At 38.6% G+C, this 988,816-nt stretch overlaps 5 protein-coding genes and 2 pseudogenes across 13 annotated transcripts; 3 read left to right on the forward strand and 4 right to left on the reverse strand.

Annotated features, from left to right (window-relative positions):
- Positions 1-10,814: 10,814 nt before the first annotated feature.
- NKX2-8 (NK2 homeobox 8) lies at positions 10,815-85,834 on the reverse strand. Of its 4 annotated transcripts, none has more exons than XM_043922006.1 (3): positions 85,782-85,834; positions 12,688-13,517; positions 11,339-12,025 (listed from the first exon to the last, which is right to left on the reverse strand). In XM_043922006.1, the coding sequence occupies exons 2-3, from the start codon at positions 12,842-12,844 to the stop codon at positions 11,469-11,471; spliced, it is 714 nt and encodes a 237-aa protein (XP_043777941.1). In that variant the 5' UTR covers positions 12,845-13,517; positions 85,782-85,834; the 3' UTR covers positions 11,339-11,468. The 4 variants fall into 4 exon arrangements, with proteins under 4 accessions (XP_043777938.1, XP_043777941.1, XP_043777939.1 ...); XM_043922004.1 differs by lacking the exon at positions 85,782-85,834 and adding an exon at positions 14,060-14,656; XM_043922003.1 differs by lacking the exons at positions 12,688-13,517; positions 85,782-85,834 and adding an exon at positions 12,174-12,468 and having other exon boundaries at positions 10,815-12,025.
- On the forward strand, positions 59,406-60,037 carry LOC122706648 (annotated as a pseudogene).
- A 9,129-nt stretch (positions 85,835-94,963) lies between the features above and the next one.
- PAX9 (paired box 9) lies at positions 94,964-116,318 on the forward strand. Its single transcript, XM_043922336.1, has 5 exons — positions 94,964-95,237; positions 99,385-99,778; positions 100,534-101,160; positions 104,104-104,246; positions 113,130-116,318. The coding sequence occupies exons 2-5, from the start codon at positions 99,775-99,777 to the stop codon at positions 113,382-113,384; spliced, it is 1,029 nt and encodes a 342-aa protein (XP_043778271.1). The 5' UTR covers positions 94,964-95,237; positions 99,385-99,774; the 3' UTR covers positions 113,385-116,318.
- A 2-nt stretch (positions 116,319-116,320) lies between these two features.
- Positions 116,321-620,967, reverse strand: SLC25A21 (solute carrier family 25 member 21). 4 transcript variants are annotated; one of them, XM_043922333.1, is made up of 10 exons: positions 620,289-620,967; positions 326,313-326,361; positions 263,184-263,267; positions 178,047-178,113; positions 170,135-170,194; positions 166,039-166,146; positions 145,796-145,960; positions 121,806-121,987; positions 120,849-120,901; positions 116,321-117,592 (listed from the first exon to the last, which is right to left on the reverse strand). In XM_043922333.1, exons 1-10 carry the CDS (start codon positions 620,356-620,358, stop codon positions 117,531-117,533), a joined length of 900 nt encoding a protein of 299 aa, XP_043778268.1. In that variant the 5' UTR covers positions 620,359-620,967; the 3' UTR covers positions 116,321-117,530. The 4 variants fall into 4 exon arrangements, with proteins under 4 accessions (XP_043778268.1, XP_043778269.1, XP_043778270.1 ...); XM_043922334.1 differs by having other exon boundaries at positions 620,019-620,967; XM_043922335.1 differs by lacking the exon at positions 620,289-620,967 and adding an exon at positions 601,202-601,245.
- LOC122706421 lies at positions 620,742-631,599 on the reverse strand (annotated as a pseudogene).
- Positions 631,600-638,337: 6,738 nt separating this feature from the next.
- On the forward strand, positions 638,338-922,784 carry MIPOL1 (mirror-image polydactyly 1). Of its 3 annotated transcripts, XM_043921652.1 has the most exons (13): positions 638,407-638,468; positions 693,815-693,893; positions 701,711-701,781; positions 711,766-711,997; positions 713,696-713,831; positions 714,964-715,069; positions 728,983-729,112; positions 741,036-741,069; positions 741,329-741,499; positions 773,652-773,759; positions 826,729-826,823; positions 875,198-875,428; positions 922,013-922,784. In XM_043921652.1, exons 4-13 carry the CDS (start codon positions 711,858-711,860, stop codon positions 922,077-922,079), a joined length of 1,218 nt encoding a protein of 405 aa, XP_043777587.1. In that variant the 5' UTR covers positions 638,407-638,468; positions 693,815-693,893; positions 701,711-701,781; positions 711,766-711,857; the 3' UTR covers positions 922,080-922,784. The 3 variants fall into 3 exon arrangements, with proteins under 3 accessions (XP_043777585.1, XP_043777587.1, XP_043777586.1); XM_043921650.1 differs by lacking the exon at positions 701,711-701,781 and having other exon boundaries at positions 638,338-638,468; XM_043921651.1 differs by lacking the exons at positions 638,407-638,468; positions 701,711-701,781 and adding an exon at positions 693,109-693,246.
- A 41,046-nt stretch (positions 922,785-963,830) lies between these two features.
- On the reverse strand, positions 963,831-969,503 carry FOXA1 (forkhead box A1). The gene is made up of 2 exons (XM_043922596.1): positions 968,951-969,503; positions 963,831-966,593 (listed from the first exon to the last, which is right to left on the reverse strand). Exons 1-2 carry the CDS (start codon positions 969,020-969,022, stop codon positions 965,256-965,258), a joined length of 1,410 nt encoding a protein of 469 aa, XP_043778531.1. The 5' UTR covers positions 969,023-969,503; the 3' UTR covers positions 963,831-965,255.
- Between the last annotated feature and the right edge of the window lie 19,313 nt (positions 969,504-988,816).

Genomic DNA, 988,816 nt, shown 5'->3' on the forward strand with positions numbered 1-988,816 from the left:
GTATCTACCTTGTTCTATATTTTTCAAATCTCTTATAAATGTATTATCATACTTTCATAATTCAAAAAAATACAAATAAAAAATACAAATCAATTGGTATTTCACAAAGGTATCAAGGTAATTCAAAAGAAAAGGATAGTCTTTAATGATGATGCTGGCACTATTTACTGTGGTAAGAGCTGGGAAAACAGAGTATAAGGAAACACTTATATAAACAAAACAACTGGACATCAAGATGGAAATAAAAAGAAACTTGACCCTTTACCTCTCAACAAAAGTTAAATTTAAGTGAATCAAAGACTTAAGAGCTAAAATACAAAGCTTCTAGAAGAAAATCTTCTAGGAAAAACTATCTTCATGACCTTGGGTTAATAAAGATTACTTACAGCAGATAAGCTTGAATCAAAAAAGAAAAAAATCAATAGATTGGACTTCATCAAATCTGAAACTTTCACTCTTCAAAAAATATCATTAAAAAACAAATGTGCAAGTCACTGAGAGAAAATATTTATAAAACTCATGTCTGATTGAAGAGACTTCTGTCCAGAATACGTAAAGAACTCTCATAACACAGTAACAAGAAGACAAACAACCCAGTTTATTTTTTTCAAACGAGCAAAAGATTTGAAGAGGCACTTGGCCAAAGAAAATATTTATGATGTCAAATAAGCACATGAAAAGATGTTCAACACCACAAGTAGGTGGTGGTGGTGGTTTAGTTGCTAAGTCATGTTCATCTCTTGTGACCCCGTGGACTGTAGCCCACCAGGCTCCTCTGTCCATGGGATTCTCCAGGCAAAAATACTAGAGTGGGTTGCCATTTCCTTCTCTAGGGGATCTTCCTGACCCAGGGATCGAACCCCTAGTCTCCTGCATTGCAGGGAGATTCTTTTTTTTTTTTTTTAATATTTATTTGGCTGCACCGAGTCTTAGTTGCAGCGTGAGGACTCTTAGTCATGGCATGCGGGATCTAGTTTCCCAGCCAGGGAATGAACCTGGGCCCCCTGCATTGGGAGTATAGAGTCTTAGCCACTGGACCATCAGGGAAGTCCCTTCAGGGAGATTCTTTACCAACTGAGCTATGAGGGAAGCCCCCACAAGTCATTAAGTGAATGCAAATGAAAGCATCATGAGATACCTCTACAACTCACTAAGATGACTAAACTGTAAAAAGTCTGAGTAACCCAGTGTTGTTGAATATGTGGAGGATTTAGAATCCCCAGTCTACTTGTTACTGAGAATGCAAAGTGCTACACCCCATTTGGAAAATATCAATAGATTGGCAGTTTCTTTTACAGTTCAATGTATACTTTTACATGACTCAACAATTGCATTTCTAAGTATTTACTCAAAGAAAATGAAGACATATGTAAACTCAAAGACTTTTTAATGAAACAATAAGGCCCTACTGTGTAGCACAGGGAACTATATTCAATATTCTGTGATAAAGCATAATGGAAAAGAATATGAAAGATAACATAAATGTACAACTGAACCACTATGTAGTACAGCAGAAATTAACACAACATTGTAAATCAACTGTATTCCAATATATATATATTCTAAAGCATTTAAAGAAATAGAGCCTTAAAAAGGACTTGTTCATGAAAGTTCATAGCAGTTTTACTCATAACAGTAAAAAAATTGGTAGCAAATCATATGCCCATCAACTGGTAAATTGGTAAACAAATACTGTAGTGTAATAATACTCAGCAATTAAAAGAAACAAAAGACTACATAGGTAAGTCACAAAGTATTATGCTAAGTGAATGAAGTCTTACAAAAAGGCTACATACTTTAGATTACATTTATATATAATAAAATTACAGAAAAGCAAAACAATAATAGAGAATGCTGATCACTGGTTCCCAGAGTCTTAGGGTGAGGCAGGGAATTGACTACACAGAGGCAGTGGGAATACTTTTGGAGTGATGGAAATGTTCTCTATCTTAATTGTAGTGGTTGTTACATGACTGTTTACATTTGTCAAAACAGTGTCAAATTGATGAATGCTGTTGTATGCAAATTCTAACTCAATGATGATTGTAATGAGAGAGGGGAAGAAGAGAAATTGAAGACTGTGAGTTTAGACAAGTATTTTAAGAGGTTTGCTTAAAGGGATGATAGTTGTCAAAGGAAGGAGGGTCAAGAGAAAATACTTTCATTTTTAAGATGGGGGAGATAGTGGCATATTTGTACGCTCAAAGGAATGGTGCAGGAGAAAGAAAAAAAAAATTGATAATGTAGAAGCAAGAGAGCAAAAATCACTGGAGTGATATCCTAGAGAAAATCAAAGCGGGGGCCACTCATTTATGGTAAGAGCAGGGAAGACAAAGCAGAAGGAAACACTAGCTTTTAAGGCAGTGATGTCACAGGAGACATCTACGGACGATCTCTCTTCTGTTACTTCAGTTTTCACAGTGACGTAGGAACCTGAGTGTAAGAATGAGGAAGTGGGAAGTTGAGGAGAAACAAAATGGTATGAAATAGTCAAGGAGGATAATGGGGAAATGAAGGGTCTAGAGACATCTAACATGATGGCCTGGCAACATTAAGGGCTTATTTGAAGTTAACGGTCATAATTTAAAGTCAGATCAGTCAATGCGGTTGTACCTTTCCCCAGCCATACTTTGCAGCCTGGATGCCAGTGTACAGTAGAAGGAGAGCTGGATTTAACAAGAGTTATACAGTCATGCTTCGTGTGAGGAGGCTGAGGGCATGTTCAAAGGAATGATTATAATGACTGGTCATGGAATTTAAGCTGGGTAAGTAGGGAAGTGAGGGTACCAGGGGATAGTGAAGGGTGGGAGAACTAATGGGTTGAAATAAAAAGCCTTTAAGATGTACATACCACTTCGGTCAATGATGCATTTTTAGGAATTTATCCTTGAGAAACATTGAGGCAGATGCACAATGCCTGTAGGAACATTCATTTCCATCTTTTATATAACAGTAAAAATTATACTGTATATCATACAATTATATAAATATTAATTGAAAATTGGTTAAGTAAATTATGGTTCTATGTTTAAAACCAGTTTTGTGTGATTGTGTGTTTATCTGTCAGGTAATATGTGAGGCTCTACTATGGCTTTATCTGGAGGTTGGACTAAGAAACATATTCTGACATTTCAAATAACTTGTTTGTTCTTCCATTATTCTGATATCTATTTAAGTGAACTTCCTGGAATGATAAGTAACAACTGCAATTAATCCTTGCAGTGGTTTTTTATCGCCTATAATGAGTCATGGCAGAAGAGGCTCCGTAGGAATAACCTCACACCAAGCAGTTAAAACTGTATCTTGATGATGGTTGCTCACAGTATCTTCAGATGGGCTCTTACCTGCCTGCTCATCTGAGTGTTGACCATTCTCCTAAATGTCACCAAGAGCATGCGGCACAGGTGCTATTCAAATAATGGAAAGAGACAGATTTCCTATTTTTCTTATACTATCTGTAGTATAAAATGTACTTTACAGTGTGAAATAGCACACTGTGACATTTCTTCTTCTGAAAATTTAAAGGAATAATTAACACCGTAAGCATGCATAGTATGTGGTCATAAATTAAAAATTTAAGAACACAAATGTAGCAGATTGTATTATTATTCAAAATAACCACTTTCCCTCCTGCCCAGCTGGTATTAAGCTTGCTCAATTTGCTTTAACCAACTAAGTGCAAAAAATGATATAGATCATTTTCAATTGGAAGTTTTAACAGCCAAGGGCATGTTCTCTTTCTCTTCTGAAACATCCTATATAAGGGATTGTTCCTTCTGCTGAAGTCTCAGGATGAAAATGAAACGATGCAGGCTGTAGGGACATGTCATACAAATAAGAAATGACCCTTTGCAGCTAAGGCACTGAGATGTTGGGGTTGGTATTTTATAAAACTTAGTCCTAGCTGATTGTTATGATAAGCTAAACAAATTGAACATTATATTGGATGTATGTCTGCAATATGGAGTAGGGACTATGTTGATGCACAGCTGACTAGTAGATGTTATTCATTCATTCAATACTCTTATTAATCAAATATGGTAGGTGGTATTATCTCTAGATGATAGTCTAAGGCACTGAGGTGAAAAGTATTCTCATGTGATGAATGTGACAATTCAGTTCTCTCTTCCCAAATTAAGGCTCACTCAATTCTCAACTCAGGGAAAGCTTTAGAGACAAGGAAGGAGTTCTGCAACAGTAACCATGTGCAAAAAGAAAAAGAGCTAGGGCATTGTAGACTAGGGCATTTCTGAGCAAAATAATATTCTCAAAAAAGTTCTAAGGCATGAGGATGATGGCTGAGTGATGAAGCACAGTGGACTTAGGAGATGATAAAAGGTCTCCAAGCCTTAGTGTGTAAAGGAATGAGGGAAGTGAGGAGGTCCTGGTGAAGACCTCCTAGAAACAGGATGAAGGAAAGTCTTCAAAAAGAGTCATGAGGTTATGGGAAAGAAGGACCTTGTTACAGCAGCCATAAATAGCTATGCTCACAGGGGTAAGAGTCAATTTAAAGAGAATTAATTTGGATTTTTTGGTACATATTTTGGCTTTCATTTGCCTTATATGCAATGATGTGCTGTTATCACATCTGTGCAGAAGTGGGCCCCTGTGTCCCCACGGAGTCCTTAGTTGGTAAGAAGCTGGAGTTCTCACCATCCTGGGAATCTCCACACCGAGATACCTCCAGTTGGACAAGTTTCTCAGCCTCCCTCTGTTGTCTGAAAATTAGCTGACTGACACATCATATAATGGCAAAGATGGAAGAAAGTTAAACAAACTGCAAAAATGCCTTTTCAGAGGGACTGGAGGTAACTAAAAATTCTAAAATCAATTCTGAACTCCTCCACCTTCTAAGGCTTCACAGACACGGGCTTTGGGCAATGGAGTTTTCAGAAGTCCGTAATTTGCCAGAAGCTGGTGAACTGCAGCTCCCTTGGAAACCATATTGCCCTGTTTGAACTCATACCAAGTAACAGCCAGTTCCTCTGTCCATGTCCTTTTGAACCTCTTCACAGTCTGTTTTTACCTTGCTAAAGGCAGAAATGATTGTGGTTCCCACTGCATGACTCTAGGCAGAGGGAACAATTTGAGGCTGAAGAAAAAAGGAAACTAAAGGATAGAGGAGAATTGTTCTTTCCAAACCAATATGATCTCAATCATTTCTCTTTGTGATTGTAATTTACAGTGATACAAATGAAATGTACCCTTGCACTTTCAACAGCTCACCTGAATCTCCTATTCATCACACCACTATCATAGTAATGAAACCAAATGTCATATGAAAGTAACTATCCTTAAGACCATAGATTATTTATACATTTCAGTATTTTCCATATTATTTTACAAAGAAAATATTTTTAGAACGAGAATAACAAACTATCCATCCTCTCTATGGGTCTGACAAGTGAGACTATAAATTAGAGGTTTTCTTTCTCATTAAAAGAACTGAACACTCCCAAAATCTGCTTCCTACCTACTTATACGTGTATTATATGTATATTTAAGAATTTAAAAGAACTGTTGTGGAATCAGGTTGCTTAGCTGTTAGGCGTACCTGAAGAATTTCAGCATGTGTTCACTTTTCTCTCCGTTAGTGACAAGTTAGGTGAAGAAAGAGAAGATTCTTGTTTTCTGGATGACAACATTCTAGAAGCTTCATTTCATTCTGTTAGTTGCCTACACTCCCACACACCTCCATACTGATAAAATGATTAACCTTAAGATATTTTATCCAAAAATATGGAAAATAAGAAAATTCTACTCTATTTTTTAACTTAAGTAGGAAATGTTCCCCACAATGAATTAGGAACTCTGCTGAACACTTGGCTGGACAGATGATTGAGTCCATCCATGTGATTAGGCAGGAAAAACAGTTTCTCAGAAAAGTGGTTACTCTCTACTCATGAGGTTTCTTTTGCCTTCTCCTGGTTGTCTGCGTGTCTCTTGCTCTGAATTTCAATTTTGTTGTTTAAAAAATTAAGCTTTCTTGTTATTTCACTTTTTGCTGAAGCTTGTTTGTGTCAGACCCTGATATGTTATGACAACTCAGGGTTGCCTCCGGTTGAAAATTTGCCTCCCAGGAGGTAATTTAAACCTAAACCGGTAAGTTCTTTAAGAGGAAGCACAGCTTAAAACACTATCCTTCAGCAAAACTGGAGAAGGAAGTTATAAGAGACATCTCAGGTGAGAGAGTCAAGGGCCCTTTTAATGGGTTATTGGGTACTTTTGTCTCTGATTTAATTTGCAAACAGTCTCCACTCCTCTTCCTAGGGAATTCTGCCAAGTATCCTATCCAGCCCATAGGAAAGGAGAAGGGGTGGGTAGAAGGGGAGATGGTATTACAAGGAGAGAAAAGGGACAGTCCAATTCAGAGCCTTTAGCTGGGGGAATGCATTTGAAAAACCGTTGACTCATAAAGGACCACCCAGTCAGAACGCAGGAGGAGATTAAGCATGACCAAGGTTCCCTCAGATGGTCTTTCCATAACACCCTCCTCATAGCAACTATACTGAAACTAGGGCAGCTTTTGCAACTACAGGACCTCGATAAAGAGCTAGAGATTTTTATTGGTCCACAGGGCAGGGTATTAAAGAGAGTATGATCTTATGCTTCTAAAATCTGATGTTACTTTTCTGGATACACAACAAGAACTCTCCGCAGGGCATAGTTGAGAAAAAGGAGAACTCCCCGTGCTTAAAAATTTGGGAAGGACGTAAGACTGTTTTAACAGCCTAACTGATTCTTCCTGGTTTAAAAAAAAAAATACTGCTCTATGGATCAGCACTGACGGGAATACTGTTCACATTTCTGGTGAGCTTACAAACTGAGTGACATGAATGGTGGGAACACAGGAGAAAAGGGAACGTCACATACCTGTGGCTATTAGTCTGGGCAAGGGTATTGGAGGGGTGTTAACAGGTGCAGAATTGGACTTCTGAAAGTAATTAAGGTACCATTTAGCAAATCCACTCCCACATCATGGCTTGGAGAGATGATGAGTGACCTGGAGGGATACAATTTCTCATGCAAATTTTGAATATCAAGTAACGCAATCATATCTATAGAAATGATCATGCCCTGGAGTAGAGACGGTACTTTCTTAGCATTCCAAAAGCTTTCTCGACTGTTATTCATTTTACAGATAAACTGCCTAGACTGGTTAACTGAGATACCTAGAACAGATAAACATGGTTAACAAATAATTAATCATGCAGTGTCCATAGTTATCCTGCCTGGGCATTTCATCCCTAAGTCTAAATGTTTTAAAGGTAGTGAAGTGTGTGGGTTGAAGAGGCAACAATTGTGTGAATGCAAGAGAATAATAAACAACTAAACATCACTGTTAGAAAGGAAAGTATACATTAACCTGAGCTCAAATAACTTCCTACTAAGCCATCAGTAACATGTTATCTAAGATTCTAAAGTGTTAAATTGGTCAGATAACAGACATGTTAAGATGTGAGATCCTCTGAACAATGGGAGAGAAAACTGAAGTGAAAATTGCAATCTCCACCCAATAGGGACTTAAGTGAGATAAAGTGAAAATGTTTACCATGGCAGGAGAGTAAATGTGAAGAGGGTGACATTTAATAATAAAGATAACACTGGAGAGGTAGGAAGGAAAAAGATGACAGGGGAAAGGGCTAGGGAAGCCAAAGTCATAAAGTTCCCCAGGGATCTGGGCCTGGGGGTTGGGGAAGCTTAGAGGAGCTTATCAAAGTCAGCAGCAACCAAACGCTGAGTGGACAATTGGTGTCAAGGCAGCGGCAGCAGATGTTTTTCTGGAAGAAGAATGGTGGGACGATAGTCACAGGAAAATATTGTGACCTGCAGACAAGAGCTGTGTTTCATTGACAGCTGGGCAAGAACGCACACAAACAGACACAGGGCAAACACAGAGGCTGTGTCCAAAAGCTCGAGCTTTGGTAGATGGAGGGAGGGGTGTGTGTGGTGGGGGAAGAGATCGAGAGACACAGAGATGCTAAAAACATGTCTCTTACAGAAGTGTCTATAAGGTAACCAAGACTGTTGACTGGGAGGAATAAAGCATAAACAAAGAATGGGAAATAACTGCCACCATGTAAAGGTTTGAGATCTAACGTTAGACTGCCTGGGTTCAGATCTTCTCTGTCACTTACTAGCTGTGTGATCTGGACAAGTTACTGATAACCTCTCTGGCCTTCAGTTTCCTTACCACCTGTAAGGTAGGAAGAGCAGTAGCATCTTACGGGGTTGTTACGAACATTACATGAGTTAATCCGACTTAAAAACTTAGAATATTGCCTCATACACAGGAACATCAATAAATGTTAGCTACTTTGATAGGCCATGGTCAATTTCTCTAAGTGGCCTTAAGCCATGTATGGTACTTTTGGCATGCTCTTCCATCCTTCCAGATCATCCATAAGACAATTTTATGGTGGCTGGGTAGTATATATGTTGTCATCACATAAAGATTTCAACTGTCCACTTTAAGGGCAGTTTACAGGGTGGCTTAAGTAAGGGCTAAGCTAAGGACAATGGCAATATTCTGTGAGGTTTATGACTGCTTACTCCTACACACTGAGCCTCAGTTTCTTATCTGCAAAATCGGTGTATTATATATGCAGTGGTTTCTGTGAGATCAGCTGTGAAAGTGCCTGGAACAATGCCTAGAACAGAGCAAGTTTCAATCAAGTTTGCTTAGTGTGACTCTGCCTTGCAATATTGGTGATGGTGACAGGTATGAAACATTCTCATCTGGGGAGAGAGATCCCAACAGTTGTCACAGCTGCTGGGAGAGGCCTTGGGTTTAGTTTCTCTTGTCAGGGCCTAGGGGAATTGATCTTTTAGGTCAGAAAGGAAATTGACATTCATCAGTTGCAGCTGATTGCAGGTGTGAACAGAAGAAAAATGACAGCCTGAGTTTCTAAAATGGGTGGGTGGTGATGGGAATATATTAATAACTCTCCCCTATGGCTTTTCCTCTACAAAGGAAGGGACCTAAAGGAAAGGGAGCAAAAAGAAGTGGGTAACTGATGCTGGCAAGGATTGGGGGCAGGAGGGGAAGGGGACGACAGAGGATGAGATGGTTGGATGGTATCACCCACTCGATGGACAAGGGTTTGAGTAAACTCCGGGAACAAGGGTTTGAGTAAACTCCGGGAGTTGGTGATGGACAGGGAGGCCTGGCGTGCTGCGATTCATGGGGTCGCAAAGAGTCGGATACAACTGAGCAACTGAACTGAACTGTAGACGAGAGAGACCCTGATGCTAGAGCCGGAAAAAATGTCTGCTCTTCTCTTCCACAGGACATGGGCTGGCCTCCTATGGCTGTGACCACCTCTCTGGGTCCTCCACCTGGGTGAATTCCCCTCCAGGTGAATCTGGTTGAAGATGCTCTCCCAAAGATCTTCCTGGGAAGTGAGTCTTTCCAGTCAGATCCTTTAGTCCTATGGGCCTCATAGCTAATAGACTCTCTGCTTTGCATACCCCAAGTCCTACTTTTTCTGGAGCTCCAGGAAAGAAAAGGCAGGAAACTAAACAGGTGGTGATTTTGCACTTTCACGAACGTTCAGGTCTTCGTCACCAACAAGAACAGAAAACTAGCTACGAGTCTTTACTTCCATTACTGGAGAAACAACCTTTCAGAAGAGCATGGAAGAGCCAGGCTCCCAACCAGCTGACTGCAGGGACAAGTTCTGAGCGGGGCCTTCTTCAGAAATCCTTCCCTCCTCTTCCTTCCCATCCGCTCTGCCAGGGCTGACTGGGAAGCCCCGAGGGCAGTTTCCAATATATGTCTTACAACATCCAGCTCCCACCCCAGCAATCATTTATTAGAAAGAGGTTTTATGATACAAATTTGATAATCTCCCATACACACTGACACTGTTCTAATTGAAGTTGTAAGCCCATGAAATTCAAGCCCTTTGTCTTCCCGAAGGCCACAAGGTTTAAAAAGATACTATTGTCCTCCCTAACACCCAGTACATTGTCACCAGGGACTGATTAAACAGAGTCCTGAATCAAAACAGTGCGGATTTTGTCTAGGTCCTTTTCAGGCCTGACAATGCTCTTTTCAGTTCCCAAGACAAAAGGAGGTTTAAGGATAGAGATTCTTCTAAGATAACTGCATCCATATGGAAGGCAAGGTGGCCAGCAGCTGAGACCCAAACACCCCTCTCCCTTCCCCCTCTGCCCTCCTGTCTCTCCCCACCCCCAAAATCCCAGGTGACAACAGGACCTCAGCTATCCACCCTCCCGCTACCTCCTCCTCCTTTTCCTCCTGGGACAAGAAAGCTAAAACCCAAAAAAGGGCCAATGCCTACTTCTCACAGGCCTCATCGAGCCCTTGCTCCCGCCCCTGGATCTGATGCCCCCAAATTGCTCTTTAAACTCGAATCTCCCTTCACTGGGCGCCAGAGAGAAAGGTCCTCACATTTTCTCCGAGAGAGCGAACACTGCACCGCATGGGAGGCCCTGCGACTACGGATACCGAGGGATGCCCAACGAAGCACAGCTACAAACCCGGCGGGGTAGAACCCTAGATCCCGGCCCGAGCGGTACACTGGGGCCGTGGGTGACACGGGCTGAACCAACGGGTCCCACCCGTGTGTCATTCCCCACCACACCACCCGCTCCCGGTCCCACCCTGGCCAGGTGTCACGCCAAGAGGCGGAAAATCACAGCTGCCCAGTGAGGCGCTCGCAAGGCATAACGGGGTTCCCCGCGTGGCCCTCGGGTCTCCGAAACGAACCGCCAGCAGCGCGCTCAGCCCGGGTCCCGCTGGCATTCCCCGAGCCCTCACGGAGAAGCTCATTATGCCCTCTCTTTATGCCCTTCGTGGCCGACTCGGTTGACTTTCGGAGTTAGAAGCTCCAGCGGCTCAGGGGCCTCCGTCTCACTTTGGGAGCAGAGCCACCACCCCACACTTAAAGGACCCCCACACTTAAAGGGTGCCTCTGCTCTCTCCTCTTCTCTCTGTTCCCCTTGTTTCTTCCTAAAGGCGTGTGTGGGGACTGTGTCCTGCCCTTCTACCCAGCTCGGGGTGGGCCTTAACTTCGCGGGTAAGGAGTGGCCCGGAGCCCCAAACTCCGGATCGGGAAAGCACTGCTCCCACCTCCGTTTCCTGGCAGACACGCAAGAAGGGGACCCAACCCTACACATTTTATTCTCGCACCACAAAGAGGAAAAATATTCTATTTCTCAAAATAAGTTGCTTCCCATACAAATAGCTATTTTTAAATGTACAAATAAGGTTCAAGCAATAAAATCTAGCTCTGGGTTTGGCGGTCCAGGGAAGAGGAGACGGGGTGTCTTGGCGAAAGCTTCCCTCGGAGTGCCGGCCGGTGGGGGCGCCGGAGAGGACCCCGCGCCGAAGGAGGTGGGGCGGCGGGACTCGCTCCAGGTCTCCGGCTCTAGCCCGGCTGGGGCTGCAGAGCTCACTCCAGGTCCGGCGTAGCCCCCAGGGCCCGCGCCCCTCGGCTGCCTCACCAGTTCCAGGAGACCAGGGCGGGGGGCGCTAAGTGCTGGTAGGCGGGGAAGAGGCCGAAAGCCGAGCCAGGCCCGAAGGCGGCGTAGCCTGGCACAGGGCAGGCGGCGGCTGGCGGCGCCGTGCTCTTGTCCCGGGCGGCGGCCGTGCCCCCCTGGGCGCTGCCGCCGCACGGCTGCCCGTCGCGCACCAGCACGGGCACCACCACGCGGCGCAGCAGGCCGGGCGCGGCGCGCACCTCGGCAGCCGCGGCCAAGTCGGGCGCCTCGGCCACTCCCGGCGCGCGCGCGCGCTTCAGCTTGTAGCGGTGGTTCTGGAACCAGATTTTGACCTGTGTGGGCGTGAGGCGCAGCAGGCGCGCCAGCTGCTCGCGCTCGGGCGCCGACAGGTAGCGCTGCTGCCGGAAGCGCCGCTCCAACTCCAGCGTCTGCGCCTTGGAGAACAGCACCCGCCGCTTCTTCCTCTTCTCGGAGTCCGAGCCCGGAGACGCAGGCCGAGCGGACGGCCGCTGCGACGAGTCCCTCGGGCTGGCCTCTGGGCTGCTCTCGTCCGAGGCTAGGGACGCAAAGGAGACACGGCCCTGTGAGACGCCGGCCGCCGCTGGAGCGCGGGCGCCGACCCACGAGCGGGAGGGCGCCCCCACTCGCCCGCGGCTTTCGGGATGAGGCCGTTTCCTTCCCTGGACCCATATCTGGACACCCACCTCTCTGAATTCGACGACCTTTTAGACCACAGCCTGGGACTGCACCTCCAAAGAAACCCACCCCGGGAGTCTATTAAAACCAACCCGTCCTGGTCGCTGCGCTGGCAGACGAGTTCACTGCAAGCTGCCTCACCAAGACGGGCCACTTTGAGGTCGACTGCACTACGGTTTGCCGACGTTTGCAAAACCCTGAATCCAGGCTCGCCAGTACTGCTCATCCCAAACCGAGGCCAGAAGAACGTGGCCACTTTTTCAGGCATTTAAGGACGGCGTCTTAAATATTTAAATATTCTGACCCCTAGAAACGGAAACCCAAATCCCGGGCGTTAGTGCCAGGCGCAGGGATCTGCTCTCAAGATATGCCAACTGGCTTAGGGGTTTCAGGAGGACAGAGTCTGTGGGTCCAACACTGAGGAAATCCAGACCTTGGGCTGGGGTTTCCGCTTCCCCTCCCCGCACTAAGCCCGCTCACTCCCCCCGCCTCCACCCCCGCCGCTGTCCTCTGCTCACTCACAGGGATAGTGGCCGCGCTCGGATTCCAGCCAGGTGGCGCAGGGGCCGGGCGCAGGGGCGCGTAGCTCCGGCTCCCTCCTCCGCAGGTGCTGCGCATCCTGCTCTGGTAAATCCAGGAGCCTGCGCACGGTGAAGCTGAGGTGTCCAGAGGTGGCCATGGCCGAGCAGAGGAAGGAGGCGGGGGCAGGGCAGATCTGGAACCGAGGGGCGGCCCGCGACGCCGCTCCTATGGGTGGGCGTGAGAGGCGCACGCCATGCGCTGGCTACCGAGATATTAGCGCGTTTACCGTGGAATCCCAGTTTATATAAACAGCTCTTCCCACCCGGGACGCTTTGAAAGCCGAGGTCCGGGTCTCCCGGGTGTTAAGTACCTGAATGAGTGCTGCACCAAAGCCCCAGCGAGCCCGGAAGGTGCCACCTCCGCCCCCCGCCCCGCCCCGTCCCCCGCCCCTCGGGCGCCCCGTTACCTCCCAGAGGCGGCAGGAAGCTGCCCTCCGCATTAGTGATTCTGTCTGATTAGTCCCAAGTGGGGACAGATAATGGGGATTGTTGCCAAAGAATAACATCTTGGGTGGCGAGCAGTGGCCACCGCCCTCCGGTCCCGGCTTCCTCCTCCTCCTCCAGGGCTGACTTCGAGCCTGGCCCCGCGGGAGCGCCGGGAAGGGTGGGGGCGACTTGGGTGGGTTTATGAGCACCCAGGAATTTATTCCTTGTTAGCTTTATTCCTCGAGCTTGTTTGCTGGAGTGTTCGTTTCCCGCAATTATCCGGAAAGTGATTTACAAGGCGGCGTAGAACACTGGCGCGCTCTCTTTCTCTTTTTGGCTGGGCTCCTGTAAGGATTCAGAGGCGAGAAGTTGCAGGCGGGCGCAGAGGAGAGGCCTGGCCTCGCCAGCGTCTGTGCAGAGGGTTTCGAAGACCTCTAGGAATCTCCCACACCCCAAGCGCCCGCAAATTCAGCGGTGCTCGGGAAGGGCTGGGAGCATCCGGGGAGCCCCAGGCCAGCAAAATGGAGGCGGAATCAGGCCAAACTATTTTCCTACGAGGTATTAGGCTCGTTTTCCCACTCTGCCCGGTGGCTGGCCCAGGCCCACTCTAGGCCTCAAGGGCGGTGGCGTTTCCAAGGGCGCTCTAGGAGGGCGTTGCTGCCTCCTTGGCGTCTGGGCACCTCCTGGCCTCCGTAGCCTCAACGTCAGGCCGGGGACTGGAGGTGCGTCCTCTGCCCCAAAGCAGGCCTTGGGTGGCTCCGGCTCTCCGCTCCACCAAAGCTGCTGGGCCTGGTCTAGTGAGGGACCGATTGCGGGAGTTAGGAGTGCGCCCGCCGGGCTGAAAAGATGGCCTGCTCGGGGTTTCCCGACATCTTCTCGTTCCCTACCCGAGGAAATGGTCGTGTAGAAGGTGCAAGGAGCCGGACACATTTTCTTGGCTCATGGTTCCACGGTAGCTGCGCTTCAGCCAAGGGCCGAGCGAGCGCGCTCTCAGAAGCCTCTCCTTCCGCAGCCAGTGGATAGGGTAGTGGGTTGTTAAATTTCCGTGCGAGCCGGCGGCACTCAGGTGGCCGCACCTGAAATCCTGCAGTCACCTGATCTGAACTCGGACCCGGCTCCCGTGCAGTTGCGGCCGCCCCACCCGGCCTGGCGCACCCTCCCCAGCAGCTTCCCTGTCAAGCGTGCCCGAGGCGCCGGGACTGTGCGGCGCCCTGGGTGGTCGGGCGGAGGCAACCCCAATACAGGCCAACTGCTAGGCCGCGGACAAAGGGGAAATGGAGCTCGACGCCCCGGACCTGTTGGAAGCATTTGTTCCAGTCAAGATTTTGCATTTGTTCAGTCCGAAATAATGCGTGATTGACGCCTGCTCACAATGCGCTTTAGCGCGCCGGGATAAATCGGAGCTTGTCCTGTGTTGTCATGGTTTTCAATGGGGTTCAATGGGATTGGGAGCACGATCCACTCTGCTGGCCGTCTCTCCGAAGTCTCGGCAATAGATTTATTAGTTATGTCTTTTTAAAGAAGATTAAATTGAAATGGCTTGGCTGTCCCGGCCGAGCTAGGGCGGAGGAGGGAGCCGGGGTGGAGAGCGGCAGAAGCCGGAAACCCTGCGCGCACAGTGCCCAGCACCTAAGCTCCGCACCCTAGAGGTTGGGCAGGTCAGAGACTGACCCAGGGCCGCGTGGCCTTCTCTCTGGCTGGCGCCCGATGCGTAGCAACCTCTGTCAGCCCCTCTCCTGGGAGAGGTGGAAGGAAGGTACCGAAAAAGACTGTCCTAGGCCAGTATTAGGACAGACTCCCAAATTTGAGTCTGAACTTGGAGGCTTGTGTCAAGTAGAAGCAGCTCTGACCTGGAAGCCAATTGGCATTCCTAGCGAGCTTTAATCACCTCACCACTCTGAGGCTTTTTTTTTCATCCAAAACAGAAGAGAATAGATTTAGTAATTTCTAAGGACTCTACCAGTTTTATAATTACATATCTGTTGAATTTTTCTAAAACCGTCTTCATCGCATTAACCAGCAGACTTTGGTCTTCTTACCCTTCTAGACCTCTCATACCTAGGATCCTGGCCCCACATTTTCCAGGATGTTCTAGAAGAGGATGTGACATCTTTTGAGTTTCCCAAGGAGCCTCCACAAGAGTGGGGAGGGGTAGGTAGATAACAGTTTTGCCAAGAGAACCAAGTCAAGAGAAGCAAAAGAAGCGTCTTTCCTGGAGTGACTGACCTCTCTTAGCCTTTTAATCTATTTAACATCCTAAGCCCACACTGACGTGTAGAAATAAGCAAATGGCACTCTTCAGTTCTTAAGAGCTCTTCAGCATCAAATATTTGCTTTTACTCTTAGTATTTGGCTCCCAAAGAGGAGATACATCCCCCATCTAGCAATTGTGCTCTAGGAAGGACCTAGCTCTGGGATTAGCTCCAAATATTACTTCTAGCCTCACCTCCCTTGATCTGGGAACGGTGTTCCTGGGCCCCAGTCTGTGTTTTGAATTCCCCAAGTACAATACCCCAGGAGGTACAATTGTGTACCTCCTGGTTCTGGAAAGCACTGTAACTTCCCTACCTCATCGTGGATTCTGCATTAGTCCAGTCCTCCTTTCAGCTGTTCTCTGGGACTTTACCTAAATTATCTCCAAGAGCCAGAGCCCAAGGACTCCAGGAGATAGTTCCACTTAAACTGTGTCTTCTGAAGAAATGCAGAGAAAAAGAGGGAAAGCCAAAATTACTAGACGCAGGTGCTTTTTTAAATTGCCTCTTCGCATCAGATGAGCTCAAAGACATGGGAGGAGAAAATCATTTTTTGATATTGGGTCATTAGAAAAAAGGTTGTGATATTGTTTTATACATATTAGAAATATCCTAGAAATCACTGGTGAACAAATGACTGGCTATTCTTTTCCAGTTTTAAAACATTCTTCGGTGCTCTGGACACTTGAACTTATTTTGAAACTCAACATAGCTTGTGAAAATTATTATTTAATTAGATAAGTATTTGTTTCCCTGTAATTGGATGTAGTACATCTCAATCCCAGTAAGAGTTTTTAATCTTAAAGCATCTGTGCTATAGTGAGTATACTTAAGCAGTCTGCACTAATCACCCTTTCAAAAGTATTAGCCAAGATGGTCATCACTGTTGCGTGCTTGAGAATTTAAGACTAGAAAATTCTGAAATAAAACTAAAGTATCTTGATTTTTTTTTAAAATGATTGCATCTATATCTTGCATTCTGCTTTTAAATCCTTCCATTTTGGTTAAGTGTTTCACAAAATCCTGCAAATCTATACAGTCTTGAAAAGAGGCAACATTGCAAATTCCCCTTGATAGATGGAGGGCCCTCAACTGCCAGGACATTTTTCTTTGCCTCATAGCAACTGCTCTCCCCTTTTTATCAGTATTCTGGTTAAAATAGCAAAAGGAAAATAAAAACGGGCTTTTGACATTTCCAAGAAGAAGTGAATGATTTTCATCAGCCTTAGGATGGAAAGAAAAGGCAGCATTTAAAATCAGACCTCTTTGCCTTTCCTTCTAAAAACTACTTGCCATGAATAAGTAAACATTTCCCTTTTAATGGCTAATAATCAATTGCTTGGCGGTGGTCCAGGCCTGGCTGCAGTTCTTTCTTAGTTGTGCTGATGATATATACACATGGGACAAGGAACAGCAATTACTTTCAGATTGGGAATTTAGTACATCTTTGAAATGGGTTTTAGATTTTATTGTTTAATGTCAAATGACAAGATTTGAAAGATCCCACCTTAAATTCCTTAAAATATTGACTTTACATGGACTTTTTTGTTGTTGTGCTTGATCACAGAAGAAAAGTTTTTCTCTCCAAATATGTTTATCTAGTTGTTTAGTTATATACATGCAAAAAATGTAGGGGGTAAAATGGTTCAATGAATTAAAAAGTAAATGTATTTTATTATAGTCTCCATTTCCTAAAGAACCAGCAAATAACTTTTTATTTTTAAACTAGTTTATTAAATATGTCTGGTCTTTCTCATGCCTTTCCATGGTATAAGAGTAGCTGTGATAGCATGGAGTGTAAATTGTCAGAATAAAAATAATACTACATTTTGCGGAGGGTGCTAAATCTTATTTGTCCAGAGCTAAACTCAATTTTATCTAATCTTTTCTTTTTAAAAAGGTAACAACTTATAATCCTTTGTTTGACTGATATAGATGTAACTTATATCATACCAAACTCTTATTGTGTTTAAAGATCTAGGTCCTAAGTCACACTTAATGTCACACCGACATCGACAGAGTAGACTGACCCCAGGAACACATTTTATATTAAACATGTTTTATAATACTTGCCCTGGTACATCACAGACAGGCCTGCCTACAGGGCATGCATATGACCACCAGCACTTCAATTCAAGTCAGTTGTTATTATTTTTCCATAAGTTACCCAAGCAATTATGAGGTCTTTTTAAATATACCTTTACTTTGTCTGATACTAGGGATTTTTAAAGGGCTGCATTATTAAGATGAGATACTATTTGTCTTATTTGACAGCAATTCAAACTCTAAACCAGTTATTATTCTGGGAGAGTCTTTGTTAATACTTGCTGAAAACAAGGACCACAGTCTCTCAGAATCAAATATTCCATTTTCTTATCAGTGATGAGGATAGCATTAGTAATATAATGTCACTTCATGTTTTATACATTTGAGAATGTTTGCAATGTGCCCTCACCCTTGTTATCACAGGACAGATTACCTAGAAGAAGCAAAGCTTAAGGAGAGACTTGAAGGCAGATAGACTGTGATATCCCTAGAATTGAAGAAATTAGGGAGGAGAATGAAGAGGACCTAAAGAGGAAAAAGAGCGTCTGTTGTAATAGAAGGTATTAGAAAAGAATGATTCGAAGGTGAAAGAGAAAGAGAGCCTGTGCTAGCTTAGAGGTATAGGTTCAATTTGATCTCATCAGCTCCAAGAGAAAAAAAATGCCCGAGCCAGAAAGGTCCAGTCAATAGTGGCTTCTATTATATATTCTCCCCCAAAGTCTTTATATTTATAAAAATTAATGACAATAGCTTTCAGTTGTGAGACAAATAAATCCTGAGGATGTAATGTGTAACATGAAGACTATAGTTAATGGTACTGTTTTGTATATTTGAGAGTTGCTAAGAGAATAGCTCTTGAAAGTTCTTATCTCAAGAAAACCAAATCTGTAACTAAGTGTAGTGATGGTTGTTAACTTATTCTGGCAGTCATTTTGCAATACATCAAATCATTACATTATACACCTAACACTAATACAATGTTATGTGTCAATTATATATTTTTTAAAATGACAGTAGATAAATGTCAGCTAAATTTTAAAGCATTTCAAGTTTTTCCAGATTTGATTTAGCTTACTCTGAAATGTTCCTTTGGAAAAATCTTTTTCCCTCTTCTAATAGGAGGCAAAAGTGCACAACAGGAGCATGAAATGACAACCTCACAGGAATTTCCTCACAAAAAAAGGAAAAGAGCTATATATGTTTACTGCAGTCTCTGGAACGCCCTTAGCCAGCAAAGGTGGCAGTCTTTGTATTCTTGATTAAATGGGTATTTGCACTGAAGTCAGATACCACACAAAGGAAACAAAACAAAATAAAAATGTCCTTCGTGTTCTGTTTTTCAATCATTTGTGTGAAGGAGGTTCTTGGCCTTTATCACTGTCAGTGAAAAGTTCTTCATTGGAAGGAGACATTCCACTCACCCTGCTTCTTGTGCACAGGGAGCTTACCATGGAAACTACCTCTGGAGCCATCAGACAAATATATAAATGACAAAGCTCAACACTGGGCATTTTAGGTTTGGCTTTATTTCAACAGCAGGATATGAGGAAGGGTGCTTGGAATTTCTTGAGAAATTTATTGTTCTAATTTATCTTGCTCTGAATCTTAAAACTCATGAATTGGACTTAATTCAAGTTAGGAAATAACTAAGAAGTGACTTTATCTAAGGGATTCTAATCCTAATATATGTATGCTGTGTATTTAATATAACTATGTATAGTAAAGCTACACTTTTTTAGGTGATTTTTTAAATGACAGCTTGCGTATCCCCAAGATAGGAAATTTAATATATGCTTGTATTTTTAGTTGCTTATGACCTTTAATTAACTGAAAGAAAAAAAATGTATTCTGCTGAATGAGTTTTTTGTTGGTTTGTTTAACAAGATCCATACTAAACTGTGGTTGACTTATCCTTAAAATATAGCATTTTGCTTTACAACAGTAACCTGAAGAAATTTAAAAGAGTGCTTCACAAAACTTATATTGTATTTTTTTTCCATTCCATCTGCTTGTCAAGTTCTCATTTAATTTAAAATTTCCATAAAATTTGTGTCCAGCTTTCCTCAGCCTATGGTCACATGAACCAACTGTAAAGACCACCTGAGGCTGACAGTGAGTTTCTGTTGCTTGTTTTCCTTACCAGCTCCTCACATCAAGGCAGTTCACAAAAACTAGACTGATATATATTCTTGGATGGCTATGGCATCAGGACCTGCACACATATATTTGGAGACATAATTGGAATTCAGTTCCTTCCTTAGGCAATGGTGCACGGGTGTGTTTAGGTGGTTTGTGGTATAAGAAAGAAATGGATGGCTACACACTGGATTTTAGTTGCTCTTTGGCTTTGTCTACTTCAAAAGAAAAAAGAAAAGAACCTTTTCTTCCTTAAGGAAAAGGATTGGTCTGTAAAGCAAATTTAGAGGGGGGAAATCAAGGAAATAATAATATGTATGCCTACAAGCTATACATTTTATTTCTTACATATTACTAAAAGGACTATTAAAAGTGATGAACTTTGTGAAAGCGAAGGTGCCAGAAGGCAGGGGGTTATACAGTACAATTGATAGGTTATCTCTGGTGAGTTTAGTCCTCTGGTTCTTTCTATTATAAAAGATAAAGCCACTCAGGTTTCAGGAATTATCATCTTAATCATTTCTTTTATAGAACCATTAGGTAAAGTACATGAATATCTCTTTTTATCACGTACACTCATTTCTCCACTACTGAGATTTTCTATTATGCAAATCCTAGAGAAGCCAAATCCTACAGATTTTCTATTATTCAAGTCCTAGTAGGTTCCTGATTCCCCCAACAACTGATTGGTTGCGAGAACATTCCCAAAGGGCAGGCAGCAGAGAGGGGAAACTGCTAGTGTCTCAAAAGGGAATGGAGATGTTTGCTTCGAACGGAGGTGGACGCAACTGGGTGACGGGAAGGGAAAGTGAGTGAGGAAAGAGAAAGGAAAGAGAACAAGAGAGTGCCTGTGTCAGCTCGGTGATCACCCATTTCCATCCAGCCCTGGTTTTTACCAGCCTGAGGTGGGAAAAGGGCCAGCCAGTGGCAGGGAGTGGGTTTTACCACCTCTGGAGCAGCACATAGAGGAGAAAGGGTGGTTTTGTTCAGATGCCAATTAAGGGACCAGGAGGCCTGCAGCATTTCAAAAGTCCTTGTAGGGAACAGAGACTAATTTCCAGGAATCCTTTGTGATTTGTTTTTAGCAGCATCTCTCAGTGACTAGAAGAGTGTTATTTCATCTTGTCTAAGTTGTATTTGTTTCCAAACTGCTTAACAATGCTAACTGGGGGTACAGACACTCTTTGCAAGTTGCATTTTTTGAAAAAGATAACTCACCCTAGCAATGAACATAGATTGAAAACCAGTTAAAAGCCTGTGAGAACAAATGGGTCTTAAATCGAGGATGGAACAAAGGGAAGGTGGGGGCACATCCCCTAATGTCAACAGGCAGAAAGCCGCACGTGCATAATGGCCATGGAAGCGACCACCCACGGGGACCCGAGTCACTTCCGGAGACAGACAGAGACCTGGAGCCAGGGGCCAGGCCAGCTACCCTGAGTCCTGCTCAGGAGGCAGCCGGGGTGGCCGGGATTGTCTTAGTCCTGTTTCATGCCCTGCGTGTATCCACAGCCCGTTTTCTTCCTCCAAATATATCCCAGAGGCAGCAGGGGGACGCTCTGGCAGCTGTGGGCAGCAGCCACGCTGGTGGTGATCCAGAGGGTATTAATGAGAGTGACTGAGCACCAGTTAGAGTCAGTTGAATTACACAAATTGATAATCCTCTGTACTGCCCACCGAAAGGCTGTCCAGCCAGCCTTATTATCAAGCAAGGCCCTCATGAGGAAGAGAAGTTGTAATCCACAAATACACTGTTTCATTCCAATCCCAAAGAAGGGCTGTGCCAAAGAATGTTCAGTCTACCTGACAACTGTGCTCATTTCTCATGCTAATAGTTACGCTCAAAATCCTTCAAGCCAGGCTTCAGCAGTACGTGAACTGAGAACTTCCAGAAGTACAAGCTGGGTTCAGAAAAGGCAGGGGAACCAGAGATCAAATTGCCAACATTTGTTGGATCACAGAGAAAGCAAAGGAATTCCAGAAAAAAAAACATCTACTGCTTCATTTACTATGCTAAAGCCTTTGACTGCGTGGATCACAACAAGCTGTGGAAAATTCTTAGAGAGATAAGAGTACCAGATTATCTTATCTGTCCTCTGAGAAATCTGTATGCACATCAAAAGCAATAGTTAGAACTGACACGGGACAACAGATTGGTTCAAAATTGGGAAAGGAAAACCACAGGGTGAAAGTTAAAGTGAAGTTGCTCAGCCGTATCCGACTCTTTGTGACCCCGTGGACTGTAGCCCACCAGGCTTCTCCGTCCATGGGATTCTCCGTCCATGGGATTCTCCGTCCATGGGATTCTCCGTCCATGGGATTCTCCAGGCAAGAATACTGGAGTGGGTTGCCAGTTCCTTCTCCAGGGGATCTTCCCGACCCAGGGATCGAACCCAGGTCTCCTGCATTGCAGGCAGACGCTTTAACCTCTGAGCCACCAGGGAAGCCCCATACCACAAGCTACTCCTTATATATTGTCACCTTGCTTATTTAACTTATATGCAGAGTACATCATGTGAAATGGACTGGATGAATCACAAACTGGAATCAAGATGGCCAGGAGAAATGTCAACAACCTCAGACGTGCAGATGATACCATTCTAATGGCAGAAGGTAAAGAGGAATTAGAGCCTCTTGCTGAAGGAGAAAGAGGAGAGTGAAAAAGCTGGCTTAAATGTCAACACTCAAAAAACTAAGATCACAGCATCCAGTCCCATCATTTCATGGCAAATAGAAGGAGAAAAAGTAGAAGCAGTGACAGATTTTCTTTTCTTGGGCTTTCTTTCTTTTCATGACCACAGCCATGAAATTAAAAGACGCTTGCTCCTTGGAAGGAAAGCTATGACAAACTTAGACAAGCATTTAATATGGCAAGCATATTAAAAACCAAAGTCATCACTTTGCCGACAAAGGTCCATATAGTCAAAGCTATGGTTTGTCCAGTAGTCATGGACATGTGTGGGTTGGACCATAAAGAGGGCTGAGTGCCCAAGAATTGATGCTTTCAAATTGTGGTGCTGGAGAAGACTCTTGAGAGTCCCTTGGACTGTATGGAGATCAAACCAGTCAATCCTAAGGGAAATCAATCCTGAATATTCACTGGAGGGACTGATACTAAAGTTGAAGCTCCAACACTTTGGCCACCGGATGTGAAGAGCTGACTCATAGGAAAAGATGCTGATGCTGGGAAAGATTGAAGGCAAAAGAAGAAGAGAGTGGCAGAGGATGAGATGGTTACATAGCATCACCAACTCAATGAACATGAATCTGAGCAAACTTCAGGTGATAGTGAAGGACAGAGGAGCCTGGCACAATGCAGTCCATGGGGTCACAAAGAGTCAAACCTGACTGGGTGACTGAACAACAACAATAATTATGTCATAAGCACCAGGCACTGAGCTAGTACTGAGGCTGATATGGTCAAGCATAAGGCCTAGTGCAGAAGACACAACCTGATTTTTCTTTCCAACATGCACCAGATTTGGGGATCAGAGAGCCAGACCAAACCTGGGTTTTAAGTCTGGCTCTCCCAGTAATATCTGAGTGACCCAGGTCAAGCTTTATAATTTCTTGGAGCTTCACTTTCCTCACCTATAAAAGGGAAGTGACCATTTCTATAGGTGCTGAGATGACCGAGATATTTTGTGTGAAGTGCCTGGCACAGTACTTACCACAGTTAGGAGGTGCTCAGTTAATGGTGGGTTGTTGCTGTGATAATGAATTGCAGGGAGGAGGGATTCCTGTGGAGAGGCTGCATTTTAGCCTCATATAGCCAATGGGGAGCTTGGCTATATGTTTAGGATCATCAGTCACAGAGCTGACGTGAACTGTATCTAGTTCACAGAAGAAGAAACTAAGGCACAGATAGGGTGACTTGCCCAGTGTCTCCCAGAGTCTGGCTTGGAGCCCGGATTTTCCTCATCTAGGGTTCTTTCTACTTCAGCACATCCTGCATTACTAGTCCCTGAAGTAGCTTTTCTTCTCCTAACAGAGTTAGGAAAAAGCCGCATATAGAAGAGATTTCCTTAAATTCAGCAGCATTACCCAAACCCTCCAGTTTCAGATTTTCAGGCTCAGGTCTGCTTGCTGCTATGGCTCTCAGATCTTCGCTCGAGATGCAAAGGCTCTCATTGTACTTAATGGAAGGATAGAGGCTTGGCTTCTATCCTTAGAGTCCTAATGTTTTCATTTCTCGGTGCTTCTGTAGCTGCTTCAGGTGTATTTCCCCCAGTCTCTAGGCTTCATTCTTCCTGGTGTGTGAATCCCTGAAGTAGCATTTGAGTCCTCTCAATTCAGCCCAAGCATCTTGCAGTAAAAATTCTCTCTCTTCAGCACATATGAAACACCATGTAAGAACAGAATCAGATGGATCAGAAACAAATGCATTTGCCAGGAGAGGAACCAGAAACAGGGCAAATGTTGACTGCTTTAAGAAAGCAAGGGGAAATGCATTAAGATTTTTTTTAAAAGGAGGCAGTGTATAGAATTCTTCTACTCGGAAAAATGGAGGAGAAAAGAGTGCTTTGCAGCAAGGCTGCCTCTCTCACATCAGGACCTCTGATTTCCCTGTGGGGCTGCGAGTGAGTGTGCTGGAAGAAAGGTGTGCGTTGGACTGCGTAGGTCCTGCCTTCCACATCTCCGGATGCCTTCCAGAGGCTGGACAGTCCTCATCCATTCTGCAGGGAGGAGGGGGCTAGCTCCAGAGTCCTCAAAACCCAGGCCACCCCACCCCAGGCTGTATGTCCTCTTGCATTCTTTTCTTTTCTAGACTCCTTTAGCTCTTCCAGTCTACACCATCTGCTTATCCTCTTAATTGCTTCCTGAACATTTCAAAGTGCTCATTTCATCTCCCTAATCTGACTGTCAGCCTCTTCAGGACAGGCACCGTGCTCTCTAGTTCTGTATTTTTAGAAGAAATACCTGAGTTTGTAAATGGACACCAGAATACATTGCTATTAGGCAACTGGACTTTTAAGGTTTAGAAACATTTCATTAGAAGGAACAGCTTTCTTCTTTGCCATAGGTGTATCTAATGGGACAAGAATCTGAGTTGGGATTAATTTCCCACCCAACCAAAGTGATGTAAAATAATTTCCTGCTTGAGGTATCGTGGAATGCCACAGGCTAGGGGTATGTGGAGAGAGGTCACGCTTAATTTAAGAGGACTGGTTCCGATCTCAGACCAACTAAAGGGGATTTCACTGTTTGTATGAAAAGTTCTCTTCCCTTGGTCTGTATAAGACACAATAGAGGATAACAGCTGATTCAGAACAGTTATACTCTAGTGTATAAATATGTAAACATGGGTAAGTATGTATTTAGACAATTTAAAAGTGTGTCTCATTTACCCAATTATAAACAGCTGTCTGAGAGCAATTACGATTTATCATGTAAATGCTTATTTGCATAATTCAAAATATGAATATTATTTGCTTCATAAAGACTGTAAATAAAAGGCAACCTGAACTTTCTCATGCTTAGAGTTTTAGGCTAAGTTTTTACATTATAGGAGAAAAAAGCATTTTGTTCAAAATGGTACTTAAGTTTGTTAGTTCTAGCAGGTCCAGATAATAATTAGTTTAGTAAGAAAAGAGCAAGAGTTTTAAAGTGAAGGTGAGTGGCTCAGAAATAATGAAGAAGTCACACTACTCTGCTATTTTCACTCCTGGAAATTTACTATGTAGGGATGACGACTTGCCTTACAACTGTTTTCACTGAACATGGATGTTTAACGGTGAATTCTTTCAAGGTATTTAGTATATTATTTTATGTACTAAAATTTGATATACATATAATGTTTCAATAATATATCATTATTTTTTAAAATGTAGAGTTATTTAATGAATATGCTCCCAAGTGGACTAAAATTCATATCTCCTTAAGAGTATGCTTCCAAGTGGACTAAAATTCATATATCCTTAAAACATAACTTCTATATTGATGAGAACAAGTAATAAAATGTGGACATCAAAACTTCCACTCAGGTATTGCCTAATGTATTAGCTATCTAGGTTTGCCATAACCAGTTACCACAAATTCAGTGGTTTATAACAACAGAAATTTATTCTTTGCTCACTACACTCAAAGAAAGCTAATATGCAAAGTAATGTACCAGCATCCTTAGTAAAAATTAAAGCATCTTGAAATATTATCTGAGTTATCCTTCTTTTAAGAGTGATTTTTATGTTGCATGGTTTTGATATTATAGACAGAATATTATATTATTTGAAAAACTGAGAATTCATATGTGATATATACCATATTATATATTCAGTGAACCAAACATTGCATTCTTCCACTATTTTTGACAAGGAAAAGCTCATGGTCTTTCCTTGATATTAAGACTCTCTCCAAGGACATTATTGCTACTATTGTACCACTAAGTGTGGACAAGTCTCCCCAGATAAATTAAATCTCTCTCTGCAGCCTTTCTTTGAGTTGAGGGGTCAATCACTGCCTTCTGTATGCAATTCTTTTCATGCTTCCAGAAAAGAAGTATGTCAAGCATAGTACTAAACATTTTACAAAATGTAGCTCATTCAGACCTCATAATCCTGGGAATTATATTTCATGACATTCCTGTATTATAGATATAAATACTGATACCATGACGGGGTCCAAAACCAAGCAGCCATTCAGTGACAGAACTAGGACACGGATCCGGATGATTGTGTCTCGAATGCTGTACCTTTGCCATGTGTCTTTAGAGGCATCACCGTGTGCCCGGCTGCCTGCTGTCACTTTCTTGGCCAACTCATGCTCCCGGACCTGTCCAGGGATGTGTTCTGTGCTGCTTCAGCTTGGCTGGTTTTGCCACATTGCTGTGACCTTAGTGACTTCTGATTCTTAGAAGGGTGCATTGCCCAAATGACTGAGTTAAGAACTTGGAAACGTGCCTGGATCAGGAGAGAGAAAAACAGATCATCTCTTAAAAGGCCTTTATTGATTGGCCCCCTGAGAAAATCAGAGCAAGAGAAATCAGGGCATGACAGTGGTTCAGAAGGGAGAAAACAAGCCCTGAAGTCCAAGTACACGCACAGGAGTAGGCTACAGACTTCCGTGAGCAAGACCAAAAATTTCAGTTAGATAATCAGAACTAGTTAGATGATTTCCAATCAGAAAAAAAGATCAGTTCACATTAGTGGTGAAAAAGTCAGGTCATAAAAGTGCACCCAGGCAGAGGAATTTCCACACTGGCATAAGCAGTGAATTTCCCTTGGGTCCTAATGCTCCTAAGTTAAACAAGAATCAAGAAATCCACTGTGAATCACCAGCCTGGCTCAGTACTGTGTAAAGGTTATCACCTTTACCAGAAAGCCAGGTATGGTAGGTCCCGCCCCTCTCTAGTTACTGGTGAGTCCCGACGTTACGCAGAGGGCCAGTTTGTAGGGACCCGACTCCTTCGGTCACCTTCAGTCATGTTTTGGTCTCATTTACCACCGTCCCTAATATTTTTTAATTATTTATTTCCTTTCTAGTCAACAGAGGATGAGATGGCTGGATGGCATCACCGACTCAATGGACATAAGTTTGAGCAAACTCCAAGAGATAGTGAAAGACAGGGAAGCCTGACGTGATGCAGTCCATGGGATCACAAAGAACTGGACACGACTTAGCAACTGAACAATGAGTCCTCACAGTAAGCCTACGGGACACGTTTATTTTGCTATTATATCTATAGATCAGCTTCAGGGTAGGGTTGTAAATCAGTTTTGATTGCTAAGTATAGCATTACAATTTAAGTAGAATTGATCCTCTCCCCACTGAGGGCTGCTAATTTATTACAAGTTTATTCATTCTATTCATTCAACTAACAAGCACTTATGGAATGCTTACTATGTGACAAAAGCTGTGTTAAGTTCTAGAAAATGACATTGCATAATGTTTTAAAATTTCTAAAACATAAAATCACTGTTTCCTTTTATCTGTTTGCAGTTCTAGAAAGTAAGTAATATGTTCATTGTACAGATCATTTAAAAACTGAGGTTCGATCCCAGGGCTTTTAAGAGGGCAGGACAGTCATCAGCAGAAGAGTACAGAAGACTATCAGCTGCCTCTCCTTGGCTGAGAGATTTAATAATAACAAATGACCCAGTCCCTAACCTTGAGGGACTGAATGTCTGATATATATGTGACCATAGAATTTGCACATAATTTATCATCCAAACATGACACTTCTGAGAGAAAGAAAAGAGGCACTATGATAATTATGCTGGGACAACTGTACCAACTGGGAGGCATGGTTATTCCTTTTCTCCCAGCTCCCAGCCTATCTGTTCAAGGAGAAAAAAACAGTATACTATCTCTGGAGACACATTTGCCCTCATAGAAGCTGGCATAGTTGAGGAGCGTGAACTGGGGGGACAGACGGGAATGAAATGGGCAGGGAACAGTACCTGGGCTGACTTCATGGACCAACCAGGTAATCGGAGATGAACCCAACTGGGGAGGCAGGGCTGCCGATGGGGCAGGCAAACAGACCATGGCTGTCACCCTGCTGCTTAAATTTAAGCTGCAAGAGAAAAGAGGGAAAGTGAGCCGAGAGGCTCTATTCTCCGGACAAAATTAGTCCATCTTGTTTCACATTTCCCTCCAGTAAAACCAAGCCACAAAGTGGGTGAAGGTCCCTAAGATCTTTTTCAGGGGGGAAAAAATGGTTGGATCTTTTTTACACACTCTCCACTCCCAGGAATTTATTCTCGAACTAAATAGTTCGATATTATTAAAAATAATTCTTCCCACTGGGTAGATGTTAATCATTAAAAGCCCCAGAAGGCAGGAAAGAAACCTTCCCTTGGTTATTGACGAGCCAAGTGGAGGGGGTTGTGTTATTTATGTGCCCAGGACTGAGACTGAATTGTTCGGTCTTAGGTGGGAATCACATCTCAGAGTTGGAAGGAACCCGAGGAGATTATCCATTCAGCCTCCGGCTTCCAGATAGTCAACTCCAAACAGCTACGAGGGAATTACAGCTGCCAGGGTAAAAACTGTCCTATTCAAAACATTAGAAAGGCCTTTGTGCACTGACCCTTCTTCTGCCAACCCCACATCTCCCACCACGTCCTCCTCATCGTGATTCAGTGCTTCCCCCAGAATGATGACCATGGTGATGGTATGACATCTCCAGAGGCTCTAACGATGCACCAAGAAGTTTTCTACCTATGTTATCTCAGTTGTCCTTCACAGCCCCATGAAGTAGTTTATATTAGTGGTGTTTTTACAGATGAGGAATCTGAGGTATAAAGAAGTTAAGTAGCTGTCCCAAGGTCACCAGTCTCTGAAGGTGACTCTACTATGAGGAGTTTGCTTCAAGATGTTCCCACTGGGCAGACTGTTGACACCCCGGGTCTCCCATCTGGCACCTCTTTGCCCTTGAAGTTACAGTCTAAGTGCTGTATCTTAAATGCTGCCTGTGCCTGCAAAGGCTGAGTTCTGTGCGTTTGGGCCGGGCTGTACACAGCGGGTGCAGGCATCCTTCATAGCAGCAGCATCTAAAATTCTGTTCTCCCCGCTGGCTTCCATGACCGTCTCCCCCTCCACACCTAGAACTACCTGAGGCCACAAAGCCTGTCTTTCACCTCTGCTCTTGAGCACATGCACATGGCCTACCACCTGTCAATCAGTAGGCTTTCCGATACATTTAACGCAGTAATGTGTACATAGTCAGAAAGCGGCCAGCTTCTCTTTGCAGTGCAGGGTAGGGATGCTGTTGACCCAACAGTCTAAAGAAACACAGTCTAAAGAAGCCCCCCACAGAGGGGGCTGGGAGTCTGGTTGGCAATTTTAATTTACAGCTGATGTTTGGCAGCAACTACTTTAGACTGTGGACCTGTCAACACTGAATTGATAATAAAATGAGATACGCTTTTGGAAAAATACCCTAAAAAGTACCATGAAGCCAGTTGGTAGGTGTGTCAGTTATCACCTACCTGAAAAGCAATTGGATAAAATGTATCACAGGCCTTAAAAATGTAAATACGTTTTGACCCACTTTTAGAAATTTTTTCCAAGGAACAATCAGAAATATATATAGAAACATGTATGCATACCAATATATTGCAACATTGCCTTAAATATAGAAAGTTGGGATGCCGCCTAGATGTTCCATGTTTAAGAGCACTGTATTACCATCAAAAATAGACTACATGAGCTTTTTATATCATCTACACAAAGAATTTGTAATGATAGGTTAAAGTTTTATGATCTGTCAAACAAGTAAACAAACAAAACATCTTAGAATATGAAACAGCATGATTTCAACAGTGTAAGAAGTATCTGAAACTAGAAAGAAATGTACTAAAACATGAGTAATGATTTATCTCCAATTGGTAAAATTAGGTAATTTTTTTTCTTTATTTGTTCCATAGGTATCCTTTGTTTATTTCCCAAGTTTTCCACATTGAGCATGTATTACTTTAATGTTTGGGGGGTAAAATTATGATTTTTAAAATACTGTATGAGATATAACATGTTTTTACTATCTGAGAGATGATACTTAATGTCTTAATTAAATTAAAAATAGGCCATTATCAGTAACTACATAACCTAGGAGAGTCATTTAACCTCTTTCTAAGTTTCTTTATCTGTAAAAATAAGTTGGTTAAATCAGATGACTTCCATATCCCCTTAGCTCTAAAAAGCCTATGTCCTTTTTCCACTGATTGATCCACTGTTTATCTCATGTGCACAAAAATCCACATATTGGGTTGATGTGACTGCACTAGATGAAGTGCTGAGTGCGAACCCATGGAAACCTCCCCTGGTCAGCAAAAAGCTGGTGACTAATTCCTGAGATTAGAGTCAGTGTGACTGTAAGGACCAGGGAGTAAGAAAGGAGGAAAACACGAAAGAGGAAGAATGGTGGGAAAGTCACGGAGGTGCTGGGAGAGGCCAGATGGGTTGAGGAGGAAGATTCCCATTTTGACAGAGTCAGTGAGGGCTGCAGTAGGCAGTCTGCCGTCGGGGTTGATTGATCAATGGTTGAGAGGCTGCCTGACAACTCGCCAAAGGAAGAACAGGGGCTGCAGAAGGGGATGACCTTTCACCCTCAGGTTCCCAGCACAAATTCCCCGGGAGACCCAGTGTCTTATCACCCCGTGCAGTTAGAAGTGATTGACTGAAAACAAAGTTCCACCCAGGAGATGGCCAAAGGGTAGGTTTTTTGACTTGTGGTTAAAAACTAGTGAAAGAGATGCTTTTAACCAGAAAGAAAGCAAGCATTTGGCCCAAAATGTAAAAGAGGGGTAAAGAGAAAGGGGCACTACTGTGGAATTCAAAAGGCCTGTGTCCTAATCCTGGCTTTGCTGTGTCTTGCTGGGTGGCCAGAGAGCCATTTACCCTTCCTGCCTCACTTTCTCTCAGTAAAAAGGAGCTGACAAGTCCTGTTTCCAGCACCATGGAGGGTGTTAGAGAATCACAGAAGCCAAAAGTGATGGTGCTATATAAATCCTGAGCGTCTGAAGTCCTGGTTTTCTTTTTCCTTGGACCAGGTGAGTCCGTCAAGGGCTAGAGGGGAAGAGACAGAGAAACATAAAAGAGAGGACCAGTCTCCTGTCGGCCTAAGGAACCAAGGCTTTATCACACTCTGAAAGACCGCAGATGTTAAATAATGGAAATCCTACAACCTAAATTGTGCCCCAAATTATCTAAGCTCTTCTGAGTCAAAGAACATTGAAATTCTAGGAGAAACACTGAACACTTGGAATATTCACATGACCTGCACATTTGGCAAGCAGAATGCTGTTCATTTCCTTCTAATGGTATTTTAGTCTGCGATGCCACTAGTCGCTGCTGCATTTTGTTGAGCCTGTGGAGCCTTCTAGTTTAGTGCTTTTAATGTTGTTGTAGCACAGTAATATTCCACTAACATGTCCTCAAGGGTAGAGGCTGTCTTCTGCTCCTCCTGCATTTTTCAAAGGGCAAAACAGATATCCAAGTTCAAGTTTCACTTAAAACCCAGTGCATCTTCTTCTCATGATCATTACTCTCAGTATCTGCGTGGAGGTCTGCCCCTTCCGGGGCAGCAAGCCTGTCTATAACTCCTGCCTGACACTGGAGTGGGCCAGGTGAAGATGTTGGGATATTATTCAGGGGCTAATGATGGTGGTTCATTTCTATTTATGGATTTAATTGATTCTAATCCAGAAGCTCTAAAATCACATGGATCCTGTGCCAAGTACCTCCCATGAAGGATGATGGTTTGAAGACCTCTGTCAATCACCCAGCAGAGGAGATGAAGGGGCCAAGTATTTCTGATTTTAAGGAGCCCCTTTAATCCAATCAATTTCAGAGAGTCTTACTTCCTCTGAGCCATGCATGGATTAATTCTATAAGAGAGCCTTTTCCATTAAAGAAACTGATTGCAAGCTTCCCTTCTAATTGTGAAAATGCTCACCTGCTCAAAGTAAACAGTTCTGGAAAGATACCTTCATTTTGCTTCAGTTATTTGGCTGAGGAGAGTGGAGCTTCAACAGAAATTTAAGAAGTTAAAATTCAACATCCAGCTTCACTCATAGAGCAATTTGTTCCTAAGGCGAGTGCAGAAACTACAAAATGACCTTGATCCCATCAGCCCCTTTTTAATTATTCAATTATTCAGCTATGACAAAAAAACAATCCCTAAGTAAAGGAGCAGTGGGAACAATAAGTGTAAGGAGCCACTAAGATGATCTTTAAAAAGGAACAATTGATCAAAAATTGAAAATGGGATTTCCCTGGGAGTCCAGCAGTTAAGACTGCACTTTCAATGCAGGGGGGATGGGTTCTATCTCTGCTTGGAGAGCTAGATCCCACATGCGACACAGTGCAGCCCCCAAAATAGAAAAGAAACTGAACACAACCTAAATATCCAATAATTGGAGAATTATTAATTTTAGTATGTTTATGCTAGAATGCTATGAAATGATTAAAATCATATTTTCTGAAGAACGTATAATGAGACAGAAAAATATTTACCACATATGTGAAATGGAGAAAGTAGTATGCAAAATTATGTGTACAATTTTTTAAGACTCTCTAGTCCTAGAGAAAAAGACTGTGCCCTGCAGCAGTTCAAAAGGACTAAATGGATCTCAATGCGCTAATATGGAAAGACTCCGAAAACCTGACATCATGTCATGAAAGCATGTTTTGAAATGACTCAGAGCACAATGCCACTCAGCTAGGCTTTTGGATTGGGAAGGTTAAAGGGGACTTTAATCTCATCTGTATCATTTGAGTATCTGTAATAATAATATATTTATCATGAAATTTAAAATCATATTTTTTAAAATTTAAAGCGAGGGAAGAAAATGAGAAAAAATACTGGAAGAAAATATTCCTTAAACCTTAACAGTTGGCTATCTCCAAGTGGTTGTGACTGCGTTAACTGATGAAACGGAAGCCCTTGCAGGGGAAATCATCTGACAATTGAGCCAAGATTCAGTCCTGGTTGTCTGTGGCTCCAAAGTTCATGTTCTTTCCATCCCACATCACCTTTCTGGTTATGTGTCCTTAGGTGTTTTGGAGTCAGGTTACGATTAGGGGAAAAGAAGGGATGAGCAGGTACTGGGAAATGGGGGTCTATCTTTATTCCTGAACTTTAAGGCTTCTTCAGCAGTGAAAATCTGGTACCAGGCCAATAGACCAGAGGCAGCAAAAGAGATGGAAACGGCGCCTCCAGCTGTTCAGAAACCTCCCCCACCCCCCCCACCCCCCACCGCCAAACTGCAGCTCCCTTGCCTGTGGTCCACTGTACAGAATATTTAGGAGCTAACAGAAGGTTCCAAGAGCCATCCCCAGAGACTGTGACACAGCAGTCCGGAGTATGACCCAGCAATTCTGCATTTCCCCAACCATCCCATGTTGTTCTGAGACCATTTCTCAAGGAAACTTACTCTAGGGATGTTATAGATCCAGAAAACAAATACATGAAGTGCCACTCTCTTCAGTCCTGAGTTGACCATTCTCTGAAACTTTGTTCTTTCAAGACGGTCCCTTATGCCCGTTTAAAGCTGATTCTACTGAGTTAAACTGTTGGGTAGGGCACCAGGGTGAGAGCAGGGGGTAGCTATGACTGGGCCGAGGAAAATGGGGAAGGGGCAGGGGCTGTTTGGTGAAGAGGGGCAGCAGTCGTCTGAACGTTATGAAGTTTAAAAATCAATAAAAATGCTCTAATCTGTAGATATGACCCTGCCAAGCAGATGACATAATGGAATCTGACCTGTTAAATAAGTCACTGTCAGAGGATCATAGTGAAAATAATTTTAGCATCTAAGAAGTGAGCATCCGAGCCCTGATCATCAGCTTGGCCAAGAGAAAATGCCATTAGTCTACCGGGGTCAAGAAGAGTCACAATAATCAGGTTTCTTCCTCTAAGAATTTATCTAGATTGCTGCTGCTCCTGGAAAGCAAACCAAAGGTCCTATGTTGCCACCTAGAGTTCAAAGCCTGGAAGTATGGGCAGGGGAAATTTGAATTGATCTGGCTCTGGAGAAATCTAAGTTGAATTAATTACAGCACTTAAAAAGCACCAGCTTCAGACTTAGGAATGTCCATCAGTCCTTTTTCAATAGGACATGAATGTGTGTTTGAACTCAAGCCTCCAGATGATTTCAGAATGGAAAAATACTTTCTAGAACCTTGATTAAATGTAAGAGAGAACACGTCTGTGAGTTTGTGTGGGGGTGGTGGGGGGTGGGTGGGAGCAGTCCTAACTTCTGCTATCACTAGATGATCTGGGGAAAATCACTCAACCCCTTGGAGGGCCAAGGTCCTCTTATATAAAATAAGAGGGCTGAACTAACCTGACAATACTGCAAGCCTTCTAAGGCCTAAATTTACCTATTTCTATAATAATCTAGACTCTATTTGAACCCAGACATCAGTCAAAAGGGGCTTCCCAGGTGGCATAGTGATAAAGAACCTGCCTGCCAATGCAGGAGACACAAGAGATGTGGATTCCATCCCTGGGCTGGGAAGATCCCCTGGAGTATGAAATGGCAACGCACTCCAGTATTCTTGCCTGGAAAATTCCATGGACAGAGGAGCCTGGTGGGCTACAGTTCATGGGGTTGCAAAGAGTTGGACGTGACTGAGCACACACACACATCAGTCAGAAACAAAAATTGGCACCATATGCAAAAAATGTTAGTACCTTGCATTTTTGAAAGTGACCTTCTTCATCAAGGAAACCATATCTCTGCTGCCCTCTAGAGCTCTACCTGAAATCTGCATGAATTTAATGCAAAAGTCCCACCAAATGAAGGACCAGCCTGCTTGAGATTTAGAGCCTGCCAGATCCCTGCTGTTTTTTGTGTCTTTTGGGACAATGTATTTATTCATTCTTTGCATTCTTGTTTCATACGTCTTCTGAAATGATTCAGTTCAATTCAACCATTTATTCCAGAATTCTTTCCTAGCTCTTCCTGTTTATAGATTTTGGCTGTTGGAAGTTAAGCCCACATCATTTTTTTAGAAGAAGGGGCCAATCTTTCTAAAGGATTCTCCATTCCATAGATGTGTCTCCTCTGAGTAAGTTGTACAGTGGCACCAGGGAGGATTATTGGTTCTAATTTCTGAAGCCAATGCTTATAAAAAGAATCCCAGGCTCTTTTCTTGTGTTATTTCCAAGAAACCTGTGCAGCAAGACTGCTACTGAGCTGACAACATGAGAATTCTGCTATGAAAGTGCCAAGGAAACATGGGACCACTAAGTGGATGTTCTCCAGCCGGGTCAGCAAAGGAGCCCCATTCTCAGTCTTGTTTTGGAATTATGATTCAGTTCTGACTCTTTTCAGAACTACAGCCAATCTTTGATCCATGCAATCTGCTAGTTGGTGGACTGCAGCTTAGAGAAAAGTGGAAAGAATGCCTCTTAGTTGTATCTTAACGCTGGCAAAATCTCCATTAAAGGCAAGAACATTCCAGTTCAGTTGATATTTTTCACCCTGAGTTGGACTGCCACTCTTGATAAAACAGGAGTGACGTATTTCGAAATTTATGCCAGAAATCCAAGTGTTGATAGTGACTTATTATAAACTCAAAGACCCATGAAGCCAGTTCTAGGATTCCTAGAGGTTACGCAATGGCCCTTTTAGGGTTACTGCAGCAGAGGAGACCCAGGATCCCTCCTCATTTGATTTACAGCCTTGTTCAAAGTCTAATCCACTCCAGGGTCCAGACCTCTGCAGGGTGTGAAGTCAGGCACAGTAGGGGCTCCACAAAACTTTTTGGGCACTACTCTGTCAGGAAGTGGACCGCACACTGGGGAGAGATTTGCAGAGCTGCACAATGTTCTTCACTGTTCACAGTCATAAAGGATATTCCAGTGGTTAATCTTAAGAGATTATTAGTATTTATTAAAACTCTTAAAGGACTGCCCATAAATCTGACTTTTCTAGTTACCCATAAAGCAGTTACTGGGACAACCTAGCAACATAGTGATTTCCATTGTTCAGCCAAGGCATAGCATTCTTACATCCTCAGAGAACAGAGAATAGTAAATAACCTAGTCTGTTAGAAAGAACCTGTTCTCTGATACTGGCCATGTGTTCTGTTTTTAAGCTCCCGGAGTACCTCCCTGCGCCCACCCAAGACCTGCCCCCTTTGCCCTGGCATGGTCCTTGGGGCATCTTTCATTCTACCCACATAGACCATGATACTGGGGGGGACCAAGTGAGGAATAATCAAACCACAGCAGCTCCAAAAGAGTTTCCATCCACTCAGAATTACAGAGTCAAATGAGAACCCTCTGTTTACTATATCTTATTGTACATGACCTAAAACTTGTTCCAAGTGTCATGAAACATAGGGTTGTAGCAGAACTGAGGAAGGAGGTAGAGACAACTTATGATGGGCCTTGCTGCTGCTCACTGATATTTCTAAACTCCTCTCCTTCCACGTGCTCAGGAGGACTGTCCCTTCCCACTCCCTCAAAACAAGGGACCCTGTGACTTGCGACCGCCAAGGCAATGTGAGAGGAAGTGAAGACTGTCACCATTTCCATGCGGAGACATTTCAGAGAACCCCTGTGCCCCTCATCTCCTGTGTGGAAGCACAGGTCAAAGTCACAGGGCCACAGGACCAGAGTCATCTGGCATGTCAAGTCAACACATGGAGGACAGCTGCCTAGAAAACTGACTGAACCTGTAGAGGACTTTCCCTAAGTGAGAATTCAGCCTTTGTGGTCTTTTTGGCATTGTTTGTTATTGCAGTGTATCCAGGCTCTCCTGCTGATACATGCCTCTGTGTTACTGAAAATTCAGTCTTTTCAGTCTGAACATCATTTTCCTTGATGAGGGAGATGGAAACCATCAGGAGTTCATATTTTTCTCTGATCTTCATAAATATGACAACAACAAGCTATATATTTAGTTGGTCAAAAGGTTCACTCAGATTTTTTTTGATAACATCTTACAGCAAATCCTGAATGAACATTTTGGTCAACCCTATATTTGGCCTATCACTCCTTACCCTTTCTTCCTCTAAGACTAATTTCCTTACTCTCAACATTAATTTCCCTTTTAGCTATCTTTAGTACTTTTTGTAAGACTTGCTTTATTTGGGACTTCAACTTTTCTAGCCCTGCCATTGCATATTTTAGAAGAAAATGAAATGGTAAATCTTCATGACCTTAGATTTAGCAATGTTTGTTAGATATGACACCAAGTGAAAGTCAAAGTCAAAGTCGTTCAGTCATGTCTGACTCTTTGTGACCCCATGGACTATACAGTCCATGGAATTCTCCAGGCCAGAACACTGGAGTCGGTGGTAGCCTTTCCATTCTCCAGGGCATCTTCCCAACCCAGGGACTGAACCTAGGTCTCCCACATTGCTGGTAACTAGTTGAACCACAAAGGGAGATGACACCAAAAGTACAAGTGAAAAAAAAAAAGATAAGTTGGACCTTGAAAATATTTTGCTCATTAAAGGACACTATCAAGAGAGTGAAAAGACAACCTACAGAATCAGAGAAAATATTTGCAAACCATATATCCAGAGCATATAAAGAATTCCTACTGCTTCACAGCAAAAAGGCAAAGAATCCAATTTAAAAATGGGCAGATGACTTGATTAGAAAGTTTCTCCAAATATACAGGTAGCCCATAACCATATGAAAAGATGCTCAATATAATTAGTCATTAAGAAAATTCAAATCAAAACCCAGTTAAATATCACTTCATACTCACAGGTTGGCCATAGTGAAAAACAGAAAATAACAAGTCTTGGCAAAAGTATGGAGGACTGGGAACTCTCACTCGTTGGTGATAGGAATTTAAAATGGTGCAGCCATGGTAGAAAACAGTTTAGCAGTTCCCCAACAAGTTAAAATAGAGTTACCAAGTAGTCCAACAATTCTATTAATGTATTAGTCACAAAAACCATAAACAATGCCAATGTCCATCAACTGATGAATGGATAAACAAATATGGAAAATCCGTAGAGTAGAATGGTATTCAGACATAGAAAGGAATGAAGTACTGATACATGATACAATGTATACAAATCTTGAAAACATTAAGTTATGTGAAAGAAGCCAGACCAAGATAATGTGACCAACAGATCATATATTGTATGACTCCATTTATAGGAAATATTCAGAATAGCTATATCTACAAAGACAGAAAGCAGCCCAGTGGTTGCCAGGGACTGAGGAAGAAGAACTAGGGAGGGACTGCTTAATGGATACAGGACTTGCTTTGAAGTAATAAAAGTTTCCTGTAACTTGATAGTTTCACAGTATCATGAATGTATTAAATGCCACAGAACTGCACACTCTGAAATGGCTTATGGCTAATTTTATGCTATGTGATTTTTATCTCTATTATACATACATGTATAAAAAAGCATGGTCATCTTCTCCCAAGATTTCTGTAACTTCTGTTCTACCAGCAATCCCCAGTTGCTGGTAGAATCAATTAGGGTCATTGTATCAGGGATATCAGTTATCTTTCTACCTTGTAAGATAGGTTCTTAACCTTCAGTTCACCTTCAGGGAGTCAAAGGCCCCTTCAAAACTCGATATAAGGGAGCAGAGCAGCCAGGCACCCTGGAGGAGGTGGTGCAAGTGTCTTAGAAAGTGAGCTGTGCATACTCCCAACCCCAGAAACCAGGGGTGCAGGGCTCACTCAGGGACCCCCAAGGAACGCTTTGCTTTCAGGAGCATATCTGGCTCCTGGGGTCCATCACAACAGCCTCCTGCTGGCTCTTGGGGTCTGTCTGTAGGACAGTGAAATCCTTTGGCCTCTCCTGAAAGGGTCCTCAGCATGGCCCTGAAGCCCTGACCAGTGAACTAAAGGGTTTCTTATCCCAGTTTCCCTGGGCTGTTAAGCTTGGGGTAGAAGGCAGGGGGCAGGCAGCAAGTGGGTCCCCAGGCATGGTACAGAGGCCAAAGCTGAGCCAGGAACATCCCACCTGTCTGCCCCCGGCCTTCCTTCCATGAAGCCTCGTGTTTGCCTTTAGCCTGTGCTGCTGTGAGTTGTGGTGCATTTCTCTGTGAGTTGTTTTTATTTAATTGTGTAACTTTGTTTTTCCTGTTACTGTGAATCTAAAGCTGTTGTGTTTTTAATTATTTTAAACAAATGTTACCATTTTTAAGAGAATAAATTCCAAACAATAAAAAAAAAAAGAAAGAAAGAAAGAAAAACTCTACATGAAATTTTGTGTCCTTATGTAAGTTCAGTTCAGTTCAGTTCAGTCGCTCAGTTGTGTATGACTCTTTGGGACCCCATGAATCGTAGCACGCCAGGTCTCCCTGTCCATCACCAACTCCTGGAGATTACTCAAACTCATGTCCATCGAGTCGGTGATGCCATCCAGCCATCTCATCCTCTGTCATCCCCTTCTCTTGCCCCCAATCCCTCCCAGCATCAAGGTCTTTTCCAATGAGTCAACTCTTTTCATGAGGTGGCCAAAGTATTGGAGTTTCAGCTTCAGCATCAGTTCTTCCAAAGAACACCTAGGACTGATCTCCTTCAGGATGGACTGGTTGGATCTCCTTGCAGTTCAAGGGACTCTCAAGAGTCTTCTCTAACACCACAGTTCAAAAGCATGAATTCTTCAGTGCTCAGCTTTGTTCATAGTCCAACTCTCACATCCATACATGACCACTGCAAAAACCATAGCCTTGACCAGACAGATCTTTGTTGGCAAAGTAATGTTTCTGCTTTTAAATATGCTATCTAGGTTGGTCATAACTTTCCTTCCAAGGAGTAAGTGTCTTTTAATTTCATTGCTGCAGTCACCATCTGCAGTGATTTTGGAGCCCCCAAAAATAAAGTCAGCCACTGTTTCCACTGTTTCCCCATCTATTTGCCATGAAGGGATGGGACCAGATGCCATGATCTTAGTTTTCTGAATGTTGAGCTTTAAGCCAACTTTTTCACTCTCCTCTTTCACTTTTATCACTTTCTGCCATAAGGGTGGTGTCATCTGCATATCTGAGGTTATTGATATTTCTCCCAGCAATCTTGATTCCAGCTTGTGCTTCATCCAGCCCAGTGTTTCTCATGATGTACTCTGCATAGAAGTTAAATAAGCAGGGTGACAATATACAGCCTTGACATACTCCTTTTCCTATTTGAACCAGTTGTTTTTCCATGTCCAGTTCTAACTGTTGCTTCCTGACCTGCATATAGGTTTCTCAAGAGGTGGGTCAGGTGGTCTGGTATTCCCACCTCTTTCAGAATTTTCCAGACTTTGTTGTGATCCACATAGCCAAAGGCTTTCGCACAGTCAATAAAGCAGAAATAGATGTTTTTTCTGGAACTCTCTTGCTTTATCGATGATTCAGTGGATGTTGGCAATTTGATTTCTGGTTCCTCTGCCTTTTCTAAAACCAGCTTGAACATCTGGAAGTTCACGGTACATTGTATTGCTGAAGCCTGGCTTGGAGAATTTTGAGCATTACTTTACTAGCGTGTGAGATGAGTGCAATTGTGTGGTAGTTTGAGCCTTCTTTGGGATTGCCTTTCTTTGGGATTGGAATGAAAACTGACCTTTTCCAGTCCTGTGGCCACTGCTGAGTTTTCCAAATTTGCTGGCAAATTGAGTGCAGCACTTCCACAGCATCATCTTTGGGGATTTCAAATAGCTCAACTGGAATTCCATCACATCCACTAGCTTTGTTCGTAGTGATGCTTTCTAAGGCCCACTTGACTTCACATTCCCGATGTCTGGCTCTAGGTGAGTGATCACACCATCATGATTATCTGGGTCATGAAGATCTTTTTTGTCCAGTTCTTCTGTGTATTCTTGCCACCTGTTCTTAATATCTTCTGCTTCTGTTAGGTCCATACCATTTCTGTCCTTTATCGAACCTATCTTTGCATGAAATGTTCCCTTGGTATCTCTAATTTTCTTGAAGAGATCTCTAGTCTTTCCCATTTTGTTTTTTCCTCTATTTCGCTGCATTGATCACTGAGGAAGGCTTTCTTATCTCTCCTTGCTATTCTTTGGAACTCTGCATTCAAATGGGAATATCTTTCCTTTTCTCCTTTGCTTTTCGCTTCTCTTCTTTTCACAGTTATTTGTAAGGCCTCCTCAGACAGCCATTTTGCTTTTTAGCATTTCTTTTCCATGGGGATGGTCTTGATCCCTGTCTCCTGTACAATGTCACGAACCCCTGTCCATAGTTCATCAGGCACTCTGTCTATCAGATCTAGTCCCTTAAATCTATTTGTCACTTCCACTGTATAATCATAAGGGATTTGATTTAGCTCATACCTGAATGGTCTAGTGATTTTCCCTACTTTCTTCAATTTAAGTCTGAATTTGGCAATAAGGAGTTCATGATCTGAGCCATAGTCAGCTCCCGATCTTGTTTTTGCTGACTGTATAGAGCTTCTCCATCTTTGGCTGCAAAGAATATAATCAATCTGATTTCTGTGTTGACCATCTGGTGATGTCCATGTGTGGAGCCTTCTCTTGTGTTGTTGGAAGAGGGTGTTTGCTATGACCAGTGTGTTCTCTTGGCAAAACTCTATTAGCCTTTGCCCTGCTTCATTCCATACTCCAAGGCCAAATTTGCCTTTTACTCCAGGTGTTTCTTGACTTCCTACTTTTGCATTCCAGTCCCCTATAGTGAAAAGGACATCCTTTCTGGGTGTTAGTTCTAAAAGGTCTTGTAGATCTTCACAGAACCGTTCAGCTTCAGCTTCTTCAGCATTACTGGTCGGGGCATAGGCTTGGACTACTGTGATGCTGAATGAGGGAGAAGGTAAACCGAAATGTGGTTGCAGAGGTCTGAGCCAGTCCCACAGTGGGTTGTGAAGCTGGGATGGTCTTCAGGTATACCAGAGGGTCCAGCATTGCTTATAAAGGAAGAGATCTCAGGCTGTTCAAGGAGAGGACAAAACCTGCCAAGAGCAATTTCGGGAGAAGGACAACGGTGAGCTGGTGAATGAGCATCTTGGTCCTTAAAGAGGGATCCAAGAGCACACAACAGCACCCACACAACTGATAGAGTTGCAAAGGACATTAGTACCGCCTGGGTGTGGCGTTTCCAAAGGCCATTTGCGTCTCTTGCCTGCTGCTTCTTGATTCTAGATCATCACTGGAAATCTTCGCTTGGGTGATACCTCCTCCAGGTGAAGTCGCCCAACAACTTTCCTTCCGGCTCCCAGTTTCACTGTGCATCTCTGTTGGGGTCTCCTCACCACTCCAGGTAGCCTTTTTGGGCTGAGCCCCTCTCTATTGACCCAGTCCAGCTCCCTTCCAGAGACTTTTCTAGCATGTACTAGAAGTAGTCTCAAAAAAAATTTTTTTAACCCTGCTATCTAAATGTTACCAGAAAGAAAGATCAACTTCTCCAAACCAAATTCATTATCCTTGGCAGATGGGCTCTGTGTTTCGAGTGGCTTATATCCAACAATTCTCTACCACTGGTCAAATCATTTTACTATCTAAGAATCTGATTTGCAACTAATTCATCTTGAAGTGTTTGACCAGAACCTACACTGCTTAAAATTAGAAATGCTATGTGTATTTTACTGAGATTTTTTTTCAGTGCCCATGATGCATGATTGCTAACATCTGCTTTGAAATTTTTCCAGACTAAAATCATTATAGCCTCACACTATAGCTTAGAACTTTGGATCTCAATTGCCTGTTCCCCCGTGTGTCAAAGCAGGCCCTGGGACTGCTTCTTGGGAGTATTTTCCACCCTGCCCGTAGTTTGTCCCTTACCCCACTGCGCTGCAGAGATGGATTTCAGTTAGACTCTTTAATTTTCAAAGGATCTTAACTCTTCTCTTAGCCTGTGACTGTCTTTTCTTTTAATTAGCAAAATATTCACCTTTGAAATTCTTGCCAGAAATTACAGTTTTGAACTCTCTGCTCTCCAACACTTACCAAAAGTTTCAAGAACTATTTAGAAGGGCGGGCTTGAAAAGCCACACAAACATTCCTTTAGATATTTAAAATTTTTACCTTAGGATTACTTCAAACCATGTGAGTCTCATGCTTTTTACTGAGGTGTAGATCTGTGATTCGGCCAACACTGTGGGATTTTATAAGAAACTCACTTCTGAGGTTATGGGGGTTGTGGTTGGGAAACCATCCACTTTACGACTGTGCTTCCTCTGTTTGAGGTCTCTGGGGTGTAAGGAAAATATGTATTTCTCCTCATGACCTAGCTTGTTGGTAGTTAGTGGAAAGTCTGAACCTTGACACTAGGCATATCTTCCTTTTTACATTGAATTATCAAAAATTTCAAAGCCAAATTAGTGACTCATCTCTAGCAACATACCAAGATCGTAGGATACGCATTTTCCTCACCACCTAGCTTGTATATAGCTGGTGGAAAGAATGAATCTTGAAACTCAGTGTATCTTCCTCTTTATACTGAATTATCAAAGCCAAACAATGTGACTCATCCATAGCAACTATCAAGATCTTCAGAATATGCATTTCTTGGTATTAATATTATAATTTTCTGCCCATTTCCTTGTCATAGGCTCCTTTGATTATTTTTATCCTTTTGTTTATATATAATTTTCCTAAAGGACCATAGAATAATGCTTAGTTATAAATAAAATGAAATAGCCATATCAACTTCAGGCTGACCTCTTCCTTGCCTAACCACACATTCTGATTTTTTAGAGCACTTCTAATCAAGTCTAATTAAATAATTAGGCTACACATGGACATCATCAGATGGTCAATACTGAAATCAGACTGATTATATTCTTTGTAGCCGAAGATGGAGAAGTTCTATACAGTCAGCAAAGACAAGACCAGGAGCTGACTGTGGCTCAGATCATGAACTCTTTATTGTACAATTCAAACTTAAATTGAAGAAAGTAAGGAAAACCACTAGGCCATTCAGGTATGACCTAAATCAAATCCCTTATGATTATACAGTGGAAGTGACAAATAGATTCAAGGGATTAGATCTGATAGACAAAGTGCCTAAAGAACTATGGACAGAGGTTCATGACATTGTACAGGAGGCAGGGATCAAGACCATCCCCAAGAAAAAGAAATGCAAAAAGGCAAAATGGTTGTCTGAGAAGGCCGTACAAATAGTCAAGAAAAGAAGGGAAGCTAAAGGCAAAAGAGAAAAGGAAAGATATTCCCATTTGAATGCAGAGTTCCAAAGAATAGCAAGGAGAGATAAGAAAGCCTTCCTCAGTGATCAATGCAAAGAAAGAGAGGAAAACAATAGGATGGGAAAGACTAGAGATCTCTTCAAGAAAATTAGAGATACCAAGGGAACATTTCATGCAATGGTAGGTATAATAAAGGACAAAAGTGGTATGGACCTAAAAGAGCAGAAGATATTAAGAAGAGGTGGCAAGAATACACAGAAGAACTGTACAAAAAGATCTTCATTACTCAGATAACCATGATGGTGTGATCACTCACTTAGAGCCAGACATCCTGGAGTGTGAAGTCAAATGGGCCATAGGAAGCATCACTACAAACAATGCTAGTAGAGGTGATGGAATTCCAGCTGAGTTATTTCAAATCTTAAAAAATGATTTTGTGAAAGTGCTACACTCAATATGCCAGCAAATTTGGAAAATAGCAGTGGCCACAAGAATGGAAAAGGTCAGTTTTCATTCCAATCCCAAAGAGGGGCAATGCCAAAGAATGTTCAAACTACCACACAATTGTGCTCATTTCACATGCTTGCATGCTCAAAATTCTCCAACCTAGGCTTCACCAGTACGTGAACTGAGAACATCCAGACATACAAGCTGGACTTAGAAAAGGCAGAGGAACCAAAGATCAAATAGCCAACATCCATTGGATCACAGAAAAAGCAAGAGAATTCCAGCAAAACATCTACTTCTGAGTCCTTGACTACACTAAAGCCTTTGACTGTGTGGATCACAACAAACTGTGGCCAGTTCTTCAAGAGATTGGAATACCAGATCACCTTACCTACCTCCTGAGAAACCTGTATAAAGATCAAGAAGCAACAGTTAGAACTGAACATGGAACAACAGACTGGTTCAAAACTAGGAAAGGAGTGTGTCAAGGCTGTATACTGTCACCATATTTAATTTACACGCAGAGTACATCATGCTAAATGACAGGCTGGATGAATGACAAGCTGGAATTCAAAACTGCTGGGAGAAATATCAATAACCTCAGATATGTAGATGACACCACTCTTATGGCAGAAAGCAAAGAGGAACTAAAGAGCTTCTTGATGAAAGTGAAAGAAGAGACTGAAAAAGCTGGCTTAAAACTCAACATTCAAAAAACTAAGATTGTGGCATCTGGTCCCTTCACTTCATGACTTATAGATGCAGAAACAATGGAAACAGTGAAAGATTTTATTTTCTTGCGCTCCAAAATCACTGTGGATGATGACTGTAGCCATGAAATTAGAAGATGTTTGCTCCTTGGAAGAAAAGTTATGACAAATCTAGACAGCATATTAAAAAACAGACACATTTACTTTGCCAACAAAGGTCTGTCTAGTCAAAGCTATGGTTTTTCCAGTAGTCATGTATGGATGTGAGAGTTGGACCATAAAGACGGCTGAGCACTGAAGAATTGATGTTTTTGAACTCTGTTGCTGGAGAAGACTCTGGAGACTCTGGAGAGTCCCTTGGACAGCAAGGAGATCAAACCAGTCAAACCTAAAGGAAATCAACCCAGAATATTCACTGGAAGGATTGATGCTAAAGCTGAAGCTTCAATACTTTGGCCACCTGATGCGAAGAACTGACTCATTAGAAAAGACCCTGATGCTGGGAAAGATAGGCAGGAGGAGAAGGGGAAGACAGAGGACAAGATAGTTGGATGGCATCACCAACTCAGTGGATATGAGTTTGAGCAAGCTCTGGGAGATGGTGAAGGACAGGAAAGCCTGGTGTGTTGCAGTCCATGGGGTAACAAAGACACAACTGAGTGACTGAACAACAACAATAATTAATAATGATGATGATAACAACAACTGTTGGTTGAGAAATTCTACATGCTGGATTCTTGACATATTAATATAGGCCCCATTTAATATTTACAGACACCTCTCAAGGCAGGTATTATGTCCCTATGTTACAGAAAGGAAACCAAGACTCAGGAAGTTTAAAGTATTTGCTCAAAGCTAAGATTAGTGAGTGACAGATCCAGGACTGGGAATACCCTAAGGCCCCTACTCTCTTCTCTGCGTCAGCCTGTCCACTCTGTGGGACGATGCTTTTCAAAATTAGAGATACCAAGGGAACATTTCATGCAATGATAGGTATAATAAAGGACAGAAGTGGTATGGACCTAAATGAGCAGAAGATATTAAGAAGAGGTGGCAAGAATACACAGAAGAACTGTACAAAAAGATCTTCATTACTCAGATAACCATGATGGTGTGATCACCTTTATACATGCTGCAAGGTAAGGGTTGAAATTTGTGGTTTTTGCATGTGGATGTCCAATTTTTTCAACTGTCCAGCACCATTTTCTAAAAAGTCTTTTTTTTCACCCAGTTACCTTAGTATCTTTGTCAAAATTCAGTTGACTATACTATGGGCTTCCCAGGTGGTGCCAGTGGTAAAGAACCCTCCTGCCAATGCAGGATATGTAAGAGACGCGGGTTCGATCCTGGGTCGAGAAGATCCCCTGGAAGAGGGCATGGCAACTCACTCCAGTATTCTTGCCTGGAGAATCTCATGGACAGAGGAGCCTGGCAGGCTACAGTCCATGGGGTCACAGAGAATCGGACACGACTGAGTGACTTAGCATGCATACATGTGTGGCTCTACCAGTTGGCCAAAAAATTCATTCTGCCTTTCCCATAATATCTTACAGAAAATCCTGAATGAACTTTTGGCCAACCAAATATTTCTAACTTTCTATTGATATACATGTCCCTCTTTATACCAATACCATACTGCCTTTATTACCATAACTTGATATTAAGTCTTAAAATCAGATATTATGAACACCACATCTTTGTTCCTCTTTTTTCAAAATTATTTTGGCTATTCTAGGTTTTTTTGCATTTCCATATAAATTTTAGAATCTGTTTTTCAATTTCTAAAAAAGACCAGCTTCCTGGAATTTTCACTGGGACTTGTTCAATCTGTTGATCAATTTGAGGAAGCACTGACATCTTAAACAATATTGAGAATTTCAATCCAAAAGCACAGTGTATAAATCTATTTCTACAGATCTTCTCTGATTTTTCTCAGCAATGAACAGGTATTATAAATAGTTTGTTAAATTTATCTTTGAGCATTTCATTTTCATGCTATCAGAAATTGTATTTTTTGCTTCAGTTTCCAATTGCTCATTGATAATACGGAGAAATATAATTCACCTTTTATATTGACTTTGTGTTGTCTCAACTCACTAAATTCATACAGCAGTTCAGTAATTGTTATGATTTCTTGGGACTTTTTATGTAGATAATTATGTTATTTGCTAATAAAGATAGTTTTCCTTTTTCCTTTCCAAGATATATGACTCTCTTATTTATTTTTCTTCCCTTACTGCTGGCTAGAACCACCAGGACAACCTTGACTAGAAGTGATGAGAGCAGACATCTCCACTTTGTTCCCAGCCTTTGAGGTAAAACATTCAGAATTTCACCACAACGTATTGCATTAACCACAGCCCTTTGTTGATTCCCTATTTCAGGTTTGGATGTGCTCAGTCGCTCAGCCGTGTCCAACCCTTTGCAACCCCATGGACTGTAACCCGCCAGGCTCCTCTTGTCCATGGGATTATCCCAGCAAGAACACTGGAGTGGGTTGCCATTTCCTTCTCCAGGGGAATCTTCTTGACCCAGGGATTGAAGCCATGTCTCCTGCATGGGCAGGTGAATTCTTTACCACTGTGCCACCTGTATATTTCCTTCCATTGCAAGCCTATATAAAGTTTCCATTATGAATAGATTTTGGACTTCATAAAATGTTTTTCCCCTCTGCGTTGTTTCAGATAATAATATGATTTTTCTTTTTGAGCTTACTGATATGGTGAACTACACTGACATATTTTCAGATGTTGAAGTAATCTTGTACTTCTTTGATAAATCTCCCTTCATTGACAGTCCTGATTTATTATTTTTATATATTACTGAATTTGATTTACCAGTATTTTGTTAAGGATTTTACACATATGTTTATGAGGGTTTTGGTTCAGTAGTTTTCTTGTAATGTTCTTATCTAGTTCAGGGATCAGGGTAATACTGACTTAATAAAATGGGTTGGAAAATGTTTATTCCTCTTCTATTTTCTGGAAGAGTTTGTGAAACCAGTAATTTTAAACGCATCTGTTTTTATTTATTTTACCCCTGACCTTCTAGCCTCACCTCAGGGCCTTTGTACATGATTCTTTGAAGTATTGGGTTGGCTGAAAAATTCATTCCTACAACATCTTACTTTAAAGTTGTCTTTATTGAACTAAGAAGGCAAGGATTTACTTCACACAGAAAGGTTCAAAGGCCCTTAAAAAGAATCTGCCTACAGTGCAGGAGACCTGGATTCAACACCTAGGTTGGGAAGATTCCCTGGAGGAGGGAAGGCATGGCAACCCACTCCAGTATTCTTGCCTGGAGAATCCCCACGGACAGAGGAGCCTGGTGGGCTACAGTCCATGGGGTCGCAAAGAGTTGGACATGACTAAGTGACTAAGCACAGCACAGCACATGAGAGAAAAACAGGAAAGAGAGTTTTACATCTCGGAAGATGTGTGACATGTGTGACATAAGGCCCCTGTGTGACAGCCCCACATGACAATGGCTACTTAGCAGAGGGAAAGGACACAAAAATCTACTCCTGCAGGAAAGCAAGGGTGTGCAATGCCAAAGTAAAAACCTTCTCCTTGCTAAGTGTGGTTCCATCTACTCATGTTACCCTCCAGAGCCTTCTGCCTTGAAATCCAAAACCTTCCAGTGAGCCCGAACCCTTCAGGCCTGGAATAAACCTACATTTGAACATGGTTTAAACACACAGGCCAGTTCTTTGAGAATCCATATGTTTTTGCTATCGTCTCCTAATTTGCCAGAAGCTAGACAAGTGACAGAGAGCCATCCAAGAGGATGGAAGAAGAAAAGGCCTTGTGCAGGCCTGTGATGTTGCCCTCCTTTCCCTTCAGCCTTTTTCTCGGGAGGCCCAAGTCCTCCAGAGGCTCCCTCTGCATCACGAGAGAAAGGCTGAAAGGGAAGGAGAGCAACATCACAGGCCTGCACAAGGCCTTGTCTGCACACGGCAGCTTAGGCCCCAGTCCTGGCTGACTCTCTCACTGCTCCCCAGGAAGGGCAATTCTGGAAGATCTGGTTATCGGTCCACTTTCTTGCAGCAAACAGAGGATGCACTCAAAGAAGGTTGATGGCAGGTTGAATAAGCAAGCTCTTGGCCAAAGTGTGGGCAGCAATGGGCTAGCCACGGTGGGGCTCCGTTACTGCCCCTGCTCTGAAGGGAAGAGGTGAACCTGGCTTCTGAAACATGAACAGAGCAACTTGTGTGAAGAGGCTCTCCTGACGAGACCTGTAGCCCCATGGCCCGGGTCCAGGGAAGGACACGCCCACCCCCATCTCCTGCTGGTGTCCCACACCCACCAAACCCCAGGGAAGGCAGAAAGCCAGGGGGCAGGGGAGCTGTGGCGGGTCCACACAGGTGAGCCTTGTCGGGCCCTGAGTTGGAAGAGGGGGGTAAGGAGCGAACCCAGATGGACAATGGCAAGACAGCCAGGGATATCTGTATACCTCAGAGCCTTGCCTGTCTTCTCAGCCCCTCGTCACTGGGCTGATGGGCTTCTCTACGCCCTTCTTGGCATCTAAGCCGGGGAGGGAAAATCTCACCATCTCTGGATGGGAACCAGGGGGCCTACCACTCGGTGCTGGCTCTTGCCTCAGCAGCTGGGCCACCAGCTGGGGGCAGCCGAAGAGGAGCCAGAGCCATGCTCATTCCCTCCCCCAAAGAGAAGAATCCCTGGAAAAGGCTCACTGGCGGTGAGCAAAGTTCAGCCCTACTCAAGCCTGTTAACATCCTCTAGCAGCCAAGGGCACTGGAAGGGGGCAGAAGTCAGGAAAATTCCAAGAAGTTTTTACTAAAAATAAATAGCCGCCTCTTACAAGATGCCCAGCCATTAATTAGCCGCAGTACTTCTATAAGAGGAGAGGCCCTTTGGCTACAGAATACGAATTTTTAAAACTAAGCTTCATCCAAAGTGGCAATTAAGGGCTTCACCCAATCATAATAAACCTTGGTCTTCCTTTCCTAAGCGAGCTCCGCATCTTGCTGCCAGAACAAACCCATCAGCTCATTCCTGGTTTCCTTCTTAAAACAGAGCAGAGCCACACGCTCCGCAGAGTGAAGGCCCACGGGCTGCCCTCGCCAGGTTCCCCGTGTCACCGGAGCAGAGCTGACACGGGTGCAGCAGACCCCATGCGTCCTTCAGCCCAGGTCCACAGGACTCCTTCCACAGAGGCCATGCCGCTTCAGGGCTTAAGGACACAGGCTTTGCAATCATCGTCTTGGTGTTGGCAGGCACTGAGCAAGAATCTATGCTCTTTTCCTTCATGGCATTTATCAGAGTTTGCAATTTTACATGTAACAGGGACAAGCTTTCTTATCCTGTGTATATTCTCTGCCTCTTTCCCTTCCCGCACTCTGCCCCCTAAAGAAAATCCTGGCTTATCCACTGGGCACAGTCCTTTCTCTTCCATCTCAGAGTCAGCGTGGGGAGCTGGGTGTGAAGCTGCAGCAGGAGGCACAGAGCGAAATGTTGGCAGAGCCGGGCCGAGGTGCAGTGGGCAAGGCCAGTGGAGAAGCAGCAGAGAGTCGGGGCCTGAGAAGCAGAAGCAGGTGAGATGCAGGACTCCACTCTGCCAGGCCAGAAGGGAGCCCCCTTGTGGTCATATATAACCCTGTCTCAAATTAAGCCAAATTTGGATTGTGGTAGAAGCCAAACAGAAAAAGTCACAGGCAGTGTGGCCCTACCCGCCTGCCAGCATGTGACTTGTGGACAAGAAGATGTCCATCAGAAAGAAACAAGAATGAAGGGGAGGGGCGCGGTAAAAAGCTAGTTTTAAAAAGTCCTAAGGACCTCCCTTGGTGGTCCAGTGGTGACCCCACTGCCAATGCAGGGGACAAGGGTTCAATCCCTGGTCCTGGAAGATCTCACATGCCATGAGGCAGCTGAGATCCTGTGCCACAACTACTAAGTCTGCACTCTGGAGCCTGGGAGCTGCAGCTACTGAGCCCACGCACTCTAGAGCCTGTGCTCTGCAACAAGAGAAGCCAAAACAATGAGAAGCCTGCACACCACAACTAGAGAGGAGCTCCCACGGGCCGCAACTGGAGAAAGCTGGGAAGCAGCAGTGAAGACCCAGGGCAGCCAAAAGTAAATAAATAAATAAATTTTTAAAAAATAAAAAAAATATTCTGGTGGGTTTTTTTTGTTTGTTTGTTTTTATGTTTTTTTTTTAATGTAAAAAAAAAAAAGTCCTAAATTGGGAGTTGAGAGGGAATGAGGAGGAGCAGCTGCCAGTAGTGAGGAGGAACTTGAGAATGGCTGAAACTGAGAGAGGTGATTCTGAAGATGTTTTGCTGTGCATTAAGTATGGACTCCTGCAGCCACTATGGGAAACAGTATGCAGGTTCCTCAAAAAACTAAAACTTGAGTTGACATATGATCTAGCAGTCCAACTCCTGCACTCCTCCTGTATATATATATATATATACATATATATATATATATATATACACACACAAAACTATAATTTGAAAAGATACATGCGGTCCTATGTTCATAGCAGGACTATTTACGATAGTCAAAACATGAAGCAACCTTAATGCCCGTCAACAGATGCCATTTGCAGCAACATGGACCTAGAGATTATTATACTAAGTGAAGTAAGTCCGACAGAGAAAGACAAATACCATGTGATATCACATATGTGGAATTTAAAATATGGTACAAATGAACTTAGCTACAAAACAGAAACAGACTCACAGACACAGAGAACATACCTGTAGTTGCCAACAGAGAGAGATGGATTGGGAATTTGGGATGAGGCAGATGCAAACTATTTTTTTAAATTATCTTTTTATTGAAAGATAATTGCTTTACAGAATTTTGTTGTTTTCTGTCAAACGTCAACATGAATCAGCCACAGGTATACATATGTCCCCTGCCTTTTGAACCTCCCTCCCATCTCCCTCCCCATCCCACCCCTCTAGGCTGATACACAGCCCCTGTTTGAGTTTCCTGAGCCATACAGCAAATTCTCATTGGCTATCTATTTTACATATGGCAATGTACGTTTCCATGTTACTGTTTCCATACAGCTCACCCTCTCCTCCCCTTTCCCCATGTCCATAAGTCTACTCTCTATGTCTGTTTCTCTATTGCTGCCCTGTAAATAAATTCGTCAGTACCATTTTTCTAGATTCCATAGAATACAATATTTATCTTTCTCTCTCTGACTTACTTCACTGTGTATAATAGGTTCTAGGTTCATTTATCTCATTAGGATTGACTCAAATGTGTTCCTTTTTATTGTGTACATGTACCACAACTTCTTGATCCATTCATTTGTCGATGGATATCTAGGTTGCTTCCATGTTTTAGATATTGTAAATAGTGCTGCAATGAACAATGGGATACATGTGTCTTTTTCCATTTTGGTTTTCTCAAAGTATATGCCTAGGAGTGGGATTGCTGGGTCAAAAGGTGGTTTAATTTCTAGTTTTTTAAGGGATCTCCATACCATCTTCCATAGTGGCTGTATCAATTTACATTCCCACCAACAGTGCAAGAGTGTTCCCTCTTCTCCACACCCTCTCCAGCATTTATTGTCTGTAGACTTTTTGATGATGGCCATTCTGACTGGTGTGAGGTGATATCTCATTGTAGTTTTAATTTGCATTTCTCTAATAATGAGTGAGGTTGAGCATCGTTTCATGTGTTTGTTAGCCATCTGTATGTCTTCTTTGGAGAAATGTCTGTTTAGGTCTTTTCCCCACTTTTTGATTGGGTTGTTTGTTTTTCCGGTATTGAGTTGCATGAGCTGCTTGTATATTTTGGAAATTAATCCTTTGTCAGTTGTTTCATTTGCTATTATTTTCTCCTTTCTGAGGGTTGTCTTTTCACCTTGCTTATAGTTTCCTTTGCTGTGCAAAAGCTTTTAAGTTTAATCAAGTCCCACTTGTTTACTTTTGTTTTTATTTCTGTTACTCTAGGAGGTGGGTCATAGAGGATCTTGCTTTGATTTATGTCATTGAGTGTTCTGCCTGTTTTCCTCTAAGAGTTTTATAGTTTCTAGTCTTACATTTCAGTCTTTAATTCATTTTGAGTTTATCTTTGTGTATGGTGTTAGGAAGTGTTCTAATTTCATTCTGGACATGTAGCTGTCCAGTTTTCCCAGTACCATTTATTGAAAAGGCTGTCTTTGTCCCATGTAAATCCTTGCCTCCTTTGTAAAAAATAAGGTACCCATAGATGCATGGGTTAATTTCTGGGCTTTCTATCTTGTTCCATTGGTCTACGTTTCTGTTTTTGTGCCAGTACCATACTGTCTTGATGACTGTAGCTTTGTAGTATAATATGAAGTCAGGAAGGGGATTTCTCCAGCTCCATTCTTCTTTCTCAAGACAGCTTTGGCTATTTGGGATCTTTTGTGTTTCCCTATGAATTGTGAAGTTTTTTGTTCTAGTTCTGTGAAATATGCCATTGGTGATTTGATAGGAGTAGCATTGAATTTTAGATTGCATTTAGTAGTATAGTCATTTTCACAATATTGATTCTTCCTACCCAGGAACATAGAATATCTCTCCATCTGTTTATGTTGTCTTTGATTTCTTTCATCAGTGTCTTACAATTTTCTGTGTACAGTTCTTTTGTCTCCTTAGGTCAGTTTATTCCTAGATATTTAATTCTTTTTGTTGCATTAAATCTGTTAAATTCATTTGTTGCTTTTAATTATTTTCGTTGCAATTCTTTTTGGTGAATGGGATTGATTTCTTAACTTCTCATTCTGAATTTTCATTGTTAGTATATAGAAATGCAAGTGATTTCTGTGTATCGATTTTTTATCCTGCAATTTTGATAAATTCGCTGAATAGCTCTAGTAATTTTCTGATACTATCTATAGGGTTTTCTATGTACAGTATCATGTCATCTGCAAAGGGTGAGAGATTTATTTCTTCTTTTCTGATCTGGATTTCTTTTATTTCTTTTTCTTCTCTGATTGCTGTAGCTAGGACTTCCAGAACTATGTTGAATAACAGTGGTGCAAGTGGACACCTTTGTCTTGTTCCTGATCTTATGGGGAATGCTTTCAGTTTTTCACCATTGAGAATAATGTTTGCTGTAGGCTTATCATATATGGCCTTTACTATGTTGAGGTAGGTCCATTCTGTACCCATTTTTTGAAGAGTTTTAATCATAAATGGGTGCTGAAACTTGTTGAAGGCTTTTTGTGCATCTATTGAGATGATCATATGGTTTTTATCTTTCAATTTGCTAATATGGTGTATTACATTGATTGATTTCCGTATATTGAAGTATCCTTGCATCCCTGGAATAAACCCAATTTGATCACAGTGTATGAGCTTTTTGATGTGTTGCTGAATCCTCTTTGCTAACATATTGTTGAGGATTTTTGCATCTATGTTCATCAGTGATATTGGCCTGTAGTTTTCTTTTTTTGTGTTGTCTTTGTCTGGTTTTGGTATCAGGGTGATGGTGGCCTCGTAGAATGAGTTTGGAAGTGTTCCTTCCTCTGCAATTTTTTGAAAGAGTTTCAGAAGGATAGGCATTAGCTCTTCTCTAAATGTTTGATAGAATTCTCCTGTGAAGCCAACTGGTCCTGGGCTTTTGGTTTTTGGGGAGATTTTTGATCACAGCTTCAATTTCAGTGCTTGTAATTGGGTAGTTCATAATTTCTATTTCTTCCTGGTTCAGTCTTGGAAGATTTAACTTTTATAAGAATCCGTCCATTTCTTCCAAGTTATCCATTTTATTGCCATATAGTTGTTCATAATAGTCTCTTATAATCCTTTGTATTTCTGCATTGTCTGTTGTAACCTCTCCTTTTTCATTTCTAATTTTATTGATTTGATTCTTCTCTTTTTTTCTTGATGAGTCTGGCTAAAGTTTTGTCAATTTTGTTTATCTTCTCAAATAACCAGCTTTTAGTTTTAATAATCTTTACTATTGTTTCTTTCATATCTTTTTCATTTATTTCTGCTTGGATATTTATGATCTCTTTCCTTCCACTAACTTCAAGGTTTTTTTTTTTGTTGTTGTTCTTTTTCCAGTTGTTTTAGGTGGAAAGTTAGGTTGCCTATTCTATGTTTTTCTTGTTTCTTGAGATAAGATTGTATTGCTATAAACTTCCCTCTTAGAATGGCTTTTGCTGCATCCCATAGGTATTGAGCTGTTGTGCTTTCATTGTCATTTGTTTCTAGAAATTCTTTGATTTCCCTTTTTGATTTCTTCAGTAACTTGTTGGTTATTTAGAAACATGTTGTTTAATCTCCATGTGTTTGTGTTTCTTACAGTTTTTTTTTTCTTGTAATTGATATCTAGTCTTATAGTGTTGTGGTTGGAGAAGATGCTTGGTACAATTTCAATTTTCTTAAATTTACTGAAGCTTGATTTGTGACCCAAGATGTGGTCTATCCTGGAGAATGTTCCATGTGGAGACACTTGAGGAGAAGGTGTATTCTTCTGCATTTGGATGGAATGTCCTGAAGATATCAGTGAGATCCACCTCACCTAATGTATCATTTAAGACTTGTGTTTCCTTATTATCATACGCAAGGTGAAAAGACAGCCCTCAGAATGGGAGAAAATAATAGCAAATGAAGTAACAGACAAAGGATTAATCTCAAAAATATACAAGCAACTCCTGCAGCTCAATTCCAGAAAAATAAATGACCCAATCAAAAAATGGACCAAAGATCTAAACACACATTTCTCCAAAGAAGACATACAGATGGCTAACAAACACATGGAAAGATGCTCAACCTCACTCATTATCAGAGAAATGCAAATCAAAACCTCAATGAGGTACCATTACACGTCAGTCAGGATGGCTGCTATCCAAAAGTCTACAAGCAATAAATGCTGGAGAGGGTGTGGAGAAAAGAGAACGCTCTTACACTGTTGGTGGGAATGCAAACTAGTACAGCCACTATGGAGAACAGTGTGGAGATTCCTTGAAAAACTGGAAATAGAACTTCCATATGACCCAGCAATCCCACTCCTGGGCATACACACTGAGGAAACTAGATCTGAAAGAGACACGTGCACCCCAATGTTCATCGCAGCACTGTTTATAATAGCCAGGAAAGGGACGCAATCTAGATGTCCATCAGCAGACGAATGGATAAGGAAGCTGTGGTACATATACACCATGGACTATTACTCAGCCATTAAAAGGAATTCATTTGAATCAGTTCTAATGAGATGGATGAAACTGGAGCCCATTATACAGAGTGAAGTAAGCCAGAAAGATAAAGACCAATACAATAAACTAATGCATATATATGGAATTTAAAAAGATGGTAACGATAACCCTATATGCAAAACAGAAAAAGAGACACAGATGTACAGAACAGACTTTGGGACTCTGTGGGAGAAGGCGAGGGTGGGATGTTCTGAGAGAATAGCATTGAAACAAGTATACTATCAAGGGTGAAACAGATCACCATCCCAGGTTGGATGCATGAGACAAGTGCTCAGGGCTGGTGCACTGGGAAGACCCAGAGGGATGGGATGGGGAGGGAAGTGGGAGGGGGGGTTCAGGATGGGGAACACATGTAAATCCATGGCTGATTCATGTCAATGTATGGCAAAAACCACTACAATATTGTAATGTAATTAGCCTCCAACTAATAAAAATAAATGAACAACAAAAAAAAGGACTTGTGTTTCCTTATTAGTTTTCTGTTTTGATGATCTGTCCATTGGTGTGAGTGGGGTGTTCAAGTCTCCTACTATTATTGTGTTACTGTCAATTTCTTCTTTTATGTCTGTTAGTGTTTGTCTGATGTACTGAGGTGCTACTATGTTGGGTGCATAGATATTTACAATTGTTATATCTTCCTTTTGGATTGATCCCTTGATCATTATATAGTGTCCTTCCTTATCTCTTGTAGTCTTCTTTATTTTAAGATCTATTTTGTCTGATATGAGGGTTGCTACTCCAACTTTCTTTTGCTTCCATTTGCATGGAATATATTTTTCCATCCTCTCACTTTCAGTCTATATGTGTCTTTAGGTCTGAAGCGAGTTTCTTGTAGACTACATATATATGGGTCTTGTTTTTGTATCCATTCAGCCAGTCTGTTTCTTTTCCTTGGAGCATTTAGTCCATTTACATTTAAAGTAATTATTGATTTATATGTTCCTATTGCCATTTTTAAAAATTATTTGGGGTTGATTTTGTAGATCTTTTTTCTTCTCTTGTACTTCTTGACTATATAAGTCCCTTTAACATTTGTAAAGTGGTTTGGTGGTACTCAATTCTCTTAACTTTTGCTTGTCTGAGAAGCTTTTTATTTCTCCATCAATTTTGAATGAGATCCTTGTTGGGTACAGTAATCTTGGATGTAGATTTTTCCCTTTCAGTACTTTAAATATATCCTGCCATTCCCTTCTGGCCTGCAGATTTCTGCTGAAAGATCAGCTGTTAAGCATATGTGGTTTCCCTTTTATGTTACTTGTTGCTTCTCCCTTGCTGCTTTTAATATTCTTTCTTTGTGTTCAGTCTTTGTTAGTTTGATTAGTATGTATATTGGTGTGTTTCTCCTTGGGTTTATCCTATATGGGACTCTTTGTGCCTCTTGGAATTGATTGACCATTTCCTTTTCCATGTTGGGGAAATTTTCAACTATAATCTCTTCAAAAATTTTCTCATACCCTTTCTTTTTCCCTTCATCTTCTGGGACCCCTATAATTCAAATGTTGGTGCATTTGATATTGTCCCAGAGGTCTCTGAGACTATTCTCAGTTCTTTTCATCTTTTTACTTTATTCTGTTCTTCAGAAGTTATTTCCACCATTTTATCTTCCAGTTCACGGATTCGTTCTTGTGCTTCAGATATTCTGCTATTGATTCCTTCTAGAGTATTTTTAATTTCAGTAATTGCGTTGTTTGCCTCTGCATGTTTATTCTTTAATTCTTCTAGGTCTCTGTTAATTGATTCTTGCATTTTCTCCATTTTGTTTTCAAGGTTTTTGATCATCTTTACTATCATTATTCTGAATTCTTTTTCAGGTAGTTTGCCTATTTCCTCTTCATTTATTTTGACTTCCATGTTTCTGGTTTGTTCCTTCATTTGTGTAGTATTTCTCTGTATTTTCTTTTTTTTTTTTTAAACCTATTGTATTTGAGGTCTTCTTTTCCCAGGCTTCAAGGTTGAATTCTTTCTTCCTTTTGGTTTCTGCCCTCCTAAGGTTGGTCCAGTGGTTTGTTTAAGCTTCGGATAGGGTGAGATTTGTGCTGAGTTTTTGTTGTTGTTGTTTGTTTATTTGTTTGGTTTTCCTCTGATGGGCAAGGCTGAGTGAGGTGTAATCCTGTCTGCTGCTTATTGGGTTTGTATTTTTGTTTTGTTTGTTGTTTAGATGAGGCGTCCTGCACAGAGTGCTGCTGGTGGTTGGGTGATGCCAGGCCTTGTATTCAAGTGGTTTCCTTTGTGTGAGTTCTCACTATTTGATACTCTCTAGAGTTAGTTCTCTGGGAGTCTAGGGTCTTGGAGTCAGTGCTCCCACTCCAAAGGCTCAGGGCTTGACCTCTGCTCAGGAACAAAGATTCCACAAGTGGTTTGTTATGGCATTAAGTGAGATTAAAACAAATACCCGCCCCCCCAAAAAAACACAAATACCCCAAAACAATAAACCAAAGATGAACCTCAGACAAATGACAGTTACAAAATCAAGCAAATAATAATTAAAATAATGGAATACACACATATACATATACACCCATGAGCAAAGTCAAAACAGTTCAACAAAAATAAAGTACAACAGATTGATCTGGCGAACAAAAGAAATAAAAAATTATATTAACCAGTTAAGAACAAAACTAACTAAAGCATAAACTGGAAAACAAAACTAAAGCAAGGTGCCAACTGGGGAATAAAGCAATGAAAACAAAACTAACACATATGTTGAGAGGAATGGAAAGAAAGAAAGAATAGATATGCCAAGTTAAACAGAGGTAGATGAAGAAGATTTATATACATTAAAGATTAACTGCAAGGGGAAAAGAACAGTAGGAAAGGCAAACAAAGAAATACATGTAGAAAAAAAATATAATAGGTTTAAAAAATTAAATTAGGCCAGAGCAAAATGCAAGTGGGGGGAGCGGCAGTGGCTCAGCAGGGCCAAGGGGACGCGTGGGCAGTGGCTTCGCCATGTCGCATGGCCACAGTCACGGCGGGCCGGGTGCCACTGCGCCGCCAAATGGGAGCAGCCGCCAGAGCAGCGCGGCCCAGCCTACGGCCTGTACCTGCGCGTCGACCCGGAGCGGCTGCGGTGCCTCAGTGAGAGCTGCGCGGGCAGTGGCCTCCTCATCTCCAAGCTGCGAGAGGAGCGGACAGACGGCTCCAAGTTTGCGGAAAATGATGCAGATGAACAGCTTCTGTTTAATATTCCATTTACAGGCAATGTCAAGCTCAAAGGCATCATTATAATGGGAGAAGATGATGACTCACAGCCCTCTGAGATGAGACTGTGCAAGAACATTCCACAGATGTCCTTTGATGATACAGACAGGGAGCTAGATCAGACCTTTAGTCTGAACCCAGATCTTACAGGGGAAGAGTATACTACAAAAATGTCTTGTTTTCCAAATGTCTATCCTTTCTCAATTCATAGTTCAGAAAACTCTGGAGCCGATACCACAAAGGTCTTTTATACTGGCCTGAGAGGAGAATGGACTGAGCTTCGCAGACATGAGGTGACCATCTGCGATTATGAAGCATCAGCCAATCCAGCTGACCACAGAGTCCATCAGGTTACCCCACAGACACACTTTATTTCCTAAGGGCTAGCCAAGACTCCAACAGAGGCATTGTCAGTGAAGACGTATGACATCCTGCTGGGAAGCACAAAGAGAGATGTAGCTCCAAAGAGAGCTGGCTGCCACAGCTCTTCTTTCAAGCTTTGTCTCTGGGGCATGCTGCAGAAACCTGACCTATGGAAGTCACCACATCCCCAGGAAGGGTTGTATGGGTGCCAAGGGACAATTGTGGTTCTCTGGGGCCTTACAGAAATTGGATCTTGGACTGGTCAGTATCTGGCAGCCATGGATAATGCCTGCCTTCCCAGTTTATGTGGCCATGGGATCCCCATTGTCTTGTTGTTTTGTGGCAGGATTATTGTGTGACTTGTTTTTTAAAATGGAAACTATTCCTGGGCTGCAGTAAACTTTCTGAAGCCTCAGCATTGTGTTTGCCTTAACCATCAGGAGGGTCTCCAACTAGAAATACTTGTCCCTGATTGCTCCTTCTCCCTGTCATCTTTCAACATTCTTGTCAAATTGCCCAGGTTGGAGTTGTCTGTCATGCACCAGTGTCCCACGGTATAGCCTGAAGAGCAGGAATCTCCTGATGTTGGTTTATAGCTTGAGAGGGCCTTTTCCCCCTCTTGCCCAGGTAAGCAGTCTAAGGAGAGCATGGGCATTGTTTCTGTGTTTGGGGGTATCCTGGCCAGGGTAAGATTGGGACTTTGATATGCTTCTCTTTGGGACATCCTTAATGTTTATCAGCTTCTAACTGGTGTTGTAAGCCCAAGGGCAGAATTTGGAGATCTCAGTTCTTCTGTTCATGGCTTTTTATTCACTGTGACTAATAAGCTTCCTAATAAATCCTTGCCAGACTTAAAAAAAATTAAAATTATATAAAAGAGAAAAGAAAAAAAAAGGAAGAAGAAAGAAAAAAGGAAAACTCCACAGAACTGCAAAAGCCCAATGTATAGGCAAGGTTTATAGCAACAATAAAAAGTGTGACTTAATATACACACATACATATACACTCATACACAAAATAAAAACAGTCCAACAAAAATAAAGTACAACAGATTGACCTGGCGAAAAAAGGAAACCAAAAATTATATCTACCAGTTAAGAACAAAACTAATTAAAGCACAAACTGGAAACAAAACTAAAGCAAGGTGCCAATTGGGGTATAAAGCTATGAAAATAAAACTAACAAATATGTTGAGGAAAGAAAGAAAAGAAAGAATAGATACGCAAAGTTAAACAGAGGTAAATAAAGAAGATTTATATACATTAAAGACTAACTGGAAGGCGAAAAGAACAGTAGGAAAAGCAAACAAAGGAATAAATGTATAAAAAATAACAATAAGTTTAAAAAATTAAAAATTAAAACAAGAGAAAATTTAAAAAAAAAAAAAAAAGGAAAACTCCGAAGAACTGCAAAAGTCCAACTGAGAGGCAGAGATTTATAACAACAATAAAAAATGTGACTGAGGAGAAAAAAAAAAGCTCAAAAGCTTAATTAGATTTCACAGTGCCAATAAAATCAACAACTACAACAGAGAGGGGGGAAAAGGACAAAAAAAAAATCCAAAAGAATCTACAGAACAAATCAAACCATAAGAATAATAAATGTTTTCCTTGAATCACTGCTGTCAGACTCCTTTCCTTACCTTGCAGTCCACCTCACCTCCCTAGGAGCCCTCCAACACTGTGCTGGTCTCTGGACCTGCTGTGGGGGCAGCTCAGGTTCTAATCTGGTCCTGCTCCTCTGTGTTCTTGCCTCCAATGTCCACAGCTACCAGAACTAGTGTGTTTCCTTTGGTGGGAGCTCTCAGTGACCTTTTATATATTCCATAGACACAGAGTCTGCCTAGTTGATCATGCGGATTTAACCTGCAGTTTGTACAGCTGGTGGGAAGGTTTGGGGTCTTCTTCCTTAGCCCCACTGCCCCTGGGTTTCAGTTGTGGTTTTACTTCCACCTCTGCACGTGGGTTGTCCACTGGGGTTTGCTCCTGAGGCTGCCCTGGAGGACTTGGGCTTGCCCCTGTGAGGGCCAGGTGTGGAGGTGGTGCAGCTGCCTGGGTCACAGCGGTTCTGGCAGCACCAGGTACTCAGGGGGGTTGGCGTCTAGGGCAGCAGGAAATAGAGTGCTCTAGAAGGGCATGGCAACCAGTATTGGCCAATACGCTCCAGTATTCTTGCCTGGAGAACCTCCCTTCCTGACAGAGAAGCCGGGCAGGCCACAGTCTACGGGGTCGCAAAGAGTCAGACACGACCAAAATGATCCTGTGCACATAGATGCCAAACTATTTTTGCCTGTGGCAGCTCTGCCCCAGTGAGAGTTGAGCGTGAAGGTGGCTCAGCTGCTTGGCTTGCGGGGACCCTGGCGGCGCCAAGTGTGCAGGGACACAGATTGCCTCCCCTGCAGGAGTTGTGGCCCTGTCAGAGTCTTTTTTCGAGCCACTTGTAGCTGGTGATTGAAGGCCTCTTCGGCCAGTCTTTCTCTGTAGCTCCGCCCATTCAGGCACTTAGAGGCTCCCTTGCCTGGGTCCTTCTCTGTTGTTCTGCACGTCAGGCACATAGAGGGGCACCCTGGCTGGGGTCCTACTCTATAGTTAGGTGCATCAGTCACTTAAAAGAGCACTCTGGGTGGGGTTCTACTCTGTGGTTCAGTGCATCAAGCGTTTGATGGGCCAGTGTCTCTATTGTTTAGCTGCCAGTGCTGGCATGTGGGGAGGGAAAGGCTGTGGTGATGGCTCCACCCTCTACATGTGACTCAGCAGTATCACCTTGCTTCCATGGCTGCTTGGCTTTCCTCCACCGGCATTTCCCACCACAATGTCTTCCCTCACATCCCTTCAATCCGTCTCTCGGCAGTCAACAGCAGCCCTCACCCTGGGATTGCTCCACAATCCCTAAACTCCAGCTCCTAGCTGCTGCTCCTTCCAGGAGACCCATGTTCCTGTCTGGGGTATGTATGGCTGCGACTCTGATTCTCATCCCATTTAGGCTGCCACAGATCAGTTGTTTCACTCTCAGCCTTAAATGTTCCTCCCCTGACTCAGACAATTGCCCTGATGTGGGGATCGGACCCCTGCTTCAGTTCCCCCACCCACCGAAGGCAGGTCCAGTTCTACTAACACTCCTGTTTTTCCCCCTAGTTCCTTCATCCTATCAACTTTTCCGTGGTTCTATATATTCTTTTCCACTGGTCAGGAACTCCTGTCCGCTCTCGGCGGGTGTTTTGCATGCAGTTCTGTGTCTGAAGGTGTATTCCTGATGTATCCGTGGAGAGAGATGTACTCCACGTCCACCTACTCCTCCGCCATCTTGTTCCTCCAAACTATTATATATATATATGTGTGGCTGTCATGGCTAACGCCATGGCAGACAGCCTAGATTAGGAGTAGGCCTGGTTTCCCAGGGTAACATAATTATAAGGCCTCCTGGAGCCAGCCAATCAACATATGCCTAGCCAGAAGAAAGGGAACCTATCAAGGGAAAGCTGAAAGCCCCACGTTGGGCCAACAAAAATTACCTTGCAACTGTGTAACCAATCAGCTTGCACCAACTACCCACTGTGTAACCAGTCCGATTGCGCCAACTACCTGCTGCTTATTTTGACCTAATAAATACCCGAGAGAACTGGGGCTCGGGGCCTTTCGTCCTCACACACCTGGTGAGGGCGGGAGGCCCTGGCTCGAGTCAGTAATAAATTCCCCTATTGCAAGTTGCATTGTTTCGAGGAGTCTTCTTTCCCGACCGGGGACTCGGACTACGGGCAGAACATGTATATATATAAAATGTGTATTAGTTTCTGAATCGCCAGAAACTAATACACATTGTAAATCAATTCTACGTCAATAAAGTAAATTAAAAAAAGAAAACCTGTGAAATCTTGGGCTAGTCATCTAGATAAGTGTAGGTTGCCTATAAAATGGGACTCAATAATATTTTTTTAAAATGTGTTGGGAGTTGTGAATTTCAAATACGATAAAATTATTTGAATCCTTTAAAAGACCCACCTCCCAGAATATTGGAAATAAAAGCAAAAATAAACAAATGGGACCTAATTAAAATTAAAAGCTTTTGCACAACAAAGGAAACTATAAGCAAGGTGAAAAGACAGCCCTCAGAATGGGAGAAAATAATAGCAAATGAAGTAACAGACAAAGGATTAATCTCAAAAATATACAAGCAACTCCTGCAGCTCAATTCCAGAAAAATAAATGACCCAATCAAAAAATGGGCCAAAGATCTAAACACACATTTCTCCAAAGAAGACATACAGATGGCTAACAAACACATGGAAAGATGCTCAACCTCACTCATTATCAGAGAAATGCAAATCAAAACCTCAATGAGGTACCATTACACGTCAGTCAGGATGGCTGCTATCCAAAAGTCTACAAGCAATAAATGCTGGAGAGGGTGTGGAGAAAAGGGAATGCTCTTACACTGTTGGTGGGAATGCAAACTAGTACAGCCACTATGGAGAACAGTGTGGAGATTCCTTAAAAAACTGGAAATAGAACTGCCATATGACCCAGCAATCCCACTCCTGGGCATACACACCAAGGAAACCAGATCTGAAAGAGACACGTGCACCCCAATGTTCATCGCAGCACTGTTTATAATAGCCAGGACATGGAAGCAACCTAGATGTCCATCAGCAGACGAATGGATAAGGAAGCTGTGGTACATATACACCATGGACTATTACTCAGCCATTAAAAAGAATTCATTTGAATCAGTTCTAATGAGATGGATGAAACTGGAGCCCATTATACAGAGTGAAGTAAGCCAGAAAGATAAAGACCAATACAATAAACTAATGCATATATATGGAATTTAAAAAGATGGTAACGATAACCCTATATGCAAAACAGAAAAAGAGACACAGATGTACAGAACAGACTTTGGGACTCTGTGGGAGAAGGCGAGGGTGGGATGTTCTGAGAGAATAGCATTGAAACAAGTATACTATCAAGGGTGAAACAGATCACCATCCCAGGTTGGATGCATGAGACAAGTGCTCAGGGCTGGTGCACTGGGAAGACCCAGAGAGATGGGATGGGGAGGGAGGTGGGAGGGGGGGTTCAGGGTGGGGAACACATGTAAATCCATGGCTGATTCATGTCAATGTATGGCAAAAACCACTACAATATTGTAAAGTAATTAGCCTCCAACTAATAAAAATAAATGGAAAAAAAAGAAAAGAATGAACTCCCCACTTGGATGCTACCTCAAGAGACTGAATAAGAAATCTAATTCTTTGGGTTGTTCTTTGGTTGGCAGACTGTTGTTTTGCGCTGTCTCCACATCATGAAGGGTCACGTGGCTGCAGGCCTTCTCCAAGGATGACTCACACCTGTGTGGAAGGGGCCGTGAGCTACCTGAGGGCAGGATGAGGGCCTATTAAGCTTCAATTTGAGTTTGTTCCTCTGCCTTAGACCTGGTTCTTTTTTCAAGAGCTACAAATTTAGTTCAGTTTCACTCTCCCCTGGGCTAATCAGCACAATCAGTCCTGATACAATAAGCAGGCTGGAAGAAAGCTGAGCCATCCACCCATTAACAAAGAGACTAGAATGCTCCTGAAGCCACATCCTGGCTCCAGCTGGGCTGGTGTTCCAGTGACAAGAAATGGCCTGAAGAAAACATTCTGTGCCACGTTCCTTGGACCAAGGTTCTTGATTAGTTCTCCCAAAGGCTACTCACAAGAGGCAGGCTTACTCTCCTCCCTTCACCTGTAGTAAGCATATATGGTTATCCGTGTAGAAAGCTACTCCAAAACTTGGTGATCTAAAGCAGCAAACAGTTACTATCTGAGTTTCTAATTGCTGGGAATCTGTGAGCAGCTTAGCTGGGGCTTCCGATTTCAGGTCTCACAAGGTCAAGATGTCAAGCTGAGGCCGGAGCCTTCTCAAAGCTTAACTGGGAGAGGATCTACTTCCAAGCTGAATTTCCTGGCTGTTGGCCAGAAACATCACTCGCTAGCCAAGTGGGTCTCTCCTTAGGGCCTCTCACAGCATGGCAGTGGGCTTCCTTCAGAGCCGACTAGCTAGAGAGCCAGTCTTTGTGACCCAAACTCAGTAGTGGTGGCCCATCAATTGTGCTGTATCCTATGTATTAGAAACAGATCCATCTCACATACAAGGGGAAGGAAGTCCACAGGGCTTCAATGACAGAAAGCAAGGATCCTTGGAAGTTTTAATCCAGCCTTGTTATTTCGGGGCCCACAGTGGTACAGGCAGTGATGTAATGGTCATATGCCTCTGGACATAACTCTGGTGTATCTCTTTTAATAAGTAGGAAAGTACACATAATTGTATTAACCATCTTCCTACAAAAGCAAGCACTGATGTAGTTACACACCTGCACCATGGACATAAACCAAATACATATCCTGGGGAGAGTTGAGTTATACTAGTTTGTTGAGGACAGTGAGCCTGAAACATACACGCAGTGTATTTTCTCCACATTCTCCTGTGACCCCCCCTGGGGCTGAGTTCTGGTTCTACCTTATACCAGCTGTGTGACTCTGGACAAGAAACTCCCCTGAAGCTCCATTTCCTCATCTAGGGATGGAGGGGTAATAACAGAATTCATGCCACTGGGTTTGGGGTGGGATTAAATGGAAATAATTATACATATAAAGGGGCTTCCCAGGTGGCTCCGCTTGCCAATGCAGAAGATGCAGGTTCGATTCCTGGGTCGGAGATCTCCTGGAGGAGGAAATGGCAACTCATCCCAATATTCTTGCCTGGAAAATCTCATGGACAGAGGAGCTTGGCAGGCTACAGTCCATCGGTCTCAAAGAGTCAGACACAACTGAACACAGCATACACACACACACACATAAAGACCAAGCACCGTGCCTGGCACACGATGTGTACTAAAGAAATCCTGGGGCTTATCACCATTAGTATTCCATTGCTATTCTTTAATCTAATGGATTTTGTTTCAGACTTTCTGCTCTTAAAGCCTGGCTTGGCTCCCTTTAAAATTTAACAAAAGCTAGTCAATGCTAAAAACCCATGGACAGGTTTTTATGATACCAATAGGTACAAGCTAAAACCACAGTCTTTGGATATCTGAGGCTGGTAGTTGGCAACAAAACACAGCATTTCAAAAAAAAAAAAAATATATATATATATATATATAGCATCTCAAAAATAGGTTACTGCAGAAATTTTAGGAAACAAAACATTATAGATTGGGAGAAGGGGAGTTGAATTTTCACATTTCACCTCTTTAATCTTTGCCTGCATTTTGAATGGGTGATTTCTGAGTGAATCCACACAGAGAAAGAAAATACGGTCTGATATCTTGTGGCTTGGGTTCAAGGCCCTGAGTGTCTCAGACGGAAGATGGACCACAGACACTCTGCTTACTGAAGTTATAATCTGTGCTTGAGCAGAGTAAGTGTCTTTTACTGCTTGCCCCAGGCAGTGTTCGTTGCATTCCAAAAGTTTAGAAATACATGGGTGGACACATGATCTATGAAATAACTGTTGACTTTTCCATGTGCTTTGGGAAGGGGCTAAGGAGGACAAAGGCACTTTTTTCCCCTTTCTCTCTCAACTTTTTTTTTCTCTGAGAAGCCGCAGAATTTTGACCCACTTCACATCTGCCTCCTGCCTCTGGTTTTGAAATCTGCAGCCTGATGGCTTGTTTGCTTGTTAGCATGAAAGGCTTGCTCTGGGTCTGTGCTTGCTTGTTAGTAAAGAACCAACAAGCGTTGCCGTCCAAAGGTAATCACAGACTGAAATCACTTCCAGATGCCAAACCCCACTGCTGATGGTGAAAGCAGACTTTACGATTGCAGCGGACCAGGTACTTGATGGCTCTCACCCAATCCTGTTAGGGTTCTGAACATGCACGTGTGTTCCCCTCCTTTCCTTTCTCTCCCCTTGCCCCCTCTTTTCCCCCTCTCTGCCATTCCTTGCTTTCCTCAGCCGTGAATCAATTTTAATCTGAAGAGCAAAATCAAAACTGGATACAGCCCAGACTCAATTCTGCCGCAAGCATCTGAACTGCTGTTACCCTGGGACCTGTTAGGTGATGAGAGCTCCCAGTTACAGCGGCAGCCACGAGGGAGAGGGGTGGCTCTTTGCTCCAGCCCCATCCTCACAGGCTTCTAGACAGCTTATCCCAGGCAAAGTGCAAACATGGAGAATACTGTTCCTCAGGCAATTCGTGAAGCTGGGACCAGAGGGATTATCCTGTCTCCAGAAAAAGGATCACTGCTCACATTCAACTCAGAGATAAGGCTGGTTGGCAGAGCTGGAACTCACACTGGTGGGCTATGTGGGACTCAGCAGGGACCTGGGAGACTCTGGTTTCAGTCCCTAAAAGCTGAGGCATATGAGAGCTTTCCACAGAGTTTGAGAAAAGAAAAAGGTAGAGGAGGAGAGGGAGGAAGCAAAGCTAAAAGGAAGAAAAGGACTCAGTACTAACAATATTCTCAGTTACGTAGTTAAAGTACTGAAGTCTGAGAAAGAACAGAATCAAGAAGACTTTCAAAAGAGGAACTGATCATAGACGTATTGATTTTCTCCCCTCAAAGGGTGAGTACCATGAAATTCAGGTTCCATCCCAGTCTACCCACTGAAAGGGCATAAGTGACAGAATCTTTCCTTCATTCACTAATTAGTCTCCTTCTCCAAAGCTCCAGGGAGACCTGGCCATTTGTGAAGACAAGAATCTGTATGATTTGATTATATGCACATAGATAATACCCAAAGAAACATTTGTATATTAGCCAGTAGAAAAGCTTTTTTTAAAAAATATCCCTCATTTTGGCTTATGTGTAGTTAGTATACTTAAGTTATTACTTCCCTTGTGAATAATTCATTAAAATTTAAATGTAACGCAAATGTATTTCTTCCCAGGCACAATAGCATACAGCTTGCACTCAACCACTTATTCCCAGATGTTTATACCAACAGGGTCCAAGAACTCCATAAAACTAGGATAATAGCACATTGAAAATATCTGGCCACAACCCATAAAGGGACGTGCATAATAAAACTGCTCCCACCCACCCCCATCCTCCCACCGATGCAAAATTTCCAAATGTTTCAAAGTAATTTTCTAAAGGTGTAGTGGGAGTAGATGCCCCAAATCCTATATTCTCATATTACTGAGACCTGAGTTCAAGATCAAATTGAAGTACATGTTTCCAAACCCTTTAAACAGAATCTCTTAAAAATGAGCCCTGAAAAAAATAACCTTGAATGGCTGGTGAGCAGTTTGTTTCACTGTAAGGAAAAACAAAAGGGAGGGGGGTGTGTGTGTGTTTGTGTGTGTGTGTGTGTGTGTAAATAGATGCCCAAAGTGATGAGTGTATTCTCCAAACGGCCAGGTTTTTACCACCTTACTAACATCTATATGGTCAAAGGTTAATTATATAACAAAGAAAACTATTTGTTAATGCTACTTTCCCCTTTATTTTGTTTTGGGAATATTAATTATTTTATGTCAGTTCCTCAAGCAGCTACTCACCTTAGATGCACAATAATTTACACCAAAAAAACAGCAAAACACTCTAGTTCATTCAGTTCTGGATTCCCGTTAGAAATAAGGGGCATCTGAAAACTGACCAGTTCAGTGTCTGGTCAGTCAGCTGTTGGGCCTCATCTATTTAAGAGGATAGAATTAGGTACATAAATGAGAAAACTCTGCTTCTGTATCAAGGGAGGTAATAGGGCAATAATAGGAAACTGGTTAGAATGATAACTAGGAGAAAGACGTGATAAATGAACAAGTCCATAGCATATCTTGGCCACCCAGAAAGGTATGAATAGTAATGTACTCAGGGAGCGACAAAAGATGACAGACTTGTGTCTGACAGTGAAATAAGGCAGTGGACAGACAGGGGAGGGGTGTAATCTGCCGTGAAGTAGAAACAAACTGTATTTAATGTCAGAAAATCTGGGATCCAGTTAGGCTTTTCCCGTTAGTAGTCATGTGGCTTAGGCTTAGTTACCTCATCTACAATCTTATGATAATTGCTCCTATTTTGGATGCTTGATGAAGAGACCAAGGAGGCTAAGAGGCTTTGCAAGTTGTAAAGTATTCTGTGTATTTGCCCTATCAGAGTGGGTGACATTGTATAAACAGGCAGCTGACAAAAGTTTTTATTTTGTCAAAATCTGGAACCCAGTTTCACTTTTATTTATACCTAACATATACCTAAAAAGATGCTGTCCCTCTCTCTATCTAATGGGGGTTGCAATATTTGTCTTATGTGGTTGTTGCATAAATAAATGAGAGCCACTAGAGATTTGTAGAGGACAAGGCGCTACTCAAACTCAAAGCTTCATTACACTTTGGTGAAACACAACACATGCTCATTCATTCATTCACTTATTTAACAGACATCATTCTTGAGCATTAAATGACACCAGGTTCTGCCCCACTCAACAAATATTATGGTGAATAAGACCTGACCTTATCCTCATAAGACTTTAGACAAGTTTCTTAAGCAAATGACTTGCAAAGTAGAAGACCACATTTTTAAATCACAAATATTTACAATATCTCACCATACATATACTTTAACACAGAGTCAAGAATATTTAGTAGAAAAATAACTAGATAAGAAATCAGGAAAATAGATAAGAAATTAGGAGATGGGGATTTGGTTTCAGATCTTTAAAGGTACATCAGTCAAAGTCTTCGTACCCCTGTTTTTCCATCAATAGGAAATCAGGGTCTATGTGATTCAAAGACATTCTCTTAAGTGGGTAGGTGCCTTTATTCCAAATTTAACAGATTAGACTACTGGACAATGGATCTGATTTCTTTAACAAGTCAATGGCTTGAAGAAAAAAGGAGAAAGAAGGAGGTATTAAAAGATACCTGAGATATATAACAACCAAATAACATGTAGACTTTAAATAACCACCTGTAACAGAGTTTCTGAAATAACTGTGGAAATTTGAACACTGTCTGAGTTTTGGATGATACCACAGAAACATTGATTATTTTTTGTTAGGTATGATAGTAGCAGTATGAGTTTATAAGAAATGGCCCATGATTTTTAGCACCTGTAAGAATGAAATGGCTTAACACCTGGACTTATAGAAAATAAAATACTAAATAATCAAAAGGTTTATTATATAACAGAGAAAAGAAACTAAAGTCTTCCACAAACATGTGCGTATACAGACCGATCTTACAGCCAGCATTACTCTCATTTTTTTTCTCTCACCTGATACACAAAATATATTACCAAACTCAGTGAGGTGAAAATACTTTCCTAATTACTTGAGTTAAATTTGATGTGGGGAAAGAACATAGGGAAGAAAGTTTCCAAACTCACTTCTTTGTGATAAGATTTCATTAAAGTCATGGGTGCTAGACTTGCACTGGGTAATTGAGGAAACATGGATGCTTCTAGCACTATATCTGGCTTTGGTATGGTTGCAAAGTTGTGGGAGGGAGGATAAAAGTAGTCAAATTCTGCCACAAATGCCTTCTGACTCACTAGATCAAAATTAGTAATGCATTTTTGAGTTTGCATATTTAAACTAGACATATGTATGTCTTTGCTTATCTAGGACTGACTGGCTGCTGAAATAGGGTAATTCACAATGTCTTACATGGTCACTACTCCAGTGTAGTCCTTTCACCAGCAGTATTGGCATCCCCTGGGAACTTGTTACAACTGCAGTAGGTATGACTCCACCCCAGACTTAATGATTTAGAATCTACATTTTATCTAAAAGAAAACAATTAAAAAATGGGCAGAAGACCTGAATAAACACTTCTCCAAAGAAAACATACAGATGGCCAACAAGCACATGAAAAGATGATCAACAATGCTAATCATCAGAGAAATACAAATCAAAAGGAGAAATCACTTCATACCTGTCAGAATGGCTACAAACAGTGTACAAACAACAAATATTGACAAGGGTGTAGAGAAAAGGGAACCCTCACACACTGCTGGTGGGAATGTAAATTGGTTAACTATGGAAAACCATATGGAGGTGACTCAAGAAACTAAACACAGTACTACCATATGACTCAACAATTCCTCAGCTGGGTATATATCTCAAGAAAGTGAAAACATTAATTCAAAAAGATACAAGTATCCCAATGTTCACAGCAGCATTATTGACAGTAGCCAAGAGAAGGAAGCAACCTAAATGTCTACCAGCAAATGAATGGATAAAGAAGAGGTGGTATATATACAATGGAATACTACTCAGACATTAAAAAAAGAATGAAATTTGCCATTTGCAACAACATGGATGGATCGAGAGGGTATTATGCTTAGTGGAATCAGAGGAAGACAAATAGTGTATGCTATCACTTATATGTGGAATCTAAGAAAATAAAACAAATGAATGAAAACAACAAAACAAACTCCCAAGTAACAAACTAGTGGTTACCGGTGGGGAGAGGGGAAGGAGGAGAGGCAAGATAGGGTAGAAGATTAAAAGGTACAAACAAATATGTATAAAATAAATAAGTTACAAGGAGATATTATACAGCATAGGGAATATAGCCAATATTTTATAATAACTTTAAATGGAGTATAATCTTTAAAATTTGTGAATCACTACATTGTACACCTGAAACCAATATCAGTAAATCAATTATACCTCAATTTTCAAAAAGCAATGTACATTTTAACAAGATCTCTAGTTGTCTTATGGTCATTAAAGTTTGAGACGCTTTGCCTTAGAATCTAAGACTTGGATAATTATCAAAAAAGAATACAAAGAATACATGTTATTATTGTTATTTGTGTGAAGCAGCTTCCAGGAGAATCATATCAAAATAGCATTCAGGTTTTGAAATAGTGACACAGTGGAAGAGTTTGCCTTACATGTATCGTCTCCAAAAATTATCCACCTATATTTATGGACGTAGCTGCTATCTGTAGTCTCCCTGCCTGATAAAAACCAAACCACCTCAGCGTTCATTACCTCCACCCCAAGTGTCTCTCTTTTTAATGTCTGAAATCACTGACTACTCTTAGAATTTAAGGCAGAAGCACCAATAGTCTTGGGAGGCCACAAGACTTATCTTGAAGGCTTATCTCTTTGTAAACTTAGAAGTTCCCCAGAAGTGTTCTTAAAATATCCTGATGTTGATTTACTCAACCTTTTCAGTGATCAAAATTGTGTTCCTTATGGATTTTTCCCTGCACTGTCGCAGGCTAGAGCAGAGATAGTGGGCAGCGCTCCCCCCACCGCGACAATGTCACCACTTTCTCCTTCACCCACCACCTCTGGGCATTTTGTACACGGCTCCCCGCAGCAGCACAGCCTCTCCCTGACCTTTTGTCAGAGAGTGTGGCTGTGAGGATCCCCCAGACTTGATGCACAGAAGGGAGGGCCCTCTCTGCTCCACACCAGGTTATCATCCAATTTCACTTATCCTGCTAAGGTCCACTGTGAAAGTTCTACATGTTATTCTTTGTCTGGTGACATTTAGGAAATGAATCATATAGTTACCAGCTTGCTACTCCACTTAAGGCTGCTCAAAGGCCCTTTCTACTTCCGTCTCTCTGTATTAAATGTGGGTGAAGCATCCTGAAAGTAGAATTAATGCTGAGTTCAAAACTGAAAGACAACAGTGTAAACCCAGTCATCTGTGTTACAGGGAAAAGCACATCCCACGTTAAAACATCTCGAGTCTGTCCTTTTCTGTGGTCCTGGAGGTTCAAATGGTGAGTATAATAGGAACATCCTAGGCGCCATAACAGCCCCATAAATATCTCTTGAGCAGAGCACTGCATCGCTCCCTGGACTCCAAGAGCCTTCTTTGAAGTCGCAGGGCAGAAGTTGTGCATGTGGAAGAGGTATGCAACTTATTATCATTACTTGCCACTGCTTTAGAAGCTTTTAAGTAATACTAGATTTATCACATTTTTCTTACAGCAAATTTTAGCTTCATCTAGTGTTTCTTCTGAAGCCTGAACCAATAAACTGGTTTGTCTTTGTAGTTGATCTGCCATAGTAGTTCCCATATTTTTCTGCCAAGAAGCCCTTTTGGAATCCTATTAAATGGGTAGCATGACATTTATAGTCTCAGAAATTAGAACACCTGGAAAGAGGCCCAGAACTTACCCGGTCTCTTGGGGGACCCTCTACAAAGCAGGCTGGACCTTGCTGCTTTGCTGCCCTTTCCTCCTGAGGTCCACTCTCATCTGCAGCAGCCCCTTTAGGCTGCATTGCCGAGCATTGGGCAGGGTAAATATTCATATTCTTGTTTGATTCTGCTGAGGGACTGATGTAAAGTTAACACGCCTGTAATCAGCTAGAGAGGGCTTCTCTGATGGCTCAGCGGTAAAATATTTGCCTGCAAAGCAGGAGACCCACCAGACGCACAGCACGCACGAGACGCAGGAGACGCAGGTTGCATCCGTGGGTTGGGGAGATCGGCAGGAGGTGGAAATAGCAATCCATTCCAGTATTCTTGCCTGGAAAATTCAATGGACAGAGGAGCCTGGCCAACTACAGTCCATGGGGTCACAAAAGAGTCAGAAACGACTTAGCGACTAAACCACCATCACCACCACAAATCTCTCTAGAGATGCAAATGTAATCCTCAATTTTGAACATTTTTGTCCCGCAAACAAGAACCTTATACACACCCATGTCTAAGGGCTCACCTTTAATTTTCTTTTTAATCTCTGTAAACCTCCTTGGGTCATATCAGGTAGCTGCAGCTTCTTATATCTCATGTTTTTTTCTTTCTTGGCTTATTTTTAGCTTTTGCTTGTCTCCCAGGCAAGAATACTGGAGTGGATTGCCATTTCCTTCTCTGGAGAATCTTTCTGACTCAAGGATTGAACCTTCATCTCCTGCATTGGCAGGTGGATATTTTACTGCTCAGCCACCAGGGATGCCCAGAGAGATTTGTACTCAGGTATTAATTTTATAAATGTTTCACATTGGTTTTAATAGTATAATCAACCTTCTGAAAAAGAACATAAGACTAAGTTGTGGTTTAAGAGCTTCATTTCGCTGACAAAGGTCCATATAGTCAAAACTATGGTTTTTCCAGTAGTCGTGTATGGATGTGAGAGTTGGACCATAAAGTAGGCTGAATGCCAAAAAATTAATGCTTTCGAATTGCAGTGCTGGAGAAGACTCTTGAGAGTCATTTGGACTGCAAGGAGATCAAACCAATCAATCCTAAAGGAAATCAACCCTGAATATTTATTGAAAGGATTGATGCTGAAGCTGAAGCTCCAATATTTTGGCCACCTAATGCAAACAGCCGACTCATTGGAAAAGATCCTGATGTTGGGAAAGATTGAAGGCAGGAGGAGAAGTGGGTGGCAGAGGATGAGATAGATAGTATCACCTACTCAATGGTCATGAATTTGAGTAAACTCCAGGAGACAGTGAAAGACAGGGAATTCTGGTGTGCTGCGGTCCATTGGGTTAGAAAGAGTTGGGCACAACTTAGCGACTGAACAACAACAACAACAAATTGCATAAATACTAATGCAATTTAAAAACAGGAGTTAAATAGAAGGAGAGCTGAGAAGACATACAAGTTATAAATTCCTCACATTTCTTACCTTGGAGCCAGTGTATATGCCTGAATTTGATAAAAATAAGAAATAGAAGAATAATTATATACTTTTAAAGTGAAAACTGTTAGAAATAGAAACAGAAATTGTTTGTAGAATAGGAAGACACTGGGGATTAAGGAAAGGGAGATTTTACTTTTTATTTTAAATATGCCTATGTGGTGTGATAAAAAACAAAACAAAACATGAGCATGCACCACCTTTACGATTATATATCTTGAACATCTTTCCAGGTGTAACCCAAATGTTACCAGCCTGCTGATATAATTGAGATCACATTTATATTTACGTTTGAAATGTGTGTGTGTGTGCTCAGTCACTCAGCCGTGTCCAATTCTTTGCAGCCCCATGGACTGTAGCCCACCAGGCTCCTTCTTCTGTCCATGAAATTTTTCAGGTAAGAATACTGGAGCGAGTTGCCATTTCCTCCTTCAGGGGATCTTCCAGACCTAGGAATCGAAGCCAGGTTTCCTGTGTCTCCTGCGTAGGCAGGCGGGTTCTTTACCACTGAACTACCTGGGAAGCCCAGGAAGGCAGAGATTGTTGGCTAAAAAGGCAAGTACAGTGTGATCTCATTTAGCAAACACATGCACATAGATATACAGAAAAAGATCTGGAAGAATATATATTGAACATTGATATCAACCACTGAAAACTGACAGTGGTTGTCTCTGGTAGGAGTGTTTTAATTTTTGTTAACTGAAGTATAGTATTTTTGTTAATCAAAGTATAATAACATATTATATATATAATACATTAAAACATATATAATACATTATTAAAACATATATAATACATCATTAAAACATTATATATAATAAATACATCATTAAAACATTTTATATATGTTATAAAACATATAATATATATAGCATATATGTATAATAATATGTTCCAGGTTATTTTCATTATAGGTTATCACAAGATATTGAATATAGTTCCCAGTGTGATACAGTAAATTCTTGTTGCTTATCTACTTTATGTATAGTGTTTTAATTTTTTAATCTATGTTTATTTTCATTTTCTAATTTGCCACCATATGTACTGCTTTTGTAATAATGAGACTTGATTTTAGAATTCCAGTTTCTGTTTCCTTAGCCTGGAGCTTGGATTCCCTTTCTCCTCTATCAATATCTAACTCATAAATAACATAATGGCTCCTCCCCTCCATATTTTCCCTCCTCTCTATCAACAATTTTACTCTTGGAAATACAAAGGCTATACAGATAAGTAACATGGGTAATTAAGGCTGGTGAGTCACACCACTGGGATTCTTCCAAATTCACACCGGTCTAGGTAGACTCAGACGTCATGTGCACCCCTTGTGTTTTTAATTTCTCACCTTCACCATGGGAAATGAATGAATGTCTGCAGGTCAAGACACAGCACATTCATTCCTCAGATTATAACAATGCACCTGAGTTAAGATGGACTATAACATCTCTGTGCTATTGCTGACAAATAGCTGATGGAAACCTTAAGGCTTCCTCTGTCAGAGAAAACAGCACTAGTTCTGAATGGCACGGGAGACTTGGTGAGAGGCCTCTCTCATCTCAGTGTGAGCTGCACATGTGCACCCACACTTGACTCTGACCCCGAAGCATTTCCAACACCAGAGATGTTAAGGGTGTGCTTTTTTTGAAACAGCTCTGTCCCAGGTATTCACAAAAGACAGAAAGAACAATGGTGTGTTTATAACTCTCTGAAACCAATAAGAGTTCCACATGGGGAGAAAGAGGGGGACTATCACAAGATTAATCGGCAACCATTTATATTATTCACACAAATGTTTGGTTTTCTGGGAAAGTGTGTAAGTAAAGCCCCATAGCTGAAAGCAGCAACACATCATAAGTCCTGGGAGATGTGTGCTGGATGGCGGGAGGCTGGAAGGGACAGAAAGGATAAGAATGAATTTAAAGTTTTAAGAAAATTGAAGTTGAAGTGAAAATAGTCATCCTATATGAGAAAAGCAATAATAAGAGAAAATAACTTAATAGGTTTTTCAAATCCTTGCATTTAGAGAAGAACTCATATTGTAGCCTTCCTGTACAAATGTAATGTACAGTTCCAAAGAATTAGGACCTACTTGAAATACAGCTAACCATTGGATTCTTTTATAGCATCCCTGTCTTATCATGATTCAGGTGCATCCTGATTCAGGCTATTACAACTAGATCCAAAAAAAGATTTTTGATGGAACACCTAAGCAATAGCCTGGATAGTAACCCTGATCTCCAACATCTCCATATTTTCCTCCATTCTCAACATTAGTAGTCAAATCTAGGGACCTTACAGGATAAAAATGTCTTTCAAAACGTCTCCTTTCCCCCCATTTTTCTCCCAAGATCATCTCAAGGCATTGGAGCTTAGAGGGTCCTTATGGGTCATTTATTTAAGCCTCAGATTTTACAGATGATCCAGAGAGAGAATATGGTTTCCCAAAGTAATTGGTGACAAAATCCAGACCTGTATCCGACTCTCTTAAATCCCAAGCCCAAACCTACTTATGATGAACCCCACACAGTTCATGATCACTTACAGATCGGGTATCTTACATTGTGCTTAATTTAGTTCTCTTCTCAGTAAAGCAATACCAAGCAAAACAAAAATGAATGAAAATCCCAAGAAGTGCACGCCCCTTCACACACACCCTTCCCTTAAGGACAGTCATAAGAGTCTGCCACAATGACATGTAACCAACAAATACTTAAACGTGAGAATATCCTTAATGTATAGACTCCTTTGATTTTAGCCTGTCAGAACTAATCATGTCTTTCTATAGCTTCTCATAGAAATGTTTAGCATATTGTTTGTCTCTTCAAGGTAAGCATGGCATTCTTTATTATCCTAAAGGTTTGCACTCATCATTCCATTATTTGTAATTAGCTATTTGCGTGGCTATTCTTTCCATGTGCTGTAAGACCTTGACTAACAGGCATTTGTCAAGTCCATCTCTTTGTCCTCTTACACCTGCACAGAGGAGAAAAATGAACGAATTAGATCAATAAGTAAGCCAACACAGTCCACATGTTTGGATGGCTCTTTCTTCTTTTTCAAGACGACAATCTATTGTAGTCATCAAGAAATTATGTTATACACAACTCTAATTTAAAACCTGATGTTTTTGCCACTTAAATACTTCTAAAATAGGTAAGATTTAGTAGAGATTTTGCAACTACTGGCATTTAAAAGCTAGAGGGTGTAGTTAATTGTCAACTGCAAGTCTCTTCTATCTTGTGAACTGTAAAATGTTTTTTAAACTACCTTAATTTAACTTTTACCCTGCCTAGCTTCTAGCACAGAGTAGGGGTTGAAAATGCCGAGGTGATAAATTAGCTTTTTTTTTTTCTTTCTACAGCCAATAAGTGATCAAGCCATGATTCAAATCAGGTAGTCAATCACCTGAAACCACACTTCTAAAATATTCTTTGACTTCATCTCTCTATCGGTTTCTCAGGTTCTATGCTTATAGCACTGGGTCTGGAAGTCTACTTAATAATATAGACCTGGCTCTCTGGGGGATGAAAAGCCCTGTTTGAACCAATTGCTGGTTTCTGTAGTGTAAATACCCCCACCATAGCAAATTTAAAGCTACTGACATGATGTCACTGAACAGAGAGTTGGAAAGAGGTAAATGGTAGCACACTATTATATTAACATAAATTATTATATGGTATTCTTACCATATGTGCATAGAAGACACAAATAACCACCCAGTGATAACAGTAAAATACAAAAATATAATTAGTAATAAATATTAAACATTTATTACCTGTTTTTAAACAATTTTAAATTTATATAATTTGGTTGTAAATAATGGCTGAGTTTAGCAATTGCCTCATTTAATTTCTAAAAATGTAATAACTCTCTCTCCTGAGCCCACCACACTCAATTGAGTCTATCCCTAAAGTGCCAATATGTATCTTATGTGAACTTAAGCTATTTGATCTTTATCACCTCTGTTTCTCACCTGTAAAATAAGACTAAATAATGATAATACCTACTGTGTAGGGGTTTTTTGAAGATTAAATACATAAAGTGCTCAGAATTGTGCCTGGCATAAGGTAAGTACTACATAAGTATTATCTATTATTGCTATTATTCCCATTAGTAATAAACCAAAGGCACAGTTTTTAGGATTCAGAAGAATAAGCAGTTTGGCTATCTGAAGACCACTGACACTCTGTGATGATCGCCGAGACAGAAAACAGATACAAAATGTGATCAGCCTGGATATTATTTCATCACATCCAACACTCTCTGGACAAAATTACATATTATAGAATGTGTCCTCTATTCTGAGTAATTGAAACCAGCTGAAAAAAATGTGAACTCTACTATGCAAAAAGATCTTTTAACAATAATAAATTTTTAAATAAAAATAAAATGATGGCTAAAAAACAAGTTGTACTTCTTTGGTTTCCATCTCTCCATTATGCCAGCATCAGTCAAGAATAACAAACAAGGTAACTTCACCTTGTGATAAAGACACTTTGAATTATTAGTCCACTGTGTAACACCTATGTCACCTCAAATGAGTTACTTAGCTTTCCTGCATCTGAGTCGCCTCATCTATAGCAAGAAGTTCATCAGAGTCTGTCCCTCATGGCTTTGTTGTGAGGCTTAAATAAGAAATGTTATGTGCTTAGCACAATGCCTGGCACAGAGGACATCCTAATTATATTAGCTTTTATTACTGTGTGTCTTCTCATTGCTGAGATAGTTACACAGCGTCTAAGCTATTATTTTGATAACTAATTCTGTGCATTGGGGAAGATGGGAGGTAGAGGACAATAACATACTTTATCCTCAACAAAATGGGGCTACTGATGTCTTTTCTTTCTCTCCTTCAACTGTAATGTTAATCCACAAGCATTTTAAGATGCTCAATAAAAAGAAAATGTTACTGCTTTAGGAAATAGACAGCAGGGGAGCTGATGTCTGACACACTTCGTGACTTTGGTACGATGAAGAAATCAAGTAAGTCTGTGATTAAGCATTCTTTGGCAACTGAGGAACATTCCTCATCACCCCTCCTCTGACTTCATGAGCATAAGAACTAGCAAGCCCCCAAGATCTACTGGCCAACTACAACATATTTGGTTAAGGGACATACTATCTGCTAAAACTCTGAATAAAGACCAGTATAGAGAAAGTAGCAACACAGGAGTATAAAATAGACAGGCTGGGGTTTAATGAGAGCTAGAAGTTCAGTTCACCCAGCCTGAATTTCATACTGTGGGCTGGTCAGGGCACAAGGCCATAATATCTGCGGTAAAATAGGCCTGTGGTTTACAGACTGAATTCTCTAGAAACCTAGGGCCACTTAGTTCTTCTATGGTTCCACAACCAGCATTTATTGCTATCTTTTTTATACAATATGCAAGCTGTCCCTTTGAAAATGGTTTAACACACTGAATTAACAGATAACAAAGCCAAACCTAAACAACTCTTTTCCTAAAGGATCTATATATGCTTGGGACCACTACTTACAGGTTGAAATCACAGCTAAAATCAAACGAAAGCTAACCGAGGCCTTCCCTATGATCCTCCCATTCTCAGGAAGAACCTACATAATGGTGTGTCCTCCAGTATCAAGGAGCTAGAATGCCTAATAAGGGCCAGTAAGGCCATTTACCTATTCTTTAGTTAACATCCTTTGTGAAGAAAAAATTTAATGACAATAAATTTCCTTTCCAAACAGGTGAGTGCTAGTTGAAATTAAAAATCTGAATCATGCACCTTTACTTACATTGTTGATCCTAACTAATAGTCAAATTAATTGACTTCATCTGTCACCCTATTGCACTCAATTCACATGCTAGCAAGGTAACGCTCAAAATCCTTCAAGCTAGGTTTCAGCAGTATGCGAACTGAGATTTTCCAGACATACAAGCTGGATTTAGAAAAGACAGAGGAACCAGAGATCAAATTGCCAGCATTCACTGGATCATAGAGAAAGCAAGAGAATTAAAAAAAAGAAAAAACATCTGCCTCACTGACTACACTAAAACCTTTGATGGTGTGGATCACAATAAACTGTGGAAAATTCTTAAAGAGATGGGAATACCAGACCACCTTACCTGTCTCCTGAGAAATCTGTATGCAGGACAAGAAACAACAGTTAGAACTGGACATGGAACAATGGACTGGTTCAAAATTGGGAAAGGAGTATGTCAAGGCTGTATATTGTCATCCTGCTTATTTAACTTATATGAAGAGTACATCATACGAAATGCTGAGCTGGGTGACTCACAAGTTGGAATAAAGATTGCTGGGAGAAATATCAACAACCTCAGATATGCAGATGATACCATTTTAATGGCAGAAAGCAAAGAGGAACTAAAGAGCCTCTTGAAGAGGGTGAAAGAGGAGAGTGAAAAAGCTGGCTTAAAACTCAACATTCAAAAAACTAAGATCAAGGGCCATGGCATCACTTCATGGCAAGTTGATGTAAAAAAGTGGAAACAGAGACAGATTTTATTTTCTTGGGCTCCAAAAATCACTGTGGATGGTGACTGTAGCCATGAAATTAAAAGACACTTGATCCTTGGAAGAAAAACTATGTCAAACCTAGATTGCATATTAAAAAGCAGAGACATCACTTTGCCAACAAAGGTCTGTGTAGTCAAAGCTATGGTTTTTCCAGTTGTCATGTATGCATGTGAGAGTTGGACCATAAAGAAGGCAGACTGTCAAAGAATGGACGCTTTCAAACTGTGGTGCTGAAGAACACTCTTAAGAGTTCTTTGGATAGCAAGGAGATCAAACTAGTTAAACCTAAAAAAATCAACCCTGAATATTCATTGGAAGGACTGATGCTGAAGCTCTGATACTCTGGCCATCTGATGCGAAGAGCCAACACATTGGAAAAGACCCTTACACTGTGAAAGACTGAGGGCAGGAGGAGAAGGGGGTGACAGAAGATAAGATGGTTGGATGGCACCATTGACTCAATGGACATGAGTTTGAGCAAACTCAGGGAGATAGTGAAGGACAAGGAAGTCTGGCGTGCTGCAGTTCATGGGGTCGCAGAGAGTCAGACATGACTTGGCAACTGAACAGCAACAACAATTGACTTCATTTGTCACACTACTTAACACTTTTGTCCTTGAATCTCAGCTCTGTCCTTCTGAGTCACATGGAATAATTCATTCATTTGTTCCTACAACAAAATTTCCTTGGCTGCGCTCGAAAGGAAGGGACTGGAGTTACTAGGAGAGTAAGAAAGTCGTGGTCCCTATTCATGGAGTATCTACCAAAAAAGAACTGTCATAGAGGATGGCTTGCTCCATCAACCTCTGGATTACCAACTGAGAAAATCTTGACTGCATTCCTTTGATATAGTTCAAAGGAATAAGTTCAACATCTTTTCTGTATGACAGCCTTTCAGGTATTTGAGGACAACTATGCTGTCCTTATCCAACCAGTCCATCCTGAAGGGGGTAAGTCCTGGGTGTTCATTGGAAGGACTGATGCTGAAGCTGAAACTCCAATACTTCGGCCACCTCATGTGAAGAGTTGACTCATTGGAAAAGACCCTGATGCTGGGAAAAATTGAAGGCGGGAGGAGAAGGTGACGACAGAGAATGAGATGGTTGGATGGCATCACCGACTCAATGGACATGAGTTTGAGCACACTTCGGGAGTTGGTAATGGACAGGGAGGCCTGGCGTGCTACAGTCCATGGGGTCACAAAGAGTCGGACACGACTGAGTGAAATGAACGGAACTGAAAGAGGAATTACCTCTGCTCTGGTGTGGTCCTGTTCTAGTGACCAGGACTAACTAACAGAGAAGCCCACGTTTTAAAAATAAGTCAAGGATGAAGCCAGAAAAAGGAACTCGAGTAGTGTGCCCCTGCAAGGCGTCTGTGTGTGTGTGTGTAACTGATGTCAGAAACCTAACTCTGAAAACTCTTCTTTCTCTGTTTCTCAATATTTTGTTCCCATCTTTTGACTTAATCTTTTTAAAAAATATTACTTTCAAAAATTTCTATCCAAGTTGGTAAAAGTGGAAAGGAAACGCTTTCTCTTTTCCGCGGTGGTGCAGAGAGGTTGGGTACTCTCGGGGAGGGTGCGGAAGTGACCGCAGACCGGCTGGCTTTACTTGAGTCCCGTGAGCAGAGCTGGATCCCTTCCAGACGGCTGGACCCCACTGCAACCCGGTGTGTGGGGCACAAACACCCAACCTTGAGTCATCTCTTCCTACGACTTCTGGCTGGAGTCTTGAGGACACGGCTCTGGTGTTAGTCACTCAGTTATGTCCGACTCTTTGTGACCCCATGGACTCTAGTCCACCAGGCTCTTCTGCCCATGGGGTTCTCCAGGCAAGAATACTGGCGTGGGTTGCCATTTCCGTCTCCCTGGTGGACGTGAGGAGGGTCCTATATCCCCTGGAGGCTGCGCCCCCGGGAGGCTGCAGCCTTCTATGCCTGCCCCAGGCAGGGGCCACAGGAACCGGGCGCCTGCGTGAGCGTGTGTAGAGCATCCCGGGGAGCTAGGACCTGCCCTCCGCCACTCGCGGAGGTCACAGACCAAGGGCTTAGTAATTGTTACCGCAGGCGTTTCTGGAGGCATTTCGGCGCGTTTTTAGGGGAAATCGCTCCAACTGGGGACGGAGGACACTCGCTCTCCCTCCAGAAGCCACACTTCCTGGGAGGCTTCCTCGGGAGGTGGCGCCACAGCCCGCCGCTGCGCCGCAGCTGCCGCCTTTCCCCAGCGGAACCCGGGCAGCGCAAACACCAGGTGGAGCGCGTCGGTGGCCGCGGCCGGACCCCAGCAGCGCGGCTTCTCTGGCGCTCTGAGCTTTGGCGCGTTGCGATCGGAACCCCCCCTGAGGCTCACCAGCGCACAGAGGCAGTGCAGGGGCCCAGGACCCGCCCTGATGACCCAGGAGCTCTTCGTTAGGCCACGGCTGCTCTTTATGCCTTAGTGGGAGCGCCCACGGAGGACCTCGGTTGGTGACTGAGAACCAGTCCCCCACAACATCCATCTGCCGTGGGGTGCCCCAAATCCGCTCGCGAACACCATTTAAAAAAAAAAAAATCTTTAGCGATTCAGAGCAGGCAGTTCTTAAGTCCTAAAAATCTACGGAGTTTCCCGCTTGCGGCGCAATTAGACATCGGCCCGGCAGCAGCGGCCGTGAGCGAAATGCCGAGCAGCTTTGGGGCACATTTCCCCAAGAGAAAAGTCGTGTGTGGCCATCATGTCTCCGCGGCCAAGCTATGAGTTCCAGCAGGGGCTCGGGCCCTCTGTGCTCCGCAGATTCGGTTCAGGACCCGGTTCCGGGATCCGAGGTTCTGGCATTCTCGGCTCTCGGGAAAAGGACTCGCGGCCCGCGCGGTCGCTTTGGGCTGGAGGTCCCCCCGCCGCGGCGCCTGCGGGACGCCGAGCCTGAGAAGGAGCCGATTTAGAGCGCTGGAGAGTTTCCAGAGATCCGGGAGAGGGCGATATTCGCCAATCCCTTCCCCCTAGAGCAACCTTGCAGACCTGGGGTGGCTGGGGTGGAGGACCTGCACGTGTCGGTAACGAAACTATGGAGCCGAGGGCCTTCCCACCCGGGGGCCTGCTAGACACGGGACCCGGAATGGGACCAGAGCGTGCGGCCAATTTTCCAGGTTTCCTCTTGCCTCTCCTCCGGTCACCGTTCTGATCAAACTCCAGCCACTCTCTCCCCCGGTCACAACCCTCACCCTTGTGTGAAGGAGAATGAGTCCGAAGAGCGCACTACAGCAGACGCTTCGTTTTCAACTTTTCGTTACAACTGTCTTCATCCAAATCCCAGGCCATTTTTCTCGGCTTCGTTTCCACGGAATAGTTGATAGCAGACAAGGAAGCGCTAGTAGTGGCGGACTTGAACCTGAGAGCTGACGCTGTGAATTTGATATCTTTAAGTCTTGGTTCGACCTTCGGGAGCGTTTCTGGGAATGTGTTTGGGGACAGTCCCGCAAGCAAGAGTCCTGCTTCAACCCTCTTTCCCTCCTTTGGGACAGTTCAGAATAGGACGACATGTGAGGTCTCCTAAGCCATTAAGATCCTCTGGTCTGCCAGAGGAGTCTCAAGTAACCAGTTACTTTGTCTTTGAGAACCACTATCCATTTGTAAGCACCTACTTAATGTCTGTTCTCTGGGGTATGCAGATATCCATGGCGTAGCATTCAAAGACAGCCCTCCACCGACCTAAAACACACACACACATACATCCCACTGCCATTTATCTTACCTTCATTTAAAATCTAATTTTAGACGTTCTTTATTCTGTATATAATTTTCATCATGAATAAATAATTTCCATGTAGTCCTTGAACTGCCAGCTGATGGGGGAGAACAGATTTGAGGACTCTTCAACCTTCAATAAAAAGAGAAGGACTTTACGACTGGGGTGAAAAGGGGCTGCTGAGCTAAGCCAATGGGGCAGCCGGCCTTTACTGTGTGCAAAAGCATTCAGACACATGGCGACCCTTTCGCAATAAAACTTTATTGATGATCGTTTGAAAGTTATGGCAACTCCAAGGTTATAAAACCTGCCATAAAATACCAAACAGTCATTAGTTTACCTGACCTCATTTCAATATAAACTTCCACAAAACATTTTATTTTGTTCCTTCCTATAAGTGGGGAAAAGAAATTGAGGAGGCAAGACACAGTGGCCCGTTATTGAGGACCCAAGATCTGCAGCTGGACACTCTGACCTTCATCCCCACAAACAAAGCAGTGAAATTCACACTTTGTTATTTTTTATGACTATTACTGTAGAAAAGATGATAATAATAGCAATGTTTTTGTTCAATCACCTGTTTTTAACACATATCCAGGTTCTAGTTAGGATGAGAGTTGTTCCTCTTTGAAAGAGCTTGCGAGATACCTTTAACAGTTGTTAAAGTGCATTTGCTCCCTAACCTAGGTGTGAGAAGCCTAAGGGCAGCCACTGTGGAAAACAACATGGAGGTTCCTCAAACAAATAAAAAATAGAACTATCATACCACCCAGCTATTCTGTGTCAAGCTATTTCTCCGTCAAAAACACTAACCCAAAACACTATTAAAAAAGATATATGTGCCACTATGTTCATTGCAGCATTATTCACAATACCCAAGATATATAAGCAACCTAAATGTCCACAGATAGATATATCTCATATCTTGTTTATATAAAAATTCCATTATATATAGTAGAATATTAATCATCCACAAAAAGAAGGAAATCTTGCCATTTGCAAAGATGGACAGACCTAGAAACAGACTCTTTGCTGGAGAGAACAAATTGCTGGCTGCCAGAGGGTAGATGAGTAGGGGAATGGGCAAAACTGGTGAAGGAAGGAAATTATGACAAAATTTCAGTCATAAAATAAATAAGTCGCAGGGATATAATGTACAGCATGGGGAACAGAGTCAGTAACATGGTAATAACTTTTTATGGTGACAGAAGGTAACTATACTTATCATTGTGATGAACTGGTAATGTATAAAATATTGAATCACTGTGTTGTATACCTGAAACTAATACAACATTGTAAGTTAACTAAATTTCAATACAAAAAAAAATTTTGCTTTCCCCCCAATAGTGCCAAATCCACATTGAGGGCACAGATTAAGCTGTTTTTGCTGTTTTACAAATAACATTCTAGCGACACAAGGAGGAGTAGCTGAAAAAGAAGAAGGGAGAGGAGGAGGGGGTGGGCTCTGGGTGGGAGGAGAAGAAGCAAATAGCCACACATTATTTGGCAGGTGACCTGAAGAATGAATTGTGTAAAATAATCAATTTGTGTTTAGAGTTACTGAAAGGTCAGATGAATAATGAATTCCCCACCACAAAATCATGAACTTCAAAGAATGCATCTACTTTAACTGAGATCAGCAATTCGAATTATACTGCAGAAAAGAACTCAAAGTAGTGCTCTAGGAAAGCTCCAGGAGGTAAGGAGCTCAAGTTCGGTCATCATTGTTTCCAATACAAATATGTATGTGTACCAGAAAATATACTAACGGTACAAGTGTACCAGACTTACACTGCTGATCAGAGGAAGAATCAACCACAAAACTGTGACAACTTTGAATAGTTTCTCATTTGTCCAGATTCCAACTTGGATGGACTGAGGCTGATAGTCTCCTAACGCTGTGTAACTAAGGTCAGCCTACCTGCCCTAAAAAGGGCAAAGAGATTTGTGAGCATGCCCAGACGGCAAAGGTTGACCTTGTGTGAGCTGTGTGCTAATTCTCCCCAAACAAGGAACAGTCTTGGTGTACTTTTCACGGGTTGTTTAAAATACAAGCACCAAGATAGACCCAGGCATATATGCATTTATGATGGTTTAGGAATCTAATATGAAAAACGCTAACTGCTTTATGACCTCACTGGAACTCATCTTGGTAATGTTATGCTTAGTTTCCTGGTGTGCTTTAAAATATTTCAGGGATTTCATGGAATTTTAACTAGAAAAGAACATTTTAAAAATAAAAATCTTATGTAAAATGCTGCTTTCTTCTACAGAGTGTATAGGGGTGTGTGTGTGTGTGTGTGTGTGTGTGTTTAAGAGAGAAAAGTCATATATCAGAGAAAGGGAAAGAGGTGGAGCTGGAGAGAGAAGTATAGGATACAGTACTAATTAAAGGGCACATTTTCCTGGTATCCACAGCTTTCCCTGTTGGTGGGTACAAGTTCCAGTAATTTGGGTTACCATTTCATACTCTCAGGCAGAGTGATGCCAGGCATCAAAAGAAAGATTCTATTTTCCCAGTTTAGCAATGACTTCCAGGAAGGATAGAAGAAAATGACCTTGTAGACCTACAAAGCAGTCCATAGGCTGAACATGATGTTTTTATTGGACTTGAGAAGCAAATAAGAGATCTAAATTCAGATCTTTGAGCTTAGGACATTTTCAAAAGACTCCTGCAGTTATAAGAGATAACTTACTCAGAGATAAGTTGACAAACTGTTCTTATAATTGAGTTCATTAAATTTATTTGTTGAGATAGACACACATGCAGTACTGTATTATCAATATGTGTTGTAACAGCAATAGTAATGAATTTAGTTTGTAATGTTTGTATTAATATCTCTCTGCTATTAATCCTATTACTCATTTGCTTTTCCTAGATGTCTTAAATGAGTGATATTAATATAAAGGAGAAAAGTATCTATTTTAATCTTTTATAAAAAATATTTCTCTTATTCTATTTTCCTTCTCAAAACAACTATTCTTCACCCAAAAAGGTCATTTTGACTCTCTTGAGTATTGTCACCTATCTTCACATTCATATGAATGATCTCCATTCAGCTCTGTTTAAGCATATTTACCAAAGAAGCACCCATTTGGACTCACTTTTCTGAACTCTCCCTTATACCATATTCTGGAAAAGGCATGGAAATTACCCAAGGATTTTTAAAATAGTTTTCATGTCAAAAAATTGTAAAAGGACAACACGTCATGCACACAGTTCTTTTTCTTATATCCTCCTCTGTTTAGCGACACAGAGGTCAATAGAAAACGTTCCCAAGATGCTATGTGCTCCTTCAAATTCCACCCACCCTTGTTTTCCTGGGTGATCTGGTTCATTAAGGCTTAACTACATAATGAGAAGTATGTCTTCAACAGCGTGGCAAGGTGGGGGCTTATAAATATGTTTGTTTCAAGTTTTGAGGACAGCTGGGTGGTAGGATTGTGAAATCCTCAATTATGCCTTGAGTCCTGTACAGATGACATGTACAGGCTGCATAGCTCTGCCCTCATCATTTCTATTGACACAAGAAATTTTCCCTTATGAGGAAAAAGCACAGCTTTTATGTAGCATCATCCAAATAGCATTCATTCCTCTTATATAATTTAATATATCTTACCCCAAGGGCATATTTTCTACAATGAGACTAATTTGCTCTAATAGGAATAATAATGCCTCCATGTACCTAATACCTTTATCCCCCCCTCAAAACCCTCATGTGACTTAGCAGTTCCATGATGAAACACACAGATCATGTGCACGTGTGGCCAGAAGCTGTGGTTCATCTTACATACAACTCTACGGAGTTAACTCTCTAGTTTCTGTTCACTTTTCTCCCTCCTTCTCTCTCTCTCTCTCTTTTTTTTTGGTCCTTTTTGACATAAGGAACCCTTGAGAAACAGAAAATCTTTTTTTTGTTTCACAGTTAAAATATAAAAGGTCTAATTCCAAAGTATATTTTTTGTTTACCTTCATTGAAAGAGGACAATTTAGAGCAGACTCTGGAAGTCATAATTCATATATAACTTAGCAATGTCTGACATTCCAGCACAGAATTTAAATGACACATCTTTCTACTGTATATTCTCTTGGGGAGAAGAGTGGATGGATACACACTTTCAGTTCAAAAATAAAAATTGAAGAAATGATGCATACTCACACATGTTACCATTTGAGGACTTCATTTTATATCAGAGTTGAAGAAAATGTATAGAGCTGGTTTTGAATGATAAAACTCTGTGGATTGAGTATCTGGGAGATCTGAGAGGTATGTAGGTACTTGAAGCTATTCTCTCTGTTGTTTTGAGTTGGCTTTTTGTTCCCTACAAGTTGATTTGCTTTCTTTAATCTTTAAATCCATTTATTAATACATGCAGTGCAGCACTTACAACTACCAAGTAAGCACTGAAACTTACTGGCATGAAACATTCAGATTGCAAATGGAAAATCTACCCAGTTAAGTACCACACTCTCCTTTAAACACAGCAGTGGCAGTGCTTGGTTGACCTTTCAGGGAAGCCTTGTAAAAGTACCCTGTATTATAAAGCCAGCACAGCAAGGGTGATTTAATCCAGCTAAAAGAATTTTAACTTTTTTATTTCCTGACTTTTAGGGGTTTAAATTTTTAGCCTTAAACTGTCGTTTTTGAAGGCTTTTTAACATTGAGTAATGGAATCACTATTTCTCCCCCCACTGAAAGGGGTATCTCCATGCAGTTAGGCAGAATGTACTCCCAAAAGGAACTATGCAGGAATTGCTCAACCAATAAAAACTCCCAAGGGAATTTTTGCTGTCAGCTCATCAGAACATCCAATTCACACCTCTAGTCCTGCAGGAAGAGGTTGGGGGCTTTTTAAAGGTCCCTTATTGACATGACCTTAGTTTTCTATCCTTTTAAGAAGTGGCTTCCAGCCCAGCCACTGTCATGGGCTCACTTCTTGATCCTACAGAAAAGGGAACCCGCCTGTTCTCCCAACCTTCTACACTCTAGAGTCCATCAAGGACGGCAGCTGCACTCCTGTAGCCCTCACCTCACAGCACTTCTGCTGCTAATCCCTGGTTGGTGCGGTCCTCTCCCCTGCCCCCCAGACTCCTAGAGGCTGGATGTGATTCAGCAACAGAACCAAAATTGGAATGCCTTTATAGGTCAGACAGAAATAACACAAAATCGTAGGGATTGGGATAAAATACAGTGGGTTGGCATTATCTAAAAACTTTTTTATTTGCCTAAATTCTCTCCTCATTTCTTTCTCCTTTGTTTCTCCTATGCCCATCCTTACTGATTATAATAATTTTTGTTAAAGTCTCTACCAAAAAAGTGATTTTTATTAAGTGCACTACCAAAGTAGATCTGCATAATAGGTGCTTAAACATCTTTGCACACATTTAAAAATGTGTGAGTAGCTTTGAAATGTGCAAGTTCCTTAATAGCGTTAAAAAAAAAAACTTCATTGTTTTTCACATTTGCACATAGGATACATGTGTACAACACCACTTACTTGGGTTTTCTTGAAAAAACTTTGGACTAATTTATATGAATTTTAAAACCTATCATTTGAATGAAAAAGTCAGTCATATAAAGGCAGTAGTTCCCTACCCCCTTCTCTTTTCAGAAAAAAAAATTTCTTTTGAAGTTTGTTTACAAAGATGCACGATGTTTTATCTCTTGGCTTAGAAAAGAGGAGCTTTTGAGAGGTTACCTTTATTTCTTTTTTAGCTTTCTCTTCCTTAGCCTCTAGGTACTCACCAAAAACCACGTTGTTAGATCGGTCCTCAATTTCCCAAGAACTACTCTGCAGTCCTGTCTGCAGAGAGGTGGTTATCCTCTCTGTTCCCACAGCCTGGGCTCAAAACTGGTCTCAAATGCTACTGCCATTGGGGAGGAGGTGAGAGGCCTGGTCTTTTCGCTGATCTTGGTGAGGGTAGAGTTTTTAGACTGACCAGATCCTGAACTGGCAAAGGGAGGAAGCGAGAGAGCGCCCTGGACGCTGCAAGTGGGCCTCTTGGGACCGACAGCCTACCCAAGTCGAGGAGCCTACCCAAGCCTATCCAGTGGGAAGGACCCAGCACAGCCAGGAAGATTTGCGGTGTAGGACCTTCGTCCCCCACGCCGAAGATTTTCTGAAATACCGGGTCTTGCCGCAGGAATAGGCTCCTGGCCTGTAGAGCTCCGGTGATCCTAGCAAAGACAGATCCTAGTGTGGATTGCAGTTTCTTTCCAAAACCTGAAAGCACCAGCTTGGGATTTCGCAGACCAGGTCTGTGGCTGGGAGGCGTCCTCCTTGTCCTCCACCCCCCCTCGGCCCCGCGTGTCGAATCCCCACTCAAGGGACAAAGGCCGAGGCAATTATGTGAGGGCCACAGCTAGAAAGCGTTTCCCCAAGCTAGTAAAAAATGACCCCTGCCCATAACAACGTGGGGGCTTTCTCCTCTGGTTACCACCTTTCCTAATGTGCGCTGAAATCCTTTAATCATTATTATTTCTATGAAATCATTTATTTCTCCACTGTATCTAAGATGACGGAAAGAGTTGAGCTCGACTCCAAGATGCACTCCACAACAAGGGAAACCTAATTATAACCCGAACTCCAGCGAGCGAGGGAGGCGAGCTGCCACGTCTATTTCCCACGCACTTGGGCCCAACTAGTTAATTATGAGTTCTAATTTTATTGCCTCTCAGCTCCTCCCGGTTTTCCCCACTATAGTGGTCTTAAAAAGAAACACCCACAGGGACACAACAGAATGAATTCCCAAGAAAGACGAGCGTGGATTTCTCTGCCTGTAGATAGATTTGAGAGCGCACGGGGAACCAGATGGGAGCATCCTGGCAGCCGGGGAAGAATCCCAGGGAAGAGCAGTTCTTCCCATTCTTCTGGACTTCGCCGTGCCCGTCTCCCTGCGGTTCCGCCCGGGCGGTCCCGGGGACGCCGCGGATTCCCGCTGTCGCTGCAGTTTCTGCCTCCAAACCCTGCGGTAGCCTGGGCCGGGGGCAGGGCTGGGGAACAGAGTACGCATCCGGCCTGATCCCGCTCTCCCGCTCTAGCCCGGCCAGTCCCGACCTCCTCGGCTGGCGCCGGGTCCGTGCCCACGGGGAGGAGTCATCGACGCGGGGGCTCTTTCCCGCAGGCTCTCTGCGCGTGCGGCCTGGGGCGGGTTTGTCTTCGTGAGGTCGTGGAGGGGCAGACACCTACAGTAAACGGGCTTCTCTTGGGGCTTCGACGTGAACTGTCCCCGCAGAAGAGGGAAATTGGGAGAGCGACGACATTGAGACACAGTGGGGTTTATACACCGGGGGATCTCATTTAAGAGTCTTGTGTGCTCTTATATAACCCTAGTCTCTGATTTCCCTGAAAAAAAAAAAAAAAGGAAAAGAAAAGAAAAAAAGACAGACGGTAATACTGCTTTTGTGTTTATCGTGAATGCTTGGACGTTGGGAGCCCTGAGCAAATGGTAAGACGGGTTGGGCAAGAGTGGTCCCAACACTCCCCTTCGAGGCGCGGACTCGTTTGCAGTTTCAGCCTCTCCCGCCCCAGTGCGCGGACAGCTCACAGCCCAGGGCCCCGAGTACCTCCTGGGGACCGCAAGAGGATCCAGTCTGAACCGTGCAAGATGGGCTCTCCGGTAAATCATGACAAGAGTGATGTTCAGGATTGCCTTGGACCATGATGGGTAAAGGTACGGAGGTTTGGAATTTAGTGGAGAGTTGAGGGTGGAGGAGGCATTGGAAGGGAGAACTAGAATTTTCGGGCTATGACAGTTTTGTGGATATTCAACCTTGCCCCATCGTGGTAAAAATTGCGCGAGCGCAATCAAATGCACCTGTAGGTGGCGCTATGATAAGCGACTGCCCGCAGAAAGGTAGCCAGGGACTCAAAGAAAGCAGGACATTTTTCGTGAATCCGACCCTGACTTTCTGCTCTTAAACCCGGATTCCTGTTTTCGGAGAGAGAATGCGAGGACAGGGTAGCATGAGTCTCCGTTCTCGAGGTCAGCGCGGGGCTGATCAGTGGTGGAATTAGGCTGGAGAAGGCGACAGGTTGGAAATCCCGCATCTCGACCGCACGGCGCCAGGCGGTCCCATCACCCTGTCCGTTGCCTGGGTGTGAGGACTCACGGAGCTGCGCGGGACCCGAGGCGATTCGTGCGGACACTGTGCCAACTGCAACCTCCCCCCCACCCCCAGAGGACCGAGAAGTGAGCGGGTCCGGGTTCTCTGCATCCCTGAAAACGAGAGGAACGCAGATGCTTAGCACCAAGGCTGGCCCTCACATTGATTGCAGTCCTCTGAAGCCAACAGGCAACCCCAACACGCTGCATTCAACAAAACCTGGACCCTGGTGGGGGACCCGAAGGGTTTGTATGTGCTTGAGATCTGAAACCTAGGCTTACAGGCACGGCCTGGTTCTCGTTTATCTTTTCCAGGAACCTTTAGGCCAGTCGGGTCTTCAGTAGGAGGCAGTCCCCCTGCCTTCTTAAAGACCGCCAGAGCCTGTTCTTCCCACAGGCAGCGGCGATTCTCTCTGGCCAGCGCTGCTCAGGCTGTAGGCACCGCGGACAGTGTCCTCGTCACAGCTCTGTGGCTTCTACAGATGCTTCGAATCAGGCAGGTCGAAGCGTCCCTTGGGCAGAACGCTCAGCCCGGCGTCTCTGCTGGACTCCGCCCTGCTCGTGCCCCCAGCCGGACCCGATCCTTGATCGCACTTGCCACTCTGCAGCCAAGAGTTTTGCCCCTTGCCCCCAAAATGTGTTCTCTTTCATTTGTGGATTTAATAAACAAATATAACCATATCACACGGGGGCAACGCGCCGTCCTTCTGAAAACAATTCCGCTGTTGAAAACTGAAAAATGGGTGTAATTTGCGTTCAGAAAGTGATGTTAGGGTCACAGCAATTTCCCGGGCCGTTATTTATTTTTACTTTAAAGTCTTTAGGGAAGGTTTGCTTATATACTCGGGAACCTTCCAATGCGAGGGCACCAGCAATACCGCTTGCCTTCAAAGCGGGGGGAAGGGGGGTGGGGAACAATTACTGAGTGACGCTAATGTGGGGAAACTGAAAAGAAATGTCGATTGTTTTTATTGTAACAGAAGGAGTGTGCAAACAGAAAAACCAACCCCGGGTGATCGGAAACAGGCAGGCGGAGAATTAAAAGCGGGTTTCAGGCGGCAACAAGCCCCTCCCCTGCCCTCGGAAGGAGAAAGCGGGTGAGAGCGCTCGCAGCCCCAGGGCGGATCCCACGGCCAGCGGCGGGATTTCCGCGCTCCCGCAGGAACCCGCGGGCTGCTGCCCTCTGGGGAAAGGGTCTCAACCGTGAGCACCAGCAGCCGGAAGGCAGCGAGAACGCGGGGAGGCCTTAGAGACTTTCGGAGAATTTTCCAGGTTCCTCTTGGGGGCCCCAGCGGCCTCTACTTGGGCTGGTGCGTCCGGATGCGTCCGCAGCCCGGCGAAGTACAGGCTGGCAGGTCAGTGCCTGGACACCCCCTCCCCTCTTCAGCACCACCACCACCACCACCCTGGCCTGGCTGAGGCTGAGCGCCCGGGCGGGCGGTCTCTCCCACACCCCCTGGCTCTTCCCTCTGGCCGTCGCCTCCGACCCCGGCCGCGGCCCCAGGCGCAGATGGGGTCCAGCCCGCGGCCCAGGGTGGACCCTCCCTCTCCTTAGGCACCGGGTGCGCTTCCGGCTGCCACGTGCGGCAGCAGACGCTGGGAGGTCCAGTGGGCGGAGGGGCGGCCGCTGACCCTACCAGGCCGGAACGTTGCATCGGGCCGATCCGGGTTGGAACCCGCGGCCCGGGCGTTGGCAGCGCAGTTTGGCGAGGACCGGAGAAGTTCGGCCTCTTTTTCTCTCTACGAAGTTTGCAACCCTTCACCTACTCTGGAAGAGGCGCTCCCGTGGGGGGACCGGATCGGAGGTCTTGCCTCTACCGTATTCTCCCTCAGACGACTGGAAGAAGTAACTGTGTTTTGAAAACCCATCCCCGAGCTCACACTCTGGCTGCTGTTGATCCCCGAAACTCCCCCTGGCAGGGCGAGAGGCGGCCGTCGTCGCCTGAGCCTTTCTTTTCGTCCTGTCTTTTCCCGACAGAGGGGCAAGTTGGAGGAATCTGCTCCTTAACATTTTCCTCGGCAACTCTAGTATCCCTAAAAGCGCCTGGGAATAGCAGGACCCCTCTCCCGCGCATACACACGCCCCTCTCAACCCACCCTCGCGCTACGGTCCCATCTGTGGTCGTCGCTAACCTGCAGGACCGGGAAGAGGCGCGAGGCGGAGCCGCCAGGGACGTCGGTCCGGGTTGGAGAGCCGGGAGGTCCCCACTCCCCGCACAGCGTATGGCGCCTGGGTCCGGGCGCGGTCTGCCAGGGCCACGCGGGGGCGGCCTCGGAAGGAGCCAGAGTCCAGTTCCTTCCCCGCACCTCTTCCCAGACCCCGCTGGTGCCAGGAGGGGCACGCCGCAGGTGATCGCCCGAAGCACTGGGACCGCTGACAGATTTATGAAGATTTTACGGCATCTGGCCGGGGCCCCAAGGGCAGGGAAGGAGTCCAGCCAAAGGGGCGCGCTAAGTTCCTCAGCCGCGCGCCGGGACCCGGCCGTCTCTGAAATCTCCGGGCTCCGACTCCCCTCGGGCCTGTGCCCAGGTCTGTCCCCGCCAGTGTCGAGCGTACGGAGACTCTCCACCCCTTGAAGCCCCCTCCTTCACACGCTCCCGTCCATCCAGCTTCCAGTCTCCCACTGAGTAAATATTTACCCGGAGGACGGGTCGCTCCTCCGAGGAGATCTAGACAGTGCCCTGGGAAGGGCTTTTGGCTTCTTCCCGGCCTGTGTCAGCTGCAGACCTTACTTGTGTTTTGGTCTTAAATTTCTTTAGCCGAAATCCTTCCGATCTCTGTGTGATCTCCCGGGTTCAGAGGGGGCAGTAACCAGGGGGCGCTGACCTCAACTGACCCTTGCTTTTTCTCTGCATCCCTACGCCCACCATCAGTCGAGGCTTACTGGCCCTTACAGTTGCTCTCTCCCTTTCTCCCCCCGCCCCACACCACCAAGCCCCCTTTCCCGCTTTAGGTCACTGTCTCTCGCCGAGTCTCAGGCTACCTGGCCACAGCGCTCAGTGTGCGGCCTGGCAGGGGGTTGGTGGCGGGGAGAGGGGGAGTCTGCATCAGCCCCTTCATCTAGGGTTGGGCGCCTCTGTCTCCTGAAGCTTCGACTCCTCTTGCCCCCGAGCCCCGGCCTCAGGTTGCCGCTGATAATTAGTGCTCCCGAACAAGATCCTTCTCTCGCTCTCGGGAATGCACTGAGCTGAGAGGGCTGAAGATCCGCACTCGCCAGCGTTAAAAGGCATGTTGGGTCGAAAGAGACGCGAGCAGGGGGCCGACACCGCGCGCGACCACAGGTGGCAATGGAGAGGCAGCAGCAAACCTGTTGGTGTGGAGTCAGTCGCTCAGTCCTGTCCAACTCTTTGCGACTCCATGGACTGTAGCCCGCCAGGCTGCTCTGTCCGGAGACTTCTCCAGCAAGAATACTGGAGTGGGTTGCCACCTTCTTCTCCAGGGGATCTTCCTGACCCAGGGATCGAACCCAGGTCTCTCGCATTGTGGGCAGATTCTTCATCGTCTGAGCCACCAGGGAAGCCCAAACCGGTTGGAGAGTCCCGGGAAATATGAGGAAGCTGAGGGATTTGGGGGCGAAGGAGAGGGTGTAGTGTGTGAGGTCCTCCTAGCCAGAGCGCCAAACAATACGAGTCTCTGATCACTCCAGGCTGGTGCCGCAGAACTGCTAAAGCCCTCACAGAGCATAAAGAAGCACACTGCAGCACTAGATCTTGGCCAATTAGAAGGCAATCGGCCTTTTATCAACATCACAGCCCAGCAAAGTCCGAGAAGCCCTCACTGGACAGAGCATAGAGTCCGCGCAGGGGTCGCTTACTCAGTATGTGTTGTTAGTGAGAGGGAAAGAGGGGTCAGAGGAACTCTTGATCAAAATGCCCAGCACATTCATTCCTTTGCACAAGCCTAAGGCAAAATCGTATGCTCCTCTCAGATGTCGCAGACTCAAACAGCCCCAACAGCGATCTGCTGCTTTTCAAAGTTGGGATACACAAAGGCCCTCCAAGTTGTAGAACACCTGCATTACATGTAGATGCCACGTAACAGGTATTGGGGGATCAGACCCTGGTGAAATCGCTATCAAGTCAAACTTGGAGATTTTAAACAACTGAAACAGAAACAACAACCGCAAAGGCAGACACGTTCAAGTATGTCTAGTTGTGGGACTTTCCACAAGAAGCCAGTTGTAAAGAATTAAGGATGTTTGACTTCACTGTTCCTTTATCTTTCAAATCCTTCATACCTGTACATTTCAACTTAGAGTGCACCCCTGCCATGGAAGTGTGAAGATCTGGAGATTACTGCTCATTTCAAAAAGCACAGCTGATCATGAGTTTTTCCTGGGCTCTTGTCACTTACCGGCCTAGACTGGGGCCCAGTCAGCTTCCCTATGTGTAAACCGGAGCTCATCCCTCAGGACTGAAACTTCTGCGCACCAGGAGGTAACCTTATGACTGTCAAGAGGCAGTGTCAATAGCCTCGACCCTGAAGCAGTGCAAACTCCCAGGTTCATTAAAAATGTTTCCCGCCTTGCTTTTAAGTTTGATTCGCATTCTCCATAACCCATACTCAAAATGTGAATAACTTTGACCGCTAAAAAGACACTTTACATTAGAGTTTGCGTGACTGAAAAGGAAAATTAGGAAGGTAGGCTTAACTGCAGGGCCTCTGGCAGCTAGTGAGATGTGGGACTCACATACATGTGAGGGTGTTCACATTCTTAGGAACGAGTCTTTCATGTTTAAACATAAGCCCTTTGCAGTGGTTCACTGGTGGGGGAAACCCGGCGAACGTCGTTGGCACCAAGGGCCAGCGAACCAGCAACATGACTGAGCTCTCCAGCGCACTGGGTTCCGCAGAGAGTGCCCCATGCCTGTCAATGGTTGAAGTTGGCTATGCGCTCGCTGTAGTCGCGTGTAATTACGTTCGTGCTTGGAGCCTAGGCTAATGTTTGACCCCGCGTTCCTGGATGAACTCTCTAGAGACTGTTGTGGGGAGTTAGTCACGAGGCGAGGAGAGCGGTGTCCACCTAGAGGTAACAGTGGCCTCCATCTCTGGCTCCTGCTCGTGTTTAGTCGCCCAGTTTCTTATCCGACTCTTTGCGACCCTTTGGCTAGGTCTCCCCTATTCTCCTCGTCTCTCCGATGGGCCTACCTTCTCACACCTGCGCTCTGGTCTCTCGGCGTAGGATGTAGTGCAGTAAGATCCGCTGGTAACAGCCATCCTCTCTTGACAACCTCTTGAAGCTTGCATGACAGGCTATTCTAAGAACCCTCGCCATGACCACCATCAAAGACAGCGGCGCTCACCTCCCACCTAGAGTTTTAACTTAAATTCTGAGATGTCTGCCTTCCCCCCAAAGAAGTCTTCTCGGCCCCTTCTCCCTTCGGGTCTCTCGAATTCAGACCAAAAGCTTTAGTTTGCTTATTCAGCATTTTTAAGAGCCTGATTTTGCTGTTTGCGCTGCCCCTGGGAAGGTGTCAAACACCTCTTTTCATTGTATTTAGTCACCCAGGTGCAGAGCGAGATTGAAAGAGACAGCGGAAGAACTTTCCCGGACTGTACTGTCGCTCAACGGGCCAAACCAATCATCACGCAGCTTGCCTCCGGGCCCTCCTCTTTGGGGGCGTGCCCCTAGTGAGTGATAGACGGAGCCGCCCGGCCCCGCTCAGGCCAGCCCACGTTGCTGCTTAGATTGAAATGCAGAACTCAAGCCTCTTTCAGCGGGGCACAGACTTCCTTTTACTCCTTCCTTTTGCACTCTCGCCGCCTCCTCCCGGGGAGAAGCGGAGGCACAGGCGGCCCGGGGCAGCAGCACGACGGGCCACTAAGGCCACGCGAAGAGTTTCTTTCTGGGAGTGCGGAACTGGGGCCCGGTTGGTGTACTGCTCGGAGCAATGGGTGAGTGGCGGCGGGGTACGCTGTCAGAGCCGGGAAGGGAGGGAGGGAGCGAGCGGGCGAGGGAGGGAGGGCGCGCTAGGGCGCGCACCACTGAGCGCTCACACTCTCCTTATTGACTTTGCTCGTGTTCCTACAAGTTGTAGGAACACGCTAAGGGTCAGCGGCTCGCAGCAATTCGGTCTGAACGCTGGCTACTGGATTGCTGATGTTGATGCCATTTTCTGATTTCAGGACTAGGGAGCGGTGGCATCAGGAAGCCCCGCGCCCTGGTGGCGAACCAAATTTTGTTTCTCGTACACCGGGTATAAAAGCCAACCAGAAAAAAAAAAAAAAAAAAGGACTAGACTTTGTCTAATTGCGCAGGTCCCTAGGCGGGGCGCTGGGGATCAAGGGGGAGCGGCCCAAGGACATTAGCGCCTAGTGGGCGAGAAGGAACCGCTTTGCAGGCGTCAAGACCGACTTCCCCGCCTGCTTCGGAGGCTTCTGAACACTCGGAGAGGCCCTGCGTCTCACCACTTTATTTGCTTGTATCGGCCGCAGGCACTGCCGGAATGAGGGAGGAGGGTCTGACTCAACCGCGGTGATTTGAGGCCGTTCCTCAAGGCTCGGGGACCGTATGGTTTGGTGAAAGCCCGGGTCCTTAGTCCCAGGCGGGGGCCTCCGCCTTGCCCCCTGACGCGCGCGGAGGCCGAGTGGCAAGCGGTTGTCCCAATCTGTGGGTGCGCGTCCCCGCGCGCCGTGTGTTCGTTTTGCAGAGCCAGCCTTTGGGGAGGTAAACCAGTTGGGAGGAGTATTCGTGAACGGGAGGCCGCTGCCCAACGCCATCCGGCTTCGCATAGTGGAGCTGGCCCAACTGGGCATCCGACCGTGTGACATCAGCCGCCAGCTAAGGGTCTCGCACGGCTGCGTCAGCAAGATCCTGGCGCGCTACAATGAGACAGGCTCGATCTTGCCAGGAGCCATTGGGGGCAGCAAGCCTCGGGTCACCACCCCCACCGTAGTGAAGCACATCCGGACCTACAAGCAGAGAGACCCCGGTATCTTCGCCTGGGAGATCCGGGACCGCCTGCTGGCGGACGGCGTGTGTGACAAGTACAACGTGCCCTCGGTGAGCTCCATCAGCCGCATCCTGCGCAACAAGATCGGCAACTTGGCCCAACAGGGCCATTACGACTCCTACAAGCAGCACCAACCGGCGCCGCAGCCGGCGCTGCCCTATAACCACATCTACTCCTATCCCAGCCCCATCACGGCGGCCGCCGCTAAGGTGCCCACGCCTCCTGGGGTGCCCGCCATCCCCGGCTCAGTGGCCATGCCGCGCACCTGGCCCTCCTCGCACTCCGTCACCGACATCCTGGGCATTCGCTCCATCACCGACCAAGGTAAGGGCACGGGGGCCGGATATGGGATTGTGCAGAGCTTCCCTCCGCACCCTCTCTGGGGTTACCGCATCTGCGCCTCCAGGGGCCTGCGTCTGTCCCACCACCTGAGACTTTTTCCTTTGGAAACGTCAGGAGTCCTCCCAGGGGGTGTCCTGATCTCATTAACGTGAAATTCATGCCCTTCGTTTCCTTGCCACACACAGTCTACTGCCTCATCTCAAACTACCAGACCCATAACATCCCCCATCCCCAACACATGGTTCGCATTTTCCACCCTCCCCCGCCTCTCGCGCCGCGGCAGCCTCGGACCAGCCCGCTCACTTGGAGAGCGCGGCCGGGGCCGGACTTGGGGCGCAGCCCGAGAGGCCCGAGCGGGCCCGTGGAGCTGCCGGCTGCAGAGACGACTTCGGGCGGCTTGTTTGGGGAGTCGGGGACTCTGTAGAAATTGCAGTATTCTTCTTGCATTCTGGCAATCAGACCAAATTTGCTCAGGCAGGAAGTTCAAATGTCACCTAATTGGTTTCATTCTTATGCTTCACTTCATTTTCCTCGGAAACGGAGGTCCCGAAGTTACTACTAGTAACTTGCATGTTAGAGCACTGCTCATTCTGGGACTAATTTTCTGCTTTATTTCTTTCTCCCGCTCTCCTCCTCCCCGCCACTGAACACTTTTTACCTTAACAGATTTCAGCACATACATATCCTAGGAAGTGGCGCCAACCACCGCTATAATGAAGGGAAAATGCACGGCGATTCCACGCTGTCCTCTCTCCTGTTCTTTCCCGTTTTCCCCGCGCCTGCCGCTTCCTTTAGGGTCCCCCAGTCCCAGGGAATCCTAGTGGACATCCCGTCCCTGCACGTTTTCAGTGGTGCCACCCCACCGTTCCTTTCCTTTCTCACCCTTGACGTTTCATGTTGTGAGTGTCTTATTCTGCTGCTAAGGACGGTTCCCCGAGCCCTTATGCTCAGTCCGGCTTCCGCAGGAGACCCGAGTTTGTTTTCTTTTACTGCGTTGTTAAAACAGAATATAACAAAACGTAAAACCGCGTTAACTTCTTTCTCAGTAGGGAGAAAACAAAGTCAAAAATGCCCTAGACGCAGAATTTAAATAATACAAAGAGCCTACCTTCTTAATTTCTCAGCCAAAACTTTAAAAAGAGCTGGGGGGGGGGGGATTAAATAGGAAAAGGGGAAATAGTTCATTTAATTATTTCCTGCCTTTCTCGGTTGCCACCACATTGGCACAATTATCTTTTTAAATAATTAAAGCATAGCCCTGATTTCTCATCTTCTTGTTTTCTGACCATGACTTTATAGGATCCTTCTAAGGGCCCAGTTTTGTCTTATTTGGAGCTGGCTGGAGCTTTAGTTGGAGAGAGTTTGCCCTTGATTTATAGGATAAACTGACCTCACTGACATTTAAAGGAAGCCCCTGTTCATGGGAAAGTGTGAGATCAGCAGAAATGGGGGCGCGCAGGGGGATCTCAATTTCTTAAGATAACTTCAGGCTTGTGCCCACCGATTGCCTTTTGTCTGGGAAGGCAAGGAAAGACTGGCAGTTCTGGGCCAAAACACTATTTCCTGGTGCAAATTGGAACACAATCTTAATTCTTTGGAGAGGGGGAGGTATAGTGAAAAAAGACTGACAGAGTTGAAAAGAAAACCTTTCTTCCCTAGGGAACCTACAATCAGACCAAATGTCAGTCGGAAAAGTATTCGATTATGGAGAGAAGCAACTCTTCATTCTACATATTGTTGATTCTGGGTGCCAGCTTTAAACAACCTGTTTTCTGATAAATCTGTGAATATAAAATGATTATTTCTACAAACGATCTTTCCTCAAAATGATTGCCCTGCTTTTGAAGCACAGTATCAGATGGAAGTGTTTAAGATCGTTGTAGTAGCTTTGTCAAACCAGTCCTCCACCCATGGGTCCCAACACAAACTTCTCCTCGTTTTCAAATATCTTCTCTTTAAAATTGTACTTGCTCACTTAAAGATGCCCATGATTCAACATGCACACCTCTTGGTATTGTGGTAATCGGTTTACATCATATAATTTTCTTTGCGTCTCTATAAAGAGCATAAAGGATAGTTGACAGCTTTACCTCTTGTCCAAAACACTTAATTCCACTTTAATTTTCCTAACCTTTTGTTTCACTGAAAAAGTAAACCTATGACCTTACCTCTGACACTGGTGGCACTTACAGTGGTAATTGTACTATTTGTTTTTTGAGTCATATGCATATCATCTCAGTATTTAATGTATAGAGATAGAGCACGAAGGGCAGTCACACACAAGGGAGGCACACACCTATGCACTTATGCTTTGCATGTATATTGTGGGCATCCTTTAGTCATTTGTTTGCAAAAGACTTTACGGGTCTTTTGTTCCATCTGTTGACTTAAGTACTAGATCCCCACAGCACAGTGAGCACTTGCTGGATGTTTCTGAGCGCCAGAACAGACATGGTTAGGCCAGCGCGACCCTATCTCCCGTTTCAGCCCGCACCAGTCTCAGATTTTTGTCAACCCCCAGTCGACTCTGGGTTAGGACTGGGGAGAACGGCGCATCCAGTTTCACGCGTTCTTTCCCCGATTTGAGAAAATTCGAGGGAAAACTTTGATTCCTTCCACTCGTTTCCCCGGGGGAGCGAGGACGGGAGGAGGTAATCAAAGGACGGTTGAAAAAAGAAAAAAAAAAAAAAAATGTCTTCCCGCGGGCGTGGGGCAGAAAGCCGGGAGAGGCCTACTCCGAGGCGTCACCTGGGCCGGGCCCCGGGCTGCCGGCCGGAGAGGCGGGCCCGCGCCCCTGGGAGGCGGAGGGCAGGGGGCCGCCCGAGGTCGCGGCCCTGGCGCTCGCGGGTCGCAGGTTCCGGGCGGGTCTCAGGAGGGGGCGCGCGGTCGGCCGTCCAGCCTGACGCCCTCTCTTCCTCCCCCCAGGAGTGAGCGACAGCTCCCCCTACCACAGCCCCAAGGTGGAGGAGTGGAGCAGCCTGGGCCGCAGCAACTTCCCCGCCGCCGCCCCGCACGCGGTCAACGGGCTGGAGAAGGGGGCCTTGGAGCAAGAAGCCAAGTACGCGCAGGTGAGGAGGCGGGGGTCCCGCCTGGTGGGCCGCGGGGCTCTGGGCGATGGAGGTCCGGGCCCTTCTCGGAGCCTCGACCGAGGAGAAGCCCCAGCCGCCTCCCCGTGGCGGCCACGAGCCCCAGGCCAGGGCGGCGGGGGTGGGACGACGCCCGGACGCGCGAGGGCGGGGTGAGGCCTCGACCCCTCAGCCGGGGGCCGGGGTGGCGGCCCTGGAAGCGCCTCGGGGCCTGTTGGCCAAAAGAGTTGGCGCCCGAAGCCCTCTCCGCGGCCCGAGTCGGGGCTGCACTCACCGGGGAAGGCGTCTTCGAGGGGCCAGGCGGGCGGCCATGGGTTCCCAGCTGCGCGCGCGGCGAGCGGCCTGCACGCCCGAGGGCGCGGCGCCGCGGCTCCTCCCGCACGGACGGCCCGCGGCTCCCCGGGCACAGGCGCGCGTGGCGGGCCCCGCGACGGCGAGTAGAGGGCAACCAGAGCAACTTCAGACAGTTCCCGCGCCCCGATTAAAGGTCACGTCGTCATCTCCCCAGGGAGGTTAGTGAGAAAACCTCAAATTATACGGACTGGCTGTCGACCGTTTAATTTTTCTTTCCCTCTGTCCCTCCCTCGACTCTCCAAAAGAAAACTTAAAACACCCCGTGTTGTTGTTGTTTTTTTTCTTTTCCTTGAGAAAAGCTAAACAACCATAACAACAAAAGCCCCAGAGTTTTGAATCTAAATTCATCACCACGGTGGAGTCAGGAGTTCAAAGCTCTCAAAAAACCAAACAACAACAAAGCCGGACCTTCTTTGAACAGACCTGTGTAGGTTTGCAAATTTATTCATGCCAAACTCCTATTCCAGAGCCTCAAAATACCCAGTTTTCTTTTATTATTTTGAAATCTTAAAACTTTCAATGTTTTCATATCTGTAAAAATCAGTTTTTTCCGCTCAATGGAACTTGGAACTTTTATTCACTTGGGGAAAAAAAAAAAATCCTAGTCTTTATTTTCTCTAACAAACACCATTTCCACTTTGTCTTCCCTCCTTTATTTTGTTAAAACAGAATCCCGTATATGTTAGTACCTCTCCCATGACAAATATCACAGAAAATAGCAGCAAGGAAGGAGGGTCCCTTTCCTGAATCTCTTATTTGTTAAGCATGCAAACGAGAAATTATAAGAAAGTTTGTCACTACCTTCTTCTGCAAAAGAGCAGGTAGGACAGAAGAGGCATTATGATCAATAGCACCATTGCCACTTAAGCAAGTTATTTAACCTTTTAGGGTCTCTCTTTTTTCATCTATAAAACAGGGAAACAATAGGCCCAACCTCAAGAAGTGTGAAATTTCAGTATGATAATACAACATGGGGCACATAGTAAGTATTCATTATATATTGCCGATGGATAGAAATGGCGCTTAGAGATTGACTTAAAAACAAGCAGTTTTTTATTTTGTCAGAATATATTTTGATCAGGGAGTTCATAGTCAGAAAGTGTCAAGGTATTTTGTTACAAACAATAGAGTGTCTATAAAGCACCTAGCCTGTAGAGTAGTAAGCATTTAATAGGTGCTCAGTAATGTTTATTAGGTCATCATTTCCTGAAATAACATTGTGAAGTATAGAGCTGCAAAAAAAAGTCTCCCACATAAAGTTGATGAACCTAGTTTATAAATAAAGCAGTGTCATAATACAATAATCTTTAGAATTACTTTTATTTTTACTCCCTTGAATTATAGACCTAGTGTTTAATCTTGTTTAGAAGTGGTTGGTTAATACACACACTTCAAAATGAAACCAATCAATTTAAAATAAAAATAGAACAGTGTGAAGTAATCTACTTTGTATTTTCTGAACATTAAAAATCCATTACATTTTATGCAGTGACTATCAAATCATTAAATTATCAATTTATAAGAATGAATAATTTAAACAAGTGGCCAATAAGTATTGTTCTAAATGCTTGAGAAAAAATTAAAAATTTTTGAAGAAAAAGACATTTGTATCAAACTTTCATTTGGAAAGTTCTTAATGGCAATCTGCTAACCTTCTGCATTGCCATGTTGTAAGATAATAAAAATGATGTAAAATTTCAAAACTTGAAAAATTTCCATGCATAATTAAGTCAGCAGCTACTCTATTATAGCTGTCAAAATAGTGCTTAATGCTGAAGGTGTGCTAAGTAGACACATATACTTAGAATGTGTCATTTTGTGAGCACTTTTGGAGTTTAGACATTAATTTCCTTGAGGGTAAAGTTATACATTAAAATTTGCTCATCAGCAGACTTGCAAATATAAGGTGTGTTGTGTGTGTGTGTATTCCATATATGTATATGCATTTCTCCTACAAATATTTGAAGAGTAATTTTATTTTTTAAGGTTATTTTTCAAAATGTTATCAGCATATGTATGTTTCTACAATCCTAGTGTAAACTTGGGTAACACTTTTCTCTGTGTTATGAACAAAAGTTGAAAGTCTTTGACAAAAAAAAAACTTCTCAAGATTTTTGCCCATAATACTTTTATGGTATTTATGGTTGTTATTAAATAGCACACTAGTATATGATCTCAGTTTCATTTTAGTTAATAAAGGAGGAAATTGAGAGTTCAGGATCATAGGACTTAGCATAATCCTTTGTCAGAATATACCTGTAAAATTACCAACAATTGATCATAGGTTCTATTGATTACTGTAATCTAGAGTTTCTGTTTTCAGCTTAAACTGCAAAGAAAGTTGCCCGATTGCTAGTAATTAGAACCTTATGCACACATCTATCTTGTTTTTAAAACATTAGAATATTCAAACTTGCACACATTACTGTTACACTGCAATTGATATTTTATAGTGCCATTCAGAAATCCTTATTGTCTATCTTTGAGAATAGAGGAAGAAGGATATTTATTTTTACTTTTTTCACCTATATTTAATGTTGGGCTCGAACTCTTTAATCTCATCTAACTCTCAATGACAATAATGTTTCTCTGGGTCCTAATGGCTGGCTCTTTTCTGTTGAAAATATAAAACACTCTGAATGCAACTGCATGGCAAAAAAAACCAACAAACAAAACATACACAGAAACAGGCGATTGGAATATATCTACCCTTTTATATGGTACTTAGTGAATTACTACCTCATTCTTTTTTTTAAAGAGTTCATAAACAGTTGTATAGGTGTTGAAATTTTCTTTGTATTATTAGGCATACTTTCTCAAGGAAAAAAAAAAAAAGAATATCTGGTACTCTGATTCAAGTAATCTGAATGGTAGATTTATAAGCTTTGAGTATCTTTATTTTGGGGTAGTGACAACTTAGACAGCAAGTTTAATATAAAATTAGCTATAAATTGAGATATCAGGAATGGAGAATAATCTATAAATACTTGAACTTAAGAAAAAGTTCAGAGTTAAATGAGATGTGAAAAGAGTTTAATTTGGAGACATAAATTAATCTGAAATTCTTATGAAACATTCATTTGTACATTATATTTAAAATATAGTATTTCCTGAGTATAATTTTCTAGTGCATTATTTAACAGACTGACTGTCCTTGCAGACATACTGTTCTTGTGAAAATATAAATGAAGTTGCCCTAGATTTTTCTTCATGTTAAATAAAGTTATTTTGTGCTAAATAATTCATAATTTTATAGAGAATCAATTTTAGGCAAATGTTAATAGTCTTTGAAATTCATACTACCTATTATGAAAAATATTCTTTGACCTGGCTAGCTTTTAACTATGTTTTAAAATTAGTAATTATGTATTGGTAAAACATATCATATGAAATACCAAAAAAAGCTATTTAAATTTTTTTCAAGGATACATCAATTTTATTAACATTTTGGAAACATAAAATTTAGAAAAACATTTAAAATAGCAGCTTTCCATTACCTAGAGACAATTAGATATGCAATGTGATAACTAAATATAATTAAGATCCTTTTGGATGAATGTTGAAATCATATTTACAACTGTCATTTCGTTTTGTCAGATTTATTTTACTAGGTTATTGCATAATGAATTAAGAAGGGTAGAACAGCAGCCAGAAAAATGACTTCACAAAAAAAAAAGAGAGAGAATCTTGTTTATTTTCAGATCTGAAGCTTTTTCTTGCTTATGATACCTAGGTGGAAATTCTAGGTGAAGCACAGCTGTTTGTGGCTGAACATACTTTATTATAAAGCCAGGGTAAACTCATTTTATCATAAGGGAAGGACCAGGTTGGGTTGATGAGTGGATGAAAGATTGTGGATTGAAGACTTGGCACTACTATTTGCATTTTTGCAAAGTTGAGTAGACAACTCCCAGAATTTGAGGAATTGTCTATAACCTCTAGATGCCAGACAGTTGTCATACCAGTTTTTTTTCCATGGTCATGACTGTTTGGAAACTAATGCATTTCCTTTTTCTCTGGGGGCAGTGGTGGGGGGAGGAGAATAAATGCAATGACCATAAATTAAATAATGAAATAGCTAGGTTACAACTTTTATTTACCTTTTCAACAGCTTTACTCATTTTGCTTACTTAAAATGTAATGCTTATTCTGCGATAAAGGGTGCCCAGTTTTTTTGTTTGTTTTGTTTTTTCTTGTTTTTAAAAAGCAAGAGCATCACACATTTTGCTTTCAAAAGGCTGCACTAACTTAAGTATACAAGTAATTATGAAACACCTATAATGTGTCCCATTTTGTGAGGACATGAGATGATTAAAGGCAAGACCCTGTCCTCAGACTGTTTATAGTCTAACTCTCTGCCAATACAGCTTCTCAACGTAGTCATTTGAAAATATTTTTAAAAACTGGCAAATCTGTGTAACATTTTAGAACAAATGCAATGAAAAGTCATACTTTCATTCATTCTTGTGATAACCGTAACTAGACTAAATTGCATCTTAACGTATTTTTTCCCTGAACTCTTTTGTTTAATGTCAGTGGGATAAAAGGTATCTTTTCCTGGAAACATTCAACAAAACAAGAAACTTACTTTTTCCAGGGTATACAGTTTGGTCTATTTTACTTTGTATTAGTAAATCTCATTCTCAAAATTAGGTTGAAGATAGTTTGTCTTAGGGAGGACCCTTGTACAGTTCTTTAGAGGAAAGGATTCTCGTGGCTTCCATGGAAGATCCACATGATCCACGTGAAAAAGGGGTTGATTGATTGAGGTCTTATTTATGGAATCTTTAGGTAAAGTCATTTTCAGAAATGAGATTTCCATTACATGCCCATTGCTGGGGTTTCATTTGGAAAATTTGTTTACTCTTCCCTGGGGATTCCATATGTTGGTCGATTTATAAATCATATTTACAATCCAATTAAATAGAGTAATTTAGCATGTTTGCTCCCACGATATTTATGGTGTACATTTGGTAGTCTCTACTCAGCCTAACTAGCTTTTCAGATTAATTACATGCCCTTCACTGAAAACATTAAACAGATTTGGGAAGTTTAAGTCATGTGCTCTTTTACTGGAAAGAATAAACAAACATCAATGCTACCTGTAGTTGTTTTCCTTTATGGTGGAAAATTTTACTCTTTCAATGATTGCTTCATAAGTAACAATTACTTTACCTGGTAGAGATTTATATCTTTTACTAATGTCATGTTTCAAAATTAATAGTGAGAAAATTGATGTGTTTATTGGGTCACTAGAATGAATGGTGATGGTGGCAGGTACATTTTATTTAAAGCATATTTGTTCTCTCATCTTGATTATGCCGTTTAAAAGAAATTTTTAAATGTGAACTTTAAAAGTAAAAAGGGAAATTAAGACAAAATTTTTCCACCCCAAATCTAGGTCATAATTTAACATGAGTGAAAGCTAAGAGCTATTTCTATGCTGTTTAAAGATCTCTTTTTTTTTTTTTTTTAAAGCAAATTCTTGAGCCTTCCCTTGCCTCCTAACGATGAAGAGGTCAAACCTCTCGAAGGTCCCCTTCCCAACCTTCCTTTCTGCAGTATAGTGGGGCCTGCATCACTGAAATGACTCTAAAAATATTGCAGATTTTAGAGGACTTTGAAATATTTAACATAAAAAATAAATTTGGTGCCTTGATAGAAAATGGACAAATCTGGAAAGAATTATTAGTGTGTGTTTTTTTTTTTTTACAGTTGATGAACAAATGTAGTTATGGAATAAATAAGGCATCTGATGGTAACCTGGGCTTAAGTTCAATGTTTTGACTTCCCACAAATCCTAGGAGCATTATCTAAAATGAGAATCCACTCCATCCTGACTTCTCAGGAGGACATCTCTGGGCAAAAAGAAGTGGACCCACATCAAGGATTGTAGACATTACATTTGAGGAGCTGAAGAGCCCCCAATAAAGGGGTGACATCAGAGCAATGGTTCTAGCAGCAAGGGTGTAAGGGAAGGAAAGGGAAAAAGGGAATATGATAAAGTATTTCACAGAGAACTGTAAAGTTGAATGATAGAAAAAATATATATAAAGAAAAAAGAATGAGTAGGAAAAATTTAGCTGTGATGAAAAACAGAATTCACCAATACATTTTTTTTTCTGCTGTGTTGCTAAATAATATGTTGTTTCTGTATAATACTACATAGTCTAACCCATGTATTGGTCAAATGTTGAGCAAAAGTCTTCATTAGTTTTAAAGTAATTTTAGCCTTAACACTTTAGTCTTAACATTCTTATTTTATGATACTTGGTGTATAAAATATTAATTAATACTAGAATAGAAGAGACCAGATACAGGTGCAGACACCTTTCCATAATTGAACTGGAGCAATTCCTTTCCAAACTAATTTCTTTTAGGTTATTGGGAAGATTCTAGATAATAATGATCAGAAATATAATCTCTGTGCAATGCTAAAGTTCTTCTGCAGGTTGCCAGTTCTTGATCTTCATACTCATTTGCTGAGAGAGCCTTAAAGTGTTTCTCCTTTGAACCATTTTCTAATGAGCTATTCTCAGAAAACAGGAAAAAGAGGGGTTTTTTTTTAGACGTTAAGAAACAGAATTAGGGCCTAAGACTGAGTGTCAGGTTCTAGAAGAGGAAAGAAACTTTTACCAGAAAAGATGCTCTAGTTTGGAATGAAATCGTATCTTTTAATTGTCCAGGAGAAACAGTATGATTTGCTGCAGAGAATCCTGTATCAGAAGGGGTGATAACTTCTTTTAACACATGGTCATGGACTTGCTGATTGATTGGCCTAGGATAAATGGCTGAACTCCTTAATCTATATTCTCTTGTGTAAAAAGAGGATAAGATTTCATTTATATTCAACAGTGATGTACAATGGCTTCTTTCTTAAAAATCAGAACATCATCCTTTGTAACACATTTTAATTGCAATTAAACATAGAGTTTTACTCATTATAAATTATCTTGTAATTATTATAAACTCAGTAGGTTAAAATGAGATACAGTTTCTCAGTTTAATTATTTGATAAAATATGTTGGGTATTTCTTAGTGCCTGAGACATAGGACAGATTCAGGAAACCTCAGTTTTCTTTCTTCTTCCCCATTTTTCAAAGAACAAGCACTCTGACAAAAAAAAAGAATAGGAGGTGTGTGTTCTTATAGAACTAGCTACATAAAGTTAACCCCTGTACTTTTATTCTTATTTTGACAGAAATTCACAAGCAGTGTTAAATTACATCCATGTGTATATTTTACTCCATGCCCTACTCTACATTGAGAAAATGATTTTTGAGATCCCACTGTTGCATTCTCATAGACATGGAAGTGAAAATAATAACCAAATAAATTACATTGGAAAACAATTTCTATGTTGCTATTGAATTGGAAATAGTATCCAACATATGTCTGCTTTTCTTACCTCTAAGGATTAATTGGTGTTATGAATTATATTTCTATTATTTACATTATATTTTCATTAGGAAATATGGTGATATGTTTATTTATTCAGATCACCACCAGGAAATGGCATTTTCCTTATTTCTAAACAATGTAGAAATTGAAGGGGGAAAATTAAGTTACTTGAAGAAGGGTGCTGAGTATTCATGCCAGAATCAGGATTAGAAATCAGGGTGTTTTTGGTGTTGTTAATAGTAACGATACCAACAATAATTTATTGCATGCCAAGGTTTCTAGGCAGACTTGCCTGCCAGAGTTGCTGCGTTTTGTTTGCAAACTAAGATTTTACATTTAAATTCATTTCAAGAGATTTATCCACATGGCTTCTAAAACTTCAGATCACAGAGCCGTAAAACTTTTGCAAGCAAATTTTCCAATTTCAAAACCATGCATATGTAATCCTTTCATATTCTGACAGTTTCCTTTTTAATAAAGTAACTCTGGAAGAAATACCCCCCTCATCTTCATTAAAAAACCCTTATAGACAAACTGCCTGATCTTTGCATGTCCTTTGTCCAACAGGCATTTTCAACATGATGTTTTAAAATATGGCAGTGTTTTATTTAACAAAGGTCATGCTCATTTTGAGTTTCTAAAATGACAGCACACACTCTGCCCTTCTTTACTGGAAATGAAAGTACCCCGACCAGGCCCTTCACAAAGATCTCAGCAAAAGCGCCAAACAGAACTGGAGTGTGGGGGGAGCTGACAGAGGCGGACAGAGAGCTGCACGGATTCTAAGAGTACTTCATCACAATTCATTCTTTCCTCACCTTGTGTTTCCTTCCTATAATTCCAAGTAGCAAAAGCAAATACTGTGGATTTTCTGGTTTTAGCCTCCTCAAAATCTTTGTGGAAAAAAATACGTTTAAGTAGCAAGACTAAATGCATTTAGAATATAAACAGAGTCAAATCTAAGAAAAAAAAAAAGAAATTAGAAGGTAGAGTCAGAATATTGTCATTTACTGCTCAGAACTTACATTCTGCGTTTTTCTAAGAACTGGTGAAATATCAACCACTCTAATGTGATTATTTTCACCTCTTCTCTTTTCCGACTCCTTTTAGGCACCAAACGGTCTCCCAGCTGTAAGCAGTTTTGTGTCAGCATCCAGCATGGCTCCTTACCCGACCCCGGGCCAAGTGTCGCCCTACATGACCTACAGCGCTGCTCCTTCTGGTTATGTTGCTGGACACGGGTGGCAGCATGCCAGTGGCACCCCACTTTCCCCCCACAACTGTGACATTCCCGCGTCGCTGGCGTTCAAGGGAATGCAGGCAGCCCGAGAAGGTAGCCACTCTGTCACAGCTTCCGCGCTCTGATGGGAGATTCTGTCTGCAGCAGCTTCACCCGAGGAGTCTCCCTCTCGGCACACCCTCCCCCTCTTCCCTGGTCTCGGATCCCACCCCTCTGCCCGCCAACCCTTTTGCCGGAAAGCTGGCTTTATGGACTCACCTCCTTTGTGCTGATGACACTTAAATATTTCTCGCCATAACTTCTCTCTGACAGAAAACCTGACATGACTTTAGGATTTAAAAAACAAAAGCGATGTTAAGGATTGAATGAGACGTTTGTGTTGCCCACACACTGTTTTTAACGTAGTGAAGAAACCTGCACCCCTCAAAGGGCTTAAGGAACTTTTAAAACTAGTCTTTGGTAAAACCACATGTGTATATTTATTCTAAATCAACCTGAACTTCTGAGATGTGCAATTGTTGAGATTCTGCAAAATCAATAAAAGAAAATACATATAGAAAAAGTTATGCTACACTCTCTAATCAAATAAGGTAATAAAATAAGCCTTAATTCATCATTAGGAAACCAATCAATAATTGACTTGAGTGATCCTTTATTTTTAACAGATGACCTATTTTGTTGGAAAATATATGTATAACTTAAGCAATATCTGAATTTAGCTCCTCCTGGTGTTTTGACTTGGTTCCAAATACAATAATGCTTATATTTTCTAGTAGTTTGTAAATACGGACTCTGGATGGTGCATTTGTGTTTTCATTCCATGGGATAACCCCCTCCCCACTCCCCCCCCACCTCGCTTTTTTTTTCTCTTTCTTTTTGCAAAGGTGACTTTCCGGCAATGTCTTTGTCTCTGTTTGGTGGTGGGCTGCTCAGGCTCCTGGGCCTGGACTTGCCCCAGATTTTGTGTGTGCAGTGAAGGCTTCGACATCTCATGAAGGACATTTTCTTTCTACAACAGAGGACTCAAAAACAGATAAAACAAGCCAGTCTCCCATTTTGTATCCCAATCAACACACATGCCAAGCATATAAAGACAAGAGGGTGGAAATATCTGAACGAGGCTCTAAAGGAAGTCACTTAGAAACTTAAGTTTAATGTGAAATGCTTTGCAAAGACACTTAAAATGAACTTTATGTTAAAAAAAACCACTGTGAAACTAAATTGTACTGTTATTGTTGGCTTACCTGTGTGTTCAGCAATCTCAGCCCAAAATTACATTGTAATTTAAAGAAAATGGAAAATTCCGCTCTAATGAATGTAAAAATGGCTTGCTGTGAAGTTTACATTGTTGTACAGAAGCATGTGTGTCTCGTGTAGGTAAACTGGTGATGGTATTAGAAATACAAATGCTATTTAATTTTTAAAAATTCCTTTTATTCATTTCTGGAGCTACAGGACATGGTTTAACTAATGGGTCTTTTGAAACCAATTTTCTTTTCACTTTAATGTTAATAATAGAACTGAGGGGGTATATGTGTGTGTGTGTGAGAGAGAGAGAGCATGTGATTATGTTTCATATTTTAAAACAACTGATTTTCTTGGGAAAAAATCTACAGTTTTAATCTCTTCTGTTTAGAAAGTTCTTCCTGCTTGGCAATATAGGCTTGAAAATACGTTTTTAAAACGTTGGTACAATTCATCTATTGGAAAATTAATATATTGTGGGGCTTTTATTTTGGTGTTGATTCTGTGCAATAACTAACAGGGCCCATCACTAGATATGGATGTTAGGTGGTTTTGATTCCTTCCTGTCTGGGCTGTGCACAGCCCACGGGGCAATCCACTTCTGTCACATCGGTTTCATGGCCTCATTTAAAACTCGGATGGCTAGATTAGCCAGGTTTTCAAATCACTATGATATAAACAGTAAGCAGATTTCTGACACACAAGTTATGTTCGAGGAATTGCTTTTTTCAAGCAGCAGATATCTCGTAGAGAGCTTTGAACTGCATTTATTTCTAAAGCAACTGAAATTCAGTGCTACAAACAGAGGATTATAACTTCAGGAGAAGAATAAGCAGAAGGAGCAGATGAACTCTCAGGGCCATAGTCTTCCTTTGATCTTGTAAAACTCCTATTGACATCTGGAGTTCCCAGTCTGGTGAGAAAATAGAACTATAAACCAAATGGAACAAAATACCAGTCCGATATTTGGTGGAAACTTTAAAACCATACGGTACAAGGACTCTCCTGCCATGCAGAAAAACTGACACAAGGTACAGAATAATTTCTGATCAGATGTTTTTAGGAGGCTATTAGGAGTCTTTAAAAAATATCAATAATTTGTATGGAAATACAACTAAATGTTATTTTCCTTATCTAAATTAAGAAGTCTCTTGTTAATATGCTATTTATAATTTTTTCCTGATTCTTGTATCTTTAAAAATCTAATATTAATACTATAAATGTTTTCCTTTTCTTTTCTCCCCCGGAGGCTTTTTCTTAGCAATGGTGAATTCACATGGAGTAAATTTTAAAAGATAAGAGAAAGCCCAAATACAATTTGCTATTCAAAGCACACTGTGATTTAAAACTACTTTTAAAAATGAGAGAAGGGAAGTGGGAGGGGAGATGAGGTTGTTTGATTTTTTAAAACATTATTATTATTGGTTAACATTGACTTTTTTCCTCTGTTTCTTAGGGGGTAAAAGTGTTGTTTTTAACCTGGCAAATGCACTCTTCAGAGATCCTTTTCCATCTCATCCACATGGAGAGGTTAAAGGTTCAATTTCATGGCCTCTGGAGGCAGTGCTCTCTCTCAAAGGGTGCAGAGTGTTACCTGCAAGGATAGAATGCAGTTGGACAACAGACACATTCTTACTTCTCTTGTTTTGTCCTACTTTTAATGACCCTCTTACTAAGTATTGGGCTGAAATATAAATTAAAGAACACGCTGGAAAGGATGTACAAGTGAAGGCCGTGTATGTATATACAGTATGTCAAAAGCCTTTATTTTTATACTTCAAATGCTCTAAATTAATAAAAAGTAATAACTACCATGTTATCTTTCATTTTTTATTTTCAAAATGTTTTAGTGATACAGCTTCATGGTAGACAGATCTTCTGGTTATAGTTAAGAACAGGTGTCATCCTAGAACAGATATCTTTGTTGGCTCGAGCTACTGAAGGAGCATCACTTCAGGATGCAGATATAAAATTAAGCCTCGTTACATCAACGTCAAGGAAATTTTTTTTTTTGAGTGCATGTTAGTACAGGCATCTTTGGAAATGCTAAGAATGTACTTCTCTTTTGAAACATTTTCTCCTTCGTAATACATATTTTAACATTGAAGTTGGTAGACTTCACATCTGAAACCATCACTTAAAACTAGTAAGCTAGAAATGTAGTTTTATTCTAAACATCCTTTTAAAAAAATGGCATAGATAAGAATTCTGAGAAAAGGTATGTGATGCAAACACAGACAGCACACACAGGCCTAAGGAGCAGTTCAAATTTTGATTTAACATAAAAATATTTCAGCATTAAAACTTGTTTTCAAAGGGAACTATGTAAAGAAAAGTAGTTTTAATATAATTTCATGTTTTATCTTTGTCACAAAACACTTCAAATATCATAATTTAAAAATATGACCTGCTTTAACCAACAGTGCAAAATATAAAGTAGGTTTAGGAAAATACAAATGAGATGTATATTATTACCAAAGGAAACCAACAATTCACATTTTAACATGAAATTTTAAAAAGGCCATTTTAGTACTCTTCAGAAACATTTTCCTTGTATATGATTAAATAATATTTAATTTAATCCCTTAAATTTTGGCATATTTTTTTCACTTATAAGCACTTCTTTACCTTTCAGGAAAAAATAATCATCAATACAATGAATTTTTATTGTAAAGCCAGATAAGAGGAACATAGGTCATAAAATTTGTATTGTTTTTTATGGAATATATCTAATTTCCATGCTACTTTTCTATATTCAGTTTATATATTTCATTGCTTCACAGTATTAATTTTCTCCTCTTAGTTTTAAGGATATTAAAACGACAGTTTCAAATTGTCTAGAGATAATTTTTGAAGTATCAAAATAGGTTTTGTTCTTGAACACTGTTTTACCTTTTACAACTGTATCTAAGTGTATAATTATAATTTATCATTGTATAGGCTTAACTGATAGATAGTCTTGCCTCCTGATGGTGCTGTCTAATGAAAATCCATTTTCACAAGGGGGAAAAATACACCGTAGGCAATCACCAGTTCTCCTGAAGCCATGAATAGGTGTATTCATAAACCAGCAGCATCACTGCACCACCTAGAAAAGAAAAGAGCAATTTTTAATCCTGTGAGATTGTGTTGTCTTTCCCACTGGGTTTCTGAATCCCCTGGAGTCTTATGCAGCCTATCAGGCAGAAGCCATTCAGAATCATCTGTTCTCAAGCTCCAATGCATAGACAGAAAACTGTGGAAAATTCTCAGAGCAAAATCAAGACCATTTTGAGCCTCCAAATACATTTTTTCCTCATGAGTTTCTGTAACCTTCATCATTTTTCATCAGATTCTTTTTCAGGCACTTTTAATTTTTAAAAGTAAATAAATACACATTTAGTCATGTAAGGGCATGTGACTTTCCTGTGAACAGATACCTTCGTATTTGTCACATGCAGGCAAAGGATTTATCTTTTCCATTTTATAATGAGCATTGTTGTAGCTGCATTCAACAGGGACATAGAATTCTAAGATGGTGCTTGATAGATGGGCCTGGTTTTCTCTTACAGCTTTCAACTGGATTGTAATGTGAAAAATAGCTTCTGAGTCCTTCTAAAATCTGTATTTCAAAACTTAACCAGCTTTCAACCTCCTTTTGTTGCCTTCATTCCTTTCATCTGCCTCAAATAGATATGGATTGCACTTGCAAATCTGGTAGTTGTATTAGGTGTCGTAAGGCCATCATTTATCTGGGAAGAGAAGAGTTATATAACTGGCTGCAAAAAGGCTTGCTATATAATATGTCAACAGGAATACGATATAGGAAGACAAACACTGAGGCTGCTGAATTCCTAGACATCAGAAGCACGTGTATGTGAATGATTTTGTGTTCTCTCTGATGCGGTAAACAGCACACATCCTGTGCCCTTTAAAATGTTCTCTGTCCTTCCGTGTCTATGTGAACAGTATTACAAAATCAAAATGTGGACAAATATCCAGAGCACATCTTAGAGAAGACTTGGCTATGTGAACAGAAGACTGACTTTTGACAGAAAGAAATAGAACTTGATTTTCATCTTATTTTGTACACACTGCCATATGCTTCTTTTTTTTTTTTAATCTACAGGCTGCACATGTTTGTGTAACCTTATGCCAAAGATAATTATCTGCCTGTAATTTTCATTTTTAACCCATGAAGATACTCTATTAGCCCCATCTTGGCTGCTGTAGCCCTCCTGGAGTTCTGGCAAACAAAAAGGGATGCACTACAGAGGGCTGTCATACGTATGTAATTGCTGTATTTCCTCTTAGTAACCGTTTGCAGTGTAAGACAAGAACACACAGAATTGAGTAGTGATATTTGGAGTCTGAACCACAGACTTTAAAATTCTTCTTTCCTGGGAGATCCTGATTATTAGCCACAGAGAGCTGCTAAGACTTACAAAACTAAGGTGTTTCACCCTTCACAATCGTATATAAGTTGGGATGTTTCTCCAGAATGAAGGGTGAGAATTCCAGGTTCATCCAGCTTTTCATTTTTACCCTCTCTCTCAAAAACAAAACAAAACAAAACTCTTATCTTTAAGTCTTACCTTCCTCTCTACAACTTTCTTTCCTTTGAGGTTGGTAGGACTTGCATGTTTGGGATGACAGTGCAGGGATGACAGGCTAAACAATTTTGTTTAGCCTGGACAGTATGTTCACAACAACCCTTTTCATTGGATTTAACACCACAGCAACTCAGGACACCTCATGCAAAAACATTTAAAAAGCCAACCAAACATTTGTAAGCCTCTAACAAAACTTGGGGTCAGATTATTTAAGAGTTTTGGATTGAGGTTCCAGTCAATTACCATTTTAGCTAAACTCTCCCTGATCACTCTCCCTTTTCAGGCCCATGGCCTCCTGAGAATGCTGGAGGAGGGTCAGTCCTATGATTTTCTCTAATACTAGGTCTACTAGCAGGATTTTACTGTGTGGTGAAGGAAAAACACCACATTCTTGCAGAGAGAGTTCCACAAAATCACCAATATTCTTTATGACTGAGTTCATTTTTATACATGGACCAGTAAGAGGTCTGAATCTCAAATGTGAAGCAAAAATCCATGCTTAAATGCCTAGGAAGTCTGGGATAGATGGACTGGGAATTGTAAAAGTGTTTTCTAAATATATGAAAGTATGAACTGTTCAACAGCTTCAATTTACAGACTGCTGTTCTATATCTCAGGTTGGCAGAAAGGCTGAGATTTAAACGTAAATATGCACGTGTGTGAGTGTGGCAGGGAAGGGACACATGGGGTGTTCAAAGGGAGGACGGAAGGGGAAAGGGAGAGGGGGGAGGAGCAGGGGAAGGTTTGGGGGAAGATTACCAGGATGTCTAAGTAGGTGAGTGTGGCCTGGTAAAAAAAATCTGTGTGGCCTAGTGCATACTTCTGTACTTATTCACAAGGTTGCTTATAATCCAAGACTATTTGCCCAGGTGGTAGAGTCTGCAGCAGTTGCTTTCTTATCTATTTACATAGAGGCAGCTGACTCTCCCTGTGGGAATGGCAGCCGGCTTTTTGTGGGCTGGCATCCTGAGGTAAGGCCCCGAGCCAATCCCCTCCGCCATCACGCTGACAGGAGCCAGGAAGGCGAGAGCCAGGCTGCAGCTTCCCCGCCCCCCTCCCCAGAGGCGACTGTGCAGAGATGTGGCCGGCTGTTCATGGAGTAGTCCTCCTGCTTTTCTCTCAGTCAAGCGAAGTTGAGGCAGGAGCAAGAACGAACTAGAACCAGAGAGAGGTTTTTTGGGCTGGTCCCTTACTCAATGAAAATCCTCCCCTTTAGCCAGAAGCCACTCAAACTCCAAGTGACTGTGGATCCTTTCCTATTGACTTAAGCTGGGCTTTGGCTTCTATCAGCCTCTAGCAAGGCCGTAAATAATACTTTATAAACAAAAGTACAACGCATCTAATGGACTCCCTTAGTGTCTTACTGCTACACAACTTTTTATTCTTAAGGTTTCCATGTTTCACAGTGTGACCAACTTTTATTGTATTACTGCTGCTACTGCTAAGTCACTTCAGTCGTGTCCGACTCTGTGCGACCCCATCCCTGGGATTCTCCAGGCAAGAACACTGGAGTAGGTTGCCATTTCCTTCTCGAATGCATAAAAATGAAAAGTGAAAGTGAAGTCCCTCAGTCATGTCTGACTCTTCACGACCCCATGGACTGCAGCCTACCAGGCTCCTCTGTCCATGGGATTCTCCAGGCAAGAGTACTGGAGTGGGGTGCCATTGCCTTCTCCGATGGACACAAATAAGAATGAGAAAGATACTAGAACAATAAGGAAGGAAGGATATAAGTAATGAAAACATAATTACCTGGTCCAAGCCTCATAATCTTGGGAAGCAGGCCTTTATACAAAGCTAAAATGCTAGAACCGGGAGAGAAAGAGCACAAACATTCTTATTCTGAACATGCAATGGATTTGCATCTCAGCTTTATAGAGATGTTGACCCAGTATTTACCCAAACAAGTCATTTGAAAAAAATTTTCAAATCCCCAAACAGATAGTATCTGGCCAAGTATTCCCTGCAGCAAATTGGATGAGAGGAAAGAGTTAATTCTTTATTACTCAAGCTATGCTGATCTTGTCCCATCAGAAATAGGACTTTCATCAGCGAGATAGTTTTTGTGTTCAAGACAGGCCTTACTTTTAAGACAGCTGTGTATATGGACAAAATGACTCTTGTAATTGAGTTTAAAAGACTTAGTCTTCACAAAAAGAAATATGATGCAGTTTAGATCAAAATCATAAAACATTACTTGCCTACTTGAGAATGAGACCTGGTTAGGAGGGGCAGAAAGACAAAAACAAGACTTAAAAAAGTAAAAAAGACCAGCAGAAAAAGGCACATACTTTAAAAGGAAACTACTTTCATAGAACTATCATGTTTAACTTTCCCAGGATAATATAATTAGGTGACATTTTGATTAGGTTTATAGTCAGAGGACACTCGCTTTCCTGCCCATGTGGGAACAAGGCATATTATATGCAATAGCGTATTATGCAAACTGTCAAGCGGAAAGTTCACCTTGGCATCCTCGGACAAACATACTGCATACTGAATGATCGTGGCTCATGTTTCTTGGTGTAAGAAGGTTTTTGGCAACATCTCATTCCTGTGTTATCTCACAAAGTTCCTGATCTATTCCCTAAAGCTTCTCAGACACAGACCCAATGGAGGAGGGCTTAATGGCCCTCATCAAAATAGAAGTATAATACGGCTTTAGCAATGCTTTAGTCTTGCTCATTTATTAAAATAAGAGTGTGTTACCCTTCTTCCTGATAGACCGTGGCCATTGTTTTAAAACAGGTTCTGTACTTGATCTCTCCAGGAACTGGCTGAGGCCCTTGAATCCGACTTTTGGCAACATCAAAAGGGATGTTAATGACTGAGGCTATTGTGCCTGAGAGAAGACCAATCCCAAATTTTCTCAAAAACTCCAAGGTTGGATCCTAAAAGAAAAGAAGAATAAAATAACAGAAAGGGAAGCGGAAGCCCCTAAATCGGTTAAACACGATAAAGCAATATGTATTTAAGCAGAGCATTGCGCTGCCTGGCACCCTCCTGTTATTCCAGCGGAACACATTAGGATTTCCTAGGCTGGAACTTGTTTTCTTGACAATCCCATTGGCTATGTTTTTACACATGGTCTAAATTGCTGAAGTACACATTTCCTCACACAGGATTTATAAACACAGTTCATAAAGAAAGACTGGTATGGCATATGGGGATGATTTGTATAATTGGGCTTCACAATGTACTTAGTATTACTGTATCAAAACAGGAGAAATCCAAGCACACTATTAGCTAATTGGCCAGAATATTTTACAAATGACAGCAACTTCCACCATGAAGCCTACTAAAATGCTCATTTGTGTGTGGACCCCCAAATGTTAAATTAAATCAAGGCTACTCTCGGTCTGCTGCTATTCCCCTCCAGGTTTTTTGCATTTATTTTCACGTGTAGCTGATCCACTGTACTGAGAAGTGCTAGCTTCCTGTTATTAACAAACCAACTTGGGGAGGCTGCAAAATAGCCTGTGACATTCTGTGCACTAGAAACAGTAGTAAGTCACTGGACTAATTGGCTGAAGAATTTATAGCCCATTGTTCCTCAATCGTATTCTTCCTTCATGGCAAAGGAAGAAAAGAAGAGAGAGAGAGAGGGGGAGAAATATTTCTTCTTTCCATTTGAATTTAGGTCCTTCACTTTGGTCTGATTTGATTTTCCACCCCTGCCTGCTCTGCTTTCTGACATCAAAGTATTTAATTAGGTCTGATGTTGAAGTTGCTTTCCTTCAGCCTATTTTTGTGCCCAGCGAGCTCACATTATACTGTGTTATAATGAATTTGCCGGGAAGTTCTCATTTTGCTCTCAACCTCAGTCCTTACCCAAAAGAAAGTTCATCTCACACACCGTAAGTTGCTGACAGAGACCTCCCCCATCCTCCCCCTGCCCTCTCTTTTGGTTAGTACTTCAGAAAGGTCTTCAGAGAGGAACAACACCGGGTCGTGCCGTGATGCTATTTTATCTAGCAGGAGAACTTAAGGGGGGAACCATTCTCTGCTTAATTAAAAAAAAAAATCAGGTCTTAGAATTGCATGCTTCTAACTTTGATGGAAGAAGAAAAATTCTGGAAACTCTGAAATTTTCAATGAAACCAAGAGCCAGATACCATCACAGAAACTCCTATGTGTTTAAATATAAAAAGCGAGGGGTTCGATAATAATTCTTGGATCTGGGCCATACAGGTGCCGAGTAGGTTTAAAGGGATTTAAAAACCAACAGGGTGTTTCAACAGGAAAAACAATGCTGTGATTGCAGTATGAGTGAGGTGTGTTTAAATAATTCCCCCTCCCCCATTTTCTTCTCTTTTACAAGGAGAGAAAAATGCCTTTATGTTACCCTCCTCCATGCTGGCACAGGAGCAAAACTGGAGCTCAGGAGGGTGGTGGATTCAGGGCCAGTTCTGGGTGTCTGACCATGCGCTGGCCACTGCATCCCATGGAGCCCAGCAGACAGAAGGGATATGTTTAACACCTACCCTACTCTTGTGCTGTATGGTTTCTCTGAAAAATAAAAACAACACTAATAAAAGTGCTATGAATATTGTATGAGCCTGGCAGAAAATGGATAGTATTTTTATGTAGCCTGTTTTCTAAAGTCTCAAAACACCTGTAATGAGACCCTCATGGTGCTCCTGTGACATGGCCAAGGACAAGGGTGAAAGTGATGACTTGTATGCACACAGACCTTTGGGGACATTCAGGGGACCCTGTCAAGCACACAGCTCTCCCCCACTCCTGATGTGTTTGCTGAGGATTGGAGTTGAGGAGGGAGGGGTGGCTAAGACACTCAACGAGGGTCATTATGTTTGAGACAGTGTTGGGGACCAAATACTAAGGTCTTCAAGCCATCATAGTGTTCACTAGCACAAGCTTACATTGAACCCATGGTTTCTACACATTTCTCAGCTCAGCAGTAAGGTCCCACACTAGTTCCCAAATTCATCTGTGCATCAGAGTCACCTGGGAGCTTTACAAAATATGGATGCACAGCCCTACCTCATACCCACCTTAGATTCCCAGATCAGAATCACCTGGGAAAGTGCCTGAACGTTGACTTAAAAGAACTTTAGGACTTCTCACCTGGCCAGACAGAGGGCCCATATCTGAGAACCATTGATTTTGATTGATATTCCACACGGGCAAAGCAGATGGCCAATTGCTACCCCTCTGGACATTCTAGGGAGGAGAAAAGTCTTTGGGGATAGCCAAGAGGTGCCCCTCACAAAAGCCCTCTGGGCCCCTCTCAGCCTCTTCCTCTGAGCCTATGGTCTGCAAGAGGCAGCAACCCGGCTGGGAATTAGGTGCGCCAAGGAGAGCCTGGCCAGCTCCCCTCTGCTTTATTTGCTGCATGTCGCAGCCATCCTTGGATGAATGCAGCCCCTCAAATGTCCCTCCCCTTCATCCCCTCTGGCTACTCTCACTTCTCTGGCTTTGGCTCACACCTGTGACTTTCTAGGTCTTGCTTTCTTCTTGCCTCTGTCACCTGTTCTTCACAGTGGCACCAGGGTTCTCTTTTTATAAAAACAGATCTGCCTCCCTACTCAAAGGCCCTCAACCCTTCCCCACTCCATGGAGAGTAAGGTCAAAACTCCTTGTTGGCCTTTGCTTTCTTTCCCACGATATGCTTCCAACTTAAACTTTCGAGCCTCAAATTCTACACCTCTATGCCCAACGCATACTATAGTCAGGCTGGTTAAATCTTAATTATAATCATGCAGATTTTCTACCAAATACTTTTCTAACTCCACATCTTCTTTCAAACAACTCACACAGCCTAGAATACCATTCACTATCATCTTCATGGACAGCAGCGCCACTCTTTACAGTCCAGCTTAAATCCCAGCTTGCCCAAGAGACGTCTATGGATCACCATTGAAACTGACTTCTCCCTCTCCTGTGCTCCTGAAGCACTGTCGCGATCATTGTTCTTGCTACACTTCTCTTTGTGTCTGGTTTGTTTTTGCTCGTATCCATCTTCCCTGTTGGACTGTGAGCTGACACAGCATGTATGCTGAGGAGCATATATTACTCCTCTTTGTGTCATCTACTGCACTGTAAGTACTAAACAAATGTCTGCTGATTAGCTTATCACTGCACTTCTTCTTATTATTATTTTGTAGAAACAGTGAGGGTCAGGATTTACTCTTAATCACTATTTCTCAAAGCTCGGTATCTTCTACCCTGGAAATGAGCTCCTACTAGGACTTCATGTTTCTGTCTTTCTGCCAGGAAGCATTAACATGGGGACATGACAAGGCATTGGACATTTGCAAAGTGGAGTATTTCCAGGCAAATGAATTGAGACTCTCAGGTCACAGAGCCAGGCCTGGGCTTGCCAGACCCCATGACTCAGTGACTCACGGAGAGAACCATGATATGGCAACCTGTGACCAGATTTTAGCAAAAGAATGCAATGAGCATAGAGTAAAGTCTTGAAATATTACTCTTTGGGCTCTTCTTTCTTATACTTCCTGATCTTTCCCCTAGTGGGGAGAGGCATCCACTTGCCTCAAGAATGAGGATTGTTGTAGCAGGACTAGAAAGAGAGGGCAAAAGGTAATATTTAGTGGTTTTGGTTTTCAAATTAGGTTCTTCAGTGTGCTATATCAATTAATCACTCTTTGAGGTAAGGACTATTATTTTTACTTTTATTTTACAAATGTGTGAACTGAAAGGTATAGAAGAAGTATAAGAAGAACTTGAGTGCAAATCCAAGTATAAGAAGAAACTTTTTGTTACATCCAAGTGAACCCAAGACTTTGCCTTAAGGGGACAGTTTTTCTCCTGATACTCTTATGGGTTGGTAGGTGGGCTGTGTGGGGGAGGTACCTGAGAACTGCCTGAAATTACAAGCAATGCTCTGTGTATGTGTATTTGGGTTTTTCTGGAGAAAGTTTCAATAGATTTTATCAGGCTCATGAAAGTTAAAAGCAACTTCATCAAATCATTTTTCCTACTAATAAATTTATAAAGTAAGAAGAGGACAATGCAGTGTTAAAAACACTGGGGTTGAAAACAGGAAGCCCTCATTTTCATGGGAGTTATCAGGCAATTCACTGTAGTGAAAATATTTCTGCAAATATTCCTACTCTGGAGTCGGGTTACTCATACCTCAACTGTATCGGTGAACTCAATGGTTCTCACAGTGTAGTCCTTGAACCATCACCATCAGTATCATGTGGGAACTTACTAGAAATGAAAATTTGGGCTTTACCAGGACTATAGTACCTAAAACTCTAGGGATGAAGCACAACAATCTATTTAAACAAATTTTCCAAATTATTCTTATGGATGCGTAAGTCTGAGAACCACTGATTAACTGAAGCTTATGGTTCTTTTTTTTGGATCCTTGGCTAGATAAAGTTAAAGAAAACGAAAGTCGCTCAGTTGTGTATGACTCTGTGACCCCACGGACTATACAGTCCATGGTATTCTCCAGGCCAGAATATTGGAGTGGGTAGCCATTTCCTTCTCCAGGGGATCTTCCCAACTCAGGGATGGAACCCCGGTCTCCCTCATTACAGGTGAACTCTTTACCAGCTGAGCCACCAGGGAAGCCCAAGAATACTGGAGTGTGTAGCCTATCCCTTCTCCAGGGTATCTTCCTGACCCAGGAATCGAACTGGGGTCTCCTGCATTGCGGGCAGATTCTTTACCAGCTGAGCTACCAGGGAAGCCTGGCTAGGTAAGTGATGCTCTAAAGGGACCTAGACGTACTGCGGAGCATTTTAAAGCCTTCTTTGGTGGAAACAGGTCTTTGTTTCTTTAAGGCTGCATAACTGAATGCAACACTGTTAACTCTGTTCACCTTTTCCTACCCCAGCTCCATCCAAAGCGAGAATGCATATCTGTGAGGTTGTTCAGTCTGAGTGAAACCTATGACATAGTTTGAATGGGTCATTCTGTACTGGCAATCAGTAAATCATTCTTGTCAATAACCACAACAGGAAATAACAATAAAATAGTAAAAATAAACAGAAGTAATAAAATAATATACCTTATGATATTTGTGCTATTTTTCATAACTTTCACTAACAGAATTAATGGTACTGTTAATAATAGTTACTTATTTCTAGACAAGTTTATATGCAGAAAACATGTATAAAGCATATATAAGAACCCTATGAATTAGGTACATAACCCCTTTTTATAAATAAAGACATGAAACTTAAAGAATTAAACAAGTTGATCAAGACCGCATTGCTTATAAGAGGTTGAGCTTGGATTTGCACTCAGGTTCTTCAGACTTCCAACCATTACATTTTATTACAATTCATTCACTATGTTATATTGCCTCACATTCACCATTCATTTGTTGTATACTCATCCAACCTACACTTATTGTACGTTACAAGTTGCTGTGCATTAGCTGAATGCCTAGCCTTCTGGCTTGATTATCATATTACTTGGGATGTCATTTTGCCCTTTTAGTTTATTTTATTAAAAATTGAAAAAGCTGATGATGATAATGATAACACACAATCTGCTAGGCACTGTGTTAAGCACTTTCTGTATATTTAAGCCTCACAACATTGCTGAGTAGATGAGGCATCTGAAGCTTACAGAAACTATCTTACTAATGAATATAATTTTGAATTAACCAAAAAAGAGCCATGATTCTATTATTTGGAAGTGAAGAAGTCAAAATACTGAGAAGCTCTGAGATTGCCAGATATCAACCAGCAGAATTAGAGACATACACTTGCCTCTCAGGACTGTACTCCACTTCAATAGTCAAGGAGATCACCTCTCAGTCAAAGAAAGATTTAAGTGGTGGAAAATAAAATCACAAGACTGGAAGTGAATTCAGAATGTCCCCTAACCTAAAGAGTGACATCAGCAAGGTGGCAGAGCAGGAAGACTTGAATTTTCCTTTCTCACACAAACCCAACAATTCATGGACAGATTCTCTGCGTGAGAAATCTAGAAATTAGTTGAAAATTCCTGTACCCTGGGTCCACATGAGCAGACTTATAGAATTCAGTAGGGAGATTCAGCACACCCTCCCACCAGAGTCCCTGCCCCTAGTGTATTGCCATATAATCAGGAAGACTCCCTAACTTCCTGCTTCTCCTAGGGGAGGGAAGGGATTAATTTGCATGTCCACCTTCTCTGGGGCTGAACGAGAAGAACTGGTATAGAGAAGAAGAACTGGTATAAAGAACTGGTATATTCCTTGCTTATCTGGGAGTTCTGATGGCTCCAGTAGAGTCTAGCCACCTTGGGGAGAGCTGAGATGAAGGGTTGGACTGCTAGAGGCCATCTCTCTCCTTTTGCTCAGTACAGAGTAAGAAGACAAAAATGACAGCTGCCTGCTTCTTCCTGAGGAAGGAAAGAGTTAGTATAGGTCCCCAGAATCTCTAGCCAGTCTGAATTGGAGGGGGTCTTCTCCTGCATAGAGAAGGAAATGGAGAAGGAAATGGCAACTCACTGCAGTATTCTTGCCTGGAGAATCCCATGGATGGAAGAGCCTGGTGGGCTATAGTCCATGGGGTCGCAAAGAGTAGGACACGACTGAGCAACTTAACTAACTTTCTAACTTTCTCCTGCATGAGGGCTTCCCTTGTAGCTCAGCTGGTAAAGAATCTGTCCACAATGCCGGAGACCTGGGTTCGATCCCTGGATTGGGAAGATCCCCTGGAGAAGGGAAAAGCTACCCACTCCAGTATTCTGGCCTGGAGAGTTCCATGGACTATATAGTCCATGGGGTCGCAAAGAGTCGGACACAGCTGAGTGACTTTCACTTCTCCTGTTTGAAGCTAGTCTATGAAGACTGCCTTGTCTAATGCACAGATACCAACAAAAGAGAGTTAAGGAAAATGAACAATCAGGCAAAGATGTTCCAAATTAAGAAACATGATACAGCTCCAGAAACTGACTATAAGGAAAGAGAATTACATGATTTACCTGACACAGAATTCAAAAAAACTGTCATAAAGATGCTCACTGAGGTCAAAGGAACACGTGTGAATAAAATGAGAATTTCAATGAAGAGATAGGAAATATAAAAAATTACCAGACAGAAATCATGGAGTTGAAAAACACAATAATTAAATCAAAAATTCACTAGAAGAACTTGGTAGTAGACTAGATCAAACAGAAGAAGGAATCAGCAAACACAAAGACAGACTATTGGAAATAATTCAGTCAGAGGAGCAAAATGAAAAAGGAAGGAAAAAGAGTAAAGCTAGTCTAAGAGATTGTGGGAGACTATTATACAAAGCCCAAAATAGAAAATTTAGAAAATACCTCAAGCCAAATGAAAAAGAAAACACAACATACCCAAACTTATGAGATTCAGCAAAGGACTACTAAGAGGGAGGTTCACAGTGATAAACACCTATATTTTTTTTAAAAGGAAGATCTCAAACAATCTAATTTTATAGCTCAAGGAACTAAAGGGAACACTAAGTCCAAAGTTAGTAGGAGGAAGGAAATATTAAGATTAGAGCAGAAATAAACATTCGAAAAACAATAGAAAAAATAAATGAAATTGAGTTGGGTTTTTTAAAGATAAAGCTGACAAACCCTTAGCAAAACTAATTAAGAAAAAAAGGGAGAAGACTCAAAATCCAAAATGAAAGAAGAAAAATTACAACTGACATTATAACGAATGCCACAGAACTAGAAAGGATCATAAGAGGCTATTGTGAACAATTATATATGAACACACTGGATAATCTAGAAGAAATGGATGAAATAAACTACCTATCAAGACTAAATCACAACGAAGTAAAAAGTCTGAATAGACCGTAACTAGTATGGAAATTACATTAACAATCAAAAATCTCCCAACAAAGGAAAGCCCAGGACTAGATAGTTTCACTGGTGAATTCTACCAAACATTAATTCTTCTATTACTGCCAATGCTTCTTAAATTCTTACAAAAAATTGAAGAGGAAGGAACACATCCACCTCATTTTATGAGGCCAGCATTATCCTGATATCAAAGCCAAAGACACCACAAGACAAGAAAACTATAGGACAAGATCCCCAATGAATATGATGTAAAATTTCTCAGAAAACACTAGGAAATCAAATCCAACAGTGTGTTAAAAGGATCATACATTATGACAAAGCGGGATTTATCCCTGGAATAAAAGGATGGTTCAACATATGACAATTGATTAATATGATAAAGCACATTAAGAGAATAAAGGATTAAAAAAACCACACGATTCTCTCAATACATGTAGAAAATGCACTTGATAAAATTAAGCAAGTTTTCATGATAAACTCTCAAGAAAATAGAAACAGAAAGAAAGTACCTCAATGTAATAAAGTCCCAACATAAGTAAAACCCACAGCTAACATCATACTCACTGGTAAAAAACTGAAAGCCTTTTCTCTAAGATCTAAGTAACAAGACAAAGATGCCTGCTCTTATCATAGTAACATAGTAATGGAAGTCCTAGTCAGAGCAATTATGCAAGAAAACAAAAATAAGAGGCATCAAAGTCTAAAGAAATAAAATTGTCTCTGTTATATATGACATGGTCTTATATGTAGAAAGGCTTCCCTCGTGGTTCAGACAGTATAGAATCTGCCTACTATGTGGGAGACCCAGGTTCTATCCCTGGGTTGGGAAGATCCCCTTGAGAAAGGAATGGCTACCTACTCCAATATTCTTGCCCGGAGAATTTCATGTTCAGAGGAGCCTGGCAGGCTACAGTCCATGGGGTGTCAAAGAATTGAACACGACTGTAGGAAAACCTAGAGACTCCATAACAAACATTTAGAACTAATAAATTAGTAAAGCTGCAGTATACAAATAATCATATAAAAATCATTCATGTTTCTACACACTAACAGTGAACTATCTGAAAAGGAAATTAGAAAAGTAATCCCATTTACAATAGCACCAATAATAATAAAATACTTAGCAACAAACTTACCTAAGAAGATGAAAGACCTGTATACTGAAAACTACAAAACATTGGTGAAGAATTTTAAAAGACAAACACAAAGACAGTTCATGTTCATGTATTGGAAGACTTAGCGTTGTTAAAATTTCCATACTACCCTAAATGATTTTCAGATTCAATGCAATTCCTGTTCAGTTCAGTTCAGTTCAGTTGCTCAGTCATGTCCGACTCTTTGGGACCCCATGGATTGCAGCATGCCAGGTCTCCCTGTCCATCACCAACTCCCGGAGTTTGCTCAAACTCACGTCCATTGAGTTGGTGATGCCATCCAACCATCTCATCCTCTGTCGTCCCCTTTTCCTCCCACCTTCAATCTTTCCCAGAATGAGGGTCTTTTCAAATGAGTCAGTTCTTCACATCAGGTGGCCAAAATATTGGAGTGTCAGCTTCAGCATCAGTCCTTCCAATGAATATTCAGGACTGATTTCCTTTAGAATGGATTGGTTGGATCTCCTTGCTGTCCAAGGGACTCTCAAGAGTCTTCTCCAACACCACCGTTCAAAAACATCAATTCTTCAGCACTCAGCTTTCTTTATAGTCCAACTCTTACATCCATACATGACTACTGGAAAAACCAAAGCTTTGACTAGACGGACCTTTGTTGGAGAAGTAATGTCTCTGCTTTTTAATATGCTGTCTAGGTTGGTCATAACTTTTCTTCCAAGGAGCAAACGTCTTTTAATATCATGGCTGAAGTCACCATCTGCAGTGATTTTGGGGTGCCAAAAAATGAAGTCTGTCACTGTTTCCACTGTTTCCCTATCTATTTGCCATGAAGTGATGGGACTGGATGCCATGATCTTAGTTTTCTGAATGTTGAGTATTAAACCAACTTTTTCACTCTCTTCTTCCATTTTCATCAAGAGGCTCTTTAGTTCTTCACTTTCTGCCATAAGTGTGGTGTCATCTGCATATCTGAGGTCATTGATATTTCTCCTTGTAAATATTTCGATAGCATTTTTCATAGAAATAAAAAAAATACAACTCATATGGAATCACAAAAGACCAAAAGTAGCCAAATCAACCTTGAGAAAGATGAATAAAAGATGAACACATTTCCTTATTTCAAAATATATTGCAAAGCTACAGTTAATTAAGACAGCATGGTACTGACACAAAGACAGACATAGAGACCAATGAAACAGAATAGTCAGTCCAGAAACAAATCTAAGCATGTAGTAAGTGTAAGTGCAAATGTTAATCGCTCAGTCGTGTCAACTCTCTGTGACCCTGCCAGGCTCCTGTGTCCATGGAATTCTCTAGGCAAGAATACTGGAGTGGGTAGCCATTCCTTTCTCCAAGGGATCTTACCAACCCAGGGATTGAACCTGGGTCTCCTGGACCACAGGCTGATTCTTTACTGTCTGAGCCACCAGGGAAGCCTGAGCATGTATGCTATATGCTTATAAATGGTCAACTAATCTTCAAGAAAGGGGCCATTGGTCTTGGCAATGATTCATCAATATGACACCAAAAGCACATAGACATGTGGGACTATGTCAAAAAACTTCTGAACAGCTAAGGAAACAAAAGAGTAAAATAAAAACTTATGGAGTGGGAGAAAATATTTGCAAACCATACATATGATGAGATGTTACTATTAAAATATATAAGGATCTCCTATAATTCAATACCAAGAAAACTAATAAGCTGATTTAAAGATGGGCAAAGGACTTGAATAGACATTTTCCAAAGAAGACTTATAAATGGCCAGCAGGCATAGGAAGAAATGCTCAATGTCATTAATAATCTGGGAAATGTAGACAATCTGGGAAACGTAAATCAAAAGCACAGTGAAATCTCATTTCACTTGTGTGAGGATGGCTACTATAAAAAAATACGAAAGACATGTGTTGGTGAGGACAACAACCTCACCAACCTCTCCAATGTGGAAACATTGGAACACTTGTACACTGTTGATAGGAATGCAAAATGATATAAGCTTTATAGAAATCAGTATAGAAGTTTCTCAAAAATTAGAAATAGAAGTATTATATAATCCAGCAACCCCACTTCTTGGTATTTCTCCAAACAAAATGAAATCAAAATCTCAGAGTAATATTAGCACTCCTATATTCATCATTGGAGCTTCCTGGGTGGCTCAGTGGTAAAGAATTCACCTGCAATACAGGAGATGTGGGCTTGATCCTGAATCAGGAAGATCCCCTGGAGAAGGAAATGGCAACCCACTCCAATATTTTTGCCTGGGAAATCCCATGGACAGAGAAGCCTGGCAGGCTACAGTCCATGGGGTCGCAAAAGAATCAGACATGTCTTGTGACAAAACAACAACAACAAATTCATCATAGCAGTATTCACAACAGCCAAGATATGTATGCAACCAAAATGTACATTGGCAGATGAATGGATTAAAAATGTGGTATATATATATATATATATACAATGGAATACTATTCATCTTTACAAAGAAGGAAATTCTGCAATATATAACAACATGGATGAACCTTGAGGGCACCATGTAAAGTGAAATAAGCCAGTCACAGACAAATACTGCATGATTCCACTTATATGAGATACCTAAAATTGTCAAATTCATAGAATCGAAGAGTGGAACAATGGTTGCCAGGGGTTGTGGGAGGGGGAAATGAGTTACAAATCAACAGGCATAAAATTTCAGCTAAGCAAGATGAATAAGCTCTAGAGATCTGCTGTATAACACTACCTACAGACAGCTATAATAAATTAAGCATTTAAAATTTGTCGTGTGTAGATCTCAGGTGTTTTTACCATAATAAATTTTTAAAAATTTATGGTAAAACAGGTCACCTAGCCTAAGTAAAATATTTTTGATGGATCATATCTTAATTGTGTAAATGGATACTAATGTTGATAAAAAAATCTATTCTGTTATTCAATGTTTTCAACTAACTTCCATAATTTGTTCCAACTGTCATCAATCAGTAAACTTCCTTTGTTCCTAACCCACATTCCTCATGCATATGCCTAAGTTATTTTACTCCAGTTTTTTGCTCCCTTGCAAGGGCAATCGGCTGTCACCATTCTCAATGTAATTCATCATGACTTAAAAACCATTACTGCAATAACCTTTTATTCCACATGGTTAAAAATTATACTTCCTCTCAAGTATTTGAGTAGTAGTATTATTTCCCTATCTACAGATGAGTTTTATTCTTTTCCTCTAAATATTTTCTAATTTTCTCATAAAATATGGGACTTTAAATTGGAGCTGAGTAGCCTGACATGTTAGTGGTTATTATATGCATTGACCTCATTTTGTGACAGCAATGCAAAGTCCAACATTCATAATTTTCAAACATTATTTAACTCCCCTGCAAACCTTTTAAGCATGATGTTAACATTTCATTTCACAAATAAGAAAACTGAGACACAGAGACAGGTATAATTTGTTAGAGAGACATGGCTAACTAGTAAGTATCAGAATTGGGAATTATACTCAGGTCTCTTATTAGAACTCTCTGGCTGTTTTCATCACATTGCAATCTTGGAGTAAGTGCAGAGTTAAAGAAATGTGTTTACCAGCCTCTGTTTGGGAAGATCAATGAATTTTCCTGACAGGACATACTGTTTATAGACTCCACAACTTGACAAGAGACACTACTTTAGTTGTTTAGTTGTTGCTCATATCCGATTCTTTACAACCCCTGGAATGCAGCACACCAGGCTCCTCTGTCCTCCACTGTCTCCCAGAGTTTGCTCAAATTCATGTCCATTGAGTCAGTGATGCTATCTAACCTTCTCATCCTCTGCCATCCCCTTCTCTTTTTGCCTTCAGTCTTTCCCAGCATCAGGGTCTTTGCCAATGAGTTGGCTCTTTGCATGAGGTGGCCAAAGTATTGGAGCTTCAACTTCAGCATCAGTCCTTCCAATGAACACCCAGGACTGATCTGCTTTAGGATGGACTGGTTGGATCTCCTTGCAGTCCAAGGGACTCTTTAAGAGTCTTCTTCAACACCACAGTTCAAAAGCATTAATTCTTTGGCACTCAGCCTTCTTTATGGTCCAACTCTCACATCCATATATGACTACTGGAAAAAACCATAGCTTTGACCATACAGACCATTGTTGGCAAAGTGATGTCTCTGCTTTTTAATACACTGTCTAGATTTGTGATAACTTTCCTTTCAAGGAGCAGTGTCTTTTAGTTTCATGGGTGCAGTCACCGTCTGCAGTGATCTTGGAGCCCAAGAAAATAAAATTTGTCACTGCTTCCATTTTTTCCCCTTCTATTTGCCATGAAGTGATGGGACCAGATGCCATGATCTTAGTTTTTTGAATGCTGAGTTTGAAGCCAGCTTTTCCACTCTCCTCTTTCACTCTCATCAAAAGGCACTAATAAGTGATCCCTAAACATTGGTGGCAGTAATGTTCCACAAACAAGTGGGAACATAAGACTCAAAATAGTTAACAATCAACACACTACCTATTTGTAACTAATTTAACCATCTAATCCAAACATACACTAGTAAAGACTGCACCAATAATTTAAAGCAACGGCACTTAAGGAGTTAATATGCAGAGAGGCAAAAAATATCTTGATCAACAGAAGCATGTGCCTCCTTTTTTACCTTCCCTGGCAGGGACTCTGATGCCTTGGTTAGTGACTGGCCAACTGGCTGCTCGCTTGATAAACAGAACCTTCGCCCATCTCACAGGCCTTTGTGATTAGGGTCTGGCATCTTCAAGAAGACATTCCACACAGAGGTATGCCAGATGGAGGGGGTTAAGGAAGATGGGAAAAGCAGGATTTGTTAGCTAGTGAGAACTAGGGATGGTGAGGGAGACTGGCCAGGAAGCCTGCTGCTTCCTACAAGGCAAGGCTGAGCAAATTGCAGTGATGGGCTTCTCATTTAAGGGAGCTCAGCATGAATATATACATTCAAGTCTACTCTTAGAATCCTCCTACCTCACGTCAACCCAAATCAACCCAAATCAACCCAAATTTGCTGCAATTCACTCACCCTTTAATTCCTCCTGGTACCACACCAAACCTGAGGTCCTCCCTGATTTTAGCTTTGAGTCATTTTTACAGAGTTCCCAACGACCCAGCTTAAAGTCACTATACCCTGCTTCTTCAGACAGACAACCTTAGAATGAGCACACCGACCAGACCGTTCTCTGCTCAGGCTTGGCCTCGGATGATCCTAGAGTGGATTTCATGTTACTTGTCAAAAATTGCTAAGCTGGGTTTGCCGTTTGAAGAACTAAAATTACTGTTTAGAAGTGACTAAAAGAGACTGCTATAAAATGCTTTGGATAGGAAAATTAAAGACAATATGCTAGTCCTACGAGGAGTCACATGATTTTCAGGGTATCGCAAAGTATTTCTTTGAAGAACTCTTTTACTCACCTCCCTCCTCCCCCAGTGGGTAAGGAAACTTTTGATGATGTGAATGTTATGATCATAACAAGAGCAATTCAAAAAGAATCGAACATTTTTATAAATCAATTCATTAGTAATTAGATTACATATAAACATGTGGTCAAAACCAATTTTAATAGAATCCATCTATTTCTATAATTTTACAGATGGTCAGTCTGGACTGTCAGTACACATTAATTTTCTGCTTAGTTCCATCCCTCTCATAGCACATCATCATCAATAGTTGAAGGGCGATCGTGATGAAGTCCTTCATTTGTCAAGGCCACAAGTAAGAGGTAATACAAACATAAGCTCATGATGTATCCTTATATAAAGAAACAGCAGAAAACCCAGTCTGGTAATAAATTTCACTCCAAAGCCCAGAGCCTCTTAAAGGAAGGGGCTGTGCCATGTCACATTCACCTTTATAGGTACACTGGACCTGACACATCATAGGTGTTTAATAAATGCTCTATCTCTCCTCTGTAAAGACATAATACACAAAGAACCAAGGTCTCAGAGGCAAATTGCAGAGGAGGTACCTACACACGCTGGTTAAGCACCTGCACAACCACAAGGCAAATAATAGCAGCTTAGCAGTGCCTTTCCCACAGCCGGCTGCAGTTGTCATGAAAATGATGTGGTGTGTTGAAATCACAGTTGCCTCCTGGTAACTGAGCAAGAAGGCAGATTGAGTGAGAGTGAACTGCCTTTCTTTTTTTTTTTTTAAGAAGAAATTTGCATGTTAGACATTGTTAGTTTCAGTGGATCCAAGTCAACTAGTTAAAGTCAGCTCTTAATTTGCACCTTTCATTTTCTCTAATCTTGGCTCTCTTTTGTTGTTTTGTTCATAAACTTTTGTTGTTTTGTTCATAAACTTTGACAAAAACATGTTTTCCCTCGATGTTATGGTATCATGCTGTCTTGTCCCCCAGTGAAAATAACTCTATTGGAGCTTAATTAAAAGTTACAGTTGTTTCCATTCACAGCTATCAGAAGAATCTATTAGTGTTTGTTTTTTCTTCATGTGAGATAATTTGGGGAAATGCTAGCTCCTCACTCCACAGAAGGTCACTAAAATGAGATGGTTTAATAGATAAGCATTCTTTAAGGAATGTGGAATATTCCCAAGATCCTATCCTTGTAGGGCTCTGGGCTTTGGAATGAAATCAAAGTCTTGTTAACTCAGCATCTGAATGTAGCCATTCAGAAAATAGCCATGAAAATTCCTTTCCCCTCCTAACATAACTGTTTTTTAAAGGGTTGTGATATGTAAAATAATTGTAAAGGTCTTACACACGTAGCCAAAATTATAAAATACATACAATGTCAAAATGGGTTTGGGTTTAAGAATAACAGTTATCACTTCATTATTTCATATATATATGTGTGTGTATATATATATGTATATGTATATGTATATATATACACACATATATACATATCTCTAATATCTATTATTTATAAGTATCTCTCTATAAATAAATAAATATAGAGAGATAATACCTTCTGAGAGTCAGTTATATCACTGAGTATTATCATACAAAATGCAGGAAAGTATTAATGTTTCCTTGGGAACCCAGTAGGATTTTTCTGTTTTTGTGTATTCTATTCTTTGCCTTAATAAAAGCACTGACCCAAAGGAAAACCAAGGAAAACTAATAAACCAGGATCCCAAAACAAAATTCCAAATGCTGAGAAGTCAGGACAAGGACACACTTGAGATGCTTTGAGGTGGAGTTAGGCACATGATCAAGAAGATGTCTTTGAACCAAGTTTATTTCATGAGATTCTACTTCGGGACTTCTATACATGAGACTTTCCCATGCCCATTTAGATGCACTAACGTGACGTGCCCCCTCAGTTAAATCACTGAAGGGGACTCAGCTGCCTTACCACTGTGACTCAAACATTCTGACCAGCTATCCTCTGTAGCTTCCACTGCCTCCCTTCCCCCGGTTCAACACACACCAGCCACCCTCCTCCTCTCCATGCCTCTTTCTGCTTCTGCGCACGCACACATTCTGTTCTCTCTGGTGTCTGCTCATCCTCCTCATCTCGGCCTGACTAGGCCTCATCCTTGAGCTCCAGCCTGAACATCTCTTTGGAAGGAAAGCCTTTCCTATATTCTCACCCTACCCTGCCATGGGTTTAGTTAGGATCTTTGGTTACAAATTCCCACAGCTTCACAGTTGTCTGTCATGGCACTTATCACAATTGCCACAATTCAGTTCCCTGTGTAGGGACTTGTTTATTGTCTGTCTCCTCGACTAGAATGTAAACCCCATTAAGGCAGGAGCGGAGCTGACAGTGAGATGGTGCCCGGCTTCCAATGATAGATGTGCCAGGAACACTTCCGTAATGAATGAATAGAAGCACCCACTGAGAATCTAAAGCCACTTGCACCTCATTTCCATCCACTTGGGTGGTACCTGACGGGAAACTTTTTGGCCTGAGGTTTATTTAAGAAAGTGCCTGAACCCCTGCCCTGCTCCCCTCCCCCAGGCCCTCCTCCCCCTACAACACATACACCACCCACCCCCAGGGAGACTGTGAAAACTGCCAATGAAAGATACCACTTTTTACCACAGAATCTTGTCACATGTCCTGGAATTTTCTAGATAATATATATGTGTAGTTTTACCCCAGTGGTTACCAGAAAGGAGAGTTGTTCTTAATGAAAGTTTAATGCTCTTGGCCTTCCCATTACCGGATGATTGGTAAGACTGATGATCAAGTAAGAGAGGATCAGAAAAATAAATGGTCATAAATTAAATCCTACTATGATCTAATCCTACTGAGATTCTTCTTTTCAAAATATAAACAGCTCTGTCTAAGTTCTCCACTGGAACCCAAAGGTGCATTTGTCATTCTGCTTCGTGCACACCTTAGGGAAGAACAGAGCTCTAAATCATGAAACCAACACATTCCCACATTTCTTCTGATAAACTGAAGTGTGTCTAGCACCACCCTCAGACTTTCTACAGAATTTACAAAACAAAGAAAGTGTTAAAAATCAAAAGAGAAACATTTGTGTTGCTTAAAAGGCAATCTTTTACAAATATTACCTTATGAGAAAATAAAATGTTTGACTCATTGCTGTCCATAGTAAAATGACCACAGGGACAGGTCTAAATGGTTTATTAAGTAAGAAAGATTGAACTTATGAAGAATTGTTCTCTCCTAGAATATTTCTAACCCACACATGTAATTTATATCATGGCAGAATTCAACACAAAAGGTCTATTGTTTTTGGCAAGACAACCTGCAAACACGCTTAATTAGGATGCAAACTAAAAGCACAGTTAATACTGTTGACAGCCATGAGCTTTAGACAGCAGTTTCTACTGTTAATCATTATTTTACTTATGGAAACACAGGAAAAGCAGTAAACATGGAACTAGAAGATAAAAGTTATCAAAGCAATGTAAAATTTAAATCTTAGGATTCCCATTTGTGTGCCACCATCACAAATAAAATGCTCTGAACACCCTATCTAGGAATGAAAATGAAATAAATTGGTTTTGCAATGAAAGCTTACCTTCATCAATATTTTAAAAAGATGTCAGTGTTTAAGGTAATCAATATCTATTTCTAGAAGGCTTTACTTTGAGAGGTGATGGCCTCTTTCAGAGAAGGGATAATTCTTTATACTGACATTGCATTCCATTTGAATGTCGCCATTAAATGAATTCCATGGTCACTTACTATTCAAAACAAACTTTTTTATTGTAGCCATCTATTCACTATCCTATAGGAACATCTAGGTTCTAAAAATAAGTCTGCAAGAATATAACATGGCACTGTTTTCAAACTGGTAATGCCTAGCTCTTCCAGGGTCATGTCTTGTAATTCTTTGTTTCTGTGGATCAGAGACTAAGGAGGTGAAAAAGGAGGACCAGTTTCCAGGTCCGAATGGGGCAAATGTGGAATCTGGTTACACTGACTGGATAGTCTACCAAGTTCACTTATTTAAATTTTAGTAACCATTTTAAAGTGACAGTTTATGTGCAACACAAGTCAAGGTAAGAGGCAGACGTAGCACTACAAGGCGTAGCAGAATGAGTTCTCCCTCTGGTTCTTTCCTTCCCCCTGCTGTATGCTGCTGCTGCTGCTAAGTCGCTTCAGTCGTGTCCGACTCTGTGCGACCCCATAGACGGGAGCCCACCAGGTTCCTCTGTCCCTGGGATTCTCCAGGCAAGAACACTGGAGTGGGTTGCCATTGCCTTCTCCGCCCCCTGCTGTATACCTTCAAATAAATTATGTCAGTAGCTTTCACCTCTGGGCCTTTACTTCCTGTTTCTATTTCCTCACCTGAAAATGGCAGTTATTGTGACAAGGATCAGGCAAAATCATGGAGTTTACAAAAATGATTTTAGTAGTACAGAATGGTATAGGAGGTCGGGATATCTCAGTGAAACAAGAAAAAGGAATCTACCACAGATCATCAATCTGAAAAACCAAAGTTAAAAACTTCAGGGTGGATATCTGACCTGAGTTATCTGAACTCACTGTTTGAAGTTCTTATTTTAACTCTGTAGACACAAGGTTGAATAAAATGTGAGAAAGTTAACTAAGTACTCTATAAGATTCTATTAAAATTTTCACTGATTTATTTCCTATTATAAAATTTATACAGGCTTCTTGTAGAAGCTTCCAACAGCTCAGAATGCTGTAAAGAAAAAGTACTTTTCCTACACTGCTCCCTGCTTTTTCTTGCTCTTCCCTCCCCCCAGCTTAACACACACACACACACACACACACACACACACACACACACACACACGGCTCTTGACTTCCACTCCTCAGATATGATCATATGGACAGTTTCCTATAAAATCAAATACTTTGAAAATGGAAAATATTGGTAGACAGTTTATAAAGTTTAAAAAATATTAAAGAAAAATCTAGAATTATCTCATGCCAGTCAGAGTTGGTGAAATCTCAAATTCCTTTGGGACAACATAATGAACAATTTCTGGGTGAGGGAACTGAAACAACAATCCTGTAAACAAACTGTCTGGAGTGTATGGCTGGAGCTGGCCTAGAGTGAAGATGGAAAAAAACCTTCAAGGAACACCACCTCCTCCTCGTGGTTAACAACTTGATGACGTTCTTCAACATGTTTTAATGATTATCATACCTTCCCCTGCACAAAGCATTGATTTATTATGGTTTAAATTTAAAGAATACTGGTTTCCCAGTTCTGAATCAGGCTTAGATTACAGGACACATAAAATCAATGACTTTGTTCTAGGCAAAAAAACCCTAGAAAACAAAACCCACAACAAACCCCACAATGTTCATTTAAGTGCAAAAGGAACAGTTCTGGGGAAAAGCTCTTCACACATTCTACATGCTGACTGTTTCCACTACCCTCCTCACCACCTCTACTCCTCCCCCATCCCTGTCATCAGCAACCCCCACACCTAACACTTCTACGGCAACTTAAAGTTCACAAACTTCACTTGCCATTTATTTTGATCCTCAAATAAATTTGTCAGGTAGAAAGAACATTCTTAGCTTTTCAATTTACAGATTTAAAATACTCAGATGCTCAAAGCGTTAAAGTGATTGGCCCATGATCGTTCCCCAGAAAATGAATGTTTAAGTGTCTGTGTCTCTATTTCTGCTTTGCAAATAAGATCATCTATACCACTCTTCTAGATTCCACATATATGCAGTAATATATGATATATATGGATACCAAGGGGAAGGAGGGTGGGAGGAATTGGGAGATTGGGACTGATACATACACATCATTGATATAAAATAACTAACTAATGAGAACCTGTAGGGCACCGGGAACTCTCCTCAGTGCTCTGTGGTGACCTAAATGGGAAAGAAATCCAAAAAAGAGGAGATACATGTATCCATATAGCTGATTCACTTTGCTTTACAGTAGAAACTATCACAACACTGTAAAGCAAATACACTCCAATAAAAATTAATTTTTAAAAAAAAGTGTGCTCGCCTTGGGTATACCGATGACGTCTGGATGTCTATCTCCATCTCAGGGCTCTCCTCTCAAGATTCCACATACAATCATTGCCTCAATGTCTGTACTTTGAGTTCAAATGTGGTTAAATCAGTTTTCCAGGCTCAGGAAATAATATTTTCCCCCAAATCTGTTCTTTTTCAATGGTTTTCTTTCCTAATCAATGGCACCATTATCCTTCCAGTTGTTCAAACCCCAAACCTAGGAATCATCCCTACCCATCACTCTTTTATCAACATGCACACAGACTCCATCACCACATCCTACAGATTCGGCCTTCTAAACATTCCTCAAATCGATTCACTTCTTCTTGCCTTCACCATGAACACTAGTTCATGACCCCTGCATTGCACCTAACAATCATTTCGATGTTATACTCTGTCTTTTGCTCACTACCACACTATACCCATTTTCCACCCTGCAGCCAGAATTATCATGTAATTCCTCTGCTTAAAATCTTTTGTTGGCTTCCCAGTGCTCTTCAGATAAACAGAAGAATCCTTAGTGTGGCCTATAAGGGCCAATATAATCAGAACCCTGTAAACTGGCATGATAAACGAGCTCTTTCCATAATTTCAGAATACTATGATGTCTTTTAACTAATAAATAAATATTTAAGCTTCTGCTTTTTTCACAAAGTGTAAAATTTAGTAACTTAAGTGTATTGATTATTGTTAAATGAAGTTTGTATTTGTGGACTTTTTTTTTAAAGCATTAGTAACATACAATCAGGCTTCCCAGATGGCTCGGTGGTAAAGAATGTGCCCATCAATACAGGAGACTTGGGTTTGATCCTTGGGTCAGGAAGATATCCTAGAGAAGGAAATGGCAACCCACTCCAGTATTCTTGCCCGGGAAATCCCATGGACAGAGGAGCCCAGCAGGCTACAGTCCATGGGGTCTCAAAGAGTCATACACGACTAAATGACTAAACAACACAACACATAATCATATATAAATCTTATTGATTTTTCTGAAATTCTTCCTTAGATATAACCAAATTCATATTATTGTGATAATATATTCATTAAAATAATGTACAAATAAATGTAATGAAATATATATTATTTATATATTTGTAAATTATATCATTCATTTCATTGTGTGTAATTTCTATTTGCTTCAAGTCTTTGGATAGCTAGAGAAAGAGGTATGGACATTTCTCCCACATTGTATGAATCACCCAGCTCAGAGTTTAAAAAAAACATCAGCTTCATGGGTGTGTGACTTGTGCAGTTGCCCAGAGCCTGCACTTAGAGGAGCCCCATGCTTGGTTTATTGTTCCATAATTTTTTGTGTGCATGCTCAGTCGTGTTTGACTCTGAAATCCCATGGACTGTAGCCCACCAGGCTCCTCTGTCCATGAAATTTTTCAAGTAAGAATACTGGAGTGGGCTGCTACCTTCCTCTTCCAGGGGATCTTCCCAACCCAGGGATCAAACCAAAGTCTCTTGCATCTCCTGCACTGGCAGGCAGATTCTTTATCACTAGCGCCACCTGGGACACTACGGTCTTGAAATTGGTTTTTTTTTTTTTCCTATTTTTTTTGTCCTTATCGTGCCAGTATGCAGGATCTTAGTTCCCTGAACAGGGATAGAACCCATGCCCCTTGCAGTGAAAGCATAGTGTTTTAACCACTGGACTGCCAGGGAAGTCCCTTGAAATTCTTAATTTTTTAAAATTAATTAATTTATTTTAATTGGAGGCTAATTACTTTACAATATTGTAGTGGTTTTGCCATACATTGACATGAATCAGCCATGGGTGTACATGTGTTCCCCATCCTGAACCCCCCTCCCACCTCCCTCCCTATCCCATCCCTCAGGGTCATCCCAGTGCACCGGCCCTGAGTACCCTGTCTCATGCATCGAACCTGGACTGGCGATTTGTTTCATATATGATAATATACATGTTTCAATGCTGTTCTCTCAAATCATCCCACTCTTGCGTCTCCAACAGAGTCCAAAAGGAAATTCTTAATTTTTGAACATTTTCATTTTGCCCTGGGTTCCACAGATTATTTAGCCTGTTCCTGCTAAAAGCATTTTTTTTAATGTATTGAGAGTTGAACTCTTTCATGCCATCCAGGACCAAAGTATTTATTGCACTCTATTTCTGTATTTCATGAGCTCAACAGGAGAAGAACACCGAGGACCACCAGTGTCAGAACTGTCACTCAATGGGGAAATCTATATATTCTGTGGTTATTCATTGATTTCAGACCAATACAACATGAGCTTATGCTAAATAAGTGAGATTTCTAAATACAGTAAAACCCGGTTAACAATTTTGGCTAATGAGTGAGACAACGTCAATGGAAGGTTAATGGGGAACATGCCTTGAATTTAGCTGTTACTTGGAAGATCCCCTGGAGAAGGGAAAGGCTACCCACTCCAGTATTCTGGCTTGGAGAATTCCATGGACTGTATAGTCCATGGGGTCACAACGAGTCGGACATGACTGAGCGACTTTCACTTTCACTTTTTGAGATAAGTACTGACCTAGATTAAAAGGGATAACTGGAAAAAAAAAACAAGTACAACCAACATTACTTTACCAAATCAGGTGACAGCCATATTAGGAATATTTTTATGCTTTATAAAAAGTTCTTCAATACTTTTGTACTAGGCAAAATGAAGAACTGAACCCCTGTGGGAAAATGCCTGCATGTGAAAAATGTCTCCCTAGTTGGTGCTTCCAGAATTACACTTTTGATTGCAGGCAAGCAATATGATGGTGGGAGAAAAGTTTGTGATGCTCCAGTAAAAGATGCTCATTTTAAGTCACATGATGTGCTACTTTTATCTTATCAAAGTGGAAAGGCTGCTGACATATGTGAGTTACTGTTAAAAATTATTATTGTTATTTCATGTCAAAAGTGAATGATCCTAGAAGAGTTAATTTAGTACTTACCCTAATTAACTTAGGTAAATTTAAAAATTACTATCTATGTAAGATTTAAATTTTAGGCTGATAACTTTCTTTCACAAACTCAAAATGTATTTAGACTATGAAAATTTCAACTTTGAGAAAGTTATACTTCTGAGATAAAAATTAAGTAATAACAGTTTCTAGAAATTCCTATTAGTGATAAATGTTAAACATTCAAGTATAATGGCGTATTCTTCAAGAAGAAGAATTTTGGTGTCAGACTTGGGTTCAGGGGTCTGCTTTGCTCTTTATTATATGACTCTGGGCAATTTACTTGATCTTTTTAATTACATTTTAGTTTCTGAATTCAAAATAAAGATAACAATACTCAATGAACAAGGCTGATGTGAGGATCAAACTAGGTAACAGATGAAAGAGTTCAGCACAGTGACTTGGAAGGATAAACACTCTATCTATGTAGCTACCATCATTGATAGGATTTTTCCTCCAGGATTTTAACCTATGAAATGGTTACCTGATTGACAGGAATAATGTTTTTGACATTGAAGTAGAAGCCAAAATAAACCATATTGAAAACTCCATGACGTCCCAAAGTTGCTGTAAATCCTTTGTTGAGGCCTCGGAGTCCCAAACCTTCCTTCTTAATGATGTGTCTTGCATAACTCACGGTGGATGGTTGCTGCAGGAGAGAGGAGCAAAGCCACAAAGGTCATCTTTGAGACCGTGAAACAGGGCAAATTACCATTTCAGCTTCCCTTCAAGCCCAGAATTTTTAGGGACCTCCTCCTCCAAACATGAATTATCATGCCTAGATCCATGCTTTTTAAAATTAGGAAACCCCAAATGTAAATAAAATTGCATGCATGACAACAGAACTTAAAAGGAAGATTGTTGGCAAAGAAAAAATACCTTTGGTGGAATTAGTGAAACTAATGTCAGATAATGACTAGCATCATTTTCAACATGTCAATAGTTGCATCCAATTCTGGATCATCCACACTAATGGAGGGGATTAACCATGTAGATAAACTGGAAATCCATAACCGTGCATAATCCAAAAGGAATGTATATTTGGCTCCTGAATCCAGTATATTTACCTTCCTAATTATGTTTTTCTAAAGCAAATGTTACAATTAGTCTTGATTCCATTGCCTCAATAGTTTAAACTGGCGTTAGGTTAGAAATCAGTCATGGATAAATAGTAGTTGATTGTAGACTTCCTCAAGAAAGTGGGCAATCAGTGTGTGTAACACTTGCTGTGATAAATGATAAATCAATGGTGTTGAGAGGACTGGGTTACTTTTAATTTACTTCTTTCTAGCCTTTGATTGATTACCCAAGGTTGAAATACCTTGACTGCTAGAATCCAGTCTATGCTTCTTTTGGAAATTGCTAAAGAAATCACTGCAGTTTGCCCTGAGGTTTATAATTCATTACAATACAATTAAAACACTTCACATAAGCTTTAAAATAAGTTTGAGTGACTGTTTCCTTTTTTGGAGGTACAGCACAAAGGATATCTCTCCCTCTTAAATTTTGAATACTGAATAGCAAATAAGCGGAAATGTTCAGCGTCTAATTTTTTTTTTTTTTTCCTTACAAGGCAAGCATTGACATGACATTTGTTTGAAATTTCACTGGAGCAGGTTGCTGGAGTGGTCATGGCAGTCTGATGCACTTACTAAAAGTGTTTTCTTACATGTGCAATTAAGGCTGTGTCAGCCAAACAGAACAGGACAAATTCAATCAAGGCTTTTCATCCAACTTGTATTTGTAGCTTAGGTAATTAACCTGATACATTTAAATGAGTTTGTTTATAGAGTAAAATCCTATAGCTTTTACTGGTAGATGTTTCAAAAACTCTAGCTACAATTCTACACTCAACTTCTTTTCATTTAAGAGGATTAATGACAATATATTAATCCTAAGAAAGCCCTTTTTTTGTGACATGAAGGAGAAAAAAAAAAAAAAACCATAGGAACATATCTTAAAACAATAAAAGACATTTCATAGAGGAAAACCAAAAATCTCAGAAGGTAAAAATTCATTCTCTCTGCTACAAAATGAGATTTGGTGGTTGTTGTTGTTTGTGTTCTGGCACAGTAACTATCAACTTAAATTATTCATTTTGGTTTTCAAAGGAGACTTGAAGACAAGTTGAGCCACAGTTCATTTCTGTTGGAAAGACTCTGAAGGTGCTGAGCAGGCTTCTGGGCACTGTGTTTGTGCTCTGAGAAATGCAGCCTAGAGGGCTGAGGAAAGGAAAGAGGCAGTTCTCCTGGGGATGGGAGAAACAGGGCAGAAGTGAGGCTGCCTGGGTCCAGACTGTCCAACACCAGTTCTTCCTGCTTCTGGCCTAAGCTTTCTCTCCATCCTCACCCACTCTCAGTATCTAAGAGCAGGAGAGATGGAGAGCGTGGAGATCATCTAGATTCTTCAGCAACAGAGGAACCAATGGCTTTAATTGAAGGCACAGATTAACATGTTTTTTAAGATCATGGCATCCAGGCCCATCACTTCATGGCAAATAGATGGGGAAAAAGTGTAAGCAGTGACAGATTTTATTTTCTTGGGCTCCAGAATCACTGCAGATGGTTACAAAGCCATGAAATTAAAAGATGCTTGCTTGGAAGGAAAGTAATGACAAACCTAGATAGCATATTAAAAAGCAGAGACATCACTTTGCCAACAAAGGTCCATATAGTCAATGCTATGATTTTTCCAGTAGTCATGTATGGATATGAGAATTGGACCATAAAGAAGGCTGAGGGCCAAAGAATTGATGCCTTCAAACTGTGGTGCTGGAGAAGACTCTTGAGAGTCCCTTGGACTGCAAGGAGATCAAACCAGTAAATCCTAAAGGAAATCAACCTTGAATATTCATTGGAAGGACTGATGCTGAAGCTGAAGCTCTAATAACTTTGGCTACCTGATGCAAAGAGCCGACTCATTGGAAAAGACCCTGATGATGGGAAAGATTGAAGGCAAAAGGAGAAGAGGGTGGCAGAGGATGAGATGGTTAGATAGCATTACCACCTCAACGGACACCAATCTGGGCAAACTTTGGGAGACAGTGAAGGAAAGGAAGCCTGGTGTGCTGCAGTCCATGGAGTCAAAAAGAGTCAGACGCAACTTAGTGACTGAAAAACAACAAAGATGTTTTTAATCATTTTAAACTCTAGTGTGCTAAACCATAAAAATTAAAAGAGAGGACTTTTATTAGGTCTTTTTTTAATGAACTTTTATTGGAGTAGAGTTGATTTACAATATTGTGCTAGTTTCTGTTACACAGCAAAGTGAATCAACAATAAATATATCCACTCCTTTTTAGATTCTTTTCCCATTAGTTCATTACAGAGTACTGAGTGGAGTTCCCAGTGCTATACAGTAGGTTCTTATTATCTATTTTATAAATAGTAATGTCTATTATGTCAATCCAAATAACATTTATTGACTGCTAACTGCCTGATTCCCACCAATTTGGGTGTTAGGTGGACATGGGAAAATGTAACACATGGATTTTGAGTGAAGTGCTTTGCTGAATTTGAACTCAGTTATGAATAATTAAGCAAATCAGCAGGTGGTACTGTAGTTAGAAAGAGGGGTCAGGGCCAGACAGTCCCAGCTTTGAGCCCCAGCAATACCATTTGCCAGGTTAAGTAGGTGTTTTATTCTCTGGTTCATTCTCATTTTACTCATCTGTAAAATAAGGATAATAATAGAATCATCCTCATAGGATTGTTGGGATGATAAATAAGTCAGTGAACTTTGCCCTGTATAAGCATTTACTATACATTAGCTGTTAATAATAATGGCAATTATGATGATAATAATAAAACTAGTTATCATAGTAAAATAGCAGGTAATTCCTTTTGGTGGCTGAAGACAGTGACAATCAAAAGGTGGAGGCTGATGTGAGGGAGGGGAAGCTAGCTTCTTCCTGCTCATTCCTTCTGGCTGTTGTTTCCTTTGGCAGAGCCCTGAACCTTTGTGAGAAAGTCCTACAGAAATGTATCCAGAGTGCAAGATCATAGGACTGCTTCCTCTGAGACCCAACCATACCTACTCCTGGGCTAGAGATCTCTTTCGAGGGATAGTTCCTCAACCCAGGAAGCAGAAGATCCTGTAAACTGGTCTCTTCCCTACCACTTGGTAAACATCCTCAGTAAGAACTGTCCCCTGGACAGGTCTATGGACAGTAGAAGCAAGGCCATCACACGGGCGCAGACTCTGAGAATGGAGAAGCGCACTGACTGGTCCTCCACCTCCCATAATGTACTTACACCCTAGCGGGCACATACATGCAGGTTACCACGTACCCGCAACACAAGAATTGCTCATTAGTGGCAGCCATTATCATAGATGCTTGATACTTTACATATATCGTCTTACTCAATCCTTTCAACAAGTGTATGGGGTGGGTATTATCATTACCTCCACTTAACAGATGAGGAATTTAAGCTACTTGCTCAAGATCACAGAATGAGTGGAGGTTCCAGAGCTCAAACTGAAGCCCTGCAGACTCAAAGTTCGTGTTTTAATACTCTGCATGGTTTTGTCATCTGAACATATCCGGTTGCCCCTCTTAACAACCTGTAAGATGGGCAGCAGGTATATTCTCTATATTTTACAGGTGAGAAACCAAGGATTGAGTAATATTTTAAGGGGAAAGGACTGAAAAATGGCTTAAGCAGAATTCTACATCTCAACCAATGGTGCTGTCATCCTCGTTGACTCATTCTTGTTATACATATGCTGTAAGGTTTTCAGAGTTTGCTAATCCAACTGATGCAGGTAAGAGATAAAATACAAATATATATTTCTGGCAACTTGGGACCTTGAGATAAAGAAAAATTTAAACTCTAATTCTCATAAGAATTAGAAGTGCCCTTTTGGCTTCATTCAGAGACATTGTATCACACATGTAAGCAAATATTTAATTAGAAAGGCAAAACCTGACTTCCACTAGGATGCTTAAATAGGAAAATACAGAATCATTTTGACTAGATCTCTGTAAACACAAGGAATTTTACTAAACTTATTTGATTACTGGGCTTCCATTTCAAAACAAAATGGTGACTGATTAGCATCATCAGCCAAATGATTCCAATACTATCCAACCCAGCAGGTCACCCACCAATTCAGTTTCCTCCCAATATTTAGATTCACTACAATTTTCATATTTAGTTACCAGCTGTGGGCCAAATTGCATTCTAAGTTTCCTAGATATACTTTTCATTGACTGCACCAGACTGCAAGTGTGGAAGAATAAGTGAGTCAGAATGTAGCTAACATTACCATATCACACTGCTCTCTACATTGGTTTAGAAAAATCTTCAGTTCATTGGTTACCTGCCAGAAGTATTTCCATTTGAAGGAACTCAGAGACTAACTCTGATGTCAGCTATTGCCAGTTGCTAATTCTGGGAACTCCCTGTTCTTCCATGCATTCATTTATTTAACAAGCACCTATAGAGCCCTACAAGGTACCGTGCACTGTGTTAACTATCTAGTATGGACTTTGCTCATATTCTAGAAACAAAAATACTTTTATATTGCTTTTTATTTGGAGAGATATACTGAAAAACATTATATCTATCCATGAGAATATTCTATAATGATTATGAACTATGAAATAGAATTTCTGTAATTGGTGCAATACTATGGAAAACAGTATGGAGTTTCCTCAAAACACTAGAAATAGAACTACCACACAACCCAGCAATTCTACTCCTGGGAATTTATCTGAAAAAATGAAAATAAAAAGTTGAAAGATACATGCACTCCAATATTTATAGCAGCGCTATTTATAACAGTCAAGATATGGAAGCAACCTGTATCCATCAACAGACTAATAGTGGATAAACAAGACATGGTATACACTGAGAAATCACCTCATACCTGTCAGAATGGCTAACATCAAATAGAACACAAACAGCAAACGCTGGAGAGGATGTGGAGAAAAAGGAACCCTCATAAACTGTTGGAGGGAATGTAAATTGGTGCTGTCAGTATGGAAAACAGTATGGATGTTTCTCAGAAAAGCTAAAAATTGAACTATCACATGACTCAGAAATTCTACTCCTGGGTATATATCTGAGAAAAACAAAACTCTAATTCGAATAGATACATGCACCCCTTGTACACAGCAGCATTACTTACAATAATAGCTAAGGTACAGAAGCAACCTAAGTGTCTATCAACAAATGAATGCATAAACAAGATATGGCATACACACACACAAACAAAATGCAATGGAATACTACTCAGCCATGAGAAAGATTGAAAATTGCTATCACTTATATATGGAATCTAAAAAGTAAAAAAGTGAACTTAGAAAAAAAGAAACAGACTCAGGTACAGAGAATAATCTAGTGGTTACCACTGGGGGAAGGGGAGGGGGGAGGGCAAGATAGAGGTAGGAGATTAAGAGGTATAAACTATTGTGTAAAAAGTAAATAAACTACAAGGATATATTGTATAATACAAGGAATACAGTCAATATTTTATAATAACTATAAATGGAGTACAACCTTTAAAAATTATGAATCACTATGTTGTATACTTGCAATTTATCTTGTATATCAACTATCAGTTCAGTTCAGTTGAGTCGCTCAGTTGTGTCCGACTCTTTGCGACCCCATGAATCACAGCACGCCAGGCCTCCCTGTCTGTCACCAACTCCCGGAGATTACTCAAACCCATGTCCATCGAGTCATTGATGCCATCCAGCCGTCTCATCCTCTGTCATCCCCTTCTCCTCCTGCCCCCAACCCCTCCCAGCATCAGTCTTTTCCAATGAGTCAACTCTTTGCATGAGGTGGTCAAAGTACTGGAGTTTCAGCTTCAGCATCAGTCCTTCCAATGAACACCTAGGACTGATCTCCTTTAGGATGGACTGGTTGGGTCTCCTTGCAGTCCAAGGGACTCTCAAGAGTCTTCTCCAACACCATAGTTCAAAAGCATCAATTATTTGGTGCTCAGCTTTCTTCACAGTCCAACTCTCACATCCATACATGACCACTGGAAAAACCATAGCCTTGAACAGACGGACCTCTGTTGGCAGAGTCAAGTCTCTGCCTTTTAATATGCTATCTAGGTTGGTCATAACTTTCCTTCCAAGGAGTAAGCATCTTTTAATTTCATGGCTGCAATCACCATCTGCAGTGATTTTGGAGCCCCCAAAAATAAAGTCTGACACTGTTTCCACTGTCTCCCCATCTATTTCCCATGAAGTGATGGGCCCAGATGCCATGATCTTAGTTTTCTGAATGATAACCTTTAAGCCAACTTTTTCACTCTCCTCTTTCACTTTCATCAAGAGGCTTTTTAGTTCATCTTCACTTTCTGCCATAAGGGTGGATGTCATCTGCATATCTGAGGTTATTGATATTTCTCCCGGCAATCTTGATTCCAGCTTGTGCTTCTTCCAGCCAAGCATTTCTCATGATATACCTCAGTTTAAAAAAAGATGTGCTATACATACACAATGGAATATCACTCAGTCATAAAGCAGATTGAAATTCTGCCATTTGCAGCAATGTGGATGGATATAGAAATTATCGTGCTTAGTGAAATAAGTTAGACAGAGAAAGACAAAGTATGATATTACTTAAAAGTAGAATTTAAAAAATAATACAAATGAATGTATGTAACAAAACAGAAACACACAGATACAGGAAACAAACCAATGGGTATCTATGGGGAGAGGGAAGGGGAAGGGGTAACATTAGGGGTATGGGATTAAGAGATACAAATTACTATGCATAAAATACATAAGCAACAAGGATGTATTGTACAGCACAGGGAATTACAGTCATTATCTTGTAATAACGTTTCATGAAATATAAATTGTAAAAATACTAAATCACTATGCTGCCCACCTGAAGCACAAATAATATTTGAAATCAATATGCTTCAATAAAAAATTCTTTTAAAAAATAAAAGTCCTTGAAAGCGTTAGTTGTTCAGTCACATCCAACTCTTCGCAACGCCATGGATGGAGGCCCACCAGGCTCCTTTGTCCTTGGGGATTCTCCAGGCAAGAAAAGTGTGGAGTGGGTAGCCATTCCCTTCTCCAAGGGGTCTTCCCAACCCAGGGATTGAACCTGGGTCTCCTGCATTGCAGGCAGATTCTTTACCATCTGAGCCACGAGGAAAGCCCAAAAGTTCTTAAAAGGTTAAAGTAAAAGAGAAGATCTGGTGCTTAAACAGTGCTCCCTGGCACCACTCTAGGGACTGATTCCTTCCTGAGAGCCCAGAATCACCAACATATCACTGAGATGACTTATGGCAGCCCAAGCTATTTTTCTTGGAGTTTTTCCATCAAGTACTGACCATAGCTGGCTCTGATTACCTTGTGAGATCACGGATAGAGGTTTCAGGCATTGTTCCTTGGGTAAATAGCTATCAGAGCATGGCCAGTAGGCACAGGCATGGGGTGTGGGTCAGAGAGAGATTTCCTCTCTCTCTAAAGTGAGAGAAGAGCGCTAGGCACACCGTGTCCAAAGACAGCATGCTCCACGTGCATCTCTTTACCTGCTTCCCACGGCAAGGGGAACTCGGGTGCATTTTAGAGCCAATGGGATAAGGATATTGCACTGGATTTCATCACATGACTAGAAAGCAAACCGGAAGATATCTTTATACAAAGAAGTGAGTGTCCATATCTGGCCTTAGGAAAAATACTGCTTTGTTAAAAAGAGGAGATCCAGTTGCTACACTTAGGTAGGAAAAATACCTTCGTTCCATTAGGAGATAGAAGATCACTGAAGCCTTTTGTTCCTCGAAGTCTTGAAGCATTTTCATAAATTAAAGAAAAAAAAAAAGCCCCTTCCTTTTATTTGAAAACAAAATGTAAAAGAAGAGGAATTGGGCTCAAAAATCTCCCAGTTACACATCTCTTTTTGCTTAGGTATTACACTAATTCGTCACTGCAGTTTATTTTACTAGGGCATGATTATGGACAAAAAGACATCCAAAATATAATTATATTCTTTCTAGAATTTACATTTGATGAGCAGGCCTATTTTTCAACAATCTGTGAGTGGAAAATAATTTGCTTTAAGCAAACTCTTCCAGATGCTGAGCTACGTCAACACCAAGTCACTGCCCAATAGCTGTCTGGAGGAACACGGGGCCTCCAGGTGACGAGATGTTGGCCCTGTGCTTTGCCCCAGCATTGCTGGGAGGGCGGGAGGGAAGGAGACTGGGCTGTGGACACAGGCGTGACTGGCAACATGGAAGGACCCGTTTGCTTTTCATGGTTCCCCAAACATTTGTGATTTCCCCTTAAGCTTCTTCATTACCCTCATTTCTTTATCCCAATGAAAACAGTGTGGTTTCTTGAAGGAGACCTCTGTGTTAATGCTCAGTTCATGGGAGCTAATAACTGATTAGGTTTTATTTCCATTCCCTTTAGAGATAAAGTCACCAGCCTTACAGGGTAATGGGAGGATTTGATATCAGGTGTGTATGAGCACTGGAAAAGGTGGAAGGACCCACAGAAGTTACCAGAGTGATTGGATTGGAGGGTGGTAGTGACAGAAATCATCAATTATTTTTTCTCGACATAGCTCTGTATTACATAATTTGTGAGAAAAAGTTACTTTGGTAATTTATAAAAAATGTATAAATTTTAAAACTTAAATAAAGGAAAAAACATGTGAGGCATCTTGCACAGTATCTGGCATCTAATGCATGTTCTGTAAATGGTAGCTATTATCATTACTTCAAAGTCTCAGTTCTGAAAGCAAAAACCTAGGGTTTCTGGCACAGCCAAATGTAAGACTGAGATCTATTTTCTGTAAATGATAGTAGAGAGGCAACTTGGCTGCTGCCTTAGGTATTGTTGAAAGATAACTATATGAAAGGATTCATATACATAATTCACTTTTCTGCCCACAAGAATCATAGACTGGAAAGAAATAATTTAGGTACTGAACAGCTTCCAGGCAGGATTTCACAGAGTAATGCAGGAAAAATTTGAACTTAACTCAATACATCATCATGAATGTTGACATGCCCTTGAAGCTGGCTTCTCACACTATCTGAAAACAGAGCCACACGTTCGCTCTCTATTTAACTCAACTCCTCTCTTTCCTGAAAGTGAGGATCACAAAGTATCATCCTATTCACTTTGCGTTGTGTCTACATAATACAACTAAGCTTAAGCATGTGTTCATTGCCTACGGAGAAAATAATCACTAACCTTTGTTACACTGTACCTGACCTAACTGGTCTCTAATAGATAACTAGGCTTCCCTGGTGGCTCAGTGGTAAAGAATCTGCCTGCCAATGCAAGAAACATGGGTTCAGTCCCTGGGCTGGGAAGATGCCCTGGAGAAGGAAATGGCAGCTTACTCTAGTACTGTTGCCTGGGAAATTCCAAGGACAGAGGAGCCTGGTTGGCTATACAGTCCATGGGGTTTCAACAAGTCAGATATGACTAAACCACAACAACAGATTATTAAGTTCACAGGATACAGTGTATAGAGCTATATTTAATGGTGTTATCCCAAACCAGAATCAAACCCTGAACTAATTTTTTTTTTAAATCCCTATCTTTAGAATCTATCATTGATGACACATTTGCTATCAGTTCATTGATCCTTAACTTTATCATAGAGCTTAGGTGGAAGACTATTCTCTTCTTGAGCTGAACATCTTCAAAGACTAAACAGAGGTGAAGCAGGCTTTTGCAATTTCCTAAAGGTTGAATTTCATACTTGGGGTGAAAATGATTATGTTCATATGTAACATAGATAAAAATGACAGAGTAGAAGGAAAACCTGTGCCCCATCCACACATCAGAGGCAAATACTGTAGACCTCAAGGGAAGGAAAACATAATCTGTTAGCCAAATAACAACTTTGAAGTAGATTTCAAAGTGAAGAGAAAAACTGGGAAACAATTCATACAAGATTTTGCTCCTGGGGAGAAATTCACATTTTCCAGGCTAGCAGAGAGCATGCCAGTCAAATACCACTTGGCTTAACAGAAGTGATAGGGGACTTCTTTTTATATGTGTACAGAAAACAAAACAAAACAAAAATGATACACTAGTTAGGAGGGAGCAGGGTCTTACAAGGACAATAAGCTATAAAGTCACACTTTTGGCAAGACTGGGTATACAAACCCTCTCCAATAGAGAAATACTCTGGCAAGTATAATCCTCAGCCAAAAAGACTACAAACCAGAACAACACTTTGCTTGGGTTTAGTTTGAAGGACGGGGGGAAATTTGGGTCTATTCTGATTTTATCTGAACATGTTTTTACACCCACTGAACCAAACCAGAGCATGACAAAGCTGTGATTACTTTGCTCCCCACAGAAGGTCAAGCATATTTAAATTAGAGACCGGTTTTCTTTATTCACTGTGAATTTTAAGATGCTGGCCAAGATTCTGGTACTGGAATTGAAAGAAGTGTGGCAGGGATTATAGTCTTTGACTGATATGGTGGTAATTTTAAAAGTGGAGGCAAGACAAGCACACCTATTGAAATACTTTATACAGAAGCTGGAAGGATATGAGGGAAATATCAGGAACCAAATTAACCACAATTTCCTTGAAATTTCTAGAATAGTTTAGGGCTAACCGGGAGGGAAGGCATATTTTATGGATAACATACCTCCGACTGGCCAGAAAATCACAAAAAAAGCCTTAGACCACAGAGAGGAGAGCACAGGGAGCTGAAGCCAGCGGGGTGCCTACAATTGCTCTGAGAACCCAGCACATGCAGTCTCTGCTCTCAGCCAATACTGTCCTTGGACCCCAGCGAGAGGGGCCCTTTTCCTGCACCCCATGCTTTAGGGGGCCCATTCTAGCCCTTTGCCAGCCATGTCCTCTCCACAAGGCCAAGTAGACATCTACCCACATGCCACAAGCTCCTTTTAGACCATGCTCTGTGCACCCGGGACCACGGCAGTCCTTTTGCTCCATCTTTATCACTCTACCATTGCCCGCAAGACTCTCACTGTAATAATTAAGAGTAATATTGACTACTGTTACCCTAGGCTGTCTTCCACTGCAGACAACTTCTGGGAAAATTTTTATGTTTAAAGGACCGTGTGGACTCGCGTTTCCTAGGCTGACAAATTAGGAAAATTCAGGATTCCTGTGTTGGAATCCATGGTGGTTAAGATATAAGGCAGGGAGGTAGAAGGGCTGAGCCGCAGACCTGAGGCCTGAGAAACTTATATTATTGGTGAAACAGCAGTTACCTTCCTGTGAAATAAGCCTCCCGGGAAACTGCTCTGCTTTTTGTAAAGGTGTTGTCAAGCCCTCTGGCAGTTCCACGTGCAGCTCATCCATTTAGTGTTTCCCCACAGCTGGTCAGTCAGTCAGTTCAGTCACTCAGTTGTGTCCGACTCTTTGCGACCCCATGGACTGCAGCACACCAGGCTTCCCTGTCCATCACTGACTCCTGGAGCTTGCTCAAATTCACATCCATCGGGTCAGTGATGCCATCCAACCATCTCATCCTCTGTCGTCCCCTTCTCCTCCTGCCTTCAGTCTTTCCCAGTGTCAGAGTCTTTCCAATGAGTCAGCTCTTCGTAGCAGGTGGCCAAAGTATTGGAGTTTCAGCTTCAGCATCAGTCCTTCCAATGAATATTTAGGACTGATCTCCTTTAGAATGGACTGGTTGGATCTCCTTGCAGTCCAAGGGTCTCTCAAGAGTCTTCTCCAACACCACAGTTCAAGAGCATCAGTTTTTCAGTGCTCAGCTTTCTTTATAGTTCAACTCTCATATCCATACATGACTATTGGAAAAACCATAGTTTTGACTAGACAGACCTTTGTTGGCAAAGTAATGTCTCTGCTTTTTAAGACACTGTCTAGGTTGGTCATAGCTTTTCTTCCAAGAAGCAAGTGTCTTTTAATTTCATGGCTGCAATCACCATCTGCAGTGATTTTCAAGCCCCCCAAATTAGTCTCTCACTGTTTCCATTGCTTTCCCATCTATTTGCAGGAAGTGATGGGACTGGATGCCATGATCTTAGTTTTTTGAATGTTGAGTTTCAAGCCAACTTTTTCACTCTTCTCTTTCACTTTTATCAAGAGGCTCTTTAGTTCTTCTAAGCTTTCTGTCATAAGGGTGGTGTCATCTGCATATCTGAGGTTATTGATATTTCTCCTGGCAATCTTGATTCTAGCTTGTGAGTCATCCAGCCCCACATTTCTCATGATGTACTCTGCATATAAGTTAAATAAGCAGGTTGAAAATATACAGCCTTGATGTACTGTTTTATGTCCAGTTCTAACTGTTGCTTCTTGACCTGCATACAGATTTCTCAGGAGGCAGGTAAGGTGGTCTGGTTTTTCCATCTCTTTAAGAATTTTCCACAGTTTGTTGTGATCCACACAGTCAAAGGCTTTGGGGTAGTCAATAAAGCAGAAGTAGATGTTTTTCTGGAACCCTCTTGCTTTCTCTATGATCCAATGGATGTTGGTAATTCAATCTTTGGTTCCTCTCTCTTTTCTAAATCCAGTTTGAACATCTGGAAGTTCTCAGTTCATGTACTGCTGAAGCCTGGCTTGGAGAATTTTGAGCATTACTTTGTCAGCATGTGAGATGAGTGCAATTGTATGGTAGTTTGAGCATTCTTTGGGATTGCCTTTCTTTGGGATTGGAATGAAAACTGACCTTTTCCAGTCCTGTGACTACTGCTGAGTTTTCCAAATTTGCTGGCATATTGAGTGCAGCACTATCATAGCATCATCTTTTAGGATTTGAAATAGCTCAACTGGAATTCCATCACCTCCACTAGCTTTGTTCATAGTGATGCTGCCTAAGGCCCACTTGACTTCACATTCTAGGATATTTGGCTCTTAGGTGAGTGATCACACCATCATGGTTATCTTGGTCATGACGATCTTTTTTATATAGTTCTTTAGTATATTCTTGCCACCTCTTCTTAATATCTTTTGCCTCTGTTAGGCCCAAATCATTTCTGTCCTTTTTTGTGCCTCTCTTTTCATGAAATAATCCCTTGGTATCTCTAATTTTCTTGAAGAGATCTCTAGTCTTTCCCATCCTATTTTTTTCCTCTATTTCTTTGCACTGATCACTGAGGAAGGGTTTCTTCTCTCTCCTTGCTATTCTTTGGAAATCTGCATTCAAATGCGTATATCTTTTCTTTTCTCCTTTGCCTTTAGCTTCTCTTCTTTCCTCAGCTATTTGTAAGGCCTCCTCAGACAACCGTTTTGCCTTTTTGCATTTCTTTTTCTTGGGGATGGTCTTGATCCCTGTCTCCTGTACAATGTCACGAACCTCCATCCATAGTTCATAAGGCACTCTGTCTTTCAGATCTAATCCCTTGAATCTATTTGTCACTTCCACTGTATAATCATAAGGGGTTTGATTTAGGTCATAGTTGAATGGTCTAGTGGTTTTCCCTACTTTCTTCAGTTTAAGTCTGAATTTTGCAATAAGGAGTTCATGATCTGAGCCACAGTCAGCTCCAGGTCTGGTTTTCGCTGACTGTATAGAGCGTCTCCATTTTCAGCTGCAAATAATATAATCAATCTGATTTTGGTATTGACCATCTGGTGATGTCCATATGTAGAGTTATCTCTTGTGTTTTTGGAAGAGTGTGTTTGCTATGACCAGTGCATTCTCTTGACCAAACTCTGTTAGCCTTTGCCCTACTTCATTTTGTACACCAAGGCCAAACTTGCCTGTTACTACAGGTATCTCTTGACTTCCTACTTTTGCATTCCAGTCCCCTATGATGAAAAGGATATCTTTTTTGGGTGTTAGTTCTAGAAGGTCTTTAGGTCTTTATAGAACTGTTCAGCTTCAGCTTCTTTGGATTAGTGGTTGGGGCATAGACTTGAATTACTGTGATATTGAATGGTTTGCCTTGGAAACGAACAGAGATCATTATGTCATTTTTGAGATTGCACCCAGGTACCGCATTTTGGACTCTTTTGTTTACTATGAGGGCTACTCCATTTCTTCTAAGGGATTCTTGCCCACAGTAGAAGATACAATGGTCATCTGAATTAAGTTCGTACATTCCAGTCCATTTTAGTTCACTGATTCCTAAAATGTTAATGTTCACCCTTGCCATCTCCTGTTTGACCACTCCCAATCTACCTTGATTCATGGACCTAACATTCCAGGTTCCTATGCAATATTGTTCTTTACAGCATCAGACTTCCATCACCAGTCACATCCACAACTGGGCGTTGTTTTTGCTTTGGCTCTGTCTCTTCATTCTTTCTGGAGTTATTTCTTCACTCTTCTCCAGTGGCATATTGGGCACCTACCAACCTGGTAGTTCATCTTTCAGTGTCATATCTTTTTGTCTTTTCATACTGTTCATGGGGTTCTCAAGGCAAGAATAAGTGAAGTGGTTTGCCATTCCCTTCTCCGGTGAACCTGGTGGCTCAGATGCTAAAGTGTTTGCCTACAATGTGGGAGGCCCAGGTTCGACCCCTGGTTTGGGAAGATCCTCTAGAGAAGTAAATGGCAACCCACTCTAGTAGTCTTACCTGGAAAATCCCATGGATGGAGGAGCGTGGTAGGCTACAGTCCATGGGGTCACAAAGAGTCGGATACGATTGAGTGATTTCACTTTCTTTCTTTCTTTTTCCAGTGAATAATGTTTTGTCAGAACTCTCCACCATGACCCATCTATCTTGGGTGGCCCTACATGGCATGGCTCATAGTTTCACTGAGTTAGACAAGGCTGTGGTTCAAGTGATCAGTTTGATTAGTTTTCTGTGACTGTGGTTTTCATTCTGTCTGCCCTCTGATGGATAAGGATAAGAAGCTTATGGAAGCTTCCTGATGGGAGAGACTGACTGTGGGGGAAACTGGGTTTTGTTCTGATGGGCAGGGCCATGCTCAGTAAATCTTTGATCCAATTTTCTATTGATGGGTGGAGCTGTGTTCCCTCCCTGTTGTTTGACCTGAGACCAAACTGTGGTAGGGGTAATGCAGACTGTGGGGACCTCCTTCAAAAGGTCTAATGCACACACTGTTGTATTCAGTGCCCCTGACCTGACCCTGCAGCAGGCCACTGTCGACCCTGTCTCTGCTGGAGACTCCTGGACACTCACAGGCAAGTCTGGGTCAGTCTCTTGTGGGGTCATTGATTCTTTCTCCTGGGTCCTGGTATGCAAAAGGTTTTGTTTCTCCCCTCCAAGAGTCTGTTTCCCCAGTCCTGTGGAAGTACTGTAATCAAATCCCACTGGCCTCCAATGTCAAATTCCCTGGGGATTCTCAGTCCCTTTGCCAGATGCCCAGGTTGGGAAATCTGTTGTGGGTCCTAGAACTTTCTTAACAGTGCCAGAATTTATTTGGTACAATTGTTCTGCAGTTTGTGGGTTGTCTGCTTGGCGGCTCTATGGTGGGGTTAATGGCGACCTCCTCCAAGAGGCTACATGCTGTGTCAGCCAGATCTGCTGCGCCCAGAGCCCCTGCCCATGTGGCAAGTCACTGCTGACCCGTGCCTCCATGGGAGATGCTCAAACACTCTAAGGCAGGTCTAGCTCAGTCTCTGTGGGGTCTGGGTCCTAGCATGCACCAGGTTTTGTTTGAGCCCTCTGAGCTTCTCTGGTGGGTATGGGGTTTGATTCTAAATGTGATTTCGCACCCCCCCCCCCCAATGTCTTGCTTGGGCTTCTCCTTTGCCCTTGGCATGGGTATCTTTTTTTTTTTTTAAACCACAGCTAATAATTGACTGAAAAGGCTGAAAATGAGCTTCGTTCACAACCTCCAGGTGAGGTGACCATGAAGCTTGATGAAGAATACATGCTTACTTTATATGACTCTTGTGAAGGAAGAACATATTGATGGAGGTAGAATTCTTCCCAAAATGGCTTCAAATGTTTTCAGTGTCCTCTCAAACTTTTGTTGCTACATGCAAGTTATTTACAGTAAACAGATAGCCAACTACTACTGTTTACAATAACAGACCTCATTTGAGTTTAAAGACCTCAGTAGATACTGAAGCTGGGCTGCCTGCCCTTAAGAATTCAGGCTAAATGGATTGTATTGGCAGTTGGGAATGACCTAAGGGAACCATTGCCCAGTAAGCTGTTTTCACACCCACAGCTGGATTGGGCTGTGACTATTAACTGGAACATATCTCAAGATAGATCTATTTCTTAAACCTTAAGCATTTATAGGATCAATTTACATCTAGAAATTGTTATTGGTTGAATGCCTATAATGTACCAGACTCTGTTAAGACCTTTGTGTATATTATCACATTTGCTATTGTTCAGTCACTAAGTTGTGTCTGACTCTTTGTGACCCCATGGACTGCAGCATAGCAGGCAACCCTGTCCTTCACTATCTCCTGGAGTTTGCTCAAACTCATGTCCATTGAGTCAGTGATACCATCCAACCATCTCATTCTCTGTTGTTCCCTTCTCCTCTTGCTCTCAGTCTGCACTTGCCCAAAATGGTAGTTGGTTTTAAATGACTAGATCTGAAATTTGCTGTTCTTAAGTAATGCTCAAAATTCTCCAAGCCAGGCTTCAGCAACACGTGAACCATGAACTTCCAGATGTTCAAGCTTGTTTTAGAAAAGGCAGAGGAACCAGAGATCAAATTGCCAACATCTCCTGGATCATCAAAAAAGCAAGAGTTCCAGAAAAACATCTATGTCTGCTTTATTGACTATGCCAACGCCTTTGACTGTGTGGATCACAATAAACTGTGGAAAATTCTGAAGGAGATGGGAATACCAGACCACCTGACCTGCCTCTTGAGAAACCTGTATGCAGGTCAGGAAGCAACAGTTAGAACTGGACATGGAACAACAGACTGGTTCCAAATAGGAAAAGGAGTACGTCAAGGCTGTATATTGTCACCCTGCTTATTTAACTTCTATGCAGAGTACATCATGAGAAACACTGGGCTGGAGGAAGCGCAAGCCGGAATCAGGATTGCCAGGAGAAATATCAATAACTTCAGATATGCAGATGACACCACCCTTATGGCAGAAAGTGAAGAACTAAAGAGCCTCTAGATGAAAATGAAAGAGGAGAGTGTTGGCTTAAAGCTCAACATTCAGAAAACTAAGATCATGGCATCTGGTCCCATCACTTCATGGCAAATAGACGGGGAAACAGTGGAAACAGTGGCTGACTTTATTTTTGGGGCTCCAAAATCACTGCAGATGGTGATTGCAGCCATGGAATTAAAAGACGCTTACTCCTTAGAAGGAAAGTTATGACCAACCTAGATAGCATATTTAAAAGCAGAGACATTACTTGGTCAACAAAGGTCTGTCTAGTCAAGGCTATGGTTTTTCCAGTGTTCATGTATGGATGTGAGAGTTGGACTATAAAGAAAGCTGAGTGTCGAAGAATTGATGCTTTTGAACTGTGGTGTTGGAGAAGACTCTTGAGAGTCCCTTGGACTGCAAGGAGATCCAACCAGTCCATCCTAAAGTAGATCAGTCCTGGGTGTTCATTGCAAGGATTGATGCTGAAGCTGAAACTCTAGTACTTTGGCCATCTGATGCGAAGAGCTGACTCATTTGAAAAGACTCTGATGCTGGGAAAGATTGAAGGCAGGAGGAGAAGGGGACGACACAGGATGAGATGGTTGGATGGCATCACCAACTCCATGGACATGGGTTTGGGTAGACTCCGGGAGTTGATTATGGACAGGGATGCCTGGCGTGCTGCGGTTTATAGGGTCACAAAGAGTCAGACACGACTGAGCAACTGAACTGAACTGAACTGATCATGTCACTTCTTTCTCTCAGAATTTTTTGGTAATAGGCATAACCCCATTACTTTATGTTGGGTGACTATGCACTACTTTTCAATTTGATCACTATTGCCTATAAAGTGCCTCCTCTGATCAGCTACTCAATCCTGATAACTGCTGGAAATAAATGCTGACATCTGTGACCTACGTGATCCCTCTGTTACTAAGTTCTGACTAGTTGATGTCATATGACAAACAGTTTGTAAGGAACCTAATAGATTGTATTTTGTCTAAGTAAATGAATTCTGAATGCAGTTTAGTGAATTCTGCAAAAGAAATAACACCAAACAAGTTCTCCTCTCTCCCCAACTTAAACAAACAGTTGCATATACACCAACAGTTTACACAGACCACACTCGGTCAACGAACTAGGAGCACGTGCACATGCAGCATTTTTTGTGTTGGGCTGCAAGGGCATTTAATGTGTTCTAGCAAGGCCTTGGCACATGCAAAACATAACCAGTGCTTACATGGCCTCAGTGCAGAACCTCCTTGAAGGCAGAGGAGAGAAAAAGAACAATAGGCTTGAGTAGGGGTGCTATGATAATTTGTTATTTTCACTCCTGTGAATGCTTCTTGGTGCTCTGTCCCATTTTGTGTTTCTCTACTTACACGCTGTCTTGATGAAGGACTGCAGTTGGAAGGCCTGTGTATTCTTTTGCTCACTCCTTCCTGCCCCAAGACATGCTTCCCAATGGGTAAAATGGGACACTGATGGGGAGCTCCAAATTTCCTATCTGGTAATTCTCCCAGTCTAACAAATCAAATTTTCCTTGAGCACATTCCATGGGGGCTGTCTTAAGTGCTCCATATTGATAGGACATTGAAAACGTGTTTCTTTTTATTTCCTTCTGGTGCCTGCCATCTTTTCCCATCATTTCAAGGAAGAACAGAGAAAAAGCAAAACAGAATCACAGTAGGGCAACACAGGAATTTTCAGCCTTTTCTAAAGTGCTGTGTATCTCTGCAATTAGGACAACCTTCTGAAACTTAAAAAAAAATCTCCCTTAATTAGGACTGACCTCATCTGAGGAGCTGAAGCAGCCCAGCCCTGTCCTCCGCAGGCCTTGGCAGCGAAGGTGAGTAGGGCTCTCTCTCTTTCCCATAGCCCTGCTCAGGAAGCTGCCAGAGAGCTCTCAGGCAGTATCAGCAGACAGGAAGTGGGGTGGGAGTGAGGGGGTCTCCACCCACTAGCAGCTGCTTAAGTGATAGGCAGGGGAGCTTTTCTACCGAGAAATTCAGGTCAGCAGATACTCCAGACCAATTTATACCACATGCTACCCAGTTGTGGAAGTGAATTCAAATGCTAAGAAAGGACCTGAACTGCCAATCTCCTTATTTTTTTCCTACCTTTGGCTTGGCACCCAAAAGAATAAAAGAAGAACAATTGGACTTGGTGGTTTAAAGGGAATTATTAGGCAACTGGAAGGAAGTGAAGGCAGCGCAGACCAAGGGAAGCTGTCTTCATGGAACATCATGTACCAGTGATTAAATGTCAAGACCCATCATTGTCCAAGTGGTGATGTCTACACAGGTTTGGTAACCAGCTCATTCAGATTTAACCAAAAGACAAGCTTGACAGATTATCAGAATCTTTGGGGGAGGGCAGTGGGTGGAGTGGGGAATGGAGGGAAGTAATTTTGAAAAAATGATTTCATAATTTTTTTTAAAAAAGCTCAACAATATTGTCACCTCAGTGTTTTTTTTTGCTACAGTCTATTCTAGTAAAATGTGAAAAAGAGGTTTTGCCAAAAGTAGAGAAAATATTTCCAAATAAGTCATCATATATTACATTACAACTCTAAAATAAAAATGTCTAAACATGTTTGTCCATCAGACTTTAGTGCTTTTTTGTTAGCACTTTCCTGTGGAAGAAATTGGACTTTTTCTTATGCTACTTCCTTAACAATAAGTTACTATGGCTTTAGCAAGTGGCTAGGAGCAGGGTTCATAATTTTATACTGTATACTGAAAAATAATTTTTTAAATTCCCTCAACAATAGGAAAACAAATGATTACCTCTGTAAATCTGTTCCGATTGGCTTGCAAGCCAACTTTTACTACCTCAAAAGGGTTGACCACGATGGCTTCTGTTAGTCCAGATCCCAATCCAGCAATGGCAAATGTCTAGAAAAATTAAGTCAATCAATACTTTAAAACAAGTTATCATGTATATGAGGTTAAACATCTTACTCATTACACTATGCAGCTGAATGGTATAATGAGAATGGAGAAACTTACATAAATGCACCATATACCATTACTAAACAGCTTTAGATCTTGATTCGATGCTGACAATTATTGAAGCAGAAATTACAGAAGCCACAAACCACATCCTAACAATTCAAAATAAAACGTCAAAGCCCCATCAACAATGACTTTGTCCTTTAATGAAAAGCAAGGTTGTTTTATGTATTTAAGGTGGATACTAAAACATCTGCACATGTAACAACTAAGAGTTTGACTTAGTAAAAGGAGAGCTTCATTTTTAAACAGCTGCTTAAATATATTTAGTGAACATATAAAAAATTCAAGGAGCAGAACCAGAAATAAAACGTTCATAAAAAGCTAAATTTCAGGTAACCAGAGTATAGTTGAAAATATTTAAATATATAGCCACATTCTTAGAGTCATTATTCTAGGAAGTTAAGAAACAAAAATAATTTTAAAATTCATCTGTTTTTTTTTAAATTGAGCCCTATTCTTCTAGACCTAGAAGCTGAGGGATAAAGGCTGAGGTCAGAAATTGCTAGGTTGTCTTGAAGGGCTCAAATAAAATCTAGAACATTCAGCAAGAGGCAGCTGTGTCTCAGGTTATTTTCTACCTGTTAAGAATTTCTGCACTAGGAAAGAACAACTTTCTAGAATTTTCTTCTGAATAGAATGCTGAAGGGTTTTTTCAGAAACTTAAATAACTACAACTATTAAAACACACACACTTGGCAGGAAAACAAAACAAAACAGTCTCAAACCTTCAAAACAGATGCTGGAAAAAATAATTCTTTAGTGCTGAAGCTCTAGCTCCAGGAGAAGAGTTATACTATATACAACTAGGAGAAGAAAAAAGCCAATGAAGAGTAAAGAACAGAAGCTCTTATTAGGAGTCTGTAATAGGAGACTAAAAGAGAAAAAACAATGTTCTATATCCTTAGAAGGGGAGGCAAGATGGAACCAGGGCAGAATCCAGAGCCAGGAGGTCTGGGTTTAGGTTCTGATTCTGCCATCTTATTGGCTGTGTGACCAGAGCTGCCATGTAGAGTAGTTTATGCACAAAGGTGCATGTAGAGGCTGAAATCAGCCTGCACCCTGTTTGCCAAGTGGGAGTTCTGGAAAAGCACCAGTCAGGAGAAAGGAGCACCTTATCATAATCCACATAAAACACCATGTGTGTCAGCTGCAACTCTGTATATAAATAACTGAATCTTTTAAAGGCAATGTGGTACATATATACAATGGAATATGACTCAGCCATTAAAAAGAATGAAATAATGCCATTTGCAGGAACATGGATGGACCTCGAAATTACTACTAAGTGAAATGTGTCAAACAAAGACAAATCTCATAGGATATCACTTATATTTGAAATCTAAAAAAAAATGATACAAATGAACTTATTTACAAAACAGAAACAGATTCATATACTTAGAGAACAAACATTATTACCAGAGGGGAAGGGAGGAGGGGAGGGATAACTCGGGGGTTTGGGATTGACGTGTACACATTACTAATTGACGTGTATACATTACTATATTTAAAATAAAATGCCTTTCCATGAAAAAAAAACAATGAATTTTTTATATCACAGTTTTCTCATCTGTAAAATGGAGACTATAATATCTAATCTTTGTACTTAATAAGATTATTATGAGGGTCAAAATCATGTGTGAAAGGCTCCTGTAAATTGCTGTTATTGCTACTAAAGACCACTGTTACTGTTGTACAAAGAGGAAGAACAAGATTTCACACAGATTTCAGGATAGAATAACTAACAATGCTTTCCTGTATTGCCCCTTCATCACAATTTTAAACATATCTGTATAGGGTAACAGACCAAATATTTTATTCATTTATCTCAGACTCCCATCATGGAAGCCAAAAGCAGAAGAAAAAGAAAAATACTAGTCCCAAACTCTTCTGACTGAAAAAAGCTAAAATCCAGATGTTCAGGTTTTTATTACTATATGCACCCTTCCAAGTAATTCACTTTTTTGTTCTTCTATAAAACTCAGCTACATTTGCTGTCAGAACTAGTGTTCAGCAGTCCCTTGTCAAAAGAATTGATCAGCTATCAGCATATCATGTTACTCAGGTTGTTCCAGAAATCAACGGTGACCGTCAGGTTCCCAGCCTCCCAGGCTCTTCAAGTGAGAGCACCAAGGGACATTTAACGGCTGTTTAAGTGTCTAGCTGCATCAAAGAGAAACTGAAATAAATGAGTTCAAGAAAAGAGAAAAACTATATACAGTTTGCCTGAATTCAGTGAGAGGATCTGGAGTGGCCAAATGCTTTTCTTTTTGAATTAGCAAGAAAGAAGCATGGTCTCTCACATGGTACAGATGCTCCACCCAGGAGCACCCAGCTGACCCGCTGGAAACCATCCTCTTTTTAACAAGATGTTTCCAAAGCGAAGGGAGACATTCAGGGAAGACACTGAGGAATTAATAAGAAATCTCAGCTAATTTTAGGACTCATGCTACCACTTCTCCTTCTAGGAGAAGCCTCCTCACAGCCCCCTTGTTTAAGTAGGACCAGAGGTTTCCTTGTCGTAACACAAAGCAACACTATTGGGTTTCTTAACTGGAGCCTTCCTAGAAAGGGAGCATGCAAGATTTTTTTTTAATAGCAGCTAATTCTTAATCAGTCTTTGGTGTTGTTTAGTTGCTCAGTCGTGTCTGACTCTTTTGCGACCCCACAGACTGTAGCCTGCCAGGCTCCTCTGTCCATGGGATTTCCCAGGCAAGAATACTGGAGTGGGTTGCCATTTCCTTCTCCAGGGGATCTTCCAGACCCAGGGGTAGAACCTGCGTCTCCTGCATTGCAAGTGGATTCTTTACCACTGGGCCACCAGGGAAGCCCAGTGAATTACCGATTCCCCGGTGGCTCAGCGGTCAAGAATCCCCCCTGCAATGCAGAAGCTGTGGGAGGCACAGTTTTGAATTCCTGGATCCAGAAGATCCCCCGGAGGAGAACATGGCGACCCACTCCAGTATTCTTGCCTGGAGAATCCCATGGACAGAGAAGCCTGGTGGGCTAGGATCCATAGGGTCGCCAACAGTTGGACAGTGAAGTGACTGAGCATGCAAAGTAAATAAAGAGCGGAAGCTCAGAACGCCGCCCCTTTGGCTGAGTTCTGAGGTGCATTCCATCAGGTAAACTGGAGGTTGGAAGGCACATTGTCACTTGGAGGGCTAAGGTAGATTTAGTTTAGTTTAGTCGTGTTTTGCAGATTTTGAGGAGAAATTATTGCACTGGCTCTTTCTGGGGCTCTTGCTGCACTCATACTAATAGAACATACTTGACCAATATAATTTAACTTGTTTTGTGAAAAGCAACAAAATCACTAAGAAAGAAAGGAGTGGTATCTACAAATGTTCAAATCACCAAATGACTTTTATCGTAATAGTTGATCTGACATGGTAAGATCACTATTCTCCCCAACTATAAAAGGCCTCTCAGTGGGCATCTGACCACAGAGTGACCTGAAGTCCTATACTTACTACAGCTTGAGCAAGAGCTGGAAAAGTGACCCGTTAGGAAATAATTTTAGGTACATGGACTTTCACATAAATAGATATGTGTAGTAAGCATGTAAACACATGCATTTTGGGGGTTTAAAGGAGTCTTTGACAAATGCACCCTTTATTTTATATTCTTGACCATATCTCATATGGGCCTTTCCACACATATCATTATTATCATAAATTCATCACTGGGAGCTATAAAATAGCCAAATTGTGAGTTATTAGGAAGATGGCTTTCAACAAGTAGCTGAACATTGAATAACTCAAATTCATATTTTAGTAGCTGAGCTTGGGGAATCAAAAGGGTTTTTGTTTCCAGATTTTGCTTTATGAAATAACACACACACTTAAGTATAATAAATACTCTCACTTACCAATGCTGGTGACAGTGACACATATCCAAGCAATTTCTTGTACTGCTCAAAGGTGAAAAACTGTGAAACAAAACCAAACTCAGAGATTTATAACAATTTCCTGCAACAAACCTTTAAATTGACTCAAATTTCTTTAGTAAATCATTATATTCACTAATAACTTAAAAAATGATAAACCATCGAGCACAGTTTTTAATCCAGCCTTGGGTAGTTGCTATTGAATCATACTTGAACATTCACATTTTTAAATGCCGCTATAATAACCTACAGAAGAGAAGATGGAATCCTTTATAGCAGTAAATGAACCATACAGCTGCCATTTACCATGACCATTTTCAGTTTCCCTAGACATCAATAGACTTCTTTTTTATGGCAGTGATTCAAAATTACAGGCATAGAGACCTGAAGTCTTCGGTCTCCTATGTTTTCTCTATGACCTGCTTTCCCAGTGAATGCCCAATTTTCTAACCCCCTTGTAAAAGACACCCACTTCTCGGCTGTAACTCGCATTTATATTGCTGTGTATCTCTATTGTCCCATGGGATTACTAAACACTCAATAATGATGAAGATGCCATGATAAACTAGGAAAGGACCCAGCAAGGACACATCTAATCTGTCCCCTGCCTGAAAGTAAAACTGTCCTGAATCTGAATGAATAAACAGCTGTTTAATCTTCCCTTTAAAATATGATGATGATGATGATGATGATGATGATGAAGATTTTGTTGGTTCTTTCAATAGTTGATGTTTAATATAATTTTCTCTGTGAAGGGATTTCTATGGAGGCAAATCTAATCAGTCACTTTGTATAATATGACCCAAATAAATTTTTCTCCTCTCTTTCTATCCTATGCATTTTGGACAACAATCTGGTTGAACATGATGTTTTGCCCCTGGATTCTCTGTTAGGTACCCTGCCAAAATCACTGATAAAACACACTCTTAGGTCCTGCTAGGGTCTGATTCTCAAGACTACAGAAATGGCATGGGCACTTTATGGTCTTAAATGTCTTCTACTCTACTACTTTATAACCCAGTACAATGGAACAATAAAAAAATGTAGATTTGAAAGCCAGATAATATTCTGTTGTTAGAAAGAGGTAGTTACATGTAGATGTGGCTCTCCTGAATCTTTGGGCAGTTCAAAGGTCTTTACGTCACCAGATAGATTGATTCTTTTAAAGACTCAGGAATGATTTTTGTGCTATGGTCCTTTAGATCACCTATGGATGTAGACTTCCATAGAACAGGAATTCATTCTTTCACTGATTTGACAAATATTTCTTGGTTCACACACTGGGGATGCAGCATAAACAAAGAGAAACCCTTGCTTTCTTGGTTTAACATTCTAGTGGATGGTAATAACCCTGAAACTATCCTGATGTTCAACTAGTAACACCAGGAGCCATCACAGTTTTGATGAGAGATGTACTAGAAATGATTAAAAGGAAAAGGGTTATGGTCTTTGGGTTTAAAAAATAAATTATGTTTTTCTTTCTTCTCATGGTCATCATCATAACAATTCTTTGATAATCACTTTGTGTGGATTTTGACATAAGCAGTCCTAGGTTTGAATCCTGACTTAGCTCTGGAAGCATAGCTTGACCTTTCTGACCTTGAGGACGTAAGACTTCACTTCTAGAGTAGTCCTTAAATAAGAAAACTTGAGGAAGATTTCTTGACAGTCCCGGCACGCAGGAGACTTTCAGAAAATCTTAGTTTCCATTTCCTTTCTTCACTTTGGGACTAAAGGAACCATAGATCCCTTATTGACATGGATCATTCACAAGAGCCTGCTGTGGTCCGGGAAACATGCTAAGGCCTTTGCACATGCTACTGCATTAAATCCATGAGACAGGTTATAGCACAATCATGATTCCCATTTGTAGATATCTGTCCTGCAGCTAGGGAGTCGAAGGATGGAGGTTTCTCGCTACGTCCAACTCCAAAGCCTGGGTTTGCTCTCAGCCACTATACCGCACTGCTCACTGGTGAGCCACGCTTTTCAGTGGTTTGGGAAGAGATTCTCTGTGCTACAGTTTTCTTCCTGCTGAAATCTCCTTGCCTTCCCTGACCCCAGAAGCTGAGTTCCTTAAGGCAGAAGATTTCAAACTTTTCTGACCACAATCTAGGTAAAAATTACCCAACTCAGATACATACATGCATGCAGCACACACTCACATTTATCACTGAAACAAAACACTGCCGTAAAACAATGTTTACCACTTCACTAAGTGAAGAGGGGTAATGCATTCTGTTTCTACTCTATTTCATCAGAAATTTTTTTCTGGTGACCCACTACATTGATTTCAGAGCTCACAGGTCATGGCCCATATTTTGGAAACATGCTCTAAGGGGTCTATGTGAGTTCAGGAAAATTCTGGGAGAGGATGGATCTTGCAGAATGCCTCACTACCTTGTTCCCTTCCAGTGTGAGTATGCATTTTTTCTTTCTGACTTTCTGTCATGAAAAGAAATTATAGACCAAACAGATCTTGAAGAAGTGTGGGAACATGGACTTGACCTGTGATGTGCTGTGATTTGCTGGGCTGTGCTTAGTCGCTCAGTCATGTCCTACTCTTTGTGACCCCACGGACTGTAGCCCATCAGGCTCCTCTGTCCTTGGGGATTCTCCAGGTAAGAATGCTGGAGTGGGCTGCCATGCCCTCCTCCAGGGAATCTTCCCAACCCAGGGATAAAACCCAGATCTCCTATGCTGCAGGCTGATTCTTTATTGACTGAGCCACCAGGGAAGCCCAAGAACTGGAGTGGGTAGCTTATCCCTTCTCCAGGGGATCTTCCCAACTCAGGAATCAAACCAGGGTCTCCTGCATTGCAGGTGGAATCTTTACCAGCTGAGCTACCAGGGAATCCCGGACTTGACCTGTAACTCTAAGCAGTTCTCACAGGGAATTCCAAGTCTACACTTTGGCGCAATTCTAGGCTTTTCATTTTCCTATCTCTAAAACTGTTTAAAACAAAAAAGAAAAGCTACCACTAGCTAGTTGGTACTCATCAGCAGTCTAGCTGGAAGATTCTGGTTATGGCTGGGATGAAGTGATTCAGGTTCCTGGCAATAAAGAAGCCTCATAGATCAGTGATAAGTTGCTAATAGATTAAATCCAAAAGTAATGAACAATATATATTACATATTCTAATAAACAAATAGTGCTTTGAACTAAAAAAAAAGACTTGTTTTAATTTCTACCTTTGCAACCAAAGTCTAAATTACTGAATATAAAATAAAATAATATCTCGAGAAAGGAAAAGTCAAAATCTTTTAAAATGGATTTCCAACAAAATTAAAATAATATAATGTCATTACAATGTGAAACCCATTATTAGCTAAAAATATTTGTTCATTCAACAGATATTTATTGGATGTCTCCCATGTGTAAAGTTTAGAAGATATTATACTAGACTACATCCTTAAGAACTAGTAGGTTAATTGTTATTTTAATTCCTTTCTATGCAGCACTAATACTTTACTGCCTTCATGATATTTAGTGCAGAGAAGTGATAAAGTTACCCTATCACATAAAATATGAGATTACACTCTAAGGATGAAATTAGGAGAGTCAACATGTTGAAACTCCAGTACTTCGGCCACCTAATGTCAAGAGCTACCCATTGGAAAAGACCCTGATGCTTGGAGAGATTGAGGGCAGGAGGAGAAGGGGGTGACAGAGGATGAGATGGTTGGATGGCATCACTGGAAATAGTGAAGGACAGAGGAGTCTGGAGTGCTGCAGTCCGGCATTGCAAAGAGTTGGACATGATTTAGCAACTGAACAATAACAACAACATGTAGTAATGTTACCTATTCAAAGTCATGCAAATGTGTACTAAAGAGTTTTGAAAACATTTATAGTCAGTCAAGGTTTTGGGAATCTTGAATATAAAATCTGGAATCCAAATTACTATGGTATACATAATCTATCTATTGGAACCTTGAAATTGGTAGTCTGGTTGGGAGAGGGGTTGGACCTGGAGGACAGGCTGTGTGGTCCCTGGAGAAGTGTCAAGCTGTGGTTGGACAGGGGAGGTGGGCATGGTTTGCCTGGGTGACCCAGCCCTCTGGAGGGTGTTTTCATTGCTCACTAAACAATCTGATGACTAAGCTGACCTCCCAGATCATCTGTTCTGAGAGGCAGTTACATTACAGGGAAACAGTCTGATCCATTTGGGTCATACTTTTAACAAGTAGGCCCTGAGAAGTGCCCAGACTAGGACTGACTATTCCCCATCACAGAAGCAAGCCCTTCTGGGTACCGCTCTCAATGTCCTATACGTTTTGAAGCCTCCCAGTTTGGTTGGTGGTAACAGGCACTATTCCCAGTCCTGTGTGAGTGCTGGGCAGTTCGCGGGAACCCCTTCTGACCACTCTTTCCAGGCCTCGCTAGTTTCCTCACGTGTGTGCTGGTCAGCTGGATACCGGAGGTGTCCCTCTGCAGATCTTAGGTGTCTCTCTCTGTGCAGATCTCTCTCTGGTGCTCTGTCCTGCGAACTCTAGATGCCTTTCCCTCCCAGCCTCTCAGCTCCTTCTCAACCCAGGGAGTCCACTGGTTGAGGGAGTCAACTGGATTTCTCCTGTGTATTCCTGAGCTAAGAACTCAAGGCAGTGAGTTGGGGCAATCTTTAGGGCACATCTCATCTGTTTTGCATCTCAGGTATGACTCTCCCTCTTTGTTTAATGTCCAGTGTGTTAAAAATATTCTGGTTTCATATATTTTGTTCATTTTCTGTTTTAGCTGTTTCAGGCAGCAGAGTAAATCTGGTCCCTGTGACTTCATCTTGGCTGGAAATGGAAGTCTCAGCCTTTCGGAAACTCTGAATAGTAGATGTGGGAATTTGGGGGAACAGGACAGGAATTCTCCTGTTATAAAGTAATAAATTTTCTTTCTGTTTCTTGTTACATGAAAGTGAAAGTGTTATTCGCTCAGTTGTGTCTGACTCTTTGCAACCATGTGGACTGTAGCCCTCCAGGCTCCTCTGTCCATGGGACTCTACAGGCAAGAATACTGGAGTGGGTAGCCATTTCCTTCTCCAGGGGATCTTCCCAACCCAGGATTGAACCCAGGTCTTCTGCATTGCAGTCAGATTCTTTACCACTGAGCCTCCAGGGAAGCTCCTGTTACATATGTTTCATTTATTCATCTAATATCCATTGAACATCTACTTGTAAGCACTGTGATAAGTGTAAAGGATACAGAGGTGAATAAATAGACTTCACAATATATAATATTTTGTGAGTTTGGTTGGCATTAAGCAATCCTTGAGAATCTGACCAAGAACTGATGGTGTTTCTGGACCTGTGATGCTCAAAACTAGATCCTGGAATCCAGCATGCTGCGCCTGCCATCTCTGAGCAACCAACTGGTCTCTTTCAGAGGTCTTCATTTCCTTTTGCTAATTCCAATACTCATTCTGTCTGTATTTGTGAAGGGGAGTTTTATTTATTTAGCATCAATGAATATTATTATTTTAATACTGAAATGAATTTCAAAGAATAAAGTACAGACAAAAATGATCTGTTTCTAGACATTGTCTCTGTTTCTCTCTATATACATACACATACATATATATACATAATTTCAGAGACCATATATACATATGCATACGTGTGTGTATATATCTATGGCCTGAATATTTTTTCAAAGTAAACTGTGATGGCATACAATAAAGCAGTTTATGATGTATGAAATCGTTGCAATCAGATGATCATTTTCCTCACAAATCCTAAGATAAATATCTATAAAAGGAATGTTTTCATAAATTGTGTTGAAAAACTGGTGCTATCCATCTGGCAAAGATACACTTAACTCGAAGTCATACTTAAAAAGCCAACATACTTACCATATGTCTCAATAATTTTAAGGTAAAATCTACTTGAAACAAGATGTCTGGGACACATACACCATATCCAGTTGCCCAAAAGTTCATCTGTTAACCATTGTTCTGGCAGGGAGCATTGTTTTTTTAAAGTAGAGACTAGCTCAGTTTTGTAAAGCTCAACTTTTTTCTCTTCCATAAAAGACTGTTCAACATTGATAAACGTTAATCCTCTAAAAGCTTAAATTGTCTCCAACGTATAGTATTAAGGAAAAATATTCCAGGAAAAACTGTAATTACAGTTTACTTTATTTATACATGTAAAACTCTGAACAAATGAATATATTATTCCATGGAGACAAAGTGACTTTCCTTGAACAGGAACTATGCTCTGTTTGTTTACTTGGGCAATCTTTTATCAAGCGAAGCCATTTCATAATTCAATTCAGCCCTCTTGTGTACTTTGGTGAACTTTTTCCAGATTCTCTATTGCGATTCAGATCCTCATAAAGAAATTTGTATTGAAGTAATAATGTAAAATCACAAAAACTATGGCAACGAAGAGGTGAATTTATAGAGGAAGTATGTTTTAAAGCTTTGCTTTCTGCACTCTAGACTGGAATTAAATCCTATTATATCTCTATTTTCACATGAGTAAAACTTTGGTGTCTGTGTTATATGTTGTTTTTTTTTTTTAACCATAATTTTTAACTCAGTCATCTTCTTGACTAACTGAGTATAAGCATATAAGCTGCATTGTATTACCTTTCGGGAATGTTGGGAATACAAATTGAGTAATGTGTGTGAAAAAAGCTTTATGTTATCAGTTGGAAAGGAAGTCTTTAAGTTTATGTTATTTTTATTATGGAAAGACAAAGCTGTATTTGGTGATGGCAGTGGTGTTGGGGAGGGGATAGGGCCACCAGAGTCACTGTGATCAGGACTTCTGTCTGAAAGAACCTAGAAAACAGCATGATCAGATTTATTTCTTTTTCCCTTGGAGGTCCTGCTAGATCAGGAGGCTTCCCCAGTGGCTCAGCTCATAAAGAATCTGCCTGCATTATGGGAGACCTGGGTTCGATCCCTGGGTTGGGAAGATCCCCTGGAGAAGGGAACAGCTACCCACTCCAGTATTCTGACCTGGAGAATTAGTCCTATATAGTCCATGGGGTCACAAAGAGTCAGACACGACTGAGTGACTTTCACTTTCACTTTCCCCTGGAGGTCCTGCTAGATCTCCATGTTCATATCCAGACACTGAACCAGCAGGGAGTGCATAAACCTCCATAGGTGGGACTTCCCTGGCGGTCCAGTGGTTGATACTTCACGTTTCAATGCAAGGGTTGCGAGTTTGATTCCTGGTCAGGGAGTTAAGATCCCACATGCCTTGTGGCCAAAACACCAAAACAGGAAACAGAAGCAATATTGTAACAAATCCAGTACTTTTAAAATGGTCCACATAAAAAAAAAATCTTTAAAAAACTCCATAGTTCTGTGGTTAAAGAATGGAAATCAATGTAGTGGAAGCATTGATAGTACTTTTGTGAAAACGAGTATAGAATATTTTAACAGAGGAGACTAGGATGGAGAAATGAAGTTAGCACACCAAATAAATGTGTTATATAAGAACCACACACAAAGAAATATAATGTATTAGTTCACTCTGTTAATAAAATGAGAATGATTTAGGGAAGGTTTTTCTACCTCTCCTCTCCTCTCTCTCTTTTTTTTACTAATTACTGCTCCAAAGGCAAGTTTACAAATTGCCTTGAGAAAAAGTCCAAGCTCTTTTGTGGCTGCTGTGGTTTGATTACATGAATTTCATTCACCATGGTGATTTTTGTGTAATTTTGCCATTAGAAGGGAAGGCTTTTTACCTGGAGAAAGAAATCCACAAACCAATATAGCAATATTTGACAGAATGATCAAGTCTAATAATGATAAAAAATATAATTTCTATATAAAATTTTAGTATTTCACATTAAATTCCCATTAATGTCCCATAGTTTATTGTGGGATGTGCTAATGCTGAAGCACTAAGTCCATTTTCACTTGATGGGAAGGCATATGTTGTTTACCTTTACTGCTCTTTTTGGTGTTTCAGCCAAGATGGGTGGTATAATCCCCTTGTAAAAACCGAACAACCTATTGGAGAAATGAAAAGATTTATGTAAGTAAGGAGGGCTTCCCAGCTGGCACGGTCTCCTGCCAATGCAGGAGATGCAAGAGACGCAGGTTCAATCCCTGGCTCAGGAGGATCCCCTGGAAGAGGAAATGGCAACTCCCTCCAGTGTTCTTGCCTGGAAAATTCCATGGACAGAGGAGCCTGGCAGGCTACAGTCCATGGGGTTGCAAACAGCTGGACATGACTGAATGACTAAACAAGCACGCACATATAAGTAAGGGAATTAGGATGGATAAAGCAAGTTATCTTAAAATATTCCCAACTATTCAATACAGCTCATTAGTCATGAAATCTTCCTTTGTTTTAATGCTAACGTGGAGAGACTATGAATTCTACATTTATACGTTCTATGACATTCAGAAGAGGAATAAATGATGCTGAGACTGGAACCCCTTAGGTAAGCTGCTAAAGATAATCATGAGTTATACCTTAAAGATAAACTCAACCCTCCTTAATCTAAGGAATCTTCAATTTATTTTCTAAGTTGTGTGGTTGGTAGCCTTGAGCTCTTTACCATCTTGTATCTCTTTCCTGTGGACACCAAATGAAGTGAAGGCTACACCTGAGCCCACTAGACTAAGACTTCAGAGGCTAACCAGGTGACGAAACCCTCAATTTTAGCTTCACTAACATAGGAGAAACTAACAAACTATATGGCTGTGGAACTAGGGCTCCTAACCCTATCCCAAATCAGTCATATTTTTTTTTAACTTCCTTGATGGAGATGAAAGAAGGTCAGGGAGGGCTAATGACAGAGACATGTTCCTGACAGTAGAAGTATCAAGCTTTCCTGGAGGTGGTGCATGCTCACTCAGTTGTGTCTGACTCTGTGACGCTATGGACTGGAGCTCACCAAACTCTCCTGCTGATGGGCAATCTCACAGGGCATGGGACAGCTGTTGTTTTCAATATTGACATGTGGTCACATATTCAGACATTTTTAGGAAAAAAAAGAGTGAGTGTCATATATGCCTATAAGTTTTATAAAAAGTCACCATTTATTTCTCATTAAAATTTAAGATTCAAAATCTTAAATCTGTCTGCCCTGGAATTTACACACTCATATACACATATATATGCTATGACGGTATAAAAGTGAAAGTTGCTCAATCGTGTCTAACTCTGTGACCCCATGGACTATATAGTCCACAGAATTCTCCAGGCCAGAACACTGGAGTGGGTAGCCTTTCCTCGAGGGGATCTTCCAAACCCAGGGATCGAACCCAGGTCTCCCACACTGCACGTGGATTCTTTACCAGCTGAGCCACAAGGGAAGCCCAAGAATACTGGAATGAGTAGCCTATCCCTTCTCCAGCGGATCTTCCCAACCCAGGAATTGAACCGGGGTCTCCTGCATTGCAGGCGGATTCTTCATAAGCTGAATTATTAGGGAAGCCCCATGAGGGTATAGTGTAAATATATATATAGTATGAAAATATTTCAATAGGAAAGAATATTCTGCATTATTCTCTGAGATAATCAATTCCCCTGGTCAACCAGTAAGTGGCTACAGATAAAGGTAGGACTCAACCAGTCCCTATTTTAGGATAACCACTTAACATCCTAGAGAAGGCTGGAACTTCTCTGATTAACCCATCAAACTTTACTCCAGCACCCTTAAGTTGGCTTCTGCTTCTAGCTATGCTCTGGAACAAAAAAGTTAAGAGTTTATTCAGACTAACCCACTGTGGCACTCAATCCAACATGGCAACCTCTTGCTCTTCCTCAACACACTGGCTGACACAGTACCTTTCCATGAAGGGAGCAAAAGCCTCGTTTTACAGCTTCTAATTGTTAGTCCCTTGAGGGCTGGTGTTCCCTACAGTGCTTACCCCAGAGTCTTGTGCGTGTGTGTGCATCTGCACGTGTGTTTGTAAACAGGACACAAATATTTGCTAAGCTTACAGATTTTATGAAGAGAAAGAAAGGAATCAAATGGTCCCTTAATGTGGGCTTACTATGCCTGCTGTTTTTGACTTAATGAATAACACTAGCATTTGTGTTGATATACAGGAAGTAAAGCAGACGTGCTTTGAAGAACTATGAGAATTCATGAATTCCCCCACTTCCTTCCCATTTCAACTACTGAGGCCTGAAATTTACTTGTAAAATTTAAATACTCTTTCTAATTTGAATTTCATTATAAATTATTATATAATTTTCAGCATGAGAATGATTCTGCCTAGGTTTGATCTTCCTAAAAGATAAATGTGATTTTCTTGAATAGAAGTTCTATATTTATAATAAAAAACATTATTAGTTCTGTTCTTTTTGTTCTGTTTTTTTCACCCCTGGATGATTATGCCTGGTTATGGGGGGGGGAGCAGGGATGAAGAAGAACATTTAAGGACGGAAAGCTTCTGGAACAGAGTGTCCCTGTTAATAGATCTACTTGAAATCCCATGCAACAGAGAACAGATATAGGACGAACAGTAGCTCAGCTGGAGAAGAAAGATCTTAGTGACAAACATCTGATGAATTCTTCTGAAAAGTGAGCATGTAGGAAACAGATTAGACTTTTCTGTTTGTTTCCAGGTGGTAGAACTAGGGCCAACAGGTGGAAGCAACAGAGAAAGACACATTTTTGGCTCAGTAGGAGCTTGATACAAGGAAGTACTTCTAACAGTCAGACCTATCTAAACATAGAATGGACTCTCCTGAAAAGTGGTGTGTTCCCTTTGGAATGTGGTCAAGCAGTGTGGATGACCACTCATCATGGATGCCAGAGATGGATGTACACAACAATGGAAGGATTTGATGGCCCTCAAGGTTGGTTTACTCCAATCCTCAGATTTTGTTATTCTAAGAGAAAGAACAAAAAGACATGGAACAGCACATTTCTGAAGACAGACACTCCGAATTACTTTAAACTTTTGCCTAAAGTGGAGCACTACTTCGATAAAGGAGGACAGAAGTCTTACAGCAACGCAGAAGGTCTTCATTTTAAAAAATGATGAAAGAAAATGTTAAAAAGAGGTGTAAGGCAGGAGGGAAGAGAGGCAGTAGGGACAACCATAAGGATCTAATCTGAAAAGAGCTGGGAGGTCCAGAGCCCTCGGCTTCACGTTGGTGATGCTTCCGTGATGTGCGCGCGCTCTGTTCTGCTCTTTCATGTGCAGTCATCCCCTGCTCCCTCACCAGCTCCAGCCAGCTCGTCATCCTGAACTCTCTAATTGTGAATGAACAGCTTTAACGGGAAATTCTCAGGGACCATAGGCAGCATTTGCTGACAAACGAGAAGTGAGAATCATCTACTTCCTTGCATTATTTTTACAGTATATCCATGCAACAGTGGGTATCTATGGAATAGCCAGGCTGGCAACTCTTCTGTTGAGAACTGTCCCACCCAATTTTTTTAAACTACTAGAACCCATATATTAGTACAATATGATACTACTTGTAGGCAGTGGTTGATTGGGCAACTTGCTGAATGGATCCAAATGGGACTCCATTTCTTTGTTCCTGTTAATCTGATCCAAGTAGAGTTTTTCTCCAGGATTTTGGAATTGGAACTGAAAAGGTCAGCCTTGCTCTGTGTGGTTGAAGCTCTAAGATAATAAGGCTAGAATATTAACAGTAGTCATGTTTTCTGTCATTCAGGGAAAGTCAATGTGCAGTGATAAGAAAGAAGGAAGCCATCATTCAGGAAAACAAAGAAGCAAGATGCAGAAGTTCTGGTACTATAAGTGTGATTCTGCGGCCAGGATTTCTTTAAGCCTCGTTACATCTTGACCCTTCTTGAATACTGACATTTCCCTTTGCTTTTGATTCTTTGAGATACCCAGTAATATCTATAATAAATTCCTTAATTTACTTACAAACCAAAGTCCTGGATCCAGAAATTGGCCTCTACAGTCAAAGTGACTGTTGCTGTTCCTCCATGCTGTGGCCTCTCCAATGAAGAGCCTTTGGTCAGGTAAGCGTGACACTTGGGCCAATTCAAATAATAACACCCAAAATGTGAGCAATAATGCAAATCAAAACCACAATGAGCTACCATCTCACACCAGTCAGAATGGCCATCATTAACAAGTCTACAAATAACAAATGTTGGAGAGGATGTGGAGAAAAGGGAATCCTCCTACACTCTTGGTGGGGATGTAAATTCGTGCAGCCATTATGGAAAACAGTATGAAGGTTCCTCAAAAAAATAAAGATAGAGTTGCCATATGATCCAGCAGTATATCCAGACATACCTATAATTTGAAAAGATACATGCACCCCCATGTTCATAGCAGTACTATTTATAATAGCCAAGGCATGGGAACAACCTAAAAGTCCATCAACAGATGAACGGATAAAGAAGATGTGGTATACATATACAATGGAATATTATTTAGTCATAAAAGAGGATGAAATAATGCCATTTGCAGCTATATGGATGGACCTAGAGATTATCATACTAAGTGAAGTAAATCAGAAAGAGAAAGACAAATACCATATGATACTGTTTACATGTGGAATTGAAAATACGACACAAATGAACACATCTACAAAATGGAAACAGACTCATAGACAAAGAAAGCAGACTTGTGGCTGCCAAAGAGGAAAGGGGGTAAGCGACAGAAGTGCTGGGAGCTTGGGATTAGCAGGTGCAAACTGGTATGTGAAGGATGGATAAACAACATCTCACCGTATAGCACAGGGATCTGTATTCAATACCCTGTGATAAGCCAGAATGGAAAAGAATAAGAAAACAAATATATGTAACTGAGTCACTATGCTGTACAGTAGAAATGTAAAACAACTATACTTCAACAATTTTTTTTTTTAAAGTCTGAGCAAGAGAATGTGGGCAAGGCCTTAAGCTGATGACTTATTTTTTTGACTTGATTGATAATTACTGGGAGTTTTCCGAGTGTAAAAGTATGACATACAGATCCTAAAAAACAAAAAGGACTGGTAATATCTTGTGAAGAAGATACTCTTTCTGGCTAAAAAAACTGATGTTTATATTCACATGCACTGTTCATTCTGCCAATTTTTTTTTCTGTGCTCATGTAGTGTTGGCTTGAAATACAGGGCATGTAGCTTATCAGGACAATAAGCAAGGAAGTTAAGAGATTTGCAACACTCATATCAACATGCTTCAACCTGCTTACTTCTCAAGAACCAGATTGACACATTTCATCTACTCCCTGAATGAATGGAAAGTGAGATTCTAATGTCTGCTGAGAAGACAGTAAAGCCACTACTGTGGTTTTAAGTTTTGACCCACATCAAGCCAACTGGGGAACTCTGTGGAAGAGACACAAGAACCAGTTCAAGACCTCCTATAAAACTGCACTATGAACTGTTTGGAAGACCTCATATTTTGTTTCTCAAAGTTGTTACTTCTAAAAATTATGAGTTCGATGTTAACTACCCTGTGTAGGAATATGCTAACTTGGATGTGTATCAACTTTTATTAATACTATTATAAGTAAAAATAGTCAAATTTGGTGAATGCCTAATGTGGACTTGCTACTCTGTTAAGAATAAGTATATGAAGGCATATGGACATATTTTAATCTCATTCAACTCTCACAACAATCCTTCCTTTGAAGCAGGAATGATTATTTTCTTCATATTGTAGATGAAGCCTGTCCTCACAGTCTCTTGTCCTTGTCCACAGTCTTCAGTGCTTGTCCACTGAGGTGTAGAGGTATCGCAGTTTTTCTTAAAATAAAACTATTTTTACAAGCACATTTGAAAAGTCAAGTTATTTCTATTGCAAAAATGTCTTGTCATGTCTTATTTTAGGAGAAGCAGTTAAAAATCAGATTTCTATTCCGCTTCCATTCTCTTTTAAAGTAATATGCAACATTTCCTGCACAACTGATAGATCTGGGCTGAGATGAACAAGATCATTTTCTGGAAAAACTTTTGGGATGTTTATAAAATATTTCCTAGGTGAATCAGATGAGAAAAAAACTTAGGCTCTAGGATAAACTTTTTCCCCATAAGATACAGTTTTGCTCTTAAGACAAATATCAGGATAATTCTGTGTGGGAAAAGACAACGCATAGTTTAGTAATATGATAAAACAATGAAATATTCATACTAGATATTAAAATAAAAATAGTTGTTGTCCAAAAAGTCAGTGGGGAGCACTTTTAGCTGTTGATTTAACAGATACCCTCCTCAACAGTCTTTGTTCCTAGAGGTGCAGGTATTCACCATTCCCTCCACTTTGGGAAGAGAGCCCTTTGCCAGTCCAGGGGGTAAAGCAGAGTTCTTCAAGCCAATCATGGTGGTCCCATTCCCTTCCTAGCAAGGAGGTTAAACATGGACATACAACTCAAACCTAGCCCCTTGGACCAGCAAAGAGGGAGGGATGCATGCTGGAAGTCTTGAATTTCTAGCCTAAGGAAAAGAGTACATGGGGAAAAACGACCCTCTTTTTCACTAAATGTTGTCCGTGCTGCATGATATCCCTGTGTACTGTGGTCAAGTGAAATATCACTGCCTGCAAGCTGAGGATGTCCAGCAAAAAGAAAAGACCTTGACCTTGATGACATCATCAGACTGCTCAATGAACCAATCCTGGCATCCTACCTCCAGATGTCTGGTTACATGAAATTAAAAATAAACCTTTACTATTTGAGCGCTTTCAGTTGTATCTTCTGTTAACCCACAGCTAAAAGCATTCTGATACAAATAGCTTTAACATTTGTATTTTTGAAAAAGTCCCAAATTCTTAAATCATAATATAATGAAGATAGTTGTTAAATGTTAAGCAAAGCACTTAGAAGGAGACTGTGAAAACCATTTTTAAAATGTTTTTAGTTTATTTCTTTCAGGAACCATATCATATACTAAAACTCTACCCCATTATAATGATTACATATGAGAAACCACCACACCAAAGACAGAACGTGGAAAAGTTCACAGGCAAAAATGAGGATGGGGTTCCAGTTTTTCGAAACCATTAGATCATGATGGTTCACATCCTGATTGAGAGTTGTTATTCAGGAATATAAGTACACAAAGAGTATTACAACATTGGATCACATTTGTTTTTAATTGTATGATCAAAACAGGCCTTGTGTTACTTATGTACATCTATAAAGTGAAGATCAAAACTGCACTGCACGTGTTCTTCTCAAAGACATAGCTCACACATAGCTTATTTGAAATACAGATTTATGCCAAGCCCCACAAAATAATTTTATCCCTCATTTCCCCCACCACTTTTTTAAACTGTGAAGTTATTTAACATATTGGGTGGCTCCAAGGTCGTAGACAAGCCAATAAAAAGATGTTGATTGTACAAATAAAGGAAATGCAGAATTTTCTTTGAGTTCCAGTTGGTGGTTCATTTACAAACCCTGGAGGAAGCCTTCCTGCTGTCTCTCATTAGTAGGGACCAATCTTAGGTTACCTTCTTTGGGGCCCAAACTTTAGAATCCCTGCCCCCCAAGGAGACCAGATAGATCCTTAATGAAACATCTTGTACCTGACAACATCTTTAGTCCATTTGGATGGATGAAAAAAGTTACCTGCTTTAAGTCAGCTACTGAAATCTGAAGACTTTGTGGTTAATAGTGGGTAGACAGGACAGGGCTTAACATTCTCAAAATTCAACCCAGGTAAAGAAGCCAGAAAGGAATGGAAAAATGACATGTCCCTTCTGCCCCTCCTTTTTTTCCCTCTGAGTCACCTCCTTGTTGGTTTTGCTGTTATTTTTCTAATTTAGTATGTAGAAATGTTTGTTTGGAAGTAATTTGTACTGTAGAGCTGGACTACTCCTATAGGCAGGCTGGGAAATTTTTGAAGTTGCTAGCCTGGTAAACAGGATTTTGGCCTTAGAAGCCACAACATGGAATCTTTTCTTCTTTGCAGCTCCCAAGGAGAAAGGGAAACAGCACAACTGCTTCACCAGTGACCTTTAGAGGGAGTCATACCACGTTGTCCATCAGAAAAGTGATCAACTCAACTGGTAGATTACTCAACCAGTTGATTATAAAACTCAACTGGTAGATTACTGAGAAATGAGTATAAGGAAATGGTGAATAAATTATCTTCCCTCCTAAGAGAGGAAAAGATCACTGTACAAATCTGCTGCCTGGGGACACCAGGCTTTCCCTGGTTGTTGGAGAGGAAGGGTTTTGGGGGGTCCAAACTGCTGAGATTCATAATTTGGCCCAGCAGCCAGGATAGCAGTGCACCTCATCCAAGCCTGAAAAGGCCAATTAAAGAAATGACTTCAAAGTTGAAAAGCCATTTTCAAAGCCACCTGCAGCATACTCACATGCAGCAAGAGACGGATGTTTTCACCTGGATTCCACTTCTTTGCCAAAAACCTGGCATTCAGTAAAAGTCCAGAGCAGCAATAATACTCATCGGTGAAGCATGAAATAGGAGAGACAGGGAAAGTGACACCAGATCCCCAGTTGGGGAAATTGGAAAGCATTAACGTGTCTGTGTACCTAACAGAGCACAATTACTACATTTTACTTCGTTTCAACAGTCAGGACCTAACTGAACATCACCATTCAGTTCTGTTCTGGGCAACGATCCAAGCTCATCTTTGGTACAGTTGATTTTGAAGCCTTACAGTCAATCATATCTTCACAATTTGTTCTTCTTTCAGGCTTCAGGCATCCTCCTGATTTCCATTTCTTGTTTGGAAGTCTTGAGTCATCTGTTCTGGCAACATGACCAACCCAAATCAGTCATTTTCTCCAAATTATATTGAAATAGGGATCTTGCTAGTTTGTTTTCTTCCTCCCCCCTTCTTTCACATAATTTCCCCTTTAAGGATCTTCTAATACAAAGCTGATTGAAGGCATACAATATCCTCTTTCTTTTGCTGTTGTCAAATCCAAGTTTCTTACCCACATGCTATAGCTCTGTAATTAAAACAATGAGGGTGGCACTCAGCCCTGGGTTATGAGGGCATGGCTTCCATCACTCGATGGGTCCCGTCTCCCAGGGCAGAATTTTGGCCTCGGCACTACACCTTTAGGGCAGAATTCTGACATCATTTACGCTCTGCAAGTCTCAGCGGTTCACAGAATCCAAATGAAAGACTGCAGTTCCATGGCTCTGTTATTTGAATTATGTAGAATCTGCAATCTGAAGTTCTCGAAATTGCATGCATCTTAGGGCCATTTTCAATTAGGCAAAGGAGAGAGGGAAAACTAGATAGCCTTCAAAGGAGAAGGAAAACAGCTTACAAAGAGTAAGTGACACAGATTCTTCTTTCAGAAGCAGCAACCGAACTTTGAAGAAGGGCAGGAAGCATAAAGAAAGTTTCAGCTAAGATTCTAACATAAAACTCAAGAAACTTTCCCTTGCTTCAACTCATATCAGGTCTCTGGGCACAAACAATATAGTTATTATTTTTCATTACAGAGAATTAAGTGAACTGAGTTTCTGCATATGGTCCTTGGATCTATTTGTTACCCCAAACCATACCACTTTCATTACACGCTATACGGAGGAATTCTTTAAAAGTTTTCCTCAACACACGTTTTTAACTGAACTTTCAGTATGATTTTACCACCACAATTAAACTTTGCTGATGGGTCTGAAATAAACTACAACCTTGATTTTCTAAGATACGAAAAATTAGTTTAGCTGTCAGTATCATTTAGGAGGTAGGTCCATGGCTCCATTCCCTGGAAAGTTGGCAGGATGCTCAATGCACCAAGCATATTGCACAGGGAAGGCATTAGTGTGATATAAGAACCAGAACCCTGATAGAAAACGCTAAGGAAAGAAAGAGCAAAAAAGATATTTGAGAAGCAACTAATATGTAAATAATATGGGTAGAATGTGGTATTAGTTGCTGCATTAATCTATAAGTAAAGAGACTTATTTAGAACTGAATATGCAAAAAGTACAGTAATTTTCAGTGACAGCAGATTACCTTGCTTATAAAGATGAATGCATTTCCACTAGAAAATAAGAATCATGTAAGAGCAGTCTTTCACTCATGTGGATGGTAACTCTGAGAGAAAAAACTCAAAAAAAAAAAAAGAAAAGAAAACCAAAACAACTCTATTTCTTGGACAGGGACTGAAAACCAGGAAAAAGGACCTGACTGTGGAGTCAAAAGTTCCTTTGCCAGCCAGTTCCCTGTTCTCTGCTGAAGAAATTCCTTCTCCATTCTAGTCACCCCAACCTCTCACCAATCCCCCTTTTCTTATTTCCTCTGTTCTAATTTCTGTTGTTCCCACTCAAGAAGTCATCATTCATTTATTCACTCACTTATTCTTTCTGTATATTTTGTTCCAAGCACTAAGCTAAGCACCTTTTTCTGGGGTCAAATGTTAATAACAGAGTAGTTCCACTGTCCCCAAATCAAGTAAGACCTTAACTTTATCCAGGAAGCCTTCTCTGAGATGGTAGACAAAAATCTTGATATTGTACCTGCTGGCAATATTTGACCAAGATGTTGTCTTCATACATGCTTGGCACATAGCAACATGCAGATAACATTATATTGAATACACTGACATTCAAATAAGAAATGTATATACTTATGCATATATGTCTATACATATCGTGCATGTGTGCTCAATTGCTAAGTTGTGTCCAACTCTTCAGCAACCCCATGGACTGTAGCCTACCAGGCGCCTCTGTCCATGGGATTTCCCAGGCAAGAATACTAGAGAGGGTTGCCATTTCCTTCTCCAGGGGATCTTCCTGACCCAGAGATAGAAACTGCATCTCCTGCATTGGCAGGCAGATTCTTTACCACTGAGCCACCTGGTAAAACCATGTATATACATTTACATAGAGTATATATATATATAGTCCATATTCACAGACATGACTCGGTATCCATATAAATAGTCTGAATGACTCGCATATTTTTAACAAGAGTATGTATTATTCACATGATTACCATATTTAATCCAGGTAATAAATTGTTTGACAATGGTCACTCCTGTTCTTTATCACCAACCTCTAGCATTTAGCATTCATTTGAGTCTACCTGTTTTTTTGAGTCTACCTGTCAGGAAAGGCAATGTGATGTACTGGGCAGGAATGAGGGCCTGCCCTCATTCCCAAATGGAGACACACTCCTTGGGTTGGAATTCTAGGTCAATCATGTGTTAGCTGTTTATGTAGCATGAAAAACTGTTGGCACAAAAGGTGAGTAAATTAATTCCAAAAGATAACTGCCAGAATAGAGATTTTTTAAATGCCAGCTCCCTCTACAATTGCTTATGGAACTAAGTTAGTACATTGTTGTAAGTTGCCTGATATTATAGCTTGGTCTAGCTGAAAGGTTGCATATGACCACAGCTGGGGCAAAAAGCCTCAGAATTCAGAGATGTCCTTTCCAAATGGAACCTTACTTAAGTGTGTGACCTAGGGCCTCAGGAATTCACACCCTATTGTGGAATTCTGCCACAACCAATGCATACATGTTTGAGACCAGAGATGCTGGGCACTAAGTAGGCTGCTCCTAAAGTAAAAGTCATATTTGGAAATGCATTAACTGTTTTTGAAAGCCGCTCAGTTGTATCCAACTCTTTGTGATCCCATGGACTATACAGTCCATGGAATTCTCCAGGCCAGAATACTGGAGTGGGTAGCCTTTCTCTTCTCCAGGGGATCTTCCCAACCCAGGGATAGAACCCAGGACTCTAGCATTGCAGGCTGATTCTTTACTAGCTGAGCCACAACGGAAGCATTAACTGTTTTTAGTCACCAGTTATTACAGTAGGCTCCAGATTAATTTTTTGAGGTGCCCCCTAGTGGTACCAGAGTTAAATGCAACTCAACAGCTGTCCAACCCTCGATGTTGCTGTTCAGTCCCTACATGGTGTCCCACTCTTTAGTGGCCCGATGGACTACAGCACACCAGGCTCCTCTGCCCTCCACCATCTCCCAGACTTTGCTCAGATTCATGTCCACTGAGTCGGTGGTGCTCTCTAAGCATCTAATCCTCTGCCGCCCTCTTCCTCCTGCCTTCAATCTTTCCCAGCATCAGGGTCTTTTCCAATGAGTTGGCTCTTCCCATCAGGTGGTCAAAGTATTGGAGCTTCAGCTTCAGCATCAGTCCTCCCAGTGAATATTAAGGACTGATTTCCTTGAGGATTGACTGGCTTGATCTCCTTGTAATCCAAGGGAGTCTTCTCCAGCACCGCAATTTGAAAGCATCAGTTCTTCGGTGCTCAGCCTTCTTTATGGTCCAACTCTCACATCTGTAAATGACTACTGGAAAAAAACATAGCTTTGACTCTATGGACCTTTTTCAGCAAATTGATGTTTCTGTTATTTATTTATTTATTTTTTAGTTTTAAAAGACTTTATGTTTTATTGGGTATAGCTGATTTTTTTTTCATTTATTTTTATTAGTTGGAGAATAATTACTTTACAATATTGTAGTGGTTTTTGCCATACATTGACATGAATCAATGACATGAATCAGCCATGGATTTACATGTGTTCCTCATCCCAATCCCTGTTTCTGTTTTTTAATACACTGTCTACATTTGTCATAGTTTTCCTTCCAAGGAGCAAGCGTCTTTTAATTTCATGGCTGCAGTCACCGTCTGCAGTGATTTTGAAGCCCAAGAAAATAAAATCTGTCACTGCTTCCAATTTTCACCCTTCTATCTGTCATGAAGTGATGGGACCAAATGCCCATTTGGTTTTTGATCTTAGTTTTTTTTTAATATTGAGTTTTAAGCCGACTTTTTCACTCCCCTCCTTCACTCTCATCAAGAGGTCTTTAGTTCCTCTTCACTTTCTGCCATTAGAGTGGTATCATCTGCATATCTCAGGTTGTTGATTTTTCTCCTGGCAATCTTAATTCCAGCTTGTGATTCATCCAGCCTGACATTTCTCATAGAAGTTAAATAAGCAGGGTGACAATATACAGCCTTGTTGTACTCCTTTCTCAATTTGGAAACAGTCAGTTGTTCTATGTCCCAACCCTACCAAAGAACAAAGCCTTGGACCAGAGCATTTTGTAGGTTATAAATCATAGTCTGATCTAGCAGACTTTCAGTTCATCAGATGAGGCTCCAAAGGAACAGTATTTTAACAGCTTGGACTGCTCATGGAATTGAGATTACTGACAGAAACTTTAGACACAAAATCAGCAATGACTGTGCTTGATGCTTTACAAAATCATCCCATTCAACTCTACACGAAAGAGATTCTGCTCTTTTCCATTTTATAGAGAAGGACACAGAGACTTAATGAAGTTAAGCAACTTTCCTACTAGTCAAACAGCTTGTAGTACTCTTGCCTGGAAAATCCCACGGACAGAGGAGCCTTATGGGCTATAGTCCACGGGGTCACAGAGTCGGACACAAAACCACCAAGTGGGAGAGTTGTTATAAGAATGAAAGTCTACTGGAATCTAAACAGTCCGCCTTTGGATGTTGTGCTCGCTTCCCTGTGTCCTCAGGCAGCGAGGACTCCCAGTGTCCGCAGAGTCAGAGTCAGGTCAGGGAGAAACGTCATTCCATCCCCTGGCCCTCACGCTCCTCTGCGCCTGTGTCTCCAGTGCTTGGGCCCCAGGTGCTGCCTGGTTTCTGAGAAGGGCTAAAGTGAGGGGTTTTGAACAAAGGAACAGATGAGCCAGAGTTTACAGCCCCTTTTGTCGTCCACAGTCCTCTGCACCAGTTTTTTTCAAAAGGGCCTGAGTTCTCACTTGCTTGATTTAAACACAAGATGAATGGGCAGTAACCGAACTTTCTGGATTTACTTTATGGATGTCCACAGTCTTCCAGGTCACTTTGAAAAGTTGTTTCCTTCCTATCACATTATTATCAGTGAATAGTGAAGGGTTAACTATTTTCCTAACTAACTCTTTCAGTCAATGTTCTAGAAAACTACAAGTTGGATAAAGTACATAGAATTTAAGACATTTGAGAAACAGTGCAGAAGCCAACCCTGGGGCTTAGTTTCTGGACCTCATCTATCTCTCCCTGGTGATTTCATCCAGCCATATGACTTTAATTACCATCCTTACGCTGTTAACTGCCATCCATCTCCAGTTCATCCAGTCACCTAGTCAACACCTCCACTTGAATATCTAGGAGGCATCTCATAATTAGCATGTTCAAAAGAAACTCCTGATTCTGCCTCCACAGACTTGCTCCACCCACAATATTTTCCAAATCACTTCACGGTAAGTCCATCTTTTCAGTCACGCGGGCCAGAAACTCCGAAAGCACATTTGAGTTCTGTCTTTCTCTTACTCATCTCTATTACACTGGCCCAAGCCAGAATCATATTGCGTTTGAACCTTTGTGCTAGTCTCCTAACTAGTTTCTCTACACTCTATATCCTCAAAGCAATGACAGAATAGTCCCATTAGGATAAAAGGCAGGTCATGTCACTCCTTCGCTCCCATCCTGCAAGTGTCCGCCCATCTCCCTCAGAGCAAAATGAAAATCCCTTCAAAGGCCCCAGACAGTCTGCTCCTACACACTGAGTCACACGTTTCACCTCATCTGCTATGCCTTCCTTGGCTCACGCCCCTCCAGCCCCACTGACCTTAATCCTCAGAGCAGGCATGATCCTACTCCAGGGTTTTTACATTTGCAGCATCTCATCTGAGATCCTCTCCCCCACTTATCCCCATGTCTCACTCCTCACTTCCTTAAACTACACAGATGTTACAGTCTCAGTGAGGCTTGACCTCACCTCTCTTCTCTTTATTGATAAAATTGCAACACCCTCACTGGAACACTACCTATTCTTTTGGCCTGCTTTATTTTTCTTTATTGAATTTACCCCTTTCAAACATGTTTATAGCTTATCTGCTTGTTTTATTTACTGCCTGTCGCTCCTACCAAGACACCAGCTTCATGAGGATAGGGCAGGTATTTTGTCTATTTGCTGATGTATCCCCCAGTTTAATACGGGAACTGACATATAACAGGTGCTCAGTAAATAATTGTTGAATGAAAGAATAAATGCATTATATTCCTCCTGACCAGTGTGGTGATGTTGTGAATAGAAAACTGGACCTGGCATTTTGAACTATTTCAAGATCAATCTTCTTTTTTCATTAATTTTTATTGGAGTATAGGTACTTTACAATGTTGTCAGTTTCTTCTGTACAGAAAAATGAAGCATTCATACATATACATATATTCCCTCACTTTTGGATTTCCTTCCCAGTCAGGTTACCACAGTGCATTCAGTAGAGTTTCCCGAGCTATACAGTATATTATCTTTATACACAATATCAGTAGTGTATATGTGTTAATCCCAATCTCCCACTTCCTCCAACTCTCTTCTCCCTTGGTATCCATACATTTTTAATCTACACCCATGTCTCTATTTCTGCTTTGCAAACAAGGTCACCTATACCATTTTTCCAGATTCCACATATATGTGTTAATATGTGATATTTGTTTTTCTCTTTCTGACTTACTTCACTCTTACTTCATTCTCTAGGTCCATCCATATTTCTACAAGTGACCCAATTTCATTCCTTTTTATGGCCGAGTAATATTTCATTGTATATATGTATCCTAGTTTCTTTATCCATACCTCTGTTGATGGACATTTAGGTTGCTTCCATGTCCTGGCTATTGTAAATAGTGCTGCAATGAACATTGGGGTGCACGTATCTTTTCCAAGATCAATCTCTTTCACTCTCCGACCAAATGCCAATTCTTCCCTGTTTCTTTGGAGTCACTTAGACTTCACCAAAGAGCTTCCCTGGTGGCTCAGATGGTAAAGAATCTGCCTGCAGTGTGGGAGACCTGGGTTCGGTCTCTGGGTTGGGAAGATCCCCTGGAGGAGGGAATTATGCACTCCAGTATTCTTGCCTGGAGAGTCCCCATAGACAGAGGAGCCTGGTGGGCTGCAGTCCATGGGATCACAAAGAGTTGGACATGACTGAGCGACTAAGCACAGCATAGACTTCACCAAAATGGGTATCAAAGAGGAATGTTTTGGGCATTTGAACTAGTGAACATGAATAGAAGTCACGAAATAGTAACTGAGGAAGCCTAGATTTCATGTGAGTTATTATCCCTCATCAGCTTGTAAGCCATGATAGCAAATGGTAATTTTACCCACCAAACCCACCAAACCTGTCATCACTCTCCGTGCTGGCAGGACCTAATTCTAGGGTTCACACCTCTGAGGCCATGTGCCCATGGAAAAGGAACTCTCTCCAACCTTGCTATGATGGAGTAAATCATCTGGTCTTATTCTCCTGGCTTGTAATAGTATGAGACATGAGCATGCAACTTAATTTTAGCCAATAAAACTTTAGGGGGCTTTTGAGAGAGGATTTTTTTCCCCTTCCTGAAAAAAAAAAAAAGGATTCTTGTGTCTCACCTCTTAAAATTTGGATTTGGTAGGTCTGAGTGGAGGTTCAGGTATTTGAATTTTTAATACCACCCCCAATTCTGATGCAGAAGGTCCAGAAACTACATATTGAAAAATAGAAAGAAAAAAAAAAAAACAACTTTCCTATAAGATTAATGACCTGGGGCTGTTCTTACCCAGTTATCTGTTAGGAAGCCAGCCAAATACTCATTTCCATTATCAGGTAATTCCCCCAGGAAGGTCATGAAATCATCCTCACTTTCCTCTACTTTCGGGTCTAGAATGTACTCATTTTGTGAGCCAAAGACTGTTAATTGCAGGTGTGCTCCATCTCTGGCCTCCAACACCAGGAAGCTACAGATATTTTTACCATCAGTGACAGCTAAATAGGGGACCAACTTGCGTTCTCTCCAAGATATGCTTAGTTTAGAGGAACTTTGTTCTTACCTCGGTTTCCTCTTTGGTTTATTTAGGAACAACACTGAGACATTCAAAAAGCAGATTATTATCTTACCCACATCTTTTCAGAAGAGATTAATATTTCATTCCACCTCCCACAAGACCTGCAGAAATCTTGGTTGGCAAAAGCATGTTTCACTGATTAAATATGAGAACAAAATTCAAATGAGGGTACTTTACTTTCATTCCCAAATAGTAATGCACTCTGTAGAACAGGTACAACAGGAAGTAGCCCCTGGTGTAAAGCAAGCAGGACCACACCTATGGCTGTTTCAGCTGAAGAATGTAGGAAAATGCTTTCCTTATGCTTTAGGGAATGAACCAACAAAGAATGCAGGCTTCTCTGGGTTTTGCAGGGAACTGATTTTGAGAGAAGCGACATTGCATGGAGAGTGGGGCTACAGATTTAGCTTCTAAGTTGATTACTTACTTGAAGAAAAAACTTGTGAATTACTCAGCTGGTAAAGAACCCGCCTGCAAAGCAGGAGACCTTAGTTCGATTCCTGGGTCAGGAAGATCCACTGGCGAAGGAATAGGCTACCCACTTCAGTATTCTTGGGCTTCCCTTGAGGCTCAGCTGGTAAAGAATCCACCTGCAATGTGGGACACCTGGGTTCCATCCCTGGGTTGGGAAGATACCCTGGAGAAGGGAAAGGCTATGCACTCCAGTATTGTGGCCTGGAGAATTCCGTGGACTGTATAGTCCATGGGGTCGAAAAGAGTCACACATGACTGAGTGACTTTCACTTCACTTGATGTTTATATTTTCCATCAAAGCCTTGATGTTTATAATTCACACTAAAGCCACTAAGTGTCTGGAGCTCTTTCGTCCCAAAGAGTTACATATCTTTTCAGTTCAGTTCAGTTCAGTTGCTCAGTCGTGTCCATGACCCTGCGACCCCACGGACTGCAGCATGCCAGGCCTCCCTGTCCATCACCAACTCACAGAGTTTACTCAAACTCATGTCCATTGAGTCGATGATGCCATCCAACCATCTCATCCTCTGTTGTCCCCTCCTCCTTCTGCCTTCAATCTTTCCCAGCATCAAGGTCTTTTCTAATGAGTCAGTTCTTCACATCAGGTGGCCAAAGTATTGGAGTTTGAGCTTCAGCATCAGTCCTTCCAATGAATATCAGGACTGATTTCCTTTAGGATGGACTGATTGGATCTCCTTGCTGTCCAAGGGACTCTGAAGAGTCTTCTCCAACACCACAGTTAAAAAGCATCAATTCTTCAGCGCTCAGCTTTCTTTATAGTCCAACTCTCATATCCATACATGACTACTGGAAAAACCATAGCTTTGACTAGACGGACTTTTGTTGGCAAAGTCATGTCTCTGCTTTTTAACATGCTGTCTAGGTTGATTATAACTTTTCTTCCAAGGAGCAAGCAAGTTAAAAGGAGCAGCAAATTAAAACCAAGTCTTCTAATTTCATGACTGCAATCACCATCTGCAGTGATTTTGGAGCCCAAGAAAAGAAAGTCTTTCACTGTTTCCATTGTTTACCCATTTATTTGAAATGAGGTGGTGGGACCAGATGCCATGATCTTAGTTTTTGAATGTTGAGTTTTAAGCCAAACTTTTCACTCTCTCTTTCACTTTCAACAAGAGGCTCTTTAGTTCTTCGGTTTCTGCCATAAGGGTGGAGTCATCTGCATATTTGAGGCTATTGATATTTCTCCTGGCCATCTTGATTCCAGCTTGTGCTTCTTCCAGCCCAGCATTTCTCATGATGTACTCTGCATATAAGTTAAATAAACAGGATGACAATATACAGCCTTGATGTACTCCTTTTCCTATTTGGAACTAGTCTGTTGTTCCATGTCCAGTTCTAACTGTTGCTTCCTGATCTGCATACAGATGTCTCAAGAGGCAGGTCAGGTGGTCTGGTATGCCCATTTCTTGAAGAATTTTCCAGAGTTTGTCGTGGTCCAAACAGTCAAAGGCTTTGGCATAGTCAAAAAAACAGAAATAGATGTTTTTCTGGAACTCTCTTGCTTTTTCGATGATCCAACGGATGTTGGCAATTTGACATCTGGTTCCTCTGTCTTTTCTAAAACCAGCTTGAACATCTGGAAGTTCACGGTTCAAGTACTGTTGAAGGCTGGCTTGGAGAATTTTGAGCATTACTTTCCTAGCATGTGAGATGAGTGCAATTGTATGGTAGTTTGAGCATTCTTTGGCATTGTCTTTCTTTGGGATTGGAATGAAAACTGACCTTTTCCAGTCCTGTGGCCACTGCTGAGTTTTCCAAATTTGCTGGCATATTGAGTACAGCACTTCCACGGCATCATCTTTTCAGATTTGAAATAGCTCAACTGGAATTCCATCACCTCCACTAGCTATGTTTGTAGTGATGCTTCCTAAGGCCCACTTGACTTCGCATTCCAGGATGTCTGGTTCTAGCTGGTTCTAGGTTGGTGATCACACCATCGTGATTATCTGGGTCATGAAGATCTTTTTTACATAGTTCTTTAGTATATTCTTGTCACCTCTTCTTAATATCTTCTGCTTCTGTTAGGTCCATACCATTTCTGTCCTTTATTGTGCCCATCTTTGCATGAAATATTCCCTTGGTATCTCTAATTTTCTTGAAGGGATCTCTAGACTTTCCCATTCTATTTTTTTCCTCTATTTCTTTCCATTGATCACTGAGGAATTTTATTTACCAGTTATCATTTTTTTACTATCATTTTATTTACTATTTATCATTTTCAAGACCATTCACTTATTTATCAGCAAGTATTTCTTGAATACCTACTATATGCCTAGTACTATTACCAACAGTACATGGAATTTGGTCATTGAAATAGGAAACATGCTATAATTTTATCAAATATCAAACACATGAGACAGAGAGATCCATTTTCCAAGGAACACTGAATAATGGAAAGGTGACATTGACTATTATCTCAGGCAAAAAATTGAGTTCTTGAATATTAATCTGAGTTCTGTATATGGGGGTTGTATTTTTATCTCGTGTAAATCCATCTTTTCATTCATTCAACAAATAATTGAGTGTCTGTTATGTTCCAGTCACGGCTCTCTGGGTTAGAGATAAGGCAGTGAACAGGTCAGATACAATTCTCAGACTCACAGAGCCTATGCCCTATTGAGGGTGCAAGACAATGAATAGGCAACAGACAAATGAACAAAATGACATCAAATCAACATCACTAATCATTAGAGAAATGCAAATCAAAACTACAGTGAGATACCACTTCACACCCACTAGGATGGCTGTTACAAAAAAAGCCTGAAAATAGCAAGTCTTAGGGAGGATGCAGAGTAACTGGAACTTTGTACATTATTAATGGGAGTAAAATGGTGCAGCCACGGCAGGGAACAGCATTAGCTTTTTCTTCATAAAAGTTAAATACAGATTTGTCATATGATCAAGCAATTCCACCTCTGGATTTAAACCCAAGGAATTGCTAGCAGAGACTCAAACAACCATTTGTATACCAATGTCCACAGCAGCTTTTTTATTTACAAGGGCCCAAATATTTATCAATAGATGAATGGACAAACAAAATGTAGTATATACATACAATGGAATATAATTCAACGCTATAAAGGGAGCAAATTCTGATACATGAGACAACATGGATGAATTGAGGATATTATTATGCTAACTGTAGCCAGACACAAAAAGCATTAAGTACTGTTATGATTCCACTTATATGAGATACCTAGAGTGGTCAGATTCATAGAGACAAAAAACAGACAGGTAGTTCCCAGGGACCAGGGAATGCGGGGAATGGGGAGTTAGTATTTAACGGGCAGAGTGTTACATCTGCAATATAAGAAGGGTTATAGAGATAGATGGTGGTAATGGCTGTGCAGTAATATGACTATACCTAATGTTGCTGAAATATACACTTAAGTGTGATTAAAATAGCAGACTTTATATTATGGATATTTTACCACAGTAAAAACATGATGCCAGAGAGTAGAAAGTTACAAAGAAAGTAAAACGGGAGGGTAACTGGTTACTCTATGGAATGGAAGGAGGCTACTGATTCTGGATTATTTACCACTGAACCACCAGGGAAGCCCAAGGTTTTGCTTTACTCTTCACGTAATCATGGAAGAAGCCCTGATTTCCAACGTAGTCTCTTGGGATGTTCTAAAAACTAATTTTAAAAATAGTTCCTGCTCTTTAGAGTCATTTATATCCCTACAGGGAACTTCATGCATAGGAATTATACACTGTGATGGCACTGAAGATTTAAAACCAAATAACTAGGGAAGACCCTCCAGAAGCAAAGCTAATGTTGAGTATGGAATTACCGAACCACAGCATCTGGACTAGAAAGGACCCTTCAGAGTCATTAGTATTCTCTTCTGAAGTTGGAGTTCTCGCTATAATGTCCCTGCTAAGTCATCATCCAACTTTGGATTAGGCACCTCTAAATGACATTACTTTGCCAACAAAGGTCCGTCTAGTCAAAACTATGGTTTTTCCAGTAGTCATGTATGGATATGAGAGTTGGACTATAAAGAAAGCTGAGGGTCAAAGAATTGATGCTTTTGAACTGTGGTGGTGGAAAGGACTCTTGAGAGTCCCTCAGCCAGCAAGGAGATTCAACCAGTCCATCCTAAAGGAGATCAGTCCTAAATATTCATTGAAAGGACTGATGCTGAGGCTGAAACTCTAATACTTTGGCCACCTGATGCAAAGAACTGACTCATTAGAAAAGACCGTGATCCTAGGAAAGATTGAAGGCAGAAGGAGGAGGGGACGACAGAGGATGAGGACTCACTTAATGGATATGAGTTTGAGTAAACTCTGTGAGTTGGTGATGGACAGGGAGGCCTGGCGCGCTGCGGTCCATGGGATTACAAAGAGTCAGACATGTTTGAGCAACTGAACTGAACTGAAATGCCAGGATCCTATATCCTTTCAGAGTGTCCATCTGATCCTGGGATGATTTTGCTGTTGGAAAGCCCCATTCCATTTTTTAGGTGACCTTCATCTGATTCTATTCAGCAGGTGAGATGGTTAATTTTATGTATAACTTGATTGGGCCAGGAAGAGATTGAGTAAAGCAGATTGCCATCCATAATGTGGGTAGGCATCATTCAACCAGTTGAAGGCATGAAGAGAACAAAAGACTGAGCCTCGCCCACAAAAAAGAAAATCTTCTGCTTGATGGCCTCTGAACTGAGACATCAGCTCTTCCTGTTTCCAGCCTTTGGACTCAAAGTGGGATGTTGGCTCTGCAATTTTGATACTTGCATATCATAATCTTGTGAGCCCATTCCTTACAATCTATCTATCTGTCCATCTATCCATTCATCCTATTGATTTTTGTTTCTCTGGAGAATCCTAACACACCAGGTCATATAAAATAAGTTTAGTGCCAGTCCTCTTGAGGAACTGCCAAATATCTGAACATGGTACTGAGCACCCTGATGCCTTTCTTCAATAACTAAAATATCTCCTGACTCCTTATCAGTCCACCTTGGGTTCCTTGAACCAAAATCCACATTTACTGTGGGCTGATCTGGGCACAAGAGAGCAACATCATCATCTCCTTGTTCTACGTGTTATATTCCTATGGCAAAAGTCCAACTGAAGTTTGTTTCATCCATGTCATTCTGTTGCTTTTATGTGTAACACAAATGCACATACATGTACATACCATCTACTGCTGTAAACTTATCACTCTTCTGCTTCCTTGAGGTCATGATAGAAGGAAAGGGGGATGAATAAAGATATAAATAAGTTCCAAGCACATTAAAGTGGAGTGAAATAAGATTTAACAAGAGTTGTATGACATAGAAAATCTTTTTTTTGTTTTTTAGTATCTTAAGATTTTTATTCAGGTAAAAACTAAATCAACAAATAGAAAAAAAATACCACGCTTGATATTTGGTACAGCAGGAAGTAACCCGTTTCATTAATTTTTAGCATGAGACCTCTGTTCTTTGTTTGTTCTCCTCTAAACCCGTTTCTCCCTCAGCTTCACAGTCTCAGCAGCTCCAAGATTTTCATTTTTCTGGTTTCTCAGACCAAAATTTCTGAAGTCTGTCCTGATTAGTTTCTCAGCCCTTAGCAAATTCTTTGAACTCTGCCATCAAAATACAATAATCAAAATCCAGTTGCATCTTATCAGGTCCTCATTCTGGTCCAGGCCACCATCACTCTTCTGTAAAGGTCTCTTACCTGGGCTCCAGGCTGCTCCTCTGGCCACCACCCGTGCCTCCTCCCATCTTCATCGAGCACAGCAGCAAACTAGGACTCGTTTCCGTGCTCTAAATTATCCATAACATCTCCTGCATTTAGATACAAGCTGAAGCCCTTCCAAGGACCTGTACAGGGTGGACCCCACCCAGGTTTCCCTGTCTTTCATCTCACCCTTTGCTCCTGCCCTCTGGCTTCAGTGGCCTCTGTGTTGTGTTTCCTCTAATGCGCCAGGCTTGCCCTTGCTTCCCCCTGTATCCACCTACCTTCTCCCCTCTACCCCCTCACTCAGAGAACTGTGCTTCTGGGTCACCTTTTCAGAAGTCCCAGTCTGACACTCTTTTTTTTTTTTTTTTTTAAATTTTTTTATTAGTTGGAGGCTAATTACTTCACAACATTTCAGTGGGTTTTGTCATACATTGAAATTTATTTATTTTACTTTACAACATTGTATTGGTTTTGCCATACACTGACTTGAATCTGCCATGGGTGTACATGTGTTCCCCATCCTGAACCCCCCCTCCCACCTCCCTCCCCATTCCATCCCTCTGGGTCATCCCAGTGCACCAGCCCCGAGCACCCTGTATCATGCATCAAACCTGGGCAGGCGATTCGTTTCACATATAACAATTTACATGTTTCAATGCCATTCTCCCATATCATCCTGCCCTCGCCTTCTCCCACAGAATCCAAAAGACTGTTCAATACATCTGTGCCTCTTTTGCTGTCTCGCATACAGGGTTATTGTTACCATCTTTCTAAATTCCATATATATGTATTAGTATACTGTATTGGTGTTTTTCTTTCTGGCTTACTTCACTCTGTATAATAGGCTCCAGTTTCATCCACCTCATTAGAACTGATTCAAATATATTCTTTTTAATGGCTGAGTAATATTCCATGGTGTATATGTACCACAGCTTTCTTATCCATTCATCTGCTGATGGGCATCTAGGTTGCTTCCATGTCCTGGCTATTATAAACAGGGCTGCGATGAACATTGGGGTGCACATGTCTCTTTCAGATTTGGTTTCCTCGGTGTGTATGCCCAGGAGTGGGATTGCTGGGTCATATGGCAGTTCTATTTCCAGTTTTTTAAGGAATCTCCACACTGTTCTCCATAGCGGCTGTACTAGTTTGCATTCCCACCAACAGTGTAAGAGGGTTCCCTTTTCTCCACACCCTCTCCAGCATTTATTGCTTGTAGACTTTCAGATAGCAGCCATTCTGATTGGCATGAAATGGTACCTTGTTGTGGTTTTGATTTGCATTTCTCTGATAATGAGTGAAGTTGAGCGTCTTTTCATGTATTTGTTAGCCATCTGTATGTCCTCTTTGGAGAAATGTCTGTTTAGTTCTTTGGCCCACTTTTTGATTGGGTCGTTTATTTTTCTGGAATTGAGCTGCAGGAGTTGCTTGTATATTTTTGAGATTAATTCTTTGTCTGTTGCTTCGTTTGCTATTTTCTCCCATTCTGAAGGCTGTCTTTTCACCTTGCTTATAGTTTCCTTTGTTGTACAGAAGCTTTTAATTTTAATTAGGTCCCATTTGTTTATTTTTGCTTTTATTTCCAATATTCTGGGAGGTGGGTCATAGAGGATCCTGCTGTGGTTTATGTCAGAGAGTGTTTTGCCTATGTTTTCCTCTAGGAGTTTAATAGTTTCTGTTCTTACATTTAGATCTTTAATCCATTTTGTGTTTATTTTTGTGTATAGTGTTAGAAAGTGTTCTAGTTTCATTCTTTTACAAGTGGTTGACCAGTTTTCCCAGCACCACTTGTTAAAGAGATTGTCTTTTCTCCATTGTATATTCTTGCCTCCTTTGTCAAAGATAAGGTGTCCATAGGTGTGTGGATTTATCTCTGGGCTTTCTATTTTGTTCCATTGATCTATATTTCTGTCTTTGTGCCAGTACTATACTGTCTTGATGACTGTGGCTTTGTAGTAGAGACTGAAGTCAGGCAGGTTGATTCCTCCAGTTCCATTCTTCTTTCTCAAGATTGCTTTGGCTATTCGAGGTTTTTTGTATTTCCATACAAATCTTATTTTATCTTTATTTACAGATGTAAGCAGAACAATAGACACTTGGAGCCTAAGTAACTTATCCACATCTTCATAGTTAAGAAGTAATTAAAATGGGGTTGAAGCCCAGGAAGCTCTGATCCTGAAACCAATGGGCTGTCCACTGCCTCACACCATATAGCAGGCACATTGTGGGCACTTAAAATAATTTCCAGAGTAATATAAGGTGATGGCATGAAGCTATGAGAGAAAGTACCCCAAAGAGGAAAAAAGGAAGAAAACTATAATGCAAGGAAAAATTAAGTAGCAAAGGTATTATTAATTTATCTATTAGTTCTTATATACTTTCCTATCCCATTCAAGAATTTTCCTAGAAAAATTCTCACCATCAATAGCAGAATGTGTGGCAAAGGAGGCATAACTATAGGTTTACTAGGTGAGCTAAGGGGTGAGGGAAATTGAATTAAAAAAAATACACACTCAATATGGTGATTATTAACTTTAAAATTGGTATTTATAATGAAAACTATCAGTGCTGGGGAAACAACAGTGCTGGGAAAACAAGTTTTAAATATAAAACTATGAACTCCTATATACAATTCTGAAAAAAAGGAAATAAAAGAGAAAGTCATTCAGTCTTGACCCTTGAAAATCAGTCCAAAATATACCCATGTACAGTAAATAATAATGAATGGAGACAAATCTGCTATCTGAATACATTTTAGAAAAATCTGACACTGAACAGTTTTCATCCAGCCATAGGCATCAAAGTTTCTTGTTCACTGAAGGAAGCAACGGCGTGCTATCTGAGTAGAATTGTTACCATCCATCATGAAAAACCAATACTGTATTCAGAAAGTGGGCATTCTGCACACAGAACAATACCAGGAATCACAGTGCGCACACACATAGGCACACTCACACGTGCCGGGCTCTTTCTCTCCATTTCTGTCAGTGCCGTATGGTGATGATCACTGATCTCCATGCATCCCACTCCCATGTAGCTTGCTTGGCAACACACCTATTCTATAGAGCTACCAGCTGATGTTCTTGGTGACGGCCTCAGAGCTGTCCCTCTCCTTTTGGAGACCAAGTGGATTCTGCATAGAGGCCTGGCATCTTTATCATGACAGCAAATGAGAGCATGGAACTCGGGGCTGAAAGTGGATTTCCTGCACAGCTGAGCCAAGGGCTTCCAACTGTCCAGCCAGATGTTTCTCTATATGGTCCTGGCAGCCATGTCTTGGGATAAGGCCAGAATCTGGCCTGATTTCTACACTGAAAAGCTTGATGGAATGCTGGGGTGGTGCCATCCCATAATAAAAGAAGTGGTCTTTCAGATTGGCATACCATTTCCATTTGCCTTGGGAGCCCCTCCAAAAGGAAGAGGGGTTTGAAGAAAAGTGGGTGTGTCCACCCAATTCATGCCAGGGCCTGGGCAGAGGAGGGGAGGGTGGGGATGGGGGTGGGGGAAAGTGGATGAAGAAAAGCTCTGAGTGACTGGAGGTCGGTGCCAGATGGAGCTGCAAGACAGCGCTTTGCCGCCTCCCTCCGCACATGTGTGGTCACCAGGGGATTGCCTGGCTATGAACACTGCTTCACATCTGTCAGCTAAATCAAAGATGCATAATTGAAGATGCAAAGCGAGAAACATTACGTGGTTCACAAGGCTCCCCAGAGGATTTCGGATCTATAATCCAGTGAGGAGATTTTAATGAGACATGAGCCTAGTGCTCTCATCTGTGAGAGAGGATCTCACTCCAGCTGTGTTCATGGATGTGGAAAACTTCTTTTGCAAAATACAGGCAGTCTTTCTTGATTGGTCACCTGCCTGCCCATTTCTCCTAGAAGCCTTTGGCCTTTCTGCCAAAGAAATGCTTTTGAAGCCTGGGCAATTTCTGAACATGAGGAAGGCTCATGAGTTGCTATGATTGAAGCTTTAGGACAAACATGTTAGGGAAAGGTGTGCTAGATAAGAACATGGACCTGGTATAATTTCTTAGACCCAAATTTAAGCATTTCCAAATGTTTAATCATAAAAGTAATTCAAGGTTTGACTTTTTACTCAAACAATACATAAATATGGCAAGTGTGAAGTAAACGTGTAAATAGGATTTCTTGCTCACATTCCTAGAACAGTGCTTCCCAGATGTTCTGAGGTAAAGGAATAAATTTTCCTTATCTCCAATCCTCATGGACCAGTACTTTTGAAAACACAATAAAAATGAATTACTAGAACAACTACCAAAAACCACCCAAAGGCATATAAAGTACAAACCCATCCAAAAAAAAAAAAAAAGAACATTTAAGTTCAACAGATCACATGCTTGTATGTAGTGAAAATATCAATTTGCTGTAACATTTTTAAGGCCTCTCAATTTCTATACTCATTGTGGACCACACTTTGACAACTCATTTTCCACTGGAGATTTTTTAAAATTTCTACATATATCAAATATATGTACATTCAGGTATATGTTTTTAAACATAAGAGGAATCACAGTATACATATTGATATATAACTTGCCTTTTGTACTTAATATATTCTTACATCTTTCATATTAGTTCTTAAAAAAATCTACCTCATTCTTTTTTGTGGCTGCCAGGCATTCAAAATTATGAATACACTACAATTATTTTTAGCTAGTCTCAATATTTATGGACATGAAGATGGTGTCTAGATTTTGCTTATAGTCAAAATTTGATGGCATGACCTCCACAAATGGCGTGGTATTAATTCCATATGCCTTTTGATGCCAGTGTCACCACTAGCACTTGTTAGAATTTAGACTTTGTGAGCAAAAGCAAAATTTCTTGCAGTCCAAAGGTTCTTTTCCCTCAAACCAGCTCGTTGGGCTCCTTGAATCACATTGGTGGTGAAATGACTCAAATAGGCACTTGTCACCACAGGGTATTAAAATTCAGAGAAATTACTTGGTCTAAAAAGGTCTATATTTTCTATATGGTTTTTCCAGTAGTCATGTACAGATGTGAGAGCTGAACAATAAGAAAGGCTGAGCACCAAAGAACCGATGCCTTTGAACTGTGGTGCTGGAGCAGACTCTTGAGAGCTCCTTGGACAGCCAGGAGATCAAACCAGTCAATCCTAAAGAAAATCAACCCTGATTATTCATTGGAAGGACTGATGCTGAAGCTGAAAGCTCCAATACTTTGGCCATCTGATGCAGAGCCAACTCATTGGAAAAGACTCTGATGCTGGAAAAGACTTAAGGCAGGAGGAGAAGGGGACAACAGAGGATGAGATGGTTGGATGGCATCACTGACTCAGTGGACATGAGTTTGAGTAAACTCTGGGAGATGGTATAAGACAGGGAAACCTGGCATGCTGCAGTCCATGGGGTCGCAAAGAGTCAAACACGACTGAGCGACTGAATGACAACAATGGCATAAGGCACCTTCTTCAGAGGTTGCAAAACTAAAGGCGGTGCGAATGAATACTTTAATGGAAAGGCTTTGCCTTTCCCGTTAAGTGGCAGAAAAGTGACTATCCAACGAGAATGCAGGCTGCCTCGGGGGTCCTGCACACCACTGCCCCTCAGCCGATGCTCAGTTCTTAACTTGGTGATTCAGAGTTCAGCAGAGAGCCTGCATGAAGGGGAGGTCTGCCTGGTGACTGACCTCAGCTGAGGGCCCAGTTCCTCTCTGGCAGTCTTTCCCCTGAATTTGGAGCTCCACATGATTACCTGCCTGAGTTTCTGCACTGCTGCTCAGGCTTCAGGTGGCCCATTGTGGGAGCAGTCAGCTTTGAGTGTGTAAACCACACTCCCAGGCAGGCAGGTCTAGTCAAGATGAACCCGAGCATTTGGCTCCAGTATTCTCGCTCCAGGCGCAGGGCACGACCCAGTGAGGGGTGGGGTGTTTTTGATGTTTATATTTCAGATATCTCCAACACAGCCAATTATGTCAGGTCCCCGGGCACGTATGGAGCTACTGGAAAGGGTTTTGTGTTGAAGGCAAAACTGCTCAAGTAGAAAGACAAGTTTTCCTTTCTTCTAGGTTATCTAGGTCAAAAGGAAAAGGAGGTTCTAGACTTGAACCATGAAGTTCATCCACTTGGGTCTGGTTAATCCAGATGGGGGAAGTCCAGCAACAACTTCCCTCTGTGTTTTCCGTCAAGAAAAGAAATAATTTTGGATACCCCGAAGGCTCCCAAGACCTGACATTCTCTTGCATGAGAATTAAATGAATACTGCAAGGCAGTGAGGGGGCCTAATTCTTTGGTCTTGCTAAAACTGCCAGTGGTCCTGAGGAGAGCAGCCCTGAGTAGAAGCATACAGACTAACAACCAAGTGAATGGATGAGCTTCACCAAAGGCTGATCCACTTCCCTTCTGGAGCAAGCATTCTACATGTCAAAGGAGGCAGAAGAGAGCTTTGGGTAACAACTGAGAGACAAGGGGATGTTCTCATTATGAACCCCTGTTCAGTCTGGGCTCTGAGATGACACCCTGAGTCCCAGGCATCATCTGCACCGGGAGAGGACTCAGGGCTTGGCATTTCCTCTGTGACCTGCCAGCCCCTAACGTGCAGCTCCCGTAGGATTTTTCTTTGAAAACCCTGCAAAGATCCCTTTGAGCGGAAACCTGCCCCAGCAGGCCTGCCTTACACATCCCTTCAGAAATGTTTTCTTTTTCCTCTGAACATGCACTTTGGCGAGGACAGCCTTCCCACTCTCAGCCTCTTTTGTATGAAAGTAAGGTTGCCATCTAAATCCACAGAAAGTATTTTAAAATGTGTATCTAGTTTCCTTCTCAGAAAGGTTGGAGACCCTTTCCGTGTAAACATCATCTCCATTTCAAAGTTCTTAGAGGGACATTTTGTTGTGCTGACATGGAAATGCTTACTCCTGTCTTCAATCTCCCCGGTTCCCTAAAACTCTCCACTGATAGGCTCTAAATGTTTCACGTTGCTGACATAACCCCTTGGCTCCAAGTGAGCCCTCATAGCCCTCATGATCTCTCTCTGCTGTTTGGTTTAAGATGACCTCATGTATGTCTTACGGGGAGAAAATCACATCCCAGAGTGGGAAAGGCCAGGATCAAAGAGCAACTCGGTTAATACAGGTAGAAAAAGATCACTCATTTCCCCTCACAGCATATAACTCTCATCTCCAGATGACAGTGACTGGCGGCTCAGCAGTAAAGAATCTGCCTGCAATGCAGGAGACCCAGGCTCGATTCCTGAACAGGGAAGATCCCCTGGAGGAGGGCATGGCAACCCACTCCAGTATTCCTGCCTAGAGAATCCCACAGACAGAGGAGCCTAGCGGGCTGCAGTCCAGAGGGGTTGCACAGAGTTGGACACGACGGAAGTGACTAAGCAGCAGCAGCAAAGCAGTCACAAAAGTTAATTGCTGAGCGCCTGGGAAATTTCTTCCTTACATCATTTCAGTAAATAATTCAGTGGCCATCTTTCCAGGCATGTGTTCAACCTGGATGAGTAAGGAGAGAACCTGGCTGTTCACTGGCCGCTTACTGAGGACTCTGCACCAGTGATGTACCCAGGAGATGTGGATGCTACATCCAGGGCAGCAAAGGCTGCCTCCCCTGTGACAGACCCTTCTCAATGCTTATTCAACATAATCACAAGCCATGGCAAAGTCAGCCCAATTCACATTTTACTAGGTACGACTAACTACTTTGTTGTTGTTGTTTAGTTGTTAAGTCACGTCTAACTCTTTGGCGACCCCGGGGACTGTAGCCCGCCAGGCTCCTCTGGCCATGGGATTTCCCAGGCAAGAATACTGGAGTGGGTTGCCATTCCCTTCTCTAGGAGATCTTCGTGACACAGGAACTGAACCTGGGTCTCCCTCATTGGCAGGTGGATTCTTTACTGCTGAGCCAGCGGGGAAGTCTGACTAAATAATTACTGTGACATTGTTACCATGTTGGTTTATGAAGCTAGGGTCAAAGAAAAGGCCATGTAGATGGTAATATCTGAAGGAGAAACTACATTTTTTTTTCTTGCACTGTCTTATGAAGGTGAGGAGAAGCTTGGCCCCAATGAAATCATCTCAAATTTTCTGGGAGTGAAAAATTAAAATTAAACACAAAACTAAGCCCATTCCCTGCCTGTCACTGGGGAGGAGCTATCAACTCCACACCAGCACACCAGGGTTCATCTAAGCACCTACAGCTTTTCTGTCCTACAGGGAACAGCTTAGCTAGAGATGTCTCAGAGCAAACAGCTACCCTAATTTTTTTAACCATCTGGGAAATTTATTGAATTCATAGACTAATTTTGGTAGATTTGACATCTTCCCAGCATTGAACATTTAGCTAAGTCATCTTTAATTTCTCTTAATATCTTGCAGTTTTCATTGCAGAAACCTCGCACATCTTTTAGTTAGATTTCTTCCTAGATATTTAATATTTTTTTGAAGTCACTATAAATGCCATATTTTTAGAGCTTAATTTTCTGATTATTGCTGCTATATAGGGATGCAACTGAATTTTTTACATATTGATTCTCTATCCAGCACTGTTTTATTTCATGTTAAATTAACCTTCCACTAGGTTCATGATGTTTTATCTCATTTATAAGCCACTGGTTCTGCTGGTAAATATTTCATTTAAACTTTTTGTGTCTAATTATACCAGTTATTCAGAAAAGTGTTTTAAATTGCTTCTAAATCCCTGGTGGTCCAGTGGTTAGGAATCCACCTTCCAATGCATGGGACACGAGTTCAATCCCTAGGGGGGAGGGGGCAACTAAGATCCCTCATTCCTCAGGGCAACTAAGCCCATGTACCACGACTAGAGAAGCCCGTGGGCCACAACCAGAGCATACTGGAACAAAGACCCAGCACAGCCGAAGGAAAAAAAATGTTAAAATATCTATGATCGTGGATTTATCTATTTCTCCTTTAGGTCTGTCAATTTATGCTTTATGTATTTTGAAGTTACATCATCAACTCATTTAAATCTCATTAATTTTTCAAAATGTTTTCACCTCCTGTCTAACTCCCTCTCTTATTTCCATATCTACTAATGACATGGAATACCAGGGTGTGTGTTTAGAAGAAAACACTTCTGGAGAATACTCAGCTCCTTCCCAAAGAGAGAGGGAAAGAGGAATGGAGGAAGGATGATCATAGAGATAAGAAAGGAACGGGGAGAAAAAAAAGAAGGAAAGAAGAGATAGAAAAGAAAGGAAAAGAAAAAAAAAAGGGTATCAAATGGTTTCTGCCTCATTATTTTTCATTGCTGCCAAAGTTGCTGGCACATTCTTAGAGATTGCAGAGTCTGTTCCTTGAAAACCAACTGGATGTCTAGACCAGGCTTAAAGGCATCTCTTTAATTACAGCCACAGAGATGTTCCTCTTCCCTTTCATCTCGGGCTTTTCTGGGGCTCGGCTCTGGCCCTCACCATCATCTTCTGAAAGGTTAGATGTGCCATGGCACCATTCATTTTGTGCATCCAAACAGAAGCCTTGAAGCATTTTTCTCTTGCTTAGGTTGGCACGGCCAGCCAACAGGGTGTGACTTTGCTACTCTCTCTCATCCTTTTTTTGTTCTCCTCTTGAGCACATGTCACATTAGTGTCCTGCCTTGTGCCAGACGTGTCTTCAGGACAGCATTCACTTTAGACAGCTTCCTTGAAGGTGCAGCAACTCTGTGCCTCTCTCTCAAGAGAGGCAAACCAGGAAAATATTTGCTGCTCTCTTTATAGAGTTGGCTCATTTTAAAGCCAACCCAATCAAGTCACACAGCCTGCTAATGAGCATTTTAAAATGATTTGCAACAACTACTGAAAATCAGTTAACCTGCACAAATGTTCACGGAGATTGTAAGCTGTATTTTGTAAATAAAGGAACAAACCAATAATCTTAACTGACTTCTCAGAGGTCACACAGCCGGTTGGAAAGGAGCCAGTTTAAGAGCTTAGTTTGTGAATCACTTTTCTGATCTACCAACTTTAGGGTATGTTTGCATAGAAGCAACTTAATAATTAAAATTGGATTGATCTACAGAAATAGAAATGATACATGAAATATGAACTATGACAGCATTTAGGTTGATCAGATTACCAAGTCAGCTAATAAAGATATACAGATTGATGCATAACAGATCAGGATTCAAGGATATAGTGAATTCTGGTTATTAGGTGCTAACTATTCATCTTGTATGGATAATTTTTAGGATTTTTGTTTCTGTTTTCTTTTTGTCCTTCCTATTGCCAGATGTCTGTTCATACTATCACTTAAAAATGGCATATGGGGACTTCTCTGGTGGTCCAGTGGTTAAGAATCTGCATTGCAATGCAAGGGACACAGGTTCAGTCCCTGGTCAGGGAACTAGGATCCCACATGCTGTGGGGCAACTAAGCTCAAGTGCTACAACTACTGAGCCCACACGCCACAAGGGATTCTAGACAGAAGCCCTCATGATGAAACAAAGAGGCTGTATGTCGTCATGATCGATCCCACATGCAGCAACTAAGACCCAAAACAGCCCAAAACAAAATAAATAAATAATAAATAAATATTTTTTAAAAGATGAAAAAAATGACATATAGATAAGAGAGGAGAAAATGTATAGCTTAAATCTGCTCATTTTTATTGTCGAAATGTAGGTATCATAAGGGATTATAGGTAGATTTCAATAACCTGAAAGCTATATTTGCATGTGCAAGAAGGTATCATGAGTGATAAACTTAGCAAAGGCAACAGCTAATTAGACTTCTTACAGAATCAACGACCTCTCTCTGCCAGTGGCAGTACAGAATAGATTCAGAAAACTTTTATCTCAATAGTAAAAATGACACTACTAATACAAATTCATATTGAAGTGCTTATTACATATCAGGCACTGAGTTAGTAATTTTATACATAACATGTCATCTATTTTTCACGGTAAGAGACCGTGATTGATTTTCTTAATTCCATTTTTACCAGCTGAGGAAATGGAGCCCAGTTAGCAGTACCAGTGGAGGAGAGAGAGGGGTCCTGGGTCAGAGTGCTGCCTCTCACTGAAGATTGCTCGCCTGGCCCAGGCCTCAATGGAAACTGGGTCTTTGTCCTGGGAAGGGCGGCTCTGAGGCTTGTTCTAAGTCACACACACAGCAAGAATGTGAAACTACATGTGTAACACCACAATCAAGGGGGTATTTAGGAAGCTCAGACTTCCCTGAATATTGCAAACTCATCTCAGCTTGAAAAGTCTAAACTCTAATCAATTCTAGTCTAACATGTGGTTATCAAGCATTTAAAGTCTATAACTGGGTCCTAGTTCAAATCCTAGCTCTGATACTTGGCAGCTGTGTAACCTTGACATGGATCTTTCTAAGCTTTAGCTTCTTCATCTGTAAAATGAGATGTTATGCTGGCCTCGCTGAGCTGGTATGGAGATTTGAGATAATGTTTATAAAGAGCTTACACCTTTGCCTGGTTCATGGTAAGCCCTTAATAAATGTTAGTATTACTGCATCTCTGTAGCATAAAGTAGAGTTTAAGAATATGTCACTGAATTAATCCAACATACTTAGACAATGTAGCCAAAATAAACCCATTACCTAAATTACATAGACCCTCATAGTTACGTGAATGCAAACACACGAGTTTATAACTTACTATAAGGTGAACATCATGTGATAATTATCTCTGTCTAAGTTTTAAAAGCCTGCATTAAACCATGCAAAGCAAGGAGATTAGATCTTGGAATTTTAAAAAGTAACACTGTAATTTTATAAAACAAGGGAGACATGCTAATTAAATTATATTCAATGTAGGCTTCCAAACATCGAGTAAAAAATGGGCATACTGATTCTAGGATGAGATTGAATTAGGACTGCAGAGGCCCAGACCTGGGTTTTTCTCTGCAAGTATTTAGGACAGAGAGAACATTCATTTGCTTTTTTGTTCATTTACTCAGTCATTCTTTTGTTCATGTGACAAATATTTATTGAGTGTTGCTAAGCTATGCTCGGGTGGTGCTGGAGATACTGAGGTGAATCACAGGAGCTTTTCCCCTGCCCTTGTAGGGTTTATAGTCCATTGGGAGGAGAGGATATTCTGTTATTAACAAATAACTGATTTATTAGAAAGGTGATGAATGCTTTCAATGAGAACTATACGTCTCTTAGTCATTCCCCACTGGAGGTGAGACCAGGAAGAACTTTGAGCTGTTTGTGCTGGATAAGAAATGCTTGCTAGACCGCCTCAGGTACTTGGGTAGGAGTGGCAAGCTTGAAATAGTCTATGTTCACTGTTGGGGTGTGGTCAAAGTGATTCAAAGTGGTGCTCACGTAGGAGCCAGACACAGTGGGGCATATTGAGATCAGTAAAAGAAGCCCCATCACATTCACTACCATAGACACGGTGGAGCCTCTAAGGACTAAAGGCACACCAAGGGAGCAGCCACTTAGGAACCTTCGCTTGGCCCAGTAACAATGCCCCAGCCTGGGTCAGTGCTGTCTCTCATTGAGATTGCTTCCTAGGCCCAGCCCCTGGTAGGAACTGGGGGTGAGTCCTGGGGACTCCTATTGAAAACAGAAATGATGGGAAAAAAAGTTAGTCCAAGAAGAGTGGTTTTCATATACAATGTCCATGAGCTGCACTGCTTGGAGAACAAGGTAACAGGATTAATAACAAAAGTGATTCCAGATGCACACTCCAACACACACACACACACACGCTCCTCTGGCACAGGACCCAGCATGGCTATGATATATCTGGAGCCCTAATAGTTGAGGTAGTGGCCCAAAACAAAGCACTCCACCAGCAGGAGAGACCGAGACCAGCGCTTTCTCAGTAATGGGCAACAACGCTGCTGAAGTGTTTTGATGGCAGGCCCCCTTGCAGGGTCCGTGACAAGCCATCGCACATGGTTTTGCATGTTGCAGGGAACCTGAAGATGAAAGGAAGAATGTGGTGGGCCACAAAGTAACTGGCCGTCTTGCTCTTACGCACATCTGAGACCCTTTGTATAGACTCTGGGAACTAGTTGAATAGGAGGGTCTGTGTCCTTTTTCTTTCAGTCTGGGTGGGCTCTGTGACTACTCTGACCAATATAACATGGTAGAAGTGATGCTGGATCAGTTTGGGAGCACTGGCTTTATTCAACTAGAAGCTTCCCCTTCCTGTATTTTGAAACGGTTGCTTTTGGTACCTTGTGCTGTCATGTCAGAAGTCTGATGACCTTGAGGCCACCATGCTCTGAGGAGAGGCCCTGGACGATGAGACCCCATGTGGAGAGAGCTAAATGCTGAGGTACCAGACCTGCCAGTGAATACACCATCTTGGAAAGAATCATCTAGCTCCCACCCTCATCTGACCAGGTGGACCCTTCCCAAACTCATGGCTTGCAAAAAGTCGAAGAAAATATCACGGTTGTTTTAAGCCCCAATGTTTGGGAATAATTTGTTCCACAGCAGAAGATAACTAGAACCCGAGGGTTGAAGGAAAAGTACAAGTACCGGAGATTTCGCTGTTAGATGTAAGAGAGTAGAAGCCAACTTTGTTCATCATCCTTTACTGTTTGGGTCCAGTCTGCTGTGGCCTGTCAAAGCTCAGACTGTACTAGAAAAGAGAAAAAAACTAAAACAGGAAGAAGTTACTGACTGCAATGTCTGAGTTTTCTTCCTGCCTTTAGACTTTTCTGGCTCCTCTTTTGTATCCTTTTCCTCTGCTACTCCCCAAACATATGTGCTCAAAAGGGTCTGTCCTTGGACTTCTCCCTTCTCTCACTTGGATATTATTTACTCTCTCTCTTTTTTTAACATTTATTTTTATTTCTGTATTTTTGGCTGTGCTGGGTCTTCATTGCTTTGCGGAGTTTTCTCTAGTTGCCGCTAGCAGGGCCTGCTCTCTCGTGATGGTGCATGGGCTTCTCACTGCAGTGGCCTCTCCAGTTGTAAAGCACAGGCCCTCGGGTCCACATCAGCTCAGCAGTTGCAGGTCTCGGGCTCTAGAGCCTAAGCACAGTAGTTGTGCTACACGGGTTTAGTTGCCCCTTGGTGTGTGGGATCTTCCCGGATCAGGGATTGCACCCACGTCTCCTGCACTGGCAGAATGATTCTTTACCACTGAGCCACCAGGGAAGCCCTATTTACTCTCTTCAACTTTAACTGCTCCTCTGTACAGATGGCAATACACAATACTCAATACACAACATTCAATACAGAATACTCATTATACAATGTTCAATACAGAAGACTCAAAATACCACACTTGATACATAAAACTCAACATACAACATTCAATACAGGATACTCTAGCCCCAAAGTCTCTCCTGGCCTACAGGTTAGGGCAATTACTCAATTGTCTGCTTGATACCTCCTGGAACCCAAAACTCAGCACATCCAAAATCAAACTCTCATCCCACACAAAGCCAGTTTCTCCATCCATCTTTTCAACTTCTGTTGATGATCAGCAGCCTCAGAGGCTGTTGAATTGCCAAGTCATTCCCTTCTGAAATATCTTTTTTTAGGTGCCCCTCCCATTTCCCTGGGTCTAGCCTCCACTCCTGCCAGAATTTGTCATCGGTTTCCCCACCTTGTTCCATCTCTCCCAGCTATGATCTAAACCCTTGTTTTTCTTACTGTGAGTTGTAACCCATCGCTGAGTTATGAAAATCAATTACAACTAGTACTATTTTTTAAAAAAATAAACAAAGAATATAATACAACAGAATAGAAAGCATCAGTGTTTTGCATATTGGTAAAGATATTTGTCTTACACAATTTTGCTTCAATTTAAAACATGTTTTAAATGTATATGCACTAGGTTGCAATACCAGATGTATTTCTTATTATGGGCTGTGATCAAAGAAAAGTGAAAGATATTGGTCTGAACTATACATTCCTTTCAGACGAATGTTCCTAAAGTATAGATCTGGTCCTGTTGCTCTCCTCCTCAAAAGCCTTTGATGGCTAAATATTGCTGACCACAGGAAGGGCCCACTCTCACTCTGGGTTCCACAACCTTCCTGATTTGGTCTAAGCCCTTTTCTAGTTTATCTCCTATTCCTTGTCTTCACAAGCTCTGACCCAGAATGGGCTGTCACGTGTTCCTTGAATCTACTCCAGGCTTTCCATCCTCTGAATCCTTGCTCCCTCTGCCTGCCCCAGACTCTCTGAGATACCCACATGTTTACTTGACTTCAGTGAGTCCACATTTCAGTGTCTGTGGTAAGGGATCAGGCCTTGGAGTCACACCAACCAGAGATTGACTCCAGGTTCTGTCACTTACTCTGTGGGCAAGTTATAGAATCTTCAAACTGAATCTCCTCATCTCTAACTGGGACCTTGGGGGAAGCCCTAGTGCAGTGGCTCAGTGGTAAGGATTCCACCTGTAGGAGATGTGGGTTAGATCCCTGGGTCAGGAATATCTCTGGAGAAGGAAATGGCAACCCACTCCAATATTCTTGCCTAGACAATCCCACGGACAGGGGAGCCTAGTGGGCTACAGTCCATAGGGTCACGAAAGAGTCAGACACGACTCAGTGACTAAACAACAACAAAAGGGACCTTGTAGGACTGGCATGAGGATGATATGAAATAAAGCACATAATGCATTCAGCGTAGTGTGCAGCAGCCAGTAGGTATCTATGAATGGGAGTCTATGCCTTCAACATGCCGATACTGGGTGATGATATTTATATTTCTAACGGTATGTATGTGTGTGTGTTTGTGTGTGTGCGTGCGTGATGTGCTCAGGTGTGTCTGACTCTTTACGACCCCATGGACTGTAGCCTGCTCCTCTGTCCATGGGATTTCCCAGGCTGGAATATTGGGGTTGGGTTACCATTTCCTACTCCAGGGGATCTTCCTGACCCAGGGATCAAACCTGCATCTCTTGTGTCTCCTGCACAGGCAGGCAGATTCTTTATCACTATGCCACTTGGGAAGCCCTTCTAATGATATAGCTACCATTTATATTGTTATAAGTATAAACAAATATAACAAAACATCAGGCATATTGGAGAATCTCAAATATTGGAGACCCTTAAAAATTCTTTTTTTTTTGGTCTCCAAGCTTTCTTTCTAATTTTATTGTTTTAAATTCTGTGATTCTTGTGCTTGTTAATCTTTCAGTGGACTTAATATTCCTAGACTAGGCATTTAAAAAAAATCTATCACCTGTATCTTATAATGCTTTGGTAAAATGGCTTTTATACAGGTAGTATTAAAAAAAATGGAATGGATTTGGAAGCAGAAATATTACCATGCTATATTCTGGCCAGAAAAAAGTTCTACATCTGCATGTCTGCATGTGGGACCTGCATAAACCAACTGAGAGTGATTATTCTGATTTTCTTCCAAACTCACAGGATGGTTGCATGTATATAAAATTTAAAGTCTATGTCCAGGAGTACCTCTTCTTAGAGTAAGCAATAGATTGTGGTATTACAATTTGCCTTCGAAACTATTACGATCAAATCTATAAATTCTGTGTGGAACTTTGGGAAAATCAGTATAAAAGTAAAAAGTGTGAGAATCTGAAACTAGTTTTGTTTTGTTTTTAGGAGAAAAAGGAGCCATCAAATCTTGAAAAGCTGGAGTGAGTCAAACACACCCAAGATCAAATGTGTGAATCCCAGGGCTGCACTTACTCACTTCTTGCAGGGAATGCTCTTTTCCTCCTAATCCATTATGCTAATACATATGCCACATTTTATGAGGCCAAGGTGAAAACTAATCAGGCTCTATTGTAACTAAGCCTGTTTAGCTGACACATGACACCCACAAGGATTTCTAGCCCAGCAAATCAAGCCCGCTGGTATCTGCTGGGAGGTGATGAATAATGAGGTAATCACAAAGGATTGTCTCGCCAGGGCACTTTGTGAGGAGGTGGCAAAACAGGCTTTGGATCTGAAGTTTTAACCCTTTTTTACTGGACATCTGGTGCTGCAGATACTGCTGAAATGAAGTGGCTGTAATCCTGACACACATCTGGACCCACTACCGTGGCACTGTTTCCCTGAGATCTGCAGTGTGGAAAAACATGTAGCTGCCTGCAGAGCTGCACTCTAAGAATTTTCAGGATTCCAATGGACTGTTCACGTTTCTGTGGCCCTGGAATCACCCACCAGCAACAGCCTTTGTTGAATGGCTTCAGTGCATTTGGGATGGGCTTCGTAGTTTAAGCATCAGAGAAGGAAGGGCCCAATGAGCTGTTGACCTAAAGAAGGTGGTGAAAAGGAGCCAGGCTCAGGGTGAGAATGAGCAAGAGAGATGCACCTAACATCAGTGTTAGGGTCCAAACGAACCAGGAGAGAAGCAATTATGTCTTTTCCGGTTAGTGCCGGCGGCTTTAAAACACCGAGAAAACCCGAATCAGTAAACTGACAATGACGAGGGCTTAACTACCAATTAAGTAATTTTAAGGAATTAATGATTAAAATGATCTTAATGTCTACCCCCTCTTTCTTAGAGTAGCACTGCTTGACTCTTATTCTGACTTCACAGTCACTGCTTCGGGCTTTCCCAAGCATTCTAATTGTGGCTGCGGCATCTCTGTTAGTTGCTCAGTCGTGTCTGACTCTTTGCGACCCCATGGACTGCAGACCACCAGGCTCCTCTGTCTATGGGATTCTCTAGGCAAGAATACTGGAGTGGGTAGCCAGTCCCTTCTCCAGGGAATCTTCCTGACTCAGAGATCGAACCCAGGTCTCCCTCACTGCAGGTAGATTCTTTACCCTCTAAGCCACCAGGGAAGCCCAGCACCTAATCCCTCTGCCTGCGGCAAGGAGACACAAATTGATCTCAGTTGACTGAAAGCTGCTTTCAGACAGACCTGGGTTCAAATCTTTCCAGACTCTATGATAATGGGAAGGTCACTTAACTGCTCTAAATCTTAGCTTCCATGTCTGCAAAATGAGATAAACAGAAACCATATTTTACGGTTGTTTAGAAGACAATACAGATCATGAAAGCACAGCCTAGCGCCAAGGCTGGGGACGTACCCAACAAACAGTAGCTAGTATTATAACTGGGCTTCCCAGATAGCTCAGTGGTAAAGAATCTGCCTGCTGATGGAGGAGATGCAAGTTCGATATGTGGGTCAGGAAGATCTCCTGGAGAGGGAAATGGCAACCCACTCCTATATTCTTGCCTGGAGAATTCAATGGACAGAGGAGTCTGGTGGGCTACAGTCCACGAGGTTGCAAAGAGTTGGACAGGACTTAGTTGGACAGGACCTTAAAACAACAAGGTATTATGATCGCTCCAGGTGATAAAAACCTACATGCTAGATTTTCTTTATATTTCTTCACAAAGCAATGCGGTATCACTTGATGTGATGTCCCCTGGCATTGCTGCAGCTGAGGATAAGGGGAACATGATGATAGGGTGTTACTAAATGTCCAGATAAAACACTGTTACTTGGAAGTGTAACCGTGGGGCTGTTTAGATAATGTGACTCAAGATTCCCTTGTCTTCATTTTCTTTCATGGTTCTAGTTAACATTTCTATCACACTTGCAACAATTACAAATTTTCCCTCTCCCTGGCGATTGTTAGGCAGGCATATTTCTCCCTCTTTCTTCAGTATCCTCACAAAGGGAAGAGATTGTTTTTGAAGGAGTTTTCTCTTTCCTTTTCTAAAAACCATTTTATTGAGATATGATCAACATACAGAAAGCTGTACATGTTTGATGAGTCTGGAGACAAGTATACAGCCATGGAACCATCTCTACAATCTATGCCATAAACATACCCATTACCACCAAAAAGTTTTCTTCTTGCCTTCTTTATTTATTTGTTATTATTAATCTTTAAAGGAGTTTTTCATTGCCCTTCAAGTATTACTGTTGTTGAAACTGCATACGTTTTGAAGGTCATTCATAATTTGGAAATTTTTCATCTATCAACATTGGAAAAGTATTTTAAAATAAAATACCAGTGATAACAAAACAGACCTAAATTTCTAAAAATCCCAAGGAGAACTGCTCTCATCCCATTATTTCCATATTATCCAAATGTTTATTAACAAGGATGGCAATTTATCTTTGGATGACCCATGTTTACATATTTCTTCTCCCAAGGGTGTATGAAAGATTTTTAAATTTTTCTTAGTCACTTAAGATTCTTTTCAAAATATGTAGACCCATTTTTTCCCCCACAAAAGTAGAATTCATGACAAAGAAACTGAACACATCTCTCAGTAGAAAACCTCAAGTGGCACAGAAATACATCAACTGCTGTGTCGTTGTCATGTTTACATTTCTTTAATGGCGACTTCTCTCTCTTAGACTTTTTCTGGGGCCACCTTTGTCTTCTATCTTATTTACTGTCACATCCTCAAAGGGCCTGGCATGGTGCCTTGTTTAAAGAATGAAAAATCTACATTTTCTGTCAGGTCAGAGACTATCTCTGAACATAGCAGCTACATGTGTTCAGAGAGTTGTCTAGAATTCATCCTCCTCCAAGTCAAGGGCCTCTGGTCTAGACAGAGCTTGTCTCTATGCCTGGGACCTGAAGGATTGCCCTGCTTGGTTTATATCTATTTCAGAAAGCATTACACCATGTATACACAGCATTTGCTGTTGATTATTTATGATTTGTGGTGATTTCTAGAAAACTTCAGGCATCAGGCTCTTGGTGAGGCATATAATCCCCTATTATAACAGTTTCTATGAGGAAATCAGATTTGACTTATGTCTTTCCTACTTACCTTGCATTTACTGGGAGGATAGGTAGATTTGGAAGCTGCATGTGTTTCATTTTGCCATATGTAATTATATTATATATATATAATCAGTCTTAAGAATTGGTTGGCTATATTCTATTTCTCCTGAAACTATCTTGACTTTCTGCATATCTGTTTTATTTAGATGTTGTTTATCTTGTGTTCTGCTGTCCACCTTATGCTCAAATTTAAACTTAAAGGCCCTTCTTGGGGATCATGTCTAAGGTGCCGAATTCTGACTTCACAGAGCAGTAACTGATATGTCAACATTCCACTGTGATAAACAACAGGTGAAGATGTAGGTCTTCAAGAATAATCTCTTGTTAGCTCAAGTTTTGCTCTCTGACAGCCCATCTGGTTTTCAGTCTGCTGCTATATTTAAATCTTTAATAAACTTAAAAAAATTTACTACCTAAAATTTTGCTTAATTTGTAAATCTCACCATTTCTTGAGTACTGTTATGAGTTCTACAAAAACAGAAACACTACAACCAAAACAACTAAAAAAGAAAAGATACAAAAATAAATCACTGATTCAATCTTATTTTTTGCAATTGTCATTTTTGGATGATAGCCAAGAATGAATTTTTTTTTTTTTTTGATGCAGCTTATGAATTCAAAGTACAACTCCTTCCATTGTTATCAGAACAAAGATCACTCACTCTGAATGGCTCAAGATATGTAAACACAGCTGGTCTAATAGCTTGAGTAGCAATGAAACCCCACACAGAAGAGCTGGATTCAGGTGTGACCTAAAGACTCAGACGCTCTTGTGCAGAAAGCCCAGAGGCGGTACATTCTACGCCTGATCTATACAATCTATTCCTGATTGAGAAGAAAAACTTACGCTCTCTAGAGAAGTTTCCTTCTTGATAAACCTTAGAACTATGTTTAGCCTTTTGGATTTCCCAGATAAGTAAGATTTCAAAAAAAAATGTTGGGGGACTCAGATAAAACTGCCAACTTTCAATCATGCTTAGTAAGAAACCTAAAAAAATCGACCATCTCTATCATTTTATGATAAAAGAACATTATAACATAAAAATACTAATAAAGCATACCCTTTTAAAATTGAATGCATTTAAGCTGTACCAAAATCTCTGTCTTCTTATTTTGCAGGGTACTAGAGAACAGGTGATTACACACAGTGTGGTGTTTGGGCCCAGAGGCCTCATCATCCTCTGCTAAGGGCTGTTGACTGATGCGCTGATGTCTGAAGCCACAAGCAGCATCAGGTGGGGACCGCTTTCCTCAGGGCCAGGCGAAGAGTGAGCTTGTAAAACCCTAACATTTCACAGAACGTGCCACTTCAAGGCCACACTTTGGCCACAAAGCAAGGCTCACATGCTGCCTGGTCTCCTTCAGGAGCAAGTCATGCCACTGAGGGCCTTTGTGAGCTGTGAAAAGAGAGAGAACTCTTGTAGCCTGGCACTCGGCACTCATATTTTAACTGTACCAGAAGCAAAGCAAGGGAATTGTTTTTAGTATTTTAAAATCTCATCCAGACCTTCCAAATTTCATGTTTTGAAATCCTTGATATTTGCAAGGGATAAATCCTAAAAGACTCCAAACAAAACAAAACAAAACAAAAAACCCTCCAAATCTGTGACTATGAGGATTTTTGCACAGGTTCCTCATGTTTTAAAGAATTAATTTGGTTTTTTATTTGTTTGTTTTTTGAGACATATTTATTCCCAAAGTATATCATCTTCTGAAACCATGCAACTTTTGAAAGATTTACTCACTTTATCTTTCATATGATGACTATTTCTCCTTTTCACTAAAACCAAGTTTTTAATCATCTCAAGAGTTACTGCCTAGGTCAGGAGTAGAGAAGAAAAAAGTCTGATTGGAGAGGGTTGCAGAGTGGCCAACTAGGCTAGCTTACTAGCTCCTCAATCACCCCCAACACTGGCTTCAAAGTACATGTGATTTGAATTTGAACCTCAGAAAAACTGCCAATTAACACATCACAAACCTTCATGGTCGATTGCAAATATTCAAAACCCAGAGTGTTAAATCTGTGAATTCCAAGGGTCTCCTGCATAGTTCTCTGGCAGTTCAGTGTTACATAATTTGGGGTGAGAAACCCAGGCTCCTGCTGGAATGGTAACGATCACTAACGACATCTTCTTTTGTTGCAATTCAAAGCACAATAGAACACAAGTGAAATATATATATATATATATGAAATATATTTTTAAAAATGAACATGCCAATTGCCAACATGATCTTTGCTTGTTTTCACTTTGCACTGGCATGATGGTAAATGGGTATTATGAATTAAGAAGCTGGGAGATGGCTGAACACTGTTCAGGAGAAAAAGCTGGTTAAAGGTCTCTTTAGTGCTGAGGTACTGGGTTAAAGAAAAAATATCTCACGTTTACCAGCATTCTTGAGGATTTCATGTTCTTTCAAAATAAACTTAAAATACTTTGCCTGGTTGCATGCATGATGACAGATTTTGAGAAGAAAAATAGTCACCTACCAGCCACTGGGTGGCTAAACAACAGTGTGGAATGTTTACGTCTTTCCAGCTGTGAGTGATGAGTTAGTCCTCCCAGACACTGCTACGCTACAAGGCTCACCCTTGAAGGCACCCATGTCACAAAGGCCATATCACTTCACGTTCCTCTGGAAAGACCCCTGATGGGCATATAAGTGCTAGGTCAGAAATAGAATATGTGATGGAAAAAGACGCCCTGCATGGCTCATCCTCAGATTGCATGGGTCTCAGAGGGAATACATTCCAAAGTTTAAAAGTCCAAGCGATGTACATCTATTAAGTATTTATTTGAAATCTATAGTTGTTTGGAATAAGTTATGAGAGATGAAAAATAAACAGTCCCTGTCCTAAAGGAGCTCAAAATCTCATTGTGTTGATAAGAAGCAACATACTAACGGCAAATATAATAGTGCCATTTATTGAATGCTTACCAGATGGCTGCTGCTGTGCAATTTCATTTAATCATCACGATAATCCTATGTGGAGGATTCTAAGGCTGTCAACAGTTCTAAGGTTGTCTTGTCTAAGGTTATGGTCAAGAAAACTGAGGCTTAGAGAAGTTAAGTAATTTGCCCAGTCAGGTGTCTCTGACTCGAAAGCTCATGTTTTTAACATTTCATGATACATACATACATACATATGTACATACATACACAGATGACACTGGGAAAAATAGAATTGTGACAAGGGGAAGAGTCACTGTTACTTGTTGATGCTTTATGTAATGAATGAACATGAACTTTACTAAATGTCCGTCTGATGGGTACTGGTAGATGTCTTGGTTTAATATGCCTACCTCTACTGAACAGGTGAGGGGAACATCCAGATATCAGCTCAAATTTCTTCTTTCCTTTATGACAGATCTTCTGAGTCTTCCTTTGTTCCCTTCTAATAATGCATGTCACCTTTTTGCAATTTATGTTTCTGTACTAGACTATAAGCTCTTGAGCAAAAAGGATGTAGTTGCTCTCTTAATACTTCTCAAGTGTTTTATATATAGTAGCAGCTTGACATCTGTAAATTCTAACAGTTTCATCCATTACTCAGCAAGTATAGGAAGTAGTCGCCTCGTGGATGCTCTTGATTTCTTTGCTGATATTGTTAGTTTCTAGAAATTCCTTTGGTTTACATGTTACCAGATATTATTCCATGTGACATTGGAAAAAGATTCAGAAAGCAACAGAAAAGTTTTTTTCAATATCTTTCTTGGGATGACTTCAGGTAAACCAGTAAAAGGAAAAGAACTGACAGCTTGCTAGATAGATTTTGATAATGATATATTCTGGACTCCAAATTCTAAGATGAACAGAAGACTCTATATACATCTTATTAACAAGGGTTGGTTTTTTAAAAGACTGTTTTTTAAAGTCTTTACTGAACTTACCACAATATTGCCTTTTTTTTTTCCAATTTTTTTTTTTTTTATGGTCACGAGGCATATGGGATCTTAGTTCCTCAACCAGGGATCACACCTGCACCCCCTGCACAGGAAGGTGAAGTATTAACCACTGGACTGCCAGGGAAGTCCCAAAAGACTAGGTTTAAAGGAAAAATTTTTTAAAGGGACAGTAAGAACTCACATTATCTATTTGTCTTTGAGGACACTAACTCTGGAAACCTTTCTTTCCTTAATAACATAAAATTTCTCAATTATCCTCTTATTTAATTAAAACAAACTGTTGCAAATTAAAGGGAAAAGCTGAAGTTTCAATTTCAGAAATCACCACTTTTAAATTATTTTCATGAAAATTTAAAATAATTTAAAATTGATCCCAATGGTTCTCATGTGCAATAATTTTAATCACCTTTGCTAGATTTTATAAACATAACAACAGAAGTTCACATACTTTATTCCTATCACTCATAAGATTTTACTCCCCTCAGCCAAGAGTTGTCTACGAAAAAGTCTACAATTGTTCATTTCCAAATAACTGTTTGAATAGAAATTCATTCCCATATGACTTGTAAGAAGAAGTATGTCAGCTTTAGTGAAAGATGAACAATTGCCACTCAGGAAATCAACAGCAGAAAAGGAGAAGAGTAGACCCATGTATAAGTTTGGTTCCTAGAATACTTCGATAGATTAACCCCCAGAAACTCAACATAGAATGGTTGAAAAGAACCAGGGATATGAAGTTTGTATAGAGCTCTGCAAAAGATCTATTCCCAGCTAACTTGTATAATTTTATAAATTGTCAAATATTTAAGGACTTTGAAAGTCACAAACAGTCAACTCTGGATGTGGAAAAAGAAACATTGCTTTCCAGAGCTGGGTTTCTAGGAGGGCAATATATTTAGCTAAGCCAGGGGTTCTGCACTGCAAAGTCGCCAGCATAGACATTGTAGGCAAGGTTTGGAAGACTGGATGTGTATAAAACCCACTGAAAGAGAAAGAGCCTTCTCTACTCCATAATAAAACAACCAATAAATATCTGTTTCATGGCTGTCCCCAAGCAGAGAAGTACTCATCCTGCTTTCTCCCACTGTTTAGGGCTGGGAGTAACCTTTGCACCAGTGGCCCACATTTAGTGAGGACTGAAATTCTTTCACATCGCACTCATTAATACTAGCAATCACACTAAATAGTTCTCTCCCCGCCCCCCCCACCCACCCCCAAATGCCCTGGTCTAATATTTCTTTGACTTCCTCATTTCTAATTTTTTTTTTTTACCACCACCTCATTTTAGCAAGCTATTCCCAAGGTCCGGGCTTTACATCACCTGGAATTGAGACATCTGGAGACACTAAGAGCCACCAGCCCGTTTTTCCATCCTTGCCCCACCCCTCTCTCCATCTTGGTTCAGTAATACCTGCCTTTCAACCTCATCTGGACCTGCTTCTTTCATCTCTCCCACTCATCCCAGTCTAATGAAACTTCTAGCAGGTACTCCTATTTCCTTATTCTTGGTATGTTCTTTTACTTTTTGCAATCACACTCAACCCATCATTTCTAAGGACTTCCACCAACTGCTTTCTTTGCTGCTATCCTCAGGTTCCAGCATCACTGGAGAATATCACATGGTCTGAAAATTGGTGCCACCTCAAATGTATGCCCCATGTCAACTGGGAACTTAATGACTCTTAACACTGCTATGAGTTCCTGGTCTTTTTTCTGTTCTCACAGGTGCTATTTCTAACCTTCACACCACTTTTCTCAAGTTCCCTCTTCACTATCAGCAGATAATCTTGCCTTCCATTTCACAGAGTCAATAATGGTTATCAGGGAGGATGTCTGTCAACATCCAGCTCCCCACCTTTAACTCTATTTACCTTCACACATCCTGTCTCAGAAAACTGGAGACAGCTCATCCTGTTAGATTGTATTCTGCTACCAGCATCATCAACTCCTGCCTCCCTAGAGGGTTAGATCTCTTTCTCACATAAAACCTAGAATAAATCCCTCTCATCTTAAAAAAAAAAAAAAAGAAAAAAAAAGACCTCTCTTGTGGGTTGAATAGTGGCCCAAAGATGTAGGTCCAAGTCTTAACTCCCAGCACCTATGACTGTGACCTGATTTGGAAATAGGGTCTTTGAAGATATAATTAACTTAAGTATCTCACAATGACATCCTCCTGGATTTGAGTGGGTCCTAAATCCAGTGATGGATGTTCTTAGAAAAGACAGAAAAGGAGAAGACACACAGAGGAGAAAGTCCTATGAAGACGGAGGCAGAGCATGGCGTTCTCCTGCCCCAAGCCAAGGAATGCCATGGACTGCTGGCAGCCACCAAGAGCCAGGAGCCAGGAGCTAGGTACAGAGTGGACTCTCTCTCAGAGGCTCCAGAAGGAACCGACTCTGAAGACACCTTGATCGTGGCCTTCTAGCTCCCAGACTGAGAGAGAACATGTTCCTGTTGTTTAAAGAAATGCAGTCTGTGGTCATTGTTACAGCAGCCCTAGGGAACAAATACATCCTCCCTTCCACAAGTCCTGCTACTTATCAACGATTTCATGATTTTCCTTTCCTACTAAGACTCTGCGTTTATACTCTATATCTTACCCTGCCTGTAAAACTGGAAGTGTGCTCCCCAAAGACATTATTTCCCACCACCCACATCCAGTGGGAACTCCCAGTCCTCCCCTCACTGGGCTGTCTGCTGCATCCCTTGCTGTTTGTGGTCCCCTCCTTCACTCTTCACAGCTCTCTTCTCCCCAGGTTTCCGAGATACCTTCTGCCCCCGCAGCACTTTCTACTTTTTGGTTGCTCCTTCCGGGTCCCTTCAGTGGACTCACTTCCCTCCTTTTTGTCTGAAATTTAAGCATACTTGGGCTTCTTCCTTGGCCCTCTTCTCACTCTCCAAGGCATTCTGGCTCCATCTCCTACACACACGTCACGTCTAGACTTTCTAATGCAGTCAGAAAAGGATGGTGTGTAGAAAGACTAATTTGTACAAACATCTCTGAGCTTCAGTTTTTTCCTTTATATTATGATGAGGCCACCAACTTATAGCGTTGCCTCCAAGGCATGAAAAGTATGTAGTACCAGTGATGACTCAACATAGATTAGCTTCTTCCCCTGTCCATCTCCTTAGCTCAAGTTCATTTCCTCATTCATTCACTCTAGAAATACTTATTGAGTACTACCATGAACAGGTCTGCTCTAGCAACACTAGACAGACAAGGCAACTTACACTCTAGTGGAAGCAAAAGAAAATGAACAAATAGATACAAGGGGACATTTCAGATAGTAATGACTTCTATAAAAGATAAAAATAGACTGATATATATTAGTGAATGATCAGGAACAGGGGGTATTTCAACCAGTGTGCTCAGGGAGTCTCTCTCTGAAAAGGCTATAAATGAGCTGAATGCTGAGTGACGAGAAGACAGCCTTGCAAAGAGCTGGCAGAAGGGACATTCTGGGTAGAAGGAACTTTGAGTACAAAGGATAAAGGTAGGAGTGAGCTTGGTAGGGTGAGAACAGGAAGGAGGCCACAGGTCTGCAGTGCAGTGAGCAGAGAAAGGTCACAATCTCTCATCTGGACGACTGCAATTGCTTCCGAAAGGACCTGTCCCTGTGGGTCTCTTCCCACTTTGAATCCTCCTTACTGTTGCCATTGTGATCTTATTAAAATAGTAATAATAGAAAACAATGTGGAGCATATCAAATGTATCAGACATTGAGTGCTTTGCACACACTGAACAATTTAATCACATCCCAGCAACTCTCTGAGGTAAGTATCATCATCTATTTTCTCCATTTAACAGGTGAGAAAATGAGACACAGAGAGATTAAGTAACTTTCATGAGTCCCAGAGAATGTCAGTGACGGAGCTGGGATCTGAATCCAAGAGAAGTGGGGTTTGAACATATATCTGGATGTGTCACACTCCTGACCTAAATCCCTCAGAGGCTGCCCAGGACTTTCAGGATTAGAGTGTGAGCTATTTCGTCATCTGCCCCTGCCTCCCTCCCCAGCTTGGGTTTCCCCTGAATACACCCAGATCACTTACTGGCCTGGAACATGCCATGTGTTCTCATATATCACCCCTTTGCATGTGGTCTGCCCTCTGCCTAGAACACTCTTTCTCCTCTCTCACCTGGCCGTTTCGAGGATTTGGTCAAGATTGAGCTCAGCTGTCATCTCCTCACTAACAGTTCACCCATCTTTCCTGTGACACAGTCATCATAACACACATCATTAAGTAATGTATTGTATCTACCTCCAGATTACACTGGGAATGGCTTAGAGGTGAACACTATCAGATTCACATTTTTAGCTCAGCACTTAACATAGTATCACACACATAGATGACTCTCATTAAAACACTGTTGAATAGATGAACAGGGACAGTGAGGGATGTACCACTATTTTGAGTGCTTACTTTGTGCCAGGAACTGAGTTAAGCTTTTTACATATTGTTTTGGACTAAATGGTTGTGTTCCCCCAGATTCATATGTTGAAGCCCTATCCCCCAATATGATGATACTTGAAGACAGGGTCTTTAGTGACGTAATTAAGGTTAAATGATACCATAACGGTGGGACCCTAATCTGATGGAATTATGTCCTTTTAAGAGGACAGAAGACCAGGGAGTTCTCTGTGCTGCACAGAGAAAAGGCCATGTGAGTACAGAGTGAGAAGGCTGCCATCTGCAAACCAGGAAGAAAGCTCTCACCAGAAATCAATCATACTGGCACCTTGATCTTGGACTTCCAGACTCCAGAAATGCAAGAAAATTAATTTCAGTTGTTTAAGCCACCCAATCTGTGTATTTTGTTACATCATCCCAAGTGGACAAATACATACTGTTCGATTTGATGTCACAGTCACCTGATAAGGTCGGTACCTCCTTATTTAGAAAGAGACAAATGGAGGCTTAGAGTGAATGACATGCTTTTGATCACACATAGTGGTGCGCCGTGATTTGGATTACTGAGCCCAACACTCAGGAACAAGAAAAGCGAAAGGGTCTGTTCATCAAGATCTTAAATTTCTTTGGGGCATAACTAAAACACCCAAGCAAGATGATGTGGGCAATGCCCAAATCTCTCCCTTAGTTTCCTGATTTGTGCTTCTGGTAACCCAGACGACATGTCCACTTTGATGTCTCCTTTCCCTCCAGCTCAATCCAACATTTGCTCTTTCCTAAAAGCTTTCTTTACTCTTAGATGACACCGTGTTTCTCTTCATCACCCCAATAGAAGCCCTTGGGATCACAAAGCTGATTCCCTTCTGTATTTTGTCACTTCATCCCTGTTAACTGCCACCTCCCTATCCAAGTCCCATAATTTCTTGTTTCCTGATGTTCCTTCATAAGGCCCCTCCCTGACTTCCCCAGCACCCGCACCCACCACAGCCCACATGATTTCTCTCCTAAGTTTCTGCAAAAGCGTCTGAACTGTGGCTCGGCCTTTAGCTCCAACCACCCAATCAAGCACTAAATTACAACTCTATTCAACTCTTCCATGTGGGGATAAGTGTGGCTCTTACTAAGACATCAAGGGCACTGAGGCAGCGGCTACGTGTTACCATTTCCTTCATACCTTTTAACAACAGCAGTGCTTCTAACCTCGTTTATTTCCCCCTCCTATCAAGGACTGGGTTTCCCTGGTGGCTCAGTGGTAAAGAATCCACCTGCCAATGCAGGAAACACAGGTTCGATCCCGTGGGTTGGGAAGATTTCCTGCAGAAGGAAACAGCAACCCACTCCAGTATTCTTGCCTGGGAAATCCCATGGACAGAGAAGCCTGGTGCGCTACAGTCCACGGGTCACAAGAGTCAGACACGACTTGGCAACTAAACAACAATCAAGAATCTTCCTTGAGAAATGAAGACTATGGATTCTTCCCCCAAAAACACATGTACATACAAAAACTGGCTGAAAGCTTCACACCTGCTGAGGTCTATGAACCCTAAGTTAAGATTCCTGCTTTCTGAACATTGATAACCAGGCTGGTTGGTTAGTACTGGTGCACTCCACTTTCTGCTCTCATCCCCCCATGAGAGAAACTGAAAAGCTACATTGTATACAAAGGTTAGGGAGGGAAAAAGTCATTTGGTAAGGCTCAACTAAGGTGGGGCATGATCTAGATTTTCAGGTACGGTGAGGATTGAGAAAGCAAGGGGAAAATGGTATTCAAGGCAGGGAGAAAGGTATGAATAGGGTATGATGTGGAGACAGCAAGGTGACCCACTTGAGGAGATCTAAGAGCATGCTTGAGCAGAGCAAGGGATGTAAGAGGGTAAGGTAGCATCAAACCTGAGCTGGCATGGAGAAGGCAGTGAGGAGCCTGTGGAAGTTTCTGAGCAGAGAAAACATGATGAGAGTGATGTTCAGACAAGTGGACACAGAAAAGAAGAGCGAAGGGTATTGGAAATAGAAAGGCTGGCCAAAGCAACTACAATGATAACAGTGGGAATTGGAGAGGCAGAGAAGAATTGTTCCAGAAACAGAACCAGGATTTGGTGAGGGATGGATTCAAGGATCTAGAGCTGAAAAGAGCCTGGAAGTTGGCAGGACCAGTGGAGCAGGGGGAGAAGCCACAGGATAGTGTGGGTGCACCAAATTAAACCAGCATACTTGCTCCCTTTACCAACTTACAGTCTAAACCAGACACCAATGTAGGGATCCGACATGCTTCCCAGAAAACTTGCAGTCAGTTCTACCAAGTTTTATTGAGTGAAATAAATACATGGGTAATGTTTCCAGGATGTACATCAAAATGCCCACATTGAAAACATCTCAGAGAATCTCTCTTTTTAGCACATGGTGCCCTGCACGGAATGTGCTTTTAATGCAATAGCATCTCACCATTAATCATGTTTTCATTTTGGTGCCTACAGAGTTCTCAACAATAGCAGCATTAATAATGCCCACTGGCATTTCTATTGGCTGTGCAAAACTCCAAGGGTTTCTGATCTTGGCATCATCTAAAGATGCTCTCACAGGAGACAAGTCACTTGTCACAAGCCTTTGCAAAGGCACAAAAGTGTGTTTAAGCAATAGCAGCAGCAGCAGCATTGCTCATCCAGTTTCCCCACACACATCAAAATTGCCCTCCAGGGCCAATTTATGCATGTGTGTGTGTGGGTGCACCTGATAAGAGTTACAAGTAGAAATTAAGTGATTAGGTAACTTTATTGACTCTTGGATGATGCAAACTATTTCAGTGTCTAAAACCTTCTCCATTGTACTCAATCATTTTAAGTGAAATTGAGCATGAACTTAAAATTGGGGGCAGGGGTGGGTGCGGAGATCAATTCACGATCACTGTGTTACTTAAAATCATGAGTTCTAATTGTTCAGAGAAGACCAGATTCAGTAAAGACACATTCAAACTATGGTTGGAAGGGGGAAGTGTGCAGCTTTACCATTAGAATGGAGGCCCAAGGGAGCCCAGAACTAATCCCAGACTGAAAAAGGAGTTGACACAATCAAGAACCAGCTCCTGGGTTCTGTTTTTCACCTCCCAACCCCAGAGTCTTCACCAGCCAGTGAGGTACACTGCCCAAACTTGTATCATGCCTCTGAGATGAGTAAATTTAAAAAATATCAGAGAGTTAGCTCAAAATATGAAAGAATATTTAAGGGATTAGACATTCTTTTCACCTTTTTTGGTTGAAAAGTCTCCCTGCACCACCAAAGATTACTCAGATTGTCAGACACTTTGTTGATGAAAATTATTATTAGTCCTTAGCGGAGGAGCCTAGGCACCATAGACGTGCTCTTAATGACAGATTTGAGGAATATTTAAATCAAGCTGTGGGGCATTCTTCAGCACAGAATCCAGAAGATACATTTGAGCTCCATGACTATTCAACTATTTGCACAAGAGACAGTGTTAGGAACTATCAGTTCCTAACTGATAGTTTAGCTTTCAGTGCCGGTGTCACTGGAAGTGAAATTAGGCTTGTTATGCAAGAAAGTCAGTGGTTCCCAATAGAAACATTTACATTTCTGATAGAAACAACAGAAATATGCTACATTTATGCAGTCGGGATGACCCATGTGCTACCAGAACATTGGCCCTGGTTGTTCCTCTTCTCTGGGCTGGAGATCTTGCGAGTTAGCTCACTGGTGGCAATAGTTTTATGTGAGAGATGCCTGGGATCTCCCCTAAGCAGAACTCTGTCTTTTCTAGAACTACCCTCACCCATCCCAGTCAGAACAAGCTAGACTGGCTTTGTAACCTCAGGTATCCCCAGATGGGAGCACATCCCTTTCTTTCAGAAACAGAACTGTAGACTAAGGCCAATTAGTTACCATCTGGAGAAGAGAACAAGAGTAGTAGAATAAGGGGCCGAATCAGCTCAGTGCTTCTTTCCTGAGCAGGAGCAGGGAGAGATGTGGATGCAAACGTGACTCGAGTGCTCACAGGCACCGCTTGCTATCTTACCCCAAGAGCCAGCTATCATGATGCCCACTTTACAGATAAGGAAACAGAGTTCCAGTACATAAAACGCGCTTACTATACTATCTATATTTGGCAGTTTGTGTCTTAAAAAAAGAAGTTTTATATGGGAAACAGAGGGTGTGACACTGGAACTGAAAGCTAAAATGAACTCTTGGAAGCTTTGGGAATGACATCTCTCCTCACTATTCCTGACCTGAGGGGCTCTCAGAAAAGTTGGCAGCCAAGGAAAGATATCCAATACAGTGTCTCAACGAGTTTCTCAACTCTCACGGGGTGCAAAGTTAACTCAAGGTCATGTGACTCAGTCCTCCTACAGGGACGGATCAGGGAAACTCACTTTCTGGCCGTTCCTTTCTGGCTGGAAGCTGGGTGCTCATGAACGGGGAGCAGAGCCAATCACAATGTTCTTTCCTGTGGAACTGATTCCATTTGAATCTTAGATTTGATAACCAAGTCAAATCAACTTGCAAACAAGCAAACAATAGTATGTGTGTTGGATTCACTGACATGTATTTAGTAGTCTGACACGTCCTTCTGCCTCTCATCTAGAGAGTAACCTTGCTGTGCCCGACTTCCTCCACGTGGGAAGTAGAGATGTACACATTTTCCTTCATCTGCCCCCGGGGGATGGTGAGAGGATTACCGAAACAATAAACATAAAGCTATTTGAGCTTCTTATCAAAAGGTGCTTCTGGAATACAAATTATTATTAGCATTACCATTGTTCTGTGGTTTAAAACAGTAATGTGAAAAGCAAGATCTGTAGATCAGTCAGCATCAAGCATAATTTAAGTTCAATCTGGAGCTGGCTGTTTTGGCAAGCTCAGGTCCCATACTAAAGCATTCTTTTGATGCAAGCACATGTAAGGGGCCAGATGTAGTCACCCTGCAAGAAGAATAATGAAGAAGCAAGAACAGGCATGCACAGGTAACACCTGTGCAAAATGGATGTCTGAGCTCTCATTTCTTTAACGCATGTTTATATTACAAAAGTCCCACCACGGTGAAGTTGGGGGACTCTTACAAGTCTTTATTAAGTGCTTAATGTGCAGATTATGTGACCTGGGATCAGCTGGAAACAGATACTGAAATTTTGCTTTGAGAAGTGAAGCACTTTGATAGAAATTAAAGATGTGGAATCACAGGACATTCATCTTGGGGACAAATGTGAGATTTCTGGTCATGAAGACCCTGCCCGTGGGTGTGATGCTCAAGAGGCATCCTGGTGTGCAGGCAAGAGCATGGGCTCTGGGATCAGAACATGCCTGGATTTATTTATTAGCTATGGGACCTCAGGTGCCTTGGTTTCCACTTATAAAATGGGGACAATAAACTCTACCTCAGAGATCACCTATTGTACTGTGTACAAAGAACCCAGCGCTGGAGCAGGCACTTGTTAAAGACTACTCCTGTTTCCTGCTGTTTGACACATTTCAAGCATCTATATTGTTCTTTAAATATAATCGATATACTGGCATATAAAAAATACCTAATTTTGAATACCTGAATCTAAATGCTGAGCAATTCAGAGCTGCTTTTCTTCTCTAAAAATAACTCACTAAAGGAGATGTTCTGCAATACTTCTGCAATTAGGACAAATCAGAACAGCCCCATTTGAAAAGTAATCAGGAGAATCGGCACTAAATGAATTCCAGGAGATTCCTAATTTGTGTCTAAATTCCCAGAGATATCATTCTGCTGGCAGAGCTTAAATTCTTCAACAGTTTAATCCCTCCAACTATGTCTGTGCAAAGTTCTTCCTTTGAGTCCTGAGATCACTCCAATTCTTTTCTCTTGGAGCACAGAGGTCTGATCTACACCTGGCCCCCTGCCCTGCATCCTATTAAATGGCCCTTGAAAAAAATGTCACGAAGGTGGGGGTGGGGAAACTTTGAAGGAGCTTGGCATATCGCCCATACCCCAGGTGCCAGTCTTTGTATGGGAAACACTCTGGGCCATGTTGTGGGCACTGGTAGAGGCTCACAGGCTCTCATAGCAATTAGAGCCGACGGAGGTGAGGCCCCTCACCTCTCTGATCATTATGAGCCTGTGGTAATAAATACGCGCAGCCCCTGTCCGCTATAAGTTTTCTTGCTCAAGGGTTGCAGAGTCAACACTGAAAGCCTTGATAATGAAAGAGTGTCAGGGCAGGGACTGGGGTGGTGTTCTTTCACATTTACTCAGCAGCCTGGATGAGACAGAGTCACACGTAACTCCAGGGACCTGCTCTCAGTGATGCGAAAGAGTTTTGCATAAGTTGGCAGAAGCAGTAAAGAGGAGAGTGGCCAACAAAAGAGACTCGAGGGACTAGCCCTCCCAATACACTTTCCTCAGAATAGCCTGAAAGTGAAAGTCACTCAGTCATGTCCAGCTCTTTGTGACCACACGGACTACACGGTCCATGGAATTCTCCTGGCCAGAGTATTGGGGTGGGTGGCCTTTCCCTTCTCCAGGGGATCTTCCCAAGCCAAGGATCAAGCCCAGGTCTCCCACATCACAGGCAGATTCTTTACCAGCTGAGCCACAAGGGAAACCCAAGAATATTGGAGTGGGAAGCCTAACCCTTCTCCAGTGGATCTTCCCGACCCAGGAATCGAACCAGGGTCTCCTGCATTGCAGGTGGATTCTTTACCAACTGAGCTATCAGGGAAGCCCCAGAATAGCCTGAGACGCCATGAAAAGCATGGTGGGAAGAGCGAGCAGTCATGGATTCTAATCCTGCCGAATCCTCATTTATTACAGTGTTACCTCAGGACTGTCACCATTGATGTTCCTTTTCTTTGCAAAGGGGCCAATGGCATTTTCCAAAAAATTTACAAAAACAATAGCTAGAAATTTGAAGGGTTTAAATGTACTTAGTATGCCAATTCTGGGATTTAATTTCTGGATATTTTCAAAAAGGATAAACTTTCTTGAAGAACCTCAATAATTAATAGTGAAATTGACACTAATATAGAAAAGATGAAAAGAGTGAAAACACAGCCCATTTCTACTGTGTTTAGCCCATACTAAACCGAAATCACATCATCCCAAATAACTGTATACATATATTTACAAGACAGATGCAAATGTTGGGTACAAAATAATGTTGAAAACAATATTACTTTCTATACACATTTTCTTCCTGAAATATATCAAGATGTTTTAAAAAATTATTACTGCTTCCTGTGATGCAGAAACATGTCTGACTAATATAGGAATAACTAAGATGGAGAATTGCCTTGGCCTCATGCTATTTTAACACCTAAATTCCCTGTTTGGGTTTTTTCATGCAGGAACAAATGGTTTCTTTGAATAGTCCTTTGCAAGCATGCCTGTTTTAATCAGATTGCTTGCCCAATGCATAAACTTAGCTGTATCAAATCAAGGTGAAACGTGGTGTAGACACTCTGAGAGTAATTTGATGTGGACCCTAAGCAAACTACAAACACTAACTTAAAGTACATTGCTCTCTGTACTTTGAAAGGAAAAGACTAGCAGCTCTGGGGGACTCAGCTTTTATTTCTCAAGAAACGGAAGAAATAGAGCAGCCATTTTTATAAGTTTGGACGTATTTACAGCATTGCTTTATTTTCTTAGCGCGTAACAGCATCCATTCATCACTTGAGGGTAACAAAGCAGAAACCTGATATATGACAAATATTACGAGCTTAATGGCTGATGTCCATTACTGATGGGTCCCGCTCAGTCTTTGCGGGAGATTGGCACTGAAGGATTACTGAGCAAACAGAGCACCTGAAAAAACTTGCACGCCACAGTCTGTCGTCAGGGCCCCGATCGAGGGCACTGCCTGAGAACCGCGGCTCTTATCTGAAGCTGCAAACTGCTGCCATTGCCAACAATTCTCAACAAAGAGCAGCGGTCATGGAAGGCTGAGCCACCGAGGCAGGCGCCCGGGGACACTGCCTCCCAGAGCCCAGCCCCTTTATGGATCACTTGAGCCCAAGCGTGAGACTGCGTTTTAGTCGTGGATGACCACGGCGACTGAGAACAGGGCTCCCGCATCTGTACGTGTTAAAAAACAAAAAGGCTCCAAACATTCTCTTGTAACACTATAAAATATTTAGCATTTTAACTGCATCTTTTAATTTCACCACCAACTAAGGAATGAGTCTGTGTTAATGTTTGAATTCTGATGGAAATCTTTGGATTCTATCAACATTTAAAGTATGTGTTTTGCTGTCATCTATCTTTCTTCTCCTTTTCCTAAGAGGACCTCATATTCCTGAGAACTAAACTTGTCTTACTGGTTTGGCCCTCAAGAAAAGTAAGTCACTGCTCTCTCTTTAGTTATTTTACTTAACTAGAAAAGATCAATTTTCCAACCACAAGGGTTTATGGCTTAATGAACTTGTCAAATTTATAAATTCCAGGTGAAAACAGCATTTTTGATTTGGTTTTACTCATTTTACTGTTTCAGCAACCAAACAAAATATCTAAAATATCTACAGATTTCCAAGAAAAAGATATTTACCTAATGTTTCTTTGTTGCTTCTGTAGGTGTATTTTATTTCAATCATGTATTAACATTTGATTTCTTTGTTCATTTTCAATAAATTTCTTTACAATGGGCTGATAAATATAATACGTGCAAATGTTAACTTTATGACAGGAATAAAAAGTACTAACTCTGTGACAGAAATTTTAAAAACATTATTGGAAGTTGAATTATTGGGAGTTAATACTGACATTGTATTACTATGATAATCTCATAAATAATTAAATTCAGTGAAATGAACAGAAGTCATTTGAATTTCTGCTACTGGGAATCTGTTTTCCTTAAAGTATTTTATAGTTTTTTTGAGGTGGTGGGGGCAAGAAGGTGGAAGCAAGTATCTTCAGAGAAGAAAGGACAAGTATTAGAGTGAAAAAAGAACATGAAATTTTGTTTTGAGAAAACCATTGAGAGCTTCATATACCTATGTATTTAAAGTGGTCACTATGCTTTCATTTTACTGACACCTTTCCTTCCTGAAAAAATTTAATTCTATCAATCCTCATTAAAGAAGCTGGGCAGCACTCAATACACCTTATGTCTGTCATTTGGCACAAACGCACACGAGGCAGAGTCGGATAAAAATACAATGTTAGAAAATATATAGAAAACTAAAAGGTAAGCAGGAAAAAAAAATGTTCATCTTATTCATATAAGAATTCATCTTTTTACTATAGTTAGGTTTATATACATATTTTTTCTAGTAGAGAAAAGCACTCTATCTAAATTAATAATTGATAAAAACAGAAAAGTATACACTAAGTACTGTTTAGGAGCATTCAAGGTGAGTTCTGCAGCTTCATGGGGGTAGTAGTTAACATCTGTTGGCCCCAGGATCTAGAGGTGTTTTTGTTAAGGTTAAATTTTCTTTCTAAAGTATGGTGGCATCTTAGGATACAAATATATTTACAGTGATGACTCAAAGGTAATAGGTAGAATAACAATTATTAATTATCTCAAAGGAAATGTCCAAACCAAAATAAATAACCATCATCAATGTTTCTGATCTATACAAAAAGTCCAATTATTTCCAAGCCTAATTTTTGAGGGCTGGTGCCATGTTCTGTTTAAATCTATAAACTGTCTATATCTCTCCTTCTGCCTTTGAAGTTGTGCTACATCTGCTCTTGCCAGGTAAAATGCTGAACTTATTCTGCTTTAGCTAGTTAAAAAAAAAGAGAACCATAGATTTTGTGTTGTGAATTCACAAAATCCTTTCCCTGAAGAACTTATATTATATATTCAAAATGGTCCCTGTTTGGTTTGTATTTAAACAGAGAGTTTATTAAATTATGGATTATTGAGAAGTGTCCTCCAAAAGAGTCTGCAACACTTTTGAGGGTGTAAAAATAAGTCCTCTGTTAGAAAAGCCACAAAATATTGGATTTGGGAAATCTGGTTTAAGATGAAAGGTTAGTCAGCACACACAATCACACAATGATGACTGCCCCACTTTGAAAAATTAACTTTTCAAAGCAGGAATTTGGGAAAGTTGGACTATTATAAAATTACATATATAATGGCATCACAGTACTGGAAACCAGAGGAAGTATAACCAAAATCTATATCACATCTTCCAAAGATAGTATTTCAGCCATAAAAGGAACATGCTATATATCAATTTTCATTTAATAACAGAGTTCAAAGTTAAATGCAGCAAGAAATACCACCAAAAGATTTGTCCTTACTTTTTAAATTTTTCAAAACATATAGCAAGCAAGCAAACACAAGCAAATGACTACAGACATTAAAACTACTGTTTATATTAGAATGGTTAATATAATTAAACCATAGAAAATTTCTAAAAGGATCCTCTCAGAATTATTGATATCTAAAAATTTTTAAAGAGAAAATTATGCTATAAGTTGCTAATTAATAATTAAGCCCATTTTTTTCAAACTGAAGTATTTCTATGAGGCAACATTTTATAATGCACATATTATTTTGCATCTAACTTAAAACTACACCAGTAAATCACCTTTCACAGGGAAACATTTTGCCCTTTACAATAATATTCTTATTCATTACTTATTACTTCCTCTATCTAAACAAAAACACTTTGCCTGCCTTTTAAAGTCTAGAAATTTCTTTGATAAATCTCAGTGAAAACTTCTAGGTTTTAGCAACTAATATCTATGAAGAAAAACCTGACTTAATTATAGTTAGCTCCACCAGCAGTCATTTTAAACAGAAACTGGTTTAGTTGTGTTGACAATCACATTTTAAACTGATTCTTTCCAGATGAAAAGATACTTTTTCAAACAATGTAATAAAAATGTAAACTCAGCTGTTTCACAGACATAAAAGTGATTTATATCACATGTACTGTGCTCATGGAGTTTTTCTCCTTACACAATGGAAGTTTTATTTTAAGGAAAAGTTAATAATTAACAGCTAGGAAAATCCCACAATGCAAAGAAGTCAGCTATAGGGGATTTGCCACCCCCCCTTTGCTTTCCCACAAAAATCAGCCAATAAGCCTGGTGAGAAAACAATGTGATATTTGAAAATTAAAGAGAGTCAACATCAGGATGGTCCTTACCTATGGTGGGGGTGGGTGCAACAGTGAATAGAGAGAGGCACCAGGAGGATTCTGGGAGTGGAAAATAGGCTGTGTTTTGATCCGGATGCATGAGTATCTAGTTTGTGAGAATTCAGTGAAGCTAGACCTGTGCTTTCTGTATTATGCTATACTTCAATGAAAAGTTTTAAAAAGAGATTGCATACTTTCTGTTTTAATGACAGTATGAAAAAAATTTTAGTGTAATTAGATAAGTACTCTCCTTTTTATAAATACTCTGAGGTACAGTTGGACTATCAACTATTCTCCCATGAAACTATTACAAGAACTAAAAATTATGTCAGTGGCTCATGTGATGAGTCCCATGCTAGTCCTAAAGAAGCAGAGAATATTTTACATTTTAGGAGAGAAAAATACATGTGAGAGAAAAAGAGCATAGTATATCCGAGGTCTCATACAGGAAATCTCCACAAAAACATGATTTTGGAAGACACTTTAATCGCTTCTCGGCCTTTTGGCTAAGATCAAGTGTGGAAGACACTTTAACAGAGGCTTGTAAAATTCACATTTCTAGCAGAGTTTTTCTATGACTGTGAATCTGTATTCTATACATCCAGTTTCCAATTATTCCTGTTAATGGGAGGCAGGCCACATGGGTAATTGAAAACCCACAGTCAAGAGTTGGAATATATCCTCTCCCATGAAAATAGGGACCCAAGTATTACATAAATAGAAAAATTGTTCTATGTTTGAATTGCTAATAAACTGTGAAATGTCCAAAATTTAGGCCACTGCAGGGCAAGTAAAGAACACCATCCAGCTAATGATCCCCTGAAAACTCAAGCACTGGACACATTAACCTTTATGGAACAAAAGCTTAATTTTCATGTTTGCTCTACGGTGAATTTTGGTATTTAAAACTCTAAGGTTTAGTCCACCAGCACAAAAATATTTATTACTTCTATTTCTTCAACATCTCTTCTCTCATTAAAAAGCTAAAAACAACGCACAGGGTTGAGTTTCGGTATCGTGAATGCTGAAACGGTGCCGAGCTGTCCAACACCACTAAGACTTCCCTGAAGGAAAGATCTTTGCCCTATCACAGAACCTCCCCACCTTAGACTCCACATCTTAAAGGCAGTCCTCTCTGGTTCTCTCTTTCTAAAACTCCTCTTTCATGTTCTGATTTGCGAAACCTTGTCTTCCTGTAGTGTGCCCTTACCCTCTGAAATGAGGTCTTATACTGACTTGCGGTTCTTTTTTTCCAAATCTGAGTAAAATAAAAATATCATCCTTAAGCATACATACACATGCACAAGATCTGGACGGAAATAGACAACATATAGGCAAAGATATTGTGATCTGATTATCCCCCTGGAAATCTCCTATTAGTTATTTACTGAGAGAAAGTAGAGGCAAGGTGTGGGGGGAGGTAACAAGGATAGAGGAGGTAGGTAGGCAAATTGCTTTTGGTTCTGGCAAAGTTACAGGAAAATCTGAACAAACAGAATCAATGGGAGAACCTCAGGTACTTAATTCTAAGCAACAAGGACGCTAATATGAATACATTATTCTGTATTAGCTCCCAGTCAGCCTGAAGGAGAAGAAGCCTTCCCACATTGCTCTACTGGCTGCTGTCTCCCCCGACCCCAAAGACACACAAAAAATCCCCCAGCATGAATACCTTGATGGTCTCATCCACCTCATGTTAAGAATTAAGGAGAAGGATAAGCATATATATATGACGAACTCAAAGTTAAGGGACCAACTGTTTTCAGAGTTACTTGTGTACCCCAGGGTCAGATTCAACCCTCAGAAAGCCACGTGCAGTTTCCATAGAAATAACTATAAACATCAAGTAGGAAAAAGAGCTGCAGTCAGTCTCTTTCTCTGTATTGACATATGGCCTTTATTCCTTCCTGGCTTTATCTTTTGAGTGGCAAGTTTTGGCTTGGTTTTATTTATACAATGGAACTTCATCAACTCACACACACCTTCAAGAGAACCAGAGTAAAATACTCATTGTGAAGTTCAGCAAAGAACTAGAAAAAAACTTGGCAAGAAGAAACAAATCAAAGAAGTTCATGAAACACATTTATTTTATTGGGCTATGAAAAAAATACAGACTTGGAAAGTGAATATGATGTAACTTCAAAGGCAAATAAATAGTTAATAGAGATGAAGGTGTCAATCAGCAAGCATCAAGGCAAACATGTGAAAATAAAGGTCTATGGCCAAGTCTGGTGGAGATAAAATACCATGCATACAATCAGGGCAGGTGTGCGGAGTGTGAACAGGGGTGTAGGATGGAATAAGAAGTATTTTCTAGTTAGTGATGTTTACTTTTTAATTTCTCCCCAAGAATGGTTTTTATTTCCTCAAAAGAAGAAAGGAGAAGAAAATGAAACTTCTCCTTTAATAAAATTTAATAAATCACAATGCGTCTAGCAGACACACAATACCAGTTTCTAACACGCTTGTTTCAGACTGAAACAGCGTTAGAAAATATGATTATGTAATGGATCAAAAATTTAATTGTAGACCTGCTTATTGGTGATGCATAAAAACATACTAGGAAAATAAGACTCTTGATCAAGTAGTAAAAACTAAAGCTATGTTTATGTCAGTGGATCAGTGCATAGAACTGACCAAAAAATCAACAGTATAAAAATCTCATAAATTTCCAATAATCTAAGTTTTACTTTGAGCATGAATTTATGCATTCGCTATATTTGTTTTTACCATACACCATGCTTACATTATTGGAGGCCACTGGACCATTCTGGTGAAAAGTTTATTTATTACAAAGGGAAAAGAGGAAATTCCCAGGTCACCCGACATGACTCCAGCTTATTATAATACCTTAAAGATACAATAACATAAATTAATCTATTTAAACTGTTCTTTTTGTTATGGGGGCTTTCGGGGAAACTGCTTTTCAAAAAATGAAATTGGAACATGATTTTAAAATGCTGCTGAGTGGTATACAGCTTGGCAAATGGATTTTAACTTTGTTATTAGGTCCTAAGGATCATAAATAAAGTGGTCAGTTTGGTCAATTTGTTACAAGCAAACCAATCCATTCTGAGCACAATTTTGCTCCTGGCAGAGTTTTATTGTGTTCCATGGCTCCTTAGGTCCAGTTCTGAAGTCTAGCTTCATGTGGTAAGAGTGCAGCATACCTCGCACCATAATTCTGTTTGCCCAGCAGATTCTAACGAAGGTCCAGACATCTTCAAGAAAGTGTAAAATAAAATGAAAATTGTTCAGACTTAGCAGGCTGCTAGAGGTTTTTGGTTTGGGTTTTAAAGGAAGAATGGATTTACAAGTCGTTACTGGTAACCTCTAGATTTCTAATCGCAGAAGCCCAAGACTGCACGTGGGTATGTGAAGCGTCTGTGTAGTGTGACTCACACACCATGATGAAGCCTGTCAGCCGTTCCTGGGACGATACAGTGGTAGCCGACTGTTTGCCAAGCCAAGATTCCTGTCACCAACCCCAAAGAGGAATCAAACTCACAGAGTAAGTTAAAAAACCATGGCGGTGCCCTGAGCTGAGCCTGAAAAGTAATAGGCAGCTAATGCAGACCAGGCCAGAGGGTGATGGGAAGAGAAACAGAATTCAATACATGCAATACGGCATGTGCATAACCTCCTCAGGACAAGCATATGCTAAATGTGAAGGACTTGCTCCAGGGCATTGGAGTCATGGGAAATGTGATAGATGTGTCTGATCAAGGGAGGAGATGCCCTCCCTCATTTATTAAGAAAGCGAAATACTGCACAGTGTAAATCAAAAGAAGGGCCCACAGGCATCTCAGTTTTGTGTTGGTGCTCTGGGAATGAAATGAAAATTCCATAGACACGGTAACTAGCAACTTACTAGCAACTTCTGCAAGGCAAGACGTTATGACACTTTAAAATGGAAGCAATCATCATCACCATGGACATGATGCAGAAAGGAATTAAGAATAAATTAAACCTATTGAGGAATAAATTACATGTTCCACTTAGTAAATTTTTAAAAATGTATGTTATTTTCTTTCTTTTTTAAAAAAGGGCCAAATCTATCTTTAAACAGAGTTAAAAATTATAATATGGTTCAGTGGAGCTCAACAAACATTTGGCTGAATTCTGTCTCCGGTTCAGGCACCATGTCGGGTTCCAGGGACACCAAGATGGTGTAATAGGATCCTGACCCTGAACAGCGTACTACTTACTGCCTGGCGGTGATGTGTTCATTAGCTTAGATGCATACTTGGTGTAAGATTCCTTGAAAAAACTACCTCTCAGCTGCTGGAAGGTTCTGACATTCTCATAATCTCTTTGGTCTATTCGTGTATATGATATATAGCACACTTGCCCAAAGACCTACCCATATCCATGGAGACAGTTAGTTCCGTTGATAAAGTTGAAAACTGAGCTATTTGTATGTTCACATATTAGCCTTGTCAGGAGATAAGCAGATTTTTCAAAGGGAAAAAGCTGGCGCAATTTAATTGCCTTGGGGCTCTGGACTCAGTAAACCTGGTTTCCATTTCTAGCTCTGCAGCCACTCCTTAGCAAGCAACCTTTAACAAGCTGCCTAATTTTTCTCTCCCTTTTATTTTCCTCAATGCAAAATAGGACCAAGTGAGGGTGAGGGTGGGGGGAGCATAGTGAAGAGAGGAGTAGTAAGAGCTGATGTGAACACACTACTATGGTGAGTTAAATGCGAATAAAATTCTTCTTTATCTTTTGGTGGAAATATGTTAGGAAAAGAGATATTAGTGGTAATTATAATTAACATCAAGCTAAAAAAAGAAACCCTGAAGTCAAGCATTGTTAATCTAATAATAGTCTGATGAACTACTTTCAATTAAATAGATTATTTCCAAAAGGGTAATATTTCCACTTACAGAAAGAATAATTTACTTTTAAAACATTTCAAATGTCTCATTTAAAATAACGATAACAATCTAATAATGTTGATACGCGCGTTGATACTCGGCTAAAGGCAAAACTGAAAACAACTCCTTAACAGTTTAAAACCAGCTCTGAAACAGTTTAAAGTTATTTCTATTCCCTTTGTCCAACAACAATGATTCAAAATAACAAAAACCACGGGAAAAAAGTTAGAGTTCTTACTATATGTAACCTATAGGAAATAGTAGAAAAAGTTTATATTATGAGCAATGTGGTTTAGATCTTGCTTTACTGTTAGCTTGCAAGTTTGCATGGCTCATGTAAATTCTATGGTACGGAACCTGTGAACGGTAGCATCCTCCCTTTCAAGGTTTTATTCACTTCGAAACCCCTGTTGTAAAACATCCTTTGAGTGAGGTAGCCAAGTGGAGGAGATTGAGTAGCGGGGAAAATTAAGGGAAGAGCGTCAAAGAAATCAACACAAAAAGTTTTTATGTAGTTGATCCCAAACCTTATTTGAAAAGCCTGAATAGGATGAAAAGATTTTCTCTTCTCGGTAGTTTCACTTAATCCTCCATCCAAACATTTGCCCCAATAAACATTAGATTATTTTTATGTTAGCTGTAAAGCTGTCAGTCCTCAATAAACAGATACACTCCTGGTGGTTTTACCTTTGCTGTCAAAGAATTGTCAATATGCATACTGGCTCTTAAATTAAAACAAACACACAGGAAGAGAAATGTAAAATAGAATCACGCAGCAGAGTTTAACGGGAGGCTGTTGAAATCCTAAATAGTTGGTGGTGATTAGAAGTTCAATATACTGTGATATAAAGTAGTCATTGCGTTGTTAGCACCTTGCTGTCTCCTTAATGGAATGCTGTGACCTCTCCCATTCAGGTAAGCCAGGTCTTACTTTAGTGTGTCTCAATTAAATTTTATGTCTGATGTGTCCATTTGTTGTAGGAAAAGAAACAAATCCAATGAAAGGGACACTTTGAAGGTTTTTATTTCCTATGGGGACAGTTTACTTTTGTCTGGAAAGTCCCTTCACAGCTTTCGTGGGTCTTTTCCCTGTGATTGAGAATGGTTTTTTTAAGCGTGTTATGAGATACGGAGGTATCGAAAATGCAAACCGACTTTCCAAGTGGTCAAATCTCTATCGTTTATTTATGCTTTCGGAAGAATTTTTTCACAAAGGCTAATAGAGTCATGTGACTGAGACAAGAATTTTTGTTCATTACAGTCACTGCATTGCAGAATTAAGCTTTCAGAAGGCCAAAGCTGTGTCTCTTTTTATGTACTCTGTGTGCTGCGTAACAGAGGGCTGTGTATACATAGGCAGCCACTAAATACTATTTGCTTGGTGGGTTACAAGTGTTACTCTAAGGCTGGCAAAGAAACAACATCAGTCTCGGGTGGCAGAGCGGTAAAGAATCCGCCTGCAGTGCAGGAGACGCAAGAGATGTGGGTGCGATTCCCGGTTTGAAAGGATTCCCTGGTTTGAAAGGATTCCCTGGAGTAGGAAATGGCAACCCACTCCAATATTTTTGCCTGGGAAATTCCATGGACTGAGAAGCCTGGCGGGGCTACAGTCCAGGGGGTCATAAAGAGTTGGACATGACTGAGTACACACACATACACATAGAAAGATGTAGATATCTGTTCTTAGCTGGCATAATGTTCACCACCTATATAAAGAAGCTTTGCAAACTTTAGGGAACTGGGCCTCACACCAGAGAGAAATTAATATATACTTATTAATATGATTATATATAGTATCACAAAAGTGGTTCTTTCAATTCTATTTAATTCTGTCTGAAATGAGTAGTTCTTTTTTCTAAAAAAAGAGGGGGAAAAAAAAGAGAAAGGGAAAGCAAGGGAGAGGGATAAAGAAAGATCTTTTATATTGGACAGTCCGAAATAAGGGATCAAAATAGGATGTGCGGCACTCAGAGGTGTAACCTGGTTGAACAAAGAGTTTGAGGGAAAGAGAGCTGAAGGCAAATATATTGGGAATCTTAAGGTCCTGATGAATACTCCCTTTGTTCTATGTACTAAACGTATGATCTTCCCTGCCAAGGCTGAAAGAAAATGGATTTCCCCAAGGAATGTCCCATCACTGGGGAAGCGATCTGCCATCAAAAGCCAACATGCTCTTAGGTGCAGCAAGAAGATTAAACATTTCAGACAGATGATGGGGTAGGGGAAGGAGTGAAGACAGGGATGTAGGAAAGGGAAAAGGTCAGCATCCTGCAAGTGAGACCCACAAACATGAAAGGAGGAAATTGAGAGTGTCAACTTTAAACCCGCAGTTTGTGTCTTGTGGCCCTGAGCAACACGGAGTTTCAGGAGAAAGAGGGACATTCTGTTCATTAGGGTGGTGTTTCTTATATGTCAAACATGCATAACGGAGCTCATGCCAAAATACATTAAGCAGTGCCCTGTCATCCAGAAGGAACATCTGAAAAAACGTAAAGGTCACATTACAAAAAGAGTCTAGTGCCCTAGCAGATGTCACCATGCAATTTGGTTTCTCAATTTTCCATTTATTTCTAAAATTTGCAACTAGCCCAGTCAGCCAAAGCAAAACAATCTATGTTTCTTTTTTTAAAAAATTCTTTTAAAATGATGTAGATAGAGGTAAACATCTGGATCCAGGTCACCTGGGTTCAGATTTCTTTAACCTGTGAAACCTTAGACAAGTTATACAAAGTTTTTGGCCTTGGTTGTCTTACCTATAAAATGGGAAGAATGGTAGTTCCTCTCTATAGGTTGCTGTGAGAGTTAACCAATTTACTGCATGTAAAGCACTTAGCAAAGTGCCCGGCTTCTGGTAAATTTAACTTTCTTCCTTTTTGGTTATTTAAAATGAGTTTTCAAAAAATTTTGTGATCTCCCTCATCAAAAGTATATGTATTATTATTATTTCTGTACTTATTCAATCAAGTAGTTGTAAAAATTGAGTATGTACCACTGCACACTGGTAGGATAAAACATACCCTTTAATATTTAAGAACTAATAAAACAGTTAACAAGTTACATGCTGACAAAGTAACATGCAGATTGAAAATCCCCCTACTGAATTCTTATTTTCTGTTATAGTATTTTTCAAGATTTCCACGTGAGTCTTTTATTTAAAAAAATAGATTTCAAATCTCTGGTGAAATTCTCCATTTTGTCTTGTACTTTCTTGAACATATTTGCTGCATCTTTTTAAACAGTCTTTTTAATATTTGAATAAATATTTGTACACTTTTATTTATAGCAGCATTGTTCACAATAGTCAGAATGTGAAAACAACCCAGTGTCCACTGACATACAAATAAACAAAATATGACCTGTACATGAGTGTGTGCGTGCGTGCTAACTCTCAGTCGTGTCCAAGTCTTTGTGACTCTATGGACTGTAGCCTGCCAGGCTCCTCTGTCCATGGGATTCTCCAGGCAAGAATACTGGAGGGGGTTGCCATGCCCTCCTCCAAGGGGTCTTCCTGATCCAGGGATCGAACCCACGTCTCCTGTGGCTCCTGCATTGCAGGCAGATTCTTTACCACTGAGCCACCAGGGAAGCCCAATCTGTACATACAATGGGATATTGTTCAGCCTTAGAAAGGAAGGAAATTCTGACACGTGTATGATCGAATCTTAAAGACTCCATGCTAAGTGAAATAAGCCAATCACAAAAAAGACAACTACTGTATGATCTACTTATATGAAGTACCTAGAGTAGCCAAATTCACAGACATAGAAAGTAGAATGTGTTTGCCAGGGGCTGCGAGGAAGGAAAAATGAAGAACTATTGTTTAATGGTTACAGAGTTCAGTTTGGGAAGATGAAAAAATTTTAGAGATGGATAGTGGTAATGGTTTCACACAATGTAAATGTAAATACTTTATGCCACTGAACTGTACACTTAAACATGGTGAAAATGGCAAAGTTTATCTTATGTATGTTTTACCACAGTAAAAATTCAATTTACTTCAAAAGTCCCTGTCTGATAATTCCAAAATTTGAGTCACTTGCTGTCTCTGTTTCTCTTGATATCTGGTCATTTAGTCTTTTCCCCCAAGACCCTGCAATTTTTTATTGAAATCAGGACATTGTGCATTAAAAAATCAAAGAGCCTTTGGATGGTGGTATCTCCCCGTAAAGAGGAATAAATCTCTTAGCATACAGATGGAGTCTAGCAGGTCACCTTCATCTTTCTGAGGGCTGGTTATAGGCTTTGTTAGGAACAATGTTTGTGTTTTACTCCTAAGGTATATCCCTATCTTGAGAGTGGACATTTTGGATTTCAATTGAAAACTCAGTGTTTATAAGAACTCTCCCACCTGGCTGGTCTCACCAGAATCATGGGGCTGCTGAAATCTCTGCTCATTTCTTGTCTGTTTTTGCTGGGTTTCTTGGAGTTTTTTCCTGCTCACAGGAAGCTTAGGAGTTGGCAAACCCCTCAAGGTGAAATTGCTTATAGATCTTTGGGTTCACTTCTCTGCAGTTCCCTCTTCTTTGTGATTTTTGCTTCTCAGGTCTCAGCCACTTACCAGCCCTGAATATCAACTTCCAGTGCCTCTCCCTGCCTAAGACTTGGTCTCATTTGCCTCCCCTAACCCTTCCTCTCATGACTCAGCAACACCTTTATGGGAAAAGTCAGAGTGAGTGTAGAGTTCAATGACATGGGCTTCCTTCTCTCAGGCCTGATGGCTCCTTACAAGTTCTGCCTGGTTTGGAGATGCTCCATTGTCTTAAAAAAGTAGTCTGTGTATATTGTCCAAAGTCTACAGTTGTTTTCAGCAGGAGAGCTGTTCCAATACAAGTTACTGTGGTTGTTGAAATCGAAAGTCTGTTAATTTTGCCTTTAGAAATTTTAACTCTTGATTTGCCTCTGATTCTGTTCTAAACATTCTTTTGCTTTCATTTTAATTCCTCTTTTTATGGACCTGAATATTTGGTTTTTATTTTTAATTTTCAAATTTTTATTGGAGTATAGTTGACTTCAAATGTTGTGTGTTCTGCTGTATAGCAAAGTGAATCAGTTACACATACACATTTATCTACTCTTTTTTAGATCTTTTCCTACATAGGCCATTACAGACTATTGAGGAGCGTTCTCTGTGCTATACAGTAGGTCCTTATTAGTTATCTACTTTATATTATATATAGTAGTGTGTATATGTCAATCCCAATCTTCCAGTTTATCCCTCCCCCACCCCCCCCCACCCCTCCTTGTTTTTATTTATACTGTTTTAGGTCCCCGTGCTTATTAAACCTCAGTCAGGCAGAGTCATAAGTGCAGTAGTGAAGACAGACACCTTCTAAGCAATAGGAGTAAATTGTTTGTCCTTCACTGGGATCATCAGCCCTTTGAATTTCCCTAACTAACCCCTCCAGTACCACCCAGCACTGAGTCCCTTGAATCGAAAAACCCTCTACTTTCAGCCACCAGATCACTCCAAGGAGTTTAATGGTTATTTAAACCATTTTCTTTCTAACTGTACCTAAAATAATAGCACATCTTACATGGCAAATAGATGGAGGGAAAGTGAAAACAGTGACAGACTATTTTCTGGGGCTCCAAAAATCACTGTAGTCAGTGACTTCAGCCATGAAATCAAAAGATGCTTGCTAAACCTAGACAGCATATTAAAAAGCAGAGACATCACTTTGCCAGCAAAGGTCCATCATAGTCAAAGCTATGGTTTTTCAAGTAGTCATGTATAAATGTGACAATGGCACCACAAAGAAGGCTGAGCACAGAAGAATTGAAGCTTTTGAACTGTGGTGCTGGAGAAGACTGTTGACAGTCCCTTGGACTGCAAGGAGATCAAACCAGTCCATCCTAAAGGAAATCAACCTTGAATATTCCATTGGAAGGACTGATGCTGAAGCTTCAGTACTTTGGCCACCTGATGCGAAGAGCCAACTCACTGGAAAAGACCTTGATGCAGGGAAAGATTGAGACCAAGAGGAGAAGGGGGCAAGAGGATGAGATGGTTGGATGGCATCACCGACTCGATGGACATGAGTTTGAACAAACTCCAGAAGTTGGTGATGGACAGGGAGGCCTGGTGTGCTGCAGTCCATGGGGTCACAAAGAGTCAGACACGACTGAGGGACCGATCAACAACAATCCTGTGGCTTCTGAGAGAGCAGCTTGTAAACATGGATGCAGACGGAAGCCAGATCACGAGGATTAAGGACCAACAAGTGGTATGAAACGTTTTGTAATCTAATGTATATTTTATTTTATATGTGAACTCAGACTTTTCATAATTTATATGTCTTATTGCTTAGTGGATCACATTGCAATACATGTCTAATTTTGGTTCTTTTATAAATAGTGCCAACTTCTGGGAATTTAATTTGAATTTTGAAATGCATATTGAGCTGTTCACTGAAAACTTAAAGGATGCAAAATGGTAATGACACCATAGCACATTATTGTCTCTTATTGTGGTTCTTGATTCTTCTAATTTAGGAAAAACTTTACATAAGGAAAGCAAAACCTTCACTTAAAACTCTATCAGTTTCCAAAACTCATCTCACACTTTACCTCATTTTTTGTTACCACTGAGACTGTGTCCACATTAGAATTCCTGCTAACTAGGGCTTTGTTTTCCCATGAGTTCTCCATGGCCACAGGAGAATTATGGACATAGTGTTTATCAGCAGGAGAACTAGGCTGCTGCATATGGCTGTCATCTGCTCTAGGTTTTGGTGACCGCATATTTCAACATATCTTGCAGTCATATGATGATTTCCACCCCATCTGACAGTTCATCCAAGGAACTTTGGTTAAATGTCTTATCTCATGTTTCATGAGGTTTTCCTGGTTATTATTCAATATTCAAGTTGAGTTAGGCAAAGTCACCAACAGGTCAAATAACAGTTAGTTTATGCAGTGAGGCTTAACCCTAAACAAATACTGTAACTTCCTTTTGGAGAGGGCTCTGTTCTGAGTTGACAGCTTTTATCATGGTTTCATGGGATGATGGTACCACCCTTCAGAACATATATTTTTCTAATTTCATTTACCTAAGATGTCCTCAAAAGTCAAACCTTTGTATTCTTTGAGCACTGATCTTAGGATCTAATCTATTATTCTAGGAATCTCAATAAATTCCTTTCTGCCAAAATTTTCTGGTTTGTAGAATGTAACCAACCATACCATCTCTCCCAGATGCTCTTCAGCCAAGTGAGGTATGTGGCAATGCTTTGAACTCATAATGGAAACAGTGTAAATCTGAGACGTTGCTTCTATTATTACTAATACTACTATTAAGTTATTGACAGAAGGGGGAGCATGATACAGGATGTAGAAGACCATGGATGAATGCCTGCCCCAACAAACACCAGCAATGAGATGCTGGGCAAGGTTTTTGACATCTCTTATCAGTTTCCTGACCAGAAAATGAAACATCATACTCCCCACCTTTCTAGCTGCTTGGTTCTTGTGGAGGAGCATCAAGATAAGTAAGATGTATGGACACATTTCACAAAAGGGTAAAAATGGCAACAGTGATTTTGAATATAATCACTGTTATGACAACAGAGCCTGAACCTTTTCCTTTCTTTCAGTTTTAAACCACCTGAAAGAGCTGGAGGAGACGTAAAGCTAGAGTCATGAGACTAAACAAAGAATTCACAGGCTGAGAACACTGCATTTGGGTACTAAACAGATTCCTAAGCAGCAACTGAGTAAAAGCCTGTCATAATTCGCACTGATGGATTCTCCAGTGGAATCTGACCCATGGGATTTAAAGAGAAAATGTAACAATCTAAACTATAAGCAATTAAATTTAGTTTAAACACATATATGTGTGCATATGTCTGTAGGTATTTTGCCAATGCTTTTAACTTCTTAACAGAGTTCTAGAATATTAAAAATCCATGTCACCTTTTTCTAAGAAAAATAAAATAAGCTTAAATATTCATATTCTAGCAATAGAAGACTTCCTGCCAAAAAGATAGCATATTGAAAGATGTAATTCTATAAAGTCAGAGACACTAGCTGAAATCAATGATGAAGATAAAATATTAACTCCTTTAACCTTGTCTATGTCAAATAATACCTAAGTTGTGTTGTGTGTTCTACAATAAGAGAATCAGACAAAGGTAGAAGAGTTTTTGGAGATTTTCTTTCTCATTCTCCTCTGAAAATGTTCAGTTTAACAACCTAGAAAAAGGATTCTGGTTTTTGTAAAGATATTTTGCCTCCCAAGGTGACTGCATCTAGCCCATCAGAAATCCAGAACAAGTTGAAATAAAGGCCTGGAAATATTTTCAAATGGACATCTCCCACTGACGATGAAATTCCCTCACTCCCCATTAACACTCTATAAAAACATGAAGAATATCTTCTAGGGCTCTGAACTTAGAGACGGACCTTCCCAAAAGACAACTACTTCCACCCAAACAACTGGTCCTCCTTTCCTTCTTGTCAGCACTGCTTGCTGAGAATGGCCATGTTTGGTCTCTTAATCAGACCTTGATGACGGGCTGACATCACTGCAAACGTTTTCACTTACTCTTTGGCAACACTTAAATCCTTGCCAAAGGTCAGTCAGTAAGTCAGAAAGCATTGTTAGTGCGAGGCTGGTGGAGAGGGGTGTGTGACTGTCAGCTAGCAATCTATGGTGATGACAGGAGGGAAATTTAGGAGCTGAAACCATTTTAAAGGTCACTCAGTGTACAGAACAAAAGATCTCTAATTTAGAAAAGGAAACAGAATTCTGGGACATAGAAGCATCAGGATGCTGCTGTCTGAGTTCTCTGAAAATTCACTATCCGCACCTTGCTTGCAAAGACCACTTTACAAGCCAATACAGCTTAAACCAACAGCTATTTTCTTCAGCAGCAGTGCGAAATAATCTGGCAAATAGGAAAGCTAAATAACGTACCAGTGGTTCAACTTCCTGTTTTTTAAATGTATTTTTCTGAGGTAACATTGATGTATAACACTGTATATGTGTCTTATGTACATTATTTTTCTACTTCTGTATACACCACAGCATGCTTACCACCAAAAATTTAGTTCCCATCCATCAACACGGAGTCATTTCCCTTTACCCATTTTGCCTTCCCCACTGACCCTTCCCTTCTGTAACCACTATTCTGTTCTCTGTGTCTGCATGATTGTTTTTGTTTGGTTTGGTTTGTTCCTTTATTTACTTTGTTTGTTTTTTATATTCTACATATAAGTGAGATCATACAGTATTTGTTTTTCTCTGTATGACTTATTTCACTTAGCACAGTACCCTCAAGGTCCGTCCATGTTGTTGCAAATGGCAATAATTCATCTTTTTAAATGACTGAGTAGTATCCCAATGAATATATATATATGTATATATATATATATATCACATTTTTATTTTTTAAAAAGATACTTCTTCAGTATTCTTTCTCTTTACCTTTCATTGAAAAAATAATTTTATTTATTTATTTATCATTTATTTATTTATGCTTGGCTGTGCTGGGTCTTCACTGCTGCATGGGTTTTTCTCTTGTTGCAGCAAGCGGGGGCTGCTCTCTAGTTGCAGTGCTTGCAGGCTCTTCGCTGCAGTGGCTTCTCCTGCTGTGGAGCACGGGCATGTGCAGGCGTCAGTGGCTAAGGCTCCTGGGCTCCCTAGCACAGGCTCGATAGTTGTGGCACAGGGCCTTAGTTGCTCTGCAGCATGTAGGCTTTTCCCAGATCAGGGATCAAACCCATGTCTCCTGCACTGGCAGGTAGACTCTTTACCACTGAGCCACCAGGGAAGTTCCTCACTTTTTAAAAAATTTTCAAACTTGAATTGCTAAATAGAGTTTAACGTTCTTAGCAGAAGCTTTCAGTGAAAAGCTGTTACATATATTGTTGTTGTTCAGTTGCTCAGTCGTGTCCGACTCTTTGCGGTCTCATGGACTGCAGCATGCCAGGCTTCCCTGTCCTTCACCAACTCCCAGAGTTTGCTCAAACTCATGTCCATTGAGTCAGTGATGCCATCCAACCATCTCATCCTCTGTCATCCCCTTCTCCTCCTGCCTTCAGTCCTTCCCAGCATCAGGGTCTTTTCTAATCAGTAGGCTCTTTGCATCAGGTAGCAAAAGTATTGGAGCTTCAGCTTCAGCATCAGTCGTTCCAGTGAATATTCAGGACTGATTTCCTTTGGGATTGGCTGGTTGGATCTCCACCACAAAGTCATCAGTTCTTCGGTGCTCAGCCTTTTTTATTGTCCAGCTCTCACATCTGTATGTGACTACTGGAAAAACCATAGCTTTGACTATAAGGACCTTTGTAGGCAAAGTAATGTCTCTGCTTTTTAATATGCTGTCTAGATTGGTCATTACATATATACTTTATGAGTAAAATTTTGGGAGTATAATATACTAAATCTTTGATAAATTATATTTAAAAGGAACATGAATCATTAGAGGTTAGTAATAGTAGGCCCATGCCTGAATTGAGATCGTCTCTTTTCTCTAAAACAGGAGAAGGCCTGGGAGAACACAGTGGCTTCAGTCTACTGAACACCACATTCTGGACCTGGGTTGATCACTTATAAGACTTGTCAGAGAGATCTGCTATAGTTTTACTCTCCAAACTCTCACTGGCTGTGTTTTTTTCTTGTTTTCCTTTTTTTCTGAGCTAAAGAGGACACTTGTTCTGCCATCATTAAGAAGCCCAGGCAGACCAGGGCTGAACTCTGCCAAGTGGAGGCAAGAGCAACAGGGACCATCTGCTCTCCCTCTCATCACCCCTTAAAAACAAGGGAGAAGGGACGTAATATACAGCATGGTGACTATAGTCAACAATATTGTATTGCACACTTGGAAGCTGCTAGGAGAGTAGATCTTTAATGCTCTTACCACACATAAAAATGGTAATTATGCGAGGTGATGGATGTTTTAACTAGTCTTATTATGGTGATTATTTTGCAATAAATGCATGTATCAAACCATCATGTTGTACACTTTAAACTTATGAAAGTTTATATACCAATTATATATCTCAATAAAGCTAGCAACAAAAGAAAACAAAACAAGGGAGGTCCAGCAGGTACCAGAAGGGGCTGCTTTGGTAAAGTGAAAAGGCTAGAAGAGAAGGTACTCAAAGGCACCAGGAAACTCATCACGGAAGGCACACTGCACTTCTAGTTCCCACTCAAGAGTGAATTCACTTGGGTAAATCAGTCTTGCAAACCCAGTCAACACCCAGTGACCTACACACAACTGATTTATACTATGGATTCTCTGCATAGGACCCTGGGATATGGTCTGTAATTATTTATCTGAGTGAAAAGTCTGCATTTGTAAAGTGGCAGAGTCCACAGTGATGCGTGACCTCCACGGGATCTGTCGTCAGCTAAGAGGGACTGGCCTGAGGATCCAGAGACCTGAGGCCGAGAATCACCTGCTCCACTCCAGCTTGGCCACCCTGGGAAGGTGAGTGGGTTTCTGCTGGCTGAGAAGTGGGGTTGAGAGGAGAGAGAAAAAGCAGCAGCAACTGCTGGGCCTTGTGACGTTGGAACTTGGCTGAGCTGGTGAGGACGCTGATTGCTCAGATAACTACAGTTTCTGGTAGTGGGAAGAGTTATCTCCTCCACCGTCTCCTGAGATCTAATGCTTTCCCCCACTTCCATGTGCGAGCGAGAGACAGTTTCCAGACACCATTTTACTTAGAGGGTTTCAATAGGAGCAGGTCTTTCTATTTATAGCATTACTTTAAAAATCACCTGGCCCTGTTAGACTAGGTGAACCACTATAAAAAAGGCAGACCCACCTAGACAACAAATTAAGCTAAAGACCTTGGAGTGAGTCTGCCTGTTAAAAGAAAATGTCCAAGTCTTACTCCGTTATTGTTGCTTTCGAGTGTAGACATCCTGCTTCCTTTGTCTGTGTCACAAGCCACTCATTCCCCTTCTTAATGAAAACAAGAGGGAGTGATTATACCTCCTGGGGCTGTGCCATTTATGCCGTCTGAAAGGCACTTAAACGAGTGGCACATTGTCTCACACATCTGGAGTTTACCAAATTAGCCAATTACGCTGGAGCTCATAAAACGAGGCCTTAAATGTCATTTAACTAGAAAATATTATAATCACCAAGTGGTCTGATTGTAAGATGATACTTGGGGCAACATCAGTGGTTACCAGAAAACAAATCGTGAAACAAAACACAGTTCCAATGCCCCCCAAATGCAACCACATATTTTCTACAGTAATACTTTCTGAGGAATACCATATTTCTGAAGGCACCAGCAATCAACATGTTTCTCATTTGAAACTAAGTATAATCTGACCTCCTTATTTCCTAGTGATTTGCCTTGGGCAAACCAATGCCCAAGAATTTTTCTCATAAGAAAACTAAGGAATAAGCAGAAGGAGAGGAGACTGATGGAAACCCATGAACTCATCAGAGATATGGCGCTCTCTGCAAGAGGTGGCACAATGATTAGATTAAGAGTCTGGCGTTGTCAGAGGTTTGCGGTGCTGTCTCAAAATCGGCAGGATCTGGGTGACTGAACATTTACTGGTCTCTCATACTTCACTTGATGGAAGAGATAAAAAACTGCTTTAAATTGCTATGTGATTTGAGGGTAGGAATATCAAAGGTTTTAGAAAAGCTATTTAAAAATTAGAGGTTTACACACTACTTCCACATTGTCTTCTTTTCATTGAATAAACAACCAACTTTGGGGTTTAGTGAAAGGTGATACAGTGTAATGGAAAAACCATGGTATGTCACTAGTACCTGCTTGACTTTGGGCAAGTTAACTTCTCTCATCATCAGTTATCTCACACAAAATACAGAAATACATAATGATGCTGAGTTGTGTTGAGACTCGTGCTGTGTTGAAATAAATATATAAAAAAAGTCCTTAGCACAGTGTCTGGTACACTGAAGAAAATAAACATTATTTTCACATCTTTCTTTACCTATGTCACCAGAATATCTTAAGTTCTGTTTAACTCCCTTTTCTCTTCATGTCAGAAAGAATGGCCACTAGGTGCTTTTGTTAGGGGAACCGCTGACTGAAACTGACTGCCCTGACCAGTTACCACAGTAATATTTGCATGAGTTATCTTACAGGAGAAGGTTCTGGTAAGGAATGTGGAACTAACAAGCTACCACCAACTGGAAGAATTTGGGAAAGGTTAAAAGGAGAGAGTAGACTCCAGTCCACATGTCCTACCAACCTCCCAGAATCCTTCTTGCTGGAATCCATCTTGGCTGAGTGAATACATGCCACCAGGAATGACCCTGAGTCAGAGTAACTGACCAGAGAGAAACCAAAAACCAACCTGGTTACCATAAAACCTGGACTGTGAGCCACATGAAAGAGCAGTTTTCTTGGGTTCCCTGACCCTGCTGCGCTCCACCCCAGTGCCCCTTCCCGGTAAAGTCTCTTGCTTTGTCAGCAATGCATCTCTTTGGACAATTCATTTCAGGGTGTTAGACAAGAACCCACTCTCAGGCCTTGGAAGTAGTCCCCCTTTCCTGCGATACTTTCAGAGAAGAGTAAGGAGGTAGGCAGTCCTATTTGCATTTATTTTTTTTTTAGCAAAATTTATAATCCCTTCACCCATCTGGAAACATCTCAATCACTCTCTTTAAAGGAATGGTAAGTACAGCAAAGACTAGAAGAACACTCATGAGATACTTTGAAACAAAAGGAAATTAGGTATGATGTCTGAACGCATGGTAAATAGAGATACCAGCTACTCTCTTCCAGGGGAGTTTACAAAATGAAAATTATTGGTTTTGAAGGCACCTAATCAACTAGGCTAAATCTTTGTGTCTTCTGGGTTCATGATTACAGTAGATGGACCTGTTAGTCTATTTTGCCAAACCAGAGAAAGATGAAAAATCATGGTGAAGATGGAGGTGCTCTCAATAGTGACAAATTCCTTCCCTGTGATTTTCTACAATGATGGCCTTTTTGGTAAAATCTAAGTAAATAAAATCTAAGTAAAAACCTAGACAGTATATTAAAAAGCAGAGATATTACTTTGCCGACAAAGGTCCGTCTAGTCAAAGCTATGGTTTTCCCAGTGGTCGAGTATGGATGTGAGAGTTGGACCATAAAGAAGGCTGAGCGTTGAAGAATTGATGCTTTTGACTGTGGTGTTGGAGAAGACTCTTGAGAGTCCCTTGGATTGCAAAGAGATCAAACCAGTCAATCCTATAGTAAATCTATCATGAATATTCTTTGGAAGGACTAATGCTGAAGCTGAAGCTCCAATACTTTGGCCATCTGATGGAAAGAACTGACTCATTGGAAAAGAGCCTGATGCTGGGAAAGGCTGAAGGCAAGGAGAAGGGAACGACAGAGCATGAGATGATTGGGTGGCATCATCGACTCGATGGACAAGAATTTGAGCAGACTCCAGGAGTTGGTGAAGGACAGGAAGGCTGGTGTGCTGCAGTCCATGGGGTTGCAAAGAGTCAGACTTGACTGAGTGATTGAACTGAAGTGAATACCATGATTCCACATAACAGAAATTCTTACTTAGAATTTGGAAGGCTTTTCAAAAGAAAACAAATTAACTTCACCTCTGTAAAACTGGGTTGAAAAACTATGCCTTTAATAATAGCACAGTGTATTTATACTTTAAAAAAACCTTAGAAGCAGTAAAGGGATCCAGATTCATGTGATTTAAATTTAGCTATTGTCTCTTAGAAATGTGAATTCTGGTCTAAGAGGTGGGGAACTGCATCTCTAAGAATGGTGACAAGCACCAATTCACTTTCTTAGAGTGGAGAAATGGGAGACTGTGCAGATTCTAAGTGCATTAAAAGACTTTAATGTTTTTAAACAACAGAAAAGGATTAGCTTTCAAAACTTCTAACTTGCAGGGGCTGGGATGAGGGGTTAGATAAGAAGAATGAAGAGAGATGAATTCTCCTAATTATGTAAATAGTCAAATTAACTAGCACTAGCCTCTGTAGGCCACAGACCAAACTGGCCTCTATGCACCTGAGTGAAAAAAACATTTTTGAAAGCAGAGTGTACTCTAAGACCTAACTAAGAAAATAAAAAGGAATTGTTTTACTAGGAAAAAAATTCAACACAGCATGTGTTAAAAGGTTTTCTTTTTTCTTTCTCTTTTTTTTAAACTTAAAGCTATAAAATGCTCTTGCTCTATATCAAAAAGCAGCTTTTTCTTTTGTATTTTTACAAATATTTCCATCTTTAAGACAAGAGCTTTCTGACTTTTGTTAACAACGTATCCAGATCTAAAGGATTACAGAAAGAATGTCAATTTGCTTTAGAAGCAATTAAACGTACAGTTGAGGGAAAAGGCCAATTTTACTATGCAAGGACCACACATACTGTATGTTTGTTATATTACTTGATATCAAAGCAGAAACATCCAATTCTTCCTAAAACACACTTGAAATGAGGAGTCTGGCTAAGGAACTCCCACATCCAATTCAGAGATATCTGTTACTGTTTACAAAACTGGGTAATGCTGACACTATTGTTTTATAGGAAAGAGATACTTTTACTGACTACATAATACACTATGGTTTCTTTAACTTTATATATATTTATTGGGTAAAATGAACATGATTTTGATCCTAATCGCCATAAATGCAGGTATATTATCAATGACAGGTACCACATCGCCAGAGGAACAGCAAGAATTTGCTGATTCTCTGTCATTAGATGACCTCAAAATATTTAACCAGCCTTCATAGCTTCAGAGGAGGTGGTCAGTAGGAAGAATTATCATCTTTCTTCTTCATTTTGCATCATCATGATGTTGGTGTGATGATTTTCATTCATTTGTTCAACATGCCTTTACCAAATATCTCTCCTTAGTGCCAAACACAGGCATAGGGAATACGAGGGAAGTGAGACATGGCCATTAGCGAAATGTATTATTAGGGTGGGAGAGGAGAGATAGAAAACAAGCTCGGTAAATTAGGGTGGTGCCTGCTATATAACGGACCTGTGCATGGGGAATGAGACTGGAGAAGAAGGGAGGCCATCCTAGGAAGGGCTCTGTACACCTAATAAGGAGTTTAGACTTTACCCTACAGGCCATGTTTTTACATATTCCTGAAATACTCTAAAAATAAAATAAAAATAGCATGGTACTTGCATAGAGCTAGAGAAGTTAATGAAACAGAACAGAAAATGGAGAAATCAAATAGAAAATTTAGCTGATAAATATGTGCAAGTTTAATAAAACAAACAAACTGGCATTTCTAATTAGTGAATAAGGAATAGAATTCTTAACCAGTGGCATTTGGACAGTTGACTAACCATTTGAAAATAAAATTTGATTCCTATATGCCACACTGCACATTAAAAACAAATCTCAGATAGATTAAAGATTCGAATGTAAATGTTTATCTCTTGGAGTTTGAGGATATTCTTTTTTAATGTGCTATCAGATATCACAGAGGAAAATAGATATAATCACAAAATCACAATCTTCAAAGATCACAAATTTCCGAAAGGTTTAAGATATTATAATTGTAAGACAAAGAGCATTCATGTCAATGTATGACAAAACCCACTGAAATGTTAAGTAATTAGCCTCCAACTAATAAAAAAAAAAAAAAAGACAAAGAGCAAGTTAGGAGAAATATTTTTAATTTACATAATAGTTAAATAAATTAATAAAAATTAATAAAAGCATCTAACCTATGAGAAATGGGTAAAGAACACAAATATACAATGCATGGGAAAATATGACAATGATATAAAAGTATGCTCGACCCCAGTTACCATCAATGCAATTTTGTTATGACAGTTTTCTTTTGTATCTGTTAGATTATAAACAGGAGATGCACATGAGTAAAAGATATATCAAATAATGACTGATATTGTCCAGTGTTTGAGAGACTGTGGAGAAATGAAAACTCTCAAATACTAAGTCAGTACATACTTTTTGGAAGATAATTTGGCAACATATGTGATATAAGGTGTGCATATCATTTGATCCTATAAGTCCTAAAGCTGACAACTTTTAAAAACAGAAATTTAAAAATGTGAAAAAGTAGTATAAGAATATATACTGTACTGTTGTTTAATAGTAAAAATCTGGAAACAACCTAGTGGGACACCAAAAGGGATTAATTTAGCAAACTGCAGTATGTAGATAAAGAAATTACTATGCTGTTGTTCAAAAGGACATATTGGCATGGAACAACATCAATGACATATGTTTAACTGAAATGAACAATCAGCAAAACAATATCCCCAGTAAGAAAGATAGTGAACTACAGAGGTTAGGAACATGGGCTTTGGGGAAAAGTTGACTTGATTTGAGTCCAAGATTCATAATTTATCAGATATGTGAAAATTAACCTTTCTGAATCTTGGTTGCTTCATCCGACTAGCTTGAATGGATGCTCACAGGACCTACCACAAAGAGCTATATGGAAAATTCCTAGTGCATAGTAAAGGCTAAATATATACTAATTGTTATTATTACTATTATCATTTTGGTATAATTATTATTGTCAACCAATTCTCTTATGAAAACTGCAAAATGCAAATCTAAAATCTTTTGTAAAATTATTTATGCTTAATAGAATCTTTACCTGAATCTATACATCAAAGACCATTTTAGTTTATGTAACTAAAATATTCTATTTATCTGATCATCTAATGGACAGGATGATGAACTTGACACATTAGTTTTTGACAACAGTATGTTTTGATAGAATATTCATAAATCAGAATGCAAATAAGGAACACATATTTAAGAAACAAACAACTATCACATTTAGACATTTCCAGTTATAAGAACTTTGAAAAGCTTTAACAGCACAAATTAAAAATTGTCCTATAGTCATCAAATTATTTTTAATAAAGGATATTATTAATATCCTTTTTGAGGTAGTTATCATGTGTGCGTGAGTGCTGGGTCACTTCAATCATGTCCAACTCTCTGTGACCCCATGAACTGTAGCCCCCTCAGGCACCGCGGTCCCTGGGATTCTCCAGGCAAGAATACTGGAGTGGGTTGCCATGCCCTCCTCCAGGGAGTTTCTATCATATACATATTTAACTTTCAACTGTATTATCAAGAAAAACATCCACAAAAATAGAAAAACACCCTTTTCAATATTTTTCCCTAATAAGACTAGGAAAAGAAATCATTCAAAATGAGAAAATGTGTTATGTAGTAATATATTAAAATGTCTACATCAACACAGAGATTGTGTGAAGAACCATACATACCCTTCTGTGCGCAAAATCATTCGAAAGCTGTCTCCTAAGCTTTTATAACTGTTTGGATCGGTTGCACATCTCTGAATCTGGAACCTAGAAACAAAAATCAAACAAACAAAAAAATCCAAGTTAAAGATTTCGCCAAATGGCTTTTTTCATTTTTCAAAGTCTTAGGAGACTCAGCCTTTTCAGATTAACCTAAAATATTCTGGCTTTTGCTATAGATTTTACTGATTTATTTGCCTTATATAATCTTTACCTTATTTTTGTAGCCTTTAAAATTATGATATTTCTCTGTGCTTTAATAGAACTGCAAAAAGTGTGTTTTTCCATCTGTTTCTTAGGCAGATGCACCCTGAGGCATTTATGCTTTTTTCCTTTGTGAAAACCACATGCATATGTCATAGATTGTTTTAACGTATAATTCAGAAATCTGAAGATGCATATGAAACAAATAAGTAGCTCTATTTCTTATCTTAATTAATGCTCTTTGATGGTAATTTAATACAAAGGTTAAAAATACAAAGCAGCTAATATGGCCTAACTTTGATCCTGATTATGAATTTGGAATTCATTCTGGCAGACAGGAGCCCTTGTTTGGAGGAAGAGTTCAGGGCATACCGTGATGCCATTTACTACCACGACTTCATGATGGAGCAGAGTTGGTCATTAGGAGTAGTTCAGATTACCTGGACTTTCACAGAAGCACAGTGCTCCACATGTAGTTTGTGTGCAATAAACAAAATTCTTTTGTTTTCTTCTTCTTTTTGGGTATGAGCGTGCATCTCAGAATTCTAACCTTCAAAATGTGAAAGTTTCCAGTATGAAGGTCTTAACTTATTATTTTGTATCTTACCGGGGGGATTGTTTTTAAATGAGATTTATGACAAGTGCTCTCATTTCCCTACATCCTGGCTCTTCATTTTTGGTTTTCTTTAGTCTGCCTGCCCCTTATGTTTAACTTCCTTGTCCCAACTCTAAGGTAAGGCCCTTCCCGCTTCTGTACATCCCTCCACAGTTTTAGCAAGTCTTTAAAAATAGAAATTCTCAGATATACCTCTAATAGTGTCTACTCTGAGATGTTTTTCTCAGATTGTTGGATTTATGACATGATCACAACTTCTACCTCTGAGAGTGATTTATTTTATAGTTCTAGGCCCCAGGGAATTAAGCTGAAAACTAACACATACATCACAGAAAAGAGAGACTATTTTGCTTTGTTTGAAGTGGTTGGAAAGAACAGTATATGATAAGACTGGCAAGTGAGGCTGGATTACATTTGACTTTGGAAAGTGGAGAGTTGCTGAATGTGATTGTGCAGGAGAGCTGCCATCCTAAGATGAGGGAATTGATTCTTCCAGTAGATTACTTGAAACATACAAATTCCTAATAAAATTATTGTCTGATTGGGTGGATTAGAATGGGAGTATGGAGGGCAGAACAATGATGAAGGCAATTATGAGAGTCTGGGTGAAGATAACGATGCCAGAATATGAGTGGAGGTTAAAAGAAGTGTCATAAAAGAGGTGAGCTTGTTGGGTGATCCTTTTTCTCTTTAAATCAAACTGGTTTTTTAAATGATACATTTAACACGATCCCCTCTTGATCCTCATCAACCCAGAAAGCAATAACAGTAAGTCCTAGATTTAGTATTGCCCAAGTCTGCATGTATGTGTGATTGGTCACTCAGCTGTGTCCAGCTCTTTCTGACCCCATAGATTTGTACATGCTCAGTCACTCAGTTGTGTCTGACTGTTTCTGGCCCCACTGTAGCCTACCAGGCTCCTCTGTTCACTGAATTTCCCAGGCAACAATACTGAGCAGGTTTCCAATTTCCTTCTCCAGGGGATCTTCCCAACCCAGGGATCAAACCCATGCCTCCTGCATTGGCAGGTAAATTCTTTATCACTGAGCCACCTGGGAAGCCCCGAAGTTCATTAACCTTTGTCAAATTCCTTTCTAGATGCTTTTCTCCCAAATTACCAAGTTTGTTTTTTTTTTAATATTTGCCATATGAAATAAGATGCTATGGATTTTACAAAAACCCAGGGAATTATACTCACTCTTGAGAAGCACAATAAATAAATGAGAAAAAAAACAACTGATAATATAAGGAAAACTATCCAAAATGTCAAGTAGCATCAGCATAAGTTGCCCATGTGTTCATCAGAGGGAGCAATTACTGCTTTCTGCAGAGAGTCAGGAAGGATCTGAGGAAGCAGAAGGGATTGAAGCTGCTCCCATAAGATTCAGAGAGGCAAAAAGAGTAAGAAAGAGGAAGCATTCCAGTGGGAAAATGAGAGAGGAAAAGATGTCCTCTTAAGAGATGTGAAGGAAAAGATCTCCTACTACGACAACGTCCTCCATTTCCTGTAGGATAGATGTTTCAGCACCCTGCTGGTGGCATTCAGCTGCCCAGGGTGGGTGGAGACCCGAGCAGGTTAGAGGATGGTGTTTATGAGATCAAGTCAGCAACCAATATAGAGCATCTGGCTTTTTCCTGCTCCTCAGCATTTCAGCTAACTCTGTGGCCATCTCACAGTCATGTGATCAGTCCTAGAAGGAACTGTGAGTCAGCAGAAGGACCAAAGTAAGTGAATCCTAATGGCAAGAAAATCAACCTTGGCTCCTCTCTTACTGATGGGGTTAGAGATGTCAGCTTTGTCTATGATGTCTGGTGTTCCAGTAATCCCAAGGTCGGTCCTTTCTTAGCTTATGCAAAAATAAAACACAGAGTACAATTATTTCTTAAATAACTAGTTATCTAACTTGGCTATTGAAAGTTTAGTATTTCACTCACTGGTTGCGATTTCTTTCTTTTTTCAGTATCCAAACAGATATTTCCAATACACTATTCCCAGTTAATGAATTCCTGAATACTTACTACTAGGTACTCCACTATTTGGGGCATTCTGAAGGAAATTAGACATAATCCTGCCCTTTGGAAGCTTATAGTTAAGTGAAGGAGATATACAAATAGATGATTACCATATGCAAGGAATAATGTTTAGGAATATATTTTGGAGTATCACATGTCAGCCAATGAGTTTTACTAGTGCTGAATAAACGCTAGTATTACTCTTAGGGGAGATGATCTCCCATCTGTGGCCAACTTAAAATATTATAGTACTACACAGAAACATTGGAGGGAAGAAGGAAAATGAGAAGTATATATTCGGGCTAAATATATGTGATTAAACTTTATGTGTATGTGTGTCTTAGTCACTCAGTCGTGTCTGACTCTTTGCAACCCCACAGACTGTAGCCTGGATTCTCCAGGCAAGAATACTGGAGTGGACTGCCATTCCCTTCTCCAGAGGATCTTCCTGACCTAGGGATCGAACCCTGGTCTCCTGCATTGCAGGCAGATTCTTTACTGATTGAGCTACAGGGAAGTCCTGTGACTAAACTTTACCCTCCCACTTCAAAACTGGCAGCAAGGACAGTGGGTGGAATCTTTGAGGAGTGTTCCATTTAGAAGCTATCTGTCTGATGAGTGATGCTGTGATCGTTATAAACAGGGGTGGCAACATCAAAACAGTATCGCATGAGGAGGAGAGTCCACAGGCTATGTTGTAGAGTAGTGCAAAAGGATGGGCAGACATGGTAAACACTAATTCCTCCATCAAACCTCCCACCATTCCTTACTCTCCTGAAGCAGCTGGAGGTCCCATTAAGCAGGCTAGGGCAAGTACAACTGTCCCTTCTACTGCACATCTCACATATTGGCATGTCTACTCTCTGCAGAGAAGGTCCATGCTGCATTTAGTTCCACTACACATGACTTATTCTGATCACAGAGTTATCAGTTCTTCTAAGGAATCTGTTTCAAGTCGATATAATTACAGTGCATTTTGGCCAATCATGTAAAATAGCAATTTCCTTCTTCCTCTCCATTACATTTCAGCAACTTAAAAGGTTTCTCTCTTGGATTGAGGCTTTACATCAGCATTTTCCAAGCTGCGTTCTGTGCTAACAAATTCTCTCTATGCTCGGGGAGACAATTTTCCAGTTACGTAATACAGCTCTTTGTAAAATTACAAAGGCAAAGCCACACTACTCCTGATTGTGTTTAGAAGAAAAGATTGGACTTTCCCACTGTCCTAATAAAAGCAGCTTAGACACATCTGGAATCGCCATCTGAGTAACGTCTTTTTATTAGAATGAAAACTTGCTGCCAAATGGGCAAATTGGACAATGGAGTAATACTTAAGAAATATTCAGAGCCTAATATCAGGTCAGAATGAAACACAGGGGAAGGAGTGTGGTTCAGACCTTATGCCCCATTGCCCAGGAGTCAGCGGTCTCACGCGCTGTGGGGCCAGGGAGCCTGGTATTGCACTCTCTTAGAGTTGGGAGGAAACAGCCCTACCATCTCCTGCACCGTAGATGTTAGTATGAAGCAAGTTACTGTTGTAGTTTCCACAGGGCAAGGAAGAGCTGCTCCGTGTTCATAAGCAAATGTATAAGCATATTTTTAAAAGCCAAAGAATGTTCTTACTCACTAAAGTATTTTTCTTTAAACTGGTCAAAAACGATTACTGTAGTATTTTCCCTAACTTACTGGTGGACTTAGTCAGTGATACCAAAGTCTGTTGCTGATTCTTTGCACGGTTAGAAATGCTGCTTTAAGCATTCAGCTTGTCTGAGCACTTTCTAAGATACCACAAGAGAGAGAGTCTTGCCTTAAAAGCTATAGAATGAATTCTTTGAAAATTCCTAAATCTTAAACTTATACAATGCCTTTATTTCCAAAGTAAATTTTATGTCTATCAACTTCATCTACTGTTGGTTGACAGTGTCTATGCTGGGAAGTGGAGGCTTCAGGGCACACACACACATGCACAAATATATATATATAATGTGTTTATACATGTATATGTGATCTACATACTTATATGAATGGTGGCAACTGAGTTGCAAAAAGTCAGATTAGGATAGGTGATAAGACTTGTTCTGAAGCTTTGCATAGCACATAATTTACAATTAGTTAGATTGTATGATTATTTGTGGTGCTTTAGGGCTGGGAAACGAAGAGTATTTGGAAGTCAGGCAAAAGCCATCCTAACTCATCTCTTTTGCACTGCCACCAATCCTAAGCAAAGCAGTGAGACAGGTGGGTTTTATTTTTAGCGTCATCTCCAGATCCTTTTCTAGTCCAGGAATAACCTAATGCTCTCTCCTACCTTGCTCTCAGAAGAGCATTCACACCAATTATTTATCCCTATTGTGTCTTTTTGGGCTTCCCAGTGGCTCAGTGGGTAAAGACTCCACCTGCAATGCAGGAGACGCAAGAGATGCAGGTTCAATCCCTGGGTCAGGAAGATCCCATGGAGGAGGATATGGCAGCCCACTCCAATATTCTTGCCAAGAATACCCCATGGACAGAGGAGCTTAGTGGGCTACAGTCCATGGGGTCTTAAAGAGTCAGACACAACCAAAGGACTGAGCATGCACACATTGTGGGTTTTAATTTGATATGCTCTCTTTCAGAACTTGTCCCCTGTTATAGAGGATTTCAGCTCTCAAGGAAGAGGCAGGAAGGTTTGGTTTTGTTTAGGGTGGGGATGCCTGGGTACCTTTACCACCAGAGACAGCCCCAGTGGTTCTTTTCTCCCTGAGTGGACTTTTATGCTATCATCATGCACTGCTCCATAAAAACTACACCCTTGTGTTAAAGAAGGTGAGGTACTTGGGAAACTGAGACACTGACTAGGAAACACTAGTTTCGCTTCCAGTGCTGCCGCCAATAAACAGTGTAAACTGGTGAGAACTGTAATTGAATCCCTCCTTGCCTTTCTCCTCAGTGGTAAAATGGCACCACAGACACTAGAGGACACTTGACTTTGAAGGGACAGTGATGTACTGACTTAACATTGGACTTTGTTAGCCATAAGACATAAGAAACATTTCATTTTGCTTTGTAAAACCCCAAATTCCATATTTTATAAGGGTGAGAGACTGCTAATAAAAATTGTACACTGACAATAAGGGGTGATGAGCCTAAGGAAACTCCCTGCAGAGATCCTTGTAAATGTGCTGTGAACAAAGATTACTAGTAATTACCAGAATGTTACACGTGCTCCTTAATAACACTTAAGAAACCCACTAATGAATCAGAGATTAACAGACTAAAGGTTTGCAATTACAGAACACATTAAAAGAATAACTGTAGGGAGATTAAATAAAGGTTCTAATTCACTGTAATTAGCGTATCTTACTGAAATAAGACGTTGTTCCTACAGAGTATGTTTGCTTGCTCACTGGTTGGTTGAGCATGGCCAAATTACTGAACAGGCAAAGACACGTCTGAGACTTTGAAATTCAGGTGTGCATGCTTACCTTACAAACTTTGGAGAAAGGCCCTATAAAGCACATCTGTAGAGAAATTCCCACCAAGTATGTTGTTTCCCGTACTCTGAAAAATTACCTTACACTGAAGCTGCCCCAAGAGAAGAAATACCCCTTCCCATGAAAGGTTAACCATTGAACTGAAGGGGGAAGGGGCCATTGCATTGGTCATCCCTGCAAAGGGACCACATCGGGTGGTGGAGAGTTAAGGCTGCTGATTTAGGAGATGAGTCTGTCAGTTTTCTTTACCAAGTGCTGAGGAGAAAGGTTTTCTTCTAACATTTCTCTATTGTCCATAGCCTTCTTATTCTAATTTTAAGTCCCTGGTGATGATGAATGGTAATTTTTAAAAAAATCTTAGCTATGGGTATTTTGTTTTACTTCAGATTAAATATAACAAAAATCCACATACTGTTGCCTTAGCCATGATGAACATAAGAGCCCTTTAATCATGTTGGAAGGGTGTGGTTTACAGTTCTAGACCCAGATTTTGGTCTCAACTTTTCCCAAGACCTTGATCAGCACAAGAGGCAAGGTTGAGAGTTTGGGAGACCCAACAATGAACAAACCACAGGTCCTGCTTTCAGGAATGGAATAAACGTGGGCTGGGGGGCAGGTACAGGGAGATGGAGTAATTAGTTATAAAATAAGAATAAGGCAGGACACAATATTTAATAGAGATTCTAGGAATTTAGTTCATCTGCAGTTTAAGCATTGCCTTTGTTTGCTGGGTTCACAATCTAGTCACAGTCTAGGCCTGGCATCAATTAACACCCTAAAATAATGCTAACAAATCCACAGGGTCATGCGTTTGGCTCTGCCTCAGCAGTGATCACTGACTGAAGTTCAAAAGCTGTACTCACATATTTGGCTGCTCATCAAATTATCCTGACAGTGCATGGGGGGAAAAGATACTTCTCCTGATGGTTGCTCAGTTATCTAAGAGAGAGTCTCTTTATATGAGAAGTAGGTGCCTTTACCTGGTAAAAATTAAGATGTCCTTTGTCTGTTTAAAGTCTGAATGTCTTTACTAGGAATACATGGGTTGGGCTATGCTTTGGCTTACTGTTTATGATATTGTAAAGAAGACCAATGAATTTCTCTGTGTTATTATAAAACAGTTTATAATTTTGAAGAAACATGTAACCTGGAGTGCTCAGTCAACCTAGATAGTTACTACAGATAAGGTAATAACATCTTGGCAAGGCCACAAAAGCGAGGGAAATCTTCTGTGCCATGTAATTTTGAACACGTTTTTGAACAGAGCCTCAAAAATATTATCTCTCTGAAATATCAGATCAACCCAGATAACCTGACTATACTTTCGGTGACTGCCTGTGATCCAAGACACCTCTAATTGCAGTCTCCTTTCACAAGCCAGGGAGATTTAAAACCTGATATCCTGTGACTGTACATTGTACAATTCACACTTCGACAGTACACTTAAATATCCAGTAAATGGCTCATCGTTTTGTTAACCACAAATTTTGTTACAATAAATATTTGCCTATGTGTCCTGATTAATGTGATGAAATAGATCTAGTTTCATACATCTTACACAATTATAAGGTAGTATTTAGGACCTGGGTAAAATTTGACATTGTAAAATGAATCGTGATAAGAGAGTTTATTCTACTGTCTGGCACAAGTTCTTCCAGTTGTTTATATTACTTAAGGGATAATAACTATGTACGCTGACAATATAATTCTACAATTTATTTTAATGAAAATATGCTAGTTAACAAGTCAGAGACAAATGATCATTAGAGATTACAACCTAAATCTAATAATGTTAAACCACAAGCAGTAAAACAGGCTAATTGACAGAGCTATATGATTTAAATGCTCCAAGCATAAACTGGTCTCAATTAAACAAGAGCTTGACTAGCGTGTCTTTCAGTCCTTTCACTTTGTAAACTACCAGTCACATTATAAAACTGTGCTTAATATCAGATTATAGTGCTACCACTCTTTGAAAAGACATATATGTGTAGGTCTCATATCTATATTGAATTAAAATTCACTCTTAATGCCAACAAATGACCTCACACCTGGACACACCTACCTATATTTCCCAAGTATATTAACCCGGGCTGGTCATTTACAGTGGCTGACTAGCATGAAACCAAATTGTACTTGGGAAATAAGTGGGATGGATTACAGATTGGAAATAAAACCCATTACCAAGGTGATGAACATAGAGAGGGCGACATCAAATTCAGCAATCAAATATTAAAATAACCACAGTCATGATAAGTATCACAGTTTCTCCATAGTCCCAAAATAATTGCAGTTTTTCAAAATTTGAACCCCCCCCAAAAAAAAGTTAGCTATGTTCTTTCTCTCTCTGGGCCTCCCCTTTCCACCCCTCCCAACTTGGGTTCACAACTTTCCTTGATGTTCACCAATAGCACCTACCACCTCATGACAGCAGACAACACATCATTCTTAGCTCAGCATTCTTGAACCTTGGCTCATTGCTCTGGATGGTACTGAAATTCTTGGGTTTCTAGCCTTCATAAAAGATTTCCGGAACAGGGAATTAAAAAACAGTCAAATCTACCAGAATCTTTTTGCTGGCCCTGGGAACAAAGCCACTTGACAGAAATTAATTATGCATTAAGGACCATAAGCCTGGGTCCCAGTGAGGGGGAATGTCAGAGAAGATGTCCCTAGAGACCTAATATATACAATCCATGTTATTTTAACTTATCAAATGTGCCTATTTTATAGTTTACTTAGTATTGATAAGAAAGGCTGCTTTTGAATAATGTCAAAGAAAGAAAGATGAAAAGTGTGGGTGGTTTCTTTGTATTCATAAGCATAAATGCTTATGCTAGAAAGAAATTTGAAGAATGGAGATAATAAACTTGGCTATTAACGAAGAAAACATGCATATGCTTATCAAAGTTGAGGAAAATTTCAAGGGAAGTTTATATTTTTATACCAAGATTGACCTCATATGTTACCAAGATATGGGTGAGTTATTGGTTCCAAATGAGGACAGTTTTCAAAAGCATTTCATAGGTGGACAGGACCTGAAAATGACCCCAAAATAGTAATAATCCTTCTTACTTGTAAACCACTTTTAACTATGATTGCATTTTTACATTTTTCCTCTCATCTCAGAGTGGCCCTTAGTTTCATAGTTCCTTCTATTTATAGGGTTAAAAATCACTTTAAAAAAAAGAAAAGTATCAGCCTAGAGCTACAAAGGCATAAGACTGAAGGGAGTAGGCTTCCCTGGAGTCTCTCAGTTGTACTAGAAATTTGTCTAACTCAGTGAAAGATCAGTAAAAATCACTATTCTGAACCCAGGCTTTTTCATTTGTTAAAAAGGGAATAATGTTACATGCACATCACCAAATGAAAGGCAACTATGTCCACTTAATTTGATCTCTCCTTGTCAGGGGTATACACTATGGATGGAGAGAAATCTCTGCCTGGGGAAAGTGGGCAGGACATCTTTGGTAGAAGAATTTCAATTCTATTTGAAGAGCAAAGACATCAAGTGATTCCTTTCAGGCCTCTCATTGTAGACAACTGGACTGATACATTCTGGATCAAAAAAAAAAAACAAACCCTTTCTAAGTTTATCTAGCATCTATTCTGTGGGATTTACTTCCAAGTGTTTTAAGTGTCCAATGTGTGCCTGGAAAATATTGTCAAGACCACTGTCTACTAACTCTGTAAATTCTTTTGCTCACTTTCTCCTTCTCTCAACTAATAACTTTTAAGGATGAATACTCCATTATGTTAATGAGCCCATGGTCGAGAGTGCCCTTGTGGAAGGATGTGGTTTCATTATTATCATCAAATAACATGCTAAAAATAATTAATAATCACTTAGAATGCTAGCAACAGAAAAGATGTGAATTATTTCCACCCAGGAGAAGGCCTAACTTGTTCAAAGAACTTGTACAGAAATCTGTGTTTCACTAATTAACCAAATGTTTAATAAAATACAACTAATGCTTTTGGTTGAATTATAGATGGGCACTTTGGCAGGTAACAAAGCACTTCAAGACAGTGCAAGTCATTTAATTTTATAAAATGCTGATCTAATTTCAACTAAGCAGCTTCTAAATAAAGCTAACTTCACCTTTTAAAGCAATTAGTTTTTTAAACAATAACTCTCTGTTCTACAATTTAAGATCCAGATAACCAGATATTTTGGTTAATCTAGACTCCCTAAAATCTTAAAGACTAAACATAAGACATTCACATAAAATGATACCCACGTGCGAAACCTATAGTAAATATGTGAGTTTAAAACCCCTCCTTCAGAATTTTGCTAGGGTGCGTTTTGGTTGTCTCTAGTGAAACTCCACTTACTCTCTTTCATTTAATCATCATGAGTTTAACGATCATGAATTCTAAAGTGTGAAAAATAGACTTAAACATTTGGAGCTTTAGTCCCTCCCATCACAACTGATATCTTAAAACTGAATATAAAAGAACAAAAGTGTTCTTTTATACAGTGAAATTTACAGAGAATTTAAGCCAACTGGCACTTATGGAATGCCTATTCTATATGGGGCACTTGGGTGTGAGACTCTGCTTAACTTAGACACTGACCTTCTTACAGATGTTTGCATTCTAACAGGAGACAAACATGAAGCATTAAAACATTAATAACAGGCAAGGATTCCCAGATTTGTTGTGTTCTTGCTTGCTCCCTTGAACAGTACACCGGGAACCCCTCCCCACACACATCATTTTTGTAGTGCCTGGGGTTGGAAGGGACCTTCTAAATAGGAACCACCCTCCCATCCTGTTGCACAGTGATCTGATCAAGCTTTGCAAAGTGTTGATTAGTCCTTGCACTAATGGCCCCATAATGCTTTTCTAGTTCTTGGTTTTCCTGACATGGTTTTGTTCACTCCCTTCTTGCTAGGCCATGAGCCTATCTTTTCTTGCCCATTGGTGTGTCTGCCCCTAAACACTCTCCTTGCTTCCCTCTCCTCCCACTTTTCTCTCCTGCATTCCTCCCATGACCTTTAATTCATCACTTACACCCAGCAGTGAACCAAGGACCAGATAAACCAGCTGGGTCATGCCTCTCAGTGGGGGCTGGAAGGGCCATACTATGAGTCAGGCCCACGGACATCAGTACCTTCTCTGTAAAACATACAAGCTGGCTGTCCAGTGACCATTCCCATATCTGCGTCTCAGTTCTGTGTCAGAACTGAGGTTCTGAGATAAGTGGCCTCTGGCTGAGTTTGAACTCTCCTTGAGAATGAGCTGTGCTGAGAGGGGGAAAGGACAGCCAGCCTCTGATTTCCTCTGGTGTCTCTCCCCTGGTGCTGGGTCACGCTGAGGGAGAGCCCCCCAGGCAGGTATAGTCTCTCCTCCTGGTGGAAGGATGGCCCTGCTGCCATGTGCCTATTTCTTTGGGATTCCTCCACTCTGAGGACTTTATAAAGAGTTCTATGGCTCCTAGAAGCCAAATAAGGATTAATTTATAACACAATGAGGACACATAGCCCAGCTGACCTCAGCCACAATGATTCCTTCTGCATTTTGCTTCTCTATTTGTTTGGTGGATTTCATTTGTTTGTTTCTTGAAATAAAATGCCCCCTCTAGCTTTTTTGTATGTTTGTTTTCCATTTCTGCATTATGGACTAGTAGTGTCTGTTATTTAGATTCTCATAGATGCATGTTTAGCCTGAAAACGTCTTTTTAAAAATATATTTATTTTCAGAAATCTGGCCAAATCCCTGTGGCTTTCTCTTGGCTCCACTGGTACTGCACTAGAGGAGGTACTTGAAAGAGTAAAGGAAGGAAGAAAGGAGGAAGGGGACAGAAAGAGAGAAAGAAAGAAATAGAGGGAGGGAGGAGGGAAGGAAAAAAGAAAGAAAGGGAAAGAAACACTGTAAAATACTGTACTTTCCAGTACGAATACTTCTAATACTTCTGGAACTGCTAAGCCCACTCTTACTCATTTGTGTTAGGTCAGATTCTGGCAAAAATCACAGGACAGCTGCAAGTCCATACTTTGAAATGTGTATTAAAAGAAATCTTGATATAATTTATAGAAGAGATGGAAGGTAGTCTCTATTTTTTTTCATTCCCTTGAATGCAGACAACTTTTTTGAATAAAAGAAGTAGAGAAATGAGCATTTTCAATGGTGAAGTCAGTATATTCACAACTTTAAATATATAATGCCAAGAGAACTTTCTGCAAAGAAGATTGGTTCATATATATATATATGTATGAAAGTGGAGTGAAACTGTTAATTTCTCAGTTGTGTCCACTCTTTGCAATCTCATGGACTGTAGCCAGCCAGGCTCCTCTGTCCATGGAATTTTCCAGGCAAGAATACTGGGGTAGGTAGTCATTCCCTTCTCCAGGGGATCTTCCTCACCCAGGTCTCCTGCATCTCAGGTAGTTTCTTTACTTTCTGAGCCATTAGGGAAGCCCCTATGTATGGTATAGTATGTTATAATATGTATGTATATATAGTAATATTACTTGGGTCAGGTTGAGTTTAAGCTAACTACATGAGAATTAAAAAGCTATACAATTTATGAAAGTTTACATGGTTACAGGTAAACAAGCATATAATCAAGATATCACACTTTTAGATACAAAGAAGAAAAACAAAATTTTCTTTAAAATATCAAATATAAACATTCTAGAAATTTGAAGACATAAACAGATGCCTTTTTTATATTGCAATACCTATGCTAAATGAATGTGGCTTCACCAAGGGCTTTGGTTGCCAGGACTGCCATGTGACACGTGTCATATCAGGGGGAAGTGGTTACTACAGAGACCATGTATGTCAAGGAGGTGCCATGAAATCTCGGTCTCCTGGGAATTGGGACTGGGATGTGGGAATCCATCAGGGGCTGTTGCGGAAGTGATTCCTTGTGCAAAGTTGATGCTGGGAGATACCTACTCAACCAGAGAGTAAGTACATCTCCAGCTCTCTGTACATCCTGGTGTAGGTCATTTGACTTGTTCTTTTCAGTGAAAAAGTAATGTACGGTACTTCCAGATTGAGGTTTTAAAGAAGTGAGTGGGGCTTCTCCAGTCTCTATCTTATTGCTCCTGTTGAGTGGTACTTGCAAAATACCTTTACATCAAGACTACCTGCATCTTACATCAAATCTGTGTCACCTGCAAGAAGGAGGCAGTGAGCTCCCAAGCTCTAATGAGTGCAGAGACACCAGATGGAAGGAGCCTGGATCATTAAATCACACACTGAGGAAACCTCCTAAATTGGACTACTGTCTGAGTATACTTGGCAGAGGGTAAACCACTGAAATTTGGTTTATTGGTTACTGCAGCTAGATTTGCCTTAACTGATCCAAAGATTAACACTGCACTGTCTCTGTCTCTCTCCATGTCCTCTCTGCAGACCAGCTCCTTCTGGTTACTCATAGCTCCTTCTTCTCCATAGCACTGACCTTGACGAAGCAACCCCCCTTGGTATAATAGGACACAAACCCAGGGCCCACCACTTACTGTTTTCTGACACTACTTGTGCCAAATCCCTCCAGTCTGTTCCTTCAGACCCACTCTCTACTCTTCACCCAGTTTGCTGCCCTGAGAGGTGATCTGAACTGATTACATCAAAAGACTGCTATGTTCTCTGCCTTCCAGTTGGATTTGGTCAATGAGAAGCCCTGGCAGGTGACAACAAGAAGGGAGGAAAATGAGTTGGGGACGTTTATTTGTCTGGTTCCTTCCTGTGAGACTTCTTCAGGCTTGTCTCTGTCAACACAAGTTCACTGCTCCTCTCAAGGAGCCCTTTCTTTGTGACTTTCATCTTTCAAGTTTTGGTAACCTTTCCCTTCACACACACCTTTGAATTTAGGCATAGGGATCAGCTTTACTTCCTCCTGCTGGTAGCCCCAGAATCCTGAATTCTTCCTTGTAATTTCCTTATATCCTGCCCATACTCTTTATAATGAATCCATTTATAAACCCTCTTCAAATTGTCCCAATTTGAGAGTTCCGCTTCCTGTTGTTTTCTCACTGCAAAATCACATCACAGTTAATATTCTCTAGGGAGTCAGCAATCTATCCCTTGCTCACTTGTCTGTATCCAAGGGATGGAGTTATTGTACAAACATGGCCATCAAGCCCACCTCATCAGCAGAGCCTTTGAGTGATGGCAAATTGCAGAGGAGGAGCATGCAGGCAACCCCAGAACATGTCTACCAAATAGTACATCTTCATTTCTTCTGGTAAAAGTTTCCCTTCCTCTTTTCACTCCTCTTCAGCTATATGATTGCCATCATCTGTTGTTGCACCTTTTTCCCTTACTGGACTGCTTCACCACTGACAGAACACATTACTTTTCACAGGATCGTGCACTATCAATAGTGCATATTCCCAGTACCTCACTTGGAATTCAATTCTTTACATTTAAAAATAGAAATGTTCATAAAAACAAAAAGGGAGAAAAAAGTAGAAATCACCACAGAAGTACTGCTATGTTACTTCTTATGGCAAAACAAACAAAAAACAAACAAACAAACAAACCAACTTTGTAACCAACCTGGATATGCTATGAATATGTCATACAGAATTTGCATCCAAAGATCTAATCACAACTTTCCCTTTCAGATTTTTCTGGTATTATGAACATTTTTTTACTGCCATTGTGCTAAGTCACTTCAGTTGTGCCCAACTCTTTGCAATCCTATGGACTGTAGTCTTGCAGGCTCCTCTGTCCATGGGACTCTCCAGGCAAGAATACTGAAGTGGGTTGCCATTTCCTCCTCCAGCAGATCTTCCTGACCCAGGGATGGAACCCGCATCTCTTACATCTCCTGCATCGGCAGGTGGGTTCCTTACCACTAGTGCCACCTGGGAAGCCCCTCTACTGCCATTGGGTCCCAGCAAAAGATGCTACATAAGCATCAAATCGAATGGGAAAGTATTATTATTAAGCCAAACATCTCATCACTTCCATTCAGTGTGAAAAGTGCCTCATAGATGGGCGTGGGGAGACAGGTAGTCTCAGTAATACATGTAACCTGAGGGATTATGAAGATTGTGTGAATATCCAGGTACAGACTCCAAACATTCCATTTGAAGGGCTTATTTTTCTCTAAATATTTTATCCTGGTCCTTAGTAGCTCAGCCATGTCTGACTCTTTGTGACCCCTTGGACTGTAGCCAGCTGGTTCCTCTCTCCAAGGGATTTTTCACACAGGAATACTGGAGTGGGTTGCCATGTCCTTCTCCAGGGGATCTTCCCGACCCAAGGATTAGACCTGTGTCTCCTGTGTCTCCTGCATTGCATGTGGATTTTTTACACTCTGAGCCATCTAGGAAGTCCCATTTTATTCTAGGTTGCTAGTTAGAACTTCGGTGATGTAACAGTTGTATCCTTTTTCTTATTTCAGGAAATGGGAACCTAGAAAGCACTTACACTTCTCCTCTGGGAAAACACAAAATGGGAGAAAATACATATTTTCATTCTACTTAGTTTTAAAGTTGCATGTCTTATATAGGATGAAAAAAGATCAATATTGTAAGATAGGTGTTTTTCCAAATTAATATATTCTTTTTTTTTCAAATTAATATATTCTTAAGGAGTGTTGCCACTGTCCTTCACCATACAGGAGAAAGCCCACACCAACCTCTTCTCAGCATCCTACATCATCAATTTCATTACTTGAACTGTAAGTGAAAGCTTAGGTTTATTAGAATTTCATGATGGGGTTCAAAGTGGGAGATGGTTATGTGGTTTTAAAAGTCACAGGCTGATAACATGGCTACAATTTCTATCCCTCCATCCTTGTAAGCCTTCCAACACACAGAAGCAGGGGTTAGCTAAAATCATGGGAAATGAATGTGTGCTTAGAAATCAGTGCAGCACAAAAGAATTTTATTTACACTGATTTCCAGTGGACATATAGCAATTTATCTTTGTCTTATTGTGTTTCTTCTAAACAGTAACTACATACAAAAAGATCATTAAAATAGCACTAGAACTCTGAGTAAAATCCACAAGCTTGTGGATTTTAAAACTACCTTGTTCAATATAGCCACTAATCACATGTGGCTATTGAGCAGTTGAAATGTGGGTAGTGCAACTGGGCAAATGGGTTTATTTTAATTAATTTAGATTTAAATTTAAGAGCTCAAAAAGTATTAAATATTTTCCCATTAAACACAACTGCATCATTTTGCTAGGACTACATTTTAACCATTGGATCCCAAAAGATACACAGTAGTAAAAATCTAGTTTTTACTTCTAAAAATGTGGCTAATAGCAAATTTTAAATTATATGTGTGGCCATATTATATTTCTATCAGAAAGCTCTGGCTAAAAAGTGAACACTTAAGGCTAAAATGCTAGTTTATTTTTTGCATGCAGCTGAACCCTGGGGAAGAAAATGTCAACCTGCTCCAGTATTCTTGTCTGGAAAATTCCATGCACAGAGGAGCCTGGCAGGTTACAGTCCACGGGGTCACAGTGTCAGACACGACTGAGTGCACACACATGCATGCATGCATCTTAATATATGTAGCATTATCATTTCATCGGGAGACCATCTCTAATACATAGAGTAGGTATGATATTGGGAAGAAATCCTGAATTTCAAATTCAACTCTCCTCTTATAAGTTTAGTGTTACTTGTTGTATATAGTCCCCCCACTTACTTCAGTTGTTTACCTAGGTTTAAAGTAAAATGAGTTTCCACCACAAGTTAATTTTATTATGCCAATTTTGAACTGATTAAAGATGAAAATGTCTCCTTGATATTTCTCCAACAATCTTTCATGAGATGCATCAACCCTTAGAATGAAGCCACAGTGCCCATAAGCCTGGCAAAAATGTTTTCTGAGAAATCCAAATTGGAATCTACTGAATTAAATTCCAAATCAAATTAGAAACATTGAAAAGACTCAAATACACAATGTTCTTTTCTTTCAAGCTATATGAGTCCCAGCTGAAGATACCAGTACAGTCTTTTCCAAGTATAAAACTTGACAAAGATCAATACATAGATATGCTCAAGTCATTTCCCTGCTGTGTCTTTGCTAGGTAATCAAAATCCTCTAAACTTAAGGAATTGTCAGCATAGACTTAAAAGAAAACCAAATCCCTCACTGAAAAACAGAAAGAGCCAGTTTCTCAGGACGGTGCTGGAGAGAAGTTGGAGCTATTTTTGGAGAGATGGTGTCTTGAAAATCACCAGAGTATAATGAAAATTAAAAGTGCTTTTTTCTTCCAAATCAGCCGACTGATTCTATAAAACAATACACTTATCTTCATTACAAGTCATAACAATGACTTGAGAATTTCCAATTTAAATGTAATGCCTCTTTGTTTTTCCTTAGGCAGGACAAGAGACGAAAACTGGAAAGTTTGGGTCATATGGATCATGGCAGTACTGCTATGTCTGGAATTTTCTTATAAATATCCTATTGCTTTGAGGCTCACAGGCCTGGCTAAAACAGCAGGGACAATCTCATTTGCACTTTTATAGTTGTAGAGGGATTTTCAAGAGTTAAAACAATTTTCCATAATATTCTGTATTAACTTAACGGACCTGAAGTGTGATTATTACACTTTTTCATGCTTTTCTGCAGGCTGACAGTTTGAAAGTAATTTTAGAAAAACAAACAAAATTATAAACAAATGCCAATAAGAAGGCATTCTTGGGTACTCAAAAGAATCTATCTGCAAATTTTTACTGCCTATTTTCGGCTTTATGACTTTTTACGTTTTTTTTTTTTTTTTAATACTATAAATGACTGTTTCTACCCTTATGAAAATCATCACTTCAAAGGAACACCTTGTGGCACTCTACAATGAGGAAACAAATTTCAGAAAGCAAAGTGGATGCCACTCTTTATTTGTGTGATTAAACAATAAAGAACATTTTATCAGAATCTATAAACCCTAATAAAGTAAATACTCATTTACTAGAGTTTGAATAACTTTACTTTGCTTAAAATTAGAAAAAAATACTAATTTCACTAAAATGTAAAACTTCCTTATGTCTATCAAAGTTAAATTTTCAATCCATCTACAAAGTGCATAGCAAACTATACCAGCCATAAGAACACTAAAAATAGATGAAAAGGAAGTTTGAAAATCAGTATGTGAGAATTCAAAATAGATATGCAGCACTATTAAAATAAATTTTATACAGAAAGAATATAAATAAATGCTTAAAGGAGATAGGATATACAAATTGAGTTGATGGACTGGAGAAAATATCGGGTTAAATGGAGAAAACTTATTTGAAGCAGTTAACTTGTAATGTAGGGAAGGACAGTTCTGGGCAATGAGCAAAGTGATTTCATGGGTAAATGGGAAGTTAAACCAGCACAGAAAAAAGCCTGTCAGAGTTTTTAAAGGAGGTATGTATATACCGGTAAGGACCGATAACTTTCTCCTAAGAACGAAGTTTATGATTTTGAAAGCTTAGGAGGAATATTCGAGAAATTTATTTGGAGTCAGAAAGAAGTAAGTATCTGAACAATAAGCTGAAGTGAGAGTAAATTATCAAATAGTTGATTTGCGTCTACTTAGGAAAGGGCATTGGCGTCCACTGAACTTGGCTCTGTGAAGGGAAAACTGTGCCAGATCAATTTCATTTCCTCCCGCAGCAGAGTGACAGGCAACGTCAACCAACAGGAAGCAATAGCAAAAAAAGGATGTTAAAATAGGCCAGGCATGAGAGAACCAATATCTGGAAAACAAATTTGATAAGGGATTTGGCAAAGTAAGGGCTTATCAGGGGGCTCAATGGTAAAGAATCTGCCTGCCAATGCAGGAGGCACAGGAGACGTGGGTTTGATCCTTGGGTCTGGAAGATCCCCTGGAGGAGGGCATGGCAACCCACTCCAGTGTTCTTTTTTTTTTTTTTTTTTTAATTTATTTTTTTATTTTTTATTAGTTGGAGGCTAATTACTTCACAACATTTCAGTGGGTTTTGTCATACATTGATATGAATCAGCCATAGATTTACATGTATTCCCCATCCCGATCCCCCCCTCCCACCTCCCTCTCCACCCGATTCCTCTGGGTCTTCCCAGTGCACCAGGCCCGAGCACTTGTCTCATGCATCCCACCTGGGCTGGTGATCTGTTTCACCATAGATAATATACATGCTGTTCTTTTGAAATATCCCACCCTCACCTTCTCCCACAGAGTTCAAAAGTCTGTTCTGTATTTCTGTGTCTCTTTTTCTGTTTTGCATATAGGGTTATCGTTACCATCTTTCTAAATTCCATATATATGTGTTAGTATGCTGTAATGTTCTTTATCTTTCTGGCTTACTTCACTCTGTATAAGGGGCTCCAGCTTCATCCATCTCATTTGGACTGATTCAAATGAATTCTTTTTAACGGCTGAGTAATATTCCATGGTGTATATGTACCACAGCTTCCTTATCCATTCATCTGCTGATGGGCATCTAGGTTGCTTCCATGTCCTGGCTATTATAAACAGTGCTGCGATGAACATTGGGGTGCACGTGTCTCTTTCAGATCTGGTTTCCTCAGTGTGTATGCCCAGAAGTGGGATTGCTGGGTCATATGGCAGTTCTATTTCCAGTTTTTTAAGAAATCTCCACACTGTTTTCCATAGTGGCTGTACTAGTTTGCATTCCCACCAACAGTGTAAGAGGGTTCCCTTTTCTCCACACCCTCTCCAGCATTTATTGCTTGTAGACTTTTGGATAGCAGCCATCCTGACTGGCGTGTAATGGTACCTCATTGTGGTTTTGATTTGCATTTCTCTAATAATGAGTGATGTTGAGCATCTTTTCATGTGTTTGTTAGCCATCTGTATGTCTTCTTTGGAGAAATGTCTGTTTAGTTCTTTGGCCCATTTTTTGATTGGGTCATTTATTTTTCTGGAATTGAGCTGCAGGAGTTGCTTGTATATTTTTGAGATTAATCCTTTGTCTGTTTCTTCATTTGCTATTATTTTCTCCCAATCTGACGGCTGTCTTTTCACCTTACTTATAGTTTCCTTTGTAGTGCAAAAGCTTTTAAGTTTCATTAGGTCCCATTTGTTTATTTTTGCTTTTATTTCCAATATTCTGGGAGGTGGGTCATAGAGGATCTTGCTGTGATTTATGTCGGAGAGTGTTTTGCCTATGTTCTCCTCTAGGAGTTTTATAGTTTCTGGTCTTACATTTAGATCTTTAATCCATTTTGAGTTTATTTTTGTGTATGGTGTTAGAAAGTGTTCTAGTTTCATTCTTTTACAAGTGGTTGACCAGTTTTCCCAGCACCACTTGTTAAAGAGGTTGTCTTTTTTCCATTGTATATCCTTGCCTCCCACTCCAGTGTTCTTGTCTGGAAAATCCCATGGACAGAGAAGCCTGGTGGGCTATATGGTCCATAAGGGTCTCAGAGTCGGACATGACTAAGCACACACACTTATATTGGCAAAGTAAGGATACACACAAGGATAGCTCTAATTCTTTTAAAAGTCCACCTCCCCTATGTAAAATCATTTAAAATTGTGGCAGTTGATAATGAAGCAAGAGTGGACTTCTAATAATTGTGCTCAAATTGGCAATATCTGTTGGATCATCAAAAAAGCAAGAGAGTTCCAGAAAAATATCTACTTCTGCTTTATTGACTATGCCAAAGCCTTTGACTGTGTGGATCACAACAAACTGTGGAAAATTCTGAAAGATATGGGAATACCAGACCACCTTACCAGCCTCCTGAGAAATCTGTATGCAGGTCAAGAAGCAACAGTTAGAACTGGACATGGAACAACAGACTGGTTCCAAATTGGGAAAGGAGTATGTCAGGCTGTATATTGTCACCCTGCTTATTTAACTTATATGCAGAGTATATCATGCAAAATGCCAGGCTGGATGAAGCACAAGCTGCAATCAAGATTGCCGGGAAAAATGTCAATAAACTCAGATATGCAGATGACACCACCCTTATGGCAGAAAGTGAAGAACTAAAGAGCCTCTTGTTGAAAGTGAAAGAGGAAAGTGAAAAAGTTGACTTAAATCTCAACATTCAGAAAACTAAGATCATGGCATCCAGTCCCATCACTTCATGGCAAATAGATGGGGAAACAGTGGAAACAGTGACAGACTTAATTTTTTTGGGCTCCAAAATCACTGCAGATGATGACTGCAGTCATGAAATTAAAATACGCTTGCTCTTTGGAGGAAAAGTTATGATAAACCTAGCTGCTGCTACTGCTGCTGCTGCTAAGTTGCGTCAGTCGTGTCCAACTCTGTGCGACCCCATAGACGGCAGCCCACCAGGCTCCTCCGTCCCTGGGATTCTCCAGGCAAGAATACTGGAGTGCGTTGCCATTTCCTTCTCCATTGCATGAAAGCGAAAAGTGAAAGTGAAGTCACTCAGTCACGTCCGACTCCTCGAGACCCCATGGACTGTAGCCCACCAGGCTCCTCTGTCCATGGGATTTCCCAGGCAAAAGTACTGGAATGGGTTGCCATTGCCTTCTCCTGACAAACCTAGACAGCATATTAAAAAGCAGAGATATTACTTTGCCAACAAAGGTCCGTCTAGTCAAAGCTATGGTTTTTCCAGTGGTCATGTATGGATGTGAGAGTTGGACTATAAAGAAAGCTGAGCGCCAAAGAAAATTGATGCATTTGAACTGTGGTGCTGGAGAAGACTCTTGAGAGTCCCTTGGACTACAACGACCAAGCAGTCCATCCTAAAGGAAATCAGTCCTGAATATTCATTGGAAGGACTGATGCTAAAGCTGAAACTCCAATACTTTGGCCACCTAATGTGAAGAACTGACTCATCTGAAAAGAACCTGATCCTGGGAAAGATTGAGGGCAGGAGGAGAAGGGGACGACAGAGGATGAGATGGTTGGATGGCATCACCAACTCAGTGTACATGAGTTTGAGCAAGTTCCGGAAGTTGGTGAAGGACAGGGAAGCCTGGCGTGCTGCAGTCCATGGAGTCACAAAGAGTCAGACATGACTGAGCAATTGAACTGAACTGAATAATTGTGCATTTCCTGAATTAAAACAACATGTAGTTCCTAACTTCAGGAGACCCTCAATTTCTTTGAAATACCTAAGAATAGAGAATTCTGTGAATTCTCATGTGCACCTATCCCCCAGTCTTGAGCCTTTTGGGCATTTATTTCACAACCACCTTATAAAGTGTTATGAGTGAAAGTATTAACTAATTTTGTAGTTATGCAGTAAATGGAACTGTAAGCAACTTAAAAATATGATAAAAATAAGTCATCATGTTGCATTAAAAGAAATCACAAATTAGCAGAAAGAGGCATTAATATTCTAGGCTGCAACTAGGTAAACTTCAAGGATCTCTAATATTTGGGGAGGGGGTTGAATTTCAATCAGGCAAGGTTTCATTGATTTTCCAAATCTTTTATCATTTCTTAGAATCAGCTTCTGTGATACAGTGGAAATAGAAAAGGTTGTAGAGTTTTACAGACCTGTATTCAAATTTTGACTATGTCACCCACTATACAAACCTGGGCAGGAAATGTAAACTTCTCTGTTTATCTGGAAAAGTGATCCCTACCCTTTGCCATTTGCAGTGAGGATTAAATAAGACAATGTGTATAAAATGCTCAGTATGTATATTTCTACATAGTAAATATTGGCTCCCTTCCACCACGTCTCAATCCTAATCTCTCTTCTCCCTCTCTCCCTAACTGACCATACACCTTGGAAAGAAAGATACACAAAAAGGCTAAGAATAAAGCCCTGTCTTGTGAAACAGGAAAAGGGACACAGCCTTACTTCCTTTCACTCTTAAACCCTTGTTAAAGGTTTCCTGACTCCACAAGGAACCTTTCACACTTATTTGGCATTCTCCCAGTGTTTCCCAGTTTTCCCATGTCAAATGTCAATAAGCTGAAGGAAAGAGCCTCCTTGTCAAGTGATACATTAAAAAAAAATTCTTTATTCGTGCATATGTTAGGTAAAACATAGAGCAAACATGAGTATGATCATACTCATCATGAGTATGAACAAATGGTAACTCTATCAGGGCTAAAAATACAGCCATCCAACTATGTCAGGTTTACAACTGCAACTTTGAACTGGGAAACCAGTCTCTTTGTTGAAGATGTGTCCAGTTTTCCCAAGTAAACAAAAATCAACTTCCTAGTGCTCTCTATAACATCTTGATAACAATTTAGCACCTATGCAATAAAGAAAGAATCAGGGATTATAAAATCACTTAGAATGTATTATTTTTAGACTGAGCAGACATAAGTCTTTGAGGATTAATTTCATGCTGAGGGTTAAATTTCACTTTCACGATAGGCTAACCATTGCCCGGGGCTGCACAGATAATGAACCTGCCAAGGGATTAGCAAGGAAACACTTGTGTTATTCTAAAGCGGGTACACTTCCCTTTCTAACCAAGTTCATCCTACATGACATTAACAAATTACTCCCTCTCTCTGCCCACATTTCAATATAATGTGAGCCAGCAAGTGACCCTGAACCAATAGGACACGAGATAAGATCTTCTCAGTGTATGAACGGCTATTAAACTCCTCTGAGAGAGCTTGACCTCCTGCAGGGAAACATAAGGCATTCTTATCTCCATAGGGCCCCTGCCTCCCTGCAGAAACCTTTCTTTGGTCATAAAGCCTCTAAATAGACACAATGCCAAGAGGTAGGAACGTCTTAACACAAATATTTAGCCCACAAAAAAGGCACTCTCCGGAAAACACAAATGGCACAATTCAATCTTAACAAACTCATAAGGACCTAGTATCTTCTAAATACAAATTTAATAGCTTATCATTTGTTAAAATATGTGTTCAGAGAGATTTCTGACTTTCCAGATAAAAGTATCCTTTTCTCAACACAGCCTTTTTAAAATAACAGGTATATGTATTCATAGGCATCAAATCTGTTGACTTTTCTCAGTCTTCATTCTCAGAGGATCATCTTCTCCTGCTAGGGGTTAGAGTGGCCCCCTTCTTTTGGAGTGGTCCCACCCTCCTCTGAATGACACTTACCGTTGCCTCCTTTCAATCATGGTTTCCAAGCACTTGTTTCTACTACTTGACTATAAGCTCCCTCAGAGTAGGGAGTTCATCTCAATTTACTTCTGCATCCCCTCCCTCCAGAGTCTGACCAAATACCTTGACAGAGTGGACACACCTACTACTGGCAAAATCGAATCTAACCAGAATTAGCCATTTGACCATATCCTGATTCCACTGTACAACGTCTGGAGAAAGGAGAATTTAATGGATCCACAGAACATGTGGTTCCTGTTATCGATGAAGTCAAAATTTAGGAGTGTTTAGTATAAGTTAAGAGTGCTTTTGTTAAGAAGCTGTTCTGTTGTTGAATGGACCAACTGCTGCCACAGTGAGACCTGCTACTTCTGCAACTTGCTAATAAGCAGCAGGAGGAGATGTGGAATGCCTAGGACACCCACTGGTATTTGCTACAATGCTACTTGGTTCAAACTATGAACCTTATGGGAAAGCACAATATAGTTTTCTTATGATGTATCAGCAAGTCTCTGTTCAAAATATGGTCTTGTGAACAGTAGATAACGTTTCTATACATTCATTGGAAAAGACCCTAATGCTGGGAAAGATTGAGGGCAGGAGGAGAAGAGTGTGACAGAGGATGAGATGGTTGGATGGCATCACCAACTCAATGCATGAATTTGAGCAAACTCTGGAAGAGTGAAGGATAGAGAAGCCTGGAGTGCTGTAGTCTATGGAACCACAAAAAGTCAGACATAACTTAGTGACTCAACAACAGCAACATGCATTCATGTTCTTATTTGCCAGCTTGAAGGGTTTAGAATTGGGCCCATAAAGCTCTCGTTGCATTTCATGTATATTCTCAGACTAATACAGTTCAGTTCAGTTCAGTCACTCAGTTGTGTCCGACTCTTTGCGACCCCATGAATTGCAGCACGCCAGGCCTCCATGTCCATCACCAACTCCCGGAGTTTACTCAAACTCATGTCCATCGAGTCAGTGATGCCATCCAGCCATCTAATCCTCTGTCGTCCCCTTCTCCTCCTGCCCCCAATCCCTCCCAGCATCAGGGTCTTTTCCAATGAGTCAACTGTTCGCATGAGGTGGCCAAAGTATTGGAGTTTCAGCTTCAGCATCAGTCCTTCCAATGAACACCCAGGACTGATCTCCTTTAGGATGGACTGGTTGGATCTCCTTGCAGTCCAAGGGACTCTCAAGAGTCTTCTCCATCACCACAGTTCAAAAGCATCAATTCTTCGGCGCTCAGCTTTCTTCACAGTCCAACTCTCACATCCATACATGACCACTGGAAAAACCATAGCCTTGACTAGATGGACCTTTGTTGGAAAGTAATGTCTCTGCTTTTTAATATGCTGTCTAGGTTGGTCATAACTTTCCCTCCAAGGAGTAAACGTCTTTTAGTTTCATGGCTGCAATCATCATCTGCAGTGATTTGGGAGCCCCAAAAATAAAGTCTGACACTGTTTTCACTGTTTCCCCATCTATTTCCCATGAAGTGATGGGACCAGATGCCATGATCTTAGTTTTCTGAATGTTGAGCTTTAAGCCAACTTTTTCACTCTCCTCTTTCACTTTTATCAAGAGGCTTTTTCCTTCCTCTTCACTTTCTGCCATAAGGGTGGTGTCATCTGCATATCTGAGGTTATTGATATTTCTCCCAGCAATCTTGATTCCAGCTTGTGCTTCATCCAGCCCAGCATTTCTCATGATGTACTCCGAATATAAGTTAAACAAACAGGGTGCCAATATACAGCCTTGATGTACTCCTTTTTCTTTTTGGAACCAGTCTGTTGTTCCATGTCCAGTTCTAACTGTTGCTTCCTGACCTGCATACAGGTTTCTCAAGAGGCAGGTCAGATGGTCTGGTATTCCCATCTCTTTCAGAATTTTCCACAGTTTACTGTGATCCACACAGTCAAAGGCTTTGGCATAGTCAATAAAGCAGAAATAGATGTTTTTCTGGAACTCTCTTGCTTTTTCGATGATCCAGGAGATGTTGGCAATTTGATCTCTGGTTCCTCTGCCTTTTCTAAAACCATAAATTCTAAAACTAATACAGTAGGTAGCTCTTAAACACAGGTTGTGTTTAATGCCAACATGAAAGCATTATGTAATGGAGAGGCAGGGATCTGAACTTTGACCCTTGAACTCTGCTGGAGTGAAACACTCTAAAAGCCATGTTTGAGAAGGCAGCTTCTGTAGATTGGTGGAGGTGGGCATCAGAGTAACTGCATAAGAAATGGGCAGGTGGCATAGAAAAATAGATGTAGACAATATTCTTTGTCAAAAAGTTTTATAATTAAGAAAAAGAGAGGGCAACAAGAGGAACAAATAGGAAGATTTTTTTTTAACGATGGGAGAGATGAGTATATTTGTAGAGGAGGAAAACTAAAGAAGCCAAAGAAAGGAGGGATAGAGTTAATCCTAGAGGAGGAGTAGAATCAGGAGGAACTAATCTTAGAAAAAAGACCAGACACATACATCCTCTTAGAAACAGTAATAAAGAGAAACAACTCAGGTGTGAGCCCGAATAGAGGAATTTTGAAGGAAATCATATCAGAGGTTCCCAGTTTCTTCAAGAGAATGCAAGGTCACCTGCAGGGAGTGATGGGAAATAACTGCAGGCCTGTGCAGTGGGAGGGAGCCCAGAGAGGCTGCTGTGGGAGTGAGATGCAGACTCAGAAAGAAAGTAGTCAGAGGCACTGCCGAGCTGCAGTAGAACCAGAGGATATGGAGCTAGAGTCACATGTGCATGAAAAGGCCAACTGTGGGCGTCAATATGGAGAGCCAAGAGACATCAGAAGGGAGTGGAAGACGAGGAGGAGGGGGGGTTGAAGGGCAAGAGTCATGAATAGGAGGAAAAGGAGTGCAGCACATACAGAGGAGGGAGCGGCGGAAGAGCAAGAAGAAGGGGGGATTTCAGGTTTAACCTTAGGGAGCTGTTTCCTGTCACCACCTTGCAGGGAGATGAAGGTCAGGGCTGGTGCAGGAACTGTGAGCACTGACGCTCAGCGTTTAGTGGTGCTGAGGTTGATACTACCAGAGAGGAAGTCTCTGGGGTCTGGAGGGTTGTGGAGCCATGTCTGGCCAGTTGGTAAGTGACCGAGGAATGAAAGAGATGTTGAGTGAAGGTCAAGGACGATGGCGGGTGAGGAACATGCCAGGCCCTTGTGTGCGAACAGGAGGAGCAGCCTTCTCCAGAGAGGTAGAAAGAGGAAGTGAGGGGGTGTCTGATGAGCAGGTGGGCGGGGCTGTGAGCAGTGGCTAGAGGCGGAGCAAGTTCAGGGTGAGCTAGGGTTGGCCTAGCCCGGGGTCAAAGAGCATGAGGTCACCCCGGTTTTATAGTTCCTTGGTATCCCCAGCTCCAGAGCTCTCTGTCTCCACACCACCCTCCTGTGACTCCTCCGTGGAGCTAAAGCTTGACATGAGCACACCAGGAGATTTCAGTTTGTTGATGCCTTGTCTTGATTTTCCTGATGAGTGAGCTCTTTGGGCCTGTGACCCAGTGCCCGTTACTATCTCCCCCATCCCACGCCTGGGCAGCGGGGCCTGCACATGGGCTCCAGGTTTGCACTAGCAACAAGCACTGGGAACCAGGTCATCATCAGGTCTATGAAGGGATTAGCGATCCAGGTGTGCCGCACCTTTCCCCATGGAAGGTTGACGTGGGCAAGTGCTTTTATGATCATGGTCCTTAAACTAAGCTGGTACCACAGACACCAAGGTTACTCATGGAGGGAATTATGTCAGACTCAAGATGCAGGACTGTGAAGGAATGGGGATGGCCAGAGGTGGGCAGAGTGCTCACAGCTGCCAGGGCTCTCCCTCAGCTTTCTCCTCTGGGTAAGGATTTGGACCTGCTGATGTGGAGTTCAGATGGAAAACAGACAGGCCCAGAGGACTGTAAAGATGTCCTACTGGCTCCAGGAAGAATGAAATAGTGCCAATTACAAAAGAGCTGTAGTTCAGCACATCGGTACCTTCTCCAACACCAGTCCTAGCAGCTGCACAGCCCCACTGGGGTCTGGGCAGCTACACCCGTACACACTGCACCTGCTCTGGCTGTCCACCTCACTTCTACCAGATCGTGTAGCTTTTGCTCAATAAATCAGAACTATAATACAGACTCACAGAGCATGACTTGAGGTAATGCAGATGGGGTGTAAAGAACAGGACATGACATCATAAGTTTGACATCCCAGAAAGATGGCCTGGTCTCCAGAAAATCAATTTTCAAGATGGGAAAAAGCAAATTTATGGGGGGGCTGGAAGATGGGAAAGATCCTTGTCAGAAGCAATTTACATGCCTTTGACTGATATTCCAGGCTACAGTAATAGGGATATATTATTTGATCCATTAGCTAGCCTGTCTGTTCGTGGTAGCATGAAACAATGATGCTCATCTCTAAAGTTGAGTGGGAAGCCTTTTTCATTTGTTAGTAGGCAGTACTTGCCAGAAGAAACACACCTTTCCCTTTTAATAAGCATTTTAATTGGCTAAGTACATTATACCCAGCATATCTAGTAGTTTCAGTGGAAACTTCAAGTTGTTACAAGGCTAGTACCTTTGTCAGCATCTCACTTGCATGGAGTGTACATTCTATAATCTGCCAAAAAGCATGCAGCTGAATGAAGTTCTTTAATCTACATAATTGCTACATAAAATATATTTACTATATGTTTATTTGATGTCTCCTTTAAAAGAGTCACTGGAGTTTTTCCAAAATCACTTACCTAATTTTCCATTTTCTGAAGGTTATTAAACCTTAATTAAAGTGCATTTACAGTCAACCATGAGAGGCTCTCATTTAAATTATATTGACAAATTTTATTATAAATCCCCATGGTCTTAATACATGAACACATCTATCAAACCAAATTCTAGAAACATCATTTGCATTTGTATGTACTGTACTGTGCTGTGCTTAGTCACTCAGTCATGTCCAACTCTTTTCAACCCTATGAACTGTAGCCCACCAGGCTCCTCTGTCCATGCGGATTCTCCGGGCAAGAATACTGAAGTGGGTTGCCATTTCCTCCTCCAGGGGGTCTTCCCAACCCAGGGATTGAACCCTGGTCTCCCCAGATTCTTTACCGTCTGAGCCACCAGGGAAGCCCAAGAATACTGGCGTGGGTAGGCTATCCCTTCTCTAGGGAGATCTTCCCAACCCAGGAATCCAACCGGGGTCTCCTGCATTGCAGGTGGATTCTTTACCAGCTGAGCTGACCAGAGAATCCCGTACTGTACTAGGGGAATTTAATAAACATTCATTGAGTATTTACTATGAGGTGGGTATTCTTTCCCAGGAACACAAAACTGGGAATGAAAACAATCAGTTTTGTTTAAATAATAACTGGCAGGTAAATCATCTCCATCGCTTAAATGGAACTCATCAAAGGGAACTAAATTAACTTCCCTAGAGGTCAGTTTAGTAAAAGGCCACACTCTTAACTCCAAATGACACCCTTTTGCTCTGAAACATTAACGTGACATATCTGAAACAAATTTCCCTGTCTGCCCAAATCCAGTCAAACGTTGACAGCTATAACTAGGACAGAAAGCTCCTAAGCAAAAGAAAAGATCCTCTAGAGATTTAGAGGATCTTGTTCACTTCTAGGAGATGGTCAAAAGCTGGTGAGAAATGGACTGTAACCTGATGACTCAGGCCCTAACCATCCAGCAGTGGCACCACAGCGGTGACCTTCCAGGAGGGAAACTGGGGTTCACCGAGCTAAGTCCAGAAGAACATTCTTTGATAGCCTTCACTGCCACATGTCAAAGGAAAACTGAATTCACCAAGTCAAAACAGGAATTTTTAAAGAAAAATTATTATCCAAGAAATCACTATGGAAAACGCAGGAGAGTCCATCCTCTGTGATTAGAGATAAGAAACTTTTCTAATGGATAATGAAAGGAGAAGTTTATTTCAACCACAAATATATTTGTTTGCCTTTATCTTTCAAATTTCTCAAGAAAAAGAACTGTTATCCTATCCCTAGTTGGAATGATCTTTTATCTACCAAATATTTCAGTGTTCTCAACAACATTAAAAAATAAGCTCTCCAAATGAGTAACTTGAGCAAATTCCTGACTAGCCTCACTAACAAGAAGAGAAGAATCCATTTGTTTTGGACAGACTTTACTCAGATAAACTTTCTTGAAATGTATCATCTTTCAAATGGCATGATAGCATCGATTTCCTTAGCTTAGGCTTTGAATGACCAAATGTTGCTCTCCAAAAGTTCTTCCACAGGATATTATAAAATAGAACTGTGGAACCCACAAGGTTTACAAAATCTTTCTAAATTTTAATAAGCTGTGACTTTCAGAAACCATAGATGAGTAATTTTTCAATAGATCTGAAGATCTGATGAGCCAGAGAGAAGAGAAAAGGAACTGAGAAGCCAAGCAGCTTTGAAAAGAATGAAAAGAATGAGTGGCAGCTTTGACCTTAGTGTTTTGGGGTTTGAATGCTAGTTTGACCACTTAGCTGTGTAACTGAGGACAGCACTTACTGTTCTGAGTCTAAATATAAGAGTGTTGGAGGTTGAAATGAAATTGTCTGGCAATGTGTTAATGTTGATTTATATTTTAGTTGATTGTTTTTATTGTGGCACAAATTAAATGTTAATTATTTTCCTTTTAGGAACTTTAGGTAAATGAGATTACCTTTTTATGAAGAATTAACATAGCAAGCCTTGTGTTTTTCGAAGTATATTCAAAGTATCAACATGATCTTTGTCTACTCTCTCTCTCTGAAGACTTTACTCCTAGAAAAAATACAAACTGCTAGGTATGTTCTAACTAGAAATACACATAGCTAAACACAGGAGCATAGTTCAGGCCTCAGTTAACACAACAGAAATACATTTGGGGCTTTCAATTGTTTAAGAATTACTTAATGTCTCTTGCTATATCTCTTCCACCCACTCTTACAGTTGGTTTCTCAAATGTACAAATCGTCCAGAATTTGTAATTATCCCCTCAGAGTCATCTTGTATTTTTTTCCTTTCTTCTATTTCTTGATCATCATTCTACCTCAATTTTTCTTTCAAATATCTTTCAGGTTTATTTTTTCCCCTCAATTTCCATTGATTTCTTTAACACGGGGTCTATAGTAAATCAAGACTGTACTTATTTACTAACTCAAGCTTCTTCACCTACTTTTATTTGCAACTAACAACTTCCTGAAAATGGCACTTTCACGTCAATAATATCCTGCTCAAGGACCTATTAATACAATGGCTCCCTGGTGCCTAGTCCATCAGGACCAAACATGTGCCTTGGGTTCAATCTCCTCCATAATCCCTACCCCTTCCACCTGGCTCTTTAGTTTCTGCTTTTCTCCAGACCATGTCCTCTGTCCAGCAACCAGACCAAGGCATTGACTGCAGCCAGTCTGCTCATTCTTCCTCTGCGCTTTACTTGTGCTCTTGCTTTCCTTAGGAAAATTCTCTTACCAAGTCTCTCTTTTTTTTTTTTTCCAAGTCTCTTATCTAAACCAAATCCAGAAAACTTGCCTGAAAACTTTGGCTCTCTTTCCTTTGAGTTCCATTTAGATTAGCACCAAATTTTCTTCTAATTTTCCCCCACCTTTTGCCTCTTCTTCTAAGTTTCGAAGGGATTAAGAGGTACAGGAGATGTGTCCTATTTTTTATGCATCCCCCCTCAGCCCAAAGTTTACACTCAAACATCTGACTCGGTGAATGATGTTCAGATGCTGGAACATCAGGTTGCTAGCCGCCTAGCCAGTGTTCCTTCTCCTCTTCTTCCTGATACATTTTCCGATTTAAGGGCAACAACGTGACCAGGGGAAAAACTACATTTCTCAACCATCTGTGCTTCTTGGCAAGTTGCTGGCAGTATTTATTAGCTAAGACTCCCCAGAAACTACTTTGAATGGGGCTGACTCAGCTGGAAAGCATGTTCTTTTTGCCTGGAAGCTGGATATATAGATAGAGTTCTGGCAGCTGCTTTGCACTATGAGGTGACTTTGCAAAAATGATGGAAGGAGCAAAGGAGAAAGAAGGCATAGAGAGAAGGAGCTTCGGCCCCACATGATATTGTAAGGCTACACTCTTGATCGATTCGGCAAAGAGGGCTTCCTATTACTTACAGCTATTAGCACCTAACTAATTTGGTGTCAATGAAGGAGAAAGAGGCTTGGGTACAAGGTAGTACAAAGTGAGGAGAAAATCACAATCCTTGCTCTAAGTAGGAAAACAAAATTGAAAGGGTATAAAAACTGGGTAGAAAGACATGACATATCAAAGGGTACATCCATATGGCTTTCCATCCTGATGCCATTAGAAGTAGAAACCTGGACTGAGGGAGGCAGGAAGACCGGGACTACAGGTCTGATGCACCATGATCCATTATCCTGAGAGGGTTGACCCCTGGGTATTAAGAGGAAACAAATCACTTGGGGATATGTTTGGTACTGTAAGTGTTGGAGCCTGGCTAATTTTATAAAGAACCTTGGTTTAAAAATGCATCTGTCAAGTAAGACATTCACAATAGCTGTCTGAGAATTCTAATCAGGTAGGATATTGTATGACAGAAATTCCATGGCTGACCTAAAGGCCAGGCTATCATGACTTTACTGTTAACATCGTTAGAAATAGTGGCATTTGCTAATCAGTGTGCTAATCACCTTGCTTATATAATTTTTATTTAATTATTAAAACAATGCTACGAGGTAAATATTATATGCCTCATTTATAAAACTCATCCAAAGTTATCTGTTTTCAACACTTTGCCACACATGTTTCTTCTCCCTCTCTCTCACTCCATATGTGTGTGTGTATCAATAGATATAGTTTTATAACATGAACATTGTGCTGAATCACTTGATATTCAATTGAAGACATCATGACACTTCACCCCTAAATACCTCATAATGTATCTCCTAAGAACCAGGACATCTCCAACATAACCAAATGCTATCATTTCATTCACAAAATTCAGCATTGATACAATAATATTGGTTAGTGCATTCAACTATTTCCCAGTGGCGTAGCAGTAAAGAATCAGCCTGCTATGCAGGAGCTGTGGGTTCTATCCCTGGGTCAGGAAGATCCCCTGGAGAAGGAAATGGCAACCCACTCTAGTATTCTTGTCTGGGAAATTTCATGGACAGAGGAGCCCGGCAGGGGGCTCCAGGGGGTCGCAAAGAGTCAGACATGACTTAGTAACTAAATAACAACAACAATAATATTATCCAATATTCAATCAATATTCAAATTTCCCAACTGTCTCAATAACATCATTTGTAGTTTGTTTGGTTGTTGCAGCCAGTATCACATATGATATTGAATTATCATGTCTCTTTAGTATCCCTTAATCTAAAAGAGTTCCCTCATTTTTTATTTGGTCTTTTAAGATATTGACCTTTCAGACTATAGCCCAGCTATTGGTAGAATGTCTCACAATTTGGATTTGACTGACTGGTTCCTTATAGCTCTTTAGGTTAAATATAATCATTTTTTTTTTTTTTTTTTTTTGTTGAGGCTTGATGGCTCAAAGCTTTTGTGTGATAAAGATTTATTAAAGTATGAAAGAGAGAGAGACAGCTTCTGACACAGGCATCGGAAGGGGGCAGAAAGAGGGCCCCCCTGCTGCTGCTGCTGCTGCTGCTAAGTCGCTTCAGTCGTGTCTGACTCTGTGCGACCCCATAGACGGCAGCCCACCAGGCTCCCCTGTCCCTGGGAGTCTCCAGGCAAGAACACTGGAGTGGGTTGCCATTTCCTTCTCCGATGCATGAAAGTGAAGCCGCTCAGTCGTGTCCGACTCTTAGCGACCCCATGGACTGCAGCCCAGCAGGCTCCTCTGTCCATGGGGTTCTCCAGGCAAGAGTACTGGAGTGGGTTGCCATTGCCTTCTCCGCATTTTTTTTTATAAAAATACAAATACAGGTGATGTTCTGTCCTTTTCATATGTCACAGCAGGAAGCACACAATGCCAATTTATCCCATTATAAGCAGGCAAAGCTACAGCTTTTAATACTGTGCAATACTAAAGAAGTCAGTTATTTCAAAGGCATCGTACTTATTTGAATGCTAATCTGGCAATAACCAGGTTACTAATGATTTACTTAGCTTTTATTTTCTTGTCACATCTTAAGAATATGTCCTTCCAAATTTACAACTCCCCTTCATTAGAGACATGAATGTTTTCTTATTTCTGACAAGTCTTCTGTCATGGAGAACTGCTCCTGCTCTAAACATGTGAACACAGTATCACTCAGTTTCCCTTCCATATGCCCTTGCTAGAAGCTGGCAACAGGTGGACACCAGCAATGCCAGCTGCAAACAAGGGGAGAACCCAGCAAACCACATAAAACTGTTGCCCAGAGAAGGTGTGAAGAAGAGATGAAGCCAAATCTGAACTATGATCCCCCCGAGTACTCATTTTCATTTTCTTACACCTAATGAGGCAGGAGTTGAAACGTTGGCTGATCAGAGTCAGATGGAAGCCTTAGAGGAGCGGGACCCCCCACTGCCCTCCTGTCCCGACACCCTTTGTTACCTCCAAGTGAGCTGAGACCAGGCTGTGAACCATGTAAATAGAAGGCTTCCAGGTTAATGAAAAGCTTCAGCACTATTCAAAAACCTGGACAGAGGGTCATGCCGTCTCCTAATCCAAAGCAACTTCATGCCGCTCGGTAATAAAGTTTAATGAATGCTGGTCATTTTGAATCATGAGCCTGAAAGACTGGCCAAGGGCTAATAGTTTCCTTATAGAATCTCTTCTTTAGCTGGGACAGAAGTACTCAAAAGCTGTATGGGAAGCCAGAGTCGTGCATGAAGGGTAATATTACATATGCCCCAATCCAAGGGGAAGCTTCTGAAAAGGGCAGTAAACATTTCTCATAAGCTGATGTTTTTATTAGGTGATGGCATGCTTTGTACTGCATTTCATTAATTATCTGCAAGAGAAACTTTCTTTCAACGCCATGTCAGATTTAACCTACTGCAATCATGGAACATTGTATAAAGCCAGCCTGCTAAACAGCTTCTGCATCTTTCTAGGAGCACAAGACTAGAAGGTAAACTAACAATTTCACTAAAACTGACCCTAGAAAAACTCACATCTCCCAGAGAAGCAAACAAGGATTTCTTTTACATTGTTTTAAAAAATCTGTCTTAATTGTCATTTTAAAATATAGTAGAAATTATATTCCAGTTACCTAGTACATAGATATTCCATAAATCAAATCATATTCTAAGAATGTTCTTGCTTGTACATGGCAGAAGTCTAAAACGTGCCAAGCCATGTATGAGGCACTGGGATTTTCAGGAATGCAGAGAACGTTTCCACATTTAAAAGAGCCTCAAATTGAACTATTTCAAATAAAACTTTTGTAGAAGTGTATGATTCAACTGATGGCCAAATTATCCTAGTTGCCTCAAATGCCTCTTTCAAGAAATAGGTCTTGCTATTGGTTTCCACCTATTCTTGCAAAACAATTAGCCAGAATTTTTAGACCTTCTCTTGACAGGCAAGTCTGGGAATTCAATGTAAATACTGGATTTGAAGATTTATGGGGCGGGATATTGTGATTGCACACCGGCGCTTCTCCAGTTTTCCAGAGATCATAATTCCTGCCTCTGTTTATTATTCAGTTTATGGTTGGAGCATAACAGATGATTCATTTTTAATGTGATAAATGTTTGGGGGTTTGTTTGAGGGAAATAAAAGTTTATAGTTCAGCACTGGACATGGATAGTAAACTGGAGTGTAAGGCAATATATTTCTAAAACATGGTGATTAGGATATTTATTTGCTTCTTTATACCCAGAGCTCTAGTGAAGAGTGACTGATAGTGTTTACCTTTAAACCCCTAAACTACATCACTCTGTTTGCAACTAGTGAACTTTCTAAAAGGAATTTTAATTTTCTTAAAAAATTCAAACTACTAGTTGTGAAAGGAATTTATAATTTCTTACATGAAGGCAGCACTAACTAAATCTACACAAAGCATCAAAGAACAAGATATGAACAAAATAAAGTATCCTGACCAGTAAGAACTCACAGTCTATGAAAAAGTGCTTAGAAACAATACTTTACATTATTTGGTAATTACACTATTAAGTCATTACATTAAGTACATTACATTATTAAGTCAGGGTTTTGTCTAATTCATATATACAACTACTCATTCATTCATTTGACAAAAATTTATTGAGCACATACTAGACATTAGAAACAGTCCTAGAACTAGTGGCATAGGATTGAACAAGACAAAGTCTATGGCCCCAATGAGTTTATATTCCAGGGAAGGAGATGAACAATAATCAAATAGGCAAATTCATAAACAGGTCCTAGTCCCTTCCATAATTCCCAAACCCAGTGCTCCAAACATTCAAAAACCACAGTTTTACCGCTCATGGAAAACAAACTTAGTGGCAAAACCTCATCTAAAAAGAAGTGAGGCTACCTGTAGTTTTTCTTCCATTCAGTGTGAATGGCTATATGTTGAGTTGCATAATTATTGTATTTGACTATGGGATGCTGCCTGTACCCTACCCAGGTGTTTGTGGTACACATGATAAGTACCCTACGACTTTTATAAAATACAAAAATGCCTGAATTCCAAAATTTATATGTACCTAAGAGTTCTCTAAAAACAGTTTTAATGAGGAATAATTGATATACAAAGAATTGCACATATTTAATGTATACAACGTGATGAATTTGGACATCTGTAAACCCATGTCATCAGCACAATCAAGGTACTGGATGTATCCAACACCTTAGAGTTTCCTTGTGTCCCTTTGCTTTTGTGATAAGAACACAACATGAAATCTATCCTCTTAAATTTTGAAATGTACAATGACTATATTATTAACAGCAGGCACCATGTTGTACAGATCTCTAGAATTTATTCACCTAGAAAACTGAAGCTTCATACCTATTGGAAAACTCCCCACTGTCTCCATCTTCTAGCCCCTGGCAACTACTATTGTAGTCTTTGATCCTGAGCTTGACTATTTTATATACCTCATATAGATGGAATCATGCCTGATTTGTTCTTCTGTGACTGGCTTATTTCCCTTAGCATAATATCCTTCAGATCCATCCATGTTTTTGCAAATAGCAGGATTTCCTTCTTTTTTAATGCTGATAATAGTCTGCTGTATGTATCTACCATATTTTCTTTATCCATTTATCTGTTGGTGGACAGTTAGGTTGTTTATCCTAGCTATGGTGAATACTGCTGCAAAGAACACAGGAGGACCAATATCTCTTCAAGATCTTGATTTCAATTCTTTTTGGATATTTACTCAGAAATGGAATTGGTGGATCATATGGTAGTTCTATAATATTTTTAATTTTTTGATGAGCCTCTATCCTGTTTTCCATTGTGGCTCTACCAACTTACATTTCCACAAACAGTGTACAAAAGTTCTGATTAAGGAATTTAGGTCTGTATATCATAACATCCAGAAGTGAATGAATAGATGCATGGACGAATGGGTGAATAAATAGATGTTTAGAATTATTTTTTTCAGGTGAATCTGATCACACCATTAAAATACTTAGGCATCAGTAGATTTATACCTTTTGCAATGTCTACAACCTAAACCCAAGTTATTTGATATTTAATGGTTCATTTATTATACCTCCTTGGTTTGCTGAGGAGACTAAAATGAATGAGGCACAGTCTTTGTCTTTGTGACGTATAATCCAGTAAAGGAAATGGATATAAAAACAGAAGAATGTCACGCACTGTGATAAATGCCACAATCAACCTTCTTCTGCCTGGGAGGATGGGCAGAGGGGGTGACATTTGAGGAGCGTTGAAAGATGAGTAGCTGTTTTCTAAGCAGAAGTAAGAGAGGACCCTCCAGGAGGTGGATTTCTATGTTCAAAGGCTCACAGAATTTGAGAAAGACGGGGCTTGTTTGAGCAAAAGGTCAGAAGGTCACTGTGGTGGTAGCGCAGGGGGTAGCAGGTAGGCAGCTCTGAGGTGAAGAGACTGGAGCCACAGGACAGCCTGTCTGGGGCTTTGCAAAAGAGCATAGATGTTTTTCTGCAGGACATTTTCGGATCTGGAAGTGGGTGAAACTCTCAGCTTTTTTGCTTTGTTTCATTTACCGTTTTACAGAGATCACGCTGGGAGTAGTATGAAGTTAGGTTTTTTGTTTTTTTTTTTAAGTTAGGTTTGAATATGGACCAGGAGTGGAAGGCAGACCCTGGGGAGGAGGTGATAAAGGTTGAAACGAGGCAAAGGCAGTGAGGGCGAGAAGGTAGATTTAAGAGACATTTCCAAGGGAGATACAAAAGGGTGTGGTGGCCAATGGGTGTGTGCAGTGAGGAAGAAGGAAGAGTCAGGGTGTCTAACCTGGAATACTAATGAGAAAAACACCATAAGTGAAGATACTCATAAGGGCTTGCTAAATATTATCCATCAACACCCGGATGTTCTCCTGCTTTATCACCTTACCTCAAAAGGTCAATTATATTCTGTTTTACACCACTGTGGATGCTATTCATAAGACACAGTAAGATGAAAAAAATTTTTTTGTACTTAGGGACTTTCTAGTGGGACAAGCAGAAGAAGGAGACATTCAGTATATTCTCCATACTGTCAAGGACCAGATTCGTTTCCAGTGTCGTAAATCATCATAATTAACAACCTTTCAACCAAATGGATCCCAAAGCACTTTCCAAATTATGCAACTCTGGAGGTGAATTGCCTCAGCTGTCCAACAGCTGTCAGCAGCACTCTGCCACGGGGACAGAACAAGAGGGAGGAGGCAGGGTCTCCGCGGAATCCCCGCAGCATTTAGGATTGTGGAATGCAATTCCCCAAAACAGAACTTGGCCCAAACAGGGTCTCATCTACTCTTCGTAGAAATGCAACAGAAATGCATTCTTATCCCCAAATGGTCAACAAATTTCTCTTTCTTACAAAAGATACCTGTGAATGGAATCAATACTAGTCCTTTGCCTAAGAAAATCTTTTTCTTAGAATAGAAATAGAAGCTAAGAAAAGCTTCTATTTGAGATTACGTTTTCTAATTTTGGTAGTGGCTTCCTTAATAGTTGATCAGGGCACAGTGGTTTCAGACAGAACCTCATTTCTTTTTTCACATATTAAGAGATCAATAAACAATTGTGGAGTTGAATTAAATCAAGCTGTTTGGAATCTCATGTGCTCAAATTCACTCTGTTTTTTCTTTTTTTCATCTAAGTTTGAGTTTTTGAGGGAGTCACTTTTGTAACCTGATCAAATCCTAACTTTTTCTCTCTCTCCCTGTTAGCTCAGGCCCAGTTGATCATAGTAAACCCATAGTAAACCCTTCAAAATATTCTCGTGATTGTGTGCTTTTCCAACTAAGGAAGGCAGGGAATTTGCGAAGTCATAAAATCAACTCTTGGAAGTTCTAATTTATCCTAAGATTTGAGATAATACCAAAATTGATATATTGTGAAGTGCAATGTAACATTAAAGTAAGTTTTAAAGATAAAATACAGGAATTTGAGTTTGCTGTGTACCTACTACTCAGGAACATCCCTGGACAGTTCTCCTCTCATTCCTCCCGCCCCCGTATGTCCATTTGTATTTGTTCCCCTTTCATTTGATATGGAGAGGACTTTGGGGAATAATTTTATGAGATGCTCCCATAAGTACTTTTAAAGTATGACTTTCCTGGATAGCAGGGGAATTAATTACACATTTTTGAAATGACACCCCAATGCTGAGATTCAGCAAATCTCATGTTAAGGAAATAACAGCAATGAAAAGGGCTTATCTGTTTCATAATAAGAACTAACACGATCAGTCTGAGAATAATTCAAAACAATGTGACTCCAGCTGACAAAAATTATTTTACCAATACCATTCTAAAGGGAAAAGCAAGAACATGGTATTTTTCATATCAATTCAATGAAGTAAAAGTTTCTGGATTGCCCATCTAGTACAAATAACTGAGTAATTCAAGGTGCAAAAAGATAAAAATGACATTTCTAAAACTTTGGACTATGCTAATACTTGGGACAGTCTGTCTATATATCTCTGATGGATCTTGAAAAATCAGTTACCCAGAGCTTATTTCCTGCTATGCCAAAACTGTAATGGATGCATTAGGATCTGTTATCATGCTCTATTAACTTGGCAGAATCAAGAGTGTAGACTTTTGTAAACAGTTGCACTTCTTCTACTTTGAATTATTTGTTAAATCACCAGTTAATTAATTAATTCATCTATCCATTAGTTCAAACCTTTATTTTTCTCCAACCAATTTCTGGGCACATTTATTTCTGTAATTGACATACAGTTCCCACAGCCACAGGACTTTCAGTCTCACATGAATACAGGTAAGTGAACAGATAATTGGCAATACTTTGCATATGAAGTGTGGTGATGAGGGTGGGGAGTAGCAGGTGGGTACCTGACCCTAACATCTCAGGGGGAGAAGGCCTTCCAATGGAAGTGATGTGTAAACAAGGACCTAAAGGATGGGGCATTATCCATGGGAAGGGGAAGGAAAGAGGAGGAGAGAAGAGTTTTCGAGATAGAGGAACCAGCATGCGCAAAGGCAGAGCGAAACAAGAGAAGTGTTTGGAGCAGAGTTCAGGATGGGAGAATGGCAGGAGAGGAGGAGGAAAGTCACAGGGGTGAGATTTGAAAGCCCTGTAAATAGGGCTGAAGAAAGTGGGCTTCATCCTGAGGGTAAGGGGGATCTGAGCCACGAGGATCAGAGAGGAGTCTGAACTTTATTTAAATAGAGTTATCCTGATGCCCTGCTTACAAAGCAAACAAGATATTCATGTAGGCTTCCTATCACACCAATCCATGTTTGCAGAGAAGTAACGATTGCTACCTGCAACAGACTCTTTGCCAGAAACTGAATGGCATTTTACATATTTCAGAGCACTGAACACAACTATTTCATTAGGTAGGTAGGTATCACGACCTCTGTTTTGCAGATTAGAAAACTGGGGATCAGTTAAGTAATTGGTGAAGTCATGCTCTAAGTTTCAGTCAGGATTTGAACCCAGGCCTGTCTTGCTCTATAACTGAAATTCCTTCCATAGCTCAGCTTGCCAGCTACAGAAAGCAGTAGAAGATGCAAAGAAAGGTCCCACCTACAGTATCTGTTAAGAAAAAGGCTTATGATTACAGAAAGCTATTTAATCAGAAGTCACATTTGACACTTTTTATTTTCAACCTCTTAAAAATGATATTCACCATAGTGTCTTGTAACCAGCCTTGAAAAACTGGCTGATAGTTCATTGCTTTGTTATTACGTATTACTTTCTCCATAGTCCCTGAACTTTCCAGGCATCTAATGGAGCTGCAGCACAGGGCACAAAAGCCTACTAAAGACTCCAAATGGATTTTAGCACCATTCACTGAAAGAGGAGAGTGGGGATTTAGCATCTATATTTAGGAAGCAATATTTTGGTCTTGATTATGCTCCATGGGACTCCTTCATTCACTGCTAGAAATTCAGATTTAATGCATAATACAGAGTACACAAAGGGACCAAGGCAGGTGACAAAGATTCCTGCTTTCTACCTATTCTTTCCTTCCACTAGAAATGTTAGTGGTAAAAATGGTGATTAAAGGTTATGACAAGCAACAGTCCTCTTTAAATAAGATATACAAATTTAAGTTTTAAAGTAGAGTGTATACTCTGTACGGGGGTTTGCTTGGTATCTCAAAAGGAAAATATTCTAATTCTGGACAAGCTCACGGGGGCTGGGTCACCAGCAGTTTATTAAACTTACCCTTGACTAGGCACGAAGTATGCAAGATAACCTGGGAACCATATGTGTCACATGATTTGTTAGGGCCCAATCACACCTAATTTCAGTGGCCGAAGAAAAAGAGGCAAGCAATTAAGGGAGAGTTCGGTCAGCTTCTGTTCAACCAAGGACGGAAACCTGCACAGCTGGAGACAATCCTCAGCAAATTGATCAGAATTCCTTTACCTTAACTAGGGCCTGGCTAACAAGTCAATACCCGTGAGTTTCTACAATCAAGCAGCAACAATTTAAGAACCCAGAACGGCAAGTCACCTTGGAGTAGGGAATAGCTCTCGGCCATGTTACTTTAAGGAGCAGAGACACCTGTTAGCTTGGGATAAAGTGGACTATTTTTCATGAATAACATAATTTTCTGGGTAACAACATGCTCATTCTGGGTGTCAGGAGAATTAATCAGTTGATCATTATCAGTTATAAAATAAACGGATAAATAACAAAAATGGGAACTAGGAAAACCTATGGAAATTATTACTCTCAATGGCATAATATCTGGGTATTCAGAAAGCTGTGTCTCCTATAAAAATAAAAAGAAAGACTTACATTTTAATGTATGTTCTCCACATGGGCAGCTAGGAGTCTTCTCTGAGTTGTTAATCCCCAGAACCCCACAAAGCGCTGTTTTATATATACTAATGTTTGCTTTTCTCTTGTTTGCCAATATGATGACCACATCTAAAAACAGTCTTTTCCTGGGACAGATCAGCTACTTTAAGGAGGTTTCCCTAATTCCTAAATAATGAACATGGTACTCTGGAAGGATACCAAGGACATTAAACATTTGGACGAGTTAGAGAAAACACTGTTACATATTTTTTTAATAATAAAATAGATTTACCTCCCCTCAGCCGTATGATTATTTTTGCAGTTGCAGACTTTAACTCAAAGCCAAAAGTACTGGAAACACACTTGTTGCTATCCAAATGAGTGTATTGTGGATCCTATCCTTTACTGCATGGAGCAGGAAGAACCTACCAAGCAAAACTGCCTACATCCAGAGCAACAACAAAAACAAAGATAAGGTCCAATCCGTTTCCACTAGCCAGCAAGAGCGAACCTGGTTAGTTTGCTTTAGTGCTGAGACACTCTTCTTGGATTCTAGTCTTTTCTTAAACATACAATTGCTATTTGGGAAAAAAAGAAAACCAACAATTAGACACACCTGCTTACATCTGTCCTGCGCTCTGTTCACTCTTCATGATGTAAGTGACAGCACATTAAAATGTCAATGTAATTCTTGCACATGATGTGGCTAAAATAGCTGAAAGTACAATTAGATTTCCTAGCATTATGTAACTAAACCTGAATCTTTTGGAGTGCCAAAAATTCATATATTATGTGAAATATGTAATTTTTATAAGATTATAAAAAATTGGAGAAACTGAAGTTGACATAAATTTATGAATTCCTATTGGCTTTTTTGTTTGTGCATTTAGAGCATGGTCCTAGAATTCCTTGGGAGTCTACCATCATGCATTAGGCATAATACAGGAAATTTTGGATAAGAAAATTGTCACTCAAATATTTCCAAGACAAACACACAGGTAACCATATTCAGCTCTAAATATATATATTTAAAAACCATACAGGAAACACTCCTAAAATCTTACATGGAAGCCAAATATACCGAATTTGACTATAATGAATATCATAAACATGAAATGGGATCAAATTGCTTCCAAGCACCGAAAAAGGAAAATTGTAAATCTGTTAGAACATACATTCTTGCTAGTAAATTGTGACATTCTTATTGTGAAAACCAGGAATGCAGCAAAATACTTATACTGTACAATTATTTCAGTAGCCAAAATAAAATAGACTATTACAAAGGAATTTGGAACAAAACAATTGTTCAGGGGAAAGCAATTTAATTAAATTGTTCTTTTGAAAACTAATGATAAGATACGAATCACATATTCCAGATAAGTGTTTTGGTAGAGCTCTGCTTCCACTAAAATCTCCCAAGGACAAGCATAAAATTGCAAAATCTGAGATCCAAGTGAGTGAATATTTTACTCAAGTAAAGCATTTCATGGGCTTCACTGGTGGCTCAGACGGTAAAGAATCTGCCTGCAATGCAGGAGACTAGGGTTCAATCCCTGGGTCAGGAAGATCCCCTAGAGAAGGGAATGGCTACCCACTCCACTATTCTTGCCTGGAGAATCCCCACGGACAGAGGCACCTGGTGAATTTACAGTCCATGGGGTTGTAAGGAGTCAGATATGAATGAGCAACTAACACTTTCAAAGCATTTCACAGCAGATTGTCTGAACACTTCTCAGCATAATACTCCATACTTCAACTTATTACTCTCTTATAAACAAACACTTAGCCCTCTCTGAAGTGTGGTATGGCTAGGGCACACTGTTTTTTTATATCTAAGCTTTCATTTCTAACTTCTAGAAATCATTTCCTAATATGCCAAGTAGTGCCAGGACCATCTTAATTTCTCACCTCGCAAGACTACCACCAAGTCATGAGCACCTAGTTCCTATGCAGGGCCTGCCTGCCTTCCTCTACTCATGTGGATAAGCAAACTAGCACTTACTCCAATAAATAACTGGTTATACAGGGGGACGTGCTGCGACGGCTGCAGTTGCTCTGGCTTGGCTACTCTGCGTTCTGCTGGACCAGTGACAAATGCCACAGCTTTTTAATGGTCTGATCCCTGAGACTTTCATCAGCCAACACCCTATTTTTCAGAGGTCTTAGGTGTCCTCTGAGACCCTCCAACAAACACTGCTGCATTATGCATCCAGTGCTTTTGTTCCACTTGGATTAGAGAGCACAGTTAATATATTGTCTTATTTTTCCCCTTCTTTTATACAAGAGTAGGTAGGGTGAAAATCTTTTAAACTATAGAAATCAGAAGTATATGTTTCAGTGTTCATTTCAACTCAGGTTAGACAATGGGTAGATTGGTGTGGACTGTGTACATTGAAAGCAGTATTTAAAGTTGGGATATACTATTCTTCTACTTATTCACTCCTTCAGTTAGTACATATATCTACATGGCACCAGGCACAGTGCTAGATGCTAGCAATATAAATATCAATGTGGCATGATCTCATATTTTAAGAGAGGTCTACAAAAATCTAGTAACACTATGATGTGAAATATGTGTATTACATATACTGTAGACACACATGCACATGGCACACATGCCCTCATGCATGCAACATACACATGTATAGAATTTTACTCAGTGTCAGAGAAAGGAACTGTTCATACCATTTGGAGATACAGAAGAGGATTCATGGAAGTAGCTATATTTGAGTTGAGTTTTGAAATACGACAGAATTTATGCTGTGGTATATTATCCTGTCGTAAGGAGAAGTTGGGTGAGAGTAAATTAAAAGACGCTTACTCCTTGGAAGGAAAGTTATGACCAACCTAGACAGCATATTAAAAAGCAGAAACATTACTTTGCCAACAAAGGTCTGTTTAGTCAAGGCTGTGGTTTTTCCAGTGGTCATGTATGGATGTGAGAGCACCGAAGAATTGATGCTTTTGAACTGTGTTGTTGGAGAAGACTCTTGAGAGTCCCTTGGACTGCAAGGAGATCCAACCAGTCCATCCTAAAGGAGATCAGTCCTGGGTGTTCATTGGAAGGATGATGTTGAAGCTGAAACTCCAATACTTGGGCCACCTGAGGCGAAGAGGTGACTCATTGGAAAAGACCCCAATGCTGGGAAAGATTGAGGGCAGGAGGAGAAGGGGATGACAGAGGCTGAGATGGTTGGATGGCACCACTGACTCAATGGACATGGGTTTGGGTGGACTCCGGGAGTTGGTGATGGACAGGGAGGCCTGGCATGCTGCGGTTCATGGGGTCGCAAAGAGTCGGACACGACTGAGCGACTGAATTGAACTGAACTGAACTGAATCACTGCAAATATAAATAGTGCATATAGTACTTCACAAAGAAAATTAAAGATGAAAGAAAGAAGGCTTAAAATGATTGTCATCCTCATCTGTAGCTACTTCACCATTGGTGGTAAAGTACCAATCCAGAAAGGTCCAGTGTATAGAGTCAGACAGCCTGGGTTTGAATCCTCTCTCTTTTACTCATTTCTTGACCTAAGTTCCAGATTCCTATTGGTAAAAATGGGTATAATAATTCACAGGCTTGTTGGAAGGATTAAAATAGACAACATGGTAAAGAACAGTACATAGCACATAGTAAACATTCAATAAATACTTGCTAGTTACTTTTATTACTATTATGACTATTATGTGTAATTATAGGCCATATTTAGAGAATAATAAATGACAGTTTGGCACAGATAGAACATATATATGCATTAGCGTCAGTGAAAACAGTGGATTCTGAAAAAGGTAAGTTGGGATTCTCCACAAAAATCCTCATACGTCATGCTAAGGAATCTGGATTTGATCTCATCAACAAAGGGGGACCATGACTGGTCACAGAGTTCAGTAAAGCACCTGCTAAGAAACCTACAGTGTATAGACACCTGCAGTGCAAGAAGGTAATTGGTATCTTTTGTACTTTTCTAGGGCATGAGGCTGGGGAGGCCCATCCTTGGAAACTATCAAGGTAAAGTGATGATAGTAATTGCATCACATTATCTGTGCAGAGTTCTTAAAAGATAATATACTTTGGCCTGCTTTTTATTATCACCACGCTCTGGCCATTAGGAACAATGTCACTGGTAAAATATGTTCTTCCTTGCTGGGTGGGCCATCTTCTCATAATGCCACTGCTTGGTAGTTTGTTTTGTGAAATCTAAGGAGGATTATCAAGCACTCAGAAGTGTCTATTAGTATTTCCTGACACATCAGTTTGGGTTCATTCAAGAGCAGGAAGTAGACCTGAGGAACCAACAGCCAAATCGAAAGCTTTCGTGGGGCCAAGTAATTGAGAAAAATTAGGGGCATCTCCCAAGGGAAAAAGGTCAAAGGGGGAGGCATCATCAAGCAGACCCTTGGAAAAAGAAGTCAAATGACACTGGATGGCGGCGATGACGAGGAAGATACAGACACAGAGAAGACTTCAAATAATGTAGCTTACTCACCTGTAGCTACATCACCACCGATAGATCAGGTGCCAATCCAGAAAGGTTCAGGCTTGTGGTTTTCAAGAACGTCAACATCAGCAAATTGTCAAGAATGCAAACTTCTGGACCCCACCCAGAATGGGTGGATTAGTAACTCTGGGGTTAAGCCAAGACATCTGCCAGCCCTCCAGGTCTCCCCCCATCTGTGGAACAACTCCCTAAGCACAGTACTATATCTTCTGGGTCATGAAATCATATTCTGATGCCTCCACTGGTATTTGTGACATTTACCACGTATCGATATTTATGCCTGTTTATGCTTATTACGCATGAGACCAACAGATTTGTTCCTTTGTTTAACCCAATGGTTTTCGAAGGAGGTGGAAGGTGATTTTTGGTTCCCTAAGGGACCTTTGACAATGTCTGAAGACATTTTCGGTTGTCACACTGGGAGGAAGGTGCTTCCGGCATCTAGTGAATTGAAGCCACGGATGCTGATAAAGCATTTTACAATGCCCAGGGCGGACCCCACACAACAAAGAAACAACCAGCCCACAGTGTCAGTAGAGCTGAGATTGAGAAACCCTGGCTAACGTCACAAAAAAAGAGGTTTCTTGAGGATCCCTGTTAAAGCGGGGGTGGGGGGGTGAGGGGTGGGAGGGGTGGGGGGGTGGTGGGCAAGGAAAAGCAGAGTGGGGAAGTCAGTATCTAATCTGGTGTCTTCGAACACAAATCCCCACTCGCGTGTGAGGAATGTTTACTGATTGATGACTGACTGTTTATTGTCGGTCTGTAAAGGAAGTAGGAGCTTTATGACCCTGACCAGCAACTGCTGGCTCTGTTTGCTCTCCCTCTCTTGAGCTTATCCTTCTGTATATTGTTTCTACCCCCAACTTCATTCTTTGATTTGAAAGCAGTCAGGCCAGTCCTGATCTGGATCTCAACATACCCCTTGGGTCCTGGCTGCTTGGACACAGCTTCTGAAAAGAGAGGGGGACTATTGGCGACTGCCAGTTCTGGGAGTGGGCGCTGAGGGGACAATCTCACTGAATTGCTGATGCCAAGATTCGCTCCTTTCTTAATTTGGGGAAAGCCAGTGAAAAGGGGGCCACTAGCACCACCGTGGAAAGATAGGAAGCTGGCGAGAGCTGTGCCAGACCCAAGAGGTGATCCATATGGGAAAGCAGCCCTGGGATCCCCACACCTTGGCACATGGAGACACAGCAGAGGTGGGCACACAAGCCACTTATTGAGTGAATTTGGCTAGAACTTGAATGAGGCAGGAATGGGGCTTAATTGTGGGACAGAGGGGCAAGAAGGAGACAGATCTATGGAGACTGAAAGCTGGACGTTGGAAACATGTCCCACACAAACAAAAATGTGGAATCAGAACAAGTGAGAGTCACAAATATTTGGCTTGCTTTCTTTTCATTTAATGTGGGGGAGGCTTGTCTGCTGTGCTGTCCAAGAGAGCTTGCTGCTGGTGCAAAAGGCCATTACATTCCTGTGAACAACTCTTGGCATCTTTTTTTCACAATGATTTTTACAGCCCTCACATTTCCACAGGGTCTTTTCACATTTACCGCTGTTTGATGTATCTATCATGCACTCTAGTAGCCAAATGGAACACAGTTCTCTTTTAATTTTAAAGGACATTTTTTGCCTTTAGAGTCTAAAATGTGCTTTATCTTACACCTGGGTCTGGAGATGCCTGGGTTTGGGTCTCCAGTTTTCTAATTGTCAACTGCCATGGAGATGGGCAACAGACCAACACTGGAAGGCTCACCTCCTAAAAGACACCAAGCGAGGAAGCAAGAGGCTGGAGGATGGAAACACCTTTCAGGCAGCACCCTGGGAGTCTCTATTTAAACAGGTGACCTTGCGGGGAGAGGCTCCAGATCCCATTACCAACTGACTGGTTGAGAGGCAGATTTGTTTTTATGGGCTCTCAAGGCACATGTCGGGGGCCAGGAGTAAATATGGAGAAAACTTATTGAGGTTTCGCTCCTCTTACACACAATGTAAAGAAAAGAACTTGATGCAAAGGCTTTTGTGAGAACAGCAACCTACGAATAAATGGCCAGCAAACCAAGTGGTCAGCATTTAATTAAAGTGTTGAATTGACTTTATGTAGTGTTATGCCGTGCTTAGTAGTTCAGTCATGTGAGACTCTTTGAGACCCCGTGGACTGGAGCCCGCCAAGCTCCTCTGTCCATGGGGATTCTCCAGGCAAGAATACTGGAGTGGGTAGCCATGCCCTCCTCCAGCGGGATCGTCCCAACCCAGGGATCGAACCCATGTCTCCTGCATTGTAGGCAGATTCTTTACCATCTGAGCCACCAGGGAAACCCATGAACATTGGAGTGGGTAGCCTATCCCTTCTCCAGAGTGCCTTCTTACCTAGGAATCGAACCAGGGTCTCCTGCATTGAAGTCGGATTCTTTACCACCTGAGCTACCAGGGAAGCCCTGACTTTATGTAGGGGAATTTGCAAAAGAAAAAAAAACCGTATGAGACATTTCAGCCTTCCTGCTTCCTTCAGGGAATGGTGAAAACAGGAAAACAGCTGCCTGTATATGAAGGAGTTTAAGGGTCAAATACTGCTCTGCCCAGCGGTGCTGATATCACTTAACTCTCCCCAGGAGAAGGGCACTGGCATCACTCGCCAAGTTGGCCAACCACAGGCCTGAAGATGGGCTGCCCCAGCTCCCACTTTGTTTCTCCCCGAGTACCTACGGGGTCAACAACTGCAAATGAATATTGCAATTCGATTCTAAAACTTTGTTTTTATTGGCTTTTGGGGGCAAGAATTTTTTTTTTCACAATTTATGAAAACACAATGTAGCCAGTAAGTTATAATGTGAATGTGAGCTTCAAACTTTGCATAGTCATTAGGCTAATCATTAGTCATTTGCGGCTGACAAGGAGGGTTATAGTTTGACACCTGGCAAAAATCAAGCAGATTTCGGAGAATTTGGAGCTGGGAAATGAGATGGAAAAAACACCCTCTTTTTCCCTAGGAGGTCCCATGAAGTAACGTTTGCAAACCTCTTTTCTCCCCATAGAAGTGAACTGCCCATGATTCAGGGCTCTGATGTCTCTCCATCTCTGACTGTTGGACCCCCACCCCGCCAAGAGCCTTGTAAGCACTGGCCAAAGAATCCGCCTCCGAGGGTTCCCAGAAGTGAACCTCTGGGAGTTACGAGAAAGAGATAAATAACTTCTCAACCTGATGCTTAAGCAACAAGAGACCACCAGAAAGTTTCAGTGTCAATTCTGAAAATATTTTTTGAAACATCATAGAGTCATGGGAGAAAGGAGTTTTAGAATGACAGAATCCTTAGTTCCTAACATCTCCATAAAATTCCAGGTTTTCTTCTGTCCACTATCTAGCACCATTTTCTTTTGTGTAATGTGATCAAAATAGCGAACCCTGAGTTTGTCTTTTCTGACCTCCGACCTCTCACAGGTGTTCTGGCTCATTTCCTGAGAGTTATGTTTGATTTGGGAATGCTTCCTTCTTTTCTCCTGTTCCCTTGTTACAGTTTGAAACCTGGAACACACGCATACAAGACCCCGACTATCTCCCTGTGCTACCCAAAAACACTCTTAAATGTTCTCTCAGAACTTGGCAAGCATCTGGACAGGGACAGTTTTCTCACACTCTGGGAAATCAAAATGTAAAACAACAGTTCTTTTCCAATTTTTCAACCTGAGGATAAATTTCGAGGTCATTTCTTTTTCTTTATTCTTTTCCTATTTAACCTAAAAGTTTCTCTGTTTTTTTTACTAAAAAGAAGTCAAATAAATAATCTACTCAAATTTTCAGTATGTATTAATAACAAGGAAGCAGAAGCGCTAATGTGAGATCCTTAGGACCAAGCATAGCAAAAGGCCAAAACTTATTCCAAGATTATTACTTCAGAAGCAATGATTAACATTTTCTTAATACATCTTTCTCTTCCTCTCCCTCTTCCTCCACCCTCCCCTTCCCCTTCCCTGCCTCTTTCAGATTCCAGGAGAAGAGACTAGAAAATATTACTTTTGGAAGTCATGCCTAATTTTTGTTTTGAAATGAAGCTAGCGCCTTGCTTGACACTACTGCTCTATTAATCCTGGTTGCTTTAAAAAAGAAAAAGCTTAAGGTACCTAGCAAATCCTGATAGAAAAGAGATTTCTATATTTTTTTAATTCAAGAAGAGGTATGCCAATTTACTGAGCAATGCAATAATCTCTCCCTACTCCATCTGGCATTATTCATTAGAAATAAGCAAAACAAAAAAACTAGCCTCTTGAGCGGTGCAAGTAAAAATATGATATTGTCTGCACTAAAAACGTTTCCTTAAGGAGTGTCCAGGCTGGCCTCTAGAAGCCCACCCATCACTAGCATCATTCTCACCAATCCTGTCATCACCCGTGAGAGTCCTTTTTCTACTCTAGTGGGTGGGGTCATCCCTGCATTGGAAAGGAAAAAAGACCCTTGGACCTTGGCAGAGAAGAATGGACAGGACTGAGGGAGACACAGCTATCTTGGGTCTAGATGAAACCTTCTCAGTGTCAAGAGTAGTAAAGGAGCAGCTGGTGCAGAGGTCCTGGAAAATTCACTGACACAGAGTGAATATACGAAAATCATTTTTAACTCTCTGTGGTATAAAGCTATAAACCACAAGTTGAGCACTGCAGAAAATACAGCATATGCTGTATAAAATGCCCAGGTTACGTGGCCAAAAGAAACATGTGAATTCCATAAAGTATGTGAATTGCCCTTGTGTGAAGCTTGGCTCATGATTGGAGCAAAAGACAGGTTTAGTGTTTTTGTTTGTTTTATTTTTCCAAATATATAATTTAAAAATATACATGCATCAATTTTTAAACTACCTTCATTCAATAAGTACTTATCAAGCACCTACTTTGTGCCAACACTCTTCTAGACACTGCATGCATACATCAGTAAGCAAAAGAAGGTCTCAGCCTACATTCCAAGGGAGCTGGACAGTTAACAAGTACACACAGAAATCAACATGATGAGATCAGAAGACTAGAGCAAAGATAAATGTGGTAATGAGAGCGAGAGAAACACAGAGGCCACTTCAGATGAGGTGGCCAGGGAGGACTCTCAGTGGAGATGACAAGTGAGCCAAGGTCTGAAGGCTGAGATGGAGCCAGTCGTTTCAGGAGAAGGGATAGCAGGCACACGGGTTCTGAGACATGAGAAAGCTTGGCATGTTCAAGGAATAGAGAAATCCCACTGCTGGACATGTACTAAGATCATGCAACACTTAGCCCTGAAGACGTGACTTTGGAAACATAGAATATCAGACTAGAAGAAGCCTCCGAGATCATTTAGGGGAATAGCCTTAATTTCCAGGTAAGAAATCAAGTCCCAGAGCATTCCATTGACTCCAGCTGCTCGAGCCAATAGCGTTGAACTAGAATGCTGGGCTCCTGCATTCATCTTCCTGCTTGATTAGATGTCTCTCTGAGCTAATGTTAATCACATTCTTGCTTGACACTTAAAGCCTGTCTACAGAGGATCATTTCTGCTAATCTATCCTTTTAGGATGAAAATGGGTCAGAATTCTAACCAGTTCCCACTTTAGGACATCTCAAAAGAAAAATTTTTTTAGGTATATTGGTTACTTTTCAGAATTTAAAAGGACACAAGTATAGAAATTTAAATTCTAAAGACTCCTTTTCCTTGAGACTTCAGCAGTACTCAATTAGATCTGATAGACATTTGCCATATTGTATCTTTTTTTTTTAAAAAAAGAGAGATGCATTTCCCAGATAGAGTTTGATTACCAAAAACTGAGGATATTCAGCTTAATTTTGGATTGTTTTTCCTATAAAAGTATGTAACTTATTCAGTTCTCAAAACTGGAGAAAATATTATTCAATAACCCCCAAATGGGAAAATTTTATTCTGTAGGAACTTGGCCCAGACTATGTAGAGTTGTATCCAGAGAATATACAGCTCTATTTATCATCTTGCAAACTTCTTCATTATGTCAAAACTAAATCTCAGCTGCGCCCTGACTGCAAAGGAAAAGCAATACAGGCTATTTTAGCCATCCCAATAAGAATATTTTGAGAATTAATCGATTTCCCAGGAATGTTTAAACAATTTTATCAATTTTTGGTTAAGGTTCACAGTTCTGATATTACATTATCAGCCTTGAATTTAAGTTTGTCTCAAGAAATTTTTGATTTTTTTTTTTAATTCTTGGAAAGGAAAACCAATCTTCCAGCATGTCCACAACAACCACAGTTTTCAACTGCGCTACAACCCCAACATTTCTGATGTCATTCTTCATTCCCATTATACGCTCAACTCAAGAGGAGCTTTCCCACGGGCAGGTCCCCAGGTTCCAAGGGTCAGCTCACAGTTGTGCTTTCTCTTCTCAAGCAGCTTCTTTCTCAATGCTTTCAGGGTTCTTTTGTGATATAGGAAGAGCCCGAGTAAGTAACTCAAGTATTTTCTGCATGACACACGACTTTTAAGGGATATTGCAGCCCTCTATGACAGACTATAGATGCAGGTGAGGCGCAAACACCCCTAATAAGACAATTTTATTTTCACTGGTGATGTTGCTTAGGGTTTAACTAGAAATCATTTAAAATAAGTGCTATAGTCAAATAAACAGCAAACATTCTGAATTTTTACTGTACTTCTTGAATTTAGAGTTAGAGCTTTTCTCAAATAGCCTTTGGATAGCTACTGAAAATAGACATGGCTATTAGTTCCAAATTCTCTCTTTCCCCCAAAACCTGTGCTTAAAATAGATGATAGAGAAAAGTTTATGAATGCAATTTTTAAAAATACTTAAAATACACCATTTGTTTTTTAAATCAAAATAATCCCAAATCAGTTTATTTTAATCCTATACTTTATGCTCATATTATATTCTAATAATCTAAGATGGGAATCTAAGCCATGTTTAAGGCAATGTCTCATTATAGGGGAACCTGTCATAGGTATTGGCTAAATAAGTAGATTAATGAAGTTGCTGAAAATTTTAAAGTGATTGGGATAAAACCCTGGATGGGGACTAAGGAGTGGGATGGGGGAGGTGAACAGAGGAAACAGTCATCATGCTGACACTCACTTTAGAAGCAATTCACTTTCCCATGACAAAGATAAGAAAGTCATTTAAGAATAATTTACCTTTCAGCTTAAAAAAAAAAGGATGTCTGGAAAAGCCCATTGACAGGCATGAAGAATCCATAGGTGCTTTGCCTCATCCTCTTTGGGCTCCTCATAGAAGGAGAAGCCTTTGCAAATAAGCAGAAAGAAGACAGAAGTGTCAAAATAGAACACACCTTACATCTTAGCTAAGGGAGAATCTTCTAACTAAGCCCATGTCATCAGTTGAGGAATAATAGCTACTGTACTTTAAACAAATACCAAATCTGTATTTTAAAATTTTTAGACAAAAACGTAAATTAAGGAGAAACAACATTTTACAAAGTTTCCACAATGTGAGTCATAAAAACAGCATGCTTCTCTGGGGAGTGATTTAAAAAAGACTTCCATTTACAAAATAGATAAAAGAAAAGAAATTAGAAACAATATTTCAAGATTATGAAATGAATTACAGTGGATTTAACCTAGTAGAACTTTGTTATTTTATGTAGGAGGAACTGGCTGGATTTAAAAATATATATATATATTTATTATTAAAATATATTTATATTTATTATATATATATATTTATTTGGTTTCACCAGGTCTTTATGTGGCATGCAGGGTCTAGATCCCGGACCAGGGATCAAACCCTGGCCCCTTGCATTGGGAGTGTGGACTCATCCCCTAGGGAATTCCCGTGGATTATTTTTTTTAAAGAAAGGATTTGTTTCCCTTATCAATAAATCTGAAAAATAATTTTAGCCTATCGTAGCAAGATTATTCTGCATAAGATCTTTGAGACAAATTTTTTTCTTCAATGCTTCAGAGCAACAGGTCCTTAGACAGCCTCTCTTTCTGTCTACTCTTCATTATTACTGGGCTGCTGGAGAAATGATGAAAACTGTCCAGTAGCAACAAAGGCCCACATGCATGTGGCATTCACTATGGATTAGGAAACTCTTGCAACCAACCCAGCCAATGGCTTGGATTTATGTTCAGTGGAAAGGATTGCTGAACGTGAGGGAGGGGCAAAACTGTTTACTGTGGGCCCTCCTGAGTTTTCCACAGTGTAGATAAATGTGCTTATGGGGCTCCTTGTTTCCCAAAGAGAGGCAGAACATTGTCAAAGTAAAAAATCCCAGGAGTAATATTAATGAAATTTCTTCATGGGGTTACAGCCTCTCATCCCCCAACCTTCTGTCTTTCTCAAGAAATCCACACCTTCTAGAACATCAGGTAGCATTCCTACCAGTGCACAAAATAGGACTATTTTCTCTTGTTTTAGGGTCAAGCTTAAGCTTAGATTATATTAGTCTTTTTAATTAAATCACTATGCAAATGTGGGACCTTTTTAAGTGTGTCTGAACTCACTGGCAATGACAAATTTAACTTGTAATAAAGAAATTAGGTGGGGGCAAATGGCATTTTAAAGCATTTATTCACTTAACACATATTCACCGCAGCCCTATGATATGCCAAGGAGAGCATAATTAATTGTCACCTCTACCCATTCCAAATATATTATCCATCCTGTGCACAGTTTTTATTTGATTATGTCAATAAATAAAATCTCAAAGGATGACTGCATGGAAAAAATGACATGCTGCATCAATGTGAATCTGTGGCGTGCCCACCACCCAGGACTTTCTGGCTTTGGCTCAGTAAGTACAGAAAGACATTTCAATTAAATAAAACAAATCCCAGAGAAATCCTGATATACTCATGCAACTTCAAAAGCAAAGTTGAAGTTACACTCACAACGCCTTTCGGGAATTCTGTAACCATTTTGTGCTATTATAAGTTGCCATTGATTGATTTAGCTAAAGGACAAAGACGAAACAAAAATAGAGTTTATAAAAATGTGGTTCTACTCCTTGCTTGCTTTACTTCAGACACATTCTCTCCATGGTTAGAAACAAGCCATGACAGTGGTCTAGCCCCAGATTTCTATGCATGGTGAGAAATCAGGCAGAACCATGGTCTAACCCTGAATGTGATCTTAATGTTTTATACCACGGACAAATCATTAACATATGGAAATAACCCTCTCAGCTGCTCTATAATTGTTTTTAGACCTATAGACTCTACTGCCTCGACTTTATACTCCATCTTGAATTTTTTGCACTGTTCTCTCCCAATTATAAAAGGATTTTCTTTTCTTTTCTTCCTTTCTTTTTTTTTTTTTTAAAGGATCTATTGGGGAGGAAAAAAATTTCGTTCCTTGTTTCCACCCTGCTGTTCTGTTGGCCTCAGTGGCTGCTCAATGTCCCCTCTCCAACCTCTAAATTAAGTAATCATTTTCAAGTTCACTGCTGTGCTCCCCTCCCCCTGTAAAGGAAGGCTGTGGATGGTCCCCAGCCCAGTCCCTCGCTCTCTGCTGGGCTCCCCACAAAGCAGCCTCTCACCAGAGCCTGTCCTCAGATTTCTCTTTTTAATAAAGTTTATGGTGGGCTTACACCTCTAAATCATTTTTACTCATCAGGGCCGACTCACCTTCCCTCTGTAACAACCGACACTCACTCCCCTCCCATCACCTGGCACTGATTTTTTGCCCCTGTAACCTCTCTCAGTAGGACAGAGTGTGTTTTCTCTGGCTGGAGATAATATATTCCCATATCACTCTCACAAACCACAGAATGAGCTCCGCAAGGAAACTGCCCTTCCACTTCCCGTCATTGCTAACAAAGCAGTTTACAGAAATAAAACCAATGAGAACCACAGGTTAATGGAGATAGTTAACATACACACACAAAAAGAATTCTTTACATGAAGACTTTTTTTTACAGAATTGCCTGTAGGGTATTCAGCCATGGTTCCCAAAGGCTGACCCAGTGACCAGTCAGGCTTAAGATTCACCCAGGAGGGTGTTAAACATAAATATCCATAGGCCCCACCCCCAGAGTTTCGGATTCAGTGGGTCTGAGGTTTGGGAGCCTCAGAGAGAGACAGAATCTAAATCAATCTCAGCAGCTTGAGTAAAAGCCCCATAAGCACATATATAACAACACATGAATGCCAAATTTTCAAGCCATGTGAGGCCTTAGAATTCACACAGTGATTAATACGTTTGAGGAGAAGTATGATAAGACTTCTCAGTGCAAGTTAAGTCCTGACGTGAGGAAGATGAAAGCCAAGGTGTGTATCGGCCTGTCCACTCACCAGCAGCCTGTACCTGTGCCTGTGCAATAAACGATGAGGACGCCACCTCACCCCTACTTCTCCCCGCCTTCCCCAGCACACCCCAAAAGATGTGCTGCACATCTCTTTGACAGGACATGTTTGCAAAGATTAGTCTTTATAGGATGGCCAATTCAGTTCATTTGCAACTGATTTATGTCCCATTCAAAAATGAAACAAAACAAAAACGATGAAAAATGACTCTGGGCAAAATAGAATGAACACCTCAGTAATTCTGTCTTCCTGAAGCACAATGAGCCATTTCCCTTCCTGGGAATAAACGTGTGAAGGGGATGTAAGCTAAAACCCCCATGGAGTGTAACTTCGATAAATCTGTGGGGTTTTGAATATCACTCTTTCCACACCAGTACAGACCATCACATGTGTATGTAGTAAAATTCCCTCCCACCTAGGATCTTGCTTATTTGCAACTGTCAACCTATTTTAAGCAAGGGTATTTTTCTTACTAAGGAACCACTAGACCACCTCTCTTTCCCCATAAAGAAGTCCTTTCCCCACTGCACTCTAGGCTTGTGCTGCCTAATACCATAACCACTAACCATACGTGGCTACTGAGGATTTGAAATGTGACTGTCAATAAGTAGATGTATTCTAAGTGTAAAACAGGCACCAGATTTCAAGGGCTGAGTATAAGAAAAAAGAATACAAAACATTTTAATAATTTTTCCAGAAACTAATATATTGCTATGACAATGTTTTAGATATATGAGGTCAAATAAAATATAGTCAGATGAGATATATTGTTAAAATTAATTTTATAAAATATTTCTTTTTACTTTTAAAAATATAGCTTTTAGAATGCATTTTATTTCAAGTAGCCAGTGCTGTCCTAGGTGAAGTCCAAGACATTACTTTTCATCTCAAAGCTTGTCACCCGTCCTCCACTGGTACCTTCAGAGCCATGTGCGGGTTTACTCCACCCACCTCTCATCTTGACATACCCCCTGGAAACCCTCTCATCTCACTGTTACCCGGTCCCACCTCCAAAACTCCACCACAAGCTTGAAAGGTTTTGCCCACCATCCTTATCAAGTAATCTCTCCCTTTTTATTTCAACAGATTCTTATTTCCCACATCTCTTTCATGAAGTCATCAGTTTTTCAATGAAGAAAACACAGTTGCATATTATTCACTTCTAGACATTCCAGTTTGGCCACAGAACTCATAGGGCTCTTATTTCTGATTGTTTCCCAACACTCATTTATTCATTTGTTCAACAGCATTCACTGGGCCCCTCCTAGAGGCCAGGCAACTGTGCGTGCCGTGGGGGTTACCTAAAGATGTCAGTGCACAGACCCAAGGTGATATGCAGAGTAACATCAACAGGAAGTCATAGATAAAACTGATGCTCTCCTGTCCTCAGACCCAGGGGGACTCTCTACTTGCAAACACCCTTCTGAGGAAGGATTTAAATGCAGTGCTCATGTAACATAAGTCTTCCAACTTGGAAACCTGAAACCTCCTGACTCCATATTAAACACTTCCCCTCTCTCACACTTTGTATTCTCCCTAGTGTTTCCCTGACTACCTTATAAACTCCATTTGTCTTTGCAGTTCCCGTTTCCTTTGCTGACACAGTATTAAACACCATGCTTTCATATAAATAAATATACATATATGCATGACTGTGTGCTAAGTTGCTTCAGTCATGTTTGACTCTTTGCGACCCTATGGACAGTAGCCCGCCAGGCTCCTCTGTCCATGGGATTCTCCAGGCAAGAATACTGGAGTGGGTTGCCATACCCTCCTCCAGGGGAACTTTCCAACCCAGGGATAGAACCCACATCTCTTATGTCTCCTGCACCACTAGCACCACCTGGGAAGCCCCATATACACAAATATGTATGTTATATATAAGACTGTGTATATGTATAGTCATTTATTTTGTACAATAAGGTAGGTACTATTACTGTTTCTATTTGAAGATATGAAAAACTGAGGCACAGGGAAGTAACTGATGTTACATGGATAATAAAGAAGCAGAATTTAAACCCAGGCAGCCTAACTCTAGAGCCAGATTTCTTAGATACTAGGTAATCCTGTCTCAGAGGGAATACAAACACACACCAAGGAGCATGTAAGCTTGAAGCTGGTGAGGCCATCTGGTGCCAAGTGAGAAAAACCACACCAAAAATGAAGCCCATGTAGGAAAAGGAAAGCTCAAGGAAAAGAGGGAGAGACAGAGACTGAGAGACAATATGAGAAATGTATGAGATAGTACTGATTATTTTATTTTATTGATATAAATCTCAAGGATAAGAAGCCAGAAGCTAAACTACCTTTAGTCTTCCTAGTTATACAAGTAAATAGTCATTTGTAGCTATGGGTTCTTAACTGGAAGTCCAACAACAATTGTACACAAAGTTCTTCCTATAAAAACAGAACTATGAAACAATGTACATGCATATCTCTGAGTAGAATCTCAAAGGAGACCTTGATTCTATCTAACTGCTGTGCTTACAACATCTTAGCCAAATCTCCTCTGCCAGATCAGGTGGGGACACTTACAATAAGGTTGTTTTCATGTGATAGCCTATGCTCACATTAGGTCTATCCCTAGAGCTACAGTACACTTACGAGGAGGGAAATAAGTTATTTCTCATATAAAGCTGAGTGCTACAGTGCCTAAAATCTTTCTATAAAGGATTTATTAGTTACAATTTCTAATCATCTTTCAAAGTGCAAAGTGTGTTTCTGTTAAACATAACAGAATTGAAAATACATGCTTGCAACCTAAGGGTCCATCAATGGATGACTGGACAGTGGATGGAGAAAATGTAATACATCATACACACACACACACACACACACACACAAATAGAATACTACACAGCCATAAAAAAGGAAACTGCCACTTGCAACAACACAGCTGGAATTTGAGAACATTAGGCTAGGTGAAACAAATCAGGCAGGGATAGACAAATGCTATATGATCTCACTTATATGTGGAACCTGAAAAAGAAAAAATCAAACTTATAGATGCTGAGTATAACATTGGTAGTTGCCAGAGCCTGGGGGTGGGGGTTGAGGAAAATGGATGAAGATAGTCAAAAGGTATAAACTTCTAGTTATAAGATAAGTCCTAAAAAAAAAAAAAAAAAATAAGATAAGTCCTGTGGATATAATATATGATTAGTAACACTATATTGTACATTTGAAAGATGCTAAGAGTAGATCTTAAAAGTTCTCATCACAATAAAAAGAAAATTGTGACTATGTGTGGTAATGGATGTTAACTAGACTTATTGTGATTATTTTGCAAAATATACAAACTTTGGATCATTATGTACACCTGAAACTAATACGTCAATTACATCTCGATTTAAAAAAAGAAAATGCGTGTTTATGTCAGTTCTTTCTCCAAATCCCACTAAAACGACCGTGTGTCAGTTCTGAATGTTTGTCTTCAGACCATTTCTCACTCTTCCCTTGTCCTCTGCTCTGTTATCCAGAGGGACCACCTTCCGCTGGGCTGAGCCTCCCAGGCTTCCGTAGGTTCAGCATCTAGGAGCACTGATAGGAGACAGCAGAGAGAAGAGAGAAGCCAGAGGATCTTCCCTCTCCCTGCCTGCCTCAGACAGGGAATCCGGCAGTGGTTGGGGCTCCTCTGAGACCAGCTACCACTAGACAGGTGTACTCCGGTTCTCCAGCTATCGCCGAGTAGTCCTGACCCTTGGGCTTAGGTCACAGTACCACCTCTCCCGTCCCTCCAGCCAGGGGTAACAGAATCAGTAATTTACAGAGTGAAAAAAAAAAAAAATGAAAAAAAATTCCTGTGAAGAAAGAACTTGGAAATATATTTTTAGAATCTGCTATCTTTCATTCGACAAAGAAAAGGATTGGGTACAAACAGAACCCAAAAAGAAAGAACTAGACTTATTGATTCTGCCACATCTCAGACGGTAAAGCATCTGCCTACAATGCGGGAGACCCAGGTTCGATCCCTGGGTCAGGAAGATCCCCTGGAGAAGGAAATGGCAACCCACTCCAGTACTCTTGCCTGAAAAATCCCATGGACGGAGGAGCCTGTTAGGCTGCAGTCCATGGGGTCGCAAAGAGTTGGACACGACTGAGCGACTTCACTCACAACACATGAGATGTTGGGGAAAATGAGGCCTTTCCACACTCAGATTAATTCACTGTACCATTCTTCAAGCAATAATATCCTATGAGAGGTAAAAACAGCCCACAAAAAAACTGAAGCCACGAGGTTTGGCCTGGTGTACCCCATGCCCACTTTGACAATGCTTGCAACAACTTAGAACCCAATGCCCTTGACTATAATCAAGGAAAGTAACCTGGTAAAATCACTAATGCTCTGTGGTTTCATGTTTTATCCTTTAGACTTTACAGTCTGTCTTATTCAGAAGCATAGTCACCTCCTGTACAATATAACAGTGACGATTTCAGCAATAATTTAGTCTGTCCTGTGCCTCTCTCTCACCTGCGTGTTAGTGCCCCGCTGACACATGCTCGTGGTGTGGGGCGGGGCGGGGGGAGGAATTAGGTTTAGATGAGGTCATGGGGGACCCCATGATGATGAAATTGTGTTGTTATAAGAAGAAAGACATGAGAGTTTCCTTTCTCCATCACCAAGAAAGGATACAGCAAGAAGGTGACTGTCTACAAATCAGGAAGAGGGTTCTCACCAAGAATCAAATTGACTGGCACCTTGATCTTGAGCTTTCCAACCTCCAGAACAGCCTCCAGTTTATGTAATTTTGTTATAGGTGCAAAAGCTGACTGTGAAAGAGCCCACATTCTTTTCTTGTCTATCTCTATCAGAAATGTAATATTATTTGCATGTCACAGACACCTTCCCTTACTTTCAGCCACCAGCCTAGATTCTGTTGCCTCTTTAGGTAAATTAAGCAACACGTCCATTCAGTGACCAGCTTGACTCATCAAGCATTCCCTAACTGTGGTCATAAGGGTTTGCTTGACCATCACTGTTGGATGGTACTTCTGCTATTAAGCTCCACCTTAGGCATATTGTTGGGTTTGACACAATGCAAATAAATGGAAACTTTCACTACAGTTTCAGAGCTTTTAATTTGAAAAAATAGAGGTTTTTTTTTTAGTAATTTTTAGTAATTTAGTCACAGATTTAACTTTAAAAAAAATGCTCCAAATCATATTAAAACCCACAAGATTTTGCTTTCTCTTGGTAAACAGACTTAATACATTGCCCTGATTTGTATCTCCCTTTAAGAGCAAATGCATTTTCCAGGAAATACGGCACTCTGCACTGGCAAACAGATGTAGGAATAAATTCTTTAAGTACCATTTAAGAAGTTTACTTGAAATTTTGGAGTTTCACACCAAAATGCTAACTATTAAATAGCAATCTGCTATATGCAATGCCGAGTGGAAGTCAGACATGTATATGTGTGTATCCTGACAGGAGTTGAGTTTTTACATCATTTTGATAAATTTCCTTTGCTCACCAGTTAAGTCACAAATCATACCTTATGGTTGTCATGTGAAGGCAGTAAAATATTATATACCTTCAGATGACCTCTATCGAGAAATGTTTTTCACTGCTCACATTTTATCTGTCAAATAGTATTTTCTTTAAGAAGTAAATACAAATGCCATTATTGGGAGAAGCTACCGGCCTAGGACAAGTTCTAGCATTTAGTGTTCTGACAGATCTTAATTTGGATATCAGCCAAAGTCAATAAAACTTGTTCATGCAGAACCTTACCTGGTTTTCACCACATCGAGAGGGTGCATCAGGCAAATTTCTACAAGACCTGAAAGATGATAAAGAAAAGTCCAATAAACACTTATGCAAAGACTGGTTCCTATTTTCTTGACCCTATTGGTTTCTCAAGTATGAAGATTCAAATAAAACACTTGGAACTTTGGACATGACAGGTAATGGAGACTAATAGCAAAAGGCTAAAGTACAACAAAATTTTATTTCAATGAGAGTAAGATATGTGACTACTTTTTTTAAAAAATGGAGTATAATTGCTTTACAATGTTGTCTTAATTTCTACTGTACAACAGTGTAAGTCAATTATATGTATACATATATCCCTTCCTCTTGAGCCTTCCTCCAGGTCATCACAGAGCATTGAGCTACATTTTTATAAGTGCTCTGGCACAAGCAGGGATTTTAAATAGAGGAGTGATGCTAACTTCTATGAATATGTGCTCCCATCAATCTGATCATCTGTCCAGGAACGCTTCCACTGCTCCCAATCACATTTATTAACATGCCAACACATGAGTGGTGATGCTCCAATCCCCTCCCCTTTGGTAAATACACCATCTCTCTCATCACAGCATGGAAGCTCTGGTGTTCCAAGCACCTCTAAGTCTGAAAAGCCAATGCCCAACTAGAAGAAGAGCACAAACACTATCATGCAAGGATTAACTGTGAATGGTGAAATAACAGTTTCTTCAGTGTTCAAGTCCCTGAGCTTTTCCTTCTTTCTGGAATGTTGTCCTCCAGTCAGGATACACACATATACACTTCCGAGAATCCTACTTACCCCAGATCTCAATTTGGGCAATTATTTTCCCAGAAATCCTGAGGCAGAGACTGTTAGTTGTCCGCTAGCATTCATCCTCTTTCTCTTCCTGGTTGCCCCGAATAAATACATCATTTCCCAGCCTCACTTGCTGCTAGATCACCACGTGACCAAGTTCTGGCCCATGGGAATGTAAGTGAAAGTGGTTTGAGCAATTTCTAGGAAGTCTTTTAAAGTTACAGAGACTGCTCCTTCCCTCTCTTTTCCTACTTCCTTCTGGTGGAATGTGGACCTAGGGCAGGAGAAGTCGCCTTGCACAATGAGGTGATTTGGGGCCTGGAGGTCACACATAGTACAGTAACAAGACAGAAGTAGATCTGACATTATGGAGTTCTGGTCTACCTTGAGACATTCATGTTAAAAATTTTCTATTTCTTTTAAACTATTGCTATTTGGGTTTTGTGCCACTTGTCCTTGAACCTAATTCTAACAGATACAGGTGCCCTTTGATGCGCTCCTGCAGTACCCTGGACTTGTGTTATTACATGGCACTGAAACTGTTTGCTTGTCCAAACGCTCCATAAGGACAGAGATTCCACCTGCCTTATTCACCTTTACAACCCCACCACTTTGCACAGTAGCTGGCACTCAGTAAGCTCAATAAAATTTGTTGAATAAATAAGACTAATTAGGGTTCCTGCACATGCCATCATGCCAGTTAATTCTCCAAATGAATTCTTGAATTGGTAGCTGCTTATTCTAGATTTGTTTCATTAGTTTGAGCATCATAAAAATAAGTAAGGATAGAGAAATATGGTAAATATTGGTAAATATGACATGAAATAAAGCACAGGAAGGACTTGAATGAAGAATTGCAGTACTGTCGATCATATATACGTATGTTCAGCTGCTATGTGAATGAGAGAAAGCCACCAACGATTCAGCACCTAATAGACTGACAAATGGTTCTTTAGAGAGGAGTGCATGCAGGGTACTGTGCTAGGTGCTGGGACATAGCCTAATGTATAGTTAAGGGTGCCTGAAAGAATGAGGCTTTCAAAGGTGGGTACAGAAGTGACACTGAGAACAACCTTACATGTAAAGGGAAAACAGTAAGCAGAGAACAGCAATATGCATAAAACTAAGTTTTAGGCCCAGTGATGTAGTGTTGCTATTTATACTGTCAAATGTTGCTATTTATGCTCTGCACCAACTCTGGTTTTGCCTAACGGTTTACTTTTATTGTGAAACTGTCAACTGTCTTCAAGGAACTTTGTCACGTTCTCATAAAATGAATGACAGAAAATACAAATGTTTGCAATTTTTAAAATATATTTATTTGACTGTGCAGGGTCTTAGGTGCAGCATGTGGGATCTAGTTCCATGACCAGAGATTGAACCCAGGCCCTCTGCATTGGGAGTGTGGAGTCTGAGCCACCAGACCACCAGGGCAGCCCCAAACATTTACAATTTTTAAGTAAAATTTTAATTCAGTTGTGGCCTAGATGTGCTTTATAACTGAGATTATTCATAGGATACAAGGCTGATGTCATGAGGTAAAGACCATTTAAAAATGTTAAAGATGTACATGTGTGTGAGTATATATATAGGCTTCTCTTGTGGCTCAGCTGGTAAAGAGTCTGCCTGCAATGAGGGAGACCTGGGTTCAATCTCTGGGTTGGGAAGATCCCCTGGAGAAGGTAAAGGCTACCCACTCCAGTATTCTGACCTGGAGAAGTCCATGGACTATACAGTCCATGGGGTCATAAAGAGTCAGACCCAATTAAGCAACTTTCACTTCACTCACTTCACATATATATTTGTGTGTGTGTGTGTGTATTTCACCTGGAAGCATTTTTTTACAATTCTCACCTACTTGGCCAATAACCACTGGTGGATGACTCAATAGTATTCTTAGAGCTGGGAACAGAAAAATCACATTAAAGGCATCACTTCACAGAAAAGATGTTTTTTTGTTGTTGTTGTTGTTTTTTGGAGATTATAATGCTTACAACAAGAAGTAGAAGACCCACTTTTTATTTTATTTCTTTATTTTTTCCATTTATTTTTATTAGTTGGAGGCTAATTACTTTACAATATTGTAGTGGTTTTTGTCATACATTGACATGAATCAGCCTTGGATTTACATGTATTCCCCATCCTGATCCCCCCTCCCATCTCCCTCTCCACCCGATCCCTCTGCGTCTTCCCAGTGCACCAGGCCCGAGCACTTGTCTCATGCATCCAACCTGGGCTGGTGATCTGTTTCACCCTAGATAATATACATGTTTCGATGCTGTTCTCTTGAAACATCCCACCCTCACCTTCTCCCACAGAGTCCAAAAGTCAGTTCTGTACATCTGTGTCTCTTTTTCTGTTTTGCATATATGGTTATCGTTACCATCTTTCTAAATTCCATATATACGCGTTAGTATACTGTATTGGTCTTTATCTTTCTGGCTTACTTCACTCTGTATAATGGGCTCCAGTTTCATCCATCTCATTAGGACTGATTCAAATGAATTCTTTTAACGGCTGAGTAATAGTCCATAGTGTATATGTACCACAGCTTCCTTATCCATTCGTCTGCTGATGGGCATCTAGGTTGCTTCCGTGTCCTGGCTATTATAAACAATGCTGCAATTAACATTGGGGTGCACGTGTCTCTTTCAGATCTGGTTTCCTCAGTGTGTATGCCCAGAAGTGGGATTGCTGGGTCATATGGCAGTTCTATTTCCAGTTTTAAAAGAAATCTCCACACTGTTCTCCATAGCGGCTGTACTAGTTTGCATTCCCACCAACAGTGTAAGAGGGTTCCCTTTTCTCCACACCCTCTCCAGCATTTATTGCTTGTAGACTTTTGGATAGCAGCCATCCTGACTGGCGTGTAATGGTACCTCATTGTGGTTTTGATTTGCATTTCTCTGATAATGAGTGATGTTGAGCATCTTTTCATGTATTTGTTAGCCATCTGTATGTCTTCTTTGGAGAAATGTCTGTTTAGTTCTTTGGCCCATTTTTTGATTAGGTCATTTATTTTTCTGGAATTGAGCTGCAGGAGTTGCTTGTATATTTTTGAGATTAATCGTTTGTCTGTTGCTTCGGAAGGCCCACTTTTTAAAACCATTCCTTTATAAGCTAAGCCACAGAAAAGAGACAGTGGAGAGTGCAAGACCACACTGATGGACTGATTGTGGGACACAGCACCCCTGCTAACTCCTCACAGGATCCCCAAGTATAGAAAACTAGAATGCTGTGGTCCTCTTGTCATTCCTGTGTCTTCCTTCCTCATCCACCTCTGCCTTCAACCATGACCAGTGCTGCAGTGGGCTTCGGTAGCCTTTTTAGCAATAGGATGGGAGAACTCAGAAGACAAACTAGGTGCCCAAAGGTGGACCTGAATGTAGGTTATTAAAAGATAATGTCAAGTGATCCTTCAGTTCAGGTCTTAATTTTTATTGTAACTACACACAACATTACTATATATTAATCTGTTCTAAGATACATTGTTTGAGAACAGAGTCTTCTAAATTTAATTCCACCTTTTTATTGTTGAGTCAAATCACATTTCCTCTCTCTATAATCCCATGACATATACCAATTCTATTACATTTTACATTATTAATATTATATTACAATTCTACTACATATATCAAGAATAGCATTTATTGTATCATGTTGTGGCCATTAACATGTCTAGTCAAAGCAATAGCTTTTCCAGTAGTCATGTATGGATGGGAGAGTTGGACTATAAAGAAAACTGAGTGCAGAAGAATTAATGCTTTTGAACTGTGGTGTTGGAGAAGACTCTTGAGACTCCCTTGGACTGCAAGGAGATCCAACCAGTCCATCCTAAAGGAGATCAGTCCTGGGTGTTCATTGGAAGGATTGATGTTGAAGTTGGAACTCCAATACTTTGGCCACCTGATGCAAAGAGCTGACTCATTTGAAAAGACTCTGATGCTGGCAAAGATTGAGGGTAGGATGAGAAGGGGACTACAGAGGATGAGATGGTTGGATGGCATCGCTGACTCAATGGACATGAGTATGGGTAAACTCCGGGAGTTGGTGATGTACACAGAGGCCTGGCGTGCTGTGGTTCATGGGGTGACCAAGAGTCGGACACGACTGAGTGACTGAACTGAACTGAAGGCCATTAACATACAGAAATACATAACTGACTCTCCACACTGCTCTTTGCATCCCCATACTGGCCATTGCAATATTCATCTCCAGACACTACAGTCTATATGAATAGTACCTGCTGCACTTATGAAAATGTACAGTCAAATAGAAACCATGAGTTCTTTGAGAAGAGGGCGTATTGAACTTTACAGGCCCATGGAGTAAATCATGCCAAATACATGAAATTCACTCAGGAAGTTCTCTATCTACACTCACTCCCTTGGTGATCTCATTCTAATTCATGGTTTTAATTATCACCTATATTCTAACAACTTGCCCAATACATTTCCAATACAGACTTCTCTTTCAAAGTCTAGACTTAAGTATCTGATTGTCTATTTGGTATCTGTGCTTGGATATCTAACAACTTTCTCAAAATTCACATGTGTAAAATTGAACTCCTTCCCCAACACCCCTATTCAATAAAACAAAATAAAATAAACAAAACAAAAACCAACCTGTTCAACCTTAGAATCACTGTGGACTCCTCTTTCTCTCAAAATTCTCTTCCAATCCATTGGCTCTACTTCAAAACACAAACGGACTTCTACCATCTCTCACTGCCTCTATTGCCTGCACTCTCGACCCTTTTCTAGTTAAGTTATGGTCATCATTTCTCAGCTGATTAACTGCAGCACCTCATTAACAGGTTTCCCTTCATCCACCTTTGACCCCTTCCATCTGTTCTCACCCAACAGCCCGAGTGATCCTTTTTTAAAATGTAAGTCATTTCATGTCATCCCTCTTGTCAGCAATGACTCCCATCTCACTCACGGAAAGGCCATACATAATCCAGGCCTGCACTACTTCCCTCAGCAGCTCTCTCACTATTCTCTCCCTCACTGATCCTACTCTGGCCACAATGGTCTCTGCTGTTTCCCAAACATGCCAAGACTGTCTCAGCTTTCAGCCTTTGTGCTAGCCATCCCCTCTGCCTGGAATGCTCCTCCCTCAGATGCTACGTGGCCAACTTCCTTCACATGGTCACTCAGTAATCTGACCACTCTAATACAGAGGTCTGCTCCTCCCGACGCTGGCATCAAAAAACAAACAAACAAATAAACAAACAAAAAACACTTCTCACACTGCTCTTTTTTTTTTTTTACCAAAGTACTTATCAACTTCTAACATAATACTTTATTTACTTCTTTTTTATATTTATTGCTTCCTGTCTTTTCCAGTAGAATATAAGATTCACCAGAGCAGAGATCTTTGTCTGCATTGTCCACCAATATGCACTAAGTACCTAGAATATGCCTGAAACCTAGTAGTTGCTTGATAAATATTTGTTGACAAAAGAAACGGATTATATAGAATAATAAACTGCCACAATGATGGGACTCCTTTACAACAATATGTAGAAGATGAAGTTTTCAGAGTTTAGCGTACATAAAGGGAACTTCACCCAGTTATTCAAGGAATCCATGATAATGTATAATATAGGAAGTTAGTCTACTGAAACACTCTGAGTTTTTATGTATCCTCTAAGTAGAATGGATTATGCCAAAGATAATTTTGTTAAGTAACTTTTTACGAATCAGAAAACATCTCAACACCCTCATGAAGATGAAAAGGAATAGTGATGCAGAGAGAGAACTGAAGCATTCAAGCATCCCAAGATGTCAGTTACAAGTAAGACCTACGTTTTCCTTCCACCAAAGCCAAAAAATTTTGCATTGTACTATAGCCCTTTCCTTGGCATTTTGAAATAAAACCTAAGTCTTCTATTTTGTCCTCTGAAATTCATAGTACCCTAACCATTACCCTGATTTTCGGTGACATCTTTAACTCTTTAAAAATAAAAGAATTCTTAAAAAAATTTAAAGAAAACCACGAGGGATAAATGGTCTCAAACTGTGCAAATCTGAAATTCAAAAATAGAACAGCTACAGACAGAACTAATATTTTTTCATCTATTCTACTAGTCAAGCAAATCATTACAACATCCTATTTGATAGCCTGCCCAGAAAATGTGGTAGCCCTACTGAATTATAAGCAATGTGAGACTCATAAAGGGAAATCAAATAAATACTTTCCCCTAATAACAGCTAAAGCATACTACCTTTGTGGCAAAGTAAATTAATATTATGCAGACTGAATTGGCTAAATAGGCAATGTAATTTCTCAGGTTTGAAAGATGTTGTTAAAAGTTAAGCTTTGGGGCAAGCCACAGACTTCCTTGAAAATTCTGAGTAAATATTATCATGGAAGTTTACTATTAGTTTGTATTTTTCTAAAGAAACTAACTCCAAGCAATGGTCATTAGCACAAACCTAAAGGGAGTGCACTAACTTCCTTGGCACAAACTTCTTGCTCTCATAAATTTTATTATTTCATTGACTTCAGAATATAGGAAAATATATTTCAGAGTTATAAACATATGCATACATTATACATGAAATCATGGTAGATACAGAATGTACAAGGAAGGAAGAAAATTTGAGGCAGAGCTTAAAAACAAGTAGGTTTTCAAAAATCACACTTTGAATGAAAAGACGGAAAAGCTGAGAATTATTAAACTAATGAAAATCTCACTTGTAAGCAAAGTTTTTACTGAACTCAATTTCAGCTCAATGTAGTATATTTTAAAATTGTTGTTTGCTATTTTAATTCAATGGAAGCTATCACTTTATTTTCTTTACTTGTTATTAAACTTTATATTAGACCCCAAGTAAGCTCCAAGTGCACTTAGGTAAGTGGTTCAATTTTCAGATATGTTGTTGGTCTTTTATGGAAAGTTAACTGCTATATACAGGCTTTAATACAATAAGTAATGCAATGAGAAACACCAGGGGAAAAGTAAACTGTGGATTAGGTTGGCAGATGGTAAAATTCCCCAGTTCAGTCCAGTTAAGTCACTCAGTCTTCTCCAACTCTGTGACCCCATGGACTGCAGCATGCCAGACTTCCCTGTCCATCACCAACTTCCAGAGCTTGCTCAAACTCATGGCCATCGAGTCAGTGATGCCGTCCAACCATCTCATCCTCTGTTGTCTCCTCCTCCCACCTTCAATTCTTCCCAGCATCAGGATCTTTTCTAGTGAGTCAGTTTCTTGCATCAGGTGGCCAAAGTATTAGAGTTTCAGCTTCAGTATCAGTCCTTCCAATGAATATTCAGGACTGATTTCTTTTAGGATGGACTGGTTGAATCTCCTTGCAGTCCAAGGGACTCTCAAGAGTCTTCTCCAACACCACAGTTCAAAAGCATTAATTCTTCAGTGCTCAGCTTTCTTTATAGCCCAACTCTTACATACATACATGACTACTGGAAAAAACATAGCTTTGACTAGATGGACCTTTGTCGGCAAAGTAATGTCTCTGCTTTTTAATATGCTGTCTAGGTTGGTCATAGCTTTTCTTCCAAGGAGCAAGCATCTTTTAATTTCATGGCTGCAGTCACCAACTGCAGTGATTTTGGAGCCCCCAAAAATAAAGTCTGCCACTGTTTCCACTGATTCCCATCTATTTGCCATGAAGTGACTGGACCAGATGCCATGATCTTAGTTTTCTGAATGTTGAGTTTTAAGCCAACTTTTTTACTCTCCTCTTTCACTTTCATCAAGAGGCTCTTTAGTTCTTCTTCACTTTCTGCCATAAGGGTGGTGTCATCTGCATAACTGGGGTTATTAATATTTCTCCTGGCAATCTTGATTCCAGCTTGTGCTTCCTCCAGCCTGGCATTTTGCATGATGTACTCTGTATATAAGTTAAATAAGCAGGGTTACAATATGCAGCCTTGACATACTCCTTTCCTGATTTGGAACAAGTCTGTCTTCCCAAGCCCAGTTCTAACTGTGGCTTCTTGACCTACATACAGATTTCTCAGGAGGCAGGTCAGGTGGTCTGGTACTCCCATCTCTTGAAGAATTTTCCACAGTTTGTTGTGATCCACACAGTCAAAGGCTTTGGTGCAGTCAATAAAGCAGAAGGAGATGTTTTTCTGGAACTCTCTTGCTGTTTCAATGATCCAACTGATGTTGGCAATTTGATCTCTGGTTCCTCTGCCTTTTCTAAATCCAGCTTGAACATCTGGAAGTTCACAGTTCATGTATTGTTAAAGCCTGGCTTGAAGAATTTTGAGCATTACTTTGTTAGCATGTGAGATGAGTGCAATTGTGTTGTAGTTGGAACATTATTTGGGATTGGAATGAAGATGGACCTTTTCCAGTCCTGTGGCCACTGCTGAGTTTTCCAAATTTGCCCGCATATTGGGTGCAGCACTGTCACAGCATCATCTTTCAGGATTTGAAATAGCTCAACTGGAATTCCATCACCTCCACTAGCTTTGTTTGTAGTGATGCTTCCTGAGGCCCACTTGACTTCACATTCCAGGACGTCTGGCTCTAGGTGAGTGATCACACCATTGTGGTTTCTGTGTCATGAAGATCTTTTTTGTATAGCTCTTCTGTGTATTCCTGCCACCTCTACTTAATATCTTCGGCTTCTGTTAGGTCCATACCATTCCAGTCCTTTATTGTGCCCATCTTTCCATGAAATGTTCTCTTGGTATCTCTAATTTTCTTCAAAAGATCTCTCATCTTTCCCATTTTATTGTTTTCCTCTACTTCTTTGCACTGATCACTGAGGAAGGCTTTCTTTTCTCTCCTTGTTATGCTTTGGAACTTTGCATTCAAATGGGTATATCTTTCCATTTCTCCTTTGCCTTTAGCTTCTCTTCTTTTCACAGCTATTCGTAAGACCTCCTCAGACAACCACTTTGCCTTTTTGCATTTCTTTTTCTTGGGGATGATCTTGATCACTGCCTCCTGTACAATGTCATGAACCTCTGTCCATAGTTCTTCAGGCACTCTGTCTATCAGATCTAATCCCTTGAATCTATTTGTCACTTCCACTGTATAATTGTAAGGGATTTGATTTAGGTCATACCTGAATGGTCTAGTGGTTTCCCCTACTTTCTTCAATTTAAGTCTGAACTTTGCAATAAGGAGTTCATGATCTGAGCCACAGTCAGCTCCCAGTCTTGTTTTTGCTGACTGGATAGAGTTTTTCCATCTTTGGCTACAAGGAATATAATCAATATGACTTCAGTATTGACCATCTGGTGATGTCCATGTGTAGAGTCTTCTCTTGTGTTGTTGGAAGAGGGTGTTTGCCATGACCAGTGCATTCTCTTGGACAAACTCTGTTAGCCTTTGCTCTGCTTCATTTTGTACTCCAAGACCAAATTTGTCTATTACTCCAGATATCTCTTGACTTCCTATTTTTGCATTCCAGTCCCCTATGATGAAAATGATATCTTTTTTGGGTGTTAGTTCTAGAAGTTCTTGTAGGTCTTCACAAAATTGTTCAGCTCAGCTTCTTCAGCATTACTGAAGGGGCATAGACTTGGATTACTGTGATATTGAATGGTTTGCCTTGGAAATGAACAGAGATCATTCTGTTGTTTGTGAGATTGCATCCAAGTACTGCATTTTGGACTCTTATGTTGACTATGATGGCTACTCCATTTCTTCCAAGAGATTCTTGCCCACACAGTAGATATAATGGTCATCTGACTAAATTCATCCATTCCAGTCCCTTTTAGTTCACTGATTCCTAAAATGTTGACATTCACTCTTGCCATCTCCTGTTTGACCACTTCCATTTTGCCTTGATTCATGGACCTAAAATTCCAGGTTCCTATGCAATATTGCTCTTTAGAGCATTGGACTTCACTTCTATCACCAGCCACATCCACAACTGGGTATTGTTTTTGCCTTGGCTCTGTCTCTTCATTCTATTTGGAATTATTTCTCAGAAATACCTCAAGAAGTGTATTAAATGCCTCTAAGGGCTTCTCAGGTGGTGCCAGTTGTAAAGAACCCATCTGCCAATGCAGTAGATATAAGAGATGCAGGTTCAATCCCTGGGTTGGGACGATCCCTGGGAGGAGGGCATGGCAACCCACTCCAGTATTTTTGCCTGGATAATCCCATGGACAAAGGAACCTGGCAGGCTACAGTCCATAGGGGTGCAAATAGTCAGACACAACTGAAGTGACTGAGCATACACATACACACAAAATGTCTTTAAAGAGAAGGAAATGTGAAGAGAAACAGACGTATCACTTGTTTCACAGACTGCGTGAGTATATAATATATATACATTTAGGGGAAAGTTGCATTATATTTTGTTTATCCAGAGTGAAAAAATGTTCACGATGACTAGCATTTCAACACTGGAAGTCTATCAACATGCAGAAGGGTAGTTGTAGAAATTAGGACTCCACGCTATCTCTGCTGAGTACCAGGACCTCTCTTTCCACTCAGAAGAGACTTGCCCAATTCTGGGGATTCCTCTATCAGTCACAAAGATGACACATTACTTTAACTCAGAATTTCTTTTTTCTTTAAATTTAAATATATTTGACATATGACACTATGTAAACTTAAGGTGTACAGCATGTTGATTTAATACATTTACATACTATAATTAATATGGTTGCCATTGTAGCAACAATTAGCACTTACATCACATAATTATCCTTTCTTTATAGTGGTTGAAATAATTAAATTCCAGCCTCTTCAAAAGTTTGATAACTTCTACACAGTTGGTCTTCCTTCCTTCTATTATTGAACTGCCTGGAAAGAAAGATCTTTCTATTTGTCACAAGACTCAGCAACAGAGCTTGGGCCCTCCCTGCTCACTCCTCCAGTTCTGGTACTAAAGCTGGCCCTTACCGGCCAGATGCTACACCTTTCTTCCCAACCACGCATACAGTGGCATCATGGTGGTAGCGTGAAACTGGCCATGGTAGGAGTATTTACACTAAGAAAAATGCCAAAAGGTACAAATCAGAGAAGATCCAGTTATTAAACACTTACCAGACCAACGCTGCCCAAATCCAACTACAAAGTCTGTTACCTATATTGCCTAGTCGGTCAGTTGTGTCTGACTTCTTGTGACCCCAGGGACTGCAGCCCGCGAGGCTCCTCAGTCCATGGGATTCTCCAGGCAAGAACACTGGAGTTGGCTGCCATTTCCTTCTCCAGTGTTACCTATATTAGGTTCAAATAATTTTAAAAGTATAGTATATGGAGAGTTTTTAATTACCAGTACTTTAACTCAGAGGCTTCCCTGGTGGCTCAGTGGTAAAGAATCTGCCCGCCAATGCAGGAGACTTGGATTCGATCCCTGGGTTGGGAAGATCCCCTGGAGGAAGAGATGGCAACCCACTCCAATATTCTTGCCTGGGAAACCCCATGGACAGAGAAGCCTGGCGGGTTACAGTCCATGTGGTTGCAAAGACTCGGACATGACTTAGCAACTAAACAACAGCAACAACTTCTTTAACTCTGCTTGTCACAAATTTCCAAGGGTGCCATAAGTCAACCTTTAGCCTATATTCTCTGTTCATGATAATTTAACAATAAAATTATAATCCTACGCCAAAATTTTTAAAGAAATCCTTAGGAATTGATACCCAAGAAAACCAACCAACCCACCAAACTACCAACCACACATGTGATTCACAATGCTGTTTTCCCGATGCTTAGACCACATAGAGATTTGGTAATGAGAGCAACAATCTTCCAGGAAAACAGCTTCCTTCCCCTCCCCTCCTCCAAGGGTATGAGCACCTTAAAAGAGGGGTGGGGGGGCGGAATGTTGCTTTAAAGACAGCTTCGCCTCAGTCACTGGATAGAAGTCTGGAAACAGGAAGAATTAGTACTATTTCTTGCAATCTCATTGCTCATCTTGATAGAGTAAAAGACTTAGAACTGTTAAAATATGTGCCACTATTACCTTAATTAATATATAGCCAAGTGTTTTGCACTTAATCACACTGCTTTAATACTTGCCTTTATGTAATAGCTTTTAATTTTTTATTTGCCAAATGACCTAGAACCACAGCTATAGAAATTGTTAATTTTGAACTGCTATTCCATACCAGTCTTGGTACCATGCTTTTATGAAATCCAGCTTACTGGGATTTATTCTAGATAAATCCTGCTATGTGCTGTGCTTAGTCATTCAGTCATGTCCAACTGTTTGAGAACCCATGGACTGCAGCACGCCACTCTCCTCTGTCCATGGGGATTCTCCAGGCAAGAATACTGGAGTGGGTTGCCATGCCCTTCTCCAGGGAATCTTCCCAACCCAGGGATCAAACCCAGGTCTCCCACACTGCAGGCAGATTTTTTACCATCTGAGCCACCAGGGAAGCCCATGTCCTTTATCAAGGTCTGGCTTACGGGGAACAAAGAAGAAAGCTGATTCATTTTCAGTTATGTAGTCAGCCATACAGTTCAATCACACAGAATTTTCACCAAGTTTGAGTTAAGCTAATCTTTACTTCCACATGAAAAACTTACAAAAATGAAACTGCCCTTCAAGCAAAATAAGTATCAACTGAAAAACAATATTTAGATAACAAAGTGTGAGACATTACACAAACAAGACGGCGGATAGATTTTATAACACAAATATTTAATTGTAATAGCACTGAATATATTACTACTCACAGAAATATAATCTAAATAATAATCAATGTTTGATATCAGTTAATATGCTTAACTTACTAACTCACTAGAAACAATATCTGCCTTCACGGCATCCATCCAAACAAGCACCGTGGTATGTGTCTTTGCTACTGTATAACATTAAACGTGCTTAAACCCAGTTTTCTGGGAGCCAGACAAGTACTTGATCAGGAGGATTTTCATTCATCAAATTTTTCTCAGTGCATACTGTGTTAGTTGTCCTAGCATAGTTCTAGGTATTGGTTCTCTTCTGCTTGCTTCCGTTTTCCATTTTCTCAGGAAGCAAGGCCATCAACTGAGAGTGAGGATAAGGAAGGGGATGTTGGAGAAAGCAGAGAGAAGGCATGAAATAGCTGTCAGTAGGAGTGAGGGAAGAGATGGATGGGGAAACATACAGTAGTATGATTGCGAGGCAGCACTGAGGGTACACTTGAGGTCAGAGGTCATGACTTTAGTGTTATTTTCTGTAGCCACAATTTGGCTTTGTGTGTGCAGGCAGAATAGGCAAACCAGAATGAGGTTTTGCCAAGTGAATATGAGGAAGTGTCAGAGGGCAACGAAAAGAATGTGTGCCGGGAAATGATTATAATGGTTGACTCTGGAACTCAAGCTGAGTAGAGGGAAGTGAGGACGAATGGGGATGAGGATATGGTGGAAAGAGCATAGGCTTGCTAGTCCTGTTAGAGTCAGGATATTAGAGGAAAGCGTTAGAAGGATAGGAGGTGGAGTTAACACTGAGATAACTAGTAAATTCCTGTTTTTATGAATACATAGTAACTAAATAGCTTGTTTTTCTTCATCAGTGTCTCCAGTATCTAGCACAAGGTATGGTATACCATCTATATACTGAATAAAAATGTTGAATGAACAAACTGTTGGTCATATTATTGAGTAATACCAAGTATGTAAAGAACAAACACACTGATGGAGGTTCACTATTCCCTGAACTAGATTCAGCAGATATTCTCTTTGGTTTGTTTTAATCTTCAAGGTTTCCTTGGGTTTATGGTTTGGCAAATATTTAACTAAGATCGGATAATGTACCAAAATGTGTACACCTTAAGCAGTTAATATACTTAATGGCCAAATTACATCATATAGAAATGTAGAAAACTGGAAACATCAACTAAAATAATTATACAAATAAACATAGGCCTCTAAAGATGGGTCACGAACCCAATAAAACTACTTTAAGAAAATTTGAATCTACAGTATTAGTCCTCAAGTAAAAAAGGACAAAAAGTTAAAAAAGAAACTAAAAGCACACATTTATATTCTTATTCTTAAACAAAATTCAGTTCAGTTCAGTCGCTAAGTCATGTCCGACTCTTTGTGACCCTATGGACTGCAGCATGCCAGGCTTCCCTGTCCATCACCAACTTCCAGAGCTTACTCAAACTCATGTCCATCGAGTCAGTGATGCCATCCAACCATCTCATCCTCTGTTGTCCCCCTCTCCTCCTGCCTTCAATCTTTCCCAGCATTAGGGTCTTTTCTAGTGAGTCAGTTCCTTGCATCAGGTGGCCAAAGTATTGGGGTTTCAGCTTCAGCATCAGTTGTTTCAGTGAATATTCAGGACTGATTTCCTTTAGGATGGACTGCTTGGATCTCCTTGCAGTCCAAGGGACTCTCAAGAGTCTTCTCCAACACCACAGTTCAAAAGCAAAGTTAGATAGCAATTAAAATGAAAGATTTTAAAAATGAATCATCTTTTCTAGGGAAGGCAGGCCTAACTTTTTGCCAAGCAATTTAAAATGCATCCTCACTAAAAGAATCTCTTGATGGAAGAAAATTAAAACCATGAAAATCTACCCTGGAATTCTCAGGGTGTCTAAAAAGTCTAAAAACAGACAAATAAAATTTCTTCATGTGCTACTTTGGTGCTCCAAGAATCAATGTCTTCATTTTTTTTCCCTTATGCACCAAAGTAATGCATGTGATAAATGGACATGTGAAACAGTGGCACAGTCTAAAAGGGTAAAATATCTCTGGAAACAATACCTGAGCTCCATCAAAATCCAATTTCTCTTTCTTCCATGATCCAGGATATCTCAGAAATATGGCAGTAGCATCTTTTGTGTGTGACCATGTGACTAAGTTCTCCATCCATGGCATGTAAGAAGCAGAGTGCATAAGACCATGAGTATGCCTCTCTCCTACCTAATTTCCTCTTCCCACTAATTGGAACTTCAGGGTGATAGTAACTGAAGTTATACCTTACAGATGACCAGACAGTGCCCTAGGGGATGGCAGAGCAACCACTGGAAGGGACCCGTGTCCCAGAGTGACTATGAGGAGCAAAGACTCCCTGATGAACTGAACTATTACCATCAGAACTGTCACATGAAAGAGAAATATTTCATTCTTTAAGCTGCTGAATGGTTGGATCTCTCTGATACAGCAGTTAATCTTTACCCTGACATGGTTTGTGGTGGTTTAAGTCGCTCAGTCACGTCTGAATCGTGACTCCATGAACTGCAGCCCAGCAGGCTCCTCTGTCCATGGGATTTCCCAGGCAAGAATACTGGAGTGGATTGTTATTTCCTGCTCCAGAAGATCTTCGCGACCCAAGGATCAAATCTGAGTCTCTGGCATCTCTTGCACTGCAGGCAGATTCTTTATCACTCAGCCACTGGGGAAGCCCTGACACATACAAAGGCCAAATAAAATAGCATCAACACATAGTTGCTAGCTATATTATGAATTCATAAATGGCACCTTTTCTGAACTAAATTCAGCTTACAACCAACGAGGAGAGAGGATTCCCCTGTTTCCAAGGAAGAAGAAGAAAGACATTATGAAGTGTGTCAAGACCAACATTGTGAAATTACAGTGTGTGTATGTGTGTGTCTCTGTGCGTGTGCACATGCCTATGCTAAGTTGTGTCTGACTGTTTGCAATCCCATGGACTGTAGCCCATCAGGTTCCTCTGTCCATGGAATTTTCCAGGCAAGAATATTGGAATGGGTTGCCACTTCCTACACCAGGGGATCTTCCCAAAGCAGGAACTGAACCCTCATCTCCTTCATTGTCAGGGAGATTCTTACCACTGCATCATCTGGGAAGCCGAGTGAAATTACAGGTTTACTCAAGCTGCACCTAAGGCTTTCTCTTGCCTTGGAATGGGTTTTGGAGCACTTGTCATTGAAAATGAATTTAAGAACATGAGATTAAAAGTTAATATGGAAGATATAGCTCCAATTAGACCACAGTACAATTATTAAAATGAGAACAGAATCTAAAATGCCATTGTTCAATAAATGAAGCAATATTGTTTTCTCCATTGCAGTTTAATTTATTCAGTATTTGTTTCACGCAGTTTGAAAGATACTCCTACAAGGAGTCATTTGTGTTTTAAAGTGGTGTTTTCCAGGATGAACAAACACAGAGTTCACATTTTCTGTTTTACCTTACCAGTGAAAAGGCAGGAGAGTTGGTGTGAGAGAAACAACGCCTTTTATTCATGCAGGTAGTCAATTCCAACCAAAATCATTTGTCAGGGCTCTTTTGGTTGTTTAAGTCAAAATTCAACATAAATCAGCTTAAACACAAAAAGGGAATTCATTGGCTCATAATTGAAATGACGGAAATGGCAGGGATGCTTGGCTCTAAGACTTTCTCTCCCCTACCCTCATCTGCTTGCCTCTGCTTGTCTTTATTCACTCCTGCTACAGAGGTTTCCTAACAGAGAGGTATACTGCCTCTGAGAGCCCCTGATTCCCATCCTGTCACCTTTCAGATGCAGAAAGCAAGCAGGACACATCCCTGCTGGCTCCAACAGAAAGGTCCTGGGAGGGCGCTGATAGACCTCACTTCGGTCACATGTGAGTCCCTGGGCCAATTGCTGTGGGAAGGAGGTTTGGACATCTGATTGGTGGGGATCTGGTTACACGTGAACCCGTGGATGGAGGGCTATAGAAAAGAGAATTTCAGAGTTTTCAAATCTCTTTGTAACATCTTTTTCTTTGTGCTTTGGAAAATAAGAGTGGGTTTGGAATGTTTAAACAACACTCTTGCGGCTTCCTTATCTAAATAATTAAGTTTTAATCCTAATTAACTGACTTATTTTCCACACTGCTGACCATCCAATAACAACAGTACTGGGACTAATTAATTGCACTTCATTTCAGAAAACACTTTTCTATTAGGAGCCCAGGTTTATGGTTTGGTTATTCTATATTCCTGTGAGATTAGCAAACTTGGAAAGAAAATGGAGTGGCTCAAGTTTTAAATATACATATACTACATAAGATGTTAACTTGTGGATAAGGCCCAGCTCACCTAAACCTGTCATTTAGAAAGTATTTATTGTATAGGAAAGTTGTGAAGAAATAGGGAAGACATAAGCCCGGCTTGAAAGGTTTACATAATAACTCTGGAAGTCATCGCAATAGGGCATCATGGTTATTAAAACTGCACACTGCTTCCTAGAGGGGCAAACAGAGGTAACTTTGGCTGCATGTTACAATCCACAATTCAGTCTGGCATAGCATCTTGCACAAAAATGTATCCCAAACCACTTTACAGAACTGAAATTTCCATTCTCAAGCCAATATATGCTATACATTACAGAGCAGCTGTGTGCAAACATTGCCTCATGGAAAAAAAGAAAACACCTAAGGCATTAGATCATGAGATGGAAATCCAAAGAAAAACTCAGGCGGCACTGACCACTACGGCAGGAAACAGGGAGAAGAGGAAAGAATGACAAGAAAGGAAAAAGGTTAATCTTCAGGTTTTAGAAACGGATCCGTGATAAGCTATAGACACATCACATGCCTTTTCTTCCAGAAAAAATTGAGATTGAGATAATCTTTTACATGATCCAAAGGAAGTTGGATAAACATAAAAGCAGCAGAAGTTAAATAAACGTAAAAAGTAAGAAGTGAGGGCTAACAAACATTTATAGTAGTGTAATTACACAGGATTAGTAATCTTAACTAATATGGGATAAAGGCAATACAATGATGTATTTGAGCCAACAAATTATAGTAAACTATTATCTAGAAAGGTTAGGGGATGAGATGTACTTTAAAAACTAATTTCATAAACATATACATTGCACATAGTTGTGTATTTAAAAATAAATAGAATTTTATAAAATATTACTAATAATGCTAAGATAAACCACATACTTTTAGAATCTCACTAGGTTTTAAGAAACCATAAAATATCAATTTTTATTTTATTTTTGAGTACTAGAGTACCAGATAATGGGTAATTGTAATATTTAACAGTTGGCAATAGAGAGTTAGCTGAACTTAAGTTGGATTCCCAATATAAAATTTTACTTTTAAGTCTAAATTTTTTAAGTGAAAATTACTCCCAAGTATATAAAGGTACAAAATATTTGACTATGTTTCCCATCATTTACATAACAATAAAATATGTTTTTAAAATTCAAATTCTCCATTTTGGATGTTTATTTGAAGCTTAAGTTGCTATTTTAAGTATTATCCACATAGCAAATTAACCTATATACTCCGTGTGTAACAAATATCATTCTAGTTACATAAACTCCAAGATTATCCACTTAACAGGGGTTTATATAACTCAGTAAAAGCTATGCACTTCTTTTAAGGCAATGTACTCTTGAGTACTGAAGTTTTCCACATAAAAATATGATTAACTCTGTATCTTGTATAAGTTATTCGTGTTTGGCATCTCCTCACTTTAATTTGGCAAGTATCCCATTTTACATGACTCATATAACACTATATATGAAAATGGAATAAATTAAATCTAATATGCATTATTTCCCCAAATATTTAGAAATACTGGATACTCAGTTCAGTTGTAAATGAATTTGGTATCACTGACCTTTAAGGGACACTGAAGATAATGCAGTTTATCACTGAATTTGGCAGCTGAACAGGGTTTAGCAATAACTGACTATATATATGTCAGGGGAATGACAAGAGGATGAGATGGTTGGATGGCATCACTGACTCAATGGACAAGAGTTTGAGCAAGCTCTGGGAGATGGTGAAGAACAGGGAAGCCTGGCATGCTGCAGTCCACGGGGTCACAAATAGTTGGACACGTCTGAGTGACTGAACAGCAATGTGTGTGTGTATACATATGTATACATATGAAAATTCCCACCAGACTGAGTATAATTAAAGTTTTTCCTTTATCTTCTTAAATGCACAGTATTTTTCTTTAAGCCCATGCTATCTGGGAAAAAAAAATCATTGTGTCTTAAAAGGAAAAACAACCTTTCAGGAATTTTTGTACTGTCATATATCTCAAGAAGGGTTCCCTGATGACTCAGTAAGGAATCTACCTGCAATGCAGGAGACGAAGGTTTGATTCCTGGGTTGGGAAGACCCCTTGGATGAGGAAATGGGAACCCACTCCAGTATTCTCGCCTAGAGAGTTCCAAGGAGAGAGGAGCCTGGTGGGCTACAGTCCATGGGGTTGCAAAGAGTCGGACGTGACTGAACAACTAACACACACACATATCTAAAGAAGGATGACAGAATAAGGCATCCTCCCCTGCACCTTCCACTCCCTCATATGCTCACTCTACAATGAATAGCAGTATAAGAGAGTGGCTAATGGTGTCAGAGCCAGAGTCAGGATGATCATCTTGGTTTAGCAGTTCCTTTAATCTGTGTGATGGAGGTAAAAAACTGTACTAACTTCAGCACTCAGCACAGTGCCTGGCATATCACAAGCATGGGGTGAGTAGTGGCCACTCTTACCGTTGCTGTTACTATTTGTAACTCTGAGATGTCTTCGAGAACACTGAGAGGTTTTTCAGAGACTACGGTGAGGAGGGTTCTAACTGCTGATGTCTCCTCCCCAGTCCCAGCCTCATCTCAGAGTCCAAACATTCCAGCGGTGGTGGCTTGCAAATGATTCTTCAGCCTGGGCAGGCTCTACTCTGGTGGCTGCTCTCTCAATTATTTGCTTCTCTAAGGAGGGAAGCATCAGGTAATAGGAAAAGATACACACACACACACACACACACACGCACGCACGCACGCACGCACGCGCGCGGCTCTGAAGACCTCGGTTTGAGTTGTGTATCAAGTTTCACAGAACACTTATTCCAGGGGTTCTGTGGTTGGACTTTGGAATGAGGAAGGTGTCCATGACCTCCCAGAAATTATGTGCTAAGTTTTTATTTTAATGTTCAACTTTATAGCAAGAGAAGTCTGTGACTTTCAACAATTTCTCCAAAGATTCTTCATCCTTAAAATGATTAAGAACCTCTCACCAAGTTTCAGTATCCTCCTCTGTAAAACAGAAATAAAAATAATAGTCCTAATAGCCCAGCATGATTGACCTGAGGACGCCTCTAAATGAGAGTATGAAAGCACACTGTAAGATATCACCATACAAGCATTTGTTCTTGCTAACTCTGCTGTCACTATTTTTTAAAATCAGTTTGTGCTACCATTTCTGATGACACGGTGTCATCCACTCAAAGTCTTCCATGTATTTTTTGAAAGCCATGTCATAGCTTGCCCAAGCAGTAAGCGCTGAAAAGAAGATTGAGGCACTACCTCCAGAAAATAGTCTACAGATGTGCCTTGTTCAGTTCACATAGTGTTCTTTTTTTAAAATGATTTGGGTTGTCAACATTTACCTATCAGAAGTTTTCACATATAAGAAAATCAGACTTTCAGGTGATTTGAGAAACTAAAATATCTGGCAGCCCTGAATCATCTTTCTGCAAGGCTGCAAGTGGCTGGAATTGAGTACAGGGACATGTACCACCACCCCATACCACTCCCAGAGTTGAATCTGGCTGTTTTGTTCCTCTCTTTGGACTGACTGGCCACATCATAAGTGTCCCTAGGCTTTAGATGTTAACTCTAAATCTTAACCAAGCATAATCATTCTGCTTTGAAAATATACAAGGTGCCTCCTGCTCCCTTTTTTGTTCTTATAAAGTCCTTTCAAACTTCAAGTATAGAATAGTCAGGATAGACATTCAGGTAGTTGAGGACAAAATGTCTATAATTTCCAAACACACTGCTTTTTCTATTAGTGAATTCTTGTCCTTTGAAAGAATGGGCTCTAACAGGAATATTGAAGGGCAAGACCCATGACGTGATTAAAAGATCCAGAAAAAGAGGCAAGTGATGCAACTGAGGAAACTGAGGAAAAATTTTAGCCAAGGGGAAGTTTGGACCATGACTCATAATTTGGCCATACACAAGTCAATAGGTACAGAGAAACAAATTGCTGACATATCATTTGGGAAAACTCAAAGTGAATCAGCAACTCAGAGAGCCTCCTAGTTTTATTCTGAGTGAAAATGTTACTTTTTAAGAATTGTGAAATATAGGATAGTGCTTTTCTCAAACTTCATACGTTACAAGACATTGCATAAGGCTGACTTTTCTCTGAAATTTAAGAGGAGGAAGAGCACCTATAAAAATTGAACATGCATGGTAAAAAATGAAGGGTTGGGAAGTCTTTGATCTTCTTTTCTCAAATCAAATGTTCTCTCATGTTATTAAGGACCCCCAAATAATGATGCTATGGGTTATAATAAAGAAGAAAAAATGACAACAGGAAATTCACTTAGATATGGTTAGAATGGACTCCTTTCCAGAAGAGTTCTTAAGCTCTAGTTCAAGATTATTGACTCTAAGGAACACTCTATTTTTAAAAAAATTGCTGATATTGGCATTTTCATTCAAATGAAGATTACATCAATCAGCTTGACTTGTGAAAGATTTCAAGATTTATGCAGTCATTACCAAAGTAAAATTTATGTTGGCTCATGTTCTACTTAATACATAGTAGATGCTTCAGCAAAAGTGATGATATGGTATAACAGAGGCCGTCCATTCCATCTGTATAGACCATAGGAAGTTTTTCTAAACCTAATTGCAGGGGCCATTTGGGTTAGAGCAAGGGTGCACTGTAAATCTTCCATTCTTAGAGGGCCAACATTCTCAATGCATACTGAACCAATATTCCTGCTATGAAACTGTGTAAGCTAGATTCTGAGCCACTGTAGTAAAATGCCCCTCAATAAATCTGTTTTCACAAGAAGTTTGCCCACTCATGCATCCCAAAGCTGTTGTAATCTTCATTGTTGAGGCTGATCTAACAGCAGGAACATTATTCTATTTCTTGACATGTTTAAAGTTCTCTAATGAATAAAGCTAACAGCTTATGGCTGCTTCCACTGTCACTTGATTACCCCGGAGGGATTTTCTTTTTCTTTTTTTTTGTCTTTAAAATGCCCTCCTAGTTTGTTTTTAACTACCTTGTGTGCAGAAGTCTGAAGGGGGAAGCAGATCAAAGATCAGCGTGCAACATAAAAAGCAGCTGCAGTTAATTAAAGGCAAATGAAGGACATCTGACCAGATTCTTTATGAGCCGCCTTGTCACACATTCAACAGTCCATAATCTCTGTGACCTTGTCCCTTGGTCCTGAACTGTCGCCAAACCTGAGAAATGGATACGTCTCAAATTATATACAAATGGAAAAATGAGAGGAATGTTCAGGGTGTGGCTTAAGAAAGAGGAAGTAATATGGAAGAAGAATGCAAATGGAAGGGAAGTTAACTGAAAATACGCAGAAGTCACCTGAGTTTCCATTGGGAAAGCAGAGAATCTTTCCCCCATTAAAAATAAGATGGCTTGTTATAAAGAGGTAGTGGTAGATAAATCAGATTATAAAAGATAACATTTGACATGTGATAGCCATTCTGCTATGATTTTAAAGAAAATGAACTAATAACACTCTGATACTTATTTAAATTTAAATAAGTTTAAATAAGGATTTAAATTTTTAAAAAATTACAATTATTCTGAGTTTTTTAAATGTTATTAAATCTAAATCGGTCAAGTAGAACAATAACTTTCTATAATTTTGAAAGCAATGTATATTCACTCTAAATACTCAGAAAATCCCAGAGACATGGAAGAAAGAAAATGAAATTCTCTCCAAACACAGTCTCCGGGAGAATTTCATTATGATTTATATTTAAATCAAGAGAAAAAAATTGAATACTACTAATAAAAAACTGCAGTAAAGTTGCACAGTACCTGTGTTTGTAGATGGCCAAGATAGCTATAAAGGATGGATGACAGAGTGAAACTTTGGGTTCTGGCAAGTCATTAACCTCTACCAACACTAGAAAAATGGCTGTGAGGGTCTGCATTGATCCCTTAAAAGTCCATCTCCAGCATGGATAAAAGAAAAGCCACTGTATCCTCTATAATCCCCAAAATGATTGGATAGCTTTTAGGTCTGCCTGTTAGCATACATGCAATAGGCCCAGAATAGCAAGTTTCTTACCCTGACTCCCACTTTCTCTTGACTGAAGATTAAAGATCATAGAGAAAATGTCTAATTCATAGTACTACATAAAGAAATGTGTTGTTGTTGTTTAGTCATTAAGTTGTGTCTGGCTTTTTGCGACCCCATGGACTGTAGCCTGCCAGGCTTCTCTGTCCTTGGAATTTCCCAGGCAAGAATACTGGAGTGAGTTGCCATTTTCCTCTCCAGGGGATCTTCCCAACCTAGGGATTGAACCTGAGTCTCCTGAATTGGCAGGCGAATTTTACCTCTGAGCCACCAGGAAAGCCCATGTAAAAAAGAGATCATATCTCGGGAATGCATTCAAAATTGCAAAGTATTATTTATTAACTATTATTAATAGTAATTGAAGTGTGGTGGAAGACACTAAAAATGAATAGGAACTTACCTTCCAGGAATTTTTATCATGTATCTAGAGGTACAATATATAAACAAATAAAATATTAGTTAAAGTTTGCACATAGGTTCAACTTACAGCGTGTCAGATAATCATCAAGTGAAGTGTAAAAATCTGAGAAGGGATAATCAAGTATGGGTTTTGGGTTTGCTTATTTTTTTCTAAACAAACATCAGTACTAACACAAATGAATCATTGTTTCTGAAGCCATCACCTTCACCATCTACAAGTATACTAAAAAAGTATTGCTACTGAAACATTTCTGAACTTTATGAGATTCCCTTGAGCTTACGGTATATAATCTTTAAAAACCTAAAATGATAATTTTGAAGATAAATCCAATTACTGGAAAGAACCAAGAATTATTCAGAACCAAGAGTGGTGAATGCAGAGGTGATCAATTATCATACCAGCAGATCATACCACCTTAGATAGCAAAAACAGGTGGCCACAGAATAATGAAATTAATCACTGTATATAAGATATAGTATTTCTGAAGAGTATTCCTAGAGTTTCTGTCCCAAAAAGTATTTTGATTAAAGCAAGTCTTTAAAATAAGCTACTAGTTACAAGGGCAGGATTAAATGAAACGAATGTGAATAGTGATATCTTCATTAAAAAACCCAAAAACCTGGTTACTTTATAGTTACACTGCAGTTGCCCAGGGCTTTAGAAGACAGAGATATAGAAAAGCTTTACAGTCTAATTTGGGTTTGATGTTACTGAAGGATAGACAAGATATTATTGGGAGAGTGGATGAAGTGTAAATCTCAGGGAGGTGGAATGGTGTATAAAAATTGATGGTTGGATACAGAGGATTCTTGTGGCAGTGAAACTATTCCTTATAATACAACAATGATGGATACACATCCTTATACATTTGTCAAAAACCACAGATGTACACCACCTAATATAAATATGGGCTCTGGATGATAATGGTGTGTCAATGTAGGATCACCAAATCATAACAGATACACCACTCTGGTGAGGGGTGTTGATAAGTGGAAACTGTTGCGTGTGTGTATGGGCAGAAGGCATATGGGAATCCTATATATTTTCTCCTCATTTATACTCTAAAACCTAAAATCTATTTTAAAAATGATGGTGGGAAAGCACAAGGCATTAATGGGGAATGTAAGGAAAGATCAATTAGAAAGCATTCCAGGGAAAGGATAAAAGACTATAAATGAGAGAAAAAGGCAGGGTTCCAGGAAACAAAAGGATTTCAGCATGCATATTCCTGTCCAACAGAACTTTCTGCAATGATGGAAATATTTTATAATCTGGGATGTCGAGTATGGTAGCCACTAGCTTCATGTAGCTACCGAGCAAATGAAATGTGGCTAGTAATACTGAAGAAATGACATTCTGTTTTTACTTACTTTTAATTAATTTAAATCTACATAGCCATACATTGGTCACAGATACACTGAATAGTGTGAGACAGCACGAGTGATGGTCCTGTGAAACTCGGATGGACAATTATATGGAGGATAAAGAGGAGAGTTATATAGGAGATATATAGGAATTATATAGGAAATTACTAGATACCAGAGGATCTTCCAGCTATGTTAGAGTATTAAATTTACCCTAAGGAACATGAGAAGCCAGTGAAAAGATTTAAGAGGGGTGGCAACTAACATGATCAAATTATTTGCTTTCTGACCTTAAACTACAGGCAAAAGAACAGATGAGGGTTGGGATGACAGTTTACCTAGGAGGCAAGGTACCAGCGAAAAGGCTATTGGATAATCCAAGCAAGAGATGTCATGACACAAAATGGTAGAAATAGAGGGACTTGAGGGACATTTGAGAGGTGGAGGAAAGGATGGATTAGTGGTAGAGGAATGGATATATGAGGCTTAAGAATGGAAGATGGAGGGACTTGCCTGGTAGTCCAGTGGTTAAGAATCTGCCTGCCAATGCAGGGGACACAGGTTCCATCCTTAGTGCAGGAACTAAGATTTCACCTGCCTGTGGGGCAACTAAGCCTGTGCACCACAAATACCGAAGCCCACGCACCCTAGAGCCTATGCTCCGCAACAAGAGGAGTCACCGCAATGAGTAGCCCCCACTCACTGCAACTAGAGAAAGCCAGCACACAGCAATGAAGACCTTGCCACAACAAAGACCCAGCACAGCCATAAATAAACAAACAAGTAAAATACCAACGACTATTTTTTTTTTTAAAGAATGGTAGATGGTGGTGCCATGATTTGGAGATGAATCCAGGTAGAGACACATTGAGTGAGGGGTCTGCTAGGCATCCAAATGGGATGATACACATTTGGGAGGCATGTATAGGCGGATGGAAGCCACGGGGTTGGCGGGGGTGGGGGTGGGGGGTCCGACCATCCAGAGTGAGTCTGAAAGTGAGAAGAAGAGGCTGGGACAAAACCCCAACAATACCAATACCCTGACATTATTCTTCTCCTTTAAGTCAGTTGCCTATTTATTCCTATATACTGTAGTGAACCACATTACTCTGCACTTGTGAGTCTTTTAAATAAAAACCCTAACTCACTCTCAGCACTCCATGGCTCTCTCTCAATAGGTTGAGATTCTTTCTCCCCAAAATCCCCCTTTAAGGACACACTGACATATGAAAAGTATTATCCTAAATTCATTTTTTTTCATGCAGAACACAATTTCATATTGGAAAAAAGTAAATCCCAAAAAAAGAAAAAAAAGTGAATGCTAATGTGAAAATAAAATAATTACTAGTAAAAGAAAAAAAATACTAGTAAAAAAAGACTATATTCTTCACAGGTAAGCCATGTTTTAAAAGAAGCTAATAATACATTCATCAAAAAGAAAAATCTACAAAAAACTAGTGAACTATGAATAAAATCTTGAATTTAGTTAATAGTGATGCACTAGTGTTGATTTCTTAGTTGTACTCTGGTAAGTTAATAACTTTAGGGGTATATGGATCTGTAGTATCTTTGAAGTTTTCTGTAAACCTAAAATTATTCTAAAATTAAAATTTTATTTAAACAATAAAATAAAATCCACAAGTGTTTATCTCTCCTGTAAATTTATTATCAAGCAAATGTCCAGTGCCCTTCCCATATCTGGCGAGCCATCAAATAAAGCACAAGCAACTACTTGTGGGAATATACTGATTTTTAAAACTGGAAGCACGTCGAGCAGCAACCAACCCCTCTGTATGCAGTGATGCCCGGCACGCCCAAGTGGAGGGCTGGGGCCCCGCCATAGCAGCTTCGTTCCTGGTGTATTCACAGTGGACAGGGCTCTGCCTATAGGAGCTCTGGGAGCCCACAGGCACTGACATGGTTGCCCACATGCTGAGATGGGGCTGACATCTGCGCCGATGAGCCGTCTCCCAGGAGCTGTGCTACTCCCAGGCTGACGTGCCTCCCAGGGCTCTGAGCGCGGTGCCTGCCCGGGGGACATCTGAGCCGATCACTGGTGCTCCTGTGGATGGGGCAGGTCCGGGTTAGCGGCTGTGGGCTTTGTCACTCTTGGAGGCAGAGCCGGGGTCCGGGCTGTAGTTCCAACAGTGGGTCCAGGCGCTCAGCTATGGCTATCCCAGTGCCTGACTGCAGCAGATGTGTGCCAACGACTCCACGCTGGTGGCATTGCAAGCACAGCACCTGCGGGACATCCAGGCTGATGGCCTGCATCCCCACAACCGAAGAGGGGCTGGGAGCAGTGTCCACGACAGTGTGTTTCTGAGCCCTCACAAGAGGTGGCAGGCAGCCCCACAGAGCTCCTGCGGAGGGACACTCCGTAGCTCCTCTCCCAGCGGGAGAATTCCAATCCTGCCTACCTCACACCACAACTTATAAACAGATCTGGGGGCTTCTACTCCAACAACTAGAGCACAGACCCTGCCCCCAACAGGACTGTGGCAACCACAGAGGGAAGAGGAGGCCCCTCTGGACACTTGGTGTAGGCTCTGGTCACCACCACACCAGTCACAGTCCCCATCGATGGGACAATGGCTAGCACACACCGAGGAAAGACACAGCAGGCATCCATACTAAAAACTGCCCTCACACCAAAAATATTAGATTCAGGCAGGCTATACACAGATGCTCCCACATAAAAACAGCCCTTCAGGACCAGAGTAGGCAACTGTTTCTCCTAAATGTATACTTAGTATAAGTCTTGTGATTATTATGAGTTTTCATTCTTATTTCAAGAACCCAACTGACATTATAAATAAATCATGACAGAGCCCATGTTGGGCTATTTCATCTAGCAACCTCTTATTAAGCATTTAGTAAGTATTGTGGTTTTGAGCATTATGTTGAACAGTATGGACTTCACAACTATGAGAAAAGAAGGCATCAGAGTGTTGGGAGATGAGGCATCGTGTGGCAGTGATAGGATCTCATTCATGTTTTCAGAGAGACAACATTGGGAGCAGAATTAGGGCAGAGAGACTGGCCTTGTGAGCCTCCTGACTAGAGGTTTTTACATTAACTTGGATAAGAAAAGTTTGATGCCTGAAACTGAGAAAGGGGTATGGTAGGGGGGCTGGGGAGAAAGAAATTAATCAGAAAGATACTTAGAAGTTGATTTGGAAATTGAGAAATAATTCTGAGGTTATTATATGGGAGGATTGTGTAGATGTTTTTGATCCCAGGAAGTATCTCTAAAGATATTAATTATTTCTCAGTCTGTATTTGTGGTACTCCCCTAGAAGGTCCATGGAAGTGCTAAGCACTCATTAGTGACTTATTTTGGAATTATAGTTATTTCTTCACTAAACAGCCTGTTAAGAAGTTAATGATCTGTAAAACTCTTAACTGAACCAGGAAGAGTTCTTTAAATTAATTCTTTAAACCAAAGATCCTTTCATTGTATTTTTTTATATTCTGATTTGCTTCTCTAAATGAATTGTGCCTATCTCTCAGGGTGTATTTTCTATTCCCTGAACTGTGAAGAAATTTCATTAGTCTTTCATATGATCCAGTGGAACTGAACTCAACCTGTTAGTTTTCTAAGTATCAACATATCAGATATTTTTAGAGCTCTAGTGAAACTAAATCAGCAGCTGTCAGGAAGATTCCTAAGATGATATTTCTTCTATACTTCTATTACTGCTACTACTACTACTAATGCTATTATTACTCCTTTTATAACTACTACTATCATCACCATCACTACTAAAACTGGCTTACTTTAAGTGCTTTTGTGTACCAGAAACTGCTGTATGAATTTTACATGTATCAATTCATTAACTCATTGCTGACTTACTAATACAACAGTACTCTGAAGGCAGTAGGGCTCTTTTCCCTATTTTATTAATGAGAAAACTGAGGCACGGGGAGGAGAAGTAACTTGCCCAAAGTCACACAGCTATTAAGGGGCAACCCAGTTGGAGACTGTTACTTTGATGGTCACCAATAACCACACCTCGAGGGATTCCTGCCCTGGTGGAATGCCCTCTAGCACTGAGGCCAAGCTTGGTCACGTGACTTGCTTTGACCAATGAGGCATTACCATGTGTTATGCAACTGGGGTCTGATAAGCGGCCTGCACATTGGTGTGGTGTTTGCTCAGCTGGTATACTTCTTTTTGGGACTCAGCTGCCTTGTGCTGAGAAGCCCAGCCACTGGGAGGACGATAGAGGCTCTCCAGTCCCAGCCAACAGCCTGAACCAACTGCCGGCAGCATGAGGAAGTCATCTCAGCCACTGCAGCCCCAAACACCATCTGACTGTAACTGCACGAAATACTCCAATCAAGAGCAGCAGCACCGCCCGTGTGAGTTCACACAACCCACTGAATTGTGAGAGATGATATCAATGGTTGTTTTAAGCTACTAAATCTTAGGGTGACTTTTTATACAGTAATAGAAAGAGCAAAACCCAATCAAGTTTGGCTCCACATCTGTGCTCTTAACCACTTTGCTATCCTGAGCTGAAGTTCCTAAATAATTATTTAAACTATATAAAGACATAAATGTATATAATATATATTGTATATGTAAATAACTTGAGTATTTACTGTATGCTTATCATAACTAATTTAAAATCCACGTTTATAAAATTTGTCTTCTCTGTGTTCTAATATATTACTTATTATACATTTCTGTCTTAAATCCAAAATGTATCCTGGGAATTAAACCTAATAACCTACCTGTCCATTGCCAAGAACGTTCAGTTTTACCACAAGAACTAATTTGCAGAAACGATTAGATCTATTTCACTAACTCTTCTAAGAATTTATAACTGTAATATTCATTCATATATTCAATCATTCAACAAATAGTTAACATTTATTGCACATATACTATGTGCTGGTAACCATGCTAAGCAGTCTACATAGATTTGCTCCTCACAACTGAGGTTGTCCAAGAACTGGGAGGGTACCAGGAACCATCTCTCAGGTCACAGCCGGTAGGTGGCAGAGCCTGGGTCAAGGCTCAAGTCCATCTAACTTTAGAGTCCAAGCTCTTCTCTCACATTTTGCTGTATACTACGCTGCCATACAGGCACTGTAAATTCTGACAACTAAGAATCTGACTGAAAGCATCACTGAATATCCAGTCTCATTAAAGATATCTAATCCCCTGTGCTCCTAATGCAGGGGGCCCAGGTTCAATCCCTGGTTGGGGAAGATCTTGCATGCCATACAGTGCATCCAAAAAAAGAGAAAAGCATTCAAAAGTTCCTATTTTAGCTTCCCTTTAAATTATATAGTCTACAATTTAAGACAAGTCAACAGATTATCTGCAAATTAACATTTGTTGTTACTATTGTTGTTTAATTGCTAAGTTCGTATCCAACTCTTTGCAACCTCATGGACTGTAGCCCACTAGGCTCTTCTGTCCATGGGATTTCCCAGGCAAGCATACTAGAGTGGGTTGCCATTTCCTTCTCCATGGAATCTTCCCCATCCAGGGATCAAACCCACATATGCTTCATTGGAAGGCAGATTCTTCATCGCTGAGTGTTTGATGCAGAAAACTCATTCGTGGGTAACAGTTTACTCACATGTTAATTTGCAAATATTTTAAGACTCTGCCTACCTAACATCAATGCTTAAATTATTAGCTCAATCCTCTCCTACTTAGGCAACTAACCAATTTGGACTACCCCAGTCAAGTTAGATGCAATTTTATTTGTCATGTTAAGTATCATAGTAAATTCTAATGCTCTATTCACCAATCTACTTCCTAATTCTCTCCCACTCACATGGACTGTGAGGACTTTGAGAACAAGAAATATATATCTTTTAATCTATGCTGTCATAGTATCTTTGGTGAAAAATAAATCCCAGGGTAGAAAGAGGGCTTCCTCCATTTCCCATTCCTCTCCTCAGCAGCCACCCACTGGGGCTGCCCTTCTACTGGCCACAGTTGAGGAAATCTGTTCATTCAATTGAGAAATAACTGTAATAACATAACTTCAAGTAATAATGAAACAAAGTTTTAATTATTTTAAATCACTTTTTTCCTTTCCATTTCAAAAGACATTTTTAACTTACATGGTTTAAGATTCAGAAAACAATATATTAAAAAAAAAAAAAAGGAAAATTCCTAACACAAAGGCTACTGTGTGAGCCTCTGTATTTAGATAATTAAAATCCAAAACATATCTTGAGAAGGAAAACACCTTAAAGCAAAGGTAGAAGTAGTAATGTTTGAACTGAATTTTAAAGGATCATTCAGTTCAGTTCAGTTCAGTGCTCAGTCATGTCTGACTCTTTGTGACCCATGGACTGCAGCATGCCAGGCCTCCCTGTCTATCACCAACTCTTGGAATTTACCCAAACTCATGGCCATTGAGTCGGTGATGCCATCCTACCATCTCATCCTCTGTCTTCCCCTTCTCCTCCTGCCTTCAATCTTTCCCAGAATGAGGGTCTTTTCAAATGAGTTAGCTCTTCACATCAGGTGACCACAATATTGTAGTTTCAGCTTCAACATCAGTCCTCCCAGTGAACACTCAGGACTGATCTTCTTTAGAATGGACTGGTTGAATCTCCTTGCAGTCCAAGGGACTCTCAAGTCTTCTCCAACACCACAGTTCAAAAGCATCAATTCTTCAGTGCTCAGCTTTCTTTATGGTCCAACTCTCACATCCATATATGACTACTGGAAAAACCAAAGCTTTGACTAGACGGACCTTTGTTGGCAAAGTAATGTCTCTGCTTTTTAATATGCTATCTAGGTTGGTCATAACTTTCCTTCCAAGGAGTAAGCGTCTTTTAATTTCATGGCTGCAGTCACCATCTGCAGTGATTTTGGGGCCCCAAAAGATAAAGTGTGCCACTCTTACCACTGTTTCCCCATCTATTTGCCATGAAGTGATGGGACTGGATGCCATGATGTCAGTTTCCTGAATGTTGAGCTTTAAGCCAACTTTTTCACTCTCCTCTTTCACTTTCATCAAGAGGCTCTTTAGTTCTTTGCTTTCTGCCATAAGGGTAGTGTCATCTACATATCTGAGGTTATTGATATTTCTCCTGGCAGTCTTGATTCCAGCTTGTGCTTCATCCAGCCTAGCGTTTCTCATGATGTACTCTGCATATAAGTTAAAAAAGCAGGGTGACAATATACAGGCTTGATGTACTCCTTTTCCTATTTGGAACCACTCTGTTGTTCCATGTCCAGTTCTAACTGTTGCTTCCTGACCTGCATACAGATTTCTCAAGAGGCAGGTAAGGTGGTCTGGTATTCCCATCTCTTTCAGAATTTTCCACAGTTTATTATGATCCACACAGCCAAAGGCTTTGGCATAGTCAATAAAACAGAAAAAGATGTTTTTCTGGAATTTTTGCTTTTTTGATGATCCAGCGAATGTTGGCAATTTGATCTCTGGTTCCTCTGCTTTTTCTAAATCCAGCTTGAACATCTGGAACTTCACGGTTCATGTATTTGTGAAGCCTGGCTTGGAGAATTTTGAGCATTACTTTGCTAGCATGTGAGATGAGTGCAATTGTGTGGGAATTTGAGCATTCTTCGGCATTGCCTTTCTTTGGGATTGGAATGAAAACTGAACTTTTCCAGTCCTGTGGTCACTGTTGAGTTTCCCAAAATTGCCTGCATATTTGCCCACAATTTCACAGCATCGTCTTTCAGGATTTGAAATAGCTCAACTGGAATTCCATCACCTCCACTAGGTTTGTTTGTAGTGATGCTTCCTAAGGCCCACTTACTTCACATTCCAGGATGTCTGGCTCTAGGTGAGTGATCACACCATCATGATTATCTGGGTCATAAAGATCTTTTTTGTACAGTTCTTCTGTGTATTCTTGCCACCTCTTCTTAATATCTTCTGCTTCTGTTAGGTCCATACCATTTCTGTCCTTTACTGAGCCTCTCTTTGCATGAAATGTTCCCTTGATAGCTCTAATTTTCTTGAAGAGATCTCTAGTCTTTCCCATCCTATTGCTTTCCTCTATTTCTTTGCACTGATCACTGAGGGAGGCTTTGTTATCTCTCTTTGCTATTCTTTGGAACTCTGCATTCAAATGGGTATATCTTTCCTTTTCTCCATTGCTTTTTGCATCTCTTTTTTCACAGCTATTTGTAAGGTCTCCTCAGACAGCCATTTTGCTTATTTGCATTTCTTTTTCTTGGGGATGGTCTTGATCCCTGTCTCCTGTACAATGTCATGAACCTCTGTCCATAGTTCATCAGGCACTCTGTCTATCAGATCTAGTCCCTTAAATCTATTTCTCACTTCCACTATATAATCATAAGGGATTTGATTTAGGTCATACCTGACCTAAATTCTTCAATTTAAGTCTGAATTTGGCAATAAGGAGTTCATGATCTGAGCCACAGTCAGCTCCCAGTCTTGTTTTTGCTGACTGGATAGAGCTTCTCCATCTTTGGCTGCAAAGAATATAATCAATATGACTTCATTATTGGCCATCTGGTGATGTCCATGTGTGGAGTCTTCTCTTTTGTTGTTGGAAGAGGGTGTTTGCCATGACCAGTGCATTCTCTTGGCTAAACTCTGTTAGCCTTTGCCCTGCTTCATTTTGTACTCCAAGACCAAATTTGCCTATTATTCCAGATATCTCTTGACTTCCTACTTTTGCATTCCAGTCCCCTATAATGAAAAGGACATCTTTTTTGGGTGTTAGTTCTAGAAGGTCTTTTAGGTCTTCATAGAACCGTTCAACTTCAGCTTCTTCAGCATTACTGGTCGGGGCATAGACTTGGATTACTGTGATATTGAATGGTTTGCCTTGGAAATGAACAGAGATCATTCTGTTGTTTTTGAGATTGAATCCAAGTACTGCATTTTGGACTCTTTTGTTGACTATGATGGCTACTCCATTTCTTCTAAGGGGTTCTTGCCCACAGTAGTAGATATAATGGTCATCTGAGTTAAGTTCACGCATTCCAGTCCATTTTAGTTCACTGATTCCTAAAATGTTGATGTTCCCTCTTGCTATCTCCTGTTTGACCACTTCCAATTTGCTTTGATTCAAGGACCTAACACTTCCAGTTTCCTATGCAATACTGCTCTTTACAGCATCAGACCTTGTTCTATCACCAGTCACATCCACAACTGGGTATTGTTTTTGCTTTAGCTCCATCTCTTCATTCTTTCTGGAGTTATTGCTCTACTGATCTCCAGTAGCATATTGGGCACCTACCCACCTGGGGAGTTCATCTTTCAGTGTCCTATCTTTTTGCCTTTTCATACTGTTCAAAGGACAAGAACGTTTAAAGGACAAGATTGAGTTAATTGTATGAGTCAATGTTGACATTCCCTTCCACCATTAATAGTAGAAGAACCAGGGTTTGAAAGTATAAGAGAAGAGATTTTTGTTGTTGTTGTTCAGTCGCTAAGTTGTGTCTGACTCTTTGCAACGCCATGGACTGCAGCATGCCAGGCTTCCCTGTCCTTCACTATCTCCTGGAGTTTGCTCAAATTCATGTCCATTAAGACAGTGATGCCATCCAACCATCTCATCCTCTGTTGCCCCCTTTCTCCTTTCTCTAGTCTACGGTAAATCATATGTTGTCCAAAGAACATTTTATAGATCATTTAATTGTCATGAGAGTAAATTAATCACAGCAAATGTTAAACATTAATTATCTTAAATACCAAGTTAAATATTTAAACATGAATGAAAAGTGGTACATGAGTATGTCTTTGATAGACATGGGAATTCAGAATCAGATAAATCAGAATATTCTGAATTATCACAGCAAAGCAAAGTTTGAGGAGTCTTCTAAGAAGGATCAAAACACTCCAAGAAATATTAGGTTTACGACATGTGATTGTTGCTAAGTCATGTAATAACAAGTCATAATAATATGGTACAGTCAATTCTATAAGGATTCCCCTTAACAAGCAACTTCTCCAAGGCAGATCTTCGACCTATAAGCTAAACACATTAACATCAGTTGGTGGAAGATGAATAGGAACAAACAGACATAAACTTTCTAAAACTCAGGAAGACTTTAAGGAAATCTTCCAGCTCAGAATAAATATATTTAATTTGCTTCCAGATTCCCTTATACTTGACTGGTTTTAATCACCATAATGATAATTAATAAATGATTTGTCAGTGCTCTAGGAGACAGTATAGTCTCCATCTGGTATATGCAAGGCTTGTGAAAACATTTTCCAGTACTACCCAGTGACAGAAAACATTGGAAAGGTAAGCTCTCACAGCTGAAATGTAAGAAATCAACAGCAGTTGATTACCAATGGAAGCTACAGGAAAGGATGATTAATATAAACAGACTTTTTCCTGGGCTTCACAGCAACATTACATAAAGCAGTGCTATTTCAGGAGACTTTTATATTTTAATTTTGAAGAGTCCATAGGGTAACGGATTTTTTTTCTTCATCTTGTTTGATCTTTGATATTTAAGACCAACTTCTGTGTTTTGTTTATTTTTTCTTTGCATTGGAAAAAGAACATAAAGTGAGTGACAACACATAATCAGGGCTAATTGGTATTTTTCAGAGAGAAAAAAAAGAAAACACCTTTTATGATGAGCCAAATGCAAACATTTTACAAATAGGGTATCTTGCACCAAATAATCATGTCAGTAAAAAAAGTGGTTATGTTGCATGCATGAAAGTATTTGTTAGTTTCAGATTTAATCATAGCAAGTGGTTTTAATTTATATTTCCCTAAAATTTGGCTATTACACAAAGCAAGAACTTTAAAGGACTAAATGATTGTCTTTTCCCTGAAGGAAAGAAACTGAAAGTTGATTTCAGACTGCAAGGAGTAATAGAGACAAAGCATTTTAAATAAAAATAAATAAAGGGGGTAGGTAAACCATCCGGTGGCCAGCTTGTTTAATATAAGATGATTTAGTTTCCTTTAAAAAAAAATTTGCTATTTTTTTCACTCAAAAAATGATCAGGATGATGCAAGCTACCTATTCCTCCTTAAAATACTATCAGATATGTTGGGGTCTTCTTGTTGCACTTTTGCTAAGATCTGTGTTGTCGAAACAGGTGATGACAGCAGTACTATTTTGTGTTATTTTAGCCGTCACTAGCCTTCCTAGTATTTTTCACCACTCCCACTTGCTGGCAGTATATCATGGCACAGTTTCAACAGAATTCTACTATGAGCTGTGAGCTAACTGGGAAATGTCAACATGTAAAGCCATGTCTAGAATTAACCTGTCTTTAGCTGGGGCAAACTCCCACACTCTTTCTTCTCTCTCAAAACTTAATTACGGCAGAAGTGCAGCAGAAAGGAGTGGAGAGGGTTGGATGAGGAGAGGCTAGACACTTCTATAACCAAAAGGTAAGATAATCATGCAAAATCCACCATGAACATTTAACTATGGAACTAGAAAACAATACTGTTTGTCTCATCAGGGAACAAACTCTTCTAATTAAGAACCACATGGCCTTCTGAGTAAGAGTCTTGATCCCTCCAAAGTGAAAGGATCATGCCCTTCAGCTTATTGTGATGCATGCCACATCCTTTCCTCTGTGGAACATCTGACTCTAATTGAACAGCTATTGAGGTTCCTGCTGTGACATCCTAGAGGCATCATCACACTTTCAAGCATCAGCCTTGGCTGTGATCTGCCCCATGTCCCCTTTAATGACAAGAGGTCAACATTCTATCCCCTGGCCAAGTTACACACTATATGATGGCTCCTCTTAGTACTGCCCCATGCCTGTTGACCTTGAAAAATGACCAGCAGCCACAGGACAAATCGGCCAAGCTCCTGAAGGTCATGACCCCCATGTAACCTAATCAGCATCTCTAAATACTCTGTCAAGTTGAGAGTCATATACTAGGGGGACTTTGCTGCCCACATATCTGAAACCTTTCTCAGATAAGCAGATCCATAAAGATTTCTGTGGAAAGATCATAGAAACAAAAAAGAAATGTTCAAAACTTTTAAACATTTGAGAAAACAAAGAAGTAAAAGGTCATTTTCAGACTTTTAAAAAATCTATTAAAGCATTTCCTGGATTGTAAACAACAGAAAATTTCACTGAGAAAAGAACAGAGATCTAAAGATCTGGACTGTCTTCAATACAAGTGGTCTCTGACAATGCTAACAGCATCCCAGGAATCATAAAATGACATGAAAAAGATATCAGATGTTGTATCTTGAGGAGCTCACTTCTCATTTTGGCTATTTATCTTGTGTCCTCTCAAAAACTAATTTAACACCTCACTGTCAAGGAGAATAAATATAAATACTTCTCATTCTCTCTTGTGCTTATATAGTTTAGAGCTACTCATGCTGTTTTAGCACAAAACAAAACAATGTATTTCCAACCTAGTTTTGATTGAGGTTTCATTTAAATTCACTTTTTAACTATGGATAATGTAAATATGGGCTTCCCAGGTGGCATTTAGTGGTAAAGAACCAACCTGCCAATGTAGGAGACAGACGTAACAGATGCAGTTTTGATCCTTGGATCAGGAATATCTCCTGGAGGAGGGCATGGCAACCCACTCCAGTATTCTTGCCTGGAGAATCCCTTGGACAGAGGAGCCTGGTGGGCTACAGTCCATAGAGTCACACAGAGTGTAGTGACTTAGCATGCATGCACGCAATGTGAAGATGCTGATGAGTTGACCAAAATATTGAAAAAGATGCTATTCACTTGCAAGCCATGTGATGTACATTGTTGATTTTGTTTAACTAGTATAGATTTAAAGTTAAATTAGGTTTGATAAAATGGACACAGACCCTGATAAAATTATAGGAATTATTAAAATAAGTAGCTTATAACGACTGTCTTCTAACTGTTGACTTCCAGATCTATATTATAATATTTATTGACAGACTGGATCTCTCTAAGGCCCAGACTCAGCTTTTAAATTGCCTCCTGAGCCAGCTCCACCTAGATATCTCTGGAGCCCCCAAATCTCTATCTGACCAGAACACATTCTTCAGCTCTCTTCCCAGTCCACCATCAATCTGCTCTTCCTTTGACTTTCCCATATATTCTACATGCAGTAATTAAAATCAGAAACTGATCTTCATCCTAGATACCTTTACCTCTCATTTCCAAGCAGGCTTTAAGTCCTGGGATTTCTTTGACTTCTCTCAAATCTCTTCCCTTCTCTGCATTTCTACTGTCTTTACCAAATGCCAGGCCTTCATTATTTCTTGACTGGACTTTAACAACATCCTCTGCTATGGCTCTTTCTGCTTCAAGTTTCTCTTTACTCTTCATGCATTTCTAATGTTTCTATTCCATGACCTCAGTGGTTACCCACCACCCACAGGACGAAGACTCATCCAAACGCTATTTCTTTGTCTGGGACTTGGCCTATAACCTTCAACTCTCTCTCCTCAGTGGGCTTCCTGGTTTTGGCCCTAGAAAAGTAACTGCTGGTCCTGTTTGACCCTGGTCCTCTGAACATCAAGGGTTCGAATGCCCTGAGTTACTTGTCTGCCTTCTGAATGCCACTGGGGCAACTCCAAAGAGAGTGAATCCCATTCCCACAGTTCTGTGTTTATGCCTTGCTTCTTATAATTTTGTACATATCTATTTCTTTCCCCACCAAACTATGAGCTCCTAGAAAACAGAATCCATGTACTGCCCATATTTCTGTTTTAGCATCTATCACAATATATGGTGTATAGGAGGAAACTTAATAATGCTGAGTAGATAAATAAATGAACCAATCGAGCACTGAAAGATGCTTCAATTCTTGGATTCAAAGCTATATAAATAAGGCAGAAAATATAGAGGTAAACCAATGGTATTTGATAGTTCCCAATCAAACATTAGTGAAATACTATTTGTAAGGAAGAAAATAAAGTTTCCTTAATTAAGAAACATAATGCTAATTACATAAAAATCCAGGAGGTACCTTACATTTGTATTGTAACATTAGTAGAAAAGAGTAAAAACATTTACAGATAAAGGTTAAGTTTTAGGAAATCTGAATTTCATTTTCAGTCAACTACAACCTAAGGGCAAATTAAAGCTTCTCAACTGAAAAACTAAAAATTGGCATCATAATCCTATTACTTTTTTTTTTTTTTTTTACCATTTCATGATTAGGTGTTATCATCAAAGTCTGTGGCTTAGCATCACTTTTTGTGTATGAATACCTAAAGCGATCAAGGTATTAGGCCTCAGGAGAGGGACAAAGACTTCTTAAGTGACTATGATGCAGAAGTACACTCCCTAAAAAGGAATATAAAATGGAAAGCCCCATAAGTTCCTTAGCTCAGGCCAGCTTTCATATTGCATAAGATTTACTACAAAGATTGAGCTGAAAAAGTTGCAGAAAATCTTAACATCAGTATAGCAGATGTTAGACAATACTTTGAGCTCCAGATGTCCACAAACAGGCTTGTTACACTGAGTCAGACCCATGGGTCACCCATCCCAGAATCACATGTCTTTACAGAGATCAAGGGATGATTGTGGATACCATGATTTTCCTCCAAAATGCCAAACTCAACAAGATAAGCAAGTATTTCTCAAATATCCCCAGTTTCCTAAATAACTTATTGAAAAGCTGACATCCTGAAGCTGATTTAAATCCTTCCTGAAAAACAAAATTTACCACAGACTCCTGATCTGGACCGAGGGAATTGGCTGGACTTGAATCAGAATTGCTTTCAGAACTGCAAGATGAGAAAGTCCAACACAGAGGGCTTTAAAGGGATTTCATCAAGGGCATGGAAATACTGTCCACAATTCTGTGTAAATCTAGAGCCATTTTTAGAAATTATCTTCAATTTAATACAAATAAATTTCATACTTTCTCATTGTAAATGATCAGAAACCAATACAACATCGAATGTAGAAAAAATGCAGAAGCTATAACTTTGTCACACATCTTTATTACCTTTAAAAATAACCAATGAAAAACAGTAACACACACACACAAATCAAATGGGGGTAAAAAAGAGAGAAGTTGTAAAAGGAAAAGCGCACCAGATCCTTTTAAGCGTAAAACACATAAATTTTTCTTTTTCTCTTTTTTTTTAACAGCCCTCTTCTGTGGGAGAGGGTGTAGGGGGAGGTTTTATGTGATCAGTCAGAACTTCTAGATAGTAACTAAAACAGAGAGAAACGGACAGTAAAAAGAGTTAGCGTCCAACCATGGAAACCAAAACAGAATTCATGTTCTTCCCATTGCTCCTAGAAATATTCACCCTCAAAAGATAAGATAAATTTATTCTTATAACGTTGGATGCTATAGTTCTCTCTAAATCTTTTGAAACCAAAATTCTTTACCAAATCCACTTTGGCATCAGATAAAATACTTTAAACTGCTTCACAATGAGATTTAAACCTAATTCCATGCTAGGAATTAGGAAATTGCTTATTAGGTTATATCTTCATTAGGTTTGTTTATCCACATTTGAATATGATTTGTTTATGGAGTCATCTTTTTAGGTTAAAAACTCCTAATCCATCTTTAGAAGCACTGAATTATTTCTAGTACAATTTAATCTTTGTATGAATACTTGTTGAGAGGTATAGCAAATTGACATTGGGACAACATATTACACCAAAGTTAGAACTTCATAATGGCACTTTCTATGTCCAAAGCAATTTCTCTACCTCCTGAAATGAAGATGTTTCTCCTTGACATTCCTTTCACAGAATGGGAGAAATATATGTATGTGTACATATATACACATACATACATACATCAATACATACATATATATTAATACATATACACACATGTATATATATATATATATATATAAGCCCAAAGACTTGAAATATCATAGGGTCAAATTTTTTGTAATAATTCAGGAGAACAGATAGTAGGAATTTTGATTGAATCAGAGATATACACTCACTTGATTTGCAATCAAGATGTTTCCTTAATAAAGACCACAGACCACATTATTATATCACATATTTAAACACAAAGACAAATAATGGTGATGAATGAAGAAGTAAAGATCTTGCCAAATGAATTTCATTCTCTGTAAATGAAATTACACCACCATGAAAAGTTCTTATTCTGTATAGATGTCCTGAAGATATTTTGTTTTGTCAGTTCTCTAACCCCTTCTTTTCTGATTACTAATTTTAACTCTGGAAATCAGTCAAATAACTAGAAACAAATACACAAAATGCATCTGAAGAAGCAAGTTTAGAAGTTTTCATGTATTTGGCAAGTAAACCAGATAACCTTTCTTCTAGATACTGTGTTAATCTTAATTAACTTTGTTTCTAGTTACATTTATGGCAGGAAAAAAGTGTTCTTTAAACAATATATCTATCCTCTTACAGAGACACATGTGTGAAAAATCTATTGGTTCAGGTAAAATAATTCTTGGTATCAATTACAGCTTTATTTTCACAGAAAATTTAGAATTATAAAGCAGGCTCCCTGTAAAATTTTATGTTCACACACAGGTTATAGGAATGTGATATAATGTTTTAATATTGTAATTTAAGTCAGTTTAACCATGTTTATATTTACATAATTTTAAAATTATGGCAGGTTAAATATTCTTTATAATCAGGAAAGCTACCCTAATAGAATCTCTAAACAAACTAATGTAAATATTATTTGAGAGGCTCCCACAGGATGAGAAGGTATCATATATCTTAAAAAGATTTGGGCCATTCTTAAGGAGTGACTTCATCACACCTCCTTTAAGTGTCCCTGGAAGAAGTGCCCCAAGAGAGAGAAAAGATCAACATGTTTTATGTAGTAATGCTATACCAAATGAAAAATTTAGTATTTTACCTCTATTTTTCAATCTGGGTTTCAATTATAGTAGTTAAAAGTTACAAAAGTGGAAAAAGAGAAGCACTAGCAATTCCATAGCTCTAATGCGAAATATTATGGCACTTAACCCAAAAGGAATTCTAAAATTAACCAAAGTTATTTGCTCATTTTTGTTCAACAAATATGGTTACATACTACCTATGTATTAGGAAAACAAGTTATATTGATAATTACTGACTCATGATTTACAGTCAGTCATATGGGAAAGTAGATCTCTTTGCTTTCAACTGTTCCACAAAACAGCTTATAGACTTTTAGGTCTGATGCATTCTTAAAAATTGAGTTCACCTTTAAGGTTGTTCAGATAGTAACATACAAGCTAGAAACTGTAGCCTAGTGAATTTTGCCCTAGACTAACAGTGAATTGCCCTTGTTCTATGTGAAATTCACCTCGCCATAGTCTGGACCATACTCAAAGGAGACAACAGTGGTACTAATGATTTTTCCATTAAGGAGGGTGATATTTCATTTGTTCATTCAATGAACATACACTGAGCACTTCCTACATGCAAGGCACATACTGGGTTCTAAAGTTACAAAAGTAAATAGAATCCTTTACCCTCAGTGAAATGACAATATAGTAGAAAAAATTACAGTATGTTTATGGAAATTAACATGCTAATTCTTGTCCCGAAGATGCAAAATCTACATGAAAATGCAAAAGCTCAGAATAGCTAAGTCTGCTGTGATAAGACACAAAGTTAGAAGACTTATACTACCACATATCAAGATGTATGATAAAGCTATAGTAAGATAATGTGACACTGGCAAAAGAGTAAACAAATAGACCAATGGAATAGAATTTTAAAATCTACAAGTACATCTATGCATAGAGGATCACAGGATTTATAATTAATGTACCAGTGAAGAACTGTAAGGAAAAGAAGGTCTTTTCCATAAATGGTACTGGGACAATTGGATATCCACACAGGAAAAAAAAAAAAAGGAATCCTGATTCTTATAACACATTAAATACAAAAATCAACTCCAAATGGATTGGACATCTAAGCATCAAAAGTAAAACAATAAAACTTTAAAGGAAAACCATAGGAGATAATTTTCAGAAATTTGGGAGGGACATAAGATAAAACAAGTTACAGAAAATGTTATATAAGAAAGAATAAGTTAGGCTACATTAATTGTTACATAATTTTTACCAAAAGATTAATCATAAGAGTGAAAAAGAAAGTCACAAGGTGGGGGAAGATATTTGCAGAATGTGTATCAACAAAAAGCCAGGGGACAAAAAGACTTACAAGACTTACAAGTTATTTCATATAAACAAATACATGAAAAAGTTCTCTACTGTAATTATTCATCATGAAAATGCAAATTAGACCCACAATACACCCATCAGAATGGCTTAAAATGAATAAACACACACACAAACATTATCACATGTCATTGAGGATGTGGGACAAGTGAAGTTCCCATATATAGCTGGACTATTAACTGGTAAAACTAGTTTGGAAAACTGACAAGATCTGCTATGGCCAAATATGGACATGCTTTAAGACACAACAGTTCCATTCTAGGAATATTTCCAACAGGAAGATATATATTCACCAAATGCTGAGTATAAGAATGTTCATAAATGTAGCATCTTTAAATTAGACCATTAGGAGTAAAACAAATTATTTTATACTATAATACTACACTGCAATTAAAATGAATGAATGATAGCTATGTAAAACAAAATGGATAAATCTTCTAAACAGATTGAATTAAAGAATACAGACCCATACATACTGTATGAGTCCACTTCAGTAAAGTTCAAAAGAAGGCAAAACTAACCTAGGGTAGTATTAATAGCTTCTGGAATAGTGGACACCCTTTCTTGGGAGAAAGGAATGTCTTGGGGGAAAAGAGGGTACTTGTTGGGTGCTGATTATGTTCTGTGATATATAGGTGTGTTCACTTTGTGAAAGTTTTATTAGGCTAAATATTTATGATTTGTGCACTTCTTGTATGCACTATACTTTAAAAGTCACTTTAAAAAATTATAGTATGAAAACTTCCAATTCTGGCTGTGATTTTGGTCTCCCACTATAAACAAATGAACTTGCCCTCCTACCAAAAACAACAAGAAAACTGGACAAAATACAGGGCAGCTGTTTTTAGAAAATAGATCAGTAGCAGTGCAGGGCTGTTTTCCCTAAAAGAAGGGAAACAAATTATCTCTATGATTGCCTCTGCATTCCTCTTGGAAATAATTTCTAGACAGCAGTGTAGGAAGGGGCAATCTAACCAAAGTACAGTACTTTCTTCAATTGAGGACACAGAGATTAGAAGTCAGGAAGACCAAGGCAGCTCTAATGTGGAAGACAAAGCCACAGAGGAATCAGCTACGCAGTGAAAGAGCTCCGAAAATCTTCATGAGGGTCCATCCTGTTGCTATTTTTCTTTGCCAAATGTAGGATGAATATGGGCTTCTCTGGTAGATCAGCTGGTAAAGAATCCGCCTGCAATGTGGGAGACCTGGGTTCAATTCCTGGGTTTGGAAGATCCCCCTGGAGGAGGGCAGGGGTTCTGTCCCTGGGTTGGGAAGATCCCCTGGAGGAGGACATGGCAACCCACTCCAATATTCTTGCCTGGAGAATCCCCATGGACAGAGGAGCCTGGCGGGCTCCAGGCCATGGGGTCGCAAAAAGTCGGACACGACTCAGAGAGTTAACACTCAGCATAGCATGCATATATGCATAATAAAATTCTACGAGACCAAGCAAATTCCAATGAGGGAATTGGAGCTAAAATATTCTTAGAGCTCACATAGGGCTGGAAGATATTCACATGTTTTAAACAGCCAGAATGGAGAGATATCATTGAAAGCAGGAACATTGAGTACAGACTCCAGAAGGGTCACAACTTTGTAGCAGGGCTAAAATAGTGGTAAGATAAAAGATACTCTAGATCCATTCTAAGTAATTTAAAAGCAAGCTTTGAGAGAATCAAGATGATCCACAAGTAACTTAACTACTTGAAAAACAAACTAAAAACACTTTAATGGAGAACAGTGAAATCCAGACACTCAACAATATAACATTTACAATGTTCACTGTCCCATCAAAAATAACAAAGAGGCTGGAAAACATGACCCATATCCAGGAGAAAAATTAGTCCACAGAAACAGACCTAGGAATGACAGAGATGATGAAATGAGCAAAAATTTAAAGCAGTTATAATAAATACATCAAGGGTTTAAAGGAAAGCTATAAACTGTGTGTTTAAGAAGCACAAAAAATCTCAAGTAGGCTAAAGAAAAAATCATTCAAAGCTAAATTATATTCAAATTCCTGTAAAGCAATGAAAAAGAGAAAATCTTTATTTCAGCTGCCAAAAAAGACATTATATAAAGAAGAACAAAGATAAAAAATGATAGGAAAAAAAATGACAACCTAGCTTTCCACATCCAGAGAAAAACATCTTTAAAAAGCAAAAGTAAAGTAAATATTTTTTCCAAACAAAATTTTAGAGCATTCATTGCCTGCACCTCTTTGTACTATAAGAAATACTAATGAAGCCCTATAGGCAGGAAGAACATGATACCAGATAGAAATTTGGAACTCCACAAGGAAATGAGGAACATCAGAAATGATAAATGTGTGAGTAAATGTAAAATAATTTTTCTTATTTTTAAACTTTTAAAAAATAAATTTTAAAAACTTTCTTATTTCTTTAAACAACAGTAGACTGTTCAAATGTATTGTGGGGTTTACGCATGCATGCTAAGTCACTTCAGTCATGTCTGACTCTTTCCAACCCTATAGGCTGTAGCCCGCCAGGCTCCTGTGTCCATGGCAAGAAGACTGGAGTGGGCTGCCATGCCCGCCTCCAGAGGATCTTCCCAACCCAGAGACTGAACCCTCATCTCTGGCAGCTCCTGCATATCAGGTGTATTCTTTACCTCTGAGCCACGGGGGAGGCCCTGTGGGGTTTATAACAGATGCAGAATTAAGGGGCATGACAACAGCGCGAAGAACAGGGCACAAGAAGTGGAAACATTCTGTGGCGAGGTTCTTATGGAGTGTGGTGCAATATTAGTTGAAGGTGGACTAAATTAAGATAAAAAATACATGTTGTAAACCCTTAAGCAAGCACTTAAAAAATAAATTCGTAAACGTAGGATGCCTCTTTATTTTTCTGTGTCATGTTAATTTCTTTCATCAATGTATTAGAGTTTTCAGTATGCAAGGCTTTCACCTTTTTTGTTAAGTGTATTCATACGTAAAAAAAAGTTCATTCATATGTATTTTATTCTTTTAATGCTATTGTAAACGGGATTTTTTTCCTCAACGTCCTTTTCAAATTGTTCATTGTTAGTGTATAGAAATGCAACTGATTTTTATATGTTGATTTTGTATCCTGAAACTTGGCTAAATTTGTTTCTTAGTTCTAACAGTTTTGGGTAGAGTCTTTAGAGTTTGCTTATAAAAGATCATGTCAACTGAAAACAGAGATAATTTACTTCTATCTTTCAGATCTGGATGCCTTTTATTTCTTTTCCTTACTCTAGCTAGTATTATATGTAGTGAGTATCCTTGTTTTGTTTCTGATTTGGAGAAAAATCCTTCAGCTTTGCACAAGCTGTAGGCTTGTCATGTACTACCTTTATTATGTTGAAGGACATTCCTTCAATAACTAATTTGTTCATCATTTTTATCAAGAAGGGTATAAAATTTTGTCAAATGTATTTTCTGCATCTATTGAGGTGACTATATGATTTTTATCCTTCATTCTGTTAATGTGATGTATTATATTTACTGATTTGTGTATGTTAGGCCATTCTAGCATCCCAGGGATAAACTCTTCTTGATCATGATGTTTGATGCTTTCATTGTACTGTTGAATTTGGTTTGCTAGTATTTTGGTAAGGATTGTTTTATCTATATTCATCTGGAATATTGCTTGTAATCTTTTTTGTAACTGTCCTTATTTGACTTTGGATTGATTACAGAAATTAAGGAAGACACAAATAAATGGGATGACATCACAAGTTCATGAATTGGAAGACTTAATATTGTTAAAATGTCTATACCACTTGAAGTGATCAAAGAAAAAATTTGAAGCAATCTAAAATTTCAATGCTATTCCCAAACTCCCAATAATATTTTTTATAGAAATAGAAAAAAATTCTGAAATTTATGTGGAACAGCAAAAGATCCAGTGGTCTTTAGAAAGTGACCAAAACTGGAAGCACCATATATTCTGATTTCAAACTATTACAAAGTTATAGTAATGAAAAATTATGGTGTTGGCATAAAGACAGACATATAGACTAATGGAATAGAATAGAGTCAAGAAAGAAACCCATTCATATAACTTCAACAAAGGTGCCAAGAATATATGATTAGGAAAAGATAAGTTTCTTTAACAAATGGTATTGGAAAAACTGGATATCCAAATGCAAAAGGATGAAAGGGAACACTTATCTTACCATACACAAAAAATCAACTCAAAATAGATTACAGACTTAAATAAAAGACTTAAAATTATAAAACTCCTAGAAGAAAACATAGTGGAAAATCTTTATGACATTGATCTTGGCAATGACTTCACAAATATGACACCAAAAGTTCAGCAACAGAAGGCAAAAATAGTCAAATGGGACTAAAACAAACTGAAAAGTTTTTGCAGTCAAGGACCAGCAACAGACTGCAAGACAAGCTACAAAATGAGAGGAAACATTTGTAAACCATGTATCTGATAAGAGGTTAATTTCCAAAATACATAAGGAACTCATACAATTCAAGAACCAAAAAAAAAAAAAAAATTAACCCCCAATTTAAAAATGAGCAAAGGACTTTGAATAGGTATTTCTCCAAAGAAGATATGCAAATGGCCAGTAGGTATATGAAAAAGTGCTCAAAGTCACTAATCATGATGGGAATGCAAACCAAAACCATAGGGAGATATCACTTCCTACCTGTTAGAATGGCTATTATCAAAAAAAAAAAAAAAAGGTAAGTGTTGGCAAGACTGTAAAGGAACTAGATCCCTTATGTACTGTTGGTGGGAATATAAAATGGTGTAGCAGCTATGGAAAACAGTATGGAGGTTCATCGGAAAATTAAAAATAGAACTACCACATGATCCAGCAATCCCACTTCTGAGTGTATATCCACAAGAATGGGAATCAGGATCTCGAAGAGATTATCTGCACTCACATACTCATTCTACCATTATTCTCAATAGCCAAGAATATGCAAACAACCCAACAGTCCATCACGAGACAAATGAATAAAGAAATGCAGTACATATGTACAATAGAATATTATTCTGCCTTCAGAAAGAAGAAAATCTACCATTTGTGAGAACATGCATGGAACTGAAAGACATTATGATCAGTGAAACAAGTCAATCACCTAAGGAAAAATAGTGCATGATCCACTTATATGAAGCATGTAAAATAGTCAAGGTATCTAAAATATCTTAAAAAGCTATAGAAACAGAAAATACGTTGGTGGTTGTCAGGGAATGGGGGGTGAGGGAAGCAGGGTGTTGTTGTTCAGCGGGAATAAGGTTTCAATTTTGCTAGATGAAAAAGTTCTAGATATGTGCTAACTCTAACTCTAGTGCCTATAGTTAACAGTGTGGTATTGTGCACTCAGAAATTTGTTAATAGTGTCGATCTCATGTTAAGTGTTCTTACTACACACACACAAGGAAACTTTTGGAAGTTATGGATATATTTAATACCATGGTGATCATAGCATGGGTGTATGTATATGTCCAAACCCATCAAATTGTATACATTAAACATGTGTTTTATATCAATTAAAACCAAATAAAGCTATAAAAATAAAAATGAAAAGCTAATGAGGTGATAAAGATGATACAGTACAATAGTAAAAAATAATCCTAATGAAACAAGGATAGAGAGATATAGGAACAAATTAAACTGAAACAAAGAGAAAACAAGTAGAATAGTAATCTTCAACCCAATTACATCAATAATTACATCAAATGCAAAAGGTTTAAACTATTACATGGCAGATTTTATCCACTTAGAGTAAATTAAAATGTAAGCCCCAATTATATGCTGTCTGGTAGATTAACTTTAAACATAGTAACACTGATAGGCTAAAGAAACCAAAAAAGATATATTATGCAAACACTAATTATTACAAAAAATCAGAAATGACTATGTTAATAATATTGGACAATATAGACTTAAGAATATTATCAGAATAAAGAAAGACATTCTATAATGATAGAAGAGTCATCAAAAAACCCCATAGTAATCCTAAATGTGCATTCACCTAATAACAGAGCTTCAAAATACATGAAGCAATGACAGACAAAACTGAAAAAAGAAACAGACAAATTAAAAAATGTACTTGTTAGTTGAAGACAGGAAATCAGTAAGTATATTGGCGAGGTGAATATCATCAACCAACTTGACTGTACTAACATTTATAAACCCCTCCATTTCAACAACTGCAGGATATACAGTCTTTTAAGTGTATGAGAAACATTACTAAATGGCCTATTTGCTGGACCATAGAAACTAGTTTCAATAATTTTGATGAAATTGAAATAAAAAAGAGTATGTTCTCTGAGCAGGACTGAATTAAAATAAAAATGAGTGATTGATAAATATCCAGAAAATTCCTAAGTAGTTAGAATTAAAGAACACAATTCAAAATATGTCACAAAGAAGAAACCATAACAGAAATCAGAAATAAGAAATATTTTTAACTGAATGATAACAAAAACAGAATGTATCAAAACTTGACCTTGGGTAGGCAACAATTTCTTAGCTAGGACACACACACACCAGGTAACAAATTTAAACAAAGACATTTGAGGGAGAACAGAAGAAAACCCTTGGAAGAGGGAGAAGAAAGATTAAGTCAGTTGTGGTAAGTGGGACAGTAGGAGGGGACTTCTCAGAACTACCTAAGGATACAGATGGAGTAACATTTATCTTAAGGTGCCAAAAATAAAACCAAGCAGTCAGGTAAAAGAGAAAGCAGAGAGGGCAACATAGTAATGAAATGCATTAAGATTAGTACATGAAAGAGTACAGGCACCTGGCTGAGAACCGAGAGTGTGGACTTGGAAGAGATCGTGGCTTAGAACAGCGGCCCCTACCGTAGTTCAGACACTTTACTACACCGGTACTCATATGTTAAATATTTTGGACTACAGTCATAATGTTTGTGTAGTGCCCCCACCTACAAAAAGAAAAAAAAAAGTGAACTGTAAAGACTATCTGCTGCTTCCAACTAAATCTAAAGAGGATACTTGTATAGTAATTCCATATAACTGAAAAGTGATAATAACCAATCCCTTGTGGAATGTCTCAGTTCTCCAGTTTGACACATTAGAGAAGTCCCTAGGTTGTATTGACGCCACTAACAACTTTTTTTAAAAAGCATGTAAAATTATTGAATTAATAAGAATTAATTGTTGTTTAATTATTGAGTTGAATTATTATTAAATTATTATTATTGAATTAATTATTGTTTAATATTTTATACATTTGAATAAATTAGAAGATTTTCAATAGCTCTTTAGCCATATCAATCCAGAAACAGCCTGAACCTATTTTTTTTTTTATCACATATTTTCTCTTCCAAGGGTCATCTTTATGTCTGGAGGTCTAAAGATGGGTAGGTGAAAACAGAGGGCTTTCTTTCTATTTTATTTTCCTGGACAACATGAAGGAAATTGGCAATTCTGCAGCAAGGCTAGGAATTTCCCATTGGAGTCTGCGGCAACAGCATTCACTTGAAATGTTTGGCTGTGTCTCTGTTTTTATATAGATTCTGACGCTACCTCTAGCTAGATGATCAGGAAACAGGCAACTCTAGTAGCATGGAAAACCAGCCCAGGATACAATTTGTGTGGAGAAAAACTTTACCTTTTAAAACAAATTCTCTATATCCACAGTCGTTGTTCAGTCGCTAAGTTGTATCTGACTCTGGGACCCCAGGGACTGTAACCTGCCAGGCTCCTCGGCCCATGGGGGTTTTCTAGGCAAGGATACTGGAGTGGGTTGCCATATCCTTCTCCAATATCCTTGCCTAATCGTGGAAATAGCAACCAAAACTGACTTGAATCCAGCTTTGTGCCTGTCTCCAAAAATATTAATAATGAACTCTGTGGGGTCTGAAATCACAGATTCAACAGCTAGTAGCCTCAGGAGTGGTGTATGAGCAAATATTTGGTGAGGGAAATCTTCCTATTTTTTTTTTTATTGTGTAGAAACCAGTCTTCATTAGTAATTCTTGGGACCTAGCACAGAACTTGAGGCAATGGAAGCTAAGGTCCTAAAACACTGACTTCTTAATGACACCTCAGAGACCCAGAAGCATTAATGCTAACTTCCTAAAGCATCTAATCTTTCCCAGGGAGCAGTTTTCCCTCCTGATATAGTTTGCCTCATTATGACAACATCGAGTTGATACCCTTATCTTTAAAACAACTCAGAGTAATTCCTAAGTCCTGGAAACAGTCACAGCATAAGAATTTATAATAGTCACATGTGAAAAATAAACAGGTACTCCAAAGAGGACTAATTTACTTACGGAATAATGCCAGAAACATTAAACGTGATGGTTTTGCTTTTAAATAAAATGCAGTTAATTTGATTACTATTTATTTTATTTTTTGCCAGATTTCAATCAACTTTTATGGTAGGATTAAGCTTGTAAGTAGAGTGTTGTGTTTTTTAAAAAATAATGGAAGCACTTTTCCAAACTTCACCATGGTTAACTAATGGGAGGATAATGTTGTACATTATGGATCCGTGTTTATCCTCCAACGTATTTATCCACAATGCATGCGTGTTTAGGGTCTGGGTTAGAATGAGTAGGTATGTGTATTGCAGACTCTCATTAATTCATAACAGCTTAAATTGTGATTTTTATTTGGCATCCTACTGTGGAACCCAGTCGAGAATGCCGAACTACTCAGCTAAACATTTTCAAATCCGTGACTCTCCATCTGGTTATTCAATCAGAACAAAATCCCTGCAAAGAAAATCCTCTTCTTAAAATGTACCCCATTTTCCTGGCTAAGAATCATTTTGGAGAAATGTGAACAGTTTGCCCAGTTGTTCAAGGAGTTTATTTGCAGGAAAAACTAACACTATAAATATCAACAGCACTTAAATGGAAGTGAAGAAAGAATTCCCTCATCCTGCATAATGGCAGGTTTGTTAGAAGTAATTATACAGAGAAAATGGAAATGGAATTTATTATTTTGGAGCATTTTTTCAAAACATGAAGTCACCATGAAACAGTCTCATATGACTCCATTGACATATCAGGAGTAGCTATATTAGTATCATTATGTTTTATAAAAACTTCAAAGTAATGGTAATTTAGTACCTAACACCATGTAAGGCCTTCATGAAAAATAAAAACTGCTCTAAACAAGCAAGAATATTCTTGTAAGAGTAAGCAATTCTACCAAGCAAGATGCCTGGACACAGTGGCCTATAATAAATATTTGTCAAATGAATACCGAAATATTCCACTCACAGTTCATGGGACTTTTGTTCCTATTAAAATGGTAGAGGATTAGACTCCCACCTAAAGTAGCTAAAACAGAGCCTTTTATAGAGATATTCTGTTTTCAATGTGTTTTTCATTGCTTTAGTTCATTGACTATCCCTATCTTGGAGAAAAATGGGAAAAGTAAACATTGCAATTATTTTTTTTTTCTTCTTAAAAGGTAAGTCTGTTTCTAATTAGAGAATATTAGATAAAAGAAGATTTGGGGGGTGTGGCTATGGAAAAGTGATAGGAATTGTATAGGTTAGAATTAGCAGGCTTGGCTATCATGTTGAACAGAATAAACATCATGTAAACACAGGATGCTGGAAAACATTTTGTGTTTCTAAATAAAAAATGGTTCTGTAATTCCTTTACCATTAGAACAGAGGAAAAAAAATATTTAAGGGGAAATGGTGAAAGTCACCTTGATTCACTTAAGAACTATGACAAGAGGTTATAATATAGCTTTTCTCCAAGATGGCTAACCATGTATGTGTAACCATTACTTCTTTGGAAGTTGGAGTCAATTCTTCTATGCTCTTGAATCTCAGCTGGTCTATAACTACCATGATCAATAGAATATAACGATATATAACTTCTCAGATTAGGTTCTAAGAAGACTTGCAGCTCTCACTTGGCTTCTTGGAACAATCACTTCTGGGGGAAGCAACCACTCTGTAAGAAGTTCAGAGTACCATGCTGTGTAGAAGCCCAACACAGCCACGCACAGAGGCCTCTTGAGAGAGAAATTTCCAACCAGTCCTTACAGCCTGGAATCAGATATGCAAGTTAAGAAGCCTTCAGATGACTCTAGCCCTCCCTGCATCTAGCTGCACCCCAAGTGAGAAACACCTTGGTGAGTTTATGAAACCACTGCCAACAGAAGAAATATTAATAAATTGTTGTCTTAAGTCATTAAGTTCTGGCAAGCTAAAAAACACAGCATAAAACCACCAATAGTCAGGTTTTCAGCACATTTAACATTATTCTATTGTTGAACATTTAAAGAAACAGTGAGATTTTAGAATAAAGTGGGAACCAAACTAATGTTCACCTTTCCACAAGTTGCTAAAATCAGAAAACGAGTCATGTTAAACTCTCCCATTCTCTCAGGCCCCTCATCCAATCACCGAGTTCTCCAGTTTACCTTCCTAACATGACTTGATTCTATGTACTCCTCCTCATCCACATTGTCGTTGCCTTATATGACATTTGGACTTCTCGTCTAAATGACACAATATCACTTCCCTCAGACCCTCTAAACCCACTTCATAGCTAGCTATCTTTCACATTATTATCCTAATAATCTTTTTACAGCAAAGTCCTCTCATCTTTCTATCTAAAATCCTTCAATGGCTCTCAGTAAGAGTTACATGAATTTTAAATTCCTCAATCTAACACATGAGGGTCTTTATGTTCAGGCATCCTCCTGTCTCTCAAGTCTCATCCCCTACCATCTCCTCATATGTCCCTCCTATCATATTAAATCTCTTGTAGCCATCAGAGAGAGTTAGGTACCTCTGCACTGATTTACCCAAATGCTCTGCATTCTGCTCATAACATGCATCCCTCTGCTGTCTAACTCCTACTTGCTCTTTGAAATTCAGCTCAAAAATCACCTCTTTTTAGGAAGGTTTCCCTGAACTGGCCTATCTCATTTTTCTCATCATTTTGAATTTTTGTGGTTGTTTGTTATTAAACTTTTTATTTGGTATTGGAATATAGCTGATGAACAATTTGTGATAGTTTCAGGAGAAGAGCAAAGGGACTCAGCCATTTTGTCTATCTAATTTTGACATCTCTCCTTCAGACTCCCATGGACTCATTTGTTTTTCCACTTGTGAGTTCAGTGCACCTTGAGTTAATTTCCTGAGTCCCTTATTTAAAGCAAGAGAGACTGCGATGACACCTGACACATATCAGGCCTCAATAACACATTCCTAGAGGGAAATAAATGGGTTATTGAAAGCCATGATATTTTCATTTATGCAGTGAAAATCATAAATATCATTTCCAACTGTGAGTATAAAGCTGTTTCTCTGAGGAAGGGCACGCAATTCAAACTAGAGGCAAAGGAGAAGCTTGTCAGAGGTCACCATGACAAGTACGAGGATAATCCAGCAGATAGAGTGGAGAGAAAAGTATCTTAGCAGATGGATAAGCCTTCACAAAAATGTAGAAGTAGAGAGTTCAGGAAGCATACATAAATCAATGTGGTGAATGCTTCACACTCTGAATAGCAGAATGTGAGGCCGGTATGATGGTCAGAAGCCAGAAGACAGGAGGCTCTGAGAAGGACATTATACTGAACTGTGTAGGCAATGGGGAGTCATCACAAGATACAAACCAGAAAAGAAACACTTTGGGTTCTATGTTAGAAACTTAGTTGTGGGAAATTGTTTAAAGGAGGGATACAGAAAGGAGAGAGGTGTGGTTAAGAGTCTAATGCAGTAATTCAGATAAATTTAAAAGACATGGAATTGGGATTCACAAGGTTTGTTAACTGTATATAATGAGTGGCAACTAGAATGCTTCTCAGAATTTTGCTCTGTGTCATTCTGTGGTGGTGGCAAATTAAGCTAATTTTCAAGGATTTTTGAGAATTTTACCATGCATTTTGAGCTAATTAGAGACGTTTTGTAATATGAGACATGATATTTTGAAAGAGATGTTTCTGACACTAGTCTCCATTTGCTATGAAATAGCCAAGAAACAGAATTCCTTTGGATTATGCCATAGAGTCTCCATGTAATCCCAAAGAGTCATTAAACTTTCTGCACCCCAATCTGGCAAATTTTTCCATATAAGTAAGAAAAAATAATGCCTCCCAGATAACTCAATGAAACAATTTATAAGTAAATTTGTCTGTTTGGTGATTTCTGTTTCTAAAAGGCAAAATGAAATACAACCTCAATTTCCTCCTCTATTAAAAAATTTTTTTGAAGAGAAGGCTTAAATGATTTCAAATGGCCCTTTCAGCTCTAAGATCAATACCTCCATAAGTCAAAACACTTGGTTGGAGCTACATTCTACCCAGATCAGCAGCTGATCCTCAACAAGAACCAAGGGATTTATGGTGGAGGCAGGTTGTCCTATTTAGGCACTTCCTGCTGAGTAAAGTAGGACTTCCTTTTATTTGTCTTAATAGTCTGGTTCTTTATCGCGCTACTTTTTTTAATGAGGTGTTTTCGTTTAACAACTATTTGTTGAGTGCCTACTGTGTGCCAGGCACCACATTAGGTGCTAGAGAAACAAAACTAAATGGCACATGTTCCCTTTTGTTACATTTGTTAACTGTAAAGCATGTTCAAGCCAAAATCCATCAACTTCTAAAGTAATATTTATCATGTACACGGTCCTGCTCTAGGAACCGCGCCAGGCTACCCCATTAAACTTGATGGGCCTGAGAACAGTAAAACTATACACTGTACAATGTACTTATAGTATATTGTAAGGCAACAAGGTCCCCTGAGAAGGGAGGGCAGGGAAACTGAAAAATCATCATAAGTGCACTTGGAACTCAGAACATACACAAACGCCCTGACTACTTCATGACTCTATTTCTTTACCTATAAAATGGAGATAATAAGGCCTACTTCTAATATTCTTCACAGGATAAGGATTAAATAAGTAAAAGCACATTAAATACTTCAAGCCTTAAGAAAGAGCACTAAACAAATATTAGGTATTGTTATTTGGTAGCATTAGATAAAATTACATTAAAGTTAAAAGCCTACTGTAGTTATTCTAATGGAAGTTTAAATCCCAAAATGAAAGCAAGGTGAATTGACTAACTAAAATCAGGACACACCCCTAATCAGATATAGTTAAAAACTAAAATTAAAACTGCATGACTAATAAAAGATGGTTTCTTGCACAGGACAGAGCTTACAAGATGTTTACTTTGTGTCTATAAAGCTGGGGAGGAAAGCATGAGCCCTGCCGGGGTTGACCACTCTTGGATTTTAAAAATGAATCTTCAACTGGTGGCAGCTTTCAGAGAAACTCCTCATTGTTGGGGATCATGCATCCACTGAAGATTATGCTACCAGCTCTCCAATGACAAAACAGGGACACCTGCAGACCAGGGTATTTGATGAGTGTCAGCTTCAACAGCAGAACCAGTTGTTAATCTTGAAAGGTTGACTGTAATGGAAATCAGTTGTCTCTGCTCAAAAGCTTTACTTAGGTTTTGTTCTAAGGTTCTATTATAAAATATCTAGGCCCTAGGAGGTGTGTTAGTCGCTCAGCTGTGTCCGACTCTTTTGGGACCCAATGGACTGTAGGCTTTTCCGTTCATGGAATTCTCCAGCAGAAATACTGGAGTGGGTTGCCATTCCCATCTCCAGGGGATCTTCCCATCCCAGGGATCAAACCTGGGTGTCCTGCATTGCAGGCAGATTCTTTACCATCTGAGTCACCAGGCCCTAGAAGAAGACAATTTCTCATGAACATTTTTTGGTTAATACACCCAAAGCTAAGAACTTCCCACATGGCACTAGTGGTAAAGAACCCACTTGCCAGTGCAGGAGATGTAAGAGAGGCAGGTTCGCTCCCTGGGTTTGAAAGATCCCCTGGAGAAGGGAATGGCAACCCACTCCAGTATTCTTGCCTTCAAAATCCCATGGACAGAGGAGCCTGGCAGGCTACGGTCCATAGGGTTGCATAGAGTCGGACATGACTGAAGCGACTGAGCACGTAGCCAAAGCTAAGGTAGGCACTAATACCAACCAGAGAAGCTAAACTAATAAAACCTTCATCCATCTCCACATGAGAACTATCTTCAAGCTCAATAAGAGGAATCAGAATGCAGCTCAGTGCCCTTCTCAAGTCCCAAGATGGAAAGCTTCATGAATAGGGAAATAACGAACTTAGCAATACTACAGTATTTCTTTCTCTTTCTGCTTCTGTGCTCTAGATAAGAGGATAAAAGAGAGCAAAGTGGAGTTTCTTTTAACCTTACTCACAACAATTCTTTTTTTAGTTTCCTAAAGAGGAGATGAATAGAAGAGATGGGTGAGGAGACGTTTGGACCCTAAGATTTTAGCATCATTAGGTTCTCAATGCTAAGAATGGCTGAACGTTTAAAGCAAATCTTCAGAAATGGCTTTTGACTACAAGCTAGCTTTCCAGGAAAATAAATAAAGGGAAAATATTAGTTGGAAAAATACCAAAGTTTAACTAGATTTTTTCAAGCACCAAAAGAATATTTTTAAAATTCATATTTGTTTAAACCCAAATTGTTTTAAAAAGAGGCTCATTTGGATAAAAAGTGGAAATTACACTGCTATTAATCTTTAAGGAAATAAGTAGAGAACCACTGACTAAATCTCAGGCAAAACTATACCTTTTCTATTAAATATAATCCAGGGAACCTCACATACTTTATTTCAAATGTGAATAAATCTCTTAAGAAAGGTGACTCTCTAATAATTAAAGGATCTAAGCAAAGCAAGTCCACAAATTCTAGTGAGTTACATAACTTTCTGAGTAACACATTCTAGAGTCTTAAAATTCTTAGACTCAAATTCTCCCTTACAACAAATCTGTATCTGTTTTATCTTGGGAGATAAAAAATATTAAAAGTATAAAATCCCTTGGGAATTAACTCTTCGTCTATATTAAAGCTATAAATCACCAGCTACCAACCACTGACCAAAATTAATGACACTAGACCCTATGCCATTTCCACTTAACTTCTAATTCTCTAAGACCTACAAGGTGAAAAGAAGATACCACAATTTGGCTTTTAGTTTACAAAATACAATTGTTAAAACTCTCACTCTTGCTCTTTAATTAGATTTTACACAAACACACACACACACAGTAGAGGAGCTAAGATTTTGAAACTTTTTGTATACTTAATGTCTTTTATCCTCAAAACTTTAAGATTTATTTAACATTTATTATGTGGCTCAGTGGTAAAGAATCTGCCTGCAATCCAGGAAACACAGGCTGTATCCCTGGGTCAGGAAGATTCCCTGGAGAGGGAAATGGCAACCCATTCCAGTATTCTTGCCTGGGAAATCCCATGCACAGAGGAGCCCGGTGGGCTACAGTCCATTTGATCACAAAAGAGTTGGACACAGCTTAGTGACTAAACAACAACAAAAGCACCTCCTACATTTTCTTGGCACTATTTCCATCTACTAAGATGGAAAAAGCCTTGCTTTTTCGCTTTTATGAGCTTCATTCCACAAGATATTTCAAACAACATACCATACCTAGCACTATCCCTGACAAATGAATGAAACCCGGGTGGGCAGATTCTTTACCATCTGAGCAACAGGGAGGCCTGAATAAATAAATATCAGCAGCTAAAACCTCATGGTTCTCCCCTCTCTTTCTCCTGAGGGCTATCACCAAGACTCTAATCTATCAGCATATTTTAAATAGGGAAGATAATTCAAGAGATCCCAGAAGGCTCTCAATTCAGTCTAAAATCCATATTCTGCCACTGACACCTCCAAACAACTTTTCAGGATCCTAAAGTCTTGAAGTAGTGTAGACTTTCTAGCTGCCTACATAGTATTTCAAATGCTGTTCTTGCTAAGCACCTTAATGTTTCACAGATATCTCCTAACAGGATAATTCTGAATCATAATTAAATTTCAGTTCCTCACATCTTTCCATTTCAACTCATCCAGACACGGAGCAAACCGTTGCCAAACGGTGGGGGGTGGGACCTAAGGGAGAGTCTGACTTGAGAGGGCCCTCTGTTCCCCAACCCTGCCTCTAATATGGTAACTGTTTTCAAAGGATCCTCTCACCTGGACTATGTGAAAGATGATGCCTCTGTGCACACACTGATTTTCTTTCTTGGTTAGTCCTGAGAACTAAATTATTCTGTAGACACAAACAGGTTCATATGGGAGGCATCTAATATCTACATTCATTACAATGTCTTAGTGAAATAAATCCACATTACTTCATTATTGTCATTCTTTAATGTCTGATTGGTTAGAGGATTTAACTCCAAATTTCCTCACTGTGGGCTTCCCTCATAACTCAGTTGGTAAAGAATCTGCCTGCAATGCAGGAGGCCCTGGTTTGATTGCTGGGCTGGGGAATTTGCTGGAGAAGGATAGGCTACCCATGCCAGTATTCTTGGACTTCCCTTGTGGCTTAGCTGGTAAAGAATCTGCCTACAAAGCAGGAGACCTGGGTTCGATCCCTGGGTTGGGAAGATCCCCTGGAGAAAAGAAAGGCTACCCACTCCAGTATTCTGGTCTGGAGAATTCCATGGACTGTATAGTCCATGGCGTTGCAAAGAGTCAGATACGACGAAGAGACCTTCACTTTCTTTCCTCACTGCCACCCCCTGCAATATATCAGACTACAGTATATTTGAAATAGAATAAAGCACTATTTGCAAACCTAGCAAAGAAACCTGGAAGTAGCAGGGGGACACCCTTCAAGTACTATCAGAAAAAATGTGGTTTATATCTAATTCTGAGATTCTGCTCCCAACCACTCCCCTCCAAAAAGAGTAAGGTCGTAGATTTTTCATCTTTCTCATTTTTAAATTTCAGACTGTCTGTAAAATAATATTTTTAAGCTTTCCTTTTAAAAGGCAAATGCATTTAGATCCTTTGTTTTTAAAAGGACCACCTTAGAGAGTCCTAAGAGTTTAAAGAGTAGAATTCTGCCTGGATATTTCTTGGATTTATCCAGGATTTATCCAAGAATTTCTTGGATATCAAGAGAGAAACAATTTGTCTCTAAATGGTGGAATAGTAACTCTAGGGTAAATTATTCCACATTTCCTTCAGCTACTGGTACTGGGTTTTTATCTATGGGTACCATCAGTTTCGCAAACCTCAGGCCAACAATCACAGAAGTTGAGAGAAGCCCATCAGGGGAAATCAATCCTAGTCAGGCTTAAAGAAATCTTTAGCATCTACATTTCTTCCAAGCTGAATCACAAACAGTCCACACCCATCATGATCCCTCTTCAAATAATTTCTTCATTTACCTGTGTGGCATTTCCTGAAAGTAAGGAATGGGCTTGACTGGATGAGCTATTATCTCATTAGGATTTGTGAAGGACCAAGCAGACTGGAATGCTTTTCATGATCCCCCCCCTCCCATGTCCCGTCTCCATTTCCCATACCCTGGCCACCGTTTGTACTGTTTGCCTTTTCTCAGTTTCTGTGTTGCTCAAGGCAGATAGATAAGCCCTTTAAATGATTACTACCACCCTGCATTAGCTTCCAAAGCCTCTGACAATTTTTCCATGTTTGGGAACTGCTTTGTGATAGAAGTGTTGACAATGTAAGGTGATAACTCAATCACAGCCCAGAACTTCTCAGCATAAGTGGAAATCACCCAAAGACTCTCTGGGAATCTTTTCCTAAGGATTTTTAGCCATAGGTCTGTCCAAAGCACATGTGGAAGGCAAGATCTGTTTTTCTTGTTCTTTAATCAGCAGAAATACCAGGAATAGTAATAAAGGTATACATACGAGGCTTTTGGGGGGGGAGGTGTCAATATGATAGTTTTCACGTAACTTTCATTTTTTCCACTTTCTCCTTTTAGATTATCCAGAAGAAAATCATACAATTTCTCAGTCTGGTATCCTAGAAGAAATACAAACTTCGATTTTCATGTAGAAACAAAATAAATGCTTAAAGGAGGGGGAGATCAAAGCATAATGCTTCCCCTCCAACCTGCTGCATGTATTTTCATGCTGCCTGAAGTTCATTCATATCAGTGTAACTGGAGGTACAAGGACACAGGCAGAACTCTTTCTCTGGTACAACAAGGACAGATAGGTATTACATTTCAGCTTGAGAGACCAAAAAAAAAAAAAAAGGGCAGGGAGAATTTGCTAAATATTTGCTTCCTTCTCAGAGCACTGCGAAGTTTTCTTTCGCTAGTTGATTGAATGCCTGTTGCTGAACAAAATCCTGCAGTTGCACTGTAAAAACCACTGTGTCCGAGTAAATGGATGGATGCTGGAGGCACACTATCCCACCTTGCCGCACATCATCCCACAGTGCGTGGGGCTCCTAGGAAGAACAGGGCCACCAAAGAGCCCCCCACCCCCGAGGAGTGGTATTCCCACTTGAGCTAATTTGGAGTGGACAGGTGTGGAGAGTAGGAAAAAATAAAGGAAACCATGTCAACTTAATTTTGAATCATGAAGAAAACAAACAGAAAACAAATGACAGAGTAATGGGGCAGAGAGAGGACAGACTATCATAGATAAAGCACTCTATTAAATGGAAAAAGAGCCAGTCATGCAAAGAGCCAGAGGAGCAATCTGGGCAGAGAGCAAAGCAAACGCAACGGCCATGAGGTCAGAAAGAACAGAAAACTCATGGCACAGAGGAAAAAGACTTTTTCTTGTTGTTTTAATGGTTGAGTTTCTAATGCATGGTCAAGAAATAAAACTATATGCTAACCAAGCATGGGTTAACTAACATGTTTACGTTTAAAATCAACCTATTATTTCAGACATTTTCTGGAGAGAACACTTTATTATTATTATTATTTTAATTTATTTTTTTCCCAGGGACCAGTTATGTCTGGCTTGTTGTTTCCTTTGAGAGCCCAGGAAACTGCTCTGATGAGGCCTAAGCAGTCTATACTTCTACTCCTGATTTACAAACACCCCTGAAAACATGTTGTTAAGCTGTATATATAGGTCTGACTGTCAAATTGTTTTTTTTCTTTTTACTTTATCTTTCGTACAGAAGCCTTCTCCTGGCAACACCTAGAAGCTGATTTAAAGATGGATGGCAACAAATCAGATCTTCATGCACAGGGTAGATGGTGCCCTGGGCTTTAACCAAGATTCCACAGGAGTCTATTGATGTAGGACTCTAATTAGCCAGGTTTACTTCAGATGACACATCTCTTCACAAGGGCAAGACCACCTTGTTTGTGCGTTGGGGCAAAGTACTTTATTGGAGACTGTCAGACTCTGGATAGCGTTAGAGGAGCAGAGGGTTGGATCCCCGGCATCTCTGTGTCATCATCCCCTTCTACTCTGCATCTTACTCAACATTTGTCTAAAGTTGGGATCACACTGGCTTTCTTCTGCTTGATTGATTTTTATTTTTCAATACATAATAATAAATGATTGCCAACAATCAATGGGATCATTGCACAGCCAATCCAATTTAATCACAAAGATCACATCTGGTTATTTTACTCATTTTAATGATCAAACAGGATCAACCATGAAGAAATTTTTGGCTCTTTAAGCAATCAGTTAATCTCATAAACTTCTAAACAAGAACCTGATGAAAAACAGTCAAGTTGGGTTGTGTATATATATAATATACACACACACACACATATACATATGTATATATATACATATATAGATGGCTTATATGATGAGTAAAACAAATTTATTTAAAAATAAATTTATTTCTTTCACTGCATCATGGAAATAGATCAACCTATATTATATTCAGATTTAATGTTCTTGTGCTTAGATAATAATAGATTCGTTCACTACTTTTAGCTTTCTAAAGTTTTATGTAAACCAAATTTTTGCAAATCTAATCATGTTTTAAATACATTAACAGAATTTACTACTTAAATTATGAATCTGTGTATAATCAATGAAATTCCCTCAAACACATCTCTTGTGTAGAGGTGGAATTTCATATAACAGAGTTTGCTTAATAGTGAGTTTGGTTGCAAAATTCTGTTTCCCAGATAACTTGTAACAAATTTTTAGTATATCTAAATTTGTCAGATTCATTTATGGAAAAACATAAGAAAACCATGTTTCTGTGTTTCAAAGAAGTGAAGGAGGGCGGCTTGTTTCTTCCTAAACCAGTAAGTTGGATCCAAAGGGGGAAAATGTAAATATGAATTCTCTATCAAGCACATTTCCTTCTGTGAGGGGTTTCATGGCAATATGATTGAAAAGAATATATTCACGTACATTGCTTGTTACGACAGCATTTGTTAAGTGGTTCTGTCAAGTAAACATGACTTATGCCCCTCTTTCTCATCTCCATAATCTTCTTGTTGTCCACCTAAATCTTCCTGACATACCATCACCAGGTTACCTGAGCTTTGTCAGATCTTTCAGAACCAATCGAGTCTCTCTCCTTTCTCTTACTTTCACAATAATCTGCCTCCCATTGTTGTATGTGAAGAAGAAGCTGTTTTAAGAAAATGTACTTTATAGCAAATAGATTAATAGGTTCCTCAAGGGGGAAATAGTCAGTGTTTACATACACACATAAATAAGTTGTATACGTACAGCTTTGCTTATGGATTTAGCAAAAGGGAAAAAACAGATTTAGAAGACACAGGGAAATTTAAAGGATCAACCACTGTTAGCAACACTTACCTAGAATTGGAAATGAATGAACAGAAAACATGGACACTTTTAGTGACTAAGAATGTAAACTGTAAGAAATAAGGAAATCTTGTTTCTGATTATTGTGTTTTCTTTTTTATGCCTAGTATCATTTTGTACTTCAGAGTTTCCTAAAGAAATCTGGATCATCTACAGTAGCTCTCCACAGGGCACAGAAGCAGACTTTAAAAATCACCTTAGCTCTGTAGATACCTACCTTCCCACATGGTTTTATAAAAAGAGAATCGAACAGGAAATTTTTAAATGTATACTCAAAAATATTTATTGTAAAAGTTTCATAATTATACTTAAATTCAGCCAACTTTAAAAAAAACTAACCTTGGCAGTCTCTTTGAATGAATATATTAAAACATATTTTCCCATATAACTAATGAAAAAGAACAGAAAAAATGCATTCAAAACCACTGACATTTTTTTCATTTGGTTTCTTCCAAATTTAAAATGATGAAACTGCCATGATTTCAAGTTTTTAGTAAAATTTTCTCTCAGATTAAAAGAAGAAATACACGAATCTGAATGTAGGTTTTTTTTTTTTTTTAAACGGTTGAGTTATAAACCAAAACTCCTAAAAATAGGAGTTTATGGTGGAAATGACAGTATTTTAACTATAAAGGCATGAGTGGTGTCCTTTTACAGACGCCTAAATCAAACACAGAAAAAAGTGCTGGGTTGCCAGGACATTCGGTGCACTTTCCTTTAATTGCCATATATAGTTAATAGCCTGACCTTTTTTTTTTTTTTAAGAAAATAAATTGCAAAGATGGAAGCAACTCAATTACATAATATCTTCCCATGCAACATATCAAATACAATGAATTTAATCATTCTGTGGTCTGGGTTGAATTCAACACTGAAATCTTTTATCGAACTTCACAGGAACAAAGAACTTCAAACTTACAGATGACCATGTTTGAAGTTGGATAGGACGTTGACCATACTATGATTGTCTGATACTAAAAAAGGACACAATACAGTATTCCAACCAGGATTTGGGCTGATCTGAGAAACTCAAGAAAAGTACTGTGAAAGAATTAGAGATGTAGAATAACTGGATAGGACATTTGATCTTGCTTCTGAGACTGAACTTAGGAACCTCTGTTTCAGATTAAACAGTATTTCATTGCTTTTCTTTTCCTTTTTTTCTTGTCACAAAAGTACTTCTACAGATTAAAAGAAACAATCAGAATGGAGAAACAGAATTATGCAGGATGTATTACACCTACATAGGTCCGGAAGCTTCCTGATATTTGAATAAATCAAGCTTTACTCAAAATATTGATACTAAGCAGTATCAAACCAAACTCTGGGATCACGCAGTGGTCTTTTCTACAATGTGTGTGATGAGTAACAGCAGTGATCCTATCCTATAATATACCATAAAACGGGGTAAAAATCATCTCACATTTTAAAACTGCAACTGCCCCATTAACCTAAATACACAGTGTAGGCAGTCAGCATTTTATGGTTTTCATTATTTTCAAACATTATGTTGCAAAAAATTGCACAGCGAATGTTTTGACTATATATTTGACATTTAGAAAAAATAAGAATGATGGCAACAATAGTATTGACTATAGCTTTAACTTACATTATCAAGGTAACTACATCAAATAAATTTGAAATTAATGTAATTTTGATATAAATCTTGAATCATATAGTTTCCAACATTTAAATAAATATTGTCACCACATTAATTTGCATTTTATAGATAACCAGTGAGGAATTATACTCAATATTTTATAATAACCTATAACAGAAAAGAACCTGAAAAAAAAGTGTATGTGCATATATATATATACAGACACACATATATAATACTGAATCATTTTGTTATACACCTGAAACTAATACAACACTATAAATCAACTATATTTCAATAAAAAATAAAATTTTTTAAAATGTGCACTTTTGAAAAAAAATAAAAAATAAAAATGTGCACTTTTGATATTTTCTAGATAGAAGATCTGTGGTATATATTTAGTTACGGCATGGAATTTTTTATTGTGCTTCCTTCCATAGCTTAGGATATGCAAAATTAAATATAACTATGCTTTTGTTCATAGAATAATTTTTACATTCTATTATTACAGTTGCTAGTTATTGAAAAATTCAAGGTTTTCATTTTTAAAAATTAATTAAAAAATAATGAAATCTATGATGGTAGGTGAACAATAATGTGCTTAAATACATAATTTTAAAGCTTGTTACATACATAGACTTCTTTAGAAGAATGAGTGTAAATATGGTGTTATCTTCATTCTGAATGTGTAAGAATTACTTCAAATAAATTTTATACATGTAATTGGATGAAAGAAAACAAATGACACATTAAATTACACACACAACATTGAGAGAGGAATAACTGTAGCAAATTAAAAACAACTACTTGAATAACAAAACCAGTGAGCATCTAAAATTTTATTTTTATTACTTTAGATATATACCACCCCACTTTAAAATTATTTATATTATATGATTGCTTAGTTTTAAATTATATTTACTATTATTTATTCTCCCACAAATAATACTGAGCTTGTAAGCAAGAGCTCAGACTAAAAATAGAAGATCTTGCTGTTGGTATCAACTTAAATTCATCGTACCTTGAATAATTTTTGAAAGTGAAATCTTAGGGCTTAGAAAACCAACCTAATGAGACTCTTTTTGATTCAATTTAGTCAAAATTACCTAAACCAAACCAACCAAACAAGAGTACACCATACATGCAAAACCCACGTTATTCAGGAGTCTGGAGCATTAGCTGAAATCACCAGAAATGAACACAGCAGGCTGCGGGGCTGTGCTGGCACCTAGTGGAGAAGGCAGCAGAGGAGCCCTTTACCCGGCTGAGAAAAGAACACGTTTTAGTTATTTCAATCTACACCTTCTATCACACACCTCTGAAAAGAAGACAAGTGACAAGTATCTGGGGTAATTCAACTTAAGTATACGGCCGAAAGCTACAATTTTCATTTTCTGCGAGGACTAAAAAAATTTTGGAGAGGTGGGATGGAAGCAAGGAATATGACTAGCTGTGGTGAAAAATATAACATAGTAAAAACAAGGATTGTGCAATTTTCTTCTCCCTTGATAAATTCTGCCAAACCTGGTCACACTAGTCTATTCTCTGTCAAGCAAAGAATTTTTATGAACTCAAGTGACAGGCTGTTTGTGAAGTTCGGTCTGTATTTGGGACATAAGTCACCAAACACTACTTAACATTAAATGTGGAATTTTCAAATGTCAGTATTACATGCAGAGTTATAATTATTTTTCCTTCTCAGCATGTTTAGGGGAAGGACATATTTAAAGTTGAGCCCTACCTTCTCTTATGTTTTGGAACTAGGGTACGGTATGTTTCTGGTAGAGAACTTCTGCGTTAGAAAGCAATGTGCTCCCCAATCCAATGCAAGCAAGTAAAGGCAGAATTCCTAAAACTTACGGGGGAGTGTCATACATCAATTAAGTTCCCCAAGTGAATCAACGATCTCTTCCAGTTGGGAGATTCTATGATTTCCAAAAGGAAAAGTTTTCTTATATTTTTCTACACTAGGAAATTTATTTTAGTTCACTGTCTCTATCAGTATTCCAAGGACTGCATTGATCTCCTTATTTTTTGTTATTCTTGGAATGGTTGGTAATTATTTTATGATGAAGACAAAGAAGGATCAAATCATACTAAAGTCAAATCAAGACTGATCTTACTGTAGGTGAGGAGTCAACTTTTTCATAACTGCATAACTTAGGTTACTAAAGCACAAGTACTCCATGATTTACTCCAGATCCACTTTGCTTTATCAAGCAGCTACACTGTTTTGTGAAAGTCACTCAGTCATGTCTGACTCTTTGCAACCCCAAGGATTATACAGTCCATGGAATTCTCCAGGCCAGAAAATTGGAGTGGGTAGCCTTTCCCTTCTTCAGGGGATCTTCCCAACCCAGGGATCACACCCAGGTCTCTCACATTGCAGGTGGATTCTTTACCAGCTGAGCCACAAGGGAAGCCCTTGTTTTATCCTGTTTAAGGAAGCTAGTTTAATTTTTAACTAATACATTATGAGAGGGATTTACATACACAGTCTTTCTTCTTAATAACCTTTTCCCCTCATTTTTAAATCATGGAGAGCAACCCGTTTCATCCTGTTGTATTAACCTGATGACATCTTGCACCTAATCAGGTGCTAAGACTTACCCTATATTACTGTATTGATGCTCAACTTTAAAAACTGATACTTTGGCTAACATAATTGGTTTGTCTGATATCATGTCTTAGACACCTAGAAGTTTGTTTCAGAGGAACTATTCTGTGTATCACACTATTGGAGGGTTGGTACTGCCCTGGCATTCTCTGCCTTGCTGCAACACTAGAGAGAACAGGATCAGTGACCCCTTGTGACTCTGGTTCTCCTGAAATTGCAGGGAACTGCCGGACAATCCACATTCAGGGCAGCATTACTCCCCTGGCCCCATACAACAGATATACTACCTAACCATCAGGTCAGGGTGGTTTCTCAAAACATAGGACAGGACTCATGTCCTGGACCACACGACTTGGCCTTCTAGTGAGCAAGTGTCCTTTGGCTGACTAGGAAACCTCTTCGCAACAAATGGGATTAATTGATTGAGAAAATAAATAGTCACTGACTTTTTATACAAAGTTTGATATGATCACCACTAAATATATGAGAAAAATAAGAAATTCATTGGAAATTTTTTGCAGGTAGGCACAAGTTTATTGGTGGAGCTACAGTAGAGTTCTCCTTCTCTCTGGGATAACCAAGGGCACAGCGCCAACAGGGGAATGGACAGACAGACCCCAAACGGATACATGGATGGTCAAGTTCACTGGCGAGGGAAAGTTTCCTGTGAAGGACACTCCAATTCCCTTTGAAATTCTAAATTCAACCTCTTCCCTAACCCTGCTCCAGTCACATCACAGAACCATGGTCTTGTGGCCATCTCTGTACTTTTTCAGGTGACTTTGCCTAAGAGTGACCAGAGGTCCCCAGAGATCAGTTATCAGGATCATGTCCTGAAGCCTGTCCACATTTGGGATCTTGGCCCAGCTGTGTGACAAGGACAAGGCTGAAAGATCAAGAGCCTGCCATGAATGTGAGGGAAGGATATGGGGACAAGTAGTAGAAAAAAAGCAATAGCCACAGTGGGTGCAGATAGGCTGTCATAGAAATTCAGAGGGAGGGACCTGCTCCAGCTAAGGAGGGGATTTGGGGAAGATGGTATCAAGGAAGACTTCCTGAAGGAGGTGGCTGAGATGTGAGATATGGTTAGGACTTGGGAAACCATCATGGTGGAGAAGAGCACACTTTGTATGAAGCTACATGGCAGATGGTGACAGGATTTTTTTTCTCTCTTAGACAGACAGCCTGAGGAGAAAGCCATCTGTTCCAACATCAGAAGGGTGGGGCTCCCAGCAGCCCGCCCGGACACAGGCATGGACAAGTGACTACGACCGCCCTAGTTAATCCACAAGAAAACCACTGCATATTGGTAACGTATTTCTAAGCCACTGAGTTGACCGGTGACCTCAACAGCAATGATAAATTCCATCTTTCTCTCTTTCTCCCAGCCTATTCCATCTCCTATCATTTTCAAGTATAATGAACATTACTTCAGAAGCCAAAACAGAGAACCAATACTGAGTGCCCTAAAATGAGGTCCATTGCCTGCAGCTGATTATCCCATCGTTGTTCATTTCTGTTGTGTGAATCAATTCTAATTTTCAAACTGAAATGCATCATGCTTTGTCATCATTTTGTCCTTTCCATAAAAGCCCTGGAATAATTGTTAAGAACATGCCAAATCATGTTTGTTTCTCCAGATTCCTTTCTCCAGGAGTACCCTTCCCAGCCAACCTTCTTAGGACAACCAAAATCAAACCAAATAATAAAACTTCTCCCCTCTGATCCAGATTGCTATTTTTAGTTTTTAAGGACTACATGTGAGTGTAAGAGGAGGTGGTTATTCATTCTGCCTCTAAAATGTTCTCATAATCATCTCAAAACTACTGGGTAATGAGGACAGTTATCTTTATTTAAAGAAGAAAGTGAAACTTTGAAGTTAAGAATATTACTACAAAAAGAAGTAGAAATGTGAATTAGTACCATGTACTCAAGTGATAATATCTCATTTTTAGCCTGTTCAAAACAAACTTCAACCATATGACTCAGTGAATCCGCTTCTGGGCACAGGACCCAAAGAACTGAAAGCATGGAGTAGAAGAAATACTTCTGTACCCGTGTTCACAGCTGCACTATTCACAACAGCCAAGAGGTAGAAACAACCCACCTGTTCATCAACAGATGAATGGATGAACAAAAGGTGGTATATACATACAATAGACTCTTATCCAGCCTTAAAATGGGGAAGGAAATGGCCACTCACTCCCGTATTCTTGAGAGAATCCTATGGACAGAGGAGCCTGGTGGGCTGCTGTCCATAGGGTCGCCCAGAGTCAGACATGACTGAAGCGACCTAGCGTGCATGCATTCGTTGGAGAAGGCAATGGCAACCCACTCCAGTGTTCTTGCCTGGAGAATCCCAGGGACAGAGGAGCCTAGTGGGCTGCCGTCTATGGGGTCACACAGAGTTGGACACGACCGAAGTGACTTAGCAGCAGCAGCAGCAGCCTTAAAAAGGAAGGAAATTCTGACACATGCTACAACATGGATAAACTTTGAGGACACTACACTAAATGAAACAAGCCAGGCAAAAAAGGACAAACGATGAACGATTCCACTTATATGAGGTACCTAGAGTAGTTCAATTCCTAGAGATAGAAAGCAGAATGATGGTTGCCCAGAGCTGGGAGGAGGGGAATGAATGAGGAATAACTATTTAATGCACACAGAGTCTCAATTTTATAAGACAAGAAAAATTTTAGAGATGAATGGTAGTGATGATTGCAAAAGTGTGAATATATTAATACTTAATGCTACTGAACTGTACATGTAAACATGGCTGAGATGGCAAATTTTATGTTATGTATTTTATCATAGTGAAGAACATACCTAAATTTTAAAATCTGGCTGGCAAAAAAAATTTCACCATTCAAACTCGAGAAGTTTGAACATATGTATGTAAGCAACCTAGCCATACACTCTCTACTCCTGTGATATATGCATGCTGAGAGTGATGATGCTCAAGCTTCTGTGAGTACAAGATAAAGGCATCAGACAAATGATCAAACATCTCAAGAATGTTGTGAATAAACAGATAATACTAGATTCAGAACAAGAAATAAAGAGAATGATGTTATTATTATAAGCAATATATTTATTATTATAAATAAATATAATTATTATTATAAATAATTATAAATAACTCAATGAAACACATTTGCAAATGCCAGTTTACTCCTGTGTTTCACATTGTACTAATATAGTAAAAGTTTATTATTAAAATACAATGTTAAAATCTTTGGCAACTCTAAAACTGTAGTGCATTCAAGAATTAAGTCCTCTCCCTTCTAAATTCTGTATTTACTAAAGCTATTAAATAAGTGTTAGTCACTTAGTCGTGTCCGACTCTTTGCGACCCCATGGACTGTAACCCACCAGGATCCTCTGTCCATGGAATTCTCCAGGCAAGAATACTGGATGTGGTAGCCATTCCCTTCTCCAGGGGATCTTCCAGACCCAGGGATTGAACCTGGGTCTCCTGCATTGCAGGCAGATTTTTTCCTGTCCAAGCCACCAGGGAAGCCCTTTACTAGCCATTAGCTCTTATCAAAGCAAAAGAAAGAAGCGTGTGTGGTTACTTTAAATGTAATTCATTGAATTTAACTATGCATACCATAAATAAACTCATATTTTGTCAGTTATTAATGCCAATAAATATATAGGCTCATAGGTAAATAACAGCAATGGTAATTCTAACAAAAGCTGAGTGTCTGCATTTTTAAATCTTTCAATAACATTAACATGTGCCTCCTTAAACTTCTATGTTATACATGCATCTGCCTGTCTGATACAATCAGCATTAAGAAAAAGACCTGCTAAATACCGAGTAAGTGAAATTTTTCTTCCATAAATCATGACTTCAAATGTGTTGTCACAATTCTCAAAAGTCCAATTAATTAAAATCCAAGTAACAGTTGGTTTTGCTCAACAACTGCCCGGCCCAGCAGTCCTCTGAAAGATGGCCACCCCTATAATCTTACTAATACCTCTAGGCTGTCAGCGTGTCATGGCCTGAGCATGAAATCTAACTTGACAGATAATGGAAATGAGCTATTAACACAAACCAACCTATGCTCAGACCATGTTTTAGTATTTTATATGTGTTTATTTGGCATAACATTACAACTTTTCTCCAGACTGTCTTGGAGCAAACCCATTCTGGAAACTATTTCTCTTTTGTAAAAAATTTTTTGATACTGAGAAGTTTCTTAATTCTATATCCTCCAACCCTCCTCACTCTACCCGACATGTTCAGCAAAAGTTTCTAAAAGTTATTTAGCTCTCTAATCTTTAGGCTGTTTTAACTCTGGCCTTTTGAAACAGCCCATAAGTGATAATGAAATGCATAAAGGAATGAGAGAGAGAATCCAATTACATCTACCTGCATAGCTCAGCTGCACACCAAGTAACAATAAACAGGCATTCTTAAGTCACAGCATTTCACTGGAAATGGGGCAGAACTTGTGTATTTTAACAACTTTTTACAACTAGCAACCACTATAGCATTTATTTTACTTTCTCAAAGAAAACCAGAGAAGGTTCATAATTTAAACTAAAGGGTCTTTCAGCCTTGAAGACAAAAAGCACTTCTGCTTAGCACCTGAGTAATAATGTGAGATGTGTACAGGTGAATTAAGAAGACTAGACTCAAAGATAGTTTGTCTTTGGTCAGTCTGAAGCACATGACTCCTTTCCAGCCCTGCAATCATTTATTATCCAGCAAAGAAAAGCTGGGTTTTTGCTCCATAAACACAGTGGTGGTCCTCAGCTTATAATGATTTACCATGTCTGCTCTGAAATGCATGACACAGACTGTTCCAGAAAGGTCTCTCTCATATACAGACACACACATCTGACGGTATTTCAGGTCTGATTTACTTTTGTGCCACTAAAGCCAGAGTTTTGGTCACCTGCACACATTTTCCCTCTCAAATGTGACACTCAAAACAAATTTTAGGGTGTACTTTATTTTAAGCGATATATATGTGAACATACACAGCAAAAGCATCTCAGGTTTTATGGGTTAGTAACCTGAGATTCATTTTTCCTTTTAGAAGGGACTATTTTTAAGACTTAGAAGTACTGCACCCAAAACACATTTTAGGCATTACTCTATTTTAAATGATGTGTATGTGGAAATAAATAGCAAATGCTTCTCAGGGAACATTGGATTAGTAACTAGATATTTATTTTTCCTCTAGGAAGGGACCATCATTACTCTAAAGTATGAATATTTTATAAGAGCACAGAAAAATATATAGTATTAATAAGAAGGAGCTTTAACTCTGATGGAAGTTTGGACACATTGCTTTAGAAATGCCTGTTTCTAAGTGTGCAATTATGACTTTAAATCTACATCATACATACATTCAACTATATACACAGTTATAAGTACTGCCTTATGTATGACATATGTAGGTGTGTAGAATATCTAAGTCATAGGCTCCAGTTTGTTAAAATCGCCACCCTAATTAGTTGGTATAATAATACAAGTCAGAAAACACTAATTTTTTAAAATTTGCTATATACATGTAGATTTATATACTTTCCGAAGATATTTACAGAAGCACGAGTTCTGACGCTAAATTAGAATATAAATGGATTCAGTTAGGCTTGTCATCCTCAGCAGGGGTAAGTTACAAACCCAACACAGAGTCTGGCACAAATAACAAGTCTGCACTCAAAGAAAACTATTCCATGGTGAAAAACAGAAAAGAGGCAGGAGAAAAACCTAGTAAGCAATAATTTAATGAAAACCTCCTTGAAAATAATGGCGGTAACTAGACACCTACAAGTATATAATAAAACAACAAATACTGAGAAGCAGAGAAAGTTACTCTCTGGTACCGAAAATGATAAAAAGTTTGTCTTCCTAATGCTCTGAGTCTAAAGCTGTGTAGTCAAATATGAGAGCCACTAGGCCTAAATGGCAACTGAGCATGTGAAATATGGCTAGTCTGAGCTGAGATGTGCTGTGAGTGTAGAATACACATAGGTTTCAAAGATTCAGTACTAAAAACATAATGTAAAATCTCATTAATGTTTTTAATGGATTCCAAGTTGATAGGTTAATGTTTTGAATTAATTACATTAAATAATATAATCAATTTCATCAGTTTCTTTCAACTTTTTAAAAATGTGGCTATTCAGGACTTCCGTGCTGGTCCAGCGTTTATGGATTCACCTTCCAATGCAGGGGACAGAGGTTTGATCTCTAGTTGGAGAGCTAAGATCCCACACGTCGCAGGGCAAAACAGACCCAGTGTGGCCAAAATAAAACTAAATAAATAAAATTTTTTTAGAATGTGGCTACTCAAAAATTTAAACTTACATATGTGTTTGCAATACTTATCTAAAGAATAAAGTTACAAAATGTGAATATTGGCTGAGAAATTACAAATCACCTAGTTCAAAGCCCCATATTTTACAAACAAGAAAACCAAGGCTTAGATAAAGTGATGGGTTCTGGTTAAGTCCAAATTGAGCTGTAGATTCTTTCACAGGCCAGTATTCTCTTCATGAGAGTATCATGAAGGAGAGACAATAATGTGACTTGTCTCTCAATCAAAAGTATTTTCACACAGGTTCAAAACCCTTTTCTCATTTTTTGAGCTGTGATATAAGAACTTTAAATTATACTTACCCCAAGACATGCCTTTTACATACCATTGACATCATTAGTATGCATTTCACTGAAGATTTTTAATTCATGTCATAAACTAACATAAATTAATTAGAAGTTTGTAAGCCAAACCATTTAAAAGTATGCTTTAAACTTGTCTTTAAAGCACAATAAAAGTTACATCAGGGGATTCGCAGATGACTCAGTGGTAAAGAATCTACCTGCCAATGCAGGAGACACAGGAAACACAAGAGACACAGGTTTGATCCCTGGGTTGGGAAGATCCCCTGGAGGAGGGCATGGCAACCCACTCCAGTATTCTTGTCTGGAGAATTCCATGGACAGAGGAGCCCAGCAGGGTATAGTTCATGGGTTTGCAATGAGTCAGACACGACTGAAGTGACTGAGCATGCACAACATGTACCCTCGCCCCCTCTACCATCCCTCCAGGCCACATACCCATACAAAGGGCCTTCTCTTTTCCACAGTCACTCCCATATTTAAGAGACAATTTTTTATCTTAAGAAAACAATTTTTTATTTTTATTGTTATTACCATGATACCAAGTTTAAGTTTATACATTAATGTCTATTTCTAGATTCCAATGCCCTAAGAGTCTGAAGTTGAGTTGAAATGGTAAATGGAAAACAGGAAGGACGAGAAATCTCCATTTGCTCCTCCCCTTCCAACTCTGAGCCTACAGATATATTACCCTTCAGCAGGGTTTGAGGCATTTTCAAAATGGGCAATAAATAGCACTAGTTTTAAAAAAAAAAATTGGAGGGAAGGTTCTGTATCCAATATGTGGAAGGAAAGTCTGGGCTAAATACAGTTAACACTTTTCTTTTCTGACATATCAGAGATTTTACTATGCTAAAGTATAATCCGACTCTCCAAGAGAGGGATATAGTATACAGAGTTCTCCAAATGTATTTAAACCATGTAAATCCTATTCTCAGAGAGCATCTTGAGAGACTAGCATCCCATAGAATGCATTTGAGGAAACCCTGGACCATGGAATTTGCTGCAAGATACTTTACAAAATCACATATCACCCTTAACCTTTGTATTATTGCTGAAATAACTACCATTTATCAATTCATTTATTGAATAGACTTTTATTACCTTGCTATGGATTGAATTACATCCCCCTCCAAATTCATATATTGAAGCCTGATCCCCAATGCGATCGTATTTGGAGACAAGGACATTAAGAAGTTGTTGCTGTTGTTCAATCACTTAGTCGTGTCTGACTCTTTTATGATGCTGTGGACTGTAGTCCACCAGGCTCCTCTGACCATGGGATTTCCCAGGCAAGAATACAGGAGTGGGTTACCATTTCCTTCTCCAGAGGATCTTTCTGACCCAGGGACTGAACCCGCATCTCCTGCATTGCAGGAAGATTCTTTAAGGTTAAATGAGTTCATAAAGAGGGCTCCTTATCTGATGGGATTAATGTCCTTATGAAAAGAAGAAGAGATACCAGAGATCCCTTTCTCTTTCCAAAGGCCACGTGAGGACACAGCCAGGGCACAGGTGTCTACAAGCTGGGAAGTGATGTCCCAGCAGAAACACACTCTGCTGCAGCTTGTTGATGAACTTCTGGTCTCTAGAACTGTAGGAAATAAATTTTTCTTGTTCAAATCACCCAGTCTGTGGTATTTTATTACTGCCACCTTAGCAGACTAATCATAGCTCCTACCATGTTTTAGAAAGTGCACATAGTGAATAAATAGGGATAGTCCCTGGCCACTGGAAGTCTGAATTCTAGTTCAAGGGCAGTGTGGGAAACACTGAGGATCTTTCTGGTGTTAGACTAGTCAATTACTTGACTTGGCGTCAGCAACAACTTGCCCCACAGCCCAACCTCCAACTCACATTCTCATTTCAAGGGATAATCAAATGATTTGTTTTATAAATTCTTACTTGAAGAAATGGGCTAACTGGACCTCTTCTTCCCTCTCATTTTCTGGAAAAACCTGGAATCCCAGGAATCAAAGCCTAAGTCCCTGCACCCTTGTTTTAGAGTATGGAAGGATATTTCAACCAGGCAGCCAGGAATATACATTCCATGCTCCCCACTCCACCTCTCAACAGCTCTCCAAGAGACCAAACACTAGGCTCCATATCCTAACACCAGTATTTCCTCCACCATGGTTGCTGAAATCACATTGTTGATACTCTCTGCCTTGACTCTACAAAATAAAAAAGAGGCAATCTGAAGCCGACCACATCTATCCACACCCTACAGAGGCAGCCTTCTCTATCTGTCTCAGGGACAAAGTTTTGGTAACCAAGTCACACACTATGAACTATGTCCTTCTTTAAAATTACACAAAAAGAGAAATAATTTGACTTCTCGCTTGTCATCACAAAACAAAGAAACAAAGCAAAGAAACCCCTAGTAGTTACCAAGACAAATAGCCTATTTTTAAGAAATCAATAATGGTGTTCCAAAACATGGTGTAAACAACATAGTAACTTAAAATAGTGATAACATTCAAAAATATATAACTTAGGAAATTTGGGGACTACTGATTAGTTACACTATTTCTACCACATTTTCCACTGCACTGCTCTGAATCCTTGCAACTCTCTGCATCTCAAATGCCAAGCTCCTTACTAACCAATGCACTACTGCAAAGTCACTTCAGTCGTGTGACCCTGTGCGACCCCATAGACGGCAGCCCACCAGGCTCCCCCATCCCTGGGATTCTCAAGGCAAGAACACTGGAGTGGGTTGCCATTTCCTTCTCCAATGTGTGAAAGTGAAGTCACTCAGTCATGTCCAACTCGTAGCGACCCGATGGACTGCAGCCTACCGGGCTCCTCCGTCCATGGGATTTTCCAGGCAAGAGTACTGGAGTGGGGTGCCATTGCCTTCTCCAACCAATGCACAGACCTTGTCAATTCCTCTAGTTATGAGACTGGAGCAAATAAAAGAAATAGGACTTTCATTTATCTACAGACCTATCCATCAGACAGAGTTAATTATTTTGTCTAAATATTTGTGCAGGAAATAATTTTTTTGCAGAGAATTGTTTTTCAAAAATATAAACAAACAATTAAAACATATTGTTGTTCAGTTGCTAAGTCGTGTCTGACTGTTTGCGACCCATGGACTGCAGCAGTAAATGTATTAGGTTGGTCCAAAAGTAATTCCGGTATCAAACTGTGAATTTTAAGTTATTATAAATAGACTAAAACCATCTTTATTAATCAAAATCAACATTAAAATCAACACATTTTTGCCAATAAGAAATAAGTTGGTTTATTCTTGTAGCATGAAAATCCATGCTTTAGGATTCAACAAACTCTTGGAAAGTTCATCCTCTGGTTGTGGAAGCATTTTCCACATCCTACTGTTTGTGGAAAGATTTTCCCTGCAAAAAGTTGTCAAGATGCTTGAAGAAGTGGTAGACAGTTGGCAGAAGGTCAGGTGAATATGGCAGATGAGGCAAAACTTTATAGCCCAATTGGTTCAACTTTTGCAGTCTGACACTGTTATGGGGAAGAATTGGGCCCTTTCTGTTGACCAATGCCAGCTGCAGGCATTGCAGTTTTTGGTGCATCCCATCAATTTGCTGAGTATACTTCTCAGAGGTAATGGTTTTGTCAGGATTCAGAAACCTGTAGTGGATCAGACACCACCAAACAGTGATCATGACCTTTTTTGGTGCAAGTTTGGCTTTGGGAAGTGCTTTGGAGCTTCCTCTTGGTCCAACCACTGAGTTGGTCGTCGCTGGTTGTCATATAAAATCTACTTTCTGTTTCATGATACAATCCGATCAAGAAATGGTTTGTTGTTGCTGCGCAGAATAAGAGACGATGACACTTCAAAGTGACGAGTCTTTTGATTTGCGGTCAGCTCTTGAGGCACCCACTTATCGAGCTTTTTCACCTTTCCAGTTTGCTTCAAATGCTGAACAACCATAGAATGGTTGATGGTGAGTTCTTCGGCAACTTCTCACGTAGTCATAAGAGGATCAGCTACGATGATGGCTCTCAAGTTGGTCATTACCAGCTTCTGATGGCCAGCCACTCTGCTCCCCATCTTGCAGACTCTCTTCTCCTTTGCAGAACTTCTTGAACTGCTGCTGCACTGTATGTTTGTTAGCAGTTCCTGGGCCAAATGTGTTGCTGATGTTGTGAGCTGTCTCCGATGCTTTACGACCCACTTTGAACTCGGATAAGAAAATTGCTCAAATTTGCTTTTTGTCTAACATCGTTTCCATAGTCCAAAATAAATATGGTAAACAGCAAGTAATGTCATTAGCAAAAAAAATAAAATAAGAAATGCACATTAAAATATGATGTGTAACATAACCACATTTATTAAGAATGTATTCCAATATTAAACAGCAAATTTCAAGATGCAAAAACTGCAGTTACACTTCCACCAACCTAATAGTAATATTCAAACAAGTCAATTGGTATTAAAATGATCTAGCTTAGATCTGACTGTCCTTCTTGAAAAAGTCACTTATCCTCTCTGAGCCTGCTCCCTCAAACTCAAAATGAAAGGGAAAGTTTATTTGATCTCTAAAATATTCCTAAATGCCATTACTGAATAAAAGAAAAATGATTTCTTGAAAAAAATTAACTGTAAGAGCTATCTTTAGAACTCCATTCCTTTTATATTTAGCAGTGCTAAATTTTAGCCAAGTCATGATCCTCTAAGAAAATAGGCTAGCTCTACTTAACTTTTAGCCATTGCAAAACTATCCAGTTGAGCTGGTTTTTATTTAAATAGCAAGAAAAAGTAAAACAATGCTAACTGTATGCTTCTACTTTCTGTCTAGGCATAGAGACAAGACCAACCTCTTGGAAGGAATGAGTATGAAATTTGTGAAAGCTGATTATGTGTGTGCTTGTATAAAAATGGCTAATATATTTTTGTATATTATTGTACATACTCACATTGTTTTAAAATACTCTGCCTTGTGATTGCAGAAGAATTGGCAATTTGGTAACAATGCAGACCAATAAAATTATTCCATTCAGGACACATTAACTGCTCTTAACCTCTGTTCTGTCCAGTGTTCTGTACTGGACATGCCCAGGACTCAGAGAAGTAGGGCTATGGGGCCTGGCCCTTCCGTTTGGGCATTTACTATCTGCACAAACGAAGGCTGTAGATGTAAGATTCGTAACCATTTGGTTGTGTCTCCAGAGTTCTGCCACAGGTGCAGATCACAGTGAGGAAAACTCTTAGCTTTTCAGATAAGTGGTAGGTGTTAGGAAATCTCAATTCAGTGATTCTTTATCAGTGAAGCAGATAAATCTGGAGTGTTTATAATTATAGTGGAAGCACAAACATATCCAGTTATTATAAGACTATATCTCATTGAAACAGACATTGGTCCATGCTACAGAATTTTCTGTCTCTGACATGGAACCAGGGTCAATTTTGTGCTAAAGTATGGTTGACAACCATGAGTTCACAAAAAGGACAAGAAAAGGAGCACTTGACAGAGCTTATTCAATGATGACTCTGTCTGTTTTGAATTGCCCATGAGGACACTTTACACTCTTTGAAACTAATTATCTTTTCAGATTCTCTTGCCATTTGAAAAATAATAGTTCTGGATTTACTAGCTTCTAACTATTTTCATGATTTGGACAATAGGTAAACCTAAGCAAAAGCTAACCTCAAATATTGTCCACGTGGTTCTTAAATGACCAGACTTCACAAACCAGTAAATTAAAAAAAAAAATTTAAGGAATAACTGAGTTGCCAAATTTTCACTTTGCCAAGCAAGAAAAATTTTTAATTACCATCATCAACTCTTACCATTATTTCACAAAAAAGAAAGGACATTTTAATAGCACAGAAGTAGAAAGGACAGAATCTTAAAAATGACAGTTCCTTAAACTGATTAAAATTAATTATGACGATGTATTCTTTACTTTTCTTATTTCACACAAACCAACAAAGACTCCATTATGGATCGGCACGCTTTTAGGAAAAAATTATTTGGGAATCACTGATTTATACTGTAAAGCTTTTCCTTATTTCTACTCTATCAGGGTATTTTCTTTCTCCATTTCCCTTAAGAATGTGCTCATATTAGTTCTATTATATTAAAGAAGTAATCATACTATAGTATATGGTAATAGTTATACTGTATTATATAGTTGTTCTTTCTGTGTGTCCCACTAGACAAGGTTAAGAATCATTCATCTTCTGACTTCAATGCCTAAGATAACACATTCTGAATGTCTTTATAAATGAACAAACGAGTGAGTGAATGAAAAAGAGAATAAACCAGTAAAGGAATAAACAAATGAATGGATGAAAGTCAGGCACACCAAAAACACTTTCTCAATTCCATGGGTTAGCCTGTTTTTCCCTTCTATGGAAATAGATGGCTGAGAAATTCTGGCATTTCCTACATCACTAAGAGAGAAATCTTGATTTGCCATTGTGGATGTATAGCATAGTTCCACTCAAACACAGTATCAATTCAGAGCTTTGATTACAATCTTAGGGTTTTTCCAGAGATTTCACCAGTTAAGACTTTGTATTCTGGAACCCCACAGAATGATTCACTGGTTACATACACCCTAAGCAGAGAAATCCTGCAAAAACTTTGTTTTGCTCATGTTTCAGATAGTCTTGCTTCAGGTACAATGAATGCAGGGTAAACTTGAACCAAAAAAAAAAAAGAATCACAGTAGAATGAACAATTATCTTCTTTTCAGTTCCTGGCAGTACAGCTACTAAAGCAGAAAACAGTACATCAATTTTTTTTGGGGGGGTGGGTGTCTATTATTTTATGTTCTTAAAGATTCCTATATTTATATGTATCCATGGCTATTAGTATCTCTGTGGATAAATTTCTTGAAAGGTGGAATTATTTTCTGAATTTTATTACTATATATCACATACCACTGTTCCCTAAATAAATGGTGAAATTTTTATGTGGTGGTTTAGTCACTAAGTCGTGTCTGACTCTTGCAACCCCAAAGACTGTAGCCTGCCAGGCTCCTCTGTTCATGGGATTCACCAGGCAAGAATACTGGAGTGCATTGCCATTTCCTTCTCCAGGGGATCTTCTCAACCCAGGGATCAAACCCAGGTCTCCTGCATTGCAGGCAGATTCTTTACCGACTGAGCTAAGGGAAGACTCAGTAATAATAAGTGACATCAGGATTAGAGGCAAATCATAAACCAAAGAAGTCTAGATCTCATAAAGTCTCACCAATTTCCAGATATTTAGAGTTCAAACAGATAATTCTTGGGAAGTCTGTGCTTTTTCTGTGTTTTATACAATAAAGCCTGTGTTTTACACAATAAAGTGTAAAAACAAAACAAAAATCAGTGATGCCTTAACACCATAACAATAAATCCTAAAAAGACAAATCCCCAAAGCACAATACAAACAAATCCCATTTTTATCCAGTATACAGGGCTGGGGTCTTGGGAGAAAAAAAGACTACACCTTCTAGAGTTTGGGCTTAGTCTACAAGTTGTCATGTTTCAGGTATGAAGAATGGGATATTTCAAGAAGACTTCTCTCAAATGGCTGGGTATTTACAGAACATTTAGATCTGGTTACTCATCTATCATCAAGCTGTGGCCACCCAGTCTTCTCTGAACCCTTCAGCAGTGTTGTGGAATTTGATTTTTATCATTTTGCTATTCTATCTCCACCTTTACTTATTTACTTTTGAAGTATCAATTGCCTGCATTATGGTCCATGTCTAAACAGTGCTTTTGGTTATCAGGGGTTGAATGTCAGAAAATATTTGGTTAATGATAATATGACATACTACATATAAGCTATTGCTAATCAGCAATGTGCTTCAACTTTAAGAGATTTCTTAATCATCAACTCTTGAATTTAATATAAATACAGCGGGATACTTTTGGGCTACTTTCTGTAAATGGAAGGCTGGGCTAAATAACAAAGATTACATTAATATTTCTATTTTGTAACCCATAAGGTTTGTAACATGAAAACAGCATAAACGGCGTGCAAAATCAAGTTGGAAATCTTAACGTATATATAAAGTTAGGGATATGGAATACCAAGGAAAAATCAAAATGGAACAAAATAGGATATAAAAGTTTGTAAGTGGTTAGCTCCAAACTAAAAAATATAAATCCATGCCTGCTAAAATCAATATTCAATATTCAATGAACAGAGGTGAAAACTTTTGAATAATCATCTTTATTTGTTTTGCAAGCAAACGGCTAGAAGTGTTGTTTACTGCCACAGTAGAGGACACTTCACTATTGGCACCAAGTTTTTTGGCATAAAATTTTTCTCAGCATAAGACCACATATTTCAAATATTGTGATTTGTATTATCTGGTAAAAAGGGTATACATATCACTTTTGAAATTACCACAATAAGAAAGAAACATTCAAAAATATTTATTTACTGTTTATGTATTTTAGCCACTCTCCTGGTTAAGAAATAAAACCTACTAGATATTTAACTGTATCCTACAAACAAGGCACTGTGAAGAGAGAAAATAAATTATGACTTGCCTGACTTTCCAACTGTCTACTGAACATTTTCACATGAGATAAATCTGTTTGTCAAATAACATTTCAACTTCATTCAGCATCCACATTTTGTTAGAAATTGGGGATTCAAAGATACATATACTATGATTCTGTAGATCCAGATTATCATACTGGTGTCCAGAAATGAACTTGGCATTTTACCCCTTCTAAACCTGCCCCCATTTTTTACTGACTTTCCTAGTCCTCAACTGAAATCTGAAAGTTGATCTTGATGCATTAGTCCCCTAAACATGTCTCTGACCCTCTGACGTGACCTCTGCCTCATATTTCCACTCCACTGCCCCCCTCTTTCTCTCCATGTTCTTTCACACGAATTCTTTCCCACTCATCAAACTAGCCTCCTCACCTTTGTTCTCTTTATCCTCCACCTCATTCTGGAGGCTCAGCAATAAAGAATCTGCCTGCCAATGTAGGAGATGCAGGAGACGCAGGTTTGATCCCTGGGTCAGGAAGATCCTCTGGGGAAAGAAATGGCAACCCAATCCAGTATTCTTGCCTGGGAAATCCCATGGACAAAGGAGCCTGGTGGGCTACAGTCCATGGGGTTGCAAAGAGTAGGTCAAGACTTAGTGACTAAAAAATAGCCACCACTATTCTGGAGAGTGCTTTTCTAAGTACAGTGCTATTCAAGTTTGTTCCTGCTAAAGACTTTGAATTCCTCCCCACTGACTAAGGAAGAAGGCCTGAAATCTTTAGTTGGCCTCTCAAGGTCCTTGGTGATCTGGTCCCATCTTCTGTTTCCATCATTCTTTGGTTTCTTCACTTCTCCCTCCCTTCCTTTCCTCTGTACCTTTCTTCATTTTCCTTGTGCCTGTTGTGGCTTTCCTGTTCTCTGGAGGGGCAAATTCTAGGCAACCTTTAAAACCCAGCTCAAATACTGCCATTTCTAGGAAGTTTTTCCAGAGCCCTCCAGAAAGAAATAATGGTCATTCCTGCATCTTCACCTCCCAGTGCTATCAGCAACAATCTAAGGATGTGTATCACATTCTACCTTATATGTGGAGCATTTTCACACCTGTTTTATTTACTCTACTGCTTTTTAAACCACTGGAAGTTCCTTATCTGATGCATTTTTGCCTCCTCCTAAAAACCTGGCACAGGAAAGGCTTCAGAAATATTTACTGAATAAAGTGAATAAATGAAAGAATGAACAAATGAGGAAACAAACTAAAAGTGACTAAAGATGGTCATGGTAAAATTAACTTGAAAGGTGCAACCATCAGGAAAAAAGAATGTACAGCATTGCTCAAGAGGTTATAATAACTAGTATAATGGCTGACATCATGAAAGAAATAATTTATGCTAAGTACTTGGAAAATTTTCCCAAAGGGATTACTTTTGTATAGTGATAATTTCCTACTTAGTGGTGAAAGGAAATTATCACTTGGATTGATACTAAAAGTTTTTCCTATTTTTTATTTTAATTCTGTTTCCATCCATATGGGAAAGGGCACCATGGGGACAAGTCTATGCTGTCATTCAAATGGCCTGGTTGACTTGTGGGTCTCGTGATTTTATCTACAGGCACTCTCGGTAGCAACTCACTATTAATCATGGGAATTTTAACTGTGGACACATTAGAGATGACAAACAGATTAAAGATATATGATAAATGTGTTAAAAATCTTCTCTGTCTAATTTTTCATATTTACTCATCAAAAATTTCACCTTTGGTAATGAATACTTAGGCTTAAGATATTTTTTAAAAGAGAGTAATCCATCTTGTGGAATGGTATCTGTGAAACAACTTAAGAACTATTGCCTGTGAGGGGGTGGGACATAGAAAACAGTTTTCACCAAAAAAAAGGTGGGGGGGGACTGTTCAAATCCCAGCCTGGTCCTACCCTTTGGTGCTGGTCAATAAACTTGGTACCAGATATAAACAAAACATTCCATTCAACACTATGTCAACCTTCAGCAAAAAGATCATCCATCACTGTACATTAATGTTCTGAGCACCTGTAAAATCCAATGTGTATTCTTTCAGGCCATTTTTTTTTCAACTGTGTGTCTGTCAGAGATACCCCCCACCATATACATATTATTTATGTTGGGAGTAGCTTTCTAAATGTCACCCAAATGAATTAGTATCACGCTGAGCCTCGGAGTTAAGAGAGTCGCCATGTGCATTTATGTGTTTTCTCTCCCTGAATACTGACACATTTATATCCCTGCCCCGTCTGCTCTGGCTTTGGCAGGGATGCATAGTACAAGTAGTTTATTTTACTATGACATGGTGACAAAATAGAACTTTATTTATGTGAAGCTGGTTAAAAATGCCCTGGCCAAAAAAATATGACACCAGTTAAGGAAATCTAATAAAACCTCTTGTAGAAATGGTGTAAAGGATAGAGTTTTATTTGGAACTTAATGAGGTTAGCAATGCATACTGTACCTTACTGTGTCTACCAAATAACATTAGGCTAATGTTGCCAATTTTTTTTTAAGCAGTCCAATCTCTGTTAATTTTGTCGGCCACTTTTAGTTCCCTAGCAGCCCTCATTCATTCATTCTTTCAACAAAGAAAATATTTATCACATACTTATTTTATGTAGCTGGAGAGGAATTATGTTAGTTTTTAAATATATGGAAACTCAAACCATTTTTATCAATATTTACATGTTCTCTAAGGGTCTCAGCTGAAGTAAGTCACTAATCACAGGGATATCCACTGAAGCTGAAAGCAAAAAGCCCTGAAATTCATAAAATTTTGTGCTAAATGCCCATCATCTAAAAATTATTTTTCCATTGGCCAAAAATAGACACTTCACTTATAGATCATGTCACATGGTTTGGTCATGGACATAAGCAACACGTACAAATAACACAAAAAAATTATTAGGTACCCCTAAGTTCATGACTCTGTCTGCACACAAATAGAAATGAAATAAAAGTTTTTCATCCAAATTTCTGTTGTTTTTGAAAGGCACTACACTGAAAGGCTGGATGCACTGTCAAATGATGCTATCAACTGCTTAAAGCATTTCTGGCTTTTGTCTTGGATTTGGCCATCAGACACCCTTTTCAGTCACTAGAGAAAGTCCATCTTATTATTTTACAAACAGGGCCACTCTTCTATGGTCATCTTCCCCCTCCCTCTTTTCTCCTCTTATTTCTTGCTTCCTCCTCATTCCCAGGCCTGCTGCTGATGCTGGCAGAGATCCAGAAAGTCAAAGAAGGGCAGCAACCTGCAGAGGCCCTTGGGAATAAGAGGGGCCTTCTTCAGTGTTCACTGGGAAGCCTACGGGAAGTGTTCGAAACTGATGCAGGGGTGAATCAGGCTGACTGTGGCTGGATCTTGAGTTCCCATCCTAGTTCAGTCACTGATATGCTACTTGAATAAGGGAACACCTCAATGGGTTTTAATTTCCCCATAAGATAAGGTGGTTGGGTATGGCAATGGGGGTACCACAGGTAATCTTTACAGATCCTTCCTGCTCCACAATTCTGTGCCCCACTCCCAGACAACCACCAACAGTCAGAAAGCATCCTGCATCAGCCCCAACTAAAATGACATAAAACTTCCAAATCTCAGAAACCAATCACATTGCCTGGACAAAATTTAACTTTGATTGGGATTTCAAGTGCAGCTGTCAGTATAAATACCCACTGAAACAGCATATTTCTGTTGAGAAACATGTGCCTGCTCATTGGTTTCTCTTTCAACATTAATGCATCAAGTTCACTCTAACACTTAGCATTAGAGACTTCTGACCAGGTCAGGAAAAATGGATTTAACATACAGAACTTGTTCTTTAAGGATATTCATTTCTATTCAATTTTGTTTATGTCTCATTGTTTGTGTGTGTATATGTATATATATATATATTCCCCCCCGCCCTGGGTAATTCTAGGTAAGAGTCTACTCTTTCCATTGGAAGTGATAAAATACAGTATGGACTAACCTGAACATACATAATAGCATAGGTCATGACTGGGTTACATGCTATCAGAGAATAAATGAAGAAGGTCTTCAGAAATTATTCTTTAAGGCTCATTTCAGCCAGCCATTAGGCTACTGTCATACATATATATAACTCCTGAGAATAATGCAACTAGGCCATTTCCAGGTGCATGTGCTCAGAACAGTCAAACTGCCAAAACTCCTCCACTATCCCACTCTGCCTAACTGCCTGTGTGCCACAGGCACAAGTGAGTAACCATGCCCACCTTCCTCAGCTCTCCTGCCTAAGACAGAAAACATTCAGAAGCACGGACAACTACAGCTCCGGCAGCATTCAGTTTTACATTCTGTCTTATGTAATCAGCACACACATTTATTTCACATAATGAAATTTAAAGTAAGTCTGAACAAAGTTTCATAATTAGGAAACCATTCAAGAAATTTTCCTCTTAGGAATCTCCAAGATTAAACTCCTTTGAAGTCTTCCTGCAGGTATGTTCATTATGATCCTTTATGCAATGAACACCCAGCACTAGTTCAGAGACAATCTTCCTGACATTGGAGATATTAAGAGTCATTAAGTGTGCCCTGTGGAAACTAGCCTTGTTACTAGGTGTTGAGGCCTTACCCAGATATGGGAGACTGACAATCTCCGCCCACATAACACTGTCAGACTCACACACGCATGTGCATAGGCACGTACGCACGCATGCGTGTACAAAGGAGCCAGAGGGAGGACACAGAGTGAAGCCACTTGGTTTTCAAGAGTTTACACAGGGCTCCCACACAAACGAATCAGAATGGAGTGGAAAGAGCCAAACCCACCTGAAGGATGCCACCAAAGACAAGACCACACTCCAAAACTGTCTTCTGCAACCAGCTTCTTGGTAGATTTGACAACACACTGCTTCAGGCTTCTTTGTTTAACCTTTCTTGCTAGACAGTGCATATTGACCCCACAAATTCTTAGGTTACCAATAAATAAATGAATCTGCCATACACAAATATGGAGTGGGGTAAACACTGTCATGTACTTCTTGTGGTTGCTTTGCCTGTAAGTTGAAAATGTCTTATGAGGGTGTTCAGAGTGTGTGGCATGAGTTTAAGGCTTACTTTTGCTATTAGTCAGTATTGCTGCTGCAACAGATGTGCCCCACTCTTCCAGGGCATGCAGCATGAGGGCAGCGGACTTGTAGGAGCAAGCAGTGTAGGATCTGGCACTCCTCCCTTCCTCCTCCATCAAGAATCCTATGATGAAGTGAGGGCAAGTGGAGTCAGCTGATTTAATTGCTAGATCCCAAGCCCTTTGTATCTGATCCTACTCACTGAAACCAGGACATTCTTCTCTTTACTGTCTCTAAAAACAAACCCCAAGAAATGTCTTTAAGTGTTCTAATTCCCTGTAATTCCCCACTGACCGCAAGTGGAGGAGGTGATGTTTCACCTGCTTTTACAACCTGAGAAAAAGGTATCTGAACATGAGCACGGCCAGTTTTGCCTGTGTTTCTAGGGGCCTTTAGAAAGGAAAGCTCTCCACAAAGCCAAAGAGATGGGGAAGAAAGGGCACAGGCCACCAGCTGACCTGAAACACATATAGAAAACAATGAAAGGAAAGAAGGGCAACCCAATTTTTGGCTCATTTCCACCTTCACCTCTTTGTTTGAATTTCCTAAATCTGGATTGCACAATTTAGATCCCAATTCCTCAGTCTGATCCTAATAAACAGATCAACTCATGATGGATGTTCCAGTACCTATTTAGTAATAATTTAATCAGTGACCAAGAAGCAGTCTTAACATCTATCTTTTCTTAGAATATTAAAAGAGAAGGCAGCACATTGGAAAGATCACTGAACTCAGAGTCAGAAGAAATGGATTTGAGTCCTCCTTGGCCACGCGCTGATCATAAAATGTCCAGCAGGTCACGTAAGCTCTTTAGCTGTTAGGTTCTCCATCTCTCCAGTTTGGGCGAGAATTCCCTTCCTGCTTCTCTGCAGACTGTTCAGAGCATTAATGAGATGAGATGGGTATGAAACCCGCAAAAGTCCAATGTGACACCCAAAGTCCATGGGTGTCTTTTTTTTTTTTATTTAAATGAGAAAATGGGAATCTAATCATTTAATCTAAAATACACAAAGCTGTTTACACAACCAAGATCTATTTTCACTGGTCAATTAATGTCATCCCTAATGTCTTGTGAATCTTATTCTTATCTAATTTCACCTTTTTCGTTTCAGTAGTTTGATCACTTATTCACACACAGACATGTGACTGAGAAAGACATATGGAGGACTTCCCTGGTGGTCCAGTGGCAAAGACTGAGCTCCCGATGCAGGGGGCCAGGATTTAATCCTGGTTGGGGAACTAGATCCCATATACAGCAACTAAAAAAGATCCTGCATGCCTCAACAAAGATCAAAGATCCCATTTGCAGCAACTAAGACCCAGCACAGCTAAATAGATTTTTTTTTTTTAAAAAAAGGCAAAGGAAAAATAAAATAAAGTTATGTGGAATTTCTAGGATAACAATGGTGAATAAACCAGGATTGAGAAAATCTGTTTTCATAAAACAGAACTAGATTTTCATGTTCCAGGGCTTCATGTGATAAAGAGTTAAGAGAGAAGAGGATAGATAGAGATAATATTAGATAAACTACTATGTTTTTTAAAGCATAAAATATCAATATTTCTTTTATTGAGAATGAAAAAAAAAAGTGAAAGTTAGTTGCACAGCCATGTCTGACTCTGCAATCCCATGGACTGTAGCCTGCCCGGCTCCATGGAATTCTCCAGGCAAGAGTGAGAATGCCTTTCTCATATAAATTTCCTATCTTACAATGCAGATTCTGTGATGTCATGCTCTCGCCGTCTCTTTCCTTTTGTCCTTTTCCCTCCTTGCCCCAACCTGCCACCTCAGTCCTTTCCTTCCCTTGCTCTCTGACCCACTCTCCCTGAATATGGCCTCACCATTATTTGGTTTCTTTGCTGGCCTGTATCTTTCCAACAAATCTCTCTTGAGTGAGAAATGTAGAGCGATGGGCTGCAGTTCCGTGCACAGCCCTGCTCAGCAGCACCAAACACAGTTACAGCCAAAACAAGCAAGAAAGTCCGTGGGAACACCTATCTAAACAGCAGCGGTGATTCCACTCTCCAAGCCACCCCAAGCATGGAGCCATTCTCATTATGTGTAACTCTTGCTTTTTGCCAATAATCAGAAAAGGGAAGGTTCACACAATATAGAACACAATAGCCTAATTGCTCAAATGGAATTCTGACAGCAACAGTGCTGCTGTCCTCACTGTACTAATCACAATCTGTTAAGGTGAGGAAATTTTAGACAATGGTTCTCAAACTTTCAGGTGCAGAACTATCTGAGTGAGCTTGAAAAAATCCACCCCCAGAAAGTCTGATGCTGAAGGTCTGGGATAAGACCTGGAAATTACAGCTTTAGCATGCCTTTCCTAGTTGTTCTGATAAAGAACATCCAATGGCCACACTTTGAAAAACATTGCTCTAAGGCTTTGCTGAGAAAGTGGCCACTATTATAAGAGGCCTGGAAATTTTCTAAGAGGGTCACTTTGGCTCCAGGCCTGGTGCTGATCCCTTACTGTCCTTAGCCTCAGTCTTGACCCACAAGCTCAGGGCCATTCCTCTTCCTGCCATCCCCACCCCAGTGCTGATGAGGAACAGAGAGGCAGGTGGGGTCCCCAGTGGACTCCCAAGCTACGGCTGCGCGGGGAAAGAGCAAAGGAAACGCAGGACCTTTCGAGGGATGGAAAAGTGTTCTACAAATGCCTTAGCACAGAGATGCTGCGTAAGAGGTGGAGAGGTGCATCCTCTCCCTGGAGCTGGGCAGGTAAGAGGTATTCTCTGAATCCCTACTCTAAATGCTGACACAATTGTGAGAGTTCCCTCCAGGACAGACACGTTCCCTCCTTGCTGTATGTCTTAAAACATAATTTCCCATACAAACAATGAAAGAAGGAGAATTAGAGCCCCCGGCCAGCCTATGAATGATGACACATCTTGGAAGTATTTCAACTCCAGTTCCACAGTCCGGATGTGAGATCTCCTTATCTTTGTCTGGACAACTGCAGCACTTTCAAGGTGGTTCACTGCCTCCCCTGTCTCTACCACTCGTCCTTTCTCTATTTTTCTATCAAAGTTATTTGTCTCACATAAAAATTGTTACCAGTGTTAATATTTTGCTTCTGGCTATTAGGCTCCATGATATTCTTTGGTGTATATAATTTTCCAAAAAACTGTGGAAAATTCTGAAAGAGATGGGACTACCAGACCACCTGACCTGCCTCTTGAGAAACCTGTATGCAGGTCAGAAAGCAACAGTCAGAACTGGACATGGAACAACAGACTGGTTCCAAATAGGAAAAGGAGTACGTCAAGGCTGTATATTGTCACCCTGCTTACTTAATTTATATGCAGAGTACATCATGAGAAATGCTGGGCTGGAGGAAGCACAAGCTGGAATCCAGATTGCTGGGAGAAATATCAATAACCTCAGATATGCAGATAACACCACCCTTATGGCAGAAAGTGAAGAAGAACTAAAGAGCCTCTTGATGAAAGTGAAAGAGGAGAGTGAAAAGGTTGACTTAAAACTCAACATTCAGAAAACTAAGATCATGGCATCTGGTCCCATCCCTTCATGGCAAATAGATGGGCAACAGTGGAAACAGTGGCTGACTTTATTTTTTGGGACTCCCAAATCACTGCAGATGGTGATTGCAGCCATGAAATTAAAAGACGCTTACTCCTTGGAAGGAAAGTTATGACCAACCTAGATAGCATATTTAAAAGCAGAGACATTACTTTGTCAACAAAGGTCTGTCTAGTCAAAGCTATGGTTTTTCCAGTAGTCATGTATGGATGTGAGAGTTGGACTATAAAGAAAGCTGAGCACCAAAGAATTGATGCCTTTGAACTGTGGTATTGGAGAAGACTCTTGAGAGTCCCTTGGACTGCAAGGAGATCCAACCAGTCCATCCTAAAGGAGATCAGTCCTGGGTGTTCATTGGAAGGACTGATGCTGAAGCTGAAACTCCAGTACTTTGGCCACCTAATGTGAAGAGCTGACTCATTTGAAAAGACCCTGATATTGGGAATGATTGAAGGCAGGAGGAGAAGGGGATGACAGAGGATGAGATGGTTAGATGGCATCACTGACTCGATGGACATGAGTTTGGGTAAACTCCAGGAGTTGGTGATAGACAGGGAGGCCTGGCATGCTGTGGTTCATGGAGTCGCAGAGAGACACAACTGAGCGACTGAACCGAACTGAACTGAACTGAATTACTTTACAATATTGTGATGGTTTTGCCACGCATCAACATGAATTGACCATAGGTACACATGTGCCTCTAAGGATGAGTCTCATTTAGGGGTCAGACATAAACACAATGAAACTCATTTCTAAAAATTTATAATTTTACTGCTTCCCTTGATTCTAGGATTTGAGGTAGAGGTAGTAGATATGAAGTTTTGACTGAGCCAGAAATTTTCTTTCTGTAGTGGGGTACAACTATTAATATGAATAGCAGTAATTTTAGTTTTTGGCAGAAAAGTTATTGTGAGACCTGAGTTGGCAGCCTTCAAGTTTTTATTTTATTATTCCATATTTCTTTTGAGTCATTTAAGAGGTTGAAAGAAAGTCAAAATGTTCCAGAAATATTTTCCACTTTCTTTTGGTTAGAAAATGGGCCCCCTCTCTACCAAAGGTTAGTGCATATCCCCCCATAGTATATTAAACTGGTTAAAGAAACGATAAGTGAAAAAGCCATTAAGCTTATTCTATTTTTAAAATTTCCCCCTTTTCCTGTTTTATTCCCCTAAGTCACACAAAAATGCTGCTTAGATCATGTGAACAGAGGTTATAAAATGGCCCTCCCCAGATTATGGTGATTCTGAACAGCATGATAGCAAAGAAGGTATTTATGGTTGACAGAGTAATGGGAAAACTTATATTTGAAAATAATAGATTATTCATGCAGGGACCATAATAACTCTGTCTTCGGCACAAAGATACAAGACCACGTATGAATCTGTGATCAGAATAAAGAGTTGAATCAATGTGCATGACCAATCAGGCCATTCTCCCTGGTATTCTGCACCCTCTTGGTTAGAGGGCATGTTTTGACTCTTCACCAGTGGAAAATTGAGCTGCTACAAACTTTAACCCTGCCTGCAAAATGAGCTGCCAAAGGTACATGCACAGAAGTGCATCTATGCTCATTTCAAGCCAGGCCAATCTGGCTCCAACTTTGCAAGCCTGCTCTAAGAGTGCCAGGAGCACCTGGTGACCTCTCATTATATGGCACAACCCTAAAGAATCATAGATAGAACATCACCATTTTTTCGTTTGTGAAGAAAGCTCCTAGCTAAAGTGGAGGGACAAAATACTCGGTGAAAAATGGCTTTTCCTGTCTATCAGGATCGCTTGCATTCACAATTCCACAATACTCTTCCACATTTTGAAACTGCACCTTTGCCATATTTGTAAACATGATTTAGTGCTTTTGTTTTCTAAGACTTCTTATGTAAACATATAATTTCCTAGTCCAAATAAATCCATTGAAAACAAAATGAATAAATATATTTTTAAATTAATATAGCTTTTCCACCTTCTCATAAATACTAATTATGATAGACTCAAACAAAATACCAATAAAATGTTTCTAAGAATATGCATCTTAATTTATGAATCAATAGCTTGTTTATAATCAGCATATTGAGTATAAACCAGTGCAGATGAAGTGCTTGGCAACCTTTCGGTGTAGCAAGTTAACCATTTTTTCTCTACATTTCTATTACTTTGTTCGCTCAGCAAACCCTTTCTGTATGGACTCTACAAAGTGGATCACTTGTGCATGTTCACAAATGCTTATTAATTTAATGGAGTCCACATGACCATTCTCTGGGTGAGAGCCATCACAGAATGCCTCCTTCAAGTGTTAATCTCGAGGGTGGAACAGTCAAGCCCTGGAATCAGGAGCGGCTTTGTAGCTACATTAGAGACTTCTTTTGCAGACTTTGAACAAGTTACTTATATCCATGGGAAGCAGTTTCCTCAGTTATAAAACAGGAAGAATAATCCTGGGAATAACACACTAATGTGAGTAAAGCTCTTAAAGATCCTCTCTTGAGAGGTGCAGTAAAAGGACAAAGTAACATTATTGGTACCTTGTCAACACTCAAACAATACACTCAGGTATTAGGTAAAAGTGAATATAAATATAAGTAGAATCAGCGCCTGCAGTATAATCACATAATCCCCCCCAGTATACTTACCCAGAACTATAATTTAGCAGTGCATTTCAAGAAGATAAACTATTTATATGGACATACCTATTCCAATATCAGAATTACAGACTTGCTTGTGATGGTGAGAGTAACAATTTGCTTATTTCTGTCTCATCAATTTAGTTCTGATTTGTATGATTAGGTGAGTTTTTTCTATCCATGTGGATGGTTCTATAGATTGAGAAAAGGGTTTTCTAAGTTACCTAAAGGAATGGCTCTGGTTGGATCTGACTTTGTCTTCCAATTACCTACTCCATGTTCAGCCAGTTTTAAATGTTCATGGTTACTTTCAAAGGATAGGAATCAACTGGCTAGTAGATGTGCTCATTTGATTTTTTTATTTTTGCAGATATTTGTTAGCCTTACTCTTCTTTTGGAATCCGACTTTTTGTGACCCCATGGACTATAGGCCTTCAAGGCTCCTCTGTTCATGGAATTCTCCAGGCAAGAATACTAGAGTGGGTAGCCATTCCCTTCTCCAGAGGATCTTCCCAACCCAGGGGTCGAACCTGGGTCTCTCACATTGCAGGCAGATTCTTTACCATCTGAGCCACCAGGGAAGGTCCTTTGGAGTCCTCAGAATTTATTAATTTGAACGTGAAAATGCTCCCTTTTGATCCTGACCTATGGAATAGAGCTATGCTTTAATCACAGGACATCATTATTTCATATCATAATCACCATGACTTTCCATGTAAACATAAAAAATTCATAATTCCACAGTTATCCATATTTTCCACTCCACTAAATTTAAAAGCTTAGGCTTCATTCTTTTTAAAATAATCTCTCCTCAACCAGATTGCTGAATATTGGTTATGATTTTTTATATGTTTAAGACTCAAACGTTTGTTATTTTTAAAGACTGTCAATAGAACATTAAATTTCTTAATTTTAAACAAAGAACAAAGACCCCCATGAGATACAGAAATTTACAGAGAATTTTATAATCTCTAACATTCCAATGTTTGAATAATCTCACTTGGTTTTGGTATATAAATACACATGAACTATATATAGACATACTTTCCAAGTAAGAACTATAGCATTCCTATTTATTCCTATCAAAAATAAAAGCAAAATATTCTGGAGCAAGTCCAATATTTTTTGGAGACACTAGACCAGAAATATTTTCCTTCTGAATTTATTTCTCACTCTAACAGATTCTCATGAATTATGAAAAATAAATTTCATATTCTTATGAAAATACTATACTAACATTTTATTAAAATATATTTTCATTTAATTCAATTTTTAGTTAATATAATATTTAAACATAAAAATAAATCAGAGTATCTAAGACAACCCTAATCAACTGAGAACAATCTGTAAATATGCTTTTGGTTTGGGATAGGAACCATGTAGAACAAGAAAGTGGATGGCACAGAGGTGTCACAGTCATGAGAAAGAGCTGAATCTCCATTTTCAAAGTGACCTCTCTCTTTCCTCTGCTCTCTGCCTCATTTGCTATCTCTACAGAAACATTTCAAGAAAGAGTCCAAAAAAGGGAAGAGGGGAGTTTCCCATCAGCACAGCGATCTATGACTTTAGAGACATTCCAACAACTTCCCACTATTTCCACCACAGAGAATGAACCTCTAAGCAACATGAAGGCATGTTAGAGGAAATTCCTGAGTTGATCAAAGGAATTGCTCAAGAGTCTCTTTCTAGTCAACTCAGATACCTCAAAGAAGAGCCCTTATGTATCCTGGAGCAGATTCAGCACAGCCTGACCTAATGTCTTCACTGATCAGTGGATCAGTGTTACGATCTTATCAATTCCTTGCTTTTCTTACAGGATATGTGACTATGTCTCTCTTTGTCAACACATTATACTCACACTTCCCTGCTTACTAACATTGTTCTCCTCCACCATTCAAATTCACTGACTTTTGTCATCTGTCCTGAGAAAGAATTCTTGAATTCTGCAGTTTAAACAAAAGTCCGCGAATCATGGCAGCAGAGCTCTTTCTTCTAATGAGATTTTAAAATTCTAAAAAGAAGGTTTCAACACAGAGCCCTTCTGGTTGAAGGCCTATTGGTGGGGGGAGGCAGGGGGACCAGACCTTTATCCCTTGAGTTCCTCCCTTCTTGACTTCTCCTTCAGAAGCCTCTGCAGGGACTTCTCAGGGAATGAAAAGCCTCTAAATTAGACAGCAAGAGGAAACCGCCAAGTGAATTTTTATTTCCCTAAACACTTAATGCCTTTGCTCTGTTGAAACACAACTGTCAACAAAATACACCTGCTGCCACCCTGAAAATCTTGTAAGGAATCTTGATTTTTTTTTTTTCCTTTTGAATATTGGGTTAATTTTAGAATGAAATCACAAGATTTATGGGTTGTAGATCTGAACAAATCACCACTAACCTAGGGTCAGTTACATTTTTATCTTTCTTGAGTCTACAGATCTGACCATGTAGAAGGAGAGAGAATTCAACTTTCTTCATATCTGTGATTCTCTCACATTTCCACAAGTGAACTTTTTCTCCCCTGGTCTTTATCTGCTGTTTCTTATTTAGATGATAAGCCTCTGAAGGGCAAGCATTTTGTCTATATCAGACAAAAGAGCAAAGGACTGTCCTAAATAATAACCAGAACTTGATGACCATTGTTTGACAGGGTCAGTAAGAGAGAACTTTATGTGAAATACATATATTCATTTGATCTGAAAATACTGGACTCTTCAATCACAAAAAAGAGGGGTTGCTACACTTGTTACTAAGTAAGCAACTCAGCTTTGCTCTTAAAAGGTACCTCATACCATGAATGTTGTGTATCTCTTTATGCCTATAAAAAGGATATAATGACAAGTTTCTGCTTTCCTAATGATACAGAAATTAAACATCACTATATCCAGCAGTAACAAATATGCATTGAGTAGTGGGCAATGGAAGTACAACGATGGAGACTGACAGCTACCATTCCTATCCTTGAGAAACCTGAAGCTGGAACAAGGAGAACAGGCATTCATGGTGCAATCGTGTGCATGTGTGTGTGTGTGTGAGAGAGAGAGAGAGAGAGAGAAATAGACAGACAGACAGGGTACTTAATAATGTAGAATGTGAGAAAGACATCCATTGAATGGTCACTGAAACTGTGCTGCCAAAGAAGGGACATTGTCCTATGGACATCGCAAGCAGGAAGCTCTGACTTAAGCAAGAAGTACAGGGGTTCTGGAAGTAAGGAGGATGTTTCCTCTCATAATCTGAGAATAGAAAGATGAGCAGCAGTTAAGAAAGAAGTAAAGCAAGGAGGGAAAAGCCTGCACAGTCGAGGGAACAGCATACACCAAAGCTCTGTGGTAGGAATGAGCTAGGCAAGTCTCAGGGCCTGAGAGAAAGTCAGGGAGGAATAATGTCTTAACATGAGGTAAAGTGAAAATGCTTCTGAAGACAGAAAAGGTCAAGCAAACTCTGAAGTCACTTCTGTTATGTGACCATTGGCAACCTGATTCTTTTCCCTCACAGAGCCTCTCCCCTGCACCGACAGCACAGCTAAGCCCCTCGTCTGAGAGTGGGAGGTCCTGCTGATGGACAAGCAGTCACTGGTGGGTCATAGTCAGTCATTCCTGACAAACCCAGGTTATTATTAAATGTAGTGGAGCAGTGAATTCAATGGCTAGAAATGGAACGGAGAGAGCCTGAGAAACGTGGCGAGGCAGCCTAGAGGAAAGCCACCTCCATGGAACAGGAAGTCTTTTCTCTTTTCAGAGCATCATCCATCATGCTGGGGGAAACGGCAGGAACGTAACCTACTACTTCTTAATAGGCTTCTGCACAGAGAGTGGCTTTGAAGCAGCAGCTGCCCACAGTAAATTTCACTGACCCTTAGAGCCTTTCCCCAAGTTTTCCAACTGTTTTGTCTCCTGAGCTGCTGCTCGGTGTTGGGTCCAAGTTACAGCACCTGACAAAACTAAGGAGCCTCCGCCGAATGAGAAGGGATAGCGTTCAGTGATGTTGTCTTTTCGTGCTACCCCAACAGTGAGACATGATGCCATTCCATCTGGCCATAAAGTGTATTCTTTCCCAGGGAGAAGACGCCCAGTGAGGGATTTTATTTTAGGATCTGGTATTTTACTGTACATATATCAAAGAAAATACAGTAAAGTATAGCCTGATCCCAAGATAAAGCAGCCAAGGGGTCAAGTCTTCTCAATAAAGCAGAAATAATAAGTCTAATAAGAACACATGTTTTTAGAGTGCATTTGGTCTTGATTTTTCTAAATTATGAAGTGGCAGAGACACAAAAATCGAAGGATGGCATCAGAAAAAAATATGAAAAATAAGAAAGCATATCAGAAAAAAATTTAGCTGTTTCCTCTTCTGAAGAGGGCTTCCCTGGTGGCTCAATGGTAAAGAATCTGCCTGCAATGTGGGAGACCTGGGTTCAATCCCTGGGTAGGGAAGATCCCCTGGAGAAGGAAATGGCAACCCACTTCAGTATTCTTGCCTGGAGAATCCCTATGGGCAGAGGAGACTAGCGGGCTACAGTCCCTGGGGTCGCAAAGAGTCAGACATGACTGAGTGACTAACACTTTCATTTTTCTTCTGAATAATCTCAGAACAATTACAATTAAATTTTGGGAAGCATGACTCATGTACAAAGCAGAAACAAATTAATGAAATAAAAAATATGTGGCCTCTGAGGCCCAAGGTTGAAGTTCCAGGGTCCTGCTCTAGGGTTTGTGGACTGTGCTGCTTTTTCAGGAGTGGGAATAGGTTTGTTTAGATCCTGCTATCCTGTCTCAGTCTGGTTTCCTCTGTAGGCTATGGAAGACCGTTGTGCAAAGAAAGGCTGAATCACATTGAAACTACTTTACACTTGAGGGCCTGAAATCACACTCTCGTTTTTATTACCACCAACCAAGCTGAGGAGTAGAGTCCAAAGAAGCCCTAGACACTCACTTCTGTACTTCTGACAGCCTATCCCAGGCAGGCGATAGAGGCACATGCAAGCAGGACTGTTTTGGTGGTACAGGTTTTGAGCCATGCTCTCACAGGGAAAATGCTTCTCGGTGCTTTAGCTCCCGACAGGGGAAAAGCAGAAAGAGGAGTGAGGCTTCAGATCCTGTTGTCTCTGCCGACGTTGAGCAAAGATCCAAATAAACTTCTATAAAGTTGTCACAATAGAACACTTACTTAATGATGACACCTCTAGATTCCTCTCATTCTCCTTAGTATAATAAAAAATTACTGTCAGAAGGAAAAAAAAAGTATGACAGTAATTTTTTTATTATTATGAAGAACAATTCTTAAAGTATAGCTTGCTATCACTTGGGATTATGACCATCATCATAATCATGATTATCACAGCAAATGTTCAGTGAGCAAAGATTATAGGCCAGGCACTGTTCATACTCTCCTTGAGGCCAGGAACCCTATGTTATTTGAGGTGGTATCCCAGAGCAGATGCTCAAGAAACACTTGCTGATGGAATAGTCAATGAATGGATGAGCCTAAGAGCATAATTCACCAACACACATGAAAGTTACTGAGTCAGAGTCATGACATGGCATGTATATACCTTTAGGCCAACATGAAAGAAAAGAAAATACTCAATTAATTTTATATTTTAATTACTAGTATAATAAAACCAACTAATCATGAATATGAACCTGTAACTAGAGAATTAAGCCAATAATTACCAGTAATGACTAACAACTAGCATTACTAATTAGTACTTTATCTCCATAGGCTGAGTCAAAAATAAAGTAACAAACCAATTTAGAGTGAAGAAAGAACCAGATATATACAGACCCATGGTACTAATAGTAACTTCTACAGATTCAAGACTTGTCCCAATCCACAAGTCTTGAAATTGCTGTTTTTGTTTAAATGCTCGAACGTCTCTAGTTTCATACAGTCCAAACTAATATTTTCATGCAGCTATCCTTGTGCTGAACTAAAAATAAAGGTAACTAATAACTACAGATTAGTCATATTGCTAATCTTTTACTCTTTGAAGAGCTCTTAAAAGAAGTAATGTGAGAACATCCCGTTTCTTTTATATTTATACATTCTATATTTATACATTCATCTGTATATTCAACATTTACACATTGAATATATTCAATCAGTCCCTGCCTGCAGGGATTCAAAGGCTTCTTAGCAGAGGAGATAAATTTATAAGCAAATAAAGCTCTTCAAGATTTTTAAAGTTCAGGTAAATATGTAAGCTCGCCAGGCAAGGCAAACTGAAATGAACTTTCTGAGTTCCTTCATCATTTCTTCATTAATCCAAATGTGATAATAACTGGTTTTTGATTCTTTCCCACTTTCTTCTGTAAAGTACAAGTCCTGGTTGGGAAGGGGAAGTCTTGAATCTTGGAGTATCGCAACAGTAAAGACACACTAGTTGTGAAGATTATGTTAAAAAAAAAGAAACAAGTAAGTGAAGATATTGGAGATTATATTTAATTATACACACACACACACATATATATATATTTTCAACATATATTTGTCAAGTACCAAGCATGTATTATGCTGGGCACCATGAGGAATACAAAACTAATTAAGGCAATGGTTGTCACCTTTGTGGGTATTAAATTCTAGTCAAAAAGAAAGAAATACAATCGGCTATAACAGAAAATAGAGGTTGACAGACGAGGAATGAGGAATAAGTATAGTGAGACTGGCCAGTAGGCTTGGGAAGCAATATAGCAGAACCACAAGGATGGCTTCCTGGAGCAAGTCTTGAAGAAATGACCAGTGTCTTTGCAGTAGTGATAGGGAAGGGAGGTAGTAGGCAGCAGAGAGACATTGAAAGGTCTGGGGAAGAAATAAACTACTAGAGCCAAATATTAGGAAGTCCAGTAGCTGTGTGTATGATGGATTAGAAGTGGCAGGAAGCAGGAAAGCTGAGGGTGGGACATGTGGTTGGGGTGGTGGCAATGGCAGGGGCATGAGTTATAAGTTGGGAACAATGCAGGAGGAGAAAAGTAGTGAAGGGTTGAGGGAACTCAGTGATATAAGCACAGAACTGAGCACATCAATGAGAGAAACACACTGGAAGCTGACTTATAGGATGTGGTACCCAGTTGAATGTGAAACAAGAAAAGGAAGCATAAAATAAAGAAAACACCAAATCTGTGGGTTACGCTAACTGAGAGGCTCCATTACCAAACACAGGAACATCACGAGCTTACAGCACTGGAGGGACACCAATATAACTGATGTTAGGTAGCCAAGGAGGAAGACAGATTCGAGTTCAGGGGAGAGGCCAGGGTCAGTTTTGGAGTCAACCTCCTTGACTTGGAAAACTGACAATTTATAGATTCAGGAAATGTTACATAACTAACAAGAGGAAAAGTTTTTTTTACCATGAAAATTAAACTAAAAGTACAATAAATTGTAACAGGTAGTTACATTGATCCAATTGGACTGTAAAATAAGTTGTAAGGCTGGAAGGAAACAAAGTAAATGAAGAAATGAACTGAAAGCTCTCAGGGGAAAGGGGAAAGAAAACAGCACAAGAGAATTCCTTTAAAGGATGAAGATCAGGCCTAACTCGGGCAAGAGAAGAAAGTCTGACAAATCGAATTTTCAAATCAGAATTAGCAAGGACAAAGTTGAATGTGGTACTAAATTAAGAAAGCAGTTAGCTGAGGATAGGTAAACCTCTTTGGGGGACAGCCTTATTCCTAAGGCTACACATGAGGGGGAAAAAAGAGCAACATTTGAATAAGAAGATTTGACAAATCTCAAAAGAGTTGAGTGGAAGTGAAATAAAAGGACACTGGGATGGGCTCACCAGAAATATTTGTTTGAAAGATAGAAGGAGATTTGTTTTTCCAGTGTTACGTAAACTAATCACTGGTATTTAAACTTTACTGACTCTTGGTAATCCCAACTTCTAGAATGACTTAGACGTTAACAGACGTGCTTTTGGACTGTTTCCACACAAAGTTGGTGATTGCCTTTTCTTGTTAGGAACATGACTCATACTTTCTCTTAAATATCCCCTCTACTCCTCCCTTTTTATTTGCTAATATAATTCTGAAAGAGTAGCATGTACCAAGACCTTCATTTCTGACAACTCTTCTACTTTTGAGAACTTGTCTTAAAAAAAACAGTAGGCACATGTATTATTTCTTTTTTCTAATCACTTCAGGTGCCTGCCAAGTATTCTAAAAGTTTTTACTTTCTGAGCCTCCAAATACTTTGCTATGAAAAAGTACATATCCTAAAAGCCTGGGCCATTCTGAAGTCTGACCTGCAAGAATACAATAGATATTGCTGCTTCTGCTTAATTGTCTCAATCATGTCTGACTCTGTGCAACCCTGTAGACTGCAGCCCACCAGGCTCCTCTGTCCATGGAATTCTCCAGGCAGGAATACTGGAGTGGGTTGCCATGCCCTCCTTAGGGGATCTTCCCAACTCAGGGATCAAACCTGGGTCTCCTGCATTGCAAGCAGATTCTTTACTGCAGAGCCACCATGGAAGCCCATAACAGACATTAGTAGCTGCATAGCTGCATAAAACTTAAATTGAATGGAGCTACTACAACCTGGCCATCTGATACACAAGAAGCAATGAAGCATCCATGCACGCCTGCCATTTTGAATCATCACAGGCTGTGCAGATCAGAGTGGGTGGAACTCTGAGGAGAGAGTAGCAAACTGGAAATAGATGGAAAGGCATGGGATCTGTCTTCAGCATGTTTCAGTATATTTCACTCTCTCTGTGACGGTTTAACCATGTGACTGTAGTTTTTTTTCTTTTGTGAACAACCAAAGGCAAAGATCAAAATAAATCTTTAAATGTGATAATTACTATACCATGTTAAAATTATAATATAAACCTGGGGATGCTTAGCTCAAAAAGCTATAATATTTATATCAAGTAAGACCAAAAACAGTTCAATAACTGTATCTGAGTATAGTTCTCTGGAGATATAAAACAAAAATAATGCAGAGCTGGAATACATAAGATATCAAGTAGTGTAATAAAAGGCAATCAAATTGGCCCCTACATTGAGAAAAAAGAGATGATGAATTATTAGTGCCCAACATTTCAGCAAGGAAACGATCAAGCTGAGTCTTCTGACACCTTGACCTACTAATGATGCAATGATGATGAAGAAGATGATGACGAGTGCCACTTTGACAGCACTCTCTAGGCATACATTATCTCATTTAATCCTCATAATTCTATAAGGAAAATACTTTAATTATCCCCATTTTACAGATGAGGAAATTGAAGCTTTCTGGAACTCTGGGCAGGATATAAAAGATTAGGAAGAAGAAGTAAAGACATACATAAAGAACTTGACTGATGACATCAAAGAAGAAACACCCCTACCAAAGAAAGATGCTTGAGAATGAGGAAGCAGATAACTTAAGGTTACATTACAATGGAATATATATTGAAAATCCAATTTAATAAGGAAAAAGTGTAAGATTTTTTTTCTTCCAACCCACAGCAAACATTATCCTCAATGGTGAAAAATCGAAAGCATTTCCCCTAAAATCAGGAACAAGACAAGCGTGCCCACTCTCACCACTATTCAACATAGTTTTTGAAGTTTTGGCCACAGCAATCAGAGCAGAAAAAGAAATAAAAGGAATCCAGATAGGAAAAGAAGAAGTGAAACTCTCACTGCAGATGACATGATCCTCTACATAGAAAACCCTAAAGACTCTACCAGGAAATTACTAGAGCTAATCAATGAATATAGTAAAGTTGCAGGATATAAAATTAACACACAGAAATTCCTTGCATTCCTATACACTAACAATGAGAAAACAGAAAGAGAAACTAAGGAAACAATACCATTCACCATTGCAACAAAAAGAATAAAATACTTAGGAGTATATCTACCTAAAGAAACAAAAGACCTATACATAGAAAACTATAAAACACTGATGAAAGAAATCAAAGAGGACACAAATAGATGGAGAAATATACCGTGTTCATGGATTGGAAGAATCAATATTGTGAAAATGAGTATACGACCCAAAGCAATCTATGGATTCAATGCAATCCCTAGCAAGCTACCAACAGTATTCTTCACAGAACTAGAACAAATAATTTCACAATTTGCCTGGAAATACAAAAAACCTCGAATAGCCAAAGCAATCTTGAGAATGAAGAATGGAACTGGAGGAATCAACCTGCCTGACTTCAGGCTCTACTACAAAGCCACAGTCATCAAGACAGTAGGGTACTGGCACAAAGACAGAAATATAGATCAACGGAACAAAATAGAAAGCCCAGAGATAAATCCATGTACCTACAGACACCTTATCTTCGACAAAGGAGGCAAGAACATACAATGGAAAAAAGACAACCTCTTTAACAAGTGGTGCTGGGAAAGCTGGTCAACCACTTGTAAAAGAATGAAACTAGAACACTTTCTAACACCATACACAAAAATAAATTAAAAATGTATTAAAGATCTAAATGTAAGACCAGAAACTGTAAAACTCCTAGAGGAGAAGATAAGCAAAACACTCTCTGACATAAATCACAGAAAGATCCTCTATGACCCACCTCCCAGAATATTGGAAATAAAAGCAAAAATAAACAAATGGGACCTAATGAAACTTAAAAGCTTTTGCACAACAAAGGAAACTATTAGCAAGGTGAAAAGGCAGCCTTCAGAAGGGGAGAAAATAACAGCAAATGAAGAAACAGGCAAAGGATTAATCTCAAAAATATACAAGCAACTCCTGAAGCTCGATTCCAGAAAAATAAATGACCCAATCAAAAAATGGGCCAAAGATCTAAACAGACATTTCTCTGAAGAAGACATACAGATGGCTAACAAACACATGAAAAGATGCTCAACATCACTTATTATCAGAGAAATGCAAATCAAAACCTCAATCAGGTACCATTACACGCCAGTCAGAATGGCTGCTATCCAAAAGTCTACAAGCAATAAATGCTGGAGAGGGTGTGGAGAAAAGGGAACCCTCTTACACTGTTGGTGGGAATGCAAACTAGTACAGCCGCTATGGAGAACAGTGTGGAGATTCCTTAAAAAACTGGAAATAGAGCTGCCATATGAGCCAGCAATCCCGCTGCTGGGCACACACACTGAGGAAACCAGATCTGAAAGAGACATATGTACCCCAATGTTCATCGCAGCACTGTTTATAATATCCAGGACATGGAAGCAACCTAGATGCCCATCCACAGATGAATGGATAAGGAAGCTGTGGTACATATACACTATGGACTATTACTCAGCCGTTAAAAAGAATTCATTTGAATCAGTTCTAATGAGATGGATGAAACTGGAGCCCATTATACAGAGTGAAGTAAGCAGAAAGATAAAGACCAATACAGTATACTAACGCATATATATGGAATTTAGAAAGATGGTAATGATAACCCTATATGCAAAGCAGAAAAAGAGACACAGATGTACAGAACAGAGTTTTAGACTCTGTGGGAGAAGGCAAGGGTGGGATGATCTGAGAGAACAGCATCAAAACATGTATATTATCAAGTGTGAAACTGATCACCAGTCCAGGTTGGATGCATAAGACAAGTGCTCGGGCCTGGTACACTGGGATGACCCAGAGGGATGGGATGGGGGGAGGGAGGTGGGGGGGTTCAGGAGGGGGAACACATGTAAATCCATGGCTGATTCATGTCAATGTATGGCAAAAACCACTACAATATTGTAATATTGTAAAGTAATTAGCCTCCAACTAATAAAAATAATTGGGGGAAAAAAAGATTTTTTTTTCTTCCAACACATTAGCATTCGAAGAAGAAATTTCTTTTGCGTCTTTGCACTGTAAAGATAACAGTTGTTCAATGGGTACAAACTTAAAGGAACATATACATTAAAGTTTTACAAGTCCAACTGTTAAAACTGTAATTTTAAGATGGTCTGTTTGGCTTAACAAACACCTAGAAATAGTTTAGGTGTTTTAGGTTCAGCTATTTCCCAGATACTTTGGCCAATACTTTGGCCACCTGATGCGAAGAACTGACTCACTAGAAAAGACCCTGATGCTGGGAAAGATTGAAGGCAAGAGGAGAAGGGGACAACAAACGATGAGATGGTTGGATGGCATCAGAGATTTGATGGACACGAGTCTGAGCAAGCTCCGGGAGTTGGTGATAGACAGGGAAGCCTGGCGTGCTGCAGTCCATGGGGTCACAAAGAGTCAGACACGACTGAGGGACTGAACTGATTTCCCAGATAACCTTGTTTGGTCCATGGCACATACACATCCAGTGTCCAAATCCTGAGGGGACCCAGACTGACAGTTCTATCTCCTCACTGGCAACAGAAGTAGAACCCCAACAAGTGACAAACGGGAAGAAACCTGGGAACTGTGGCTGATACCAGTGAGGTGATCAGGCAACAATCACAGGAAGAAGAATCAAAGTTTAAGACACCCTGCTGAAGTAAAGTCCCAGGAAGAAATAAACTAAATATAAGTGTTGCAGAGAAGACAGCTGTAGGCAGTGCTACTGTTGGGGGAGGCAGACACTGGGGCAGTCCCTTACCAGGCAGGCAGTGTAAACCAGCACCTTAGCCTTGGGGATTTTTGCTCCAGATCAAAAGGACAGCAGCAATGCCATCTGCTGTTTGCTTAGAAAAATGGTAAGAGCAGATGTTTTCATGTGCTGACCTGCCATCCTTTGACTAAGAGGCCACTTGAAAAATAATCAAGAAATAGCACAGGAGAACATCTGTGCAGTTACAGCAGACCACCAATCATGCAGCACAGGAGAGAAGGAATATGTATGAAGCCCATGAAATGATAGTAGGCAGGTCCCCAACAAGTGGTGGGGGCCCCCTTGTGTAAACGTCATAGGAGAACATCTAAAAGTGAGATCAGTATTGGGCAAGGAGTGGCTGCAATGTACCCCAGGGCCCTGAGGAACTTCAGTGGCAAACCCTAACCTATTTAGAGTATCTTCACAAGGCTCAGAGCTACACAGCTACCCCTCAGACATCTCTCTGCTGTTGCCTACAATATCATTTGATTTTGTTTAGCCCACATTTTAGGCATCACTGAAATTAAATGACTAGCGGCTCCTTAAGAACAAGCCATGGCCTGTAGATGAAAAAAAAAAAAAATCAAATGCAAAATGCCCGTGAAAAATGGGGTCAGGATATGGTGAGAGGATTTGCATCTTACCTCTCCTGCTAGCCCAAGCTCCAGAGGGACCTCACCCTCAGGGTGAGGCTGATTCAAACCAGGACTCTTGGAAATTGCTGAGTCACTCGCCAGGCACCAGATGGGACAGAGGAGGCTCAGCTTCAGGAGGAAGCAAGTTTCACTGAGGATTTGCACCTCAGGTGTGCTCCCCTTCCTTTGTGGCCACACCTGCTACCTAGCCGAGTTCATCCTCTTGCTTTGAGAGCCTTGCGTGAAAAGCACTAGTCATCTCTTCCTGCCTCCCGGCTGGATGCAAGGCCCTGCGCCCCATTTCCCCAGCAGCTAATCATCATGCAGCTGCTCAAATTGTTTACCAGATCACATGTACTCGGGACTCAATGTTATTCACAATTTTTCAAAATCATAAATTTTCCCTTTGTGCACATGGAGGACAAAATGCTTACATGACCTGTATTTCATCTCAAACATGTAACACTTTTCTATTTAGGACTCTGCTTTCAAGGCACGAATTTTTTTCTCCTTTCATTTAAGTATGTGTTCCATCCTCTTTCCTTAGTTTATTTTTCTGACCTAGTGATTGATTGCCTAATCTCTCCTCAACAGTTTAGGTTTGGGTTTTGTCATTTGGGGAGGAGAAGATTTGGCTCATTTTTAAATGAACACTTTCTCTTCTTTTTCTTGATATAAATAAGGCATTTTGACTGATCAGAGAAGGAGGGTTCAGTCTTATTTTCTTCCATCTGCAGACCTACTGGCACATGGTAAATGCTAAGTGTTTCAATAAATTAAAAAAAAAAAAGATTTTCAGGAGAGGGCTTACTGAAAATGTCTGCTATATAATAAAACCACTGGAAATAATATATTCTCACTAAAAATGAAACATAAATACCGTAAAGTCTAGACCCTGGTGGGGACCTTAAAGTCTAGAATAGCTATCACTGCCTTCTCTCAAATTCTTGAGAAAAGAGAATGTTTATTGATACCTCTCCTCTCTTACAGCAAGACAGCTTTTGGAGGAAAATGTTAAAACAAAATGATTTTCTATATGTTCTAATGCAAGTGGGATCTTTTAATAAAGTTTGTTTTCTTAGATACCATCAATTATACAGACTACTAATGACAGTATTACTTATACCACACATCATTCCCAAAGAGGGAAAGAAGACATTACTTAAAAGATAAAGATATTATTTAATTTTCAAAACTTAAAATAGGATTTATCTCCTTTAAAGATGTGGTTTTCTTAAGGCAAATGCATATCATGAACATTCCCTTTGCACAGGGCACTTTAAGAATTCTCTTGGAAATGTCCTCAAAACTTTTTCTTTCCTTCTCCTTTTTTAATTTTCCTATTCACCTCAGTGGTCATAAAGTTTTTCTTTGGGGAATAAATTTGAATTTTGTAAATATTCAAATTTGGAGGCAAGGATGGGCAATAACATGGTCAAGCTGGGTACCATTTGGTTAAAATCAAGGTATGATTGTAAAGTGTTATATGAGTGATTAGTTGTCTTCTTCTGTGACTCAACCCGACTCCAAGAGTATAACAAAACTTTTTGAGCAGTGGCAGTACTGCAGCAACAATTCTAATATGACAATTTAGACAGATAATACTTAATCTGTATGTAAATAATCAGTGTACATACATGTACTTGAAAAATACCTGTATATGTAAACTGAAAAAAAAAAATGCACAACCTAAACGTTGAGAATTACGTTTTATTTGGCAGACAAAACTAAGAACTTAAATCTGGAAGACAGCTTCTCAGATAGCTCTGAGGGACTGCTCTGAAGAGATAAGGGAGGAGCCTAGGATGCAGAAGAGTTTTGCAATAAAAAACCAGGTAGTCAGAATATCAAAAGATTGCTATTAATTAAAGAAAACGAGACATCTCAAGTTCATGAATTTAGTGCTTTTGTAAGTTTGGGAGGATGAAAGAGTCTGGGCTGATTGAAATCATTCCTTTGACATGCGCTTTAACTATCTACCGCGCTGCATCTTATCCTGAATCCCCTAAGGGTGCACAGCTGGGGGTGGCTGCAATCGCTGATGGCTTGAAGGCTACAACATCCTGTGTTTACTGATCCATGTGTGTTAGTTGCTCAATTGTTTCTGATTCTTTACTGGTAGAGCTGGCAGCATTTTTCATCCATATACATACATACATAAATAAACTCTATTTCATGATGATGCTCATGCCCCAAAATAGAGTATAGAATCTAATGTAATATAAAATTACAAAATATAATACCCTCCTCTTACAGTACACTCAGTTCAATTCAGTTCAGTCATCAGTTGTGTCCGACTCTTTGCGACCCCATGAACTGCAGCATGCCAGGCCTCCTTGTCCATCACCAGGGATGGTGACTGAAGCCATGAAATTAAAAGATGCTTACTCCTAGGAAGAAAAGTTATGACCAACCTAGACAGCATATTAAAAAGCAGAAACATCACTTTGTCAACAAAGGTCCATCTAGTCAAGGCTATGGTTTTTCCAGTGGTCATGTATGGATGTGAGAGTTGGACTATAAAGAAAGCTGAGTGCTGAAGAATTGATGTTTTTGAACTGTGGTGTTGGAGAAGACTTTTTTTTTTTCATTTATTTTTATTAGTTGGAGGCTAATTACTTTACAATATTGTAGAGGGTTTTGTCATACATTGACATGAATCAGCCATGGAGAAGACTCTTGAGAGTCCCTTGGACTGCAAGGAGATCCAACCAGTCCATCCTGAAGGAGATCAGTCCTGGGTGTTCATTGGAAGGACTGATGTTGAAGCTAAAACTCCAGGACTTTGGCCACCTAATGTGAAGAGCTGACTCATCTGAAAAGGCCCTGATGCTGGGGAAGATTGAGGGCAGGAGGAGAATGGGACGACAGAAGATGAGATGGTTGGATGGCATCACTGACTCAATAGACATGGGTTTGAGTAAACTCTGGGAGTTGGTGATGGACAGGGAGTCCTGGTGTGCTGCGGTTCATGGGGTTGCAAACAGTTGGACACAACTGAACGACTGAACTGAACTGAACAGTCACCATCTGAGTGATTTTGGAGCCCCCCAAAATAAAGTCTGTCAGTGTTTCCACTGTTTCCCCATCTATTTGCCATGAAGTGATGGGACCAGATGCCATGATCTTAGTTTTCTGAATGTTGAGTTTTAAGCCAAATTTTTTACTCTCCTCTTTCACTTTCATCAAGAGGCTCAGTAGTTCTTCGCTTTCTGCCGTAAGGGTGGTGTCACCTGCATATCTGAGATTATTGATATTTCTCCTGGCAATCTTGATTCCAGCTTGTGCTTCATCCAGCCTAGGATTTCACATGATGTACTCTGCATATAAGTTAAATAAGCAGGGTGACAGTATACAGCCTTGACACATTCCTTTACCAATTTGAAACCAGTCTGTTGTTCCATGGCCAGTTCTAATTGTTGCTTCTTGACCTACATAAGATTTATCAGTAGGCAAGTCAGGTGGTCTGGTATTCCCATCTCTTGAAGAATTTTCCACAGTGTGCTGTGATCCATACAGTCAAAGGCTTTGGTATATTCAATAAAGCAGAAGTAGATATTTTTCTGGAACTCTTCTGCTTTTTCAGTGGTCCAGTGAATGTTGGCAATTTGATCTCTGCTTCCTCTGCCTTTTCTAAATCCAGCTTGAACATCTGGAAGTTCATGGTTCATGTACTATTGAAGCCTGGCTTGGAGAATTTTGAGCATTACTTTGTAAGTGTATGAGATGAGTGCAATTGTGTGGTAGTTTGTGAGCATTCTTCGGCATGGCCTTTCTTTGGGATTGGAATGAAAACTGACCTTTTCCAGTCCTGTGGCCACTGCTGAGTTTTCCCAATTTGCTGACATATTGAGTGCAGCACTTCCACAGCATCATCTTTGAGGATTTCAAATAGCTCAACTGGAATTCCATCACCTCCACTAGCTTTTTGTAGTGATGCTTCCTAAGGTCCACTTGACTTCCCACTCCAGGATGTCTGGCTCTAGGTGAGTGATCACACCATCATGATTATCTGCGTCATGAAGATCTTTTTTGCATAGTTCTTCTATGCATTCTTGCCACCTCTTCTTAATATTTTCTGCTTCTGTTAGGTCCCTACCATTTCTGTCCTTTATTGTGCCCATCTTTGCATGAAAATTTCCCTGGGAATCTCTAATTTTCTTGAACAGATCTCTAGTCTTTCCCATTCTATTGTTTTTCTCTATTTCTTTGCAGTATGCTCTAGAATATTACAATTATTTGGCTTGAAAGATTGAGTTTTGTGTATTGTACAACACTTCCTTAGCTATTCTCCACTAGATTAGAAGTGAATGTCCTTTCCCCAGAGAGTTAGATGATGTCAGTGCATAAGCCATTCATCAACATTGTTAGGATCCTCGCTTTGTTAGCCAACTTACTGGTCACTGCTCTTAAGCAGCTATTCTTAGTCTTTAAAAGACAGTTTCCCATAGGACAGCACTATGCCGTTACCAGGTTACACATCATGATTCTGGTACCCTCAAAACCCAAGAATTTGCCAAGTACCTGGTCCTCGGAGATATTCAAACTAAGTAGAATATGGAGTCTTTTACCCTAGAGTTTATATTACTATTTTGGAAAACAATCAACCAAAAATTTCAGTAAAAGTTAATATAGGAGATTGTGAGGTAATCTGAACAACCTGCTGAGGTAGTACTTTTTAAAACTTGCTTATGCAAACCTATAATCCAGCAAGCTATAAGGCCACAGACATGAGTCTGAGTAAACTTCAGGAGTTGGTGATGGACAGGGAGGCCTGGCATCCTGCATTCCATGGGGTCGCAAAGAATCCAACATAACTGAGCGACTGAACTGACTAATTTGAAGGCTACAGAGATTCAATAAAGAAAACAAAAATTCATAACCTGTGGCCTGGAAACTATTTCTCCATTAAACAATGCGATTTCCTTTTCAAAAATAGCCTCTATCCTGGTCAGCAGAGACAGTGTATGCTCTGATTATATTCCTTCCAGACCTACTCTATGGGCTTCCCAGGTGGCTCAATGGTCAAGAACCCACCTGCCAATGCAGGAGCTGCAGGAGCTGCAGATTGGATCCCTGGGCCAGGAAGAAACCCTGGAGAAAGAAATGGCAATCCACTCCAATATTTTTGCTGGGATAATCCCATGGACAAGAGGAGCCTGTATGGAGACCTAGACCAGTGCTTTAACCCCACAGTAGTTATCTATGGGGCAATTGGAAGGTCGCTGACATTTTTTTCTGGCTTGAAGGATGAGACCATCACAGAAGAAGGGGTTATTCTTTACCTTCTATTTATTTACTAAAGTGTATGCTGGGTATATAGAGTGAAAAACAACTACTTATAAAGAAAAAATACTGAGCTAAGTATTTACTTCACTTAATACCCAACAGGCTTGTTTATAATTGAATTTACTCTGCATTTTTCATGAACTGAATGACTGTTTTGGTGTCAGGTAAAGAACACCCTGGGGCTTCCCTGGTAGTGGCTCAGAGGTAAAGAATCCACCTGCTAAGGAAGGAGATGCAAGTTCCATCCCTGGGTCAGGAAGATACCCTGGAGAAGGAAATGGCAACCCCCTCCAGTATCTTGTCTGGGAAATCCCATGAACAGAGGAGCCTGGCGGGCTACAGTCCGTGGGGTCACAAGAGTCTGATACAATTTAGCGACTAAAGAACAAAATCAACAAAACAACACTCTGAGTTTTCTACTGACCATCTCTATGATTTTGTGCTTTTTAGAGTACAGTCAAATATTCTGAAAAGTGCTTGTAAAACATGGAGAATGTCTTACTGTCAACATTATGTAATCTCAGTGCTTATAGAAAATGGTAAAAGTTCAACACCAATTGAACCTAGAATTGATTTTGGAATCTTTTAAACTCATTTTAAAGACTGTATGTCATATAGGAAGATCTCTTAAAATATACCATCACAGGAACTTCCTCCGCAGTCCAGTGGTTAAGAGCCCCACTTCGACTGCAGGAGGCACGTGTTCCATCCCTGATCAAGAAACTAAGATCCCACATGCTCTGCGATAGGGCCAAAAGGAAAAAAAAAAAAAGAAAATATACATCACACATCACACAAAGATATAGTTACATATCACAGGAAGTGTGACTCGTTTAAGAATTTAAATTATTCCTTGTGTATTATTCATAATACCATTCTTAGTGTGAATACTCCTGAGTGAATAAACTTCCAGTGTCCCAAAATACAAAAATGTTACTCAAATATCACAACACAGTAACTCTATTTTCATCTTGCTGGGCTTGCACACATGAAACAAAAAGCAAAATTTTAAAAAGAAGCATGGGGGGGGGGAAGCTAACACACAAACAAACAAGCACAGGAATACGTGAATAATGGCATTCGATTCTAGCACATTTTAAAGTAGATTGATTTTTTTAAATTGACTAATATAGATATAGTTTACTAAATAACATTCTGCTTATTTAAGGAAGAACTTCCCAGGTGGTGCAGTGGTAAAGAATCCGCCTGCCAATGCAGGAGACACAAGTGACGCAGGTTCAATCCCTAGGTCAAGAAGATCCCCTGGAGAATGAAATGGCAACCCACTCAAGTATTCTTGCCTGGAAAATTCCATGGACAGAGAGAGGAGCCTGGCAGGCTACAGTCCATGGGTCCCAAAGAGTCGGACAAAACGAAGCACACACACACACATATTTAAGGAACCATATTTTGCTTACTTTTCCAAGCCTACATTAAAGACATTAATTTCTTTTGAATTTTCTTCAAAATAGGCCAAAGGAAAGGCTAATAACCACCATAAAGTATTTCTGAATATGTTCCAAAATAAATATCTGATATTAAATATCCTTAGACTTGAATATCTATAAAGTTTTAAGAAGAAAGATATTTTGCTCTTCAGTTGACATTTAAAAGTCTTGAGTACAAGACTCTGAAACATGGTATAAAAGTCTTCTAGATGGCTTATACTTATTGAGTGATTTTCAGTGAATAGTCTGTATTGCTGGGTTCACTGTCATAACTTTGCATCTTTCCCTTATTTTTAATCTAAAAACTAGACATTCAAGGAAAAAAACATAGTTTGGTTGGTATGGCTCTGATTTATTTATTTCACAAATATTTTGGGGTGCTTACTTTTATTACAGGCATTGGCATAGGTGCTAATATAAAGCAGTAAACAAAACAGACAAAAAACCCTATGCTCATAGGTTTATATTACCTCTGCCTTTCTAATCCCATATGCTTAAGGGTAATACATTCCAAGTAATCTCAGAATAGTGGCAAAATTAATTGGATTCTGTAAAATTATCTCTTTTTTTATTTGCCTCATCAAGGCTATTTAAGGGACCGTGGTGTAAACAAGGAACTGCAGTGACTGGTATTATGTGAAATTGCTTACAATATTGTTTGAAAGATAGAAACTAAACAGTATGTCAACTAAAAAGTATGACATAATGTGCCCCCCAAAGGAAGGTATTGTCACATTTTAAAATTTCCTCTTATCTCTGGGTCTTACCCAGGCATTTTAACTGGGTAAGAATTAAAATGCTACCCAGGCATTTTAACTCCTACACAAACAAGTGATGAATATGGAGTTAAAACATCCATGAGGATCACTATCCTTATATATTCAAAGAAACTATGCTTGCCTATGCCCAATTGCAACTTGTCCTGTGGAAATTATCCCATTTACCTATAGTTCAAGCTCAAAGAGAGATGAGAGAAAGAGTAAAGCCTAACATTGCTTTTGATAAATGGGAAGACTAACTCTGTTAGTTTTCTAGAGTTACCATAACAAAATGCCCAAGAACAGGTTGCTTAAGCAACACAAATGTATCAATATTATCTCACAGTTCTAGAGGCTTGGAGTCCAAAGTCAAGGTACTGGCAATGTCTCTGTCTCCTGAAGTTTCTCTCCTTGTCTGATAGATGGCTACTTTCTGTCTGTTTTGTCCTCACATGGTTGTCCCTATGTATATATAATATGCACCCCTGGTGTCTTTTTCTATGTTTTAGTGCCCTCTTCATATAAGGACACCAGACAGTTTGGATTAGGGTCCATTCTAAAGAAGTAATTTTAACTTAATTACCTCTTTAAAGGCCTTATCTCCAAACACAACAACAGTGTAAAAATGTTATTCTACTATTTCTTGGCTTCCATTGGTGCTGTTGAGAAATCTACTGTTATCTAACTTTCATTCCTTTTTAGATTATTTGTCTTTTCTCTATGGCTGTTTGTAAGTTCTTCTCTTTGTCTTTGGTGTTTAGTAGTTTTATTATGATATGTCCACACATAGACTTTAAATTTTTTTCTGCTTGGTATACAATAGTGCCAATCTTTATTTGTAATGTATTTCATGTTTTAAATATTGTTGTTGTTCAGTCACTAAGCTGTGTCCTAGCTTGCAACCTCATGGACTGTAGCACTCCAGGCTCCTCTGTCCTCCACTACCTCCCAGAGTTTGCTCAAATTCAAACTGGGTTAGTGATGCTATCTAAATATTATTTTAAATATTACTTTTCTTAAAAAAGTAATTGGGTCAGTGATGCTATCTAAATATTATTTTAAATATTACTTTTTTTAAAAAAAAGTATTGCTGCTCCTCTGTCCTCCTTATTCTATCATCTGGAGATTCTATTAAATGTATAGTGGACATTGGCTTTGCATTCTCCAAATCTCTTAACTTCTCAGTTCTACTCTCAGTCCTCTTTGAGTTACATTCTGATCATTTCTTTAGCTCTTTCTTCCAGCTAACTAATATCCTTTTAAACTCTTTCATCTTCTGTTTGGCCTTTACATTGAACACTTTTTTTTTCTTTCATTTTTACAAGTTAAATTTAGTTCTCCTGTAAAACTTCTTCTGCCTAATGGTTCTTTGAAAGACTTTTTTTCCTTATGTACTTCTTAAATTTCACTTTTTAGTTCTTTAAATATTTTATAACAGTATTTTATATTTTTATCTTTATAATTCAAATGCCTAAATACTTTGTAGATTTGTCTTTTTTTTTTTTTGTTACTACTGCATCTCAGTCCTCATTTGATGATTTTTTTAACTTGTGATTTATTTTTTAATGTTTTATTTTGAAATAAGTTCAAACTTAGGAAGGGATAGCAAGAATAATACAAAGAATTTCCTTACACACTTCACCCAGAGATCCCAGTAGTTTCTCCAAGTGCCCCAGTTACGCACTCTACGGCAAAGAGGACAATCAATGATCACAATGCACTTAATTCCTATCTGTCTCCAGTCTCCTTCGATCTCAAACAGTTCATCAGTCCTTCCTTGACCGTTATGATATATCATTTTTTAAGGTTAAAGGTGAGTTTGTAGACTGTATTTCAATTGTGATTTTTATGATGCTCACTCATGATAAGACTCAGATTCTAAATATATCATTACCTCAAGGAAACAGATCAAGAGACACATGATGCCAAGTTTTAACAAATATTGATATCACTTGACTGAATTAATTATTACTATAATGGTTGCTATAATTTTCTAATTGCATTACTTCTTCTACACTTAGTAGCATTCTACTATAAAAAAGAACTTTCCCTTGTCTCTACGTATTTATTCATTCATTTACTCATATCAGTGAGGACTCGGGCTTCCTATTCTATTCAATGTGATAAAATTCATTAGTATCATTATTTTAATACTCAAATTGTCCCAGATTTGGCCAGTGAGAGCCCCTTCAAACTGTTTTATATGTCCTTTTCACATGTCCCCATCATTCTTTGACTGTGTCCTTATTTTCTGATATAAGACATTCTCATCTTATCTTATACTATCCCTGCCCCATGCCCTGAAAAAGCACATTTCTCCAGAGAGCCCTAGTTCTTTTTAGTGGAGAGCAGTGCTTAGAAACCAAGATTTACCTGTTAGGTGTGCCCTTTACTTGGTGGCTCAGACGGTAAAGAATCTGCCTGCAATGTGGGAGGCCTGGGTTTGATCCCTGGGTTGGGAAGATCCCCTGGAGGAGGGCATGGCTACCCACTCCAGTATTCTTACCTGGAGCATCCCCATGGACAGAGGAGCCTGGCGGGCTACAGTCCACGGGGTCGCAAAGAGTCGGACACGACAGCAACTAAGCACACAACACAGTGCTCTTTACTACTGAGATCTCTCAGCCACCCTCAGGTGGACAGAGCAAGCACATATATGCATGTGTAGATACACACACTTATCTACATACATACATTTTTAGATTTATATTTATTCCTATATCTATATAAATACAGATATAGAAAGTCATGAGTTCACATCAATATTTGCAGTTCCAACTCAACACTATAGAGTTTACCCTGTATTCTCTCTTTTTATATTAATAACAACCATCTCCAAAAGTAAGACATTTTATTCCCATTATCCTCAATCCATCTACTTACGTGCTCATTCCCCGCTGTATGTAGCCAATGTCCTGACCCTCCTGGGCCTCCACCCCCATTTATCTGCTTGGTTGATCCTTATAATCTCACATCTAATTGGACTTAATCTGTGGGAATCCTAAAGGCAACAGTGAGGTTGCTTTCCTATACAGAAGATTTGCACTTACTTCTCCCAGGAGCCTAGGGCACAATCAGTGTGAGATCATGTAAACTCCCCTACTGAGAATTCTGGCTAATTCAGAAACTTAGGTTAGCAATCTCATACTGCAGCAAGCCTCAGTCTAAGTCTCCTATCCCACCATTTACTGCTCTCCTTTTCAATTTCAGTTCTCTGAGTATTTGGTGGAAGACTTTTTTGGAGGGTACGGTATTCTTTGCTGGTTTGATTTTATTTTTTGTTTTGTTTTTGTGTTATTTGTCTTTTTGCTTGTTCAGGTGATCTTTGTTTCTTATCTTTTGTTTTCGCCCTTAAAGACTTCCATTGGCTTCTTGCAATCTCAGGAATGCTTTCAAAGTTAGCCTTCTATTTTATCCAGATTCAGGTGTACTAAGTAGTGGAGCCTTTCAGAGTTTCCATTTAGTCATAATTTGTCTTTATGTGTCCATATGCTTATCTGAATTGATCGTCTCCTGTGCCTCAAAACTATTAATGCCCTTGAAACACCTTGGGAATCTCTGCTATAGCCTAATTATTATTTCAGTGCAGAAAAAAAGTGAGACAAGAGAAATTATTGGGTAGCACTTCTATTTTTGTTCATATTGGAAAACAGAGATTCTTTACAGCAAGGTTGTGATAAGAATGTCTTTTTTAAAATCTTAAAGATAAAAAGGTTATTAACATTACTTTGATCTATTCCCCTAATTTGACACAAAGGGAAAATGGAGCCCAAATAGAGAGGAAGAATTCCTACCAAAGTATATTGTCACCCTGCTTATTTAACTTATATGCAGAGTACATCATGCAAAATGCCAGTCTGGATGAAGCACAAGCTGGAATCAAGATTGCCAGGAGAAATATCAATAATCTCAGACACGCAGACGACACCATCCTTACGGCAGAAAGTGAAGAAGAACTAAAGAGCCTCTTGATGAAAGTGAAAGAGGAAAGTGAAAAAGTTGGCTTAACGCTAAACATTCAAAAAACTAAGATCATGGCATCTGGTCCCATTACTTCATGGCAAATAGATGGAGAGACCATGGAAACAGTGAGAAACTTTATTTTGGGGGCCTCCAAAATCATGGCAGATGGTGACTGCAGCCATGAAAGTAAAAGCCGCTTGCTCCTTGGAAGAAAAGCTATGACCAACCTAGACAGCATATTAAAAAGCAGAGACATTACTTTGCCGACAAAGGTCCATCTAGTCAAGGCTATGGTTTTTCCAGTAGTCATGTATGGATGTGAGAGTTGGACTATAAAGAAAGCTGGGCACCAGATAATTGATGCTTTTGAACTGCGGTATTGGAGGAGACTCTTGAGAGTCTGTTGGACTTCAAGGAGACCAAACCAATCCATCCTAAAGGAAATAAGTCCTGATATTCATTGGAAGGACTGATGCTGAAGCTGAAACTCCAATACTTGGTCACCTGATGCAAAGAACTGACTCACTGGAAAAGACCCTGATGCTGGGAAAGACTGAAGACAGGAGAAGGGGATGACAGAGAATGAGATGGTTGGATGGCATCAGAGACTTGATGGACATGAGTTTGAGTAAGTCCTAGGAGCTGGTGATGAACAGGGAAGCCTGGCATGCTGCAGTTCATGGAGTTGCAAAGAGTCAGACACGACTGAGCGACTGAACTGAACTGAACTAAATGGCATTTTGGTGAGTTTGCTTAGACTTATTTGGAACTCAGGACTCTGGTCTACTATCCTTAATCTATTTCTGTCCAATCCTTTTTTAATGAAACTCTATGATTATTTTTGAAAGTATATTTTAATGTGCTTCCCACTTACTAAAATAATACATGATCATTTTAGAAAAAAATTAAATGCATAAAAAGTATTTCAAACCTTATTTATAATCCTACTGCCTGGAGATAAATACTGTTAACATTTAGGGGTTTTTAATGCTTACATCCTTTATTTTCATAGCTGAGATCATACCATATAGTTTTGCATCTTTTTTTCACATATCATTAAAATTTCCTCACCTCATTAAAATCTCTTCATAAGCATTATTTTTGATGCTACATAATATTTCATCATATGGATGTACTTAAGTATAGTGAACTATTCACCTTCACTAAATATTTAGATTGTCCCCCTTTTTCCTATTATATATAATGTTCTAAAGAACATTATTTTTACTCAATATTAGTTCACACCAATAATTATTCCCTAAAAACAGATTCCTAGAAGCAGATGTTCTAGGTCAAAGGATGTGAATGTAACTAAGATTCCTGATATATACTGCCAAATTACTTTCTAAAAAGACAGTAACAATTTGTGCTACAAATTATGGGTTTAAGAAAGCTGGTCTTATCATGTCCTTTCCATGGTTCTTCCATATGGGTTTGACCATTCTCAAGCATTCTTCTTCATTACTCTACTAAAGTTCCAAGTTAAAGGGTTCTTGAATTATGGAGTGGAGCCTGGGGATATCATGGATAGCCTTGCAAGGAATAGATATACCTTGCAAGAATGACCTTGGAGTGCCTGAAAAGCCCTGCTTATGCTGAATGGCCTTCTTCCCTTCTTAGCAGCAATAAGATCTTATGGGGAAACCACAGGTTGAATGGCCTTCTTCCCTTCTTAGCAGCAATAAGATCTTATGGGGAAACCACAGGTTCTGGAGTTAGACATACCTGTCCCATTCCAACTACCTGTGTAATCTTGAGTAAGAGAGATAAAATCTGACTTATTTTCCTTATCTGTAGAATGGACTATTGATGCCTTTCTGATTACAAGGATTAAAGGTAAAGTTGCCTGATACTTCTTTATCCCCTAATTATCCCTCCCCATCAAGTTTGAATATCTACCCTTAAGACGATTTCATGAGCTAGATAAAATAGGACAAGCTTCTTATATAGGTCACAGTCTCCACACATCAGTTAGTATACACAGCATTCTACCACATATATGACAGGTGAGTTTATATATGGGATGCTTACATTTTGTAATGTAACAGCATGAAAGCATGGAACTTTGAAAGGACTGGCCTAGGAGAGAAGGCAGCCAGGATACAGAAGCCAAAATAGAAAGGTTTCACAAGATACTTGATCATGTTTTAAATGATCAGATCAGGTTGCTCTACCCAGGAATACAGAAGTACCTGGCAAGCAGTTAACTATTTATTGCAATCTCACCCACGGTTGTACATCTACTATTTTTAAGCTTTAAGAGCTTCACCCAGACCTACTAAAGTGGAACTTTGTGGGATGGAGCCCATGTATCTGTATTTTTTTAAAGCTCCTAAGCTGATTCTGATTCACTGCCAAGCTTGAGGTTTAATGGATAACGTGGTTCATAGATTCTGGAATGAAAGAACTGGAAATAGTCATCTAAACCTTTAATTAAACACCCCTGATTTATAGATTAGGAACTAAGGCCTACAGAGGTTCAATTACTTGCTAAATATCACTTAGTTTGGTAATAACAGGACGAAAATGTAGAATTCTAGCATACTGCCAGAATGTCTTAAAGAAGCTTATTAGATAGAAGACAAACATCTCATAAAATGCAAAAATCAATTTTTGAAAGCAATTACTGCCATTTGGCAAGGGGTTGTTACTGCTCTCATTTTAAAATTATCATATTTCATACTGTACATATGTGCAGGATGAAGAAATTGGATCTCAGTTCTCACCTGGATGGAGGGCCAAAAAACACTTGCCTTGCTATTTGCTCTCCCCCAGGAAGCAAGCAACGGTTGCTGCAATGCAGAATCTTTGTCAGTTCTCCTCAGCGCACTAAGTTCTCTTAACTGTTGGTTTTTAAAGCTGAAACTGTAATGGTTGAGGTGTAACTGTTGTCAGAAAGGTTCTCCATGAGCTGCCATTTCCAAAACTCATTTTAATTTCTAAAATGTAATTGCTATTGTTGCCATGAACATTGTGAAGACTCTCTCCCTTAACATATACTGTTTCTTCTTTAGATATTGGGGAAAAGGTGAATGTTGACTGTTGCTTGGGTCAGCAATAGTGGAGGTATGATGATCTTAAAGAACTTGGGTGGAGAGGGAGGTGGGAGGGGGGATCGGGATGGGGAATACATGTAACTCCATGGCTGATTCATGTTAACAAAACCCACTTCAATATTGTAAAGTAATTAGCCTCCAACTAATACAAATAAATGAAAAAAAAAAAGAACTTGGGTGGTAAAAGACCTTAAGCAAACCAGTTTTTTTACAGTTTAATTTTGACTATGGATGGCCTACTAATGAACTTTTAATCACATCATTAATGAAGTCTTAACTATGGCTTTGTTTTAACTTTTAACAGTTTCCAGAAAAAAACATCTAACCATACAAAAATGCCTTGCTAATTTTTATTCCTCTGGGGCCATGTGGGGAAGAGCTGGGTCCTAAAATATTGCTTAAAGGCCTTGAGTTCACAGCTGACATGTTCTTAACATTTAGAGTGATTCTAGAGACCCTTGGTATCTAGTGCTACAGTTCCTTCTTGCAGTGTTTTTCTTGGATTGGATTTACAGCCAACTGGTTGTAATTGACCCTCTACTGGGACAAGTTAGGATATGAGCATATGACTCTCCTTTAAAAAAAAAAAAAAAGAGCAAGAGAGAGTGACCAAGAAAAAAAATCACCGTTGATATTTATCTTAAACTTCCTTCATTTCCAGCTTCTCTGGCAGCAAGTCAAACTGCTGTCATAAAATAGAACTCTCAGTGAAAGGGTTTCTTAGAGAAAGGGCATAGTACTGCATGCAGAACCACACAGGAGAAAGTATAATAGAAAAGACAAGCAGTTTCTGTCTGGTAGGGCACATAGCACCTGAGTTTTGTCACAAAAGTGGGATTTGTTACCTGAGATTCCAGGCTGGCACTTCCCCATAGGAAAACTGTTCATAAACAGTCAAAGGACAATGGGGACACTGAAAATCACTATCAATTCTTTTAAAAAAGCAAAGGCCTGTCCAATTACACAAGCCCTCCCAGCCCCAACTGCATTGTCTTCAGCACTCCATGGAACTGTCCCCAGTTCTCTCCATGGAACCGATTGGTGGATCTTTTTCTATTTACTCATTTAGGAGGCCACCTTCATAAAGAAAGAAAAACTAATTAAGGCTTTACACACTAAATGAGAGCCTGAAATTCTTTTCTGTTTAACCTATCATGGTTGGTTTTGAGGAAAGAGAAAAATGAAACAGAAATAATTCTGTATTTGGCACACAGCATGCTTACAGAGTCATCCCCCAAGAAGTCTTCCCTATCATGGCCACTATACAAACTGCAAAGTACTGATTTGTAAGAATCTAAAGTTAGCCATGTCCCAAGCTTTTTAACTTTATGGTCAGTAGGATGGGAGTTCCCATCCCCATGTGCTGGAAAACAAATCAGTGCAAATCACTCTATCCAAAAGCATACAGTTTTCCCTTCAAATGGAATCTTTTAAAAAGCTAACTCAATCTGAAGTCTGTTTTATGTAAAAGTCCTAATAATATAAATAGTAAAATGAGCATTTTTAGTCATTAGCACTGAAACCCACCTGGGTATGAACAAGGAGGGTTACTTTCTCTACGGAGAGGTTGATCACAATTGGAGTTGGGCCATCTATCAGATGGCTGAACAACATGGACCAGAAGTGGGAAGACTGTTAATGGGGACTGCTTGATGCAAGGCTTCAGCTCATCTCAGTTTTGGCTCCTCACCTTCACACTCAGCTTTATAGTTTGTGAGACTGAAGCAGGCAAGAGGTGCCTGACACAAGGCATCATGACCTTGGCTGCTGGTTTGGAGAAGGGTACATGGAAGCAATGCCTTGCCACCACTGACTTCAGAAAGCATTTCTTAAGCACTTTGCTCTATTATGACAATCTTCACCCTCTAGTAATAAAAAGAACCAAGAAATTTTGAGTGCTTCATTGTGCTGAGGCCTTACCAGCATTACTTCGTTAATTCCTCATCACAGCACTCTGGATGGGAAGTAATACTACTATTCCCTTATAGTAATACTATCACAGAGGGAGAAACTAAGGTTTGAAAAAGTTAAGTAGCGTGCCCCAAGATCACACAGCCAGAAGGGCTCAAATTTAAAACTGGGCCTACCTTATTTCAAAGTCCAAGCTCTTCACCACCACACAATACAAGGAAGTTAACGGTCTCTCCAAGCTGCTATCTCCTACCCTGGGCTCTTCCCTCACATAGCAGAAACACCGAGGCAGAAGGATGCCCACTCAGGAGAGACAGAAAGAATCGACTGCTTTGGGGCGTGTTCCAGTAACCTCAGTGCCCAGGACTCAGCATACTTTAAGTGGGGCCTATGTTTGACTTGACAAGATCCTTATAAGATCTGGGCAACATATCCCATTTCTACAGAAGTGGTATAGTAGTTGGGTGTTCTGTCAGTGGTTTCTCCATTTCTCATGTAGCAAGAGATCAAGTGATTCTTTTTCATACAAAGCAATATGAAAACAACATTGGCGATTTATTAACATATATATGCGTGAGGTCTTAGACTGGGGGAATGAAATGGCATCAATAATTATATGATCCTCACAAACCTAACCACCTGTGGGTGGAACCGTCTACCTCCCCATGGATAAAACCCCTATGTTGATGGGCCAGAGAAGTCATATCCTCGATTCCCAGGGTATTAAGAATAGCTCTGTTCTTTGGTCACTTACTCCGAGAAAGGAGCCTTTTTTTACATCTGGTTCAAGCCCTGAGTCAGCAACTGGCTACATAAGCTCAAGGTATGCTAAGGAGAAACCATTAACCATGCAAACTAGCCCCAAATGGCTTTTCTGATTACTTGCTAGCATGCAGGTGGCTTGGAGAAGAGGACTGCAATTCTAGAATGTTAGTTTTTGTAGTATGAGAAAATCATAACTTTTTTTTCCAGGAACTTGTTTTGCCACAGATTTAAGGCAGTAATTTGTTACAGGCAAGACATTTCTAGGGGCTGCGTTATCGAAGCTAGAATCATCAAGAAATTCTATCAGAAGACACAATGTTTAAGTATAGGTCTAATTACCGCAATCATTTCTTTTTTGTTTCCTTTGCAGAGATCCACTTAATCCCATCTCTTAGTGTGGGCACAAGCTGACAGTTGCATGACAAGGAATGTTTCCCTTTGTAAAAAACCCACTTCCTTTCTATGTAGTTTTAGCCTAATTGAAATGTTTCCTATTAAGCTCAATCAAGGCAGCAATTATCTAATTACTCACTTATGCTTTTCCAGCCAAAAATTTGCCTATGCTGGTATATCAGAATGAGGGAGAACATACTTATTATTGCTCTTACATTTTCCTGTTTGGCTTCAGACAACAATCAGAAACATTTACTTCTAGCTCACCAGAATATATCTAATTAATACTGCTATTTTCTGTAAAATTGTGTCACTGCAAGCTACAGCCCAGTGCCAAATGTGGCCCTGGCTACGAAATATGCTTTAAAAGGCTTGTGGTTATGCTACATGAATGGTGTCACTGGAGAAGGGTAATAAGGAAAGAGGGTAGTGAAAACAAATCACAAACATATATTCAATCATTTCAAAGCCATGAGTTTTATGGCTTTACAAAATAAAAAGTGAATCACAGATTTAATTGAGAAAATAATTTTTATAGCATCACTTTAAAGAAAGATGTATCCTGCATGTCTGGATTTTCTCCTGATACAAATCCCTTAGGTCTCAAGATGATCACAACCAGTCAACAACACAGGTGGTCCACACTTTTTGGGTATAAATTAGAGACATATATCATTAAAACCAGAATTAATTTTAGAGTTAGTGACCCTATGAGGTCACTCCTGATTAACTCCATTTTGATTGAGGTTGTACCAAAACACAACGGACAAATTGGGTATGAAAGATTGATATTTTCATTTCCAGACAATAAATTTTATCATTTTCATCAAAAATACTAACAAATGTGGGACCAATACAACTCTCTATATGAAAAAAACATTCCCTGGAAAACTTGTGTCCCTCTGGGTGAATTTGTCAGGAAGGACAGGAACACTTCATCAATCCCCCAAATGTGACCACTTGACAGTCTTTCACCTAAGTTTACCGTAAGCCCAGAAAATGACTACACTCCATGAGAATTACAACAACAAAATAAGTCTACAAGGAAAACGTTTCATTTACTGGAAGGAGGTGAGTTTTTGCATTGAATTGGTAAACAGAAGAGCTTCTTTTCACTTACACATAATGATGAATGAGACATACACAATATTAGTAACCTCAGAGATAACAAGTTCTGTTCAAAGAGGACATCTCAGTTTCTAATAACTGATTTCTCTTAGTTATGCTCTGAGTGATGACTGACTAATAAATTAAACCTGAGTGGTCAGACATTTCAGGGTGGGGGAGATGTTGTTCTCCAAACCAAGTTAGGTCACCTGCTTCTCAGGTTGGAAAGAAGTTCAGAAAAAGAAAATGCATTATATCTTAAAGGTGGTCCCAAAGATTCCACGTCTTGTTCTGTTTATTTCCTTCAGGAGAGGAAGGAAGCACAAAAGGCACAGAGAAAGGAAGGAATCAGCTTCTTTGCAGGAATGGGGGAAATAACCAGACATTTCCCTTTCACTGGTCCTTACTAAAGAACTTGGAAATTTGTGAAGAATTCAATAAAACGGTTGGAGAATGAATTTCGTTTCTTCAGGTGCATGTTCATTGAAGAGGACAAGATAAGTATCCACATTCTGTCTGCAGTTGACTCATCCCCACTGTTCCCTGACCAAGCAGCTTTACAGACTGGAAACAAGGTGTAAGTCCACCTTACAAGAGGCAGAACGTGAGCCTGGGGCATGAGGTGAATCGTCTGAGAACAGACACATAGAGACCAGCACTCTCCTACCTGTCTAGATCTGCTTGCAGCTGACCCTGAGCAGCACCAGGGCCATGAAGGCAAGAACACTAAACCTACCAGGACCTCTTACATACACGGGCCCATGGACCTCCTGCTTAGTGTTCAGCAATAAATAAAAGGAAACAAGCCATTAAACCAAGTGGTCCTTGTGTTGAGCATTATGGAGCTCTTGAAACTTTCAAATTGAGTCACTATTGCCTTTATTTTCCCTCTTACTTTGTACCAGTTCTCATATTTCTATCCTCCCTCCACTGCAATAATTCAATAGAACTAATTAGGTCTTTAAAAATAGTTACATAAGCAAATGACTGAAGTTCTCCTTCCGTTTTCCCTAATGCTGGGCAAATGGCTTCTCAAGTTTGTCTGAAATGATACTCTCGAAGGTCTGTCCTGGGTCTTCTGTTGGGATCTCTTCTTTTGATGTCTCATTATACTTCCCAAAGTGTGTTGAAGTGTGCTATTTAATTCAGCTTAAGGTAATAGTGGCTGGCAAGGCTTAAGATCACAGAAATTTAACACTAACTTTTACTAAAGAGTAAATATCTCACAGTTTCTTAATTGTAATTATGGATTATATATATGCTTATTCTAAATTTTCCATTTGTGAATTATTTTCCTATCTTGTCCAATTTTAATATCTGATTGGTCTGTCAGTTATTTTGTTCCCAAGGCCTTTAGTTTTCTATAATGGTAAAGACTTTGGAAGAGAGAATATGGAGAAAAGCATTATTTACCTTCCAGTTTTCTAAAAGTGCAAATTAATCATTGGTGCCTTCTGGAACCCGCCTTCCTCAGCATGGCTGCTGGCCCTGTCGTGAGCCAGGAGCAGCTGTCGGGTGGTGGGGAGCATGGCCTCTCCACAACACCACATGGGAGTGCAGAGCAGCAGCAGAGGCCATTCAGGCTTCAGGGAGTTGGAGGTCTGTGAGATGCACCACAGGGCCGGCAGCCATGCTGAGGAAGGCACGTTCTGGAAGACACTGGGCTCCTCTGACTGCCTATGGCGAGGCTCCATTTTGTGACGGTTTTCCTGCAAGCTGAGACGCTTCCAACCACCTTCTCTTCCTTCCACCTGCCCTCAAAGGCCAGCTCTGCAGAGAGGTCTGACAGAGTTGCTCTGCCTCTCCTGTCTTCCTTCCCATTTACTTTCACAGCAGTCTCCTCCAGGACCCACCACATCACTTTGAGTACAAAATCAAAATGTGGGGCGCTCTGTTGAAAAAGCATGAATTTTAAGACCGGGAAAGCAGAGCATTGAACTAATTGTTCTAAAACGGAAGGTCTTGTGCAGCTGCATAGGTAGCTCCCCCCTCAGGCTGGCCCTGGTATCTTCTGGTAAAATCCTTGCATATATAATATAATATAATCCCAGTTTGGTGCCTGTTCAGAGAATGCTTACTAGGACATTCTAGCACAATTCCCCTGTAGTTGCTTTGGGCATCAAATCTGGCTGTGATCAAGTAAGTGGAAGTCACAGAGTTTCACCCTGCCTTTCCAAGCCTCTGGTACAATTTTTAAATTAATTTTATTGGTTCAAGCTAGTTATTTTTGTTCAGTGTTGAGGTTTCCCTTTTCTCCAATAAATAACATGTAATGTGTAAGAAGTAGTGTAGGTTTTTGAGCCAAGCTCATTGGGGAAAAAATATGTAGCGAGAATTACAGTTGTGATTGCAACATTTCACTTGAAATAAACACCAAGGCAAAATTCAGGCAGTAAAACTCAGAAACACATTCCTTCAGTTCATATTTAAAAGAAAAGGAGCTGGAAACAACTAAAGGGCTACTTAGACGAAAGGAATAAAACTTTCTCCTTCTGCTCCCATTTGCTATTTCATGAGCAATTTTCTTTTCTGAGAAGGTGGTTTCCAAACATTCAGCAATTTTAAATATCAAGGCAAAGTACTGTGGCCTTTAGCAACTTCTCTGGGCCTCAGTGTAGCAAGCACATTGGACTCAGAGATTCTTTTTGGCAATAAAATTCTTCAAATTTTCAAAAAAATAATTCTGCTTTAGTTAAGTCTGTGAGTTTTTGTTGCATTATATTCTTCAGTATATATTCTACCTGGAAGTGTATGTCTTTTCAGGGTGTTCCAAAGAAACTGATTTGCTTAATACTCCTGACATTAAGATTTGTTATGGAAGGCATTATAAGTGAGATAAAGAAACTAAAATGAAGAAATGCAGTTGATGAAATGTTCAAATCATGAGCCCAAATGTTCAGTGTTGGTTAGAGACAGACTCTGGAGTGGAACCTTAGTCTTCTGACTATTCATCATATTTTCTTGTCTGTGTGATGCTGCCTTTTCATAATTTGTCATAATAAGAGCCAAGCTGTTCAGTTTTACATTTTTGCAATACCAAGTTAATATATGAACATTTTCATTTAATATATTCCCTTAAATAGTGCACAGCTCTGACCAAGACACTGGATTCCCAAGGCAGGCTAATAATTTGGCCCCTTCAAGCTGATGCTGTTTATTCACCTAACACTGTTGTAAACTAAATGTGGGGGGTGCAAGAAGAGGAAGACGGGGAGGCAGTGGGGCAGGGTGGGGAGGAAGACCACCAGATCCCCATTTGTATACCAAAGGCCTGCAGAGAGCAGGACCCACCGCCCTTGGAAGCTGTACGGCCACTGTAGCTGCTATTGTTGTGCACCTTTTGTGGTCACCCCCTAAGCAACTCATTCATAAAAGTGACCACACTACTACACAGAAGTGACCACACTACTACACAGTCATGTGTTGGTGCCCTGAATAGCTATCTGACTGCTCCTGTCCTCAGTCCAGCTTTTGATATTTTAAATGATTTTTCCTTCAGGGCCACTGCACTTTTATAATTTGAGACGAGAGGGAATGAAATGGTTCCTGCATCATATGCCCCTTGTGAAATCTGAAAACCTGTTTCAGATTTTTCTCTTTATTCAGGTAATCTGTTATCTCAGAGATTTAGATATGCAGAGAATTTATACATCTCGTTGAGTAAGAAAGAAAAAAGAAACCTCAAGTCAAAGGCAAACTAGAGCCATACACAGCATTAAAAGATTTGTATTTATTGAGCTGAAACCTACAGAAACAATGTGTCTTAAATGTCAGATTTTGAGACTATTTGCCTGGAGTAGGAATAGGAACAGGAACACAGGATACTTACTTTTATGTAGGTTCCATGCCAGCTACTACAAACCATGCCAAACCTCTTTCCTCCTCATCAGGAACTGAGATGCTTTCTTAGCTTATGATCCTGTCCCAAATACACTGATATACTTGCCAAGTATATCAGAAAATTGCATAGAGACTCTAAACACTTGGAAAAATCTCTAAAAAAGTAATAAATGATATAGAGTCAACATGTTGTTCAGATCTTGTTCAACATATAAGTTCAACATGTTGTTCAACCACTGCATTTTGAGCATTATTGTAGGTAGGCCACCTACAAAGTCAACTAAAACTGGCAAACCCTGATTTCCAACCTATGCCTCCAAAAGTTCTTCACCATTCGGTGGCATTACCTTGCCAACCACTCTGTTTCTGTTATTGCTATATCTGTTTTCACTCTCCCTGCCCTCACAGTCGATCACATCCCTTGCGTCATCTCTTGATTAATGTCTTCATTAATATCAGAAATCTCTGTACCAGTATTCTCGTTCAGCTAACCTACATCTCCTGGTCTACTATAATTTCATCATCTTAGTTATCTGCTTCACTTGATCATAATATTGAAGCCATGCTACAGCTCAATTAGGTCCTCACAGATACTCAGCATCAGATATTAATGACAGACTGTATATGATAACAGTGAATAATACCATGGTTAAAAGACAGGCCTCTGAAGCCAGATGCCCAGGTTTCAAAGCCTGGATTCTTTGTATTCTGGCTTGGGCAAGTTAACTTTTTTGTGACTCCATTTCCTCATCTGCCAAATGTGGATAATACCTTGTTGTGAGCAATGAATAGAAGCTGACTAATCACGTTGGCTGTGTACGTCCTACTCCTCCTTTACACTGCTAGGATGTTTGCTCTCTTCTCTCCTTCAGTTCTCACACACTGCTGCCTGTATGAGGAAACGGCATTGTGGAGGACTTACAAGCAATGAAACCAAAACAATCATGTGAAGGAATAAAAGAGAAAACAGTGGGGTTAAAGAGAGAGAGAACAAGGTCAGAAATGAGCCAAGAAGTCAGCATTTTCTTAAGACTCGGGTGAAATGACAAAGCCTTGGGCTCTGTCTCCTCAAAGTGTCTTCAGACAGAAATGCGGTGACAAACACAGAGTACATGAAAAGCGGATAAAGAGGTTCAAAAGGAAGAGCTGTTAATTCAAATGAAAGAAGAAAGAAGGAAGCTTTGGAGTTGTTCCTACTTCTACTGATGAGAGATTGACTTCACTAAGCAAGAAGTTAGGGATGAGAGAGAAAGAACATCCCAAATCCTGGTGGGGAAGCAGGCAGTGCCCTGAACCACAGGACAATTTGTTCTCAGAACCAGAACCAAAGCAAAGCCAGTGAAGGATTATGTTGTGGGAATCCTGATGATAAACACACTCAAGATGAAGGAAAGAGGGCACCCCTCCCCCAACTTCGTGGGTACCATAATTGAAAACAGGATGATGTAATTCTTAAAAATGGAACAATCTAGGATTCAGCTCAATAAATGCGACCCCTACTATGGGCCAGGTACTGACGATGTGGTCTGTGCCCTTGCAGAGCTACAAACCAGAGGAGAGGCAGATTTTCTCAATGAATGACCAAAGGAGTTAAAAGGGGACAAATGAGAGAAGGCCAAACTGAGGATGACTTCCTATAGAAGGAGATGGTTTACACTTGGCTTGGATCAAAGGACATACAAATTAGACTGTTGGCAAGAGAAACTTCAAAATAAAATTACTATATAAGTTAAAAATAAGTATTACTTCAGACTATGCATGAGATGTAAATTAAATGCTTGAAGAGACGCAAAAATAAGATTTAAAACTACATTATTTAAACTCATACAAAGTGCTTTCATTTAAACTTGTGCAAAGTGCTTTTCATTTCATGTTTTATACACTTAGAGGTACTGAGTAAAACCTGAAGCAAGCCTAGGAGGGCCTGTTATTATCACCATTTTACAAATAGGAAACCTAGGGAACAGAGAGGTTAACTGCCTTGTCTACGGTTACACAAACAAAGCCAGCCTCAACACTGGAACACATTTCTCTGGATTTCTTGCCTATGATGCCGTCAACCCACTCAGCATTTTCCCAAGGTTCGAGGCCTGACACACAAGTTCTACAGAATGTTCACACGTTTCTGTCTCATAGTAAAGGAAGTGTTGGATATGCTGAGTGGACAGAATTAAACAATTTCATACTGTGAGACTTCTCAGAGCCTTAAAAATGATCATGTGCAATATGAATTTCCAAGTGGTTGTGACGCGGAATGTGGCTTTCCTTAAACTTGTTTTATCATGGAACACATTTCTTGTGGTCTATCTCTTGGACTTAGAGTAATATGGAACACACTGGAAAATGTTGCATCAGAGTGGACTGACTGTGAGCAAGAAGCTAGACAGGTTTTTAGTGTGAGCAGAGAAATATAAATTTGATGTAGAATAACTATGACAAGATGATTCTGGAATAAATTACTTACTTGAAACAACTTACAATTAAGCAGAAATGAGCTGGTGCCCCTAAACTAGACCACCATACACCCATAAATATCTATGCAATGCTCAGTTTAGATAAGTGTGCATGTGCATATTTCATTATGGAGAATTCAGATATAAATTAACACTAGAGATAGTAATTGGTATGAATTGTGTGACCAAAAAAAGCCTATTTATTGCATCTGAACAGGGATGAGGAGAAAAATGCAAATTGGAAGAAAGTATCATCAGACACAATGGAAAAGGTTGTGTCTTTTCCACTTAAATTCAAATCAACACCTTTAGAAGCAGACAGAGCTGACCAGGGCAGTGAATCAGTAATGGCAAATTCAACAGTGAGTGAATCAATGAATAAAAGATTATACTCAAATCAGACCCTTTGATCACTCCCAGCACCCAGAAGAAATCTTCCTCATCTTTTCCATCTTAGTTAATGACATCTCCAGTTACCCTTGTTCCTTGGACCCCAAAATCCTGGGGTTTACCTTCACTTCACTTTCTCTCTCACCCTCTTCCAATCAAATAGTAAACCAAGTCAAGTCTAAATTTATCTGTATCACAATTCTAATCTCTTCTTCCCATCTCCACTGCTACTACCCTAGTCTAAGCCATCATCAACTTTTGTCTGGCCTATCTTGATAGCCTCCTAATTATTATCCTTGTTTCCTCTGACATCTTGCTACTATCTTGTCTCACATAGCAGCCAGGATTATCCTTTACAATTATAAATCAGCTTCCATTGCTCCTATGCCCCAAACCATACAAGTCTTTAAAGCCTCCTACCCCTTCCATCCCACTTATTGCTCCTTGCTGTTCCAGGCTCACTGGACCCCTTGCTGTTCCTGGTTACATCCAGCACATTCCACACTACAAGGCCTACACTTACTGCTTTTTCACCTAGGTTTCTTCCCCCGGACATCCACACTCCATTTCCGCTTCCTCTAGGTTTCTCCTAGAGGCCACCTCACCACCATGATTCCTTCTGTGCTTTTATCCTTTGTTATTTCATTGCTCTCACCAGGCTCTGATTTTGTATGGCTATTTGTTCTCTGTCTCTATACCCTACTTGAATATAAGCTCCATAAAACCCGTTTGGCTAAATTCTGTAGCTTCGGCACACAGAAGAGTGCTTGGAACAGTATAGCCCTGATAAAAATATGCTAAATGAATTAATTGCCGGTGTTTGTCAAGTGCTTATTATACCGCCAAGACCTTTACAAGCACTATTTCATGATCCTTAAGAGTCAGCTATTAATATTATTAACCCACTTTATAGATGAAGCAATTGATGCCCAGAGAAGTTAAGTAACTTGCTCCAAGAAAGAAGTCAAGCTTTACACCCAAGCAGACCAGCTCTGGCTCTGAACCTCTGTGCTCTACATTTTCTTACATTGCTATGGTGAACATGTATCAGTCATTCCAATATTCTTATGAAAATTCCCAGAAATGTCTTTTCTCTCTTCCTTTTTTTCCTCTTTTTTTCTTCTGTTCTTTCATTCATTCATTCATCTGCCCACATGTTAAACACTGTGACTGACTGGCTCTGGGGATACAAATTTAAATAAGACACATTCCCCATTCACAACAAGCTGCCCTATCTAGAAAGAAGGAAGACATATAAATAAACAATTCGAAGATATGTATTTATTTTCTCCTATAAAATAGGAACCATTTTACTCAACATATGTTCCACTTTGCATTAAACTACAAGAAATTTAAGTCAGTCATTGCCTAAATGGTGTACTCTGCTTATCTCAATTGCCATAAAACATGTAAATCCCATATTTTGCATTTTTTTTCCTTGCAAGTTGTTTCTGGTTCTTCGGAAAGTAGATGCAGTTTAAATAGTAAATGTCATAAAATGCTAAGTATTTCACTGCTCCTGAAACAATTACTTATTGATGTTTGTCATTAAGATATGCACTAGGCACCCTGAGGGATTAAAAATAACTATGATGTAGCACCTGTTTCTTAGTGAGTTCGTGGTCAGGTAGAGAGACACAGGAAAAAAAAAAAATAACTGCAGTACAAGACCCTAGCAGAAAGCATCACAAGAGAAGTGCAAGGTCTCATGCATTTTCTGCAGAGAACTAGGTTTTCTGGATGGGCTATTGGGGATTTAAATGCAGACAGCCCAGTTCCAGGGCCTGTATTCTTAACCATGGCTCTCAACTATGCCCACTGAGGTTGGTATAGATTTAGCATTGGTAAATATCATGTGGTAGAAATTTTTCATCTGATATTTTTAAATGTTTTTCCAGTTTTATTGAGAAATAACTGGCATATATCATTGTATAAATTTAAGGCATACAGCATGACACTATGGTTTACATGCTGTAAAATGATTACCACAATAGGTTCATCTAACATTCATCTTTTTTTTCAGCATTCAATAGGTTATTATTTTTTATTGGAATATAATTGCTTTACAGTGTTTCATCTCAGATGTTTTAATGTAAATTATCCAAATGCTTTGTCTTCTACAGAATTATTAATGGCTCTGCTGAGCTTATAAGTTTTCTCTGCATATAGGTCTGGTCTTCAGGATTATATCTGGTCAGACTTTTAAGATCTTGTTTTAAAGATGTTACATGTAAACCAAGAGTGTATATTCTTCCCTACTTCCTACTATAGAATTTTGGGAAAGCTACTTCTCTGTACCTTGTCTCTAAAATGAGCTTAATAGGAGTATCTACAATATAGTGATGACACTGAGGGTACAAACTTGGTAAAAAGTAAGAAGAAAATTGAAGGCAGTTAGATAAAAAGCAATATTCAGGTAAAACTATTACAAACTGTATATAACAATACTAGTAAATATAGTGCATATAGTGAATATAGTTGGAGAAGGCAATGGCAACCCACTCCAGTACTGTTGCCTGGAAAAATCCAACGTACAGAGGAGCCTGGTGGGCTGCAGTCCATGGGGTCGCTAAGAGTCGGAGACGACTGAGCGACTTCACTTTCACTTTTCCTTTCACACATTGGAGAAGGAAATGGCAACCCACTCCAGTGTTCTTGCCTGGAGAATCCCAGGGACAGGGGAGCCTGGTGGGCTGCCGTCCATGGGGTCGCACAGAGTCGGGCACGACTGAAGCGACTTAGCAGCAGCAGCAGCAGCAGTGAATATAGTATATGTCTATGTACAAACATGTCTGCATTAGGGTTAAAGGCTAGTCCATAAACTTTTGGTACAGTCCTTCCATTTAAGTCTGTAATTCAGAAACCATGGTGCAGCAAGAGAGCTGCAGTGATTATTTGCATTTTTAAATGGTAATACATATGATGAAAAATTGGTAGTACCTACTAAAACTACCACACAATTTCACTCATCTCACATCCTAGTAAAGTAATGCTCAAAATTCTCCAAGCCAGGCTTTAGCAGTACATGAACCGTGAACTTCCAGATGTTAAAGCTGGTTTTAGAAAAGGCAGAGGAACCAGAGATCAAATTGCCAACATCCACTGGATCATCGAAAAAGCAAGAAAGTTCCAGAAAAATATCTACTTCTGCTTTATTGACTACACCAAAGCCTTTGACTATGTGGATCACAATAAACTGTGGAAAATTCTGAAAGAGATGGGAATACCAGACCACCTGACCCGCCTCTTGAGAAACCTATATGCAGGTCAGGAAGCAACAGTTAGAACTGGACATGGACCAACAGACTGGTCCAAATAGGAAAAGGAGTACTTCAAGGCTGTATATTGTCATCCTGCTTATTTAACTTATATGCAGAGTACATCATGAGAAATGCTGGTCTGGAAGAAGCACAAGCTGGAATCAAGATTGCTGGGAGAAGTATCAATAACCTCAGATATGTAGATGACACCACCCTTATGGCAGAAAGTGAAGAGGAACTAAAAAGCCTCTAGATGAAAGTGAAACAGGAGAGTGAAAAAGTTGGCTTAAAGCTCAACATTCAGAAAACTAAGATCATGGCATCTGGTCCCATGACTTCATGGGAAATAGATGGGGAAACAGTGTCAGACTTTATTTTTGGGGGCTCCAAAATCACTGCAGATGGTGATTGCAGCCATGAAATTAAAAGACATTTACTTCTTGGAAGGAAAGTTATGACCACCTAGATAGCATATTAAAAAGCAGAGACTTTACTTTGCCAACAAAGGTCCGTCTGGTCAAGGCTATGGTTTTTCCAGTGGTCATGTATGGATGTGAGGGTTGGACTGTGAAGAAAGTTGAGCACCGATGAAAAGATGCTCAACATCACTCATTATCAGAGAAATGCAAATCAAAACCACAATGAGGTACCATTACACGCCAGTCAGGATGGCTGCTATCCAAAAGTCTACAAGCAATAAATGCTGGAGAGGGTGTGGAGAAAAGGGAACTCTCTTACACTGTTGGTGGAAATGCAAACTAGTACAGCCACTATGGAGAACAGTGTGGAGATTCCTTAAAAAACTGGAAATAGAACTGCCATATGACCCAGCAATCCCACTTCTGGGCACACACACCAAGGAAACCAGATCTGAAAGAGACATGTGCACCCCAATGTTCATCGCAGCACTGTTTATAATAGCCAGGACATGGAAGCAACCTAGATGCCCATCCGCAGACGAATGGATAAGGAAGCTGTGGTACATATACACCATGGAATATTACTCAGCTGTTAAAAAGAATTCATTTGAATCAGTTCTAATGAGATGGATGAAACTGGAGCCTATTATACAGAGTGAAGTAAGCCAGAATGATAAAGAACATTACAGCATACTAACACATATATATGGAATTTAGAAAGATGGTAATGATAACCCTATATGCAAAACAGAAAAAGAGACACAGATGTACAGAACAGACTTTTGGACTCTGTGGGAGAAGACAAGGATGGGATGTTTCAAAAGAACAGCATGTATATTATCTATGGTGAAACAGATCACCAGCCCAGGTTGGATGCATAAGACAAGTGCTTGGGCCTGGTGCACTGGGAAGACCCAGGGGAATCGGGTGGAGAGGGAGGCGGGAGGGGGGATTGGGATGGGGAATACATGTAACTCCATGGCTGATTCATGTCAATGTATGACAAAACCCACTGCAATGTTGTGAAGTAATTAGCCTCCAACTAATAAAAATACATAAAAAAAAAGTAGAGCACCGAAAAATTGATGCTTTTGAACTGTGGTGTTGGAGAAGACTCTTGAGAGTCCCTTGGACTGCAAGGAGATCCAATCAGTCCATCCTAAAGGAGATCAGTCCTGGGTGTTCATTGGAAGGACTGATGCTGAATTGAAACTCCAGTACTTTGGCCACCTCATGCGAAGAGTTGACTCATTGGAAAAGACCCTGATGCTGGGAGGGATTGGGGGCAGGAGGAGAAGGGGATGACAGAGGATGAGATGGCTGGATGGCATCACCGACTCGATGGACATGAGTTTGAGTAAACTCCGGGAGTTGGTGATGGACAGGGAGACCTGGCGTGCTGCGATTCATGGGGTCGCAGAGTCGGACACGACTGAGCGACTGAACAGAACTGACTGACTGACTAAAGCTGAACATTTCTATGATTCTTAGTTAATTCCCCCTCATCATTATATACCCTACAGAAATGTTCACATGTTCACCAAAAGACATTTATAAGAATATTCATAACAGCACTATTTATAATCAGTAGAAACTGGACACTACCCATACACTCATCAACGTAAACTGTAGTTTATTCATTCAACACTAGACATCAGTTATAATGAACAGATCACAACTGAATGTAACAACATGAATGACTTTAACAGATACAATAATGAACAAACAACCCAGATGGAAAAGTAAGCATGCTCTTTGCATCAAAATCAAGTTCAAAAGCAACAATACTAGGATGTTAGAAGTTAGGACAATGGTTTCTTCAGGATATGTTGATACTAATTAGAAGGAGTTACAAGGAGAGCTTTTAATGGTCTAGTAACATCTGTTTCTTGCTCCTAGTCAGCTGGTCATAGGCAATTGGTAAATATTCATCAAACTGTACAGTTAAGAAATGTACTTTTCTTAATGTATGTTATTTTTCAAGAAAACACCCCCACAAAACATTATCTTCCTGTCACTGTTCCAACACCCAGGCCACACATTCCATAGCTTTGCGTGTCACTCTACGCAAGGCCAGGCATTCTGAGAACCCACCCAACGTGTTAATAATCTTTCCCTCTGTAAGCATAATGCAAGTAGAGAGTACTGCTGCAAACCACTCTTAGAATCAATGTTTTCTTTGACTATGATTAGCTCATTGGTGCCACATGTTCCATGGGGCATTAAGACATTTTTTAAATGGCAAAATAATGAAAGAGTCATTTGGTGGTAAAGCAAGTAAATAGCTTGTCTTTATTTTCCAAAAACAACCTGCAGCCACCCACCAAATTCTATTTTGAAATGTCATCAATGCTTGGAAGAAAAAACTATCAACTGACAACTATTATTTATACAAGACCCTATAAAGGGTATTAAAGATGTCAAGAGTGTTTTATCTACTAACCTGAAACCTGACCGCAGAGCCAACACATGCATTTCATGTTAGTGCTGCATTTAAGGGCACCTGGGCCAAAGTTACGTGTTAAGTCAGTGAAAATGTATAATTCATGGGGTAACTGAAAAAGCCACTAGACAGGAAGATGGATGGATTGAACATTTTCTGTGCCACCAAATGGCTAATGATCAGGTAAACACCTCTGAGAAAAACAAGATCCAGAATTGTTCCACCCGTTCTCTGACCACCTCTTGCCTCTGGCATGAGCAGCCATTAGCCTGCTGAGGGTTCCTCCAGAAGAGAGACCAGCTGCTAAGCCCCTGGGAGGCCACATGCTCCCTCCCTCCCTTCAGAGCCCAGTAAATAGCTCATTAGTCAGAGGCACCTGCTGTGGAAACCTGGCATGGGCAGAGCCAGAGCTCAAACCAAATTTGCTGATTCTGTGGCTGAGTCTCATAACTATTATATTATAGTGCTTCCTAATTTTAAAACATCTTTCTATGCCTTCATTCTACAAAGAGGAATAAGGACAGAGGCCAGACCAAGGAATTAATTATGATCCATACCCATCCCTTCCAATTCCTGCTCTGGATTCAACCAGCCATATTATCAGAGGCAGCACTCCATGCGACACACGTATGTGGAACTTCCAAATACCCTAAGGATACTGCCCTCCAGAATATTACCTCCCAATTATTTCATGTAAGTAGCCATCATTCATACACCTGCACCTCATGCACATGTGCACATACACACACACACAAACGCACACACACCACAATAAAAAGAATTCTGGAGACAGCAAAGGTCAGAGAAGCAAGTCTTCAGGTTCAATCCCCTTTTGACTGACTTCCACAAGAAGCTCAGACAGCTCTACAAAATTAACCTCTTGTTTTTGGTTCTTAGTTCCCATCTATAGCCAACATGGTATCTTGTTTAGTTTCTCTTATTTATACCCTAAGAATTATGTCAATTTCCATCCATGATATTTTATTAAATAGCCATGATTGGGCAGTAGAATGATACACAAAAGTTTTTTAAAAAAAGGTTTGTTACAAACTATGAAACATAATGCAGCATGTTAAGAATTGAATTCACTTACCTAGTTATCATACATTTTAGTTTTTAAATGCTGGACTTATGGATTAGATTTGTTTTATGTATGTTTTGAAATTTACTTTCCCCTATAAATCAATATACTGTATACCTTTCATGCATATATATATGATATGATTCAAAGTTAAGATTTTTCAAAGCTAGACATACCAGTGCATGTGAAATTAATGAACATTACACACAAAATGAAAAGAACTATAGCATAAAACACAGACAGTATGTTCCTTGCCTAAATAAAATATACAGTCATTGTATCCCTAGAATATTTTGTCTTTTTTCTTCTTAAAAAATAAAGCCCATTATCCACTTACTGAGTAAATAACAATGTAATTTTCTTAAAAAAAAAAAACAAAACTGATAGGTAATGGAAAATGTACTGTGTTCTGGGTTTTAGCCCACCAATTACTCCAAAGATATTAAGTTAAAAAAAAAAATACCAGTACATGAAAAACAATGTAAACTGTTCAGATAAACATGTTTACATTTAAATAACTGAATAATATACAGAGTATCACATTTGCAAAGTGTAGCTTTCCCCACTGTTGTCTCACTAATGATAGAGAACAGTCATTGGCCTCCTTTTCTAAGCTTTTTACAGTATTTTCAAATGTTCATGAAAAATTTCCTATATTAGTTTTAGTATTTTGTTTTGAAATACGGGATGACCAAAAAGTTCATTTGGGGATGCCACCAGAAAACTCAAACTTTTTGGCCAACCCAATATAACATCTCGATTTTCTCCCCTTAGCTCAAATCATACCCTATTCTTAAAATATTATATGCATGTGATATAATTTAATATATAAAATAATATAAAATAAATATAATATATAATAAATATAAAATAAAATATGTAATATAATTAAAATATTATGTGTATGTAACAGCATGCATATTCATGTATTTATTAAACAACTTGCGAAAAGAAGATCCCTGTGAAAAGATTTACCAACGCAGTACAAAATCAAGCAGGAAACCTCTAGCAAAATCTTTCAACAATTTGTTTTACTGAGTGGCAAAAGCAGAGAGCCTGCAAAATTACATTCTGTCTAAGATTATCAACAATTAGTTTCCTAAAGTCCTGTGCCAGAATCTCAGCCAAACCTTAGCCAACATTATTTCCTTAATTTCCTTAATTCCTATTTTCCCCATATTTTAATGTTTCTAAAATTGGGATTATCTTACAAAGAACATATATATTTTGTTAGTTCTCCTTTTAAAAAGGAAATAACTACACTAACTTGATGTCAGATGCAACAAGAGATAGAGGTGTAGAATTACAGAAATACAATAAATATAGTATTACTCACCAAGGGTAACTCTAAGGTAAGTATTTTTTAATTTGCCATTTCTTCCAGTAATACGTGCTAAATTTACAACTCACCCTACCCAAAGTGGAGCTCTCACAATCTCCCAAAATAAAGAAATAAATAATAATCCTGCAACCAATCAATTTTTTAAAACATTTTTTTCCTATAGCGGCAACTAATGCCAAGTCATTTTATCACTTACCAAAGTGAAGACACCAGAGAGTGATTTACAGATTAGAAAGACAGATGATACAGACCAAAACTTACTGAAAAGTAATGAGGTTAGTTGCCAAATCACCAGGATGAATTATCTGTTGCAGCAGGACTCTCTTATGAGATGACACGTTGTTATTTATTCCAAGAACTGGCCATTACACTAGCTTGGCCAGATTACATGCAGCACTTCCAAGAACTACTCATGCAAAAACCTTGGCTAAAAATTACCTCTAATAGTCTGGAACTTATTTTTTTGGCATTAAAAAGCCAGAATTTTCAGACCACTCACCATAACTTGCCTAAGAAATCTATTTCTCTTGGTTAAAAAAAAAAGTGCTCATTCATCTACCTTGATTTTACTGGCACACTTTAAGGGAAGAGTTAATTCATTTAATATTCATTCATCTTTTCAACCAAAGTATGACAATCACATTTAAAAAAAAATACCAATCCATTTAAAACCTCTACCATCTCAAAGTTTCTGCATTTACTTCTAATTATTTTAAAGAATGTGTCTATACGATTGCTACTCAAACTCCCAACATCACTTCTCACTCACTACACTCAAATAAACCATCAGGCTGAAAGGACTGTACAGATTTTCAGATTGCTCAAAGCTGATTGCTGGAAGAGACGATCAAACCAGTTGCCAGGCTAGTCAATGCTCCAAAAATCATTGCATGTATTCTTTGCTCTAAAACAAGAGTTTATTCTGAACAGAATTTTAGGCACTTGCATTAACTATCTTTATCCACATTTGTAGGAAAGTGCTACAGGTTAAATATATAATCTTGATGGTCCCTATAGAACCCAACAAAGGAGGCTGGGATCGGGATGGGGGTAGGGGTAGAGGTGATGGAGTTTCAGTTATTGTAATACATGTGGTACCCAAAGCTCATATAGTCTTCTGCAGCAACAGGGACCATGTCAATATAAAGGCACCACCTCTGCGATTGTTTTTGTGTTTTGTTTTTTTTCCATTTTATATAACCCAAATTTTACTCTAAAGAGATATTTGTACAGAAAGGTAACATTTAAAAAGGAAACATCTGATACAGTTTTACCCAAATTGGTGTTTCTAGTTTGCATAAATTAAAAATAGAAAAGTTGAAAGCAAAGTGACGGAAATCAAGCTTGATACTTTTACATATAAATCTGATTTTTCTGTTCTACCTTTGAGTTTTAAACTATATCTTATGATTACTTACCATATCTACCCAGTCCACCTGCTAAAGCAGCATTCCATGATTTTTAACTACCTGGTGTAATGCAGAGAGAGCCTTAAAAGAGGTACAGCCCATCCCCAATTAGGAGATGATACTGGAGAATGAAGAGAGGCTTTGATTAAGTGCTAATGTTCTGTTCCTTCTTCAGAGTTTTTTCCTCAAAGATTTATGTCTCAGTTATTTTATGGGCAAGTTAAAGGACTGTTTACAAAAACAATTTTATATCAAGAGGCAGCACATATATTTTCCTATTTCTAGTACAACATCTGTGTAACCAAAGGAATCCAGCAAACAACAAGTGAAAATGGAAGACAATCTTAGTCCAGGAGAACAATTCTTTATAGACAGAAGTACGTGGAGATAAAACCTGCCCGAGGAACCCAGGGCCCGGGTGTAGGCAAGTGTATAGCACAGCAGGGCAAATACAAGCCTGTTCTTAGTTTGTCTCTCCAACACCTGTTCTCATTTCTCTCTTTCCTTTTTCTTAATCTCACTCCATCAGAGCCCATATGTATTCATTTACCTCAATGACAGGCTTGGTGCTTTTCCTTGGAAGTAAAGAATAAAGGATTTAGTTTAGAAGTCTTAGTTCAGAAAAATCTGGATAAGAGAAGGAAAAACAAAAAGGTTTCCACTTGTCCCTTAATGTTTTTTTAGCATCGTTGGTGACATTTCTGAATTAGTGTTGGTGTCTAAACATAATGAAAACCCTGACTCATTTGTGGCCCTCTAAGCAAATTTCCCCCCAGTAAAAGCAACAACCTAGCCAGAGAATGCTCAGTGAAAGTTACAGACACACTGATGTCTTGACATGGTCCTCTCAGTGGCCCTACTAGGCCAGGTGTTAATGCTTAGAACACAGGATTGGACAGGCAAAATCAACCATAAATCCATGGCGCAGATAGCGGGAGAGGCAGGGCTCTGGAAATATATCATACCTTTGTATGTCTTAACAACTTAAGACATCTTGACATAATGTGAAAAATATCTCCTGTGCTCAGATAATCGTCTAGGTGAGTAAGAATTAAAATTTGAATAGAATGGTGGGTAGAAAACTCCAATTGAGTCAGAACATCTGGTTCAAATTTTAGTCTGCCACTTATTACCTGTGACTTTGGCTGTACTGCTTCTCTTAGCCTTAATTTCCTTATCTGAAAATTGGGAAAATACAATGACATACAGAATAGGATTGCTGTGAGGATTGAGTAAGATGAAACATTGAGAAACAATAGCATAGTACTTGAAATGCAGTAGATACTCAATTGTTTTTACAAAAACTAACCACACTAATTCAAAGATATCACCAATGATGCTAAAATAACATTTAGGGACAAATGAAAGCCTCTTTATATTTTTTCTCTTTTCTAGATTTTTCTGAATGAAGATTTCTCTTACAAAAGTTGTTTTTACAAAAACAACTTTCCTCTACTGTTGCTGTGTGCTATCAACTCATAATTTAAAATCTTTTTCTGGGGGATGGGGAGAAACTTACAGTTTTTCTGCTATGGTCACTGCCTGGCATCTGCATTGCTTGAAATATTGCTATTGTTATGTAGTTGCTAAGTCATGTCCGACTCTTTTACAACCCCATGGACTATAGCCCACCAGGTCCTAGCCCACTAGGTCTCTCTTATCTCCTTTTGTCACATGTGAAATGATTTGAGGTTCATTCATTTAGTAAGGACCTACTTTCTTTATCAACAGGCTTGCTATCTAGCATGAGAAATGCAAATTATGACAATTTAGGGTATAACACAGCAAGGGAGACAGTGGAGCAGTGGCAGCATGAAGTCCATTAGCCGGGGGGAGCCTGGGAGACTTCAGTAGGAAGCAGGACTTGGACTCAGGCTTAAGGATCAGGAAAGGGATCTGCCAGGCATCCAAGAGCAAGAGGAAGTCTTTAAGACAGAACCTAGAGAAATATCTAAACTCGATTTTTTAAATGTTTAAAATGCTCATTTTAAAGGTGCCTAAATTCTAAATTGAAAGTGAAAAAAAAAAAAGGTATTAAAAAGCATAGACATCACTTTGCCAACAAAGGTCTGTATAGTCAAAGCTATGGTTTCTCCAGTAGTCATGTATGGATGTGAGAGTTGGATCATAAAGAAGGTTGAGCACTGAAGAATTGATGCTTTTGAATTACGGTGCCAGAGAAGACTCTTGAGAGTCATTTGAACAGCAAGGAGATCACACCCCTCAATCCTGAAAGAACTCAGTCCTGAATATTCATTGGAAGGACTGATGCTGAAGCTCCAATTCTTCGCAAACTTGATGCAAAGAGCCAATTCATTGGAAAAGACCCTGGTGCTGGGAAACACTGAAGGGACAACAGAGGATAAGATGGTTAGATAGCATCACTGACTCAATGGACATGAATCTGAGCAAATTCCGGGAGATGGTGAAGGACAGGGGAGCCTAGTGTCCTGCACTCCATGGGGTCGCAAATAGTCTGACACAACTTAGCAACTGAACAACAACAAATTCTCAATTATTATGTGTTCATATTAAACTACTCACAAATGTACACATTTTTCCCCAGAAACTCTAATTGAGATAATTTTAAAAGTAATGGAGATATTTATGCTTTTGAGATTCATGAGAACTTCTAAAGGAACAAGCAGTAATGAGAATAAATTCATCAAACCATATCAAGCATTTTACTTTTGAATACTTATTATTAACTGGGAGATTTCACAGCAGACCCTTGATAACTGATGTATGCAAATACCTATAGAGGTCTTTGGTTTTCTCTCACAGTCTCATCCAGAATTACATCATCATTAAAATCACCACTATCACAGCAGATAATATTTGCATGGTTTTTATGTGCTTTACTGTCTCAAGTACTTGATAGATAAGAACCCATTTATTCCCCCAAATGGTGAATATTTATCATGCCAAAAGTCAACGGCCTTTTCAACTCTGCTCAAAATGCTTATTTGATGAGCAATTCTTATATTGGCTACAGCATTCCCAGAACAGATTCATAAGTCATTTCTCTTTCTCTGTGGAGCATATAATAAGCTCACTTCATACACCTAAATCATGGTGAAATAAATAAACATCACTTTTCAGAGGCTTTTACATTCTCACTTTTATCATACTCACCACTTGGCTCTTAGTTTTTTTCCTCTGGACTATTTTTCACAAATATAGCAAATCTTTACTCTTCGCAAGAATTACCATATAGCGATGATCAAACTGGAACAACTAAATTGCCCTGAGAAGTTCTTGCACTGTAATTGGCTGGGCTTACTCTCTAACCACAGTGATTTGCTCCTACCCAATTTAAGAAATGCAAAGCCATGCTTCAGCAAAGTGACAAATTAGTACCCATCACGACTTTGGGACTATGCATGAAGACTGAAGTCAAAGATATTAAATCCAAAGGTCTATTATGGCATGTGACCGCTGAAGTCAGGAGATAGCATGATGTACAGACTACATAATGAGAACACAGCTATACTATTTAGAAATAAAGTTTAAAAGCTGCTGCTATCAAATGTCTTTTTTATGTTATCTTGCTGTATACTTTTTACATGTAATTCACATATTTCATCACACTTGCAGTTAACCTACTCTAAGAAAACTTCAGTACTATAACTTCTTCCTTTTCCACCCTTAAAATAAGATGATTAGGAAATTAGAAGCTAAATTATATGGCTGAGTAATATCATGCCCACAAGTAATATAAGCTGTACATGCAGAAAGTAGTAAATAACTTGAAATTATCACTGAAAAGTTAACCTCAGTTTCAAGGCATTAACAGACATTTCATATTGTCTTTAGTACTGGTAAATGTTAGTCAACTTCTGACTCTTATTCAATTCATGATTCCATCACTTAGTACACAAAACATTTTTAGAACAGAGTCTGCACATGTGTGGTAGCCAGATTTCCCAATTTTAACAACAGTTATTTGGGACTTCCCTGGTGGTAGAGTGGATAAGAATCCACCTGCCAGTGCAGGGGACACAGGCTGATCCCTGGTCCGGGAAGATTCCACAGGCTGCGGAACAACCAAGCCCGTGCACAGCTCCTGGGCCTGCGTGCTGCAGCTACTGAAGCCCATGCACCCTAGAGTCTGTGTTCCACAAGCCCAGCAGAGAAGAGACACCAGTAAATGAGAAGCCTGCATGCCACAACAAAGAGCAGCCCCTGCTCATCACCGCTAGAGAAAGCCTATGCATGGCAACAAAGACCCAACACAGCCAAAAGAGTAAAATAAACTCAAAAATACTAAAAATAGTTATTTGGCTTAAAGGACTCAATTTTCCTAATAGACCCACCACTTAGGACATTGAGTGTAAAACAACTGCTCTTGAAGTTAGAGGTCACCACAAAGAATCCACAGTGCTGGGCTATGTTTAACTTGTCATTCCTACTGTTGAAATGACAAAACTGATTTGATCATAAATAGTCTCCAATGAAGGCCAGTATACTCTGGAGACATGCCAACTTGGTCCAACCGCCATGAACTTGGAACTCTGAGAGCATAGTATCAGGCTCCTTGCAGGGATAGTTGGAGAATATAGTGCTCAGAGTCTAGTTAAACAAAAGTTAAATTGTTTTGTAATTAAAAATATATACTCCAAGAACCCTAATAATTGGAGTAGTATTTGAAAATAAAAGCTTTAACAAATATGATTTTTAAAGACTTCTTGCCATTCAGAGCCACTATTCCATGGGTGTGAAATGAAACAGCAGGCTTTATCCTACTGAAATTTGAGAGACAAGGAGCTCATTTTAAATATTCGTATGTCTGTGTTGGCTTTACAGATAAAGATCAATTCAATGACATTTTAGAAAAGTAGTTGTGTCTAATCCCCAGTGTCCTAGTCAACATTTCCTTTATTAATAGAACAGGATACACATGGCTGTGGGTGACCTCTTACTGGGTTTGCTCCGATTATGGTAGTAGCCTGCAAAGAACAGATGCTCTATGAAGTACAGTGGGCTACTCCAAGGGAAAAAAGTACTTCATGGGGCTCCTCGTTATCATTGTCTAATTTTACCATCAAAGCTTCTTGAGCATTTGCAGATTTGTTTTCAAGTCTCTTAATATATAGGTAATAATATTATATATATATGTATATAACATAGGTAACTAAAACAGACATTAAAACATTGATTTCCAGGGACTTCCTTGATGGTTTAGTGACTAAGACTCCACGCTCCCAATGCAGGCGGCCGAGGTTCGTTCCCTGGTCAGGAAACTAGATCCCACATGCAACTAAGACCTGCTGCAGCCAGATAAATAAATATTAAAAATCAATAACAACACTGATTTCTAAAATGCCTTCCAAACCCTACCTTTAATATTTTATTAACATAGTTTCATACACAAAAGCATAACGTGACTGTCATAAAATATTTAACCCTCCTCCAACCAGTCACTCTTCAAAATTCTCATAAGTCACCTTATGAGACTATAACAAAAAAGCAAATAGTAATTAGGCCTCTACTTCTTTACTTTATGCTTTCCTGTTACCTTTCTTCCTTCTTTTCTTCCTTCATTTTTTAACTTCTCATTTTATTTCTCTTAAATATCTGAATTTCATTTTGCTTTTTCATTTCTAGAATGATTTCATATCTTTTTAAAAGAAAACCAAAAAATGGAATGGCTAAAAAAACATGAAAAAATGCTCAACATCACGGATAACAAGAAAGTAAAGTAAAATAACACTGAGATTACATTTTCCCCTTTCAGACTGTAAAGCATAACACAAATTGATGAGTCCAATGTTAGATAAATTGGCAATCTAATACCTGGTTAAACGGTACAGTTCTTTTCAAGGGCAGCAGTTTCTATCTGAACTCAAAATGTGTATATGTTTTAATCGATAAATTCTACTTCTTGAAATCCTATAGAAATACTTTAAAAATTATGTAATAGGGACTTCCCTGGTGGTTCAGTGGCTGAGACTCTCTGCTTCCAATGCGGGGGGCCCAGGTTCAAGCCCTGGTCAGGGAGCAAGATCCCATGTGCTGTAACTAAGTCTCTGTAACTAAGACCTCATGCAGTCAAATAAATAAATAAATATATATTAAAAAAAAAAAAAAAATTATGTAATAATATATATAATAATGACCACATATGTAAATTTTGATTATAGTACAGCTATACTATCATGCAACTTTAAAAAAAATAATGAAGTAATTTTATATTATAGATAATGAAGAATTCTCATAATTTGGTTTTAATGAAAAAAATAGAATTATATTCATAACGTGATATTTCTTTAATTTATAAATACTTACAGGTATATTACTTTCAAATCCATATATTTAGCTGTCTACTTAAAAAAATCTTATTTAGGCACAGATGTCTAAAATTTAATATCTCCAAAATTGAACTACTGATCTTGCCCCCAACACTGTCCCCTATTTACTTGACACCTCTATCTGCTTGTTCATTCAAGAAACTAGGGACATTTTCCTCTTTCATATTCCCCACATCCAGTCTAGTCCTAAACACTTAGAATCTGTCTACTCCCTGCTATCTCCCATTGCCATTACTCTATACCTCCATCATATTCCTCTGATTTTTACAACAGCCTCCTATCATATTTGTTATCTTCTGCTTTTGCAATTTTATAATTTATTTTTTACATACCTTTAAAAATTCTGAAGCATGTCACTCCATGCCTAAAACCCTCCATGGTGTCACTTTGTGCTTGGAGAAAATCTACTTTCTTTCCCTTGGCCTGTGCTACCTGCATTACCTCAACACTGACTACTTCTCCAGTCACTGGCATTATTACTGCAAAAGCAATAATAATATTGCCAAATAATTCTTCACTTGGGTTTCAAAAGAACTTTTAAGAGGCATATAGTTGGTCCCTAAATAGTAAAAAAATCCACCTATCTTTACACTCAGCCCTCCTTATTTGTGGTTGCATCTCTGAATTCAACTGATGGCAGATGATGTAGTACTGTAGTATTAATACATAATAACTGAAAATAATCCAAATGTAAGGGGACCCCAATAGCAGAAACCCAAGTTGATCGAGGGTCACCTGTAACTATTAGTAACTGTTCTGAGGATAGTAGGATCTCAAGATCAACTGTTTGAAAGTTATCCCTAGCCCAAACATGTGCAATAGCCTCCTTGCTGGTTCCCCTGAGATGCTTGCTCACCTACAATCTATTATACAACAGCATCAAGAAAGGTAAAATATCCATAACATTCCTTTACTTAAAAGCCTCCAGTGGTGTCTCGTATATAGGGTCATCGTTAGCAACTTTCTAAATTCCACATATATGCATTAATATACTATATTGGTGTTTTTCTTTCTGACTTACTTCACCCTGTATAATAGGCTTCAGTTTCATCCACCTCATTAGAACTGATTCAAATGCATTCTTTTCAACAGCTGAGTAATATGTGAGACAGCAAAAGAGACACAGATAAAAAGAACAGACTTTTGGACTCTGTGGGAGAAGGCAAGGATGGGATGATTTGAGAGAAAAGCATTGAAACATGTATATTACCATGTGTGAAATAGATCGCCAGTCCAAGGTTGATGCATGAAACAGGGCACTCAAAGCCAGTGCACTGGAACAACCCTGACGGATGGGATGAGGAGGGAGGTGGGAGGGGGATTCAGGATGGGGGACACATGTACACCCATGGCTGATTCATGTCAATGTATGGCAAAAACTACTACAATATTGTAAAGTAATTAGCCTCCAATTAAAATAAATTAATTAATTAAAAAATTTTAAAAAGCAACTCAAGCAGCCCTGTGGAGATGCCCGCATGAAAAGAAAGTGAGGTCTCCCTTAGCAAGAACTTGAGAATTACACCAGGAAAACACCCTGAAAGTGTATCCTCCCACCCCAGTCAAACCTTCAGATGACTGTATTCTCATGAGATATCTCAAGTCAGAACCAGACATTCCTAAATTCTAGACTCAAAGAAACTATGAAAGGTAATAAGTGGTCATTCACTTTGGGGTAATTTGTTATTGGCAATGGACAATAAAATGTGTGTCTATTGACATTAAAAACAAAAAGTCTCCGGTGGTGTAGACCGACCTGGTCTGGCCTCCATTTAGCTCTCCAACCTTATCTCATGCCATCATCCCCTTGATCACTATACTTGAGGCAAGTGGCCTCTTCTCTGGTTGCTCAGATACACCAATCTCTTCACCTTGGAGTTTTGTATGTGACTCTCTGCCTAAAACATTATATTTTCAGTCTCAGTTTAAATGTCACTTTTTAAGACTCTTTCTTGACCATTAAGTAGCCTAATCCTACTTTTCTTTCTCATAGCACCATACTAATTGCCTTTAAGTCACTTGACACAGTTGAAATTGTTTACTTGCCTGTCATCTGTCTTCCCTGAACATTCTGTGCAACACAGCCCATGATAGAGGCATTGGTAGGGGGAGCTGTGAATCATGGAAGACTTCTTAGAATATGACATTAAGTCCTGAACTTAAGGGAATGTGGTAAGAAAGGAAATGAAGAAAGTCATTCTAGGTCAAGAGGATAATTGATGAAGCTGGGCAAAAGCACTTAAACTCCAGAAGACTATATTTGGGACCTAAAGAGAAAAGTGAGGAATGGGGCATTGAGGCTGAAGAGATAGGTAGGTACCATATGTACCATAGGTACCGTATGGTAAAGAACTAAGGAGTCCTTTTTTGTCCTATAAATGCTGGGGAGCCACAGGAAGCTTGCAAGAAGAGTAAAATATCAGATTTATGATTTAGATGGAAAACAGACTACAGAGTGTCTTCTAAAAAACAAATCTGTAGCCCCAGCTCTTCTTATTAACAAAATTAAGATATGTAATATGTCTAAAATATGAAAGGTGAAATAAGTATAGTTTTTAATTAGAGTTGAGTAAGAAAAATGCATGTATATATTTGGTATAAATTCAAATATATTGTTAAAAGTTAACTCTTTTTAAAGTAATGCAGTTTTGGGAATGTCAGATAATTTTCCAGAGGAGCCAGTGGCAAAACTGTGCTGGATAAAAGTCAGTCAATGTAGCTAATTTATAAGAACAGGAGCAGAGTAATTTGCCCTAATTTAAAAAGAAAAAAAAAATTTTAAGGATTATAATCCATGTATCACTTTGGTAAACCTTATATGGTAAGGTTGCTGGACTTATAGGAAAACAAATGACACCAAATATTTGTACATAAGCAAAAGTTATTAAGTTAAAAATAAATTAATTGGAAAATACATGAAACTCAGTGTTTTCCATTTAGAGATTCATCCAGTAATCTAGGGGGGAAAACTTAGCAAATACAAAAAAAGTCAAAACACAGAGTTTAGATATGACCTGATTTGACCCCAAATTCCACTGGACATTCTGCTACAAAGTAATTAGGAATACACAATGTACTTGTTCGATTTGTTTGTACTATGTAAAATTGATTTTTTTCTTTAATACTAAAATTTGGTCCATCTGTTGGGAAAACAGAAAATGTTCTAAATATATACAATGAGTGGAAATGCTTCATTCCACTGGCTGTATCCTGTGGTATATGCATTTTCATCAGTATGTTTGTCTTGCAGACAAAATGAATATCAGATGGTGGGTTTGAAAAAGGGCAGACCTAACATGAGGTGATTAGTTTCAAAAACAGATTTTTATTCTTGATAAATTATTACCAAATACAATCATCTGTTGATTGAGGATATAAAACAGATTGGTCATACTACAACCCACAGGTTAAATGAAAAACGGAAATAATAAGTTTATTTAACATGGTCTTGCATTAGGTTCCCAGCAGTGCAAATCTAAGGCAAATAATTAGATTTCCAATTTAAAGATATACATTTGTTAAGCCAGACATTTCCTGAGGTCATCTATTTCTCTGTTGGCTAGTCTTACTGCATTGGCAATGTGTTTAGGACATTTCCACTTAGAACTTTATATCACTACACCTTGTACATTACCCTGATCAAACCTGTATTATAGTTTGATTCAGGGACAATGCAGAGAGGGCGAAGGGCTGATTGTAAAATCTTCTGGCTATAAATCAGATTCAAATATACAGTCACACAGATTTAAAGAAAGTGAATCCCCAAAAATAAATCCCAGGAGGAAAAGAGAGACAACTGGTAAACCAAACAAATCAAAACATCTAGGACAAGAAATACAGCACACTCAATTTCTTAAATATCCACTCTTCCTTTTCTTGGGACAACCACTTATTTTTATGGTAAAAAAATAAAAAGTTAAAGACAACTGCTTTAATCAATAGTACATCCTATTTTTACTGAGCATACTCCTCCTCCCACCCCTTCGTCCTCCTCTATTTCTTGATTTACAGCTCTGCTATGTAATGTCTCTCCTGGGAGCAAAGAATCCCATTACAGATGATTCCTCTGTGCAGACTTCAGCTCTGTAAATCAACAGTTGAGCTCTCTAACAGATTTTAAATCCCTGCTTCAGTTAGGCTGGGACAACTTGCAAATTGGTAGGGCCAGAAGTAGGGGGAGGAAGGAGAGTTTGGTACCAGAATAAGTCCCAGAAAAAGCACTTATAACACAACTTATACTTTGTTAACTTTCTCCAGTAACTATTGTGCCTTGATGCAGAACACAGGAGGTCCAGAAATACTAAGGGTTGAAAAAGAACATGCAAAGGAGAGTTTCTCCCCAGAGCATTCTCAGGGGAGTCTAACAAGCCCAAGAGAATGTATCAGAAGCATAAAGTAAGCTGGACTAATGCCTCCTTAGAGATAAAGATTTCTGAATGGAATAGAGCACCTTAAAAAGATAGAGTGAATTTGTATGACAAAGATGGTAGTGGGGATTATTTTTAAAATAAATCTCTGAGAATTAGATGGCTCATAGGGAATTTATTTTCCTATAGGGCTTTTGATGCCTTTATTACTCAGTAAGTGAAAAATTCTCTAGAAATCCACTGATGTGGTGGAAGACATTTGAGAGACTGCCATTATTTTTTGTATAGTGTAAGTCTCACTTAAAATAATGGTTAATAACTGTAACAAGGATGTAAAGCATAGGCAATTATGTAAAAACATATTTTATAATAAGAGTATCTTACACATATTATACCAACATTGGGGTTTCCCAGGTGGCACAGGGGTAAAGAAGCCACCTGCCAATGCAGGAGACTCCAGAGATGTGGGTTCGATATCTATGTCAGGAAGAGCCCCTGGCAGAGGAAACGGCAACCCACTCCAGAATTCTTGCCTAGAGAATCCCATGGAGAGGAGTCTGGTGGGCTAGAGTCCATGGGGTTGCAAAGAGTCAGACATGACTGAGGGACTGAGCATGTAGCACATACCAACACTGATCATATTAGGAAATAGACTCTTGGATATTTTCATTAAAAATCCAACATGCTGTGGTTTTAAATGCTTCTATTAAAAAAAATACTATGTTCAAGATGAACCAAGTGTTTATTGAAATAGAACAACAACAAGAAGATGGGCAGGGAAGCCAGTTCAATATTCCAAACCAAACTGTTTCTGAAGATCAGTGCCATATAAGACCCCATTACTTGAGTTTAACAAACTACTCTTTTATTGTTATCAATAACATAACATAGATCTCTCTTTCTCTGCCCCACTTCTCTCTCTCTCTCTGACTCTCATAATCTCAGCAAATCTTTCCCCAGCTGGCCCTAACCAACACATCTCCTCTTTTCTCCTCAAATTATTTTCACTTTTTAAAGCAAAAATATTTATTTATTTGGCTGCCTTGGGTCTTAGTTGTCACAGACAGGATCTTAGTTGCAGTGCACAGACTCTCCAGCTGTGGCTTGCGGCATGTGAACTCAGTTGCTGCTCAGTATGTGGGATCTTAGTTCCCTGAACAGGGATCAAATCCACATCCCCTGCATTGCAAGGTGGATTCTTAACCTCTGGGCCACCAGCAAAGTCCCTATTTTCACTTTTTACCTTTTCCATTTGGCCATTTCTGTGACCAGCATTCCAACCCCTCTATCATTTATTCTATCTACATGCCATTGTTACTTAATCTTGCCCATTCTTCCTTTTGTATTTCTCTTATTTTGTTTTTTACTGTTTTCTACCACCATTATCCTAGTACTAGGTCTCATCAACTCTATCCTGGATTACTACTATTTCATTCTGTCCAAACTCTTTTGCTTGACATTTTACCAGATCTTCAGCTTCTGCACACATCTCCAATTAATCTTCCTAAAACATTACTCCAATTATGAGTTAATAAAACCTGGAATCTGAAATACTTTCCTTTACTTAGTTCTGTGGTGGCAGACAACAACTTTGACTATGTCCAATTTTTTATGCTGAAATCTAATGTCATATGTAAAGGGATAAGAAAATAAATGGATTGGGACAAATCTCTTCTAGACAAACTACTTCAAGCACATGCTTCTGTTATTCAACATTTCCCCACTTCATATAAAAAAAAAGGATATAATTATTAAACTGGAAGAGGTTTAATGGAACCCTGATTATCAATTTAACTTCCTAAAGGATCCTTTCTGTTTTCCAGTATCACTTCTCCAGGTCACCATCCCAACTCTCAAACACTGCCTCTGATTGCTATGATTACCAACAGACTGAGATTACCTCCAGCACTGTTTTGCTCCTCTGGTGAAAACCCAAATGATAGTCTGTAACAATCTTTGATTCTGCTGGTTTTCTGGAAGGCATCTCACTGTCAATATTTACTCCAAAAGTGTTCCAAAAGTCAACATTTCCCTTAACATGGATTAGTATGTAGAGACTTGTCTGTGCTGCCAGGAAACTTCAGACTTTATTTTTAAATGGAAGAAAAAGCCTAGGCACAATTGTTCATCCATGTGCTGCTTTAAAAATGATGTGTTTGTTTTAAATTGGTGCTCCATCACTAAAGTTCAAGATGAATCTTTTAAAAAAACCATCAGTGTTTAAAACAACCCAATTTCTCTGCACCTTTTGTCAAGAGTTCATAGTTACTTCCCTTGTTAGGAGAACTAACTTTTCTTAGCAACAGCAAAGAAAGTAAAAACCAATGGATTCCCTGTTCTCCATCTATTGATTGATCAATAAATTAACTTCTAAAACTATCTTTGCCTTTGTGTGCAAGAACTTTAATTCTCTACTTATTTGGCATTTACAATCTCAAATGTAAATAATGAGAATGTTCTTCCACCCTGTACTCCTTCTTACACTTACTTCAAACAGTACTTCCTTGACTTCTGATTAACATTTCTCTTATGTGTACTTTCACAGAACAGGCTCCCTGACCCTCATCACTAACACAGCACTTAACACATTGTATTACAGTGGTGATACTACAATTTGCTTCCTCCTACCAGCATAGTCTGTGAACTCCTGAGAGACAAGACCACATTTTAGTCACCTCTGAATTTCAAAACACAGCATAGTAATTAACATGTACTAGGTGCTCCGTAAATTTATTTGCTGAATTGAACTGGACTGACAAATTGTAATTCAGGCCATGTTAATTACTGGTTAAGGCCAGGCTCCCACAAACAGAGGATAGCAGTGAAATGAAGTAATTATCCAGATCACTGAGGACAAAAAAAAATGTGCTAATTTGGGCAAAGTGAGTAAGCAAGAGTTTGCCTAACTGAACTAATCCATCATTTCATTCCAATGCTTAGCTTTGCTAATGGCAATCTGACCTCTGTGGGGCAGTCCTGTTCTCTCCTGTGCTTTTGTGTTATAATTCAGTCACCTGTTTTATATCGATGCTGAACATACCCTACACTTCTTGGGCACACAACAAAAATCACGTCCTAATCCCTGTCAGTGTCTCATGGGAGCATCATCGGTTCCAAAGAGGATCAGTTGAGGGCAGAGTATAGCTGGTTCTGAGAAACCCACAACTGAACCCACACTTTAAAGAACACACCCCACTGATATATAGTGAGTCACTGGTATCTGTATATTAAAGTTAGCAAGTTGCATAACGGATTCAACTTTTAGCACATGGATTCTCCAAACAAATTCTGCATAATCCTCTAGACAAAAAGTTAGGTGGGTCTCTCAACACATTTAACTTTGGGATGAAGATAAACATCACTGGATTTGAAGGATTATTAGAGGAAGAAAATAATGTGGCTTTTTAAACAGACCAACAGCTTTGTTATTTATACTGTATGTATTTGTTGGCATCTTTCCTTTCCCAGATAATTTGTATTTGATCTAAGCAGGAAAAGCAAACTTACTCAAACAACTAAGCAACAGATTAAAATTTAAGTACTTTTAATCTTGTCATTCTGTGCCTGTAATTAATTTCCTTATGGACCTGTGTCTAGCTTCAGAAATGGTGGAAAAGTTTTTATGTGTTTCATGAGGAAGCATAATTTTTAGAAAATACTTTGCACTTGTAAATTTAAATCTTTCAATTTGCAAGCAGTCACTTTGCAAATAGCTGGGAAAAAACAACACTGAAAATATAACTATATTTGACATTAGCACTGTCAAACTTACAGGACTGTTTTTTTATATACCCTTAAGGTTTAAAAGAAGGATGAGTACTCTTTTAACTTAGTGGCAGACAAAATATTTAATGAAAATTACGGTAAGACAGAGCTTCCCACATGGCGCTAGTGGTAAAGAACTTCCCGCCAATGCAAGAGACACAAGAGTCACAGGTTTGATCCTTCGGTTGGTAAGACCCCTTCAGGAGGGCATGGCAACCCACTCCAGTATTCTTGCCTGGAGAATCTGATGAACAGAAGATCTTAGTGGGCTACAGTCCATAGGGTCACAAAGAGTCAGACACAACTGGAGCAACTTAGCGTGTATGCACACACAATAAGACAATACTTTAGGCAGTATAGAGAAGTAGAAAGAACTGATGTCAGAAAAACTCTAGTTTGAATCTCAATTTTCCTGTCCTAACTTCATGACAGAGGGCAAGTCACTAAAACTTTCTGAACCTGACTTTGCTCATTTCTAAAACAGAAATAATAGTTCCACTATTATCTAATTCTTGAGGCTGCTTGAAGAACATAAGGTAACATAAATAGAAGTAATTTTAAAACTATGGAAAGCTATACAATATAGACATTATTTTTATTATCTTGGCATACGGCTATTGATGGTGGTGATGGTAGTAATGGCCTGACATTTGCCATCAGATGTATCACTAATGCTCTGCTGTTAATTAATGCAATTATCATAACGGCAAATTAATTTTGTTCAGATTCAACCAGCTGCAAGGCCAAATATTTGTTTCAACACCAAGTGAAAACAACTTATAAGAGTTTAAACTAAGAATAATAAACAAAGGCTATAGTTCATATTTCTTCCAATTGAAGAGTCCTTTTCTCACCTGGCTTCCTCTTCACTCTTGTAGAATACACTTGTTAGTAAACGTCAATCATATTTTATTAAATTGACTGTGAAAAGAGTAAACTTCTGGAAGAGATTTGCAGTCTTCTGCTTCCTTGATTTGCTTGTTGCAGATGCAGTTTTAGCAACTCCTGCTCAAGTTTCTTTAAAAATAAAAAAGAAACAAAAGAAAAAGGAGAAAGAAAGAAAAACAGGGGGTGGGGGCAAAAAGGAGTGAGATAAAGGGACTAGCGCATAAATTCAAACTGGAGTGGACAAAACCAGGTGGTAGATATCAGAACTTACAGTGAAGGAAAGAAGCCCTGGATGGAACGTGCAGTCACTTACACTTCACCATGGGAGTCAGGAACTGTCTCAGACGTAATCTTCTATGTCTTAGACAACAGGAAAGCACCACAGGACACCAGCCATCTTCCTAAAGACTAGACTTCTTGACTCCCTGCTGGTCCCCTGGTGGTCAGGTGGTTAAGAATTCGCCTGCCAATGCAGGGGACACGGGTTTGATCTCTGGTGCGGGAAGATCCCATGTGCTGCAGGGCAACTAAGCCCATGTGCCACAACTACTGAGTATACTCGCTGCAACTACCAAAACCCCACGCAACCAGAGAACCCACCACAATGAGAAAACGGTGCACCGCAACTAGAGAGGAGCCCCCGCTCACCACAACGAGAGAAAGCCTGTGAACAGCAACAAAGACCCAGAGCAGCCATAATAAATAAGTAAAGACTTGGAAAAGGACTAGACTTCTTAAGTAAAGAAGCAGTCTTCAACTAACTTTTCTTCTTTGTGAAGTACTAACATCTTCGATACAATCTATAGCTCTTTGTAAAGACTCTGTTGCACCACAGGAAATAATCTTTGTTTTTCTACACATCAGCAATTCTCAACTAGTTTCAATAAGACTCTTCTCCAACACTAACTATTATGAGTTGGCTAGAAAAAGGTAGAGGCATCACTGTAGTTCTCTGGGTTTTGTCAAAATGATTACCCTTTAATAAAGGTTCTTATGAAGAGCCTTGACCAAGCTAGTAATCTTCCAAGTGTCTTTCTTAGCTAGCAGCAGGAAGACCTCCAAATTATTTTGTTATTAGAAAAATAAGCACCAAAAAGAGCTCCTTGTCTCCACCAACTTTAAATTCCACATATTATGCATTTGAATAAATAATTAGATAATATCTAAAAGGCATATGCTCCAATGGAAACTAGCATCCAGAGCAAAACTGTTTTATGGGATATTGTGGTGTCACGTGAAAAAAAAAGCGTTTCACACTCAAATAAGTTTGATAAACACTGAATTAAACTAGGTTTAAAAGATTTTTTTCTCTGCTGGATTTCTCAGAACTACGATATACTATCGTGTATTGTGATATTCTAAGGAAGTGTTTGAGCTTCCCCGGCGACTCAAATGGTAAAGACTGGCTGCAATGCAGGAGACCCGGGGTTCGATCCCTGAGTCGGGAAGATCCCCTTGAGAAGGGAATGGCTACCACTCCAGTATTCTTGCCTGGAGAATTCCATGGACAGAAGAGCCTTGCAGGCTACAGTCCATGGGGTTCCAAAGAGTTGGACATGACTGAGCTACTAACATATACGCATGGAAGTGTTTACAAAATTATGTGAGCAAGAAAGGCTTTTTCAGGGAACTTTAAGACTCTAGAGCTCTTTCAAATCCTAAAGGATGATGCTGTGAAAGTGCTGCACTCAATAAGCCAGCAAATTGGGAAAACTCAGCAGTGGCCACAGGACTGGAAAAGGTCAGTTTTCATTCCAAACCCAAAGAAAGGCAATGCCAAAAAATGTTCAAACGACTGCACAATTGCACTCATCTCACACACCAGCAAAGTAATGTTCAAAAGTCTCCATTCCAGGCTTTGACAGTACGTGAACTGTGAAATTCCAGATGTTCAAGCTGGATTTAGAAAAGGCAGAGGAACCAGAGATCAAATTGCCAACACCCACTGGATCATCAAAAAAGCAAGAGAGTTCCAGAAAAATATCTACTTCTGCTTTATTGACTACACCAAAGCCTTTGACGGTGTGGATCACAACAAACTGTGGAAAATTCTTCAAGAGATGGGAATACCAGATCACCTGACCTGTATCCTGAGAAATCTGTATGCAGGTCAAGAAGCAACAGTTAGAACTGGGCATGGAACAACCGACTGGTTCCAAATGGGGAAAGGAGTATGTCAAGGCTGTATTTTGACAACCTGCTTGTTTAACTTATATGAAGAGTACATCAGGAGAAATGCAGGACTGCATGAGCAGAAGCTGGAATCAAGATTGCCGGGAGAAATATCAATAACCTCAGATATGCAGATGACACCACCCTTATGGCAGAAAGTGAAGAAGAACTAAAGAGCCTCTTGAGGAAAGTGAAAAAGTTGGCTTAAAACTCAACATTCAGAAAACTAAGATCATGGCATCTGGTCCCATTACTTCATGGCAATAGATGGGGAAACAGTGGAAACAGTGACAGACTTTATTTTTCAGGGCTCCAAAATCACTGCAGATGGTGACTACAGACATGAAATTAAAAGACTCTTGCTCCTTGGAAGAAAAGCTATGACCAACCTAGACAGCATATTAAAAAGCAGAGACATTACTTTGTCAACAAAGGTCCGTCTAGTCAAAGCTTTGGTTTTCCAGTAATCATGTATGGATGTGAGAATTGGACTATAAAGAAAGCTGAGTGCCCAAGAATTGATGCTTTTGAACTGTGGTGTTGGAGAAGACTCTTGAGAGTCCCTTGGACTGCAAGGAGATCCAACCAGTCCATCCTAAAGGAAGTCAATCCTGAATATTCATTGGAAGGACTGATGCTGAAGCTGAAATTCCAATACTTTGGCCACCTGATGTGAAGAGCTGACTCTTTTGAAAAGACCCTGATGCTGGGAATGATTGAAGGCAGGAGGAGAAGGGAATGACAGAGGATGAGATGGTTGGATAGCATCATCAACTTGATGGACATGAGTATGCGCAAGCTCTAGGAGTTGCTGATGAACAGGGAAGGCGGACGTACGGCAGTCCATGGGGTCGAAAAGAGGCGGACACAATTGAGCGATTGAACTGAACTGAACTGAACTGAAGACCCTAGAATAAAAGTGGTTAAGAAATGCAGGTCTGTAATATGGCATAAATATGTCAAAGAATTCATCATGACCATCAAAGAGTTGTCTCTGTGTAGTTCATTCTATTTACGCCAATCTGTGTAATCCATTGTCTTTACAGGTTCTGTTTATTTAAGGAGTAGATATAGACTGCTTTAAGGGAAGAAAAAAACAGATTTAATCAGCACCAACAGTTCCAAGGAATCTTTTTTCTTTCCCAAGTGACAGTAATCTCAAGAAATGGCTTAAGCTACTTTTTCCATGATGTCACAAGGTCCCAAAACAGTAATCCCCCACAATAGGAACCTTCAAGTTGCAAACTTCCAAAGATGCAAACGTGTGTTCATATGTCCAATCACGTAAGTTAGTTTATGTGTCTGGCGTACACTGTCATGTTCGTCCTCTACAAATGGTTGTGTTTTGTGTATTTTAATGTACAGTTCTGTATAGAGTACAGTAGTACAGTATCTTTATTTCAAGTCCCGGATGTCTGGAAGCAAGGGTAAAAGCAGCAGTGATGTAACTGGTACTGTACTTACTGTACCTTTTAAGGTACTATACTATGAGATTTAAAATGCTTTATCTTTTGTGTTTGTTTTTGTGTATTATTTATGTGAAAAATATTATAAACCTATTACAGTATAGTACTAACAGCTGATTGTGTTAGTTGGGTACCTAGGCTAACTTTGTTAGACTTAAGAACAAACTGGACTTATGAACAGGCTCTTCGAATGAATCTCTTTGTATGTAAGGGACTTACTGTATTTTTCACATTTTCACTGGGGATTGTGGGAACAGAATAGCTACGGAATTACAAATGGCATGATATAAACCACAAAATATTGCATCCACATTTTTAGAAATTATAGGAAAACTGGTTTCACCATTTAAAACAGGACATACTACAGCAAATAATAGATCAATTTTAGGGGTAATGACTTAATATCTAATACATCTGAATCTAGCTATAAGTAACTCATTTGAATTCAAACGTCTTACCTCTGTGTCTCTGGAACATTCCTTTCTCTAGTTTCTAAGACAGTTACTATAGGAACTCAAATCAGTTCATTGATTTGAACTAAAATCAATTCATTCCTAAAGCCTTCTTTTATAGTCAGCCTAATGATGATGAGTTTTGTTTTGTTTGTTTACAGGGCAGCAAGGAGGACCTAGATTTTATCTGTTTGCGTGAAGCTCCTCTTTTCCCAGCTGAAGTGCAGCCTCCCCAGAACACTACAGTAGCTCCGGAGCGTGTTCAGCGGCTGTGGCAGCTCAACCATGCAATTTTACAGCAGGCAGCAAACAAGGCAGAGAATTCAGGGTTAAAAACTCAAGTGAAGTTTTGTCTTCTACAGTAATGAAAGCTGACTAAAAGAGTAAATCAAATGGATCTCCTAACAAAATGAAAACAGCTGTTTGGCCTGGCTTGGTCTCTGATTTAGGTTAAGTAATTATTGCTCTAGTGTGGTTCAAGGTTGTTCTGTATTAGTGAAATAGGATATCACATGAAAATCATCCAACTTTTTAATTTACTGTAGCATCAGAAATTCCACTGCATAAAAAATTCCAGAAACGTAATCTTCTAAAAACTTTACCTATAAACCTTTTCAAATACCAATTGATTAAATCTTCCAAGACATAATTACACAATACATAATTACATTATAGTAATAACTTTCAGTATCTATGCTGAGAAAATATTTAAAACTTAAAACACTAAGTTTTTCAAGTTTTACTGAAGTGATATATTATAAGCCCATTCTCAAAAAACTGTAAAGATCATTTCTGAATAGAGATTTTACAAAGAGTAACTAATGAACAACTACTTCTTGAGTCCCCAAACAAGTCTATTTTAATAGTGTAAATTTTTTAATTTTTTTAATTCAACCTTGGCATACCAATAGTGGTTGAGAAGAAAAACAATTACAATAAAGAACCACAACAAAGGAAGATTCTTGAGGAAGAGGTTTTTGTGTTTAGTACTACTCAGAGTAAGATAAATTACTCAAGTCACTTCAAATACCATTTCCTGTTTGTGGACTTTTGCTTTTCATTCATCTATCATCATCATCATCAATGCTATTCCTCTCTTACCTAAACACTTTATTTCTACTTCAGCTTGTCTATGATAACAAAGGACAAATCAATGGTTGGTTGCTGGTAGTTTTTTTTAATGATGCTCCAGTAATTATTTTTAAATGATTAAAAGAAGCTTTAAATAGTGTCTAATGCAGATGTTAAGTTTTTTAAGAAAACAAGGACTTAAGTCTTGGCCACTTTAACTTTTAAGTCAATCTCCATTATGTCACTAAATGGATACTTAAATGTATGAGAAAAAAACCATAACATTAAAATATTTTCTGATACTAACAACTATTTAAATTATAGGATAACATTTCTTCAATAAGGTGACATCTTTCAGTTCAGTTCAGTTCAGTCGCTCAGTCGTGTCCGACTCTTTGCGACCCCATGAATCACCAGGCCTCCCTGTCCATCACCAACTCCTGGAGTTTACTCAAACTCATGTCCATCGAGTCGGTGATGCCATCCAGCCATCTCATCCTCTGTCGTCCCCTTCTCCTCCTGCCCCCAATCCCTCCCAGCATCAGGGTCTTTTCCAATGAGTCAACTCTTCTCATGAGGTGGCCAAAGTATTGGAGTTTCAGCTTCAGCATCAGTCCTTCCAATGAACACCCAGGACTGATCTCCTTTAGGATGGACTGGTTGGATCTCCTTGCAGTCCAAGGGACTCTCCAGAGTCTTCTCCAACACCACAGTTCAAAAGCATCAATTTTTCGGTGCTCAGCTTTCTTCACCGTCCAACTCTCACATCCATACATGACCACTGGAAAAACCATAGCCTTGACCAGACGGACCTTTGTTGGCAAAGTAATGTCAATGGCAAACCACTTCAGTATTCTTGCCTTGAGAACCCCATGAACAGTGACATCTTTAGAGCACTGTAATTCATTTAGATACATTCAATCTGATTCCCAACAAAAAACACAGAAAGAGGGAGAGAGAAAAGATTGCATCAGAAAATTAATATTGTGAAGAAAACTAATTAGGTGGTATAAAGCCCAGGGAAATATCTCAGATGTTCTTGTTGCAATTAGTATTGCTGGACACAAAACATGACATATTTACCTTTCCAGTGGGATAGTTTTGTAGCTTTCCTAAGTCTAAATAGTATTTCTTGCTAGCCCTTGCCAATTATTGGAACTAGTGCTTGCCAGCACATCAGAATAACAGAAACAACAGGGTTACATATGTTACTTCTCTAAAATGTTTCCACATTATGATCCTTCTTCGGGGTCAACATTCCTTAAATAAGAGAATATATCATGTTTGGGGTTTCCATTCAGAAAATGTGCTGTGGAACTAGAGCAACAGGGTACAGTTTACTGAAGGATTAGAGAGGAACTCAGGGAAAAGCAATATTTAAAAGGAAGGTTTAATTTTTTCTTTTCAGACAGTTAACGTAAATTCCACTGAGATCTTCAGAAATGATAAGGCACAAGAAGCCAGTCTACATTCTTAGCTGTCTGCAATCTGAGGAGGGTAATATGGACGCATGGTCCCACCATTTTTGGCATAGCTGGTGTTTCCTTTTCAAGAAGCACAAAGCCTGATGTTGTTACTGTGTAAATCTGAAGTGATAGGCAAATGTCATTAACTCAGATTTATAAAGAAAAGGGAGCTACTTAAACAGTACATCTTTAACTGCTAAGTATAAGGTCAAACTCTATTTACTTCTCAGACATGTTTCCATAAGCAGTGTCAGAGCAGTACCTCCAGACAGAATCTTTATGCTCGAAAGAGAATCTTCCTCTGTGAAAATTTTACTCTCAAATATGTATATGGAGTCCTGGTCTTCCTCTAGCTCTCAGTTACTCCTGATATTCTTTTCTACTTCCTTTGCTTCTTTGATGATTCACATTTACTCTGAAGGTGAGCAGGACACCACTGTTCAAGGGAAATGGATTTTCCAAAGACTGACATTCTCTAAGCCTCTCCCTTTGCCTTCTTCCTCCTTTCCCTCGGGACTCCAGAAAAAACCTGTTTACCACAATCCACAGCCTTCCAAGGCAGCAAGACTTTCTTCCCATTTGCACTTGAATAGTGAACATTACTTTTTACAATCACAGGGCTTACACTCTTTTTTTTTTTTTTTTTTTTAGGGCTTACACTCTTATAGTCAACCATTTCAAAGCAGCTTTCCCACACATTTTTCCTTTTCCTCTTAAATTCTCTAATGAAAAAATTCCTCTTTTAAAAAATTCTTTGGTTCAAAGTAACTACGTAAGCCCTTACGTAGTTAGGCTTCAAATTATTTCATTATAGATTATTTTCATTTGAAGTTTTAATAATTTAGAAATAAAATGAATATAGAATATAAAATACTGTTTATCACATCAACTTCAATAAAACTTTCATAGATCTTACAAAAAATGTTTTGGTAACTATTCTACACTAATTTACAGATTGCCTTGAATCATAGGTATTTTTTCACTTAATTTTGGCTATGATATGAGACGATATCTCAACTTACATAACCTGTGAATAGTGGCAACCACATCAAAAGGTAGGGCCTTTACCGGAGTAAATTCAGGCATAAATTTGATCTATTGAAACACTCTGTAGCAAAATATTCACTCCTACTCTCATATCATAGGATTCTTAAAATTAGAAAAGCCCTTAGCGACTATTCTTTCCAAAGCCATCTTTTTACATGAAAATGAAAGTGTTAGTCAGATCCGACTCTTTGTGACTCCTAGGGTTGTAACCAGGCTCCTCTATCCATTGATTCTCCAGGCAAGAATATTGGACAGGGTAGCCATTCCCTTCTCCAGGGGAATCTTCCTGACCCAGAGATGGAACCTGGGTCTCCTGCACTGCAGACGGATTCTTTACTGTCTTAACCACCAAGGAAGACATCATTTTACATACAAAGGTATTAAGGCCCCTGAAAGATGAAGCAAATCACCCAAGGTCACAGGATTGATGGGTGGATGAACCCAGACTAGCTCTTTCTTCCTCTCTGGGCACAAGTGGTAAAACAAACACATATTTTTTAAAAAGATTTTACCTCATATTATATTCAAAATATATATAGATATTCTTCTTAAAGAATTCCCAATTCCTAAAATTAATATTTTAGTCCTCTTTCATACTTCCAAAGCAGGGCCAAATTAAAGTCATGAGGGTTTGATCATTCCCATTCAACATTCCTATTCCTGTAATCACAGACCTTCCCCCACAGTCTTTCCTACACAGCTATCTGAGTTTTATATTTGAAGCAATTAAGGTACAATAGAAAATATTACATTTAAATAACAAATATTTGTATATGTCAAGATTTTTAAACAATGCCCTCTGAGTTTCTGAAATAAGTGCCAAGTCTATAAGTAAAACCTAATCTATTCATTGTTTCAAAATATTCCAGGAGGAATAAAAGGTGGAAAAATAGATGAAAATAGATTGGAAAAACTAAAACTGTAATTATAATCTAATTATAATTATAACATAAATTATCATTGGTAACAGATGGCTCAGTGGTAAAGAATCTGCCTGCCAATGCAGGGGACACGGGTTTGATCCCTGGGTCAGCAAGATCTCCTGGAGAAGAAAATGGCAACCCACTCCAGTATTGTTGCCTGGGAAATCCCATGGACAGAGAAGCCTGGCAGGCTACAGTCCATGGGGTCACAAAAGAGTCAGGCATGACTTAGTGATTAAAAACAAAAAAATTTTTTAAGTGGAATATATATGGTTGATTATATTAACCCTAACATAAGTAGAAGACATTAAGAAGAGGTGGCAAGAATACACAGAAGAACTATACAAAAAATATGACCCAGATAATCATGATGGTGTGATCACTCAACTAGAGCCAGACATCCTGGAATGCGAAGTCAAGTGGGCCTTAGGAAGCATCACTATGAACAAAGCTAGTGTAGGTGATGGAATTCCAGTTGAGCTATTTCAAATCCTAAAAGGTGGTGCTGTGAAAGTGCTCCACTCAATACGCCAGCAAATTGGGAAAACTCAGCAGTGGCCACAGGACTGGAAAAGGTCAGTTTTCATTCTAATCCTAAAGAAAGGCAATGCCAAAGAGTGTTCAAACTACTGCACAATTGCACTTATCTCACACACTAGTAAAGTAATGCTCAAAATTCTCCATGCCAGGCTTCAACGGTACATGAAACATGAAATTCCAGATGTTCAAGCTGGATTCAGAAAAGGCAGAGGAAGCAGAGATCAAATTGTCAACATCTGTTGAATCATCGAAAAAGCAAGAGAGCTCCAGAAAAATACCTACTTCTGCCTTATTGACTACGCCAATGCCTTTGACTGTGTGGATCACAACAAACTGTGGAAAATTCTGAAAGAGATGGGAATACCAGACCACCTGACCTGCCTCCTCAGAAATCTGTACAACTGGACATGGAACAACAGACTGGTTCCAAATCAGGAAAGGAGTATGTTAAGTCTGTATATTGTCACCCTGCTTATTTAACTTATATGCAGGGTACATCATGCGAAATGCCAGGCTGGATGAAGCAGAAGCTGGAATCAAGATTGCCGGGAGAAATATCAATAACCTCAGATATGCAGATGACACCACACTTAGAGCAGAAACCGAAGAACTAAAGAGCTTCTTGATAAAAATGAAAGGGGAGAGTGAGAAAGTTGGCTTAAAACTCAACATTCAGAAAACTAAGATCATGTCATCTGGTCCCATCACTTCATGGCAAATAGATGGGGAAACAATGGAAACAGTGACAGACTTTACTTTGGCAGGGGCTCCAAAATCACTGCTCCCCTCATAACTCAGTTAGTAAATCATCTGCCTCTAATGCAGGAGACCTGGGTTCAATTCCTGGGTCAGGAAGATGCCCTGGAGAAGGAAATGGCAACCCACTCCAATATTCTTGCCTGGAGAATTCCATGGACAGAGGAGCTGACAGGCTACAGTCCACAGGATCGTAAGAGTTGGACACGACTTAGCGACTAAACCACCACCACCAAAATCACTGCAGATGGTGACTGCAGCCATGAAAGTAAAAGATACTTGCTCCTTGGAAGAAAAATTATGACCAACCTAAACAGCATATTATAAAGCAGAGACATTACTTTGCCAACAAAGGTCCATCTAGTCAAAGCTTTGGTTTTTCCAGTAGTCATGTATGGATGTGAGAGTTGGACTATAAAGAAAGCTGAGTGCTGAAGAAGTGAGGCTTTTAAATTGTGGTGTTGGATAAGACTCTTGAGAGTCCCTTGGACTGCAAGGAGATCCAACCAGTCCATCCTAAAGGAAATCAATCCTGAATATTCATTGGAAGGGCTGATGCTGAAGCTGAAACTCCAATACTTTGGCCACCTGATGGGAAAAACTGACTCATTTGAAAGGACCCTGATGTGAGAAAGATTGAAGGCAGAAGAAAAGGGGACAACAGAGGATGTGATGGTTGGATGGCATCAATGACTCAGTGGACATGAGTTTGAATAGCCTCTGGGAGTTGGTGATGGACAGGGAAGTCTGGTGTGCTGCAGTCCATGGGGTCGCAAAGAGTCGTACACGACTGAGCGACTGAACTGAACTGAACTATTCTATTCAGTGAATGTTTACAGTTTTTGATAATATAAAGTTCATTTTAAAAATTAATCCACATACTTCCTTTTGGGAGAACTTAACAAAGTACCAAGTCGCAATGTATACCAGCGGACTGTTGTAATCAACAATAATAAAGGTAAAGGAGAATGCAACCAATGTCTTCATCTTTTCTTTTAATTATGTTAAAACACACACACACATAACTTGAAGTTAAATAGCTTACCCATTTAAGTGACCTTTAATAGTGTTAGGTATATTGACATTGTTGTACAGTGGATCTCCAAAACTTTTTCATCTCACAAAACCGGAATTCTATACCCACTGAACAACAGCTCACCATTTCCCCTTCCCTCAGCCTTCTGAAACCACTACTTTCTGTTTCTGTGAATTTGACTGCCTTAGAAATCTCAAGCAATGGAATCATACAGAATTTGTCTCTTTGTGACAGGCTTATTTCAGTTATCATAATGTCCTCAAGGTTCATTCATGTCATCCATGGTGACAAGATTTTCTTCCCCTTTAAAGCTGAATAATATTCCATTGTAGATATGTGCTACATTTTATTTTTTGTCCATTCACGTGTCAATGGACATTTGGGTTACTTCCACCTCAAAGTCTTCATGTTAATATATTTTCTGAGGAAACTGAAACAAAATTGCTGTTAGAAAAACTCAAGTAAGCAACAAGAAGAAAGAAGCATATTCAACTACTGGAACAAAGTCTAGCCACTTGATTTTCATCACTCCAGGGACTATAAGAAACAGGGCACATCTAATGGACATTATTGAGTGGGTCTAAAAGAAGCTAAATTTATTATTTATTGACTTCTGTTTTCTACCCTCCTCTTTATTTTGGTACCCTTTCTTGATGGAACTATTCGGAGGATGTTGATGGGTAGAAATATGTTTTTAGTCCCTTAATAAGGGATAAAGCTGTAAGAGATGTAGCTAAACTGAGAAAAAAAGTATCACAAATGGATGGATGAAGACTGGGAGAGTGCCAAATATTTCAGATTAAAACTTTTCCGATTAATAAAAATTACACGTAAATCGTATTACAGGTACTCCAGGGTTTATTTTGATGATGAATGTGCTAAACCATTTGATATCTAAAAGGTTCCATTTAACCACTTTGAAAACTTTTCTGAATGACAACATGATATCAGGGGGGCTAATTATTTTATTATTTATTAGAAATAATGAACCTACCATAGAGGACATAGTTCTTCAGATGATTATATGCCATCTGATTCTACATGGACAAAGTCCATCCAAAATCACTTGGGTTTTTTGGGCATTGAAAAGTCACTGCCATTTTATCTGGAGCCATTTTTGTATTTTATATTTTGCCTCTAGTTCACTTTCTCAGCTCCTACTCCAAGGGGTCATGGATCCCTTGGGTTCATTAAATTTCTGGCTTGGATTATGTGGAATGATTAATGGTGGTGGGCCTGATACATGTTGAGGTCAGCATGCTGAGCATCCTGTATGTCAGCGACAAATACAGCAGTGTGCATCCACTAAGTCACTTTGCCCCTTTGCAACTGTAATTTATTCATCCCAGAGTACACTCGACCATCTGCTATTTATTTTGTTTTCTTTAAGCATTATTTCCTTCGATTGGCTAAGCCAGGGCACAGGTGAAAAGTGGTAAGAAGCAAAGGGAAGTTGCTGTTGTTGGACACAGGAGGGGTGAGTTGAGCTCCCCTGAAGGAAGAGCATTCAGCTCCACAGAAAAGGCCTAACTGTATTGTTGAATACTTAAATCCCTGTCTAATAGGAGCATTTGGGCCAGGCCCAATCATAACTAGCTAAAGCTAGACCCCTGGGGCGAGAAGTGTAAAGCTGGGGAATTTTAAGCATCCTTAATAGTAGCCTTGTAATAAACTGATGCTCTGAATCTATGCTAGAGTATATACAAGACTGGACTATAAATCTTACATTTGGCTAAGTGACTCATAAAGAAACACCCACCTGATTTCAGACATGCATTTTTGGCAGTGAGGGTGCTAGTTAAATTAGCTACAGTTCTATTTTTAGCTGCTTTCTTTCTCTGCCTAAAATACAATGATTCTATCTGTACAGTTTTACATCTGTGCCCTTCTCCACTACTTATTAGACTGTCTCCTGGATTGGGAGATTGCTTCTTTTTTTTAATGCCCAAAACATGGGAATAAAATTTATTTTTTATTTTATCTATAAGCGTCTGACCCAGGAAGCTGTTTGTTTTATGAGAGTAACAATAATAAATACTTATCAAAATGCATTTCAGCTTATTTCCACTCAAACAATCTCTGCTATTTACAGAGTGATAAAAATATAAAAACACTTTTTCCTCAGGAAGAGTTGAAGTGTCTCTTGTCCGGGGAGGTCCAGTGTTGACTTGAGGAACTTTGGTCAAGCTGGTATTTGACCTTTGGCAGGAGGCTGCCCTGGGTCTTATATTCTCAACAAACTGGACCCAAGACAATAGTGTGCTTTATAGCCCAGAGCCTGATCAGTGTGTTTCTCCAAGGAAGACCTCAAGCTGAAAAGCCAACATGCCTGACAAGCACCGTCAAGGTACCAAGGGCATAAGCACTAGACATTGGAAAACAAATGGAAAAGCACACACAGCTACATCTGGAATCCTAATGGGCCGCCAATGGTTCCCAGCTAAAGGAAGAATTACCCGTGTTATTTTATCATCCCTTGCGCTGACTTCGCTGTTTATGTACAGCAATAAATGATTTTTTAAAAACATATTTGGGTCATTATGTCATATACCACCAGCAAGTAAGGTTGTTTTATTGTGCTTGGAGTCAAAATACACTGCTGTACCCAGATGTACGGGAAGTTTAAAATCTCCTGTCCTTCTGTATTCATTCCTCCCGGACAAATGAGTTAAGTTTTTAAAAGGGAAATTGAGAATTTTTATGGCTTCTATTCCCACCTCGCCAGTAAAATTTGCACCAGTATTTTCCTACCCAGCAAAGGTGCTTGGCCAATGATAACACTAAATAGTAATGCAGAAAGCCAAACAGCTTCCAACCAACAGGAAATGCCAGAGATTTTTTTTTTTTCTGGAACACTTTGAGCAAGTAGAAATTTTATGCCAAGGCTGTGCTACAATCCAAAAGCAACTGCACCTCAGGAACACAGAGTGAAATCCAAAGGTTTAAGCAGACTCTTCCCATGCACTATGTGGATTTCTAGCTGCCTTTCTCATTGCTGCCAGCAGTTGTAAGATACACCTGCTCTGTTCTCATACTTACCAACAAAATGAAGTCTCTTCTTAGTTTAAAAAAAAAAATCCAATGTGCCTATCTCTCTATAATGTAACCTTCTGCACGCTCTTTAATCAATGAATCTGATTGGCTTCTTTTTCTATCCCTTCCCCATACCTTCCAAAAAAATATTTTATTGGAATATAATTGCTTTACAATATTGTGTTAGTTTCTGCTATACAACACAGCGAATTGGCTAAATGTATACATATATACCCTTCCTCTTCAGCCTCCTTCCCACGCCCTCCCCCATTTAAAGCTCAAGTCACCTAAACCTGCTTCCATTCTATTAAAGGAACTTTTTTCACATGAATAAAGTTAAAGACATTCTACATCAAGGGAGGGAAAAGCAGAGGGAGGCTAAGAAAAGCAGATGTTCAGACCTGACTGACCCACCTATCCAGAGAATCAGACCTTGTGTGAATGTTTGGTTTCTGAAGCAGAGGATGGTGGCCTTCCTGTTTACTTAGCTAGCCCTGTCTCTGGTTTACAGGTGGCCTGGAAAGAAGATTTAGGAAATGTTTTCTCTTTCCATAAATGAACATCAAATTATTTTACAATGTGCCCTGGTACATGCATCATGACAGGTTAGAAGGCTGAGACAATCTCAAAAGGGGAGAAAGAAGTGAAGAAGTGGGGCAAGGAGTTGAAGGTTGTGGGATGAGGAGGGACGGTGAGAAACTTGACTGAGTTCTCGGTGAAACAAAACTATTTAAAGTTTTTCAAATGTTTTGCTAACAGATAAGTCATTTTGCCCTTTAACCTGGCACACCTCCCCTTCCCAGTCTCCTTCTTTGGCAGGATTTCTAAGTTCTGGTTCCTCCTGCAAAGTAACAGATTTTTTGAAAGATCCTCTTTAGTATGCAGCACTGAGTTCCCTGAAAGTCTTACCATGATCTTACTTTTGCTAAATAATAGTCATTATTTTATTAAAAAAAAAAAAAACAAAACGGTTAACTTGATTTTGAGTTAGTATTACTGAATCTCCTCAGAAGGGAAGACTAGAATGGCCAGCATTGCTTCCATGTGGAAGAAGTCATTATGTGACAATTTATCAACTAAGGCTAGAGTTCCATCTCTTTTTCCCTCCCTTTTCATGATACTCCATCTTTTCTTTTGTCTTATTACTTAACAATTTTTTTCACCAAACTTCAGAGGTGATTTTGGTGACTTCTTCCCTTCTTTCTTGCTTATTCTTGACCTTGTCCCACTGACACATTTCTAGCCTGCATTTTAGCAGTATCTGATTCTTGTTATTTTTCATGTTTCCTGAGAGTTTTAGTCTCTTGCTCCTAACTCTACATTCTCTCAGCCCAGCAGTCTTCACAGATCATCTCTGTCAATTCACGTCCCTCCTTCTTCAGAATGCTGCCAGGAATCATCTCTTAAACTAACCCCACAGGGCTCTGCTCAACTAAATCCCTTCAACAATCCTGTTTGCACAATGTCAGGAGAAGCTGCCTAGAAAGAAGTTTCTATATTCTGCAGATGTTTATATTTTTTATATGACTCTTCTTTCATTTGCATATAACTTCTGGTCCTCACTGAAACTCAAGGCTCCTTGTAAGCATGGAATGATCTTATAACCAAGTACTTTTTGTGTGTTTCTAGAATTCTCAGTTCAGTGCTCACTGTATTATAACGGAGGAAAATCAAGAACTGTGGTTACCTGACTGAAGTCTGAAATTACTTTTCTAGCTATCATGCTATTTGGCCTGTGATAGCAAAGCATCTCTTAAATAATACTCACTCAGGGTCCTTTTTTATCAGGTAGGCTTATTGGTAACATCCACTGGACTCAAGATTTCTGAGGTGACATGGGATATACTCACCTTCTATTTGTTGGCACAAAAATGAAGAATAAATACAGCTGGCAAAATAATAACATTTGAAAAATATTTCTTTTGCTTCCAACCTTCCTTTCAACATTTGTGAGAGTCCTCTCTCCTTTCTCAATTTCAGATATTAAGTGCCTCCTTAAATTCTAACTTCTCCAATTAAAAGCAGCAAGATGTAGTATTTTTAAACTTTACCTAAAATTAATTATCACAATGTTAATATATTCACTCTTTTAAGAATTTTCCATTTTAAGCCTCATTTCCTGTTACAAAAGTATCTCCTGAGAGAGGAGTTTAGAGAATATTTGGAAGTGAGAGGGCTTCCCTTGTGGCTCAGCTGATAAAGAATCCACCTGCAATGCAGGAGACCTGGGTTCAATCCCTGGGTTGGGAAGATCCCCTGGAGAAGGGAAAGGCTACCTACTCCAGTATTCTGGCCTAGAGAATTCCATGGATTGTATAGTCCATGGGATCTCAAAGAGTCAGACACGACTGAGTGACTTTCACTCACTCACTCACTCAGAAAGTGAGAAGAATGTTATAGGGGGAGGAGGATGTAGAACAGAGTCTTCTCCTTGACCCTAAAATCAGTGCTGCATTTAATTCCGATCTTTGTAAGAGACTAGCATAGTCTCTACCTTTCTACTTTCCTTAAGACAAAGATTCCTGTGCCAGAAAACTCATAAATGCCAGGGGGCTTGAGACCTCAACCTGCCTGGGTCTTCCAGTATCACTGCCATTCACACAACTCCTCTCCCCCACCATGACAGGGACATGGGATATGCTTTTCCCCAGCCCCCTCTTTGCTTCTTCTAGAATGTTATCTATAATCCCAAGATCCGAAGTTCTAGTTACTTCCAATAACTTCCCCAAAATACTGAGTCTGACACTGCCTTAGAAGCAGAGGACAGTTGCTAAGTAGTCATCAGATGAAGCAGAATGACAGTAAGGTGCGGTGTGGGAACCATCAGCCCAGAGCACCATGGTTATTAGCAGACATGATCCTGCCTCTCTGTCAAGTCCCTGACTTCATATCCCAATAAAGTTTAAAGGTATTTACTGACTCTGTCTTATTGGTAGTGTTTTTAACTAAGGTACAATTGACATGCAATCAACTGTATATATTTTAAAAGTACAACTTGAGGAGAAGGAAATGGCAACCCACTCCAGTATTCTGGCCTGGAAAAATCCATGGACAGAGGAGTCTGGCGGGCTGCAGTCCATGGGATTACATGACTGAGCATGTGTGCACGAGGGTGGAGGGAGATGGGTTGGTAGCAATAAACTGGTAGAACTAAAAAAAAAAGTACAACTTGATAAATTTTGACATTTGTATATACCTGTGAAACCACTACCACAATTCAAGATATTAATGAATATATTCATCATCCTCAGGAGTGTCCTTATACTCCTTTGTTATCCTCCCTTCCATTCCCAAGGGATTCCCTTGGTAAACCGAAGAGATTCTCTGGGAGCTCAGCTGGTAAAAGAATCTGCCTGCAATGCAGGAGACCCTGGTTTGATTCCTGGGTCAGGAAGATCCACTGGAGAAGGGATAGGCTACCCACTCCAGTATTCTTGGGCTTCCCTAGTGGCTCAGCTGATAAAGAATCTACCTGCAATGCGGGAGATGTGGGTTTGATTACTGGGTTGGGAAGATCCCCTGGAGAAAGAAACAGCTACCCACTCCAGTATTTTGGCCTGGAGAATTCCATGGACTGTATAGTCCATGGCGTCACAAAGAGTCAGACAAGACTGAGTGACTTTTACTTGTACTTTCCTCACATTCCTGTCTCTTCAGCCACTATAGATTAATTTGTACTTTTTAGATTTTACATAAATGGAACCATATAGTATGTACTCATTTTCCTCTGGCTTCCTTCACTTGGCATGATTATATGGAGATTCATCCATGTTGCTATATGTATCATTAGTATATTTATATGTATTGCTGAGTAGTCTTTCATTGCAAGGATACAACTATCTGGAAGGTGTTAACTGGGCCTCTTCTTTGTGGTGGACACTGGAAGATAGAGTCACTCAAGTCTAGATATCAGTTCTTAAGGATCTAATTTGGTATCTAGTATCTGTGTGTCAGTCATGTCCAACTCTTTGAGACCCCGTGGATTGTAGCCCACCAGACTCCTCTGTCCATGGGATTTCCCAAGTAAGAATACTGGATTGGGTTGCCATTTCCTTCTCCAGGGGATTTTTCTGACACAAGGATTGAACCCCCACCTTTACGTTTCCTGCATCGGCAGACAGGTTCTTTACCACCTCATCATCTGGGAAGCCCATGGTGTCTAAGATGGAGACTGAGAAGAGAGTTGATGGTTATAGTAATGTGTGATCTTTGGTGTATGGGAGATAAGCATCAGGCTTCGGAGGCCTCAGCAAAGACCATGAAAATTAGACTTCAGGAAGAGTGGTTCAGCAAAGACTGTTGGAGGAATTAGTGCTTGAGGTGGATTTTGGTGGATATGCAGAAATTTGTTACAGAGTGAGGCCAAAGAGTTACAAGTAGTTCTATATGCCTGGCATGGTGGGGGCAGAGGAAGCTACTTAGAAGGACTTTTATATGCTGGGTAAGAAGCTTAAATTATACTGAGATGTATTAAAGTCATTTAAATAGCAAATGAATTCATAAGTAAATTTACTTTTTACTGTGTAGAATGAGCTAGAAGAAAACAAGACCAAAGATAGGAAGACTAATTAAGAGGGTATCAAAGTAGCCCCCAGATCAGAGGGGATGGAGGTGTAGGCTAAGATGGTGGATGCAGAGACTGGGGGAAGTGGACAGACCACAAATAAAGTAAAAAAGACAAAGGAAATAGAATTCTAAGTACTTGTTTTATTTTTATTTTATTTTTGTAATTTTTTTATACCAAAAACATTTTGTGTTGGGGCATAGCCAATTAACAATGTTGTGATAAACACATGAAAAGATGCTCAACATCATTCATCATCAGAGAAATGCAAATCAAAACCACAATGAGGTACCATTACACGCCAGTCAGGATGGCTGCTATCCAAAAGTCTACAAGCAATAAATGCTGGAGAGGGTGTAGAGAAAAGGGAACCCTCTTACACTGTTGGTGGGAATGCAAACTAGTACAGCCGCTATGGAGAACAGTGTGGATATTTCTTAAAAAACTGGAAATAGAGCTGCCATATGACCCAGCAATCCCACTCCTGGGCATACACACCGAGGAAACCAGATCTGAAAGAGACATGTGCACCCCAATGTTCATCACAGCACTGTTTATGATAGCCAGGACATGGAAGCAACCTAGATGCCCATCAGCAGATGAATGGATAAGGAAGCTGTGGTACATATACACCATGGAATATTACTCAGCCATTAAAAAGAATTCATTTGAATCAGTTCTAATGAGATGGATGAAACTGGAGCCTATTATACAGAGTGAAGTAAGCCAGAATGATAAAGAACATTACAGCATACTAACACATATATATGCACTTTAGAAAGATGGTAACGATAACCCTATATGCAAGACAGAAAAAGAGACACAGATGTACAGAACAGACTTTTGGACTCTGTGGGAGAAGGCGAGGGTGGGATGTTTCGAGAGAACAGCATTGAAACATGTATATTATCTATAGTGAAAGAGATCACCAGCCCAGGTTGGATGCATGAGACAAGTGCTCGGGCCTGGTGCACTGGGAAGACTCAGAGGGATTGGGTAGAGAGGGAGATGGGAGGGGGGATCGGGATGGGGAATACATGTAAATCCATGGCTGATTCATGTCAATGTATGACAAAACCCACTACAATATTGTAAAGTAATTAGCCTCCAACTAATAAAAAACAAAACAAAACAATGTTGTGATAGTATTCTAAGTATCTGTTGATTCATTAACTGCATAGGGAAAAGTTAAGTAGATTCCCATATTTAAGGCTTGAGCAACTATGTAAATAGACAATGGATTAAGAAGTGACAGTAGAATTTGGGAGGATGATAAAGTTCAAAAGAAGTACAGAACTTAGATGGATAAAAACATGGGTTTAGACTGTGCAGGAGTTTAGAGATGGAGATACACTTCCTCATATTTACAGACTTGAAGGACGAAAAGATAAAGGATGAAAAAGAGAAACAGGCTTAAAATGAAGATCTTAGAAACACTGCCTTTGTGGGGGAAAACTAGCTCACGTATCTCAGACATTTATTTCTGCTCCTTAATTAGTTTAGAAATTCCTGAAGAAACAAGCTTTGCCTTAAACTTTTTAGTAACTCAGCACCTGTGACAAAGAAGGAGTTCAGAACTCATTATTTGCATACTTACAAACTGGAAACATAGTCAGTCTGACTCTATAACCAGCTGTCTCTAAGAAATCAATCCATCTGGCATACTAAATGCTAAAACAATTATTTAATGATGCTTGGGCATGAGCTATCACCACCACCTAGATGTGGTCTATTTCTGTTGAGCAGAAACAAAAATTGCTAGTTACAGAATTTTCTGATATTTAACCACATATGTAAAAGGAAAAAATTGCTGCCAGTTTCAAATCTAGTAATGTGACTTAAGCCAAACCATGATGGCTAGGTCCAGCAGTGGGTTTACATATACAGCTAAATAAAAAATCAGACAACACATTGAACATTCCTTTTGCCATTTTTTGCACATCATGCAGAATTTAGCAGGTGACAACCTGGGATACATTTTTGCATAAATGATTAAGAATCCCAATTTTCTCAACAGCACACCCACCAAAACTGGGAAACTCTTCCTAATACAAATTAAATCTAAAGACTGCAAATATTACTGTATCTTTAAACTGGATTAACTCAAGGTAAATGAGTGTAAGGTGGTCAGGAAAACCTCAGTGAATCAGTCCTCATTTTTCCTACCACATCAAGTAGAGAAGCTATGATTTAGGCAATTTCTGCTAGGGAAAGTGCTTCTCCTGTAGCTTTTTTCCTCCATGATCTCTCCCCCATAATACATTAAGGGGTAACCTTTACTTGCCATAGAAAAACAGACTTGTGAATTTGATACTCTGAGTTTGTTGATATGTTTTTAAAGCTGGCGAACAAATAGAGTGCAGAATGTGAAATTTTTTTTGCTTCAGCTGCCACATGGCTAGCTGGAAGCTGTGTTCAGGACATAGCAAAGTGTCTATTCTGATTTCCAAGAATAGCAAAAATATTAAGTTATGTTTAGGGAGAAAAATTCTTATTCTTGATATCATCAAACTTGTTTCTGAAATACCCTCCAATTTCTTCTAGGTGGAGAACCTCACAAGTGAAATAAAAACAACAAACTTAATTTGATCATCTCCAAAAGATGTCTAACAATTCTCATAGGAATTTCTCAGACCCTCATTTTTCCAAAGTTTCTTTTTTGTAAGTAGAAAACAACAATGTAGTTTGAGTTGTAAGTACATTTCCTAACTCTTTAAAGAAATATTCGTTGGATACAACTTGATTTAAGAAAATTTATATGCAAAATCTTTCTAAAGAAGATAAATTACAAAGATATTAATTGTATTAAAAAACTTTTTCAGAATTATAAGATCCATTAATATACTAATCTCCTTGGAGAACTTAAAAATTAATTGATGAAAGTTTTGTTCACTCAGTCTTTGGGAAAACACATTTATTGCATAATCCATGGCATGTGTGAATTTTTTTATAACAGTGGGTCTATGATACTTAGTCTATCATTCTCTTCTATTTCTCTTTACATATTCAATTTCCTTTAATGTTCCAGAACAAGAGAATTCCAGAAAAACATCTACATCTGCTTTATTGACTACGCTAAAGCCTTTGACTGTGTGGATCACAACAAACTGTGGAAAATTCTGGAAGAGATGGGAATACCAGATCACCTGACCTGTATCCTGAGAAATCTGTATGCACGTATATATGTATGAGAAAACTGTATGCAACAGCTAGAACAGGGCATGGAACAACAGTCTGATTCCAAATTGGGAAAGGAGTATGTCAAGGCTGTATATTGTCACCTTGCTTATTTAACTTATATGTAGAGTACATCATGAGAAATGCTGGGCTGGGTGAAGCACAAGATAGAATCAAGATTGCCAGGAAAAATATCTATAACCTCAGATAGCAGGTGACACCACCCTTATGGCAGAAATTGAAGAGGAACTAAGGAGCCTCTTGATGAAAGTGAAAGAGGAGAGTGAAAAAGCTGGCTTAAAACTCAACATTCAAAAAAAGATCATGGCATCCAGTCCCATCACTTCATGGAAAAATGATGGGGAGACAATGGAAACAGTGACAGACTTTATTTTTGGGGCTCCAAAATCACTGCAGATGGTGACTGCAGTCATGAAATTAAAAGACACTTGCTCCTTGTAAGAAAAGCTATGACCAACCTAGACAATGTTAGAGTGTCTCAACAATGTGAGAGTTGGACCATAAAGAAAGCTGAGTACCGAAGAATTGATACTTTTGAACTGTGATGTTGGAGAAGACTTGAGAGTCCCTTGGACTGCAAGGAGATCAAACTAGTCAATCCTAAAGGAAATCAGCTCTGAATATTCATTGGAAGGACCGATGCTGAAGCTGAAGCTCTCATACTTCAGCCACCTGATACGAAGAACTGACTCATTGGAAAAGACTCTGATGCTGGGAAAGAGTGAAGGCAGGAGGAAAATGGGAGGACAGAGGATAAGACAGTTGGATGGCATCACCGACTTGATGGACATGAGTTTGAGCAAACTCTTGGAGTTGGTGATGGACAGGGAAGCCTGGCATGTTACAGTCCATGGGATCACAAAGAGTCGGACATGACTGAGCGACTGAACTGAACTGAACACTCACGTATTCAACAGAAATTTCACTGCAAGTATACTTTGATAGATTACATAAAAGAGATCCTGAAAAATTAAGCAAGTTTTAGAAATACTACCAGCTTTGAATGTACCACTGGAATGTTGGCTTTATTATTTATAGGAACACAGGCTTTGTCTAATGCTATGAATCCGTCTCTTGAGTTTTAGAAACTTGAATTTCTATATACAGTATTGGGTTTTCTTAAGGTAAGGTCCAGGGCTTCCCTGGTGGCTCAGTGGTGAAGAATCCACCTGCCAATGTGGAAGACATTGGTTTGAGCCCTAGTCTGGGATAAGCCCACATGCTGTGGAGAGCATCTAAGCCTGTGTGCACAATTGCTGAAGCCCACGCACCGCAGAGCCTGTTCACTATAAAGCCCATGCTCCAAAACAAAAGAAGCCACTGCAGTGAGAAGCCTGTGCACACAACAGGAGCATGGCCCCACTCTCCAGAACTAGAGGAAAAAACCTGAGCAGCGTTGAAGACCCAACACAGCCAAAAATAAATAAATAAAAATTATTTTAAAATAAGGTAAGGTACAGTCACAAAGCACTAAAATCCAAGGAAGACTTCAAGCTTGTGAAAAAAGGAAAAGTAAATCTTGAAATTATATACTGAATAAAGTTCTCCTAACTTTGTCTTGACTTAAATCAATAACTGACCTGCAATTTTTGGTTGATCTTGTTTTTAAATTTGTGGCAAAATCCTCAAATCTGAAAATTAAGGTATTTACTTGCCATTTGTTTCCTACTGGGCAAATGGGGAAACTGGGCTGGATCAATGTTCCCCAAACATGAGTCCAACTGAGAAGTCTTTTCTTTCTTTAAAATAAATACTACAGAGATGACCAATATATAAAAACATTTACAAAATTCAGTTGGGGAAATGAAAAGGGGAGATACTCTTGTTCCCTAAACCCTTTTCTCCACAGCACGTTGCTTCTGAAGTGCCAAGAGTTAGATGGAATACAGCTTTAAAACTACTTGTCTGTTAGAGCTGCAAAGACTCCTTTCAAATCTGAAGCTACACAATTCTAAAATTTACAAACATTTCTATGTGTGCAGTTATCTAAAGAAGAAGGACTAAATAATCAAATCTCTATGCTGGGACTTTCTAGGGAATATGAAAGTGTTTGGTATAATATAGGTGTGATGTAAACTACTACAGTTATGAAGGAAAGCTCTCTGGAAATCATTGTTATAGAATTAATGGATTTTATAATGTTTCTGTAATTATATTTTTTTATCTAATACTTTCCATCATTTAAAGGAGTCCATGAGGGTATGTATAGTTGAATGAGAAAGGCAAACTGCTGGAGGAAAAAAAGTCACTAATATTTCAGAATTGGAAAGTGAAAAGAGTGAGTTTCAATGAGAACCACAAAATAATGACAGGAACTCAGTTTGAAGAAACCCCAAGACATCCAGAAACTCAGAGTAATGAGTTTAATTCCCCAAAGTCGAAAGCAGTTTCCACCCCAGGGTAACAAAAACAAGACCTCATGTTTGTTTGTTTTGGAGTCTCCATTTGGACCTGGAAGGTCAGGCTCTGAACAGCAGAGCCATTGTTCAACATCATTCATCCTGATCGTGGTCCAGCACCTGACCAGGAATTAGGAAACCTGGGTTCTCTATCTGATTCTGTGATTGACTCGCCCCTAGGGTTTTTGAAGAGTGATAGTTTCTTCCCTCTAGAGTATCTGTGAAATGATCTTTTCCCTCTGGACGATGGAGGAATTACAGAGATTATGCTGTCTCCTAGTAATACTTGGAAATATGCTTACCAAGGTTAGGCTGACACTTTATTACCCATGTTTTTCACGTCAGTACCTAAAACAACATCAGTGAGGGATTATTCTGTGCCAGGACCTTTTCTAAATTCCTTACATAAATTAACTCAATTCTCACAACAACACTATTACTTAGGTGTACTATAATCCTTGGCTTCCTGGTGGCTCAGTGGTAAAGAATCTGCCTGCCAATGCAGGGGACACAGGTTCAATCCCTGGGTCAGGAAGATCCCCTGGAGAAGGAATGGCAACCCACTCCAGTATTCTTGCCTGGGAAATCCCAAGAACAGAGGAGCCTGGATGGCTACAATCCACGGGTCACAAGAGTAGGACACGACTTAGCGACTAAAGGAACAAAAAAAACAAACTATAATCCTCATTTTGCAAATGAGGCAGCAGATTATAAAGAAGTTGAGTAACTTGCCTAAAGTCACACAGTTAGCAAGTGGTGCTGCCAGAGCTCTGAAGCAGGCATTGCTCTTCACACTGCACTACCTCTTCCCCAGAGAAGCTGTCTGGTTTCCCCAGATTTGCTGCAATGAACAAGAAGGCTAGAGCATACCTCATCTTTTAATTGCCTGTCAAATCAGATTAGCTAGGTTTGCTCTCACACAGTCAGAGACTATGACATATATCGGCCTTACATTTTTTCTTACTACAGATGCAGGTAGTTGAGGGAGGGTTAAATAACTTCACAATGGCATTGTAACTGAATTGGACTATCTTTCAATATGTTTGTATTTAGAACAAAAAAAAGGTTTGGAAAATTTTGTTAAAGTCATTTTAATAATAATGGCAAATCCTGAACTTTCTGTTAGAGATACTTTGCAATTAATATCAAAGTACCAACAAGATATAGTGAAACTTGCAGATCAAGTTTCCATGAAGCAGAAGTTGAGTTGATTTTGTAAAGTCTGTATGCCTTCATGATACAGTTCTGCCTTTACTGCTCTCCCCTCTCCCCCCAATTAAACGTTCTATCATCAGATTGTACAGGATAGGGAATTCTTAGGTCCCAGCAGAAATGAGAAAACAATTGATAGTGTATTGTCTGTTGATCACAGCTAGCTGCAACACTGAACTATTCCTGCCCCCCACAACGCCCCTGGTTCCTACTCACCCAAGATTCCCTAGGTCTGTCTTCAACAGGAACCAAACAGGACAATGGTATCCAGAACATTTGGCCTTATTGCAGTTTGTTTTAAGACATTACAGTTCAAAAGCCTCTAAGCAACTACTGTGCTGCACTAATCACAAAGAGATCTCTCCTACAGGAACTATGAAATAATTTAACTAGAGTCTTCCTTCCAAGAGTTCAATAATTCTAAAAGTCACAGTGAGTCAAAGGACTTGGAAAGGCATTGAGGCTAAGGAAATGCATACTGGTGGGGTTGTATTAACCCTAAACCAATCTGGAAATCGATTCATGTGAGATTAAGAAGAGCACACTGCAGGCTAGAGGAAATGAAGTCTGGGTGTCAAGTTCAGACCCTTCGAACATGTAAATAAGACACTTGGTCCAGGCAATTGAGACATATTTTGAAGTGTACATTTTGTTCACTAACACAAGGATAACCAATACGAATCAACTGCTATGAAACCAGAGCAAAGTCAGAAGTATGGGAGCAAAAAGAAAAACATGACCTTAAGTGGCAATGTAGCAAAGAGCAGACCATGGTCCATTGATGGAACTTTGCTAACAGGCAAAAGTAGGAGGCTCTGGGTCTCACCAAACCCAGATGGCAATGTAAAAATAAATGAATGAATGCTGAGTAATTATTTATCAAGCAGCACAATCATTCCAGAAACAAAGAAAATATGTAACATAACAAGAAGTATTAAATCAGTCCCAGCAGAGTTTTGAAATGGGGCAGTAAAGAAGTTCACATTGATTAAAAACCAAAATGCAATCTTGTGCTTTTGATTTGCTTTGCTCTTACAAAATAAAAGTGTTTTATTGATATCCATATGTGGAGACAGAAAGCAAAACCTTTCTTGAATTTCATGCAAAGTAAATGTGGTTTTCAATGTTTCACCCATTCCATGTCAGGCTTCCAATTAACTTTATCAGGCTTATCAGGAAAAACAATAAGAATATATTAATAGCACAGACTTGTAGGTGCTGGATTTCATGCCACTCCTAAAAGAAATATAAATATATACGGGCTTGTCCTTTTTACAGTGGAAAAAAAAAAACCAAACTTTAACTTACCACAATCACCCAAAGAATGAATATCTTTTTAGAAAGAAGATTATTCTTTAAAAACTTTTTTTCAGGTCCACTCACAAAGTTCTTTCATTGTTTACAATGTTTGTGAACCTATTTAGGTTGTTTTGAAAAACAACCACTACTTCCATTCCTCTCTCAACATAATATCTGGAAGGAAGACAAGGAAAACCTTCAGGAAAAAAAATTCTGTCTTCTAAAGCCTTTGACTATGTGGATCACAAGAAACTGGAAAATCCTTAAAGAGATGAGAATACCGGCCATCTTCCTTGCCTCTTGAGAAACCTGTATGCAGGTCAAGAAGCATCAGTTAGAATTAGACATAGAATAATGAATGGACTGGTTCAAAATCAGAAAAGGAGTACGTAAAGGCTATATATTGTCACCTTGCTTATTTAACTTAAATGCAGAATACTTCATGCAAAATGAAAGGCTGGAAGAAGCACAAGCTGGAATCAAGATTGCTGGGAGAAATACAAATAACCTCAGGTATACAGATGACACCACCCTTATGGCAGAAAGTCAAGAGGAACTAAAGAAGCTCTTCATGAAGGTGAAAGGGGAGAATGAAAAAGCTAGCTTAAAACTCAACATTCAAAATCTAAGATCATGGTATCTGATCCCATTACTTCATGGCAAATAGATGGGCAAAAAATGAAAACCATGACAGACTTAATTTTCATGGGTTCCACAATCACTGCAGACGGTAACTGCAGCCACAAAATTAAATGACACTTGCTCCTTGGAAGAAAAGCTATGACAAACCTAGACACCGTATTAAAAAGCAGACATATCATTTTGTTGACAAACGTCCATATAGTCAAAGCTATGGTTTTTCCAGTAGTCATGTTAAGATGTGAGATTTGGACCACAAAAAAGGCTGAGCGCCAAAGAATTGACGCTTTCAAACTGTGGTGTTGAAGAAGACTCTTGAGAATTCCTTGGACAGCAAAGAGATCAAGCCAGTCAATCCTAAAGGAAATCAACCCTAAATATTCATTGGAAGGACTGTTGCTGAAGCTGAAGCTGCAATACTTCAGCCACCTGATTCGAAGAGCTGACTCATTGCAAAAGACCCTGATGCTGGGAAAGACTGGGGGCAGGAAGAGAAGGAGGTGACAGAGGATGAGATAATTAGATGGCATCAGTAACTCAACAGACATGAGTTTGAGCAAACTCTGGCAGATAGTGAAGGACAGAGAAGGCTGGCAGGCTGCAGTCCATGGGGTCACAGAGTCGGACAGGACTGAGTGACTGGACAACAAAGAACTCATGAGAACAGTAACACCTTTTGATTTTGCAGGATTAAGGCAGGTCATACAAATTCTCCCAGAGGCTGTGTCAATTTTAACATGCTAAACCACCACTTTCTAATAACATACAGGTAGGAAAACAACTGTCAACATAACCCAAGTCATGTGTCTCAACCAACTACTACCTAAGGAAAGTTACATCACTTGGGGAGGGGAAGAGGCAGAAGTAAATTTCTATAGCTTTCCTGGTCTTGCAGTAAAAAGTGTACCTCTGCACTTAAAAGAGAAGGTGCCAACGCCTGAATAGATCTACACTATTCAGTAGACTCAAAATACTGTAACCATGGAGATGTCACTGGCTACTTGCCTCTGACTTCTGACAGGTGAGACGCACTATTACAAATCTCCATAGAAAGGTCCAAAACTTTGCTATGGTATTTAATTGAGAAAGTACTTGACCTGATTCTCAGCTCACATTTGTGAAAAACAGGTTTGGCATGGGTGCCTCTTGCTCAGAGTTCTTCAGAGGACCAAGGGATCTAATATATAGTGAGCACCCAAACTTTTACAGGCTTGAATCCCGGTGAGAACTGAGAGTTTAGTCACTTAGATCCATAACTAGAGCAGCTACACCTTCTAGTTTTATCCTGACAGCCTTGACTTCAAATACTGTGTCCTGCTGTAGCCTCATTAATTAGCTATTCTCAACTGTTACTCACCTCTAAGGGGGTTGCTTTAATTTTTGTTTTTTAAAATATATGCTGGACTCCTCCTCCTCCTTGCCCCCCAAAACTTTCTGAAACTGCAGGGGAAGGGTTAAGGTAATCTTTATTTGTTTTTAATCTCCATACAGGTTATAAAGCAAGCAGAGTTAAAAATCACTAACAACGGCCATTGTTGAATTTCCAATGTTTCAACTACAGTAACTGAATAAATCAGTCAGAAAGTCTTGCCTAAAAAAAAATTCATGAATGGAAAAAGATTGAACTCCATCACAGATTTCAAAGGATCCAAGAATTACTAAAATAACAATTACAAGGTACATACTTTAAACTCTAAAATTTAGATCAATGCTGTGCAAAGGATATGCAGTAAGACACAATTGTGAGTCATATGTGTAAATTGTAATTTTCTACTAGCCACATTGAAAAAAAAAAAAAGAAAACCAGATGCAATTAATTCTAATATCATGTCTTATTTAATACAATGCGTGTGTGCATGCTAAGTTGCTTCAGTTGCGTGCAACTCTGTGCAACTCTATGGACTGTAGCCTGCCAGGCTCCTCTGTCCATTAGATTCTCCAGGCAAGAAGACTGGAGTGGATTGCCATGCCCTCCTCCAGAGGAGTTTCCCAACCCAGAGACTGAACCTAGGTTTCCCACATTGCAGGTAGATTCTTTACTGACTGAGCCACCAGGGAAGCCCAAGAAATAAGCAGTTTTATTAGAATTAATTCATTTAGGGTAGAAGTAGATGACAAATCTGGCCCAACTTCTACACCTTCCAAGCCAAAGTCATCTCCTCCTTGCTAAAGTCAGTAATACAGAGCTGAAGCAGCAACCAAGTAGCTTTAAGACCCAAGGTAACTTCCTATGTAAATATTAACCCAAAGCCTCTACCAGTAGAAAGTTGAATGGTTCACTCTCTGGGCATAAGGCAAATCAGAATTTTAGATTCCTAACCAAAAAATCTGGTTAGCCACCTATATGCCTGGTTTTCAAGTATTTTGACCTTATTTCAGACAACACAGAGATATCTACTCTTCAGGCTTCTTCATCTAAAAATAACAGTTCCACTTACCAATTTAGACTATTCCATCTTTTTCACTGCATTTAGTACTATCTTAGTTACTTTGTTCATCTAATTGTTTACCTCTTTACTATCAGGGACGACCAGTAGCACATCTGGGATAAGTGAAGTCATTTCTACCCAAGAACCTAAAAGGACAAGGAGGGCCAGATCCTGAAAGGACAGCTTCAGGGCAAGGGCTATCCAGAGCTGACAGTAGCTGTGGTCTTTTTCCTGGTCAGAGCCCAGCCACTGTGACTAGGTAGCGAGGGACATGGTCGATAAACACTCTAACTTCATCCTTGCTTTCGCCTCCCTGGTCTCCCATTGGGACCTCCCATTAGATTAGACTCTGTGCTCTCACTGCCAGGAACCAGTTCTACTCCTTGGTTGGGGAACTGAGGTTCAACAAGGCATATGCTATAGTAAAAAAAAAAGAAATAATAATAATAATCACCTAAAGAGTGCTTTAAAACTAAAGATTCTAGGATCTACCCACCTGACTCCCCCGAACTCGAACTCTTCAGAAGAGGAGAGGGATTAGACACACAGATTTTAGAACTAATGTTTTAAAATGTCCCTTCCAAATATTAAATATCTTGATTTTTTTAAAGTGTTTTTATTTTTCCATGCTTGTTTTTGTGCTGTTTTAAATTAAGTATTCATCAAAGATAATTTGTTATTCAAATTTCTGAAATCAATCAGTAAAATCATTAATAAACATAAGCATTTAATAAAAGACTTTTGGGGGTTCCAATCCAAGATGGTGACATGGGAGACTCCTGAATTCACCTCCTCCCATGGCATTAAATATAAAATGATTTTCAGAACTAAGACCAAAGAAGGATGAAAAGGGAAGGTTAAAAATCACAGGTAATGGCTACACGATCTGACAATGTATATACAGTATTTTTTACAAATTAAGGAAAGCAAGTGTAAAAATCATTTTCTTAACTGTTTTCATAATCCTTTTGGTGGGACCATCCAATTTGTGGTCTTACAATATTATTTCCTACCATAACATACCAAAACGTCTTAGATAAATGGCTGACTCTAGGTTTAGGGAAGAAATCTAAAGCCTGAAACATTTTGTCATAACAGATAACATGGAAGCCATCACATGGTATTAGGATCAGGTCAAAAGAATCCAGAAGTCAATTTGAGGAGGCTCATATTAGTCAAAAATAAGACAATTTGAACATCAATTAAAAATAATAGCTTTGATGGATTGAAGCACATCGAATATATTTATACCTGAATTGATAATGATCCATTTTTTTAAAGTTCATCTTAGAATAATAAGTATGGTAGATTAATATTACTAAAAAATCTCTGTTACTCTTCCCAATGAGAAGAGTAACAAAGAACCTATGAGTTCCTCTTCCCTTGATATGGGCTGGTGTTAGCAATTTGCCTATGCAATAAAATGCAATGGAAGTTACATTCTGAGATTTCAAAGCCTAGATCAACATAAGATTTGCAACTTCCATCTTGTCCTAACATTCTCTAGGAACCCTGAGTTGTCATTAGTTAGACAATTCTAGTTGACAGTCCCAGCTAAGGCTAGCCTCCCAGCCATCCCAACCATCATCAGACATGAACTCACATACACAGCACCTTAGATCTCTCAAACCAGCTCATCTACAGCTAAATATCACCAAGTGACCTTAGTTGATGCCACATGGAAAAAAAGAATCACATGGCCAAGAACTGCCAAAATTCCTAACCTACGAAATCCTGTAATACAATAGTTTTTATTTTAAGCCACTAAATTTTGGAGTAGCTTGTTATGCATCAATAAATGGAACATATTTTTATATCTGCAGTAACAAAAATCTAAAACATGTTTAAAAAAATTGGTTTGGGGACCACAGAAGCTAGAAGAGCTTCAGGGAGACTAGCAATGACAGCTAAAAAGTTCAGAGAGACTTTGGTGAGGATTTAAAGGAGAGTGAGGAAAAATGCTAGGGAGTTTAGAAAAGGAGAGCACCCTCATACAGTGGAAGTTTGACAATATTACAGCCTTTAGAAATGTGGAATACAAAAGAGACTTAAAAGAAGAATTGTTTGGTTTTTAAGAAATGTTTTGAGGGGAAAAAGAAGATCTAGAACTCTCAATGGTTATATAAAACTGTTTCTCATCTCTATTTTCTCCAAGCAAAATATTCTTGTTAGAAATGACTTCAAGGCAAAAATCAAATCCAGAATCCAATAAGTTAAACTTGGTCTCAGATTAAAGCTGTCAAGTATGACTCCAAAACTCTCTCCAAAACATTTAAGGGTATGCCTAGTAGAGTGTCTAGGAATCATATAGGTATGCTTCTTAGACCCTCTCTGCTAGACAATCTGGTGTCCAGGAATCTGAAAGGTGTGCCTCACAACCCTGTCTAACTAGAGGATAGGCTTCTATTTTAAAGTCATTGTCCCACAGCACCCAGACATTCAGCTCAACATTGAGAAGAGCAAGTTTCTGGAATAAAATGTAGATGTTTCTTTTGACTAATTAAGTGAATTGTAACTTGATACACAGGAAGCCCACAAATTGCTTTAAGAAAGTGTGTCAGCTTCAACCAAAAGGCACAAAGACAATTCAAGAGAAAAAAAAAAAAGGAATTTGATTCCCTAACTTTTACTAGCAGGAATCAAGACTAGGAAAGGTTGTTCTTTTGCAAAGAGAAAGGAAAAGAAAAAATGACTCAGTGTGAAAACAAAATCCCAGAGGTCCATGCCAAGAGCTACAGAGAATCATTTCCAGGGGAAAGGACTGAGTCCTGATCAATGAACTGGTGACATCTGCCCAGCTGGAATTCAGAATTGCCATAGACCTTCTTGGCTATGCACCTCCTGTTTTATCCCTCTGTGAATGGAAATGTATACTGTAGACATCTTGTGCCTTTGCCAATACCGTATGTTAGGTATATGGGAAGGGGGTGAGGGTTTGGGAAGATTTGATAAATTTGTCTCTAATTCACAGACGTTCAGATCAAAGGGAATGACATTATACCTGAGAAAATCACACACAAGTAACTTCATTAGCATCTGGATTTGATTTAGATAATGTCTTAGTTCAGACTGTTACAACAAATTACCATAGACCGGGTAGCTTAAACAACAAACATTTGTTTCCCACAGTTCTGGAGGTTAGAAAGTCTAAGGTCAACATGCTTGCAGATTTGGTTCTGATAAGAACTCACTTTCTGGTTTGTAGATGGCCATCTTCTAGCTGTTTCATCACACAGAAGAGCAGAGAGGGAAAAAGCAAGCTTTCTAGTGTCTCTTCTTATAACGGCACAAATACCATTCATGAGGGCTCTACCTTCATGACCCAATTAACCCCCAAAGGCCCCACAACCTGATATCATCACACTGGGAGTCAGGATTTCAACATAAGACTTTTGGAATGGACATATTCAGTCTATAACAGATAATGAGTGTTAGGCTTCAAACAGGAGGCCACAGTGAGATGAGAATTTGGAGGAACTGGGAAGAAGATAACTCTCTTTCGCACTTGGCAGGAATGTAGGAGTGTAGCCTGAAGCAAACTCTGTGTGTGTGCATGTGCTCAGTGACCCAGTCGTGTCCAACTCTTTGTGACCCCATGGACTGTAGCCCACCAGGTTCCTCTGTCCATGGGATTTTCCAGACCATAATACTAGAGTGGGTTGCCATTTCCTAGTCCAGGGGATCTTCCCAACCCAGGGACTGAACCACTCATCTCTTGCATCTCCTGCATTGGCAGGCGGATTCTTTACCACTGCAACACGTGGGAAGCCCCAGTCCCACCTGAGAAGTAGCTTCAAATTCTTCAATGCCTCTCCCATTGAAAGGTGGCATCTCACGTCTTCCTCCTTGAATCTGAACTCACTTTAGTGGATTGCTTGGTCAAAGAATGCAGTAAAAGTTACACCTTAGAATTTCTATGACTTAGAAGCCTCCTGGCCCTTTTGAAACATTTGTTGGTAGACCTAACCTGTCATACATAGAAATCCAACGACTCAGAGATCCTTCTGCTAGAGGAGCAAGAAGTAAGCTCTCCAGATGACTGTCCTAGCTAAGCCTAGCCTTTCAACCATCCCCATCAATGCACCAAACACATGAATGACTGTCCAGAGCTATAGACTGGACACAAAGATTCCTATCTCACTCTGGTCTTTAAAAGATTAGGTAACAGCCTAAGTGAAGACACTATGAAACTTCAGCAAGTACTATATAAATTCTATAAAATAGAATACCCAATCTGTACGTCCATAAAGTGACACATGTACACCTCTGTAATTTATGCACTCTCCAAATCTATGAAATGACTCACACTCTTTCTTACCACGTCCACATACAATGGACCTGCACAGCTTTCTTCCTTCCATCCTGGCCACCCTGCTGTGCACTGACCTCCAACTACAGACTCGGAGTCTGTAGCCAAGTCAACACTGAAAGATAATTTATTTTTACATACGAAGGGGCAAGCATTCATCCATATCCATCACACCTTTGCAAACTATCCGGCTTTTCTTTCTCCCATACAAACTTCCGAAAATCTTTATCTAGACATGGTATTGATTTTTAACCCTCAATCCATAAAGACTAGAAACACTTCAGATTTCTCATTCCCCTCCCTGGAAGCATTTAAATACATTTCCACACACTGAGAGCTGGATTTTTTAACCATATCTCAAGAGAAAGTAAAAGACCATTTAAGATATATTTCACAAATGTACTTTTTATTTGAGCTTTAATCTAGATCCTCCTCTAAACTGTTACCACTATATCTAAAGTAACGCAGTACCGTTTTCTTCCCTTTGGATTTAGAACTTTCAAATATGTATACAAGCCTACAATAACCTCCCTTTAGTCACAGACTCCCTAACTATATTTAGCTTTTGCAGTCTTGACATTCCTCACCCCAGCTCTTTTTTTCCAAGCAATTCTGTTTTGCTTTCATCTGTGATACAGTGACAGTTGGAACCTAAAGCTGTATTCCAGGTGGGTCTTGAGTTACTTGCCCTTTACAAAGTATTTTTTTTTCTGGCCAATCAATTTTATGATAAATTCAAGTTAGGAAACTTTTAGCAAGTTCAGCTAGAAAAAGGACAAATTGTTATAAATGGAGGATATTCATATAAACTGTGCAATTTCCTTTGATTTTTCTAGCTCCCTTTTCATATCCTCAGCCAAAAAGTTACTGGATTTGAAAATCTTGTGAAATTCTCCCAGCTAAATCAATAGACATTAGCAACAATAAGATAAAATATAATAATTCTTTAACAATAAAAAGCTTATAGCACTGACTGAATCTAGTGAATACCCATGTACAATTGGAAGTAAACCCAATCTTATTCTCCTTTTTTCTTTATAATGATGAACTACATCGTTGTCTCTTTTTATGTTAACTTGAGTTTTCATACAAGTACAAGCTTTCCTTTGATAAACATTTTATTCCAAGAGTTTTAATTCTATCTTGTCAGTGGATGCTTCCTTCAGAATTTTGAGTGCATTTTCCATTTTAACAACATATTTGTATTAAGATCTAGAACACTGATATCTTAACAAATTAACATCAAAAACCCAGATACTACAGATTGCACAGATGAACCTTCAGCCTAAATCTCATAGTGCCTGGAATGGTTTGCTTTTTTATGTTTTCCATATGAACAGTTTTCTACCCACATAGCAATGATCATACCCATGCAATTTTGAATTTGGAATATGTTCATGGGATCCTATAGCCAGAACTTTCCCACATTCAAATAACAGCAGAACTATAGTATATTCATCCAAAACTTTCAAAATTCTATTAAATAATTTGAAAAATGATTAAAGCATAAAAATAGCAAATTATTCTCCATGTGTACTATTTGTGTGTGCTAAGTCGCTTCAGTCATATCTGACTCTTTGCAATCCATGGACAGTAGCCCACCAGGCTCCTTTGTCCATGGGATTCTTCAGGCAAGAATACTGGAATGGGTTGCCATGCCCTTCTCCAGGGAATCTTCCCAACCCAGGGACTGAATCATCTAAGCCACTCAATTCGATTAAATTTGTTGAAATCAAGTCAGCAAATATTTACTAAATGCCAGAAATTTGGGGCCTCCCAGCTGGCGCTAGTGGTAAAGAACCCACTTGCCAGTGCAGGCAACATAAGAGCCATGAGCTTGATCCCTGGGTTGGGAAGATTCCCTGGAGGCGGGTATGGCGACCCACTCCAGTATTCTTGCCTGGAGAATCCCATGGACAGAGGAGGCTGGCGGGCTACAGTCCAGGGGGTCACAAAGAGCCAGACGAGACTGAAGCAACAGGGCACGGCACAGTAAGAAATTTAATAATGAAAAAAACAATCTTTACTGCATAACAAAGCCCTTATATCTCTACTACCAATAATGTGACCCTTGCTTTCCTGGTAGACTTTAAATTGGTAAAGATGCAACTCATTTGACCAACTTGTATATGCAACTGTTAGAGCAGAACTTCAGTGGCTATCTTTGTTTTATATCACTTCTGTGAAATAACCAAGGCATCTCAATATTTATTTTGGGTCCAGGGCTGCCAGGTATAGTAATCAATCATTTTATAAAGATCACTTTTCCTCTGTGAGTTTTTATATTCTTGGCTGTAAGGTGAAGGGATTAGACCAAATGATGTCTGAGACCTTGTCCAGTTTTAGGGTACTTGGATATTGGTCTGTCTGGTTAGAAGGAGCATGACTTGGACTAGACAGATGCTGCTCTGTAATGCATTGTAACAATAGCTGAAATACTGACTGAATTTTGGGGACATTAGAGTTTGAAGACCACAGCAAGATCTGTTGAGGGCCTGTCACATTTGTGGCCAAGTTTTGCTAAAACTGACGGATCCTTTTCCATGCAGGAGTGTACAGACTAGCACCAGCTGTCAGTCTGCCCCTAAGAGCCTTGCTTGGCCTTGCACTCTTGGGTCACATGAACGTACATGGTGTCTCAATTAATGGTGACTCCTTCCCTCTCCCTCAAATACTTCTCTCAAGAAAGGTTAAATATCTCCATGAAACCTTCCATGATCTCTGCAGATAGGGGTGCCTTCCTCCCAGGTCACTATTCTAACCTGAATGCATCTGTGGTATTACATTTATATAACGGTAAATAATGAATTACCATTATTTAAGTATATTCTCATATATTAAGCCATCAGCTTCTTCAGGGCAAGGATCATGTCTTATTTATCTTTGTATCTGACACAAGAGCCTACCACATAAGAGATATTCAAATAACAGTAACAGCCTACATTTATAGAGTACTTATTAAGTGGCAAACACTGTATAAACATCAGCTTTTAACCATTACAACAACCTATGAAGTATATACTGTTATCATCATCACTAAGTCAGAAGGTTAACAACTCGTCCACAGCTACACACAGCTAGACAGTGACAAAGTACGAATATGAATCCAGAGTGTCTGGCTCCAAAGTCAGTGCGACTAATTATTATGCAGTGATTATTACATGATAGTATCTTTCAGTATGTTATTGTGATATATATTATTTATCAAATTATTCTTCCCCTTCTTCTGAGGCAAGGTTTATTGTTTCTTAGCTGGATCTCTATATGATAAATGGAAGTTTATATAGAATTATATGAAGTAGAATATTTTAAGTTTTTGACCATGCCACACAGCTTGTGGGATCTTAGCTCCCTGACCCGGAATTAAACCTGGGTCACTGGCAGTGAAAGCAGAGAGTCCAAAGCACTGGATCAACAGGGAATTCCCAGAATCACACTTTTTAAAACAGCTATAGCTCCATTCAGGATAGGTTTACTGAAACAAACAAAAAAGCTTGAGAAATAGATTTTTGGTATTTGGCATCGGGAGAAACTGGAGGAAGAAACAGCAACCTACTTCCGTATTCTTGCCTGGAGAGTTCCATGGACAGAGGAGCCTGTCGGGCTACAGGGGTCGCAGAGAGAGTCAGACTGAGTGACTGATCACACAGTGGGAAAAAATAACCACAAAGGCAAACCTGCAAGCATCAGCTTCTATGACGGAAGTCTTCATAGAGTTGACAAACATAAACAGGGTCCTGTGTGGATGGAATCTGGCATCGTGAAACACTGCCACCCCAAGGTAACCAGTCTGGGATTTCCAAGTGAGGGCACTGGCAGAGGGCCAGCCAAAACTAGAGTAGCATCGAGCAACACCATCTGGATCCAAACTTGGGCCTGACACCTAGGAAGTTCCACTCCAGCAAGGCCTAAGGAGTGGTCACAAGTCAATGCTTTTAAGGGATCAGGAAGCTAACAAGCTTGAAGGATATCTTGCTAGAAAAACATTTACAAACACTGGGATAAAAGAAAATATACCATTTCTCTTTACTATATTAAAAAATAATAATAACCACAAGAAAAGCAGGAATGGTGGAAACTACAGAGAACTAAAGAGAGAAACATACACCGTTCCAGGCATCAGCTGCCAAACCTTTCAATTTTTCATGGGACACCAGATTTTAAGGTGAAAGTTTTCAGTTCTGAAAATATTATTAGCAACCAATCCAATTAAAACACACATATGATGCAAATAAACTCTAGATGTGGCAAACAAAACTGTTGGTCAGATTTGGCCCATGGCACACAGTGGCAACCTTGGAATTACAGGCTCTGAGTTTCCCGGCATTTAGAAAAGAAGAAACAACTACATGGGTAAATATGGCTACTTGTAGTCGGAAATAAAACAGAGAATAGAATTCAACAAGTTAGACCAGGTGAGTAGAAGCAGAGAGATCTGGATGTAAAGCAGGAGAGAGCCCAGAAGTTAGGAAGATCAGTGGGTTAAGACCATGGTACCAGAAATCCAAACCACAGAGAACAACCTGAGCCAGGGCATGTTTTGCCCACTAGAGCCTTTTCTCCCTGTAAGCTGAGGCTGGGAGAGGGTGGTGGCCATCTCTGGAACCAGGGTACGCACAAGGAAGTCAATGTGGGTGGTTGCAAGAGAAAGTCCTCTTCCTACAGGTGTGCTCTGATCCTGCTGGAACGGAGACAGTCCAGCTGGGATTCCAGGGAGATTCTTAGGTTAGGGCCCCTGAACTTTCTATTCTAAATAGGAAGCACACCTCAGAGACAAGAAGGTTAAGCCCTCCTATATTTCAGAGCCTGCCTTGTCTGCCAGGGTTCCTCACGTGTTCTACAAATTAAGCACATTTTGCTATGACATCAATGAACAGCACTGGTCCCAAGCAACAACATTCAGGTCGATTCCTCAAATGTCAGTTTGCACAATCTGCCCTCTTTCTTGTAGACCACCCAGTCTTCCTATAATGATTCTACATTGTCTCATTTATTTTCTTCATGGCAGGAGAGATCCCAATTTCCTTAGTTAAATTTCATTCCCTCCCTTATGCAACTGCTGATTTATTTGTAATTCCCTGACTCTCTATTAGTCAGTTCAGGATGATTTTTTTCTCTCTAATCAGCTGAGAAATATAGCAGAATTGATAAGCTTTTACTTTTACTTTCCTACTCAGAGAAAAGTGAGAAGCAAAGAAAAGGGGGGTGGGGAGAATGTAGAGGAGAAAAATTAAGTACAAAGCAATTAGAAGGGAAAAGAAACAAAGAAAGGAGATGCTACATGTAGGTAGTTCATAGTTCATAGTGTCCGTTTTGCTGAGTGTTTTGAAAGAAATGGACAAGAAAACAGTCTTAATGAATTTACCCTATCATTTGGTGCAGCTCATGTTATTGCATTATTGTAATGAAAAACACATCAGAATATGTCTAGACATATGACATACTCCTGGTAGAGAGTTCCCTGAACTTCAAAAAAATTGTGGTTCAATTTCCTTCTGGGAAACGCTCCAATGGCAACATTTCAGGTTCTTGAAAGGCTCTTCAGAATGACCGCCTAAGGGGAGGCCACCTCCACAAGAAGACTTAAAGCACCAGGGCACTGTAAGGGCTGGCAGAGCTTTCCATGGGAAAATGGTCCGAACAGCATGGCCCCCCTGGAGAAACTCCACGTACAATAATTCACTGATAGCTTTTGCTATGTACAGAGTAGCTGTGACAGTCTAAATAAAACGCTAAAAAGAACCTGTAAACAGAACAGAAGTAATGAAATACTTTGTTTTGGTGATTCTTTAATTTTAACTACATATGGATTAAACAAATCCAATTGGTATAACTTTCACCAATGTGTTGATTTAAATCAAATTCTATAGACACTGGAAGTCAGGAAAGGAAAACAACACCACATCTCCATGGTATACTACCTATTAGAGGGTAAAAGATGCTACGCCTGTGCTCTCTCAGAAAAGTCAGGAGAAGAGTAAGTCCTAAACTGTAGTAATCAATGCTTAGACTGTAATTCTGGCTATGCCACTCCCAGACTTAAATCTCTAAATGCCTGAAGCTGGGAAAACCACATAATCTCCTCTTATACATCCGTAAAACAAAGAGTATAAAACAAAACAAAAAGGACCCTCTATTCAATCCAACTCCTAGAATTTTCTAGGATGCTATCACATACAGGACAGGATGATTTGAGAGGTATGGGGAGGCTCTCTGTCTATACTCAACAAGTCAAAAAGCATTTCTTGAGTGTATAACTAGTACTACAATTAGCAATGAGCAATGAATGGCCCATCAGGTGAATACAATAGTCTCTAAGGAGTCAACAATCAAGACTGGGAAAGAGGATTAACCCTAGTTAAATAATTAAGAAGCATGACAAAATTGAATATAATTAAATGCAGAATGTTGAGAGTTTAGATAAGTTCATAGGAGTTTGGTCGATGGGCTAGATAATATAGAGGATATCTTATGAGAGGTGGAATTTTAGTTGGGCCTTGAACCATGAGCAGATACAAAGAAAGGTATTCTAGAAAGGGAAAATAATATAGCAAAGGCAAAAATTGGGGAATTTGTTGTGGAGGGAGGGCCAGGAGCAGCAATTACCATGGATTTGGGGATACTTCAGCTTGACTGGTACTTATTGGAAAGGTGCCAGGTAAATCAGGCTAGAAGGAGCCAAACTTTGAAGTTTTAAAAGCAGGCCTGGTGGAAGTAATCTCTCTCCAGAGAATTTAGCCCTCAGTGCAATAGCTAACCCAAAAGAAGTTTGCCTTACGCTAAGGAGCAGCTCACGTGTTGCTCAATACACACAACAGTCCCACACAATAGTCAAGTTAAGGCCAGAATGCAAGCCAAAGGCCTTTGCTGAAACCACCTCCACTTGTGCCACTGAGAGTCATCATCTAACTTTCAAGTTCAGGAATTGTTTGAACTATGATTTTTACTGATCCTCTTCCCTAGTCTGTATCTCTGAACAACTGTGAATTATAAACCCCTACACATTTCAAATTCACTTCTGTTTGGTTAGATAAACCAGAATTGTATCCCTTCAAGACTCACAGTAATTCTACCACCACTGCTACTGCCATCACAAACACCACATCCTATGAATTAACCTGTTTAGGTCACCTGTCCTGTATTCTGCTCTAGTCATTCTGTCCCATAGTCTATCTCAATTCCAAGGTGACAAAAAAGTCCTGTCAACAAATAATTATTAGATACCTACTATGTATCTGGGAACATTAGATACCTACAAATCACTGGGAACTCAAAAATCTGCCAGCCACAATACTAGGTCCTGGGGGTACAAAAATGAACAAGATATGATACCTGCTCTCAAAGAACTCATAGTCTCTTTGGGAAAGACAGACAAGAAGGCAAACTGGATCAAGAGAATAATCTATTGTACCTCGGGAGAGGGAATTTGTTCAGAGGTATCTTAATGGAGGAGGCAGCACTTCAACTGATATATGAAAACTAAGGAGGTATTTGAGGGACAGAACAGATGAAGAAGAACACTCAATATAGAGAATATAGTATGAGGGAATACCACAACTTGGGTTATTCAAACCTGTCTTCCCACTGAAAACAATGTTAGTCAATGCAGAAAAAACATCTTAAACCCATTAAAAAGCTAACAAGTATAGAATAACCAGGCTAAAATCTAAGGAAAACAGAAACTCAGAGAGGTGAGCAGAGCTCTGGAATTCATTTTGCTCCAGGACATTTGACAGCTAGGTAACTTTGAGTTTTTATTTGTAGACCTCTTGGGATGAGAAGAAATCGAAGCTCAGGTCCTTTAAGGTAGGGAGCCAAATCAAAGAGATCCCTACATTCAGCACTTTTCCCAAAGGACTATATTCTCAAGGAAAGGGTGAACTAGAAGTAAACTCACCCTATCCCATACCCAGCCCCAGGGGACTGTAAAGAAACATGTCTTACTGAGCAGATTAGAAGGGAAGTCCTTAAGAAGCTGCAACCATAAAATGACCCTTGAGTAAATGTGAAGATCTGACTCACATCACTTTAAAAAAGTACTATGAGTACCATGAGAAAGAGAAAAATGCAGAAACAGATCTTCAACAGATTTCAGATAGTGAATCATTGTACATATATTATAAAACAGTTAACCTTACCATATTAAAAGAAATTAGAGAAAAGTAGAATAAAATTTAAAAGGAAAAGGAAAATATCAATATGTGCCCTAAGCAAAACTGAAAAGAACAGATTTTATACAGTTGAAAAATAAAACTAATTTAAAGTGTTTTTGCAACAGTTGTAGTAAAGATTAGATCAGGCAAGAATCATCAGTGAATGCCAAATCTAGGGGGAGATTTTTATAAGGCAAAGACTATTTAGTTTTGCTGTTTTTGTTGTTTGTTTTTACATGCACGGCTAACTTATTTACTTGATTTTATTACCTTCTACAGACAAAGGGTTCATTTTTTAATTGATGTAAGAACTCTTAACATGAGACTTACCCTCTTTATTTTTAAGTCTACAAGAGAATATTGTTAACTATATGCACAATGTTGTAAAGTAGATCTCTTGAACAGTCACCCTGCATAACTTAAATCTTATACTCACTGAACAGAAACTCTTCCCCATTTTCCATTCCCAGAGTGAGAATATTTGTATCATCTTAAAGTGTTACCCTGTAAACTGTTTATTAGTTGCAAGAGAGGGGGAAAAATAATTATACAGTGGAGAAATCAGATAAATTGACTGATCAAAATTACTATCACTATCTACAGATATAACCCTGAGAAAGAAACGGCATCACTGATGTAGTATTCTTGCCAAGAATGCATAACCTAACTCTAACCATGAAGGAACATTAGACAAACCCCTAAGTTAGAACTATTCTTTTTTTTAAAAGGTGGGTATAGGGGCTATAGTCTTTTAAAATGCAACTATCATAAAAGACAAAGAAAGACTCAGGAAATGTTCCAGATGAAAGAAGGTTTAACAGACATGACAAGTGAATACAATACCTGACTCCAGACTGGACACTGAAATGGAGGAGAAAAACTGCTATCAAAGACATACTTGAGTTAACTGAAAAACAGAATACAGCAGTAGGTTAGATAAAAAGCACTGTGTTCATCAGTCACTTAGTCATGTCCAACTCTTTGAAACCCCATGGACTGTGGCCTGCCAGGCTACTCTGTCCATGGAATTCACCAGGCAAGAATATGGAGTGGGTTGCCATTCCCTTCACCAGGGGATCTTCTTGACCCAGGGATCAAACCCAGGTCTCCTGCATTCGGGGCAGATTCTTCACCATCTGAGTCACCAGGGAATCACTGTACCAATACTCTAATTGTTGAACTTAAATTTACCATGTCAAAATTTACTGAAGTTGATAGCTTTACTGTAGTTACATGAAAATATCCTTATTCTTCAGAAACAAATAGTGAAGTAATCAGGGGTAAAGGACCATGATGTATACAAGTGCTACAAGTGCTTCTATTCTTGCAGCATCTTAAGAAAGAAAAGCTCTAGCAGGAGATTGATACAGAGGTTGCATATGAAAGGAAAGCATGTAACAAAACGCACTACCCAGATGATTGTGCACTTTTTTTTATTTACTTGGACTCCATCTTGTTAAAATTGAAGAGGCTTACAAAAATGCATATAATATGTAAAAACCCAACAAAAGAAAGTAAAGATGAAGCAATATGTAGCAACCTAGAATTTGTCATTCTGAGTGAAATAAGTCAGAAAAGCAGAAACATTGTATGACACCCCTTATATGTGAAATCTAAAAAAACATAATACAAATGAACTTATTTACAAAGCAGAGAGACTTGTAGACTTAGAGAACAAACATGGTTGTCGGTGGGGGGAGGGAATTAAAAAATGCTTCAGAAAAAGTACTTACATATATATATATATATATGCACATATGTATATCTATCTAAAATTGATTACTTATCATGTATATATACCTTTAATTTATATAATATATACAATTATACATAGAAAGACGGAGCAACAGAGCACAAATGATTAAGCAAATGGAGTACAACCATAATAGGCATATCTGGGCAAAGAGTTTACAGATGTTCTTTGTACTGTTTTTATTTTTTCTTCAAGTTATCCATGTGTTTTAGATGTTTGAAGTTATTTCCAATAAAAAGGTAAAAAATGAATCTCAATGAATAGATTCAACTGCAATCTAGATAAGAGGAAACTTAGTACACTAGAAAGCAGGGAAGAAGAAATTATTCAGAATCACATCATAGTGGGAAAAAACAGAAATATAAAAGAGAGGTTAGAATACATGGGCTAAGGAAAGAGGGAAAATATATGTTTAACTGGAGTTTAATTGAAAGAGAAGATAAAAATACTGAGGCAGGAACAGGGACAAAATTGAAGAAGTAATGACTAATATTTGTAAAGTGATAAAAGCCACTAACCCTAATTCATGAATCATAATGAACCTTGAGCAGGTAAATAAAATGCACCTAAAGGAACATCAGAGTAGAACTTCATTAAACTAAAAAAGTGAAAGCAGCCAGAGGAAACAATAACAGATTTCTTCCAAAAGAGCAGTAGTTTGGCAGCTGACTTCACAAAAACAAAACTGAAGTCCAAAAGTCAATGGAATTACAATACAACTTTAATGTGCTGAGAGAAAACTACCAACCTAGAGTTCTACACACAGCAAAATTATCTTTATTATAAAGATGTTTTCAGGCACATGAAGAAATTTTCCTTCTAGTACACCACAGATAAAGGAATTTTAAAGGAATATACTTCAGGGGAGAGAGGAGGGAGGCTCAAGAGAGTGGGGATATGCATAATTATGACTGATTATATGTATAATTATGTTGTTGTATGGCAGAAACTAACATAACATTGTAAAGCAATTTTCTTCCGATTAAAAAACAACTTAAAAAAGAATATACTTCAATGAATGTGATCATGGAGGGGAATGTCTGAGAGGCAAAACGGAATAAAAAGTAAAAAGAATGCTAAATCCATGAGAGGACAGCATGAACAAAAGCTCAGAGGCAGAGAACAGTCTGGTACGTCCTGAAAATTGCCAGAAGCCTTGGAGTAGGTTGGTAGAGCAGACAGTTAATCTCTCACATTTACCAAATACAAATCCTACAGTAAAAAATAATATTAACCATGTGCATGGCAAAGGAAATGACAACCTGCTCCAGTATTCTTGCCGGGAGAATCCCATGGATGGAGGAGACTGGCAAGCTGCAGTCCATGAGGTCACAAAAGAGTCGGACATGACTTCCCGACTAAACAACAACAGCCATGCACTATGAATAGCCTAAATTTTAAAAGTCAGTATATTATGGTTGGGGAACTAGGATCTTGTATGCCACACAGCGCAGCCAAAAAATAAATTAATAATGGTAAATAAAAATTAAAAAGCAACACATAATTTAAATATATATATATATATACTATGTATAATATAAATTATACATAAAAAATTTTTAAAGGATAGAATTAAAAACAAAATATAAATAAACTTTCTGATGATTTCTTCCTATAGTCTAAGGCATTTTTATTCTAAAATCAGGATTGGCAAACTAGCCTGCAGGCCAAATTCTAGGATATCACCTTTTTTTGTAAATAAAATTGTATTGGAACATGGTAAGACTCCTTTGTTTGCATATAATCTATGAGTGCTTTCATGCTGCAGCAACTGTTGTATAGACCATGAAGTCGAAAATATTTGCTGTCTGGTGCCTTACAGAAAAAGTTTCCAAACCCTGGGCTTGAATATGGACAGGCAGAAGGGAGGCATAGGCTCATAAGTCACTACAATATGGACAGAAACACACAGGCAATACCAAGTATTCAAAGGAATTTAAGCAGGAGAAAGGTCACTCTAGCAGCCACATCTAGCAGATGTAAAAAGAACAGAGATCAGAAAAGGGAGACATTAGGAGATTTTTTTCTATGATGTTGATTAAAGTGCTTTCTCTGAGACCAGTTTCCCTGTCAATAAAGTGAGAGTGACAATTTACACAGAGTTATTTTGTGGGCCAAATAAAATAATGTGTAATAAAGTGTGTCTTAAATGTAAAAGCACTATAACAAATTAAGGTATGATGTTTTTACTTGCAGTAGATTTTCATTAAATGAAAGCTTCACAAAGAGTTACGTATGTTTTGTTCTCTCAGTTTGGGCTGCATTCTTTGATACCAATACATATTTTATTAGTATCACATAGCTATATTGAAATTGTTTAGTACCATCTAATTTTAGATGTGATTTAATTGTACTAATTGACTTAAACTCACTAGTTACTTGCCTGGAAAAATACTTCCAGATGATAATATCCAGTGTAATTTATTTGCCTGTTCAGTTACAAATGATGCTCCTCGGTTGAAAAATATATTGTATAGGCATTGGCTTCTTATTAACACCAAGCATGCATATTCCATGTAAAAGACATATGAAGGCCATAAAGAAATAATACAGCAGAAAAAGATCTGTAAACATAATCTTACATTTTCTTATAATTTTTGAGACTATCAAAACATTAGGAGCTAAATCAAGCATTTCAAGTCTTTAAAAAAAAAAAACTCTAAGTGCTTCTCTTATTAATACTTAACTCTATGATCATAGTAGTTGATCATTTTTCAGACTCAAGGATATGGTTTTCAATAGCATCTATCTGCATCCACCATCTCATAACACAAAGTGCTGAGAGCATTATCCGTGGCAATAACAGATTATGCCCTCCTAATTTTTAAATGCCTCTGTCCTTCATGCATGTACAAATATGTGCTTATGAACACATGTGGAGATGTGACATTTTAAAACATGCCAGTAAATTGGTGAAAGAAAAAATACATTATTATCATCAGTGAAGATAGAAGGTGAGAAACAGTACCACATGCATCCTAATAGAACTGCAGGCTGTTTTAATTTAAATTAGTTTCAGCCTTCTTTGTTGAAAACAGAAGTAAATCATGTAAGGAACTAATTCATACTGGGAGAGACAACAAAGAATGCCAATAAAATTTATTTGCAAAAAAAAAAAAATACTACAAAAATATTTCTACCACATTTCCCGTTTTGTTTTAAATAAAAGAATAGAGGCCCCCTTCCAGGAACATTTTAAAAGGATATAGCTTAAAGGAAACTTTCATTTCTTTTTTTATATGTATTTGGCTGGGTCTCATTTATTATGCATTAATTGCAGGCAAAAATCTTAGTTCTCTGCAAAACGAGACTTGACACAAGCAACATGGTGGTCTATGAAACAGAAGGTTACATGATCCCTAATTCTGCCTGTGTCCAACATATGCACATTATTGTTCGCTCCTCTGATAACAAAGATCAGATGCTCCCAGCATACAAAGCACACTCTTTCACAGAGGTTTTCCACCACCAAATGCTCTAGAATTCACATGCAGCTCTTTTACTTACATATCTTTGGAACCTAGATAATTCAATGAGCCCAATTTCCCCCACATTTTTGCAGTTGTCTTACCTGCCTAAACCAACTGCTATATATACATTCCCCAGGGTCCATTTCATCACGATATTCCTTCTCTGATGGGCACACCAAGGGACATAGAATAGAAGAGTATGTCTGATCCCCTTTAAGAGTTGTGGACATACCCCCAAAGTGTCATTGTTTCCCCAATCTGTTATTCATGAGCTTATCTAACTTTTAATAAATCTATTTATATTTTCAATCTGCACCACATCCTGTGATAATGCATTCCACAAGTCTCTATTCATTGTAGACCTCTTTTAAGTTCCTGAGAGTGCTCTGAGTCCTAGTATACCAGAATTCAACAAATAAGAAACCAGAGCTTTCATAATTTTATAGATTTTAATCACATCCTCTATCTCAACCTTCTTTTGTAAATAGAGTCCTTCTCTTTTTATGTTACATGTGGAAAAATATTTAGTGAATGAATTCACCAATTTAAGCTAATTAATCAATATAGAGGCCTATTCTTCTGCCCATGTTAGTTAACTTTCTCTGGACCCGCTCGCTTTAATCACATCTTCGTTGAGGGTTGCTCACCAGAACTGCACACCATGTTCCTGGTACAGTGCATAATGAGACACAAAGAGAGATTGTTTATTCTAAAACAATTTATAAGCAAGCCTGGAAATGATTAAGACACTTGTGGAATCACCACATACCACCACGCTGGAATCAAGAAGGGCTTTGGGTGAAATGGTGCTTGTCAGTGAAGATAGGGTACAGAGGGGAGAAGCAAGCTACCCTTGTCAGGCTCACCTCCTCTTAATCCTGGGTTGCCTTCCTCACTGGACAAGCCATCACATCAGTTTCTCCAGGATAAGGCCTCTTCACACAAGGCTCTTAAATATCCAGAGTTTCCTTGAAAGTACAATTTTCAAATAATTTTATAAGACAAGATGAAGTACCGTGACCATACATGCAGAAAGGTACTAGGATATTTGTCCGTTTGTGCTCGTATTAAGCCACATTCCAAAGTGATTACCCATTTATGAAACGTCCAACAGAACTTCAAGGGCATAAATCCCCCGGAAAGCTAATTCAGAAGGTTTCTTGGCAAGTAGAGAATAAAAGCAAAGATGTTTACATGATATTGGCGAAAATGGAAAAGCATGTTACATTGATCCTACTGCAGAATACATCACTATCATGACAGTGACAGACAACTTGTGCCCATCAGATACTATTTTTCAGAGACCTGGACAATGCCAGATAAACAGTTATAAGCTAGCGATTTCCAATTTCCTTTTCAATATAAGCCCCAGGTAGAGAATTCCTTTCCAATTACTTTATAGGAAAGAAGAAAAATGCCTGGCTCATAAGCAGCCATCTTTCTAACCCCTACCCTTATAAATGGCATAGGCTCTGAGACAGAATGCAGTCTCAGAATGTCTCAATTCAGTATTTCTGGTAATCATTACAAAATTATTACTAGGTTACTGTTTTGGGGGGTTACATTTTAGTGCCAGAGATACATTCCAGTTATTGAAGACAGAAAAATACCCAAATTATATTTACAAACATCCTCCCAAGGTTCAGTTTTTCAAGGACTCTCAGAGGCCATCAATCATCAAATGCACCATTGTTTTTATGTAGCAAAAGGAAAATGCTGCTAATTATTTGTAAGGCTTGTTGCTGTTGTTGGTTAGTTGCTAAGTCGAGTCTGATTCTTTTGAGACTGCACGGACTGTAGCCCACCAGGCTCCTCTGTCCGTGGGATTTTCCAGGCAAGAATACTGGAGTGGGCTGCCATTTCCTTCTCCAGAGATCTCCTCGACCTAGGGATCAAACCTGCCTTTCTTACGTCTCCTACATTGGCAGGCAGATTCTTTATAGCTGAGGCACCAGGGAAGCCCTTTGTAAGGCTACAGAAATTATACAATATACCCTAGTTTCAGAGCTATTACAGTGTGGGGGAAATGTATCCTGAAATCTATTTAATACAGTGTTTTCATTTTCATATTTTTCTCAAACCAGTCCCAAATTTTGAGACCACTCTTCTTCTAGGCCCCATGCTCTGATTTCCAAAGCTGTCTTAAAGGCCACTTCAAATTAGTGAATTCTGGGAAATTGCATCACTGTCAGTAGGCTCCCACACTCAGTCATAAGTAAGGGACAAGCAAGGGTTTTATTTGAGGTAAGGATTCCGGTTGACTGCAAACCAAAGAGCAAGAGTCATATGGAGAACAGTTTCTGGAAATATGGTTTAAAATGAGAAGTCAGGAAACGGTCTTCTTAAAAGAACCACTGCTTATGAAGTAGACCTTCCAGTCACACATGCATATATAGAAAACACAGTCACCATAAAGATATATAACCTTTAAATACCAACAATAATAATAAAAACCATACACACTTTAGGTGACAACTTAGTCCTGGGACAAGGCATCATTCTTGAGCTTGGTTCCCAGGTTCATTCAGTACAGCCCATCCCTGTTTCCCAGGCTCTCTTCCTGGCATTGTTCCTGAAGCCAACAGGCTTTCTTAGTGTCCAGGTTAAATGCTCTGCTACTGTGCACTCTGGCATTGGTTCAGAATAAAGTGCGAACCTGTCTTAGTTGAGCAAAACCCAGGGTGGCCTCCTGGGAACACATTACTTGTTGGTTGACCATGGAACTCAACCATTTCTCTAGACTTCAGGGCTTTCCTGGTGGCTCAGTGGTAAAGAATCCACCTGCCAATGCAGCAGATGTGGGTTCAATCCTTAGGTAGGGAAGATCCCCTGGAGAAGGGAATGGCAACTCACTCCAGTATTCTTACCCGAAAATCCCATGGACAGAGGAGCCTGGTAGGCTATAGTTCATGTGGTCACAAGACTTGGACACAACTTAGCAACTAAACAACAATATAGTCTTGAAGCATATTGATAGTGCTCAAATCACCTCCTGGCTTTCTTCTACATTAAAAAAAAAAAAAAAAAAAAAAACCTCCTTGTGCAGCTGAGATATAAAATTCCTAGAAAGTTCTGGAAAGAGGCTCAGAAATCTGGCTCTTCAATCCTCTCTAGAACCAGTCTCCTTGTCTCCCCAGTCGACCTCTGTCTAAATCAATCAGGTAGCATCTTCCTTTGGAAAATGGAAAGAAGAGCAAGCAATTACTCCAAAGACAACTTAATACTTTACTCATTTAATAAATCTTTAATTTTTTCTGTAGCATTGCCAACAATAAAACATCTCACATGCTGCAAAAAAGAAAAAAAAAACAAAAACTGTGTTCTCTACAACAAAGAACATTGTTTCTCCTGACTTGGTATTCTTTTCTAATGTTGAAACCAATGTTTTCTATATTTCATAACATAACTTATATCCAGAATTGAATGAAATTGGACAGTGCTCCATTGTTTAATTAGAAATAAAGATCCTTAATTATGCTAATATTCTTCATTTGCCCCTTTGCTTCCTCTCTTCTCCACCTTTTTTCCAAGAGGCTAATTTCCAAGAACTATATCAACTATACTCCCTTTTTGCCTTCTGACACCCAGTTAGATTTGACCAAAGGGAGATACTGATAAGAATTCAAAGGCAGGAGGGGACAGAGAGTTGAATACTTCTTTCCCAGCTTCCTCCTGTCCAAGCCTAGCTTAAAACTGTTTCTGCTGGTTGAGGCCAGAAAGCCTATAAGGCAGCCTTCTCCTGCTTCAGCTATAGCCAGGGCTGGGAGTGGTTTCCCATGGCTGTCAAACCCTGGTGCTTCACTCTCCCTTCCTTAAATATGCCCAGTCTTTTCAATAGTTCTTCCATTCATCTCTCTTCAATTATGCCTTTTCCATGAGCCATTTCCTCTTGGGACTTAATAGACACATCAGAGTTTACAATAATCCATGCTACCTAACATTCAGTGTGCCTCTGTCCTTCAGTCTAAATCTAAGGATATCTCTTCCTCAGACACTTGCTAATAATCTCAATTTTTAAAAATTAAAAGAACTTTAACTATTCTTTTACTGTCAAATCTTGCCTGAAACATCTGGCAGTCAAGAGGATGGTCTATATTAACCACTCTCTCTTCAAGAGCCCAAGTGTTACCCTTGTTTTAGGCCAGATCAAAAGGCCGCTACATACCTCAACCATATCTGTCTGTACACACCCTACAGCCCTGTTCTGGTCTCAAAGGATTTCGTCTCTCCCATTTCTTTGGTCTGCATTAGCTACTCTTCCTGTGGGCTCTCACAGCATCCTGAACTTATCTATCTGATTCTCTGTATTGCAACTGTTGTTGGTTTTTTTTTTTTCTAAATTTTATTTCTCTATCTGCCCCATTTGATTATAAGCTCTGTGAAAGGACAAACTGTCTTAACTCACTTTAATATTTACAGCTTCTAAAATTATGCCACTAGGCACTTGCTAATACTTGTTTAAAAAAAAAAAAAGAATGAACTGAACATTATGCTTTTGAATTTAACGGGTGATGACATAATAACACAAAACAATCATAGGTGGAACACAAATGCATTATAAGTAAACTGCTAACAAGTACTGTGGTCACTCTCTCATAGCTTCATTCACTGTTTCACTCATTCGCTGTTCTATTAAATGTGTTTAGGGTGTGCTATTAGACAGCATAGGGACTTCCCTGGTGGCTCAGTGGTAAAGAATCCACCTACCAATGCATGAGACTTGGGTTCAGTCCCTGGGTAGGGAAGATTCCCTGGAGAAGGAAATGGCAACCTACTCCAGGGGTTGCCTAGAAAGACCATGAGCAAGAAGAGCCTGGCAGTGCTGAAGATCATGAGGTCACAAAAGAGCTAGACGTGACTTGCCACTAAACAACTGGACAGCATGGTGCTAGGTCCTAGAAACACACATTTGTGTGAACCATCGTCCCTACCTGAAAGCGACATTGTTAATTACAAGGACCTTGTGAGGGTCATATTTTGACCATAGATGGATTCCTATGCAAATTCATCTTGAAAGAACTGGTTTCCTATTGCAACCCAGTAAGAACTGGGAAGATCACTTTGAAACGTTGGGCAATGTTTTTTGTTTTGTTTTGTTTTTTTATCAGGCAGCACAGCTTTCTACCACCCCAACTTCTTGACTTAACATTCCCCTCTTCTGTATTTCCCCTTTCTTTCTCTTATTTACACTTTATGAGTGGTTCTTGCTTGTATTTTCTTTGCCCTGGTTTTTACTGTAAGCTGTTTCAAACGCTTCTTGAAAAAAGTTGAAGCATGAATAACAAAACAAAATAAACTGCTTTAGTTTTTCCCACTTGAATTTTATCTACCTTTGAAGTTCTTTATTGATTGATCCAGCTAATTTTTCACTTAAATTAATTTTAAAAGGCCAAAATTGCATTAGTAAAATATCAACAATAGAAAATTCCATGAATGATTAAGAAGTAGTTGATACACACCAAACTGTTAACATGTCAAGTGATAGGGAGGAGGGGAGGCCCCCACTGGAGATTTTAGCTATTTATATTATATAATTTTCAAAATTTTACAGGCATTTTACTTGTATATGCAGAAAAACACATTTAAAAGAAACAAAACAAAGAGAAGACAGCCTAAATTATTTTTGCTTTTCCATGTCCATATGGTGGTCAAATGAACATACAGATTTAAGATATATAGGGTGGTAATTTGATTATTGAGTCATATGTGACCCAGCTGAATGGATGTAATAACAGACAGATGATGGTTTATGTTGTTGATAGAAACTGATTTCCCTCGTTCCATATTTTAGCAGCCAGTCATTTCCAGAATTGGCTTAGACCCTGAAAATAACCTCAGCAGGGATGCTGTTTTGAGCCCAGGACATTCTCTAACAGCTGGAAGACATTCAGTGACTCCAAATGATGAGGGCCGGTGGGAGCATGTGAGGATGGGCACCTGTCCTGGAGCTTCCCTGAGCTGGCAAACACCTTGCTCTGGCAATGAACTCTCCCTCGGGCTCTTTTAGGTATTAAGTTTCAGAACCAAATCGAAGGATGACAGTTCATTTGAAATAACCTTCATACCTAGAGACCACACTGTAAGACTTTTTAAAGTTTAATAAGCGTCTGCATTTAGAGAAGAATAGAAGGGAGGAGGAGACAGCAACATAAATAAGCCTTATTTTCAAATTCCGAGGCCACCTTCTTCAGAATAATTCCAAAGATTCACAAAGCAGGTTCTCTCTATTACAGAGTAAAACAAAGTCTCCATAAAATATAAAATTAAATGCAACGTGTATGAATAATGAAATATTGGGGATCCATGTTTGTACTCTCATAGCAAAATATCTGAGCTGTTTAACATTAAACTCCAAAGATCTAATCATCTATATATCTGAGTGACTCAGATGTTGTAAGTCATTTCAGCATTGCAGTATTGTATTTGCCAGGAGATACAGTCAGTTCTTTCACCAACTGAGATATCATTTAGTCTACAACTTAAACAAGCATTGATAAAGTTTTTTACAAAAGATGCTATCAGGAAAACAAACAGAGGACTTTGTATTACTTCAAAGCTTACTTATAATGTGTTTAGAAAAATTTCAATGGAAACAGGAAAATAATGTCTTGGTTTTCTAAACTTTACAACATCTGCTTTTACTTACTTTTCAGCATTGTAAAGGTCTGTGGATTTCAAGTGAATTACTTTCCTTTCCCTCTGTCTCTTCCTCTACTCGGCTATCTCCACACTACGTTACATCCAGGCACAGTGTATGAACCCATGGAAATTGCTGTGGCATGAATAACAAAGGAATTTTAAAATACGCAATACCCTACATGGTAGTATGCCTCAGAAAAAAGACCCGGTGTGCAGGAGCAGATCCCTCTGTAAAAACATTCAAAACTCTGCATTATTCTTTCTCATACCATCCAACACTGGTTATTTACATGTCATTCATAATCTTTGCTGGATAATATTAAAAATGTTTCCTAAAGGAAAAGAAAGGACTTTTACATATACATGTATACTTGAGTATGCTTGTGTGTTTTCCCCAAGTCTAAATGAAAGTATTAATATAATATTCAGTAAATCCACAGGTTTTGAAAAAAAAAAAAAAAAGCTACTAAAATCTGCCAGGAAAATAACCTCAATGTTAATCTAATCCATTGGGTTTTTGCTTTCCTTCTTCCCAAATTAAAAGAACTTGAAGCCAAAGACATTTTAGAAATGTTTTCTAATTTATTTTTTAAAGAAAGATATTTCTCTATATTGAGTGAGAATTGCCCATAAAGAACACTATCATCCAACTATTTTGGAGGGCATGTATGTCTCTCACTCCTTGACCTTAGCCTGTCTAACTACACATTCATTTATTTCATTTAAAAGCAGTTACCTTAGAGAAATATAATGATTTCTTCTGCTACATTCCTGATTTCTTAAAATTTGAGATTTCAGTAAATTTTGCATCAATAGAAGACAGTGGGTAAAAGAAGAGAGTTGATATATTGCTCATCATACAAACACAATTTTATTTAAGACTTTCTTGGAAACCTTGTTGAGATGCCTTAAACACTTGTTGGTGGCTTTTTGTGAAGCTGATTTAAAGGCTATGGGTTATTTGTGGTTAATATACAAAAGGAAAAAAGAAAAACAAGGAGAAATGGCCTTTACGGAGCACACTCCTGAGGTTTCACTGCTGGGTTAACTGACATTCTTTCCTTCACTTCCCCAGTTAGGCTGACCTCAACATTCTTGGTGTCCAAGACTTCCAAAAGAATGTAAACCACATTATCTTCCCCAGAGGGGAAAAAAGAAACAAAGTTGGATGATATGTCAGGATAAGGAATAGGTCCACCATGTGTTTAAGAAGGAGGAAGAGTTCTACAACAATCTTACCAAAAATCAAAGTTTTGTGGACATAGGTTTGTCCACATAAAAAAGAAGAGTGGCTCTGCCAATTACTCAAAGGTCCTTTACAAGCAGTTAAAGAGCAAGTTGGGAGCCATTATTCTTGGTTTTTGCTACACACCTGTGAGATCAAGATGGGAGAGAGAATACAAAGAGATCCATATCTCTAAAGGATTTTAAAAATGGCAAGATACTGTAAGTCAGTGGTGAAAAGAGGAAAAGGAAGCAAGGTTCTTCTTTGGCCATCACTGAATGTTGGCAACACTGCATTTTATGGTTGCTTTCATTATGCGCTAAATTCAAAAGTTTTAGCCATGGATAATTTGATGCTTTGATTTTACTTTATTCTCATTTTTTTCATTGCATGTTTTAAAATGGTTTGTGTTCAAGAATCAATTTAACCACAACAGAAGAGACTCTGATTGGAATTTGCATGACTTCACTTGAGGTGCAAGTAAAACGGGAAATCAGTTTTGAAAAAGAAAACTCTCAGGCTTACAAACTTTCCTTTTTTCTTTAAAAACATTTTTAAGATGGTTTATCTTTAAACCATCACGTTTTGAAAAAGATTCTTTCAATGTCAGTGTTTCTCTGAGGCTCCATTATAGGTCCTCCATTGTTCCCATTCAGGCACTCTGCGTAACTAACAGCATTAACTTACAGAGCCTCAGTTGGCATCCATGTACTGGTCACTCCTATATTTCATCTCAGTTCACATCTGCTGCTCTTTGGACTCACTTACCTAACTGCCTGATGAACAACAGCCTACTTGGTATCTCATTAACCCTCCAGTGCATCACGTTCAGAAATGAAGTCACTGCTCTTCTTTGCTCTCTATCTAAGCTTTCCCTCTGTGGCTTTAGAGTTTACCCAGGGAGTCCATATAATTAATCCAAGGATCTCTCCAACTCTTCTGTCTCATCCAACTAAAGACAAAGTCCTGTCAAAATGCCTCCCCAATATCACGTTAATATCCTTTATCTCCATCTCTGCCACCACCCTAAGTCATTGTTATCTCTGACAAATTTTGCTTAAACAGTATCCTAACCAGTCTCCTTACCACTTACTCCCACCCCGTTTATTTTCCCTCCACACAGCCCTCAGAGTAATCCTTCTTGAAGTGATCCCCGTAAGACACAAATATGATCATACATCCAGATTAAAATCCACAAATAATTCTCATCATTCCTAAAATCAAGTCTAAACACCTTAATTTAAAAGACTCTTACTATCTAATCTATTTCTACCTCTCCACTGAAGATTTTCACTTCTCCTTCCAGGCACACTGAGCATCTTTTCGTCCCTAGAACCTGCCATGCTTTCAGTTGGAACATGTAGTTTGCACTGCCCATTTTTAGTCCAAATGTCAGTTTCCTAGGGACATATTCTTAACCTAAAATAGATCAAAGACCCAGATATGTTTGTAAAACATCCTAACTTTTAGTGCAACACTCATCATATACTAATTAATAGTGAGTAATGTCTCCTCCATGTTACTATATGCTCCCCAAGGGCAGAGACCACATTTGTCTTAATTACTACTCAGCACGTGGTACTTGGAAGCTATTTAATAAATACTCACTGAATGTATGTACATGTATATTTCTTTCTTCATTGGTACATCAGGCCACATGACCTGCTATAAACTTACCAGTGACTGGCTCATTCACCACAAAGGAAGTATGAACCATTCTATATCCAGGATGCTCCATAACCAGTACATCGCATAGAATTTATAGGTATCACTTGCCCCAAATTCTGCCTAGTTAATAGGACAGTAACAGTGTCATATAAGCTTAGCCAGACCCAAATACTTGCTTACCTTTGGCTAATTCAAAAGTCAAGAGTGAAATAAATAAATAAGGTTGTTAAATGGTTATTTACTACCTTTATTTATTCTCCTTGATCCTGTCACCTAGTTTAGAGAAAAGTAGGGAGTCATTCATAGAGAAGGAAATGGCAACCCAAGATGTTATTAAGCTGGAGGAATATTTTACCCATCCCCTGAGTACAACTGATAGTTACTACCAATGACCACTTAGTTCCAAGTACCACTTAGCGCCAGTAAGGTGCTCTTGTGAACTTCTTCAACCTTGAGAATATGAGAAAAATTACGAGTTTATACAGGTATTACAGCGATACCTCAATCAGAAGACGGTTTTTTAAGGGCTATTTTAACTCTCTCTAACCCTTGGGTATGTTTCCCCTTGATATCAGATAAAATATCAGGTATGATATCTTGAGATAGTTTAACTGACAGAAGATGTGATGTTAGTGATATATTGTGGAAAATGACAGAATTGTGCCAAAGAAGGGACAGAAGACACGATCGAACAAGAGGTGTGCCACCTGCAGTGTCTCCCCTCACGATCAGGGCTCAGTTCACCACTTACGTTCTGCTCCTTGCTGCTGTCTTCTCCAATCAAACAGGAACTTCTTACTGTCTTATTTACTCTTAAGATTTACTGATAGAATGCTATATTATTATGCCAAAATCATTATTGGCTTGACAGTTTTATTGCTCTATAACTGCTTAGGGTGATGAAATACAATCATAATTAGAAATTAAAATATCTTCAGTGGTCTCTATAATTCTGCAAGTCAGCAAGACATGCTTCAAACCCCAGCACTGGATAGTGCATAAAGTAAGATGCCATAAAGAAGAGAAAGCTATGAATAGACTGAATTAGATCAACTCTGGATAAACACAAAGGCTTAGCAAGAATGCTGTGCTGTGCTTTTCTTAGCTGCTCAGTCGCGCCTGACTCTTTGCAACCCCATGGACCCCAGCCTGTCAGACTTCTCTGTCCAAAGGGATTCTTCAGGCAAGAATACTGGAGTGGTTAGCCTATTCCTTCTCCAGGGGAACTTCCCGACCCAGGAATCAAACTGGGGTCTCCTGCATTGCAGGTGGATTTTTAACTATCTTAGCCACCAGGGAAGCCCCTCAATCCATGCCTCCAATTCCATCACTGGGTATTGAATAAAGTAAGATGCTGCATAGAAGAGAAAACTAATGAAACGGAATGAATTAGATCAACTCTGGATAAACCATAAAGGTTTAGCAAGAATAATCCTATTCAATTACTGTACTAGAATCTCTGAGGTACTTCAGTTGCTGTTAGAAACAAGCCAGGAAACTATGACAAGGCAGCAACTTTGCTGGAAAACCATACGGTGACTTTCTATAGAAGTGCCCTTTCCAAAGGGAGTAGTAACAAAAGAGAATGGTGTTTACAGTGACACCTGAAGAAATTTGGCCCCACCTATTTCTCCTTTTGTCTCTTTAAAGTTTCAGATCTCAGAAATGAAAAAGGAGTGATGATACCTATCTCACACAATGGCTCTAAGCAATGAATTAGTACATGTAAATCTCCTAGCACTTGGTGATGTATCTGGCTCATAACAAGTATTCAAAAAATTTAGCTCCCTTCCTTCTTCCTTTCCCCACCCACACTCAAATACCTACTTTGTGCTGTGGGAATCACACAGTCACTGAGAAAAACAGAAACCATTCCAACCTGATATTAGCAGGTCCTATTCTCTAGGTATCTTTTCACAATAATTTGATCTATCATTGGTCCTCTAGAAATAGGATCATCGAGGTGCATCTTTTACTTTTGTGTTTAACTCAGCTATAATTTAGCACAACAATCTAAGTAAAACTAATTTTAAAGTATATAATTTTACAACTAACTCTAATTTGAAGATAATATAATAAGTCTAAAATTCATTGTATATCAAAACACCAAGAAACTCCCAACGTATCTCATCAATTTCAAGTTTAAATCTATCCTAACTAGCTTAATACATCAAACTGTTTGCAGCTACGAGGCAGAATTTTCTTGTTTTCTTATTTTCTTATGCTTATGTTTCTTATTCTTACACTTAGCAGCAGGTAAGGTAGACTCTAAGAACAAGAGAGGTGTGATAGGATGGAAATAATTATTTCAGTCCACATAGTACTATTAAATGGATTCACAGTTTGTTAATTCAGCCAAGTACTATGAAGAGCCTGCTATATGCCACTGTTCTACGGTATACAGTTGCAGGTATATATTTCTAGTGCTGATTCATAATGTGGCACTAATTAACGTTCCTAGTTTTATCTCGTGAGTATTATCTTCTTTATAACTACGGTAATAACATATGCTAAGTGCTTGTGACAATGTTAGACACAGTACAAGTGCTTTATCCCATTTACTCTTCACAACACTCATATGAAACAAGGATTATTTTAATCCTTATTTTACCAGATGAAGAAAAGAGCTATGGAAATAATGTTTAACTTACCAAACCCACCCAGTTAGTAACCAAAAAATCTGAAATTCAAACCAAGTCTGTCTGATTCTAGAATCCACTCCCTAAAGTCTAAACCAATGCTACTCAAAGTATGGTCCTCCATGGACTGGCAGTATCAGCAGCACCTGGGAGCTTCTTAGAAATACAGGAACTATTCAGTCATAACTTGGTGGAGTGGGGCATAAGCCCTCGATGCTAAAGTTTGATAAACATTACTCTAAACCACTACATAATACACTATCAGCCTCCCTAATTCACAGTACACTAATGGTATCTGGTCATATTACTACTCACTTGTATTTAAGAATTTTTAAACCTCATCATAGGTGTCCTTCTGGGTAGTTGAAAAACAACTCTGTGCCATATCCTTTAAGCAAAGTGGTGATTCGTCCTAATTCTCCTAGGAAAATCCCATTAATTAACAGTGGTCATGATATAATTAACAGTAGCCGCTTTCACTCTCAGAAGTGCTATGGTCAGACCACAAGTCACATGGCAGTCTTAGCTATAAAACACTACCTACCTTGGCTGCCAGTTTCTCTAACCTCACCCCCAGCTTCTATTCTTTAGCTACAATAATGGCCTTCTTTCAGTTCCTTAGAGATGTCAAACTCACGCAAAGCTTTAACATTTCTGTTTCCCCTTCCTGGAAGACTCTTCCTCTAAATTTCAGAATAATTTGTTCCTCCTCAGTAGCATCCCGAGGGTGGGCTGGTGAAGTAGTCTGCACAGCATACAGGCAATTTTGAGAATTTTAAAACAATAGTAAAGCCAACTAAAAGTCAGCCTACTTTTCATTTATCACCATGTACCAGCAATTGTAAACAATGTTAGTGATAAAACACTGCTCCCCCCAAAAAATACTTTGTGATTTGTCTTTCAATAATCATTGTATTCTACAGCAAAGTTAATAAGGAGAACTCTCAGGTATATAGGTAGCCCCCAACAGACACAAACACAGATATTTGTCTTGCATTCATTTCAACAGTAAATTCCTAATAGTTTCAGGACAGTCATAGTTTATTTGGGGTAGTTTGTGTCTCCAACCCCTGTTTTACTACATATTTCTTAATTTAAACAGTAGACTTGAAGTAAATTGTGGTAGTGATTATAAAGATGAAGAAATAGAACTTGACTCATTTGAATTGTCATCTTATTTGGTTTCCTGGAATTTTTATTTGTATTTAAGATTTTAAGCATAGGGAAATTCAGTGGGCCAGAGTAGCCAAAGCAGTCGTCAAAAAGAATAAAGTTGAAGGATTCACACTCCTCAGCTTAAATACTCACTGCAAAGATACGGTAATCAAGACAGTCTGGTACTGGCATAAGGACAGTCACATACGTCAGAGTCCAGAAATAAATGCTCACCTCTAAATCAATTAGCTTTCAACAAAACTGCCAAAACAATTCAGTAGGGGAAAAAGCCTTTTCAATACATGGTGTTAGGACAACTAGATATCCATATGCAAAAGAATAAAGTTGGGCCCTCATCTCATATTAACTCAAAATGTACCAAAGACCTAAGTTCAAGAGCTGAAACAGTAAGACTTGTAGGAAAAATATAAGTGTAAGTCTTTGTAAACATGTATCATGCCATTTTTTTTTTTGGTCACTCAGTCATGTCCGACTCTTTGCAACCCCATGGACCATACAGTCCATGGAATTCTCCAGGCCTGAATACTGGAGTGGGTAGCCTTTCCCTTCTCCAGGGGATCTTCCCAACCCAGGGATCGAACCCAGGTCTCCCACATTGCAGGCAGATTCTTTACCAACTGAGCCACAAGGGAAGCCCAAGACTACTGGAGTGGGTAGCCTATCCCTTCTCCAGCAGATCTTCCCAACCCAGGAATCGGACCGGGGTCTCCTGCATTGCAGGTGGATTCTTTACCAACTGAGCTATGAGGGAAGTCCACATCAGGCCATAGGTTTTTAGATAATGCCAACAGCACGAACAACAAAAGAAAACTAGAAATTGGACTTCATCAAAAATAAAAACTTTTGTGCTTCAAAGGAAACCATCAAGAAACTGAAAAGACAATCCATAGCATGTGAAAAAATATTTGCAAATCATAAATCTGATAAAGGACATAGCTAGAATATATAAAGAATTCTTACAACTCAATAATAAAAAGACATAACAATTCTAGAAGGGACGGGCGTTTGGCGGAGACTGGATACATGTATATGTACGGCTGAGTCCTTTCAGTGTTCACCTGAAACTACCACAACATTGTTATTCCAGCTATACTCCAATGCAAAATAAAAAGTTTAAAGTTTGTGGAAAAAAGACAAAGCAATTAAAATGGGCAAAGAACTGTGAAAACAGTATGGAGGCTTTTCAAACAACTAAAAACAGAACTATCATATGGAGGTTTCTCAAACAACTGAAAACTAAAAACAGACCTAGCAATTCCACTCCTGGGTATATATCCAAACAAAACACCAAGTCAAAAAGATACATGTGCCCCAATGTCCATAGCAGTATTATTTATAATTTTCAAGATATGGAAGCAATCTAAGTGTCTATCAGTAGATGAATGGATAAAGAAGATGTGGTATACATATATAATAAAATACTATTCGGCCATTAAAAAAAAAAGAACAAAATTTTGCCATTTGTAGCAACACGGATGGACTTGGAGGGCATTATGCCAAGTGAAACACATCAGAGAGAGAAAGACAAATATGATATTATATTACCTATCTGTGGAATCTAAAAAATACAACAAACTACTGAATATAATAAAAAAAAAAGAAGCAGATGGCCAGCAAATACACAAAATGATGCTCAACATCACTAATTATTAGAGCAATGAAAATCAAAACTACAATGAGGTATCACCTCACACTGGTCAGAATGGCCAACATAAAAAAATCTACAAACAATAAATGCTGGAGAGAGTGTGGGGGAAAATGAACCCTTCTATGCTGTTGGCGGGAATGTAAACTGGTGCAGCCACTATAGAGGACAATGTGGAGGTCCTGAAAAAAACTAAACATAGAGCTCCCATATGACCCAGCAATCCTACTCCTGGCATTTGCTGACAGAAAACCACAATTCAAAAAGATACATGTACCCTAATGTTCATTGTTGCACTATTTACAATAGCCAGGACATGGAAGCAACTAAATGTCCATCAACAGAGGAATGGATAAGGAAGATGTGGTACATATATACACTGGAATATTACTCAGCCATAAAAAGAAACAAAATTGGGTCATTTGTAGTGACATGGATGAACCTAAAGTCTGTCACACAGAGTGAATGCAAGTCAGAAAGGAAAAACAAATATTGTATATTAACACATATATATGGAATCTATAAAAATGGTACTGACAAACCTATTTGAAGGGCAGGAATAGAGACACAGATGTAGAGAAAGGACTTGTGGACATAGAGGGGGAAGGAGAGAGTGGGACGAATTGAGAGAGTAGAACTGACATATATACATGACCATGTGTAAAATAGATAGCTAGTGGGAAGCTGCTATATAGCCTGGGGAGCTCAGCTGAGCACTCTGTGGGGACTGAGATGCATGGGATGGTGGGTGGGATGGGGGATGGGTGAGAGCCAGGCTCAAAAGGGAGGGGACGTGTGTATATGTCTGTGTATACATCTGCACATGTCATAGCTGATTCATGTTCTTATACAGCAGAAACGAACACAACACTGTATAGCAATTATACTCCAAATAAAAATTAAATTTAAAAAATGTAATGGGCAAAGAAAACATACAAATAGCCAATAAAAAAATGAAAAGATGTTCAGCATCATTAGCCATTAGGGAAACAGAAATCAAAATCGCAAAATAACTACCACCTCACACTCACAAAGATGGACAGAATCAAAACTTTAGACAATAACATGTTGGCTAGGAGTGCTGGAGAAGTTAGATCCCTCATTCGTTACTAGTGGGTATGCAAACTGATGCAGCCACTTTGGAAAACAGTATGATAGTTCCCCAAAAGACATAACATAAGAGTTGCCATGCTGTTGTTGTTGTCGAGTCACTAAGTCGAGTAGCCCACCAGGCTCCTCTGTCCATGGCATTTTCCAGGCAAGAATACTGCAGTGTCCTTGTCCATGGAGTGCCATGTCCTTATCCAGGGGAACTTCCTGACCCAGGGATTGAATCTGCGTCTCCTGCATTGCAGGTGGATTCTTCACCAGTAAGCCACCAGATACTATTGCACTCCTAGGAATATGTGTGAGTGTGAAAGTCATTCAGTCATGTCCGACTCTTTGTGATTCCCTGGGCTGTAGCCTGCCAGGCTCCTCTGTTCAGGGAATTCTCCAGGCAAGAATACTGGAGTGGGTAGCCTTTCCCTTCTCCAGGGGATCTTCCCAACCCAGGGATCAAACCCAGGTCTCCGGCATTGCAGGTGGATTCTTTACCATCTGAGCCACCAGGGAAGCCCAAGAATGCTAGAATGGGTAGCCTATCCATTCTCCAGCGGATCTTCCCAACCCAGGAATTGAACCAGGATCGCCTGCACTGCAAGCATATTTTTTACCAGTTGAGTTATCAGGGAACGCCTAGGAATATACTCCACAAAATATAAACATATGTTCAAATAAAATCTTGCACATGAATATTCATGTCAACATTATTCATAATATAAAAACAGTAGAAACAAACCAAATGTCCATCAACTGATAAATAGATAAATGAAATGTGGTATATCCATACAATGGTATATTATTCAGCAATAAAAAAATGAAGTATTAATAAATGCTACAACATAGATGAACATTAAAAACAAGATGCAAAATAAAAGAAGTTGGCCACAAAAGAACATATTTATGATTTCATTTATATGAAAAGTCCAAAACAAGCAAATCTATAGACCCAAAAAGTAGATTAGTGGCTTCCTAGCACTGTGCAGAAGTGGTGATACAGGGAAACAAGAGATGATTTTAAAGAGAATGGGATTTTTCTTTCGGGGTGATGAAAATGTCCTAACATTGACTGTGAAGATAATTGTACAACTCTATGTGTATACTAAAAACCACTGAATTATACATTTTAAATAGGTGAATTTTATGGCATGTGTATCTCACTAAAGCTGTTCAAAAAAAGGATTTATAATGTGAAACAGTGCAAACTGCATATGATATAGTTATGTTATTTTTATCTTTTTATAGAAAAAAATACAATGATGTAATTTAAAAGTACTAATCCATTATTCCCTCCCTCTTTTGTACAGTATGATTATTTTATTTTTTAAATTTGTTACTGGCATGATACTACCATAAAGCTTGATAACATTTTGTCATTGTCACTGTTTTTTCTAGCCATTATTATCATTCTTTTCATCACATTAATATTACTAAAAATAATTTTATCTAAAGAGGATAGAAATGTTAAAAATTACTTATCCTAGGTGACAAATGCCACAAATATATTATTTATTTAGATTACTTAAGAGTTTAGCTCAAATTGTATCTCCTAACCATACTGTTAAGCCTATAATCCTTTTGTTAGGAGAAGGGAAGCCTTCTCCTAATCACTTTGTTTAAAAGAGTCCACTCCATGTCCCCAAAGACATCACTTTTTCTCCCCTTACTCAATTTTACATTTTTTATAACTTAAAATTATCTGACATTATATTATTTGTTTATTCTTGTCTCCTTCTCTAGAAAGTTAGTTCCCCTCTGTCTTGCTCACTCTTGCATACTCAAACCACAGAACACATTCAATCAGTTTTGGTGAATAAAAAAACACAAAATTTTATCTACTGCTTAAATTTTTTCACATACATTTTATCCTTGTACACACTTTCTGTTTTTTACCTTGAGATGAAAGCACTGGTTCTCACCAGTCTCCTCATCAGAGTATTTCCTGTATGGACATTGTATTCTGCTAGATAATTCAGAGACGTCTGGCAATCAAAATCTCTTTGTCTAGGAATTTGAAATCCCCCCAAAATTACACATAGCATTTTATACCTCTGAATTATCTTCAACAAGGTTTATGAGCTGTAGTTCACCCAACTTTGCAACATTCTTTCTTAAAGTTATCAAAAAAGTATAATTTTTTAAGTTTAATCAGCTTAGATTATCCCAGAATTCATTACTCCTCTTTAGTGATAAAAACCAGTCTCCCTTATTGAAACCAAATATTGCTGGACTTTGTTAAACAGACTTCAAAACACTCACTTCTGAAAACTTGACAAATTTTTATAGCAACTACTTCTTAGAGCCTAGATTTTTTTTTTTTTTAACTATTGTTTCTATCTCCTTTTCAAAATAATAGTTGTGTTTTTAAAACAAAGCAGAACCCTGTTACAATATGGCTCAATATTACAACTGCTTGTGTAGGCCATAAGTCAAATCCTGTCCCTCCCAAAATGCAACAACCACACATGGTAAAAACCTAACCACACTGTTAAGCCTATAACCCTTTTGTTAGTCATGTTCTGGGATATGAAAGCTAGGAAAAAAGGATATTACTATGTATATAGGTATATTAACATGATATTCCTTCTGGAAAAGTTTCTCCAAACATAGTGAAATAATCTTTGGAACACCATTCCTGAAGTCTTTTGAATAATAAATTTGGTGGATTTAGATATTTGTATATAGATCTTCAACAACCTAAACTAACAGCTGCACTGCAGAATGGTTAAGAGCCTTGAATCTGGAGTCAGAATGCCTATGTTCAAATCCCTAACCTATCATTTCCTAGCTGTGTGACATTGCCCAAGTTACTTATCCTCTCTATACCTCAGTTTTATAAACTTTAAAGTGAAGATAATAACAGCACCCGCCTCAAGGGGTTATGATGATTAAATGTTAATCATGTATAGTACTTAGAACTGTGCTTATGATACAGGACGCCACCATATTTAGGGTGAAAGGGAAAAGCATTTAAAGTCTTAGTTACCACTAAAGTATCCATTTAAAGTTTAAAATATAATTTCACACATTTTAATATAAAATTAGCAGGAACTTTATTTTAGCTTCGGGTTTTCCATGTAAAATTTATGTATATTTTATCTGTTCAGCTAAAGTAATGACTTTCTGAAGTGAACACTTATGCAGAAGCCTAAAAGATGCAAGATTATTTTCTTACACTGTTGCAGCCTAGTAGGAAAAGGACCCATGGCCCTCCTGCTAAGTTTAGACTAGACGGTTTTCTTAAACAGTCACATATTTCTTCATTAAACTGTTTTTAATGGCCTTTTTGATGACTGCCAGTTTCCTCCACAATAAAGGGAGTTTTGACCTGTGAATTCATTTTTTTAATCTAGTAATAACTTTGAATACATTAACTGAACATTGTGGACCAAATAAGGAGTCAATTACTTGTATTTTCCATCCTCTGAATAAAATACAAATGAACCAACTTCATCACTAAACTTAAAAGGTTGTCTCCATTGGCAAAGAAGTCTAACTATTTTCTGCTAACTCAAGTTCTTTTAAGAGAATAAAGAAAGTTGAATTATCTGTGACCTAAAAACAACCAAGTTTCATTTTCCCTTGCCTTCTGTGAACACCAGTCAAGTGACCTAGTACTGTTTCACAGTAGCGCTCCCCATAAAATTACTCTAAGAACTCATTACTTAGAGAGCTGCCTATAAATTACGATCCAGCACAGTCTTCATTTTCATAAATAGATGCTGTTTATTTTTCCTTCCTCATTCATTCTTTATTTTCCTTTTTCACTCATCTAGCTATTGGGACGGCGTGATGAATGCATACTCCGCAAGTCACTATCTTTGGTAAAGAGACCCCAAAGATAATCTCCTCATCAACTAGTTATAACAAGTCAGAAGAGAGACAACCATGAATGAGTCTGAAATCTTAGCGCAAACACTCTCCAGCCATGTTTGCTTTTTGTAAAAGGACATCCTTTCTCCTCAAGTGTTTAGTTTTTACAGATGTCAACTGAAAAGATTTCAAGCTACACACACACACCACACACCACATCACCATTTTGTGCCCATTCAGATAGTGTCTGTGTAGGACATTTAGCATACAGGAAATACAGTTCATCTCACCAACACACATTGGAAAAGATCCTCATTTTCAGCATTTTCATGTGTACTTTCTTTGGAGTTTCAAAAGAGAAAGTGAAATATCAGTTTTAAGTTTAAACATGTCATCACAATTTGGGGCATTTTTCACACTATAAAAGTAAAAAACACAACGGGGATATACTAATTACTCACAATAAAATGTTTAAATGCATCTATGATGCATTTTTTTCTCTTGAAAATATATCTTTAAAATTCTGATGACCTTTTGTTTTCCTAATTACTTCCTAATTACTTGCTTACACTGTTGCTAAAATATCACAATACATACAAGCTACAATTTTTAATACCCTGGTTTGAAAATATTTCCACAGCTGTTGCTTGTGTAGGAATCCCTTTTTTTTAAAGTTGAGGAATAATGCCATAAATGAAATATAGATACTTAATAAACCATTTTTATGTTTAAAAGCAATTCATTAACTGGGCAGCTAACTAAAGAGAATACAAAAACCTCACTTTTAATACTCACAGGTTCTTATTGTGAATATTTGTTCTGTTGAATACTTTTCTGTCAGGCAAAGTCTCCAAGTTGGGAATGGACCCCTGCCAAGTCTCTGAAAATCGATTGCTCAAAAATCTTAATTATAAGAAAGTAAACAAAGAGCGGGTTGAAGCAGTGCAGAGTTCTAATGAGTTAATGTAACAAAACTCGGCAGAGTCAACTGTCTTCAAAGCGGCAGGCTCGGCTCTGACAGTCATCCATCAAACTGAAGGTCTCCTTAATAAATGCCAATTATAGGGCACATATGCACAAACGTGGCTAGCCTAAGCTTGAGGATCATTTCCTTCCGAGAAAACTAGTGACCAGGAAAACACCAGGCAGTATGAGCAACCAGCCCACCGAAAGTAAGGTTTGCTCCTGATAGGAATAATAACCAGCATTATTTCTCTCTTTTTTTTCAACTTTGGAAAAGTTCAGAACCACACAGAATTTTGTTTGGGGTTATACAAATTCCTTCACAATTTGTATAGAAGTCTAACATAACTTTTTAAAAGCCATGACATGCCCATAATGTATACAGAGTCTCCGACTTCCGCCGTAAGCGAGGCTTTTTCCTAACTTAATCATACTCAAATTTCACCCCTTTTAAAGATCCTGATTCAAAAATGTTCACTCATTCTCCACAGTCCACAAATTTATACCATCTCTTCCTGTGGTATTTTATGTGCATAAATTAAAAAAGAATGGCCTCCAATGAGGATTAAAAGGTTGAAAAAAATCATAGACTTTCCAAATTTAGTTTCATTTTTTATTTTAACTCTCAAAATGTGTGTTAACAAAATATATATATTTTCCTATACTCTTACAAAATAATCCATTTATGTTAACCTTATTACCTAGAGGAAATGCTGAACTAAGATAGGAAGTTACATTGTAGGCTTAGGCTTAGCATCATATCACTCTGTAACCCAGCATACATGAGAAATACATGTTTGAGGACTCCTGAAAAATAATGAAAATATTCCCCCACTAGTATATTAACTCTTACTGTGGAACTCAAACCATTATATGAATCCTAAGTTTCAAAAATATTTCTCTCCTGCCTTTTTCATTATCTACCTGGCCAGGCATGGAGTCCATCCTCAAACAGGTTTCTGAGAGGCGTATGATGACATCAGGGGAAGGGAGGGAACTTTCTTAGCAAGATGGCCACAGATCTTTTGTTCAGAAGCCATGAGCCCCAATTTTATACCACAGCACAATTTCTTTAATGGAGATAGATGGATTTTTCAAAAAGAAAGTCTGTATCCTCCTATGATGACAGAGATAATTAATGGAATAAATGAAAACGTTCATGTTTGATATTTTTATGCAAATGAATTAGAATAGTCTGCATTAGCCCCAAGTTGATGTCTTATCTAATTGCCGTTTAAAGTGATATCTTCCATTACACATGCAGACCCGTGCTAAATTCATTTATTTCCATCTTGCCTGAAATTATGATGAATGGTCTGAGCTCCATTCAATTATTTAAAATGTGCAAAGAAACAGAAACAATGAAACTGGCAAAGCCCTCTACATTCTTAGGAACAATTTAGGCTAATTAGCATCAACTTCTCCCCCATTCATCATACCCCTTTAGAAATATAAACAAACTGTCAGCTCTAACCTAACAAACAGATCACTGAGCTACTTAACACAAATTATTCTTACATGAAAAGCTCCTTCTCAGGCAATATTCTCCTTTAGGGCATCTGGGAAGCTGAGCTATTAAAATTGAAGACATATGTTCCAGTCAAACTTAACTCCCGGATTGTAATGATCGCTGTTGTGACAGTTTTCAGTCAGCATACTTGCTGCTGGCAACACAGCCCAAGCTTGAGCGAAACAAAAGTCAAATGGAATGATGCACACAGAGTCCTAGATGCAGAGGACACCTCCTCATCCTACCCATCACAACTGACTTAGCGGGCCTCAACTCATGATCTCCAGTGGCAGCTCAAAGTTTCACAAAGTTTGGTCTGGGAGCATTAGGGAAAGGAAGGCAACAAAGGTGGTCTTCGACAAGAGAGTGGATTTCATCATGTGTTACTGTTCGTTGCATCCAGTGGATGAGGCTGAAGCTATGGTCAGTGGAAGCCTGTAAATCATGACTTTTCATGTCAGAGAAAGTAGAGAGGACACAGATAGAAGAGTCCAGGTGGAGAGAAATGTAAATTGCAGATAGATTGCGTATGTCTCCTCAAGTGGACTACTTAGAAACTCTGAACTCTTCTTTTAACTAACAGGGATTAAAAATAAAGTGTTTACACACTAGAATTCTGTGACTGACTCCTTGCCTGGATATTGGCCTAAGATATTTTTTTCATTTGTTAAATGAAATCACATATATACAGTCAATTCTCATTACTTGCAGCAGTTACATTCTACAAAGTCATTGTGAGCACTGAATTAGTGAGTACTGAACCCATTACTCCTAGGGGAAGTAACAAGGCTAAGTTCCTGAGAGCCTCTGGATCACAACTTTTTCATCAACCAATCAGTACATTACTTTATGTGTGCCTCAGTTTAAACACACTTTACTTAATTTACAGTTGATTTATTAATACTGACCTCACAACTAACAGCATTATAACTCATGCCTGAACACAGCTTACCTAACTGATGTGTTTTCTCATAAGGCACATCACAGTCTTCTTGCATTTAGAAACAATGGACAGTGCTTCAGCACCATGCTTGGAGGCCATTTTAAATAGTGAAATCACCAACAAAAGGCACAAAAAAAATGTGAAGAACGTGGCGCTAAATAGACTGTGAAAGAGACATGTGTTTACAGCATGAGAGCTGAAACAGGAAGGCAGAGCATCTTCTCACTTGACCTCAGGTGGGAACGTGGGCTTCAGATGGCTCAAATTGCTCACCATCCTGCACATGTCTGCAAATGACCGTGAAAGCACCAGCACTGATTTTGAGGTTCCAAACAAATTTTAGCAAGTAGACAAATTCACAAATACTAAGTCTGCAAATAATGAGGATCAAATGTGTATACATTCATACACTTTTTTTTTTCCTTCAGATTTCTCACGGAACGCCTCTGAGTTTTTTTTCTCTTAGTAAGCAAGAGTCATAGCCTAAAGTCAAGCAAAGGCTTTCATGAGCTAATGGATAAAGCAGGTGGCCACATTCCTAATAACATGATAAGCAACAAAGGCTTTCAAATATGTTTCTGTTCTTTAGCATCCTAGGAACATGAATATTGATGGCACCTATACTTCTACACTAAAGAAGTATAGAACTCGACATGGAACAATGGACTGGTTCCAAATTGGGAAAGGAGTACAAGGCTGTATATTGTCACCCTGTTTATTTAATTTACATGCAGAGTAGTACATCATGTGAAATGCCGGGCTGGATGAAGCACAAGATGAAATTAAGATTGCCAGGACAAATATCAATAACCTCAGATATGCAGATGACACCACCCTAATGGCAGAAAGCAAACAGGAATTAAAGAGCCTCTTGATGAAAGTGAAAGAGGAGAGTGAAAAAGCTGGCTTAAAACTCAACATTCAAAAAGCGAAGATCATGGCATCCGGTCCCATCACTTCATGGCAAATAGATGGGGAAACAATGGCAGACTTTCTTTTCTTGGACTCCAAAATCACTGCAGATGATGACTGCAGTCCTGAAATTAAAAGATGCTTGCTCCTTGGAAGAAAAGCTATGACCAACCTAGACAGCAAATTAAAAAGCAGAGATATTACTTTGCCAACAAAGGTCCATCTAGTCAAGGCTATGGTTTTTCCAGTAGTCATGTATAGATGTGAGAGTTGGACCATAAAGAAAGCCGAGTGCCGAAGAATTGATGCTTTTGAACTGTAGTGTTGGAGAAGACACTTGAGAGCCCCTTAGACTGCAAGGAGATCCAACCAGTCCATCCTAAAGGACATCAGTCCTGAATATTCATTGGAAGGACTGATGCTGAAGCTGAAACTCCAATACGTTGGCCACCTGATGCGAAGAACTAACTCATTGGAAAAGACCCTGATGTTGGGAAAGAATGAAGGCGGGAGGAGAAGGGGAGGACAAAGGATGAGATGGTTGGATGGCATCACTGACTCAATGGACATGAGTTTGAGCAAGCTCCGATAGATGGTAATAGACAGGGAAGCCTGGCGTGCTGCAGTCCATGGAGTCGCAAAGAGTCAGACACGACTGAGCAACTGAACTGAATACTTCTACAGTAACAGTGTTAACCCACACCCAGCCTGCCCTACACAGTACAGTGTACTATATCTCCTCCTTACTGCAGCACTCGAATTATTGTTACATGCTGCAGCGGATAGCTGTTGTTACCAGCATCCCTCTCTCTCTTCCCCCTACCTACCTAGGTTTCAGATTACTCACTCCCTGTATTTGCTGGGAAAGATTGAGGGCAGGAGGAGAAGGGGACAACAGAGGATGAGACGGTTGGATGGCATCACCGACTCAATGGACATGGGTTTGGGTGGACTCCAGGAGCTGGTGATGGACAGGGAAGCCTGGCGTGCTGTGGTTCATGGGGTCACAAAGAGTTGGACACGACTGAGTGACTGAACTGAACTGAACTGGTATTTAAGTGGAGTTGTCTCTAGGACTAGAATACTGGCCTTTAAGCCAGTTAGTGCATCCATCCCCTTGGTCACAGTAATTTCTTTGGGAATAAGTACATGACTCAGTCTGAGCTAATGACACACAAGGAGATATTTGCTGAGTTCATCTGGGAAAAACAGTTTCTGTTATAGCCATGGTGGGAACCAGCCTCAGGATGAAGCAGGCACTACAAAAAGCAGAGCAGAGAAATGCAAAGAATCTGGGTCCTTGGTGACAGTGTTGTGCTCCTGGAAAAAAGTCGCACATTTATCCCACTCTATTTTTTAACATTTCAATTCAATAACTAATAAATACTAAAAATATCCTTCATTGTTGAAGACAACTTGGGTAAGATTCTCTTTTCCTTGTACCCAAGAGAATCCTGATATTTTTACATGTTATTTTTTTATTTCTCCTGCTTCTAATACACACATACACACACAGAAACATTAGTTACCTGAATTATTTTTTGCTCATCTTTTTATATACTCTTTACTTCCTGGCATTATGACTGATAATAGCAGCCATTGATAAATACTGGGTTGGCCAAAAAATTCATTTTGATTTTTCCATAAGGTGTTATGGAACACATAAGGTACTTTTTATGCCAATCCAATATATAGAATTCAATTATTAGAATGGAGAATTCCTCCCATGGATATAATCGTAACAGTTCAGTTCAGTTCAGTTCAGTCGCTCAGTCATGTCCGACTCTTTGCGACCCCATGGACTGCAGCACGCCAGGCCTCCCTGTCCATCACCAACTCCTAGAGTTTACGCAAACTCATGTCCATTGAGTCGGTGATGCCATCCAACCATCTCATCCTCCTCCCATCCCCTTCTCCAACTCACGTTAACTGCACAATGGTTAACCAAAATGGCTGCTGTCACATTGCTGCTCACCCATGAGAACAAAGCTCTTGCTATGATCACCTTAAACATAAAGTTATTCATTTTACATTATACATATCTGTACCATAGAAGGTTAAAATTTTAAAACAACCAACAAGGATCATCTTTTAACTTTATCAAGGAAAATTACAAAGAAAACACAATCATATTTCCTGTCCACTCCTCCCAATAGGACAACTTTGGAATACATTTTCTTCAGTATCCCTAACTCCAGTTTCTGAGAATTGGGATAAAGTGAATAGGACTGAATGTTACCCAAGCTTCATTCATAAATGCTAAGCAAAATGCCAACTTTTAAAAAAATTTCTGTCCACGTTTTTTTTTTTTCTCGATGGGTGGTTTTAACAGCCATGGTTATTTGTGGATGCAAAACTGCATATAATAAATTGCAACTGCAATTGACTAACCTCAGAAGGACTGACAAGTGACTAATTACTCCCACAGGTGGCCAACTGCTTTGGCAATTAGCCCACTGTGGGCAAAATTCATGGCATGGAAAAAAGAGGCTTCCTTTTCAAAATATCCACACCTCTTTTCTGGAGGAGGAAAGGAGGGAAGAGGACTTATGCACAGGGGAGGGGAGTGGTATGGGGAAGCAGGGATAAGGGATAAATGGAAAAATTAATGGTTTCTTCAACAATGACCAAAAAAAAATTTTAATCTGAATTTCTCTCCCAAGATGGTGGAATTCTACCCAACCACCTTCTTCCAAAATAACTTGAGTAATCATTTTAGAGAGAAATCAAGCCATCTAGCTAGATATTTAAAATAATTATAAGGCCATCTGCCATGAACAAATATTTCCTCTTGAGTTTATTATATGTCTCAGAAATGTTTGAGTGACACTGTAGCAGTTTTGGAGACTCTGTTATAGGCCATTCTTCCCAGAGTATAGCAAATATATAGCAACAGCATAAAAGATTTGTGTCTAAATGTACATTTTTTTATTAATCTATGTTTATACTATGTCATTAGCTTTCTACTAAAACGTCTCAAGATCCTAGATAACATTCCCATACCACAATAACATAGTCAAGAGGGGAATTTAGCTTTTTAAACATTTATTTATTTATTTTTACTTTTGGCTGTGCTGGGTCTTCGTTGGTGCACAGGCTTTTCTCCAGTTACGGTGTGGAGGCTTCTCATTGCAGTAGTTTCTCCTGTTGCAGAGCATGGGCTCTTGAATACATGGGCTTCAGTAGTTGCAGCACATGGATTCAGTAGTTGTGGATCACAGGCTCTATAGCACAGGGTCAATAGTTGTGGTGCATGGGCTTAATTGCTTCATGGCATATGTGGAATCCTCCAGGATTGGAGATCGATCTCATGTCTCCTGCATTGGCAGGCAGATTTTTTTATCACTGAGCCAACAGAGAAGTCCTGGAATTTAGATTTTAAAGATTTCTCTCCTAACAGGCTTCAATCAAGAATTAGATGTTTAAAATATTCATACTACCCAAAGCGATCTACATATTTGATGCAATTCTTAACAAAATTCTAAAAGCATTCTTTTAAAAAACTAGAAAAATCGATCCTAAAATTCACATGGTATCAGAGAGGACCCTGACTAGACAAAGCATTCTTGAGCAAGAACAAAGCTAGAGATGTTATTCTTCTGCCTGATTTCAAAGTATACTACAAAGTCATAGTAATCAAAACAGTATGGTACGAGCCTAAACGTAGATTATGTATATCAGTGGAACAGAATAGAGAGCCTAAAAATAAATCTACACATCTACAGTCACCTGATCTTTGACAAAGGTGCCAAGAACACACAAAAAGGAAAGGACAGTCTCTTCAATAAATGGTGTTGAGAAAACTGGATATTCATATGCAGAAGAATGAAACTGGACTCATTTCATACCATGCACAAAAATCAATTCAAAATGGATTAAAGACTTAAATGTAAGCAGTGAAAGTGTAAAACCACTAGAAAATAGATAAAAAGTTTCTTGACATTGGTCTGGGAAATGATTTTTTGAATATGAACCCCTGAGCACAGGCAACAAAAGCAAAAATAAAAAATGGAACTGAACCTAACTAAAAAGCTTTGCACAGCAAGGGAAACAAAAAAGTGAAAAGACAATCTACAGAATGATATAAAATATCTGCAAACCATCTGATAGGAGATCAATATCCAAAATATTGAGTTGGCCAAAAAGTTCATTTGCAGTTTTTCCTGTAACATCTTATGGAAAAATCCAAACGAACTTTTTGACCAACCCAATACATAAGGAACTCAAAGGACTCAGTAACAAGAAAACAAATAATCCAATTAAAATATGGGTAAATGATCTGAATAGGGATTTCTCAAAGGAAGAAATACAAGTATATGAAAAGATGCTCAACATTAGTACTCATTCAGTTCAGTTCAGTCGCTCAGTCGTGTCCGACTCTTTGCGACCCCATGAATCGCAGCACGCCAGGTCTCCCTGTCCATCACCAACTCCTGGAGTTTACTCAAACTCACATCCATCAAGTCAGTGACACCATCCAGCCATCTCATCCTCTGTTGTCCCCTTCTCCTCCTGCCCCCAATCCCTCCCAGCATCAGGGTCTTTTCCAATGAGTCAACTCTTCGCATGAGGTGGCCAAAGTATTGGAGTTTCAGCTTCAGCATCAGTCCTTCCAATGAACACCCAGGACTGATCTCCTTTAGGATGGACTGGTTGGATCTCCTTACAGTCCAAGGGACTCTCAAGAGTCTTCAATACCACAGTTCAAAAGCATCAATTTTTCGGTGCTCCGCTTTCTTCACAGTCCAACTCTCACATCCATACATGACCACTGGAAAAACCATAGCCTTGACCAGATGGACCTTTGTTGGCAAAGTAATGTCTGTGCTTTTTAATGTGCTATCTAGGTTGGTCATAACTTTCCTTCCAAGGAGTAAGGTTTCAATTTCATGGCTGCAATCACCATCTGCAGTGATTTTTGAGCCCCCCAAAATAAATACTCATTAGAGAAGTGCAAATCAAAACCACAATGAGATATCACCTTATACCTACCAGAATGGCTATTAAAAAAATTAAAAGATAACAAGTGTTGGTGAGGTTGCAGAGAAACTAGAATCCCATACACTGTTGGTGGGAATGCAAAATGATGCTGCTATGAAAACAGTAAGGTAGTTCCTTAAAAACTTCAAAATAGAGCTACCATATGACTCAGCAATCCCAATACTGGGTATATATCCAAAGGAAATGAAATCAGTATCTTGAAGAGATATCTGAACACCAATGTTCACTGCAGTATTATTCAAATAGCTAAGAAAGGGAAACAACCTAAGCATCCATCAATAGATGAATCAATAAAGAAAATGTGACACATTATGTATTATTCTACTGTGAAATGGAATGGAATAATATTCAGCCTTTAAAAAGAGTGGAATAATATCCAATGGAATAATATCCAGCCTTTAAAAAGAGAAAATCTTGTCACTTGTGACAACATGGATGAACATGAAGGACATTATACTAAGTGAAATAAGCCAGAAACAGAAAGACAAATACTGCATGTTCTCACTTATAAGTGGAATCTAAAAAAGTATAGCACTTAGAAGCAGAGTAGAGAGGTGGTTTCCAGAGACAACAGGGTGGGGGAAATGGGAAAATGTTCAAAGGGTACAAAGCTTCAGATATGCAACATGAACAAGTTTTGGAGTTCTAATGTACAACATGATGAACACAGTTAACAATATCATACTGAATACTTGATATTTGCTGACAGAGTAGATCTCAGTTATTCTCACACACAAAAAAAGTTAACTGTGTGAGATGGCAGATGTGTTCATTAGCATGATTGTGGTAACCATTCAACATATATCAGAACATTACATCATACATCTTAAATATGTACAATTTCTGTTTGTCAATTATATCTCAGTAAAAGTAGGAAAAATGATTAGGTATTTTTCTCCTAAAGATATAAGTATCCACCTTGTGATCAGTCTCTCCATTCACCAGAGGTGGGTCTCATGAAGGACAATACTAGTAGCACTAGTAGCAACAAGCAAACAAAACAGATACTTTACACGCCAGACTTGGAAAAAGCTGGATCTACCTCGTTGCCATCCAGCTGAGATGATCCCTACGTGCTACATACTCAGTTGCATCAGACTCTGCGACCCCATGGACTACAGCCCACCAGGTTCCTCTGTCCACGAAATTTTCTAGGCAAAAATACTGGAGTGGGTTGCCATTTCCTGCTCCAGGGGATCTTCCCAATGCAGAGATCGAACTTGCATCTCTTGCATCTCCTGCATTAGCAGGCAGATTCTTTACCACTGACCATAGGGAAGCCCTAAGATGATCCCTACTAGTATGGAAAAGATGAAAACCTTTGACTGTGTCCAGTTGGTGAGGACTGGGAGAAATAAGCACTATACTGAAGACAAAATACACTGCACTGAAAACAAAAACTAGAGGGAAATTGTAACATCTATTGGAATATAAAAAACAAATTTGTTTGACTCATAAATTCTCTTTTAAGGAATTATTCCACAGATAAACAAGTTTATACACAGATATACATGCTTGCTGAAACATTCACACATAACTATAAATACACACATTCATATATATGCACAGATGTACATACATACACACACATGCAACTAGATAAATATACTACATTGCAGGGTGCTGCTACAGCAGCATGGTGCGTGCATGCGTGCTAAGTCATGTTCGACTTTGCGACCCTATGAGCTGTAGCCCACTAGACTTCTCTGTCCATGGTATTCTGTAGGCAAGAATACAGAAGTGGGTTGCCATGCCCTCCTCCAAGGGATCTCCCAACCCAGAGATCAAACTTGAGTCTCTGCATCGGTGGCCTTTGGGAGGAGGTCATGAGGATGGAGGTCATGAGGACAGAGCTCTCATTAATGGGATCAGATCTCTTACAAAAGAAATCCAGAGGACTCCCTCACCACTTTCTGCTTTGTGATGACAGAGTGAGAAGACAGAAAATCATCTATGAACCAGGAAGCAGGCCCTCACCAGACACTGAATCAGCAGACATCTTGATTTTGGACTTTTCAGCTCCAGAATTGTGAGAGATAAATTTCTGTTATTTGTAAGTCACCCAGTCTATGGTATTCTGTTACAACCCAACAGACTAAGACAGAGAGTAAAGGGCCAGGGTATTAACTACTTACTCTCAGTTGGATCAGACAAAAACAGTATCAGTTGATGGATGGATGGACAGATAGATAGATAAATAGGTAGACAGATAGACAGAGAGGTGGACATAGAGAATAAATGGTAAAGCAACTTAGCCGAAATGTCAATCGCACTGAATCTGGATAAAATTTCTATCATTCTTGCACCTTTTTTGCAACTTTGAGCTTTTTTTCAAATAAAAACATTTTTAAAAGACACACTTACAGTTTCTGAAAGCAAATACTAAAAAATGTTTATGGCATTTACCTCTAGGAAACGTAACTAGAGGGCTTTGGGGGGACAGACAGCACAGGATCATTGAAAAGGAGGAGGATTCTGCTTTCATTCAGTATGCTTCTCTACTGTCATAATTTAACATGAACATATGATGCCTTTGTCATAAGAACATCTGATTAATCTAAAGCAGCGGTATGGAGTTGTAGAAAGTGTGTAGTCCTGGAGCCAGACAGATGTTAGTTGAAATCCCCTCAGTGCCCACTTTACCTTGGGTGTGGCCTTGATGAAGTCAAGTAATTTTGAGTGTGAAATTCCTTAAGCTGACCTGGTTTCCTGTCACAGCTCTGTCACAAACCAACTGGGGAATATTAAGTAAGTCATCTCACCTACTTGAGTCTCAAATCTCTTGTCTATAAAAGGACAGAACACAGCCATATTTCTTTTCAAGTTCATTTTTGCTGCAGAGAGGTTTGTATTTTCAGGACACTACCATTAACCCCTGCTTTTCAAACTTCCTCAATACTCGTCTTCGCTGTTATCAAAGACCTATGTCAGTACCTGTTTTCGCTAACTGAAAGGAACTCAAAGATTTTTGCTTTTATTCAAAAAGGTGAAAAGTGAAAATAGCATTCATCGTTGGTTTTGCAGGAAGTGTAACAGCACCCTTGAGTGAGAAGAATGTCACCGCCAAGCTCCTTCCCAGGGAACTAGACTCAGCCTTGAACTGTGCTGTCTGTGAATATCTGAGCCTTATCTCAATTATTTGTGTGCAACCTTTAGCAAGGTGTGTCCTAAGGTAATTGCTTCTTTCACTTTACAACACTTAGGAAAGGTTTCATAGGAACTCTTTGCTTTTGGTTATCTGGGGAATCCTCTATCTTCTTTAACAGGAAGAGTTTTTAATTTTACCATTCACATGAAGAAAAGATGAACTACCATCTTCTGGGCCGATGCTATTACCTAAACTCCTCCTGCTACTGCTGCTAAGTCGCTTCAGTCATGTCCAACTCTGTGCAACCGCATAGACAGCAGCCCCCCAGGCTCCTCTGTCCACGGGATTCTCTAGTCAAGAACTCTGGAGTGGGTTGCCATTTGCTTCTCCCAAACTCCTAATGGGACTTAAAATGTTTTTCATACTCTGGAGTTGAGGCCACACTGACATGTAATCTTTGGACTTCACCAAATTTGGGGCTGAGGGTACAATGTCCATCCCTGATTCTTCTCCTCCTGACCTTCCCCAGGGTGCACTTCTCAGTCTTTGCTTTGTGAGTCCACCTAAAACCCTGCTGAGGCAAAAATCAGAGACTGCTTAACTCGGGAAGGCCCTGTTCTCATTTCTCTTTCCCGTTAACATTGAAACCAGTGCATTGCTGAAAGGAAATTTAATCCATATGCTTCTCAGTAATTTACACTTAACACATCACAGTATTCTGTTGTAACAGTCATTTGTTGTCCCAAGAATTCTCTCGAGTCTTTTTAAGGCCCTTTATTCTGAGCAGTCTCGGTTCAGCAGTCATAAATGGAATTTGAACTCCAGAAGGACAGTACTTTATCCTTATTATTCCTCACGTGTTTTGGTAGACCTTGCAGGCTTCTTTTCCTCCCCTTAGGTAATAAAGTTTAGTTCTAAGATGCTTTTTACATTCTTTTAGTTATATAATCAGGGTATTAATAATTACTATTTGCTGGGCATCAATAATGACAGGCTCTATACTAGGAACTTCTCTGTATCTTCTTTAACCTTCACATTGAAGTAAGCATATTTTTTTCCTACTTTTCCAGATTCAGAATTCAAAGCTCTGAGAGATTAACTAATTTGCATAAACCATACAGTTGATAAGAACCTAAGTGTGACCAACTCCAAATATTGCACTGTATATCTTCTTTTTTATCATTACAATTATTTATATTCTTGATCAAAATAGCGGAAGTATTGCATATACTGTAATTTTGATGAAAAAGTGGAAGTAGTGGCAGATTTTATTTTCTTGGGCTCCAAAATCACTGCAGACAGTGACTACAGCCACGACATTATTATAAGAGATGCTTTACATCTATTTGGAAGGAAAGCTATGACCAACCTAGACAGTGTATTAAAGCGCAGAGGCGTCACTTGCCAACAAAGGTCCATATAGTCAAACCTATGGTTCTTCCAGTAGTTATGTACAGATGTGAGAACTGGACCATAAAAAGGCTGAGTGCCAAAGAATTGATGCTTTTGAACTGTGGTATTGGAGAAGACGCTTGAGAGTCCACTGGACTGCAAGGAGATCAAACCAGTCAATACTAAAGGAAACCAGCTCTGAATATTCATTGGAAGGACTGATACTGAAGCTGAAGCTCTAATACTTTGGCCACCTGATGCAAACAGCCAACTCATTTGAAAAGACCATGATGCTAGGAAAGATTGAAGGCCAAAAGAGAAGAGAACGGCAGAGGATGAGTTAGTTAGACAACATCACCAACTCGATGGATATGAATTTGAGCAAACTCTAGGAGACAGTGGAGGACACGGGAGCCTGGTGTGCTACAGTCCATCGGGTCACAAACAGAAACGATTTAGCAACTGAACAACAACATAGTACTTACTAAGTACTAGCCGCTATTCCAAGAATTTTACTCATTCAATCCATATAACATCCCTAAAATGTTATTATTATTATTATCATCCCCATTTCACTGAGGAAGAAATAGAAGCAGAGAAAGGCTAAGATGCTCGAGGTAAACCCAGAGCCCACAGTTATTAAATGAAGTTCAAACTCTGCCATTCTCTCTCATAATGTAACTATTATATTTATCTGCACATACTTAGTGAGAACAGAGGGGAAGTCTGAGAAACATTGAGAAATGGACATACGTGAGAATCAGTTTTGAATCCTAGTAAAAATGACGATAGGTCTCAGTTTCCCTCGGGACAGTCTAAGCTCATAACTATTGTCTCAGTAATTATTAATAGAAATCCTTTCACTATCAACAGTATCCAAGTCTGGGCAATAAACTATAGGTCAAACTTTTAGAAAAGCCCTATTTTGCTACCACGAGCAAGGCTCTTAAGCTTTGTTATCCATAATTCCATCTGTAAAATGGGAATGCTCTCTTTTTGCCTCCCAAGATGATATTATTAAGGCATTATAAAGAAGAGTATAAATGTAAGATATTTTGCAGTGTTACAGACATCAGAGAGCTGCCTAGGGAGCTTCTATAACTGTGGAGCTCCCATCATGAACAGAGCATGAAGGTAGATGCTTTAGATTTCTTAGTGGACTCATTGTCCTTGAGTACATAATGCCTTTTTTATTCTTATAAAACAAACATTTGTGATGGAAACCTTGGTGTCAGGATAGAGTACAAACCATTGTCACTCTTAACCATCATTACTGAACTAGAAACTGTGACAAGAAACTTGAAAAGGAAGCTTTGCTAATTTCATTATATAATATCCACTTTATGGCTGACTCATTATTCCTATATAAGCAAGAAAAATGAGCAGAAGAAAAGAATAAACTGTTTTGTTATTTAAAATTCAGTTTAAAAAGCTAGTACTGCTAAGGAATTCATCAGAAAGAAAAGCTTATGGTTTTTTTTTTTTTTTTAAAAGAAAAAGTATACTGAGAACTTGTAGCTACAGAAATGAGTTGAAATTCAGGAAAATAACATACATAGTAGGAATTAAAGGTATGAGTTCTATCGTGTGTGTGAAGGGGCAGAGAGACAGCATATTCCTTTGTGTTCTGGCTTTTTGGTATAGAAATTCACAAAAACAAGAGAAAGATCATTTAAAATGGATAAAGGTATTAAATCCTTTTTATCTTTTTGTATTTCTCCCCAGTTTTCAAGTTTTTGTTCCCGGATTTCTATCCATTCATTTTGCCACATGCTACTTTCTGACTTATTGGTCATTTTATCAGTCTATCACTTTCCTTTGCTCCTCTTTATTATCTCACTAAATGTACTCATTTCTTTGTAAATAAGGGAAGAATAAGTATATTCATTGTATTTTTTTCTTACATTTTGTCCCACTTTGTAAAAGCAGAGTTTGGGTTACAGTTTCCTTACCTATAAATTGAAATGTTTCATTTAGTTGATCCCCATGAAATTTACAGCTTTGCAGTTCACAATATATTGCATGAGTGGGGGGAGTTTAACAAATGCTTCAAACTGAGACAAGGATAGAAATTACAATGGTGTGAATTATTCTATCTTCCTTTGGGAAGAAAAATTGTCATAACAACTAACTCTGCTTCAGTGAAGCAATAAATCTCTGGTTAAACAGAAAAAAGAGAGGACTAAGGAAAAGAAGGAAAGGAGAAAGAAAGAGAGAACAGGAAAGAAGGAGGGGAGGGAAAAAACCTCTAGGTACATAAAAACATGGGTCAGATTTGTGGCATTCCCTTAATTTTTTGCCCCAGTGAAAAATTAGTCATTAGAATGTGAAATATGAAGCCAAAATACATAAATGCAACTTTGGCTTTTTGAAAAATTGTTTTATCTTTACCTGTCATAAAGAGTGGTTGTGAAAGTAAACAATGTCATGTAGTTAGGAAACTCACATGCTAGCCTTAGCTCTATCTCTAACCAGCTTTCCAAGTCACTTGGTATTTTTCAGCCTGGATTTTGTCATGGTTCCTGAGGCATCTCTCAGAGTGGGAAATAACGATAAGGATTATACCTTCGGTTCATCACAATTTTTTTCACATAGCAAAATTGCCATAGAATTGACTCTTTTTTATAATCTGAGGTCTTTATAAAAGAAAATAAAAACAGAAATTTGATAAATAATATTTTTCTAGTTCGATTTCTCACAGATATGTGAAAATTAACACTGCATGTCTAAAACCAAAACAGCTTAAACGTATATAATGAAAGTAAACTATTACAATTTTATTAAATATCTTATGAGGTTTCTTTATAACATCATATTACAAAAACCAGTACTTCTGACTTTAAGTTGACCTGTGCTTTCCATGAAGAACACTTTCACACTTGTGAAAAAAAAATGTAAAATTGCTGTAAAACAATAGTTTGCGAACACTATTTCAGACTTTCTAATCATGCTCCAGGGAATCCAAGAGTTCATTTCCTCTGAAGTTCTATTACTCATGTTTTATGTTAAGAGGTTATATTGGTTTGCAAAGGCATTAGTTAGCCAGAAAACTAGTCCCTAGAGAACTTGCTTTATTATTAAATGCAAAATAAGATAGTAAATAGTAGGATGAAGGTAACTTTCACATTTATTTAATGCCAAAATTACCTAATAAGCTCATAGAGAACAGGTTGAGTATCATTCAATTCTGAAGTATTAAGCTCATCCATTCAAAATACAGCACTTGCAGGGCCTTCAAGGGGCTTCCCAGGTGGATCAGTGGTAAAGAATCCACCTGTAATGCAGGAGACACGAGTTTGATCCCTGGGTCAGGAAGATTCCCTGGAGAAGGTGATGGCAACCCACTCCAGTATTTTTGCCTGGAAAATCCCACGGACAAAGGACCCTGCTAGGTCACAGTCCATTGGGTCACAGAAGAGTCAGACATGAGTTAGCAACTAAACAACAGGGTCTTCAAAGCATGAAGGAGACTTCATCTTTTATTTCTCAGAACCCAAATCACAGGATGTAGAGATCATTTTCTATGATAAAGACACAAGGAAGGTACCTGCTGCTTAGGTTGAAGAGTTCAGAAGAGAAAGTGATGGGGTGACTCATTTCTTTGGAGGTCAGTCCCTTTGCTGGGCCTGGGTCATCTCCACCCACACAACCTCTACAGAACCATGATTCAGTGATATAAGGGACCTCACCTACTGCACTCAATAACTGCCAGGCAATGCCTCAACTAAAAGACTCCTCATGCTGCAATGAAGATGGGAGATTCTGCTTGCCACAGCTAAGACCTGGTACAGCCAAATGAAAAAAAGAAAGGAATATTTTTTAAAATTGTCAGTTAAAGCCATGATAATGAAAATACTTCATTCTCAAACAACCATTCATCAATAATAATAATAATTGATAATATAATTCAATGGAGGAATAACCTGTTTGAACCAATATTTATCATACATGTTATCTGGTTTTTATGAGACAATAACTATTGGAAGAACTTGGTTTCCTATTATATGCCAAACTTCATCATTTAATTTTCCAAAAAAGATAACTACTCACTTTTTTGAACAAAGTCACTAAATCACTAATATAAGGATACTTTGGAGCCAGTACATGCACAGTGGGAAGATAACCAGCCCAGGAGTAAGGAGACTTGAATTCTGGACCAGGCTCTGCTTTAGAAATCTCTGAAAAATTAATTCTTTCTAGGCCTCTATGTTTTCAGCTATAAATTAAGGAAGTTGGGTTCGATGGAAGGACTCTAAGCTTTTGTTAGAATAAGACCCCTTTTTTCAAGAAAATTTATTAATGAACCCAATCTGCTAAAATGATGAGTGAATCTGCTCTGCTTTGAAAAGAGGGCAGGAAACTCAAGTTTTACCAACCGCCTTCCTGTCAAAGAAAAGCCAAATTATGTTTAAGGTATAGGTTGCCTCCTGTATATTTTCTCCTTTACAAAATAATCCTATGTCAAATATCCCTTAGAGAAACAACTAATTATAATCTTATTCAAAGATGAAATCCAAACTAAAACAAAGTTAAGTCTGACTATTATGTGGCAGTTTAAGACAATACTAAGTTGAATTTGCAGACAGCAAATTCCTACCACATTGCACTCAGGAAAGAGTTTTCAAAGGGAAAACTAGTGCATATGTTGGATAAGCTGGAAGTCTGAAGACAAATCCTGAGGTGGAAAAATAAACCCATTCATTTGTTCACTTAACAAACTTTGTTGAGCATTAACAATGAGCTGGGCAATATTCCACATGGTAGAGATATAGCTGTGAACAAAACAGACAAAAATTCCAGCTTTCCTAAGGCTCACATTCTCATTTCTTCATTTTCTTTTCTTTTTCTCTTTCTCTCCCTCTTTCCTTCCTTCCTTCTTTCTTATTTCCATCCTTCTCCCTCTTTTTCTCCTCTCTCTCCTGCCCTTTTTCTCTTTCTCTTTCAATTCTTTCCTTTTCTACCAACTTCCTACAGAGCACAGGCTACTCATGAACACTAGCTATTTACATTGAATATTCGCATTGTCATTACTGTAGATTAAAATAAGGGAAAGGAAGCAATAAGCAAAGAAAAAGGATAAAGAGGGAGAGAGAAAAGTAAAGAGGAGAAGAAATGAAGAAAATCAGAAATCTGAATTAGAGAAGATCAAAACTGTCAGAGACCGTTCTAACAGAGACCAATCAAATACTCATTCTATATACTCTTCTTTCCTTTTGATAATAGAAAACCCCACCATTACCACTTACTTTTAGCTGGACACATAATTGCCTATTTCCACCTACACTTCCTGGAGAAGGCAATGGCAACACACTCCAGTACTCTTGCTTGGGAAATCCCATGGACGGAGGAAACGGCAATCCACTCCAGTATTCTTGCCTGGAGAATCCCAGGGACAGGAGCCTGGTGGGCTGCCGTCTATGGGGTCGCACAGAGTCGGACACAGCTGACGTGACTTAGCAGCAGCAGCAGCAACTACACTTCCCAGAGTCCTTTGCAGCTAGGAGTGGCCATATGACTAAGTTCCAGTCAATGGGATGTGAAAGAAAGTAATGTCAGTAATTTCAGGTCATATCTTTATTAAGGAAGTTGCTGCTTCTCCTTACTTATGACCACCCCATCACCAGTTCAGGCTGGGATGAAGACAGTGATGGTAATCATGCTTTTACCATGCAGATAGGGATCATATTCTAAGGAAACCAGGGAAAAATGAAGTAACCTATATTCCTTGAACTTACAGAACAGAAACTCCTGTATGCCTTCCTTTTTGAGTCTCTGTATTTTAAAATCTCTTTGTTACAGCATCTTAGATTATACTCTAATTAACATAAGTTAATTCTACTTTATTATAATTAAAAAACAGAAACAAAAATATAGGGATAGATGCAAAGAGATAACACCCAACAAGTGGCTCTGCGTTGATGTTATGAAGGCTAAAATCACCAAGGAGTCTTAGTTTCTAGAGTGTCAAGTCACTGTAAGAAAGCTTCATAAAGTGACTCTGAGGGTTTCCATAGACACATCAGCTAGGTCAAATTTCAACAAACCAAAAGATATTTCAGCAGGAGGCTGAAATCATTCACCATGCTCCTATGTTCGCTATGGCCGTCTATTAGTTTCCTATTACATGGGGCTTAAAAACACACCTTTTTCTCCCCTATCACACAAACATCTCTACCTTTCTGAGGGATGGATTTGGGGTGGAACTGACTAAATATTTCTAGTCTCTTTTTACTCTTTAATTCCATTCCTTGTGACAATAAAACAGAGAGTGATAGAGAGTGTATACAAGCTAGGCAAATACAGACACAGCACCCAGAATATATGAAGGCACAAACCAATTATATGTTATTTTATCATTGTCATTGCCTTCTTTTCTCAGAGCCTTTTCTCTAGTTACTTGCAGAATACCATATATAATTATTGAAACTTTTGCTTTGAAATAATAATGCTAAACTTTCCTCTTCCATTAAATATATTTTATACCTGCTTGAATATCTGCTACCAAGATACATGAAAACTATTTTTGGATCCAACATGAAAAGGTATTTATATATATTTTAATAATCCAGGGACTTAAGCATTAAAAGTGGTAGAGAAAAACAGGTTGAACATGGTGATGTAATAAAAATATTTAGCATGTCTTGACATTAAATTTTTCCTCAGACTCTTTACTGTTTGTATTTCCTCCTATATATGATAATAAAACATAGTTACAATTCGTGTGTGATGACAAATGGTCTCCGGGTTGAGTTTCCATTCTTCCAAATATATTGGCATTTATAAGTGGGAAAAGATAGATGTAATCAACCACCCTCAGACAAAAGCAGGATGACTATTCTGGCAAAATGTTCAAACCACATTAAGCCCTAATTTGAAATGATGTTTGAAAGAAAGCAATGCAACTAGGACCAATTTATTTGTACAGCAACTAAAAACTGAACTCACCAGACATATTTAAGAGATGGAAACAATTAAATACATTTGTTTTCTAAATAGACCAAGTATATTAGAAGGTAAAAAAAAAAAAAAAGCCGATTTTACTAGACACTAGTATTTGTTGCTGTGTAATACTTAAATCATTTTCTTTAATGGCCCTCTGAGGCTGTTCTAATAAAACATGCTATTTTTAAGAGTGAGTAAACAATCTGTTTAATTTTACATTATCAATATATCACAGAATTTCATTCTAATTAGCAGCATATGAAAGGAAGTAGCTGTGAAGAAGTGTGGGACAACTTAATGTCATTTTATTGTGAGGGGTATTGTTGATTTTCACTTTTATTTTCAGAAAAACTGAATTTTGATGCTTTCTCCTTTGTATCCAAATCAAGTTTCTATGGTATTCTGGTAAAATTATGTCAAGTGAGTTCTTTTGGGTACATATCTAGACACAATACGCACTTCATCTGAAGATGACAATTGTTCTGGCTCCAAAGAGATTGAAATAATGATGTTTCTATCCAGAATAATATTCTGCTCCAAATGCGGGATGGCCAGATACCAGCATATCATCAAGTCTTTGGCTAATATATGGACCCTGACCACTCAATCAAGGAGAGTTTCTCTAAGACCAAGTGTCCTAGACTCTCTGGCGTCTTCTCCCTTGGGCTATATCCTGACAAGCCTGGCTAAGAGAGGTGGCTCTTTATACACCATAATGAAGTACATGTCCGTGAGGGCAGCACTGCCAAGGCCCCACTGAAGTCTGCCAGGAACTGTACAGAGTATTGAAAACAGGACAGGGCCATTTTTAGTTCTCCTCTCTGCATCACTAGTTTATAGGAGTCTGATGAACATTTGAATAAATAAAGACCAAGAGGATTTTTTCAAATAAGGATCACACATCACAAGCAAAGGATATAAGGCCTGCCCTAGCATGGAAGATACCAGAAGGACTGGTGGGAAAGGTAGAACATACATCAATTTCTTAATTGCATTACTACATAACTTCAAAGTACTGAAAGGCTCTCCTCAGGGCTTCTTCATTTTATGTAGAAACTCTAACAATTCAGTGCATAGCATTTTCCTAACACTAAGTGTTCCTCTTAGAGATCCATCTAGGGTTAAGAGAGTGTATTTGACTTTGATGTTGTACCTATTTGGGCTTCCCTGGTAGCTCAGCTGGTAAAGAACCTGCCTGCTATGCAGGAGATTCTGGTTTGATTCCTGGGTCAGGAAGATCTGCTGGAGAAGGGATAGGCTACCCACTCCAGTATTCTTGGGTCCCTGGTGGCTCAGTTGGTAAAGAATTCTCCTGCAATGTGGGAGACCTGGGTTCAACCCCTGGGTTGGGAAGATCCCCTGGAGAAGGGAAAGGCTACCCACTTCAGTATTCTGGCCTGGAGAATTTCATGGATGTAAAAGACATTTAGGGCTTCCCTGATAGCTCAGTAAAGAATCCACCTGAAATGCAGGAGACGCAGGTTTGATTCCTGGGCTGGGAAGATTCCCTGAAGAAGGAAATGGCAACCCACACCAGTATTCTTGCCTGGGAAATCCCATGGACAGGGGAGCCTGGTGGGCTACACAGTCCATTGGGTCTCAAAAGAGTTGGACACAACTTAGCAACTAAACAACAACAACAATAACAACATTGTACCTCTTCAGTTTGCTAGGAAAAGTTAAGGAGATTCTGCTGATAACAGCATTTAGTCTCAAAGATATTTAAAAGATTTAAAAGATTACAATACTGGTGAGACAACTAAAGCATGACTGAAAAATCAATTCCAGTGAATTGCTTCATGGCATACCAGTATATCATATCTAGCAAGTATAAGGCACATTCCAATTGACCTAAAAACCAATGAACGCTTCAGATACTGTAATTGCAGCTATTCAGCACTTCAACTAAAATATTTAAAGATTTCAAGTGTTTCTTCTACCTAATAAATACATGAAGAATTAAAATACAAAGGAATTCCCTCATGGTCCAGTAGTGGGTCCAATAGTGAGGACTCCTCACTCTCATTACAGAGGGTACGGGTTCAATCCCTAGTGGGAAAACTAAGATCCTGTAAACCATGCAGTACAGACAAAAAAAAAGTTAAAACATAAAAATACATGTAGTAGAAATACATTTTAATGAAATTCATATCATAGATTTATTTATCTAAAATAGAACTTGTCTAGAAAAATGATCCTACTCTAACACAAAAGGTAAGAAAGTTCAAAAAGATTTTTTTTTAAGGGTGAGCTGCTTTTAAAAAAAAAAAAAAAAAAATTTAAAGCAACCAAAAAACATTAAGTGACTACATGTTACGCTTAAGACACTGTGTTTCAAGCATCAAGGCACACAATATACAATCTCTCACTTCTACCCACCTCACAGGATGGGCTTGGTACTGAGTGTATAGACCTTAGCCCATCCAAAGTAGCCAATCTTTAAGTAGGCTACTCTTAATTGGAGTTCTGAGGGTAGTATTAATATAAATTCCTTTAGCAGGCTTATGCATTCACTGTGTTGTACAAAACACAAGACACACTGGTACTAAAGATATATGTTACATCCTCTAACTTTAGTATTACATTTTAAGTCCTTAGACATGTTATTGGAAGCCTTTACTCAGCAGACCTTTCCAAACTAACCAGAACATATCCTTTTAATAAAAAATAATAGCTATGTTCTCATTTTCAAAGTTTGCGATTAAAACCTACAGTGAAAGAATCCAGCTGAGAAGAAATTTCCTTTTGGTTCAAAAAAATAATAATGTCATTAAATTTATCGGAACAATATGAAATGAAGATGTTGTTGTTGGGTCCTTCACTTATAATGGAAACCAAATAGGCTTGTTGGCTTAGTTATATCCATAAATTATTCGTCACATAACATTTCAACAGTAATTTTAAGCATATAAAAATTAAGGCACAAAAGAAAACCCCACTATCAATGATAATCAAACAACAATTATACATCTTTTTGCATATGGTTTAATTGCCCAGATTTCAAAGAACACCACATAATCTCACGTGTTAAAATATTGCTTTTACATGTTGTAAGCATGGCAGGACAGCTTTTCAAAATATAGCTTGTAGTACTGGGTGCCATTCCAACTGCTGTTTCAGATCCTTTGACATGGCAGCTTAGTTTGCTAATCTTGGCTTATACTTTTAAAAACAACTTATTCCAGTTTTATGTGGTAGCATTCTATCTTTCTCATAGTTTATAACCTGAAAATGCAATGTTAAATTGCTTTTGATATTGACAAAGGGCACTGTTACTCATTTTATTTTTCAACATAGAGCTAAAAGGTATATGAATCATCCTTTTGAAACCTGGAATGCAGGCAAAACAGTGGATGTGAATGGAGACTAAGCAAATAATTCCTCTCATCATCTAAACTATTTTTTAGGGCATCAGCCCTGAAAAAAAGTCATTTTCTTAGCAGGAGCCTACTGCCCTAAAGAAAGAAATGGTGAAAAATTTGTTCACAGAGAGCAGTTTATTTACCATAAGATGTGGCTCAGCAAAGGTTTCGTGTTCTGGAAATGTAAAGTTAATTCTTCCTGTCAAAGCCTTAGGAAAACAGGCACATTGTAAACATATTTGCACTTAAGAGCTGGCCCTCATTTTATTTCGGAAGAGGGTTGTTTCTATGTGTCCCATAAATCGGTGTTCTTAGATGTGCAGAAATGAGAATAAGTAATTTAATAGTATCTTTGTATGGCAGACCTAATATAACATATGTTAGAGCACTCTTTCATTCTCCATATGGAATTACAAAGGGGAGTGTGGGTAGAAAATGAAATCCCAAGAGATGAAACTGAATTTAGCTAAAGTGATACTTCTTAGGAAGAATTTTAAACTCCTTCAAATAGTGTTAAAAGAGAGCTAAGGCTCAATACTGCCATCTCCTTCTTAAACGCTGAAATACAAGGGGCAATCTCAAGATAAAAATACAAGATAAAAATAACAAAGCAAAAGGAAATAGCGATGAACACATAAAACTCACCAAATGCATAATTTTTATGCTTGGCATCTTGGAGGGAAGATTCAGTCACTAAAAATTGTATATATGTTTTACTAAATTAACAAACATTTTTAACTACAAAATGACTAATGTTTTGTGGATTCCCCTCTCCCCAAAAGGCCATATATACAATTAATTTATCCATCCTATTACTGACGAGAGTCCAACTTATTTTTCTTATTTTGAGGATAAGGATTGAGACAACTACTAAGGAGTCAATAAAGCCAGCCTTGAATGTAGGCAGAGTAATTTCCTACTTCCCTAGTTGCTTCCTAGTGGCTCAGAGAGTAAAGCATCCGCCTGCAATGCAGAAGACCTGGGTTCAATCCCTGGGTCGGAAGATCCCCTGGAGAAGGAAATGGCAACCCACCCCAGTATTCTTGCCTGGAGAATGCCATGGACAGAGGAGTCTGGAGGGCTACAATCCACGTAGCCCACCATGGGGTCGCAAAGAGTCGGACATGACTGAGCGACTAACACACACACAATTTCCTACTTATTCTTTGACTCTAATAGTCTCCTTACCTAGAAATTGATATCTGAAAATCCACCATTAGGATGCTCTTTTAACTTAAAGATTTGAGCTCTACTAAAATGCAAAGAGCTCACTGGGAGGTACATTTGTAAGGTATTATCAAGTGCATAGAACTTATTGTGCACTGTTCTCACACAGGGTAACAGTGAGGTTCCTAGACAGTGCCAGTTGACACCTCTTGTCCTACAGTAATGATTTAAAACTCTGCTTTATCAATCTTGATAAAGTATATGGTTATCCTAGTCTTAGGTCCTTCTTGAGGGTAGGGTTTAGCAGAAGAGAGGAGGCCAATGTGGCAAGTGGGGGGCCACTATCAAAGCAAGTGGATGAAGAGTAAGTAGAATGGGAAGGTTGAGGGTAAGAGTGCTTGTGCTTCTCAGGGAGTTATTTAGGTATTACATTTATGGGATTTAAGAGGAAAAATCCATGTAGTATGAAATGCAGCACAACCTTAATTAACAATGGTAAAGAATGTATTTAGCTAAAATAAATGTTAAAGAACCATACTGGTTTTATCACTAACTTCTTGAGCAATTTATCTTTTTCAAAAGAACAAAAATGCTAATTTAGAATCTCTCCCTTCCAAAATGAATAGATTACTGAATATATTCAGAACCAGTCTGAGAGATTCAGAGGCTTGGAGAAGGCACTGCTCCACCATATGTATTCTCACCCTGTTTAGAAAAACATCTTTTCTCCCTCTGGAATATTGAGATCTGCAAGAGATGTCTAGAAAGAACAGGTAAGTTACCATCTTGTTAAGCTGCTGGACAGGCTACTCACTGACAGAACAGCTCTCTTGCCATGGCTGACACTCCAAAGGCCCACATCCTCAAAGGTGGGGTTCAAGCTCAAGAAGGGCCATTGACCCAAGGGGGGGAAAAGAGGATGAGCTTACTCTTACAGCAGCAGTCATAACACACTAATACTCTAAGTAATAGAAGGAGCATTACTATTACTGAAGAATGTATTGCTTCTAATACATAACTAATAGAAGGAGATTCAGTATTGAGACTTTAGAAGTAGAAAGTACAAAATAAGGGGAATTCCCTGGTGGTCCAGTCATTAAGAGGACCTGGCACTTTCACTGCTGAGGGTGCGGGTTCAATCCCTGGTTGAGGAACTAAGAGCCACCAAGACTCTTGGTGCAGCCAAAAGTAAAAACACAAAATTAGAAAGTAGAAAACAAGATAGAAACATCTCCACGACTCTATCCAATGAAGAACATACTTCTATAGGCTGTAAGAATTATATTAAAATTTAACCACAAAAATATAGTAATAGATGTTTTTATACCTTGTAAATTTAATTACTCAAAACTTCAAGAAAGTTTTTCTATAAACAAACTGGCTATGAATCAGAATAAAGAGACATTTTCCCTTCTTCTAATAACTTAGAATTTTTACATAAAAGTTAGTGGAGCAAATTATTACCTCATCTACCACCTCCAAGTTCAATCAATCTGTGTTTTAAACATCTGGGCTTTAGACCTTTAGATAAGAAGCATGGACTTCACAAGTGGCTCAGTGGTAAAGAATCTGCCTACCAATGCAGGAGATATGGGTTGAATCCCTGGGTCAGGAAGATCCCCTGGAGAAGGAAATGGCAACCCTTCAGTATTCTTGCCTGGGAAACCCCAAGGAGAAAGGAGCCTGGCGGGCTACAGTCCATAGAGTCACAAAAGAATCAGACATGACTTAGCGATTAAACAACAACAACATATATTTTACATGCATTTAATGTCTTTGGAAAGAAAATGTCTTGAAAAGTTATTATAAAACGTGTTACATGCATGCTCAGTCACTTCAGTCATGTCTGACTCTTTGCAATCCTATGGACTGTAGCCGCCAAGCTTCTCTGTCCATGGAATTCTCCAGGCAAGAATACTGGAGTGGGTTGCCAGGCCCTCCTCCAGGGGATCTTCCCGACCTGGAGATTGAACGAGTGTCTCCTGAGACTCCTGCATGCAGGAGGAGTCTTTACCCATGAGCCACCTAGGAAGCCTTTGTGTAACAGAAAGTATGTGTGTGTGTATATATAAATACATATATAATAAATATAACTTATTTATGTATATATATGTATACATATATGTATACATATATATAAATATGTATATATATGTATATATATAATTTTATTTATTTATTTATTTTTGGATGTGTTGGGTCTTCATTGGTGTGTGGGCTTTTCTCTAGTTTCAGTGAGCTGGGGCTACTCTTTGTTCCAGTACCCAGGCTTCTCATTGCCGTGGCTTCTCACTGCAGAACGCAGGCTCTAGGGCGCGCAGGCTTCAGTAGTTGTGTCATGTGGGCTTGTTAGTTGCAGTTCTCAAGCTCTAGAAGACAGGTTTATTAGTTGTGGCACACAGGCTTAGCTGCTTCTCATCATGTGGGATCTTCCAGGACCAGGGGTCAAACCTGTGTCTCCTGCATTAGCAGGCGGATTCTTTACCGCTGAGACACCAGGGAAGCCTAATGACAAATGTTTTCAAATGACCAAAAAGGACTTCACCAATACTGCCTTTAGTTCTCTGAGAAAGCAATGCCAATTTTAAGTCCTCTCTCTTTTCATCCAGAGTTAGAAACAAAGGATACCAAGCATAACTGCCATCTCTGTACGATAGGTGAGGCCACTGATGCAGTGCAAGGAGCACCATCACTGACCACTTTCCCTTGACCTCTTGAATAAAAAGATGCTGCACACTAGAGTAGGTCTGCCATCCCTTAAGTTTCGTTACCAGCTATGTTGGCTCAATTTGGGGGATTAAAAAAAAAAATTGTCAAGGAAAAACATTCAGAGCTGTGATGTTTTTTCTAAGGCATTCTTCTTGGTGTTACTATATGGCAGCATTTCCAGCAGACCCAGCAACACTACACAGAAGCTTTCCATATACAAATTAGTAGAAAAAAAAATGTTCCACACCTCCAAGAGAGAAAATGTCCTAATTAGTATAAGCACTAACAGCCTCATCCTTTTATTAGTTCCTCTCATAAAGGAAAAATTGAGAGAGCTGTTGTGGTGTTACAGAACTGAAGTGAAGTGAAGCGAAGTCGCTCAGTCGTGTCCAACTCTTTGTGACTCCATGGACAGTAGCCCACCAGGCTCCTCCATCAATGGGATTTTCCAGGCAAGAGTACTGGAGGGGGGTTGCCATTTCCTTCTCCAGGGGATCTTCCCGACCCAGGGAGCAAACCCGGGTCTCCCGCATTGTAGGCAGACGCTTTACCATCTGAGCCACTGTCCCTCGTTAAATGAGGACAGGACAGTCTGAAGCTTATAAAATGGCCAAATAAACATTTCTCTGCAAAAAGTATCCTGGCCAAGGTCTTTTAACCTTAGTGACTTCAGTAAACACCCAAAGGGCATAGCAGGTGGACACATACCCTTTAAAACTGATTTTCAAACTTTTTCAGAACCCCAGACCCCTTGTGCTGGGCAAAAAGTTTAATAACCTCACTTGCTCTCAGATACAGCTCAACAAAATAATTGAAGATTAGCTTTGATGTTGGGAAAGATTGCAGGCAGGAGGAGAAAGGGACAACAGAGGAGGAGATGTTGGATGGCATCACCGACTTGATGGACCTGGGTTTGGGTGGACTCCAGGAGTTGGTGATGGACAGGGAGGCCTGACGTGCTGCGGTTCATGGGGTGACAAAGAGTTGGACACGACTGAGAGAGTGAACTGAACTGAACTGAGCTTTGATGTTCATGATATCCTTATTGGAGAGACTGATCATGTCTTCAGTTATTTGGTCCTTTCTTTTGGCTGATTACATAATGGGGCATGATTTTTACTTTGTGGTAAGTTGTGTGAATGTGGCTCAACTAATTCAGTGTTCCTAATCTTACTGATCTTTCTTATGATCTTTCTGGATCATAGAAAAAGCAAAAGAGTTCCAGAAAAACATCTATTTCTGCTTTATTGACTATGCCAAAGCCTTTGACTGTGTGGATCACAATAAACTGTGGAAAATTCTGAAAGAGATGGGAATACCTGACCATCTGACCTATCTCTTGAGAAACCTGTATGCAGGTCAGGAAGCAACAGTTAGAACTGGACATGGAACAACAGACTGGTTCCAAATAGGAAAAGGAGTACGTCAAAGCTGTATATTGTCACCCTGATTATTTAACTTACATGCAGAGTACATCATGAGAAATGCAGGGCTGGAAGAAGCACAAGCTAGAATCAAGACTGCCGGGAGAAATATCAATAACTTCAGATATGCAGATGATACTACCCTTATGGCAGAAAGTGAAGAGGAACTAAAAAGCCTCTTGATGAAAGTGAAGGAGGAGAGTGAAAAAGTTGGCTTAAAGCTTAACATTCAGAAAACTAAGATCATGGTATCTGGTCTCATCACTTCATGGGAAATAGATGGGGAAACAGTGGAGACAGTGTCAGACTTTATTTTGGGGGCTCCAAAATCACTGCAGATGGTGATTGCAGCCATGAAGTTAAAAGATGCTTACTCCTTGGAAGGAGTTATGACCAACCTAGACAACATATTTAAAAGCAGAGACATTACTTTGCCAACAAAGGTCCATCTAGTCAAGGCTATGGTTTTCCCAGTGGTCATGTATGGATGTGAGAGTTGGATGGTGAAGAAAGCTGAGCACCAAAGAATTGATGCTTTTGAACTGTGGTGTTGGAGAAGACTCTTGAGAGTCCCTTGGACTGCAAGGAGATCCAACCAGTCCATCCTAAAGGAGATCAGTCCTGGGTGTTAATTGGAAGGACTGATGTTGAAGCTGAAACTCCAATACTTTGGCCACCTCATGTGAAGAGTTGACTCATTGGAAAAGACCCTGATGCTGGGAAGGATTGGGGGCAGGAAGAGAAGGGGACAACAGAGGATGAGATGGCTAGATGGCATCACCGACTCAATGGACATGGGTTTGGGTAGACTCCGGGAGTTGGAGATAAGACAGGGAGGCCTGGCACGCTGCGATTCATGGGGTCACAAAGAGTCGGACACGACTGAGCGACTGAACTGAACTGAATCTTACTGACATTTTCCCCCTAATCCAGGAGGATTCCACATGCCATGGAGCAACTAAGCCTCAGAGCCACAACTATTGAGCCCGTGCTCCACAAGAGAGACCCACTGCAATGAGAAGCCCATGCACCACAACAAGAGAGTAGCCCCCACTTGCCACAATTGGAAAAAAGCCCACCCAGCAACAAGACCCAGAACTGCCAAATATAAATAAATTTTAAAACACAAAAATGTGAGAGAGGCACATAATAATTAAGCAATACATGGATACCAGCATGCAATCTGTTTTAACTAAAAAAGTACTGACTTCATTAAACACCATGAGAAGAGAATTCATGCTGGAGAAGCTGACACCCTTCCCTATGCCCCATCTCCTCTCATGCTCCAATTTTTATCTCTTTCAAAAATTAGCTCAAAAGTCATGCCCTCATCATGTCCCCAAAAGCCCAGAAACAAAGGTAAACTCTTCTGATCTCCACTGAAAATAGTCTTTCTATTCCCCTTATCATGTTGTATATCTTACATTTTTCTTTCCTTTTCTCTCCCATTTTATTGAGATACAGTTGACAGGTAACATTGCATTAGTTTAAGGTATACAACATAATGACTTGATATATGTATATATCATGAAATGATTACCACAGTAAGTTTAGTTAATAGCCATCATCTCATAGTAAGCATTTTTTTTCCTTACTATGAGAACTGTTTCTTTCTTGAGGAACTTACCGTCGTGGCTATCCCCAGGACAACTAGGATGATGTCTTACACTAATAGGTCTTCAAACTCCTTCCTAACATTTCTGAGAATGTCTCTTGTGATAAGAAATAATTCTTTATTTCTTGTTGAATTCCTTTAATTGTTTACAAGCACTTCCTTATGTTAAATCACTTTGTAACTCTTACCTATAAATTAAATCCAAATTATACATTCTAGAGTTATACAAAAGCCTAATAATAAATCGCAAAGAGTCAGACACGACTGAGCGACTGAACTGAACTGAACTGAATCTAACTCTAATGGTATAATCCTTCAGTATTATTTCTAGACTAAATGCACTGTCCCAAAAGAAATGGCTTCTAGATCCTTCATCATCTTTGTCACTCATTTGAATTTGTCTTCCATTTCATTGATACCCTTAAAAATCTTTCTATAAAGATTTTTCTTTATTTCCATAAGAAATAAGAAAAGAAGATATATAAGAGAAAATAAAAGGACAAGTATATTAAATAACAAAATACTATAGAAGTACAGTGGAAGAAACAATCATCTGAGAAGTCACCAATAAAAATAATCAGTAAAACAATTTAGTAAGACTAGACCAAAGTCAGAGAATCCTATAGCACTCCCTCAAACACCTATCTGTGAGTCACTGTTTTCCAAGGTGTATAGCAAATAGTAAACAAATAACAACTTATGTTAACTGAGCATATAACATGTACCAGGCATCGTCCATGCACTTTTTATGTTTTAGGTCATTTAATCCTCACAAGAATCCTTTAAAGTAGATAAATAGACCCAGGCTTGGTGAACCAGCTTTGAACCATCCTTCCAATTTCTCACTTTCAATCATCAACAACTAAATGAAAACAAGCACATATAACAAATAAGAATGTTCAGGTGTATAGAAAGTAAAGAATGTGATTTTCCTTGTTATGAAGCAATTTTTTAAAACTAAAAAAAAAAAAGAAAAAACTCTGCATATCAACATGCAACTTAATTCTGTTGCTCCATGAGACATTCCTTCTGACTAGGCTCTGAAATTTTCCTATTTAATACAATGATGTGCTTTGTAAACAGTAAAAAAGCTAGAATGAACATATAGCCAACAATGGGAGACTGATTAAATAAACTGTGAAATGCCCACATTAAAAAGTAGTATTTACATTCAGAAAATGACAGAAATGTCCTTAAAATTAAAATACAAAACTTTGTAAAATGTATCATGAGAATATTATATATATTATTATAAACACACAAACTAAAGAAAAGACCATTAAGAAATAAATCAAGATAACTATGATTATCACTGGGTTGGAAAGTTACTAGTGATTTTCATTTTCTTCATTATATTTTTCAATATTTTTTAAATTCTCCAAATTAAGTTCAATTGGTTTTAAAAGAGAGAAAAATAATGATATTCTCTTAAAGATACTTCCTTCTAATTTTATTTCTCTACTGGGGCACTGACTTAGGACTTTGAAAAATAACAGAATTTTCCATTTATAACATTTGCCCAAGGACATCTGTCAACAATCCTGTAAATAGAGTATTCCGCTTAAAGACTGCAGATCTGAGAAGAATACCTAGGGTTATATAACAGGGCACATATATGACACTATATGTAGGCTATCCCAGTATATTATTGTTACCTGCAGCAAAGATAAAAATCAATTACTGAACATAGGACCATGTTATACTGATTCTTTTCTTAAGCTGAAGGGTTTCATTTCCAAGGCTGAAATTATCAGTAAGACCCCTCTTGGTTATAGATAGATGTCACTTATATGCATATATGGGCTTCCCTGGTGGCTCAGCTGGTAAAGAATCCACCTGCAATGTGGGAGACCTGGGTTTGATCCCTGGGTTGGAAAGATCCCCTGGAAAAGGGAATGGCTACTCACTCTAGTATTCTGGCCTGGAGAATTCCACGGACTGCATAGTCCATGGGGTCTCAAAGAGTCAAACGCAACCGAGGTTGCACTTTCACTTTCGTAATGCAAATATAGGGTAGACTCTGAATGGGACCTGGATGGATGGCCACCCAACAGAAACAGCTGTGCACTAAGTCAGGACATCAAGACTCCTGTCCTGGTTATGCTACTAAAAAGCTATGTGACCTTGGACAAATCACAACTTCTTAAACTGTCAGTTTCCACATGTGTAAAATTGGGGAATTACACAATTTACTTGTTCAAGGAAGGACCCTGCTGAAAAGAGGGCTGCAAATGCATAAACACTAGACAGTCACATACAGAACAGTGTGACACTTAGGTCAATATAAACAGGTATGAAAAGATTCTCTAGGTGTCCAGAATCTATAATTCCTGGTCTGCCACTAACTAGCTGTATGATTTTCTGAAATTCATATGACCTCTTTGTTTTTTTTTTTTTATGTATATGTATATTTATTTTTTTTTTTAATTTTTTTTTTTTTGAGAACATATATTTTTTTTTTGTCATACATTGATTGCATATGACCTCTTTGAAAGTGAAAGTGTTAGTCACATCTGATTCCTTGCGACCCCATGGACTGTACCCCACCAGGCTCCTCAGTCTATAGAATTCTCCAGGCAAGAATACTGAAGTGGGTAGCCATTCCCTTCTCAGGGGATCTTCCTGAACCAAGGATCAAACTTGAGTCTCCTGCATTGCAAGCAGATTCTATATCATCTGAACCACCAGGGAATCTCTTTAGGCCACTACAGAACACAGGTGAGGGAACCAGATGATCTTTAAGTTCCATTTGACCTCTAAAATCTATCATTTGGAATTCAAATATGCATCTAGAGAAGACAAACAGGTTTAAAAAAAAAAAAAGAACTGAAATTCTCTAACTTCCTTGTTTCTAAACCCAGTTAGATTTTCTTTAATTCTGTTATTTGGTGGAGGGATCAGTGGGAGTAACATACATTCTAATTGATGGTAAGATAGCAATTATTTTAAAAAATAAAACATAACAATTATGATTAGGTTAAGAGGCAGAAAGTAAGTTCTATATTCACATATAACAATATGTGACTATATTAATATATACTAATAAATTGCTTCAGGAGGCAGAACCATCTTACACTTTTTGGCAACTAGAAAGTACTTCATATTTCCTATATGTCACAATGACTATTGTTCTACTTGAGTGAAGACAGACCAGAAACAGGCAGCCTTAAGTGGAGGATTCTAGTGTTTAGAAATCCCTTTCCTTTCTGTTTCAAAAGACTCCAAATCTTTGAACCCATTAAACATCCATTATGTGTTTATGGTCTATCACAGTGAGAAGGAGTCAACTGGGACATACAGTACTTCTGTTACTTTGAGGGCTATCCAAATCCTGTGGCAAGATCTCATTGTTATTGAGTGAGGGTCAGAAGGAACTCAGGGTACCTAACAATTCAAAAGAAATACTCTTTGCTCATATAAATTAGGAACAATTATATTTCTCAACCTAGAGTCTGACAAATGACTCTTTTTAAAAAACGGATAATATATAAAGATGTGGTCCTATAGTCTTTCACCACATCTCTTATTAACCTACATACCACTTAGGTTAAATATACTATCTATATTTTTATTTTAATCATAAATCAGGGCATTCTTCCACCATGGCCTGGCCGATGGCTTTCTTCCCTACACATGTGCTATGTATATACTACAATCAGGAGTTGAACAACTTTGTAGTAATAAGTACTGAAGTGAGCATTACTTGTTCTGACTGCCACAGAAGTGGCAGTTTACTAACACTGGCTCAACAATTCATCATTACAAAACCATCAGCCACAGCTTGGCAGCATAAGTACTTTCCTAGAACCACTGAAACAGAATTACCAGTATCAATGCCCTTATCATTATACACCTAAATTAGAGGAGGAAAAGGAAACTCATTTGTAGAAATTTATTTAATACTATTGAGTTGGCCAGGAAGTTCACTGGGTTCTTCTATATAATGGAAAAACTAGAAAAAACTTTCTGGCCAACCCATATATGTATTAGTATTCATCCTTCATCTCATATTTGTAGTGCCAGATTACATTTCACATACAAGTTATTGAGACTATAAAAAAGAATGTTCACCAAGGAAGATTGTGCATGTGTACAATTTTATGTTTTTGGCAAAATTACATGACACATGCAATGAAACGTAAAAAATAAGAGGCTATTTGTCACCATGTTGATTTCCATAATCTCAACATGATAGTTCAATTACAGCAAAAAGTTTACATGAACATGTCAGTCTGATCCAATTTAACAAGCATTTACAAAGCCATTTACATGGCTTTAACAACCATTTTCATGGCTGCTAGATTCAGGGCACAAAGCGACATCCAAGATGTGTTCATCACCTCCCTACCTTCAAGGAGTTTATAAGGACATTTTAGTCTCCCTTATAAAGAAAGTCCTAGAAAATTAATGTTTCTTTTTATTCTTTAACAGAGTTCCCAGGAAGAGGTTTTTCTGGAAGTTAATGAATCATAGTTTTGCTACAGGCCGGTTCTTCAGAAGATGCAACTGATGACTTGAAAGAAAATAGCAAGATCTACTGGAAATTCCTGAAACACATGTTTCCACAACACTAATATTAAAGGGATATTGTTTGCCCACCCTTGTTCTGAAAAGACCAAATTCCATTAAGGTAAAACTAAAAAGAAAAACAAGAGAAGAATAAGGGTAGCACTTCCATAAAAAGACAACCCTAGGTTAGGCAGGACTAATAATAAATACCATTTAGTAAGTGCCAATCAAGTCCCAAGCACATTGCAAACATTATCCTACTAACCTTGCAAAATGGGCATTTTTAACCTTGTTTTGCAGGATGGAGAAACTAAGGCTCAAAGGCCTTAGGGATTCTGTGTGAGGTCACACAATGAAGAGCGGCATAACCAGGATTCTAAGCCAGGAATGTCTCACTTCAAACACCAGGAATTTCATCAGCTGCCTCCACAGAGAGATACCTCTATAAATATCTACGGATGTCTACCATTTGGCCAAAACAAATTTCTCTGACGTGAACCTGACCTAAGTGCTGCACAGCGCATTTCTTGCACCCTCTCAGTTTTTCCCTCCTCTGTAGCCAGATCTTGTCTTTGACTTCTAGTGCTTTTCTACTTTTTTTCTCTCAATGAAGAAAGCCTGAAAGAGGGTGTGGCAATTACTAGCTGTTGGCACAGAATCAGAGTGGGTCTCAAATTATTCTTTTTAACTTGTACAAACCTAAAATCCAGTATCTTCATTGAGCAAGTGCAAAGTAAAGCTTCGAAACCAAAAAGACCAGTTCTCTAGCTGCTACATTCAATTGTTCTTCTCAAATAATACACACACATAGAAAACCAAAGACCTGATGAGGAAGCTGGAAGTAGCCTAAAACCAACATAATTTCTTACTTCGAACGATGGTGGAATTATTTTGGTAAAGTTGGGATAGATTGACACTAGGTAAAGGCCATGTCAAATTGTCAAAGAATAGGTTATTAAAAATTTTAAGAACTAAGAAAAGCCAAATATTTTGCTATTAATCAAAATGCTATGAGAATGTGACTCAAAGGGACCTATGAATTCAAAACACAAACTTTCCAAGAAAAAAGTTATGTTACAATCTATATTTAATAGTTAGGTGCTAGCTTTCTTGTCTGTTGTGTGCTAAACACAGCCATTCCTATAAAAACAGAAATGCCCATTCATCATCTCCTTATTCTCATGTCAACAGATATTCACTTTAAGAAATACCCACACTACAATGATTTTTAAATATTATGTTGTTTAAGCCAAGGGAAGCCTAGCATTATCAGCAACTATTAGAAGCTAGGAGAGAGAGGCTAGATTCTCCCTCAGATCCCCAGAAAGAACCAACCCTGGTGACACCTTGATTTTGAATTTCTAGCCTCCAGAACTAAGAGACAATACATTTCTGTTATTTTATGCACAACAACATTATATTGTTCAGGAAGAATTTTACCTCTTAAAGTGAACCATAAGTTAGACTGAATTATTAATATTTTGATGTGCTAACACAAAAGAATCTTCCCACTCCAAAGTAAATACACAGATCAATATGGTCCATTCTTCTACATTTTAAATGTTATTTTTTGGTTTCAGTTCAGTCAGTTCAGTTCAGTAGCTCAGTCGTGTCCAACTCTTTGCGACCCCATGAATCACAGCACATCAGGCCTCCCTGTCCATCACCAACTCCCGGAGTTTACTCAGACTCATGTCCATCGAGTTGGTGATGCCATCCAGCCATCTCATCCTCTGTTGTCCCCTTCTCCTCCTACCCCCAATCCCTCCCAGTATCAGGGTCTTTTCCAATGAGTCAACTCTTCACATGAGGTGGCCAAAGTACTGGAGTTTCAATTCAGCATCAGTCCTTCCAATTAACACCCAGGACTGATCTACTTTAGGATGGACGGGTTGGATCTCCTTGCAGTCCTAGGGACTCTCAAGAGTCTTCTCCAACATCACAGTTCAAAAGCATCAATTTTTTGGCGCTCAGCTTTCTTCACAGTCCAACTCTCGCATCCATACATGACCACTGGGAAAACCATAGCCTTGACTAGATGCACCTTTGTTGGCAAAGTAATGTCTCTGCTTTTTAATATGCTATCTAGGTTGGTCATAACTTTCCTTCCAAGGAGTAAGCGTCTTTTAATTTCATGGCTGCAATCACCATCTGCAGTGATTTTGGAGCCCAAAAAAATAAAGTCTGACACTGTCTCCACTGTTTCCCCATCTATTTCCCATGAAGTGATGGGACCAGATGCCATGATCTTAGTTTTCCGAATGTTAAGCTTTAAGTCAACTTTTTCACTCTTCTCTTTCACTTTCATCAAGAGGCTTTTTTCATTCTTCTTCACATTCTGCCATAAAGGTGGTGTCGTCTGCATATCTGAGGTTATTGATACTTCTCCCGGCAATCTTGATTCCAGTTTGTGCTTCTTCCAGACCAGCATTTCTCATGATGTACTCTGCATATAAGTTAAATAATCAGGGTGACAATATACAGCCTTGACGTACTCCTTTTCCTATTTGGAACCAGTCTGCTGGTCCATGTTCAGTTCTAACTGTTGCTTCCTGACCTGCATATAGGTTTCTCAACAAACCCATAACCTAAATAGTCCTGTCCAATACAGTAGCTACAAACAACATATAACCATTTAAATATAAACTAATTATAGTTAAATAAAACTAAAAATTAATTTCTTCAATCCCACTGGCCACATTTCAAATGTTCAACAGTCACCTGTGGCTAGTAGCTACTGTAACGGATGGCACATTATAGAACATTTCCATCAACGCAGAAAGATCCACCAGAAGGTGCTGGTAGAGAAGAGTGCAACAGAGAATAGAGAACCACTGTGACAGCCCCTGTTTCTGTTTCAAGAAATTTCTGGCTTCTCATCCAACACTGACTTCATAACACTCACACAAACAACAGCTACACTCCACAACCGCATAAACATCACTTTCCTGGATTTACATCCTAGAGAAACCAACAACTGGCACTTTATTATACACAGTGGCAGGTCAACATCTAGTTTGGAGATGCTATTGTCCTGACCTTTCTGTTGGCAAGAGTTATCTGTGCAGTTCCACTTGTCTGGATTAGAATACAGCTGGGTGAGAAAATGGAAAACATGACGCTCCCCTTTCAGCAATAACCCAGACGCACCCAGTGTTCTTTTCAGGACTGTTCCTAAGTGACTATGAAGTACATTTACACAAGCAACAATCCTGCACTTTTCAAAAACCACAGTAAGCTCTCAAGATAACAAAGGATTGATCTTGGATACAGGAAAGCTGTGCATTTCCCCAGGTCCCATATTCTATCATTGAGATAGAAACACTGTGTTAAATATATTATACATAATAAGAGTGCTTAAAACAGTCCACCCAGAAAGTAGATAATCAATATTCCATAATATGCCTACATGTAGCTCTTGAAATAAGTATAGAGTCTTTTTATATTACATTATACAGTTTCAAAGTTCTCATAAACATAATTAAGGAATCTATATTTATTTCTTGCCTAAATTAAAGTCTCCAAATACACATGAGAATTATTCCAATAATTTTGTTCAAGACCAGTTGCTTTGACAGTATCAAAAACTTAAGTCTTTTTTTTAAAAAAAAAAAAAACAAGGACTAAGTATCCATAGTATCCTACTAGAATGACAAAGAATAAAAATAAAGCTGACTCCTACTATTAAGGCAGTCTATACCCATTTCATGGGCTTCTGATGTGGCGCAGTGGTATAGAATCAACCTCCCATGCTGGAGATGCAGGTTCAATCTCAGGTTAGGGAAAATCCCCTGAAGAAGGCAATAGCAACCCACTCCAGTATTCTTGCCCGGGAAACCCCATGGACAGAGAAGCCTGGCAGCTACAGTCCAATGGGTCTTAAAAGAGTTGGACATAACTTAGCAACTCAACAACAAGAAGATACATTTTTATTACAGGTTGTCCCCAATCAGAGTCCACAGAGATTCATGATATAAATCCTGAGACAGCAGCAAGACATGTTTGCTCTGCATTAACATGTAAACTGGATCTATCCTCCAATTATTTTTAACTTTTCTACTTATAACAAGCATATGCACTACAATATGTTATGTTGCTTAATGCATAAATTGAAGAAAAATAATAAAGTATATCACTAAAACTAGAAAGATGATGGGAACTCTGACCTAAGCAAAAATTAAAGGAAAAAAAAAATGTTAACTCACAGCAGTTCATGTGCACGGCACGGCTCTTTTGAAAAACAAGGGTCCTGAGAGAAACTTACAGCCAAAGAAGATTTGGTGGTTTCTCATTAAGCCCCTGGCAGTGAGTATTTCAGAAAATTAAGTACTTTATGGAGCACATACTCTTGAGACATTCTCTCGCTTGATTAGATGAGGCAACAATACAATGTGGATGTGAATTCTAAACAGATGGGGAAAATAATCATAGAAAAAAAGCTGCTGGCTTTGGTCAGATTGTAAAAGGGTTCTCCTAATGGGCAAGCAAAACACACCTCATTGAAAAAGAAGTTTGAGGGGATCTGGCCACTATAAAGGAAAAGCCAAAGTTAAATGCCCTACTGTTGTAGGGGAGGAAGAAGGTAATAATTGGAGGGAAGAGTAAGGGGGGCCTCTAGGTTGCTGGTGATATTCTATTTATTAACAAGGGTGTTGGCTACACAAGTTTGTTTACTTTGAATGATTTGTCAAGCTCTATACTTAAAATTTGTATATATTTATGGGTGTCTGTTACATAAAAAAATTTTTAAATGTAAAGAAGTTAAAACATCTCCCACTCCTCAACAGAGAGCCAAACAAACTAACCTCAGAATCTTCGTGGGTTTCTATGAAAGAAGCAACAAAAGGAATTTGTTTAATGTAACACTAGGGCATGTCATTGAGTTAGACACACGTTGTGGTGACATTTCATCTTATGAGGTCCCTTTGTGAACCTTTTGGTGTGGCATCAGTCCAGGTTCATTGGTGCACAATCAACAAGAAGTTTTATGTTTGACTGTTTGGTACTAACTGATGCGATTGTCAGCCAGCAGACATATGCAGAAGACCTCAGATATGCATAGCACTGCCTATGCTGGTAAGAGAGATATTATGCCCATAGTGAAATAAAAATGACTGACCTTTTTTCCCCCATAAGTAATACATCAGCAAGTTGCTGATTCACATGGATTTTAAGTGCTAATGGGAGAATGATTAATCATTTAGACTACTTGAATCAAAGAAGATCTCTAAGAATAGTTAACTAGTTTAGGGCAATGATCTTAAGCTTGGCTGCTCAATGGAGTCACCTGGGGAAATTTTTAAAAACACTGACGCTTCGGTTCCACAGCCAGAGATTCTGATTTAATTAGTCTTGGGTGTGATCCAGCCATAGGTTTGGTTTGAACTCTCCAGACAATTCTAATGTGAAGCCAAGGATGAAAACTACAGCTCAGGCTGGGATGTTGATAGCCTACTGCAAAGCCATTTCATGTAAGAGTAACATCATGTAGAGAAACATGAGACTGAGTAGAAAAGTCCTGTAATTCAGAAGAGCCAGCATACTTGACCAGAGACAAAGGTTCATATTGAAAGATCTGGTTAAATCAGTGGTTCACAAAGTCCCAGGCAATTTCTGCCCTAGGGTAACAAAAAAACAAGAACTCCTTTTCGTTTCTTTTGGAGTTGCCATTTAGGTTTAGGAAGACCAGCATCATTCATCTTGGTTGTAGCTATCTGTATCTATGATCTGTGATTTCTGAGAGGGAAAATCACAATATTAGTCCAGAATAGTGCTTGTATTTTCTTCCTCACCTTAAATGATGGAGATATTAAGGATACTATGTTGCTAGTGAAGTGTTTTGGTACATGCTAAGGGTATTTAGGACAATACCATTCTACCAATGTTTTTAGTTTCGACACATAGAAATAATTGACTCAGGCACATTAATTGCATTAACTCATGTAACCTTCATAGCAACCCTATGAGACTGATAGCTATCCTAATCCCAAAATGCAAAAACTGAACCCTGGTGAAGTAGAACTTGGCAAGGTCACCCATCAATAATTGGAGAAGCTGGGATTCAAAGCCAGACACTGATTGTCTTTCATTTCACTATACCCACAGGTAAGCTGGGAGAGTATGGGTTGTAGAAGGTACAAATTTAAAGGTGAAAATTTTAAACACCAGGACACAGAATTTTAACTTACTGGTGACATATGCACATGGAGAGAAATATAAAAAAAAAATGTTCAGGCAACTATTTTTGGATGGATTGGAAGTGCATTTGACACTATTGACTTCCTTGAAAAGTTCTTTAGCTTTCAGGGCACTCTTCTGGTTCTCCTTCCATCTCTCTGATGATTCATTTCTTTAGACTCATTTAATACAGCTGCTGCCCCTTCCTCTTCCTCTCTTTGTTCTCTTACTCTGATTTCTGAATGTACTGCTCTTCTGTTCTGGCTTCTCTAACAGTTGTGGCCGTGAAGGTATGGAATTTTTAAGTATCTCAAATAGAGATGTACTTTTTAATCCCCTCAAATGACCCTGATACACATACCCTACCCCAACATACAACACAGCTTCCCTGAGAGCTCAGCTGGTAAAGAATCCACCTGCAATGCAGGAGACCCCAGTTCGATTTCTTGGTCAGGTAGATCCCCTGGAGAAGGGATAGGCTACCCACTCCAGTGTTCTTGGGCTTCTCTTGTGGCTCAGCTGATAAAGAATCCGTCCTGCAATGCAGGAGACCTGGGTTTAATCCCTGGGTTGGGAAGATCCCCTGGAGAAGGGAAAGGCTACCCACTCCAGTATTCTGGCCTGGAGAATTCCATGGACTGTACAGTCTACGGGGTCGCAAAGAGTTGGACATGACTGAGTGACTTTCACTTTCACTTTTCTTCACCCCAACATACAAACAATGTAAGAATAACTAACAAATATGCTGATAACTCTCAAAACTTCATAGACAACTCATCTATTTTCCAACAACCGAATGAACAATTCAAACCTCACATACATAAAGCATATATTGCTGAGTTCTTCTTCTGATATTCCCTATCATCCTTAATGGCATCAGACATCAGCTTTACCCAGTCTATAACCATGAGGCCTTTTCTCATTCGTCTTTTCATTTCAATCCCCTCCTAAATCCAACTGATTCTTCAAGCTTCCATGCCACTGCAATTACTACTTCCTCTGCCAGAACATCCTTGCTCTCGCAGAAAACTCCTACTCACCTTTCAATACACAACACAATTATTTACTTCCCCAGTAAAATTGTTCCTGGCTCCTTCTTTGAGGTCTCACAGAACTGGCGTACTCCTCCAGGCCCAGGACTCACTTGTTTTCTCACGTCCAAGCATAGCACCTGGTACCAGGCAGGCACTCAGTACACTCAAGGTTTATTAAACTATGACCTGAGAAACTTGACCCAGGAAGCTAAATAATTATTGAGGTCATCTAGCCAAGAAACTATAAGAAACCAAAACAATAGTGGTCAACAGAGAGAGGAGGTAAGCCAGAGAGATTAGCAACAGTTTTGATGAGGGGGGGCACACAGCAGCAATAATAGAAAAATTAAAGGATGAAATACACTTTGTTCCCTGTGATGGCTTTCACACCAAATCCAATTTTAATTTATGTGAAAAATATGTGAAAAAATGTTCAAGTTTTTGAGCTTCCTTGGTGGCTCAGTACTAAAGAATCCACCTGCCAATGCAGGAGACACAGGTTCATTCTCTAATCCAGGTAGGTCCCACAAGATGGCAGAGCAACTAAGCCCGTGTGCTGGCAACTATTGAGCCTGTGCTCTAGAAGCCGGGAGCCACAACTACTGAAGCCCATGCACCCGAGAGCCTGTGCCCTGAAGCTAGAGGCCCCATGGCAATGAGAAGCCTGTGCATCACAACTAGAGAGGAGTCCTTGCTTGTTGCAACTAGAGAAAAGCCCACGTAGCAACGAAGACCCAGGCCAACCAAAATAAATAACTAAATACAATTTTTTTTAATGTTCAAGTTTTAAATTTTTCAAATTTCAATCCTAGAGTTAAGAGAATGCTTAGGTAAAATAAGTTTCCTGAGGTCCTCAATGGCAGAATGTTACTAAAAACCAAGCATCCTGACGTTCAAAATTTCTTCCACCTGTAGTACACTGACTCTTTAGATCGGCTTAATGTTCTGAGCTTGAAAACTGAATAATCCAGAAAAAAATATCTAAGCACAAGGAGTTATCAGACAGTTCCCTTGAAAGGGAGATTCATAATAAAATTTAATAATTCCTATCCTTTTGTCCCTTGGCAAATTTACTCAACATCATTTTTTTGGATCTCCTCCTCCCAATTGAAAGCCTTCTCCAAGCTTGTATCTTATAGCACCCTCTTCACTGATTCAACAAATATATATACTTAACTCTTTCTGCACATAATTTAATAATTTAGTTTAACAGGCAAAATAGTAATGTTTTGTGCTTCTGAGTGAGAGCTCTGGAACCAAACCATCAGAGTTTGCTTAACAACATGAGCAAGAATTACTTAACTTTCTCTCTTCCTCAGTTTCCTTATTTGTAAAATGAAGTTGTTGAAGTTTGTTGACAGGTGCCACAAAATCTGATTCCGCTCTCATCTCAGAATAGTACCTGACACAGTGGTGAAGTGTGTGCTCAGCCGTGTCCGACTCTTTGCAGCCCCATGGACTGTAGCCCGCCACGCTCCTCTATCCATAGGATTTCCCAGGCAAGAATACTGGAGTGGGTTGCCATTTCCTACTCCACGGGAATCTTCCTGATCTAGGGATCGAACCCACATCTCTTTCGTTCTCCCTCACTGGTAGGCTGACTCTTTAACACTAGCACCTCCTGGTGCTAGGCACTATGATAATAACTATTGTTATATCATTTATATAGTTTTGATTCTCCTTGAATATTTGTATTTATATTATCTACCATAGCTTAAAATGTCCTTGGTTGGTCGAAGTAGAAGGATACACACACAACCAAAGATTTTGAATGATACCTAGCACGGAATCAAATTCTATAACTAATATAGAAGCAGACCGTCAGTAACCAAGGGGGACACTCCAATCTCCTGACTGTATTCTAGGTGTCATCTTTTATGGGCTATGTTTTCCACTGTCTTTGAGATGACCCACCCTCAAGGATTAATTGTAATGGTCTCATCAAATTACGAGTTTATCTCACCTTGAAATCTCATCAAAAATCAACAAACATGGATTTGAATAGCTTTTCGTGCCTACTGCATACTATGCAGGAAGAATAAAGTGAAGATTTATTTATCCTGAATTCAACTGTAAGAATCCAGGAAATACATTTTTACCTTTCCTAATAAATTAGCTTAAAATATATATATATTCTTCCTCAATGTTCATACCAGCACTATTTACAATAACCAAGACATGGAAGCAACTCAAGTGCCAATCATCAAACAAAAGGATAAAGATGCAGTTTATATATACAGGGGAATATTACTCAGCCATAAAAAGGAAGAAAAGTCTTTCATTTGCAGCAACATGGATAGACCTACAGATTATCATACTAAGTGAAGTAAGTCAGAGAAAGACAAACATCATATGATATCACTTATATGTGGAGTCTAAAAAAATGATACAAATGAACTTATTTACAAAACAGAAATATAGACATAGAAAACAAACTTACAATTACCAAGATGGGGATAAATTGGGAATTTGGGATTAACAGATACATACTCCTATATATAAAAAACAGAAACAAGGGCCTGTATAGCACAAGAGACTATATTCAGTATCTTGCAATAACCTATAAAGGAAAAAAAATTTTTTAAGGAATATATATATATATATAAAACTGGATTATTTTGCTGTACATCTGAAATATTGTAAATAAATTCTATTTCAGATAAAAATAATTTTAATTAATTAATTAAAATTTAAAATAAAATGATATGATATTCTTAAATACTGAGATATTGCTACAGATAAATTCATTTTAAAATATTTCAATTATTCAGAAATCACACTCCTACATATTTAACCAAATGAGTTGAAAACATATATTCACACAAAAATTTACAGTAGCTTTATTCATAATCATCAAACTTGAGAGCAACAAAGATGTCCTTCAATAAGAAACTGATAAACTGTGTGCACTCCATACAATGAAGGGTATCCAGCCATGAAAACACATGGGGAAACTTAATTGTATATAGCTTATTGAAAGAAGCCAGTCTGCAAAGGCTCTATACTGTATGATTCCACCTACATGACATTCTTGAAAAGGAAAAACTATAGAGATAATAAAAAGGTCATGGTAGGTGGGAAGGGGGTTCAGGATGGGGAACACATGTAAATCCAAGGCTGATTCATGTCAGTGTATGGCAAAAACCGCTACAATATTGTAAAGTAATTAGCCTCCAACTAACAAAAAATAAAGGAAAAAAAAAAAAAGTCATGGTTGTCTGGGGTTGTAGAAGGAGGGATAAATAGGTGGAACACAAGGGATTTTTAGGACAGTGAAATTATCTGTACAGTTCAGTGATGGTAAATATATATGACATTATTGACAAAATCAATATGGCATGAATTTTTAAGCACCAGTTTTAAAAGGTTACATTTATGTTTAAGTATTACTGTTTACTTACCTGTATCGTTTACATTTATTTCCAAAATTTAATTTTTCCCATAGGCAACAATCCCAATTTTAGTTCCCTGTTACAAGAATAGACACCAGCTGATTTTCTTTAAAATGTCAACTGTGTGGATATATATAAGCTGAAATATAAGTAAATAAGAAAATTTCCTTTAGTGGCTCTCAAATGCATCTTCATTTGAGATGTCAGCTGCCTGGTTTTTATACATCACTACATTACAGAATCACAAGTAAAGCCAAAAGGGATGGTATGATATAGTATAAGCTATCACTACCATGTAGTCTGCTTATCTAGGAAGTGGCAATTACAAGCGCTATTCTCAAAGGCAAAAACAAAGACTACATCATTAAAGGGTCCACAGGCATTGACCCTTCTTTAAACTTACAGTCTACTATAGTTTTAACATGTCTATATGTCAATGAACTCGTTTTACAGATATTCATTAACTACTGACACTCAACAAAATATGTAGAAAACAATTCAAGGATCATATAGATGGATCCTCCATTCTTTTTTCATTGACATTATTCATCAATGTCAATAAAATAGTCTTTTATTTTTAAGTGCTTTTACTTATGATGCTTGCATTCCTAGATTCTTATTGTCTTCATTTTGTCCCAAAACATTTTTCTTAAAATAGATTTCACATATTCCACTTGCTTTTCTCTCAAGTGACTATAAACCACCTAGGGAAATAAGAGCCACTCTGTTATACTGACAACAAAAGCAGATATAAGATCCCACCCTCAAAATGGCATTTATTGCCCATGTGATTTTTAAAAAGCAATAGAAGAAACATGGTCTCAATTTCAGAAAACTGAGACAAGCAGAAAAACAATAGAAAAGATAAAGAAAAAGAAACAAATAATAGTTCTTCTAGAATTTTTAACTCGTGAACTACCTCAAGTAAACTATGTACTTTGGCATTTAAAAGAGTCATATTCAAAATTCACACGATAAGGCCTTTAAATCTAACTTATTTGTAAAATAATTTCTAAAAGAAGTAATCCTTAATAACTGTTTAAAATTTGAGGGGAAATGTAAAGATTTTCATTGAAGACCATGTTTTTTAATTTGTAATGTCCACAGCAATGTGATTTCCAGGATAACATTCTAGCTGATGATAAAAATGAGAATATGCTTATTCCTACATAGCTCTGCCTTAAACGTATTTGTCACATACATTAATTTATTATCTTCAGACAATATAACTTATCTTTTATCTATTTTACTCTACTCAATTGCCTATACATTTCTAGTAGCTCCCTCTGCTAATTTCTCTTCGTTGAAATGTTAAACATTGTTTATGAGCTCCTTAAAAATCTTCCCCCAAAAATAGCTACATATTATAGTTACACTGATTTTCGTAAGTATTCAATATAATTTTGATTTTGAAAAAGGAAAAACTATTTTAAATGTTTATATAATACTCTACAAAACAGTCTTCAACGAATGTTTTTTTTGGTAAACTATGGTTGCAGTCTTTTACCAGCGTTGTTTGGTTCAGTATAAATGATATGGTAAATTTGCATTCAAATTCATGGAACTTTTCAAATCTGTTTCCCATTTAGCTGACCAGCCAAAAACAATATTTTCATTTGTAAACAGCTGTTTCATAATCAGCTCTTTTGTACTATGTGGAATTCCATAAAAGATAGAAAATTTTATTTAAAATACAGGAACTGCATTAATCCACTGCAAATCATTGATTAGTTTTTGTATACTACCACACAGTTTAACTTATAAGGAAAGATTTTAAGGAAAATTTAATCTTGTGTCCAAATATAACATTACTTTAAACATGAGGTCATCTAAACATCTGTCTCCAATATATCACTGGGGATTTAAATCAAAAGTCTGCTAAACATGTACAATCATTTTGAAAATAAATAACAGGACAAATTTTGTCTTGATTATGATTATCATGCATTTTAAAAGGAAACATTTATTCTAATAAGAAAAGTCTGAACTAATTTAAACTTTATTGACATTAAGTTAAAATAGTTTCATACAAAAGAGATATATTTCATTTATTTGCTGTTTAACAATACTTATATTTTAACTTTTCAACATTATACACTGTTCCTTTGTCTCTTTGTATATTTTTAACTGCAAAATATTCAAGGAAAATTTTCAAGACATAAAATGTTTCCACTCAGTAACTGAAAAACTAATAATATTCTTTCTGAACTTTTCTTCCTTTAGGGCAACTATGAATCCTCAAAAAGGACTAAAATAGGTCTATCCATTTAACTGACTCATGCTTTATACATTAAAATAAAATGAATTTGGCCAATTACAAAAGACAAGGCAAAAAGTTCTCTTCAAAACTTTACAACTAGCTGGAAAAAAAAGGATTATTTTAAAGAGTTTAATTAAAACAAAGTATATACCTTATTGTAGAATTTGTGTCTAGTAAGCATGATTATGTATTTTAATTCAGCAACAGGATTACTTTAAAAACCAGCTATTCAATAAATACTTCAGATGAATTAGCATTAAAAATAAACCAAATGCTTAATCTTCAGAACAGTTTCTGCCAAAACCAAAATGAATGTTAGCACTTGAAAAGCCGGAGAAAGGCAAATTGAAGCATCCCTGAATAATACATTCTTAGAAACGCACTATAGCGTTTCCTTAATGTAGCAGAAATCACTAGAAAAAATTCAGCCACAGGGATGTAAAGGATATTATCATGTCCAGGCTGATCATGCATCTAATAGGCTGTGACAAAATATAACTGTAGAAGGTGGTAGGTATGGATTTTGGAACTCCCACAATTCTTTTCTTCTTCCCGCCTATGTCTCAGAAAAGCTGACAGCTTTCGCCGTGGTAATTTCAGGTCGTGTATTCTACTTTGGTGGACGTGGGCTAAGAACTTTAAAATGAATTTGTGACACTGTGTGTGGAATTCCTTAAAAGCAAGAAGTGTGTCTTACTCACCTTGGATGCCCGTTGCCTACAGCTGCATCAGACTCATACTTACAGCTTGACAATGCTTTGTAAATGCATGAACTAGCTAATGAAAGGAAGACCTGACTAAAAACCAAGAATTTTGCCCTGGGTCAGCTGGAACAGCCTACTATTAATAATAAACTGCCTTAGCTTTCCCACCTATTAAACAAGGCTAATTTTTGACCTGGACCCTCACTGAGGTATTATGAAAACTGAATGAGAACATATATACAAAAGTATTCCCAGAACTAACAGTAGTAAACAAGTATAATTATTATGATGATTCTCAACAATCTATGTGGGTTAAAACTGTATACACAGAGACACAGATATGGAGTGTGAGATAGAGTATTTATTAAAAACAAAGATTTTTTGAAGGTTAAAATTAAAATAATTTGTTTACAAAAATAATGTGATATGTCAAAATATAAACAAATTCACTTTAGAAATGCAGTTTAAAAACTGGGAGCTAAGAAATCCCTCGGGAAAATTTGTCTTGTATCATTTTGTTTAACTTTATAGGATGTTGAAAACTTTATAATTAATGTCTTCTGGATTACCCAGAAATTCAGGCTTTCTTATATAGTTAATACAAATAAGTTTATCCTACATATTAGCCTTCTCATTCAAAAGGTTTAATCCTGTAATAGATGCCTACAGATGTTGATTCAGCATAAGCAATATAAAGTTATAATTCTTCTGTTGCCAGTGGTTTTCTTCAAAATTTAAACAAACACATATTTGACCTAACTGGGAAGTATTTGAATTTATATTCATCTTTGTATTAAAATAGCACAGACTTATCTTTACAATCACTGCTGTTAATCCCATTGTTTTAAAAAACCACTAAAATATAAAAATAATTTTGCCTCACTATAGTTTCTATTTGTATAACTTTCTAACATTTGAACTTTAGGTTCCTACATGTAAGTTTCCTTTTCTTTCTTAGTAGATTTGCTCTAGAATGATATTGCTAGTAAGTGGCTCCTTGAAAAATCACTTTATTTGGCTTTTCCACATTCAGTTACTCAATTCATGCAAAGTACTACGTGTCATTTTTTTTCTAAATCATACTGAATTTTATTTTTCAAAACATTCATATTAGCAAGATTTTCAAACATTCATCTAAGTTCTTTAATATGACACAGTCCCGACTTTCAGGGACCATATTTCTCAATTTTGACTGCACATTGAAATCAGCTGAAAGCAATTTTTTAAATGCTAATAAGTCCTAGTCTCAACCCCCAAAGATGCTGATTTAGTCTATCTGGGTGTGTGGCCCTGGCATCAGGGGCTTTTAAGGTTACCCAGGTGATTCTAATGTGTAATCAAGGCTGAGAATCATTGCTTTGGAAGTTTACAGCCTTGTAGGGGAGAATTACTAATAACAGCAACAAACACATTTATGGGGTGCTTCCTTGTGACAAGCAACAGGCTAAGCTCTTATATGCAATATCTCATTTAACTCACAACAAACTAATGAGAAAAGATTCTGTTACTAATTCCTACTTTATGAATAAGGACATGTAGATTAAAAAGATTAAGAAGCTCTCCCAAGGTTCCACCACTGTTCATTGACTGAGAGAGAACTCAAAGACAGCTCTCCCCAACTCCAAATTCAGAGAGGGAAGTACTATCATTGTAGAAACTAAGTCATAAACCTGATCTTTTAAAGGAGCAAGTCAGAGTACTAGTGAAAAGAAGTGACAGAAGAATTACTTTTGAAGATATAAAAACAGTCAAATTACCAAGATATTGAAAATGTCCATTTTTCTCCTTAGCCTGATTATCAGAATAAACTGCAAATGTTCTCAAAATTGTTGTATTGAAGGGAAAAATGAAAAAATAAAACAAAAAAAAAAAAACCACTCCCAGGCAGTGTCTTGATCTAGCTGCATACCTCTAGTTGTCATGGACACGAGAAGGAACAATGAAATCATTATTTGACTATTATTTTTCAGTTGCTAGTCAGCATATGATTTCGTCCGTAAACTGCATCTCTGTACTCCCTACGGATCAGGGGAGCTGTCCCTCCTGGTAGTGACAGAATAACCACAAACAAAACAATCCTTCTCAGGGGAAAGCCATCTTTATCTGTCAGTATTAGTCAGTTGAGAAACAGAGCTGCAGGCAGCTGAAAAAACAGTTTGACTGTTTTAAGTTTACAGGTGGCCTTATAATGGAAAGTTTTACACGCTGAAATTCCTTTTTCAAGTTAAAAAAGTGTGGATATAAAGGGACAAAATTTGGCAGTGTTTTAATGCAAAGCTTCTAACCAGCTTGCAAAAGCAGAATATCAAATTTTAGTGAAGCTTGGTGAACCAAGCCCCGGCCTTCTGGTAAATGGATTCAGTTCACGGTTAGTGTTTATGGTGTTAGCCACTCACTCATGTCTGACTCTGCAACTCCATGGCCTGTGGCCCACCAGGCTCTGCCGTCCATGGAACTCATCAGGCCAAACACTGGAGTGGGTTGCCGTTCCCTTCTCCAGGGGATCTTCCTAACCCAGGAATTGAACCTGGGTCTCCCGTATAGCAGGCCATCTGAGCCACCTGAGCCACCAGGGAAGCCCTCACTTAATAACTGTTACCACCCTTTCTACGCCACACACTCCTCATGGTTAAAGTCAGATCAGACACATGTACCTGTTATCACAGGGCCTGGTATATATGAGACACTTAAGAGATGTTTTCTGAATGAATTCATGGACATTGGGGAGAACTAATTCAAAAACTACTTTTAAATAGCAGACTATAGACACAGTGAATAATAATAATATCAGTGGGTAAATAAATGAACAGCTGTTTAAAGTCCAGCTAGAAAGTATTCTGATGTGTATGTTTATTTGCCTCTGGGTGTGTGTGTGTGTTTATGTGTTGTTTTTTGGGGGAGACAAAGTTGAAAAGAGAAGGCATTTGAGTAAATAATTCCATAACCATTAGTATTAAGGATCAGAAACTGGGGATTCTATGAAAGGCACCATCTATACTTTCTCCATCATGTGTAGAAGCAGATGGGGTGGGTTTATTTTACAGGTGGCTCAAAACACTTTGCCTGCTTGGCTTATCATAAGTTAAATGTTTTCTGGGGCAAAGGCACAGTATGGAGACTATCCCATGGTACAAAGCACAGTTAATTAAACTTAGCTACTAGAATAAAATTTTCCTAGAATAAAATCAGGGTTTTAAAAAGTCAGATAAGGCCACCATTGATGAGTTAGAAAATACAGGGGAATTTGATGGGAAGCCCTGGACAGGCCCTGAGTGAGTACACTGAACCTTGGAGTTAAGGGACTGGAAAAAAACACAGAAACTAATGAGAAAAGAACCATTAATTACAAACTTGGACAATAATGTTTCCTGGGAAAATGACTAACAGAACCTAATTAACCTATAAATCAGAAGTTGGAAGTTGTCGATCTGGTGGTCTCTTTATCACTGGTGGGATATGGAAATAACTACATTAAAGACAAGGTCTTTATTACTTGTCTTGATTAGTAATGCTTGACAGAATTTATTCCAAACGTTACTATACAACTCAGATGCCAAAGTTTTTATGAATGATAAATATAATAGAATAACTACAAAAATATAAATGCCTTTCTCTTACAAAAAAATAAGTCTTGGGATAAGGGAATAACCCAAGCTATTTGATAAGGAGACCACTGGATTATGAATTGAGAATAATCACTCCTCTACGCCCAGGGGGTCGCAAAGAGTCGGACATGACTGAGCAACTGAACTGAACTGAACTGAAGGCCCCACTATGGAATACTAGAAAAAAGACTTCCAGAAGCAACCTAATGACTCCATCTGGGGAATAAAAAGACCACTTCATCTGATGAAAAATAGGATTATGTTAATGATATCCAGGTTTGAGACCAAAACTCTATCCCCCCAAATCAGTAGAGTTAAGCAAAATATGATTAGGTTTCTAAAAGGTAAACAGAAAAATAGAGTTTACATTATAAATTGTAGAACAGAATTATAGTTAGCATATATTCATATAATGTGCCACTCACCTATGAAGATTTTCTAAAATGTTTAGAATATACCTAAATACTTCCATGTATTCCCTCTCCATTAATAACTACACTTACAGAGTGCTTACTTGGTGCTAGGTACATGTATAAGCACTTGACAAGGATCAGCCCATCTGACCCTTCCAACAGCCTTATGAAGTATTGCAACGGCTCTGTATTTTATGGATAAAGCACAGACATGTTAAACTGCCTGCCCGCAGTAACACATCTAGTGAGCATGTGAATTGGGATCTAATGCCAGGTGTAACGCATCAGAACCCCCGCAGGACACTACCTTCCAGTACTACCTTTACTCTCTTCATGAGGTAAAGTTCATACACCTTAAAACAGATGCCTCTTGATGGTGTCCTACTTTCTTCTTTTTGTTGACCTCCGTTTGTACCTCCCATGGTGTACTGAAAAGTTTGCCATCTATGTAATCAGTTTTGGAAAATGAGATAATTTCAAAACAAAGCCCCAACAACAAAAGTGAGGCAGATGAATGTTTCCATATATTTTTTTTTCCAAATATATATGTCATAAACACACACACACACAAATGTGTTAAATAACTCTTTGGGACACCAGAGTATAAACTTAATAGACCAGAAGAGAAAATTAAGATTAGTTTGCTCTGACCCCACTGAAGAAATCCCCTGTCATGTGACCCCATGCATCTCTCTGTGTCGACAAATCATGTGGGAGTAACCCACCGGTTCCTGAGGGTGTTACTGGTGTGGGACAAGTAGGAAGACGACTGACTGGAAAAACACAACCAACACAGCAGCCCTTGAGCTTAGAAAATAAACTAACCTCCAAAAAGTAAATAACTCAACAGTCAGACAGTCTACACTTGTTACAGTCATTCCTGGGAAACCAGGTATTGGGAAGAAGCCAGTCTGCATCTATGCACAGTCAAGATCCAGGAAGACACATACCCCAGAATCAATGGGACTTACAGTATTGAGGATTAAAGTCCCTCCCAGATTGACTCCCACTTACAGCAATCAGGGCAGGAACACTAAGCCTCCTTGGATTTCCTTTTTCTTCCTTTGCAGCTGTTAGAAATAAAACGGAACAGTGCACCTTAGGTAGTGCATGGTTCCTGGGGTAATGTCTCACTTTGGTGGCAGGAGAGCAGCAATGATTTCTCTCACCATCAGTGACGTGTATTGGGCCTGGCAGGAACTCAACCAACTCCGTCAGGTCGTTAAGTAGTAATATAAACTCTAGCATCTTGATGACACGTTTAGAATTTTTCAAATTAACATTCAAAATTGAAAACCAAAATAAATGTGACATTCATTCATTCAGTCATCTATTCATTCAACAAATGTTCACTGAGTATCTATCCTGTACCAGATTTTATTTTAGGCCCTGGGGATACAGCAGGATACCAAACAGTCAAGATTCTTATCTTCAGGGAGCTTATTGTTTTCTGAGAGAAATAAGAGCATGTTTTAATACGTCATTGTTCTACATGGTTTATCTAATGATTAATATTATAAATTCTTACATTTAAATAAAAAATAAATACGTCAATGTTACTTGCTGCTGCTGCTGCTGCTGCTAAGTCACTTCAGTCGTGTCCGACTCTGTGCGACTCCACAGACGGCAGCCCACCAGCCTCCGCCGTCCCTGGGATTCTCTAGGCAAGAACACTGGAGTGGGTTGCCATTTCCTTCTCCATTGCATGAAAATGAAAAGTAAAAGTGAAGTCGCTCAGTCATCTCCGACTCTCAGCGACCCCACGGCCTGCAGCCTACCAGGCTCCTCTGCCCATGGGATTTTCCAGGCAAGAGTACTGGAGTGGGGTGCCATCGCTTTTTCCGGTCAATGTTACTTACAGATCAATAAAATATAAAGGATATTTTCTTTTAATTTAATATATGGCTATCTTCCCAGCTATGTAATGTTAATAAAACATATATTAAAAGTGTGATTTCCTCATGTTCATTCAAATCAAGCATACATAAATTCATATAGACTGCACTACTGCTGCTGCTGCTAAGTCGCTTCAGTCGTGTCCAACTCTGTGCGACCCCATAGTCGGCAGCCCACCAGGCTCCCCCATCCCTGGGATTCTCCAGGCAAGAATACTGGAGTGGGTTGCCATTTCCTTCTCCAACAGACTGCACAAATCATAACAAAAAATGCGGACATTTTCCAATGCAGAAAAAGCGAATTTCCTAACAACCTATGCATACTAATGACCACAGCAACACTTACTTTACTCCAACCTTGAAGCTTCCTGTACTATAGTTCTTCGGTTTGCGCTTTCTCTTTGGTCCTCCCCTGCTATCCAACTACTCAAAATCCATTTATCCATCCATTTATTTATTGCACAAATATGTCCAGAAACAAATGAAGTGAGAACCTCTAGGATCCACTTGCCCTTGTTCTTTAGGATCAGAGTTTCTCAGAAGATGAAAAAGATCTAAGGTCTTCTTTTTTTTTTTTTTTTGAGATTCTCAGTTTACTTTATTAAAAAGTAAAGAAATGGCAACTAACAGAGTTATTAAGATATAGCTGATCTTAAATGCTTAAATTTCACAGAGTAAAGCTCTTAAAAAACACAATTGCAATGACAGAAGCAATGACTTCATGTCTAGTTTATTTGAAAGAAATGCCAAAGGTTTTTGACATTACAAGGTCCTCTGTGAACTTGAAACTGCCTTCCAAGGGCCCTCCTTATCCTGCTGGCACATTTCTGTCTCATTGTTAAGAAGAGGCCACCAGGCTGTCTCCACCTATGACGGTCTTATTTTCATTCCCCAGTGCGTATGGCCCTTGGACCTCAGAAGGGCACAGGATCCTGTATTTGGGCTTAAAAGTCCTAAATATCCTAGGGCTCAGGGCTCCTGATGGTGATATCTCACTCCTATTACAGGTTTAAAAGAAGGATTTTTGCGGCCCACCTACAAATTTCATACCATTGTTCTAGAAGGAAATGCACCTTATTGCGAAAAATTAACTTAAAACTACAAATTTTTGAAATATGACCTACACACTTAGAGAATTACATGAAATTCTATATTTTCTCAAACATGGTAACTGCATTTCTTCTCTTCTTGCCTATTTATCTTACATGTTCTTCCCATACATGGTAACTGTCTTTTTTTTTAACTTGCCCATGAAAAAACTTGCCATTCAAACTTGCCATCCATTTATAACTTATGTAAATAATGGAAAATAACAGACCTCCTTTTTGAGTTTACAAGGTAAAATATTTCTGTATATAGCTACACACAAGCGGCAAGTATACAACTTATACAGATTAAATGTCAAATATGCCATTATAGAAAGCAAATCATACTGTTCACATAGGACTATTATCAATTAGACACTTTTGAGAAAAAAAGTAAGTTTATTTTCAGTGCTGTCCTGACAAACTATCACTCCTATAAAGATCATTCCCTCCACCACTGGGAAAACAAAAGATACCACGAAAAAATTCAAATCACTTGGCTTCTAAACTAAAAGGTCTTTTTCTTGTAGGGGGGTTGCTGTGCTGAACATGGTCTGTGCGGATCTTAGTTCCCTGACCAGGGGTCAAACCCATACCCCCTGCGGTGGAAGGGCGGTGTCTTAACCACTGGACCACCAAGGAAGTCCCTAAAAGGTCTTTACTTTACCTCCTCCACACTGAGGGCTGCTTAGGACACAAGGGGCACAAAAGCAAAATAGATCTCAGCAGAAATGTACTGCTTTGTGGCAAATGCAATTTAAAGCAAAACAGATTTACTGAGTGGTTACTATATGCTAACCACTGTGCAGGGCCTAGAGATATAAAATCAGTAAGACTTGTATGTATGTGTCCCTGTGACACATATACAGGGACCCATATATAGACCCTAGGGTCTCTGTGCGACCCTTTGGACTTTAGCCCATCAGGCTCCTCTGTCCACGAGATTTTTCAGGCAAGAATCCAGGAGTATGTTGCCATTTCCACCTCCAGGGGACCGTCCCCACCAAGGGATCGAACTTGCATCTCTAGTGTCTCCTGCATTTCGGACAGATTCTTTATGCGCAAGTAAGACTTGGTCTCTACTTAAAAGGTGCTTCATAAGACTTAAAAAAACAAGACACAGATCCAGTGTAATATTTTAAATTAATCACACACAAAAACTAAAGTAATCATGAAAAACATCTATGTAGGGTGAAACATAATACTATATAATATATAAACATACCAATGAAAACATTAAAAATACAGATACTACTGGATAATGACTATTTAAAAACCCAATGTTGAATGGAAAGATGATACATTTTTAGATTACAGAATATATAAATCCAGCAAGGGTCACTAGACATCATTACCACTGCCCGCCTCCCCACCGCACCCCCCACCACCCATTTTATACTTAGGTGCCAGTAGCTCTACTTTTCATTCCTTTCTTTCCCTTCTTTGCTTCTCTATTGGCCTTCTAATCTCCAGTATATGTGTGCTTGAAAGACTAGAAGGTATAGGCCAATGCAGATCTTCATGAAAACATGAAGGAAACAAAAGTTTTATTTCCTGATGCAGCATCAGGCAAACATGAGACTATGTTTCACTGCAAAAGGAAGTTGCTGATATGCCCCTACAATTTTTATATCATGTTCCTACTTTCAACTTAAAAGAATATAAAATAAATGTAATGAAAACTTGCTCAATCAAAAAACAAAAAAAAAAACTAGTCTTTAGTACTTCTTATATCAATTTACTTTAAATATTCACCTTCTTCATTATTTTCCTAAAATTTTATAGCTGTATACATTTCTCATTAAAAAATAATTTGAGTCATCATTTTAGAAACAACTTATAGGACATGGGAAAGTGATACTGCCATCTTGTGGTTAAAGATTCATTTACCGCAACAAAGACTTAATGGTATTTCCCACTAACTCCACAACACATTATGTATTAATCTAAAGAAAAATAATTTCCTGTTTGGATGTTATCTTTAAGAAAAATATACTTTTCATACATCTCTCTCACTTTCTTATGTTAAATTCCACTAGGTTAAAACAAGAAATGGCATTTTGAGTGGCAGCCTCAGATAAATAAAAAGAACTGTGCATTTGGCCCTCTAGATCCTACTCACAGTAGCTGATCATTTACTTTCAGTGTAACACACTCTAACCCTAAGAATTTAGAGAAACAAAAATATGGAATCTAGGAGCACTGTTTTCACAAAGTAATCTTCAAGACCTACAAGCAACTAATGTGATATTTATGCTAAGCTTATAAATAATTTTTATTTGACCTAGGACCCTAAATTCAAAAGCACTACAGATAAAATAAACAAATAGCAATAGAAATACTTTCTCCCATCCCTCTTATATATGGTAGTGGTGATTTAGTCACTAAATTGTATCCAACTCTTGCGATCTCATGGACTGTAGCCCACCAGCCTCCTCTGTCAATGGGGTTTCCCAGGCAAGAACACAGGAATTTACTTATGTATAGCAACCTATTTTTCCATATATAGCTAAGAATTATACTTAAATGGAAAAATTAATTCTAAAAGTACAATCCTCTATATTTTTCAAGTGTGTATTCTTCTGTAATCTATGCAAGATACTTGTTGCAAGTGTTTTACAATGGTGGAATCTAACTGAAAATCAGAACACTTCTACATCTAACTCTTGTCATCAGAAAGTTTTCCTTTTTTTTTTTTTTTCCCTTTTTGAGCAAATCACCAAAATTATAGGAAGACAGCACCATCTATAGGTCTGCCCAGGTACAGAATAAAGTTATTAGATGTTACTACCCACTGTGATGGGCTTCCCTGGTGGCTCAGGTGGTAAAGCGTCTGCCTGGAATGCGGGACACCCAGGTTCGACCCCTGGGTTGGGAAGATCCCCTGGAGAAGGAAATGGCAACCCACTCCAGTACTCTTACTTGGAAAATTCCATGGACTGAGGAGCCTGGTAGGCTACAGTCCATGGGGTCACTAAGAGTCGGACACGACTGAGCAACTTCACTTTCACTTTCACCCACTGTGATACAGTAGCCAACCAAACATACTACCCCAGCAGGAAGTTCCAAAATAACCCTGTTTATTCTTGACACTCTCCAAAGCGTTTTACTCTATCTCTACAACCATCTTCCAGGATAATAATTGTAATAATCACAAAAACAGTCACAACAAGAACTAAAACCAAAGTTTCCCATAATTGCATTATTTTGATTTTGATAGACTTGATTCATAAATAGGTAAGTTTTCAAGAAATATTAGGGCATTGGCATTTTCCTCTCCCTTTCTCTCTTTCTCTCTCTCTCTCTCACACTCACACAAACACACAAACACACACACACATACTCACACACACACAAAATGTAAAACTTTGTGCTTACAATTCTATTTTAGGTGTCATTGAATCCTATTGAAACACATATTTCATTATTCTTTCTCCCAAGTTACATCTTCTCCTTACAATAGTCCATTCCAGTTTCTACAGACATTCAACTAAATTTACCATTGTGTCTAACCTAAAGCTACCAGACTCATACAAATGAAAAGGCTCAAGATAAATCAATGTTTTAGGCAACTTAAATATCCTCCTTCACAGATAAGCTTGTCTAGTCGGCTCTGGGGTTGCTCTCACTCCAGTGAGTCATTCTAGAGCCTAAGGTGATTTATAAGGGTTGAATAAATGATAACCTGAGTACCGAGGCTCAGCTCATTCTTAATCATTACTGGCAGAAATGATGTAGCCCCAAAGATGCTGAGCCCCCTGTGGGTAATATGGAGAATTTCATACAATTGGTGGGGCTGGCACTTAAAGATCTAGCAAAAACAAGAAATGGCCGGTTGCACCAAAGGTGGACTCTGTTTGTTCATCAATATTCAACCTACAGTATTTAATCCAACCGGATTAAAAGAGGGCTGAAGAAGGCAGTACTCTGTATGGGGCTGATAACCTGATATCTCATTCTGCATATTACAAGGCAGGGTGGGGTAGTGGGTAGGAGTATAAGCTCTGAAAGCAAAGAGAACAGCTTGAGCCTGGGCTCTGTCACTGGTCTTAAGCAAGTTACTTAATTTCTCTAAGCTTTATTTTCCTCATCCTCAAGAAGCTACAGATTAATACTGATGATTTAAGCAAAGTAAGGATTTTAAGTAAAGCATTGATATATTAAATAGTATACACATAGTAGGCATTCAGGAGCATTGAAGATGTATCTTAGCATTTCCTGTTTGTCTTATTATAATTATTGACTAGATAATTATGCAGGATCCACCCAACTCAAACAAATACCCAGAGAAGCTCATTTGCAACTTCTTAACAAACAGAATGAATGAGAAAAACTGGACTCAAAATAAGGATGGACACGGCTATATAACAAAGGGAAAATGGTATTTGAGGCTCTAATGTCAGTTTCAAATTTTAGCTCCAAAATTTTTTAAATCATTAGAATCCACATGACTCTTGATTTCCACATTATTTTTTACTGGATAATTTAGAAATTTAAGTCTTCAGGGCACAGAGAAGTTAGAAATACAGATCAGAGAGTTACCTGCACCTGGATAGTACAGAAGCCAAAGAGCAAGGACACAGCAGAGTGGGAATGGGTAGAGAACTCGGACCCTGCAGAACATCAATTCTCTGAGGAAACAGAAAGAAGAGAGAAGAACCAGCAATTCTTTGTTGCTGGTGCACAAGTCATCACGGTACACAAGTGATCATGTATGGAGAAGGGGGTGAAAATCAATAGCAGAGACAACTTTAAAGAGAAAAATTGGTTACAGGTGTGAAATCCCACCAAGATTAGGTAAAATTAGGAATGAAAGTCAGTAGTTAACAGTTCCAGCAAAAAGGTAAATGCAGATATGCCAGCTATACTGGGTAGTCAAAACTGAGTGAGGAACTTTTCACAAAAGTTGACAATGAAAGGAAGAAAAATACAGGACCATAGCTTGAATTTGAGAAACGCAATATGAAGAGAAAAATACAATCGATTGTTTGTTGTGACTTGAACTGTGTCGCCACCCCCCTCCCCGAAAAGATATGTTCAAATCCTAACCCCTAGTACCTGAGAATGTGACCTTATTTGGAAATAGCATCTTTGCAAACATAATCAAGTTAAAATGAGGTCATAATGGAATGTAGTGGGCCACAATCCAATGAGTGGTGTTCTTATAACAAGAGGGAAATTTGGATACAGACACTCAGGCAAACAGGGAGAAAGCGATGTGACAACAGTCAAAGAGCACAAGGATTGTGGGCAACTGCCAGAAGCTGGGTGAAAGGCAGACAGCAGACTCTCTCTCAGATTCCCTGCCCACACTTTGATTTCAGACTTCTAACCTCCAGAACCACGAGACCATGAATTGCTGGTGTTTTGAGCCACCCAGTGGGTGGTACATTGTTCAGACCACTAGCAAACTAATAAACAAAAACTATTGATAACAATCAAAAGATACAGACCTACTAGAGTATCTGCCATTGCTGTTGTTTAGTCTCTAAGTTGTGTCCAACTCTTTGCAACCCTATGGACTGTAGCCCACCAGGCTCCTCTGTCCAAGGAATTTCCCAGGCAAGAATATTTATAAGCTGTATAAATCATGATCACATAACTAACACAAACATAATAGTTTAAAAGCAAAAGAAAACTGGTAAGAAAAAAAAAAAGAGTTAAAATCTAGAACAATTATAAAGAATCCTGTAGAAGTCCCTTAACCTGGTTTCACACATTGCCATTTCCAGATACCGCACACTTCAATCATAAAGGTGTTTGAAAATGATTGGTGCATCTCTTTTCAGTTTGGGGTCCTGAAACGAAAGATAACACATAAATTTTAAAAGTGATCACGGGGACTTCCCTGGTGGTGCAGAGGATAAGAATCTGGGCACACGGGTTCCATGCCTGGTCTGGGAAGATTCCACAAGCTGTGGAGCAACTAAGCCCCTACGCCACAACTACTGAGCCTGTGCTCAGAAGCCCTCGAGCCGTAACTATTGAGCCCTCGAGCCACAACTAGAAGCCCTCCCACCTAGAGCCTGCGCTCAACAAGAGAAGCCATCACAGTAAGAAGCCCTAGAGAATGCCCCTAGAGAGCAGCCAACTACAGAGAGTTGCAAACTAGAGAGTGGCCCCCATTTGCCATAACTAGATAAAGCCCATCCAAAGCAATGAGGACCCAACACAGACAAAAATAAAATAAATAAATAAAAATTAAAAGTGATCATGGGCCTCTCAGCCAAAAAAAAAAAGGTGGCAGAGAGTGCAGACCTGAATGTTTTTACGTCATTTATCAAACGACTACTATCAAATAAAATATTGTTGAAGGAAAATATTGTTGCCATATCAGTTGTCTGATTATTAGAATCCCAGAACACTTATCTTTCTTCAGAGTAGGACCCTAAGAATAATATTCTATGGCTTGGGCTTCTGATATCTATTATTAATACAGTCAACAAACATTTCTGAGCACCGACGGTACTATACCTAAAAGGCAGCTTCTCAATGGTCTGAGACGCTGTAGTCAAGACAGTGGTGGGACACAGGGCCAGAGGTAGGGAGGTGAGGAAGGCCTGGTTTAACAAAGTGTATCTAAAATGTGTAAAGTTGTTTTATGTTCTTACATCACTTGTGCCCACATACGATACTTATAGTTTTTAAAACATGTTTCAGTGAAGGACAGTAAAATAAACCCTCTGAAATGTCCCATGTAATTCATATTTTATTGGCTCTTAAATTCATATTTTTGAGAACTAGATTTTCTTAGAGACAGACTATAATTCAATTAAAGCATATCCTTTAAAGGTATTTCATAATTAATTTGAGCAATAGAGTTGCTTCCTCCTATGTGGTTGAAATAAGGGGAATTTTTCCCCCCTAATTACCCATATAATGGGTTCCAGCCTCCCTTTGATGTGTCATAAAGGCTCACCTGTTTCACTACAACCTGCTATTTATTATCAAGCAAATGCAGTTTGCCAAATCCTGAATTTCCAAAGGTGTCATTTATCCAAATCACATGTGTATCCCCTTTGCACCCATGCTGAAAAAGAATTCTCCTTGATCAAAATTTTAACCTTGATTACCCCCCCAGTGCATCAGCCCTTTTATTACCAAGTCCAAATTAAAATCCAGAGAACTACTAGTATACACACTGCCTATTAAGGCATTTCTTTTAACTGTATTTTAACTGATTGGGGTTAGGGTAAGAAAAGGCAGAAATCTTGTGAAAACGGAGATATGTAAGGTATATAAGAGAGGAGTTTTGAAAATAATATTTGAAATTATTCTACCTTTTTAGTGACCTTTTTGGGTTGAAAGCCTTGAACTCTCTCCCATCAATATAAAGTACATTTTACATATACTCTCAATAGTTTATCTCCCAGGAGCCGATTTATGAATCCCAGGTTTCTCTCCTCCAGAAAAAGTCTCTCATTTCATTTCCTCATTTGATCCCTTGAAGATGATTAATGAGATGAACTATACAAAGTTGTTGAACTGTGTTTAGTGCAAAACTGGAAAACTTATTTCTGAGATACTTTGACTAAAGAATTTGACTCAAACATCGCCAGCACGATGAACAAAATAAAAACAGTGATTGAAGCTGTGGTAGGATGTTTGCTTACAAGATACAGAGGACTAGGATGGTGCTGCAGAGGAAGAAACAACAGCCTGGAAATTTGGGGAAATAAATCAGGGTTCTGCCAGCACGGTGATCGTGTAAAAGACAGATGGAGGAGACACGCTTTAAGAAGAATTCGGAGTGAGACCTGCAGACGTCAAGGAATATGAGTGTCAAATTTGGGGAGGCAGGAGGAGAATGGTCCTAGTGATGTCACCATGAAGAAAATTCAGTGTGGACAGGATCTAGGTGTGCCCTTGGTGGGGAGCCTGACAGGTCTGCGCAAGAGCAGGGTTTCTCAGGGAGCCAGGGGACTTCGTTAGAGACCCAGGAGAATTGTAAAGCTGAATGCCAGAGCCCTATGAGAACTTGGGTAGAATACCCATTTGAGGGGGCCTAAAAAGCACCCACATGACATGGGAAATAAAAACTGAAGGAGTCTTTTGGGCCTAGGAAAGAGAACAACAGTCTCAAAGGCCCCTTGCTGAATCATCTAACTTGGGAGAAACCAAAGTATAACTTTAGTTCCACCCTGATGCTCCAGGCCGGTTGCATCTATCTGGGACTTATCACCCCTTGTCCGGAAACCTACCACCCCCTACATCCGCCCAGAAGACTTATCACCCCCTGCCCAACTACAAATGTCATCTCAACAAAAGAATACTCAAAATATCCCGCCTGATTGACGTTTTCCTTATCGCTTCCACAAACCTCCCTGTAAGTATGAAGCCTCCCTGATCCCTTCTGCCCTCAGCCTGGTCATTAGGCCGACTGTCGCCCCTCCTTGCCTGAATAAAGGTAACCTACTTCTGTTGAGGTTGTCTTTCCTTTTCTGCCTCGCCCGAACTATGCCTTACAAAAACCCCATAAGCTTTGCAAACACATGGAAGCACCCACATGGGTCACTAGGGAGAATGGGAAGGTCTGAGATGGAACCATGCTCCTGGCTTCAAAGAAGAGATAAAAGGGAAACTTCCCAGAGCCACACTGGGAGCAAACCCATGGAATGATGTGGGCCCCAAGGGACTGGGCTCATCTCTGCTCTAGGATACACAGATTATGAATCAGACCACAGGCTAGATTTCAGCTCCCACTTGCTCAAATGGACAGAGCCCTTTTTCAGTCCACAATCTGCCCTACTGCACATAGAGGCCCTAAATGTAATGAGAATTTTCTTTTCACTAAATGATAATCTTGTGCCTGTACTCATGGAATTATTTAGAGAAAGCAAGATATTATGATGCAGCAGAAAGACTATAAGGATTGAATCTGTAGATAAAAATTGTTTCAAGGGATGTAAACTAATAAAAGATAGATAATAAAGGATAGTAGACTTGATCTCTCCAACTTCTAAAAATATCTGCCAGTGAGAATAGTATTTTCCTAGTTCTTCTCTTATCCTATTCCTTTAAAAATGATTGCATGCTTGTGCAACCACAGGCAAGTGAATTATGCCCTCTGGGTATGTTTCTTCATTCTGAAGGTGTGGTGAGGATTTAAAATGTTGATACTTGTAAAGCTTCGCACTGGGCGTGGCCCTTGTATTTATTCCAGAAATGTTAGCTATTTTTATTACTTGTATCATTCAATGCTAATGAGAATGTTAAAACTGGATGTGGCTTCAAGGCCATCTGGGAGCATTTATGCAGAAAATGGTTTTCAAGTCAGGCCTTGAAAAGTGGCAGAATTTCAATAGGTAGAGAAAATTAGGGAAAGACATTCCAGGCATTGGGAATAAAGGTGCAAAGGTATAGGCAGCATTCAAGTATGGTGAGCAGATCTACTGAGCAGAAACCAAATGGAACGTACGGCAGAGGACAGGAAAATAAGACTGAAAGCTAAACTGGCAGCACACAAGTAAGGAGTACAGAACTTATTCTTCTCTCTATGGTCAGCATGAAAGCCAAGAAAGATTTAACTTGCAACCTACTTCAATCTGGCTACAACTCTATGGAATCTCTTTTCTCAACTCTTCTAAACCAGTGCTTCTAAAACCTTAAAGAATAAACTAGTGACTTGAGGACTTTCCTAAAACTCAGGTTCTGATATGGTATGTCTGCAATAAGCTTAGCCTGAGGTCCTACATTTTTAACATGCTTCCAAGGACTACCAGGCTCCTTCTTCCTGCTCATCCATGGATCACACTTTGAATACTAATCCAGTGGCCTCTTCTCCATCTCATCCTTAACCCCTCTGAAGTGTAAGCCTTGCTGATCTTCCTGAAGCTATCATCACTGGCTTATATTCACTCACCTGAATTTTAGGCTATTACTTGAAGCTGAGAAGGCAAACTAGGAGCCTGCTTTGTGCATGCTGTCTTAAGCACAGCTTTCATCATGTAAAACAAAGTTGCCATTGGTAACAATATAATAGCTATAGCTACAAACTCAAGACAAGTCTTTAGATATGTATTATCCAAGCAACTACCAGTACATCATTTGGTCTTTTAAATGCAAATATTACAAACATCTTTTAACAAAAGACACACATATATCGTTACAAAAGACACCAATTGCCCATCTCATGATGTGTTTCAACTTCTTTGTAAAATAATTTGCCCTGAGATCCTCACCCCTCCCAGTGGGGATTGGCTACAACTGATTGGTACAGAGGTGGGCCTCTGACCAGTACTGGATTATTTTGAGTCTCACCCCAGCATCATACACTGGAATTGAAAAAAAACAAGTCGGTCTTCTGTTTTCCTGGTGGCTCAGTAGTAAAGCAACCGCCTGCAATGCAGAAGACCCAAGAGACACAGATTCGATCCCTGGGTAGGGAAGATCCTCTGGAGGAGGGCATGGCAACCAACTCCTGTATCCTTGCCTGGAGAATCCCATGGACAGAGGAGCCTGGCGGGCTACAGTCCATGGGGTCGCAAAGAGCTGGACACAACTGAAGCGACTGAGCATGCACAAATGTAGGTATGAATCACTAGTCCCAGGTTAGGATGTTCACCAATGAACTATATTTCCCTCCTGGGTCAGCTGAGTTTTATTTAATAAGGGTTGTGGACTCCAAATCAACCAAATCAAGGACAGTTGACAGTCTTGGACATTGTGGAATTTGACCAAAATGGCGAGTAAATTGGTGCAAATTCATTATCACTACCGGGAACAAATAAAAAGTAGAAAGTGGGGGCACTGACAACATAATGAATAGACACAGCACAATTATATATAAGAAATGAATTCCTTGATTGCCATATTAATGAAATGTCATAGTTAGAAAAGTGTAGATTGTAAGTAATACATCAGCTTGTGGTCCTCCTAGATGCAAGGAACTTGTGCCAGGATGATAAATAGTCATAATTTGTAACAGTCCCTTATACAAAGTTCAAATTTGTTTGAAAATCAAATTTGCTAGTCAAAGGTAGACATTAAACATTCAGTCATCTTAATATGATTTACTAGCATTACCATAATTTTTTAAGGGGTATTTACATTTTAAAAAATGTTTTGGGACTGCCCTGGTGGTCCAGTGGCTAAGACTTGGTGCTCCCAATGCAGGGAGCGCAAGTCCCATGCCTGGTCAGGGAATTAGGTTTCACTTGCTGCAACTAATGAACTCCCTTGCTACAAGAAAGATTAAAGATTTGAATGCTGCAGCTAAGACCCAGAGCAGCTAAATAAATAAATAAGTACATTTAAAAAAATGTTTTTATGGTGATGAGTCAATTACAGTAATTATTCTATATATTTGTAATAAAATATATCACAATTTGTAAGATTAAATTTTCAATCAATTCATAATTTATATTTTAAAATACCTTTAAAATACATTCACATAATGTAACTCCTGTGTTAGTAACTTTCTCTTAGTCACACTTAGTAATTATTTCCATGATTAGTTATAACAGATTTATTCCTAAAGATTCTTCCCTACAGCATAACTCTCCATAAATTACTGTGAGCCTATTATATCAAAGGTGTTTATATGCGTCAACATTTTCATTTAATTTTAATATGCTTATTAAGGCAGGAATAGCTGCAAGCAAGAAACAGGATGCAATAAGAAAACCTGTGGAGTCCCGAGGCACATACTTTTACGAGGGAGGTAGAAATATGTAGCATCTGAGTTAGCTGAGGAAAAAAAGAGGCTATAATGAATAGCACAACTAAGTCTAACGCAAACTGGATCATTTCAAATAGAATAGCCAGCCAGGCTATAAGACCTCCTCAAAGTGGCAGGCCTCGGGACTGCTGCCTACCTTGCTTTCCAGGCTAGGAACACAGAAGGCGGGGAACTCGAGAGCGGCCGCCGCAGGCGCCGCGGCGACTGGACCTGGGACACCCGGGGCCCGCCGCCTGATCCCGGCTTTCTTTACTCTCGCGGGCTCGGGCTAGTCAGGCTCTGAACCCCGAGCGCGGAAGGCAGAGGAAGAAGGCAAGACCTATGGTGGGGAGACTTTTCGGAGAAAGGTTTTCGGAACACGCGAAAGGAAAGGCTACTAGCCCCCGGCGGGGCGGGGCGGCCTTACCAGCAGAGCCACCGGCTAGGATCTGCCGAGAAGCCTCGTTCACGAAGCCGACAGAGGGCTTGGCGGACATCTTCGCAAGACAGTGGACCACGGCGTGGGCTGAGATGCCGGGGCGAGCTCGCCTGCCTCGATGCCGGCCTGCGGAGCCTCTCCGGAGCAAGAGAGCCGGGGCTGTGTTGCTTCTTGGGCCGAGTGGCTCCCTGGGGGGCGGCAATCCGACGACTGCTCGGAGGCGGCGGGCGGTTTGGACCACAGATTAGCAGTGTGATCTCCGGCGGGTTGAGACCTGCCTGTGGCTCTCCTTCAGGGGCTCCCTCTCCCCACTCCTGTCTCCCTGGGCTCCGAGGAGGACCCAGGGACCCCGGGGTTGGGTTGGTCGACCGCAGCGGGTCGGTTTGGTCTCCTAGATTGGCGCTCACGGGTTTCCCTATCGGGAGCCTTCTGCAGAGTTTGTCAAGCTGGACGCTCTGCCTCTGATAACGCAAGTAAAAAAAAGTGACCCTGGCCTAGAACTCCATCGGCAGGGCCCCGGCGACCCTTGCCCCCTGGAAAGCCAGAGCACAGTGCAGTTCTAAAGAAGGAACAGGTGACTACATTCCTTGGAGTTAGTTGTCCTGAAACTGTACGACTGAAATTGACAAAAACTAAGTCAAAATAAATCCAATTTATGGTTATCTTACAATTGAGTTAATGTAGTACTTTTCTAAGAAGTGATTTTGGCTTAAGGGAATTTATCTCATACCTCATTAACTTGAGTTTTATTTGCTGAAAGACCAAAGGAAAAAAAAAAAGGCCTTAATACAAGTAAGTCGCTTCTATACCTAATATCCATGAGCATCCGTGTAATGTGTGTGTAACAAAAGCAGATTCATGTTCCAGTCCTGACCTACTGAATCACAATCTGTGGTATAGGGCTCAGAAAACTGTGTTTGAATAAGTTCTCCAATGATTATTATGTATGTTAAAGTTGGTGAACCACTGACCTAAATAATCAAGGAACATTAAGGAACTCCCAGTATATTCTCTCTATGAAGCGATTGATTATTCATACTAGCCTTTTAGGAGAGTTAGCAAAACAAAAATACTATGATTTATATACTAGTTTTAAACCACAAGTTGATGCTATGTAGGAGAGACAAGATTCTCAAATTTTAGGAAAATACTTGCCACACCCCTAACAGGCAGCAAGTGATAGGCCTAAAAAGGAGGAGAAGCTTTGAAACCCTTATTGTCATATTATTTCTTAAACACGGTATTCAGTACTAAATATATTCAGTTTGAACCATATAAAATTGCTATTTTTGAAGGCCATTGAATATCAGTATATGTAACAAGGTTCAACTTAATATATATGATTTCCTATTAAATGTACAAAATACAGTAATTGGTTTTATATTTTGTCTTTATTTCTTAGGTTGAGCTATTAAAAGCTGATAATAATGACAGTGAGCAATTGGAGAGACTTATTACTTCTGTGGTCAGATATGCAAAAACAAATTTTCTCATATTTGATTAAAATTACCTAGTTTGAAATGCTTACCAAGAAATCGTTTTCAGAAATACTTGCTATTTAGATATAGTAAAAGCTTTTAAGCAATGTTTCAATTTATTGCTAATTAAATATGAGGCCCTAAGTATAACATAGAATCACTTACTCATTCAGTAAATACTGAGAACCTATTATATACTAAGCACTAAAATCAGAATTTCAGAGCTCAGAGAAAATATTTCCCTCATTTTCCATTGAGGAAACTAAGTTTCCCAAGATCACACCATAAGTTATTGGTATAGCTGGATTCAATTCCAGGATTCCTTCTTCTAAGAGCCATGGAATTATAAATTTAATGTTAATCACAGACCAAATTACCTTTGGTCATACTGAAACCTAAAATAATTAAATGCTACCAAAATTAATTTTGTATATAAGTAGATAATTTTCTTCAATTAAATAATTTTTTTAGATTATTACATACAATTAAATCCCAAAGCACACAGGGAAGCAAATACTATTCATTCATTGAGAGTTTTCTACATGTCAGCATTATGCTCTGGCAATATTACAGTTAAAATCCCCTCTGGAGTATATAATCTAATGAAAGAGATCACACCATGTTGCAATGTAAGTAAATTTTTCCCTTCCCCAGGAAATACAGCAGTACTCCCAGGTCAAGATTTAAAGACAGCCTTTTGACATCATTCATGTTTCCATTAATATCTTTTTTTTTTCATAAATATCTTAATCTATGAATATTTTAACCTGAGGAGGTAGATGCAAGTTTGAGGTCTCACTCAGACCTCAACCTTTCAGGATCCCAAGGATTCAGTCAGAAGACTCCCAGACTCTCTCCAAATACCCTTTTAGAAAATTGCTATCTTTTTTTAACCTCTCTGCATTAGAACAGATTTCTTTGAGTAAAAAAAGCAAGACCTGATATCACAGGTGGTCTAATCCTATACTTCTAGATAAGCTGAGAAGATAGGACCTGGGTATAAGAACATTGTGGAGCTTAGGAGTCAGCCAGTGGTAATCCACAGTCAACAAGTACCCACTATGCTCAGAGCTCTGATTATGCGGCATAGCTCTTAGCTGCAGCCAAATTTGCCCATGGCCAGTATTGGAACCCTGGGAGGTTAGCACTGGGAAAAGCAAAATTTACTTGACTACTATTTCAGATTCCTTGGACACAATCCATCACATTACTCTTTCTATTATTATTTTACATAATGGTGTAATATTAGAGCAAAACTGCTAAAGTATCAAGTTTATATTTTTTAATTATTGATTTATTTACTTTATCTTGGTTGAGAACTACATAGCTAAATTATGTATTTATCAGTTTGCCAAGTGACTAGAAATTAAGCTTTTAGGAACCTTAAAATACTTACTGAAGGGACTTCCCTGATGGTCCAGTTATTAAGACTTTCAGTGAAGGGGGTAAGGTTTCCATCCCTGATTGGGGAGCCAGGATGCCATACGCCTTGGGGCCAAAACATAAAACAAACAATATTGTATCAAATTCAATAAAGATTAAAAAATAGATACTGAACTTAAGTATCTGACAATTTCTTCAATGTCTTTTTTGGAATAAAGCTTTTGTATTGCGCCATAGGATCAGCTACTGTTCAAGGCCAAAATAATAGTGACTTAAATGAGACAGAAATTTTATTTCGCCCTCAGATAATGACACAATTGTAAGCCAAAATAAAGCTCAGGCCTGCAGAGAGGAAGAAAAGTAAAAAGGGTAAAGAAAACCCTCGAAATTACATAAATCTCATTGGTTAGAACTTGGCCACAAGGGCTATGCCTAAGTATGAGGGAGGTTGGGAAAGGTAGTATTTTGCTGGGTGACAATGTGTCTAGAAAAAAAAAAATTTATATATATATATATATATATATACTATTATGGGGAAAATATTAAGAAACAACTGGCAGTGTCAACCACAGTTTGGGAAAAAGTTTAGGAACCAAGAGCTATGCTTTAAAATTATAGTATTTCTCAGTTTGAAAGATTCTGTTTTCCTCAAGTCTAAAGTTTATCTTCATCAGTTTCTGACTAGAAAATACAATATAATCCCATGGTATTCAAGGTACTGTGACTGGAGCCACATTTACAAATACCATTTCCTAAAGATACATAGACATTGTAAACTAGAGACTCTTCTTTAGATGTCAAGACACACTCTATATACCAATAGACATACAAATGCAGAATTTGGCATACATACAGCCCATCCATGGAATAGGGTGGGAAGTTGGGAAGAATGCTCTGTGGACACCAGATTAAGAAATATTGACCAGTAGAAGAGATTTAAACTCTCGAACCATTCAAAAGACATATTATTCTCAAGTATTCTTTTGCAGAAATATTAAAGAAATGCTGTGTGCAGATGAAAGGTGCTTTAAAATCTGCAGGTCTGAGTATCACTGCTCTAAGTCCTCAGTGATTTATAGTTTACACTATAAATGTAGTTTACACTTTATACCAAAGCAACATGTTATTTAGGACAGATCCTAGGTTCTGATGCATTGGATTATTCTATCACCTAACAGAGCAACTCTAAGTTTCAAGGAACTTCAACTGGGCTGTATGAACAAAATAATTACTTGGCAATCTTTTTTCAATGTATTATTGTGATATGATAAGAACAACACTTAGAGGCCATTTATTTACAGAGTTCTATTACTTAAGAGGTAACTGTGAATGTAGAGTTATGACCTATGAGCCATCAACATGCAGAAATCCTTTTACTTGCTCCTGGAAGCTTCCCAGGCCTTCACTTAGAACTGATTTTACACCCAATTCTAGAAAGGTTGATAGGATGGACATCTAATATTTTGGTTCACAGCAAATTAGAAAAAAAAATAATAAGAGAATAGACCAGAGGGAAAGCAGGGAGATTCTAGAAGAGTGAAGGGCCAATCTGCAACCTTCAGGCCATAGTCAGCCTGCCTAGCAAATTGTAACAATTACGATAATTACAATATTCATGTAAAACTTACTTATGCAAGGAGCTAGGCTAAGATTTTTACAAACCACTGTCTCATTCACAATATCCCTGTGCTTGGGCTTCTCATTGCAGTGACTTATCTTGTGGTGGAACACAGGCTCTAGGCATGTGGGCTTGGTTGTTCTGCAGCATGTGGGGTCTTATGGGACTAAGGATGAAATCCGAGTCCCCTGCATTGGCAGGCAGGTTCTTAAGCATTTGACCATGAAGGAAGTCCTGAAAATAGTCTCATCTTACAAATGAGGAGGATCGCCAAGTGTCAGATGTGACTGAGCGCAGCACACACACAGGGCTGTTTATAATGAATATAAATTCAAAAATAACTCCTAGAAAAGCTGTTACTTACTCTCAGATACATTTTGGGCTTTCCTGGTAACTCAGATGGTAAAGAATCTGCCTGCAATGCAAGAGAACTGGGTTCGATCCCTGGGTCTGGAAGATACTCTGGAGAAGGAAATGGCAACCCATTTCAGTATTCTTGCCTGGGAAATCCCGTGGATAGAAGAGCCTTGCAGGCTACACAGTCCATGGGGTTGCAAAGGGTTAGACACAACTGAGCGACTAACACTTTCACTTTCACAAATGAGGAAATTCTGGCACAGAAGTTAAGTAACGTTTGCCTGAATTCATTCTGAATACTTTATATATTACTGGAACCTAAGTATACATATATATGCCTCTATATTCCTCTCCAAACTTGTTATTTTCCATTTGAAAAAAAATTATAGCCATCCTAGTCCCAGAGGATGTGAAGTGGTATCACATAGTGGCTTTGATTTGCTTTTCCTCAATGACCGATGAAGTTGGCCATCTTTTCATGTGATTATTGGCCATTTGTATGTCTTCTTTAAAAAAAAAAAAGTCTGTTAAAGCCCATTGCTCATTTTTTAATTGGACTGTTTGTATTTTTGTTATTAAATTGTAAGAGTTCTTTATACATTTTGAATATTAAGCTCTATTAGATATATGATTTGCAAATGTTTCTTCCATTTTTTACTTTCTTGATAATATCCTTTGATGCACAAGTTTTTAATCTTGATGAAGTCCAAGAGTTGAAAGACTATTCTTTCCCCATTAAATGGTCTGGAACGCTTATTGAAAATCAATTGGCCATAGATACTTGGGTTTCTTTCTGGATTCTCTACTCTTTCCACTGGTCAGTATGTCTCTCCTTATGCCCCAGCCTCACTGTTTAATTAATCTAGCTTTGAAGGCTTTGACATCAGAACACATTTCTCCAACTTTCTCTTTTCCAAAATTGCCTTGACTATTTGAGGCCCCTTGCAATTCCATATGAACTTGAGGATCAGCTTACTGATTTATGCAAGAAAGGCCACTGGAATTTTGATAGGGATTGCTTTGAATCTGCAGATGACTTTGGACAGAAGTGCCATTTTACCAATATTAAATCTTATGATCTATGAATATGGGATGCCTTTCCATTTAACTATGTCTTTAGTTTCTTTCATCATTTCATTGTAGTCTTTAGTATGCACACCTTTCACTTCCTTGATTAAATTTATTACTAGGTCTTTTATTATTTTGGATGCTGTAGTAAGTGGATTTTTTAAAATTTCCTATTTGGATAATTCACTGCTGGTATATGGAAACACCACCGATTTTTGTATTTTGATCCTGTAACCTGCAACTCTGCTGAATTCATATATTAATTTTTCAGTGGATTTTTTTTTTCCTACATAGAATCATGTCACTTGCAAATAGAAATAGTTTTATTTTTCTCCCAATTTGGAGAACTTTTGTTTCTTTCTTACATAATTGCTCTCTCTAGGAATTCCAGTACAATGTTGAATAGCAGTGATGAAATTAGGTGTCCTTCTCTTGTTCCTGACATGAATATGTTACCTGTGAAATCTTCATATGTGCTTTTTATCATGTTAAGGATGTGTTCCTTCTATTCCTATTTTGCTGAGTGCTTTAACATGAAATGATGTGGAATTTTGTCAGGTGCTTTTTCTACATCTATTAAAATAATCATGTAGGTATTTTTCCTTTGTCATATTAATATGAATGTACTATATGGATTGATTCTATCATGTCTTAACACCTTTTTATTCCTGGGATAAATTCTGTTTGTTCATGGTGCTTTCTCCTTTTAATATGCTTTTGAATTTAGTTTGCTAGTATATTTGCATCATAAAGGATATTGGTCTGTACTTTTCTTGTGATATCTTTTTCTGGCTTTAGTATCAAGGAAATTTTGGTCTCATAGAATGTATTAGGAAGTATTTTCTCCTCCCTATTTTTGGAAAAAGTTTGAGTTGAATCATTGTTAATTCTTTAAATATTTGCCATCTGGTCTTGAACTTGTTTTATTGGATTGATTTTAATTACTGATTCAATTTGTTTACTTGTTATAGGTCTGTTGAGATTTTCTATTCTAGAGTAAGTTTTGGTAATGTGTATATTTTGATGAATACGTTCACTTCATCTAAATTATTTAATTTGTTGGCATATAATTATACATAATATTCTCTTAAAATCCTTTCAGTTTCTGTAAGGCCAGTAGTAATGTCCCCACTTTCATTTCTGATTTTATTAACATCTGTTTTTTCTTAGTCAATGTAATTAAAGTTTTGATGTTTTCACTTTCATTTCTGATTTTAATAACATATTCTATCTTTTTCTTAGTCAATGTAGTGAAAGTTTTGAAAATTTTAAAACATTTTTGAAGAACCAAACTTTTGGTTTAGCTGATTCTATTATTTTCCCTATTCCCTATTTCATTCACCTCCGCTATAATATTTCTTTCCTTCTGCTAATTTTGTTTTCTCTCCTTTTTCTAATTTCCTAAGGTGTAAAGTTAAGCTATTGATTTGAGATGTGTTCTTTTTTAATATGGTCATCTACAGCTGTGAATGTCCTGAGCACTGCTTTTGTTGCATCCCATAACCTTAGCATGTTGTGTTTTCATTTTTATGTTTCTCAAGTTATTGTTATGGGCTGAATTGCCTCCTCCAGAAAAGATGAATTGAAGCCCTAACTCCAAGTACCTCAGAATATGACCTCATTTGGAAATGAGGTATTTATAGAATAATCATATTAAAATAAGCTCATTAGGGTGACCCTAGTACAATGTGTATTCTTATAAAAAGGGGAAATTTAGACACAGGAAGATATGCATAGAAGGAAGACTGTGTGAAGAGACACAGACAATGCCACTTAACTATAGTTGTCTATAGTATGCTTTGAGTTCAGGAAGTGTGAGACTTCTACCTTGTCCTTTCTCAAGATTGCTTCAAAGGTTTTTATGGTTTCATGTGAATTTAAATTTTTTCTATTTCTGTTAAAAATGCCATAGGGATTTTGATAGGGATTGAACTGAATCTGTATATCACTTTGGGTGGTATGGACATTTAAACAATACTGTCTTCCAGTTCACAAGCATGAATGTCTTTCCATTTATTTGCATCTTCTTAATTTCTTTAGAAATGTCTTACAGTTTTCAGTATACAAGTTTTTCACCTCTTCAGCTAAGTTTATTGCTAATTATTTTATCCTTTTTCATGCTATACTAAGAGCAATCATTTTCTTAATTTCCTTTTCACATTGGTCATTGTTAGTGTATAGAAATATAACTGATTTCTGTGCATTGATTTTTATATCCTGAAACTTTGCTGAAATTTTTTATTACCTGTAGTAATTTCATTGTGGAACCTTTAGCATTTTCATCTAAAATAATTTCATCTGCAGAAAGAGTTAATTTTACCTCTTTATTTCCAATTTGAATGCCTATATTTTTTCTGCCTAATTGAAGTGACTAGGAACCTCATGTTATGCTGAATAGTAATGGTGACAGTGAGCATCCTTGATGTGTTCCTGATCTTAAGGGAAAAGCTTTTAGGTATTCACCATTGACTATAATGTTTGCTATAGGTTTTTATACATGGTTTTTATTATGTTGATATGTGTGCATGCAAGTTCTGTCACATATGACTCTCTGCGATCCCATGGACTATAGTGCTACAGACTCCTCTGTTCATGGCATTTTCAAGGCAAGAATAGTGGAGTGGTTGCCATTTCCTTCTCCAGGGGATCTCCTGACCCAGGGATGGAACCTTTGTCTCCTGAGCCTCCTGCACTGGCAGACTGATTCTTTACCCCTGAGTCACTTGGGAAATCCATTATGTTGAAATAACTGTCTTCTATTCTTAGTTTGTTGTCTTTTTTAAATAATGAAATCAAGAGTCAAGTTTTGTCAAATGTTTTCTCTGATTTCAGTTGAGATACTAATGTGATTTCTGTTTTTTGTTAATGTTGATTGATTTCGATATGTTAAATACAGCCTTTGTTCCAGATAAAAATCCCACGTGGTCATGGTAAATAATCATTTTAATGTGCTGTCAGATTCAATTTGGGAGTATTCTGCTGAGGATTTTTTCATCATTGTTTATCAGGGATGTTAGTCTGTTGTTTCCTCTTTTTATCTAGTTTTAGTATCAAAGTACTGCTGACCTCATAGGATGAGTTTGCAAGTGTTCCTTCCTCTATTATTCTTTGGAATTTTGAGGAGGATTGGTGCTAATTCTTAAATGTTTAGTAGAATTCTCCAGTGAAGCCATCTGGTCCAAGCACTTTTCTTTGTCGAGAGGTTTGATTACTGCTTCAACCTCCTTACTAGTTATAGATCTGTTCAGACTTTTTTATTTCTTCATAATTCAATCTTGGTAGATTGTGTTTTTCTAGGAATTTATCAACTTCTTTTAGGTTATCCATTTTGTTGGCATATAACTATTCATATTTGTCTCATGGTCATTTTTTAAAAAATAATGGCTTTAACCGTCATTTTAAGTATACCACATTGGAAAGTGTGCTTTAATTAAATATACATACCAGTGATGCTGGCAAGGTTGAAAGTTACTCCTAATGTTAATAGCTATAAAAAGTAGTTTTACATGATAAGACAATGAGAAGGGAAAAAAAACCAATCCCTTTGAAACAAAAAAGTTAACAGTGGTTTGTATCCAACAGTATGCATTTTATGACAACATGTACATACTGAGCACCCTAGAGCTCTTTATATCCTAAAGAAAAGGAGCACTTACATTATTCAGGGGCTTTACTGAATTAAAAAAAAATCAGTTGTACACTCACCCCTTAGACAGGGTACACTGTTCTAAGTGTACAGCTTTTACATCATCATTAAAGTTGTTTACAAAAGGAACAGAGAACAAAACAAAACACTTTTCCTTGGGAGTGGAGAGTCTTTCATATGCTGTTATAACCAGCAAATACCATTCCTTAAGTAAAAAATGGAAAAGGAAGGAGGCCCAAAACACTGTTTGAGCAAGCTGACCAATACACATTACAGTTTTTAAAAATGAAAGTTATATACTATATGTTACAAGTCCCAACTAAGCAGTGTCAAAATGACATCTATTTCTTTGTTTGCTTTGTGATGATACCCCTTGGAGGTGTTATGGGTCTCATGGCATTTGGCTTCTTTTTCTCTGCTGCTGCTGCTAAGTCGCTTCAGTCGTGTCCAACTCTGTGTGACGCCATAGACAGCAGCCCACAAGACTCCCCCGTCCCTGGGATTCTCCAGGCAATAACACTGGAGTGGGTTGCCATTTCCTTCTCCAGTGCATGAAAGTGAAAAGTGAAAGTGAAGTCGCTCAGTCCTGTCCCGACTCTTCACGACCCCATGGACCCGCAGCCTACCAGGCTCCTCCGTCCATGGGATTGTCCAGGCAAGAGTACTAGAGTGGGTTGCCATCTCTGCAGGCTTTAAAATCTGAAAAGAACACATCAGATGTGTTTTGTTCACACTCATCATGGTACCTGCATTGTCAAACTCTCCACAGTAATTGGGCATGGAAAACAGAGTGACCAACTGCCTCTTTGCAAAAAATTCATATCCTTCTTCAACCACTTGATGGGCTTTACATATAAGATCCAAAGTATGCTTACGGAGAAATTTTACAACCACTTCTGCATCAAATGTGGACACTCTTCTGTCATTTTCACCCCAGCTTAAGACATCTTTATCGGGGTCAGACCACAAAAGATCACAAAGAAGACCTTGATCTGGTACACCAGTTGGTTGCATAATTCACCAAATCTGTTCCATGGATTGAAGATCTGGTGATAAACCTCCATGACAGCAGAATATTTTCTCATCCGCAATGGCTGCTATCAATAAACAGTTAAAGTAGGCTATGAAAGCTTTCCGTGGTTTAATATCTTCTTTTACATTCATCATAAAATCCATAAATTCTATTGATGCTGGCACATTCTTGGTTTCCTCTGAGAAAAAAACATTTTCAGGATATTTGATTTTGTAAGCCAACAAGAGGCTGATAGTCTCCAATGACTGCTTTCCCCTATGCACATAGTCCCCAATAAACAGATAATTGCTTTCTGGCAGGATTGCATCACTCTACTCAAAAAGTCGAAGCAAATCGTAGTATTGCCCATGGATATCACGACGTGTCTTGAGTGGTGCTTCAAGTTCTAGCAGGATAGACTGATTGAGAAAGCTCTCTTGGGACTTTATGCACTGTCCTCTGATTTCATTCTCCTGTAGCTAGACATTCTTACTAGGCTTGGACTCTCTCTCACTTACAGCAGCAGTTAGATGCCACCGCCAATATTGAGTTTATTTATATCCGCCTTCGCCTTCCCACCGCTAACCTTCTCGCAGAGGCTCCACCGCAGCCTTGGGCCAGGATTCACACCTCCTTTCCCACACCACAAGCATAGAGATGGTAGTGGCAGCGGCGGCAGAAGCTGCAGCAGGTCCTCCCTCAACCACCCCTCTGCCTTTTCTCCCCACTGGAACCATGAGCTCTTGTGGTCATGTTTAATTCTGTCACATCAGTGGCACTGTCTTCTATTTCATTTCTAATTTATGAGTCCTTTTTTTATGTTTTTTTCTTTCTGAGTTTAGGCAAAGGCTTATCAATTTTGTTGATCTTTTTAAAAAAAATCAACTTTGGATTCATTAATTTTTTTAAAAGCTGTCTTTCTAGTCTATTTCACTTATCTTTATTATTTCTTCTCTTCTTTGAACTTTGGACTTAGTTTGGCTTCATTTTCCTAGTTCCTTGAGGACTAAAGTTAGGTTGTCAACTTGAGATTATTTTTTGATGCAACCGTTTACTACTATAAACTTCCCAATTAGTACTCCATTTGCAGCATCCCATAGTTTTGGTATTGTGCTCATGCTCAGTCCTTTCAGTCATGTCTGACTCCTTGTGACCTTCTGGACTTTAGCCTGCCAGGCTCCTCTGTCCATGGGATTTTTTTTTTACTTAATACTGGTTATTAATTTGCAGATTTTCCTATTTTCTTTGTTGTTGATTTCTAGTTTCATTTATAATTGGAGAAGGTACTTTATTTCAAATTTCTTAAATTTACTAAGACTTGTTTTCTGGCCTAACATATCTTGGAAAAGGAACATTTCCGACTCTTTGTGACCCCAAGGACTGTGGCCTGCCAGGTTCCCTTGTCCATGAGATTTTCCAGGCAAGAAGATGGAGTAGGTTGCCATTTCCTTCTCTAGGGGATCTTACTGAACCAGGGATCAAATCCTCATCTGCATTAGCAGGCAAATTCTTTACCATTGAGCCACCAGGGAAGCCCCATTGTTGGATATAATGTTGTTCATATGTGTGCTAGGTTGGTCTATAGTGTTGTTCAAGTTGTCTGTTTCCTTATTTGATCTGCTGTTTTGCTGTCCTACCTGTAGTTGAAAGTTGGGCATTAAAGTCTCCTATTATTATATTGCAATCTATTTCTCCCTTCAGTTCTGTCAATGTTTGCTGCATATATTTACTCATTCTAATGTTCAGTTCAGCTGCTCAGTCGTGTCCGACTCTTTGCAACCCCATGAATCGCAGCACGCCAGGCCTCCCTGTCCATCACCAACTCCCAGAGTTTACTCAAACTTATGTCCATCGAGTCAGTGATGCCATCCAGCCATCTCATCCTCTGTCGTCCCCTTCTCCTCCTGCCCCTAATCCCTCCCAGCGTCAGGGTCTTTTCCAATGAGTCAACTCTTCGCATGAGGTGGCCAAAGTACTGGAGTTTCAGCTTCAGCATCAGTCCTTCCAATGAGCACCGAGGACTGATCTCCTTTAGGATGGACTGGTTAGATCTTGCAGTCCAAGGGACTCTCAAGAGTCTTCTCCAACATCCACAGTTCAAAACCATCAATTTTTCAGCACTCAGCTTTCTTCACAGTCCAACTCTCACATCCATACATGACCACTGGAAAAACCATAGCCTTGACTAGACAGACCTTTGTTGGCAATGTCTCTGCTTTTTAATATGCTATCTAGGTTGGTCATAACTTTCCTTCCAAGCGTCTAGTGTTAGGTAATGCCAAAGAATGTTAAAACTATCGCACAATTGCACTCATCTCACACATTAGCAAAGTAATGCTCAAAATTCTTCAAGGCCGGCTTCAACAGTACGTAAACTATGAACTTCCAGGTGTTCAAGCCGGATTTAGAAATTGCAGAGGAACCAGAGATCAAATTGTCAACATCCGCAGGAACTCTCTTGCTTTTTAATGATCAAATTTATATTTACAAATTGTTACATCTTGTTGGTGAATTGACACTTTATTATTACATAATGTCCATCTCTGTCACTTGTGACAGTTTCTGTCTTAAAGCTACTTTATTGGACAGAAGTTGGCCATTCCTGCTCTCTGCAAGTTCTGATTGTATGTAGTAGCTTTTCTCTTCCTTTTACTTTTAATATTTCCTTAGATCTAAAGGGAGTCTCTTGTAGGCAACATATAGTTGATCTTGTTTCCTCACCCATCTAGCCAATCTACATATTGAATATACATTCACATTTAAAGCAATTGTTAAAAAAAAATAATTACTGACAGGATAAGATTTACTATTGCCACTTTCTAAGCTGCTTTTCATATGCTGTGTAATTTTTCTTCCTATTCTTTTCTTTATTGTTGTCATTTTAAATTTTAAATCAATGGATTTTTTATAGTGAACTGTTTTGATTCCTTTCTCCTTTCCCATTATGCATATGCATATATAGAACATATTTTCCTTTGGTTACATCTGTCCTACCCTTTATGTTGATGACACACACAAAAAAGATGACTTTTTATGTTGCAAATCCATTAACAGATTTGTAGTCTTCATGCTTTTGTGTTTTAAATTTTATACATTTAAAAGTGATTCATGCATATAGATTACGATACGATAGAAGTCTATGTCTATAAATTTACCTTTACCAGGGAGCTTTATATTTTCTTATGGCTTTGTATAGCTGTTTACCATTCTTTCATTTCAACTTAAAGAGTTCCCTTCAGCATTTTCTGTAGAGCAGGAGTAATGGTGATGAATGCCTATAGATTTACTTTATCTGGAAAAATCTTTTTTTCTTCTTTGTTATTTAAACAGATTTTTGCAGAATATAGTATTCTTGATTGGCCATTTTTTTCTTTTAGCACTTTGAATACATCATCCCACTTCCTTCTAACCTGAAAAGTTTCAGCTGAGAAATGTGCTTATAATCTCATAAAAAGTTCCTTTGTACATGACAAATTGTTTTTTCTCATTTTCAAGATTCACTTTTTGTCTTAGATTTTTGATAGTTTGTGTATCTCAGTACAGGTCTCTACATTTATCTCATCAGAATTTTTGAGCCTCCTAAATTTTATGTCAGTTTCTCTCCTCAGATTTGGTGAGTTTACAGTCATTATTTCTTCAAATAGGCTCTCTGCCCTCTTTTTCTTTTCCTTCTAGGACTCTCATTATGCTTATGCTGTTTCACATGATGGTGTTCCATAAGTCCCTTAGCCTCTCTTAATTTTTCTTCATTCTTTTTTCTTCTTGCTCCTCAGCCTGAGTGATTTTGAAAGTCCTGTATTCAGTTTCATTGATTCTTTCTTCTTTCTGGTCAAGAATTCAATTTCAGAATTTCTGTTTAGGTCTTCTTCATAGTTTACCTTTGTTAATGTTGTTGTTTGTTAACATAATGTTTTCCTGACTACACTAGTTATCTATCTGTGCTGTCTTAATTAACTGAGCATCCCTATGATGGTTATTTTGAATTTTTTGGTAATTCATATATCTCCATTTCTTTAGGGTAGGTATCAAATTTAATTTGTTCCTTTCAATGGGTAATGTTTCCCAATTCTTTGTATGTCCTGTCATCTTCTGTTGGGACTTTAGCATTTGAAAAATCAGCCACCTCTCCCAGTTTTTGTGGTCCGGCTTCATACAGAGAGAAATTGCTATAATCATTCCAGCTAGAGATCCTAGAGACATCTTAAGCCTTACACGCACTTTGGGCTTGTGTGTGTAATCTAATAATTGAAGAGGTTTGCCAGTTTCTACTGAGACTCCCCTTCTGGATCTTTCTGCCTTACTGTGGCCTCTGTATGCAGTAGTAAGCTAAGATACTTGTCTCCCATCTAACTTCTGCCATAGTATAGTGGAATCTGGGGCATATTGATTGCTTTTGTTCTTAGCAGCCCCAAACTGGCTGCCCGTTCCTGTCAGTTTTTAGATTCAAGAAAGATAGAAACCAGTCCCCTAGGCACCTTCTTGAAAATTCAGATCACTGGATATATGTTCTCCTTTTTCTTCTCAGTGAGAGGATGGGAGTTGACTCCCAATCATGTTATATTGGGGGTGAATCACTTGCAAGTGAGTGCCACAAGATTTCTTACTGGGTACTGATGCAGTTGGTTTCACATTAACCTTGGGTGCAGGACCCACTTAACTGGTTTCTGGATTTCTCACAAAGGCAATTGGCCCATGTATTATTGTTAAGTTTGTGTCTCCATGGGAGAAGGAGGGTCTGGGGTTGCCTATTCCACCATCTTCTTAATTTCACTCCTGATTTGAATCTTTTCCAATGAATTTGTATTTATGATATAAATTATGGCCTGTCTTGGAATATTTTATGCATACCTGAAAAGAAAGTGTATCCTGTTGTTAATAGCTTTTCTATAAAAGTCAGTTAGGTAAGTTGGTTAATCCCATTGTGGTTGATTGTGTTGTTCAAGCCTTATATACCCTTCCTGATTTTCTTTCTGCTTGCTATCATTTTTTGAGATGAGTGTGAAATCTCTGATTATAATTTTAAATTAATTATGGATTTCTCTCTGCAGTGCTAACACATTTTGTTTTATGTATTCTGAAGTTCTTTTATTAGGTACATAAGAAAGGGAATGTTGTTTAGTCGCTAAGTTGTGTCTGAATCTTTGCAACCCCACGGACTATAACCCATCAAGCTCCTCTGTCCATGGGATTTTCCAGGCAAGAATACTGGAATGGGTTGCCATTTCCTTCTCCAGGGGATCTTCCCCACCCAAGGATTGAACCTGAGTCTCCTGTATTGGCAGGCAGGTTCTTTACCCCTGAGCCACCAACAAAACCCCATGGCAGAAGACAAAGACACTGAGATCAGGGGAGGATTAAGCTCAAAATTGCAAACTAAAACAAGATACCCTTTACAATAAAAACCTATCTATCTATCTATCTAACCTTATAGTTTCTATATCTCTAGAGAACACTAATAAAAAAGATATTTTAAGCTACATGTGTGCATAGATTTTATTCATTATTTTATTTCCAGAACTGATCAGTGTGGCTAGCACATTGTGGGAAACATATTTGTGAACTTAAAAGTATTCATGATCTGACATTCTTTTGCTCTCTGTAATGAAAATGAGGTTCATTTTCTTTACTTCTCTCATACTTATGCAACTTATAAGAGGGATAAAGACATATTGGCTTTGATAATTGGCTTGAGAAAAAAAAGCTCTAATTGGGGCCTTTCATTTCTTGTAGACTCGCAACTGTTAGCAGGATTAAGAATGAAGAAATGTACATGTGAGTGATGATGGTGGTGGAAGGGGTTGGAAAAAAATTAGTTATTGTGGCATGTAAAGTTCAAGAAAAGAACATTAAAGAGTTACTTCTGGTAAGTGGGAAGGACTACGGAGAAAAGGCATAATGTTTGAACTCACTGAATAAAAACAATGGAAGAAGAAACAGGTTACTAAAAGGAAAGAAAACATGGATTTTCTTCTTACCCCAGAGGTTTTTCGCACCAAGCTAATGAACTTTAAAAAACCAGGGTTAATGTACCCTTAGCCAAAGAAAAATAGCATAATCACATTGTTTTAATTTAACTTATAAATTCATTATTTGGTTTGACTTTTTTCAGTGTTGTGATCACTAGTCTCTCTTATTTCTTGCTATTCCATAGCTAGGAAAAGCAACTCTCCCTCCTTTTCTTTTAAATAACATAAATTTGAGTAGCCCTTAAAGCTTTTCACAAGTCTAACCTTTTTTTCCTGATTAGGGTGCTCTTCCCATCTACTCTGACCCGTTCTCCTTTTTGCCTCCCATATTTTTACGGTAATTTTTGTCCATTAATATCTGGTTCAGACCTTGACTGAAGTAAAGAAAAATGGATTTCAAAGCTGAATCTATAAAAAAAGGAAATTTCTTCAGAGACCCGTGCATTCATTACAATATAATAACCAAGAGCTTGTATTACAACTGTGTTCCAACTAATTTACATTGGTTTATTCACCCGCCCCACTCTTTTTTACTAAAGTGTAAGTTCCTTTCGTTAACTTTAACGACTAACATAGGAGACCGTCAAGACTTTATATTATACATATTCTTCGGGGATATTTCAGAAATCATCACTATTGCTTATTATCCAAACCCAGAGGAGTACCTGGCACATGGTATGTCCTCAATAACTATGTGGCGTCTGAAGGAGTTAACGTGACATTTATAAAAGCAACAATTTTCTGTGGTACAAAAAAATCACATTTGAATTACTATCAGCTATAATCCTTTCTTGTTTCAACACGGAGGTACACGAATTGAGGGCTTAATTTTTTAATTCTGTAAAGTTCAACCTTTTGTCTTAAAGAATCCGTATCTTGAACGTTAAGCATCCATATTTTTTTCTTAAGTACTTGTCAAAAGGTAACCACCTCCTAGTTTTAGTCAGAAGCGTTCTTTGTCTAAGAGGTGGGTACTGCTTTTTGCTAGCCCAACTGGAATCCGACTGCGGCCTTTTTAATTCAACCATTCCTTCCCAACACGTCCCTCTTCTCTCCCTGGGGTACCATCCCCAATCTCCCTCTCACCTCAAGGCAAAAACAGAACCGGAAACCCCATTTCCGCCAGTTTCTGTGGAAACTCCACAACACTCAAGTTGAGGCCACAAAACACGTTGTTACGGACGTGGTTTCCCTTCCCTAACCAGATTAACTTTTGTCCGGGGAATATTTGGTCTCACAGAATGCGCCGTTCATCTCAAACCTGACAACCTTAACTACTAAAACTGTCTTCTCCAAACTCCAGTGAGGACTTGCCCGGTTGCCTAGGGTCCCCGCCCCGCCCCACGGCCCCAGTGGCGCGAAATGCGCATGCCCGGTGCGCGCCGCCTGCCCCCGCCCGGCGTCTGCTCCGCCTCTGCTCGTCGTGGATCCTCGCGCGCCGCGCGCGTCTGGCCACCTCCTCCGTCGCGCCCCGCGGGGGCATTCACGGGCGCGCGCACCTCCTCGCGCAGAGGAACCCAGGGCAGGGACGCTCCGGGCGAGCTGCGATTGGCTGACGTGGAGGCTGCGCGTCTGGCCTGAGAAACTGGGCGAGAGCGCAGAGTCGGCTGGCTCCCGGGGCTGTGCGGGGCGCATCTCAGGTAAACGGGTAGGGTGGGAGGTTTGGGCGATCCGAGAAAGGGAGGGGTGGCTTGAGACCAGCCCTGGAATTTCCGGCCGCAGCCTCCTTGGAGAAGGGGAAGGGGCCGCGCAGGAACTGCACCGGGTGAATGCTGGCCCCGTGCGGCCGGCAATGATGGGGCTCCCTCGAAGGTCAGCGTTGTGTGGTCCTCCGGTCTCCTTTCTCGGCAGGATTTAGGCATCTTCCCCTGTTTCTTATTACAAGAGTGCTGCAGCTGAGTTTTTATTCGAGGGTTTTTGTTGTTGTTGTTGCTTTGCCTTTCCCTTAAGAGGCAGTGAGTTGGAGGTCCTGGCTCAACCTAGGATTGACTCCGTGCCCTTGAGAGTCACTCACTGGCTTGTATTTCAGTTCTCACACTTTAAGTTTCGGCAAAGAATACGGTGATTCCTTAGGTAGGCGGAGCCGTGCTGTAGAAAGATACTGTTAGAATTTTTTGAGTTCATAGTGTCTCTGGGCCCACATTTCTCGTCCTGGCTGGAAGATGACACCACCCGATAGTATTTGTGAAGTATTTACTTTAAGCACCGTGGGTGGAAGGAACTGAATGAACACAAGATAACAGCATTATTAGGATGTCGTGGGAAGAAAAAACTTTTCCACCAGAAGAGGCTTTTTGAAAAGCTCCTCTGAACATTTTATGCAGATTAAATCACAGTGGTAGTAGATAAAGGTGAGCCAAAACAAAGGGCCAAACAAAAGTACTTTTTAAGGAGCTTTTTTAACCGCCTCTTCTTTCCCAGATAACTTTCACAATGACAAGTTACTGGCTTTTCAAAGTTTCTCTTTGGGATCTATTGTGGAACTAACCTGAAATGACGGTTACATAAACATGTGGGTATCCTGTGCAGTAGTATACCAAGAGAATTAATTAAAACTACTTTCTATGTAAGGTAGCAGGAATTAAGATATCTCATTGGTGGTAACGATGACAAATCAGAAAAGTGAGCAGAAGATGTGCACAATTTTCCTTCAAAGGCGTAGAGTTTGTAAATATGAAATGTTTTTAGTGTGTTAATTATTAAAGGTTAATAGACACACAGAAAAGTGCATGAATCATAAGTGTACAGTTCACTGAATTTTCACAAAGTGTGCATATCCAAGAAAGAGCGTTACTCACATTCTAGAAGCCCCACTTTTCAGTTTCTGACATCATCAGTAAATTTACTGATTATTGACTTTATATAAATGGAAACATACAGTGTATAGTCTTCTGTGTCTCACTTTTGCTTAATATTTGTGGGATTTATGCAAGTTATGTAGCAGTTGTTTGCTCTTAATGCTGTGCAGTATTTTATCCAGCCTTTGGCTATTACTAATAGGTCTGGTATGAACATTTTTTCTAAGTATTTTGGTGAATGTATGTATACATTTCTGTTGGATATATACCCACTGGTGAAATGACTATGTTATAGTATATGCGTATATGCATTTCTGATATTCTTGTTGTTGTTTAATAGCTAAGTAGCGTCCCACTCTTTTGCCACTCAATGGACTATAGCCTGCCAGGTTCCTCTGTCCATGAGATTTCCCAGGCAAGAATACTAGAGTGGGTTGCCATTCTGTTCTCCATGGCATCCTCCCAACGCAAGGACTGAACCTACATCTCTTGCGTTGGCAGGCAGATTCTTTACCGCTAAGCCACCAGTGAAGCCCAGTTCTGGTATGTTGTTGTTCAGCTGCTCAGTTGTATCCGACTCTTTGTGACCCCATAACCTGCAGCATGCCATGCTTCCCTGTCCACGCTTCCATCACCAATTCCCAGAGCTTGCTCAAACTCATGTCCATTGAGTCAGAGATGCCATCCAACCATCTTGTCCTCTGTCGTCCCCTTCTCCTTCTGCCTGCAATCTTTCCTATCATCAGGGTCTTTTCTAATGAGTCAGTTCTTTGCATCAGGTGGCCAAAGTGTTGGAGGTTCAGCTTCAGCATCAGTCCTTCCAATGACTATTCAGGACTGATTTCCTTTAGGATTGACTGGTTGGATCTCCTTGCAGTCCAAGGGACTCTCAAGAGTCTTCTCCAACACCACAGTTCAAAAGCATCAATTTTTCGGTGCTCAGTTGGATCAATTATTGTTCAACTCCCACATCCACACATGACAACTGGAAAAGCCATAGCTTTGACTAGACCGACCTTTGTTGGCAAAGTGATGTCTCTACTTTTTAATATGCTGTCTAGGTTGGTCATAACTTTTCTTCCAAGGAGCAAGCATCTTTTAATTTCATGGCTCCAGTCACTGTCTGCAGTGGCTTTGGAGCCCAAGAAAATAAAATCTGTTACTGTTTCCACTTTTCCCAATCTATTTGTCCTGAAGTGATGGGACAGGGATACCATGATCTTAGAGTCTTGAATGTTGAGTTTTAAGCCAGTTTTTTCACTCTCCTCTTTCACCTTCATCCGGAGGCTCTTTAGTTCTTCTTTGCTTTCTGCCATTTCTGGTATACATTACTAAAAAATTGTTCAAATCAGTTTCCACATGCTTGAAACATTTAGCATCATCCTTTTCATTTTACCCATTCTATTGGGTAGTGATATCACATTGTGGTTTTTCCCTAATTTCTCTACTGATGAATGATATTTACAGCCCTCTGTATGTCTGTTGGCCATTTGGGTATCTCTAGTGTCAGGGGTCATCAAATTTTTTGCAAAGGGCTAGATAGTTAATATAGGCATCTTGCTTTGTAGAGTTTCAGTTAAAGCAATATTGTGTGAAGCTAGGACTGCTCGTATTTTAGGCGTTGCGGGCCATATAGTGTCTATTTCATATAGTTTGTATTTTCTGCTTTCCCTTTTTTTTTTTTTTGCTTGCCTATTTGCTTGCTTCCCTGCCTCTGTCTACCTTCCCATCCTTTCTCCGCTCCTTTTCTTCCTTCATCCCTCCCTCTCATTCTTCTCTTTAATTTTCTTTTCTCCTTCCTTCCTTCCTTCATTTTGTACTTCGCTAACCATTACTGTGTTGAAAATGACTATTCATAAATGACTATTTGATCTTCTGCTCACTGTTGGTGGTGACATCATTCCATTCACTTCAGTCACTCAGTCGTGTCTGACTCTTTGCAACCCCATGGACTGCAGCACGCCAGGCCTTCCTGTCCATCACCAGCTCCTAGAGCTTGCTCAAGCTCATGTCTGTTGAGTTGGTGATGCCGTCCAAACCATCTTATCCTATGTCGTCCCCTTCTCTTCCCGCCTTCAATCTTTCCCAGCATCAGAATCTTTTCCAAGGAGTCAGTTCTTCGCATCAGGTAACCACAGTATTGGAGTTTCAGCTTTAGCATCAGTCCTTCCAATGACTATTCAGGACTGATGTCTTTTAGGATTGATTGGTTGGATCTCCTTGCAGTCCAAGGGATTCTCAAGAGTCTTCTCCAGCACCACAGTTCAAAAGGATCAATTCTTGGGAGCTCAGCTTTCTTTGTAGCCTAACTCTCACATCCATACATGACTACTGGAAAAACCATAGCCTTGACTAGATTCACCTTTGTTGGCAAAGTAATGTCTCTGCTTTTTAAATATCTGCTGTCTAGGTTGGTTACAGCTTTTCTTCCAAGGACTAAGTGTCTTTTAATTTCATGGCTGCAAGTCACCATCTGCAGCGATTTTGGAGCGCAGAAAAATAAAGTCAGCCACTGTTTCCACTGTTGCCCCATCTATTTGCCATGAAGTGATCGGACTGGATGCCATGATCTTAGTTTTCTGAATGCTGAGCTTTAAGCCAACTTTTTCACTCTCCTCTTTCACTTTCATCAAGAGGCTCTTTAGTTCTTCTTTGCTTTCTGCCATAAGGGTGGTGTCATCTGCATATCTGAGGTTATTGATATTTCTCCCAGCAATCTTGAGTCCAGCTTGTGCTTCATCCAGCCCGACATTTCACATGATGTACTCTGCATATAAGTTAAATAAGCAGGGTGACAATATGCAGCCTTGACGTACTCCTTTTCCTATTTAGAACCATTCTGTTGTTCCATGTCCATTTCTAACTGTTGCTTCCTGACCTGCATACAGATTTCTCAAGAGGCAAATCAGGTGGTCCGGTATTCCCATCTCTTTCAGAATTTTCCACAGTTTATTGTGATCCACACAGTCAAAGGCGTTGGCATAGTCAATAAAGCAGAAATAGATGTTTTTCTGGAACTTTTGCTTTTTCAATGATCCAGCAAATGTTGGCAATTTGATCTCTGGTTCCTCTGCCTTTTCTAAATCCAGCTTGAACATCTGAAAGTTCATGGTTCACGTACTGTTGGAGCCTGGCTTGGAGAATTTTGAGCATTAATTTGCTAGCGTGTGAGATGAGTGCCAGTGTGCGGTAGTTTGAGCATTCTTTGGCATTGCCTTTCTTTGGGATTGGAATGAAAACTGAACTTTTCCAGTCCTGTGGCCACTGCTGAGTTAGTATTAGCATACATTCAAGTAAATACCTAAATTGACTTCTATAAACCACCTAAAAAAAGAGTTGTTAGCTAAATATGTTAACCTACTTTCAAAAGTTTTTTTTTTTTATACTTTTAGTTCTAAGTGAAAGGCAAGGGGCCAAAAATAAGAGATGAACTGGACAGCCCAGTGAAGCATTTAAGGAAGACAGGACCTCAAACTTAGGGAGGGGTGCCACAGTTGAGTTTCATGTCTCAAGCCATTGGTAACTGAAAGTGAAAGCCGCTTAGTCGTGTCCGACTCTTTGCAACCCCATGGACTGTACAGTCCATGGAATTCTCCAGGCTAGAATGCTGGAGTAGGTAGCCTTTCCCTTCTCCAGGGGATCTTCCCAACCCAGGAATCGAGCCCATGTCTCCTGCGTTGCAGGCAGATTCTTTACCAGCAGAGCCACAAGGGAAGCCCTTGTGGAAGTAATTGTTAATTACCTTATGAGTGTACTCAATCGTGTAGATATAAATTTCAACCAAGCCATCCCAAGATGGAACAGCTCAAAAGACAATATCCATCTCAAAATATGACAAAAAGTTTATGCATTTTGATACTTTTTTTACTCAGTGTTGACAACTGCCTGGATATCCGTCTTTTTCATAGCCTTCAATGTAAAGCAACAAAGGTTGTATTTCCTCTCTTTTCTTCTTCTTACCTCTCTTTTATTACTCAGGTTAAAAGAGAATGAGGGATATTTAACACCAAAACATTACAGTCACCCATTGCTATTGTTCATTTGCTCAGTCGTGTTCAACTCTTTGTGACCACATGGACTGCACCATGCCAGGCTTCCCTGTCCTTCATTATCTCCCAGAATTTCCTCAAACTCATGTCCACTGAATCAATGATGCCATCTAACCATCTCATCCTCTGCTGCCCCCTTTTCCTTCTGCCCTCAATCTTCCCCATCATCAAGGTCTTTTCCAGTGAGTTGACTCTTTGCATCAGGTGGCCAAAGTATCAGAGCTTCAGCTTCAGCATCAGTAAGTATACTTTTATAAATAGCCCCATTGAATGATGTCTAACTCAATGAAACTATGAGCCATGCCGTGCAGGGCCACCCAAGACGGACAGGTCATGGTGGAGAGTTCTAACAAAATGTGGTCCACTGGAGAAAGATATGGCAAACCACTTCAGTATTCTTGCCTTGAGAATGCCATAAACAGTATGAAAAGGTATAAAGATAGGACACTGAAAGATGAACTCCCCAGGTTGGTAAGTGCCCAATATGGTACTGGAGATCAGTGGAGAAATAACTCCAGAAACAATGAAGAGATGGAGCCAAAGCAAAAACAACACCCAGTTGTGGATGTGATTGGTAATAGAAGCAAAGTCCGATGCTGTAAAAAGCAATATTTCATAGGAACCTGGTATGTTAGGTCCATGAATCAAGGCAAATTGGAGGTGATCAAACAGGAGATAGCAAGAATGAACATTGACATTTTAGGAATCAGCGAACTAAAATGGACTAGAATGGGTGAATTTAACTCAGATGACCATTATATCTACTACTGTGGGCAAGAACCCTTTGGAAGAAATGGTGTAGCCATCACAGGCAACAAAAGAATCCAAAATGCAGTACTTTGATGCAATCTCATAAACAACAGAATGATCTCTGTTCGCTTCCAAGGCAAACAATTCAATATCACAGTAATCCAAGTCTGTGCCCTAACCAGTAATGCTGAAGAAGCTGAAGTTGAATGGTTATATGAAGACCTACAAGACCTTCAAAAACTAATACACAAAAAATGATGTCCTTTTCATTATAGGGACTGGAATGCAAAAGTAGGAAGTCAAGAAACACCTGGAGTAACAGGAAAAATTGGCCTTGGAGTACAGAGTGAAGCAGGGCAAAGGCTAATAGAGTTTTGCCAAGAGAACGCACTGGTCACAGCCAACACCCTCTTCCAGCAACACATGAGAATACTCTACACATGGATATCACCAGATGGTCAGTACTGAAATTAGACTGATTATATTCTTTGCAGCCAAAGATGGAGCAGCTCTATACAGTCAGCAAAAACAAGACCAGGAGCTGACTGTGGCTTAGATCATGAACTCCTTATTCCCCAATTCAGACTTAAATTGAAGAAAGTAGGGAAAACCGCTAGACCATTCAGGTACAACCTAAATCAAATCCCTTATGGTTATACAGTGGAAGTGACAAATAGATTCAAGGGATTAGATCTGATAGACAGAGTGCCTGAAGAACTATGGATGGAGGTTTAGGACATTGTGCAGGATACAGGGAACAAGACCATCCCCAAGAAAAAGAAATGCAAAAAAGCAAAATGGCTGTCTGAGAAGGCCTTACAAATAGCTGTGAAAGGAAGAGAAGCTAAAGGCAAAGGAGAAAAGGAAAGATATAAACATCTGAATACAGAATCCAAAGAATAGCAAGGAGAGATAAGAAAGCCTTCCTCAGTGATCAGTGCAAAAAAATAGAGGAAAACCATAGAATGGGAAACACTAGAGATCCCTTCAAGAACTTTAGAGACAACAAGGGAACATTTCATGCAAAGATGGGCACAATAAAGGACAGAAATGGTATGGATCTAACAGAAGCAAGAGATATTAAGATGAAGTGGCAAGAATACACGGAAGAACCATACAAAAAAGATCTTTACATCCCAGATAACCATGATGGTGTGATCATTCACCTATAGTCAGACATGCTAGAATGTGAAGTCAAGTGGGCGTTAGGAAGCATCACTATAAACAAAGCTAGTGGAGGTGATGGAATTCCAGTGGGGCTATTTCAAATCCTACAAGATGATGCCGTGAAAGTGCTGCACTCAATATGCCAGCAAATTTGGAAAACTCAGCGGTGGCCACAGGACTGGAAAAGGTCAGTTTTCATTCCAACCCCAAAGAAAGGCAATGCCGAAGAATGCTCTAACTACCGCACAGTGGCACTCATCTCACATGCTAGCAAAGTAATGCTCAAAATTCTCCAAGCCAGGCTCCAACAGTACGTGAACCATGAACTTTCAGATGTTCAAGCTGGATTTAGAAAAGGCAGAGGAACCAGAGATCAAATTGCCAACATCCGTTGGATCATTGAAAAAGCAAGAGTTCCAGAAAAACATCTATTTCTGCTTTATCGACTATGCCAAAGCTTTTGACTGTGTGGATCACAACAAGCTGTGGAAAATTCTGAAAGAGATGGGAATACCAGACCACCTGACCTGCCTCCTGAGAAATCTGCATGCAGGTCAGGAAGCAACAGTTAGAAATGGACATGGAACAACAAAGTGGTTTCAAATTGGGAAAAGAGTACATCAAGGCTGCATATTGTCACCCTGCTTATTTAACTTACATGCAGAGTACATCATGTGAAATGTCGGGCTGGATGAAGCACAAGCTGGACTCAAGATTGCTGGGAGAAATATCAATAACCTCAGATATGCAGATGACACCACCCTTATGGCAGAAAGCAAAGAAGAACTAAAGAGCCTCTTGATGAAAGTGAAAGAGGAGAGTGAAAAAGTTGGCTTAAAGCTCAGCATTCAGAAAACTAAGATCATGGCATCCGGTCCGATCACTTCATGGCAAATAGATGGGGCAACAGTGGAAACAGTGGCTGACTTTATTTTTCTGCGCTCCAAAATCGCTGCAGATGGTGACTTGCAGCCATGAAATTAAAAGACACTTAGTCCTTGGAAGAAAAGCTGTAACCAATCTAGACAGCAGATATTTAAAAAGCAGAGACATTACTTTGCCGACAAAGATCTGCCTAGTCAAGGCTATGGTTTTTCCAGTAGTCATGTATGGATGTGATAGTTGGACTATGAAGAAAGCTGAGTTCCAAGAATTGATCCTTTTGAACTGTGGTGTTGGAGAAGACTCTTGAGGATTCCTTGGACTGCAAGGAGATCCAACCAGTCCATCCTAAAGAAAATCAGTCCGAATATTCATTGGAAGGACTGATGCTGAAGGTGAAACTCCAATACTGTGGTTACCTGATGCGAAGAACTGACTCATTGGAAAAGACCCTGATGCTGGGAAAGATTGAAGGTGGGAGGAGAAGGGAACGACAGGATGAGACGGTTGGATGGCATCACCGACTCAATAGACATGAGTTTGAGTAAACTCCAGGGGTTGGTGAGAGCCAGGGAAGCCTGGAGTGCTGCAGTCCATGGGTTGCGTAGAGTCGGACTTGACTGAGCGACTGAACTGAACCGAACTCCTTAAGAACTGAATCCTCCCAACAGCCACTGAGGGAAGTTGGAAGATTGTGTTCCAGTTAAATTTTGAGATGACTGTTGCCCTGGGTTAACACTGTGGCCTCAACCTTGTGAGATACTCTGAACCGAGGACTGAACTGATCAGCACCCAATTCCTCAGAAACTTTGAGATAATAAATGTGCATTGTTTTAAGCTGCTCAGTTTTGGGGTGACTTGTTAGGTGTCAGTTGTTCAGTCATGAGGTCATGTCTGACTCTTTGTGACTCCGTGGACTGTAGCACTCCAGGCTCCTCTATCCTCTACTGTCTCGCAGTATTTGCTCAGATTCATGTCCATTGAGTCGATGATGCTGTCTAACCATCTGTTCCTCTGACATCCTCTTGTTTTGCCTTCAGTCTTTTTTGGCATCAGGCTTCCCCCCAGCAGCCTTATTCCACAATGTGTTTCATCCAGCCCAGCCTTTTCCATAATGTACTCTTCAGTAAGTTACATAAGCAGGGTGACAGTATACAGCCTTGTCATACTCTTTGAGCCAGTCAGTTGTTCCATGTCTGGTCCTCTTGCTTCTTGGCCTACATACGGGTTTCTCAGGAGACAGGTAAGGTGGTCTGGTACTCCCATCTCTTTAAAAAATTTTCACAGTGCATTGTGATCCACATAGTCAAAGATTTTAGCACAGTCAATGACGTAGATGTAGATGTTTTTCTGGAACTCCCTTGCTTTCTCCATGATCCAATGAATGTTGGCAATTTGATCTCTGGTTCTTCTGTCTTCTATATCCAGCTTGTGCATCTGGAAATTCTCTGTTCACGTATTACCAAAGCCTGACTTGACAGATTTTGAGTATAACCTTGCTAGCATGTGAAATAAGCACAATTGTACAGTAGCTTGAGCATTCTTTGGCATTACCCTTTTTTGAGATTGGAATGAAAGCTGACGTTTTCCAGTCCTGTGGCCACTGCTGAGTTTTCCAAATTTGCTGACAGTTGAGTGCAGCATTTAAAAAGCATTATCTTTTAGGATTTTAAATAGCTCAGCTGAAATTCCGTCACTTCCAGTAGCTAACTAATAAAGTACTCTTGCTAATTTCCAAAAAAAAAAAATTTTTAATGGAAAGAATAGTAGTTCTTGAAATTTTTTATAAACATAGCTTCAAAATGTTTTTATCATCTCAAACAAATTTGAGGATATTATTTTTACTTTTTTGCAAAGTAAAATATTAACCAAGAATACAGCAGGGATGATTTTATTGGAAGCCCTAATCCTGAATCTTTTTTTTTTTTTTTTAATTTTTCTGTTGGAGCTTATGAGCTTCCCATCTTCATAGTTTTATCTTGAGGTTTCTGCTGCTCAAGATAAAACAAGTTTTGAAAAACTGGAAAAACAAAAAGAGTATGTAAATAAATAATATAGGTCAGTTAACTTTTAAAAATATTTATTGTGAAATTTAATACATGTTAAAAAAAAGTATGTAAAGATATATGGACAGTTCAATGAGTAAATAAAAAGTTAATATCTATGTAGCTACCATCAGATATTTGAATTAAAGAATCATTGAAATGTGCTTTTTCAAATTTTATATGTGTGAGTGATGTCTTAATAACTTCTGCGGTTAAGAGGTACAGTACTTTGTTACATGAAATTTGTTAATGCTGTTGTTAAAATCTTCTCTTTCCTTATTGATTTGTGTGTGTGGGTGGGTGTGTGTGTGCGTGCACTCACATGTGCTTGCCTGTCTGCTACTGATAGTTTACTGTGTGTTAAGTCTCCCTGTGTAATTTTGGATTTTGTTTCCTCCTAGTAGTTTTCTGCCAATTTTTGATTTATTTATTTTTAAGTCATATTATTAGAAGCATATTCAGCTTTCTAATTCGTCCATCTTCCTATGAATTGAACTTTTGTTCCATGAAGAAGTGTCCCTTTTTATCCCTAGTAATACGCTTTGTTTTAATGTCTAATCTGACTTTTTGAAAACTTTTTGAAATAATTTTAGACTTCCTGAAAAGTTGCAGAAATAGCACAGAGAGTTCCTGTAAACTTTTCAACCTACTTCTAATGTTAACACAATGCATAATCAGTGTAATTATCAAAGCCAAGAGATTAATATTGTTACAATGCTCGTCACTAAATTACATACTTTATCATTAGTTTTCCCATAACAGTAGTATTCTTTTTTTGTTCCAGTACTCAATCCAGATCCCACACTGTTTTTAGTTGTCATGTTTCCTGTGTCTTATCCAATCTGTGACCTCTTTCTGATTTTGGTTTAACTATATCAGCCTTTTTTTGGCTAATGTGTACTTAGAATTGGATTTAAAAAATCCAGTGGGATATCTTTGTCTTAAAATCGGAGCGTTTGGTGGTTGGATCATTTAATCCATTCATATTTTGTGGTTTTTTTTTTTTTTTTTTACCCTGTTATTCTGGAAATTATACATACCTTATAATGCTTTTAGTGGCTCTTGTAAAAACTGTAGAATCCTGGAATGCATCCTTTCAGACTTTAATCCATTTCCTTATGTCTATATATGTATCTAACCACATAGTTTTGCTTTATTTGCTTTTTTCCCTTAATGTAACAATGGTCCTACTGTATTATTTTATGACTACTTCTTTTCATTTATTAAAAAAATAAATGCATAATGGTTATAAACTCTTTCAAGCAACATAAATCTATAAAAGTTGACAGCAAAACATTACCCCAGATTCTATCCCAACAAAAATAACCTTCATTAAAAACCAGGTGTACAACATTTATGTGTCTGTTCCTAGGAGTGCTCAATTAAAAAAAATAAATGAATAAGCCTAGCCATAGGCACGTGTTTGTGAAATTTCATAGCACCAGGAATTTAAAAAAAAATTCTGAAGATTTCCAGAGAGAAAACCTAATAAGAAAAAAGAATTGAATATATCACTATCAGTCTTCTTGATCAGCAGAATGGCTAGTTAACTAACAATATGTAAAGTATGGAAGTTAGAATAAAGATTTTTTTCAGATCTGAAAAGGGCCTCAGAAATCCTGCTGTTGAAAAATAAAGAAGTGAAAAAAAGACCTGGGGTGTAGGAAGTAGTAGATTCAATGCAGGAGAACAGTGAAATGATGTCCCAGAAAGGAGGGCTATATAGCAGGCTTAGAGAGCAGATGGTCCAATTTGAGAGAATCCTCAGATAGGAAGTTTCCAGGAGAGAAAGGGGATTTAAGAGATCCTATATCCTCTGGGGCTGGAGTTTTCTCTCTTGGAAGGTTTTTTAATCTATGAATTCAATTTCTTTAGTAGATGCAGGCCTATTTTGATTAGTTATTCTTACTGAGTTAGCTTTGGTAGATTTTATCTTTCAAGCAATTTGTCGAATTTATAGGTGCTAAATTGTAATATTCCCTTTTAGTCTTTTTAATGTATATGGAATTGTTTTAATAGCCTTCTCTTCTTTCTGATGTTGGCAATATATGTCGTCTTTATTTGTATCTTGATCAGTCTGGCCAAAAGGGTTATTAATTTCATTGCTCTCAGAACCAGCCTCTGGTTTCATTGATTTTTCTGTGTTGATTTTACCTTTTCAGTGTTGTTAATTTTTCTCTTTACCATTTTCATCCTTCCGTTTAATTTTCTCTTAATTCTGCATCTTTTTTAAGGTTGCAAGCTCCAGTATTAATGAGAGGCTGTCATACACATACATATATCCACTCTTTTTTTTTTTAGATTCTTCTCCCATGTAGACCATTAGAGAGTACTGACTCGAGCTCCTTGTGCTAATAGTTTGCATATGTCAGTTTATCCCAGTTTATCCCTCCCTCTCCTTACCCCCTGGTAACTATACGTTTGTTTTCTCCACCTGTAATTCTTTTTCTGTTTTGTAAATAAATTCATTTGTACCCTTGTTTTCTTGGAGTCCACATATAAGCAATATTATATGATGTTTGTCTTTCTGTGTCTGACTTCACTCAGTATGATGATCTCTAGGTCCATCCATTTTGCTGCAAATGGCATTATTTTGTTCTTTTTTTAATAGCTGAGTAATATTCCATTGGGGCTTTCCTGGTGGCTCAGTGGTAAAGAATTTGCCTGCCAGTGCTGGAGATGTGGGTTTGATCTCTGACTGGGGAAAATTCCCCTGGAGAAGCAAATGGCAACCCACTCCAGTATCCTTCCTGGGAAATCCTGTGGACAGAGGAGCTTGCAGGTTGCAGTCCATGGGGTCACAAAAGAGTCAGACACAAATTAGCAACTTAACAACAACAAACAACATTTTTCCATTGTATATATGTACCACAGCTTCTTTATCCTTTCCTCTGTTGATGGACATTTAGGTTGCTTCCATGTCCTGGCTATTGTAAGTAGTGAATATTGGAGTACATGTATCTTTTCAAATTATGGTTTTCTTCAGCTGTATGCCTAGGAATAGGATTGCTGAGTCATATGGTAGTTCTGTTTTTAGTTTTTTTTAATCCCTAAAAAAGCTCCTTTTTTTTTTTTTAAGAATTATAGGGATAAAGTTCTTTTATCCCTAAAGAACATCTATATTGTTCTCCATAGTGGCTGAACCAATTTACATTTCCACCAACATTTGCAAGTGAAGCAACCAACAAGGATTTAATCTCCAAAATATACAGACAGTTTGTGCAGCTCAGTATCCAAAAAAATAACCCAATCAGAAAATGGGCAGAAGATCAAAATAGACTTTTCTCCAAAGAAGACATACAGATGGCCAAAAGGCACATGAAAAGATGGTCAACATCACTAAGTATTTGAGAAATGCACATCAAGACTACAATGAAGTATTACATCACATCAGTCAGAATGCTGCTGCTGCTGCTAAGTCACTTCAGTTGTGTCTGACTCTGTGTGACCCTATAGGCGGCAGCCCACCAGGCTCCCCCATCCCTGGAATTCTCCAGGCAAGAACACTGGAGTGGGTTGCCATTTCCTTCTCCAATGTTTGAAAGTGAAAAGTGAAAGTGAAGTCGCTCAGTCGTGGCCAACTCTTCGCGACCCCATGGACTGCAGTCTACCAGGCCTCTCTGTCCATGGATTTTCCAGGCAAGAGTACTGGAGTGGGGTGCCATTGCCTTCTCCAACCAGTCAGAATGGCCAACTGTGGAATTGTTTTCAGCAAGCAATAAACAATTATCTGTGGAAAAAAAAAAAAAAGATGTATAAGTGCTGGAGAGGGTGTGGTGAGAAGGGAATCCACCTCTCTTTTTTAACATATATGTTTAATACTATAAATTCCCTCTAAACACTGATCTTGGGCTTCCCTTGTGGCTCAGTGGTAAAGAATCTGCCTGCCAGTGCAGGAGACACAGGTTCGATCCCTGAGTCAGGAAGATCCCCTGGAGAAGAAAATGGCAACCCACTCTGGTATCCTTGCCTGGGAAATCCCATGGACAGAGGACCCTGGTGGGCTACAGTTCATGGGGTCGCAAAAGAGTTGGAAATGACTGAGCAAATAAACAGCCCTGCTGATGTAGCCACATCCCACCAATTTTGGTATTTTGTGTTTCCATTTTTATATAGTTTGAAATATTTAAAAATTTCCCTTTACTATTCCTTTTTGAATCATGTACTATTTAGAAGTGTTTAGGCATTTTTGAGATACCTTTCTGTTAATGATTTCTGGTTTATTTTGTTGTGATAAGATAGCATTGTATGATTTCAGTTCTCATCAATGTGTTGAGGTCTTTTTTTGTTGTTGTTATGGACCAGAATAGGGTCTTTTATGGTAAATGTGCCATGTGCACTTGGAAACATTGTGTATTTTCCTCCTCTGGGTAGAGTTGTCTATGAATGTCAAATAGGTTAAGTTGGTTGATAACACTGAGTCCTCTGTATCTTTGCTGATTTTCTGAGTATTTATTGTCCGGATCACTCAGTTTTCAGCTATAGTCATGGATTTGTCTGTTATTCTTTTCATCAGTTCTCACCTCTTCTATTTTGACATTTTGTCAAAGCCTAAATATATAGTTTATGAAAGGGTGATTTGCAGGATATTTCATTTTGCGTTGGCAAGGTTCAGAACACACTATCCCCCAAATATGATACCTTGGCATATTGAATATTTTAAAGCTGAAGGATTTTGAGAAACGGCAGGAGCAGGAAGGACTCTCAGACCTTCCCTTTCTTCACTAAAGCAGATCATAAGACCCTCATGTGAGAGGGTCCTTTCTGTCTAAATCTGGAGGAAAGGAACATCCTTATCTTCAGAGATGGAGAATACCAAGAAGAATCTGAACGAACAGGCCTTGCTAAGTTTTTCCCAGTTTACTACCCATTGGTTCATACTCTTTTGTCCTATGACATTTTTTCCATGACTCTCAGCTGTTCATCATACCTAGTATAAAAATGCTTCGACCTGTTTCTTCACATCTTCATTTCTTTGTAAAGGCTCCCCTGTCATGTAAAACTTAGATTAATTAAATTTGTCTGCTTTTCTTTTGTTAATCTGTCTCTGTCAGCTTAATATTCAAACCCCTGCCAGGTATCCTAAGAGGATCAAGGAAGTTTTTCACCCCAACAGTGCATTTTGTTATTTATGTATTTATTTTAAATAATGTTTTGATTTTAGCAAGTAATGTCTTACTAAGTATGACCTAAGCTCATGTAGTGATAATTTATGTTAAGGTATAATGATATAAGTGTTCATCACACAATTAGAAAAAATTTTTGCATTATTATTCTAATTCTCTGATGGAATTTGAATGGTTATTTCTTACAGATACTATTTGTATTTGGGTGTTGAGATGCTGTTTTGCATTGTCTCAATCATAAACATACAACCAAAAATTTTAAAAAGACAATTTATTTTTTTAATGATATATTTTCTGAAGTACGGCAGACTTCTTTAAGCAGCATGTCTTGAAACTAATTAGTAGTTTAATACTTTATTATCTTTGAAATTTAATGTAAATTGAAGCTATTTCCTTAATTTATGTCAAACAGCTTGTTACCAGCATGGGAGCTGCAGATATTGTGTGATGTAGCTTAAGATAACCCAAAGTAGAACATTTTATTCAGTGGCATGAGCTGGCTCAGTGGGCAAGATTATTCTAATTCATTTGGGTAGGTGAACTGAACTTAGAAAGTTCATATACAAAAACTCATTGTCTAAGTTTCTTTGTGATTCTTTACTGGTTCAGAAACTCCACTTAGGATTTCAGTGGCTTAATTTCTATTGCCTTTATTTCTGGCAGAAGATTAATTTTCATTTTAGTTAAAAATCTTCATCCACATCTTTAAAATGCCTGTATTTTTGTTTGTTAGCCATCTTAGAATTCAAATCTCTTTTAAAATATTTTGTTACATGATTATTAACTGGTTGGTTTTGGTAGCTTTGGAAGGTTTTGACCTGCACGTTAAATATATCTTTAAATTAGAGAAATTAATTATTTTCTCCACTGAAGTTTTTCTTCTAAAACATGCTTTAAAATATTAGGGATTAATTTATGAGAAACAAAAGACTGTATTATTTGCCTGTTAGTGGATAGAAATTTAGACTGCTCTTTAACATCGCCACATTTCATTTTAATGAGACTTTTAGGTTGCCAAAACATTGTTTCTTCTAGTAATATCCCTAACAGGAGATTATGATACTGCCATCCAATGGAATTAAACAGCCGTTGAAGTAGTTTGAAGAAAAATACTTATGATATAATTTGTGAAAAACAAGTATTTGTAGACTTTGGCTGCACATATATAAATATGTAAAACAAAAGTGACAAAGAAAACACAGTTTTAATTTTATATTTTGTTGTTAAATGTAAGGGATTCTCTCTTTTTTCCTTCTTCCTATTTTTGTGTATTATGGATTTTTTTTATAGAATGTGGGCATTTGGGCAGTGCTAGAATTTCTATCTCTATTTTTTTTTTCTATCAGTGATTTCTACCAAATCAAGAATCCAGCATCTTTTACCATTACTGTTGGATTCACACCTGACTTCTAAAGATTATTGTGGATTGTAACCAGTGTATTTGTTTTAAGAATATAATAATTTTTAAGCCCTTTGAAATCTTGCAAATGAGCTGTCAAATTTTTTTAAAGTAAGTATTTGGAAAACTGTTTCCTGTTTTTGAGAAGTAATTTTCTAAGATCATCTGTGTATATCACTTCCCTTCTCTAGCTTTTGTCTATACTTTTTTTTAAAGAAAATTTTTGTGTGTTGTCCATGTTGCTTTATTTTTTAATGTTTTTGGCCCTGCCACATGACTTGTGGGATTTTAGTTCCCCTACTGGGAATTGAACCCAGGCCCTGGACAGTGAGAGTGCAGAGTCCTAACCACTGTGCCGCCAGGGAATTTCCTGGACTTTTGTTTTTATTTTGTCCATGTTGTATCTTCCCTACTGAATTTAGACTGTTTTCAGTTCTCCATGTGCAAGAAACTGCCAGATGTTTTGAGAGTTGACAAGGCTTTGACCGCTCCAGGCCCCTCACTTGAGACCTTGTAGAGGCCCTTTGCTTGCTGAGAATGTAATTGCTGTGCAGAGAGATGCTCATGGCTCTCAGATGCCACTTTGCTCTCTGTCGTTCCCTTCTCTTCCTGCACAGATGTTGAGTATCATGCAGGTCTTATAGTCATTGGTGTTGTATTTTTGTGTTTACCTAGTTTTGAGGTTGGTATTTTGTCTCTTTTTTTTTTTTTTTCTGGGTTTGTTTTTGCTCTCCTGGTCTCTCTGTCTGTTTTTATGGAAATATTTGAAGAGATTCAAAAATTATGTAGCTCCTACCATGGCCTTCCCAGAATGTTCTTGGTTTTTTCACAAAGTTAAATTTATTCAGTTTAAAAGGTTGTCTGTTTTGAAGATAATATTCCATTAAGATGTTCTTCATTTTATAAAATACAAGTCTAGAAGCAATTTTTGTTTTGGAAACTTGACTGGCCTGTGAAATCGAATGTTTTAGTGACCACTTAATTTCTCAGTTCCCTGAAACAGAAAAAATAAGTGACTTGTCAAAGGCTACAGCATTAATGAGTGACAACATCAGTGTCTAAACATTCATTTTATGATCCCATAATAATCAGCCCTAAGTTAGTTGCAAGAAGTGACTGCATGAAAGTGAACACTGTTTAGAAAGTGTTTTATCCTTTAGCTAATATGTGGTTGTACTGAGTTAGGATTCCCTCCTGGATGGTATGAGAAACAGCCTGTCTAGGGAGAGTGGAGATACGCTTTTTGGCAGGCTCCTGATAATCAAGACCTCAGTTTCCAGTTGACTCATGACTGTGATCCCTCTTTTATTTTAAATTTGTTCTGTAAGAGAAGCTGAAAATGTCTCTAAACACATAGGTGGTATGAGAGCTAGAAGACTAACAAGACATGTGTATTTAGTTTCTATTGCTGCTGCAACAGCTGTAACAAATCAGCACAAATCTAGTGGCTTAAAACAACACACATTTATTATCTTACAGTTCTGGAGGTTAGAAGTCTGACAGGATCCCCACTGCCCTAAAAAGATGTTATTACTAGGGCTGTGTTCCTTTGTAGACTCTCCAAGGGAGGTTCTCTTTTCCTCTGTTCCTACTTTAGAGGGAGTCCCGCTTTTTAACAACTGAAATGGTGCATTTCCCCAAGGAGATGATCAGAGTTAACATTTATAGTCTATTCATGTATTTGGTCCTTTGAACTTATTTAGTGTAATTTAACCAATAAGCAGTCACTGTCTATTATCTCTCCTCATATCTGGGGGTTGAAAATGGTGATGGAGCTGAACAGGTATATCCATGATCTAAAAATATGAAATGTGTGTGAGAGGGAGAGAGAGAGTGTGAGTGTATGTGTGTGTGTATTTTCAGAAGAGGGTACTGGATGAGCTTGCATTGAAAGAGTTTTGGGTATATTCACAGTTGACATTTGTTGGTACTGCACCAAGAAACTCCTTGGTGAGAATTGAAGCATGGAGGGTGGCAGTCTCTTAAGTTGTTTATTAGGATAAGAAAGCTCTGTTGCACTTTGTTGTTGTTTAGTTATGTCTGACTCTCTGAGACTCCATGAACTTCAGCATGCCAGGCTCACTTGTCCTTCACTGTCTCCCAGAGTTTGCTCAAATTCGTATCCATTGAGTCAGTGATGCTATCTAGTCATTTCATCCTCTGCCTCCCCCTTCTCCATTTGCTTTCAGTCTTTCCCAGCATCAGGGTCTTTTCCAGTGAGTCGACTCTTCGCATCAGGTGGCCAAAGTATTGGAGCGTCAGCTTTAGCATCAGTCCTTCCAGTGAATAACCAGGATTGATTTCCTTTAGGATTGACTGGTTTGATATCCTTGCAGTCGAAGGGACTAACAACCCTCAAATTGTGACTTAATACAACACAAGTTTATTTCTTGCCCATACAGAGTTTGGCTTAGAGATCGAGGTTCCTTCTGTATTGTGATGCCACCATCTCAAATGTGGTTTTTAAGGTTTTCGCAGGAAGGGAAGAGAAGGCTAGAGTATCTCTTCTGCCTACACTGCTTTGGCTACAACTCAGTTATATGACCCAAATGTAAAGAAGTTTAGGAAATGCAGTTACCTTGTACATTCAGGAATAGGGAGTGCTGTGGTTTATAATCCACCCAGCCTGGCGTTTAGGTGGGGAGAAGATAGAAAAGTAAATAATGTTTAGACCTTGTTATGAACTGAATGTATATGTGTCCCCCAAATGCATATGTTGAAACTTTGCTCTGAAACGTGATGGTGTGCCAGGTGAGTACTTTGGGAGGTAATTAGGATTTAGTAAGGTCTCAGGGGCAGTGTCCTTGTGAATGTGATTAGTTCCCTTATAAGAACCACTTGACAATTGCTTCCCCACTCTGCTCTCTACCTTGTGAGTACAGTGAGAAGTTGGTAATCTGCAGCCCAAAAGAGGACTTTCACCAGAACTCAACTCTGGCTGACACCCTTCTCTCAGACTTCTCGCCTGTGGAACTGTGGGAAGTAAATTTCTGTTGTTTGTGAGCCATCCAGTCTGTAGTATTTTTGTTGGAGCAGCCCAAATGGACTAAGATAAATCTCTTTCCTGACCCAGTGGAATTTCTGTGCTGCCTTACTGCCCCATGGCACTTGCAACTTGGGTTATTGCTGTTGATTTCTGTGTTGGTGAAACAGACAAGAATTGTTCTAACGCAGCGTGGGGTGGTTGTCGTTCTTTAGTTGCCAAGTCATGTCCAACTCTTTTGCAGCCCCGTGGACTGTAACCCGCCAGACTCCTCTGTCCTTGGATTTCCCAGGCAAGAATTCTGGAGTGGGTTGCCCTTTTCTTCTCCAGGGGATCTTCCTGACCCAGGGATCGAATCTGCTTCTCCTGCATTGCAGGCAGATTGTTTACTGCTCAGCCACCAGGAAAGTCCATGGGGGACGTTAGAGCTCTGTGAATTTTTCTCTCATCTATTCTTTCTGCATGATCAGTGTCCTTTTGTTCACCCAAGGCTATAGTCCTCTTTCCTAGCCCTCTGTCAAAGCAGCTGACATGTATTTCTTGAAGGTTTTGGTTGGTTCCTCAGGTACCTGATTCCCTCTTTTCTAGTTTGTCTAGGCTGATTTGGGGAAGAGAGCCAGCAATCTTTATAGTTTGCTGTCTTGACCCTTTCTAGTTTCTGAATAACTGGAAGCCTTCCTAATTTCTGAATAAAACATCCTTGGGAAAAAAACTCCAACCTCGTCTTAACTGATAAGGAAACAGTTTCATATTTTTGTTCCTAATAAATAGAATAAACAATTTATTCCTTGGACCTGAGTAAAAGGATAATTTTAATAAGCTAGTAACTTTTCCTATGGAAAAGTTTATCAGATGATAATGACCTGACCAAGGATAGCAGGAAAGTTTGTATTAGGTTATTTGTGGAATATGATTCTTGTTTTAGCAAGTGGATTCTTTCTTTCAGCTGTTGATACTATCCTTACCCACCCCCTCAGGTCAGGTTGGAGGTCTGAAATAGTCATTTTAAAGCCAGTTTATCAAAGCAATTACATTGCTTCAAATTTTTAGCCTCTCATGGCATCCAAAAGAAAGAAAAAATTAAAGCAATTTGATTTGATAAAATATCACCCTGACCAATAAAGAAAAGTTATAAGGTTGATAGTGTTGCTAAGGTTCCCCAAAATAAGTCAACATTCTCATAAAAAGTCTTTATGTTGGATTGTTCATTTAAAATATGAATAGTCACAGCTAGGTTTTGTGCTGAATTTGGGCAGTGTTAAATCCTTAGACATTATTAAAAGATTAACGTTTGCTAGCCATATTATTCTTATGAATTAACATCACAGAGTAGTAGACTAAACAGTCTTAATTAAACAAACAGTTCTAATTAAATCAACAACATAAAGAGAAATACAGTTAAATTCTGTATTGAGTTTATGCAGAGGTGTGGAAATGAGTATTAGATCTGTTAGTACTACATTTGTATACCTCTATGAAGAGGTACCTGATTTTAGTTGGCTTTTATATTAAGTTAAATTTAAATACATTGCATCATGATTCAAATATAACTGAGTTTGATTTGAGTTTAGTTACATTAATGATTAGAATGTTTTTATAGTTTGAAAATGTGTGTTTTAAAGTAGTTTAATAACTTTAATAAGGAATTTTCATAGTTCTTTAAAATTGCTATAACGTTAAAATTTTGCATCAAACTTTTAAAACATTTGAAATTTTTTTAAATTATGTTATTTAATAGTGTGAAGTGAAAGTTGCTCAGTTGTGTCCGACTCTTTGCGACCCCATGGTCTATACAGTCCATGGAATTCTGCAGACCACATTACTGGAGTGGGTAGCCTTTCCCCCTCCAGAGGATCTTCCCAACCCAGGGATCGAACCCAGGTCTCCCGCCTTACAGGCAGATTCTTTACTAGCTGAGCCACAAGGGAAGCCCATTTAATAGTGGAGAAAGGTCAAAAAAGTATTTAGAAACCTTACTGGTGTTTTGCCCATATCTCTCTAGCTGTTATCTGACCATAGGAACTTGGAAGAGCATTTTACATTAGTTTGCAGAATTTTACTCCATAATTGTATGTTTCGGTTATGACTCTTGTGTGCTTTATTCTCTTTAAAGGAACAGGGATTTCTAAGTTTTTCCTTTGCAAAATCAGTTGTCACTATTCTTTTTTCCTATGGAAAACTTCATTAGAAGATGTTGAGAAAATCTCAAATATTCATAAATATCACTGATCAAATGCAAAAATGTTGGTTAGAATATTGATTAGTAAAAAGTTTGTAATTACTTGTTATGAGTGAAGAAGTGAAGTCACTCAGCCGTGTCCAACTCTTTGCGACCCCATGGACTGTAGCCTACCAGGCTCCTCTGTCCATGGGATTTTCCAGGCAAGAGTACTGGTGTGGGTTGCCATTTCCTTCTCCAGGGGATCTTCCCGACCCAGGGATCGAACCCAGGTCTCCTGCATTGCAGGCAGACGCTTTACTGCTTTACATAGGCTTTACTGGCTTTACATAGGCCACCAGGGAAGCCTATGAGTAAAAAGTTGACCCTTTTAAAAGCCAAATTTGGTAGACTTATTGGGAAATTAGGACTGAAACATAGGCTCTGGAAACATTTGTCTATTTTCCCACTAGATGGTGCTGTTTACTTGTTATTTCTCTATAGCAAACAAGGCCAGTTATCTGATCAGGTAAATACTAAGGTTAAACTTTAGTAGCCTGTATATTAATAGAAATAAATAATTGGTCTATTTGTTGTATAAGTTTATTTGTTATATATAAAATGTTATTTACCAGTCATCTGAGGGGAATGTGTAATTTTGATTTTTTTTGATAGTATTGCTAATTGTTTGTTAGTCAATCCTTACGTTTTGTCAGCATCTTAATGGCCAAAAATATTTTAAACATTTTGTATACAGTTGAAATGATCTTAAATGATTTCTCCTTGATGATTTTCCAGAATAAAGTTCTGCATTTCCTTTGGCATAAACATACTAACTGATGCCTGTGGTATGCTTAATGCATGGGCTAGTATTGATCTCTTGTTGATGTTTTTGCTCCTACTAGTTTAGTTGATTTATTTACATACCAAGAATGACTTGTATTTGTCCCCAAACCTGTTTATACCAGTTGTATCTCTGTCATATTATTTAAATGAAATCTAGGTAACCTAATGGAAATATCTTAAAGTGTTCTTCCTGAGAAAACCAAGTTAATGTTTAGCACCACTCAAGTTAGGTGAGTTGCTAAAAAAAATATTACTATCAAAATAGGTGTGAGGAAGCTATGGGAAAAACTTAGATTATGCACTTATTTATGAGACAGAAGAATGCTTAGAATTCTATAAATTCTGTACTAAAGGTGCTTTTATTTAACAGAGTGATTACAAATGTAGAAGTTTCACATTTTGATGCTTACAAATGAGAGATAACTCTCCACAAAGTTTTTACTTGAAGATGTTGAATATCCTGGATGAAAATTATTTAAAGCCTTTACCTACGTGCTTAGTAATTTTAAAGTTTGTTTATCTCTTAATATTACTCTCTTGCTATAGTTTATATGGTTGATTTAACTGATTGTTATTTAGGTACATCTACATAGGAAGTATTAAAAAACAAAATGTGTTTGGATAGGAGAGAATTAATACTTATCAAAGGCTTCAGAAAGATAGTTTAGCAAATAACATAGCCTTTGCAGTCTTGCTGTTGATTGAATGTATAGATCCTTTTCTTTTTATAATTGTAGATTTTATGATTTTTTGCTGAATTGTTTTTCAGCCAAAAGTTTGAATTTTGGTCCCTAAGTTCTCTGGCCTCTTCATGTTTAACTAAGAAGGGGTTGTTTTCCTCCAGGTATACAAGAGAGGCAGTTTTGGTTCAGTGGTGAGTCAGTTTGCCTATAATATGGTTTTTCTTCCCCACTATAATCCTCTGAGAGCAATTTCATTACTGAGAAATGGTAGATTTTTTTTCTACTTTTTTTGGAAAGAACACTGTTCTAGGAGTCAGAAGATCTAGGTTTTAGTTCTAGAATTTAGGGCCTAGAACAATAAATATTTGCTCAATACAGAAAATAAATGAGTAGCGTGTTCCATATAAGTTGTGAGATTATAACCTGGTCAATTAACCTCCTTAGAACCTTATCTGTAAAATGTGATTTTATTAACTCAACACACATTTCTTCAGTGTCATGAGTCAGGCAAAAATGAGAAATATAAGCTTCCTTTCGATCAAATTGCTTAATTGGGAGGATCACGTAAGTAAATAATATGCATTTTAACAAGTTGACAAGTGCTCTGATGAAGTTATGTATGGATAGAACTGGGAAGAGACAAGAAGATCGCCCTTTTAAACCCATAGGTACTGTTTGAACATTTACTTTGTGGGTGTAGGGAAAACTGATTTTTTTTTTTCTTGAAGCTATTATATGGAAACAGTGAAAGCATTAACTTTCACTCATTGAAGAAAACATTTCTGAGAAAGATTTTGTAAAATATTTTTCAGTTTACTGTAGCTCTTTTCACTTCTGAACCAACAGTTTGCTTCTTAGGAAGCATATTTATGAGTTTCAAAATTGGGTAACAAGTCACCAGAAAAGTGCTGTTTGAATTTTTAACTCAGTTTAACTACATGTGTAGGAGGTATTGTCAAGGAATGTTATAAAGCTTCCAGTTAAGGATGACATACAGAAACCCTAGTTTACTGACATCATACTTGAATTCATTCCAGTGAGGTTTTAGTGGCCCTCATAGTCATTCACTCTGCCCTTATATCCTAACTAGCTTTTAGTTTGAACAGATTGACACTTTATAATTTTAAGTTTTCCAATCCATGACCATAGATCTGTATCTCTCAATAAAGTTATATTATTTTCTCCCTCGGGGTTTTGCGTTGTTGTAATGGCAAGAACCTTAAGTATAGATGTTGAAAGAAGCGTGAATAGCCAGGATTCTTGATTTGTTCCAGTGGCACGGGAACAATTTTTAATGTTTCACCATTCTTAGAGGATTTTTTTCTTGATTGTTGTTTGTTTTAAGACATCTGTTATCAGGTTATTATATTTTTAGAATGCAAAGAGTTATTTTAAGAAATGCTTGTTGAATATTACCAGATGCTTCATCTCTATAGTTGTTTATCTGTCCTTTGATGTTAGTAATGAATGCATTAATTTCTTTTCAAATATTGAATAAATCTATATTGAGATAAACAATTTAGTCACAGTACATTATTGCTTTTCCTATATTGTTGGTTTCTACTTGTTAATATTTTGTTTATAATTTTTACATCTGTGTTCATTAATGAGGTTTCCCTTTTTCTTAGGGCTTCCCTGGTAGCTCAGTTGGTAAAGAATCTGCCTGCAGAGCAGGAGACCCAGGTTCTATCCCTGAGTCGGGAAGCTCCCCTGGAGAAGGAAATGGCAACCCATTCCGGTATTCTGCTTTCAAAATCCTATGGACAGAGAAGCCTGGAGGGCTACAGTCCATGGGGCCACAGGAGTCTTCTTATACTTTCCTGTGTGAGTTTGTTATCAAGATTCTGCTGCCCTTGTAAGATTTTGCTATCTTTTTACTCACTGAAAATTTTAAAGTAAGATTGGAATAATTCCAAATAAGATCGGAATAATAATTTCTGAAATAAGTTACTTCCCAGGCACATTTTCCACTCCTGATTAATTTCTTTGAAATTATAGGATTAGTCAAGGTTTTTATTATACTAAATCAATTTTGGAGTTTATGTTTTTCTGGGAATTTGCTGCACCTCAGTTTTCAAATGTATTGCCATAGAAATGTCAATAATATTCTATTCTTTTTTTTGAAGCATATTTGATTTATAGTGTTGTATTATACAAATAATATACAATTTATATTATTATTCCTGAATTGTCTATTTGTATATTTTGTCTTTTCTTCTTGATCAGTTTGACCAGATTTGTCAGTTTTTAATTCTCTTCAAAGAGCCAACTTTTGACGTTGTTAATTCTCTCAGTCATATGTTTTATTTCCTATTTAATTTCTTCTCTTAATTTTTTTCCTTCTAATATCTTTGAGCTTATTTTGCTTTAGTTCTAATTGTTTTTTCTAGAGTCTTAGCTCAAACACATTAGCGTTCAGTCTCCTTTCCTAATATGTGGGTTTTATGATATGACGTTGCCTCCAAGTGGTACTTAAGTTGTATCTCACAGTTTCGTTTTGTAAAATTTGTTACTGTAGAGTTCAAAATATTTTCTAAATGTAATCATGATATTTTCACTGACTTCTTACTTTCTAAACATAGGAACTATATTAATTTCTGAATATATAAGAATTTAAAATTTTAAACATATGAGAATTTTCTTTTTGTTATCTGTTTCTAACCTTATTTTGTGATTAGAGAAGATGCTCTATTGAGTTTTAATTCTTTGAAATTTGATTCTACTTGCTCCCAGAATATGGTTGATATTGTATGTACTTAGCAAGAGTGTATATTCTGGATGTTGGGTAGAGCATTAATTTATTAATTTATTCAGATTTGTTAGGCCAGGTTTGTTAATAACATTGTGTAAATCTGTATTCTTACTGAGTTTTTGGTGGTGTTCCATCATTTTGGATTTATCCATTTTCTCTTCAAAGTTCTGTTGGTTTCTACATACATATGTGTAGAGGATGTTGTTAGGTTTGTACGCACTTAGAGTTTTTGTATTTTCCTTGCAAATTGAAACTTATTATGAAGGGACATTCTTTCTGCTTAAAATCTATTTTGCCTCATAGTATAGTAATCGTTTGCTTAATATTTACATGGTATATCTTTTTTACATCATTTTGTTGTTATTCTGATCCTTTTCATTTTGGGTGAGTCAGCATATAGACAGATTACAAAAAATCAAATCTGACAATTTCTTTTTAACTTTACGTTTAAAAGTATTATATAAAAGACCTCTTTCTCATTTGGTGTATGTTCCTATGAATTGCTTTTATTGTGGTGAAGTGTAGGGAATTCCCTGGCAGTTCAGTGGTTAAGACTCAGTGCTTTTACTGCCAAGGTCCCAGGTTTAATCCCTACTCAGGTAACTAAGATCCCACAAGACTGGGGACCAAAAAAATGCTGGGGCCAAAAAAAAAGTGTGCTTAATGTAAAATTTTAACCCTTTTTATATGGCCAGTTATAGTAGTATGAACTGCTTTCACAGTATGCACCATTACCAGTCAAGGCAAGAATACTGAAGTGGTTTGCCAATTCCTCTCCAGTGGACCATGACCCTGATCTTGGGCAAGATTGAGGGCAGGGGGGGAAGGGGTCAACAGAGGATGAGATGGTTAGATGGCATCATCGATTCATTGGATGTGAGTGAGTTTGAGCAAACTCTAGAAGACAGGGAAGGACACGGAAGCCTGGTGTGTTGCAGTCCACGGGGTTGCAAAGAGTCAGACACGACTTAGGGACTAAACAACAGCAGCAACCATTACCACTGTCTGTCTCTGTGGCTTTTCCCTTGTTCCAAACACAACCTTTATACTCATTAAACAGTAACTCTTAGTCTTCCCTCTCCCAACCACTGTTTATTACTGTTCTTTCTCTATGAATCTGAATATTCTAGGTATCTTAAATAAGTAGAACCATGTGGTATTTGTCCTTTTGTATTTGGCTTGTTTTATTTAGTATAATATTTTCAAGATTCAAGCATGTTGTGGCATGTATCAGTATTTCATTCCTTTTTAAGACAATAATATTTTCTTACATCTATGTTATAGTCCAGGAGTTTATATCACATTGTATATTACATTTAAATCTATGATCTGTTTAGAGTTAACTTTTGTGAAAGATATCCAGTCTAGATTGATTTTTTGCATGTGGATGTCCAGTTGGTCAGGTTCCAATTATTGAAAAGATTATTCTTTCTCCATTGAATTGCCTTTACTCGTTTGTCAAAGATCAGTTGACTCTGTTTGTATAGGCCCAAGTCTGTGTCTATTGACCTGTTTGTCTATTCTTTCACTAATACCACACTGTCTTGATTGGAATAGCTTTATATTGAGTCTTGAAATTGTATAGTGTTAATCCTCTGACTTTGTTCTTCTTCAATATTGGGTTTCGCTCTTCTGTATCTTTTGTCTCTTTCAATTTTAGAATTAGTTTGTTAGTATCAGCAACAAAACTTGCTTGGGGTTTGATTGAAATCACATTGAATCTATAGATCAAGTTTGAAGGAGCCGATATCTTGAAAATATTGAGTCTTCTTTCCCGTAAGCATGTAATATCTCTCCATTTATTTGACTCTTTGATTTTTTTTAAAGCATGCTTTTGTAGTTTTCCTCTTGTATATCTTGTCTATGTTTTATTTGATGTATGCCTAATTTCAAATACAATTGTTCATTGCTGGTGTATTTTTGTTTTATGTTTCTTCTAAACATTTTATAGATTTACTGCCTTTTTGAGAGGGTGGGTTGTGTCATGCAGCATGTAGGATCTTAGTTCCCCAACCAGGAGTACCCGTGCCCCTGCATTGGAAGCATGGAGTCTTAAGCACTGGACCACCACGGAAGTCCCTACTGCTTTCATTTATGTGTATGACCCAATCTTTGCATATGATGTAAGGTTTAGTTTTTATGATTAAAAAAAATTTTTTTTAAACATCTGGGCATTCCAGCAGTGTTTGTTGAAAAATTAGCTTTTCTTGAATTGCTTGTGCACCTTTGGTAGGTAGAGATCAAATGGTCATGTTTGTTTGGGTTTATCTCTGGGCTCCCTAGTTATTTCTTTTGATTTGGAGATTAATACCGTGCTATCATGGTTACTTTAGCTTCATGGTAAATCTCAATGTTGGGTAGTGTGCATTTTCCAGTTTTGTTCTTTCTTTTCAAAATTGTTTTAGCAATTCACATTCCTTTGAGTTTTCATTTAATTTTTAGAATCATGTTGTATCTGTAAAATATCTTGCTGTGATTTTGATTGGTATTGCATTAAATATATTGCTTACTTTAGGGGAGAATTGACATCTTTACTATGTTGAATCATCTTTCATGAGTTGAATATGCCTTTCCATTTATGTAGACCTTGCTTTCTTTCATCAGTGTTTGTTTTCAGCACATAGATCCTGTATTACCTAATATTTTTCTAGCTATTATATATGGTATTATTTCTTTAATTTCCTGTTTTTGTTATAAAGTGTATCATGTATCCAGAAGAGCATAGAGAATAATAGATGGTGTATTGAGCTACCCAAATTTGTCACCTTTTAAAAGTGTTTTGCATTTTACCTTATTGCCAATCTCATGTCTCTTTTTTATGTTAATCACTGTTAAAAGTAGCTGGGTATTTTATCAGACTGAGTTCTGTGTTTTCATTTATTCAAACACACATACAAATATCAGTATATGTGTATAGTTTTTAGTTTAAAAAATAAATGCAGTCATGTTATAATATTTTTCTGATATTTCATTTTTCATTATATCATAGATATGTTTTTGTGTCACTGCATATTGATCTATATCATTTAATGAATGGCTTTTAAAATCTGTTTTACGTTAGTACGTTGCCTTTTATGTAGCAGGCACTCAGAAAATAGTGGCCATGATTTGCTCTTATTATTATGATGATATGCTCTGGATGTACCAAACTTTATTTAGCCACTTACTTACAGAGTGGCTTTCAGATACCTTCTAGCATTCTGGTCTAATCTTTGCCTTTTCTTTTAAGATATTTCTTATGGGGTAACTTTTTTCTCTCATGAGTCTCTTGGTTTTTAGATAAATTATTAGCAAATGAAGGACCTTTGAAATAATAATAATAATTTGGTAAATATCATTTAATTAATATCTCTGTCTTTGGAGTCAACAGATTTCTTTTCTCTGGGATCTTTAAACTTTTCTAGAAAGATTACAGTGTGGACAACCTTCCTTATTTCCATATTTATTGTGAGCCATATTTTTCTTAGTATCTGAGTCAGGTCTTTAAACAGGAGTTGGTGAATTATGGCTGATGGAACGAAACTGGCCTGCTGTCTGTTTTTGTAAATAAAATTTTACTGAAACATAGCATGTACATTTATGTGTTGTTTGTGACTACTTTATTGCTATAGTGGCAGAGTTGAATAGTTGCAACAGAGACCAGTGGCCTATAATAAGGCCTAAAATGTTCATTCTCTCATTCATTACAGAAAATGTTTGCTGACTGCTACTTTAGATGAGTATTAGATATTGGCCAGTAGTTGATATAGTACTCACATACTGAAAGTAGTCAGAAATTCTAATGTACCTTTGACTTTTTTTCTTTGACTTTGGAGGAAGTTGCTTTCTCTTCCTAAACCCTAAATTTCTTTTTCTGTAAGAGGGAACATCACTGAATGATTTTTGAGGTCCTATCTAACTCTGAGGTTCTGAGAAACTGTGTAACACAAAGATTTTGAAAGGAATTTGAAATAAGTACAGATATATATAGATATATATTTGGAATAAATACAGATATAAATGCAGGTTGCTTCTATATAAAAGAAGCAACAGAACTGGACATGGAACAATGGACTGGTTCAAAATTGGGAAAGGAGTATGTCAAGGCTGTATATTGTCACCCTGCTTATCTTACTTATATGCCGAGTGCTACTGCTACTGCTAAGTCACTTCAGTCGTGTCCGACTCTGTGCGACCCCATCCCTGGGATTCTCCAGGCAAAAACACTGGAGTGGGTTGCCATTTCCTTCTCCAATGCATAAAAGTGAAAAGTGAAATTGAAGTCGCTCAGTCATGTCTAACTCATCGAGACCCCATGGACTGCACCCCATCAGGCTCTTCCGTCCATGGGATTTTCCAGGCAAGAGTACTGGAGTGGGGTGCCGAGTACATCATGCTAAATGCCAGGCTGGATGAAGCACAAGCTGGAATCAAGATTGCTGGGAGAAATATCAGCAACCGCAGATATGCAGATGACACCACCCTTATGGCAGAATGTGAAGAGGAACTGAAGAGCCTCTTGATGAAAAGTGAAAGAGGAGAGTGAAAAAGCTGTTTTAAAACTCAACATTCAAAAAACTAAGATCATGATATCCATCCTGTCCCATCACTTCTTGGCAAATGGATGGGGAAACAATGGAAACAGTGACAGACTTTCTTTTCTTGGGCTCCAAAATCACTGCAAATGGTGACTGCAGCCATGAAATTAAAAGATGCTTGCTCCTTGGAAGAAAAGCTATGATCAACTTAGACAGCATATTAAAAAGCAGAGACATTACTTTGCCAGCAAAGGTCCGTCTAGTCAAAGCTATGGTTTTTGCAGTAGTCATGTATGGATGTGAGAGTTGGACCATAAAGAATGTTGAGCACTGAAGAATTGATGCTTTTGAACTGTGGTTTTGGAGAAAACTCTTGAGAGTCCCTTAGACAGCAAGGAGATCCAACCAGTCCATCCTAAAGGCAGTCAGTCCTGAATATTCACTGGAAGGACTGATGCTGAAGCTGAAGCTCCATTACTTTGGCCACCTGATGTGAAGAGCCAACTCATTGAAAAAGACCCTGATCCTGGGAAGAATTGAAGACAGGAGGAGAAGGGGGTGACAGAGGATGAGATGGTTGGATGGCATCACTGACTCAATGGACGTGAGTTTGAGCAAGCTCCAGGGGATGCTGGTGGACAGGGAAGGTTGGTGTGCTTCAGTCCATAGGGTACCAAAGAGTTGGACATGACTGAGTGACTGAGCAATACCAGATATATACAGACATAATCAGTCTATCTCTATATAATATAGATATAAAATATGTATAAAATAAGTGGGCTTCCCAGGTGGCTAAGTGGTAAAGAATCCACTTGCCAAGCATTAAATGTGGGTTCTATCCTTGGGTCAGGAAGATACCCTGGAGAAAGAAGTGGGAAACCCACTCCAGTATTCTTGCCTGGGAAATCCCATGGACAGAAGAGTCTGGTGGGCTATATAGTCCATGGGGTCATAAAGAGTCAGACATGACTTAGTGACTAAACAACAACAGCAGTAAAATGAATATATATATGGACCAGAAAATGAAGGTGATACAGAGGTTTTTTCCCTACAGTTTAATACAGGAATCTTTATTGTGCCAGTGTAATCCCATCGTGAAAATGTATTAAATAGGGATTTTTTTTGATACTGTGAAGACCTATGTTCCATTGTGTTAAATAGAAGAGTAATGAAGTGTTATGAGCTTATCCCCAAACCCTAACCAGTTGCTGTCTAAGTATCACTGAAACACTCTTCCACATCTATATAATCATATATAGTTGTTATCGTAGTATGACATTTAAAATACTGATGTGAAGTGAAATAAAAGTTGCTCAGTCATGTCTGACTTCTTGCGACCACGTGGACTGTTACCCACCAAACTCCTCTGTCCATAGAATTCTCCGGTCAAGAATACTGAAGTGGGTAGCCATTCCGTTCTCCAGGGAAATCTTGACTCAGGGGTTGAACTTGGGATCGAACTCCTACATTGCAAGCAGATTCTTTACCATCTGAGTCACCAGGGAAGCCCCAAATACTGATGCCTAATTATATAATTCTTAATGAACTCATTAGTGTATATGTATTAGTTTGGTATGTAATATATATTTATGTACATATACATACACATAAACAATATGTAATATTCTACCTTGTACAGTGTAGCAAGTGTACTGCTTTGTAATACACTATGAATACAGATAATACTTAGAAACTTTTGAACTGTGGTGTTGGAGAAAACTCTTGAGAGTCCCTTGGACTGCAAGGAGATCCAGCCAGTCAATCCTAAAGGAAATCAACCCTGAATATTCATTGGAAGGATTGATGCTGAAGCTGAAACTTCAGCACCACCATACTTTGGCCCCCTGATGCGAAGAACTGACTCATTGGAAAAGACCCTGATGCTGGGAAAGATTGAAGGCAGGAGGAGAAGGGGACGACAAAGGATTAGGTGGTTGGATGGCATCTCTGACTCAGTGGGCGTGAGTTTGAGTAAACTCCAGGAGTTGGTGATGGACAGGGAAGCCTGGCGTGCTGCAGTCCGTAGGGTCGCAAAGAGTCGTACACGACTGAGTGACTGAACTGAACTGAACTGAATACTTAGAAAAAGAACAGTGAAGAAAAAGTCACTTACTGACTAGAGATTTCTTTCAGCTAATAAATTCTATCCACCATAGTTTTTAAGGAGTTCTGGTTAAAGTCGTAACTGCCTCATTTCTTAGGAGGGAGGAGTCCTGTGGAGGGGACTCAGCCATACATATACAAATATCCACACTCCCCTCCCATCCAGACTGCCACATAGCATTGAGCTGAGTTCATATGTAATACAGTAGGTCATTGTTGGTTATCCATTTTAAATACAGCAGTGTGTACATGTCCATCCCAAACTTCCTAACTGTCCCTTCCTCTCATCTGTCTGCCCGGCAACCATTAGTTCACTCTTTAATATAAAAGGGGAAGCATACTAATATCCTGATACCACCAGGAGGAGCCATCCAGTGGGAAATGAAATTTGCTCTGCAAGATAGATTAATTGCAGCTATACCCCTTCACAGGTTTTTAAACATATACTCTTGTCTTTTTTATTGTTCTTTTTCCTGTTGCACCAACAGATACCTGTACCTTTTTATATGTGTTGGTGGAAGCATTTACTTGCATGAGTGCGTGCGTGCGTGTATCCTTGCTTCCGTCACGTCCAACTCTTTGCAACCCTATGGGTTGTAGCCCGTCAGGCTCCCCTGTCCATGGGGTTGTCCAGGCAAGAGTACTGGAGTGGGTTGTCATGCCCTTCTCCAGGGGGTCTTCCCAACCCACGGGTCAAACCCACATCTCTTACATCTCCTGCACTGGCAGACAGGTTCTTCACCACTAGCGCCACCTGGGAAACCCATGTGTAATTTTTCTAAAGCCAAATTCTCTTATTTTTTGAGTCCATTTTCTATAAAAAATGTATCAAATGAGTGCCTTAAATCTTGTCTCCCCATTTTTTTTTTATCCTGGAAATTCAAATGTCTGATTTTATTTAATTCTGTTAATGAACCTATAATCTCATTGTTACGTCATACTACTGTGGAAGAAAGATGAAAATCTCATGACCAGTTTAGAACTGCCAGATTCCATGATGATTAAAATATTCAATAATCCTTCCTAGGTAAGTGTATAAACCTTCTCTAGTGTAACTGAGATGTATACTGTTTTACTGCCTTAGTGAGCTGTCTGATTCACTCATGTATAGCTTTGTCTTTCTAATCTGACTGCTAGTCTTGACCAACCTTCTGAAATAAAGCACCCTCTAGTGTCCCTTTTTGAGGTGACAAGTGTTATTTTATCTGATGAAGTGCTTCTTGGAGCCCCTTTTGGGCTTGGTTCAGTAATCCAAGTTTGTCCCTAAGGCTCCCCAGTTGCCTCTTGGTTGTCGGGGCCAGAGTTGATAAAGCCACCATTAAACCTGTTGGCATTGAGTACCTGTGGCCTGAATGTGACTTAAATATAATGTGCACACCCAAATATATTTTTTGTGTCCCAAGAAATAGTCAATAAAGTGTATTTATTTCACTTTCAGGTTAAGTTTAGTCTTTGTCAGCCACAAGGTTTAATGCAGTAGTCCTTTTCTGAATTCCAGAGGTGAATCTATGAGTGATAAGTAGCCATCATGTTGTTTCAGACCCACTCTTTTAGAGACCACTTCCCTGGTGGCTCAGAGGGTAAAGTGTCTGCCTGCAATGCAGGAGACCTGGGTTCGATCCCTGGGTCAGGAAGATCCCCTGGGGAAGGAAATGGCAACCCACTCCAGTATTCTTGCCTGGAAAATCCCATGGACAGAGAAGCCTGGTAGACTACAGTCCATGGGATCGCAGCGAGTTGGACATGACTGAGTGACTTCACTTTGACTTAATCCTATGAATGCTATTTCATTTGTATTCATGCCTTTTATAACCAAAGGAGCAGCAGTACTTTGCCCTCATACCCACTTTTCTCAGAGTGATTTTGATGGGAGCAATACAATACGCCAGTCATCTGCTACCTCTTATGATTCATCCCACTTGATTGAAAGGTAGAATTTTTGTTAAGCACTGTAAAGGAACCAGTGTGATAAAAGTACTATCAACAAGAATGTGACTTCAATTATGATTCTAATGTCCTCCCACTTAGGTGAGTCGTTAAGGGGATTATTTTTGGTATCCTTTCTCTAAGTCACTTGAGGTAGTTGTCATCAGTCAGTATTAGTTGAGTTTTCATACTCTAGAGATGATAGGTTAACTGCTTTTTCCCAGCCACAGCCATTCTTATTACTTTGCTCTGAAAAATTCTTGTGGAAAAAGAATAATAGCATTTTTCCTTGTGTCATACCCCGTTTCTCTGTTCCCTAACTATTGGCCGATATTTATTTTGGCTTCCATTTATTATTCATTTTAACCTCACTTTTCCCCCTCTGGTGCAGGGCTCTGATTTGGCCTCATGCCTGTCCACGTGGCAGGCAATCACAGCAGCCTTGCCAGGACCTCTGCTTTTATTTCTTCCTGGGAAAATTTTGTACAGTTTGACAAATAAAGAAGTAAAGGACGGTCTTCTTAGTAATGAAGCAGCACTTAGAGTTATTAATTTAACTACATGGGGTGAAGTCCCTTAGGGGACTTTACTGGTGGTACAGTGGACAAGAATCCACCTGCCAAGGCAGGGAACGTGGGTCTGATCCCTGGTCTGGGAATACTCCACATGCCGTGGGCAACTAAAGCCCCTGTGCCACAACTCCCAGGCTGAGTGCTACAACTACTGAAGAACCTGTGCCTAGAATCTGTGTTCCGCAACAAGAGAAGCTACTGCAACGAGCAGCCTGTCATCACAAGGAAGAGTAGCCCCAGCTCACCACAACTAGAGAAAGTCTGTGCACAACAACAAAGACTCAACCCAACCAAAAATTAATAAATAAATTATATATATTTCCTTAGGAATGTTCTTAGTCCCTCAGCCCTGTCTGACTCTTTGTGATCCCATGGACTGTAGCCTACCAGACTCCTCTTTCCATGGGGATTCTCCAGGCTACAATACTGGAGTGGGTTGCCATTTCCTCCTCCATTCCTTAGGAATATGTCTGATCAGATTTTATATATGGACAGTGTGTCCTATGCAGCAATATCTCTGTTGACACTGCTCTTTTGGTCTTGGCACAGCTGGGTCTTGCAGGATGAATGAAAAATTTATGAGGTGAGAAAGAAAATTGTGAATTACATCACCACCATCCCCTTAACTGCCACTCCAGTTGTTAGTGAGAAGTGGAATATTTCCTTGCCATGTTGGTAAACAAAGACGTCACAGTCATCATGGATTGCAGCCTTCAGTGTGAGCCAGTGAGCCCTAGCGGAACTCAGGAAGGAGAAGCATTCCTGCTAATCTAGCAGCCGTCAGACTACAGCCATTCCCTATAGTGAGCCCTGAGGAAAGGAGGCTCAGGATGTGAAAATAGGACACTGGCTCCAGATAGGTGAGGTGCATTTGAAAGGAATGATTTCAGTGAGCCTGGACCCTTGCATTTCCAGTCTTAAAGGAAATCAACTCTGAATATTCATTGGAAGGACCGATGCTGAAGCTGAAGCTCCAAAATTTTGACCAGCTGATGCAAAGAACCAAGGCTTTGGAAAAGACCCTGATGCTGGGAATGGTTGAGGGCAGGAGGAGAAGGGGGCAACAGAGGAAGAGATGGTTGGATGGTATCACTGACTGAATGGACATGAGTTTGAGCAAACTCCAGGAGACAGTGAAGGACAGGGAAGCCTGACCTGCTGCAGTCCATGGGGTCACAAAGAGTTGGACATCACTGAGCAACGGAACAGCAACTCAGCTTTTAGGTTGTGAATGTTTTTTAAGTTGATACTAGAAACGTTTCTGGTGGGATCCCCTCTTACTTCCTCTCATATTTAACCTTTTAACTCAGTGGCCAACTTGAGTTAGCCAGCCCTCAATGCCTTATCTCCCATCATTTTAAATAACATGTTTTAATTGCTCATTCCAATTTTTAATGAGATCATTACTTTGAGAGTGTTAAGGAATGTGTTCTGTCCATGTAATATTTTATTTCTTTGCCTATTTTTGTATGTAATCAGTGGAAACATATTCAGGCAGTTCAAATTAATAAGTGATTCTCTGTTCCAAACTTTTAATTAAATCTTTGACTGTTAAATACTTTTGTTAAAGTGTGCTGCAGTTCACGGGGTCGCGAAGAGTCAGACACAACTTGGTGACTGAACAGCAATAACAAAGTAAATTCTAGAAAAAAGTAAGTGTCAATTCCAGTCACGACTTTGTAGGTTTGTAGGTCTCTGAAGTACTGGTAGAGCTCTAGTGTGGTCCACTTACAACTGCATTCTTAAAGTGGAAATTCCCCAACCTTTTTTTTTAATGCCATTATAGTGACATTTTTGTTACAGGGAGGGGTCCCCTTCCAGGGCCCCCGAGTAGGCTCTTGTCTAACACTCAGAAATGCGTTGTCTAATGAGACACACATGCTGACAAAGCAAGAGACTTTATTGGGAAGGGCATGCAGGCGGAGAGGAGAAGGGTAAAGAAACCCAGGAAGACAACCCTGCCACGTGGCTCATTAACCATTTTTAAGTAGACCTTTCAGTGTCATTACGTACATTCACAGTATTGTGTAATCATCACCATTACCCATTTCTAGAACTTTCATCATCCCAAATAGAAACAAACTCTGTACGCATTAAATAGTAACTTCCGAATCTCTCCTCCTCCAACTCCTGGTAACCTCTATTCTGCTTTGTCTCTCTCTGAATTTGCCTACTTCTGGTACCTTATGTAACTGGAATTGTACAGTTTTTGTCCTCTTGTGTTTGGCTTATTTTACTTAGCGTGCCTTCCAAGTTCATCCACATTGTAGCATGTGTTAGCACTGTCTTCTTTTTAAGATTGAACGTTATTCCGTTGTATGTGTATGCCACATTTTGTTTATTCATTCATCTCTCAGTGGGCACGTGGGTTATTTCTACCTTTTAGCTTTGTAAATTATGCTGCTGTGAATGTTGGCTTACAAGTATTTGTTTGAGTCTCTGATGTCAATTCTTTGGGATATATACCTAGTAGTCGGGTTGCTGAGCCATGGGTAATTCTATTTAACTCTGAGAAGCTGCCAAACTGTTTTCTACAGCAGTTGCATCATTTTACATTTCTACCTACAATGTGCAAGGGTTCTGATTCCTCCAATTCTTTGCTCTTGGCATTTTCAGTTTTTTGATACCAGCCATTCTGTTATATGCAAAGTAGTTTTGATTTGGATTTTCCTAATGGTTAGTGATGCCGAGCATCTTTTCATGTATTTTTTTGTCTATTTGTATATCTTCTTTGATGAAATGTTTATTCAAATTCTTTGTCCTTTTTTTTTAATATATATATACTTTTGAAGGCTGTAGTAGTTTGAGACTTTTCCAAATTGTTTTTGCAGAATGTTCCTCTTTGTGTGTGGTCCCTGAAGTCTCTGTTCCTTAAATTAATGCTCAGCTAATATGTTTATAGAGACTTCCTTGAATGCCAGCTCTTCCAGTCTTTGCAGATTACCTCTGTGCTTTGGTACTCCTTCAACCCTTAGCTAGGCTTCTTTGAATATAGAGTTCAGCCTGAGGTAAAAGCTTAAGTTCTTCCTTTCTGAGCATACAGGTAACTTTCTGTGGAGGTGTGGTTTAGTTGCTATGTTGTGTGGACTCTTGCGACCTCATGGGCTATAGCCTGCCAGGTTTCTCTGTCCATGGGATTTCCCAGGCAAGAGTACTGGAGTGGGTTGCCATTTCCTCCAGGGGATCTTCCTGACCCAGGGATCAAACCCATGCCTCCTGCAGAGCAGGCAGATTCTTTACCTGAGCCACCAGGGAAGCCTAGGTCACTCTCTAAATTCCCCCGTATTTTTGACTGCTTTTACTTGTGTTAATTTCCCAGAATCTCCATGGCTTTTCTTCCAGGCCATAGATGGTCTAGTGTATGTCTCCATCTCTCTTGCCCTGGATGTCTGTGGGTCTGTAGTTTTCTTGTAGCTCTTCCAAGTACTGAAGTTCCAAACTAGGTGATAAAAAGGCAAGTGCCTTATGTCAGTCCTTCGGATACCCTCCAGAGAGGTTAGAATAGAATTGTGTAACAATTTCCATATCAGGTCTTCCCTATTCCCTGGAAACTGGGAACCAGGCTGCCGTTGCTGCTTCAGGAGCGGACATTGGCACAGGGGTGGGCACAGTGAGGGGAAATTCCGCAGAACTCCTCTGCCGTTTTACAGATGACTTCTTGATTTGCTGTTTGCTTGGCTGGTGTTAACTTTGGACTGTTTTCCAGAGCTTCAACAAAGTTGGCTTAGACTGTTCCTGTTTCTTTTTCTTTTTGAAATTGTTCTGCAGTAATGAGAGCTTGGCACTTTCTAGCCTGCCATTTTGCTGACATTCCTCCTATTGAGTGTTTCTTTTTGTTTATTTTTGGCCTTTGTGGTGAGTCATGCGGATCCTAGTTCTCTGACCTGGGATCAAACCTGCACCACTCTTGTTGGGAACATGGAGTCTTCACCACTGGGCTGTCAGGGACGTCTGAGGGTGAGGTGACTCAGCACAAATGTGGGGGTCATCTCACTATTTGGGGAAACCCTAACAAAAAGTCGCTGCATTATTTTGGGCCTAGTTTGGGGGTTAGAGGGTACTGCAGGGAGGACAGAGAAAAGAACTAGGAATGAAAAAGTACTGTTTATTAACAAAGAGTTTAGAAAAGTGTTCTCCGCCCACAACCTCCAGGGAGGTCTGCTTCTGAGGGAGACTCTAGATAAAGAGACCTCTTAATGACTTGGAATGCAGATACACATAGGAGCATGGCCAGACAGGGGGACCTGAGTCCTGGACTGCAGCTCACTTTAGAAACTGAGGTACGTCAGTTGTGCAAAGTCTGGTGTGGGGAGAGCAGCGTTGTCCTGTGACATCAGCCAGATAAAGCCAGATAATTGCTTACAGTTGACAGCATAACATGACTGTAATTGTTTATGTGAAAAATCACACACAGGAGCTGGGTTCCTCAAGTGTACATTGTTTGAGCCCATTGATACAGATTCTAGAAGTAGCATTGAATTTGTATAGTAAAGGAATTTATATTAGTATTTGCCTGGGATTGAGCAAGATTGGGTTAGATTTATTGCAAAGGAGCAACTTTTTAATGGTTTTTTTTTAAGATTTTTTTTTTTTTTTTTTGATGTGGACTTTATTTTTAAAGTCTTTATTGAATTTGTTACAATGTTGCTTCTGTTTTATATATTGTTTTCTTGGCTGCAAGGCATGTGAGATCTTAGCTCCCCAACCAGGGATTGAACCCACACCCCTTGCATTGGAAGGTGAAGTCTTAACCATTGGACCACCAGGGAAGTCCCTTAATACATTTTTTTAAAATTATACCATTGTAGACAATTGTCAAAACTTAACTTACCAAGTGTACAGTTGAAATGGATGCCTCAAACTTGATTTTTAAAGTGAAGAAAATAAAAGTTTTAGTTGAATTCTAAGTGTAGTGGTAAAAATACTAGTGTGCTTACTGCAACTCAAAATTTCCAACCATATACAAATGTACAAAATGTGAACCCATATGGGTTGGTAAAGTCAGGTGAATTTTGTGTATGGCTTTATCCAAGCACCTGAAAAGAAAGTGATTGTAGAATCATGACTACTATTTAAATTACTATTAAATAGAATAGCTGGGTTATAAGGTAGTTCTGTTTGTAGTTTTTTAAGGAATCTCCATACTATTTTCCATAGTGGCAGTACCAATTTACAGTCCTGCCAACAGTCTATATTGTTGTTGTTCAGTCACTAAATCACTTCCAGATCTTTGGTTGACCCCATGGACTGCAGCATGCCAGGCTCCCCTGTCCTTCACTGTCTCCCAGAGTTTGCTCAAATTTATGTCCATTGAGTCAGTGATTCTATCCAACCATCTCATCCTCTGCCTCTTTCTCATTTTGCCTTGAATCTTACCCAGCATCAGGGTCTTTTGCAATGAATTGACTCTTCGCATCAGGTGGCCAAAGTTTTGGAACCTCAGCTTCAGCATCAGTCCTTCCAATGAATATTCAGGGTTGATTTCCTTTAAGATTGACTGGTTGGATCTCTCTGCTGTTCAAGGGACTGTCAAGAGTCTTCTCCAGCACCACAATTCAAAGGCATCAGTTCTTTGGCGCTCAGCCTTCTTTATGATCCAAGTTTCACATCGGTACATGACTACTGGAAAGACCTTAGCTTTGACTATACAGACCTTTGTTGGCAAAGTGATGTCTCTGCTTTTTAATACACTGTCTAGGTTTGTCATTGCTTTCCTTCCAAGGAGCAAGCGTCTTTTAATTTCATGACTGCAGTCACTGTCCGCAGTGATTTTGGAGCCCAAGAAAATAAAATCTGCAGTGCTTCCACTTTTTCCCTTTTTCTTCATATCTTCTCCAACATGTTGTTATTTCTTGTCTTTTCAATAATAAACATTCCAACAGGTGTGAGATAATATCTCATTTTGGTTTTGATTTGCATTTCCCCGATTAATAGTGATCTCTAACATTTCTTTCTGTTTATTTTACCATCTCTGTGTCTTCTTTGGAAAAATATCTACTCAGATCCTCTGTCCACTTTTTAAATCAGGTTATTTGTATTTTGTTGTTGTTGTCTTTATATATTTTGGATATTAGCCCTTTATTAAATATATAGTTTGCAATTAGATTCCTTTCATTCAATAGGTTGCCTTTTTTGATTATGGTTTACTTTGCTGTATAGATGCTTTTTAGTTTGATGTAGTCCTGTTTGTTTATTTTTGCTTTTGTTTCCCTTACCTTTGGTCTTTCATCCACAAAACATTGCCTAAGGCCAATGTCAGTAAGTTTACTTCCTTTGTTTTCTATTAGGAATTTTATGATTTCAGGTCTTACATTCAATTCTAATTCCTTTGGAGTTACTGTTTGTATATGGTGTAATGTAGTGGTCTAGTGTCATTCTTTTGCATGTGGCTGTCCAGTTTTCCCATGCTCCTGATTTAGAAGACTGTCCTTTCTCCGTTGTATGTTCTTTATTCCTTTGTTATAGATTAATTTTCCATATATGTATGGCTTAGTTTTGGTCTCATTCATCTGTATATCTGGCTCTGTGCCCAAACCATACTGTTTTGATTACTTTGTAGTATACAAATGATCCTTGAACAACATGGATTTGATCTAAGTGTGTCCGTTACAGCAGAGTTTTTTGCAGTAAAAATACACTACAGTACTGCAGGATCCACAGTTGGTTGACTCCAAAGATTCAAACCCTTGGATATGGAGGACTGACTATAAACTTAGATGTGTGTTTTCAACTATGTGAGAGGTCAATACTCCTAAACCCTGAGTTGTTTAAAAAGTTAACTGTAGTTTGAAGTCAGAGGGTGTGATACCTCCAGCCTTGATTTTCTTTCTCAAGATTGCTTTTGTGACTCAGGATCTTTTGTGCTTCCTATACAAATTTTAGAATTATATGTCCAAGTTCTGTTAAATACGCCATTGGGATTTTGATAGGAATTGCACTGAATCTGTAGTTTGCTTTGGGAATTATGGACATTTGAACAGTTTTAATTCTTCCAGTCCACCAGTACAGAATATCTTTCCATTTTTTTGGTGTCTTCTTCAGTTTCTTTTATCAGTGTCTTATAGTTTTTAGTGTACAGGTTTTCACCTCATTGGTTAAATTTATTTCTAGGTGTTTTAAACTTTTTGATGCAGTTGTAAATGAGATTTTATTTTTTTATTTGCCTTCTTGTGTATAGAAATGCCAAAGATTCTGTATATTGATTTTGTATCCTACACTTTATTCACTTATTCTAACCATTTTTTTGGTGGAATCTTTATAATTTCTATATATAGTATCATGACATTGGCAAGCAGTGACAATTTTACACTTCTTTCTTTCTGATTTGGATGCCTTTTATTTCTTTTTCTTGTGTAATTGCTGTGGATAGTACGTCCAGTGCTCTGTTGAATGAAAGTGGTGAAAGTGAGCATACTTGTCTTGTTCTGGTCTTAGAGGAAAAGTTTTTATTTTTTAACTACTGAATATGATGTCAACTGTGGGTTTGTCATTTATGACCTTCATTTTGTTAACATTTGTTCCCTCTGTACTTAGTTTGTTGAGAGTTTTTATCATAAATGAATGTTGGGTTTTGTCAGATGCATTTTCTACATCCATTGAGATAATCATGATTTTCATTTTTCATTTTTTAAAATGTGATATATCATGTAGATTGATTTGCAGATGTTGAATCATCGATTCCCTGAAACAAATACCACTTGATTTTAGCGTTTGATCATTTTAATATAGTATTGGATTCAGTTGGATTCAGTATTTTGTTGAGGATTTTTACACTTATGATCATCAAGTATGTTAGCCTCTTCTATTTTCTTTTTGTGGTGTCTGGTTTGGTATGCTGGTTTTATAAAATGTCTTTGGAAGATTTCCCTCTTCAAATGGAAGAGCTTGAAAAGGATAAGTATTAAATCCTCTTTGAATGTTTTATAGAATTTTCTTGTGAAATGTCTGGTTCTGGGCTTTTGCTTTTTGGGGAGGTTGTTGATTATGGTTTCCATCTACTTGCTAGTAATTGGTCTATTCAGATTTTCTATTTCTTCATGATTCAGTCCTGGAAGATTATATGCTTCTAGGAATTTACTCATTCCTTCTAAGTTGTCCAATTTTCTGGTATATAATTGTTCATAGTAGTCTCTTACAGTTCTTTGTATTTTTGCGTTCTTTCATGGTGGGGCTATGACTGTTGCAATGGAGTGTCGGTGGGTGGAGCTGGCCCTCTGACTGGCTTCGGGGCCTGATGGTGGCTGCAGCAGTGAGCTGGCAGGTGCGGCTGTTACACTTCCGGCTGTGAAACCCAGTGGAGACCGAGGTGGGCAAGGCTCCCAGTAAGGTGTACCCTCTGGAGCTAACAGACCAGAGGGAGAATTTCACAATGGCATCTGCAAGGTAGCCTGAGATTGCAAAAGTTGTTCTCACCAGTTTCTTGGGCCCCAGGGAGCGTCCCAACTGTTCCTGTCTCTCCAGCAGACTCTTCAAGATGAGTGGGTGGATTCCCTTCACACTTCATTCCATGCGCTTTTCAACCTGGTGTTTTTGTGTGGAATGAGACTGTGCTCAAGCCCTTTAAGAGCAGGTTTTCCATTTTCTGCAGTTCTGTAGTTTTCCTGGGCTTACTTCTCATTGGTTTTCAAAGCCAGCTGTTGGGGGCTTCTCTCTCTTGTGCAGGATCTAGGGGTTTGGGTGCCTGATGTGGAGCTTGAATCCTCTGCTCCCAGGGGAAATACATATAGCTTTGTAATCTCTCCTGTCTGTGGTTTGCTGAAGTTGGGGTGTTTTTTTTTTTTTTTTTCCCTTGCAGAGACCATCCCTACGTCTCCTACCTGCCTTGTTGTTGTCCTTTTTTACCTTTTGTTGTGGAGACTCTGTTCATCTAGTTTTTAGGTCCCTATTAGGGAGAGTTACTCTGCATGTATTTGTAACTTTGTTGAGGCCATGGAAGGAAATGAACAGATCTCCTGAAATATTTCTGTATAGCATGCTTATATTTCAGCTTCTTGATTCTCATCCCAGTTTTGTCATAATTCATGAACTTATGAAGATGGGGAAGATAACAGTTACATTATGGGACGGGGGCAAAAAACAACTCTAGGTATTTCAAGCAGAAAGGTCCTTTATATAGGGAATTAACAGCTTACAAACTTATTCCAAGTGCTGGAACAGCACAGTAGGCAGGGACGACTCTAGACCATGGTTCAGGGTTGTGATATTGTTGCAACCTAGAGGTCAGAAAGCTGTTTTTACGGCTGGCACCCCTGCTCCGTTGTCATATCTAGGAGGCTCATGCGCCTCATTAAACTTCAGAGTCTCTGTCACTAGAAACACTTATGTCTGTCTGACCTTACATGCTGAAAGCAGATGGATAACCTTTGCTTTCCTTTCTTCTTCCGTATCTTACTAGAGAACATCTCATTGGTAGAACTTTTTTTTTTTTTAACATTCAAACCATGAGCTGCAAAGAGACTGGGAAGTATAAGTTCTAGATGTTAACCTATTTCAAACAGAAAGGAAGAGTGAAAGTAGGGAGGTCCTGGTAACTAAGACAAGGATATAGGTCTCTTTGATACCTCTGTCCCAACACACACGCTCCCTTTCTGTTACAGTATAACTATACTGTAACTTTGTTCAGGAAAAACATATAGTCTTTATATTGTTATGGTCATGCAGATGCTATTCATGATTAATACATGTAGTATATTTTTATTGTTTTCCCTTCCCCCTCACCTGCATACTTTACTGCTCTTGTGCTTTATTTGCTTGATTTTCTGTATATTTATTACTGATTCAACTCCAGACTCTCTTTTCATTTATTTCAGTCTCTTCTCAAACTACTCTTTCTTGAACAAATTACTCCTGAAGTTTTCTTAATGCTGTCACCTTTGCATGGCTGTTATCTATGTCTGGTGTATGGCTATTATCCTGTGATTTTTCTCGCATGACCATGGCTATTCTTTCACCTCTTTCATATTTTACTCCCATGTGTTGATGGAGCACATTCTCAGCTAGCTTTCTGAGAAAGAATGTTAGATACAGGGCGAGGTGGTTTTATTTTTTGAGTTCTATTTATTTCTGTGTATATAAAGAAAAACTTTGTAGAACATTGCTAATACATATTTTTCCTGTGTTTCAAGAGCAAAAGCATCATTTTAGCCCATGAGAACCAAGATTGCAGATTGTACTACATGCTCTCAGCCTTTAAGTGTGGCTTGGCATTCTGCCATTTATTTTGATTTTTGGCAAGCAGTTTTGACCAAGTTGGTGACATGAGATGTATAAGTGATAATGCTGGATTATAAAAAAAATGAAGAAATAATATCACATTGGATATTAACAAGCAGTTATATTGGTGACTCCTTGTACCTTGATGGAAAGGGTAAGGAAACAGGATAAAGATCAACAGACTTAGTATTTTTAAACATCTCTTGGTATTGTGAAAGGTAGTGTATGCATCACTGTGATTTGTAGGTAACAAAATAATGTAGTTGCGCAGAAATTTCAGGAAATTTGAGGAAAATGAAGGATCACTGCCAGAATGTGATGCTGGGACTGCATCTCCATGGGAATTATGGGATGTTGATACTATATAACTCTGATTCAGTTACTCTTTTCCAGGGACACATTTTCTGTCCTATTTGGAGTATATGTACTTAATTTACTTTTCATTTTTTTTTATGCTTTTCCCCTACTCAATCCCTTACTGGGCATTTGTTAGAACATCTTATTAATATTTTATCTTCCATGTCGCTTGACTTCTTTTTTCATATTTTCAAAGTTTTATTCTATGCAGCATTCTGAGGAATATCTTCCTTTCTGCCTGCAAATCTTTAATTCTGTGCTCTACTGTTTTATAGTTTTTACTTCATCTATGGAGTTTCAACTTGAATTAACATTTCTTATTTCTGAACAGTTTCTGCTTGATTCATTTTTATATCTATGCTTCTTTAGAAACTGATTGCTTTTACTTAATGGGTTGTATTGATTTCTCTATGTGGCAATTTGAAAATTATACCTGTTGTGAAGATTGACTTCAGGTTGCCTAGTTTTCTCTAGTTCAAGTATGAATCTCTACCTCTCTGTTTCATATGCCTGTACTGCTTTTCCTTATGTTAAATTCTTTCATATATGTTATAGTTTTTTCTTGTGGTTGTGAGCTTATTTTCAAAAGAAATTATCTTGTAAAGAAATGTAGTTCATGACCTAATTTTTTTTTTCTTTAAAATTTCTGGCTGGACAGTATAGTCTCAGATTGCTAATCAGTTTACATTAATTGATTGGCTTAAGTACAAGTTTGTATTCCTTGCCCCACCATGGCAAAGACTTTGGGTTTTGATCTTAGGTAGTTCACTTTTCCACCTAATTTGGCGGGTGCCTTGTGTCTGTTTCAGATGTTGAGCAGGTGGTTGGAAAAAGAGGAAAGGGTGTGTCACTCACCTAGAGCAGACATCTTGGAGTACAGTCAAGTGGGCCTTAGGAAGCTTTGCTATGAACAAAGATAGTGGAGGTGATGGATTTCCAGTCGAGCTATTTAAAATCTTTAAAAGATGATGCTGTTAAAGTGCTGCACTCATTATACCAGCAAATTTGGAAAACTCAGCAGTGTCCACAGGATTGGAAAAGGTCAGTTTTCATTCGAATCCCAAAGAAAGGCAATGCCAAAGAATGTTCATAGTACCGTACAATTGCACTCATTTCACATGCTAGCAAGGTTAGGCTCAAAATCCTTCAAGCTAGGCTTTCGCAGTACATGAGCCAAGAAATTCCAGATGTCTAAGCTGAATTTAGGAAAGGTGAAGGAGCCAGAGATCAAATTGACAGCATCTGCTGGATCGTAGAAAAAGCAAGGGAATTCCAAAAAAAAGTCTACTTTGGCTTCCCTTGTGGCTCAGCTGGTAAGAAGCCACCTGGCAATGCAGGAGACCTGGATTGGGAAGATCCCCTGGAGAAAAAAATGGCAACCCACTGCGGTATTCTTGTCTGGGAAATCCCATGGACAGAGGAGCTTAGTGGGCTATAGTACATGGGGTTGCAAAAGAGTCAGACACAACTTAACAACTAAACAATAGTCATTGTCACTATTTCTGCTTATGATTCTTCTAAATCGCCATCTTTGTTAATTAAGAGAGAATTACTGTGCATATACAAAGAACTATCATTGTTCTACAAATGAGAAATATCTCCAGCAGTGAAAATACATATCTTTTAAGATAAAATTAGGAAATATTTCAGATTCATGTAGCCATGACTCTAACAAATGATAAACTTGGTTATTTACATCACACATCTGTAGCAGTAACTAACTAGGATATTGCTTCAGGGTGCAGCAGATGGCCTCTGAGTGGCTTGGTGAGGAGAATGTTTGCTAAAGGTGACAGAGTGTACTATCCAGCATATGCAGTAGGTCATTGGTAACGTAAGGTCTTAGCTTCAGGAAGTTATTAAGTATAAGGTCGGTCAGGGAGTAATTCCAAAACATTTTAATAAAGTACATATTTCTCAGCAGATAATATCTTCTGTTCAGTTCCTGTGTGGTAAGATGAAACGTTTAGGCTTTTCTCTAAATGACGTGCAATATAGAATCCTTGTGAGGTGTGTATGTATGATATATTTGTGAACCATGTGCAATATTTGTTACATAATATGTTTATGGATACATGTATCAGGCATGAAACTGATAAAATTTGATAATGTTCTATTATAAAATGAAGTACTCAAAAAAAATAAAATGAAGTACTCATTGCTAGTTCTGTGAAAGTAAATGATAGTGTATATACTCTATTATAATATGTATTTTAAACTATTATGGAAAATTGTAAACATACAAGAGTAGAGAAATGGAATAATGAGCCCCTATGTACTTAGAACCCAGCTTCAACATGATTATGATTATAGTATAAATCAACACATCCTAGAGATGCAGTTTCTTAAAAGAAAGAAAATTCTTTTAAAATAAAAGAGCATTTTCTTGTGGAAAATGCCTTAAAATTAATAGCACATATTTAATTTAGTACTGTGGAACACTGTACAATTGTTTTACTAAATATTAATTTTGTAAGTATTAATAATATTTTAAACTCAGTCATTTTGCTCTCTTGATATGTTTTAAAAAATAACTTTTCTGAAACAGATTTTTAGTGAACATATACTTCTAAATCCTAAGAAACTATGCTATGGTGAACAAAAGAGCTAGTACCATCCTTACATATACTTTGTAGTTGACATCTTATCATTTTAGATGCAGGAAGAATAAAATCATTGAAGGAAATTTCTCTATATAGTGGCTTCTTATATTTTTCTGTTTCATATTGTATTTTATTCTACATCAGTTATGGATTATCTACTTTAGGATCATAGTCTTATTACATATTTTTTACTAACAGATGCATTTATTAAGAATGACTCTTAAGGAAGTTAAATGAGCTTTGGTAGGTCCTCAGATTAATGAAACTGATGACTGTGACTTTCTTGATATTGGATAGGGAATTAGAACTGTAAGCCTAACATCTGCTTTACTTTCTTCAAAGTTTTTGTTTCTAATAATTGTATTTTACAACCTACTTGCCTTTAACATTACTGTTTAAAAAGTGAAATACATAGTTTGCATGTTGCATACTGTCCACTGGGAATGATTAAGTGCTATAATTTTAGCAAACTGCATAGATAAACCTTATACTAATTATATGCATGAATTGTTACTTAGTATTTAAAGTATAAATTAACACAACATTGTAAATCAACTATATGTCAACAAAAAAAGGGAAAAAATTAATACTAAAAGTGTTCAAAAGCATAACTGCTATCATTAGAGTGTATTGATGTTATTTGTTAATGTCCCTATTAACTACTTATTATTTAACTGTATAAACTATAGAGAATTATTAAGCAATTTTTTGGGTAAAATCTGTTAGCATTATGATATGTGATGAATTAAGAACTTATCGTTTTTACTTTATTTTAGAGGGACATTTTCTGACAGCTGTTCTTTTATTTGATTTCAAGTGGGTGCTCATACCAGTTGTCATTACAGATCGATGTAACTTGCTCTAATACTTTTTTACCTTTGATTTGCCAAGAACTTCAGTTGGTTGTATGGAAATGTAAGCCTTTGTGTGAAGGAGTGTGTCATTGCATCAGAACTTGGCAATCACATGAATCTTAAGAAAACATGCTGTTTGTTCCCTAGAGAAGCTATTCTATAAGATGACTTTGTTTTTATATTCTGTGCTAGATTAAGTGATTTAGTTTGGTTTGGCCTAGGGCAAAACGTTTCAGGTTATTTTAGAAAATCCTGTATCTGATTAAACTTCTGAAAATAATAACCAGTTTTAAAGTTTTTCTTTTTAAAATTTTATCAGTAGGCTATGCAATACAGGATTCATTCTCAAAGTATCATTTGTAACTGACAGTGAAAGCTGTTGCAGTGTTCCATCTGGTATATGCAGTGTTCCAGGTATATTTATTTGGCTATGTCGGGTCTTAGTTGTGTGAAAACCATATATTTGAAACATTAAATATTTATTTCCTTTTAATTTGACACCCTCCATGATATTAAATGATGTAAGTAACAAGTCTTTTTTTGATAGTAATTTCTATTATAAACTCTTAAATATTATAATCCTGAACACTACGACTGTTATAAATAGTCCCTAATTGAACATAGAAATGTGATTGTTTTTAAAAAAAGAAATGCTTAATTTTCAGGAAATTCATCCATTTAAAATTTTTCTATACTAAAATATTTCTACCATGTATTAGTAAATTAGAACTTTTCACTCTACGTAAACCAAGCAAGCAAACAGCCATGACAAAGTATAATTATAAAAGTTAATTAGTCTAATTATTTGTTCAGAGTTTCAAGGAAGTCATAAAGCTTTCTTTCAGTTCATTTTGAATCTCTCTGATGTAATGTGTCTTCTTTCAGAGTTTCTTGTAAAATGCCAAGGTTATTAATAAATATTTCACTATTAAGTTAAAAAATAATGCATGCACATAGTAAAAAAAAAATCAGATTATACAGGTATATATAGATATATAGGTATATATAGATATAAAATGAAATAGAAATACTTCGCTCCCTCATTTTCTCAGTCTCTCTACCTCAACTCTTAGGCCCTTTCTTCAGAGTAACCACTGATAGTAGATTGCTATGTGTATCCTATTCAAGCATGTATGCATATATGAGTGTAATTTTACAGTTTTTTCTGTCTTTAATTTATCCATGTTCTGTACCTATATTGTTTTAGCTAAACATTTATTTTGGGTAGGAAATTGATTTATCTTATCTATTTATTTTATATTTAATCCCTAGAACGGTTGATTGACAAATAACATATAGGTGCTTAACAGATGTTTGTTGAGAGAATCTTCACATCTTCTCTCCACCTGTCTGATCACCAGGTACACACCGAATACTTACTTACTGTTTGCCAAACACCCTTCTAAGGCTACAGATGAAAGACAAAAACAAGGGCTGTGCCTGAATATAATTTCCATATACATCCTTGGTGGATATATATCGTAAACAATGAAGTAAAACCCAAACAGATGGCTTCATGAAAGTAGTAGCACAGGTAATGTGATGAGAGAGGAGTTTCAACTTTAGATAGGATGGCCAGGCAAAACCTTTTGAAGAGATGGATTTTGAGCAAGGCCTAAATGATGGGGAAAAATGGTTTAGCAATCTAGAGAAGAGAAGTATAAAAGTTCTGAGGCAAGAATAAGCTTAGTGAGTTCAAGGAACAGAAAGAAGTTCAGAATGACTAGAGCATAAGTATTGTCTCATACCAAATAAATGTTGCTTCAGTGTGTATCTTTGTACATAAAAATATGTCCTACATATTTTTAAAAGACTATTAGTAGACCTGAGGGATCAAAAAGTATATGCATTTAAAATCTTGATAGCTATGGCATCTGTCTACTTTTATCCTTTCTCCCTTTCCCTAAATCTTTTCTTGATTACCCAGGCTGTGGGAAACTTGGATTATCTGGAGCTGGTAGGGAGTGGGCTGTGATGTGAGATAGTGAAAGGAATTCTTTTTTGTGAGAGAACGTGAATATTTGAGAGACTTTTGTCTAGTAAGATGGAAATCCATCAGTAGAACATATGCATATATTGTATATGTTGAGTTACCTGATATAATATTTGGCTGTCAGAAATACACTACTCTGCTTTAGCCATTTAATGAAACCATCCCAGTGCAGAAGTTATCAACATTTCTCAATCCAGAAAATCCAAAATTTGGCGTTGTTATAGTTGCATATAATTTGTTATAGTTGCATATAATTTGTTATAGTTAAAAATGATTCTTAACTTTATACTCTGGATTCAAATTATACAAATTTGTGATTAAACTAAGGAGACATTATGAAAAAGGAAAGCCATTAATCAAAGTCAGCTGAACACTTTTGCCATGTGTGGTTTTTATGGAGGAAAGTATACAGGTGTCTCCTATTTAAAATACGTTTTAAAAAATCCTGGATGTTGTTACTTTGAGGTGTGAAGTCCCATCTTTAAATGCCTTTCTATCCAAAAAGCATTGTTTCATTTTGAAGGATAAATGTCAGAATTACTCGTTCTTTTTTAGGCAGATTAGAAATTTTAGACTGGTCAAAGAACAAATTTTGTTTCAAGTGTTTTACTGCTGAGTAAACAAGGAGAGTCAAGTCCCATTTCAGAGCATGGAGATGTTTGTTTAATTTTTTTCAGTCTCCATTTTTTGATAGCATGAAAGTAGGAAATATAGGCAGATACATTCAAATTCCAGTGTAGTTAGAGGTGGTATGTGGTTTCCTTGACTATAAGTTGTTTTTTCTTTTTTCACTTATTCCGAGACTTAGAAACAACTTGAAGGAATGAGGTTAGGACTCTGATGGAGAAGATTTCATTTTAACACATGCTGATATGATATGTTCTGTTATAGTAAATATTTTATTTTTCTTTTTTATGTGGGTAATTTTTTCCCACATTACTTAAAGATGAACTTCAGTTAGATTTTATTTTGTTGCTCAAACCTGGTAACATTAGTAATGTTAAAGCATTTAACATATTTTGTCTGTGATATAATGATTTAGCACTTGATTAAGAAGCCTAGTTTATGTATCTACTGTGAAATCATCCCACTAATTTTAACATGAAGATATAATTTCTGATTTAAACAAGTTCTTGATATCAATCTTTAAGGTGAGTGTGAGGAAAGGAATCAGAATCTTATTAGTCTTAATCCTTTGTCCTAAAATTAATAGATGTGTAAAATATGTTGCATGTTTACAAAAATCTTCTATTCTATTACAATATGTAGATCTATAAGTTGTAATTATTTGAATCATTAGAACATCTAATTTTTGCTTGACAATATGCAAATGTGCCATTAAATCTGTTTTTTAAGATTTTTCCAGTTTAATGTCTGAATCCAAATTCATAAAGAGTTGGAAAAATGAGATGTCTGAGCTATAGGATTCACAGGGATTTCATATGAAGCCTATTTAATCAGGATAACACTGTTATTAATATTCATAATGTCAGCTGGAACACAAATGACAGACTATGGGGCCTAAAAATTTTACTTGGTGAATTTATTAAAAGTAGCTTAAAAAATTAATGAAATTGAAGTAAAGTTGGTGAATATGAAAATCTTGTGTTAGCAGAAAAAAAATCTCTATTAGAACTTTCTTTAAGACCATTTTGCATTGATGTCTTTTGACAGATTTCATTGGTACTTAAAGAAGAAAGATGCATGAATGGTCATTTAAGAGGATTTAAACACATTGGCACATTAATTTTTACATGAATAATAAGTACTTTCCAAAAGCAATTAACTTACAGTGTACAAGATATGAATTGAAAAATAAGACTGTGACATCAAGGGCAAAGCAAATGTGCTGTACATTTTAAACTTAGTGGCAGGACTTTTTAATATTTTGGTTTATTTTTATAGCTTGCATAGGCTGTGACTTAGATTATAGTTACTTTATTGCATTTGAAAGCATAGTAGAAAGAAATAATGTTCCCTCCCCGACTAAAAAAAATGGTACTGTTAAGCATTATCCCCTGCAAGAATCTATTGCATTTATTGGAGAATTAAACACTTGTTATACCATTGTTTATATTTGAGAATATATTCAATTTTGCAGAAAGTTAAAGGGATGATTCTGAATAGGCTTAGTGATACAAATACATATGTGTTAACACAGTCTTACTGATTATATCATGACTTAAATGTGTAATAAATAGATTTCTAAAAGTTTAGTATAAGAAGTTTAGTTGATATGAATCAGGTAGTATTCAAGTAAATTTGTCCTGAATGTTAGCCTAAAAAAGTAAAAAGTTGGGAATGGCTTAAGTAAAACTGGGGTGTTTTATTTTGTGTACTGCTTGCTATTCTTTACATTTTAAAATGTGCTTGTAATGATATTATACCAGTGCTGTAGGTCTTTTTTGTTGTTGTTGTTATTGGAGTTCATTAAAAACAATTAGTTTTAGACCATTTTGTGTAGTCACAGTAATACTGAGTGTTTAGTTTTATATCCATCAAAGATTATTTTTCTTATCCATTTTAGTACTTATAAAAACATAGCTTAAATCTCTAGCAGTCTAGTTAGGGTTTACCAATGAGAGAATATAGATGTTGGTCTGACAGTCCAAGAGGGAACTAGAAGTTTCACTTGCAGTAAGTGTCCTATATGAATGATGTAGTTTCATTAGATTATAGGAATTGCCTGGTATGTTTTGGGACTCATATTCAGAACTTGAATGGAAAAATCACTAATTACTAGGATGTGAAGAAATTATCACAATAAGCCATAAATGAAAATGTTTTGCTTATGGAATGAAATAAAGTTTACATATAAATTTATATATATGTATATATATATTTTTTTCTTTTTAGTATCCTTTAAAAACTTATGTTTTGAATTGGGGAAAATGTTTTGTTTTTGGCTCTGAAGTATTCACTTATATGCCCAGGAGAGGGCAGCATTTTACTGTATCAGTCTCATAAAAGAATTAGCCCTACTTAGACTGTCAATGTTTCTTGTAATTACTCCCAGTATATTTGTTGCTTGCTTATGAATTAACTTGCATTTATGGAACTAAATCATTCCAATCATTTAATTACACCTGAGGAGCTGAACTATAATTGCTTGCTTCCAACTAGGATCTGATATGGCTTGAGCAGTATTAATTTGGTGTTTACTTTTCTGAGTGCTAAAAGCATTAAAATGATTGTGCAATGGGATTACATTTTACTAATTGCTGGCATTCATTAGCTGGGTAAATGATGAGGAAGAGTGACTGTATATCGCAAAGGGATAAAATTATGGTTTTAAATAGTATATTACTAAGCACATTAAGGCCTGTAAGGCATGTTTTAAAATACTCCAGAGGTTATTAAAGACTGTATTTTCTTCATGTCTTGCTATATGAATCTCTTATTAAAAGACTGCAATTATTATTAACCTTTTTGGGCAATATGGAGGGAAATGGCTTCATTGACTGGAACATATTTCTTTGATATTAATAACTTCCTATATTTTCAGTTAATCCAAAAGTAAATGAGGAACTTAGAAAAAGATTGCCAACTCCAGATCAACATATTTAGAGAAAATTGGAATAGGAGAAGCTTGCTACAGCTTTATTTGAGGACTTTTTAAGGAACGCAGAGTTCTAGCTGTGAGGTGACTCTAATTTTATTATTCTCTTTAAAAGCATGCAAAAAAGTGAACTTGCATAGCTTTGATCATATTTATTATGAAAACAAATGGAAGAGAAAAATATCAATAATTCCACAAGCTGAAGATAACCTTTTAAAAACTAAGAGTAGCATTTTAAAATTATACACTATGAAATATTTATGTGAAAATATACATTCAAATAAATAAGTTTGAAATTTTTGCTATAAACTTATGACAAATAGCTTAAAATTTTTATTTTTCTTAAATTGTTGAAGTTGTGTTAATAGTTGGAGAAGACTTAAATAAACTGAATAGTTCCCTAATCAAAGGAGCAATGTCTAGACACTTACCCTTGAACTGTATTTACTAAAATGTAAGTGTGAATGAAAGAGCTTTTTTTCCTGAGAAAAAAGATTTAGTTTCACGTGTTGAAATATACAGTTAATTGTCCTATTATAAGTGTTTTAGAAAACCATTTATCCTGTAAATTCTCTGTTAAACAAAGGTAAGATTTAGGTGTGTTCTGATATATTGTTTTAAGTTTATTTATCTAGAGTTGGCTTTATTTTAGCCTCAAATCTTGGCGCAAAAACCAGAGACGTTGCCAGAGCAAACAAGAACAGAAGTGCAAATGGAGGACTGGTCAAAAGGTAAGGACTTTTAAGGTATTAATACCATACCCCAGGTGATGTGCTACTTTAAGGCACTGAATGAAGTGTGTTTGTTCTAACCAGTGTATTAGACAGAAGCAGATAAGCACAAGTATACATGCATGCACGCACACACGCAAGGCAGGAAGTATACACAAAAAGACCCACATTCTGCAGAAGAGACACAAGGATAAAGAGAAAAGGGCACAGAGCAAGAGATACTGAAAGAGAAAAAGGAAGGCAGACACACACCCACAAAGTGATAGAGGAGATTGGGAGAACGACTAGCAGAGAAATGCACACAGAGAGGTCATTGCAGAGAAAGAAACCCAAACAGAGAAAGGAGACAGACATAGGAAGGAGATGGTAAACTCAATGAAAAAGACGCAGATACACATACAGAGGTACACAGAGAGAGACGCAGGCGTGGATACACACAAAAAGACTCACATCTCGAGACTCATAGGAGAGAAATAGCAGAGTAAGAGAAACACAATGAGGAGACAGACATACTGTGACCGAGAGAGAGGGGCTGGGGGGGACGGTAAAGAGACACCCCGAGAGAGGGGGGCACTGTGTGCACGCAGACACTCTCAGAAGGAGACAGAGATGAGACCCAACGTGAAGGAGGGAGAGGATGCACACACTGCAGAGATGGACAGACATTATGGAGAGGAGACACACATACCCAGAAAAACAAAGACACATCCAGGCACAGAGACACTTGTACATCAAAAGACACTCAGAGACAACCACAGAGAAACAGTCAAAGGGGGACTCTCCCTAAAGAGGCAGAGCCACAGACACTGGCAGAGATGTACAGATGAAAGCGGAAGAAACACTTCGAAAAAGAGACAGAGACGTGAACACAGTCAGAGACAAGGAGAGAAACAGAGAGAAAAGCACAGATACGCACAGGCAGAGGGAGAGAGCGGTCAGAGAGAAATACAGTTTGAAAGACAGACAGACAAAGAGGTGTCCTGCCAAAGGGAGAAATAGTGGAAGGATGGATGGATGGATGGATGGATGGATGGGTGGATAGGTACAAACGTAGGGAGATAAGTAGAGGACACCCATCTGTGTGGAGAGCAAGGTAGAACAAGCGCCACACAGACAGGTTTTTAAAATGTTTGGTTTTTATTTGAGGTCTTTTACACTAAATCTGGATACAGTTGCAGATCTGAAATCCTTGGATAACAAATCATTCTGAATATAGTATGACGTATAGTTGAAAACTTGAAATTTTATGTTCGTCATTTTTATGTCCTCTCAATTTTTACAAATAGAATTATTATCGAAACATTGCACACATCTCTCTTTCCCCTCTCCTTCAACAGGGCTTTCTTCACCATTTAACAACCACACTGTTAGCTCTTTCAGAAGGTTAAAGGCCATTTGAGGAAACTCTTCTGTCATCCTTGAACTAAATCAGTTAATAGCTACACGTTCTTTTGAGATACAGAAAGATGCTGCACTGAGTATATCTTTTTTGATTTCTCCATTTGTTTTTGATTTCTATACTGTTATCAGTTTTCTTGTCATTTATGCGTACCATAAGTAACCTTTCTCTTATTTGTGATTCCAGGCTACTGTCCTGAATTTAGAATCCAGGTAACAGATTACATTGTGTATAAAGGAATAGCAAGTAATATCTGAGTAATGTATATAGTTAAAGGTTTTAATGAAAAGTTAATAGCTTTAGTGGAAGGATTTTGTGGCACTTGATTTTAGTCTACTCTCTTTATATTCAAGTTGTGATAATGATATATTGGTGTGAAGCAGGAAACTATTTGTTGTAGCTGTTTTTATTCATTTATGCAGATAAGCAGGCAAACACTCTTGAAAAACTCAAAGCAGTTCTTACTCATTGTATGTGCAAAATAAGAAAAGAGGAAGTAAATAACAATGCCCTTCTTGCTTTTGTTCCCTGTTCAGAGGTCACATTGCTATGAAAGCCATGTGGTTCACATTATAGACCAAAGGATCTTTAAGGAGCCAAAGGAATTATTTTTAATATTTCTAAAGAGTAGGGGCTGTAGAGGAAATACTTCTCACAAATGTGGAACAACCAGGAGAAATGTTAAGGAAGGGAACTGCTGAAGCTCTAGGACACTTGTGGAGAGGAAGGTTTTAGGGCTGAAGACAGATGCAAAAATAGTTTGCAGGAGGCACAGACTGTAGGAGACGTGACTGAAACATCATTAAGAAAATTTGCATTTTTACAGACATTTTTTGGACATTGAAAATAGGACTAAGACATTCCTTAAGGACCTATTAATGAAACATTATTAACAAATAAAGTTAAACAGGTAAATGAAGTGTCTTTTGAGTTTTGTGATAACGGATACATTTAAACACATGGTTACTTCTTTGTTATCAAGGTTCATGGGATTTTTCATAAAGCACAGATTTCTTCAAAGCTCTGTCTAACACAAATGTTCATGGGCTATTCTTATAGTTATTTTATTTAAAGTTATCTTAAGTTTTAAGGAAACGGAGCTAATTAAAAACTTTTATTACACTTTGTATCATCCTACAAGTTTCATTATAAGGAATGCTGAAGTGGTTTTCTTTTCCTAGCTTTATTTTAGAAACATTGCTGAAATATTTGACATTAAAGATTTGATGAGGTAAACAATGTTAACAGGTGAAAAGATTTACATTTTTCTTGGTTTTTATCATTATTCTCAGTTTAGAAAATGTAAAGCTGAGGTTGATAGGTAGGGTAAGTGAAGACATCTATAAACTGTACAGGTTTCTTTGGGTAGTTTGAAAAAAAAAACAACCCAGCCCTGAATGAATGAAATTTTAGGTTGCGGAAGCAATAGGTGACAACATTTGTGTGTTGTCTAGTGAACATTGGTAACATCTTCTGGCTTACTTGAGAGGTAATGATGATTTGTCCTTTCATGAAAGCTTTCTCTTTTTCAATATTCCTTTTTCCTCCCTGCTTTTGAAGAAAAAAAATGAAATGGCGCAGTCAAAGAGCATATGTAAAGTTAACCCTCAGAAAGAACCAGTTTACTATATGATTGATTGTTTAGCCTGTCTTAAGCATTTACTTATTATTTACTTAACAATGTAAGAAAAAAGTCTTGAGGATCAGAAATCTCTTATGAGTAATTATTGGGAATAGTATGATAAATTACTGGATAGTTCTTAAATTTTGGTGATTTTTATTAAATTAGCAGAAACACGGTTGTTTTATAGTGCACAACAGTCTGTTGGAAATAATTTTAAGTGTGGTTTATGAGTAAACATGGTGCATATATACCTACAATAATGGTAAAAATGAGGTCTGGATACCAGTTAAATTTAGAATATTGTTAAACTTGTTTAAATTTAGAACCTTTAGGGGTCAGTGTTCCCTAAGAAAGGTTAAAGAAGGTTATTGTGCCTACCCAAATTAAACACTGTCTGCTATGTTTTAAATATTTCTTACCAATTGAGGGTAAGAAATGGTAGGAATCATACAGCTTGAAGAATCTTTAGACAAAAACCTTTCAATTTCATGAGTTTCTTGAATATTTTTAGGTTTAATATTTTAGGAGTTATATTTAATATTTGTTTTATACACAGAGTAGTTATTTTCACTTATGTATTATCTCAATTTAAATGTGAAGCACATCTTAAAAACTATTTTAAGCATAGTTTAAAAAAGTGAGCATAATTCTAAATCATTGTCTCAATTGAAACTTGAGTTGAAAGCCTTCTGGAACTGCTTGTATCAACAGAGTTCTTACATGTTGCAGTTTATTGGAGGTTAGCAAATATTTTTAAAAATCTTATCTTGCTGCTCTAAGTAAAAAGCAACTGTCTTCCTTATATGTAAAGAGGACATAATTTTGTTACCATGATTTTTGTGGGTTTTTTTTTATCAAATAACAAAGACTAAAACCTAGCAAAAGGTAACTTATAAGTAGTTTGTTAGTTTCTTCTTGAGTCGGAATACTGTTTAATTTTGCTTGGCATTTGGAACCTGTGTGCCACCTTCAACCTCTTTTATTATTGGTTCTTTTATCTTTCTCTCTTTTTGCAAAGTATGTGTTCTTTTTACTTTTTGCCCATATAGTGTTCTGTAACCGAATTACATCTAAAACTATTGTATGATTTGCAAGCATTTTATAAGAGTAGACATCTATAGAAAAACAACCTGGATGCTTTTAAATATCTCTGATCGTTATGATAAAAATAGTAGAATTTCATATCATCTTCATAAACTGTTTTGAAGTAGAGAGGAAGGAAACAGCAACTTATGTAAAGTGGACATCCATTTCTACCAGCAAGATAGCTGGTAGGAAAAAATGGATTCCCTAGACATTATGATTAGACACTCCTTGAAATTCAAGGTTTTGGAACTGTCTACATAATTATTTATTCTGTGTTGAGTTACAGGATATGAATTGTACTTAATAATTGGCATTCTAGTTAGTAATGATTTATTTTCCTTGAATGAGTAGCACAATTTGTTTTTATTAGTTTTGTTTTTGTTTAAATTTAAAGGAAAATTACACTGGGAAACCAATGCATTTAATAATTTCAATAATATGTTATAGTAGAAAGAATGTAGGTTTTGGAACTAGATAGACCTGTGTTTTAATTTTTCAATCCTCTACTGACTACCTACCTGGATTTAAGTGGAAGTTTCATAATAATTTTCAAGCCATAGTTTTCTTGTTTATGGAACAGGGAGATACTTCCTTTTGGAGAGTTTGGAAGATGAGATATTGTGTATGTAAAAGCCCTACTACAATACCTGAAATAGGAAACAAGTTTAACATGAATTTCATATACCCAAAAAATTATTTTCAATAATGTGGTAGTAATGGTCTTTACAGATGCTTAAAAAAATAGATTGTTGACATTTTATAGGGCCTAGATACGTGGTGGTGGTTGCGTCATTGTTCTTCCACCCAGCTGTGAAAGATAGTCTATAAAAAAGTTTCAAAAGTATTAAGAACACAAATAATAGTATTTGAAATGGTTATTATTAGTTTTATAGGAAGTTATTCTCTTTAGATATAATATTCACAATATCAAAAACTTGATATTTTTCAAAGTAGTATAGTTTATATTTAGTATATTTATATTTTGTAGAATAGAATATAAAATCAATAATAATCGTTTAGGATAAAATCTAATTGTGTCTGTATTGAAATCCCAGTTGCAGTAATAATCTTCACACTAGTGACATCATACAATTTGCCTTTTCCTTTTGACAAGTGTGAATATAAGAATGCATTTCTAATTTTTGTTTTGCCATAGAAGGGTTAAAAAAACAGCTTGTCAAGGTCTGCCTAAATTTACTATTTATCTCCATAGGTTCTAACTTAATAGAGTTCTGGTGGTTTCTTACACATGACCATTGAGAATATTTGAGAGTGGTTTTAGGACTGTTGGCAGCAAGCCAACAAGGATTGATTCATTTCCAGAGGAAATGCTAAGATACCCTTCAAAGCATGATTGAGGTTATACCCTTTTAGAAAAAAAATAATTTCTTTTTTTTTAAAATAAGTTTATAAAAATAAATGAGATTCTGAGTGTCTTTATTTTTTAGGGTTGATTTGAATGATTCTGTCACGATTCCTGGCCTCATTAGAAAAATGTAATGGAAAACCAAAAAATTTTTATAAGGGCAACTTAGTCTAGCTGGTTATAAAGTTTGTTATAAACCGTGTTTGGGGATTTATCACTTCTGCTGTTAGTAATTCACATTTATGAATTTCTGTCATGTATATTTTTTACTTTTGTGGGCAGTTTTTTAAAAAGACTTCACTTTGTAGAACAGCTTTGGGTTCTCAGCAAAACTGAGCAAAAAGTACAGAGTTCCCATTGCAGCCCTACTCCCTAACCCCACACAAGAACAACGAGTATAGTGGTACATTTGCTACAGGTGATGAACCTGCCCGTAAATTCTTAATGAGGGAAAATTTGGGGAGATAGTAGGACTTTTTCTTTTCTTTCTTCTTTTTTTCAAAACTAAATTTAGAATCTTTTATATCAGTTCAGCCTATATTCTTCACATGGAATTCTTATTACCCTTTCAGTTCTTCATTTTGTAAAAATGATAATTACTAAGAAGACTAAGCATGAAAAATGGTAAATTTCTTTTTTAATAGGACTACTTCTCCATTTCTATGCTATTAGTATGACCCTCTCTTTTTACACCTTGGGACTATTTCTTTGATTTAAGGAAATGCAGTTCTACTTTTAATGAGATGTTTTAAATATATTTGTGACCATGAAAATACATCTTTTTGAAATAGGAAAAAACTACTTGAATTTTTCAAAAGTTTTTGGTTTTGTTTTAAGTTCTCTGTTAAGATTCTGAGCTCTTTGATAAAATTCCTCTTTCATTTCTGGTTAGAGCCCTTTCATGCCAGAGCACTTCCTGGAACACATATTTATGACACAAATCTCAATATAATGTTATTGAATCTTAAATTTTTTAGAAATTGGAATTTCAGTGGATCATACTTAAGATCATTATTATGGTCTCCATAGTGGCTGCATTTGTCACGTTAGCATGATTACTATAAAGTCCTGAGTGTGCATTGGCATTTTGTTGGTTTTGTTGGTCTGAATCAATATACAGTGGTGTATAGACTGAATTTATGACCATTTACACAGTTGGTTCAGGTTGACTGACTGTTTGTAGAGTAGGACTGATGTGACTACATTTACTCACTGTTTTTGGTTCTAAATACATCTGAAAGTTGAATATAAAATTTGAGGTTTAGTATGTGTATATATTGGTGCTTTAATCAAAACTACCTGTCATATAAGACATCATTATCTTCTGGGAGGAAGTTTCAGATACAAATTTTCTTCATGTTTTGCCTTTTGTGATTTTGATTTTTCTTGGGGAATAAAAAACAAATTTAGAAAATCAAACAATAAAATTTTGAAATTGGTTGCATAGATTATTTCATAGTCTGAATGATTGAATTAAAAATTCTAATCTGTAGCTTTCTGGTGAAATTGATAATTTTTGCCAAATGGTATAATTGTGCTGACAAGATATAAGGTAAAAGTAATTATTTCAGAAAATTATACTTTGACTTCTTTTTTAATTTATTTTGTCTTCTTCACATATTGAAACTTTTCTGTGCTTTAAAATCAGGATGCTAGTGATTTTAGAAATCTAAAGCTAAAAGTAATCCATTCACATTGATAAAATTATAATTGTATAGATACTGAATATGTTAGTTTTTGCAAATTAAATATGTTTTAAGTTAAAAATCAAATACTCTTTTTTAATAGTTTCACTGGCTATACTTAATGTGATATACTCTAAAACATGGTAACATTCTTTGATTTTGAGTTTAGAAATATAATCAAAATTAAGCAAAAAATACTCTTATTTCCTTCCTTAATTAATATCCTGTTTAAGTTTTATCCTCTCTGTTTCAGATTAATTTTCAGATTAATGTTGATCCCTAACAGATTAGGATAGGTAAGGTTTATTTAGCCTTAGTTTCCTTGAATCCACAACATGTATCGGAGGAAATTTGATAGGAAGAGCAGGAGAAATTCATAGTTCTGAAAGAATCAGGATTGTGTATAAATTCTAGCATTTTGAGTATGGAATACAGAATATTTTGTATCCTTTCCATGGATTAAATTAAGTGTAAAGAATTTACAAATTTCAAGGAATTCCTATTTTAAGTAGATTAAATGATTTTTGAATCTTCATCAGGAAACCAAATGTTGCAGAATTTTGAGTCACTGAAGCCTTCTATTCAATTGCTTTTAAGAGTTTAAAGTTAAAAAGAGGAATGATTTCAATTCAACAAATCTGATTTTTTTCCTTTCAGAAACCTTCATTGTCTATATTTTATAATCAGTTGATATATTTCAGCATCAGGACAATGCTGCATTAGTCCAGGTAAGAAGAGCGAAGACAAAACAAAAATTTTCATTAAAGAAGTCCTTGATCTCCTGAGAATGCAGTGCAGACTAGCATCAGAGACTTCCTCTGCATTTTTAATAGACCATTGGTCTCTAATAGGTTCTATATTGGTCCTTCCTTACCTTTTTCTTTTGTAAAAGTCTCTGCCTCTTGCCACAGTCATTTGAAATGAATAGATTATATACATAGATAATTTTTACTTTTCTCAGGCTTTTTTTGTCTCAGGTATTTTGTCTCAGGCTTTTTTAAAAGTTAAAAAATGCTAACAAGATGGTGATGATGACGTACATTAGTATAGTAGTCACAGTTGATTAATAAAATGAGAGTCCCTACCTTTTCCTTTTGTTCCCTCCCCCACCAAACAAATGGTGAATTTGAATAAAACATACATAATTTGCATAGAAAGTTATGTAATGATGCCATATAGAGTGTAATGATTTCCTAAAACCTTGTATTTAAAGTAACCTGAATTACAATGAGAGATAAACAGAATATTTACCCATCCCTTATGAGCTGCTGCTGATATGTAAATTTATTCTTCTACTTTGCACAAATATACTTTTGAGCTACTGCTTAAACACTTTGAGGTCCTTAGTCAAACAGTTTTAATGATGCCTCCGATATTATGAAAGTGTGACATTTGATGAATGTCTCATATAGTTTTGATATCTAGGCACATGTCAACAAAAAAAAATGAACATTGGTTTGTCATGCAACACCTAGATAATTTATAATTTTACTGTTTATATCCATCTTGACATTTTTTATCTGCCAAAGGCAGGTTTCATTTGGAATCTTAATCTGAGATTTATTTGGTGGATCTGGAAATCATAGCTAGGGTTCCCACAGGAAATGGTCCATCTACCAACAGATTAAATGGCAGTCCTGCAGTTGTTAGGGGAGCTCTGCATTTAACACACATGCATACTCATTCAGTCAGCACTGGGGAGAAAAATTAAAGTAGTAACCCAGGTTTAGGAACAATGTAGCTAAAAAGTCCCATATTTGCTGAATGACAAAGGGTTATATAGCAGCATTTCATTTTATTATTCGTGCTTGAATTTCTTGTTTGCTCTGTTGAGTCTGCTGACGAATACTAATAAATGCCTGCAACAATCCAGACGAGAGATGCCTGGCAACAAAGCTATGCGGTGGACCTCCCTGATCTTCTCCAGTTCACAACCTGACCTTTTGAAAAATTGGCTGGGCTAAGCTGCAGAATTTGGGTGTAATGGTTATTGTTAACTCCAGCTTTAGGATTTATTAATTTGTGTGATCAAGACTTACCTATACTTCAAAGTTTCAAAAGACCAAATACAATCATCCATCCATTAGAACTAACATTGTGTTTCAGTGATTTCCACTTAGTATCTGACTGGTGATTCTCCTGTTTTATTTTCCAAATCTAAAGATGATCTTAAATAAAATGAAAGGCACATGTAAAGAAATCATTTTTCCTCCTCGTTACAATTGCTGTTAAAAAGGTTACCTTCCATAAATGCTTTATGGAATTGTTGAATTCATAGACAATTAGTATGTGTTCATACTTAGCAAAGAAAAAATATATCATTAAGAAACCCATTTTACTTGCAGTGGTAGAAATGTAAGACTTACCTAGTTGATTCATATATTTAATTACTTTATATAAATTATTCCTAGGAAAAATTGAAAAGGTTGAACAGATTAGAAATATACTAAGTAGCCAAATAGTTCATATCACTGGGGAAGAAAGAGAATATAGAGTACTATTCTGCTAGTTAATCTAATTTTAGGATAGTTTTCACAATCATTTTAGCTTAAATAATATTTGCAATGGTTTAAGTAGGATGATATAATTTTTACAAAGCTTTAATTTATGTGATAGTTTCATAAGTTAGGTAGTGTAAGCTTTAGGTAATTATACTGTACTGTGTTCATGGTCTTCATATGGTGAAAAATGTTAAAATTTAAAAGCTGAGATACTATGATAGAACAGTTTTTACAGAAGTGTGTTGAATGAATATCGATGTGTTCATGACTGTTTCAGGACTGAAACAAAAACTTTTAAAAATTTGTTTAGTACCACCACTTCAGTAGCTTTTTTAAATAATAAAAAGCAAAATTCCAGCAAGGTGGTTTATATGTCTAGTCATTGGATAATTTGAAATGTGGTATACTAAGCCATTGAATTGTCTTAATCAAAGATGAAATAACCTCACTAGTTCTTTTTGACGTGTTTATTTAGAGATACAACCATGTAATGGAATGAAAAGGACATAGTTTATTTTGAATTCATGTCCAGATGAACAAATTATGTGCCATTCCTAGGTTTCATGATTTTTCAGGTTAATAAACTTTTATGAAGCCTTATTTTAAAATCTTAGAGTTATGTCCAGCCTCTCCCCCATCACATGTTTTTGACTTCCCCTTGGTATATATGATACCCCTTATTAGAATTAGAATTAGAATTACTGTGCTTTTCAACATAATAGCCAATGGCTATTGAATGCTTGAAATAGGAGCAAGTAGAATACAGAACAATGAAAATTAAAGTTATAGTATTTTCTTCTTCTTCTTCATAAGGCTGGTTAAGCCAAAAAATAAATTGAAAACACCCCGAGAGAGTATACAATATGCAGGTAACAAGTTTGCAGTTGTTAAGCCAAAGATCCAGAAGTTACCTAATTTCTTGTGACTCCTAAATTAGAATCTCTGAAGAATAAGTACCTGTGATCTATTACCTGTGGCCCTGATCATATCTAATTTCATGTGCCAGTATAGTAGTGTTCAAATTATGTTACAGAAACATGTTATTTAAATTCCTTATTTTCCCGTTGTGGGAGTGAATTTACAGAAATATCCTCTTAATTTTCTTGCTATGAGATGGAATTTTCTTTCAGGATCTTTTTCCTAAAGTCAGGATTTCTGAATTTTGAAGTTCTGTTATTTTTGTAATTTTTCAGCTTTATAATCTTATACAAACTTTATTAAACCATTATGTATTAACTACAAGTTGTAATTAAGCTTGTTAAGTATTTTCTCTTTTTTGTATGTATCTCATTGAACAAAGTAGCATTTTATTTATTTTCCACGTTCATGTCTTTTGATCTTAATAGAAATTTTTTCCTCAATTGTATTTTTATGTATTCTTACTACAGTTTAATAAGAAAATATTTTGCTTTTAGCCAACTAGATACTTGCAAATAATAATAGCTAAATTTTATTGAGTGTTTTCTATGCTGATACTTCTCCAAGAGATTATATAATTTAAGTAATTTAATTCTCATAATAACCTTTTGAGGTAGGTGCCTTTTTGTGTGTGCTTTTTACTGATAGGGAAATTGATGAGAGGTTTATTAGTTTGGTAAAGGTCTTACAGCTATGTTGTAGAGCTGGAATTCAAACCCTGCGGTCTGTCTTCAGAGCCCATGCACTTTGGTTTTGCTTGGAAACTCTGAATACACCAGTATTCTACTTGGAAGGTCTGAACTTTGCTCTTGTACTCATGTTAAGTGGAGCTACTATAATATGGCAGAAGTTTCTGATGTCTTTCTTTTATGTTTGGGGAGAGAAAAGCTCATATATGCATCTATGTGGAAAACTAATCACCCCCCACACATAAGAGGGAGCAAATAAGTCCGAAGTATTTAGTAAAGGGAGTAGAGAGTATTTGTACACATATACAGATAGATGATCTACATGTAACTTAGTTAAGGAATTGGTAGAAGTTATTAGGGGCTATGTTGAAACTAATGTTTGTTTAGAAAAATTCTTAACCATTGGAAAAAAGACATATTCTGTTTAAAATGTGGGACTGTAGTAATTCCATCATGAAATCAAATTTACACTTATTCAACAGTAAAAAAAAAAATTATCATTTTGATGTTTTTACATAATGTAGTGACAGTATACAAAAGAAAGAAGCAATAAACATGAGATTTTCATTCTTTTTATATTTATAAAATCTAATGCTACAATCAAAGTAACAACCTTTTCAAAAAAAGAAAGATGGAATATAAAGAAGTGATGACCAGTTATGTTAGCAAGTGTCAGACAACACAATTACAAATTGCTTCTTTTATGGTTCATTTTAGATAGTCAGTGCCCTTGAGTAGCGCCTGCATGTGAAGGAGCAAGAAATACATTTATTTGAATGCACTTGCCTGTTACACGTCCATCCTTTTCTCTTTTCTGCCACTGAGCTCTCAGGTACCTGTGATGTTGCTATTCTGAGTAACCCCTGTAAGATCCCTAGAGACAATTCTAGCTCAGCCACTCTGAAGAAACAGCTCTGTAAACAGTATTGACCCCCCAGGGGACCATCAAATCCATTTACACAGATACCAGTTGTCACAAACTATTTACAAAGCCAGACAGGACCAGAATTTCCCAGCCTCTAAGAATCCCTGTTTGATTCTAACTGCCTCCTCACTTCTGTATAGTAGTTGTGAAGTAACAGTTATTTTTGGCCCTGAGTTATGATTTCTTGGATGGCATCAATGCAACTGAGTATATTATACATTAATGTATAATTGTCTGGAGAACTGGTGTCAAAGGGGATCCCAAAGTGTTCTTTTCTAGGTTAGGAGATAGTATGATGCTGTTAATTTTGTAGACTAAGGAGTTGAGAAGGTGATAGCAACACTAACATTGAAATGGTTGACAATACCAATACCTCCAGCAATAAGGGAAGAATTTGTTAGATCATGAAAATGATCCACTGAAACAATATGAAAGTCACTAGAAAGATACAGGGTCTTCACACTATGTAATACCACCAGCCAAGGCACATGTATTAAGAGTTTTAAGAAGCTGTTACTAAATTCACCCAGTTTGCCCAGATGAATAAACTGGCTCTAACAATAGCAGTAGGTGGCATTTGAAGCGTACTGAGTAATAATATTCTATAACATTATTTTCAATAGTGACAGGTTTACATGGCAGTGATTACATTAGATAGCATGTAAAAATATTGTATTGTAAAAATTGGAGAATAGATTTGTTTTAAGTAGTTAAAATTCAAATGTCCAATTAATACAGCATGCCCACAGAAGAGCAAATAAATAAAGGGATTTATTAGTCATCACAAAAAGCTTTGTGTTGTTTGAGGAAAGGGAGATTTCATAGACATGAGTTATGAAGAAAAGATTGGTAACATTCTTAAGTTCATACGAAGAAATGAATTTAAATAGCTTTTAATTCTGTTAGTCCTAATGATGGAACAGTTGACAATGATGTTGATTCAACACTGAAGCAAATTATTAAAGAAAGTTATAGAGTTTCCATTTCAGACCATGAGAGAGAGAGAGAGAGGCATCAACAGAATAGAGTGTTTTCATCTGCCTATAGGTAAATTTGAATCGGAAATGAGTTCTTTTAAACATTTATCTTGTCTTTCTACTTGAGTAGTGTATGAAACAGATCCATAACTTCACTGTTGCTGCACTTTATTGATATATTGCTAATTCAATATTTTTTTCAAGTGATGGGGGTAAGACAGCATCTCAACTAAACTTTTTGGTAGCATCATCCTATTAGTACTTGGTAAAAGTTTTTCTGTTGGGCCTGCAGAGTTTAAGAAAAGTAACAAGACTGAATTAGAGTAACTAAATGCAATTTTCTCTTGGTTGGTGAAGGTATTAACTCAGAAATTGAATTTAAGTTGAGCTTTGAATAAAGTAAAGAAAATTTGGTAAAACGAAGTATGGTACAGCACCATCTTAATATTTGACCTGAAAAGTCAAAGTGAATCATGCCTGCAACTTCCTTTGAAATGTTTCAGAAAAAAAAAAAAAAAAAATATGTGTAGATGGACTGACACAGAATAAATAATAAAGCAAGTGTGGTAAAATGTTAACATTTGAGGAATCTGCATGAAGGTTATGTAGGAACCCTTTGTACTATATTTGCAACATTTTTATAAGACTGGAATTATTTCAAAGTAGAAAGGTAGAAAGAGATGACTGTTATCTACCATCAGTCAGCTTTCTCATTAGGCTCTGTCTTCTTTAGCATATTTATGCAGCCAGTGAAGTCTCTTGCATTTGTCTTTCATCTCTGGTCTCCATTGCTTGCCATTTTTCTGAATGACTTCAGTGTCTTGAAAGGTAGCATTCCCTGTACCGATACCTTCATTTCTTCCTCTCCAAGTACTTCATCATCAGTCTATTTAATCAACACATTTCCAGATCTACCACATCTTGTCTTTACAATGTTACTCATTTTACAAGTTTTTACTCCTCAACTATAGCATCTTGTCCCTTCAAAACACCAAATGACTTTGTTTTTCCTAAAGTTATTCCTTCTCTTTTGAACTCATTCTTCCTGTTCTCTTATTCTTTCAGTCTGTCAGCTTTTTCTTTACTGAACTCAAACCCTTTGACAGTTCATTACTTTGCATATTTCTATTTGTCATGTTTTGTAATAAATGCCTTTGTGAAATCATCCAGTCTTCCAGCTGAGCATCAGGATGTCTAGTATGCTTTGTTTGTGGTCTTTGTAGCCCTACCTAGCATGCTCCTTAGTACATTGTCTTCAAATTATTAGATCAGTTTGTCTTCTTCACTGTACTGTAGAGTCTTCGAGGGGAGAATCTATTTCTTACCCATCTTTGTTTTCCCAGTACTTATCACAGGATATATCACACTGTGGCATTTCCATGGATAATTATTAAGTGAAAGTGAAGTTGCTCGGTCCTGTCTGACTCTTTGCGACCCCATGGACTGTAGTCTCCCAGGCTCCTCCATCCATGGGATTTTCCAAGCAAGAATACTGGAGTGGGTTGCCATTTCCTTCCCCAGGAGATCTTCCCAACCCAGGGATTGAACCCGGGTCTCCCACATTGTAGGCAGATGCTTTACCATCTGAGCCACCAGGGAAGTCATTAAATTAATGAATAAATAAATAAATTGTGGGGTCAAACTTTCTATACAGATGATCAAATTCTGATATCAGGAAACGCAATATGGCAGAGTAGAGGACTGTTGAGAGCATTCAGAGATTTAAGGAAGATTTGCTAAAATAGTTGGTCCAAAAAAAAAAAAGTAAAAGACAGACAGGAAGGAAAATTTTATAAGTCAGCTTGTTTACTTTAAAGTAAAATTAAATTCTCAGTAGAAGAATATGGATAGTTTCAGATCAGTCTCCGAATATCTAATGAACAGTTTCAGTTAGGAATCTAAAACCTTTTACTACAGAACAAGATTAGAAACATCCAGAAATAGAGCCAAATCACATAGTATGAATTCTTCAAAAGTATTAAACATTTAGAATTAAGATCCATAAGTGCATTAGAACTTTATGAATTTATTTTGATAATACTTCAAGAGTTAATGATTACTCGGATCCAGGAGGGATCAGTAAAGAACCCTCTTATTGGCAAGGTTCCATGTCTGCTCTCAGTTTGAAGAAGATAACACATTCAGGTGAAAAGACCATGATTTACCAAGAGTTCAGGGATCACAAAATTTAACGTTAGGTAGGCTGAAGTGGGGGCTTCCCAGGTGGCACAGTGGTAAAGACTCCACCTGCCAATGCAGGAGACGTGGGTTCAATCCCTGGAGTAGGAAATGGCAACCTGCTCCAGTATTCTTGCCTGGAAGATTCTAAGGACAGAGGATGCTGGTGGGCTATCGTCAGTGGGGTTGCAAAGAGTGAGTGCTTGTGCGTGCCTCTGTACTCGGTGCATGACTGAGCGCACGAGAGAGAAGCTGAAGTAAGAAAGAGAGCTGTAAATGTGGTAATGAAAAGCAATATAGATATCAGGGATGAGGTAAAGTCAGCACTCAGAAATAAAAAAGCTCAATGAAGAGAGATGTTGCATTACATCCAGAAATACAGAGGTGAAAACATGGGACAAGTTGGCAGATAACGGTATGTTTGTTCTCAAAAACAGGTCAGAGAGTCAAGACTTAAGACTCTGAAGCAGTTGATAAGGTGTTGCCATGGGGCACGCGGGAACCTTGCGTGCTGCAACCCATGGGGTCGCCAAGAGGTGGACGCGACTGAGCGACTGAACAGCAGCAGTAACAAGGGGAACTGGGGGCTTTTCCCAACTGGCTGTGTTCCTTGGCTTATCCTTTTACCTGTTGAAGAATCTTTCTACTTCATAAACGGAAGAATAGCATAGGGCCTAATATTAATAGTTATTTTCTGATATGCTCCTGGAGACAATTTTTGTTGTTTTCATATTGTTTTCTATAGCTGTAATTTTCTTTAAATTACTTTAAAAGTCATAGGCTAGTGCTAAAAAGCATGGTCGATTAATGATATTATCTTGGTGTCCATTTATAAAATTTTATAATACCTCATTCAGATTTGGGGGTACTAATACCAGCCTATTCTAGAAATGTAGCATGATGAACATCTATAGCAAGTCAGGTGTTTTGAAATGTCAAGAACCAACAAATAACCTTCAGATACATAAAATTGTTGAAGTTTAAAACAGAATATAATGAAATTCCATAGATATGTAATTATGATAGCATATTTTCCCAGTTGATGCCCTCAGTGAATTTAAGAGTAATTTAAGACCAAAAATGAATGTTTTCTGGTTTAGCATTCAGCCACCAGTAAGATAATGTCTAGGACTTGGAGTGTATGACTGGCTACATCTAATTTCAGCATATATATATATATATACACACACATATATATATATATAAAAGCAAAGAATTTCTTCTGAAAGAATGAGTGCTTTGTGAGGGGTACCTTATTTATGTTTCCCTACCCTTCTGCCTCAAAAGGATTTTAAGTGTGACAAAGAAGGCATCATAAACAAGCAGGTGCAATTCACCTGCTTTTTAAAGCTGAATAATTGTTTCTATTGGAAATAATAAAGTACTAGTTTCAATCAGTATTTGTGGTCGTTGATCTGATTTATTGGTTAAGAGAGTTTGTTTTGCTTGCTTGCGTGTGTGTAGTTTTCTCCCCGGAATTTCACTATAAATCAGATGTACACTGTTCCTTTGAATAGCTATTTAATAGTTGAAGCTTGAGGTAACTAATTTTTATGAGATAGCCAAGCTTTTCAAAATATTCTCTAATGTATATACATATCTGATAAAAGATAAGTTAAAAATAATTCTCCTTGTATTATTTCCCTTTTAATATGATGATGCTGATTACAAAAATAATAGCTAACATTTATTGATGTGCCAGACTGTAGGCCAAGTACTTTGTCTTCATTAATTCAGTTAATCCTTGCAGCAACTCAAGTAAGCAGTATTATGTTTCCACTTCACAAAGTCTGAGGCATGGATGGGTAAAGTAACTTGCCCAAAGCTATGTGGTCGGTAAAGACGGGATTCTAACTCAGTCTGATATTCGAATCCCGTGTACATTATCAGTTCACTGTAATCAGTTAACTTACCATATCCTGTTTTTCAAATTCTAGAAAAAAAAGTAATGTAGAAAATGATAACCTAAATCAGTGGTTCCCAGCCTTGATTTTATACTAGAATCCTGTGATCACACCCAGGGATCTTGATTTAATTAGTATAAGGTGAACCTGAGTTTTAGGATTTTTAGAAACTCCTCAGTTGATGTAGACTTCCCTGCTGGCTAAGCGGGTAAAGAATTTACCTGCAATGCAGGAGACACAGGTTTGATCCCCCGGTCAGGAAGATCCGCTGGAGAAGGGAATGGCAACCCACTCCAGTATTTCTTGCCTGGGAATTCCCATGGACAGAGGCTACAGTCCATAGGGTTGCAAAGAATTGGACACGACTGAGTGGCTAACCACACACACAGCTGATGTGCATTTAAGGTTGTAAACCACCATCCTACTCTGCTGTCTGACTGGAAATGGAAGCATTAATAGCAAAATCACCCCATATGTGTATGTCTGATTACAATAGGAGTAAGGTTAGTAAGTGCATGTTTAAAGCTATGAAACCATTTTTTACAGAAAAATACTCTTCTGATCGATTTAATATGTAATGATGTTTTAAATATCATGTTTTTATTTTGTTTTAAATGCAGACATAACCCATAGTTACCTTGAACAAGAGACTACAGGCACAAATAAAAATACCCAGCCAGATGAGCAACTGCCTGTGAATTCTAAGGGAAGCATGCATCAGAAATCCAATGAATTAGTTAATGAAGCTACATATGAGAGCACAGAACTGCCAGAGCAGAGATCAAGGAATTTTCAAGTCATCAGCCCTCATCCAGGTGATGAGACAGCTTACTGCACTGCAGGAAAATCCAAGTGAGTGCTAGCAGCCTTAGATTTAGAAAGTGAGAATTGGGAGAACTTTTCCTTCCTCTCTTCTTCCCTCTGTCCCTCCCTTTCTTTTTGATGTGGCCTAAATTTGATGTATGGTTAACTTATTAGAATTTGGGGAGTTTTCTGCTATTTTCATTACATTAATATCATGTGTCTAAATCACTGAGTGAAAAAGCACAGGATGAGCCTGAGTGAAGGTCATGATGATTTTTTTTTTAATTGTTTTTGTTTGTTTGGTCCTGAGGTTTTATATTTTGTTGAGTATTGTTTTAAGTGACTTTTCATTAAGAACCTGGAAATAACTATTACATTGATGAAAATGGTACATTTTTCATCAGAACCATTACCTGGCAGCTCCACGAAAAGACAAGCCCAAAGATATGTTTTGCTTTTGGTCAGCACTGTTCTTCATTTAAATGAGTTTGACTTCTTTTAGAAGGGTCATCTACTCTCCCATTTACATTCCTTGATATTTTACATTTTGTAGTTTCTACCCAGTCACTTTACCTACCTATTTTATGAAGAGATTTGAATTTGTGACACCTGTGACTTTTGCCTATAAGAGTAAAATACTTTGATAATTAGTCATGTACTATGAAAATATTGCTACGTTTAAAGATTCTCAATGACTAACTTATAATTATATTGAAATATAAATATTGTGTTTTCAGTCCAGACAAAATAATAATTATGAAATACTTTTTAACAGAGTTTTATGTGGGAATACCTGTTTGTATTTACTTAAAAATTATGAAATAGATATGTTAATGAATATTGATATAATGAAGTAGATATGTTAATATGATCCACCCTCTTGGCAGTCAGTTTTATTCTTATGAAAGTGCAGATTGGAGTATATTTTGGGGGAGTAGGGATGAATGAAGAGGTGATAAATTTTATAACCACATGGGAAAGGTAAATAGTAGAGATTGGGCTAAAGTCATCTACTTTTCCCTTCCCGTCCTTTATAGTACTTGCTAACAAGTTAACTATTATTCTCAAATAGCATACACATTGTCAAAAATTTATTTTGCTTACCCCTAAGTGTTACAGGAATAGGTTTTCATTTTTAATATGCTGTGATTTTAATAATGAAAATATGATATTCTGTCATTTATAATGAAAAATTATTTGTTATTCCCAGTTTCAGAAAGGTAAGACTGTATCTAGAGTCCTAACCAAAAGTACAAATTGAATTAATGTTCATAACCCTTTAAAAACTGAATTCTTTAATTTTACTGAACCATGCATCTCTATGGTCGTGGTGGTTTAGTCGATAAGTTTTGTCCAACTCTTGTGACTCCACAGACTAGTCCTCCAGGCTCCTCTTGTCCATGGGATTTCCCAAGCAAGAATACTGCAGTGGGTTGGCTTTTCCTTCTCCCCGGGATCTTCCTGACCCAGGGATCAAACCTGGGTCTCCTGTATGAATCTTTATAGTTATTACCAAATGTTTTTCACAGATTTAGCTCTTCCTTGTGAAATTGGTATATTAGTACCTCTGTGAATTTGTGATGTTTATTCTTTTTCATCCATAGTATTTTCTTAAGAGAAATTTTAAATTAAGTAATTTTACATATTTATTGTTAAACTTGTTTCCCCTGTTTGAAGTATAAAATGTATAGATCCTGTATGGTAGAAATTATGTGTATGTTGTTTTAATAGTTTTCTTCATTACAGCTTTATGGACCACAGAAATAGTGATTTGCATTGCGAATGTACAATTCCTTGTCAGGTTACTTCAGACTTAAGTAAAGAGGAGACAATAGCATTGCTTCTAAAAGAATTGAACAGTCTCAAAGCAAGCAATAAAAAGGTACAGTATAGAAAGTCTGATAATTGTAGAGTATACTTTTAGTTATTGACCTCCTACGTTTGCTTTGTCACTCATCATAATTCACTTTTATTGTGTACTTTAATCCTGTAACAGTAGCCTCATGCCGTTGCCATACCATGCCATTCAGGGTATGATTGAATTGAGACATGGGCTATGAAAAGCAATTTCTTTTGTTTCCTACCTTGGTGGCTTGCAGTATCACTCGCTTTTTCATAATCTGTAGTACTTTGCATAGGTGCCTATAAAATTCAAGTTTTACTTCATTGGATTCATGTTACTTTCTTAACTTTTTTTCTTTGTAGTATCTGTGCCCTGTATTTCATTTCAGTACTGTATGTAAACTTTAAAGTAGCAAGGCTTGGAAATACTGTCATTTACCTTGTGTTATCTTATATTGCTGTATTTTGTCCAGTCGAATTTGTCATGTCACTTCTGACTCTTTTTCTACATTCCTTTGAGCTTTAAGTAATGTTATTAAATAATGTTCATTTTCTATGCTTCCTACTTTTCTGATTCTAATTTTCTATTTGTTTGACCTAATCAAACTGAAACATGATGTTAGGAGTGTTGATCATGTCTGATGGAAAACAGCACAAATGACAAAAGCCGAGGGAGAAATTAAAAATAAAACATTTGGAAGGACTCCATGTGAAAGCATGAGATATTTTCTGTACTTTCATCTAGCAATTATTTATTGCATACCGATCATGAGTCAGGTGCCAGTGCCAATTTAAATGGAAGTTGATGGCATAGCATTCTCAAAGGGAGATTTGTATCAAATATTAAGATTATTATCTTAATTAATTTTGTTTCAAAATATTAGAATTACTAAGAGAAGCTGTAATTTGTGCTACCCTTTATTTTATTACAATGATCCCTTCCAAGCCTTTTGCTTTAAGACAAAAGAATTTATCAGATTACTTTTTGTTGCAGTATATTTAATAATAATAATGTTCCCTTAAAGATTGTTTTTTCCCAAGAGTTATGTATTCATAAAGTTAATATGGTATTCTGTAAGAGTTTAGAGAAAGTAAAATTTAACTCTGGGATTAATTATATTTGTGCAAAAGATATATTTGTAAGAATCCATGTTTTTTTCAATGTTTTTTAGCTTCAGGAAAAACTGAGTAAAGAAGATAAAGAACACAGAAAACTGAAGCTTAAACTGGAACTCCAAGAAAAAGCAACAGAAGCTCAAATTGCTGAAAAGACAGCAGGTATTGCATATGAGTATGAACATATGGCATTAAAAATCATACACAAGGTTGTTATCTGATGTGGCTTGGTGAATACTAGCATGCTAGCTTATTTGCCAAAGGAGGGAAAGCTCTGGCTTTTTTTTTTGGCTGCTTAGAAAATAGGTGGCTTTAACATCCTGGTACTGGTATTAGTGAGAGCTTTACCTGTATTCATACTGATTTGGGCATTAAATGCATTGTTAACACCATGTCAATCCAATCACAAAAAGGTTGTTTGTTTTGTTGGAAGGGCCTGAACAAACAAGGGGAAATAATGATTACCAGTGCCTCTACCTTTCATCCCAGCAGTTCACATACCACTTATTGTTTTAGCTTGTTGAGAGGAAATACTTCTTTGTATGAAGATAGTCATATATTCATTGCCAGTGGAAACCTACATTTGATTCAAAAATCTGTTTTGTGAAGTTAATTTTCATATGATGACATGGATGATGATGAAGATAATGTTTTCCCTGAAAAGATTAAAGTAAAAGATTGCCTGAGTTTAAGATTATAAATGACTGCCTAAAATATGTTTTGGAGTCCATGTTCATTCACAAGTCTTTGTAAAGAGAAAAATTTTTAAATGTATCTGTGATGTGTTACATATATGGTCAATTATCTCTGATGGACTCTTTCTCTTGCTTTCTCTCCTTCCCTAAATCACTTTATAAATCACTTAACCTGGTTGCCTTATATAAAAGAATTCTGGTATTTTAGGTCAGAGATACAGTTAACAGGTATAATACATCTTCAAGACATTACTGTGCAAAGTAGAACATCACTAAGAAAATATAACAAAGATGATCAGAAATAAATATTCCAGCTAAATACCAGATGTTTGTTTTTTGATTAATGTTAAACTACTATGAATTTTTTGTTTCTTTTTTAGTGGGAAAATATGAAAGTAATGTATTCTAAGGAAATTTAACAGTATGTTAAAATGGATATTTCAAATATAAATTTAGAACACTTAAGTTTCTTGGCTTTTTATAATCAAATATGTGTACTAATTGCTGGAATGGTATTATAAGAAGTACATCTGTTTTTAGTGTTTGCGTTATAATTTAACTTTGTATATGTCTTTCAGATATAATTTATTAAGGTTTAGACCATTGTGATTTATTGAAAATCATGAATTAATATATCTGCATAGCTCATTTGTCTCTTGGAGGGGAAAACTGATTAAGCATTAATATTTACTCTTTAAACTTTTGTATAGTATAGCTAATCGTATGCTTTAAATATTTATTTATTGGTATATACTTATGGGTTCCCTATGACTAAACAGTATGAATCATGCCTTCAGAAGATGGAGAGAATTTGATTGCTTTATGATTCTTATTAATCAAATTTTCTCATTAATGACAAAATACTTTAATGTTGAATGTTTGAAAGATGTTTAGTGTATTTCTATAACGTCCTAAGTTGATGAAAATAAAAGTGCTACATAGTTTCTCTGGAGCTAAGTAATACTGTTTTAAATCAAAGTAGTCCATATTAACAGAAATACATGCTAAAACATCTGGACATTGAAAATTGCAAATAGGATACAAAAATGTACATCTATACATTTTTCAAATAAAATGATAATTAAAATATGTGATATTCTAAGGAAATAGCCATTTTCTTTGAGTATATGATTTGTAAATATATAAATAAGAATATTTATATCAGTATTAGTTATGATAGCAATAAATTTATGGTATGAGACATTTATGGTATGAGACATGCAGTAATTTAAAACCATTTATGAGGAATATTTAATGATATGAGAAAAACTTTATGACTCAAAGTTACGTGAAAATTAGGGGGAAGCTGTATTCTTGATATAATTTTGTTAAAAACTATATATACATATATGTAATATAAAGTTAGAGTCAAGTTTTGGTTTTGTGAATGGATGTCTAAATGCTTCAGTTACCAGTTTTCTGCCTTTTCAGGTTTTTTGCAGTGAGTGTGGATTAGATTTAGTATTAGAAAAAGTAAATGTTACTTTTAAAAGATGTAATTTTTTGTTGTTGTTACTTGCTCTCTAATCTTAAAATCATTCCTAGGTTAGGTTTGACACATAAAGATTATATAAACCAAAATTATATGAAATCTATGTGATGGCTTTGATCGAATGTTGCCATTTTACCTGTGCAAAATTTTTCTTGTCTTTCTGATTTTTCCCTTATTTATTTTTATGTCTCTGATATGTAACATATATGTATTAGTCCATCTTATCTCCCCCCCCAGTTGATTGTATAATTCATGAGAATAAGAATCTTGTATAATCAAAACCATATAAAAATAAAACGTTCCCAGTACTCTGTGAGAGAGATTGAAGTGGTGGGAAGACTATATAAGCTTTGGAATCAGATGGACTAAGGTTCAAATCACAGCTTTGACCCTTAATACCAACCATGTGCCTTTGAGCAAGTTACTTATTAGCCTCTCCCATGTCAGATGTAAATATTAACTAATTTACCAGATTATTTTAAGGATTAGAGATAATGTATAGAAGCACCTAGGGTATAACTGGTACTCAGTAAATTGTAGCTAATATTAATACTTGCTTACATTTATCTTTATGAAATTCTTAAACCTTTGATAAGTCAGAAGTCATGATGATATTTTTATTCTGTTTAGCTTTCAATTAGAATTAATAGTTTACTGTTAATAGATTTTAAGAGGGAAATAAAGAGAAAAGTGAAAGAAGAAGGTTTGGAAACCAGGATTGGATGATGAGAAAAATTCCCAAAAAATGTATTATCACTAATACATTTTACTTAAATGTGGATCTGAAATGAAATAGGATGCACAAGATTTGGGTTTTAATCTGATATATACTTATGGTAAACCTTCATGCAGACTGTTACTGTTTCCTTTGCTTCTCTGTTAGTTTTTAATGTGAATAATGTACTATCATTGTAAAGTGATTTCATGAGTTTGAAATGCAATTGTATCATGTATCTTGATAAAATCTCAAATGGTTGACTTTTTACCTTCCCCTTTTTTGACATCAGCAGCAGCAGCATCACCACCATTGATACTTTTAGTAGGCATTTAATTGGAACTATGCTGACCTCTTTAAAAGTTAAACAAGAAATATTTATTGAAGGGTCTGTATATACTAGACACTGTGCTAGGCACTAAATACACATCAGCAAATAAGACAGATTTGGTATTTCAGACATGTCTTTCTGTTTGCAGTCACTTCTTATTCATAATACGTCATTGTAGTAGGTGGTGGTAAATGCTTACTTAGACTTTGGATTCAGACCTTTATTCTAATCTTTTTACTACTTATCATGTGTAAGTGACAGCCTCACTAAGATTTGGTTAAAACCTACTTGATGGGTTGCTGTGACATTTAAGTGAAATAATGTTTATGAAGTAGTTAACCCATTAGAAAGCACTCAATAAGTGGTAATTATGATGATAAGGAAATGATGTTAGCATCTTGTTTCCTTAAGACTTTTTGATCTAATAGGGGGCATATCATAGTGTAGCTAATATAAATAACTATTTCATAGTTACTTATATATAGCTTTGTTTTTTATATTCCTTGTTAAAAATATATATTTTATTTACTTCATCTTATCCACATAGATTTTAGTTTTCCCTGACTTTCCAGAATTAACTTTGTTTGGAAAGTTTGAAAATATGAAAAATTTTAAAATCTCTACCAAAAATAGAATAAAGGAAAATATATGCTACGTAGGTCTTAATGTGTTTTAATTAATTAAATTATACCTGTGGATAATATGATGTAAATTATTGTCATCTATGACCTTCAGACTAGGAGATATTTCAGAGAAGCACAGCTGAAACATTGTCCTTTAAGTAAGTATCTTTTCTCATCTAAATAAAAGTGATTAAATCACAAACACTTCAAAATTTCATTTATTTAAATTGAATTTGACAGAGATAGTATTGTATTACCTTATTTGCATCCACTTAATTTTTCTTAGGTGAGTGATGTTATGACTTGTAAAAATAATTTGTTAATAATTAAACCCTTCATTTTTCTGAAACAATCTCAGTGGACATTTTTTTAGTGTTTAATGTCTTAATTTTTATTAATCTATTGCATTTATAGTATACAGAGGATGTGTGAATTTTTGTGCAAAGAATATTTATTTAAATAGTTTTTTTAAGTTATTTTTGTATTTAGAATATTTATATTTCTTTAAAAGCTTTATTTTTCTGTTTCTTAAACCCTGTCTTTAGAGTCTCTCCTCTATATGTTATTTTTCTTGCTTGCATGTCATCCATTAAAGATTAGCTGTGGAAGCTTGGAGCATGGAGAGATTATGAATGACAGAACAACTGCTGTAGAATAATAATCAGTTTTTGGTATTTAATGCTGTTTGACTTTTGCAGACACATTTCTTATTAACCTTTGGTACAAAGAGAAATCCAGGTTCCTGATATCTCATGGAGAAGATGAATTTGAGATCCTCTTCCAATTAAACTGAAATAAGGCCAATATTGGGTTTTAGCCAAAAGAACTCCTTAGTTCCTTATATAAATCTATCTATTTCTTAGTTACATTTTGCATATAATTCGGCGGTTACGTAATTTGCTTAGTTAGCATACCATACTGATTCTGCAAGCATTTAATCCACCTTTTCTCGGTAAACAAATTCTTTTCTGTGCATCCAAATTTAGACTGCTAGTAAAAACAATTAAGTCTTTCTTATTACAGGGAATTTTCATTTATTTTTGGTAGAGACAAAATAAGTTTATTGTCCAAAGCATCAGAACATAGAATCCCTGAAATATGTAACATGTTTTTCTATTCAGATTAATATGTAAATGTTAAAAGTGTAGATATATCATCTACTGTTGTAGCAAATATATTAAGATACCCAACTAGTTAGCATGTAAAAATAAAAATTGTTGTAAGAAAATATGTACATTGTTCTCTTGTAAAAAAGCTATTACTGTATACTGTATCTCCGATGATGCTGATCATATAATGATTAAGAAGAACAAGAGTCATTTAGTTTGGTATATCAGAAGAACAGAAAATAACATACTTTTAAGAAATAATGCACATTAGAATTCCATTTCTCTGTATATATGATGAGCATTGAACTTCCCAGGTGGCACTAGAGGTATTGGTAGGTGATGAAAGAGGTGCAGGTTCAATCCCTGGGTCAGGAAGATCCTTGGAGGAAGGCATGACAACCCACTCCAGTATTTTTGCCTGGAGAACCTCATGAACAGAGGAGCCTGGCAGTCTACACGCCATAGGTTCACAAAGAGTTGGACACGAGTAAAGCAACTTAGCATGCACGTGTGCATAATGTGAGTTAATAAAATATGCTAGTCTTTAACCTAAAACTTAAATGCCATAACAGTATTAATATAATGATACACTACATATATCTCTGTTGCATATTTATTAATTTGGAAGAAAAAAGGATTTCAAGAATATGGCTAGTTATTTCAGATTAAAACAAAAAGGTTCATATCTCTGAAATGCAGCAGGTAGAAATATTGATAGAATGCAAATGACATTACTATCCTTGGGTATAGAATCCTTTGAGTATTAAAATTGTAATGAGTGCTAGGTCAAATAATGCTTACAGGTAGAGTATGGCCAATTTTATAACCTCCCTCCCTAGAAAAGTTTGTATTTTTCTGGAAACAACAAATTGAACATGAAAAAGCAAAAACCATTATACATAACAATAACTAACAATTGGAAATATTTTACTAAGTATGGCATGCTATGGGCTTTAGCATGAATCAAACGTTTGAGAGCTTATCATGCAATTTGGGTATTTAAAACAAAAATAACAAAAGACTTCTCAAAAAATGATTCCTGACTTTTTCCATATGTTTAATGAATTCTAAAGCGGAAAATGTTTAGGTAACAATTATATTTCACAGAATTTTCCCATTGGTATCTATTAAAATTTAAAGTGTATATTCTGTGCAGAAAATAGGTTAAATACCCCTTAAAATTATATTTCAAAAGTGCATAAAATAATTGATTTTAATACTTCAGGGATAAGCTTATCTCTTTCACATTAAAAATTGTAGCTAGTATCAGATATTTTGAAGGTTTGAATGTAAAGATCACATTTTTAGGAAGTGTTTTATAAAAGTGAAAGTGAAGTCGCTCAGTTGTGTCCGACTCTTTGTGACCCCGTGGACTGTAGCCCACCAGGCTCCTCCATCCATGGGATTCTCCAGGCAAGAATACTGGAGTGGGTTGCCATTTCCTTCTCCAAGTGTTTTATATAGTCTGCATTATTTGTACTAAATACATGTATGTAATGATGGCAGGTTTTGCCAGAAAGTTGCTGTTTTATAGTTTTGCTCCTTAAACTTAGGATTTTGTATAATTTTCTAATTACTCTTTGGCAGTTTCTATACTCTTGGGAAGTATAAATTTATAGCAAGTTTACAGAGGAAAATTTTAAAACATAGTAAAAAACTTAAAAAGCTGATTTTTAATGTAGTAATCATACTTCTAGGAATTTTCCTAAGTCATTGTCTATGTACATACATAAAGATTTGTGTAGAAGGATGTTCATTACAGTGTTGTTCATATAGTGAATAATTGGAAATGGTGTAAAATCTTATTTTAGGAGAATCCTGGTCCAGTCAAATATGTCATGTCCCTATGATAAAAGTCTATTCTATTCTATTTTATACCTTTGAAGAATACTAAAGAATATGAAAACATGTTCTATTTATCTTAAATATACCCAGAAAGTTATAAAACTATGCAAAATATTTCTTTCTCCACATTTTTACAGTGAGTGTATATTATTTTTCAATCAAAAAAAGGTTATTTACAGAATAATCATGTAAAATGTTGAACATTTATTCCAGTTTTAGAAAAGTAATATTCTGGTTTATTAAAGAAGTTCTGAAGAAATAAGTTGAATTCAGCAATGTAATGCCAAGAACAGAACCGTCAAACTACTTGAAGTATGTTGGTTAGTTCCCTACTGGTGTGTGGTATTTACCACCTGTTTAATTTATAATAAACAACTTATGCCAAGAAAGAGAAATTATAAATTTTAAGGAAGTTAAGACATAGTGTAATATTTGTGGTTCTAGAATGTATACATATTGTGATTTCATAAATATTATCTGCAAGGAATTCATTTAACCTCATGTAAAGCAATAGTAAAAAATATTCATACAATATGAAATTTGGTAATGTTTAACCAAACTATTACCTATATTTATTGCTTAGAATTTTGGAACTTGAATTAGTGATTATTTTATATCTTTCAAATTCAAATCCTAATGATTTCTTCTTCCCTCTCTGCAGTTCAGCCTTTTCTATTTAAATAACTACCTTGAGGATGTTAATGGATTCTTTTTCTTGGGAAATGTCTGTCTTCCAAATTATGTTATTTAGAGAATTATGATTTGATGTTTAAACTAGAATGTTTTCCAATAAACCGTCTTACTTCTACTGTATTTTAAAAGTAGTTTGAGGAGTGTAGAATGTGGGCTTGTCAATAGACTTGGGTTCTACTAAGAAAATATGTACTCTGTCTTGACTCAATAAACTCATACTTAGTATGGTTCAGCTTCTTCATATTTACATTTGCCCATATTAGAAAACAATTAGCTTACTAAACAAATTTGAGTATTTGGGGGTGGGGGCTGGGGTGATCCTCTCTGAATCTTTCTCATTTGACTAAGAATTATAGGATATTTGATAACCATGTTTAAAAATGGAGATATCCAAATATTATTGTAAACACCCAATGATTTGTTTTACCTACAATACAAGTATTTTACTTGGTTGGCTTACATAGTAGCTAATAATATTTGTTAATGTAATTTAACTGCTGTGAACCTTTACTGAACAAATATTGAAATTTATTCAAGTCAAAGAAAGAGAATCTCTAATGACTTTTGTTAAAGCTTCTATTTAATAGTTAAGGAGAAAAGTTTGTATGACATACGAGATGCAATTAACAGTAGATTTTACATTTAATAAAAAGAAAGAAGCATACGTATTTGCTTTATTCATTCCATCATAATTTGCATTAGAGCTGTGGGTGTTTAATGAGCAAATTCCAACTAAAATGCTATATTGATTTTCTAGTGAACTTTGTAATAGTCATCTACCTTGGAAAAGCTCTGTGTTTACAATTAAGTTTTCTTTACTAAAAATGTTTGAGAGTTGCATATTGATTCTTTAAAAGTACTGAATTCTAGAAAAAGAATCAGGTTTTTCATAATCAACAAATTTCACATATAACCTAGTATAGTTGTTGAAATTATCATTTTGTAATACTTTACTTTTGGAAAACTTTTCGTAACATGTATAAAATGCATAATCAGATTTTGTGTGTGTGTGTGTGTTTTATGGTATTTTAAATTTTAACCTTAGAATATTCCTTTAAATGCACACATTATTCATTTATTTAGAATTGATACAGCATTATAGAGGGAAAAAATGTTTTCTGTTTATCACATAGGACCAAATAAACTCTTGATGTAAAGCGTTTATCCTTAAGCATAGAGATAGTGAAAGTCACTCATAGTGACTGATAGTGAAAGTCAGTCGTGTCTGACTCTTTGCAACCTCATGGACTATACAGTCCATGGAATTCTCCAGGCCAGAATATTGGAGTGGGTGGCCTTTCCCTTCTCCAGGGGATCTTCCCAACCCAGGGATCGAACCCAGGTCTCCTGCATTGCAGGCAGATTCTCTACCAGCTGAACTACAAGGGAAGCCCAATAATGTATTAAGTAAGTATGCTATTTACCCCATTAAATTTTAATAAAGTAGAATTAAGCCACTGAAATAATGTTCTAATGTCACAGTAAGTTGGGAATTGCTGAGGCAAGCCGTAAATATCAGAAAGCAAACTAAGACAGGAGGGCATGAAAGAATTCTGATGGTCATAAGGCAACCAAGTATGTTAAGTAAGTCTATGGAGATGCTGAATATAAAAGTTAATATTTGGGAACTCTGGGGTTTTCATGTTGTCATTTAGTCACTAATTCATGTCTGACTCTTAATGACCCCTTCAACTGTAATCCATCAGGCTCCTCTATCCATGGGATTTCCCAGGCAAGCCTACTGGAGTGGGTTGCCATTTCCTTCTCCAAACTAGACATTACAAGCCCTTAATAGTCACAGCCTTACCTTTTCAATCAAGTGTTATTGTATATAAAGTAGAACACAGCTTACATTAAATGTCACTTTATAAAGATCTCATCACACTATACAGAAGTGATAGAAGCCTGTTGGCATTAAAAATTTAGTGAATAGTGCTTTGGGACTTTCCAGGTGGAGCTAAGTGGTAAAGAACTCGCCTGCCACTGCAGGAGACATAAGAGGTTCAATCCTTGGATCAGGAAGATCCCCTGGAGGAGGGCATGGCAGCCTGCTCCAATATTCTTGGCTGGAGAATCCCATGGACTGTGGAGCCTGGTGGGCTACAGTCCATAGGGTGGCAAAGAGTTGGACAAGACTAAAGTGATTTCGCATGCACACAAATTGTGTTTTGACCGTTTGATATGCCAGAATATTACGGGCAGTAACACATTCATGTTAATTGGTACCTAGGTCACTGTTTGGCATCATTTTATTTATCTTATCTGACCCACAAATTAGAAATATTTTGTAATGTAAAAATTAAAAAATATCTTAGAATGTCATATTTTGTACAAACATGTCTTTATAGTATACTGTATAATATAGAATGTGTTCTGAGTAAAATCTTACTCAATTCCCATTTGTACTTTTTCCATATCAATGAAAAAGCCTAAAAGGTAAGTAATTTTGAAGTGACTATAGATAGCAATGGTCCAAATTAATCAAAATCACATTTTTAATGTGTCCAGAAATGAAGCTAAATTGTGAGACTGTGGGTTGAAGGTGATGATGGCATGGTAATGGTGGCATGGAATGGTAATGGTGGCATCGTAATAATGTTTGTTGAGAATCCACTTTATATGACCAAGAGCTTTTATATATCATCTGATTTAATTTTCCCTAGTAACCATAAATGATGGTATTCTATTCATTTTATACACCTGAACTGTGACTAAAATAATTTAAGAAATATTAAAAAAAACCAAGTTGCCTTGGATCTGAATCAAAGCCCATATTCTTCATAATATATCATATTGTTTTCTCTAAGCTGTTTATATCCTTTCTAGGATTGTATACAACTAACTAGAGATTGTATACAACTAATAGGGGAAAATAAAACTCACTATTGTGTACTACATTATAGGCAAAAGGTTTTTTCAAAACAGTGTGATGAATTGATGCATACAAGCAGAATAGTATGGCCACAAATAAGCACTTAACAGTAATGATGTAGACTTTAAAAATATATGAAAATTGTACTGGAAAGTAGTAGGTCTTCCAAAAGCTAGGTTTATAGCAAGAATTTCTTAATTTTATCTAAACTGTTGTTTAAAAGCATTCAATTTTATGCATGTGGATATCCAATTGTTCTAGCACAATTTGTTAGGTAGTTTGCTTATCCATTCATCTGTTACTAGAAATCTGGGGTGTTTCTGAGTTTTTACTATTGTAAATAAAGATGCCATGAATATTTGTGTTTAAGTCTTTGCATGGACATAATCTTTAATTTTCCTTGGATAAATACTTTTGAATGGAGTAGCTGAATCTTATGGTGGGTGTATGTTTACTTTTTTAAGAAACTACAAAATGTGATTATACTATCTTACATTCTACAGGAAGTGTATAAGTGGTCCAGGCGCTTTTTTGTTTTTTACATCCTTGCCAACATCTTATATCAATCTTTCCTATAAGTCATCGTAATAAGTTTGTAAGTTGACCCTTGAACAAAACTGATTTAAACTCCACAGGCCACCTATACATGTAATTTTTTCCCAATAAATACGCACTGCAGTACTGTACTTCATGATCTGTGGTTCTGCGTGGATACAGAGGACCAACTGTAAAGTTATACACAGATTTTTGTCTTAAGTAGTTAGAGGAAGGGTAACTCTAACTCCCATATTGTTCAAGGGTCAACTGTCTATGATGGCTATCTCATAGTTTTAATTTACATTTCTCTGATGACTGAACATGTTGAACACCTTTTCTTGCGCTTACTACCATCAGTATATCTGATAAAAAGTCTTCAAGTTTTTCCCCAATTTTCATTGTTTCTTTTCCTTGTTATTGAACTTTGACAGTTTTTAAAATTACATTCTGGGTGCAAGTCTTTTATCAGACACATACTTTAAGGTTATTTTCTTCCACTCTGTGGCTTCTCTCTCTTTTTTTTCTTATCGGCATCTTTGAAGAGTGGAAATTCTTAATTGAATTAAATTGCATCATTTCTTTTTAGATTTCACATATAAAGGATAAGGTATAGGTTTAATGTGCTAGTTATATTTTTATAACATACATTAAAATGACACATAACTATTAAAAATGTATTTCACATCCTATATTTTGTGAACTGCTGACCTAGAAGGAATATAATGGTAGAGGATGCAGGAAGGTAGGCTAGAACTAGACTCCAGTTTTCCTTAAATGTTGGACTAAGACTCCCCTTCCCCCTTGGAACCAATGTGGCAGCAGGAAGAAGAGTAACCTGTTTTCCCCAGAGTTTTATAAGGATTATCTTTTGATAGATGGAGGTGTGCCTTAGTGAAGTCACCTGTCCTATTTTTCTCTCCTTGAAAATTTGATATGTGCTTAACTTTTTGTTACGAATTGAATCAGTTTTCTTTCTCTTTTCTGTTTCCCTTGCCTTAATTCACGATTTCATTATTTCTCACCTGGACTGTTATAAAATCTCATCTTGGGTTAAGGGGCATGTCCAATCCAAAGTTTTTCTCTAATCGCTGCTTGAGACGCTCTGAATGCTAATCTCTGGGTGTTTTCCTCTAAAACACAGATCTGATCAATTTGTGCCTATTTTTCTAGAAGTCTTTTCTCTAGGGTGGCATATTTATTTATTTATGGATAGCTTTAAGTTTCAGGGAAAGGGTTATTCTTGTGGGTTATCGATGTGAATTCTTGCATAGATCACTCCTGTGTCTCCCTACTGGAATCTGCTTCCATGTTTGCCCCACATATGAATAATTTCTCACCCAGAAGCCAGAATTCCTTTTTAAACATGTTTGTGAGTCTGTCATTTCCTTGCTCATAAGCCTCCATTGCTACCATCGTATTTGCTCTTTACTCTCTAGTCGTGTCTGATGCTTTGTAACAGATCTGAATTCCCTGCTGTGACTTATAGTGTGATCCCCAAGAACTCTCACCCTCTCACTGTGGTCCAGTCATATTGATGTTGTTTCACCAATATTCTAGGGCCTAGTTGCAGTTTTTCTTCAACTTCATCTACTTTCAAATATAAATATGGTTTCTCTTCCTTTATTTGAATGTACTGAAATGTCATTTGTTTAAAAAGATCTTTCCTGACCACTCTTTCTGAAATAGTCTGCTGTAATCCACATGTACCAAATCACTCTCTTTTCTATGAGTTTTCCTTTAAAGCAATATGTCTCCATACCTACCTATCTAATTTTTGGTCTGTTTTTCTCACTACTGTCTGTTTTCTTGTAATAGAATGTGTACTGCAGGGTGATAAGGACTTCTAGGACCACTGTATTCATATGACTTAAAACTGGATTGATGACTGCCACAGGAACTATATAAATATTTCATGAATTAATTAATTTATTGAATATTTATCTTGCCTCAGGCTCAGCTTCTTAGAAATGGTTGTGCCTTTTGTTTTACCATTGCATGTTCCATTTTACACTCTATTATGGAAAAGATATAGTTGATTTTTTTCTCAGGGTTTCTCTTTTACTGCTTATAATTTAAGTAATATAAAAGTAACTATCTTGATTAAAAGTATATTAATCTATGACAAATCTTGGTACAAAGCTCAGTATTCTGTGACCTAAAGCAATGTTTCAAATGTCTTTCCCAAGTTTATTTTGTGGTTTGACACTATAAATAAATGTGCTTCAGTGATATAAGTATTTGAGCCCCTTTCTAAAATTGCAGTGATATTTTAAGTTATGTAAGATTTCAAGTAGAAATTCAGCTTGAGAAATGACAATTTCAGATAACATATAAGCTCCTTTGATAGTGCTGCAGAAATTTAAATGAAGTCATTTGTATTGTAATCAATATAAATGGTGCCTCTGGAGATGTGCCATGCTAAACTAGCACAACTCTGCCCCCTTGTATTCGCCTGTTTCCTCTTCTTTCGTCATCTTACTGAGGTAACTACTGTCCTGAACTTCATGTTTTTCATTTTCATGTTCATTTTAATATTTTTACTAATTGTGTCAATCCACAATGGTTAGATTTGCTTTATTTTGCAACTTCCTGTATTTTTCAGATTTTCATTTTTGAGATTTGTCCATTTGTCTATAGTTAATTCATTTTAAATGCTGCATTGTATTCCACTTTTAATGTATAGAAATTTATTCCTGCTCCAGTTATTCTACATTAGGTTATTTGTAAGTTTTTGTTACTATATAATGTTGAAATAAACATTTTTATACATGCCTCCTAAACATTTTTATTCTTCTTTCCTTGTACTCATGTGCAAGAATTTCTCATGTGCTTCATACCAAAGAGGAGATTAGCCAGGTTATAAATGAGGCACAGCTTCAGCATTGCCAAATTGCTCTTCAGATGGTTGTAGAAATATATATGCCTATCTGCAATATATTTGAGTGTTTCCGTTATTTTACAAGCTCAATATTTTTTATTAATATTTTAATTTTTGATTTTATGGGTATGAAATGGTATCTCACTTTTGCAGTAGCTTTAAAATGTTTTCTCAAGTGATTAATTGACGCTAATTCAGTTGAATAAAAGAATTTTTTTATTTTTGCTAAAAGTATGCATTTTCTTCTGTATTTTCAAATTAATTTTGAATTATGTATTTTGGTAGCTCTGGTTGAAGAGGTGTATCTTGCACAGAAAGAACGTGATGAAGCTATTATGTCTCGACTGCAGTTAGCCAATGAGGAGAGAGATGAAGCAATTGCACGAGCCAAGGATATGGAAATGTCTCTAAAATTGTACGTATGCTTGTAAAGCCACATATGGCATCAGGAGCATATGTAAAGTGCATGAATTATGTGATGGTTACATGTTCAAAAACGTTACAATTACAGTGGTAAATTCGATATCCCCAGTCTTTTTTTTTAGAACTTTTGTCATACTAGTAGTTTTCAGTTACTAAAGGAAAGGCAGAGAGGGAGGAAGGAAGGGAAACACTCAGTGAAGTGACTTTATTTCTTCACAGTGCTGTTGTTGACGTCCTTACTCTGCTTTCTTCTGTGACTCCTCTTTTCTTCCTCTCCTTCTTATTATCTCCTTCTTGGTTTATTTCAGCTCTCTGGGTTCTTTTACTGCTTTCTGCTTGCTGTGCCCATTTATAGTCTCCAGTACTTTTTACTTCTTTTAGTTGTGAGTCTTAAACTTAATGACACCTGAAATAGGGTTGAGCCTGAGAATCTACATTTTTAACAGCAATCCAGGTGATTCTGATATAAGTAAACACTGGACCACACTTAGAGAAACTTGGGTCAGGAAGATCCCCTGGAGAAGGGATTGGCTACCCATTCTAGTATTCTTGCCTGGAGAATCCCATGGACAGAGGAGCCTGTCAGGTCATAGTCCACAGGGTCACAGACACGACCTAGCAACTAACACTTTAACTTTTTTAGAGAAACAGTGCACTGGAAAGAAGTACTTCAATTTTAATGTGCACTCCAATCATGGGGGAATATTGTTAAAATGCAGATTCTTGATAGATAGGTCTGGAGCAGGGCCTGAGATTCTGCCTTTTGCCAAGCTCCCAGATCATGCAAATGATGCTAATCTAAGAAGTCCCCTTTGGGTAGAAAGGCCCTAGAGCATCTAGAAATGTGTTACTTGCAAGATAGATAGACTACAATAATCTAGTATTTTATGTTGATCACTCCATATATTTATTGAATGTTTCTTTTGCCCAGTGTTGTTCTAGACTCTCTGAGGGATCACAGTCAAATACTAATTAAAACGTGGTGGGAAGTTCCCTAGCAGTCTGGTGGTTAGGACTCTATGCTTCCGTTGCAGGAGGCACATGTTTGATCCCTGGGTGGGGATCTAAGATCCCACAAGCCACATGGTATGGGCAAAAAAAGCCAAAAAGGTACCAAAAAAGTGGTGATTTATTTGACAGCAAGCATTAAATAATTAATATTGCAGTGCTCAAGTTGTGACTAGATGGCATGATTTGGTTTTTGTTTATACTAAAGGCTTTTTTTGAAGGCTCATTCAAAAAGTAGATAGACTTATTATAAACATTCAATTCATTGACAAATAAAAATAAAGGAAAAAATATTAGCTGAATTCTACACTGCCTACTCCCAAAAAACTATCTTTATCAATAGGGAAACATGATTCCAAACATTTGTCTTTGCTTATATAAACTACCGTCCGGAAGGATAGATGGTTGATGATTGAATAGATGCTTGCAACGTGCTAAGTTGCTGAAGTTGCATCAGTTGTATCCAATCTTTGCAGCCCTATGGACTATAGCCCGTCTGATTGCTGTCCGTGCAGTTCTCCAGGCAAGAATACTGGAGTGGCTTACCATTTCCTTCTTCAGAGGATCTTCCTGACCCTGGGATTGAACCTGCATCTCCTGTGTCTCCTGCATCACAGGCAGATTCTTTACCACTGAGCCACTAAGGAAGCCCAATAGAATTTATTTGGTAAAAATTAGTTCATTTTCTACATTCTGTTTTATATGAGAGGCATTATATTATTGAGGTGAAGAGCATAGATTCCACACCCAGTTACCTGTCTTGGAATTTTGACTCTTTTGCTTCTTAGCTGTACAACCATGGACAAATTATTCAGTTTCTGGAATTACAAAATGTGGAAGTAGTGGCTGTTTTTATATTGGTTGTTATGAGGGCTAAATGATTTAATAAGTATTGAAAAGTACTTGCAGCAGTTCTGTATAAATATTACTTGAATTTAAGAGTAATAATCAGTTGTGAAACTGAAGACAATTGTGAACCTGAGGCACTGTTTTCTCCCAGAGATCGAATCCAGGTTCTCCTGCATTGCAGGCAGATCCTTAACCATCTGAGACACCACAGAAGCCCCATTTTCTCTCAGTAAGATATATTAATTCCCTAAGGGTCCTTTTAAATTTAAGAAAAGAGACTGAAAAACATTAAGGTGTTAGAATCTCATCAATATTTTTTATGTAGTGTTTTACTTAAACAATTTTATTTGACTCAGCTATGAAATAAATAATAAATTTAAACTCCTTTTTTTCTTTTTCCTTATGAATTCTACTTTCCGAAATTTTATAAAGTTACATTGGATACAATAGCCAAAGTGCTTCTCTGGGTTTAACCTTAATTTTATAGTTTAAAGAATTAAGAATCATTGCTGGAACTTTTATCATACAGGCATTTTTACACCTGAATTCTTTATTGTGGGAAATTCCTGGGTAGCCAAATTTCATTTTCAAATAGTCTTTTAAGGAAGGATTTATAAATACTTTATTCTAAACTTGAATATGCTCCAGATTGGCTGTTTATTATCCTTATATTCACAGTGGTTATGAATAAAATTCTTGGCTCAAGTATTTTTCATCCTAAACATTGTAAAAACTGTTACTGACTTTTCTGACATCAAATTTGTCTGAAAAGAAGTCTAGCGTCAATCATATTCCTTTTTTCCTCACTTAAAGGTAGTTTATTTTTTCCTGCCTGGGTACCAAAAGGATTTTCCTTTATTTTTGAAGTAGAACAACTTAATCAGGATGTTTGTGTTGATTATTAGGTAATAATATTTTTAGAATCACAGCATGCCTTTCTAAAGACTATTTGATTCTTCCTTTATTTCAGGGAAATTTTAGATTTTTTTATTTTTTTGCTTTTCTATTTTAAAAACTTTGGTTACTATTAAGGCACTTTGGTCCTCATCTATTATCAATTCAATAATTATTTTAATTCCTGTTTTTTTTCTGTGCATTCATTGTGACAGTCTCAAGCCTTTCCTATATGTTAGTACTTCCAGTTTTACAATCCCATTGCCTGTTCTTTCTACTTCATTTATTAAATATTTGTCTGTTTATTTATTCTCAGTGTTTCCTCAAGCTTTCTTTTCTTTCTTTTTAAAATTATACAAGTTTCAGGTCTATCCTTTAGTTTTCAGTTTTCCTCTTCATCTGCTCTTTTGTTTTGGCATCTTCTCTTTGAAATTTGTTTTATTGAATTCATGTTCTTATGCTTTTCTAGAATGCCAGGCATCAATAGGTCAACCTCCTTCTTTTGCTTGGTCAGTGTTATCTTCTATATTGTGATCTGTATCTCATCTGCATACTTTGTCGTGTGTTTGTGGTGAATTCATAGTTGACTTGCCATTTCTCTTTTATCTTGCTCATACTTAAATCGTCAAGACCTTTTATCTGTTCTGATATGGTGCAAAGGAATTTTCCTTGATAAATATTTCATATTATTTGACACCTGTTTGTCTTCCCCTCTGACTCTTGGCTAGGTATTGCTTCTGGGCCACCTTTCTACATTGCCCTAGGTCAGTGGGGGTAGTAACAGAGGTTGGGAAGACCTCCTTGGGGTTGGATGCCCATTTTGCTTGAGATTCTGTCCTCTGCTTGTGGAGTTTTGTTTGGTGTCTTGCACTGCACTGAGGGGCCACTCTGTCTCTTCTTGTGAATATCCTGATTCCATGGAGTAGTACTTTTGGGCTTTTATTTGTTACACCAGTGTAGTAAAAAAAAAAAAAAAAAAAAAAAAAATACCAGGCAAACAAAATGGCCAGCCCTGATGATTTTTGCTTCATCTGTAAAGATTCTTAGTAATACAGAAAGATTTTAAGTTTTCTTTGGGCTGTCTACTCAACTCATTGGTCTCTAAGGTTATTTCTGTGTGGTATTAGTGAAAAATTCCTAAGATTTGGTGAGGTCACTGTCTTTTCTGAATACCTATTTTCATGTGTAAAAAGAGAAGTTACTTGAACCTGTTCAAAATCGTTTTTCCACCCTCCACCTTGTCCTTACTTTAAAAAATGACTACATGGTGTCCTGCTTCCTCTACAGTTGGATTAATTTTTATCTTCTGTTCAAGTGGTATGTGATGGAGTAGATGGATTTGTGTTCAGATTTCACTCCACTGTCTTTACTTGGACTTTTTTTAGAATAAACTTTTCATTTTAGAATACTTTCAGATTTACAGAAAGGTTGTGAGGATAATACAAAGTTTATATAACGCTCTCCCAGTTTCTTTTATTGCTACCATTTTGTATTACTATGATATACATGTCACAGGAGAGAAATCAACATTGTTATACAACTATTTACTATAGGTCATACTTTATTCAGATTTCACTACTTTTCTCTAATGTCCTTTTTATTTTCCATGATCCTATCCAGGATTCCATAGGCATTTAGTTACTGTGTCTCCATTGCCTACTCTGGTCTGTGACATTTTCTCAGACTTTCCTTGTTTTTGATGATGTGACAGTTTTTTGGAGTACTGGTCAGGTATTTTATAGGATGTTTCTCAATGTCAGTTTTTCTGAAGTCTTTCTCATGATTAGACTTGATGTATTGGTCTTATGGGACAAATAGTACAGACAGAAGTGAAATGCCATTTTTATCACATCATTTCAAGATTATATTCTGTCAACATGACTTTCAGCCAGGGGTGTTAATTTTGGTCTCCCAATCAAGGTAGTGCTTGCCATGTTTCTTCATTGTAAAGTTACCCACATTCCTCTTTTATACTCTGCTCTTTGAAGCAGATCACTAAAATGCAGCCTATACTCAATGGTGGGCTGGAGAGTGTGGGCTAGGAGGTTAAGTTTTTTTGGTTGTACTGGGTCTTCGCTGCGGCACGCAGGCTTCTCTAGGTGTGGTGCATGGGCTTAGTTGCCCTGCAGCATGTGGGGTCTTAGTTCCCCGACCAGCGATCCAGCCCTGCATAGGAAGGCAGATTCTTAACCGCTGAACCACCAGGGAAGTCCTGGTTCATTGAGTTCTACCTTTCTTAGTGGAGAATATCTATATAAATTATTTGTGATTCTTCAATACAGGAGATTTTTATCCCTCATTTATGTGCTTAGTTATGTCAGTATGGACTCATTGATATTCATTTAATTATTAATACTTTGAGTTATAATCAAATTCTGTGTTATTTTGTTTCTTGGAGTGTTCCAGTTTTGACCATTGGAAACTCTTTCAGGTGATTCCTGTATGCCTTTGGCTTGTTCTCATCCTTTTGGTTTTTGAACATTTTCTTACTTTCTGGCACTATAAAACATGTAAAATGTTTTATAAAAGGGATGTGCCCACCCAGCAGTGACTCAGCCAGGGATGACTCAGAATTCTCATTGCTCACCATCCTTGCCAGCATTTGTAATTGTCCTTTTTGTTTGGTTAAGTTTCCTGTTTTAGGCATTTAGCCATTCTCTAATAAAGATGATATTGAGCAGGTAAACCAGCTGTGTATCTTCTTTGGTAAAGTGTCTGTTCAGATATTTGACCAGTTTCTGAAGTTGGATTATTTTCTTTTGTTAATTTTAAGTGTTCTTTATGTATTCTGTATGTGGGTCCTTTATCAGATAGGTGATTTTCAAATATTTTCTTGCAGTTCATGTTTGGTATTTTTGGTCTCTCAACAATATGTTTAGCAGAATATAAGTTTTAAATTTTGATAAAATCCAATTTATTTGTTTTTCTTTCATGTTTTGTACTTTTGGCATTGAATCTAAAACTCAGTGCCACATGTTTGGTCACACCAATTTTTCTCCTGTGTTTTCTTCTAGAATTTATAAATTTCATGTTTTACATGTAGTTCTATAATTCATTTTTAATTGATTTTTGTGTAAGGTGGTACATGGTACATACAGTTTTACTTTTACATCTGGACATTTATTTATTCCAGCACCATTTGTGAAAAGGGTATCATTTCTCCACTAATTTCGTTTGCACCTTTGCCAAAAACCAATTGGCTGTATTCACGGGGGTTAATTTCAGGACTTTCTTTTCTGTTCCGTTGATCTGTGAGTCTGTCACTGTCATTGCCAGTACCACACACTCTTGATTGCTAAAGCTTGAAATCAGATGTCATCCTTCTAAACTTTGCTCTTTTATTATAGAACTATTTTGACTATTCTGGTGCATTTGCCTTTTCATATACCTTGCAGAATCAGTTTGTTTTTATCTACAAAAGCAGACTGATTCTGCAAAGTATTCCCCAACAGTTGTTGGGGCCGAATGTGTTTAAACATACTCTTCAAATAGATACCTTTTTTCTTATTTCAATAGTGCAGCTATTAATATCTTTATTTATTTATTTATTTTATTATTAATATCTTTAGAATTGTTCTTTAGGGGTTTGCAAGTATTATTAGCTTCAACTTATCAACCGTTCACAGTACTACACTTCACATATAATTTATGACCATAAATCTTTTATGTAGATTGACTATCCATTTTTTTAATCACTTTTATTTGTGCATTGTTGATTTACAATGTTGTGTTAGTTTTAGGTGTACAGCAAAATGAACCTGTTATACATACACATATGTGCTCTGCTATATGTGCTCCATCATGTCCAACTCTGTGACCCCATGGACTGTAGCCCACCAGGCTCCTCTGTTTGTGGAATTTTCCAGGCAAGAATACTGGAGTGGGTTGCCATTTCCTACTCCAGGAGATCACCAATTTTAATCATGAATTTTTCTTATAAATAGATTTGAGTGTTTTTTGAAATGAAATTTGCCTTGAAAAGATTACAAATCAATTTTTTATGTAGTATCACAACTCATTGAGGTAGGTGATATTCAAGCTTTATAGGTGAGCAAACTTAAGAGTGATTGACTACCTGCCTAAGGAGTCATAGTAAGTCACATGTTGTAGCTACCTCAGATCTATTCGGGTAACTCAAACTTATCATATCCAAAAATGGAATTACTAATTTATTTTTAAAACCTGATTCTCCTTAATTCCCTGTACCAATCAGTGGCATAACCGCTCTCTCACATATCCAAACCAAAACTTCTTCCTCAGAATTCCTCTTAAATTGGTCTCTTAGTTTTGTTCATTCTATCTCTTTTTTTTTCCCTTGGAAATATGACTTGCTTTATGGACGAGGAGATGGTCAGTTCATTCTCTCTCTTTAAAAGATGGATCTAAATTGAACCTTCTTTAAACTTTTTAGCCTCCATTGTCTATTTTCATTTGTATATATGTTTTGTTATAGTTTTTATTGCAATACATGAAAATTAGGCTTCTTTGAGGTATAGCCTTTTTCATTTTGTTCTAGGTAGAGTTCATATTGAGGGAAGAATGGGAAAGGGAGAAAAGGAAAACAGTCCTATCCTAAGCCTTCTCTTTTAGTTAATTAGTCCATTCAATAAATACTTAATTGAATATGTGCTAAGTGTCAGTGTCAACACTGCTAGTTGCTGGGAACACGGCATTATGGTCTCAGTTAAGATCAGCATCAAGTAAATAATTACATAAATATTTAAAATAATTTCAAGTGATAATGAAGAATTTTTAGTTCCTAGGAAGTTTATAGACAGCTGCTACTTTATTACAGTCTAGGGTTTCAGGTAAGGGGATCAGGACAAATGCATAAGAAGCAAGAACAACAGCAGCAACAAAGAGCATGTCAGTACAGTTTTATATGGTGCTGTAGAGGTTCCTTTCTAGTTAGCTGAGGTCTATGAACTCTGACCATCAATAGTGCATTTCAGACTAAATCTTTGTTAAGATGGAACCAATTTATAACTGAGCTTTGCTTGACTGAAAGGCATATTTAGAAGCATTGTGTATAAGAAGAAAATATATGAATTATTTTGCATCTCTCTCTTTTTTAAAAAGGGTTTTGCATCTTTATTTCTCTAAACAACGACCTTTTTCCTTGGTTTGAGAGATAGTGCTCTACTTTACAGAGCAAAATATCCCATATCAATTTATCCCATATCAATGGGATATAATAGTTATTCTCAATTTGAATTTTCTCTCTCCTTTGGTCTCTTGATAGCATGTGTGTTCGGTTGCTCAGTTGTGTCTGACTCTTTGTGACCCCATGGACTGTAGCATGCCAGGCTTCCTCTGTCCATGGAATTTCCTAGGCAAGAATACTGGAGTGGGTTGCCATTTCCTTCTCCAACATTTCTTTTTTAATTCCTCATTTCTTGCTTCCTGTTATCTGGAAATTCCTTCCTTCTCTTTTCTCTTACCGTTTTTTTTCACTTCTGATCTACTTTGCTTCTTTCTGTATAATGTTCGTCTTGTCTTATTATTCTGTCACTTCTCTGCTTTCCCTTACTCCCTGAATTTTTAATGCCTTTTTGTCTCTTTTGCTTCTATCCAAAACTAGGAAAAAATAAAAAGGATTCAAGGTAAAATGACTTTTGTAGCATGCCAATATAGACATGCGTGCATATGAACATTCCAGCTTTTGAGATCATGATATCTTTTTTTCAGTCTGTTATTATTGGTGTATTTTTTTGTACTGTATTAAAGGTGGCACTGTGTAAAAAATGAGACTTAGAGAAAAAACAAACACTTCAGGATTTTCTGATAAGCTGATCATTAATTATTTTTATCATTTGGGGTCAAAGTTTTGCTTCTTCCCATTGAACAAGGTAAATGACTCTAGGTTCAGAAGGAAAAGATGTTATATTGACTGATTTAGGAATAAATCAAGAAATGTGACATTTCGTGCATGAGTCTTTTCACTTAGAGTGCAAGGTTGTCAGTCAGAATTTACATAGTATAGGAAATCAATTGAAACTTGAGCCCATGGACATTTACTTCAGCAATATTCTTACTGATTATCATGACTGTCTAATTAGACTGTTATAGGAATAATTTAGAGTTTATGAAAGGTTGAGGTTCTTTTGTTTAACTGTAAACTTTCTATTGATATATAATGTATAATTTGTTAGCTCTATTTCATATGACAACTATTATTTTGTCTTTATTAAGCAAATAAAACTTATATGTTGTACACGCTGCTAGTAAACCTTAAGCTTAAAAAGTCATTTTACATAGAAAGTTGAATGTCTTATATAACTGTTTTAAATTGCTTCAGTTTTTTAAAGGTAAGTTGTTTGTCTAATTTTTGTTTTCATTAGTGATACAGTATAGTATGTACTTACCGTAGAACTATATTTAATCTTCTGCAAGCCACTTTTGTTGATTTTTAATCTTTAAGTAGATATTGAATGATCCACCTCAGAAAAATGTGTCAAATATACTGTTTTGTCCTTTTCATAACAGCCATTCTAACAGGTATTAGGTGATGCCTCATTGTTGTTTTGTACGAGAGTTTTTAAGTTTTTCTTTTCATGTTTTATTTTTCTCTTAGTGACCATTTATCTTTATACTTATATCAATTTTAAAAGGTCATAATAAAGCAAAATTGAGATGCACATGCTAAGTGGCTGACTTGGCTCACTCACTCATGCCTTGTATTTCAGACCTGACATACTCACTCACTAAAACTTGATTCAGATTCATTTATCAGAAAGTGATAAATCACTGTATATCATGTACTTTGTAAGACAACCACACAAGTTATTTATAATCAGAATGCTGCATTCATATACTGAGGATCTAGTATATAACATCTGCTAAGAAAATTCGATTTTAATATTTTTTCTTAAATTTTAGTTGTTAGCAGGGAATTTAATATTAGATTAAATACAGTTATCTTAACCATTTCCTGTTGAAAACTGTTAATTTAAATCATTTAAACTCTTAATTTGATTTTCCTTAAGGTCAATAACTCTTCATTTTGCAGTGCCTGAAAAAAATGTACAGATACTATATAGGAATTCCATGCACTTTTTATTGTGTTGATTATTTGGAACATATGAATTAGTTAACCTGTCTCTACTGCCTTTTTCTTTTCATCCATATGTAATTCTTTGAAACAAAAAAAAAAGTGAGATGCATAATACTGAGAAATAAGTTTTTTTGTTTCCAGTAATCTGTAAATCTAAATGCTTAATTTCCGTGTGTCTTTTCCCATTTTAAATGATCAAGTTTAATAAATTGTTAAATTTATAAAAATTTAATCATCTTTGGAAACTATTGTTAATCAGCTCTTACTTTGATTTCATCTGTAGAGAACAACATTAAGGTAAATATTTCTCACCACCTATGGCTTTCTTAAAAATCATATTTAGCCAGCCAGTAACTCATGGTTAAAGCTGCTCATGTTTTTCAAATATTTTTATATGATTTTAAACAAGTGTAAGAATTTTATCTTATACTTTTCCACTGTATTTTTTAATTGAGTAAAAGAAGTGATTATCTTCATAGTTCTTATAAACTAAGCTTCTATGAAGCAGAATATTTGAAAACTTTGGATTGATTTGGGGAGGAAAAGATAAAAGATTAGAGTACATATTTACCCTTATTGGAATGTGAATCCAAGGGGACATTAGCAGTTTGAGATATAATACATTAAATATATATAATTCAAAATTGCTTCACCTACTTGTTAACTTACACTATTTAAATATGGGTAGAAATAGTTTTTTTTACATACGTTCATATTTTTTCCTGTGAAAATGCAGTGTTCTAAAATTTACTTCCTCTCTATTAATGTAGTAGTTTGAACTGTGGAATTTGGAACAATTTTGTAATAAATTTATTAAGTGTCTTTTATTTTTTCCTAGTATCCTTTTTGTGTGTGTGTGTGTGTGTGGTAAATGTTAAATCATAGGAGCAAAGAAATAGAGGGGGAAAAAATCAAAACAAAAATTTGGATATCTAAAATTTTTAGCCCAATTTTTATTTTGCCTTTTTTTTTTTTTTTGGTTGCACTGCACATCATGACTGATCTTAGTTCCCCGACCAGGGATTGAACCCATGCCCCTTTCAGTGGAAGCACAGAGCCCTAATCACTAGACCACCAGGGAATTCCCTAGTACAGTTTTTAAATAATTGACATCATTTCTAAAATCTAAGTCATTTCACTGGTATCCATGATAGCTTCATTTAATCTACCAAATTTAATTATCGCCTAAGTTATATTACAGACATTTTCTAAATATGTGATTTAGAGCTTCTTTCTTTACTGCATTTCTTCAATTTACCAACATCAGCAAACATTTCAGTGAGCACTAAGACTCTTTTTTTTTCATTTTTTAAAATTTATTTTTAATTGGAGGATAATTGCTTTTACAATACTGTGTTACTTTCTGCCATACATCAACATGGTATACATAGGTATACATATGTCCCCTCCCTCTTGAGCTTGCCTCTCTACCTCCCATCCCATCCTCCCCCAGCACTATGACTCTTGTAAGACAAAAATGCATTTATGATGGAAACCAGTTTACCTTTTTTGCCCTTAATTTGAATAATTCTATGTTATGCAGAAGAGAAAATAATATTAGACATCTAAAAATGTGGCCCAGTTTTGGTCAGCGTTTCTACACAGTATATTTGTTTTACCAAATAGGTAGCAACAGGAGATTGTCAGGTCAAATTTAGTGGTAATTCTTTGTTGTTGCTTTTTGAGGGAACATTGTTAAACTCTGTAGTAAAAATACTTGCCTTGTTTTATTTGTGATGATGTCCAAAAAGGAGAGGAAATACAGTTTCTGCTAAGAATTGAAAGTCCAGAAATAAATATAATGATGAGAATGAGTGCTTCTATCACTGGGGAACTTTCTTCATCTAAGCACATATGAACAATTGATCCTTGTAGTCATATATAGCAGTAAACATTAATAACTTAACAGTCTGAAGTCAGTGCAGAAGATATGGAGCATTATTGAAAGATGGAGTCGAGCAGGTGGCACTTTAATATGTTCAGTGTCATGGTTGACTCTAAAGACTAGTCGAATGAAATTACTTGAGGTTCTAAAGATTTAAAAAGCGAACTCATTTTGCTGCACTAAGGAAATGCTACTGATCAGGCTTTCTGTGTCCCTTTTTTCTAGGCTAGAAAATATTAACCCTGAAGAAAATGACATGGTAAGCCATTCTCCGAGGAGATTTCTTGATGTCAGTCTTATATCTTAGAGGCTTAAGTTCAATTGAGTGGGTTTCAAGAACTAAGATGTGGGAAAAAGAAGAATTGACACACTAATAATGTACATCTTTGCTGCAATATGAAAATTCAATAACTTCACTCAGTCAATTTACAATTCACATGTGCCTATTAATTAAAACCCTATATTAAATAAAATATATTAAAACTTCATGTCTGACTAACATATAATGGTGTTGGTAGACATTACAGGAATTACTGAACAGAATAAACAACGCAGACACAGGGGTAGCTATTCAGAAGAATGGAGCTATAATTGTGGATAGAATCTACAAGACCAAGGAATGTAAAAAGAGAATAACTGCAGAAGAAATGAACGCAGTGATTGAAGAACGAGATGCTGCTTTGTCTCAGGTAACTGCATGTATCTGTAAAAAGCTATGTCTACCATTTTCCCCTCTTTCTTTACATTAAAAAATGACTTTCCCCCACTTATTCTTAATTCAAATTAGTTTTTAGCTTATAATTAATACCACAATGATTAGCTATATTAAGGTAATCACATATTTTGTTATATCATTCTTCAAATATATGCATCCTCATTTCTTAATAAAACTGTTAGCTTTTTATAAAAATTTAGTTCAATTCTTTAAAGTAATCGCTTTTATATGAGACTTCTTACTTGAGTCACAGTTTTGGGAGGGCTGAGATTATGTCTTTATTACTGTTTTATTCCCAGTGCCTAATTCAGTGCCTTTTAGTAAACATGGATAAATGAATCAAATTATTAGGGTATTCCTTTCTGAACATTACTTACACCTTCCTGCTCCAACTGAAACCTGATCACCACCCTGAGGATGCAGCTTCCACTGCAGTTCTCTCAAGTGTGAATATTCCCTCCCCCAGCAGTTGGGCCACTGGCCTTGCAGGCTTGTTCAACTAGTGCTTTTAGATCATTGTTCCTTTTTTCTCTCTAAACAGCTCCAGCTTTGAGACCCATGCATCAGATTGTACCACCCATTACACACTCCTGTTGCAGTCATGTATACACTCCCATATAGCTTCCTTCATCTCTTAAAGATTTTAGGATCTATTTTACTGTCTCTTTCTTTAGCTTACTTCTGTCACAATTCTTGGTGATTTAAATATCTATGTGGATGATTCTCTCAATAGCTATCTCATCTCTCTGAATCTCTCTCCTCCAGTCTTCCAGATGCTCTTTACCTGTTCTGCTATCCACCCTATGATCATACCTTATTCTTGGTCATTATCAGTCTCAATTTCAAGCATCCACTTACTATCTTTCCAGCTCACTCTAAAACTCTAGGAAATTTTCAACTTTACTAGCGCCTGATTATATTGATCTTATCACCTCTTTGCCTTTCCTTTAACCCCTTCATGTCCTCTATCTAGCTTAGATTCCTTGGGTCACCATAATTATCTCCTGCTTGCATGTAAGATAACCTCAGTTGTCCTGACCTTCTTCCTTTGTCCTGCTCACCTAACAAAACTTAAGTTTTATAAATTTGACTTTCTGCCTGTTCTATCCCTTCAAAGCTTTATATGGCAAGAGTCTATCACACACATTTGATGACTGAACTGTTCATGACAGTTGTCTTCAAGTAGACCCATGGTGTTGCCTGATAACTTTCTTGCCTTTTGCTAGTCCACTCACTCTCCCCCTCTGGAGGACTCCTTTATCTTCTTCCTTTCTCCTCAACTATCCAACCTCTTCTCACCAATAGAAAGAGAAATTTCTGCTTGTCCCCACCAGATCATTGACCAACCTACCTGTGTGTGGCACCCATATACGCTGCCTTTTCTACTTTATATCTTTCTTACATATTTCTGTTTGCAGACAGCTTCTCTGTTTCACACTAGTGGACCTCTTTTCTTGCTTGCTTAAGGTTATCACTTAACCAGTTGTGCCTTTTCTGCTTCATTAAATATTTCCTATTAGTTCATTTCTATCAGTATCTGATGTTCTTTAGAATATCCTTGAAGGCTGGGTGAGTTTTGGTACATCTTGGACTACCTGCGGTTTACCCCTGTGCTTTTGGTGAGGTCTCCTGAACTGAGAGCTAAGTATTCACTAGGGACCTACTCCTGGAGAAGCCTCTAGTGTGGTGTTTGTCTCCTCAGCATTTTAAGACTGTTGGAAATGCCAGTGTTCTTTTCACAGGGCTTAGGGCTTAGCTTTTTAACTTCGAGCCCTGTACAGGTTTGGGATTTAGCAAATGATATGAGATGGAAACATCTCTCAAATCTCTAATTTTGTCACTTCAGCCCTGCATAAATGCCAGAGGCTTAGATGACTTCTCTGTTCTCCAACCAGAGTCCTCTCTGTAGTCACAGCCTGATTGCTCAGCCTCTTGCCCATTCCTTGACCCTTTAAAACTTAGGAGGAAAAAACGACTTCCAATCTTAAAGTCACCTGTCTCCAGCTAAACCCTCTTCAGAATTCTAGCTGCTCAAGTCATTGTTGCAGAGCAGTCTTCTGCTGTCTTAAACATGATTTTTAAATTTTAATCTAGCTTTCTTTTTTCTTGGCTGGAGCACTGTTCTGCCACAAATAATTCTATCATATCTCAATGTGGAAATCTGACATTTATCATTTACCTTCGGATTAAAATTGGGAAAAGTTCAATTTAAACTTTTTAAATGAGCAAGTTTTTTTTTTAAAGCATTTTGTACCCTACCAAGTGTATTTAATCTTGGATCATTCAGCATATTGTTTAAAAAAAGTGAAGTGTTAGTTGCTCAGTTGTGTCTGACTCTTTGTGACCCCATGGATTGTAGCCCTCCAGGCTCCTCTGTCCATGGAATTCTGCAGGCAAGAATATTGGAGTGGGTAGCCATTCCTTTCTCCAGGGGATCTTCCTAGCACAGGGATCAAACCCAGGTCTTCTACATTGCAGGCAGATATTTTACTGTCTGAACCACTAGGGAAGCCCTATATTGTTAAAGAGAGTCAAAATTATTTTTATGAGCTTACAACAATTACAGGTATAAACTCCAGTTTAGGATGTTTTAGAAATCATTTATTTTGTTAACTAAAACATCCATGTATATAGAGAACTGACCACTTTCTTCCTTCATCCCTACTATATTCTGAGTCTTTATTACAAGGTCTTTGCTTTTGTGTTTTGGATATATTTTATATACCAACCCCCGTAACCCTTTTGGCAAAAGTCCATACCCCAGCCTTCATTCCCACACCTTACTTACTCAGTGCTCAGAGGCTAGGCCCTTCACCTACTGCACTGAGTACCACCCAAGTTCCAATCAATGAAAATATAATATTATTCTGTGGACTACAACCATCAGTGAGACCTGAAGCCTTCTGCCAGGCTTCAACCATCTATGCATATCCTGGGAAATCAAAACTAGCCTAGAACCAGTCTAATTTAGCCAGAACCCCAAGGAATAGTATGATAATTATGTGAAAACTTGACTGGACCATGGGGTGTCCAGCTTTTTGGTTAGACATTATTTCTGATTGTGTCTGTGAGGATGTTTCTGGATGACATTAGCATCTGAGTCTTACATCATTGACTTTCCTGGTTTTCAGGCCTTCGGACTAAAACTGAGACTATACCCTTTTCTTATGTTAGAATGAGATTTTGTGTCTTTGGAAAGAGTACCACAGAAATGTCACCTTAATTAGCACTATTTTCTCTTTCCCCAGGTCAAGCATCTCAGTATCCTTTCCCTGAGTTTCCTTTTCCTTTGTTGTCTTCTAGTTATTAATTTTCCTTCTTGGACTATCAAGGCTAAATGAGTGACCATAAATTTCTATTACCTGAACACCATGCAGAGAATCTTAACTCATCACTATTTTCTGGAAAAGAGTCATTCTAAATCCCTAAATTCAATAGTAACCCTTTTTCATCTGTGCACTTTTCTTTATTGTGTTTGTTGTTGAAAATATTTTTAAAACATTTGTGTGCCTCTTTTAACCAAAATATAATTAACACATCTTTTTTTGATAGTTGCTTACTTCTGTCAAATGCTATAATGAAAACTATAGATCCTGAGATCTTTCAGGTCCACAGTTGACAAATATAAAAAGCAGGGAGGACCACAGAGTAAATACCGGGGTAATTAAAGAAATTCAGCTAACCATTTCACTAGTCAGGCTCCTGCTTCTCTATAGCTTGCAAGCTGTTGATATACCATGCAGTAAGCTCTAGCAAAATGAAAAATAAACCAGTTAAGAGGAAGATGTGAATCCAGTACAGGATTACAATGAATAAAATTCTAAGAAGACAGCTGAACAGTGTACCACAAGTACAGGTGATTTGTTGCTTTGTAACTCTTTGTACCTTTAAGTGTATTTCCCCCCTCACTGACACATGCTTCTATTCACTTGTTACTCTCTCATCTACCTACTGCTTTATAGCTAATTTAAATATTATCTCTTCCATAAAGGTCTCTTACATGTCACAGTATTGATAAGTATCTGCTTTGTGCCCACATTTTGCTTTACATCCTATTATACTACTTGTCACACTACAGTACAGTTAATTGACTTTATGCCTATCTTCCCACCTAACTTGAAGGTAGGAACTGTTCTTTATCTGTGTCTGTTAGTCCTTAGGACAGTGCACGCACAAAATAGATGAATTAATGAACTGATGAGCTCAACTATTTTATATTTTATTTATTTATTTTTTCAATTTTTTTTTTTTTTATTAGTTGGAAGCTAATTACTTTACAGTATTGTAGTGAGTTTTGTCATACATTGACATGAATCAGCCATGGATTTACATGTATTCCCCATCCCGATCCCCCCTCCCACCTCCCCTATTTTATATTTTAGATCTATTTCAAGATCAGTTCAGTTCAATTGCTCAGTCGTGTCCGACTCTTTGTGACCCCATGAACTGCAGCACACCAGGCCTCCCTGTGCATCGCCAGCTCCCGGAGCTTACTCAAACTTATGTCCATTGAGTTGGTGATGCCATCCAGCCATCTCATCCTCTGTCATCCCCTTCTCCTCCTGCCTTCAATCTTTCCCAGCATCAGGGTCTTTTCAAATGAGTCCGTTCTTTGCATTGGGTGGCCAAAGTATTCAAGTTTCAGCTTCAGCATCAGTCCTTCCAGTGAATATTCAGGACTGATTTCCTTTAGGATGGATTGGTTGGATCTCCTTGCAGTCCAAGGGACTCTGAAGAGTCTTCTCTCCAACACCACAATTCAAAAGCATTCATTCTTCTGTGCTCAGCTTTCTTTGTAGTCCAACTCTCACATCTACACGTGACTACTGGAAAAATCATAGCCTTGACTAGACAGACCTTTGTTGGCAAAGTAATGTCTCTTTTTAAATATGCCGTCTAGGTTAGTCATAACTTTCCTTCTAAGGAGTAAGCGTCTTTTAATTTCATGGCTGCAGTTACTATCTGCAGTGATTTTGGAGCCCAAGAAAATAAAGTCAGCCATTGTTTCCACTGTTTCCCCATGTATTTCAAGATAAACTGAACTAAAAGGAGTTATTGAAATATTATTTATTCATCCACATTTTACTGAGGACCTGTTACATCTCTGTTGGGGGACTCAGTGAAAGTGAGAGTCGCTCAGTCATGTCCACCTCTTTGTGTCCCCATGGATTACAGTCCATGGAATTCTCCAGGCCAGAATACTGGAGTGGGTAGCCTTTCCCTCCTCCAGGAGATCATCCCAATCCAGGGATAGAGGGTTCTCACTTTTGTGGAACCTATATTTTAGTATGGTAATAGAGATAGTGAACAAACAAATGAATGAAGTATTTTCAGTTAGTGATGTTATTAAAATAAAAAGGTAATGGAGAGTGACGACAATTGGTCATAGGATTGTCACTTTAAATTGGGTGATCAAGGCAGTCCTTTTGTTGAATTGTTAAATTCTGGTGAATAGTTGAACTGAGACTTGAAAAAGAAGGGTCCAGACATGCTAATCTATAAAGAGCATTCCATCAGGGAAGAGTACATCAGCAATGTGCTGTGAGAGGGAACAACCTTTGTGTGTTCAAGGCACTGATGTAAATGCTCCAAGCTTAAATATGGTTGAAGAGCAGTGAACAAGATAGCAGCAACTGATGAGGTAGAAGAGACAGGCAGCAGACAAATTTGTAAGGTTTTATGTGCCATGGTAAGCACTAAAATTAGTGTCTTATTGAAGGAGAAACCTGTTGCAATAGTCCAAGCCAAAGATGAAACTGATGCTAGCTCATAGGAGCAAGTATAGATTTGGAGAAGTAGACAGATTTGGAAAATATTTAAAGAGTATAGCGAGTAGATCTTTAAGACAGATTGGTTTGGGGCATAAGGGAGCTGAAAGAATTAGGCTGAGTCTGTTTTGGACTTGAATGCTGTGTAGATTGTTTGCTTCAATTTTTGTGATGAGCAAGTTAAGGTGGGGGGTTGGGTGGGGGTGGTGATCAGTGTATTTCCAGAGGGAATTTATATTTTTGATGGATATGGTATATTTGAGATGATTCTTAAAAATCCAAATGGAAGTATTGAGTATTCACTTAGCTACTGCAGTCATCAGTGTACAGATAATTAAAGCTGTGACTCTAGATGAAACCAGAGAAAGGTAATTGAGAAAGAGTGGGCCTCAGATCAAACCCTGTGGTCTGTCAACAATTTAGCAGTTGGCCAAAGTGGAAGGGGCCCACGAGGAGACTAGAAATGATGGAAAATGAAGAAAGAAACTGAAGAAAAGAAGTGTTTGCAAAAGATGAGAATGATCAGTTCCCTTGAACAATGTCGAGGGGTCATGCACATTGAAGGTGGGATCATTACTTTTAAATTTGAGCACATGGGAGATGTTGACAAGAGTTTTGTCCAGGACAGAGGCCACATTGAAACGGTCTGGGGAGACAAAGAAAGGTGAGGAACTAAACAGAGTGAATGTATACAACTTTTATCTCCCTATAATGGCAATAGAGAAATTGGCCATAGATGGAGAATGGGCTTATGTTTAGGGTAAGGGTGAATGGTTAGTGAGCTTTTCTTTCTTTTTTAATGTGAGATTCTAAGGCATGTTGGTCTGTTGATGGAAATGAACCAGAAAAGAAGGAAAGGTGAATTTAAGGGAGAGACTAGAGTATTATATTAGCAAAGTCTTAAAGTAGATAAGTAGATTGAGAGCAGATAGGATCTAGAACTTGAGAGTTGTCTTTTGCTAGGAACAGTAAAACCACTTTCGTTGTAGCAGAGTACCGTCAAGAACTTGGATAGATACATGAGCTGGCAAGTTGATGAATTTACGAGATTAGATGACCATCCTTTTCTTTATGACAATGTTAGGTTTTTTGAGTTTCTCAGTGTTATAGGTCAGTGGATGGTGGTGGAGATTTATAAAGAGGTGATAGTTTTCAATATAGTCAGCCTTCCCTATCTATAGGTTTGGCAGATACAGTGGATTCAACCAACCACTGATGGAAATTTCTATCTGTGGTTTGTTGAATCCACAGATGTGGAAACCCCGAATAAGGAGGACCAACTGTATATTTATTGAAAAAAATCTACATGGGCCCGTGTAGTTCAAACTGCTGTTTTTCAAGGGTCAACTGTATTTATTGTACTACAACATTTTATGTAAGAGACTTGAGCTTCAGTGGGTCTTGATATATGCAGGAACTCCTAGAACCAATTCCCTGCAGATACCCTCAGGATGACTGGAGTTGTCTGTTTGTGTGTAAACAAACTTTAACAAATCTACTTGAAGAGCAAACCCAGATTCCTGACCAGTGATGTAACCATCAAAGGTAATATTCCACATTAGCAGAGGAAAGCATAACCAAGTTTCCAGATCTCTCCATTGTTAAGTGTTGCTTTCACTTTGTATCCTTGTAATTCATGTAATAACTAGCACCTAATAAATGCAAAATAATGATCTGTTAAATTATTAGAAGTTTGACAAGAAACTCATACTTGAAAAGAAAATAGATCATTTAGAGTTTCATTTTTCAAGAAAAGTCAGAAACGTGTTTAACATTCTTTATTATTGTCACTATAAATTTTTATTAATTTTTTCCCTTGTCAGTTTGTTAATTTGCTTTCCTGTCTATCATACAATTATTTGCCTGTGCATTTTTTTCCAGTCCATCTTGCTGAAATGTATTGTTGATATTTGATCTATTCTAATAACTTTCTTTCTTCTTATTACAACATTTTTACAACTTTATGAAACTATAGATAACTTTGGACAAGTACAGATAAGCAAGAAGGGAAACAGTGATACACAGATCTTTTGTCTTCTTTTCAATGCATATCATATAACCTACTTGATAACCTGATTTTTTCACTTTGATTTTATATTTTGTCAGATATTCTTATATTTTTATAAATGTTTATATTGATTTATTGAACTCATATGCTATTTGGGGAGGTAGTTATGTTTTTTTCTCTTCTTTTGATAGCAGGAGCATTTTTGTATGTAAATTTTTATGTACATCCATGTTTATTTCCTTAGGGAAAATTCTTAGAAGTAGAAATACTAAATCAAAGAATATAAACACTTTAAATAAATATAGATTTTTGTACTGCCTTCATAGAAAAATTGTACACAGAAATGTTGAGATTTTATCCAAGGGGAATTTGGATGAATAAAATTCTCAGGAATTTAGATTTTATTTTCTAGGCAGTTGGGTCTCCTGAATTTTTTTTTAGTTTTCTGATAATATAGAAAGTACGTTCTTGAACAAGATTTCTGGACAGCACTGCATAAAGTGAATTGTATAGTATGAGTCCAAGGCTGAGGAAATAGTTGGGATCCTATTGTAATAATTCAGGCAAGAGATAATGAGGGTCTAAACAAGAAAAATGATAGAGGAATAGATATGAAAGCTAAATTTCCATTAAAAAACAGTTTAATACATGTATGACTTATAGGAAGGAGCACAAATCTTAAGTGAAAATTTGGTGAATATTGACCCCATTTTATAGTACAGAAGCAGCACTCCAGAGGGCTCCCCCATGCCTCTTCCTAGTCAGAATTCCTTTCCAAAAGTAGTCACTACTGTCACTTCTAACACTTTCTGACTTCTAACACCTAGGTCATTCGGCGTGTTTCTAAGCTTGATATAAAAGGAATCATGCTACGTACTCTTCTGTATCTGACTTCCTTCATCCAGTGTTATTTATGCCAGTATGTTGATGTGTGTTGTTACAGTTATCAGTGGTTTATCTTTTTCACTATAGTGTTACGCTCTGTTGTATGAAAATAACAGGTGTTAGAAATGTATGTTGTTTCTCTTTTTGATTTATTATGAATGAAGTCCTGTGGTTGTTCTTTACATGTCTTTTGGTGGGCATAAGCATTCACTACTTTTGGAACATATTCAGGAGAATAGCTGTCACAGATTTAGCTTTCATAGGTAATGCTAAACATTTTCCTGAAGTTGTTTTACCAGTTTATACCAGCAATGTAAGAGCTTCTCCAGCTGCAGGGTTAACACTTGCTATCACTATTTATTTTAATTTCCATCATTTTGATTGAGATGTAATTGCATTTCATTAAGCTTTAATTTGTGTTTCCTTAATCACTAATGACATTGATCTTCTCTTAATGTATTTATTGGCCATTTTGATATCCTCTTTTGTGAAGCGTCTGTTAGGCTTTTGCCCAATATTAAACTTGTTTGTTTTTTCTTATTGATTTATGTAATTTGGATACAAATGCTTGCACAGTTTGGCGCTTTCATTTTTATTCTCTTAATGCTGTCTTTTGTCATCAAAAATTCTTAATTTTAATGAAGTAGATTTTCTCATTTTTTTCCCTAGTAGTTAATGTATTTTGTGTGTTGTTTAAGAACCCCTTGCTTTCTCAGAGTGATGAACACATTCTGCTGTGCTTTCTTTTAGAAGCTTGATTATTTTAGTTTTCACATTTGGTCTTCCTTGCTTTCCAATTAATTTTTATATATTCAAGGTACATCATTTTCTTCATATGGATATCCACTTGTTTGGACCCAGTGTCGTATATTTAAAAGATCAACTCCTTTCCTCTTGCCTCCAGTGAACTCTAATGTATCGGGTGGGTGTATGTATGTGGATTTGTTTCTGGATTCTTGGTCCTTTGTTCAGATTGTCATTTTTCATGAAAAAAAAATTGACTAGTATTCTGATGAGAATTGCATGCACTATAAAGATCAATTAGAGAAAGATTGGCTCGTAGCAATGTTGAATCTTCCAAACCATTGATCTTTTCATAAAAACTATTAATTTTTCTTTGTACACCACTTTGGTCGCATCCCACAAGTTTTTGATATGTTTGTATTTCATTATTATATACCTTAAAATATTTGTTACTTTCTACATGTGATTTTTTTCTTGAATCCATGAATCATTTAGAAGTGTGTTGCTTAACACTTAAACATTAGATTTGATATTATCTTTGTCATTAAATTAGAATTTAATTCCATGGTGACAAGAAAACAAGCTAGGTGATTTCAGTCCTTAGAAATTTGTCGATACTTTGCTCTGACGCCAAAACAGGTTGTATTTGTTACATGAGCTGTGTACTCTAAAATATTGTGTATTCTGCAGTTGCCGAATGTAGTGCTTTTCTCTATATGTCATTTAGGTCAAGCAGATTAATCATGTTTTTCAGTTCTGTATTCATAAATTTATTCTTGCTTGTTATATATATTTCTGAGGGAGGTGTTTAAAGCATCAAATGACCATGATGAATTTTTCTTCTTTTAATTCTGTTAACTTTTGTCTTACTTATTTTGAAACCATGTAGTTAGGTTCTCAAGTCTTTGGGATTACTGTTTCAACCTTTTTGCCCTAACATCTTATGACATATTTTCAACATATGGCACTCATCACCTGGAATCCTTAATCCAAAAATCGTTAGTATTTTGCTAAACTTGATTTGTTATATTATCTCTGCAGTATCCATCTTTTCCTCTATCCATCAGTTCACCTCACTCACTTAGTGAATTTCAGGTGAAGGCAGGCATCAGTACTTTGTCCTTTGAATTCTTCAGCACAGCCTATCATTACTTTTCACTCCAGAAATTTCCCCCATTCTGTTTTCAGTTAACCCATGCCCTTGCTGTTCCCCAGTAGCAATCACCAATCTGATATTTTTACATCATTAATTAGTTTTACTTTCTCTAGAAAGATATATGCTTGAGATCACAATATATCTTAGATGATCACATTTATTCGAGTCTCATATGCTTGTGTAGGTAGGAAATGCATATTTTTCTAAGCTTTCCTCTTGCTGTTGAGGACTGATTTTTTTTTCCTTAAGATTTTCTTCATCTTTTTTGAAGTAGATCTAGAATTTCTATTGTTCTTTTTCTGTGCTAATTCCTGTGGGTCATTCTGTTAAAACTGCATTTCAGCATATCATTCCTAAAGGTCCACATGTAATTTTGCCGTCTTAAAGTATCAAAAACTGAAATTATTTCCCTAAAATTTAGTCTTCACCAGCGTTGCAACTAATACTTTTTAAAATGTAATAGACCATGTTAAGTATGCAATACCATTTTCTCTGGTACATTGTTCTTCAGTGTGATAGTAAACATATCCTTATTTTCCAGAAAAAGCAGTGTTAGGCAAGATTGAAGGGAGTGTGAATTTAAGCCATGAACACATTTGACAATTAGCAGAAGTCTCTAAGTTTTGAGGAATCTGTATTATAAAGTTTTGGCATGAAAGCATCTTTATTCTAAAGACTTTGTGACATTTTTTTGTGTAAGTTATAAATTTATGATTTTTTTAAAAATCCCATATTTTGTAGTAATCTTGGAAAACTACTTGATAGTTTCATAAACTGCCATTTGGGCACAAAAATTCAAATTGCTGTGATTTTGTTTCTTCATTACATCTCTGATTTCATAAGGAAAATTTTCAGTTAGCATTTTGGTTGATTATATTTCTGCTAAATTTTATTTTCAAAAACACAGGATCATTCAACCAAATATGTAGTAAAATTATTTGACTTGTTCACACAAGTAGTGTGGGAGTAACATAAAGATATCTGAATGTATCATTCACTATAAAATATATGTCTTTAGTCCAAAGTATTAGGACACTTTTTAAAATAAAACTTTCATTCTCAACATCAAGACCTTCACTCTTGAAAATGACTCTGTGGCTGTGCCTGTACATTTACCTACAGGTTTGTTTGATTAATTGCTACTTGACTCATCTATCATAATACTAAGCTCTGGGATCACAAAAGATCAGATTCTCAAACCACCTCCTAGAATTAATTTAAATATCTAATGTTGATACTTGCAATGATTCAGGGGATAATGGTTTTTACTGTTACTAGTAGCCTGTTTCAGTATTATAAACCCTTGAAAAAAATTCTGAAGTTATATATTAACTCCTTATTAACATTATTTAACCTGTTGTGGTAAAAAATTATCATAGTCTTTATTAGTAGGTTAGAATATATAATGAAATATACTTCTAAGTTATAATTTATCTGGAAACTTTCAATAAATATGTAAGTCATAAATGTATTACTAGATCTTCATGAGTGTTATTTTGGTTTAGTGATCCTTGAAAATGGAATGTTTTTCACTATGAATATATTTACATTTTATTTACAATTTTTATTTCAAATACAATTTACACATAAATGAAATACATAAGTATTAAATCAGCAATTTTACAAGTTTTGACAAATATTTTCACACACATGACCACCTCCCTCTGAAGATAGAGAACATTTCCATATCCCAAGAAAGTTCCCTCATTTATTTCCCTTCCCTGCCAATCACATCTGCCCCACCCAAATGACTTTTCTGTGTGTGTTTTTTTTTTTGTCAAAATTAATTAATTATTTTTAAAAAAGATGACTGAGGGCCAGGGACCATTCTTTCTGAATAATGCCAGCTGATGTGTCTAAGCAAAGATAGAATTGGAAAATGTAATAATTGATTCAGGTGCAGACCATCCATGGACCCCAAAGCCATTGAGGGAAACCACTTTGGGGAACACAAGATCCCAAAATATCACCCTACAGACTTTTCTGTTTTTAACCACGGATTTGTTTTGCATATTCTAGAACTTTGTGCAAGTAGATTAAACAATTGCACAATTGGCAGCACAATATTTACATTCATCCATATTGCTCTTTCTACCAAGTACTTCTTTCCTTTTTCAATAAAAAGGATACTTATCAAGTATTCCATTGTGTATAATCTTGCATTTCTTCTTCATTTTCCTGTTGATGGAACAGGAAACTTGGATTTGTCCCATTTTTGTTCATTATCAATAAGGATACTATGAGAATTCTTATACAAGCCTTTTTGTGGACGTAAGTTTTCATTCTCTTGGTTACAAATCTAAAAATGAAATTGTGGGATCACAAATTGCTCACTGAAGTTGCTCTCTCAATTTACAGTTTCAGCAGCAATTTATGGACATTCTGATTGCTCCATATACTCACCAACAATTGTCAGTATTTTTAATTATAACTGTTTTATTAGTTGTGTAGTAATATGTATATCATTGTGGTTCTAATTCATATCTCTTAGTGACTAATAGCAGTTTTTCGTGTGCTTATTGATCATTTATATACTTACCTTTTTGGGACTTCCCTGATGGTCTAGTGGTTAAAGACTCCTTGCTTCCAATGCAGAGGACAAGGGTTCAGTCCCTGGTTGGGGAACTAAGATCCCACATGCTGCATCATGTGGCCAAAAAAAAAAAAAAAACTTGCCTTTTTGAACATCTGTTCAAGTCTTTTACCTATCTTTTAATAGAGTGATTTGACCTTTATTGATTTGTATATTCTATATAAAGCCAGTTATTTGATATATGTAGTAAAAATCTTTGTTCCTAGTCTTCTCTTGACTACTCATTTTCTTAATTCTGTATTTTGATGGACCAAGTTTTAAACTTTGATGAAATCTGAGATGTCATATTTTTTTATTGGAATAGAATTGCTTTACAATGTTGTTAGTCTCTGCTTACAACTTGGTGAATCAGCCGTATGTGTGCATAGATCACCTCCCTCTCGATGCTCCCTCTCAACCCGTCCCCCTCCCACTCTCTAGGTCATCACCGAGCACCTAGCTGAGTTCCCCGTGCTATACAAGGGCTTGCCACTAGCTATTTTACACAGGAGAGTGTATACATGTCAGTGCTACCTCCTCAGTTCGTCCCACCCTCTCCTTCCCCACTGTGTCCCCAAGTCCATTCTCTACATCTTGCCTCTCCTTCCTACCCTGCAAATAGGTTCATCTGTACAATTTCTCTAGATTCCATGTATGTTGTTGTTCTGTTGCTTAGTCATGTCTCTTTGCGACCCCATGCGGGACAAAGATCCCATTGGGGATCTTCCCAACCAGGAATTGAGCCCGTGTCTCTTGCATCTCCTGCATTGGCAGGCGAATTCTCTGCCTTGCACCTGTTGATGAACATGCTATTCTGCTGTAATGATGTTTCCCGATGCTTACGCCATTGGCACACTCCATTGATCACTGTAAATCAGTGATGTCAGGCATTGCTTCTCCTCCAACTTTGTTCTTTTTTAAGATTGTTTTTGTTGTTATAGATTCTTTGTATTTTTCTATAAATACTAAAACCGGATTTTCAGCTTCTATAAAAAGCCTGGTGGGATTATGATTAGATTGTGTTGAATTAGTAGATCATTGAAATGGAGGGCGATTGACATCTTAACAATTTTTAGGTTTTTTTTTTAAATCCATGCGTATTTCTCACAGCCTTCTTGATATTAATAGTATATTACATGGTTTAAATTGAAGAATCTTAAAACAGTAAAATTTCACTTGCTATCACACTTCTTAACATATTGACATATTTTTATTTATTTTGATTGAAATAAATTGTTTTTTAAAGAAATTATGAGAATTAAAAATACACTCTATGTTTATCCATTTTTGATTTTCAGCATTCCCTATTTGTTCATGTTGGAATGATTTTCCTTATTTGTCATTTTTCTTTATCCGAATAACATCTTTTAGCCCTTCTTTCTTTCCTTCCGTTCTTCCTTCCACACATCCTTTCTTCTTTTCTTCCTTCATTTTCTTCCTTCCCTCCCTGCCCTTTCTCCCTCTCTCACTTCTTTCATTTGTTCCTTCATTTTTCCTTTCTCTCTCTCTCTCTCTCTCCTGTAGTATACATCTGCTCTTCTTTAGTTCCGTTCTTATTTATCTCCATATATTTTTATTTCACCCTCATTTTTAAGGGTATTGGTGGATGTGATAAATTAGATGTCTATGAGAGATGTATATAGGCGTGCAGAATTGAAACAAACATTCTTTTAATGAGTTCAAAGCCGTAAAATTTGCTCTGTGAAATTCCTGTAAAATGTTTGATTGCTGCTTCTGAATTTTAGTACCAGCTTCAAGGCAGTATCAGTTTCAGGCTACTACTAGCCCATGGACCACACACTTTGTATGGATAACAGAAACTTCAAAAGCGAAAGGGTTGTTTAATGAAGGATTAGTGGACTGGAAATGACAGTTGGGAACCAGGAAAATTATATGTTATTTTTTCCTGTTTCTGACATTACAATATTTGAACATAGAGTAGGCTCTACTAGAGAGGGTACAGATGAGGATGTCATGGAAGTGACTAGTTCTTTTTTTTTAATCACGCTGAGGAAATGAAGGGATTAAGCTTAAGAATGTATGGAAGTATTTTGGCAATGAAAAAGTACTTCCAAAGTCCCCAGCACCAAAAGTGCAGGAAGGGTAGGTAAGAAAAAGAATTAAGGCAGGTGAGAATGCAAGTTTCAGTTGACTTGAGGGAGCTAAATACAGTGTTGACTTACTTTTCTACTGAGATTGCTCTTGATTCCAGTCACATGGTTTGGATGATGTTCATGGGTTTGCATATATATATTATTTTTAATTAGTTAATAATTTTTGGCTGCACTGGGTTTTCCTTGCTTTGCATGGGCTTTCTCTAGTTGTGGTGAGCAGGGACTGCTCTTCAGTGTGGTGCGTGGGCTTCTCATTGCAGTGTCTTCTCTTGTGAAGAATGGGCTCTAGGGTGTACAGGCTTCAGTAGTCAGCTCATGGGCCCTAGAGTGCAGACTCAGAGGTTGTGGTCTATGGACTTAGTTGCCCCACGGCATGTGAAATCTTCCCGGGCCAGGGGTCGAACCCATGTTTACTGCATTGGCAGGTGGATTCTTATCCACTGTGCCACCAGGAAAGTTCTGAATATGTATAAAATGGAAACAGTTTCCAAAATGTACAAATATATTTTTAAAAATAGGTGAAATAGAGAATTCCCTGGTCCAGTGTTTAAGACGTTGTGCTTCTACGCATGGGGCATGGGTTTGATCCCTGGCCAGGGAACTAAGATCTGACAAGCCGTGTGCTGCAGCCAAATAAATAAATGAAAATAGGTGAAATGATTGACTCCATTGAAAAACTAGGAAGTGCCTAAATTTACAAAGTGTTTGCTAAATAGCTGTCACTAAATCAGACCACAGGTAATTTACTGCTTTCCTTTGGAGAATGCTAGTTATAGTTACATGGTCAAAAATAGAGTCTTATCTCTCCAAGAGAATGACTCTTTAAATTTTCAACTTGTTGATACTTTGATTTATCACACATTTTTTTAGTTTTTCTCTTGTAACCTTAGAAGTTGAAGTGGCTGCTATTAGGATATCATAGTGTTTGGGCAACACACATTTTACAACAAGAAAATTACGAACGAGTACTTAAGTAATTGACAGCTGTGTTGAGATTACAACATTTATAATAGCAAACAAACAAAGTTTGCAAACCAAGAGGAGGAGGCATCTGTGATTCCAGGAATAAGATAACTGAAAAAGAGCTTAATAAACTATTAAATATGGCTGTCATCCAGTCGGTACTAATACTATTTCCTGAACTCTGCTTTGTGTCTTACAATAGTAAAAGAAGCATCTCTATCCTCTTGTGCAATAACTGTCAACTTAACATTTAGGTTATACTGTTGTTTGTTTATGGATTTTGAGAAAATCCACTGAAGTTTACTTAAGCACCAATTCATTACAATGGTATTATTTACTGAATTTTGTTTTCCTGACCATTAGCTAAGTACAAGGTTCAGCATTACAAGGTTGTGACTGTACCGAAAGGATCAGAGTACCACAGCCTAGTAGTCGAATTAACCAGAGAAGTCAAGTCATCATCTTAGAAATAAATGGTTTTGCAGCACTGAAGAGAATGTAGAAATTGAATAAGCTAGATCAGATCTGTTTTATGTAGTAATTTTATAGTTTATTTTAATTATTTGAGTTGTAACATATTGTTATACTTTTAGTTAGTTCTGATTGTTCATATTAAACTATTGAAATGCAATACTTTCCTGATATAATTCATAGCAAAACAAAAACTCAAAGCAATTCTATAGTTTTTATTAATGAAATTGAAGAGAAAGTGTTATTAAGTTTGAATTGTACTTTTTAATTTAACTGCTAGAATTATAATTTCAAATCTATTTAATATTTTAGGTGATCATCCTAAAATCTGGAAATTGCAAACCAAGTTTTCTTAAATTTTATATAAACATATTTATAATTCAACGTCAGTGTAGTAAGTATAATTATAAGCATTGACATAATAAACAATTCATACATTAGATGTGAAATATAATAGCCTCAGTGTTAAACTGTCATTTTCTTCTTGTTAGACCTGAAGGCTGGACCGACAGATTGAGATCCTTAGAAGCTGTGGCATAGTGGAAGTGTTGCCTCTTCCCAGGGTACAACAGATACTACTGAAATCAAGGAGTTCTGTGGCTTTTGTTTTCCTCTCTTCTTTTTTTGGGCAACCTGTTCAGATTACTTCCTTTGATTTATCATCCTGCCCTTCTCGTCTTTTACTCCTGTGTATGTCATATCTATACACAGCCAGTTAGAATACACTGAGGATTAGGATGTAGGGAAGAGAGATCAAAGAGGGATGGGTTGAATGGACAAATGATGTTAGTTTTGGCTTACTTTTCTGTTCAGGGAAGTATTACTTGCATTTTTAATCTTTTTTAGTTTCTTATGTTATTAACAACTCAATGTTAGTAATCATTTCTAGATGTGTTCTATTAGAATCCAGAAAAGGTGAAATAATGGAAATATTTCTACATTGTTCAGTTTGGTCGCCATGAACTACATTTGGTTCCTGAGCACTTTAAATGTGGCTAGTGCAACAGAATAATTTATTTTAAATTTTATTTAGTTTTAATTAATGCACAGTTAAATCTGAATAGCCACATGTGCCTTCTGTGTATATATCAGTCAGAACAGCTCTAGGTAAAGATTCAGGACCTCAGATTAAGTTCAGAACTGGAATAGACCTGTTCAAGTAAATTATAAAAATAAGTTTGATAGGTGCAAAGGAATTAAGCAATAACTTCACTCTTTCCTGGAGGAAAAATCCACACTCTTCACAGAAAGACAGCATAATATAGATACCTTACAGTGAACCACCCACATTGACCAGCACATAATTAAAAATACTAGAAGTAGATAAATGTGAGCCACAGTCCAGAGAACATGTAGTTAGCAGAAGCAAATCTTGACACATTTAATACATTACAAATTCAGAACAGTGCTTTGAAGAAGTTATTCTAAGTTTCTTCCAAGACTTAAAGTAAAAGTGTTCCCAGTGTGTGAACTGCTGGGCAATATCAGCAAGGAAACAAAACTCTAGAAAGAACTTAATTGTAAAACTAAAATTGTAACATCTCATATGAAAACTTTGGTGGACATACTTAATAGTAGTTTAGAGACTGGACAGTAAAAGATTTGTGAGTTTGAAGACAGATCAGAATTTATCTAACCTGAAGAAAAGAGAAATAAATGAAAATAAAAGAATATAACCTCAGTGATCTGTGGAACAGTATCGAGCATTCTAACAATGTTTAATTTCCAGCTATTTAGGGATATTCTAGATGTCTTATTCTTGTTAATTTCTCATTTAATTCCCTTGTGAGCAGAAATATGCTCTATGATTTCAGTCTTTTCAGATTTATTGTGATACATTTTAAGGTCAGGCATATAGTTTTCTCTTTCCATTGAGAAGAATGTGTATTAGGTCAAAGTGAATGAAAAGTAAAAGTCAAGCCTTCTACAGTGTTAATGATTTTGTCTAGATTGTCTTGCAGTTAGAACCAATTATGATTGCTGAATAGTGTAAAAGAATGAAATTTGAGCACTCATGCTATCTGATTTCAAGACTTGCTCTAAAACTACAATAATCAAGACCATGCTTTGCACATGCACAAATCAGTAGAAGAGTGTAGCAAGCCCAGAAACAGATATCTATTGTGTGAAGTGTTAGTTGCTCAGTCATGTCCAACTCTTTGAAACCCTGTGGTCTATATAACCCACCAGGCTCCTCTGTCCATGGAATTTTCCAGGCAAGAATACTGGAGTTGGTAGCCATTTCCTTTTCCAGGGGATCTTCCCGGCCCAGAGATAGAACCTGGGTCTTCCTGCATTGCAGGCAGATTCTTTACCAGGGAAGCCCCAGACCTTGTGTATAGTTCCTTAATTTTTTTTTACATTTTTAATAGATTTATTGAGATTTACATGCCATAGTAGTAGTAGTATCAGTCACTCAGTCGTGTCTGACTCTTTGCAACCCTGTGGACTGTAGCCTGCCAGGCTCCTGTGTCCATGAAATTTTCTAGGCAGGAATACTGAAGTGGGTTGCCATTTCCTTCTCCAGAGGATCTTCCCAACCCAACAATTGAACCTGGGTCTCCTGCACTGGAGGCAGATTCTTTACCATCTGAGCCACCAGGGAAGCCATAAATATATTTAAAGTTATAATTCAGCATTTTTATTGTTTTCATAGAGTTGTGCATTCGCAAAATTTTGGAACATTTTCATCAGCCCAGAAGAAACTTTATACCCATTATTAGTCATTCCCATTCAGTCCCGCAAAGCACCCCTCCACTAGCCCTAGGCAACCTCTAAGGTACTGTCTATCTCCGTAGATTTACCTGTTCTGGACGTTTATGTAGTGGAATCACACAAAATGTGATCTTTAGTGACTAGTTTCTTTGACTTTATATAGTGCATTTACAGTTCACCCATGTGGTAGCATGTATCAGTACTTTTATAGCTAAATCAATCCTTTTTAAATTGCCAAATAATAATATGGATATATACCACATTTTGTTTGTCAGTTGATAATTTATTTCTACTTTTTGGTTATTGCAAATAATTCTTCTTTGACTGTTCATTTACAACTTTTTGTGTGAATGTATTTTTTTCACTTTCTTGAGTATATACCTGGAAGTGGAATTTCTGTGTAATATGGCAACTGTAACTGAAAATTGGGCTGTCTCTTCCCAACTGACATCATTGTAATGAGTCATGGAGACAGTCCAGAAAGGTCAACTAAATATGCCATGAATTTTCCTACCAATTGAGAGTGTCAAATTGGTTGGGGGTTCATTGGGTTGCTATAGATCCTTAATTGTTTTCTAGAATTTCCACAAAACTTTAGTCCATATGTTGTTGACTTTTTGTTTCCATTGAGGAGCTTATTTGTCCACCATCTTGCAGGTGTCATTCTGCTCATTGTCATTTTGATTTACATTTCCCTAATGGCTACTGATATTGACTATCTTTTCATGTGCTTATTGGCCATTGATACATGTTTTTTAGAGAAATATCTATTTTGGTCCTGTGCCCATTGTTTAGTTATGTTTTTATTCTTCCTTTTGTTATTGAGTAGTAAGAATTCTTTTTGTATTGTAGATATAAGATTTTTCTTTTTAATCAGATACATCATTTATAAAATATTTTTCGCTTTCTGTGGGTTGTCTTTTCACCTCTTAATTATATGAGCAAACATGTGCAGCACACAAGTTGTTCAGTGTAGTGAAGTCCCATTTATTTTTTTTTCTTTTGTTGTTTGAAGGCTTAGAAGGTTATGCCAAACCCAATGTCACTAAATTTACTCCTGTTCTTCCCTAAGATTTTTTATACTTTTATTTCTTACATTTAGATCTGTGATCAAATTTAAGTTAATTTTTCTGTATGTACTAAGAAAGTTGTCTGACTTTATTCTTTTGCTTGTGACACATTTGACATTTGACCAAGGCATCAGGTCAGTCCACTGTGGAAGGATATATTTACAGCAAATAATGGTGGAACGACAGCTCAGTATCAGTATGAAATTAAAAGGAACCTTAACTCTCTCCTCACACCATACTCAAAAATAAAGTCAAGGTGGATTATAAACTTAGGAGAACTTAAACCTTAAAGATGCTGTAAGATACCAGCGGTAAATATCTTTATTACCTCAAGGGAGGCAAACTGTCAGAAAGGACAGAAAGAGCTCCAACAATAGCAACAACAACAAAAAGTGATAAATTTAACTTTGACAAAATTAAAAGCTAATGCTTGTCAAAAGCCAACTTTAAGATGTAGGACTTAAAGGTAGGAGGAGGTAGGACTTCCCTGGTGGTCCAGTGGCTGAGGTTCCTGTGCTCCCAGTGCAGGGACCTGGTTCGGTCCCTGGTCAGGGAACTAGATCCCACGTGCTGCAACTAAGAGTTCACCTGCCTAAGCCAAGTAAACAAACAACGAAAAGTAAGCCATAGCCTAAGAGAAAATATTTGCAATTCATGTGTCTGACACAGGACTTGCATGAAGTATATTTAAATAATTCCCACAATTTGTGAATAAAAAGAACCCAAGAAAAAAAATTGGCCAAAGAGTGGAAGAGAAGCTTCACAAATGTTCAGTGAACACACGAAAAGATTATTATAATTTGTGAACAGGGAAACACAAAGTTAAATGTGATACCACGTCACATACACAATGGCATCTGAAATTAAAAAGACCAACAACAGTAAATTTTGGTGAGAATGTATAGCAAGTGAAACAAGGACTCATTGCTAATGGGAATGTAAAATGGAACAACCAGTTTTGAAAACTACTTGACAGTTTCTTAGACACTTGAACAAGATATACTTTGTGACCTAGCATTTCCATTTCTATGTATTTATTCAAGGAAAATGAAAAAAAATATATATATATAATGCTGTAGGAATTTTAGAGAAACATTTATAGGAACTCATTTGTAATATTCAAATACTAAAGACAACTGTCATTTCCTTAGTAAGAATATGGACAAATATGTTATATTCATACAATGGAATATTATTAATATTTTACGTGAAAAGAATGAAATACTCATGCACACAAAAGCTTAGATGAATCTCAAATACATATGTTGATTGAAAGAAGTCAAAGGATTGCAACTAAAGATTTTATTGTTTTTTTAACAAAATTAAAAGACAAGTAAAATTACTCATGGTATTATAGAAAATTCCAAATGTTCTTTTCTGGTGGTCAAGGACTTCTGCCAGGATTTAACTGGTGTTCTGTAAGAACTGCTGCATTTGTATATATATTCTTGATGCACCATGGAGAGAGTTGTACTCCACGTCCACCTACTTCTCCATCATCTTGTCAACCTCCTCATGATACTACAAATCAGAACAATGGTAGCCTATGGCTATGAATGGGCTTCCCTTGTGGCTCAGATAGTAAAGAATTCACCTGCGATGCAGGAGACCTGGGTTCAGTCCCTGGGTTGGGAAGATCCCCTGGAGAAGAGAACGACAGATTGGGAGCACCAAGACCTTTCTGGTGTGATGTAAATATTATATAACATCATCCAAAGATTTTGCATATTCCTGTATTTAAAATTATTTTAAGTATATATTTTTTTCAGTTTTTATATTATGCTGCATTCATGCTTATATGTATACAATAGCCTAAATATTGATTACTGGTGCATACTTTTAATTTTAGATCAAAATTAATATAGAAAAATAAGATTTCTTAAAAAAATTCACATTATTTATTTTTAAGCATGTATTATATAGCTTCAATGAAGCAGGTGCTGGATTTGTCCCTGGGATTGTAGGTGGATGTGAGGGAGAATGACAAGCAGATGGTTGTAGATGAGAATATAGAGAAAGGCAGTGAATTCAGAGAAGGAAGGAGGGAATGGTCTTCCTCGGGAAGGCTTCCCAGTGTTAAGACAGGGTGTGGTGTTGTGTGGATAAATCATATATGTACAAAAACTTGTGCAAAGGCATAAAAGTTGAAAGTAATATTCATATATTGGGGACTGTGGATAATTTATCATGTCTGAACTAGAGCAGGTGTACAATTGAGGAGGAATGAGATGTGAGAATTTTAATTCTTTAAGCAATGGGAAAACCAATATACAATATCAAGATAGGGCAAGTAGGAGTTAGTGTGATTAGAGTTGTATTTTAGAAAGACCTTTCTGGAGTATTTGTTAGCTCTGAGGTGCAGCTTGAAAACACGTGCATGCACACATATCCATTCTTTTTTTTTTTTTTTGGAGTATAGTTAATTAACCATGTTGTGTTTCAAGTGTACAGCAAAACGATTCAGTTAGGTGTGTATAAACACATGTGTCTATTCTTTTTCAAGTTCTTCTCCTATTTAGGTTATTGCAGAGTATTGAAGCAGAGTCTCCTGTGCCATAGAGTAGGTTCTTTTGGGTTATCTATTTTAAACATACCAGTGTGTACATGTTAATCCTGAACTCCTAATCTACCCTTCCCTGCAGCCTTCCCCATTGGTAACTATAAGTTTGTTCTATAAGTCTGTGAGTCTTTTTCTGTTTTGTAAATAAATTCATATGTATCTTACTTTTTTACATGCCACAGCTAAGTAGTATCATTTGATATTTGTCTTTCTCTGACTTACTTCATTAGGATGATAGTCTCCAGGTTTATCCATGTTGCTACAAATGGCATTATTTCTTTCTTTTTAATGTCTGAGTAATATTCTATTGTATTTGTGTACCACATCTTCTTTATCCATTCATCTGTTGATGGTCATATAGGTTGCCTCCATGTAGGTTGCATGTATGCTTTCAAACCATGGTTTTCTCCAGTTATATTCCCAGGAGTGGGATTTTTGGATCATATGGTAGCTCTATTTTTAGTTTCTTAAGGACCATCCATACTGTTACTCATAGTGGCTCTACCAATTTATATTCCCACCAGTAGTGTAGAAGGGTTCCCTTTTTTCCACACCCTCACTGCTATTTATTGTTTGCAGATATTTCTATAGTGGCCGTTCTGACTGGTGTGAGGTGAGATCTCACTGTAGTTTTGATTTGCATTTCTTGAATAATTAGCAGTGTTGAGCATCTTTTGATGTGCCTCTTAGCCATCTATATGACTTCTTTGGAGAAATGTCTATTTATATCTTCTGCCCATTTTTTTATTGGGTTGTGTGTTTTTATGGTATTGAGCCACATGTGCTATTTGTAAATTTTAGTGACTAACTCATTGTTGACCTCGTCGTTTGCAAATATTTTCTCCCATTCTTTGGATTGTCCTTTCGTTTTATTTATGGTTTCCTTTGCTTTCCAAAAGCTTTTGAATTTAATTAAGTCCCATTTGTTTATTTTTATTTTTATTACTCTAGGAGATGGATTGAAAAAGATACTGCTGCAATTTATGTCAGAGAACATTCTCCCTGTTTTCCTCTAAGAGTTTTATAGTATGTAGTCACATTTAGGTCATTAATCCATTTTGAGTTTATTTTTGTGTATGGTGTTAAAGAGTGTTGTAACTTCATTTTTTTCGTGTGGCTATCCAGTTTTCCCAGCATCATTTATTGAAGAGGCTCTTCTATTGTGTGGTCTTGCCTCCTTTGTCATGGATTAATTGACTGTAGGTTTGTGGGTTTATTTCTGGGCTTTCTATCCTGTTCCACTGATTTATATTTCTGTTCTTGAGACTTCAGACTATACTGCAAACATATAGTCATCAAAGCAGTGTGGTACTAACACATTCTTTTTTAAAACTCTCCTGATGATATTGATTTGCAGTCTGCTTTGAGAACTACCAGATTAGAGGATAATTTGAAAGGATTTGAGACTGAAGACATGACACTTGCTCTCACAGTTAATGAAAAAGTCAGAGGCTGAATGAAAGGCATGACATCAGGGATAAAAAATAAAGCATGTTGAAGGAATAGGACTTCCTCCAACTTTAGGATAAAGATAGGAGGAAGCTTAAGATGACTTTCAGGTTTAGTAAGGATTGTTGGTTAAATGCCATTTATAAGCAGGGAATACAGTAAAATAGGAAATACATATTTACTATCACCTATTTTTTAGGTACCCTGCTCTGTATCAATAAACAGACACTTTGGGCTCTACCTCCTTGGAGTTTGCAGTTTGTACAAAGTAGAAATAGATACTTTTATGTGAAGGCCTAATGTTTTCAGATCTTTTTGTATATTCATACATAAATATATTTGTTATATAACATAGGTATAAAAATATGTGTATGTATGTGTATATATATATGTATCCATATATATGTGTGTATAGCTTTTATAAGGCCTTCATTTAAAACACTTCCAGTGTTAGTAAAAGAATAGCAATTTTTCTGTTTTATATTCCTAAAGAGAACATTATGATTTTAGATATAATGTTAGTCTTAGAATATGCTGTTAAAAGGTGAGAAATAATTGCCTAGGTTTTTATCAATTTCACTTAAGTACAATGAACTGAGTTAAATGTAGTAATCCTGAATGGTAGCTAGTTCACCTTCCGTTCTGATCTATGTTACATATTTCCTTATATCAGATTTATGTACTACTTTAAAAATTATCTGTATCTCTAATTGCTCAAAGTTCAAATTCTAAAACATCATCATCGTTAACTTTTTCTGTAATTCTAGCTATTACATTGCTTTTGCTATTTTCCTATGTGTGTACATGTAAATTTTGTTGATAAACAGTTATTCTGCCTGCAATTGAATCCTCCTCATTAGTTGTATGAGTTTAAAGGAGGTATTCTTTATAGAAACAGTTTCCTTCTCTGCCAAATGGTAAAATATATAATCTATAGGGTCCACATGAAGATTGACTGGTTTAATACATGTAAAGTTGTTAGAGCCTGGCACATACTGATTTCTCACTGAGGGTTGGTTGACTATCATTAATAACATGTGTTAACTTTTATCTGGAAATAGAGATGCAAATCATGATTTTTCAAATGAATACATTTTATGAATACAGCTAACAAAATAATCTTAAACAGTATTACAAAAATGATATTTTGATAGCATAGCTTACTAAATACCTATATACATGTTGACATCTTTTTAAGTAATTATTATGTTTACTAATAATCTTTTTACATTGTGATTTTAATCTTCTTTGAACAATTTAGTTGTTTAAAATGAGTATAAACTACTGTATTTGCTATTAAATCCTTATTTACTTTCACATGATGTTTTTGAAATGTTATATGTAAATATAATTAAGATATATATGTATAAATATGTACAAACATGTCATTGTCTGGCATGTTGCCTGGTAATTGCTGGTATATTGCTTGATGAGTGTTTACTGAGTATGATTTGTCTGTATGTGTATGTGCATGTGCACGCACACAGGTGTGTATCAGCTGTAACATAAGTGTTTTCAGAGACTCACATAATTATTGTTTTTCTTTTTTTAATCTTTGTTTTTTTTTAAAACTCTGAGTATTGTATAAATTATTCATTTAACCAAACGGCTGATATATTGCCAGGGCTTTGAAAAAGAAACAAGTTACCTTTTTGAATTGGATAACTCTATTCCAAGTTATTTTAATGTGAGAAAAGCATTCTAGTTATTATTTTTAAATCTAAAATGAAGTGTTGTTTTAAAATTCTCCTAAATGAAAAGGAATAAAAAGTTATTTATATAATCCTAAGTGCTTCCAAACATCTACAGCTCAAAGTTCATAATTCACATTGACACCAAAGTGTAGTTTCTGTTTTGACTGGAAGAGTCTGGTATTATTTTTTTGTCTGCAAGGGAAAGAGTTGTATAACATCCAAGTGGGAAAATGTTTGATTGTAATGCAATCAACATGATTTGTGAGTGAGAGCAGATTGTACAGGAAGAGAAACAGCAGCTGTTAAAAACCTAGATAGTATTAGAGAATTCTTTAAAAAAAACAAAACTCTTTCAGGAAATAAACATAAGGTGAGACGGAATCATAGCAATATATTTTCTGTTTGATACAGTTCTTCACAATTCAGGGTAATGAGTAAAAGGAAATTACTGGTGAATATAATATCTTATAGTAAATATGGGTCAAATCCTTTAATAAAATTTTTTTATTGATTTTTTTATATATTTTATGTGTTTAGTTCACTCATGTTGTAGAATTAGTTTTGTTTGCGGGGGCAAGTTTAATTCTTTTCTTTTTATTAGTGATACTATAGCACATAGAATCATGAGCCTCTGAGATCGTTTCACCATATTACAATAGCTGTCCATCTTTTTTTATCTATATCCCCCACTCATTTACTCCTCTTCGTTTTATCTTGCAGGGAATCCCAGACATAATGTCCTTTTCATCTATAACTTTTATTGTGCATCTCTTAAAGATGTGGCACGTATACACCCAAGCACGTGAGTGCATGCTCAGTCACTCAGGCATGTCCAACTCTGCGAGCCAGTGGGCTGTAGTCCACCGGACTCCACTGTCCGTGGAATTTCCGTGCCAAGAATACTAGAGTGGGTTGCCATTTCCTACTCCAGGGGATCTTCCTGACCTAGCGATTGAACCTGCATCTTGTGCCTTGGCAGGCGGTTTCTTTATCAGTGCCCCACCTGGGAAGCCCTTAAAGATGTGGACTTTGGTGCAAAACATAGTTACAGCACAATTATCATACCAAAAATATTAACAGTTCTTTACTGTTGTGAAGCATTCAATTAGTTTTCAAATTCCAACAGTCTCATAAATATCCTTTTCCTCTTTGTTTTAAATCTGTATCTAAAATAAGAATCACATCTTGCAAATGATTGAATTGACTCTTAAGAGTTAAAAAAATTTTTTTTGGAGTACAGTTGTTTTACAGTATTGTGTTAGTTTCTGCTTTACAGCGAAGTAAATCAGCTGTATGTATACTTATATCCCCTCTTTTTTGGATTTCCTTCCTAGTTAGGTCAGCACAGAGCATTAAGTAGAGTTCCCTGTGCTCTACAACCGGTTCTCATTAGTTATCTGTTTTATATATAGTAGTGTATGTATGTCAGCCCCAATCTCCCAGTTCAGCGGCCCCCACTCCCCCCCAGGTGTCCATGTTTGTTCTCTACTTCTGTGTCTATTTCTGTTTTACAGATCGATTCATCTGTACCATTTTTCTAGATTCCACATGTATGTGTTAATATATAATAGTTGTTTTTCTCTTTCTGACTGACTTCCCTCTGTATAATAATCTCTAGGTCCATCCATGTCTCTGCAAATGGCACAATTTCAGTTTTTATGGCTGAGTAATATTCCTTTGTATATACATACCACTTTCTTTTGCATTCCTCTGTTGATGGACATTTAGGTTATTTCCATGTCCTGGCTATTATAAATAGTGCTGCAGTGAAACTGTGACAATATACAAATAGCATTTCATTAAGTCCCATTTAAATATTAAAAAATTTTAAGTATAAAAAATGTTTAAAAATCCTCCTAGGTCTTAATTTGTACATTAGAACTTTCAAGAACATTAATGTTTGGCACAATATGAACAGAGAAGATATTGTGTTATTTATTATTGCTTGTGTCAGTTCAAAATGAAACTGTCTAAAACCATAGAAGAAATTATAGAAGATAGAATGTTAGTTTAGGGACATTCTTCTTCCCTAGCACTTGTTTTGTTTATTTTCATTCATTAAATTAGGGGAAATTATTAAACACCTGAAAGTGTAGCGCTTTGGGACATTTGCCACATTGAGTGGTCCCTGGGCCTTATCTTTTGTCCCTCTTATACTGCGTGGCAGGGAATACTGAGCTCAAGTACAAAATGTGAATAAATGTTCTCAGCACAAAAATTGCTTTATTAAGCTATATTACCTCTCTGGTTATAGTTTTTCATAAAAACTTTGGCCTACAAGTATGCTTCTCCTCCCCTCCCCAATCTGTTCAGAAGGTGAGAAAATCTATGAAGAATAAAAATTTAGAGGAAACCAAAAAAGAAAGAAAGGAAACCTAAATAGTTACAAACATACCCATTAACTAGGGATCTAAGATCAGGTATAGAACTCCAAGGCTAAAAATTTGAATTGTATTGCCCTTACAAGGGTTGATGATTAGACTACTTGTGATAGGAATAGACCCTTGAATGTATTTCCAGAATCATAGAAAGACCCCCTTTTTAGTATAAGAGAATCTAGGGAAAACAAACCACTCACTGGTTTAGGAAAGGACAAGGAGGTTTATCTTTAGTCATGACTGAGCAAAAGGCTCAAGCATCCTGACAAATCGAAGGATTGGACACTCAGTGTAACAACCATCATTAAAAGAATTCACACGCTAAGACATTAACGTAAAAGTATGCCCTAGTTGAGTAAAAACTTTGGGTCACCTTGCAAGAAACAAATGCAAAACCGGTCTGGACAATTCTTCCACACACAGGTGGGCAAAACTTCTACAGAAAAGAATTCTCCATGTAAGGAAACAATCCACTATGAAACACAATTAAAAGAGACCATTTAGAATTTTAGACAATAGGAAAAAATGAAAGAGTTTGAAACTTGCATGTTTAAACAGAGGCATCATTATGTAATACATATAAAAGAAGAGCACTATGAAAAGTAGATGGACAGAATTGAAAAAGAATACAAGGAAATACTTAGGACTGAAAACTAGTCATTGAAATTAAAGTATAAGTCAACAGACAAAGGTATAGACAGAATTGAAGATAGAATCAGGAGTCTCAATTCACTAATGAATGGTAGATGCTCAGAATTCACACACATACAGAGAGAAATGGATATTAAAAGATATGAAAGGAAAATGAATAAATCCAACATACGACCTATAAGAGTTTCAAAATGGGAACTGGGTAACATTTCAAGATAAAACAGCTATGAGTTTTTCAGGTTTGAGAAGTATAGAGAATATCTAAAAGATTAAAATAAATCCATCTCTTCAAATATAAAATTGAAGAACTCTAAAGTTAAACTACAGATTTTAAAGCAACCATTGAGTAAAGACAAACCTATAAAAGAATGATTATTAGACTAATATTGACCTCACATTAGCAACAATAGATGCCAGACTGAGGCAGAACAGTATCTTCAGAGTACTGAAGATAGAACTTTTGTCATAACAGCTCTATCCAGTGAAGACTGTCATGAAAACAAAATAATCACATTTTCAGGCAGAATGTCTCACTAAGATTTTTAAAAGCTATGCCTCTGGAAAGAGGGACTTGAACCCAGAAGGAAAGCTCAGAGGGTTTGATAGGGGATTTACACCAATTCTTGTATGAATAGATAATTTTTTTTTTTGAATAGATAATTTTAAATAAGCTATTTCCAAAAATTAAATAAGTAAACTTTATGAGGGTAATCCAACATTGATAACAAAACTGGAAAGGATAGCCCAGAGAAGGAAAGATACAGGTCAGTTTCATTTAGGAATATGTACCCCACAATCTGATATATTGATATAAAATACTTGGAAACCAAATTAACATATATATTTTCATACACATATACACATTCAAATGGATGTAAATGATATGTAACAAAATTCATCTAAGTGGTTATATGATAGAAGCATTCCTTTTAAGGTCACGAGCAAGAGTGGAAGAATAACCGCCACTTTTTTTTTTTTGGCTACATCTAAAATACATCCACAGTCCCACTGCTGCCCACTACCTCAACTGCTCCCTACCACCTTAGTCAGAGACACATCATCTCTCTCCTTCACTGCTCAGTAACCTCTCAGCTAGACTTCCTGCTTCTGTCCTTGCCTTCCTTAGAACCTATTCTTTACATTGCAGGAGGAGTGAGCCTATATTAATATGAGGCAAATGGTGGTACTTCTTTGTTCTAAACCCTCCAGCAACTTTCCCACCCACTCAAGAGTAAAAACCATGGTCTGTAATATCTCAAGGCTCTTCTGATCTCATCTCCCAGTATTCTGTCCCTTGCTTATTTCATTCCTGCTGTATTCTTCCCCTTGTTTAATCTCAAGTATGCTAGACAAGCTTCTACTTCAGAGCCTTTGCATTCAATTGTTCCTTTTGCTTGAACCACTGCTTCCAAAGATCTGAAGACTTAACCTCTTTGTCTTGTTAGTGTCTTTATTCAAGTATCTGTTTCTCAATTTAAAATTTCTCCTATTTAAAGTCATAAAATACTTCCTTCCCTACTCTTTTGGTATTCCCTTTATTTCTTGTTTATTTTTCTCCATAACATTTTCACCTTCTATCATACTATGTATTTCATTTATTTTATTGTCTCTTTCCCCATCTGGAATATGAGTTCCATGTGCATAGGGATTTTTATCTATTTTGTTAAATGCTGTATCCCCCACCTTTTATAATTAAACCTAGCACAGAATAAGTGCTTAATAAATATCAGTAAATAATGTAAGTGAATATCAAGAGTTTGGTAAGACTTTTTCTTTTAAAAGAATTTGTATGTTACTCAAAGTTGGGAAATACTGATACAGATTGCTGAATAATATTGAGATAAGAGGCAGAAAATATTAGTAAGAAATGCTCGTTTGGATTATGACTGCATCTTGATTTTGTATCATAATAATGATTTTTAATTCATCACGACACCTAACACTTGCTGGGTAATGCAGAAGTAACTTTGTCTAACTCTCGAACTAATAGGTGCACTTACTTATTGATTATTAAATATCCTCCATTAAAAATAGATAAACTAAGGAGTGATTTTTTTAAAATATTTTACTGAACAATAGATTTAGTAATTTATTTCTTTACAAATCACCCTTGTATCATCATATGGTTTTAATATGCAGCATGTCAGTTTATATCCTATACAGTCATTGTGAAAATGTTTGATATATTCATATTAAGATCATTTTCAAATGACATAACATTTTAATGATTTTTTTGAGTGTAGATGCTTCTGTTAGTTCATTTATGCTTTTGTTTATCATTTCCTTTTTACTTACATTTTTATGTATTGCCAGTAGGTCAACGTCATTTCACATCTATTTTATCACTTGTTTTACTTACAAGTAAGGTTTAGTCAAAATAGGATTAAAAACAGTTGTTTCCTTAGTTGTTTCCAAGTCATGTAGTGCTCTGTGGCTGTTGTTTTTTCTCAACTCAACTGTTTTTTTAGATATTTCTAAAAATATGAAAATCTCATATATATTTTTATGATAATTTTTACTTTAAAAATTAATAAAAATTCCTCACAGAGTATTATCTCATAGTTTATTTAGAACCTACTATCATTTTTAGAAGTATACTTTTATTCAGCCAGCAGATACACAGTGAAAATCATTTGGTTAATGAAGAAAATAATATTAAATGTACTTTAATCTTAATTTTATAAGAAATAGGTATTTTTCTAATTTATATGGTAGCATTTAGATTAATAAAAGTCGAAACTGAAAATTGCAATTGAATGTGCAATGTTATTTTGTTCCTTTTCAACAGTGCTTTTAACTTACTATTCTTATTGCAAAAGATACTTTGTCTTTTAGAGAGTAAGATGGTATTATTTACATCAATTCATGTGGGTTTGTGAAAAAAATGCCGTGACTTCTTTACTTAATGGGATTCTTCCCCTGTGGCAGTGCAAACGGCTGGAGCAGGAGCTTCATCATCTGAAGGAGCGGAAGCAGACTTCAGCAAACAACATGAGACATCTGACTGCTGAAAACAATCAGGAACGTGCGTTGAAGGTAAATCTCCATTCCTTCTTGCAGGCAAATTAAGGTTGTAAGCCCTTGGTGCCAGCTTTCTGCGCTGCATATATCAGTTGTGTACATTTCAGCAGAAGTGAGCTGTGGTGTTTGCCAACAACCCCTTCTTTAAACACAGATACAGCACCCTTCTGTCACGGTATTATTTTATTTCGTGTATGTGTACATGAAAACAACATATTTTCTGAATTTCAAGTGGTGGTATATAATAACTTTAGGTTCATGCTCATTGTGTTTGTGATTTCAAAGTACATTGTTACCTTTAGTAGTTAAGAAAAAGTGGGCACTGTGAAAGAAAAAAAAAATAATGGGCTTTTTGTTTGCATCAATAATTATTACAGTAATTTTCTAAATGACTTATAATATTAGACCCACAGAACTGACACTCCTTGAAAGGTACATGAAGATGTTTGGGAATTGAAAGAATGCTTAAAATGTTACCTACAGCAAAAAATGAAAGAAAATATATTCTATTAGAACTTGAAACAAGTAGAGTACATATCATGACAAAAGTTCTGTTTCATTTTAATATAGATCCTATAGTTATGAAAAAGGACATTGTTTCAATTTAATTATCTTTTTTTCTTAAGATACTTTTCATTCTCTTTTTTGTCTTTGCCCTGGTTCCTACCATAATGCCTATGACATAACAGAGGCCCCTGCCCTCAAGGTGCTTACATTCTCATTAATGGGTTAAAAATAAAAACACAGCTTAGCCACAGGAAACAAAAGGTTCATCGTGGTTGTTAATGGCACAGTTAAAGAAAGATGTGCTGTCAAGAAGATTGTATTGTACTTTGTTGTCTTAAATTCGTTTCTTGCTGCAGATTACAAAAGAACACCATGTCATTAGAAGGGTAAGTCAGTAAACCAGAATCATCTACTAACATTGAGGAAAATGGTGACATTTGATGTGGAAATACTTTTAATCTGTTTATGAAGTATGAGGTTTGGTTGAAGACGGATTTTTCTACAAAGTATATTTAGCTTCATTCTCAGCAGTGTTTGTGTGATAGCTTTGCTATTACTATTTAATGCACTTTTCTTTTTTCTCTCGAATTTATAGATAGACTAGAACAGTAAATGGGAAAGAAAAGACTTGTAGATTGCTACGATTATTTTTCAGTTACCCCAAGGAATTTGCTATTGTATGAGTAAAATTAAGTATATAATTACTTAGATGTATATTTGCAAATCAAAGGTAACGTTCTTTTAGAGACAGCCTCCATCATGTGTGTTAGTTTATCAGCCTTAAGGGACAGGTATTATGTGCTCTGTTTGATATGGTTATCAGTATTTAAAATAGGACCTAAAATAAGAATTCTAGTTTGTTAAGTTAGTAATAATTGCATGATCTTTATTCTGGCATTTTTGTTTGTGTATTTATGTTAAATTGAATTAAATGATAGCTACTATGTGTGGAGAGAAAAAGATGCATAGTTCCAAGAGATTATTAAAATTAGAAGGTAAATTGTAGACCAGAAGAAACCTGTAAATTCAACACGAAATAAAAATAAACCCCCATAAAATCATTCTTTAGTTATCTTGTGCCATAATTCCTCATAGAAAACCTTTAAGTTTATTATAAAAATTAGGTCATTTATAATATATCTGCTTTATTCTGAATCTTTTTTTTTAATTGTTCTTACCTTTCAGGGTCTTTATTCTTTATTTAATTTTTTTATTATTATACTTCGTATCTTTAAATTGCCATATAAGATATGGATAATAATAAGTTTATTACCAAGCTGTTTGGTGAACTAACTTTCTCCTTTCTAAGCAATATGCTTATCTCTTAAAATACATTTGCAAGTGTCATTTTTAAAAAATGTTAACTGGCAATATTTGGCTAGTATCTAATGAAGTTGAGGAAGAATTTTTAAACAGAATCTCTGTCTCTAGTAGATTTCAGTCTGCCAATAATATTTCTAGTATTTTAACATAAGTGGTACTATTATTAATGTCACTGATAAAGGTAATGTAAATTTGAATAGGATGATAGCTGAAGTTTTTGTGCTTTATTACATTGTATTATGCTGTAATTCTTAAAGGAAACAGTCCTAGAGATATGTTGGAAAAAATCAAAGTTAATGGTTCTACATTACATAGAACTTTCCAAAGTGACGACTGTGGGAAATAACATGATTATTATACATGGATATATTATATGTGGATACTTTTTAGTAATCTAGTGCCGTTTGAATGATATCTTTGTTTATCCTAATAACCAGGAAATACTTTGTAAATTAGTTCTTGTGATAAAGCATAAAATAAGGCTTTTGTTGATCCTTAAATGCATCATTTTTGAAGTAGCATGGAATGGTGGTGGTTTAGTCACTAAGTCGTGTCTGACACTTGCAACCCCAAGGACTATAGCCTGCCAGACTCCTCTCTCCATGGGATTTTCTAGTCAAGAATACTGGAGTGGGTTGCCATTTCCTTCTCCAGGGAATCTTCCTGACCCAGGGATCAAACCCTGGTCTCCTGCATTGCAGGCAGATTGTTTACCAACTAAGCTACAAGGGAAGTCCAAGCATGGAATACATACTAGCTAAATTTGGTAGCATGACACCGTTTCCCTACTTTTACAATATTTAAAATTTTCCCTAATAATAAATAGAACACAGTGATACATATAGGATGAAAGGCTAAATTTATACTGATACTAATCTATACCCTGAAATTTACATAAATTAAAAAGATAGCTTATTCTTCATTTAAAATAAATTTTATCCACTATTAAGAAATTTATTTCTCGATGAACACAGTTTTGAACATCTAATGATTTTAAAGTAAATTTAGATTAGCCATAAATATTCAGGCATTAGATTTAATAAGAAATGTCATATGAATTTCCTCTTTCCTGTTTGATTTCATTTACTTCCCTTATCACATATCTTTAACCTCCTACAATTGGACTTCACCACTGTAATTCCATTGAAAGGCACTCTTTCTAAAATTATAAGTAACCTCTGATGGTTAAACCCATGAAACTTATCATTTCATATCCTGCTTAGTATCCCAGTAAGCCTAACTGGAACACATTTTCATCTTACTGGCCCCTGCCCTCATGAATTACTTTCCTATAGTTCTTTGCTTCCATATCCTCATCATTTTTCTTTTCTTTCATTGTTATTCTTTAGCTTGTGCCTCTTTTCTACCAGTTCCTAAAGTATAAATATTCCCCTAAGTTATGTGATTCAGTTCAGTTCAGTTCAGTTGCTCAGTCGTGTCCGACTCTTTGTGACCCCATGAACAGTATGAAAAGGCAAAATGATAGGATACTGAAAGAGGAACTCCCCAGGTCAGTAGGTGCCCAATATGCTACTGGAGATCAGTGGAGAAATAACTCCAGAAAATTGCATGATTAGTCCCCTACTTTTTGTTTCTTAAAAACAACAACAACAACAAAAAAAACAGACTTTTTATTTTAGAGAAGTTTTAGCTGCACAGCAAAATCAAACAAACTAGAACTCCTTCACACTCAGTGTTCCATACATTTCAGATGCCCTCAGCATCCAGTACAGGAAAGGTACATTTGTTGCAATCCATGAGCCTACATCAGTGTAACCCACAGTCTGTAGCTTACATTAGCGTTCACTTAGTGTTGTACATTCTGTTGATTTTGAGAAATGTAAATAACAAATCTTTACTAATATCATTTTGGTATTTCAGAAGAGTTTCACTCTAAAAATCCTCTATGTTCCACCTATTTATCCCTTCTTCACCTCAGCACCTACCAGCCATTAATCATTTTACTGTGTCCATAATTTTGTCTTTTCTAGAATGTCATGTAGTAGTTCTGTGCACATTGGTTTCTTTCAGTTAATAATAATCATTTAAAGTTTATCTATATCTTTTGATGGCTTTATACTTCATTCCTTTTTAGTATTGAATAAATTTCCATTATTTGAATATACCACAATTTATTTATTCACCCACCTATTGAAGCACCTTATGGTTGCTTCCAAATTTTGGCATTTATTTATGAATAAATCTGCTGTAAGCATCCACACGCACATTTTTCTGTGGATGTAAGTTTTCAACTCATTTCGGTGAATACGAAGAACCGTGATTGCTGAATCGTATGGTAAAAGTATATTTAGTTTTTGAGGAGATACCAAACTGTTTTCCAAAATGGCTATACCATTTTGGATTTGCTAGTTATGAATGACAGTTTTTGTTACTCCATATTCTTGCCAGCATTTGGTGTTTTGTTTACTATAGGCTTGTCTTTTCTAATTTCATCTGTTCCTGCAACATCATGTCATTTATGTCCTCACGACTGCTTTGTCTGCCCTTCCACTTGGATATCTTAGTGTCTGCTTTACTTCAGTAAACTTGAAACGAAATCCTGAATTTGACTTCCTAAGTCCTCTCTTCAACCTGGGAGGAAGTTAGGACCTGAGCCAAACACTACTGACTGTATAACTTAACATTTATTCTCAGTTATATTCTCCTTTGTTTGCCTGTACAGCTTTATAGAAGCTGGAAAAGTTAAACACTTTGTAAGCTTTTCTTTTTGCCAGTGAGACATAAGAGGAATTCTACAGTGGGGATGAGAGAAGAAGGAAGAATCTCAGTTTTATAGCCATGAAGTTGGGACTTCCTAGGTGGTGCAGTGGTAAAGAATCCACCTGGCAACACAGGAGACACAGAGATGTGGGTTCAATCCCTGGGTCAGGAAGAGCCTGAAGTAGGGAATGGCAACCTGCTCCAATATTCTTGCCTGAAAAATTCCATGGACAGAGGAGCCTGGCGGGCTACTGTCCATGGAGTCGCAAGGAGTCGGACATGTGCAACCGAGCACTCTCACACACAAACACGCAAATGCCAAGAGAAAAGTATGTTAATCACTTAGTCATGTCTGACCTTTTGCACCCCCATGGATGATAGCCCACCAGGCTCCTCTGTCTGTGGAATTCTCCAGACAAGAATACTGGATTATTCTTGGAAATACTTCTCTAGGGGAATTTTCCAACCCAGGGAGTGAAACCAGGTCTCCTGCCTTGCAGGCAGATTCTTTACTATCTGCATGACCAGGGAAGCTCACCTTTAACATCATTGAGCCTTTTAGCAAGTGAGCCTCTTGGAGAACTTTTAAGTCCCTATGTGGTCATCTATACCCTGATTTATTTTTCTGGTGACATAATGCTGTATATTTTACATCATTCTTAACAATTTTCTGTTTACTTCCAAATTGATCTGTTTGTTGTTGTTTAGTTGTTCAGTCACGTGTGACTTTGCAACCCCATGGACTGCAGCACACCAGGCTTCCCTGTCTTTCACCATCTCTGTGTTTGCTCAAACTCATGTCCGTTGAGTTGATGATGCTAGGCAACCATCTCATCCTCTATCACCCTCTTCTCCTCCTTTTGCTCTCAGTCTTTCCCAGCATCAGGGTCTTTTCCGATGAGTTGGCTCTTCACTTCAGGTGGCCAAAGTATTGGAGCTTCAGTGTCAGCATCAGTCCTTTCAATGAATGTTCAGGGTTGATTTCCTTTAGGATTGACTGGTTTGATCTCCTTGCTGTCTGAGGGACTCTCAAGCATCTTCTCCAGTACGACAGTTCAAAAACATCAATTCTCTGGTGCTCAGCCTTCTCTGTGGTCCAATTCTCACATCCATATATGACTACTGGGAAAACCATAGCTTTGACTATATGGACCTTTTTCAGCAAAGTGATGTCTCTGCACTTTCATATACTATCTAGGTTTATCATACTGTTTCTTCCAAGGAGCAAGCGTCTTTTAACTTCCTGGATGCAGTCACCCTCCACAGTGATTTTGGAGCCCAAGAAAATAAAGTCTGTCACTGCTTCCAATTTTTCCTGTCTATCTGCCGTAAAGTGATGGGACCTGATGCCAGTATCTTAGTTTTTTGAATGTTGAGTTTTAAGCTAGCTTTCTCACTCTTCTCTTTCACCTTCATCAAGAGGTTCTTTAGTTCCTCTTAACTTTATTGATCAGTTAACATCTGTTACTTGATGACATTCCCATACTCCTAGACTTGTAGCCTAATATGTAATTGGCATACTTTTCATATCCTTTCAAGCTCTCACCTACTACACAGTGCTAGAGCATCCAGTCCTGTTAATTCTACAACAGTGATTTCTTTTCTATTTTACTCTCCTTTGTATTATCATGCCTCAATTCTATGTCAAGTTCATGATCTAGAAGGTAACAGTACCTTCCAATCTCACTTTTTTCCCCTCAGTTTCTCACCTTGTAATCTGTCACACTTCCATTAGCTGTCATTCTGAAACACAAGTGACACTCTTCTACCCCAAAACCCTTAGTAAGTCTAACATTTTCAGCAATGAAAGAAGACAGATATTCTGAATAACTTTCTTGATAAAAACAATAAAAAGGATGCCTTAAAGGATACTTTAAGAATATTTTACAAAATTACTGAGAAGACAAGGAATCTGAGAAGGCTTAAAGCCACATGGAAATAGAAAAACAAATGAACAAACATGGGAAATAAGTGATTGCCTGAAGTCATCTTGCACCCTCAGTGCATTTGTCAAGTGGTGGTGAATTTGAACTTTGAATTTTAAGGACTACAAGGACAAGACAAACAGAAAACAGAGCCCAGGGCCTATTTAAACCAGAATGTAATGAAGATCTTTTCCGGAAGCTGGTATCTTAGATGATCACACCATCACTGTTTAGGTGAACAAGAGTCAAGCCCTTCATGCAAAATATGAAAGTAAGAAAACTTGATTTTCTGACTTTGGAGAAGCTTACTGTGGAGAAGCTCACAAAAAGTCTCAAGAATTCATCATCTACAGCTAGCCTCACGGCTGGTTTAGAACCACACCTGTTGCCTGAATTCTTGCTGACTTCCTAACAGTAATAATAGTATAATATCTTAAATATACTGAAAGCAAAAGGGGGACTAATTCCTTAAATATACAAAGAGAAAGCAGCTATTAAAAACAAGGGTGAAATAATGATTGGATAAATAAAAGAACTTCAGTTGCTTTTCATTGTCTGTTTTGGTTTCTGCCATACAACAACATGAATCAGCCATTGATATACATACATCCCCTCTCTCTATAACTTCCCTCCACCTCCCGCCCTGTAGGTTGTTACAGAGCCCTAGTTTGAATTCCCTGAGTCATACAGCAAATTCCCATTGGCTATCTGTTTTACATATGGTCATGTATATGTTTCCATGCTACCCTCTCCATTTATCCCACTGTCTCCTTCCTCCCTACTTTGCAAGATTTTGTGGTCTTGAATTATTTCAAAATAATACATTGTTAAAAATTTTTACATGTTCATTGTAGCCAGTGAAAAAAATGCTAAGATATGTAAATGAAATGTTAATATTTCCTCTCCTCTCTCACAGTTTCTAGACCTGCCAAATTAATCTTGACGAGGAATTGCAATAGATACCCTGCTTGACTTTTACCTAATTTTAATGAGAATGGATTCTACATTAGACCAACTAGTTGTGATACTTACCATGGGATTTTATATTTCCTTTCATAATTTAGAGTCTCACTTGAATAGTTCCAATATATGGATCATCCCTGAGTCTGGTTTTGTGGTTGCTTTGTCTTTTGACATGTTTGTTGGTTTGCTTTTGCTTTTCGTGTATCTCATAATTTTTTCTTTTTTAAATGCTAGACATTGTGGGTAGAATGGTGCTTCTTCTATCAGGCCAGTAGTGTGAGTATTGAGTTGATCTACTCAGGAGTTGATCTGGACTTGGGTTTTGTTGTTATGGGCACTGTTAGTGCATCCTAAGTTTCAAGTTGTTCTCAGAATGGATTGCCATTGGCCTTTTTTAAGGATAGAAATGTAGTACTGGAGGACTTCTTCAGTGTTCATCTTCCACCCTTCATTTTCAGTTGATCCTGTGTACGTATATCTCGAGGGTGTCTCACTGTACACTCCTGCGCTTATCCAGCATTTGAATGCTGATTTTTACCATCTGGTGTTGAAGAACTGAAGAGATTTTCTGCTTCTATCTTACACAGTCCCTTTGTGATTGGACTTTGGGGTCAGGCTTTCTCAGGATTCCTCTCCATGGCAGCCAAACTCTGACTTTTATCTGTGGCAGGTATTGTAAAAGAGAGACGTTCATGCCCCTCTCTCAATGTAGAATCTACCTATCTAATGATACTGGTATAGGATCCTGGGCCTGGATCTATTTCTTGCTGCTCACCCAGGGATAGCAAGAGGTCTTTCTTCTACCACTCCTAAGCAGAGTGTGTTTTTTTTCCCCCCCTGTGTCCTGAAGTTTACTGTCCTTCTTTTAGCTGTCTACTGCTTTTGATCTGTTTACGGAAAGGGCTGGTGTTGGGATAGAGGGGTGGGGTGGTTTGTTCCTTTCCATAGCAGCAGTTCCCTCCCCCGCTTCCCCTGCATGCCTACATCACTGAGGGAAGTTCTCTCTGGTTTTCTACCCTGTCTTTATTATTTCTCATGAGCACCTGATGGAGATCTATGGGGAAATATCTCCCCGTAGGTGCAAGTCCCCTTCTGTGAGGATTTTCCGAAGATTCTGTGTGATAGCTAACCCTTCTTCCCGTGCTCCACTCTCAGTCCGCTAGGCTGTGTTTCCCATTTGCTTTGCATGCCTCTCCCTCCTTGAAGTTAAAACTGGTTTTCTGCTGAGCTTACTTGTCTGATGAGCTCAAGAAAAGATATGGCTTTGTGCCTTATCCAGCTTTTCTTACTGTCAAAGTGGAGTGACAGCTTGTTCCAGCTTTCTGCGACCTAGGCATAAGCATTACATCTACTGTTGGACTTTGATATTGTTTTGTCATATTTAAGTAGCTTCTTTCTAGAATTTTTTAAAAGTTCTTGTTAGTAGATGTATTTTATTGAGTTCTTGGATGTTGAACAACTCCTTGAATAAACTGTTGGATTTGTTTTGTCATTGTTTTCCTGGGAATTTTAAAAATTATAATCGTTTGCCCGCCCTCATACAGTACTTAACAGTGTCAGGTACTCTTACTCCATATAGTAGTAAGGAATTTACTTATAGTGGTAAAGTATTTGGACCTTTGAGGTAGCGGGTGCAGCTGTTTCTAATTTTATAGGGTAATAAACTAAGCAACATGTGTTAATTAACATGACCCATGTTAGGAAGAGTAGTTAGTGGTGGACCTTAGGTCTGAACCAAGGCTATTGATCTCCAAAGTTCACATTCTCGAATATAAATGTTGCCTGTTTTGTTTGTTTGTTAGTGAGTGTGAATTTTTTTTCATATATTCCAGGGATTATATGGAAGAATATGAATAATTAGGTGTATTTGTTCATGGTTTTTGTCCTTTTTTTCAGTTGGTTTTTCTTTGCTTTCTTTGGTCCTTTGTCCATCAGTCGTGTGGTTTTGTTTTGTGCTGTTTTGTTTTGTTTTGTATCTTACAGCTTTATTGATAAGTATTTCATATACAATAAAATTCACTTGTTTACAATTTACAATTCAGTGCTTTTTGGTGTATTTGCATATTTGTGCAGCCATAACATAACCACAATCGTAATTTTAGAACATTTTCAACATTCACCTAAAACATCCTGTACATTATTAACTATCATTCCTCATTCCTGCTAACATCCTCTCCTCAGTCCCAAGCAACCACTAAGCTACTTTCTATCTCTATAGATTTGCCATTCTGGAGATTTTTTATAAATGAAATTATAGGATGTGTGACCCTTTGTGACTGGCTTCTTTCACTTCACGTAATATTTTCAAGGTTTATTCATATTATAGCATGTATCATCCTCCCTTTTTCTTTGATGCATAATCATTGTACAGATATACTATAATCTGATTATCAGATTATTAGCTGATGGACATTTAGGTTAAACATTTAGACCTTTGACCAGTTTTTAATGAATTTTTAGGTATTGTATAAGGTAGGAGTCCAAATACTTTCTTTACATGTGTGTATCTAGTTTTCTCTGTGCTACTTGAATGACTGTTTTCCTCCCTACAGAATTATCTTGACACCTTCTCAAAAGTCAGTGATCTTAAATATGAGAGTTTAGCTCAGGACTCTTAGTTCTGTTCTATTGATCTAACGTATCTATCTCTATGGTGGTACCACTCTGTCGATCACCAGCTTTGTGGTAGGCATGTCATCTAGACCTGAGTTCTCCAGTTTGTTCTGGCTTGTTTGGCTGCACCTGTTTTGATGTTAATGTTACTAGCTTAGTGAATAACCAAAATTTCTGCCTTCAGCTGTCATCTTGGCAAGTTTAAAATTGCATGAGAATGATCTTGCCTTAAGTATTAAATAGAATCAATTTTTAAAACCATGTATTCTTGGTAACTTTTTACTACAGTGACTTTGTAAATTGCTTTTTCAATAGTTTCACTCTATTTATCTAACTTTTATTTTTCTTAAGTCAGTTTTGTTCGTCTGTATTTTTTTCTAGAAAATACCCTTTTCACTTTAACTTCCCAGATTTGATATTATAGAATTGTAGGTAATTTTCTCAGTTTTTGAATTTCTTCTGTTTCTCTGTATTCACTCTTTCATATGTATTGTGGCATATATCTGCTTTCTCTCTCCCTTTCTCTTTTTTCTTATAAAGTCTCTCCTGGACTTTATGCATTTTATTTTCTTTTAATAAATTCTTGATTTTACTTATCCTTTCAACTGGCTAAAGTTTCCATTTCTGTTTACCTTTTCACTCTTTATTCCATTTTATTCTAATTTTTATAAGTTAATTAGCTTATCTCAGTCTTTTTTTAAAAATAAAATTGTAAGGCTATACAGTTTACTCTTGACTATAAGTCCAGCTATGTCTATAGTTTTGGGAGGAATCAAATGTTCATTTTTTTCACGAGTTGGTTCTGTTTTGATTTTTTTTGTTTGATACAGGATAATTTAGAGAATATAATTTAAATGCTATATTTTTTAATGTATTAATGTTTTATTTCTTACCATGTAAATAATCCACTTTGAAAGATATCATCGACTGAATAAATAAATTACAGTCTCTGTTCAGTGTATGAGGTCAATACATAGTCAGTTGAACTCAATTTATGCTTCCACTATAACTGCATTCTTATAATTTTCTTATATTGCCAGGAATTTCCTTATACATTTGTCTACTCTATTCTTTGTTATATAGGTATTTACAACTCTCTTAGGCTATGTATATACATTACATCATTATATACTATTCCTTTTCAGACTGCTTACAGCTTCATACCTTTAAGTATACTTTTCTGATATATGTATTAGTGCCATTATCTTGGTTTATTCAGACTGCTATAACCAAAATATCACAGACCGAGTACCTTATAAATAGCAGATATTTATCTCTCACAATTCTGGAGGCTGGGAAGTCCAAGATCAAGATACCAGTATGGTAATGATCTGGTAAGGGCCTTCTCTTTCTCTCATAGCTGGCCCCTCTCTCACTGTGTCTTCACGTGGTGGAAGGGGCAAGGCATCACTGTGGGCTCTACATCAATACCATGAACTCTCTACACTCGTGACCTAATCACCTCCCATTCCAAAGGTCGCCTTTCTAATACCATCATCTTTAAGGGTTAAAATTTCAACATTGAAATTTTGGAGTGACAGAAGTTCAGATCATAGCAACTACTTTTTCTTTCTTTTGCTTTTACATTTGCCTAGTGTAATGGTACTGTTCAACAGTAATTTTGCTACTCAGAATTTTTTCATCCTTCATCTGATTTTTATAACCTTTGTTCTCTTGTAAGAAACAGACTTTCCTTATTCCTCGCATGTGGTTTGGCTGGTGATAATACTTCTGTGGCCTCACGTCTGACAGATCAGAATGTCAGATTCTCCAGGCCACAGCAGTTGCTTCAGAATCAGGCACGTGTACCACGTGAAGCCAATGATTCCAGGCCTTTTTTTCTCTGTGTTGTTATGGATTTAATATAAACAAAAATGAAGTAACTCACCAAATACAAAGATCTTTCTGCATCTGTAACTACAGATCTGCATCATCAATTTGTTGACTCTCTAAATCCCTGTGCTTGATACATACCTTGTAATTTTCTGTCTTCTGTTTAGAACATTTTGATTCCAGCTATTCAATATCATAAGCAAAACTTTGAAAAATACTCTTGCATGTACATCTTTCTCTTAGAACATGTGACCATACAGTGGGAAGTACAGTGGCAGGAAATTACTGGAGAAGGAAGAGAACGATACCAGATTTTGTACAGGTTGCAGTTCAAATCTCTGAAGTATATGAGAGTATTCAGAGGTCAGATTTAGAAGAAGAGATACATGAAACAAGAGTGTATTCCAGAATCTCACTACTGATGCACAGAAATAAATGGTTCACAAAAGAGACTGGGAAGCGAGTCAGAAAGATTACCAAGAGGTTGTGTTTTCATAGATTCGAAATAGAATAAAGTTCTGTGAATGGAGTAGTTCACAGGGTCAAATTCTACTAAGTCAAATACAATCACAAGTGTCCATTTGATCTGACAACTAGGAAGGCATTAGTACCTTTGCTGTTGCAGTTGCAGTTCAATGGTTCTGATGGTAGCCTTCGATCTAGTAAACTGCAGAGGTAGTACATTTAAAAGTGGGGAAACGGTATTATTTTTTGAGGAGCTTTTCTGTGAAGTGTAAGTGTAAGGCTTATATGAATATAACCTGGAGGAAGATTTAAAGAATGGAGAGAAGAACAGTTAACATATCCTCAATCATTCTCCTTTTATAAGAAATCTGATATGAGCCTGTCTAGCCCAAAGCTAACTAGTAATGACCTGTATCTGTTGTTGTTCAGTTGCTAAGTTGTGTCCAACTCTGTGACCCTAGGCTCCTCTATCCTCAGCTATCTCCCAGAGTTTGCTCAAATTTCTGTTGATTGAGTCAGTGACGCTATCTGACCATCTCATCCAGTTCAAAAAGGTTGGTAGGTTCAGTTTAGTTCAGTCGCTCAGTTGTGTCTGACTCTTCGCGACCCCATGGACTGCAGCCCACCAGGCTTCCCTGTCTTTCACCAACTCCTGGAGCTTACTCACACTCATGTCCATCGAGTTGGTGATGCCATCCAAGCATGTCATCCTCTGTCGTCCCCTTCTCCTGCCTTCAAGCTTTCCCAGCATCAGAGTCTTTTCAAATGAGTCAGCTCTTCACATCAGGTGGCCAAAGTATTGGAGTTTCAGGTTCAGCATCAGTCCTTCCAATGAATATTCAGGACTGATTTCCTTTGGGGCTGGCTGGTTGGATCTCCTTCCTGTCTAAGCGACTCTCAAGAGTCTTCTCAAACACCACAGTTTAAAAGCATCAATTCTTCAGCCCTCACCTTTCTTTCTAGTCCAACTCCCACATCCATGCATGACTACTGGGAAAACCATAGCTTTAACTAGGTGGACCTTTGTTGTCAAAGTCATGTCTCTACTTTTTAGTATGCTTTCTAGGTTGGTCATAACTTTTCTTCCAGGGAGCAAGTGTCTTTAATTTCATGGCTGCAGTCACCATCTGCAGTCATTTTGGAGCCCCGCAAAATAAATTCTGTCACTGTTTCCATTGTTTCCCCATCTATTTGCCATAAAGTGATGTGACCGGATGATGCCATGATCTTAGTTTTCTGAATGTTGAGTTTTAAGCCAACTTTTTTACTATCCTCTTTCACTGTCAAGAGGCTCTTTAATTTTTCTTCACTTTCTGCCATAAGTGTGGTTTCATCTGCATATCTGAGGTTATTGATATTTCTCCCGGTAATCTTGATTCCAGCTTGTGCTTCATCCAGCCCAGTATTTCTCATGATGTACTCTGCATATAAGTTAAATAAGCAGGGTGACAGTGTACAGCTTTGACGTACTCCTTTCCTGATTTGGAACCAGTCTGTTGTTCCATGTCCAGTTCTAACTGTTGCTTCTTGACCTGCATACAGATTTCTCAGGATACAGGTCAGGTGGTCTGGTATTCCCATCTCTTTCAGAATTTTCCACAGTTTGTTGTGATCCACACAGTGAAAGGTTTTGGCGTAGTCAATAAAGTAGAAGTAGATGTTTTTCTGGAACTCTCTTGCTTTTTCAATGATCCAGGAGATGTTGGCAATTTGATCTCTGGTTCCTCTGCCTTTTCTAAATCCAGCTTGAACATCCGAAAGTTCACGATTCACATACTGTTGAAGCCTGGCTTGGAGAATTTTGAGTGTTACTTTGCTAGTGGTTAGATGATAATTTAATCATTTGGAATCAGGAAACTGAGAGAGAACACGACAGTGAGCTTTGAAATCTGAGCCACAAGATCCCAAGGTAGGCTTAGGGCAAGGCAGACTGCTGTGGGCTTCCCTGGCGGCTCAGCGGTAAAGAATCTGCCTTCAATGCAGGAGACCTGGGTTCAATTCCAGGGTAGGGAAGATCCTCTGGAGGTGGGCATGGCTACCCACTCTAGTATTCTTGCCTAGAGAATCCAGCGGACAGAGGAGCCTGGCAGGCTGAGGTCCATAGGACTGCACAGAGTCAGACGCTACTGAAGTGACTAAGCAGCAGCAGACTGCTGTAGGCCATGGGTACTCTGAAGTTATGAAATAGCCGGTTGGCCTATATGCAAAACAGAAAAAGAGACACAGAAGTACAGAACAGACTTGTGAACTCTGTGGGAGAAGGTGAGGGTGGGATGTTTCGAAAGAACAGCATGTATATTATCTATGGTGAAAGAGATCACCAGCCCAGGTGGGATGCATGAGACAAGTGCTCGGGCCTGGTGCACTGGGAAGACCCAGAGGAATCGGGTGGAGAGGGAGGTGGGAGGGGGGATCGGGATGGGGAATATGTGTAACTCTATGGCTGATTCATATCAATGTATGACAAAACCCACTGAAATGTTGTGAAGTAATTAGCCTCCAACTAATAAAAAAATAAATAAATAAATATTAAAAAAAAAAGAAAGAAATAGCCGGTTGGATAAGTTGGAGCCAATATATCAGTATTAAAAAGTATGAAATTCTGAAGAAGAGAGGTGAAAAGAAATTTTATCCTGGTTCCTAATAGTATTCTGTTACCATCTAGGCTTTCTTTTCCACACAATAAATGTTTTCTTTCTTTATAATGGGCAAGACTCTCAGCTAGACCGGGTTTAAAGTCTGCACGCCAAATGGAGAATTGCTATGACACATTCATTATAGGCTCTCTGAAAGGAATGATTGCATTAAAGGGTGACCCTGTGGATTACTGCTCCAGGTATAGCCAAATCATCAAAGCCTGTGTAAGTTCATCAGGTACACCAAGACACAGTAACACGGATGAGATTCACATGAAACAACTGTGAACTGTTCCCTCTTCCATAAAAGGAATACTGAATTACTGTGGGAAACTTCTGTGGAGATTGTCAGAGGCAAACCCCAAATGTAATACTTGTAAATATTTACATTTCATTGCTCCTAGTATTGGTTACTAATGTTTTTGTAATTTTGACATTCATAGTACTATTTTAGCAATTTGAAGATATTATTTTGACAAAAAATTATAGAAATATAAAATTACCTTGCTTGCTTCCCTGTTGTTTTATACATTTTGTAATATGATAAAAAAAAATTAATCAAAATGATCATTTGAATGAAGACATCACTGAACTTTAGGCACACAGGCAGACATCATTATGGGAACTGGCTTTATATAGATCTTGGAGTCTTTCTCCAGCCTCTGGACCTAGTATTTCCCTGACTGAAATGCTCTGCATCACCTATTGCCATATTTCCTTTGCCCAGATAATACCTACTCATACCAGCTTCAGTTTGTCCACAGTCCTCTTGTCTCTACCCAAACTGGAGAAGGGTTTGTGTAATAAAATCGGTTCAGTTCATTTCAGTCACTCAGTCATGTCTGACTCTTTGCGACCCCATGGACTGCAGCCCACCAGGCTTCCCTGTCCTTCACCAACTCCTGAAGCTTACTCAAACTCATATCCATCGAGTTGGTGATGCCATCTAACCATCTCATCCTCTGTCGTCCCCTTCTCCCACCTTCAATCTTTCCCAGCATCAGAGTCTTTTCAAATGAGTCAGTTCTTCTCATCAGGTGGCCAAAGTATTGGAGTTTCAGGTTCAGCATCAGTCCTTCCAATGAATATTCAGGACTGATTTCCTTTGGGATGGACTGGTTGGATCTCCTTCCTGTCTAAGCGACTCTCAAGAGTCTTCTCTATCACCGCAGTTCAAAAGCATCAATTCTTTAACACTCAGCTTTCTTTATAGTCCAATTCTCACATCCACACTTGACTACTTGAAAAACCATAGCTTTGACTAGATGGACCTTTGTCATCAAAGTAATGTCTCTGCTTTTTAGTATGCTGTCTATGTTGATCATACCTTTTCTTCCAAGGAGCAAGCATCTTTAATTTCATGGCTGCAGTCACCATCTGCAGTGATTTTTGCTCCCAAGAAAATAAAGTCTCACTGTTTCCATTGTTTCCCCATCTATTTGCCATCAAATGATGGGACCGGATGGGTAGTAGAATGAAATTGTTTTAATAGCAAAATAAGTACTGACCTGAAAAGAAATGTAATATGTGAGAAACTCTTCAGTGCTCCCTTGACTTCCTTCCAGGTCTTTCCTAAGTCTGCCCACGTCAGCAGTCCTCCTTTCCCCTTGTCCCCAGATCTCACCTCATCATCTCCTCTCTTTTTCTCCTGACTTATTGGCCTTTGGTGTTACGGTGACCAAGAAGATGTAAAAGAGCAGATGTCCACAGGACATTCTTGGAAACAGTACCCTGGGTACCTTTAAAGGCAATGAAGGTCCAGTAGATTGGCTGTTAGGTGCTGAGTATAGGTTCATAACAGAGGCATGTGTCAGAATCATAAGAAAAGTGTTTGCTATTTAAATCTGGGCCTGGCATAAAGCATGCTGAATTGGAATATCTTACATGGTGTTTTCAAACTTACTGTCATAGGCTAGGTGTTTGGACATAAAATAGGGACAAAATATTTCCCCAGCCTTCTCTTATGCCTGTGGATTTCTTTATTTCTGAAGGTAATATTTGTTTTCTGTCAGTTGTGTTTTTTAATGTTGTTGTTCATTGTTGGTCAGTCACTAAGTCGTGTCTGACTCTTTGCAACCCCGTGAACTGCAGCATGCCAGGCTTCCCATTCCTTCATCTTCTCCCTGAATTTGCTCAAATTCATGTCCATTGAGTCAGTGATGCCATCCAAGCATCTCATACTCTGTTGCCCCCCTTCTCCTCTTGTTTAATGTTAGTTCTGTTTAGTTTTCTAATTGATTTCAGGATTTGGCTGGTATCAGTATTTTTGTGGCATTATCAGTTTTAAATCTTTTATAAATTTGTTTTTTGGTATTTTAGGGATAAGCTAGATGAGGCTACAGAGAGACTGCTGACCAAATAAAATTTTTCTGTTTCATTTTTTGCATATCCTGCAATCAAATTCTACACGAGATTGTACCTAATAGTGATTTGAAATGAATGACGTATCAGATTCTCTTGTGAATTGCAGTGTAGTAATATGGTGAAAAGTGTAGTGAAAAATCCAGATGGTTTTTTAAATACTGTGAAATTTAATTTGATGAATTTTCAGTATTACATGTTCTTTCTAAACTAGAATATATATATTAAAACATTAGATTATCAAATACAATTAATGTACTCTGGCTACTGAGGAAGTTGTTTCTGATTTCAGACGTGATGCTAGAAAGCAGTTAAGTCCTTCATGAGAGATTACATACAATTCTCAATAAAAGTATTTTTAACAGTGTAGTTTTCTGTACCAAGCAAATCGTTATTGTAGTAGCATTTTTGGCTTGAGTAGTTTTTAGACACATAGTTTTTAGTATAATGCATCTAGAGAATGTTGGCATATTTAACTTATTACTAATATTTTAAAAACTAACATTTTATATAAATTGACATAGCTACAGTATGTCTTCTATATCAAAATGACTTTATTGTGTTGTTCAGTGTTGGTTAGTTTTTCTGTTATGTTGATGCATTAAAACAGATATTAAATTTTATCATTAATTCAGTGCCTGGTCTCTCATCAAATCCCCTTAATTACAAATTGACTCCAAGGATTAGACAGCATGGATTTTAATTTTAACTGAAACAAAAAAAAGGCATCTTGAAGAATCACTCTTGCCTAGTGACTCGTAGACACATTTAAAAGATCCATAATGTATGCTTAGTGTTTAAAGTTGAATACAATACAAAATATACCACCAACATTTTTTCTCTTATATTCATATTAAATATGTGTTTTAATATATATTTCATAGTTTTGAAAAAACTCTGAGTATTTTTAGATAAATAGCAGCTTCAGAAGTTTTGATAACTTGTAACCCTTTCTTTAGAAAATATTAACTTTGAATCTTACACAACCATATCTGAATGATGTATATTTTCTTTTATTTCTGTTTCCTTAATAATATCACAGAATCATGCAGTGTGATTTTATATATTCCATAGAAGTCTTTCCAATGTAATCCAGTGTCCTATTTACAGTATTATTTGTAGTTTATAACTATTTTGTTAAATCTTTACTTCTTTTGATACTTGCTATATTAAGTCCAGAATCATTTTTGTGCATTTTACTCTGAAGATATATGAACTTTTCTGCCCTTCTTTCTAAAAGTGCTAGTTTTTAAATTTGAATTTTAATACATAGTTATTCATTTAAAGATAGAACAGCAATTCATTTTTATTAGAATAAGAGGATAATGAAATGAAGTCATGATTACAGTGATCAAAAAGTATATTTGTCCCCTGTATTTTTTGTTTCATTATGTGGTGATCAGCTTTTAACTCTGTGTTCCCTCTTAAAAAATTTACTTATTATTCTTAAAAGATTCTGGAACCTATCTTGTGATAGTTGTCACTTATGTTGAATTTATCTAGATCTATAAGTTTTCAAGTAGTCAATTTACTTTATAAAGACCAAGACACAATTATTAATAAACCCAAAGTATTCTAAGGTATATCATTTTTTAATATATTCTGTTGTGTCAATGACCTTTACCTTTTGAAAGGTTGCAAAATATAAATAATTGTATTTTTCCAGTTAGTGGATATTGTTTATCTTATATTTTTGTAAATTGATTTTTAAATAGTAGTCCATTGTGGGCTTTTGTGCTGTGGCTATTAAACTGGATTTTTATATGCTGGAAGGTAGCGTCCAGATGAGCTCAGCTCATCATGGAAAAAATAAATTGCCTAGAAACAGATTGTTTACGTAATATTAGATGGTAATATAAACCAACAAAAGCGAGGAAATTAACTTCTAAGGCTGACACAGTGCCCTTCCCTTGCTCCTTTATGCCTGTAGGTATCATGAATGTGTTGTAATACCAAAGTACCGTGGACTCAGTTCAGATCTGTCAAACACAATTCTAAATTTCTTTACTTTGTTGGTTTATGTCACAACTTAATATTATTATTTTGTCCCTTAATACTATATAATGTCCTTCACATGTGAGATGAAGCAATGCATGGGTGAATCTGAACAAAATGGAAAAGTTTATTTGCTTTTCTCTCACTTACAGTTGATTGCCTCTGATTAACCATTATCATGCTGCTCTAATATAGTTCTTTAACTTGTGAAAAAAGGTAATACAAAAAATTATAAAATATCAGGAAATTTTTGAAAAATGTAGTTATTGATTTTAAAAATGTTATTTGTTCTTAATTTTTTTCCCATTGATTACTTTTTGTTTTATCATTTTCTTGTCATCTTGAGAGGCAGCTATCTCTCTGTTGGGGCAATGAGAAACTGCTAGTGTTTTATTATAATACTCAAGTATCCAAGTATGATTTCACAGAGAGTTCTAATGTGAGTTGCAGAGAAGTATTATATGTGCAATATCTACTTCCGAGAGTGGAACTAAGCCTCTCAAAATAACCTCCAGGATTTATTTGGAAACTGATAGAAACTTGGCCACTCTTTTAAGAGCACCTATTTCTTGATGGTTATGGTAAAATGTAAAAATGTATTCATTTAATTTTTATATTCAGTAGTGAGGCAGTCGCTCATCAATTTTTAATGTGTTATCTCTGCTTTGGGGTCTCTTTCATACAATTATGGGGGGACTTTTAATACTAAATATTTCAGTGTTAGAAAATTTATTTCTTTTATGAATATGAGTTCCAGATCTGCAGCAGTTTGGAAATGATTTTCCTTTCTGTTTTTCTCTGTAAACAGTATCTACCCTTTTTAGTATCCATTAAGACAATTTTCTAAAAGAGAATTACAGATTTTCAAGTTTTGAATATTTCTTAGAATAATCTTTCCTTGTACCAAAGATACTTGACTACTTTTTTTTTTAAAAGATTCTTATTTATTTCTGATTTGTCTGTTAAACCTTATAGAAGGTCACATACTTTCTGTAAAATTATACAACAGAACAAACTCCCTAATGTGGTCAAACAAAAGATTTTGCTCTCAGAAACTAAAGTACCGTGAAATATGATGGTAGCGAAGCAGTTTAAAGTGAGGAAGGGTAATAATTCTTTATGAAATTTTATTTTTATTTTATGCAAGTAATGTTTAATTGGCTACATTTAAAAGTAGTGAAAAAATGATCTATTTGCTAGAGATTTGCAAAACAATACTTTAAGCTCTTACTTATTTTGAGGTGTTGAAAGGTGAAACATTTGACATTTTCTTTTCGGGCATTGCTTTAAAAAACAGAGGGCGGGAGAGAGGCGTTGCCACATCAGAGTTAAGGGTGTTTGTGGTTGTCCGTGACAGCAGCTCTAGTTTTAAAACACCTGTGTTTACTTTAGAGCTTTTCAGAGTCTGCCTGAAAGTGGCCTAAGAATGGCACAGGCCTTCATGATGGCTGGGGTTTTTTATAAGGCAGGGACAGAACTAAACTTTATACTTCGATGTTCTGTTGCCGGCATTTACTTGTCTTATTTTATATATTTTATCTCTTCATATACTTACAGGTGTGCATCAGATAATGCATGATTTATAATCTATATAATATAGTATAGATTATAATACAGCAAAGCCATTTGTTTTTATAGAGATGTTTTGCTTTTTGTTCACTGATTGATAAAGGTTGGCGAAAAAGTCTACAGTTGTATTTTCATTCACAATTTAAAGAAGTTTATGAAAATACTTTTTTGGAGAGGAATGAATGTGGCCTAAACATTATTTTGTTTTTATCTTTAGTGGTTTGAACATGGGTTGATGTTTCAATTTGCCCATCATTTCCTAGCTGGTCATTGTTTCCGGTTTAGGAACATGTGCTTTTTAAATGATTTTGTACATTTCTTATAATTCTATAGTATTTCAAATGACATCTACATATTATATAGTCTTTATTATTCTTCAATTGAGATATTCTTAACTATGAGAATTTAATTTAACAGAGTTTAGTTTTTACTGAATTATTTGTTTCAGTATTTTTTTGTTTTCAAACTTAATTATCAGGTATCATATACTCTGTGATGCATTCCTATAATATTCAACTTCAACTTTTAATTATAGTATCAAGATATTTCCATGATATTACAGTTAATAGCAAGCCTTATTAGTGTATAAAAGAAATAATTTTGTCTTTTGGTAAGAGATAGTTATTCTTTGTTTCTCCATATAGCTGGTATTTAACATTGTATGTACTTAAACCCTTTTGAGAAGCCAATGCCAGTTTTGAATCTTTTCCCTTGAAAAATACACATGCACAGAAATTTGCGTATAGGTTTAAGTTTATTTCTCACCCAACCCCATCCATGTGTCCCTGAGTAAGAACCCTATTCTAGGTTTTATTTTCTCTAGATAATTGTATAGACAGTTGTTAACCTAGAATATCTGAGAATCAGAGTCAAATAAAGTATTAAGTATTTAGTACAAATCACTATGTGAAATTGAAAAACATAAAGCAGACATTGATTTTACCAGTTTTAAATATAAGTAGTATTTTAATGATATACTCCAAATCCTATGATGGCTGCACATTATGTTAATGTCCTAACCCCAATACCTCAGGAAAGTGATAAAATAAAAATGATAATTGCCTCATTTTTCTAGATATAAGCAATTGACAATATACCTATTATTTTATTGAAAGATAAGTCAACTAATATCATCACATAAAAGCTGCAAAAAAAAAAAAAAGATATTGTACTTCAAAAGTGTAGGCATCCCTTTAGGTGGCTAATGCTCAGCTATAGACAGTATACTAAAGGAATTACATGTAATAGTGTGTATCACCTGAAAGATAATGAAAACTTGAGGAAAATAACTAATAATTGAGTTGTTAAATATGAAAGAATTCAGAAAAAGATAATTTAAAATGTTTGAAACAGAGGAAAAGCAACCAAGTTATTTTAAGTGGCGTTAAGTTATGTGTTCCGTCACTAGCCTGTGTCTGACTCTCTGTGACCCAGCACAGGCAGGGTTGATTGCAGCATGCCAGGCTCCTCTGTCCTCCACTATCTCCCAGAGTTTGCTCTAATTCTTGTTCATTGAGTTGGTGAGTTATATGACAAATAACTAAAATATTTTAATAATGATTAATAATAATACTGTATTGTGTATGGTTTTACCTAGATCAGGAAAACTGTTTTGGCCAGATAAAACTGCTGAGAGAAAGGATAATTTTATTTAAAATCTTTTGTTTTTATTCTTTTCTGTGACTACTGAAAAGTAAGTAAAAGGGAAGAAAGATTCTCTTAGTGCTGTAAGTACATTTGTTTCCAGAAACTCTCAAATTGCTTAACTTAACTCCTGACACTTGATACAGGATTTCCATTGGGTGTGTCAGTTTTGTCTTGGTGGCAGTTCTTGTTAGATAGTAGTTACCTATCTCTGACGTAAGTTTCAGAGTAATTCATGTGTAGCCACTCTTTGTGTTATATAAGATTTACAATTCTTTAATAAAAACTTTATGTGTGTATCTGTCTCAGCACACTTCCAACGTCCCTAGTTGTTAAGACCACAATTCTGTCTCTCCTTCATTCTCCCTCTCTCTCTCTCTCTCTCTCTCTCTCTATATATATATATATATATATATATATATACATATACATACACACAGCATTTTTCCTGAATTTTAAGCTATCAGTCCTGTGTTTGGAATGTATTTATTATAAAGTATTGGGTGTTTTAAACTTCATATTTCTCTAAAACTAATATTTTCCAATATAATTTTAAAGGGGAAATGGGAAAACTTTAAGATCCAATAGATTTCTAAAAATTAAATGAGACTTAATATAGAAATTAAGATAATTGAAATGAGAGTAAGCCAGAGATATGGCTTCAGTTCAGTTCAGTTCAGTTCAGTCGCTCAGTCGTGTCTGAGAGATATGGCTTAGAACTATGCAAATGTATGATAATGTAACTTGGAGAATTACATATTACCTCGTGTTCAATTTTGAAGTAAACGTGAACAGAAAAAATACTGAATCAATGATCAGGAAACTCATTAAGTGACAGCTATGAAACTATGTAACACATGAAAAAACTTTGTTGGACTCACTTCTTAGGATTAAAAATAAAACTTGAAGACTTCCCTGGTGATCCAGAACATTACAGCATACTAACACATATATATGGAATTTAGAAAGATGGTAACGACAACCCTATATGCAAAACAGAAAAAAAGACACAGAAATACAGAACAGACTTTTGAACTCTGTGGGAGAAGGTGAGGGTGGGATGTTTCAAAAGAACAGCATGTATACTATCTATGGTGAAAGAGATCACCAGCCCAGGTGGGATGCATGAGACAAGTGCTCGGGCCTGGTGCACTGGGAAGACCCAGAGGAATCGGGTGGAGAGGGAGGTGGGAGGGGGGATCGGGATGGGGAATACGTGTAAATCTATGGCTGATTCATATCAATGTATGACAAAACCCACTGAAATGTTGTAAAGTAATTAGCCTCCAACTAATAAAAAAAAAAAGACTCTCACTTCCAATGCAGGAGACACAAGTTTGATTCCTGGTTAGGGAAGTTCTGCAAGCTGTGTGGTATGGCAAAAAAATAAGTAAAGCAGTAAAAGTAAAACTTGATTTAATCAGCATTATTGGAGAGTCATGTTTTTATTTAAAAGCTGAGTCACTGAGCATCTTAAGTTCTTTTGTTCCACCAAGTTTGACTGTTTCAAAAATGTATTAATATATTTGTTTACTGTAGTAAGGGGCTTCCCTGGTAGCTTAGCTGGTAAAGGATCTGCCTGCAATGCAAGAGACCTGGGTTGGATCCCTGTGTTGGAAAGATCCCCTGGAGGAGGACATGGCAACCCACTCCAGGATTCTTGCCTGGAGAATCCCCATGGACAGAGGAGCCTGGTGGGCTACAGTCCATGGGGTCACAAAGAGTTGGACATGACTGAGCGATTAAGAACAGCACAGCACATGTGTGTTTACATTCATATATTTATGCATATACACACATACATATTGAGGCTGATCACATGATTTACATAGTCTATATCTGTGTTTTTTTAATTGGATCCTTGACAACTTGGAAATCTAGGTCATTCTTTATTTTTTTTTCATCTATTTTTATGGTATATTTTCTGTGTTGTGTCTGTTGACACTTGATTTTTTATTCTTGAGAGTTATTTATTCCCAAAAATTCTGTGTGTTATAAAATAAAAGACTTTAACTTCTGCTTCTGAGTGTGATCGAGTGGTTTACAGCATCCCAGCATTCCTTTCAAGAACAACTGAAAAAAAAAATTTATTTCAAGGGATAAGAGAACTGCCAGGAGCAATGATAACTAAAGTAGTCAAGATAGCAGTAGCAAAAAATCTAAAAGAAAACAGATTTCTTCAGTCACTTTTACTCTGTAGGCATTTGTTGATTATTTGCAGGTAGAAATATGAAAATTCCAGCTTTGTACTCATGGAGTGTGATTGCTAGGACACAGAAAAACAAGCAGATTTTTGGTGGTTATGTTGAGGGGAGGAGGGACTCAAGCATACATTTAGTAGTGCCATCAGGACATCTGAGGCTGTACAGATTAAGAGATTAAAAACATAAACAAAAAGTCTCTGAGAATCAAAATGGGCTTCACAGTTGTTTTATAAGAACCAGAGGCTACAAACTGGCATTTACATAGAACAGTTCTTGTTTGAATTAATGTGATTACGTCCTACTCCATCTGCCTGGCATAAATAGGGCTGAATCTCCAGAAAAATGTTTGGAATCTCTGCCATTATTTTATACATGATGGCAGACACTTCTGTGATAATTACTAGGCACACAAAAAGATGAGACTACATGACCAAAATCAAAAGAAATGCATATTATATAAACCAACTCAAAGTTGATCCAGATATTGGCATTAGATGTACAAGGGCTTTATAATAATAGCAATGCAATCCCTATAAAATTACCAGTGACATCTTTCACAGAATTAGAGCAAAACATTTTACAATTTGTATGGAAACACAAGACCCCAAATAGCTAAAGCAATCTTGAAAAAGAAAAATCTGGCTCCCTGATTTCAGACTATACTACAAATCTACAGTAATCAAAACAGTATGGTGCCAGTACCCAAAAAAAAATGAATATGGGTCAGTGGAACAGGATAGAAAACTCCGGAGATAAACCTACATACCTGTGGTCACCTATTCTATGACAAAGGAGTCATAATATACAGTGGAGAAAAGACAATCCTTTCAATAAGTGGTGCTAGAAAAACCAAACAGCTCCATGTAAAAGAATGAAATTAGAACACTCCCTAACACTGTACAGAAAAAATAAATTCCAAATGGATTAAAGACCTAAGATTTAAGACCAGATACTCTTAAAGGAAAACAGGCAGAACACTCTTTGATATAAATCAAAGCAAGATCTTTTTCAACCTATCTCCTAGAGTAATGAAAATAGAAACAAAAATAAACAAATGGGACCTAATTTAACTTAAAAGCTTTTGCACAGCAAAAGAAACCATAAACAAAAAGTCACACCTCAGAATGGGAGAAAATATTTGCAAACAAAGTAACTGACAAAGGATTAATCTCCAAGATATATATACACAGCCCATGCAGCTCAATATCAAAAAAAAAAAAAAAAAAAAAAACCCAATCAAAAAATGGGTAGAAGATCTAAATAGAGTTACAGATGTAGAAAGCAAACTTAAGATTACCAGGGGCTAAGGGGGAAGGGGAGAGATAAGTTGGAAAAATTATAATAGCCATGATTAAAGTATTCAAAAAGAGAAAACGAAGGAGAATGCAGATAAACAGATTATTCTGTGTTATATTAGAAATAAATGATACCTAACACTGGTAAAACGTGATCTGCTGGAGAAGGGAATGGCAAACCACTTCAGTATTCTTGCCTTGAGAACCCCATGAACAGTATGAAAAGGCAGAAAGATAGGACACTGAAAGACGAACTCCACAGGTCAGTGAAGTGGAAGTGAAGTCGCTCAGTCGTGTCCGACTCTTTGCAACCCCACGGACTGACTATAGCCTACCAGGCTCCTCCGTCCATGGGATTTTCCAGGCAAGAATACTGGAGTGGGTTGCCATTTCCTTCTCTAGGAGATCTTCCCGACCCAGGGACTGAACCCTCGTCTCCCGCATTGTAGGCAGACGCTTTACTCTCTGAGCCACCAGGGAAGTCCCCAGGTCAGTAGGTGCCTAGTATGCTGCTGGAGATCAGTGGAGAAATAACTCCAGAGAGAATGAAGAGACAGAGCCAAAGCAAAAACAACACCCAGCTGTAGATGTGACTGGTGATGGAAGTGAAGTCTGATGCTGTAAAGAGCAATATTGCATAGGAACCTGGAATGTTAGGTCCATGAATCAAGGTAAATTGGAAGTAGTCAAACAGGAGATGGCAAGAGTGAACATTGACATTTTAGGAATCAGCAAACTAAAATGGACTGGGATGGGTGAATTTAACTCAGATGACCATTATATCTACTACTGTGATCAAGAATCCCTTAGAAGAAGTGGAGTGGCCATCATAGTCAACAAAAGAGTCTGAAATGCAGTACTAGGATGCAGTCTCAAAAACGACAGAATGATCTCTGTTTGCTTCCAAGGCAAACCATTCAGTATCAAAGTAGTCACTTTTTTGGGTTTTAGTTCTAGAAGGTCTTGTGGGTCTTCATAGAACCGTTCAACTTCAGCTTCTTCAGCATTACTGGTTGGGGCACAGGAATGAAGAAGCTGAAGTTGAGCAGTTCTATGAAGACCTACAAGACCTTCTAGAACTAACACACAAAAAAGATGTCCTTTCCATTACAGGGAACTGGAATACGAAAGTAGGAAGTCAAGAGATACCTGGAATAACAGGCAAATTTGGCCTTGGAGTACAGAATGAAGCAGGGCAAAGACTAATATGAGTTTTGCCAAGAGAATGCACTGGTCTTAGCAAACACCCTCTTCCAACAACACAAGAGAAGATTGTACACGTGGACGTTCCAAGATAGTCAATACTGAAGTCAAATTGATTATATTCTTTGCAGCCTAAGATGGAGAGCTCTATACAGTCAGCAAAAACAAGACCAGGAGCTGACTGTGGCTCAGATCATGAACTCCTTTATCACCAAATTCTGACTTAAATTGAAGAAAGTAGGGAAAACCACTAAACCATACAGGTCTGACCTAAATCAAATCTCTTATGATTATACAGTGGAAGTTACACATAGATTCAAGGGATTAGATCTGATAGACAGAGTGCCTGAAGAACTATGGACAGAGGTTCATGACTGTATAGGAGGCAGTGATCAAGATCATCCCCAAGAAAAAGAAATGCAAAAAGGCAAAATGGTTGTCTGAGGAAGCCTTACAATAGCTGTGGAAAAGAAGAGAAGCTAAAGGAAAAGGAGAAAAGGAAAGATATACCCATTTGAGCACAGAGTTCCAAGGAATAGGAAGGAGAGAAAAGAAAGCCTTCCTCAGTGATCAATGCAAAGAAATAGAGGAAAGCAATAAAATGAGAAAGACTAGACATCTCTTCAAGAAAATTAGAGACACCAAGGGGACATTTCATGCAAAGATGGGCACAATGAAGGACAGAAATGGTATGGACCTAATTGAAGCAGAAGATATTAAGAAGAGGTGGCAAGAATACACAGAGGAACTGTACAAAAAAAATCTCCACAACTCAGATAATCACAATGGTGTGTTCACTCACCTAGAGCCAGACATCCTGGAATGCAAAGTAAAGTGGGCCTTAGGAAGCATCACTACAAACAAAGCTAGTGGAGGTGGTGGAATTCCAGTTGAGCTATTTCAAATCCTAAAAGATGATGCTGTGAAAGTGCTGCACTCAATATGCCCACAAATCTGGAAAACTCAGCAGTGGCCACGGGACTGGAAAAGGTCAGTTTTCACTCCAGTCCCAAAGAAAGGCAATGCCAAATAATGCTCAAACTACCGCACAATTGCACTCGTCTCACACGCTAGCAAAGTGATGCTCAGTATTCTCGAAGCCAGGCTTCAACAGTACGTGAACCATGAATTTCCAGATGTTCAAACTGGATTTAGAAAAGACAGAGGAACCAGAGATCAAATTGCCAATATCCATTGTATCATCGAAAAAGCAAAAGAGTTCCAGAAAAACATCTACGTCCACTTTATGGACTATGCCAGAACCTTTGACTGTGTGGATCACAACAGACTGTGGAAAATTCTGAAAGAGATGGGACTACCAGACCACCTGACCTGCCTCCTGAGAAATCTGTTTGCAGGTCAGGAAGCAACAGTTAGAATTGGACGTGGAACAACAGACTGGTTCTGAATTGGGAAAGGAGTGCATCAAGTCTGTATATTGTCACCCTGCTTATTTAACTTATATGCAGAGTACATCATGAGAAACTCTGGGCTGGATGAAGCACAAGCTGGAATCAAGATTGCTGGGAGAAATATCAATAACCTCAGATATGCAGATGACTCCCCCCTTAACCGCAGAAAGTGAAGAACTAAAGAGCCTCTTGGTTAAAGTGAAAGAGGAGAGTGAAAAAGTTGGCTTAAAACTCAACATTCAGAAAACTAAGATCATGGCATCTGGTCCCATCACTTCATGGCAAATAGATGGGGAAACAGTGGAAACAGTGAGAGACTTTATTTTTTCTGTGCTCCACAGTCACAACAGATGGTGACTGCAGCCATGAAATCTAAAGACACTCACTCCTTGAAAGAAAAGTTATGACCAACCTAGACAGCATATTAAAAAGCAGAGACATGACTTTGCCAATGAAGGTCCGTCTAGTCAAAGTTATGGTTTTCCCAGTAGTCATGTATGGATGTGAGAGCTGGACTATAAAGAAAGCTGAGTGCCAAAGAATTGATGCTTTTGAACTGTGGTGTTGGAGAAGACTCTTGAGATTCCCTTGGACTGCAAGGAGATCCAACCTGTCCATCCTAAAGGACATCAGTCCTGATATTCATGGGAGGGACAGATGCTGAAGCTGAAACTCCAATACTTTGGCCACCTGATGTGAAGAACTGACTCATTTGAAAAGAGCCTGATGCTGGGAAGGACTGAAGGCAGGAGAAGAAGGGGACGACAGAGGACAAGATGGTTGGATGCCATCACCGACTCAATGGACATGAGTTTGAGTAAACTCTAGGAGTTGGTGGTGATGGACAGGGAGGCCTGGCGTGCTGCAGTCCATGGGGTAGCAAAGAGTCCGACACGACCGAGTGACTGAACTGAACTGAACACTGATAAATATAAAGAAGGTATAGAAATTCTAAATCTATATGCTTGTAGTACTAGTTTAAGAATATATATGGTGAAAATTTATGAAACAGAAAGAACTAGGTAAGCTTAAAATCGCGCGGTAGATTTTAGCACATCTTTCTCAGTAATTGATAGAACAAACGAGTCATAAAGGATATAGAAGATTTGAACAACATAGTTAACAATATAATATACACACAATGGGAAGTCAGAAGGGGATGATAGAGAACACTGCAACTCAGTCCATAGAAGGGAAAGTGATATACTTAAAATGTTTATTAGAATAGCGAAAAGGCCAGAAGCAAATACTCTTAAGATTCTACCTTAGGAAGAAAAAGTAATTACCCAGTTGAGTCAACTGCTGTGACTGTGGCTTTCTCTTCAGCTTTAGTTTTGTCCTTAGTATCTCCAGCAGTTCTTTCAGCATGATGTCTTACAGCAACCATTTTTAAGTTCTCCTGTTCTTTTGGAGATCTTACTCTGATGCTCTTCCCCTGTCTCTCTGAGAAGATAAGCTTGCAGAGGTAAGCTTCATGGAGAAAATGGATCTAGTAAGTATGATCTGTCAACTTCATCCTTACTTGCTTTCCCAGTGTCTCAGAGGAAGTGACCTCCTTCCTTCTGTATTCAGACCTATTCCGTCTGCCATGCTCACACTCCTTTATTTCCTATATTCTCTTGTCATAACAGCTGTTTCTAAACGATAGTCTTGGATCAGCTGTGTACCAAAATTACCTGTAGAGATTTTTTAAAAGTACAGATTCTAAATCCCTTCGTCAGAGGATCTGATTCAGTGGGTCTGTGCTAGGACCTGAAAATTTATGTTTTTAAAAACTTCTCCAGGTGATTCTCATATGTAATCAGTTGTGGGAACCATTGATGGGTGGAATTTTGATCTATTAGGGATTTTTTTAGTGTTTCTGTGGGGCAAATATTTTTTATTTTTTTTAATTCAATTAGTGAATTTTTTGAGTTAATTATTTCTTCAATAGATTGTATTTTTGGCATCATCCTAAGAACTCTGTAACCGTAGGTCATGAAGATATTCTGCATTCTTCTAAAAGTTATGTAGTTTTACATTTAGACATTCATTTTGATTTATTTGTGTAACAAGCATACTCAAGTGGAAGTCTTTTTTTTTTTTTTTGCATATGGATGTTCAGTTGTTCCAAGACCACTTGTTAAAGGACTCTACCATCTCTGTTGAACTGCTTTGCAGCTTTATCAAGAAAAAGTTAACCACGTTAGTGTGGCTCCACTTAAGGACTAAACCAGTCTGTTCTGTTGATCTGTCTATCCCTTCACCAATACCAGGCTATCTTGATTTCTGTGGCTTTATAGGAAGTCTTAAAGTTAAATAACCCACCTTTATTGATTAACCCACCTTTATTGATTTTCAAAATTATTTTATTCTACTTTCATTCCCTTGTATAAATGTTTAAATCAGCTTATCTACTTCTACAAGAGATCCTGCTGAGATTTTGATAGGAATCGACCTATAGATCAATTCAAGGATAAATGACTTCTTTACTATGTTGAGTCTTACAATCTATGAATAGGTTATGTGTCTCCATTTATTTATGTTTCTTTGATTTCTTTAATAACAGTTGGAGTTTTAAGCATGCAGATCCTGTACAAGCTTTATTAGATTTACACTTAAGTATTAATGATCAATATTGTAAGTAATACTGTTTTAAATTTTGTTTTTCCTGTTGTAGGTTACCAGTGCACAGAAATACAGTTTATTTCTGTTTGTTTGTCTTGTTTCCTGCAGCCTTCATCAATTCACTTATTAGTCCCAGTGTTGTTATTGTGGTTTTAATGTTCCTTGGGATTTTCAACATAGACAATCATTTGTCTGTAAATAGGGACATCACTAGGTCTTTCTTTCACCCATGTATGCCTTTTCTTTCCTCTTCCTTCTTTATTGCACTGACTGGAACTCTGAGCACTGTGCTGAAGAAGAGTAGTGAGGAAGGACATCATTGCCTTATTCCCAATCTTGGGGAAAAGCATTCAGTCTTTCATCTTTAACTATGTTGTTAGCTATGATTTTTTGTAGATACTCTTTACCACAACAAAGACCTTCTATGGGGTTTTTATAATGAATGGATGTTGAATTTTCTCAAAGGCTTTTTCAGCATCAGTTAGACGCAGAGGTAGTTAGAACTTATGGATTCAAAATTGGATCCAAATAATTTTCAGTTACTACAGAAATTGAGAAAGTCCTATTAACTTATCTGTCTAATGTAGGTAGAATTGAGTCTTCCTAATAAGATCTTTAAGTTCTAATCCCTGGTACCTATAAATGTGACCTTATTTGGAAATCTTCGCAAATGTAATCAAGTTAAAATAAGGTTATACTGCATAAAGATGGACCCTAATCTAATGACTGGTGTCCTTACAAGAGGAAAATTTGGACACAAACCCAGGAGACATGTCAAAGAAGACCATGTGATGGCCGAGGCACAGACTGGAGTGATGTGTACGCAAGCTAAGGGATGCTGAGGATTGCTAGCAACCGCCAGACGCCTGGAGAGAGGCATGAAACAGTCTCTGGAAGGAAACAACCCTGTCCACACCTCAACTTTGAACTTCTGGCCTCAGAACTGTGAGGGAGTAAATTCCTGTGGTTTTAACTCACCCAGTCTCTGGTAATTCATTCTAGTAGTCCTAGGAAACTACTATCAAAAAATTCATTCAGGTTATTCCATAGCATCTTACAGAAAAACCCAAATGAATTTTTTGGCCAACTCAATAATATACAACCGCTTGCTGGTGAAAGTCAATAATATACAACCACTTTCTGGTGACTTTTTTTGAGTTCCAAAATGGTTTTATTCCAAAAAATGAGTCTTTGTTTGTTTGGGGGTTATATACGTATTTTTCACAACCTACACATAACATCAAACAACTCAGGTAGTCTGCTCTTCTTCTTAGGTTTCTTAATAGTTCTCTCAGTGATCTTCAAAAGTTTTAGAGAAAAGCATATAATGTGCTCATTACGGTTCCAAATCATAGAAGGATATTCTTTCTGTTCTGCACTTTGAAAATATGATTTTATTGTAGGCCAGCCTTTTAATATCTTTTCTATGACCAGCAACAATGATAGCCATCATAGGCTCATATCTGAGGAGGCTGTGTACCTCCATTTTTTAAAGTTAAAAAACCTCATTAAAAAATTTTGCATGTTTTGAGATGATCAAAAGTGGAACAAAAACTTTCATTAATAAAGCCTCAGTATCACAGGTAAGCAGATCATACCCCTTTCTTAGAAGTATTGCATACAAGCTGTGCAAGACATTTCATTTTCTTTGGTAAGAACTGTATAGAAAAGAAACCGCCTACGTTTTATTTGCACTGTCAGCCTAATATCCAGATAAGTGAGAAAAGTCTAGTGTATATTTGGACAGAATATCAACATTCTTTTGTTTTATGTTTTTTACAGTTTAAAACCCTCATAGAAATCAAGAAAACAATTTGAAACCTCATTTTTCAAATGAAAATACCTAATAGGTAGAGGATAATTATTTTTGTTGCTCTGATTTGGCACATTGCTTGGTATGTTTTAAAAAATGTGATTACTCTTTAAGTGCTGACAGAGTCAGCTCTATACTATAAGGGGCCAGCACAACTCTTAGCAAAATCCCTTTTTGTTTATCCATAGTTGTAACCTCTGAGCCAATATAGGTAATTTTACTCAATTTCTTAGAACAGTCAAGGAAACAAAACTAATTTGTGTCTGTTCTGTGTAGTTTACCCAGGCTAATGCAGCCTGGTGTAATTTATTATCATTGGTGTGATATGGAGAAACAAAAACACCCCTTTTGGTTGGTTTAGAAACACATGCCTATTTCACCCCAGACTTGGGAGATTCACTTTCCATATGTACTTTCACATCTCCCTCTCCAGCATGCCCAGCCACGCATTCTTCTCTGTGTATTTTGCTGTATATTGTTTTGATTATTTATCTGCATAATCCACCTGTATATGTGTCCTATCATTTAGCCTTCGTTTTTTGTAATATCTGGGTCATGCCAACATTGGTAGTGTCATCATTTCCTTTTTCATTACCTGAAACTCTTAGAAACCATGTTGATAATATTCACAATTTTAAACATTAAACTAGCGCTGTCTTGATACAAAGCACAACAGTTAGTGTACAGAGAAAGTCAGAGGTGAACTGTTAACTCTTAACATTGACAGTGTATATTTGTTAAACTTAACTTGCATCACTCGGAGTGATGCAGTGATGAATGATCCATGATTGTGAACCACTTGTAAGTTAGTGGCCAGAGGAAAAAAGAGCAATTGCAGCAGGCAGATAATTTTGCTGTATCCATCAGATACTAAAACCAGTATTGCTTTTAGCCCTGTTGTTTTTTGGACTACCATATGAGTTTGTACTCCCCCTGCCAAACTTCTACACCCATTGCCAAAGACCAGAACATTTTCCATTACATGGAGGGGTTTCCCAAAATGGTTGGTCACTCTGTGGACAACTCTGATATCAGAGAGTGAGCTCTTAAAAGTGACACAAAGGAGGTTATACTTGGTCTGATAAAAATTTGGCAATCTCTGAAGTCCATTTTCTGGAGGAGTTATAAAATGTATGACTTGATAATATCAGAGTTGGAGGAAAGTAATCTCACAGGTTTTAATTGAGGTAACTAGGGCAGGTATAAGAAGGTAGGAAAGACTGACTTGGAGGCTATTGGAGTATTTCATGAATGAAGTTGTTGTTCAGTTGCCATGTCATGTCTGACTCTTTGTGACCCCATGGACTGCGGCATGCCAGGCTTCTCTGTCCCTCAGCATCTCCCGAAGTTTGCCCAAGTTCATGTCCACTGAACTGGTGCTGCCATCCAACCATCTCATCCTCTATCTTCCCCTTCTCCTGCCGTCAATCTCCCAGTATCAGGGTCTTTTCCAGTGAGTTGGCTGATCACATCAATGAATGAAGTGCATAAATTCAAATTACTGGAACTGGAGGTCATTGATAAGGATAGGACAAAGTTTAGTGAACACTGCAGGATCAATACTGACTCCCTATGGAGTCAATATTATGATTTAAAAGGAGTATTTGCCATTTGTAGAAAAGGAAAACATATAACTTTTAAAAGTTTGAATGAATGAATGATAGGAAAAGAAGTGGTGGAATAAAAGTTGTTTCTGCCCTGAGTGACAGAGCCCCAGTATGTCCTTACCTTGGAAAGAAGCTGTCTTTGTCCAATTCATGATCATGCACTATGAGAAACTTGCCAGTCTACCTAATGGTGAAACTACTTACTACTCAATCTTGCTCATCACTACTCTTCCAAATACATTAGTTTTCAAATGTACTAAAGGGAACCCATATGAACTAATATGAATAGGCTTGAGAGTCCACGTATCATTTAGAGAGTTTGATTGCTTCGTGGAGAAAGGCCATATTCTGTTTACCCTGTTGGCTCCACCTGAAGCTGTTTTAGTACAAGAAGAAAATTTTAAAATTAAAATAAAGACTTCTTATGGCTAGTCAGACATATTTTGAGGAAGTGATCAAAATACACCTGCATTGTAAAAAGATACCAGAGGAGATTTGAACAGAATGATCAAGGACAAAAATCCAGTGATCTGGAAGAACAAAAGGAGAACATGAAGAATTGGAATGAAATGCTAGACAAACCCTAGTGTGTGAAAACAGAAGTAACTTTTAGAAATGAAAGGCGTAGATGTAAGGGAAGCCATATTCGGAAGAGTAATAGGCGAAAACTCACTTGAACCAAGGGTCGACAGAGGATGAGATGGTTGGATGGCATCACCGGCTCAATGGACATGAGTTTAAGTAAACTCTGGCAGCTGGTGATGGACAGGGAGGCCTGGCATGCTGCAGTCCATGGGGTCACAGAGTCGGACACGACTGAGTGACTGAACTGAACTGAACCCTTGAACCAAAGAAAAACTCAAGTTATCAAAATGAAAGTACATCACAAGGATGGGGTAGAATAAATGTTTTATTGTTTATATAAATTTATATATATATATGTTGAATGTATAGATATATCTGGCTAAAATATCTGTACTCAGTTGGGGAAGAGAAAATGTTAACACCTTTCCAGTATAGAAGTGATGGTTTGCAAAGGAAAGAGCATCATGATGTCACTTGTGTACTTTTTCAGTTTTCCAGCTGAGTGCAGAGGGAAAGAGTCCTGACACTCATGGGAATTTGGTTTCCTAGAAATGGACCATCTTTTTTTTTTTTTTTTTTTGGTAATGTGTTTATCTCTCATGTTTATAATTGTATAAATACTGAAGTTACTGTGATTGCATGGAATGTGGTAAGCTTCCAGTCTTTCATATCGGAAAGCCAGGGTGCCCAAGTGGAAACCTAAATATTTCTGTAGGAAGTTTGCCTTTATTCATTATTTTTTTATTACAGCCTTTTTTGGTGAAGTGATTTATTTACATTTTTTTTTTTTAAGTTTCTGTCCTATTAATTGTCTTGATGCCTAACTGAGGGCATTCAGAACTGATAATCAGTAGGCTTTTCTGTTTAATGCTGGAGGAACAAGCTGCTTATGATGACCCAACAGAGACATGAGGAAGGTTTGTGAAAGGGGTGTATTCATCCCGCTCTAATCCTTGTTTTCAGAAAGACAGTGTCTTTAAGTGTTCTCTAATTAGTGAATAGATATGGTTGTAAATTCTTGTAGACACCTCTTTTGTAGGACAGAGATGGATGCCTGGCTTGTTTAAATCTTTGTTTTACATTTCTTTTAAGTGAAATTTTGATATTGAACATTTGACAATGGAGAATAGGAAAAGTAACTTTATACATATAATTATTCCTCTTTTATTAGTATGTTCCATTGTGATATTTCTTTTTTAACATCATCACAATTAGAAACTTGAATATCATATAAGATGATCACAGCAAAATAAAAGTAGGGTTTTCTGTTTTGTCTTCCTGCTTGGTTGTTTGCTTTGCTGATCTCTTTGTGTACATAAAATAATGTTTACTGCTATGAAATAAATTCTTTTTGAGTTTGGTAAAATTGCTTCTATTAGTCAACTAGGAAATGTAAGCGAGGGAACAAGACACTGATATTTAGGCATACCAAGAGGAAATATATTTCTTCAGTGAACTGAATATAAAACATGATCAGTGAAAACACCTGGAAATCAAAAAGAACAGATTTTAGTTATGCTTCTCCTTTTCAAAGAACTTAAGTACTTAGCTATTATTGTTAGTACTAGAGAAGTAAGTTGGCAGTGTCATTTGAAATATGATAAATAAAAGCCTGTCGAATGTCTGCTTCTACTTTTAGCACTTGTCTTGATTCCTTCTCCAGGAATTGCATCATGGAAACTACCATAGAATTAATGGGAGTCAAATATACAGCCTTACTTGTTGTAATGTATTCTCTATCACTGTGTAATGATAAAGCCATAGTTATTGAAACTACCAAAGTTATTGAAACAGGGGGATAGGAGCTTTTTGCCTTTATCACCTGTATTATTAATTGGAGATAATTACTGCAGAGCAGCTGGCTGTTGGTTTTAGGGAGCATCAATTGTTCTTCTCACCCAGCTGTTGGCTAATAAGGATAGTCAACACATCTGTTTCAACAGCTGGTAATTAACAAAAGCCTAATTGCTGCGACTCTTTTAACATCCAATCTGTGAAAAAGAAGGGATGTAGAGGAATATTATTTACTTTGTGCTTTGCGCTCTCTGAGACCAGTTTCTCTTTTTTCTCTCTCCCTCCACTTTTTTTCCCTTACTTTGAACACCACTGCCTTTGTATGAAGCATTGAATGGCAGGAGAACACAATATGGTAATCCAGAGCTTAACTTTTTCAGATCTTTGTTGGTGTTTCTTATTGCAACATTTCTTTGCTAACTTGCAAGATAAAATGGATCAAAAGCATTTTGAGTAGTTCCATACAACAGTTAAAATCCGCAGCAGCGTGTCCTAGGCTGTGTTGCTGTTGTCTGCAGCATCCAAAAGGAAACACGGAATTCTCTTTTCTTATGCTTTTCACATGCTTAAACACAACTACCAAATAATTCCACATTCATTTACAGAATTTTTGTTTAAATTCATGTTTATATTGATTAACACAAGTGAAGTCCGGTTTAGTGATTTCTCTTCCTTTGTTTTGTCATTTCTTAAAAACTTGAGTTGCTGTGTTTAATGCCTGTATGTTAACTTAAAGTATTTAAGAAAACTTTTAATTTACATATGAAATCTTACTTCATCTTTTTTTTTTTAATGTGTTTGGTCTTTTAAAACCTTTGCCTTTAATTCAGATAACTTCAGTTATTTCTTGTTGATTTTTAAGATGAACTGGAAATTTACTGGCTTACTGATAGAGATCTGAGTAAAATGGTTTCACAAATGAAAGACTTACAAATTAGCGTTTCTTTTATTTGAAAATTTTTAGTACTCTAATTGTGAACTATTTCAGTAAAAATATATTTCATATAACCTCGGTTATAAAGCTTTATATTTGTATTATCATTGTAACTTTTGCTAGTTATAGATTAATGTTTACATATTTTTAAATTTCCTTTTCTCATATCTTAAAATTTTCCATGTAAAATGTAGCTTGCTTACTTGTTTTCCTTTGTAAGAATATATTTTTCAGTTATGGCTGATTTTGTCAATAGGCTTTTCCATAGTCTTATGTTTTCTTTATAGTCTATATATGTGTAAACTTTGTGATGAATAAAGGTTTTATTTTTAATAATTAGAGATTACATAATCATGCTAATTCTCCTTTTAACTTAAGGTTAATCTGATAGACAGTGATTACGATACTTATTTGAGTATCAGAAAATTCCTTAGCTAAAATGTTACTCAAGTTCACTTGGTTAAACTCACTTCACTAACTTTTCAGTTGGCAGTATTTCTATGCAGCCAGGGCTTTAATTGTCGTTAGGTATGTTGGAAGGTATAGAAGAAATTCTATCCAAGTGCTTGCCATGGACTGAATTGCAGATTGCATAATTTCAAAATTTTTTGCTGGCAAGACAAGTTTAAGTTTAGTTCAACAGGTGTTCAGATGGTGAAGTGTATTATAGACATAGTGAAAAAACATAAATGATCCTGAACAAACAAACAAAATACTGCTGACTAAAATTCTAACTAAATAGAAGAACAGCAGCATGTAGAAAAGTGTTTACGACTCATCTGTAAAGGAGGAGAATGCTGTCATTTTGGGAAATGTTTGCTTCTTGAGTTTAAATAAGAATTTAATTTTCTCTGTGTGCTCATGTTCTTAGGTAGTACCAGAGAGAGCAAGCTTAGTGAAAGGAATGTATCATGCCATGAAAAAGGAGAATGGACATTTTGGAGGGAACTCACATTCCAGCTGATGCTTTAAGTGTTTTCTTGCATATAGGTTTTTTCCCAGAGAAAATAACCTCAAGAACAAGTGGTGTGATAGACAGGAAATCAATAATTTAATGGATATTCTCTGAAGACTGTGACTACTGCTTGATTAACCTGTTTTCTAGACATTAAAAAAAAGCAAATCTCATTTAATGATGAATAAATTTCTTAGTGAAGCCAGTGAAGTGGTCAGTGGTTTTGTACGTATCAGTATAAATGACTTTCAGAGGTATGGTCAGGAAGTCCTGGGAGCCAGACATCTAATGGGATCTAACTAGCAACAAATTTAAGGTCAAGGTAGTATCTTCTGAGATAAGAGTTCATTCAGTGGAAAAGATAGAACCTCCACAGTCTGAATTAATGGACAAATGCTTCAAAATAAATATGTTGAATTACTTGTGGCTTTAAAATTGAATAATTCATACACTAAAATTAAAAATACAAAAAAAAAACTTTAAAATAAATGATAGTGAACAGAAAAAGAGAGAAATTGGAGTAAACTGTGTTGTCTTTATTGTCATCCCAATCAGATATAATGGCTCCTTTAAAGTTGGAGAAGAAGTTGGCAAAGTAGCTAATACATAAACTCAGAATTGTTTATTGAATAAAGTGAAAGTGAAGTCGCTCAGTCATGTCCGACTCTTTGCCACTCCATGGACTGTAGCCTACCAGGCTCCTCCATCCATGGGATTTTCCAGGCAATAGTACTGGAGTAGGTTGCCATTTCCTTCTCCAGGGGATCTTCCTGACCCAGGGATTGAACCCAGGTCTCCCGCATTGTAGACAGAAGCTTTACCATCTGAGCCACCCGGGAAGTCCCAGGTTATTGAATAAGTAGTTAAGAATTCTGTACTCAAATTCTGGTTCTGACACTAACTTTTATTTATAACCTTAAAAACAGAGAGTTTTAGTAAATAATTGCCTAACAACCAGTTCTTCCACCCCAAGGAATTTTTTTCCGAAAGGATTCACATTGTTAAGTGTAGTTAGGGGGAATGTTTCAATTTCTGCTTTTCAACATTTTATCAATTAAATAATTATTTATATATACTTTCCCTTTAAAATAAGTGAGACTATGATAACTTCTATTTGTTTAATTAGAATATGTGGCAGTTATTGGAGATCAGACATGACAAGCTTATGACACAATTTATCACTCAACTGAACCATGCTAGCTGCTATAGTGATTCTGACCATTAATCTGTTATAAGTAGCTTTCATTCTTATAGTGTGTTTATTGTAGAACGGAGAAGCTGTTGTTTTTAAACAGAAAGCAAAAAAAGATACTAATGATGTTACGCTAGTTAATACACAGCTTAAAAGTGATAATGGAAATACTGTTAGGATGACATGTTCAAAATTTTACTTTATGTTTCAGGTATTTGAACTTTAGACTAGACCTCCACACAGCAGGGTATTCACAGAGAAGGGCTTGCACGTGGTGACCTGAAACCTTCTCTTATATCTTTTCTAATCAAAAACAATTCAAAAAAATTATTAAATTATTGAAATAATTAAGTCTAGTTAATGTACCAAATCTGAGAATTCCAAACATTAAATTATAAAAATAGTTTGGTCTATTTTTGATGGCATAATACATGTTAAATTTTAGTATAGGCGTTTTCTTCTTGAAGTGTAACAAAAACATACTGTGGGGACCCTTCTGCTGCCAGCCTGTTAGGTCCTAGACAAAATCTAATTCATGCATTGCTAGACTCATAAAAAATAGAGGAAATTTTCCAAAGATTTTATTTTACCAAAAAACTGAGGGTTGAGCCAGAAATATTCCCCTCTCCAAAAGGAGGCAAATCAATGGTCCCCAGAAGAACCAGGGGCAGACATCTATAGAAGTACTTTGATCTTCACCTGGGATCCCCATCTGAGCCAGAAACGATGTTAATCCAGGCTTCTTGAAATTTATCTAAGAATTGTCTCCTCTGACTCCCTAATGAAACAGACACAAGTTCTCCTCAGAGAAAGATATCGCCAATTAAGTCCAACATAATTCCCATAAATTACTATCTGGAAAATATGAATTCACAACTAACTTGATTTAGTCATTTTCAGCCTTGTATTAAAGAAACTTCCAAGAGCTGGAATAGGATGCATAACTAAGTAGAAGGAATGTGATTCTGTAAGGAACTTCCCAAGGAGGAAGGAATGAAACAAAAAAAGTGACAAATATAAATATACATTTACTCAAGAAAATAATATTAGTAACGTTTTGGGGTAATTAAACCTAACTAAGGTGAATTATAATAAATTTTAAAAACAGTAATAAATAAATTGGAGTGAAAGTAAAAAGGGTTAAGGGGTTATAGGTCCTCTAATTGTCAAGGAGGGTTAATGTTATATTTATGCTAAATCAAGTTGAATCTTGTAATTTCTGGGATAATCATTAAAAGAATGTGAAGGAATTATTGCATTAAATGAAGAGGGGGAAATGGGATAATAGAAGAACCGAAAATATAACAAGAAAAGATGATTTTAAAAGAAAAATGTAGCAGAGCTAACAGGCCAAATAGAAAGTACAAGATAAGAATATATGAAAGTGTTAATTGCTCAGTTGTGTCCGACTCTTTGCAATCCCATGAACGTAGCCCGCCAAGCTCCTCTGTCCATGGGATTCTCCAGACAAGAATACTGAAATGGGATGCCATTCCCTTTTCCAGGAGATCTTCCTGACCCAGGGATCAAACCTCTGTCTCCCTTTTTGCAGACAGATTCTTTATGATCTGAGCCACCGGGAAATAAGAATATATACCTAAGCCCAAATCTAGTGGTAATTACATTAACTGTAAAGAGATCAAATGTCCTAGTTAAAAGACAAAAGATTTTTATTCTGAAAAAAATCCAGGCAAGTGCTTCTCAGATAGTGAGTTTTTTACAAGTAAGAGATTTGTGGCAACCCTTTGTCAAGCAAGTCTTCAGTACAGTTTTTCCAACAACATTTGTTCACTGTGTGTCTCTGTGTCACATTTTAATAATTCTCACTATTTCAAACCTTTTCATTTTATTTATTATGGTTATCTGTGATCAGGGATCTCTGATGGTACTATTACAAAAGGATTACGACTCACTAAAGGTTCATATGATGATTAGCATTTTTTAACAATAAAGTATTTTTAATTAAGATAAGCACATTGATTTTATAGACATAATACTATTGCACACTTAATAAACTACAGTATAGTATAAACATAACATGTATGTTCTGGGAAGCTAAAAAATTCATGTCACTCATTTCATTGTAGTCTTCACTTTATTCCAGTGGTCTGGAACTGAGCTTGCAATATCTCTGAGTTCTTCCTTTATGCTGTTTGCAGTAGTCACATCTAAACCTAGGCATGTAAAAAAGATTGACATTAACAGGATATAAAAAAGATATGCCATGCAAACACTAATAAAAAGAATGCTATTTAAAAAAAAGAATGCTATTAAAACTCTCTTGACATCAGGGGAAATAGAATTTAAAGCTGCAGGGTTTTTCATTTGTTTTGCTTTGTATACAATAGGTGACATCATAGCTCACTGACAAGGTGGTTTCCTGTCACAACGCACTGTTCCTATGCCAGCACGTGGTTACCACACAACCATTAACTCCTTTTTTCCTTCCTATCGTTATGTGTCCTGGCAAATCTGTTCTAGAAGAGTGTGAATTTCAAGTGTTTTGTTTCATCGCACCCCAAAACATGTTCCTCTAGACAGAGCACATTTTCTTTCTTCATTTCCCCAGGTATCTGACAGCATTAGCCAAAAGTTTATAAAGACCAAGAAATATTTTAGGTTCTATGTATCTGACTCTCCAGATACATAGTTGGCAAACAATGGCCTTTGGACAGGCTCCTTATTTTTGTAAATAAAGTTTTTTTTTTTTAATACAGCCATGCTTGTTCATTTATATATTGTCTATGGCTGCTTTCACTCTCCAACAATAATTGAGTAGTTGCAACACAATCTTTACAACTCACATTTTTAAAATATTTAAGAACTCTAGTTCTTAACAACCATTCTTTAGATGGCCACATGTCTTGAACTTGTACTTGAAGCCCGATTCCTTCTCACCATATTGACCTGTTACTTTATACAATGCTATTCCTTACTGACGTAGTTCTTTCCACAGTAACTTCACATCAAAAGTTCAGCAGTTTCTGTTGTGCAGTTTATATACTTATTCACGTTGATATGGCTATATTGTATGGGAATTTATTTTATCATTGTATCATAATCCTGTGAAATGTGATATTATGCTTATTTTACCAAAAAGAAAATAGAGGTCCACAGGCTCTAACTTACTCATTCATAGAACTAATTGCTGGAAGTGAAACCCAAGTTTATTCTTACTCAATGTGCTGTGCTGTCTTCGTGGTGTACTTCTCTCTACCCTTCCTTTCTCTGCTTCGTGGTTTCTCCTCACTGCTCATAGATCACTCTCTGCCTGTGTATATTTTTATTTCTGCTTCCATTTCAATTCACAGATCACTAGACAGTGCATTGCAACTGCTTTTGAGTCTAGATGCTGATCATTCTTGGTCTAAGAAATTTGACATGAGGACAAAAGGTAACCTCTGAGGAATAACCTTTCAAAGAGCAATGCACTCCAGTAATATACTGCTGTAATCCCAGTCTTCTTATCAAGGGGCGATGTAATTAAAATCAGTCATTTGTATCTTTCTAATCTAGTAGCTTCTAATTTTTTAGATATCCTTTTGCAGTGTTACTTTACAAGCTTCTTAATAAGCTTCTGAGATTAAAGTGTCAAATACTAGAATGGTTATACTCATATTGTTTGAGCAATTGTGCAATCAGACATATTGTTTGAAAATCTCTAATTAGGTACCTTACAGATATGTTTAATAACATAGCACAGTCCATATATTTGTGCTTAGTCTAAAATACTTATATTAAAACAGTTAACATATATATTAATTGCTTGTTAAAAATAAGCATTATTTTCTGGATAGTTTTATGCTAGTTCAAACTTCTAATCAGCTATGAAACCTTAAACAGTTCCCAAATGTTTCTCTAAACATATTGTATAATGTTAGCAACAATTTCCTCACCTATAAAAGCAGAGGACTCTATTACCTCTGAAATCCTTTTCAGGATTTGGTTCTATGATTTGATTTGTACTGTATGGTTCTTTCTTTAGTAGATATCATACATAAGATCAGATGCCTCTGTTCCCCATTTATGGAGATTTCCATTTTATGATCTTGGAGTTACCAAAGAAAGGTTTAACTGTATCAGACTATTACTATTAAAAACACATTCAAAACCAAACATAACAAGATTTTGAAGTAAGATAAAAGTGGTTTCTCCACAATATCCATACAAATAGTGTTCACTGATGTGAATAGTGTAGTCTTTTCTTTGTGATTCTACATTAGTAGATAAAACTCTAAGGAAGTAATGTAGTTAATTTCTGAAGAGTAGCATTAATAGTATAGTTGGTTGTCCTGTTTAGATGGTATTGCTCAAGATAGATATAGTTTAAGAATAATGAGATAATTATAAGGTTAACCTAACTAATTAACCAGCATGTTTTTAGTCACTTAAGGTAAATAAGTTCTGGAGAAGTGTTAATGTGCAGAATAGTAACAATACTGTATTATATATTTGAAAGTTGCTAGGAGAGTAAATCTTAAAACTTCTCATCACAGAAAAAAAAAATGTGATCATGTGAGGTGATGGATGTTAACTTACTGTGGTATTTATTGTGCAGTATGTATATATATTTCTTTGAGCCCCTTTCCCTAATAGTTCAATTGGTAAAAAATCTGCCTGCAGTGCAGGAGACCCGGGTTTGATTCCTGGGTTGAAAAGATACCCTGGAGAAGGAAATGGCAACCCACTCCAGTATTCTTGCCTGGAGAATCCCATGGGCAGAGTAGCCTGGCAGGCTATAGTCCATGGAGTCGCAAGAGTTGGACACAACTTAGCGACTAAACCACCCTGTATATATATATATATAATCATTATGTTGTACACCTAAAATTAATATAATGTTACATGTCAGTTATAGCTTTAAAACCTGGAAACAAAGAGAAAAGATAACCCACACACAGCCCAGAATGTTTGTATGTTGAGGTTTAATGGAGAAATATGTATTTTGTTCCAAATAGGCTTGAATATGTGCTTCAGTTCTATCAGTCACTAGCTCTGTTATATTTACAAGTTGATTAATGTTCATGGACCTCAGTTTAATCATCTGTAAAATAGGGATACTGGGAATTACCTCACTGATTTGTGAATATAGTTGTTGTTGTTCAGTCGCTAAGTCATGTCTGACTCTGCGACCCCATGGACTGCAGCACACCAGGTTTCCCTATCCTTCATTCACTCCTGGAGCTTGCTCAAACTCATGTCCATTGAGTCAGTGATGCCATCCAAACATCTCATCTTCTTTTACCCACTTCTCCTCTTGCCCTTTATCTTTCCCACCATCAGGGTCTTTTCCAATGAGTCGGCTCTTCACATCAGGTGGCCAAAGTATTGCAGCTTCAGCTTCAGCATCAGTCCTTACAATGAATATTCGGGGTTGATGTCCTTTAGAATTGACTGGTTTGATCTCCTTGCAGTCCAGGGACTCTCAAGAGAATCTTCTCGAGAACCACAATTCAAAAGCCTCAGTTTGGCACTCAGTCTTCTTTATGGTCCACCTCTCACATCTGTACCTGACTACTGGACAAACCATAGCTTTGACTATACCAACCTTTGTCAGCAAAGTGATGTCTCTGCTTTTTTAATACGCTGTCTAGGTTTGTAATAGTTTTTCTTCCACGGAGCAAGCATCTTTTAATTTCATGGCCACAGTCACTGTCCACAGTGATTTTGGAGCCCAAGAAAATGAAATCTGTCACCGTTTCCACTTTTTCCCCATCTATTTGCCATGAAGTAATGGGACCAGATATCATGGTCTTAGTTTTTTGAATGTTTAATTTTAAGCCAGCTTTTTCACTCTCCTCTTTCACTTTCATCACGAGGCTCTTTAGTTCCTCTTTGCTTTCTTCCATTAGAGTGGTATCATATGCCTATCTGAGGTTGTTGATATTTCTCCTGGTAATCTTGATTCCAGCTTGTGCTTCATCCGGCCTGGCATTTCAAATACTCAGTACAATGTCCAACCCACAGAAGGCATTCAACAAATGACATTGCTATTGTGGTAAACCACAGATGGTTTTTGTTTAGTTTTTTATTGAAATCTAGTTGATTTACAATGTTCTGGTAAATTCTGCTGTGTAGCAAAATGATTTACATATACATATATATGAAGCGACTTAGCATGCATGCATGCCTTGAAGAAGGAAATGGCAACCCACTCCAGTGTTCTTGCCTGGAGAATCCCAGGACGGAGGAGCCTGGTGGGCTGCCGTCTATGGGGTCGCACAGAGTCGGACATGACTGAAGCGACTTAGCAGCATACACACACACACACACACACACACACACACACACACACACACACACACACTCACAAACACATTCTTTTTTATATTCAGTACATTGAATATAATTCTCTGTGCTATACAGTAGGACCTTGTTGTTTATTGACTCTGTATATTCAGTAGTTTGCATCTGCTAACCCGAAACTCCCACTCAGTCCATCCCCTACACACCCCCCACTTGGCAACCACAAGCCTATTTTCTATGTCTGAGTCTGTTTCTGTTACACAGATAAGTTTGTTTATGTCATATTACAGGTTCCACATATAAGTGATACGGTTTTATGGTATTTGTCTTTCTCTTTCTGATTTACTTTACTTAATGTGATCATCTCTAGTTCCATCCATGTTGCTACAAATGGCATTATTTTGTTCTGTTTTATGACTGAATAGTATTGCATTGTATTATACATATGTGTCACATCTTTGCTTTTATTCATCTGTTGATGGACGTTTAGGTTTCCATGTTTTGCCTATTGTGAATAGTGCTGCTTTGAATGTGTGTCTTTTTGAATTATAGTTTTATCTGGGTATATGCCCAGGAGTGGGATTGCTGGATCATATGGCAACTCTAAAAACTCTTTTAGTTTTTAGAGGAATCTCCATATTGTTGTCCATAATGGTTGGACCAGTTTACATTCCCACCAACAGTGTAGGAGGATTTCCTTTTCTCTACACCCTCTCCAGTATTTGTTATATGTAGACTTTTTAATGGTGGTCCATCTGACCTATGTGAGGTGATAGCTCATTGTGGTTTTGATTTGCATTTCTCTGATAATCTAGCGATTTTGAGCATCTTTTCATATGCCTATTGGTCATCTATATGTCTTCTTTGGAGAAATGCCTATTTATTTCTGCCCATTTTTTGATTGAATTGATTGGGGTTTTTTTGTTGTTGAGTTGTATGAGTTATTTGTGTATTTTGAAAATGAATCCTTTGTCAGTTACATTGTTTGCAAATATTTTCTCCCATTCTGTCAGTTGTATTTTCACTTTGCTTAGGGTTTCCTTTGCTGAAGCACAGATGTTTTTAAGTTTTATCAATTTAGGCAGCATGTTTGGCAGTTTCTTTATAATGTATATAACTTAATAGAGTACATAACTTTTAAAGTATATAAACACACACACTTATCATGGGACCCAGCAATTCCACTCCATGGTGTTTACCTAAGTAAGAGAAATGAAAGCATATTTCCACAAAATTATCTATAAACAAATGTTTATAGCAGCTTTATTGAAACTACCAAAAACTGGAAACAATCCAACTGTCCATCAACTGGTGAATGAATATACAGATTATAGTATATCCATGCAGTGGGGTACTGCTTAGTGATACAAAGAAATGAACTACTAATCCATATAATAATATGAATGAATCTTTAAAAGCATTAAGTAAAAGAAGCCAAATTCAAAAGGCTGTCGACTATATAATATTTATATGATGTTCTAGAAATGGGAAGACTGTAGCAGTAAAAATAAAAATCGCATCACTGGTTGCCAGGAGCTACATGTAAAGAAAGGACATTGATTGCAGTGTTGCACAAGGGAACATTTTGGGATAATGAAAATATTCTGTGTCTTGATTGTCATTGCTATTACATAACTATATAAACTTGTGAAAATTTATACAACTGTACACCAAAAAATGGGTGAATTTTTACTTTGCCTCAATTATAACTCAATAAGCCTACCTAAACAATTCATGTATGTATATATTTATATATGTTATGAATGTTTTACTTCAATAAAATTTTTACCTGAAAATGTAAGTTTAAAAAATGTTATACTTGTGTACAATGTTTGTCTAAATCTATGACCATATAATTGTCCCTTGTCATCCAGCGGATAACAAGGATTGTTATCAATCCAATTGTATACCAATACCAATACCAAGGATTGTATACCAATCCAGAGGATTGGTTCTAGGACCCCCACAGATATCAAAATCTTCAGTGTTCAAGTTCCTTAATTGGCCTTCCAGTATCTGTATATATGGAACCTGTGGATGGGGAGGGCTAGCAATACTTAGAAATTTTGACTCACTATATGCTGTGCTCAAAAATATATTTTAAAGTATATGTTCACAATGTGTGAAGGTAATTATTAGCAATTGTCTGTGAATGTATAGAGTATCATTTATATAAAGCTTGTCATTGTGGTGTTCAGTCGCTAAGTTGTATCTGACTCTTTGTGACCCCATGGACTGTATCAGGCCAGGCTTCACTGTCTTCCACTATCTCCCAGAGTTCTGTAAAGTTTAGAAATGTATAAACAATCAAATATGTTATCTGTAAGTACATAACTATATTGTAAAACTATAAAATAGTCTTGAAAATGATGAACCCAAGTTCATGGAAATGTTTCCCCTTGGGGTTGGAGGGAAGGAAGGAAATGTGATTAGTGAGTGCAACACTTGGGTTGGGATAAAAGATTCCTTTTTTAATAGAAAGCAAAATAGCAAAACTTCTTTTAAATCTAAAAGTTTTCAATAGTGTGTAAAGAATACTATCAGTATTGTAAATAGTTTTATTTGGTTGTAAATATATATATATATATATGCTTGTATATATATTTCTAGAAGGATATACAACAAACAGGTAACTTGAACTCTCAGGACGTTTGTAGTTTGAAGATTGGGTTGGGAGATTGACAAGTAATTACCAGAAATACGGGAAATATGATGGCAGAGAAACAGTAAAAATATCTTGTTTGCTAATATTTATTGTTTTTGAGGTTAAATATATTTTTGACTTGCAATGTGATGGAAAGAATCAACATGACTGAGCGACTAACGCTTTCACTTTTCTTTCAATAATGAAACTAGGAAATGCAATAGGTATAAACAGCACATGTAAATTAATTAAATTTTCTTGCATTGCTTGCATTCTTTGTGACCCCATGGACTGTAGCCCACCAGGCTGCTCTGTCCATGGAATTCTCCAGACAAGAATACTGGAGTGGGTAGCCATTCCCTTCTCCAGGGGATCTTCCCAACCCAGGGATCGAACCCAGGTCTCCTTCATTGCAGGCAGATTCTTTACCTTCTGAGCCACCAGGGACATTACATTGCATATATCATAAATCCAACTCAAAGTAGCCTATGCAAAAAAAAAAACAAACTCGTGTGTCCAAGAAATGAATCTGGAACTGTCTGGTGTACAGGGATCCAGGATACAAATGATGTCATCAAGGTTCAATTTTCTTCTGGGGTTATCAGGATGGACTACTCTGTTTGAACAATCTAGACCATATGGGGACGCCCCCAGCGGTCCAGTGGCTGGGACTCCACATGCCCAATGCAGGGGACCTGGGTTCAATCTCTGGTCAGGAACTGGATCCCACATCCTGCAACTAGGAGTTTGCATGCCACAGCTAAAACATCCTGTGTGCCAAAGCTTAAAAAAAAAAAAAAAGATCCTGCATGTTGCAATGGAGGTCAAAGATCCCATGTGCTGCAACTAAGACCGGCACAACTAAATAAATAAATATTTTTTTTTTAATTCTAGATGATATATACTTGAGCACCTGAGGTAGTGGGGAAGGAAGTTTATCCTAGCCACCAAACAGGATCACTGTGCCATAGGGTAACAGTATTTACCCACCCCTAAAAAAAGTTGACCAGATAAATGTGTATCTGATAAAGTAGCGGAAGGAGCTTGTAAGGCCAGAAGGTTTATAATAGCTTTGAACATAGTCTCCAGTGCCTAGATATAAGATTAGGCATTAGAAGTAATAAATCAAATGGGTTGCTATGAAGCAACACCAAATCTTCATGGTGAACCGAGTGTAGGAAGAGGAATGAAATGTTCATTTTTACCCAAAGCAGGGGAATTTTAGTACAGTTCTCACATGCCATTTTCATTGCAGACATTTTTTAGGCATAATCTTTGTTATGGCTTTTTCCTGCTACAACATTGCTGGTTTTGTTTTTGGCTTTGTGTTTGGGTTTGTTTGCTTTTTGGTTTTCTGCAGAAGTACCAGGTACAAAAGCTTAAAAATAATCATCTCAGGTTCTTAACATTGTCCCATGGTTATTTATCAAATTATCAATTACCTGTCAAATAGTTGGTAGTTCTTAAATTCCATGCAACAGGATGTCTGATGTTTTGTAAGTTGAATGTGAAATATTTTGGGGGCAATTCTTTTTGGTTTCTTATTAATCACAGTGGGTATTCAGTCATGCAAGTTACCCTTTCAGTTAATTTTATAGTATACTCAAAATTAGCAAAGCTGTTAATTATTGGCATCAAGAACCAGCTTTAAATGCTTTTTTAAAAATAATCTTTGAGACTATTTCATCCATAATTCTAGAATATGACATGTTAAAGCAAGCACTTGAACATCTTAAATTTAATTAAAAGTAACACTTTGTTAGGATTTGCTAGTGCAGATAGCTAATTAATTTGGTGCTTAATTTTTTATATAAAAATTTAAACTGCTATTTTTTTATAATTCCACATTATTAAAATAGAAAAGTGGCACTGTTTAATGTTTATTACACTCATTAATTTTCCTATGATCAGATTTCACAATTTATCTTATGACTTCATTCTTATGCGAGAAAATAATTTCAGTGAAATCATGAGTTCAGCAAAATTAAGCAATTTCATTCAACCTCCAACTTTTGATTACTTTTTAATTATTACCTTTAGTGCAGTTTGTGACGTGTATGATAACAGTTTGCTTCATGTTATCTATCAAACACATTTAAAGCAAGAGACAGCCTTTTCATGCAAATTAAACTTTAAATAAGCAAAATTAAAGTCTGACTTACCAGTACCATACTATATTTATTTATTTATTTTTTCATTTATTTTTATTAGTTGGAGGCTAATTACTTTACAATATTGTAGTGGTTTTTGCCATACATTGACATGAATCAGCCATGGATTTACATGTGTTCCCCATCCTCATCCCCCCTCCCACCTCCCTCCCCATCCCATCTCTTTGGGTCTTCCCAGTGCACCAGCCCTGAGCACTTGTCTCATGCATCCAACCTGGGATGGTGATCTCTTTCACCCTTGATAGTATACTTGTTTCAATGCTATTCTCTCCGATCATCCCACCCTCGCCTTCTCCCACAGAGTCCAAAAGTCTGTTCTATACATCTGTGTCTCTTTTTCTGTCTTGCATATAGGGTTATCATTACCATCTTTCTAAATTCCGTATATATGTGTTAGTATACTGTATTGGTGTTTATCTTTCTGGCTTACTTCACTCTGTATAATGGGCTCCAGTTTCATCCATCTCATTAGAACTGGTTCAAATGTATTCTTTTTAATGGATGAGTAATATTCCATGGTGTATATGTACCACAGCTTCCTTATCCATTCGTCTGCTGATGGGCATCTAGGTTGCTTCCATGTCCTGGCTATTATAAACAGTGCTGCAATGAACACGTGTCTCTTTCAGTTCTAGTTTCCTCAGTGTGTATGCCCAGGAGCAGGATTGCTGGGTCATATGGCAGTTCTATTTCCAGTTTTTTAAGAAATCTCCACATTGTTCTCCATAGTGGCTGTACTAGTTTGCATTCCCACCAACAGTGTAAGAGGGTTCCCTTTTCTCCACACCCTCTCCAGCATTTATTGCTTGTAGACTTTTGGATAGCAGCCATCCTGACTGGTGTGTAATGGTACCTCATTGTGGTTTTGATTTGCATTTCTCTGATAATGAGTGATGTTGAGCATCTTTTCATGTGTTTGTTAGCCATCTGTATGTCTTCTTTGGAGAAATGTCTGTTTAGATCTTTGGCCCATTTTTTGATTGGGTCATTATTTTTCTGCAGTACCATACTTTAAAAGGTGGGTTGATAACTTTCTTTGACTCTGCTGGAAATTTTGGGAATGATGTTTGGAAGGTACAGTTTTTTTAAAGTTACTATTGAACTCTTGAAAAACTGATTAAGACTCTTTAAAATTTGAACACTATAAGCCAAGATGAACAATAACAAGCCTTGAGTAAAATATCTCCAACATTCAAAATTACTGCCATTCTCCCTTTAGAGATTTTTTTTTTCCTGCAGAAAAGGAATTGAAGAGGTTAAATCATATCTGTAAAAATCAGGTTGTAGTGTTGTGCAATTTTTTTCATGTTAAATATCAAAGATGGCTTAACATATTTAGAATTTTCTGAGTTTCTATTAATAAAGTTAAAAGAAAATCTAGCGATCAGGCAGTGGAGCCACATAAAATTTATATGTGAAACACCCATTGTGCTTATCTCTACTCTAGATAATGCTCTGAACCCATGTTCCACATTCTGAATTCTGTGTGTAAAGTTAAACATTGCAGAAAGGCATATATCTGATGATACAGATGAATAAGATTGAAGTTTAGAAATGAGCAAAGTTGGTAAATTAAATATGTTCATGTCTTTAATATTTCTGTTATTAATATAATTGAATTATTTTGTGGGAAATTATGAACCACTACTAAAAATACTGATGGGTTTTTTAAACTCCCAGAAATTAAAGACTTCTATTCATACTATAGTAGTATATTTAAAGGTACCAAACTGCTATTTAATTTCTTAAAATGTTAATTACTTGCAGGCAAAGTTGTTAGCTATGCAACAAGCCAGAGAAACCGCAGTTCAGCAGTACAAAAAACTGGAAGAAGAAATCCAGACACTTCGAGTTTACTATAGGTAAAATTCTTTTTATCCTGGGCATAAATAAATGTTAGTTTGGAAAATGTTTCTACCCAATTTTATAGTGGTGAATGAGGAAATACCTCAATGAAATTAAACATTATACACTTAAGACATTTTTGTAATTTTAAAATGATTCAGGCATAAAATATTTATTATTCTATTTGTTTCTTTCTGGTATTTGGTAAAGTTTAAGTTGAGACTCCCATTTTAAAACTCTTAACCAGTTGTCTAAATGGAGGCTGCTTAGCTCTTAAACTATTTGCTCATCTAAATGGCACCTCTGAAATGAAGGAATATATTTTTAAAATAATACATGAATAGTAGTAATAACAGCCTTTCAACTATCACAGTATGAGAAGTTTCTAAAGGAATTCCACTAAAGGATTTTTAAGACTAATTTAATTTATGCTCCAAGATTAGTTGTGAAATTAATTCAGTAGGTCACACTGGCATGTTTTAATGAATGGAGATAGAATAGAAAATGTCAAGAGTGCAGTAAGGGTAAATATTGTTTTGTGACATTTTTGTTTCAGTTTTGTGTTGTGTGTGAGAGAGAAGATTGTGTCTTGGGCTACATGTAAAATATATATTTTCACGATGGATCATAGTTTTTTTTATAAAAGGTTTGAAAATGATGTACAAGGCACTGCATATTTTTAAATGCTTAACAAAATTAAAAAACGTCAAGTCTGAAATGGCAGAATTCACTAACTAGAACTGTCGGTTATTGAAAGTTTTTTTTAAATTTTGATCCCCTTCTCAAAATAATGTTCAGTGCATAAAATTCAATTAAATCAAAATCGGTTTTATTGAAATAAAATTATGAAGGTATGACATCGTGATATATTAATGCACTAATACATTAAATAACTATCAAACAGCAAGTCTATTAAAAACTCTAATTTCAAAGTAGTGATAACTATAAATAATATTTTTGAAATGTGACCTGAAAATGTGGTTTCTATGGGCACAAAGTCTCAAGAACCACTAATACTACTACTGAAGATTGTTGCCTGTGTTCATAATTGTAAGAAATACTGTATTTACATGAGAGTGAAAAATAAAGATGAAAATTTTTTCCCATCCTCATGTTAAGAATCCATGCTTTGAAGCAATGTTATTTGATACAAATCCTAATTGGTTATTGTTATGGGTTGAATTGCGTCCCTCACGAAAATATATTGAAGTCTTAACCCCTCGTGCCTCAGAGTGTGCTCTTATTGGGGTCTAAATAAGGTCTTTAACAGAGCTAATCAAGTTAAAATGAGATCATTAGCATGGGCTCTAACCCATTATGACTGAAGTTTTTATAAAAAGTAGAAAGTTAGCCACAGAGACTCAGGCATAGAGGGAAGATTATGTGAAGACCTGGGGCAAAGACAGCCTTGTGCCTGGGGAGATGTAAAATATCTACAAGCACGTGAATACCAAGGATTGGCGCAAACACCAAAAGCTAAAAGAGGCACCAGGAGGATTCTCCCTAACAGCCTTCATGGAAGACACAGTCCAGCTGAAACCGTGACTTTGGACTTGTAGCCTCCAGAACTGTGAGATAATAAATCTCTGTTGTTCTAACCCCCCTAGTTTGGGTACTTTGCTACAGCAGCTCAGGAAACTAACACAGTTACCGAATTTCAAGTATGTTTGGTTGATGACTGACCATGGGGAAATCATTTGCTTGCAATTAGAATCAGTAGGTATGTGGGCAAGCAGAACCCTGGTAGTAGTTGAGGATGTCCAGTCCTTTTTTTTTTAAGAGCATGAATATAACAGTCTTTCCTCCCAGGTGGAGCTAGTGGTAAAGAACCTGCCTGCCAATGCAAGAGACATAAGAGATGCCGGTTCCATCCCGGGTCGGGAAGATTACCCTGGAGGAGGAAATGGCAAACCACTCCAGTACTCTTGCCTGTAGAGTCCCCATGGACAGAAGGGCCTGGCAGGCTACAGTCCATAGGGTCACAGAGTTGGGCACAAGTGAAGCGACTTAGCACACACATACATTTTACACTAGTGGATTCTCAGCTGTAATTATGCAATAGAATCATTTGAGTAGCCTCTAAAAATCCCAATCCCCGTCTGATCCCAGACTGATTACTTCAGAGTCACTTGGAGTAAGACTCTGCTTTGGCTTGTTTAAAGCTCCTTAGAAATTCCCTTGTGCAGCCAAGTTTGAAGCCTGCCAGTTAAGATGCACACTTCAGTTAGCTGCATTAAGTTAGGGTTACTTCTTGGGAGAATAACAGAAGTCTTTATTAAGACTGATTAATACTGTGTGGTTTATGCTTAGACCTTGGCTGTTGTGGTATGGTATGTAGTCATTCACCCCATTGATAGGGAGATTTTATGGCACCTTCTCCTGCCTTGAGACAGGTCAGCAGGTGTTCTGTCCTTAAAGGGACAGTGTCCAAGAATGCTGAGGGTGATGTGCTAATCTTGCATAAGTTGACCTTACTTACTGAAAAACAAACCTTGATACTCCTTCTCTTTGCTGAATTGCAGAGGATTATTGAAAGATTTTTGAAAATTACGTGGATTAAACATTTATCTTTCAAAGACTTTTTAAAATCTACATGAATCTAGCAGAGCTAAGTAACCTCCTTTAAATAGTTAACAATTATTGGCTCAAAGATAAGCTTCACAAAGGCCCCTCTCACTGCTACCTTTTTTTTTAATTGCTGATAATGTAGTAAAGCTACAGAGATTTGCAGTTAGACAGCCCTGCCTTGTGTAACCTTATATAAATGAACCTCTCCAAGAGGTTCATTTTATAAAATGAGAATTGTAGTACCTACCACATAGAGGTTTTGTGTTGTTATGGCCAGGCCACACAGCTTGGAGGATCTTAGTTCCCTGACCAGGGATCAAGCCCATGCCCTCATCAGTGAAAGCACAGAGTTCTAATCACTGGACCACCAGGGAATTTTCTAGAATTGTTTTAAGCAACCCTTCACACAGTGTTTGGCTGATTATTAGTGCTCAACCAATGTTAAATTTCTTTTTAAAACAAGAAGTCAGTGAGGTAAGAGTAGAATTAAAAACAATATCACTGAAGCCAAGGAAGGAGATTTTAATTAAAAAAATTTTTTTAAGTCAAATGTTTCTAAATAGTTAAGATTTGAGCAAAAAGTATCCCCTTTGTTTGAAACGAGGTAGCCATTATTGACATCTATAAGAGCAGTTTTAATAGAGTATTAGGTATAGAAGCCAATTTTTTTGTAGGTTCAAGAATGATTTGAGGGAGAGAAGAATAGTAGCTTGAACTATCAGTTTGAGTGATCCTTGAAGAAACCTAAATAAGAAAGGTGTTATGGCTGAGAAGAAAGGAAAGTGGGTTAAGGATTTTGTCTTTTGTTGTTGAAAAATGGCAGACATTTGAGCATGTTTATGACTCATTGGAAAGAGCCAAGAGAGAATTGTTCTAGAACAGAACCCGCCCAAATTTAGGAAGAGATGGAATTAAGAATCTGTAGAAGGGTTTGCCTTGAACAGGAAGATGGTCACCTTGTGCTTATAGACAGGAGTAAAGGAGATAAGAATAGCTATGAATATAAATAAATTTAAGCTCACAGTTAAGTTTCCTTTTTAAGGTATAGAAAACATTCTGTGAGGATATTCAGAAATTTATTTTAAATAGAATAGGAGTAAGATTCCTGGGATGCAGAACTCTAGGACGAGAGAGGCGATTTCCAAAAATAATAAAGTTTAAATTTCCTGGAATCCCAGATTCTAATTTAAGTGAAAGTAAACAGTATTTCTTACACACCCGAATAGATGGTGGTTACAGATCCATACATGAAACATAACTAACTCATAAGAGATAGTACTCTTTTTTTTTCCTTCAAAGTTTCCTCTGCTATAGAAGACGGGGGAAGAGTTCCATATTGATTGTGAAGAAAGCCAGGACTAACTCTGTAATTTTCATGTGTGTTTGCATGTGTGTATGTATATCATAATAGGTAATGTATTTTTTAAATAAAGTTTAAGAAAAAATACACTTTTAGTTATTCAAATTGGTTTTACACATAAATATATATATACCCATGCATGTATACGGTCATGTCAAAGAAAGTTGCTTATCAATAACTAAGAAAAAATACACTGAGAAAAATATAGGAATAGGACAAGAAGCTAGAGCCAGGAGTAAGTCAGCTTGCGTATTTACCATGAAACAGTAAAAGAATAAGCCTCAAGAATAATTCTGTCTTAAACTTTCCAACAGCCAAAGCAAAAGAGGATAGGTGATCAGTCATTAGTGTTAGGGGCATATTAAAATTTGCTAATGACTTTTATTCTTCTTGATATCGACCTTATTCTTTCTAATTTTTTTCTAAAAAGTCATTTTTTTTAGCTGGGTTACACCAAGAGCTACTGTTTATTATAAATGTTTCGTTCCCTGAATGGGAATAGGAATATGGAAGAATGTATTATGAGATTTTCCTATTCTGTTTGTTTCCTTTGAGTCCTAGAAGACTTTGAAAACTGAGAAAAGGAAATGTTGGCCTTTGTGTCCTTTGGCCCAGCTAGTGACGGGGCAGATGAGGTGAATGGGTAGCGATAGTAAACTTACCAGTATAAGTGATGGCTCCTTCACATTAAAGCAGAGAGGATAGCAGGAGACGAATCAGTGTGAAGGTTTAAAAGAAATGGTATTATTACAAAAGTGCTATTAGTAAAGTATTAGTAACTTCCTTTCTGCCAAGTACTGAATTCATCTACAACAGCTTCATTAATGTAAATCTAAACTGTTTCATCAGGGAAGAATCTTAACTTGTAGGAGTTAGATTTGTATTTGGTAATGATTTTTTTCCTGTTCTTTAAACCTGTAGTGCTGCATTCCTAAGCTCAGGAGGCATAATAATAACAAACTCTTTTCTAATCGAGAGAAAGCCTAAGTTTCAATGTTTGCTGATTTTATAGTACTTCTTTATTTACTTCTGCTTAAAAAAAGTGTAAATTCAAGTTTGTAGATAGGAATTAGATCCTGTTGTTCAGTGCCAGTAGACTAGGATTTAATATAATCATAATAGCTGCAGATTATATTTTAAATTTTTGTTGTTTTGTTCAATTCCAAGTGAGAAGTTGTGATGCCTTTCAGAACATGGCAGATTTGACATTCTGGAACATCACAAATATTGAATAGTCTGCTTCATATTTTAAGGTGGTATGTTTCCTCTAATTGTAATAGTATTTTTAAAAAAAATTAAATAGAATGCTTAAATGTTTGGCATAGTGAATACTGGATTAAAAATAAATCCTACTTACTGGGTTCATGACATACTACATTTCTAAGTCATAAAAGCCATAAAGACAGAAGCCATATCAAATGTACTCAAAAAGAGGGTGGGGTGCTTTTTTTTTTTCTACATTCTTCTTATAAATTTTATTTAGTATGTGTCCCTTTTACTTCTTATATATTTTTTTTGTCTTTATATATCCTATCCTTCATAATCAGAAATATGACTGACTGTCACTAGGTGCTGGTTGGGTTTGGGGTGTGTGTGTGTGTGTAATGGTGATGGTGATGCTTTCTCATTCAGTAGTCAGAACTATGCATCAGTAAGAGTCAACGGCATGCAAACCCTAGCCAAGAAGCAACATTTTTCTCAATGCAAATCCCTCGTCAAGAGGGGTTGAACACTCAATCCTGACCTCTTAGTTCTGTGTTATAATTGGACTACCCAGTGACACAAACATTTTGTTATGTCTGTATTTTTATCGGAATTAATTATCGTGGAACTATATTATGGAACAATACTGCCAAAACAGTAATAAAAAATTGAAAGGACTTCTTTGCCATTAACCAAATTTTTTATGACATAGACAAACTCTAGGCTTTCTAGGCTTCAAGTTCTTTAACTTGGACTTGGGGATTTCTCTAGTTCTAATATTCTGTGACATTTCTAACCATTTTGTATGAAGTAGGTTAGATTTTTTGTTTAGTGATGTTTGGGATTAAGAACTAGTTTCTTATACCAGTGAGTTGCACCTGTTTGTGAATTATCTAAGCCACTTACTATGACAATTAGGGAGATTTTTTTTTTATTAATGTTTTTGAAAACTATAAAGTACTATGCCAAGGAAATGTATTAATAGTATCAATGATCAAAATACTTTAAATGTTTTTGCTTTATTGACATATAAGACAACAATTAAATAACTGTGGAGGCTACCAAAATATTTTATGTCTTCTATGACTTTGAATTTAGAAGGAATTTTTTTTTTTAGCATTACCGACTTTCACTGTTTTCTGTGCCTTATTTTAACATACAAGTTCAACATGTATAGCTCTCAACTGCTCCTTTTTATTCTGTAAAATTGTTCAGCTTCCTCTTTTAAGAGCATTTAACAAAATATTTTGCCATTTAATTATCATGGTTAGCAAAAGATCCAGACTTAGAATGGGACTGCTAATTATAGATCCTGGAGTTTGCCATCTATTAACATCATTTTCATCAGCTTGAGAAAAAATTAATTTTGTATTTTGGTAAATAGAAAAGTAAAGTGTTTGCCTTGATCTTGGCACTATCATTAGAGTTCTACAGATGCTTGTTGCCTTCTGCATAGGTAATCTTTGATTTGTCCCTTTTTAAAATTTAATTAGTAATCAAATTTTGCTAGATTTTTTCTTGCAATGTCTCCTTCCTTTGCAAAATTCCTACCTTAGACCAGTCTTATATAATTCATTCCCAGTCTTTTCTAGCTACATCATCTAGTTGTCTCCATTCCTTACTCCTCTTAAGATTTCTGAAACATTATTTTCAACCTTTCAATCAGATATCAGCAGTATTTAGCAATGTCACACTGTGTGTGTGTGTATGTGTGTGTGTGTGCACACTCAGTCATGTCCAACTCTGCAACCCCATGGACTGTAGCCCACCAGGCTCTTCTGTCCATGGGATTCTCCAGGCAAGAATACTGGCGTGGGTTCCCATGCCCTCCTCCAGGAGATCTTCCCAACCCAGGGATCGAACCCTTGTCTCTTATGCCTCCTGCATTAGCAGGCAGATTCTTTACCACTGCCCCACCTGGGAAATACCACATTACCTATACAATAAATTCCAGACCCTTTAACCTAATATTTATGAACCTTTGATATTGCTGCCACCTCTATCTCTGGTTTAGTGTTCCACCAATCATCTTTTTATCTTCTGGTTTCATTCATATTTGTGTCACTGGTGCTAGTACACTACCTCACACCTAATAAGCACCCAACAAATATTTGTTATACTAAATTGGCTATTATTTGTAGTATTATTTGTACTCTCAAAATGAATTATTCACTGTTTCTTGGCCATACCCCAAATTTCCCACTTCACTGCTTTCTTTTTATGTCATCTTACTCCTCCTGGAGTTCTCCCAATCTCTGTCTATTAGATTCTTACTGAGCCTTCAGAACACAATTTAAGAACTATTCTGGTAATCTTTTTCTGATCTTCTCAACCAGAAGTGATCTCATTCACCTGTATAACACCTTTATGAATATTTCTCTTAATTTCCCTTCTAAGGCTTGCATTTTTTATATATTACAAGCCTTCAGTAAATATTTGCCAAGCAAATGAATAGACAGTCAAATTTAACACTAAACTGAAAGTCTCTTCAGATTAAAACTTTCTTCTGTAGAGTGATAGTGTGTGCAATGCACATAATAAGAACTCAGTGATGAGTTAATTGATTGGAAATAACATGGACCTACTTCAGCTTTTCAGTCAGTCATTTGTAGGGCTGTGGGGCAAAACAAGGTCTTTATATGATAAAGTATCTTATCTGCAAAGTTTCTTTTCTTTTAGGCCAACAGTGTTCAAATTTGAAAACCATTATCAGTAACATTTGTTTGGATTTTACCTTTCTTAAAATTTAGAATGAAAAAAAAAAAAGGCTTAGGCAGACTGTAAATAGACTTCTAAAGCCATTCTGGAGAGCATTATCCATTACCTAGAAATTTGGCACATGTGTATATTCCTTGAATAAATTCTCACAGGTCCAATTAAAAAAATGTGTAGGAAACAGTTTTTTATTAGGGTTCTCCAGAGATACAGAACCGATAGACTGTTTATGTACAGGGAGGGAGATTTATTTTAAAGAACTGTGTGCTGTACTCGGTCACTTCAGTCATGTCCAACTCTTTACAACCCCATGGACTGTAGCCCGCCAGGCTCCTCTGTCCATGGGATTTGCAGGCAAGAATACTGGAGTGGGTTGCCATGCCCTCCTCTGGGGGATTTTCCCAACCCAAGGATTAAACCCTCATCTCTTATGTCTCCTGCATTGGCAGGTGAATTCTTTACCACTAATGCCAACTGGTAGCTCATGCAGTTGTGGGTACTGGTAAATCTAAAATCTGCAGGGCAAGTCAGCTGGCTAGAGAACCAGGAATGAGTTGTTGTGGTTGTGAGTCCCAAGATGCAGCATTCCTTCTTCCTTGGGAGATCTCAGTCTTTCTCTTAAAGCCTTCAACTGATTGGCTGAGGCCCATCCATATTATGGTGACTAATCTTTCTCCAAAGCCTACTGATCTAAATATTAATCATATATAAAGTATACCTTTACAGTAATATCTAGACTGGTGGATGAACAAACAGCTGAGCACCATAGTCTAGCTGCATTAACACGTAAAATTAATACCTGTGCTTTTCAACAATTAGCTGAGGCTAAATAGAGGCTACCTTCTCTAAAAGGGGCTGGCATTTACCATTTTACCACATTTTCCATCCTGCTTTTGTTGTTTTCAGTTGCTCAGTCATGTCCAACTCTTTGTGACCCCATGGACTGCAGCACACCAGGCTTCCTTGTCCTTCACTATCTCCTGGAGTTTGCTCAAACTCATGTCCATTGAGTCGGTGATGCCATCCTCTGTTGCCCCCTTCTCTTCCTGCCCTCAATCTTTCCCAACATCAGGTTTTCTTTTTTTTTTTTTAATGAGTTGTCCCTTCCCATCAGGTGACCAAAGTCTTGAGCTTCAGCTTCGGCATTGTCTTTCCAATGAATATTCAGGGTTGATTTCCTTTAAGATTGACTGGTTTTATCTCCTTACTGCCCAAGGGACACTCAAGAGTCAATAGTATCTTGCTTACTTCATTCATTTAACAACAGCTGCCTAAATCATGTAGTGACTCCAGATATTCTTTCTTATTTAATTATAAAAGGAGTGTTTGTCCACATATGGACTGGCCCCTGCTACCTTTCTAACTTCATTTCTTAACAGGTGTCTACTCTTACTTTGGTCCAGCCACACCAGGTTTCTTATTATCTCCAACATTCTAAGAATGTTCCCATCACAAAATCTCAACTTTTTTTCTCTGCCTGATCTACAAGCCCACCACCACCACTACAGTGTCACGAGTCAACTTCTCACTTTGCTCAACTTTCTGCTTATATTCCTGGCCACATTATCTAAAATAGTCTACCTCCTTGCTGTATCACACTATTTGTTACTGTCCTGTATTTTTCTTAATAATGGACAAGCCTACATGATACTATAATGTATTTGTGCATTGTCCTCTAGAAATTAAGTTCTGCAAGGACAAGGATTTTGTTTATTTACCACCACATCTTATACCTGAATCAGTGCTTGGAGCGTCTGTAAGGGTCAATAAAAATTTTTCTGATACCCCAGAAACTCAACAGCATGTTTTCTGGAAAGTGGGACTGTGTTTAACAGTTAGGTGTATTATATGTATGTGATGAATGAGAGGAGAGAAAATTTTAACTTGCATTCATAACCTAATTAAGTGTTTGAATTTATGTATATGTGTTACTTTTATATAAAAATGAGTTTGCAAGTTTTGATAAAGTTTTGCAACTTTATTCATAGTAACCTGCACAAATTAAATTTGATGCCTAGAAGTAAATAAGCTTCTATGAAAAATAGGTCTATAATATATATATGTGTGTGTGTATAATTTATTTATTATATCACTGAAGTTCATCTCTTTAATATAGTTTATTAGTGTTGTGCTTTAGAAAACAATGAGACATGTGAGAATGACACCCCAAAGTGGATTCACTTACCTTATGAAATAGATACGTATATACATGATAACTTCACTTATGTTTTAAGTTTGCAAAATATTTTAAACTATTTTTAAAGTACTTTACACTGCAGAAATTCAATCACTTTTATAAAAAAAAAAAGTTAAGAAAATTATTAGCAATTTTAAAAGAAGTATTAACCTGTTATAACATTCTTCTGCTATTTGTTAGAAGTGGGGGCCCAGGACAGTTAGTGAGGGAAAGGATACCTTTTCAAAGAATTCAGTCCTGTTAACATTGGGTTCTGGCCAGAAATGACAATGAAAGGAGAGAATCCCTTCATATTTCCAGAGACTTTGCTCAGTGCAATTAGATTAATTTAGCATAGTTGTATTATAAACATTTTCTCTCACTACATGTGACATATACATTATTGAATGTATTAAAGTTTTACCGACTCTAGTTTGAAATACTGAAAATAAATGGAAATAATAGCTAATAATAAAGACGTGTGTTCAGAAACAGTTTGATTCATTAATTGAAAAAAAGAAAACCAAATATCAAGGTTAACTTACATGGTAACTAGTTACAATAAACTGAGATCTTTGCGCTACTCTTGATTTTTATAAACTTTCTAATGCCGCTGCTGTCATAAAGAGCTTAGTAAACATTGACTGAGGATGATGATGACGATATGGTGATACTTTTAGGACTGGGTGGCACTGGCAGCACAGTCAGATATCCGGGACTTAACATTGTCATTTTGCCATGGGGCCCTTCCACCTGGGCCTCTCCCCAAAGGACAAATGTTTACTTGCAGTTAAGCATTTAAATGTGTAAATATTCCAGTCTTAAATATATATGAAGTAGTTAGAGTCTTCACTCTTTATAGCATGAAGTAGTTGTTCTCTGAAGTTTAAGGTGATGTTCCAAAAGTTTGCAAAGGTCAAAAAAAGGCCTAATTGAATGTTTTCTCTGTAATTCCAAGCCAAAATGTGTTTTATGAACTCAGGTCAATATTAAAATATTTTGATCCCCTTACTATTTTAGACTTCAGATATTTATGAAACTTCCAAATTTATTAGGATCTAATTTACTATTTGCTTCAGTTGTTAAGTTTTAAATGTTGTTATACTCTGTATTTATTCCCTTTGGGCTTTTAATAGTTTTGTGATTGTCAGTATTCTATCATAGTTCCAATTTTTTCCCCAAATAACTGGTTCAGATTAGATCAGAAATAAACAATATTCTGTTATTTCATGAAACAAGGAAGAAATCAAAATCCTAGGTAATAATATTTTTAAATTTAGTTTTATTAGACATCATTGATCTGATAAGTATTTAAATTTGTTTTAATCCATAGAAAGTTTAGCTGTCCTGTCAGGCTTGGTTAGGTCTTCCCTGGTGGCTCAGTGGTAAAGAATCTGCCTGCTGATGCAGGAGATAGGGTTCCTCCCTGGGTCGGGAAGATCCCCTGGAGAAGGAAATGGTAAAACCCACTCCAGGATTCTTGCCTGGGAAATCCCATGGAGAGAGAAGCCTGGCGTGCTAGTCCATGGGGTCACAAAAGAGTCGGACACGACTTAGCAACTAAACAGCTACAAACAGGCTTGGTTAACTAATCTGAACTGTAAAACATAAAATTTTTCTAAAATATCAATTATGTGGAAACATGTGAGAATTGAGATTTTGATCTGGAAAGTCACACTGTTGGCTCATAATTGAGGAGTATACATTTCTGATTGGTTTCATTTGTTTTTGTTTTGTTTTGTTGTATATGATTTGAAATTGAAATAATCACTCAGTCACTTATTCTACTCTGTTACTTGAAAACTAAGTGAAACCAGGGAGTCAAGTATTAACTTTTGACTTTAATAGATATATGTTTTTTGGTTTTTATTAATAATTAGTGACATGATTAAAAGGTGATATAAATAGACTTCAATTATAATTTATATGAAGAAAACCATTTATTTCTAAATCTGAGTTAATTGGACCTTTATTTTTTTGTAAAGTTTGTGTTTTGCAATTATTCTTTTAGTACAACAATAGTGTTTTAATTCCTAGCTAACAGTGTAATAAGACAGATGGTGTAGATTCTGATCCTAGCTAAGGTGACCTTTGATAGGTAATAACTGTAAGCCTCAATTTCCTGACCTGTAAAATTGAAATTATAGTAATAGCTGTTTATATTGTTTTCAAGAAAAATAAGAATAAAATAATAATTGTCAAATGTTTTGTATCGTACCTGAGTACAGCTTTTAAGTAATACGTGTGAACCACTTTGTCAATAAAGGTCCGTCTAGTCAAGGCTATGGTTTTTCCAGTGGTCATGTATGGATGTGAGAGTTGAACTATAAAGAAAACTGAGCGCCGAAGAATTGATGCTTTTGAACTGTGGTGTTGGAGAAGACTCTTGAGAGTCCATTGGACTGCAAGGAGATCCAACCAGTCCATCCTAAACGAGATCAGTCCTGGGTGTTCATTGGAAGGACTGATGTTGAAGCTGAAACTCATTTGAAGAGCTGATGCGAAGAGCTGACTCGTTTGAAAAGACCCTGATGCTGGGAAAGATTGAGGGCAGGAGGAGAAGGGGATGACAGAGGATGGGATGGTTGGATGGCGTCACCGACTCAATGGACATGGGTTTGTGTGGACTCTGGGAGTTGGTGATAGATAGGGAGGCCTGGCGTGCTGCAGTTCATGGGGTCGCAAAGAGTTGGACACGACTGAGCGACTGAACTGAACTGATTGTTGTTACGATACCTATGCTGAGTTTATAGTGATCCAACATTCACGTTTCTTTGAGAATCTGTTAATGCATATTAAATATTTTTAGTGTTTTGGCTCAAAATGCAGTATTGTGACTGCAATATGGAATCATTTGTTTTTTCTTTGGGGACAAGTTTTCATTGGAATTAAAAGGTTAATTTTTTCTTTCTCATTACCGGACATTTAAAAAATACATAGTCAAAGTGGTATGTTTCAATTTAGATTTGGCCCTTTTTGATTAACAGTTTATTTTCAGGTGTTTTTCTTCACACAGGAGAATTTTAAAGTTCAGAAATCTATTGAGAATTTAATAATTTTTTCATTTTTTCTACTCTATTAAAAACATATTTTTCATGGAGTACACATTCAAAATATACCATGTTTTCTGTTTTATAATCTACTCCAGAAAATAATCAGGATGTACTTTTAAAGCTATGTTCCTGATTCTATCTTGTACTTTGGAATTCAATACAAACATTATCTTCTTGAATCCCTTGAATCCCTTCAACATCCTTGTGAGGTATTATTGCTTTTTACAGATGAGGAAACTGAAATACAGAGCTATAAACTAACATGCCCTAGGTCACATCAGGGCCAATAACAGAAGTATAAATATTACGTAACCCATCTTATACTTGGGCCTTCTGCGCTATCTGCCAGACAGCTTCCCCCTCCCTTGCCTCTCAGAAATAATGCTAAGGTAGAACTGGTACTTCAGCATTATTTTTCTGATTTGGATATGCTTGGTATGTTTATCACATAAAACATGCCTCCAAGCGCACGTTAAAGACATGTTAAAATGGTAAAAGAACCTGACCTGCTGTGGAGTTCAACAGTCTTTGTCTGTGTTCAGCCAAACTCTGCAAATTACAACCGCGGTCAGTGTCTGGATTTATAAATAGACTACCTCTGAATTTTTTTTTTGAGAACCTTTAAGCTCTAGCATTATATCATGTGTCAAACAACAAAGGTAATACTGTGCCTGAAAGTAATTTTATCCAAACATTTATTTTCATTTATATGTTGTGGTATTGTTATTCTATCAGTGCCCGAGCATAATCACTAACATTAACCAAATAGTCATTTTCAGTTTCAGGAACCTACTATATGCAGAGGATTGTGTAGTCTCCTATAGTAAATAGAGTAACAAAGGGTAAGATACAATTATTACCCTGAAATAAATATAATTAGATAGAAAAAAGAAAATGAACATATAAGATTATAAACTTTTAAATAAAGTGATTGGACATTGCCATAGAAAGTGAAGTGAGAAATCTTTGCAGACTAAAATAAAGTTTTATGAAATGCCTGGAAATTGAGATATGAACAAATAAGATTCTGAAAGAAAGAGAGGAGAAAGAAAAGGGGCATTCTAGCCTAGAAGAACAGTATAAGCAAACTGAAGAAGGTGTAATGAGCATTCAGTTCAGTTCTATCACTCAGTCATGTCTGACTGTTTGCGACCCCATGGACTGCAGCACACCAGGCTTCCCTGTCCATCCCCAATTCCCGGAGCTTACTCAGACTCATGTCCATAAAGTCAGTGACCCCATCCAACCATCTCATCCTCTGTTGTCCCCTTCTCCTCCTGCCCTCAATCTTTCCCAGCATCAGGGTCTTTTCCAATGAGTCAGTTCTTCACATCAGGTAGCCAAAGTATTGGAACTTCAGCATCAATCCTTCCAATGAATATTCAGGACTAATTTCCTTTAGGATTGACTGATTTGATCTCCTTGCAGTCCAAGGGACTCTCAAGGATCTTCTCCAACACCACAGTTCAAAAGTATCAGTTCTTCGACACTCAACTTTCTTTATAGCCCAACTCGCACATCCATACATGACTACTGGAAAAACCATAGCCTTGACTAGGTGGACCTTTTTCAGTAAAATAATGTCTCTACTTTTTAATATGCTGTGTAGGTTTGTCATAGCTTTTCTTCCAAGGAGCAAGTGTCTTTTAATTTCATGGCTGCAATCACCATCTGCAGTGATTTTTGGAGCCCAAGAAAATAAAGTCGCTCACTGTTTCCATGGTTTTCCCATCTATTTGCCATGAAGTGATGGGACCAGATACCATGATCTTAGTGTTTTGAATGTTGAGTTTTCAGCCAGCTTTTTCACTCTCCTCTTTCACTTTCATTAAGAGGCTCTTTAGTTCCTCTTCACTTTCTGCCATAAGGGCGGTATCATCTGCATATCTGAGGTTATTGATACTTCTCCCTCAATCTTGATTTCAGCTTGTGCTTCATCCAGCCCGGCATTTTGCATGGTGTACTCTGCTTATAAGAAAAATAAGCAGGGTGACAATATATAGCCTTGACATACTCCTTTCCCAATTTTGAACCAATCTTTTATTCCATGTCTGGTTCTAACTGTTGCTTCTTGTCCTGCGTACAAGTTTCTCAGGAGGCAGGTAAGGTGTTTCCATCTGTTTCAGAATTTTCCACAGTTCATTGTGATCCACATAGTCAAAGGCTTTAGCATGGTCAATAAAGCAGAAGTAAGTAGATGATTTTTTGGAATGCCCATGCTTTTTATATGATCCAGTGGATGTTGGCAATTTGATCTCTGGTTCATCTGCCTTTTCTAAATCCTGCTTCTACATCTGGCAATTCTGTGTTCATATGCTGTTGAAGCCTAGCTTGAAGGATTTGGGGCATTAACCTTTCTAGCACATGAAATGAGTGCAATTGTACAGTAGTTTTAACATTCTTTGGCATTGCTTTTCTTTGGAATTGGAATGAAAACTGACCTTTTCCAGTCCCGTGGCCACTGCTGAGTTTTCCAAACTTGCTGACATATTGAGTGCAGCACATTAACAGCGTCATCTTTTAGGATTTGAAATAGCTCAGCTGGAATTCCATCACCTCTGCTAGCTTTGTTCATAGTAATGCCTCCTAAGGCCCACTTGACTTTGCACTCCAGGCTGTCTGGCTTTAGGTGAGTGACCACACCATCGTGGTTATCCAGGTCATTAAGACATTTTTTGTATAGTTCTTCTGTGTATTCTTGCCACCTCTTCTTAATCTCGTCTGCTCTGTTAGGTCCTTGCCATTTCTGTCCTTTATTGTGCTCTTATGTGCATGAAATGTTCTCTTGGTATCTTCAATTTTGTTGAAGTTACCATTTTTTATACTTCTAATATGTGTGTATATATATGATGTCTATTTTTTTAGAACATGAATCATTCCTTCAGTTTTCACATGCTCCGTTTTATTGGTTATAAATATTTATAGTAGAAAATCCAAAAATATAAAAATAGAAATGAGCTTCAGTTCCACTACTCTTTTCATATTTTGGAATGTATCATTCTAAACATTTCTCCTGTCACTAGCTATACAGTACTTTTTTTCAAAATGTTTTAGTTAATATTTCTATGCTGATTTGTTACAGTATATATTATACTATAATTCTTACATTATCTGTTACGTCTGTCATACATATTGAACTATATAATAACACTAATTCATCTCTGAGATGCGCTGTAAAGATAAATACAATGAATTCATTTCAGGCATGGGAATATACAGATAGAAAGTAGACCCTCCAAGTTTATAGAGTCACAGAGCTATTACTCATAATAAACTAACTCAAATATAACAAAGTTTTAATTATCATTAAAGTTAACATTTTATAGCCACCAGGATGGCTATAATTTTTTTAATGGAAAATAACAAATATTAGCAAGGATACAGAAAAAAAAACCTTTTATGCTTTGTTAGTAGGAATGTAAAATGGTGCAACAACTGGAAAATATTTGGGCAGTTGCTTAATAAGTTGATTACAGAATTAGCATATTGCCCAGTATTCCTGAGTATATACCCAAAATAATTGAAAACAGATAGTTAAACAAAAGCTAGTACATGAATATTCATAACAGAATTGTTCACAATAGCCAAAAAGTAGAAACATCTGAAATGTCCATCACTTGATAGACAGTATGTGGCATATCCATACAGTATTCTTCAGTCATAAAAAGGAATGGGATGCAGGTACATGCTACAGTATGAATGAACATGCTACGCAAAGAAAGCCACATACAAAGGTACACATTGCATAATTTTTTGGACAAGAATTATCCAAATTTATGGAACCAGAAAGCAAATTAGTGGGACTGGAAATAGTGAGGAATGGAAAGTAAGTGCTAAATGAGTACAGGATTTCCTTGGGGGTGATAAAAGTGTTCTGGAACTAAACAGTGAGATGATTATACAACGTTGTGACTATACTAAATATAACTAATAGCGTATTTCATGTTATGTTTGTTCTCAGAAAAACCCACACCCTTGCAGACTGAAACCAGCAACCTATAAAAAGAATTCTTTATCATGACCAAGCAAAGGTGGGCTTCCCAGGTGGTGCTAGTGGTAGAGAACTCTCCTGCCAGTGCAGGAGACATAAGAAACACAGGTTCCCTCCCTGGGCCGGGAGGATCCCTGGTGCAGGGCACTCTAGTGTTCTTATTGGGAGAAGCCCATGGACAGAGGAGCCTGGTGGGCCGTAGGGTCATAAAGAGTCAGACACGACTAAAGCAGCTTAACACACATACACACACACACACACACAAGCAAAGTTGGTTTAACACCTGAAAATCGATAAATGGAATACACTTTATTATTTTGCTAGGACTGCCATAACAAAATACCTTAGGTTAGGTAGCTTAAACAATGAAAATTTATTTTCTGTCAGTTTTGGAGACCAGAAGTTTAGGATAAAGGTGTCAGAGGTCTGATTTCTTCTGAGGTCTATCTCCTTGACTTGCAGATGTCCACCTTGCTGAGTTCTCACATAGCCTTCCTCTTTGTGCACACATCCCTGATGTCTCTTGCCTGGAAAACCCCATGGATGGAGGAGCCCCGTAGGCTGCAGTCCATGGGGTCGTGAAGAGTCTGACACAACTGACCAACTTCACTTTGACTTTTCATTTTCATGCATTGGAGAAGGAAATGGCAACCCACTCCAGTGTTCTTGCCTGGAGAATCCCAGGGATGGCGGAGCCTAGTGGGCTGCCGTCTATGGGGTCGCACAGAGTCGGACACGACTGAAACGACTTAGCAGCAGCAGCAGCAGCCCTGATGTCTATCTCTGTATGTCCTGATCTCTTTTTATAAGGTCACCAGTCAGGTCATATTAGAGGCTACCATAACATCCTCATCTTAATTATCTCATTAAAAATTCTGTCTCCCATGCAGTCACGTTCTGAGGCATTGGAAGTTTGGTGGGAGTTAGGACTTCAACATGTGAATTTGGAGGGTATAGATTTCAGTCATCACACTCCAAAATTTGTCCTTCTCCCATTCAAAACTCATTCATCCTCATCCCAACAGCCCTGAAGTCTTACATCATCCTTCTAAGTTCCAAATCTCTTATAAACCAATGGTGAACAGAAACTTGAGGTATGATTCAGCCCAAGGCAAAATTCCTCTCCAGCTATGAAACTGAAACCCCACAGGTTATCTGCTTCCAAAATATAGTGGTGGGACAAGCATAGGGTAGACATTTCCATTCCAGAAAGAAGAAAGGGGATCACAGGTCCCAGTTAAGTCCAAAACAGGCTTTAAGGTTCCAGAATAATCTTCTTTGACTCAGTGCTCTATCCTTCAGGCCTCGTGCAGTAACAGCCCAACCTCCAGGCCTTCTAGGATGGCTAAGTCACCACTTCACCCTGGGTGGGAACCTGGCCCCCCTAAGCTAAAGAGGAGACAGTGGTGCTCCCTGGACCTGTAGTCCTGACCCCTGTACCACCTGCAGGGTCACTCTTCTCTTTCCTGAAGGATGGCACATGTGCAGCAAGAAGGATATATCTATTATCCCATCCTACAGAGTTCCAGAAGTCTGATCTCCTCACTTCATTTTGTTCTGTCTCTGTTCCCTTTAGTCTAGACTGACAGTGTTTCTCCTGATGTAACCCCATGTTTATTCCTAGCTTCTGCAGAGGTGGCTGATTAAACCATGAATCACACCTGTAATCACTTTATGGCATTTCTGTCCTATCTCATTGTTCTCGCCAGAAGACACTTCCTCAGTTTTAGCAGTATGGATAGGCTGTGAATTTTCTCAATCTTCAAGTTCTGGTGCCTTTTACTTAACAATTTCTTCAACTGATTCCTCTTTTACTCCAAGTAGTGAGGAGAAACCAGGCCACACCTTTAGTATTAGAAATCTCTTCAATTAAATATCCAAGTTCACCACTTAAAATTTTTACTTTCCACGTTATTAGAACACAGTTCAGCCAAGTTGGTTGCCAGTTTAAAACAAGGATCAACTCTATTCCACTTTCTAAAGACACATTCTTTGAATCCATCTGAGACCTCACCAAAATCATCTTTTAACATCCATGTTTTTTTCCAGCTATCTCTTCAGAGCAATGTAGGTTTTTCTAATATGCATCTCAAAACTCTTTTAGCCTCCACCTTTTTTCCAGTTCCAAAGCCACATCTACATTTTTAGGTACCAAAATCTGTATTAAGTATAGATTCTGGTACCAAAATCTATATTAGTTATAAAGAAACAGAACCAATACGATATGTACATATATAGAAAGATTTAATTTAAGGAAACAGCTCATTGGATTATGTGATTAAGGAGACAGACAAATCCAAAATCTTCAGGTGACCCAGTAGTTTGGAGATCTAGGGAAGAGCTAATATTGCAATTCAAGTACAAAGGCCACTAGGCTAAAGAATGAGGGAAAGGTCAAGGTTGCAGTTTAGTTCCAAAAGCAATCTACTGCTAGAATTCCTTCTTGCTTTTTTCTAGTAAGACCTTCATCTGATTGGTTGAGTCCCATGCACATTATTGAAGGTGGTCTGCTTTTACTCAAAGCTAACCAATTTAAATGATAGTCTCATTCAGAAACCACTGTTACATAAAGTCTAGGTGGTCTGATCAACTATTTGAGCACTGTTGACATGTAAAGTTAACCATCATATCCACATACATATGCATTAATATAAAAGTAAATGTAAGCAAAATAATGTAAAATGAATAAAAAACAAACCCACGTGATTACCTCAGTAGATGTAGAAAAAAAGCATTTGACAATATCCAACAACCTTTCATGATTAAAAAAAAAAGACTACAACAGAATAGGTATAGAAAGGAATATTCTCAATCTGAAAAGGGGCATCTATGAAAAACCCACAGATAACATCATACTTAATAATGAAAGTTGGTAACACTCCCCAGATGGATTCAGACTCAACATAATTCCTGTCAGAATTTTGACTTCTGTATAGAAATTACATGTCAAATAGCAAGGGACAAGAATAGTAAAAACAGTCTTGAAAAATAACAAAATAGGCAAACTCACACTTCCTGATTTTAAAACTTACTACAAAGCTACATTAGTTAAAACATTGTGGTGCTAGCATTAGAATAGATATCTAGATATTTAACAGAATTGAGACTCTAGAAGTAAACTCATACTTAACATAGTAAGAAATGAAAACTGAATGGCCCTGTGTCTATTAAAGACATTGAATTCACAGTTTAAAACATTCATAGTTTAAACAGTGCTAGACCCAAGTGTTTTAGTGGTGAATTTTGTCAGCCATTTAAGGAAAACAGTAAGCAATCTTAACATAAACTCTCAGAAAGTGGAAGAGATGGGAATACATTCTAATTTAGTTGATGATGCCAGTTTTACATTATTGTAAAAACCAGGTGAAGGCATTACAAAAAACCAAACCACAGGCCAAATCTTTAACAAAAATCAGGAACTCAAACCCAACGGTATATAAAAATGACACCACATTGTGACCAGGTGGCCATGCAAGTTTGGTTTAACATTTAAAAATCAATGTAAATCACCATGTTAACAACGTAAAGAAGACGTTTATTCCAGCATCTTATGTAGTGCCTGTCTGATGTACTCAGTCGCTCAGTCGTATCCAGCTCTTTGCGACCCCATGGACTGTAGCCCGCCAGGCTCCTCTGTCCAGGGGTTCTCCAGGCACGAATACTGGAGTGGGTTGCCGTGCCCTCCTCCAGGGGATCTTCCCAGCCCAGGGATCAAACCCAGGTCTTCCGCATTGCAGGCAGATTCTTTACCATCTGAGCCACCAGGGAAGCCCAAGAATACTGAAGTGGGTGGCCTATCCCTTCTCCAGGGGCTCTTCCCAACCCAAGAATCGAACTGGGGTCTCCTGCATTGCAGGCGGATTCTTTTACCAGCTGAGCTACCAGTGAAGCCCATCTGTCTGGTAGTAGGTGCTAAATAATTATCTGTGTAATGAATAAATGATTAGAATAGTTGTCTTGGTTTCTGACTGTGAGAGATGATTACCACACTTTTGGAAGGCTATACAAACTTTGTTTTAGTTTCAATAAGCTATAACCCAGTTTCAATAAGATATAACCCAGATTGTAGTTCCCTTGTTTCACTGAGTCAGTCTGGGTAACTTTCCTTCATAACTTCCAGTTACACTCACCTGACTCTGAAATGTTTAATAGTTTTATAGATATTTGTGTCATTGCATTTGTATTTATTAGAAGTGGCAAGCATAAGAACATGTTAAACTTAGAGTAATAAGAAACAGAACAATAATATGTGCATGTGGATAATTCAGTACTGTTTCTTGATGCTGCTGATTTGAATTTTACTCCCACTGGCAGCTAGAGTCAACATGACATACTCATTTATGCTAACATTTAATTCCAGTGAGCTGTCTTTAAAAAAAAATAATATAGATCCAGTGCGACTTTATTTTTTGCTCAAAGAAATTAAAGGATATTGGTACCCATATTTTCAACATGTGGGTAATCAGTGACTAATGTTGGTAGATGAACTAGAGAAGTAAGATAACTTGACCATTGACATGAAAGAGGAAGATCGCAGGTAAAGTTCAGTACTCCTGATGGCTGATTTTATAAAATGATTCTTAAAGGAGTAGGCTGTATTATAGAATACCTCATCACTTGGTTGCAAACTGGGAATGCTCTTAAATTAAAAGCAAAACGAAAAAATAGTCTGAGCCAAAGAAAAATAAATACTTCTCTTCAAAGCTATGTTTCAGGATACTACTTCGATTACTCACCAGAGAGAAAACCCATTAGGTTCTAATGAAAGTGAAAATTGCTCAGTCATGTCCAGCTCTTTGTGACCTCATGGACTATACAGTACATGGAATTCTCTAGGCCAGAATCCTGAGTGCGTAGCCTTTCCCTCCTCCAGGGGATCGTCCCAACTCAGGATTCAAACCCAGGTCTCCCACACTGCAGACAGATTCTTTACCAGCTGAGCCACAAGGGAAGCCCTAATAGTCCCTCATAACTTCAAGACTGCCACATCTTCCTTTTAAAGGGAACAGTCTCTGTTCTATAGCAATAGCAGCAATAAGCAGTGTGGGCTGATGCATGACAGAGGTGTCATCGCAGAAGGCAGCTTATATTCTGAAACAGGAAGTTGAACCAAGGTGTCCTATAATGCTGCTTTTCTAAAACTGGTCTAAGATGTAGTATTATAGTAGTTTGTTTATAAACTGCCCATAGTATCACTGGCAGAAAGTTATTTTTGTTTTATGTTGTTGATGTTGATGGCATTGTGAATAGGTTCTGATACATCACAAAATTCTTTCTGACTAAACCGTATTGATCATTTTCTCCTAAAAGATTGTTTGATTTGCCAATAAATACTTGTTAATAACAGCCAGCAAAATCGTTAGCAGTTTCTAGAGTCTTATTAGTTCAGTTTATCCCTTACATATTGAATAGTCTTAAAATCTTTCCAAGAAGTTAATATTCTTTGCTATGCTGTGGCCTTTTAAAATCAGTGGGATGGGGTTAATCAGTAGTGCAAGGGGCAGAAACCTTCTTAAAGGGATCTTAGAGAACTGATAGTCTTCCTTTACACTGTTTATTATACTAAAAGAGCCAAAGGATCTCAGATGTCAAAACTGATATCCTGCTGACTCTTTCATGTTATGTCAAGATCACTTGTAGTTTTTGCATTTATCAGTATTTATTAATATATGCTATGTTCAAATTTCATGACAGACGTGTTCCTTTAGGTATTCCTCAAAGTGTTTATTCTTACATATTTATTTTCTAACAGAGACATTCTCAAAGACCACCTTTAAAAGAAATCTGGTTTATGCCAGCAAAGAAGGGAATAGCAGCGAGAGCACATTCTTTTTGTCGCCTGAGGAGTATTTTTCTTATTTCATACATCAATACTTGATCAGATAGGTTGCTGAAATTTTTGCCATGTCAAAGTCATCTCTAATAATTAAGAGCTCTGCTTCATTTTCTTTTAATCTCCCTGTTAATGGGCTCTACTATTAATGTTATCAGTTTTAAAAATGAAAGGAATCTTTGGCAGAGGTAATCTACAGTTGTTAAAATATTAAAGCAAACATACACTCAGATTATGTTTTGAATAATTATGTTTATCAGTGTGCATGCTCAGCCACTTCAGTCGTATCTGATTCTTTGCTATCAAATGGACCTTAGCCTGCCAGGCTCCTTTGTCCATGGGCTTCTCCAGGCAGTAATACTGGAGTGGGTTACCATTCCCTCCTCCAGGGGATCTTCCCGACGCAGGGGTCGAGCCTGTGTCTCTTATGTCTCCTGCATTGGCAGGCAGGTTCTTTACCACTAGCGCCACCTGGGAAGCCTGTTTATCAGTATAAAAACTGACAAAATGTAGACTTCTAGAAGGCATCGAAATGCAAATATATAGATCTGCAAAGATCTCTTACTGTCACAGTTGTCCTAAAAATTGTTCAACAAATTGAATGAAGGTGAAGAATCTGAATTTGACTTTCTCCTCTTTTCTCCACCTGTACTTCGGTGGAATTAGTAATGAAATTCCTTATTGCTTTATACACAGATTGATGTTAAGATTTAAAATTTTTCCTGTTTGAAAAACAGAAAAGCAACGTAATTGACTGAATTGGCCATGTGGTGTTCAAGAATCATAGTCCCTTTTCTTTGGGTTGAATGTTTCAGTCCCTGTGCCAAAGGAGAATGTTCTTTGGATCAAGACAAAAGGATTAAAAAAAAAAAAAACCTCCCATCAAGTACTTAAAATCATACCATATTTTGTGTCTTTTTCTTACTTAAGCCATGACTTTCTTGTACAGTTGTTTCATCTTGTCTGAAATTTCTAATTACCTTTCTTTTTCTTGGATCTTGTACTTTATTATTTCAGCTTTGTCCATCTTGACACTCTCATTTTCTGTTTTCTGTAGTTTCCTTTTTCACCAGAGCCCCCCATCCTCCTGCTATAATTGGACCTGTTGGTTGCTCTCTAGGCTTCCTCACAGCTGTCTTCCTAAGATTTCTCTTCATCTCTGAGTTGGTTTCACTGTTTCTAGGATTCCATGTCTTCTTTCTTGCTTTATTGCCTGTTCAAGTAACTTCCAAGCAAAGGCTAGATGACAGAGAGGTTCTTTGAATATAGAACTTAAATTTGAAATTTATATGCCTTTGAAACTTTTAAGATATTTCTCTTCTCTTTTTCTGTTTCTAGTAACTGATTCCAGGATGATTCAAATCAGTCTTCCTTTGCAGACTTCTTTCTCATGAAAAATATTAATTTTTTTTCACCTTAGTGTTCTGAAATCTCATAAGGAGGTTCTGAGAGTGGATCTTCTTTCTTTTATTGTGTTCTGTACTTATAGATGCTTTTAATTTGAAGATTCTTATCTTTCATCTCTGAGAAATGCTCCTTAAGATTATCTGAGAGTTTCCTCTCTTTTTTGTTTCTTTCTTTACGATGTCTCTTTCTGTTTTCCTAATTCCCAGATGTTGTACTTTCTGGACTGATTCATGTTTTTCTTTATATATTTTTTCTGATACATAGTTGTAGAAATTTCCCCAACTTCAGGTTATCTTTTTTGTCAGTGGATTTAAAACATTTATTTGTATAAATAATGCTGTCTACTTCCTCATTGTTGCTTTAAGTAACTTTCCATTTCCAAGAATAAAAATAAGTTGTTTGTAGTACAAAATTTCCACCACAGCTATTGTCTACAAGGAGTTTTTCTGGGAAATAGTCTCCCATTTACCAAACTACATAAAAGTTCACACATTTTTTTTTTTTTTTTTTTGTCGTAAAACATATATAACAAAATTTACCATTTTAACCATTTTTTAACTGGGCAATTCAGTGGCATTATATAGTCACATTATACTCTTACATTTTTTTCCATAGCATCCCAATCTTATATTGTAAGATAACATATTGTCTTTTCTTCTCATATCTCCCTGCGTATATTTTTTTCTTTCTTTTTGTTTTAGCATTAAAATGTTTTTTTTTTTTAATAGGGATCAAATTTTCTGTTTATTTACCTTGTTTTATTCTTTTTCATACTGTGGCTCTTGTCATATGTCTTTTCATAGTTAAAAAACAGAAGACTTAGTATCAGATGTGGACTTCATTAACTATTGTATAAGAAGAAATTTTTACATAATTGTAATTCCTAAATTAAAGATAGATTAAATATGATGAGGCTTCTTTGGTTTAGAAAAGATTGTGTGTCATAAGCTTTCCGTATCTTCATCGTAGACATCACCTGCCTTTTTGTACAAATCTGTCATTCTTGTACAGTGAACTTCATTGTGTAGACTCTGACTTTTTAATATGGAAATGGAGTTAATTATTTCTCTGCGTTCTGCAAGCTAAGTCCCTTCAGTTGTTTCCAGCTCTGTGCAGCCCTAGGGACCAGAGCCCACCAGGCTCCTCTGGCCATGAGATTCTCCAGGCAAGAATACTGGAATGGGTTGTCATGCCCTCCTCCAGGGGATCTTCCTGAATTATCTCCCTGATGGTCATAAATGTTTTTAATGAAAGATGTATACATATACACATACACATATGTGTGTGTGTTAGAAAAAGCATTAACATTCAATAGATTTTAAGCACAAAGCATGACTTAGTTAAAGCAAAGGATTGTTTTTAGGGGGAAAACTAAGAAATAAATGTTCTGCTGAGTTGTATTTGTCAAAGCATATCAAACAAATCATTATGAATCTTAAAGTTCTTTTGTCTCTTCTCTTTGCCTAGCACTTGACCACTAAGGGCTTGAGATGAAAAGAAAGAGATATGGCTACTCAATAGTCTGTCAGTGCAGTTGGAATAACAAACTATGAAATCTGGAATTCAGCCAAGTGTTAGTTATTAATATCTTGAGATGATTTTTAAATGTAGATTTGCATTAATATAATTTAATATAGTAGAAAAGCATTAATTAGAGAAATAGTCTCATGAATATGAACAGCAAATGAAAACTTGATTAAAGGTGGCCATATCAAACATTCCTCTCTTGAATTATCTTGCTAGCTTCTGAGTAATGCTTTGATTTGATTTGAACCTTTTGTATGTAACAATTTTTAGAGCAAGTTACTACAGTTCTTTCTGAATAATATAGGTCATGAGAAGTTCATTTGTAGGTGGGGCAGCTGTGCTACTTTGGGGGACTGTCTTAATAGATCCATTTCATTAATTGTCATGAATTTTTTATTAACAAAACCAGTACATCAGGTTTAGCCAGCTGAAAACTGTTCTCGTAGTTGTTATCTTTATTGTCAGAAAGAATATTGTGAAAATAGGGAATTACTGCACATGCTTTAACTCTTGATTAAACAGAGGAATGGCACTATCCATGAACAATAACTTAGGGGCATATTATGAAGTTGACATACAGTGTTTTCAGTTGTGCAACTCCCATTACCTTTAAAGCCCTGTGCTTTAATTTCAATGTCTTACAGTTAGGAGTAATGCTATAGCTGTCTGCGAGGTTCTCTGAGTTAATGTGATTAATGTCAAGTAGCAGGATGTTCATTCTTTATTCCTTAAGCTTTATTCCTTAGGTATTTTTGGTGAAATGGCCTTCTAATGAATTCCATTTCAGAAACCACGCAGTGGTATTAAGAAGTTGAAGCAATGGGATGGAAAATGAATGTTGTTAGCATATACATTTTTGCTTACCAACAGAAGAAATTTCCTTCAATCCTCATCTGATAACCTTTAAGTCAGACACAGAGTATTACAACTGATTTTATTTTTATTTAAAAAAAATTTCAAAAGGCTTCTTAGATACATGATAGGCAATTATAATGTTATTATCCATAGTCTTTGTATCTTCCAAGGTCATAAGCACTTTTTATTTTCCACCTCTTGTGAGGTAATTGATATCATAAATTATTATCTCTATAAAAATGGTTTCAAAAGGGAAACAAGGAGAGGCTTGGTGGTTTTCTTTGGATCCCAGAACTAATCTTCGATATACTACCTAATAGGACTTAGAATGTATACTTGTACTCATTTTCCTTGATTAAAGTTGATCTCATAAAATAGTAAGCCTTAAAGAGTCCTGAGAAAATCACATTTTAGAAAACAAAAATGACATAATTTTTGGAGGAACATATATTGTGACTGGAACCCTGACTTGGCCATTTACTAGCCTGGGTAGATTACTCAGCCTCTTTACCCTCCATTTTCTCATTTTAAATGGAAGTAATAGCTACCTTTCAGCTTTATTGTGCAAATTAGATATAATGTATGTAAAATGTCCAAATAAGTGTTGAAAGCACTCAAAACAATAGGCATCATGTTTATTTTTATCTTAAGATTTGGAATCAGTCCTAGAAAAGTTAAAATAGGATTTACCAAGGTATCATGGCCTGTTAGTGGCAAGGATAGAGTTTAGAACCAAGATGTTCTTACCAAATCCAGTGTTCTTTGCATATGCAATGTTATCTCTTAATTATTGAAATTGTCTAGTCTTTTTAGTCAGGATTATTCACTGGTGGATACTCCTGTTACTCAATGAGTCTTCCCCAGTGGCTCAATGATCAAGAAGCCACCTGCAATGCGGGAGACACAGGTTCAATTCCTGGGTTGGGAAGATCCCCTGGAGAGAGAAATGGCAACCTACTCCAGTATTCTTGCCTGGGAAATCCCGTGGGCAGAAGGGCCTGGTGGGCTACAGTCACGGGGTCGCAAGGAGTTGGTCATGACTGAGCAACACAATAATAACAGCAGCAGCATGTTACTCAGTAGTGTCATCACTTTCTTTCCTTTCCCCACAATTCAAGATTTGAATATCTATCATTAAGGCCAGAAACCCAGATTTTTCTTCATGTATGTGTGATTTAAAGAATCCTATTATTTTTAAACAAATACTTTCAAATTCTGTTAGAAACAAGAGAGTTTTTTCAACGGCCAGTTTTTAGAATCTGGAAAATGAGTCTAGGTAGCCATCACCGAGAGTAAATAACATAAGACATTTCTACTCTAGGTCACACAATTTCTACTGTAGGTCATACAATTGCCAATATGCCTGGTGATACCTGCTGATACATGGCACCTTATATTCTGTCTGCTGGCTTTTCATGGACTTCATGCTCTCGGACCAGAATAATGTTCATAGCTCTAGATCTCTTACTCCTCCTGGATTATAGGTTTCAGGGTGCTCCCCAGGTATGACCTTCTCCTGGGCCGGTTTTCTTTGCCATCTGTGATGTGGATCTTCCACTCCTCACTTCCCATGCTGTCTAACTGGTCTACCACAGAGGTGTAGTGATGGTGTTGGCTAATACTTACATAGAGCTTTACTTTTGGCAGAGTTTCTTTCACAGTCATAATCTAAGTTGATCCTCATAACAACTGTGTGAAGTACGTAAATTGTCTGTCTTACAATTGAGGAATCTGAAATTCAGTTAAGTAATTTGCCCAAAGTCATGTAAATCATGAATAGAAGGGCCCAGGGCCTTTGACCACAAACCCCATGCTCTTTTCACCTCGCAATCACTGCTTATGATCCTTTGCTGGCAAATGGTGCCCCAGGTGCCCCAACATAACCAAAAGTGCCCCAAGATAATAACAGAATGAAAATGTACAGTTAAAGTATTATGTTGTGGTATCAAAGCTACTGGAAGAAGCATCTTATATACAAATCTATATGAGAAATAAAGTATTGGCAGTGTTAACTAGGGAATAAGTCTTACCTTTCTTTTATTTCTCTCAAAACTGAGCACATGGGAGGTAGCCGTTAAATTTTTTTGATTATTTCATTTAGAATATCATTAAAAAAGACTCTCACTTCTTGGGGAAAAAGTCTTTCTATGATTTTTATTACAACTATCTCTCAGCAATTTTTTCATTGTTTGTGATAGCAATTATTCTATAAATCATTTTCCTGGACTGCCTCCACTTATTCCTCTGATTTTAACAACTACGTATATGCTGATGATTCCTAAATGCAGATACACAGCCCAGACTTCTCAGCTTCAGTCATTGTATGAAAACCATCTGCTGGACATTTCCAGATGATATTTCATGGGCACCCCAATTCAGAATGGGTATCCCAACTTCTGAAACTGAAAACAACAACTTTCTTTAAAATAAAATCTGCTCTTCCTTCTAAGTGCCTGAGTCAACATATTCATCTCTTTCCCTTCAAATACTTCTGGAATCTATTTCCTCTCTTTTATCTTGATTACCAGCACCCTATTCAGTCTCTCATATCATCTCACTTGAACTACTGGGAAAGTGTTGGAGGGGAGGGAGGAGGAAGGGAGGGCAGGGGAGGGAGGACTGAGTCGTGTCCAACTCTTTGCAACCCCACAGACTGTAGTCCGTCAGGTTCCTCTGTCCGTGGGATTCTCCAGGCAAGAATACTGGAGTGGGTTGCCATGCCCTCCTCCAGGGGATCTTCCGGACCCAGGGATTGAACCCGGGTCTCCCACATTGCAGGTAAATTCTTTACTGTCTAAGCCACCAGGGAAGCCCCTGAACTACTGGGATAGCCTCCTAAATAATTTCTCTGTAGCCAGTTTTGTTATCTTCAGATTCATTCCCCACTCCTGACTGCCATTTCCCTTTTTAAAGCCTTTCAGTAGTAATCCTCCATCCTCGCAGGATAACATCATAGCTCTTAAGGCTTCCATCGTGACCTTCCCCATGACTGCCTCTTCCACTCCGTCTTTGCCCTTTCCCTGGGTTTAGCTGAGGCCGCATACACACCAACTGCTCACAGTTGCCCGTATGCTGTTCTTTTTTTTTCCCAAAAGCTTTTGCTTATGCTTTTTTTTTTTTTTAATTTATTTTAAGGAATTGTTCTCTTCTTAAAAACCTATTACCATCATCACCTCCCATTCACCAGCCAAATTAGGTGTGCTTCCACTCTGTTTGCATTGTAATTATCTGTCTTATCAACTGCACTCTGCAGTTTATAACACTTGGGCTAAAAGTGTATTTGGTATATTGTAGACACTCAGATCTGGGCTTCCCTGATAGCCCAGTTGGTAAAGAATCTGCCTGCAATGTGGGAGACCTGGGTTCGATCCCTGGGTTGGGAACATCCCCTGGAGAAGAAAGGCTACCCACTCCAGTGTTCTGGCCTAGAGAGTTCCATGGACTATATATAGTCCATGGGGTAGCAAAGAGTCGGACACGACTAAGCGACTTTCACTTTTTACTTTCAGACACTCAGGTAGTTTTGAAATGGGTGTGCTTTTAGAAATGTCATGTTCTTGAAAACTACATGTTTTTAAGTCAATTTATTTCATTTTGTTGTGAGTGATCTCTTTAGTAGGTCAAATTTGGTAAATTCATGTTCACCAAGTTAGATTTAATCCATACACATGTCATTTTTTCATTAAAATAATAATTTGTTATTATATTCTCTTTTGTAACATGTTTCAATAAGTTATAAAAAAGTAACATATGCTGATAATATTGCAGAAGCCCTGTCTCATGTAGATGAAAATACAGGTTTCTTCCTTATTATGGTAATATTGGTAGCTTTTCATTTATGAATTTATCATACCCATAGCAGGAACAAACTAAATAAAATAAATTAGCTGAAGACCAGCTTTCAGTCCATTACCCATCCAAATCAGTCTTTTTTATATTTTTTTTCTAGTTGAATCTGCCTTTCAGTTAGCAGATATTTTCTTGAGTAGTGAACAAGATCAGATACTTATTCCCCAAGTGAAGAACAAATTATAGTTAGGCCCATGTTTATATTTGTATTACAGATAAGTTCTATACATACCTACAATGGAAACTTATTAAATGAAAAACAAGCATGTTGCAGCTATGAATTTTTCAGATAAAGGAAATACAATCTTGCTTATTGAAAGGAGCCTAACATTCTTTGTTATAATATACTCAGCAGCAGTACATCTTATTCTAATCCACTATTTCAATCCAAAGCTAGCTAAATATTGGACTGTAAGGACAATAAAAATTTCCCTGCTATATCATTTAACTGTCAGTTTGTTGGATTGGTTGGTTTGTTTGTTTTGATGATTTACTTGCTTCAAAGAGATCTAGAAGTTATATTTGTCACTCTCCAAAGTAAACCTCTTATAGGCAGTGATTACCAGAATATAGATGGATGTTGAAGTACTACAAAATCTAGTACTTATGATTTCAAACCTTTTCTTATTATCTGAAAATATTTCAGTTTATCCTAATGTCTTATAAGAATATAAAATCTCTTTGAAAATAAGCATGAGTATATGAAAACTCACTTTATAGGCTACCTTCAAGGAATTGTTTTTACAGTCGAATCATTCTTCAAAATTGTGACTAATGGGACTTCCCTGGTGGTCCAGTGACTAAGATTTTGCATTCCCAATGCAGGGGGCCTGGGTTCGATCCCTGGTCAGCTAACTAGATCCTGTATCTGCAACCTGACACAGACAAATAAATAAATAAAAATATTTAAAAAATAAAATTGTAACTAATGTTCGTGTATTTGCATAATACTTACATATACCTTTACCATAAAAAAACATACTACAATAAGGTGTACTTTGTTGACTGAAAATTTATTCTGGAGATACATATAATACAAAAAGAGGACTCAGCATGAAAATATAAAATTTGAAATAAAGCGTTGGTTTTAAAAACTGAAGAATTGTGTATCTGGGGAGTCTTAACATAGAGGATAGAGTGGAAAATAGATGAGAGATAAGAGCCTCTCAGACTAGGGCTGTAGGTTAGTTCTCCAGAAAAGGACCTCAGCTGCCAGGTGTGTCTTAGCTAAATAAAGCTGAGTAAACTTCATTCTCAAACTTTCCAAAAGAGTAGGAATCTTGGTCTGTTTTATTCATTGCTCTCTCCACAGTGCCTAGAACTGTGTCTAGCACAAAGTAGATATTGTATAAGTATTTGTTGAATGAATGAGTGATGGCAGTGAAAATGAGCCTGTCCTCAACCAGACCAGGTTTTCCACACATTGGCCTTTCAGCAGTCAGAGCATCAGTTATTCTCTCTCTTAGATTCAGAAAACACTTGTCAGTAAGAGAACACTAGATAGTCTCTCCCTCACCTACTTTACAAAGATCTGATGGTTTCCTTTTAGCACTAGCCATCTATGCAAGCCTATAGTGAGTTAAATATTTTCCACAAAGTTTTTCTCATACCACCATGGTACACACACAGTATGTGCTGACACACACAACGTTCATTAGCTACAACATCCTCTATAGATCTTTGTTTGACTGAACAAATCCTATTCCTTTTTCAAGACTCAAATTAGACATAGTGTCTTCTAAGAAGCTCCTATACTCCCTACCCTTTAGTCTGTCTGAGCTGGCTGCCCCTACTAGGTACTGCCACAGCTTCTTTTACTTGTCTTTTTTAATTTCCCAACCAGACAGTTTCTGAAGAAACATATTAGAATTGAATCACTTAATGGCATCACATCATATGTTTTGGTTTCAGAAGTAAGTTGGTAAAGTGTAATTGATGCTATTTATCATACATTATAATATGCAATCGTGTATCAGAGCTAGCAAAAAAAAAAAATATTCTAAATTTCTAGGTAAGGTACTCATCTATTTAGGGCAGTAACCCAATTTACTTTTTTGCATTTATGTGAGTCATTGGTCACCTGTGCAACTTGAGTTCATGACCTCATATTTTAAATTTATTACAGTGAGTTTTTTGTGACCATTTAAAATTGAGGCCCATGATGTGTACCTGCTGGCCTGCCCCTAATTCTGGTCTGATCTGGGTCCCTGGCCAAATTCTGAGAAGTAGGGCAATACCATTATATCATATAATGTATATCAAAATGAATATAGAGCAAAAAAATGAATATAGACATATTTTCAAGAGACATAAAAAGAAATGCTAATTTTAAAGCATACATATTCTATGCCATCTTTCCAAACTTTAATATATAGAGGTTAGCAATATAAAAATGAACTCCTTTTAAAGTTGGAGTATAGTGACTTATAGTTGGAATATAGGTCCATCTAGTCAAGGCTATGGTTTTTCCAGTGGTCATGTATGGATGTGAGAGTTGGACTATAAAGAAAGCTGAGCGCAGAAGAATTGATTCTTTTGAACTGTGGTGTTTTAGAAGACTCTTGAGAGTCCCTTGGACTGCAAGGAGACTCAACCAGTCCCTCCTGAAGGAGATCAGTCCTGGGTGTTCATTGGAAGGACTGATGCTGAGTCTGAAACTCCAATACTTTGGCCACCTCATGCAAAGAGCTGACTCATTTGAAAAGACCCTGATGCTGGGAAAGATTGAGGGCAGGAGGAGAAGGGGACAACAGAGAATGAGATGGTTGGATGGCATCACCGACTCAATGGACATGGATTTGGGTGGACTCCGGGAGTTGGTAAGGGACAGGGAGGCCTAGCGTGCTGCGGTTCATGGGGTCGCAAAGAGTCGGACACGACTAGCGACTCAACTGAATAGTGCCTTACTCTCTCAAAGCACCATATTATTAAAGAACTCTTAGAAAGGGTTTTAGGAAAGATTCAGAAACCTTTCTTTCATAGTAATTGGTTCATCTAATAATATCGTAAAAAATTAACTTCATATGTCACTGATAATAGGTGGCTATTTCTGTTCTATGCACTAGCCATGTCAGGCCAAAAAAAATGTATCAACATTCCTTTCAGACCACCACAAAGTAAAATAAACAGATCATCCAAGTATTGTGAAATCTGGCACATTTGTAAAATTTTTTCATTCTGAAAGCTTAACTTTAACCTTTTTTTGCTTTCACACTTTTTTATGTATTTAACCCTTTTGATGTAGGATGTCTCTTAAAAGGCCATTAATTTAATACAATGCTTTGAGTCACAGGTTCTTATTTGATACTTATGAGAATACTTAGAATAATTTGTGGCTTTCTGTAGTTAGACAATTAAAATTCATACTTTGTGAAGCAGTATTTAGTAGTAAATTTTTTTTTGAAACAGTATTTAGTAGTAAATTTAGTGTTAAATATTTAGACTGATAAAATGAGCCTCATTTCTAGAAAGATTCTAAACAGTTATCAATATTCCAATAAAACTTAAACCTTAAGTTAAACCTTAACTTAAACCTTAAGAAGAGATTTCTTCCAAATTTAAAAAAGTTGTCAGGTTGGTTTGTTTGTTTTTGCCCAACCACAAGTTAGAGTAAGTGAAACAGGAGGGCATAAGAATTCAGAAATTAAAAAGGTAAAGGTGTAAAACTCAACCTTTATTGTGTTGAATAGAAAGCAAAAATCCAAATGCTTTCTGATTTTTACAGGGCATATAGCAACTCTGTAGCTATAGAAACTTCATAACATTTCCTGATGACGGCAGCCTACAGTGAGTTTTGAAAAAGTCTGGTGTGGTGTTCAGTAAAATGAGAGGGGCTAGGTTGTTTTATGCTTTGAGTTGGCATTTTGCCAAGGAGAGAAGTTTGTTGGTGGTTTGTTTTCCCCTTATGTTTAAGTGACAGAGTATTGATTAAAATGAGCATTTTTTCATATTCTCACTTGGTCTTTTTCTGAGCAGGACACCCAGTAAAATGAAATCCAGATGCTTTTACACCTACATACTATATTGCTGAGCAAATCATTTATGGAAGAGAAGGCAAGATAAAGTTGCTTTTAAGAGTCCTTTAGCATATCAGTTTGATAACTAGCAAAACACCTCTACTGCCATTAAATATTTACCAAGACTCAGCTTTGGGCAGGGGGGCAGTTTGGTGCAACAAATTTGACTCTGTGCAATGCCATTGATTAGCTATCAGAAGGACACAGTTAATAAGTAACTTTAGGTATTACAGGGCACTCTACATTCTTGTCAAATATTTTCTCTGAAGATGACCTAAAAAAAGTCAGTTACAACCAGCATTCACCCCAGCGATGATTGCACAAGCACAACTCTGAAAGAAATAAAGGCCAGGCAGATCAGTTGAGCAGTAAGTACTTAGGCAATCTTTCCTAGTGACTGTTGTCATTGCCGCTGGACTTTAGAACTGAACATGTTTACATTTAATTAGAAAGGACACACAGTTTACAGCACAGTAGCTATCAATATCGGATCAGAATTGATTTCCGCTTTCTCCCCAGTGATTGCTTCCTTCAAGCTAATTAAAAAAGGCATATAACCAAAATGACTCACATAAATTTTAAAGCAAAGTAAACAATATTTCCTGGAGACCAAAACAAAAGTAAATGACATTCAACCTGATTATTAGCTACATTTTTTTTTTAAGAATTCTGATGCCTATAAATGTGATATAAGGCATGTTTAGTATCAGACTGCTGATAAATCACATATTCCCTTCTGAAGAAACCTGAATGAGTCCTTTACTGAGTTCTTTAGCTCTCAAAGAACAATAACCTTACTTTTATCTTTATAATCCCTAAAACATGTAGATAAAGCAGTCTGACAGAAGCTTGGACTGATTTTATTCATGTCTTCAATTTTCACATATTATACAAAGAAACTGCTAAAAATATAACAATAATTACCAAATTGATTTCCTTTTAAATAAGTTATATAGAGCACATGTGTAGTTTGCTGAAATTAAGGGAATCATTCTGGTGTATGTGAATGTGTGTAGTATGTATGCACCTAGTTGTGTCTGACTCTTTGTAACCATGCCCACGAGGCTCCTCTGTCCATGGAAGTTTCCAGGCAAAAATACTGGAGTGGGTTGCCATTTCCTACTCCAGGGAATCTTCCCAACCCAGGGGTAGAACCCACATCTTTTGTGTCTCCTGCATTGCCAGGCATATTCTTTACCACTGCACCCCCTGGGAAGCCCTGTATGTGAATAACATTTCTCTACAATTACCATAGCCAAAATCATCAGCAAAATTATGAAAAAAGATATTTTCTTAAAACTCTATTCATTATAAAGGGAACTGTTTTAAATTTCACAAGCTAGCATTTGTTGATTATGCTATATTATGGTAAAATTGATTTCAAAATTAAAGATATAAAAGAAAGTAAGGGAGACATAACGATTACCCACCGGAAGAATTGTGTTACAGCCCTCCTTCTTCCTTTTCTATGCATCTGCCTTATAATCCCTCATCTAGAATGCAAGGCCATCAAGAGGTAAGGAAATGCAGAATGATTCAGATTAGAAGCAGGTCTTAAGCAACATTCATTAGTCAATTTGCAAATATTAAGCAGTTCTTCCAAGCACTAAAGATAAAGGTAGTGAGCAAAATCTCTGTATGATCAGACATATTTTATCTGCTTCGGTTACTATTATATCCCCAAGCATTTAATGTATACTTGGTACTCTATATGTTTAGTTGCTCAATAAATATTTATTAAATGAACGACTCCTTTCAGACATTATTTCATTACGAGCAAATATTCACTCATCCACCAGAGGGGAGTCCAGTAGCACGTGTGTCTAGTATTCCAGGAAAACTGCTGAAATCCACATTGGTACCATAGTAGATGAGAGTCAAGGTGAAATCCCCCTCCAGAGGAGAATAATTCATTGCAGCTATTTTTGCTTGCTTTTCTTTCTTTCATTTTCTTTTTAAATCTTGGGCTTTTTCTTAGTGTTCACAAAGCAATCAATCTGGAAGCCACATAGACCAGTACATAACTATAACTTAGATTCTGCAGGGCACACACCAATCACAGAGATTCGAGTCAGCCATTAAAACATTAAAAAAAAAAAAAATTAAGAACCACATGAAGCAGGCCGTCAGTTCCACAAATATTTATCAAATCCTTTTCTGGGCACTAGAGATCAAATGGAGGGGAAAAAAATTGCTTCACAACTATCTAGTTGAAAGGTCAGAGTACTATAGGAACATGTGAGAGGATCAGCTAATCTGGACAACAGGTCAGATTTCTTAGAGAAACTCATATCCATGCTGAGATCTAAAGGATGAGTAGGGGCTAGATAAGTAACAGAGAATAAGGTCAGTGTTCTGGGAGATATGAAAGTTGTTCATTCTGGCCTGGAGTATAGAGACTAAATAGGTGAATAATGAGAAATGAACTAGAAAGAGAGGCATGAGGAGCTTTGTAAATGATGCTTAAGAAATTTGGACTTTACCCTCGGAGCAGTGAGGAGTCACTGAAGAGTTTTAATCCAAGTAGTCATACATTCACATTTGTTCTTTAGAAAACTCACTCAAGGCAAAGAACAAGTGAAGACTACTGCAGTAATCCACTTAAGAAAATAATGGCAGACACTCTAAATTATGATAATGGTAATGGGGCTAGAAAGAAATACTGGAAAGATACAAGGGAGATTTAAGTTTAAATCAAAAGGATTGATTAGAGTGTGTGTGGAAATAGATGTCAAGGATGATGCATAGGTTTTGAGCATGAACTCTGAGTAGAAGTAGTACCCGGTGAGAAGATAGGGAAAGAAAGGGCTGATTTGTAGAGGAATATAAAATGAGATCATGAGTTTAGTTTTTAGATACACTGAGTTATAGATATTTGTAGGATGGCCAAGTAAAAATGTCTACTAGGTGGTTGTGTAGATCTGCTGCTCAGGATAGAAATCTAAGTTGGAGAGAAAGACTTCCGAGTTAGGAGTCATTAGCGAAATAAATGACTGAGTGAAACCATGGGACTGAGCTAAAATCAAGGGAGAGTGACTAGAAGTGAGAAGACACCAACAGTTAAAAGTTGGGTAAAGAAAAAAAAGTTCCCAGAGGAGATTAAGAGGTTAAGAGATTAAGATTTTTGATGAAGTAGAAAAGCTGAAGTGTATTTTTATAGAAAGCAAGGAAAGAAAGCATTTTCAGAAAGAATTGGCTTCTAACAGATAATAAAACATAGAGATTGAAAAATGAGCAACAACATCATTGGAGCAGTTGTGGATAGAACAGATAGCAGAGCCTTGAATAGAATTTGAGTTGAAGATAGAAAGCACAAACAGTTCGATTCTAAATGAGATGATCCCAAAATAAGTCCAAGAAAAATCTCATCTTTTAGACCAGACTGGCATACCTTTGAACTTAGTCAGAATCTCTGGTAGATAACAGAACAAAACAAAAAACTTCATAAATGGAATATCTGGCCCAAGGAAATAAATAAAATGTGAGTTCTAGAACTTTATTTCCCAGATTTGAAAAGCAAGTGAAGTCACTCAGTCGTGTCCGACTGTTTGCAACCACATGGACTGTAGCCTACCAGGCTCCTCCATCCATGGGATTTTTCCAGGCAAGAATACTGGAGTGGATTGCCATTTCCTTCTCCAGAGGATCTTCCCAACCCAGAGATTGAACCCAGGTCTCCCACATTGCAGGCAGACGCTTTACCATCTGAGCCACCAGGGAAGCCTCAATATAGTTCCATGCCCTTGAAATTCCACTCAGAGAAGCAAGGTGCATCTTAGCAGTTAGAGGCTGTTGGTCATACAAGGTAATGAAGAGACGCAAAACACACCCTACCCAGACTAGAGCAGTTGTTTTAAAAGGTAAATCTTGTTCCCCTCTCTTTAAAATCCTTCAGGAGTTTCTCATTTGCCTTAGGAAAAGAAGCAAAATCCTCCTCATGTTCTGAAAAGGCCCTCTGTGATCTAGTCCCAACCACTTGTTCAGTGATACAAACACTAGTTGTAGCTGGGATTCGTTGAACTCATCAGCCATCCTTATTATATATATAAAGTACAGATAAATAGATAAATATATAATGTATCCTTATGTAGTAAGAGAAGGAAATGGCAACCCACTCCAGTATTCTTGCCTGGAGAATTTCAGAGGAACCTGGTGGGCTACAGTCCATGGGGTTGCAAAGAGTCGGACACGACTGAGCAACTAACACTTACTTCCCTACTATGTAATAAGATCATCATGTTATTATGAAGCCTTGGTACATGCTCTTTCCTGTGCCTGAAATGTTTCCATCATGTCTCTTCTAGTTAGTGCTACTCTTACCTTTAAATTTCAACTCAAACGTCACATCCCTTTCTTGATAGCACTTGCAATCATTTGAAATGTGTGTTTAGTCACTACTCTAGCTCTAGTAAAGTGCCCCAGCACACACTAGTCATTCATTTACGTGCGGAGGGGAAGCAGGGGCCTGACGTGTCACCATGCAGCCGCCCAATTCCAAGTAAAGCAGAGCACATGCTTCCAGTCTGTGTGTACCGACTGAACCCTGCTCAGCAACTCAATTAAACAAACAACTGTACAGCAACAGCTGTGTATCATGCAGTGTGCCTTTGTAATGGTCTCATAAAATGAATTTATTTAAACTTCATAGCTGAGATCAGCATCAGTGCTTATCCTAGGCTTTCTATAATGTGAAATAAAACTATATATCTAATGGGACTTAATTTACTTTTCCTAAGGGAGTCACTTAGGATCATTAATAAAATTGAAAAATATTTACCCTATGTGAGAACAGTTGGTCTGCTGTTTTTACATTTTTAGTAGAATGATTTATTCATGCAGATGGTATGGAGCATAGCTTTTCAATAGTTGAACATACTTCTCAGCCATTTGCTAAGAAATAGGCTAGTAAGAGCGTGGTCAGGCTCCTCAAAAGCCTTTTGTCTAGAACTGACCCTTATGTGGGTGATACTCTTCCTCTGTGACTGTTCATAGATGGAGTGCCCCATCTCAGTAGAAGCAGATGACAAATTATGATAGTTGACATTTAACTAGGTCTTGGCACTGTGAGATCACTTATGTCTAGAGCTGACTTGACACCAATCTTCTACATTGTGCAGGGATTTCTTCTACACCATTTCTAACAGCTTAGTTATCTAGTGTCTACATAAATATGATATCTGATCACAGGTAGGGCTTATCTTACCTGATAAGGTGCTTCAATATACAACGTAGACATGGCTGAATTCAGCTGTGATTAGGTCTGATTTGGATATTATGCCATGGCTGGCCATGCTTGCCTTTTTTTTATTCCTTTCTCATGTCACTTTGGATTCCTACTAAAATATGGTTCATATGATAATCTCTAGTCCATCCATGTTGCTGCAAAGATTTTCTCTCTGTCTATGGATTGTCTTTTCATTCTCTTAACAGTGTGTCTTGCAGCATACAAGTTTTTAGTTTTAGTAAGGTTTTATATCTATTTTTTCATGGATTATGTCTTTGATGTGGTATCTAAAAGCTCATTGTTAAACCCAAGATCTCATATGTTTTCTCTTATGTTATCTTCTAGATGTATATTGTTTTGCATTTTACTCTTCAGGCCTATAAAACATTTTTAGTTACTTTTTGTGAAAGGTGTCAATTCTCTATCTAGATTCTTTTCTTGTGTGAATGTTCATTTGTTCCAGCACTTTGAGAAAAGGCTATTCCTTGTCCATGGAAGTGCCTTTCCTCTTTTGTCAAGATCAGTTGGCCATATTTGTATGAATCTATTTCAAGGCTTTCTATTCTCTTCCACTGATTTGTTTGTCTCTTCTTTTGCCAGCGTAATGCTGTCTTGATTGCTACAGCTTTAAGTCCTGAAGTTGGGTGATGTCATTCTTCTGACTATTCTCCTTCAATATTGAGTTGGCTGTCCTAAATCTTTTGCCTTGCCATATAAACTTTAGAATCAGTTTGTCAATATATAAAACAATGTTCTGGTCCTTTGATTGGAATTTCATTGAATCTATAGAACAAGTTAGGAAGAATTGACATTTAACTGTATTGAGTCTTTTTAATCACGTACATGGAGTATCTCTCCATTTATTTAGGTCTTTGATTTCTTTTATTCCAGTTTTCTTCCTATAGATGCTGTACATATTTTGTTGGATTTATATCTAAATATTTCATTTGAGGGAGTGGTAATATAAGTGGTATTATGTTTTCATTTTAAATTGGAACTGTTCACTGCTGCAAGATAGGCAAGCAATCAACTTTATATTAACCTTCTATCTTGCAGCCTTGTTATAGTCAATTATTAGTTCCAAGAGTTTTGTTCTTTTGTTTCTGTTGAGTCTTTGAGATTTTATACATAGACAATCATGTCATCTGTGAACAAAGAGAGTTTTATTTCTTCCTTCTTAACCTGTATACATTTTATTTTCTTGTCTTATTGCATTAGCTACAACTTCCAGTACTGTGTTGAACAGAAGAGGTAAGAGGAAGTATGCTTGCTTTGCTGTGATCTTTGGGAGAAAGTATCTAATTTCTTACCATTAAGTATGATGTTAGCTTTAGAGTTTTTTTGGCAGATATTCTGTATCAAGTTAAGAAATTTCTTCTTCTTCTAGTTAGCTGAGACTGTTTATTATGAATGGATCTTAGATTTTGCCATTGCTTCTTCTGCAATGATTGATATAATCAAATGATTTTTTTCCCATAGATTGTTTTATGATGGATGACAATAATCAACTTTTTAATGTTTTATACCTAGAATAAATCTTATGTGTTGGAGTGCATAATTCTTTGTATACTATGTTGGGGTCGATTTGCTAATATTTTGCTGAGGATTTTTACATCTATATACATGGGAGATAATATTCTGTAGGGATTTTTTTCTCATAATATCTTTATTTTATTTTGGTTTTGGGATAATGCCAGGACTCATAGATTGAGTTAGAAAATATTTCTTCTGTTTCTACTTTCTGGAAGAGATTATGAAGAGCTAATTGATATCAAAAGAAAAAGAATTGGTATCATTTCTTCCTTAAATGTTTAATTAATTCATCTGGGCCTTGGGCTTTATTTTTGGGGATATCATTGACCGTTGATTCATTTAATAGATAAAGACTTATTTAAACTGTCTATTTCTCCTTGTATGAGTTTTGTTAGTTTGTATCTTACAAGGAATTGGTCCATTTTATCTAAGTTATTAAATTTGTGGACATAGAGTTGTTCATAATGGTACTTTTAATGTCCTTGGGATCAGTGAGGACCTCTCTTTCATTTTGCTATTAATAATTTTTATCTTCTTTTTCTTGGTTAGCCTGGCTAGAGGTTTATTGATTTTATTAATTGTGATAAGCCAAAAATGCCTCTTCTCAAAGATATCCACATTAAATCACTGGAACCTTTAAGTGTTACCTAATGGGGCAAGGAGATACAAGAAAATTCCAACCACTTGGGAACTAAACAAGTTTCTAAATAATCAGTAAGTCAAAGGAGAATTGTCAAGGGAAATTAGAATATGTATATGTATGTATATATATGTGTATATATATGTATACACACATGTGGAAGTGAATGAAAATAAAACTGCAACAGCAAAATTTCTGAGACACAGCTAAGGCAATGCTGAGAGGGAAATTGTTAGCACTAAATTCATACCTTAGGGAAATTTGAGATGTATCAAATTAACAGTCTAAGGTCCTACCTCAAGAATATGGAAAAAGAACATTAAAATAAATACAAACCAAGCAGAAGGAGGAAAATATTAAATATGAAAGAAGCACATAAGAGCAGAGAGAAGGCACATGATGAATATCAGGAATGATAGGCTATCACTATGGACTTTCCAGAGATTAAACAATAAGAGATTACTATGAACAGCTCTACATGCATAAAAATGGAAACTTAGAAGTGACAGACCATTTCCTCAGAAAAAACTATTATTCCATTATTGATACATGCAACAACCTGGATGAATTCTTGGGGAACTATGCTGCATGAAAAGAGAAAATCCCCAAACCTTTCTATTTGTATAACACTCTTGAAATGACATTATACAAATGGGAAACAGATCAGTAGTTATTAGATTTAAGGAGAGGGTGGAGTGGTAAGGAAGTAGGGGAAAAGGAGGAATCTTTGTGGTGAAATAACTGTTTTGTATCTTGTCTATATCCATGTCAATATCTTGGTGGTGCTATTATGCTATAATTTTACAAAATGTTACGGTTGGGGGGAAGGTGGTTAAGGATATCAGGCATCTTCTGTATTACTTCTTGCAACTCCATACGAATTTGCAACTATCTCAAAATAAAAAGGTAAATTTTTAAATATTCCTCCAAAATGGAATGGAATGGAGTCGGGATGAGGGAACGCAGTGGAGAATGAGGCTTCACACAAACATAAGGACAAAAGAAAGGAAAGTAAAACTGGTATGACTCTTCTAGAACACTAGAGTCCACTTGTTCAAATGGAGCATTTAAGCAACAATGTTCAATAAATAATTTTTGTCAGCCTCTTACAGAAAAGCCACTGTGCTTGGCCATAGAAGGAAATAAAGAAGAGTAAAAGTATTAAAGTAGGAAAGATAAGACAAGCATAAAGTAGGTATGAAGGATAGTGGAAAGTGATGAAGTTGTGTCTCCTTGGTAGTATATGGGAGAGTGACTTCATGATGGTTGTGACAATTCATCTGAGTCTTAAAGTGTAGTGATCAGGCATTCATAGTGGAGGCAACAGTGTGAGCGATAATCCATAGTGAGAAGTGTGAGGGTGTTTTTAAAGAATAGTTTATGTTACCATTTGACTAGAATAAAAATTTTTGATAGCATAGGTAGGATGAAGCCTGAAAAGAAAAACAGAACAGAGTTCTGGAGCACCTTGAATTGTCAGACGAAACCTTGGGACATCAGCCTAGAATTCTACATCCAGGGAACTTACCCTCCAAAAGTGAAGGAGAAATAAAGACTTTCTTAGACAGACAAAAACTGAGGGAGCTTGTCACCAAAACACCTGCCTTGCAGGAAATGTTAAAAGAAGTTCTTTAGAGAAAAGATACTCACAGTAAGTCAGCAACTCAGATTAAATTAACTGATGCAGTAAACCGGGAAGTAAAAAACAGGCTCCGTCTTCTCAGAAAATGTAGTTAGGACAGCATAGCTCATACTTCTGCTTTCTGTACTAGCTTTGTCTTTATTTATTTTTATTCAGTAAAACAAGCCAAACCTGCCTGTTTTGGGGTTTTGTTTTTTTTTTTCCAAATGATTTAATAATGTTATCAGTGAGTGATAAGGTTAGGAAAACTAGGTTACTTCTCCCAATTCATGAAAAATCTGTAGCAACAGGCAGGTTTTTTTTAATCAGAGTATTTATAAAATATCTAAGCATTATATGATATCTAATACAAAATAATTAGATATAAATTATATCTTTAAAAATTATAATATAAAAAAATTATATAGTGTATAAATAGCTGGTTTCTGCCAGGTGTTGTGCTAGATATTTCCATATAGATAGATCACCTCATTTTTTCTCATATAAACTTAATGAGGTTTTTCACATTGTTTTAGAGTTGAGGATAATAGATAGTCAAAGGGGTACTGTATTTTTCAGACAAAGTGAACAGCAAGACTAAAATTTGAATCTCCTTCAAAATCCAAATCCAATCTCTTTTTACTTACCAGATTTGACATTCTTGACATGTTAGGTTGGATAATTCTTTGTCATGGGGATCTGTCCTCTGCAATGTAGGATGTTTAGCAACATCTCTGGCCTCTACTCACTAAATGCTGGTAAAAATATTTTTAAAGGCTCACTTTCTATAGAAGCATTCACTAAGAATTACATAATTTCAAAACTGGAAGAGTTAATTTAATTTTTGTGTTACTTCATTATCTTCATAATAAATAGGGTTGGTTACCATCCTGTGTTAATGCCCTGTAAGCCACACTCTTTCTGGGGGTGATTAACAGCTTTTCTGTTGTTGTTTTTTTATCATTTATTCATACTGTAACTTAAAATATTTTCCTATACAATGTCATTTAAGTGCCATTAAATTGTAATGCTGCTTCATGGGAAAAGATGCATCTGAAAAACAATGCATCTCAATCAACTTGGAACAGAGGTTAAATGTGATATAACTCTGAAGAAAACTAAACAATGTGACCCTCTTGTCAATTTAGGGAAGAACTTTCTGAAGAAAAGTGTTAGTGCAGGCTTCCTTCATGACTCAGATGGTAAAGAATCTGCCTGCAATGCAGGAGACCCGGGTTCCATCCCTGGGTCTGAAAGATCACCTGGAGAAGGGAATGGCTATCCAATCCAGTATTCTTGCCTGGAGAATTCCATAGACAGAGGAGCCTGGCAGGATACAGTCCATGGGGCCGTGAAAAATCAACACTAAAACAAAAATTTACTTCAAGTGGTTATAGATTTATACACACTAGGAATGTATCCTCTCTACTTCACCTTTATTCCTATAAGAAAACTTCCCTAAATTATAAACATTCTGCTTTATTGAAGTTTATGAATATATTCTTCCCATAAAATAAAATTTCCCTATGTAAGTTAATATGCTGGAATTAGAAAGTAAATCACATGATGATACTGAAAAAAACTGCAAAGTATTGTAAGTTCTAAGAAGGAAAAGAGGTTCTATGAGGGAACATATAAATTTAAATGAAGAGACATAAAAGTTTTATCTGAGAAAGAAATACTTATGCTGAGACCTAGGAGTCTAGTCACATAGAAGCGTGGAGAGAAAGGCATTTCAAACAAATGCTTCAAGCAGGAAAAGCTTGCTGTACCTGAGAAATGGAATGTCTGCTCAAAGGTGGTACGCAGAGAGACCAGATGACAGAAGGCTTTGTAGCCCATGGCAAATAGGGGAGGATTCCAGCCCAAGTAAAAGGCTGTGATGGGTGTTCAGACCCTGGCTCTGCTAGGGGTGAGATTAATTAAATTACTTATGTCTTTGCTTCAGTTTTTTATTAGTAAAAAAATTAATATTAATAGGACTTCTGAAGTTGTTGTGAGATTTAGTTAAAGTATGTAGTTCGTTATTATCGCCAGAGATTTATTCTGAGTTCATTGAGGTACTCTTATGGGATTTTGAGTGACATTATCTAAATCATCTTTTTATGAGATTACTCCAGCTACTACTTTAGTCCGAGAAAGACTTGATGGGGATTTAAAGGTTTCCAAAACATGCTGAATGATGAGTAACTTTTTGAGCTTGAGAATAAAGGGTCCCAGTCACAGGTCCATCTGAGAAAAAAATTAAAATCAGGTAGTATAAACTTACTCCCCAAAAGGAAAATATTAAATGATAGAAGACTAATAAGTGATGAATGATTAGGGAATTAAATTGGGATAACATTGATTTTAATAATGGTATAATTTTTAAAACTGAGTCATTGATTCTTAATAGTTAATTGGTTAGAATATACTAGATAGTGTTTTAGGTATCATAAGCATATGCAGAATTCCCAAAATAAGCTGACCAACTTCAAGTTTTAAATGAGGAGCATATATGTAAGATTAAAATACAAAGGAACTGGATAGGCTAAGATTTTTTTAAATAGGACACAAGAAAACGCTGCCATTAATGGAATAATAATAAACCGGATTTCATTAGCATTAAGAACTTGGATTCATCAAAAGACAACATTAAGAGAATAAAATATCACTGTATCCCTATTAAAATGGCCACAGTTTAAAAGACTGGCAATCCCACTCTAAGTTTGCACATAGAGTAACTAGAACTCCCTTGTGATGGGAGTGTACATCGGTGTGACCACTTTGGGAAACTTTGCAGTATCTGCTAAATCTGGACATACATATACCCTAAGGAGAAATTCTCTTCCAGGTATGAGTGCTTATGTCACTTATATCTCAGTAAACCTGGAAACAAAAACCAAAACAAAAAAGAAACAAGTATGTAGATCCATCAAAAGACACATACAAGAATTTATTCATGGCGGCAACAGTGGAATGGTGAAATAAGTTGCTGTGTAATTATGTAACAGAATACTTAATAGAATAAAAAAAGGGAACTATATGCAACAATAGGATGAATCTCATAAACTTTATGTTAGGTAAAATAAGTCAGGCAAACAGTTCAAAAACAGGCAATATTAATCTTGATAGAGGTTGAATTAGTGATTACCTTTGGGAAGGGGATCAACTGGAAGGACTGGAGTCTTCTGTGTTTGTTCTGTGTTTTGTTCTTTACATTTTGTCAAAGCTGAATATTTTAGATTCATGCACATTACATAATTTAAAATGTAATTGACATTTAAAAGTAAAGAGCATAGACTTTTTAGAGGTTTTGCTTTGTTTTGTTTTTAGTTTCTTTCTTGGGTCTTTCAAGTAAACAAAAAGAGTGGATTGGAAGAAATTGGGAGTTGGAAGAATGTAGAAAGTATGAGAGGACAGAGAAAGAATAGGAAAATGAGCAAGAGACAGAAGTCTTTAAGCATATGGATTGGTAGAAAGAAGAATGAAATAAGGGTTAGAAACTATGTTTTTAGGTGAAAAAGCACAAAGGAAGATACTTTCTTTGCACTCCGCCAATCTGGCACAGTACACCATTTTTATTTCGTACATAGTAATCAATCACTTGACCACAGTGTAGCAGCATTCTCTCTTCCAGATTAACTTGAATTCTGGAATGATTTCTTTTGGTGTGCTAACTGTCGCTGCCTCGGGTCCATCTTATTTCCTTATACCTTCTCCAAAGTGAGCGCTTTGGAGGAGGTGTATAGGTTGCTAAAGCAAAAAGAAGAAATTTATAATTACTTCAGTTTGAAAAGTTTTAGATAAAGTACGAGGCTAGATATTCGGCCAGTGTTAAAGTTCCCTGACAAGCTTTCTGCAGCTTTAAGAATTAGATTACTTTCTTTCAACACTATCAATCTGTCTTATATAGTTGGGTTGTTTTACTTCAAGTCTCCCATCGACATTTCTTTTGTATGCATATACTGAAATGATTTTATTTAATAAAAAAAGAACATCTCCTGTGTGGATTTTAAATTTCCCCTTATTAAATATTTATATTTTCAAAATGTCTTTATTTAATTGAGTGAGGTGCTTGGTGCCATTTCAAAATAACCTCAGGTGGTAGGTGTAATGACATATCAAAGATTTGACCTTTAGCATTTTAGGATTCTATTTGTCTGCATTTTCTTCTGCATTCATTTGGTCTTAATTTATATGCTGTTTCTCTGTATGACTTAATGAGTGGGTGTATTTGGAGTAAGATTCATTAACAAAAAGAAAATATATCTGAATACATATTATTTCTGTGCAGTCTGACTAGTAATTTTAACCTCATTCATATCTCAACTGTGACAAGCAGAAAATGCTGTGTATAAGGCTGATCAGTATTTGTACAAACCTCATTCATTCTCATTAAGTGTTCAGCTGAATTAGACCCTGGATCTACTAAACTGATGCCCATTCTCTTACTTCTCACTTCTTTACAGTCAGCTTATTACATTCTTTTATTTACCTAGAGATACTTTATTTTCCAATTCTTTGCTATTCCTTTTAAAGAAAATTGAATGTAATATTTACACTGATATAATTAAATTAACATCTTACAGCATCTTTTTGTATGCTTTGGTAGCAAAGATAATCATTTGTCTGGGTAGCTTTCAGCTTAGAAGCAGAGAAATGGATAATTATCAAGTATAATATTGTGATATAAAAATTACTTTCATTTATCCATTTAAGTATACCTTTATTGATTTTTAGAAATGGATCTTTCTAACTGGAGATTTTTGTTTAATAGATGATTGGCCAGTAAGCCTACATATTTATGTTTAAATTTTTTTATTTTTATATTTTCTCAGTTTACACAAATCTTTATCCCAAGAAGAAAATCTGAAGGAGCAGTTTAATCTTACACTTAGTACCTTTGAAGAAGCTTTAAAAAATAGAGAGAACATTGTTTCCATCACTCAACAACAAAATGAGGAACTGGCTACCCAACTGCAGCAAGCTCTGACAGATCGAGCAAACATGGAATTAGCGCTTCAGCATGCTATAGAGGCCTCCCGAACGGCCAATGATAAAGTTCAGAAGTAAGTAAAATGATCTTGTATTATTTCAAAAGTATGAAACAAAACATGGCAAAAGCACTTTGTTTTGGCAGCTAAGTAATATGTTATTCAAGCTATTAATAGTTTAAGACAAAAGTGGATTGAGCCAAATGAACTTTTTTAGACTACCTGTCATACTTAAATTTGGGGTCAAAAAGTCATTTACTGTTTAGGGCAAACAACTTTTATTTTTGTTTGTTTTTAACTTTTTTTAACTTTAGTGATTGATCTTCATGAGTTCATGTAGGCCATATGATAAAAATCATTTCATAGGTAATACATGAAGTTATTAGCAAAGGGAAGAGACGGGCAGGTTACCAACTTTATTCATTTAGCATCAAAATAATCCTGCCTGAGCTGAAATCTTCTATAATCTTGCAGTTTGAGACCTCTAGGCATATAGAATCCAGTACAGTGAAATTCATTTTCTTGTGTAGTTCCTCTGAAGAATTCAATACAACTTTTCACAGTGCATGATATTTATTTTAAATAATCTTTGCATTTTTATTCAAATTTAAATAAAGCTGTATAAGACACTAAATTCTAAGACAAAGGGTTCTAAAACATCCTTTTCCTTAGCAATTTTTTTTTCATTTTTACAGTATGAAGTGTAAGTGCTAACTTCAAGATTTCTTACTTCTCACTACTTCTTATTTGAAAATAGGTCTCAAACATTTCCCTCATACCCCTGAAATTATATCTTATATCTTGATTCATAGCCCAAGGTCAGGTACATATGTAGTCAAGACTTTTTTAAAACAGATTAGGAATTTTGCATATTAATCTTTAAATCAATGTCTTCTACCTTGAAACTTATGATTTATGATATTATATTTTTATAGGTTTAAAGATTAAGTTTATATTTGACCAGCAACTGTCTATAATTATTCACGTTCTATATTCATGTGTCTATAAATATTAACGTTCTAAGAACACCAAGATAGATATTTAGGTCGATCTCATTTCATTGTCAATTACAAATCGGTAACTTTTGACAGTCAAGGTCTATTTTGGCTCAACTTGTTTAAAAGCTACAAGTACTTTAAAATTTCAAAATTTTCTTTACATATAATCCTTTAATTTTTTACATAACTAAAATTCCCTAGAATTGTGTTTCCCAAAGAGCATTAGATTTCTTAAATATTTGGAAATGTTGTCAACTTTCATTTTAAAATCTCATCAGCTATCTTATTATTTTGTAAAAGAAACAACTTTGTACCCCAAGAAGTAGAAATAACATTTTCTCTTATAATGCTTAACCTTTTGAAAAACTAGTGATATTGCCCTTATTTTTCACATTTAACAACAGACAAATCAAGACTTGGAAATGGCACCAACCATGGACAGGGTTTAATTGCAATAATTATGTCAGCTACCAGAGTTAAATGTTAAATTTTAATTTAAATGTTAAATCTTTTATTCTGATTTCTAGCAGTCAGACCTAGAGGAAGTATTAAAAGGCTTTCCTTTCCATATTTTATACACTGTCTTTCATCTCTAGTTGCCCTCGAGTGTGCAGTGTATCTTCATCACAGTTACGGTGGGCATCAGCCTGTTTTATTGGATATAAGATGATAACCTTCCAGGAAGCCACCTTGTAAGATTTTATTAAATGGTATTAGTATCCTCTATATAATCTGAAATTGTTATTACTAGCAATTATTTTTGAAGGTCCTTTGTAAATATATCAGTATTCCAGGCAGTAATTAAAATTTAAACAAAAAGGTTTCACATTTTCCCTTTTCCCTTCACAAATAAATTTCTTAAATAGCTGATCTGTATTCACTCTAAGTTTTCAATTCCCATTTGCTCGTCTACTACTTAATACAGTATGGTTAGCTCTTATACTAAAATTGCTCTTCTTAAGATCACCAGTAATTTCCTAAATATTAAATTCAGCAGCCCAATCCTAACTATACTTTATTATAAAACTAGTATATGATCATGGTAAAATAAGTAAAAATGCTCATATGTCTTCAACATGTTAATTTAAAATCTCAGGCTCTGGATTCAGAATGTATAGGTATGTGAACTAGGACATTTTATTTTAAAACATTGTGTTGATGTGGACAATAAAATGTGGACAGTAATACTACCTCATAATGTTGTAAGAATTAGATGAGATAATACATGGGATGCTTTTAGAACAATGTGTATTGCATACTCCTTCCTATTGTCATTTCACTCACACTCCACTGTCTCATTCTTCAGAAGGGCACTACCTTTTCAAGGCTAAATGCCTTCATATATGTTGGCCTATCTCCTTGGAGCCTTTGGCCCTTTTCCTTCATGAGAATTGTATTCATCCTATGAGACTCACTGCAGTGTAGAAGATAGTCAAGATTTGTAGTCAAATTGAACAGACCTGTGTTTGAGTCCCTGCTTTCCTACCTATTTCCTGTCAGATTTGGGGCAGATTACTTAACGCCTGAAGCAAAATTTTTTCAGTGAAAAAATTTGGACAGTTACACTGACTTTACAGGGAGAGTTTATGTGAATAATAAACTGGATAGTATGTAAAGATGCCTAGTTCATAATCAGTTACTGTAGCATTCTGCAAATTATATCATTAGTATCACCACATTTATCAAACCCACAGGAGTAGTTCAACTGCCTTTTCTCTACCAAGTCTTCTCCAACATCCTAGAAAGTTAAATCACTGTCTTCTGTGTCATAGATTTTTTTGGTGAAAAATTACTCCTCTGAAAATAAAGCCCTCCTGTCCTGTATTTCCTGTCTCCATCATAGTCCTCAAAAGTTTCCGCCCTTTCCTTCTTCCCTCACTCTTTCTTTTCATTCACATTCACTTTGTCATCAGTCTCTGTTGTCTACTGCCTAAGTATCTCCTGATTCCCACCACTCTTCCCTTGTTAATGTCATTAATTCAGGCCCTCATCATTCCTCATGGCTGTTGAAATAATCATTCCTCAAGACTATTGAAATAATCTTAGAACTAGTTTACCTGCTTGTAGCTCTCTCAAAACTTGTCTTCCTTACTGCCACCAGAGTTAATTTTTCTAAAACACAAATCAGGTTATTTTATTTCCCTATTTGAAATCTTTCAGGGACTCTTCAACCCCTGCAAGTTAAAGTTTAAACAACTTAGAATGATATAGGAGGCCTATCAGTGGGCTTCTCCCATTGTTTTAGTATCATCTCCCCCCATGATGCCCTACCACAGTATCTCTGCTCATGCCATTTCACCTTCTTAGAAAATATTCCTCCCTTTTAGTGCCTTGCCAGATTTTTGTTATTCCTTAAATTCTGGTCTAAATGTTACCCCTATGATGCTTCTTTATATTTCCATTCTTTAATGCTTTCGTAATCCTCAGTCCATACCCTTATTAGAAGTCTTAATCATCTAGGTGTTAAAATTGCATTGTATATCTGTATGCTATCTACTCTGATCCCTGCAAAATTAGTCATCATTGAGCTTTTCCAAGCCATAGATGTTCTGTTCATCTTTGTCTCCAAATACTTGGCCCAGATGCCTGCTGTTAAGTGGGTACTCTATAAATGCTTATGAACATATGGACTAGAACAATTTAATAGTCTGATATAATGACAGAAAAGGGTTTCCCTGGTGGCTCAGTGGTAAAGAATCCACCTGCCAATGCAGGAGACACGGAGACAGGGATTTGATCCCTGGATCAGGAAGATCTGCTGGAGGAGAAAATGGGAACCACTCCAGTATTCTTATCTGGAGAATCCCATGGACAGAAGCACCTGGCAGGCTACAATCCATGGGTCGCAGAAGAGTCGGACACGACTGAGTGCACACACTTGGTAGTGATCAGCTTGTTCTAACCACAAACTTCCATCAAGTTTAATTACATTTAAAAGACCTGAAGTCTTCATGAAGTTTAACCACAAACTTCCATCAAGTTTAATTACATTTAAAAGACCTGAAATAGGACAGAGAGACCATAAACTATTTCTAACCACAAAATAGGACAGAGAGACCATAAACTATTTCTAATAATTATATTTTAAATTTATATTTTATTCCTTTGAGTAAATATTTTTCTTAAATTTTTTAACCTATAGGAGTGTATTTGGAAAGGAAAGTTGTACAGAATTACTATCCATAAGGTAGCCAATATTTATAGGCAGATAGTCACTTATAGGGTAAAATGTGATGAATGCCAGACTTCACAGACCAAAACTAACTTCTTGGCCCAGGTATCTGGGTGATACCTAAAATTTCACCAAGGGAAATCCATTCCTTTGCCTTCAATATTACTCTCCTTAGGTAGGTCTCTTTTTAAAATGTATGTGTTTGTGGAAGAAGAGCACATAGTGATTTACCTTTTAGGTGTTTTTTTTGTTTTTGTTTTGCCGATCCTGGATGCAGAGATTTACGTGGAGGCTAAAAAACAGGTTAAGAACATGAGAACTTTGTTATAAAAAACTTCTCGTAATAGTTTTGCCTAAAAAAAAAAATAATAGTTTTGCCTAGACCATCCATAGTCCTCATTTATTAAAAAGAAAACTGATGCACTAGTCCACTAAATGATGTTTTTATCACATGAGATTATAAAATCTGATTCTTTGTGCTGTATTTTTCCATCTGTCTTTTGATCTACAGATAACGCTTCTCCTGGCCTACAGCAAAAGTTCCCAGAGGGATTTTTAAATATATTTTACTGTAATTAACATTTTTAAGCTACACAGTTACCTAAAAGTATTTATAGCCAGACTGATGTGGTTGGAAGACCTCTCAAAGATCTAGGTTTTAAAATGAAATAACTTTCATCACATACCATCTTTACTGTGGGCCAGATTTACACTGATGTTATTTATTTCCTCATAAACTATAACTATATAATGAATAAGTTAGACTAAAATTGTAAACTTTTAAGATATCTTCAAGAAGAAAAATGTATCAACTATTTAGAATTTTCTGTCTGTAGTTTAAAAAAAAATCAGTTACTTAACATTTGCAGGCATTCTAACTTTTAATTGCATAATTAAAATTTCAAAGATCAGCATAAAACATTTCCTTCTGAAATATAGGGCATCCTGTGGCTTTTGAGTGCTATTTAAAAAAAAAAAAGAAAAGAGCATGTAAAGCTAATAAAAGTCTTTCCTGCCGTTGGCCAAATACTGATTTCTATGAAGAAGTTGAGGTTACAAAGAAGTTGTGAATTCTCAGCCTGGTTTCCCTGCTGATGAGTGAGAGCAGCCTGTAGTTCACTTCGAGGTATCAGGGGAGTCGCCATAGTGTCCCACAACGGTTCTTAGCAGAGAGCAAACATACTTTCCACAAACTTAGCTGCTTAATCTGTTTGCAGGTTGAATTATAAAACAGGCTAGATGACTCTGGGTGCTGGGAAGGGGAACAGAGCATTTCCAGTTTCTTGACTTTTTTTTTTTTTAAAGCCTGCTATTATTTAAAAAAAAAAAAAAAACCTACAGTTTTCATCAAAAGACTTCACTAAACTTTGTAGTTTTGTTGCTAGTTCCAGAATCTGATATTAACTATAATGATAAATGATTCTGCTCAAATAGTCTTACATAGTTTAATGTGAAAAGCATCAAAGAATTTTTTTATATAGTTGCATTAACTTTGTGTTTTCATTAAAATTATTCTACTTCTTGCCAACTTTATCTTGCTATTTTCCCTGTAAATTCTTGGTTGGACTACAAGTTGCAAAGCAATATTAGATGTATTGTGAATGCTTTGTAAATATGATACTTGTTAATTGAATCAAGGAGTACATTTCATAAATTCTCAACTCATCATAAGGTTTAAATCAATATTTAATAAAACGTTGAAAGTTTACTTGGATTTATTAGTATTATTAGTAAATGAGGATTTAGAACTTTTCTGAAAATTTCTTCACAATCTTTTTTGTGGTTCCGTAGTGTAGTGGTTATCATGTCTGCTTTACACAATCTTTTTTGTATTTCAGATTTTAAAAGCTCTGTGAAGTATGATATATACCTCAGCAAATAATAAGTCAAATAGTTAATTTATTTGTGATAGTTTATGTACAACTGAACACCCCCAATCAGCTTTGGACAGCACCTTCTAAATCTAGAAGTAATTAGATATAGCTTTTTAATGTCATTTATATATGGAAAATGGACTCAGACACCTCCTAAACAATCATCACAAAATATACACCATCTAACATGCTTAATTTTTATTCTTGAATGCATGATATGCTTTTTAAGAATTTAATGTTCTGGGTTTTTTAATCATAACACATGTTTTTAAATTAAATACCTATTTAACTTATGAAATACATCTTGTACTCTCTCAAACAAGTATGTATTTTATAAAAACTTTAATTCCATTATATATTTGTATAGTGGATCACCTCTCTTACACACGAGTACATAAAGTAGCTTTCCTTAGAGCTACTTTTATTATATACAGAAATACCTACCATGTTTGATAGGTGATATAATTATATTCATTTCTTTATAAAAACTAGAGAATTGAGGCGTTTTAATTGTCTAGCTCATTTCTTTCTACCAGGGAAGGATTAATCTGTGATTATTAAAATTGAGAAATTCCAATGAAGTGGAAAGTCAAAGATCCAGGCTAAAGAAGAAGAGGGATTCTCTAAACCTAAGTATCTGCCCTGTCCCTGTTAAGTTCCCTTTTGTAGTTAATTTTATGGAATGAATCATAAACAGCCTGAAAGTAGAGCCTAAAAAGTTAAATCATGACATGACTTCTTACATTTGATTGGCTTCTTCATTTCAGAGTCTGTCTTCACTAGGTGATCTAGAGTTGGACTAGTATTCATCTCAGCCTGCTAAGATACATAAAACACATTTCAGATGATCATGAGAGGAATGAGAGAAAAAGAATAGAAATGTTGAATAAGAGACATATAGTTTCTAAGGCTAAATAAAATGCAGGAATTTTTATTGTTTTTTATTAATCCCAGTGTTACAGTAATTGAAATCAGAAGTCGTGTCTGACTCTTTACCACCCCATGCACTGCAGTACACCAGGCTCCTCTGTCTTCCACTATCTCTCAGAGTTTGCTCAAATTCATGTCCATTGAGTCGGTGATGCATCTAACCATCTCATCCTCTGCTGCCCGCTTCTTTTGCCTTCAGGGTCTTTTCTTCAGGTCTTTTCTTCAGCATCAGGGTCTTTTCCAATCAGTCAGCTCTGCATCAGATGGCCAAAGTATTGGAACTTCAGCTCCAGCATCAGTCCTTCCAGTGAATATTCACAGTTGAGTTCCTTTAGGATTGACTGGTTAAATCTCCTTGCTGTCCAGGGGCCTCCCAAAAGCCTTCTCCAGCTCCACATTCGAAAGCATCAATTCTTTGGTGCTCAGCCTTCTTTATGGTCCAACTCTCATGTCTGTACGTGACTACTGGAAAAAGCATAGCTAGCTTTGACTATATGGACCTTTATTAGGGAAATTATAGGATGCACTTAATGATGATCAAGTACACTTTAACTGAAGCTTGACAAGCTGAAAAAAGTACGAGAGTTCTTACACTGCAGAGATGTCCTGTTGTGATTTTCATGCACATACATGAAATGTAAATGCCTTAGAGTGGTCTTACACTCTAATCAGTACCATTTCCCTAGGTTCTATTCTTAGCTCCAGTTAAAAGCCTTCTTAATTGTTTAACCCTTGACCCCAGGGTACTTCATAAAGATAGGAGAACTTGTCTATCTTACCTGAAAATAGTTTTAGAATTGATAAAAATAGGATATAAAAGTGATTTGAACTTCCTAGGAAAGGTACTTAATATCACCAACCACTGAATATTTTAGCATACTTCTTTTGTAGTCAAGGAAAAAAAGGAAGCTATTTTAGAAATTAGATTTTTAAAAGTTTTCATTATTCCTGCCTGGATGTCGCTCAACGTCATTATACTTGATAACTCATTCAGAAATTCCTCTTTTGCTTTCTCTATTCTTAAAAGCACAGATGAATGGATATAATGTATCTATCTGTTGATCTGTCTATCTGAGAATGTTTACATGCTTACATAATCAGGGTCTGATTTTTTTTTAATAAATTGTCAGTGTATTCATCTAAAGTCTGATGTATACTTCTTTACTAGGTATAGGTTTTATTCCCAGAATATAATTGAAAAATTCTAAATTGAACCCAAGAGCAACTAGAAATACAGATTTTACTTGGATTGTAAGATTCTGTGTTTGATTCTTTCTTCCCATTATTCCATGTTTGTCTGTATATCCCACTAAAGGATTTTTCACAAGTGCACATTTGGCGCTCTATAAATGAAAGAATATTGTTTCTTTCAGGGTAACTCTGTCTGATAGTGAAATCACAAACACTGTCCTCACATAAACTTCATTCTTGATAACGTTTACAGAGAACAGAATGCATTCTGTAGCAATATAGTATATAGTAGCAACTGAAATCCTCCTTCTTTCTTTCTTATAATGTATTATTAATATATTCCTGAGCAACTCAACAAATATCATTTTTTTCTTCAGCTCTTAACCTAAGTATAAAGAAAAGAATAATTTTGCTACTATAGATTACTTCATTAGGTGTTCCTATGGAAAGACTAACTGGAAGTGAAAATTTTATATAGTAAATAGTATTTTGGAACCTATTACTGAACTTAACTTTTAATTTTTTTAATTACTTTGACATGTATAGCATTCAAACTAATAGTTCTTGGAACAGCAGCATCATTTGACTTTTTCCTTCCCATACAATAGTATCCAAAAGCATAACGAAAGTGTGTCTTCTTTCTCTTTGTGTTATACCATTTCACAAGCTACATAATGGTAAAAATAACATAAACATGCTCAAAATCTTGAAATGTCACCTTCTTTAGCTTAAACTAATCTGCCTTCTGAGCTATGTGTATTTCACATCAGTGTTCCAAGAAGTTCTCTACTACTAAGTGGGGGGCCTAATCTTTCCCAGGATGATGGGAGTAGCACAGTTCAAGAACAAGAATGAACCTCTGTATAATCACACCATAATGTGAGGTGACCCTAAGACTGAGAACTGACCAGATACACATATGGGTTTTAAGAAGACTTTCTGATGCTCTTTTTGACACAGCTGTGAGAAGAATGTGGCTAAGGCCCAGTAGTCATTCTTGAGTAGAGCTGGCAAAGGAAACCATGAGGAGAAGAGACTTTAACACATGGGTGTAAGAGAGTACGGCTTCATTGATGTGATCTGAGGGGAATGCCTAATGACTGGAAGAATCAAACTTGGCAATGAAAACACAAAGCTCTTTTCATCAATTCAAACACAGACTCTAAAGCTGCAGATGGTCACCTCCAGCCTTGTCTATTCAGTGTGAGGTTTTATAAAATGGCACTTTGGTGAATACTAATAGATCAAAACAAAGATTTAATAACGTAAAGATGTGGTGTTCATTTTTAAATGAATATACAGGTCAGCATCTCAGAAAAGGATAAAAAGAATACCTTTTATATGTGGGTCTAAAGTCTTTTTGTTATTTTTCAACTTCAAAAATAAATGACATTTATCTTCAAAACTAAATGACAAATGTACAGATTGTGTTTTATGGAAAACAGTTTACATTATGAAAGAGACCAAAATCAGAGTTTATATTTACACATTGATTTCACTACTTTCATTTGAGGACTCTCAGTTTACAACATTTGTTAATGTCATCCTGTAATATTTTCTTGAAATTCACTTGATAGGGCAAATCTGATTCTCAAGGATTAATCAGTCTAATTAATTTAGCCCAAAATATTTTACAATTGGAATAGAACTTTTTTATTGCCTTTTTAGAAAATGTGAAGAAACATTGTTTGGTACAAAGGAGTCTTTGAAACTTTAATGCATTCTTGAAAGGTACTTTGCATTTGATTTTGTAAGACTTTAGAAATTCATAATTGTATATATAGTCAAGAGGTAGTTCACTATACTCACCTGTTACTAATGCTTACATAACTGAATCTTACTTTAAATTAAATTTAAATTAAAATATGGTGTATTTTTCCAGAACAAATTTTATTATTAGACTTGTCTAGCACTTTACAGTTTATGAAAGTCTTGAGCTAAACCCAAACAAGTAAGCTTTATTTTCTAAAATACGCTTAAAAGATGAACATGACTAATTAATAGCCTTCATATTTCTATTATATGTTAAGTAAATATAATGAATAAGTCTGAGTTCCTAATACTTTTATCTAATAAGTGACACTAACTATAATAAAATACTAGAATTGAAAGTTAAGAGGAAGGCAACCAAGTATCTAGTAGAAATACCAGTAAACTAAAGGCCCTTGACTGTCATTAACTGGGTGTGTACAAGTTAATTAGATTGTGTTTCTTCTCAGTTTCCTCATCTGGAAGATGGAGCTGATAGACTTGCTCTAACTATTTCCAAACATGACTGTGAGAATCAAATAATATGCATGTGCATAAAAGTACTTTGAAAAATATACACTTTATAAATGCAAGCTATAGACTGAAGAATATCTTCTACTTATACATTTTAGATTAAAAATTATAATTACTTCTTTGGAACCAGAAATGAGTGAGTTAGAAAAATAATATTTTAGCCTCAGAGACAATATAGATGTCATGTAACTGGAAAAAGTGATTCTCCACATAGATCTTGGAAACCAAAAGCAAAGAGGATTCTGTGCTTTCTCATACATTACTGGTGAGATTGCAAAATAGTGGAGGGGAAAAAAAAAAAAAGCCCTATAGTGGAGAATTTGATGGTATGATGGTATGATGGTACCTAACAAAATCATGGGATTCCCAGGTGGCGCTAGTGGTAAAGAAATATCCTACCAATGCAGGAGAAATATGAGATGCCAGTTTTATTCCAAGGTCAGAAAGATCCCCTGAATGAGGGCATGGCAACCCACTCCAATATTCTTGCCTGGAGAATCCCATGGACAGGGAAGCCTCGCAGGCTGCAGTCCATAAAGTCGCAAAGAGTTGGACACTACTGAAGCAACTTAGCACACACACACAACAAAATTATATTTACCCTTTGACTAAGGAAAATCACTTTTAGAAATTCCTCCTAAGGAATTCCTCCTAAGAATTGTAGTATTATTATCATCATTACTGTTATTTAGTGAATGCACTGCGTGGCATGTGGGATCCTAGTTCGCTGATCAGGGATCAAACCTCTGTCCCCTGCAGTGGAAGCACAGAGTCTTAACCACTGGACCATCAGAGAACCCCCTACAGTATTATATTTAATAGCAAACAGAAACAACCCAAATAGGAGAGTAAATGAATAAACCATGCATATATTTACATGATGTAATGCATGTGCTTACTCAGTCATGTCGGACTCTTTGCAACCCCATGACTGGCCTGCCAGGCTGCTCTGTCCATGGAATTTTACAGGCGAGCACGCTGGAGTGGGTTGCCATTTCCTACTCCAGGGGATCTTCCCGATCCAAGAATCAAACCTGCATCTCCTGAGTCTCCTGCATTGCAGGCAGATTCTTTACCACTGCACCACCTGGGGTAGTGCTTAGTGTGATACAGTGCAACTTTAAAAAATAAAATAGTAAGTGAAAGTGAAAGTTTAGCCGCTCAGTCGTGTCCGACTCTTTGCGACCCCATGGACTGTAGCCTACCAGGCTGCTCCATCCACGGGAATTTCCAAGCAAGAATACTGGAGTGGGTTGCCATTTCCTTCTCCAGAGGATCTTCCTGACCCAGGGATCGAACCCGGATCTCCCACATCATAGGCACACACTTTACTGTCTGAGCCACCAGGGAAAATAGGAAGGAAGATGTCTATAAACGAATATTGATTGACATATTGCTAATTGGAAAAAAAATCAAGTATTTATATGATAAGTGAGAAATAAGGATAAAAGGAACAGGAAGGATGTTTATCCTTTGGAGGTAGATAGGAAACAGACACAGGCATAGGATGGTAATGCAACTTTTTGAACTATGTCTTTTTGAATAGTTTGACTTTTGAACCATGTATATGTTTTAAATATTTAGAAATTAAAATCAAGTGAAAAAATTAAAAAGCACCCATGAAAAGGAATACAAATAGAAATAAATGTACCTGACTGTATCAGATTGGTTAAATTCTTATAGAGAGAAAATAATTAACTCAAGTGTCTTTTGACTATTAGACTGACTATGCATCATTAAAGGCATATGTTTTAAGGACAAGAAGAAATGCAAAGTAATCTTAAACTTTGCTCAGTATATTCATACTTAGTTGTACTACTGGTTATTAAAATCTTAAAACTATTTTCTCTATATTGTTGGACTAAGGAGCTATGTAAATATTATTAGGAGCCAAAATTTACACTGTAAAATAAATGGCATTAAGAAAAAGAAACTGTAATACTCAATTTGAGTTGAAACTATCAGTATGAATTTATGATTTTAAAAAAATGTATATTTTTCCTTAGCTTTATTGAAAAGGCCTTAGAAGCAAGGGACACACCTAAACACCCAAATTTTGGTTTCTGACTACATTTCTTATTAAAGGGTATCAAAGCTTCTGGGTCTGGATCATGGAAAGTACAGTGAATCTAGATTATCACTTTGTACCAAAAAACAAGAACTTTCTGGTTCTTGCTCAGAGACGAATAGAGTCATGTAGAAAGGGCATGAGAACAGCTTGACAAAGTTCCCATAGACCAAAATTGAAATAATGTGTGCATCAAAAGAAGTGTACTTGATTATAGAATCCTTAATTGTTACACTTAGGATCTATAAAGATACTTTTTTTTAAAAAAGATGGAAGTTAGAAAGGAAGAATGCCTTTTATAGAGAAGAATGTGCTGTGCTGTTGTGCTCAGTCATGTTCAACTCTGTGACTGCATGAACTGTAGCCCACCAGGCTCCGTGTTCATGGAATTTTCCAGGCAAGAATACTGGAGCGGTTTGCCATTTCTTACCCCAGGGGATCTTCCCAACCCAAGGATCGAACCTGCGTCTCTTGTGTCTCCTGTATCGGCAGGTGGATTCTTCTACCACTGTACCACCTGGGAAGCCCCGTGGAAGGAGAATGGCAGTTAACAAACATAGAGTAATAGAATCAGAAAACTACCATCTTGTAACCCCTACTGTAATTAATTCAAGCAAAGACCATTCCATCAGCCCTGTAATGAGTTAAAAGAAGCTACTTTGGCACTATAGTCTGTCAGTCTAGTTTGGGGAAACTTACTTAGCATATACCAAAGAGTTTAGAGCTTAAAAATCAGAGAGGGCTTAGACATGGGGATTTAAGATGTCAGGTGCCTTCAAACAATGTTTAGGGATTTATTATTAAAATTTACTTTAGAAATTTTTCTTACTCAAATATTCTGTGCTTATGTAAATCATAGAAGATAGACCTAAACCATTCAACCTTTTATCAAAATTCATCTTTTAAAGAAACTCACTATAAAGAAGTTTTGCCTTAGAGATTTTATCAATCTTAGACTAGGTACTGATCCTTTATTTAAATTTTGGGTTTTTTTTTTTATCATGGAGTTTTTGTGTTAATTTTGATTTTTTGAAATATTGCATTAAAATATTATTTATCCTGATAATGAGTGTTTTTACACCTCTTTAAATTGTTCATCTGAATTGAGTGCCCCATTCACCTCTCCCTAGATTTAGCCCTGAATATTCTATAGATGAAAAAGACACCCAGAGTGCGCTTCTCGTTTACCCTCATTCGAAAATAAGAACAGCTTACTTAGTTTTCTTAGTGTGTATGATTTCTATTGAATGGTGTTTCACGTTTAGAAATAATAGTCATACAGTGGACCTGTAAAACTATGGTTCTTCCCACTCTATGGAAATTGACCAGGTTTTTAATTATATACTGTCCAGAAAGCCTACCACTCTCTGAATTTCTGTTTTTACTTTGTGGACATTACCTGCACCACTTTTTTCAACTGTTGCTTTGTCTTTATTTCAGTCATCTGGGTAGATGGGTTATTATATCTATCAACAGTAAGGCTGTGATTGTATTCTAGACCCTAAGTGTTGATTTCAATTTGAGAATATTTGGTTTTTATGAATCAAAGATAAGTCGGATAGAGAAAATGACTGTGCTGATTCTGCTTAATAAGTTGAATATTACTTTTACTTTGTAGGCCTCTGGCTTAGTCTGAAGTTTGAAGGTACATTGATATATTATCTCTACTAGTCTCCCAAAGGATGTTGCCAGTCTTTCGAATTAAACTTGAATAAGGTTGATTTGTATTCCCTCTTAATCAAAATTTGAAATGTTGACATTAGAAAATTTCATTCAGTGCTAATTATATATGACTTTTATGAAAGTTAGGAAGGGAAGAATCCTACATTTTAAAGTTTAGTATCAGCCTAAAGCCCTGTGAAAACAATAGTGAGTAGCTTAATAAGCCATCTTAATAAGATACCTTAATAAAACTAACCAGTTATTCTAGCTTGCTGCATTTCACTTGGCAGTATAAAAATCAGTGACTTACTTCCTCCATCATTAATTGAAACTTTCCTGGATTTAAAATGATCAAAAACCTCAGCAATGTTATAGCAATGTTTCCTAACCTTTCTTGACTCTTAATTCCCTTTAGTAGTAATACATACTCTCTAGGCAGAGTTTTAAGTATCCTTCTTGCATTGGTATAAGATAAAGAAGTTAATTTGCATTGATTGTTTTTTAAGTTTTATGTTAAGTACAGTCTTTAGTATTCATATGTAACATCACATGGTATTTGATATACATATAAGGAAGTATTAATAGATTAAAATTTCATAATGTGTTATGGCATTAAATAACTGCTTGTGAGATAATATTTGAAATTCTTAGCATTTTACTTTTAAAAGGAAATAACAGTGATTTTTCAACCTTTGTTTGCTAGAATATTTCCACAGGTAGCACATTATGATTGTTTTGGGTCTGTACTCCAATATAGGTAAAGCTAAATTAAATATTATTATTATATATTATGGACTTGCCCAGTGGCTCTGCAGTAAAGAATCCACCGGCAATGCAGAAGACCTGGGTTCAATCCCTGAGTTGGGAAGATCCCCAAGATCCCCTGAAGAACGGAATGGCTACCTACTCCAGTATTCTGGCCTGGAGAATTCCATGGACTATAATCCATGGGGTTGCAGAAAGTGGGACTCAACTGAGCAACTTTCACTTTCTTTTCTTCATTATATTATATAATATTCCTTTCATCATGAGCAAAGTGTACAACTCCAAGACCTGATTTGTTAGTGAACTTGCTAAATATTATCTTTACTAGTCCAGTTTATGCACTTATCTTTTATGCCAATACTAATTTTGCTCTAAAATATTCTGCGATTTGCTGTTACATGATACTAACCCCATAGCTAGCTTTTTCAGTCTGCTGAGTATGCTTAGTATATTCTATAATAAATCAATAAAATCTTGTAATGTACATACTCCTGTCTCTATGAAGCAATTGTAAGCAAACTGTAAGTGAATGCATGAATCAAAAAGGTATGTTTTGATGAGACTGACTCTGAGAACATTTGATTTTAAAAGTATACCTCATTTATTGTATGGTATAAATTGGTTGTAGCACTGATTATAAGTTTTTGAATAATAAATCCAGTTAATAGTAAAACAAAATGTTTATATCATGGGAATACATTTTAAGTAATTATTCTGAAGAGCTACATGTTAGTGATCTTTAAGCAAATTAATGAATCATATTTCTTGTTTAGGGAATGAAACTGGCACCTGTTAATAAAATTTTTATCTTTAGTAATTGAATTTTATATTGTTTCATACATTTTCTATTATCATATTATAGTAGATAGCAAAAATGCATTGAAAGTATGTTAGTCACTCAGTTGTGTCTGACTCTTTGCGACCCCACATACTGTAGCCCACTAAGCTCCTCTGTCTATGGGATTTCCCAGGTAAGAATACTGGAATGGGTTGCCATTCCCTTCTCCAGAGGATCTTCCCAACCCAGGGATCAAACCCAGGTCTCCTGCATTGCTGGTGAATTCTTGACCATCTGAGCCACAGGGAAGCCCCCAAAATGTATTTTTTAAAATGCATTAAAAACTTTAAATACATTTAACTACAGTTTAACACAGTAAACTCTACATTGATTAAATAACTGTGTTATAAAGCTGGGAATAAAATGAATGCATCAAAAAAGTTCCTTTATAATCATGTTGTCTTGCTCATTTTAAAATAATTCCTGGGACTTCCCTTGTGGCCCAGTGGCTAAGACTCCATGCTCCAAAAGCAGGGGATGTCAGTTCAAACCGTGGTCAGGGAACTAGATCCTGCATGCTGTAACTAAGAGCCAGTACAGCCAAATTAAAAAATAATAGTAATAATAGTTCCTGCTTAATGTAATGCTTCAATACTTGTTAAAATTTTGTTGTCTTAAATAGCTAACCCATTCAGTTGTCCAATTCTTTAAAGAAACTGTACTTTCATGATAAACCATAGCCTTGACACTCTTTTCCTGACAGATTTTGTCACTTTCAGAAATAGCCCTTTTGACTATTAGACAGTGATTATTTGTATTCATAATTAGTTGATATAGATGTCCTAATTAGTTACTGTAAAGTGAAAAAGTAAGTATAAATCATTACAGTTGAATTGATTGGGGAAGTGAATAGTCATGTCAATATAAATATTAGAATATTTTCACTTCTCAAAAATTTATGTATTTTATTATGAATAAAAAGGTAAAAGAGAAAGTTCCTTAATGGATGAAAGGCCATAATTTAAATATTTCACCAATAATAATAAGCAAGATCTTGAACAATTTTATCCATGTTTTTATTCTACAAATATTTTAAAAACCCGTAGTGTCAGGCATGGGTGAACAAAGACTAACTGTACATTGAGTTCATGAAGCAAACCTTCTTTCAGAAGAGATAAGTAGTAAATATGTTGCAGGAAGGGGGACCCCTTCCAGGGCCCGAAACTGGGCTCTTGTCTAACACTCGGAAATGAATTGTCCGAGGAGACACATGCTGACAAAGCAAGGGATTTTATTGGGAAAGGGCACCTGGGTGGAGAGCAGGAGGGTAAGGGAACCCAGGAGAGCTGCTCTGCGAGTAACTCAGCGTGGCTCACAGTCGTGGGTTTTATGGTGATGGGATTAGTTTCTGGGTGGTCTTTGGCCAATCATTCTAATTCAGTCTTTCCTGGGGGTGCACGCATCGCTCAGCCAAGATGGATGCTAGTGAGAGGGATTCTGGGAAGTGGACGGACACGCGGTGTCTCCTTTTGACCTTTCCCAAACTCTTCTGGTTGGTGGTGGCTTATTAGTTCTGTATTCCTTATCAGGATCCCCTGTCATAAAACAACTCATGCAAATGGTTACTATGGTGCCTGGCCAGGGTGGGCGGTTTCAATCAGTGTGCTTCCCCTAACAACTATGCATATAAATAAATGTATTACTATAATTTGTACTTAATATGATGAGGGAAAATTCTCTACAAACTATAAGAGAATAAAACAGATCTAATTCAGATTTGTGTTAAAGGGAGGATGGTTTTACTAAGCTGGGGCCGGAAGTATAAGTAGGAATTAGCCAGAGGGAAACCCTTCTGTGTGTAAGCCAAAGCAAAGAAATTGGTGCCTGGGAGAAACTGAAGAAAGATCTTTTGGCCAGAGGGCAGCTTGGAATAAAAAAGAAGGATGGACTAGTCTTGTAGAGTCAGATCTTGAAGAACCTTGTAACCCTCGTCAAGGTTTTTGTCTGTTAGTTTCCATTTTTTAACTTAAACAGTAGAATTCATTGATCGGTTTTAATAAGAGTACATGTTCTTATTTGCATATTTAAAAGATTAACCCTGAATGCTCTGTGGAGGATGAATTTGAATAAGAAAAGAAGTAGAGAGACTGACTAGGAAGAAAAGCAGTCATGAGACACTGTGATGACTTGGACAGGGGAGTCTCATTGGAGATGGAGAGGGTGGGAACTTGAGATGTACATGAAATCCGAGCAATAAACTTCCTGGATAATGATGTGGAGTGTTTTGGAGAATTCCCAAACATTTGTCTTGAGCAACCTAATAGACAGAAATACCTTTTGTTGAGATTGAGAAAACCAGGGGAAGAACAGAGATGAAAGAGAAGGGCGTTTCTAAGAGTTTGAGTAGTATGCAGGACATCCTAATAGCTGTCCTTCTTGGTATCTTAATTTCTTAAGAAAGGGGCTTTCATTTATTAACAGATAATCCTTCAGAATTGTTCGTCCATTTAAAAAGGGCTTCCCAGGTGGTCCAGTTGGTAAAGAATATGCCTGTCAATGCAGGAGACACAAGAGATGCAGGTTCAAGCCCTGGGTTGGGAAGATTCCCTAGCATAGGAAATGGTAACCTGCCCCAGTATCCTTGCCTGGAAAATTCCATGGACAGAGGATCCTGGTGGGCTACAGTCCGTGGGTTGCAAAGAATTGGACACAACTGAGCAAGCATGCACACTCCATTTAAGAAGATATTTGACATTTATGTCCCTTAAATATTAAGTGATCACTTATATTTAGAGTTTAAAATTGTAATGAAAAGAGGATAACCTGTAGTTTTCTTGCATGATAATCTTACCATTAGGCTATGTGAGGAGACCAGATAACATTCTGTGATACGATTGATAGCTACAATAACAGATATAATCTAAGAACATTATTTAGTTAGTATATTTTTCCTTCCCATAGAATATATCATTTTCATCCAAAAGTTTTCATTGAACCATCTTGCCAAGAATCACTTTAGGTCTTAAAATTATGTCATTTATACATACGTGTCACTATTTTGTTCCAGAACTCTTCCTTGCTATATATATTTATTTCCTGCTAATAATGTACTTGTATCATATTAAAAGATATAATGATTACACATTAACCAAGGAATTTCTTGGTTGTCCAGTGGCTAGAAGTACACACTTCCACTGCACAGGCTCCATCCCTGGATGAGGAACTAAGATCCTGCAAGCCATGTGGTGGGGCCACAAAATAAAAATAAATAAATAAAAGATCTTACACACTCTGTGTCTTTTAAAAAAGATATAGATTAGCCAGCTAGGTACATAATTTGAAACCATAATTTTGTTATATTTTATAAGACAAAAATATTTTGCTTTTGAGGTTTTATGTTAGCCTAGTTATCTTCTTCTCTCTAACAAATTACTTCAAAACTTAATAGCTTAAAAATATTATTATTTCCCTGGACTTCCCTGTGGCTCAGATGGTAAAGAATCCAACTGAACTGTGGGAGGCCAGTTTGATCCTTGGATTGGGAAGATCCCATGGAGAAGGAAATGGCAACCCATTCCAATATTCTTGCCTGGAAAATTCCATGGACAGAGGAGCCTAGCAGGCTACATACAGTCCACGGGGTCGCAAAGAGTTGAACATGACTGAGCAACTAACACTTCCTTTTCACTTTCATTATTATTTTCATTTCTTTGGATAAAGGATATCAGTAAAGCTTAGCTGAGTCCTGTGGTTCCAGGTGTGTTGCAAGCTGCAGTAATCTCACGGCCTGACTGGGAAGGATCTACTTTCTAGGTGACCCACATGGTTGTTGTCAGGATTCGGGTCTCACAAGCTGTTAAACTAAAGCTACTCAGTTCTTGTCACACTCAAGGCCTCAGGCCTTCTTTAGTTCCTTGCTATGTGGGTCTCTCCATGTAGCATCTCAGAACTTGGCAGGTGGCTTCACTGGAATGGCCAAGGAAGACAGAGTAAATTAGCAGAATGGAAGCCACAGCCTTTTCTAGCAGTCTTAGAAGTGACATTCCATCACTTTTACCATGTTCTATTCATTAGAACCAAATTCTTAGGTCTAGTCCCCACCAATGGGGAGGGGACTACACAATGGTGTAAATACCAGAAGGCAAGCCTCATTGGAAGCCATGTCAGAAGCCACCTTCCTCAACGTTTTCAGAAGGTTAAATTATTTTTATGGGGCCTTAGGGAGCTAAGAATTGGTGGTGTCTATGACATTCAGTTGTTCATATTGCTTCACAAGCAGTGGTAAATGCCCAACCACACTCTGACCTTAGGAAATCATCTCGATCCTCTGAAAATCTACAGAATCCTATTTAAAGAAACCAAAGGTCATGGCAAGGTCAAAACTTCTAAAGAAACCAAAGCCTGAGCCAAAATTAAGTACCAGGAATCATGCACATTCAGAAACATAAAAGATCACGAACAGGGCAATTAGCTCGACCTGTCTGTGGTGCTCCCGGTTCCTACTTATTTTAGAAATAGGAATTTTAAACTTCAGAGTTCCACTAGCTAGTGTAAGAAACAAGGAAGGAGGAGTTAGATTTTTATCTCTTTCAAATATAAATGAATACAGAGAATCTGAGTCAAGATTTAAGCCAATCCTAAGTAGCCAATTTTTATCCTACTGATAAAAATGAGAAAAATAATGGGAATAGGGGAATGCTCAGCTGTGGTGAATTTAGAAAACCAGTTAGTGTTATTTGACTGTATACTGAAGTGTAGCAGTATTATTAGGACTTCAGATCTGTTCATTGTTGATATTGATGCTATTAATAATTGTACTCAGTTTAAAAAAAAAGTCAATAGTAATGGAGATTCAGCAAAAATTCAAGTTACCAAATATAAGTATTTAAAATATTTACTTAAAAAGACAAATAATTGTCATCATTAACATGAAAGATTACCAAAAAATAAATTGAAATAATAATAAACATGATTGTCCTACAATAGAAATGTCAGTGAATGGACAGCTGTTAAAATATGTTGGTGAAATAACATGAAAAAGAGCTATTAAATAATGATAAGATAAAAGTTGGGCTTCCCAGGTGGTGCAATGGCAAAGGATCTGCCTGCCAATGCAGGAGACTCAGGCTCGTTCTCTGGGTCAGGAAGATCCCCTAGAGTAGGAAATGGCAACCCACTCCAGTATTCTTGCCTGGAGAACTCCTTGGACAGAGGAGCCTGGGTGGGTACAGTTCATGGGGTCATAAAGAGTTGGACACGACTGAGCAACTGAACACACACACAAGATGGAAGTTGAATGAGAGGAGTTCCTGCCCATTTCTAAGTACCTTGAACTATGGGGGCTTCCCTGATAGCTCAGTTGGTAAAGAATCCTCCTGCAATGCAGGAGACCCCGGTTCAATTTCTGGTGGGGAAGATCCGCTGGAGAAGGGATAGGCTGCGTACTCCAGTATTTTTGGGCTTCCCGTGTGGCTCAGCTGGTAAAGAATCCACCTGCAATGTAGGAGACCTGGGTTCAATCCCTGGGTTGGAAAGATCCCCTGGGGAAGGGAAAGGCTATCCACTCTGGTATTCTGGCCTAGAGAATTCCTTGGACTGTATAGCCCATGGGGTCCCAAAGAGTTGGACATGACTGAGAGACTTCCACTGGACCATGTGGAGGTCCTTAGAAAATTCTTTGAAACTTATCTGCTCTTCAAGTCAATTATTATTTTAATCAAGTATGTATGATTCACCAAACATTGAGGTAGACTCTGAGCATCACTGGTAGATAAAATTAAAGGCCGCAGTACTAGCCATCACTGAGCTTACAATCTGGCAAAGGATATTGACAGGTAAACAGCTCTAAAGAGGAAGTTTGAGGTACTCAGGGAACACTTAAGGAGGATACTCTATCAGACTTGGATCAATTAGGGGAGGTTTCATAGTTGTGAAAGCATATATGTTTCATTAATTTTGTGAGTTATGTTGCTAGTGGTCTTGGTTACCTGTTACAGCGTGCCACAAAAAAAAGGTCTAAGATTTAGGCCTTCCCAGATTTTTATTTTTAAATATTGAATATGCTATAGCATATGTACTATATTCAGCTACTAAAGAAATAACAAAACAGAATCTAATCAGATCCACACCCTTCATTTAACCCCCTTTGGTGGCTATTAGTGTTTCAGAATTTAGAATTTTTCAAATTTCATAAAGATAACATGATGTATATTCTCTTTATTAGTTAACATCTTCAGTTGTTGTAGAGAAACATACTGTAATCAAGCATGAATATTTCTGCAGTGGAATATATGAATTATCACCCTTGTTCAGGTTTTGCTGTTGCAAGAGTTACAACAAACATAAAAATACTTTTGGTTTTTCAGAGCTTTCTCAGTTTTCAAATTGCACGTTAAAGAATTATAAATAAAGACTCCTTTTGTATGAGAAAAAAATTGGAATTGATAAATTAACAAAAGGTTACCCAGTGAAGACTTTACATTATGTTTGTGATCATAATATCAGTTATTGAAATTTAAAGAAAAGATTGCACTCCTTCCTCTATGATGGTATATTGACTATCCCTCAATGATTGGAAGGATCAGTGGGAAAAGTGACTATTCCTACTGACTTCTTTAATAAGTATTTCTAAGAGATTATGGCATCACAGACAAAGTTGTTTAAATTTTAGGGATATAAGAATCACAAAAAAGTGATAAATATTTTTAAATAGAAGTTTTAATAACTTTATTAAATGTTAGCTTCTCCAAGCTAATATTTATGTCAGGCCTCTGGTCAGGGTAGTTGTAAATATGCTGCTTTATAATATCAGATGATGTGGTAACCTAGTGAACTAGGCTGAATTTATTAAGAAGGATTTGTCACAAGTGGGAGCTTTTTTTATGTCAACATTTCCCCAAAACTTTATTCCATTGTTGTTCTTTTTTTTTTTTTCTGCAATCTTACAAGTCAGTGAAGTTTTTTGTTTACTGAGATGCATAACCACCTATTAGTTGGGTTAAGTAAAAAGAAAAAGTCAAATGCCACACCTAAGGGATTTTTTTTTGAAACAGGGTTCTGTGGTTTTGTCTGGAAAAGATGTCCTTTTATTACAGGCTCCAGCTAGCTTTTGAGGGTTGAGCTACTAAAAGAGAAGCTAGAAACAATTCAAATTATTTTAGAGCATCAAGTTCTCACTGGAGCCCATATTTAAGTTGTTTTGATCTCCACTGCAATTCTGTGAACATGATCCCTGTTTTAAGCAAAGCATTATGCCTACCCATGAAGAAGGATGTATACTGATGTGTCCAAGAAAAAGGCAAATGTGTGTATCTTAATAGTACTAAAAAAAAATTAGCTTTGAATTTTCAGTCTCCAAAGTATTATCAGCTTCCTTACAGAGTTTCCAAAAATAAAAATATTAATTGCTAATTCCCAGCCAATACAAAGCATTGTGAAATAATACTTTGAGGCTATAAAAAATTTTTTTACACTGTATACATGTCTTTTGTAGACTAGAGTGCAATTTCTGTGAGAAAAGAATTTGAATTTGCTTACTTGAGTTTTGAAAATTTGCTGTTACAAATTATGCTACAAGTGAACAGCCTTCCTTAAGCAGATTTCTGTATGGTCCTTTAGCTAGATTTATAGGATAAATTTCTAGAAATCAAAAATTTAAGGTTAAAAAAATGTGTCTTTTTAACTCAGTCAGTCAATTCAGTCGCTCAGTCGTGTCCAACTCTTTGCAACCCCATGAACTGTAGCAGGCCAGGCTTCCCTGTTCATCACCAGCTCCCAGAGCTTGCTCAAACTCATGTCCATCAAGTTGGTGAAGCAATCCTACCATCTCATCCTCTGTCGCACCCTTGTCCCCTGTTAATTCTAAATACTGCCAAATTGTTCTGTTAAAAAATTATGTCAGCAACTAATAATCTGTGAGAATGCTTATTCCCTAAGCTTCACCACTATTTAGTATTATCAAAGCTTTTAGCCTTCCACTCTGAAAGATGAAAAATATCTCATTTTAATATGTCTTCTATTAATTATGAATAAAGTTAAACAATTTTTAATATTTATTGGTTTATTTTTTCTTTTTATGTTAACTGTTGTTCATGACCTTTTCCCATTTTTGTATTGATATGTTAATCACTTTTTATTGATTTGTAAGAACTCTTTGGGTAGTAAATAAGCTTTTTATCATATGTACAGTGAACATTTTTCTGTTTAAAACTTTGTTTTTTTTTTTAATACAGACTTCTTTTTTCTTTTACAGTTCAGGTTTATTATGTTGTTCATTGGAGGATTTTAAATTATTATTTGTGATTATCTGTCTAGAAAAAGCATTAGAATTACTTATAAACTTGATCTTTGTGTACTTTTTTTTATTTCAAAGAAAGGGTTGTTTTTATTAATTGGCAGTCCAGTAGGTAATAATTTTTTTTTAACCTTAATACTAATGCAGGTTGGTTTATCTTAGCAAATAAGCTGTTTAAGTCATAGTTCTTCAGCTATAAATCTCCTCTTCCAAAGCAAATATCCTGCAAGGATAGAACAAACAGGATCAAAACACAATGAGAGGTTTGAGCTCTTAGTTGCTGGATTGACCTCATTTGGGTGTGGGAGATTAAAGGAAAGTACCTGAGGAAGCCTTGACTATGTAAAAAAGTCTCCTTCAATTCAAATAATATATTTAAATATTGTAAAAACTTAATTGGCAAAATTGTATGAACTTGATTTATGACATTAAAAAACAGTGAAATAATGGTTATTCCATCTTTGTGTACCTTATGTCCCCTTCATTTATTTTTCTGGGAAGTGTCTAGCTAGTAAGAAGTAAAACTTTTAAACCTGCAAAATACACACACTGAATAAAACTACTTTATAACCACTGGTAACTTTTAAGCCTCAGAAGCTGTCTGTCAGCCTTATTGGATCCTCAAACCTCTGGACAGCTCAACAAAAAATAAGACTGGAAATAGAGACAGGTTGCATTTTTTTTCTTTTTAATGACCCCTTGTTCACTTTAGTAGTTAAGTGCATGTGTCATCTTTCTCAAGAGAAATATTACATAATATTGTTTAGGCCAAATATTTTTAAATGCTTTATAACCATGATATGTATATATATATATATATGGAAATTACCAAACTAATATACACGAATTTTTAGATAATTTTTAAAATAGTACTAAACAACTTGACATTTTTAAAAAATGTTTTATATAGTACATACAGATTTGTAACCTGATTCATTTGATATGTCATGATTAACATTCTGTATCATTATACATAATGTTTTACTAAATAATTCAAATGACTTTAGATCTATTGTTACTAGTTGTTTTAAAGTATTGCTGCAGTGAACCTACTTGCCTCTAAGTGTTTGCACATATCTGTAGTTATTATAGGAGACACAAATTCCTAGAAGTGGAATTGTTGAATTTAAAAGTATTTAGAATTGTTAGAAAAAGTTTCTATTAATTAAGAATATAGTCAGGTCATTTGTAGGGATGCCATTGAGGAATAGCAGCAGATTTTAAATTTCTTCAGTTGTATCAAAAAGAGGAATATGATACTGGGGTTTTTTTATAGTATACAGGTAATACTTCATCTTGCCCTCTAATTATAAAACACATTTTAATAGTTTCTATTATAATGATAGCCTAAATTGTTTAAAAGCTATATATAAGAGTATACAGAGCTTTCCATGTGACACTGTGGTAAAGAACCCACATGCAAATGCAGGAGACAGAAGAGATGCAGGTTCGATCCCTGGGTTGGGAAGATTCCCTGGAGTAGAAAATGGCACCCTGCTCTTGTATTATGGCCTGGAAAATTCCATGGACAGAGGACCCTGGCAGGTTACAGAGTCGGACACAACTGAGTAACCAAGCCCAGTCATAAGTATACCTGGTGGTGGTTTAGTCACTAAGTTGTGTCCAACTCTTGTGACCCCAGAGACTGCAGCCCGCCAGGCTCCTCTGTCCATGGGATTCTCCAGGCAAGAATACTGGACTGGGTTGCCATTTCCTTCTCCAGGGGATCTACCCAACCTAAGAATCGAACCTGGGTTTCCTGCATTGCAGGCAGATTCTTTACTGACTGAGCTATGAGGGAAGCCCAGCATTTGTAGTGATAGCTAGATTTTCAGATAAAGGACTGAGAATCTTTTTATTCAAAATATCTATACTTTGTTAATATGGCTTTTTTTTTTTAAGCCTTCAGAGACACTGGCATATAATAGAGCAGAATGATATGAAGTTAGAAAAGGCAGAGTATGCTTCCCATCAAAGAGCCATCTTACAGTGGTTCAGATTGAGAGAGAAAGTTTAGACAGGAGTTAGCTTGCTTTGAGGATAGTAAGTTATCCTCTCTTCTCGGTAAGCATGTCAAAATAGTGCACTTTTGACAGGTGCATATGAGGGATTTAAGTCTTTGAGTGTATGTACATATCAGTAGAGGCTTCCCTGGTGACTCCGTGGTAAAGAATCTGCCTGCTAATGCAGGAGACATGGGTTCAATCCCTGAGTTGGGAACATTCCCCTGGAGAAGGAAATGGCAGCCCACTCTAGTGTTCTTGCCTGGGAAATCCTATGGACAGAGGAGCCTGGCAGCCTAGCGTCCATGGGGTCACAAAGAGTCAGACAGGACTTAGCATCTGAGCATGCACTCATGCACATAGCATTAGAAGCACACTGCCAATGGGGACCTTTAGGAGAAGATAACAATTATTAGTAAGATTAATTCTTTCAACTTGTTTCTTTATATCTGGTAATACTTTTTCTTCTAGCCCTTTCCTTGTAGGCATTAATGCAAATAGTTTCTTGTGTTTCTTGTTAGTCAGACTACCATATGAAATTTAAATAAGTTTATCTTTCCTTGGAAAGTAAAGATATGGAATTTTAGTGAGAAATACAGACCAGTAAAATTGGAGAAGGAAATGGCAACCCACTCCAGTATTCTTGCCTGGAAAATCCCATGGACAGCGGAGCCTGGTAGGTTACAGTCCATGGGTCGCAAAGGGTCGGACATGACTGAGCGACTTCACTTTCACAATAGGGAGGAATCAATGAGTTTGAATTTTATTTTCATCTCTGTTACTGTCATTATATGGACTTTCCAGGTGGCACAGTGGTAAAGAATCGGCCTCCCAGGGGAGAAGATGCAAAAGACATGGTTCAGTCCCTGGATGGAGAAGATCCCCTGGAGTAGGAAATGGCAACCGGCTCCAGTATTCTTGCCTGGAAAATTCCGTGAACACAGCTGAGCAACTGAGCACACGTTATTATAAGATACAGAGAAAGACACCTCATAAAAAAAATTGTTTTCTGTATTTAGCACTCAGATTTGGTGGAATAAATGAAAAGTATGCTATACAGCTCTTGCCCACAAGACATTTAGAGCATTGGTATTAAGTTGTTTCCAAAAGCTGCTGCAGTGAATATGTTGTTGTTGTTCAGTTGCTAAGTTGTGTCTGAGTCTTTTGCAACCCCACGGACTCTAGCCCACTAGGCTCCTCTGTCCTTGGGACTTCCCAGGCAAGAGTACTAGAGTGGGTTGCCATTTCCTTCTCCAGTGGATCTTCCTGACCCAGGGATCAAACCAGCATCTCCTGCTTGGCAGCTGGATTCTTTGCCACTGAGCCATGATGGAAGACCTTATAGCTAAATGCCTTAGAGAGGGCACAGATTCCTAGAAGTGAAATTGGGAGGGTATCTGCCATCTTACATCTGTATATAAAGCTAATAAAATATTTATATATGTATTTCTGTTTTTTGTTGTTTCATTGAATGGTATTGAATAGCTTGTTAATTGTTCAGTGCAGATAATACAGAGAAAAGGAAGACCTGTAGAATGAGTGGGAGACACACAAGCAGAGAGGATAGAAGGGTAAAAGAGGAGAGAAAGAGCATCAGTGAAGCAGAGGTACAAGTGAGTGAAGTACTGGAGAGGAGCCAGTCCAAAGGTCAGCCCGGCGGAGCGGAGGTTCCTGTGGGACGACGTCACATGGGCGAGGCAGGGCTGAACTACTGGGAGCCTGCAAAAGTATGCGAAGGCATTTAGACCTCAGGTGATAGGGAATAAGAAGCCACTGCAGAGTTCTGAAAGTAGCAAAGGTTACGCGATGGAAATAGCATTTTAGAACATCAGTCCCGCTTAGTATTGTGGAAGATTAATTGCAGCAGGTTGGTTTTAGAGATAAGAGTGCCAGCTAAGAAGCACTACAATTTAATAGTATAGAGAACTGATATGCCGATGTGGGCTGGTAGCAGTGAGAACAGGAGGAAGGAATTCGTAGCAGGAACACCATAGAGAAACAATGTAATTTGGTGACTGAAGTGATGTTAAGGGTAATGAAGTAGTCGATATTTTAAGATTTTCTGCCTAAGAGATAGGAGCAACACAGTGCCATTAATAGAATGTCTTTAGTTCAGCACTGAAAACGAATTTCATTTTCTTTTTGTGTAACCCTAACTTATAAACTTAGGAGAAAAACTAGTGCTTGAGAACAGTGCTCTCAGATGGCAGATATAAAACTCATCAAAACTGGCTTCCAGAAACTGAAGAGCAAAAGAAGGAAAAGGCTTCTTAGGAATCTTCTCTGGGAAGAGCAGAAATACCTATGAGAATGTCTTTAGAATGATAGCAGTTTAAATTATATAACTTTCCCATGTAATTAAACTCTTTCTGTGGCGTTTAGTGCTAAAAGTCAGAATGTCCAAAGTCATTCTGGATGATAAAGATTATTCTTAAGAGCTGAATCTGAAGCTGTTCAAAGATAGGCCAGATGTCAAGGCCGTGGTCTGAGGTGTCATTCTTCAAAAGGCAATATGTAACTCTTCCACTGGGCAAACAGCAGATCAGCTCCTGAGCTGATAGTATTGGGAAGAACTGTCTGAACCGAGCTGGTGGGTGAATATTTAAAAGTCCAGATATATGGGGCAGAAAGCAGATGTAGAAGAAATTTTTATAATTATTTTGTTTTAAAAGGTACATGATGATGGCAGGCTAATAGCAAAGATTTACAGCAATTATTCATTAATACCAGCTGGATTATTTACTCAAAGAAGTAATTCCACCAAATTTAAGTGACAAAACACATACGAGAAGATACAAACATTACGGTATTACCCAAACCTGGTTTAAGGAAAAATAACAAATGATACTTTTCATGTATGTTACCTTATAGACTATTAGAAAAACTTTTAGGATTTTATCAGAAGGCAGGTTTAAGGCTCAGCTCTTCACAACCAGATGGGAATTGCTTTACCAATTAAGACAAGAGAATAGTTTTTATTGACCTTACAAATTTCCCTCTGCATGCATGTATGCATCAGTCCTTCTGACTCTGCGATCCTATGGAATGTGGCCTGCCAGGCTCCTCTGTCTGTTGGATTCTCCAGGCAAGAATACTAGAGTGGGTTGCCATGCCTTCCTCCAGGGGATCTTCCCGATCCAGGGATCAAACCCACATCTCTTATGTCTCCTGCATTGGTAGGCAGGTTCTTTACCACTAGCATCACCTGAGAAGCCCACATTTCCCTCTAATACTCTGTAAATCGTTATAAATATATGAGGCCTTATTTGTTATTACTTGTGACAAATTCAAGGTAGTTTCTAGAATACAAAAATCTGTATGTATTGTTAACACTACAAATACTGTAAGTCTAAAGAAAATTATGTAAAAAAAAAAAAAAATCCACCTCAGTGAATGAATTACTCACTGTAAGTAAATTTGAACATAAGAATGATTCACATTTCAGATCTTTGTAACTCAGTCCCTGTTACAATTTAAAGTGTTCTGTCAGCTTGCTTCCTCCACCAGGGGATCTTCCCAACCCAGGGATCAAACCCACTTCTCTTGCGGTCTCCTGCACTGGCAGGCAGATTCTTTAACCACTAACACCACCTGGAATCCAGCTGCCAATGCAGGAGATAAAACAGACGTGGGTTAGATCTGTGGGTGGGGAAGATCCCCTGGAGTGGGAAATGGCAACCCGTTCCAGTTTTCTTGCCTGGAGAATTATTATCTGGGCAGAGGAGCTTTGTGGGCTACAGTCCATGGGATGGCAAAGAGTCAGACATGACTGAGCGACTGAGCACACACAGACACAGCTCGAAAGAGTGGATGTGTGTCTTTGTCACTAACTTATTGATGTTGTTCAGTCAATAAGTGGTGTCCAACTCTTTGAGACCCCTTAGACTATGTAGCACACCAGCCTCGTCTGTTCTCCACTACCTTCCAGAGTTTGCTCAAATCAATGTCCATTGAGTCGATGATGCTATCTACCAGCTCATTCTCTGCCTCCCTCTTCTTCTTCCTTCAATCTTTTCCAGCATCAGAGTCTTTTCCAGTGAGTCAGCTCTTCCTATCAGGTGACTGAAGTATTGAAGCAACAAGCCTTCCAATGAATATTCAGAATCGATTCCCTTTAGGATTGACTGGTTTCATCTCCTTGCTGTCCAAGGGACTCTCAAGAGTCTTCTCCAGCACCACAGTTCAAAAGCATCAATTCTTTAGCCCTCAGCTTCCTTTATGGTTCAACTCTCACATCCATACATGACTACTGGAAAAACCAGTTTTGACTATACAGACCTTTGTCAGCAAAGTGATGTCTCTGCTTTTTAGTATACTGTTTAGGTTTGCCATAGCTTTCGTTCCAAGGAGCAAGTGTCTTTTAATTTCATGGCCACAGTCTACAGCCCAAGAAAATACTTCTACTTTTTCCCCTTCTGTTTGCCTTGATGTGATAGGACCAGACGACATGATCTTCGTTTTTTGAATGTTTAATTTCAAGCCAGCTTTTTCACTCTCCTCTTTCATCCTCATCAAGAGGCTCTTTAGTTCCTCTTCACTTTCTACCATTAGAGTGGTATCATCTGTATATCTGAGGTGGTTGTTATTTCTTCCAGCAATCTTGATTCTAGCTTGTGATTCATCCAGTCTGGCATTTCACATCATGTACTCTGGATATAAGTCACTAACTTACCACCAGTGACTAATCTAGGTACTGAGACTAAAGTTCATTCATCCTTAGTACTAACACTTTAACACATAAAAAAAAGGTACATGCAGTTTAATTTTGTCTTCTCTGGTGCTTGAAAGTATTAGCTGTGAAGTGAATGGATATTAAAGAATAGTAATTATATTTACAAGTGGCATATAAAAATAAAAAATCAGGAAGAAATGAAACTTATAAATGCTCTTTGTGAAGGCATTCAGAATTCCTTACCATAAATTACCCAAAATATATGTATATTGTTGGGATAGACACTTTTGAGATAGATGAAAATATAAACCTCTTTCATTCTTTTATATATGTATTAGTATAAATCTTTATAAACATTTTCCTTTAATATGTTCTCATGGCAACTCTAAGTAAATAGTGTATGTTTTATGACCAGTATGCATCATAAACTTTTCAGAGAAATCTTCCTTTTCATGATTATATTACTTAGCTAAATTTTTATATTTTAGAAAGATTAATTTTTCTCATTCATATTAAAATTAGACTGTACATAAAATATCTAAGTATTGTAACATACAATTTTAAACTGATAGAAGCAGTGACTGTCTAGCTATCTAATGATATCATGAATGAGATTAACTTCAAACTTTTATTTACTGTATCCTTATCTTGAAACCAAGGATCAGTTTCTTCATAGGGGAAAAAAAAACTTTTAGGAGAACATGATTGAAGTTTTTAAAACAGTATTGAAGAAGAAAATGACTTGTCATTCTTAATTTTTAACAAAAGACACTCTAAAAATAGTGAAAGTCAGTCAGTCAGTCAGTCCAGTCGCTCAGTCCTGTCCAGCTCTTTGCAACCCTGTGAATCGCAGCACGCCAGGCCTCCCTGTCCATCACCAACTCCCGGAGTTCACTCAAACTCATGCCCATCGAGTCGGTGATGCCATCCAGCCATCTCATCCTCTGTCGTCCCCTTCTCCTCCTGCTCCCAATCCCTCCCAGCATCAGGGTCTTTTCCAGTGAGTCAACTCTTCGCATGAGGTGGCCAAAGTACTGGAGTTTCAGCTTCAGCATCAGTCCTTCCAATGAACACCCAGGACTGATCTCCTTTAGGATGGACTAGTTGGATCTCCTTGCAGTCCAAGGGACTCTCAAGAGTCTTCTCCAACACCACAGTTCAAAAGTATCGATTTTTCGGTGCTCAGCTTTCTTCACAGTCCAGCTCTCACATCCATACATGACCACTGGAAAAACCATAGCCTTGACAAGATAGACCTTTGTTGGCAAAGTAATGTCTCTGCTTTTTAATATGCTATCAAGGTTGGTCATAACTTTCCTTCCAAGGAGTAAGCATCTTTTAATTTCATGGCTGTAGTCACCATCCGCAGTGATTCTGGAGCCAAAAAAAATGAAGTCTGACACTGTTTCCACTGTCTCCCTATCTATTTCCCATGAGGTGATGGGACCAGATGCCATGATCTTAGTTTTCTGAATGTTAAGCTTTAAGCCAACTTTTTCACTCTCCTGTTTCACTTTCATCAAGAGGCTTTTTAGTTCCTCTTCACTCTCTGCCATAAGGGTGGTGTCATCTGCATATCTGAGGTTATTGATATTTCTCCAGGCAATCTTGATTCCAGCTTGTGCTTCCTCCAGCCCAGCGTTTCTCATCATGTACTCTGCATATAAGTTATATAAGTAGGGTGACAATATACAGCCTTGACATACTCCTTTTCCTATTTGGAACCAGTCTGTTGTTCCATGTCCAGTTCTAACTGTTGCTTCCTGACCTGCATACAGGTTTCTCAAGAGGCAGGTCAGGTGGTCTGGTATTCCCATCTCTTTCAGAATTTTCCACAGTTTATTGTGATCCACACAGTCGAAGGCTTTCACGTAGTCAATAAAGCAGAAATAGATGTTTTTCTGGAACTCCCTTGCTTTTTGATGATCCAGCAGATGTTGGCAATTTGATCTCTGGTTCCTCTGCCTTTTCTAAATCCAGCTTGAACATCTGGAAGTTCTCGGTTCACGTATTGCTGAAGCCTGGCTTGGAGAATTTTGAGCATTACTTTACTAGCGTGTGAGATGAGTGCAATTGTGTGGTAGTTTGAGCATTCTTTGGCATTGCCTTTCTTTGGGATTGGAATGAAAACTGACCTTTTCCAGTCCTGTGGCCACTGCTGGGTTTTCCAAATTTACTGGCATATGAGTGCAGCACTTTAACAGCATCATCTTTCAGGATTTGAAATAGCTCAACTGGAATAGTGAAACTATGATATTTTAAATAGGAGAGTGATGTAATCAGTAGTCTTTCATCTAAAAGAAATAAAGGTCTTCTATGTGCCTTCCCCTTCATGGATCACGGCCTTGTCATGGTGAAGGTGCTTATGTAACAATGAAGCTACAAGCCATGCTGTGCAGAGACACCCGACACGGATGGATCTTAGTTAAGAGCTCTGACTAAACGTGGTCTGCTGGAGAAGAAAATGGCAACCCACTCCAATATTCTTGCCTGGAAAACCCCATGAACAGTATATAAAGGCAAAAAGATATTACACCAGAAGATGAGCCCCCCAGAATGGAAGGTGTCCAATATGCTACTGGGGAAGACTGGAGGGCAGTTACTAGTAACTCCAGAAAGAATGTAGCATCTGGAGCAAAGCAGAAATGACGCTCAGTTGTGGATGTGTCTGATGGTGAAAGTAAAGTCCGATGCTGTAAAAAACAATAATGCATAGGAACCTGGAATGTTTGGTCCATGAATTAAGGTAAATTAGACACAGTCAAGCAGGAGATGGCAATATTTTCATTTTAGGGATCAGTGAACTAAAGTGGATAGGAATGGGTGAATTTAATTCAGATGACCACAATATCTATTATTTTGGGCAAGAATCTCTTAGAAGAAATGGAGTCACCCTCATAGTTAACAAAAAAGTCCAAACTACAGTATCTGCATGCAGTCTCAAAAACAACAGCATGATCTTGGTTTCGTTTCCAAGACAAACCATTCAACATCATAGTAATCCAAGTCTGTGCCCCAACCAGTGATGCCCAAGAAGCTTAAGTTCACCAATTCTAGGAAGACCTACAACACCTTCTAGAGCTAACACCAAAAAAAGATGTCCTTTGCATCATAGGGAATTGGAATGCAAAAGTAGGAAGTCAAGAGATACCTGGAATAACCGGCAATTTGGCCTTGGAGTACAAAATAAAGCAGGGCAAAGGCTAACAGAGTTTTGTTAACAGAACATGCTGGTCATAGCAAACACCCTCTTCCAACAACACAAGAGATGACTGTACACCAGATGGACGTCACCAGATGGTGAGCACCGAAATCAGATTGATATGTACTTTGCAGCTGAAATGGAGAAACTGTATATAGTCAGCAAAAACAATACCAGGAGTTGACTGTGGCTGAGATCATGAGCTCCTTAATGCAAAATTCAGGCTGAAATTGAAGAAAGTAGGGAAAACCACTATTCAGGTATGACCTAAATCACACCCCTTATTACTATACAGTGGAAGTGACAAGTGGCTTCAAGAGATTAGATCTGGTAGACAAAGTGCCTGAAGAACTATGGATGAAGGTTTGTAATATTGTACAGGAGGCCATGACCAAAATTATCCCAAAGAAAAAGAAATGCACAAAGGCAATGTGGTTGTGTGAGGAGGCTTTTACACACAGCTGAGGAAAGGAAAGACATACCCAACCGAATGCAGAGTTCCAGAGAATAGCACAGAGAGATAAGAAGGCTATCTTAAATGAATAAGGCAAAGAAATAGAGGAAAACTGTAGAATGGAAAAGACTAGAGATCTCTTCAGGAAAATTGGAGATATCAACGGAGCATTTCATGCAAAGATGGGCATGATAAAGGACAGAAATGATAAGGACCTAACAGAAGAAGAGACTAGGAAGAAGTGGCAAGAATTCACAGAAGAGCTACACAAAAAAGGCCTTAATAACCCAGATAATCACAATAGTGTGATCACTCAACCTATAGCTGGACGTCCTGGAATGTGAAGTCAAGTGGGGCTTAGAAAGCATTACTATGAACCAAGCTAGTAGAGGTGACCAAAATCCAACTGAACTATTTCAAATCCTAAAAGATGATGCTGTTAAAGTGCTGCACTCAATATGTCAGAAAATTTGGAAAACTCAGCAATAGCCACAGGACTGGAAAAGGTCAGTTTTCATTCCAGTCCCAAAGAAAGGCAGTGCCAAAGAATGTCCAAACTACCATACAGTTGCACTCATTTCACATGCCAGCAAGATTATGCTCAAAATTCTTCAAGCTGGTCTTCAGCAGTATGTAAACCAAAAACTTCTAGATATACAAGCTGAGTTTCGAAAAGGCAGAGGGACCAGAGATCCAAAGTCCCAACATTCGCTGGATCTTGGAGAAAGCAGAGAAGTTCCAGAAAAAATGTCTGCTTCATGCAAAATGCTGGGCTGGTTGAAGCTCAAGCTGGAGACAAGACTGCTGGGAGAAATATCAGTAACCTCATCTATGCAGATGACACCACCCTAATGGCAGAAAGTGAAGAGGAACTAAAGTACCTCTTGATAAAGGTGAAAGAAGAGAGTGAAAAAGCTGGCTTAAAATTCAGCATGCAAAAAACTAAGATCATGGCATCTGGTTCCATCACTAGGACTATCCTAGAAGCTGCAGAGCAGGGACAAAGCACAAGAATCAGAAAAGGAACTTGCTGAAATTTGTGTTCTTTTTAAAAATACCACTAACATATCCCTTTCTCAATTCTTCTAAATCAAGAGTTTTTAATGGAATAGTTAAAAATGGTTTACCTTATTTTCAGTTTGTTTTCCCTACATTGTCATGCACCTGCTTGTTTTTGACTCTAATGCTTCTCCCATAGAAGATGCATGAGATGTATAGAAGGTGCATCTATAGCAATTTTATTCCTTTGTATACTTCATATTTTTCTCCTTATAAGTTATGAAGTCATAAAGAAGAGCTAGACATGCTGGTTTTTGGAATTAATAATTTATTCTTATCACATTGACAAAATTCCTCCTGATACAAAAAGCATAACGTTAGTTCTCACTAAGAGTGAAATTTCATTTACCATCTTTCCCACCAAGCCCCCAAACTCCCTTCATTCTTTTCAAATAACTATTTTATCATTCAGTATGCTTCTGCAGGGACCCTTAACATATGCATGTGTGTATAATATTTATTCACAAACAAATAATGTCCTGTTGATTTTTGAGAGCCTATTCTGCTAGTTACAAGAATACATTTATCAACAAAACACATAATGTCCCAGCCCTCATGGAGCTTCATGAGGTTGTTAACTGGTGTTGAGTTTTCTTGGGAATCTTACATAGGATTTAAATATCCTCTGATAGACAGTTAAAGAGCCCAATAAAATTGTCACTTGATCTTACTTCATTCTATTATCTCAATCACTTTATTATGTTAAGTTAGAGGCTTAAGCAAAATAACTCCATTATCTTCCGTAAGTACTTTCCTAATAGTATCATCCATGCACTAGCACTGCCTTGAACAATTGGAATCCAGCAGACTATCTAGACATCTAACTTACTAACAAAGACTTAATTAAGCCCTGGATAAAATTATACCAAAATTATCCACTTAAAATCCAAAACTTGAAGTAGAATTACCTTAGAGATCCTGTAAAGAAGGAAATATAGCTTTAATTCTTCTCCCTGTTTTAATTTTTAAGTGGGATGAAATAAAAATAATGCCAAGCTTTATGTATTTTGATTGTGGTATTTCCAACTTTTATGTTTATTAGTCATCTAAATTGATGCTAATTGATATAATGATTGTTTAGTGAAACTAATTTTCCAAGGTTACATAGAAAATAGCAAATGTTAGTCTGTGTTTAAAATATAGGTAACTTTTCATTGCCTTGTGTACCCTGATAGCTCAGTTGTAAAGAATCTGCCTGCAATGCAGGAGACCCCAGTTCGATTTCTGGGTCAGGAAGATCCGCTGGAGAAGGGATAGGCTACCCACTCCAGTGTTCTTTGGCTTCCCTTGTGGCTCCGCCTGCAATGCGAGAGACCTGGGTTCAATCCCTGGGTTGGGAAGACCCCCTTGAGAAGGGAAAGTCATTTGTACTAAAACTCTGTGTAAGCCAGTAGTGAAACATGGCAGCATTCAAATGGAAGTAAAATTCCAGATCAAGAGAAGTATCAATACCACTTTCCTTTCTAACTGATTAACCTGAATTATTAGGTCAGACTCAATATTTTTAAAAACCTAGATATGCTGAAGAACCTGCGCAAAGAATAATCAATATGGTGATAGTCTATTAACTTTAATATGCAAAACCATTGACAGCTGGAAATATTAACCTTGAAAAAAATAGCCTAGTAAGGACATGGCAGTTCTTTTAACATTTGAGACCACCTCATATAGGAAATCAACCCACTCCAGTATTCTGGCCTGGAGAATTCTATGGACTGTACAGTCTATGGGGTCACAAAGAGACACAACTGAGCAACTTTCACTTTCACTTCACTTCACTTTTCACTTCACCTTAGATATTAGTGACATTGAATAAGGAATGTCATATATCTAATCTAAGCAGTTGAATATACATGTACTAAGTTTTTTCTATGCTCTGTTTAATCTCAAAGATAAATCCAAGTTTATTATTTAATTTCAAGGTGAAAAACAATTTCTTACTGTTAATATACATTAACATTAAAGTGGAGCTAAACAAAGTACAGAAAATTAAATGACCCAAAATTGTGGTGTCTAAGAACAGCTTATTCCTACTTTCTCATTATTTTCTTGTTAATACACCTCTTGTTCACAATACTTATAATCTTAGAACTATTTGCAAAAGGTATAGCCTGAACTCATTGTATCATAACTTAGCTGAAAATTCCTTTTATGGCACATCTTTACAGAGGATTTTGTGTTAAAAAAAAAAAACTTGATATAACACACATCTATAGTAGACACATTAAAAACTCTTTTGAACACAGCTGTTTAGAAGGTGCCATTCACAAAATAAATACTCAAGAAGTATTTCTGAATGAATGAATGATAGTATTTGATATAATGACATATCTGAAGAGCTAAATTAATCTATCCATATTATTTCCTTATATGCTTTATTCTAAAAACAAAATATTTTTACACAGCAGAAAGACTTGGAAGAAAGAATTGAATTAGATTTGATTATATTGAAAGTTATGGTAGAAATCAGCAAATTAATAAATGGTTAGTAACATCTTTTAAAACTAAATATTGATTGCATGTACCAAACTTTTTTATTTTGCTTTTCTTTTTTAAATAAATGTAGATCCAGCAAAAAAATACCCAGTTGACAACAGATAGAAACAACCTTATCTGAGGAGATGATAGTCACACCCTGGGTGTTGTTTAAGACATACTGCAAGTTTCAAAATGTGTCTTTTGTAACACCTATCAATTGATAACCTGAAATTCCTCCATCACAGATTCAGATTGAGGTTAAAGCTTTGTTTTATTGTAAAATGTAGTTACACTTGATAGCCTTTGTTTTTTCAATCATATAACATTTAGGATCAACACAGCCACAATTTTTTTTGCAGCTGCTCCTGTCAAAGGTAAAAGCCTATTCCCCCACCCTTTGAATCTAGGGTGGCCTGTGACTCCCTCTGACCCAATAAAATAAACCAAATGATGTTGTACAACTTCTGAACAAGGCCTCAATCGCCCGTGTTCCCAGCTCTTGCTAACGCATGCTCACCATGTAAGTAAGCCTGGGTTGGTCTACTTGGGCATGAGATCCGTAAGAGGCAAGTCCTAGCCAGAAGTCAATACCAACTGTCAGGCAAGTGAACACCCAGCTGCACCTAGCCCACGTTAGCATGATTAAGTAAAGTAGCTGTTGTTTTAAGCCACCAAGTTTTGGGTGGTTTAGTAGAAGTACTAGTGTTAGTCACTTAGTCGTGTCTGACTCTTTGCGACCCCATGGACTGTAGCACGCCAGGCTCCTCTGACCACGGCATTTTCCAGGCAAGAATACTGGAGTGGGTTGCCATTCCTTTCTCCAGGGGATCTTCCCAACCCAGGGATCGAACCCAGGTCTCCTGCCTTGCAGGCAGATTCTTTATCATCTGAGCTCCAGGAAAGCCCTGGGTGGTTTATTACACAACAATAAACAACTGATTAAAAAATATTAGTTGTCCATGTCCAAGATAGAATAGACTTGGCTTGGCTTGGATTGGTAGGCAAAGCAGGTCAGCATAGAGTCATTTGTACTAAAACTCTGTGTAAGCCAGTAGTGAAACATGGCAGCATTCAAATGGAAGTAAAATTCCAGATCAAGAGAAGTATCAATACCACTTTCCTTTCTAACTGATTAACCTGAATTATTAGGTCAGACTCAATATTTTTAAAAACCTAGATATGCTGAAGAACCTGCGCAAAGAATAATCAATATGGTGATAGTCTATTAACTTTAATATGCAAAACCATTGACAGCTGGAAATATTAACCTTGAAAAAAATAGCCTAGTAAGGACATGGCAGTTCTTTTAACATTTGAGACCACCTCATATAGGAAATCAACCCACTCCAGTGTTCTTGCCTGGAGAATCCCAGGGATGGGGTCGCACAGAGTCGGACATGACTGAAGTGACTTAGCAGCAGCTTATATAGGAAATCAAATAGTGTAATGACATGAAGGATAGATCTAGGCAGATGAGTGGAAGATCCAAGGAGACTGATTTCCTAGTAAGATAAGAAATAATTTTAACCATGTTACTGTTATTCAGCTTCCCATTCTCACCACTTTCTGCTAGTTGTTTCCACTTTGTTCACCATGACTTTTCACCCCACTCTCCCATCTACTTCTGCATTCACCTTTTTACTTACAATTTCTTTTTCCATTCTGTTTCATGTGTGAATAGTCTTTCTTTTCTCTTCTCCATTTTATTCTCTCTTTTATTGATCTTTATTTCTTACACATACTTTTATGCACATATGTGTGTTCATATTTATATGTTGTGCCTTTACAGATTTATAAATGTGTATATATATGTATATTTTTTATGCATTTGTGTTTTTTTTAGTCTGTATCTTTCAGTTACATAGTGTGCCTGAGATTGAGAAAGAACTTTTTGTTTCATTCTTTACAATTTATGCGTAGGAGGGTGGGTTGCTCTTGTTCAGTCACCCAGTGGCATCCAACTCTTTGCAACCCCATGGACTGTAGCCCACCAGGCTCCTCTGTTCACAGGATTTCCCAGGCTAGAATACTGGAGTGGATTGCCATTTCCTACTCCAAGGATCTTCCTGACCCAGAGATCGAACGGACATGTCTTTTGCCTCCTGTCATTGGCAGGAGGATTCTTTATCACTACACCACCTGGGAAGCCCTACTACACTGCATCTTTCCACAACTTCTGCACTGAATGTTTCACACATACATTCTACCTGAAACTTGAATTTACCAAGGACACTTCTTTCCTTGTAGCCCCCTAAACACCAGTCTTTTCCCCATACGCTGTAGACTAGAAAGAAGAGTTCTCTGGTTCCCTGTTGCTACTTTCATACCTTCTGCATCCACATGAAAACCCTCCCTTCTTTGAGATTTATACCATCCAGCTTAATTATCACTATGTCTCTCTCCTCTCCAGTGATATCTACTGATCTCCTTAAATGTGAGATCAGTGGGGTTCCTTTAATGTGCATTTCAAGTGCCTGGTTCAATGTCTTCCTCTCTACCCCAACCTCTGCCTTCATGCAAAGAAACTTCAATATCAGTGGCCCATCAATCCCACTAGCATTCCTTTTACATGTCCAATATCACCTCCCTTTCTTGTCCCATTAAACCTTTACTGTTCCCTGCCCCCCCACCCCAACCCCTTCCCAGCCTTTTTCTTTACCCTATGCTTTCAGTAGAGAACTCTGCCTCTCTCAATGGGGAAAATTGAATCTAGCAATGATGAGTTCTGTCAGTTAAATGCCTCCACCTCTACAGAGTTATCCACAGCTCTATTCCCCGCACCTCTTTCCCTCAAATCTCCAAGGAAGAGTTTTCCAGTCATATTTTTAGTGATAATGCTGCAAGTTGTGCTTGTGATTCCATTCTCTGAGACCCTCCTTAAAAGATACTGTCTTCCTCCATTTTACTTTAGCTTCTTCCTACAGTCTTCTCTTCTATAGTCTGTAAACATATTCACATGCCATCCGTTTCTTTAAGGACTTCCTCAGCCATACATTTTCCTGCAACTATAATCCCCTTTAGTTTCCACCCAAAATCTTATATTTTCTAGCTAAGCCTATACTTCGTCTTCACTTTTTCACATTCCATGAGGCTTTATCCTACTTCTATCATGCTTTATTAAAGCTGCACAGAAAAGGGTATCATTTCCTAATGTTCATTTGTCACTTGCATCTTATTTAAGTATTTAACCCTGTTGATCACTCTCTTCTTGAAATTCTCTTCTCTGCATTCTGTGACAGCACCTACTCTTGATTTATCTTTTGCTTCCCTGACTGTTTTCTCCAATTCTTTTGTCAGTCCTTTTCCTTTAAGTATTGGATTTCATTTTGGTTCTATCTTCTTCCCACCCCCCTCCCCCTTTCTTTTGTCTCTCTTAGCATTTCCATCCACTCCTGTGGCTTCAGTTACCACCTAGGGCAAGACCTAGTCATGACCAACCACTGCAGTCTCATTTCCCAACATCTTCCATGATCCTGAGAAACCTGTGAAACCATCCTCCTGGTAGGACTTGACACACACCATGCTTTTCATACCTCAGTGCCTGTACACATATTCTTTCCTTTGTCTGATATTCCCATCCTACCCCCTCTCCATATCCACTCTTCTTGAGGCGACTGTCTCCTTCTTATCCTTCAAAATTTAACTGAGGCATCATCAGAAAGCCTTCACAGGCACTTCTTTTTCCCTGCCCAAGCTAGGTTCTGTGTAATACCCATGCTTACCCTTTTATTACAGCATTTACCAATAACTGATTGAAATTACCGTATAAAGATGTTTCTCCACCTTACTGCTCCTATGATCAAGAACCATGTCCTAGTCTTTGAATAATCAATGCCTCGAATAGTATCTAGTTCATAGGAATTACTAAATAATTAATAAATAATAAATGTTCGTCAATTGAACTTAAATCCATATCATAAGCTTTTTAGGTATGCAGTTTTATGACCATAAGTACATCCACATTGTTGTGCTCCTGAGAAGTTATCTGGACTCCCTGCCTGTAGGCCAACTTACCTCCTTCTCATCTCTATATTCTTGCCAGGGGGAATCTTTCTAAAATGTAAAGGATGTTACTAGATGAGGTAAACCCTTTTATTGCTTCCCACTGTCTACATTTGTGGTTTTATCACAATCTTTTCATAGATCCAAGCTGCAGTGAGAAAAAAAATCATTGAACCAAGGTTTTCTAAATTTTTTTCAACTTAAAAGTTAGCTGAGTTAATGAATGGCAGTCAGAATAAGAAATACTGAAATATGCATGGGAGGTGAAATAAGCTTTATTTTAGATATGTTCACTGTCATATGCCTGTGAAATAAGCAAGAGGAGCCATCTTGAAGGCAGTTGCATATATGAGGGTGAAACTCAGAAGAGAGTTTTGGGATGATGATCTGTACCATAAGCATTTAAGTGAAATCAAGGGAACAAATAACATCTTTTGAGGAAAACATAAAAAGTGTTTAAAGGTGATAAAACAACATTTAAGAACTAGCATAGGAAGAACAGCCATAATAGTAAAAGAAAAAACTACATTTAAATCTCTTTCTTGTCCCGCTGCCATGGTTTAAAGAGGGCAAGACCTTTGATACTAATGGACAACCCAAAGCATTTTTAGTGGTTTTGCTGTTTTCTCTACTGGAAGGATGATTTTTATCCATCTCTCTTGAATTTCCCTGGTTCTTTCTCCTTGGGAAAAAAGATAATAATAATTCAGAAGTCAGATATGTTGGATGAGACAATTTTCTTGCCTAAATAGTAGAAATGGAATTTTTTTCTAAAAAGAAAATTCTCCTGCTAATAAGAATTCTACTCTCACCTTGACAGAAAAAACAAAAATTTCTCTCAAAAATGAAATCTAAAAAGCAAAAAAAAAAAAAAAATCTAAAAAAAATTTTTTAATGGGATCTACAGTTTGTTTATTTATAGTGAGATTTTTGCTTCACTACAATTCAACTGAAGACGAGGAATTTGTTCTGTTTTCAGTACTTTCTCTCACTTTGCAAAAAAATTATCTAGTCAGTAAGAGTAGTCCAAGGCCATAAAAAATCAAAACTAAACCTTAAAAGTTACAGTATTTTTGGAAGCAGTGGAGCACATCATCAGAGAGATCAAGGATGTGGTAATTACACCTTGCATTGTATGCCAGCTTCAGACCTCAATAGCAGTGCAACTCTGGTCAGATTACCTTCTATATGCTTTGGTTTGTCATCTAATGATAATATCTACTCCATGGAGTTGTATTGAAAATTAGATATGTGCATAAAGTACTTCTTAGAATGTTGACACATCGTCAGTATTCCTTAAGTATTACTTGCCTTTTAAAATGTATCAAAATGTTCATTGAGTGAAAAATGAAAGTAAACCAGCTCAGAAAATTGGTAAATAACTTATGATTCATCTACTTGATGGAAAGCTATGTATTTCATTGTAGTATGTACATATTATATAGACATAAAGAAAATATAAAAGAGGAGTTATTTGAAAAAACTAGAGAGACCGCCCTGGTGGTTTGGTGGCTAAGACTCTGTGCTCCTAATGCAGGGGGCCTGGGTTCGATCCCTGGTCAGGGAACTAGATCCTGTGCACTGCAACGAAAGGTCTCACATGCCGCACCTAAGACTTGGTGCAGCCAATAAATACTTTAAAAAAAAAAGAAAAAAAAAAGAAAAAACTAGAATTTCTCTCTAAAATATAGCTGTAAATGTATTTTTCAAGTTCACAAAGCATTTGTGTTATAGGAAATAAACTGTGTTATTTCCTAATTACATACAGTGTTATCAGTTTACTTTCCTATAATGTGTTACTAAACTAGCAGATGAAATATACAAGTAAATGCTTACCAATTTGACTTAAGTAATAACTTGAGGAAACAGTTTAATGTACTTATGAAGATAAATAGTACATTAACCTATAATCTAAAATCTGTAGCTTTCTATTAGCCCAAACGCTAGTGGAAGTGACTTTGAAATAAGAACAAGGAAACCAGGCCCACATTTGTTACTGTCTTATCTTAGGACCTTGTACAAGGGTTTCTTTTTCTGTCTGGGCTTCTGTTTCTTCATTTAGAAGAGAGAAATTCTAATCCTAGAATTCTAATCTAACTTTTTTCCTATTTCATGAATTTTGTGAGAAGCTATCATTGAGCAACATGTAAAGCAATTGGAGCCTATTTTATTAAACTACATAATTTTTTAAAGGATATTATTGATTAGGACAGTAAAGAATAACCTGCAGGCAGATCCTGCAAGGTTGTTCAACAGACAGACACACTTACCTTCCTGTCAGCACAGTCCATGTTTGGCAGGTATAGTCCATTCCTTACAGGAAGCAATAGATGCTTCATTGTGTTTCAAAAGTCAGCAAGCTTTTACAAAACGCTGTAATTGACATTTTTCTCGTTTCTGAGATCAAATTTTCTTAAATCATTCAACCTGGATAAACTGAGAATGTGGTTGATCTAGTTGTTGAAATATAGTAAAGACATTGCAAAACATGATATTTAAGTATTTCCTCCTAACCTCTTACCGTCACAAGATGTAAGAGTTCTAAGTGGAAGGATATCTTAATGTATGAAGAAACTAAAGTAAGATGAGTCCATCTGTAAAGAAAAAACCAAAAGAAGCACAACGCAGACTCATCTCAGTAATTTAGCATTCCATTGATTCATAATTCATAGTGATAATAACTATGCAGATTAGAGCTTACTTTTACATTATGAGGAAGTTTTTTTAATAGAATAGCAAATGATATTGTGGGAGAGAGATATAGTTAACTAACCTGAAAGTACTATTTTCTATCTTTCGGGACTTCCTTGGTGGTCCACTGGTTGAGAATCTGCCTTCTGATGCAGGGGATGCGGGTTCAATCCCTAGTCAGGGAACTATGATCCCACGTGCCGCAGAGAAACTAACCCTGCATGCCACAACTAAAGAGCTTGCACGCTGCCACTACTGAGACCGTGCTCTCCAGAGCCCATGCATCACAGCAGGAGCAGCCCCTGCATGGCAACTGGAGAAACCAGCACGCAGCAACAAAGACCCAGCGCAGCCCAAAATAGGTGTATTGTCTTAACTTTTTAGTCTATGCTGAGAAATTCTGTTAATGGCATATCAAGGTTTCTACTGGCTTCTACAAGTTTTCTAGCTGTTAGCCATTAATTCAGGTTATTAGCATATTTTACAATGTAGTTAAAATTTCACAGTGACATTTTTCTCCCCTCTCCTCCACAGTTCACCTTAGTGAAACTTTGTCTTAAAGAATCTATGTGATCCTAGGAATCATACTATTCGGAGAGTATAACAGAGCACTGGTTCTTATCACTAGGGAAAGTCCAACTAATACAGAGTCATCTGTAAGTACAGTGAATTGTCTAGTAAATCTTCTAGTTCAAGTATTTGCATCACTAGCTTAAAACTGTTTTAATGTCTGTATAATACTTGTGTAAAATTTACATTAGAGAAAATTGTGGTAATCAATTTAAGCAAGATTTTCCTTTTTCCCTGAGATCATAACTACATTTCTCAAAGCAGAGATTTTTTTATGCCCCGAATTGTTTCATGTCCCTATTTTCTGTTAACAGAACTCTTGATATATGCAGTCATCCATTTAACTTGAGCTGTTTTCAATGTTGCATGCAGCTGATGAGTCCATCTAAACCAGTGGGTATGACTCTGAGAATACCCTCATTCCTGTAGTGTCTGGCTCAGTGCTGTGTTTATTTGCAAAGGACCCTCATGCATGGATCCATATAAATGAGGCAAGCTGGAGCAGACTAGACTGTGTCGCTCACCAGTCTTTGAGGAGGGAGAATTGTGTATATGAAAGCTGCTGGGTATGAGCTTCCCTTATAGAGAAGATTTCTGTGTGTATGACATCAAGCAAGACTTTTGGTTGAGGTTTTATGCTTACTGTAAAGAAAATAGTAAGAAAAAGGCAATTGATGATCTAATTCTCTAAATCTTTTGAGACACAAAACTCTTGCTGATGCAATGAATCTGATCTCTCTCCCATAGAGTAGTCTAAGAACCCTATAGAATGACTTCTGAACTTTTGAGTCCATTTTCAGTTTAGTTGGAGAATTTTTAATCAACTGAAAAATCACTTATATTTGACTCAGAAGTATATAGAGTCAGTGCTAGCCTATTTATATTACTCAGGAATAGAAACTTTTAAAATGTAGTAGAGAAAATCTGGTTTTATTAGCATCAAACCATTTTTATATACTTAAATTGTTTTGATGAGACTGAGACATCGTTTTTCCAACCTAGCCACCTAATACCTGGCTTTAAAGAGAAGAAATGTAATGCATGACAATTATACAGTATACCAACATATCACTTATTAAGCTCAGTAACAGGTGTAAGAATGATAGTATTTCTGTATTGAAAAATGCACTTCTTGGGTGAAAAATTGGTTTGAAACTGCTCAACATTTAATATGCCATCTTGTCATGGCATAATAGTGATTCATTCATAACTTTAATGCAAGTAGGTAGATGTATTAAAACTAGTAGCTTATGTTTTGCATGTAGCCGCTAAAACTGACGCAATCTGAAGATGGGGTTTAAGTGTGTGTTTTTGCTGTTTTTTTAACCTCAAATCCTTGGCACTCTGCGCCCGTGTCTCTCACTTACAGTCATGCTTTGTTTCTTCACATGACGACCAGAAGTGCTCGGTCACAGCTAAATACTGTCCTTTTTCAGTCAAAACATTCCTGACAATAATTGCACTTTTTATGTTCTTTACTTTTTTCCCCTCCCACCCCACTGCCCTCAACTTAGGTTGGAAAGGCTGGTGGACGTCCTGAGGAAGAAGATTGGAACAGGGACCATGAGGACAGTGATCTGAACTGAAAAAAAAAAAAAAAACGACAGTCTGGGGAAGCAATCACATCTGGTGACCAGGCTGCTTCATTCAACACTGTGTAAACACTAAAGCCTTAACTTAGCAAACAGTTGTTAGAAGTGGGACACTCCAACCACATTCCAAGCTGAGATAAAATCAAATCACAAATGTTTAACCACTTTGCTGCTGACTTGAGTTATTTATCCAAATGTATTAACTGCAGACTTTTACCAGTGAATAGCTGTAAAGTTGCAGCTTATTTGTAATTATTTTATATCTCACTGTATTTAATATAAATATTTTTGCTGGAAGACCATTATAGAAACATAGTAAAGTTGGTCAGGATCATATCTTCACATATGGACCTTTCTGAGTCAAATGCAGCAAAGTAAATATTGTCTAAACCTTAATCCACTGTGTTAGGTCAAAACTTCAAATACATGCATTTTTCAATATAGAGTTTATTTCCTAACCAATAAGAGAAGCACATACATAAGAAGCATATATAGTCTTCCTTCGACATATGCATGTAATCTTTTTTAGTATTAAAGAATATTAAGTATAGATACCAAGAATCAAATGTATAATTTGCTTTAATAAGAGCTTGGCATATTAAAATTACATTAATCAAAGCATGATTTTTTTCCACTACAAATAATGCACACTGTTTTCAATAAAAAGAAAGTATTGTTAATGTGTACTTATAAATTCATGGTGTTGGTATTTTTTAATGTTGGGTCTGAATAATGATCTAAACTCTATTTAAGCCATAGTAATTGCCCAGTCTGTCTACTCAGGTGGGATACTTTTGGGTTGAAAATTAGCATGTGTCACCATGACATGAAAAGGCAAGCACCCATGAAACATATGAAGTATTCTTTTTTTTTATGCCTTTTTTTATGCCTTTATTTAGACTGTCATTTGAATTTTTGTTACAGAAGAGGGGAATCTAATTATAATATACAATAAAATTATAATGGAAAAATATAAAGACTTGTGGGAAAAAGTAAACCTGTGATTTGGTTCAGGAAACCTACTTTTTAAAATTTTATGAATAAAACTAAAATTCATGTATTTAGCTACAGGAAAAAATCTTTTTTTAAGATTGACTAGATGAGAAGCAAATAGAAAATAAATATGACCAGAATAGGATGAAATAAATAAGTAGAGATGGAATTAGTGAAAATTAAGTAGGCAAGTGAAAAATTTTCTAAGTCCATATGATCTTTTAATTTATCTTTAAGACTGAGCTAAATTATCTACCATTGCCTATTTTCGGGACAAGTACAGAATCATTTACTGCGTACACCATTGGAAATTATGCTTTTGAATTTTTTTTACTCTGCAGAAAAATGTAAGGTGCTTTATCATAGGGTGACAAAAGAATTGTGATGCAAACAAGCTGTATCTGTTTCTTATTAAACCCGTTGAATTAACTGACAGAATCATCCCATTGATTCAAATTTAGAATTTACTCATGTTGCCTGATTTTAATTTTGCTTAAACTATGTGAAAAATAAGGAAGAATAGGGGTTCAAAATTAACTGGATTTATTCTACAGTCCTAAAGAGAATTGTAGCCTCTCTAAAGCAGCGACTATCTAACTATAGAGATTTAGAATAGTTCCATCATGCATGTAGTTTTCTCTACTAGCTCTAATTGAAACATGTAACAGCTCCCTATGTGAAGGAACAGCCCCATTCAAGTCATGCAGGTAAGTAAAGAGAAACAGTTCTCATCACAAAATAGTCCATTCCTGAATCCTCTTCAAATAAATCGCAAGTAACTTGAATTTTCAATTTATTCCTGAATAACAGACGAAACTTTATTGAGTTATTTTGCTTGAGGCTTTATAAAACACAAAGTGTAGAATAAAGATATTTTACAATTTCCAAACATCTCTTTCTATAACTAACCAATCAGATTAGCACAACTAATTCCTATAATCAGTATACAGAACCTTTAAAGAATTTGATACCTTGACATTAAATTTACAAAATAGTTCTAGCATCTACTATTGCTCGGTGTAGGTAATCTCCCCTAGATTACCACATCCCCTTGAAAATGAGTTGTCTACAAAATTACAGATGTGTCAAGTAGTACATGTTTTTTGGACAGAGCAAGAGGGTATAAAGGAATAATCTTGCCTGCTGAAGATCAGTTCTCTATATATTCAACTATAACGCAACTTCTGAAGTGTTCCACACTTCAGAAAAGAGGTTGCTTTGAGTTTACTTTAAACATCAAGTCTAATTCCTACAGTGAAATCATAATTTACTTTTCCTTGTTAAAAATAAGTAGTTCAGAGGAAAAGCAGAAAAGATCATACAAACATGCAGCACTTGATTTACAAAGCCCTTTCTCATCTGCATTTTTATGTGATTCTATCGACAGTAATTGTAATACCAATATATATGTCAACCATGTGATAATGGTAATGATGCTAGTAGTTTTAGTATTACCATTAGTAGTAGTATTAGTAATACATTTTATGAATGAGGAAACACACTCAATGGAGCTAGGAATTTGGCAAGAACTGGCTGGGACTTACAGCTGAGATCTTATGACTCAACTCCATGCAACCATAGGTTTCCAAAACTTTCACTTTCAAAAATTAAAAATCAAAGATTCTAACTGTTGCAATTTCTTTTATTATTGTGCCATTTCTTTTATCATATATGTATGAATTTTCTGCACATATCTTTGAATTAAGTACGGTAATGTGAGCTGCATATGTGAACAGCATCACATTATTACTATCTCTATAGTGTTACAGTAGCAACCTTGGCCTTACTTTCACTAATTAGGAATATTGTGACAATTCATTGTTGATTAAAAAATAACCAGAGTTCCTCTGTACTCTTTTTAATTTGGCTTGATGTTAGAACCTGACAATATATTTCTATCAAATGATAGTCTAAACTTAAAGGCTCACTGTACCTCCTGAAGCATCTGTTAAAGACACAACCAGTTATAGGCAAGTTATAAGCAAAGTATAAAGCAAAGTTATTAGTTAATAATATGGGAGAAACTTTCATTCTACTTCTATATTATGTTTAACCATTGTGTTAAAATTATTTAAAATATCTTTCTTTTTCAGTGAGAAACTTGATCCTTTGTAGATATCCTTATTCAAATTGATAAATCTTCTCATCAGATCATTTACCAATAGAATTATTTTATTGGACAAAAATGTTAGAATATTAAAATTTTATAGTTTTAATATTGATTAACATTGCATAAAAAGCCATTTTTATAGATAGTATATTTTTAAAGATAATTAGTGAAGTTTCTATCTTTAAATACTCTTGACAAGTGAGGCATTGTAATGATAAAATAGCGATGTCCTATACATTTGTCTTCTCACATATGGTTTGTATGGAACCCAAATTTTTCACAAGACAATTATTGTGTTGATAACTACTATCTACAGCTATGCTATCTATCTAGTAATATTGAGAGAGATATCAGTTCAGTTCAGTTTAGTTCAGTCACTCAGTCGTGTCCGACTCTTTGCAACCCCATGAATCGCAGCACGCCAGGCCTCCCTGTCCATCACGAACTCCTGGAGTTTACTCAAACTCATGCCCATCGAGTCGGTGATGCCATCCAGCCATCTCATCCTCTGTTGTCCCCTTCTCCTCCTGCCCTCAATCCCTCCCAGCATCAGGGAGAGATATATAGAGATATATAGATATATAAATACACAGACACATACACACATAAATATTTTCGGCTTTCTAAAAAATTGATTTATAAGTCAATTGTTAGGCTCCAGTGACTTCAGCATTTTGTTCGTTTTATTACAAATGCACGTGGTTTCTGAGGCTTTTAAACAAATACATGAAATGGTTGAAAGATTTATATTGCTTGAGCTTAGCTAAATATGTCATCTCTAGAAAAGATGTGGTTTATTTTGGCACTGTTTTTAAAACTCAAATATTTTAAACATTTGTTAAGTTGGAGCTTGCACATTTGAACTAGTAGCATACGTTCCAGAATAGCATCTCAGGTTACCAGATTTTTTGTAATCCTTTTACTAGAATAACCTTCTTTGAAAAGGTTTTCTTTTCTTTTTTATTATGTACTTTAAGTTAAATTGATAAAGGTTGAAGTTATTTTTAATGTAGGATTTCATAAATAGAATTGGACAGTGATAAATGTGTATTTTTTAAGACTCATTAAATTATTGTGTACTATTGATACTTCTTTGCAGAAATCTTAATATACTTATTTTTAATGTTACTGTTTTCTCAACATCATTTTGGAGAATGCTGATACTTTGGATGTCACCAGTTTCTTGATGGTCAGATTATTAAGAACGTTGTATTTTAATGCACAAACTCCAAAATCTGAAATATATATTTACTTTTCAGTCATATAAGCTCTCTACTGCAAATGTTATACATTTCAATACAGTTATACATTTAATCAAGCTTTTATAAGTATTCAGTCCTGAAGGCACTGTACTGAATATGCCTATAAAATACACTACAGTAAGGAAACAGATTAAGTTCACTGTCAAACTGTGTCTGACTATCTTACAAGTTTAATGAAGATAAAAATCATTATGGACAAATTTATTAGGTACTTTACTACTGGCACTAGTAAAATATTAAAGAGAAATTATATTTTGGTTAGAAAGAACCTAAGATAAGCAATCAAATTCTCTTAATAAAAAAAATGATTCGAATCTGTTACAAAGCACCTCTACTAATTTTGGAATTTGTGTGTGGAATTTTGCTGTAACCAAGAGCTGAAATCTAAGAACATTGCTTCTGTTGTGTTTGGTTATTCAATCAAGATAAGGTAAATATAAACAGACTATGTAACACACTGTCACCTGTAGTGAACTTAGAATTTAAAGCTTAAGGTACATGGCTACAAGAGGACTAGGGTGGGGTGGGCAGTAGGAATTGTTGGGGTAAAGTTTCTATAAACTGATAATATCTAAACAGTCATGTTGCTGTTTAAAAAAATTGTCTCACCATGTACGACCTTTGTGATATTGTTGTCATGCATTTTACCTTTACATAGGTATACAATAATAATTTAAATATTGTTTTTGCTTTGAATAATTAACTGCTTTTAAAGTGATTTAAAAAGTAAGAACAACATTATTTTATATTTACCCACGTATTTACATTTCTAGTAGTCTTCTTTATGTAGATCCAAGTTTCCAGCTGCTACCATTTTATTCCTTCCTGAAGTATGTATCTTTTATACAATGCTGGGCTGTAAGTAATTAATGCTTTCAGCTTTTGTATGTTTGAAAATGTCTCTCTTTTTTTGCCTTCATTTTGTGGGGGGAAAAAAGTTTTTTTTCTGGCTATAGAATTCTAGGTTAACCTTTTGAAAAATATTTTCAAGATGTTATTCTACTGTCTCTGGCTTGCTTTTGTTCCTACTGTCATTTTAATTTTTGTTTTCTGTACATATGTCCTCTGGCTGCTTTAAGGATTTTACCTTCATTACTCATTTTAGCCAATTTGATTGTGATGTGTTACAAATTTCTGCATGTTCCTGTGCTTATTTGTTGAACTTCTTGGACTATAAGTTTATAATCTTCATCAATTTTTTAAATGTTTGGCTTTTTTTTCCCAATATCATTTGTCCTCAAACTCTTTCCTCCCCCTCTAGAACTGCTCCTTAATATACATTAGGCCACTTGAGCTTGTCCTGCAGCTCATTCATTCTTTGTTCATTTTGCCAGTGGCGGAGGGGTGTTTCTTTTTCCTCTGGGCATTTTATTTTGAATACTTTCTATTATTTTGTCTTTAAAGTTACTGACCTTTTCTTTTGCAGTATCTAATGCGCTCTTCTTAATTCCATCTAGAGCCTTTTACTTCACAAATAAACTTCTCATCTCTAAAATTTTAAATTGGGTCTTTTCAATGTCTTTCATATCTCCTTAATTTTTTCATGATTCACACTATCTTCTGGAATACTGTGCTTGTCTGTTAATTCTATTATCTATTCTATTTCCAAGTCTGTTTCTATTGATTTCCTTATCATAAGTTGTTTTTTTTTTTTTAATTGAAGTGTAGTTGATACTTTATAGTTGAAGCCTGATACAAGCCAGGCTTCAACAGTATGTGAACCATGAACTTCCAGATGTTCAAGCTGGATTTAGAAAAGGTGAGGAACCAGAAATCAAATTGCCAACATCCGTTGGGTCATCAAAAGAGAGTTCCAGAAAAACAACTACTTCTCTTTTATTGACTACGCCAAAGCCTTACTGTGTGGATCACAACAAACTGTGGAAAATTCTGAAAGAGATGGGAATACCAGACCAGCTTACCTACCTCCTGAGAAGTCTGTATGCAGGTCAAGAAGCAATAGTTACAACTGGACGTGGAAAAACAGATTGGTTCCAAATCGGGAAAGAAGTACATCAAGGCTGTATATTGTCACCCTGCTTACTTAACTTATATGCAGAGTACATTATGTGAAATGCCCAGCTGGATGAAGCCCAAGCTGGAATCAAGATTGGCAGAAGAAATATCAATAACCTCAGATATGCAGATGACACCACCCTCATGGCAGAAAGTGAGGAATTAAAGAGCCTCTTGATGAAAGTGAAAGAAGAAAGTGAAAAAGTTGACTTAAAACTCAACATTCAGAAAAATAAAATCATGGCATCTGGTCCCATCACTTCATGGCAAATAGACAGGGAAACAATGGAAACAGTGAAAGACTTTATTTTCTTGGGCTCCAAAATCAATGCAGATGGTGACTGCAGCCGTGCAATTAAAGGATGCTTGCTCCTTGGAAGAAAATCTATGACAAACCTAAACAGTATATTACAAAGCAGAGACATTACTTTGCCAACAAAGGTCGGTCTAGTCAAAGCTATGGTTTTTCTAGTAGTCATGTATGGATGTGAGAGTTGAACCATAAATAAAGCTGAGAGCCAAAGAATTGATGTTTTTGAACTGTGGTGTTGGAGAAGATGCTTGAGAGTCCCTTGAACTGCAAGGAGATCCAGCCAGTCAATCCTAAAGGAGATCAGTCCTGAATATTCATTGGAAGGACTGATGCTGAAGCTGAAGCGCCAATACTTTGGCCACCTGATGCGAAGAACTGACTCATTGGAAAAGACCCTGATGCTGGGAAAGATTGAAGGCAGGAGGAGAAGGGGATGACAGAGGATGAGATGGTTGGATGGCATCACCAACGCGATGGACATGGAGTTTGAGCAAACTTGGGAAGTTGGTGATGGACAGGGTTACCTGGCGTACTGCAGTCCTTGGGGTCACAAAGAGTTGGACACAACTGAGCAACTAAACTGAACTGAACTGATAGTTGATTTACAGTATTATCTTAGTTTCAGGTGTACATCATAGTGGTTCAATATTTATAGATTATATTCCATTTAAAATTATCACAAAATAATAGCTATTTTCCTGTGCTATACAGTCATGAGTTGTATTTTTCTGCTCTGTATGCTTGATACCTTGTTTTGGATGCAGATCCTTATGAATTTTATCTTGTTGGGCGTTAGATATTTTTGTTTTTCATTAAAAATTTTGAAGTGTGTTCAGGGATGCAGTTACATTATTTGGAAACAGTTTTGATCCTTGCTAGTAGGTTTTAAGCTTCAGTAGGTAGGACGAGAGAAGCTTAAGTCTAGGGCTCCATTCTCCCCCTCAGCTTAGGCAATCCCCTTCTGAGTACCTGATACCCTGTGCAGTATGAGTTTGCTCTGACTAGTCACACCATTGTGTGAGTTTTGGTCATTGTTCTGCCTGCACCTCTCTAAAGTTCTAATCTTAGCCTTGGTAGTTTACTTACACAGGTATGCTGGTCCATACTCAAAGGAAGACTCAAGGAATGCTCTGTAGCTCTTCAGAGCCCACTTGTTCTCACTCTCTTTCTGTACAGCAATTTTTGTTCCAGAATCTACCCTCTCTAGTACTCTGACTGCAAATTCTAACCACCTTGACCTCTCCCAATTCTCAACTCTATGTTCTCAACTCAGGGGAGCTCCCAGGCTCTGTTTTGGTCCTCCTCCAGCACTCTGCTCTGTAAACTCGCCGTGCGATATGCCGGAATCATCTTAGGACTCCATCTCTTCCCCTTCTCTCTGGAATCACTGTCCTGTTTGCCTCTTGTCCCAAGTACAGAGACATTGATTCATGGATTTCCACCTGTTTTTGTTGTTGTTTTGCTTTTGGTGGGTCTTTTCCTTTTGTTTTGAGGTTTTGGTTTGTTTGGGAGATTTTTCTTTTGTTTTTTGTTTGGTTAGTTGGTTAGTTGGTCATTTGCTTTTTTTTTTTTTTAAGGTGGAGAGGGTAAACATGGTCCCTGTTATTCTATCATGACCAGAAGTATTCAGTTCAGTTCAATCGCTCGGTCGTGTCCGACTTTTTGCAACCCCATGAATCGCAACACGCCAGGCCTCCCTGTCCATCACCAGCTCCCAGAGTCTACACAAACTCATGTCCATCGAGTCGGTGATGCCATCCAGCCTTCTCATCCTCTGTCGTCCCCTTCTCCTCCTGCCCCCAATCCCTCCCAGCATCAGGGTCTTTTCCAATGAGTCAACTCTTCGCATGAGGTGGCCAAACTATTGGAGTTTCAGCTTCAGCATCAGTCCTTCCAATGAACACTCAGGACTGATCTCCTTTAGGATGGACTGGTTGGATCTCCTTGTAGTCCAAGGGACTCTCAAGAGTCTCCTCCAACACCACAGTTCAAAAGCATCAATTTTTCAAGTCCTCCTATAACTTTTCTAAAATGTCATCCTCTTAATATCTAGCTTCCCTCACCCCTGTTGAGAAATCAACCATCCAGTCTTAATGTTCTTCTGAAAGTAAAATGTCTATTTTCTCTGATTGTTTTTTAGATCTTTTTCATTGTTGGGTTTTGCTGGGAGGGTGTTTTATTTTGTTTGGCAGTTTTTTTTAATTGATGTTCTTTGCTTGAGTTTGTAGATCTATTAAATCTCTGACTTCATATCTTTTGTCAATTTTAGGAAATCTTTGCTTAGTATCCTTTTCTCCTTCCTTTTGTGACTCTATATAGTTTTATATATATATGTTTTTTTTCCACTGTTCCCACATATCTCTTCTGTGTTTTCCTTTTTTTTTCTTTATGTGCATTAGTTTTAAATTTTCAAAATTACCTTTTATTTCACTAATCCTGTTTCCTGCTGTTAAAGCCATCTATTCAATTCTTAATTTCAGATTTTGTGGTTTTTAATGTCTTCCTCTTGATGTTTTTGGTGCATTTCAATTCTCTGGTGAAATACTCATCTTTCTAAATATATTGTCTCCCCTTTGCTTATAACTATAAGAAACTATAGTAACTTAGTTTCTATAAATTAGTAATTAAAAGTCCATACCTACTAACTCCAATATCTGAATCACCCCTGGTCTTTAATATCTGTTTTGTTTCTAGGTGTCTAGATGCATGGTCCTCTCTTGGCATGCCTATTAATTGTTGATTTAATGTAAGACATCCTGAGCCTCCCAGGTAATTTTGCTTTCCACTAGAGAGAGCTTCACCTTTCCTCTATTGGAAAGACTGAGTTGACGTCCGCCTTAATCCAGTCAGGTATGCTGAGTTGAAGCTGAGTTGCAGTTTGAATAAGGCTCAGTTTTCTCTGGTTTTCCTCTTTTCCTACAGGGTCACTCACTAGACTTTCAGTGGTGAAAGTAATATCTTCACTTGAGTCCTTTAGATATTCTTACATGAGCTTTTTTAATCTTCCACTTAGGAGAGCCCAGAATTTGCCACATACTTTCAAGGGGAAACTAGGCATAAAACTCCAATACTTTGGCCACCTGATGCAAAGAGCAAACTTATTAGAAAAGACCCTGGTGCTGGGAAAGATTGAGGGCAGGAGGAGAACGGGGCAACAGAAAATGAGATGGTTGGATGGCATCACCAACTCAAGGGCCATGAGTTTGAGCAAACTCCAGCAGATAGGGAAGGACAGGGAAGCCTGGCGTGCTGATGTCCATGGGGTTGCAGAGAGTCAGGCATGACTTAGCAACTAAACAACAACCAGGCATGTGTTTCTGGCCCCTGTGGATTTCTAGGTCTCTCACTCCAACCCTGAAAGATTGCCAAAAGCTCTGCTGGTTTCTTGTCTCTAACAGCAGACTTCTGCCAGGACAAACCCAGAGCCAGCAAATGCTTCCAGGGCAGGAGTGGCTGCAGACCATTCGTGGACCTCTCAGTTCTCGCCTCTGGAGTCTTCGTTCCTCTAGCTGTCTTTGTTTCAGCCCTTCTCTGATACTTTTAAACAAATATGTTTTGTATTTCATCCAGCTTTACTAGTTGTTCTTGCAAAGCATTGATCTGCCACAAATGACTCTCTTCTGTCTGGAGGCAGAATTCCAGTGCATTTTTAATTTTTATTATTATAGTTTTCATTTCAGGGTTGTATTTTGTTCATCCCCAAATCTGATCATTCTTGTGGTCTCTTGTGTCTGTCTCATATTTTCAACCCCTTTTTAATTTTCTTGTACATTTTAAACATGCTTATTCTATATTTAGGGCTTACCTGGTGGGTCAGTGGTTAAAAAATCCACCTGCCAGTGGAGGAGACACAGGTTCAATCCCTGGGTTGGGAGGATCCCCTGAAGAGGGAAATGGCAACCCACTCCAGTATTCTTGCCTGGAGAATTACATGGACAAAGGGACCTGGACAGCTGCAGTCCATGTGATAATAGAAGGCTCAGACACAACTTAGCAACTAAACAAGATCAACAATTCTATACTTCTGACTATTTTACAATCTCAAATATTTATTGCTCCAATTTTAATATTATTTCTGCTAGCTACATTTAACTTGCCTCTTGTCTTTTGATGTTTACTGATTCGTGAATATGAGCTTATATGTCTTAGAATTAGTTCCTATGGGAGTTTTCAGGCCTTAATTGAAGGTAGATTTCTTCACAGAGGCTTTGCATTTGCTTCTGCCTGGGAATAAGGACAGGCCTTAGCATACTTTAAGACCTTAATTTGAATTTTATTGGGCTGCTTAAATAATAATTTGGGATGGAAATTCATATGAAGCCTAGCTTGTGTTTATAAAATTCATAAGGGATTTTTTTTTTCTATCTTCCATTCATAGTCTGAGTTAAAGATTTCTCTTCGTGTGTGGGCCCTGGACTTTGTCCCCTGCTCCATTAGGAGGCCATGGAAAACCAGAGCTCAACCTCACCTCTATCATAAGTCAAATGCTCTCAAGGTAAAAACCCTGCCCTTCATGCTTCACATACCATTAAGGGTTCCCAGTTGTACTTAGATTTTGCTCTCTGTATTCCTTGCCTACTTGCCAATGTAATGATGCATTTAAGAAGATGTTTCTCATTTTCTGTACAACATTTTTAGTTGTTCACTATGGGAGGTTCCAGGTCCCTCGTAGTAGGAAACAGTAGCCAGGGCTGAATGTTATTAAATTTACACACACACACACACACACACACACACACACAGAGGTATAATTATACTGCTAATAAAATGTTCTGAATTTAGTATCACTTGTATACATGATTAAAATGAGTAGGTAATAAATTTACCTTCCAAGATCCATAATTGCAGCTCTTTGTCCCCACCAGTAACTACAAGCAATTTTTCATTAAAGAAAAGAAAATGATTGAATAATCCAAATTAGCCTGGGCAAGAAAACTAACAGCTGCCTAAAATGAAATGTTTGAGTTATGAGCCATGTGCCACTTTGGTTTATCTGCAGCCAAAAGGTTCAGAATCCTTATTCAATTAACCATGTTGCTTGGGAGGGCTTGGTTGCCCTGAATAAGAGCTGCCTGGTGATGAGTAAGAGGTATCCGTGACACACAAGTTCAGACCTTGCAACTCTGTTTTTGTTGTTTGAACTTTCTTCTCTGTTGTAGCTAGGGATCCAGCATGGAATTTAAACACTTGTGTGGTAACTCCATTCCTCCAGCCATTGTGTTGTTAAGCTCTAGCTAACGAACTTTTAACACTGGTTCCATGTAAGGTAAGACTTGGAAAACAGCAGCAGTCAACATTTCTGGCATTATAAATAAAACCATAGGCTACGTCTTTAGGAAAGTAAGATGCTGCTGCCTGTCTATTCCAACTGAACCCCACCCAAAAGTAGCCTTTATGATATATATGAAAAAATAAAAATAAACCAAGGTAGCACCTAAGAAAGCTTAAATTAAGAAGAGGCTTTTATTTAAAAGAAAAAAAAATGGAAGTTTCAAAATGTATGCCTATTTTAAAACTTAGGAATTTTGCATAAAATTGAGAAACCAAAATTACATAATATTTGCAAAGGTAAGAGCTGCCAAACGCAGCAAATAGACTTTGTCTCATGTGGACTTTTCTTCCTTGCCAACAGTTTTTGTTGCTTAGGAAGATCCTCCTGATAATGTCACAAAGAATGTTTCTCAAACTATATATATTATGTACACACTGGCTTCTTAAGGACAGGTTTGATTTTAAATCTCTAAGCTTCATTTTGCTTCTAAACATACTGTTTTGAAACAAAAGCCAGGTGACTGAATTTTATTTTCCAACTTAAAAACAAGTTTTGAAGATAATTTTGGAGGAGAAAATTCAAATATAGTTTGAACAGCGATATAATAATTTTACATAAAATGTCTCAGTGTTAACTGCTTTGAAGAACTACTCTACTTGAATGTGCATGCACACTAATTAGTAATGTCTTACATCATAGTCTTCCCACCTTACAAAATTAGATTTGCTTTTTGCATCTTATCTTCTTAAGTTGTGGTCACACTACAACGAGTAATTACATGCTTTTATTTAGATGACAGGCGAACGTGAATATGTAATCTTGTTTGTGAAATAGAAGTGAAGACAATCTTTTGAAATCAGAAGTTTCCTTTCAGTGAAGACCTCAAGCATATCATATAATTACTTTATTTATTCTTTTATAAAAATTATAACAACTTTTTCAAGAATTATAGCTATCCTGTATACTGTAAGTCTAAATATTACAGATATTATTGTCTTTAAGTTGCAATAAGACAAACAGTGGTTTTATCATTTCTATAATCAAAGAATGAAATGTGCATGTGTGTGCTTTTTATTTTTAATTTTTTTAGATTTTAGGAAGGTTTTCTGGGCCCATTTTTGGATTTTCTAAAAGAACTAATTGCCCAAATCATACTTGAAAGTTTTGATATGTTATTTTGTTTTTCTTTGGACAGCAAGAAAATTAATGAAAGTGACTCATTCATACTAATACCTTAGACCCTATGTTCCTCTCCATTCTAGTTCCTACTCTGTACTTTTATTATTTAATTCATTGGCCATTTTTAGTCCTCTACTCAGTCAAAATCCCCTTCACAAGTTTAATCTAATTTATCTTTCAAGAACACTTTTATACCACCTCCTAACATGAAGCTTTCCCTAATTCCTCACTCTACCCCACCACCAAGTAGAAGTCAGTCTCTTTTCTGTATGATTTATAGGTCTTCCTTCATCTCTATTAGGGCAGTTAATAGGGTTCCTCTTGTTTCATTACCCCTGTGCTGTCTCCCATTAGCATATAGCTTCTGGAGGTCAAAAATTCAGTCTTATTCATATTTCTTTGCACAAGTAAATACTTAATCATTTTTGTTAATAAGCCTAAATTTTCAAACTATATTTTTGTTTTATAAACATCTATGTAATCTGTCTTTCTAAAAAATACATGCAGTGAAAGATTAAGATTTGAGTACCTTTTTTAAAAATAGTGCTGATAAAATATACTGTATGTCAAATTATCTAGCACCGAGCCCATTACCAGGTGAGACGTTGGGTCTACCTGAAGATTTTAACTTTTAATCATAATCAATTTAAAGTGCAGAGTTTTGGGGGTGGAGGGGTTACTTGTTTGTTTTATTTGGTTAAATTTGCTTTTCAATCAGAACTTCTTGCATTATTGTTCAATTTTGGTCCCATACAGTCCAAAATTTGAAATTTCACTCCTTGATAAAGTGAAGATGGGGTTTTGTTGTCTTGGAATGTTTACACAAAATTTCCAGGCCACAAGAGAGGTCATTTAAATCTTCTTTGAACAACAGTAATAACTAAGTTGCTTTCTGGAACCAAGTATGTTAGAATGCAAAAATAAGGAGAAGGCAAGCAATGTATAAAACAAGGCATTCTTGGATGCTTTCTGATATTGCTTCAAGCTACTTTAAATCATGATTTCGAATTCAATTATTCCTTATTTCCTAAAAGTAACTGAAGTCTTCTGAATTCCACTTGTGACGTTTTCTTGAGATTTTATTTTCTGGCTGTTTATTATTCTTTCAATACCTAAACCCTATTCTAAGATATAGTTTTGAGAGCAAAACTAAATTGTGTGTGAACATTACCCACCAAGCTAGAGCTTCAAAAATTTATATTTAGTTACTAATTTTATCTTTACTTTAGTCTCCACCAATTTTCATCATGGACGTTGTTGAGTGAAGATCCTAAAGCTTAAAAAATACCTACCTTTCTTCAATAAATAAGTCAATTATATCAAAGGCTTTTTGAAATGCTTAAGCATAGAATATTCACTGCATACTACTTGTATGACCATAACATTAACACACTGAAAATCTTTGAGCTCCCTAAAGAAGACTTTCATAAATCTTTGCTAGCTGTGTCTAATCAAATTACATTTTTCAAGACAGTATGCCCTTCTCTGAAACTGTTTCTTGTATATACCTCTCACTCAAAGTTAACTGTCTTGGTTATAATTGGCTGTCAGCAGAGAGGCTCACTTTTGATAACATTATTTTGTTCATAATTTTCTAGGAAATACAGCTTCTTTCCTCACCAAGGAATAGTAAACCCAAACTGCCAACATTGTCTACCATGTTGAAAAAGTAAAAATTTATAGTGCTCAAATGCTGGTACATAGTCAAATGAATCATCTTTGTCTTAAAGTAGCAAAAAGGGTAAGATACTACTTATAAAGACAATTTTCATGAAACTCATCAGACAAGAAGTGAAAATGCTACAGAATCTTGGCTTTTGTCTTGAACATCTGAAGTCCTCTTAGCTAGTAATTTTTTACTTAGATTTATGTCTTTAATCCTAGGATCTCCCATCTCTTTGAAACCAGTTAATTAAAACAGATAATCACCTTATAGAACTTTCACATTAGAAATGAGAAAAAAGGAATTGAATAACTTTCATAATGTGACACAAGCAGGCGTTTTCAGAGCTAGATGTACAACTGTGTGTCCATTCCTAAACTTCTGCTTCCCTAAACTTCTGCTTCCCTGTTTCTGTTAAGAGCTGAAGCTTGTGCCATCATGGTTAATGTTTTGACAGATTTTATCATAAACCTTGCTGTTGTACGTTTGCCTTGAGCCAAAATTAACATGTTGTAAGCTCAGAAACAGTTTTTGCTGTTAGTGACCAGAAAAGGAAATCAATTATGCTCTTTTGAAGGATAGGAGTAGAGAGTTTAACTCTTTAAAAGTTACTTGAAATTTGAGAGATATTCTCATTTTTTAGTCTACAACCTCTCAGTTGTCAATAAGACATGCATAAACACTTTTGTGATTCTCACAAAGGAGAATGTACCAAAGAAAATGTTGCACAGCTTTAACATGCTCACTAAATTTCATCACCAAAATACTATCCCTAATTTTTTTTAATGAAAAGGTCCTTTGCTTTATTGTATGGAGTCAAAATTTTAAACCCTCAACATGTGATTGATTCAAAAATTATGAAGTAGCTACTTTGTTTCCAAATAATTTGTCAGGATGCAGTTCAGTTATAACCTATTTTATGGTGTCTATCATATATTGTATAACTACTTGGAGTATTTTATTAAACATACTCCCAATCATTGCTGTTCCTAACAGTCTGTAGATCTAGAATTTTTTCCCTCTAAAACATCTTCAATGACCATGACCATTAATATTTACTCATAAACTCATTTGTACACAGGCTAAATCATAGCATATCAGTGAAGGAAAAAAAGAGTTGTAACCCAGTCTTTACCCTAGAATAAATCAAATCAACAAATATTTATTGAATGTCTACTATGTGCAAATAGCCCTGACTGGTCAGCTTTTAAAAGCCATCCAACTTCTCACATTGACAAATCAAAGCATTATTATTTTTAAGTATTGCAGAAGCTGCTTCCAGGTCCTTTAGGTGACAAAACCTGTGAGGACCCTGCAGTTACTTAGGATGAAGACAGACAAGGAAGAGGAAGCTAACTGACGGACTGAAAAGAGAAGAAAGGATAACCTAAAATATCACCAACAGATTGCATCATGTATGTATGTGTGATCATATGTGTGTTTATGAGTTTATGTTTATGTGTATGAGCATGTATTATGTATATGTGTCTATACACATATACTCACAAAGAGAAGAATGAGTGACTTTGAGAAAAATAGATTTTGTTAAGGTGACATAAAAATTTATATTTGAGTCCAGAGCTTTGCTTTAAAAATAGGCTTAATAATAGTTTGGCCAGTGTTAAGTTCTATGGTAGGATAAAACCAAATAAATCATAACAGAAAGATTACTCAACTTGGCCCCCCAGGTTCTAACACCTACCTTTCCTTAAAGTCTATTAGCAGATGACTTCATCAGTCAACAGATTTGTAATAGAAGTAGTGACTTCTACAATGTTACTATAAAAAATTACTGTAGAGGCCTAAATATAAAGTTAATTTTACCATAAATAAGAGAAGCTACTTAAAAGCTCACTTTAAAGATTCTAATTGTTATCAGAAACTAAATAAATCTACCAGTTAGAGACAAATCTTGTATACTTTATACTATGTCATATGTTACAGTCTTTTATGCTATATATTATATTTTATGCTACAATGATCTATGCATTTCATTTTACTAATCTGTAAAAAATAAAACAATCCACTATCTACCCCCACCAAATAACTAAATGTGAAGTATAAAAGGGAGACTATTAGTAAAAGTTTCCAGTTTTATCAAATAGAATTAATCCTGGCTACTTTTCATATAAGGTACATATTTTATATATATATATATATATATGTTGGTGGCTGATGATATTGTCATTGACATTCTCATGGGAGATGTCTAGTGTCAATTTAAAAATATTTGTTTAGGAGAACTAGTTTTCTGTTAATTTTGCTTCCTATTTGTAGACTAAGTTTAGTTTCTCATGAAAATCAAAGCAGATTCTTTTAAGCAGCAGCTTCTATTTTTCCTAAAATGTCTGAAATTAATATCTCAATTTTTCTATGGGAAAAAAAAACTGGTATTCCTCTATTATTCAAAGTTTATGCCTCTGTTATGAAATTGTTGATCATTCAGATCACTTTGAGGCAAAAGTTTCTTTTCATATCTTTTTAATAATTTGATACATTTTCTCTGGTTGTAATTTATTTTCAAAGTATATCCTAATTGCTCTGTAGTAAATTTTGGATTTCTTCTCAGTTTATGTATAACCTTTCTCTTCTTGATAAAACCATGCTATTGGCCTTTGTATATATAGCAGGTACTTGCAATGTGTGACCACATTGGTTTGGTTTCTTTAATTCATTTTCTTGGTATATGATAAGAAAATGTATCTGGATATATTATAAATAAAATTTTACTTGGACGACACAGACACAATGCTGAAGCTCCTGGGGAAATATTCTCTTTAGAGTCGTTTCTGGTTTTCATTTCATCTTTCCCCTCCTTTGACCAGAATTCCCCAAACTGAGACCCTCTCACCTAGGACCTAGCCTGGATTCACCTGCCCCCTTGTGGTATTCCTCTCTGAATAGTTCATTGATTTCTGAAATTTGGATTTGGTATTACTTAGCCTGAGAAGATAAACCTCTTTACTCTAGTCCAGCAGTCTAAGACCAGAAAACTTCTGTTAGTCACTGGCTAACATACAAAGATTAAAGGAGTTTATTTTTCTAACTTCATTTGGAGCATAAGAAGGAAATTGAGCACTATAAAGAAACTATGATAAGAGATGATGATAAGAACTTTGTCTGGAATCTATATTAGTGACTTGCAGATTGATAAACTAGAGAGATGTTTCCAAGATTCTCATAAAGCAACTTAAAATTTTTTCTATGTGAATGTCTCCTTTTTTGATTAGTGTTAGAGGAAAATGTTACTCCATTTTATTTAAATTTTATATAGATTTCCTAAACCTCTCATCAAGGATGAATTCATAAATATAAAAAATAAATGTTGTATACAGTATGATCAAACATTTTGGTATATTTGACACATCTCTCTCTGAAAAATGGAATTTTTTTATATGCCATAGAACTAATTTTTACATCCTCAATTGAAGTCAATATTGAAATCACATGGGAAAGGGATGATATATCAATGAGGGAATTATCTAGACACAAATTCAGAGATATTTTTCAAGAATAAGGATGTAAGAATTAGCCATCTAGTCAATAAAGAATAATGTGCAGATGAAAGAAAGTGGGAGATGAAAGAAAAGCACTATTTACAAAAATAGTTTGTCTTTCTTAGAAGGTAGAAATAGATTAATAAATTATTGTCAATAGACCCCAATTAATGTTTGAAAAATCTTTTTCTAGCTGCTAAGTATAAATATTTCTAGCAGAAAGAGTTGTTTCTTTCTTTGCTGTTCCACCTCTTCCCCAGCTCTTCACCAAAGGCTGGTTTGATTGAATGATAGTGGTCCTCTGTGGCATTTTAAACGTTATGTCACCTAGCTGGAGATCTAGAAGAAGAAAAGGTATGCAGGCTTTAATAAAGTTGTAGTCCAACTTCCAATTATCTAGGATCCACCGCTCCTTTGCAGCTTCTCTTACATTTATGACAGCTGACCTACTAACAGGTTCCCAGAAATCCAGGTTCAAATTTTGGCAGGCTTACCTCACCTCTTTGTCCTTCCAAAGTACATAAATGCTAAACTGTGTTCACAGTGAGGAAGGAAGAGTCATTCCAATGAGACTTTTAAAATCAAGACCCTTTCTGCTCCCTACCAAGTTACTGCCATTCTCTCCAAAGAACTAGAGTTTTCTCAGCGTGCCCTTGGCATAATTTCTTCAGCCTGGATTAAGCACAGGTGACTGAGAGTCTACCTTATCTCCACAGGGCATTAGTCACTCTATAAAAGTTAAATTTATTATGAAATGCTTTGTTTGTGTTAACATATATCTTCTCTGGGAAGTTGGAAACAAAGGCATGTCCTTTAAGACTCCGTGTGGGGAAAACACATCCTCCTGTGGAATTTAACCTTAATTTGAACCAAGATCTGTGAAAGAAAAGCACTTTAGTGTATTGTTCCCTTGCTCCACCCCTCTATTCCCTTATCTAAATGGGGTTACTGTCGCTCTGCGTTTTTTAACTCTTAACATTCCAAACCTTGCTTTCCTGAACTTAAAATAATCTTAGGAGTATATCAAAATAATTGTGGCAAACAATTATGCCTTTTTTAGTATGAATGGTTTTATGTAATATATTAATTCTGAGATCTTTAAAGTTAAATTTATAGCCAGTTATGCTTACATGTCTTATTGTTCATTATGTTGTTTTAACAAATGGTACATTGTAAAGGATATTTTATTTCCTGAAAATCTTCTCCAAGATTCACTTGTTAGGAAACATTGTCATGTATGCATTGTTCATACTTTATTCGAAGTCAAGAATAATTAGAAGAAAAGTTTACATTAGGAAGGATGAGAAGATGTGTTTGAAAGACTAATTTCGACCTCTCTTTTCCTTCAGTCTGTTTGCATAGTCTTGTATTGCTTTCAATGTATTTAAATCCATAGATGCACCAATGCTTTTTAAAAGTAAAAGCAAAGCTTCCATGGCTGCTATCCACCCTCATAACAGGTGAGTTTATAAGCAGCAAAGGGAGTATCTTTTAAATATTAAGTTTACATTTTAAAAAATTCTGCTTATATGAATACATAAATTTTCTTTGATAGTATCTACCAACAAACTTGTAATTATTCAAATGACTTTTCTTCTTTTTTTTTAATCCTTTGGCCATGCCACACTGCATATGGGATCATAATTCCCCAACCAGAAATCAAACCTGTGCCCCCTGCATTAGCAGTACGGAGTCTTAACCACTGGACCACCAGGGAAGTCCCCTTTCATTATCTTTTATTAAGTTAAGAAAAAAATAACAAACTAAATTTGAATATAAACTTAGATATTCATTTAAAATATACACATATAAGATTTTTAAATTAACGTGCTCAATTCTTCTACTCAAAATAACTATCTTCAGCATTATTAAATTGAAAATTTCTTGTCAAAATAAAAAATAACAAAACATTTGTAGATTCTTGCCATCACATATTCCTTATCATATAGTATGTTTCATATAAACAATAACATTGAAATTAGTTTGAAAAATATGTTTTTTAAAAAATGGGATATATGAATAATACATTTAGGGTGTTAGGACATTTATCACAAGTAATATCAAATCAAAGCATCATTGTTCTCCACCTCAGCCCTGCCTACATTGACTGGTTCCAACCAACCCTCATATGACATTTATTGCAGCTTAATTTTTACTACTTGTTAGCACTTGATTATATACTATGACTGCTATTTGAATTCATAATTTTTATTGTTTTTTCATGGAAATTATAAACTCAGAATACTAATGAGTGGACAACTGGAATACTTTAATTTACCTCTTAGACTCAAATCCTTGTTTCTCTTGGACTTTACACTGTATTACATACTATTTTGATACAAATTTTCTTAAAATGTAACAGCACTACACCTCTTCATGGCATATATAGATGCCTGTATAGCATATTATTTATTCATGGTCATACCATAAGATGCAGGCTTCCTTGGTGGTAAAGAATCTGCCTGCTAAGCAGGAGACATGGGTTCAGTCCCTGGGTCGGGAAGATCCCCTGGAGAAGGAAATGCCAACCCAGTAGTCCATGGGGTCTTACATAGTCAGACATGACTTAGTGACAAAAACAGAAAACTACTACCATAAGATAGCCAAAAGAAGATCTTCTCCGGGAGTAAAATGGTCAAAATGATAGACGAACAAGACAATGGGAGAAGTGATAATAGTTAAGACTGAAAAGGCAGATGTTAACCAGAAACAAACAAACAAACAAAAAACAATGAAAAGTGTGGACTTTGTAAATGATGAGGAGAGACACTTTGGCAAAAATAAAGGCGCAAAAGGGAGAGAAAGAACCATAGATAACTCCAAACTGCCACAGGTGTCAATTTTGATGAATCCCAAAGTATTTGCAAAATTGGATTTAAAAAGGTTGTGTGCATGTCTGTATTTATAAAAATGTAGACAAGAATGGTCTTCACATATTATGTTTTAGTGGTATAAGGGTGTGGTAAAACAAAATAATAAAATATTGAGTACCTTTACTGACCATGAACTCCATTTCTAGAAAAAAAAGCTGTGTCAGATGAAATTAGAAGTAATAATGAGTTTGTTCATGCAGTGTATAATTTTTATTAATTCTTATTTTATCTTCTTATCTCCAGCACCAATTAGAACATACTGACCATAGGAGACACCTTAAAGTATTTAGCGAAAATTAAAATGTCCTTACCCAATGAAATCATGATAGAGTCACAAGAATTATGGATAATGTAGTGTGGCAATGGGTAAGGGATAGATGACAAGAGACTCAACTGTAAAATGTAAAACATCTAAGCCCTGTTAATAAATTAGTTATTTAATATCATACAAATTATTTACAGTACAAGTGAAGGTAAAAGTAGTATTCTCAGGGGATATTTTTGCTGATTATATTTGGAAGGCTTCAGTATTTCTCTAAAAATATATCTTTTTTTTTTTTTAAATATATCTTCATGAAAGAATTGAAATGGATAATAGAGGGGGTATTATTATTTATTTTTATCATTAATTCAAACTACACCATCCTAGGTACTGAGGATACACACTAAGATACAGTTTCTATCATGGAAATCACAGTTCAGAGAGAATGACAAAACTGTAAATAATTACAACATAGTGCCACAGGTACCGTAACAGAGGTGGGCTCAGAATGCTTTGGCAGAACAGGGGAAAGGGTACCTTGCCGTATCTATGACATTAGGGAAGGCTTCCCAGAGGAGATGGTTTGGAGCTAAGTGCCATTGGAATTGGCAATTAAAAGAGTTCATGATGACTTTAATGAGAGCAGTTTCTACTGTAATGAGAGAAAAATCCAAATTGCAGTGAGTTAAAATGTGAATGAAAAAATGTAGAAATGGACAGTGAATATAGACTACTTTTGCCAGGATTACCTCCTAAGTCTTCTTACTCACTACCTCTGAAAAGATTCAATAAGGAATTTCACATTGCATAGCACAATTAAGTGCTAATGATCTAATGGATTTTTTCTGTGTTAGTAAATAAATTCCATTCCACATGTACAAGCTCAAGCATCAATCCTTCTGGCAAGAGTCTTAGCACTGAAGGAGCGTCATATCTATACCTTTGTATTATGAATGCCTTTGATCCCTAATTCTATTCCTGTTTTCTATTCAGACACTTCACAGTCTTATTTGCAAAGTGTACCTGGATGAAACTTTTTCTTTCTTTCCTCTCTTTCATCTTTCATATAATTTCTCTTTATACCTCTAACCACATATCCTCAAGTGGTTCAAATATTTTACTGTCCATACAGTATCTTTCTAACACCAGATATTACCTGCTGAATAAACTCCAAATTCTTTAGAACATTCAAGGCCCTCCAGACTTTTTTGCCAGCCTACTTTCTCAACTTTTTATTCCTGTAGCTTCCTCTCTCAGGCTTCAACTTCACCTTGCCCTCTATGCACTCTGAACTTTCTGTCTTCCATTTCCTGACACTGTTACTGCCACCTAGAACTACCCTCTCCCTGAAATCTTCTATCTAAATACTGTCTGACACTTATGGTCTGGATTGTCATATTCCCCGTAAAAGCCTTTCTTAATTTTCCCAAATATAGATTTTCTTCTCAACTTTTGTATTTATATGTGCCTCTCTATGCCTTTCATTCATTCATTCAGCAAAGCTTTATTCAGCATCCACCTACTATGTGCTAGGAACTGAAGTTGTCATTTTCTACTGTTTTTTCCCATGGTGGAGAAACTGTTTTATCTCATCACTCCTATCAAACTATACATTCTTTGAGACCAAAAACCATCTGAAATAGCTCTATAACTATTACAATGTTTTACATGTAGCAGTTATTCAACTAAAATTAATTATTAATCTCAGAGACTCGCCCCCTGAAATTCAATTAGACAAAGGCAGCACCCAAATATTTTGTCCTCCCTGACATGAAATTCCATCCTGCCATTATTTCCAAGAACACAGTTTGTCACTTCCTCAGTTTAACCACCTTAAATAGCATTTTTTAAAATGGTATTTGATTTCCTTGTATATATTCTCTTAAACTCTTCCCTGTCTTCAGCTCCATCCATTCCACTGAAAGAGTCCACAAGTAGTAGTATTAATTAAATCCTTCCACTTTACCTACATCACTACCTCACTTAACTGGTGACCATACTACAACTTCCTTAAAAGGATCATTCAATGTCAGTCATTTCCTCCTTTCAGTTCATCCTACATGACTTATATAAACTCAGATTATATGCCTTTTCATATCTTTCCTGTTTCTGTAGACATTATAAAACTGCTTAATACTAACACACTTCCATTTCTTCCTTAATCTTTCATCTTCTTGCTATTTGCCAACGGTCCTTAGCTTAAAATGTCCTTCACCTCTGGAATGTTCTACCTCTTCACTTCCACCAACACAGTTTACTATCACTCCAGCTATCTGCAATCAAGCTTAAAATTCATTTTCAAGGGAATTTTTGGATTAACCTAGATTCATGTATTACTATACTTATTTTCTATATATTGTTCAACTACTGTATTGCTTCAAGTCAGTTATGTATTTATCTAACTTTACTCTCCATGAGTGTCCTCTGTTAAGGACATTATCTAATTCAAAGTGTAAATTAAACTCCAATATGAATCCTGTACACTGATCTGAATTTTAAGTGTGAAGGTTTGCTCTTCATGATGATGTTAATCTGTGGCTCTCTGCCCTTTAGGTAAAACAAACATACTAGATTAAATAATATCAAGATATTCAAATCTTCTAGAATTACCATATATAACGACATGATCTTTTTTGTCTAAACAACCAAAATTTACAGAACAATAATGCTACCATAATGTGACCTCAAATATACGTCAATCCACAAATTATAAGTAAGAGGATGCATATGAGCCTTGAACACAAGGTAATTAAGAGGGTCTCATAAGACTCACCAAGACTTGATCGTTAGGGACCAGGGCTTAGAATATAATTAGGAAACGTGTCTCACTTCTGGCTGTAACAGAGTCGATAGAATGAGATTAATTCACTCACAGAGAATAACTATAAAACTTGGACAAAATGCAAAGTAAAACAAAACAAAATCTGAAGGCACTGAAGAACAACCAGTGCAGCCAGGACCTGAGGGGCCAGGATCCTGGAGAGAAGGAAAATACACGAGGTGAGTCCTGCCTTCGCAGCTGTGTTTTTCCCTCAGGGTGTTTGCCTAGTCAAGGTTTGGGACATAGAAATATAACAAAAGCAGCTTCTCGAGTTTGTGGCAGTTTGAGCTGGAGAAACAAAAATGGAGTTTAGAACTAATTAAACAGCTATGCTCCTAGGAGCCAAGATTAGGAGAAGAGAACTACAGACTGGAGACCAATGTGCTGTGTACAATTTTTCCCTAAAGGCATTTTCTGATTTCTGAGAGGCTTAAATTCAGGACAAAACACAGAGAAACTAAGTTTAAAAAAAAAAAACAAAAACACTTGCTAAGAAGATTAAAAAAATAACTAAGAAGAGAATTAGTCCTGTGATGCTAAGGAGACAAAAATTGGGGTGAAGTCTCACCAAAGAGGAGGAAAGACTCAGCTTTTAACTTAGACTCTGGGAAAGTTCTGCCATAGAAGTAAGGGTAAAGGGTAAATAGACCAGCTTCAACTGTATCAGGTTGATCTTCTCAAACTCACTCACACCTAAGATGGTCCCACCAACACTGAAGTGGAATTTGGGAACTTCCCTGTGCTGTAGACCCCGCGCTGAATAGGAGGCATAGGCTGCCTGCCACTGGAGGAGGTGCATACAGCCTGCCTAAGACAGACGGGAGCTGGAGAGCTGAGCAAACTTCCCCCTGCCCCAGCGAAACTTGCATCTAGTAACAGGTAATAGCCATGTGAAAGTCGCTCAGTCATGTCCAACTCCTTGCGATCCCATGGACTATGGAATTCTCCAGGCCAGAGTACTGGAGCGGGTAGCCTTTCCCTTCTCCAGGGGATCTTCCCAACCCAGGGATCGAACCCAGGTCTCCTGCATTGCAGGCGGATTCTCTACCAGCTTGAGCCACAAGGGAAGCCCTGTACTGGTTCATATAATAGCCATGTACTGGTGGGGGGAACAAAAACATGGAAACAGACAGTCTCAAAGGTGCAGGCCTAGAGAACCTGCTGTAATCTGAGGGTGGAGCAGGGAAACAGAAAACAACCCTCCAGTTCTCCAGGCCTTACACCAAACACAGAATAGTGGAAATCCAGCTCACCATTGGGGGAATTTGAAATCTGTGGTATGTTAAAGGTAACTATAGCAACCACAAAACCGAACTCATTTCAAACGTTAACTAAGTTCACTCCCATCTCCTTTAGTGAATGAAGTATTCTCATCTTGGGCATTTACCTCAGTTTCTATGTTCTTTCATACACAATGTGTAGCGTGTGCATGCTCAGTCATGTCCGACTCTTTGCGACCCCGTGGATTATAGCCCGCCAGGCTCCTCTGTCCGTTGGATTTTCCAGGCAAGAATACTGGAACAGGTTGCCATTTCCTCCTCCAGAGGGTCTTCCTGACTCAGGGATAGAAGCTGCGTCTTCTGTGTCTTCCTCGTTGGCAGGTGGATTCTTTACCACTGAGCCACCTGGGAAGACTTTACACACAATATCTGGCACTTACTCTTTCAAAAATACAAGACTCAATAAAAAGAAAGAAGAGCCATGTGAAAATATAAAATAGGTAATAGAACCAGACCTAGCGATGACCCAGATGTTGAGATTATCAGAAACTTTAAAAAGGGGGAAAAAATAAAAGCACATATTAATTTCAAAATGGTAACAATAAGAGAGAACTTCTCCAAGAAATAGAATCCAAAATAAAATGAAGTAGTATCTTTAAAGAGCTGAAAGTAAAACAAACAGCTACAATTAATTGCTTCTCAAGAAATCAGAGAATGTTACAAGCAGAACACTAATAAAAAAATCTTCAAGGGAGGTGATTAGGCAATTAGAAAGTGATCACAGATGTAATCACAATAACACTGGGAAGAATGCAAGCACCTGGAAGGGTAAATGTGTGTGATAAGATAAAGGAATGCTAGCTATTTAAGAAATAAGAGCATGCATGTAATATAAAGTGTATTTTGTTTAAAAGAAACAAATCTACTGTAATTGACAGTCTAATGACCACAGCTAAATAAATAAAGCACAAATTTGAGGGACATGTTTACCTAAGTGTTCATCTAGTCCACCTCTGAATGTTCAATGTTGAGAAGCTCACTATTTCCTGAGGTAGCCTATTCTATCTGTCACTATGCTACAAATTTTTTTTTTTTAACAAATGTTTTTATATTGAGCTATAATCTGTAATTCTCTCAAATCTCCACCGTCTGGCTCTAATTTTGCCTTCTAGAATCATATGCAATACGTATTCTAATTTCTTTCACACATGCTTGAAATAACTAAATTATCCTCCAATGTAATGGAAAAGTTTTACTCTGTGGTCAAACAGCCCCAATCCAACCATCCTTCCCAAGGCATGGTCCAGTTCCCGTCTAATCCAGAATCTTTTAAGTGCACCTCACTTTTAAAATATTTCTCAAAGAATAGATCTGGGATAGATCTAGAATAATTCTGTGGTGACCAGAGCATTCTTGCCCTCCCTATTCCATGTGTAACCAATGGCATTTATCTTTCATAAGGGTTGGGGGGGGGGGGATCATGCTACTTATTCATATATATTCCTGATTTAACCTCTGAAAACTCTGGCCTCAAGAGGTAGGACTTCCTTGTGTTCACTGAAAGGTATTGCTCAGGAATATTAGGCTAGAAATGGTATATAGGCAAAGAGATTCGGAGGCTATTTCAACAGGTAGGTAGTGGACAGTAGTATGAAATAAAATTGTGACTTCTAGAATGTTAAGAAATAAACAATTGGAGGATGGGGGGTATTAAAAGAGCATATTAATTAAGTACAGATGTATAGGCCATAAGAGGGATAAGTCGAAGACTATGAATTTTCAAGCCTGTGACAAAGAGAATGAGAGAAATATGGACATCAAGAGGCATGCCTTGGTACTGAGACAGTTGTGTTGCTGTCATTTAAATGTGTTAAGTACTCATGGAAATACCTCGTAACTGGTGTTGCTATAAGATGGGAGATGTTGTTGGGGACAGATACGGAGTTTTAGCTTGGTACGGGGATATAACCTATAGTTGAACAAGTTGTGTTTCTTGCTTGTTGCCAGGGAGAGAGACCACACATCCTAAGGGCTCTGTGATGTTTCAGTAAGAGGGTTGTTAGAAAGGACTGGGAGTATTGGGGCTTCTGCTAGGTGGTTTAAGGAGGGCTCAAGAAAGTGGGACGTCAGGCTGTGAAGATAATTCTGTGGTTTCTTAAGAAATCTTGGGACTTCCCTGGTGGTCCAATGGTTAAGACTTCACCTTCCAATGCAGGGTATACAAGTTTGATCCCCAGTCAGGGAGTTAAGGTCCTACATGCCTTGGAGTCATCAATCAAAACATAAAACAGAAGCAGTATTGTAACAAATTCAATAAAGACTTAAAAAAAGAAAAAAAAATCTTGCCTAGAAGGAAAGACTAAAAGTCAAGCTGTACTTTATAAAGAGGCAGCAGTTACCAATCCTAGCTCATGTGGAAGGAACATTTGCCATTTTTGTGATTTGCAGTGACTTTGTTTATATCTGTGCTTAGAAAAAGTTATAAAGTAGTCATCTTTTTGTCCAACTTTTTCTATAGTTATAAGGTGGCCTTGTCTCCTGTTGATGTTCAGTAAAGTGGTTGATGTTTGACAGGAGAACACCTAGGTCTGTCTGTGCCAGACCAACTCCTAAGAACATCCTAGGCTAGTTGGAAGTGTCAAGCCAGTTTCTAAACATGAGGGGCTGTTTTGCTGTCTCAGGCTAACATACTTAGCCTCAGGGAACTATAGTGAAGGTTTGAGTAGACAGGAAAGACAGTTATAGAAACAGAAGGGCAGCTGAGAAGAAATAGACATTAAGGATAGGCTGGTGCCAGGGGATCTCTGTAAGGAGAGCATTCAAAGCTGCTATATTCAGAACTCTTGAGGCTTTTGAGACTTAGCAAAAGAAATAGAGTAAAAACATCACTGAGCAAGCCACCACTGATGATCTACAAGAAAGAAGTTTAAGGGACAACAGATCACATCGCAAGGCTATGGACAAGTAGAGACTGTGGGTGATGGCCACTCAACTTGAAAAGTTTGGCAGTGAGAAAGAAAGCAAGGGAATGTTAACTAGAGGATTTTGAAAAACCAATTTGAGTCCCCCTCTCCCCCGCAAAAATAGAAATACGTGTTTAAGGCTGAGGAGAAGACTTGTTGGACATAGAAACCGAAAAAATTCCAGTGACAGTAAAAAACAGAAAAGACAGTCTAGGACTAAGAACTTGAATATGTTTGTTCTGGAGGGGAGGCAGGACTCTTTTCTCCTCCGGGACCCAGCAGCGAATGTGCTGGTATAGAAACAGAAAGGCTGGGCTAGAATATAGGGCAGATGAAGGAACGGATGACAGGCAAAATTATCTTTGTTTTTTTTTGTTTTGTTATCTTTGTTTTTTTTTTTTTTTTTCCTTTTCAGTGAAATTAGAAATAAGATCATCTGCCAGGGTTTCAGAAAAAAGGAGATGAAAAATTTGGAGGTTTGAGTCATCTGCTAAGAAGTTGTTTAGTGATTCAACAAAAGATGCTGTTGCCTATTGTCATCCATTTTACTACAGAAAATGCAACTGTTGCTGTGTATTGTGAAGTGATAGAGGATTTAGAAGTGAAAGCTCTTTTACTCCCTAAAAAAAAAAAAAAAGAATGGGTTAGCATCTTTTTATACGAGATGTACAAGGTACAACAAACTTCTTTCATAGGCGACCCATACTAGATTAAATATTATTTGACACAAATAATTTGTAACTATTAATTTTGGTTTTTGGACTGTAGCTCCCAAGGAGGGATAATCTTGCTGTTTTCAAAAGCTAAATAGAACATCAACCAGAGACAACCATCATCCAGAAGGATGAATTCCATAGTATCTAGAGCAAAGAAAATCAACATTTGCACTTATAATCATAAAAATGGTCCCCCCTACTCCATCTTGAATTCTCTGATTATGTGTGTCTAAATAGCTAGATGTTTCGCTCACTCCCAGTATTGGGTGTGACGGAGATGACTTACTCAGGGCAGTGGCAGCAGCATCAGTTTCTATGCTTGAAGGAGCCCATGCTCTTGTGAGCATCAAAAGATGAAGCCTGATTAACCATTTTGAAATCTATCGGATGAGGAGAAGTCCTTACAAAACAACTTTTATACGCTTTAATTAAAAACGTGTTCCGGCAGCTCAGAGCTGAATGGGCTTCAGGGGGAGCAGGGCTGAGCCGGTTGCTATGACGACACAAAATCTTTTCACGCCTGGCCCTTCCTCAGCACACACTCTCTGGCTCTCTCCAGCCATTAATTTGCCTCCATATCATCTCTTATTCCTTCGGTCTCTTGGTCTGTGCGTCTATAGAAGACCCAATACTTCGCTTTTTCAGCTATGGAACCTCTTCCTTCCTCCCTTTCCCTTATCTTTTCTTCCCTCACACATTCCTGACACTATTTTCTTGTTTCTCTTGAGAACATGTTTACCTCCTGAACTGCAAACATTAAGAAAAAAAAATTTTGTTTCTTTGATCCCAGCATGGTAGTCATGTTTATTACCCCTCATGAGGAATCCATTCTGGGGGGTTTTGAGTATAGTCAAGAAGGATTTCACTAGGTTCTACATTTTTTTTTTTTTCAGGTTGAACACTGGCTACTATATCATGCTTTCTGTTGCTGAAGATAAGGCTAAAAGAAAAAGGTCTATGTTACTCTGTTAATTTCTGCTTATTATTAAAATCTAAGGTTGTTTCACAAATCACATCATCTGATAACAACTCTCAGTGAATGTGAGATTTTAAATATATCCTGAAAAAAAGGCAGACCTCACTTCATTTAAGAAGGCTACTTAAATATTTTTAAGATTATACCAAATACAGAGACTTAAATAAAACCCAACCCTGTAACTTGTTATACCATATGAAACAAGAATTGGGTAGAACTTGTCCATCTCAGAACCCACCCAACAGACAACTTGGAAGAAGCTGGTATCATTGGAATTTTGCATTCAATACATTTGTATGATAATAATATTATTACACAACTTCTTACTGTTACTCTTTGAGTCATCACAGGCCTTACAACCTTTCACTTTTATTACAATTCCAATTTTCCCTTTCACCTATTCTATTTTATAAGATGATGGAGGTAAGTGGAATGTAGTAGAAATCATTTTTCATTTCTCATTTTTTTCCTCCCTACTTAACCCTCAATCTGTTCTTCCTATGATTATACTTCCAAAGTGAATTATCGGTCAAATTCAATAAGCATCTCCTTTCTAATTGCCTGACTCAGTAGAGATGTTGTAACTTGAGAGACAGGAATAGTCTGGAGTGTTAATTCTTGGCAAAGCATGGCACAGTGGTCACTGTAGAGAAAGTGGTGAATCCTTCAGAGCCTTGGGAACCTAGAATCTGGATTCTCTGAAAGTGAAATCTAAAAGTTTAACTTCTCTTTAGAAGTTTAATAATGAACTTCTTCAGTGTCTTTATTAAAGAAAACTCTGACATAATATAGTCCTGGTAGGTCGCATGTAAATCTGTGTACCACAGATTAACAAATACTCTTAAACTCTCTCTAGTCTGAGGAACAGTATTTCTTTTAAATGAACCAACCTCCAGATTGGTTTCTTGATTTTGTTCTTATAAATTAAGAACTCAACACGTTTTGAGAAAATGAAGTTCTTTTACATCTTACAATTTGTTGTTGTTTAGTTGCTAAGTCGTGTCCAACTCTTTTGCAACCCCATGGACTGTAGCCCACCAGGCTCCTCTGTCCATGGGATTTCCCAGGCAAGAATACTGGAGTGGGTTGCTGTTTCCTTCTCCAGGGATATTCCTGACCCAGGAACTGAATCCGTGTCTCCTGCATTGATAGATTCTTTACCACTGAGCCACCAGGAAGCCTACTTCTTACGATAGTCATACATAAAGATGAAGAAGCTGCATGATGTAGCTGCATGATTTGGGTGGCATTCACAAATGGATCAAGTTTCCTATTTATAATGCTGGTATAATTAAAAGGAATTGTTGAGGTTTAACTTTAATTTTCCCCTTTCAGTATTAAGAATAGAAAGTCAAATGCTTATACTTGTTAAAGGTGCTTTCCCACCTGGGACACTTTATTTGGACCAATCTTAGGTGAGAATTAGAGAAAGTAAATGTGTATAGATTGGTTACATAAATAGAGACATAAACATCCAAGTATCTGGAACAGGTTTAGGGCTGAATGAAAATGGATCTTCCAGGAAGCTCATTTAAAATGTAAGTGGAAAATATCAGAGAAAATATTCTGTTGGCAAGATGTCTTGCATTGAAATATAGTGCTTCTCCAATACACTGATAAACTCAAGAAGTGGGAGTTCTTCGGTTCTTGACATTTAAATCTATTTTGGACTTGATTTGGGAAAACTCTGAGGGAATAAACTCACAGGTGAGTAGAGTAGAAAACATAATAAATCCATCTTTCCTGTTACCATATACTAGAGCCCCAGGCAGTGAATCTCTAGGCTAAAATATGCTCTGGGGTTGCACTTTAGGTAACATTGAATTCTCACTTCTACTGAAATGCTTTACATTTCCTTCCCTCCTAATTTTGCTTCATGATCAAAGATATCTACATGAAAATCATGATATCTTTTATTTAGTAATTCATCCATCCTATGGCACCCTGCTCACCTGAAGTCACATAATTGTTTATATGTCGGAATTAGAGCTTTTTTGGTGGTTATTTTGAACATATTGTTACTCACAGAATAGTTCTTACATTGAGTCCAGAATGTGGTTACTCGGAAGTCCTCAAAATGTTGTAAAAATTAATTCCCAGGTAGCTATACCTACATATAACTTATTCTGGTCATGCATGTTATGTTAAACTCTTACTCAAATTGGTAGTCTGTAAAATCTAAGTCACTGCCATCTTTACCCAGTATAAATGCCTTTCTCTCCCCAGTATTTCCAAACATGTGATGATGAACAAAGGAAGCACAGCAGTCCACCAGGTGTGGAATAGTATGTCATATTGAGGACGAAGATTAAATCTCTTCTTGATGTTACAGAAGAGATTTTATAAAAGGTGACTTAAATAACACCACACTGTAAATGTCTAGGTGGCCAAGATTCAGATCCATTCTTTAATAAGTTAATAAAATGTGGGGTAGGGTGCAGGGGAGAAGTCATTCATTCCTTGACAATTTGTAATACAGATTTGGAATTTGATAGAAGAAAGAAAGTGAAAGTAAAGTCGCTCAGTTGTGTCCAACTCTTTGGGACCCCATGGACTGTAGCCCACCAGGCTCCTCCGTCCATGGAGAATACTGGAGTGGGTTGCTATTTCCTTCTCCAGGGAATCTTCCCGACCCAGGGAACGAACCCAGGTCTCCCGCATTGCAGGCAGGCGCTTTAACCTCTGAGCCACCATTTGATAACTCATCTAAAGATTAGTGTTACCCATAGACCTCTTTATTAGAGATTCAGAATATCTGCAAGTCAATGTTTTACATCCTTTTTGATGTAAATGGAAACCATAAGTCTTCATAAAAGTAAGTACATGTTTTAATGTAAGTTGTATTCAGGATGTTACTGTGTAAGACAAAAAGAGGAGAGAAAAAAAACAAAAGAAAAGAAAATGAAGGAAGAAATTACTGAAGTCTTCTCCTTAACATTACCTATCACAATAGATTTTTCTCCTCCACCTCCCCCAGATTCCTAGGCCTAAAAACTGGGGGAAGTGGTCCAAGTTTCTTGGGATAAATATGTAAAGTTTTCACCACTTAATGCTGAAGGTGAGTAGAGTAGAAAAAGGGAAGGGAATAAATAACAAAATTCCTGTATCTCTGTTGATGTATGGCAGAAACCAATGTAATATTGTAAAGCAATCATCTTTCAATTAAAAATAATTTTTTTAAAAAAGCTAAAAAAAATCCTGTATCTCTTGATGAGAATAATACCTAGCTGAAAATCTTACATCTGAAATGCTTTTCTTGGTTTGCCCCCAAATCAACAGATCACTAATTTATTGCTTCCATGTTTAGGGGACAGTCATGAGGACAGAAGGATCTTCGTATGCTCTTCTAAATCAGCATATCTAATTGTGTGTGTGTCCAAACACACACCCTATATCTGGCATATCTAACTATCTACCTATCGGATATCTATTATTCTAGTTGCTTAGTCCTATCCAACTCTTTGCAACCCCAGGGACAGTACCTGCCTGGCTCCTCTGTCCATGAAATTCTCCAGGCAAGAATACTGGAGTGGGTAGCCATTCTCTTTTCCAGGGGGTCTTCCAGACCCAGGGATTGAACCTGGTTCTCCTGCATTGTAGATGGATTCTGTACTGGTCTGAGCCACCAGAGAAGCCTATAGTATATGTGTGCTGGCTCTAATTCCCTGAAGAGAAAGGTGAAGAGTCAAAGCTTCAAGATTAGGATAGCCATGACTAATTGGCGATGGATGACTAATCCTAACCCATGGTTACTACCATAGAGCGTTTTATGTATTCTCGAAAAAAAAAAAGTTTCCATTTTCTTTATTGTTATTCGTTATCTGATTGAAATAAAACTGCAACATATACTGTCCACAATAATGAGTGAGGGGGGAAATAGGGTTGAGTAGAAAGTACGCCTAGCAATGAAATTACTCAAATTTTAGACACTGTAGAGAAGTCGTCTTTGATCTTGATTCTTAGGGAATTGCATGCACGCGCACACACACACACACACCCACCTTAAATCAAGGTACCTAACACACACAGAAATCCCTTGCATTCCTATATACTAACAATGAAAAAACAGAAAGAGAAATTAAGGAAACAATACCATTCACCATTGCAACAAAAAGAATAAAATACTTAGGAGTATATCTACCTAAAGAAACAAAAGACCTATACATAGAAAACTATAAAACACTGATGAAAGAAATCAAAGAGGACACAAACAGATGGAGAAACATACCGTGTTCATGGATTGGAAGAATCAATATTGTCAAAATGGCTATTCTACCCAAAGCAATCTATAGATTCAATGCAATCCCTATCAAGCTACCAACGGTATTTTTCACAGAACTAGACCAAAGAATTTCACAATTTGTATGGAAATACAAAAAACCTCGAATAGCCAAAGTAATCTTGAGAAAGAAGAATGGAACTGGAGGAATCAACCTGCCTGACTTCAGACTCTACTACAAAGCCACAGTCATCAAGACAGTGTGGTACTGGCACAAAGACAGAAATATAGACCAATGGAACAGAATAGAAAGCCCAGAGATAAATCCACGAACCTATGGACACCTTATCTTTGACAGAGGAGGCAAGGATATACAATGGAAAAAAGACAACCTCTTTAACAAGTGGTGCTGGGAAAACTGGTCAACCACTTGTAAAAGAATGAAACTAGAACACTTTCTAACACCATACACAAAAATAAACTCAAAATGGATTAAAGATCTAAATGTCAGACCAGAAACTATAAAACTCCTAGAGGAGAACATAGGCAAAACACTCTCCGACATAAATCACAGCAAGATCCTCTATGACCCACCTCCCAGAATATTGGAAATAAAAGCAAAACTAAACAAATGGGATCTAATGAAACTTAAAAGCTTTTGCACTACAAAGGAAACTATAAGTAAGGTGAAAAGACAGCCGTCAGATTGCAAGGTACCTAACAGTACCCGTTTTAGCCCCTGTTTTCACCTGCGTCCACTCAGGACAGCAGGGGCCAGAGGAGACTGAAAGGGCAAAGACGGCAGTGGAAGCCGGGAGGAGGCGCTCGCGTGGAGTCGGGGTCCCGGGCAGTGTCCACCCGACCGGAAGCGAAGGTACAGCACCTCACGCACGGGGCTGGGACCTGGCGCCCGGGTACCGACGTGGTGTCCGGCCGTCGGGGCTCCGGCTCCTGGCGCCGTTCTGCGATTAATGTAGGTGGCGGCTGTGAAAGCCTGAGCGGAGCGGGTTGCAGGACGGGGGCTATTTAAAGCCGGGTTTATCAGTGCTGCGTTGCGAGTATAGCTGGCTTGGAGCCCAGGACGCCTGGGGTCGGGCTGCGCCGCCAGGATGCTGAGAGCCCTTCGCGCTCAGCCATGGGCGCAGGGCGTCCTTTCTGGTTGGCGCGCGGGGGCCCCCGCTACTTCACAGCAGGAGGCCGGGAGGGAAGAGAGTAAACACCCAGCCCTCGGGGAATGGCTGCGAAGGGAGACACGAAAAATAAATCAAGCCGAGAGCCGCCCCGCCCCCGCCCCCGCTGCCTCCGCCGGCGGCGCCACCGGGTCCCGCGGCCTCCGGAGGGCCCGCGCCCCCGCGCGCCGGGGGCGTCGCATCCCGGCCCGGCCCGCTGCAACTGCGCCTCAGAGCGGGTCTCAGGAGCTCGCCTCGCTGGCCCGCCCCGCCCGGCCGGGCCCCTCGGGCGGGATAGAGCCCCGCTTTGCTCTTTTCGTTGGCCAAGCACAATTGTGTTATTGGAGATAATGAATTCAATCCCCATCAAAGGGCATTAGGCTCGCCCGGGCCCTGGAGTTGCTGATGCCTTTTTTTTTTTTTTTTTTTTTAAACCTGGAATGAAAGGCAGAGGAGGAAAAAAAAAAAAAATTCTCTAGGGGAGCCTTTCCCCTGATCGCCGCTTTTGAAGTGAAGGGGCCCGGGCATTGTTGTTCACCTCGCGGCCCATACGGCTGAAGAAAGCCTGGGCTTTTGATGGGCTGAGAACCGCCTCTGCAATGAGCACCACGTCGGGCCGCGCGGCCTGCGGACAGCATATGTCTCCGGGGTGCGCCGGCACCGTCTGGCGGGCGGGGCCGCAGGCCTGGCGGGAGGGGGCTCGGCCGTACCAGCTGAGAGGCTGGAAGCGGGGAACAGACCCGCACCCACGAGGAGAGTCCTCTGGGGCCTGGGGTCGCAGCTCCTCGCGCCCACTTCGTGGCGTAGCGCAGGGGATGCCTTCGTGGTTAATCAGTTAAAACCTCCGACTGGGAGGCCAGACAGCCCTTTGGAGGTGAGGCTGGGGAAGGCAGCGGGTGAAGGAGGTTGGAAGTCTTTAGGTTTAGTCACTGGGACCCAGCATCTAAGGTGGCTGTCTCAGCTAGAGCTGGATGAGTCTGCGGCGGTGTAACAACACCGCAGGCAGGGGCATCCGTCCCACACGCAGTTAGGATTTTTCACCTGTGACTCGAGGACACCATGCAGGGCGACCCAGCTCCGGGCGGGGGGCGGCGGGTGGGGGCGGAACGCGGGGCGGGGGACCCGGAGGCGCTTGGCCCGCTCGGCCAGCGGGGCAGGTTCTCTAGCGTGCGTGGCGTCCGGGCCTCTCAGTTCTGAACCCGGGGCTGCACATTAGCATCAGACCGCTCTTTCTAAATCACTTGGTGCAGGCATTTAAGTTTGCTTATAGCGCCCTCAACGTGAACTTTCCCCACCTGGATTCACAACCCGCGCCCCCCTCCCTCTCCTGCCGCCGGCTCGCCTCTGAACACTTTGGCCCAAGGGTCAGCAGCTAGATCCGTTCCCTTTCCTTCTCTGCCTTCCCTGTCTCCAACCCCCCCTCCCCCGCTACCCCTCCTCAAAGGATCTGGGTTATCCGCCCCATTAATATATTAGCCAGGCATAACACAAAGGAAGCGCGTGTCAGCAGAAGGCAGTGATTTCAGGCAGAGGCGAGGAAACCTGGCCGGTGCCCTATGCTACAACACGGCTCATTGCAGTTGGAGCTTGTGAATCGGCCTCCACCTCGGAAGAAGCGGCGGAGAACGCGGCAGGAGGTGGCCGTCCGAGTTGAGGAGCTTTGGGGTTAGGCGTTTGTAGCTGGGCTATGGAACCGAAGCAGTAGGCTCCCAGATGGGACCCCGGGCTACGGGAACGTTCCAGAAACACCCAGTCACCTAAATCGCGCAAAGAAAATCAGCTTTCCAGGAGTGCAGCACTAGGCGGGAGTCTCCTTGCTCCCTCGTGCGTAATGTGTCCTTAAAATTAAATTTACAAACGAAACACTCCCCCACCCCTAAGAAGCCTCTTACATTCTTCTCATTAAATTGTTTGTTTTAAAATAACAACTTCTTGGTGTGTGTGTGTGAGAGAGAGAGAGACAGAGAGAGAGAGAGAGAGAGAGAGAGGACCTGGGACATGATCAGACAAGCAAAGGACTAACTGTAATTTCATGGGAGAGAGGGGAAAGAAACGCAGGAGGTTTCCAGTTGAAAACATCTCCCCGCTAATGCTTTGGGGGAGGGCTATTTCCAGGTTGTTTTTCTTAGTTTCAATAATTTTTTTAAAAGGAGGGGGAAAAAAAGTCCCTGGCGTGTAATGTTTAAGAGGAGTTGAGGAAAGAAATAGAAAGTTAACCTAAGGCAACCTCACTCACTCAGAATGGCACTGACCAGACCCGGTCTGAACTTGCTCTGGATGTGCCTTGACTGGCATCCCACTTGAATTCTGAGGTCTTCAAGCATTTATTCCATTCAAGCCCTTTCCTTCCCGGATTTTGAGAAAGAATATTCTGTTTTTATACTCTAAGTTGACTAGGACATAGAGAACCCCAAATCATCAGAAAGTGATTTCTAGAAGGAGGGATGCTCCTCACTTCCCAGGGCTGCAGAGGGGAGCTCATGCTGTTAGACTGTGCACGCAGAGCTAATATAATTGGAGAAATGAGGAAGTTAGAAAAAGAAAGGTAACAAGGGAGAATTTCCCCTTTGTCAGATTAAAAGACATATTCATAAGAAGGAAAATGCATGCACTTTACAAGTTAAAGTTGAACGGAATGGGTATGTTCCAGCCCCAAATTGCTTACTAGTATGATGGCTAGAGAAGGAAAAAAAAAAAAAAGATGAAGGCTTCAGTCCCAGCTGTCCAAAGTTCAATGAACTGAGCTAGACCAGGAGCTAAAAAGAGAAACACCAGTGGAAACATTATGGCCTCAAACTTTACTATTTGGAAGGGGGAAAAAATGAGAATATTTAAAGTAATCTGCTTTTAAATGTTAATTGGATACACTAGGATCTTTTGTAGAAAATAAAACTTGAATGAATGACTTTTTAAAAAAAACCTTTTCTGTCTCCAAATAGATTCTATTTTTAAGTAGTAAGGTTGTAAAACCTTCCAAGTTATTTCATTTTATTACATTCTTACTCTCATGAATTTCTACACATGCCAGTGATTCTTTCAGTTCAGGAAAATCTTATTTCTAAATTTCAGCATAATTTAATTTCCTAGTTAGTCCAAGGTAGCTTACAAATAATCACCTTTTTGCACATAATTATCTTGAAGTAATTAGACATTATCTTAACTCCATTTAGTTGCAAAACACATTTTACTACAATTCAAATAAGCAATTTAAATTTGATCTTTGAAAGTAAAACATTTGAACAAATTATTAATCTATTACATAATTTAAACAATTATATCTTTTTAAAGCATTTTTCCTCTTGACATATTGAAGTATCACATTAAAATACATTATAGCTAAATGTTCTGCAATATTACTGCTAAATCAACAGAAGACCAATTGATCTTGAGGAAAGGTTAATTAATTTGGGCTACAGGTCTCCTACACTGGCCTGCATTGAGAGGAATTTGTATCGATCACAGAAGTTTTCTGCAAAGAAATGTAATAAGCATTTTCGTGGAATTGAGATCAATTATTTAAAGTGCCAAAACAACGAAGTTTTCAATTTCTATCACTCCAGGAATTCTTCACTGCCATGGCTTATTCAAATCTGTTAGACTCCTGAGTGAAATAATGTTTTTTATACTTTCAGTGATATCAATCGGGTATCTAGCTTTCAGAGAATGAAAACAGAAGTTGAGAACTTTAATAGGATTTTCTTTGTTTAATCCCTCCTGGCATGATTCTCACCAGTTTCTTCTACTATGAGGGGATCGCGAAGGGACAATGGAAATTAAATTTTATCTTCGGTTTAAACACTGGTAGCTATCCTGTGGAAAACGCTGAGCTGCTTTCTACTTGGAAACACACATTTAAGTTGTGGAGTTTCTGAACACAACCGGTGAGCTTTTCTTCATCCCTAAATTTATCAATTAAAAAAAAAATGTTTCAGGCCTGGGACAAGGTGAAGGTAACATCTGAAGTTCCCCTCCCCAACACTATACTCACTCTCAAAACCTTTTTCTTGTTTTCTAAAAATGTTTGCTCTGCGGCTAGTCAATGGATCGGAGGGCCTCCGGAGCTTTGCACTTGGGTCTAAAGGAAGGTTTTTCCCTTCTCGCTCCCTCCCTCTCCCTCGGGAGACCCCTCCCCCACCTCGGGCGAAATTCCTAAATAAAGCGAGTCCGGTGGGCCGCGGCTGAGCGGTCTGCATCCCCTTTCCGGCCGTCTGCTGCAGGAGCGTCCGAGGTGCAGAAATCTGGAGGCTCCAGGGCGAAAAGGGAGGTGGGAGGGGGTCGCGGGAAGGCGGCGCGCTCCGGGAGGGTCCCAGCACTCCCTCGGAACCACAGATGTTTTCCTCCTGGCCCTGGGGCTCCGCGTCCCAGCCCCGGGCGTTCCGGCATTTGTGTGTCCCGGTTTCCGAGGAAGGGATTACGCAGCGGGAGCAGCCGCGGCAACGCGGGCGTTGGGGCCGCAGGAGCGGTAACGAGGCGCCTGGCCTTCTTTGTTGACTTTTAGGTCTCGGGCTCAAAAGAAGATTTATTCGCTAGGAGGGGAAAATGCCCAAACAATGAAGAACTAACTGCACTTGTCACCTCGAGATGCTTGCGGTCCTTCTCTCTGTCCTCCTTCCCCGGCAACCGGCCGCGCCGGCGCCCAGCCCGCGAGCGTCCTAACACACCGGGCGCAGATGGCATCGTCCAAAGGTGGCCGAGGGCGCGGTTAGAAAATAGTCTGAGAAGCCCACGAGGCGAGCCCCGCTCCCCGAGACCCACCGGGCTAGGTCCCCAGGCGGGTCTCCAGAGTGGCCTCGGCCTCAAACCCGCCGCGCACTGTCCCCCGCGAACCCTGAAAAAGTCTCCGCCAAGTAAGAGACCAAGAACTGAGGCCGACTTAAGCCTGGTGGGTGAATGCAAGACACTTTATTGCTAATATGTTAGAAAAAGGGAAGGGAACAAAGTAAGACGATTTAGGTTCAGTAGGTCTGGGTAAGATTCCGAGGATCAAACTCATGCTTTTATATTACTTTTGGAACTCAAATTTGCCAACGTTGCCCATTGTATAAATATAAATAACAATTGGGATTGAAAGCTTTCCCCTCTCTTTGAGACTTTAACGTCCTTCCGAGAGGCCTCTAAATTAAATTTTAAAATTATTCAAATCAATAGTTTCCATCTCCTCCTTTCATTAGCTGAAGTGAGAGCGAGGGGTTGGATTTCTGGACTTTTCTCAAGTGCTACATGGCACCCCTTCTCCCATCTGGGGAGGCAATTACTCGATAATTAAGGGACTCACACAGCTCTTTTTATCTTGTCCGCGGTAAGGAGGAGGCGATCAAAGTAAAGGCTGTCCAAGTTCAAGCCCTGGCGAAGATGGAGTTCATACACAAGGGCTCAGGCAGGCCAGCCGCTGCTTGGGCTACTGTTTTTATTGTTGATGTCAATCCGAACGAGGCTTACAAAGAAATAGGTGGACTGGAAAGTGAGCCTACTATCAAAGGAGATTACTGATTTTGTGATCTCAACCAACTGTAGAGGTGTGAAGTTGCGTTTAAAAGCTTAGAAGGCAAACAAATCATCAGTTTTTAAGTTCTCAGGAAAAAAAATTTGAAACAATATTTTTTAAAAATACCTTCACAAAGTACAAAATACCCGCAACCCTGAAACGTCCTGGTGGCACTAAAGCTTCCCTGCAGGAGTGAATTAACCCGGGCCTCCCTGCGCCTCCTCTAAAGCTACCGTGATGGGTAAATTTTGCCTCTTCTTTAGTAAAAAGACGGTTCTGGATCCTCTCTTGTAGACAACTTAATTTTATCAGCTACATCTGATATTTTATTCTCACTCAAATACTTTTCAGATAAACGAAAATGATACACTGGAGAAGGGGGGGAAGGTAGTTAAATTAATAATAATTAAGTTCATTGTAGGAAGGCTCAAAGGAAGCACAGAAGACTTAAGCCCTTGTCAAAAATTGAAGTAAACATTACAAGGAATAAAGAATCTTTCAAAAACTCAATACTTAGGATATTAAATCAATTTATCTACCTTTTTATTTATCTACTTTTATTGAATCTCCTTAATTACTTTTCCCTAGCTACATGTTCATATAATAAAAAATTAAAAAAACAAAAATTTTAAGATTCTTTTCCTTTTTGTCATTTCTATTCAGTGCAGGGCTTTGAAAAATATCATATTCAGAATATCCAGTTTGGATTAAATTAAGGAAAATAGCAGAAATTTTCTTTTTGTTAACATTTGATTTATTTAAAGTCCTTAGCTGCAAATGATCAAGAACATATTCCACAGCTTAAAATTTCTCATTTTCATTATTTAAATCAAAATATTTTAATTACAATCACACTGATAAAAATTAACATTTTAATTTGTAATTTTAACCATCATTTAAAGCAATTTGAGCTGTAAAGAAAAAAGAATAAACCATGCAATAAATTAACATTGAGAAAGCGAAGAGGAATAATAATGGAACCCGTCTGGCTATACTAACACCATGTCCAACTGTGAAAAGTGCATTAACACTGAAACAAGCACACGATGGCAATAATTAAAATGGCCACAATCAATTGGATTTTGGAATCTTGGACCAAATTTTGAAATACAGCTTCCTATAACTTATCTCTCCTCCAACATTGTAATAGTATTCCCCTTTTTTTCTGGAAAAAAAATATCCTTTAAATGGTATAAATAGAAAGAAGCTAATTTTACACATGTTATATGACCTCAGAATGACATGACCATGGCCCTCTGCAAAACAAGGAGTACAGTTATTGACAAGGGCAATTCTCAAGGAATTGATTCCCAGGGCTATGTGTGGGTGGAGAGGAGGGGAAGAGGGTGTCTTTGTAACTTCTTGGTCCTGGCAACTCAAGAGCAGGTCTATCACCTACCTATTACCTTTATATGTTATATAAATATATGGATGATGTCTACATATCTGAGCATGTGCATAAATAAGTTCATATATATGATAGATATGTATTTCATTTAGAGACATCTGCTATCTGAACGTATCTGAAACGCAAGCTGAAAAACGTGGCTCTAATCTGTTTATGTTTTGCTGTGTAACAGCAGCACTGTCCTTCAGTACTTCTAACAGCCCTACTGTCTACTTGTTTCTTCACTCTTTCAGTTCTTATGGTTAAGAGTATTGCCATGGACCTGTAAACTGTTTGTGTCTGTGTGTGTGTGTGGGAAGGGGAATCAGGTGAGGAGGGGGAAAAAGCACAAACAAATATTTTACAAGCTTGACCATCTTTCTTTTTTTTTTAAAATAAATCCTGCACAGACTAGAACATGTCTGCAGGGGGGGAAGAGGGAAGAAAGGGAGAAAGACAAGGAAGTAGGAGGATTTATATATATATACACTTGTGGATCATTAAACTTTGCAGGACAACTTTTGTTGGTTTGAGGTTGGTTTTCTTTGTAATAATATACACAAGGCGTTTTGAACAACAGTAACAAAGTAACAGTCTTTTGCACTAGGGGAAAGATTGTGCACAAAAAAAGAAAAAAGGAAATAAAAATAGTTGGGATTTCATTATGCTGCTGTCGGCTTGGTATGTGTGGTTTTGTTTGCTGTTGATTTCTCTCTCTCTCTCCTGCTACCAGCATGGCCATGCCAGACAGACCCCCGGTCCCAGGGAGCTAAGAAGTGTTTAGAACGGGTCTGGAATACACACCTTGGTAGTAGGCGGGCTCCAGGGCTGAGGGCTCAATGGGGCTCCTCGTGGCCACCGAGGCGCCGCCGAGGGGCAAGCTGGCGGGCAACGCGCTGCCGTAGGGCGAGTACTGTAGCGCCTGCTCGTATGCCTTGAAGTCCAACTTGTGCTGCTGCTCCGAGGAGGACATGAGGTTGTTGATGGAGAAGGGATGATTGAAGGAGTAGTGAGGGTCCCCTTTCATGTGCAGCTGGGACTCGTGGGGTGCCAGGGCATGCGCCGGGTGGGAGGGGGGCACAGATACCAGCGCCCCAGGCCCAGAGCTGATCGGAGGAGCAGCCGAGGTGGCTGGAGTCTTCAACTCCGAGGCGCCCCCTGTCGCCGCCGCCCCGCCGTGGTCCAGAGTCTGGGGGCTGGCGGCGGGCCCGGGGGCCGGCGCGCCCTCTAGCTGGCCGGCCTTCCCGTGCACGCCGCGATGAAGGGGCGAGTCGGCGCTGGGGTTGGCAGCGCTCGAGGGGTCCTTGCGGCTCTCCGGGCCACCCTTGGGGCCGCCGCCGCCGCCGCTCCCGCCCCCGGGGCCCGGCTGCTTCTCGCACTTGAAGCGCTTCTGGCGGCGCAAGTAACAGCCATTCTCGAACATGTTGCCGGAGTCCGGGTGCAGCGTCCAATAGGAACCCTTGCCTGGCTTGTCCGGGGAGCGGGCCACTTTGACAAAGCAGTCGTTGAAGGAGAGCGAGTGGCGGATGGAGTTCTGCCAGCGCTGCTGGTTCTGCCGGTAATAGGGGAAGAGGTCCATGATCCACTGATAGATCTCGCTCAGCGTGAGCATCTTGCTCGGCGCCTGCTGGATGGCCATGGTGATGAGAGAGATGTAGGAGTAGGGCGGCTTGGCGTGAGGGTAGCTGCGCTTGAAAGTCTTGGCGTCGCCGCCGCCGCCGCCAGCGCGGCTGCGGCCCAGGTTGGACGGCGCGTACGCCATGGGGCTCATGCACGGGTTCATGGCGGCCGCGTAGGGCCCCAGGCCGTTCATGGAGGCCGCCGGCTGCGCGCCCATGGCCCCCATGCCGCCGGGGCTCAGCGTCGTCCCCATGGCCGTCACGCCCGCCGTCATGCTATTCATGGCGCCCGCAGAGCCGCCGGGCATGCCAGCCACCGCCCCGGGGCTCAGCCCGGCGCCCAGGCCCGGGTTTGCGTAGGACATGTTGAACGAGGCCGGGGTCATGTTGCCACTCGTGCTCATGCTGTTCATGGTCATGTAGGTGTTCATGGAATTCATGGTGCCCAGACCTGAGTTCATGTTGCTGACCGGGACGGAGGAGTAGGCCTGGAGCGGAGACAGCGTGAAGAGGCCCCGAAGGGCTGAGTTAGCAGTGGGCGCGCTGGCGGCTACCGGCCCCCCGGCAAATCCGAAAACGAGAAGAAACCATTTCTGCAAAGCCTAAGATCCCCCAACCAGGGGCAAACCGGCGGGCGCCCTCCCCAGAGCCAGCAAAGAGATGTCGTGCACGGCAGGGGGGAAAATCCTAGCTCGGCAGGCATGAAAGACAAGAACTCACAGAAAATATGTCCCCAGGAAGATGTGTAATCGCCTTACACGCCAGGCTTAGGGGCCGGCTTCTGGGGCCCCTCCATCGCCTCTATCCACGCCAGGCGGTATCCCACTTTCCACCCCAGATCGGGCCTCCGCAAAGCCGTCCTTTTACTTGAAAGGAGTTAAAACTCCGAAAATAGAATATCTCTGATCCTCTGCTTATTCACTCCACCTTAAGCGTGCGGTGGGTATGACAGTGCTTCCTCCCACGCCCCAGCCCCCACCCCTAGGCGGGCAACATCCCCAGATTTGCACCCATCTCGCCTAAGCCTGCCAGGCCTGGGCTGACCACATAGCGGCCCGCGCTGTTCCGGGTGACTGTTAGTTAACCTCTCCCTGATAGAGCAAATCATCCATGGCCATATGACCAAACATTTCCAAACAATTGGCTTTACTGCCTTAGCAGCTTTCACCAAACGGTGACTTTTTGTTGTTCATTATATTGAGAAGTAGTGTTTTCCATCTACTTGTAGCAATTGTAATATTAAAAGGGAAAAAACTCAGAAGTTGAGTAACTTTTGGAAAAAACAGATATATAATAGGAGAAAGGGGAGGGGAGGGTACATAACAATATCAATGCACAACCTACATTTAACTTTAACATGACTTTACAGCCATTCATAAACTTGCACTAATTTCATTACCTATTTCCAGGCCCCTAATGTTTGAAAATTTTGGTGACAAACTTTATAGAAATAATCATGCTTTTTACATATTCTGATATTTTGCCACTGATCATCTCAAAAGCTGGCTTTTGAAACTATATGAATAGTATCAAATACTTTAAAATTCAAAAATCAAAGTCCACTTGCTGTCTTTTAATGCTATTCTACTTCCCAATTCTAACCTGTAAAGAAGCTCTTTTCATAGAGAATTTAACTGACTAGTGAGTGGCGATGACTGTACCTGAATTAAATCTGAGGAAGTGTTCTGAGCTCCTTCTTAAATCATCAGTAGGGGAAAACTCTTATCAAAGGCAATCTGAGAATGCACTAGATATGTTAAGAATATAAAACTACTTATCTGTTAATTTAATAAAAATAATAATATCCTTAAATTTATTTTCATCCGAAAACATGACTTTATTTGAAAACATAAATGGTGCACAAACATTTAACTAGGTACACATTCTGCTACAGTATGCAAATAAACTCGGGATATGTTTGTGAATATATACATATATAAATATAAATAAATTAATTACCATGAAAATATTTCCTGATTTTATGTTTTTCTGTCCATGTCTTAAAGTATATTTTACTTTTCCTCTTCCCAAGATTATCCAAGGCAGTTTCAATAAACATTTTCAATAATGGTAAATTTTTGGAGGGTAATCGCCAGTTATTTCCAGAGAAATACTTTTAGGAGTAGGAGGTGGTCCCTTCTGTACCTGGTTTTTCTCGCAATCCCTTTGTGCACGCTGTATTGATAAAATAAACCACACGAGCGTGCCGCCAAGGGGACAATGAAGAGAAACAGGTTTTCCGCACGCCCGGAGTGCTGGAGGAAAAGTCAGCTCGCACTAGCGCCACCCAGCGGTTATAGAGAGGAAGAAGCACACTTCTTCCCCAAACAGGGCTTTTGAAGAACTTTTACAAAATTTCGGAATCATTTCATTTTCAAGAGGCGCATTATTAGCGGCTGCGCGCTTTCATCAGAAGACATCTGAGAATTCAACTGCGGAAGGAAGAGGCTGCCCCGCAGGCGAACTCTAGCCTTTTCACACTTGCCTCAAACTCATGCCTCCGCCAGCCAGCCAACCTGCGCTCGGCACCCGGGTCTGGGCTCTAGCTCCCGTTCTCCTCAAGCAAGAAGCAAGTGCGTCCAAGAGAGCGGGTGCTTTCACAACAAGAGTTTCCTAAAACCGTCTCGCCCGCTCTGAGCGCCAATCGCCGGAATCCGGTCCCTGGGCCGGGCTGAGGATCCGGTTCTCAGGCCCGTTTAGCCAAGGCCCGGCCGGGGCTAACCCGGGTGGGTAGGCACCGGTGGCACGGAGAAGGCGCCCCCAGTCCGCCCGCCGCCCGCCTCGCCAGGTTTCCCCCGTCCCAGCACGGGCTCCAGGAACGTCCCTCCTGCCGCCCGCCTCTCACCTCCTGTGTGTCCGCGTAGTAGCTGTTCCAGTCGCTGCTCTCGTGCCCTTCCATCTTCACAGTCCCTAACATCCTGGAGCCACCCTGCTCGCTGCAACCATCCAGCCCTGTGCGAAGCGACTGGCAGCCGCGCGGCCCGGGGCGGGGGGCGGGAAGCCAAGCCGCTGCAGTCACCCGAGCGCCCGCGCCGGCCCAACGCCACCCTAGCGAGGAGGAAGCCAGGAGCTGCGGGGCGCGGCGTGCTCGGCGGTGGCGGCGGCGGTAGGGCGGGTGGGGGCAGGCGGCGGCCGCGGAGCGCGGCGCCGGGGAGCGCCTCCGCGGGAAGTGAGCTGGCGGCCTCTGCGAGATGAGTGCAGTTGAGCTGATGTGGATCTTACGTCGCTCGAGTGCCCACCTCCTCGTCCTCTCCCCATTTGTCCGCCGCACAAAGACGCTCGCACCTACAAAGCCCGAGGTGCACCTGCGAGGCGGCCGCCCGCCAGTCCGGCTGCCGCGCCTCCCGCCCCGCCGCGCCGCCGCCGCCGCGCGCGCCCCTTGGGCCCCCTCCCGCCGAGCCCCCTCCCCCAAAGCCGACCCTCACTTTGTTTGCCAAGCGGCGTAATTGGTTTAAGCCGGGAGGCTGGGGGGAGAGGGAAACCGGGGTGGTGGTGGTGGAGGGGCGGGGGTGTAACCCCTCTTTGGAAGAGGAAAAAAGAAAAATAGGCGGGGCCGGGAGGGCTGGCGAGGGTTTTGGATGGGAACCGCGCAGCCGATGAAGGGCTGGGGGCGGTGGCGTTGGAGCCCGGGCTCCTGGGGGTAGAGCCGGCTACATGACCCCCGGGTTCCCCTGGAGGATCTTCGGCCCTCGGTGCTGCGACCCCGTCCCGCGCCCCCTCCTGCCTCCTACTCTTCTGCCCGCTTCCAGCTCCCGCCCTTCTGATTCCTGACCTAAAAGTTCAACCCCGGGAGACTGGAAAATTCAGACTTCCTCCTCCCGCCCCCAGCCCCCGCCCCGGACTTCGGGATTGAAAAAGGAAAAAGCCCCACTTTTGCCCGGTCACTAGAAACTCGGCCATCTGAGTCAGCCGAGCCAGGTGACGTTAGGCCGATCCCGGCTCCAGGCTAGCAGAGTGGAGACGCTGCCACGAAACCCGTACCTGCGGCTAAGAGCAGGTGAGTCACAACACCGTTTTATATCTTTATGACATAATTTTTTTTTTCCACCTCGATCCGCTCTACTCCCCCTGTCATCTGTAGCGATCATAAAGAGGAAGAAACTGAGAACAGATGTCTATGTGATAGGGCAGGCGGACCCGAGTCGGGCCGTCCTCCCTCTGCCCAGCTCCTCCTCCCGCCCCCCTTCCGCAGCCTCGGGGACTGAGCTGGAGGCGACCGTCTGGTTTCTGATAGGGAAAGGTCAGGGGGAGGGGACATCTCCCTAAATACGCTCCGGGAGAGGCTGGGCTCGGGCGCGGGAATGCATCTACTCGGCTAGAGAGGTGCCAGGCCGAAGCCAGCGGTGGTGACGGAGGTGCTTGGTCCCATCTCTGATCTGGAGTGGCCGGGCTGGGACTGGACATCCATGGGAAGTGCTTCTTCAAGCGAAGCCTCTTGGCTTCTCTGAGACTCTGGGTAGTGGCTTGCCCACAAGCCCTGGGGAGGACCAACTAAAGTGACTGGGTGGTAGGCAGTGAGTTGGTGAGAGGTTGCGCTCTGGTGCATTTGTGTTTCTGAGTGTGTGTGTGTGTGTGTGTGTGTGTGTGTGTGACCATGTATGTGCTGTACTTTCGGAGAACCACTAGGTTTAAGTAGCAATAAAAAATCTTTCTGAAAGGACTAAAATATTCTTGTTTGGCAAAGTTTTAAACTGTTATTAATCTCATTTTAAGAAATGTGTTTTAACTTGTCTTCCAAACAGATACCTTTCCCCCCCGTGCTTTGTTCTTATAAACCTTTCTTCCTTGAAATTTGGCAAGAGAATCACATTAAATCCTTGAACCAAACAAATCTCTTAAATCAGCAGGAGAGCATGAGAGGGTGAAGATGTGTAGTTAAGGAAATAAAAAAGATAAAAGCATTGGATTACAATCCCTTTAAGAAAAAAAAGGGGGGGGGTGGTGGTGAGTAACGTCACGTTGTAAGGAAAGGCTTGAGAGTGAAATTAAATCACCTGGAACTCAGCAGCCAGTCGCCCTCCTTAACTGCAGCCTGTCGCTGGGACTGCAAGCCAGTCCCATCAATTTGTGTAAATGTATCTGCAAACGTGTGGGTCTGCACATATTTCTCCAGGCGACAGTCAGAAACTAATTCTTTTGTGCAAAGTTCCCATGAACAGCAGGACCTTAGTCCCATTTGTAAAGTACACGGATGCATAGGCTCCTCAGCCTGACTGTGGAGGTGGGGGTACTTTCAGTGCTAATGAGCTTCCTTGTTCCTTCCCGCGGTGATTCTCCAACGCCCTCTTGGCTCTTCCACCACATCCAGCATGACTAGGGTATTTTCTGTGGGTAGTAACAACTTAGCAATAACTTTTATGGTGCACAAAAAGCCGGAGCTTTAAGGGGGAAACAAACCAAACCAAAGGCTGTAACCGTAAAGGGAGTCAATAATAAAAAAAATAATAATCTTCCTTTCAGCCCACATCTCAAACCCACTAGACCTCATCTTACAAAAAATTCAGCTTGGGGTGGGGGGTGGGAGGAGAACGCCATTTTTCAAAGCGGATGGCCAAAGTGAAGTTTCTTCAGGGCTTCTCCAAAGCTCAAGATCGGTGGTGAAGAGTGGACTCTGCCAGTTTTAGAACCTTGATCCCGCTTGGGGACCCGGTCCGCAGCCCGAGGAATTTCCGCGATCACAGCGCCTCCTGTCGTGGGAAGGGAACGCGGAATCCTGCCGCAGGCGCCCCCAGCTAGCATTAGCAGGCGAGACTGGAACCTCGCACGCCTCCCTCAGCCAGAGATTTTTGGTTCCTAGAGCCGACTGCCCGAGGCCAAGAAGAAGGAAAGGCGGCAGCTCGATGAGTTTCTAGCCTCTCTCCATCTCAGTCGCTGTGTTCCAAGACACCTAACAAATTTAGAAGGTGAAGTTCTAGAGAACCCTGCTGCCAGTCGGTCATTTCCCTGAGGTTTAAAAGCGAATCATCAGTGCCCTATTGGGTCTTTGGTTTGGAAAATTAACGACCAACAAAACTGCTGTTTCTAGGTTACTGACCGGCAACTAGGTAACGAGCCCGGCTGCTGCAGCCTTCTCATTTCCAACCTTTTCTCCCCAACAGGCCCTGCCTTTACGCGGTGCAGAAATATTGCTGCGCTTTCCAGGCAACTGGACCTGCCTTCTGTGTCGGGGAGGTGGGGTCGCTGGGGGACTCGAGGTAAGGGAGCCCCGAGGGCAGCCGCGTGGCGGCTCCTGGGGCGTCCCGGGTTCAAGTGGCCAGTGCCAGGGCGAACAGAGCGCGCCTGGAGTGGCCCGGGGAGCGGGGTGGGCAGGCTCCTTGGATGGAGGGAGTCAGGGCAGTCGCGATGGCAGGTGCGCGGGTACCTCCAGGTGAACAAGGACGGAGGAAGGGGCCCCGCCCTTCCCGGAAGCTGCGCCCTCCACCCCCTTGGGGTCCGCTGGCCGCGCAGTCGGGCACTGGGGGCCGGCGGCGCCTGGCCCACCCACCGAACTTAGCCACCTTCGCTCCGCTCTCCCAGCATTACCTGGTTAGGAGCCCCTTCCGCAGATCGCCACTCGGTCAGGGAGAAGTCGAGGGTGACGACTGGAAGCAAAGGCCGGGTCTTGCGCCTCGGGCCCAGCTGGCTGCCTTTGGCGGCACCAGGTCCTACCTGTTCAGCGGGACCGTTTAGACGCGTGGCAGACAGCAGGGCCCGGGGCGGCGGGGTCTAAAAATGTGTCCCCTTTCCCCGCCAGCCCTCCCCTCCCCAACGAGCCTCGGCCAGATCTCGCCCGCGGCCGCGGGCCCAGGGTGCACGCTCTCTGCGGGGTGATCCGAGCTCCTCTTCAGGCTCCCACCCGCCACCCAGATAAGAAGCTTCGATCCTCCACCTCCCGGGAGGATCAGACGCCGAGAAACTAAGACCTGTCGCCTTGCACGCGGTTCATAGTCGCCTGGGACCGGGCCCCGAGTCGGTTTAGGACCGAGGACGGCTTGGGACGCTGGAAGCAACTGTTTGCTCCTGCGTGTGCCTGGTCCTCGAGGACAGAGGTGTGTGCGGGAGCTGGGGAAAGGCCGGCGCCGCGAGAGGGCGGACCCCAGCGCCGGCCTCGGCCTCCCGCTCGCCGCCAAGACGCGGCCTTCGAGTCCCGCCGCCGCCCAGGCCAGGGTGAGGGCACAGAGGGTCAGGAGAGCAGCGCCGAGCTCCTTGTTCTTCCGCTGCCTCTCTCTTCTTTCCTTTCCTTTCTTCCTCTGCTCAGTCGTGTCCGACTCTTTGCGACCCCATGGACTGTAGCCCGCCAGGCTCCTCTGTCCTTGGGATTCTCCAGGCAAGAATACTGGAGCGGGGTGCCATTCCCTTCCCCGGGGGATCGTCCCAACCCAGGGATCCAACCCAGGTCCCCCGAATTGCAGGCGGATTCTTTACCGACTGAGCCACCAGGGAAGCCCTTGCTTCTATCATTACATCAATTTAAGAAATTAATTCACTAGGCGTTTGACCCTCAGTAGGTAGGGGCCGCGGGACCACCTTAACCCGCCTTGTCGGTTCCCTGCGGGGAAGTCTACGTTTGCTGGCCGGTATTTGTGTACGCGGATCCACAGACATGCACATCCAGGGCTTTCACTTTACTGAAAAAAAAAAAATTTAATGTAACATTTTAATCCCGGTTCCTCATCCCTTGGGTGTGTCCCTTCCCCTACAGCTCCTTGAGCCGCTGCCGGGTTTCTTAGCGACCCGGGTCCCTGGCCGGGCTCGCCCACAGCCGGATGTCGGAGCCGGAGCTGCTCCCCACCCGGCCTCCGCCCGCGGGCGACAAAACCGTCTCTCTGGCCGTGAGCGAGCAGCGCCTTGCCAAAATCAACTCTCATTTTCTTGTATTAAAATGAGAAAGGTTGGGAAGGGCGACCTGCCCTCCTGGGCCATCACTAGCCTTGGGAGGTAGGAGTCAGAGGCCCGTCGGTCCTCGCAGGGAAGGCACGAAAGCCTCTCTCCTTGGAGGGTCGCGCATAAAACGCGACACCCCTCCACCAACCCCCCTGCCGGTTCAGGCCAGGTCCCCGAGGCCGTCGCGTGTCTTCAGGCAGCTGTTTCTCCAATTCACTTTATTCACGCCAGCTGGAGAAAGTGCCCCAATCCCTGAAGTCTTTCCTCACCCCTGCACACTCCTGAAGTGGCTATCTTTGCGTAGTGGTGCCCGTACTTCCCCCCATGGTTACTTGAAAATCGCTGGGGAGGGGGTCTTGAGGGGAGTAACTGGAAATGCACGCTTCAGAGTTGAAAAATTATAGGGAGATGTGACAAAGGTTTAAGTCTGGGAGCAGAAAAGGACTAGAGTGGCTGAGGCCCTACTGTGTGCCACCGAAGGAGCGGAGTGGGGTGCGTTTGAGGGGGAAAGCGTTGCGATCCCCATCTTTTCCTCCTATGCTGCTCCAGGGGTACCACTGGGAGATTGGAGGTGTAGGCGTTGATACGTCAGAACCTCCATTGCTCCAAGTGGCAGAAGCTCAGGCTAGTGGGAAGTAGTGATGGGAACAAAGGGTTGGGGTTGCTCGCTTAGACCTCAGTCCTTCCCTAATTGTTAAGGAGTGTTTAACTTCTCAGTCCCTGAACTGCCTGCCCCCTTCCCCACCCACCAGTCTCCCCCAAAGGCCACCACAGGTACACCCAGGACTTTCCCACGGCCCTTCAGCCTGACCTGGTGGCTTAACTTGGGCTATTCAAATGTGATTACCCTCAAATTTACATAGTTCTATTTAACAGATGCTTTTGTAACAATTATATAAATCATATCCTACACATGGGGGTGAAAGGGTAAAAATGTGTTATAGCCAGGCTTTTCCCATTGTACTGGCTCCCTGATCTCTCTCCTAATTTTAAAATTGTGCTTTTGGATTGGCATGGCATGGCTAGAGGGAGGTTATGTTCATTATTTAAAATTCGATTGGAGGACACTGTTGAGTGGTTGCTTTTGAGATTTCCAGCAAGCTCTTCCAGAGCTAAGGAAAGCTTTGTTTTAAAATAGTGCATCTGATTGAAGCTGTTTGATTTTTCTTGTCCTAAGGGTCACAGAGTAAAACCAGTACTTAGCTCACATGCAGTGAGTTTTCTTGTAAAGAGAAACACTAAGAAGAGGGCTCCTTGGCAGCCTTCCCTTTTGCTAGGATACTAGCAACATTTGCAGGATCTTTCACCACTTTCTGAATACTGCCATCCTGGTTGTCTACCGTAAATGGATCAAAGTAAGGAAATGCAGCTGCCAAAACTGGGCATTATCTGTGGTGGCAGGTCCAGTGCAGCCTCCCTGGGTCTTGAGGAGTTTGTAGACTTCCCCAACTAACTGCCTTCTTTAGGTCCATTTCTGTTGCTGTTGTTTAGTCGTTAAGTCATGTCAACTCTTTTGCCATCCCATGGACTGTAGCCCACGAGGCTCCTCTGTCCATGGGATTTTGATGGCAAGAATACTGGAGTGGGTTTCCATTTCCTTCTCCCGGGGATCTTAGGTCCACCCCTTGCTCTAAGTTCCTGCCAGGTTTTTATCCCTCCTTAACAGCAGATTCCATTTGTATCTTTTCCATTTTTTTCTCTCCCCCACTGGACTAGAAGCTCTCTGAGGGTGCAGACTACAGTGGTCTCCACTGCCAGAGCAGAGCCTGGGGCTTAGTAGACTTCAATAAAGATTTGTTGACTCGATCACTGAACTAACTGCCCCAATCCAGAGACTGGCCAGGTTGGTGTCAGACTGGAAAAGATGCTGGTCCAAGTGAGAGGATCTCAGGGACTTGTCTCAGTTCAGTGGGCTTGAGAAATGAATGGACAGTACAATGAACAAATTGATGAACAGATATGTCTAGCATAATGGTTAGGGCCTCAGAATCCTCGGATCCTTGGATTTTCAGGCCCGCTGGGCTTGGTTCTTCCCATGTATGTGATGCTTCATTTTAATCTAAATCATCGTGGTGACATGATCAAATGGGAAATGCCCCCACCTCACCTGTACCCGGCCTTTGGCAAAATCAGCAGCCGCCGTTGCTCATCTAGAGGGCCCTCAACGTGTGACCCGAGGCAAATGTTTTTACTTTCCCCCGCTGTGAAAAGGCGGCCAACTGCACCTTTCAACAAAGATATCGATTAAAAGTTGAAGAACCCCATCTACTTTCCATTAAACAAAATGTTTCACTCCAATCTGTACAGGAAACTTCCGTGTTTAAATAATATGTTTAAATTGGCCAAGGGATGAAGCCGATCCCACGCAGTGAGAAGGAAAAGCACTGTTAGTCCCGGATTGTGCCCAGTGCTAGGCGCGCGGCGTTTCCGCCCCGGGGTTCCGGGGGGCGCCTGCAGGGGCGGGGCGCGACCTGGACGGATGGCGTAGCGAGAGTCCCCGTAGTGACCCTCCCGGATGCCAGACGCTCAGCGCACCACGGAGGTGGCAGCGCGCTCGAAGTTTTCAGGCTTTTACCTTCAGTTATCTTCCTGTCTTTAGGATCTAAAGCATTTTATTCCACGCACCTTCCCAGTGTGATGTAATCATTTTCTTAAAGGACCACCAAACCTCTCCGAATCTGCCATGTTGTTGTTACAAGATTTTAACTGGAGACCCCGCGGGTCAACTTCTCCTCCTGAAGTTTTATTTAACATGAAAGCCTGCGTGGGAGTCCTTGAGAGAGGAAGCGTGTCCTCCTCCCTCTCCTCTGGGCTGCTGTCACTCGGGAAGCCACCAGGCAGCATCTGGTGTCCGTGATGTCCCAGTCCCCTACATCCCACCGACCCGGCGCTGAGAGTTGCTCTAAGGCTCCGGAGCTCCCCCAACCACCTCCCCCCCCCCCCCCACCCCGCCGCCGCCACGCCCCACCCCGGGAGCTGGGCGGCAAACTCGCTGCTTTCACCTCTCTTTCTTCCCGGGACAGCTCCCTACCTGGACCCCGGTCCGGCGGCTCCGGAGAGGGACTTGGCACTGGATGGAACCCGACCCACCTTGGAGGCTTAGGCTTCTAACAGATCTGGTGTCGGTTTGTTTTCTTTCAAATGCTTTCCATGATACAGTCCACCGGGTGCATCCCTCTCTCCTCACCCCACTGGCCTCCTTCTAGGAAAATACCTTCCACTGTGAATCTGTTAGTCTTCTCTGACCTCCTTGTGACCCTCCCTTCACAACCCACCCCGAAAGAGAGGTGGTTTCAATAAATAAAGCACAGTGCTTGCCTTGCAGGTCAGTTTACATTGGGGCAGAAACTTCTAAAACTCCTGCCGGTGCTGGAATGGGAATAAACCCATCCCAAGAGATGGGAGAGGGAGGAAGTATGGACTAGGAGAAGACACCAGGAGATGAAGACAGGAATTCCAACAGGGTGGAGGGGCGTGGTCAGGAGTTTGGCACCCTCCAAACCACCTTCAAGTTGCTGGGGAGCCTGGATGGATACTTTGGGCCTCAGTTTCCCTTGAGGCTGGAGTGGCTGGCGCAGGCCCAATGACCCCACCCAGGGGAACCAGGATCTGTGTGAACTTAGGAAGGAAACCATTTAGGTGATGGAAGGTGAGGAGGTGTGACTCAGCTCCTAGAGTAGGGAAGCCTCTCTGCAAGATGAGAAGACTCTGGGATAACAGGTAGCACAAAGATTTTCCTCCGGTTTGCTCTAATTTTGTGATCTATGTTTCTTAGTAAATTTTGGGCAAAAGCCTTTCTTTTTCTCTTTTTTCCATTTTCCAGCATCTCCAAAGACAACAAGCAGCGGGAGGAAAAGTAGAGCTTGTGTTTCAGTTTCCAAGACCCGGCAAAGCCTTCTCAGCAGCAGAAGCAGTGCTCTGCACATACCCCTGCGCACAGCCGGCACCTCTGAGGCTGGGGGTCTCTGGGTCTTAGTCAATCTCTCATTACACAAGCTCCAACCTGGCTTGTTCTCGCAGTTGACAAGGACCATAGGGTTTATGTTTAAGATCGTGGATTTGGAATCAGATTCCAATCTGTACTCTGTAGGAGACTTGCTTTCTCTGAGCCTCCATTTTTTCAACTATAAAATGGGCACATTAGTACCTACCTCACACTAGGTGAGTGCAGAGTGTAAGTACAATAAAAGGCAGCAACAGTCAAGAGCCTTCGCAGAAATCTGGGAACCTGGGCAATGCTGGATGCTGTGGACCGGCTATCTGGGCGCCCTCGGCCCTCCCTTTTTACCAGTCTTTTGGAGATGGTCACCAGCCAGGCTCCCGGAAATCACGGTGTCTCCCGGATACAAATGGCAGGGAGAAGGGAGTCCCCACTTGATGACTCTGAGTCCCCGGCCGCGCCTAAGCGTCCATCGCGACACTGCCTATAATCCCCTCCCAATCTTCCCCACCCGCGGGGCAGCTCTCTGTGGAGCAAAGAAACGTGCTTCCTGAAAAGGTCCGGTGGCTGCATCAGCTACACCTTTAGGACCTTTAAGGGAGAGGAGGCTCAAGGGGCGAAGAGGTGAGAGATCCCCGCGCCTCCCTCCCTCCAGGACTCGGCAAACCCCAGTGAAAGTCGCTCAGCCGTGTCTGACCCTTTGCGACCCGCCAGGCTCCTCTAACCATGGGATTCTCCCAGGCAAGAGTATTGAAGTGGGTAGCCAGCCGTTCGTTTCTCCAGGGGATCTTCCCGACCCAGGGATCAAACCATAGTCTCCCGCATTGCAGGCAGGTTCTTTACCATCTGAGCCACCAGGGAAGTCCGTCCAGCTCCAGGAGCTCCTCTTTGCTTACCCCCTTCCATTCCTCCACTTCACTCCCCACCGCCCCCGACCGGGCACAGGCAGACTAGGGGACCTGCACCATCGCAGCACTGCCTGTGGTGACCTCAGGCAAGACTGTGGGGCCTGGATCCAGGAAGCATTCACTGGGAGAGGTGAAGGAAATGAGTTGGGGCTTCTGGGAGGCTATTCCCCACCCTCAGCACTAGAACTTGCAGAGCTGGGAGGTAAGAAAGCAGGACCCTTGATTCACCCAAACATTTTTTTCTTTCTCCCTGGGATCGCCTTCTCTATTTCCCCTGTCCTGTCATGGATAGAGTCTGAAGAAGCCACTTAGGACTCATTTGGAGAAGTGTCACTGAAGACATTTTCTAAAATCCTCAAAACCTGAGACACTACGAGTGTAAGGAAACTTTAGGTCCTGTCTTTTAGAATTATTTGAGAAAGATTCTCTTTAAAAAATAGTTTCTGAGAGTCCAAGTCCATCAGAAATGAAGCAAGCATGCTGGACTTAAGTTTGACCCTTCAAACAGTGAAGACCCTATATGATATTTTGCATATACTTTGCATGTGTAAGAAAACTTAGTGGGGGACAGGGGCTTAATCAAGACAAATAATTATAGTATACGTAAAGACCAAGGCACAAGAGGATTTTGCCCCATACATGTAGATCCAACTGATGAGGTAAAAATTCACAAGTTGATTATCACCTCCCACTGAGGAGGCTTGGAAGAGCTAGAGTTTGGGGGTGAATTCCTGGATCTCTTGCATAACGACCCACATATTTCAGACAGGGTTTGGATGGGCTAAGCCGGCTCTAGTAAGATTTTCAATTCTGCTTCACTTAGTAACCAGAACCAGGGGAATAAAATAAAATTTTATTTTGCTGGAGGACAAACATCACACCTTCAAAGCTTATTAATTTTCCTTGGGTTGGTATTGGGGAGTTGCCTTCGGGGGAGGAGGGCTGGTACGCAGAAGTCTCAGGCAGCAATGAATCTCTAGCTAAATGCAGCTTCTGTTTTTACAGCTTACTTAGGGAGAGTTGTTAGTTTTTCTAAGCATAAACCGAGCATTGGTTCTCTAAGCTCAGTGTTTAGGCTACAAAGCACATCCAACAGTCTTATATGCCTTTAGGAAAAAAAAAATGGCTCTGACCCCAAACGTAGCAAAATCTCTAGTGTATTACCATTCTTGGAGAACACCTAAGCAAAGCCCTTTGGAAGTGTAAAGTGTAACTGGAATGTCAAATACCAGCCACCACCTCCAAGGAAAATAAATCCTTCATTCTCAGCCAGGTACACCTGCTTTGGACAAGGCTTATTAGTGTTATTTGTGTCTTTTCAAGTGGATAGTTTTACTCACAGACTTTTCTTTCTACTCAATGCTTGCTAATTTTATCTTACCTTAAAAACCCTGAGATCAGGCCTGGCGCCAGACTTCTGAGACATCCCACGGAAGGATGGTTGCTGGCTTCCCAGAGGTCCATTCCAGAACTCAATAAGCTCAGATGTTAGCGTCAAATCAGAGTTTGGGGTCTGGAGAGAAGCTTGGCATATGTTAATTAGGTCAGCAAGGTGGGAGGGGGGAAATGGGTGGGCAGGCTGGGGGTGAGCAATGCCGAGGAGGACCCTAAGGTAGGGAAAGTGTCTCAGTTCATTAGTTTGTGTGGATTAAAGCAGTACAGGCAACTGTGGGTAGTAGACTTTGCTTGTTCTCCTCTGTTATTTTTCTGAGCTCCCTCCTCTGGTCCTCTGCCGCAGCGACCAATCTCTGTGAGTCGCATTGATCCATTTTCCTTGCCTTGGGGCTTCCAATTGGATTTGGCCAATGTGGGGATAATGATGCCAGCGTGGAGAGCAGAATAGAGCAATAGGAGTACTTAAGTCCTGCTTTCTCCCTGCATCAGTGTGGCTTTGTCCTTACCTGCCTCTGTGGCTACTGTTCCTATCAGGCAACCCCTCTCTCCAGTCTCAGCTCTCACCAGGCTCTGCTCACACCTCTTTTTTTAAAATCCCTTTCCCCTTTAGATCAAGGGTGATAATACCTCTGTGCTATTGCTACACCTTGAATGTTAGTTCCCTTTAATCCTGCCTGCATCCTGTAAACAGCTCTCTCCATTCTATCTGTGTTACCCCTCCAACCCACCACCTTTTGAGCATGCCATCTGTCTCAGGTGGGAATCTAACTGATAAGGAGAGGAATGGAAGTGAAATACAGTGTCTTTAACTTGTTCCAGTGTGATCCTCATACTGTACGCATCGAAAGGCTGTACCCTTTCTTGTCATCATGGGTGGAGTGCAGCTGTGATGCTCTCGGGGTTTCGGTGGTGGTTGCTCCCTGCAAGCAAGGCTGCAGGGTAGTGAACTCTTGAGTATATTTGTTTTATATTCCATGTTAATTTGCTAACTTGCATTTGCTATCATTGTGAAAGTGATTGATGTTAAAACCAAGTACAGATATTATTCAAGTTTTTTTCTTTTTTTCGGTGAACTGATCTTTGCTATACACGTAAGACTGAGACTTTTGCTTCTAGTGGTGAATATAACCAGACACTAAACTAGGCCTGGGCTTCCCAGGTGGGTCTAGTAGTAAGGAATCCGCCTGCCAGTGTAGGAGGTGCAAGAGACATGGGTTCAATCCCTGGGTTGGGAAGATCCCTTGGACTAGGAAATGGCAACCCATTCCATTATTCATGTCTGGAAAACTTCACGGGCAGAGGAGCCTGACATGGGAGCTACAGACCATGGGACCACAAAGAGTCAGACACAGCTGAGCGACAGCACAAAGTAAGTCCAGTGACCAAGGGGCTCCTGGGAAATACACTCTCCACAGCCGGAGCATCTCTTGCTTTCTAATCTTTGGAATGTTAAGTCTAGAGTTCAGTTCTCCCTACACCTGTGCTCTGGAAATAATTTGGTCTTGACTAATGCTAAATCAGTGACATTATTTAGGTGTGTCTCTCAATGAGCACTCTCCGTGTCCCAGGCTCTGTGTGAGACACTAAGGAGACTCGGTTGAAGACAAGAGTTTTGCCTTCTGATGATTAAAACAATTCTTCAGTATCATTATTGTTAAATTTTGCATATCTCTATTAGTAGGAAAAGTTAACAAAAATGAACTTTCTAGATTAAAAGATATGTAAGTGCTTAAGACTTATGAGACATTTAGCTACAAAACATCTAGCAAAACAGCAAGAGATAGCCACACCTGTATGCAAATACCTCGTCACTTTGTAGTCTGGCAAAAATTACATAAAATTGTTTTAATTTTACATGTCAAAGATTACTACTGAAGATGAAAATTTTAATATTTCTATTAGCCAGAAGTATTTCTTCTTTTGAGAACTCCCTTCACCTTTCTTTAGCCAATTTCAAGTTTTGATGGCTTATCTATTTTTCATTTAAAGACTCTTAATCCCATGTCTGCTGTAAATATTGTGAATTTTCCACTAAGTTTTCATTTACACTATAATTTTGTTTATTTTTAAATGCATGGATTTTGAAAAACACAGCCATCAGTATTTTCATTTGTAGTTTCTGCCTCTTATAGTTCAATGCTTACAAGTCTTTTCTATACCTGCTACTGTTATGTATAACAAAATCGTTCATCCAGTTGGAGTTTATCATACGAAGTGAAGGTATAATTTAGTCATCATTTTTTTCCCAAATAGTTAGACCTTTGGGCAGGCTCTAACGGTGTGGGACCTTGAATTCTCTTTGGAAAACTTTGGAATTTGTTCTGTAAGAGAACGTGGGAGATACAGAAACTGAATGTTACATTGGATCCTCAGTGAACCAATAGGGGTCTCCAAAACTAGATGACAAGAGGATGGGTAGAGGGCAGTTTGAGACGAAATCAGTGTTTCAATGATGGGTAAGAAATTTTATGTCACTCTTTTAAGTTCTCTCTTTTAAGATGGCACTAAAATTATTAACATTTTCATAGAATGGCATTTCAGTATCAACAAAGAATTTGAAATATTTTTAGATTAATGCATGAGTGCTTAGTCACTCAGTCGTGTCCAACAACCCCATGGACTCTAGCCTTCCAGGCTGCTCTGTCCATGGGATTCCCCAGGCTAAAAGCAAGAATACTGGAGTGGATAGCCATTTCTTTGTTCCAGAAATCTTCCTGATCCAGGGACTGAACCCAGGTCTCCTGCATTACAAGCAAATTCTTTACCTTCTGAGCCATAACTACCATCCCTCCTCCTCCTTCCTTTCTCTCTTGCCCCTCATTTCCTCCTTTGTCACTTTGTTCCTTCCCTCCTTTTTTTTTTCTTTTTTGGTGAAAGCAGACCTAGAATAGAATTTCTAGTACAGGATTGATTACTCGCTCAAGGTAAATCCTTAATCTCTTTGAACATTAGTACCTTATCTATAAAATGAAGCTAATAGTATCTGGCTCATGGATCTCATTATCTGAATCAATGCAGTTCAGTCAGTTCAGTCGCTCAGTCGTGTCTGACTCTTTGCGACCCCATGAACCGCAGCATGCCAGGCCTCCCTGTCTATCACCAACTCCCGGAGTTTATTCAAACTCAAGTTCATCGAGTCAGTGATGCCATCCAGCCATCTCATCCTCTGTCGCCCCCTTCTCCTCCTGCCCCTAATCCCTCCCAGCATCAGGGTCTTTTCCAATGAGTCAGCTCTTCAAATCAGGTGGCCAAAGTATTGGAGTTTTAGCCTCAGCATAAGTCTTTCCAATGAACACCCAGGACTGATCTCCTTTAGGATGGACTAGTTGGATCTCCTTGCAGTCCAAGGGACTCTCAAGAGTCTTCTCCAACACCACAGTTCAAAAGCATTAATTTTTCGGTGCTCAGCTTTCTTTACCATCCAACACTCACATCCATACATGACCACTGGAAAAACCATAGCCTTGACTAGATGGACCTTTGTTGGCAAAGTAATGTCTCTGCTTTTCAATATGCTATCTAGGTTGGTCATAGTTTTTCTTCCAAGGAGTAAGCATCTTTTAATTTCATGGCTGCAATCGCCATTTACAGTGATTTTGGAGCCCTAAAAAATAAAGTCTGACACTGTTTCCACTGTTTCCCCATCTATTTCCCACGAAATGATGGGACCAGATGCCATGATCTTAGTTTTCTGAATGTTGAGCTTTAAGCCAAGTTCTTCACTCTCCTCCTTCACTTTCATCAAGAGGCTTTTTAGTTCCTCTTCACTTTCTGCCATAAGGGTGGTGTCATCGGCATATCTGAGGTTATTGATATTTCTCCAGGCAATCTTGATTCCAGCTTGTGCTTCCTCCAGCCCAGCGTTTCTCATGATGTACTCTGCATATAAGTTATATAAGTAGGGTGACAATATACAGCCTTGACTTACTCCTTTTCCTATTTGGAACCAGTCTGTTGTTCCATGTCCAGTTCTAGCTGTTGCTTCCTGACCTGCATACAGGTTTCTCAAGAGTCAGGTCAGGTGGTCTGGTATTCCTATCTCTTTCAGAATTTTCCACAGTTTATTGTGATCCACACAGTCAAAGGCTTTGGCATAGTCAATAAAGCAGAAATAGATGTTTTTCTGGAACTCTCTTGCTTTTTCGATGACCCAGCGGATGTTGGCAATTTGATCTCTGGTTCCTCTGCCTTTTCTAAAACCAGCTTGAACATCTGGAAGTTCACAGTTCATGTATTGTCAAAGCCTGGCTTGGAGAATTTTGAGCATTACTTTACTAGCATGTGAGATGAGTGCAATTGTGTGGTAGTCTGAGCATTCTTTGGGATTGCCTTTCTTTGGGATTGGCATGAAAACTGACCTTTTCCAGTCTTGTGGCCACTGCTGAGTTTTCCAAATTTGCTGACATATTGAGTGCAGCACTTTCACAGCATCATCTTTCAGGATTTGAAATAGCTCAACTGGAATTCCATCACCTCCACTAGCTTTGTTCATAGTGATGCTTTCTAAGGCCCACTTGACTTCACATTCCAGGATGTCTGGCTCTAGCTGAATGATCACACCATCGTGATTATCTGGGTTGTGAAGATCTTTTTTGTACAGTTCTTCTGTATATTCTTGCCACCTCTTCTTAATATCTTCTGCTTTTGTTAGGTCATACCTTTTCTGTCCTTTATCGAGCCCATCTTTGCATGAAATGTTCCCTTGATATCTCTAATTTTCTTGAAGAGATCTCTAGTCTTTCCCATTCTATTGTTTTCTTCTATTTCTTTGCATTGATCGCTGAGGAAGACATTCTTTTTTTTTTTTTTTTATTTTTTTTCCAGTGGGTTTTGTCATACATTGATATGAATCAGCCATGGATTTACATGTATTCCCAATCCCGATCCCCCCTCCCACCTCCCTCTCCACCCGATTCTGAGGAAGACATTCTTATCTCTCCTTGCTATTCTTTGGAACTCTGCATTCAAATGGGAATATCTTTCCTTTTATCCTTTGCTTTTCGCGTCTCTTCTTTTCACAGCTATTTGTAAGGCCTCCTCAGACAGCCATTTTACTTTTTTGCATTTCTTTTCCATGGGGATGGTCTTCATCCCTGTCTCCTGTACAATGTCACAAACCTCCGTCCATAGTTCATCAGGATCTCTGTCTATCAGATCTAGTCCCTTAAATCTATTTCTCACTTCTACTATATAAGGGATTTGATTTAGGTCATACCTGAATGGTCTACTTACATACTATTTTTGATTATCAAAAGTATTAATGAACAGTATTTATTTACCATTTAAATTGTTTCCTGATCATATGATAGGCATATTTCAAGGTTACATTAATTTTTGAATTTTTCCAGCTTAGAAACATGGCCTGAATGTTTTTTGTGTGCAGCCTCAAGGATGGTACCAAGAATAATTAGTCATCTTCTAAGCTCTTGGTTATTTGCTTATTGTTTTAATTGGCACAGAAAAGTAATTTTCTTACTGTCTGAAAGGGTTACTCCCATGCTTAGCATGAAGCTGCCCTCATGAAGCACCCACAGGACAGTGAGATGTGAGGAAGGTGGCAGGGCCTTCTCTGTAGAATGCTTCTTATTTTGTGGGCATTCAGCAACCATTTTTGAGCTCATTATGTTAGAGGGTAAAGCAACAAACCTTCAGGGTAAGAGTATTGTCTCCATTTTACAGATGAGGTTGCAGAAACTCTGAGAGGGAAGCAACTTGACCAAGTGGCAAAGCTAGGCATCCCTACCTGGCTTTGTACACCTCCAGAGCAGGAGCATCCCTCAGGGAGGCCTCGCTGAGATGCCTGAGTGTATCCACCTCCACAGCCGGGCTGCTCTGAGACCCAGTACCAGGGAATTGTATAGCACCAGCATCCTTTTCTCTTGAACTGCTGGAAAGCATGCTTCCTGCTTCCAGCATCTGGAGCCCCATGGAGGACTTCCAGAAGGTTTTATCTGCCACTTTCTCAATCTCACTTATTAGTTGCCTGGGTATTTGGAGAAAGACAGGTTGGTAGAGAGTTATTGCTGCTGTTCAGTTGCTAAGTTGAGTCCGATTCCTTTCAACCCCATGGACTGCAGCACACCAGGTTTCCCTGTCCTTCACTATCTCCTGGAGTTTGCTCAAACTCATGTCCATTAAGTTGGTGATGCCATCCAACCATCTCATCCCCTGTTGCCCCCTTCTCCTCCTGTCCTCAGTCTTTCCCAGCATCAGGGTCTTTTCCAATGAGTCGGCTCTTTGCATCAGGTGGCCAAAGTATTAGAGTTTCAGCTTCAGCATCAGTCCTTTCAATGAATATTCAGGGTTGATTTCCTTGAGGATTGACTGATTTGATCTCACTGTAGTCCAAGGGACTCTCAAGAGTCTTCTCCAGCACCACAGTTTGAAAGCATCAATTCTTCGGTGCTCACCCTTCTTTATGGCCCAGCGCTCACATCCGTACATGACTACTGGAGAAACCATAGCTTGGACTATATGGACCTTTGTCAGCAAAGTGATGTCTCTACTTTTTAAAATGCTATTTAGGTTTGTCATGGTAGAGAGTAGAGGAATATAAAATAAACATTTTTAAGGGCCTGCTAAGTGCCAGACTGAGCAAAGCACTATCATCCCCATGGTTTCATTTAGTGGTTTTTCTTTTTGCTTTTTTAAACATGATGGCATATAACAGGAACATGAGCAAAACAGAGAATGACTTTTTTAAAGAAAAAAACTTTTCTAAAGAAAAAAACAGCCATCACCAACATTGAAAACTAGAACAGTGTTAGCACCTCAAGATTCTTCACTGTGCATCCACTCACCATCACCTTCTTCTCTCCTGGGATGATTACTATCTCGACTCTTATGGTTGTTACTTTATTGTGTTCATTTGTAGTATATCTGCTGAGCCTGCATGCATAAGCACTATAGTTTTTTCTGGCTTGGGTTTTAAACTTTATATGAATGGAATGGTATGGTATGTATTCTTTTAGGTATAGCTTCATAGTTCAAAATAACATTAGTTCGTGATTTATGTATATGTTCCCCACAGATCTTTCTTTATTTCTTTCAAGTATAGCTTTGCATTTATGAATAAAAGTGAAGTCACTCAGTCGTATCCGACTCTGCAACCCCATGCACTGTAGCTCACCAGGCTTCTCTGTCCATGGGATTCACTAGGCAAGAACACTGGAGTGGGTAGTCATGCCCTTCTCCAGGAGATCTTCCCAACCCAGGGATGGAATCTTTGTCTCCTGGTCTCCTGCATTGACAGGGGGATTCTTTACCACTGAGCCACCAGGGAAGCCCCTTTGTAGTCTAGACATACAGCTTAAAAACCCAAAAAAAGAAAAGAAAGCTTCAAGTTTTGTAATCCAGTATTATTCATTAAAATGTAGAAATAACCAGAGTGCCAAGAAAGCAGGTTGAGCAAATTGAGCAAAACTGGCGATCTAGGAGACTGAGCGACTGAACTGAACTGAACTGAACTGAGGAGACTATAGTCCAGGAAGTTCTTCGGAATCTCCGGGGAGGTGCGGTCTCAAGCGTTTGTGCTCACCCTTCAAAGCTGTCCTAAAGCTGGTTCTCCGAGGCAGAATCCGCGAGTGGGCGCCCGCAGTGCGGATGAATCCAATCCTTCAGGGCCAGGGCCAGGGCCAGGGGGCGGGGGCGGGGCGGGGACGGGTACCCGAGGGAGTAGCGCGTGGCTTGTTGCTAGGCGACGACGCGCGTTCTGACGGCCCGCGGTGCGAGTCCACCGGCCGCTGAGCCCCGGAAAGGCCGGTTGGAGACTGGGCCGCGGGGCCGGCCGGCCAGCTTCTCCGTCACCTGAGTAGGAGCAGAGGCCTCCCGGGAGGCGGGTGAGAGGAGGACGCGGACTGGGGCGCGGGGAACTTGGTCTGGGAGGCTGTGAGAAGGAATGGCTGCGTTATTTCGGGGGAGCAGTTGTCACCTCTGTTCCGCCCCTCTAATCTCCAGGAAAATCACGGCGGAAAAGAGTTGAGGTTGGAGAAGGGATTGGGGCTGGGGGCACGAGTCGAGGAGGACCTGGGAGGAGTGAAAATCTAGTGGGAGGGAATAATAGGTAGATTATGATGACCAACTGTGGGGGAAATAGGAAGAGCTAGGAAGGCAAAAAGCCGGGGTTGGGGGATGCGGCGGGGGAAGAATCCGAGGGGTTACGGGGAGGCTGAAAGGTCACAATAGAGGAATTTAATTTCCAATTCCTTGACCTTTTCTGCTATCCCTTGACAGGGGCTGGTTGTTTGTGACAAACCTTACACACATCGTTTGGAGACTTTCCCCACTTAGGTCAGTGTGTCTAATTTCGGAATAGGGAGCTGTTACTGAGTTTGACCCTAAAATTCTTTGCTAGGCAGTGGGACACTCTAGGATTACTTTGAGAATTATTCGGTACCGAAGGCCACAGATCCACAATCAATCTATTGTGGACTACCACTGCAAGGATCCGAAGAAATTTAATAATTCTTTTTATTTTAAGCATTCATATGTAAATTTAGCATGTTTTTTCCCTATTTACAGCTTCATAGAGGTATAATTTGTATTCAGTAAGATGTACAGAATATATGGTTTTTATAATGTTCAGGTGTACAGTTTGATGAGTTTT

This window comes from Cervus elaphus, chromosome 13 (genome assembly GCF_910594005.1).
Source record: "Cervus elaphus chromosome 13, mCerEla1.1, whole genome shotgun sequence".
Classification (NCBI taxonomy): domain Eukaryota; kingdom Metazoa; phylum Chordata; class Mammalia; order Artiodactyla; family Cervidae; genus Cervus; species Cervus elaphus.

Bases quoted from the DNA above. Each gene is read 5' to 3' on its own strand.
- NKX2-8 (XM_043922003.1), bottom strand. From the start codon at position 12,433: ATGCCTGAAAAAGTGGCCACGTTCTTCTGGCCTCGGTTTGGGATGAGC. The intron at 12,026-12,173 runs GTGGGTGTCCAG...TTGCGTCCCTAG, and splicing joins AGGTCGTCGAATTCAGAGAG to CCTCGGACGAGAGCAGCCCA.
- PAX9 (XM_043922336.1), top strand. The intron at 101,161-104,103 runs GTAAGGGCACGG...TCCTCCCCCCAG, and splicing joins TCGCTCCATCACCGACCAAG to GAGTGAGCGACAGCTCCCCC. The intron at 104,247-113,129 runs GTGAGGAGGCGG...GACTCCTTTTAG, and splicing joins AAGAAGCCAAGTACGCGCAG to GCACCAAACGGTCTCCCAGC.
- SLC25A21 (XM_043922332.1), bottom strand. From the start codon at position 414,681: ATGCACTGTCTAGCAAGAAAGGTTAAACAAAGAAGCCTGAAGCAGTGT. The intron at 121,988-145,795 runs GTAACCATTTCA...CTTTTCTTTTAG, and splicing joins ACATTATTCCTGTCAATCAG to GATCCAACCTTGGAGTTTTT. The intron at 120,902-121,805 runs GTAACACACTCT...TCCCGGTTCTAG, and splicing joins ACGGTCTATCAGGAAGAAGG to CATTTTAGCTTTGTATAAAG.
- MIPOL1 (XM_043921650.1), top strand. The intron at 741,500-773,651 runs GTAACTGCATGT...CCCCTGTGGCAG, and splicing joins GAGATGCTGCTTTGTCTCAG to TGCAAACGGCTGGAGCAGGA. The intron at 773,760-826,728 runs GTAAATCTCCAT...AATTACTTGCAG, and splicing joins ATCAGGAACGTGCGTTGAAG to GCAAAGTTGTTAGCTATGCA.
- FOXA1 (XM_043922596.1), bottom strand. From the start codon at position 969,022: ATGTTAGGGACTGTGAAGATGGAAGGGCACGAGAGCAGCGACTGGAAC. The intron at 966,594-968,950 runs GTGAGAGGCGGG...TCTCCGCTCCAG, and splicing joins ACTACGCGGACACACAGGAG to GCCTACTCCTCCGTCCCGGT.